At 31.7% G+C, this 1076357-nt stretch overlaps 34 protein-coding genes, 6 long non-coding RNA genes, 1 other non-coding gene and 1 pseudogene across 69 annotated transcripts; 25 read left to right on the top strand and 17 right to left on the bottom strand.

Annotated features, from left to right (window-relative positions):
- The first annotated feature begins 97760 nt into the window (after positions 1-97760).
- LOC145313845 (uncharacterized) lies at positions 97761-100106 on the top strand. The gene is made up of 5 exons (XM_080153490.1): positions 97761-97894; positions 98267-98368; positions 98889-98942; positions 99365-99406; positions 99964-100106. Exons 1-5 carry the CDS (start codon positions 97791-97793, stop codon positions 100016-100018), a joined length of 357 nt encoding a protein of 118 aa, XP_080009616.1. The 5' UTR covers positions 97761-97790; the 3' UTR covers positions 100019-100106.
- A 2492-nt stretch (positions 100107-102598) lies between these two features.
- On the top strand, positions 102599-137391 carry LOC145313844 (uncharacterized). Its single transcript, XM_080153489.1, has 12 exons — positions 102599-102620; positions 103224-103291; positions 128864-128939; positions 130996-131058; positions 131854-131931; positions 132624-132690; positions 133425-133650; positions 134366-134430; positions 134867-134953; positions 135396-135445; positions 136108-136149; positions 137034-137391. The coding sequence occupies exons 2-12, from the start codon at positions 103237-103239 to the stop codon at positions 137059-137061; spliced, it is 837 nt and encodes a 278-aa protein (XP_080009615.1). The 5' UTR covers positions 102599-102620; positions 103224-103236; the 3' UTR covers positions 137062-137391.
- LOC145313843 (heat shock 70 kDa protein 1-like) lies at positions 103866-106057 on the bottom strand. The gene has a single exon (XM_080153488.1). The coding sequence runs from the start codon at positions 105906-105908 to the stop codon at positions 103974-103976; it is 1935 nt and encodes a 644-aa protein (XP_080009614.1). The 5' UTR covers positions 105909-106057; the 3' UTR covers positions 103866-103973.
- Positions 112035-114069, top strand: LOC145313842 (uncharacterized). The gene is made up of 2 exons (XM_080153487.1): positions 112035-112415; positions 112910-114069. The coding sequence occupies exon 2, from the start codon at positions 112929-112931 to the stop codon at positions 113922-113924; it is 996 nt and encodes a 331-aa protein (XP_080009613.1). The 5' UTR covers positions 112035-112415; positions 112910-112928; the 3' UTR covers positions 113925-114069.
- Positions 137392-154745: 17354 nt separating the features above from the next.
- LOC145313846 (uncharacterized) lies at positions 154746-165147 on the top strand. The gene is made up of 2 exons (XM_080153491.1): positions 154746-154865; positions 162858-165147. The coding sequence occupies exon 2, from the start codon at positions 162858-162860 to the stop codon at positions 163557-163559; it is 702 nt and encodes a 233-aa protein (XP_080009617.1). The 5' UTR covers positions 154746-154865; the 3' UTR covers positions 163560-165147.
- Positions 165148-182527: 17380 nt separating this feature from the next.
- Positions 182528-186179, top strand: LOC145315187 (uncharacterized). The gene is made up of 5 exons (XR_013877972.1): positions 182528-182666; positions 184420-184518; positions 184883-184937; positions 185455-185511; positions 185861-186179. It is a non-coding gene; the product is annotated as an uncharacterized LOC145315187 (long non-coding RNA).
- A 13705-nt stretch (positions 186180-199884) lies between these two features.
- Positions 199885-438125, top strand: LOC145313849 (uncharacterized). Its single transcript, XM_080153492.1, has 25 exons — positions 199885-200033; positions 325945-326130; positions 327217-327326; positions 329093-329180; positions 333745-333892; positions 335729-335850; positions 336205-336309; positions 345917-346033; positions 349856-349943; positions 367421-368260; positions 370228-370390; positions 370828-370967; positions 379570-379715; positions 383099-383185; positions 406076-406213; positions 417379-417510; positions 417896-418047; positions 418963-419032; positions 428135-428242; positions 428626-428817; positions 429157-429292; positions 432460-432574; positions 432876-434742; positions 435058-435141; positions 435551-438125. Exons 1-25 carry the CDS (start codon positions 200019-200021, stop codon positions 437894-437896), a joined length of 7695 nt encoding a protein of 2564 aa, XP_080009618.1. The 5' UTR covers positions 199885-200018; the 3' UTR covers positions 437897-438125.
- On the bottom strand, positions 425173-427055 carry LOC145313848 (uncharacterized). The gene is made up of 2 exons (XR_013877523.1): positions 426712-427055; positions 425173-425558 (listed from the first exon to the last, which is right to left on the bottom strand). It is a non-coding gene; the product is annotated as an uncharacterized LOC145313848 (long non-coding RNA).
- A 2358-nt stretch (positions 438126-440483) lies between the features above and the next one.
- LOC145313852 (kelch-like protein 36) lies at positions 440484-445173 on the bottom strand. 8 transcript variants are annotated; one of them, XR_013877528.1, is made up of 10 exons: positions 445007-445172; positions 444487-444601; positions 444044-444136; positions 443661-443745; positions 443230-443320; positions 442681-442830; positions 442473-442520; positions 442012-442086; positions 441110-441271; positions 440484-440713 (listed from the first exon to the last, which is right to left on the bottom strand). XR_013877528.1 is itself a non-coding variant. In XM_080153498.1 (9 exons), exons 1-9 carry the CDS (start codon positions 445057-445059, stop codon positions 441208-441210), a joined length of 774 nt encoding a protein of 257 aa, XP_080009624.1. In that variant the 5' UTR covers positions 445060-445172; the 3' UTR covers positions 440484-441207. The 8 variants fall into 8 exon arrangements, 3 of the variants coding, with proteins under 3 accessions (XP_080009624.1, XP_080009622.1, XP_080009623.1); XR_013877527.1 differs by having other exon boundaries at positions 441100-441271; XR_013877526.1 differs by having other exon boundaries at positions 440484-440751; positions 441100-441271.
- On the bottom strand, positions 445151-448955 carry LOC145313853 (co-chaperone protein daf-41-like). Of its 3 annotated transcripts, none has more exons than XM_080153500.1 (6): positions 448802-448955; positions 448307-448453; positions 447640-447756; positions 447315-447417; positions 446699-446770; positions 445151-445944 (listed from the first exon to the last, which is right to left on the bottom strand). In XM_080153500.1, the coding sequence occupies exons 1-6, from the start codon at positions 448898-448900 to the stop codon at positions 445811-445813; spliced, it is 672 nt and encodes a 223-aa protein (XP_080009626.1). In that variant the 5' UTR covers positions 448901-448955; the 3' UTR covers positions 445151-445810. The 3 variants fall into 3 exon arrangements, with proteins under 3 accessions (XP_080009626.1, XP_080009625.1, XP_080009627.1); XM_080153499.1 differs by having other exon boundaries at positions 446675-446770; XM_080153501.1 differs by lacking the exon at positions 446699-446770.
- Positions 448925-453073, bottom strand: LOC145313851 (fructose-1,6-bisphosphatase 1-like). Its single transcript, XM_080153495.1, has 6 exons — positions 452513-453073; positions 451591-452114; positions 451206-451318; positions 450645-450787; positions 450073-450139; positions 448925-449562 (listed from the first exon to the last, which is right to left on the bottom strand). Exons 1-6 carry the CDS (start codon positions 452598-452600, stop codon positions 449484-449486), a joined length of 1014 nt encoding a protein of 337 aa, XP_080009621.1. The 5' UTR covers positions 452601-453073; the 3' UTR covers positions 448925-449483.
- A 1266-nt stretch (positions 453074-454339) lies between these two features.
- Positions 454340-459664, top strand: Bap60 (Brahma-associated protein 60). The gene is made up of 10 exons (XM_080153508.1): positions 454340-454978; positions 455350-455477; positions 455766-455864; positions 456141-456226; positions 456601-456686; positions 457081-457200; positions 457565-457653; positions 457879-458031; positions 458422-458561; positions 459101-459664. Exons 1-10 carry the CDS (start codon positions 454387-454389, stop codon positions 459168-459170), a joined length of 1563 nt encoding a protein of 520 aa, XP_080009634.1. The 5' UTR covers positions 454340-454386; the 3' UTR covers positions 459171-459664.
- On the top strand, positions 459657-473455 carry LOC145313856 (G-protein coupled receptor-associated protein LMBRD2). 4 transcript variants are annotated; one of them, XM_080153505.1, is made up of 17 exons: positions 459657-459781; positions 460662-460778; positions 460964-460982; positions 461019-461094; positions 461657-461857; positions 462152-462290; positions 462705-462807; positions 463089-463226; positions 465037-465166; positions 465451-465572; positions 466000-466100; positions 466404-466504; positions 466913-467020; positions 467483-467647; positions 467882-467988; positions 468466-468571; positions 471211-473455. In XM_080153505.1, the coding sequence occupies exons 1-17, from the start codon at positions 459714-459716 to the stop codon at positions 471348-471350; spliced, it is 1941 nt and encodes a 646-aa protein (XP_080009631.1). In that variant the 5' UTR covers positions 459657-459713; the 3' UTR covers positions 471351-473455. The 4 variants fall into 4 exon arrangements, with proteins under 4 accessions (XP_080009631.1, XP_080009632.1, XP_080009630.1 ...); XM_080153506.1 differs by having other exon boundaries at positions 461025-461094; XM_080153504.1 differs by having other exon boundaries at positions 460964-461094.
- LOC145313855 (uncharacterized) lies at positions 473449-495294 on the top strand. 3 transcript variants are annotated; one of them, XR_013877529.1, is made up of 14 exons: positions 473449-473587; positions 473879-473970; positions 474298-474371; positions 474855-474957; positions 475980-476156; positions 485720-485815; positions 486089-486142; positions 486463-486572; positions 487581-487704; positions 488053-488289; positions 488574-488830; positions 490389-490548; positions 490921-491573; positions 491689-495294. XR_013877529.1 is itself a non-coding variant. In XM_080153502.1 (13 exons), the coding sequence occupies exons 1-13, from the start codon at positions 473455-473457 to the stop codon at positions 491482-491484; spliced, it is 2181 nt and encodes a 726-aa protein (XP_080009628.1). In that variant the 5' UTR covers positions 473449-473454; the 3' UTR covers positions 491485-495294. The 3 variants fall into 3 exon arrangements, 1 of the variants encoding a protein (XP_080009628.1); XR_013877530.1 differs by having other exon boundaries at positions 492194-495294; XM_080153502.1 differs by having other exon boundaries at positions 490921-495294.
- LOC145313858 (rhodanese domain-containing protein CG4456-like) lies at positions 494482-497730 on the bottom strand. Its single transcript, XM_080153509.1, has 7 exons — positions 497608-497730; positions 497485-497524; positions 497146-497186; positions 496798-496845; positions 496455-496557; positions 496036-496098; positions 494482-495436 (listed from the first exon to the last, which is right to left on the bottom strand). Exons 1-7 carry the CDS (start codon positions 497621-497623, stop codon positions 495328-495330), a joined length of 420 nt encoding a protein of 139 aa, XP_080009635.1. The 5' UTR covers positions 497624-497730; the 3' UTR covers positions 494482-495327.
- LOC145313859 (uncharacterized) lies at positions 495879-691833 on the top strand. Its single transcript, XR_013877531.1, has 3 exons — positions 495879-496109; positions 498059-498107; positions 691609-691833. It is a non-coding gene; the product is annotated as an uncharacterized LOC145313859 (long non-coding RNA).
- Positions 539040-539107, top strand: LOC145315345 (small nucleolar RNA U3; annotated as a pseudogene).
- On the bottom strand, positions 626898-678190 carry LOC145313850 (ephrin-B2a-like). Its single transcript, XM_080153494.1, has 6 exons — positions 678008-678190; positions 651432-651833; positions 650771-650905; positions 645535-645632; positions 629369-629495; positions 626898-629074 (listed from the first exon to the last, which is right to left on the bottom strand). Exons 2-6 carry the CDS (start codon positions 651579-651581, stop codon positions 628748-628750), a joined length of 837 nt encoding a protein of 278 aa, XP_080009620.1. The 5' UTR covers positions 651582-651833; positions 678008-678190; the 3' UTR covers positions 626898-628747.
- A 3880-nt stretch (positions 691834-695713) lies between the features above and the next one.
- LOC145314825 (uncharacterized) lies at positions 695714-701371 on the top strand. The gene is made up of 11 exons (XM_080154906.1): positions 695714-695797; positions 696245-696328; positions 696596-696663; positions 697104-697178; positions 697435-697496; positions 697966-698027; positions 698522-698604; positions 698807-698887; positions 699180-699397; positions 699852-700897; positions 701259-701371. Exons 1-11 carry the CDS (start codon positions 695719-695721, stop codon positions 701369-701371), a joined length of 1971 nt encoding a protein of 656 aa, XP_080011032.1. The 5' UTR covers positions 695714-695718.
- Positions 701372-701403: 32 nt separating this feature from the next.
- Positions 701404-705960, top strand: LOC145314826 (uncharacterized). Its single transcript, XM_080154907.1, has 6 exons — positions 701404-701426; positions 701681-701802; positions 702165-703370; positions 704027-704132; positions 704618-704679; positions 705895-705960. The coding sequence occupies exons 1-6, from the start codon at positions 701404-701406 to the stop codon at positions 705933-705935; spliced, it is 1560 nt and encodes a 519-aa protein (XP_080011033.1). The 3' UTR covers positions 705936-705960.
- An 85324-nt stretch (positions 705961-791284) lies between these two features.
- LOC145313860 (uncharacterized) lies at positions 791285-795007 on the bottom strand. The gene is made up of 6 exons (XM_080153510.1): positions 794833-795007; positions 794278-794399; positions 792302-792508; positions 792081-792189; positions 791938-792000; positions 791285-791442 (listed from the first exon to the last, which is right to left on the bottom strand). The coding sequence occupies exons 1-6, from the start codon at positions 794898-794900 to the stop codon at positions 791307-791309; spliced, it is 705 nt and encodes a 234-aa protein (XP_080009636.1). The 5' UTR covers positions 794901-795007; the 3' UTR covers positions 791285-791306.
- Positions 795008-809052: 14045 nt separating this feature from the next.
- On the top strand, positions 809053-809193 carry LOC145315347 (U4 spliceosomal RNA). Its single transcript, XR_013878052.1, has one exon. It is a non-coding gene; the product is annotated as a U4 spliceosomal RNA (small nuclear RNA).
- A 60073-nt stretch (positions 809194-869266) lies between these two features.
- Positions 869267-871610, bottom strand: LOC145313867 (uncharacterized). The gene is made up of 4 exons (XM_080153517.1): positions 871511-871610; positions 871154-871285; positions 870539-870649; positions 869267-870343 (listed from the first exon to the last, which is right to left on the bottom strand). The coding sequence occupies exons 1-4, from the start codon at positions 871591-871593 to the stop codon at positions 870259-870261; spliced, it is 411 nt and encodes a 136-aa protein (XP_080009643.1). The 5' UTR covers positions 871594-871610; the 3' UTR covers positions 869267-870258.
- Positions 871611-872606: 996 nt separating this feature from the next.
- On the bottom strand, positions 872607-874125 carry LOC145313866 (uncharacterized). The gene is made up of 2 exons (XM_080153516.1): positions 873735-874125; positions 872607-873420 (listed from the first exon to the last, which is right to left on the bottom strand). Exons 1-2 carry the CDS (start codon positions 873763-873765, stop codon positions 872609-872611), a joined length of 843 nt encoding a protein of 280 aa, XP_080009642.1. The 5' UTR covers positions 873766-874125; the 3' UTR covers positions 872607-872608.
- A 2836-nt stretch (positions 874126-876961) lies between these two features.
- Positions 876962-879447, bottom strand: LOC145313868 (uncharacterized). The gene is made up of 2 exons (XM_080153518.1): positions 877999-879447; positions 876962-877588 (listed from the first exon to the last, which is right to left on the bottom strand). Exons 1-2 carry the CDS (start codon positions 878011-878013, stop codon positions 876962-876964), a joined length of 642 nt encoding a protein of 213 aa, XP_080009644.1. The 5' UTR covers positions 878014-879447.
- Positions 879448-879497: 50 nt separating this feature from the next.
- Positions 879498-880989, bottom strand: LOC145313869 (uncharacterized). The gene is made up of 4 exons (XM_080153519.1): positions 880860-880989; positions 880316-880632; positions 879863-880086; positions 879498-879655 (listed from the first exon to the last, which is right to left on the bottom strand). The coding sequence occupies exons 1-4, from the start codon at positions 880947-880949 to the stop codon at positions 879513-879515; spliced, it is 774 nt and encodes a 257-aa protein (XP_080009645.1). The 5' UTR covers positions 880950-880989; the 3' UTR covers positions 879498-879512.
- Positions 880990-881213: 224 nt separating this feature from the next.
- On the bottom strand, positions 881214-883380 carry LOC145314827 (uncharacterized). The gene is made up of 4 exons (XM_080154908.1): positions 883365-883380; positions 882889-883306; positions 882243-882398; positions 881214-881822 (listed from the first exon to the last, which is right to left on the bottom strand). Exons 1-4 carry the CDS (start codon positions 883378-883380, stop codon positions 881231-881233), a joined length of 1182 nt encoding a protein of 393 aa, XP_080011034.1. The 3' UTR covers positions 881214-881230.
- Positions 883381-883678: 298 nt separating this feature from the next.
- LOC145313861 (uncharacterized) lies at positions 883679-886857 on the bottom strand. Of its 4 annotated transcripts, none has more exons than XR_013877532.1 (3): positions 886780-886853; positions 884348-886424; positions 883679-884083 (listed from the first exon to the last, which is right to left on the bottom strand). XR_013877532.1 is itself a non-coding variant. In XM_080153513.1 (3 exons), exons 2-3 carry the CDS (start codon positions 884426-884428, stop codon positions 883889-883891), a joined length of 276 nt encoding a protein of 91 aa, XP_080009639.1. In that variant the 5' UTR covers positions 884429-885844; positions 886780-886857; the 3' UTR covers positions 883679-883888. The 4 variants fall into 4 exon arrangements, 3 of the variants coding, with proteins under 3 accessions (XP_080009639.1, XP_080009638.1, XP_080009637.1); XM_080153513.1 differs by having other exon boundaries at positions 884348-885844; positions 886780-886857; XM_080153512.1 differs by having other exon boundaries at positions 883679-885844; positions 886098-886424.
- Positions 886858-887985: 1128 nt separating this feature from the next.
- Positions 887986-890855, top strand: LOC145313863 (uncharacterized). The gene is made up of 4 exons (XR_013877533.1): positions 887986-888108; positions 888513-888580; positions 888810-888877; positions 889309-890855. It is a non-coding gene; the product is annotated as an uncharacterized LOC145313863 (long non-coding RNA).
- A 3177-nt stretch (positions 890856-894032) lies between these two features.
- On the top strand, positions 894033-895572 carry LOC145313864 (ephrin-B1-like). Its single transcript, XM_080153515.1, has one exon. The coding sequence runs from the start codon at positions 894079-894081 to the stop codon at positions 894973-894975; it is 897 nt and encodes a 298-aa protein (XP_080009641.1). The 5' UTR covers positions 894033-894078; the 3' UTR covers positions 894976-895572.
- A 9249-nt stretch (positions 895573-904821) lies between these two features.
- On the bottom strand, positions 904822-908467 carry LOC145313872 (uncharacterized). Its single transcript, XR_013877535.1, has 5 exons — positions 908329-908467; positions 907863-907930; positions 907566-907633; positions 907016-907134; positions 904822-906230 (listed from the first exon to the last, which is right to left on the bottom strand). It is a non-coding gene; the product is annotated as an uncharacterized LOC145313872 (long non-coding RNA).
- Positions 908426-912294, top strand: LOC145313870 (uncharacterized). Of its 4 annotated transcripts, none has more exons than XM_080153522.1 (3): positions 908426-908503; positions 909625-909686; positions 910039-912294. In XM_080153522.1, exon 3 carries the CDS (start codon positions 910040-910042, stop codon positions 910343-910345), a length of 306 nt encoding a protein of 101 aa, XP_080009648.1. In that variant the 5' UTR covers positions 908426-908503; positions 909625-909686; position 910039; the 3' UTR covers positions 910346-912294. The 4 variants fall into 4 exon arrangements, 3 of the variants coding, with proteins under 3 accessions (XP_080009648.1, XP_080009647.1, XP_080009646.1); XR_013877534.1 differs by lacking the exon at positions 908426-908503 and having other exon boundaries at positions 909532-909686; positions 910039-911465; positions 912001-912294; XM_080153521.1 differs by lacking the exon at positions 908426-908503 and having other exon boundaries at positions 909532-909686; positions 910039-910365; positions 910618-912294.
- A 2957-nt stretch (positions 912295-915251) lies between these two features.
- LOC145313874 (uncharacterized) lies at positions 915252-916863 on the top strand. Its single transcript, XM_080153524.1, has 3 exons — positions 915252-915872; positions 916100-916323; positions 916531-916863. The coding sequence occupies exons 1-3, from the start codon at positions 915664-915666 to the stop codon at positions 916671-916673; spliced, it is 576 nt and encodes a 191-aa protein (XP_080009650.1). The 5' UTR covers positions 915252-915663; the 3' UTR covers positions 916674-916863.
- Positions 916864-916869: 6 nt separating this feature from the next.
- LOC145313873 (uncharacterized) lies at positions 916870-919239 on the top strand. The gene is made up of 2 exons (XM_080153523.1): positions 916870-918186; positions 918596-919239. The coding sequence occupies exons 1-2, from the start codon at positions 918016-918018 to the stop codon at positions 919220-919222; spliced, it is 798 nt and encodes a 265-aa protein (XP_080009649.1). The 5' UTR covers positions 916870-918015; the 3' UTR covers positions 919223-919239.
- A 279-nt stretch (positions 919240-919518) lies between these two features.
- LOC145314828 (uncharacterized) lies at positions 919519-923588 on the top strand. The gene is made up of 5 exons (XM_080154909.1): positions 919519-919559; positions 919901-921213; positions 921547-921633; positions 922116-922457; positions 922771-923588. The coding sequence occupies exons 1-5, from the start codon at positions 919519-919521 to the stop codon at positions 923586-923588; spliced, it is 2601 nt and encodes an 866-aa protein (XP_080011035.1).
- A 23-nt stretch (positions 923589-923611) lies between these two features.
- On the top strand, positions 923612-929776 carry LOC145313875 (uncharacterized). The gene is made up of 6 exons (XM_080153526.1): positions 923612-924712; positions 924938-925069; positions 925574-925684; positions 925880-927857; positions 928091-928158; positions 928489-929776. The coding sequence occupies exons 1-4, from the start codon at positions 924630-924632 to the stop codon at positions 925962-925964; spliced, it is 411 nt and encodes a 136-aa protein (XP_080009652.1). The 5' UTR covers positions 923612-924629; the 3' UTR covers positions 925965-927857; positions 928091-928158; positions 928489-929776.
- Positions 929777-963564: 33788 nt separating this feature from the next.
- LOC145313876 (calcium-activated chloride channel regulator 1-like) lies at positions 963565-971709 on the bottom strand. The gene is made up of 17 exons (XM_080153527.1): positions 971669-971709; positions 971076-971209; positions 970203-970264; positions 969697-969783; positions 969275-969323; positions 969073-969152; positions 967677-967857; positions 967460-967619; positions 966096-967373; positions 965956-966012; positions 965803-965881; positions 965584-965688; positions 965281-965368; positions 965055-965177; positions 964782-964913; positions 964359-964464; positions 963565-963758 (listed from the first exon to the last, which is right to left on the bottom strand). The coding sequence occupies exons 1-17, from the start codon at positions 971691-971693 to the stop codon at positions 963685-963687; spliced, it is 2820 nt and encodes a 939-aa protein (XP_080009653.1). The 5' UTR covers positions 971694-971709; the 3' UTR covers positions 963565-963684.
- Positions 971710-972995: 1286 nt separating this feature from the next.
- LOC145315188 (uncharacterized) lies at positions 972996-974388 on the bottom strand. The gene is made up of 3 exons (XR_013877973.1): positions 974249-974388; positions 973784-973834; positions 972996-973257 (listed from the first exon to the last, which is right to left on the bottom strand). It is a non-coding gene; the product is annotated as an uncharacterized LOC145315188 (long non-coding RNA).
- A 42235-nt stretch (positions 974389-1016623) lies between these two features.
- LOC145313878 (uncharacterized) lies at positions 1016624-1020367 on the top strand. Of its 6 annotated transcripts, XR_013877542.1 has the most exons (4): positions 1016900-1017435; positions 1017699-1019208; positions 1019526-1019659; positions 1020260-1020367. XR_013877542.1 is itself a non-coding variant. In XM_080153530.1 (2 exons), the coding sequence occupies exons 1-2, from the start codon at positions 1016992-1016994 to the stop codon at positions 1019145-1019147; spliced, it is 1893 nt and encodes a 630-aa protein (XP_080009656.1). In that variant the 5' UTR covers positions 1016624-1016991; the 3' UTR covers positions 1019148-1020367. The 6 variants fall into 6 exon arrangements, 1 of the variants encoding a protein (XP_080009656.1); XR_013877538.1 differs by having other exon boundaries at positions 1017699-1019659; XR_013877539.1 differs by having other exon boundaries at positions 1019526-1020367.
- On the top strand, positions 1020348-1041214 carry LOC145313877 (uncharacterized). Of its 4 annotated transcripts, XR_013877536.1 has the most exons (35): positions 1020348-1020475; positions 1020802-1020907; positions 1023257-1023336; positions 1023676-1023842; positions 1024021-1024116; positions 1024628-1024718; positions 1025023-1025112; positions 1025498-1025580; positions 1025916-1026147; positions 1026546-1026766; positions 1027416-1027566; positions 1027857-1028008; positions 1028362-1028452; positions 1028834-1029023; positions 1029355-1029451; positions 1029846-1030296; positions 1030632-1030769; positions 1031106-1031211; positions 1031706-1031785; positions 1031963-1032219; positions 1032583-1032730; positions 1033172-1033277; positions 1033696-1033871; positions 1034483-1034702; positions 1035044-1035149; positions 1035609-1035743; positions 1036763-1036841; positions 1036956-1037091; positions 1037566-1037719; positions 1038240-1038324; positions 1038581-1038774; positions 1039132-1039243; positions 1039618-1039754; positions 1040748-1040867; positions 1041019-1041214. XR_013877536.1 is itself a non-coding variant. In XM_080153528.1 (34 exons), exons 1-34 carry the CDS (start codon positions 1020389-1020391, stop codon positions 1040773-1040775), a joined length of 4782 nt encoding a protein of 1593 aa, XP_080009654.1. In that variant the 5' UTR covers positions 1020348-1020388; the 3' UTR covers positions 1040776-1040868. The 4 variants fall into 4 exon arrangements, 2 of the variants coding, with proteins under 2 accessions (XP_080009654.1, XP_080009655.1); XM_080153528.1 differs by lacking the exon at positions 1041019-1041214 and having other exon boundaries at positions 1040748-1040868; XR_013877537.1 differs by lacking the exons at positions 1020348-1020475; positions 1020802-1020907; positions 1023257-1023336; positions 1023676-1023842; positions 1024021-1024116 and having other exon boundaries at positions 1024667-1024710.
- Positions 1041185-1046831, top strand: LOC145313880 (beta-1,3-galactosyltransferase sqv-2-like). Its single transcript, XM_080153531.1, has 9 exons — positions 1041185-1041450; positions 1041787-1041886; positions 1042075-1042139; positions 1042965-1043038; positions 1043422-1043513; positions 1043837-1043918; positions 1044772-1044909; positions 1045131-1045189; positions 1045891-1046831. Exons 1-9 carry the CDS (start codon positions 1041312-1041314, stop codon positions 1046087-1046089), a joined length of 948 nt encoding a protein of 315 aa, XP_080009657.1. The 5' UTR covers positions 1041185-1041311; the 3' UTR covers positions 1046090-1046831.
- Positions 1046832-1052069: 5238 nt separating this feature from the next.
- Positions 1052070-1068038, top strand: LOC145313881 (dnaJ homolog subfamily C member 25). The gene is made up of 10 exons (XM_080153532.1): positions 1052070-1052211; positions 1061646-1061779; positions 1062473-1062613; positions 1063167-1063320; positions 1064047-1064168; positions 1064426-1064512; positions 1066029-1066089; positions 1066293-1066361; positions 1066715-1066827; positions 1067569-1068038. The coding sequence occupies exons 1-10, from the start codon at positions 1052149-1052151 to the stop codon at positions 1067633-1067635; spliced, it is 1011 nt and encodes a 336-aa protein (XP_080009658.1). The 5' UTR covers positions 1052070-1052148; the 3' UTR covers positions 1067636-1068038.
- The last annotated feature ends 8319 nt before the right edge of the window (positions 1068039-1076357 follow it).

A 1076357-nucleotide genomic window follows, 5' to 3' on the forward strand; every position in this document is an offset into this window, starting at 1 on the left:
CACTATTTTAGTGTTGGAATAATGGATATGGAATATACTTGGATATACTGACAAGGTAAAATTTGTTGTCAATTTATATTGCTAACATGGACCTCAATTATTGGTCAGTTCTTTCATCCAGTTGAAGGGGCGGGGATGAAGTAAAGGGGGTGGATGGGGGTTTTCATTATTTTAGCCAGCTGCAAATATCACTGATTAGATTGCATGAAAACCTGGCACAACATCAAACTAATAATATATACATAGATTGTTGGATTGTTAATTATGTAAGGAATCTTATGGTTATGCCATGTTTGAGTACAGAAACCAGACCAAGTAAAAAAACATAAAATAGTCGTTTTCTAAAAAGAAGTAAAAAAAATTGTTTTAAACAAGTTCACTATCTTTATCTTTATTTTATAGGATTGGATTTATTATTACTTGGATTTTACACACACCAGACTTTTATGTACTCTAATAAAGTGAAACTTGTAGCAAGCTGGCTAAAATAGAGAGCCCTTATCAACCCCCTTTACCCCATTCCATTCCCTCCTACTGGATGAACGAACTGACCAATTAACGAGTTCCATGATGGCAACCTAAATTGACGAACATTTCCCCCCTGTCATAATATCCACAGCCACGTTTTTTATACATCCATTAGACTACGTAAAAGAATCAGAAATAGTCTCTTTTCTAAATAGAAGTAAAAACAAGGATGACAACATCCATGAAAGCGAAGCACTGAAACGGTAGAACAAACGGACATTAACACTTGTATGGTATCTGAACTGAATAATCAGAATTTAAAAGTATTAGAGTCGAAGCAAAATTGTAAGTAAATTTGTTGAAAAAACTGCTTGAAGCAGGATAATGTTTATGGACATACTTACATTTTTGGACTTGATTATAGAGTTGCCTCGCTCATAATATTGTTCGTTGTTGTCCCAGGAATCAATATACCAAAAATCAGATCAAACGGATAATTAGAACACTTGAAAATTTGTTGTTAAAAAAGTAGAAAAATCAACATTTTTAAAATGGACGTACGGACATTCTGGTAATGATTATAGAGTTGCGACGCTTTCTAAATCGTGCCCAACTACTACAGGAATCATCATGCAAAGTTTGAAATCGATAGGACAATTCTAACATGCCTAAATTAACGAATAAAAGCTATCTATCTCGGACGGACGTACGGACGGACGGACGTACGGACCGACCCTAATTATAGAAAAGCTTCGCTTTTAAAAAATAGCGTTAAAATAGTTCATCATCTTCATCTTAATCTTATAAGGCTGTAATTCTTTAAATAGTTGTTTACTGAAGTTCCTAAAGATTGGCTTTTTAATGGCTTTTGCATACCATAGTATCTAGTTTCTTTACTCAGAAATGGCAAAATCCAAGGATCCTCTAAGGTAAAAAAATGATATTCAGATTTTTTGTCTGTACTTAAATTTATATTTCAAATAATATTAGGTAAAAGTAGAGGAGAAAAGAACAAAAATTAGCTATAGAGTAGTTGCACAACCAAAAGAATAAAATAAAAGAAAAACTATTTTTTTCCCAAATGAAATAAAAGACACTGTCAACAACGAAAGATTAATGCTTTTAATGTGAGTACTCTTGGGGTACAATCTTATTTACTAAGTATATTTGCGATTACTTTTATTTAATGAAATCTTCCAATTTTTAACATGTACAAAACGGCCTGCTTAATTGCTTCAAGATCCATGTCAGATCTATATAGGAAATAAATGTCTATAAACGAGCTCAAGTTTTCCAAGGAATATATGATTAAAACTCATAGTGCTCCAATAATCCATAATAAACTCTCATTGCCCAGAACGATAAGACCCATTATTTTACTTTATTAAAAATAAATTCATTTTTTTCATTTCATGTTGCTATTTACCTTATATTGATGTATTTAATTTCTAATCATAAAAAAGAAAATTTAAATTTATAATATGATAAATTTAAGAAAACTATGTTTTAAAACAATTCGATTGTGGCGACATTTTGTGTGTTCAAATATTAAACTAAAATTGTAATCATCATCATTAACCCTTTGGTGATGGTAATGTAAAGAAAAAAATATAATTTAAAAAAATCTTTTAAACATCATTTAAATTATTAAATATTTACTTTCTTTTAGATAGTAATGCCGGGTGAGGAAAATAGATTTATTGAGAAATAGATATGCATATAGAAAACTAGCCAATAGGGAGATAATTATATCGAGCCAACTCTAGTATATTATATACACATTATATACCTGCTATGTACTGGTACTTACTGGCAGAATAACACCATGTTTTTGTGTGTTTATTATGGGCTTGTTGTTCAATTCACGTTTACTTTTTAAAAAAATACTAGTAGCTTCAACCCGAGCACTTAGGGGATCTGTATTAAAAGAAAGCATTCAAGGACCTAAGTGAAGCTTTCCTGAAGTGGAAAACATAATCGGTTCATTAGGTATCAAAATCTTAAGCTATGACAAAAAACCTCATCACAATTAGTTTATTTTTTTTTTTTTGGGGGGGGGGGGCGGCTAGAGGGATAATAACCTAAAGAATGAATTACTACAAAACACCACACAAATATAAGAATAACAAATAAATATCTTGTCTTTAGACAAAGTTTTAATATACTTAGAATGTTAGTCATACTTATAAATATTACAATAATAAACAGAATTTCTACTCAAATAGGAAAAATAATTGTTTTTGTTTCCCAATACTTGTTATAATATACTTGTGTCATTAATATACCCTGTATAATTATATACTTCCATTTAGAAAGGGTTTTTAAAATATGCTAATGTAGAATGTAAGTGCATAAATGAACCAATACTTGTATTGGTTTTGTGATTATTCATTTTTAAATACTTTTTTAAACCTCATATTTTGTGATTACACTTTTAGTTCAGTATTTAATTGCGATACTTTATTTAGTACTAGCGGCAAAATTCCTACAGGTGCGAGGTGGGGGTGGTGTCCTTCTTCAAAAATAGTTATAAACCTTCCCAGGACCTATGAGAAGCTACATTGTAAAGGAGAAAATATAAGTTCAGCGGTTTATCTATATCACTCAATGTGATGTTCTCCACTTCTTGGAAGCTTCACATAGGTTCCAGTATAGTTAGGCTATCTTTAATTGTTTTTATTTTAGAATACCAAGCACCTAAATGCTAGAGATGCAGTGAGGACCAAAACATTCTGTTACGCTTAACTACCAAGAAACATTATAAACGCTCCAAGTTTACTCATTTTTCCACCGTTATCATTTTACGGCCGTTTCCAGGGATACGAGGGATATTAGTTGACTCTAAAAAGTAGCGCAGCTACTTTACAAAAAGAGATTTCCCCTTCTTGAATTCTTGAAAGTGAGACTGAGTTGGTATTTTCGTGTGAAGATTCCCGTAACTATTAGGTATAATCAAGCTTTTCATTTCACACGTGTTTTGTAAAGTCTGTAAATATTTTCATGAAAAAACTTTCAAAAATTAATATATACTGTATTGCTCGTAAGATTTGTGCATTTTTGTCCGGCCGTTAGTCTGTCTGCCACTAATATTGGCTGTAATTTCCTTATCACACTATGTCCCTTAACCCCTGATGTGGTTGGTTGACTTAATTCGCCACGGAGTCTAGAAAATACGACCATCATACATTGGTGTTTATTCACAACCGCCGAACTTAACAAAAGTTAGCATACCAGTAAATTTGTTACTAGAGCAGGAAAACTAATATCCCCATGAACTTACCATTATTAAATGGCCATTCTATATTTTGGGTTGTTCTTTTATAGTGGATTTATTATAACTTGAATGTTACACCAGATTACCATGTACTCTACTAATGGGAAACGCATAGTTTGCTAAAAAAACGATCCTCCTTCCACCACTTTAACCTCTCCTACTGGATGAACGAACTGACCAACAAGTGATGTCCACGTTAGCAACCTAAATAAACGTCAATTATAATATCCATGTATATCATGTAATATAATTGCTTTTAAGCTCATTGGGATATGCAACACCATACTAATGTGATATTTTCGGAATATTTATTATATATACTTTCGCGGGTGAGATAGGACACCCATACTTAAGCTCAATTTTGGGTAAGATAAACATACATTATTCAAACCACTGCGGGGTCATATTTTTGAATAATTTGCATCTATTTTAAGATCTTTCATATTTTTAAGATTTCTAAGGATTATCATAATTTATTTAAAGACCATAAATAAAATTATCTAATAAAAAGCTAATATACTTTAAAAAAAAAAGTAATTACTACAGCCCCTCTTTCAATCTGACTCTTCTTCCTTTTTAATGTACTAAGGCATGCCCCCCTAGCATCTAAGAACTCTGCTTAGAATACTAGGTAAAAGACTAAATTGCTCTGTCATTCATTGTAATTTGAAAATTGGATTTTGGGTGTACTTAAAGAAGACCCCCAAAGGCCCATAGCAAATTCAGACTAAACATTTAGAACCGGTCGGTCCGGTCCAGTGGTTACTCATATCTTCATTAAGCTAAACAGGATTTTATACTAGTAGACTCACAGTTTAAACTAAAAGAGTAAAGATTGGAATGCATATCTAGTATGTTTAAAATTGAGGATTTTTTTCAGGGATCCAGTGATCTGTCATGTTAACAAATTTTACCCATTATTTGAAAATTAAAGTAAAAGAATACAGAAGGTTATATGTAATTCCACCCACGGGGTGGGGATACTGTCCCAATATTGTATTGGGTCTTTGAAATCAGCTTATAGCGTCGGAAATATAAACACAGAGTTCCTAAAATAGAACAGAAAGTAATTTGCTACAGAATATTTATACTTTTACATTTATTATTTGAAAAGTACAAGAAAAGGACTTGCTTATATGCATGAAAAAAATTCTTATTTGCTAAACACGAATGATTGCTCTACAAATATTAAAAAGATCATATACCAACGAATTAACTTTTTGTAAAACATGATAATTATGAAAAAATGTTCCAAAATTCCTGATAACAAATATGTACAAAAGATAATTGGTTTATGATGAAGCAACTAACTAAACTAGCCCTTTTGGGCATTTTTTAGGGATATTTGTTGAAGGGACTGTCTTCTGCTTCTTAGTATATGGAATGGATGCTTTCCCTGACGTGCCCGTAGAACACTGAAATCCCCCTGAAACATATAACTTGCCCTTAAGTAACAAGAAAAAACATCTTTCCCTTATTTTCAGTTTATTAAAATAACGATGGTTGATTGCTCAACATACAATTTCATGGAATACTGTTAAACGATATGCAGCTGTTAATAGTTTTTTATCTCATCGTTTTATAATCAGCTTTCTGCAGATATTAATGTGAAAAACCATGAGATTAAAACCAGTTTTAATAGCCCCAGTGGTTTTTATTTTAATATTTGTGGAAAATTGTCTGCTATACTGTTATATATAATTTTTCAGTGTAGCTGGAAACCGGTTCTAATCCAGCAGCTATTAATAGTTTTTCAAAAGAATACTATAAAAATTGTTTTATGATGTCAAAACCGCGGAAAAAACAGCAACTTTGTATCATCGCGGCTGGCTTACCTTGATTCTTTGGGGGGGAAAGGGGAATTATTAAACGGTAATGGTACAATGAGGGTGAAACGAGCTCAAAAAAACTTGCCTAGCAAATTAGTTAATTGCTTAATTACACAAAAATTTTGGTTAAATTGGAGTTTAAAAACATTATGTTTTTATTATTAGGGCAACAGGTTGTTACATTTTTTTTTTTTAAATTACAGCAATATTATGTCGACATATCCTATTAAATAAAGTAGAAAGCTTGTTTCAAGCTTAAGTTTTCTAAAATTACTAAACCGTTTGGGTTCTCTATTTTAGCTTGTGGTGGTTTTATGCTATTTCATTTTCAGATTTAAGTCTTGGGATGGTTCCAAGCTATTTTTTTCTTGCTCTTACTGCCCAAAGTTTCTAGAAGCTAGGGGCTAGATGCTTGATAGATAATTTAGGATAACATAATTATAGAAGATCAATATTAATGTTGATTTTATCACACAATACAATCTGTCCCGATTTTGTATTACTTTTGCGGAACATGATGCAGTTACGTCATATTTTTCTTTCTCGAAAAAGGGAAGGGGGAAAGAAAAAAAAGGGAAGGGGGGAAGAAAAAAGAGATGGGAGAAAGGGGGTTTTCCCCATCTCTTTTGAAGAGATTTTCTTCCCCCCTTCCCTTTTTCGGGAAAGAAAAATATGACGTAACTGCAATCATGTTCCGCAAAAGTAATACAAAATCGGGACAGATTACATTGTGTCTGATTTTATCATATTATTTTTTTTATACTTTATACATTAGCAATATGTCGACAGGGGAATATTGGAATTTATGTTTCTTATTGTTTGGCAGATTTTTAATCATTATTAGAATATTGACAAAAAGCTACTCTATAAATTTTGTTTTAGTGATACGTCCGTAGAAGTCCATTTAGACGTATAGTATTCTCTTCTATGTTTTTCACTAGTTAAAAAAATTGTGTGATAGTTGTTTTGATTTTACCATTTGTATTTTTTTGGGGGTCGATTTAATTATTTCAAAATGTTTCAAAAATTTAGTTACAAAAAAGCTACTAAACTCTAAAGGAAGAGGCAAAATAGGAAAGGCTGTTATTAAATGTCTGCTTTCTAAAATTGCCCTCCCTCTCTCCTCCCCTGTCTAAAAATGATTTACATCTTGAAGATTGAGACAAAAAAGGACCCCACTGGGCGATTATATTTAAATTTTAACAATGGATGTAGAATATACGTGGATAAATTTTTGACATGTGAAAAATTGTCGTCATTTTAGATTACTAATATGGACCTAATTTTTTGGTCATCCAGTAGGAGGAGAGGGGATGGGGTAATGGAGGTAAACGTAATCTAAGCCAGCTACGAGTTTCACTTTATTAAAGTAAATAAAAATCTGATGTAACATCCAAGAAATAATAAATCCATTATTGTACTTAAGTTTTAACAGTTTGACGCTTCCTAGGAGAATCTTCAACAAAAATAGCCCAATATGAAGTATCTCTACAACTTTATAAATCCTATCATATAAAGTAGTGAGGTTTTTTTTGTCCGAAGGTAATAATTTAAATAACTACTTAACTAATTGAGTTCATCTTTTTAAGGATCTTCACATCGATCCTGGGATGGTTTCAGACTATTACATATATTATTATATTTATGTGATGGGATGGTTTTATAATATTTTCTGCTCCCTTCGTAACCCTTTAAATACAGAGCCCCTAGAGCCTAAAATAGCCTAAAACCTTCTTAAAACTTCAATCTGTTAATAAAACAGCCTAAAACCATCTTGAATTGAGCTACAGTTGCAACTTCGCGGCTGAATGAATAGCTGCCGACCCCTGAGTTTATATCAATCAATTTTATATAGAATAATCTTTACTTTGTCAATTTGCTTGACTTGAAAAGATGTGTAAAACCGCACAGATAATGCTTATAATGGTTTAATCAAATTGTGTAACGGCCTAAGAATTCATCAGTATGCATGCCTTGTCATTTCAGGATGTAGAAAAGTATTAAGAAAAGTAAATTGTAATACTACAAAGACTACAAATGTAATGTTCAAAGATGATAAAGGGGGAGGTAGGTTGTGTTAAAATTCCGTAATGTTGTGATTTTTAAGGCTTAAAAACAGTAGTAGAACGATAATATTCACAAATTTTTTGTCTATAATTCTTTTCAATAAGGAATACACATATTTAGTGAATATTATCGTTATTCTACTGTTTTTAAGCCTTAAAACTCATACTTTTACGGAATTTTAGCACAACCCACCTCCCCCTTTGGTAATGTTAAGTGTAGACTGTTTAGTGGTTGTATAAATTATGGTACGGTTACAACTTAAGTCTTGCCGTTGTATTATTTTGATTATTGAGAGATTCAACACTAAAATAGACATTCTTTTTCGTCCAGTTTCACTGTTTCTTCTCCAGATAACTTATCCATTGTAATTTAGCTCAAATAATCCCGACCATAGATTTTCATAGAATTGTTCATCATTTTTTCAAAATTTTGATTACATATTTTGCATAGAAGAAAATTTGAAGAGGGAAAAATATTCTGATACTAAAGAATTAAACAGTAAGAATAGGTAGAGAAATGTTTATAGCAATTTATTTTCCAGTATATCTACGAAACCAGTTTAAATCCTTTGGATTAGAAATGGTTCTAAGCCATACTGAAAAATCATGAATAATATCGTATAATAGACAAATTTTCACGAAAAATGAAATTAATACCAGTTTTATTGGCCCGGATTCCAGTCTCTTGGGTCAAACAAAATAAGACAAATCTTATATTTTTTTATTATAATCGGAAAACTGTCTATAATACAATGCGATAAATAACTATAATGTAATTTAATATTGTACTTTGAAATCATTCTATAAATATGAAAGATAATAAACATTAAACGTAATTTTATTACATGAGTAGCTTAGTTTAGTAGCAACGGAATGCCCTAGTTATAGAGTTACTTCCCTACTTGACCATTTCCGATTTAAACTTTTCATATCAATTGAATTAAGAATTCAATGTTAAACAGAGTAATTGCAAATATGAATTAAATTTGATATCTGCATCTTGTTTATAACTATTACAACTATTATAAGATGGGCAAATTACCCCCATCTGCAAGTATGTGCTTCATTTAGATTAAGTTAGATAATAGTTATTTCTCGTATTGTATAATAAACGGCTTTCCACGGGGCTAAAAAAAATAGTTTTAATCTTATAATTGTACATTTCTATATTCGTAGAAAACTGGATATAATACGATGCTAGACGTAGTTTTTTCGTATTCATGAGAACCGGTTCCTATCCACCGGATTCGAATGAATACGAGAAAAATTATTAAAGTCTCGCATGTACTAGAAACAATTACATAAGTGTTTTTGTCTGTCCGTCTGTCATTCTGTCTGCCTGTATATAAATCAGGTAATACTAGATTTTTAATTTAGATTGTGAGATGGTTTTAGGCTTTTTCTAACATTCTCCCTGCCCGATAAAAGGAAGATCCCCAAGATTCTAGTTTTGGGGAATAGGGGCTGGTTTGAATGGTCCACTGATGTCTAAGAGAAATAATACCAGAGAATGCAAGGTTAGGTTACATACTTCGAATTGCAGTTTCTTTAGTCCAAACCTTAAACTTATCAAAGGAAATTTATTTGAAGTTTTTGCAATTTAGCCTTTGTAACACTCTACAAAATATTAAAGATGGTTGGCTTCTTAACTCTAAAACTGATTAAGATTTTTTTCTTTGGTTTTATCTTTTCCTTGCTTTAAAGTATTAACAATATAGGCCTTATTTGTGAGAGGCCTCAATCAAGGTTTTTAATACTTTGGATAAAAAGATTTACTTTGAAAAAAGATTTTTCAGTCTAGCTTCGAAATCGATTATCATCCGCTGGATTAAAACCGGCTTATAGCCATAGTGAAAAATCATGTACAGTATCGTATTATAGATAATTTTTCACGAATAATAAAATAAAAATTATTAAATCAATACTAGTTTTGTTAATCCGGGCTTTAACAATAAGAAACAACTAGGTAAATAATGTAATGCATTTTGTCACAATAATCATCATTTAATTTTAGAGATCATTGTTCAGTAATTATAGATTTTTTTTAAAACAGTCAAACAATTTGTTTTTAAAAATATTTAGCACTGGCTGCATTCAGGGATAAGACAATGGCCGATTAATTGAAGTACATCCCCATGTATGAGACTTCAAAACTACCCCTTCTGTAGATAACAATTAGTGGTTGAAACGTTTGGACATTCAACTTAATGAAGAAATCATTAAAAATTCAATGAGGTCCCCAAGGTTGTTAAGCCAACGTTTCAGAAAATTCAGAAAATAATATTACAAAACTTTAGGGACCAGTGTAATAAACAACCCAATGTTCCCTTCCTCCCAGGACTGCATTATGCAAATATAAACGTTAGGCCTACACACACACACACATACACAATTAAGGCCTACTAAAGGGCGCCTTCTTGACGCCCCAATGACGCTTATGTCACAAATTTATCCTGACATTTCATGCAATATCATTATTATTATGGGCAAAAAATATACAAACACGTTTCTCAACTTACTTTGTTACAATAAGTGCATTTTAGCACTGTTCATTATTTTTTTATGCCTGTCGAAACAAAAATTTACTATAGATTTATTCTCTTAGATGGCCACTTAGATAAAAAAAAATCTGTAATAATGAATTTCTAGCAGATATTTGTTTACATTTAGTCAAATATTATTCAATTCCATATATTTTTTTTAATTTGATTCCCCAAGGGCCCAGCCAAACCTTTTATCTAAGAATGCAAATTATGATTTTTGATCAGGGCTATTGTGCATATTGAAGTAATTCCATTTTTTAAGGCAAATATTATTAAATATTTTGAGTAAATTACATACTTTTTGTGTAACTCAAGGTTTATAAGAATAGATAGATAAATCCACGTGAAGAAGGCTTGACTTATAGAGTGGCTACGCTTCTTGAATTGCAAGAATTAAATTGGTGCATCTTTATAATTGGACACTCAAGAATTAAATTATTACATTAGATAACAGAAAATTATCTTTAACAATCTCTTTAGCTGCTATATGACTTAGTAGAATATCTGAACGTTTCTCTGTCCGGGCGGTCACGTAAATAAGGATAACAATGTTCATGATAGCGAATCTGATCAAAAAGTTAGACACAATAATATAATAACATTAGCATTGCACTTTGTGTTCCTAGAAATCCATATTTCAAAAATCAAGTGCATAGGTTATTTGTATCATGTAAAAATTTTTATTTTAAAAATTGACATTCGGACTTTCTGCCATTGATTATATAGTTTTCAGACTGTACTTGAATGTTACAGGAATCATCATTCAAAGGGCCACAGTAAAAGTGTCTGACGTCAGAAAAATTAACAATTAACCAATGAGAAGCCAGTATTCACAATGGTAAAATATATAGCGGCCTCTCATTGGTTAGTTGTTAATTTTTTCTGACGTCATAGTCAGACACTTTTACTGTGGCCCATTCAAAGTTTGAAATCGATAGACAAATTTAACCATGACTTTATTTATCAGAGCAATACGTTACAGACGTTTGGACGGATGGACCTGCACTAATCTTTAAAAAGTTTTTAAAAATATTTTTAAAAATTATTATTTCTGATTCTTTTTAATTCTACTTCCCCCCTAAACGCCTCGAGGGGCTCGTTTTTAATTTTAAAAAATAGTAAACAAAAAATTTGAGAGGGAGCATCTTTTTTCTAGAGACGCTTTTGGCTCCCCAAAAATAGTATATATAGGGTACACTGTAAATGAGAATTATATTGGTTAAGCGGTTAGTGAGATCCTTTGGGACAGACAGACACAGATCCTGATACTTTCATATGACGATTTCAAGTCATAGAACTGCTAAACTTCACAAAAAAGTGTGATTGCGCTTTATGTTATGAAAACCGGTAGAAGAAAGGGCAATGCAAAAATTTGTAAAAAGTTAATGAACAATCAACATTTTTTTTCTTAATTTGATTTCATCCAATTGGTGCAAAGAGCAAATTAGATAATTGGAGAGCGTGAGATAGATACATAAAAAGATAGTGGAATAGATTGATTGGTGGAAAAATTAGAGATAAAAATTTCAAAGAGAATAAGATAAAGACAGAAGAAAATTTTGTCAGGTTATATTAAAGGTGTTGGTTGTATATTTTATCAGGTTATATTAAAGGTGTTGGTTGTATGTATGTGTCCTATAATTAGGGTCGATCCGTTCGACCGTCCATCTGGAATGGATAGCTTTTCCTATGATTTATGCATTGTAGAATTTTCCTATCGAATCCAAACTTTGCATGGTGATTCCTGTAGTAGTTAGGTACGATTTAGAAAGCAACTTTATAATCGTTTTCAGAATGTCCGTACGTCTATTTTTAACATTTTAACTTTTTAACAAAAACTTTATTGATTCCTAGGACAACAAAGTGCAATGTTTTAAGCGAAGCATCTCTATAATCAAGTCAAAAGTTTTCAACAAATTTACTTACACTTTTGTTTCAACTTTCATACATTTATATTCTGATTTTTCACTTATTACTCTCTTCAAGAGTTAAAGTTCATTTGTCCTACCTTTTCAGAGCTTAACTTTTATGTATGTTGTCATCCTTGTTAACTTAAGATTTCACTAACCCTGGATTAATTAATTTTTTTCAGAGAAAAACTTTAAAACGGCTAGATTACCCTTAAAACCTCAAGGAGATTATAAAACTTGCCCGTAAATTCCTGTAATTAAAACTCAATCAGTTTAGGTGTTCTATTAAAGACGGACAAAATGATTCTTTACTTTATAAATGTCAAAATGTCTTTATGTCAAAATCTAAACTTTTAAAATTTAACCATTCACAAACTTTAAAAAAATAATAATTGAACTATGCAGATTCTTTGTATGGAATAGAATGAATAATGAGTTAATAATGTGTATTCCAGGACGGCTTCGGAACTGATTAATATCCGTTGGATTAGAACCGGTTCTTAGTTATACTGAAAAATCAAGTATAGCATTGTATCAATGACAATTTTCTACGAATATTAGCCCCCCCCTCCGGTTTTTTTCTATCTCTTTTTCTGTGTGTGAAAGATAAAGAGCCCAAACTGCGTGACTTTTTAAGTATGGGTATGACACATAACTGAGAGTTGGAATTTTTTGAATATCTCCATCCTTACTTGCACAAATAAATTTAGCCCTCTAGCTCTAATAGGAACTGAGATAATAGGAAGGGGGGCGTTGAACTCCCCCCCCCCTTGGCCGATTCAGGTGCGGCAAGGGGCCCGACTGTAAAGGGGTTAAGTAACAAAATTAAAACCAATTATGTTAGCCCGGGCTCTGGGCCCTTCAGGGCAAAAAAACTGGTCTTACTATTTTTTTTTTATTTCCGCGGATGGTTGTCTATAATACGATGCGATATATAATTATTACCATGTATATTTTTTAATTCTGGGAAATAAATTAGGGTCTAGACCACGGAATATATATCATATATGGACTTGCAGGAATATTCAGGAAAGGGAGCTAGTAAGTAGTAACATCTCTATAAATCTGTCTTTCCTTGAATGTTAAGGTATGAGTGACATTCCCCAAGTCCCCAAAGATTGATAATAACGTTTTATTAACAATTTTGGACACTTTTATCGAATTTTGAATGGTTGGTTCATTCAGTTCAGAGTCCCAACGTTTCAACCACTTATTGTAATCTACAGAATGGGAAAGTTTTGTGTATCATTATTGTGGATGTACATCAATTTAGTGGCCATTGTCTTATCTCTTTAGATCCCTGCAAACCATTACAAATATAACATTCAATTTATATGACACAGGTATCTTATTATATTTCTTTTTCTGCTTAATTTTTGTTAGCTTGTTGGGCATGATAAATTTCATTCTTGGTATAGATTTGTGTATCTGATCTTATTTGCTCAAATATGGAATTGTTTATGCTTTGATTTTTGGATTATACATAATTTACCTTGTAATTACAATATAAAGTTATTTTGTATTAAATAGTATGGATTCTAGTAGTTCTGTTATTCTCCGATTAAGGCATGTCTGCTTGTCCGTTAGATGTGATACTCAAAATACAATTTTTCGATTTGCATATTTCAACTTATTTCAATGAATTGATTTATTTCTTCTTTTTAGGGAAGCTTCGAAAATACTAAAATTCTAAAAACTATACCGAAGTACATGACTATTAAAAATCTAGGATAAAAAATCTTCGAAAATATTTAAAAATATTCTTTTATGGGGTAACCCTGTAAATTACACAGAATTCGTGTAAGTTTACACACTTATAATATAGCCATGAAGTGTACAAAATAATAATACAAAGTCAAGGATCTTTGTATTAAAGGTTTAATAATTTTCAATATAAGATTTGTAAAGATTGACTTGCTCAGTATTTGCTTTTCATTCATTTTTTATATTCCAAAAAACGAGAAAAAAAGTTTTCCTGGTTGATTTTTAATTTTTGGTTGTTGGTTGAATCATATTTCCAACTTAAGGCCTATCCATTTTTGCACATATATCCTTTACTGCTAAAAAGTGTAAATTTAAGGTGTGTGTGACTTTTTCTTTATTATGACACCCTCCTTGTTTGTTTTAGGGGGTTGTATCTGGTGGGTTAATAGAGTATATATCCACCCCCTTAATTTTACTAGAGGGTTAGATACATAGCATTTCTGCCTGTCTCTGAAGACAATTATAAACACTCTCTATATTGCGTTCTATCTTATATTGACCTAAACCCTGATCCCTAAATTTAATCTAAAATTTCTCACTATTAAACATACTCGCTTTGTTTATGACCAATGAGTATAATAAACTCTTGATAAAGCTAGCGCCACGCTATGGGCAAGGGTTAAAGGTTAGATATTACTTGGATTAGATACGCTAAAGTAGTATGTGTATTCTCATACACTTCATATAATTTACTAAGTATATTTGCGATTACTTTTATTTAATGAAATCTTCCAATTTTTAACATGTACAAAACGGCCTGCTTAATAGCTTCAAGATCCATGTCAGATCTATATAGGAAATAAATGTCTATAAACGAGCTCAAGTTTTCCAAGGAATATATGATTAAAACTCATAGTGCTCCAATAATCCATAATAAACTCTCATTGCCCAGAACGATAAGACCCATTATTTTACTTTATTAAAAATAAATTCATTTTTTTTCATTTCATGTTGCTATTTACCTTATATTGATGTATTTAATTTCTAATCATAAAAAAGAAAATTTAAATTTATAATATGATAAATTTAAGAAAACTATGTTTTAAAAGAATTCGATTGTGGCGACATTTTGTGTGTTCAAATATTAAACTAAAATTGTAATCATCATCATTAACCCTTTGGTGATGGTAATGTAAAGAAAAAAATATAATTTAAAAAAATCTTTTAAAAATCATTTAAATTAATAAATATTTACTTTCTTTTAGATAGTAATGCCGGGTGAGGAAAATAGATTTATTGAGAAATAGATATGCATATAGAAAACTAGCCAATAGGGAGATAATTATATCGAGCCAACTCTAGTACTAAAATATTGACTATCCTTATGATAAAGTAACTAGATGTCTATGTGTCACTCTGTACTAAAGGATCTCGCTAACCGCTGAACTGACATGATTTCACTTTACTTCTCATTGGTAAGTTTAAGTAATTTTTAAAAAGCTTGGACGTCATTTGATACACATTTGATTATGTTAAAATATCTACATCACATTATAATCTAAATTTCATCATCAAAATAGCATTAATTTTTTGCATCATGCATTGTGAAAATGAAAATTTCTATTTAATCTTCAAACGATCTGTCCAAATGTTATAAAATCCATTAACGAATACAATAACAATACTTTGCATAAATTAGAATTATTTGAAAGAAAAGAATTGGGGGGGATGGAGGTTATATGAAACAATACCAAAGTGTAATTCAGAATTTTATGGGGTAACAAAATTTCTTTAAAATATGTGTTACTTGCGTGTTACTTTTACGAATTTTGCCAAAAATTTTTTTTGGTCACCTCTTGGTTCAAAGCCTCTAGAGGCAAGGGGCGAAGCCGCTAGTCCTATTATATAAAGTAGTAAGTGGTTTTTGTCTGTCCCGAAGGATCTCGCTAACCGCAGAACCGATATTATTCTCCTTTACAGTGAAGCTTCTTATAGGTCCTGGAAAGGTTTTAAACTATTTTTTGGGGGGATGTCTTCACCCCCCCCCCCCAAAAAAAAATATATTTTTACTCTTTTGAACACAAATTCAAAATGGGATGAGGTTAACTTTTCCCCCACATACCTTAAGTGCCCCTAGAGGCTTCTAGGGGGCGTAGCCGCTAGTATACTATAAAGTAGTAAGCGTTTTTAGTCTGTCCCGAAGGATCTCGCTAACCGCTGAACCGATATTGTTCTCCTTTACAGTGAAGCTTCTTATAGGTCCTGGGAAGGTTTTAAACTATTTATGGGGAGGGTGTCTTCACCCCCCCCCAAAAAATTTTTTTTTTTTTTACTCTTTTGAAACTCAAATTTAAAATGGGACGAGGTCGACTTTTTCTTCTCCTACCTTAACTGCCCCTAGAGGCTTCTAGGGGCGTAACCGCTAGTAGTTTAATATTTGAACCAAGGTACCACGGGAAGCTCCATGTAACGTCAAGAGGTCAGAAATAAGAAAAAACATCATGCAAAATATTAAAGTTTCTACATAGCTGAAAAGTTTTTTTTTCTTCTTAAAAATGAATAATTACCTTTTTACAATTGTTAATTGCTATGTAATTTCTATATAATATTTTATTATTATCCTTTGATTGCAAGTTCATTTTAAAAAATCCTCAATGTTCGATTTGGTTCATGCAAGGGATCTAAAGGGAAAGAAAACACAATAGACGATAACTATATGCATATCCCCAATGCAGATACACAAAATTACCTCATCTGTAGATAACATGTAGTGGTAAAAACGTTTGGACACTCTACGTAATTCAGTAAAAGTCCCCAAAGTTGTTTTGCCTATAAATAAGAAAACGATTTTTAAATCTTTAGGGACTAGTGTAATAAAGGGCCCAATATTCCCATCCCTCCCTTGCTTCATACATCTCCCAAAGTTGCAAATGCAGGGAAACAGGAACGATACAATGAAAGATTCTATTAAGCATTAAGATTCTTTGATGAGGTTTAAAACCGTACTCTAACTTTGAAGCTAGACATTCCATTTTTCGCTATTTAAAAAAAAATTTTATGTTGTGTATGGACACTAAAACAAGAGAAAATCCTTAACACAATTCAATTCTTATTCAAATTTTTGCTTTCTTACACACACACACACACACACCCATACACACATCTCACCCCTTGTAAACCTTTTCAGTGTTCATAAAAAATATAATAGACATAAAATATACTGAAATAATGGTTTTATTATTACTTGGATCTTTCCCCAGATTCTATTAAAGTGAAACTTGTAGCTGGATAAAATAACGATCCCCTAATCCACCATCTTTGACCCCTTCCCCTCCCATCCAGCTGGTTGAATGAACTGACAAATAAATGTTGTCCATGTCAGCAACCTAAATTCACGACAATGTTTTCCTTTGTCATAAAATCCGCGTATATTCTTCATCCATTTCTGAACTGGTAAGCCAGTACAACTTTACACCATGATTGACAATATAAAATAAATTTAATTTTAAATAGTATGGAAACTTATATTTTTTTGATCAATATAAGTATCAATCCCATTTTTGGAAAAATGCAGAACTTTTGCTACTTGATATGAACACCCTCTAGCTATTCTTATACTTTCATTCTTTCTTTGTATCGAAAAGAAATCTTGGAAAAATTATATAGCAAACTTTTAGTTTTGCATAAATATTTTCAAATATTAATAAGAATGTTTGAAAACGCAAAACTACTCATTATTAATCTGTTTTAAAAAAAATTCAAATTACTTTTAAAAGTTTTAGTTTATAAGGTTTAGATCGGCGAGTTGTAAATTTTTTCAAGAATAGATAGTTATCGCATATTCGTGAAAAATTGACTTAATACAGTGCTACACATGATTTTTCAGTATGGCTGAACTGGTTCTAATCCAGAGGAAATTAATCGGTTTCGAAGCCATATTGTAAATCTCTATTTTTCCTAGATTCTTAATATTTGAATTTTCTTATATAATTAAATTGCTTTGAAAGGGGCTAGAGGCGTCTAAATAGTAAAATATAAAAATCAAATTATATAAGTTATAAGAAAAGTCAACTTAGCAAAAGAAAACCTTTCAATGATTTGTTCCGTTATGTCAATATCAAATCAAGAAAATATTGAGAAAAAAAACTTCGTTCATTGATATATCATTTTTATCATTTTTTCTTTATTTCCAGCAAGCAGCTGCACCCATAGCAGAAAAAAACTTAAAAGACCTCCAGAGCATTAATTTTCAAATGAAATTAACTATAACCATCCCTGGAAACATGTGAAGCTTCCTTCAACAAGAGCAGTTATTGAAATCAGACAAAAACAACGTGGCTTTCTATGGGAGGTCTGGAAAATAGCCTGAAACCACACCGATACCCTAAGAATGACCTACTAATAAAACATTATTAGTGTTTTCACTTAAAAAATGGTAATTTTTTTGTCTGTTGAAGTTTTTATAATATCGCACCGGAAACCCCTGCAGCACCCTAAATGTATAAAGCTGTTACAAAATTATAACATTTATGAATTAAAATACAATGGATTGGAATGTGGGGGTCAGGGAGAAAGAGGGCATTAGTGGGTTTTATTAATTTATAACCTAATTCTCCCCCCAAACTAAATAATGCATATAAATATCTAGCTAAATATTTAGGGTTTACATTCTGATATTTTTTTTATATTGCAGATAAATTTTTAAAGTTAAATCTATCAAAAGCACACTTTTGAGAAGAAGATTATTTTATATTCCATTCTCGCATCACTAAATTCCTGAGGGTGATGAAATTGAACTGACATGTTACAGCAGAAAAATGTTGAGTATATAAGAGAGAAAAAATATTCTATACAAATGGCTTAAATCAATTAATGTCACATTTCAAGATCATGTATAAGGACATTATTTCATTTTAGGACTTGATTAAAAATGCTTTTCTTGTAAAATTGTCCTAGGAATCACTATTTCAAAAAACAAATGAATAGAACAATTAGATCATAAAAAATGTTGTCAAAAATTTTGAATCAGCATGACACATATAGAGAGGGGGGAAATGTGTGTGTGAGAGAATAAAAGGATAAAAAGGAGAAAATTATTATAATAAAGAGAAAAAGAAAGAGAAAACCAGAAAAAAAAGAGAGATTGTGAAATAAAAGGCGGAAATCCATAGAAAGAGAGAGAGAGAGCGAGAAAAAATAATGAATTAACTTTAGTTAAATATTATATAGAGTCTAATTATTGGGTGGTTTCATACACTAAGTCATAAATGCATGGATAAAAGAATAAGCAAATAATTAAAAAAATATAATATTAAAACATGTTTAGTATTGAATAACTATTAATTTTTAGGTAAACCATTCTCTTATCAAAGGCACTTCGTTTGGTCACCTGACTATCTAATGGTATGTTACTTATATAAAAACAATAAACAATAATATTTGGATATTATGATATTATTTCAAAAGGCTTGACTTTTTTGTTTTGTTCAAGCCTTATCAATTGCCAAACATTATAAAAAATTGTCTTATTACTTTTTTGAATCAAATTGTCTTTGTTTCAAATAAAATTTCAAATTCTAATTGATTTTATCGTATCCCTTTGTTTATGTATTTAAAAAATTTAATTTATCACACATGGCTGAAATGTCTTTTAGGTTTTGTGTATCAAATAACCGTGTTTGGTTTACTTTTGTAGCTAATAATTCCATCATGGCTAGTTTATTATGTAATACAAGTTTATTCACCCCTAGCTTCTAGAGGTAAAATGGAGAATGAAGGAAAATAGCTGAAAACCACTAAAATACATTAATAAAGTTTACCTGAAAAGTACAACCATTGGAACCAGTAATTTCCAAGATCTTTAGAAAAGAACCTTACTAGTTTATATTATAAAATGTATGTCATTGTCCAATGTATTTCATATAAGCTACACGGGAAAAATTTAACTGTAAAATATACTTGAGTTATACATATTTTTCTTAGATTTTCTGTCTACTACTTGTTACCAATTATAACCATGTGTACATGGATGTAGACTCAGGGAGGAACGGGACATTGAGATGTTTATTACACTAGTCCCCACAAAAAATTTATACTAACGATTTCTTTGTTGGCTAAAACCTTTGGTGACTTTTATTGAATTTTGATTGGTTCATTAAGTTGGGTTTCCAAACGTTTCTACAATTAATTGTAATATACAGAAGTGTTTTTTTTGTGCATGATCAATGGGGATTATATCAATTTGTCAGCCATTGCCTTATCCCTTTATATCCCTGATGTAAACTAATGTTTTTACTGGTGTCAACTACCTACCGCAGAGCTATAATATTGTTTGACGTACCATATATAATCTCACTTTATCATTAATTATTCCATACAAAAAAGAAAATATTTTATAATAGCAAACATTTTGTAAAAAAAATCATTGATTGCTTATTTTGAAAAAATAGCATTGTCTTATTATTACTTTGCTTTAACGGACATACTTATCATTGTTTACTTGTGTATTATAAGAGCTATTACCAAACAGTTAATAAAAGGCTTAATACTGTGTTGTAAAAACACTTTCCAACTTTTGTATCATTGTCTAAAATATGAAATGCTTTATAACGTCTTTATTTTGTTCTCTATTGAAATAAAAAACCAAGAAAGAAAATCTTTCTTTCTATTAGCGAAGCAACTTTTTAATTCACTTTGTCTGTCGGAAATGTGATTTTCTCGGATGCTATTTAAGATTGATGGTTTTTGTGAAGATTTCATCTACTGTTCATCTTCAAGTATAAAATTTTATAGGTCAGTCGATCTGGCAGTCATGCTACAAACACATAAATATTAAAACAACGTATTTAAAGGTTTTGTGATCCTCAAAAAATAATTTAACATTAAAATCAATTTGTCCGAATTTCAATCCATTAAAATTTAATGCTTCGTTACTTATGGATGTTGTCTTATTTTTAATTAATCGTTAAAGAAGGTTTAGATTTCAACAACTTGATGAAAGCCAATGGGTCTTATTTAAAATCTTATGACATATCAAGGAAATGTTATGATAAAATGACAAATAGAAAGGAATATGAAAGTTTATAAAACATTTGCCAGTACTTGTTTATGTGACCCTAGCGAGGGTGAAAAGGAAGAGCCAATCCGCCTGATTTTCTTATTTTCAGGGGGTGTGCTATCATCCCCACCCTCTCATACATCACTGTTTGAATGGATCATATTTTTTTGCAAACTGTTTGACAGCCGCGCCTGAGCCTCAAATGTAAACCCACTTTTGTTTAGGAACAGGTTTAGACAGTGAAGACACCCAGCTGAAATTTTAAGTCATAAAACCGATTTCACTAATGCTAATGCGCGGCTGCCGATCCCTCTGATATATTTATAGACATTATTATTAAGGTTCATTTAATTGAATTACTCTAATAAAATTAAATTGTATACAAGGCCTATTATTGTTGTAATAGGCTGAACAGGATTACCTGTAATAGAAAAGGCAAATTACAAACATAAATGAAACAACATCCACAATAAAAGAAGCATGATGTACAAATGTTTATCTGCCTATCTGTCTGTATATTTAACCCTGCACACTGCTGTACAATTAACGCTCTCCTTTTATGTAAAGCTTGTTATAGGTCTTGTCTATTTTTAGTCAGGGTACAAATAACAGAATTACCAACCAACCCCCCCATATTTTTTTTGATTGGACGATCTCCCCTTCACCCGTTTTAATATATGAAGAAATAGATAAGCATTTCTGTAAAGATTCTTTTAAGTTTTTATCTATTTTTGTGTAGGGTACAACTTTTTAAAGAAATACCAATCAATAACCCTATCATTTAATTTTTTCATGATTAGCCGATCTCACCTACCCCCTTTTATATATGCATATAAAGAAATGTATAAATCTTTCATTCAAACCTTTTGGTTGTCCTGAAAACCCTAGAAACTTTTACATTAATTGAAATCCTGTTAGACAGTAAAAAAAATAAAAATCTGCATTATTTGTTACAGACAGAATATAATTGCAGAAAAGCTGTTGGTTAAATAAAGTAATAAAAGTAATGAAATTAATTGAAATGAGTTTGTTGGGCTGTATTATTAGAGTAATTTAATTAACCAATCTTTATTGCTTCTATTGCATTAATATTCGTTAGAGACAGCCTCCCGGAGGCGGCCTGGCAGCTGCCAACAAGTTGCAACGTTATCAAAAGCTTATAATTTTAAAATTATACCTAACCCTGATCAAAACGATTGATAAGCAATATGATATTTTTTTAGTAGCGAAGCTACTCTATAATTCCAAATGTCTGTCCGGCCGTTCGTCTGTAAATCTGTCCGCCCGTTTGTCTGTCCATAAGACACAAAGTGTGGGGTAACGTGATTTTCTCGGCTTCTATTCTAGAATTACGGCACACACAAGTTATCAGAGACAACCTCCTTCTTTTTACCCACTAAAGCTTTTACATCCTACCTCATGATAAAACCCTACACATCCAATTGGTTGTAGACTAATTTAACCTCCATTGCACTTTCCCTCCCAAAAAATTAATATTTTTAAAGATCTAATGTGATGCTGTGTCCCTTGATAAAATTGCAGTGACAATGCATTTATCATTTTCTTGTGTGCAAAACTTACCAGGGAACTAGGGATAGGACAATGGACATTAAATCAATCTTTCCTCAAAATATTTATATATAACATTCAAAGCTTTTTTAGTGCCTATAATAATGACATCATACTGGCCTAACATTGGTTAATTAAAATATATACTGGCCTACCATTGGTCAATTAAAGTGTATACTGGCCTGCCATTTGTAATTTAGTCTGTGTCTTGGCATCTTGGTTATTTGTATTGTGTGATGTACAGAGCTTTATGCAATTTTGTTTAAAATAGCTGGTTATTTTTTGATGACTCAAGGATTGTAAAATAAACTAGCATTGTCACTTTCATCCATGAAAACTTCTCCAATTTTCGCAAGCTTGGGCTAAACCTCTTTTTATAGAAGATAATTACAATTATGCATCTGCAGATTTTTTTTGCATAATAGAGTTCATAATTTAGTAATATAATTAGATTTAAAATTAGATTGGTTATTTATCGCATCGTATTGTAGACAGCTTCCCGCAGATATTAAAGTCAAAATTTATAAAATTAAAACTAGTCCAACAAAATTGGTATTAATTTTATGATTTTCATTTAAATATTCTTGAAAAATTGTCAGTAGTACAATGCTATATTTTTTTTCAGCATGGCTGAGAACCTGTTCTAATCCAGCGGATATTAATCGGTTTCGAGATTGTTAAAATGTTTTGGTATAACACCTAAAATATCTCTACAACGGCTAACCCAATTTAAGTCTTATTCATTTAAGCATCCAATGGCATCCATTAACCACCTGTATATTAGAGCCATTGCATTGGTTTTAGAAAACAGATATTTTTAAAAGAAATATTAATCATTAAATTTGGGGTTACCCCAGCCTCTAAAAAACTGTCAAATTTCGGGTTTAGCGATGTAGGAATAAAGTCTGTGTTTTACAGGGCTCGGCAGCCGCTTTTAGGTCTCTAATTAAAGCCCAATTCGATACTTTGAAATTTTTTTTGAAAAGAAAGATTGCCATATTTGGGTCAGATTTAGACTTCCAGCTAATTTTTAAAATGGTGAAAGGTTAATGAAAGGTTGATCCCAGAGGCTTACAGGCGGCGGCTATTGCGCGGCTGCCAAGCTCTGGTATTGTATATTGCAAGAATCCCATAAAGTATTTGCTAAAATAATCAGAATTTTGCCTTGCCTTAGTAAAATGTTTGAAATTCAGAGAACGTAAAAATATATTGAGAGAGAATATTTAGTTTAAAAGTTATAAATTTGTTGAAACAAAGCATCTTCTCTTGTGGTTTTATCACCTCCTTAGAACTCATAAATAGCCGGATAAATAGTTTTAAAATTTTCAAGGAAGGTTTCTATTGGTCATTAGAAGGTTTTTTGGCTATTGGGTGCACTAAATAGAATTATTATGACTACATTTTTATGTTTGACATTGAATAACGATGCGAAACTAGTGGTTCTACTCTCTGTGAAAGTAATTACACACCTCTTGTCTCACCTAGTTAGCAAAAGTAATATTTTAAAACCAGGGAGGGCTGTTTATTACATTAATCCCCAAAGATTTACAATTAAGTTTTCTTATTTGTTTGCTTAATAACTTTGTGGACATTTATTGAGTTTTTATTGGTTTCGATCACAAATTGTTATCTATAGAAGGGGTAATTTTGTGTATCAGAATTTGGGTTGTAATCAATTTTTCAGCCTTTGTCTTTAGATCCCTTTAGATCCCTGTTTTACAAAAGTGTAAATATTGTCACACTAAATTTGATTATACAATTTCAGGATTTTAAACTTTTCAACATAATATTATAAAGTATAAAGTATAAATATTTTAGATCAAAAAAGTAAAAGAGATAAGATGTTAGTGTTTATGTTTTTATCAATTATTCTTTTCAGGAAAGCTTTATATTAGTCGTATGTAGATAATCAAAAAAATTTAATTGTATGTGTGTCCGCTAAGATCTTGTTTTTCACTTAGATGATTGGTTCTTCTTTTTAGAGAAGCTTCAAATAGATCCATGGAAGGTTTTTAAAAGACTGATTAAGTTTAGAACTGATCCGATCTATGTCCGCTGGAATAGAACCGGTTATAAGTCATACTAAAAAATCATGTATAGCATCGAATTAAAGACAATTTTCTACAAATATCCCTTAGGGCTATGAAAACTGGTTTTATTCTCACAATTATCCATTTTAATCTACGCGGAAAACTGTCTATAATACAATGCGATAAATAACTGTTATCTGACTTATTTTTTTTTTTATAAATTTTGTTATAAATAGATAAACCATATTTTTTCCTTTCTATCTTAACTCTTTTATATATTAAGGAAGAACAAAAACCCAATTAATTATACAATTTATCATTTAATTGGTTTGATTAAAGCAAAACAAAAACCTAATTACTTTATTGCAACAAGAAAACTAGAGTGTTATCACACAATTGTCAAAGCAGAAAAACTTAAGTAATTATGTAAAACATTGAACATAGACGTCCAAGGGGGGGGGGTTACTTCCCAAACAATTTTTGGGGGGTAAATACCCCCCCCCAAATTAAAAAATCTCTAACAAAAAAAAAATTTTATTACTAAATATTTAATCAAATTTAAATTACCCCCCACACCCAAAAATTTTACCCCGGGGGTAAATTTTGGGGGGGTAAACAAAATTTACCCCTGTCAACAGATTTCAGGGGGGGGGGTAATTACCCCCCCCCCCCGAGCAAATTTTACACCCCCCCAACCAAAAAACGAATTACCCCCTCTTAAAAAATTTTTAACCCCCCCAAAATAAAAAGCTTGGACGCCCCTGACATTAAACATAAAAAAAGTCTACAGGCCAAATTAACTATGTAGAAAAACAAAAGGACGGAATTTCAGGAAGGGTCCAGTGAAAGTTTATAACTATTTTAAAGATGGTACCAACATCCTTAAACTTAAAATTGAAAATTAGTTGGGGTCTACTTCCTACTCCAACCTCTAATGCCCCTAATGGCCTTTGGAGAAGCCGTTAGTGTTATAATATTCAATACAATATTTTTGTTGGGGGCGTAACTGCGTATATGTTCTAGTTTTGCAGTAATGCAAAAACACTGACATTTTTAATTTCAATTAATTATGCATATATGTAATGTAATATGTAGGCCGATTTTGCAGTGCTGCTCAAGTGTGGGTCATATCTTACAATGTTTTTTAGTCTTAAGGCCAAGGCTTATTCATAATCCGTTCTACAAACTGTTGTTATGTTATATCATCAAATTTTCATTATTAGAATAGCATCTTATTGTATATGCAAAATTTATGAAAACCAGTTCAGGACCTATATCAAGCTAAAAAACAAACACACTTTCTAATATACATTATAAAGGCTTGCTTAATTTGAGTCACACCCCACCCTGCTTCCTATTCTTTGAATTTTTACTTGATGTAAAGAACTATAAGTGTGGCCCGAACAAATCTAGGAATGTATATTGTTTACATAAAACTGCAAATTTGGGGTATAGTCCCTTTAGTAACATCGCTCCTTATGGGGCGATTCTTCGTATTTTTCACAGTAGCTTTTCTCCTATTTCTAGCCCCTGCGGGGGGCTCTAGCCCTGCAGGGCCAATTACCTAACTCTGTGGGGCAATCAGCTAACCCAATATAACCTAACCTAAACTAAAATAACCTATAAAAAGTCATTTTAAAAATACGACGAATCGCCCCTTATGGGGCAATTTTACGAAAGGGACTATTCCCCAAATTTGATATGTCAAATATTTAGTTTTTAGTCATTGAGAAGAGCAATAACTTGAAAAAAATTTAATATCCTTATACAGTGTCCGTAAGTAGGAATATTCAACTTTTTGTATGAACATCCTGTATGTCCTGGTGATGTAGACATATTCAACTCTTTGTATGAACACCCTGTATGTTCTGGTGATGTAGGAATATTCAACTCTTTGTATGAACACCCTGTATGTTCTGGTGATGTAGGAATATTCAACTCTTTGTATGAACATCCTGTATGTCCTGGTGATGAAGGAATATTCAACTCTTTGTATGAACACCCTGTATGTTCTGGTGATGTAGGAATATTCAACTCTTTGTATGAACACCCTGTATGTTCTGGTGATGTAGGAATATTCAACTCTTTGTATGAACACCCTGTATGTCCTGGTGATGTAGACATATTCAACTCTTTGTATAAACACCCTGTATGTCCTGGTGATGTAGGAATATTCAACTCTTTGTATGAACACCCTGTATGTTCTGGTGATGTAGGAATATTCAACTCTTTGTATGAACACCCTGTATGTCCTGGTGATGTAGACATATTCAACTCTTTGTATGAACACCCTGTATGTCCTGGTGATGTAGGAATATTCAACTCTTTGTATGAACACCCTGTATGTTCTGGTGATGTAGGAATATTCAACTCTTTGTATGAACACCCTGTATGTCCTGGTGATGTAAACATATTCAACTCTTTGTATGAACACCCTGTATGTCCTGGTGATGTAGACATATTCAACTCTTTGTTTGAACACCCTGTATGTCCTGGTGATGTAGGAATATTCAACTCTTTGTATGAACACCCTGTATGTCCTGGTGATGTAGGAATATTCAACTCTTTGTATGAACACCCTGTATGTTCTGGTGATGTAGGAATATTCAACACTTTGTATGAACACCTTGTATGTCTTGGTGATGTAGGAATGTGCAACACTTTGCAAATTAAAGAGGACTGCATATTTTAGATTGCAAATTGCGTTTCATACCAAACAGCAATTATTTTATACAGATAATTAGGAAAGAAAAAAAAGTCAATCTTTAAAAGAAAAATGAAAGGTTGGGTTAAACATTTCAAGGAAGATTCGCTTAAACCATAAGATAGTGATAGGCTATTTAATTTATTAGATTCAGTCTTTTCCAGCCTATACCTTCACTCTATATAATTCAGACAACCTAAAAGCTAGGGGCACAGCCGCTATTAGTTGATTATAAATTATGAAAATTATAAATTATGGTATACTTAAGAAGATTAATATTCATATATGCTTGTAAGGAAAATCTATGTAATAATGGCTATGTTAAAATTTTCTATAAACTTTTTATTTTTAAAAATACAATTGAAATCGGGAAGGGGGTTGATTTCCAGGTCCCCTTGAGGCCTATAGGGGAGTAGCCGCTAGTAAAATATGAAAAGAGATTGACCTAAATGTATTTGTAGGATTGATTAAAGAGAAGCTTTGTTCCTATTTATTATAAACAAACAGCTAAATAGGAATGAGGGCTAAAGGGGTAGCTGTTATGATATTGCAAGCTGCGGCTTGCAAATATATATGTGCAAAGTCAGGGCTCTTTAGTTGGTATTTGAATCTTGCATAGCTAGGTTCGCCCCCTGTAGCTGTAGGCTCGAGTCCCTCGGTGTGGACGCCACAGTTACTTTATAAATCCAACCCAGGATATATATTGAAAGTATCAGTTATAATATTATTACTTGCATTATCATTTTATGTATTAATAAAGTTGATCAACTAATCAAAGTGAAGTTTATTGATGGTAAGAATAGCGAACCTTCTCTATAATTAGATATTGTCTGCTATACGTCCATAATACATATTACTACAGACAAATGCATACACAATTTTCTTAGAAATTGAAAAAATCATACACGATGTTTGAACACTGAGATTGCACATACAGATACAAATCCGACTTGGCTTTGCAGATTAAGAGTAGAGCTCATATTCAGATTTATATGTCTTTAATTTTGAGGAAAACATAATTTTAGGAGATTTTTAATATTTGTTTTTTTATCTTTTTAGGTATTTTTTAATGTAATAAATCTATGTCCAGATATATATAAATAATTATACACTTGTAATAGCTTGAAACCTGTCCAAAACCAATGTCAATCGTAATAAAGAAGAAAAACACATTAAAGTTTAAAAAATCATGAAACTAAAGACAGTTTTATGAGCTTTAAAACCGGCATTAATTTTATGATTTTATTTTATATTCGTGGAAAATTGTCTGTAATACGATGCTAAATATAATTTTTCAGTATGGCTGAGAATCGGTTCTTAGTCAGCTGCTATTGATCGGTTACTAAGCCACACTGGAAATATTTGGAATAAACTTGTTTAGATCCAAAGCCAATTAAACAAATTTTTCCCATCGCCTTAGATCTTACTGAAATGAGAATAAGTTTTTAAAAATGTTGTTACTGCATTTTTAAAAGCGAAGCTTTTCTATAATTTGGGTCGGTCCGTCCGTACGTCCGTAACGGATAGCTTTTTCATTAATTTAAGCATGTTAGAATTGTCCTATCGATTTCAAATTTTGCATGGTGATTCCTTTAGCAGTTAGGTACGATTTAGAAAGCGTAGCAACTCTATAATCATTACCAAAATGTCCGTACGTCCATTTTAAACATGTTGATTTTTTTACTGTTTTAACATCCAATTTTTATGTGGTCTAATCATCGGATTGATCTGATTTTTGGTATATTGATTCCTGGGACAACAAAGTATAATGTAATAAACGAAGCAACTCTATAATCAAGTCCTAAAAATGTAAGTATGTCCGTAAACATTATCCTTTATCAAGCAGTTTTTTAACAATTTACTTACAATTTTGCTTTGACTCTTATACATATATTAGGATTATTCAGTTCTGAAACTATACAAGTGTTAATGTCCGTTTGTCCTACCGCTTCAGTGCTTCGCTTTTATGGATGTTGTTATCCTTGTTCTAAAGAATTCGGATATAATTAAAAATAATATTTCAACATATTTTTAAAGGCAAAGGTTTTTTTATAATTATTGTAAGTTTGAACGCTCGTCCATCCGTGGATATCTTTTATATTCAAGTATGTTATTATTGTCAGGGAGTAAGGGAGGGGACAATGGGCAATTAATTTAATTTGAGAGTTTTTGAAGAAAGGCCATGAAAACCAGAATAATCCCGAAAATATGGTGGAAATTGTAAAGTGATTGTTGATTAAATCGGTTCCACGACAAACGTAAGAGTCCCAAACGTCAGAGTGGAAAAACATCAGAGTGGACAAACGCAAGAGTCCCAAACGTCAGAGTGGGACAAACGTCAGAGTGGGACAAATGTCAGAGTGGACAAACGCAGGATTTTTGGGACAAACGTCAGAGTGGACATTTTATAAGTAAAACGTATGAGTCTCGATTTTAGTCATTTTCTTTATGATTAGGTTAGGTTAGGTTATAGGCTAGGGGGCCAAGCGCCCGCGGCTAGGCAGGCTAGGGGGCCGAGCGCTGCGGCTAGGTAGGCCAGGGTGCTGAGTGCTGCAGCCAGAGTCATTTTCTTTATGATTAGGTTAGGTTAGGTTATAGGCTAGGGGGCCGAGCGCCTGCGGCTAGGCAGGCTAGGGGGCCGAGCGCTGCGGCTAGGCAGGCTAGGGTGCTGCAGCCAGATTTTTTGTCATATAATTAAAATAGCATAGACTCTGATGTTTTACTTAAGCAATGTCCACTCTGACGTTTGTCCACTCCGACGTTTGTCCCACTCTGATGTTTGTCCACTCTGACGTTTGGGACTCTTGCGTTTGGGACTCTTGCGTTTGTCCACTCTGACGTTTGGGACTCTTACGTTTGGGGTAGGACCATTAAATCTAGAAAACCATAAACTAAGAAAAAAGTTCCAAGAAAAAAAGCAATCATTTGAAAATAAGATTACCAGTATTACAGACTGACATAACCATTCTGTAATTAATTACTAGAACTATCTCCCTGGATCTCTTCAGATGACAGGGAAAGAGAAAAGAGATTTTGGGGCAAGTGATGTGAACACGGAAAAAAGGGGCAGGCAGGCGTGTAGCTGGATGGGCAAGTATATGACCCGCACGCCTTCCTGCCCCTTTTTATCCTGTTTATTTCCCCACCTCCCTTCTCTATTTCCCTTTTTCGTCTACTTTTAAAAAGGAGGTGGGGATGAAGGGAGTGAAATATAGTATGGGAGGGGGGCCGTGTATTTATATTTGAACTACTCTCTGTCTGCAAAACTATATATATTCAAAACTAACATAGCGAGTAACGGCATTTCTTGCGCAAGTCCCCAAACTCAGTCAGAAACTGCTAAATTCTTGCACATTTCCTTTAAGCCAGTCCCCAAAGTCTGAGACTCCTAAAGATTGAATATTCGATCCATTGTCCCCTCCCTTACTCCCTGTATTATTGTTCTATCTATTAAAATTTTGCACGATGATTCCCGTAACAGAAGGTACAATCTAACAGTTTAGAAGCGTAGCAACTCCATGATTATTACCTTAAATCCGTAAGTCCATTTAAAACAAGCTGTTTTTTTTACTTAAATTTTTTTTATGATACAATTATTATGATAAATCTTAATTTTTAGAGACTCGACAAAGTGTCCGAAAAAATGAGCCGTGTGACGTCATAAAAGGGAGATATGGCTCATTTTGTTCGACACTTTGTCGAGTCTCTTCTATTTATCAATAAAGCAATGACAACCACAGAAAACAATTGAGAGGTAAGAAAAATTTTGCCTTTAAAAACAACCAGATAAGGCAAATATTCCAAACACGTCTTGGCGGACAACTTGAGTTATGTAACAGCTACGCTACTATAAAATACAAAATGAGTAACTAAAGAGAAACAATTTTGCAATTGATGTAATTTGCTAAAATCTGCGAAACTTACTTGTATTTGCTGCAAACCTAATTTACCAAACTTTTTGCTTTACGCAATAGCAGGTTAAGAAATTTTATTTTAGGTAGAGCAGCTACTCTTTAAGTGAACTGTTCACCTTCTTTTGGCCTAGCTTTTTTATTAAGTTGGTCTTTTTAGTGTTGCAGACATCTTGTGCAGCAACTTTATAAATATGAATTACATAGTCACATGCTCTTAAATTGTATAGATAAAATCCCAAATGTCCATTTGACATTGAATATTATATTATTATCATTAGTTGTATAGCTGTAATAGATATTATATATGTATTTCTCATTGATTGCTTTTAGAGTAGAAATTACTTAGTTGATATTATATATAATTTTTTTTTTTAAAGGAATGACCATTACTTATATGGTATATTTTTAAAATGTGACTTATCATTATAATAAAGTAACAGGATGTGTGTTTGTCTGTGTGTCTGTACTAAAGGATCTCGCTACCCGCTGAACCGATCGGGTTCTCCTTAACAGGGTAGCTTCTCATAGGTCCGGGGAAGGCTTATACCTATTTTCTTGGGGGGTGGGACACCCCAAAAATTTTTTTTTTCTAACTAAAATAAAAAATGAAGGGAGGGGGGGCACCCCAAAATTTTTTTTTATATATTTTTTCTTTTAAAATCTAAAATGAGAAATTGGGTTATCAAATTTGATTTCCCCCTCCTCAAGTGCCCATAGAGGCCTCTAGTATTAAATAATGTAACTATAGAATAACCATAGTAAAAGTTTAATTAGATGCCCCTATAATTATTTATGAATAAATTTTAAATTGTAATTTATATAAAGTATACCAAAACATGATATTTTCTAATAAAATATTTTTCCTGTAGAACTAGGAAATCCATATTCTTCAATTTCCTTTGAAATTTGGTTACTTTTGATCAAAAATCTTATCTTTCATCTCAATATAACAAGAATGCTAATATTCAAAATTGTACATCTCCAGAAAACTCATACCATAAAAACAAAAAGAAACACGGTGATTTCCCTCAAAATGCCTGTCGACCACTGAAACCCATTAATTAATTGAAAATAAGATGGTGGATGGAGGGAAGTTCTTTTAGCTGGTGGGCTAGTCTACCTAGTATATAGTACATTCTGACCTAATCTGACTTAAATGAAAAGTATATTATTATTTTTACAAATGCCGTAGTGTCGTTCTTCTCATGCGCAAGCGCACACCGAAAAAGATGCACAGAAAAAAAGCAATCAATTTCACGTCGATATTACCTGTCTAATCTAAATATGTGTTATAAAATCCCTGTGGAAAAAGTTTTAAAACCAGTCTAAGTTCATGAATACAAAGGACATGAATATTATATGCAATGCAAAATAGATGTTCTTCAGATTTTGCAAATCTTTTCCAGTTAGTTAAAATTTAGATGCCCCTTATAGCAAGCATATACTCTCAGAGTTTATGTCGGACATACAGACAGTCTTACAGTCAAAGGAAATTTAAGAGCACCATGTATTTTACCCTCAAATGTTTAACAAGAACATCCTTATCCTTCGATGGCATATTTTTCCTGTGTTTTGTAAAAACACTGGGCATGGAATGTAGACAATTTTGCACAAAGCTGCGGAATATTGACTTAGGATACATAATTCTATCCACAAAATATATATTTATTGTATGCTGGCAAAATTTAGTGTGATGTTAGAAATTTTTGAACTGCTGCTGATAGAAATAACATTTATTATTGGAAGTCTCCAATAGGTTTTAAAGTAATTTTGAAATTCTTTTAAACCCTCTTCTAAAACATTTCTTTATTAATTTAAGCTTTCTCCATTGGCCAATTGCTCTAGAGGTTTTATAATTCTATTGAAATATTACTTGTCTGATAAAAGTTTGAAAATGTAGTGAGATTATTATATCAAACTTTTGCAATACGATAAATTTCACATTATAAGACTCCATACAAGAAACACCATTTATTAACTGGATAACAATACATAGACTCGAACCCATGCATACAAAGTACGTGTTACATTATATGGATGGGGGTTTATTTCAAGGGCCGATTTTGTACAGTGTATATTTTGTGCTTATTGAAGTTTTAAAATTTTTTTTTTAATTTAAACACAAGAATACATAAATCAAAGAGATTTTTAAAATCAATATTATCACCTAAATTTTTATGGTTATTTATTCCTTTTCTGTTGAAACTTGCCTATATTTTCAGTCTAATTAATTATAAGTTGTTTGTTTTTAAGAAGCAAGATTACTCTATACTTTTACTTAAACGTTCATCCTTTTTCGTTACCAAAGGTGTAGAACTATTTATCTAAACGATCTCTGTATGTACATAGTTAAGTGAAGTACATTTACTAAATTTGCAATTAATGATATTTTGTTCAAATAGAATGCTAAAATATTGTTATTATCCTTATTTTCTATAATTCTACTGTTTATGCACTCTACCCTTCTTTGGAAATGTAAATCCTTGTGTATGTATTGTGCAACTAGGACAAGAATATAAGTTGTGGGAGTGTCTGTCTGTTATGCATGAATATAGAGAACATATTTTTTTGTGGTGAATTACATAGTGGAGCTAATAAATAATGGATGAAGCATCTTAAAAAATATATTAATAAAGTAGTTAGCAACTTTTCAAAAGTGGGGTTATAATATGAGGCATGTATCAGGATTTATAAGACGATTTGACATAAAATGCTTAGAGTAGGTGTTGGTTTAAGTGAATTAAATCAAGATTTCTCTTAGACTGTTTGATTAAAAAGACCACTACTTAGAATATACTAAATGAACAAAACTTATTTTTATATTCAATTACGACATGAAAACATAATTGCCCTTTGTATTTATATGCTTGTAAGGACAATTTTTTAATTGAAAAGTAAAACCTTTGTCCATTTTTTAATACATCTTTTTTTGCAGCCACCCAAGAAAAATGAATATTGAGCACATTTATCTTGGTAATTGTTTTCCTTCTTTTTCATTATTCTTAACACACATGTAAAAAATATGTTCTTACTTGTTGAACATAAAAATTACAGAAACAATTCTTATCTTAATAAATGATGCTTGCAATTTTGATTTTTGATTGGATAACTTAATTGTATTGTCACATATAAAAGTAACAGGATGTCTTTCTGTATCTCGCTTAATACTGTGCCGATATGTTTCTTCTTTACAATGTAGATTTTCTTAGGTCCTGGGGAGATCTATAATTATTTTGGGGAAGGATACCACTACACTCCCCAGCAAAGTCACCCTTAGAAAAGAATTTTTCTTATTTTATTTTTTCTTTTAAAGAGATAATTGAAAATAAGGGGGGAAGGTTGAGGTTTATCTCGACTTTTTCCCCAACCAAGAAGATTTGTTTTTAGCTACTTATATTATTAATGTTGTCATCCTGAGACAAAAGTATAATAATTATAAAATAACCTTTGGGACAAAAAGAACTCCCAGATTATGTTTACATACCAGAGGTGAATTTTTAAAAAAACTTTTGCCCCACTAAAATTTTAGTAAGGCAAAATGATCCCCTCTAAAATTTTAGTTTTTCCCACTTATTTTAGTTGGGGAAACTGATTTTAGTGGGGCAAAAGTTTTTTAAGAATCCACCTCAGATCCCTGATTTCCACAGCTGTTTCAGATTATATTTTACACAGAATCAATTTAGATCAATTTAATTTGCCTTCCTTTCATTTAGAATTATATTTTTTCTACTGAAAAAGAATAGTCATTTCTCGCATCTTATTATAAACGGCTTTCCGCGGATATAGAATGTACAATTATAAGATTAAAACTAGTTTTTTTAGCCCCGAGGTGCCGGAGGATATAATACGATGCTAGACATAGTTTTTTCGTATGGATGAGAACCGGTTCCTATCCACCGGATTCGAATGAATACGAGAAAGAAAGATAAAGTCCAATAATGGGTACATAGTATAAATTTTCATTATTACTAATAAAATATATTTTAAATATTTTTGAAATCGGTGCAATACAGAAAAACAAATATTGACAATTATCATACCATTTCTGAAAGTCCGAAGTTTTATTTTAATTGCATTTATGTTAAAATCATTAACCAAAAGCATTACCTTTGTGTAATAAATCAACTTTATAAATTTAACCTTCAAAGAAAGCACTACAAACATAGGTTAAAATAATATATGGCTGATTTAGATAAATAATATCTTAATCAGCCAATAAGAATTAGTGGAGGAACAATCAAGCCATGTTATTGATTAGAAAATCTAAAGATTTTGGTTCGAACAGACAATTATTTCTTCACAGGTAGAGTAAAAAAATAGAAGGGAAGAGGTTAAATGACTGCATGTCCCTACCCCGTACCTTTCAATTTGGTCTTTGAATATCAGCCAATGGCGTCAGAAATGTTAACACAGCCAATTTGCTACAAAAGACCAAAAGCAATTTGATAGTAGACGAAAAAGTTCCCAAATTCTAGATCCAGGTAGTTATATGTATAAACTAATAAATTTATTGTGCAAATGAGTTTTAAATTTTCCCTTTTTAAGTTTGGCGGATTAAAGTGCCAGAATGACCATCTATATAATTCTATACCCATTATGCAAAACATTTGAAATGAAAATGAAAGTATACAAAACATTTTCTGTCTGTCCCTGGTCACCTTTATATGTTGTTTTATTGTATTATTGAATAATTTATGACATAACATATTAAAAAGGCCCTGGATGGTGTAGTAAAATAAATTATATCTTATTTTTGTAGAAATGATAACAAAATAATATTTCTTTCTTTTTTCCTTAAAGTATTTTGACTTTTTTTGTTTCTAAGAATTTTTCTGATTAGTGAATGGATGTGGACTAATTTTAATCATTTCCTTGAAGCAGTTTGGAGAAAGTGTCTGAATTTTTTTTGTCTATAAGGTACGTCAATTAAAACTATAGATGGTTCTATGCATTTCTGGGGTGCTTTGTATTGGTATAAGGCAATTATTCAAGGACTAATGGAAAAGATAAAGTCAACCCGCTTATGACGAAAAATGACCCTGAAAAATGCTATTTTAATGATGCCTAGGTATTCCTCTTTCCAATATTTTATATATCTCACTGAAATGGATGTAGAATATACGTGGATATTATGAAAGGGGAAAAATTGTCGTCATTTTAGCTTGCTAACCTGGAAATCATTTAGTGGTCAGTTTGCAAATTCAGTAGGAAGGAAGGGGATTGGGTAATAAGAGATATAAGTTTTCCGGAATTGTAATGTAGGGAGTAGATTTGAAATATGCATCAAATTTTAAGGATTTTTTATAAAATTCGTTTTTTGTATAATTCTTTATCTAAAAGCGGAAATACAAATTAAGTTAATTAATTTTGGCATCTGTGATTGGTGGATTTAAAAAATCTGCGCTCTGATTGGATGTCGTACATCATTCAACCAATTAGAGCGCAGGTAGTTTAAAATCCACCTATCCTATTGGTCAAAATTAATTAACTTAAAATGTATTTTCGCTTTTAGATAAAGAATTTCACAAAAAACGAATTTTATAAAAAATCCTTAAAATTTGATGCAGATTTCAAATCTACTCCCTACATTAAAATTCCGGAAAACTTATATCTCTTATTGGGTAAAGAGGTTTGAAGGTGGGAAAATCATTATTAACCAAGCTGTGTGTTTCACTTTATTAGAGTAAATGAAAATTTGGTAGAAGATCCAAGCATTAATATATCCATTCTCACAAATTCCTGTGTAAATCTGTGAAACTTAAGCTTTCATGTTGGTAATGATAATTTGTTTGATTTGTCCTCAAAGGATACAAAGGGAAACGATGATAGATAGATAGATTATAAACAACAACATTGGAAATAATGCCAGTATATAAATTGGCTCATAGTCAAAATTATACAGTTTACAATTAACGCCGATACGATTTTTTAAATGTACCATTCCACTTTCAATAGAGGCGAAACTGGAATGGTACATTTATATTTACGTATCAGCGTTTTCAAAAACATTGATTTCCTTATTTAAATCGACATAATAGTAATGGTATATTCTAGTTATAATTCTTTTTTTATATAAAATTTTTAAAATTATAAATAGTATTTTATACATTCCTTCGATTAGCATAATTTAAAAATACAGTGTTTTTTTTATGAAAACTTTTTTGAAAGCAATTCTACCCTACTTATAGTTATTAGAATTCAATGATTGATGGCTTATTTTCTTCGTTTCTTAAGACAATTATTAGAACACCAAAAAAATATTTAATTTTATTTAAAAAGTACAGTAAAATGTAAAATTCAAAACTTAGGTGTCAACATCTAAAAATGGTTTTAGCGCATTTTTCTTATGCCTAAATCTTCTACCTTTTGCAAAAAAAAAATTGGATTTTCTGTAGTCGACTTTGGGGGGCCAGTACTCCCTCCCTGGTTGAGATATGACCTTCAAACTTTAATATGTTCTAGTGCATGTGCTCCATAGTATCTGTAGACATTTTTAGCCCTATATCTCAATTTTGAAGCGTTTAGCAGCCATTCTTGCAAAAGGTAGATTTTTTGAGCATAAGAAAAATGCGCTAAAACCATTTTTAGATGTTGGCACCTAAGTTTTGAATTTTACATTTTACTGTACTTTTTAAATAAAAACTAAAATATTTTTTTGGTGTTCTAATAAATTGCCTTAAAAAACGAAGAAAATAAGCCATCAATCATTAAATTCTGATAACTATAAGTAGGGTAGAATTGCATTCAAAACAGTTCTCATAAAAAAAACACTGTAGTATGTATGATTTCAATTATGTCAATGTTAAAAGTGTAAACCACCATTCCAGTTTCGCCTCTCTTGGAAGTGGAATGGTACATTTCAAAAATTGTATCGGCATTGATGATATCATCATCAAGAGAGGCAAAATTGGAATGGTAGATTATAAAAATCATATCGGCGTTGATGATATCATCACCAAGAGAGGGGAAAGTGGAATGGTAGATTACGTTTTTTAGAGGGTCAAAACCGTAATCATAGATCAGAAAGAGAGGGTTAAAAAAGAATAGAAAAGAGAGTATGGTTGAAAATAAATGCAAATAAAGAGAAACGATAAGAGCATGCGAAAGTTTCCAGTTTGATACACATGATAAACAAACAAAGTATTTCTATTTGGTTGACAACATATATTGTTTCATTTTCAGATTTATATATTTTGTCAAATTACAAATATGCATATATATCAATATAAACTTGTAGCTTTGTTGTACATTTGTTGTCAATATAATTTGTATGTATGAGGATGATATACAAGCTTATAAAGTCAAGGAACGGTAAGAACTTCACACTCTCATAATACAAAATTTAAATTTCAAACAAACCACCATCCAAAATTATTCTTTATCACAGCTTTCGATCATCATAGAATAAAACTAGATTCTTAATTATCCTGCGAAAGTGCAACATCCAACTTGTACAAATCCTGCACTTTATCACCCTACAAATTCGATACACTTTCGGTACTTTTATTTGAGTGGACATTGTCCACTTAGTAACTTAAAACAGAAAAGATGGTTGTACTTCTCAGAAAAAAGAGAATAATGTAAGGAAAGGACAATGGTCGAAAAATTAATCTTGCCACTAATTATGACGTGCAATTTTTTAAAACCTCAAATTTAAAGCTTCTAGGGCAGAAACAGGTTTAGTGGCAATATAAACACAATCATCTATTATTCAAACTTAAAATTTTACTTATCAAGAAAATCATGCAAAAAATCTTTTTTTTCCTCACATACTATAAAATTGTTTATATTTTGATTTTGAAGCAAATATAGTTTTTTTTCACACAGGGTCTACAATTTGGTAGAAATTTTGGGGGGTCGTTGGCGCCTTGCAAAATATCATGGAGGGAATGGACAATGCCAGTAAAATGATCTATTTCCCTTTCTCCTTTGTAATATTCATCAGATAACAACACAAATGCTGAATGTACACATGAAAATTTCAGAAAAAAATTGTATTTATCATTATCTATTTCTGTAATCCTAGCAAAATTTATATCAAATTTAAACACAATAATTCATGGTATATAACTTAAAGGTTTAAAAATATATCTTTGAAGATAAAACCTATATTTTTGCATTAACTTTTGAACCTTTAAATATAAATATAGGTAAATGTAGGATAATTCAAATGTACCTTATTTATTTCTCAATATTTACAAAGTTACAAATTGTAAAAAAAATATTGGAATATTTTTTCTTCAAACTCTTTAAAATGTTACAACCATGCTATTTAAAATAAGTAATTTTAATCCGTGTGAAATATACAATATACATGGTCCAAAATAAGCATGTTTACTAAGAATAAATATATATTGATGTTTGAGTCTCCCATTAAGATCTCTGTAACTTATATATAACTTAAATACCCTCAACGTTAAATTAACACTTAAAAATGCTTGAAATAATCATTTTTAACTCTTTCTCTCAAGAGTAGGATAAATTACTCATTATCATAATAAGATAATCAGAATAGCCATCTACCATTGTACCTGCTTGAAGCTTCACTAAAAAAAAATACCAGTCTTGTAATAAACAATCACACCTCCTACAATGATTATTAGGATAAAAAAATGAATGAAAAAACAGCCCAGGATAAAATTGTTTATATTCTGCAGATAAATGTTAAGAAAATTTCAAAGGATGCAAACTAATTTTCAGGAATAATAGTATGCCAAATTGGATTTATTAAACATACACTAATACAGATGTATCTAAGATTAAATAAGGCCAAAAAATAACGAGTTAATCACTAGATTTCAAAACCTGTGACGGAATACAGCTAGCTTCTCAGGTTGAAGTCAGTTAGTATGATCATTAATATGAGACCTCAGACCATGGCTCACCATTAAACGCATCCGGTCGAAAAGCTTAACTCCATGTAATGACGAAAGATGTTAAAATGGTTCCTACTGATGCTATGTCAGGTGCGCAACATAATTCTTAGAGTTAAAGGAATGCCTTGGCCCAAAACGGGTGCAACTTATTACCATTCACAGTAAGGAATCCAAATACAAGGTCATGCAATCAAAGGTTTGGTTGTCTTTATAGCCAATGGATACTTTACACTTTAATTAAGAGGTGAAGTTTGTTTCAAGTTGTGTGGATATGTCTAGAACCCTTAAGTGACACCTATCCCCCTAGATGTCATCATGATCATCACAAGTACTGTCCAGCTGAGATCATGGACGTGCAAGGCCTCATGGAGACAGTTCAGCAAGGAAGGGATTTTCTATTATAAACTTCCATGCTGACTGCAGAAATAGTACATACCCGACCACCCAGACCAATGTATTCCAATGACTGGTGGCTAAAGTGAATAGGTGGGAGGAATGCTTAGCATGTCGGGATTGCTGCCAAAGCATTCCCTATGTCAGCAGACTAGATCATGCCTGAAAGGTTTATGCATGACAGCATGGCTCTGGTCACTGAAGCACCAGGATCTTTTCTAGAGTCTAGTGCACTGTTACATATGCAGTGACATAGCTGCAGTAGGAAACATTTTTAACGTCTTTAGTAATGACGCTGTGTTTAGCCGAGATTTGAACCCATTACCTCCCAGGCAACATGTTAAGCCACTGATACTGGTATGTCATTCCCTTTATACTTGTGTAAGGAAACATGAGGTCTATTTAGTATTTATACACACACCACATATATACTTTTAAAAAGATGCATTTTCAGATTGAAACATTTTTACTCAAATATTTCATGCATCCAATAACAAATTCATCCTATTAGGGTTCAAAAGAAAGCTTTTAAATCAATTTTCAAAAATAAGAATTGAAATACCACTTCTCAGCCAAAATGATGGCTATGGCAGATGGCTATGCACATAAAAACATACACACTTAAATAAATACTCAGACAAATTATCAAGCACAATAATTATTAGTAGCAACCTCAAGCTAATAAGTAACATAAGTAACGCAGTAATAAATATCTAACATCTAAGTGTAAAGCCAGTAAAGACATAAAAATCTAATCATTAGTAGGCTTTGTAATTTTTAAGCTTTTAATTGTTTTGAATTTCTAAAATGCTGTCTATAAACATAACTTGCAGTGAATATAAAAATGACACTTGGGCTGGCAGTTGTATGGGCCATCTGCAGTTCTATTTGGCTAAATGTGTAGAACACAGGTAGAATTCTAATCATTTATATTCTATGGAATTAATTTCATCAAGAAGAGCAAAAAATAAGTTTCTTACAATCTATGGGAGAAGAAGAAATTGGTGCTATAAAAAAGCAACAAAATACATGCTTGTGGCAAATGGGGTAGAGTTTCATTTCATTCCCCTGAAAGGTTTATACTCCACTGGCAAAACCCTGTGCACGCTTCTAATAAAAAAACATAATTTCAGATTCGGTCGTTCATTTGGATATAAACTCCCAATAAAATTGTTGTTAAAACATTAGCTAAAGTTATAAGGGGAAATGTGCTGTTTTGTAGGCACATCATCAATGTTTACTAGATTCTTTTATTTAAAGTAATCTTATTTACACATAAAGAAACAACATTTATTAGACTTATACCTAATTCTTAAAGTAATGTACATTATATTAAATTTAGGCGGTTAGTCTATTTATTATAACTAATCTTTATAAGCTTGGGCCCTAGCGGTTACAGGCAAAATTTCAAGTATCATTTAATACAGGAGAATATATCGTTTGAAGGTTGCGTGACTTTTTATCAATAATAATAATTCGATCTCTAAATATTTTATTTAGTTATCCTTTATTCGTCAAAAAGGGTTAATTTGAGAGACTAAAATTAGTATTCAATGGGATAAGAAAATATTAGAAAAATAGAAGAGGCTTAAATCTAACAATTGAATAGCCTAAAACCATCCCGTGTCTTATGTGAAGCTTTCCTTCAAAGGAGAACTCAATCATTTAAGTAGTAATTGAAATCATAATCAAAAGACAAAATCAACTTTACTACTTTAAATAAGAACTAGTGGCTACGCCCCTATAAGCCTCTAGGGGAACTTAAATTCCATTGTAAAAGGAAAAGTAAATTAATTTGGGGGGTTAGAGACATTTTTGAGAGGGTGGAGATACCCTCCCTCAAAATAGTTAAAAACCTTCCCTGGAGCTATAAGAAGATTCACTGTAAAGGCAAACCATATCGGTTAAGCAATTAGAGAGATCCTTCGCTACAGACAAAAAAGCTTGCTACTTTATAATATAGGATACCTTACAAATAAAGCACGAAAGATTTCTTAGATTATGTTACCTACTTTCAATTTATGATGAGCATTATTGAAACCAATGATCAATGTTTGTTTATGAACTTGTTGTCCTAAATGAATTATCTGATTCAATCTTGTTTACTTATGTAAATTAGGCAATGAGACAAATCAGTAACATCAACACAATCAAAATATATGTTTAGTTCAATAGATTTTAACTTTTTAAAGCAGTATTTTTTTTGTGTTTTAGTTATACAGTGTGTTTTTTTATGAGAACTTTTTTGAAAGCAATTTTACCCCACTTATAGTTATCAGAATTTAATGATTAATGGCTTATTTTTTCTTAAAAAGATGGATTTTCTGTAGTCGACTTTGGGGGGCCAGTACTCCCTCCCTGGTTGAGATATGACCTTCAAACTTTGATATGTTCTAGTACATGTCCCTAATAGTATCTGTATACATTTTTAGCTCTATATCTCAACTTTGAAGTGTTTAGCAGCCATTCTTGCAAAAGGTTGATTATTTGAGCATAAGAAAAATGCGCTAAAACCATTTTTAGATGTCGACACCTAAGTTTTGAATTTTAGATTTTACTGTACTTTTTAAATAAAAACTGAAATATTTTTTTGTTGTTCTATTAATTGCCTTAAAAAACGAAGAAAATAAGCCATTAATCATTAAATTCTGATAACTATAAGTGGGGTAAAATTGCTTTCAAAAAAGTTCTCATAAGAAAACACACTGTAGTTGTCTGCAGTTACGAAAATAAAAAGTAATAGCAAACATATTTGCTTGGTTAAATTTCTAGTTAACAACCCTTAACAACCGGGGGTGGGGGGGGGGGGGGGTCGATCATTTAAGCACGTACAATATTTATTCCTGTAAATGTGTATTATAGCATAAATTGTAAATATACATAGAAAAGAATGTCCTCACAATTTATTGGATATTTTATGTAGTTTATGTAGGGCAAGGAATTGTTATGAGTATTGCCTAGCATTGTAAAATTCTGGTGCTCCATTATTAGTTTCTGCTATTAGAACATTTGTACACTAACAAAGATGACAACATCTTTTAAAGGCATAGCTCAACAAATCCTACTATCGGAAATTATCCTTACATTAAAGAAACAGGATCTGTGTTTGTCTCACTGAAAGATCTTACTAACCGCAGAACTGTTATGGTTCTCTTTGACAATGTAGCTTCTCATAAGTCCTGGGAAGGTTTATACTATTTCCACTCTCCCAAGAGAAATCGCCAATAGAAAAATTAAACCCCCTCCATAAGTTCCCCCAGAGGCCTCTAGTGGCATGGCCGCCAGTAATATATATATCATATATTTATAGAGTTACAACTAAGGGCACGGAAAAAACTAATAATGTGTGTTCAGAAATAAAAGTTTTCATTATAGGCCTCATAAAAATAAGCCTAACAAACATTTCAAATACAAGACGTTACAAAAAATTTGTAATGTTTATTCTTTATGGTGTTCCTTTGGTTAAAATTTTATTTGCAGAAAATCTTTATGGATTTAAGAAGAAAAAAGTGAGGTTAATTGGATCTTGGAATAAAATTACAAACCCCAATGTGGTTCGTCTTCTTAGTTTTTTTATTTGACTGAACTGATTCTCAGCCATACTGAAAACTCATGTATATCATCGTATTACAGAGAAATTTCCACGAACATTAAAAATCATGAATTTAATACCTGTTTTGTTAGACCGGGCCTTACTTCCCTCAGGGCTGGTTAAACTGGATTTAATCTTTGATAAATAACTAAGATTTAGTGAGTTTATATAATTTGAAAAAATAGTAAACATAGCTCTTAGAGAACAACGAGATTATATAAATAAATGAAGAAAATGGTTTTAAAAAAGAAAACAAACAAAATATTTTTTCCAGCCAAAGATTAAAAAGGTTTTTAATGCTTTACTTTCTGAGAGCAGAGATATTCTGACAAACAATTCTAAAGGAAAATTTCCCCACAACCCCTTCCCCTTTTCCTCCCCTTCTTACCCAACCCTCTTCAGTTACATGAAAAAAAACAAGATACACCCCCACCTTACTTTCAAAGGTTTCGTGATTTTTTTTGTAGAATAGATTGTTAGAATAGCTAGGCCTAGCCTCTATCTGAAGTACCCAATGTGACTTAACCTAATCTAACAAAACAAATAAACAAAAATCTACCGCGCCCCACTTATTACTAATTAGAGGGAGAAATTCTATGATCGACTAGGCACTTAGAGGAAACTGATAGATTCAAAAGAGATAATTAGTTGTTTAGGTGAATATTTTTTTTAGTTTTACTTTGCTATAGAGCAATTAGATTCCTATATAGAAGGAAATGGATACTGAAAATGTTTTTGCTTTTAATCTAAATCTCTTATTCCCTGTAATTAAAATTAAAGAGTTTTTCTTCAAAATGGATGGAGTATAACACATTAAATATTGATCTTAGTTATTTATTGCATCGTATTATAGACAGCTTTCCGCGGATATTAAAATGAGCAGTTCTAATATTCAAACCAGTTTTGTTAGACCTGAGGGACTGGAGGCCCGGGCTAACAAAACTGGTATTAATTTTATTGTGGAAAATTGTGTGTAATACGATTTTATAGATAAAGTATGGCTGAGAACCAGTTATTGATTTCCAAGCAATACTGGAAAACCTTAATAATAGTTGAAATATTATATTATTTTATTGAAAGAATTAGTTTTACAGAAGATGATTTGATTTGATACAGTCATATAAAATTATTACTTTCAAATTAAACAAAAGTTAACATGGTTTTGTCAAATTAAGTTTTCTTTTGGACATTATGTCGACTTGTATATCAAGCTGATTACATTCATATTATTAAGTCAACACAACTTCCATATAACTTTCCTATAAATGGTTACAAATTAACAACATAAGAATAGAAGGTAAAATTATTACAGATTTTGCTATTCAAATCCCAGACTTGATTGTCTTAATTAGACAAAAAAGCTAAAGTCATTCTTATTGACTTACTAAACTTTTTATGGCGCAGAATAATAGTTGCTTATCGCACCGTATTATAGACAGCTCTCCGCGGATAGAAAAATACTAATAAGATTTATACCAGATTTGTTGGCCTCAAGGGGTTGAAGGCCTGGCCAATTAAACTGGCTCAGTTTTATAATTTTCTATTGCATTATTAGTGTGAAATTGGATAAATGATTTTATTATTATGACTCAGAACTGGTTCTCATCAAGTGGATATTATTTGGTTTCGAAGCCATACTGAGAAAAGTTTTCTATGTTAGTCAATATTTAATTTTACAGAAAATACAAAGGGGTAGATATTTAGGTATTTTTTGTAGCAAAGCCTACTCTTAAGGGTTTGTTTCTGTCTGTCTTTCTTTTGTCTATAATGTATTGCCGATTTTTACTTTTTCCCCTTCCCTACCACGTACTTTTTTGTTTTAATTCTCTCCCTTCACCATTATTATCAAATAACTTTCTGGAGTCTTTCTGACCTTTAACCAAAGTTTACATGAAACTTTTTTTTTAAATGATGATAAAAATTACTACTTCTGTAGAAAGTTATTTGTTAAATAGTTTGTATATATATGCTAGTTCTAACAAACAGATCAAGCACCCATTAATTTTAGGCTAACACATGAGAAATGTGATTTATATGTTAGCTTTTTAATGCTGGGATACATATGCACATAATCGTCATTGTTTACTTTTTTGAGAATTATTTATTCAAATGACATAGAAGAATTATTGCTAAAGAGTAAAGTAACTTAAAACCAGTGCTTTCTAAATAAAAGTCATTTTGTAAATATTTAGAAAAAATCTACAAAGAAAATTTAAACGAAATTTCTACTTTTAGGTATTTTTGTTTGTTTTAAACAGGCATATAAAGGAGTAAGACAAATTGAAGTTCATCCCCAATGATGATACAAAAAATTACCTCATCTGTAGATTTTAATTAGTTATTGAAACTTTTGGACACTTAACTGAATGAAACAACTAATCAAAATTCAATAAAAGTCCGCAAAGTTAAGCCAACTAATAAGATAGCATTATTTTTAAACTTTTGGGACTAGTGTAATAGACAGACCAATATCCCCTCCCTTCCTCCTTGGTTTTAACTTGTATTTGTATAATCAAGCATTTATTAAACCCTTATGCTTAGAGATGATACAACCTGCAATTGAATTTTATTATAGGTTTATAGAATAGTTAATATTAAACCTATGTCTAAATAACTAATTTTACTCCCTGACAAATCAATGATCGAAGTGATACGCTTTCAAAACAAAATTAGATAGATAATCCATTTATTATTCTAGGTGAGTATCATAAAACATCATTAAACAAATCTTTATTCATTAACTATTCGATAAAAAATTCTTAAAAACAATAAAACTATACAATCATCTGATGGACTACTGAATAACTTCCTTGATTTAATCACACAAGTCAGGGGGGGGGGATACCTAGCTAAAATAAATCAAAGTGATCAAATCATATACATACACAATTGTTCAACCTAAATCTAGACAAATCTAAAACAACAGAACTTCAGGAATAAATATGTTTATTACATATTTATTTTATATTTCACCTCCTTTATAGATGACTTCAATGACCCTAAAATGACAAATGATTTCTTAAGAACTTTAAAAGTTCAGAAGAATCCAAAGTTGCAAAATCTAATTTATTTACTTTTGCAGAAGTTTAGTTAACTTATTTTTCTAAAAATATATAATTTGATAATAAAATTCAATTTAGTTTTAGTTAAGTTAAGCAAATTTAAAATTTGTCTTTGCAAAAGTAATCGAAAGTTATATTGTTAGCGATAACCTTAAATTAATTGCATTGCCAATCAGCGAGTATACAACATTTTGATAATAACATAGCTTTTTAAATAAAATGAGTGGTTTAAAGATTCCAAAACTTTCTCACATAACCATAAAATTGTGAACAGAAAATAAATCTAAAAACAAATGGATTCATTTTTTGAGACCATGATGGTTTTTAATTTATCTACATTTGAAGAAAAATAATTCATGGATAAATGAATGGGTGTCACAAGATTGAATCATCTTATTATCTTATTTATACAGTGCCATCCATGATTTTTTATTTCATTGATTTGCTTCTTCTAATGGTTGTCATTCTTGTTTTTGTATCATTGTGTGTTTGTAATTCCCTGTGAAAACATTTGTAATTTTAACCATGTTAAGTTAAACCAAAATAAACTTTATGGATATATTCCCCAGCTTATATCTCTTAGGTGAACTGAAATTAGTTTCCGAATGTGAACACATTTTCCTAGGTGTTTCCCAATCCTATCTCAATATTTGCTACTACCTTCAAACTTCCAAAAAAAAATCAATGATGTGTCTACTAGATATTTTAAATATTAACTATTCTAAACCCTAAACGTATCGTATTTCGAGTAAATTTGGAAGGGAATTTAGACATATGAAAATATTGAAATTGGGGAATATTTATATACGTGTGCAAGAATTCTATTTCAAAAATAGGATATTAATTCCCCTCTCACTTCGTTCAAAAATACATCCCTATTTCTATTTTTCTAAATATTCAAATTTCTTAATATTTATATACGAAGTACTTGGTAAATAAATAGAAGATTTTGAAAAATAATAAATTTTTACGTTTTATATTTCTATTTCGAAATAAATCACGCAATCTTAAATTAAGTATGTTCGTTAAACAATTCCGAAATAAAATTTACTAGATATATTAGACTTTTAGGTTCTTTCTATGAAATTAATGTGATGACATAATTTCCTTACTCCAAAAAGTCTACCTGTTAAGAATACGACATTTTAGACGTCTTACTTTTTTCATTGCTTTTTTTACAGGGTAAAATAAAAATTCTTCCTAATATTAAAAAAGGATAATTTTGCATTACGTAAAAAAAGTATATAACGATAATGAAATATATTAAAGTTAACTTATAATAGTTTGTAATTGTATTTGTAACAATATATTTATAGATTCCCTGTTATTTGATATCATCCGTTTCCGGTGTATGCTGTTATATCAGGGATAAATATATACACAAAAATTCCTCCAACAAATTTTTATTATTTACCGTGGTCAAAACATATTAAAAAATCTTATTTTAAAAAATGTAAATATAACGAAATAAATTATATTGAAGTTTCTAATTACCCATGTACATTTCTACCTCGTGCACCTCGTGCACACACACACAGTTCTTCAGTCCTTATTTGAATTTCAGAGTGTATTGACACGTCATACTACGCGTTAGTTAGATACAAAGAAAAGTGAAAAATAATAAAAAATTTAATATTCAATGTGAAAACTTCAAATGGAATTATATTAATACAATAAAATAAAGTGATAAATATTATTTGCATAGTTATAAAAAAAAAGAAGAAAGAAACAAAGTCTTAGTCAAGTGTCAACACAAGAAGATCTAATTCTGTACTGTCGTCCGAAAAAAATTATTGTAGTCTATTGTTTTGAGTGAATGTCATAAGAGTACATACACGTCAAAATAATAGGCTATGTTTTCTATTTCGGAAGGCAGTACACATAATCATTTACTGTATATTAAGGTAAGGATTTTGTAATAATTTGTAAATATAAAGTGATAAGTCTGTTCGTTATAACTTAATTATTCTTATTTTGCCTTTTGGTAATTTCAATTTTAAACGCACAGATTTTATACTGTGAATAATTCGGCAAGCTCCATACTTTGTTTTTAATTATGTTTATTTTTTATTTTTTGATATCGTTCCAAAATTACAAAGTATCGGGTGTGTTTTATCGATAAGTCTTACCTAAAAATATTGAATCCCTGTGTTCGAAAAGAATTTCCGTGCATTTTTTTACGTCGTTCAGAACGGCTCGGCTCCACATTAGGTTAAAGTGAGTTTTTACAGTAATAATATGATTTAACGGTCTATTTCCTTAAATTAAACTTAAAAACCATATGTTACCAAATATACACACATCCGCAGCCGTATTTCTAGATTCGGCTCCGCGTTTTTTTTGCGTTGAAACTCGGTTTTAAATGTACGCTCATATTAAACCTGATTATCAAGCTGTTTTTAAACAAATTTACTTACAATTTTGCTTAGACTCTTATATATTCGCATTCTGATAATTCAGTTCTGACATTAATGTCCGTATTTTTTTTACATTTTAACAACAAATTTTTATGTGACCTAATTATCCGATTGGTCTGATTTTTGGTTTACTGATGTTTGAATGTACAATAATATAAGCGAAGCGGCAAGTACGCATTTTTATTTTTTTCCATCACCCTTTAATTGAAATTCAAATTTATTTTTGGATATTTAGTATTTACTTTCATTTGATGTCCAACTTATTTACTCTAGAACCTCGAGCAAGAGACCATCCACGCATAAAGACACAAGACAAGTATGATTTGAGTAATGTTTTTGGCTTCGCTACTTATTGATTATTCATCCTTGTTAAATTAAATAACAATACTGCAAAAAAAAAATATATCAATAAACAGTTTTTTGGGTTTTATTACAACATTTATTTTATAATGGTAATGATACAGATATTTAAAAAACACAAAATTATTTCATTAAATTATTTGTTTTACTTTACTTCTACTTTATTTCTTTCCAACATAATTAATATGATAAACATATTTACAAAAATTATTTCACTTTTCCAGTTCCTTGGTTGCTGTCTTCTTGGTAACTTTTACCTGCCTATCCCAAAATGCTTGGGACTTCTTGGGGACTAGCTTGTTCATCTTCAAGAACATGATGGCGTGGATGGTTTCTTTCTCTAGGTTATACCGCCTCGATGAGTAAACTAATTTGAGGTGTGAGAAAATTCTCTCACACCTCGCATTAGAAACAGGTAAGTTGTTGAAGTTGGTCATCAAACTGACAAGTCCAGGTGGATAACATATCTTCTCTGCAACATGTTCATACCTGGCAGTAAGCATCCTGTGGGTTGCGGTCATTGCTCCTTGTTTGTACAGTTTCTGGCGTTCTTCAACATCGAAATCCTTGGACTTAGATTTTTTGACTTTCGCAATTTCCTCCTTTATCTTAGCGACTTCACGTTGGTAACCGTATGTCAAGGCATGCAACTTGGATTCTTCTATGTTACTCCAATCCTTCAGCCCAGCTTTCAGGTGTTTCTTCATGACGTCCAGGGGATCCTTCTGTTTGTCACGTTGTTCTGATTGGGGGAAGAAAAGGGTTAACAACTTAACAGTAACTCCACCCATAATTTTATTTTTTGGAATAGTAAGGGATAAAATAAACACACATAAAAGAAAGTGTGGGGGGGGGGGGTATAACTATAATCTGTGTTGGAAAATATTTATATGACATGTAAGACTAAGAATTCTCCTAATTTCCCCTTGAGGAGGGGGGAGGATTTGATGCTTAATCTGCAGAAGGGGTAATTTAACACTTAATTTACCCTCCGTAAAAGATTAAAGATTAAAAGATTAAAGATTATTTGAAACCTGCCCCACCCCCCTTTTTCAACACTTCTTATTTGAATATAATTATATGTAATCTTTTTTTCTCCACCCATCATAACGTAATGGTTAGGAGGAGGGGGGGGGGGGAACCAACAAGATTTAATTTGGATTTAATACGATGAAATTTTAGTAAATAAATTAGCCGTTAGAGGCTGGATATTTCAAATTGTTTTTCAATTTATACTTAAGTTTCATCATTCATTGGTAAGAAAAGTTAAAAATTATATTTCAAGTTTTAGAAACCTATTTTTAAGAAAAGTTACATTTGAGATGAATAGAATTAAAAAAGTATTCGGTAATGTAGACAAACAAAATTGCTTCATAGTTACATATTGGAAGTTACATAACATTCAAGGATTACCATTGACATTGTCAGCTTTGAGGTCACTTTATGAAGGCTTTTTGGCCAATTATAGAATAGATTGATGATAATGATATGATGAATATCTGTATCATTTCATATCTTTTAAAAACAAAGTTTTATACCAACGTTTTCTTTTTGGTTTGCTCAACAATTTTGGGGAATTTTGGGACTTGGTTGCTTCATTAAGTTGAGTGTAAAAACGTTTCAACTATGAATTGTTATTTACAAAAGGGGTAATTTTGTGCATCATCATTGGGAGTGTACATCAATTTATCGGCCATTATAATATAAGGTTATAATTTATAAAGGTGTCATATATATAAACCTTTCTTAAAAGTTAAAAAAAAAACTCTCTCCCGTCACCCAGCATTAGTGGAAAATTTTTATAAAGGAAAATTTAAATAAATAAAGGGGGGTTATAATAAAGGTGTCGTCATATACAGCATGACCCTCGAAAAAGTATTTTTAAGCATCTGCAGCCTATATTTCTCAATAAAATATTAAAAGATTCATATGTACTTGTTCTCTATAATTTTCTACATCAAAGGATATCAAAATATTTTTTTTACATCAATTAACAGCCGAGATTTTTAAAGCCAAAGTTTGGAAAAAGTGCTTGAGAAACTGGATATTGCTAAATATTTCTTAGTTTTTTATTAGTATATTACTTTTTATCAACCAGTTAAAAAACAAATAAGAAAGAAGAGCAAGTTTACAATTGATACATTTTTTATTGCATTAAAAAACGTTACTTTTACATATAAAAAACTACTTTTCAAATTTTACTGAATACATTTTTCTTATAACCATTTTCCCTCAAATCTTATAATATCTCCCACTTATTAATATGACCTCAAATAAACCCCTCCCCAATTAATGCTTACGACCGGAAAGATTAGTGCTTAAATTCCCGCCCACTCATACAAATTACTTAAACACACATGAAAATCATTTAAATTGTTAAATGTTTAATAAAAGTTTGTAGCTGTAACTTTTTTGTTTTTTAACTTATTTTAATAAAATAAAAAGTGTTTGATTTCTGTTTATGTAAACTTTCAATTTGCTACTATTTTTTATGGGATTTCTTTCTGTAAGGGTGTTTTTGTAATTTACACTAATCTAAAAATGCCTTTTAGAGCAAGTGAAAAAAGTGCTTTCAGCATCAAATAAATTTCTTGGAAACATCTTTATATAAGTTTTATAAAAAGTATTGAAATTATGAGGAAAACACGTCATTTCACTTTAAAAAAACATTTTTCTTGAAAAGTTACTTTTTCCTCAGCCACTTTTTCAAAACTTTGGCTCTAAAAATCTCAGCTGTTAATTGATGTAAAAAAAATATTTTTATATCTACTTATGTGGAAATCTACAGAGAACAAGGACATATACATTTTTTGATAATTCATTGAGAAATATGGGCTGCATATGCTTAAAAATACTTTTTTGAGGGTCATGCTGTATATATTATGGAAAATTTTTATAAAGGAAAATTTAAATAAATAAAGGGATTATTCTTTGTATTTTTTTTGGGGGGGGGGGGGGTTATATTCAAAATCAAGTTCAACCCTTTCTTTTCATATATTCTATGTATAATAAAGGTGTCGTCATATATATATTATGGAAAATTTTTATAAAGGAAAATTTAAATAAATAAAGGGATTATTCTTTGTATTTTTTTTTGGGGGGGGGGGGGTTATATTCAAAATCAAGTTCAACCCTTTCTTTTCATATAGCAACCCTCCTTAAAAGGGGAGGGGGGGGAGACTAGAGTAAAATAAACAGCCCATTGCCCTTCCCTTTATTTTGGGGGGGGGACTATAAAGGTGTTAACTGTTACTTACATGTAAAACCCTTTTCCCCCACCCATATATGTTTGGATATTGACCTATAGGCTCTAAATGCGGATGCCACTTATTTTAAAGGGTATGTAAAGATAAAATTTTTTCATGCTATTAGACTATTAGTATTAACAAATTAAAAATCTTAACATTTTCTAAATAATAAATATCGAAGATTGATTTTACGGCATTAGGTTGGTTTATTCGAAGATTGATTTTACGGCATTAGGTTGGTTTATAAAGATAATTTACATTTTACAAATTTGTAATTTAAAGTTAAATAGTAGGTTGGCGACGAACGAGAGATGGGCCAGCCAACTTCAAGTTACTTGGATACTAAGGGGAGAAGAAACGGCGGCGCAACCGCCGAAAACTGCCGAGAAAAGGCAAAATAAATTTCAGCGGCTTATCGGAAGGTAATGAGGAAATTACATTTTTGCATACAACCCCTTTATTTTAATGGCTTTCTCTACCTTTTGACCGCCTTTCTCTTTGTTTTAATGCGTAATTAGTTTTTATATACGCATAAAATAAACTTATAAAGTTAATTATTTTTTAATATTTGATTTTGCAGTGTTTTTATACGTATATTGTGAACGTTTTGATGAAATTGAATTGAAATTGAAATTAATTATATCTGCATTTGCATTATGAAAAATAAAATACTAATTATTAAATTATTATTTCAGTATAAATATCCGATTCCGAACGAATAATGAAATCTAGAGTACCCAGCAGCACGAAACGAAGGAGCCAGCGAATACTTGAACGACGTCAACAACTTGACCCAGGTATAATATATATTGAATTCTATTTATTTTTAGTTATTTATTTATTATGATGTAGTTACGTACGATTTAGAAAGCGAAGCAACTCTATAATCATTACCAGAATGTCCGTAAATCCATAACCATAACCATAAACAATTATAAACATGACATTATACAAGTGTTAATGTCCGTTTGTCCTACCTTTTCAGAGCTTCGCTTTTATGGATGTTGTCATCCTTGTTTTTATAGTTATAACTTATTCCACCAAGTGTAATATAATGAATAAATAATCCTTATACTAAAGGATCTCGCTAACCGATGAACCGATCGGGTTCTCCTTTTTACCTTTTAAAAAGCGAAGCTTTTCTATAATTATGGTCGGTCCGTCCGATTTAGAAAGCGTAGCAACTCTATAATCATTACCAGAATGTCCGTACGTCCATTTTAAACATGTTGATTTTTCGTCCGAGATAGTTAGCTTTTATTCGTTAATTTAGGCATGTTAGAATTGTCCTATCGATTTCAAACTTTGCATGATGTAGTTACGTACGATTTAGAAAGCGAAGCAACTCTATAAGCATTACCAGAATGTCCGTACGTCCCTTTTAAACATGTTGATTTTTCTACTTTTATAACAACAAAATTTTATGTGATCTAATTATCCGTTTGATCTGGTTTTTGGTATATTGATTCCTTGGACAACAAAGAATAATATTATAAGCGAAGCAACTCTATAATTAAGTCCTAGAAATGTAAGTATGACCATAAACATTATCCTGTATGAAGCAGTTTTCCAACAAATTTACTTAAAATTTTGCTTCGACTCTATACATTTATAATTTATTAAGGTGTCGCTGTTCCTCTTCCTGTTCCTGTTGAGGCCCCCCTCCGAGATGATCCGGTTGTGGCTGCTATTGCACCCCAGCCTGATGACCAGCGTCGAGTTCGACGACAACGACGCCGTAATGCTGCAAGACAATTAGGTAGGTATTATATAATATATATAATACGTTTGTCCAGTAACCTTACTCTAAAATAATAAATTCACCTTTTGGAATTAATTTAATTAATTAATTGCGTTGAGATATTTTATGGTTTGGAAAAAATAACCATTTATTTTAAATTAATAGTAAATATCATACAGAATTGCTTACATGATTATTATAAAACAAGGATGAAAACATCCATAAAAGAGAAGCTCCAAAAAATGCGTCAAAAAATCTAAGCTGGATCTTTAATTAAAATGTATTTTTTTTGGCTTTTATGGAACTAATTGTAATCTACAGAAGGGAAAATCACTGGGGATGTACATCGATCTATCGACCACCCTCCTGAGAGATTTTAATTTTAATTTTGATTTAATTTATTAAGGTCAACAGGTTATCCAACAGATGGGGAACAACAATAATGTCAATGTTCCCCATCAACCACCACAACCGGACCATCCTCAAGAGCCGGACCACCCTCAACAGCAGGACGACCCTCCAGAGCCCCTTCCCGACAACAATCCACCTCCCCCACCCCCGCCACAGCAAGAACGTCAACCTCAACGTGTGCAACCTATTTTCAATTTGACAATAGGTGCGCACGCCACAGTAAATATCAACAATAATACATTTCAATTCTATTGATTATTGTTGATATTTACTGTTAATTTATTGTTATTTTGTGTTGTTATCCCCCCCCCCCCCCCCCGACTAAATGACTGGATTAGGTTAGGCTAGGTTAGGTTATATGGCTAGGGGGCCGAGCGCCCGCGGTTATTTTTATTGGTGGGGGGGGGGGGGGGGATAAAAATTGTAAAAATCTATTTTGTATTTTGTATATACTATTTTTGATATATTTACTTTATTTACTAGAATTCCAATTATCCCCCCCCCCCCCCCCCCCGACTAAATGACTGGATTAGGTTAGGCTAGGTTAGGTTATATGGCTAGGGGGCCGAGCGCCCGCGGTTATTTTTATTGGTGGGGGGGATATTTTCAAATTTTGTATATACTATTTTTGATATATTTATACTTTATTTACTAAATTTGCAGATTTTTTAAAGGGGTAGTTTCACGAAATGCATTTAAACTTAATTTAGTGAACCGCATATTTTATCCTGGTTAAATGGTTAAACTACATTTATATGGCATATATTTGAAAAAATTTCAATTTTCTACCACATAGTTTTTAAAATGTCAAGACTTGAAAATCGTCTTTTTAAATTGCATATATCACAAAAAAGACAATTTTAAGGTCTTGATATTTTAAAAACTACGTGGTAGAAAATTGAATTCATTTCAAATATATGCCATATAAATGTAGTTTACCCATTTAACCAGGATAAAATATGCGGTTCACTAAATTAAGTTCAAATGCATTTCGTGAAACTACCCCTTTTCTTTAGTTTTAATATTTTCATTTAATTTTTTTTTCAATTTCATTGTTTCATTTTTTAGTAGCAAATCTACTTTATATTTCTAAATGTAAATATGTCTGTCTGTCTGTCTGTTTTTTTTTTCGTTTTTCAATTTCATTGTTTCATTTTCATTTTGTATTTCATAAATTCATTCATTTCATTTCATATTCATATTCGTGATAAAAATAAATGTGATAAGAAACTCGAAATAATACACTTTTTTATTCATTCTTATGGTCGGTCCGTCCGATTTAGAAAGCGTAGCAACTCTATAATCATTACCAGAATGTCCGTACGTCCATTTTAAACATGTTGATTTTTCGTCCGAGATAGTTAGCTTTTATTCGTTAACGATGCAAGAAATAGCTATTGATAATTTTAAATACGTGGAACGCTTACCTAACCTACCTAAGTTTTATCAAATAACTATATCAAACGTCTCTCTTCCTTCCTTGGATACAAACGGCTGCGCCCCTAGCATTTAGAGGCTCTATATTCGAACCTACCTACCTACCTACCTAAGTATATCAAATAACTATATCAAACGTCTCTCGAGTCTCTTCCTTGGATACAAACGGCTGCGCCCCTAGCATTTAGAGGCTCTATATTCGAAGGGATATGAAAGGGCAGAAAAATAGCCTAAAACCATCTAAGGACCTATACGAAGCTGTACTGTAAAGGAGAACCATATAGGTTCAGTGGTTAGCGAGATCCTTAGCTACAGACAAACAGAGCTTACTTCTTTATAAGTTTACTAGCGGCTACGCCCCTAGAGGCCTCTAGTGGCACTTTAAATGTTTTTGTTTGTTAAAGTTAATACTATAGCTATTGATAATTTTAAATTGATGTCTTCAATTCAAAGTTAAAATAAGTACACAAATAAAACCATCTAAGGACCTATACGAAGCTGTACTGTAAAGGAGAACCATATAGGTTCAGTGGTTAGCGAGATCCTTAGCTACAGACAAACAGAGCTTACTTCTTTATAAGTTTACTAGCGGCTACGCCCCTAGAGGCCTCTAGTGGCACTTTAAATGTTTTTGTTTGTTAAAGTTAATACTATAGCTATTGATAATTTTAAATTTATGTCTTCAATTCAAAGTTAAAATAAGTACACAAATAAAACCATCTAAGGACCTATACGAAGCTGTACTGTAAAGGAGAACCATATAGGTTCAGTGGTTAGCGAGATCCTTAGCTACAGACAAACAGAGCTTACTTCTTCAATTATAATTCAAATTATAGAGCAGCATCGCAATTACAAATTAAATTAAATAAAAATAAGAAAATTATTTTTCATAGTTTTATTATTATAGCATATATATGTCAAGTTATGTTATTTATGTGGAATCTAACTAAATATTCACAGGAATGCGATCTCATTCTCAACTCAATCGATAATGATCACTGACTCATCAGAGTCATCACCTTCACCTTCGCTCGCGCCACCTTCGTGTTCCAGAACTTCCAGGATGGCGTCAATATCTCCATCATCGGAAGATGGATTTACATCGCCGGAGATATCGGGATATTCGTCTTCATCTGATAGATCTACTGTGCCATCTAATCCTATCGCACGGTCATAGACAGCTAACGCCTGGATAACGTCGTCACGGTAACCGTTGCATTTTGCTTCCATTTGCTGCAGAACAAGTTGGTTTTGTTCGCGTGTACGCTGAGAAGATGGAAGGGCTTGGTGAAGGAATTGGTATATACCAATTCCTTCACTAAATAGTCTGATCGCCTGCATATTCCGAACACTCTGAAACCCCGACCTGTAAAGCAGGTTAGATATATCTTTAAAAGATCTGTGAAGGACCTGATAATGGGCGTACCATCCAGGCATCAGGTCGGGGTATAAACTTGGTTCTGGATCTGTACAGGTAAGTGTACGGGGGAAGTAAGGAACCAAGTCATCCATCGCTACCGGCTTGCGCCTGCGCCCAACTGTGACTCTCTGTCCTTGTTCCGCCATAATAACGATAGCAAAAATAAAACAAATGTTCAAATGTTGTCACTTCAAAGGTCTGTAAGCAAATGAAATTTCAAGGAATCATTAATTACCCCCTACAAATTTTTCTTTGTTGTTGGTTTCCAAGAAATTATTAAGATTTATAATATTCTAGATATCTTCAATGGGAATATGTGTGAAATATTTTTAACAAGGATGACAATATCCATTAAAGCAAAACATTAACATAAATGCATTAGTATAATCAAAATTATAAGTAAGTATTCTGTCTATAAGTATAAATTATATAAATACTAACATACTGACGTCTATAACCAACACTAATTATAGAAAAGCTTCGCTAATTCCTAGTATTTTGAATTTTCCATATGTTTTGTTTTGTTTTGTTTCTTGGGGGGGGGGGGAACATTAACATAAATGCATAAGTATAATTATAAAGTAAGTATTCTGTCTATAAATTATATAAAATAGTAATACTAACTGACGTTTATAACCAACACAAATTATAGAAAAGCTTCGCTAATTCCTATTTTCCATATGTTTTGAATTGTCCATTTTCACCGCTCATTATGAATATGGGCGGAGTGGTAATGCGCGCCCCCCCCCCCCCCCATGTAACCCCCTAAAATTGGGGTTGGTGTTGTATGTAATAAATATTAGGAGGTAATAGGATATCTGTTTAGCTCCCCCCCCCCCAAAAAAAAAAGGGGGAAAAACATAAATATTAGGAGGGGATAGGACAGTTGACAATAATAAATAATAATCAAAAATCAAAATGCTGAACTGATAAGAAATAATTAATAAACAATTTTAAGTTTAGGCAAATTTAGGATTATGTAATTGTAAATTCAATTGTTTAAGTTTTAACGTTTTTCTATTAGCTTAATGCTTCAAAAGACAACCATACATTGTTCCAAATGGTCTATTTATTATTCATAATTTTAGAGCTTCGCTACTTATGTATGTTTTATAATTATTAGGTAGACATGTAAGAATTATGCTAATTTCCCCTTTGAGGAGGGGGGGAGGATTTGATGCTTAATCTTTCATGTCACACGGTCCACGGATAAAAAACAAATATATAATATCGTAACCAACCTGGTAATGGTATGGTAATAATTGGGGTGGGGGGGGGGGAGAAACAAGATTAAATTTGGATTTAATACGATGAAATTATAGTAAATAAATTAGCCGTTAGAGGGTAAATATTTCAAATTGTTCTTAAATTTATACTTTCATCATTCATTGGTGAGAAAAGTTAAAAATTATATTTCAAGTTTTAGAAACCTATTTTTAAGAAAAGTTACATTTAAGACGAATTGATTTCACAAAGTATTCGGTAATGTAGAAAACAAACAAAATTGCTTCAAAGTTACATATTGAAAGTTGGAATATAGATAACTTCTCTATATGCTTTATAACACTTTATGAAGGCTTTTTGGCCAATTATATTATAGATTGATGATAATATCTGTGATAATATCATTTCATATGTTTTAAGTTTTAAAAACATTCTTTCGCAAGGAAGGGAAATTTAAATTTTTTTAAAAAGGGTCAACTAAATAACATGACACGGATATGAAGCAAAATTGTAAGTGAATTAGTTGGAAGACTCTAATTGCAATAAAACCTACTCTTTTTGAATAAAACAAATATACAAAGTTTTTACTTTTTAATTCGTTCGTTCTTTAAGACAGATAGCTATTTCTTTCATAGTTAAACGGCTCCTCGGGGCTAAAAAAACTGGTTTTAATAATCAAACGATTGTACATTTCTGTTCTGTCTATATATCATAGTTATCATTGAAAACCAAAGAATAAAATAATAGGATGTCTGTTAATCTCCACGGATAAAAAACTTTCCTAGGAGTTTTATGAAGGCTTTTTGATCAATTATACAAACTACAAAGATATGATGATAGTAACCAAATTTAGATAATCACTTTAATAATTTTAGTTCTTTCTTTTTGTCTGTCTATCTTTTATTAAATACAAATCGTAAAATTCGGAATAACTATATACGGTTTTTTTGGACTTCAGTTGAAAGAAATCGTTTTTACTTTCCGGTCATACGCTTATAATACGATGTGATAATTTGATAAATATCTATTTTTTGAATTAAATTTATCGCCTGGACAGACATACTTACAAAGCTATGTTCATATATATTTAAGATTTGAGATTAGTTTGTTTCCCTTCAGTATTTTATTTTTTTTGGAGCGAAGCTATTTCATAATTAAGTTTTTTAAAATTTTTATAGACATTTTTCCGTGCATTTTAAATTTGTTTCAATTTTCCCATAATTACTAAAATAAAAGAATAATGTCAGTTTGATAATAAAAGTACTCGTTTTTATGGTAAATAAAATTAACATATCTTCGCGCCTTAATCGCTGTACAATATTTATTTTTTGGGGGGGGGGCGGGGAGGAAAAATTTATGTCACCTGATTAAGGAAGGGAAACTGGAAGGGTCAACTTAACTGAACTCACATGAGAAATATGAGATCTTCAAGTTCATACAGAACAATAATTTTCTATAATTAGGGTCAGTTTGTCCGTCGACTATTTGTCGACTATTCTGAACTATTTAAGTGTTTGTGTTATTATCCGTTTGTTATACAGTTTCAGAAATCGTTTTAATCTTACAGAACAATAGCTTTTTTATAATTAGGGCTGGTCAATCTCCGTAAGAAAGCGGATAGCTTTTTTCATTTCTGGTAATGTAGGCATTTGCTTCCTGTATCCGTTTGTCATAAAGTTTCAGTACTAGTTTTTATGGATGTTTTAATCCTTGTTAATATTCCCCAATATACAAGGTATATTGATAAAAGCGTTTTTTTTTGGGGGGGGGGGGGAACATTTATGACCGCATAAAGCTAAGGGTCAACTCATGATACAGGAAATATGAGACCTTAGAGAACAAGGACAAATCGTTACAATTTACAAAACTAACTCCAATCCAAATAAAATAAAAATATTTATTTTCATTTTATTTAAGTCAACATAGTTTATTTATTTATTTAGATTATTTATTTCATTAAAGTAAAAAAAGTTATGATTATTGTTTTGTTAGTATGTTAGGTTAAATAATAAATTAGTACATATTACTTGAGTTAGAATGATTAATACATTATTTAATGGTTATTGGTGGTTTATTTTTTAACTTTTCTTTCACTTTATGATATTAGCAAGTTTGATATATGGTTGAGTTGAAATGTAGAAGACAGTAAGCAGGGTGGAGGGTTGGATAATGTAGGGTGTTGGATCTTTGGAAGGTGGATTATTATAGAGTAGATACGCTGAAAGCCTGAAACAAAAAATCTTAAGTCTTAACAGCTATGTGAGGGAGAGGGGGGGGGGGTGGTAATTTATCTATCCTTTACAACCCTCTCACATACTCACACGACAATACAAATACACATAATAAATACTAGGATATGACAATGAAAGAAAAATCGAGATTTTTGGAATAAAGAAAGGGGAGAATAAATTATTTAAAAGTCTTATCTATTATACAAATTTTATATCTAAGTTTTCATATTTATTGAATTGTTTACAAGTAAAACTGATATGGTTCTGATATCGCAAAAACCAATCAACCAATATTATTTTTTTATAATTCATTCTAAAAAAATAAAAAAAACTCATCAATATTTAATTTTTAAAGTTTTCATATTTATTGAATTGTTTAAAAGTAAAACTGATATGGTTCTGAGTTCTGATATCGCAAAAACCAATCAACCAATATTATTTTTTTTATAATTCATTCTATAAAAATAAAAAACTCATCAATATTTAATTTTTTAAAAAAATTGTATAAAAAGTAAAAAAAACACTGAGAAAATATTAGGTGTAGAGGTTTCGTGTTTTTTCTAGACAGCCATATTGGCTATTTTTCCAAATTTTGACGAAACGAAAAAATTTATTGGAAAATATCAGTAAATATTAACTTTCAGGATCGTATAAATTTAGAAAAGATTTTAATATTTAGGTTTCCTGTCCAAATTCAACCCTTTCCCTAATTGTTATAAACGTCTTTGGACAGTTAGAAACTAGGGGGAATATTAAAGAAATATTGACCCGACAGTTTCAAATTTCCATCGTCTAAGATCTATTGAATAGATTTCTAGTAGACATATGTCTGCTCTCTATTATTTAATATTTTTGGGTATATGGATAAAATTGTGCTCTTTTTAAGTTCGTTTTAATCCAGAAAACATTGTTGTCCCAAATTTATTTCATATGGTGCTGACTACTTACTTACCAGAAAAAGTGCATTCACATTTCTTATCCACTCAATTATCAAACTAAAAATATGAAAAAGAATTTGTGAACTATGTCAAGGCTCAACAAATGTTGCCCATCATTTCTGCACAATTATAAATTGCAAAGCTTAAATACAAAAGTATTTGCTATATATAAGTATTAGATTGTTATTAAAATTAACAAAATTTTACATTTTTACCTATATTTTAAGATCTATTTTGATGCATTAATAATCTAATATTAAGCTGTTGTTGATTTATTTTGAGTTTCTCATTTTAATGAATTACTTAATGTGCGGAATTGAAGTGACACCCTGATGAACAAGACATTTTCATATTGAAGAATGAAGTTTAAGATTCTTAACAAACAACTATCTCTAAACTTTTCTTTCTCCAGGAAAGAAGGTGTATCAACTATTTTTTTTATAGCTAGCCGGTTCTTTTAGTAAGTAGTAGATGTAAAATTTTTCATAGAATTCAGATATGCAATCGGTTTTTTTGTAGACCTCTTATTTTTTAAGTAATTTAAGTTTAAAAAAAAAAAAAATAAGTCGATTTTAAGGTACTAAAATGCAACAAAAAAAAGAAAGAAAATGGTCATTATGAACAAAAATAGTAAGATCTTTAATTTGACACCTTACTTTTTCAATTCTGTCAGGTAATTATTGAAAAAATCGATTTTTTTTAACCCACGAGAATAAAAACTTTGAACTTAATTTTATTATTTCACAAATAAAAAAATATGGGTTCATATATACCTTCAGAATCAGAAAAATATTACGAATCCATTGTAAGCAAAATTGAAAAAAAAAGTTTACAATATAGTATATAAACTACAATAAAAGGAATTATATGAAAATATCATATTATATTGTACAGGCAACGTCTTAATTCTTCAATTGAGTATAAAAATGGGAAGGGGGTAAAGAGGGGGTAAAGAGGGGGTAAAAAAGGGAAGACAATAGTGTTGTCTGAACAAAAAAAATAATTGGCCATTTCTTTAATTTTTTAATTTTTTTCAATTTTGCTTACAATGGATTCGTAATATTTTTCTGATTCTGAAGGTATATATGAACCCATGTTTTTTATGTCTGTTTGAGAAAATATTTAGGTCTAAAGTTTTTATTATACCGAGGTTAAAAAAATAGATTTTTTCAATAATTACTCAACAGAATTTTAAAAGTAAGGTGTCAAATTAAAGATCTTACTATTTTTGTTCTTACTGGCCATTTTCTTCTTTTATTTTGTTGCGTTTTAGTACCTTAAAACCGACTTAATTATTTTTTTAAAAAACTTAAATTACTTAAAAAATAAGAGGTCTACAAAAAAAACCGATTGCATATCTGAATTCTATGAAAAATTTTACATCTACTACTTACTAAAAGAACCGGCTAGCTATAAAAAAAAAGTTGATACAACTTCTTTAGAAAATTAGAACAGTTTCTAAATCAAATTCATTAGCCATTTATTTATTTTCCAGTATGGACTTAAAACCGAAAAAAATGCGATGGAATAGAACCGGTTCTTAGCCAGACTACAAAATCATGTAAAGCATCCGATTACGGACAATTTTCCTTGAATATTAAAATAAAAATCATAAAATGATACCAGTTTTGTTTGACCGGACCTACAGTAAGAGATATAAGTTTTCCGGAATCGAAATGTAGGGAGTAGATTTGAAATATGCATCAAATTTTAAGGATTTTTTATAAAATTCGTTTTTTGTATAATTCTTTATCTAAAAGCGGAAATACAAATTAAGTTAATTAATTTTGGCATCTGTGATTGGTGGATTTAAAAAATCTGCGCTCTGATTGGATGTCGTACATCATTCAACCAATTAGAGCGCAGGTAGTTTAAAATCCACCTATCCTATTGGTCAAAATTAATTAACTTAAAATGTATTTTCGCATTTAGATAAAGAATTTAAAAAAAAAACGAATTTTATAAAAAAAATCCTTAAAATTTGATGCAGATTTCAATTCTACTCCCTACATTAAAATTCCGGAAAACTTATATCTCTTAACCTACAGCCCCCTTTTTTAGGAGGCACTTTTAACATATCTGACTTATGCACTTACCCTAATCAAAGAATAATAATTATTCATATTTAGGATGTGAGGTTTGTATCTATTACTGGAGGAGATGCTGTCACTTATAATTATTATATTTAGGATGTGAGGTTTGTATCCATTACTGGAGGGGATGCTGTCACTAATAACAATTATTATATTTAGGATGTACGATTTGTATCAATTACTGGAGGGGATGCTGTCACTAATAATTATTATATTTAGGATGTAAGATCTTTTATCCATTACTGGAGGGGATGCTGTCACTAATAATTATTATATTTAGGATGTAAGATTTGTATCCATTACTGGAGGGGATGCTGTCACTAATAATAATTATATTTAGGATGTAAGGTTTGTATCCATTACTGGAGGGGATGCTGTCACTAATATGGTCAACAAATTTGCTGAAGTATTCCAGGTAAAATTAAGTTTTACTACAGATACAACAGCTACATCATTAGAAAATGCTAGGGGCATGTATTAGAGTAAATATGGGGGGGGGGACATCCCCTTAACCCACATGATAAAGAAATTAGGGTATAGTCCCTTTCGTGGCATCGCACCTTAAGGGCGATTCTTCGTATTTTTCACAGTAGCTTTTCTCCTATTTCTAGCCCCTGCGGGGGGCTCTAACCCTGTAGGGCAATCACCTAACCCAATATAACCTAACCTAAAATAACCTATAAAAAGCCATTTTAAAAATACGACGAATCGCGCCTTAAGGTGCGTTGCCACGAAAGGAACTTTTCCCAGAAATTATAGTGCCCAATACAAATGACCAATGATAGGCCAGTATACATTTCACCATTTATCAATGTAAATGTATACTAGCATATCATTGGCCACAAGCGGCTTCCCATATTTTAAAGTTATGTTTTCTAAATGTTTATTTAACAGCCCGGCCTAAGACCTCATCTCTTAAAATTTTTTAATAATAATAAGTAAAAAACAGCAAAATGACATATTTCGATCTAATTTGGCGAGAAAAAGGTATTGATGGCCAGTAAGTATTACACACCTCATCATTACTAAATTTGATATCATTTATAATTTTAGGAATATCTGTTTAAGAAGAGTCCTCAGTACGAATATTACAAGGTTGATCCTTTCTCAGGGAAACCTTTCATCTCAGATTCCAGAATTGATGTAAGTTTTAAATTTTATAAACATTCTCAAGTTACTCAAATTCATAGTAGAATATCACTTCCACACAAAAAAATATTTAATGCAATTGACTTTATTACAGTGAGCAATAAATGTACTTGCTGTATAATTAACTTCTTCTCTTGAAAAGTTTGGATATTGCTGCTAGTTTGAAACAAATTGATTATATTTCACTAGAAGTACCCAAAGTTTTGGGCCAACAAATAAGAAACTTTGGGTACCAGTTTTATTTACAGTCCAATTTCTCATCACTGCTAATATTAAAAAACTAAGTTTTCCAATGATTTTCATAAAAACTTATTTCAACTATATTCCGTTTTAATTTTAGCTGCAATATTATATGGCGCGATTGAATATACATATTTATTCGGAAGTAATAGCACTGCAACTTTTACATACCTTCTTAAAAGGTTGAATATACTATCCTATTTATCTGTCAAATGTTATAAGTATGTCCTTATGATTCTATTTGATATCATATTCAAATGTTTAGAATAGTAATATATACCTTAAGTGATAAGACGATGTAATTGTACACTTTTAAGGAAAACAGTAAAAGTGTCGAACTATGACGTCAGAAAAAATTAACAATTAACCAATGAGAGGCCGCTATATATTTTACCACAGTGAATACTGGCTTATTATTGGTTAATTGTTAATTTTTTCTGACGTCATAGTTCGACACTTTTACTGTTTTCCTTTTAAGCATGATAAACAAACATACCCGTCATGCATATTGGCAGAAAAGTGTGTACACTGTTATGTTTATGTGTTTATGTTGATAATACTCTTGAGAGCCCAAACATAGGGCTATAATAAGAGGTTTACTGGGCAGCAGTCATCAGTTTTGGTTGGCTAAATATTCAGCAACTCTTTTCTTGAATGATGACAGTTTAGGCAGCATTTTTATATCATTTGGCAGTTCGTTCCATTTCTTTGCAGCTCTGGTACTGTAAAAGTTATTTCCAAGCTCAGTCCTCCTGTGTTCTATGTGTAAAGAGTTCACGTTGTTTATATTTCTGGTGGTGGGTCGGGAAGGGTCAACATATTTAAACCAGGTGGCCGGGTCTACTTTGTCAAGGCCATTTAAAATTTTGTAAGTTTGAACAAGATCAGCTTTAACTCTTCTGTCCTGTAGGCTGAGAAGCTTTAACTCCTTTAGTTTTCCTTCATATGAATTTGCAGATAGACCTGAAATCATAGATACAGCTTTTTGTTGGACTTTTTCAAGGCAGTTAATGTCTCCTATTTGCCATGGGTTCCAGGCTGGGGTGGCAAATTCCATATGAACACGAACATAACGTTTATAGAGATTTAAAAATGTTACTTTGTCTCTATAGTGAAATGCTTGGCAAATTTGTTTTAAAACACCATTAGCGATGCGTGCAGCTTCTTTACATTGTAAACCTGGCTTCAAATTTTTATCAAATAAAACTCCAACATCTTTTTCACTTTCAGCTTTTAACAGAGTTTGACCATTTATGGTGTAATCAAATTTTTTATTTGTTCTTCCAACATGCATTATTTTACACTTGTCCACATTAAATGGCATTCCCCAGGATACTGACCAGTCAAAAAGAGCGTCTAATTGAGACTGTAACAATTTTCTATCATCATCATTTTTGACAGGATGGCCAAGTTTGGTATCGTCGGCAAACTTTCTCAATGTTGCAATCAGAATAGCATTTTCATCAATATCATCTATAAATAATAAAAACAGGAGCGGGCCAAGCACTGAGCCCTGTGGGACTCCTGATTTCACCTCAATCCAGTCAGATTCCTTGCCATTTATAACAACTCTTTGTTTTCTTCCAGTTAGCCAATTTTGTATCCAGGTAAATATTTCCCCTTGAATTCCAAAACTTTGGACTTTTTTCATGAGTTTGGTTCTTGAGACTTTATCGAATGCTTTGGCAAAGTCAAGGTAAACAACATCTACAGGTATGCTCTCATCCAGGCTTTTCATAATGTGCTCCGTGAATTCTAGAAGGTTGGTGGTGCATGATTTGCCTTTCAGGAATCCATGTTGGCTGCTTTTCATCAGGTTGTATCTAATAATATGGTCATTAATAGCATCTTTAATTATGGACTCCAGTAATTTACAAACGATACTAGTTAAAGATATTGGTCTATAGTTACAAGATTTTCCTTTGCTGCCTTTTTTAAAAATGGGTGTTATATTCGCATCTTTCCAATCAGAAGGTACAGTGCCAGATCTTAAGGATTTGTTGAATAAAACTGCCAATGGACCAGTTATATAATCCTTAAATTTTTTCAATATTGGTGTGGGAATATTGTCAGGTCCGCAACTGTTGGTGTTCTTCAAATTGTCAATTTTTTCAGCAATCATCAATTTTGTAACAATAATAAGATTTAACGGAATTTCATAATCTTTTTCACTGGTGGGAGGTGTATTTCCATTAGCATCATCAGAAACGAACACAGAAGCAAAATAGGAATTAAGGATGTCAGACATCTCCTTGGCATCTGTAACAACTTTTTTGTCACTTATGAGAGGACCAACACCAGTTTTTGTTTTAGTTTTTGATTTGAGGTAGGAATTGAATTGCTTTTTATTTGAACTGCTGGCTATTTTTCTTTCAAATTTGCGTTTTGCATTCCTAACTGCTTTCCTGCAATTTTTTCAACCTTTTTGTAAATCTTCAGGTTTTCTTCTGTTCTGTCATGGCAATAAATAGCAAACCTTCTACTTTTTTGTCTGCTAAGGCTTATCACTTTTTTTGTAATCCAGGCAGGTCTTTTTAAATTATCACTTCTTTTTTTCAGCGGGACATATTTTTTTATACCATCTAACATCACTGATTTAAAATATTCCCATCCATTTTCTGTATCTAAATTTTTGATGTTGTTTTCAAGCTTACTGTTCATTATATGTTCACAAAATTCTGCATACTTCAAATTGTTCCAATCAGGTATGTCATTAGATGACTCGTTGGTTTTTAGGTCACATAAAATATCTATGCTGATGATGGCATGGTCACTATTGGCTAAATTTCCAATGTTCTCTATATTAAGAACTCTATTTGGAACATTAGTAAACACGAGATCTAAAATATTACCTCTATTATGAGTAGGAAAATTTACAAGTTGTTCCATTGATTTTTCACAAGTTGTATCAACAAATCTTTGGTATTTATTGCAGGAGTTCAGAGTTTGCCAGTTTATGTCAGTCATATTAAAATCACCAATAATGAAGTGATTTTCGTCTTCACATATTGCACTAAAATGCTCACATAAATTGTCAAGGTTTTCTTGGTTGGAGTTTGGAGATCTATAAATTAAAGTCACAACAAAATCCGTTGTCTGGTCATCATTTAAAACTTTGAAACTACACAATTGATTAAAATTTGAGTCTATGTCACAGGATAAAATTTTGAGTCCATTTCTCACATAAATTAGTAGACCACCTCCAATTCCATTGAGTGTGTCATTACGGTCAACACGTAGTTTTTCATCAATAAAATAGCCTGGAATATTTAACACATTATTTGAAGTTTCACTGTAACACCATGATTCAGTTATAAGTATTATATCAGGGTTTTTTTCACTTGAAATAACCTCTAAGTCTTTAACTTTGCTCACAATACTGCGTGCATTACAATACAAAACATTTAGCACCGTTTTTTGACTCTGGGCCTTTCCTCCCTTGTTTCCAGGAGATCGTCGTCCTCCTCCATCTCCTCCCTGGTCCTTCTCGTGCTGTTGGTCCTGGTTCGGTAGTCCAGACGTGTTGTAGCCTCCCTTATCCTTTCTTTTCTCATTTGCCGTTGACCTTTTATTCCCACCAGCTTCCAAACAAAGTTTTTTGCTTCTTCTGTTGAAAGAGAATCATTTTTTGCTTCTACTTCTTCACGGAGCTTTTTGTCATTTGCCAACTGTATTTTAGTGAGATCTGGGGAAATAGATATTTGCCTATTTGTTCTGCTTTTACCTAATTTCCATGCTGAAGAGAGCACTTTATCACGTGTATTTGTTTCTCTAAATCCAATAGTGATTGGTCTAGTTTTGTTATTTTTGAACTCACCAACTCTAGCAAGAAACTTGACATCATTTTTCATATCTATTTTGACAGAGATATCAGTGAAGATTTCAGAGACAAGGGATGAATCTTTACTTGTTTTAACCCTTGGCTGCTCATTCTCGTCTTGTTCAGGTACACCATATATGATAATGTTGAACTTTTTGTGCTCTCTAAGATCAAGTTCAGAATAAACTGTCTCGTTGCTTCCACCACTACTATTCTTTAGTTCACCAACATCGTCTGTAAGTAACTTGATATCTTTCTTGGCCTGCGCTATATCAGCAGTTTGGGATTTGTCTGAGGTTTCAAGACTATCAACTCTTAATTTCAAAGAGTCTATTTCCACTTTATTAGAAGTAACCATCTGCTGTAATTTAGAAAGGCCCCTGGAACATCCATCACAAGACCAGAAATGTGAACCCTTTTTCTGAAAAATCTTGTCTATCAGTTTGTATTCATCATCATCTAGACCACAATCTTTATGTAACCAACGATCACATATGGAACAGGATACAGAATATTGCTTGCCAGTGACTTTTTCTTTGCATTCAATACAAAGAGCATCCTCCTTTTTCTTAGACATATTGATGAAAATCTTGTAAGTTGTAGATGAGAAAAGGTCCAAAATCAGACACAGCTAGTTTTGTCTGATTCACTCCACAATAACTCCCAACATAAACATACAATATATTCCACTCTCTCCCCTACCCTACCGAGATGTGATAGGTACGGGGCACCCTCGCGGATGTGTAAGAGAGAATATATAAATAAAATCACAATTTAAATTACAAAATATTACAGAGTTTGGGTGTCCGTTCCTCTTTTTTTTGGTTAGGTAATATTTTATTTGTTTACTTTTTGGTACTATTTTTTGGCATCTTTTTTTTTTCTTTTTTTTTTGTGTGCCTTTTTATATTTGTTTATTTAACGGTTTTTTTTTCAACTTTTTTTTTTCAACTATTTTTTTAAAAACTTTTTTTCAACTTTTTTTTTCAACTTTTTTTTAAAACTTTTTTTTTATAACTTTTTTTTCAACTTTTTTTCTGTTTTTTTTTTAAGTACCTATTTATTAATTGGACCGGACAATCTTTTTATTGCTACAAATGCAATGCTCTGTAATATTAGGGTTAAGGTTGTTAGTCAGGAATACATATATCCTGTGGTTATGTTATATGTGTTAGTCGTGTTAGGTTAAGTATACAGTTTTAAATTAATTATAATTTTAGATATATCTCTTTCACAAATATAATCTTAAACTGTTTTTAACCTATTTTTTTTTCATATATCAAAAATATACTATGACACCAGTAGAATCAGACTGCAGAGCCCAAATTTGAATTAAGTCCCCAATAAACTTTTTTTGGGGGATTTAAAAATCAATTTTATATGTTGCTGTGATCATTTTGATGGAAGCAAAAGCATTTTTTAGTTTGGGGTTTAATTGTTTCTTACAGAACAATTTGATGTGATTCAGATTATATCAATACAATAATAAAAACTCTACTCTGTTCGATGCAAATAATTTTTTTCTAAAACAATAATTTATATAGAAGAAATTTAACATTAAAATAAAACATATTATTCTGAAGTCTGAACCAATTAGAAGCCTTGTTTCATTTCAGTTTTTTACAATTCAAAAAAGAGTGTTTTCACAAAGTGACTTATTTCCAATGTAGTTAAATGATTTTTATTTAATTAAAATGAAAAGAATGAAAACTATACACATAAAAGATACATGCTTTTTAAAAATATTTAAAAAAATAAGTTTGAATAATCTTATATTTTATCATATTTGTATATGTGACAAAAAAAAATTTGTTGTATTGCGTAAACATTTGTTGTCATCTTTCACTATTTAACCCTTTACAGCCAATTTTTTTGAGTTTTAAATAAGTGATGGAAAACAAGCACGATAAAGTTAATTCATTGATATATTGTAAAGAATTAAGTTTTTAATGAATTAATTTAGATGAAATCAAAAGGCCTAATTTTACTCTATACCAGAATACTATATATATGAAGCAAAACACACTAAAAGCTACGAATTTTACCCAAATAAAAAAAGACCTTTTGCTCTGATCAAAAAAGACCACAGCAACAGTAAAATTAATTTTTAAATCCCCTCAAAAAAGTTTATTGGGGACTTAATTCAAATTTAGGCTCTGCAGTTTAATTCTACTGGTGTCATAGTATATTTTTGATATATGTTTTAAAAATAGGTTAAAAACAGTTTAATTATAATTATCCTGGTTATACATATACAGGAGGGTTATATATTCCGCCTCAACTGTTTCTCCATATCTCAAAGCACAACATTTTTTCCGGCAGCCGCCGGGGAAGACATTTTTATATGAAAAATCTTTTAGTGAAGTGAATCAAGCAAGTATAGCTTGGTCAGTTAGTTTGTAAGAACCAACCAATCAAGGTTTAACAAAAGTACCCAAAGTTTAAATTATGTTTAATATCCCCTCCCTCCCTGCATACTTAGTATTTAAAATGTTTCATCAAGAAAAAGAAATATAGTTTTAGACCCTCTTACCCACCAATACAAGATCTCAAAAAAATAATAATATTTAGTCCAGCCATTTATGAGATCTTACAGGAGATATACATAGATACATAGAGTACATAGAGGATTTATTTTATTGGTGATATGTGTTGTAATATTTATTAAGTCTTATCTCAATTTTATTAAAAATAGAAAAAGTGATGTAATTATATACCCTAGTAATCTCAAAACATGTAAGTAAGCAATTAACATTTTTTTTGGCTTACTTAAATGTGCCATTGTTCCATTTTTGTGGTAAATTACTGATAAGCCATAAAGAATACTAAGTGCTTACTTATATCAGCATTCTACAACAATTTGGTCTAACTTGTGAGATAAAAGAGGGTGGAGTAAATAAATACTCAGTCATTTACTGTAAAAGTGACTTATATAAGTTGAAGTGAAGAAAAAGAAGGCGGAGTAATAATTAATCCTTTCCTTCCTGTAAGCAGTTTATGAAAAAAAGAGAAGATTTGGCTGATATAAGCCAAATAAGCAACAAATGTGATTGATTGCTTATAAGTAATTTATCCAAAAATTGCATGATTTGGTATATAAGCCAAATAAGCATTTATTGTGATTGATTGCTTGTAAGTAATTTATCAACAAATTGGATGATTTGGTATATAAGCCAAATAAGCATTTATTGTGATTGGTTGCTTATAAGTAATCTATCAAAAAATTGTATGATTTGGTATATAAGCCAAATAAGCAATAAATGTGATTGATTGCTTATAAGTAATCTATCAAAAAATTGCATGATTTGGTATATAAGCCAAATAAGCATTTATTGTGATTGATTGCTTATAAGTAATCTATCAAAAAATTGCATGATTTGGTATATAAGCCAAATAAGCATTTATTGTGATTGATTGCTTATAAGTAATCTATCAAAAAATTGCATGATTTGGTATGTAAGCCAAATAAGCATTTATTGTGATTGATTACTTATAAGTAATTTGCATTTTCATTGATTGCTTATTAGTAATATATCTAAAAATTGTATGATTTGGTATATAAGCCAAATAAGCATTTATTGTGATTGATTGCTTGTAAGTGATTTATGAAAAAATAGCATGATTTGGTATATAAGCCAAATAAGCATTTATTGTAATTGATTGCTTGTAAGTAATTTTTCAAAAAAATGCATGATTAGGTATATAAGCCAAATAAGCACTAAATGTGATTGATTGCTTATAAGTAATCTATCAAAAAATTGCATGATTTGGTATACAAGCCAAATAAAGATTTATTGTAATTGATTGCTTATAAGTAATCTATCAATAAATTGCATGATTTGGTATACAAGCCAAATAAGCATTTATTGTGATTAATTACTTATAAGTAATTTATGAAAAAATAGCATGATTTGGTATATAAGCCAAATAAGCAATCATTTTCATTGATTGCTTATAAGTAATTTATAAAAAAAAGCATGATTTGGTATGTAAGCCAAATAAGCAATCATTTTCATTGATTGCTTATAAGTAATTTATGAAAAAATAGCATGATTTGGTATATAAGCCAAATAAGCAATCATTTTCATTGATTGCTTGTAAGTAATCTATCAAAAAATTGCATGATTTGGTATATAAGCCAAATTAGCATTTATTGTGATTGATTGCTTGTAAGTAATTTATGAAAAAATTGGATGATATGGTATATAAGCCAAATAAGCAATAGTTTTCATTGATTGCTTATGAGAAATTTAACAAAAATTGCATGATTTGGTATATAAGCCAAATAAGCATTTATTGTAATTGATTGCTTGTAAGTAATTTTTCAAAAAATTGCATGATTAGGTATATAAGCCAAATAAGCAATCATTTTCATTGATTGCTTGTAAGTAATCTATCAAAAAATTGCATGATTTGGTATATAAGCCAAATAAGCATTTATTGTAATTGATTGCTTGTAAGTAATTTATGAAAAAATTGGATGATATGGTATATAAGCCAAATAAGCAATAATTTTCATTGATTGCTTATGAGAAATTTAACAAAAATTGCATGATTTGGTATAAAAGCCAAATAAGCATTTATTGTTATTGATTGCTTGTAAGTAATTTTTCAAAAAATTGCATGATTAGGTATATAAGCCAAATAAGTACTAAATGTGATTGATTGCTTATAAGTAATATATCAATAAATTGCATGATTTGGTATACAAGCCAAATAAGCATTTATTGTGATCAATTACTTATAAGTAATTTATGAAAAAATAGCATGATTTGGTATATAAGCCAAATAAGCAATCATTTTCATTGATTGCTTATAAGTAATTTATAAAAAAAATAGCATGATTTGGTATATAAGCCAAATAAGCAATCATTTTCATTGATTGCTTATAAGTAATTTATGAAAAAGTAGCATGATTTGGTATATAAGCCAAATGAGCAATCATTTTCATTGATTGCTTGTAAGTAATCTATCAAAAAATTGCATGATTTGGTATATAAGCCAAATAAGCATTCATTGTGATTGATTACTTATAAGTAATTTATCAAAAAATTGCATGATTTGGTATATAAGCCAAATAAGCAATCATTTTCATTAATTGCTTATAAGTGATTTATGAAAAAATAGCATGATTTGGTATATAAGCCAAATAAGCAATCATTTTCATTGATTGCTTGTAAGTAATCTATCAAAAAATTGCATGATTTGGTATATAAGCCAAATAAGCATTCATTGTGATTGATTACTTATAAGTAATTTATGAAAAAATAGCATGATTTGGTATATAAGCCAAATAAGCAATCATTTTCATTGATTGCTTATAAGTAATTTATAAAAAAAATAGCATGATTTGGTATATAAGCCAAATAAGCAATCATTTTCATTGATTGCTTATAAGTAATTTATGAAAAAATAGCATGATTTGGTATATAAGCCAAATAAGCAATCATTTTCATTGATTGCTTATAAGTAATCTATCAAAAAATTGCATGATTTGGTATATAAGCCAAATAAGCATTCATTGTGATTGATTACTTATAAGTAATTTATCAAAAAATTGCATGATTTGGTATATAAGCCAAATAAGCAATCATTTTCATTAATTGCTTGTAAGTAATTTATCAAAAAATTGTATGACTTAGTATATAAGCCAAATAAGCATTTATTGTGATTGATTGCTTATAATGTTAATGTTGTGTGGGTGAGTTGCACCTGGACTGAACAGTCAACTTGTCAACTCAAGGCCAGACTCTTGGTCCTTCACCTCATACCCGTGGTACAGTACATTACAGACAACCAACCCTTTGATTGCACGATCTTTGTCTGGAGATCCTAACTGTGCATGGTAATGAGTTGCGCCTGTTTGGGGCCAAGGCATTCCCCCTACTCTAACTCTTTGATGTCCTGTGCCGAACAGAGCAGGTAGGTACCATTTTTAACGTCTTTGGTATGACGCGGATTCGAGTTGCATCCTTCCCATCAATTTCCTTGGCACTTTAATTAGGACTTGTGGGTAATTTACACTTCAACCTTATTGGTGGAGAGTTAAGGTTTCGTGATTTTTCGGTCACGGTATTATTGCGACAATTATTGCAACCCAAGCATGAACATGACGCTGTATCAGCAATGACTAAAGCCACATCAAATCCTAGGGACTTTTCAATACAACCTAGCATCCAAGCATGACTCCTAGTCGTTGAACTAACAAACGCCACTATTACACTAGTGAGCTACTACACAATGCTAGTCCACAAGGACTTTTCAATCAACCTATGACCTTACAGCGTTTTTCAATCACTAGTGCACCATGCCAAGGACCACCCATGCATACCTGATTTAGGGCTAAGGCTTCCCCCCTACTCTTACTCCAAATCTCTAACGCCATCTCTAAAGAGCAGCAGTAGGTACTAATTTTACATCTTTAGTATTGATGCGGTCTGGGGACTCGAACCCGACACCTCCCCAACAGATAAGCGGACGTTAAACCACTAAGCCATATCTGCGGGTTTGATTGCTTATAAGTAATCTATCAAAAATTACATGATTTGGTATATAAGCCAAATAAGCATTTATTGTGATTGATTGCTTATAAGTAATCTATCAATAAATTGCATGATTTGGTATATAACCAAATAAGCATTTATTGTGATTGATTGCTTATGAGTAATTTATCAAAAAATTGCATAATTTGGTATATAAGCCAAATAAGCATTTATTGTGATTGATTACTTATAAGTAATCTATCAAAAGATTGCATGATTTGGTGTATAAGCCAAATAAGCATTTATTGTGATTGATTGCTTATGAGTAATTTATCAAAAAATTGCATAATTTGGTATATAAGCCAAATAAGAAATAATTTTCATTGATTACTTATATGTAATTTGTCAAATAACTGTGATTAATTGCTTATAAGTAGTTTATAAAAAAAATATCATAATTTGGTACATACAGGGTGCGCCATATATAACCGGACTTTTTCTAAATTCTAAACAAATGCACATAAAATCGTCAATTTTAAAGATTTTATTAGATTTTTAAAATTGGAAAGCAAACTAAGTACATGACTATTAGATCATTGAATAAAATCGCCACCAGCATCAATCACCGCCTTTACCCGCCTCCTCAACCGCCGGTCTATCGGTGCATGCTTCAAAGTAGCCCAGGCCCAAATGTCCATTGAATTAAGATCGGGCTGCTGGAAGGCCCCATTTCCTAAGATGTGAGTAACCGCAGGATCCATATTCACCCAACTTTTAAGCTACTTTTGACACAGAGGCGTTTAATTGGACTACAGTTGAGCTAGAAAAACGTTTTATATCTTTCTAGAAATGGCATGAAGATTCAGATAGAGTTTTAAGTGCAATCCATAGTCTAAAATGAGTTTTTAAGTTCTATATGGGTCTCTAAAGTTGAGAACCGAGAAATTTTAACGATTTTTGATGTTTTTGACATCTCTAAATCTGACATGTTTTACTTTGCCAGTGTACTATAGCCAAGCCATTTCAGATAGAGCTCTAGTCTTTTCTAGTGTCTTACTTATGTATCTAACATTATCCCCAGCAAGTTGCATAACTCTACCTCATGAACAGATGGGCTGAGGTCCGATTTATTGGGCCCTAGTTGAGAATCCAGATTATACCACCAGTGCGGCTTGAATCTGCCTTGTTGAACATAAGTGCTGCCAGCTCAGAGTAAAAGCCCATCTTCATTAGGGTGGGTTCATATCGGAATTAGACAAAGCGGGGATATGCAACAGATAAAATTAACATTAAAAACATTTCTGACCGAAAAAGAATTTTAAAAAATTTAGTTTTAGAACACGACCACTTAAAAATATAATTCATTACTTATTAGTATGCAAAGACGACATTCAAAATTTTTTTTGAATCAGAACTATGGCTTCATGGTGCTCCCTGGAAAGGCCTTGAGGAGCTGAATCAGGAACTTTTGTCCGTTTCAAAATATCTTGTTCCTAGCCTTAGAAATCACTAAAAAACCACATTTTTAAAAGTTTTATTGAGAATTGTCCAATTTGTAGAGGTTTTTTAGAATTTCTTAGGCTAGGAACGAGATTTTTTGAAACGGACAAAAGTTCCTGACTCAGCTCCTCAAGGCATTTCCAGGGAGCACCATGAAGCCATAGTTCTGATTCAATAAATTTTTGACTCCCATTTACAAATAGCTATACAATTGAATGTCTGGTCGTCAGCGGTTTTAAGACTTAGGATAAATTTTAAATCATCCAGAGGTGTATTATATCTATATAAATTGAGTACAGATCCCCGCTTTGGCCTCAGAAAAAAAATGTCCAAAATCGACCCACCCTAATCTTCATCCAAAGATTTTTTTTGCTAAAAGGTCATTACCTAAGCTTTTAACAGTGGGGTCAAATGTCCTAATTGGTCAAGTAGTTTTGACGCTTTGGCCATTTAAAAACAGTCTGGTTATATGTGGCGCACCCTGTAAGCCAAATAAGCATTTATTGTAATTCATTGCTTATAGGTAGTTTATCAAAAAAATTGCATTATTTGGTATATAAGCCAAATAATCATTAACCCTTAATGGTCGGTGGGGGGGCGCCCTAGATATACCACACTTTTCTGGGATCTTGCCAGATCAAGTATCAACTGTGGGGAATACCAAAGGATGACTCAATGCAAAATTTGAGCCTGATCCGGCCAAAACCGGCCATGATTTTTATAAAAAAACGTTTTTTTTTCGGTTTTTAGGGGGTATCTGTAAATCAATTCAGCTGGAGCAAAACCAGTTGGAGGTACAAAAAATTTTGCTTCACATGATATTAGCCAATGTAATTGCCTACAAAAATGTACTTCATCATCAACTTCGGCGGCGAATAACGGCTAAGCGGTCAGCCAGAGGCGAATCAAACATAAGTAAAGAAATGTCCGCCTCAAAAAGTTGTTCAGCATCAAAGAGATGCTTGAAGTCTCTAAAACGACTCCTTCCCCTCCTTTAAGGGGAAAAACTGAAAAAGCATGATTTTCAAAAGTATGCCCACTTTATGACAGTTCAGTGCCCCCCACACCCCAGGATCACCAAATATAAAGTCTAGGCGGCCCACAATGCTAAATTTTCACCAAGTGAAAGTCTTGTGTCATTATCTCTTATGAGAAAAAAGTTATCAATTAAATAAATTTTAAATTGTGATTTATTGATGGATTTCTTTGAAATGACAGGCCGGTCAATTTTTAGGCCATTTTTTGCGGTTTTTGGCCCGTCATGCCCAAATGGTTTGAGATAATCTCACAGGACCTTTTGCCCAACCTAAGTCTGGTTATTTTTAGGTCTACTAAAAAAAATCAGACTTACGCAAAAGATTATAATAATAATCTTTACACAGAAAAATGGCACAAGGTGAGGGTTTGAGGGGGCAAAATGAGCTGACCAGCTATTTTTGACAGCACGCAGCGACGTCGTGCTTAATCCAATCCGGGATTTTTTTTCTTAGACCTCACAAATAACCAGACTTAGGTTGGGCAAAAGGTCCCGTGAGATTATCTCAAACTGTTTAGGCGTGGTGGGCTGAAAACCGCAAAAAATGGCCTAAAAATTGACCAGCCTGTCATTTCATCAAAGATATCCATCAAAAAATCACAATTTGAAATTTTTATTAATTAATAACTTTTTCTCATAAAAGATAATGACACAAGACTTTCACTTGGTAAAAATTCTGCATTGTGAGCCGCCTAGACTTTATATTTGGTGACCCTTGGGTGACGGGTTCAGTGCCCCCAACACCCACGAAGTGGTCATACTTTTGAAAATCACGTTTTTTCAGTTTTTCCCCTTAAAGGAGGGGAAGGAGTCGTTTTAGAGACTTTAAGCATCTCTTTGATGTTGAACAACTTTTTGAGGCGAACATTTCTTTACTTATGTTTGATTCGCCTCTGGCTGACCGTTTGAAAAATTAAAACTTTGAATGTATAATGTATAAATCGTTAATACATTCAAATTTTGATTTTTTGTTTGAAGTTTGAAGGTTTTTTAGCTAGTAGCAAATATTGAGATAGGATTGGGAAACACCTAGGAAAATGTGTTCACATTCGGAAACTAATTTCAGTTCATCATCTCTTATTCTTTCCAAGGATATAAAGGGATAAGACAATGGCGGATAAATTGATGTATGTCCTCAATTATTACACAAAGTTACCCATTTTATATATTACACTTAGTGGTTGAAACGTTTGGAGACTCAACTTAATAAACAAAACAATCAAAATTAAATAAAAGTCCCCAAAAAGCATAGCTAACGAAAAAAAAACTTTATTATAAACTTTGGAGACTAGCGTAAAAGAACCAGTCTAATGTCCCCTCCCTGTTTTCTTCCTCCTGACCAAATTAAACATTTTATGGTGGTTCCTCTTATCATTTAATATTCAGGAATTACAGCAGAAAAAAGGTAAAAAATAGCCTGAAAATGTGTTGTCACATAACAGTTTTTAAATAATGTTAAAACTGAGATTTTATATAGATGGGCATCTTAATCCAATATCCAAGTTTTCCTGGACGCTGTTTTTGTAAAACAGTGAAATTATAATGGATAGGAAATCTTCTCTTCACTTCTTAATGTACTATTTACCGAACTTTGAAGTTGAATATCATCAAAAACCCATGACCAATGATCATTTGTTTTTAGCTTTGCTACTCTTAAGTATTTTTGTTTTTGTTTTGACTGAACATCTTTCGCTGGACCATATAAGAGGGTTGTAATGGACCATGGGGTTAGGAATATTATCATTTTAGACGACTACTATATACTTCCTGTTGTCTTGGAAGCTTCGCAGTGACATACAATTAAAAACTTTAAAGTTATTCTTACATAAAAGTAACAGAATGTTTGTCTTTACCGAAGGATCTTGCTAACTGCCGAATCCCTATCTATAGCTTTTGGGAAGGTTATATTACTAAAATTGAAAATGTGTAGCCGCTAGTTAATACTATAGTAACTCTGTTCTATAAATGACACTGTGGCTAAGAAGTTATGTTGGTATAACTAAAGGATCAAAGATAAACAGGGGATATAACTCTTACAACCTGAAGAGGGTAGAAGAGGTTATTCAGATAATTAGAATAGATGGTACGAAATAAAGGGGGAAAGAAGAAATTTTTGTTTTCCCTTCCCTTAAAAAAAGGAAAATCCGTAACCCAGAGCCGTCCAAAGTTGGGGGTAAAGGGGTCTTTACCCCCCTCAAAATAAATAGCTTTGTCGTTCCTGCGGCTTAACCGTAGGTATCAGATAATTAAAATGCATGGTAGATAAAAAAAATTTAAAGGAATACAAAGGAACAGCAGTCTGCTAATTTTGTACAATTTTAAGCCACAAATTCACAGCTTTAGCAACGGTTACAAACATCGGTAGCCAATGAAGCAGCAGCAAATTTGTCCTCCATGATTTTCATTAAGAAATATCATAGATTCATATTGATTTAAAAAATATACTTCCACTTACTAAATATCAGCCAAGGGATCTAAAGGGATAAGACAATGGCCAATAAATTCATATACATCCCCAATGTTAATACAAAAAATCATCCATTCTGTAGATTACAATTAGTGGTTGAAACGTTTGGAAACTCAACTTAAAAACAATTAATCAAAATCCATTAAAAGTCCCCAAAGTTGTTATGCTAAGGAATAAGAAAACACAGTCCCCTCTTGGGCTTACACAATTTCGCCCATGACTATTCTAACTGTATTGTATACAATAGATCTTTTCATGAAAATACCCTTTTTCGAATTTCAATCTTCTGCTAACCTAAAAAGTTACTTTAGGGGCCTAGAAATATATGTACAAAATTTCAGCTCTCTATCTCTACTGGCGACCTAGCGCCAGGCATGTAAAATATCAACAGATAACGGTAGCACGGCGGTTTTAACAATATCTCAGTAATGTGCAGGTTTTCAGCTCTTCTGCATATTTCAATTTAAACACATAAGGCCAAAGATATTATATCCAAAAAATCTTTTGTCATAGTCTACTCTAGACCTAGCGCCAGTCAGTTTTCTAAAATCATGCATTTTATACCTGTGAAAAATGAAATCGCCAGCGCTAGGTGTAGAGTAGACTTTGACAAAAGATTTTTAGGATATCATATCTTAGGCCTTATGTGTTTAAGTTGAAATATGCAGAACACCTAAATTCACCTTCCAAGCCATTCTCTAAGCATTTAAATTTTTTTTTGAAATAACGGGATTTCAAAACTGCCTTTTGAAAAGGCCTAAAAAATATCTTTTTTTGTCCCTTTTTTCACTGTATATAGTTACAACTTATTAAGATATTAGATTAGATTAGATTAGATTTATTATTCTTGGGTGTACATACATAGAAAAAAAACAACAAAATAATAAATGAATTAAATGAATATTATATACATTTATATATACAGTCAAATTTTATTGATATGGTTAATTTATAAAAAAAATTTCTTCCCAAATGGCAGTTTCCTAAAAACTAGGAAGTATGCAGTAATGTGTATTCACACATTGTTTTCATACAGGCCATATAGATAAGACAAATAAATAGAAAAAAAGATAATAAGCAATAAATAAAATCATATTGGAGAGGAAAGAATGATATTAGGAAGGATTGATTAGGGCATACAAGTCTCACACCATTATTGCAATAATAGAAATTTTAAAAAAACATTTCAACAAATAGATTTTGATTGATTTATCAGATTTCAAACAATATTGAAAAGAAATACAATTTTATCTACATTCTTGACATAATGGGTTGTTACACACTAAAGTTAAGCTTGATAACAAAGATTCTTTTAGATTTTTTATAAATTTTTTTCTTGATTGATTGTGGGTTAATAAATCATTATTACAATGGTTATTCCATAATTCTTGAAAATGATACTTAGGAAATCTTTCAATAGATTTAAACTTCGGTTTTTTAACATCAAACATATTAGAGTTTCTAAGATTTCTGGTATGTAATTGATTACGGCGAAGCCATGTACCTTGAAAGGAACTTGGTAGCTTACTGTTTATAAAATCATACATAAATAATAATTTCAAATAATTAGCTGATTCATGTAAAGGAAGGACATTCATTTTTTTAAATAAAGGCATTGTGTGTGAGATGTGTTTCTTACTAAAAACAATTCTTATTGCCTTTTTTTGCATTTTAATTAATGGTTCCATAGTAGATTTAAGACCACAACTCCAGGCAGGTAAACAGTAAAGTAAATGACTATTTATAAGTGAGTGAAAAAGCATTTTTTTGCTATCTAAATTCAGTATATGTTTAGCTCTATTTATAAGAAATAAGGAACTAGAAATCTTTTTACGTAAATGTTCTACATGATATTTAAAATTTAAAGAAGGATCTATAAATACACCTAGGAATTTAATTGCAGGAATATTGCTCCTTGAATTGACATAATTTAAGATTTTTATTTTCTCAGGATCAAACTCATTTTCATTGTTAAAGTTTAGCTTAATATTAAGAGCATTCCAATCAATAGTATTTTCATTTTTATTAAATATCATGATTTTAGTTTTATCAGGATTTAAGCTCATTTGATTACTCCTAAACCAATCGGATATCTTTTTAAGTTCATTGTTTAATTTCAGTTTAATCTCTGTAAAGTTTTTACCAGAAATTAAAAAATTACTGTCATCAGCAAATAATAGGGTAAATAAATTTATGTAGATTAAAAATAGAATTGGTCCTAAAATAGAGCCCTGTGGGACACCTCTATCTATGTTCAGCTTTCTTGAGTCAGTATTGTTTACATGTACAAATTGCTGTCTATTACTTAAATAATTTTTAAACCATTCAAGTTCAACGCCATTAATGCCAATTTTTGACAACTTTTTAATTAAAATAGAGTGTGGAATTGTATCAAAACATTTTGCAAGATCACAGAAGACTCCAATTACAGTTTTATTATCGTTTTTTGCTTCAGCTATATAATTTAAGAGGTGTATCACAGGGTGTATTGTAGACTTTTTTGATTGAAATCCATACTGATGTTCAAAAATGATATTATTTCTAATCAAATAGCACGACAGTTGTTGATAAATGACTTTTTCTAAAACTTTTGAGAAAATAGCTAATAAACTTATTGGCCTATAATTTGATGGATCAGCTTTTTCATTAGAATTATTCCCTTTTAACTTAAAAATAGGTATAACTTTTGCAATTTTTAATTCAGAAGGTATTTTTCCAGTTAAAATAGTTTGGTTAATGACATGAGAGAGAGGAAGGGCAATGACAGAAATTATTTTCTTTAAAAAAGAATTTGACAGGCCAAAAATGTCCATGCTTTGTTTATTTCCCATTTTTTTTAACAATATCTGTGACTATATTTGGGTTTATTGTATGCATTTTAAAACTGGAATTATAATTAGGTATATAGCTACAAGGATCAATGTTAGAAGGATTTATTTTAGATGATATCTTGCTTGCTACAGAAGTGAAGTGTTCATTCAATTTCTCAGAAATTTCTGCATTATCTAAATATATAGCATCATTAAACTTCAGTTCATTGATACATGTTGCTTTATCTTTTGTTTTTCGGATTGCATCTCTAATAATATCCCAAGTTTTCCTCAAGTCAGATTTACATTTTTTTAGCTCATTACAATAATACAATTTTTTAGCTGTTTTTATTGCACGATTATAGACATTTCTATATCTATTATACATCCTAATATTATCAGCAGTTGGTTCATTAATACTTAACGTTGACAATTCAAATTTTTTATCTCTACATCTCATTAAACCATCAGTCATAAATTTTTCAATTTTATGTATGTTCTTATTAATTCTAATCTTTTGTAAAGGAAAAGAAAGTTCATAAAATTCATTAAAAAGCTCATAAAATTTATTAAAGCAATGTTGAGGTTCTAAACTGTTAGTTACATTTTCCCAATTAACATTTCTTAATAGATTGATAAACCCAGTAATTTTTTCTTCATTAATATTTCTTGTAAAAATACAAGATTCTTTACTTGCTTTATATGAATAAGGTGTTATTGTGAAAATTGGGAAATGATGAGATATATCATTTAATAAAATTCCTGAATGAAAACTATTATCTTTTGCGTTAGTAAAAATTTGGTCAATACATGTTGCTGATGTCCTAGAAATTCTTGTTGGTCTCGTTATCAAAGATAAAAAACCATTTGCAATGCAATTTTCAAGGAAATCATTTGTTTTTTCATGACAATGATATTTTAAAATGTCAAAATTAGAATCTGTGGAAATGTAAGAGGCACATTTAAAAGACATTAATTTACTTTGTAGGTTAGAAAAATTATCAATAAAAAAATCCATTTGTTGAGATTCAGTAAATCCCATTATAGAAGTATTAGGCCGGTAGACATTACTCAAAATAAATTTTTCTTTGTTATATTCAAGTTGAATTGTGAGTGACTCAAATAAGCCTTCTTCAAATGTTGACAATTCATTTAATATTTTGAATTTATGATTTTTATGAATATAATAAGCTATCCCGCCGCCCCCTTTATTCTTTCTACACTTATAGATAAAGATATAATCTTCTATTTTAAATATATCTTGGTCATAAATAGTCCAGACTTCTTGCAAAGATATTACATCTATTGTAACTTTATTTTCTTTTAAATGATCTATATATTCTTTAAGCTGAATAAATTTACTATTAAGACTCTGAATGTTCCAAGAAAGAAATTTTAATGTTTGAAATTGCTTACATTTTTCAATAAATTGTTTGTTATTAAAATATGAACATGACATATCAATTTCATAATACGGATTTTCATAATTATTACCATTTAATGTAGAATCTTTATATCTAGATAAGAAATCATATTCAATGTTATTTAAAATCTGACAGATGCTACCCACTCTATCGAAAATTAAAATTACAACACAGTGTGTGACTCATATTAAGAAGGTATAATGAAGGGGAAAATAGGTTATATACAATGAATGAAACAAATGGAAATTGGGTATTATTAGTTAACATAAACATATCTCATAACAAGGGTATAAAATTATATTTACATGAAGCAATTTTTAGTTGCGTAGCTACTCTATAATTTAAATATTATAAAATATAATGTAAGAAGATAAAACTTAGTCAAAAATCAAAGTATTACATATGATAGGATATTTAACATAAAATTCACTTTGTAATATATTTATATCTTAACAATATTTCTCAATTATTTGATTGGGTGTGATTTCAAACATTTTTACTTTAAATACTTTCTCACTCTTTTTAGTAATAAATTTGACAATTTTACCATCTAGATGCCAAACTTTTTCAAATTTCTCAGATTGGATCAATTTTTGCATGACAGCATAGCGGCGTTTGGTTAAATCCGCAGCAATACGATAGCTCTTTGTGCCTTTTTCTCTATCATTTTTCCGAACCTTGGCAAAATTTTTGTTGGCAAGAATAAGATTTCGAAGGTTGCGGTTTTTGAAACGCACAAAAATAGGTGGGCACATATAGTTACCACTCTTTGGGATGGGCAATATATGTGCTGTCTCAATGTAATCTGATGGTTGATCAACGCTGAACCCAATGGAATCTTTCTTTTTGATCAACACAGGCTCAAGCACTTCATGCACAGCAGCCATACAAAGCTTAGCATGGTCATATTCAGAGATATTTTTGGCTTGCGCCTCTGGAACAAATAGACCATTTATACGCACACAGTAATTCCTTGATGCTTTATTATTCTCAGTTAAAAAAAAATTAGCGCTTCCAGCACCAAAACTGGCAAAAACAGGCAGTTAAACTTCTGAACCCCTACTTAACCCCCTGATAGACCCCCCCTCTATCTCGGCTCCTGTTATAGATAGAGACGTAAAACTTTTTCTGGTTGTTCATGTGTATTTTTAGAGAATTGCTTTTTCTAGTCATAGCGGTCAGACCTCTAATTATCCGCTTTTTAGCGGCCAGTCGCTAAATATTAAAAAAGCTGTAGCGCGGCCAATTTTCAAGCTAAGAAAACCAAATTTTATGACAAACTATTATTTTTTATAATAAAAAAATACCTTTTCTGACCATCGCCGAAAAACGACAAATAACGGAAACCGCCAATTTTGGTGGTAAAACGGCGGTTGGCGGCGCTAAATAATATTTTTATATGTTTATAGTTACAACTTATTAAGATATTATTCTCAGTTAAAAAAAAAATTGGTGCTTCCAGCACCCAAACCAGCAAAAACAGGCAGTTAAACTTCTGTATCCCTACATAACCCCATAACAGACCCCCCTGTATCTTGGCTCCTGTTACAGATAGAGACGTAAAACTTTTTTCTGTTGGTTCATGTGTATTTTTAGAGAAAATTACTTTTTCTAGTCATAGCGGTCAGACTGCTCCTTATCCACTTTTTAGCAGCCAGCCGCTAAATATTAAAAAAGCTGTAGAGCGGCCAATTTTAAAGCTAGGAAAACCAAATTTTATGACGAGCAATTATTTTTCATAACAAAAAAAATGCTTTTTCTGACCATCGCCAAAAAATGACAAAAAACGGAAACCGCCAATTGCGGCGGTATAACTATGGTTGGCGGCGCTAGTTTTATCTGTTTATGATCACAATAAAGACTACATACAAAAATTGGCTGGTCTAGAGCTGTTTTAGAATTCTGCTACTGGCAGCTTAAAAATGGCAAAACTACAGGTAGGAAATAAAAAATCAGTTAAAATTCGGTCAAGGAGTGGCCAAATGGTCATGGCATTACTATTCACGGAAGTTTATTATTACTCAAGAATTAATGTATATTTATCAAAAAATTTTATTGATTTGAAGCTTACATGGACTGCCGCTACTGGCTGCGGTCAGCTGGAAACAACAGCTGATTTAAAAAAAAATTTAATATGTCATGTAGGCATGTAAGATAAGCTTAATTTTACAATTTTAAGTCTATGAGTAAAAAAATTAATACACTGGAGCCATTCAAAGTTATTTGAAGACTAGGAGGATTATATCCTGCTGGATCATACCTGAACACCTAATTTTCATCTTATTTTTACTAAGGTTGATTAAATATTACTAAAGTAATTACAAGAGAGTTGTCCTTACTTCTGATCTTAGAGCTTTGTCTTTATGGATGTTGTCATCCTATTTTTTGTCTGTATTTAATCACTTAATGATGTTGTCATCATTGTCATATTATTTGATAAAAATATCAATGCTTTACAAATAAAATTTATAGAGAAGATCATCTTGATGTTTTTAATAATTAGATTTGTATATTTTGATTTTGTTGTTAACCCTTTGTAGACAAATTGATAATATTTCTAAATGTTATTTTTTTTAATTGTCTGCGTCTTACATCTGACTAAAATAAAAATCTATTACATTAGTTTAAACAATTAACTGTCTTGACCCTTTCCAGACCTTAATCAGCCAATTTTTGTATGTAGTCTTTTATTGTGATCATAAACAGATAAAAATATTAATTGGCACCGCCAACCGTCATTTTACCGCCGAAATTGGCGGTTTCCAATATTTGTCGTTTTTTGGCAATGGTCAGAAAAAGAATTTTTTTGTTATGAAAAATAATTGCTCGTAATAAAATTTGGTTTTCCTAGCTTTAAAATTGGCCACTCTACAGCTTTTTTAATATTTAGCAGCTGGCTGCTAAAAAGCGGAAAAGGAGCAGTCTGACCGCTATGACTAGAAAAAGTAATTAGAGATAGATAGAGGGGGGTCTGTTATGGGGTTAAGTAGGGATACAGAAGTTTAACTGCCTGTTTTTGCCAGTTTGGGTGCTGGAAGCGCCAATTTTTTTTTTTAACTGAGAATAATATCTTAATAAGTTGTAACTATAAACAGATAAAAATATTATTTAGCGCTGCCATTTGCCGGTTTCCCTTCTTCTGAAATCCCGTTATTTCAAAAAAAAAATTAAAATGCTTAGAGAATGGCTTGGAAGGTGAATTTAGGTGTTCTGCATATTTCAACTTAAACACATAAGGCCTAAGATATGATATCCCAAAAATCTTTTGTCAAAGTCTACTCTACACCTAGCGCTGGCGATTTCATTTTTCACAGGTATGAAATGCATGATTTTAGAAAACTGACTGGCGCTAGGTCTAGAGTAGACTTTGACAAAAGATTTTTTGGATATAATATCTTTGGCCTTATGTGTTTAAATTGAAATATGCAGAAGAGCTGAAAACCTGCACATTACTAAGGTATTGTTAAAACCGCCGTGCTACCGTTATCTGTTGATATTTTACATGCCTGGCGCTAGGTCGCCAGTAGAGATAGAGAGCTGAAATTTTGTACATATATTTCTAGGCCCCTAAAGTAACTTTTTAGGTTAGCAGAAGATTGAGATTCGAAAAAGGGTATTTTCATGAAAAGATCTAGTATACAATGTTTGGAAAAATAAAAGTTTTGTGAAAAATTGAATTTGTAGAAGTCCATGAAAACTTTGTTGAAGAGTAGATTAGAAAATTAGACACTTATTTGGTAAACATACAGTACAAAATACAGTAATAGATATTTATCGCATCGTATTATAGACAGCTTTCCGTGGATAGTAAAATGAAAAAATATTAGATTAATTATAGTATGTTAGCCCCCCAAGGGCCGTAGGCTCAGGCTAACTAAACAGGTATTAACATTCTCATTTTTTATTTTATGTAGAAAATTGTCTGTATTACGATACGACAACAGGTTCTAATCCAGCAAATATTTGTAGAGACCTATTTCTCTAATCCTCTCCTAACCTTTACTTAATATAACCTATCCTAAAATAAGCCCTAAGAATACTTTTTTATAACAAAGTTCGTTTGCAGGTACGTCTTAATGCAATTTATGGGAACCTCCCACTGGACCTGTAGGAGGTGGTATGTCAAAAAGATATAACCCTCACCGAAATTTCAATGTATTTGATTATTTATTTTTGTTCCTGTGTCTCATATCTATAAACGGCTTTTCAATAAAAAGTAAAAAAAAGTAATTTAAAGATAGAGATATAAAAAGAACTTGCATTCACAGGTTTTTTTTATCTAGGGGGGGGGGGGGGTGTTTAAACCTTTGAGGGAGTGAAGAAAAAGAAAAGGCAAGCCTACCGAATTTCAGTATTAAGGGTGAACACCACAATCCTCCCCTAACAATCGATATAATATTACTTGGATGCAACAGATTTTCATGTACTCTGCTCGGAGCTAGCTAACCTCATTATCCCATACCCTTTTCTCCTACTGGATAGACGAACTGATCATTAAGTGATGTCCATGTTAGCAATCTAAATAGACGACAATTTTTCCCCTGTCATAATATCCATGCATATTTTATATCCATTCGTTTGAGTAAAACATAAAACAATAGAAGCTCTGCTCCTGAAAAATCTGTTCAACTTTGAAATTAGAAGTCAAACTTTGATGGCACTCAAATAAAAGGAAAAGTGAAAGGATTTGGATAATTTTTGCAAAGTCATATGACGTCAGAGGATGCGCAGCTACTCTATGAAATGTATTTACTCATCTGTAATACAAATTAATTCGTCAGTCTTTTAAAGCTATAAGATCTTATATTAGATGAAATGATTGAATTAAACTGTTTTTAACCTATTTTTAAAACATATATCAAAAATATACTATGACACCAGTAGAATTAAACTGCAGAGCCTAAATTTGAATTAAGTCTCCAATAAACTTTTTTGAGGGGATTTAAAAATTAATTTTACTGTTGCTGTGGTCTTTTTTGATCAGAGCAAAAGGTCTTTTTTTTATTTGGGTAAAATTCGTAGCTTTTAGAGTGTTTTGCTTCATATATATAGTATTCTGGTGTAGAGTAAAATTAGGCCTTTTGATTTCATCTAAATTAATTCATTAAAAACTTAATTCTTTACAATATATCAATGAATTAACTTTATCGTGCTTGTTTTCCATCACTTATTTAAAACACAAAAAAATTGGCTGTAAAGGGTTAAATAGTGAAAGATGACAACAAACGTTTACGCAATACAACAAATTTTTTTGTCACATATACAAATATGATAAAATATAAGATTATTCAAACTTATTTTTTTAAATATTTTTAAAAAGCATGTATCTTTTATGTGTATAGTTTTCATTCTTTTCATTTTAATTTAATAAAAATTATTTAACTACATTGGAAATAAGTCACTTTGTGAAAACACTCTTTTTTGAATAGTAAAAAACTGAAATGAAACGAGACTTCTAATTGGTTCAGACTTCAGAATAATATGTTTTATTTTAATGTTAAATTTCTTCTATATAAATTATTGTTTTAGAAAAAAATTATTTGCATCGAACAGAGTAGAGTTTTTATTATTGTATTGATATAATCTGAATCACATCAAATTGTTCTGTAAGAAACAATTTAACCCCAAACTAAAAAATGCTTTTGCTTCCATCAAAATGATCACAGCAACATATAAAATTGATTTTTAAATCCCCCAAAAAAAGTTTATTGGGGACTTAATTCAAATTTGGGCTCTGCAGTCTGATTCTACTGGTGTCATAGTATATTTTTGATATATGATAAAAAAATAGGTTAAAAACAGTTTAAACTTTTTTCGGGATTATACCCACTAGTAATACTATGGTTGTTAGTTAACTCCTTTTTTATGGGATTGAACTCCTACCCTTCCAAAAAAGGAACCATACCCCTTCAAAAAAATCAATATAGTGTATAACGCAGTTAGGGATCTACGAAACTTTCATTAACATATCAAGGACATCCAAACTTTTTATTTTGAAGGGGGTAAAGTGACACGGGGTTGATCTAATGAGTTTTTTTAAAAAATGAGGGGGTAAAATGAGGGGATTAAAGTTTTAGTGGGATAAGTAAACACCCCACCTTGGACGTATATTGATTTATCTATTTGAATAAAAGTTTAGTATGAATGAGAAAACTAAGATAAAAGAATTTTACCTATAAAATTGGGAAAATATAAGATATGACAAGAGAAAATGGAGGAAATATAAAATTGTGAATTGCTTTTATTGTCTACTTTTACAGGTTACCTCAAGTGTTTTTCTTACATCTTATGAAATATGTAGTAAGGTACACAAATGATTTACTGAGCTTTATTAGAGATCTTCTACTATTTATAATACAAAGAATGATGTCTGTCTCTCCGTCCGTCCGTCTGTCTGAAGCTTTGGATCAAAAGAATTCCCCCACCTTTTTTTTTTTTAAATTTTAGGGAGTTATTTCAAATAGGTGGCAGCACCAGAAATACTTAATAATAATAATTTATTTTTTAAATTACCTCCTGGGGCAAAGCCCCTAGAGGCTAGGGGCGAAGCCGCTAGTCTAAATTACAAATTATAATGATGTCTATCTGTCTGTCCGTCTGTCTGTCACTTAAGATCTGGGTAACCACTGAAGCAATTGGATTCTACTCTTCAGGGAATAAAACTACTGGTCCTGTGGTGGTTTTAGGCTATTTTCTTGGGGAGTGGGACACCCCCAACCCTTCCCAAAAAACAAAAAATCCCCTTAGATTTTTTTTCTCTCAAAAGTTAAAAAATAGTGGGTGCACCTCCAATTTTTTAATTATTTTTAATTTTTATATTTATATTACTTGTATTTTTTATGATTACACATATTTAAAAATAAAAATTTATAAAATAGCAACCATTTATTTTATTATTTGAAAATGTTTTACATTTCATTTGTTGCCATAGGATTTGAACTTTAACCAAGCTTGAAAAACAGGATTTTTAAGCTCCAAGAACACATCAGTTAGTCCTATTACAGAGATACCAAACCAAAGACCAACAGAGCTTCCTAGATCAATCAGGAAATCTGAGATATTGTAGCTGATTACATTTTCAGAAACCAAAACTCTATCATCAAACATCAGCCAGGTGCCTCGGGATAGACTTGGAGTTTTGGTGAAACCTGGTCTCACTTCTGATCTGGTCACAGTACATGTCACTGGACATTTCCTTTGAATATATGAGCTCTCCATCTCAATTATTCTGTTCAGAAACAGAGTATATGTCTCATAAAGAACTTTGAACTTCAACATGTCCTCTAAACTATTAAAATCTCTCCTTTTCCACCGTATATCAGCACATTGTTTCCTAGTAGTTAACCATGGTGGTTGACAAACAAACACTGGATCTGTAAAATTTTCAAATGCAACATCAACACACTTCTCTAGCTCACCCTCAGAGTAGTGTTTACATTCCTCTGGCTTTCTTGGATTATATATTGAGTGTTGTTCTAGTTCAATAAAGTAGGTCATATCTTCATTACTCTTAATCTCAATGACACCTCCTCTATGGCTTGGTAGAAACAGTGCAGGCCTTGTATTCAGCAGCTTTTCTGTCAGAAATAGCAAAGCAGTTTGAAGTGTTGAGCTTGTAGTGATTCTTATTTTCATCTCAGGTTTTATATCATAGCTTTTTAGTTCCCAACAATATCCATACTTGGGATAAAATCTTTTCTCAAAATTTGACATTTTGTAAATAGCAGCATCATTGTATTCAACTTGGATTGAGAATTCTTTATCAGGAATGTAAACAAGTGAATTGTTAAGGATATCCCAAAAGCTGATGTTGGTTGGATAGGTGGCTTTAATGTTTCCTCTAAGAAAGTCATTAAAGGTTTGGAATCCATAGCTTTGTAGTTTTTCAAGGTCAATTTGGTTCAGTGGACAAACTGTTATCATTGGTGGCTCAATTTCAGTTAGTTTAACTTTCTTCTCCCTGAGGATGACAGGTGGATCAAGAAGCTTCCCTATTGACCCTTTCATCTGATATGTGAACATTCCGGAGGACAAAATGAATAATACAATCTTGATTACTTTATGTCTATTCATGTTGCAGGTTATCAAGCAAGTATGGTACTAATACCGAATAAGCAATATGTACCTTATGTCAATTTTCTGTAATGTATTATAATCATATTCAAATGTGCACATATTACATATTTGTTCAATTTTGATAAATTGATTGGTTACACAAGTTATACATTGAGACACAAAAGTATTATAGTGATCACTAATAGCCTCCCCCTTATTTTGAAATAAATTGAAAATTGGTTGAAGAGGGGGGGGGGTGGTTCTTTTGTTTGGTTGTATACTTTAGATAAGGTTAAGTTAAATGGGTTACTGGGTAGCCCAGCAGGGTACCAACTATGGTTTAGTGCAAGGAAAAAAATACCTTCTCTTATAATTTTTTATGTAATATGGTGACTGGGAGGGGGGGGGGGGTGCTTGATAATGATTAACTGGCAGTTTGTGTTAACTTACCATCAGGAATAATGAAATAATTTGTTTATTTATCGTTAATATAAAATAGAGGAGGAACACATTAATTTACATGGACAGGGCACAGTTTACTGGAAGCAACATTAATAGAAAAAATTTCCCAGACATTAGGCCAACTGTTTCTAAAATATCTCTTTGAACAAATAAATTTAGTATAAAAAGAAAATCTTTAAATTATCTCTAGTGGCACTTGAGGAGGGGGAAGTTGAATCCCAAAACCATTTTTTATGCACATTTTATTTTAGTTTTTTAAAGAATTACATTTTTTTCGGAGGGGGGGGGGGGGATGTTTTTGCTAGTGGCGAATTCTCTTGGGAGGGTGGTGGTGCCCTACACAAAAGAGTTATAAACCTTCCCAGAACCTATGAGATGCTTCCCTGTTAAAGAGAACATGATCAGTTCAGCAGTTAACGAGATAAGCTGGTACATACAAACAGACATCCTGTTACTTTATTATAAGGATTTTCAAGGATTTATAAGGATTGCAGCCTGTTGGTATATCTTGGTAATACTAACACTTAGTTTCAGTTAACACTAATGACATTGAAGGTTGTTTCAGCTTTCATTATTAATGATATTGAGGTTTAAGCTAGCATTACAGACATTAGACTCATTTTTTACATTAAAGACAACGTGTTTGTGATGTTTCCATGGCAGAACAATGGTGGCTTCAATTTATACACTAAATGTTGCAGGTTTTTGAGCTTGAAAAAAGTAGGAGAGTAGCTTGAATTAAAATATCATTTGGGCATACATAAATGTCATTTGTGGTTAGGTTTACACTTAAGTGAACTACAGGTTTTCTTTTTAGTACAGAAAGTTGTAGGAAGGGTTAGCAAGTTAATTGTGTTGTATTTTAGCTTTCAATTAAAGTTATGGTTACTTTATTTGTACTTTCATTCAAATGTTGCAGGTTCTTCATTTATTGCTAATGGCATTGATGGTTGTCTAAACTCAATAATGATAATTGATAGCTTTTTTGTTGTCTTGCTTTAATAAGTACTAGCGGCTACGCCCCCTAGAAGCCTCTAGGGGCACTGCACTGGTAGGAGAAGGAAAAGTTGACCTCATCCTATTTTAAATTTGAGTTTCCAAAGAGTTATAAAAATTATTTTTTGGGGGAGAGGGGGGTTAAGACACCCTTTCGAAAAATAGTTTAAAACCTTCCCAGGACCTATAAGAAGCTTCACTGTAAAGGAGAACAATATCTGTTCAGCGGTTAGCGAGATCCTTTGGTACAGACAAATAACGCTTACTACTTTATATAATAGGATATCTAATATACAGTCTCTACTTCATGCCATCATAAACCTCAATGTAAATGTGGGTTACATGGCCCAATATTATGTTTAAACATATGTATTGTAAATTTTATCATAAGATTGATATCTACATGTAATAATCATAGGAAATGACCCAAAACCAAGAATACATTTAAAATATATACTTTTGTAGAGAATCATTCATCACACAAATCACAAGAATATGTTTTTTGACTTTTTCTTAAAAAGAGCTCTATTTAAGATCTTAGCTTTCCACTAAATTTAATTGTTCATAGAGACATTTTAGAAATAGTTGGCCTTATGTTTGAGATTTTTTTTTCTATTACTTTCGCTTTGAGTGAACTGTGGGGAATACTAGAAGCATGTAGGGTAGAACCCGCTTTTGATATTATTTAAAGGTATACAGTTTTTTCTTTGTCTGTTAAGATCTCAATAGCAACTAAATTAATTTAATTCTCTTCTGGTTTGAAGCTGAACATATGACCTGGGATGATTTTAGCTTATTTTACTGCCCTCCAACACCTAGATAAACTAATTTAGATCTTAACTTTTCCATAAAGATTTTCGATAGAATTCTCCTAATTAATGACATAAAGTTACATGAACTTCCCAATTTTTACTTTTTATACATATAATTATTTTTAAGAAATATTTTCAGTACAAAGATAAATAAATACTCTTCCAATTCATTGTAGTTACATGGTGTATCTCACTATTGTACAGACTAATATAGTCTCTTAATATATTCGATATTATTATAGTCATCTATTAAACAAGCATGAAATCATCGGTAGGAAATAAAAACTATTTGAAAAATATATCCAATAAAAACAATGGCTGATAAATTGAAACCAACCGATCAAAATTCAATAAAAGTCCTCAAACGAATAAAAAACGTTATTATAAATAGAGAGACTAGTGTTATAAACAGTCCAATGTCCCCTCCCTCCCTGAATCTAATATTTTTAAAAGGTGCCTAAAAGTTTTATTTTAGAAAGATAATTAAAGAAAATTCTTTATCTTTAAGGATTGGCAAAATAATCATAATTCTGTAAAATTTTCTTCCTCTATTTTTTAATAAATAAATAGAAGAATCTGTGAAGGTTTCGTGATTTTTTTTATAAATACGAAAGATTTGCTTGTTAATTATCTATGATCTCCAAGAAAGATTCATATTTTATTTTGCGTTTTATAAAAGGTTACGGAAATATTTATATATTAACATACTTATTAATCTAAAACATCTTATTATTAGTAATAAGAAAAGCAGCTTAATAATATTTGTCATTTAATATTTTGTGTAAGTCTATATGTAAAAATTAATCGAAACACGGGATTAGACAATGTACTATAACTTTATATAGATTCAAAATGAAGATGTAAAAAAATCTTCTGTAGATTATAATTATTAGTTGAACAGTTTGGACACTTATAGTTTTAAACTTCCAATCAAATTCAATAAAAGAAACATTTATGTACTATAATATAGGTATAAAACTTTTGGTAACAAGTTTACAGTCCAAAGTTCCCTCCCTTCCTCCGCAATTAAAAACTGTATTACAAAATTTATTTTATACAAGAATATCTTTAAAAGTATGTGTCATAAGAAATACTTTTCAATTTGATCTTACATACAAACAGTCGTGTATGTACATGTGAACATATACATAGATACCTAAAAAGCTTTCTCAAGCCTCAAAGGTAAAATTCAACAACAAGTAACAGCCAAAAATATGTTTTAGCCAAAAGAGAGACTTGAAAATTCTGAACATTATTTTATTCAACAATTGCTTTCAATTTAAACAATGAAAACATAACAAAACAACGTCAACTCTTTTGCTCAGAGACGTCCAAGCTTTTTTGAGTGGAGTAAAATATGGGGTTCTAAAGGTTTGAGGGGTAATCTAATGTAATTTATAAAATTTAAGGGGGTTAAATGAGGGGTTTCAAATTTTGTGGGGGTTAAACACCCAACCTATGACGTATGTGTATTTGCTTAATTTTTTTGCTGTTTTTTGAGAACTCTAGATTACATGGCATCAGGTGAAAGGAAAATTTAGCTTAGTTTTGTTTTTGTTGTGTCAAGATCATAGTGTAAAGTTTTATATGTATTTAAAGCAGTTTTTGTGATTTAATCATTCTTTTTTATGTATGACACTATAATTATATCAATAGTCAATAATTACATAACATGGTATTAAAATTTTTTTTTAAATATATATTTTACAGTCTACTAGCAAAATGATTTTTTTGCTTTATATTGAAGTTAAAGTTTAAAATTTATTAAAACAAACAGACAGACAACTTTGTTCTTTTTAACCTATTCTATAAAGTAGTAGGTTTTTTTTTACTGAAGATTGAGATTTCAATAACTACTTAACCGATTGACTGCTCCATTTTATGGAGCTGCACTGTTTTAGGCAAATTAATTTTTGTATTTGAGTCTTGGAATAGTTTTAGGCTATTAGAGCTCCTAAAGGCAGCCACTAGTTTTATATAAAGTTGTGAAAATATAATTCATTATTCAGAATAAGTTAATTTAAAGATGCAGAGTAGCTTGGAGATGCGTTTAGACATGCTGGAGGGTCTGCTGGAACAAGCTAATGTAGAGAGAAGGAAGGCAGAAGCAGAACAAGAGAAATTTGACAGGTGCTAAGCAAAATTTACGTCCGTTTGGCCGTAATGGAGAGCTTTGGTTGTAAATTTAGACATGTTAGAATTGTGTTATAGAATTTATTCATTTAATTGTTTCAAATGTAGAAGAGTGCCAACACTCGACTTAAAACATACAATACAAATGACCAATGATAGGCCAGTATAATTTTACCATTGGTCAGTTACAATGTATACTGACCTATCATTGGTCATTTGTATTGTATGACGTAATTTTTTATTAGGCACTATAAGATGATTCGTAAATTTGGAAAGGCTATCTTCCCCTTTTTGTCACCACCTCAATGTTTGCAAGTTTATGAGGTTTTAACAGGCAGACAATACTTCATACCGACACTTTTGTTATAGAATGGCAGAGCAACTAGAAATGAAGAGAAGAGAAGATTCCCGAGCAATTAGAATGATGGAGGAACTTTTAGAAAGTCTGGAAACTAAAGTTGAATCTTACAGGTAAACTCATTTCTGCTATTAATATATCAACTAAAACTTATTATTGGAATTGCGTTACAGGATAATTCATTACTAAAAGGGAAGATAAAAAAAATAATCAAAAAAGTCAAGGTAAATTTGACCACCGACATCCAGCCCCTTTCCCCTTTATCTCTACTTATTTTTCAAGTTTTTGAAAACATTTTTCATCTAGCTCCATACGTTGGGCTTCAACCATGCAGGACCATTTGGGTACTTTCCCTTCGGGGCCCATTCAGCTTTAACTTAACCCAACCTTAAATATGTATTGTTTCTTCAAGAAGTTTGTTTGTTAGTGGTCTAGATGCAATGTAAGGGAAAACGTTGAAATCCATATATAACATAAAAAGAAAAACAATGTATCTTTAGTAATAAATTTACTCGATTAAAAAAAAACACTTTTATGTACATATATGAGTGCTTTAAACTTAAGTGTTAATTGTGTATTTAAACTTAAGGATAAAGAGTAAATATTATTATGTAGTAAATATCCTTTTTTTAGAAATCAAGCAGAAGAAGCAAGATTAGTTGCAGACAGAAACCTTAACCTTTTCAGGTCAGCAAACAGTAGGTTAATATTCTATAGGAAGATTAAAATAGAAGAATTGAGGGAGCAGGGGTTAAAGAACCCTTTGTTCACGGGGTGGTGAACCTGTCCTGACTAGAACCAGGTAGTTATCTTGCTTATGCATACATTTATTTTTGGAAGATTGATAATTCATAACAAACGTTTTCATATCTACACAAAATTTGGGGGAAGGGGAGAGGAAGTTGACCCTCCCCTTTAAATTTTAGATTTTAAATGAAAAAGTAATTTTGTTTTAATTTGGTGATTTCTTTTGAGATATGGTACCATTCACTAGAATAGTTATAAACCTGCCCTGAACCAATAAAATCTTCACTGTAAAAGAGATCCTTTTCTACTCTTAAGCAGACAAACATCATGTTACTTTTGTATTAATATAAATATTATTTCAGAACCAAGCAGCAAGAGTTAGAAGAAAGTGAAATTAGAGCCAGGTATAAAATAAAAACCTTCTTACTTTATGTTTTAATAGCGGCTATGCCCCAAGTTAGCGAGATTTTAAGGGACGGACAGATAGACAGACGGGCAGACATCAAGCTACTTTGTATTACAGATACTAATAGCTACGCTCCTAGACGAAACGTTAAACATATTTTTTGGGAGGGTAACTTTTTCTCCTAGAGGCTGGGTTATTGATGGTTTTTTCCCCATAATAGTTGAAACCTGTTCACACAGACAGGGAGTAATCCTGTTACTTTTATATCAGGCTTTCAATGTTATGAAAGCAATTAAAGTTCTTTCAAAAGGCCAAATTTGGACAATCCCTTTCCTGGCTTTTAAATTGTAATCTGCCTCGTCCCCCTAACTACTACCCCAAGCCCCAAAAACTCTAAAAATGTCTTTTAAACAAATTTCTAGGGACGCATATGATGCTCATATGAATGTAACAAGGTAGCTTGTAGTAAATTTCATACGTCATAAATATATCAAACCTAAATGTAATTAATTCTAGTAATTGTAACTAATTAGTTGTATGGTATTATTTGTTAAGGGCAAATGAAGAACAATTAGCTGCTTTAAGAAAGGAAGGAAGAAGAAATCTTTGAAAAGTACTTGTAACCAATGATTAATCACGTTATGAATTGTTATAATATTTGAATTTTTGAATGGAAACAATAAAAAAATTTGTACTTGGGTATGTATTAAATAAAACTTTGTCAGCTTGCACTTTTGTAAAATGCGTTTTTATTTTTGTTTGATTAATTAGGTATATTTGCTTTACTTGGATAGAATATTACATTTACTTCAAATTTATTATTTTATGCATAATTTGGAACTTTCATACCCTGGGTTGGCCGTTGCAATAGCTGAAAATACCAATTTAGGACAAACATATTTAAATGAATTTTGTAAGGTTTCTAGCTACATCACATCTTAATAAGATAATTATTTACTAAGTATATTTGCGATTACTTTTATTTAATGAAATCTTCCAATTTTTAACATTTACAAAACAGCCTGCTTTATTGCATCAAGATCCATGACAAATCTATATAGAAAATAAACGTCTATGTAGGAGCTCGAGTCTTCCAATGGTAAAGTGTTTAAAACTCATAGTGCTCCAATAATCCTCATTAAACTCTCATTGACCAAAGCGATAAGACCTTTATCCTATTTGTTTATGGAATGAATTAAGTTTTTCACTTTTTGTAGATATTTGAATTACATTGAAGTATTTAATCCTTATTTCATAAATAAAAAATATACGTTCATAATAGAGTAAATCTAAGAAAACTGTATTTTAAAAGATTTCGATTGTGGCGACACTTCCTTTGTGTTAAAATATTAAAACTAAAATTTTAATTATATTAACCCTTTGGTGATGGTAATGTGAAAAAAATATAATTGAAATAATCTTTTTAAAATCATTTAAATTAATAAATATTTACTTCTTTCTTTTAGATAGTAATGGCGGGGGAGGAAAATTGATTTATTGAGAAATAGATAAATAGATATGTACTTATAGGAAACTAGCCAATAGCGATATAGATAATATTGAGCCAACTCTAGTATTGTGATATATAACATGATAGGTTTACACAAAATAAATAAATTGATAGAAGGGTAATAAAACTACTTAGAAAAAAATATGATAATACGTCATGTTTAATTTAGCATCTTGATAATATTTTATCTGCTTCAAAATATTTTTGCTAAATAAATACTAAAACATCGACCAACCGCTAGACCAAAGAGTAAACCTTGATGTAGAATTGCTTTCTTACTCACATATCTTTATATGATGAGATACTAATAGAACTCGATGTATTATTGCTTGGATATTGCACCAGATTTTCAAGTACTCTGATAAATTGATAATCGCTGCTGGCTAAAATAACGATACTTCCATCCTCCTCTTTTACCCCAACCTCTCACCTTATACTGGACCAACGAACAGACCAATAAATGAGGCCCATGTTAGCAACATTAATTGAAATTTTCCCCTGTCAATATATCCACGTATATTATTCTAATCAACTATGTCTTATTATAATTAATGTTATACAGAAAAACAATAATAAACATAAGACCAAAATTCTTAGCTTAATTTTACCTAATTAATGGGACAGTCTTCATCGTGTTTTTATTTCTCAAAAATGTTGTTATCTAAACTTATATTTGAAGATTGTTTTGAAATAGAAAGAGAATTTTAAGATTGATAATTCTGTAACAAAAGACGTTTTAAGAGGTTCCTACTGCTGCTATGTACATGCAACCTCATATATTGGTATGTTCGTTTATCCAGTAGGAAGGGGATAGGGTACAGGTAGTGGATGGGGGTAATCTTTATTTTAACCAGCAGGGGAGTATTATTTTATATTGAGTAGTAGTACATAAAAATTCTGGTTCAACGTCCAAAAAATAATATATTTATCATAGATTGACGAATTTTATACACAAAATCATCAGTAATAAATATTTAAAATGTAATGTCTCTTTATGGAATTTACTTGACGTTATTTACTAAGTATATTTGCGATAACTTTTATTTAATGAAATCTTCCAATTTTTAACCTGTACCAAACGGCCTGCTTAATTGCTTCAAGATCCATGTCAGATCTATATAGGAAATAAATGTCTATAAACGAGCTCAAGTTTTCCAAGGACTATTCGTTGGAAACTCATAGTGATCCAATAATCCATAATAAACTCTCATTGCCCAGAACGATAAGACTCATTATTTTACTTTATTAAAAACAAATTCATTTTTTTCATTTCATGTTGCTATTTACATTATAATGAAGTATTTAATTTCTAATCATAAAAAAGAAAATTTAAATTTATGATATAATAAATTTAAGAAAACTCTGTTTTAAAAGAATTCGATTGTGGCGACACTTTGTGTGTTCAAATATTGAACTAAAATTGTAATCATATAATAAACCCTTTGGTGATGGTAATGTAAAGAAAAAAATATAATTTAAAAGATCTTTTTAAGATTATTTAAATTATTAAATATTTACTTCCGTTTAAATAGTAATGCCGGGTGAGGAAAATAGATTTATTGAGAAATATATATGCATATAGAAAACTAGCCAATAGGGAGATAGTTATATCGAGCCAACTCTAGTGATTTAATAGAGCTGTGATATAAAAAGAGAAATCCATGTGATTAATTTACCAGTGTGGTACACATACTGTAAAGAGGTAGTTATAGTTATATCTCCAGTATGGCTTCGTAACCGATTGAAATCTGCTGAATAGAACCGGTTGTCAGTCATACTGAAAAATCATGCATTGCATCGTATTACAGACAGTTTTCCTCTAATAATAAAACAAAACAAAAAACATGAATTAAGGCCTGACTAACAAAACTGGTTTTAATGTTACAATTGTACATTTTTACATCTGCGGATAGCTCTTTATAATAAGATGCGAGAAATAACTATTACAGTATGGCTTTTAAACCGATTAATCCGCTTGAATAGAACTAGTTCTCAGCCATACTGAAAAACCATGTATAGCATTATATTACAGAAAATTTTCCACAAATATTTCAATAAAAATCTTAAAATTAATACCAGTTTTGTTACTATGTCTATTCTACATTTCTTAGATTTGTGGATTAATAAACTTAAGTTTTTTATAAACCAAATTATTTTTTTTGTAACATGACCTTAAGGCTTATAAGCTGGCAAAATGAATTATTTCTAAAATAATATCTATTTGGTAATTACTTGATAGTTTTAAAACAGGCAATACGATTAGGAAGCTTTATAAACCAATAGTTTACCTGTTTATCTCAATTAGGTGGTGTGTGTCTATGTGGAAAAGCTCATGGGTGTGTATTCTTATGCTGACATGCTGGTCATTCGCAAGTAAGTATATTATATCTAAAGTTTTCTTAATGAAAAATCACGAAACCTCTACTTCAAGACTTATTTTTCCTTATAATGGATTTATAAATACTTAAATCTTACACTAGATAATCATGTTCTCTAATAAAGTGAAAAGACCCCCCCCCCCCCTCCCCCTACTTATACCACCTCCATTTCTTAATGGATGAACCGACTGACCAATAAATGACAGGGGAAATAGCAATCTTAATTGACATTTTTTTTCCTGTCTTAAAATCCATTTTTCTAAGTATTTTAAGTTCTCTTATCGATATATGTACCTAAGAATTTTCTAATTTTCACTTTCACCGTGCTTGTTTTCTCCCTAATATACGCCCCCACGATTTTTCAACGTTTGACATTTAGATTTAAAAGTACTCGTATTTGATTCAAACTGAAATATACTTCAATACTTTCAATTGATTTCATTAAAATTCCTTTACATTTCTATTACCTTATTGTTGCTACGCTACATAAATACACATTGATAAACATTGCATTGTTTATCAAATATTTATAATTTGGAATTGATAAAAAAATAAAAACTAACTCTAGATTATTCATAATAAATTTTATTAAGGATGAATCATTTTAAAACAAAATAAATAATTTACAATATTTAACTAAATCACAGATATAAAAAGGTTTTGAGATTGTTTGAAGATTAATCAACCTCTTCAATGGTGGGTTCTTTCTGGCCTTGTCTGGCCTCATCCCCGCAGGTAGCTCCAGCTCCAGGCTGTGGTCCGCCAGTGCCACTGTACAGCTTTTCAATCAGCTTCTTCATATCAGCCTCTAGTTCCTTCTGCTTCTCTGTATATTCTTCTTTCTCTCCCAACTGATTTTTATCCAGCCAGGCTAGAGCTTCATTAAGCTTGGTGTTGGCTTGGTTCAGCTCTTCAGCATTTAGCTTGTTCTTGACTTCATCCTGGTCCAATGTTGACTTGAGGTTAAAAATGTATGATTCTAATCCGTTCTTGGCAGAAATTCTTTCTTTTTGAGCTTCATCCTCGTTCTTATATTTTTCAGCATCATTGACCATGCGCTCAATCTCCTCCTTGGACAATCTTCCCTTATCATTGGTGATGGTGATCTTCTCCTGCTTGCCACTGCCCTTCTCCACAGCTGATACATTTAAGATTCCATTGGCGTCAACGTCAAAAGTAACCTCAATCTGCGGTGTTCCTCTGGGAGCTGGGGGAATGCCTGTCAGGTCAAACTTGCCAAGCAGATGATTATCCTTGGTCATTGTACGCTCTCCTTCATATACCTGGATGGTAACAGCTGGCTGGTTGTCACTGTAGGTGGTGAATGTCTGGGTCTGCTTGGTGGGGATGGTGGTATTTCTCTTAATCAAGCTGGTCATCACACCGCCGGCAGTTTCAATACCAAGGGAAAGAGGAGCAACATCAAGCAACAGCAAATCAGACACTGCTTCACTGTTGTCACCATTCAGAATAGCAGCTTGAACTGCAGCTCCATAAGCAACAGCTTCATCAGGGTTGATGGATTTGTTGAGCTCCTTGCCATTGAAGAAATCTTGCAGAAGCTTCTGGACCTTTGGGATTCTTGTGCTGCCGCCAACAAGAACTATCTCATGAATAGCAGATTTGTCAAGCTTAGAATCTCTAAGAGCTTTCTCCACAGGGTTGAGTGTTCCTCTAAAGAGATCTGAGCAAAGCTCCTCAAATCTAGCTCTTGTGATGGAAGTGTAAAAGTCAATTCCCTCAAACAGAGAATCAATCTCAATGTTGGCCTGGGCAGCTGAGCTCAAAGTTCTCTTTGCTCTCTCACACGCTGTTCTCAACCTCCTCAAAGCTCTCTTGTTACCAGTAACGTCCTTCTTGTGCTTCCTCTTAAACTCCTGGACAAAGTGGTCCACCATTCTGTTGTCAAAATCTTCGCCACCTAGATGAGTATCACCAGCTGTAGCCTTTACCTCAAAAATACCCTCATCAATTGATAGAACAGAAACATCAAAAGTTCCACCACCAAGATCAAAGATAAGAATATTTTTCTCACCACTAGTGCCTCCCTTCTTGTCAAGACCATAGGCAATGGCAGCAGCAGTGGGTTCATTGATGATTCTTGTGATGTTAAGGCCAGCAATCACGCCAGCGTCTTTGGTTGCCTGTCTTTGGGAGTCATTGAAATAGGCAGGAACTGTTACAACAGCATCATGAACTGGGTGGCCAAGATAAGCCTCAGCAGTCTCCTTCATCTTTATCAAGACCATAGCACTGATCTCCTCTGGGGTAAACTGCTTCTCTTCATTCTTGTAGTCAACCTGAAGCTTGGGCTTGCCACCGTTGTTAACAACCTTGAAAGGCCAGTGCTTCATGTCAGCTTGAACTGTGGAATCATCAAACTTTCTACCAATCAATCTTTTAGCATCAAAGATAGTGTTGTTAGGATTCATAGCAACCTGATTCTTAGCAGCATCGCCAATCAGACGCTCAGTGTCGGTAAAAGCGACATAGCTGGGTGTTGTTCTGTTGCCCTGGTCGTTGGCAATAATTTCAACTTTGCCGTGTTGAAACACACCCACACAAGAGTAGGTTGTGCCGAGATCAATTCCAATAGCAGCCTTCTTTGCCATTTTTAGTATAAACGATTTGGTAAATAATTAAGTGCAATATGTTAATGTTCACTGTTTAGTAAAACTTTGTATTCTGAGTTGAAATGTGAGTTGCGTGAGTATATAAAGGCAGTAGGAAAATGCGCGAAGTTTCGAGAACATTTCTCTGACGCAAATTAAATCTGCCGGAAATTTACTGGCCTCTGATTGGCTGGAGAGAAAATACTCGCACGCTATTGGTTAGAATTTTCTAGTGAGCACTAGTTTATACTTTAATCATATAGAACCGTCTAGAAATTATTATGAAAGTTTTGTTGTAAATTACATGTGAAATAAGGAAACAACACGTATTTTTATAATACTAAAATTAAAGAAAATTCCAGAATAAATATACAAATATCAAAAAACAAAAATATCATTAAATTAAACATATTATTTTATCAAAATGTGTATGATATTCAATAAAATATGCATAATTGACCCTACTCTCGAAAATTGTAATGGTGTGAGGCCAAATTATAAATCATACAATATGAATTCGGCAGCCGGCTTCAAATCAGCTATTTTTTAGCAGTCGGCTGCTAAAAAACGAAATCTTAAAGTAATCTGTTTTTACGGTGTAGATTTTACATTAAGAATTCGTGTTTTTATAATGCAGCCAGCTTCCAGCCACTTGCTTCAAAAGAAGCCAAATTATTATGAATTCCAACAAAATTCTACTTTAAGAATTCAATAATGCAATTGTTTATGCATTTTAAGGTATTTATGAGAGACATTGTCTAAATTCCTTTTGCATTTTAAGTATTTGTGAGATTTATACATGCTAAAAAATCACCCAACTACTCCAATCTATAATACAAAGTAGAACGATGTCTGTCTGTTTGTCTGTTTGTTTGTCTGTCAGTTTGTCTGTCTCTTTGTTTGTAACAAGGATCTCGCTAACCGCTGAACCAATCGGGTTCTCCTTTACAGGGTAGCTTCTCATAGGTCCCGGAAAGGTTTATAACTATTTTCTTGGGGGTTGGGTCACCCCTACCCCCCCCCCCCCAAAAAAAAAATACCCCTCCAATTCTTTTTATATTTTCTTTAAAATCTAAAACACGAAAAGTTAGTTGAATCAAACCTCTTGGGGCACAGCCCCTAGAGGCTAGGGGTGAAGCCGCTAGTATAACATGACAAAGTCTGCATATCATCTAAGATCTCTTAAACCGCCGCGCTGAAAAAAACTAATTATACAATTTTCAGGAAAACTTTGATTTAGTCCAGGGTAGTTTTTAGGCTATTTTTATATTTTGCGATATATATATGAAATATTATATAACAAAGTCAGAATGTCAGCTAAGATCTCTTAGACTCCGTCCTTATATTCGCTATCTTTAGGGGAAACATGATTTTCTATTATTAGTAGCTCAGCTACTCTATAATTACAAATATCCGTCTTTAAAGAAACTTTTATTAAATGTCTTCAATGCTTGTTTAGCCTTGCTTTTTCAATTGTTGCCATCCTTGTTTCTTCATTTCCAAAAAATGTTAATATTAGTAGCGAAGCTAGTCTGTGATACCAATTGTCCGTCTGTCCGTATTTTCATATGCCCGTCAGCTACATTCAGGGGAAAACGTGATTTTCTGGGCCATTAGTTAAGATAGAGGCACAATTGTAAGAATATAGAAACATTTATTTTCAGCTAATTTCTTTTTCATTCGATTTAATAGGTCAATGATTGTTAGCATGAAGATTTCTGTGATATTTAAGTACAATTTACAGAGCTTAGCAACTCTATAATTGTTAGAGAAAATAGGTTGACCTATAATTTGAAAAATATTGATTTTTAAATTTAAATTAAGTTTAGGCATGTTAGAATTGTTATATCGATCTCAAACTTTAAATGATGATTCCTGTAACAGTTTATAACAGTTGAATAAAATTTGTTTTTATAGAGAAGCAACTCCATAATTGTTATCAGAAATTAAATGTTATTTCAGATGGATAGATAGATAGATATATTGTATATTGAATGTCATATATATTGATAGGTATATGATTAGCGCACCTCCCTGGCAAAACCCTGTTCATGCCACTGATTAATGAATTCTACAGAGAGAGAGAAGACAATGGGCTGTTTATTACACAAGTACCCAAAGTTTTATGATAACGTTTTCTTATTTATTGGCTTCGCAACTTTGAGGACTTTTGATAAATTTTGATTGGTTGGTTTATCAAATTAAGTGTAAGTAAGCCTAGAGTAACCATTGCCAAGCGGGAGAAGGTTAGACTACTCTACCCTACCGTCACCCGCTTATAGGCATCCTTTCTCTACTTAAACGTACTTAGACTACTGTAACCCAGCCTAAAGACACTCTTACTTAAGCCAGGAAACCAATACCCAGGTTAGCTGGTACCCAGGTGGGCCAGGGTACCCCTAACATAGCCCTCTCGAAGCTAGAACCAAAGATATTTAACTTTTGTTATAACCATAAGTTAAAAGTTATAACCAACCGTTGTATACTTATAAGCTTCCTTTACTACGCTAAGAGGGCTCTATCTACCCTCTAAAGAGCAGTTGACTAGCTTAATAGACACTTTTGAGTTGTGATATTACACTAAAACCTCTACTGAGTTCATAAAGGGTCCCCGTGGACTTTCGGAGATATATCATAGTTCCCCAAGAAAATACACTAGATTTCAAAATTGCACTTATAAATGTTTAAAAACATTAAATACCAAATTGACAAAATCCATGTTTCTTCGATAACTAGCGAACGGATTGAGCTAGAATCGATGTTAAGGTGTCTAAATGACCGTCTCGACCCCAGGGACTCACACAAAAAATTTGGTGGACTTAGGACAATTTTTAGGGGGGTAGACCAAACGATGTTTGATTTTCTGATGCAAGTTTTGGCGATTTTTTTATAAATTTTTCTTTATAAATCAGTTTTTCCTAGGAAAACTTTTTTGTTTCTTAACCGATTTTGGACTTCAAGGTGGCAAAATGTTCGTCTCGATGAGATACACACGTGTACAAAATGGGGTCAAGATTTCAACTCCTTCCCTGTCGGACCAAACGATGTTTGCTGAAAAAGATACGCCAAAACTTGTATCGATGGACTTACATCTTGTGGTCCAGCCCCCTAAACATTGAGCTATCAACCTTAAATTTTGTGTGTGAATTCTACGCACTGAGACGGTCATTTTGCTGTGTTTAAATCTTCTGTAGCTCTATCCTAGCCCAAATGAGAAAGAAAATTAGATTATTCAGTGTTTGATTTTCTGATGCAAGTTTTGGCGATTTTTTTTATCAATTTTTCTTTAAAAATCAGTTTTTCCTAGGAAAACTTTTTTGTTTCTCAACCGATTTTGGACTTCAAGGTGGCAAAATGTTCGTCTCGATGAGATACACACGTGTACAAAATGGGGTCAAGATTCCAACTCCTTCCCTGTCGGACCAAACGATGTTTGCTGAAAAAGATACGCAAAAACTTGTATCGATGGACTTACATCTTGTGGTCCAGCCCCCTAAACGTTGAGCTATCAACCCCAAATTTTTTGTGTGAATTCTACGCACTGAGACGGTCATTTTGCCGTGTTTAAATCTTCTGTAGCTCTATCCTAGCCTAAATAAGAAAAAAAATGAGATTTTTCAGCGGCACCCTTCTGGGTTCACGCCAAAACTTGTATCGATGGATAAATGACAAATTTTGCCTCACAGCCTCAACAAACTAAAACAAAATCAAAATTAATTTGCTTTGAAATTTAAATTTTTTAGACCGTAATTATACTACGAAAGTACCTAATAGTAAACCATTAGGTACCCAAACAATAATACAGGGTAATTTAGTTATCTTTAAACGAAAAAATCAAAGATAAACTAAGTTAAAAACTACAACTTAAAAACTGCTGGAAAGAAAAAAATGTTTCAAATTAGATATAATACGATGATAGACATAGTTTTTTCGTATGGATGAGAACCGGTTCCTATCCACCGGATTCGAATGAATACGAGAAAATATCTTAATCATATCAATAAAGAATAATATTTATGTCATTCAATAAGAGCCTCCAAAGTTGTTAAGCCAACGAATACGAAAACGTTAATTTGAGATTTTGGGGACTACCTTAATAAACAACCCAATGTCCCCTCCCTCCCTGACTTGTTTTAAAGGTGGTTGACAGTAGACATAATATACATGGAGAGAGGGGACAATGGGCTGTTTATTATACTAGTCCCCAAAGTTATATAATGATGTTTTCATATTCGTTGGCTCAACAACTTTGGGAACTACATTAAAGTTTTATTAGTTGGATCATTCATTTGAGTGTTTATACGTTTTATCCACTAATTTTACGCTACAGAAGGGGTAATTTTGTGTAACGTCATTGGGAAATCAATTTATTGTTCATTGTACTATCCCTTTAGATCCCTGCATAATATATCTATGGTTACCAACACCCATCATACAGACTACTAACCCTTTGATTGCATGACCTTTGTCTAAAGAGTTCTAACTGTGCAGGGTAATTAGTGGCGCCTATTTATGTTGCACACCTGACATAGAAGCAGTAGGAACCATTTTTAACGTCTTTAGTTTTAAAGTTATAATTTTTAGAAACATAACTTTATAAGAAATTCAACTTATAATATGTTTTGTCATAGGCTTCACTTTATACGAAACAATTCACCCAAGAAAAGCTTTATCCTAAGATATGCGTTAATCTACACAGAGAGAGAGAGGGGACAATGGGCTGTTTATTACACTAGTTCCCAAAGTTTATAATAACGTTTCCTTATTGGTTTGCTCAACAACTTTGTGGATTAAAGTGAATTTTGATTGGTTGGCTTATTAAGTTTTGTGTCCAAACGTTTCAACCACTAATTGTAATCTACAGAAGCTTATAACGTTATACTTTGTTGTCACAGATTATCACTTCCTTAGATAGATAGATAGACAAAAAGATGGATAGATAGATAGAGATAGATAAAGAGACAGATAGATAAATAGATAGATAAAGGGTGAGCAAAAAAAATGCGTACTTTTTTAAAATTAAAATTGCGCGGTTTGTGTTAATAGTAGAAAAATGTTATAAATATTGTTAGAACTGGTATGAACTCTATTTTTTGGAAATATAAGAACGGATCCTGTGCTACGTATAGTTAGGGAGCTACGTATTAAAATGTCCCAACTGGCTTAAAACTTAACTTGCGAGTAAATTTTGGGACATTTTTCCATCTGGCTCCTAGATTATATGTAGCACAGAAACCGTTCTTACATTTTCAAAAAATACAGTTCATAGTGGTTCTAACGGTATGCGTAACATTTTTCTACTATTAACACAAGCCGCGCAATTTGAAATTAAAAAATGTAGGCATCTCTTTTTGCAAAATATCTTCTCTAATTTCTCTAAGTTATATTTTAAAATTTACTCGTAAGTCAAGTTTTACATCAGTTGGGACATTTTAACACGTAGCTCCGTAACTGTACGTAGCAGCGGAATCGTTCTTATATTTCCAAAAAATAGACTTCTTAGCGGTTCTAACGATATGCATAACATTATACTATTAACACAAGCCGCGCAATTTCAATTTTTAAAAAGTACGCATTTTTTTTGCTAACCCTTTAGATGGATGGATAGATGGATAGATTGAAAGATGGATATATGGATAGATAGATAGATAGATAGATTTAGATAGATTGATAGATAGATAGACAGATAGATAGATAGATAGATAGATAGATAGATAGATAGATAGATAGATAGATAGATAGATATATAGATAGATAGATAGATATATAGATATATAGATAGATAGACAGACAGATAGATAGATAGATAGATAGATAGATAGATAGATAGATAGATAGATAGATAGATAGATAGATAGATAGATAGATAGATAGATAGATAGATAGATAGAGTTTAGTTCAGAGAGTCGGGCTGAGCACACGCATTTAGCAAGCTCTCCCCCGCCCTACCCCATGTGTTAAGCTCAGTTCTACCTTCCCCCTCTCTCTCAACTAGTTCCCCTCTCCCCACTGCCCGTGGTCACTCCGCAGTTGGAGGAAAGGGAAGACACTGTAGCCAGAGGGCACCTCGTATTTAGGCCTGGCAATGTGTATGTGTTAACGTATCGGTCAATTGTTAACACAAAAAAAGTGAAAATAAAACATTAATGAATTAAAAGTTTTTTTTTAACTTATGTGTAACCTAATCGCTTTAACTTAATGAACAATTTTTGGTGAAAACACTCTCAAATTTTTTTTTGATAATTTTATGATAATTTATCGGTCTGGCAACATTTTTACCGGCGCAAAGTACTCCCGACAAATAAGCTCTCCCATTGGCTAACATTTTTTCGCGTCCCACCATTGGTCAGCTGACCCACACTCACTCAGCACCCTCGGTTCCGCCATCTTCACTTCATCATGGCCTGTAGTACGTGTGACAACCCAGAATATTGGTCAAAGTTTAAAACAAATTTGGACGCTGCTTTGGATGTTAAGTTTAAAGAATACGATGCGAATATAGCTAAGGTAAGGGATGAGCTTATTCATAGTACTTTTGCCAGTCATAAAACCGAAATAAACGATATTAAATTGAGAGTCTCAGATTTAAATGTTAAAATTCAATCTATCGAAGGTATAGAAAATTTCGTAGATGCTAAATCTGTTGCAAGTGAACAAAAAGCGATTAGGACCACGATTACACAACAAAAAGACTATTTAAACTCTATTGAATCGTCGAGAGAAAATTTCGTCAAATTTCAACTTCTACAAAACTCGATAAGAGAGCAAAGGTGCCGCGATTGGAGTTGTAGAATAGTGAATTTTCAGCAGCCGTGGAGCCGTGAAAATATTACAGAGTTTATCATATTTAGAAACATTATAAGGCCCACCCTTGAAGCCGCTCTTAAACGTGGAGAATTAGAATATATTCCCTCACATTTTTGTGATATCGTCGAGCGTGCCCATATGCTCCCATATACAAAGGGCCAGATCCCCGTTTTTATTTTTCGTTTTATGTCTAGATCCTACCTCGACGCGTGGATGAACAATAAGAAGGCTGTGCTTGACCGTTACAACGCCGAGATCAAGAGGTTCAATCCCAGGAACAACGCGTCACCGGTCCCGTTCTTCCCCAATAGGTTAGTCCAGGCGAAGCAAGATATGTCCGACCTCAACAGGAAGACCATGACCTTTGTGTATGCCACAAACCAGATTTCGAGGGCCAAAGTCGCTGGCCAACATGTCCAATTTCAGCTCAAGAACGGCAGCCGCTGGATACGCTGCCTTAACCCGTTTGGCAAAGACCTGAAGGAAATGGCCCAACCCATACCTGGAAGCGAGGATTTTTTTCTGTCAGAGGCACCGCCTATCCTTTGTTTCAACAAGCTAGCGCCTGAGGAAAGGAAAACATTCTTCTCTAATCAGGCTGACTTAACAGAGGATGACTTCCCAAGACAGTTTAGTACGATCACAGCCCACCCTTCCAGCACGATTCAACATAATTTAACGTCTGCCCCTGCCCCAGCTCTTGGGGACCTAGCTGTGTTCCCTCCCATAGACTCTGCCGCAACCGTCGCAACCGCCGCACATACAGCCGTTGCACCAGCCGCACAGCCCACACAGTCAGTACCTGCCGCCGTCGCATCCGCAGCCGCCGCTACAGCTGATTTCACTGCCGCACCTGCCGCCGCGCTCACCGCCGCACCTGCCGCCGTGACCGCCGCCGCATCTGCCGCCACGTCTGCCGCACTTGCCGCCGTGTCTGTCGCCGTACCTGCGGCATCTATTGCCGTACCTACCGCCACACACACCGCCGCACTTGCCGCCACGTCTGCCGCATCTGCCGCATCTACACCTGTCGTTGACTCAGCACCTTCCGTACCTGTTGCCCCTGTCGTTGACTCAGCACCTTCTGTACCTGTTGCCCCTGTCGTTGACTCAGCACCTTCTGATCCTGTGGCCACGAGGGCCAAAGCTAGAGACACCGCCAACAAAGCTAAGCAAAGCAAAGCTACAAAGGCGGTAATCACATCATGAGGTTAAGTATCTTATACGTCGGAAAAAAAGGTACTTAACAAAATTATTATCATCATTTTTAAATTCATTTACAAAGTGATTTATTTCGAAAAACTTAATGTTTATATCCACGTAAACTCTATATTATTATAATATTAATATTAAATATTACCCAACTTGTTAGAACGCCAACATAGCATATTAATTTCAATCTATTTTTCTTATTTTTCTGCTGATTAGCATATAAAATACTTGGAACTTGTATGAAAATGAGTAGGGGGAACTAAACTAGCTTGAAATGTGTTGCCACCCCCAACACACACATAAACTAAACGCTATCGGAATAACCATAGTAAATATGGTAATTTTTTTCGCTTTAACGATAATATATTGTATATTACCTATTTTTATTTGTCCACTAATATCTACTGTGTTTCAGATGTCCATACTTGATGTTAAGACGATTCCTCCTGCGGTGCTCCTGGACCAGCTCTGCTATGACAAACCTCCCTAATGATCAGATTAACCAGGATTACGGTAACTTAAACGATAACATTGGTCTAAATCTTATGAATCCGATTTACGGCGACTACTTTAACGATTTTGAGAACGAATTCGGAATAAATTGCGTTTTTTCAAGTGAACAAGGTATCGTACAGAAACTGAAAACATTCAATGAAAACCTTCTCAATATTTTTAGTATTAATTGTCAGTCATTACATTCTAAATACAATGATATTGTCTCCACTGTAGACTTCTTTAGACAACATGATATCCACTTAAATGTTCTGTGTTTTCAAGAATTATGGCTGAATAAGGATGTAAATATGGATTGCTATGGAATTAATAATTACGATTGGCATGTTAAACTCCGCACAAAAAGTAGGGGGGGAGGGGTGGGTATTCTAGTAAGCAAATATTATAAAGTAGATAAACTATTTGATAAATTTTCATTTAAAGAAAATATTCTTGAATCTATTTGCTTAAAAATTTCCCACAATGGACTAAAGTTTTGCTTACTAAACTGTTATCGGCCACCCAATCAGAGTAGTGCTGAAATAGAAGAATTTTTTGAACTTTTTTTGGACCTGATTGATAGAATAGCAGCTTTAAGCATACCATACTTCATTGTAGGAGATTTCAATTTTGATCTTTTCAAAATAAATAATATAAATAGCAACTCCATGAGAATTATTGAGTCTTTTTCCTTTAACGGTATCATAAATACCGTTACCAGAGCTACTAGAGTAACTAGAACCACTGCAACCCTTCTTGATTTATTCGGGGTAGGTAACTTTATTCAAAACCTAATGTCTTCCTTTGTCTTAACTTCAAAAATCTCCGATCACTTGCCAATTATTAATTCATTCCGAATAGACAGAGTAAATAAACCCAAACCTCCAGATTTCTTTGAAAAAAGAGAATTGAATGATGAAAACTTTGATGCCTTAAACTATGCACTCTACCACACTAACTGGAATCACGTTTTAAACCAAGACAACACAAACATTGCTTATGATAACTTTATTTCAACCTTTTTGAGACTTTATAATGAAAAGTGTCCAGTTAGAAAAAAACGAAAAAACAAACGTACCCAGCCTCAGCAGCCTTTCATGTCAGACTTTTTATTGCGTTGTAGATTGCATAGAGATATTTTGTACAGCAACTTTTTAAAAGACAAAACAATTGAAAATGAAAGTATTTACAATGTCTATAGGAATAATTACAATAGGCAAGTGAGAAGAGCAAAGATTGAATATTACAGACAACAAATAAGAGATGCAAACGGGGATGGGAAAAAACTCTGGAAAACCCTAAAGGAAGTCATTGGGTTTAGTAAATCTTCCCCTGAGTGCACATACCTTCAAGTAGGCCCAAACAAAATTGAAAATGACCAAGAAATAGCTAATGAATTTAATCGTTATTTTAGTCAGATTGGGTCTTCCCTAAGGCCTGAAATTCCTTCCACCCCCAAAAATTTCTTTGAATATTTACCACCCCCATGTCAAGATTCCCTCTTCTTTGAGCCATTGTACCCCTTCAAGGTTATTAATATCATTCGTAGTATTAAACCTAAGCGTTCCACAGACATAAATGATGTCTCGATGTATGTTCTGTCTCGCTGTGCTGATACCATTGCCACTCCCTTAACACATGTTTATAATTTATCACTTCAAAATGGCACTTTTCCTGAAAAAATGAAAACTTCCAAAATAGTTGTCCTTCACAAATCAGGTTCACTCAGCGAGGCAGATAATCATCGAGGAATTTCACTCATTGACAACTTTTCCAAGCCCATTGAAAAATATGTCTGTGAAACGCTGGTTAAGTTCTTGGAAGATCGGTCTTTTTTTAGCAACCGCCAGTTTGGCTTCATGAAAGGAATCTCAACCTTTCACAATGTATTGAACTTAAGCACATTGATCACCCAAGCACTCAGTCGAGACACTTCCTGTATGGCCATATTTTTGGACATAAGGAAGTGTTTCGACATGATAAATAGGGACATCCTTTTTAGCAAACTGGAGAATTCAGGGATAAGGGGGGTTGCACTTGATTGGTTCCGTAGTTATTATGCAAATAGGAAACAGCGTGTATATTTTAAGGGCCTTTTCTCCTCCACAATTGAATTCATTATCATTGGCGTACTTCAGGGGTCAGTCCTGGGACCAATTCTTTTTTTGATTTTTATCAATGACCTTGTTTCATGCAGTGAAGAGATCCTAATCAATCTCTTTGCTGATGACGCAGTGGGCTTCATTGAAAAGCAGAATATTATACAATTGATCAACCTTGCAAAGGAGCTTGTCCCCAGACTGACCCAATGGTACAATGCCAATAAACTTCTTATTCACCCCCGCAAGACCAAATGTATGGTCTTTTCCTCCCCCCGTGAGATACTCACCCCCGCTGAGCTCGCCGCTAAGACCAACTTTGAAGTCTATGTAAACATGAATAATCATAACGAAAATGATGAGTCAAAAATCACTAAGTTGGATCTTGTGAGCGGTACCAATGAGGGTAGTATCAAACACTTGGGAATTCAATTGGACGAGAAAATGAAGTTTTCTTATCATCTTGAAAAAGTCTATAGCAAAGTCTCTAAAATAATTTATAGTATGAAAGTAATGCGTCATTTGTTGGACAAGAAACACTTAAAGCTACTCTATTCTTCTTATATTAAGTCGAATATCGAATATTGTTGTCTCCTGTTCACTGCCTGTCCTATGTATCTGTTAGCACCAATCATTAAGTTGCAGAAGCAAGCCATTAGAATAATCGAAAATTTACCTAGCAGAGCTCACACAGCTGAATTCTTTAAATCTAATGGCATACTTCCATTTAACCTGTTAATTGAATTCAATGTTTGTAAATTTATGCACGCCTATAAATTAGGCAATTTTCCCAAAATTTTCGAAAACACCTGGAATTTTGTTCAAGACAGACATACGTATGGCACTAGGAACAGGAACAACTTTGCTTACGAACCGGGCACCAATAGAAACTTTCTCCTGCACGCCCCTCTTAACTCTTTCCCAACTATATTCAACAACCTTCCACTTGAAATTAAACTAATTGATAATAAAAATATTTTTAAGAAAAAATGTTTTACTTATTACCTAAACAAGATTGAGTTTTAAAAAAGCAAATATTTTAAAAAAGCAAATATTTTATTTTTGAAATTAAACTGATTGATAATAAAATTATTCTCAAGAAAGATATTTTACTTACTTATTACTTACTTTCTTAAAAAAAAAGCAAATACTTTATTTTTTCTCTTCCTCTATTTAACAATTTTTTGTTCTAACTAAGTTTCTATTCGTATCTTTAGCCCTCGACTTTTTGTAAGCACTTAATTTCTATACCAAAAAAATAATAAAACAGCATTTCTTTAACCTCAAATCTCAACGAGTAGGTTCCGTAGGAACCGACATACATACCTATGTATAGAGTAGCTTTAGCATAGTTTGTTTCTTATCCACTTTATTCATTTTACATTTTATATTTTGACTTTGACTTCTTCTATTATATTATATATTTTTTATCAAGCAACTAACGAATCGCGCAACCTCTACCTCTATTTTATCTAATAAAAAAATAACAAAGTTTTTTCATAATTTTGACCAAAAATATATTTATTTATTCAAATTTAGATATCGAAAATTTTGTTTAATATATGACTATCGCTGACTGGACTGGTTAAGCTCATGTAGTGGGCATAGCCATCTACTCGTCGTAGTCGCTGGAGTCATCGACGTCGTCGGGTTCCTGTTGGAGGAGCTCCTCCACAAGGTCCTGCTGGACGGTGACCAAGCGGTCCATGGTGGCGATGGAATCCATGTTGGCCTGGAAGGAGCGGGCGTACGTGGGCATTACTGAAATTAGCCTCACGACTAACCCATAGTTGGAGTACATCATGCGGAGGATCTCCTCATCGATGGCATCTTGGCGGAATCTCCTCCACATAAGTCTGTCGCCCTCGTACACGACGCCCATTAACCTCCTCTTGACCATAAACCAGAGGTCCAGACAGCGCCTGTCTACCCCCGGAAATGGGAGTAGATCAGGCACTGCCGCGAGGTTCAGCAGCTGCTGGACGCCGTGCACGGGTGCAGGATCATCGATTTCATCGCTTGAGTTCAACATGGCGATGAGCTCCTGCACCTGGTCTTGGAGGGGAACATCTTCTTCTCCTCCAGCCTCCTCCGGAACTTCCGGCGCCCCATCCGGTAAAGCACCTTGGCCTTGTCCAACTTCCTCTTCTTGATCTGACATTTCTGAGACAATTGAACTTTGACCCTACCCACCCCCATATTTATACCCCCCTTGTGTCTTAATACCATACATTATTCAATCTTAATTTAACTTATTAATTAATAAATAACTTTCCCTACTTCCGATTTCCCGCGTATTCCCCCTATGCTTTACAACCAATTGTCTCCCCCCCGCCCCCTCTTTTGCTTTATTCTTTTGCTTTATTCTGCCGTGCTTTACCGGAAAACCACTCTTCCCCCCTCCCCCTATTTTTCTCCCCCCCAGTATATACCAAACGATAGGCGCCGCTCCGTCTGTCTAGCTGGAAGTCACGGCCGCGCACAAACCACCCACCACTCCCCTTCTAGTTTTTTCCCCCCCTCCTCCCCCTAACCTGTTGAATTCCCTGACCCATCTCCCTTATTTTAACCAGTTTCTCACTTCACTTTTTTTTATGCTAATGAAAATTAATCCATAGCGAAATATTAACAGACATCCTATTACTCTATACATCCTTCATAAAAAATAAAAGTTCATAGCAAGATATCTAGGATTTATTAAACAAATCAATGAATTTATGATAATTTATGATATTTTAATACTTTTACTTTTTTGGATAAAACTAAACTGTATTATTCTTCAAAAACAATTTTATATTTCAATAGCCATATCAGTAACTTTTTGCAGTTTTTTTCTGTTGATTCATTGTTGATTTTTGTTGATTTTTGTGAACATCATGTGGACATTTCCGCGGGTGTTTTTGCGGATATTTTTGCGGATATCTTGTATATAAAGTCGTAGAGAACTTGACCGTAACTGGTTCAAACCGGAAATGGCCAACTTCTGGAACTATAGCTGGAGACAGGCCCCCTCTTGAGCAGTTATCCGCTCAGCAATTTCACCCAATTTAGCTTCATGAAACTCCATGTCCTTGTTTGGGTTGTATAGTGTGAGGGCCAACTCGGTTTCTAAATAACCCTGTTGGTATAGAAGACGGGCTACCTCACGACGTACTTCGTCACTGACATTGTCACCATTAACTATATTGAGAAGTCGTTCATATGTTATTGTCAATCTATTGCGTAGCGGCTGCCACATTTGTTGGTATTCTTCCTCTCCGAACATTTCGTGTCTAAACAATAGTAAGATTTAAACCTCACTAAAGCAAAGCTATAACCAAATTACGCGCGCAATAGCACGCCACAGTCTTTTTTAACATGACCCACTTTCACCCTTTTACCTTCAAAAAGGGGTGGAATCAATGGATTAATGATACGTTTTCGCCTTCCCTTAAAACCCCCTCCCCCCCCCCCTCTTCCTCTCCCATTTTGTTGCCCCATTCACAGCCATGCTGTGACCAGTTCTCAAAACACAAAAATCAGATTCCGGAGGAATCGAACCATACATATTTAGGGACACACTCCCATTATCAAAATACCAAAATCAGATTCCGTAGGAATCGCATATGACCTATTCTTAGGATTTTTTATATCCATTCTCAAAAATAAAAATCAGATTCCGTAGGAATCGAAACCAACCATTACACCTTGTTCACTTAAGTACACGATATGATTATTATTAGGGTATTCTTGTCCTTTTTTGGACTTTTCTTTGGTTTTTTTTTGGATTTTTTGGATTGGACCAAGTGTTATCGCGAAATTTGCCGTTATCCTGTAATTATTGGTGTGGAGATGTCCTTAAAACCCGGACAAAACTCCACTCTATAATGAAAATAATTTGATATAAAGGAAACTGTCTATTTGGAGCTGAAAAGGGATCTCAACGGGAATAGCGACTCCTTATGGAGGTTTTGGTTCCTTAATTGTTCCGAATTCACGCTTGGAGAAGTTGCAACTGATAGTAGGAGGATGTCTGAAATACACAGCAAGATATTGTTTCATTGTTAAGATTATTATTTATTTGCACATATAACATTGTATCGGCTTGGCAAGCGTCAAAGTACACCAGTGGCTCCACAACCCTTAAAGGGTTATGCCAACTATCTGGTACAATGTTGCATGGAATTTTTATTGTAAAATATTGTCTCCATTCAATTTAAACTGGCCTGGTAACTAGGTGGAGATGAAGTTCGGCCAATTCCATGCTAGGTACTTAATAATTGTTATTATGTATATTATTATCTAACCTGCACCAAACACAACAAACCAGATGAATCAAACAAATCAAGCATAGTAACATAATTTATAATATATATCTAATAAAATATGTTGTACCTTTGAGGAAAATAAATCTTATCTTATCTTATCTAAAAATAGATAGATAGAAATAGCCTAAAACCTGTCCATATATCAATACTAAGCTTCCCTGACAATTTAACAATGAATAGTTAAGAAAGCGTCATCTATTAAACCGGTTTTAAACTGATTTTTTTAAATCAAAACATAAAAGCAAAGTTGTTAAGCATGAAAGAAACTCTAGCATATTAAAAAATTAGCCAGATAGCTTTATTTTGCTTGTTTTATGATAAAATTGATTTTTTTCTGTCTAGAGTTAAAAATCATGAAAATTGGTAAACTCAATTAGTTGATCTTTTAAGGGCAGCTTTATACATATCTTACTTGGTGGATTTAAGCTATTTTCATTACATCCCTCGCACAAATATATTATAATCTTATATAGGAAATAACTGCAGAGTGAGAGGTCAATAGTCCCCAAAGTTTTTTATTCGTTGATTTAATAATTTTTTGGCCTATAGGGAATTTTGATTGCTTGGTTTATTGAGTTGTGTGTTCAAACGTCTCACTCACTAATCTATAGATAAGGTAATTTGTGTATAATTTGGGATGTTTATCAATTTATCAGACATCGTCTAATCCCTTTAGATCTCTGGTTAAATTATAACAATTTGTTATTAAAAAATCCTTAAATGTCATTTTATGTTATATTCTTTTTAGTAGCAAAGGTACTATATAAATAACTTTGTGTGTCTGTCCGTCCGTCCATCTGTACGGCTAAGGGGAAATATAAATTTTGTAGAAAGCTGAAATTTTTAGTGTTAACCTAAGAGAGAAAGGGGACAATGGATTGCTTATTACACTAGTCCCCAAATTTTAAAATAAAGTTTACTAATTGTTGGCTTAACAACTTTGGGGATTTTTCTTGACTTTTGATTAGTTGGTCGATAAAGTTGAGTGACTAAATGTTTGAACCACTAATTGTAATCAACAGAAGAGGTTATTTTGTGTATCATCTTTGGGGTTGTACATCAATATATCGGCCTATGTCTTATCCCTTTAGATCCCTGGTTATATTATAACAATATCTTATTTATCTTTATCTTTAAATTGCCATAAAAATTATCCAGTATCAATCAGTTTTTCATCAAAGTTACTTACAATTTTGCTTCGACTCTTATACTTTTATATTCTGATTATTCAGTTCTGACACTATACAAGTATTAATGTCCGTTTGTCCAACCGTTTCAGTGCTTCGCTTTTATGGATGTTGTCATCCTTGTTTTTTATATTTAATGCAAGTATACTTAGAGATGGATTTTATGAAATAATATTAAATAAAGTATAATAGAATAATTTTGTAAAAAATAATACAAATTTGAATATGTTTTGAAAAATATTTGACTGAAAATTTGAAATTGACAAAATCTATGAGATTAAAATCTAGGCTTTAAAAATATTATATCCGTTGGCTTTGAAACATTTTGTTTGATTAAATGTTATTAGCAATACTTATCTAAATTTGAGTGTCTATGTTTTTCTACCAAATAGGTTTACAAATCTATCCCATAGTTTAACTTTTTAGATACATCTCACAGTGAGCCCAGGAATCCAACTTTGTGGAAAAAATTATTTATGCCCAAAATCAACTTTAGAAAATCAATTATTTTAAAAGTCCATGTTAAAATTCATCATATTAGAGGAGGTTTGCCATTTTAAATTAATGAAAAATTTAAAAAATTAAAGTTTTTATGGCCTTCTGAAGTTGTTACCCTGGAATTCACGAAATTTAGATACAAAAATCTCCCAAAAAAATATTTTTAAATTTTTTTTTGTTTTACTTGCCATTTAATCAAATATTAACTTAGGACATAATGTAATAACATTTTAGAAAGGTTGTGCAATTATCTAATGCTGGATAACAAGAAACTAAATAGTTTTGTATAAAAAAAACCTCTTGAATCCATATCAAAGAAAGTTGGTGAAAATGCAAAAAAAAACACGTTGAATATTTTTTTAAGCTCTAATTCAAATACCTTGATCTTTTTAGCAACGAGGTGAAAATTTTTAGGATGAAGTTCTAGCATTAATTAGGCATTATATAAGAGGATCCCAATGGTCTTATCAACTTTCACTTAGTTGCTTAACCTCTATAGATATTTTTGTAAAGGTCGTTTTAAGCTATTTTTAGTGTATAATCCTTATATAATTTGTTGCCGGATTTCATTATAGAGAAAAATCCTTTTACAGGGTAAAAATCTGGCAAAATGCCTTTCCGAAAAATCATGGCATAAAATTTTCCCACCAGTGGTGGAAAAGTTAGAGCACCTCAAAAAAAAATTTTACTATGCCCTTGTGTATTGGACCCTGAGGGCCTCCTGGAGGGGCTACTAGAAATCTAAAGGTATCTTTAGAACCACAATGGCCGGCTCTAACTGCACTCAAGAAGTCAGAGATAATTGCCAGCCGCCTTCCGTCCTTTAATTGGCGGCAAAGTTAGCACACCCAAAAAAAGACAATTTTTTGTTGTGTTTTTTGCACACAGGGCGGCGTGTGTTTGTGGCGCAGCCACGTGTATTACCACTTTTTTGTAGGTCATTCCAAGCCGGATTGGAGGGTGTGCGGCCAGAGGTGGTCTGACCGGCCGTTTGGCCGACAGCCGCAGTTAAAGGTCGCAAAAATTGTCAAAAATTGAAGTTTTTGAGGATTTTTGGCATGCCAGTGCAGCCAGACTGCTTGGCTGACAGGCCTGGGACACATGTCACCTGACACACTGGGCCATTGCCCATCTTTGCTATTTTGCACAATTTTTTTCCCATCACTTCCCTGGCCGTGATGGCCATTCAAAGAGGCCTGGGTCAAAATCGACCAAAAACCAATTTTTGGGGGTGATATTTTGACCCCCCAATCACCTAGAGAGGGAGGAAGGGATAATCTTGTTAATTCTGTAAAAGGTACTATAAAAACCTTTTGATTAAAAAAAAAATTTTTTGATTTGGTTGAAAAATAAGGAAGTTATTAATTTTTTCCACAAAATTGGATTCCTGGGCTCACTGTGCATCTATTTTTCTTAATGAAATTTCATTTTTTAAAAGGAGTCTCTATTTAAAAGTATAGATTGACATATCTTAATCGATTCAAATGATCTTTTGCCACAATGATTCTATAGATGCAGAAAGAATAGAAATTGTTTTTTTTTTCTGATGATGGTGAAATGTGACAGCACCGTTTAAGTAAAATGACACCGGGGGTATAATGGAAGCGAACCGGACACAAACTATCTAACTTGAGGCCCTTTAATTTCAAATAAGATGGGAACAAAACAAGGACGTCAAAGCATTTTTATTTGGGGGGATACAAAATTTAAAAATATATTTTTTTTAGGGGGGGGAGGAGGGGGCGGGTAATCATTATATCACAGAAACAAGGACGTCCATGTATTTTTTATTTGGAGGGGGGGGGTAATCAACCCTTTACACCTTCCCCTTGAACATCCCTGGAACAAAAATAAAACAAAATATTTCCTCAAATACTCTTCAGTGAGGGTTAACTTAACAGGACAGGTTTTAGGCTATATTAGAGGTCCGTGGGAAATATTATACCTTACTTATACAGGAATCTTCAAGTAATGCTACTAGGTTTTAAGATTAAAGGACGATTTTACTATGTCTAACATTTCATTATAAATATGCTGTCAAAAAGAAGGTGAAGGGCTAGAGAGATGGAGTTTTGCTTACTTTCGGAAATAGCCTAAAACCTTTCCAATATATCCCTGTGTCTGTCTGTCTGTACCAAAAAATGCCACCCTCCCTCCTCCCAATTATTTTTCTAAAACTAAAATAAAAATGGGGGTCGAATTTGACATCTTCCCCCTACCTCAAGTTTCCTTAGAAGCCTCTAGGGGCGTAGACGCTTGTATTAAGATAAACAGCTGAGAAAATTCGTTATTAAGCTTAAATATTTTATAGCAGAGCAGCTTTTTAGCTTATTATCATTCTAAATATAATTCTGGTAAATCTATATGTCTATATACATATCTGTGTTTATGTGGAACAAGATCCCTGAAACAACTTTGTTTGGAAATTTTTTTTCCTAAAATATCTTTAAATATATTCACTATCTATCTATATACATATATATCAATCAAGCATTCTATCTATCTAACTAACTATTAATCTTATAGCACTTGCTACTCTGTAATTTCTAGTCCTTGTTATGCCTGTTGACTGTTGAAAGTAATATTTATGGCCCATATCCTATTATGTCTCAGCTATAAACTCTCTTCATTGTGCAATTTGTGTTCTATAGATAATTGCTTTTAGTATAATATTGCTTTCACACAAAGTATCCTGTTGAGCACTGGTACATCCCCAAACCCAACAAGTTTTTGAACTAATTTGAAAGTAAAGATTATATGGTGTGGGGAAGTTTTTTGTTTATTGATTCAGGTTAGGTTATACTGGGTAGACCCGCAGGGTTATGGCACTTATATCGCGGGGGTGGGGGGTATTATAGTTCTAAAATGACACTTTGTGTGAAACCTTGAATAAGCTATGTGCATCAATCTAATTTTATTTTCTTTAGTTATGCTATAAATATGTGTTTCCTTGTAAAAATCAAAGTTTACACATCAGAGGGGGTATTTTTGTTTAACGGACATTTTTTAAATTCCGAAATTTGTAGATATTAGTATTACACAATTTCTATTTTTTGTTTTTTTCTCTTTCCAATAGCTAAAATATGAGAAGGATAAACAAACAGCTTGATAGATATTTAGATGATATGATTAAAAGGTAGATAATACATTTTAAAATGCTTAGATTAACAATTAAACAGAAAAAAACTCCCCCCCCCCCCCCTACAAAAAAAAATGTTTTTTTACCTTTGAGACTGGGAGGTCGACTTACCCTCACCTTAAGTGCCTCTAGAGCCCTCTAAGGGCGAAGCCGCTATTATTACAAATGTTTTTTTTTCAAATTAGATATTTAATTGTGCTGGTCTATGGGTTGTACTTTCCAGGTAAGTTAGATAGATAGATAGTAAGTTAGATAGATAGATAGATAGTAAGTTAGTTACATAGATCGATAGATATGTATATAAATAGATAGTTAAATAGGTAGATAGATCATAGATGTCTATTATTAAAATACTTTAGGACCAGCAATTTTTAATAAAAAGATGTTTCAGGGATCTTGTATTACTATAAATTGATAAGTATACTGGCTTCTTAAATTTTAAAATGATCTAACTTTTTAACCAATAATTTTAATCTAAAGAATGAATAAATTTGATAATCATCATTGAAGACGCATAATGACAAAGAAAAACATATACAAAAACGCATACCCTTGATTTATTATATACTAGCGGCTACGACCCTAGAAGCCTCTAGGGGCATTTAATTTAGGAGGATGTAAAGTCGACCTAATCCTATTTTAAATTTGAGTAAAAAAAATATTTTTTTGGGGGGAGGGGGGTGAATACAACCTCCCCAAAGATAGTTTAAAACCTTCCCAGGACCTATAAGAAGCTTCATTGTAAAGGAGAACAATATCGGTTCAGCGGTTAGCGAGATCCTTCGGGACAGACAAAAAACGCTTACTACTTTATATAATAGGATATAATTGATTAAATATAAATGAGAGGCACAATTCAGAAAGCGTAGCAACTCTATAACCCTTACCAGAAAGTCCGTATATATTGTTGAAATATGCAAATTTTTCACAAATTTTTTATGTATGACATGATTATTATAATAGACATGTTACAATTATCCTATCTATTTTATGCTTCGCATGATCTCTCTCTCTCTCTCAATCCCTGTCTCATTCTCATATTTTTTCATTTTTACGCTTAGCTCTTTTCGTTAATTTAGGCATGTTATAATTGTAGTAGCGATTTCAAACTGTGCATGACAATTTAGAAAGCGTAGCAACTCTATAATCATTACCAGAAAGTCAATATATACGTTTAAGACATGCTGATTTTTTTTTTACTTTTTAATTAAACAACATTTATTTGTGATAAAATTATAAAAAAGATATGTTACACTTATTTCATCGATTTAAAACTTTACATGAGGATTCCTATGACAGTTAGGTACAATTCAGAAAGCGTAGCAACTCTATAATCGCTACCAGAAAGTCAATACATACGTTTAAGACATGCTGATTTTTTTTACTTTTTAAACAACATTTTATTCGTGATAAAATTACAAAAAAAGACATGTTACACTTATTCCATCGATTTAAAACTTTATATGATGATTCCTATGACAGTTAGGTACAATTTAGAAAGCGTAGCAACACTATAATCGTTACCAGAAATTCCGTATATCCATTTAAAACTTGCTGATTTTCTTGACACTTTGACAAAACAATTTTTATATGACATAATTATCTTATTCATCTGATTTTTTAAATAATGATTCTTAGGACAACAAGGTAAAGTATTATAAGCAAGGCAACTCTATAATCAAATCCTAAAATTGAAAGTATATATTAGAGAGAGGGAAGAATGGGCTATTTATATCATATGTCCCCAAAGTTTTATAAAAAGCATTTTCTTATTTGTTGGCTTAACAACTTTGAGGACTTTTCCTGAATTTTAATTGGTTGGTTTAGTAAGTTGAGTGTTCAAACGTTTCAACCACTAATATTAATCTAGAGAATGGATAATTTTGTGTGTCATCATTTGGGATGTACATGAATTTAACAGCCATTGTCTTATCCCTTTAGATCCCTGCCTAACCTAAAAGTATAAAAGTCTGGGGCTATGAATTAATAACTGAAATTTCTTTAAAAGGATGTTTCTAATTTCATACCTATGGATGGGATACAATTTAGCACGGATCAAGTGATCGCCTAAATTACGTGCTCTTTTGTACCCAACCGTAGGCATTTTCGGAAAAGATGTTTTAAAACTGGGATCCTTATTTGCAAATTTTTATGTGATGTAATCATCCGATTGATCTGATTTTTGGAATACTGATTCCTAGGACATCAAAACTACATTGTTATAAGCGAATCATCTCTATAATCAAGACCTAAAAATGTAAGTATGCCCTTAAACATTATCCTGTATGTTAGCAGTTTTTCAACAAATTTACGTATTTTATTTCGACTTTTATACACATATGTTCTGATTATTCAGTTCTGACACTCTACAAGTGTTATTGTTCGTTTGTCCATCCATTTCAGGGCTTTGCTTTTATGGATGTTGTCATCCTTATTGAATTTAATATCCATGAAAAACTGTTTATACTACTATACGATAAATACCTGCTTTCCCAAATTACCTTAATTTATTAACTGTATAAGGAATTACAGAGAAATTTCGTGATTTTTTAAGCACATAAATATTCAGAACAAAATTTTGAATTCGTAATGTAAATCTGCAGCCACTTGTGCAGCCATTACTTTATGAATCCTGCAGCCATTACTTTATGAATCCAAGATTCTTATCATTCCATCTTTACATTCCAGGTGTCATATTTCATTTACTTTAAGAATTCAATCATTTACTTTAAGAATTCGAAAAAATCGGCTGCAAAATTGCATTTAGAAGCCGGCTGCGGAATTCTTAAAATATACATTCTTAGGTTATCCTAGGAGTTAGGATGTCTTAAAAGTTAAAAAATTCAAGGATACCCTATAACTTCTAGGCTAGCCTTAAGGATTTTTACTATTACTTTAAAAATGTATATTTTTTTCCTGAAACGTCTGAAAGAAATCAAGTATAATCCGCCCATACATTCAGTCTATACGTTGTTTTGTCAGTCAGTCTGTCTAAAATTCTTTGAGAGTCATTTAATTTTTTTAAAGAGGAGATATGATTTTCTTGAGCATTTACTTTATACCTTTCTTAGCATTGACAGGCCGTTTTGTTTGTTTTTTGCTTGATATTTGCACAAAATAAATGCAGTTTGATACATACGGATGTTGTCATCCTTATTTTATTTCATGTATTTAATTAAAAATTCAATCTTTAAACGATTTTTTTTCTTTTCAGGTCAAGCATCGGGTTCTGTAGGCTCCATAGCACCAATTCTGTCAGATTATGATGGTAGCCAAAATCATTTGGGAAGGTAATAAATTTATTTGTACTTAGGGATCTAAAAGGATAAGACAATGGACGATAATTTGATGCCCATCCCAAATGATAAAAAAAAATAACCGCTTGTGTATAAACGTTATTAAAACGTTTGGACAGTTAACTTAATGAACCAGAATTCAAAATTCAAGTCCCCAAAGTTGTCAAGCCAAAGAAAAAGAAAACATTATCATAAAACTTTGGGGACTGAGTAATAACAGCCCAATGTCCCCTCCTTTTCTGATATATCCTCTGTTTTATGTCGGTTTTACTATAGTTGTCTAGTTGTTGTCAAGATACATTTTAAATATCTAAATATCTATATATATATTGAGCATATCAATTTGTCCGCCCGTCAGTACATGTTTTATTTTTCCTCAAAAACCGTTCCAATCGTGAGAGAAGAAGGGCGTAAATTGTAATACTGACTGAAAGACATTCGGAATTATAGAAAATCTTTGCTACTAAATAAAATAGATATGTCAAGATTATTCTTTTTAAAAAATTAAAATGATTCACAAATAAAATCATTTAGGTTTCTAGAAAATTCTAGATTAAGTATGCCCATATAAATGTCGTCTTAGTTGTCTAAAATGTGAATAAAATTTTATCTATCATCAATAATGTATGTTTTTAGTGGTCCAGCTTAGAAATCTAAACGGATAAGCAATATTCGATAAACTGATGTGCAACTCTAATGATTGTGCACAAAATTACCCCTTCCGTAGGTTGCAATTAATAGTTGAAATGTTTGAACACCCAAATATATTAACCAACCAATCAAAATTGAATAGAAGTACCCAAAGTCAAAGAATAAGAAAACTTTATTATAAGACTTTGGGGACTAGTGTAATAAACAATAGACAGCCCAATGTCCACTATCTTCCTGGATCCAGCTTCTTCACAATGAGGGAAAAGCAGCTTACAGACATTAATTAACAAACAAAAATTTCTCGATAATTTGTTTTTTTGCATTTCATATGAACGCGAAATTGTTCTTGTTATATTTAACTTTAACATTAGCACTAGTCCCTAAAGTCTTATAACAACGTTTCCTTATTTGTTGGCTTAACAAACTTGGGGACTTTTATTGAATTTTGATTTGTTGGTTCATTAAGTTCAGTGTCCAAATCACTAATTGTAATCTACAGAAGGGGTAATTTTGTGTATCATCATTGGGGATGTACATAAATTTTTTGGTAAATGTCTTATCCCTTTAGTTCCATGAATATTTTAACATTTTTAGTAGGGTTGGGCCGGATATCCGGTGTGGCTGGATATCCGGCAATATAATCTTTTATATTTTAAAACAAAAATCTCTGCTATTTAAGATTTTAAATGGCTGTAATTTTCTTATTATTAAAGCTAGAAGAACAATTTTTTCGGCAATGAATTTTATGAAATTGTAATATGTTTAAAATTTGAAGCCTCTAAGTCAAAAATTGCGGTCACAGGAACCGTTTAAAAACTTCTGGAGGCCTGGAGGTTCAGGACTTTTTCATATGAGGATGTACGACTACAGGATATTTTAGTATTTGATAACATGAAATGCTTTGTTTAAGAAAGTATTTTTACTATTTACCTGAATGACCTTGCCAGGTTTGCTGGCATCCTGTGCCCGCCAGGAAGGAGGTATTCAAAAAATTCCAACTCTCAGTTATGTGTGATACCCTATTTCGAAAGTCACTCAGTTATAGCCCCCTACCTTTCATACACAGAAAATGAGATAGAAAAAAACAGAGGGGGGGGGGGGGCGTTCAACGCCACCTCCCCGCCCATCCTCCAAGCGGTAGGGGTTAATATTACAGATTAAGAGTAGTAATAGTTCAGTAGATTAATTGCTTAGAAGAAAGATCATTTAATAGTTACTTAATTTTTAAGTTTTAACCTTCATCTTATATAATAAAACAACAGTCTATGAAGATTTTTTTTGCTACTTCAATCTCCGGTTTTTTGGCCGGTTATCCGGCCGGATATCCGGTAATTTAGCCGAATATCCGGCATTTTTAATCAGCCGGATATCCGGTATCCGGCCCAATCTTAATTTTTAGGTCAGGAGGGGAGCATGTTGCGTGGAAAAAGAAACTGCTCATGTTAAGAATTAAGAAAAATAGGTATCATACAAAATTCAATCAGCATTGGACATTATTCCCACGTAAAAATCAGTTAACAAAAGGACGATAATTAGTAGGCTTTGTAACTTAGACGTCCAAGTGTGATGGTACAGGGGTGGTGTTGTTTATACCCCCCCCCCTCAAACGTTAAAACCACTAATTTTACCCTATGAAATACTTCATTTGACCTCCTTCAAAATAAAATGCTTTGATATTATTGTTTGGAATGAAATGACGACATAATGACTACAAGTTCAACACGTCAATATATAAATTTATGACAATTTTGATGAAAAATTACACACAGTCGATTTATAATAAACCAAAGCTTTATCTAGAGATCTATTTTAAAATTAGACATTTAATGATATGTTAGTATTCAAATCTTAGCTTAAATGCCAAAATTATTATTTCCCTTTCTGAAAACTTTTTTTATTTTTTATTTTTGAATACTCTAAAAGTAACAGGATATGTGTCTGTCTGTCTGCACCGCAGGATATCCCCAACCGCTGAACTGATATGGTTTTCATTTACAATTTAGCTTCTCACAGTTCCTGGGAAGTTTGATAGCTATTTTCGTGGAGGTTACCACCACCCTACCAATATAAGAAATCACACCTAGAAAAGAAATACCAAAAGATGTTTTAACGTGTCGCTAGTGACCGCCACTTGAGTAGAAAAATTTTTAAACCAAAAAATATTATATAAAATGCCGCTTGAGGCCTCTAGGGGAGTAGCCTTTAGTAATTACATCAATAAAATAATTTCTGTTTTGTATGAATCTAATACAACTAGGTTAATGTTGAGACTGAAAAAGGATAATATTCTTTCCTCCAACAACAATCAGTGGAATATAGATCCTCTACATCACAGGCAAAGCTAAATAAATATAACTAGAACGTAGTGGGACAAAGTGACTCAAAAATCAGCTATGTGACGTCATGAAAATGTGGTATACTGGTATTATCCATCTTTTTATCACGGGTTTTCTTTCTTACTTCTCCTCTCATCTACCTCATTTTTATGACGTCACGTGGCTGATTTTTGAGTCACTTTGTCGATCCCACTAGAACATTTTTATATAAAATTTGGAAGATTTTTTTTTTAGGTTATTCATTGGTAGGTTAATTAATTTAAAAAAAAATAATACTTTAGCCTTTTAGGGCAAGAAATGTCAATAAATTGCTGAATATTACATTTTCAATAGATACCTAAAAATTTGTCAGGGAAGTTCTGGGGGTTGCTGGTTTTGGGATGTTCTTTTGGACATGTCTTAATTATATATAAGTTTTGCTTTACAAATGAATAAAGTTTGGACAAAATTATAATTTCGTTCGTTATAAGCATAGACGTCCAAGGGGGGGGGGGGGGGTAAAGGGGTAATTACCCCCCCCCCCCCCAAATAAAAAAGCTTCCCTCTATGATATAAAGATTACCCCCCCCCCCCAAATAAAAAGCTTGGACGCCCCTGGTTATAAGGTGCATGTTTTTAGACAATACAAACTTAAACAATAATCATTTATTTAAGTAATACAAAAAATATCTAATTATTCTTTCGCTAACAGATTTATCCGAAGCCATCCAAGATCATTGATGTTAAGATTGAAGAAAAGCTACCCAGATTTTTTCCAGGTAAATCAAGAAAAACTCACGAAACCTCTGTAAATTCATGGTTGGAGAAAGACTAAACTACATAACTTTTGTGTCACTTTTGACGAAGACGATTCCATATGACGTCATATGACGGAAAAGAAAAAGGGAAGGGGGAGGGGAAGAAAATCTCTTCAAAAGAGATGGGAGAAAAGGGAATCGTCTTCCTCAAAAGTGACACAAAAGTTATGTAGTTTAGTCTTTTTCCATGGTTGATTTTAATTCCCTAATTTATTGAAGTGTACAAAAGGCTACTTCTCTAGAAGCCAATAGAAACCTAGAAGGATGTGGAAAGAAAAGTCAAATTTCCACTTTAAGCAATCAAAGAAAAAGTATAAACATTAACATATAATGTAGGTCATTTTCTTGAGAGGGTGGATTGTTGTAAATATCACCCTCTTAATCTTTCCTGGACCTATAAAAAGATTCACTGTAAATGAGAACCATATCGGTTTATAAGTTAGCGATATCCTTCCCATACACACACACACATAGACAGTTAAACATCTTATTACTTTTATATAAGGATGAACAAAATGATTTTGTCTTCTCATGTAAACTGATAAAAAAAATATAAAAGATAAATATAAGCCAACGACATGCTCGCAAGAAAGAAGCGAAGCCTCCTCAAAAAAAAGAAAATTGTATATTGATAACTCGTGTCTTATAAATTATCATTCCTTTGGTTATAATTGAATTATTACATATGTATTTAGAATCAGTATGATACAAAAATACCCAGGAGCCAACAAATATCAACAACCTACAACAATCCTATACAAATGACTCAAGATAGTATAAAACCTGCAGCTACACCTACCCAATACAAAGCAAACGCTGAGAGTAACTTCAAGTACAATCTACCCTATCCTACAGCTGACTTTGGTAAAGATTTACAGAGGATAATTACATCTTTAGAACAAAGCTCAAATCTAAAGACAGGTAATGTCTAAAGCATAATTCGAATAATACAGGGAGGTATCATTAGACAATGGACGATAAATTGATATATATACTCAATGGGGATTAATTAGATTAACCCTTCTGTAGATTAAATTAAATGGTGAAAAGTTTGAACACTACTAGATTTGGAACCAAGCAATCAAGATTCAGAAAAACTACTAAAAATTTTTGACACCATGCAAACTGTCCCAATTTTGTATAACTTTTGCGGAACAAGTTCCAGTTACGTCATACTTTCCTTTCCCGAAAAAGAGTAGGGGGAAAGAAAAAAAAGGGAAGGGGGGAAGAAAAAAGAGATGGGAGAAAAGGGGGTTTTCCCCATCTCTTTTGAAGAGATTTTCTTCCCCACTTCCCTTTTTCGGGAAAGGAAAGTATGACGTAACTGGAACTTGTTCCGCAAAAGTTATACAAAATTGGGACAGTTTGCATGGTGTCAAAATTTTTAAGCCCACGAATAATACTTTGTCTGTCCGTCCGTCAGTCAGTCCGTAACGCCATGGGAGAAATGTGATTTTCTCGTCTACCAGTGAAGATAGACACCTGAAATTTCCAGAGAAGATTTCTTTAACAAATGTACACCTAGTAAATAATGCACGGTATTGTCCGTCTGCCTGTCGGTTATTCTTTAAACAATATAAACCTATTTAAAAAAAACTTTCGTGATTTTTTTCACCTTTTGTAATATTTATAATAGGAACTGATCAAACTTTTAAAGACAACTCACAATTGGACAATTCTTTCACAAGAAACACTCGACCGGTAAGGATTTAGTTGCATTGGATATCATATAATCTATGTGTTATAAAAGAATTTTATCCAAGTTATTATTGCCAATGTTATCAAAATCGACGTTTTACAACTCGTCATCTCATTTGATATGAAATTTAAAATTGGTGTCTATTGCCTGACTCATTTTAGATAAACACTCTAAAGCATGAAAATGGCAGGTGTCTCACCAATGACATCAATACTTTTTACGGGGAGAGGAGGCCGGGGGGGGGGGGGGAGTTGCTAAAAAACTAAATTTTTTATGTGCATTGAGGCTTGAAACACTGGTTTGGTTCGCAAACTACTGTTTACTCTTTTTTGTGCTTTGCAGGGAAGTTTTTCATATTCATTTAGGAAGTTGGTGGGGGGGTTGGGGGGTTAGATAATTCTTAGTCATGTTAAAAGTCACAATTTTTTCTTTGTTTAGTATAATGTTGGAAGATTTACACTGCAAAGGTATTTGCCGCCATATAATCCGGCATTCTTGCCAAAGAAAATGTGTGTCCTTCTCAAGGTATTTATCTAGTTTTCAGAGCTGGATCTTTAAATCATTTTAGTGGTGAGCCAGATCGGGGTGAGCCGAATTTCAGCCAATCACAGCGCGGCATTTCATAAAATGCTGTGCTCTCATTGGTGGAAAGTTTGCCCACCCCGATCTGGCTCACCACTAAAATGATTTAAAGAATCAGCTCAGCATCCTTAACATTTAAAATATCAAGTATATTCATATTACATTTTAAAGTCTATTTTACTATATAATCTATCTGACATATTTATCAACATCAACCTTCATGCCTTTATATATGCCGGTTTTATGCTTATAAATCAATAGCCTTAATAGTCTATATAAAATTATTAGCTATAAAACTGGTCCACATTTTTAAAAACTGTAATTTTTCCAATTAACAAAAAGTCACGAAACCTCTCAATTAAATGATAAATATTTATTTATTTAGAGAGATTGGTGGCCAGCTAATTTAGACAAAGTTAAAAGTACAATGTGGAGGTATGAATTATTTCTAATCTACTATATAAATTTGGTATGTCCCAACTCTTGAAAACTTTAAACTCAAAACCCAAGGATCTAATGGTATAAGAAATTGGCTGATAAATTGGTGTGCATCACCAATGATGATACATAAAAATCACCCCTTCTCTAGGGGTTGAATCGTTTAGACACTCAACTAAATGAAACAAACCAATCAGAATTCAATAAAGACCCCTAAGATGTTGAGTCAACGAATAAGAAAACAATTGAAAACTTTGGGGACTAGTGTAATAAACAACCGGACCCATTGTCCCCTTCCTCATTACTCAAAACCTCATACAGCATTTTAAGCATAAATAAACTTTGAGAGAAAAAATGTTATGAGGGACGCGCTCAGATAGTGCCCGGGATAGTTTTATACTATTTAAGTATTAAATCTTAGTTCAAATATAGTTTCTTTGAAGACGGAGAAAGTCCTTCAAAAAATCAGCATGTTACGTCATGAAAACGAGAGATTATCCATCTCTTTTTAGGGGTTTTCTTTGCCACTCATCCTCTCCTCATTACTTATTTTTATGACGTCATTGAGGGACTTTCTTCGTCTTCAGTTTCTCTAGATGCTTGTGTCCCAGCTGCCAGTATATTAAATTATATTAAATCATAAAAGCTCTTTTTTTTAGGCAAGCGTTTCAAGGCAATACAAATGCTTTTCCTCAGCAGCAGTAAGTAATAATTTAAATATTTTTTTTTTACTAATACATTTTTAAAAGCGAAGCTTTTCTATGATTAGAGTCGGTCCGTCCGTCCGTCCGTCCGTCCGTAACGTATAGCTTTTCTCGTTAATTTAGGTATGTTAGAATTGTTCTATCGATTTCAAACTTTGCATGGTGATTTCTTTAGTAGTTAGGTACGATTTAGGAAGCGTAGCAACTCTATTATCATTACCAGAATGTCCGTATGTCCATTTTAAACATGTCGATTTTTTTACTTTTTTAACAACAATCCGAATGATCTGATTTTTGGTATATTAATTCTTGGACAACAAAGTATAAAGTTATAAGCAAAGCAACTCTATTATCAAGTTCTATATTGAAGTGTGTCCATAAACATTATTCTGCATCCAGCAGTTTTTCAACAAATTTACTTACAATTTTGGTTCGACTCTTATACAATTATATTCTGATTTTTCAGTTCTGACAATATACAAATGTTAATGTCCGTTTGTCCTAGCATTTCAGTGCTTCGCTTTTATGGATGTTGTCATCCTTGTTAATTTAAATTTTCCCTATAATGTGAAACTCCCTTAATCATTGTAAAATAAAGATTAGTGGTTCTTCGCGATCTAAGAGGGCACATAATAATATTATAGTAAAGTTACAGTATCAAGAATTTTGATTTTTTCCCTTTAAGTGCCCAGTTAAGTAAAGAATCCCCTCCTATATTTATATAATAAGGAAGGGGTACCTTTTGTTTGTTTATTAATTTAGGATAGGTTATGGTGGGTACTGGTTAGCCCCGCAGAGTTAGGGCACCGCAGGGTTAGAGCCAAAATAAATGTGGCTGCCAAAGTTTATTATTTTTAAATAAAATTATATTATGTTTACAGGTCAAATACGAGATTTCGGCAAGCCTGACATTAAGTAAAAAAATTATGATTATGCAAACTTAATTATTTGAAGAGAGAGTATTTTTGCCCTATAGATTGTATTAACATGTTTAAATATTGTATTATATTTATTTTTGCTTGAAACTTTTTAACTGATTTGATAGTGGCATTTATTAATTAACATGTATTAAATTAAAGCTATAAATAACTTAACATTGAAGTCCTTTTTAGTAATATATAAATGGAAAAATATGGAACATTAAATTTCTTGTAAATAAGTTTTTATAAATTTTGATAAAGTTTTGTAAAGTTCTTTTTGAAAATTGTCAAAATAATGAAATATATGTAGCAAGTAAAATTTTTTTAATTAAGTTTAGAAGCAAAGCTATTTCATAATTCAAAAAGTCTGTCTGTCCATAAATGAGTCCATGAGTAACACATAGAAAACTATTAAAAACTAAATTAACCAAAATAAAATGGCACTGAATTAAAATACTCATGCGGCTTACGAACCCTTATTGTTTTTTAGATACAAGGTCATTTTAAAAATTCCTTTTTACCAGCCTACATACTTGATGACAAAAACTAGGCATATCACCAAACATAAATTGTAACTAATTGCTTAATTGCCAATCAATTTATCCGCAAATGACAGTGATTAAATGTGCAGAGATACTAATTAGGTTTCACCACCAACCCATGGACGTCATATGGTGGAAGTAAAGGGGTAGTTACCCCCCTCAAACTTTGAAACCCTTATTTTACCCTCCTCAAATAAAAAAAAACCATTAAATTACCCCCATCAAACCTTAGAAACCCGTCATTTTACCCCCTCAAACCGTTGAAACCTGTCATTTTACCCCCCTAAAATAAAAGCTTTGACGTCCCTGAAAACCACCATATTAAGATTGGGCCAGATACAGACAGGTTCCAGTATTATCAAACATTTTGCAATTGGTATAGGATATTTTATCAGGGGGAACATTTGTCATCAATTTAGGTTGTTAATATGGACCTCTTTTATTGGGTAGTCCTTGAAAATCTGATGCAACATCGAAGCCATGTGTGACGTACGGATCCTAATCTTAGAAAAAATTCACTTTTGAAACTTAACGAATTTACTTCACAAAACAAAACAAAAAGTTGCATTTTTTATTTTACAGAGTTTAAATTTAAAAGTATAACAAGGTTGACAACATTCATAACTAGCTAAGGGTATTTGTTAAAATGAAGAATATTGGAGAAAAAATCACTAAACCTTTCTCACATAATTTTATGTTTTTAATATTTTTAATTGACTGAAAGACTGAATGCTCAATATTAAAGGGAATCAGAAGAAATCAGCCGTCTATTCTCTGAGAAAAACACATTTCATACCTTAGGACTACGACACTGACGGACAGACAAAGTGAATGACAGAGTAGCTTCGCTACAAAAAAAGCACATGACAAGTACATTTATAAGTTTAACTTATCATTTAAACAAAGACAAATGTTGAGGGGTTTAAATAATTAAAGTTTTTGCCATAATTATACAATAATTGCAAGGAATATGATTTGTTGGTTGGCTACAATAGACATAATATATCTAGATGATCAATCTAACATACAATTCGTCAAACACAAAAAGAAAATTATAGCAGACAAACACCTTTATTTATGTTTTACTTATTCTATCTAATAATACTGCCGACGACATTTTTCGAGGATATAATTTCCCGAATACTAACTTAAAAAATTGAACTATTCATAGCTGACCTAAAATAAATTTCTTACATTAAACGAGCAGAGAAATTTTTACACGATATATTTTAACCTAATAATGTCTTTTACTAAGTAATGCGACTATAGCTAACTTATTATGCGAATGAAATTAAAAGATAACCGTCCTTTCTCACTAAAATCTATACACTTTATAACCAACAGTAGGACCGGATTGTACCTCCACTGACTGATTTAGAGAAAGGCTCTAGATTATTTCTATTGTTGGCCACAATTTAACATATTAATTACACAGCAATTATAAATATACCCATTAATATTTTATCAAACATATTTGGGGACCAGTATATGGCACCAATGTTTTGTCACTAATAACTTCTTTATGGTCTATAGTTATTTCAATTCGTAATTTATCATAATTAACAAGTGTGCTTGAGAACTGATCAATAAATAATCAAAATTTTCCACGACAAAATTCCCCCTGGCAAAACATCTAAGTATTCAAATTCCATTATTATTCTCCAAGTCTCAAATTAATAATTTGTATTTTTTACAATGCAAAATCCTCAATTAACATTAATTTTACAATAGTCATATTCTTTCCAAATATTATAATAGTTAATAATTAAACATTTGTAAACTATAAATTATTTTAACTATAAATGAGTCATTTATGTACTTTTAATGTACTAAGATATTATTTTAATTATATATTGCTGGTATGAAAATCAACTTGATACTTTAATATTTGTAAATCTTAACTTTAACTTTGTAGATCGTAGGCCACTCACAAAGTTTTTTAATCTTCTTTGAAAGTTCTGAGGCATTGATTAGAGATGACATTTTCTCGTATTCATTCGAATCCGGTGGATAGGAACCGGTTCTCATCCATACGAAAAAACTATGTCTAGCATGGTATTATATCCAGCTTTCTACGAATATAAAAATGTACAATTATAAGATTAAAACCAGTTTTTTAGCCGGTGCCTTCGGCACCTCGGGGCTAAAAAAACTAGTTTTAATCTTATACTTGTACATTCTATATCCGCGGAAAGCCGTTTATAAAACGATGCGAGAAATAACTATTCTCTGCTTTATGTTCATCTATGAGTTCTCTTATTTTTGATCTACCAGGTTTTCTCTTTCCTTAGGGATTCCATCTCATGGCTTAATTGGTAAAATCACCATGTACTTTCCTTAGTTCGTGTCCCAACAATCTTCATTCCCATATAAACAACCCCTTAAATAGTGGATGTAAATATTCATTTATTTCCCTGGTATCTCATTTATATCCCTGGTATGATTTTAGAAGATTTTTAATTTTTTTTGGAAGATTTTATAATTTTTATTAATTACTAAAAGAAAGAGAAATTATACCAGGGAAATAAATGAAATTTAAAAACCAAAATTAAACCACATTTTACTAGCATAAAAATGAGTTTTTGTTTAAATGAGAATGATATTCCTGTCCAGTTTTTTGTTTAGGAATGAATATTTCTTACCCTCGTGAATAAATGATGACCTATCAGTCCATCATTTATTCCCTCGGGTAAGAAATTTTCATTCCTAAACAAAAAACTGGACAGGAATACCCCATTTACTCTCATTTATTGTCAGTATGATGTGAGAATTATTTTCAACTTAAAAGTCTCAGCATTTGGGAATGAATTTGTAGAATTCACAAACCATTCACTGGCATTTGTCATAATGTCTATAATTTTTGTCGTGACAGACCATGTAAATTACACACTAGATGCTTATGGGTTTTACAGGTAATATTTACAAACAAATATCTAGAATAGCAGCTCAGCTCAGCTTACATTTCCCAATAGCATTACGGACTAACGGACAGACAAATCAAATAATAGAATTAGCATAGCAGCAAATTAAAGAAAATTCTTGAATAACCAATAACCATATAAGTTAATTGATGAGAAATCTAGGTAAATCAGTTATCTCCTTTATTTTATCAATAAATACTTTACTAAATGTTTCTACATTCATCAATATTTATGTGTATACATTAATGTAAGAGCAAGCTAAATTAAATATGTTATTTTGTTCGATAAACTGATAAGAAAGTTTTTGGATAACCTCTGCATAATAGTTATTTATCTAATTGTATTGTAGAAAGCTTTCTCTGGATAGTAAAATGAAAAATTATTAGATTAAAACTAGCTTTGTTAGCACTTATGGACTGAAGGCCCGGGCTAACAAACCTGGTATTAATTATATGATTTTTGTTTTGATATTCGTAGATAATTGACTGTTATACAATACTTTGCATGATTTTTCAGTTTAACTGAGAAACGGTTCTAATCCAGCGAATATTAATCGGTTTCGACGCCATACTGGAAATAATATTAAAATATGATTTTATTTTTAGCTAGGTAAGTTAGAATGGTGGATAAATAAGATTTCATATGAGAAAGCTATACGTTTATTGCTAGTTTTTGTACATTTACCTTTTTTTTTATTTATCATGATAAAATTTTGTTAGTTAGGTATAAACTCTGACTTTATTGTCTAATGATTAATAGTGGATGTTTGGTTGTTAATCTAATGTGAATCTGTGTAATGATATTTACCTTGTCAAATAGGCCCTCTCTCTAGTGTACTAGAAACAGTGTTTTCACAATGTATACAAATTCTTACTTTGCTAATCATTTTTAATAGAAACAAGGATAGAACATTGTATAATAAATTAGTCATTTCCCAATTCACATATATGACTTTGATAGCTTATATTTATTGGCAAAAATTATATTATAAAATAGTGAGCTTTCAATGGTGTTCCAGTTTATACCAGTAACCTATTAAAATCCAGTGGATTAGATTCGATTCTCAGCCATTTTGAAAAATCATGTATAGCATTGTCTTACAGGTAATTTTCACGAATATTAGATAAAAATCATAAAATTAATCTTATAATTTTTCATTTTAATAACCGCAGAAAGCTGTATGTAGTACGATGCGATGAATAATTATTATTTGTTTAAATACATATTACATAACCCCAATAATCTTCTGGGCTTAGATGAGGAAAATTGGGTAAATAGGGTAAGGCGGGGTAATTGAAAGGGAGAGTTTAATATTATTAATCAGTTGTCATATGATACAGTCAATATCAGTTATATTTGGAAATAGAAAAACTAAAAAGGAAGTTTAATATTCGTCTTTCTAAAAAATTTCATTAAAGTAAGGGAAATAGATATTTAATAACCCTTCTCATTTTCCCAAATAAAATCTCCAAAACATTTCCAGTAAGGCTTCTGCTGTATTAGAAACGGTTCTCAGCCATACATAAAAATCATGTAAAGCATTGTAATACTGAAATTCTACGAAAAGAAAGTTTAAGGCTACTTTTATTATCCCCTATGGGAGGAAAGCTTACTATAATACGATGTGATAAAAAAAACTATTTTTGAAAATATATTTGTTTCATGTTTGTTTTTCCTTTAGCAGAGTTGTATGATCACTGAGTAGGTATGGGTGGGTTGATACTATGAGGGCTGCCAGGATCGACCATTGCTCCAGGCTAGATATCCTTAACTTTACAGTCTCAAATATGGCGCATTTTTTATTGGCTGCAATAATTTAGGCCTATATTTAAAATTTATTACTTTTAAAGATGAAATTAGACCCATTCATGTAAACCCATTCATTAACCCTGATCTGATTTTAAAACTTGAGTTATATCAGGTTTAAAATTTTTAAAATTTAAAGATAAGATAATAATTGTATAAGTAAAGATATACGTATAATCCAGACAACTGCCTGCCACAAGTGGTGAGGACCCATCTGCTAACAAATTAGTTTTGTTCTTTTGTAGGGACTGTGTTAATATTTCTGACGTTATTATCTGATTTCAAAGACCACATACTAAATCGGGACTGGTTCCCCACCTTGTGGACAGAGTTAGATATAGCTCATATCCCCTCTATTCTTTTATCTTGAAAATAAGAGCAAAACTTAAAATTGAACGTCGCCAATTTTGAGTTTAATTTTCAAGATCAGGTTGGAGAATAACCTAAGGAAAATTCATCAAAGTACCCGAAAATGATTTCCAAATAGGTTCACATAACAACTTGAGGTTTACAATTTCCATTACCCACATTCAAAATTGGATTTTCTGTGGTAAGCCACAATTTATGGTCATAAAATATTCTGTTATCAAATTAATTTATAATTTATATTTACATTTGTTATTAGTAGCGAAGCTACTCTTTAATTCGAAATGTCCGTCCGTTCATCTGTTAGAGACAGAAAGGGGGAAACGTGATTTTCTCGGTTCCCTTAAAAAACATTAAGTTTCATTTAGATTCGTCAATTAATTGGGCTGCTTGATCTATTTCTACATTTTTAAGTTATCATGATTTTCTCAACTCCTATTTAAGATAGACGGCTGAAATATTTAGGGATTGAATATCTCAATATTCTGCATACTTGTATCAAGTTTTTTAATGAGATTTGCATATTGCTTGCAGTGCTAGTTCGATTCCTAGATTTTTAAAGTTTTCATGATTTTCTTTACGCCTATTCAAGATAGACGGCTGATACGTTTAAAGATTAATTAAATTTATATTTTACATATCCCCACAAAGTTTCATTAAAATTTGCATATTGGTTAAGGTGCTAGATCGATTCCTAGATTTTCACGTTATAAATCTTACAAGATTTCGTGATTTTTTTTAGTTTAATGTTTTTTTTTATGAAACTGCTCAATACTTAATTTTTTCTTGATAACCATCTATAATTTTGAGCTTCGCTACTTATTGATGTTGTCATCCTTGTTTTTATTTTATTTATTATCTATTTATAATCTATTGTAAAGCTAAAATAAAATTTAATTGTAATACGATTACAACATTTAATACATTAATTGTTATAGATAAAAAATTCACATTTTTAAATGCATTACATTCTCTATTTCTTAATGTACTAAGAATTCCGATAGAGTTGCTTCGCTTCTAAAAAAATAATATCAAGTTTATACTCTGTAATTAGTTATATAGTATTATTATGGTACCTTATTAGAATAATATTTTGTCTTCATGTTATGAATTTGTAAGACTTTATCCATAAATATTTAGTTAGATATTTGTTTATGTTTGGGGGCATGAATATGAAGGCTATCAATTATCAATATGGGTCAAATCATCAATCTTCCCATAGTAGACCATTTTCTTTACTCTCTCTCTCTCTCTCTCTCTCTCTCTCTCTCTCTCTATCTCTCTCTCTCTCTCTCTCTCTCTCTCTCTCTCTCTCTCTCTCTATCTCTCACTCTCTCTCTCTCTCTCTCTCTCTCTCTCTCTCTCTCTCTCTCTCTCTCTCTCTCTCACTCTCTCTCTCCATTTTTCTCTCTATTTCTTATTCCTCTTTTCTTTGTTACTCTCCCCTTCCCCCCTCTTTTTTAGGTCCTTCTTTATCAATTAGGTTTTTCCTTATGTTTTTTTTTATACCTTTTTTCATTCTTGTTTTAGGCTAATTAAATGTAAGTTTATCAAAATCTGCATTGTTAGGCATTTTTTTTTTATCAAGCATGGAGTTTTATACAACACTAAGCGTCCCTCACTTTTTCTATATATCTAGCAAGCTAGTTTTCTGTATTTAGCAATCTGTTCATTGAATGAAGTGTCCCTCTTTAGACGTTTAAGGGTGGGGGTGAAGGGATGTCCTCCTCCAAAACTTTTTATTGACCCAGAATTTTACCCCTTAGAATTAAAAAAAAAACCATCAAATTACTCCCCTGAAACTTTAATAATACTTCATTTCACCCCCTCAAAATGAAAAGCTTAGACGTCCCGACAAAAAAATGTATTACATTTTAAAACTGTTAGAAATGACATACATCTAAATGACGTTTTAAATTCCAAAAATGATTAAAAAACTAAAACATTGAAACTACCCTTTTTTGTTGAAAAAGAATTAAATACATGAATTGTTTGACATGAAACTCGTACTCTTAGACACGAGAAAATATATTGGAGCTAATGCACAAAAAAACTTTACTATTCCAAATTTTAAGATTCTGAAAGCAATATAATTTGGGTAATTTTGTGTATTATCTTTGCGGATGTGCATAAATTTATCGGCCACTGTCTTATTCCTTTAGGTCCCTGGGATATACGAATACAAAAACAAACGTATTTTTACCATTTTATGTGGATTACTCTCCTTAAATTTTGTGAGTGTTACCTTCCTGGCACATATGTTGTCTGAGTCTGTCTCAATACAGACCTAAACAAATTAAAAATTTAGGGAAAATTCTCTACATATTTGAAAATTAGGTAATATCTATCTTTCAACATAAGGTCATCTCTAGTATAAGCTTCGAAACCGATTAGTATCTGCTGGATTAGAACCGGTTCTAGCGATACTGAAAAATCATGTATAGCATCTAGTTCAGACAATTTTTCACTAAAATTTTAAAAATCTAATTTTAATACCACTTTTGTCAGCCATTGCCTCCGACCCCTGGGGGCTATCGAAATTGGTTTTAATCTTAAAAGTTTCATTTTAATATCCGCGGAAAACTGATAAATGGCAATTATTAATTTTGGTTTGAACTTTTTTTAAGGAAATATAAATTTTTAATCATTTTTTGCAGTGATCTTAAGAAAATAGACGTAGATGATAAATCTATGTACATTGTACATTCATAAATACTCCTGAAGATTTAATGAAAGTAGCCCAAGCTTTTAAACCAACGGATCATAGAACATACGTCTAATTGTTCGGTACCAATATAATTTACAGGGCAATGTCTCACCCACCCCTTCATTTTTTGTGAACCCTTGAGAAAGACTAAACTACATAACTTTTGTGTAACTTTTGAGGAAGGCGATTCCATATGACGTCATATGACGGAAAAGAAAAAGGGAAAGGGAGGAAGAAAATCCCTTCAAAAGAGATGGGAGAAAAGGGAATCGTCTTCCTCAAAAGTGACACAAAAGTTGTGTAGTTTAGTCTTTCTCTGAACCCTTGGATCTATCATGTTTCCTACTAGAATAAAAATTTAAACATAGCCTGATCAAAGTCATTGCATTCCTCCAAAGCATAACAAAATCAGACAGTGGGAAATCTTATTTCAAGAAAATTTAATCTTCAGTAATAAAAGTAAGATAATTAAAAGTTTTTAATGAATTGAAGAATGCCAATTTTCCAAACAATTATGACATGTTACATCCTATTCAATAAAATTAAATATTCTGTGAGACAAAAAGTTTGATATTGAATGTGTTAAAGGAACAATGGCGCGAAATTTGGTCTTTAATTGTTATGTCTGCATAAAAAGGCTCATGTCCTTGAATTTCTTGTTTCCTTCACACTCACACTACATCTAGGTTCAATGGTCTTGTTGTCCTTGTTGAATCACAGCCAAATACTAGGCTCTAAAAAGCATATTAACCCAGGTGCAATGAAACATGTGATGTAACTGTAGAAACCACAATAAACTCACACTATAAGCTCTGAACACTATATCACTGACCAATCAAAGTTATGGTCTTACCAAACAGAAAATACAATTTTTAGCAAAAAAAATATTTTCAAAAAGTTTATTCACATATGAAATAACAAGCAGCTACGCCCCTTAAGGCCCCTAGGAGTGAAGTCATTTTTTCCAAGTGTCATTTCTCTTGGGAGGATGGTGATAGCCTTTCCCAAAATAGTTATAAACCTTCCCTGGACCTATAAGAAGCTACATTGAAAAGGAGAATCATTTCGGTTCAGCAGTTAGCAAGATCCTTCGGTACAAACTGACACCCAAACATCCTGTTCATTTAGTATAAATATAGATATTTTCTATATTTTAAACAAACCAAATGACAAACACCAAAGTAAAATAAAAAGACCTAATGTTTTTATCTTGATCAAAATTATTTATGCAAGTGTACTAAACATGTAAATAAGTTAAAGAGAACAAATACGCATTTTGTATTTGATCATTATTTATAAAGATAACCACACTTTGCTTTACTTTTATACAAAGATGACAAAATATATGGGGCACAAAGCCAAAAAAATGGATTGACAAACCGACAAAGTGCACCAAGCAAATGTTTGGTGGTCATAAAAAGGAGGAAAAAGAAAGAGAAATAATGCTTTTAGAATAGAAGAATGATAAAAATTAAAATCTGACAAAAATAGAAATATTTAAATGTTTTTTGTTGCATGCCCCATGGACTGGCAGACAAACAATCAGCAATAGCAGCAAAGAAGAAAGAAAATGTGTAAAAATTGAAAATAAATCTATTTGTCCTTTCATCAATGAACACGAAAATCCTTTCTCGTATTCATTCGAATCCAGTGGACAGGAACCGGTTCTCATCAATACGAAAAAACTATGTCTAGCATCGTATTATAAACCGCTTTCTACGAATATAGAAATGTACAATCATAAGATTAAAACCATTTTTTTAGCCCGTGCCTTCGGCACCTCGGGGCTAAAAAACTGGTTTTAATCTAATAATTGTACATTTCTATATCCGCGGAAAACGGTTTATAATACGATAAAAGAAATAACTATCAATTTATTTTGTTACTTTTATCCACAAAAATGTATGACAAACCTTCTGTTTCTTTGTTGCACAGTGTTGCAAGAATGTTAATTAGTAAAGTAAAGGTATATAAACCAACCTAAAATATAAAACTGGAATGATAATAGAAAAGTTATAAGAAATGACAGCTTCTCAGCTCTGTAACCTTTTTACCCTTCTTTTACATTTTTATAAGACACTCTGTGACATAAAGTTTTTAATCGGTTTTTTTTTCTCTTCAAATGTGAATCTTACTATTATATTCCAAAAAAAGTATATTAATCGAAGAATATTTATTTATCGGTTCGTATTATAGACAGTTTTTCGTGAATACAAAAATGAGAAATTATAAGATTAAAACCATTCTATTATTATATAGGTTTATGATTTTAATTTTAAAATGCGTGGTAATTTGTCAGTAATTCGATGCTATACATGGTTTTTCAGAGGAGCTGAGAACCGGTTAGAATCCAGTATATACTTATCTCATCTGAGGCCATACTATAAGATTCTTCAGTAGAAATATGTGCTTGGTTAGATAAAACAATATTTATAGAATTAAAAATTTATCGTTTTCAATATCTTAAAGAACACAGTAATAGTGTCTGACTGATTATGACGTAACAAAAAATATTAGCCAATGAGAGGTCGTTATTGACCAATGGTAAAATAATAGAAATAGAAGAGTAGAAGAATATTCTGAACCCTTTTTTCGTCAAATCTAAGAGAGAACATTCCTAGCAGACAAAAGTATTGTTTACTTTCGACTCAAGCTGATGTGGATTCTTAAAAAATGATAGACTCGCTATTCGATAGTGAGGCAAAATTATTTTTGTGAAAAATCATCCAAAAGCACATTAAAAATCTACAAAAATTAAACAAAATCATATGTTAATAACCCTCTTAAGATTTTATTTCATTTTTGTAAATTTTTTTATTCGATTTTGGAGGATTTTTCACAAAAATAATTTTGTCTCACCAGCGAGTTGCCAGCCTAACTTTTTTTTTAAGAATCCAACTTTGTTTCAAGCTTTCAAATTGTAAACGAAATTTTTGGGCAATTAATTCTGATTCCGCAAAGCTTTCTACTAAGAAAATATACTGTTAACAGCTGACTTTTATGTATGTATGAAATGAAAAAAAACATGCCTTCGTAGGAAAATGTGTACATAATTTCAACCAATGAGATCCAATGTAAATTCCGATGCGATTCTCCTATTGGCTCAATCAGACATTCCCTCTCTTTCTTAGTACCTTTATTGGTAAAATTTATGGTGGCCTCTCATTGGCTAATTTTTTTTGTTACGTCATAATCAGTCAGACACTATTATTGTGTCCTATCTTAAAGCTAAAACTAAATTTCTTTTGTGAGATTAAGTTTTATAGTTTCCCTTTAAGTGGGAGTAAATATTAAAAATTAGATCAGTAGTTCCTTAAAAGGTAAGTTGTACAGTCTCTAAACTCATTAGGTCAGGCAATATTAATAAGGCAATCAAGAATGAACATACATACGTGCATAGCTTAAATGTTAAGGTTAATAGATAATTCTTTATAATAGTTATTTATCACATCGTATTATAGGCAGTTTTCCGTGGATATTTAAAAAAAAAATATAAAATTAAAACCAGTTTTGTTAACCCCGAGGAGCCGAAGTCCCGGTCTAACATAACTGGTATTATATGATTTTAATTTTAATACTCGTGGAAAATTGTCTGTAGTACGATCTTATACATGAGTTTCTAGTATAGCTGAGAGCTGGTTCTAATCCAAATTAAAACCAGTTTTGTTAGGCCCGAGGAGCCGAAGTCCCGGGCTAACATAACTGGTATTATATGATTTGAATTTTAATACTCGTGGAAAATTGTCTGTAGTACGATCTTATACATGAGTTTCTAGTATAGCTGAGAGCTGGTTCTAATCCAAATTAAAACCAGTTTTGTTAGGCCCGAGGAGCCGAAGTCCCGGTCTAACATAACTGGTATTATATGATTTGAATTTTATTACTCGTGGAAAATTGTCCTTAGTACGATCTTATACATGAGTTTCTAGTATAGCTGAGAGATGGTTCTAATCCAAATTAAAACCAGTTTTGTTAGCCCCGAGGAGCCGAAGTCCCGGTCTAACATAACTGGTATTATATGATTTAATTTTATTACTCGTGGAAAATTGTCTGTAGTACGATCTTATACATGATTTTCTAGTATAGCTGAGAGCTGGTTCTAATCCAGCGGATATTAATCGGTTTCAATACCTTATTGGAAAATTTCTAGTTTTATTTTTATAGACAAAAAAAGGAAATTAATCTACCTATTAAAAGTGTACAGTCTCGTTCACCTATCAAAGCATTAAATTGTAATAAGGAGATTAAAAGCAGTTTAATACACAGACAGACACCTTTTTTTTATTTTCAACACGCAAACGTATTCTATAAAGCTTGTTATTAACATCCTGTCTGTTCGCAGCGATTTTTAAAGAAGTGAACTTGCTATAGAATCAATATTATTTTTAATAGTCCGAAGCTGTAGCTGTGCGACTTTGTGGTATGATTAAAAGCTCTGATTTTTACATATCATGTAAATCTTTGGTCATTTAACACTCAAAATTTTGATTTTTTGACTCTTCCACCCCCCCCCCCCTAAAAGTTTTTTTTCTGAAGGGGGGGGGGGGTTGTTGATCTCCAACTGTAAATTTTACCCTTGGTATAATTTTTTGTTATGTGGTAGGGGGGGGGGGGTTGAAACTTGAATTACCTCCACCCTTTTGAGATTTTGTACCCTTCCCCTAAAACAAAACAAAAACAAGGATGACAACATCCATAAGTAGCGAAGCACAAACAATTAAATAAGAATATAGATATTAGTTTTCAAAAGCATGTTTATTATGAAAAAATCACGAAACCTTTTCAACATTTGTTTTTAATTTCTTAATATTTATATTTCAGTACTGATGGTTAAAGTAAATTACATAGTGGATGCTCAAAACAACGGGAAATTTAATTTTGATATGTTTAACTACAAAAATTTAAAAAAAAACGGACCATAAACATCAAAGATATGAGGAAAAATGTAAAAAATATAAAAATAGCCAAAAACCTGCAAAAAGGCAATTCTGACCGTCATAGTTGTTTTCTTTAAACGATATAAAATTTAATTTTGATATCTTTAACTGAAAAAATTTTGGAAATCGGACCATAAACACCAAAGGTATGGAATAAAATATGAAAAATTCAAAAATAGCCTAAAACCTGCTTAAAGGCAGTCTGACCGTCATAGTTGTTTTCTTAAATCGACAGGAAATTCAATTTTGATATCTTTAACTGAAAAAATTTTGGAAATCGGACCATAAACACCAAAGGTATGGAAGAAAATGTGAAAAATACAAAAATAGCCTAAAACCTGCTTAAAAACAGTCTGACCGTCATAAATGTTTTCTTAAATCGACAGGAAATTCAATTTTGATATCTTTAACTAAAAAATTTTGGAAATCGGACCATAAACACCAAAGATATGGAGAAAAATGTGAAAAATACAAAAATAGCCTAAAACCTGCTAAAAAGCGATCCGACCGCCATTGATGTTTTATAGTTAATTGTGCTCCTTAATAATAGGAATGTTGTCAAAAAATTTCAGCCTTTTATCTTTTATAGGAGCCGAGAAATTTACGTTTCCCCCAAACTAAGACGGACAGACGGACGGACGGACAGACGGACATTTCAAATTATAGAGTAGCTTCGCTACTAAAAACTTTTTTATGAAACGAATTGCGAGCCAAAAGTTTGTTTTAAGCAGATTTTAATACATATAACAATTATTTAATTCTTAAACAAGTGCTCATGAAATGATAATAAAAATTTAACCATCGTAAATTATGGATGATGATATATCAGCAGGGATGTGCAGACTTAAATCCTTTTAGGGGACCGTGGCTTGTATTATAAGTTTTTCTTTTATTTATTGGTTTTCAGTTGCATAAAATATGCGTAAAGTTAGTAACAAATGACAAAATGTATTTATGACAATAGTACCTTTTATGACAAGTGTACTTTTATGACAAGTGTACTTTTATGACAAAGAAACCTTTATAACAATAGTACTTTTATGACAAATATACCTTTATGACAAGTGTAATTTTGACAAAAAAAATACTGAACCTACTAATCAAAGATCATGCAATCAAAGCATTAGATGTCAAAAGCTTTTTATAAAAGATGGATAAAAAAATATCATTACAATATAAATATTGTTGTCATATTTTCGATAAGGTTTTAGTGTTAAACTTCATGGATGCTCCTCCTTTCTGACTGTTGGTAGGATTTTTATTTCAGGATATATATAGGTGAGTAACTAGGCTATGTATCAATTAAAAGAACCGGATTTATTCAACATGTATATTTTTTAATATCAAATAAAAACTTGAAGTTTAATTTTTCCGAAACTAAAAAATTTAGATTTAACAATTAAACCCAAAAATCTTCTCATATCATAAAAATTGTTATTAAAAAAGTTTAAATTTAGAATGTTTTAAAATGGACGTAAGGACTTTCTGGTAACGATTATAGAGTTGCTCCGATTTCAAAATCGTACCTAGTTAATTTAACAAAGTTTAAATTCAATGAAAAGAGGAATCTGTGACGTACGGACGCACATACCAGGTATAGGTATAACCAACAAGTAAATTAAATTATAAATCTTAAATTATATTTGGGGGGCAAATGAAGAGGTCGTCAATTTTACTATATGTTGTCCCCCAACGACAGCGGAAAAGCACGTATAAGTTTCGAATTATTTTTTCGAATTATTTTCGTTAATGGTATAGCTGTGAACAACTCTAATTATAGAAAAGCTCTGCTTTTGAAATTGTATAATAAAATATCTGCTTCGTACTAAGCCTATCCACCTAGTGTTTTATGTGGCGTATGAATGAAACCATAACTCAGCTGGCTACATTTTTTCATAGCATATTGGGATTCCTTATTATCTCAAAATAGATAAGTTATTTTTTTAAAAGATAAAAGTAAAATATTTCTCTTCTTTAAATAACACCAACTTTATTCTATATTCAGTAAATAATGTACTAGCTTAAAAGTAATATGATTTATTCACATTTCTTAACAAAAGCTTTTAAAATCAACAACTAAGTGTCATTAAGCAAAACTTAAAATGGAGCCTTCAAGTAACACTTAGCAGTATGACTATCTACTCTCTGTTTTTCTGTAGATTCAGATCTTACTATTCGCTGGACCGATATGATTCTCCTTTATTGTGAAGCACTTCTTTGCAGGCCCAGGGAAGGAATTTAACTATTTCTAGAAAGGGTATTTCTACTCTTCTAAGAAAAATCCCCCTTGCACCCAAGTCCCCTAGAGGCCTCCAAGGGCGTAGCTGTTAGTATCACAAATAAATCTGAAAATCAAGAAGTCCTTTTGTTTTCATATTATTTCTAATCCTTTATATTCCTGATAGTATTGCACATAGTAAAATTTTATGCCAACATCTTAAAACTTCCACTAAGTGAACTTTACTACTTAAACTGAAAAAGGGATAATTATTCTTATTTATTATTTACTATCACTCATTAAAACAAACTTGTTTTGTTGTGGGTAGTGGGAGGCTATGGTCCCTCAAATATTTTAAGGTGTAAATAATACAGTGTTAAGTCAACTATCAAAAAAATCTTTGGAAGTTTCGTAATTTGTATAATATGTAAAAAGTACATCAATCCAAAATCTTTTTGGGAGAGGGAGAAGCTTGCATCATTCCCAATATTATTGTATTTAGGTTTATTTTTTTTATAATTCCTATCCTCGCAACTAGGAAAATAATTAATGAGTAAGTGGATAAAAAGTACTTAAAATTTACTTTTATTGTAAATGATTTTTTTATTTTAATTTAATGTTCTTCTTTTGTCAACCCCACCAAAAATTTTAAATAAATAAGATTTTCAAAACACTCCCCAGGAACGTCAAAGCTTTTTTCAGGGGTGGGAATGAGATGTTTCAAAGGTTTTAAAGGGAAATCTAATGTATTTTTAAAATTTTTTTGGGGTAAATTAACAAGTTTCAAAGTTTGTCGTCCCCCCAAGTGCATGTTTATAGGCAAGTTATAGCATGTTATGCTTAAGCTAACATAGGTTTTATAGAAAAAAAATGTTACTAGAAAAGGATTAAATTGAAGATTTGTTTTGATAAAAGTTGAAAATTTGATTTAAAGGCCATGTAAAAAATAAAAACTTATTTTTTAAAACATAGACTTACAAGGTGGGGGGTGCTTACCCCCCTAAAACCTTTAAAACTCTTCTTTTAACCCCCTTGATATACACTAGATTACCCACCTCATACTTATACACACCCCTCATATTACCCTCTTCAAAATAAAAAGCTTGGACTTCCCTGTTTCAAAGTTATATAATCTATTATGAAAACAATCTATGTAATTCCTATTGTATCTATTATTATTCAACTCCTACTCGTATCTTTCAAGTGCTTGTAATGTAAGGACTCTCAATTATGTATTTGTACTCAATCCCTTTTTTTCAAATTTAAACTTGATTTTGTAAATATGATTAAGTTAATATAATTTTTATTTTTGCAAAAAAAGTTTTTGCTAATATACAATAGACAATTTATATTTTTAAAGTACATGTAAGCAAAAAAAAAGATATATTCTAAACTTCTTTAGATTTCTCTATGTGATTTTGGCTACAAGAAACTCAACTTTCTTGCCCCTGGCGTATTGGTTCTATCCTTCCACATGGCGGTTCAATCTTAACTCTTAAATATGCCCCCCCCCCCCATCCTTCTCTTACACACATACTCACACACACACACACACACACAGGCATCACATGCACACACACAAACCCTTGCCCTCCTTGATATTGAACCCTACACATAGTGGTGGTATGCCTATCCTATATCTCCGCCCCCTTTCTTATAAACTCACATATGATGGGAAGACGTATGTATTATGTAGATTAGGGGCTTTCAAAAATATTTCATTTTGCGGATTTACATTTTACTCTTGCTGTAGAAATTAGATACTTGCTATTGAATTCTCCATTTTATGGAAGTTTCTTTTGGGTCCTTGGATGGTTTTAGGCTTTTCAAATCTTCTATTAAGTTTGGTTTAAGGCTATTTTTCTACTTTCCTTACTCCTTCGAATACATAGCTTCTTCAAACTACAAAACATTCATTGCCTCTCTAACATTATTGACAATTTAAGATCATATATATCTAAGATTTTTCTTTTGAATAAAATTCATTCTTTAAGGATAATCCTTTACAAGAACATTTACCAACCAAATAAGCAGTATTTAAGAAAGACACATATTTCTAAAACCTCTAATATAGATATATGTATCTATCTTGGGGAAAGTGGGAAGTGGGAAACTTTGAAATGAAAGGGAAAGGGCTGTTGTAGTGGGGGCTGGGGTGGGGGAGGACAGGGCGGTTGACGTCGAGTGGGGGAGGAGGGGGGGAGTGGTTGTAGCTTTGGCTCAGTAGGTCACTGGATTTAACCACTTGCACTAGCAACAACTCAGTTACACATTTTTTTCTCTCTAAAATATAAAGGTAGGTCGGTTAGGTTATTGTTATCATTTAACAATAACATTATTCTTTAATTTTTAATAAGTTATTATTTTTTAAAATTTTATATCTTTATTGTGAATTCTAATTGTTAGAAAGTTAGAATGTTTAGTACTCTGTGAAATAATAATATTTGGGTTATCTAACACTGGTCAAGAATAATAATAAGTGGAGTCTGTATTTATCTGTGTGAAAGTTTGTGTGTGTGACTTTTTTTTAAATGTGTGTGTGTGTGTGTGTGTGTGTAAGGATGAGCAAGAAGAGAAAATTGTTTGGGCTCACAGACTCAATCTCTGTCCGTTTTATTAGCTTCCATAAAAGTTTCCCAGTAGGTGGTTCACACTTACTTACACCCACTAAATAAAACTTAATTTTAAACATCCATTCATGTCTTTTTAATTACTACTCACTTTTAAATTATAACAAGATAAAATTGATGTAATGGCTGTATTGATAATGATATAACTGCACATTGATTAAGCTCTTATTTTATTTACCTTATTGTTTTTGAGAAAAAAATCTTCAAGTTTTGGTTAAAGGTTTTTTTTATTTAAAATTTGCTATAATTGTGTCATGTTACATTTTATATCATCATTCCTTAGTACAGCTTAAAAGTACTTTAAAATCTACTTATTGTAGTTTTCCTTTGACTAGGTTGAAAGGTTTTAATAATAGGGCCTCATTAAATTATTTAATTACTTGCAACTTGGGTAACATACTAACTTGCTTTTTTTTATGAAGGTTAAAAATATAACCATTTAATTTCCAAATGGTTAAATTGGTTTTAATTATTTTTACAAGATGGTTACCCAAATAAATAGAATTAAATTAATTTATTATTTAAGAATCCAGCTTCAAGTTCTTAGTCAAACAATTGTCATTGCCTAGTCAATTATTTATTCTGTCCTGCAAATAAAGTTTCCCTTGTTAATGCTATTTGCCTGGTCAATTGTAAGTGCTTTATATTAATAGTGCTTTTAGTGTAAATGTGTGTGTGTGTGTGTTGGTCAGTATCTAATGCAGAATTGTCCGGTCTACTCCTAGAGTTCAGACATATTTCAAGATTGATGCTTTTAATTAATAACAAAGTTTCAAGTTGACATAGCGAGCTTGGGCACTCTACAATATATGTGTGTGTGTGTGTGTGTGTGTGCAGATTGAGAGAGAGAGATATAAGTAGAGACAGAGAGGCAGATATAACAGAGAAAAAGTATATCAAGGTGAACACCTTTTTTTTCTTCAAGCCAACTTTTATCCATGATAAGATTCACACACAAATACACATACACACATAATAATAAGCCCCCCTAACTGACTGTACACACATATAATATATTTATACAGACACAATTCATTTGAATAGAAAATTAGAAGAAATGATAATGAAAAAAAGTGATTACTTCCTAGCCATATGGTTCAATCTAAGGATAATTTTTATATACTACAACTAGTGGTCATTATACACAAAGATGTGTGTATTAAATTGTGTGTGTGTGTGGGTGTGTGTGTGAAAGTTCTTTAGCTCACATATGTATTTTTTAGGATTAAGAGAAAATTTTGATGAAAGTGGGATGGGTGAAAAAAACACAAAAATCTTCAAAAAAAATCACAATATCTATATTTCTCAACTCTTTGACTATCTCAATAAAAATTAACAAATTTGAATTATTAAAAGCAAGAATATATGACATAAACAAAATTTAAAGAAATTCTATTCATTTTTAATGTCAAATTAAGATCATACAACTTGATATTAAGAAGGTTTTATATTGATGAAATATAACCAATGGCTTATAGAAACGATGAAATTTAGAAAGTTTTGCTTCAAGTTATTAAATTAAATCAGATAAATTTTGTAGGAAATAGACAAAATTGTTGAGTAAGTGAGTTGAGATATAGAAACATGTATATAATACATCTAGATGTGGGTTTACATAATATATATTATGTATGGGTATAATATTGTGTGTGAGTGTATGCGAAGTGAAAGTAGATGTGGTCTGTGTAAACACCAGATATAAGATAGGCATAGTGTTCAAACAAAGCACCCAAAAAATTCATCAATTGCTTAGGATAAAAGTTTTCTAAATTCAAAATTTAACCCATCTGCCCCTTTAAACTGTCTAATTGCTCTAGGTTTGACCTTTTTTCTTATACTATTAGCTAAACTGCAAAACATGATTTACTGTTTTACATGGCAACACCTAGGGAATGGTAGGTATGAGTCTTGTGCCTAGTATAATAGATGCAACTGTAGGCCGCAGAAAAGTACTAATACTCACAGATACTATTTAGGCTATGTTATATCATTTTATTGATCTTTATTTTATTTTCAAAATCTTATATTTTTATATTCTAATCTTACTTTTGCCTCTATAATTGCACAAACTTTCTGCTTTATAATAAACTCTCCTTAATACTTTATTGTTATGCGTCTATCTCAACTTTCTGCATGGATAATCCCCAAATGTACTACGGACAGACAGACATAAAGACAGACGCATGCTAAAGATACGTATTATCTATCTATCTATCCACACATCCATAAGCTAAAACATGGAAAATATAAATCTGACATTTGTAAAAGTAATTCTACATGTTTTCTTTAGATGGAAGTATACATACATAAATTCAAATAAAGTTTCAGATAAAAATATTACATATTTTAATAGCTATAATAGTTAACAATATAAAAATGTAAACCCTTGTAGAAATTCACTTTATTATCTGGTTGTTTTATTATCATATAATTGTTAGCAATTTTGTATTTTTGCCGTAAATCTTTAAGAAATCCTTGAAAATAAAATTAACCTTAAGTTTCTTCTTAGTAAAATTTCTACTCTACAACTTGACATAGAGGTTAGATAATAATACAGGCTGATAAATCTGACTCGAAAATTCTCCAAAGTTATGTTTTCTACGAAGTTTCTCACAGATTTATTATAAAATGTTTTTTTTGTAATTAAAGAGCTTAAAATCACTTTTAACATTAGAAATATCTTAAACCTAACCATTTTTCATGCACTGTTTCTAATGACTCCGTCCTTGTTAGTTGATTATGATTGTATCTAATGGCACTATTTTACAAATATCCTTGTAAACTAAAAAAATTACAGATTGTAATTTGTGTCAAATTGTATTCAGACAGCCAGGGGAGGGGATAGTGTTGGGGGGGGGGGGGAGGAATTATATTGTGCCAAATAAAACAATGCACTAATCCAATTTTTGCACATTTTTCTTACTTTTCTTAATGTACACAAAATTACACACAAGATTTACCCTCCACACTAATGATGAATTATTTAGCTTTAGATTGCTGAAACATTTTAAAATAAATTATTTGAAATTTGCACCAACTAAACTGCATGATTTTATGATTAATACTTAAGTACGTTTCATAATTGTCAACAGAAAATGATTGTAATACAAAAAAAAACAATCTGACACTTTGTTTGTCAATCCTTATTGTCCTGGTACATATGGATGAGTTGTTGTGTTGAAACCATGGGTTTAAAGAAAGCAGGATGAGTTGACTATTCTAGCGAACAAAAGCCTGGACAAAAGATTCTTCTCTGTGTAGCTCAGACCAACAATCAATGCGAACACGTGTTTAAACTTCAGCAAAGTCATCCAAGCAAAGATATGCATACAAATAAGCAAAAACATTGCTGTTTTTTTTTAAAACAATATACAAGCTTTTTAGATTATTTCTACACTGTTAAAAACACAACAAACTTTAATAGCAAATAATGTAACATCCATAATATTAGTAATCTTTTTAAAGTTAACAAAACTAAAATATAAAATTGCTAATAAAAACTTTGCAATTTTGCTAATTTATAAAATTGCTAGCATGATACTTAAAAGTCATAGACACTCCACTTTATAATAGGCACTTTAAAGTATATTGAGTGCGCAATTTATTTTGAAAAACATACAGGAAAACAAACATTCTTATTTTTGTTTTAAAATCAATCAATAACCCCTTTGAAAACTATTAAGGAAAAGAAACCCGTAATTTTGCTTCCTACGTGAAATAAAAAAGTCTGATATATAATGTTTTTATTAATTAACATTGAATCCTTCTATATTATTATTTTCTCCTTGTAAAATTCATTATCTGTGGGAAATTATTGAATGATCTGGTCATCCAAGACAGGGATATGTACTTTCAAAACAAATTGAGTAAATGTTTAAGTAAATATGTAAATTAGGGGACAACTTTTGTAATCGAATATTTTACTCCAATCTCAAAAGGATTTTGAAAATTGTTATAAGTTTTTTTGTTACGCAAAGGATAATACTTAATTTCTTATTCATTAAGCTCATTTTTTACTTTCTATGTGAATTTTAAAATAAACTTTAATCCATCCTAAGACCAAAAACCGAATAAAGCCGTTTTACATATCATACTTCAAACTAAATCCTTACAAATAATTTAATTATCTATAAACCAATACATTTAATCTAAAATTAAGACATTTATAAAAGAACTCATATTTAATATATATATTTAATTTTTTGTTTGAATATGCTGTTTAGTTGTTGTTAATGCACAAGTTTCTAAAAGATTTCTAAATCTTAATATCTAATTTAATTCATAGAATCCTTTTTATTCTTTGTATTGCGGTGTTTATTTAGAATAACTATTCTTTAAAATCTTTTTAAAAGCAAACTATAAGTTATTTTTACATTAAAAAAAAACTAATAGATGGGAATAGGGTAAACCTATCTAATCAAATAAGTTCACTGTGACATAATAAAAATAAGTGTTTGAATACCTCTTGACAAAATTTTATTTCAATTTTTAAAAACATGGAAGCATATTTTGTGCAGAATTTTTGATGATTTGTGTGGCGTCCTGACATGTGTTGTTAACAATTTGACCGTGGGAATATTTGTGAGAGTGTGGGATTATGCCAGGATCAGTATGCCCTCCTTACCATACATACTCCATTTATTTTCACTAACATTAAATTTTCATCACATTTTGCGCTTTTTTGTGTTTAATGAATTAGGCTGCTATGTGAAAATGATTTACAATGATTAATTTTATTTAAAATTTGCTAGATTAAATTGTGATAATTTAACAATTACAGGAAAAATGATTCCATAATTATCTTGGTTGATTTGTTTTGAAAATTTTTATAGTGACCAAGACGAAACATAGGAAGTATCGTTAATTTTTTACAATAAAAAAGAAATATGTCTATTGTTAAAGTTGCTTTACATTAAAAGGAATATTTAATTCAACAATCAATTAAAATTTAATAAATAATGTGATAGACACTGAAAAAAGAGAGAAATTAAAGGAAATAAGGACTGTACAGTAATATATTAAAACACAATCTTCCTATTTAAGTATATCCAATTCCTTTAATATAAGCCCCTTTTTGGCCTTATAAATTAGTAAGCTTTTATTTTGTCTAAAGCTTAACATTGAGAATGGAGTTCTCCTTTTTAGAAGGCTTCACATAGGTCCTGGAATGATTTTACATTTATGCCTTGGGATGGTTTCATGCTATTTTTGCGCCTTTTACCCATTTGAAAACAGAGCCCATTAATGCTTTGGTCAAAACACTAAATTGTTATTTAACGCATATTTCAGAATTTAGATTTTGATCATAGGAAAGAAGTTTCCAAAATAATTAAAGTTGTTTGGGGGTCCAAAACAATTTTTTTAGATTTTGGAATGAATTATGGGAGGAGGGAGATAGTTGATTATGCTCAGATGCACTTGCAAGTTGCAAGCAGGCTTGTAACAAATATTTTATTCGACAGTTTATTTAATCTAAAGTGTCATATTACTATACTATGAAATTTTACTATTTTGAACCCATAATGTCACAAATAAAATGATATATACAATCAACCATTGTACAGAGCAGTCATTTATATTTACTTCAAAGGTTAACCTGTCTTAGCAAATGATTAAATTTTATGGAATTTAAATGACTTTTATGGATAGTGGTTCTTATTTTATTGAGGGGCGATTTCTCTTGTAAGTATGGAGGTACCAGTACCCTACCCCAAAAAACACTTCTCTGGACCTTAGAAGCTTCATTGTAAAAGAGATAATTTATCACACACACACAAACAAACATCCTACTACTTTTATATCAGAATAATTGGACCAACTCTGGTTAGAATATTATCAAATTAAAAAAATGGTTCTTATCGCCTGTTGCACTTAAAGGATCACGCGCCATGAATAGATATGCACAATATTAAACAAGGAAAACCTTATCAAAAATAGCATTACAGTATTAAAAATACTTTTCTTTGATGATATCAATGAAAAGATTTTAACAATTCTTTTCTTTAAATTTGAATTTTGTTATCCTTAATTTGTTAAATAAAAGAGAAGAAATGAAAAAATATTTATAAAATGTAAAATTTTCACTAAAGATAAACATTTTCAACTATTGAAATAAAACATTTTTTTTGTTAAAAAATAGACATTGCTATGACGTCAACTTTAACCTAGCAGCGACCCAAATGCATAGAAATTAAGCAAATAAGAAAAAGGAAAGTTGGTTTGTAAAATTCAAAAATAGAGAAAAGTCAATAATAGTAGACATGTATTTGTTTTTTACTTTTACAAGACAGTGTCTTTTTTTTTGAATATTTTAGTTAAAACTACATTTATTTACATAAAAAAGTTTGAAAATAGAAATATCAGTTTTTTGGAATTATAAAACTGGAATTTTTATAAAGTTGTATTTAGATGGATACCTTTTTTTTATATTTTTGTTAAAAATACTTTTTTTGTTTAGTTTAAGTAAATATTGAAATGTTTGTTATTTGTTTGTGAGAAAGTGAATTGTATAAATATGGTGTGTGTGGGACTGTGTGTAAGATATGCAAGGAATTTACCTAATTTCAAAACAAAATTTCACCATTATTACCAGGCAGGGATCTAAAGGGATAAAGCCAAGAATGAATACCCCCAATGATGATCCACAGATTAACCATTCTGTAGATTAAAATAAGTGGTTGAAACGCTTTGACACTCAACATAATGAAAAACCCATCTTAATTCAATATAAGTCCCCAAAGTAGTTAAGCCAACAAATAAGAAAAAGTTATTGTGAAACTATGGGAACTACTGTTATAAACATCCCAATGTCCCCTACCTCCCTGATTAGCGGGAGATTTATGAATAGTAAAGGGAACATATAATGGGGGGCTCCATTCATAATATTTCTATCATTAAAGCTACTTGCAATATTTATTAGTTTTTAAAAAAATTAAGTTTCAAGTGGATTTGACTGTTTCTTTTATTTATTGAATTAATTTATTAATTCAAAATTATAATTTTTGAATTCTTTCAATAATCCTTATTCCTTAATTTGAAGATGAAATCAAAGTTTAGGTTGGAGGGGGGGGGGGGAGGGTGGTTAAGGTTAGATTAATAATATTATTGAACAAGGAAGATAGAAATTGACATTTCCCCTCTTCTCCTAAACTCTCTCTTTCCTTCATTCTCCCTTTCATTTCTTTCAATCTCGCTTTCATTTGGGTATATGCCCCCCCCCCCACACCTTTAACCTTCCCCCATCTGCACTATCTTCCCGAAATCCACCCACACAAATACACACACACACAGATATATCTGTATCTCTATACCAACAAAGGAGTGAAAGTTTGTGTGTGTGTGTGAGATTATGTGTTTGTTTGTATGTGTGTGTGTGTGTGTGTGTGTGTTCATCATTGGTAATGGGCATAGATATATTGAATAGGCATGGCAGGGGATTATGGACAGGAGGGGCAGGGAAATAGGCAATCATTTAACCCTTAGCTATTTACAATAATATCAAATTTTAGGAAATTATACTGCTTGACCAGATAGATAACCTTAATCAGTATCATTTCAAATATTTTCACTATTGGTTTATGAAACATATAAATAATATATATCTTAATTTTTTTTCAAATAATTTTTATTCAAATTTTTTACTTATTTTATTTTTTCAGATGAGAGCCTTCTACCTAGTCATTTTACTGTCCGCCTATACTATGGCCGACAAGCCTGCTGTGCCTCCTAGCTACCAGGCACCGGCCGCAGCCGCCCCTACATATTCAGCACCCAAGGCAGCTGCTCCTGTTGCCGACAGCTACGGGTCTCCCGCCCAGGACAGCTACGGGTCTCCCGCCCAGGACAGCTACGGCTCCCCGCAGGCCGCTCCTGCCGCCAGCCCTGACAGCTATGGTTCCCCCCAGGCCCCTCCTCAGTCTAACCCTGACTCTTATGGCTCCCCTGCCGCCCCTGTAGTGGACGAGTATGGATCTCCCGCCGCTCCTGCCCAGAACAACTATGCTGCCCCCACCCAAGAGCAGGCTCCTGTGGGCAACCAGGGATACTACTACTACTACTACCCTGTTAAGCAGAACGGTCCTTCCTACAATGCTCCCGCCAAGGACGAGGGTGATGATGGTGGTCTCCTTGGCCTTATCCTTAGCAAGAAGGTCCTTGTCATTGCCGGTGTCATTGTTGGTCTCCTTGTCCTCCTTGCTCTCGGTGTCAACATTGGCGGCGGTGGCGGCCGTTCTTTCCTCGCCAGCTCTGCTTACGACATGGTTGAGGAGTTGTCCGCCATGGCTGCTCCCCACATGACCCCTGGTAATATGTTCAAGCTGGCCGATATGGTCCAGAGGGCCCTTGACAGGGAATACTAAGCACCACCGGGTATAGAACCTTTGTCTTGACAGGTTGTTGCCTGTGTAAGTGTGCCAGAATGACCGGCAAAGGTTCAGCCGCGTGACCAGAATTGAAATCAAAATCCATTGTGCCACAAACAACATCAGTTAAAATTTATTTTTTGCAAAAAAAATCATTAAAAAACACAGTGATTGTATGATGATTACTTTGAGATGGTTTGTCATTTCAAATGCTCAACAAAAATAAAATGACACCATCAAAGAGTTTAGGTGTAACTATGAACTTCTACCTCCCTATTCTACATCACTAAAAGAAAAAAAGGTTGCGCTACTGTTAACAGGGCGCTTCCTTGTATTTCTCTCTTGGCTCCAATACAGAATATTATTCATGGACAGTTGAAACTATACAACAGTTAACCTGAACAAAGCTGTCCAATTCTGTTGCACAGTTTCCCTCCAGAATTAATTATCTGCCAACAAAAATACTTGGAGCCACCTGTCTCGGGTCGGAGCAGAGGTTTAGTGACGCCAGGATTCGAGCCAGTACTAAGTAGCCACCAGGTCTTGCTCCCCTGCTCCATCCCCCCAAACAACCAACCAACCTGTCTCTGAATGTTCTTCCGGAAATAAAAGCTTCCTGTGTCAGTACTAATTTCTACACTACTAAAAAACTAATCTTTATTTAAATCTATTCTTTATTTCTATCTAAAGCTAAAAAGACCTCATTTTTTTCTCTATCAGGTCTAACAGCTATTCTATATAAACAACCTTTTTTCAGCTATTTCAACACTTCCAGAAGTAAAATAAAAAATCTCTAAATTTAGAGATCAACTTTTTTTTCGCTACGCCTCGTCTGTTGTGTGTGCTGTAGAGTACCTGCTAGAGGCTTATGACCAACTATTGTTCTCTGTTTAAATTTTCACCAATAGAACTAAAATATGCATTTTTTAACACAAAGTTTTGATATTTTTTCTCGAAATTCTATCTTTTGAATATCCGGACAAAGCAAAAGTGTCTCTTGATCTAGTCCGGGCCTTATCATTTTTTTTTCTCTTTAAAAACAGAGAAATGTCTGTTTATTTTTTTCTGTTGACTTCGTTGCCTTTGCTTTGAGTTCGTCTTTGTTTTTATGTGTGAAAAAAAACTACTAATCAAAAATATGATGTCATCATGTAAAGAAAAATGAAATAATTGTCCATCAGAATTATACCTGAAACGGGGTAGGAGATGTCCTCCCACGCGTTTCTAAACAAACACACATGCTAACAAGGACGTGCAGAGTAGCTGTAGGCAGCCAGGCGGAGTTACAACACAATATGAGTTCACTAGTGATAAACATATTATACAAAAAATAATTCAAAGAATACATGACAATGAGTGGATTTGCAACGAATGTTTGTGCTTATATTTTTTTGTCAGGAAAATTTTTGTAAATGTGATTTGAATGCTTGTTATTTTTTTTAATATTATATAATGTGTTACAAGAATCTCATTCTTATTTTTTTTATTATTATTATTTTACCATATGTAATTGTTATTTTTTTATTATTAAAACTTTTGTTGTTAATTTGTTACTGTTAATAATAATAAAACCTTGTTTCCAATACATTTATTTTATTAAACCTATTGTATAAAGTAGTAAGGTTTATTGTTTGAAGCTTTAGATCTCAATAACTAGTGAACCGATTGAGTTATCTTTTTTTTGTCAGCTTCAGATAGATCCTGTGGTCCTGTTTTAGGATATTTAAGCTATTTTCTTAGCCTGCCTTTGCCCCCTAGAATTAAAAGACTCTTGATGCTAGAGGCGTAACCGCTTGGTTTTTAAATTAAAAGTAGCAAACTATTCTATAAAAAGTTTGTTCGTCTGTTTATTATTTTTCTTTTCTCTAAAGTATTTTTTGTCAGTTTGCTTTAAATTTTAGGGTTAATTTAAATATATGAAACAATTAAGTTTAATAACTATGAAAAAATTAAAGTTTATAAAAAAGAAATAAAATTCGAACAATTTTTATTACCTTCTACGCAGGAGGTCTTTTATAGAGCAAAAACTAAGTTTTATATTCCACATCCAAACTCACAAATAAATCTATGTTATCAATTTAAGTGTCCAAATATATTTCAATTCCTTTAAATCAGTGTATAAAACAGCCGAAAACTTTAGTTAACTTATTTTTTTTTTAAATAAGATCGGGGTAAACTATTTCACAACAGAAACAAATTTTAAGGTCAATTTAATGCAAGTTTATTATGGTCATTTATAATAATTTTATAATATTGGTTAAATTATAAGAACAAGACTTCTTTCACCCCCTCAAAAACAAACTTACAACCCCTTTTCCATCCCTTTCCAACAACACCCACCCACCCCTTTCTTAACAAACCAAACAACCTTTTATCCCCCCCCCCCAGACGGGTTTTGCAAAAACGGCTTTAAATCGCTTTCACTGTATTTTGGTCCTTCTCTTACTGGCTCTGATCCTTGATTCAAATGATTGTGCTCTAATTTATGGCAAGGCAGTTTTTCATTGCTATAAGAATGGATGGCTAGATCCACAGGGACACAGAAAATGTTTCAGATAAAAACAATAATAGATATTTATCGCATCTTAGTATCGACAGCTTTCCTTGGATAATAAAATAAAAAATAGTTTTAATATATAATTTTTCATTTTGATATCCGCAGTAAGCTGTCTATAATACAATGTGTTAAGTAACTATTTCACACATATGAAAGCACATTTTCAAATTTTAATTTATATTTCTACCTCATCTACTCTATGATTAGATCTTATTAGGTCTGTCTGTACGTAAATTCATTGCTTTGTAAAAAGTAAAATGATATTGTCCTTCTTTTTTGGAACTATCATATGAAGCTGAGGTATTGGGGATTATATCCCCCAAAATTAGATATATATTAGATATACCCTGCCAATAGTAAATTTACCCACCAAGGCCCGCATATTTTTGGTGCTTCACTCTATAATTAGGGTAGGTACGTTAGAATTGCCCTTTCGAGTTCAAACATTGTTCGATGGTTCCTATAACAGTTAGGTACTTTTTTGAATGTGTAGGAGCTTTAACATCGTTCGTCAGAAAGTCCGTATGTTTATTTAAAACATGCCAATTTTTTACTTTTAAAAAGATAAGAAAAATAAGCAATATTTTGAATCTTTATTCTTTTTCCTTGTCAATTGCGTGTTAATGACTATCTATGTGTGTGTGTGTGTGTGTGTGTGTGTGTGTGTGTGTGTGTGTGTGTGTGTGTGTGTGTGTGTGTGTGTGTGTGTGTTAGAATTAATTCATGTGCAATGCATGTGTTAAAATAATGTGCATGTAATAAGTGAGGACATTAAAAGATGTGTTAAAGACTATTCACTTGTTAAAGCATAATTATAAGTAATAATTTTAATAATATGCATCGCATGTCAACCTCGTTTAGAGCATGCAATGGTTGTTATATACAGCTCAGGTTTCCATAATCTACTCTTTAAGCATTCGAAAAATATTAGGGTTTTATCCAAGCGTAGCAACTCTATAATCGTAACCTAAAATTACGCACGTTCATTTAAAAATTAAAGAATGTTCGAATACAGTACAAATTTATGTAAAATTTATTTTAGACTTACAAATCAATGTCCTGCTTATCATGTTCTGGCACTATACGAAAGTTATTGTTCGATTGTCCTTCCTTCTGATTTGAAGAGCATGATTTTATGGATGTTGTCATTCCTGTTATTTTTAGAAGTTCAGATAACCTTTCCTTCACACCCTTAAAACTTTAATTTAATATTTCAAATTCTAAAAAAGAAATAATTTTAATATCACTATTTGAAGCTAGTATGACGTAAAAAAAATTAACCAATGAGAGGCCAGCATACACTGTAATTCGCCAATGGTAAAATTTATAGTGGCCTCTCATTGGTTAATTTTTTTTGACGTCATAATCTGAGTCAGCAACTTTTTTTAGCTTCCACTATTTAAATCCTTAATCTGGGGTTAAATAATTTTTCTTTGATACGGCACTTAATTATGGACGTTTTCATTCCTGTTAAATTTTAGAAATATGATTTACATTCAAAGTTTCAAAGCAGTATATTGCTTTTGTTTATTTAGTAGATTTTTCTTCGTAATATGTGTAACATAGGTTGGATATTTTCAAAAGATTTTTTTCGATAACGAGAGGAGTTTTTGCAAAATCACTTAATGTTAATCATAATTTACAATAATAGGATGTATATCTGTATGGTTTAATTTAAAGAAGAAAAAAATGTAACAACAACCATAAAAAGAAGTATATCAATTCAGACAGTCTGCCAAACAAACATTAGAAATTAGAGTACTTAATGTTACCAAAGTTGAAAGTAAAATCCTAATCAGACAAACATGTTAAAAATGTTCTTGATATTATTTTTTTTATTCATTTGTGTTGAAGGACCACTTATGTTAATGCATTTCATGATTGAAAAAAAACCACCGTGCAGCAAGTAGTAGTAGTAACCTCTTTTATTATTATTCAAAGTACGTTTGCATATTATAAAAATATTAGATAGGGCCTTATTTGTGCATTTGTCTTGTAATTAGCTAGACTAATCACATACATGACGCTTCGGGTTCTAGACCTCGCCATGCAGTGTAATACGTCAATTCGCCCTATAGACAACCAACCCTTTGATTGTACGACCTTTGTCAAAAAGATATAAGTAAATACGTTAAAAATGATTACTACTGCTGCTATGTCAGTTTCGCTACATTAATAGTAAGAGTTGGGGGATGCCTTGGCCCAAAACAGGCGCAACTCATTATCAATAAGCAATCCACGAGTTGGTTGTTTGTTTGGTGTTACTTAACCTAATAGCCCGGGTGATTAAACAGAAAAGTTATTTGGCCCCCCAATCGTTATCATAGGTTGTTGGACTTGATGTTAGAGTGTCATGTTGTTGTTTGTTTGTTTGTAGCCATGATTCTCTGAAGTTGAGATTCAGATGCACACGGAGATTGGAGTGTCATGGACAGCAGCCATGTCCATATGAGGTAATTAACAGGGGAGAAACCTTAACTATAGTATATGTTGAAAATATTGCATAAATAAATGAGGCAATAGCTGACATATTGTCGACTTACTATTAAGAGAGCTAATTTTCTTTATATATACTACAATATTATGTAAAGCATTATAGTCCTATTTTAACCAACTTCTTATGTTAACAGGGATGATTGTATTGTTCAGAATGTTCAATATGCACTTTTCTCAGGGAGGAGGGGATATTGGACTGAAAACTATACTGGAACCCAGGATTATAAAAATATATCTACTTTTATTCATCTTCTTTGTTAACTACAGTAGGGGTAATTTTGCATAACATCAATGGGGTTGTGCACCGATTTATTGTCCATTACCTTATCCCTTAAGATCCCTGAGTTTTCTATTTCCAAACACATTGATTTGATATCATGTATCAAGAATAAAGTTTTTATCCTAATTTTTTATTCCTTCCTCCCCCCCCCCCCCCCACCACTTTGATGAATTCCTTGAAGAATGCATAAATTTGGATCAATATTATTCATTATTACATATACATTGGATCTAATCATTCTATGGATAAAACATATTATTAATAAACAAAGAGTAAAAAACAAAATAATCGAACAGTGACTGAACAGTGGTAAAGATTTATAAAGAATAGATGGCTATTACAAAAATGAATGGCTACACAGGGTTTAGCCAGTGTGATACGAGACACCCCCTGAAACCAAAATCGAGCGGTGTGTGATGTTAAAACTTTAGGATATAGTATTACAGGCAACAAGAGGGGTAGTGTAGTGTACACACCCACCCACTAAAAAGTTAAACAAGCGTTCCTGTGTTAGGCATATACAAAAAAGGTACCTGCCTCTTCATAGACGTCCAAAGGGGGGGGGGTAATGGGGCGATTACCCCCCCCCCCCCAAACGAATTTGGGGGGGTAAATACCCCCCCCCAAAATAGAAAATCTCTTCGCGCGCATTTTTAATACTAAATTTTTGATAAAATTTAAATTACCCCCCCAAAAAAATTTTACCCCGGGGGTAAATTTTGGGGGGGGTAAACAAATTTTACCCCTGCCAACAGATTTCAGGGGGGGTAATTACCCCCCCCCCAAGCAAATTTTACCCCCGGGGTAAAAATTTTGGGGGGGGGTAAAAAAAATTTGCGGCGGCTTCGCTTTTACCCCCCCCAAAACCGAATTACCCCCCCCCTTCAAAAAATTTTACCCCCCCCCAAAATAAAAAGCTTGGACGCCCCTGTGCCTCTTATCTTTGATTTAATTTAAAAATAAGGTGCTCAAGAGGCACTTTGTGTGAAAGCACCTAATTAATCAAAGGAATCATAACAAAAAGAAACATATATATCTAATAGCTGCTGAAAAAATCTAGTTTCCCCACAATCAAATCAGACATTGGTAATATATGAAAAAGCTTTATTAAAAGATTTGTCCACAACCTTAATATCTAATGTAGACTGAGGCCCAACTGCCCTTGTCAATACATAGGTATCAAATTTGTGCCAGATACTCAGTACACAGAAAATGTACATAAGTGTTTCAAGAGTTCAAATAATATTAGGTTTAAAATATATCTTGCTTTGTACAATTAAGTATTAAAATATGGCTTCGAAACCGATTAATATCCTATTCTCAGTCATGCATAAAAATTATGTAGAGCATCGTATTACAGACAATTTTCTACAATTAATTAAATAAAAATCTTAAGATAAAGACCAGTTTTTTTTAGCCCAGTATCTTATACCTTTGATTTTAACAATCTGTCTATAATATTATATAATAATACGTATCAAAATATTTGTAAAACCCGAGAAAACCCGCCATGTTCAAACTATGTACTGTACAAAATTAGACCCTGAAATAATTTCCCACCATTAAATTTTATAGAATTTTGGAATTTGCTCTGGGAGGATTTGTGTATAAGGATTATATTGATATCTACCCCAGGCTATAGAACATTGTACCAATAACTTACAATAATTCATATTTCATTTATGTAAATATATATCAAGCTAGTCTACTAGACTTCTTATAAACAAGGACCACAACATCCATAAAAGCGGAGATCAACAGAAAAGGATTTTGAAATCTAAGCCAAAAGTGGAGTATAATCAGGGGCGTCCAAGCTTTTTTTTTGGGGGGGGGTAAAAATTTTTTAAGGGGGGGTAATTCGTTTTTTTGGGAGGTAAAATGGGTATTTACCCCCCCATAATTGTTTAATTGTTTATGGGGGGTAAATACCTACTCCCAAATGGTTGGGGGTGCCTACGGCACCCCCAATGTAGGGGTAAATTTTAATTGGGGGGGGGGGGTTAAAATGAAAAAAAATTTGGGGGTATTTTGTTTGGAGCAGGTAATCCCCACTTTACCCCCCCCCCCCCTTGGACGTCTATGAGTATAATAGCAAATTTTTTATGCATCAGAGTGTGTTTGAACATGGAAGGCTTCAAATATTTTTCTATTAGTCTTCGCTCTAGCCTACATGAAAGGGAAGGTTAGGAAAATAACCTAAAACCATCCCAAGGCATATATAAAAGTTCCCGATGATGCACAAACTAATCGGACCATCTATTTACGAGGTCTATTTACGACCAAAAAAACATACTCCTTTATGTAATAGGATAGGATAAAGTTAATCTAGACACTTTGACATTGTTAAAAGATTTTAACAATTATATTACATTCACTTTGTCCGTGTCCGACATTCCGCAGGTAGCTTCATTACAAAATCAAATTTGTTTCTGATATTATTTGGGATTAATCCTCTGCTTAATGAGTATCTTAACCATATGTTAAATATTTTTGTGCTTCGCTACTTTGGTGTTGTCATCCTTGTTTAATTTATAATTTGATTTTTTAAATTATTTTAAAAATAGATTTAATAGACAAAAAATGTCTAAGCATTAAAAATTAATGAGTGCAAATTTACTCAATATTTCCTGCATGATTAAATGGAATCATGTTGCAATTTTAAAATTGTATTAGTTAAAGCGGTGCTACTAAAAATCTAGGTCTTGTCCTCCGATCAACCATGCACTCATTGCTTACAAATACAGGTAGAAACAGTCCGTCAATTTCTATTTTCAGCTTATATTAATTATTAGGTAATCTTTAAGACGTTTTGAGATCTGTAGATTGAATTTGTAATTTTTATTACTGTAAAGAATAAATGTACTTTTTATTTAACTTTAAATTCAAAACATTATTTGTATATTTATTTTTAAATGTTAAATCTATTGAATGATATATTTCTATATAAACATGAAATAGATTCTAGGAAACAGTCATACCACAATAAACATTGCCGTTTTAATCTTTTTTAGAGCAACCACTCTTTGATTATCACCTGTCCATCCGAGTCACTGACGCAAAATTTATTCATTTTCAAAATAAAATACGAGACTAAGTATTTATAAACAATTATTTTTTTTATATTTTTGATTGGATTTTGTCTAGGGTTTATTTTCTCCCTATTCAACATTTTTTCCCCTACAATATTGTTGTTATTGTTCTCTTTGTAGAGATTATTGTTCTTGTTAATAATAAAATATGATTTAAGTTGCTTTTAAATCTGTTTCATGACTTTTTATCATATACTTACCCTTGAACTTTTAAGTATTTGTTTATTTTTATTTATATGTAGAGTTTTTTTTTTATTTAGTCCTTAGACAAACGTCTGAAAGGACACTTAGTCTAACCTAACCTATCTTAAAACTAACTAATAGGTCTTTTAAAAGCCTAGCCTGCGGGAGGCCTTTTTATACTCAAACCTTTATAGAAATACTTAGTTAATATTTTAGGCACTCCTGCGTATGTCCACTCCGGCGTTTGTCCCTCCTGCGTTTGTCCTGGAACCTTTTATTTATAGACACTTTACAAAACCACTGGTACGTGAATATTTTTTTGGTAAAATTTTTGTACAGCTTTTCCTTAACTTAATTTTATATATATTTGTTATGCATACTCGACAGAAACAGTATAGCTACCAATTTGTAATACTAGAGACGTTTAAAATGGAACCTACTGCTTCTGTGTCCGGTGCTTGTAATCAAAAGTGACAGTAGTGGGAATGTCTAGGTCTACAAACAGGCTTATCTCAGACAAGGTCGAGCAATCAAATGTTTTCTCGTCTGTTGGGTGGGTATTACCTAAACCATATAACCGTCGGGCGCATTGACGCTTTAAATATGCAATCCGAAGACGCATAGTATGATTTCCAGGTGCTTGGAGAGACTTGAACCAGAAACATTTACCTAGAAAATGCTTCTTCTGCTACTTTGTCTGGCACGTGGTATTAATATAATTTTCATAACCATTAACAATTCTTTAAGACAAAAGTTGCTGGTTGACTGTTGGGTGTTATAAATATTACTTGGGGTGAAATAACACTTGTATGAGTGTTTGAAAAGGAGTTTCATATGAGTAAAATTTGAGGGAATTAAAAAAAATTACAAATATTACATATTAATCTAAGATTTTTAGCATAGAAAATCTTTGACATTTATTGTTTCTAGCTGAATTTTTATGAAACTTAATTGTCCTTGTTGTTTAGCTCATTCATTCAATATTTAATTTACTAAGTAAGGTAAACAGATTAAAGGGGGAAGGAGTCAGTATTTGCCTTTTAAGGATTTTTATTTTTATATTTTTATGGGTTGGGTCTATAAAACAACAAATGAAACTGTAATATAAATAGCAAATATTCCCTTTCTCTTAAATTAAAGTTAAGGTAGATCTCGTATTAGTCTTTTATAAATGTCATCATCACTAGTCTCCTTTTCTGCCAAAAATAACTGGTGGTAAAGCTCTAAATAAACGTCCAACGGACAACAAACTCTTTGATTGCACTACCTTAGTCTTGAAGTTCTGATTTAACAGGGTATGAACTTGCATTGATGACACGCGCCTGAAATAGCAGCAGTTAAATCAATTATAGAATAAAATTATTTTTAAAAGAAGTTAAGTGATATATAACTATCACAGAGGGATAAAGAGAGTTTAAGCATCCAACAAACAAGAGAATTACAGACAAATCCCATAACTAACAGATCAATTAACCAACCAACAAACATAACAAAACATTTGTAGAACTCCAAAAACAATTTGAATAGAAAAATTTCCTGAAAATAAAAAAAACGGTTTTAATCTTAGTTTTTCAAGCTTCCTTATAAATTTTATTTTATATGACAATGTAACATTTTTATGAATGACATGTTTTGCTTAATTAAATAAACTGTTTTGTTCCCATGCTTGTAGACTATTCTATATATGCATGTGTGTGTGTGTGTGTTTTAGTGTGTGAGAGTATGGTTAAAGTCATTCAGTTTAGATCTACTATACCAAGGCATTTTAGGTGAACATGTCTATCATCCATAGAGAAAAAAATAAAAGAGAGGAATCGAAGCAACTAGAAGACGAAAATAGGCAGTGGGCCTAGAGGCCTACTCAGCGCTGTTGCCGCGCTAAAATTTATTGCTATTCCACTACTTTTCAAATGGGAGGATTAAAAATTATTAAAAAATATTTTTTTACTTTTTACTATTTCCATATTTAGGGCAAGAATATTAGATTAGATATTTTCGTTTTAATTAAAAATTACATAGAATTTTATTTTTATTTAAAAAAATTTGTTCATGAAAGATGAATCCTTCTATTTCTAAAAAGGGGGAAATTTTTTTCATAATGAACATTCAGCTGATTCTGACCGCCCACGGCTGTTTGCTAAATATCGCTTTTCTTTTTATTCACATTATTATTTATGATTGACTTACAAAAAGCCCTGGGCGGCTTTTGATTTTCGTCTGCTTCTAAATTTAGGGATGGGGAAGTAGTATTTTACCAAGAAAAGGGGGTGAGTATTCATCCTCTTATCCTTTTTCCTTATGCTATCATCTTTGTTAATTTATAATTCTGAAAAAAAAAAATTTAAAGCATATTTACCATACCCAAGATGAGACTTTCAGCAGATTTTAGTCTTTTCAAAATTCCTTTTGGTTTATACATAATTAAAGTAGGAGAATAGATGGGGGAGGAGTTATAAGTAACTTTGTTCCAACTTGGGGACCCTGTCCCGACTCTGTATTGAGTCTTCAAGATCAGCTGGTAGCCGCAAAACACGAACACAATCGGATTCCTGGCAATAAGAAAGTTTATTTTTAGACCCGACGGGTCAGACAGAACTTTTTATTAATAGAAATGGTTTAATTTTCTAATTCCTAAAATAAATATAAAAAAAGGAAGCTTTCAATCAAACAAATGTCTTGAGTACTTATTTTCAATTTTTGGGGCTCGAACTTTTACCTAACCTATCCCAACCTAAAATAAAAATCAAAAGGTTTGTGTTCCAGTGGTAATATGAGGAAACCCGCAGGCAAAAGGCAAAAGCTCTGGACTTTTCTGTATACTTTGCCTTGTTTTAATAGCACTATATAAAGAAGCCGAATAAGGAGAAAAGGGGGCTGCAATAATAAACAATTTATAAAAAGGGAAAGTGTCGGGAAAAATCCACAAATATTATACGAGACAGGGGCGTGGGAGTGGGTGGGGGAGGGGGGATCCATGTCTCATGGTCAATTCTCTTACAACCACATATTATAGAATATGTGAGGAAAAGTGTATATATACATGTGTATGTGTGTGTGTGTGTGTGTGTGTGTGTTTGACCTTCCAAAGTTATGGAAAATACACATAGTGCCTAGGAGCAATGCTATAGAACTCTGATTCTTAAACTGATTGGTGGAATTATAATACATCAATGTTCAGCATTTTTAAAATGGATATAGAATATGTGGATATATTGACAGGGGAAAATTTGTAGTAAGCTTAGAGTGCTAATATGAACATCATTATTTGGTCTGTTCGTTCATCTAGTAAAAGGTGAGAGGATGGGGTAAAGGAGGCGAATGGGGGGTATCGTTATGCTAGCCAACTGGAATAATTACTTCATGAAAATCTGGTTGAATTAGGTATAAGTTATTTTATATCGATTTCTATAAATGATAAAAATAAATATGAAGTGACTCTCATAAAAATAGAATAGTTTTAAAATAAAGAATGATAACACTTATAAAGGCATAGCTCATCAATTCAGCTATTAGTACAAGCGAACAATAAAAGTTGAAGAGTAATTGCGCTTCAGTATTTAAGAAATAGTTTCGAAAACTGTTTAAAAACAGAATTTGATACGTACTGACATTTTAAGACGTAGTCATAGAGATACTACACTTATAGCATCCTACCTTATAGTCTTAGGAATCAACGTTTCGAAAAAAGAGTCAATAGTATATTGTATTTTTAGCTCAAAAAAGAATTTTTAATTTTTAATGGTTGAAATGTTATATCCAGAATGTGTATATCCACAAATAAATATAAAATATTGGACAATAAGCCAAACTTTGCACAAAGTCTAGGGAAAAAACATTTCAATCTAAATTTTCTGCATATTTATTAACGAGGATAAAAACTTCCAAATGGGTTTCTATGAATTTTCTTCTTTAAATTTATGTTTGAAAAATGAATTGCCTAACAAATGATTTGTTCTGCCTATAATAATTATTTTCTTGAAATATATTAACAAAAATCAGGGAGGAAGGGGACATTGGGCTGATTAGTACACTAGTCGAAAAAGTTTTTAAATAATATATTCTTATTCGTTGGCTTTCATTGTATTTTGATTGGTTGGTTAATTAAGTGTCCAAACGTTCACCCACCTATTGTAATCTACAGAAGGAGTAAGTAATTTTGTGTATAATCATTGGGGGATGTTAATCAATTTATCGGCTATTGTCTTATCCCTCCGCGCACAATAAAGTATAAACAATAGAAAGAATCCCTGCTTATTTAAAGTAAAAGAGTTGCTTTACTGTAATCAAATTTACTTCAATTCTACCCAAAATTTTAAAAATCTTTTTAAAAACATACTATTTTTACATATCTTAAAGTAAACTTGTATTTTCAACTTTTATTCAGCAAATATTGCTAGCATTTCAGTGTTGCGTTACTTATCGACACTGTTGTCCTTGTATTAAGTAGAACTTTCCCATATGAAGCCACTTTATTATATAAGGATACTTGATAGGAAATTGAATTATGATTTTCTAATACGCCGGCTAGGCCTATATTTCTCATTTCCTGTTGATCTCTTGCACTCTCATGCTCTTCAAACCAGGGATATACAGAATCTGAAATAACAGACAAATTAGTGATTTCTCTCAAAGTACCAGTCGGGTGCAGAACCCCTTCCCCCTTTTTTAAATTAATTTTTTTTTAAATAAGGGGGTTGGGGGTAGTTTTTATCTGTTGTTTATTACTTTAGATCAGGCGAGGTTAGGTAATATTGGGTAATGGGTTGCCCCGCAGGGGTAGGACACAGCAAGTATAGACCCCACATTTAATTAAATAATATAGGGAAGAAGGGGGGGGGGAGGTTACAGTGCTCCTTAAATTCATTTACCTAGACAAAAATTGAGGGGGATACGTTAATTTTCTCATCTCATAAGATATAAGACTAAAATTGTGTCCTAACAGAACTGGAATAAATACTATTTAGTTTTACTATCCGTGGAAAGCTGTCTATGATACAATGCTTTAAATACCTATTAAATTTTTGTAAAATTCATGGAAAATACTTTGTTTTCTGCATATATATTATTCACTCAGTCATACTTATTTTTGGATATAATTACAATTTTAAGTGGTTTTAAGTGGTTTTCCATAAGTGCTTAGTCCAGCACAGAAAGTCCCCCCCCCCCCCCCCACCTCTAATTGAAATTAAAAGTAAGGTGGAAACTTGGAAAGTTAGTTTTTCGAGAGTTTGATCTTGGGTCAGGGTTTGGTTATGTACAGTGTAGCCCCGCTGGGTTAAGACACTGCAGGTTAAGGCCACTGACAAGGGGTTAGATATAAAGAAAAAAATACAAAACTTTCTTTTTGGCGGGGGGGAGGAGGGGGGTTGTGCTCACTAGGCACTTTGAGGGAATACACCCAATATTGCTTTTAAAATCAAGTTAAAACTTGCATTTTGTTTGCTAAACAAATCCATATTATTAGAATTTAGTTTAAAGTTTAATTGAGTTTGGGTCATGAAATGGTTTAAAAGTTTATCACATTAAAAATTGATAATATAAAAAAAGAAGGCATATCTCTAATCCATAGCCCTAGTGATCCAACTAACGATAAACTAATCATCTATATTTAGCAGGTACTGTCAATAAAAATATATTCTACAGTAGCTACGCTTCTAAAGAGTTACCTAATACCTATTCAAGTAACACTGAAGAATAAATCTAATTCCATAGACATAATAACTAAAAATTTACAGGAAAAAAGTTTGTTTAATCTATTTTCTTTTATTACTGCGGATTTTATATAATACTGAATCTTACTATTATCATGATTTTACTATAATAAAACTGCTCCATTTTTAACCTTTCTTACGTATTTTTAGGATATTAAGCTTTCTAAACTATTAAATACTTCACTATATAATTGTATTGATAGGTTGTCGGAGGTTTCGTGATTTTTCTTTATATGGGTTATCTAATATCAAGAAAATGTGATTTTAATAGTTACATATTCTAAAATGTAAAAGGGAGAAAGACTAAACTACATAACTTTTGTGTCACTTTTGAGGAAGACGATTCCCTTTTCTCCCATCTCTTTTGAAGAGATTTTCTTTCCCCCTTCCCTTTTTCTTTTCCGTCATATGGAATCGTCTTTCTCAAAAGTGACACAAAAGTTATGTAGTTTAGTCTTTCTCTGTAAAAGGCTGTTTAAAAAAAATAAAAATGGTGTTATGTGTTAATTAAGTTAACAAAAAAATTAACAAAATTACAATTAGGTATTTTTTATGTCCTATCAATCGATACATTAATACTTGGATGTTGCACCAGATTTTCATGTACTCTTATAAATCAATATTCGCAGGTGGCTAAAAACACGATAACCCCCCTCTAACCCCCTTGCCGCAACTCCTCCTCATCTAGTGGATAACCGCAGTGACCAATTGATGAACATATGAACATACTTACAAACATATCGTACTTAAAGAGCAGCTTTGCTCATAAAGATTATTAAACTAAAGTTGTGGGCTAATCTATGAATATACAATTGGAAATGTTTGATGGATTAATAAATGGTAGACTAAGGTAAACTTTTTATTTTTTATTATATTTATACATTTCTACAAAAAAAAATAGTAATATAGATAGCAAAAATCTTCATTAATGAGTCAAGACAGGTACAGGTTTGGTATTATAAAAATTATTTATGACATTTTCAGCATACTTTTATCTAAAATGTAAAGTCATTTTTTGGTCTTAAGCTAAAGAGCTCCGTAGATACTTGTCCGGATTGGATGTGATTTTCAGTGAAGCTTTATAAATGTTTTTGGGTGGTTTCAACTTTTAGGCTATTTCCTAACCTCGCTCACCCTCCCAAAAGGCTGAGGGCGTAGCTGCTAGTGTTATACAATATAATATTTCATTTTAATCAAAAGACTAATTCAAACTAATTTAACAAATGTCTCAATACTTACTCTCGTTGTTTCAACAGAACAATCATAATCATAAATTTTGTTTGTAATTAGAATGTATGGGAATAAATGTATTTTAATTGTATAAATTGCTAATTATAAACAGACCAACCACACATTAATTCTTCAAATAAAAAATATGTCAACATGATTCTTAAATTAAAGTAATTTAACAATTTTGCAATTAAACAGTAAAAGTAAGAACAGTAATTATTTCTCTAATTTAATAAGAAAAATGAAAATTTGCTGGGCTTGAATGGTTATCAAAAATATTTGAGATTATCTTTATGTAAAACTATGTTTCAGTCTGTTGTCTGTCTATAAGATCTCGTAAAACTTTCTGACAAAAGTAGGCCTACAAATAAAAGCCAAATAATATCTATTGCTTTTATCCTGCAGTACCCATAAATGGGCAGAAAAGACATATTTTACGCGTCGTTTCTTTGCATGATGGCCTAAAGGCTATTCTAGATTATTCATCTCATGCCACTTATACCTTTGCTCGCTACGAGTTTTACGTTATTAGAGAACATGATAATCTGGTGTAACATCCAAGTAATAATGTATCTATTTGTTGAGGAAAGCAAAATGTATACATTAATTAAGGTTGTATAAAATGTATATATATACTATATATTTTCATTTTAAAATTCTTTTAATTATTGGTCAATTAGAATAAACCTGTATTTTGTGCGTCAACTATATAAAGAAAAACACATAAATTATATATAGTGTGAAAATATAGTAATTAAAACAATAATTATTACATTAATAATTTAAACTTTCACGATTAAATTAAATATTAAAAAGTATAGATGTTATATTTCATAAAAGTCTTCTATGAAAATCGATTTATTATTACTTGGATTTTCCACCAGATTTTTATGTACTCAAATTATGTTTTCCATGTTAGCAACCTAAATTGGTGACAAAGCTTCCCTTGTCAATATATACACGTATTTTTTAGATCCATTTCTAAAAAAAAATAAAACACATTTTTATTGCCGTTGTAACTTGTACCCATAAAACTTTTTGAATAGAAAAGCCAATTATAATTATAAATGTCCGTCCGTCTGGCTGGTAGCAAGATTTTCTCAAAATACACTTCTACTTTGTAATATACTTTTTCCTTCCGTGTATTGCTCGCTTTGGATAAATGAGATTTTGATGAATTTCATTCTTTTTGTGTAGATTCCTATTTTCAAACTCTTTTATTCATCATTTATGGTCAGTTTTTTCCATTTGGAGGGAATGGAATGATGTAAGGGTGGATTGGGGGGGGGGGGTATCATTATTTTAGCCCGCCGCGAGTTTCACTTTATCAAAATATATGAGAATCTGGTAAAACATCCAAGTAATAAATAATATATTCATTTGAGGTGAAAATGGGGAAAATGTTAGACATAATCAATAATCATCCTTGTTATATTAAATAAATAATTAAAATCAATTTGTTATGACAATAATGACTTTATTTTAGTCATTATAAAATTATATTGTTTAATTCATTAAATAATATGAATTAAAAGGAAAAGTTTTTCTCGCATTCATTCGAATCCGGTGGATAGGAACCGGTTCTCATCCATACGATAAAACTATGTCTAGCATCGTATTATATTCAGCTTTCTGTGAATATAAAAATGTACAATCATAAGATTAAAACTAGCTTTTTAAGCCCGTGCCTTCGGCACCTCTGGGCTAAAAGCTGGTTTTAATCTTATAATTGTACATTCTATATCCGAAGAAAGCGGTTTATATTACGATGCGAGAAATAACTATTATTTTTCTTTAACTTTCTTCACTGTTGTAGTGGAAGAGGCTTCAAAATATTTCCACCTTTTAAATCTGACGGCTGATATAATAAGCATGTTACAAAGGCGAGGCTGCAGTTCATTAATCTGTAACGTCAGCTTCAACAACCAAGGATATCTCAGGGGAGCCATGTCTTACCTGCGTATTGTGATGAGAGGCACCTTTTTAGTGGTCAAGACATTCCAAATACTCTTACTATAATTGTCACTTGGCATTTCTAATGTATCTAGTATGAAGTAGTTTGTTCAAAAAAAGTTGATTGGGATCATATAAAAATATTTATAATTTGTTCATTGGGATTGATTGTCTTTTAGGATATTATTTATCATTCTGGTCGAATTATAAAAATTAATGGTAAACATGGCTCGATTTATGATATGGGTTTAAAAAAGGTTTGACAAATATCCGATGATTAAAACGTGATATATTAATTATAATAAAATATTCGTTGTTAATCGCCCTGCTAATTTGATTGAAACAAAGGCTTTGGTAAAGAAGTTAGGAGTATGACTCCATTATAATTTACTAATGGAAAATAATCTATAATCTTTTTAAAAAATTTCATTAAATTTAAATGCTTTCGACAAAAGCTTTAAAGATGTTAAGTTTTTTGATTGTCTTTTAATCGACTGAGTTGGCCTCAATAGTATTAGGCTATTTCATTTTTTAGATTTAAGAAATAGTTTTAGGCTATGTTTGCCATCTCACTCTGACTTCGAGGACACATAGAAAAACATTCATTAGTGGTCTATATATTTTACATAATATGAGCTAAAGTTAAAGCGCTTGACTTATCATAGTTATAAAGTACTTACTACAAAAAAGTGATCCACCGAAATGCCACACTTAATATTGTGTAGAATAATAAAACACTAGAAACAGTATTGCCCCGTCTACACAGCTATGCATACCACCTTGATAATTAAATATTTACAAAATGTTGTGGAGCTATGATTTGCAACTGGACCAGGCAATGGATATACAATATACGTGGATATTGTGACAGGGAAAAAATTGTCGTCAATTTAGGTTGTTAACAATGAACTCATTTATTGGTCAGTTCATTGATCAAGTGGGAGGGAAGTTGATTGGGGGTATAGCTATTTTACCCCGTTACGAGTTTGACCTTTTTAGAGAACATGAAAATCTGGTGTAACATCCAAGTAATATTATATCCATTGAACCAGACTGACAAATAATTCTCTGGAAAACTTAAATTTTCTACAGCAACATAATTATGATAATAATGGAACTTACAATATTCATCTCGTTCTCAAAATTTAAGATCATGATTTTATAAAGATAACAGGATGTTTGTGTGTCTGTGTCTAGCGAAGGAAAACTACCAGTACAATCTTTTATTTTGAGGGGGAAGTAAATAGGATCAATAAAGGTTTATAGCTTTATTTAGGAAGGGTACCTAAACCCTCCTTAAATAATTAGCCATTAAAAAAATAACATTTTCCCTAAAGGCCTCTAGGGGCAGAGTAGGTAGCATAAATATGATCTTAGATAGAATCTATGTTTTCAAAGGTCGTCTTTTAAACATGAATCAAATTTCAAATTTCTATTAAACATTAAAATAAACCTTGAAAATAAAGTAATATTAGATTTTAAATATTAATATTGTAAGCAAGTTAATATTAGATAATATCAATAAAGAAGAAAACTCTCTGAGATTGGAAGAAAAATTTATAGCATTTTTGGTATTCTTCTTATGTATGTCTGTTATTTCTCTAGGTAAATACAATAATAAAATATTATTTTTAAAAGGAAACTAATCTATTAGAATAAAGTATGATATAAGTAAGTTGAGGAGAGAGAGGACATTAGACTGTAAATCACACTGATACCCAAAGTTTATTGGCTTAATTAATCTTATTGGTTTAAAAACTTAGGGTACTTTTATTGGTTGGTTCAAAACTTACGTGTCCAAACCTTTCAACTAATAATCTAATCTACAGAAGGGATAACTTTGTTAATCAACGAGGATGTATAACAATTTATAATCCATTGTCGTATCCCCTTCAATAACCCTTAATTTATGTACTAGGTAATTTTTGTCACAAATGCAGCTATACTAAGATGGATAATAATTGTATCAGTATAGATGTATTATTACTCAGACAACTAGCTAGTTCCAGTGCAGTGGTGCCGTGGGGAACTTTTTCTTCTACTAGCATTTTGCTTTTTGCTTTTTGTAACAACTTGTCTGTGTTAATATTTCCAACGTTATTGGATGACATTCAAAGACCCAATTTTATGTCGGATTAGGGTCAACCCCTCCCCCCCCCCTCCCCGTGAACATACAGTAAACCCTTGCCCCCTCTATTCTAATTTACTTTAATTGTAGGATATTGAAAATTTTAATAAAGTCACAATTTGTCAGACACCACCCTTTATTAATCCATTTAGTTTTTAGTTTTGGCTTTCCAAAGATGTTATTATTTTAGAGTATCTCTTTATTCTTAAGTATATGAATGATATATATTATATATAATTATATGCTCATATCCGTTTCTGATTAAAGAATGACATTCTTGTAACAAATATATTTATAATTACAATATAATTAAATTAAAAGAAAAGAAAAGGATCACTTCAAAGAAAAAAAGTTATATAAAGGAAAGATTGGGATAAAAGAGTGTGTAGGATCGATATGGCAAATTATAGAAAAGCAACGATTTTGAAGGTTTTTTGCTTGCCGTCCTTGTAGACAAAAAGTAAGACATAATAATCATGATTTCATTTACATATTTAGTGTTTGCCTAATTTAATAAGAAATTAAATATTCATGTATGAGTAAACAAAATGTGGAATGCATTATCAAATCATAAAAAATAAGGGATATCACAAAAATTTTAGGTTTACTACATTATTTAAGTTTATTTACAGGTAAACTTCTGGTTAATCTGGTTAACATGTATTCTGTTAATTAGGGAATTACAGGGATAAGACAATGGCCGATAAAAAATGTACAAAACTAATGATGTTACACATAATTACCTTTTCTGTTGATTTTAATTAACACTCAAATTTATGAACCATCTTATCAAAATCAATTAAAGCTACCCCCCCCCCCCCTTCCCCCCAAGAATTTTTAGTCAACGAATAAGAAACCGTTATCATAAAACTTTGGGGACTAGTGTAATGTCCCATACCTTCGTGGTGTTAATCCTATACCTACTCATTTTCATACGCGATTCTATTAGGGGTCGGTAACCAATTGTCTTTAGTCGCGCAGTTTTAGCTGTATTAAAACTTTGGTAATATCCTCTTAAATTTTTTTTTCAATTTTGAAAATTTGATTACATACCCTCCCCCTCCCCCGACAGAGAACTCGGGCCGCAGAGCTCGGCTCCCTAACCTGCAGTGCTCAGCCCCCTAGCCTGCCTAGCCGCACTCGGCCCCCTTGCCTGCCTAACCTAAAATAGTTGTTAATTAAATTTTAACATTGAAAAAAAAGGACAACGCCAAAACTTTAATAATCTAGGTGTAATGAAATTGTATCAGTATTGTTGGACAAAATTGAAAAAGAAGAGAATATTATCATGTACCTTCAGTAAGATTTGCCAAAAAATAATTGTTACAGGTTAGTAGTTATAATTGGGGATGTATCGTCTTATCCCTTAAGATCTCCAGGTATTAGTGAATTCAAGACCCTTTTTATCAACTTTCGGGACTTCAAAATTATACTTTCATAATAAGAAGTGCGTTCAAATATCGTCTTCTCTCTTAAAAAAATGGGCATTTATTTAGTACCGAAACAAATTCCGTCCCTTTGTTCATCCATTTGACACGGATTGGTGGAAACGTGATTTTCTCGGCTCCCATTAAAGATAAAAGTTAGAAACTTTTTGTCAACATTTCTATTATTATAGACTATGGAGTATAATTAAGAATAAAAAAATCCGTAATATAAATAGATATATAAGTTTTACTAAAAATTATGTTAGGAGTGTTGACAGTAGAATTAAGGTCAGAAAGAAGGAGGATGTCTGCGCCAATGAGGTATAAGTATCATATAATCATCTATTATTAAATATTCTAATATATCTGTAAAAAATCAAAAAATTAAATAAAAACTTAAATCGCCTGTAAACACCTGTATAAAGCTTCTCTAAAACGTTTAAATAGTTAGCAAGGTCTTAACGGACAAACAAAAACCTTATTGCTTTACATAATTGGATTTACAATGTCTAAACTTCTTTGTTTCGTCATAAAATTTTACAATGCTCTTTGTCGCATAATTTTGTTTTCAATTCTATGACGTCATAATCATAATTATAATTATTGCCAGGTTAATGGATTTAGGATACACGTGGATATATTAACTAGGGAAAATTTGTCGTCAAGCTAATGTAAACCTTATTTATTGGTCAGTTTGTTCATCCAGTAGGGGGGGGGGAGGGGGATGTTTTAGGACGGTGATGGTGGGTATCGTTATTTTAGCCAGCTGCGACATTCCTTTATCAGAGTACATGAAAATCTGATGAAACATCCAAATAATAATAAAACTATTTGTCAGGTTAAACAGAGGACCCTCAAATAAAAGTATTCATTCTGCCATTTCCACGTCACTCAGGTAATCGACGATTTATTTTTTATTTAAACATGGAATTAAAGAATATCAAATTGAGTGAAAAAGGTAGCAAGCTCTTAAATCACATTTCATTATGAAAAAAAAGAGGAGGTAGTTTTTATTCTATACCGCTGAGGGGTAGCCTAATACTGAACCTTATATAACTTGCAATAACTTACTAATATAATTAACTTGCATTTGTGAACAATGAAGAAAAAGGGCTGATAAAAGTCCTCAGCACAGCTACTCTATAACTATCAGTAATCCAATTGGTTTCATTTTTTTGGTGATATTCTTAAAGTATGAAGCTTCAAAACTCTGCTTATATTAAACGAAATAATTCTTATTTCAGACAAAGTATAGAGAATATTGTGGCAGCAGACCCGTTTCCAAAACAAAGCAGAGTACCTGTACATTTATAGTTTTTATTTTGCAGATGATAAAGGGAAAGGCATTAACTATTGAATTTTTTTGTTATGTATTCCATTTTTACATACAAGCAAAATAGTTTATGTCTAAATTTATATATAAAAAATGCCAGTAAGATTATGAATTAAGGTTTGTAAGTGTGAAGTTTAAAAGTATTTTTATTATTAAGATATTTACGCCAACAACGATCAACTTAATTGTATGTAATTATGATCATCTTGTAAATAAATGTTTAAACAAATTGTTTCATTTTTTAATATATTGAAGGTTGCGTGATTATTAAATACTGCCCTATCAATTTCAGCACATTAGTTGGCGTAATGTAAACTAGATATAACAAATTCATCTTAAATCATTTTAAAATCAAAGCTTTTCTAAAATTAGGGACGGTCTGTCCGTCCGGAACGGATAGCTTTTTTCGTTAATTTCAGCATGTTAGAATTGTCCTATCGATAACAAACTTTGCATGGTGATTCCTTTAGTAGTTAAGTACGATTTATAATCGTAACCAGAATGTCTGTAAGTCCATATTAAACATGTTGATTTTTAACTTTTTAACAACAAATTTTTATGTGATATAACAATCCGATTGATCTGATTTTTGGAATACTGATTCCTAATACAACAAAGTACAATGTTATAAGCTAAGCAGCATAAAAAATGTTAATTCCTTAAACATTATCCTGTATTTAGTCAGTTTTTCAACAAATTTACTTATATTTTGTTTCGAATTTTATACATTTATATTCTGATTATTCAGTTCTGACTCTCTACAAGTGTTAATGTTCGTTTGCCCTACCGTTTCAGAGCTTCGCTTTTATGAAAGTTGTCATCCTTTTTAAGTAAATTACTTGGTTTTAAAGGGTTAGATTAACATTTTAACTTGTTAATTACACTATTTAATAAACGTTTAAACATAAATAAATGCTATAATTATTTATCCAAGTCTAAATAACATATGTTATACAATATCTTTCCCAAAAAAAAACAACAATCAGATATTAGTCCATTTATTCATAAAAAGCGAGAATATAAAAATACAAATGTGCAAAACCATACAATTAATTACATAAATAAAATCATGATAAAGTATAAAATTCTTTAAAAAGACAATAATCTTAACCTACATGGACGAATTAAAAAAACTGTTTCAACGAATATGGGTGGGTGAACTACAAAGGGAGGGAAGCTATGAATAAAAGACGCAAACTGAAGGTATCTACCAAATCATACAAAACATAACCAAAAACTTAAAAACCTGTATTTCAGGGATAAATATTGCATAACAGCATAATAAACATAGAAAGATCTTTATTAAGCAATTTTTGATACAATTAATTGGAAAAGAAAACAGTAAAATGTTTGAATCTGCTTTAAAATGGTTGTAAGAACCTTTAATTAACCATTTTATTGTCTTATACTGTCCTCAAAAAAACAAGTTGTTGGTTCATTTTTACTATTCTTTAAAAAGTCTTAATATTATTTTAGAATAAATTTTTCAGTATGGCTTCGAAACCGATTAATATCCGTTGAATTAGAACCGGTACTCAGCAATACTGAAAATCATTTACATCATTGTAACACGAATTATAAAATAAGAAAACCAATACAAGGAAATCTTTCAATAATACGATCTTAGAATGTGATTGTGGATGTCTGTCTGTTTATGAGTCTTTTAGGATCTTTAAAGGCGTTGCGATAAACTACAGCTCAGTATTGAGAAAATATTAGAACACTTTTGATTTAAAAAAGAATAATAGTTAATTTTCTCCATTGTATTACAGACAGCTTTCCGCATATGTGAATATGAAAAAAATAAGGATCATTAATTTTATGATTTTTTAATATTCGTAAAATTTGCTGTAGTATGGCTGAGGACCGATTCTAATCCTAAAACTAATCGGTTTCGAAGCCATACTGGAATATTAAGTAAAGGAATTTAAGACGTTTGTTTTAAAAAAATATATATAGTGGTACCAAAGTGTGATTGAATCTAAAATTGACTGGCAGACAACTTTTTTCTTATTGTCACCTATAACAGCGTTGTGCTGATAGATTTGTGCAAGATTAGAAACCTTTTTGCATGCAATTTTTCAATTGGCAAATTTTTATGTTTACATATTCTAGCAATAATATTAAAAAGAAATGTACATATCCTATTATATAAAGTAGTAAGGTTGTTTTGCCTTAGCTTAAGATATCGAGTACTGAGTGAGTAGATTGGGATTTCATTTTTCAAAGATGCTTCACATAGGTCATGGGGTGGTTATAGGTTATTTTATTTTGATATTCAAGTCTTTGTAAGGAATGTACAAGAGTGGTTTTATGCTCATAATACCTTCTTAGACTAACATGTTTAAATACAAGAAAAATAACTAAACTATGAACCAAAAATCATATCTGAATTTTCAGAATAGCAACTTCATTATTTAATTTGGATGATTTTATTGTAAATATGAAATGTTTGTTTGGTTCACAGTTTACATTAAATTGTGACATATTCATAATAAAAATATAAATGATTTTTATTCTATTGATTGCTAGAAATAAAACATTGTGACATGTTTTTTTAATAAATATGTATGTTGTAGGCATTGTATAAGATAGGCGATTTCTAGGATGACCCAAAATGTTTTCGCTAGCATACATATGAAAGCTATGTTTCTGTACAGATTTGTCTGATATTTACACCAACACGTTAACAACAAATGCTCAAAAATGAATGCTAAAGCTAATCTAATCTATCATTAAATGGGTTTCCAATGCTAATCAAACTACCAAGTTTTAGATTTTTTTGTAATAGTTGCACTGCACACCCAATTTTTGGATTGGCAGTGCTAAATAATTGGAACTTTACATGTCCACAAGCAAACATGGGTGCAAAATTAATGCGCCAAAAACTTTTCTGCCAATTTATTCTATGTTTTTCTAACCTAACCAAAGTTTTCTTCGACATTATTCTAAAAGCATTTTGTTGACATTATTGCAAAAGTTTATGATGACTGCATGACATTCAAAATTAATTTGTAGAATCAAAAAACCACTATAGAACCTGTTTTATAGATATTAACGTTGATATTATGACCAATATAAGCCTTATTATGACTGCAATACAAATTTTACCATAAAACTATAATTTGATAAGAAGATTATTAATATGTTAATACAAAAACAGAACATAAATTTAGCGAAACGATTCAAGAATTCCAGATTTGATTGCTGTAATGAAGAAACATAATTTGCATTAGGTTTTAATTGATCCGACATTCTTTACATTCTTCACTTTTTGTGTCTCATTTTTGCTTGTTTATCTTTATGCAAGACAAATCATTAAATTTCATAATTGTAAGTGAAACTATGAAAGGAAATAATAGAAAGGTTTAATGGATTACATAATCATTCTCTATTTTGTTATGACAACTTCATTTATCAATAGAGGCCCTTGGGGGGACGATTTCTCTTAGGAGAGTAGTGATACCTTCCCCCAAAATAGGTACAAACCTTTCCAGGACCTATGAGAATCTACCCTGTAAAGTAGAACCATATAGGTTAAGTGGTTAGCGAGATCCTTCGGTACACACACACACAGACAAAGATCCTTTTTTTATAAGGATTGTGTTATCCATGTATTGAAACCTGAAATCAGAAGTGTGGCTTAGGTTGGCTGAACTAAAATTCAGTGGCTGCGGCTAAGGGTTGTTGCGACTTAGGTCAGCATAGACAAGATTTAAACGAGGATTGTTACAACTTGGAGTGGCTGATCCTTTCTCCAAACTGCCCTCTTTTCTAATATTCGTAATTTTTGCTGAGACTTAAACTTTGTCAAAGCTGCGCGAATGAGTTGGCTGAGGCTTTAGATTCCTAAAAGCACGTTGATGAAGTTGGCTGAAGGTGGCTATGGATTATGCTTATTTGGTAACTTTGTAAGCAGTGGGGCTTATGGGTGGCTGCATTTGATGTATCTAAATTCATTTTAAAAATCTCCAATTTTATAATCAAAAAATGCAAAGACATACGAAACAATATTTTTTTTAACCCTTATTATTTAACATATTAATTGGAACTGATTAATTAGTGAAACAATTGTATTCCATGAATAAAATAAGAAAAAATAAGTTGTGTTTTTTTTAATGGACAATTTTTTAGTTCTGGACATAGATTTCGTACTTTTTATCTAAAAGTTGTTGTCTTAATTAAATAGTTGTTATAATCTATAGAGTTGTTCATTTTTCTTGCAACTGCAACAATTAAAATTTAATATCAATGTAATCTTTTATTTTTGATATATAGTTCAAGTATTAAGCAGGGAGGGAGTTGACTTTGGGCTGGTTATTACACTAGTCCCCAAAGTTTTATAATAACTTTTTCACCCTGGGGACTTTTATTATATTTTAATTGGTTGGTTTATTTGTATGTCCAAACGTTTCAACCACTATTTATAATTTACAGAAGGGATAATTGTGTGTATGATCATTGGGGATGTAAATCAATTTATCGGGCATTGCCTTATATCTCTTTAAATCCCTGGTATTAAGTAAGTTTCATACCACAAAGGGTGTGCTGTAAAAACAAGGGAATAGACAGTTTAATTCTAGAGGTAATTAATTAAAATAAATATTAAATATTAGAAATTAACCCAAACAAGATTCTTTTTAAAAATACTTTATAATTTTTTACATTAAATTATCCATTAATTTATATTCAATTTGTTTACTACTTTAAATATCTAAAACTTTAATCTAATTGGCATCAGCCGCCGAGCTCAGATCCAGATAACTGTTTAAATAGGTATGCCTGACTTTTTATAGTTTATAGGACTGCTAGAATAAAAATTATCTGTCAATAACCAGACTATAAATTTTATGAGATTGCATTTTAGGGGTTAAATTCCTACAACACTGTGAATCATTGAGATAGCACATTAAAACAATAACATATATTATAACTTGGATGTTGTACCAGATTTTCATGTACTCTCTCGCAGCTGGCTAAAATAACGATACTCCCCACCTACCCCTTTTATCACATCCCCTTCCCTCCTACATGTAAAACGAATTGTCCAATAAATGTTCACAATAGTAAGCTAAGGTGACTACATATTTTCACATATTATATCAACGTTTATACTATATTATTCATTATTCGAGCATGTCTACAATACCCTATTGATATGGTCGATATAGCGCTACTTGGAGCGATGATATGTAGAAAATAAAATTTCATGAAAAGTTCGAACAATCAAAGGGTTTTCTGTCTAATGAATTTAATTCGACTTATTGAGACAGATTGCTTTTGAAATCAACCCAGAATACACAAGATGTAATTGATCTTTCTCTGGCTACTTTGTCTGTTATCAGCTGTTTTATTTCAACACTCCCACTTTGCTGTTGATAGAATTTATATCTCAATAAAATGTGTAAGTTGTAACAAGATTTAGATTCAATTTTTTAAAAGCAAAGCTTTTCTGTAATTTTTATTTCGGTATCTAGGTTAAAACATTAGGGATATTTAGGAAAGATGCATATGAAACTAAGCATAGATGTAACAAAATAATTTTTAAAAGTCTAAGTAGCAAAGCCGAAGTATAATTACCATTAATAGTGTCCGTGCCTATAAGAATCTTTAAATTAAGAATCCTACTTTAAATTCAAGTTTGACTCAACATAGAAATATTTGGGATTATCATGAGCAAAACTACTTTATAATATTATCACAAAAAAATCTCTTAAGTGTTTATTCTTACTTTTTTCCAATTTCTAATTTATTAATTAAGTACATGAGTTTCGCTTTTATGAATGACAGTGTCCTTGTTTTTTTACTTATCACTAACAAGAGGCATTTAATCAATGGAATGCCGTTCAGATAAAAAGAAAAAAGCAATGATTAGTTATTTAATTAATTCAAAATCAAATAATTAAAATTTGTAATCTAAAAATTTATTTGAAATTAGTTTTAAAATATTTGATTTACTTTGTTTTCTTTAAAAACTTAATAATTTATAAATAGTAGAAAGATCTATAATGACAACATCCATTTTTTCAAATGCCGTTTTTCGCTTTGGATGAAAACAAATCTTCCCATGGCCTGTAACAAACTTCACTATATTAGACTAGCTTTTCAAAGGTTGAACTTTACTGGTATGTAAAATGTATCTTTATGAACAAAATTATCCTTGTCTTACTAATTATGAGTCAAGGAGTAGCTATCTTTCTGACAACAATTTAAATTAGATAGGAAGTGTTTTTCAATGTTTTCTTAATCCAATTGCAAAAATCCTGCAATTTCACTGGGTGCCGAACCCGCCAATTCCTTTAATTTGGTGGCCGAGCTCGAAAATGCCGCGTTCCAAATTATCCGCGCGCGAAAATACCGCGAAAAAATTGGAGCCCCGTCATCCCAGTATGTATCTTTATTCATAGAAATATTTTTTGTGCATTTTCGTAGGAGTAATACTTCTCTATAAGTTAATAAAATGAAAAATTGTCAATTTTTCAGACTACAGAATTGAAAGTCAAGAAATTAGACATTTATTAATCATTGCATATCTATTTAATTTTATATTGTTGTAGTAGTCATAGGTTTATTTACAAAGACCTTAAGAGGATGAGCAAATTTAAATGTAACAAGGATGATAACACTCATAAAAGCGAACGGAACTTAACACCTGTAGAGTGTCAGAACTGAATAAGCAGAATATCAACGTATAAGTCTAAAACAATTGTAAATTTGTTGCAAAACTGCTTAAATGCATAATAATATTCAGGCATATACTTTCAATTTTATGACTCGATTAAAGAGATGCTTCGCTTAGATAATAGCCATGTATTTTAAGCCAAATGTTTTAAATGAACTATTAATCCTATACTGTATCATTAGCTTATGCAAGATCAAAACTACTTTTAATTAATATCTTTTTTTGTTATTATTTGGAGCAAATGAAGGCTATCATCCTTGTTAACTACACTGACACCAAATTTCCGTATTCTTGCCAATTTTCATAATTTTTGGATACAGTGATTAACCATTAACTCAATTCTGATAATTGTGCTTGCAGCACATTCCAAGGATTTACACAATTTAGCAAAATACTTAAATTATCAATATCAGAAGTTTTCATCAAAATTCAAAAGCATTTTATTCCAGTGTGACTTCGAAACCTCTTTACTTGTATTTGTGTAATTTGGAACCCGGTATTAGTGTCGGACTGATTATGACGTAACAAAAAAAATTAGCCAATGAGAGGCTACTATGAATTTTACCATTGGTCAATAATGTCCTCTCATTGGCTAATTTTTTTTGTTACGTCATAATCAGTCCGACACTAATACCGGGTTCTGTAATTTGTTTTACAAATGAGTTAAAAATCATAGATTAGTTATTGTTTTGTTAACCCCGAAATGTTTTGATTTTAATATCCGCGGAAAGCTGTCTTTAATACGATGCGATTAATAGCTATTCTAATATTTGCGTACTCAGGATTTACTATTCAGGCATATCCTAATTTTCGCTAGATTTATAGATACAACCTAATATTGATGCCTTGATTAGCTTGTGCAAAAATTACTAAATTCTTAAAATTGCAAGAATTAAGAGGAAAGTGTCCTGATGACGTTGAAATATAAAGTTCACTAGGCTAAGGGTGTACTTAATACTATAGACGTTTAGGGCTGGGGGAATGGGTGAACACCACCCTAAAACTTTAAAACCACTTTTTTTAACACCCTAAAATAATAATGAAAAGGTACAAAATTTACCCCAATCCCCCTTAACACTTTTGAAACCTCTCCTTTTAACCCCCCCCCCCCCCCCGGCCCCCCCCCCTCAAAATAAAAAGCTAGGACGTTCCAGCTTATTACCTTATCAGTGCCTGTTGTGGTATGGTTGATAACATTAACTCAGAATCAGAATTTGATCCTGTGCTTATAATTCATCTTTTTTATCTTATTCATCTTATACAACTAACCTATGAACGGCGCATCCTTTTTTCTGGAAGTTTTTGCGTCTGATTATTTCCGATCATTACGGACCAGAACGATAAAGGAAAGCTTCGTTTTGAAAAACGGAACAGATTCAAATCTTAAAGTTTTGAAAACTATAATCATATTTGATAATAAGTTCATAATCTCCTATGGCACAATAGAATGCAAAAAATCATGCAAAAAATAAATACAATCATAATAAATGATAACTTTTTTTGACTGATGGAAAAGGTATACTATTTTTTTAGTTCCATTAACAATAAAGCTTCCTAATAAAAAGCACAAACCATTATAACTGTTCTTTATGCACATAGGTACTTTTAAAATCATTTATATTTATATTTAGGCACAAGAATTGGCAGTAAAGAGCCCCTTGTATGCGGCACCCAATTAGATAAAGCAAAAAACATGCCAAAAATTGACAATTTCCATACTATTTGGATTGTCCCTAACAATATACTTAACAAGAATGATAAAATCCATAGAAGCTCTGCAACTGAAGGAAAAACGAACAGTAACACTTGTAGAGTGTCAGAACTGAATAAACAGAATGTAAGTAAATGTGTTGCAATACTGTTAGATATAGGTTTTAGGACATGCTTACATTTTTAGGATTTTACATTTTTAAAAATTTGTCAAACGTTTTGAAATTGGTGGGAATTAAAATCACCAAATCTAATATTTCAACTCCATGGATCTAAATAAAAGAGACACTGGCTAATAAATTGTTGTACATCCCAAATAACATTACACAAAATTACCCCTTCTATAGTTTATAATTAGTGGTTAAAACGTTTGAACACTTTACAAACCAACCAATAATAATTAAATAAAAGTCACCAAAGTTGTTGAGCAAACGAATAAGAAAACGTTATTATAGAATTATGGGGACTAGTGTAATTAACAGCCAATTGTTCGTATCCTCTCTAGTAAACTCGGAAAGTCTAATAAGGGGTAAATATTATGGACAATTTCACATACAGCAGATATTGCAAAAAAATTGGCTGTAAGTGCGAATGTGAGCCAATTTGTATGCATTTATTTATTGATGAAGGGGGTAGGGGAGGACAGGGAGAGTCTACAAACGGGAGCTGGGGGTGTACAAATATATATACAGCTGTATAATTGTGTCTGGTCATTGTAGGCTTGTTGTGAACGCAGGTAACGCATCTACTACTAAATTCTGATATATTCTTTGAAGGTTAATATGGAAACTGTAACATATAATTTTACTTTATATGTTACACCTAAAAAAAATTGGTCGTAATCTTTACGAATTATATAAAATAATAACAATAAAAAACTGTCATTTTGTAAATGCTAGTTAACTATTGTTAACATAGCATATGATAATCTCAAGAGGGTAGGTATAAAACAGAATAAACCTTTCTTTGGTTTCTGAACTAAATAGATCAAGTTAAGACTACCTTTGTCATAAAGTTCCAATTTTGCATGGTAATGAATAGCATTTTTATGTGAAAATTACAATGAACAAGACTCACAACATTTTTGGTATTTGTATGATTTTACTATTCGCAACATAACTATACTCATATGGCAAAAAATGGATATATTATTACTTGGATCTTACTCCAGATTTTATATATACTCAATTATTGAAGTGTTACTCGAAGCTGGCTAGAAAAATGATCCACCTCTTTTATCCATCCCCAACCCCTACTACACCAATAAACGAGTTCCATGTTAGCAACCTAAATTGAAGAAAATTTTTCTCTGTTATAATATCCACGTATATCCTAAATCCGTTATGGCATGGCAGAGATATAATCTGATATATTGTCAACCCTAGAAGTCAGGCAACGTCAAACCACTTTAAAAATGAATCAGATTGTCTGAAAAAATTTCCAGTATGGCTTTATACCCGATTAATATCCGCTAGATTTAAACCGGTTATCAGCCATACTGAAAAATTATGCATAGCATCGTATTACTGATAATTTTCTACGAATATTAAAATAAAATTCATATATTAATACCAGCGATAAATAACTATTATTTAACTAGAGGATTTTTTAAGCTTTAATAATTGTAAAAAAAGCATAATAACCAATGTTAAAAATTATATCTGAAAACTAATATTTTCTCCAGCTACTATTTTCACCTTACAATAATTAGTTGCATGTCCTAACTGTTGCAAAGAAAATAACAGCAAATAATTAAAAAGCAAAGTAATATGAAATATCATGTTTAGAATGTTTTATTTCTTACTAGCGGCTTCGCCCCTAGCCTCTAGGGGCTTTGCCCCAAGAGGTTTGATTAAACCAATTTTTCGTATTTTAGATTTACAAGAAAATAGAAAAAAAAATTTGGGGGGTAGGAATTTTTTTTTTTTTTGGGTGGGGGGGGTTAGTCAACTCCACTATTTTAATTTTAGTTTTAAAAAGAAAAAAAAAATTTTTTTTGGGGGGGGGGATTTTTCATTTTTGGGGGGGTTGGGGGTGTCCCACCCCCCGAGAAAATAGTTATAAACCTTCCTGGGACCTATGAGAAGCTACCCTGTAAAGGAGAACCCGATCGGTTCAGCGGTTAGTGAGATCCTTCGCTACAAACAAACAGACAAACACACACACAAACAGACAGACATCGTTCTACTTTGTATTATAGATTAATTCAAAAATATCTAGTTTAATCACGCAACCTTTTGCTTAGCTAAATAAGGGAGAAGATATATATAAAGGAATTATGTTGGGATATTTTACTAAGAATTGTTTACCACATTATTGGTCCCTTGAATTGATGCTCCATTTTGGGGCTTTGTCGAGGCTAGAGGCGTCGTTTCTAAATACTTTTCTATTGACCAATGCGTAAATATACGCAAATGGTAATTATCATTTACTAAGTATATTTGCGATTACTTTTATTTAATGAAATCTTCCAATTTTTAACATGTACAAAACGGCCTGCTTAATTGCTTCAAGATCCATGTCAGATCTATATAGGAAATAAATGTCTATAAACGAGCTCAAGTTTTCCAAGGAATATATGATTAAAACTCATATTGCTCCAATAATCCATAATAAACTCTCATTGCCCAGAACGATAAGACCCATTATTTTACTTTATTAAAAATAAATTCATTTTTTTCACTTCATGTTGCTATTTACCTTATATTGATGTATTTAATTTCTAATCATAAAAAAGAAAATTTAAATTTATAATATGATAAATTTAAGAAAACTTTGTTTTAAAAGAATTCGATTGTGGCGACATTTTGTGTGTTAAAATTGTAATCATCATCAATAACCCTTTGGTGATGGTAATGTAAAGAAAAAAATATAATTTAAAAAAATCTTTTAAAAATCATTTAAATTATCAAATATTTACTTTCTTTTAGATAGTAATGCCGGGTGAGGAAAATAGATTTATTGAGAAATAGATATGCATATAGAAAACTAGCCAATAGGGAGATAATTATATCGAGCCAACTCTAGTATCATAATATGCAGCATATAGACTTTACAATCAGGGATCTAAAGGTATAAGACAATGGCCGATAAATTGATGTATATCCCCAAGGAATATACACAAAATTATCCCCTCTATAGATTACAATTAGTGGTTGAAACGTTTGGTCACTCAATTTCATTAACCAACCAATCAAAATTCAATAAATGTCCCCCAAGGTTGTTGAGCTAACGAATAAGAAATCATAAATCTTTGGGGACTAGTATAATATACAGCCCAATGTCTCCTTCCTTCCTGCCTTAGAATAGACAACATTCAGTGATGGATATTTAGATAGAATAGGTGAGACGGACAATAGATATATTCAAGTTAGAGTACTTTCCAAACTTTGTATTAGTCTTTTTAGTTATCTTAGTAGGGAAGTTAGTTTAGAGAGTATGTTCAGTGGTCGTAAAGAAGAAAATTACGAAACTTATTATATAAAATTAATAAAGGCCTTTTGTAGCATAGCAAGCAAATCTTATTCTTTTGTACATCAGCCCTTTACCATAAATGGCAACCAATAAATTCACGCTTCCCCCATACTGTTTCTAATAGACGATAAGACGGACGGACGAACATTTTGAATTATAATGTAAGTTTCGCTACTAACAACAATATATTTTGTCTCTATAAAAATCCTAATAGGTGCACTATAATTCTTTTCTTCTATGAAAAGTGTATCTATTGTATAATGATCTATATTGTTGGTCGCTTTATTGTCTCGTAATTGTGCAATGTAGCATATTTAAATATACCATCATTTATATATATTTATTTATACAGGTACATACATGAGTACAGAGAAAGGTTTTTGGAAAATATGTTCAACCAGAATTATAAATCGGTTAAATTTATTTTAGATAATTTCATACCAAGCCGTAAAATCTTATCTTTGTTAAATCTTAACTTTATAACACAGACTGTAAAGAAAAATATAAGTGTGCAATGTCCGACAAACTGACGGACCAAATAGGTTATATACTGGAAGTGGTACAGGAAATCTTCTCAAAAAAAGCCAACCGTCAATCTTGGATAGCAGCCTATAAATTTACGTTTCCGTCAATCAATTTCTCACAGACGGATAAGCACTTGAATTATAGAGTAGCATGGCTACTACAAAGTAACTGTCCTATTCCATTCTAAAAACTTATGTACTGTACAGTACAATAAATATTAATTTTTTTCTATAGAAAACTGTTCTGTGCGTGCAATGTACCTAAATACAAAGTATACATTGCATATGAGAGCAATACTTTCAGCGTGGAATCACAATACTCTGTAATCTTTCTAAACCAAATCTTTAAAAAGAGACAAAGTGTCATATTATGCATTCCTTGAATAGTTCTTGGACACAAAACAAAGACATTGTTTAATAAGATGTACCCCTAGATTCTGCAGGCTCTGTATTCGAAGATAAGGGCCCAGGGGTAGAAAATAGTCTAAAACTCTCAAATGACTTCAATATAATGATAAAATAGCCTAAATTTACCCAAAACTAATTTTTCTTAAAAAAAAAGAAACAAATTAGTTCGGTGGTTACTGAGATCATAATGGAAAAACTTTATAAATAGCTACTTTAAATTAAAGAATCATATATTTCTATGAACAATGTTTCAAAACAAGTTAATATATTTTAAGAAGTATTGTGAAGGGTTAGAGAGCGCTTACTCAAGTAATTCACCTGCTAATATACGGATGTTTATCCAATGTAAAGTAAATCACTCTCCCATTGTTAGCAAAATTTAGTTTAATGGTCAAATTATTCTATTTTTTTGCGAGGAGGGTGGGGATATGTCCATGATTTCGTCAAACCGAAGTTACTTTCTTACAATATGTCATTTTTGGTTATTTGTTTATCAAAAACATATCATAAATGTTTTATATTGTTATTATTTCGATAATTAGCAAATTTTTGTTATGTAATAAAAGCACCGTATCATAGAATACACATTTTAGCCATGTTACAAATACGAGACTTTTATATTAACCCGTTTAACTCTTATTATTAAAAATAACAACATTTTGTTGATTTTTAATTCTATCCATTAGAAAATATCTTAGGACTGTAAGTTTATTCTTTTTTATGGGTTATTAGATCAGCAATTACTTAAAAGGCAACATTTTTTATATTTATTTCATTTCTAAAAAATAAATTATAAGAATACTAAACAAAAGTTGATTAGTAAGGATATAAATTAAACTTTAAGCTTATAATTATGCAAGAAACATGACTAATAAAAGAATAGGAAAACAACGACGGCAAAAACTGTAATGTCCGCTACAAAAAAAGGGTAAATAAAAGATAATGGCTTACACGCTAATAACAGCCCTTACATGACTGTGCTATAGTATACTTACTATACAAGTTACAACCATCTAGGCAGGTAGCTACGATACCTTTTGGGCACTTTACACACACACACACAGACGTGCACGCACGCACAGACACTCACACACACACACACACTCAATACTACTTTGAGCTGTCCCAACATTCTTTAGTTGAAATTAAACCTTTGACGGGAGAACAAGTGAATTTCTTGTGAACAAAAATTATCAAAACACATTGTGTAATAATAAAATAAGTTATAATCAATAATGTAAAGTGAAATAATGATTATCTAAAGAGTGATTATGTCTGAAAAAGAGGTAGGTTGTCATTTTAAATCATTTGTTATACTTATTTTTTGATAAAAAAGTAATGAATTGTAAAACTTAACAGGTTGTTCTTGGACGTTTTGTTCTTTTCATGAATTTACACTCAATTTATTTTATAGTTTAGATGGCTGAACAGATCTAACTATCTATCTATTTCTAGCAAGCAAAATACCTATATACTGATTTAAATCTTTATAATGCTAGCCTAATATATCTAATGTTCAAATTGTATTTTTAATAGAATTTTTTTTATATGAGAAAATTATAATTTAAAACTTCTAAAAATGAATCTAAAATTAACACCTTACACAATAAGTGCCTTTCTTAAACACAGCAGAGATGGACTAAAACCATCCTAATCGAATACTAAATTTGCCTGATTTTGCCTTTCCTGAAGTCTTTTATTTCTAACAAAAAGGCTTAGTTTAATATCATTACCCTCTAATATATTATTTTATTATCATCTCAAAATCATAAAAACAAACATTTTGTTTTTATATTTTGTAGGTAATTGTTTTATTACTTAGGCCAGAATGTATTATGAAATAATAATACTTTTATTATTGAAATAAAAAGATACCTGAACTTTGAAAGATTACCCATTTTTTTATTTTATCACTTCGGGTTTGCGCCCCTAGCATTTAGAATCTATATAAAGGAAGGGGGCAAAAAATTATGTGTAGCTTTCTTAAAATAAACTCAAATGGTTCAGAGGCTAGCTAGCCAGATTTCAACGGACAGACATAAAATAAACCTTACGAATTGATATAATACTATCGGATACTTATCCCATTTTAGATTTTAAAATAAAATTTTAAAAAAAACACATTTTTAGAAGGGTGGATTTCTTTTGAGAGGATGAAGATAAACTCCCCTAAATTAGTTATAAGCCTTCCCTGTACCTAATCAGCTAGATATATTGTATTACTTTTATATAAAAAAGAAAGAATTTATGTAATCAAATGATCATTCTAAAATCAAATAATCAAAATTTAACCTAAACATAGCAAACATAATACTTTCGGTTTCTACTCCAAATATAATTAATGTGAAGCACTTTTTATGCACCTATTTTTTCTCGTATTGAGTTGATTGAGGAGTATTTAGTATGTATATAAGTTGTGAGGAGGTATGAAAGATTAGTTAATGAATCGCCGGTAGGAAGGTTACTCATTTCTTTACACACGGTACAGTTAGGACTTGTAAAGACTATAATTTGTTACTTTATTTAAGGTCCAAACTTCGTTTACGAATTTTATATTATTATTTATAACAACAAAAAATAATATGCCCACAACAAGTGCAGCATTAAAAAAAAACCTAACAATATTTTCATACAGAAAATTTTTTATGTAAAATTATTTAGTGAATAAGTTATTTTTATTCGTCTGCTTATTCTACTTTTAAATTCGTCAAAAAAAAAACAATAAGTTTTTAGTCCAGCTTAGTAATAAACTTTCTTGTGAAGCAATATGACTATTACAACAAAATATCTATTTTCAGCTTTAAGTTTTAAATCAGAAAGTCTGTGAAAGTCCTAACATAATTAAAACTATGAAATGAGCAGGTTTTATAAAGTGGTCAGTAATCAAGAAAGTGAGAGTTTATTAGAGAATAGGGTTAAAGTATAGCAGAGATATGACAATGGCAAATAGATTAATTTATGTCTTGATTTTTAATCTCATTATAACAGACATTGAAAGGAAAATATAATATTGGTATAATTGTAAACAAAGTCATTTGTCTTCAGACAGACCAGAAATTTTGTTAATTTGTTGAAATTCAAAGAATTTTTTAAAAAATTTTTAGTATTCTTTATTATTCATATAAAGTGTTCTCTTTATACACTGCTCTTATTTATCCTCCTTTCAATTGTTATCACTTACGTTTTCCCTTAAAGTGCCTTGTTGAGCACAGAACCCCCCCCCCACTCCCATTATTTTTAAACATAATTGAAAATAAGGGGGATAGTTTTTCGTTTTTTTGTTCATTACTTTAGGTCATAATTAGATCAGGCTATTTTGGGTATTGGATAGCCCCACAGGGTTAGGTCATCGCAGTATAGGTTTAAGTGCTCTATAAGAACTTTAAGGGATAGCACCTTATCGCTAAGGTAAGATATCTGAAAGATACATAATGCATCACTAAGAGCAACCATTTAACTTATTATATAAATTATTGCAATAATTAACGTGGTCTGATCTTTAGAATCACTTCATCAGCAATAGTAATAAAGATTCAAATAACAATTAGGTATAATAATAATAAGGAATTTATGTAGTAGAAGCATTTTAATAATCTATGTCTTTTAGTTTTTAACTTATTTGAATAGTCCGCTGAGATCTTACAAAGATTCAAATAGATCATAGGAAAGTTTTAGGCTATTTTTAAACATTCAATTCTTGTTATGAGTTTTGCTTTTCTGTAGTATTTTTCCTCCCCAATACTAATGCGCAGCAGCTAGCTACCTTTTAACGTTATTCTGTCAATGAATTTTCAGAGTATACATCTCTGTGAGTGCAGATAAATATTTTGTTTTGATGTATCTCATTTCTCTCTCTCTCCATTTACTTTTCATCAATGATAATTACACCGACGATTGGGACATTCTTACAAAACCAACATTTCAAACAAAAAATATTTAGCAACGGAATTAAATTTTAATACAAGAAGAATATAATGTGCTTAATGAAAATTATCTTCTATGTAGTAGAGCTTTGATAAGCTAACAACAGTTTTAATATAAAAACATTTAGTTAGAAATGTTAAAAAATGAAATTTTAGTTTATAAGTCAATTAATTTGATTAAATTGACGTTTTGAAATCCTTCATAAACAAGGAATGTAGAGCAATACGATACCCCAGTTTTAAAACTATTTAAGTAAAAACAATAATTATTGTTATGAGAAATTCTTGTAGATTGTGTGTAATATTGAATGAACATCATCGGAGACTTTGACATTATGAACCTTTTAAAGGCGCTCTGTCATTAACAATTTTATTATTGACTTAACTTTAATTTGATATGTTAGACAATAATAGATATTATATAAGAGCATTATAAAAAATAAAATGCCTATGTTTTGTTTATGAACCTTTAAGAATTTTTATATCATGTGAACTTAGGCTTTATGTGTTATGTATATTTTCGTATTAATGCGTATTAATTTATCTGCCAGTGGCCTCTCCTACCCTTTTTATTTAATATTTACAAAAAAACATTAAAAAAAGCCTAAAAAAAAAAAAAAAAATTTGGTAATATGCTTATTTTCAACTCATAACTAAACCATTTAGAATCCAATCAAAGAACCAAAAAGTCTACTATTTTTCTTTCTATTTTGCCTGTCTCTCATATGTTTGGATACAGAAACAAGTGAATAATAGATTTAATGTCTACATAGAAAAGCAAAATTAGAAGAAAGGTTCATACTGAAAGACATATTTATTTAAAAGCAATTTTATTCCTAAAGATATACTACTGATGGACGTGCTCTTCCTTGTTTTATTAAAAAAAAATAAAAAGGTTTTTTTTATCTATCCTTTTACCCCGTACAACTTGATAAACACGCACACACAATATGTGCAATTCAATTTAAAGGCTTACAAGCAAGCAACCATACATACAAACAAATATGTTTCTTTTAAATTATGTAAAGAAAACATAATTTACAGGGTGCGCCACATAAAACCGGACTTTTTCTAAATTGTAAACAAATGAACATAAAATAGTCAATTTTAAAGATTTTATTAAATTTTAAAAACTGGCAAGCAAACTAGGTATATGACTATTAGATCTTTGAATAAAATCGCCGCCAGCATAAATCACCGCCTCTACCTGCCTCTTCAACCGCCGGCAGTCCCAGGTCAAAATGTACCTGTACAAGCTGGCGAAGTTCTCCTTGATAGTGGCAATGAGGGAGGTCTTTGTGGTATGAGCACGTCTATTGGTGCATGCTTAAAAGTAGCTCCAGGCCCAAAAGTCCATTGAATTAAGATCGGGCTGCTGGGAGGCCACATTTCCTTAGGATTGTGAGTAACCGCAGGATCCAAATTCACCCAACTTTAAGCTACCCTTTGACACAGAGGCCTTTATTTGGACCATAGTTAAGCTAGAACGACGTTCTATACCTTTTTGGAAATGGCATGAAGATTCAGCTAGGGTTGTCAGCGCAATTCACAGTCTAAAATGTTTTTTTAAGTTCCATATGGGTCTTTAACGTCGAGAACCGAGAAATTTTCACGATTTTACACGATTTTTGACATATCTAAATCTGCCACGTTTCACTTTGCCGTAGTACTACAGCCAAGCCATTTTAGATAGAGAGCTCTAGTCTTTTCTAGTGTCTTACTTATGTATCTAGCAGTATCCCCAGCAAGTTGCATAACTCTACCTCATCTACAGATGGGCTGAGGTCTGATTTAGTGGGCCCTAGTCGAGATTCCAGATTATATCACCAGCGCATTTCGAATCTGCCTTGTTGAACAAAAGCGCGGCCAGCTCGGAGTACGAGCCCATCTTCGTCCAAAGATTTTTTTGTGCTAAAAGGTCATTACCTAAGCTTTTTATAGTGGGGTCAACCATCCTGATTGGTCAAGTAGTTTTGACGCTATGACCGTTTTAAAAAAGTCCGGTTTTATGTGGCGCACCCTGTACATCTTTATCCTAGTGTTGGCCCAAAAACTTAAGGAACTTTTATCGAATTTTGATGATTTCAAACTATTAATTTTAAAACTTTTTAAAAAAACATTATAGCCTTCTAACAGTTTATTTAATCATCGGGAATGTTTATTTTTTTGTCCATTACCTTGTCCATTAAGATTTCAGGATCTTCTTTAGTGATTGTATAAAAGCGTTGCTTCTAAAAACTTTTCCTACAAATTAACCCTAGAAATCTATTTCAGTACAAAGGCCATTTTTACCGACTTGGATTTCGTGCTCTGGCAAAAAATGCACAATTTTTAATCATCATGTTTTAAGCTTTATCTTGGGCGTACACAAAAATGCGTAAATTGCAAGGAAATTTTGCGCATGGCGTTTTTGTATTGAAGCAAAAGTATCTTCAACAATATGACAATATTTAAAAACTACAAAAATGATTTTTAGAAAACTAACATTGTTAAACAAATTTTGGGGGAGTTTTCATTAGTTTTGAAGATGCTTAGACCACCCCAAAATTGGAGAGGGGGGGATCTTATTTATTTCCAAAAAAAATTGCAGGTGCCTTTACACTCCCTTGCGTTCATTTCAGGCTTGCAAAAGACAAAGCAGTAAGGTATTATTGACTTAAGCTAAATAAAGATATTTAAAGGTACTAGTCCGAATTGGATGTACTTTTTAGTGAATCTTTATAGAGGGATGGTTTAAAGTTATTTTCCTAACCTCCCCAAGTGTATCTGCTAGTTAGTAATAATCTATTAGGCTTAGGATATTAATACATTAAAAACCAAACAGATTATTTATAACCCATTGACTCATCTCTGTATCTCTAACTTCATCTAAATTATATCAGAAATATTTTACAAAATTAAAAGGATATTTAATTACTTTCAAATGCACGAAAATTATTATCTTTAGCCTTGAATATTCCTTTTGTGGGAATTTAATTTTAGATTCTAAAGTAATAAATAATTCTGAGAGGTTCTAGGAAAGTAAATCAAAGTAATTTTTGCAAGGTAGAAATATGATTTGATTAAGTTAGGACATTTCTAGTATGGCTTCGAAACCGATTAATATCCGCTGGATTAGAACCGGTTTTTAGTCAAAAAATCATGTATAGCATCGTATTCTAGACAATTTACCACGTACATTGAAATGAAATTATATCATTTTTCATTTCAAATCCGCGAAAAGCTGTCTATATTGCGATGCAATGAATAACTATTATATTTGTAAGAAGCAAATTATTTCCAGACTAACAAGCTTTGTCAACATAAGTTTTCGTTAACTTTCAACTACAATCGAAAGAACATCTTGACTTAAAATTGCTTTTAAACTTTCAATATATTATGAAAAACAATGATAAAACTTTCCTCTAAAATGGATACAAAATGGCATGCACAAACAAAAAATATAATTGTATTCAATCTATCAAAACTTAAAACTTCCTAATACCCTAAATTATACTTAAAATGTATAGTTTGATAAAAATATAACGAAAATGTGTGACCTAATTGTACATTTTAGGATTATTAAAGAAGTATTCTTATAAAACCGTAAAATAATAGATTAGCTAAAAGTGTAAACAAACCATTTAATCTATTTTCTTGACAGGTAGTTTCATTAAATCACTGAATCTTATCATATAAGTATTAAAAATGGGTCATTAAACCTGAGCTGGATCTTAAAATCATTTTAGTGGTGAGCCAGATCGAGGTGAGCCGAATTTCAGCCAATCACAGCGCGGCATTTCATAAAATGTTGTGAAACATTAGTGGAAAGTTGGCTCACCCCGATCTGGCTCACCACTAAAATGATTTAAAGATCCAGCTTTGTTCATGAAAAAATATAGATCATATACATATGTCAATTTTCTCAGCGATTTTCAGTCAGACGAACAAAAGGACAGACGAACTATGGTTAAAGAGAAATTGTGTTGGTTAAATTTTTTTTTGCTATTATACAATTTAGCTGGTTTTATAATTACTTTTTTCGTTTGATATCGCGACCACACACGTACCCAAAAGCACACACAGGCACACACATATGTATATAAGTTCTAAATGTTCCAAAAATACCCCAATTCAACATGATATCACATAATGGGCAGGGAGGGAGTGGACAATGGCTAACTAATTAATATAGACTCCTTCTTTTCCTTAATCTGTACAAGTTACCAGGCTTTTAGCATAAGTATTTTGTGAAGGATTATAATCTTATCCATTGACTCATCCCTGCATCCCTGTATAAAATGTGAAAATAACGGGTCCCCTTATCAACGCTCCTCAAGGTTTTTGATTGAATCTTGCGATCATATAATACTAGGGAGGGAGGGGACATTGGGCTATTTATTGCACTAGTCCCCAAAGTTTTGTAATAATATTTTTCTATTTGTTGGCTTAATAACTTTGGAAACTTTGAATTTTGATCAGTTGGTTCATAAAGTTGAGTGCCTAAACCTATCAAGCACTATTGTAATCTACAGAAGTGGTAATTATGTGAATCGTCATTGGGGATATACATCAATTTATCGGCCATTGGCTTATCCTTTTAGATTCCTGTAATAATACACAATATATTGATTTATTAAAGATCAACCAATGATACAGCAAATATCAGTTTTTGACAGGTATAGATTGATAGATAGATAACAAGACAAGTTACTTACAAATCCACATACACAGAAATACGCTTGCAGCAGATATTATTTATATACCAACATATTATATGTCTGGTATATTTTATCAAAAGAGCCTAGATTTACTGAAAATTTTCCATGATTGCTTATATTTTAACTGTATTTTATTTTACTGTGCTAATTTTTGTTAGCTTGGTATTGCTACATTGGTATAATGCACAAAATTGTCCTTTAATTTCTATTTTAATCCCTTCCCTATTGTTAGAGAAGCAGCCATTGGTAATTTTTATAGAGAACATTTTTGTTTTTATACATGATTCTACATACATATGATCTTATGGGTGACATGATAGTCATGAACAATGAAATGCATTTGTCTCTCTATCTTTCTATCCTATTTGCTATCTTGGTATCTATTTATTTTGTATGACATGATAGTCATGAAGGATGACACATATCGTCGTGTCTTTGACAATTCTAACCTCTCTAAAGTTTTAGACTAAAAAGATACTCTGAAATTGTTTAGAATTAGATGCATTTAATTTTTTTAATAATACTTTATTTTTTTATCCACTAGACTCCTTATAACCGTTTGCAAGATATTAAAGGACAGGTATAATATATCAGAGATTTAAACTTTAAAGGGATAAGAGTAAGACTGTGACCGATAAATTGATGTACATCCCCAATGATGATAATCAAAATTACCCCTTCTGTAGATTTCAATTAATGAACCAACTAATCAAAATACAATAAAAGTCCCCAAAGTTGTACATCAACGTATATAACACTTTTGGTCATAGTGTAATAAAAAGCCCAATGTCCCCTTTCTCCCTTTATCTTTCAAGCTAATGTTTTAAAACTACTTTTAACTTTTATAAATGTTGTCAATAAAATCACTTTTTTATCACGATTTTTTTTATAAATATTAAATATAAAACTATGTGGTGGAGCGTCCCTTTGATAAATGTTGATACCTGACTAAAACAAACTTAATCTACAACACCTTAACAACAATATCTCTCCTCTAGCTGTCAAGGTCGTAAAAGGAATAATGTTCTTTACATCTACAGGGTGAAAACAATTAAAAGAGATAATTTACAGTTACCAGCAAAGATCTTATGGTTTTCAGCTATTTATAGCACTAATAAGTCATCGTTTTTTGTCATATCGATTACAGACTTTGCATGATGATTCCTGTAACACTTAGGTACAATTTAGAAAGAGATGAAAAAATCGTAAACAAATTTTTTTTGGCAACAATTTTTGATATGTTCATCTGATTTTTGGAATAATGATTCCTAGGACAACACTATAATAAGCGAAGCATCTCCATAATCAAGTCCTAAATAAGTCTTTATACTTACAAATTAATATTCTGCTTATTAAGTTTATTTTCGTTCGTTCTTCTGTTTCATTTCTGAGCTTCGCTTTTATGAATGTAGTCATTTTTGTTCTTAAAATCTAATTGTCGCACCCTGTATAATGGGCTAGGTTTATGTCGAAGTTCAAGTTAAAGATTTAGATCTATGTTATGTTTAGAAAATCATGACTGCTTGATTATCACCTATATCAGTCATCAACAAACGTTCTTTACTTATTTATTCATATTCAAGAAAAGAATAGTTATTATGGCATCGTATTAAAGACAGCTTTCCCCGGATATTAAAATGAAAAATTATAAAATTTAAAACAGCTTTGTTAGACCGTAGGGGCCGAAGGAAAGGATATTATTTCTATGATTTTGATTTTCGTGGAAAATTGTTTGTAATAAGATGTAATACATGATTTTTCAGTATGGCTGAGAACCTGTTCTAACCCAGAGGTTATTAATCGGTTTTGAAACCATACTGGATAGCATTTACTTTAAATATGATTAAAACATAATATTGAGTAATTATAGTAAATATAAATACTTTTTTACTAAGATTCCAGCTGTATGTTTTATCAATATAAAAAAAAAATTATTTTGGGTGTATTGGTCATTTTTGAACGTATCTAGGGCATTGGAGTATTTTTTTACTGTCCTTCAAACTATCAATTCTATAAAAAGCTTTAAAAGTAAATTCTTTGATTTAGGTTTATTTGACGAAAGGACCCAAAATATCAAATAGAAAGACATATTGAAATTGTTATTCCATTGCGCAGATACTCTAAATGTAAGTATATGTCAGTCGTATTATGACCATTTAAAGATCTTGAAGAAAATATTTGTTTTGCCATCATTAATGTATTTGGCTTGTTGATGCTGCTTTACTTATGTACAAAACTGTCCTTGTTATAATTATTTGTATCAAAATATTGAAAGCTGCAGAGCTTCTCTTGAAATGTGTCATGATACCATAGTGAACAGATTGATGGATGAGCAGCGAGAGATGAACAACTCTCAATATAGATCCTTAAAAAACCATTCACAAAATAAAATTCCTTAAATTCACTCCTTTTTAGATTCAGACCATTTGGATACAGCAAACCTTATTTATTATACAAGGACATGTTTTTTCGACGCCCCTAGCCTCTATTTTAAAGTAAAGGTCAGAAAATATCTTAAAACCATCACAAGACATTTATAAAGCATCCCTTATCCCTTAGCTCTAGACAAATAAAACCTTACTACTTTATTTTATAGGATTTTCAAATTCTTAATCCCTATATTCCTGCCAAAATCTGAGGAATGTTGAAATATAATGATTTCGCTGATAATGAGCTAGAGATAATTTTTTTCGCGTTGTTGCCCGAAAAAGTGCATTTTTCTAAATGTCTAAAAGCGTTCGCTATAATTTGTAGTCACTGCAGGAATAAATGAATATGCAAGTTTAACCAAAAAAAAGATATACTTTTTGAGATGACAAATAAAAATAAAAATATTTGAATTTAATGGATGTAGAATAAACTTTGATATTATGACAGGGGATGTTTCAATTTCCCCTCTCGTTTATTGTTTAGCTCGTTTATCCAGTAGGAGGGGAAGGGATGGGGTACAGGGGGTATATGGAGGTATCTTTAATTTAGCTAGCTGTGAGTATCACTTCATAAGAGTATATGAAAATCTAGTACAACATCCAAGTAATTTTATATCGTTGGATATATTTAACTTTCCTTTAATTCCTGGCATAAAAAGCGAGCTCTTTAATGTTAAATGTTAAGTACTTTATTGTTGCATTATGAAAACCAATTTAAAATTGATAGTAATATTATTTAGAGCTAATTTTCTTTAATGATAATTAGCGCAAATTTTAATTATTTTTTTACAGTCTTTTTATTAAGTATTATATACTAAACGATATTTTTTTTTAAAACCAAACGCTACTTATTTTAGAAAAAAATACATTTCGGTTAATGACCAAAGCATTTAATGCTTAAATATACACTGTTGCATTATGCGGAACCTGTCATCATAGGGGAATTGGTCTTGAGCCGTTTAAAACAAATGCAGAAATGTCTGGCAAAAGACCTGTGTGTGCTCTATGCAATAGGAATCTTTAACCTTATTCCAAGTCAAATAATCAAATCAAAGTCATACGAATGGCCAAGGGTGAAGGTAAAGGGGTGTTTACCCCCATCAAACATTGAAACCCCTTGTTTTATCCCCCTCAATTTTTTTTAAAAATACAGTAGATTACCTCCTTCAACTTTGGAAACCTCTCATTTTGCCCCTATCAAAATTAAAAAGCTTTGGCGTCCCTGGGATACGGTACAATGGCTACTGTGTTACTTGTTCTCTATTTGATAATGTAGAATGATATTTTATCATTGCATCGTGAATTATACTTGTCACGAGATTTTCAGTAAAATTGCCACGCTATTCCTTTTTAGTCAAGGAGCCATTTCAGAAATTTTTAGGTCATCAAATTAAATTAAAGAAATTTAATGATATATGTTTGCTTTTCTGTTTCATTATCATAAACTAGCGGCTACGCCCCTAGAAGCCCCTCTTGGCCTCATTTTTTTTATTTGAGTTTCAATAAAAGAATCGTTTTTTTCGGTGGGGGGTTGTCATCTTTTATTGGGAGGTTGAAGAAACCTTCTTTTGACCTATCAGACGCTTCACTGTAAAGGAGAACTATATCGGTTTAGCGGTTAGCGATATCCTTCATTACATACAAAAAAGCTTACTACTTAAGGTTTTATTTTTTCTGCGGTACTTCTAAAATATTCTTTCTGTTTTTTTTATTAAGATATTTTTTCCATTTTAGGTATGTGCAATCTTAATGAGGGAAAGCTAAACAAGGATGACCACATTCAGCTCAAAATCTAAAAAAATTAACTAAAAAGTAGTAGTATTTTTTGCTCCTTAAAGCACGTGAGAAAACAAAGAATGTGTTATCTAAAAAATGCACTTACAATCTGCCATCAAAAACAATCACCAAACATTTTTTACATCTCAATCTCTCCCTGTCCAGTAGATTTTAGTAGATTTTTTCTAGTTATTTTAGTAGATTTCCTCATAGAGGGGGGCATTGGGCTATTTATTGCACTAGTCCCCAAAGTTTTATATTAAAGTTTTCAATTATTAGTTGGATTAATAACTTTGAGGACTTTAATCGATTTTTTGAATGGTTGGTTCATTATGTTGAGTGTCTAAACAGTACAACCACTAATTGTAATCTTGTATATCATTGTTGGGGATGTTCATAAATTTGCCGTCCTTTGTCTTATCCCATTAAATCCCTGGAATTTCCTGCAATTCTATTCTACATCCATATTCAACGATGGCATACACAATTCAGATTTTCAAATCCCAAAATAGCTCTGCTACTAGAGACATATGAAGTAATTTATCCAAAGGGAAATAGTTAAAATGGCACATTTACTTTTTTTACTGTGAAAAAACCTGGCATAATTGTCTACTTGTTAGGACACTTCATACCTTTAATTGTAAAATATTACTCCATAGTTCAATTTTAAAAGTTAATAGACAGTTTAAACATTTTTGGTGCAATATTAATATTTCAATTATGGCTCCAAAACCGATTAAATTTGAATCGGTTCTCAGGCATACTGAAAAATCATGTATAGAATCGTATTCCATAAAATTTTTAAAGAAAATAACAATAAAAATCATAAGATTGATACCTATTCGTTTTGTTAGACCGGACCTTTGACTAAAAATCACAACTTAAAAGTTTAAATTTATTACAGTATTCTGTTTTTTCTGTAATGTAAAATTTTTTTTTTTTTAAATCAGTCTTAACAATTGTTTGTCCTATTCTATCTCGTAACAAATATATTAGTATTTGCATTTATCTGTCAAGTTAAGTAATTTGTCTCTCTCTCTTGCTGTCTGTGAACAATGGATATAGGATATACGTGGATATTATGACAGCGGAAAAGTTGTCATCAATTTAGCTTGCTACTATTGGCCTCATTTAATGGTCAGCTCAATCATCTAGTAGGAGGGGTAAAGGAGGTGAATGGGTGAAATATTGTAATTTTAGCCCGCTACAAGTATCACTTTATTGAGTACATAAAAATGTGGTGCAACATCCAAGGTTTAATATATCGATTGTCTGTGAACTAAGTCTATGTTCCTATGAATAGACAAAAATACAGAGATCTGTCAAAATATACAACCATTTAGATGTTAGATGTTAGATGTTAGATGTTTACAATACAGACAATTTTACAAGTAAGCATAAGAAAGATAACAAATTATTAGTTTAATGTTACATAGGGACATACTTAAAGTGTCAATGGGTTTTTATTGTTAAGAGGAAGCAGAGGGGAAGATTTTAGATTTTTTTTGTGTGTAGCAGAAAAGTATCTAATTAATTTAAGGCTCTATACAAAGATTATTATTTTTAATTAGAGAAAGATAAATTAAGTTTACAAAGCCCTATCAATTTTTATTATGCTTTAGTAAAGTATTATTATGAAGGGTCTTTTTCTCTTATTCCATTTCTTTAAATAAGAAAAGGGTCTACAAACCCTTCTGCTATGTAAAAGTTACATAAGACATTAATTTGTCCCATAAAAAAATTATACCAAATCAATGTTCTATTCCTGTATCCTTTCATTTTAAATCTTGACTTTACAAGAAATAATTTAAAAATTGGACGATTTTTTGGTGATTTTCTTAGTTGCAAGGTGGAAACGCTTAAAACAGTTTATCCATGTAGAGACGGTGCCCATGAATAAGAATGAATAGTCAAGGAATAATAGAAAGAAAAATTATCCTCTCTTTAGCCATGGTTCTAGGGTTTATGTGAATATTGCTTGCAATTCGCTGTCTTAGAATAAGTCATAAAATCATAGTAAATATCATTTTTCGATCTAAGTATAGATTATAGATATATTTATTTGTCAAGCCTAGAATTTTCCTGATATTCATATTGAAATTGTGAACAACATCTAGTATTACAATGGATATAGAATTCGTGGGTATGTTGGCAGTTAAAAATTTGTTGTTAATTAAGGTTGCTTTGCTTATATGAATCTCATTTATTGGTCAGTTCTTTTATCCAGTAGGAGGGGAGGGAATGGTGTAAAAGGGGTGTATAGGGGTATCGTTATTTTAGCCAGCTGCGATTATCACTTTACTTGAGTACATGATAATCTGGTGAAACATCCAAGTAATAATATATCGATTAGCATAATATAACTTTTAACACCATAAATCTACAATTTAACCATATTCTAATAAGACTAAATTCTTATGTTTATTGAAGAGCGCCCCACAAGTTTGGATGGATAAAAATCGTTTCCCAATCCTTCTTTAATCTTTTTTCGGGCCAACCCTTTCAAATAATAAGCATCGGACAAGAAACCCATTTTTACGTGAACACTATGCGCCCAGTGGGGGGGCCTTCTTTTTTTCGCTCCCCTCTCCTAAAATTTCCCTTTCTTTCTGTCAAACATGGATAAGGACTAGTAGGGGAAAAAATCAAAATACATGGAAAAATATTTTTAAAAATAACTTTGAATTTAGATTTAAGTAAATAAAAATCTGATAATCATAGTGGATTTCTATTCTTTGTTTTATAATATGTTTTATCACATTTAATGTGAGAATGTTGCTATTATCATATTCAAAATAAATGCTGTAATAAGCTTTAAAATATTTAAACACTAGTCTCTCATTGGACACAAAATGACGTCCAATAAGAAAAAGGAATAAAAATATTGGAAAGAAAATTATTTTATTTCAAAATTAATTCTTGGCATTTTGGAATAAAAAATATAGGGGAAGAAAATTATTTATTTCAAATTTATTTCTGGTCTTGAAATAATATTCATTATTTTATTTTAATTCGAGTGTCAACCAATAAGAAATAGGCATGCTGTTTTAAAACTTTGGAATAAAAATTATTATTTTTTGTCATTTCCTTTTTTCAGAGTATAAAATGAGAATAAATTTTCCAACATCATTATTGATTTCTAATTTAACCTTTCATACAGTGGGTAATATTTATTTCAACATTTTTTGTCATTCAAAATCAAGTGTCACAAAAATAATAATATTTAACATAAAAAAGAAATTTTTAAAATAATTTTGTTTTCTTTATTTGTTGAAGATTTAAGCCCAAGCTTTTTCTGAGGGGGGAGACCCCCCTCAACCCCCCCTCTCCTGAGGGGGGAAACCCCCCTCGACCCCCCCCCTGACGCTCTCTTCTTTAAATCTTTCATTATTTCTGTAATTTATTTTAACTATCTTATAAATTTCAAAACATGAGATAAAAAGGAAATAATTTGCTGTACATTATTAAAAAATTTAAAAATTGTAAAAAAAATTCCAACATGATTTTTAATTTTAAATACAAGAATATTTTTTCCTATATGATATGTTAAATTTAAATACAGGAATAATTTTGTACTGTGGAATTGAAGAAATAAATGCTGTACATTAGAGTGGCTTGATTTTCAATGATTTTCTAATTTTAAATGTGCTACATACACTTTCTGTCTGAACATCATATAAGAGACCAAAAAATGAAAAGAAAACATTTTGAATAATGGGGAGGCTTGCTGATGCATGTAAACTTTTAGAAAGACACTTGTGGGGAGAATTTTTTTTTTTTTTTTTTTTTGGGGGGGGGCAATTATTTTTCTTTCAAAGTATAGCTTTATGCACCTTCCCAATTTTGTCTTGAAGAGTAGAATAAGAATAAAAAATCTGTTTTTAAAACTATTGATCCTAGCAAGAAAAATCCATAAATAAATTTAAAAACCAAGAGATTTTACATTTAATTTAAGATTTTTCATGCTTGGATGAATATTTTTTAAAACCAATTTGATATTCTTATATTAATCAACAAGACAAATTCAAAAAGATGCATAAAGCAATACTTTGAAAGAAAAAAAGTTGCACCTCCAGAATAAACTTCTAAAATTTTTAATGCATGGAAACACCTTCCCCCCATTTCCCCTCAAGGACAAAATCAATTTTTTATATTTAGGTTTCTTATATGACGTTTAAACTGTAGATGTTGATTACAAATTCAATGTCCAAAATTGATCCACTCTACTGTACATTGTTATAATTTAATATTTGATGTGGGTATAAACATTAGACATAGATGGTCAATCTGACCCCATTTTTTTCTTAAAAAGAAACCTTTGTTCACTTTTTGTTGTATATGAAATACAGCCCTATAGGCAACATTATTTGCAACTAAATTTTGCAATGATATAATTTTTAGAAAGATAACTTTATTATAAGAAATTAAATTATCTATAACTAACTTATTATATGTTGTGTCATACGCTTCACATTATATGATGGAAAAAATATTTTCTTCAAATATTTCACCCAAGGAAAGCTTTAACCTAAGATATTCAACAATTTATAGCTGATACATAATGTAAACAAAATTCCCTTGTGCTGTCTCTAGGTTATCTCTATTGTATAAATGAACGTACAAAAGAGGAGGAGAGAGAGAAGGAAATAGACAGAAAAGTGAGGGAGGGGGGAGGGGGAAGAAATATAGAGAAAAATAGACAGAGATATTTATTGTTCACCCTTAGATGATGTAAATTTTTTGATAGACTTTTTTGAATTTAAGAAAAAGATAGAGAATGAGACAAAACCAAGTATCATTTTTATTAATATTGCTTATACAAGGAAGGTCATTCAAAATTATTTCACCAATATTAAGGTCAAGTGACAAAAATTTAAATTTCCACCTACTTCGCCCCCAGAGGGGGCAATAGTAGAAGGAAAATTCAAATTTTGATCACATGACCAAAATTGTTGAAATAATTTTAATATCCTTTCTAGCATTCACAATATTACGAAAATATGATAAATAACTATTCTCATTTCTGGCTAAATTTTTTACTTGATTTTAACCTACTTAATAACATTTTTTTCGATAGAATTTTAAAAAAATTTAAAAAGTGCATTAACAAATGAATCAAAAAAATACCTCAAAAAAGAAAGGGTGGGGGGAGGGGCTTTGAGGAACTTTGAGTCTTTGTATTTGTACATTTTATTTAACAAACGTTTCATAAACATTTATAAAATTCGAGAAAATCCTATATGTAAAAAATAGGTATTGTACAAAATCAGATCCTGACAATTCACCATATTTTTAGACTAGATTTCCCAACCCGTGACTTTTTATTTGCTGGGCAGAGACATAACTTGAATCACTTCTGAAAACTGTCTCTTTCAACTTCTTTTGATCCTTTCTTTTCAAACATAGCTACTCCATAATTCAATATGTCAAGTTATCTCTTCATAATGATTTTAGTAAATTTCTTTTTATTTCTTTTTTATTAAGTCACATCTTGAATGATGATTGTTTATGTTCTCTCTCGTCTTATCCTATGTTAACGTAATCTTTATATTATTGTTGAAATTATACCTATTTGTATTGGAATTGTAGTTTATAAAAGACCTTTCCACAAAACTTATGAAGCAGCTTATACTGTGAAAAAATTGAAAAAAAGTTGTAGCGTTTGGCTGAACTATGCCGATTGACGCCATAGTCCCTTCTAATATAACGTCAATCATGATGTTTGGCAAAGCGTTGTTACATTTGTCAACTTTTTTTGGAGACACTATAAGCTGCTTCCAACCTAGTCTTTTGTTTTCTTGGTTACTTCCTTAGAATATTATGATCCTTGTTCCACCTGTTTATGCGTAGCCTATGTCTGCCTCTTGTCCTTTATTTATGCCTTAGCTATTTCTTAACAATAATTGGACAAAAAACTAGACATTCCTTGACTTGACCACTATCCTCAAACGGTTTTGGTGGAGCAAAATGGCAGTTTAGAAAATATATTAACAACAAGTAACAGGTTGTCTATTTGTCTTTCTGTATGTGTTTAGCTAACCGCTAGACCGATATGTTTACCCTTTACAGTAAAGCTTCTCATAGGTTCAGTGAAGGTTTATAACTATTATTGGGTAAGATACCTTCACCCTTCAAAGAAAAATCGCCCCTGGTAAAGTTCCCCCAAAATAATTTTTTTAACTTTTTCTTTTTCAAAAATGTTTTACGATGTATTTGTAAGTGTATTATTATCTTAGAAACTGTCGACTTTGTAGAAATAATACTAAAATCTTCTAAAATTTAATATCTCAAGAAAAAAATCCACCAAAGAAAACTCTCAAGTGACGGCTCGGATAAAAGTGTTTTGTTACAATTGTTTGATGTAGTAAAATGGTTATCAAATCTGGGTCAACTGTCTGTTTAAAAGAATAAAAAAGTTTATGTTTATGAATGGCTAATAGAGTGATTGCTAGAGTAATACTGTTTTCTTTTCGATATCTAATAGTAATTGGTCTATTTGAATTTTAAACCTTAGCCGGTTTTAGACTATATATTGGTTTAAACTTTAAAGAGTCTACCCCTCAATCCTAACCCCAACTCCCCACTCCTACATCAAAACTTCATTGATTACTCTATATCTTAATTGTCTAATATATTTAGGGTAAGACAGAATGTATTAGAAGGGGTGTGTTTTTGGCATACAAGCATAGTGTTTTAGCGTCGGCTAGATAAAAGTGTTTGATATAATTCCCTAGAAAATTTCACTTTAATCAAAGGTTTTTCCTGAAGGTTCTAAAAATTGAAATAAAATAACTTTAATTTTTATCCTTGTAAAACCTGGAATATTATGATGACTTCGAATCTTATGATTTATGTTATTGTAAATACCATGTGACACTTAATAAATATATTCAAGACTGACGTATTACCTACCTAAATAAAACTTTTTGTTGAATTTAACTTAATTAATGTCTACTATGTAACCCCATTCTAGTAATGTCAAAATGACTTAATCCTTTATTATTTCTTTGTTTTCGAGTTTGTCCTAAAATATGCCTATAAGGAGCACCATTCTCATAATGATATAATCATTTCATTTTATATTTATTCAACCAAAGACTTTTCTTCATCCCTCATTCCCTGAGGTAGCGAGTTTGTAGCCATGTTTAGCATGAAGAGATTTGAAAGCTGCCTGCATTATTGTGTAAGGAAACAATGTAAAGCGTCTAATCATGCACAAAAAACAATCTGCCTCGATCTTAAATTTTTGGAGGATTTGTTCCTTTTATTTTCAAAGATTTTTATAAGATACTGTTTTTCTACGTCAAAATAAATTTTTTTTACAGTTTTTTTATCTATAGCTTAAGATTTCGATAACTACAGAACCGAATAAGTTTTTAATTTTAAGGAAGCTTTACATATTTCCAGGAATGGTTTTATGCTATTTTCCTGCTTTTCCTACCCTTCAAATACAGAGCCCCTAGATGCTAGGGGCGCAACCTCAACTACAATCTTCAAATAACATAGGATAATTATACTATAACTAATCCTCCATATTTTGTAGGTATGTGTTTGAACTTTTAATCTGGTTTTAAACGGTGAAGGTTACACTTACAATAAACAAGGAACAAAGTAAGGCTCAAACATTTAATACCAGAGGCTCAAAAATAACATTTAGCTCATAGCAAAGGGTCTAAAAATTAATGGTATGTTGGCAATTTTTTTATGTTAAGAGCAGATTTGAAATGAAAAATTATTAGATTAAAACCAGTTTTGAAAGTAGCTGTAATACGATGCTAAACATGATTTTTCAGTATGACTGAGAACTGGTTCTAATCCAGCGGATATTTATCGGTTTCGGAGCCATACTGAAAAAAAAAATTTAACAGTAAGTAAGTTGTTTTGCAGTTGCTATATCCCCCCAAGCATCAGTTCAAATATATTATATTAATGATACTAATTTAAAACTATTCTTTGAACAAACTTCCGAAATTCATTAATTAGAGTGTGTGTGTGTATGTTTGATATTAAAGCATAAAATTAAAGGTATGGCCCATTGACCGTATTTTACGCTGGAACGTAATTTCCTACAGGCCATTTGTACATAGGTTATAGGCTATTCATATTGGATGCATTTCTGTCCTTTTAATTATACTGTACACAAAAATAAGAAAGTTTATGTTCTGTTTTTGCTTTTGAAGCATTTCAAATTAATAATTATTGGGCCAAAATTCAGAAATTACGAATAATTTATTCAGTAATTTTGTCTAAGAAAATTATTTAAAGATTTTAAATGAAATTTCGAAAAACGAGCAATGTACTTTAAAAAAAATTTAAAAGGAATTTGCATGTGTTGAAACTAATTTAAGACAAAATTCTAAAATTTGATCCAATTTCTCATTCATTTGAGCTTAGCCTTGGGTGTTTATACGATATCGCTGATCAACTTTAAGAATGTGTACATAATTTTGGAAAATCTTTACAGGGCCTATAAAAATGGCATCATAGAATATAAATGACCAATTATAGGCCAATACACAGAATAAATTACCAATGTCAGGTCAGTATACATTTTACTTGACTAATGGTAGGGCAGTATGGCGTCATTTTTATAGGCATTATAAAAAGCATCTTAACTTTATGTATATTGCGGTTAATAACTAGTTTTATTCTTTTCAGCGTATTTAACCAAAGATTTTTTTTACAATTTTGAGTATTTTTGCAGAAACACTTATAAGCCTTGGACTTAAAATTGGCTTCCTTGAAAATTTCCCCAATTTTGATGATTTGTTTTTTTTTGTAAAATTTAGTTTCTGTGTATGTGTATATGTGTGTGTGTGTTTGTGTGTCTGTGTGTGTGTGCGTGTTTGTGAATATATGAAACAAAAGAATTCTGAGAAATTGTCGGAATTGTTCTCAACAATAAGACAATTTTCAACACTCAAAAATTTTGAATTTTGGGCCTAAAATTTCTCCTAGTTTTTTTTGTAACGAAGCTACTTTAGAACAAGGGTTTATACATTTGTGTTTGGACGTTGATTTGTTGACAATTCTAGATTTATATTTCCTCCATTCTGATACCAAGAACTTTATTATCTTTGATATTGTTTAATAAAAGATTTTATCAATAAAGTAAACCAATGTAAGGAGTAGGGTTTAAATTACTGTATGTTTCCACCCCGTGGACCCTGTGCCGACTTTCATAAGAGCAGACAGCAATTTGCTAGCAGACGAAAAAGGTCCCCAAGACTTGATTAATATTGTTGTCTAGGTTATACATACTATACGTTATACCTTTATTATTACATCTAATAATAAAATAATAGTTTAGAATTAAGCTTTAAATTCTAATGCACTTTTGAAATAGGCAAAAATGTTGTTATAAAATAATTACTATTTTGCTAATTGCAATTTGTTCATAAATTGTAAAGTTAAGCATCAATTTGTTAAAAAATATATGCATTTTCAAAAATAATTACCCTGTGCCCAATATAAGAGCGTATTTATAGCTTGAACAAAATATTGAATTTAAGCAACTATGCTTGATAATTATATATCGCATCGTATTAAAGCCAGCTTTCCGCGTATAGTAAAATTAACAATGATAATATTAATTGTTTTAATATCCCCGTGGGGCCGAAGGCCCTGGCTAACAAAACTGTCATCAATATTGTCTCTTTTATTTTATTATTCGTAGAAAATGCGATTTATGATGTTGCACTATGAATTAGAACCGGTTCTAATCCAGTGGATATTAATCGGTATCGGAGCCATATATAATGAATGTATTTCTTTCATTTATGCTTCTTTTAATTGTTCGTGTTTAATTGAAACGGCAACATGTCAAAAGAATGGTTTTTCAATATTAAAGATTGTAGAGTAGCCGCGCAACACATTGTGCAAATAGGCAGTGACAGCAAAATTTATTGTCTTGGCCATTAAAGACATTAAGGCGAGCAATTAAGTTTGGAAATTAAGCATTGTCCAAACTTTTTGTTGGAATTGATGAATTAATCACAAGACTCTTCATCACTTTTAGTATTCACAAACCTTATTTGGCAGCAATAGTTTTGGAAGCGTAGCTTCCTTACAATTAACCATTAAAATAATTCTTTTTATTCCTCTTTTTCTTTTTTTCTAGCACCCAACTAAAAAATCATATGATGTAAACAATTACCTTCGTTATTTTTTGCCATTTCAAAACGTCTCCTGTAATTTGATTGTAATTCTGTATTGATTTAAGGAGATGGGGCTTTTTGAAATGATCAGATTTATGTACCATTAATAAACCTACTAGAAAATGCCCGATAAAGTTTTGTACATCCCCTAAGATGATACACATAATTACACATTTGAATCAACAATTAAAGGTTTGTGACCGTTTTTATTTTTATTTTTTTATAAACATAAAACTAAAGCAATCATTACTTCAAACAAAAAACATTTGAATAAAAAATTGTTTGAAGCAATAAAAAAAACTAAGCGGAGGCCCTAATTACTTTATGATTTCCTTTCCTCTAGCGGGGAGATTATAAAACAAATTGCATTGGTGGAAAGAATAGATTTAGATAGGTTTAGTAATAAAATATTGTGAAATGTAGATTGCTTACAGGGCTAGAGAGTTTTATTAAGTAAATTTTCAAAAGGAAGGACAAACGAATGGTTAAGAATAACATATATTATAACAAATATTTATTTTATTCCGAAAAATATTTTTTATATTTTTTTAAAATTTTTATCATTGTTAATGTTTTGTTGTAATTCTAATAATTAAAGAATTAGAATAGAAATGTGTTAAGTTGTTTAAGTGTAAATAACAGCATAAATTCTTTTAGACAAACCTTGCGTATTCCTTCAAAGTGCCTAGTTGAGCATAAATACCCCCCCCCCCCTATTTTTTTTAAATCAATGAAAAAAAGTGGAAATAGTTTCCGTTTGTTTAAAATTTTGGTTCGTATTAGGTTAAGTTATATTGATTGTTGGTAGCCGTGCAGTGCTAGGGAACCGCAGGTTTATGACCTGAAAGTTAGAGTCCCCCGCAGTCGTCAGAAATTAGGGGGGAAAAACTACCCCCACCCTCCCTTATTTTAAAATTTTTATTTTCAACCTATTCTGTAATAGAAAAGTATGCAATAACTATATTTGCTACTATATACCCACTCATTATATGTATTGCAGGGATCTAAAGGGATAAGACAAAGCCCAATATGATGCAAAACAATGCGCAATTTATGCATATCCTCAATGATGATACAAAAATTACAATTAGTATTTAAAACTTTTTGATGCTCATTTTATTGAACCCTCCAATAAAATTTAATAAAAGTCCCTAAAGTTGTTAAACCAACGAATAAGAAAACTTTTATAAAACTTTGGGGACTAGTGTAATAAAGAACCCAATGTCCCCTTCCTCCCTGGCTGTATTGTATAGGGTTGTAAATGTTTATTGTACTAAATTTCAATCAAATTACGTGCACCTCAAAATTTGGTTCACTGATCTTTGATACCCAAATATTGTTCTGCCTGGCCCAGGATAAATCATTCTAAATTGGGTAGAAATGTTTTTTTGGCAGCAAAACTATTCTAGAAGACAACTGATATATTGTTGTTTTTTGTAATTTGTAGAACTTAGTGTAGGAAAAGAAGTTAGACTTTAAAAGAAAAATATTTATTTATCGCATCGTATTATTGACAACTTTCCACGGTTATTGAAATGAAAAATATCAGATTAAAACCAGTTTTGTTAGACCTTGAAAAATTTCTGTAATACATTATTTTTCAGCATAGCTGAGAATTTGTTCTAATCTTAGCGGGCCGGTATTGGTTTCGAAGCCATACTGGAAAATTAATTATCTTTAAAATCATGTATTTTTACTTTTCCTAACAATTAAGCACCAAAGGCTACGATTATGTTAACATAGACATCCTTGTTTCTTTATTTTCTAAGCAAATTAGGTCCATTTTTCTAACAGCAATTTAAATTATACTGATACAGCTATAATTGAAATTTTTCGACTGGCTTTTCTAGTTTTGTTAATTCATTGATTGCTTTTAGATTGGATTATAAAAAAGAAATTAGGAAAAACAATTTTAAAAGACAGACGGACAGAAAGACATCACAATACTTTGTGATATATTACAATACTTTTTCCAAACCTCTTTTTATAGGTATAATAAAATGTACACAGAGCTGTTTAATCCATTTACAATAATAACAAGGATGATTGTGTACAAAAGCAAATTAAAAACTTTGGGTACTTAATTAAATCTTTATTGGTTAATTTAAACTTATACACAAATTATACAGAATAGGTAGTTTTGTTTATCATAATTTGAGATAAACATCAATTTATCATCCTTGTCTTATCCCTTAAAATGCTTGGATTAAATGAAATGTTTTATTCATAATCTTATCTGTTTATAAAAATTGTATCTACTCAGGAAGTACGGACAGACCCTAATTATATAGTAGCTGCACTACTATAATAATATTAAGGTGTAAACTGTAAATGGTATCTAATGCCATGTTACTTTAGGTACCTTGTGACATCACTTAAACAAAATGTATAACATTAGAAAAACCGCAAATCATTACTACAAAACAAAATACCCTTTTTGCTATAATTCTATATTAGCGGCTGCTCCCCTAGCATCTACAGGACTTTTATTCGGAAGGATAGAAACATAGCCTAAAACCATCAACAAAATTGAGAAATCAATCAGTTTAGTAGTAATAGAAATCTAAAGCTTCAGACAAAAAAAACGTACTACTTATATAATAGCATAATTAAAAATTCTTTCTGAATCATTGCTATTGCCTTATTTTTTTTATTATGAAGCGTGATAATATGCTGAAATGATCGCACCCTCTTAGGTACACATTCATTAAGGCTGTGTTACTTGGGTTCAATTCCATTAAAATCTTAATGATCATATTGGTAGATTAATCTAAGAGTTGTGAATCCATTTTACAGAACAAACACTCAATTATTAGATCATATAATGTATGTATCATTGTATACACAGGAAGATAGGGGTTGGTATTCGTGAAAAATGAATCAATAAATGAACAACTATTTAAATTGCATATAGAAGAAGTAGTTTGAAAGAAATGTTTCATGCTTTCCATTTCATGTTCTTATCTAAACTTTTTGTTCTAGCAACTACTTAACAATCATACTGAGTATGCTCGTCAATATGTCCCTCTGTGATAGTAGTATATAACTTATAATCATATGAGCTAGCTTCCTCAAGATACTGTTCTTAAAACTTAAATTTATTGATGCACTATTTTCAGATATAAAAGTCTTTTCGAAAATCCAATAGATTTGAAATAATTAATAGATAGATGGATAAAACATTATGAGGTGTTGGTATAATTATATTAGTCTCACCCCTCCCCCCCCCCCCCTACAATGCCCATTAATTGTCTTTATTTCAACAACGAGAGTAGACTTAGGTAGACAAACATTAGGATGTTCATGCAAAAACGATAAACAAAAGTTTTACTACTTTGCAAAAGTCTTTTTAATTAAATCAATGGCATTAACAGAATTGACTTTAAAAGTTCTAAGTAATGTGTAATGTCATGCATAATTACTAAATGTCTTTAATTATGCATTGCTATTTTAAAGTTATGGCAGAAATGTATAAACATTCTTAGGCATATTTTATAAGGGACAATCTTAGTTGAGGGTGGAGAAAGAGATACGGTCATTAGCAGGCAGACCCATGCATATACAGGGTGCGCCACATAAATCCGGACTTTTTTAAAACAGCCATGGCGCCAAAACTACTTGACCAATCAGGACGTTTGACCCCACTATAAAAAGCTTAGGTAATGACCTTGTTGCCCATGAAAATCTTTGGACGATGGAGGACGTGTACGCCGAGCTGGCCGCGCATATGTTCAACAAGGCAGATTCGAATTGAGCAGATAAATTACCGTGGATTTATGACTTTGGTCTACTAAATCTGACCTCAGCCCATCTGTAGGTAAGATGGACTAATGAAACTTGCTGGAGATACTATCAGATACCTAGTGAAAACACTAGAAAAGACTAGAGTTCTCTATCCCAGCTGACTTGGCTGTAGTACTCCGACAAAGTGGATCGTGGTAGATTTTAAGATGTCAAAAACGTCAAAAATCTTGAAAATTTCTCGGTTCTTGACTTCAGGGGCCCATATGGAACCTTTAGACTATGTATTGCGCTGATAACCCTATCTTAATCTTCGTGTCATTTTTAAAAAGCTTAACTGTGGCCCAAATGAGAGCCGCCGTGTCAAAGGGTAGCTTTAAAGATAGGTTAATTTGGATCCTGCTGTTACTCACTCCTTAAGGAGATGTGGCCTCCCAGCAGCCCCGCTCTTAATCCAATGGACTTTTGGGCCTGGAGCGCCATTAAAGCATGAACCAATAGACGCGCCCATACCAAAAAGACCTCTCTCATTGCTCCTATCACGGAGAACTTCGCCTGCTTGAACAGGGACATGGTGACCAGGGTCGGTGGACGGTTCAGGGGGCGGGTAGAGGCGGTGATTGAGGCTGGCGGCGATTTTATTAAATAATCTAATAGTCATATACCTAGGTTGCTTCCAAGTTTTTAAAATTCAATAAAATCTTTAAAATTGACGATTTTATGTTTGTTTGTTTAAAAATAAGAAAAAGTCCGGATTTATGTGGCGCACCCTGTATAGAGGGGTAAGAGGGTGGGGGATAGATTTAGGTGAGTGTTTTGTTGAGTGGAAGGGAGGTCAAAATTTGCAGGGATCGGAAGCCTCACGTAAGCCGCGTATAAGCCTCAGTTTTAAACCTGCTTGTGAGCAGATAAAAAAATTTCAGAAATAAGGATTGTCTGCTAAAGAGCCGTTTTATACATCCAGCTGAATTTTATTGTGATAAAATCACGATTTCACTGAGGCTTACACGCGGCTTACGTGAGGCTTCCGATCCCTGATTAAATTTGGAATGAAGTAGGTCATAATAATTAATTTTAGCAATCTTCAGTGTCCTATAGGCCATACCATGCCAGTGTTAGTACATTGTAGCGTAAACAATATTTTTTTTATCTTTAAAATGATCATGATAACCTAAGTAGGGCGGGGACATGGGCTGCTTATTACACCAGTCCCAATAGTTTTATAATAACGTTTTCTTATTCGTTGGTTTAACAGCTTTGAGGTCTTCTATTGAATTTGATTGGTTGGTTATAAGGTTGAATGACCAAACATTTCAACCACTAATTATAATCTACATAAGAGAACCCTCTGAGATTACCGTGTAAATAACATTATCATAATAGCGTTAGATTAAGGATTTAGGCAGTGGAAAACTCAAGTTAATATTCACTAAATTAAAATATGAATTTATCTTTATGGTATAAACACTTTGTCTTATAGGCCTAGGGTATCAAACCTAATATCTGTATGTGTATAGATAGATAGATAGATAGATAGATAGATACCATTGTCTTCTACATAAATTAATATGAAAGAACATGTTAAAATATGACCAAATAAAAATTCTATTATCAAAGAAGGGCTTTTAATGATCTTAAATCTTTAAAATTGAAAGAAATTTAATAGAATTTCATATTTATAGCTAGAGAACTTTACTTAAAACGTAATTGTTCTTGATTTTTAACAGATATTTAAATTTGTCTTTGTTAAATTTTATGTTACATATATTTACATATGTAGACAGACAAGTTTCATTATTATTTTTATGGGACAGATTTAACGAGAATTTTTAGTATTGTCTTTATTATCAGGCATCTGTTAATAAAAATAGTCAAGTGTCCCTGTAAACTTTTGGGCTGATATTATATCATCAAAAGGTAAGGTAGATAATTTATTAGCCATAGCCACCTTTGTTATATGCTAAAAGCGATATCAGTACTAATAGAGTTATCATTATTTGGAACTTACACCAGATTTTAGCTGGCTAAAATAACGATCACCTCATCCACCCCCCTTTAACTCTTTATCACTTTCTTCCTACTGTATGAAAGAACAACCTAAAAGACAACCATTTTTCCCTTGTCATAATGTCCACGTATATCATATTTTCATTTCAATACTTGGATTTAAATGTCTAGTCTATAATAAGTCAGCTATGACCACTTTTACTAAATGCCATACAGTCTCAAAAAAAAACTTTGAAATCTTTATATGGTATCAAATGTGAACATATCTTCAAATCTCTTTTCCCTGGACAAAATGAGGAAAAAAGTAAATTTTGTTTGTTTGTCCAAAGTTAAGATAAGAGAAAGGTCATTAATAAAATGAAAGTAGAGAGTTGAGAAATTTTAACAGCGTTTTTACAATCTTGCTTGGTAACACTTCAAAGTCAGCTGATCTTGGTTTTTGGAAGTTGCGGATTTTTTTCTGTCCATTAGGCAAGGGTAGAGTAAGTCTAATTATACAAAAATTCTTTTATTGCACGACATTTGTCGGTAATTCGCCCACCCATTCAAGGACCATTACAATACCTCACCTCTTTCTATTGTTGATATGCCTTCGACATTACAGCAGTATGATTCTATTTGAAAGTAAATTTTTATCTAAAAAATAGCCTAAAACTAAATAGAAACCACAAACATCTTCAAAATTTACTCTGTTTAAAGAAAACATGTTGAGATTTAAATCTGAATATATTGGGTCTTGGTTTTTGGACCTATTAGATTAGGTAGGGACAGAAGTGATATTGGATTATTGAAATAATGGAAATGTCATTTCTGAGGTTGGTTTTAAAAAATCATAAAATCGATAGCATGGTACCCTTACTACTAAATTTTAATTTCAAGAAATACAATATCATAATGGTATTGTGACTTATGTCTTAGTGAATACATTGCTACTTATTTTTTAGTTATAAAAACAGAATTGATATTTTTTGGTTTGGTCCATCCTTAACAAATCCATTATAAGAATGAACTAAGAGAGATGTGATATGTTAATCTTTTTTCTTTTCACTTCTTTATTATCTTACAAATGTGGGCGGGGAATATAATTGGGGGCGTGAGTGTGTGTTTTTTCTTTGGAGGGGGGGGGGGGGAGGGGTTGATTTAAACTTTTTTTGGGTTAAAATGGGCGGTTAGTTGATTTATTTATCTTGTTTGTTTGTTTTCTTGAATTACTTTTTATTTGGAAGCCAAGATTTTTTTAGATGCTTTAATTTTAAGTTTGAAATCACTTGGTTAACAGAGCTACTCTATAATAAGAGAAGGACAGTACGTCCTTTCAATTAACAATTAAGATTCAAAAACATAAATTGCTGAAAATTAAATTATCTTACATCACATATTTAGTGATTTTCTTTCAATGCCCGTTACTGGTGGATATAATTGTCCTTGTTAATTGTTAATGTTTCTTTATCGATAATATTCATTTTTCACTGCCACTCCTATTCTTGATTCTATTGACCCATTTTATAAAACAATTACGCCTTTAATATATTCGTATTGTCTATGTATGACTGTCTATCTTTAACGGTACACATCGCAAAGTTCATCTTTTTCATGGATTAAAGGACATTTTAATAATTTCTTAAACAGTAAAGTAGGTGAATGATCTTCCAGTATGGCTTTGTAACCAACAAATATCCACTGAATTAGAACCAGTTCTTAGCCATACTGTAAAATCATGTATATTATCGAACTACATACGATTTTCCACGAAAATTAAAATGAAAAACATAAAATTTATACCAGTTTTGTTAGCCTGGCCCTTTGCCCCTCGGGTCTAACAAAACTGGTTTTATTCTTACTATTTTTTTCATTCCGATTTTTAGTGAAAAATTATAGGTTTTTTATTTACGTTTTCGTGAACAATTTTAATAAGCAAGGCCTACCTTTTCTGCAGGGTTTTAAACCAGTTGAATTTATTATTCTTACATGCCCAATCTTTTTTTATATGAAACTTAAAATCGGTAAATGTTAATATGCATATTAAAATGTATGATGTGCATTAAAGTTTAATGGTTTAGCCATCTCATTAAACAATACAGAGAGATACAGGGGTAAAAAGATACGCACTTACATGCTTTTTTTAGTTTCGCAGCTACTTTATATCTTGGACTTATCCGCATGTCTATCCGCTTTTTCGAACTTTTTCTTATCCTTGAGATCCCTGTTTTTAAAGATTTGTTGACAATAACTGCCAAGATTATAGTTAACTGCCTTTTTTAATTAAAAATATTGTTAGTTGTTTTTACTTTTGGGCTTTATAGGATATATTATTATGAATTTTTGCCTGCAAAAGGAAGAATTTTTAATGTGAAGAAATAAATTATTCTGATATACAAGCTTATTTATTTTGCATAGAGATGTGATCTTTACATTTTGCTTATTAAATAGTTATATTTTAATAATTTTAATATTTTAATTTAAATCTTTATCATTATATTAAAGTAACAGGATCTTTGTCTGTCTGTGTGTTCCGAAGGATCTTGATAACTGTTCTCCTTTACAGTTGTAGCTTTTCATAGTTACTTTACTGGGAAGTTTTCTAGCTATTTTGGGGGAGTATACCATCGCTCTCAATAGAAATCGCTCCCAGAAAAAATGCCCTCCCCACAAAAAAATATTTTTTTTCTTAACACAACCCCACTCTCCTTCAATTAAGTCCCCATGGCCCCTAGCTGCTAGTTCTGAGTATAACAACAAAAATATCCATGAAACATGTAAACCAAAGATTATTTTTCTTGGTCCATTGACAAACGGCAAAAAATGCAATGATAGTTACAGAGTTGCTATATTTGAACTTGAAGTGGAGTTAAAATGGTCATAGTTAGTCCTAAGGATATGAATAAGATAAAGTTATCAGACGACAATCAATAACAATCAGTCCAAAGTCACTTACCTTGAATTTAAGAACTATAGTTATCATCAGGGAGGTAGGGGACATTTGGCTGTTTATTACGCTAGTTTCCAAAGTTTCTTATTCGTTGGCTTAACAACTTTGGGGACTTTGATCGAATTTTAATTAGTTGATTCATCAAGTTGAGTGTTTAAACGGGTTAATCACTAAGTGTAATCTATAGAAGGGGTAATTTTGTGTATCATCATTTGTACATCAATTTGTCGGTCATTTTCTTATCGCTTTATATCCCTGAATAGTTATCCTATTATCGTATATTATCTGGATGTATATTTGTATGCTCATTAGGATTTCCAAAAGGGATGATATCCTAAAACGTTTTATATTAGTCCTGAAAGGTCTCAGAATGCATTTAAAACAACAACAAAATTTAAGCTTTCAATGGATATTATGACAGGGTAAAAAATTGTGCCAATTTAGCTAACACATTTTTTGGCCAGTTCGGTCTTCCAGTGGAAGGGGAGAGGATGGGGGTGTATAGGGGAAATATTTTCTGTGTGTTTCTCTTTATTAGTGAAAATAAAAATCTGGTGTAAGATCCAAGTAATATATATATCTATTATAAGAAAAGCTAAATATTAATAACGTGACAAAAGCAATGTTTCTAAAGTAATGTTTAAATCAGACAAATAATAAAAAGCTTTTAGCAGATTGTCTTCAAGAAAAGGTTTACTTACAATAAAGTTGAAATTTAACATCTGGCAGACTTTTTTTCAACGTAACTTCTTTCTATAGTTTGACCTATGTCCGACCAAGATAACATTTATGTTCCCTGTTTATGATAGGTATTTATCGTATCGTATTATAGACAGCTTTCCGTGGATATTAAAATGAAAAATTATAATATTAAAAACTGTTTTGTTATCTTCCAGGGGACGAAGACCCGGGCTAACAAAATTGGTAAAAATTTTATGATTTTAATTTATTATTAGTGGAAAATTGTCTGTAATACGATGCTATACATGATTTTTCAGTATAGCTGAGAACCTATTTTAATCCAGCGAATATTTATCGGTTTCGAAGCCATACTGTAAAACGATCATATTTATTGGGGTATTAGAAAAAAGTACAAAAACAACAAGAGCTAGCTATTATTATTAGTTTCCTTCTTACTTTTTACCCAACCCCTTAGTATATAAATCTTTTAAAACACGTTGACTAAAAGGCCCCAATGGCTGTTGCCAAAACTATTGGTTGATATATTGTCCGCACTTTTGATTATCTCAAGAATGTGATATGGAATTTATTGTCAAAGCTACTGACCAATACAGTTCATACATTTCAGCTAAAAGTTCTTTAATGAACATTGATATATTTATTTTTTTAAATACTGTTTTAGAATTAAAAATTTGCATTTGTTTCATTCAAACATAGCTCAATTAAAGAGAGAGGGAGGTGACATTGTATTGTAAAATTTACTGGTACCCAAAGTTTTATAACTCGTTAGGTAAAAAACTTTGGTACATTTTGATTGGTTGGTACAACCTGTGGCGTTCAAACTTTTACACCAATAATCTTTAACTACATAAGGTGTAATTTTGTTTTGATTGGTTGGTACAATTAGCAGCGTTGAAACTTTTCCACAAATATTCTTAAACTACTTCTTAAAGGTTTAATTTTATTTATCACAATTGGGAATGTACATCATTTAAGATTTTTTAGAACTAATTGATAAGATATTTCCAAATAAAAAAATTTGATCTTGCTAATTTGCTGTTTTATAAAAGCGCCATTCATTGTCAAATGAGCTACTGCTTTATTCACCCTTAAAGTCTCTAGCCCCCCTTAATCCCCCCTCCTCCCCACAATTGTTGAAACATTTTTGTGATTCCTAATGTCTTACTTTAGATAAAGCTTAAAAGGTGATTGATTTGTAGAATTGGTCATATATTAAAACAATTGAAACCTTAATCTTTCATGAAATTGCATTACAAATGAAACGATTATGTCCATAAGTATAGAGAAGCAATAAATAGATTAAAAATCAGGCACACCATAATAATCTTATAATAATCATATTTTTAGTTGAAACAAGGACGACAACATCCATAAAAGCAAAGATATAAAACTAGAAAGTATGACAAACGAACATGAACACTTGTAGAGTGCCAGAACTTAATAAGCAGAATATTGATTTTTAAGTCTAAACAGAATTGTAAGTATATTTGCTAATCATGCCAAAATTAACGATAAGAGCTATCCGTTAATTTGGGACGGACCCTATTTATGAAAAGCTTCGCTTTTTAAAAAGCCTTTCCTTATTATATCCAGTGAAAGCGAAAACTTGGTAATAATAGAAAAGTATTTATGCTGCAATGTCATGAAAATAAATTAATAAATTCTTCTTCATTTTAGGTATGTCTTGTTAACTTCAATTAGATAAAAGCCTAAATTATATTTTGAAGAATAGTGAAAGGGTAATTGAATTCTTTGCTAACTACTTCAAAGTTTCAAAGCAACTCTTTAATCAATATGTTCGTTTTTGCAGCTTTTTGATTGAGTAACGATACTTATCATCCTTTTTAGTATGGCTTCAAAACCAATTAATATCCGCTCGATTAGAACCGGTTCTAAGTCATACTGAAAAATCATGTATAACTTCGTATTACAGATAATTTTCCACGAATGTTAAAAAAAATCATAAAATTATTACCAGTTTTGTTAGCCCGGGCCTTCAGTCTCTCGGGGCTAATAAATCTTAATATTAGCATTTTTATTTTAATATTCGCGGAAAGCTGTCTATAATACGATGCGATAAATAACTATCTATGATACAAAGTATTATTTATATAGAAATCATAAAAATCAAAAGTATTAAGATTGTACATACGAAGTTTAACCTTTGTAATTTGTGTTGGCCTTAATATTCAGAAAAAGGCCTTATCTGGTATTAAAATTATTAAATAGGATAGGTCATCTTTATATCCTATAGTAAGAGGATAAACGTGAATACGATAAAGCAAATAAAAACTTTAAACAGAAAAAGTTATGCATAAAATATTTTGATATTCGTGGAAAATTGTCTTTTATACTAGGCTATACATGATTTTTCAGCAAGGTTGAGAACTGGTTCTTATCCAGCGGATATCAATCGGTTTCCATTGCCATACTGGAAATAATATTTTGAATTAACTTGCTATTGAAAAAAGAGACACTTTTACGTTGTAATGTGAGAACAAGAATGAACAAATCCACGTATGCATATCTAGGGTATTATCTGGTTGTTATAAAGCAAATTTTCCTAACCCTTACTTGACTTCTCTATTCATACGTTTCTCATTGTCACCTTAGCATGGGGTAAAGTTTCTATATAATTAGCTTTTTATGCCAGTAAATATAATTTTTAAGTTGTTGGAAAAGAATAAGAGTTATGTATAACAATGAAATATTAGTGTTTGTTTATCTTAAAATTATTATGTGAATTGAAAATGTTATGATGATTTAAGTTATATATTACCTACTATTTGTTTAAATAAATTAATTGATATCATGAATTCTGTGGGGTATATGAGTTTTAAAATATTTCTTAACAATCTTAATTTTCAATTCTATTGTATAAAGTTTTTTGGTTGTCCACTAAAATGTCGTTAATTACTGAACCGATTGAGTTCTCCATTTTTGAGAAGCTTCACAAAGGTCAAATAGTGATTTTAGGCTCCTTTATTATTAAGTTTGAGTCTTGGGGTGGTTTTATGCTATTGTATATGCCCCCCCTCTCCTACCTCTTTGAAAATGGGCACAGTTTTATTGTTTATATTATAAAATATGCATAAGTTGAAATGTATAGTGTGCATATCTTATCCTTGTTGAATTTATTGTACAAAGTTTTTGTAGTGTCATCAGAAAATCTACAACTTTATTGGCCATGATAAAGTCATATATATCAACACATTTTATTCAACTAGAGAGCTAGAAAAGTGGTAAAGGGGTACAAAAATGGATATATGACAGGGGAAAAATTGTCGTCAATTTAGGTTGATAACATGTAATTCATTTATTGGCCAGTTCGTTAATCCACTAGGAGGGAAGGAAATGGGGGTATTATTATTTTAGCGCGCTGCGAGTTTCAATTTATTAGAGAACATAAAATCTGGTGTAACATCCAAGTAATAATATCATTTTTTACCAAAATAATGTAGACTTTGTTTGGGCAAAAAATATTTTAGTTTTATCTTAGAGTAAAAGCGAACCGATGCTATTATAGATATTTCATTTTATAGAAATACTTTTTGGAGGTAGAGTTTTTGCATCAATGGTTTGGTGAACTCTATTAAATTGCAGGTTTATAATTCTATCTTACATATTATCAAGAATGATAATATTCATGAATAGAATAACTTTATATGCCTTGATAAAGTCATATTCACAGATTTACTAGAATTCTTTTTTGAAAAGTTACAGGATATCTTACTGAGTGTCTGTCTATACTGAATGATCTTGCTAATCGTTGGACTTTTAAGACTCTCCTTTTTAGGAAAGCATGAAAAAACCGAATGTAGGAGCTTTAAAGAATAATTGTACTAACTCCTCTCCATTTCAAATTCTTAATTTATATAGGAAACCTTCCCCAAAATAGTTATAAACCTTCCCTAAGAAATCCTTGTAAAGGAGAAGTTATCGCTCCATCGGTTAGTAGACAGAGATAAACAAAATAGACAGACAGACAGACAGACAGACAGTTACAATTTTTATAAGAATTTTATTAATTTTTGCTGCATATATCAAAATAAGAGATTTGAGTAGCTGCGTTACTAAAATAAAGATCTGTTGCGCGCAAACGCACACAGTACGCAAGCACGCATACCAACGTGCTCAAACTTTATGGGTCATCTCCGAATTATGCCACATTTATTTTAGGGCTTATCTTTTTCAGGTGTAACTTTAAAAACAACAAAATATATCCTATTAAATAAAGTAGTGAGCTTTTTGTCTTTAGCGAAGGATCTCGCTAACAACTAAACTCATATGGTTTTTCTTTAAAGTGAAGCTTCATATAGTTTCAGGGAAGACTTTAAAGTATTTTAGGGGAGGGTATTCAGGATTAGTTCAGACTTTCTCTGGCTCACACTCCCTTCCTTATCGAAGAAATAACCCCTAGACTTAGATGCTTGAGTATTAAATTGAAAAAAGAAGATTTTCAAATTACACATTAGGACACTTGTGTTATTTACCTTATTTAATTTAAATGCCTTTTTTTAGATATGAAATGTATTCGATAAAACAAGCAAAAAAAACTGTGTTGCTTTTTGGGAACGTTTTAAACTTAATTTACGAGTGTACTTGCTTTTTTCAAGGCCCTGTGTTGACTTAAATTAGTTTCAGAATAATTTTAAAACTGGGCCATTTAAGAAAACTAGTTTTAGTAATTAAATTTATAGCATAATTCCAGACTACACCAAAACTATAAGGACAACCAAAAATATTTCATGAAATTAATTAGTCAAGTAAGGACCATTGTGTTCAAAATTTGCGTAGCAATAACAGTTTATAAATCTGTGTAGAGGCTATATTAAAGAGTCAAAACGAACTGACAGATCCTTAGTTATAGAGTAGCTGCGCTACCTTTTATTACTGGAAGGATTTGTTAACATAAGAAGAATGACAAACCATATATCCTTGATTAAAACGTGTCTCTAGGATTAGGGATCATCTCAAACATTTTTAGACCCTCCCCTAAAAAAAACCTTAATCATCATATTAGCTTTGAAAGAAAGCCTTTCTATAAACTAAACAGTCATATATGTTTTGTTTTTTAATATTTTGGGTAGGTAGGAAAATCATTTCTGTAATTCATAAGCTTTACTTAAAATGGTGTTGTCATCCTTGTTATTATGAAAGATTAAAAAAGGCTTGTAATGTTTTTAATAAAAATATTTTTGTCACAAATTAAACTAGGAAGGATAGTTTAAGATTAAATTAATCGTTTGTTACTTTTGACATGTTAAAACTTTGCTGAAATCTTTTTTATAATCTTCTATTAGTTATTTTTGAATAATCTCAAAATATCTCTGTTTTTTTGGATGATTTTTTTCTTGTTTTGGAAGCTTTTTTAACTTTTCTTAAAATTTCTTAAATTTTAAACCTTGGAATTAATATCCTTGCATATATAAATGTCCGGACATGCTCTGTATGTAAAATTGAATAAGTCATTGCAACAAAGCTGTGTTTTCATTTACACTCTTCATACATATAATAATACGTGGTGTCAATACGATATTACATATTAAAAATACAGAAATAGTTAGTAATTTATATAACAAACTAGCGGCTGCGCCCCTAGCATCTAGGGGCCCTATATTCGGAGGGCACAAAAAAAAGCCTAAAACCATACCCAGACTTATTTGAAAATAATAAATATCCTAAAACCCTCTCAGAGCCTGTAACAGGCTTCACTGTAAAGAAGAACCATATCGGTTCAGTGGTTAGCGAGATCCTTCGCTTTAGACAAAAAAAGCTTAGGATAGTAGATTCAGAAAATATTTTCCCGATGTTTTTCACCAGCAAAAGAAAGTGTTTTTTTTCTTCAAATATTTGAATAGTATTATGTTTTACATATAAAAGATATGATTTTTGAGAGTTGAAAAAAAAAAAAATTTTTATATTCCTTTGCTGAAAGTTTATGAAAAAGGATAAATGGTTTGATTGAAGGAGCACCATTTCATAGTTAAACTGTATGATATGCAGATCCATATGAGGCAGGAGGATTTTAAGCTATAGGTGTTCCTTCAAACCAGAGTAACTCTAGTTAAAGATAGCCTAATCTCGACTTATTATGTCTTTATCTCTTCATACCATTACCTTATTATCATACTCTATGCCTCCTTTTTGTCCTAAATACTTCACTTTAAGTCTATTTATAAGGTTTTAATATTTTTCTTCATAAATTTTTTTGCTATTTTTTTCATTCACAATATTGTATTTGCCTTGTAATAAGGAAGGGTAGAGATGGATAGACATGTGTAATATACATTCAAATTCTACTTGTTTGCATAGTAAGAATAAAATAGAGCTAAAGTAGAGCTTTATTCGAGAAACTCAACCCCCTAGATCCCCCAACCCCCCTTAATTTTTAGTTTTTGCTAAATCCGTTAGGGCCTTAATTTTAAGATGTTTTATCCTGAAAGGTCTAATTCTGCCAATCAAACCTAATTTAACTGATAAAACATCATATAACATAAATATCAAATACATTTAAATTATGTAATTTCAATGGTTAATAAAACTAGAATTAATCTTATATTTTTTATTTTCATGAAAGCTGAAAGCGGAAAGCTGTCTATAATACGATGCGATAATGATTATTCTACTTGCACAAATTTTGAAATACACAAAACTTTTTTTATTTAAGTAAAACTTGAGTATATGATACACATAGTTTAGTGAAAATGATACCTATAAGGTCAGATTGTCCTGTATATATATTATCAGTATTATTATGGTTCTGCCTAAGTAAAGTTGATAATAATGTCAGATAAGAAAGGTTCCCATGCATCCACACTTCAGGGACAGATAAATGGAGGATAAATTTATCTCCCTCTCACAACCTAACTATGATATTTTCAACCTAACATTGATCAAACTTTAATCTTGAAATATTTAGAGAAAATGAAAATAATCTTCCAACGTCCCATCCCTGCTTCCCTGAGAAGTTAGAAATAGGAACAAATAATTTTGTTTATTTGCTTATACCTACCCTTCACAGATGCAATAACAAGTCAAATAGTCAGAGATATTACAGGATAAGACAATGAAAGATAAATTGATATAAATCTCCATTCATAAGAGTATTATAGCTTGGAAACAACAAATCAAAATTAAATAAAAGGAACCAAAGTTTTAGAGTCAACAAATAAGATAATATGGTTTCAAATCTTTAAGTAACAGTGTAATTTAAAGTCATATGTCCCCTCCCTCCTTAAAAAAAGTAAATTATACAGTAATACTTATTTATCGCATCGTATTATGGACAGCTTTTCGCGGATAATAAAATGGAAAATTATAAGATTACTTCCATTTTTGTCAGCAGAAAACTGGTTTCAATCTTATGAATTTATTTATTATTCGTAGAATTGTCTATAATATGATACAATACATCACCATCCTTGGTAAACAAATTTCAATGCATGTTCCTAATGATACGATTACTAATGAGCTTCGTACTTAAAATATTCTGAACACCATTTTAGTTTTTTATTCGTTGTTGACATATTTATGCTTCCATTGTGTCTCATTAGGCACATATAAACTAACTTTCTCATAGTAGTAGTTAGGAAAAGTGTTTAGACATTGTAAATAATATTTACAATGTCCAAGGGGGGGGGGGTAATGGGCCATTTGGCACCCCCAAAATTTTGTGAACAATACCCCCCCCAAAAAAAAATTACCCCTACCTTTTGGTAATTACCCCCCCCAAAATAAATGTTCTTTAAAAAAATTTTTTTGGGGGGGTATTTACCCCCCCCAAATTGAATGTTCTTAAAAAAAAAATTTTACTGTCCAACCAGTTAAAACAGTTCTTAACCATGATAACAAAAAATTTAATAGTTTGATCATGTTTTATTTGCTTAGGCCTTTATAAGGGCTAAAACCATCCCGGGAATCTATGATGTAATTGTAAAGCACTGAAGATTCCATAAAATAGATACCTAACTAAATTAAATATTTCATTAAATAATGAAAAAGAATTTCTATAGGCGATTTCTTTTGGGAGGATATCAGGGTGTCTCAAAACTAGTTAAAAAACTTACCAGGACCTTTAAGACGCTTCACTTTAAAGTAAAATCATATTGGTTCATTGGTTAGTGATTTAATTATTGTATTTTTATGTTCTAAAGAATGAGATACTACTATATATTTGAAAAGTAGTGGCGCCCTTAGCATCTAAGAACTCGTGTTTTCTAAAGGGTAAAAAGGGAGGAGAAAAATAGCCTAAAACCACTCAAAGGATTGACCTATAATAGTGTGGAACCATCATGGGATCTATGTGAAACTTTCCTAAAAAGGAGAACTCAGTATTAAAAGTAATGAAATCTGAAGCTATAGTCAAATAAACCTTACTTACTACTTTATGTTATAAGATAGTACTTATTAACTTAATAGATTAGGTAGGTGCTTTTTTTACATAATTAAATTACCCCCCCCAAAAATTTTACCCCCCGTGGTAAATTAGTTTGGGGGGGGGTAATTACCCCCCCCAACAGATTTGGGGGGAGTATTTACCCCCCCCCAACAGACTTTAGGGGGGGTAATTACCCCCCCCAATCAAATTTTACCCCCGGGGTAAAAATTTTGGGGGGGGTAAAAAAAAATTTCGGCGCGCTTCGCGCGCCATTTTACCCCCCCAAACACAAATTACCCCCCCCCATAAAATTTTTTACCCCCCCCCCAAAAAAAAAGCTTGGACGCCCCTGAAAAGCTACTGTGAAAATACGACGAAACCCGCTACTTCGTTTTCTTTCCAAATATATGATCAAAATATATAAATCAAGCTATTATATATAATACCTAAATATTTTTAGCTTTTTCGTATGATCACTCTTTAGTTTTTTTAGAATAGCCTTTTTAAGCATGTACATTGGGGTTGAAAAAAGCATTGAATTTTCTCTTAACATGACTTTATACTTTTATTCTCCCGTTGTTTATGTAGCAAAATAAAAACAATAAAACTGCCACTTCCTAAACTTTTAGCAAATCATCAAACTTTTTATTTTCTAAGAGTTTTTAAAGCTTAGTTTTTATTTAGAATTTTAATAGTATAAAATAATTATCAATATTACTAGTCAAGTTATTACTTCACTTTGCCTTCAGATTTGACATAATTGTCATTGTATGTACTTTTTTAAAAATATAAAAGAATTTTTTTAATAATTTTTATCCACAAAATCTTTGAAAATAGAGGATATAAACTGTATATAAATTCATTTCCGTGCAAGTATCTCATTATTTAATAATCAGAGCTTGATCTTTAAATCGTTTTTATGCCGCGCTGAATCGGGGCGATTCAGAGTTGAACCGTAGGCGCGCTGGTGGTAAGCCACAGCGCACCTGATTTTTAAAAGATTTTCGGTGCGGTGTTGTTAAATCGCTTGCGCACTCACTAAAATATCGATCCGCGCCAGTACAACTTTATTACTTAAGCAGTGTCAGTAAGGTATTTTATATAAAATACCGTGTCAGTATAGTATTTTATATAAAACATTAATATATAATTTATTTTAAAAATAACTATAAAAATGTTTTCACGATAGTTTTGCAATAAAATATTAAAGTAATTAAAAAAAAATATTTATTTATTAAATAAATCACCCCGATTTAAACCGCCAATGCCACTCGGTGAGTGGCATTGGCGCGCCGGGCCCGCGCCACTGCCCGATTCAAATCACCCATGCAAATTCGATTTAAAGATTGATATTAATAATTTGATGGTGCGCCAAATGAATCGCCCCGGTTTAAATCACCTATAAACGATTTAAAGATCGAGCTCAGAACGACATATTATTAGAATTCTAGTATAATATACCTGATTTTTACCTCTGGGGACGGTTCAACTTGATAACAACGTAACGTCAAACTTTTTATAGTTGGTTCTAAGACACTAACATTCTAAATATTGCAGAAAACCAACCTTTTCATTGAACAACCTTTGCATGAAAGTCTTAAGTTAGCAAGATTTTTTGGCCAAGGCATTCCCTTTACTCATACTATTGCCATGACTTAATAATGTCTTTAGTTAGAAGGCCGAGATACAAACCATTCACTTCTCCAACGACCAACAGATGCGCTACAGTCACAGATTTAAGATCGCATAAACTCCCATTCCCTTAAGCTATTCGTATTCATATTGTCATACATAAACACATTGCGGAGTGCATTGCATAACTCTAAGGTGATGTTTTGGTAGATGAGGGATTAAACCAAAATTTTGTTCAATGAAACTTTTTTTTCTTGTCATTCGGATTATACTTTCTGTAAATATGAAAGTGTGATTACAAAACAACAACAAAAATGTTCTGTTAAACATCGTTTTGTGTTAGAATACAGTGGCTGCTGGAAACCTATGACTACCATGCATAAGTATAATGTCTTTTGACATTTGAACATGATATAGATCCGAAATAAAACTGAAGCAAAAAAACATGGTTCGAATGTAAAAACACTTTAATTTTTATTCCTACTTATCCTTCACGAAGACGTATTTGCACATCTTCGGAGGATTATTTTGGAATCTTGTAATATCATTTTATTTTATCTAGAACAAACAAGAATAACAACGTTCCAAAGCAGTATAGCTATTTTAAATAACTACAATAAAAATTATGTCAAGAACATTCAAATTATATTTTTGTGTGATATTACCATTAAACATCGTATAATTTAAGCATTTTTATGCCATATTGTAAAAAGGCTCGGCATTTGAAAAGTATGGAAAAATCCCAAGGATTAACTTTAAAAGTGAAACAGCCTAAAGCCATCCTTGGACCTAAGAGAACTCGGTAGTCAATAAATAGCAAGATATTAACGGCAAAAAATCTTACTACTTTACATAATAGCAAGACTAACTATAACTTTTCTTCTAAAAACGATACTTTAATACTAACACGTTGAAGTCGTTATTTTTTTTTATCTGAGATTTAAATTAATATTTGAAATATATGCAAACACATAATTATTTTTATTATTTATTGCCGATTTAAAATTGTATGCAATGCATTATATTTATAAAATATATCCTTGTTTCCAAAATTGATATTTACAACACTAAATCACAATTGTAGATACAAAACAAAAATAAATTGGTGTTTTCGTAAAATATTTTTAAAAATCCGCCCTTTCTACAAAATGAAAGCTATGAAACATTTTTAATAATAATAGTCACAAAGGTTATTAGATTAGGTATCAAAATACCCCTATACTAGGATATCTCATCAAAATTGTTATAGCCAGTATTCGCAATACCTCCTTTGGCCAAAATTGTTCTTCATTGTAAAAATACCACCTAACAAATCAACATGCTTGGTTTGTTTAAAATTGGTGCAGATAGCACAGACCAAACAAATGGCTAAAGTGTGGGTTAAAATCAACAAACTAATAAAATTTAAAGATTATTTAAAATTTATTTTAACAAGAAACATAATGATTGAATAGCTATTTTGGTATAATTTTGACAAAATAAATTTTTCTGCTATTTCAAATTTGATGTAAAAAACCAACACTCAAAACTACTATACCTCTAAATGGATTTCAATTTCGATTATGATAATACAAAAGTTGATTTCCATATCCTATTAACTTCAGTAATAGTTCAGTATATTATCAGACTTAATGTCATGAAATTTTACTGTGATATTATTGTAAAAATTAATTCAAGGAACTTGCTAAAATGTAGCACAAATCACTTTTTTGCAAGCTCTAAATATTTCAGCATACAGTTTGCTTTTAAATCCAGAAATAAAGGCATTGGAATTCTCCTTTCATTTTTCTTTTTTATAAACTATCAGGTATTTTTTAGATAGATGATGATTCATAAAATTGTCCCTTTTAAACTATGAAATTATTTATTAAAACGTTTGGACACTGCTATTAAATAAACCAACAAAACAAAATTTATTAATGTAATTAAATAATTTAATAACGTTTTCTTATTCGTTAACTCAACAACTTTATTAGATTTTTATTGGTAGGTTTATTAAGTTTAGTGCCTATACGTTTCAATTCCTAATGGTAATCAACAGATGAAAAAAACAATTTATCGGCCATTGTCTTATCCCTTTAGATCTCTTTTGCCTATAAGGATATAGTGTCAGCTGCTAAAATTAGCAAAATTTTGCACTCGTATGTTTTTGTTCTTATCTAAAGGATACTTGAAGGTTTTGATACTCCTAATTATCCACCATATATACTTGATAACAAGGTGGTTTCAATGCAAAGCAATATGAATGGATATATTACTACTTGGATCTTTTACCATATTTCCATGTTTTCTAATAAAGTGAAACACGTAGCGGAAACAAATAACGATTTCACCCATTCCACCCCCTATATCCCATTGCCTCCCCACCTACTGCATAAACTGACCAATAATTGATTTGGGAAATTGCAAGCTAGATTGACGACAATTATTCTTCTATCATAATATCCACATACATTCCATATCCATTGCAATATGGTACAATGAATACAAGCGAAGATTTAATGTCAGGAAAAATTAGTTACCGCATTGTATTATAAACAGCTGTCCGCGGACATCAAAATGAAAAATTATAAGATTAAAATCTGTTTTGTTGTTTCTAAAGGAATTAGGTCCCCGGCTAACAAAACTGGAATTAAGTTCATCATTATTATTCTAATATTCGTGGAAAAATATCTGTAATACGATGTTATACATGATACGATTCTAATCCAGCGGATATTAATCGGTTTAGAATCCTTCAAAACTATAAAAAAAATATTAGATTTATCATATTTTTGTTACAAAATGAACTTTCATGACATTTAGGTTGTAACAAGTTTTTGATGTATAATACTAAAAGCAGGTGCTTGTTTACTATTCAATTTATACTTCAATTTTACTAGAAAAACACTTCAACTATAGGACCCAAACAGTTTCAAAATATAAAAATGTTTTCAATCATAATAAAACATGCCAAAAAAGTGGTTAAGTTTGCTTTAAGTTTTAAACTTACAAAAAATGGTCATTATTGTTTGTGGTTATTTTATGCGTATTTAGAAATAATGCCTTGGCCCATAAAAAGGCACAGAATACAAAAATGCATAGTTCAGACAAATGTAATGCAATCAAAGGGTTTATTGTCTAGAAACTTAATTGATGCTTCGATTTATTTACTTTTTGGGTTAAGATTTAAGGTATGTGTCTGTTTCTTAACCATTCTGTGTGTGTGTTTGTGTGTGTGTGTGACTAATTGTTGGCTAAGCTCGCCAAAACTTGCATAATCCTACTTTCAAGCTATCAAACATAAAAGCCAATATAATTTGTTCTAAAAAAGCAGTATTATTGTTTAGCCACATAAATTTTCGCCAATTTTATATATACAATGTATATCTAATGATTGGTTTTTTCGAAAATAAACATCAGTTGTCGACTTTTGACTTGTCTTGATAATCTTGTGCTATTTATTTGGATGAATTGTAGAAACGCCTTTGTTAGAAATGCATCTTAGCATATATTGACCACAAGAATGGATATAGAATATAAGTGGATATTATGACAGATGAAAAATTATCGTCAATTTAGGTTGCTTTTATGGAACTCATTTATTGGTCAGTTCGTTCATATAGTAGAAGGATAGGGGATGGTGTAAACGGAGGTGGAAGAGGAAGAATCGTTGTATTAGTCCGCAGCGACTTTTACCTTATTAGCGAATATGAAAATCTGGTGTAATATCCAAGTAATAATAAATCCATTGGTAGGAGCAGCAGTAGCTATTCTCTCCAAAAATATTTGTTAACAAATTTGCCTCATGAGTATGCTCATGAATTTATAATTTTACAGTATGCACCGAGAATAATAAATTTACCATCCAATTTTTTTTCTAACTGTAAGCCGATCCATATTAGATTTATACCTACTCCAAACATGGACAATTATATCCATTAGTAGAGCAGCAAAAAAAGATCAACATTTTGAAGAAATTTGATATTAGAACCAATTTATGGTAGATATTGGCAATAAACTCAAAACTATTACTATTTAAAAGTATCTCAATTATTAAAATCCGCTAATAGATAAAGATATACATTCATTTTACATAAACTACTTTGACATGATCAGTTCTTCTTTATGGAGCTGAATGCTGGAGAACTGTGAAAACTGAAACAAATCAACTTAATGCATTTCACAATAGCTGCCTAAGAAGAATTTGCAAAATATTCTGGCCAAACAAAATATCAAACATTGAGCTGTATGCTAAGACCAAGTGCAATAGTATTGAAGCAGAAGTGAAATTTAAAAGACTAAGATGGCTAGGACATGTGCTCAGAATGGAACAAAATAGGTTTCCAAAAAAGTGCTTAAAATGGAACCCCACCACTGGTAAACGTAAACGGGGACAACCAAAAATGACCTGGAGGCGGAGCACTGAAAAGGACCTCTTTAATTTGAAATTAACATGGGGAGAAGCTGAAGCACTTGCCACAAAAAGGAATTCATGGAGGAGCAGGGTGGCCGTATTCTCTGGACTTCACAGTCCAAAAGAGAGACGCGACTGAACTGAACTTTGACATGATGGATGGGTGGACATAAGGACATTAATAATTATAACGTAGTTTTGCTTGATTTATTAAATCAATTTTGACAAAAAAAAAACTATTAGATGACAATTTAGTTTAAATTAGATAAAAGTAACAAAAAAAGTCCCCAAACTAATACTAATGGCTATTTTTCCAGATATTAAACTCTGATTTAAACTTTCACTTCAACGATGAAAGTAATTTTTTGTTATTTATAAATTGTTTGATAATACAGGGTGCCTATGGAAAGTATCGTTTAAGGATACTATATTATGAACAAAATATAGATAGCTAAGCTTTCTTGAGCAAGGAAGGAAAATCCTAATAGATTTTACAAAGTTTAATTTAAGTATTATTTTCAAGGGACCCAGTATATTTTATATAATTTTGTACAGCCTGCAAGTCATTTAATAGTTTCAAGGCTTCCCCTATGGCCACAAAACACGCGCTAACTCAAATTTGCTTATTTTTTGGGGTCTAAAATTGAAATTATTTCACATCACTTCAAAAATTATATATTTTAAGTGTTTGAATCATCCATAAAAATTACTTCCATTATCTCATAAGAATAAGCTTAAATCGTTTTCCAGTATGGCTTCGAAGCCGATTTATATACGCTAGATTAGAACCGGTTCTCAGAAAAAAAATAAAAATAATGTTTAGCATCGTATTACAGACAATTTTAATTTCAATTTCTGCGGAAAGCTGTCTGTACAACTATTCTACCATGTAGATAATACAATTCTTGTATTCTTGTAATAATTTGTAAATTAATAGCGTTATCTATCCCTTTTTAATCAAAATAAAAAAATGTTTACAAATGACACAATTTTCAAAATTCAAGGCTAGACACATCAAAAATTTGTTATGATTTTCATTTTTGATTAGTATCAGTAAATCTGTATTATATGATATTAAAGATCTAACACTACCATTGCATTGGAAGATTTTAGTTTGATAACAATGGCCCAAAATATTTCAGAAATATAGGTAAAGGAAGATTTGCTTAAATTTTGAACTTTTTGGCCAATCAAACTGAGAGTTACAAAAAAATAATTGAAACAAAACTGGTATTAATTCAGCGGATATTAATTGGTTTCGAATCCATACTGGAATTATTTTTAAAAATATTTCCACTAATTTTCATTTAGTTTATTTTTTCCTTGATTAATATGATTTTTCTCCTTTAATAATAAAATGTAAAATAACAGAACTAGAAGGTCATTTATGATTATTATAATAGATTTTTTATCAAGATAAAACGGTCACACTTTCACAATAAGATAATTTTTTTAGATTTTGGGGTAACTACTTTAAAACTAAGATATATTTGTACGTCTGTTCGTCAGCCCATGACTTTGGTAGATTGATGGATTTTCTAAATATGTTTCATCAAATTATACATTGATTATAAGTAAAAGCAGATTTTTTCATTAATTAAAAATCATCAAATATTAAAAGTAGAATGTATTAAATTTTCTAGAACAACACATATTGTATTATCAAGGAGAAAAATGAATACAAATTAAGTATATAAAACTTAAGTGTATAAAATCTTATACATAAACGTAGATTAGGGGCATTTATGATTTATGTTTTATGGGCAAAAATTGTTTTATACATTGTAACCAAAAAATTAAGACAGTCGAAAGAACATGTATTTTAAACTAAAAAAAAATAACAAAAAAATGAGAATTTAGTTTTATTAATACACAAAACAAGAAAAATGTTCATTGTAAATAGTGAATTTTGCGGATTTGTTTGGGCTAATTTTGGCGGATTTTTTGGAACACTTTTGACAGTGACTCCACTAATATGATTGATATCAACCAGACGGAAGTTATCACAGGTTAGGTTATTTGGCGGGGTTTTATGGTCATTAATTATCAATATCACAGTAGGTTTAAAGGCTAATTAAATATGCAAATCTGCTGTTATTCTACAACAAATAGACAACCCTAGTAACAGCCTTGGGTTGAATTGGGTTGGGTTAGGGTGTAATATCATTTGAAACAGAAAGACCGTTTAGATAATTATACAAATGTATGGGAAGGGATATGAAGGGTCAAAAATTTTCAGAGAGGGAGTGGAAATTTGGCTGTAAATTTCGCTGGTACACAAAGTTTGAAACCTTATCATTTTATTCCTTGACTTTAAAACTTTTACTGAATTTTGATTGGTTAGCTCAAAAGTAGTAGTTTCCAAACGGGGTGATTCTGTTTATCATCATTGGAGATGTAAATTGTTTTTTGGCCATTGTCTTATTCCTTAAGATCCCTTGACATTTTGTAATGAAATTCTCTTAAAATATTGAATTTAATGTAACTTATGTTATCCTATGATTTTTGCCATCCTTGTTACATTCACTCTCGTTTTTAATGTTTAAAAATACGAATAGATTAGCAGATTCTTGAAAGAATTTTTCATCCATTAGAATTCAAATTGCCTTTTATTTTTTTTGTTGCAAATAATCAAATATGTATCTTTTACTTTTACGTTGTTTGCAATTAAATGTGCTAAAAATTCTTTCAGCCTTTCTCACAGTAAATGTATTTATTCAAAACTCTTAAAAGGTTTTAATTTCGAGATAAAAATGTCGTTCAAATGTATCTCAAGTATTTTAATTAGTTCGGAGTTCGTTGGTAGAAATATTTTTATCTAGATTTTACGATGGAAAATAAAATTCTAATCTATAGAAGTTAAAGAGGAATCGGTTAAAAATTTCTCAAGATGTATTAGATTTTTTATTGGTTCCTTTTTAGAAGATCAGTTATTAAGAGTGAAATAGCACTTCGTATTTTACATCGAGCTACGCCCCTAGAGGCCTCTATGGGATTTTAATGAGGAGTTGGGGTGGGGATGAAGAAGGTTGTCCCAAAACCTCAAATTTAGCTGCAAAATAAATAAAAATTGTCGGAGGGGGAATATATTTTTTACGGGTGATTTTTAACGGTTTCCCTCTAAAAAAATAGTATTAGTCCAGCGGTTGGCAAAATCTTTCGGTAAAAGATATCCTATTACTTTCATAAAAGGATTATTCTCAAGAAATAAACGACAGACCCTAGCTTTAACTGCCTTAATACCCTTCTGAAAATAAATAAATATAAGTTTAGTAGGCCGCCTCTGAATATGTTTGTGAATAATTTAGTATTATATGTTATACTGCTTGTAATGTATTTATATTTGTTATGCATACAAACTTAAAAGGACTCTCCACAGAAAAATCAACTTTAGATTTTTGAAAATCTAACCTGAAATTATTATTCTCTGTTCAATTTTAGGCATTTTTTGTTTTTGTGGCATCGCGATCGAAGCCCTTTGAAATTTTTTACCTCCTTTAAGTGAATCCTCCCGCCATTTAATTTGTGCTGCTTTAGTGATTTTTAGCTTCTATTTTTGCCGCTGTTGCCGCATTCATCGCCCTTCTCCGCCGCTACTCCGCTGTACGTCGCTTTTTAATACAGGCTCCCCTCTCCCTTGTTCAGAAATTAAATGGAGGCTGGGGGTGTTGTGTATAGCTACGTACGCAATGTATAGCGGAGTAGCGGCGGAGAAGGGCGATGAATGCGGCAACTGCGGCAAAAGATGGTTATATTTGGCGGAGACGAACACAAAATGGAGGCGGCAGGATTGTCCAGTCAAGGAAGAGGATAAATCGTAGAGCGGCCGGTTGCAATGGAGCAAATGTTCTTTAGCGGCGAACATATATTGAGTGGAGGAAAGTGTAGTATATATTGTTATAGCGGCAGTACAAATAGGCGGCGGACAAAATTTTCAAAGGGCTTCGATCGCGATGCCACAAAAACAAAAAATGCCTAAAATTGAACAGAGAATAATAATTTCAGGTTAGATTTTCAAAAATCCAAAGTTGATTTTTCTGTGGAGAGTCCTTTTAAAGCTTAACATTAATCCTTTCGGATAGATAGATAGTTAAATACATTTAGGAATTATGAATTAAAATTCATCTGATAGATAGATAGGAGATTAGTTTAAATTAATCCGTTTGAATATAAATAGACAGATAGATTTATTTTAATATTTTGATCAAAATGCAGGGATCTAAGGATATGATAATGGTCAATAAATTTATATAGGAACAAAAATATTATTGATTAAAAAGTTAAGACACTACTCGTTAGGAACCAACATATTAAAATTCAATGCACTCACTTAAAGTGTTTGAGCCTACGAAAAATATAACGTGGTTACAATACGTTTGGTATCATTATTTATGTACAGTACAATGTCCCTTACTTCCTGGCATAATCTAATTGTAATAAACAAAGAAAATAGTAGTTTCTACAGTTGGAAAAGTTGGTTTAACTAACTTTTACCATTTGGGTTTAATTTATCAAATACTGATATTATGCAATTGATTCTATTTAAGGATAAATCTCATAAATTCTATTAACCTTTTCTCTTTCTTTCTTATGAAGAAAAAAATATTTCAGAATTCCTAGACTTTGAAGTGCATTACTGATAAAAGAACCTTGAAAAAAAAACAAGCAGATAAAAGGTTGCAAAAAGTATCGCATCTATTTTTCGCAGTAATCGGATTTTTAGAGCGAAGCTTCTCATTAATTAGATTATGTCCTTATGTCAAATAAGTCAATTAAAAATTACAGTGGCTTTGTTAATAGACCTATTTTAAATCTAAAAATTAATAATCTATGTACTGTAGTGTTTTTTTGTTTGTTGATGAAACCTATCAAAAACTTTGTCTTTTACATTATTCTGTTTAGTAAAATATCTTTTTTAAATAAAAAAATAGTAGTGTTTTGCACAGCTATTTATGAATAAGTTTTTCTTGTTCTTCTACTTGATTCTTGGATGCAACCGTTAAGAATCTGACAAAAAGAAAAATAGAAGTGATTTACAGCTACTCGTTGATTCATTTTTACCTAATTTTGTGTGTTATTTTTAAATTTATGATTATTCTAGTAAATTGAATGGATTTTATTGGAGTAAAAATTCATCAGTATCAATGATGTCCATGCTAGCTTTGATTTATTTTCTATTGGGGGGGGGGGGACACTTTTTAATCCCCCTCAAATCCTCTGACGTCCCTGCACAGTATGATTTAAATTGTGGAAAAAAGACAGAAAAAAACTATTATGTTAGCTCACCTAATATAACATAATATGAAAATACTAATTCATCGAATTTATTTTAGGTATGTCATATTTTTCAATTTTTATTCCATGTTTTTACTGTGTAATTGGATCCATATTGTCCTTGTTAACAAGATATATAATTTAGGGCGGGTCTTTTTACGTCACTCTCCTCTCCACAGATAAGAAAAAATTGCAAATTTTCTTACGAATATTCTTTTAACTTAGAGGTCTTGCAAAGGTACCAAGGAAATTATGTCATAAAGTTGCAAAACATTGCCAATTATGGCCAAAGTAGCACAGCAATTACAAACTAACATATTGTTTGGGGGAGGGAAAGAACTTGGATGTTGCATCAGATATATATGTCATCTTAAAAGTGTTGCTTGCAGTTGGCTAATATAACGATTCTCCCCTCATCCTCTTTAAAATCCCCTCTTCTTTTAGTGGATGAACGAACTGATTAATAAATAAGGTCCATATTAGGAAGCTAAATTGATGAAACATTTTCCCATGTCAATATATCCACATTATCCTATATCGATTGTTGTAAAAAAGCTCTTTATGTATTGGATAACGATATTTTTTTTTTATAACATTGCAAATTATTTATCAAACTAACTTATTTTCTAACTTTACTTAAAATAGTCCTAATAGAATATAAAGTATATTTTATTAAAAGAGCTGCATTTAAAATTAATAATTTACGGTAAGGTGCATTATTCATCTACCCCTTTTCTTTAGAATCATTTTTATTAAATGAAAACCTATTTTTAAGAGTTTAATAATGATAATAAAACCTAAAACCTTTTTCATAAAAATCTTAGTTTTGAAATGAATCTTTAGCCCGCGGTTATGCATATAAAATTAATAATCTCCAATATTCAAAACCTGAAATTATAAAATAAGGAATGGGGAAGTTTTTATGTATGGGTTGTTTGATAGATGCTTCATCTTTTGGGAGCTTAGCTACTCTAAACTATGTGGTACAAAATCATTTTTAAAGATAAAAAATGAAAAGTTACGGTCAAAATTAACTTAAATGAAATTTGGGTTTATTTTCATTTTCTAAATTTAATATTTATTTTCTTCCTAATTCCTAATTTGTCTCTACTAAACCGTTTTTTTAAAGCTAATTGTTCATGTTTTTTTGGGCAACAAGGAATCTCTATGTAGAGATAGGGCCCCAAAAACGTCTCTGAAATTTGTCTGAATTAATAAAGGAATTTTTCACGGTTAATTAGAGGGACAAAGATTTGTATGCATAGCCATTCTTCACAACTTCTTATGCCAGGTGTTATAATAAAACAGAGAAAAAGGTTTCTTTTTGTCTGTCCTGTAGGATCAAATATCCAATGTAGTTCTCATTTTGGGAATGCTTTATAAAGATGGGTTAAGAAAATTTCAATTTTAATATAATGGGACGGTTTCAGGCGATTTTTAACCCCTTCCCCCCCCCCCCACACACACACATCTCCTCCATCAAATACAGAGGTCCTGGATGCAATGGGGCAATGCTAATAGTATTGCAAAATAAGGAAAAAAACACAATTATCCTACTTCTCTTCCATTTGTCTATCTATACCAGCTAATATAAAATTAGCTATTTTTAGCGATCTATTTAATTGGTAACTTTATGAGAGAACCCTTCTTATGAATATTTTAGTAGATGAGTGGATAGAGAGAGAGAGATAGAAGGATAAAAAAGAGAGAGAAAGAAAGAGGGGGGTTTAGTAATGAAGTAATAGAAAAAGTTAACGAAGGATTTTTAGGAAAGGGTATGAATAAAAGTAACTTTAATCGAATAATTTTGATTGTTCTTTTATTTTTATGTCAACCTAAGACTAAAGTTATTATTAGAACAACTTTATCATGTTGATAGATGTTTCTTTTAGTGTTGATTAAAGAATTTCTGTTTAATTAACCTTAAATTGTCATATACGAGACAAAATTTAAATTATCCATTTTTTCCTGGCACGACAAAAAAAACCAGGGGGCTGAGTAGTTGAAACATAGCAAGGAGTTTGAATACATTATAAATTTGTTGTCATTTGTCATTGGCACTAAAAACATTTATAAACACACACAAACAGTCACAAGGATATGTTTACATTTAGTTTTTAGAACTGATTTTAAATGAAAATGTACAAATATAAAAATGAAATCAAATCTTTTAGTACCTAATAGGCTCTTTGTACCTTCAGTTTTAACCTATGACACTTTCTAATATTACTTTTATAGACAACCAACCTTTAAAGATGGATATTTGTAAATTTTAACTATGTAAATGATTTTGAGTTGTATTTTTTGTAAGCAAAGACATTCCCCCTTTTATTTCATACAAGTTAATGTTTTTCTTCGAGAATCGAACTCATCATCTCACTTACAAATAACCAGTACAACGAACACAGTAATAGTGTCTGACTGATTATGACGTAACAAAAAAAATTAGCCAATGAGAGGCCGTTATTGACCAATGGTAAAATTTATAGTGGCCTCTCATTGGCTAATTTTTTTTGTTACGTCATAATCAGTCAGACACTATTACTGTGTTCAGTACAACCAGTCAAACACAAAAAATTTAAATTCTTTTAAAATTTGTTGTTGTTGTACTATTTTCATAGATTTTAACGTTGACATTAAATGAAATATATATTATAGAATGGTATAAGAATGAATATTTGGATAGAGTTTCTTTTTATTCCGAAGCATATTTTAATACTTAAAATATCAAAATAGCATAATAAATGAGGGGTGACTAACCGATGCCGTCCTTTATATTAAAATTTTGATAGGCAAATATTTTGTGTATAAGTTTAAAATTGAATTACTGCGGGTTGACTTAACATCAGATATTTACACAAATTTCAAGGTTGAAACTTGACTTAATGTATTATGTACATATGCTTGGAATCACATCCAATTTGAATATATAAATTTGTTTTGATCTGTGACTTAATTTGAAACATTAATTTGCATGCTTTATTAAACTCTACTAAAAGCATGAGACCCATTAAAGCTTTCCTGTAAAGAACAACTTATCTGTTATCATATGTATAATGTTGACATTTAAATTCATTCAAGTCGAAATTAGATTTAAATTGTCTACTTTACAATAGTTTTAGAGATCTTTTGAACATCATACTTAAAATTAAACTTCATATTTTTTTCATTTTTGAGAATCATCCCCCGTGTAAAATGGCTAGGCATTAAGTCTCATATAGAGCATAAAATTTTGTGTAGGGATGCACACAGAATCTGGTGTGTGTGTGTGAGTGTGTGGGTATGTACACAGAATCTTAGTCCATATTAAACACATACACTCTTATTTTGGTGCTTGAAGGATTTAACATTTTTTTTAAAAAGATTTTAAAAGAAGGGGACCAACAACTAATTGTAACCTTTAGAAGATGTTTCATCATTGGAGATGTACAACAATTTATCGGCCATTGTCCCATCCCTTTAGACACTAGATTCATTTGTGTCGAAATATTATTTCTATGCCTTATGTTGTATATGGAATTAAATACTTAAAAGTGCTGTTTCTGTTTACCTCTATGAAAATATAACTTTAAAAATCAAGATTTTATGGGTGTAACGCTCTCTATAATTTCTATCTAATTTAAGAATGATATAAAAAGGATAATTGTTTTATAATAGTAAACTTTCTACAGTGGGTGTGTTTGTGTATGTATGTATGTAATAGCGTTTAACGTTGTAAAACTCATTACAATAGACAAACCTTGTATTTCTATACAGTTTCAGTAATAAGGGAAAGTCTTAAAGAGGCATTTGTACATTATTTTATACATGGTTTTATACCCCAAAATATTCTAGTATCAAGTTTTTTGTCTGAGGCTAATTAAATTCTTCTTTTTAGGGAAGCTTCAAATAGGTCTTGCTATGGTTATAGGCCATTTTTTTAGATCCTTTATCCCTGAATTAGTAAACAAAGTATAACAAACATATATTACATAAAGAAAGCAGCATACTCCCTTAACATTTCTTACTACATATTATAAAGAGTTTTAGCATTTTCACATTAAAAAATTGTAATTGAAAGAGGGGATTTGACTCCCCCTGCAATCTAAGGGGCCCTAGATGCCTCTAGGGGCGTAGCCGCTGCTTGTATTGTATTCCATACTATAAAGTAGTAAGGTTTTTTGGCTCAAGCCAAAGAATACAGAAATTGAAGGTCTGAATTTGTTTTACTTATCAGGGAAGCTTTATAAATACCTTGGGATGGTTTTAAGCTATTTTCCTGACATCCCCCACACGTCCTAGAGGTTAGGGGCGTAGCAACTAGTAGATTATAGGAGATTATACAGTAAAATCCTAAAATGATTAGTCCTATAAGGTCAAAAAGGACGCAATGGCTAAAATGATTAGTCCGAATGCGTCGAATACGACGCACAACAATTTATCAAAAAAAAGTATGTAAACTAACTAAAATCAAAGAAAACTTAGCAGAAACTAAAAATATATAACAAATGCTATAATTAATTATAAATAAGTATGTTTTAATTCTTTAAAAGAAAAAAGTTAGGCCTGGTGTGGAAATTTTTTCCTATTTTTTCCACTTCTGCCATGAAAATATGATTTCATCTGGTCATCGAATGAAGTGAGAGGCCAAGCAATGTAGAGGACAAAACTTGAAGCTCTATTCAGTTATTTACAAACATTTAAAAAGGACAGCATAAAAAAATAGAGTGATAGTATAGGTTTGAATTTGTGCGTCGTTTAAGACCCTATTGTCATTAATGGGTTAAGTATATCATAGTGGTTGCGCCCCTAGAGTTTAAGGATGATGCTGTGAGTATTGGTGCAGAAAATATGACGTAACAAAAAAAATAGCCAATGAGAGTCCACTATAAATTTTACCATTGGTCAATAACGGCCTCTCATTGGCTAATTTTTTTTGTTACGTCATATTTTTTGCACCAATACTCACAGCATCTTTAAGGATCTGTATTTGAATTAGTAGGAAATGACAGAAAGTAGCATAAAACCATCCTACTACTTTACATAATAGGATAGTGTTTTTATGTGGAAACACATCTAATTTGTTAGTCAAGAAAATTAATTGTTTAAGATCCAATGTGAGATTGAGCTTTTTTGCTACTTTATTGTATAAACACTTACTAACAAAGTTTATTTTGGCAGATACATGTAGTGTCATCTATTGAATAAGATTTGAAACATGATAATATCCTCATATGATCATAGGTTAGATTCTTATCTCAGATTTCTCTATTATATTTCAGCATTCAGAGTGACAAATAAGAATTATATATTGACACTTAAGATATATATTAACTTGCTACAATTCTTTTTTTTACTTTTTTTGCTATTATCTTATCGACATAAGAATGTCAGTAGTACAGGGTAGAAATATGATTAAAGTAGTTTGATGTAAGATATTATGTCGATGTAAGTATCAAATTAATTTCCTCTTGAAATATAATTTTTATACCTATTACCTTATCATTTATGGAATCTTTAATGAATTGCTAGACAACACTGTTTAATGTATTTCATTTTGCAGTATGGCTTCGAAACCGATTAATGTTCGCTGGATTAGAACCAGTAATTAGCTATACTGAAAAATCATGTATAGCATTGTATTACAGTCATTTTTATACAAATATCAAAACTTAATCTTATAAATTTTCATTTTGATATCCGCGGAAAGCTGTCTATAATACGATGCGATAATTAAATATTCTAGTTGATTCAATGTTTCCAAATTTAATCTTATCTAAAAATGTATCCAGCAGTATATAATCCAGTATATGTATAACAATGTTTGTCTATTGAGCGTTAAAATCATCATGGTAAAGCATTTTTCTTACATATGTCTTCATACAATGAAGTCAATTTTGTATTTAAGCACAATTTTTTTACTATTCACATGCCAACCAGGGATCTAAAGGGATAAGACAACTGCATATACATTCATGTACATCCCCAATGATACATAAAAATTTCCCCTTTTGTATTTTACAATTAGTGGTTGAAACGTTTGGTTAACTTAATTAACCAACGAATTAAAATTCGATAAAGTTGTTAAGCCAACGACTAAGAAACCATAATAATAAACCTTTGGGACTAGTGTAATAAACAGCCCAATGTCCCCTCCCTCCCTGCGTGCTAACATATCAACATACATTGAGCAACTGCTATATAAAAAATATTTTCTGCCGTTTTGTAAAAACTTATGGAAAGTTTTTATTTTGACGGGAAGTAATTCTGGTAAACTGTTATAATCATAATTTCACTTCACCTCTTTTCATCAACTTGCTATTTTCATATTAAATTAAATTAAATTTATAATAGAAGGTTAAGTTATTACTATCTCATCCCCTCTTTATGTCTTAGATTAGATTTATAATTCTTGGGTTTACATAATTAAAAAGAACTACAATAATAAATGAATAATATATATGTACAGTCATATTTAATGGTATGTTTATTTTATATGAAAATTTTCTTACCTTATGGCACTTGCCTAAAAGGTAGATAGTATGCAGAAATGTATATTAACACATTGTTTTCATACAGGCCATATAAGTCTTTATATCCTTTTATTACGTATATTAATATTTTTAGTAAAAATTCGATAATTAATGAAAAATGGTTTTTAAAAGTTCCAAATTTTAAGCTACCGATTGGGAGAACGCGTTCATAAAACTTTGAGTGCCAATATAACTTTTAGTCCTATTGAACCCACTCCCTCCCATATTACTTTATATCCTTTTTGTTCTATTTTGGACGATTTTGTCCTTGTTTTTAAGAAATAAAATTAGCACCTTAAGAAAGTAAAGAATACTACATACAAGTTTACATGAATATGTCATATTTAGAATTTTAATGCAAAACTGCCATAATTTTTGGTCTATTTTTCTCACTTTTTCTTCTTTTCTTCCCCTCTCATCTCCTCTCTCTCTCTCTCTCCCTCCCTCTCCCTTTCCTTCTCCTTCTCCCTCTCCCTCTCTCTCTCTCTCTCTCTCTCTCTCTCTCTCTCTCTCTTTCTATATTTGCATATGGGTCTTCCTGCTTCTTCCTCTTTGTCAGGGACACGTAAATGGATTCTGACAGAAAAATATTGTATGAAATGACCACTTATGAAGGGGACATTAGCCTGTAATATTACACTAGTCCCCAAAGTTTTATAATAACATTTTTTATTAGTTCAGTGTCTTAACGTCTTAACCACTAATAGTAATCTACAGAAGGGATATTTTGTTTTAATATTTGGTATGTACTTCAATTTATCGGCCATTGACATTGGCTAATGACATTTTAATTGCTTGATATTTGCTCTCAATCGTGTTCTAACTAAAATAAAAGTATCGCTGTTCTAATATTTACACTATAACCATGTTTTATTTTAATATTCAACGATTAATACGAAAATCAATTGTTTTTTTTATTGTTAATTCATATTCTAGAATGCTTGTGATTGTCCTTGGGTTTGGCACGATTTTCCATGATATTTTGAGTCCGTATTGGTTTATGAATATATCAGGCAATAATTCTCAGTTTTTGGGGTGTCCAAACAATAAAGGACAAATGCTCTTAATTTTGAACATACAGAAAAACATATTATGCATGATAAAAAATACATAATGGCATTTAAGTTAGATTGATTCCATACTTTCACACACCATTTTAAAAAAAACAAACCAACAGAATGAAAATTTTACAGGAAGTGAGGAGACATTGAGTTGTTTATTACACTAGTCCCCGGCATTTTGTAATAACGGTTTCTTATTCGTTGACTTCCCATCTATGGAAACTTTTATTGAATTTTGATTGGTTGATTCATCAATTTGACCTCCCAAACATTACAGCCACTAATTAAATCTACATAAAGAATAATTTTGTGTATTATCATTGGGGATATACATCAATTTATCATTTTCTTATCCCTTTAGATCCCTGTACATTTCAGTGTTAAAGTTTGTTATTTTGTTTCAACACCCAAATATTCAGAATTTGAGCTTAAGTTTTGTCAGCTTGGAGGCATTTATGCTAATTGTGTTTGGACCTTTTTTTCAAGAATTGTCGACCTCAAAAGCATTATTTTACAGTCGTGTTTTTAAGGTCATTGCAAGTTTATGTTTTCTTAAGTTTTTTTTTCAGGAATCAAAAGAGATAAGACAATGGTAGATTAATTAATGTACATCCTAAATGGTGATATTACTCCTTCTGTAGATTACAATTAGAGGTTGAAACGTTTGGACACTCAACTAATGGAACCAACCTAGCAAAAATTCAATAAAAGCCCCCTCAGTTGTTAAGCCACGAATAAGAAAACGTTATTATAACGCTTTTGAAATTCTTAAAATATAGCTGAACAAGTATGTCATTCTAGATAAATTAACTTTTAATGAACATTCAAATATTTTTCAATTTATTCTATCGATATAGTATCTGCAATGGTAGCTAAAAATTATTATCTGACAATAGGTGTTAAGATTCTTTTAAGCACAATTGTCCTCTCCCTGCCAGAGAGATATGGCATAGTGCCTGCTAATGATGTATGTCAATCCCCAGGTTAGAATATAGGTAGTGTTCATACGTTATTGCTGTATTTAAAGTAGCACTGTTATTCTATACATACAGTTTTCGTCAACCGTCCGAATATTAGAAATGGCTGCATGTGCATATATCTTAGTTAATGGCTAAATAGCTATGTTATCTTTTTTTACTGCGCTTCTTATAGAACAACTACCTATAAGTACATCTAGAATTCATGATATTTTATATTTTAACTGTTTCGTATGGATACTTTATACTTCACCCTTGCGTATGCTGATCCAATTCCGATCACGTATCATAATGGACCTGAATTCTGATCATAAAACTGGTGCGAAAACGATACCAGCCAACGTTCGTGTATTATTTAGCCAGATTTTTTTAAAGATCTGAAATAAAGTATTCGTGATTTAATTTTATGCTTATGTTTGTCTGATAAATTCACGCCTTTCCTCTATTACTATATTACTATGACATTATCCAGGGTTCTAAATAGATATTACAATGGCGGATAAATTGATGTACATCCTAAATGGTGATACACAAATTACTCAACTAAATAAACCAACCAATCAAAATTCTAAAAAAAATGTCCTAAAAGTTGTTAAGCTCCTGGCACAATTCAAAATGCTAGCTGCATTATATAAACGTTCATAATATGCATATATTTTTGTATAGATATGATCACATAGTGATATGTTTTATATTCCAATTTTCTATGTTGATAAATGTTATTAGCTTGTAATAGGATACATTGATTAATGGATAGATTAGTATTCATATGCTTCTTTTACTTCCGTATAATGCATTTTTAAATTTATAGCATTAAAATAATTAGCATTAGAATCAGTGGTGTGCTCTTTGAATTGTTTGAAATGTTTGGACGCTAGGACTTTGTACAGACCAATCATAAATCAACTTAGAACTAAAGAGATTTAAGCAACCAAAACACAGAATATGGAAATTTTGGGTTGTCTGTATAATTTACAGTCTAATGTACCCTTTCCCTTTGGGTAAAATAGAAAGCATTAATATGAAACTCTAATAAGTCCAATTTATGCAAATTTTTACAGGAAAAGGAGATAAATTACAATAAATTGAGTAGACCTTGACAGATTATTTAAGAAAAAATTAGAATTCAATAACAAATTTTTTTTTATAAAACTCTATAGCTATGTATTTATTTCATTTTGTGTCTTTTTTGTCACATATTTATAACTAGCGATTATTATTATGGATTTTTATTCCAAGCCATTCTAGAAATTGTAAAGGTAGCCGCGCAACTGGTGTTCAAGGGTTTGTTGTGGTCAGGGCTCGGCAGCCGCGTGTAAGCCTCAGTGAAATCCGCATTTTATAACTTTAAAATTTAGCTGGATGTTTAATCCTGTTCCTAAACAGACAATCTTTTCGGAATTTTTTTTGCAAACAAAACTTGTTTAAACATGAGGCTTATGCGCGGCTGAGGAGCGGCTGCCGAGCCCTGGTTGTTGTATTAGCAGTGTGTTTACATTTGAATAATTAACAGCCACGGGTCATAATAGTGTCCGTAGCTACTCTTCTGCATATTTGATTTAGTTCATATGAGGAAGGTAGGGGACATTGTCCTGTTAATTACACTGGTATGGTACCCAAGGTTTTATAATAACGTTATCTTATTCGTTGAATTATAAACTTTTGGACTTTTACTGAATTTTGATTGTTTTTTAGTGTCCAAACGTTTCAACCAATAATTTAAATCTACAGAACGGGTAATCTTGGTTATTCTTATTGAAGATATATATCAATTTATCTGCCATTGTCTTATCCCTTTAGCTCCCTGAGAAAAGTGCCAAATGATATGGAATGTCAATATATGCCATTGATAAATATGCAGTTCTGGTTATTATTATCTTGTCCCTTTATATTTGTATTATCAGTTTGGAATGTTAAAATATATGCAGAATAAAAATAATAAATAATATCAAAACCCTCTTTTTAAAAGCGAAGCTTTTCTATAATTAGGGTAGGTCCGTCCGTCCGTCCGTACGTCCGTCCGTCCGTCCGTCCGTCCGAGACAGTTAGCTTTTATTCGTTAATTTAAGCATGTTAGAATTGTCCTATCGATTTCAAACTTTGCATGGTGATTTCTGTAGTAGTTAGGTACGATTTAGAAAGCGTAGCAACTCTATAATCATTACCCAAATGTCCGTACGTCCATTTTAAACATGTTGATTTTTTTACTTTTTTAAATAGCTTTTATTCGTTAATTTAAGCATGTTAGAATTGTCCTATCGATTTCAAATTTTGCATGGTAATTCCTGTAATAGTTAGGTACGATTTAGAAAGCGTAGCAACTCTATAATCATTACCAGAATGTCCGTACGTCCATTTTAAACATGTTGATTTTTCTACTTTTTTAACAACGAATTTTTATATGATCTAATTATCCGTTTGATCTGATATTTGGTATATTGCTTCCTGGGACAACAAAGAACAATATTTTAAGCGAAGCAACTCTACAATCAAGCCCTAAAGATGTAAGTATGTCCATAAACATTATCCTGTATCAAGCAGTTTTTCAACAAATTTACTCACAATTTTGCTTCGAATCTTATACTTTTATATTCTGATTATTCAGTTCAGACACTATACAAGTATTAATGTCCGTTTGTCCTACCGTTTCAGTGCTTCGCTTTTATGGATGTTGTCATCCTTGTTTATAAATATATAAAGGTAAAAAAATGTATTCCATAATTTTAATAATAGGAACATTTTAGCAACTTTTTATAAGGATATAAAAAAGACTATATTTTGACCGCCCTAGCTACATAATAACATTATAATATATGCTTTTATATTAAGCTCGTGTAAAATGTTTTTAAATAGAATATTTTATATTTGATACATATCTTGAGAGTATAATATTTTAGATTGATCAAAAACGGTTTTCGATTTGTATTCCAAAAAAAAGAAGTATAATATTCAGGGAGACTTACATCTTAAGGGATAAGACAATGGTCGATTATTCCCAATAATGATAGACAAAATTACTCCTTCTGTAGATCATAATTAGTCGAAACGTTTGGACACTAAACTTAATAAATCAACCAATCAAAATAAAATGAAAGTCCCGAAAGTTTTAAGCCAATGAATAAGCAAACGTTATTATAAAACATTAGTAACTAGTGGAATAAACAGCCAAATGTGTCCCTCTTTGCTTTAGATAACCCTTTTCATATTAAATCATTGATAGAACACTCTAAAATAACTCAATTCTAAGTGTATCCCATATATGCTAGGCGTATTTATATAGTTTTAATTTGATGGTATCCACTCTGTGTATTGAATATAATCTAGTCGTGATACTGCAGCCAACAAAACTTAATTGTAAAGCAACACAACAACAATCCCTGTTAGCAAAAAAGGTTGTCTGGTTTATTTTAAAATTAAAATAGATATAATATTTATCCTATCATATAAAGTAGCAAGTTTTTTGTCTGAAGCTTAAGATTTCATTAAGTACTGGACCGATTGAGTTTTCAATTTTAGACAAGCAAAACAGTTGTCTTAATGTTTAGGTCTTTTGTTGGATTTAGACTATTTTTCTACCCCCTTCCTACCTTTTTTGATAGAGCTCTAGATTATTGGGGCAAAGTCCCTATTTTTATATATTTAAAAAAGAATTTCTATTACATTTTTCTTACCTAATTTCGTCCAAAGTGAAAAGATTGCTGACACGCCTCTGACTTTTGCTTAAGCCTAAAAGTTTAACCCAGAAAAGTGAGCACACGGCTTTGCCCCAGGCTAACAAGCATCACTAAATACATTAGAGTTATATATTACCTCTTCCTCATCTTTTAAAATTTTCAAAGATTTTTATATTTTTTGAGATTTTTGTGGATAACACAATGCTCTCTATTAAAGCACAAAAAATGTTACTTTTTGAATGTTAGAATTGTCTGCAATTTCTAAAACTTTCTTGTCTAATAGATCAAAAAGGGGTAGAAGTTTTGGGAAAGGGTTGGGCGGTTAGGGGCGGGGCCCAAGGTGGTTATTGCCCCTTTCTGGCCTAGGGCACTTTTTCCCAACCACCAGCATAATAATAAAGTCTATTTACTTCGGGGTTAAAGGGTTGAGAAAAATATGCAGAAATATTGTTTCGAAATCGATTAAGATCCGGTTCTCAGCAATACTAAAAAATCATGTTTAACATCGTATTACAGACAATTTTCTACATAAATTAAAATAAAAATCATAAAATTAACATTTTTTCATTTTAATATTTGCTGAAAGCTGTCTATAATACGATGCAATAAATAGATATTATAGTATTATTTTTAAGAGAAAATCTGAAAATGTAAAGCTCTGTTCAAAAATCTACCAAAATTATTTTTAGCTTATTTGCATATTCCTTTACTACTTAAAAACACAGAAGGAACGATTTTAGCTTTCGTAATGTTGTTGTTTTTATATCATGTGTAAAAGGGGATGACTTTAAAAATATCCTAAAAGTTGGTTACATAAATCCATTAAGTTAATACCTATTTTTAACAATTTATGACATATTATACTATGGTAGAATGATTTTTAATAATTTTGAGAATAATAACTCCAAGGCCAATGGCTACTTTGCAGTTAGCCCATTACTTTAAGAACCTGTAAGTCCATAAGCAGAAAAAAACATCATAAAAAGGTTATTTTTCAATTAATTTAAAAAGATTTAACCCCTTAGTGATAAAAAATTGACTGGTTTCTGACAAGCTAAGAAAAGGTTATCAGATCCAATAATCCTCATCTCATATTTCTTAACAACAAAAAGTCAACTTCAACTTTGTTTTTCCTTTTTGGGTACTTTTTATATTCAATTAAAATTTGAAATACATTTCAAATAAAAAGTATGAGACAAATAATAGTTATTTATCGCATTGTATTATAGACAGTTTTCCGCGGATATTAGAATAAAAAAAGATTAAAACCGGATAGTTAGCCCTTAGGGGCCGAAGGCCCGGGCCAACAAAACTGGTATTACATTTAGATTTTCATTTTAATATTCGTGGAAATTTGTCTGTAATACGATATTATACACGATTTTTCATCATGGTTGAGAACCGGTTCTTATCCAGCGGATATTGGTCGATTTCGAAGCCATGCTGGAAAAAGGTTTTATATGTTTTTATTGAATAAAGACTTAAAACTTCATTTAATTCTGTAAGATGCTATTAGTGTAAAATGTCTGTAAATTTAAGTGGTAGATAAAAAAAACGTAGACCAATGAAAAATTACCAAGAACAAATAATTCACATTGAGCGCAGCAAAAATAAATACAAATAAAGTTTAGATTAAAAACAGTTAAAATATATAAGACTTTTATTAAATTTTTATTGGTTGGAATCCAAACTTTTCAACCAATAATTTTTGTCTACAGAAGAGGTAATCTTTATTTACCTTATTGGTGACTTAAAAGTATAGTATGAATAATATATACGATTGTACAGAAAGAGTAGGTGCGATTCTAAAAAAATAGGTGAGGCTGAAAAATACATATTTTATAAAGGGGTGAAACTTAAAGAGAAGTAAAAAAGGGAAAGAAAGATAATTATACTTGGGCTTTTATATCAAAAAACATCAAATATTTTACTTTTTTATTTGAACATGAATTTTTGGATGCTTTTGGTTATTTTTTTTATATTTTTAGGTATGTTGTTGGTTTTATTTGAAGAAAAAATCTAAAGTTGGTTGAACTTTTCCAGTATGGCTTTGAAACCGGTTATTATCCGCGGTATTAGAACCGTTTACTCAGCCATAGTGAAAAATCATGTATAATATCGTATTACGGACAAATTTCTACGAATATTAAAATAAAATCCGTGGAAAGCTGTCTATAATGCGATGCGATAAATAACTATTATCTTTTTGTCATCTTTCTGAAACAATAACTGATTCAAATTTCTCCTACTGTCCATTTGTAATTTTTCCGTTTGAAAGAATCTGTAAAATATTTGTCTTAGATATTTATATGGGCAAAATTGTTTCTTTTTGGTGGTCTTTCAAAAATATTTTTACTTCCAATTATAATCTAACTAATATAATTTTAATATTTGAAAAAAAGGAAATTAACCCAAAAGGATTCTGACAATTATCATCATTAATCTTTTATAGCTCTACTTTTTACAGTTAAAAAAAATATTAAAGGTTTAAAAGATTATTTTAAGCTACTATTGATGTTAATTTGAATTGTAAATTTTATTATTTTATCAATTTCAAACATTAATTGTTTAAAATTTCTGAGATGAATTCTTAAAAAACTTATGCCTCACTAAAACCAGTTTGCACCACTAAAATCAGTGAGGCTCGCTAAAAATTTAGTGGGGATAATTTTGCCTGACTAAAATTTTAGTGGGGCAAACTGATTTTAGTGAGGCAAAAGTTTTTTTAAGAATTCACCTCTGCATTCAGTTACTCATTGACAATACCTATAAAAAAAAACTCCGTGTTATTTCTGCGTTAATTATGAACATAATTATTCTTGATAAGTAGAAAAAGGGGAAGGCAAAAACATACATTGAGTGAAGTTAAAGAAAAAAGGTTTCAACTGTTAATTGCTTTCAAAGAAATATATTGCCTTGCCCAATTCTACTCAGACTTTTGAAAACAGTTAAACTAAAAAATATTACTGCATAGAACCTTTTACAAATGGCCAGAATACTTGATTTTTATCATATTTAATCAAAATTACACAAAATTTGGGTTCATTTCAATTACATTTTTATTGGATAATCACGAAATATGATTTTAAGCAACTTTTGAAAAATAAATTTTAATAGATTATGGTCTTATAATAAATAATTTAAAAAAAGATATAGATACAAAACAATAATTAAGGTTTTTTTGAGATATTGATGAAAAAAAATTGCTTTTTTGATATTATTTGTAATTACCCCGTTCTACCCCTCACTCATAATATTTCATGATATAAATGCTGCTTTTTTGGGAACTCTAAATCTTTGAACACTTTTTGCCCTATAACTGGTTTATATAGTGAACCCTTAAAGGTGCTCTAAAATACTGTAAATTTTTTACTTGTAAGCAATTTTAATCAATCATTTTTTTCTTAATTTTAGTAACAATTGAATAAACTTTTTATATAATTACTTGCTGTAGAAATATCATTGAATTTAAAAAAAAGTCACCCTTTTTGAGGGAGCACCCGATTAGACTTAGGAAGATGATTTTGCCTAAAATACAAAGGAATTTTTAAGCTCTAATAAGCCAAGTTTCAAGTCAGGCAATATTCTCATAAAAAGAAAGACAGACTTAGAGCTGCCTTCTATCTATCTATCATTTCTGATTTAAATATTTATTCAAGAAAAATCTGTAAAAATACAATTAAAAATCTACCAAATATATTTGAAAAATATGTCATTATGTGAAAATACTAGAAAAGTATTAAAAGTTTAAGATGATAGAATAAAAGTTTTTTATGACAGTACAAATTGACAAATAAAGATATCAACGGAACATAAAAAGACTGCTTTTTTCTGTTATATAAAGTATTAAGATTTTTAAAGCAAGAAATTTTAGTGGTACTGGACTTTTAAAGGGTTAGATTGGTTTTAGGCTATTTTTTATAGGAATTAGTACTCTACCATGAGGCTAGGATCGAAGCAGTTTTTTTTTCTAAACTTCTTATATAGAGAAATTTTAGACTAGAATTTCTAAATTCTTTTGGCAAAAGTATTTAAATATCCTCCATACAACCTATTTAAAAATGGTGAAAAAAGCTTTAAAAGTTTTTAATTGTATGTAAATGAGGGGTATTATTGTAGTTAGGAAATTTTGCATCATTAAAATTGTTAAATTTTTTAGCTTTTACGGTTATGTTGTGCTTTATTTTTCTTCTAGAACAGTTTTTATTTTGATCTTTGAAATAGAAGCAATAATAACAGTTCCTATAAAATAAGTTATTATTTAGGTTGGAGGCAAATACTCTTTGTTAATAAGAAATATCCCTCTACTTACATAGAATTGCATATCCATTCAAATTAACAGTCGAACACAAAATAAACTCACACACACACACACACATTCATATACAAAAGCGTTGAATTTAAAGAACCAAGAATAGTGAAGTAATCCTAGCTTAAGTCTTTGTATACACCTCAATTCTAAATAGATATATTTAACTTGACCAAATGCTAATACATCTATTACTTTCCTTTTTAATGTTTTTTGCAGTGATTTCTCTTCTAAGCAGAACTAGATAAACTTTTTAGAAGCCGATGGATATCTGCCATACTCAGCCATACTGAAAAATCATGTAAAGCATCGTATTACATAAAATTTTCTACGAATCTTAAAATGAAAAGAATAATACCAGTTTTGATAGCTCGGGTCTTCGGCCCCTCAAGGCTAACAAAACTAGTTTTAATCATATGATTTTTCATTTTAATATCCTCGGAAAGCTGTCTATGATACGATGTAATAAATAACTATTATACTGCTCTTTAAAAAACTTTAGTATTGAAATTTGTCAACGATAAACTAGTTTAATTTTACAAGATTCTTTACATTGTCGATATAGGTTTCTATATACTGGCTATTAACTATTGGTATATATAATGACGTAAATTACAGAATAACAGGCTTTAAAAACAGCATGAAATTATTGTGTTGTCATATATTCGACAAAAATCATTAAAAGTCAACGGATGCTTCCGGGTTTAACAGGTTTAGAAAATTCTAAATAAATTTGATGTAATTTTAAGAAACTGAAAACTAAAATAAATCACTTGAATAAAAACAACAGTTTCTTTACAGGAAGGAAAGGGACAATGGTCTGTTTATTGGCTCTACAACGTTGGGGACTTTTAATGAATTTTGATTGGTTGATTCATTAAGTTAAGTGTCCAAACGTTTCAACCAATAATTGTAATCTACAGCAGAGGAAATTTTGTTTATTATCATTGGGAATGAACATCAATCTATTGGCCATTGTCTTATCCCTTTAGATCCCTGTTGTTTTTGTCCCTGTCTTACTTGCTCTGTTTAAGCTTTGAAAAGAGTTATGAGCACATTTCTAACGCCTTCTCTGCGTCTAAAAAGGCAAGATCATTAATTGTGGACGAATTAGGACATTCACGTTGACATCTTAGATTAGAATCATCGAGTCTTGGGCTACGGGTGTCAATACAAATCACCAAAAGTTTTTGACTAAAGCATTCAAGGTCAAAAATTAGGCGATGGGATGACGGTAGATAAACCTCCCGGCGTTACTACAAAAGAACTAATTACATAAGGTCTAATTTACAAAATATCTAATGCTAAAAAAAGGTCTTATGTTACAAATATGAAATGCTACAAAAGTTTATATAGATCTGTAAGTTTATGACCTTGGTAACTAATGAACCTTGTGCATTAAATAGGTCGACCTTTTCAAATAATCTTATAGCTATTTTTATGTAAATCTTTTTTGCTCTCTTTTATTTATTAACATGTTATGGTAATATAGGAAAAACACTATTAGGTTCTTTGTTTCATGCTATAAAGAAAACAGTTTCAAAACACTAAATGGAATATTCTGATCATAAAAGTCACATTGGCCTCAATTGTAAATTTAAAATCTAATAAAATCATTGTTTAAGTTTATCACAGTTGTAACAATAATTCTTTAGCATATCGTACATTGATCATTAAGAGCCAATTGCTTGTTAAAATTAACTTATTTTCAATCTATTATATCAATATTCAAGGACTATGGAAATAATTTATAAACCGCATAAACAGTACTTAAAAAGGGTGGCATTTATTTTTTTCAATATGGTTTCGAACTGATTGGAACCGGCTCTAAGCCTTACTGAAAAATCATGTATAGCATGATATCACAGACTAGTTTAAACACATCATATAACAAAAATCATAAGTTAATCTTGTATTTTTTTTATTTTACTATCAGCTGAAAGCTGTCTATAATAATGTGCGATAGATAACTATTGTGAGCCTCTATCCCTTTCCTATAAGTTGTGTTTGTATATAAATGTATTCTTCCCTAATAAACCCTAATCTTAAAGATTATACCTTACTTCTATTCAAAACTTTACTACAAGTGGGTATTTGTATTATTTACAAAGTTTTAAGGGTAAGTATATTTGCCCGACAACAAGAATCTAATACCTTCTTAAGAAGTACTCATTAAGGTGTAATATATATTTATCGCATCGTTTAATAGACACCTTTCCGCGGATATTAAAATATAAAATTTATTGTCTGTAAAATACGATGCTGAACATGATTTTTCAGTGTGGCTAGGAACCGGTTCTTTTCCAGCGGTTTTGAATCTATAATGGAAATTGCATCATTCTATTTTGCCCTCAAAGTATCCGCCAATCAGTATAAATAATTATTTAGACGATATATAAGAGTACAAACCAATGTTATCAACCAATAAGTGAAATATTTTGAATATACTGATATTTTTGACTTGTGAAAAAGCTTGAATGCAAAATATCTTGAAAAATATTATCTATATAATCAAACATTATGAAATTCAGTATACTAATAAAGAACATGTATATTTTCCTTTTTCTTTGGTTTTATATGTAAGTCTTTATATTGCAATGTATTAGGGCTTGTCACCCCCCCCCCCCCCTCTTCCCAAGCTCCCCTAAATTATTTTACAATCAAAATTATTAAGGACACAAATTAGGGCTTTTCAGAACTTTTAAAATCCTTCCTTATGTCTGTTAAATTGTTGTTTAATGGTCATGTTATAAATAGATTTATAATTGTCATTTAAAGGGTTAGGTAGGGATCTAAAGAGATAAGACAATGGCCAATAAATTGATGTACATCCCCAATGATGAAACAAAAAATTACCACCTTCTGTAGATTACAATTTGTTGTTGAAACGTTTGGACACTAAACTTAATGAACCAACTAATCAAAATATAATAAAAGTCCCCAATGTTGTTAAGCCAACGAATAAGAAAACGTTGCTATAATACTTTGGAGACCTAAGTTGTTGATTAATATAATATTAATGAAAGTAGTTTAATATTTTAGCCATAATATTTTTTACAATTTTACATGAACACCGAAAACATGCATAATCCAAAGAATAGGCTTAATTTAGGATTTATACAATATAATACTCCAAGTATAGGAAATAGTTTTGGCTATGGAGAGGATATATATACAACATAGGATAGGCCTTAATCCCAGGGAAGGGAAGGGACATTGCTCTTAAATTAATGTACACTCCTTCTTTCCCCCAAAAACTGAAGCTATCAAAAGAAGAGCATGATAATTTAAAAGTAAGTTAATTTATCGTCCATGTCCCCATCCCTGTATCCCTGACTTAATCCCAATGTTCATGCATGTTTTTTTAGCCGCATTTTGTTATTGATCCCCCCATTTGCCCAGTTTATGTCTTTATAACTTAATCTACTCTATATGAATACATTTTAACGGATGTTGGCGATTAATATAGTAAGGGTGGAGGTTTTGGGTTCGATTCTGGGCAACACTGCGAAAAATGGTACCTTTTAGAGAATTTAAAAGGTGCTATATGTATTTAAGTTTAGATTAGATACCAAGAATCGTTCAGATATTTTTGTTTTTGTTGCAAAGATTTAATTTGACTAAGTTAAAGAGAACCTTTACATTCTCTAAATGCTTGAATAATGCCTAAAATTAAATGTTCAGGGTGGGCCCAGGGTATGAATTGTCCTTGGAGAGAAATCCTTTAATTGAATTTTCGCAGCACTGAACATTCCTACCGTTTCAGTGCTTCGCTTTTATGGATGTTGTCATCCTTGTTTAAATAAAGATCTGTTGCATTTGTATTGTAGAAAGCTATTGTGTGCAAAAACATATATCTCTATTTATCATCATTTAAGATTGGTGAAAGTGTTGGAAACAAAACAGGTATTTTACTGGTGCTATTATACCTCCCTTGCTTCATTGTACGGACACTAGAGGCATTTAGAAGGGGTGCCAATTTATTCATAATAACAGTGAATTGCTATTTTTTCACCAAAGTTCATTCATTTTAACATCTTGTTAACATTCAGGATAATGCAAAATTTATGTTTCAAAATGCAAAGTTTATTATTCAAATAATTTTGAAATATTTTAAAGGGATATTAATTTATGGCTTAACGTTCAATTAATCTACTGAAAAGGTGCTATATTCAAACTCCTTTGGGTTACAAATCTTCCCCAAAAAGCACAAGGAGCTAGTCCAACATAAATCTCCTGCTTTTGAAAGGGATATGAATTTTTTGCTAAATATTAGCGAAACATTTGTTGTCGTTTTATATGGAGAAACCAATTTTAATTCAATGAGGTTTTCTTTGCAGAATTGACCACTCCCTTAATCCATCTACATACGAGTTTAGATCTATCTATCTGTCCTTTTATGTCTATCTATCTTTATAATAGCAGCGAAGCTACTCTATGAATAGAATATGTCCATACGTTCGTATGTCAATCGGTCATTAATAGAACTTTTTAATTACACAACAAAATCATATAAAATTACATTTGCTAAATATTCATATGATTTTCCATCGTCTTACATTTATCAAAATAATTATTAGCTTGTTGTTGCTGCGCTACTAATGTGCATAACTGTTCTTGTTTTTATCTGTCTGTTTGCATAAAAGATAAAATGACCTTGGGCTGGTAAAATAAGGCAGACAATACAAAATTAAATTCTTAGATATACATTTAAATTAAATATTTATTTAAGATTCTATTCTATTTTGAACGAACAAAGGATCTAATATATTAGGGAATCAGTGAATCACTGAATATAGAGAGAGTAATCTTTAGTAGTGTCCTCATAAAAGATAAAAAAAATCAGGGAAAAAAGGGACATTGAACTGTAAATTATACAAGTCCCAAAAGTCAAAAAACACATTATCTCATTCGCTGCCTTAAAAACTTTGGGACAGAAGGGGTAATTTTGTTTATCAAAGGGAGGAAAAGGAAGGTAAATTATGCTGGTCCCCAAAGTTAAATAAACTCGTTCTCTCAATTACTGCCTTAAAACTTTGGAACATTTATGATGTCCTGATTATAAGGTTCAAACAAGCAGTATCCAAATAATTTAATCTACAGATAGGGTAATTTTGTTTTTCGTTTTTAGAGTATAAATTAATTTTTCTTCCATTGTCTTATCCCTTAAGATTTCATGATTTCCACCAATCATTTGTAATTTAAGCTGGCTTGTACAAACATAAATGTTATGTTATGTGCAAATTTTAAAATGCAAAGAATCCGCAAACAAATTTGTCCTTGCAAATTTTAGTTTGTTCCCGCATAAATAACTTGATTTAATTCTATGTAAAGATTGTATAACAACTTAGTTCTGTTTACTGTTATTGAGATCTTAAGGATGACTGTATGACAAACAGGCATCCAACGTCCTTAGTCTCTTATGGCACCTTTGTGAAGTTATTTTTTAAAAAATATTTAAGCAGGGCAATTATCGATAAAGGCGATTTCTTATAGGATGGTGGTGTTACCCTCCCCCAAAATAGTTATAAAGTTACCCCAGACCTATAACAGCTACATTGAAATAGCGGGTTAGCGGTTTGCGAGATTCATCGGTTCAGACAGACACACATGGCACACTAAGAAACATCCTGTTACCTTAAGGATTTCATTTAATCTCTATATTTAGGAAATCTTTAAAATCATCTTTAAAAAAACAAAGAAATTCCCAAATATGCATTTTAAACTTGTTCTGTCAAAATGAGAATTTTAAACTATGATGAAAGTGACACGTATAGAAAAAGTATCTTGTCCATTGTGTAACGAATTTTTAAACAACTACTGGCTAAGCCCCTCACATTTAGGGGCTCTGGATTCAAAGAGTAGCTGAAACATATGCTAAAATCAATCCAAGACTTAATGTTAATTATTGAAATAGCCTGAAACCAACACGGGACCTAAAGGAAGTTTCTTAAAGTATGGTTTAAGAGGTTAGAAAGAGCTTAAAGGAAAATACAAAAACCTTATTTCTTTAATTGATAGATATTATTAATGATTATATTTTGACAAAATTTCAATAATTTTATATGGTCGACATAAATGTAACTTCTATATATAGGTATCTTTCTTGGGATTTTTTTTTGTTTCGTCACATCATATACCTGGAAACTTTTAGTGAAACCTAGAAATTGGGAGACCGTCTCTTTTTTTCGTCTCAAATATCTTGAAAACTAGATTCCCCCCCATTTCCCGCTGGGTATTGACAGGCGTAATGAACTCATCAACGCAGTAATATTGCATCAGTGAGTGGCCATACAATGTAGAACAATTATTGCCTATTTGCTAAACTAATATTTTTTGGAAAAAAATATGTATTAATATGTACTCCAACTTTCTACATCCACTAAAATTATACATGTTTTTCCATTGTTAAGAAGACACTGCAGAAAAAGCAGAAGAAAAAACATAAATTCGTTGTTATAATGATAATTGCCAAACAAGTAATATGCAAAAGGTCTTTAGGTATAAATTATAATGACTTTAAATAACCATTTTGTTTTCGAAGATTCCAAGTTTAAGTATTTACGGAGTCTATTGAAACTGTCCTTATTTTAAAATTTCTGCTGTTTTGATGAAATCTTCATATTGGCTCTAGATACATGCCATGCCTATTTAGGATTTTGGGAAATATTCTAAGGGGCGTGGGGGAGGTTGGGGCTCCCACATAATTGATTTTCACCCCACCCAAGTTTGGATAATAGGGTTATTATTGATAAATATTGAATTTGTAGAAATATCAATTTTAAAGTAGCATCTCTAAGATACAAAAGAAAGAGGTTCACAAAAATCAAAAAGCCTCTATATTGTTTTGGTTTTCTAGGGGCTATTTCTATCTGGAAGGTGTTGGTACTCTCCCCTAAATAGTTATAAGACTAAAATAAACATACAAAAAGGTTCACTTTATAAACAAACGGACATTAATACTTGTATAGTGTCTGAACTGAATAATCAGAATATAAAAGTATAAGATTTGAAGCAAAATTGTAAGTAAATTTGTTGAAAAACTGCTTGATACAGGATAATGTTTATGGACATACTTACATCTTTAGGGCTTGATTATAGAGTTGCTTCGCTTAAAATATTGTTCTTTGTTGTCCCAGGAATCAATATACTAAATATCAGATCAAACGGATAATTAGATCATATAAAAATTTGTTGTTAAAAAAGTAGAAAAATCAACATGTTTAAAATGGACGTACGGACATTCTGGTAATGATTATAGAGTTGCTACGCTTTCTAAATCGTACCTAACTATTACAGGAATTACCATGCAAAATTTGAAATCGATAGGACAATTCTAACATGCCTAAATTAACGAAAAAAGCTATTTAAAAAAGTAAAAAAATCAACATGTTTAAAATGGACGTACGGACATTTTGGTAATGATTATAGAGTTGCTACGCTTTCTAAATCGTACCTAACTACTACAGAAATCACCATGCAAAGTTTGAAATCGATAGGACAATTCTAACATGCTTAAATTAACGAATAAAAGCTAACTATCTCGGACGGACGGACGTACGGACGGACGGACGGACGGACGGACCGACCCTAATTATAGAAAAGCTTCGCTTTTAAAAAGACAAAATTAAGGTTGCAATTAATCTTTCTTATAATTGTCATTACTGAGTTAAAAAGAGGATACGTGATTTCCCTCAAAGTGCTATGCGAGCATCAAACCACCCAACCCCTTTACTTTTTAAATGGAAATGTTTTTTCTATGCCTAGCCCCTGCGGAATTCTCTGACCCTGCGGGGCCTATACCTGTGATGCCTTAACCCTGCGGGGCTACCATGCCTTTTAATTTTGTAGGACTGTATGGGCACTTTCTAAATAATTTGCAGGATGATTTTAGCATTCCTCACAACCTAAATTATATTTACACAGTTAAATGATGTAATTTTACCCGCGGCACTTTTTGGACCCTTTTAAAATTGATTACGTTTATAATTTTAATTTATAGCAAAATTGGATTTAATTGGTTTTAAATGCTCTTAGTTAATATCTTTATATAATATCACTAATCTAAAAATATTTTTGAAATTCAATGTAAAATTTAACGCAGTATTTTACTTTGATGTAGACAAACGGTTGGACATCCCCCAGTTGAAGAGTAGATTCACCAGAAACAAGACAGGCTAAGATTTAAGTCAGGAATAAATCAAGTTTTTGTTAAATGAAATGTTTGAAACTATATATATGCTTTAAGTTATTTGGTAAAAAGAGAATATATTTAACCAAGAAAACCTCCCCAAAATTCCAGAATTAATAATGAGTAAAAAGAAAGTATGTATATATAAAGCCTGTTAGAAAATATAAAAATGGCCATACTAGCTTCAGCTAACACAGGATAATTTATCATTTCATCAAACCCTATTTAATTGGCTGACTAGGCTTACAACCTATACACGATGGCCGGAAAGATGGAAGGAGACTTTGAGAAATTGATGTAGAATATACGTGGAAATTATGACAGGGGAAAAATTATGTTGCTAACATGGACATCACATAAGTCTGTTCGTTCATCCAGTAGGAGGGTAGGGTATGAGGTAAAGGGGGTGCATGGGTGTTATCGTTATTTTAGCCCGCTACAAGATTTACTTTATTACAGTACATGAAAATCTGGTGTAAGATCCAAGTGATGATATATATTCATTAGTATATAACAAAAAAGCAACCATTTTTATCGTTATTAATTTTATTTTATTCAACTATTTCTTATAATTTCAGCTATTTTTTTCCTCGAAAAGAGCCTTACCAGAATTGAAGTGATAATATTATCCAAAATTTCTCCTACACACAAAGAACATTTATGCTTTTACAAAAACACAAAAATCTACTATTTCTGAAGCCTAAAATTTCTCAAAAAAAAGTATTTATTGCTTAAATGATACATCTTAATTTTTATGATATGATAATTGCCTTTAATCTAAACTTGGATTGCCAATAAAACAATATATCCAATATAATACATAGCATTAATAGTTAATTTAAAGTAAATTGATGCTAGGCTTTTTATAATGAGAAATTTTCAAAATTCAAGAAAGTAATTTGTAGTATTGTATGAAAACTTAGAAAATCTTGGAATTGAATATAAATTTAGAAGGTTTGCTCAATTAGGCTTTAATAGCAGACTTCATTAAACTATACAAAATATTGATTATTAAAAGAACAACAATGGAACTAATTTTCTTAACTTTTAAATAGATTGCTCCGTTTTGATGCTTTATATTGGATACTAGTTGTTAAACTCTAGCTTCTAGGTGAGGGTGAAATAGGTCAGAAAAATATCCTAAAACCAAATCAAGACAATCTTTAAGCTACCCTTATAAGTTCAACCCATTTTGATAGGAAAATTTCCGAGATCATAAGCTTCAAATAAGAAAACGTTACTGTTTTATAGTAAAGGATAATAATAGGAAAATCATAACATTTTTAATACAATATTTTCTGTTTGATAGAGAAATAAAGACTAATCTGGTTATTTTTCACATTTTTTTATTAACATTTGCCTTAAGTATTTTTATTTGAATGCTTGTCACACCCTCATAAACAAAGTATGATAAAAGTCAGAACACCACAGGAATACGGGGATGAAACAATGGATAATTTATTATAACTTATTTCTTATTTAATTCTACTTTTGAATGTTTGAGGATATATTTTTACAGAATATAGGGATAAGACAATGGCCGATAAATTGATGTACATCCTTAATAGTGATACGCATAATAACTTTTTCTGTAGATTACAATTAGTGGTTGAAACGCCTGGACACTCAACTAAATGAACCAACCAGTCATAATTCAATAAAAGTCCCAAAGGTTGTTAAGCCCAACGAAGACTATGAGAACTAGTGAAATAAACAGCCTATGGTTCTCTCCCTCCCTGAGATTTGGGTGTAAGTTAATGTATATTTCATTGTCCTCTCCCTCCTTGGAAGACCCCAAAACAGTCAGAGCTATGATTATGGTTTCATTAACTTTTTGTGTTTTGTTACATTATGGTTTGGAACAATACTAAGGCCGTATTCATTAAACTACTTTACGAATCGTTGTTTGTTTTGGTATACAATTTTATAAATATTATATTTACAAGTAGCGCAGCTATGACAAGCTCACAACATTTTCAATAAGAAAAAAAACATTATAAAAGCAAATGCAATAGAAAGATAAGAATTTAGTAGGCATTGTCAACAAATCACACATTATGTATCTCTTACCAAAAGCTCATTCACTTTTATATTTCCTTGAACAACTAGAAATAAACTGTCATAATTTTCAATTTCATAATTTAGTATAAGTTATTTCTAGCTTGATTATGGTGTATCTACGAATATAGAAGTTTGATGAATCGGACAGGCAACACAACCTTCTACGATTGGGTTTCCTTTTTTCATTGGAACTGTTTGGAACTATTTATAATGGTTTTAATATTGGGTGGCGTGTAGTGGGCCTTGCAGCAGGGATCTTAAAGGATAAGACAAGAGACGATAAATTGGTCTACGGCCAAATGATGAAAAACAAGATTTCCCCTTCTTTTTGCCAAAATTAGTAGTTAAAAAGTTTGGACACTACTTGTTTGGAACTAACCAATCAAAATTCATTAATGGTACCCAAAGTTTTTGAGCCAACGAATAAGATAATGTTGTTATAAAACTTTGGGTATTTGAGTAATTTCATGCCAATGCTCCCTTCCTCCCAGGCATTGTATAGTGTTGGTTTTAATGCATTTTATCATTATCAAAATTCTGTATCTATTGCAATTTATATGTATAGTAACGTAGCTATTACTAAGTTTGGTCTGTTTGTTCGTCAACAAGTCACTAGAAAATTACTAAATTATTGTATGATTTTCATTATTTAAGAAAATTTCTTAATTATTTTAAGAAAAATAAAACAAATTTATTAATTATATACTTTTTCTTGTTTTTGCTACGCTTGCAAAAGTTGAAGTTTATCATCAATTTTAATATTTTGTATCTTTTTGTAGGTATGTAATTGTTTGCCTTAATATAATGATACAATGACGATAAGAGTAGGAAATGAAATTGTTTATTTAGTAATTTAGACTCACTAAGTTTGTCTAAAAGTTTCTCATTAATATTTACTTTTGGTTAAACTAAAATCATTTCAGTCCCTTTTATGTTTACAGGCGACTACGCCTCCTAGAAGCCTCTAGGGGCGCTTAGGGTTAAGAGGGGAAATCGATCCAGCCCCCCCCCCCTTAATTTTCAATTTAAATTTTAGAGAATAAAAAAAAATAAGGAAGTAATTTATTTGCGATTTCTCTTGGGAGGGTGTTGGTATCCTCCCCCAAAATAGTTTTTAACCTTTATAGGACCTGAAGGAGAACCATATCGGTTTACAGACAGATACACATAGATCCTGTTACTTTCATATAAGGATTATGTCTATTTTTTTATAATTATTAGTGAAGGCTCTATTTTTCTTTATGACATAATGAATTTTCATCATAAAACCTAACCTAAACTTCATGGTTAAGGCTATTTTTAACACAATTTGCAAGTAACCAAAACAAGTTGTTGTGTATCTAACCAAGAAACCAACTATTATTGTTGTTGTCATACTGTGCTATATCTTTATACTAAAAAGTTGAAAATAAAGAAAAGATCTGGCAATGATTAATAAAAAACTATTTTGCCTATTAGTACCAAGTGAATTTTTTTGTTCAATAGCATGATGTTACTTTTATCCAATATAAATTTTATAGGATGCTTATGTCTCATATTATCTTGCTACCGGTGAACCAATTTTGTTCTACTTAGCAGTGAAACAACTTTTGTCTATTTTGGGTAGTGTAGGTCAACCAACTAAATGAAATAAAATTCAAATAATATCAAGTTACAGTACATGATTTGAATTTTTAATCTTTTTTAGGTATTGTTCTAATCTTTAATTATTTTTCAACTTTTGCTGAAATGTCCCTATCACCGGAAGGAAACAATAGGAAGCATCAGGGACAAACTATATACCAACACAACCTACACCCAAAATTGATACCATAAATTAGATCAATATAGTGTTCAATTAATACCTCTAATTTTTACTTTTTTGCTTATTTTTTAAAGCAAAAATCATTGTTTTTTCATTAATTTATATCCTTGTTGGGTATATGTATAAATATTATATAGGATCATGTTTGGTATACCTAGAAATAAGTCTACCTGTAGGTAAACTTATTAGTTCATATATTAAGTTTTCCCAAGTTTTATCATTTCATTTATATCATTATGAAGTAAAATTGCAAATAAAGCATTAAAGTTATGAATATAAAATAACAATGTTTTTATCCCTCATAATAAACATTAGCTATTTTGAACAATCGTTTTATTGCAAATATACCCAAAGTCTAAACGAAGAAGAAGTATATTATATTTGACAGTTTGATGGGAGCAAATTGTCTATTTGTGTGTTTACTGCTATCAATATAAATTAAATCTGATATAGGATTGTTTCTTTTATATTTTATGTTAAATGCTTTTGACTTAAAGGATAAACTATGGTATTTTTGCAAAGGTTAGAATATCAAAGTGTTTTTATAAATATCGCTTTACTTTTACTTTCATTTAAAATAATATAGAATAAGTATTTTACCTATTGATAAATGGAGCAATACAGGGCTAAGGCAAAGAAAGATAAAATAAATGATTTTTAGGCATGAGCAGTTTGTATTTTATATATTTAAGGATATCCTATAATATAAAGTACTAAGCTTTTTTTGTTTGTAGCGAAGGATCTCGCTCACAACTGAACCGATATGGTTCTCCTGTAAAGGGAAGCTTTTTATAGGCCCTGAGATGGTTTTAGTCAATTTTATTTTTATAAATAATCCTAGGTATGGTTTTAAGCTATTTTTCTGCCCTTCCATATCCCTTCGAATATAGAGCCCCTATATGCTAGGGGCGCAGACGCTAGTTCCTATTAAAGATTAATTTAATTAATAGATCTATTATGTAACATTGATATCCTGAAAACGGAAACACAAAATTAATCCGCCAACTTTTTTCAACCAATTGCAGGATCTAGATGTCATTTTTGAGCAACAGTATATTAGGGTTTTTGGTAGATTTTCCTATTATGCTTTGATAAAGATGTCTCCTTGTTTTCCGTTTTGCACTGCACTGTACAATAATACTGTGTTATAAAAATTAGTACATAGATTTTTAGAATATAGTGCTTTTTTAGGCTGATATAGTTCAGTACATTAAAGAAGTAAAGAAACAATATTAGAAATTTCACTAAATTTTGACAAAATTTTGAAGAAAAAATTGCATAATTTATTACAAAAATATTTATGCTTATTTGTAAAACCATTACTTTCCATTTTTCCCTGGATGTGCATTGCAGTCTTTTCCAATTTCTTCAAATCTTGCAAATTTCTTCTTGGGTCATTTTTAGCGTGTTTGCACATGAATCAGCATTTAACAGTCAGGGATTCGGGGATAGGACAACACTGCAAAATAGTTATTTATCGTATCGTATTATAGACAGCTTTCCGCGGACATTGAAATAAAAAATATAACATTATAACCAGTTTTGCTTAGACCCTAGACGATTTTTATTCTAATATTTGTGGGAAATTGTCTGTAATATGATGCTAAATATGACTTTTCAGTATGGCTGAGAACTGACTCTAATCCAGCGAATATTAATAGGCTTCGAAGCCATGCTTAGAATTAGATAATTTGACCGGCACTGTCCTCTCCCTCCCTGTGTAATAGGACACATGATCATTTTTGCACTTTAGCACCAAGGTCAGAAATGGGTTAGATTCCTCAGCATGCCTTCACACAGGGTTCAAATGTTCAAACAAAAATAATGGCATAAACCAATCTTTTAATATACCTATAATTTTTATCCTGTGTAAAAGACATTTTTATTTAGGAATATTTTTTCATTCAACTGTTCAAAATAAAGTTTTGTTCACCTTAGATTTACAATTTTATTATATTATTACTTGGATCTTACACCAGACTATCATTTACTCAAATAAAGTGAAACTTGCAGTTTGCTAAAATGACCATCCCCCTCAACCACCCCATTTATCCCATCCCCCCCCCTCCTGGATGAATGAATTGACTAAATGTAATAATTGATGTCAATGTTAGCAACCTAAAATGACAATTTCCCCTGTCCTAATATCCACGTTAACTCTATATCCATTATTGTTTTATCTTTGTGTATCACCGAATTTGTTCTTTATTTTCAATTTTGTCCATGTAATTTTTATGTGTAGACCATTGTGATGTTAAAAGTTAGAAATTACATCTTTCTCATTTTGTATAAATGACAGAAGTTGTCAAGGTTTGGGGTTTGAGAAATAACATGTATATTTTACAATTATATTCATATATATTTGTGCAGGAATAAATATTAAGTAAATATGTTATTTTGTTTCAGTTATGCTTTTTATGACTTGTGAAAACTATTTTAAATGTAATTTTGCCTGTTGCGGGCCAAAGCATTTCCATTTCTCTGAATATAAATGTTGTGTTTCTAACATAGCATTAATAAGTACAATTTTCAATCTTTTAAATCATGATGCAGTTTCCTACCGAGGGAAAAGCTGCATTTATTTTACCGTTTTAACCTCATCTATGGCATTTTCTACTTATGTACCTATCCATTTATTTATACTCTCATCTATTCATGTCCATTCACATAAAAAAAAAGTTCTTTTCAATGGAGAAAAGGCCTATTAGTTTTGAGAAAACCTAATCTTCTTTTTATTTTTGTCTTTCATTTCTATTGATAGAGTCTAAGTAAGACAAAAAAAATCAGCTTATTTATTGCTTAAAAAATTATTTGAATTTTTTATTTTCATTTATGCTGTCTTTTTTATTTATGAAAGGGTACTTTGGCTTGTTAATAAAAATAGGCAAAAGAGTTTTTTCCAAGTGAAAAATTCAGAAAGAGGGATGGGACAATGGGCTGTTTATTACTCAAGTCACCAAAGTTTTATATTGGGAACAACTTTGGGAATATTGCTAAATCTGATTTGTTGGTTCATAAAGTACAATGTTCAAACGTTTTAACCACTGATTTTAATCTACAGAAATGGTAATTTGTGTATCATAATTGGGGATGTATCACTATTAATTGCCCATTGTCTTATACCTTTAGATAAATAGAAATATATTTTTAAATTTTTTTGTATGTTTAATTTGTACTAAACCTTAGTTGGTTTGCAACTTTGAAATTTGCATGTAATGTAACTGATCCTTATAAATGGGACTTTTCAGTGTGCATGCGTTACATACAATCTAACAGAATAGCGGCTGCACTTCTAGCATCTAGATGCTCTGTATTTGAAGGAGTAAATTGTCGAAAACCAAACTTTGATATAAAAGTTACCTAGCCTAAAACCATCCATAAAATAAAGAACTCAATCTGTCTAGTATTTATCGAAATCTTAAGCTACAGACAAAAATAACTACTACTTTACAGAAATGTTTCATTATTATTTTTAATGAAACTACTTTATAACTAGTTCATAGCATTGATCATTGATTGCCCATGTCTAAAAAGAATACTTTTTCTTCATAAATCTGCAAAAAGACTGTTTTTAAAGCTTTTGTTCCATCTCAATTTTAACGATTTTTACAAAATTTCAATTCTAGTATGTTTTACAAAATTTCAATTCTAGTGTGTCAATGCTGAATACTTGATATCCAGCATTATAAATCTGCCGGATATCCGTATCTGTCCAATCCGACCCAACCCTATTGTTTATGTATGAAATTTGGCAATTTTTACTTTGGAAAATTACTTGCTACACATTTGTCCCTCATATGTTATAATTGAGATGGCCCCCATTTTTTTTTTGTAAATTTCAGGTTTATATCGACACACTAGAATTAAAATTTTTAAAAATCTTCAAAATTGAGATGGTACAAGAGCTTTAAAAACAGATCTTTTTGCAAATTTTAAAAACTTTGCAGTGCTTGTACCATCGCAATTTTTGCATAACAGAAAAAAATATTTTGCATGGGTCATTATTTTGCATAAATTAACCATATTATGGCTGGGGGCAAAAAGTTTAACAAAATATTTCTAAAACGGGACGGGGTAATGTAAATGGTACACTTTTTATAGATTTGATTGTCTATTTTAATCAGCTGGTTTTAAAACCAACCTCCTTTTATTGAATACACAATGATTAAGCCTTGTAATGCACCTACCATACCAACCTGTAGGGGTTGGGGATATATTTCCTAAGAAAGAAATAGCAGAATTTTAGTCCTTATATTCTAGACTTTTTTACCAGTTATTTCAATATCAGCAAAGTTACCCGCCAATTATAATATGTCTCTATAATGTAAATGGGTTAAACGTGGATTTATTGACAGGGGAAAATTATTCATCAATTTATCTTGTTTTACTGAACCTTATCTATTGGTCAGTTTGTTCATCCAGTAAGAGAGGAGAAGTGGGGTAAAGAGGTGTATGGGGAGTATCCTTATTTTGGCCTGCTGCAAGCTTTCCTTTATCAATGGAAATCTGATGCAACATACAAGTAATAACAAATGGATTGTCTGTATTCTGTCTCTACAGAGTATCTTTAATATTCTTGCATATTTATCAACTTCTGTGGCTGTGTAAACCTTGAAAAGAATTAATCTGTAAATCTGTTTATCTGAACCAATTTGTTTATTCAGATTTGCCAACTCAACTGTTGTAAACAGAAACAAGGATAGGTAATGTGCATTGCTTTAATAGATTTATTATTACTTGGATCTTACGCCAGATTATAATAAAGTGAAACTCGTAGCTGGCTAAAATAAATATATCACCCCCCCCCCTCCACTTCTTTTACTGTATCTCCTCTCCTACTACTGGATGTACAAATTGACCAATAAATGATATCCATTTTAGCGACCTGAATTGACCTGACCTGAATTCCCCTGTTAATATATCCATGTTATTCTTTATCCATTTCGTAATAAGTTTAATTTACAACTTTTAATAATTCATGATAGCAAAAAGTTTGATGCAAAATAGTTTTTTAAAGTGGCATATTTGTTTATTTTCGCTCTTTAAAAGATGAACTTACACTCTGTCTAATAAGAAAAGCTTTGCTCCGCACAATTGAATGTTTATATTTTAATTTCAAGCTAATCAGAATAATCTCCTTCAAGCAGTTTTTCATCCAAGGAACATTGTGTTACCATAATATAGAGAATAGTTCGCTAATAACTTTTAGCAAACTAAGTATTAGTTAAATGCATGATATGTAGCATGTTGGATTTGTTTGTTGGTCATTCTAACCGTGGGGACTAAAAGATTATAAGGAAAAGTCTGCAATAACTCTCTCAAAATAAATGTATCGATGATACTTCACTGCATACTAGTTTATGCATGCCGTGGCTGCGCTACCCATGAATAGTCCTTGTTCTTTCAGCGATGCCTTTCGTAAGGGGTATATTTAAATGTTAAATGTAGCATGTTAAGTTTAGTATATCAGAACTTTGTTCTATAGCTGGAAGGGATGGGACAATGACGGTAAAATTAAACTTAAATTCTTTGATTTCATTGAATTTTGCCAGCTTCTAAAGGCAGGTAGGGAGATGATATTAGGTGGTTTATTTGTTGGCTTAATAACTTTGGAGACTTTTATTATCTATCTATTGGTATGTTCATTTAGTTGAGTGTCCAAACGTTTCAACTACTATTTTCTAATTTCAATCTACAGAAAGGGTAATTTTGTGTATCATCATTTGGGATGTGCTTTAATTTTTGGGCCATTGTCTTATCCCTGGTATGATGTAGATAAATTCAAGGGTACATAAGGATTTAAGAATTAATAAGTATCAAATAGTTTAGAGGATTTATTTATCTAAAATTAAATATCTGAGACTGAGATTTAATTATTTTTTACAGTATGGAATATGCTGAAAAGTGCAGCCATACTGAAAAATCATGTATAGCATCGTGCGTTTTATAGACAATTTTCCACGAATACTACAATAAAATTCATTGAATTAATACCAGTATTAATCTTATAATTTTTCATTTTTATATCCGCTGAAAGCAGTCTAAAATACGATGCTATAAATAACTATTATAGAATTGATTTTGCACAAGATAGTAAATTAAACCTGCCTCTAATTGAAAACGCATAGTTGTCATGAAAACCCAATAATTATATTGAAACCTAACCATTAAAGTTAAAAGTGAAATTATTGGTTTCAATTTCAATATGCAATTATAAGCATGAAAACTTAAATAATAATTGTTTGGTTTATTTTCAAGTGCTCTTCCTTTATTGGAAATTTCACTTTTTCATTTTTTTAAAGCAAGGCTAATATACAAATGTTGTCTGTTGGTCAAAATTATGAACGTTTAGCAATAACTTTTTTGAATAAAAGAATTATCATTTTTCCTAAGATTTATTCAGAATAGTTATTTATCGCATCGTATTATAGACAGCTTTCCGTGGATATGAAAATGAAAGATATAAAGATTAAAACCAGTTTTGTCAGACCCGAGAGGTCGAAGTCCCGGCTAACAAAACTGGTTTTTATTTTATGATTTTTATTTTTATATTCGTGGAAAATCATCTGTAATACGATGATGTACATGATTTTCCAGTATGGCCAAAAACCGGTTCCAGTGAATATATATCGGTTTCAAATCCACATGGAAAAATCTCGTTCTTGTTATTAAAACTGCTGACCTTATTGTTGATATATTTGTGCCAATAGTTGACATTATGATTATAAATCTAACCACATTAATTAAAAGTGAGTTCCATAGTCGTCACATGTAAGTAATAACACCATTACTAGCAAGGTAACTAAGTTACTAATTCGAATGTAATACAACATAATATATGTTGTTAGAAACCAGCCGAAACCAAACTTTCAAATTTCCCATTGCCTGTTTAATTTACCCAATACCCAAATTATTTGGAGTTAAAATTAAAAGTTTCTAATGGAAGACTTCAGAATTCGATGCTGATGATTTAAAATTGGCCTTTATTTTATTTACAAACATAAGAAGTACTTAATTTTATTTACATTATGGCTTTGAAACCGATTAGTATTCGCTGGATTAGAACCAGTTATCAGCCATAGTAAAAAATCATGCATAACAGCAAATTACAGACAATTTTTCATTTTCATATCCGCGCAAGCTGTCTATAATACGATGCAATAGGAAACTATTACAGAAAAAAAGGACAATGGCTAGTTTGTTCAAAAAAATCTCTCGGCTAAATTAAAAATAAAAAACTTGTTTTGTTTGAAGGCACCTTTTATTTCCTGAAATATAGCCATATCCGTTCTGAATTAGATATATCATATTGCATGTGTAATCATTATAGAGGGACACAATACAGCATCTACACATAGAGGAAATTTAATAATATATAATCATTATTATATTTTTAAACGTGGATATTATGACAGGGGAAAATTTGTGGTCTGTTTAAGTTGCTACTTTAGTCCATTTTTATTGGCCAGTACTTTCCTCTTGTGGGAGGGGAAGGGTTAAAGAGAGTAGGTGGGAGGAGCCGTTATATTACCCAGCTAAAAGGGCCTTAAACATCTTTTCTGTATTTATGTTGAGTTTGAGATTTTACATAAGTTTTTTTTCTGGAAAAAAATCATTCTTTAACTTGTATCTGAACTCAAATATGTTTAAACTATAACGTCATTTTTATCACAGAACTGTAGCTCTATTTCTCAAAACTTTATTATTGCAATTGTCAAGGATCTATTTTGGGGGGGAAGCGAATGACTTATTTTACAAACAACATTTCCTTATGTATATTAAATTGGGTTTATTATTTCTTGGATGTTATACCAGATTTTCATGTTCTCTAATAATGTTCCCCTCCTGCAGGAATTACGAACTAACCAATGAATGAGTTCCAAACCTAAATTGACGATAATTTTCCACTGTCATAATATCCACTTATATTCTATATCCATATATATTACATATATGTATTTCAGTATAAATAATTTGTCAGAATAATCTATCAAAAAAACTAAATTATTATTGACGAGGAAATAGGATATATGTCAATAGGAAAGACAAGTATTATAAAAACAAATATAGTAGAAAATGATATATATTATTATTTGGTTGCAACAGATTCTGATAAAGTGATGCTCGCAGCTGGCTAATATAACGTTACACCTTCCTTTCTATTGGATGGACGATATGACCAAGAATTGAGGCCCGTATTAGCAATCTAATTTGACGACAAAAAATCCCCTGTTAATATATCCACGTATATCCTATATCCATTATAAAAATGTAACACATCATATTAGGTAAAGAATTGTAATGAAACAAGGACAATTATGTACAAAAGGGTTCCAGGACAAATGCAATAGTGACACCCACCCCCTCCGGCGTGATTAGGCATTTAAATACTTACAAGATGGTTTAAAATAGGTTAGGTTAATTTTCTACTACGACGTTATTACACTCCGACATTTGTCACTCCTGCGTTTGGACATACAAGTGTAACACATCTATTATAACATTTTCATAAAATGAACAAAAGATTCAATAAAAATCTAAAATTTTAGCAAGCATGAGTATTAAAACGCTACTAATACTTTTAATAGATAGCTCCTATTATTTTTAATTTTATTATTTATTTATTTTATATTTAAAATAAAATAGAAAAAAATTTACCAGACCACCTTGCAACTAAATATATATTATTTTATATTTGATTGAGACAAATGAGTCTGAAGAAATTATACAGATTTCAAATCCTTTCCAAATAAAATCAACTACGCCCTTTCAATCACTTAGAAAACCAGGAAGAGAGAGGACAAACTAATCTTCTATCTTTTTGTCACAATGAGTATAAAAATCATATGAGTTTTATAATGGTTGTTTATCGCATCTTATTATGGACAGCTTTCCGCGGAAGTTACCAAATGTGTTAGTCACAATTTTTTAATATTCCCAGAAAATTGTCTATAGCACGATGCGATACATTTATTCAGTATGGCAGGTTCTAATCCAACGGATATTAATCGGTTTCGAAGCCATACTGGAAAACTCGTGGCTAACAAAACTGGTTTTAATCTTTAACTTTTCAATTAAATAACTATTTCCTATACCTACATGCCTGTTTAGAAATCATAAATATTGGGTGGGTGGGTATTTTATTGACAAATTTTGGGATATTCAAGTCTGATATCTTTATTAGTAGCAAAGCCACCCTATAACTCACTCAATTTGTTATTAAGTATAGAACATAATGAAAGGCATAACAAAAAAAATACTAAAATAATATAAATTAAAGGCTAGACCTGATAATTTTTAAATAAAACTAAAAACCAATTTTCTCATTAAATCACTAACTCCTTTATTTTTTACTTATAAACATAAATAATTGGGAAAGTAATATGAATTCTGTAGATTAATTCTATTATATAAAGTGGTAAGTTTATTTTCTAAAGCTAAGTGAAGTGGAGATTTTAAAGCTATTTTTGAAATTAATAGGGGCGAATCCTCTAGTATTAAAGAAACCATAATAATTAAAAGGTCAGAGTTCAATGAAAGTTTTAATCAAAATACTAGTCTCTAGGGGAGGGCGGAAAATATCCTAACCACCCCATAAAGACATCCATAAAGCCTCCCCCCCCCCCCAAAAAAAAAAAAACATTCTGGCCGCAATTATTGCTGAGATCTTTAACTTCAGACAAAATGAAACCTTGCAACATAATAAAACAATCCTTATGCCTTTCAACGACCCACATACATACAAAAATGAAAGCAATATATTAGCTCACAAGTCTGTAATTTGTTGAAATTTCTGGCATAACCTTCAATTGAACTTTGTAATAAATCATTTGGACCCTACTATATAGTTTATACCCATATGTATGCGGGGATTTAAAGGGATAAGACGATGGCCGAAAAAATTATGTACATTCCAATGATGATACACAAGATTGCCCCTACTGTAGATTACAATTTGTGGTCGAAACGTTTGGACACTCAACTTAATGAACCATTCAATCAAGATTCAATAAAGTCCCCAAAGTTGTTAAGCCAATGAATAAGAAAGCTTCATTATAAAACTTTGGGGACTAATGTAATAACCAACCCGATGACCCTTTCCTCCCTGATATGTAAGTATATGTATAATGTATATACTATGTAGGTATACTAATTTATTTCTCATTTACAGATTTATGTACTATGTTTGATTTAATGAAATATGGATGAAATATTAGAAAAATTTTAAGACAAGCTACTTTAGACTATGATATTCTCGTATCACAGGTCTCCTTAGCAAAACCTTAGATTAAAAAAAATCTCGAAAGAAACGGACAACAGGGCCTTCAAATAGGGTACAGTGGTGGTCAGAATCCGTTGGAGATTAAATCTTAGCTGCTCCTTCTTGCCAGATATTGCAATTTGAAGTTTTGTGGTAAAAATGCCTATAATTACAAGAATTCCAAGGATATATGCATAAGTGAACACCTTAATTCATCAAATAAAAAGGGCGAGTTTAACATTTGAGGAGTTTAGATATCTCTTAATTTGTAAACTACACACTTCATCCCCATTAAGAACAATTTTTACTACTATAAATGATGTTTTTAACTTCAATAAGAGTAATAAATAAAGTACTATAAGCTAAACCCAAAAACTTACACAAAATATTTTAGCCCTCTAGCTCTAATAGGAACTGAGATAACATGGGGGGCGTTCAATGCCCCCCCCCCCCTCCCCGACTGATTAAGGTGCAGCAAGGGGCCCGACTGTAAGGGGTTAAAGAGGTTTGCCCAATTTACAACTTTATCCTAAAGGCTGTTACCCTGGAAAAAACTTAAGTTTAAGTTTACATATGGCCCAAGTTACTTTTAGTAATTTTGCTCCCCCCCCCCCATACTCTCACAACCTACCAACTTTAGGGTGGAGGGGGGGGGGGAGCATAGTAATACTATTATGTGTTTCCCAAAAACTAATTGAAGTATAGTGGGAAAAATTTTTATGTAAGGTTTTTATGCCAAAATTTTGTAGAAATTATGTTGACCACCTTCTCTCCCCCTCCCCCTCGTCCTGACATAATTGGGGGGGGGGAGGGGGGGGGGTGGCAAGAGATCAGTCCAATGTGTTTTAAGAAAATATTAGAGATACATATAAAGCTTTTGGATTTGTATTGTTGTGGGACCCAAAGCACTTTTACATATATTGCTGACCTCTTCCCCTCCCCTCATAAATAAAAAACATAACATTTTGTAAAGAGAGAATGGTTGGGTTGCAGTTGAAATTTTACTATTATGGTGTGTTACTAAGAAACCACTAGAATTGTAGCAGCAAAGCAAATATGCTTTGTTACGTCAAAAGTAATTTTAACAAATTTTGCTGAATTCTCCTTCCACGCCCACTTTCCCTCCCTATTGCTTTACAATCTCTCCCCCCCCCCTCCCCCCAAATAAGTAATAGAAGGGAGTATAGCAATACCCTTGTGATTTACTTGTAGATTACTCAAGATATAGAGTGCTTTTGGATTTAAACTTTAGTAGGTCCATAATTACTTCATAATTGAACAAATATTGCTGACCTTTCCCCAACCTCAACCAACCCCATCCAGAAAAATTATATTGCTGCTCAATTTCCTCTACCCCCATAAAAAAAAGTTAAAATATTGCTTGCCCTCCCCCTCCCTCTCCAGCTACCCTCCATACAACCTCACCACCTGTGTTTTACTCAGAAACTACTATAGCAATAAGGAGCAAACATTGGAATAAAACTTTTAGATTTCAAATTGCTTCATATGTATTACCTATTCAATGTTTGGGGAAGGAGCAATGGGTTGACAATAATTATTTTATTAGTCCAATAGGCTGGAGGAGATTATATAGCAAAATAATTGTACTAGATTGGGAGGGTTGTAGTTGAAATAGATATTTATAAAATTAAATATACCCTGAATATCTCCAGAGGTTTCTAATAATATTATTTACCTATGCCACTAGCCACTACTTCCAACAGATGGAGGGGGGGGGGGGGAATCCAGCAATATTTGTAAAAGTGACTAATATCCCAAAAAAGATTAAATCCAAAGTTTGCTTAACATAATTCAATGATTTCAAAGTAACACAAGAATATTTTCCATATCCACTGCCCCCCTCCTAATAATTTGTGGTCTAAGAAGGAGGGAGTGGGTTGGTTGCAGCAATATTTGCAAGAGATTTTGATGGCTACTAAAGTTTAAGTACTAAAGCTTTTATTTCCAGAAACTTTGAGCCTAAGAATCTTACATATAATGTTTTCTTTCAATGCTTCAAGTAGTTTTGAGTAAAACATAATACTATTACTTTGCCCTCCCCCCTAAAATTTATGGGTTGCAAGAGGGGGTTGATGGGGGGGGGGGGAGGTTGAGAGTATTTTAAATATTAACTTTAGCAATATGTAAACTAGAACTGAGGTTTTCTTTACTGGTTCCAGGGTAACAGCCTCTAGCTTAAAGTTGTAAACAGAACAATGTACCTTTTTCATTAAATAATTTCTTTAAAGAAACAAAATTTTCTAAATGGGGAGGGACTGTGTAGTTTACATATGCAGAGACATATAAACTCCTCAAATGTTAAACTCACCCATTTTATTTGATGAATTAAGGTGTTTTCTTATGCATATATCCTTGGAATTCTTGTAATTTTAGGCATTTTTACCACAAAACTTCAAATTGCAATATCTGGCAAGAAGGAGCAGCTAAGATTTAATCTCCAACGGATTCTGACCACCACTGTACCCTATTTGAAGGCCCTGTTGTCCGTTTCTTTCGAGATTTTTTTTAATCTAAGGTTTTGCTAAGGAGACCTGTGGTATGTATGTCAATAATTAAAAGTATAATACCTGCCATAATAAGATATAGTGCGTATATTTCTTTCTGATTCAATATACAAACAAAAAATACTGAAAAATAAAACTCTTGTCATAATTCAATAGAAAAACAAAGTAAACTAAACTAAATCTCGATGATTTATCTACTTTTATTTTGTCCATTGTATAGATGATTTAGGCCGTTGTGCCAATAAATGTGTGTGTGTGTATGTGTGTGTGTGTGTGTAGAAAGGAGGTAAGACAAAGACAGCTCGGGTGGTCCTCCTATACCCTCTGAAATTTATTACTTAATTTCATATGCAGTAGTTTCTAGATAAACACCACATTTTAATTCATACTCTTATCTTGTAGGTATGTACACAAAACAAAGATTTTATGAAGATTGAATAGATATAAACAAGGACGTGGGCAATTCCAAGATTTAAAAAAAAGTTTTAGAAGATTTTTGAAAACTTGTCTTACAGCAATCGATATATCATTATTACTTATATGTTGCACCAGATTTTCATGTACTCTAATACAGTGATACCCGCAGCTGGCTCAAATCCACTCCCTTTTTTTCATCCCCTTCCCTCCTACTGGATGAACGAACTGATCAATAAATGAGGTCCAAGTTATTAACCGAAATTGACGACCTATTTCCCCCTATTCACGTATATTCTAAATCCATTTTTACAACTAAAACTAAAAAACTGTACAAGCTTTTGTCATTATTTTTTTCATACTTTTTTAATCATTACTGTGTAACAATTTACTTTGTACATTTGTACATTGAAATTGTATTGTTGCTTCGCTACTTGCTCATTTATACCAAGGAGGGAGGGGACATTGGACTGTTTTAATAACGTTTTCTAATTCTTTGGCTGAACAATTTTGGGACTTTTATTGAATTGAATGAATTTATTGGTTAATACATTAAGTTGAGTGTTAAAATGTTTCATTTTCATCTATAAAAGGTAATGTTTTGCATCATCATTGGGTATGTATATCAATTTATCGGCCATTGTCTTATCTCTTGAGATCCCTGCATTTATTCAATCCTTCTAGTTATTTATTTGACCTTAAAACTGTTTTATCTTAGTACTTCTTATTTGATTATTTGAGTGGAAGAAAACGAACTGAATTAATTTAATCTATTCGAGTGGACAAAAATGTCACAAAAACACTTTTCTGGACGCGTCCAAACTTTGTTTTTGCTACTAAAATTCATTGCAAACAGGAGCAGATAAGAAAAAGTGGCTGAGAGCAAAAAAAGATTAAGATAAGAAGTAAAACAAATATTATCAATGTTTAAATGAATATTTGCTTGCAATGCGAATAATCATTAAAGTTCTCATTTAATATTTTTATTTTGTAAAGTTACTATATCGAAGTATCAGTGGTTGCGGCCCTAGAATCTAGATGGATGGTAAGGATCGGCTGAAATATTGCCTAAATCATATCATGACTTTAATCAATGGGAGGCATCAAGGGGAAGTGGAAGGATCGACAGAAAATAGCCTAAAACCATCTAAATACTTGAATCTAAGCATAAAATAACCTTATACCATCCCAGAACATAGCTGAAGCTTCCAACTATATAAATAAAATGTTGGTTAAAACGTCATATAAAGTTGAAACAAAATAAGTTATAAATTGTTTTTTTTTGTTTTTTAGAAAACTTATCACTTTTGAATGTTATGGTCATCTAATATTTGAAAACTATTTGTATTCCCGTGTAACCCATAAAAACTACGCGTTGAATATTCATTGATTTTTATAATAGCCTCAGCGGAAGGATATAAAACACATCTCAACAAATATGATATATCTTACCGCTCAGGGACAAAGGAATATACTATTGAAAATACTTTTTGATTGAATATTACAAAATTTTAAACTTCAGACATAGAAACTTTACTACTTACTATTATAGGATAAAATAAAGCCAGACACATAGTATTTTTTAATATTATGTTTTTCACAAAAATAGTTAAAAGTGTCTACAACTGTTCATTTCACACAAACAGTTAATTTTTCATTGAACATGTTTCAATTTATCCCTGGTGTTAGGAATGCATATGATTTATTGAAATTTCAGTAGATATATCTTCATACATATGCATATGCCTAAAATTAATATTTTGATACATATTTTTTTTCTTTGCCATAAGCGTTTTAGGAAAACATTTTTTAAATAAGTCATTCTTATACTTTTCTCAGTTTGATAATGTTTATAAAATTATGATTAATCTTTAAGTACATACACAATACATACATTTTATTTGTATCAAAATAGATTTCGCTAAGATATAGCTGTGGGCAAGTTATGCGCCCCCCCTCCTTCCTAGCAATCCATATATCATTACTTGGATGTTGAAACAGATTTTCATGCACTGTAATGTTGTTTTCTGTGCTGGCTAAAATAACAATGCCCCATCCATTCCTCTTTACCTCATCCTTTGCATACTATGAGATGGACAAACTGACCAATAAATGAGGTTCATACTAGCATTCTTAGTTGACAATTATTCCTCTGTAACTATATCCATGTATTCTGTATCCATTTTCTTAGCCCTCACTTCATTTACAATTCATTGCTTCCTAGGCATTCTTATAAAATATTTATTCAAAACAGTTTAAGATAAAGATAAATTAAAGAGCATAAATTAAATGCATTGAATTTTTTTGTATCGCAGCTGTTACTTGTCTTTGTTAACATTTATCCTATTATTTTTCAATTATTACTGTACAATACTTCACTAATTCATTTATTATAGCAAAGTTGGTATAATTCGCTACTTTTGGACATTATTATTTTTGTTAAAAATCTTATTTGCTATTAAAATAAAATAATAGACTGTTTGGTATAAACACACATTAGCAAGCAGTAAGATGCTAATGGCAATTATTATTACCATTTTATTAACTCTTACATATAATGTAGAGCATTTATTTATGGAGAATTTTAATTTACAAATTTATTAATTTCAGAACTTTATTCTATCCCGTATGGAGAGCTATAATCTTGCGGGGCATTCCTTTATAAACCTCTACCAAACCTAACTTTAGAATCAAGAATCACTAAGATACTTGTTTTTATCTATTGAATCAATATAAAGATGGGGAAACAGTCAGGGAATGAGGAGACTTAGGGCTGTTTAGTGTTTATTACACTAGTCTTCAAAGTTTATAATAACGTTTTCTCAACAAGTTTGGAACTTTATTAATATGAGGGTCCAACCGTTTTAACCACTAAATGTAATCTACATAAGGGGTAATTGTGTATCATAATTGGGGATGTGCATCATTTATCTGCCATTTCCCCATCTTTTAAGATCCCTTGGAAACGGTTGTTCAACTTGCAAATTAGGATAAATTGCAATGTTTTGCCCAAAAACTTTTTGTCTGTTTCATTTTTAAAGTTGATAAAAGTAAAAACAGCACTTTTTTCTTTTCTCTTTCTTTTGACTAGGATGAAAAGTAATTATTTGCAAATGAAAAGGAAAATTTTCCCTTTTAAACCTTTGAGAAAAGGTGTAAAAATAGGCAAAATTGGTTCAATTTAATTCAAAAGGTTCTTCTAAAGTTGAGTAGGGTTGGAATGTTATCCTTTTTCTGCAATTTCGTCAAAATAAATTTCTTTCAAAAAGAATCCTTCTGTATATTTTCATGACAAAGACTATTACGTCCATAATCACTGCAGCATTCTATATGTAAAAAAATAGGAAATTGTTTTGTAGTAACATGTCATTAAAAAAATGGAAATGACTATTAAATCTAATTTATTCGTGGATTTTTGTATATTTTTTTCATTATATGGAATATTTTGTAATTGGCATAAAATATAAAGGAACAAATTACAGCAAAACCCAATTTACTTATAATTAAACTTTTTAAAAAGAGGTCCTTCAAACATTATAGCTCCGAGTTGGGTTTAGGTTTTTCACCTCAATTTTCTTCTAACAATTAGAACCAAATTATTTTTATACGTCCTCATTCGCTAGGCATGCAACGAAAAAGTTGTATTCATCAAAAAAATGACCCAGCTTCTAAATAATTCAAACACAATATCATTCTGTAAAAAATATATTGGTATCTCCTTTGTTTAGCACTGGATTTAAAAATTTTGAAGAAAAAAAATCATAATGAAAAAAATCATTGGGTGAGATTTTAAAAATGCAAGGCTAGCAGGAGTAAGCAGCCGAGGCTTATAGGTTTCCGTAACTAGCAGCGCGGCCGAGGGTAGCTAGAGCTGTTTAGGGTTGGTCTGATATCGCATCAACCCTTCTTCTAAGAGAAGATGAAAATTGGCTTCTTTTTATTGTAATTGTTGGCAAATTTTCATTTGATTTTACTGCCAGGCAATAAACAGTTTGCGTGTGGCCCCAACATTTTTTAGAAACATTTTATAATTGAGGTATTTTTAGAGCCACCAGAAGCTTTATCAACAGGGAGGGAGGGGAAAATGGCCTGTTTATTGCATTAGTCCCCAAAGGTTTATAATAACGTTTTCTCATTTGTTGGCTTGGCAACTTTGGGGACTTTAGTGAATTTGATTGGTTAGCTTATTTAGTTAAATGTTCAAACGTTTTAACCACTAATTGTCATCTTCAGATGGGATAATTATGTGTATCATCATTATGGATGTATACTAATTTATATGATCATGAGTAAAGTTTGTCAGCTATGGTTTCTTTTATAAAAACAATGTTAACCATGTTTTCATTTTTCATTTTCTGCTTAGTCTAAACAAGTCAATTGCCATGATACTCTTTCTCTACAAGAAAAAATCTACGAAGTTTAATAACTGTAAAAGGATAATAAGCTCTATAAAGAAAGGGTTTTTTCTCGTCTGATATTTAAATAGGATTTTTGTCTACATGTAATTGTTTGTTTTTACTTGTAATTTGTGAATCCTTTTTTTGTTGTAAACATTTTAGAATATTTCGGGAATATGTTCATAATATGGCATAAATTAACCCATATTACAAATAAATATATCAATCAAATTATTTATAAAAATACTTTTAAAATTGCATGCTAACGTAGCTTTATAAAGTATTATCAAAGAAAGCTTAAATTGAAATCTATTGGTGTAGTCAATGAATTTTGTAACAATAGCATTTCCCAAACAAAAATTGTTTAAAACAATATTTGAAAACTTGAAAAGAAAACAATCGATGGTTATAAAATATTGAGTGGCTCAACTTTTAAAAATTGATTATTGGGTAGCCGATAAAATATCACCAAATAATAGGACATTTTTACAAAACAAAACAAACTAAAGCTGGGATAATTTAGCCTTAAAGAAGCGCAGCAATAACACGCTAATGGCATTGCAGTAAAAAGTAAAATAAATGTTGGAAGATTTTGTGTATATATTATTGAATTTGAAAATCATATCAAGCAAATTGTGTATTAGAGTTTAAAATATGTAAAATGAACTTTTAGTGTTTGAGGGCGGACAAAAGTACGAGCAAGTAGTTATAAAGATACTATGGACAAAATTACGGACATTCTGTTATAGAGATACTATGCTACTGAACAATAATTATTTCTTATTAGTTTGTATAAACGTATTGAATACTCGATGAGAAATCAAAAACAAGATTTTGATTGTTGGTCTTGTTGACTTTGGAGTTCTTTGAATTCAGCAAATATTTTACATCAGCTAAAATGCCAAGGAATGTAAAGTTAAAGCAAATAAAAAAGAGTTGTGGTAATAAGCTTGCATGATTAAAAATTGTAAATTAACAGTAAACCATATTACAGGAATACAAATTATATTGCATCTACGAAGCTCTGTATAGTGACAATAAAAATGATGTCATACAAAACAAAAGACCAATGAAAGGCCATTACACAGTCTAAATGGCAGACCAGTATACATTTTAATTGACCAATGGAGGGCCAGAATGAAGTCATTTTTTACAGGTACTAGATAAAGCTTCTGCGTATACAGATCCAATTTACAACTTACTACCCAGTGTTTAAGAACTTTCTGTTGTATTGGATCTTAACATTAGTTTTTCAACAAAGAAAATAAACTTATGTTTAGCAGGTTTGTGGGACAACTATTGTTGAGTTAAGTCATTGAACTTTGATTTCCTGTGTCAACAAGATGTCATACTCACTGTCAGAGTATACATGCATACCAGCAATATTATTAGGCATGTTATTTAGTCAAAATCTGATAGTTTCTACTTCCTCCACCAATCTAAAAAAAATATTGCTTTATCGTTATTTTTGTTTGTTCGGACCTCCAAAGCAATGATCTCCAAAAAGTTTGTATGTTCTACTTAAGTATAGTGCCCTCCTCCTGTTATGTGATAGATTCACTATCAAGATTTAGGTGGTTTCCCTCAAAGTGCATATTGAGCGTTAAACTCCCCATCCCCCTAATTTTTAAATAAATTTACAATAAGGGGATTATTTTTTTTTAAATACAACTTTGTCTTTCTAAAATTTTTTGCTGGTAAGCTTGAAACATATTTTTCATAAGCATACAATGAAAATTCAACCATTTCTTGGACACTTGAATTCAACATTATGTTGTAACAAACATCAAAATAAAACTCTTCAAAAATCAAGGTCATTTGATTAAGTCAGCTTGATTAAACAATTTGATTTGCAAACTTTATCACGAAGTCCTATTATACAGAAGGGAAGGGACATTGTTTATTACACTAGCCCCTAAAGTGTTTTTATAATGTTTTCTCCTTCGTTGGCTTAAAAATTTTGGGGACTTATTGCATTTTGATTGCTTTATCAGTTTATTGAAATTACAAACGATTAAACTACTAATTTTAATCCAAAGAGGGGGTAGTTTTGTGCATCATCATTGGGGATGTACATCAATTTATCAGCCATTGCCTTTTCCCTTTAAATCCCTGCTTATCATACCTTGATACATTTTATTTGATTAAAAAGACGGTTATATTAACTTTTGACTTTTGGAACAAAAGATTAAAATATTTTGAGTAATTTTAAACTATCAAAAATTAAGGTTGACAAACTCTGTAAAAGTTCACCAAATTTCCGTTGATTTTGTGTCATTTATTTTGGAACATTTTTGTTGATAATTAAGTGTGTATAAAAGTGGTGTATTGGTCTATTTGATGGTAATCTAAAGATAATTATTATGTAAATATTAAAATTTTGTGTGATGGATGGGAGATGGTGGATAAAGGCATCGTTAGGCTGCTGCTGCTTTGCAGATGTTAGACGTCTTACAAAATAACATAGATTGATGAATAGCTAAATTAATAAATATTTTTTCGATAAATTGAATGGATGAATGAATTGATAGACAAATATCTATTTTTTATGTCTAAAAAAATTAACAGATCAATAAATTCATTGATAAATAATATTATTGATCGGGATCTAAAACTTCATAATGTTTTTGCCACATTGTAAGAGAACTAATTATATGCACTCTCGCTTAAGGCTCTATGCAATTTTTCGCAATGACCATCCTTTATCTTCAAGTAGCCCAACAACTCAATAACTTTTCTATTCCGTTTGTTTGTTTATCATCATCCATTTAAATCATATTTTAATTAACCTTTTTCCCTTATTAAAGTTGAAATGGCACGTTATCTAAATCCTGTAAAAAGATACATTTGCATCGACGTTATTTCCATCATTGGTCATGTCATATATTGAGGAAACCCAGGAATCTAAAGAGATAAGACAATCATTAATTGTAATAAACAAAAATAGTCATTCTGTAGATTAAACTTACTGGTGAAAATTTGACACAAAAGGTAGGAAAACCCATTCAATATTTTAAGAAATGTCCCTAATATGTTTATAAAACATTGGGTACCATTATTTTTTTACAGTCCAATGTCTCCTCCCTCCCAGATTAAACCTAACTTATTTATTTCCTTCATTTTAGGTATGTCTCATTCATTTTTACGAGAGATAATAGAGTCTTATATTTCGGTGCCATTTTGGGCATATCCATTAAATATAAGTATCTTTCTTATTTCAATTATATGATATGTAAAACTATTATCATATATGTATATGTAGTATGCATACAGTCGCCGTTATGAAAATTACCATCATTAAGCTTATTAGACATAAATTATATTCTCTTGTGTGTTTAAGAATATATACACCAGGGATCTAAAGGGATAAGATAATATCCGATAAATTGATGTGTATCTCCAATGATGATACACAAAATTACCCGTTCTGAAGATTAAAATTAGTGGTTGAAACGTTTCGACACTTAACTTAATGAACCAACCAATTAAATTTCATTAAAAGTTCCGAAAGTTCTTAAGCCAACGAATATGAAAACGTTATTATAATATTTGGAGTCAAGTTTAATAAATTGACCATTCTTCCCTGCATATGCACACAACACACGGATAATAAAGTGGTTAGAATAGATGTGCACTTAAAATGACTAAAAAGCTGAAATATCTATGACCATAACTTTGCAGCAACAACGAGCTTGCAGAATTTATAGAAGTGTTGGTTCTGTGACGTCAATAAATCTCTAAACATGACATTTTCGCTAAATAGCTCATTTAATTCTAAAAAATTACTTCTAAAATTTGTTACATCAGCTAAAATTTTGGTTAGATTATAGAAGCTTTTTAAAAACATATAAGTCTAGACTATGTTTATTATTTAATTTAACCTTTAAATAGAATTATATTGTTAAATTATTAGCAAGAATTGAACATTAACAAGGATATTGTTTTATATTAGTAGCGCAGCAGCATCGATTTATTGGACTTGCAAAGTATCATAAATACAAAGTAGTTATGCTAATCAAAGCACACGAGGAAAAGAATTGAACATATTGTTTCGTTCCTTTTGTTTTGTCAATTGTCTTTCTTTTTTGGGTGTCTTAAATTTATTGGAATACAGAGATTTTATTCTCAGCTTTGTACAGCTTTAACCTATTTAGAATAAAATAATCTCAAATACAACTAAATTTTTCAGTAGCTTGATAATATAAGATAAGAAAATATATATCTTTATAAAAAAAATTCTACTTTCAAATTTAATTGTAATGCTGTACAAGCAAAGAAATATTTCTTATCAACCAAGAACAAGCATATTGACAAGTATATTGAAACGTACATATAGTACGTATGCAACTTAGAATCTTAGAATAGCTGGAAAGAAAGCTTAAAGCCTTTTACATATCAATGAGGACATATGTAAAAAGAACAGTATTTTTTATTTTTTAGACAATTTATCCATCAATAATACTTTTTAAGATCGCAAAAACATTAAAACGCAACAGAATTAAATTAAAATATGCTATTTTATTGCAAGTTTCTTCCTATTTATTAGGCCTTAATTAGCGTCCAAATTTGCTGATACATAATAGTGCAAAATAAGCTACCTGACCCCTTCTCTATGTAGTATATGCAATACTCCCAAGAAATGCGCTTCATCATCTATCACTCATGATAATCTGGCATAAAACAATTGGGAATGAGATGGAGGGGAGGAAGGGATAAAACTGCGAAATCATGCGTTCTTAAGTGTTCTTTTTTGCTTGCAATATGTAATTTTATTTTATTAACATATCAATTTATGGTAACTATAGGTTTCGAGTAACATTTAGTAAAAGATGTTTGTTGGGGGGTTGTATCATTTTTTTTTTTTTTTTCAAACGTTATAATCACCCTGTTACTTCTTTATAAGAATATCATTTTGTTTGATATTAAGTAAAATTTACTATTCATAGATTTTGTGAGAACTCCCTATTCTTAAAATGAAGTTGAGACATGGTAGGGGGTTATGTTGGCAATAAGCTAATACAAGAAGTCTTAATTTTAATACTGTTAAGCCAATTATTGAGCCAACTGTTTTTGTTGTCTAGATATTAGTTTGCATGATTGGCTGGTTTATACGTCCATGCAAGTCTTGGGAACGGCTGAAAAGTAGTCCATTACATTTTTTCTTCATCCTTTGTTTGTCCTCTCAGTTTTGTTTGTCTGTACCGAAGGATCTTAATATCCACTGAACTGCTATGGTTCTCCTTACAGTATATCTTCTCGTAGGTACTGGGAAAGTTTAAAGCTATTTTGGGTGACGGTACCACCACCCTACCATGAGAATTAGCCTCTAGCAAAGAAATTATTTGACTTACTGGATTTTCCTTTGAACAAGGGTGCCAACACTTTTATTTTTTAAAACAATTCAAAGTGAGGTGTTCGACTTCCCCTTCCCCTACACCTCAAGGGACCCTATTTTTGTTTTTTAAATTTATTCTGTTGCTTTATCTAAAATATTATTTATCTATAATTAATTTAATTTAAAAGCTTTAAACTTAGCTAATGGAGGTATTGCCCTCTATTAGACAAAATTTAGACTACACTTCAGAAAACCTTTGACACTTTTGCTTTTGCTTATTTCATAAATTTTATGTCAAGAAAATTCTGGTATAATTCAAACAGTTACATTTTATTATTGTCAGGCTGATCAAATGATTAAAAGCAAAACTTTAGAGAATCAAAGAGTAGCTACGCTTTTTTGGAGCACTCTAAAACTTTTTTAATACTTCTAAAACGCCTTGCTCTATTGTAATCTTTACAGCTTTCTATCCCAAAAGCAGAATTTTCCAAGGAAATTAGTTAAATAAATTAGCATTTTGCCCTCAGCCATAATTAAACAAATACTGGGTGTTTGTTATACAACAGGAATCTTCATAAAAATTCTTTAAACACAAATATAAAATCTGTGTAAAGAGATTTTTTTTCATAGAAGGCTTTCATTAGATTTAAAGCATATCCAAAAGGTTTAGACAAAAACAAAGTTTCCCTATTGCCTTTTACATATTCATAATTCACAAGATTTAGGCCATAAATTCTGCATTTATGGTCAGCTTTTTAGAGCCTTAAAGTGCTCATACAACATTGTTAAATATTATACATAGCAAATAGATTTCGTAAGATAATTTTAAAGTTCTTAAATGTAAACATGCATAATAAAAGCATCCTTTAATTAAATTTCTGTTTTATAATTATTTTCGTCATTGCCCCTAGCATATTGGTGCTTTTTATTTAAAGATGATACTTCCCTTTAAAGTAGAAATTAATTGGTCATTTAGTTATTGAAATCTTAAGCTTCAGACAAAAAACCTTCAAAATCATATAATAGGATGTATTATCACAAAAGTATAAAATTGGCCTCATAAGTTTAAAAATACAAATGTATAGCATTTGTTAGATATTAGGAATTTTTTGAAATTTTATGTTGATTTCATAAAACATATTTGAGCTATAGCTCTCCATTTTGAAAGCAACATTTCTCTTTTGTTCCATTTAACCTGCCTATTAATTCATTTACAGTACCTGGAATTGTTTTCAAGATAAAGTGAATTTTATGGGGGTGAATTAGTAGGTGCCAGACTAAAAGGTACTCGAATTCAGGTATCTAAAGGGATAAGGCAATGGCCGATAAATTGTAGTCCATCCTCTATGATAATACACAAAATTGCCCTTTTATATATCACAATTAATGGAAGAAAAGTTTGGACATTTAAATTTATGAACCAACTAATGAAAATTCAACTCCTTATGATCAACATATTTTTCTTCTCCCAATAACCACAAATAACCAAGAAGGATAATACCTTAAGACACAATACAATCTGTCCCGATTTTGTATTACTTTTGCGGAACATGATTGCAGTTACGTCATATTTTTCTTTCCCGAAAAAGGGAAGGGGGAAAGAAAAAAAAGGTAAGGGGGGAAGAAAAAAGAGATGGGAGAAAAGGGGGTTTTCCCCATCTCTTTTGAAGAGATTTTCTTCCCCCCTTCCCTTTTTCGGGAAAGAAAAATATGACGTAACTGCAATCATGTTCCGCAAAAGTAATACAAAATCGGGACAGATTGTATTGTGTCGCACCTTAAGCATAACATCTGATACAGAAGAATGAGGGAAAATTCATTTTTTGTTCATTGGCATATCCCTGTATTCCTGAATGAAAAATACACACCATTATGAAATAAGGTTAACAAGATTTTGGGCAAATTATGTATATTAATTTTTTCCCCAAAATTTTCGGTTATGATAGTAAATCACACCCAATTTAAAGGAAAATAAATGACCTTTTTAGTTAGGTTTAGGTTTAGTAAAGCCTGTATAGATCGTTAGTGTTTAAGTTATTGTATTGACTTAAAAGTTATTTATCTTCTCGCTTTTTAAAGAACACACTTCAATGCTTTCCTATATCTTGATTTGAATAAATTAGTGGTTTAAAAAGAACCTAGTCACAGTGTCTAACTTTTTATTTTTGTGACGTTACAAAAATCCATCTCTTTTTTAGGGGTTTCCTTTCCCACCTCCCCTCTCATCCTTCGATTTTTGTTACGTCACTAAGAAAAAAGGTTAGACACTATTACTAGGTTCGTTTAAAAATTTTATTTGATTACATAAATTTGATGAGGAATTTACGCATCATTTAATACCAGCATCAAAAATGCCTGAAGGCTTAACATCCCTGTAAAACTTAGAAGCACTGTGTTGACAATATTTTTATAGTTTATGTCGACAAAAAAAAAACATAATAAAAGTGGTCGAGGTTTACATAATCTGTAATTATATGATCATAATCACCATTACTACCCAGGGAGGGAGGGGACATTGGGATGTTTATTCACTAGTCCCCAAAGTTTTTAATGGCGTATAATTATTAGGTACCAGACTAATAGTTACTCAAACTGAGGGAGGTAGGAGACATTGGGATGTTTATTACACTAGTCCCCAAAGTTTTTAATAACGTTTACTTGTTCGTTGGCTTGAACTTATTTGGGACTTTAGTTGAATTTTGATAGGTTGAGTGTCAAAACGTTTCAACCACTTATTTTAATTTCAAAATCACTTTAGATCCCTGATTACGTCCTCAACAAATCTATTAATGAAATTTTGTCGATATAATAAGAGCACCATTGCCTAACAGGGAAGTTGATAGCTGGCATCATAAATATTCCTAAACATAAACGAATAAAACTTATCATTAACATCTTTAGATTAGAAGGAAAATAAAATTTTTGGGCCAAGTTTTTGGGCACAAGATTAAAAAATCGTGTTTTCATCAAGATTTCGCTTTCACTTTTTTATTAATATACATTTTTATATTTATTTTTAGTTTAATTAATGAATTTAATTTTTAACGAAGATAAAATATTCCATAGGTTAGGATGTAATGTGTCATGCGTAGCCTTCTAGGTTAAGGCCCCCTGTATGGGATAGGTGAATAGAAAAAAACCTGACCCCTCCCCCCTTCATTTTCAAATTTTATTGTAAAAAATAAGGGAGGGATGCTTAAAAGATCGACGAGCATTTTATTAAGAAGCACCACCATTTCAAATTTTTATGAAGTTTTAAATCAACCAATCAAGTAAATAAACTGGATTTACATAAGTATATATAGCTTCAAGTATATATTTGATTATTTCCAAATAAGGAAAATTTGACTTACATTTTCAAACTTCTTTGACCATAAAACCTACAAATACTAAGCTGATTTCCTATAGATATTATTACTATATTACAGTTATCTGTTTATTTTTTACTAGCGGCCTCGCCCCTAGCCTCTAGGGGCTTCGCCCTATATAGTTATGGGAAGTCAACCCTTCTTAATAGAAATATTCAAAAAATTATTCTTTGTTTAATTACTCTGTGGTAAAATTAAACCCAGGTTGTGCGCTTTATGCACAAAAATTTTGATTTGTACAAATTTAACCCAATTTGTTTGCCGTATACACAAAAATTTCAATTCGTTAAAATTAAACCTAGGTTGTTCGCATACACAAAAATTAAAATTAAAAAAAAATATTTTTTTTTTTTTGGGGGGGGGATTCCTGGAGGCTACACCCCATGTTGCAGTGGGGTTCCCCCACCCCAATTACTGGTTTTTGTTTACAAAAATTTTAAAAAATAAAAAATTTTGGAAGTGGGGATTTTTTTATTTTAGGGGGGGTTGGGGTGTCCCACCCTCCAAGAAAATAGCTTAAAACCACCAGAGGACCAGTAGGTATATTCCCAGAAGGGTAGAGCCCAATTTGATCAGCAGTTACTGAGATTTTACAAAAAATGTAAAAAAAAATTTTGGGGGGGTTGGGTTTTTTTAGTTTTGGGGGGGTTGGGGGTGTCCCACCCCCCAAGAAAATAGCCTAAAACCACCACAGGACCAGTAGGTATATTCCCTGAAGAGTAGAATCCGACCAGTTTAGTGGTTACCGAGATCTTAAGGGACAGACAGACAGACAGACAGACGGTCAGACGGACAGACATCAAGCTACTTTGTATTATAGACTAGCGGCTACGCTCCTAGAAGCCTCTAGGGGCACTTATGGTTGGAGGGGGAAAAGTCGACATCATCCCATTTTAAATTTGAGTTTTAAAAGAGTAAAAAAATAATTTTTAGGGGGGAGAGGGGTGAAAACACCCTCCCCTAAAATAGTTTAAAACATTCCCAGGACCTATAAGAAGCTTCATTGTAAAGGAGAACAATATCGGTTCAGCGGTTAGCGAGATCCTTCGGGACAGACAAAAAACGCTTACTACTTTATATAACAGGATATCTAAAATACATTTTCATTGCTGTGCTAATTATTGACATTTTGTATTGTTATTTTTTACATTCTTGTCCATTCTAGCCATCATTGCTCTAAGAAGCTATCTAAAAAACAAAAATATTTAATCTTTCAGAAAATCTTCATAATGTTACGGTCCGGTCCCTTCGTTCGTAAAGAGAATTTATTGGGGGAAAACACTTAAATATACTTAATTGTTATTTAGCAGTAAGATACAATGATTTAATGATAATAACCTGAAAATATATGCTTTTGTACACTTCCTTTCAAAAGTTTTTTTGTATTATTTTACATTTAAAAGAAAAGAATTGTTAGGTACCTTGTTATTACTTCGCTTTCTATGGATATTATCGTTTCTTTAATTTTGGCTTTATTTAATTTTATTGAATAGAAACTAACTTTTTTTCTTCGATTTTCTAAGACAATAAAATAAGATTTTTCTTACGTTAAATTCTTCTCATTTTTCTAGAATAGTGAAAATGGTTTGTTGTCCATACAAATCAGTTAATATGACATAATAGCTAATTTATTTATTAGCTGGTTTAGTCCAGATCAGGGCTCGGCAGACGCGACAAAACCTTTAATTTAGGGTCGTTTGGATGCTTTGGCTTTTTTTTAAGCGAGTGATTTACATATTTGGTCAGGTTTAGACTTCCAGGTGACAAAAGGAATTGTTAAAAGGTTCCCTAAGGCTCCCAGGCTGCCGAGCCCTGTTTTAAATGATGATTAAAAAATACATCTATAATAATTGTTTGGGATGGCATTTATAAAATAACTAAATTTACATTTTTAAAAGCTAAGCTTTTGATACTTGGTTTTGGTTTTTGCCAGGTTTTGGAAACATAAAAAATAGTTTACATAAACTTTTTCTTCTTTCAACTTTGCATTGTTTCAAGAAAACAAAAAAGTTTTATATTTGGCTTTCTAAAATCTATTTTGTTGTAAAAATAATTCTTGAAATGTCTGAAATATTTCAAATTGGTGTGAAATGGCAAAAAAGAATTAGAGGAAATGTATCTGATATCTCCTAAACTAAAATAAAACAAAAATTATGAAATTGTTGAATTATCATGATTTTAGATAAAAAATTTCTTGTCTTCTCTACCCCCTATGAATACAGATATCCTAGATGCTAGGAGTGCATTTTTAATAAGATTCAACCACAAAATTAATTTTTGAACCCTTTTTGAGCCTCAAAAATTAAAATTTGAAAAAGCCTTGAAAAAGTTGTAACTGCCTTCAGTTTGTCATTAAAATGTCCTGAAATCTTTGTTATGAATGTAGGGCAATGAAAAGTAGAATTTCGTTAGAATGGTGGTAGAGCGGTTAGAGGATTTTAATTGTACACGCATTTTAAATCCTTAATTGTTTTACTTATCCTTTGACTGTAGGAATACCGATTTTAGTTTTAGTTTTTGTGTACCACTTTTACTATCTACTATCTTTTACAAGAATTCAAGAATGTTGAAGTTCTTTGGTGAGGTTGGTATACCTAGTGGAGTAAAATATTCAAATGATAGGTAAACCTAGTTTAATTGGCACTCTATGTATACAAAACTGTATTATCGGGTGGGGTATACCATGTAGAATGAAAGACATAAAATCTGTCCCTTTCATCACAAACTTTTGAAAATTAAAAATCCCAGATTTTTTTTTAATTGCTATGAAATAAAATTGTTAAAACACACGATAAGAATTGGATAAGAATTATACTTGGATGGTCTTCAATAGATTTAGAATCATAATAAATAAATGGTTGGTAGGGAAGAAAGAAAATAATTATTTTATTACGAATAACTAGTTGATTCGCCCCTAGCCTTTAGAGAAGTGCATGTGAGGTTAGATTAATAGCTTAAAACTACTAAGACATTACATTACTCCAAAAAAAGTACAGACAATCCAGATCAATATTTTCTTAGATCATTAGCTTCATACAAAAAATCTTACATCTTCATATTATACTATTAGCTTTGCCTCTAGCCTCGAGGGAAAGTCGCGGCAGTTCAGGAAAATAGCCTTAAAACACTTCAAGACAAGATTCCTTGAAAAGTACAACTAATTCTGAGATCTTTACAAATTTTCTTCATGAAAAGTTTGAAACTTGGCATTGGATTGTTGATGAAAATATGAGACTAGACAACATTCTTAGGTTACATTCGGTTGAAAATGCGCCAATTAATAGAAGCGGGACTACTCTACAATTCTTAGTTTTAATTCTCGCTAGTCTCTTGTGTTAATACAACATTCTATAGAGAATCCGCTTTTATTATTTATTATTACTGATTTTTATGTTTTTGTTAAATATTCTGTATTTGTTTTATTCAAACCCAAAACTTCAAAGGGATAAAAAAAACGATACTGTTGTATGCTACGTTAAAACTATTAATAATAATCATGATTTGTATTTAATTTTTCATATTTTTTAGGTAAGTTCTTTTTATTAACTAGTTTCTTTCGAGAATTTTTTTAAAAGTACTAGCTTTTTCGCACCTAGCATTTAAGGGCTCTGAAGTGAGAGGAAAGGGGAAAAGAAAGCCTAAATCCATCCGAATGCCTATATGAAGCATTAGTAAAATCTTAAGCTACAGACAGAAAAAACTTAATACTTTAAATAAATGGATGAATAATTTTGGCGGAATTTTATAAGTGGCTGCTCAAAAAGTGTGACAATTCAGTTTGGTGTGACATACATTGTAAAACATATAAAACTAGATTCACAACAAAGGGGGTAGATAGTTTGAAATATCCATGTAGGATATATTATGTTTCTCGTTTTAATCACATCCTTTGAATATAAATTATGCACGTTCTCTCATTTGTTGACTTAAAAACTTTTATTATATCTTGATTGATTACCACGAATCCTTGTCGGCCAGTGTCTTTATATCCCTGGATAGTTCATACTTATCTTTAAAGAAGTGGATAAATAAATAATGGTATAGTGAGTTTTCTAAGTAACTCTGGTGAAATAGTTCTCTATGTCACACAACACCCACGCTAAAATTCAATATTTAGAACAATTTATACACAAATATTACAATTCTAACATGCCTAAATTAACGAATAAAAGCTATCTATCTCGGACGGACGTACGGACGGACGGACCGCCCCTAATTATAGAAAAGCTTCGCTTTTAAAAATATAGCGAAATTTAGGTATATGTTTCTTTAACATAGGTATATCTGTTTCAGAATAGTTATAATGATTGAGATATTAGGGATAATCCACTTTTTTAAGCTAGCGAATGAGAGAATTTATTTTAAAAACTCTGGGGACTTGTATAATTTTATGTCCAACGTCAACTAACTTCCTGGATTTGTTTTGAATGACAAAATAAATTTAAATAGATTTTAAAAGAAAATTTCAAAAGTTAATTTACTAGAGAAACTTTTGATGAAAAACCCTCAAAATTTTGCCTATAGGTTCTTTTTGTCCATAGGTCCTATCAAATTTGAAATTGAAACAAAGTAACCGGGGGATGGCTTGTGGGCATAACAATACTTAATATTTTTATGGCTTACAAATATACACACATCACGGTGTGCATACATTTCCGTATATTAATAGTGCTTTGTATTAGCAAAAAGACAAAGATTTGTTCATGAGATACAGTCAATATTATATTTTATTTTCTCTATAGATGACTTTTAGGATGTTTAGTAACTTTAAGTAAGAGAAAAAAAACAGGGATCTAAAAGGATAAAACATTGGCCGATAAAATGATGATAAACAAAATTACTCCTTCTTTAGATTACAATTAGTGGTTAAAACGTTAGGACACACAACTTAATAAAACAACCAATCAAAATTAAATAAAAGTCCCCAAAGTTGTTAAGCCAACAAATAAAAAAATGTTAATATAAAATTTTTGGGGACTAGTGTTATAAACATCCCAATATCCCCTCAATCCTTAAATAAACCTCATATTACCTGACATCCAACCATTTTATTACACAACTTGTGTTGGAAGTTCTTTCTGGAAAGCCTGTTAATGAATCAAGATAGTCTTCTTAATTTGTCTACATCTCATGTTGTCTCACAATTCATTTTGTAAATCTGTTGAAAGGTCTTAAAAATACGCATCAAATTACACACAGACACAATACACACACACACACACACACACACACATAATCGACCCTAGGTCAAACACATACATATTATTCTTTTCTTTTCAACGTTTTGTGTAAGATTTCTTATTTAATTTTGCCCTAGGGCTAGCCTAGCCGTACCAAGAGTAATTTTCTACCTTTGGTTTGGGACAATTGCTGGCAATAGAGGTAGGTAAAAATGATAGATTGGTCAATACAAGTTAATTTAATAATTCCCACAATGAAATACAAAGGTTGATGTACATAGGTTAAATATGTGTACCTAGCTATGGACTAAATAATAGATAAGTATTCCTAATTGTTTAGTAATTTCGTTTAATGTTTTTTTCCAGTATGAATTAAAAACCGATTTATATCCGATGGGTTGGGGCCGGTTATCAGTCATACTAAAAAATCATGTATAGCATCGTATTACAGATAATTTTCTATGAATATCAAATAAAAATCATAAAATTAACACAATCAATTGATAATTTTTCATTTTAATATCCACAGAAGCTGTTTATAATACGATTCGATAAATAACTATTTTTCTTCTGAAAATTAAGTTTTTCTCAAAAATAAGTTTTACCACTATTGTTTAGGCTAAAATGTAGGGGGTAATAAATTTCACTTTAGTTTTACCAGGGAGTGAGGGACCAATGGCATATGACCCTTCAACGTCCCCAATATTTTGTAACGACATACTTTCAAGTGTATGACTTTTGGAAAGATCCAGTGTTCTTTCAATCGGTATTATTACTTGGATGTTGCACCAGATTTCCTTTACTGTTATAAAGTTATTTTTGCAGCTGGCTAAAATAACGACACCCCTACGAACCCCCTTTACCTTCCCATTCTTCCTTCTGGATGAATAAACTGACCAAGCTAAACTCATGACAAATTTTCCCCTGTCCATATATCCACGTATATCCGATATCCATTGTTATTTCCCTGTATCCCGGTTACACCTATGTGTATACTTATTCAATTTTAGATAAAAGCCTAAGATCACTATGGGGATATTAGGAGGATAGGTGGTTAAAATTAATAGTGTGCCTTGCAAACATTAACATACAATAAAATATTTATTTGTGACTAATACTTTTTTTATTTGCAGTATGGCTTCGAAACAAATTAATATCCGCTGCACTAGAATTGGTTCTCAGCTATACCTAAAATTCATGTATAGTATCGCAATACAGACAATTTTCAAAGAAAACTAAAACATAAATCTTAAAAAATTAAAACCAGTAACGTTAGCCCTGAAGGGCAGAATTTTTTATCTTTTATCTAACAACCGCGGAATAACTATTACAGAACAACATAAATCGTTTTAAAAATATTACTTATTTTTTTGTAATATTGTAGTCACACTAAGATTGACACTTACATGGAAAGTGCATAGAAATTTTCTTAGAAAGTTTACACTGATATTCTATTGTTTAAAACTTATCTATAGAGTTTATAACGGTTATTATTTATCATCTAAGGACAATTATACATAGGTTGCTGTCAGGAAGGTAATGGATTCGAATCCTTGGGATTCAATCATACCAAAGATGTTAGGAAGAGTAAACTTCTAATTTTTCCTTTGTATACCCTAAACCTTATAATTTCGTCGACATAACGTCCAACATTAAGCAATATTTTAAGACCCTATTCTACCATATAACTCTATTCTAGTAATTGGATACTAATATGAAAACAGTAACAATCTTATAAATGTTATGCATATGCAATCAAAGGGTTGTTTGTATAATCATACTAAGCCGTTGCCATATTCAAAGTCATTCAATTGAGAATATAGTTTAAGTTTTATTAGTTATAACAACAACAAAAAATTATTTTAAATTCCTCAACCTTTTTGATAATAATCTTATAAAAGCCGATCTTAAAATCTTTGCATAGGAAAATTCTGTAATAATTTGATAGTGTTTCTTTAAAATAGCAACTAAATGTATTTATAATAATAGTAATCAAGTAGCATAACAATGGATCTATCGCCAGATTAAAATGTACATTAATTACCACATCCCCTCGCTCACTACTGGATAAAGGAACTGACCAATGAGAAATGGCCATGTTAGCAACCTAAATATACGACTATTTTTCCCCTGACATAATATCAAAGTATATTCTATATCCATTAAGTAAATCCACTCTTATGATAATTATTAGACAAACTGTATTAACACCTTTGCAGCACACAAAGACACAGTATTTCTGAGCTATTAAACTCACTTAAATGCATTACGACCGCGCTAGCTAAATCCCATTAATTTAATGGCCCAAAATAATTGAATCAGATAAATATCTTAAATATTAACAAAGGTATTTAAAAAATAATATAATGGCAAAAAAGAACATTAAATTATCTTATAGTTCATATGTAATTATGAGGCATTAAAACTGCCATTTCACAGTAAGAATGCTATAAAAATGCAATTTGTTTTTAAATAATATTGAATGAATTATAAAACTGTTCAAATAGAAACTTTTATTAAATCCTTATCGTACCGTTTTATAGACAGCTATCCGTGGATAGTAAAATAATTTTTTTTATTAAAACCAGTTTTGCTACCAAGGGTCCCAAGTCCCGGACCAACAAAAATGGTATAAATTTTTATTTTGATATACGCGGAAAATTGTAATTAATAGGATGCTGTACATAATTAAAAGTAAGGCCAAAATCAGTTTCTAATCCAGCAGATGATAATCGGTTTCGAAGCCATACTAGAAAATGCAATGCAAAGTGCAAACCAACCCAGGACCATTACAAAACTCTTTTTTGAACTTTATCGATTTAGATATAGTATAAAAAAAACATTGTTCTAGAATATCAACACTCATTTTTAACATTAAACCTAAGATTTTAGAATGGGTTGCTTATTTTTCAAAAGGATTTATCTGTTTAAAACCTAGGCAAACTAAAACTATAAATCAAAAAAGAAATGACAAAAATAGTTCAGTACTTCACATTTTCGCGCCTCCGGGCTAGAATCTGCAAAACCAGTTCAAGGATAATTTACTAAAAAGTTTCAAATTTCAAAAATCAGCCATTTGACGTCATGAAAATGAGGGAGATGAGAGGAAAGAAAACACATAAAATAGAGATGGATAAACACTCTTTTTTTATGACGTCACATGGCTGATTTTTTACACACTTTTGCAGATATTGTTAATTAATCACTACATTATTTTTCAAACATTTTGTATTAAATCCTCTAACGAGTGCGAGATCTAACCCCAAAGTTTTTGCGTTTGGATAGAACTGAGGTTGAAAATCGAGAGATTTTTAGGTTAATACTGATAAACTTTACTTATTAAATCTTATCTTTACTTATTTAAAGGATAATTTTATACAATATTTAGTTTGTTAGATACGAGCAACAAGCAGGGAGTAAGGGAGGGGACAATGGGCAATTAATTCAATATAAGGGTTATCAAAGAAAGGGCATGAAATCCAGTTTAATCTAATAAATTTGTAGGAAATTATAAAGGGATTGTTAATTGAATAATAGATTTCCATAGCGTCATGTAAAATGAAATCACAACTTGTTTTTGATGAAATATATTGAGGTTTTTTGGTGTGATTTTTTTATTACAAGATTATTGGACCCAGCCAGCTGCTAGCAAGAATATGACTGCCCCTTTTTATTCTGTTTATTTCCCTTTCCCCTCGCCCCCATATCCCTTCTCCCTTCTCCCCGTCTGCTACATTTTACACTAATACAACGAGTGTTTATTTCTCTTGCCCCCACTTTTCTTATCCCTTCTCCCCGTCTGCAATATTCAAAACATTCATAACGAGTAGCGGCATTTCATGCGCAAGTACCCAAACTCAGTCAGAAACTGCTAAATTCTTGCACATTCCCTTTAAGCCAGTACCCAAAGTCTGAGACTCCTAAAAATTGAATATTCGATCCATTGTCCCCTCCCTTACTCCCTGAGCAACAAGAGACTTTGTCTTTTAAGGTGAAAGAAGGGGGCATAAAATAGCCTAATACCATCCCAAGGCTTAAATATAAAATTAAAACAAATGTAAACCATCCCGGGACATATGTAAAGCTTCCCTAAAAGGTAGAAATCAATCAATTCAGTCCAGACAAAAAAAATATCACTTAATATAATAGGATTTATACCATTCAAAAGCAAAGATTTAATAATACTTTCTGTACATCTAAAAATATCTTGTTAAAAATGGAATATTTTAGTAAATTGTGTGTGTGGTGATCAAAAGAAAATAAAGGGAGTGGTGTGTTAGAAAACTATGTTTACTATGTGGGAAATATTGTTGAGGAAAAAAACTTCATACTGCACATTTGAAAGATTAATTCTCAAATTGTAAAATATACAACAAGAACATTATGTTTATAATAAGCATAGAAATAACAAGATTAACAATGTTTTTAGCATGTAAATAAGTTAATTGGAATACACATCTAAAAGTAAGATTTAAAATCTGTTAATAGATAAGAAATTTACATAATAGAAATGCCTAACAGATTTGAAAACAAATAAACTGCAATGCTGTATTTTTAGCACACTGTATATATGAGCTATGGTTTAAAGTGTATACACTATGCAGAGATACTTTTGGTTTACCCCCGGGGCTAACAAATTACAGAACAAGGAGTTCTAACATAAGGCAAGAAATCTGTGAAAGCAGAAATGTATAACTTTCTTCGTCCATTTATTTGCAACTTTTTTTATTTATGCCAATGTTTTAAGAACAGAGTTTCATACATGTTAATATATTATTTTCTTTATTGATAACAAAAACAGCATGTCTTTTAATTATTATGTCTTCACTAATAAGAATTTTTTCCTTTACTTTAGAATTTTCTACATTTAAGATGTATTTTCTGGATGATATATGATTTTGAATGCAATCAGTTTTGCACTATTTGTGTTGATGTATAAATGAGATAGGAAGAATAGTTACTTCATACCATTTTTACCTCTTATTGCAAAGAACTCTAAAAAGCACTTTTTAGTTTTTAGACTTAATTTTTAAATATATTGATATTTCCAAAATATCCAAAAAATATTTTTCAAAAAAAAAAAATTATAAGAAATACTGCCATTGCAAAAACATGCTATTACAATAGGTATAGAATTTGCGAAAATACAGATGATGTTTTTTCTAGTATTATTGAGTGAACGTTTTTTAGGCTGCAAATAAAGCAAGTAAAATTATACTGGTTACAAAATTTTGGGGTATGATTGATAGCTATAGTACAGGGATAGGATAATGGAAAGTAAAATTTTACTGGTACAAAATGAGGAATGATTGATAGCTATAGCTCATATAATCAGGGAGGGATAGAACAATAACGATAAAAATTATACTGGTCATAAAATGTAGGGAGCTTTGATTGATAGCTATAGCCAAAATACCCAGGGAGGAATAGACAATTGCAATTATCCTTTATTTGGGTTTCTATCCTCTTTATTTATTTGTCAAATTTTGTTTAGAAGCTTCAAATCTATTCTGTGTGCCAAAGTATTTAGTTTGAATCCTTTTTGTCTCATTTTACCCAAAACAGTTGTTGTTAAAAGCAAGCAGATATACAAATTTGCTTGCTTTTAAACAATATTTTATTATAAGAACAATCATGTCCATAAGTAACTTAGCAAATTATTAAAAAAATATTGGTAGTAGGTATTCACTTCGAATCAAAATATTTCATTTAAATGATTTTATAATTGTTTTCAGGAGTGGACGGACGGACATACCTAAAGGTTAATAAAAAGTAGCTGCGCTACTTCAATATAATTTGTTGTAAAACATGTGTGTCTTTCATTTCAATCTTGCTCATCCCTTCATAGCTAGAATTATGGCTGACACAAACTTTTTACATTTTTGGACAATTTGGGTTCGGTTGTAGTTCCCGGATTTTTTGTTCTGTTTTTTTTCTATAAGCTAGTTTTTGAAAAGCAAGAAATAATAAATTTATTGAGGTGCCTAACCTCTCCCCCCCCCCTTCCCTTTCATCCACAAATCGCTTACAACCTGCGAGACGTCCTTTTCTAAGATCTTATTGGACAAACTACACAACTTTTATTTTAAGGCTTTTTACTGTAGAAAATTGTAGAGAATTGTCATTAAGAACTGTATATTTTAGGAAAACTTACTCATTTCTGTTTCATCTAAGAATTAATCAATTTGTTTGAAAGTGAGAGAATTACAACGCAACCATGTAGAATCGCCACGAAATCCGCATATTGTGCAAACTATAAAATTGCGGCGCCATATTTGGACGAGGGCTTAAAAGGTTCTTCCCTTTCCTTTAAGCACTTGTTTCATTTTTTCTGGGTTTTCATGTGAATTTATGGATAGTTTCTTTTTTCTTAGCCCTCCCCCATTGGTTATTGGGTTTCTTACCCAAAGATACCTTTAAATCTTTGGGAACTTATATAGAATTTTTATTTTTTTCCAAACAAAAAGTGCAGCTTTTTTAAGCAATAGTTTTAATCTAAATATGAGGTTATTTTGTTTATCACAATCGGGAATATATATCACCTTGTCTTCCATTTTCAATTTATTCGAATCGACTATTTCAATTTTATCTATATATGTAAGTTTTTCTTTATATAATATTGAATATCAATTAGAGACAAAAGAGTTTTTAATTCAGATGCAACATCACTGACCCTTGCTATCTAGGTTTACCATGTTTAAAATTCATATCAAATGGAAAATGGCAAAAAAATGTGGCATATTCAGCATAATATTGATGTAAATTCAATGGATGTAAAATATACGTGGATATTATGAAAGAGGGAAAAATTGTTGTCAATTTAGGTTGCTATTTCTCCTGTCTTTTTTTATTGGTCAGTTCTTTCATCCTGTAGGAGGGGAAGAGAAAGGGTTGAAGGGGTGGGGGGTCGTTATTTAACCCGCGACAAGTTTCATTTTATTACATTACATGATAATCTGTTGTAAGATCCAAGTAATAATATATCCATTTTGATGCGAAATCCTACAAACATATTTTTTTACACTCGTAAAATGAAAACAATTTTGAATTTCTCTTATTTCAAGGTTTTACTAAAAGGTTTCGATTTCAATTTTATCTGTTATTATTTACTGAATAGCCTAAACCCTATATGTAATTTAAAGCTTATAGAAAACGTAGTTTTTTTTAAAACCTTAAACATTTAAAGAATCTTATTTCGGTTCATTCTTATATTACGTGAATTAACAATCTGATACACAGCCAATTACTTTAACATGCAGCGGGTTAAAATAACGAGTCTTCCTTCTACCATCTTTACACCTTCCACTCCCCTCCAAATGGATGAAAGAACTGACCAATGAATAAGTACCATGTTAGTAAGCTAAAATGTAAACAAATTTTCCCTGTCATAATATCCACATAGATTTTAAATCTATTGACATCCAATTACTCTTTGACACATGCTAAACCTTATCTGAAACCTTGAATAAAAACTAGGAATGCATATGGTTTGGACCTTTGAGAAATCACATAGATAAGAATTCAAGATTTCAACAGAATGCATCAGATTCTAGTGAAAAAAAATCTTCCAAAAATTTCATGAAGGGTCTTTTAATCGTATTATAGACAGATTTCCGCAAATATCAAAATAAAAAAGTAAACAAGTAAAACCAGTTTTTTTGGCTCCGAGGGGCCAGAAGGCTTGGACTAACAAAACTGGTTTTATTCATTAAGATTTTTGTAAATATTCGCATAAAATTGTCGATAATACGATGCAATACACGATTTTTCAGTATGACTGATAACGGTTCGAATCAAGCGGTTTCGAAGCCATACTGAAGATTAATATTTGTTCAAAATGCCAAAGGCAGAATATAGTAATGCTTTTTCTGGCGTTTTGTTGAAGATATATTAAATTTAAACTATTTATTATTATTTTTATGATAAGTGTTACATATTGAAACAATTGTTTTTACATCATTTTTAAACATTCGTGAGTGTGTGTTTGTGTGTGTGTCTAAGTGCAATTTTTAAATCTCAATTTGCGGACTTTCGTGCAATTTCCAATTTTGCATAATTTAAGGAAGATTCGCATTCGAATTTGCACACATTTCTATATTTACATTTATATGCAAATTCTTTTGATATATAGAAGCACAGGTACTCTATAAGTTAGTAGAATAGTTATTTATCGGATATAAAAATAAAAAATTATAAGATTAAAATCAATTTTGTTAGCCCTGATTTTTTTTCATTTTAATATCAGTCGAAAGTAATCTGTAATACGATGTTATAAATGTTTTCTAAGTATGGCTAAAAACCGATTTAATCCAGCATAAATGAATCGATTTTTAAGCCGTACTTGAAATATTTAAATCAATGGTTATTCATATTTAGGGTTTTAATCTTTTTCTTCCCTTTTGATATCAACGAAGAACAAAAAGACATCGTTTTATTATTAAACTAATTGATTGATGTTTCCTTTTGATTTTTTAACCTTGTTATAATATGTTTCGTTCTCTTTGATATTAAGTTTTAAGGATGGATAGGCGGATAAGTATTTATTATGAATAGTCTTGCTTCTAAAAAGGGAAAGGGAATTTATGTGGAATGTATATCATCTTGATCGGGGAAAGGAGAAATTATTCTGATAAAAAGATTTTTTTTAGATACTGTTTGATAAATTAATAGCTCTATTTCGTCTACTTGGCATATGATACTTAAGTTTTATTAGGGCTCTAGGGGAATACAGGCGTAAAAAATAGCTTAAAACTATCTCAAGACTTAAATCTAAAATTAAAATATAACAATCACAACACTTTAAGTTTGAAGTTATGTAAAATTGAAAACCCAGCCAGAACAGTAATTATTGGGATCTTAAGGTACAGAGAAAAAATCTTACTATTTTAGTATGGTATTATGTACTATAATTTTATGTTGTTCTAATTGCACAATTGCTATACTTGATATTAAAAAATATGAATATTACAATACAATTTTATTATTCTAAAGCAGGCTTAAATTTACATGCAATCCTTCTATTTGTTTTTTTTTCAAGATACTTTTCTCTGTTTCATATGAAATATATACATACATACCATGATTAATGTTAGAAACTATGAAACGTTACAGGGTTCAAGTGCAGGTTACAGACCCAACAAACTATTCCCGCAGGGATTCGGGATACATAACATTTTTGAAATTTCATATCCGCGGGTGTATGTCCTAGGATCATGACCCATGTCCCTGGGAACTAACATAATATTCCCTTGTCCCTGGACACAGCTGCATGTCCTAGGATCATGACCCATGTCCCTGGGAACTAACATAATATTCCCTTGTCCCTGGACACAGCTGCATGTCCTAGGGTCATGACCCATGTCCCTGGGAACTAACATAATATTCCCTTGTCCCTGGACACAGCTGCATTTCCTAGGATCATGGCCCTAGTCCCTGGGAACTAACATAATATTCCCTTGTCCCTGGACACAGCTGCATGTCCTAGGATCATGGCCCTAGTCCCTGGGAAATAACATAATATTCCCTTGTCCCTGGACACAGCTGTATGTCCTAGGATCATGACCCTAGTCCCTGGGAACTAACATAATATTCCCTTGTCCCTGGACACAACTGCATGTCCTAGGATCATGACTCTAGTCCCTGGGAACTAACATGACCACCTATTATAAGGAACATTTGAAACAAATACCATTTTTCTTTTTCTCTCCATCTCTCTCTTTCCATCTCCCTTTCTTATAATCTCACTCTCTTTCTCTTTCTTTTCTCTCTCGTTCTCTCTCTCTCTTCCTCTCTTTTCCTCTATTGTTTCTCTTTTGTGTATTTTCCTATCTATCTATATCATTTTCTTTATTATTTTACTTTTTCTATCTACTTTGTTATCTTTTTAACCATTTCTGTCTATTTTACTCCCCATAAACTTTATTTTACCATCATTTATTAGATAAAATTTCTAAAAATTTTCCCAAATTTAAATTATCTCTTTTCTTCACCTCTTAAATTTGCTTTCATTAATCTTCACACAAAAGTATTTTTTCAATTTAACAAATTTCTAAAACTAGTATCTAATAAGTATTTATCTTAAACCAGGGATCTAAACGGATAAAGCAATGGGATGTACATCCCCAATGATGCATTGATGATACACCATATTACCCCTTCTGTAGATTAAAATTAATCATTGAAACAATTAGACACACAACTTAAAGCAACCAATCAAAATTGAATAAGACGTCCCCAAAGTTGTTTAGCCAACGAATATAAAACGTTATCATAAAACTTTGGGACCAGTTTAAAAAACAGCCCTATGTCCCCTCATTCCCTGATTTTAAACCTATTCCAGTGAGGTAACGAAATAATATATCTTTAACAATTCTGTAATATATGCTATACTTAGCTTTTGTTAGGTTATCATATCAACATAAAACTAAATTCAACATGATATCTATGTATGTCTTACTATTTTGCTGTATTTAATGACTACCCTTAAAAGTTTGATGTTATCAAAAATGTCGCCATCTTTTCAAACCTTTTCAAACCTCTTTGCTAATTGGCTTCAATTTAGTTTTAAAAAGCCTAAAGGTTACTACCTAAAACAAGGACAATTAAGTGTAAAAGAAGCGAAGCAGTAACAAGGAAACTTCATAACAAAAGAGCTAAGCTTTACAATAGTAACATTATTAGAGTCTTCTGCTAAATGAGTGCTTGAATTCGTTTAATGACTATTATAATCCTCGAGATGAAAAGCTGCAGATATGTTTAGAATAGTTATAAATCGCATTGTATTATATTTAGCTTTTCGCGGATACATGATGGCTGAGAATCTGTTCTAATCCAACGAATATTAATAAGTTTCGATGCCATACTAGAAACTGTAGAAACTGAACTGCAGATCGTCCTAAGAACACGTAGACACGTAGTTTTAGAGTAATACATAGATTAAAGATACATTTTGTATTATACACACTTTTAAAAAAATATTCCAAATTACTTTTTTTTCTTTTACTTTTCTTTTAGCTTAATTAGTACAAATTTCTCTGATATACATACATAACCCCATTATTTTTCTGTAATTAAGTTTAAATTATTTTCACATTTCTTTGTGTTTATGTATGTGTTTCTATCTGTGTTTCTGTGTGGCTTTGTGTGTCTGCGTGGGTGTGTGTGCATGTGAGTGAGTGTGTGTGTGTATGTGTGAAGTGTAAGATGGTGGTAATAAACTTCCATTAAAAGTATTTCCAGATAAAAAAGCTTCTATTTTTATTATCCAATAAAAAGTACCGGTTTCTATATACAGAAATACACGAATAGGATAATGAACTAGAAATTGATCTTCCCTCAATTTTTGGTGTCAAATACTGAATGGGACAGAAAAATCTAAATAATGACATTTTATTCCATAATGAACCTGAAATCTGAAAGTTATTGCCTCTTGTCGACAATTTGTATTATATACTGTCTTATATTGATTTGAAAATATTAATATAAGTTTTGGATCATGGAAAGAAAACGTAGAATTAGGGTTTAGTCGTATTTTCACAGTAGCTTTTGATAGGTTAGGTAAATGTCAATGAACCGCAGGGTTAGGAAATTGGCTCCGAAGGGTCTATAAATAGGAGAAAAGCTACTATGAAAATATGATGAAACCCGCTACTTCGTTTATTTTCCATTATCTAAAAAAATAATTTAAATTATAAGCTTTTTTGACACTATATCTATTACCTATCTCTTTTTTCTTAAGTTCACCCTTTTTTCTCCTCCCATTTATAATAAAGAAAGAGAGAAAAATTTAAAAGAGTTGGATTTGAGACAATTTTTTATTGAAATTATATGCAGCATGAGACACTCTTATTCATTTGGATAATAGGATTATACTTTAGCCAGGGATACAGGGATAAGGCAACGGGGGATAAATTATTCTTCCATTAGAATTTTTACAGCTGATATGTCTTACAAAAATAAGTTTTGCTATAAAAATGGATGTAGAATATAATTGGATATTATGACAGGGGAAAATGGTCGTCAATTTAGGTTGACAACATTGACACCATTTATTGTTCAGTTCGTTCTTCCACTAGGTAGATAGGTAATGGGGTAAAAGTAGTGGATGAAGGGGATATTTATTTTAGCCAGCTACAAGTTTCGCCTCATTATAATACATATAATCTGGTGTAAGATCAACTTAATAATAATTCCATTTTTAGTTGAGTTTTTCTATCCTCCCTGGTTTAAAATATGGCAGGAGTAAGGGCGTAATACATTAAAATTAATGTACTACCACTTACTTAACTTTTTGCCTTGATATTTAAGTTTTGGAAAAAAAGGATTATTTTTGAATTTTAAAAGTCTAAGATACAAATAAAAAACTTCATTTCTCAATACCATAGTTTGATGCTTATCTAAAATTAGTTTAACCGTCAGAAATTGCTAAGATAAAAAACAACCTATGCGGTTTAGAATTTATAATAAAATGAAGCTTAATTGGGCTAAAATAAATTTAATTGATCTCATTAATAGTGTTTTAGAGTTGATGGAATGAAAAAATCAAACTCAATAAAATTTCAAAGGATTTTAAATTAGCATTTGTAAAATATTTATTATATTTTTTACACAGTTATGTATCAAATAACCTCCAATAGATAAATTTATTAAATACCAATGGAGGTAGGCTTTAGAATATTTATAAATACCAATAGAGGTAAGTACCAATGGAGGTAGACTTCTGAATATTTGTACATATTCTTCTAATTAAACACCTTAGAAGTTAGAGGAGTAAGCAGAAATTGTACTACCTTTATTGATTGATATTAATTCGATTTAAACTATTAAATATTTTTAAATATAGAATGGAAGTTTAAAGCTCTAATCTAGTAATCATTTTGTCCGTATTTTATCCACCAATTAAGTCATCCAATGTATATCAAATAAATATGCATTTGTTTACATTTTACACAGGGAAATAAAAGTCAATTAGTAGCGCGGCTAGTTCATCCTGTTATAAATTTGGTCATTTTTATGTCCCCGGCCCTGTAGCGAAGCTACTCTATGATATAAGACAGTATGTACATCTTTATATTCATTATGGGTAATATTATATTTTATGGATACATTTTTTGTGACTAGTTAAACTTTAACAACAACTTCCAGTAAGTGTTCGAAACCGATTAATATTCGCTGGATTAGAACCAGTTTTCTGCCATACTGATAAATCATGTTAGCATCGTATTACAGAAAAATTTTCATTTTGATATCTGCAGAAAGCAGTCTATGATAACATGCTATAAATAAATTTTGTAAGTCCATGTTGATTATCTAAATTGTTTATTGTATATAATTTTCGCTATCTATTATTTTTTTCTTCCTTGTTAGCATCAAGATACACTTTTATGCTGCATTAAATTCTTTATTTTGCATGCATATGTCTGATATTTGATAGTCAACTAGTTTTCTGCTTTTCGATCCTCCATAGCAACTCGATAATCTACTTTGTTCATCAATCTTTAGTTTGATGTATTTTGATAGCGGAGTTTTCTTTGTGATACAGTGTTAGACATGTTCATACCTCGCTATTAAGGATATTATTTAGCTAAAATGTACTTTTTTGGCTTTTCAGCATGTAATGTCATATGCTGTTATTATCATCAGTTGTGAAATAACAAATCAAAACCACTACAAATGAATATAGAAAATTGTAGATATATTGACAGGGGAAAAATTGTTGTTAATTTAGGTTGCTCACATGGACCTCATTTATTGTTAAGTTCGTTCATCTTGTAGGAGATAAGGGGATAAGGTAACGAGGGTGGAAGGGGGTTATCTTTATTTTAGCCAGCTGCAACTTTATTTTAAAGTAATTGTATACCTATCGAATTCGCTATTATTTTGTACACTGGAAAAAGATGTGAAACTATCTTTAGAATGCCTAAAATTATTTTTTTTATGAAAGCAATTCTATTTTCTCATATGCATAATTTCCCTCAGGAATTTACAAGTTTTGGTAACCCCCAAAAAAACCTCTCAAACCTCAAGATAAATAGGAGAAAATCAAGGTGTTCTATCACAGTCGCAAAGTGTTTCTTAAAAAATCAATAAAAAACAAAATAAAAAAAAACTTTTATTGATGAGAGTGAATAGTATAATTTGCACTCCCCAAGTTTGTTAAGCCAACGAATAAGTAAACTATAATACAAAATTTCGGGGGCTACTGTAATTAACAGCCCAATATCCCCTCCCTCACTGAGTTTTATGACTTAAATTGGAAAAAAAAACTTTTAACGGACGCGATAGAACACCAAAAATAAGTTTTATTTTCTCATTTCCAAAACAATTTTGTGTATATGGGCAACCAAGATATACAAACGGACGTTTTTACAATCAAGTTATATTAAGCACAAAAAATACTTAAAGATCTCTATATATGAAACAAGAACAATAATATTCAGTAGAACATGAGGAAAAATAATTTTTGGGAAAGGTATAATTATGAAACAGTAAAATGTAAAGCAATATATATCATTTTTTTAAATTATTATATTGTCTGTTTTGATTAAACATTCGATTTATCCAGTCAAACCAAAAAGGGGTGTGTAGAGTAGATAGATTTTAAGTATCAGTTTAGTTTAGTGTTAAACATCCTTTTTAAAATTTAAATACAGAAAAATCACTATTATAAAGTGTTAAATTATTTAGAATTTTCGGCTGCACCTTTAGCATCTAGGGAATATGAGGCAGTGGAATAGCCTTAAACCTACTCAAGGTTTTGAATTATGAAATATGATAGCCGAAAACTATTCTGGGACCTTGGTAATGCATAAAAAAAAACCTTACTACTTTAGAATAAAGGAAAAAATCGAGAAACACAATTGCTTTGAAATGTTAGGCATACAAACTCCTGTTTTACACCCTCACACACAGACACACACACCCTCAACACACACACACACACACACACACACACACACACACACAAACATTCACATATTATATATATCTCGTGACTAGGACCCATAAAATGTTAGAATTGCCCTAATTTACCCTACTTATTGTTTTTTTTCTTCGTCTTCTCATACTTATTTTTCTATTTCAGAAGTCACGTGACCGGCTCAATGTGCACGCCATAACGAGTGTGCCGTTGGCGGTTGGCGGCAGGATGCCGTCGAATAACGGTAGTATAACGGCCAGAAGCGGCGGCGGAAGCTCGTCGGCGGGCGATTCAAGCCACGGCGGTGGGAGCGTTGTTTCTGAAGAGACAAAGGCGATTTTTCTAGAAAAAGTAAGTCATTTTTTATATAGTGATACTACTCTATTATTTGGGTAAGTCCAAACGTCCATTTGAACTTTTGCTTCTGCTTCTACTTCAAATCAGGGATCTAAAGGGATAAGACAATGGCCGACAAATTGATGTACATCCTACATAATGATACACAAAATTACCCCATCGGTAGATTACAATTGTTGGTTGAAATGTTTAGACACTCAACTTAATAAACAACCAATCAAAATTCAATAAAAGTCCATAAAGTTGTTAAGCCAACAAAGCCATCATAAAATTTGGGGGACTAGTGAAATAAACAGAAGAAAATTAGAAATCTACGAACTTTATAATTTGAAAATCTATTGTGTAATTATTCTGTGAAGGGGTTGCATGTCAAGTACGATATTGTCTTTTCTTTGTAGTAAAATTTCACTACCCATTTCAATAGCAGAAAGGGAGACATGTATTCTAAATTTTTAAAGGAATCACCTTAAAGTTGGGTAAATTAAACAACAATGTATTTATTATTACACCAGATTAATAAGTATTCTAATAGATTAAAACTTGTATCTGGCTAAAATAACGATCCACGCCATTCATACCCTTTATCACACCCACCCCCCCCCTTACCATCCTATTGGATGAACGAACTGACCAATAAGTGATGTCCATGTTAGCAACCTAAATTGAAAACAATTTCTCCCCTATCATAATATCCAAGTATATTTTACATCCATTCAAATAACAAATATTTTGGATTTACATTCCTCATTGAAAGACTTATATTTAAAGCTTTTCTGCTAAAAGTAAAAATCATTTTTTCCGATTCCCTTTACGTGTCCAATTTCATTAGAAGTTTCTTTTTTCAAAACCAATTTAGTTTTACTACTTGAAATTAAATTAGAAAGAAACAATTTATTTGGTTTACGTTATTAGTATTTAAATTGATACTTCGTGTAATTTTTTACTATTATATAATTTTTAGAAAAGTATTTGTTTTTGTTTTAATTTAAACCACAATGGTGTAGCTTACAATTTTTTATATTCATAAATAACCAATGAGGATTCATATTTAAAATTAAAATTAATAATAATACATTTTAGGTGCGAGAATCAAACGCTGCTTGCCAGCAAGGAAACTTCAGCCTGGCGGTCAGTCTATACACAGAAGCTATCAAGCTAGATACACACAATCATATTCTATTCTCTAACAGGTAGGCTTTCCACTGGTCATGTTAAATGTACATAGTACTGCTTATTCCAAAATTATTCGTTCATTTGTGGTCCATCAAAACTAATCTTTATAGGAACAAAACATATTAAAATTTTGCATTTTAGAAAACAACAAATTGTTTTAATTTAATTCATTTTTGGGGGGTTTGTGATGTTTAGTTAATAATCAACATTAATATTTTGAAGAAAAAAAAAACATATTTCACTTTAATTTGAATCATAAATTTCTGGACAATTTCTCTGTAAAAGAAATGACAGTTAGTGTCTATAAATGTGTAACTTTACAGCCATTTTAATGAATTATAAACAAAACATTTTCTTTTTTCATATGCCTGTAAACTGACAAAAAAGAAATATAAAACTAGTCCACACTCAAACACACACACACATATTTAAAGGTGTATATAAAGTTAAGGAATTCATGCATTTTGCATAGTTTGATGACTAATAATATACCCAAATGATTGTACAGTTTGTAAACTTGTCACTGGGCTCTTTACTCCAAATAAAGAAAGTAACGCAGCAATCATACTTCTTCTCATATTTAAATGAAACAATACATAATGTAGAAAAATATAATGCCCAATAAAGGTCATTGCATAGTATATTTTCAAGCTATGAAACAAAGGCGTTATTGATCATTCACAACAGCCAAAAATAAACAATAGCAAAGTTTTTTATGGGTTTTGCCGACTTTCAATTTGGTTTTAAAATATCAGCCAATTGCGTCGGAAATAAAAATACAGCCGCCAAGTCGATACATACCAGCAGAAAGCAATTTGCTAGCAGTCAAAAAAGGTCCTCAGCACTTGGGAAAGTTAGTTGTGTGGGTTATACATTTATACTTTTATTTCATAGAAAGCATGTAAAAAACAAGGTGACACGAAAATCGGAAATTTATACTGTTTTATAAGAACACTAAAACAAAGAGAGTGACTCATACTTAATGTTTTAGTCAGAAAATTAACAATATTCAAAAACACAGACGATATTTTCATTTTACAGATAAATTTATATAATTTCAATTATACTATTTTTGATAATGGCATGTATCATTACACACATCCATAGATGTTCAAGGGTGGGGGTATGGGGTCTTTGCAACCCCTCATTTACCCCTCTAAAAATTTTATTTTAAATTACCTCCCTCAAACCCATGAAACCCATCATTTACCCATCACCGTTAAAATAAAAAGCCTGGACGTCCCTGCATACGCAATCTTGACAAAAGTGAACAAATTAAAGATGCAAAAACCTTTTTAACAAATTGTTTTTAGTTTATCTATCCCTGTCTTTTGAATCATATTTTGGCCAAATGAAACTTTGTTGTTATACTTTACGCCTTTAACTCATAATTAATAATAGTTCTCATAAATGTTTCTATGCGCGCCTAGTTGTTTTTTGGCTTAATTGTTCATAATGTTTTAGGATATATTCTTTTAATTTTATGGCTATATTTTTTATATGTACGTTACAAGCCTTGGGGGGATTTATTCCAAAGAAGGAGATATACACCCCCCCCCCCCCATATTTTTAAAGTAAATATTATAATAGAAATACTTTTTTTAGTGAGGGAGTGGGGTATAGTCAAACATCCTTATACTTTAAATGTAAAAAAATGTATACTGTTGTTAAGTTTTAATATTTACAATTTGTAACATAACCGTAACGGAAATACCTATCCTTTATTTCAAATTCATGATTTTTTAGGAAAGGTTTAAGTTAATAATTATTATTTTTTATTAAGGTCTGCTGCCTATATAAAGATGGGACAGTTTAACAAAGCGTACAAGGACGCAATCAAAGCTAAGGAGTTGAACCCGCAGTGGCCAAAGGTAACATTTTATATTTTTCTGATATATTGTAGAATTTACTTTCCAGTCTGGCTTCGAAGCCGATCAATATCCGATGGATAAATTCCGGTTCAAAGCCATACTAAAAAATCATGTATTGTATCGTAATACAGAAAATTTTTCATTAATATTATAATAACAAATCATGGGTATAGTCCTTTCCACGACATCCCTCCATAAGGAGCGATTAGTTGTATTTTTAAAATGGCTTTTTATAGGTTATTTTAGGTTAGGTTAGGTTATATTGTGTTAGGTGATTGCCCCACAGGGTTAGGTAATTGGCCCCGCAGGGTTAGAGACCCCCGCAGGGGCTAGAAATAGGAGAAAAGCTATTGTGAAAATACGAAGAATCGCCCCTTATAGAGGGATGTCGTGGAAAGGACTATACCCCAAATCATAAAGTTAATAAGAGTTCTGTTAGCCCGGGATGTCGGCTCCTTTGGAGGTTACAAACCTGGTTTTAATCTTATTATTTTTCATTTTAATATCCGCGGAAAGTTCTCATTAATCCGCTGCGATAAATAACTATTGTCATTTTACCATTTTTCCTGAAATTGTAAATTGTATGTAAAACATATGTTATTTTACCCAGAAAACATGTCTGTTGTTCTTACTTAACTTGTCAAGTTTTACTAATAGAGGTCAAATGTTTTCAAATTTAGAAAAAGTGACGTTGTTTCTACAATACAACATGATTTTTTTAAATTCTAGCTATTATAGTTTTTGGTAGCAGAGAGAGAGGTGACAATGGGCTGTTTATAACACTAAACTCAATAGTTTTATAATTATGTTTTCTTATACGTTGGCTTAATAACTTTGGGGACTTTTTAAAATTTTGTTTGGTTGGTTCATTGAGTGTATAAATGTTTCAATCACTAATTGTAATCTACAGAAGTGAAGATTTGTGTATTATCATTGTGGATGTACATCAATTTATAGGCCATTGTCATATCCCTTAAGATCTCTAATTTTTCATTGCCTAAATTTATGGGTGGTTGTTTTGTGGGGATACCAGGGTCTCAGCGTGAGGAACAAATTTACTTAGAATTGAACAAGAACAAAATACAGGGATACAGGGATAGGACAATGAATAATTAATTAAATTTCCTCTCTTCCTTTTCTGTGAAGCTCTGTCTTTCATGACTGTCTTTGGTTGTAGATTAAATCAACAACTATTGTCCCTTCCTCCCTGAAAATTTTAAACTGTAGAAGTGAACAAAAACGTATAAAATATGGCGAATTTAATGTAAAAACTCTTGTTGAACCCTTTTCATATTCCTTTATGTAATTTAAAAAGGTTGAAAAATATCAGGTTTTATTCATTTTTTTATGTTGCAGTGTTTTTTTTCTCATAATATTGTTCTTGTTATTAAAAGAGTATTCTTACAGTTATTGGTAATTTCTATTATCCAAATTCTAAACTTTTTATTTATTGCATAGCTTATTCCTACCTCGAGTGACTTAAAGCATTTTTTATCCTAACACAAATTTAATGTAAGTTTGTCCCTTAAATGTTTTAAAAGTGAAAAATAACAGTTTAAGTATTGTTTTGATGAGCATGAAACTTTGTTGTATTTTTCTGTATTTCAATGGCTATTGAAATCTTTGGTAGTGATGGGTTTTGTAAATTTATGTGATAGAAAACTACCCAGCAAAAAAAATGGGTTTTATTTTCAAATTCAAAAAGCTAGAGGTAGAGGAAACGGGTATCATCAACATTAATTAAGGGAGAAAAAGTTTATATTATATTAAAACATAAAAATTGTTTGATTTTTTTTCCGATCAAATTAATAAAACAATAATGTGAAGTATTTAAGAAAATTTAAAATTTATTGATAAAAAAATCACTATGTTTTGCTGGGTTTTAGTTTGATGGCCATGTAAAATTTATCAATCTAAAGAAAATTTGGTTTCTTCCTTTGAATAGAACGTTCGTAATTGGGAATAAGGACATGCTTAGAATTTTTTATGTTAGTTTCCAATGTTTGCCTATTTATTATTCTCAATTTATTATTATTGCCACAGACGACTGACTGACATACGCTAGTTTTAAGATACCCTTGCTTAAAAAGGATTTTTAAAATATATAGCACATAAATTCATATTTGTTAAATAAGTTTATTTTGAATTTACAGTTTTTAAAATCCCTAAGTAACCCATTTCCTTTTATAGAAAAATGTAAAAACAACAGTGGGTTGCATATTTTATTACCTAACCTGTTATAAAACCCAGTGACACGTGGTTATCCCAGCGGGGGCCGACTAACTTAAATACATAACATTACCTAAAGTGGTTCTATAGTCAATATGTCAGAGTAATATTACAATACGATGCTCTGAATTCCAAGTTGAAGTCACTATGAAAAATGTGATAACTAATAACTATAGAACCGTTTATAACTACTTACTTTTACTCTCTATATGTCTTACCTTTCTGTAATATTAATTTCCTGCATAAAAAATAAAATTCTAGCAAAAAAAGCAGGTATTATAAATAAATCAGCAATTATGCCATAGTTGCTATATTTCAATTTTTGAAAATTTAAAAGTCGCTGATAGTAAAACAAAAAGGTTGAGTAATTTTTCTGTAACTTATTGATATTTGCTATTTTCAACATAACAAAAATTACTTTTTTGTCTAAACATTTTACAGAGATTTCAACAGTAAGAACATGAATTAATCAGCATACAATTAGCCAAAATAAACCAAAAACGATGACAGACAACCAGGAGACCTAAAATTAGGAAAAATAAACACTAAAATACAGCTTTTAAATGTGCTAGTGTGCTGCTATACTAGCATCTAGGGACTTAAAAGGGGTAAGATGTGGGTAGAAAAATAACTTAAACAATCCCAATGCTTAAATATATCAGATCTGTAGTTATGGAAATCATAAGATTAAGACAAAGAAAATACTTTAAAAAAGGATAACAATTGTTGGATTTCAGTATCTTTTTGCTTTTGCACATTTCATTGAAGAAACCTTTTTTTTAATTTTTAAACTATTAGCAACCTAAATTGAAGACAAATTTTCTCCTTTCAACATATCCACGTATTTACTAAATCCAGTATCTTTTATTAACTTTGAATATAATGTCATGCTTTGCGACTGAATGTCCTTGTCCTCTATATGCAGTTTGAAGAAAGAAAAGACCACTAAAGAATAATAAGCTGTATATCATTTCTGTGGGTTCCGCCTTACCCAACATAAATCATCGGAAAGTGTCTGCACAAAATCTAACAAAATAAATTACATTAACCTAGCGCACAAACTTTGGGAAATTTTATAATCTTCGAAACCGATTAATATCCGCTGGATCAGAATCGATTCTCAGCCATACTGAAAAATCATGTATAGCATCGTATTTAGTGCAATTTTCTACGAATATTGAAATGAAAATCATAAGGGCTAAGAAAACTGGTTTGAAACTTTAAATTTTTCATTTTAATATCTACCGGTAAGCTGTATATAATACGATGCTATGAATAATTATTATAAAACAACAATAAAAAACGTTCCCTTTCTTTTACTTTTATTTTGTCTGTAGATTCAAATTTTGCTGATTTTTAATATTTTCTGTATCATATAAACTCTAAATATTGCTATTATGCAATTTTTATCCTTATAGGAAATATTGAAAACATATATCGATAATTGCACTTTTGGTTTTGCACCGAAAAAGTGTTTAAGGGGTGGGTAGGGAAATGGTTTTAGTTTTTTTAGAAAAGTCAATCATATATTACAGCAAATAAAAAGCCAAGTGAATTGAACATGCATATTTTTTCATGTTGATTTTTCAGGTATTAAATGGTAGAAGAGGATTTAGATTTATTTGAGCTTGATTTTTGTTACATTATTATCAATTAATAAAATTAGGTACTAAAGATTGAATTAAATATACAAATAAAAAATATATCTACCAAAAAACTATAGAAAAGTATTAATGAGTATATTACTTTATATCTTGAGAAGTGCAGCTACTCTATAACTGCCTGTTTGTTTGTCCTTCGGTCACTTGCTTATTCATGAATCCAGACCCTTGTTTCTTAAAAATTGCCTATTTTCTTTTTTTCTTTTCAAATGTTATCGGCGTTATGCATGAAAATAATTGTCCTTGATACTTATTTACTGTTTATTATTGGTTGTGGAGTAAAAAATAATATTGTATCGGTTTCCAGTCACGATTTTAATTTAGGAAATATTTTTAGGGGGGTTGGGGTTTTTGTTGTTATTTGTTATTGATTATTTTATTGTTAGGTTTATTATAATACAACAACTTCTGAAATTGATTTTTAAGAATTAATATAAAACAGCTGTGCTAATATTAAAACATGTCCTTTGTATTACAATATGAATCTTTTTCGAATCCCCTTTGAAAGAAAAAAAACTTACAATTTTTACTTTTTCAAACGATCATGAAAAACAATGTTTGCTTTCTCGTCATTTGTATTGTCCTAGGAACCTCAAAAACAGTGGTCTCTCCATAACACATTTGTATAGTACTACTAATCCAAGCTTAAAAAATCTTATCCAAATTTTTTTCAGGCCTATTACCGGGAAGGAGTAGCGCTCCAATGCCTTGGCAAGCACGCAGAGGCCCTGGCCGCGTTTGCTTGCGGCCTCGCGCAAGACCCAAAGTCCGGACAGCTGTTGTCCGGCCTTGTAGAGGCTGCCATCAAGTCACCTTTTAATGGTAAGTTAGTTTTGTGTATTTTTTATTTATTGTCAATGTGTAACTAAAATTCTAACTTTGATTTGTATATTGAAATTATATGATTTTATTAATTTCAAAAACTAACTAATTTAAATGTCTGTATTACATAACCCTTTGATATAAGTTTATGATTGCTATTACAAATATATCTCTTTGCATAGTGCCAAATTTCTAACAACTACACTCCAAAGTAAGGAGGGATTATTAGGCCTAGTTATTAAATGTAATTTGAAAGGGAACTTAAGGGAAAAGATAGTGGAAATAAACTGTTGTAGATCCTAAACTTAATGATGTATTGTAAATTTTATTATGGGTTGAAAAGTTTGGCCTACTAATGAGAGAACGTGTTTGGGTATCATTCTAACTCACAATCTAATGTCCCCTTCCTAAAATAAAATTAAAATTTAAGCTTAAGAAATTTGACAAAAATTAAGAATAATTATAGAGTAGTATTTTATTTAAAATCAAAATTACAAAACAAAGTTAACAAAGTTACAAAAAAATTTTTTAAAAAGACGTTTTAATAAATCTAGGAATTAATATTTTAATTAATCGGGCATTATCTTAATATCAACAACAACAACAAAATATATGTGACGAAATTTGAAATAAATAGGTTCTAACTACAAAAATTATTTAAAAAATAATTTCTAACTATTAAAATCCTCCAAAAACTAAATTCTGAGATAGCCGCGCCATATTCTTAATATGCACAAGTTTAGCTGCCAATTCTTGATTTGACATGCACAGATTACATTTATACAATGTCCATATAAAACAGTAATTGATTTGTAGTATAAAAAGTATTTTTTCAATATGGCTTTGAAACCTATTAATATCCGCTTCATTAGAACTGGTTCTTAGCCATACTGAAAAATCATGTGTAGCTTCGTATTACAGACAATTTTCCATGAGTACTAAAGTTAGAATCATTACATTGATTCCAGTTTTGTTAGCCCGAGTTTCAGCCTCTAGGGGCTAAAAAACTGGTTTAATCTTATGATTTTTCCTGTTAATATCCGCGGAAAGCTTTGTTATACGATGCGATGAATAACTATTTATGTATAAGAGTTTATTTTATAACAAGAAGAAAAAATTTTTTTAAATGTACAAAAATCATTTATACATATGCTAGAAACTGAATTTTTTCCACTTATGATTAAATAAAATTCCTTATGCACATATGAAAGTTGCATTAAATGCAAGAATTAAATTTGGACCCCAGCTCAATTGGCACACTAGGCTTTAATTGGCACAGAAGGAACATATTTACTTTAAGGTGTTCGGTCATTATAGCTTAAGGAATGATAAATGTAATAAAAGTAAATTAAAACAAAATAAATATTATAAATAAAACGGAAACAATTCCATAAAAAGACTTCATAAACCATAGTTGAAAAACCACAGTTCTTAGTCAACTGCCGCCCAATTTTATTTATATCCATAAGTCATGACAATCAGCCGTAAAAATTATATAGATCGCGCTTGTTAGATGCCCATAACTGTAGGCCCAAAAATATAATTAATATTCTTTTTGCCAACAGAATCTAGTCGCAGTTTATTCAATAAACTGCTGCAGTCTGTAGCACTTAAAATTAACATCTGCCACGGATAACAGTTAGTTTTGTATAATTTTGCTAATGATTATTATTCGTTGTATTGTATGTTAATTTGAAATTGAATAGTTGAGATGCAATAACATATTATGCACGTTATGTCAGACCTGCAAATTACAATGCTGGAGTCAAGCTTTCTTGGCTACTCAAAAACTTACTTTGCCTGTCAATCTAAATTGTACATGTCTTATTATTTTAGGTAACCTGGAGCCTACATTTAACCAACTGAAGACAATGAATTTAGATAGTTCTCCATTTATCATTATTTCTGTCATTGGACAGGAACTGCTAGCACAAGGCTCTTATACATCAGCTGTTCAGGTAGAATTTTATTCTCAACTGTGATTGGTGGATGTTTTTCCCCTTCCGCCATTTTGAATTTTATCTCAAACTTGTCTTTTGTATGGCCCAAGGACCTCAAAAACAATGGTTTCAAAAATGTTTTTTAATAGTCATGTTTTATCTAGCTTTCATTAGATGTTTGTAAATAATTACCAGTCGTTCTTTGCAGTAACTGTATGTCTGCCAATGTAGTAGGATGTATGTTTGTCTGTCTTTTTGAAATTTTGTGTATTTTGTTCATTTTTTATTGGATTATACAATTTATTTACGCTAAAAGGTTTTTTTTAAATATAGTATTTTTGTTTATTATTTATGTAATATCTCATTATTTAGGTTTTGGAATGTGCATTGAAAATTGGTACAAGTTCATTAAAACTTCGAGGATCAGTATTTTCAGCACTTTCTTCAGCTTATTGGGCTCTTAACAGCCTTGATAAGGTAAGTTTTTTGATTAATTTGTTATTTGAATTGTGCATTTTGTCGTTCTTTTAAATAAGTTTCTCGAAAGTTGAGCATCATTTTGCAGAGAAAAATTATGTATTATTAAGACCTATGTGAAGCTTCTCTTAAAAAGAGAAATCCATTAATTCTGTTGTTGTAAGAACTTTTTATTTTATAAGATAAGGAAAATTGTTATAAATAACTTCAAATTAAGATAAATACTAAAATTTGGTAAATTTTAGAATAGTGAAACAATTATGGTTTGAACTCATAATTTATAAAGGATCTATTTCCTTTTATCAGTGTTTCAAGAATACAACAAAAAATAATGGGCAGGAGCATAATATTTTTTGGAGCACCACAATAACAATCCAATAGAGGACAGTAATGGATTATACAGTAATAATTTCAATAGAATTCTAGGCAATTTATATATTGTCAAAATTTGGTGTTTCATAGTAAAAAAGACTATGTTTAACAACAAAACACTTTTTAAATTGAATTACTCTTTTTTAATGAAACACCACCTTTTACTTTACATACTCAGCTGAATGTTCATTTGAGAAACACCTATTTTTAGATACTGCGATGCTGAAAGAAAGCATTGCTTGTATTTGATTTATTGTTTGAACACTTTGGTATAATTATGATAAATATCTGATTGATTTTGATATCCTCATTCCAGGATTATCATTTCTTATAGCTGAAGGTGATTTACACCAATAATACTCCCAGGGGAAAGGGATAGATCAATATTAGTTAAATTAACTCTCCCAAATTCTTTAAGCTAAAGAAAGCTATTATGATACTGTTCATTTTGATGCAGTCAAAGCACTTTACACCCCCCCCCCCCCTCAAAATTATTTTAAATTTCAACAAACATTTTTTCATCCCTATAATCCCTGCAATTTTTCAAATTTAGATCATTGTTAAGGCATTTTGAAGGTTTAATTGTTATTCACCTAATCATTTAAATATATAGAAAACCATTATAGAAGAAATTTTTATGATTTGATTCTTTTTTTCTATTTGGAAGTATTTATGCATTTTAGATATTTGATTTTAAAATCTGGTGGAGTTTTAAGATCATTTCAGAGCACGGCAGTCGCCTAATTTGGTGCAACGTTTCGGGAGACAAACATAGAAATTTGTTCTTAAAAAGGGTAGATCATCCGGGGATTTTTGACTATAATGCAAACAGCTCTTACTTAATAGCTTCTAGCTTCTGCAGGCGCAGCTTAGTTTGCAGAATGCCTATATCGGGCGGTCGCCTTGGGTTTGTATAAAACAATTTACGGCTACGAATGCGGTTGTCAAACTTCAGATTATCCCCACTTTCCCTTTTTATTTATTATCCTTGTATAAGGAAGAAAAACCCTGGATTGATTTTGAAAGACATATCTTTGAAAAGATCAATCAAGAAGTTTTCCTAAGACTGCCTAAGGGGTAAAGTATGGGATGGAATTGGAGGTGTTTTTACAATAAAGTAAATAATACAAAGCTCAATGTATACCATGTATACTTCATTGAATTAATTTAGTCGACATGAATAAAGTCATTAAATTATCTCCCTTTTGATAATGAGTCAGATATGATCACTTAACAACAATATTTTCGCAATAATCCCATTTCTATGAATAACATTTTTTGATTGAGGCGTCTGACAATGCAGCCTAAGAGATCAATTATAACAGCAGTAGTCATAACGTGTTTATACCATGTTTTTGTTACAGTCTCTTTGAAAAAAATATATTTTTGCGTCAATGTGGGACCACCTGAAAAGGGAGGATAGTTCCTATGTTATACATGGAGAATCAAAACCGATCATATAAAACTTTTATTTTCAATCTGCCTTTTTTTTGTCTAAATGATTTAAAGCATGCATGTTTTAAATAGGATAAAATATTTTTTTTGAAAAGAAAAAGTTGATCTATAAATAATGTTTGCTTGCTCTTCATTTAAAGAGCCAAAAAATCTAACTAACCTTTAACACTTCTATTGCAGACTACCTTTACACAAATATTCTTTAAAAAATCGACCAAAACACAAACACACACATTTCAAAGATTCCAATTATGGAAGTCTCTATCCCGAGGCTAGATGCGCAATCGTTTTCTTCATTGATTCTTTTAGTAGGGAGCGAAGATGCTCTATAAATTTATTTATGAATAAAAGGAGAAATCTGTTTCTGCTTTTAATTTTTACATAGGGCAAACGATAAATGTATAAGTATAGATATATTACACAGACAACTATCTGGCTCCAGTATTAGGGACCTTTATCGTCTGCTAGCAAATTGCTTTTTGCTCTTTTAAAGCGACTTGACTGTTTCAGAGCTATTGGCTGATATTCAAAGACCCAATTAAAAGTAGTCACAGGGTCCACTTGGTGGAAACATACTTCCCCCTCTATTGTTTTCTTAAATGAAGGAACAATCAATAATATTTTAATAATTAATTTAATTACTTATTTAAATTTGTTTAAGTAAATTTATTGTAGTAATTACTATTACTGAAAGATGTAATCTAATTGTTTTTGGAGCTACCAAAACAAAGCTAATATATTTAGGGACAATAGAGGTATTAGAAATATATTTCGATGAAAAATATTTCTTAGATTATTAGCAGATACTTAGCTATTTTAATTGATATGATACATATATTAATTTGAGGTATAAGCAATGTATTGTTAATGTCTTTAATTCATTTGGCTATTTATTACACTAGCCCCATAAGTTTCATGATAAAGTTTTCTCATTGGTTGGCTTTGGGTTATTGATTTTGATTCATTCATTCATTAAGTTGAATGAGCAAATCTTTCAATTACTCATTGTGATCTACAGAACCTGTAATTTTGTTTATCGCCATTGGAGATACTGTCTATATGGTGTAACTCTATTGTCCCTGGACAGGTTTAGGGTGGGTGGAGTCTATTTGTTATAACTCTAATATCCATGGATAGATTTAAGGTTGGTTGACTCAAGATAAACACATCATTTATCTGCCATTGTCTTAACCCTTAGATTCCTGCTGTCTATAAGGTGTAACTTTATTGTCTCTGGACAGGTTTAGGGTGGGTGGAATCAAGATAAACTAAGAAATAGAGTTGTCATATGAAATGAAATTAGGCCAAATATATACATATGTGTCAACGCCTTTTAATTCATGCTATTTGACTAGCTCTAATTTTAATGGCAACCTTCATACAAAAAATTTAATTTTAAAACTCAAACTTAGATGTTAGCAAAGCCTACTTTTTTACCATGAAACATTAAAATAAATCAAATCAAATATTCTTCAGAAATTGTTTATTTGTTGAGAATTTATTTTAAATACAGGATGTATTGAAGATTATATGATAGCGTTACGAAACTCCTGCTATCAAAACTATCAAATCAATGTAATATTATAAAATTATTTATGGGATACATACGGACAAAACTAGCTATATGTTATAAATCTTTTAACAACTTCAATTTGAGGTTTTGGAAAATTAAAACTATTATTTAAAAGACTTTATCTAAGACATAATTATAGATTGCCCCAAATAATTTCTTATCAGAGCCATTTAAGAAATTAAGTTCTCCTTATTTATATCCCACCTATACCCTAAAGAGAAAACAACAAGGATACAATTGAGGCGTCTGACAATGCAGCCTAAGAGATCAATTATAACAGCAGTAGTCATAACGTGTTTATACCATGTTTTTGTTACAGTCTCTTTGAAAAAAATATATTTTTGCGTCAATGTGGGACCACCTGAAAAGGGAGGATAGTTCCTATGTTATACATGGAGAATCAAAACCGATCATATAAAACTTTTATTTTCAATCTGCCTTTTTTTGTCTAAATGATTTAAAGCATGCATGTTTTAAATAGGATAAAATATTTTTTTTGAAAAGAAAAAGTTGATCTATAAATAATGTTTGCTTGCTCTTCATTTAAAGAGCCAAAAAATCTAACTAACCTTTAACACTTCTATTGCAGACTACCTTTACACAAATATTCTTTAAAAAATCGACCAAAACACAAACACACACATTTCAAAGATTCCAATTATGGAAGTCTCTATCCCGAGGCTAGATGCGCAATCGTTTTCTTCATTGATTCTTTTAGTAGGGAGCGAAGATGCTCTATAAATTTATTTATGAATAAAAGGAGAAATCTGTTTCTGCTTTTAATTTTTACATAGGGCAAACGATAAATGTATAAGTATAGATATATTACACAGACAACTATCTGGCTCCAGTATTAGGGACCTTTATCGTCTGCTAGCAAATTGCTTTTTGCTCTTTTAAAGCGACTTGACTGTTTCAGAGCTATTGGCTGATATTCAAAGACCCAATTAAAAGTAGTCACAGGGTCCACTTGGTGGAAACATACTTCCCCCTCTATTGTTTTCTTAAATGAAGGAACAATCAATAATATTTTAATAATTAATTTAATTACTTATTTAAATTTGTTTAAGTAAATTTATTGTAGTAATTACTATTACTGAAAGATGTAATCTAATTGTTTTTGGAGCTACCAAAACAAAGCTAATATATTTAGGGACAATAGAGGTATTAGAAATATATTTCGATGAAAAATATTTCTTAGATTATTAGCAGATACTTAGCTATTTTAATTGATATGATACATATATTAATTTGAGGTATAAGCAATGTATTGTTAATGTCTTTAATTCATTTGGCTATTTATTACACTAGCCCCATAAGTTTCATGATAAAGTTTTCTCATTGGTTGGCTTTGGGTTATTGATTTTGATTCATTCATTCATTAAGTTGAATGAGCAAATCTTTCAATTACTCATTGTGATCTACAGAACCTGTAATTTTGTTTATCGCCATTGGAGATACTGTCTATATGGTGTAACTCTATTGTCCCTGGACAGGTTTAGGGTGGGTGGAGTCTATTTGTTATAACTCTAATATCCATGGATAGATTTAAGGTTGGTTGACTCAAGATAAACACATCATTTATCTGCCATTGTCTTAACCCTTAGATTCCTGCTGTCTATAAGGTGTAACTTTATTGTCTCTGGACAGGTTTAGGGTGGGTGGAATCAAGATAAACTAAGAAATAGAGTTGTCATATGAAATGAAATTAGGCCAAATATATACATATGTGTCAACGCCTTTTAATTCATGCTATTTGACTAGCTCTAATTTTAATGGCAACCTTCATACAAAAAATTTAATTTTAAAACTCAAACTTAGATGTTAGCAAAGCCTACTTTTTTACCATGAAACATTAAAATAAATCAAATCAAATATTCTTCAGAAATTGTTTATTTGTTGAGAATTTATTTTAAATACAGGATGTATTGAAGATTATATGATAGCGTTACGAAACTCCTGCTATCAAAACTATCAAATCAATGTAATATTATAAAATTATTTATGGGATACATACGGACAAAACTAGCTATATGTTATAAATCTTTTAACAACTTCAATTTGAGGTTTTGGAAAATTAAAACTATTATTTAAAAGACTTTATCTAAGACATAATTATAGATTGCCCCAAATAATTTCTTATCAGAGCCATTTAAGAAATTAAGTTCTCCTTATTTATATCCCACCTATACCCTAAAGAGAAAACAACAAGGATACAATTGAGGCGTCTGACAATGCAGCCTAAGAGATCAATTATAACAGCAGTAGTCATAACGTGTTTATACCATGTTTTTGTTACAGTCTCTTTGAAAAAAATATATTTTTGCGTCAATGTGGGACCACCTGAAAAGGGAGGATAGTTCCTATGTTATACATGGAGAATCAAAACCGATCATATAAAACTTTTATTTTCAATCTGCCTTTTTTTTGTCTAAATGATTTAAAGCATGCATGTTTTAAATAGGATAAAATATTTTTTTTGAAAAGAAAAAGTTGATCTATAAATAATGTTTGCTTGCTCTTCATTTAAAGAGCCAAAAAATCTAACTAACCTTTAACACTTCTATTGCAGACTACCTTTACACAAATATTCTTTAAAAAATCGACCAAAACACAAACACACACATTTCAAAGATTCCAATTATGGAAGTCTCTATCCCGAGGCTAGATGCGCAATCGTTTTCTTCATTGATTCTTTTAGTAGGGAGCGAAGATGCTCTATAAATTTATTTATGAATAAAAGGAGAAATCTGTTTCTGCTTTTAATTTTTACATAGGGCAAACGATAAATGTATAAGTATAGATATATTACACAGACAACTATCTGGCTCCAGTATTAGGGACCTTTATCGTCTGCTAGCAAATTGCTTTTTGCTCTTTTAAAGCGACTTGACTGTTTCAGAGCTATTGGCTGATATTCAAAGACCCAATTAAAAGTAGTCACAGGGTCCACTTGGTGGAAACATACTTCCCCCTCTATTGTTTTCTTAAATGAAGGAACAATCAATAATATTTTAATAATTAATTTAATTACTTATTTAAATTTGTTTAAGTAAATTTATTGTAGTAATTACTATTACTGAAAGATGTAATCTAATTGTTTTTGGAGCTACCAAAACAAAGCTAATATATTTAGGGACAATAGAGGTATTAGAAATATATTTCGATGAAAAATATTTCTTAGATTATTAGCAGATACTTAGCTATTTTAATTGATATGATACATATATTAATTTGAGGTATAAGCAATGTATTGTTAATGTCTTTAATTCATTTGGCTATTTATTACACTAGCCCCATAAGTTTCATGATAAAGTTTTCTCATTGGTTGGCTTTGGGTTATTGATTTTGATTCATTCATTCATTAAGTTGAATGAGCAAATCTTTCAATTACTCATTGTGATCTACAGAACCTGTAATTTTGTTTATCGCCATTGGAGATACTGTCTATATGGTGTAACTCTATTGTCCCTGGACAGGTTTAGGGTGGGTGGAGTCTATTTGTTATAACTCTAATATCCATGGATAGATTTAAGGTTGGTTGACTCAAGATAAACACATCATTTATCTGCCATTGTCTTAACCCTTAGATTCCTGCTGTCTATAAGGTGTAACTTTATTGTCTCTGGACAGGTTTAGGGTGGGTGGAATCAAGATAAACTAAGAAATAGAGTTGTCATATGAAATGAAATTAGGCCAAATATATACATATGTGTCAACGCCTTTTAATTCATGCTATTTGACTAGCTCTAATTTTAATGGCAACCTTCATACAAAAAATTTAATTTTAAAACTCAAACTTAGATGTTAGCAAAGCCTACTTTTTTACCATGAAACATTAAAATAAATCAAATCAAATATTCTTCAGAAATTGTTTATTTGTTGAGAATTTATTTTAAATACAGGATGTATTGAAGATTATATGATAGCGTTACGAAACTCCTGCTATCAAAACTATCAAATCAATGTAATATTATAAAATTATTTATGGGATACATACGGACAAAACTAGCTATATGTTATAAATCTTTTAACAACTTCAATTTGAGGTTTTGGAAAATTAAAACTATTATTTAAAAGACTTTATCTAAGACATAATTATAGATTGCCCCAAATAATTTCTTATCAGAGCCATTTAAGAAATTAAGTTCTCCTTATTTATATCCCACCTATACCCTAAAGAGAAAACAACTTGCTTTTTTTAGAAATTGCATTTAGAAATTTTGCAATTAAAATATTTATTTGGCTGGATGAGTCCTAAATCTTAATTATTAATTTAATTATTACTTTTTATTGTTTAATTAGCCCTATAAGGTATTTATAAACTATAGAAATCTGATAAAGTTAAGAATTTCACGAATAGAAGTTATGATAGATATAAAAAAAATTTAAATAATTGCCAAATTGTTAGAATTTGGTAGGTATTGTGAATATGAAATTATACAAAAATATGTATATAATCAATATATTTTCTTTAGATCTTAACTTAATTGGGTATGTTGACTGATATGCCCTTATTATATAGTTGCTCTGGTACAAAAATAACGTTATTTATCATAAAGAAACTTCAAATATAATATCCCTTTAATGCCTGCTTGCATAAAATCTGATAATAGCCTAATTAATAGTATCTTGTCTAAACTGAAATTTAAAACATACACATTTTATGAAATGAATTTACAAAGATATAACTTACTTTTTGGGTTGTTTGTAATCATTCTTGAAGAAACCAAATTGTAAGCAAGGTTTTAAATCAATAGAACAGTGTTAACATTGCATTTTAGAATTGTTTAATCACACTTTTGTTAAAACATATTTAAACATGGTAATAGATCTTGCAAAGTCTAGAACAATCAATCAATTAATCAGATCTTAGCCTAGAAAATATATAATTATGCAAGGAATGTTTGAACAAAGTGTACACATTGTAACTAATAATGTGGTCTGATTGTTCCTAATGCTTATCCCTAATTTGATGGAGCCTTTTGGGAGATCTTAATGGATATACTGTCAGATAAACAAACATCTACCTATTTTAAATATATACTAATAGCACAGTCTTCTGCAATGATATGTATGTTTTGTTAATCATATTAAATAAAAGACCACATTACCATAGCAATAAAATTAAAGCCAAACCTTTTCCGAGGTATTAAAATGCAGCCCCAAGACTTTCTTTTTTAGCAAGTTCTCAGAAAAAGAAATGCTAAATTAGAAAAGTTGTTAAGCCATAAAATGTGAAAGCGCGCCATAGAATAATAAATATTAGGATATTCAAAAATAATGATAAGAAACAAGAAAGAATTTTACCATAACATGCGCAGTAATATAGAGCTATAAATAAGTTTGTATTAGGCAGGGAGGGGACATTAGACACTGGTACCCAAAGTTTATCTTATTCGTTGATATATTCCATACAAGATTAAATAACAGACAAATCAAAGTAATTTCTACTAATTTATTCTATGTTACCCTTTAGCTATTGGCTATTTAGTCTTGTTTGTTGCATGATAATGGCCAAAATGTTCTAGAGAAATAGCAAATAATACTCTGTTGCATAATATATGACAAGTATCCTTAATAATATAAGTTAGTAAAATAGATATATTATTACTTGGATGTTGCACCAGATTTCCATGTACTTTGATAAAGTGATGCTAGTAGCTGGCTTAAATAACGATACCCCCTCCCATTCCCTCTACCCCATCCCCTTCCCTCATAATGGATGAACAACCTGGCCATTAATGAGGTCAATATCAGAAAACTAACTTGACGACAATCTTTTACCTGTCAATATATCCATATATATAACATATCCATTGTTAGTAATGGCCAAATTGAAAAGATGTAATGTAGTCGACATAATTAATTATAATCTTTTGTTAATAAACTACACAAAGGTATGAATAATTGTATCTAAATTTAAACAAGAAAGTCTGTTGTTTTTAAAATGTCTTAATTGCCAATATTGTATAAACACCAAGGGTGTATGGAGCCAAGTTGCAAAATTTATAAATTTATATGTTGCTCTGTCGGTGCTAATTTACAAACATAAAACAAGGAAGGCGTTTTTGATACCGGCGCAGTCTTTTTGCCAACATTAAAAGCTTTACTTATAAGGATGTTTTATTTTTTTAATCAATATGACGATTTTAACTATGATTATGATAACTATGACAACTAGAATAACTTTTTATTTATTTTTAGGCCATTAGTTACATGCAAGAAGACCTGGTAGTGGCTAAACAGTTGGGAGACACAGTCGGAGAGTGTAGGGCCCATGGAAATTTAGGCTCTGCCTATTTCAGCAAAGGAAATTTTAAGGTAAGTGATTATTGGTAACCGAGGTACTCTACAGTTATATACGTTTGTCTAACTATCCGCCCGACTAAACAGTTGAGTGACAATATAAGGAAACGTAGTACTCGTAGAAATTTAGACTTTGTTTATTACATATATAGTACAGGATATTTTTCGTTAAAAATAGCTATTAAAAGCAGAAAATTTAGGTACGTATTACCGTATGACTGACCGAATTGCAGTTTAGTTTATTATTGCTATATGTTGGAGATTATTCAGTAAAGTTAATTTTTTTTTTGGATAAAACATAATTTTTCTTTCATACGATTATCATTATATTCTGTTATTTTTATAATAATGGATATATAAACTAAATTTAAAATTCTTTAGATAGTAAAATATTGATAAAGCCAAATAAGGTAAAAGGGACAAAAAATCTCCAAGACAAAAAAACTGAAAATAAAAAAAGATTTATCTTTAATCCGTATGAAACAAAAACACTGATTATCAAGTCTAAACACGTAACCTTTATTAAGGAGCAAAACCATTCTGTATTTCTATATGGCCGTCTATTTGTTATGAAACCACAGAATTTCACACATTCTACTTTACTAAAGTTTTTATCCGTAGTAAAATGTTTTATAGCAATGACAGAATTAATATGTCTTTTTGATTCAAGAACAATAAAATTTGATTGGTAATTAAAGGTTAAACTTGATTCTTTATATCTGTCCTATTTGCTAGAGATGGAAGGGGCATTAGGCTGTTTTTAAACTAGTCCCAAAAGTTGTATAAAAAACATTTTCTTATCTGTTGGCTTAACAACCTTCTGGACTTTTATTAAATTTGGATTTGTTGGTTTATTTAGTTGAGTGTCCAATTGCTTCAACTCTAATTGTAAGTTACAGAAGGGTGGTTTTGTGTATAATGATTGGGGATGTACATCAATTTATCGGCCATTGTCTTATCCCTTTAGATTTTTGTCTATTTCCATCTCTGCTTATAGATTTATTCATCCTTGTGTTTAGGTTCTTTTATTGTTTGATAGACCAGATCTTAAAGATTGATGTAGGTGATAAATTTACTGATTTGAGCGCAGTTAAACTATAATCAATTATTTTTTTATTCCTCTCTTTGAATTTTGGTATTTATACATTGCAGTTGTAAAAAATTTTATGTACACTAATTTAAAAGTAAGCAACATTTACAAGAATCAATTCAACGGACAATAAACGCTATTTAGTTACAAGATTTTAGGTTTTCTTATATCGAAAAAGGCCATTCAGTTTGAAACCTTTCTCAATCCAATTTAAAAAGAAAAAGTCTACTTTATCATTCCAAGTTTGGCATGTTGGTCATAGACTAATTTATTGAAAAACACCTATATAAATGCTTTTTTCCAGGATAGGCTAGGTTAAGAAAGATTACGATGATACATTGATAAATTAAGCGAAAATATGGTTTCTAAAATGTAATTGATAATTATACCTAGTTCTTTACTTATCTAGGCATAATTAAGTGAAATTATAATATAATATATATCATAATATATATAATAGTATATCAGTATTGTATTAACACTCCTTGAAAGCCTGTTGTATGTATATACTTTGACCAGTAAATTGCATTCAACATACAACCAGAAGTGTGGAAAAGTTTTCTAAAAACAAGAAGTAGTTGATAAAGTTATAAAGAGATAACATAAACTTCTCGGGATACTTCAAAAATAAGTAAGTTGACCCAAAATTATGTTTTAAAAGAAAAGGAAAGATTTGTTTTGGTTCATTTTTTCTGAGTTGATTATTCTTGTGGTAGGGGAGTGTTACCCGCTTCTAAAATAGATAAAAAGGGACCTATAAGAAGCCCCATTCTAAAGGTGATACAAATTGGACCAGCAGTTACAAGGATCTTTTATGTAAGGATACCAATCTTACCAATTAAAACCTGAATATCGGATTTTTAACAAAATTGTAATCCTTATCCTTAGCACATATTTGATTCATGCAATAAGTTATATAGATAAAGCAAAAACAGCATTATGCATGTGGGTTAAAGCAAGGATACTGCAGTGATAGGATAATGGACAACATATTAATCTCCCCCCCCCCCCATGCATATGTGTCCAATGGCATGCCTTTGGTATTTAGTATATTTTTGGGGAAAATAGTGAAGTAGATTGAATTACTTGCTTTTGTCCCCTCTTCCCTGGATTAAAGATTGAGGCATGTTTTATCTCTCTCTTCAAAGTACCCATTAATAAAACTTTCATATGTATCCTGATCATTATCTATTTCAAAAGAATTTCTTCAATATGATTTAATTACAATGCCTGCTTCTGTATAAGTAAAATTTAAACATTGTTATTTTAAAGAATTTCAAATTATGTAAACTTCAATTGTGTAAAAAGTGGTCAAGAGTCTGAATTGATATTTAGATTTAGTTTAAACGCCAGAAAATATAAATCAAAATGTTCTATGAAAGGGGTGGTTTTGTTGCAACTGAAATATAATGTTATTGCATTAATCACTTAATCCCAGGGAGTAAGGGAGGGGACAATGGATCGAATATTCAATTTTAGGAGTCTCAGACTTTGGGGACTGGCTTAAAGGGAATGTGCAAGAATTTAGCAGTTTCTGACTGAGTTTGGGGACTTGCGCATAGAATGCCGCTACTCGTTATGTATGTTTTGAATATTGCAGACGAGGAGAAGGGATAAGGGAAGTGGGGGGAAGGGAAAAAAACACTCGTTGTGTTTGGAATGTAGCAGACGGAGAGAAGGGAGAAGGGAGGTGGGGGCAAGGGGCAAGGGGCAAGGGAAATAAACAGAATAAAAAGGGGCAGTCATATTCTTGCTAGCAGCTGGCCGGGTCCAATAATCTTTTAATATAAAAATCACACCAAAAAAACTCAATATATTTCATCAAAAACAAGTTGTGATTTCCCTTTACATGACGCTATGGAAATCTATTATTCAATTAACAATCCCTTTATAATTTCCTACAAATTTATTGGATTAAACTGGATTTCATGCCCTTTCTTTGATAACTCTTATATTGAATTAATTGCCCATTGTCCCCTCCCTTACTCCCTGACTTAATCCAACTTTAAATACAAAGTCACAAACACAAAATCATGGGATTAAAATTGTTGAAAGGCAGCAAGTTTATCTGTCCATCTCTGTTGAAGTTGGACAAAGGAAGTTGTCATCAATTTGGCCACCTCTTATCATTCACAAGTAAAATGCATTCATGTGTGCTTTAAAAAGCACTCTAAAAAATATTTATTTATAAATTAAAATATATAAATTTTGCATTGGTTATAAGAAAATCTGCTAAGATTCCGCTTGTTAAGAAATTAAATTTCACTTTCGATCCTTCTTTAGGCTAATCTTTAAAAATTTTCTATTAACTTCTTTACCGAAAGTTTTTTTTGTGTATAATTTTTTGGAGTGTATATTTTGTGAATTCTAAACAAATTAATCCGCACGACATTTACATGGACAGATAAGATCTAACCCCTGTCATGATTATGCTTATATACACAAGTCATAGAAAAATAATAATCATAGAATAGGGTTTGGTAGCTATTCAAACTGGGTTTTGTAATATCTAAAGTATCTAATATACTTAATTAACATTGTTTTACTATATGTGTCTCTTTTTGGCAGTGAACCAACTCTTAAACTAGGGTTTATCGGTCAATCTCTACAAGAAATCTAGAAGAATACCTTGTTCCTTGTAATTTAAAACTTTATATTGCTGCGCTTCTTATTGAATTTTTATGTAAACAACATTCTATTAGTTTTCTAAGTTCATTGACATTTTACTATTTGTTCTCTGCTTCTAGGATGCGCTGACCTCTAACAGATATCAGCTGGTACTTGCCATGAAGATCAAAGATAACAACGCCGCGGCATCCGCGCTCACTTCACTAGGTAAGTTCATGAATTAATTGATTGATAGATTGGTTTTTGCTTAAATTGCCCATTTTTAGGACCATTTTAAATGATTGATTAAATTAAAACAAATGGGCAAATTACAAAAGTTTAGTGATTAAAATAGAAGTAAAAAAAGATGATAGATAGATACTTGATTTATTAATTGATTGATTGGTTTAACTATGCGAGCAATCATTATAAAGGGTGTGGCAATGGCCAACAGGCCAATATTGATTCACAAAAAAACATTCATTCATCCCCTCTCTAAGCACCAAACCATTACACTTTGACTTTAAGGATTAAATTGCTAAGTATAATAAAAGACAATGAAAATCCTAAATTGGATGCACTAAGACCCTTTGGTTGGTAAAAAGTTTGGGGTATAATCGCCTGGTTTAATCATACGCCCAATAGTAAGAAAGCATATTAGTCATATTATCAAAATGTTCCGACATTGGAGCTGATATTTAAAGTAGGCATTGCAAGGGAATCGTTGGGGAAAAGAGAAGAAACTTGGGTTCAAGAAGGGAAAGTAAGGCACCTAGAAATTGCATTTCTTTTTGTTGGTTCTAAGCTATTTTAAAAGCTGTAGGCCCCCTGCCAGAAATAAATTATTGAACAAAATCGTCTTTGTATAGCTACAAATTCTCATAGTTTGTGCATGCATTGTTTTAAGATTCATTTGCAGAGAGAATGTCATGAATAAAAGCAATTTGTTCAAACAGTTCACAACTTCACTTTCTCCTGCCTAACCCATTTTTTCTCTCTTTTTGCAACCTTTCTCTTTTACATTGTATCTTTCACTATATTTATATTTTTACAGCTATTTTTCCTATATTTTGTTTTTGTTTTTTATCATTATAATATTGGTCAGTCTTTCAAATTCTCCCTTTCCTAAGTTGTTTTTTTACTTTAGTAATAATTGTATAAGTATAGATGTATAATCCAGACATCTTCCTGGCGGAGACCTTTTCGTGTGCTAGAAAATTGCTTTCTGTTTTTTTTGTAGGAACTTGGCTTTGTATATATTTCCGAAGCTATTAGCTGATTTCAAAGACCTATTACAAAATCGGGACAGGGTCCCCGCCCTATGGACAGAGTTTCATGTAGCTCATGCAACCTCTATTTTTTTCTTTAATGCTTTAAGTAATTTTTTTTCTTAATTTTAAAATCTTCCGAAGCTATTACTTGAATTAAAAAAGATAAAAGATATTGCATATTACCATTAGTCTAAGATAACAATTTTATGATAATATAAATTTTAGCTAAATCATTATTAATATGCTAATGAAATTTTACATGAAACTTTTGGGGGTACCTTTTGTAACGGATCGGACGTGATAGATAGCTTTTTAAAAACTATTAAAGCCCGCCTCGAGCGGTGTTGCGGCACTTCACGTTGGAATGGTAACGTTGTGGCTGAAGCGATTCAAGAGCGAAGCAACTCGTTCCCTTCGTTTGTACGTCTCCGCTAAGTTAAATAACGAATACTACACGCAAGTACCCACAGGGGATTTTATATGTTTCTGGATAATTAATTGCAGCTAGGAATAGCTGCCCACAAATTGGAGTTGATACTCTACTAACAACTGTTTGTGCGGAACTGATGTATTTTCAATAGACAAGTATAGTTTACACAAAATTAATGAATACATATTATAACATTATACATATAGGAAAATTACAGAGAGTATTGAAGTATTGAGGGGGCGTTTCTGATCATGCAGGGATGGCTAGGGATACACGTAGGTCTGCGTAGGATATATCAGCAGGCCGGAGTGTATGTTGAGTTTCCCGTTCAGTCACGTTCAGTTGTGCCGGGGAAATCTCCGTGATGCATTGAGGATGCCAAATCCCTGGATAACTGGAGCCTTCTCTATAAAAGTACATAAGTTAAATATCGCCTAAAACCTACACGCGTAGATGATAGAAAGGTCAAATATACATATAAATGCGGAGCATTATATGTATATTGATTTCGTGGAAAAATATGGCCTCATATGAGATATCACAAGATTTTAACAGAATATAATGAGTACAAATGTTTCATAATTAAAACTCGAGATCCGTGATTTGTGGGCTTAAAAATTCAAATAAAAGTAAAATCAATAGAGAAAAATAAACGCTTTAAAATGGTACTAATTTCATAAAAATCTGTCCACTCGTTTAGGATCACGAAAATGTCATTCTGCTTATTTTACAAGTGTCTCAAGTAAGACCCACTACATTTTCTCCCCTTTTTATCTGGCTAGACAGACGTGCCAGATAACATAACGCTCAAATTGGCAAACAATAGACTGGTCGGCCAATATTACCTATTATTCTGTCATGGTATTAAGGTTGATAGCCTAGATGTTTTAGTCGCAGTGTTGTATGATGGCAGGGATGCAGGATCTAAAATGATGGGCTGTATCTCTGTCATCTGGATCTTCGGGGTCGATGTCGTTGGTAATAGTGACGTTGTCTCTGCTGTTGTCGTAGGTTCTCGCCTCTCAGTTCTGGTATCGGCCTTCTTCTTTCTCATAAGCTTCTGGTAGGAATGCTTGTTATAAAGATAAAGGTGGGCAACTAAGGCGATGGCGGCTCCAGGTCCTACACGTAGAAATGTGAGGATAATGCATATCAGATCAGTAATAAACTTTAGCCCTAGGATGACCAGGCATGCGAATGCCATTAGGTCGCCATATTCATGGAGCCAGCTCTTGATGCTGCTCCATTAGTCAAGTTTGCGTTCCATGTCCGGCACTAGATTCTCAAGGGTGTACAGGGGTAGGTTGTTGGTAGAAAGTTGGTTACAATTTCCGTCTCCAATGCAGAGTCCGTAGGTGATCTCCTTCAGGCTTGCCTCGGTGTAGGAGGGGAAGGTGAGGGTGTGTAACCATTCAGCTCTCTCTCTTTCCGTGTAGATTCCTCCATGGCTGAAATCCGTCCAGTTAACTAGAGGGGTGTCGATGGTCATCTCCATGGGGGCCTGAGTCTTGATGATGGCGGGAGTCAACTGAATCCAGCCTTCTTTAGACTTGACAGTTAGGGGAAAAGTCGCGGAACACGTTACCCTTGTAGAATGCAACTTATAGTGTTTAGTTGCAGCATCTGCATAGCCATCAGGATCCAAAGGTATATCTTGATAGCAGTTGATGTCGTCCTTGATCTTCTGGGTCCTCTTGGTGCACTGGAAGGTCATCAACAGGTCTCCCTTCAAGAGTCCATAAGTCTGCTCGTGTAGCAGTACTGGTTGGTCTGACTTTCCATGGTAATGGGTTTCGCATATGGTCTTCCTTAGTGTTACATCTAGTTGGCTGAAGGTTTGGCGCATACTGTAGGCTAAATAATTTAAATGTACTGCAGCTTGTAGGTTCACATCTATCTGTCCGGGGTCGATGGTGGCGAGTCTGCTGAGGTCGCTGGTCTTGCCCAGGTAGATGCCGTCGTGGTCCGTGGTGATGACATTAAAGGGGCAATGCATTAATTTCATTGCACCTGTAGTGTTGAGTAAAACTTGCTGTTGGTGGTCCACTAGGTAGGTGTCCATGGTGGTGAGGGGGTTGATGGTGTTGACCATCTGTAGAGTGCAGGAACTGTCGTTGATATTCCAGACGAATGTCGCGGCGCCAGTGATGCACTCCCCTTTATGATATGGACATGGTAGAGATAGATGATCAGTTTCACTCTCTACCTTGTTGTTGCTAACCAGAAAAGTTTCTTCTTTAAGTAGAATCTGGTACTCAGCTAACTTCAGGGTGTTGTAGTGGATGGTGTCGCCCATGCGGATGGTCTGCCCGATGCAGGTGATCTTGTCGTCTTCCATCTTTAATGATCCGGCTAGGGTTGCCGAGACGTAGGTAGGGCGGTTAAGTTTCACTTTGATTGGGTCACCGTAGCCAGAAATTTGATATTCCTGAACCAGTGACATGCGGCGGCAATTTTCTGCAGTAATCTCCTCGTGCCTCATGGTTTGGGGTACCTGCTGTAACTTGAGATGGCCCCAAACTCCACACTTGAAATGGTATAGGGATACCCTCACTTCGCAGGAGTATCCGTGTACCTTTGTCAGGGTTGGCCTCTGTAGAATTGTGTAGCGCTCCTTCACTGGAACTTCTTGTGTAGGTTCCTCTGCTCTGCATATCGTTTCCTTGTTGAATTTCTTGATGGTGGAAGGGTTTGTGCAATCTACTATGTCTAGTGAGTACGCCTCACTGGTAGGTGCTACCGAAGCCGTTAGCACCGCGATCAGTGGTAGGAAGATTATCGACATGATAAAATTCCACCTCGCGAGTCTCTAGGATCACCGCTTGACACACTCGTTGATTCTTGTTGAACTCCACTGCTTCGGTACTCAAGTTCCAGAAGACTGCTTGTATCTCGCCGGTGTAGTCGCTGTCCACTAATCCTGCCAGTAAAATTACTCCTTCCCGTTCTATGCTTGAACGGCCGAATAACTTAAGAAAATATCCGGGGGGTACACGGGTGTGTAGCTTGAGAGGGACGCAAGTCTGTTGTCCAGGGGGAAGGATTGTGTGGGCGGGGCAGTATATGTCATGGCCCGCACTTTCTCTCGTACCCTTGTATGGCAGCTTTGCTCCGCGTTTGACGGGGATTCTGATTGTCCGCGCAAGTGTAGCCACTGCAGGCGGGTCCATATCCTCGTCCGAGCTGTCTAGCACCTCTTTGCTCTCTTCCACTTGCTGTTGCCAAAGTGTCCCACTCCTCTGCTTCTTTCCTCCGGATTTAACCCTCTCCCCTTTTTCGGGTGAGTCCGTGGACGGCTCCTCATTGTCGCTTAGAGCGCGCTTCTCTACCCGGGGTGCGGGAGGGTATGTGTATGTAGCTCGCTCGCGCTCTCTATCTCGGCGCGGTGTCTGCGGGGGCGAGCTTCTTCTCGGGCTTCTCTCTCTATCGGGGGTTCGCTTGGCATCTCTCCGTTGAGTGCCCGAACCGGACGGTTCGCAAGATTGATCTCTCTCCCTCCCTCTCTTCTCACTCTGCTCTCTGCGCGGTGTGCGCTGCATCGTTGGTGATCTGGGTGGTGGTGTATCCGGTAGGGGAAGGTTGAGGGGGTCAATGTTGGGCGGTGGTGGTGGTGCTCCTCCCGGTCTAATGGGGGGTCCTCCCTCTTCATCGCTGTCATCCCCATTTGAGACATCAACTCTTGGATTAGGCGGCTTCGCCTGCCTTTCTGGATTCAAGGGAATTTGCTCCCCTGCCTCATCTCCGTCTTCTTCAAATGGTTCTGGGGGAGAAGTTGGGTCTCCGTCTGTCATTGCTGGGGGGTAATATGGTTTTAACCGACCAACATGCACAACCAAGTCCTCCTTTTCTCCCGCTGGTATTGTCTGAATCTTGTATAAAACGTCGGCACACTTCTCGGTAATTAAGTATGGTCCACTCCAATGTTTGGTCATCTTCTTCTTTGCTTTACCATGGTTGGGTGCCAAATAGAAAACTTTATCGCCTACTCTAAATTCGCGATTGCCGTGATACTGCAAAGCATTCCTTCGAATGGTGCTTGCTTGACTCTTCGCCATGGCTTCATACATGGTCGTGTATCTGTCCAATAAATTTCTCACGGCTGTTTGAATATCCTTGTCATCGTCAGGGTTTGGTAACCGCAAAATCAAATCCGCGGGTAGAGTAGCCTCTCTACCCTGGAAGGCAAGAAAGGGGGTCACGCCGGTGCTGCTGTGGATCCTTGTGTTGTACGCCAGGACAACTCCAGGTAAATACTCTGGCCATAGAGTCTCCCGTCCTTGGATCACTGTTCTCAGCGTCTCTTCCATGGTCCGGTGCCACCTTTCTATAAGGTTGCTCTGGGGGTTCGCCACGGGGCCTAGCTCGTGCTTAACACCGAGCTTCTGCAAGAGTTTCTTCATGATGGTGTTGCAGAACTCTTTTCCCTGGTCACTGTGGAATGCCTGCGGGCATCCGAAGGTACAAATGAACTTGTCCATGATCGTCGTGGCGACCTCGTCGGCGGTCTTCTGTTTCAAGGGGTACGCTTGAACAAAGCGCGACCATCCGTCCTGTAGCGTCAGGATAAAATTGTATCCTTCTGGGGTTGTATCGAACTTGCCTACCACATCCATGTAGATTGTCTGGAGCGGGTACCCGTTTTGGATGGGTACGTGCACTCCTATCTTGATGTTGGCCTTGATGTTCTTCTGAACGCAGTCATGACAGACGGCGATCCTCAGGCGGATGTCTGCTTGATGTCCCACATAATAGAAATTCCTCAAGAACTTTGATATGGTGGAGTGCATGCCAAAATGCGCTCCAGTGGTGGTTCTGTGGCAGTGAGTGAACACCTCTTCTCTCAGGGACAAAGGGACCATGATTCTGCGTCGCTTCCCTGTGAAGGTCTGTATCTCCTGCTCAATAACTCCATCTTCTGCTATTCGCAGAGTGTCAAAAATCTCGGCCAGCCGGTGCACGTCCCTACTCTTTCCACGTAGAGTTGCTTTGTCTGGTGCACGCCGGTCGACGCCAATCCATCTACGAACCTTCTCTAAAATAGGGTCGTCTAACTGATGCTTGTACACTCGGTCTCTGTACCGTTCTCTGTGGTCAGGAAGCTCGTCGGCAGGCTCATCATCTACGGCTCCGACGTATTCCTCTTGCTCAGCCTCTTCCTCGGCTGTCGGGTCTGGCATATCAGCATCGGTGCGCCGGCTTAACGCGTCGGCGTTAGTATTGAGTCTCCCCGGCCGATGAACCACACGGAATTCATATCCAGCCAACTCCTCTGTCCACCTGGCCATCATGCCAGTGTTCTTCTTCAGTGACTTCAACTGCTTGAGGGCGCTGTTATCCGTATTAATTTGGAACGGCTTGAAGCTCAGGATCGTCCAAAACTTTCTGATGCCATAAATAACTGCGGAGGCTTCTCCTTTCCATGAGGGATATCTCTGCTCCGCGCCAGTCGTCTTACGTCCCATGGCGGCGATCAACCTTTCGGCGCCATTCTGAACCTGACTCAGGATCGCACTGATTGCTCTTCCGGAGTAGTCGGTGGTCAGTTGGAATGGGGTATCCGCTTCAAAATCAGGCACAGCGCGGATGGGGGCATTCTGGAACTTGTCCTTCAACTGCTGGAACTGCTCATCCATCCCTGGGGTCCACTCTAGCTTCGTGGCTTTCTTCTGTGCATTCATTTCGCACGTCAAGTCGGCGTACTCCGGTATGAAGGTCCGGTAGTACCCGTAAAAACCAAGCACACTATTCAACTCGGCGACAGTCGTTGGCGGCGGCCAGTTCTTGATACGCTCCACATACTCAGGCACCATACCGATACCTTCATGACTCAGCATGTGGCCAAGATACTGTATCTTCTTCTGGAACAGCTTGCTCTTCTTGGCCTTCAGCTTGATTCCAGCCTTGCGGTGGGCCTCAAAAACCTGTCGCATCTGTGGTACATGATCCGCAACTCTCAGATTATAAGATATTACATCATCGAGGTAGCATTGCGCTACCTCGCTCCCCAGCGGGTTCATGGCGGTACTGATGAATCTGCTGTACACCGCTGGTGCTGTGCTGATGCCGAAGGGCATGCGGCGGAATTGCCACAAACCCGTTGGCGTGGCAAAAGCCGTCAGCTCCCTGGATGCTGGATCGATGGAGATGTTGAAGTAGGCGGCTGTGGCATCTAATGTTGAATATACACGATGTCCTCCTGCGCGGTCCAATAGAGTCTGTATCCTCGGCAGCGGGTAACTGTCTTGCTCTAAGCAACTGTTTAACCTGCGGAAGTCCACTGCCCATCTGATCTTTCCATCCTTCTTGCGCACAGGGACAAGGGGGCTCGCCCATGGCGATGAACTCGGCTCGATCACTCCTTGGTTGAGCCAGTCGGCCATCTGCGCCTCTAGATCCTTCAACATCTTAGGGTTCAGTTCCCTGTATCTCTGCCTGATGGGCTCCGTCCCTGGCTTAAGCTTCAACTTCATGGTTACCAGGTTTGTGTGCCCAGGGGCCTCTCGACTGAATATGTCTCTATACTCATAGATGAGCTCCTTGACCTGCTTCTTGACGTCGGGGTGCTCGTTCAGTAGCTCGTTGTCCTCCATCTCCAGGTCTTCCCATACTTCCTTGAACGTGGGGTTCTCCATCTGCTCCTTCGTCATGGGCTTGGTGGGGTCGCTCACCTTGCTCTCGGACATTGACTGAATAACTTCGTGGGGCTCTCTCAACACCAAGCTCTCGGTGTTGATCACCATGCTGCTGTCCTCACAAATCTCGGCGGTGAACACGCACCCGGCCGATGCAATGCACGGCTGCTCCTGTAAATTGACGACAGGGATGCGGACAATCCCATTTTGCTGGGCTCTGTATACTCCTTCCAACACACGCACTGGACTATCATCTAAAACGGTCTCTTCTACCATGACAGTCGCTTGCGGTCGGAGTTCTCGGCTAGGAAGAAAATTCACGACAGACACTGACTCTGGCGCGAGAATCCTAGTCGCTTGGACGGACAAACGGACAGGACGCGGCCGCTTACCTACTGCGACGGTTTTCAAACGAACGGCCGGCCCTTGGGAATTACGAAGCGGTCCCTTGACATTACGTGTCCAAACGTTTTTGCGCTCAAAATCTGCTTTTGCTTTGTGCTTAAAAGAAAGTTGCGCAACATATGATTCGACGGAATCCGGTTTAAGTGCTAAAAACTCACGTGAATGGTGCACATTACCATTCGCAAAATTATCTTCTGCTTTACATAATTCTTTAAAAGTGGGTTTACAAACATTTAAGGCACTACTATAGCTACTTATTTCTGCATTCAATTCCTCGAAGGCTCGTAATGAAACACTTATCTGAGGGTTGGGGGGCGAGTGCTCCCCCGGCGGTTTTCCAGACCGCTCTTCGTCTTCTGAGGCACTTGGAGCCTCGTAGTCGATGGACTGCACAAGCGGGACTCTCGTCTGCTTCACAACTAACGCCGCCTGCACCGGTGATGAATAATCTAGAACTCCACGAATCTCCTCGACCCACTTGCACCCAAGATTGATGGGGGTGCGAAGCTCAGGTATAACCAATGCCTCTCGAATGTAGCTAGGACAGTCATCTCCCAAGATGACGCTGATGTTGTAAACACGGCCGATGACGTCCATATCTCCGCCATTCGCCGCTGTTCCCACTGTTAAATCGCAAGGAACAATCGGCAACTGTAGTTTCCGGGCTAACTCCTCATTTACGGCGACTCCTTCGTGCAACTTGTTACCGGTATCGATGAGACCATAGGTCCGCACAGTCGGTCCATTTGCACGCAGGCTGATCTTGACCATGGCCCGGGCGCCTCGTCGTCCTTGCATCTGATTGAGGGTGGTAGGGTCTACAGCTGCTGAGGGACTCCGACCTACCGACGGGAGCCCTCTCTCACATTTTTTGAAGTCTTGCTTCTGTGGCCAACTGCTTCTAAACAGTTGACATCTCCGTAGAACTGCGCCTGGTCATCATCTCCTACGCCGCTGTCGGTGTCTCCAGGTTCGTTGGTACGCATCTCTCGCACGGCGTGCCGGCCACGATCTTGCTGCTGTCGGCCGCGTCCGCCGCTGTTGGCGTTCTTCTCCTGGTTTCTCTTGCGCACGTTCGCCAGCCGGTCCTCAGGAATAGTACACGTCTTCTGCCAATGGCCAGGCGTGCCACACCTCCGACAGTTGCCTTTCGGTTTGTCTTTGGTGGCACCGCCCGTACCTTTACTCGCTTGCTGTTTCTTCTTGGGGCAATTACGCGAATAATGGCCAGTCTGGTTACAATTGTAGCACTTGACGCTACTGGTTCCATCTCCGACAGCGTTGACCTCCATATCCTCGGTGCCGTCGTGGCGATAGATGACACGGTTGGACGTGGCGAGGCCATCCATGGAGGTATCCTCAGCATCTCCATGGTGAATAAGTTGGCGCTGCGTGGCAATCTCGTTCATAATGACATTCCGTAGGACACCCATGCTGGTAATACTAGGTAGCTGACAGAAAACTCTTTTTCGTACCTCTCGATGGCGTAAACCAAGGGTTACCTCTTTCCGGAATTGGCCTGGATCACGGTTGTCTGGGGAGTAGGCCTTCAACCACATCTGCTCTTTCTTAGCAAGGTACGTCTGCGGAATCTCGTTCTTGCCCTGCGACAACTGCTTATACGCGTCCTTGTTGATGTCCGAATCTGATGGTGCTAGGAATATGGCATCTAGCCTATCCATTACCTGCTCAAGAGTGAGCGCGTCTTGGTTGTCGGCGACTTCTCGGGCCATCTGGAACGCTTCTCCGTCGAGACTCATGATGTATTGGCCTTTCCTGCCCTCTTGATCCGATGGGTGATGACGGGCAATTCTAAACGCATTGGCCATCTTTGTCTTGTGGCCATCCCAGTCTTCTCCGGCTCGGTTGCAAAACCGGGGAAAATTCTGCTTGTTAAGCTTCCGGCGCTGGTTCTCCAACCAGGTATTGCCTAGCGCAATGAGCTGAGCGTTCTCATTCGGCGCTCCTTCTGCTTGTGCCTCTTGAATGGCACGCTGCAAATTCAACTGTTCTAGGTCGGCAGCCTGCTGAGCTTGCGCCATCTTCGAAACTTAACGAAATTTCTTCAAAATTTAAAGAAAATTTTACCAAGTTGGTGTTCCAGACGTCAGAATGGTCCCACACTGGTCTCCAAACACAGGGGTCTTCGTCCTTTCTGATCTCAGTTCTCATAAAAACCGTCTGGTTGTACACAATCGTCCGAAATTACCGTAGTTCCTCGGGGTAATTTCCACGTAAATCTCCTGTTGAGCACTGCGGTTTATCCAAGCACAGCTGACACCAGTTTGACTGTAACGGATCGGACGTGATAGATAGCTTTTTAAAAACTATTAAAGCCCGCCTCGAGCGGTGTGGCGGCACTTCACGTTGGAATGGTAACGTTGTGGCTGAAGCGATTCAAGAGCGAAGCAACTCGTTCCCTTCGTTTGTACGTCTCCGCTAAGTTAAATAACGAATACTACACGCAAGTACCCACAGGGGATTTTATATGTTTCTGGATAATTAATTGCAGCTAGGAATAGCTGCCCACAAATTGGAGTTGATACTCTACTAACAACTGTTTGTGCGGAACTGATGTATTTTCAATAGACAAGTATAGTTTACACAAAATTAATGAATACATATTATAACATTATACATATAGGAAAATTACAGAGAGTATTGAAGTATTGAGGGGGCGTTTCTGATCATGCAGGGATGGCTAGGGATACACGTAGGTCTGCGTAGGATATATCAGCAGGCCGGAGTGTATGTTGAGTTTCCCGTTCAGTCACGTTCAGTTGTGCCGGGGAAATCTCCGTGATGCATTGAGGATGCCAAATCCCTGGATAACTGGAGCCTTCTCTATAAAAGTACATAAGTTAAATATCGCCTAAAACCTACACGCGTAGATGATAGAAAGGTCAAATATACATATAAATGCGGAGCATTATATGTATATTGATTTCGTGGAAAAATATGGCCTCATATGAGATATCACAAGATTTTAACAAAATATAATGAGTACAAATGTTTCATAATTAAAACTCGAGATCCGTCATTTGTGGGCTTAAAAATTCAAATAAAAGTAAAATCAATAGAGAAAAATAAACGCTTTAAAATGGTACTAATTTCATAAAAATCTGTCCACTCGTTTAGGATCACGAAAATGTCATTCTGCTTATTTTACAAGTGTCTCAAGTAAGACCCACTACACCTTTAAAATATACCTTAGCTTGAAACAACGTAAAAACATTAACCCAAACGAATAAAGAAAGTTTAGTCTTTTAGTTTGTCAATAAATCATTGAATATGACAAATTTATCTGCAATTGGCCTAACCCTGTTTAAATTCACACCTAACCTATTATCTATATTGTGACCATTAACAGTTAGATGTATGTCAAACTATAAAACATAAACACACAAAAGCTTACAAATCACAAGGATAGTTTTATCCATAAGCAGTGTAACATAAACATCAAGCTCAAAATACTCGAAGCAAAGAAGAACGTAAAAATTAATTTCATTAAATAATGATTAAAAATCGTTACTCATAAACTATTTTTGAGTTAATTGGTCTGTTAAAAATGGATAGTGTTAGTACATATAAACTATATAGAATCTGTATTCTTAACCCTAACGTATATACGTGCGGACATATAATAGTTATAGAATAGCTTTACTACTAAAAACACAAAACAACAAAATGTAAAATATCGGCAAGATGTTAAAAGATTTGAAAACTTGCTATTGCTTAGATAATAGATAATCAATCATTAGAATGTCAAAACTGGGGTGAAAGATTCCAAGATTCCAAAAACAAATTTTCCATGAGAAGCGTAGCAATAGAAAGCATGGTAACAGGGACGTACAGGAGAGGGGGTTAAGGGGAATTTACCCTTCCCCTACAAAAAAAATATTTGACGGGCTTGCATGATATTTTTATGTTATTGTGAATGATTTTATGAACAAGACATTACTTTCAGATCTAATCTTATTTAATTTCATGCAGTTTATGTTATTAAATTTTGAAAATCCATTATTGAACAAAGAATTTTCACCATTCTAAGTTATTATATTTTACCTATCAAAACTAATTTAGAGCTGTTATCAATATCTTTCCCTCATTAATAACCTTAATGAAAATTTGGCGTCTAGTCTGACTTTTGGATTTTGTAGATTTTTTAGGCTGTCCCAGTTTTCATTATTGTAATAGACTGGTCCATTATTTATAAAGCCATTCACTATATGATTTTTTGCCTTATTATCTTTCTAAATTTCTATATCTCAATTTACCTCCTAATTCGCTCTCCTCTCTCTCACTCTCCCTTTTTATCTCTTAATATTCTATTAGATAAAGTAGTAATTTTTTTATATGAATCTTGATTTCAATAACTACTAAACTGATTGAGTTCTTCTGAATAAGGAAGCTTTACATAGGTTATGGTTTATAGGCTATTTTAATTATAGTTTTAAGCCTAAGGATAGTTTCTTGCTATTTTTCTGCCCTTTTCATATCCATTCGAATAGGGGTGCAACCGCTAGTATCTTCATATTTAATAACCATTTTAAAAACCTTTTTCTTTTAAAGTGACCTTCGCCTAATTCTATGAATTTTCTAATGTTTCCTTTAAAATTGTAAAGTTTGATCTTGATAAAGCAAAGTCGTGCTTAGTAAATGGACACATAGGCAGGTATCTAAAGGGATAAGACAATGGTTGTTAAATTCCCAATGATGAAACACAAAATAACCCCTTCTGTAAATTACAATTAACCAGTAAATCAAATTTAATAAAAGTCCCCAAAGTTGTTAAGCCAACGAATAAGAAAACGTTATCATAAAACTTTAGGTATTAGTGTAATTAACAGCCAGCCCAATGTCCCCTTCCTGTCTGACATAGCATGGGTTTAGGGGATAGGTAAAGGTACATAACATGGCTTAAGGGATAGGTAAATTGAAAATTAAATGATTTTGCACCCAACGAAACATTTTTATTTCAAGCTACATAAAGATTCGATTGTTAATATTTTATACATACATGAGTTTAAATTATCTTCTTTTTTGGCTTTGCCCTAACATAAAATTTTAAAATAGTAAGTATTTTTTTGCAGTGCACATGCTTTTGAAGATTGAAACACTATATTTCCCATAGCATATCAAATGATGACCTTTTTTCCCAAAATCCCCATAATTTTGTCAGATTTATCAATTTTGTACGCGCGCGCGGCGTAGTGCAAAGCCAATGTCGATTGTGTTACGTTGGTTCTCTATTATTTTGTTAGGATTGGGTATCAGAGAAAAGGGGACTCGGGACGTTTATTACATAGTCCCCAAGGTTTAATAATGACGTTTTAGGTTTATTTAACAACTTTGGGGATTTTTACTTAATTTTGTTTGGTTGGTTCATTAAGTTGATTGTCCAAACGTTTCAAACACTAATTATATTCTGCAGAAGGGATAATTTTGTGTATAATTATAGGGGCTTTACATCAATTTATCGGCATTAGTCTTATCCCTTTAGAATCCTGGGTATAAAGGGATATGTGATGAAGCAATATTGTAATACCAAAGAACCTTAAGTAAAAAAACATCTTTTTGCATTTTACTGGTGAATAAGTTAAAAGACAAGATGATTTAATTTTCAAATAAAGTGGAAAAATATTTTTCCTTTTGGGTCGTTATGAATTGAACAAGAACCTTTTATGTCTAATATAATAAGGCACCATACATTTTATATAACTACATATGCATATTTTTTAAACAAAGCTACTCTTTGATACACAGGGAAGTCAAAGCTTTTTATTTTGAGGGGGTTAAATGATGGTTTTCATAGATTTGAGGGGGGTAATGACTCACTAATCTAATGCATTTTTTATAAATTTTGAGGGGGGGTAAAATGAGGGGTTTCATAGATATGAGGGGGGTGATCTAATGCATTTTTATAAATTTTGTGGGGGGTAAAATAAGGGGTATCAAAGTTAGCACCCCTTTAGCTTCTTGGACGTCTATGTTGAAACACTTTGTGCGTTTTTCTTTTTATAAATTTTTTAAGATTCGAGTTTATCATAGCAAAATAAAATATTGACATATTTCTTACTTATTGCATAAAAAGGTTCCGTCAGTGCGTTCGTCCGTCCGACGTAAATTTAATAATGTCATGATTATTAATTTATTTACCTAGAAGTTAATGTTTCAAACTGTTTAATTGTTTTAACTTCGCTAGCTACCTATGAACATAAACATGCTTGTTAAACTTTGTATGAAGTGTTCTCTATATTCAAATGATATGAAACAGCAAATTGCTGAGGGGTTAGAATGCCATTACTAATTTTATTTAAACTCATACACTTTTCATACTTTTGTATTCTTTTTGTGTAACCCTATACTACAATAACAGGATGTCTGTGACTTTTTCTATAAAAAGGGATCTAGCTAACCGCTGTACCGATATGGTTCTCCTTTAAAATTTAGTTTTTCAAAGGTCCTTGGTATGTTTATAATCGCTACTAGGAGCCTAGCCGCTAGTTTCTTTTATTTTGGCCAGGTATATCACAGTGGGATCTTTTGCCAAAAAACGGGACATTAAGTGTAGACAAAAGTAAACATCAATAAAAAAGCTTGTATTTGACGAAATGATGTAATTTCTTTTGCTTTAACTCAAAAATAACATAAATTTTGCTCCTGTTAACTTCTAATGTGCATTTGGTAAGTACGTCTGGCGGTTTTGGAGGAGCGAAGCTACCCTATTTTTAAAAAATCTATAAACCTTCATAACTTTAGTTAGGATAGGAATATTTTAACAAAATAAACGTCTATGTAAATATTTCTTCAATGCAAACAATGTTTGTTAACATGAATATAGCGTCAGGTGCACCCAGTTCGAGTCCTGGCATTTTTAGGTAGGTCCAGTATAAGTAAAATAGGACACTAATAAGGCATGTTTTCTAATGTTTTTTTTACAGATATAAACAACAATAAAATAATTTTCAAAACACTTTTGATTTTGTGTTAATACCTTTATTTTAAGTCTAGCTATCTTCATTTAAAGTTTGTATAAGAATATAAACATAATTGCTAATATTATATTCTCTCTCAAACGTATATTTTTCTCTCTCTCTCAGACGCATATATAATGTTTTTGCAATATTATAATTAATCACCGAATTTGAATTTCTGCTGAACCAAAACCAGTTAGAAATACAATTTTTTTCAGAACACATGAAATTTAGCAAATTTAATTGCTAAAATAAAAGTATTTATAAGTCATCTTTTTTTAAGGACTCCTTGTTCCCTTAAATGTCCATTAAAACCGCGAGAACGGCAAAAATCGTTAAAAATCACACCTACGGCGGCAAATAACGGCGAAACGGTTGGCCGGAGGCAAATAATGCATAAGTAAAGAAAGTTTCGCCTCAAAAAGTTAGAAAAAATTGCAGAGATGACTTTGGGCTCTAAAATGACTCCTTCCCCCTCTAACGAGGGAAAATTTCAAATTAACAAGAACGAAATTGTTCAAACCATGCAATGTAAAATGCTCAATTACTCAAAAACGGCCGGGAGGCCCCAGGTTATGAAAACTGTTTTAAACACAATACATGTTGCATATTAATATTATTATTGCAAAACCCGGGGCATCCTGGCCGTTTTTGGGTAAAATAGAGAAAACTGATTTTTTGGGGTTAAAAATCTTAATATTTTTGGTGAAATTTTCTCACAAAATGTCAATTTACACCACCAAAAAAATATTTTTTTAAAATTTTTCTTTAATTAGACATTGGTACAGGTATCTGAAAAGTACCTCAAAAAAAAATAATTTTCATAAGATGAACATAAATGTATTTTTTGTTGCTTTGAAAAAATTGTGTAAAAAAATCTGGAAAATCATCAAAACTGAAAAGAAATTTTTTACTACCTTTTTTAAAAATGGCATAAATCCCCTAAAAATGAATATTTTTTAAAAATTTCTTTTCTAGCTGTCTACTTACAGCCATTATTAATTCCTAGGATAGATAAAAGTCAATTTTAAATTTTTTGGATGTCCCACTGGATCCCACTGTGTATATCTAGAAATTATACAATCCCAAATGTGATTAACAAAGTTACCCTCTTTAAAACTAACTCAGGCTTTAATGAAAGCCCCTTACTTTGGCACCAATATAATTTGCAGTCCAATACCCCCTCCCTCTCTGAAAAATAAGTCAATTATAAGGTAGCTGTGCCACATAAAACCCATTCTGACCTTTGAAATGAAAACAACAATGATTACAAAATAATGATTCAGTCTTTAACTCTGCGTGGTGCCTTTACACACCCAGTTCAACTATTTATAGATATTGTATACTAATGTATGTATTACCTCTTTTACAGGGAGGAAGGGGGGGGGGGCATAGGGCTGTTTATTAAACTAGTCCCCAAACTTTTAAATAACGTTTTCTTATTCGTTGGGGAATATTATTGAATTTTGATAAGTTGGTTCATTAAGTTGAGTGTCCAAACGTATAATAATAATCAACCACTAATTGAAAACTAAGGAAGAAGCAATTTTTTTGTATCGCCGTTAGGAATAGAGATGAATTTATCGACCATTGCCATATCCCCTTTATTTATATCCCTGCCTCTTTTATTTATCTGTTTATAACTGTTAATGAGAGAAAAATTTTGGGTAATACACAGGGGGGAAAGGGGCATTAGTACCCAAAGTTTTATATCCACTTAATCTTACTTGTTGACTCAGTAAGTTTGGGTACTATTGATTGCTAAGTTCAAAACTAGTTGTGTCCAAACTTTTTAACCAATAATTTAAATTTACAGTGGGTAATTTTGTTTATTGTCATTTGGGATGTATATGAATATTATTCTATCCCTTGTTTGATCTCTAGTAAATATAGCAGAAAGAGTTCTTTGCTTTGAAATTTGAAATTTGTAACAGTGCTTCTATTACGGATCGCAGCTATTATTGATTTATGATTATTTATTTGTTTTTAGGCCACATCTACTCCGCGCAGAATGACTACACAAACGCTCTATCCAGTCACCAGCAATGTGTTGCCTTGATGAAAACATTGGGCAACGAGCTGCAGGAGGCCAGAGAGATTGGCAACGTGGGTGCTGTGTACCTGGCCATGGGAGACTTTGACAATGCCGTCCGTTGCCATACGGAACACCTACAAATTGCCAAAAAGCTGGCAAATAAAGTGGAAGAAGCTCGAGCATATTCTAATCTTGGGTCTAGTCATCATTATAAAAGAAATTTTGAACAAGCTATTGTGTATCATAATAACGTACTACGCTTGGCTACCGAGCTAAAGGACCATTCTATAGAAGCCCGGGCCTATGCTGGCCTTGGTCACGCGGCCAGGTGCATGAACGACCTGGCGGCCGCTCAAACCTGGCATGAGAAGCAGCTGGACATGGCCCTAAAGACACGTGATAAAATTAGTGAAGGTCGGGCATGCTCCAATCTAGGTATCGTGTACCAGCTAGTCGGTAACCACGACAGCGCCCTTAAGCTCCACCAAGCCCATTTGAACATCTGCCGACAACTGAACGATCGTGCAGGCATGGGCCGGGCATTTGGTAACATAGGCAATGCCTACAGTGCCATGGGATTCTACGAGCAGGCAATACAGTATCATAAACAAGAATTAACTATCAGCAAGGAGGTGAATGATCGTAGTAGCGAAGCCAGCACCTTGGGGAATCTTGCTGTGGCCTATCAAGCGCTGAATATGGCTGATAAGGCGCTTTATCATTACCATGCACATTTGAATTTGGCCAGAGAGTTGAAAGACAGTGTGGGAGAAGCTTGCGCTCTTTGCAATATAGGTACGAATAGTTTTAGTAGTGAATTAACATTGGACATTGGATTGTACATTATAATTGTGCCCAAAGCTTTGTAAACAAGATCTTTCATTCGTTGGTTTAAAAAAATTGGTACTTTTTATTAAATCATGATTAGATATTCAGGTGTTAAAATCGACAAAAGGGTTTATCATGATTATCAAAATTGGGGTTGTACATCAATTATCGTTCATATTTTTATTCCTTTAGATTCCTGTACTTTGATTTTTACAAAGAAAAACTTGAAAATAATTTTTGATGCTAAAATTGCTTGTTAAATCAAAAGAAATTAATTTAAGCATCAAATTTTTGCAAGCAAATCTAATTCAACCTTTCTTAAAATTCTGCAAATTTTGCGCAAAAAATGCCAAGAATTTGCAATATTGTTCTGATCTTCCGTGTCAAACCTTTGTGCTTTTATTATATCAACAAAAAACGTATACTATTATTAGAATTGCGTTATATGGTAAATAGTTCTAATATTATGTCAGCATAAATGACAGGCAAATTAATTTTCAATAGGACATTAAAATGTCAGTCAAAGCCACGTTTATTTAAAGATACAATATTAGAAGTTTTATTATATTACGAAAGCACTTAATTAAATATGAATAACGCTTTTAGGGAATATTAAAATCATCTTGAAGGTCCTTTTATAGTCTTTAGTCTAATGCCGTTAGTAAATAGTCACGATTAACTTATTTTATGTATTTGTATTTGCTCTTAAAGGCCATAATTATTTTTTACTACTTCAAGACAATTTGAAACCAAGATAGATACTCAATTGATAATCCGTTTATGAGATACTTATTGAACAGACAGACAAAAAGACAGATAGATTTACACTTATATTACTCACAAAAAAGATAGATTCTGTTCTACTGAAGCTTATCTGTCATAGGTCCACATATTTGTAAATATTTTGACCACACTTTTTATATCGTTTAATTTTTAGTTATGACTCTACTTAATCTCTGATTTTGCACGAATCTCTTTAAAAATGTATTACTTAATACATATTTCTTGTATTGCAATATAAGTTCAAGTACTGTAAAAACTATTTTTATTGCATATCTCATGGACTTTTCACTGTTTCAGCATTCATATTTTTATAATTGAATCCTTTTCAATTGACGAAGAAAGATCGACAGACTACTTGAGAAATAACGTATAGAACTAGTTATAAAGAAGCTTTACATATAAAATATATTTATGATATTAGTTATCTATTGCATTAGATTATATACAGCTTTTCGCGGATATTAAAATGAAAAATTAAAAGATTTAAACATGTTTTGTTAGCCCCGGGCTAACAAAACTAGTATAAATATTGTGATTTTTATTTTAATATTCCTGTAAAATTGTCTATAATACACTGCTGTTCAGGATTTTTCGGTATTGCTGAGAACTGGTTCAAGTTCAGCGGATATTAATCGGTTTCGAAGCCATGCTGGAAAAGTTTTTACAGTACAGTGTATTGCAATACTTAGTGTATAATGCAGTAATAATGTCGGTGTTAATGTTTATTGTTTTTAACTATTATTATATAGGCAATTGACACGCTTAAAAGAACAGTAATATTTTAGTAGCTGTTCTATAAGTCTGTTCGTTTGTATGCAATTAATGACATTCAAGGGACTTCCATGAGAAGGGTAAGGGGTGATTAGTTCCTACTCCTTCCCCCACATAAAAAGCAAGATTATGTATATCATGACTAATAGTATATATACAATACAGGAACGTCCAAGCTTTTATTTGAGGGGGTAATATGCGGGTTACAAAGGTTTGAGGGGGGTAATCTAATGTATTTTTAAAAACTTTCGAGTGAGGTTAAATGAAGGGGTTTTTAAGTTTGTGGGGGGTAAATACCCCTTTACCCTCCCCCTTGGAGTCTATTCTACCATATATAACCCTATGCTAATAATAATACTTTATGATAGTATTATTTTCAGGTAACTGCCACTCGTCCATGGGGCAGTTTGAAGCGGCGGTGCCCTTCTACGAGAATTACTTGATGCTGAGCCAGGAGCTGAACGATATTGAGGGCGAGGCTAAAGCTTGCCACTTCCTGGGCTATGGACATTATTGCCTTGGCAATTTTAAAGAAGCAATAAGGTAGGATTGCCAGTTTACTTTTAATTAAATAAGATTACTAGTTAATTATACATTCAAATTAACTTATCTAATCAATTACAGGGAGAAGTGTTATACTAGTTGTAAACCTTTTATAACAACGTTTTCTTATTCGTTGGGTTTCTTCGGGAAGTTAAGTGACCATACGTTTCAATCAATAATTAAGATCTACATAAGGGGGTTATTGTGGATGTACTTCAATTTATCGGCAACTGTCTCATCCCTTTAGATCCCCTGAACCAATTATTATTTTTGGATTTGTTATAAATAAATAGTCTATAAGATTTATGACTAACTTTGATATCTAAGTTCAGTTTAAATGCCTGAAAATGAAAAGAAATGGAACAAAATCATTTTCTAAAGATTTTTTTAAATTCAATGTTTTTAAATTCAATGTTTTTAAATTCAATTCCTTTTAGGTATTACGACCAGGACCTGGCACTAGCACGTGACCTGGAGGACCGTGCCAGCATGGGGCGGGCATATTGCAACCTAGGCCTGGCTCACATAGCCCTGGGCAACCTGGAAAACGCCCTCGAGTGCCAGAAATACTTTTTAGGTGAGATATATTTGATTTAAAAGTAAAAAGTCTAATAAAAAGGAAGACAATGAATTAATACTATATTTGATAATTTAGTTGTAAAAAATACCTCTAACCTAAAAACTCATCTAAATTTTATTTGTAATTTGAGATTTCCCCCTCCTACTGGATGAACGAACTGACTTATAAATGAGTTCCATGTTAGCATGCTAAATTGACGACAATTTCTCCCCTGTCATAATATCAACGTATATTCAACATCTATTAATACCACTAATTGTTACACTTCTTTTTATACGCCAAATAATTGTAAACTTCTATTTGTTGATTTTAGACGAAAAGCAAAATCGGTTCTAGGAAAACCAGTGCTCGGCAGCCGCGCTCACCCGCACATAAATTAAAAATTTATACCAACTTGTGCGACAAAAAAAATTGATGAGAAAGATTGTCTGTTAAAGAACAGGTTTAGATATCCGGCTGAATTTTAAAGTTCTTAATATGCCAAAATCGGTATACGCGGCTTCCGAGCCCTTAAGCGACAGCAACAATGAATTGCTAAAAATTTTCTATGGTAAAAGCCATAACTATAAACAGTTGTTAAAAATCATAATTTAGACTGTTCTCCTATTTTTCAAACCCCTTTTGTGACCTCATAAAACCGCAGGAAAGCATTTTTCATTACATTCAAAGAGTTTTAGTGTATTGATAGAAAGTAAAAAGGGTTATTAGATGTTCCATACAAAGAAGCAAAAACATTGAAAATTTTCTGAAAAAAGTTAGAGATAGTTAATTAAAAATTTCTACTAAAGTTAGCATTTTACAAATAAGAATTAGGGTAAATATTAATTTATTGTGAATTAATATAAAAATCTCCACTTTTGCAGCATCGAATAAACGTTGCATTGGTTGTCTTAATATTTTAGTTCTCGCTGATTTTTTAGAAACTACTACATATTTACTTAATACACGAGTACTTTAGATAATTCATGCAAATTACATTACATTTGATTTTTCATATTACTTGTAGGGCTCGGCAGCCGAGCGTCAGCCGCCTGTAGGCCTCTTAGAAATCAACCGTTTACAATTTTAAAAATCAGCTGAATGTCAAAACCTGACACAAATATGTCAATCCCTCTTTTCAAAAGAAATTAAAGCATCCAAACAGATTAATCGCGGCTGCCGAACGGCTGCTGAGCCCTGATTACTAGAAGAACCAGTAAATTAAATTTGAATTACCTGTAGTCAGCTGTTAATTCAAGAATTACAGGCAAAATAGTTTTTCTTCGTATGCCAAATCCATGCCCATTGTCTTTTTCATAAAATATTTTTATTTCAAATTGTCAAATATTCAAAAAGGTTTAAATCCTTTTCTTCTCAATTTGGCATTTCCTAGCAATTTATAAATTTTAATACATTTAACAAGAAAACATATTTTGTATACAAACATTTCTAAAAATAACATATTTGTGTATTTTTCATTTATTTCAAGAAAGGACTTCTATTAAAAAGGATATTTTAAAAGGTCTCTTTAAAATACCTAAATTATTTCTTAAATAAGTAAGAATTTTTTACAAAAACAAGTACAAATATGTAAATTAGATTTTAATTAAAAGTTTTTGGTCTTTGAAAGGTATTGCTGAAAAATATGATACTTCCATTTTTTGTTTTAGATCTGGTACATAAATATATCACTTTTGTCTGATAAAAAGACATATACACCCTAGTTATAAAGTAATTGGTGTTATTAAAAAGCATACTAATAGTTATTTATAGCATTGTATTATAGACATCTTTCCGCGGATTTTAATATGAAAAATCATAAGACTATAACTAGTATTAATATTATGATTTTTATTTTATTATTCGTAAATTGTATATGATACGATATAATTCATGATTTTTCAGTATGGCTCAAAACCGATAATAATCCAGCGGATATTAATCGGTATCGAGACCATATTGGAAAAGATGATTGTTTAACTTAGTAAATTCTATCTTCTGTTGGCCTTGAATTATAAAACTCATCACATTTTGGTATTTTTTAACGCTGATGATTATAAAGCTTATTGAATTTAATAAAAAGGGGGGTGAACGTCTAAAATTGAATAGGCTTGTTAGGATTACACAATCTAAGGCCTGGGCTTAAAAATTATTTGTTATTTTTGTTCAGAAAATTTCTTATGTTTAAAAGGGAGTGAGGGGACATTGGACTGTAAATTACACTGGTAACCAAAGTTTTATTTTCATGTTTTCTTATTCTTTGACTGAAAAACTTTAATCTTGATATTTTGATCTAGATAGGTTGGTTCAAACTAGCAGTATCCAAAAGTATAAACCAATAATTCAAATCTTCAGAATGGGTAATTTTGAACAACATTGATACATTAATACAGTGTCAGAATAATAAACAGTTTGTTTCAATAATGATTATTTAATCTTCTATTAAAAACTGTTCTCTGTGTGACTTAACTAATTCTGTTGGTTGTTACAATATATCCTTTCTGTTAGTCATTTCACAAGGACAAGTAAGCTCAGAGGCAGCGCAGTTAGCCTACCTAATAGAAAACTTATGCTATATTAACAATAATAAGCTGTATCTAATGAAGATAAGACTTTATTCATTGGCAGAAAAGTTGCAAGCAATTTGGTTTTTATTGTTTCAAATGTCTCGAAGGCTTTATTAATTTGAATGAATTTGTTATTACTTGGATCTTATACAATAAAATGAAACTTGAAGTGGGCTAAAATAACGATTCCCTCCCTACCCCCATATACCCCATCCCCTCCCCTCCTACTGATGAACGAACTGGCCAATTAATGACTAGGTAAATAGCAACCTAAAGTGACTGTATATGAATGTAGAGTAGCATTGCAGCTGCCAACCTTAAGGTTTAGAAAAGTCATCATGTTATAAACTTCAAATTACACCCTTTAAAAGACACTCTCAGAATTGGTTTTATGTGCTAAAATGTTATATTTCTTTTAATTTAGAGTTGTTGTAGTAAAATTAATTTGCATTTTTGATAACTGTTTTGATTGAGTAAAACATAAAAAAAATATATTTTAATACCAATTAAAATAAAATGATATTTTAAAGTGTCTCTTTAAATTCAGAGAAAAGGTCACACTGCATTTTTTTTGTCATACTGAATCTAAAATAACAGTATAGCCTAAAAATATTTAATTATATATTTAAAATGATTAGAATAAAATAGGAATGGCTTAGGAGTTTGTTCTAGACTAAAAAGATAATCATAAAATTTAAGCCCAATAGAAAAGTGACATTTATAAGTTTGTTTTGGGCTAAACTGATCATAAAATGAATACAATATTTTTGGAGCATATTTGCTTTGTCAAAAGAGTTTTACAAGAACGTTGAAATATATTATTCTTATTTGATATTTTAGGATAAAATGTTAAATTTACAGTTGACATAAAATTTACACCTTTTTCAATTCCAAGTTATTTGAGAAGCCTTTCTAATTCAATTTGAAATGGCAAAATTTTGAATCCAAATTGTCCCCTATTTCTTATGAAATAAAAATTTGTTGAAATTGATTAAAAATTTAAACTTAAGGTTTGGAAATAAAAAGGTTTGATTTGAGGAAACCTGCAGATACAATATTTGAATGGATATAGAATATGCGTGGATACTATGTCAAAGGAAAAATTGTCGTCAATTTAGGATACTAGCATAGAATTCATTTATTGGTCAGATCATTGATCTAGTAGAAGGGTGTGAACTTGACAGTAAAACTGTGTTTATGACAGTAGTAAAGGTGTTATTTAACAGTGGATGAAAAATATTGCCAAAAATATAGCTAAAAACGAAATTGACAAAAACACACCCATATTTTGTAAAAAAAAAAAAAACACAGTGGCTGTATTTTTGCTAGTGGTAAAAGTAGCAGCACCCCAATAAATCCATTTCTATTTGTTTGGGAAATACATTTAACTTTATCGTTATACGTTTGCTTTTTATTGGAAAAAATTGTCCTGTTAATTTATGTTGAGATTTGATAACTTTTAGAAAATAATCTTTGAAGAAAAGCGTTAATTTTAAAAATGAATCCAATTAAGACAGGATGAAACAAAAAAGATTTAAAAGATTAATTCGCTAAAATTAATTATAACATTTCTTTATTTTACTAATGATATTTGATTTAATCAATGAGACTTGTTCATATTCTCGAAAAAAAGATATAATTATAAAAATTTATGATACATATTCCGAAGCAAAAGTACATTTTCAAAAAGTTTTAAGTAATAACATGAATTTAAATTGACCCTTAACAAGAGATAAATCTAATTTTTCCTTCATTTTCTTGTTCATATTTTAGTTTTAGACTTATGACTCATAGACTACATACATAGAAGAATTTGAAGTCAAATATTTCAGCAAGGTTTCAGCTAAAGTTACAAATAACATTCTAAAAAACTAAAGGCTGAAGATATTTATAGGCAGTTATTGTAAAGATGATATAGTTAGTATTTTTCGATTTTGGTTCAGATAAAATAGTTATATTATTACTTGATCTTACACAAGATTTTCATGTTCTCTAAAAAAGTGAAACACGCAGCGGGCTAAATGAAGTTTCATGTTAGCAAGTTAAATTGACGACAATTTTCCCTATGTTTTAATATCCACGTATATTCTATATCCATTATTATAAAATACATATGTAAGGCTAAAGAAATTTATTGTATATTGCTAAAGAAATATATGTAGAACAGCTGCCCTATTAAGAAGGAAGAAATGATTACTCTAATGATATAGAACTAAACATCATGTTAGATACAGGTTTCAAACCTTCTGTTTCAATTTAAATCAAAATCATTTCAAGTTTTATATTTTTTGATTGAGTTAAAACGATCAAAATCTGTACATCAAAATAGAAGAAACATTTCTTAGATTGTTTTCAAATTAAAAGGTATGGCTTAATTATCTATGTGTCTTCATTCATTGAATTTTATTTTTTTATGATTCACCTGAAGAAAAACTATTCTCCTTTTATTTATTTTATTCTGTGACTAGGATTTGCATTACTGACGTCCAAATGACAGTCCAATTCTAAATGATTTGCTGTAACTTCCCTAGCACTAATAAGATTATAAAAATTAACAATCGAAAAAATCATACTACATTTTTTATGCCTAGTGGCTGCGCCCCTAGCATCCAGAGTCTCTGTATAAAAGGGGTATAAGGAAAACCATATAGCCTAAAACAATCCTGGGACCTGTGTGAAGCCTCCCCTAAATGCAGAACTCAATCGGTTAAGCCACAGAAAAAAAACCTTATTATTTTATAAAATAGGATAAACACTTTTTATTAACATGGCATTAACAATTTGGTATGGAATTCTTGGTATAATTGTCTTGTATGCTGTAGCACATAAGTCTTAATAATTGACTGACGGAAAAGTAGCTGAAAATTAAATCCTAGAATTTTTTTAGATCTAATATTGAATCTATTGGGTAGTGTTGCCTATTTTAATTAAACATGGGTTTAATTCTGTAACAAGATTGATATATGGACATTAATTTTGATTAGGAGGGATTTTTTAACGGCTACTCTTCTTTTTTTCGTTAATTTACGTCTGTCTGTCCATTTAATACACTTATGTAAATAAACTAATCGCTACAGTAACTTACTTGTGCTTTTTTTCCAAAATATTTTATATGAAATGAGCTATTAAACGAAATTGTCATATTTAGTTTTTCATCGACAACACCTTCATAACCTAATTCATATGTTAAGTAGTCACTGTTTTTTATCTAGAGGGATAAGGCAATGGCCGATAAATTGAAGTAGATCCCAATGGTAATTAACAAAATTAACCCTTCTGTAGACAACAATTAGTGGTTTAAAAGTGTGTGCACTCAACTGAATAAACTAAACAATCAAAATTTATTTAAAGTCCCCAAAGTTAGCAAGCCAACGAATAAGAAACGTTATCATAAAACTTTGGGGAGTAGTGTAATAAACAGCCGGCCCTTCCTTATTCATACGACACTGTTTTTTTCAACATATATGTATTTATCCTAAATTTGTTGCGCTACTTATGGATAAAATTGTCCTTGTTATTTTTCTAAATTTAAATATTTGATTTTAAGCTAAATCTAATCAGATCTTTGTTAATTACTTTTTCTGGGGAGTTTCCTCGCACACCAAAAAACTGCATGCAAAGTTTGGATAAAAAAAAATTTTTGGAAATGATATTTAAATGGAGCAGAGTCATAAACATTCTTGGTATTAATGGATATCCACACGATATAACTCAGAATATCAGGCGCCATGGCTATTGATAGGTGTTACTTCAATATTGTTAAAACAGGGGGTAATTACTTACAAGGCGGTTTATCTCATCATTTTGCATTTTACGATATTTTTAACAAAGCGTGTTTTTAGGTTAAATAGATTGAAGCAGCTTATAGTGCATATAAAAAATAACTCATGATAGGCCAATATAAATTTTACCATAGGTCAATTAAAATGTATACTGGACTATCATTTGTCATTTGTATTTTATCACTTTCATTTCTTTATAGGCACTATAAGCTGTTTCGATTTGGTTAAGCTAAGCTTGTTAGAGTCCCGAAAGGATAACCTAATAAAGGTAGGGCCTCGCTGGATTTGACCCCCCCCCCCCCCCGTCGGAACTTTTTAAAAATATAAAAAAATATTTAGGCCTTTAACAGAAAACGGACAACTACTTTAGTATTTAGAACTTAAAGATTGTTTTAAAGAAACATAAGCATTATCATGATTATAGCTTTAAACCTAAGTTGTACTCTTTTCTTGTTAATGATTTTATTTTTTTAGTGGATTTTGTTGTTTCTAACTCGAACATTTTTGTACTTTCAATTTAATTAATGTGTCCACATGTTATCAATGTCATTTTGATTAATTGTTTGATTTTACGTTTTTGGTGTTTTGGTTTAAATCATTTATTATAGGGTTAAATTTTATAATTAATGGTATTTTTATAAAAAAAAATATTTTAAAAGGAAGGAGGAAAAAAAACTTTAAACTTTATTGATCATCAAACCCGTTATGTTATTCGTTTGCTAAACATTAATACACCCCTTAAGATCCCGGAGAACCTAATTTTTGACGGACGAACTTACAGAAAGATGGCTAAATGGAAATATAGAGTATCTTCGTTACCAAACCATATTTACTGGCATTTAAACTTTAGGGGACAGGATTTAGTTTCTATAAACTCCAAATTATATACTTAATTTGTTTTGTTAGCTCAGAGGGGCCGAAAACAGGTATTGATTTCATAATTTAACTTTAATATTCGTAGAAAAATTGTCTGCAATACAAGGCTATACACGATTTTTCGGTATGGCTGAGAACAGGTTCTAATCCAGCGGATATCAATCGGTTTCTAAGCCATACTGTAAAATATTTTCCCGAATCTATATCCCATCTGATGGTACTAGATGGTAACAAACTAGAGCACTTAGTCTCACCATTTATCTTTACATCAATCAAATTTTACTAAGTGTTTCGACCTTGCTACACAAGTTCATGATTACATTAGTGTACATACATTGCAGAGAATATATCAAAGGATGAAAAATACAATAAATACAAATATTTTGATTTTGTGGTATTTTCAATCCTAAAATTTTCTGCCAATATTAGTAAAAGTCAAGAGAAAATGTATTTCCTATGATTTTTAATGATACTAGCAGCTGTGTCCCTAGAATTTAGGGAAGGAATGGCTATAAAATAGACTAAACACATCAAAAACCTTTAGAATATATTTAGAACAGTTTACAATCATCCTTAAAACCATGTGAAGCTTCCAAAATGGAAATTAGCGAGATCCTAAAAGACAATCAAATGAAAATCGTATTTCTTTATAATAGGATTTGTTTGATATGATTTATTTTAAAATTGGTAGATGTAATGTGTAAACAGCAGTATTAATAACAACCCTAAGTGTATATGATGTAGTTTAACAACTCTAAATGTAGTTTAAACTTGCTTTCTTGTAGACATTTTGTTTAGGTACAATTACAGAATAGTCAAACGTTTAATAGGCAGAAATTTAGCTGTAATTCTAAACCATCAAAGACCTTAAACCCAACAATAAATGTGGGTTAACCCCCTTGAAAAACTATTGTCCTGTTTAACAAGCAGCCTTAATCAACATTCAATGTTACGAGTACTTAACATTTTGTCTATTATTATCAAGGTCTATTTAAAGGCCACTTTTGTATACTTGAAGAATAAAATAAACAAGGTTTATTACATCCATAAGTAGCGCAGCAATAACAATAACACCATGCTGGAAATATGATTTATATTTGTACACAGTATCAATATAAAAGAAATGTTCTGTTAAATTTTGTGGCGGTTTACCAAAAAGTCTAAGTCGGGCATTGAAACCTTACTAATTTTGAAATTAATTGAAAATATATGAGGGAGTAGTTTTTTCATTTGTTTGTTTATTACTTAAAGTCATGTTATGTAGCTCCGCATGGTTAGGGAATAGTAATAAAATTAACCTTCCTTCCTTGTTTTAGTTTATTTCAAAATTAAGAGGATTCAGTGCTTTTTTTGGGTTGAAACTAAGCAAATTTTTCATATTTTTTTCTGTTTCAGCTATCTCCCAAGTATCAAAGGACCTGCCTGCAAGGTTCCGAGCCTTCTCCAACATGGGAGAGGTCCTGCTGAAGATGGACAACCTGGACGAGGCCGTCAAAGTTTACCAGAAACAGCTGGCACTTGCTAAGCAGATCAATGATAAGGTGAGCTTTTTGTTTTGTTGTTTTTACCACTTTGTTAACATGCATAGGTATAAGATATTTTTTTTGGTCTTTTTGGGAGCTAGTTTATCGGAGGAGGTGTGGGATGGGTGTAAAAAAAAGTATTGTAGATTGTAGTTTCTTCTCCTTCTATGGAACAAAATGATAAAAAATGTATTGTAAATAAAGTTTAAATAAAATTAAATGCATAAATAGATTGAAAAATGATAATATTTTTTTTTAAGAAAAAACCATAAACTTCATTCTTTATCAAAGAAAATTGATAAAATCTAGAAACAAAGGGAAAACTTTTTGAAAGGCAACATTTTACATGACAGTGATATCTTTAATTTATTTTTTATAAAAAGAAAGAAATGGCTTTTCATTAAACTTTAAAATTTGCATTATCATTGCGAAATATTCTTTGCCAACTGAGGTGCTCAAAGCTAAGATAGATGGACAGAAAGACAGATTTATTTGCCTAAAGGGGTATGAGAAAACATTTCTCAACAACAGCCTTTGAGTTGAAGTTAAATGTGGAACGTCTGTACATAATATTAGTAGCAAAGCCACTCTGTAATTATGCTTGTAGCCAGTAGCCAACTAACACATTGCATCTAGGGGCTCTGCATTAAAAGGGATAGGAAAGGACTGAAAAATAGAATAAAATTTAATATAAAATTGAAATAGTCTATAACCATACATGGACCTATGTTGAATTTCCCTAAAATGTAGAGCTTAACCGGTTAGGTAGTTATTAAAATTTAATCTACAGATAAGAAACCTTACTACTTTATCTAGTGGGATAAAAAGATCTAATTTAAAATTATTTATTTTCTAGCTGCAAAAAAGCCACTCTGTTGCCTAAGTGTTTGTTATGTAAGATAAAATCCCCTTGTCATTTTCTTTCATCTCTCTCTTAACAAATTTGTTTGCTTAAAAATGTGAAAAGGACTGTCTTTTTCAATTTTAATATTAAATTATAAATACATAGCTGTTAACATATTGTTTACAAAGGCCTATATTTTATTTTATATTATATTATATTTTATATAAGTTTTCTTTGATAATTTTTTTTTTGTATTTTATTAACAACAAAAGCTATAAATCTATTAAATATTAAATCTTACAGGTGCCAATTCAAAATAGTTTTAAAAGACATTCACACAGGATTTGTGATACACTAAATCTTTCGCAAATATTTTAAATTTTAGCTCTTCAATAGTCTTTTACAGAAAATTTTATTATTTTATTTATTAAATTATTTTTATGGCTTTTTCTAATTTTGTCAGTTTTACATTGCATTGACATAAATTAGTAAAATGTCAGGCAGCTTTTTTTTCATCTTATTTTGAATAGAATTATGATGTTGCAAAATAATGGAAAATAAATTTTATTTCTTATTGTTGTCAACATAATCAAAATATTTGTTGTTAGATTTATGTAAGCAAATCTTTTTAAACTGTTATTAAATTTTTATGAATAAAGCTTAAATGGCATACCTAATTCTCAAAAATGGTATTAATTTTAGGATTTTTTTTAATATTCGTTGGGAATTGTCTTTAACATGGTTCTATACATGTTTTTTAAGTATGGCTGAGAACCGGTTCTAATCCACAGTTTCGAAGCCATACTGGAAAAAACAATTGCTAGTATTGTTTTGTAATAAAAGAAAGAGTGTAATCTACATATTTCATAGATTTAATCCATTATCTTGCTACTGCCAGTTCCTTTTAAAAGCAACTATTTTATGCAAATGGATGCTGTTCTATAATATATTCAATATTATAGTATCACAGTTCAATATCAGCTATTACAAGTCTGCAATTGTGATGTCAATAAGCTTTAGCTTAAAGTTTAAAGAACCCGACAAAAGTAATGCCTTGGGGAGATATGCTTTTTGATGAAGAGAGCTATGTAATCATATTCAAGATTGCTTGAAAGGGATAAGAAATGTTTTTTAGGGTTTTTACGAAAAGGTTAATTTATGAACATATAATACATATAAGAAATGCGTTATCTATACTGTAAATTAACTAAAAAACAGGAATAAATGTAGATCATGAAAAATAGTCTAAAACTGTTTAATTTCAAAAACAATAAGTACAAGTAAAGCTCTTTGAGAGAGTCATAAGGAAAACATGTAAAACCCGGCTTTAAAGTAGCTGCGCTACCAGAAAGGAATTGTATCCTATACTGTTTTGAGGGAACTCCTTTTTGCTTTTTCTGTGAAGTTCAAAGTCAGGCAACTTTAGGACACTGTTAACATAAAGCACAAGGGCGTAATTTACATTTTTAACAAGATTTATGTTTATGTGATAAAAAAAACATTGACATAAAAAGGGATATAGTTATTTATTTGTTTTTTGTTAGAAACTTAAAGCTTTTAAACTTCACTTGATAACTTATTAAAATTATTGGATCATAGAAAGAAAAAGAAGTAGCGGGTTTCGTCGTATTTTCACAGTAGGTTAGGTAAATTAATGATTACCCCGCAGGGTTAGAGCCCTCTGCAGGGGATAGAAATAGGAAAAAAGCTACTGCGAAAATACAACGAAATCCGCTACTTCATTTTATTTCCAAGATAAGAATTCTTTGCTATTTCAAATTTGTACCATCTCTTGATAACTCCAATGTTTTGTAGCTTGCTAAAAAGGTCTCACATTAGATAGATAAGATAGCAAGAATATATTTGTGTTTGTGAATAGTAACACTTACATATAATGGTCTAGTTTTTACAATAGATTTATAAATTTATGGATAAATAATGAGGGAGGGTGGGATCACTAAACTGGATATTAGGCTGGTCTCCAAAGTTTTAAAAACACGATCTTTAATTTTTGGCATGAAAACTTTGAGGGCTTTTATTGCATCTTAGTTGAGTTGTACCGAAAACATCAGTGTTCGAATTTTTCCACTAATAATTTATATTTCAAAACTATTTTTGTCTGGGTATTTATTTCAGTATTCTATCCATAATTTATAGATTCAGTGTTTCAATATAAATTAAATGAGGCAGTAAAAACTAAAACTTCATATTTAGACTTCCGCATACTTTTACTAGGCAAAATTATCATACAAATATAAAATAAAGACTTAATAGCATAATTCATAATAATTACGCTGGAATAAAGTTCTTGCCAAAAAACAATTACATGCAAAGTAGCGAAGAAATACAGTAAACTATTGTTAAGTAATAATAATGGCAATTTTATCCAATTAATGTTTGAAAAAAAGGCATATAGTTTTCACTTCTTTCAAAAGTTTTGCATGCAATGTCAATAAATCACTTACTATGACTTTTTAAAAGAAAGGTTATTGAATTTCAAATCATCAAAATTAATTAATTGTTTCAAGATTAGTTTTTACAGATTATTTATTTTCAGGCATTTGAAGCCAGTGCCTATAGTTCCCTCGGCATATGTCACAGATTAATGAAGAAGTTTGACAAAGCTCTTGGTTTTCATACACAGGTAAGAACTTAGAAACAAAGGCTTGCAAATTAAAGGCTAATGATATTAACTTTAAAAAGTTATCTATGCGAATGGATTTCTGTGTAGTGTAATAGCTTGTAATTTTTTTATTCTATTTTATACTACTTAATATTATTGCATCTTATTGTACCATAGCTTTGTGAGATATATATTTTTTTTAAAAGGATAACTCTTCCAATACAGAAATTCTTTCATGTATCAAACTGATCCAAAATATATTTTTTGTTATTATATCGTATTGTCAGAAATTAAAAAAATTGGGTGTGTATCACAAAATTTGATATTTCTTACAACCCTTCTATAATACAAATAATAATGGGTAAATTGGAAAATAATAGGAAACAAAAACTTAAATCAGGAATTCACAATCAATAGCAAAAACTACACCGTGTCAGGGAGGGAGGGAACGTTAGTCTATTTATTTTATAACAACGTTTTCTTATTCGTTGCCTTAAAAAATTAAGTTGACTGTCCAAACTTTTCAACCACTAACTATAATTTACTGAAGGAGTAATTTTGTGTATTATCATTAGGGATGTACATCAATTTATCGGCCATTGCTATATCCCTTTAGATCCCTGACACCGTGTATATAAAATCTGAAAGCCAATTATTATTTTGAGTTCTGGGAATATTATTTCATTCCAATTAAATGATTCATACCAAATAATTGCTAGAGATATTGTATTTTTGATTCCCATCTCCCCAGTGTTTGACTAATTAAATATTGAGTGTTTTTTGAGGGTTGTTTGTTTTGTTTACCCCTTTTTTAGAAACGAAGCTATTTTGTAATTTACTTTGTCATTCAGTCTGTAACTTTATGGAGGTAATGTGATTTTCTCGGCTGCTGTATAAAAAAGATAGCTAAGATTTTGGTTGTTGATTTCATAAATTCATATACCAATGTGCATCCAGTATACAATTAACTTGGTCCGAGTGTCTGTCGGTCATGCTTCGAAAAAAAAAGATACTCAATCTTATAAATGTTTCGTGTTTTTTTTTATAATTGATCTCATATTCTCTCTCTTTTTCTAAACATCTCACTTTGTCTATCCATGGTTTTTGATGCTTCGCTACTTTGTTAATGTCATTCAGTTGTGCTCAAAACAATTAAATCATATCATGTTTGTCCCTCTTCCAGACTTCTTTATAAAACTTGCTCAAATCGAAAGCTTAACATTCATAATCACACACACAGACAAAAGTAAAAACCCCTTTTTCATCTAGTTAATATATAAGATATAGAGTGAATAATATGGGTTTTTTATTTTCTTTTATATATTTTGTGGATAAGTTCAGCCCTATATTCTTCGTGTATTTTTTAATTGATTAATTTGCAAATTACCTAATACCTTAATTATTTACTCTAATACCAAAGCAAGGAAAGCCACCAGTCAAAAGTTTCAAAATTACGATTTCTATGTAAGGGCAATCATTAACCATTATCAACCTCCCCCCCTTCCCACCCCCTCCATAATAAAATCACCATTCCGTTGAAGGTAATCTCCCCGCTAATTCAGATTGATAAGTTCTTACCGTCAAGATAAGGGCAACACGAAAATGGTTGAAAATTCCGGCACGCAATCTTTTTGGGGTCTGGTTTTCTGGGTAGCGGGTCTTTTAACAAGTGCTACCTCCCCAATACAAATTTAAAATCTTAAAACAATGGGGGAAATGACTATTAAAAACATTATTTTTTTACCACTTTTTTAGACAGCTTTTTGTTTCAATAAATTAAATGTTTAAATTTTTGAAAACTTCAATTTCTTAATAGAACCATATGTTTGAAAGTTAGATAGCTATTGAGGTCGAAAAAGAGAGGAAAAAAGAGAAATAGATAGATGTAAATTAATATTTTATATTATTCAATATTTTTAACCCTTTTCCAACCCAAAACAAAATTAAGATAATTTATTTGTTGTACTTAAAATTAAGTTTTTAGACGTCTGGTTTTGGTAGATTTTTTTTGAGCTTTCCAATTACTAATGAAGAAAATTACAGTTTGTGTTTACGCTCAAAACTTATGTCTTACAACACCAATTATTCCAAAATAAATGCACAGTAAAGTAATATACAGTAATTTTGCAAATGACTCACTCTTTTTAGCTCATTTGATATGATGAAATTTATGCGTTGAAATTTTTTAATTACAACAACTAGCAAGGAACTTCATGAACGGATCGATGGGCTAACAAATATCACTTTGACTATAAGGTAGCTGTACTACTTTAGTCACAAAAAAACGGTCTTTAAGGGGTTATTCAAAATGCGAAAAAGAACAAGGTCCGAAGAATTATTTGCATGAAAAAAAACCCTATCCACCATTTCATCCAAATCCGTGCTTTTTAGAGTTAAATTTTAGTTGTAGATTTGTTGGTATTTTGTTGGCCAACAACGGCCTTAGGGTAGATAACTCATACAAAAAAATACTTGGATATTAAGACTTAAAAAAAATTTCTTCAGTTCAATTTAAGTTGCTACTTTTGTCCTCATTTATTAGTCAGTTTTTCCTCCAGTAGGTAAAACAGTAGGGTAAAAGGGGTGGATTTACCACCAGGAAGGACCATTTTATTACAGAAGGTGAAAATATGGTGCAACATCCATGTAATTATATATCGATTTTCCTTGCTAATATACATTTTTGTCTGTAATATTCAAATTTTAGAATTTAAATTTTTATCCAATTTTATGTTTTTTTCATCTTTAGCTGAAATTTGAATTATTCAATCGATGACAAAATCAATTTAACCCCACCTTAATTCTTTGATTTGGGGTTGAAATCTAAATATATTTGATTATTTGTTTTAAAAGAGTTTGAATTGAATACAAATGAACATTGTCTTAACCTCTTTTCGAGGAAGCTTTGTGTTTATCAAGTTCGAAATTAATTCCTTATCATTATCCTAAAACTAAGCGCAAATGTCGTCTTTTTTGGCTTTCCTTTCATAATGTGACGCGGCATGGATTGTTTATATATTTTGATGCGCACGTTCGTTACTTTTGAATGAGATATGAGTGTGTGAAGATTTCGGAGAACAAAATTGGGCCTATCATTGGTCTCATAGTGTGTGAACGACCCTAGTATACCAGGGATTTGAAACCATAAGAACTTCAGGTAGAATTTGTTATTTTTATTAAGAAGAATGGTGTATAGGACGATTATATGTAGTTTTAAAAAGGCTTTAGCCAGCTAAACATGAAACTTAATAATGATTAATATATGTTTTAGTATTTTTTATGTGCCTTTATTTTTGCATTTAACAATGATTTATTAAACCAAATAATTTTCCTTTAAAGCCAAAGTTTCCAAAGATTCTTAACCATAGAGAAAAATGATTTTTAAAAAGCAATTAAGATTACGTGGTTATAAATAACTGGAATTATGAACTAATTGATTTTGTAATTTCAGGACTTTGAAATAATTTCATCAATAAATCTATATTCAAACCTGCTGTTGAAACTTGATGGTTCCTGGTATTGGGGGTTTGTATGTTCGCCAACAGATCTCGAGAACTTCCCGCTAATTCGGAAGTCATACTCAACCAAAGTGTCATGGTTGAGACAATTTCAAAGTATCTGATGAATAGGCGTTAGCATTCATCAAGAGATCAATAGCATCCAGTGAATTATTGATGCAATAAACTGTGACAATTTTTTCTGTGAAATAAGTACCTAGTGAATCAATATGCCACTAACCAAAAAGCAGAAAATAGAGCGAGCTATCGCTATTGGCAGTGAAAGGCTAGAAGTGTTTGACGAACAGTTAAAAGTGTTTTATGACAATTTAAAGGCCTGCCAAAGTTTTAGTTCATGTGAAAATGTGAATGTAAAATCAATTCGTGACATTTTTAGTGAGGTCAAGGACCAATCTGACCTAATAAAAAGTCTAAAACCTGCCGTGGAGACTAGTGAGCTGCGCGAGTTCAAGCGTGATTTGGATGAAGCTAGTGAGCAGAAAACTGTTGCAGATAAAGTTTATGCGTCGTTGGAGCAGTGTACAAAAATTCTGTACTGGCTTGACAATGATTCAGACGACGCGAGGTCAAGCACTGTCGCCAGGAACCTCGACGTCATTGAGAAGGTGAAGATGGACATGGGAGTGCTTAAAATTTCCGTGGAGTTGCGCCAAGAAGTACGTGATATGTACCGAAGGCTTAGAGAGATGGAACGTCGTTCATCTAACCTGGATGAGAGTGGGACACCTGCCATGCTCTCCAGAAGTATGTCTGCCGTGGATATTCGGAGTTCCAACCCGCAGTATGGGCGCTGGGACAACAGTTTGTTGCCGTCCTTCGACGGTACTGACACGGATTACCCAAACTTTAAACAGGTCTTTAAGGATCTATGCTCTGGTTACGGATTTGCTGACCAGAGGTTAAGTCTGATGTTGTGTATGGAGAAGGTGATAACCAACCCGGAACTACGCAAGCAAGTGTCAGCGATTAGAGATCATAATGAACAATGGTCGTTTCTTGATCAGATGTTTTTATCAAACACTCGCCGGTTCATGAGGATTTTAACTAAGCTGAACAAGATGAAACCTGTGGATAAACCTGTGGACGTGGTTAGCGCAATTGCTACCTTCAAGAGCATGATGCAGGAAGTAGAAACCATCGTTGGTTCTGCAGCTAAGGATTACAACCACCTAACTCTTATTCATATTTTTAAAGACAAGTGCCCTGAAAATTTGAGAGAGAAAATTATGATGGAGCTAGGTAGCATGAACCAACCAAACATCCAGAAGATTGTAGAACTACTGGAGAGGACCAGGGGAGCCATGTTGGCCGGTGATATGTCCTATGACACTAGCGCCGGCAAGAGAAATTGTGACAGAGCTGCCGCCGCGCAAGTATCTGGCCGCAGCGACAATAAGAATGGAAAGGCTGGAAAGGACAAGGCTTCCAAGTGGAACAGTGCATGTCCTGTGGAGAGCTGCAAGGAGAAACACCCGATTTTCCGTTGCCTCACGTTTAAGAAGATGGATGTGGTTGACCGAAAGAAAGTTGTCCAGCAGAAGAAGTTATGTGAACTCTGCCTGTGTGACGGCCATTAAGATATATAAGTTTTCCGGAATTTTAAAGTTAGGGGGAGATTTTAAATCTGCGTCAAATTTTAAGGATTTTTTATAAAATTCTTTTTTTCTATAATTCTTTATCTAAGAGCGGAAATGCATTTTAAGTTAATTAATTTTGACCAATAGGATAGGTGGATTTTAAACTACCTGCGCTCTAATTGGTTGAATGATGTACGACATCCAATCAGAGCGCAGATTTTTTAAATCCACTAATCACAGATGCCAAAATTAATTAACTTAAAATGCATTTCCGCTTTTAGATAAAGAATTATAGAAAAAACGAATTTTATAAAAAATCCTTAAAATTTGATGCAGATTTCAAATCTCCCCCTAACTTTAAAATTCCGGAAAACTTATATATCTTAACGGCCATACTGCTGACAAGTGTAATAAATCGGATAAGCTTGGTGTTTGTGGTACCAATAATTGCGACAGATACCATTCTAGGTTACTCCATGAGGCTAGTGCTGGTGTGAATACAGTCTACAAGTCAAGTTCTGCACCCAGCCCCTGTACCTTCTTACTTCAGTTAGTTCCTGTTGTAGCACCTGGCGGCGGCACCTGCCACGCCACTGTAATGTTTGACTCTGGTGCAAATTTGCCACTTGTATCTGAGAAGTTATCCAACAAGTTGAAGCTGAAATCTACCGGCAGATATACAACTATTTCTGTAGCTGACGGCAGTGAGTCTTCCTGCCGCAATGTTGTGTTTTATCTGAAGGATAGGGACGGCAATTTGAGGGAGTTTGAGGCAGCTGTCATGCCTACCCTCGGTGGGGCCAACGAGATGCGCTCGGTCCACCCAGAAACTGCCGCCGAGATATTTAAAATGCCGCCAGAAAGGTTTACATATATTAGTGGAGGCTTAGATATCATCATTGGAAATACACATCCTGACGTGTTTCCATCAACCTACCAGAAAGTGGGCCAGTCTATGTTGTGGCGAACTATTTTTGGTAGTGGTTTTATCTGTACCAGTGCTGACGGTGGAGCTGGAGATCAAAAGTCGGCAAATAAGGCTGTCAGTGTCAGTGGAGGCACCTTGCCAGACTTTCTGACGTCTGAATCGTTTGGCGTACAGCCGCAGGCACTTTGTCCAGGATGTACTGCCTGTCAAGAGTGCAAGGCTATGGCCGACGGCACTACCTGGGACCAGCGTGAGAGGCAGAGGATAATTGAGGCAGGTTTAACACTAGACTTGCAGTCCAACAAGTGGACAGGTCAATATGCTTATATTGAAGATCCTCACACTTTACCCTACAATGAGAGTTTAGCCCGCAAAATTGCTGAAAAGGATCGTGCCAAGATGGTCAAGGAAGGTACCTATGGAATGTATGTGGAGGTATTCAACGACGCCATATCCAGAGGCGTATTTCAAAAAGCCACGCCTGAAGAATTGCAGTATGAAGGGCCTAAGTCTTGTTCATCAATAGTGGTTGCTTTCAAGGAGGATTCAAGTTCCACACCCATGAGATTGTGTGCAAATAGTTCTCTGACGTTCAAAGGTACCAGTTTTAATAACATAATGCTGGGAGGCCCGCCGCCAATGCAGAAGATTTTTTATCATTTGATGCTTTTCCGCGGTTACAAGGTTGGTATAACCGCGGATATTTCCAAGTTTTATAACTCCATCCTGGCCACAGAGTTCGACAGCCAGATGAAGAGAGTTTTATTTTCCCCGACGCCAGACGGTCCACTTGAAATTTACCTGACTAAAGTTGTGAATTTTGGCGAGTTGGCTGCGGGAAACTTGGCAGTTACAGCCCGAAGTTGACGTCCCGCCTGTTCGGCGGAAAGAGTGAAGCAGAGGTCAAGGAGATGTATGGAGAGGGGCAGATAAACGGTAGTGAAATTGTTGCTAAACCTGAATTATGGAAGGAGCCACAAATACCTACCTACCCTGATGAGGATTTCAAGTTACCTCAGATTCCAGTTGCAGTCAAGCTTGAGAAGCACAGCTTCATAGATGACGTTATTTCGGGAGCAGGATCGAAGCCAGAAGCCAAGGAGATGATGAAAGAGGCCGACAGAATTATCGGCAAAGGTAGTTTTTCCTTCAAACAAGTCATTTATTCTGGAGATGATTGCCAGCCAACCAAGGTTCTCGGGCTGATATGGAAGCCAGCCACCGACGTGTTGTCCATCGCCACACGAGTAAACCAAGATGGTAAAATCAAGGGAAAGAAGGTGAAAGAGGATGCTGATTTGTACAACCTCCGGGACGCCTTGGACGAGAATCTGACAAAGAAGATGGTCCACAGGTTCGCCGCCCAGACCTTCGACCCGATCGGGCTTTGTAGCCCTATTCTGTTGAGAATTAAACTTGTCCTGCGGAAAACATGTTTGCTGAATTTGGGCTGGCAAGATTTCATTCCAAAAAGTCTACGGGATGAACTTGTTAAGTCGCTGGAGGACAGAGCTGAGGTCGCTAAATTGGAGTTTGACCGTTGTGTGGTCCCGGAGGAACCAACTGGCCTTCCATCCTTAATGATGTTTTCGGATGGGTCATCAGAGGCTTATGCATGTGTGGCATATTTGAGGTGGCCAACTAGACAAGGATTTGAAACGTTTCTGCTAGCCACCAAGTCAAGAGTTGCGCCGGTCAAGTGTGAATCAATTCCACGCCTTGAATTGATGGGTTGCCAGATGTCCACAAGGTTGTCAAAGTCCATCAGAGATGCCCTGCCCTTTGATGTTATCAGAGTGATGTACTTTACTGATTCATCGTGTGTTTTATCACAAATAGTTTCCAACAGTGCTATGTTGAACACATTTAATTCTCATCGCATTGGAGAAATTCAATCTGCAACCAACAAGGATGACTGGAGGTGGGTCCCGGGGACACACAATGTTGCAGATTTGGGCACCAGAAGCACCTGCAAGGTATCAGATTTGGGACCAGGTTCCAGGTACAGATTGGGCCCAGAATGGTTGCGCCAGGATGAAAGTGCGTGGCCGGTGAAAACTGCCGAACAAGTCAAGCAGGATTTACCACCAGAGGAGTTGAATACCAAAATGGTTAAGTTATGTTCAATGAAAGTTGCCGGAGAAGCCGCTGAAGATGTCTTTAGGTTTAAGCACAGGAGATCATTTGGACAGGCCAAACGTATTATGGCAGCTGTCCTGCAAGTAGCGAACACCTGGTTGAAGAAGCTAAAGAGCAGACAAGAAGGTAAGACTACAGCCGCTGGTAGTCATGTAGCAGCCGCAGATTCTGTGTACAAGCCGTCTTTGTACAATTTTATGGCGGCGGCGGAACTTTTCATTGTGTCACGAAGCCAAGAGGATGAGTGGATAAATGACGCTAAAGGCAATTATGCGTCATTGAATCCATTAGTGCATGAAGTATCATTGACCTGGCCTGTCGTTGGTCCCGGAGGAAATTATGTGACCAGGGAGATGAGAATTCTTAAAATGGTGAAAAGTTTACCAAAAAGGAATAAATGTGTCGAGGTGGCGTGATTCGATATTTATTCTAAGAAAAAAATCAATTATTTTTAGCAGATTTTTTTAAAAGAAAGTATATATGAATTTCAATCAAGTAAAACATTTTTATTCAGATCAAGGAATGATTGAAAATTCATATTTAAAGTCTCATATTTTTTTACAAAGAAAAATTGGTATTTTTTTTCATAATTCCGATGAAAATTCTAACGAAGATATTATTTTGCTATTCTTTAAGTATTAAAAAGTTTATTGTTGATTAAGATAGTACAGTTCTTATTCATTAAGTTTGAAAAACTTTCTGCCCAAGGATTTTGAAATATTTTTTCTTACTACTCTTTTTGATGCTTAACAAATTTAGTTTTAAGTACCTATAAATCTTAATTTTCTTGTCTAAGATTTATTTCGTTTTATTTTACCATTATTGTTTACATTTCGACCTGATTTCGTAGGTACTTATTTATTTATTAATAATGATTTATTACCTATTGATTATGAAATGATTATTATTTAGTATAAGTTGTTATATTTACAACATCATGATTAATAGGATTATCTATTTTAGGATTTGTGTATGTGATCTTGTGATTGTCATGTGCATGGAATGTTGTATGGTACAAACCAATCCCCATCCTTCTATCCTAAAATGTGAGGTATTATGAGTCCTAGTGAGGAGTATAATATTGTGTATGCATTTCACGGGGTTTCATTTAGTTAGGAGCAAAATTGTCACGTTTTCGGGGTGTGGCCATTCTCATGTGATTATGGTGAGTTGAGTTTAGTGAGAAATGTTGCTAGTGCTCAGCGCAAAAAAACCTTGAATCTCGTTAAGGAAGTTAATTTGACTTTCAAACGGGGGGTGTGTCTTAACCTCTTTTCGAGGAAGCTTTGTGTTTATCAAGTTCGAAATTAATTCCTTATCATTATCCTAAAACTAAGCGCAAATGTCGTCTTTTTTGGCTTTCCTTTCATAATGTGACGCGGCATGGATTGTTTATATATTTTGATGCGCACGTTCGTTACTTTTGAATGAGATATGAGTGTGTGAAGATTTCGGAGAACAAAATTGGGCCTATCATTGGTCTCATAGTGTGTGAACGACCCTAGTATACCAGGGATTTGAAACCATAAGAACTTCAGGTAGAATTTGTTATTTTTATTAAGAAGAATGGTGTATAGGACGATTATATGTAGTTTTAAAAAGGCTTTAGCCAGCTAAACATGAAACTTAATAATGATTAATATATGTTTTAGTATTTTTTATGTGCCTTTATTTTTGCATTTAACAATGATTTATTAAACCAAATAATTTTCCTTTAAAGCCAAAGTTTCCAAAGATTCTTAACCGTAGAGAAAAATGATTTTTAAAAAGCAATTAAGATTACGTGGTTATAAATAACTGGAATTATGAACTAATTGATTTTGTAATTTCAGGACTTTGAAATAATTTCATCAATAAATCTATATTCAAACCTGCTGTTGAAACTTGATGTTTCCTGGTATTGGGGGTTTGTATGTTCGCCAACAGATCTCGAGAACTTCCCGCTAATTCGGAAGTCATACTCAACCAAAGTGTCATGGTTGAGACAAACATTACTAGAAGAAAAAAGCTAATTTTGGGCTTAGGTGATAGGAGGTTTATGGCTTTGCCTCTTGCTTCTAAGAAATAATAAAAATCAGTTGCAAAGTTTTTACAGATATGAATATTAAGATGTTGACCTACTACTTCTTCAAATTGCTTTAAACATGCCTTTCTAGATATTCTAGACTCAACTCAACCTACAATTTAGATATAAAAAAAAAAAAAATTCAGTTTGATTTGAAGAATTACATTCCTCAGTTCTAAGATGTGTTATCTTATCAAATTGCCAAGATAATAATTCTGTGATCAGAATACTAAATGAAATAGAAAATGAAATGCAAATTAAAACAAAAAAAATCTTCTATTCATTCAAATTTATTGTTTTTTCTCGATTTTAAGAAAAAATTGGAAAGATTTTGTTTTGATAGAGCTTTGTTTTGATTTGAAATCATGCAATTTGATAAGACCTTAGAAAGCCATTGATCATAAAATGATAAAATAAAAATTTTTAGAATTTTCATTTAGATTTAAATATAAATTCTTATTTTGTGGATAAAAGCTTTTTTAGGTATATATGCTTTTAAAATTAGTTTTGCTTTAAATTTTACTTTGAAACATTTTAAGCTTCCTATTATTACTAATTCTTTTTAGTGCTTTCTTTTGTATATGTGTACATACATATGTATATGTTTTAAGAACAAGGACAGCATCCATTAATTATTTTCTTTTAACATAAAATCGTTTTCTTTTTCTGAATTGTCAAATAAATAGTCATGGTGTTTATAGAGAATATGTTAATTTACCATTCAAATGGACGAACGGACTAAAAAAATGTGTTTTATATAGATAATCCTCCTCGGTCATGGATATCTTCACGAAAAAATCATATGTCTATCTTTAAAAGTAATCTGTTAATTCACGTTTTTTCACGTGTAACTTACGGACAGACATTTGTTATTTTATAGAGTAGCCCTGCTCCCAAGAAAATGGGGTGGAAATGACAATTATTGTTATTTTTCTAAAACTGGAAACAAGACGTAATTATCTATTGAGCAGAAAACAATACTCCCCCTGTCTTTTCACTAATTTTTAAGGTAGTTAACAGAAAATAAATGGCCATTGTGAATGGGAATTGACATTATTTGGACAAAAAAAGACAATTGTGACAATGGATTTATTATTACATGGATTTTACACTAGATTATTAGTACTCTAAGTGAAACTTTTGGCTGGTTAAAATAACGATCCCTATTGACCCCCTTTGCCCCAATCCACTCCCTCCAACTAGATGAACGAACAGACCAATATACGGGTTCCATGTTAGAAAACTAAATTTTCCCCTGTCATTATATCCACGTATAATCTATATCCATTTTTGTGACCAATTTTATAGCCCTTTCCAAAAGTGAAACTCAAAAAATGAACCTTACTATTGAAATTAATGATCATAGAAAAGTTAAGTAACTTGTTATTTAAATTTAAACCATTTAAAATATGAAACCAATGCAATATGTAAAAGAAGTCCCAAAAAATATGAAACATGGAAATAAATTATATTGATGTTAACATTTTTAAATCTCCCCTTTGAAAAAAATCTATGGGGTTGGTTTTGTTAACTTGCCCAGGGGATAAAACGGTTTCATGGGCTAACAATAATATTATGAATATTTTAACAAATTCAACAAGTTGGTGCTTATTCAATGCAGCAAATACTAAATATTTTAGTATTTTTAGTGACCTAGACCTCCAAAACAAAAATGGTACAATAATTCAGATTAAAATGAGTAAATTGTAACTTAGTAGTAAAGAAATCTTATTAGTAGGAGTGCCTAGATATGGAGAGACTGCATTTTTAAAGAAATGCTTGTTTTGAGAACTATGATGAATTACATTTTTGGAGTTTTTAAATAAATACTTTGTAGAATATTATGTTGGTATTTGGATAATAATGATGAGCTGTGCTCATCAAAGTTAAACAAAAATAAGTTTTAACTTTTCGACATCCAGGCTGAGAATTAGCATAAGATTTTAATTATAGTTTATAAATATAAATTTATTGTTATATTATATGTTTACATTAAGTTTTTGGTCATTCTAATAGAAGGTTAAAAATGTCTTACCTATATATCTAAAGTAAAAAATAATAGCAATTATGAAAAAGCTGTATCCATTGGTAGGAACCTTTTTCGTCTGCTAGCAAATTTCTTTCTTCTCTTTAGTAACGACTTGGCTGTGTTAATATTTCCGACGCTATTGGCTGATATTCAAAGACCCAATTAAAAGACGGCAGAGGGTCCCCACCCCGTGGAGTTATTTAAAAACTTCCCCCTCTATTCTTTTACTTTAATGTGTAAAATATTTGCAGACTATTTTGTTCAGGTCTAATAAATGAGTTTTTGCTTCGTTAACTGTCACTGAAGTGCTATATTTTCAATTTTACGATGTTGTCACAATTCGCGTTAAAGCCTAAAACTAAAAAGTTTCTAGATTTATTATTTGCTAAAAACTTTCGTTAAAAAAAACAAATGCGTCTCTAAGTTACGAGCAATACTCAATAGCATTTTTATGAAAAATAACAATAAAGTGTTATATAGTAATATTTGAGGGGGAAAAGACGGTTAAGATTAGAATTATAATATTAAGGATAGATTAAAATTAAATTTGAGAACATTACTATAGATTTAGCTTCGTTTGTTATTGCTAATAATATGATATTCTAATAATGACAACTATTTGCTGAAATTGCTGGTAATAGATCCAGCTATTAGGCATCTACAAAGGATTCAATATTTCAAATATTATCTCCCATAATTCTCCATCATAATGTTTCCTTTTTACCCCCTTGTATATTTACCCTCTTTTCCTACGAATGTTTCCACATGAAAACTAAAAAATTTATATGATATAATTTATGTACATCTCATTCTCCAATGATTATAGACAAAATTATCCCTTCTGTAGATAACAATTAGTGGTGGAAACGTTTGGATACTCAACCTAATGAACCAACCAATCAACCAAACCAAAGTTGTTAAGCCAGTGATTATAAAAACGTTAAAAAAAACTGTGAGGACAAGTGTAACAAACTGCCCAATGTCCCCTTACTCCCTTCTTATTTCCATTGTCACGCGTCTCACCAAGCTTAATTCTTAATGCCCAATTTAGTACGAGATTCGAACAAAAACTGGCGGGAAAGTATGCGCAACTTTTCCTTGAATGGGCACAATTTATGTTGATGATAGCAGATATAGAGTTGCTTGGATATTATACACTAAGCTTGTGGGGTGCGGCGTTCATGTAAAATTGATAAATTATGAATTTTACCTAAAGTTTTATAACCATGTTTTCTTATTTGCTGAATCAAAAACTTGAATTGAATTGTGATTGGATGGTTTTAAACTAGCACTGTCTAAACTGCTCAATCAATAAATTGGCACAAAAACTTTTTTTAGCATTTTTGTAACATTGCATAAATATCCAACAACGTATTCTGTGCCCTATGTAGATATTAGAGGGGGAGGGGGTCAGAGTTGCCAGCTAATGGGAAAGGGGCGGAGTCAAATGATTGGGAAAAATGAGTTCGATTATGTTCTCTACCTAAATTTAAACCCGTTGCTGTTGATATTTGGAGAAAAATATTTGATTTTAATTGTAATTATATCCTGTAAAATATTTTAATTTAAGAATTTTGTAATATAATTTTATATTTCATCAAAAACAAAAAAAACATGCTTCAAATACAAATAATAATGTCATCTATTAAGGGTAAAATCTTTACTAAAACTATTAAGCAAGCTTAGTATTTTGTTGAGTTTATGAACATTAGCCTAAGCAATTATTGTTACTGATACTCTATATTTGTAAATTGCAGTAATCTTTCCCCTTTTATTCAGGGATCAAAGGGTAAGAGACAATGGACGATAAAATGCTATCCGCAAACATGATGGACAAAATTGCTCCTTGAATTGAAAAGTTGAAAAATTTTTGTGTTGAAACCAACAATCAAAATTCAATTTAGTAATAAAAGTTTATGGGCTAACCAATAATAAGATAACGTTGTTATAAAACTTTGTAAACCAGTAATCCCTTCCCTTCTCTAAGATTTCGTAACCTTCTAGCGCTAAAAATTAACAGCTATTGTCTAAAAATCGTCCAACCCTCAAAAATCCACTAATCATTGACTTAACATTTCTTACTGTATTTTATAATTATAAACAACAAAATTTTTCATTAATCATTGTTTTTATGCTTTTTCTTACATGTCTAAATTAAGATAAAAAGTGCTTTTACACAGTAAAGCATAAAAAAAGGTTTGTAATTATTTTGACTCAATGGTAACATAAGAAACAAAATAATCGATCATAGAGGTTAATTAAGTTTTGTTTAAAATTTGTAATTTTTTTAAAAAGTAAGTTTGTTAATTTTATAAGGAATGATACTTCTATAATTGATTCAAATTATAAAGTATTAAAATGGGATAAATTATGCACTTTTTATGCGTGACAAAGGCCATTCTTTTTCATTCAATTTGCCAATTACCCATTGTACGCCTTAGATCAAGAAAGAAAGGCATTGGTTATACTTGAGAAAATTATTTATAATATAATCATAAGCTATTAAAGTAAATAAAGTTGATTATTAAGAAATATTGTAAAGTTTAGATTTTTTAACAAGGATGTTTTTATAGATATAAGCCTTTGAAAATCAAATGAATGTTAAAAATATGGTTTAAAAAACCTTTTTTTTTAAATACTATAATTTTCTGACACCAAATCCGTTTCTGCTTATAGCATGTGTTGTGAAAGCTGTCTATTAAAAGTCCATTATCCCAAGTTTTTACTCAAATCTATAAGATTTTCTTCTGACATTATGAGTATGAGTTAGTGTTTAACATGGGGGGGTGCTTCAAAATTGTAATTTGAAGAATTTTTTATCACCTTTGTTTCGTTTTATCTGAATAATTTGAAAATTATTTAGGTATATTTGAATATTGGATTTTTCGGATAAAAAAGAAATTTCTGATTTTTTAAATTGTAGCACACCAAACCCTTATGTAAAAGAAATAGCGTATAATGAGTATAAGAAGACTTGGTCCACAAGGGCTGGGTAAAGGAGAAAGGTGGACTTTTTGGGTCTGTAGTCTTTGATACAGCAAATTTTTTCTTTTATGCTAAAAACACAATAATGTATCATTATTGAAATTCTTAGCAGTAAGTTCTAAAATTATATAAAGGATATTGCTTAAAATTATTTTGTCACTTAAAAATATTTCTGCTGTTTTTAAAACTATACCCAGTTTTTTTGGCACCAAAAAGTGGTGCAAAGAATTTGTTGATAAATTTGAATAATTGGATGTTTTGAGTGTCAGCATATTTGTCACTATTTAGGGTTCATTATAATAGCCTGTTTTGACATATTAACTCAGATTTTGGCATTCTTATTGTGTTTACTAATAGCCATTGTAATCACATTGATAAAATAACTAAAAGATAATACAATAATAATGTAGAAAGTATAAAGAATAAAACAGTGATATGTCTATTAAAGTTGAATATTATCAAGTTTAATGTCCACGTATAACTATGCTTTTCTGTAGTCCTATTATTTTACCGACCCCTGCATCACTGTTTTCAAGTTGTTTTTTGCTGTAATTGAAAACTAGATTTGATTTTATTGTAGAATGGGTACTTCATTCCGAAACTGTCAATTTAAATTTGTCTTACAAGTGCTTTTTAAATAGGTTCCTTACATTTTTTGCTGCATGTTTGAGAACGTTTAAAACATTCGTGTAGACTTTCAAGAGTGCTTTTCCTCAAAGTACTTGTTGAACATTTACCCCCCCCCCCCCCATTAAATGTAAATAAATTGAAAATAAGGGTCTGAATTTTTTCTCTCTAACTAACCCTTGCATCGGGCCTTAATCCAGTGGGCCTATTTCTGCAGTGCCCTAACCCTACGGGGCTACCCAGTACCCTCCTTCCCCTTGTTTTCAATATTTTTCAAAAGTTTTATTATCATGCTGTTGCTGCGCTAATTACTTTCCATATTTGCTTTATCTTGTATGAAAATATATCATGTTTTGCAATACTAAAAGTAGATTTACCCTGAGGTATTGTTTTTGTCCCAAGGAAGGAAATTGTAAAAATAAAACAAGACTAAAATATAAAATACAGGATCATATCCCTTTTATAAATACGTCTAACTTTACATTAATTGCTTAAAATTAAATTGAACAAATGCCATTGCTAGAAAAAAGAAACTAGTGGCTACGCCCCTAGCATCCAGAGTGTCTTTATTCGAAGGGGTAGGAGGGAGCTAGAAAAATACTTTCATACTAGAAATAAAAAAGCCTTTTACCATCACAGGATTTATGTGAAGCTTGCCAAAACTAGAGAACCTAATCGGTTAAGAAGTTGTTGAGATCTTAAGCTTCAGACCAAAAACCCTTACTACTTTATAAAAATTTACATTGAGATGTTCTTTAAAAAGGTTTGTTATTTCTACGCTTCCTATGAATATACATATTTGTTTTTAGGATTAATTTTCTACAAAAAAGTTATTGGCTGTTCAAAAGTAACCTGGACGTATGTTTATAGATTTCCTTTGTACAATCATTTAAATTTAATTTGCTGCTTCAACCTTCTACTTACATCAACTTTCATTCACAGGGTCATAGAAATGTAAAAAGAAAAAAATAGCAGGTTAAATCTGTACCCAATATAACCTAACCTAACCTAACCTGAAAAAAAACACACTAGCTAGTTTTGCTAGATCATGGTTTCATTCTTCCCAATAAAGATGTTATGATTAGAAATTCTACTTTTCATATAATATTAACTTCTATTTATAAAAGTGGAACACCAGACATGTTAGGCTACTATAGGGTAACATTACGGTATTCATTTATCCTTTTACATGAGATATTTGCTAGTTGCTCCGCCCCAAGCCACTAGAAGTAGGCTGGGGAGGTCAGAAAAATAGCCTAAAAGTCTAAAACCACTACTGGATGATATGGCTTCTCTTTAACGTACAAACAATTAGGACCATTATTTTCTCAGATCTATAGCTTCAGATGAAAAAAATCATACTACATAAAAAGGGATAGAATATTTATCAATGCCTATGCTTATTGGTGGCCTATAATAAGCTTGCACGATTTTTCACTTGTAGGTGAAAACAAACCTTTTACCTTTGTTTATTTCTGTGCCACTAACTATAATGGGTTCTAATATTTCTCATTTTTAGTAGCGTAGCTACTATATAACTTTGGTTTTTCCGTGTACTTAGATTCAACCCATCAAAATTCAACAAAAGTCCCCATAGTTGTTAAGCCAACGAATTAGAATCGTTATTTTAAAACTTTGGAGACTAGTGTAAACAACTGCCCAAAGTCCCTTTCCTCCGTGAACTAATTCTCATTGGTTTATTCTTCTTTAAAGTAATCTAACTTTAAAACTAATGAATCTATGTGTGTAGAAGTTGCTGAATTGTTCACCTTAAAGATATTACATTTGCTTATTATGCTAAAAGTTTGTCTACCTAAAAATATACATTGTGGTTATTAATTCTTTGCTTATTAATTTCTAAACTAGAAAGTATACCTATGACAAGTCTCATATTCACTAAAATATAATACTTGTAACGAATGGTTTGTTCATATTAATATTCGCCTGGTAAAACTTTTAACATTTGTCTAGCTACAACAGTTGACCCAAAACTGTCATACAAGCATAAAATTATAAAGGGGCATATGTGATGAAAAAAACTAGGATGATTATGTAAGTAAGTAGCACAACTATAGGATGTATTAAATCATAGTTAGATGATGAAATTAATTTTAAACGATTTACATATTTTATTTCTAAAATCGGTATCTCTATATACGTAAGTAACTTAGTCAGAAAGACTGGTACACGGATCTAAGAACTTACAGTTATATTTAAAAAGTACCTGCGCTATTTTTTTCTAATACTTCTTAGCTGAATTATAAGGAAAGCATTTACATACCTCTTTTTCTGTAATGAGAGCTCGTAAACATGAAATGAGTTGTGCCTCCAAAACAGCAGAAAAAGAACAGTAAAAAAACTCTCGTTTACATTTAACATTTACTAAATATGTCCTCAAATTTTCATTTTTGTTGTTAAATTACAATTTACTGTTATTCTTTATCTAACATATTGTTAAAAATTTATGCTGCGCTACTTTTGTTCATAAATTATTTGTCTGTTTTGTATGACCATATTAAAATGACCCAGATTATTATGTGTGCATGTGATGAAAATATAAATGAGCAAAGCAGTGTCCACACAAAACCAATAATAAATTTTCCCCCTAAATAATAACTAAATATTATTTCTAGTGTAGCTAATTTTATTAGGGAAAGGTTGATGTATACCTATCCATCTTTTGTGGGCTAATAGATAACTTATTAATACAAATGATAGTTATTTATCGTATCATAGACAGCTTTCCGCGGATATTAAAATAAAAAATGAAAGATGAAAACAAGTTTTGCTATCCTTGAAAAGTAGAAGGCCTGGGCTAAATTTGTCTGTATACATGAATTTTCAGATTGGCTGAGAACTGGTTCTAATCCAGCGGATATTGATCGGTTTTGAAGCCATTCTTGAAACTTTATTAAAACTAAGGTTGAATAATATTTCTACTATCATGAGAACTTAAATGAGAACTTAAAATAAAAGGCTTGGAAACCAAAGCTCAAAGTAGAGTTTTATAAAAGCTAGTAGTTACATATGCCTCTGAAGTATATGATATTGTTTAACCTATGTGGGAGATATGTACACCTAAATTAAGAAGGGAGGGAGGGGACAATGGGCTGTTTATAACACTAGTCTCCAAAGTTTTATAATAACGTTTTTTTTATTGGTTGGCCTAATGACTTTTGGGACTTTTATTGAAATTTGATTGGTTTGTTTTTAAGTTGAGTGTCCAAACGTTTAAACTACTAATTATAAATTACAGAAGGGATAAATTTTGTGTAACATCAATGGGGATGTACATTGATTAATCGGCCATGTTCTTATCCCTTTAGATCCCAGTATATTAAATTCGGTATACTTAAGTGTTTTTGTTAAATTCCATCAATTATCATTTTACCAGTCATGCAGCATTTAATCATTATTTGATCACAATAAAATCAAAAGAGAAAGCCTCACAAATGTAATTTATCTTAAGCAAGCAAAAAACGTAATGATAAATTTGTTTCTACATTGCATTTTTAAGGAGCGTAGTCACTCTACAGCTAAGGTGTTACCGTATGTCTGTCTGTCCAACTGTGACTTTCTCTTCATTAAAGCAATTTTTCCAGAATGGCTTCGAAACCGAACAGACAATTTTCCACGAATAGTAAAATAGTAAAATAGTAAATTTAATACCATTTTTAGCCTGGATTTTGGCTTTTCGAGGTTAACAAATCTGGTTTTTATCATGTAATTTTTCATTTCAATATCCGCGAAAAGTTGTCCATAATACGATGCGATAAATAACTATTATTACATAATCATTGCTGGGTTACTCTTGAACATGATTATTCTTGTTTCTTTAAGCAGATTGCATTGTATTGTAGCTGATGATTATTATATGTGTAATGATAGTTACAAATCATATTTGCTAATTCTAGCATTTCACAGGGAGGGAGGGGACATTGAAAAGTTTATTACAATAGTCCCCAAACTTTATAATAACGTTGACTTATCAACTTTGGGGGCTTTAATGAATTTTGATTGGGTGACTTATAAAGTTAGGTGTCTTAACGTTTTAACCACTAAATGTAATCTACGGAATAGATATTGGGTATGTAAGAATGTGTATATATTATATGTGTATATATTATATGTAATATGTATAGAACTATAAGATCTTAGGAAATTGCAATTAAAAAGAAAATTCCCAATGTATTTTTACTTCTTTTTTCATCGTTTGTTTGATCAGAAGGATTATTAAAACAGTGGTCTCCAAAACATCACAGTGGTCACAATCAAAAAAAATGTTATGTACCTTATCCTTACTCCGAATTAAAAGTATTTTTAAATTCCAAATATTTTAGGGTGGGTGGGTGACGACCTTTTTATCCGTTTCCAAAATATCAATTTAGATTTATTTTGCTTTACATTATTCCTGCATCTGAAGTAGTATGGGGTTTGTTTGTCTGTACAGATTAGTTGTTGCATTGCATATTCCTTTTTACCTGAAGAGTGTAATGTGTAGGGATGGGTTTTTGCAAATGTAACTCGTTTTTAATCCTAGCTTTAGTTTTGTCTGATAAAAAGACTGTATAGACTAAATTTTTGGAGAAATTAATACTTTTTTGAACACTTAAAAAATCTACTATGCAACTTTAATGATTTATCTCGACGTTTTTCAACAAACTTATTTTAGCTGACTTATGATTGATCTCTTGTTAAAATTTGTCGGGTAATTTCCTACAAGACTTAACAATTAATTTTTTCTAAAAAGGATAAAAAACACAGTTAAAAGTTATTTGTACGGTCTGGTCATAGTGCAATGTACGAATATAGTGAGAGAGGTCTTGGGTAATAAATCAAATGGAAAAATATACAGACCCCCATAATTATGAAATATAATTAGTTTCAAGCAAAAATACCTTAGCTCTGTACAGCTACAGGGACATGCATTCTCAATACGGATGTATACTAGTTTTGGATAGGCTGCGCTAAAATAGAATTGACAATTTAAACCCAGGGATGTAACAGGATATATGACACGTAGATGTAATTAGATGTACGCTATATTAATGATAAACAAAATTAGCCCTTCTGTAGATTAGGATTATTGGTGGAAATGTTTATACACTGTGAGTTTGTATTACTCAATTCAGAATATTTAGATCTAACAATGGGGAAACGTGTTTATTAAAATTTGGGTGACCAATACAGCATTTTAGAGTAATGCTTCATGTCTACAATTCATTATAACTTTTGCTTTTCAGCTTTTCAGAAAACCCGTCTCCTTCCCTGTGGGGGTAGAATAGTAATAATAATATTTGGTTGCCAGTTAAATTGCAAATGGACTAAGCTGGGCTATTATTGTCCTATTTCAAAAAGGCTGGGCAACGGGTGTCCATATATGCATACATAAAAATATACCCTATAGACTTACCCTTTTTTAGCTTTAAATTTATAAAAATTTAAACTATGGACATAACCAAGATATAATGTGGTAAATATAGTTTGAAAGATATTCTGCAATTTTGTATAATTCAACATTTTGCCAAACAAAATTTGCATTTTGCAATATTGTAAGAACGCTTAAGTAAAATAATAGAAATAGAAAAAGGGTTATAAAATATTTAATAGGAAGACAATTATGAACTAGGTTCAGTTTTTTAAATAGTCCAAAAATTGCATTTTTAATATATTTCTAATTCAAAATCATGATTAAAATTTAACATGATAATTGCTACGCCCCTATAGTTTATTTTCCTTAGAAAGGTAGGGTTACCATCCACCAAAATAGTTATAAACCTTCACGTTCCCAGATTGTAATGAAGAACCATATCGGTTTAGCAGACATCTTCGGTACGGACAGACACAGATCCTGTTACTTTTATATAAGATTACAGACCAAAATTAAAATATTTTGTGTGAAAAACAATGAATTTTAAAGCCTTAAAAGGTTGAGACAGAAAAAGTCAAAGTTTGTCAATATTTGCCAAATGATTTATGGCAGAGGTTTAGAGTTGTTTTTATAAAACAGTAAATTTTATCAGCAATTTTGAGGAATAGCCCAATCATGCTTCATCTTTAAAACAAAAATTTATATAAAAAAAGATGAAGTTTTCTATCCATGCTCTTTAGAATCAATTAGATAAAAAAAATATGTAACTACTGAACTGGTGGATTTTTTTTGCAGTTTTGGAAACATACCATGGTCTAAAAATGTTTGTAAACCTCATGCCCAATTTCTGCACGTCTACTAAAAGTTAACCCTTATCTATTTATGCTTTTGCAACAAAATGGTTGAAAAAGAGGCTGCGATGTTTAGGAGGTGTTTTCATTATGTCAAAATTTTTTTAATAGATCACTGTGTGATTATTTACAGCACTCGCGTTAGATTTGTTACTGAATTGAATCCTTCTGTTAATTAAATTAATGGTTGAAAAGTTTGGACACAAGTCTATAACTAACCAATAAAAATTAAGTAAAGTTACCCAAAGTTTTTGTGCCAACGAATGAAATAATATATAATAGATAGCATTATTAACTTGCTAAATAATGTAAACACCTATTTTATTACCCCGACCAAAAGCCAAGAAAATTGCATATTTTTGGCTAAAAGATAACATTCTATGAATTTTAGACTTTGCATGTCTGAGTAGAATAATATAATTTTAGAAAGCTTTAAATGATAAATGTCTGCATTTTATTATACTAACACCTGTGCCCCTAGCATTTAGGGACTAAATCTTTAAAGGGGTAAGATGGGGACATAAGAATAGCCTAAAACCAACCTTACTGCTTTATATTATAGGGTGTCTTTGTTCAAAATTTTGATAAATTTTTATTATAGCATCATTCTTCTTAAAGCCTTTGTAAAAACACATAGATTAAGTTTATCTAAATATATATCTTTTTAACATTTTGCTAATAACCTGAAAATCAATGTCTACCTTTCTATCTATATATTTAACCATCTTACATTAGGGCTGTGAAACTATTATCTATCTATCTGTTCTATTTCATAAAGCTTTATGAATATTATCTATAATCTTAAAATCTTTGTATTTCAGGAGTTGTCCATCCTGCAGGACACAGGTGACCTGGCAGGGGAAGGGAGGGCACATGGCAACCTTGGAGCTGTCCACATGGCCCTTGGTAACAACACTCTGGCACTCAGGTGCTTCCAGGAACAACTGGAGAGAGCTAAGGTTAGTAATTAACCCCTATTAAAAAAGTATGCAATTTTGCCCTAAATCGAATGACACTATATCATTGTGTATTAAAAAAGCAGGGTTGTATATTTTTCATAATTCTACAATTAAAAAAAATAAAAATAAGGAAACGTTTTGTATTTTCTCTTAAATTAGGGAAAAAAATTAAAATAGGTTGGAAAATATAAATCTCTGTTGCAAAGATTAATTTATTTTCCATTTACATATCCAAGTATACAGAAACAGGGATAACGAGAAAAAAACTGTTTTGCCTTTGACTGCTCTCAAGTTATGACCAAATATGACATGTTGTATCAAATGAATCTTTTTTAAGGTGTCGAAAATTAATTTTCATATGGAATATTATCACTTCTGATTTGTTTAAAAATTTGGAATAGTAGTTTCTATATATGCATAATTCCTTTGTTTACAAATAATAAAACAACACTTATAAACAAAGGGCACCTTCTAATCACTTATTCACACGAATCAGCCTTAATCCACACAAAAAATCCCCCAAAACCCAAAGTTAAAAACCTACGGAAATGAGCCAATAATAACCACCAGAGCTAGGTCTAAATAACCAATAATAACCACTTTCTTGTCTCTAATATATCTTTATAATCGTCTGGTAATTAAAAATCAATCAGAACCTTTTTCTTACATTACAGCCAATAATTTATAACAAGGTCAATTACGTCAATAAAAGAGCAAATACCGACTGACAAGCGCACAAAGTTGAAATAAAGAGTAGGATTTTCAAAAAAGGCTTAAGCCTCTCGTCTTTAATAAAGTTAGTAATCCTTTCTGCTAAATTTAAGTATTTTGCTATTTTATTTTTTTGCTGTATTTTTCTAAGCATAGAATCAGTGAGGTATAATTGTTATTGCTTTGCCATTACACACATAGGTGGTCTTTAATGTCTATATGCCTTTTTATAATATGTCTATTTGGGCTTGTGAAGATTTTTCATGGACTTTTGATATAATAGATTAATACGTGTTTTTTTAGCATCGATTATTAGCCTAAAATTATGAGACAAACTGTAAAAAAATTGTTGATTTTCAATTTCAATTGTAAGACTACAGATATAGTGATAGGACGATGGACGATAAATTATTCTTCCTTTAAATTTTTATGTGACTTTTTAGCTTTTTAGGGTTAGTAACTTAATTCAAGTTCCGTCCCTATTACTTGATTCTTTATATAGAAAAAAATGATCGAAATTTTATCTACAAAATCTACTAAAATTATTTATGACATCCTAAATTATGTAAATAAAGCAAGGAGGAGGAAATAGAATAACATTTTAATTTTAATCGGTTGTCATATAATTTAGCAAAAAAGATTTACTTATTTCTTTTTGTGAGTAGCTGAATTGACATTCTCTTCTTTGTTAATTGACGGATTTTGAAAATATAAATTCAAATGTATGTAACGAAACCAAAATTAATTAACTTTAATGTTTTTTAATCATTAAAGATTTTATTTTTATTGGGAGATTGTAAAAACACATATTTTTCTTTATCAAGGTTAATCGCTAGCGCCTGTAATATTTCATAGCTTCTTAATTTATCATTGTAAAATATTCTACAATTTTTATATGGACCATTTATTCCAGAATATCTAAACTATCATTAATTGGAACAATGGGTGGGGAAAATGTTTTCTAAAAAGTGTTGATTGGTATTCAAAGGTTATAATAATATTTTTGGCCGCATTTATTATAATACTGACTTTAATATCAGGCGATTTGGCTTATGCCTGTCAAAACTACAATTTCAAGTGTTCATATTGACTTCATAGCTTTAGTACAAAGTGGTCGTGGCTGATATAATATCGACATGTTATTTATATAATTTTAGACGATATGATTTTAAAAAATATCCATGGCAGTCATCATATCAACATGTCGACAGTCAAATGATTATATTAAAGCATTTTATGTTGATATAATAACCACACAGTTTATTTATTATTTCGATTTCTTTTCTTTTTCTTTGGCAAGATTTATTTTACCATATTTTTGTATTTAAATACAAACTCAAGGTTATTTTCATAATAACTTATCAAAATAAAATCCTCGAAAATTTTTGAAATAGTTGAAATAAAACTAGGACAATTATATCCTTTTCTATCAATAGCAAGAATGATAATTTTTCTTTAGCTGAAATATCTTTATTTTTTTTATATATTATTCAATCAAATGCAATTTATTTCTTTTCTAAGATTCAGCGTTATCACACAAAGTATCCTCTTGAGCACTTTAAACCTTTTTAGATTTGGTAAGGTTGGATTGCATAAGGAACTGGGAAGTCCTGCAGGGTTGGGGCTTCTTGCAGGGGTGAGGCATAGTAAGAAAAACTACCCCCCCCCCCCTATTACAAAAAAATGGGGGAGAGTTATCAGTACTCAACTGGCTACTTGTAAGATCCTTTTTTCTAAGTTTCTAGTATGATATATTGTTTAAGTGGTTTAGATTTCACTTATAGTCTGCCTAGGCTAATCTTTCATGCGGATATAAATGAAACATTGCCTGACAAAACTCACTTTTGGACAGAGAGTGGCGTACTCAGGAATAGTCAAAAAGGGGGGCATAATGTAATTTATTAGTTGCACATCTATTTTATAATATGTATAGTATGTTGAAACTTCCTTTCTTACGTCTGATGTTAAAATTGATATATTGACAGTGGGAAATTAGTTGTCAATTTGGGTTGCTAATATGGACCTCATTTATTGGTCAGTTCGGTCATCCAGTAGAAGGGGAGGAGATGGAGTAAAGGAGGAAAAAGTGGTTTAGTCTGGTGCAACATTTAAGTAATTATATATCGATTGACGTTAATATAATTAACTAGAGTTGGCTCGATATAATTATCTCCCTATTGGCTAGTTTTCTATATGCATATCTATTTCTCAATAAATCTATTTTCCTCACCCGGCATTACTATCTAAAAGAAAGTAAATATTTAATAATTTAAATGATTTTATAAAGATCTTTTAAATTATATTTTTTTCTTTACATTACCATCACTAAAGGGTTAATGATGCTGATTACAATTTTAGTTTAATATTTGACCATACAAAATGTCGCCACAATCGAATTCTTTTAAAACAGAGTTTTCTTAAATTTATTATATTATAAATTTAAATTTTCTCTTTTATGATTAGAAATTAAATACATCAATATAAGGTAAATAGCTACATGAAATAAAAAAAGGAATTTATTTTTAATAAAGTAAAATAATGAGTCTTATCGTTCTGGGCAATGAGAGTTTATTATGGATTATTGGAGCACTATGAGTTTTAGTCATATATTCCTTGGAAAACTTGAGCTCGTTTATAGACATTTATTTCCTATATAGATCTGACATGGATCTTGAAGCAAGTAAGCAGGCCGTTTTGTACATGTTAAAAATTGGAAGATTTCATTAAATAAAAGTTATCGCAAATATACTTAGTAAATAAGTTTTAGTTATCCCCAAAATTTGAAAGGCTATCTAGAGAAAAAGTTATTAGTGATCGATTAGGATTTCCTGCAAAAATTCTACTGATGTTCTTGAAGATATTTGCAGCTCAGTATTGCTGTGCTTTAAATGGACATAACTATTCTTGTATATCTATCCTGTTTATTAAAATCTATTTTGACCTCTAATAAGCACACATAAATCTTTATATTTTCTGTATACGCCCATTAAGTACTGACATATCTATCTAGCTATGGCAATCCTAATTAGTCCCATGGCCCTATACTTTATGTATGTTATTTGTGTGTGTGTGTTTATGTGTGTGTGTATGTGTGTGTAGGTTTGTGTGCAATTGTTTTTTTCCCTATTATTTTATCTTAGCAAAGATTTCACATTAGCAAAAAATATCTTATGATTTAAATGATGCTGTCAGTATAAAAAAAGACAAATTGGTCCATGATTAGCGCAGCAATGAAACGTTAAGAACAATCATAAAAAAACTGTTAAGTAGAAAGGTAAATAAATCACAAAATTTGAAATTTTTGTATTTTTGTAAAGTAGTGGGTTCAGAACTTTTATAAATTCTTTTAGTGACATGAACTGAACACGGTAAATAAAACATTCAGACTTATTAAAAAAGTAGCTGCGCTAATAAAAATTCACAGACTTACTGGAACACCTCTAATTTTTGTGTGCCCAACCCAACCCACCATCTCTCTCTCTCTCTCTGTACAGTATTTGCCACTAAGCAAATCATTTTGCAAATTGTTTTCGCAAACTTTCTTTGTCCCCAAATTCTCTTTCCCCTTTCTTCTCTCTGTCTTTAGTAGCGAAGCTAATGTTTGACAAACTTTGTCTGTACGTCTATAAGAAAGAAAATTGATTTTCTCGGCTGCTATAAAAGATTGACGACTGATAATTTATGTCAAGATTCCTCTTACCATTTGGCATCTAGTTTATAGCTGTCTGTATATATCTTTATTTGAAAGAGATTAGTAATTAGAAGGAAAATGTAAATATACATAAAAATACAAATTGTCTTAGCTTCTTTATAAATCTGGCTCCTGATATATATATCTTTTTTCTTCTTCACTACTTATGGATGTGTCATCCTTGTTCTTTCTGCTATCCCCCTCTACACATCCTATTTAATTTATTTGTTGGTTTTAATGTGAAATTAGAGTTGAGTAATTGAGAATAAAAATCACACGAGAAGCTGAACAAATCAAATTTTTAATCAAAATATGATATTCATTTTATGATAATGCTGTAAACAATATGCTTAGATAATTTTATACAGAAATTAAAAAGCAGCGATCGTAAATTGTTTTTCATGTTCTCTAAAATAATGAAACTTGCATCGGACTAAAAAACTATTCCCCCCTTACCTTTACCCAATTCCTACCCTCTTAGTGGATGAACGAACTGACCAATAAAACGAGCTTTATGTTAGCAAGCTAAATTAACGGCAATTTTTCTCCTGTCATAATATCCACGTAAATTCTACATTCATTCTATCGAAGTTTAGAGGAATTGTCTTTAAATCTGTGATTCGTTACTGTGAGATAAATAATGAAATGCAGCATGACAGTGAGAAATATTAGGGATACCAAAAGTAATTTGGGCATTATAAGAACTTTCATTTCCTAGCGCGAAAACAAATTTTATAATTGCCCCAGGCGTTGTGGCAAAATTCAGGGATAAAAAGACTGAAAACAATGGATATATTATAACTTGTATGTTACACCAGAATTTCATGTCCTCTAATAAATTAAAACTTGCAGCGGGCTAAATCAACAATACCTTCCATCCACATCCTCCACATCCCCCCTCCCACCTACTTGGTGAATGAACTGATCAATAAACGAGTTCCCTGTTAGCAACTTAAATTGATGAAAATTTTTCTCCTGTCATAATATATTCTAAATCCATTAATAACACGCTAACAGTATTTTTTTATAACAAAAAAAGTAACATTTTCGTTACGACAGTCGGATTGATAGACCTTAACTATAGAGTATTATATCTTTATAATTATTTAGAACAAAAATTTTCTACCTGTAATTTTTACATTTACATATAAAGTTTTTTTCTTATATTTTGAAGTCAATTCCTTTTATTACTTGGAAAAATATTAAACTATTCTATCATGTTAGGTCGGTCCTAATTATTATATTTTTTTATATATATTTATGTATTGTATAAAAGAAGGAAGTAAACTTCTTTTTAGTGTCTAATGATGTTTTGTTTTATTTGTTTTTGAAGACTTTAGCTATTATTTTGACTAGAAGTAGCTGCGCCCCAAGCCTCAAGAGCTATGCATTCTTAGATTTTTAAATAATAGGCTAAAGCCACCCCAAGAATTAAATCTACAAAATGAAATAGCTTTAAACCATCCTGGACTGTGAAGCTCTCATTAAAAGGAAAACTCATTCGGTTAAGAAGTTCTTGCAATCTTAAGCTTCAGACAAACAAAACAAAAAACTTTTTACTTTATATACTAGGACTAGGGTAGTTATATTCACTAAATGTAGCTTAGCTACTCCTAAACTAGGATATGCACGTACAACCTTTCATTTGCCCATTGGCTTTTATTAGTGTTCTATTTATGAACATAATTGTACTTGTTAACTAGATTTATAAGGCCATGCTTAAGGTTTTGTATCCAGTAAAACCTTGCTGAAATTATAATAATTATTGTTTAAACATTATGATTTGCTAAAAATATTTCTGCACTAAAAATAGATGCAAATTAAACAGCCCAATGTCCTGAAATTATCCACCCTCGCCTTTGCAAAAATATAAACAAGGATACAGGGAGTGCAGTTGCGTGCAAAGGGTTTTGTCACGGGGGTGCGTTATTCATTTATGACATACCCCTACTTAAGCCAAATCGTAAGGGGTGTGTAATTCGTTCTTTACATAAAGATTAATAATAAAGTTTGGACGCTTCACTTAATGAACCAACCAGTCAAAATTCAATAAAAGACCCAAACGTTGCATGTTAAGCAAACTATTAAGAAATCGATGTTATAAAACCTTGGGAATTAGTATAATAAACAGCCCATTGTCTCATCCCTCCCTTGCCAATTTTTTGTCCATAATAATAGAATAATTTTCAAACTAGGTGAAAGTGAACATTAAAAGTAGGGACAAAATATGAAGGTGTTCCCATAAAACCCATAAAATAAGATATGCAATTTCATACCTATAAACTAATTTTATTAAATTCAAATTACAGTTTAAATACCTAGTTTTTCTTCCCTAGGTTTTTTGCTATATTACCGCATAACTGTTTACAATAGGTTATAATTTAAAACTCATCTTTGCTATTTTTATTTTTACTTTATTACTTAAACACTTTATAAAATATGCAGCCAATTTTCTTATTTGCAATAATTTTTGCAAGTTTTTTTCGCTTGTTTGGATAATGGTCGTAAAATTTACATGTCCGCTTTTATTGTTTATGGTCAGAAATGTTTAATAAACTTACCTTTATATTGCAAATATACTTAAATTTTTACTAGATAAAATCTTAGATTCATGCTCGGTGCTTTTTGTAAATCGTTTCATTTAAGAGGACAATCTTACATTTTACATGACGAAAACTTATTTTGATTTGGCTGAAAGATTAAACGTACAATGGCCATGTTTTGAAGAACATTCATAAGCAGCGAAGATAAAAAATCATGAGTTAACAAAGGGACAAATTAAGTTATAGAGCAGAGCTGGATCTTTCAATGTGTAGCCTTTGCCGTTGCCGCTGCCAGAGGTACAGACACCAACCTAATAGCGATCTTTGAATCAAATTGGTTACGCGTGGCCACGGCTTTAAATCTTTAAATCACAACTACTTATTGAATTTCTAGTAAAAATATGAAGAAAAAAATAATAATAATACGTAAAAACCTTAAACATTTGAAAATTCATGTTTTATTGGCAGCACTGGCAGTGGCGACGGCTACGACTACGACTACGGCCACGGCAACGGCTACACATTTAAAGATCCAGCTCAGATGTTCAGAAATAGATCAATAGATAAATTATAAATCTTATAAAAAATTACTAAACCTTTATAAAAAAAAATATCTTTGTTATTTGAATTATGATCAACAGACTGGCGGACCAAGTAAATTATAACCTGAGTGCTCATCAATACAGGGATTCCTCACACAAAATTTCAGTCATCTCTCTTAAATAGCAGCCGAGAAAATTTAATTTTTCCCAGATCGTTATTTGCGGACGTTTTAAGGGCTAATGTAATTGGCTTTTCCACGATTTTACCATAGTAATATTTATCATTATTACTAGACATAGTTTTTAAGACTATATATCCAAATCAGACAAACTGGTAGATTTTTTTCATGATAAATGAACAATTTGTTGAGTGGAAAATTTGTATTCCTTCTACATGTTAATAAGATTATAGGTAGAGGGATGACTTTAACTTTTTTATAACATTGTTGAATTTTAATTTTTATTGCAAATTAGAGTACAAAAATGTACATTAAGAGCTTTTAAAGAATAAATAACGGCTGTGCCTCTAGCACGTAAAAAAAATCTTTAAATTTTAGAGACATAAAAGAATATTATTAGATTAAAGCAACTCCTTAAACAAGGATGACAACATCTAAAAGTAGCGAAGCACAAAATCATGGAACTGACAAACTTACAAAGTAAATCATAAAGCATAAGTTCTGTTGTCATTACAAATAAAAGAAAGAGAGATAATATACAAACCTGAAAATTTCAGTTGTTTAATTTCAATAGCAGCTAAGAAAATCACATTTCCCCCATAGCGTTACGAACTGACTTATTAACTTATGGAAAGACATGGTGAATTATAGAGAATCGTCGCTTCTAATAAGTCTAAAAACCGTATATAATTATATATTGTAAAAATAATGTAAATTCTATAACTGTATTAAAAAGCTGTAATGATTTTTGAAAATTTTTATATTATCTTTTTATCTATATTTAAAATCTAGAGTAAAATTATCTTTCTTTATCTACCAGTTGTCTATCTATACATCTATCTATTATTTATCTATATGTCTATGATGATTTGTAAAAATTTGCTTTGAAACCCCGTTACTTATTACATATTCTCATAGCTAAATGGACACTACGTGCGATTGAAATAACTTTTCAAATTTCTTCTCTAAAAAAAATATATTTATACTTTAACCCACTTATCATTGACAGAAATTTATAATCAATATCTTAGTTTCTTCATTGGCTTTGGGTATTTTTTATGGTGAGATGATGGGTTTGAACGGGTGATGGATTGGGATCGTTATTTTAGCCCGCTTCAAGCTTAACTTTATTACGGTATATGATGATCTAGTGTAAGACCAAAGAAATAATATATTCATTCATATAATCAAAAAAAATGTTTTGACTATCTGTATTTCTCATATTTGCATCGAAAATTAAGCATTAAGCACATTGTGTTAGGTAAATTCTAATCTTATTAGTAGCGAAGCTACTCTATAATTCACTTTGTCCGTCCGTCAGTCCGTCCGTCAGTCCGTAACGCTATGGGGGAAATGGGATTTACTCAGCTCCTATAAAAGATAGAATGCTGAAATTTTTTGACAACATTCCCATCAATAAGGAGCACAATTAAGTATAAAACATCGATGGCAGTAGAACCGCTTTTTAGCAGGTTTTAGGCTATTTTTGTATTTTTCACATTTTTCTCAATATCTTCTGTGTTTATGGTGCGATTTTCAAAATTTTTTCAGTTAAAGATATCTAAATTAAATTTTCAGTCCTTTAAAGAAAACAACTATGACGGTCGGACTGCCTTTAAGCAGGTTTTAGGCTATTTTTGTATTTTTCACATTTTTCTCCATATCTTTGGTGTTTATGGTCTGATTTCCAAAATTTTTTTAGTTATAGATATCAAAATTAAATTTGCTGTCCTTTTAAGAAAACAACTATGACGGTCAGACTGTCTTTCAGCAGGTTTTAGGCTATTTTTTTTATTTTTCACATTTTTCTCCATATCTTTGGTGTTTATGGTACGATTTCCAAAAATTTTTCAGGTACACATATCAAAATTAAATTTCCTGTTGTTTAAAGAAAACAACCATGACGGTCAGGCTTCCTTTTTGCAGGTTTTTGGTTATTTTTAAATTTTTCCATATCTTTGATGTATATAGTCCACTTTTCCAAATTTTTTTAAGTTAAGGATTTAAAAATTAAATTTCCTGTCGTTTTAAGAAAACAAGCATGGTGGTCAGACTGCTTTTTAGCAGGTTTTTGCAATTTTTTTATGTTTTATATATTTCCTCATATCTTTGGTGTTTTTGGTCCAATTTTAAAACTTTTTTGGGATGTCAGTATCAAAATAATTTTTCCCATTGTTATGAGCATCTTTTATGTTATTTACTTTGATTGTCATCATTATACAAAATAAAACAGGGTTTCGTGTTTATTTTCTCCAATAAATCAATTAATAAATACACTTTAATTATACTTGTACGTATTACCATCCATGATTTTATTTTTTGTGCTTCGCTACTTATGGATGTTGTCATCCTTGTTTTAATAAAAACTACTTGAGAGTTTCTCTTCAGCTTTCTTGTTCGGCGCATTTTTCTGTCCGCTATAAATCAGAGGTCAAAAGTAATTTTCAATGTCCCTATAAAACAGCAAAAAAACGATTATTTTTCATTATAAATAGTTTTTTTTTTTCTTCGAATAATGAATTTATGCTTGTTTCGGTTGGTAGTATAGAAAAGTAAATTTATTTCCCTTCTTCCATTACGAAAAATATGCTAATCCATAAAATTTTGCTGAATTGTTTGAATAACCCCATTTTCCCATCTCATAATACTTAAAGCATACATACATAAGTCAACCATTTTGGTATAAGTTTTATTAAAAGGCAAATAAGCATTAGTATCGGTAAGAATTTGCTTTGGTTCTTTAGATGGAAAGGCAAAAAGTAAGGCCATTTTAGTCAAATGTTATCGATAAAACAACAGAAAGAGGGGAAAATGGGATTTTTATTACACTAGTATTACATTGTCTTATCCCTTTAGATCCCATTTAAGTTAATCTGTTTTTAAGAAAACTATTCTATCTTTGCGTAGATTGATATTTGAAAATCATGCCAACTTTTTACATTTTACCTTTCCTCAATGTTTTGTAATTACAACCTTAACATTTTTATGCACATTTTTTATGCTTGTTGGCCATTACAAAAAGATTTCTCTAAACTCCTAACCTTACTTTCTAATTAATGTTAACATATATTCTACTAAATACATGAAAACAATAGATTGCTGACAGGGGCGTCCAAGCTTTTTATTTTGGGGGGGGTAATTTGGTTTTGGGGGGGGTAAAATGGCGCGCGAAGCGCGCCGCAAATTTTTTTCCCCCCCCAAAATTTTTACCCCGGGGGTAAAATTTGCTTGGGGGGCTAATTACCCCCCCTGAAATCTGTTAGCAGGGGTAAATTTAGTTTACCCCCCCAAAAAAAATTTATCCCCGGGGTAAAATTTTTTGGGGGGGTAATTTAAATTTTGGATGGGGTATAGTTATTTTAGCCAGCTTCGATCATTACTTTATCAGAGAACAAAAAAAATCTGGTAAAACATCTAAGTATCGATTATGTTACCCAAATTTAATTTTCAAATTGTAAATATATCTAAACTTTTATATTGATTGATTGAATAATTTCAGGAGTTGAATGACGTACTCGCAGAAGCGCAGGCCCACGGCAACATGGGTATAACCAAGATGAACCTGTGTCTTATTGAGGAGGCCATCGCTAACTTTGAGGCTCAGCTCGAGTGCTTGGAGGCTAAAACAAAGGTAAATTGTTTATTTATAGAAATACTCTCAGCTGCGTCCAAGGCAAATATTTGCTCTTTATTTAAAGGGTAAATGAAGGACTGAAAAGTAACCAAAAACCAACCTAAGATGTAAATAGATGTCCTAAAATGGAGAAATCGGTTCAGCAGTTATCAAAATCCTAAGCTGTAGACAAAAAACCTTACTACTTTATGTAATAGGATTGCAAATTGTAGGAATAATATTTTTCTATTAGAATACAAATACCTTTTCCGCTATTAAAGAATTAAAGACAAAATAGTTTGATTTTCCTTTGTGAATATATAGAAAATGAACCTATTTGATATAAATACCAAGTAAGATTTAATAAGATAAAAAGAATTTTAAAAGTGTTTTATTTTTTAAGGAATCGCCTCAAGTAACAGAGAGCATGGTCAAGGATCGAGCCCGGGCACTTGGCAGTCTTGGGGACTGTTATGACAGCCTCGGAGATTATACAGAGAGTGTCAAGTTCCATGAGAGATACCTCTCTCTGGCTCTCAGAAGTGGTAATTCTAGGTATGATTAAGAATAATAATCGAGGCTTTTCCTTAAAGTTCCAGTGACTACTAAAAACCCCCTCCCCCTTTTACATAAAAATAATGGTGGGGTAGATTTTTTTCTATGCTCAACCCTTGAAGGCAAAAAGCAAAAAATGGAAAATCTCCCCTCCTCCCTTTTTTTATATTGTCTTAAAAATAGGGGGGGGGGGGGGGCAGTTCTCAAACCCAAAATTCTAGCATAAAATTTTGACTTAAATAGATAAACTTAATAAAGAGAGGTAGTGTTAAATCAAGCTAGCTGTGTAGGTGATTTTAACGAGCGAATAGACAAACACAATTATAGTGATTATTACCTCTAAAAACAGAAATTCATCTAAAACCTATGTGGTTAAAAAACGATAATTTACCTTAAAATTGAAAATTGTGTAACTACATATTAGTTTATGTCAAAATTGCCAACTTTAAGCAAATCTTAACTGTAATAAAAATGTTCATTTCAATTTCCTTAAAAACAATTCAATATCCTGTAACTGCTAAGGAGTTAATATTATTTCACAACAAAAGATAATTTTTGGCCTTTTATTAACTACGTTTACTTTCGTTCGTGTCAGTCCGTACGTCTGTCCTTCCGCCCAGGCATAACGGGTAGGTTTAATTGTAGATATGTCAAAAAACAAAATCGTCCTTTTCTCTACAAGCCTTAAAAAAGATTCCTTTATTAATAGTGCATAATCCAGGTATCATTATTTTTAAACGCCAAATTATGCCTGTTTTGTTCAGGTATGTCTAAAAGGTCAAAACCATTGGGCATAACGTTGAAATGATTACAAGTAGGATCCGACACTTAACATGTAATATGTATGTTATTAATCGTCGCATTTATTTTTATCCTTGTTTAACAATAATTTAATAAGGTATATTTGTTATTTAGGGATCAAAATAAAGCCTACAGAGGTCTTGGATTAGCCCACAAAAATCTTGGAAACCTGCAAGAAGCTTTGGTAAGTAATTTTTATGTATTTCTTAAGTCCATTCATAATCAAGAAAAGTCAAACTCTTTAGATCTTTTAATGGTTGTTAAGAATTTAGACCGACCATTAAATATAAAGTAGCTGCACTGCTTGAATTCATAATATATTAAAGGACAAAATAAAAAATGGATATAGAATACGTGGATATTGTTTGAGATTCACGAATACCCTGATAAAATGGCTAATAACCATAATATAACGCGATACATCCCTTCAACACCCCTCCCCTTATGAGTTTACCCGATCCCCTCCCTTGATCACGGAGGAATATATTGACTAATATATGAGGACTACATTAGCAATTCAAAGTGACGAATTAAAACTCTTTCACAATATCCACTTTTTATATATCCATAGAATGTCAAAACTGTAGAATGTCAAATTAATACTCTACTATAATATACACGTTTATAAAAAGACATGTATCATTATTTTGTATTCATTTCTATGAAATAATTCCCATTTATTTTTGCACACATCATATTATCTGTCTATGCCATATCCTCCCAAAACTCACCATACAGAACCACAAAAATAATAAATGAGTTAATATACACATTTGATTGAATATATACAGAACAAACAACATCAAACTAACTAAATATGATATATTTTAAATGAACAGTAACCTGTAATACAGCTTGAATAAAGAAAATTTTGTAAAAACCATTTTGTTGTTTACACACTTTCAAGATTCTTCTTAATGTCCCAGCTTTAAATATTTTTGCTGAAGATAACCTGTTTAAAATAAAAAAAAATTGCTGAATTGTATGCCCATCCCCTCCCCATGATATATAATTTTCGCAAACAAAAAAGTTCCATTAAAATTTGCAGTTGCTAAATTATAATGAACCTTATAAAACAACATAAATTAGCATATAAATTAGCTCATTTCATTATATGCCAATTTTTTATATAAGTTTAGCCTACAAATATTATTCTGATTAAGAAATCTTAATAAGTCAATCGTTAACACTAAAAATAGTAAACAATAACTATTTTAAAAATATAAATACTTTAAAATTTGACCATAAAATTGGAAGATTTTTTGCTTTATTTTCGAACATTTTTCGTGATTTGTAAAAACGTCTGCCCCCAAAAGTATTTATCTCTGTAATGTATTGTTTCTTATTTGTTAATTGAGACTTAACTATAGCAAATGAAAGGATACCGTCTTTTTATCATTAATCATTGCAGAGAGAGAAAGCAATTTTAATACTTTGAAGTAGTCTAATTTGTTTTTTTTAGCAGGGCAGCAAATCTTTTGCTACAATTTTCAACAATAAATAATTTAGGTATGGAATATGAAGTAAGGAAAACATTAAAGTTTTCATTATACTTAAGCCTAAAATAGCGGCTGCGCTCCAAGCCTCTAGAGGCGTCTTTCATCTTTTAAAAGTAGAAAAAAATATAGACTTCAAGTAAGCTTTTAACTGACAGACAAAAATACTTACTACTATTCTATATTGTTAATATATTTAATTGTAGTATATGGTATAGCTTCCCTAAAATAAACTTAGTTATCCTTGTTTTTATTATCATTATAACTGAACTAAGCCACTTTTTGCTCTATTGATTTTCAGAACTAAACACTTAAACATAATTACAGTAGAATTTCTACATAGCAGGTCTGCAAATAAACTGTAAAACTTATGTCACTTAAGGTCTTTAGGCTTATATTTTTATTTAGCAGCCTGTATGATACGTAATGTGTATAAGCAATTATGTTCTGGTGTTTAGTGTTATACATCCTGTCTTTAAATACAAAACAACTACTTAAACCAAGGTGTACATAGCCTTTAGTTTTTAGCTTTATCACTTTTATTTTGAACCCCTAATCCTGCAGGTGCTAACAGAACCAAACCTGTCTAAATCATCTCCACTATATTTATTCTTTTTTTGTATCTGAAAATAATCCATAATTTTTTTTTAAGTTTGGATATTCTATGCTTCTAAAAATATGCTACATAAGACAGAAATTGGGGGGGGGGGGAATGTTTTACTTGCTAATGTTCTATCCTTATACTACTTGATATGAAAAGATGTATAGAAATGCCTCGGCAAGGCCTCTGGGCGAACTTTGGAGTATCCGTCAATTTTTTTTGCAGGGCTGAGCTGAGGCAATTTTTCATAACAGTTTAAATTTAGGGATACAAAGCTTGATTAATCACATTTTCCTCCCTCTTACCACCTTTTCTCTTTCTCTCTCTCACTCTCTCTCTCTCTTTCTCATATAATCTTTTATTTTAATCATAGCCACTCTAGAACTTAGTCCATTGAAGTAATTTGATTTTCAAAGGTGTTTATTTCCAATTCAATGTTTTATTTCAACTTTAGGACATTCAATAAAATTAGCCATGATTGAAATATTAATAGTCAAGAGGTATGATGTTTTATCATAACTGTAACGCTCTTCTGATAATGACATGATAGCCATATTATGTTCACATAATAATAGCACATTTAAGTTCACGAATTTTGGATAAATTTGTTCTTGTTTTCATTTTTCATAATGTCTTTCTAGCCTTTTCTTTCTTGCATTGTAAAGGGATTAAAATAGGCAGAAACAAGTCCATTGTAGCTTTCTAGAGAAATTCTTTAGCTATTTTTTTCTTTGTACTTTATTAGAATAAAGGTATGATAGACCTTGTAATAACTTATTTGAACTTAAAACTAGTTTTTTTAGCCCCGAGGTGCCGGAGGCTCCGGCTATAAAAACTAGTTTTAATCTTATGATTGTACATTTCTATATTCGTAGAAAACTGGATATAATACGATGCTAGACATAGTTTTTTCGTATGGATGAGAACCGGTTCCTATCCACCGGATTCGAATAAATACGAGAAAATTTTTTTAAATAGTTTGTTGAAATAACATGTCTTCTGTCTTTAAAAATTTGAAAAAATGTGTGTTAATTGTTAATACTTTTATTTCTGGTATTATATGACCAAGCTAAACTTTGTCCCATCATTGCTCTGCTCAAATACAAAACATATATATGTGGAGTGTTCAAACACCTCCGCGAAATTATCATAACATTGAATTAAGTGTTATATTTAAGCAAAGCAATAGAGGGGAAAGGAATTGAATAACTGTATGTCTTCATCCCGTGGACCTTGTGCAGACTTTCAATTGGGTCTTCGAATATCAGCCAATGGCATCGAAAATATCAACACATCCAAGTCGCTACCAAATAGCACAAAGCAATTTGCTAGCAGACCAAAACGGTGCCAAACACTGGAACCAGGTAGTTGTCTGGAGTGAAAATGTGTTGCTGCATTAATAATTTGAAGCTTTCAGTTATAATCTTATCATATTGCATAATTTTTTGCTTTTTTATAAAACACTAAACATCTATGTCTCTTTTGCTATTGCTATTAAAGAATGCTTTTTCTATTAAGTCTGGCTTTCTACCTTTTAGCTATGTTGTACATTCTCATTGTTTTTCTTTAATGTAGCTTTAATAATTAATTTTCCTCATTACGTTCTACATCAAATATTTTTAATTCATCCGCTTTTTTCCCTCTAATAAGCTAAAAAAGGATGACAACATTCATAAGATAAGTGAAGATAAAAAATTATGAATGGATATCGGGATAAAATTTACTATAGAGCAGTGTCATACAATAAACATTAAACTTGATGAAATAGGGAAATCACGCAACCTTTAAAATCAAGAAAAATTAAAAATCTTAATTAAGCTTGATGGAAATATGTAGAATATGAGCATATTCAATCCCTGATGATTTCAGTTGTCAATCCTGAATAGGATTAGAGAAAACCACGAAAACATAAAAATCTAGGAATCGATCTAGCAACCCAATTAATAAACAAATCTTAAAAAAACTTATTGAAAATATGTAGAACGTAAAATTGATTAATACCTGAAAATTTCAGTCCTCTATATTGAAAAGGAATTGAGAAAATCACGAAAACTTGAAAAATCTAGGGATCGATCTAGCACTCCAAATAACAGACAGATGGACAAAACAATGTTTAGATTAGATGGGTTTACGTCATAGGAACCTAGACTAAAAATTTCAGCTATCTATCTTGAATAGGAGCCAAGAAAATCACATTTCTTACGGTCATACGGACATTTCAAATTAAAGAGTAGCTTTAATACTAAAAAGCAGGATATATAAAAAGGGAGAAATTTTAATTTATCGTCCATTGACCTATACTTTCTCATATTGCACCCTTGTTAATTAATAAAAATTTGATCAGTACAAATAAATCAGAAATGGTTTTCACCAGAGAATAAGTTATTAGCTAAAATAAATGACTCCCTTGACATTAGAAAAAATCAAAATTGGGCTTGAAAACAAAAGGAAGTTGTCTTTTTCTTTGCATAAAAATCAAATTGCCTTCCTTTATTGATAACATTGTGTAAAGCTTGCTAAAATGTTGCGCATTTAAATCCGATGCATATTGCATAAATGTATGTATAAATGCAATTTTCAGCTTCAAATGGCATAGTCAAGTTTTTAGTCAAACGAAGCTTCTCTTTAAACTGTTCCACTGTGGCAGTTTTAGAGGATAAAGGAGAAAGTAGAAAGACAATGGTCAATGATTTCTTTATGTACATCGCCAATGATGATAAACTAAATAACTGCATTGTGTAGACTCAAATTAATGAGCCAACCAATCAATAAGTCCCCAAAGTTAATATACCAACGAATAGGAAAGCTTTATAACAGATTTTTGGGGTGTTATGAACGCACTCATTTGTAGATATTAGTTGTACTTGTTTTATATGAAAGCAGAGTATGAGAGCTTTTTTCTTGCACAAATCTTCTTTGTTTCATATTAAGCACGCTTTGCTTCACTCTTGAAGTGTTCATATAAAACAGGGAAATTAGAGCCAGAGATACAGGCAAGGACGTCCAGCGGGTGGGTGGGTGTTGTGGATGATACCCATCTAGACAACTTTTTGGGTTGAACCTTCTCCGTGTAATTCTCTTTGGGCAAAACATTTGTATTATATTTATAAATATCATTCCATAACTGATGTGAATAAAGACAATGATACAATCCTTGATAAGAAATATTATTTTCAACTGTCCAATAAGTCCGAGGCATAAATAAAGATAATCCCCATCTACCCAGGGAGGAAGGGAGGGGACAATGGGCAATTAATTCAATTTTATAGTTGTGACACTTTAAGGTTGAAAAACCAGATAATTCCAGATAAAACGAGTATTTCTGATAGTGCAACTTTTATTGGAAATTTATTCATTTTTTAATTAATTTTAATTCAAAATGCACCATCCCCCAAATTCTACTTTACTAATAGCCTCTGATTATCAAGATAAAGAACTTGGTAGCAATTCATTTACTAAGGAATATTAGTTTTAGAATTTAGCGTAGAAAAATAGCATAAAACCATCTTAAGATTTTAATGATAAAAACAGTCTAAAAGGATTTCAGGACCTTTATGCATCTTCCCTAAAATGTAGAACTTAATCGGATTGGTAACCAAATTCTTAAGCTATAAATAAACAAAACTTACTACTTTTTATTGGATATTAGCGCAGCTTACTATATGTGTATGAGCATGTTATAAATGGACGTACAGATTTTCTAGTAACAGTTTTTATGGTTTCTAAATCGTAATAAATAATAAACAAGAATCAGTTAAAACAATTGTATTAAAAATTAATAAAATAACTACAAAATCTACTTAAATAATACATATATGTATATATCATATCACAATAGAATTGTTAGGTAAATATAAAACAATTGAATCAAAAATGATTTATGGGTATAGTCCCATTCGTGGCAACACCCCTTAAGGGGCGATTCGTCGTATTTTCAAAATTGCTTGGGGCTGGAAATAGGAGAAAAGCTACTGTGAAAATACAAAGAAACTCCCCTTAAGGGGTGTTGTCACGAAAGGGGCTACCCTGAACTGAATTAGCAGAATATTAATGCTTCAGTACAAACAATATTGTAAGTAAATTTGTTGCAAAACTGCATAAATAGATAATACTGTTTAAGGACATACTTAAATTTCTAGGACTTGTTTATAGAGATGCTTTGCTTATAACATTGTATAATAGGAATCAGTTTTCAAAAAATCTGAAGAATCGGATAATTTGTTATCAAAAAAGTTAAAAATCGACATGTTTCAAATAGATGTACGGACATTCTGGTATTGATTGTAGGGTTGCTACGCTTTCTAAATTGTACCTAACTATTACAGGAATCATCATGCAAAGTTTGGAATCGATAGGACAATTCTAACCTGTTTAAATTAACAAAAAGAGCTAACTCTCTGTGACTGAGGGATGGACGGACGTACGGACGGACCGACCGTAATCATAGAAAAGCTTCGCTTTAAAAAAAATAAAATTATGTAAATGTCAAACTACGGACCACCCCTACACGCTGCAGATACCCTCCGTGATGTAACTTAAATTCTTTCTTGCACGTTCGCACCATATCAATAACATCTTCTTTCAGGAAAGCTAATTTTCTCTTTGTTAGTCATCTGAAATAAATATTTTTTTTAGTATTTATAGGCTTTACTGAAAGGCAAAAATATTAATTCGGAACTAATATAAATACCAATGAAATTATTACCTACTGCTACCTAGTTAAACAAGGATGACAACATCCATAAAAGCGAAGCACTGAAACGGTAGGACAAACGGACATTAACACTTGTATAGTGTCTGAACTGAATAATCAGAATATAGAAGTATAAGATTCGAAGCAAAATTGTAAGTAAATTTGTTGATAAACTGCTTGATACAGCATAATGTTTATGGACATACTTACACTTTTAGGACTTGATTATAGAGTTGCTTTGCTTAAAATATTGTTCTTTGTTGTTCCAGGAATCAATATACCAAAAATCAGATCAAACGGATAATTAGATCACATAAAAATTTGTGGTTAAAAAAGTAGAAAAATCAACATGTTTAAAATGGACGTACGGACATTCTGGTAATGATTATAGAGTTGCTACGCTTTCTAAATCGTACCTTACTACTACAGGAATCATCATGCAAAGTTTGAAATCGATAGGACAATTCTAACATGCCTAAATTAACGAATAAAAGCTATCTATCTCGGACAGACGGACGTACGGACGGACGTATGGACCGACCCTAATTATAGAAAGCTTCGCTTTTTAAAACCATAACTGGACATTACTTTTGGATATAGTCCCTTTCGTAACATCGCACCATATGGGGCGATTCTTCGTATTTTTCACAGTAGCTTTTTTCCTATTCATAGCTCCTGCGGGAGGCTCTAACCCAACGGGCCATTACCTAACCCTGTGGGCCAATCATCTAACCCAATATAACCTAACCTAACCTAGCCTAACCTAAAATAACCTATAAAAAGCCATTTTAAAATACGAAGAATAGCCCCATATGGGGCGATGTTACGTAAGGGACTATTCACTATTCCCTTACTTTTCTCAAAATTAGGTACCTGATAAGAATGAAATGATAACCGAAAAGCAATCTTCTAACTGTTAATAATTAGTGGCAAAGGTACAGTATGAATAAAAATTTCAATCTGTATGTCTTTCCCTTCCTAACATTCCATTAATTACAACATATTTTCTTAATATTTAAATTTCTATGCTTTGGTAATTGTCAACTTTGTTTTGATAAAAAATGTATATTTACCGTAACCATTTTGTTGTTCTCCTGGAAACCTAGGCAGTATCACATTTTCTGCTTGTTTGCATTTTACACAAGATTTCATCTGAAAAATATTAAAGATTCTTATAGAGTTGCTTCGGTTTTCAAGTCATACCTAATTGTTATAGAAATCATCATGTAAAGTTTAAAATTGATAGGACAATTCTAATCTGTTTAATTTAACAAAATGAGCTAACCGTAATGGACAGACGTACGGACAGACCGACCCTTAAATTATAAAAAGCTTCGCTTTTAAAATTTTTATAAAATCATCACTAGACTAAATTTTATCTTGTAATGTAATGCCCTCTAAAATGGAGAACTATATCAACATTCAAAAAACGTATTACTATATATAAAAGGATACAAATATTATATTATATCTTGTCAATAAAACATTTGAAAAATGAAACCAAAAATCGCCACGTGTCACTAAATTTTTATTCAGAAATGTGTGTGTATATTGAGACGCTTGTTTGTGTATGTATTTCTTTCTAATGTTGCCATACACTGAGCTATAATCAACAGCAGAAAATATATTCTATTAGCGTAGCTACTTTATAACTAATTTATTTTAAATTTGATTAATGAAAGATATCTAAAAGCAATTTAATTATTAATTTAAAAAAATAAATACAATAATTTCTATAATCATAACTGCAAACAAATATTCCATAATTATTTTTTCATTATGATTTTAAAACAATTAAAGTAAAAAATTTTCTGTCTGTTTGTTTATTGTTTACATTTTTATTATTGCGCTAGTTAGCATAAGAATGCCCCGTCATGTTGCATGATTTCTCGTGACGTCATTCATATTTTAGTCCCCAAAGTCAGTCAGAAACTGCTAAATTCATGCACATTCCCTTTAAGCCAGTCCCCAAAGTCTGAGACTCCTAAAATATGAATATTCGATCCATTGTCCCCTCCCTTCCTCCCTGCCATCTACCCCCTCCCCTCCCTACTGAATAAACGAACTAACCCATAAATGATGTTCATGTTAGCAAGCTAAAGTGACGACATTTCTTTGACTGATCCCTTAAAAATAATAAGAAATTCTATTTTGTATGAACATGATATAAAATCTGAAATGTTTACTACCTTTCTTGTATGGAGGGTTGAACGGAACATAAATTAACCTAAATTATTTCAATTTTTAATCTTATTTTTAAAATTTAGCCAGTAAAACTGACCAAGCGCTCATTTTTGACATTTTTAGTACAAAGAACTTATTTTTCAATTTGTTTTATTTGTTAATGTTTATTTGTTAACTTCTTTTAGTATTCAATATAAGTCCCAAAACATGCCAACGAATCAGAAAACGTTATAATAAAACTTTTGGGACTAGTGTAATAAGCAGCCAAATGTCCCCGCCCTGCATACTTCAACTAATAATATTTTCTTCCAGGTATGCTTTGAGAAGCGGCTGGTGATCTCTCACGACCTGGAACCTCTGGAGGGTTCGTCGGCGTATGGTGAGCTCGGAGATATTCACCGCCTTCTCAGCAATTATGAACAGGAATGATACTTATTTATTGATAAATTTATTTCATATTGTATTTTTTTGTAAAGTTCACTTTAAGTATATAAGGGCGTGACACCCCCCTTTTAAACCCAAATCATAGGGGTGTAAGCTTCAGAGTGTGTTATACAGACAATTAGAGAGGCGTTATTTTAACTTTTTAATGTAAGAGTGGCTGGATCCAATCCCCCAACCTACAAAATTAATATTTTGAAAAAAGCGTCCTTAGTATTTAAATTTCATTTTTTCTCTTCTTAATTCATTATTCTTTTCTAGGTTCAATTTACTTCTTTTTTTCTAAGTTTTTGTCCTTTCACTCATTTGCTGTTAAATTATCTCAATTTGGCGGGAAAAATATTTAAGTACCTATCTGTAACCAGGCGGTCAACTGCATCCAGCATCGTGTGAGCATTGCCCGGCAACATGGCGCCCAGCACGAGGAAGCTGGGGCGCTACGCGGCCTAGGCGAGGTGTACCAGAGCATGGGGGACCACTCCACCGCCCTCAAGTATCACACACAACATCTAGGCTTGGCACAAAGTATGGGAGATAGAGAGGGACAAATACAGGTTAACATTTATTAAAAGAAGAAAATACGCCAATAAAAAATACAAAACCTATTGCCGATTTTTACCGTAGTTATCTTTCATTCTTCATTTATGATATTTCATTCATTTTGTTTGTTAAAGCAATCAATATATTTACTTGGATGTTGCGCCAGATGTACTCTAAAAAAAATACGCTAACCTCCAGTCACACCCTTTACCCCATCCCGTCCCGTTCTATTGGATGAACGAACTGACAATATATGAGGTCCATATTAGCAACATAGATTAACGAAAAATATTACCCTGTCTAAATATCCACGTATTCTATATCAATTGTTAAAAAATTGTTTTTAATTTCAGGCCCATTTGAATCTCGGGTGTGTGTATGAAGAAATGAAGGAGCACGACACCTCGAAGACCTACCACGAGCAGGGGCTCAGCATTGCCACCCTCGTCAATGATAGGGTCGCCAAGATCAAGGCTTTAGGCAATTTAGGTAAGATTATTGACATTAATTGTAATCTACAGAAGGGGTGATTTTATGTATTATCATTGGAGATGTACATCAATTTATCGGTTATTGTCTTATCCCTTAGATTCCTGGATCAGATCTTTAAATTAAAATTTTTCGAATCTTAAACTCTTTGTAGCTTACCAACGAAAGAAAAAATTAAATTGATAGTAAAAAATAATTTAATCTTGGATCAATAATATCAATTTAATCAACAATTAAGCAACGATTTATGCACCTTTTAATTGTATTAATCATTTAACTGCATAGATATTAGTTAGATATATAAATAGTTTTCTTTGTATTAAGAAGACTTTTCTTTGATAAATGTTAGTTTTTTGATTATCTTCTTATTAGTCAACTTGGTTTAATGAAGTTATTCTGCTGATATATTTATAATTTCTAATTGATTTTTAATGTTAGAATACAATAAGAATAGTACAATATTATCATCAGGGAAGGAGGAGTCATTGGACTGTTAATTACTCTGGTACCAAAAGTTTTAAGTGAGAACAGTATAAGATTAGTACAATTGTATGATATACATTTTAAAACCAGTTATCAACAAATTATACTTTTAAAAAATCCATATTTAAATAAATATATTGCAGTATATTTTCTATTCTAAAACACAGGGAACCTACAAGTACCTAACTGGATAAGCTGCATAATAATTACACAAAGATTTAACCATAATGCCTTATCTTTTATGCCAGAAAAAAAATCAAAGCCCAAAAAACTCTCATTAAAAAGATCCTATCATTAAAATCTTTAAAAATTCTCTATTCATTCTGAGAAGCTGATTTTTTATACATATTAATAATTATATTTTAAGCACTTGCCAAATTCCTTTAAAAACAAGGATTAATATGTCCATAAGTAGTTCTACAATATCTATGTATTTAAAAATTTGTCAAAAAATACTGAGTTAGATGGAAATACAGACAAATGAACGTGGTTATTGATTATTTTCGCTACTAAGATATTTCCACTGTACATGATTAACATTTAATGAATATTTAAAAAGCTCGTTTTCAGTTAGTTTAATGATTGCTGTTTGTGGCAAAAAATGTTAGTTGCGTTTTTATTTGTGGGCAGTGTATTGTGTAAGGAGCATGTATTATTATATATATAAAGTAGGCTTATAATTAGACCTATTAGATATAGAGTATTGAGTATAATCAGGAATCTAAAGAGATAAGACAATTGCCAAAAAATCGATAAACAACCTCAATGAATTTACACAAAATTACCCCTTATGTAGATTACAAATAGTGGTTGAAACGTTTCGACACTCAACTTAATGAAGCATCTAATCCAAATTAAATATAAGTCCCTAAAGTTATTGAGCCAATGAATAAGAAAATGTAATTATAAAACTTTGAGGGGCTATTGTGTTAAACAGCCCAATGTCCCCAACCTCCCTGGTATAATTAGACTTATTAGATATAGATAGTGTATAAATCCTAAAGAAGTATTGAGTATAATTAGGCGTATTAGATATAGAGAGTTTCACAGATTAAATAAATGTACGCTATTATATAGTTATTAGCGGCTGTGCCCTTATCGTCTAGAGGCTCTGCTTTCAAAGGGGTAAGAAGTCAGCAAAAAGAGTTAATTAAAGCTACTAGCCCTCTATCTATGTAGCTCTATTATAAGGAGAGAGTTAATTAATGTGGACTCTAATTAATCAAATTGATCTTGATAAATAGGTTCCAAGCAAAGATATCCATAACAGCAGAGAACAATGAACTCAATGATAATATAAAGGGTTTAGCTTTGACCTTTTTCCTGTTAATCAGAAGTTGTTTTCTTTTATTTTGCTGTATAACTTTAGGTTATTTTGTTAAGCTCTTAAGGAGATAATAGTTATTTATCGCAAGGTACTATAGATAGCTTTCCGCGGATATTAAAATAAAGTACTTTTTTTATAGAGTACTAGAGGATACACCCCTAATATATAGGGGCTATGAGTATGCATTCAAAGATTAAAAGAATAGCTTTAAATCCTAAAAGACTTAAATCTTAAAATGAGATACCCTAAAACAACTCTTGGTTCTATGTGAAGCTTCTCTAAATCGGTTCAGTAGTTATTGAAATCTTGAGCTTCAAACAAGAAACTTACTACTTTATAAAAGAGGATATACGTACTAGTTCAAACCTATGTATATTCTAACACTAATCCTTTTCGACAACCTTGTAATCTCCTACTCTCAAAGTCTTTTCTCCTTTTTTGCTATGGTATGATGAATTAAGCTTCAGGAAGGGTTGCAAGCCTTAATACATTATAACTGGACTTCTTAATTTATGCATCTTTTTAATTTTTGTATTTTCATAATTTATTTAGAGAGATAAAATAGTGTACCAGATTTTCATGTTCAAATGGAACTTGCATCGAGCATATATAACGATTAAGAGATATAAGTTTTCCGGAATTTTAATGTAGGGAGTAGATTTGAAATCTGCATCAAATTTTAAGGATTTTTTATAAAATTCGTTTTTTGTAAAATTCTTTATCTAAAAGCGAAAATACATTTTAAGTTAATTAATTTTGACCAATAGGATAGGTGGATTTTAAACTACCTGCGCTCTAATTGGTTGAATGATGTACGACATCCAATCAGAGCGCAGATTTTTTAAATCCACCAATCACAGATGCCAAAATTAATTAACTTAATTTGTATTTCCGCTTTTAGATAAAGAATTATACAAAAAACGAATTTTATAAAAAATCCTTAAAATTTGATGCAGATTTCAAATCTACTCCCTACATTACAATTCCGGAAAACTTATATCTCTTAATAACGATACCCCCCATCCAAACCTTTTACCCCATCCTCTCCTTCTGGATGAACGAATTGGCCAATAAATGAGTTCCATGTCAGCAACCTAAAATGACGACAATTTTTCCCCGGTCATAATATTTTCTATACTTATTTTTCAAATATAATTAGTATATAGTAAAGATATAGTTATAGGTAAAATTAGATTATTTTTAACCTTATAATCACAAAGAATTCTTAACTATCACTGATTACATGATCATACTGGACATAGACACACATACACAAATACACACATCTTACTACTTTAGTATTCAGGATTTTGCTATAGAAACTTTTAACAGTCATAACTGAATATTATATTTGCAGGACGCCTGGAGTACCTGCATGGCAACCTGGCGGACAGTGTAGTATACCTACAACAAGGCCTCTCCATCGCAGAACAGCTGCTTAGGAAAGAAGATGAAGCCAGAATACGTCATAGGTAAGGCCGGCAACTCATTTGAACCAGCGCAGCTACTCTTGAACTGAGGTATCTGTCCTACCGTTTATAAGTCAGATAGTTAAAAAAAAATTTCTTTTACTTGAGTAAATTAGTAATTTTAAATTAGATAAAAGTAAAGGAATAAATACAATTCTCTGCTAAACTATAAACTATAAGCATTTAACATCTAATAATAACAATAAAAAAATTGCCTTAATATATTCTCTCTGATACAGCTGAGCTATCTGATATAGCTGAGCTACTTTATAGATAAAAAATAAATACTTATTATTATTTTTAGACTTGGCTTAGCCCTGTGGCAGAACCGTGACCTGGAAGGCGCCAGAGATCAGCTGGATACTGCCAGCAGGCTCTTTGAAAACATTCGTCAGGATGTCAAGGGATCAACAGAGTACAAACTATCCCTATATGACCTACAAACAGCATGTTATCAATCCCTACAAAGGATTTTGGTCTTGCTTAACAGGCATACAGAAGCATTAATAATGGCTGAAAGAAGCAGAAATAGAGCTCTGCAAGATCTTGTTAATGAAAGTAATCAAGTAAGGAACAGACGCCTAAGATCAAGGGCCATGAATGCAATGAATTCTTCACAAGAACAGCCTAAATCAATTGAAGATCTGGAAAAGTTGGTCAACCGCCAAAAAGCATCTGTTTTATATTACAGCTTAGCTGCTGGTTATTTATACTCCTGGTTGATTATTCCAACCAGAGGTGTTGTCAAATTTCATGCTACTAAACTATCAGAGGATGCTGATAATTTCGAGAAGCCTGATAGTGACAGAGAGCCAAATATTCTTGAGAATTATATCCAAAGTGTCAGATCATCACTTGGCATTGATTCTGTTGATGTTGATCATAATGGCAATGATGATGACGACGACATTGAATCAGCTGATCAGCCAGAAAGAAAATCCTCCAATGGAGTTTGGTCAAATCACTTAGAAGAACTTGGTGATAAACTGAATCAAGAAAGTGACAGGACTGGATTTCTGAGAATGGTCAACAGATCATCAAGAATGAATGCCTCTTCTTACTCCCTAAGTTCCTTGTTTTCTGTTGGAAGTTTGGGAGATAGAGCAAGTGTCAAAAGTGGCCATGGAGGAGCTAACTCTAGAGCAGGAAGTACAAGATCTCGTCGCTCTGGCTGGCAAGGGCATTCCTCCCTGCGTAACTTGTACCAACTGCTGATTGAACCCATGGAGGATGATTTACCTGAAGGTTGTCCTTGCGAACTTATTCTGGTCTTAGAAGGAGATCTTTACCTTGTCCCCTTCCCTGTTCTGAAAGGCTCACACAATAGTGAATATTTATGTGAAAGATTTAGCTTGTTGGTCGTACCAAGCTTAACAAATCTCAAAAATCGCGGACCTAAACCCAAGCAGGTTAGCTCTAAATCAGCAGAGGACAAAACACAAGCTTTGGTTATTGGCAACCCCAAGATTCCCAGCTCTGTAACAGATCACTGGGGCTGGCATGACATACCCCATGCTGAGCAAGAAGCTAAAATTGTGGGAGAAATCCTGCAAAATAAACCATTCATAGGCAGCCATGCTAACAAAGACAATATTCTGTCTGAAATTTCATCAGCTGAATGTGTCCACTTTTCTTGTCATGTTTCCTGGAAGTTATCTGCAATAGTGATGTCGCCAGGAGAGTTTATTGAGTCAAGATCACCTTCTTCAGAGAGGGCATTGTCAAGCAGACGTTTCTCAGTTCAAAATGATACAATTCATGAAGAAGAAGACCTGAAATCCGATGGAACAATTGAACTTCCCGCATTATCTGAATATCTATTAACAGCTGCTGATATATTAAAGCTAAAGCTATCAGCCAAGCTTGTTGTCCTGTCAAGCTGTTATACACGTGACAAACATGGCGTCGCAACAGCTGATGGAGTTATAGGCCTTTCGCGGGCTTTATTAGCAGCTGGGGCACAGTGTGTGCTAATCAGCCTCTGGCCTGTACCTGAAACAGCTGTCAAGCTGATTATGAAAGCTTTGTACTCATCTCTGCTGCAAGGATCACGAGTTAGCCGGGCACTTGCTGAAGCTATGACAGCTGTACAGACAACCAAGTATTTCCAGCATCCTGCTAACTGGTCTGGTTTCATGCTTGTTGGGCAAGATATTAAGCTTAACAATAAGGTAATTTTTTTGCATTTTTTCAAGGAAAATATTTAACTCATTGTTTTTTTTTTGTTTGAAGATTTAGAACTCTAAATTGCTGGTCCATATTGGTTTTACTTTTTAGGGAAACTTTATAAATATCTTGGGGTAGTTTAGGCAATTTTCCTTATCTCCCCCCCCCCCCCTTTCTCTATATAAGTTATGGGCAACCCGAATAGATTTAATATTGAGCTATATGAAGTTCATAATTGACAATCTGCAAAAAAAACATTGAACATTTTAAAGTTAAATCAGAAAAGACAACAAGAAAATATAAAATTATTTTCATTTTAGGTTGCATTGATGGGACAGGCACTGAGAGAAATTATTTCAACACCAGATACTTGTAGAGATGCTCTTAGAGTTACTTTACATTTGGTAAGTTATTTTTTATTTCATTTTAATCATGAAAGCATATTGATGTATAAATATAGTTACAAAACATTTAAATAAGAAGTATTTTAATTAGTAGGCATTTTGTTTAGAATATGGATATATTAAGACAGGGAAAAATTGTCGTCAATTTAGGTTGCTAACATGGAACTCATTTATTGGTCAGTCCATAAATCCAATAGGAGGAAAGGTGTATTGTTATTTTAGTCCGCTACGAGTTTCACTTTATTAGAAAATATGAAAATCTGGTGTAATATCCATTCAATAATATATCCATTATAAAAAGACATTTTAAGTTTGTTTGATTTCAAACAGTTAAAGTTTTAAAATTTTAATTGAATAACTTTATACACAATAATTATCAATTGAAGATTTAAACCTTTTTTTATTTTAGGTTGAGAAGTCCCTACAAAGAATCAACCGTGGCTACAAGAACGCCATGTACACCTCTCAGAAGAGCATTGAGAACAAGGTCGGTAGCGTTGAGGGATGGAAAGACCTTCTCATGTCTGTCGGCTTCAGATTCGAGCCTGCGGCCAATGGTATCCCAGCCGCCGTTTTCTTCCCCCAAAATGACCCCGGAGAAAGGTTGACACAGTGCAGTGCCAGCCTCCAGGCAATACTGGCCCTGTCGGCCAATTCTTGGACAGCTTTGTCAAGCATCCTGTCCAGCCCAGAGTCAGCTGATGAAATCATGGCACTGTTCAGACAAGTAATCAGCGAGTTCGGACCCCGGGATCTAGAATCTGAGAGCCAGAAGGTTGGTGTCAATGTGAAGCTGTGGCGTGTACCTGGATGCCATGAACTGCTTGCCAGCCTTGGGTTTGACCTCATGGAGGTTGGACGGGAAGATGTTATGCTCAAGACAAGCAGAAATTCAAACAAGCGTCAGATCCAATTTGCCCTGCAGGCCCTTATTGCTCTATTTGATACAGATGAAGCTCCCAGGTCTATTGATGTTGATTCTTGTGACTCAATGGAGGATGATAATATTGATCCTGTGTCTTTAGCAGACTCCTCAAGTCCACCTCCAACAATTCCACCTTTCCCAGCACCGCGCAAGAGTGATCTTGTTCTGGAGGCTGGTGGCGCATTTTCCTCCTATGCCAGGAACAGAGGTGAACCTGATGGACGTCAGTCACAAGGGGACTCTCCAACTGGAAGCATCAGCTCTGCATATCAGTCAAACAAACCCTCATTGTCTACCTTGCTTCATAACAGTGTTTATCACCATCAAAAAGGACGTGAAAGTGATTGTAACTTCACCCCAAGTCCTGTGGAAAGTATGAGAGGCATGGCCAGATATTCTGGCAATTATTCAATGAATTCAAGTCATGATTCTTCGCTATATCACTCCCCAAGTAGATACGGATATGCCAAACAACTGCACAGCATTTCATCAACCAGTCATCTAAGACCCTCACCATTAAGCCGTCCTGAAAGTGTCAGCAGCTCCGGGTCCCTGCATGAACCGTGGGATACTCCAAACGGACAGAATACTGTCCTGCGTAGGCACCAACAGCCATCCAAGTTAAGTCCAGGTGTTACAGACCCTTCAAGTGTAGCTGGAATCGGAGCTGGCTTCAGAAAGTATCTGATGGCATCCGCCAGCAAGGCTCCGAGCTCATCTGCTATTTATGAAAATGCAGAATCTTTGCCTTATGACATGGTTAGCGTTAGAAGTATATTTACAGAATCTGGCTACCAAGCAGAGGCCGCTAAAAGCAAACTATCCCTAGAACATTCATCCAATGACAAGCTAAGCATTAGAGCTGAGGGAACAAGAATGCAACATTTACAGTTCAACAAGAAGGACATCAATCCCCGACTAGAGCCTGGAGTTATGACAAGAGAACCACCCACGGGCGAATCTAATAGCCCCCAAGGTAGCCTCACTAAGCAACCTAAGGATAAATCAGATAATATTATGCTACAAAAGACTGATAACAATCATGGGGAGCATATTATGCCTCCGGCACCCACGTCTCAAATGCGCAACATGCCCCTGACAGAGGTATACCATGAGCGCAGTATCGGGTTGGCTCCGCCCCTTTCCAAACTAATTATGTCCAACACTATTGCTGTGGCTCAGGTTGAGCACCATATGCCACAAAATTTGGATGACTCTCCTATTGCTGTGGATAACATGAGTAATTTTGATAATTTATCCGCCATTGAGGACGCCTTACCAACTGTTTCCAGGCGCATGTCACGCCCGGCTGTTGCCAAGAAACCTGACCTTAAATGGCAGCCCAACGGTCATCATGGCAATGCTCAACGTCATTCTCGTGTCAGCTCCCCGCCGTACATGACCCCAGAAGGAGCGCTGCTCATGAACAAGAATGACATTCCGCTCAGCAGCATACCCAAACGGGATGAGGGCGACGGGCGGTCCATGACAGATTCCCAATATTCTGGCTATTCACCCAACGCGGGCCAAGGCGGTTCTGCTAATAATCTGGCCTCGCCCAGGTTTAATTTTATGAAATTTAAAGATGGTGTACCGCCTGTACCTTCAGTCAGAAGCATCACAAACAAGCAGCCAACAGCATCAATATCACCCCCTTCATCAATCACAACATCCTCCCCCACCCCGTCAAATCATCACTACATGAATATGGAATACCCCGCACCCCCCGGCAGCAGTAAGGGCGGGGATAGTAAACACCCCCACGGAATTTGGACCACGGACAAAAATGGAAGATTTACATATAAAGGCAATTTAGCATCAGATTGTTAAAATTAATTTATTAATTTTTAAAAAATACTTATGTCTTATAGTCTATGACATCATTTTATTATGTTTAATCAAATCAAAAACTGTACCTTTATTATTTGTAATTATGTATTATATGTAACATACAAATAACTATAAATGTGATATTTACTGTAATTTTATCAATATATTATTATAATCATTATTTTTGCTATTATATTATTATTTGCAATCAATAAAATATGGAATATAATTTTTTATGTATTTATCTGTATACTAAAGTAACAGGATGTTTGTCTATACTGAAGTTTCTTGCCAGCCGCCAAACCGATATGGATCTCGTAGATAATGTAGCTTCTCATATGTCCTGGGAAGGTTTATAACCATTGACGTAGAAAAAAAATAAAAACAGCTCATCTTAACATAGACAAAGAGAGGGGTAGGTTCCTGGTAGAATCCGTAAAGGCGTGTGTTTTAAGGCTTAAAAATAGTTGTAGAACGAAAATATTCACTTAATATGGGTATTTCTTATTGAAAAGAACTATAGACAATTTTTTTTTTTTTAAGTTAACATAAATTTTTATCGTTCTACTACTGTTTTTTACTTATAACACATAACCTTTACGGATTTTACCAGAAACCTACCCCTCTCTTTCTCAACTAGAGGTTTCTTTAGGGCGTAGCCACTATTCTATAATAAAGAATATTAAGTATAATATATAATATAATATTAAGTATAAAGAAGTAATTTTTTTGTGTCTGAAGCTAAAGATTAGGGGATGTGTATAAATATCCTAGGATGGTTTCAGGCTATTTTCCTCTCCAAACCCTTGGACAAATAGTAATTCATATTATAACTTGGCTTATTCGTCCTGTAATTATTCAATTTGTGGAATTGCGCTTAAAGTAATCTGTCTTTTCCCATCAGCTTTTTGAAAGAAAAATCTTCGCTAATCACTGTTGGGAAGCCAGATGAAAAAAGTTTATTTTAGTGTTAGGCAAAAATGACTTTGCAATTGTATCAGTAAATAGGTCGAATAACACCCTTTGCTAATTTTAAAATCCAACTAAATATAATTTTTGAGAAAATTAGATTTGAAGATTTTAAGTTTAATTTTTATCCACTAGGAATCATGTCAAGAAAAGCAAGATTATTAATTTAAAATTTTGAACAAGTTTGCTTTTATTAATCATATATAGAGTGATGTTATGAAAGACTTCATAAAAGCAAAGTTGCAAAGAATTGAAAAGTAGGAATATTTGTTTTTCATATCATGCATAGTGTAAGCTTTTAGGGGATGAAATTTGAACTTGAAATTTTCAAAAATTAGATTTAAACTTATCAAAGATTGTTATTACACCCCTACTAACACTAAAATAAACTTTTATCATCAGGGCTCACAACAGTGTAATATCAGAAGGAAAATTTCTGGTTTATTGATACATCATCTTATCATATGAACCTTCTTGATTAAAAAGTACCTAGCATTTGATGTTATATTGAGTAGGGATAGATCCACATCCCTAATTAAGATAAACAAACTTCCATTTCTGTCAAATACTTTTTTTTGACACTTAGTTTGTACTAATCATTCTAGATTTATGAGAAGTAAAGTCTTTTAAGTATAATTTACAGTCGGATTATGTACAGTTACAAACCTCCTGCTTAAAGACACGATACCTTACGGACAGACTGACCGACCCTAATCATTACAATTTTGCATTTTGGTGAAGGTTTGCGGTGATATCTTATTTTGCACACTGTGAACTCAACAAAACATTTTATGACATTTCTTCAAAAAACGCTTAATGTTTAATTCTTTTCTAAAACCATGGTGATACTTATTTTGTTGGTTGTTTATTAAAAAATATTCAGTCACAGCTGGAAGGTGCTTAAAATCACATCGTAATTTATTTTTGTATTTCTCGTATTCATTCGAATCCGTTGGATGAAACCGGTTCTCATCCATACGAAAAAACTATGTCTAGCATCGTATTATACCCAGCTTTCTACGTATATAAAAAGGTAATATCATAAGATTAAAAATTGTTTTTTAGCCAGTGCCTTCGGCACCTCGGGGCTAAAAACTGGTTTTAATCTTATATTTGTACATTTTCATATCCGCGGAATTTTATCAATTACTCTTGTTTAGAGCTCAAATAGGAGTAGAAAATATTCTGTCTTTTGGGGCTGAAGATAACGGTAAATTCTGGGAATATACCTACTGGGAATTAGGGTTGGGCCGGATATCCGGTGTGGCCGGATAGTTTCAATGTCCGGTATCCAGATATCCGGTGTGGCCGGATAGTTTCAATATCCGGTATCCGGCTGAATATCCGGCCACACCGGATATCCGGCCCAACCCTACTGGGAATACCATGGGACACCACCCCTAATAAAGTATGTGATAACTTTGAGCTGAGAAAGGAAACTTCTCCAAAGTTTAAAGCGAAGCCATTTCACTGATTTATGGTTGATGGCCCCTGTTCATGCTAAATTAAATGAGTTGTTTATCTATTTTTTCCTTTTATAAGATGTTCATTCGGACGCTATCAGAAGAATCGACTAAGTGAATAAGAGAGTCTCTGCATTCCAAAATAAATCCAAACATTTGAGTATGCAAATTTATTAACAATTAATAAAGCTATAATTAACAACAATTAACATAAATAATAACAATTCAAATATTGAGAGCAAGTTTGAGCTAAATGTTATTCCACACTTATTAGGAATTTGTTAGTAAAATTTTGAAACATTTCTTTGGGACGATAGTAGGGTTAGTAAGGTTATTTTTTTCACACGTTACAGGACGCTTTTAACTGTCCTGTTAATTTTTTAAACTAAGGAAATTTTATTTACAATTAAATAAAAAGTAAGCCTTCAAACAATATAATCATTAGGGAAACTTATAAGAAATCTAGGAGATTCCTATAATTTAGTGACATTGATATTAGGATATTTTATTATTTATCACATCGTATTATAGACATTTTTCCGCGATTATTAAATTGTAAGATAAACCAGTTTTGTTACACCCGTGGGGCGAATCCCAGACTAACAAAACTAGTATAAATTCTATGATTTTTATTCGTGGAAAATAGTATGTAATACGATGCTATACATGATTTTTTTTACTAAGGGGATGTTTTGAACGTCTGAGAAATCGTTACAATTTTTATAAGACATTATTATAATGAACAATATGACTGAAGGCTACTTTTGCTACCGGCATAAACCAGATATTTAGATCTAATTTGCTAAAAGGCGACCTTTTAAGAATGGCCAATAAAAAAATATTAGGTAAATAGTATAAATATTAATAATTTGTTGACCATCATAATCTTTTCTTGTAATTTGGTGGGCAATAGGTGATACTGCGAGGAACTGACTGGATATATCTAAAATTAAATAGGTGATACTGCGAGGAACTGACTGGATATATCTAAAATTAAATAGGTGATACTGCGAGGAACTGACTGGATATATCTAAAATTAAATAGGTGATACTACGAGGAACTGACTGGATATATCTAAAATTAAATAGGTGATACTACGAGGAACTGACTGGATATATCTAAAATTAAATAGGTGATACTACGAGGAACTGACTGGATATATCTAAAATTAAATAGGTGATACTGCGAGGAACCGACTGGATATATCTAAAATTAAATAGGTGATACTGCGAGGAACTGACTGGATATATCTAAAATTAAATAGGTGATACTGCGAGGAACTGACTGGATATATCTAAAATTAAATAGGTGATACTGCGAGGAACCGACTGGATATATCTAAAATTAAATAGGTGATACTGCGAGGAACTGACTGGATATATCTAAAATTAAATAGGTGATACTGCGAGAAACTGACTGGATATATCTAAAATTAAACGACAATTAATGAAAATTTTCACCTTTTAGGGGAACTTGAGGTGGGGGGAAAGGAAAATTTTAAAAAGGATTTTTTTAGGGGAAAGTATTTTTTTTCTCAGGGCGAATCTCTGCGTAAGGTTTAAAAAAAATTAAAGCTTCCCAAAACATAGGAGAATCATATCGGTTCAGCGTTTAGCGAGACTCGGTACAGACAGATACACCTGCATCCTGTTACTTTTATAAAAGGATAAAATAAACCTGACCTGAGATAGTTAGCACAAGATCTATAGAGACCTGGTGCTAAAACCTCCAACCCTTGAGTCTGATTACCCAAGCTCCTAAAAAAAAAATTTATTACATATTCATCCTATGTAAAAAAAAATGTCAAGAAATAGCATGTAACTCAAACTAGAGGCTGCTCCTCTAACATATAGGCTTCGTTTTTAGAGAGGTAAGAAGATGGCAAAATAAAGCCTAAAACCATCCCAAGGTTTAAGTCTAAAAATGAAATAGCCTAAATCCATCAAAGGACAAAATTAAATCTTCCCTAAAAAGGATTTCAATACGAACATTAGTAAATCTTGAGCTTCAGACCAAAATAAAAATACTTCTGTTTATAATAGGATAACTTATTGATACAGTATTAGCACTTTAAACACAATGGTGGTTTCAAAAAATATCTTTGCTTTTATCTTATTAAAAATTATGTATTTTATTACCATACCTACAGTAATTCATAACAGCTTGAAAGATTTGTTCTTCTGAGCAATTCCTACAAAAAAAGCCACAATAGAAATCAGATTTTTACATTACCACTAATGAATAACTTTAGAGATAGAAATTCAACTTGAAGTTTTATATGGATGAAATGAAAAGTGATTAAATTGTGCCTATAAATGAATTGTTAATGAAATAAGACTGTACCAGCCTACCTAAATTTAGAATAAAGAAGCGCATGTTTAAGCTTTTCCAGGTTCCACTGTTTCATGTACTGGCGCGAGAATGCCGCGTCTGAGAACCAACCAAAGTTGTCCAGAACCAGACTGTCCAAATATTCTTCCAGAATTTTCATATAAAATTGCCTAAAGAAATAAATCATCTAAATTACCTAATATTAAGAGGGAAAATCAAAATAATAAATGTATAAATATAGATGTAAAACCCAGACAAATACCTGGATCCCCCTGTTGAGGACATTTTCCGTCTACTATCTGCTCTTTTGTAGCATCTTGGATGTATTAATGTTCCAGACGCTATTGGTTTGTTTTAAAAGACCCAATTGAAAGTCAGCAAAGTCCTCGGAAAAGGGATATATGTTTATTTAACCCCATTCCCTTCTGGTGTTTTACTCTAATGCCTGACCGTCTGCCAGCAAATAGCTTAACAATAACATGTGTATTTTATTATAGAAGAGGCATAACTAAACCATTTTAGAATTTTTTTTTACTGTTTTTGAGATCCTTGTCTTCAAACTAGAGTACCTGGATAGTTTCCATAGATATGTAAAGTTTTCTTTTTGAAGTATTGATTCACCAAGATAAGTTTCTGCATAGTGGCGAATACTTTCTGCATCTAAACCAAAGAAAAATTAAACTTTAAAAATGACGAGGTATGTCATTTGAATTGAATAATGTCCAATGTTAACCGTAATTGCAATATTTTTAACATCAACATTTTAATCTGGAAGTCTTAAGTGTTCCTGTATCATTGTTTTTACTTTAGGGGTGTATATTCTGCTTTGGAGGGGAGGCTTAGGGGGGTGAGGGGTGGAAAATATGTAAGGGGGAGGGGAAATTAAAAATTAAATGTACAAAATACATAAGCTAATACTATAGGTAATCCAAGATAATTTTGAAAAACGGACCAAAACACCAAAGATGTGAGAACTAAAAATAAAAACTGTTCAAATTACCTAGTGCGTCTGCAGCTATAAAAATAGGTATGGCAGTATTTCCTGATATATCAAGCTTCTTAGTCTCTGCATACATTGCTAGCACCTTAATATTTAAAAAGTAGGTATAAATATATATAAAATGGCCCTCATGGCAATTTGACAGAATGCGAATATATCATAAGAATCTTTACACCAAAATCCGCTTTACAACAACAGTAGAACACAATAGCCGGAAAAACCGAAAATGTTAAATATCAACCTCGCTATCATATAAAGCTTGACATGTAAGATCTTACAAACCACTGAACCTATGGAGTCCTTCATTTTAGCAAAGCTTTAAATCGGTCCATAGATGGTTTAAGGAACCCTTGATGCTAGGGGTGCAATAGTATATTATATACCTTAACTGCATGGACGGTGAGACCCATTTCTCCGGAGGAGTCCAAACAGAGAACTGGCTCCCGAGAATCTCGAAACTTGTGGGAAAACAAGGCCTAAACAAACAAAAAAAAATTAAGAGAGAACAAGGACAACCACTTAGATGAGTAGCGCAACAACAACAAGCTGAAGAAATATCATTTTCAAGAATAGATTTAAAAATTTACATTCTTTGACGGACGGACATACAGAATCAAAATATGTAAAGTTAGTTTGTTATACAGTGTTTTTTTCTAAAATAAAAATCCCCCAGTAAAGATATCAATAAATAATTTCTGTTAGGAGTAAGTGGGTTTAATTGAGCAATACTTTGCAATAAGACACATAAAAATAATAAATAAATATTAATATAAATGTACTTAATCAGTATAAAAATGAGGTTTATATTATCATAACAAAATCTTACCCTGAAGAAGTTTGAAGTAGTGGCCAGAGCATCCCTATCCGCTGGTATTTGATGTCCTTGTACTACGAGAGTTATACCCTCCTGTATGCCACGTGGTATACACATCACTTCATCTCTACACAAACATTCAAAATGTTAGATAGGTAATAGTTATTTCTCGTATTCTTTTCTCATCCATGCGAAAAAATTATGTCTAACATAGTATTATATTCAGTTTTCTACGAATATAAAATAACAATCATAAGATTTAAACCAGTTTTTTACCTCGTTCCTTCGGCATCACGGGGCTAAAAAAACTGGTTTTAATCTTATAATTCTACATTTTATATCCGCGGAAAACTATTTATAATACGATGCGAGAAATAACGATTATCGCAGACAGCTTTTCGCGATAACTAAAAAAAAATAATTTTAAGATTTAAAACAGAGTTGTTAGACCCGAGGGACTGAAGGCCCGGGATAATAACATAACAGATTTTGATTTTAATATTTCAATTTGTGGAAAAGTGTAATGGACTACCTTGAGTCCTCTTTCTCCCCCTCCATAGCACTGTATTCGTCCCTGCGTCTCATAATTAACCCCTATGGCCTCGCTGCGTCGGCCACAGGCGTTCTTGTTATAATCTCAACAACATAACCTTTTTCTTTTCATTTCTGCTCTGTAAAAAAAAACAATATTTCAAATGAAATGCTGTAGATTTTGTTTTGAAGTTTTGTAAATGCACAAGACAAGAAAAGTGACTTGGTAATGTGAGTTTTAGTTTTTAATTTTACATAAACATTTACATAGTGTAATACAGTACAGAATAACTATTTTAACTACTTTGCTGCGTCTTAGTTTTGGTGTATAAATAAAAAATAAAAATGCGCATTTTACTTTTAATTTTTGTAACAAGAGACCAAACTAGTATTGCAAATAATACTTCTAACGAATATTAAATTCAGTGAACATTAAACACTTGATTAAGTATGCCCTTTAACTTTTTAATAACTCATGATCAGTTTTAAAATTAATACATTAGAGTAAATATCAGTATTAGATAATACTTTTGAAGAAAGAGAATTAGGAAGTTTGGAGTTTAAGTTCTTGCGAATTTTATTTGACAAAAATGTTAAAATCTATTTAAAATGAGATCGAAAAGCACTTCACTATTTCCTCTTTTCTCAAAATTATCATAATTAGCTGTAAAATCTGCTGATTTAACAAGTAATCAGCTGTTTCGTAGGTAGTCAGCATGTGACGTCATGAAAACAGCTGTAAGAAACAGGTGTAGGAATCAGCTGATTGTACTGTAAACAGCTGATTGTGTTGAATATTATCATTTTACTCCAGATCAGGCAGAGGTTCATCGTCGCTGTCTCCCTCTCCGTCGAGGTCTCCAAGGTCAGGTTTGTCGCCACCAGCTCCCATGGAGGCCATCATGCTAGCCATGTCCATGCCGCCCATACCTCCCATACCTAAAAATAATCTATGTCCAAAAAAGAAATTAAGCAAAATTTGTGGCTTTGCATGAAATCATATATCATAGAGCCTTATTTAAATTAAAAAACAAATAGTTTTAAGAAAAGTACAAACTTCTTACTCCAATTTTAAGGTGGTATATTTTAGGGTTGGCAATCCGAATCCGGAATCCGTTTTTTAATGGCGGATTCGGATTAATTGGTAGGCTAAAATTAGCGTCTTGAGTTTTCTCTTTCAACTCCCCCTGTTTGAAGGCAAAGATCATCATCATTATATATAATATCTTTTAAAATCTAGTTCGATTCTTGGAAGTGAATTATAGAGAACACCAATAACATTAATTTTTAGGACATATGTAGCACTTGAATTTCTAAATTTAAAAAAAAGCCTTTAAAATATTGCTAGAATCCGGAATCCGCCAAAAATAAGAATCTGAAATCCGCGAGAATCCGCCATTTTTTGGACGGATTCTTGTAACAATCCGAATCCGGTCTAAAAATTTGACGGATTGCCATCCCTCGTATTAGTATATTAGTTACTATTATAAGAACTTGCAAAATGTATTTGTTGTTATGCGCAAACAGAGTAGCTACTTATCAAAATCTCAGATTTATAATGTTCTATTTGAAAATCATTTCTAAACTCTGTCTAAATGTCATAAAACTGAATAAATATAAAGTCTCAACATATCATGTCCTTATTTCAAATGAGATTATCATACTGTACCTGGCATACCGCCCATACCCATACCGGGCATACCACCCATACCGGGCATGCCGCCCATGCCCATACCGCCAGGCATACCGGGCATACCGCCCATGCCTAGGGATTATAACAAAAAAATCAAAGAAACATACTAAACATAATGAACCCTTAAGACACTGCTTTTTCCACAATTATCTGAGTAAAGGTTTAAAACATTTAATGGACCCTGTCAAATTTACATCCAGCAGAAATACAGTTGTATGTTTTCTATCAAACCAACAGCCATTAAATACATCCGAAACTAGAATTTATACATACATTAGTTTTATTGTATAAAATATATATATTTCGGCTGGTTTTAAAAATGACATGAACACTAAAAAATCTAACAAGTTTGGTGTTCAAGCAAACAGAAATTAAATCTCAAGATAGGTTTAAGCATAAAAACAAAGTTTTATTTCCTATTTGCTTGAAAACCTTAGGTATGAATCTAATGGGGAAAAAGGGGTAAGGCAACTGCATTAATTTTTTTTTAAACTTGAAAAATTGACAACAAGAGAAAGCTAATATATAGAGAATAAATTAAATTGAATAATCACAATGTTAACATTCATTGCAGTTGCCTAATCTCCTGAATCCCCGTAAATAATGGTAGACCTACCTGGCATTCCCATACCTCCCATGCCGCCCATACCTGGCATGCCTCCCATACCACCGCCGAGACCGCCCATGTTTCTCATCATATCTTCAAGGTCTCCGCCACCCTAAATTACATTCATACATGTTGTTTATTCTAATGGATGTAGAATATACGTAAATATTATGACAGGGGAAAAATTGTCGTCAATTTAGATTGTAAAAAGGTGCAAGAGGGATTCGTTATTTTATCCCGCTGCGTATTTCAATTTAAAAAAGAACATCAAAATCCAAGTAATAATATATCCATTTTTTTCAAAATATTTATTAATTTGTGGGTTAAGACTGACCTCTCCACCCTCGGCATCGCTGTCATCCTCGTCCTTCCACTTGGAGAAGTCAACCTTCAGCCAGTGTTGCTTTGTTTTGTCGGCCAGAAGACGGGACCAGTACGGACCTTCCTCAACCTAGAGAATAAATGAATGAAAGGACGGTTAGATTATCCTTGTAATAGGAACCGAGTCTGTGTGTACCAAAAATTACTATAATCACTGAACCGATATGGTTCTCATTTAAAGTTTAGCTTCCTGGGAAAGTTTTGAAAAACTATTTTGGTTGAGGGTACAGCCATACTCACAAGAGAAATCACCCCTCGAAAACACGCCAATATTTTTTTCTTTTAGAACCGAAAGATGGAGGTTTGACTTTACTAAGGATCCTAGAAGCCCCTAGGGCGTAGCCGCTAGTTAAATATATAGTTGCATAATCACCAGAACAAAAAAGAAATAAAGTGTAATAAATGTTGTATATGTTTACTAGGACTTAAAAAACAACAAGTTCAACATGTATTAACATTGCTAGTTTTCTATTTTTAAAAAGCTTCACACTGGTCCTGTGATATTTTAATGTTATTCCATTCTTAAGTCTTAATAGTTTTAAGCTATTTAATGCCCCCTCCGTCCCTCTAAAAGCCCCTAGCTGCCGCAGCCGCTAGTAAATACACAAATAAAAACTAACCTTTTCAAGGGCAAATTCAATGCATCTTGGTCTGACGGCGTATTTTACTGTGTCCTCCTTGATTTCTCCAAAAAGTTTAAGGTTTGTCTCGTAAAGTTTCTTGTCTGGTCCACCTGTACCTTTGAAGTACAAAGAATCTTTCTCAACCTATGAAAAACAAAATATATAAAGGTTTAATTTTTATAATGCCAGGAGTTTTTCTCTTCATAAGGAGGGGACAGTTTATTGATATATCATATGAAGCTAATAATTCATATATCACTAATATAAAGTAATAGGATGTACGGTAATGCTCCTTATTGGTGCATGTATGGTTTATAACTATTTTCCTCCATCCTCCCATAAGAAATAACCCCTATAAAAAAAATATTACTTCCAATAGGCATTTAAAACAATAACTAAAATTGACAGCGAGGGTTAAATTTTCTCCACCCCAACCCCCCCTCCCTTAAACTCTTATTGATAGCCGTGAGTAAGAAATAATCTAGTCTATACCTTAATCTCAGGATTTTCACAGTCGCTGACGTTAATAGTGATAAAAACCAGATGAGGCCTCTGTGCCCACATTACACTGGGATGCAAAGCTTCGCCCATCTTTAGATCAGAGTTAAGTTAAGGTTCTGTAAAAATATAAATAGTTAATAGATAGATAAATATAAAATGTATAAATATGGAATTCAGAAACTATCATGATGTATAAATGTTATTATAAGGCACACTGTTACATATAAGATATTTAATATCAACATTTTTTTTTATAAAAATGCTTAATACACAACCTTTGTTTGATTATTAAATTTTTTTCTTCTTAAAGAAGGTCTTTTTAAATTTTTATGGCAGTTTTTAAATAAATATTTTTTTCTATATAAACATAACAATAATAAAAATAAATATAAACTCGATAAATAAATAAAAATCAGATCAATCAGAGAAACTAACATGATGTAAAAGTTCTTAGAACTTAGAAAAATATAAAAGCGTTATTCTAATTGCCATTATTTGGATTGGCATTTTCTACATTTTAGGAAAAAGATAAAGATTCAAGAAAACAAACATTAAAACAGAACAGATTAAACTTTATATGTTTTAATATTTATTTTTATGATACCCAATCCCTGATAAATTCTATATTATTTCAGCATAAAATGAACTAAAATAATAATTGTAGTAATGTAAATTATTTATCAGCAGCATGTTTCTTGATCATGTTGAGAACGTCTTGCACATCTTCAACACTGCCCAAGAAGATTGGGGACCTGCAATTATTTGATTTTTTAGTTATTTCGGCCATCAAAAATAATAAATAGCAGATGAGGCAACTCGAATTTACAAGATTATTGAAACACAAAATGTAAAGCTTCCCTAAAATGGAGAACTCAATCAGTTCAGTAGTCGTCGAAATCACTTCAGACTAAAACACTTACTTTTTTTATTATAGGATAACAGGGGGGGGGGGGGGGAGTTGGAGAGTTTTAACACATTTACGTAAAACTAAACAGTGATAATAGGCTATTCTTTGGACTGAGAGGATCAGTTATTAAAGATAAAATCATTCTTATATGATGAATTTTGGCAAGATCTAAGATTTTTTGGTTAGGTCTCCTGGTTTAGGAGCTGCAGGCCTTCAATTGGTCTCTGGACAGGAAAATATTAAAATTTAGAGGTCAACTGGACCACCTGGAATCCTGCAGCTCCTGAACCTGTTTACGCAAATGTGTCAAAACTTCCCCATTCTTAAATCCAGAAACAAAAAATAACGAACAAACCTTTCATGCAGTCCCTTGGGTACAATATCCAGAACTGGGATGGATCCGTTTGATGCCATACCTCCAGCCTATAGTTTTATGTTTATGGTAAACTTTAATAAAATGTTCTTTTTTATGGCTCATTAGGTAATATTCATCTTACGTCAAGAACGTTAGTGAATTTGTACTTTCACCACTCTATGCAATAAATGGCCAATTACAAAGCAGACAATTACACAAAACACTTGCAGAAAAAATACTAAATTATTGGTGCTATAAGGGGGAGGTAGATTGTGCTCAAATTCCGTAAATGTGTGAGTTTTCAGAATTTAAAATAGAAGTAATACTCTAAAATTTGGCATGGTAGTTGCTCAAATGGGGTATAACGTGGATATGTACTATATTAGTGCAACTGCCATACAAAATCTTACGAGTTCGAATCATATTTTAAAGTCTTAAAACTAGCGCATTTACAGAATTTAAGTTCACCCTACCTCCCCATTTGTTCAAAAAGACTTGCTATTATCTTTACTACAGATTTTAATAAGTCATTCTATTTTCTACTATTTATAACTAGTTTACGTATAAACATTCCTGCTCCATGATGAAAGCCATGGGCATGCACTCGTACAGAATTCTCAGCTTGCCGTTGGGGGCGTCGGTGGTAGCGGGGTACATAAAGATTCCTCCATACTTCAGGGTTCTGTGCACATCAGCTACCATAGAACCAATGTATCTAAATAGATCGGTGGTAAGTTAAATACACAGACTAATAGAAAGCAAAGATAAAATATAATGTTTCAACCTAGAGATAAAAAAAAATGAAAAAAAAGAAAACAAGAGAGGAAGCCTTTAGGTATAAACTTCTAGGGAAAATATATATTCAATATACACATTTGATTTTAATGTCCCCTTTTCCTATTAGAACCTTAAACAAACTACATTATAAACGTGCAGAAGGAGGACGTATCAACAACTGAATCCTAACTTCAGAGAATCAGGGCTACAACAACAACAACGTATCAACGATTCAACTCAACACCCTTGACAAATTATTTGGGTGGATACACCATCTTCAATTTTGGTTTAATGAATGCCAATATTTTCGGACCCTTATGGGAAAACTCTGTGCACGCCACTAAAATCTATTGTACCTGGATCCATAAGGTTTGCCCTGTTTCTTGCTCTTGACATATTCTCTGACAGCTTCGTCCCACTTGTTCTCATAACCTTCGTTGATGGAGTAGATCTTACCTCTTGGCTTTACCTAAAGAACACCCAATTCAAGAAAATTCTTTGTTACATCTTTATGGAATTAAACAATATTTTTCTCCTTAAAATGATTTATGGTTATTGGTTATTTAGACAAAAAATACTTATGGAAGTATCTTTAAATAGTTGCTCGTTTTAATTGTTGTTCTATATTTATGAAATGTTCCTACTACTTCGATTTTTAATTCTTTTACTAATACAATATTGTTAGCTATCTTGCTAAGAACCTTGAGGACATATATGTCCTTGTTTAAACTTCGTCTTTACCTTCATATCAGGATCAGTAAGAACAAACTCTCCAATAGAGGGATCCAACATGAAACCATTAACACCATGTCCAGCAGAGATGACCATCATAGTTGCGCTACCATACAGCGCATAACCAGCCGCAACAATCTGTCTGCCTGACTGTAGCGCATCTCCGGGGGACAGTGGTTCATCATCACTTGGCTTCTTAAAAATAGCGAAGATGGAACCAATGGAAACAAGACAGTCAATGTTGGAGCTTCCATCCAAGGGGTCAAAGGTAACAATGTATTTTCCCTGGCGTTCAGTCTCAACCTCAATTTCATTGTCATTTTCCTCGGACACAAGAAGGCAAGTGGCGTATGATGACCTACACATGTTGATGAACAACTCATTGGCCAGCACGTCCAACTTCTTCACCTCCTCGCCCTGGACGTTGGTGTTGCCAGCAATGCCGAACAAGTTGGAGATTCCAGCTTTTCTTACAGCGGCAGATACAGCTTTGACAGCTGTTTGCAAGCTTGATAGCAGCTGAGTAAAATCACCTAAAAACAAGTTTATATTTACAGAATGTGGGAGGGGACCTATTACAAGAATGGTCCAAGAGTATACATTTCAACTTAATAGGTAGTTGTTGATCTATTTAATACATAATGTTTCATATTAAATTACAGATAAGCAAAGTTATTACTTAATCTTTCAATCTGTCATTCAAATAAACTAAAGGATTAAAGAAGTAAATGATCGAGGGGAGATAAGGTACGGTCATGGGCATTGTTAAGCTAAGACTCAGTCCAAAATAGAATATTGATTGAACATTTTTCGTTGTCCGTGTTATAATGTTGTTTTCAAGTGAAATAAGATTTTATTTCAACCTTAATTCTTCCAGAATAAAGCATTAATTACAAGTACTAAATAATTCTAGCTAGATGATCGACTGTACCTGAAGAATTAGGAGCATATCTTTTCTGTTCAGCCAGGATCCACCTGGTAAGGGTCATGCAGTTCGTGTCAATAGGCTGCTGCGACATTTTGTTAGTTTCTTTAACCCAAAATAAAATAATACCGTTGTAAAAATGAAGATTCCAAAACAGAAATCAAATTTAGAATAGTACCTCTACCGTCATAGAAGTAAGGGTGTGACAAATATTACAGTTTTTCTACAAACAATATAATTTAGACCTAAATAATAAATTGTCAGAAAATGATAGTCAATAGAAAAAAAAACATTTGACCAATTAAAAACTGTATTGTATGGGAAAAAAGTGCCTGGTCATTCTTAAACTTCAACGATACACTAATTTTACAATGGGCCTTGAAAAAGGTATCTAATATATAAAAATTAACTTCTTTTAATTATTTCTCAATTAATCAGATAGAAAATGGATAGCAAAGAGTCGTTAAAGGATACAAGATAGCACTTGTCTTGTCTAATGGAAAATTTCTAAAATATGCAATCGAAAAGCAAGTTGCCTAGTGCCCTATAACTTGATATCTTGCCGTCGAATAATTGATAGCGGCATTCGAGAATTTTCCATTCTACAAATACGACATTTATAATCATCAAATAACATAAATATTGCCTTTTTATAAGTGAAATATTACTTTTTGTTAACATTGATCAAGCAAAAGAAGATAAGAATTTAAATTTGATTTAAAAATATTTGATCAAGATAATTTCTAAGCCTTTTAAACCAATATTGATAATTCCTTATCAATAAGTAGTTTTAAAATGTCGTCGTTTTCTTGAGGTATTGCGCAATGCCGCTGAATACTTGAGTTGCGCATCAAAACAATGGCATCGAAACGCCGAAAGAAAACAATTCCTGGATTTACCTGTTTTAATTTATAAATACGTGGAAAAGTGATGAAATACATAAAGAAATATATAAATTAATTCTAAATTTTTTAAATGATTATATCGATCGTTTGATTTTATTTTAGAATTTTACTGTTTTAAGATTAATTTTACTTTTCGCGCTAGTAATTTTATTATCTAAAATTTCAATACCTATGTAAAATAATATTAGTTAGATTTCCAAAGTTGACTTAAACATTTTTGAAAGAGAAATGATACATTTAATAGTATTTAAGATAAACATTTTCGACTTATCTTATATTTATATCTGATTATACCTAGCACAAAAATTTTATTTTATCCTGGCCGGGGCCCTATATACTTTTTCATATTTTTATTATTAGATTTAAAGAGCACCATGAATTAGAACTAATTCGATGTGTAAGTATTTATTTTAAAAGTATTTTTTTTCTGAGACATAAAAGTTAGATAATGTTTAAATTTCAAATTTATACTTACGTGTGCAGTCGTTCACGTAAGGGAATATTTGTTTTCTTATGTACATACTACATACTTACATAGACGTATTATCTATTTACATTGGAAATATGCTTACAAAACAGGGTTTCGGATCCGCATTGATTGTATGCGAATCCGGATCCTCAAAATTTGGTCCGTGCATATCCGGATCCTACCGGATCCGATTCCGGATCCTTGACAATAAAAATAAAATCACCAAATTTTTCAAAAAAAATTTATTCTTTAATTCGAAGTCAAAAATACTTTTAATTTTCAAGTCTGAACCTAAACCTTAAAGATTGGCTCTCATCAAGAGAATGTCTGAGATTTTATATAAATTTAGGTAGATTTTTCCATTTTCCCCGCATTTTTTTGAGTCCAAGGATATCGGATCCGGATCCTTGGACTCAAAAATATGCGGATCCTTGCGGATCCGGATTCGAAACTCTGTTACAAAATTAAAATAATCAATCAATCTTTCAGATTTGAATTTATAAGTTATGCCGATAACTCCCGGGCCGACTTATCAGCCAGGACCCCCAGGAGGGCCTCCTGTAGGTCCCCCTGTCGGACCACCTGGCCCTCCCGGTCCACCAGTAGGCTATGCAGGTGGTCCCCCTGGGCCTCCAGGTCCACCAAGACCACAATATGGCCCACCACCAACAGGTTATCCTGGCTACAACGGACCCCCGATGACTTCTGCTGGACCACCCGGAGGGCCTCCACGTCCGCCCATGGGCCCTGGTGGACCACCCGGCGGTCCTCAGATGGTTTCACTGCCGCAGCGCCAGGGTGCTATGGGACCGCCACCTGGCTCTAAACGTCCTGCGCCAGATAATCGCGTTGGACCACCCATGCCGCAAATGCAGAGTAAGTCATCGAAGAAAAAGAAGAAGCTTGCGGATAAAATTCTGCCGCAAAAAGTTCGCGAATTGGTGCCTGAATCTCAAGCCTATATGGATCTCTTGGCGTTTGAGCGCAAGCTTGATTCAACGATTATGAGAAAGAGGTTGGATATTCAGGAGGCGCTGAAGAGACCAATGAAGCAGAAGAGAAAGTTGAGAATCTTTATCTCTAACACTACCTTCCCAGGTGTTATATTTGATTAAATTTGACTACACAGGATTGTATTTGTAATGTCAACCATCTAAAAAAACGTCACAAGTCATTGTAAATGGTAGGTGTGATGAAAAATATAGCCTTAGAGGTTAAAACACACTTTTATATGCACATGCAGAAAAAATTTATATTGATATGAGTAGGTAACACTTAAGGTAAAAAGTTATTAGAATATAAATAAACAAATTGTAAGGTTTTTTTTTTACTGCGTTAATGCTCTAATCTCAATAGTCTTTGAGTGAAGATCAGAGTAATCTTATATCTCCTTCTGATAGTTAACAAAATAATATTAAACAAAAATAAAACCGTCACCAATATAACTGACACCCATGTCTTTTTCACAGTTCGTGATGCGGATGGTGATGAAGGAGCTGTGGCGAGTTGGGAACTGAGGGTCGAGGGTAGACTCATTGATGATGATAAGAGAGTGGACCCGAGCAAAACTAAGAGGAAGTTTTCTTCCTTCTTCAAGGTGAGAAATCAGTTTATTACTAAATAGTTTATTATTAAAAAGATATAAATCTTAACTTAATTCACACTAACTCACATACCTACACAAGCAAGTTTTTAAAGTTTTGTTTACTAAATATTCAACAAAATCTTCTATATAATTTCTGCATATGATAGTCTAATGTTCTCTTACAATTTCTGCTACATTGCATTGGTTATAGACAAAACTGTCATTGTTAAAAGCTATTAAAGCAATTTTTAAATATTTTGTTTTACTTTGATTATTTTATATCTATTTATTTTATTTTAGTCTCTGGTAATTGAGTTGGATAAGGATCTGTATGGACCAGACAACCACTTAGTTGAGTGGCACAGGACTGCAACAACTCAGGAAACTGACGGTTTTCAGGTAAGTTTTTGTTATACCTATTATAAATTTTTGTTTTCTCTTTCAGTTTCATAAATTTTTTTTTAATTAGACTTAATAAGATAATTCAATATGCAAGCATAGATTATAATGACAAAGAATATTGTTTGAAAATTTAATCTACACATTGACATAAGTATTAGCGGTGTCATGTTTCATATAATAAAACAAAATGAGTTTGACCTATATACTTAAAAAAATAGTAACATTGCAATGTTTACAATAATCTACTTTAAATTCCTTAATCTTTTTTTTTAGGTAAAGCGTCCGGGAGACAAGAACGTGCGTTGCACTATACTGCTGTTGCTTGACTACCAACCACTTCAGTTTAAACTTGACCAGAGGTAATTCTTTTATATTTATTGAATATGCCATGCAGTTTTTATAACAGATTTTTCCTAAAATATTGTTTTTAATTATGAGTAACAAATAATGGAACAATTGTTTTGCCTAATGATGTATAAATGCTATCAGGAATTAAGACAATGGACGAAAAATAGGTATCCAATCACTATGATACAAAACGAAATAATCCCTTTTAGACCAAAATTACTGATTATTTGGCACCTGAAGTAATCAGATATCAATAAAAGTACCCACAGTTTTAGAGCCAAAGAATTAGATAACGAGGTTTTAAAATTTAGGTACCAGTATAATTCATGGTCTGATGTCCCTTTCCTTCCTGATATAATCTAAATATCTAATCTTATCTCATCAGGTTGGCCCGTCTGCTTGGTGTACACACTCAGACCCGACCTGTCATTATCTCTGCTCTCTGGCAGTACATCAAGACTCATAAGCTCCAGGAAAATACTGCGTCATTGTTCAATATTAATATTTATTACGTAAATACTAATGAACATATAAGAAAAACTATTTGACTAAAATTTTTCCAGTTGTCAAAATTATTAGTCTTTTTAATTATCTAGGTAGTACTTGTATCTTCTAGTTCTAATTTTCTCGTTATATAATACTGTATTCTTAAATCATAATGTATAAAAATACAATTTGTCTCACTAATGATAATATGAGGCTAAAATATTTACAGAGGAATCATGCTTTAATTAGGTGTAATAAAGCTTAAGATTACTTTTACTTTGATTCTCTACAAGTCTACAATGATGCTTTCTTTAAATCTTCTGTAAAATTATTTTTACAGGGATAAGAAAAAGACAATGACACAATAAATAAAACTAATAGGATGCTCATGAGCGTGAGTTTGTAAACTGCGATGCTTTCCTGAAGCAAATCTTCCAGATTGACCGTATGAAGTTTGCTGAGATACCGTCACGACTCAGTCCCCTTCTACACGCACCAGGTAATAATTCAAGGCGTCATCAAATATTCTTTTTTTTTTTGAAAAACCTCCACTGACTTTGTGCAATTGTTAACAAATATCTTATTATATATAGTTGTAAGGATTTTTCTGTTTGATGTTTACGATCTCAAAAACTACTGATCTGATTGGCCTTTCCTTTTTAATGAAGCTTTACTTAGGTCCAGGGATGGTTTCAGGCTATTTTATTTTTAGATTTAATTCTTGGGATTGGACTATTTTGCTGCCAATCTTATACCCCATTGAATACAAATCTCCTAAGTACTAGGGGCTCATCTGCAAGTTTTATTTTTATAAATAATGTGATTAGCTCTTAATGTTGCACAGTAAAGGATATTTTTTTCAGATCCAATTGTGATCAATCACGTGATCAGTGTGGAGGAACTAAAGCTGACTGAGAACAAGAAGACAGCTTGCTATGACATCGATGTAGAGGTATTGTTAATAAATCACTGATTAGGACATTTTTGTCATATAGAAATGTATGTAGAATATACGTACATAAAAATATGGTGCAACGTATAAGTAATAATATATCAATTCATATAGATTATTTAATTTTGAGTTTTAGTTGAAAATATTTTAATTCATTACCTACCAGAATAAACAAAAACGTTTACCAAAAAAATGGTTTGTTAAATATTTTCTTATTTTGAATAGGTTGACGACACCCTGAAGACCCAGATGAACAACTTCTTGTTGTCCACAGCCAGTCAGCAGGAGATCCAGTCCTTGGACTACAAGATCCACGAGACTGTCGACACCATCAATGGGTTGAAGACTAGCAGGGAGTTCTTCCTCAGCTTTGCAAAGGTAAATAGATAAATCGATAGGTATTCAAATAAGTTTTAAAAAAAGTGCACTATCGTCTTCTGTAAAATTGATTGAATTTCAACTTATTACTATACCTAAATTAGTTATTACTTCTAGACAATACTTTGTTTTATGTATCTTCTTAAAAGTTTTAATTCATTAAGACGATTCGTAACATTTACAATTTGAATTATGACCCTCCTTCGTTACACCATATATCATATTGTTTGACAAAACCTAAACCAAGAAAGCCAGACTGTCAAAATATTCACCAACTGAATTTTAAAAGAGAACCAAAGCGGTTAAGCGGTTAGCTAGGTCTTTCGGTACAAAAAGACAGGCTGGCCTCTTATAGGGCTTATGATTATTTTTTTAATTTCGATATTTAAGGACCCACAATTGTTCATCAACAAGTGGCTGCAGTCTCAGACGCGTGACTTGAAGACCATGACCGACGTGGTGGGTAACCCCGAGGAAGAGCGCAGAGTGGACTACTACTACCAAGCATGGGCCACAGAGGGTGTCTGCAGGTTAGCATACAACTTTATAGTAGCGCAGCTACTATGTAACAAGGATAAATAATATGTGCCATCTCACTCAAAGATTGTCTAAAACTCTTCTATCTCATTTTCTAAAATTTTAATACTTTATTGTTTCCTTCATGCAATAATTGAATCATTGTTCATTTCTTGCTACGCTACTTATGGACAAAATTGTCTTGATTTTATTTCTTTCACTCAATGCCTTGTAACTTTTTATTAGCTTCATATTTTCATACTGCTTGTTTTGTGAGATTTTTTAATTGTTTTTGATTTTGACAAAGCATTTATTATTATTATTTGGATCTTACCATGTACTCTAATAAAGTAAGAATTTGCAGCTGGCTAGAATAACGACCCCCCCCCCCCAATTACCTCATCCCCTTTTCTTTTACTTTATGAACGAACTGGCCAATAAGTTATGTTCACGTTAGCAACTTACATTGACGACAACTTTTCTCCTGTCATAATATCCACGTGTATGTATTCTATATTCATTATTTTGACTCAAAACACTGCTTTCCTTTTAGGTATTTCTACAACAAGATCCAGCAGAAGCGTGCAGAACTGGATCAAAGTCTGGGTATCAGAAACACATAAACAAAACACGTGCAGTATTCGTCAAATAATCCTTCAAATATTTTTTTTGTAAAATCCTCTAAAATGAAAAGAAAAAAATCGATGAAATTTTTTCGCATGTTTTCCATTTTATTTAACAACTTGAAGGGTTAGAATTACCATGATGTACAATAAGTTTAAAAGTATGAATGATTCTCATGTATTAATACTTTCCTAAAATAGTAGGTAGTAGTTTCTTGTATTGTAATGAATGAATGTTTTAAAGTATTTTAGCTATTTTTGTAATGCTTCAAATTGAATTAAATTGACATTTTTTAAAAGTGCATTTTACCATAGGTAGATTTTTTTTATATAAAATTCATTGCCAAAAATAGATTGAATGTTTCATAACTCAGTTATTTATGAGTTTGAATGATTCTCTTTTGTATTTGTATGTAACTTTCTCATTATATCAATTGGATAGAAAATTATTCTGGTAAGCAATATTATTGTAAAATATTAATTTCCAGATAAAATGACATAGAAATATTGATATTGACGGTTAAAAATTAGAAGGAAGGCAAAATGTCGCCCGGTGAATTCACTTTGAACGTGATTCTTACATTCCTATTGGCTGGCTACTTGCTATGGAGGTACAGTTATTTTCAAATCATTTGATTGGAGATTTAAAAAATCAATTGCAGAACAATTTGATTAGGTTTCCAAGGAGAAGTATGCACGAAAGAGAGCAAGTGATTCTAAGCACGTTCCAGCATGCAGTGATTCTAAATGTTTTTTTTTGTGAATATACTAGGGTTATGTTTAATATCGTTATATTAATTTGATAAGATAAGTTTCTCCATGGTTTTATATGAAAGTTTTTTTTTGAAATGTTATGCATTTTTTAACTATATATATTATCAAATGTTTTGTTGAGTTCAAACTGCTGCTACACGTAACATAAGTAATCTTTTTTAATGAAAAATGATAATTTTGAAAAATGTATCATATGATAATTTATAATATTGTAAAGAGTTCTATTATTGTGCTTTCGTACTTCACAGCCTTTAATTATGTTATTATTGTATTTCAAGTTTAAACCCTTGAATTCAACAAAACATTTGATAATATTTCATCAAAAAAATGCATAACATTTCAAAGTTTTATACATTGAAAATCATGGTGAAACTTATTTTTTTTTAGTACAACTATATCAAACATAGGTAACTCTTGTATATTCACAAAAAATATTTAGAATCACTGCTGGATAGTGCTTAGATTCACTTGCAATCGTTCGTTCATAGTCCCCTTTTTTTTAATACAAAAATAAAAAATTTTTAAAGTTGGAAATACAGGTTTTATAGGGGAAAACATTTACACATAGAACCAATCCAAACTTCACAAGAAAATATTTTTAATATTGTATCTCTCATAGGGGCAATACCTAGTAAAAACAGTTCAGGTCGAAGATTCCGAATCTGGCGTCCATTTTTGTCACAACAAACGATTTTTTAAGCCAACTATTTTTTTTAGGTACAGTGACCTATACAGACAGAGAGTGTTGGTGAGCTTGTCTGTCCTGATTGCTTGGTACTTCTCATTTCTTATCATTTTCATCCTACCCTTGGATATCTCACAGACAGTTCATAGGTAATATTTTTAATATCTTTACCTTTATTTAATCAAATAAATATTACCTATTAATATATAAAAGTAAACACATTGAAAACATTGCTTATATTCTATTAATAAAGTGAAAATCTATCTCATTCTATAGCTTTTATCGTTATCATATTTTGTTTTTACATGTCTCAATGTTAATAACTTCTTTTTAGGAGTTGTAAAGCCCAGATAAACCAATCAGAACCTATTATTGTAAGCTATCAAATCAACCCCAACCCATCAATATTGAACACCACGGTTGGGTTAGATTCAATTTCAAGCACAACGCCCGCCTCTATTGCAGGTAAAGATAATTTAATTAGCGCGGCTGCTCTATGACTACTGACTGTTAATGCGTCTTTAAAAAAAAATAAGAACTCGTCAACAACCAACTATACCTACCCTACATAAAGATTAACTGGCACTATTACACAAAGTACCCTCTTGAGCACTGATCCCCCCAACCTTATTTTAAATAAAGGGAGGAGTAGGTTGCGCTAAAAGTCCGTAAAGGTTGTGAGTTTTAAGTTAAAACAGTAGTAGAACGATAAAAATTCAAGTTATCTTTTTTTTGTCTATAGTTTTTTTCAATAAGAAATACACATATTTAGTGAATATTACCGTTCTACTAATATTTTTAAGCCTTAAAACTCACACCTTTGCGGATTTTTAGCGCAACCTACTCCATTAATGAAAAGACAGTTTTTCTTATGTTTATTACTTTAGGTAAGGTTAGGTGATAAGTACCGATGAAATATAATATATTACTGTATATTAGGTACTTTAAAAAATCTAGTCACCTGTCACTGTCAATGTTATTTGATTCTTTCAAAATTTTTGCCATATTGATCTTAATTTATTTTTAGCTAATATAAGTTCAAATACATCAAACACAACCAACACAGCTGAGGTTATTACTAACAACACAACACTGAATGCTGGGGGCATAATTACCAACTCAGTTGAGGAAAGGAATGCTACAACAATCAATAATACAGTCACTGATGACGATGGCTCTATTGGTGTCCTCAGAGAGGATAGGTGCAATACTCCTGATAGCATACTAGGTGAGTAGTTTTATACTGGTAGGGATTTTGATTGGTCGGTTCATAAAGTTGGGAGCCCAAACATTGCAACCACTAATTGTAATCTACAGATGCGTTTTTTTTGTTTATTATCATTAGGGATATACATAAATATATCGGCCATTGTATTATTCCTTTAGAACCCCAAGTTTTATATTTTCAAAATTGATGATATAAAGCTTTTAATTTAAGAAAAAGATTTGATGGGGAAAATTAAAAAAAATTTTGGCAGTTACTGTCAATAAATCGCTTACCCTGACAGTTTTTCTTAAATAGGTGATTATGTAATCTATGATCTGTGGAGAATTGTTTACTGGTCCAGCCAGCTTTTAACCTGGCTTATCCTGCCTGTTATACAGAGCTTCAGTCAGGCCGGAGAGTTCACCTTCTGGGGCAAACTAAGAACAAGTCTGAGGTAAGGATGAAAGTTCTACATTTTTTTTAAATAGCGAAGCTACTCTAAAATTTACTTTGTCGTCTTTCCGCCAGTCCGTAACGCTATGGAAATTTTCTCTCAGCTGATTTTTTTGGGTGAGGATTCTATACCAATGAACAATAACATCCAGTATGTTGTTCAGTTTGTCCGTCGGTCTGCAAAATGTAATTATTGAAGAATATTAAATATGCAAGAAAGGTTTCGTGATTCTTGATTTTAACAAATGCTCTTTAAAATATACTTGTCCGTCCGTTACCATCAATGATTTTTTTGAACTTTGTTACTCATGGATTTTGTCATCTTTGTTAGCTTTCTTAAAGAACTTTTACTCAGAAAAACTTAATTATATTTAAGATGGGTACTTGATTTTTATCAATATTCTTTTTGTTTTAGGGATAATGCAATCTATTACTGTTCCTACCTATTGATTGCTATAATTCTACTCATTTACATCTATACAAACTCTAGCCTACATATGAACTTAAATGAACTTAAGGTAATTTCAAGCGAAGCTTTCTCAGAACATGCATGTGAAGAAATTTACGGATAGCAAGTTGTAGAGCTTACTTCAAAATATAAATCTTGATTTACACTCTTATAAGAATGGATTTACATGGATATTAGCTTTCTAAATAGACCTCATTAATTGGCCAGGTAGTTCAAGCAGCAGAAGGTGATTGGGGTGAATCTTTATTTTAGCCAGCTCCGAGCATCACTTTATCTGAGTATATGAAAATCTGTTGTAATATTCAAGTAATAATATATCCAATCTTATAGGCAGTAGCAGCTGCTGCCAGCAATACCTGGGGCTTGACCTTGCTTGTGTTCATGCTTGGATATGGTCTAGTTGAGGTGCCTACAGAGCTATGGAATTCTAGCAAACCTGGGGTTAAACTTACACAGGCCTATTTTAAGGTAAGGTTAAAAATGATACTTTAAACTTGTCTTTTTAGTAGCGAAGCTACTCTGTTATGAATGTTTGTTTAAAGTTAAAAGTATGTCTTTCGTCATCGGTGAAGAATGTTTGTTTTTGTAAGTTATCGCCTCCTAATGACCTGGAATAAACAATAAACAAAACATTATCTAAATCGAATATATAACTGAACCAAGGGGGGGGGGGGGAGTTCTGACACATTTGCGTAAACCTGGTGTATAGGCTTTATCTTTGGACTGAGAGGATAGGTTATTAGGGATAAAATCATTCTTATATGATGAATATATGATTGGATAGGCCTCCAGGTTCCGGAGCTCCAGGTGGTCTCTGTACATGTAAAAAATAAAAATAAGATTTTTTTTGAAGAGTTAGAGGTTAACTTAAAACACAAAATATGCTTCTTTTTGATTGTTATTCACATATTTGAAGAAAAAACATACGTATTTTGTCTCAGAAGCTGACATCTAACTCTTTAAAAAAAAATTTTTTCATTCTTATCTGTAGAGAGACCACCTGGAGGCCTGGAGCTCCGGAACCTGGAGGCCTATCCAAAAAATCTTAAATCTGGGGGAAATTCATCATATAAGAATGATTTTATCCCTTATACCCTATCCTCTCAGTCCAAAGATAAAGCCTATACACCAGGTTTACGCAAATGTGTCAGAACTCCCCCCCCCCCCCCCTTGTCATTTTTAAATACAGTATGACCCTCAAAAAAGTATTTTTAAGCATCTGCAGCCCTTATTTCTCAATGAATTATCAAAAAATGTACATGTCCTTGTTCTCTGTAGATTTCCACATAAGTAGATATAAAAATATTTTTTTTACATCAATTAACAGCTCAGATTTTTAGAGCCAAAGTTTTAAAAAAGTGGCTGAGGAAAAAGTAACTTTTCAAGAAAAATGTTTTTTTAAAGTGAAATGACGTGTTTTCCTCACAATTTCAATACTTTTTATAACTTCAATAACTTATATAAAGATGTTTCCAAGAAATTTATTTCATGCTGAAAACACTTTTTTCACTTGCTATAAAAGGCATTTTTAGATTAGTGTAAATTGCAAAAACACCCTTACAGAAAGAAATCCTATAAAAAATAGTAGCAAATTGAAAGTTTACATAAACAAAAATCAAACACTTTTTTATTTTATCAAAATAAGTTAAAAAACCAAAAAGTTACAGCTACAAACTTTTATTAAACATTTAACAATTTAAATGATTTTTATGTGTCTTAGATAAATTTGATGAGTGGGCGTGAATTTATTGGTAAAGGTGGCGCTAATCCTTCCGGTAATGAGCATAAATTTGGGAGAGGTTTATTTAAGGTCATATTAATAAGTGGGAGATATTATAAGATTTGAGGGAAAATTGTTATAAGAAAAATGTATTCAGTAAAATTTGAAAAGTAGTTTTTTATATGTAAAAGTAACGTTTTTTAATGCAATAAAAAATGTATCAATTGTGAACTTGCTCTTCTTTCTTATTTGTTTTTTAACTGGTTGATAAAAAGTAATATACTAATAAAAAACTAAGAAATATTTAGCAATATCTAGTTTCTCAAGCACTTTTTCCAAACTTTGGCTTTAAAAATCTCGGCTGTTAATTGATGTAAAAAAAATATTTTGATATCCTTTGATGTAGAAAATTATAGAGAACAAGTACATATGAATCTTTTAATATTTTATTGAGAAATATAGGCTGCAGATGCTTAAAAATACTTTTTCGAGGATCATGCTATACAAAATATGTATGATTAATATATTAACAGTTAAACAAAATGTGTATTTGTTAAGGTTTCTAAAATCTGGAGCGAAAAAAGCAACGCTGAAGGAGACCTGGAGGACGTCCTGGAGACAGTTGAGCTGGCTTCCAGACAGGTTGACAGGGGTGGACAGTTCAGAGAGTTCATTGATGTCATTCTAGGTATAGTTAAAGTTTCTTACTTGTAAAAAAAGTTAAGCTTGTTGATAGTAATACTTAGTTTATCAGAAACCTGATGTAATGCTGATAAAGTGTTTAAGTATACCTATGTGTTTTTCTTTGAAAAGTGTATAATTTCCTTTACTTTGCAATTAAAGGATTGTATTTTACAATAAAATAAGATATATAGATGAAAACAGTATATTTAATTTGTACAAACATTGCCACATTTTGGATGGCAAAAAATAATTTATTAACCTATTTTATTTTTCTATTATTAATTATAGGTAAAGTCCCTACTGAGCTCATTGAGAGAGTGAAGCACAGAAACGCTGGAAATTCTATGCAACTCGATATCACAGAAAAGCTTTTGGCCAACCTTCATAGGCGGACAAACTTTGCTTTGCAGGTAAGCTTCCATCTTTATTTAACGTGACTCTCTCACAGGTAGGGAGGAGACATTAGGGATGTTTTATAGCACTAGGCCCCAATTAGTTAACTTTGGGGACTTTTATTGAATTTAAATTGGTTAGTTCATTAAGATGAGTATCCAAACGTTTCAACCACTAATTGTAATTCACTAAGGGGTAATTTTGTGTTTCATTATTGGAATGTACCTCAATTTATCGGGCATTGTCTTATCCCTTTAGATCCCTGCTTGCCCAACAATAATCAATAATAATCACTTCCAATGAATTTTCTGAATATCACACTAAAAGTTTAAAGAAGGATATTTGTATAATCTCAAATTAGAGGTAATTAATATATGTAACATTTATCTTGTATTACTGTTTTGCTTACCTAATCTTATTGACTTAACAACTTTTTATTTTTAGGCTCACAAAAGAACTCAAGCACAATGGGATGAAATAGTTGAGAGAGTGTTTGATCTGGAGGACCAATATGATAATCTAACCAACATTGACAGAATTTACAGGTAAGCTTTGTTTTCTGTATCAAATCATATTTATTATTACCCTAGAAATTATCCTTGAAAGCTAAAATTAGAGATTCCTATAAACTGGCATTATAAAGCTCCATTTCATAAAACATCTAAATATTAATTTGGCACATTAAATTAGCGCAATTTATCTTCATTTGTAGTAAGTTTTTTCCCCCATTTATAACACCTTACTAACACTTGACACTAGCCAAAACTATTAAAGAATTCACGAGTTATTATATGAATAAGTAAATTCTTACTATTTTATCACTTCTTCTGACATGGAACCTTTTCTAGACACCAGCACCAAGCAACAAAGAAAAGATCCTGGTTCAGAACCATATATACACCTTCACTAGAGTGGTATTGGAGATGTCTTGCGTGTCCTTTACTTTTCAAGGAATGAGCGGTTACTTATTATAAAGAAATGGTAGTATAAGTTAATCAATAAAAATTGAATGTATGGGGGATATCAAAAGAAATTTCAAATTATATTAAAAAAAATATTAAATACTGGTGGGAGCAGGAAGGTAAGCCTACCACCACCCTAAGACAAAAATCTAGAAATTTAATAGTCTAAAACCATCATGGAACTAATATTATTAAGCTTCCCTAAAAAGGAGAACTAAATCGGTTCTGTAATGCTCAAATTCCTAAGTTGCAGACAAAAATAACTTACTTTTTTTTACTTTAAGATTAATCAAATGTTTAGCTGACATCTATTGAAATTCTCATTTTTACAAGGTACAAGATTATAATATAACTATTGTTCTAACAATTCATTTTAACCCTCATTGGAAAACCTCAGGTACTGGCCTTCAGTGCAGCATTTATGTCAGCTATGTTAACCTGGTCAGAAGTCACTTTCTTTGTCAAAAGTCCTCCATTGTCATTCTTTGCTCTCTTTATATCAGGTATACCTAATCCGTGATTTTGGTGTCATGTAGATTAATAAACAATTTTTGATATTTTAATGAAAATAATTTCTTTAACGATGCTTTTTTTATATTGGTTGGAGATTCGCAGCTATTTTTTCAAATGTCCTTTTAAACCTGATAAAATCGTACGAAAATGACACCCTCCTCCAAAATAGTTTTGAACCATTCCTCTGCATGCATATAAGAATATTCACTGTAAAGGAGAATTATATTAGTTCAGTGCCTAGCGAGATCTTTAGCTACACACACACAGACAGACAGTCAGTTACTTTTATATAGGGATATACCTATGTCATATACTTATTGATTTTTCTGTGCAGTTTGAATAGACTAAGAATAGAATTATCCCTACAATTGGATTTAAAGACTTAAAGAAGTGTAACTAAAAAATTTTAAAGGTGAATTTCTTTGAAACATTTTCTATCTCTTATTATTTAGGAGCTAGTGCAAACCACAACTATGCAGCCATCGAGTGGATATCATTCCTGAGCATCTGTTACATGTGTATCTGTGCTTACTATACAATATTCCGGGTCAGAGTTCTCAACTATTATTATCTGGCATCTAATCATCAGAGCGATGAATACACCCTTCTTTTCTCAGGTTAGATAATTTGGTAATTTGCCTTAAAGTGCCTTTTTGAGCCCCCCCCTCCCCACAGTATTTAAAAAAAAGTTAAATAAATAATAAATGAAAAATCTTATGGGCTCTAAATTGATGTTCATCCCCAATTATTGTTAAAAGATAAAGATAAATATTATTTTGTGTATCTAGACATAAAATCATTAACTAACTAAAAGCAAATACAACAAGTCATTTATATTTTATTTTGTGTAGGAGCATTGCTGTCCCGTTTAACACCACCCCTGTGTTTGAATTTCCTCTCCTTGATCCACATGGACAGTCATGTACTGGGAGATGACCGCCCAGAAACAGCCTATACTAGGAAACTTATTGTTCAACTTAGTATTAGTTTTCGAATTCCAAGATAAAGTTTTTTGATGAAACTAGGCACAACAATTTAAGTGTTTTTTTCATTATGGCTTCGAAGCCGAAAGTTATCCGCTGAATTAAAACCGGTTTTGAGCCATACTGAATAAGCATGTATAGCATCGTATTACAGATAATTTTCCACGAATATTGAAATAAATATCATAAAATTAATATCATTTTTGTTAGCCCGGGCCTTCGGTCTATCTGGGCTACCAAACGGGTACTAATCTTTTTATTTTTCATTTAATATCCGCGGAAAGCTGTTTATAAAATGTTGCGATAAATAACTATTTCAAGATAAAGTTTTATAAGAAACTATTCAACAGTAAAGGCACAACAATAAATTTGAATGTTTTTGCCTTTTTATTTCAGGTGAATTTCAAATGTAAATTGCCAATATTATTAAACAATAAAAGTTGCTAAAATTCAGAGTAATGGGTCACATGGATGTTGTGAGCATAGTGTCAGATTATTTTAATATCTACTTCCCCATCCTTCTGTTGGTTCTTACCTGTGCTACTTACATGAATATAGGTAAGATTTAGATTATTTTAATATCTACTTCCCAATCCTGCTGTTGGTTCTTACCTGTGCTACTTACATGAATATAGGTATGATTTAGATTATTTTAATATCTACTTCCCCATCCTGCTGTTGGTTCTTACCTGTGCTACTCACATGAATATAGGTATGATTTAGATTATTTTGATATCTACTTCCCTATCCTGCTGTTGGTTCTTAACTGTGCTACTTACATGAATATAGGTATGATTTAGATTATTTTAATATCTACTTCCCTATCCTGCTGTTGGTTCTTAACTGTGCTACTTACATGAATATAGGTATGATTTAGATTATTTTAATATCTACTTCCCAATCCTGTTGTTGGTTCTTACCTGTGCTACTTATATGAATATACACGGTTGGACCCTCAGATGTAAAAACTTTATTTTAGTGTTTGGCCAAAATGACTTAGCAATTGTATCTGTAAGTACGTCTAATAACACCCTTTGCTATTTTTAAAATCCTAGAAAATTTTTTTTGCAAGAAAATTGCATAAATTCGCAACCTTTTTTAGAACCACTACATAACTCGAGTTTTAAAACTTTTTATATAAAATCCTTTTTACAAAAAATATCAATAATTACTTAAAATTAAACCTGAAAGAAAAAAAATCTCATTACACGTGTTAATTTGCATGTTTTAGGTCTTTTTTTAAGGAAAGTATAACTTCCACATTTTTGACAATAATTATATTTTTTAACATTTCAAAGTAGAATATAATAAAACTTAAACGATTTTTCTTGAATTATCAGTTGAAAATTTCATCAAACATGCAATTTAAGTGATGAAAATTTAATAAAATCATTTTTTGAATGTTTAGAATTACCAATTTTCTACATTTAAAACAAAATGTTAACAAAATTTAAAAACATTTTAACATATAACTTCAAAAATCAATAACATTTTATAAAAAGATGTTTCAAAAAATAAATCATTAAAAGGTATTAAAATGCATTTGAAATTACTTAAAATTAAAACGAGAACATCTTTTTACACTGTATTCTGTGTAATAGAGTTTAAATGACATGATTAGTGAATGAAATATTTCCTAAACTCATTAAGCCTTTTTGTGACTATATTAAAAATAATTTATTTTGTTTTATATTGTTTTTTTTATTCAAATATTTGACAAAATTTTCCCTATGTCAATAAAATAAAGTCAGTTTTTTACTGTTTCCAGCAGGGATCGGAAGCCTCACGTAAGCCGCGCATAAGCCTCAGTTTTAAACCTGCTTGTGAGCAGAAAAAAAAATTTCAGAAAGAAGGATTGTCTGCTAAAGAGCCGTTTTATACATCCAGCTGAATTTTATAGTGATAAAATCACGATTTCACTGAGGCTTACACGCGGCTTACGTGAGGCTTCCGATCCCTGGTTTCCAGGTTTTTCTTTATAATTATAACAATTAAATATAATATAAATCTTTATTATCTTTTATTTGAATTATCATGCACATTAAAATGTAAAGTATAAGCTAGAATACCACTTTTTTCAACGAATATTTTAATGACATTATATCAAAATAATTCCTTTTAAATATCACACAACATATGATTGGGAAGTATAGTCATTTCTTGGAGGTATAATATTTACAAAAATACCATTAATTCTGTTTTTATCAGAAGTTAAAAAAATTGAACAATTCTAAAACAATGGTTGGCTGTCTAGATATTGAGTACACTAAGACTACGGCTTTGTTCTATTGAAATAAGAGGGGTTCTGAAAGTAATCTACCTAATTTTTTTTTAAAGAACCAACAAGTACTGTCAGTATTTTTTTTCTTGTAATCTAGCAGACAATCAAATCATAACACAATTTTCATGATAAAATATTCAGGTTTCTACTTCACATTTTAAAAAATATACTGATCAATAAAATGTTCAAAATTTTACTTTGTACTAATTGAAAAAATATGTTCTAATTCTTATTTTAAAGTTACATTTTTATCCCTGACAAAATCATAGACGACTTTTAAAGGCATCTTATCTAAACTTTTTGAAGAAAAACTTAAAAACGTTAATTAAGTATTAAAACTATTTTCTTCGATTTTTCTGAAGTTATTATCGCATTCTATGGGTTTTTTATTATCATTTACTTATATCGAAAGTGCCAAACATTGTACCCTAACTTATTCATTTAATAAAAAACCAACCGTGTATAGGTAACATTTACACTTTATTTAAGGTTTTCAGTAAAACTAAGTTTTATTCTTTCCTTTACAATCCTAGTGGATGCGCCCTTGCATCTAGATGAGGGAGGGCAGTTTAATAGCCTAAAACTTCTTTAAAATGGAGAAATTATTCTGTTAAATTGTTGGTGATATTTTAACGGCAAATAAGCAAAAACCTTTTACTTTAGGTATAACTAGTAGCTTCTCCCAAAGAATCTAGGGGATCTTCTTTAGAAAAGAGCAGAAAAATAGCCTAATACCCTGACGGGATTTATGTGGAGCGTTGCATAGGTCCTGGGGAGGTTTTATGCTATTTATTTATTTTTAGACTTGAGTCATGGGATGGTTTTAGGTTATACGCTCTTCCCTACCCCTTCAAATACAGCGGCCCTAGACACGGGGCACAGTCACTAGTCATAGATATATGTTTAAACATTTAAGGATCGCGGCTGTTGTCAACTCTGGGATTTCAGCAGTTCCTAACCTCTGATGAAACCAGCGGAGAATTTGTTGACGAAGGAAAAGAGCTAATAAAGAGAGAAAAGAGAAGGAGAGAAAGGCTCAGAACTAGAGAGGTGTAAGAAAAAAACGTTAAACAAGTTAAAAATGGTAAAAACCATAATTATTAATAAAATGAGTATTTTAATCATAAGTTAGGACTATTATCTTTAATAATATAAATCATTTTGGTTAGTAAAGTAAGTTAAAATTGAATAAGAATTCAATTTGCACGAGTTAGAATATGATAAAAGAGAGTGTTGAATTATTTTTCCTACTCTTAAAATAAGTAGCAATTAGATAATGCACAAAATATAAACCAAAATCCAGCCATAATAATCAATGTTACTTATAAATACAAATGAAATATAAATGTGTCATATTATATATTTTTAAGTATTCTTCATGTCTTTGTTTGATTTATAAATGCTAAAAATTTTGTTTTTTTCATTTTAGGCCTTTCCTAATAAGCCTATAATAGTTATTTCTCGTATCGTATTATAAACGGCTTTCCGCGGATATAGAATGTACAATTATAAGATTAAAACTAGTTTTTTTTTAGCCCCGAGGTGCCGAAGGCACCGGCTGAAAAAACTAGTCTTAATCTTATGATTGTACATTTCTATATTCGTAGAAAACTGGATATAATACGATGCTAGACATAGGTTTTTCGTATTCATGAGAACCGGTTTCTATCCACCGGATTCAAATGAATACGAGAAATATTCTTATGCCTATTAATAAATATCGAAGCCTATTTCCAATTTTATCTTTAAAATACAGTTTTTTTATTTGTCTTCCCTAATATCTAGTCCTTAAAAAATTAAATTGATAAAAATAAAGTTTTTCAGTTGCTAAAATTTGCTAAACCTCATTGTGATCTTTTGTTTTTATTATTTTATATATTGTTTATTTATAATTAGATATAAGCTGTAGATATTTTTTAAAAGCGAAGCTTTTTTATAATTAGGGTCCGTCCGTCACTAATTGATAGTTTTTTTTGTTAATTTAGGCATGTTAGAATTGTTTTATTGATTTCAAACTTTGCATGGTGATTCCTTTAGTAGTTAGATACGATTTAGAAAGCGTAGCAACTCTATAATCATTACCAGAATGTCCGTATGTCCATTTTAAACATGTTGATTTTTTTACTTTTTTAACAACAAATTTTTATGTGATCTAATCATCCGATTGATCTGATTTTTGGTATGCTGATTCCTGGGACAACAAAGTATAATGTAATAAGCGAAGAAACTCTATAATCATGTCCTAAAAAAGTAAGTATGTCCATAAACATTATCCTGTATCAAGCAGTTTTTCAACAAATTTACTTACAATTTTGCTTCGACTCTTATACATTTATATTTTGATTATTCAGTTCTGACACTATATAAGTGTTAATGCCCGTTTGTCCTACCGTTTCAGTGCTTCGCTTTTATTGATGTTGTCATCCTTGTTTTATTTTAATTTGCCTGTTTGTTTTGATTGAATTGAAAATCTAAAATACGTATAAAAATAGCTCAAAATTAAAAATACAATTAAATACTAAATTATACAGTATTTTAATTTGCACCTTTTCGTATTTTCAACTTTATTTAAAATCTCAAGTTATTTAATGATAACTATTCATACTGTTTTTAAACATAAAACTATTTGAATTGTATATTATTACAAAAAGAGACTTTCCATTAACGAGAAATTTAAAACTTTTATGATCTACTATTTATTGATTACATACTTACTTATAAATGAAAATGAGAATATCCAGTTGCCTTAATTTTGGATTTAACAATTTTATAAATGGCTGAATTTTAATCTCTCTTTTATGGAAGTTTCCTTAGAAAATGTATTATTTTTGTCAAAGGTTAATTCAGTTGCATAATATTACTACGTGTCTATTAATCACTAACAACATACTGATAATAGGATCTTGTACAGTTTACGCTTAAATGTTCCTTGTATCAATTATCACCAAAACTTTATGAACTTTGAAGGCTGGTTCTGGCCAAACGGCTCTTGGATTAACACGGTGTGCGGCCATAACATGTACGTTCTGCCGTTTGTCATCTAGCAGCCTAGTTTTAAGTTCATAGATTTTTGGAGATAATCGATACAAGGAATATTTTACAGTAAACTGCTCTAAATCCTGATAATATAATCTATTTATTTAACTATTGCAGACACAAAATGACAGAAGATTTAGACATACAGTCCTGGCCAGAGATTCCTACAATAGCACATTTCTGTTCACTTTTCAGAGAAGCTTTTGGCTTGATAGAATTTGATATGGAACAACTGGAAGAAAGTTTATTATTATTAGGTAACATTTATCATGACTTAAACTTCTTAATATTATTTTAACGACTGTACAATTCTGTCAATTTAAAGACAACGTTTAACGTTATTTTTAAAAACATTATTAGTAGCACAAGAGCAGCTATTCTATTATTCTGGTCGGTCCGTCCATGCGTTTGTTTTTATAATAGTGAATCCAAAAAAATTTATTTTCTCGATCTGCTATTAAAGAGAGGTGTCTATGGTTTCTAGTATAGATTCCTCTAACTAAATGTTGGACCGTTTTGTTGTTGCTATTTCTAAAATTATTTTTTAGGATCTGAAGAAGAGCCTGGTTTAGTATTAAAATTAATAATCAAACTTTTGGGTGGATGTCTTCCCATGTATAAGAAAAGAATCAAACCTGACGTGAGTTATTTTAGTGCATAGCGTTTATACCTTTTCTTAATAATCTAATTTTTTGTGGACATTTTTACCTATGTAATCGAATGAGAACTGACGGTAATATATTATTTAGTAGAAAATTGAGCTAATATTTGTGCTTTTTTTAAGCTTATATGCTGCATTTCCTTACGAGCCATCTTAAAATTGTTATTACTGTAACTTTGTATTTTCGGCGCTGACTCATAAATAGAAGAACTTTTAAACTACCTACTGTATTGTTATCATTACGTCTTGTATAACTAAACCCATATCTTGAACAAAACCCTTTATTAATTTATCTATTTTGTTTAGAATTTTAGCAAATATTTGGTACAATTATTTCAAACAAAATTAGAAGAAGCGGAAGAAGATCATATTCAAGCAAGGTACAACAATTTTTTTATCGACATAATAAACGATTTTAAAGAAGAAAACATCTACATGGGCAAATAATAATAAACATAACCATCGAATACACATCATTACTTTGAATCCTATACTACCATTTAGGTAATGCTTTCTTATATAAGTGGAAACATTAACACTTTTACATCCACAAAGAAAATTAAGCGATTCCCATGAAGATTAGGTTTAATTTGTTTCTTCAAAGTTTTGAGATTTCAATGTTGTTCTTAAATGTAAAAAAATCTTTGAATTAACATTAAGAAAAAAAAATCTTCAAACTCAAAAAACATTGAAAAAAATGCCCTATCAAAATATTACCTATATAATGTATATTTTCCTTTTTTTCTTCTCTGGTTTTAACTATAATCTTACATTTTCTCAATTAAGTTGCCATTCCTATTATTATACTGTTTATCAAAATATTCAAAATCTTTTTATTTTAAATCTTTTAAATTTAATTTTAGATTCGACAATCCATTTTCTAAGCAAGTGGAGAAAGATTTTAACGCACTGCATTTAAAAGACAAGGTTGTGGTTCTGCATCAACTTTGTGAATATAGATTAGAGGTAAAAATTTATTTCTTTAATTGGTCTTATTTTTGGGGCAATATTTAGCTCTCTATTGGTAAGATGTATAGATAATTTTATAGAGCAGTATAAAAATCAATATTTCATTTGTGAAAAAGAACCGTTTTAATTCAAGCAGCTATTAGATCTTTGATGCCTATGTCAGACGGATGTATGATATAAGGGGGGTTTTTTTAATGCAACCATCTCGTTATCAATGATTAAATGACACTTAGAATTCGAATTTCGATCTGAAATTTTTCATCAGTAATCCTTGATAGGCCTATTTTCCCTAAATCGAACAAGAAGTTGGAAAAGCAACGGCTGGCAGCTCAGCCATTTAGCCGTTTTTTGCCTATTTTCAGGGCAAATTCATCAATAATTACGTAGGAATCAACTTTTTAAAACATATTTTTGGTTTAATTCATGTTAAATTATAGCAATAACCATTTTTTAAATTTCTAGTACCAACAGATACCGACTAGAACCGTTTGATAATGTTTTTGAGAAATTAAAAGTATTATGTGGAGATAGGTTTCGTGACTAATTTACTCTTAACATATCCAAAAAATGGCAAGACGGCTGAGCCGCCAGCTGTTAGCCGTTACTTTTCCAACTTTTTGCTCGATTTAGGGAAAATAGACCTACCAAGAATTACTCATGCAAAATTTCAGATCGAAATTCGAATTCTAAGTGCCATTTAATCATAGATTACGAGATGGTTGCATTAAAAACCTCCCCCTTATCCTTTTCCTCTTATTTTTCGAATGATGTTTCCTAGAATGTTTTTGTTCAATTTTCTTTAGACTTGCAAATTAATTGTTCTGCTTATTAAGTTCTCACACTTAACAAGTGGATTGTCCTTCCTTCTTATTTTAGAGCTTCGCTTTTGTGGATGTTGTCATCCTTGTTATAAAGATTGAAAACAAATTATTACCTTAATGATTTCACTGTAATGTAATACCTATTTAGTTTTAAAATGATAAAATCATAAAAATTTTACAGAAATTAACATTTTTAAGGCTCCTGATGTTGGTGAAAAAGTGAAGAACTTGGACGCTGCTAGCCTGCGGGTGGAGCCGCTGGGAGTTGACTCTGAAGGTTCTACCCTCTGGTACTTTTATGGTACAAGACTGTACAAGGAAACTGCCACAGATAATTATAGGTTGGAAAAGAAAAGAAAGAAGAAACATAAAAAGGTAAAAATCCTTAGGATTTTTTTATTTTGATTACGTCCCACACTCCTTTACATACAAATCTGTTACAAATTATCATTTCCTGCAGATAAAAAACTAAGAGTTCTTTTTAAGAACATTTGCTACAAAACATTACTTATTAACTGATACAAAATAGCTTTTCTTCAAATGCACATAGGGGCAACAAGGGGCAACAATTCGCCACCCCCAAATCAAGTTTTAAACATTCTATGAGTATTATCATACCCAATGTACATCAGATTTCAAAGGAATCGTAAAAATACGCTTTTTAAGTAAGCATTCTAATGCATGGAAGTCAAGAAATGCAAAAATTTTCTTACAGAAAAAGGCATACTTTTTGTGTTTCACCAACAATTTTAAAAGTATTATAAAATCTCTTAGAATTAACGTAATTAGACAAAATAACTTCTGATGAGTCATGCATTACATATATTTTGACAGTATAAAAGAAAAAAACACAAATTAAAGAAATTAGTCCTAAATAATTCTAGTTGAAGTCAAGATTTTAGTTTTTATTTGTTTGTTTTTTAATCAACATTTAAGAAGACAGTAAGAGGAAACATGTTTTCGCCGGGTGTCGCCGGCTAAAAAAACGATATTTTATTAACCAAAGACATATTTTAATCGCCAGTACTGATTTCATTTACCCCCCCGCGCCCCCGTAGGGGTTTTTAGCCCGTTTTCTGAACGTGGGTGCACGAAAAGCTTGTAAGAAAAGGCGTTTAAATGCGCTTTTAAAGTCAAAACTTAAGATATAATTCAAATAAATAAAAGACACAAAAACATAGACATATTGGGAAATATTTATTCTGACTTAGAATTAAAGTTAATAATAAATATTTTCAAGTTCCATTTACTAAATGATGGGGAGGAGAGGGGGGGGGGCTAAACCTAAACCTAAACCTCTTTATGTTTGATGTTTTAATGTAACTAAATAATCGTTTCTATAGATTATTACAAATATCAGGGATCTAAAGGGATAAGACAAAGGTCAATAAATTGTTGTACATCCCCAATGATAATACACAAAATTACCCCTTGTGTAGATTAAAGTTAGTAGTTAAAACGTTTGAACACACAACTGTAAAACTTTGGGGACTAGTGTTATAAACAGCCCAATGTCCCCTACCTCACTGCGGAAAGGTAAAGTTAATATGCAAATAACGTGAGGTTCTTATAATCATTCTAAATTGTTAGCAAGTAGTCTATCTGTCTGTCTATTGGTAATGCTTTGTTTTTAAATTATGTAGTTACAGGGTATTCATGTTTAAAGTCAGCAGTTTTATTTAGAAAGGGGGGGGGGGACTGTTAATTACACTAGTCCCCAAACTTCAAAGTTTTATAATAACGTTTTTATATTCGTTAGCATAAGAACTTCAGGAAATTTAATTGATTTTTTATTGGTTGGTTCATTAAGATGAGTGTCAAAACTTTTCAACCACTAATTGTCATCTACAGACAAATAATTTTGTAATATAATTTATTAAATATGTATCAATATTGGGGATGTACATATTAATCGGTTATTGTTTTGTTCCTTAGATCCCTAGGTGTTAATATATAATACAAAGTAGCTTGATGTCTGTTTGTCTGTCCGCCCATCCCTTAAGATCTCGCTAACCACTAAACTGATTGAATTCTACTCTTCAGGGAATATATTTACTGGTCCTGTGGTTGTTTAAAGATCTTTTTCAAAAATAAAAATCCCCCTCAATTTTTTCATATTTCTATAATTAGGGTCGGTCCGTCCGTACGTCTTTTACTTAACTTAAACAGGCTACTAGAATTGTCCTATCGATCTCAAACGTTTCATGCTGATTTCTACAACAGTTAGGTACGACTTAGAAAGCACAGCAACTCTATACTCGTTACCAGAAAGTCCTTACATCCATTTATAACAAGCTGATTTTTACTTTTTTAACAACAAATAATGGTTTTGAATGTTAAAAATATCCTATTCATCTGATTTTTTGAATACTGATTCCTATTTTAATAACGTCTATTGTTATAAGCGAAGCATCTCTATAATCAAGTCCTAAAAACATCAGTATGTCCTTAAACAGTAACATGTATTTAATCAGTTTTAATTACAATTTTGTATAGACATGCATTAATATTCAGTTCTGACACTTCACAAGTGTTAATGTTCGTTTGTCCTTCCATTTCAGAGCTTCGCTTCATTCATGGATGTTGTCATCCTTGTTTAATTACCTCTTGGGGCAAATCCCCTAGAGGCTAGGGGCGAAGCCGCTAGTATACATATAAACAGTAAACAAGAATCATAATATCATTATAAATATAGATATTAGTTAATATTAGTTAATCATGCCCACATTTATAATGGATTTATTAAACATAAAAATAAAGTGAAACTTGTAGCTTGCTAAAATAAAGGATCCCCATCCACCCCCATTTACACCATCCCCTCCCCTCCTACTGAAATGAATTCCATGACCCCAAATTTGACACTTTGAACACTAAAATCGGACTACAATTAACCTAGTTACACTTTAAAGGGCCCAAAAAGCTAGTGATAGGGTAGCTGCGCTTCTAAAAAATTCTCATATTGCTCTGATAACCAAAACCCCTAATTAGACATTTTAATCACGAAATTCAAGATAGTTGATGGATAGATAGATGGATAGGTAGATGAATAGATATATGGATAGATAGATGGATAAGTAAATGGATAGACAGATGGATAGATGGATGGATAGATAGAGGGATAGATTGATGGATGGATAAATTGATAGTTGATGGATAAAGAGATGAATAGTTGATGGATAGATAGATGGATCGATATATAGATGGATAGAGAGATGGATAGAGAGATGGATAGAGAGATGGATAGATAGATGGATAGATAGATGTATAGATAGATGGATAGATAGATGGATAGATAGATGTATAGATAGATGGATAGATAGATAGATAGATAGATGGATAGACAGATGGATAGATATATGGATAGTAGATCTTTTCATGAAAATACCCATTCTCGAATTTCATTCTTCTGCTAACCTAAAAAGTTACTTTAGGGGCCTAGAAATACATGTACAAAATTTCAGCTCTCTATCTCTACTGGCGACCTAGCGCCAGGCATGTAAAATATCAACAGATAACGGTAGCACGGCGGTTTTAACAATATCTCAGTAATGTGCAGGTTTTAAGCTCTTCTGCATATTTCAATTTAAACACATAAGGCCAAAGATATTATATCCAAAAAATCTTTTGTCAAAGTCTACTCTACACCTAGCGCCAGTCAGTTTTCTAAAATCATGCATTTTATACCTGTGAAAAATGAAATCGCCAGCGCTAGGTGTAGAGTAGACTTTGACAAAAGATTTTTAGGATATCATATCTTAGGCCTTATGTGTTTAAGTTGAAATATGCAGAACACCTAAATTCACCTTCCAAGCCATTCTCTATGCATTTTAAATTTTTTTATGAAATAACGGGATTTCAAAACTGCCTTTTGAAAAGGCCTAAAAAATATCTTTTTTTGTCCCTTTTTTCACTGTTTATAGTTACAACTTATTAAGATATTATTCTCAGTTAAAAAAAAATTGGCGCTTCCAGCACCAAAACCTGCAAAAACAGGCAGTTAAACTTCTGTACCCCTACTTAACCCCCTAACAGATCCCCCCCTCTATCTCGGCTCCTGTTACAGATAGAGACGTAAAACTTTTTTTCTGGTGGTTTTTTAAAGCTAAGAAAACCAAATTTTATGACGAACTATTATTTTTTATAACAAAAAAATACCTTTTCTGACCATCGCCGAAAAACGACAAATAACGGAAACCACCAATTTTGGCGGTAAAATTAAGATATTATTAAGATATTATTCTCAGTTAAAAAAAAATTGGCGCTTCCAGCACCAAAACCGGCAAAAACAGGCAGTTAAACTTCTGTACCCCTACTTAACCCCCTAACAGATCCCCCCCTCTATCTCGGCTCCTGTTACAGATAGAGACGTAAAACTTTTTTTCTGGTGGTTTTTTAAAGCTAAGAAAACCAAATTTTATGACGAACTATTATTTTTTATAACAAAAAAATACCTTTTCTGACCATCGCCGAAAAACGACAAATAACGGAAACCACCAATTTTGGCGGTAAAATGGCATTTGGCGGCGCTAAATAATAATTTTTATCTGTTTATAGTTACAATTTATTAAGATATCATTCTCAGTTAAAAAAAAATTGGCGCTTCCAGCACCAAAACCAGCAAAAACAGGCAGTTAAACTTCTGTACCCCTACTTAACCCCCTAGCTTCCCCCCTCTATCTCGGCTCCTGTTACAGATAGAGACGTAATACTTTTTTCTGGTGGTTATGTTTATTTTTAGAGAAAATTACTTTTTCTAGTCATAGCGGTCAGACCGCTCCTTATCCGCTTTTTAGCAGCCAGCCGCTAAATATTAAAACTGCTGTAGAGCAGCCAATTTTAAAGCTAAGAAAACCAAATTTTACGATGAACTATTATTTTTTTTAACAAAAAAATACCTTTTCTGACCATCGCCAAAAAACAACAATTAACGGAAACCGCCAATTTTGGCAGTAAAATTGCGGTTGGCGGCGCTAATTAATATTTTTATCTAAGAAAACCAAATTTTATGATGAACTATTATTTTTTATAACTACATAAGTTTTGTTGTCCCTTATTTTTATATTATTTGTCAAAATTTATTCAGAAGGTACCATGTGATTAATCATATATATTTATTCATACTTTTCTACACTTTTTGTGTGTCATATCAGATTGATTTCTAGATTTTCAAGTTCTTGGGAAGGTGGTGTTACCATCCCCCAAATTAGTTATAAACCTTCCCAAGACCTAAGAGAAGCTACCCTGTTATGGGGAACCATATCAGTTCAGCAGTTAGTGAGATCCTTCAGTACAGAGAGACATAAAAACAGACATCCTGTTCTCCCCCCTTAATAAAATATCCTCCCCCCCCCCCCCTACCTAATAAACACATTGGATGTCCTTGAAGGGGAGAATGGTAATATTAATACAATTTTTTTTTTACACTATATCAATATTAAATATTTTACAAAAGTTTATATAAAGACAACCATAGACACAATTTTTCTCACTATCACTGATTATAAACTTTTTTTTGTTAGATACTATAAAAATAGGTCCTTCACTTATTGTATCCACCTTTCAACTAAAATCAGAAGACATTTCCAAAGTCATTTTATGCATACTAGCACATAAGAATCACCAGCAACTTCGTTTTCTGTCCATGATCCAGAATCTTTCTATCAACAGTTAAATTTTGAAAATACATCTTGCATTTGAAAAGGAAAATAAGAAAGATAATATGCAATAGGATGGAAAAGATCATCTTGGTGTTTTTAATAATTAGATTTGTATATTTTGATTTTGTTTTTAACCCTTTATAGACAAATTGATAATATTTCTAGGATCATGGAAAGAAAACAAAGTCATTCCTAAATTAGGACAGAAGTCACCTTCCTAGGAAGGACATAAGTAGCCTTCCTTATGTGAGAATTTGTTAGATGAAGGGCATAACATGCCTCCCTTAACAAAGATTTTGCAAGATTGAGGACATAAGTAGCCTCCCTTCACCTCACAAAACCTAGCTTTTTGATCCTTCACATATCAAAATCTTGCATAAAATTGGTTTTTGGTCCATCACATAGCAAAATATTGGAAAACTTAGCTTTTCTGTCCTTCACATAGCTAATTCTTGCAAAACATAGCAAATTCTTACAAAACATAGCAAATTCTTGCAAAACATAGCAAATTCTTACAAAACATAGCAAATTCTTGCAAAACATAGCAAATTCTTGCAAAACTTAGCAAATTCTTGGAAAACTTAGCTTTTTTGTCCTTCACATAGCTAATTCTTGCAAAACATAGCAAATTTTTGCAAATCATAGCAAATTCTTACAAAACATAGCAAATTCTTGCAAAACATAGCAAATTCTTACAAAACATAGCAAATTCTTGCAAAACATAGCAAATTTTTACTAAACATAGCAAATTTTTACAAAACATAGCAAATTCTTGCAAAACATAGCAAATTCTTACAAAAATTCTTAGAAAACTTAGCTTTTCTCTCCTTCACATAGCAAATTCTTGCAAAACATAGCAAATTCTTACAAAACATAGCAAATTCTTGCAAAACATAGCAAATTCTTGCAAAACATAGCAAATTCTTGCAAAACATAGCAAATTCTTGAAAAACTTAGCTTTTCTGTCCTTCACATAGCAAATCTTGCAACACATAGCAAATTCTTGGAAATCTTAGCTTTTCTGTTCTTCACATAGCAAATTCTTGCAAAACATAGCAAATTCTTGGAAAACTTAGCTTTTCTGTCCTTCACATAGCTAATTCTTGCAAAACATAGCAAATTCTTACAAAATATAGCAAATTCTTGCAAAACATAGCAAATTCTTACAAAACATAGCAAATTCTTGCAAAACATAGCAAATTCTTGCAAAACATAGCTTTTCTGTCCTTCACATAGCTAATTCTTGCAAAACATAGCAAATTCTTACAAAACATAGCAAATTCTTGCAAAACAAAGCAAATTCTTGCAAAACATAGCAAATTCTTGCAAAACATAGCAAATTCTTACAAAACATAGCAAATTCTTGGAAAACTTAGCTTTTCTGTCCTTCACATAGCTAATTCTTGCAAAACATAGCAAATTCTTACAAAACATAGCAAATTCTTACAAAACATAGCAAATTCTTGCAAAACATAGCAAATTCTTACAAAACATAGCAAATTCTTGCAAAACATAGCAAATTCTTACAAAACATAGCAAATTCTCGCAAAACATAGCAAATTCCGACCACCGGTTCATGAGATATGGTGACCTGGTGTCCTTGGTACCGACAGTAAGATTTGGGAAATGTTTTGCAAGAATTTGCTATGTTTTGCAAGAATTTGCTATGTTTTGCAAGAATTTGCTATGTTTTGCAAGAATTTGCTATTTTTTGCCAGAATTTGCTATGTTTTGCAAGAATTTGCTATGTTTTGTAAGAATTTGCTATATTTGGAAGAACTTGCTATGTGAAGGACAGAAAAGCTAAGTTTTCCAATAATTTGCAATGTTTTGCAAGAATTTGCTATGTTTTTCAAGAATTTGCTATGTTTTGCAAGAATTTGCTATGTGTTGCTAGAATTTGCTATGTTTTGCAAGAATTTGCTATGTGAAGGACAGAAAAGCTATGTTTTGTGAGGTTTTGCTATGTGAAGGACAGAAAAGCTAAGTTTTGCAAGATGAAGGACATAAGCAGCCTTCCTAATGTAAGAATTTGTCAGACAAAGGACATAAGTCACCTCCCTTAAGTTAGATTTTGTTAGATGAAGGACATAAGTAGCCTTCCTTAGATCAATCAGATCAATTTCCAGTGACTTCTGTCCTAATTAGGAATGACTTTGTTTTCTTTCCTATTTCTAAATGTTAATTTATTTAATTGCCTGCGTCTGGCATCTGACTGAAATAAAAATCTATTACATTAGTTTCAACAATTAACTGTGTTGGCCCTTTCCGGACCTTAATCAGCCAATTTTTGTATGAAGTCTTTTATTGTGATCATAAATAGATAAAAATATTAATTAGCACTGCCAACCGCCATTTTACTGCCATTTTACGGCACTTTCTGTTATTTGTCGTTTTTTGGCGATGGTCAAAAAAGGTATTTTTTTGTTATAAAAAATAATAGTTTGTCGTAAAATTTGGTTTTCTTAGCTTTAAAATTGGCTGCTCTACAGCAGTTTTAATATTTAGCGGCTGGCTGCTAAAAAGCGGGTAAGGAGCAGTCTGACTGCTATGACTAGAAAAAGTAATTTTCTCTAAAAAAATACATGAACCACCAAAAAAAAGATTACGTCTCTATCTGTAACAGGAGCCGAGATAGAGAGGGGGGGTCTGTTAGGTGGTTAAGTAGGGGTACAGAAGCTTAACTGCCTGTTTTTGCCGGTTTTGGTGCTGGAAGCGCCAATTTTTTTTAACTGAGAATAATATCCTAATAAATTGTAACTATAAACAGATAAAGATATTATTTAGCGCTGCCAACCGCCATTTTACCGCCAAAATTGGCAGTTTCCGTTATTTGTCGTTTTTCGGCGATGGTCAGAAAAAGTATTTGTTTGTTTTAAAAAATAATAGTTCGTCATAAAATTTGGTTTTCTTAGCTTTAAAATTGGCTGCTCTACAGCAGTTTTAATATTTAGCGGCTGGTCGCTAAAAAGCAGATAAGGAGCGGTCTGACCGCTATGACTAGAAAAGTAGTTTTCTCTAAAAATACATATAACCACCAGAAAAAAGTTTTACGTCTCTATCTGTAACAGGAGCCGAGATAGAGGGGGGGTCTGTTAGGGGGTTAAGTAGGGGTACAGAAGTTTAACTGCCTGTTTTTGCAAGTTTTGGTGCAGGAAGCGCCAATTTTTTTTTAACTGAGAATAATATCTTAATAAGTTGTAACTATAAACAGTGAAAAAAGGGACAAAAAAAGATACTTTTTAGGCCCTTTCAAAAGGCAGTTTTGAAATCCCGTTATTTCATTAAAAAATTTAAAATGCATAGAGAATGGCTTGGAAGGTGAATTTAGGTGTTCTGCATATTTCAACTTAAACACATAAGGCCTAAGATATGGTATCCCAAAAATCTTTTGTCAAAGTCTACTCTACACCTAGCGCTGGCGATTTCATTTATCACAGGTATAAAAAGCATGATTTTAGAAAACTGACTGGCGCTAGGTGTAGAATAGACTTTGACAAAAGATTTTTTGGATATAATATCTTTGGCCTTATGTGTTTAAATTGAAATATGCAGAAGAGCTTAAAACCTGCACATTACTGAGATATTGTTAAAACCGCCGTGCTACCGTTATCTGTTGATATTTTACATGCCTGGCGCTAGGTCGCCAGTAGAGATAAAGAGCTGAAATTTTGTACATGTATTTCTAGGCCCCTAAAGTAACTTTTTAGGTTAACAGAAGAATGAAATTCGAGAAAGGGTATTTTCATGAAAAGATCTAATGGATAGATAGATGGATAGTGGTATGGATAGATATATGGATAGATAGATGGATAGATAGATGGATAGATAGATGGATAGATAGATGGATAGATAGATGGATAGATAGATGGATAGATAGATGGATAGATAGATGGATAGATAGATGGATAGATAGATGGATAGATAGATGGATAGATAGATGGATATATATATGGATAGATAGATGGATAGATTGATGGATAGATAGATGGATAGGGTAAGGGGGGGGTATTTTCGGGAGGGGTTAATCTGGTAATTTTCTATCTACCTTCATAAAATGACCTTTATCTCCATGTTCCTTTCAAATGACAGAAAAAAACATAAGAGCAAATTTGTTTGTTGTTAAATTACCTACAAAAAAGTATAAAATGAAATTTTTGTGAGATGAATTTTAAGGGTACTAAATAATTAAATCCCCTTTTTGGTTGATTTGCCCCAATGTGAAATGTAATGACCTATTGGTTACGTTTATCTGATCTTTGAATATTTGTTGTATTTTAGGAGAAGAAGCGGAAACGGAAAAAGTCGAGTATATCTGAACAAGAAACTGAGTCAACAGAATCTGATGGTGGGCTGGATACTGCAGACAGCAGTCAGGTACATAATTCTTCACTGGGTATTCACTGGTATAACTTTGTCACAAATGGATAGATACCAAGATAGTATCAAAAAGTATGATATTGCTATCCATACAACAATTGGATAATTACAGTCAAATGATATAAAAATTGAGAACATGAACCTTGCCCTTTTTTCTTTGACATAATTTGTATTCAACAGTTATTTTTACTAATGATTTTCTTTTTACAAATTTGGACCTTACTATACATGATATAGGCATATATTATAATAATGATAATCTGTTTCTAGGATGCTGACGGTATTGAAAAAAGCTCGTGGTCTGTTGTCTGTATTACAATTCAGGTTAGTATTTCTATGTATCTTGAAGAAACATCATGATAACCTACGTCCTACATGCATTCTGTATAGTTAATAAAAAGCTTATTATTTGAATGTTTTAATTATTATGATTATTAGTATAATACAAGTTATTTTTAGTTAATCAAATCTTTCTTAACTACCTACCTAGAACATGTCTGTTTGTTTTAGTAAAAAGTACAAATATTTGGGCTTGTTTTTTGTCTCAGAAATATTGCTATTCTTCTATTAGCTTTGTATTTATGCGCCTAAATTGTATAATATATAGGTAGTTCTCCTTGTTACATATGGATGTTATTGTTTAGGATTGGGAAGAATTAACTGAGAAATATCGTGGAAGCAGTCACAAGGAGGACAGAAGGTTATACAAACTAATACAAGGAAGTTTTCTACCTGAGATTAAAGATATGTTCAAGTAAGTAAATTTTTCAAACAACCAAAGTATAAATGTTTATGCCTTATAATCAAGCAACTTTTATGAAAAAAAAAACTGTTATAGCTTTTCAAATTTCATATTTTACATGGTAATACAATTCAATACTCAATTATAAAAAATCGAATATACTTTTATGGTTGTTGGAGATTGTTTAGCTCCAGATTTTCATACAACAAACTAGAGACTTTAAAATTGTTTAAGTGATAAATCATTAGCCGTATATACCTAAGGTTTGAATCTTATTCTGCTTTTGCGTCAATGGACCATCAAAGATTAAAGTCAACCTACTAGTTATACCATGGACGGCGGGATAATGGACAGTAAATAATATTAAACTGGTACCCAAAGTATTATAAAACACGTTCTTGCATTCATTATCTTGAATATTTCAATTAAATCTTAATGATACAAACTTCAGAATTAAGGAGGGCGGGGGGGGAGAAGTTCTGACACTTTAGCGTAAACAGTGAGTATAGGCTTTGTCTTTGGACTGAGAGAATAGGTTATTTGGGATAAAATCATTCTTATATGATGAATTTTCCCAAGTTTTAAGATTTTTTGGATAGGCCTCCAAGTTCAGGAGCTGCAGGCCTCCAGGTCCTCTCTGTACAGGTAAAAATTAAAAAAATAAATTTTTTTTTGAAGAGTTAGAAGTCAACCTATGAAACAAAATATGCATATTTTGTTTCATAAGTTGACTTCTAACTCTTCAAAAAAATTTTTTTTTTCATTTTTACCTGTACAGAGACCACCTGAAGGCCTGGAGCTCCGGAACCTGGAGGCCTATCCAAAAAATTTTAAAACTTGGGAAAATTCATCATATTAGAATGATTTTATCCGTAATAACTTATCCTCTCAGTCCAAAGATAAAGCCTATACTCACTGTTTACGCAAATGTGTCAAAACTTCCCCCCCCCCCCTTTATCGTCACTGGACTTATTCCTAAATTATTAACTTTAAAATATACCTAACAAACAAACTTTTCAGGGAGAAGGAGAAAGAAGCTCGACGAAAAGAGATGGAAAATCTATTAAATACCAAAAGAAGTTCTTCCAGAATTGAAACTCTTAAAAAAACTCAAGAAGAAAAGGATAGACTGTTAGCAATTCAGGTATTGTTATTTCTAGAAGTACAGGTTTACTCTAGAGATCGGCATTCCTGTAATGCTCTTCTGAACCCTTTTTGATGGCTTTAATACATTTACACAACGTACAGATGGCTCTTTTTTGAAACAACGTCTTTTTTCAAGTTATAAAGTGCTAATTTTGCTGTGGCTTAATCTTAATTATTCCTATTAATATATAGTTGCAGCTAGTCAACATTATCAAAATATCTCGTTAGTTTTCTGATTAATATCAAAAATCATAAATGTTTTATTGCTGAGCTACTTTTGGACATCAAGGTACTTATTTGAAATATATTTGATTAAAATTGTGTATTATGTTCGTCTTTATTTTAGTTGGCCGAACAGGCAGAGGCCGAAATGGAGGAGCGGCGAGGCCGTAAAAAACGCGGCCGCGTAAATTGGGACGAAGAAGAATCACTTAGCGGCAGCAAGGAGGATAACGAAGGACGGGAGGAACGTGCCCGACAGCGCGAGATTATGAAAGAAATGCGTGAAAAACGCGCGGCGGAGAAGATTGTAGAAGAAAGGTTTAAGGATGATGTGGTTGCTCAAAAACTCAGTATTAAGGAGGTAGCATTTCCTAATTTTTTTATTTGTAGAGAAGCCTTTGTACGTTCGTTAGTACGTTAAAATTGATACACAGAGATTAAAACTCACAAAATCAACCATTTACGCGCGCGCATTAAGATGCACAAATAAATTGCATACCTAATTTTCCATCAACATTACAATTACAAAGTTTTCCTCTTGATTTTTAAATTATTTTTTTTTAGTTTTGTAGAGTGAATCGTGTTATTAATGCGCTACTTTTGAACATTTTGCCTTTTAAAAATTATCAAGAATTTCCATTTTAGTCTGAATCCTACTCTAAGCATTCCCGGTCTGCAGTTACCTATTCCTCCGACTTAGACGAAGAACACCCCCTTCCTCTAATATCCTCCAACTCATGCACTAAGGGATTATTCGGCGGCACCAAGAAGGTCCGCCAACAGAAAGATTCCTCGACGCGGCCATACAAAAAACGGCGGGGAGACGGCGGCGGTTCCAGCGATGATGGTTCTAGTTATAGTTCAAGGGATAGCTCACCATCCTCCGGTTCTGAGGATTTTAGGTAAAATGCTTCTTTTTAATAGGAATTTTCTTTGTATGTTACTAAGTAGGGATGGCAATTCGTCAAATTGTTAGGTTTTGTTATTTTATTTTGTTGTTTATATTACATATATATTATTGTCAACACAGTGTATTTTATATTACTACTCTAATAGGGAAAAAATCAGGTTTTTTGTTAAAATTATATTTACCAAAATATGTAGCGCGAGTGTGAGTTTAAAATGTAAAAAAAAGTTTATAGGATGATTGAGAATGAAAACCTTAGTTTTTGAAAAATATATTTGGCCTGTACTATATTGGGGCGAAGTCTTTATTTTTTTTACACACCTTCATTAAATGACATTTTTCTCCATGTTCTAATCGACAGACAGAAAAAAACATCATATCAAATTTATTCCTTATTAAATTGCCTACAAAAAAAGTATAAAATGAAATTTTTGTGAGATGAATTTTTAGGGTACTTATTGGGTTTCAAAGTCGGACGACAAAAATTTTTTTTTTCGAATTTTTTGCTTCGGTCGGAAAAACGGTAAGTTGGACAAAAACTGGTAAGAGCTAGAGCTTAGACGTCTTCAGGGGACTTATTAAGAATCTAATGGGCTATCCATTTCCGTTTAAAACTTTAAAAAGGCTTGTATAGTTTTTTCTCAAATCGACTTTTTATGAGGCGGGGCGAACTCGGTTTTTTCACTTTTTATACTAACTTTTTCAATTTTATATAAAAAAGTGAAATTTTCGAGAAAAAAAAATGATTTTTTTTTGTAGAAAAAATTGTCCGATCTTCATAAATTTTTTTGTGAATGCTCTTTATTACATGTAGCAACTTTGACCTTTTGGGCATGCTGTAATTAAATCAATATGTCATAGGTTTTTTGAAGCTGGAAAATCGACCACAGATTTTGCCAAACTTTTCTTTTTTTCAACTTGAATTTTTCAGGAAATTTTGCTAATAGAACTAATTTTTTTTTGGCCAAATCTATTCAAAATTGCCTGAATTTTAAGGATCCGGCTTAAAAGTCATAAAGAGTTATTTTTTCTAGTAGTATTTTTATGTTTTTTTATCAAAGAAAAATTTCGAAAAAAGTCAAATTTCGCGTAGTTCGGAAAAATTATTTTTTTGGGTAGAAAAAATTGACCTATCTTAATAAAAATTTTTGTGCATAGGTACTCTTTATTTCATTTAGCAACTTTTACCTTTTAGGCATGCTGCAATAAAATCAATGCGTCATCAATTTTTTGAAGCTTGAAAATGCCCTACCGACTTCGCTTCGAGGCGGGGCGAAGTCTGTGCCGTTTTTGAGATCAATTTTGACAAACTTCCCAAAGTCCTAGGTTTACGTCCTTTTAGGACCTGATCGACTTTTCCGAGATCTTTCTACTGGTCTTGGTCCCATTTTTAAAAAATAATTTTTACGATTTGCAGGTTTAAAAAACCGAAAAAAGCACAGAGTTCGCCCCGCTTTACCCTATTTCTTTTTACTACCTACATATTTTCTACTTTCACGTAGGTAGGTACTTAATATTTTTATTTTCTAATCCAAACCCGTAATGATATTTAGACCAACACGAAAGAATGGACCTGTTGCCCGAGCATCTTTTGCCACGGCCTTGTTGAAAGCAGGAACTAAGTCAACCAAGGACTCTAATCTGGAGAAGGTTGCCAAGCTGAAGGATGGTGGGACACCTGTCGCGCCTGAAGAAAAGAAACCAATTAGACAGGTAACGAAAAAGAACCCTTTGTCTTGGTTATTTACTTCAGTTTAGAGGGTCTGGGGTGAGGGGAAGTAAGGTATGGTCTTGATTTGATGAATATGTAATAAATGAAAGACAAAAAAAGTAAGAGTTTACTCTAAACCAATCATATGATAATGTTCAGCTGTCAGGTTCAATTCACCTAGGTATTAAACGTAGGTCACTCACCTGTCATACTTGGGTCTTGGTTCTGTAGTCTGATATTTAGAGTTAACTATCCACCAAGTTATAGGACTTGCTTCATTTTCCCCCCTCAATCTGTGGTTTCTTTGATTTTTTCGAACCCTTTCAATTTACAGACTTATTTTTTCTGTTGATATAGGTAATATGTTTTTCTAGGTTCCTGGTCATTTATTGCAAACTGCCGGGAAGGGATTAATAAACTGCAACAAATTTTCCAATCAACGAGAAAAACAGCTCAGCGATGAATTTGACGATCTTATCAAGCCAAAAGCGCCGACAATATCGTTTGGTTTGTACGGCGGACACCTGGCTATTGACAAGGACAAGGATAGAACTTCGTCGCGTAGTAATTCTACGGATGAGGACAATTTTTCTTCTTCTTTATCTACCAGTGATTTTAGTAGCAGCAAAAGTACCCTAACTTTATCTTCCCTGTTAACGTCGCAGGCGTTAAAACAACAGCAGCATGCACCGCCACAACCTATGCAACAACAACAAACGCAGCCACAGCAACCACAACAAGAACAACAGCAGAGTACAAAGCGAGTGTTTTCCAACTGGGGCGGAGAGTTTTTCAAGAAAAATTTAGATTATCGTGCCAATACAAACAAAATTCTGGAGAAAATGCAGCTCAATAAAACTGGTGGGCCGCCGGGAACTGGCGGCGGCAATGGCGAAAATGGTACCTTGGCCGCAAACGGCAGTTTTAGCCATTCATAGTATTATATTTTGGTAGATTTTTTTCATCTTACTGCAAATAGATTTTGCTTCGAAAATTGGGCTTTCATTGAAAATTTGTCGATTTTATGGTAAAAATTCATCACACTAAAAAAAAATTTACATAAAAATGATTTCTATTCCACGCATTTCTAAATATTTAGTACAAACAAATATAAAATCTTAGTAGCTCACATTCTTAACAAGATCTATTTTAACAAAATCTTATATTTTCTTGCCAATTCAATATGTAGTTAGGACTTATATTAGATGTATATTCTTCTAATTTTAATTTATGAGAATTACTCTACTTTGGTGCCAGGTATAGCAAAAAAGAATGCTATTTTGATGTCAGAAAACTTCCATTAGTTTGAATCATTAAGAATAGCTTCCTGATGAAAACTGTAGAAGACTATTTAACACTTATTCTTTTATTTTTATTTCTCTTTACATATTTCTTAATTCAATCTTAGGAAAAACTATGTCTCGCTCAGGTATATACATTGTCCAACAAAGGTAAATAATCAATTTTGTTAAGCCTAATTGATTTTTTTTTCATCCTTTAAGAGGGCCAAAAAAAAAGAAGAACGTCTCTTTTTCTTTACGTATCTGCGGACAACTGCCTACAAGAAATAGATGTATTTTTTCATAAATATATTTAATTTTTCTTTAAAATCATAATAGTTAATCAGTATTTTTAAATAATAAACAGCAATGCAAGCTCAAAAAGTCTACTTTTCAATAATAACATCACATTTTTATTATGTAGGTATTAAACATTCCTAATTTTAAAACCAGTGTATATTGTATTTGTAGTTCTCTCTCTTCATAAGCATAATCATGAATATTTTTTATATTTTACAGTTAGGTACATGAATAATCTAATATGTATTGGGATAGTTAATTTATTATCATCTTTTATAGATCCTAGTTTTCTGGAAGTATTAATGATTTTGGCCTTTTTATAGATTTTTCAATGTTTTTCGTTCTTAATTACCAATTTTTTACAATTTTGATTTCCATACTTGTAAAAAACAAATCGGAACATTAATAAGGTTAGCGTTGCCTTTCTCTCTCTCGATGAAGGAAGCTAGATTTCTGTGTTTACATTTTGAAAATAGTAGTTATGTTTTGTTGTTGTTGACTTCTTAATACTTGCATGTCTTTAAAGCAAGACCCATAAAGTGCTTTATATAGTTTATTATCTGTCCAAATACATAATTGTTAATCATTGTATCTAACTATTAAAAAGTACTTAAAAAGGAAGATTGATCTCAGAAGAATTAGTTTTATTTTCTCTCACTGAATGATTGCTCTTAATTACGATAATACTCGGCCTAATATACTCATCTTATGCATAATCAAAGCAGTTAGGATTTTGAAGGAACTACATTCTACGTTAAAGATATGTTACTAACCACAAAGTAACAAAGTGTGTCATATTAGCAACTGAATCATTCTGCAAATATAAAAACAGCAAAGATTTACATTTACAATTTCAATTAACTTTAACAATGAAAAGTTTTTCAAAATCCTAACTGACAAACATAAAATGCTCAATGTATTATTATATAATGTATAATAAGTTTTATTATTATGATGTAGTATTTCAAATGAAAACTTTTATGTATTTTATTTAACATAATAAATTATACCCAGGGAGGGAGGGGACATTGGCCTATTTATTACACAAGTCTCTAAAGTTTTATAATAACGATTTCTTATTTGTTGTCTCAAGAACAACTTTAATAAAGTTTTGATTGGTTGGTTCATTAAGTTGAGTGTCCAAACGCTCCAACTACTAATTTTAATCTAAAGAATGGGTAATTCTGTGTATTATGAATGGGCATGTACATCAATTTATCGGCCATTGTCTTATCCCTTTATATCCCTGATTATACCTATATGTTTGAGTTGCCATATTTCTTTATGTTTACGGGCTTTCTTTTGTTATTTTTCTTTGATGAATCTCAGTTTTATACGTTTGTAATACCTATTGTTTTTTTTTTTTCATTGACAAATTAGAACATTACTATTAATTTATGTAATTAACAATAAATTGAAAATCTGGCCCCAAAAAAATAATAATAGTTATTTATTGCATCGTATTATAGACAGCTTTCCGTGAATATTAAAAGAAAAAATTATATGATAAAACCAGTTTTGTTAGACCCAAGGAGCAAAGCCCTGGTGTAACAAAAAGGTAGGTAGGTCTTAATTTTGACTTTATTTTAATATTCTTGGAAAATTGTATAATACGATGCCGCATATAATTTTTCAGTATGGCTGAGAACCGGTTCAAATCCAGCGGATATTAATCGGTTTCGAAGCCACACTGGAAAATTATTTATTAATTGTGCTCTAACTTGGAAACGGGCTATGACACCCGAGGAAAAAATTTATTTCCATTTATATTTTTGTTGGGCTTTCTTAAACAATTTTAACATTCCTATTTTAGTGTATAATGTTTAAAATGTAATTTAGTAAAATTATTATAAAATGATTTTTTAATGGAAGGTTAAATAAAAATCTATGATACATTGGTAAAAGTAAAAATAATATTATTTTAAATTTATGTATTAATTTTTTAAAATCTACCAATGTTTTCTAATGAGTATTTTAATATATTATTTTAACTCATTTAATTCTTCCTTTATCTCATATTCATAACCAAGTATTTATTTTGAGAAATGAAAAAGACAATTGTTTTTTCTGTATTGACTTACAAGGCATTTGTTAATTCCTAAAATTGCTGCAAAATTTAAACATTACTTTTGAAAATGTATTATATTAGGTCATAGGGCAAACACAGGAGTGACAAACATCGGAGTGGACACTTAACCTAACCTAAACTATTTTAAACCATTTTATAGGTTTTTATTAAATGCCTAACCCTTGCGGATTTATTTGTACATTCATAACTTAACCTAATCTAACCTGTAAAGAAATACTCAATTAACTTATTGTTTTGGACTCTCCTGTGTTTGTCCACTCGGACGATGTCACTCCTGCGTTTGTCCTGGAAGCTTATTTGAAAATGACTTATAAAATGTTTTGATAAAACTTGAATTTAAAGTTTAAAGAAAGAAGACACGAATACTTGTTGAAATAAAAGAATTCTCAATCTTTGTTGAACTGTGATTTTAGTCATTGTATGTATATTACATTTTTTCAGTCTTCTTACTTTTTTGTTTTTAGATGTATTGAACCATTTGGTTTAAGTGTATTTCTTTATTTAATAATAACTGTTGGTTGTATTAAGAAATAATACTACAGGCAAAAGTAACTTTTGTATGCAAAGCAAATAGGTTTAATTAGCTCAGCTACGTTATAACCAGGGTCTATTTTTTTCATCCGTTCATCCGACCAAGCCACTTATTTTTTATCATGTGTCGTAGTATTTTATATGTATTAATAAATAGATTTGTTCATTCCTAATAACTATCTTTTTTGTCGCAATTTACCACTTTTCACTCCCATTAATTGAAGATTTAAAATTGCTGCGCAAGTCTTGTTATTTTAATTGGTTTATATTTTTTCTAGTCTATGCAATTTTTACTTCCATGTTTAAAACCTTATAGTACATTCTAAGAAATACTTTAGAATATAAGAATAAGTACTAGAATTCTTTGATAAAACAAAAAATTCCTTTATGAAAAATTTGACAAAATCTTCGAAATTGATTATGACAAAAAAAGAATAACTGAATTTAGCCAACCAATAAATTATACCTATGTGTTTTTTTTTGTAGTATTTAGTAAATATATGTATGACATTTAAATTTATATCGATTGCAATAAATAATAAAAAGTAGGTATGTTATGCGTTTTCATTTATTTATTTCAGTTAATTTTGATATGTATGTATTCTATACAAAAAAAAAACATTTTCTGAAGTTACTTTTTGAATTTTTCCTCCGTAAGCCTTCCAGTCCAGCATTCCCCCAGAGTAGATACTAGAAAGAAAATAATTTGTTCATTGATTGATTAGCCATAGTTGTTTCTTAGGGCTTAGGGTATCAAAACTATTCTCTCAATATAGTGATCACATAGCAAAAATTGAATTTCTACCTTCTTCGAGAGAAATTTTTAGTTTTGCCAGGTGATCTATAACATTGATACTTTGTATATTTAATTGGAATACCCTTTCCAGCCTGATCAAAATTGCGAAAATATGATAAATAACTTACATTATTTGTTAATATTTTTAAAAAAAATCTATTTTGTTAAGTATTAAAATATGAATTATCTAACTTATGTCTGAATTTAAATAATAATAGTTTCAGGGTTAAAAAGGCAAATTTCTACATTAATTTAAGTGTCGATTCTGATTTATATAAATAGTCATTTATATATTTTTACTAGCAAATGAATATACATTGTTTCATTAATTCATTTAGGTTAGATCTTTTTACTGAAGCCAATAGTGAACAAAATATTTGTCGGTAAGGATAGTACAATGGTGGATTAATTACCAAGTTCTTTCTTATGTTTTTCTAAATATCTTCCATTGTTCTATCCCTTCCTAAATATGATGAGATGTGAAAATGATTACCTGATATTTGTGAAACCAAACTTGAGAAACACTAGAGCTGCAAAAATAGCCCGAGGTCCAGATCTAAAGTTGAGGTAACATTTACGAAGCCTAATTAATCTTTAACTAGAATTTGTCTGTTAGTTTGTAAAAAAAACACACGAATCTTTCGTTAGGGATCTTATGGGATAAGACGATGACTGATAAATTGATATGCAATGACAAACATAATCACTCTTGTCGGTTGAAATTATTGGTTAAAAATTTTGAACACAACTATCTCAAACCAACCATTCAATATTTTATTGAAGAATCCAAGGGTTTTGAGCCAATGAATAAGTCATAAGATAGCAAAACTTTGGTTACCAGTATAATTTACGGTCCAATGTTCCCTCCCTGATAGGCCTCAGAATTGCTACTCTATAATTTGATTATGATACCTGCAGTGAAATATAATGTGATCTTCTTTACTTATCTTCTGCAAATTCAACTTTCCCACAAATTCTGATTGTGAAGATTCTTCCAATGACTTGATTTCTTTCACTAAAATCAACAAGGATCTAAGCTCAATAGTTTATATTAATATCTTTGTTTGAAAAGTTAAGACACTGCTAGTTTGAACCAATCAAACTTATAGTAAGAACCAAAGTTCTTTGAGCTAACGAATGAGAAAACTTTTGAAACCCCACACCTTAAAAAAAAGATGTTTTTTTTTTGCGCCGCTTTTACTAATTATGGCTCGTCAGTTTGACTCACAAATAGTGAAGAAAGTTTCATGCTTACATGGAATATTGATTGATTGTTCCAATTTACCATGTTTCTCTAATTCACCTAAAACATGCAATAACCATTTGATTCATTCTTAATATATATCATCATTGCTAGCAGCTACGCCCCTCGACCCCACATTTTCAATTTTAGTTTTAAAAAGAAAAATATAATTTTGGGGTCTTTTTTCTAAGGGCGATTTCTCTTTAGAGGGTAGTGGCACCCTTCCCCAAAATAGGTAAAAACCCTCCCAGAGGACCTATGAGAAGCTACATTGTAAAGGAGAACCTTATCAGTCCAGCAATTAGCGGTACGGACTGACAAACAGGCATCCTGTTAATTTAATTTAAATCCAACAATTACCTGGATTTCTGACATCAATGATAACATACTTTTCTGGTTTACTAAAAATATGCGATTTAAATATTTTCCAAAATGGCTTCGAATCCGTTTAATATCCGCTGGATTACAACCGGTTCTGAGCTGTACGGAAAAATCATGTTTTGTATCGTATTACAGAAATTTCTACGAATAATAAATTTAAAAATTATAAAGTTTACACCAGCCTTTTTGGTCTAACTAATCTGGAATTAATCTTATATTTTTTATTTAACTATCCGCGGAAACCTGTCTATAAACAATGCGTTAAATAACTATTATTTTACTAAAACTTTAAAATTGTGTGGTACTACTTTTTTTTACCAAGATTCAGTTAACTTCTTTAGATCTTCAAATTTTACCACTAAAAATAAAAGTATTATAGAAGTGTTTCACTTAATATTAATGTATTTAAATATTTTGAAATATTTATCTTTGTTAACTTACATTTTAAAGATTCCATAGCAGTTAAATGTTAAAAGAATGGTTGTTATATTTGTATTAAAACCAGAGAACTGAATATAACATCAAGTTTATTAAATAAAACTTGATTTTTAGGAGGCTTATTCTGAAAATTATTACAGGATTAAGTTTTTCATGTCATTTTTTATTGCAAAGTTTCTTTTTATTTTATTACTGGTATTGTTCTAATTTTAATTTAGTTGTTAAGACCATAGCCTTTAGAATCTTATAATTTTTTAAAAATATTCTTGGAAAATTGTAATACAAGATGCTATACATGATTTTTTTTGTATGGCTAAGAAATGGTTCTAATCCAGCGGATATTAGTCGGTTTCGAACCTCAATTGGAAAGACACACATACATCTTTCCTTGTTAGTATATCACGGATAAGATCTAAAAAGCACTCGGTAAATGATAATATCATAATTTTTTTAGAATGTTGGCCCAGAAAACTCGTGACCGTGTGTGATATCCTTGGGTGAAGGTAGGCAATTTTGGTTTAAATCTGGTTTCCAGTATGGCTTCAAAACCGATTAATATCCTCTGGATTAGAACAGGTTCTCAGCCATACTGAAAAACCATGTGAAGCATTGTAATACAGAAATTTTCCTCAAATATTAAAACTAATAGGTACTAGATTTACTAGCACAGACCTTCGATTCCTCGAGGCTAACAAAACTGGTTTTAATCTTATAATTTTTCATTTTAATATCCGCGGAAAGCTGTCTTTAATACGATGCGATAAATAAATATTATTTTATTGGTCGTCTTTGTATTGGTATTGAACATATATAATGTCTTTTTTCGTGGAGACAAACTAGGGAATGAAAGGACAATGGCTGAAAAAATTTACATCCTAACAATTTCAGAATCAGAATTTGGAGGATTATTGTTGCAAACATTGCACATTGGGGCAAATCAACCAAAAAGGGGATTTAATTATATAGTACCCTTAAAATTCATCTCACAAAAATTTCATTTTATACTTTTTTGTAGGTAATTTAACAACAAACAAATTTGCTTTTATGTTTTTTTCTGTCATTTGAAAGGAACATGGAGATAAAGGTCATTTTAAGAAGGTAGATAGAAAATTACCAGATTAACCCCTCCCGAAAACAGCCCCCCCTTACCCTATCCATCTATCTATCCATCAATCTATCCATCTATCTATCCATATATCTATCCATCTGTCTATCCATCTATCTATCCATCTATCTATCCATCTATCTATCCATCTATCTATCCATCTGTCTATCCATCTGTCTATCCATCTATATATCCATCTATCTATCCATCTATCTATTCATCTATCTATCCATCTATCTATCCATCTATCTATCCATCTATCTATCCATCTATCTATCCATCTATCTATTCATCTATCTATCCATATCTCTATCCATCTATATATCGATCCATCTATCTATCCATCAACTATTCATCTCTTTATCCATTAACTATCAATTTATCCATCCATCAATCTATCCCTCTATCTATCCATCCATCTATCCATCTGTCTATCCATTTACTTATCCATCTATCTATCCATATATCTATTCATCTACCTATCCATCTATCTATCATCTATCTATCCATCTATATATCGATCCATTTATCTATCCATTAACTATTCATCTCTTTATCCATCAACTATCAATTTATCCATCCATCAATCTATCCCTCTATCTATTCATCCATCTATCCATCTGTCTATCCATTTACTTATCAATCTATCTATCCATATATCTATCCATATATCTATTCATCTACCTATCCATCTATCTATCCATCTATCTATCTTGAATTTCGTGTTTAAAATGTCTAATTAGGGGTTTTGGTTATCAGAGCAATATGAGAATTTTTTAGTAGTGCAGCTACCCTATCACTAGCTTTTTGGGCCCTTTAAAGTGTAACTAGGTTAATTGTAGTCCGATTTTAGTGTTCAAAGTGTCAAATTTGGGGTCATGGAATTCATTTCAGTAGGAGGGGAGGGGATGGTGTAAATGGGGGTGGGTGGGATCCTTATTTTAGCAAGCTACAAGTTTCACTTTATTTTTATGTTTAATAAATCCATTATAAATGTGGGCATGATTAACATAAATTTTTATTAACTAATATCTTTATTTATAATGATATTACGATTCTTGTTTACTGTTTATATGTACACTAGCGGCTTCGCCCCTAGCCTCTAGGGGATTTGCCCCAAGAGGTAATTAAACAAGAATGACAACATCCATGAAAGAAGCGAAGCTCTGAAACGGAAGGACAAACGAACATTAATACTTGTGAAGTGTCAGAACTGAATATTAATGCATGTCTATACAAAATTGTAATTAAAACTGATTAAATACATGTTACTGTTTAAGGACATACTGACGTTTTTAGGACTTGATTATAGAGATGCTTCGCTTATAACAATAGACGTTATTGAAATAGGAATCAGTATTAAAAAAATCAGATGAATAGGATATTTTTAACATTCAAAACCATTATTTGTTGTCAAAAAAGTAAAAATCAGCTTGTTATAAATGGATGTACGGACTTTCTGGTAACGATTATAGAGTTGCTGTGCTTTCTAAGTCGTACCTAACTGTTGTAGAAATCAGCATGAAAAGTTTGAGATCGATAGGACAATTCTAGCCTGTTTAAGTTAAGTAAAAGAGCTAACTGTACCAGACGTACGGACGGACCGACCCTAATTATAGAAATATGAAAAAATTGAGGGGGATTTTTATTTTTGAAAAAGATCTTTAAACAACCACAGGACCAGTAGATATATTCCCTGAAGAGTAGAATTCAATCAGTTTAGTGGTTAGCGAGATCTTAAGGGATGGGCGGACAGACAAACAGACTTCAAGCTACTTTGTATTATATATTAACACCTAGGGATCTAAGGAACAAAACAATAACCGATTAATATGTACATCCCCAATATTGATACATATTTTATAAATACATATTTAATAAATTATATTACAAAATTATTTGTCTGTAGATGACAATTAGTTGCTGAAAAGTTTTGACACTCATCTTAATGAACCAACCAATAAAAAATCAATTAAATTTCCTGAAGTTCTTATGCTAACGAATATAAAAACGTTATTATAAAACTTTGAAGTTTGGGGACTAGTGTAATTAACAGTCCTCTCCCTTTCTAAATAAAACTGCTGACTTTAAACATGAATACCCTGTAACTACATAATTTAAAAACAAAGCATTACCAATAGACAGACAGAAGACTACTTGCTAATTCCAATTTAGAATAATTATAAGAACCTCACGTTATTTGCATATTAAGTTTACCTTTCCGCAGTGAGGTAGGGGACATTGGGCTGTTTATAACACTAGTCCCCAAAGTTTTACAGTTGTGTGTTCAAACGTTTTAACTACTAACTTTAATCTACACAAGGGGTAATTTTGTGTATTATCATTGGGGATGTACAACAATTAATTGACCTTTGTCTTATCCCTTTAGATCCCTGATATTTGCAATAATCTATAGAAACGATTATTTAGTTACATTAAAACATCAAACATAAAGGGGTTTAGATTTAGGTGTAGCCCCCACCCCCCCTCTCCTCCCCATCATTTAGTGTAATAGAACTTGAAAATATTTATTATAAGTCAGAATAAATATTTCCCAATATGTCTATGTTTTTGTGTCTTTTAATTATTTGAATTATATCTTAAGTTTTGACTTTAAAAGCGCATTTAAACGCCTTTTCTTACAAGCTTTTCGTGCACCCACGTTCAGAAAACGGGCTAAAAACCCCTACGGGGGCGCGGGGGGGTAAATGAAATCAGTACTGGCGATTAAAATATGTCTTTGGGTAATCAAATATCGTTTTTTTAGCCGGCGACACCCGGCGAAAACATGTTTCCTCTTACTGTCTTCTTAAATGTTGATTAAAATACAAACAAATAAAAACTAAAATCTTGACTTCAACTAGAATTATTTAGGACTAATTTCTTCAATTTGTATTTTTTTCTTTTATACTGTCAAAATATATGTAATGCATGACTCATCAGAAGTTATTTTGTCTAATTACGTTAATTCTAAGAGATTTTATAATACTTTTAAAATTGTTGGTGAAACACAAAAAGTATGCCTTTTTCTGTAAGAAAATTTTTGCTTTTCTTGACTTCCATGCATTAGAATGCTTACTTAAAAAGCGTATTTTTACGATTCCTTTGAAATCTGATGTACATTGGGTATTATACTACTCATAGAATGTTTAAAACTTGATTTGGGGGTGGTGAATTGTTGCCCCTTGTTGCCCCTATGTGCATTGTATTCGTTTCAAGTAAACTTCCTTCAACAGAAGATTTATCAAGTTTTGTTTACTAAAGTTCAGGATTCGGCAGCCGCACGTCAGCCGTATGAAAGCTTCAGTGAAATCCTCATATTATAACTTTAATATTCAGCTCGATGGCTAAACCTGTTCCTAAACAGACAATCCATATTTTCAGAATTTTTGTTGTTGCACCGAAGTTGTTTTAGATTTAAGGCTTTTGCCTGCTTTTGCCTGCTTTTGCCTGCTTTTGCCTGCTTTTGCCTGCTTTTGCCTGCATTTGCCTGCTTTTGCCCTGCTAAATATTAGTAATAATCAATTTTATTTAATATTTTAATGCTATATATTTTCTTTCAGACTACTACCTAAGTTTTTACTCTAGAGAAAGAGTTCAAAGAGATAAGAAATATAAGTGGATGATTGTTTATATTTTAAATCTCATTTACATATTAGAAAGATAAGAGATATTAATAGCTTTTTGTCAATTTCCAATTATCAGATCATCGTATTATATATTATTTATCCCTTTGTAAGACTGACTAAAAAAAACATATAAGCGTACAAAAAGGGGACGCGACGTCAACAATAAATGAATAAGTATAGATGTATAGCCCAGACAACTACATTGTTTTAAGTGGTGGGGACCTCTTTGTCTGCTAGTTAATTGCTTTCTTTTCTTAGCTGTGTTTATATTTCCGACACTTTTGGTTGATATTTAAGAACTAATTGAAAGTCGACACAGGTTCCACACCCCGGGATTATACAGTTATTTTACGCTTCGGGAGGACAAAAAGATGCATTTTCTCCCTCTCTTTGATTTTGACTAAAACTTCTTAATCTCTCTTAGGCAAATGTGGAACCGCATTGGGTTAATCTTAATCCATGTCTGATAGTGGCTCAAAAACTTATTGTTTTATATTTTTCTTTTTTTAAATAAGGGGAGTTTAATATGTAGGATAGAAGACCTTTTGTCTTGATTGGAAATCTTGTGATAAAGATCTTTTTCTGGTTCAATAAATGGACGGCTTATTTTTCTATGAGTCTGATTTTGGTACCAAAACAAATATAAAAAAAACACAATGTTCTATTTTAAATGGTATAAAATTTGAAAATTTACGTCTTTGTTACAAGGTTTTAGTCTAGGTAAGGTTGAGTTGGAGCAAGATTGGTTCTGGATGTTATGGCTCCTCACTGGGGCTATATACAAAAAAATAAACGTCGTATATATTAGATCAAATAGACAATCTCATTTCCTTCACCTTGATTTTAAGTTGACGTTTTCGAGATCTAAAGATTTTACTAATTTATTTATTTTCTTATCAAAAATAATCTCAGAAAGTGACCTCTAATGCTTTATTGATAATGCCTTTATTTGAAGGTACCAAAATTTGGACCACTGCACTGTAAAAACATCATAAAATATAAATGAGAGTATATGTATATGAATTTATAATCCTAGTGATGTTTGTCTGTCTGTCCGACTGTTGTTCTTAACGATTAAAAAAGTGGTTATCTGGTCATTGTGATGCCCTAAGATATATCAGTTTAGTGTTTCTTCAAAACATCAAAATATTGATTAAAAATTAGCTAATCTATCTTTAATGACTAAAATCATAAGTGTAAATTGGGGTAATTTTGTTTATTATGATTGGTGATGTATTGGTATTAATTTAACTTTATTATATTATTCCTTAAATGAGTAATTCTTACTGACAAATAACCTGCGACTGATTCCCTGAAAGTTCCTAATCGAGCACAGTCTTGGGTTGGTTAGGGATCTGGTTAGGTTATATTAGGCACAGGGTAGCCCCACTGGGTTTGTCACCACATTTTTATGCCATGCAGGGTTATGGCCCCGCGCATGGATTGAACATATGGATAAAATTACTATACAAATTTTAAATAACATAGGAGAGTGGGGTTTATAATTCAGAGGTGAATTCTTAAAAAAACTTTTGCCCCACAAAAATCAGTTTGAACCACTAAAAATTTGGTGATGCAAAATTATCCTCTCTAAAGTTTTAGTTTGCCTCACTGATTTTAGTGGGGGAAACTGTTTTTAGTGGGGCAAAATTTTTTTAAGAATTCACCTCAAAGCACTATCCCGCTAAATTGAATTAACACGTATCACAGTATCAATGATAATAAAGAAACACTTTTTACTTTTTACAACAATTTATCAACTTTTGTTTCAACATTTGATTACATCTTTTAAGACAAATCTGATATCATATCTTTTACTTTTTTACTGAAAGATAATTAGTTAGGTAGAGTTTTTATTATATTTGGGATATGGATGATTAAACGTTTTATATTTTATCAATTTGCTTTCAGATAACTTAAGTTAGGTTAAGGGATAAGTTTTTGTTTATTGTTAATTTTTCTACACGCAAAACGTGTTCGATACAGATTATTTTCCCTTGGTCGGTATGCAATTAAGTCACTCTGTGCTTAAGTAATTCTTATTTTTCTTAAGATATCTTTTGTTGCTTTAGTAAATGACATTCAAACTTAGAAACTTAGAAAACAATATATTAAACCAAACATTTTCAAATATTAAATGTATGTCTTTAATGTATAATTTTATCAGTGAATGAGGGGACAATGGGCGGTTTATTATATATACTAACTCCCAAAGTTTTATATCAACCAGTTTTATTCGTTGGATTAACGTTTTTTTTAAATTTATTGAATTTTGATTGTTTGGTTCATTAATTCGAGTGTTCAAATGTTTCAACAACTAATTGCAATCTACAGAAGGGGTAATTTTGTGTATCATCATTAGGAATGTACATCAATTTATCACCATTGTATTATCCTTTTAGATCCCTGGTATTTTATTGTTCCACCCATCCCAATTATTTCCAAGTATATAATCGTTTATTATATTGGCACATTTTATGCTTTTTAATCTAGTTCAAATTGTAATAAAACAAGAACAAACATTTACGTATTATCATAATAAAAAGGTGATCAGAAAATTGTTTTTAAGATTGACTATAAATAGGTAGGTAGGTATAAGTTTTGTGTAAAATACCAAGATATACTACAGAACAGTTTTCGGGGTTCATTAAATTTCAGAAAATAGCTTAAAACCTTTATATGATCCGTTGAAAGCCTAAACTGAAAAGCATAGGTAATTTAAGAATGGAATGGAAAGAATTTTCAACTTTTCTTATTTCTAGAGTATAAAACGATTGTAGAGAAGCTTTCCAGGCAATAAAAGTCTAAATTATATTGTTATCACGTTATGTATTATTATAATCGTGCAGTCCAATATTACCATGAATAGGGACAAGCGTTATAATGAGTTAGTTTTTTAAGAATAACTAAGGGAAGCAATGGTTCCTTTTTTGTTCATACTCCCATAAACAATCCTTATATAATAATAACATGATGTTTGTGTATCTGTCGGTCTTTCTGGGTGTACGCTAATCACTGTACTGATATTAGTGATGGGAATCCGGATCCGGAATCCGGAATCCGCCCAATTTTCGGCCAAATTTGGAATCCGAATCCGGATCCGGAATCCGTTTTTTATAGCGGATTCCGGATTCTAAATTGGTAGGCTAAAATTACCGTCTTGAGTTTTTTCTTACAACTCCCTCTTAAATTTTTTTCTACATAACAAATTTTAATAATTACTATTGTGATGTAAATGTTTTAGTTATGCTGGAAGTCAACACTTTAAACAAATCAAGGCTTCAACCAAGTAACATAGTGATAAATTAACGAAAAAAGCTATCCTTCTGTGACGGACGGCCTTTTAAAATACTGCTAGAATCCGGAATCCGAATCCGGAATCCGCCAAAAATAAGAATCCGGACTCCGCAAGAAACCGTCACTTTTTTTGACGGATTCCTTCAGAATCCGGAATCCGAATCCGGCCCAAAAATTCGACGGATTCCCATCCCTAACTGATATGGTTCTCCTTTAAAATGCTGCTTCTCATAAGTCCTGGGAAGGTAGCTGCTAGTATTGAGTAAAGTAACAGTTACAACCATTAGACTATCATAAAATAAGTACTGATGCATTAGCGCCTTTTTTATACCAAGGCATTTTCAATCATATTATTACAAAACTCTCTGTAGTTTTAGAATCCTTATCTATAACTAAGAGAACAATACATAGTAAGAGGTACCAAATGTATTAACACGAAAATAACTGTCCAATATCAAAGTTGTTACAAAATAATTTTCTTTTAAAAAGGGTCAGTTGAGTTATTAGAGTACTTAGGCCAAATAAAACCATCTGAGAAACAATCCTTTAATTTAGATTTAAATTACTTCCTAGAAAAATAAAGTAAGGGATTTCTTTAAAAACTCTAATGGGTCTTTTAATATTAAGTGGAATAATCTTTCAGTCCATAAAATACCTTTTTTAATCTTTTTCAAGTTTACTTATTTTCTCGTATTTGTATATTTGTATCACACCCAACTGTCCTATACCTCTTTATTTGCAGATGAAACATGCACTAGCACCTTACAACAAAATAATAGTTTTACATATCAGCACAAAATTAAAGATTTCATTTTCATTAAGGAATCTTAATTTACTTTATTTTTTCTTCTTTGACAACATTTTCCCCTGAAAACATTTATCCATTTTTACTAAATTTATAAGGTAATAACTTTATCATAAAAATACTTGTACTTGCTACTGTCCTTTTACTTTGAATTAGTAATGTTCTTTTGTGTAAGTAAATTATAGGTCTTTTTTTGTTGTTTTGTGTCCGCACTCGTACCTATTTGTATCCTCACTTTTTGCAATATAATGCAATAAAGGTATATACAGTTACGAGTTATTGGACATACTATACTAGTCAGGGAGCAAGGGAAAGGACGACAATAGATAAATTAATCTCCAACTCTTTCTTGTCCCCAGCTATTGTAGGTTAAATTTCAGCAATGTTTTTTTTTGAATATTATTTATTATTCATTGTCCTATCCTTATTTCTTTGATAACAGTAGTTATACACTGACTTATTGGTTCGAGGCGTGACATGTTATTTCATTAAGTGGATCTTCTTTAAATACAACAAGCATGTACGGCCCTAGCCTTTGGGGGCTCTGTATTGATAGAACAATAGCTTAAAACCGTCGCAAGACTTAAATCTTAAAAGGCGTAAAAGCATAAAATTATTACCTACTTGCTATTGTCATAGAGCATCAAAAGTACTAAAAACTTAAATCTATCATTATTAGTAACACAAAGGCCTCCTTGATACGCTCATATATATGACAAATCGCAATTTGTATTTTAGACATTGCGGTGCACTTTTTATGTCTTCCTAGCTTTTAAAACTTTGCTAGGATAATAAAACGAGTGGCAAGGTTCTGGCTCCCCCCCCCCCATAAGTTTTTTTTATAAGTTTGGACTAGGGTTAGAAGGAAGGAAGGAGGATCTAGTGTTCCATTGAAGAGCATATAATTAACCAAAAATAGATTTATTATTACTTGGATCATACACCAGATTATCATATACTCTAATTAAGTTAAACTTGTAGCTTGCTAAAATAACGATTGGAATGAGTGGTTAGTTTAGCAGATAATATGCAGTTTTTAGCTGGAAAAGGTGCGACTACATATGCTGAAGAGTTAGATCTTTGAATAGTATTGAGAAAAGTATTGGTTACATGGTTTTAAGTAACATAGACATATTTTTAAAAAATCCTTTATATTATCCAGATAACCATTTATGACCTCTTGAAAATTACCCTCCTACTTTATAGGAAAACTTTCAGCTGCGCCTCTAGAACCTTTATTCGAAAAGGTATAAAGTTAGCAAAAAAAAGGCCTAAAACCATCCTAATACTTTAGCCTAAATAGCCTAAAACCGTCCCAAGACATAATGTAAAGCGTCCATAAAATGTTCAGTTGCTAGAGATCTGAACTAAGGGCCTGGTTTGAAACCACTTAGGGCCCAAAAGTAAACCTAAATTCAAAGTAGAACAACAATAACCTTTAATTGCTTAGGTTACAGACGAACATACGGACTCATTATTTTGACCAATTGCTCTTTTATCTCGCGTAGTTGACACTTAACACTGCCTATGAATACAATAAGCATCCATTTCTCTACATGCCACTTTTTGCTATGTCCATACAATGATAAACAAAATCATGAGATGAAAAAATTCCAACGTCTAATAAAACTAGTTTCCAGTATGGCTCCAAACAATTTTCTACGAACAATAAGATAATTATTATTAAATTAAAACCAGTTTTGTTAGCCTGGATCTTCGGAGGAAATGACATATATAAAGCTTTTATATACCAAACTTTTTCCCAATAACCCCTTTAGTTCAATGATTAAACACAAATACTAAAAGTGTTTAAAAGCTCACTGCAATTTTTTATTTGATGATATGTAGCCAAACAAATGAAATGAATTTTGAAGGGTTATTTTTGTGTGTCGGAATTAAATTATCGTCCCTAGGACAATCCTACATTTTAGCTAAATTGCAGAAAACCACGTTTTTCTATGTAGTGTTTTTGTTTGTGTGATGAATAATACTTGGTTGGTCACTATATGCTCACCTATAATAAAGTTATAAGATTAGAGGGACACTTTTCATGCATTATTTTTGCATTAGAGTAAAATACTAGAGGGAGAAAGGGTTAAATAACTGCATATCCCTATCGCAATGACCGACTGTCAATTAGGTCTTTGAAATTCAACCAATGGTAGCTGGAATATTAACACAGCCAAGTATTTGCAAGGAGATGAAAAAGTTCATTGAAAAAGGGGGGGAGGTGGTTATCTGTATATACATTCTATACTGTAGCTCTGTTATTTTACATAGTGGCGCAACTTCTCTATGCATTTTAGCTCTTAAATGACTTTAAATTAGAGGAAATATGAAACAAACTAAAACATTAAAGATTAGGTATTTAGCATTTTTCTGATTTTAGGTTTTTTTTAAAAAGTATATTTTTTGGCTTATTATTATCCATGCTTTATTAGCAGTTTTTGAAAGGGTTTCTTATACTTAGTTGACAATTTAAAGAAAGCTAGTGGTTAGCAAAGAAGGACTATAAAAATAGATTCCAAGATTTAAATATAAAAAATGAAATAGTCTAAAACTTTAGTCCCATGTCCTTACCTAAAATAGAGAACCCAATCAGTCTAGTAGTCATTGAGATCTGTAGCTTCAGACAAAAAAACTTTCCACCTTATACAGTATGACCCTCAAAAAAGTATTTTTTAGCATCTGCAGCCCTTATTTCTCAATGAATTATTAAAAAATGTATATGTCCATTGTCCTTGTTCTCTATAGATTTCCACATAAGTAGATATAAAAATATTTGTTTTACCTCCATTAACACCGGAGATTTTTAGAGCTAAAGTTTTGAAAAAGTGACTGAGGAAAAAGTAACTTTTAACATGAAACGACTTTTTTTTAGCAAAATTAAGGTAGTAGTCCTTTTATTTTTGTTACTAGCAGAAACTTTATACAAAAATGAAATAAAAAATTTAGGTTTTGAGTAAAAAGCATTTTTTTACACATATTTTTTGAGTCTTTTTAGTTTAATGATATTTTGAAAAACTTACTTATTAGGCAAATTTGTTTTAGATTAAAAAACCAAATAAATCTTTATGAATATAGCAGGAAAATTGTTTTTGTTTCATAATCCTAACTTTAATAACAAATAAACATAATGATTTTTTAGTCTAAAAAAATTAATTAACCCCCTATTAAATGATTGAGATGTCAGAAAAGGTGGCGGAGCAACTGTCATAATTAATCCTTTTCATAAACAAGGGTAAATAAATAACCTAAAATTTGCAAATAATCAATTCATTCAGTAGTATTTTTTGCCATATAAAATTGATATTTTTTGGTGGAATAAACAAGAAATAATTAGTTAACTTGTTTTTCTTTGTGTATTATTATTCAGTTGCCAGAAAAACATAATATAACCATCCAAAAATTATGAAAAACAAAAAATTCTTTTCTCAGTCACTTTTTCAAAACTTTAGCTCTAAAAATCTCCGGAGTTAATGGAGGTAAAATTAAAAATTTTATATCTACCTATGTGGAAATCTATAGAGAACAAGGACATACATTTTTTAATAATTCATTTAGAAATAAGGGCTGCAGATGCTAAAAAATACTTTTTCGAGGGTCATACTGTATAATTGGATTTGGATTAATTCTTTAATCTAAGAGCTCTATTTATCTGTCTGTCTTCTGTCACCAGTTTTTGTTAAGAATCAGCATCACTGCTGTTTTGCATTCTTTTAAATAAATTCATCAATGATTTTAAAATTAGCTTTTCCTTTTCCAGTATGGTTTTGAAACCGATTAATATCCGCTGGATTAGAACCGGTTCTCATCCATACAGAAAAATCATGTGTAGCATTTTTTTGCAGACAATTTTCTACGAAAACTAAAATAAAAAAGCATTACAATAACAGTTTTGTTACCCGGACCTTCGGCCACTCGGGTCTAAAAAAACTGTTCTTAATCTTAAAATTTTTAATTTTAATTTTCACGGACAGATGCGTTTAATACGATGCGATAAACAACTATTATCAAAAATTTTAAAATTAGACTTTCCTGTTATATACCTAGGTAACTATAAAATTTATTTCTCATATTCACTCGAATCCGGTGGATAGGAACCGGTTCTCATCCATACGAAAAAACTATGTCTAGCATCGTATTATATCCAGCTTTCTACGAATTTAAAAATGTACAATCATAAGATCAAAACCAGTTTTTTTAGCCCGTGCCGTAGAGCAGATCACTTAGACTCTAGGAGTACAGCCACAACAAGTGTACTTAAAAGGACTCTCCACAGAAAAATCAACTTTGGATTTTTGAAAATCTAACCTGAAATTATTATTCTCTGTTCAATTTTAGGCATTTTTTGTTTTTGTGGCATCGCGATCGAAGCCCTTTGAAAATTTTGACCATCCTTAAATGAATCCTCCCGCCATTCAATTTGTGCTGCTTTAGTGATTCTTAGCTTCTATGTTGCCGCATTCATCGCCCTTCTCCGCCGCTACTCCGCTATTCATTGCTGTATGTCGCGGTTCAATACATGCTCCCCTCTCCCTTGTTCAGAAATTAAGTGGAGGTTGGGGGGTGTTGTGTATAGCGACGTAAGCGGTGTATAGCATTGTATAGCGGAGTAGTGGCGGAGAAGGGCGATGAATGCGGCAACTGCTCTTATATTGGGCGGAGGCGAACACAAAAAAGTGGCGGCAATATTGTCCAGCAGTTAGGAAGCATGAGTAGAGTGGAGGCAAAATTTATAAACCTTAGATTGTGTATGGTCTGTATATGACGTGGTTAATATATCCGCGGTGTCCGCGGAAACGCGGTTTTGTTTTTTAGCGGTCCATGGCGAACACCAACAAATACTCGTTGTGTGTGTGTAGAATTTTTGGAGTAAAGATACAGGTTGACATAGGAAAGGGAAGGCAGGAATGTGATAGGTGGGAGGGAAGGGGAGGGGGGCACCAGGTATTTGCAGCTATGGCTGCCTGGCTTGCAGAGGAGTTAGTTGAGGTTAAGGCGAGAGCGGCAAGGGGCTGAAATAGTTTAGTACAACTTAGGGAAGGTGTTTAAAATTGTAGACCTGTAGGATAGAAAATATACAGGGATTTGACAATGGAGATTAAATTGATTATCCCCCATGGTTAGAGACAAAATTATTCCCCATATGGTTAGAAACAAAATTATTCCATCTATAGATTTAGATCATCAGTGCATGGAAAACTAAGTGGTAGTTTATACCAACCAATCATGAGTTTTTAGTTTTTGAGAAATAGTGTTTGTAAAACTTAGGGTATTACAGTTGCTAGATACTAAATTACCCCATCTGTTTTTGGTATGAAACCAACCAACCAAATTTCAGGTAAAGTTTTGGGCCAATTATTAAGATAATGTGGCAATACAACTTTGGGTACCAGTATAATTTACAGTCCAATGTCTCCTCCCTCCCTGAAAATATTATAGAAATTTTAAGTGATGTTAAAAAAAAACAGATGAATAGGATGATTATATAACATAAAAATTGTTGCAAAAAAGTGGAAAATCTAAATTACCATTTCTGTAGATCAAAAATAGTGGTTGAAATAATCAAACACTCAACTTAAGGAATCAACCAATCAAAATTCATTGAAGTCCCAAAAGTAATTAATCCAACGAATAAGAAAACATTGCTGGGGATGGTGTAATAAACAGCCCATTGTCCCATCTCTCTCTGCATTTCTTATCTATCCCATGTTAACATTTTTCGTCAATTGTGCTATCCCTGTAGACAACTCTTCTATACCCAGGGAGGAGATAACATTGAACTGTAAATTACAATTGTACCCAGGGAGTGAGGAGACATTATTAGTCTTTACAGTTGTATATCACAATTGGTAATCTTGAAAACTTTGGGTTATTGAATTTTGATTGGTTCAAATTCAACCAATAATATTGATCCACATTAGGGGTAATTTTAATTATCATCATTGTGGATGTAAACGTTCATTATCTTATCCCTGAATTATATAAAAAGTTCCATTTTTATTTGTTACAATATAAATTTCATTTCTTTATTGAAGTTACTAACTACCAGGGATCTAAAGGGATAGGTAAGATAATAGCCGATAAATTTATGTTCATCCATTTGATTCTACACAAAATTACCCGTTTGTAGATTACAGTTAGTGGTTGATGGACACTAGGTATACTTAATGAACTATCCTTTCAAAATTTAATTAAATTTCTCAAAGTCTAAAGTTGTTCTGCTAACAAATAAGAAAACGTTATCAAACTTTGGGTATTAGTGTAATAGACAACCCAATGTCCCCTCTCTCGTTATCAAAGTCCAATTGATCAATAATTTTGATTTATTTCTTTTGTCATAATTAGGAAATTTATTGTCCATTTTCTTATTACTGCTAAAAATTTTAAATACTAAATTAAAGTAAAACAGAATCATAGAATCCAAGAAAGTTGAGTACTGAAACCCTACCATACCCCAATATTTTGATTCAATTTGAGAATGCTGGGATGGAGGTAGCTTATTCTTTGTTTGTTTATTATTTTAATATTTATATTTTTTATCGTTCATTGTCTTATCCCTTGTGATTCCTGAATCAAAGTATTTGAAGGAATTCTCTAATATCATGGAAAAATGCATGTCGATAATATATCAGCCTTTAACATCTTATTGTAATTTTAAGGAAATTTAAGGGGGAGGAGGGGTTATTTTTTTCTATTGGTATTTTTCTTGGTTGGGTATTGGTATCCTCCATAAATATAGGGAGGGTGAAGATACCCTTGCCCGAAACAGCTATAAACTTTCCTAGGACTTATGGGAAGCTACACTGTAAAGGAGAACCATATAAGTTCAGCGGTTAGCAAGGCAGTACAGAGAAACAGACACATAATGATTCCTGCTACTAGGGTTATAAAATAAATATTTTTCCAGTATGGCTTCGACACCGATTAATATCAGAAGGATAAGATTAGGTTCTCATCCAATCATGTATAGCATCATATTCCAGATAATTTTCCACGGGGCTAGCAAATCTGGTATTTTTCTTATAATTTTTCATTTAAATCCACGGAAAGCTGTCAATGAATAGCTATTCCAGTATTAAAGTAATTTCTGCGGTTTCACAAATAACAAAACGAAGCATAAAGGGGAGGGGGTTAATGCAACAACTTCGTAATCAATGAGTAAATTGCACTTAGAATTCGAATTTTGATCTGAAATTTTGCATGAGTAATCCTTGGTAGGTCTATTTTCCCTAAATTGAACAAAAATTTGGAAAAGTAACAACTTGGTTTAATTCATGGTAAATTGTAGATGCTGCATCTAAGTTTCAAATAAATTAAACATGTGAACGCTACTTTTAAATAAAAGCTTCCCAATTAAATTAAGTAAGTCATAATTATGTATATGAATAATTTGATACACACGCTGACCTTGACAGACACACTTCCTTTAATTGGAGCAGAGCTTGCCCTCTGACTTTCAAGGCGAAAGTCATAGCTATCACAGCTCAGAATTAGGCAACCTTTATGCACTATTTGGCCTGTTTCTTATCAATATACACATATATATGGACCATGTAGGCACACCTATTGTAATTTATCAATGTTATATGTTTATATCCAACCACATACCTATTGTTAATTATCTATTTAACTATTTCTGTATATAAGCCATACCTAAGCCTTTTTCTCAGATAACTTTCTTATCCAAAGTATCATGAACAATTTTACGCTCACGCTAACTTACAAACACAGTCTAGAGACAGACAACACTCTAAATCCAAGTATTTAGTTTTCTTTTTAGCTTGCAAACACTTTAAAACTCAGTTATCATTTAATTCGCAAACCAACTGGTTCTCCCTCTTCTCTCCTGGCTAAAGAAGGTAAATGGCTTAGTTTATTTAGCATGCATTGTTTAGTTTAAATTTAGGTTCCTTTGTACTTGGCATATATTGTGCATATGACTTATGTTAGAGGCCTAACTATATGCACAATCATGACTTGGACTTAGGCACATCTCATCCTACACTACTTACACTTACTATAAGTATTATGTAACATTAATATCTGACTGATCTACATGTAAATACAATTAACTTTATTAAACTGTTTTCTTTCCTTTTTATACTTTACTATACTTATCTTATATTGATCTAACATCAAAAACCAACCTTTACTCTTAGGTTAAAGCACTGTAATACCATGCGTGGGTATTTATGAATCGCCACGGATTCAATAAATTTGTATTATAATTGTGGGAGTAAAAGGACAAAGCATTCTATACTGACACTGATGTTGAGAATACTTATGGGTATTTTATTTAAATTCTATTTCTAAGCAGTACTCATTAGAGAGCGATCCCCACATTCAAACCCATGGCGTGCACAGGAAAGTTGCAAAAAAAACCGGTTCAACATGGCCATAAATGCACAACGGGTATTTTGACCCGTTTTGGGCGGTTTCCGCCGGCATTAAACCCGGTTATTTCGACCAAAAATTGAAAAATGTAATTTTTGAACGCCCAAAGTGAGATCAACACTTTTTAGAACTTTGATACGATCCGTAATTGAAAACTACACAACCTCATGTAATCTATAGAGCTACAAGTAATATACAAAACGATTTATTTCAAATTTAGTGTTTGGCTAAAGGTACCATTCTTTTTGGTTGAAAAAAACCCGTTTCTCGAAGTTTTAAAAGACATACACTACAAAAAAAGAACATATAAAATTTGGGTGTTACATATCAGAAAACGAACATAAAACTATTGGGTGACACATATAGAGATTACTAGGGTTATTAGGGTGGCTCAAACCCTTACTAATGACGTAAACTGTTATTTTATTGGTTGAAAAGTTAAAACCGGGTAATAAAACCAAAACCGAGCAGGGTTTTAAAACTGTCGGGTATTTATGGCCATGCCGAACCGGGTCATAATAGGGCGTAAAAAAAAGATAAAAAAATCATATAAAAAATAATAATTTGAATAAAACGAATTCACAAATAGATGTACTTGTCAATAAACTTTAGATTTCACGAAAAAAATCAGCAGCTTTACTATAAAAACAAAAAAGTTAGAAGGGGTATTTTGAATTTTCATGATTTTCAATTTTGTTGAGCTATACCGGCAAACGGAAGTAAGCTAAACTGCCTGCTCCAGGGGGAAATGAAAGCCAGGGTAGTAGAGGGGGGATTCATACTGAGAATGATGCAATTATGAAGCTGGAAACCGTTTTTTTTACATTTTCAGGAACCGGGTTTTAATACCTAATGGGTTAAGGTGTCTATAGAAAGCTCTTTGCATGCCCTAACAAAAAAACTCTACAGGATATGGGTTCTATCTCCAAAATTTAAAATACATCTCCAAGATTTTGTATTTTTTAAAATTCCTGTTGCATAAAATGTGTTGTAATATTAGAGACCCCATATCATTTTGAGTTTATTGTCAGGCAATAATTCTGCATCTTTAGACACCTTAACCACCCTTGTAGGTCAATCCTAGCCAATTTGAGAGAAGAAAAAATGTATTGAGAACTGCTACAAAAACTGGCAGGATTTTTAGAATTAAAGATTTTAGGGAAAAAAATCACTTTGGTCAAAAAATTCCAATACCTGCGAATCAGAAATTACCTCTAATTTATGAATAAAGCTTAAAAAAACATAATGATATGATAAAAAGTATGATATAAAAAAAAAGTTTGGATGAAAAAAAGGATGTTCTTTAGACTGATTTTTAACCAAATTCTAGTTGCAAGATCTTAACTAAGACAGGCATCATCATCATTGCCACATCATTTATTAGCGATCAAAATAAAAAGTTTTTTGGAAGTATGTTTTTTTTGGGTAGAAATAAAAAATTGACCAGAATAACCCCATGCTACCCTAGTTGATTCCTACATAATTAATGATAAATTTATCCTGAAAATAAAAAAAAAACAGCTAAAAGGCTGAGCTGCCAGCTGCCAGCCATTCGCCATTACTTTTTCAACTTTTTGTTCAATTTAGGGAAAATAGACCTACCAAGGATTACTTATGCAAATTTTCAGATCAAAATTTCAATTCTAAGTGCCATTTACATATTGATTACGAGATGGTTGCATTAAACCCCCCCCCCCCCCCTTTTTACAAATTTTGTATTAGCCAACAAGTCTGGAAATAATCTAATAAATATTTTTTTAAAGCGAAGCCATTCTATAATCAGGGTAGGTCAGTCCGTCAGTAAGTCCGTCCGTCAGTCCATAACGGTTAGCTCTTTTCGTTAACTTAGGCATGCTAGTTGTCCTATCAATTTCAAACTCTGCATGGTGATTCCTGTAGTAGTTAGGTACAATTTAGAAAGCGTAACAACTCTATAATCGTTACCAGAAAGTCCGTACGTCCATTTTAAACATGTTGGTTTAACCTTTTTAACAACATGTTTTTATATGATAAAATCATTCGATTGATCAGATTTTTCGAATACTGATTTCTAGGACAACAAAGCATCTCTATACTTAAGTCCTAAAAATGTAAGTATTACAGACAATTTTCCACGAATATCAAATTAAGATATCATTAAAATAATACCCGTATTGTTAGGCCAGACCTTTTAATATCCACGGAAAGCTGTCTATAATACGACGCGATAAATAACTATTTTTGTATAATAAAGATGGTTGCGTATAGCAGTAGCGATAAAATGTTTATTTTATGTCTATTAGCCTACTATGTTTTTTTTTAAGCGAAGCTTTTCTATAATTAGGGTCGGTCCGTCCGTCCGTCTGGCATGTTAGAATTGTCCTATCGATTTGCATGGTGAATCCTGTAGTAGTTAGGTACGATAGCTAGTAGTAGATAGTTACGTAGCAACTCTATAATCGTTAGATTGTCCGTACGTCCATTTTAAACAAGTTGAATTTTAACTTTTTTTAACAACAAGTTTTTATATGGTAGAATCATTCGATTGATCTAATTTTTGGAATACTGATTCCTAGGACAACAAAGTACATTGTTATAAGCAAAGCATCTCTATACTCAATTCCTAAAAATGTAAGTATGTCCTTAAATATTATCCTGTATTAGCGTAGTTTTTCAACAAATTTACTTAAATTTTGTTTATAATTTTATACATTTATATTCTAATTATTCAGTTACAAGTGTTAATGTTCGTTTGTCCTACCCTTTCAGAGCTTCGCTTTTATGAATATTGTCATCCTTGTTGTTTTATTGTCATTGGAAAGGGGACTGAGAAATTTTTCAACCAATAATTTTAATCTTTGGAAGGAGTAATCTTATTTATTATCATTAGGGATGTAATACATTTTTCGTCAATTATCTTATCACATTAGATCCCTGTCCAAACTCTTCAATTTATTTCTACAAAAATATTAGTATTGTTTAGTCATTGTTGGATATTATTTAATTATTAAAAAAGACATGTTAGAATAGTCCTATCGATTTTGCCTTGTGATTCCTCTAACAGTTGGGTATCATTTAAAAAGCAAAGAAACTCGATAATCAGAAAGTATGTACGTCCATTTAAAATCTGCTGATTTTTAACATTTTGACATTTTTTATATAGGATGATTATCCTATTCATCTGGTTTTTGGAATAATGACAACAAGGCACAGTATTATAAGCGAGGTGTCTCTATAATCAAATCCTAATAAATCCAAATGAAAGAATGTCCCTACTGTTTCCTAAATTTACGCAGTTTTGTAACAAATTTATGTACAATTGTGTTTAGACTTAGAAATCAATGTCCTGCTGTTCTAACAATCTACAAGAGTTATTGCTCTTTTGTCCTTCCATCCTTTTGCTTTTTGATCTTCACTTTTATGGATGTTGTCATCCTTGATATGATGAGTAGATTTAATAGCATTGTAAACTTCTATCCTTATATAAAAGTAGCAGGTTGTTTGTCTGTGCAATGTGTAATAAAGTATCTTACTAATAACTGAACCAATATGGTTACCCTTTGCAGTGAAGCTTCTTACAGGTTCTAGGCCTTTTCTCTACTTCTCCAAGCTACGTTGTCTTATTTTTTCATTTGTAGCATGAATTGTAATGAGGGGAGAGAATATTGCGTATGAGAATGAATAAGGGTCGGCGAGTTAAATCTCTGGAATGGAGAAAATGTTCTTTAGCGGCGAACATATATTGAGTGGAGGTAAAGTGTAGAATATATTGTTATAGCGGTAGTACAAATAGGCGGCGGACAAAATTTTCAAAGGGCTTCGATCGCGATGCCACAAAAACAAAAAATGCCTAAAATTGAACAGAGAATAATAGTTTCAGGTTAGATTTTCAAAAATCCAAAGTTGTTTTTTCTGTGGAGAGTCCTTTTAAAGGGAAACTGCATAGATGTATTTAAATGCAAGTAAAATATGTTGTAATTGCAGATTTCTAAAACAAAGTATTTTTGCTAATAGAAAAAAATGATAAAAATATTCCGTATATTTAAAAGGTTTTAAATGCATTTTAAATTCTTTTTACTCAGTCTGCATTTATATGTACATATAAAATCTATCAGGAATCTTAAGGGATAAGACAATGGAGATCAAATCCCTTCTGTAGATTACAATTAGTAGTTGAAACCTCAACTGAATAAACCAACCAATAAAAATTCATTAAAACTCCCCAAAGTTGTTAAGCCAAAATTAAAGAAAAATTTATTATAAAACTTTGGGGACCTATGTAATAAACAGCCCAATGTCCCCTCCCTCCTTGAAAATATTATATATATATTTAGTATAGTAAGGGTTAAAGTGATAACTAATGGGATATATTTAAGTATGTATAAAGAAGGAAGTAGCATTATTTTTACCAACTAATATAACATGATCCAACTGAATGTAAATGTCCTCCTTTATTTTTGCCTATTATTATATTTTTAGTAGCGAAGCTTCTTTGTCTATCCTTCCGTCCGAATGTCAGTACGTCCGTAACGATATGCATTTTGATTTTTAGTAAAGATTTTTACACCCAATTAAAAAAAGATGTTTAGTTGTTGTTTTACTTAGGGACATAACAACCCTTTATTTGACATGACTTATTTTCAGCCTTTTTGTCTATTATCTTGTTTCTAGTATGTGTTTATGTGATAGTTAATGCCATCTGCAAATGTAAAGGTCAGATTCTACTATTATTCAGGCATACAGGGATATTACATCAATGGATATTGTAAAATATAAGTTTATATTTTGACAAGGGAAAAATTGTCATCAATGAAGCTGTTTATATGGACCTCATTTGTTGGTCAGTTCATTCAACCGGTAGGAGGGGAGAGAATAGGGTAACGGTAAAGGGGGTGTATGGGAGTATCTTTATTCTTTATATTAGTTGGCTACGAGTTTTAATCCAAGTAATAATATATCCATTAGGTATAACATTGGACAATACATTTTAATATTCCCCCCCCATAATTCGATATTTAGAATTGTAGATATGAAAAAATTTTCCAAGAAGTAAAAATAACCTGCCATTATCCTTCACATCCCTGGCTCTTCTTATTATATACTACTGAATCTACATATGTTTTATAAATACAGGTTTGTTTTTAACTTCTTGTCATAAATCAGACAGTTCTAAAATTGTTTTTTTTTGATTTGGTAGTGTAGCTACTCTATGTGAATATATACAACATATGTCCATCATTACGGCAATGTTTAGTTTCAGAATTAATTCTTAGGATGGTTTTAAGCTTTTTAATTGCCCTCATCTTACCATGTTGATGCTAAGGGGATTTCCGCTTGTCCTATAATATAAAGTATTAAGATTTTTTTTGTCTTTATCTAAAGATTTCTAGTGAGGCTTCACTCAGGCCTTGGGATAATTTTAAGCTTTTTTATTTTTTAAATTTAAGCCTTGAGATGGTTTTAGGTTATTTTCTAACCTACCATACTATACCACTTCGAATACAAAGGAAATAAAAACCAAAAAATGTCTTAACCTCAATAAATAATCATGAAATATTCTTAATCATTTTACAATTGACAATGCATTAAGAATTTTAACATTAAATAAATTTAAAATCTATATTTTTTACATTAGAAAAAGAAATGTTTATTTCTTCTTACTTTTAGCTTTGAAATTTTTATAAGAAATTGATATTTTATTACTTTAGATTTAAGTTTTATATTCTTTGATAACATTTTATAGAGATTTTAAAATGCTACCCATTTTTAAGATTAGCACCCTTACAGTTTAAAACATAAATTGACTGTCCTTTGATAGTATGACATATACACAAGGACAAATCCTATAAAGTTTTTTTTGTCTAAAGCTTAAGATCTCAACAACTACTAAACCGATTTGGTTTTCTATTTTAGGTAAGATTCACATAGGTCCCGTGATGGTAATAGGATAATTCATTTTCGAATTTAAGTCTTGTAATGGTTCCAAGCTATTATTCTTTATCCCTACAAATACAGATTCCCTAGATTCTAGGGCGTAGCCCCCAGAAATATTCATAAAGTAGCAATGCAGCATATTTGTTAAGTTTTTGTTTTGTATAGATAGTATTAATAGCACTTTCTAAATAGTTACTGAAATACAGGTGACTGTTTATATTACACTAGAGGATGTGTTCCTAGTATCTAGAGGCTCTCTATTTAAAGTGGCATGTGGGCAAAGAATAGTCTAAAACAATCCTATGGCTTAGATCTTAAAGAATAATTCATATAAACATTATTCATCATTTTCCACCGTCAAAAGGACAGACAGATATATATATATGTAAATTATATTGTAGCTGCATTACATCCAATAAAAGTAGTGGTGTATAATATGGTCACTTTACCTTTAGATTCCATTAAGATAGCCAAAACTTTTCTGTCTTTAATACTAATTGCTTGATTTATTGCACTTTCAGCATAAGAAAGACAAAACTGGTAGCAGCTAGACTGAAGATTGATTTATCATTTACTAATCCATTTTACAGTCTATTTTGTTTATTTATAACTGTTATATGCAACTTTAATTATTAGGTTACTCCAGAAGCCTGTGATTCGGTCGGTAAAGTTCATTTATTTTAACACCTCCTTAAAATATCATTTTTCTTTTTCTCTTTCTCTCGTTCACTACTTTTTCCTTTTACCTTCCCGGCTGTTCCCTACTTATTTTGCAAGCCTTTTAATATTTTTCTTTCCTTTTATCCTTACATGTTTCTTATATATGACTCCCTTTCCAGATATCCAGGGGACATTGGGTTGTCTTTTCCACTACTCCCATAGTTTTATAATAATATTTTCTGATTCGTTGGCTTAACGGACTTTTATTGAATTTTTATTGGTTAGTTCAATAAGTTGAATGTCCAGACGTTTCAACCACTAGTTATAATCTACAGAAGGGGTAAATTTATGTATCATCAATGGGGATGAACAAAGATTTATCGGCCATTGTCTTATCCCTTTAGATACCTGATTAAAAATGGCAAATCCACGTACCTAGTAGCATTTATTGAAATGTAGTATTAAGTGACTTACAAAATCTAAAAGTAGTAGTAAGGATCTGTCTACCAACTTTCATATTGCCATAAATCTACTACATGGTTGTCTTATGTATGGTGTTTTAAATAGTGTTCCCAAGAAATAGTCAAAATATTCTAAGTAATTTTTAGCCAGGAAAAAAAACAATATAAATTAAACTCATATATTAGACATTAGAAATATTAAATTTAATGAAAGGCAGCTACAAATGTTTCCCATAAAAGAAAGAATTATGAATCCATGGTATGAATAAATCATTTAAAACACAATGGATATAGAATATATGTGGATATCATAACAGGGGAAACATTGTCGTTAATTTAGGTTGCCATTTCCTTGTCATTTATAGGTAAGTTCGTTCATCAAACAGTAGGTGAAAGAATTAGGTAAAGCAGGAAGGGGGCCGGGATTTCATTTTTTAACCTGCTTCACTATTTTAAAGAACAAAAAAATCTGGTGTAAGATCCAAGTAATAATTCATCCATTTCAATATCATAGAACAGCTTCACTAAAATAGATCTATCCAATTTTGTATGAACACTTGTTCTGTTTTCTCCTGAAAGATGGGTGCAACCAAAGAGAAACTATTAAAGATCAATTAAGATAACGCGGGTAAAAGCCAATAGAGTTTTTAGTAGAGAAACTATCTCTATTTTTTTTCTAGGGTTGCTCTATAAATGCTCTAGACGTTAAGATTCATTAATATTTTGTTGATATACTATTGGAATTAAATCTACATGATAATGTATTTTTATCGTAATTAGTTTATTGCAAAAAAGTAGAAATAAAAATTATTATTAAAGTTCTAGATATTTAAAGTCTATAAATTCATTCCTTACTATATCCTACATACTACCCTTATAAGTCTATAGATCAGTTTTAATTAATCTTTTAAAAATGTCTAAGTAGTGGTATTTATAGCTTTTATATTAGGACTAGAAAAAGCAGAAAACTTAGTCATCACTAATGTCTTTGAATCATAAATACATCAAACCATTTTATATTAAGACTAGATTGCGCCCCTAAAATCTAGTGGCTTTGTACTGGAAGGGATTAGAAAAGGCAGAAAAATAGATTAAAACCATCCCAACAATTGATTCGAAAATAGCAATCTCAAGACTTATTTCAAACTTCCTTAATATGGAGAACTTAATCGATTCAGTAATTAAACTCCTATGCGACAGACAAAAAAGATACCATACTACTTTATAGTATAGGATTGATTGACCGTCTGTTTATTAAGCTTCGAAATTACATAGTTTTAGGTACGAAGATGAAGTAATGCTAATATTTGTAATCCAGGTCATAAACTAATCTTAACATATCAAAAATATCCTTTATATTTTGATGGAACCAAAAAATCACCATTTTTAATACATAAGTAAAAAATAATGCCAATTAAGTCTTAAAATTGAGATGTACTTTTAAATTAACTTTTAAAAAACAAATAATGTAATCTGGGGGGGGGGGGGTAGCTGAAGAAAAAATGTTGGATATTGGCAATTTTTATGCATATAAGCCCTACTCATGTAACAGTACATAACCAAATTCTTAGTAAATAATTTTGGATGTGTTTGCTACCAGAAACATGTGTAGTTTTAAAGCAAGTGTAGACGTAGATTGTTGTTTTTATAGAGCGAATAATTCCTACAATTTGTAGTTGTAAGTTAAAGTATAAAGTGGCAAGGGTTTTTGGTAGATTTAATATCCGAATTGTTTGTACTTTTTAATAAAGCTATACTTTTTTTGGATGGTTTTTAGGCTATTATCCTGATCTTACACGCCCTTTTCAAGGGGAGAAGCAACTAGTTTAGACATATTACATGTATTATATTGATTTCAACTATATATGAAGATTCCTGTAATGATATACACTTGGTGATCATTACCAGAAATCAATCACACTTAGTGTCACTATCACTAGACAGAAAAAAAATTGTCAGAGATCTTCAATGTAGTTAAATAAGCCTATAAACACATTTGAATTTAAATTAGGGATGTGAACCTGTTACATACTTGACTAGACAGAAAGAAAGGGCTGTAAATTAAAGAAAGGCATGGAAGGAATGTAAACATGAAATACTTTTCAATAAACGTCAATCATAAGCAGTATTATAAAATATTTAACCCTAAATTATATGATTGTTTTGAAGGGTAAACCTAAAATCCAACTTTTTGTTCGATTTAGGGAAAATAGACCTACCAAGGATTACTCTCAATTTCTAAGTGCCATTTATACATTGATTACGAGATGGTTGCATTTATACCCCCCCCCCCCCTTTAATGGATTTATTTTTACTTAGATCTTTAACCAGATTATCATGTACTCTAATAAAGTGAAACACGCAGCGGGCTGAAATACCCCTTTTACCCCATCCCCTCCCCTTCTACTGGACGAACTAACTGAATTATAAAGGAGTTCCATGCTAGCAAGTTTAATTGACGACAATTTCCCCCCTGTCTTAATATCCACATTAACATTAACATAATATCCACGTATATTCTGCATCCATTGTTAACTAATATGCTATAGAGGCGTAGCTCCTTCAATTATTGAGCATTTGTTTGTTCGTCTCGTATTCACCTTAACGATAATTTTTTGTTTGATAAATTTTTCCATTAAAGAAAATCTACATAGCCCACTAGCATTTAGAAGCGCTGTATTCAAAGGTATATCGGAAAATAGTCTAAAACTATCTAAAAACTAAAAGATATAAAACTCAATCTTTTTAAGCTACAGACTAAAAAGTTTTACCACCTAATATATTAGGATTAGATATTAAATCTAAAAAGTCACGAAACCTCTAGTTTAAAATAAATCTTTAAATATTTTTGTATTCTTTGCAAAAAGTACATAAACATGTTTCGCTCGCAGAATTAACAAAAACTCAAATTAAATCCCTGAACATTTAATTTTAGTTTGTATTGTTAGTGTTTAGAAATGGGGCGAATCAAATATTTAAAATTCTTGCGCTAAAAGGATTTTTAATTGAGGCGAATTGAAGACAAATGAATGACTTAGCAGCAGCTACGGGGGAAGTTATTTATTAACCTATTTATGCTATTCTAATCAGGGATATAAGAAAAGAGAAACAAACCACAGAATAGAAAATAATGTTTATATTTATTTAAAATCCAAAAGTATTAGATTTTTACAATAAACGGAGTAGGTTTTAAAACTAAATGGATATATTTACACTAATAGGCTACAAATCTATTACAGGATACTCCCCAAGTGGTCTCTAGACTCACTTAAGGGAAGGAGAAGGGGAGGGGGAGAAGTTAAGTCGAATCTTCACTTTCAATTTTAGCTTTTAAAAGAATTGTTTTTAGGGGAGATTTCTCCTTGGGGCTCCGTTCCCTAAAATTGACATAAGCTTGTTCTATACCTATAAGAAGCTCCACAGTAAGGAAGAATCATGATATAATCTTATAGCGGTTAGCAAGACATACATACATTGAGACAGGAGGACATCCTATTACTTTTATTTAGGGATTAATGAAATTATACCAGCTAAATTGAACAATTTTAATTCAATTCTAATAGACTTTTGCAAGTATATCACTTTCAAAACATCACAGTTGGAATGTAATTAAACATTTAATTCTTGGAGAGTCTTTTTATGATCTCTCTACCTGCTAAATAAAATATTCTGAATTCATATTCCTATATTCCTGCATAAACAACTTCATATGAAAGAAGGGAATTTCTGATAATATCAGTTAAGGACTGATTTATCGAAGTTGTACTGCTTTTTAATTAGATCAGTTGTCTGACAGAACATTTTGAAATGGGGATATTTGCATCATTTTAGCAGACTAAATTTCGCTACCTATTTGATTTTTTGGGAGCTTTATTTTACGTTCAATGTGATAATTTAAGTTCACTTAAGCATAGTAATTTAATGAGCAAAATATTATTACTTGGATCTTACACCTGATTATCATGTACTTTGATAAAGTAAGACTTGTAGCTGTCTAAAATAGCGACCCCCCATCTAAGAATTGACGGATCCTTTCCCCTCATATTGAAAGTACGAACTGACACATAAGTGAGGTCCATATTAGCAACCTAAATTGACGACAGGTTTTCTCCATGTCAATATATCAACACAAATAGTCATTATGATATTTAAATTTTAAACCTTTATTGGCTTAATTTCTAATTTTAATTTATAATATTGAAATTAAATGTTTAAGTGTTTATTTCATGTCCGACAAAAAAATGATCCAAAAACAAAACCTCCCAGTTGTTTAACTTGCATTAAAACTAGCTGATCACCTATTAAGATACAAAATTCGAGAAAGGGAAAAGTTTTCTTTAGATTGATATAAGTAGTTCAAAGAGTTTTTGCAAATGTCTTTAATTAAAAAGTACAGTTTGAAAAAAACAAGGTTAACTGTAAAAAACTTAGCGGCGATAACACTTTGATTCTATTAAAGTTTTTAAAGGCGCATTAAACTGCGAGTATTTAAAATGCTCTGTAAGCAATGAAGACCTACGCAAGAATAGTGGTTAAATCTCACCCCCCCCCCCCCCCCCGTTAAAAAACCGTAGGAACTATGTTATTTCTATTTAGTTTTCATAATGCTTATAACTGTTCAAGACAAAACTATAAAGGTACCGGCAATTGGGCTACTTGTAATAAGAAAAAAGCTACCACAAAAACTTATAGATCCAAAATAAAAAATAATTGGCATATAAGAAAAAAGCGCCTTACATATGATATTGTTAAAAGCGCAGCTACTCTATAATTTTCATAGTTTTAAAACATAATTTCCAAAAAAAATAAGATTGTTAATGTTGATAGGTATTGTAGGGTCATTGTTACTTTAAAAACAAAGAAATAATATATATACCTACTAATTTTGCTGGGTAATTTTGATTTGTGCCCCAATTTTTTAAAATTATCATTCTGGTTATAAATAGATATTATGTTGATATGTTTTTCTTCTGCTTGTCATCAATGTCTAGTCCAGTAGGTTTTATAAGACAATAGACATACTATACAAGTTGCATCACCTTATGTTGGCTTTGGGGAAGAGGGTTGGGGTGTTAAAGGTTGTATGCTTTCCGTAAAACCCGCCCTTACAGTCAATTGAATATGTAGTTTAAATGACATATAGCCTATAAGCTGCATCCCTTTCATCCCCCAACAATAATGGTGTAATAAAGGCAACGTTTTAATCTTAAATGTGACAAGCCTAATATTACAGACTTTTTAAGGGTTGATATTAATAAATCTATTAGTCATGTATAGTAAAGATAAGCCATCAGTAATAAATACAAATTCTTATGAGGTCTACAGGGGCTGATACACACACACATTCTTAACATACTGTAGGGTTGGGTTTCATCAAGTTTTTATCGAATGTTTTTCTTTATTCCTTCGTCTTCTAGTTAAATTGTTTTATTCCTAGTTAAAGTTTTTGTTATGTTTAAATTTCTACCTTATTGCTTTTTTATACTTTCTCATTTATGATACTAAAGAGAAACATGGCAGGATTTGTTAATGAAATTCGATAATAGTTATTTCTTTCATCGTATTATAAACCACTTTCCGCGGATTTAAAATGTATAATTATAAGATTAAAACCAGCTTTTTTAGCCCCGAGGTGCCGAAGGCACGGGCTCAGAAAACTGGTTTTAAATCTTATGATTGTACAATTTAATATTCGTAGAAAGCTGGATATAATACGATGCTAGACATAGTTGTTTCGTATGGATGAGAACCGGTTCCTATCCACCGGATTCGAATGAATACGAGAAATAATTTTAGAAATTCGAAAACTTTATATAGAGGTATAAAGGTATTTACTTATTAAACTATCAATATCTATGCATAAACGAAGGCTGTCATATTCGTTGCAATATTTTCAAACCTATTTTATTAATAGTTAGAAAATAAAATGTATGAGTATAGATGTTTAATCCAGACAACCACCTTCCCCAAGTGGTAGAGACCCTTTCCGTCTGTAAGCAAATTGCTTTCAGTTCTTATGTAGGAACTGGGCTGTGTTTATATTTCCGACTAATAGATATTAGCTGATTTCAAAGAAAAAATACAAATTCGGGACAGGGTCCCCGTCCTGTGGGCAGAATAGCTCATGCCTCTCTATTCTTTTACTTTAATGTTAGAACAAAAACCTAAATTTGTTTCTTTATTTTAGGTTAATAAACTATTTTTACCTTTTTTGACCAAAAAAACTTATATAATTGAATCACTTTGCATAATAAAACTTTATCAAAATATTTAGCTGACCCAAATTGAATTTCTCTAGTATTTATACACCATAAAATTTTTTTTATTTAAACCCTACATTCTAAAGTAGCTGGTGAGTTTGGCCCTTAATTTTTAAGGAACTCTAGAATAGATCCTAAGCATGTTTTAGGCTATTTTGTGGAATAAGGGGGGGGGGTGTTGAAGGCAGATATTTTAATGGAGAAGATAGATAGATTTGTATTTCAACATAAGCATACAAAATAATAATAAAATTATTACAATGGACGATAAATTAATATAAAACTCTTATTGTTAATGAACAAATTTACCCCTTCTTTAGATTAAGAATGTTGGTTGAAAAGTTTGGACACTTCTAGTTTAAAATCAACTAATATGATAATGTGGTTATTAAACTTTAGGTAATTGTGTAATTTACAATTCAATGTCCCTCATTGTCAACCTACTTGTCAGCCTTAGGGACTTGTTCCCAAACCACTATTTTGATCGTTTTCCAAAAAATTATTGTAAAGGGCTGGGTATGGAACAAGATGACAGAATGATGAAAACTAAGTTGTACAATTTACATTAAAAATTGTGTTTCTCATAAAAAAATTTTCCTATTCTATTACTTTTTTTCATGATCCTTTTCTACAGAAACACTTTTTCTTAAAGCAGAGAGAGTGCAATTTTGTGAAGTTTATTCTGAGACTTTAAAACAATTTCCTCTGAATGATTGATTCAATATTTTCCCATCAGATGCACATTTATTTAGAACTCAAGGTTTCAAACTTTTCTTGGTAGCACAAATGTTTTTTTATTACTGTTAATTTATTTACATAATTTCCTTTCCAGTATGGCTTCGAAATAGATTGATATCTGCTGGATTAGAACCGGTTATATCAGCCATAACGAAAAAAATATGCATAGCTTCATATTACAGACAATTTTCCACGAAAAATAAAATGTAAATTAAAAATTAATACCAGTTATTTTAGCTCGGACCTTCGTCCCCTTGGGCTAACAAAACTGGTTTTAATAATATAATTTGTCATTTTGGTATCCGCGGAAAGCAGTTTATAATACGATGCGATAAATAGGTAGGTAACTATTCTTTTAAAGATATTCAGTGAAATGAGTAATGAATAGCTGACGCTATTTATTTAAATATTTTCAGTATAAATTTGAGTAAATATTTAATATTTTTGAATTTAAATTTTAACTTACATATGGGTTGTACTATCTATCATTTAAGTATCATTTGTAAAACCATTATTTTTAATATGCTAACATATTGAGAAACATATTTTTAAGGTAGGCTTGAAAAGAAATATTTACCTATAGTTTTCAAAAAAATAGATATTCTTTTAAGTTTTATCTTTTACTCACAGTTAAACGGTATATAAAAGTATATAATCCTGTACGTATTAACGACAGACAGACAAACAGACCCAAATTGGAAAAAATATGAGGAATTTTATATTTTGCTTAGGTACATTTAGAAAGCATTAAAAAATAGTTTAAATCAATTTTTACGACAGTTTCCTGAATCAACAAACATACAGACTACGATGTACCTTTTTATATTTTAGGTTTGCACTAAAAATAATTTTGGTTCTGACCTAACCCTATTTTAAACATGTATATCATCATACACCTCTAGTAGCTTACACCTATGTATAATAAATTGAACAATATTAACACCCATAAGCTAGAAATCCTTAAAAGGAAAAGTTGAATTTTGCATTGAGTGAATACCACCATTAATCCTCATACAAAGTTGCAGATTTTTTTTTATTTTAGCAAGAGTATTGATAGTTGTAAAACAGGGGCAGTTCTGTCCATTGGGTGTGCAATCATAATAAATTGACAATATTCAAGAACATCAAAATGAGTTATAGTATAGAAATTTTAATAAATTTCTTCTATAGCGTGTTTGAGTATATTTTTGCAATGTTGTATTTGTATGTTTTGATAACATTGCCTACATAGTAGAGAGAATCTGCACGGCTAATCTAAGCAACAGCGTAAAGGCTGTATTATAGAAAAGTGTTGCATTACTTCAAAATAAGATTATGATTTAATAAATTTCAGTGTTTGAGCCCCTAGCAGCTAGGAGCTTTGTGTAAATTAATTTAAGATATTAGATAGCCTAAGTCATCTCAAGAACCTTTATGTCTGTATCGAAATCCTAAGCTACAGATAAAAATGAACCTCACTACTTCATATAATAGTATGGAACCTAAAATTAAAATTATTGAAGTGTTTTTGAATTAACTCCATGACATGTATTCAAGAGGAAAAAGATGGATCATGCTTTAGAAAGAAAGTATATTTGGTGTAGGAGAGAGGATCAGTTTTTAAAAATTTTTCATTTTAACAACTGGAAATTTATTTCAGTATGGCTTCGAATCCGATTTATTTCAATTTGATAAAACCAGGTTTTAATTATACTTTAAAAAATCATGTAATGAATCGTATTATAGGGAATTTTCCGCGAAAAATAAAATAAAAGAATATGTGAGGTTGCTGCCAAGTTGTTTATCCAATTGTATTATAGACATCTTTCCGTGAATATTAATATATCAGATTAAAACCGAGGGGCCGAAGGACCGGGCTAACAAAACTGGTATTCCTTTTATGATTTTTATTTTTATATACGAGGACAATGGCCTTATGTACGATTGTATACATGATTCTTAATCTTCAGTGTGTATAAACCGGTTCTTATCCTGCGGAAATTAATCGGTTTCTTTAATATTTCAAATAAGTTTTATTTTGTAGTTTAAAACCTGGATTGAATTGTTGGATCGAGATAGCCCTTGGGATATTCATTCTCTCAGGAAATCTATCCATGGCGGTTTTTAGGGATACCCTAAACCATTGTTTAACAATATATTTGGGTTTCAAAATGATCAAAAATTGTACTGTAACACTAGTGTAAATAAAATCTTTGGGACCTGATATTCGTGTTGAATTTTGGTTGCATATATGCATGCAGATAGATTTTAAATTCACTTTTGTACTGTAGCGTCATGACATTTTTAAAGATTCCTTAAAATTAGTTTAAACAGAAATTAAAAATGGAAGGGAGTAGGGAGGATTTAAATATCTTGACAGAGCGGCAAATTAACTTTTTTGCGAGTTGAGTATGAGAAAAATCTGCATTGTTAACACATAATTTGTTAAGATATATTATGTGCCAATGATAATTTCATATAGACGTAGATTTCTTAAAGTGTTAGATATTTATTTTTGTAAGAAGAAGAGCTCTATTTAATTGCATTTACGTTTTTTAAAATAGGAAATAAATGGGCATGATTATTTTGGAAAATAATAATACAATAAATGCCCCTTCCTCCTATAACGAATTTTGGATACAATAAAATGTCAATTTCAATTTTAAAACTATGAAATAGAAATTTGAAATTTTTACAAGGATAAAACATTCCTTGAAGAAACTCCAAAATTAGTATTATTTGAATTGAAAAGTTAGGACCTAGTACCAAAAACAATTGGCAAAGACAAAGGTCGTGCAATCTAAAGTATTGACACGACCAAGATATTTTAAGATATCTTAATATTTTTTTTAGCTGATATTGCTAGATTACAGGGCCAGGCTCATTTGAAGGAGACAAACATTTGGGGGTAGAGTGCTCCACTCTTCAAATTTACTAAATATCGTGTTGTAGGAGGGATTTTAGACACTAAGAAATTTGGCTTTCTTCACACCACGATATAGAGGTTATCCTCCTTCGTGTGAGCTGACTGCAGAGTTGCTGCGATACATGTAAGATTGTTGCACCCAGAATTATGTCAAAACCCATCCTAGGCATCATCATCAAGTTATAGAAACTTTTATGTTACAACAAACCAACATTGATGCTTTAGGTTTGCAAACTGTAATAATTTAGTACATTTTTATTTTTAATCTCTTTTACCTTGTGACATTTTAAATTAATTACAGAATAGGGTTTCCAGTTGGCTTAATATCTTGTGGATTAGAACCGGTTCTCAGCCACACTGAAAAATCATGTATAGCATCGTAATGCAGACAGTTTTTCCTAATGTAGCCTTCAGCCCCTCGGGGATAACAAAACTGGTTTTAATCTTATAATTTCCATTTTAATTTGCGCGTAAAGCTGTCTATTATACAATGCTATAAGTAACTATTTCTTTCAATATTTGATAAAATTTACCTGATTGTATGAGATCCGATGAACATGTATAAATGTCAATTGATATGACAGGTGACACAAGATGTCGTAGTCCAAAGATCTTTCACACTGTGTATTAACTGTAGAATTATAGTATATTTCAAAGATAAAACTTTACTGTTATATTGCAGTAATTCATTGTTTTGAAAATGTAAGAAATATGATTGTCACAAGTTATCCTGGTGCTACGCTTTTACATTTTAAGATGGAAAACTTTGGTTTCTCAGGGATCTAAAGGGAAAAGACAATAGCCGATAAATAGATGTACATACCCAATTTTAATGCATAAAATTACCCCTTCTGTAGATTACAATCTGTGGTTGAAAGGACACTCATTTTTTAAAACTAACCAATCAAAATTTATCAAAAGTCCCAAAAGTTGTTAAGCAAACGAACAAGAAAACGTTATAATAGAACTTTGTGGACTAGTGTGATAAACAGCCCATTGTCCCTTCTCTCTTTTTTGCATTTTGGTTGATGAAAGATGAATGGCTTACAGGCAATTTCGTTGTTGATTCTGCACTGGTTAATTCAAACAAAAATTATATATAAGAGCACTATGACTCCTGGATTAACCTATACACCAATCTTCCACCAATTTTTTGCTGCTACCTAACCCTTTCTTGGATGATACATCATACTTCTTTGTATTCAACCAACTTTAGAGAAAACAAATTTTCGCCCGTGATAATATTATTGTGAGGGTTCTTTGCAGAGTAGTGGTGGTCCCTCTCCCAAATAAGTTATAAATCTTTTCAGGACCTATAAGAAGCTACATGGTAAAGTAGAACCATAACGGTTTAGCCGTTGGTGAGATCCTTTGGTACACTGAGATACAAAGAAAGACATCCTGTTACTTTTATATAAAGGCTTAGTCTAAATAGGTATATGTCTCATAGCAGCTTTTGATTTTAAATTACACAATTTAATGTAAAAATTCAAAAGAAAGAAAATTTTATTTTTGTGGAAATCATGACCATAAAGGACATTTAAATGATAAAATATAAAAAAAATTACACAGCAACAATTTAAATGTGTCATTATTCTAGGCAAAACTGTTTTCTCTCCTCCCGCTAGGATTACAAGAATTTAGAAAACTCATGGAATTTCATGAATAACACTACATTTTTAGTAGCAAAGCTTCTTTTTTATTTTTTGTTGTATTTTAAAAAATTTACTGTATGTACTTGATTATAAAATGTATAAGTAACAGGATGTCTGCCTGTTTTTCAATCTGTGTGTCTGTTTGCCTGAAAGTCCCAACTATAGCAATATAGCTCTCCTTTATAGTGAAGCTTCTTATATTTCCAAGAAAGTTTTTTTTATCTATTTTTGCGAAGGGTTCCCATATCCTTCCAAAAAAATCGCTCCTAGAAAAAATACTCCTTCCCCTCATCTCTAAATAGAGGACTATGGGTGCGCAGTCGCTAGAAATTTATTAAGGGGACAGGACGTGGAAGTAATTTTATGGTTTCAAAGTCTGTCTTTTTGATTGAATATCTCCTATGCCATCTTATTTATTTTCCATAAGATTGAAAAATAATGAAACCAAAATTATTTCAAAAATTGTGCTAACCTTGAGAGAGAATATCATTTATATTTCAATCATATCAAATTTCAATGGAACTTTTTGTTTATTAGCTTCGCTTCTAATGAAAAAGGGTGTCCTTGTTATTCTAAATGCTGAGATGAAATGTGGTGGATGTGATAGTAAAATGTGCAACAAACATGCAGTTTTGTAAGGTTTGGACACACTAGGGCAAATAGTTTTATTCTCTTAAATTTAACTCTTAACATTAGTCAGTTCAGTTTAACACACGTCTTAACTCGAATAATGATTATAAAGGCATCAAAATGATCTATTTTCATATTTGTATATACAACATTTTCTTTATTATTTCTTTATACCTGTTTTTAGTAAGATATCTAAGAGGGGAGAAAGTTTTGACACATTTGCGGAAACAGTGTGTATAGGCTTTATCTTTATGTGTCAAACCCCCCCCCCCCCCCCCCCCCCCCTCCTCTTAGTTTTTGCCTTGCTAATTACACAAATTGACGATTTAAATTATAAAACTTTTACGAAAGAAAATTCTTCTCCTCTTCTAAACTGTAATAGTTTTACCTATTCTAAGCATGACTTTGGTTTTCATTCTTTAAAAAAAAAAACATAACACTAATTCTTTTTAAAAAGTATTTTTGTTAGCTTTAGATCATTTCATACAACATTCAAAACTTTAAAGTTTACCAAATTTTCGAGTATGACCCTTCAGATTAATAAATGACCCGCATAAAAATGTGTTTCTTTTTATATGTAAAATTAGTTTTTATTTTTATTATCATTTTCTAAGTACCCTTGTTTTTCTTTGTGCTTGAATTGTCAAAATATTTTGACATACGACTTGCTTTTAAGTTATTGATTTCAAATATTTTGCATATTTTTCTTTAAGCATTTTAGTTTAAATTATAAATACTGTTACTAAAATCAGAGACGTCCAAGCTTTTTATTTTGAGGGTTGTAAAAATAGGGGTTTCAAAGGTTTGATGGGGGTAATCAAATGCATTTTTTAAAAAATTAAGGGTGGGGGGAGTAATATGTGTTTTTTAGGGGATTTAAACACTTATTTACCCCATTTGGACTAAAATGAAGAATTAAGGGGGGGGGAAGTTTGTACACTTATAGGAAATGAAATTCAGTATCAAAGTTTGGGAGGGACGTGTGGGCTTGTTTTTAAAGTTATCAACCTAATTCTTTTTGTAAAATCTCTTATATGACTGGATGTACACGGAAAACTTTGAAAATTGAATTTTGGTACTTTCCTTCAAGAGGCTAGTGGAGCAAAAGACCCCCCAAAACACTAAAAATATGAGTTCTGAGCTTATTTTTAGAGATATCAACCTAATTTTTTAAATGAAAACTTTTTAAAAATAACTGAACTTAGTAACCATTACACATTTCATTTTGGGACTTTCCTTCTTGGGGCTTGTGGAGCAAGAGACCCCCCAAAACTAAGAGAAGGAGTTCTGAGCTTATTTTTGAAGATATCAACCTGATTTTTTTCAAAGAAAACTTTTTAAAAATAACTGAACTAAGTAACTAATACACATTTCATTTTGGGACTTTCCTTCTAGGGGCTTGTGGAGCAAGAGACCCCCCAAAACTAAGAACAGGAGTTCTGAGCTTATTTTTGAAGATATCAACCTGATTTTTTTCAATGAAAACTTTTTAAAAGTAACTGAACTTAGTAACCATTACACATTTCATTTTGGGACTTTCCTTCTAGGGGCTTGTGGAGCAAGAGACCCCCCAAAACAAAGAGAAGGAGTTCTGCGCTTATTTTTGAAGATATCAACCTGATTTTTTTCAAAGAAAACTTTTTAAAAATAACTGAACTAAGTAACTAATACACATTTCATTTTGGGACTTTCCTTCTAGGGGCTTGTGGAGCAAGAGACCCCCCAAAACTAAGAACAGGAGTTCTGAGCTTATTTTTGAAGATATCAACCTGATTTTTTTCAATGAAAACTTTTAAAAAGTAACTGAACTTAGTAACCATTACACATTTCATTTTGGGACTTTCCTTCTAGGGGCTTGTGGAGCAAGAGACCCCCCAAAACTAAGAGAAGGAGTTCTGCGCTTATTTTTGAAGATATCAACCTGATTTTTTTCAAAGAAAACTTTTTAAAAATAACTGAACTAAGTAACTAATACACATTTCATTTTGGGACTTTCCTTCTAGGGGCTTGTGGAGCAAGAGACCCCCCAAAACTAAGAACAGGAGTTCTGAGCTTATTTTTGAAGATATCAACCTGATTTTTTTCAATGAAAACTTTTTAAAAGTAACTGAACTTAGTAACCATTACACATTTCATTTTGGGACTTTCCTTCTAGAGTCTTGTGGAGCAAGAGATCCCCCAAAACTAAGAATAGGAGTTCTGAGCTTATTTTGAAGATATCAACCTGATTTTTTTAAAGAAAACTTTTTAAAAATAACTGAACTAAGTAGGTAACTATTACACATTTCATTTTGGGACTTTCCTTCTAGGGGCTTGTGAAGCAAGAGACCCCCCAAAACTAAGAACAGGAGTTCTGAGCTTATTTTTGAAGATATCAACCTGATTTTTTTAAAGAAAACTTTTTTAAAATAACTGAACTACCTAAGTAATCATTACACTTTTTATTTTTGGACTTTCCTTCTAAGGGCCTTGTGGAGCAAATGACCCCCCAAAACTAAAAATAGAAGTTCTGAGCTTATTTTTGAAGATATCAACCTGGTTTTTTTAAAGAAAACTTTTTAAAAATAACTGATCTAAGTGACCATAACACATTTCGTTTTTGGACTTTCCTTCTAACGGCTTGTGGAGCAAAAGACCCCCCAAAACTAAAAATAGGAGTTCTGAGCTTATTTTTAAAGATATCCTGAATTTTTTAAAAGAAAACTTTTTAAAAATAACTGATCTAAGTGACCAGAACACATTTCATTTTGGGACTTTCCTTCTAAGGGCTTGTGGAGCAAAAGACCCCCCAAAACTAAAAATAGGAGTTTTAAGCTTATTTCTAAAGATATCAACCTAATTTTTTAAAGGAACTTTTTTAAAATAACAGAACTAAGTAACCTTTACAGATTTAATTTTGGGACTTTCTTTCTAGGGGCTAGTAAAGCAAAAGACCCCTGAAAACCATAAATATTAGTTCTGAGCTTATTTCTAAAGATATTAGGTAAGCTGATTTATTAAGGAAAACTTTTTTCTTTTAACTGAACTACGTAGCCACAACAGATTTGCTAAAAATCAGGTTGATATCTTTAAAAATAAGCTCAGAACTCATATTTTTAGTGTTTAGGGGGATCTTTTGCTCCACAAGCTGCAAGGAGGAAAGTCCCAAAATGAAATGTGTAATGGTTACTTAGTACGGTTCTGTCTAAAAAAGTTTTCTTTAAAAAATCAGGTTGACTAAGTAACCATTACACATTTCATTTTGGGTCTTTCCTACTGGGAGCTGGTTGGGCAAAAGACCTCCAAAACACTGAAAATATGAGTTCTGAGCTTATTTTTAAAGATATCAATAATGTAGTGGTAATCAAGAGTGTGTAATGGTTACTTAGTTCAGTTATTTTAAAAAGTTTTCTTATAAAAAATCAGGTTGATATCTTTAAAAAAACTCAGAACTAATATTTTTAGTTTTGGGGAGTCTTTTGCTCCACAAGCCTCTGGAAGGAGCGTCCCAAAATGAAATGTGTAACAGTTAGGTACTTAGTTCAATTGCATTAAAAAAGTTTTCTTTGAAAAAATAAGGTTGATATCTATAAAAAAAAAGCTCAGAACTCATATTTTCAGTGTTTTGGGGGGTATCTTGCTCCACAATCCCCTAAAAAGAAAGTTCTAAAATGAAATGTGTTATGGTCACTTAGATCAGTTATTTTATAAAAGTTTTCTATAAAAAAATTAGGTTGATATCTTTAAAAATAAGCTCAGAACTCCTGTTCTTAGTTTTGGGGGGTCTCTTGCTCCACAAGCCCCTAGAAGAAAAGTCCCAAAATGAAATGTGTAATGGTTACTTAGGTAGTTCAGTTATTTTAAAAAAGTTTTTCTTTAAAAAAATCAGGTTGATATCTTCAAAAATAAGCTCAGAACTCCTGTTCTTAGTTTTGGGGGGTCTCTTGCTTCACAAGCCCCTAGAAGGAAAGTCCCAAAATGAAATGTGTAATAGTTACTTAGTTCAGTTATTTTTAAAAAGTTTTCTTTGCAAAAAAAAATCAGGTTGATATCTTCAAAAATAAGCTCAGAACTCCTTTTCTTAGTTTTTGGGGGTCTCTTGCTCCACAAGCCCCTAGAAGGAAAGTCCCAAAATGAAATGTGTAATGGTTACTAAGTTCAGTTATTTTAAAAAAGTTTTCTTTGAAAAAAATCAGGTTGATATCTCTAAAAATAAGCTCAGAACTCCTTTTCTTAGTTTTGGGGGGTCTCTTGCTCCACAAGCCCCAACAAGGAAAGTCCCAAAATGAAATGTGTAGTAGTTACTTAGTTCAGTTATTTTAAAAAAGTTTTCTTAGAAAAAAATCAGGTTGATATCTTCAAAAATAAGCTCAGAACTCCTTTTCTTAGTTTTGGGGGGTATCTTGCTCCACAAGCCCCTAGAAGGAAAGTCCCAAAATGAAATGTGTAATGGTTACTAAGTTCAGTTATTTTTAAAAAGTTTACATTTAAAAAATTAGGTTGATATCTCTAAAAATAAGCTCAGAACTCATATTTTTAGTGTTTTGGGGGGTCTTTTGCTCCACTGGCCCCTTGAAGGAAAGTACCAAAATTCAATTTTCAAAGTTTTCCGTGTACATCCAGTCATATAAGAGATTTTACAAAAAGAATTAGGTTGATAACTTTAAAAACAAGCCCACACGTCCCTCCCAAACTTTGATACTGAATTTCATTTCCTATAAGTTTACAAACTTCCCCCCCCCCTTGAATCAATAATTTATAATTAGATGTTTGAGAAAATGCAAATTGATATCTAATACTACATATCTATCATATGATGTATCTATCTAAAATCTATCTATCAGTATTTGAAAGCTTCTTAATAAGAATTGAAATTACTGAATAATGGATTGTTGAGTAGGGTGAATCAATCATATTGTACTCAGGAGAAAATAGTCGCTGGGTTCATTAGGATCTAAAAGACCTCTAACTTTTATTATTATATATTTTCAAAATTTCAAGATTATACTTTACAGAATTATTTCTGCAGTATACATCCTTTGTTTCTTTTTGAAACTTAAAGATATTTTCAAAATTTAAATAATTTCAGTAGCTTGGGGGGTATTTAGTATTTTTAGATAAGTAGTATTTGTACAATTGTCTGTGTCCCTCACTTTCTCAAACATTGAATTGGGAACCTTAAAGTATCATCCATTTTACCTTAATAGCTATTATTTTTTAACCAGGGATCTTCAGCCGCGACAAAGCCTCAAATTTAAACCCTTCTATATGCAAAGTTTTTTTTTAAAAAGAGGGATTGTCGTATTTTGGACGAGTTTAGACTTCTAGCTGATTTTCAAAATTGTAAAAGGTTGAATTCCCTGAGGCTTACAGGTGGCTGAAGCACGGCTGCCGAGCCCTGTTTTCTATTATTGCCACAAAATGGCAAATGTAATAGTGAGGTAGAGAGGGGGTGGGTAGGGGAGGTTTAGTTGTTCTTTTAGTACAAAAGACACACATCCTAGTTTTTGTGCATAAAATCGCTTTTCTTACAAATTTTCGGGTATAGTCCCTTTCGTGGCAACGATCCTTAAAGGGCGATTCTTTGGTTTTTTTCACAGTAGCTTTCCTCCCATTTCTAGCCCCTGCGGGGCCAATTGCCTAACCCTGTGGGACAATCACCTAACCCAATATAACCTAACCTAACCTGAAATAACCTATCAAAAGAAATTTTAAAAATACGACGAATCGCCCCTTAAGGGACATTGCCTCGAAAGGGACTATCCCCAAATTTTCTATAAATATTTTGAGTTTGATTATTGATTGCATATTTTCTAATGAACCAACCTATCTAGATGAGATATTGAGACTATTTTCGCCAAAGCGGGTGAAAGAAGCGAGACCCTGCAATATTAAGTATTTTCGATAAATCTATGGATGAAGCATTTTTATTTTTAGGCTACCCGAAGTAAATAATTTGGTACGAGCTTAGTGCCTTGTTTGGCTTCTCGCAGATACTTTATAAGTTTAGAATGTTTGTAGGTTCATTTGAATAGTTTTTATTCAAAGATCGTTGAAACACGTATTTTTCTTTGTCTCAATGAACAATCGTCTCCCCCCCCCCCCCTCCCCAGAACTATATGTAGAAATAATATATAAAAATTATATAACTTTCAATTATGTTAATTACTTTTATATAAATTAATTATGTCTATTTCCCTGCGTTTTAACTTTTTACTGTCTATTTATATTACGGGAAATTTATAATGTCTGGGAAAACATTTATCCATTATTTTGTAGATCCATTTACCTAACTAAAGCTATCATCTTAAAGGTTGAGAGAGTGGTGTTCTTCTCAGGAATTAATGGATATAGTATTATAAGGATAATTGTATAGCCATAACCGATAAAGGATACATCATTACTTTGATTACATTGATAAATTTAGTGGCGCCTCAGCTATTTAATCTTTCCTAAAAATCTGACTGGTTTTAAAACTTTCCAACTTGCAGTCTCTACGGAGCTTCTTTCTAAATGATCGGACCTTTAATAACACTAGTACCCAAAGTTTAATAATAACGTTTTCTTATAAACTTTGGGTACTTTTATAAAATTTGATTGGTTTAGACGTTTCAAACAATCGTTTAATCTACGGTGAGTTTGTATATCATCAGTTAGGTGGTAATTTATTGTTCATTGTCCTATTCCTTTAGATCCCTGAGTAGTAACCTTGTAGCTGACTTGTGACTATAGGCAGTAACTGATTTATCCGCATTTGTAAATTAATTTTTTTTCTAGCTGTGTGACAGATAGTTTGCAAGCTATATTTATTGGTTGATATATTAAAGTAAAATAATAGTAGTTAGGTAAGATTTAGAAAGCGTAGCAACTCTATAATTGTTACCAGATATCCGTACGTCCATTTTAAACAAGTTGATTTTTTTATGTGATATAAACATCCGATTGATCTGATTTTTGGAGTACTGGTTCCTATTACAATAAGGTACAATATTATAAGCGAAGCATCTCTATAATCAAGTTCTAAAAATGTGAGTATGTCCTTAAATAGTATTCTGTATTTAAGAAGTTTTGCATCAAATTAAAGTATAATTTGTCAAAACTTGTATATTTATATTTTGCATACTCAGTTTTTACACTTTATAAGAGTTAATATTCGACTGTCATACCGTTTCAGAGCTTCGCTTTTATGAACGTTGTCATCCTTGTTCTTCATTAATTTCTTTTATGTTAGTTTAGGTAAGTTTACCCTTTAAGTGGAACGAAAACCCTGTCATTATTGGAAATGAATTTTTTTCTAGGTTAGGTTAGAATTGTTCTTCTCGTTTTGCTACGCATCAAATAATTTTCGTTAGAAAACCAATTTTAAAACGCTATAAAAGGGAAGATTTCTCTTGGAAGGTTGGAGGCGCCATCCCCCAAAATAATTAAAGCTTTTGTGAAGAGAAAAATCTTTTGAGGTTAGAGAAATCTTTTTGACAGTCGGACAAATAGACATTCGTTACTTTTATATAAGGATTTAAGGCACATACGCATCTAGATACTTTAGTAAATAATTGTTTTAATTTTTTATACATTATACATTAGTTTCAAAGCATTGTATAGCCATTCACGAGATCATATTTTTCATACAAAATATACTTTATAATTTATGATATTTCTTTTGGTAGAATAACATCATTTTATTTTATTATATAATAAATCTAATGCATCTTTTTTTTCTAAAACATCTCTTGAAATAAGTTAAATCCAACATATCAAAGGAGAGAAATTGGAATTCTACTAGATTTTAAAAATACTGAATTATTTTAAAAGAGTGTCTGTTTTAGTACAATTTAAGCACACTGGGCAGAAGAATTTGGTTTTTCTCCTATGAGAAGCTTTATATGTAACATTAGAGAAAGTTGTAAACTGTTTTAATTTTGTAAAACATGTTCCTAGAAGAATCGGCAACTGGTATAGGCTAGAGATGCTACCACAAATGTTATAATAGATGCATTAGTTATTATATATGTATACTAGCGGCTACGCCCCTAGAGGCCTCTAGTGGCACTTTAAATGTTTTTGTTTGTTAAAGTCTCTACGATAATTCTTTAGTACGATACCTCTTTATTTTACGTTGAAGTCTCCCGTATTTAATAAATTTTTATATTTTTTTTTGTCATTTCTCTTGGGAGGGTGGTGGTACCCTCCCCCAAAATAGTTATAAACAATGAGAATCTACCCTGTTAAGGAGAACCCGATCGGTTCAGCAATTAGCGAGATCCTTCGGTACACACAGACACACAAACAAACATCCTGTTACTTTAGTATAAGGATACACATATTGAATTTCTATATTATATAGTTCTAATTTTTTCCGCTAGGTGACTTAATTCTGAATTTAAATTTAGTTTTAAACACTATTTACAGTAAAAGATTGTTTTTTTTTGGCGTGATTAATTAGTTATCTTTCTCAATTTAATTTCATATTATGAATAATTTTATGCTCATTCTGTTTCTGTTTAAGACCATTTCCATTATATTTTATGATTTATATAAATTTTCCAATGTTTTCATTTCACTCACAGTTTGTTTATTTATGTAACAACGTATTAAAATACGTTACGTCTGCTTGTTTTTGTAGTGGTTTCTGTCTTTTAAGGAACCATCTTATTTATCATACAAATATGAACGATATCTGTTTGATGTTTGAGATCTCAGTCACCGCTAAACCGATTGGATTCTACTCTTCAGGGAATATACCTACTGATCCTGTGGCGGTTTTAAGTCATTTTCTTGTGTGGTGAGTCACTCCCACCCCCCAAAAAAGAAAAAATACCCCCTCCAAATTTTTTTTTTTTTTGTAAACTAATAAGTAGGGTGAGGGAAACCCCACCGCACCCTGGGGCGAAGCCTTTATGAAAAATCCCCCCCCCCCTAATTTTTTTCTCGAACGATTGTATTTAGGAGGGAGACTTTCTAATACCTCTAGGGGCGAATCCGCTTGTAATTAATAACTTTAAATACAACCCCATAGTGTCCAAAATTTTCTACCAATCATTCAGAAGGAATGTTTTATTTGTTGTTGAGACATTTTTAAAACTTGACACATACATCCCATTTCTTTGGTTTAGGGTATCCTAAGCCTGGATAATGTATAGCATGTAGATGCAGCATATAAATTCTATTTTGTTGTATTTAATCTTCATCAATGCAAATGGATAAACAAGAACATTGGTTATAAATACCAGCGGAAATCAATAATTTTTATATTAAACAAGATTTTATACTTAAAAAACAGGATCTGTTTCTGTCTGAATAATATGGATCTCCTTTATAGTGTAGCTTCTCACAGGTACTGGGATGGTTTAAACAATTTTAAGAAATAGTCCCTAGAAAAAATTGATTATCCTTAATTTTTTTATACTATGATTGAATATGAACGTAAGTCGACTCCACCCCATCCCAAACTTTTTAAAGAGAAAGACAGATTTAGTACTGCTTTTATGAGGATCATTTAAGTCTATTCAAAAGCGTTGCCTGGTAAATATACTTATTGCAGAAAAGGTCAAATAGTTAATTTGTCCTAACCCTAATCCAGAATTGACAGGGAAGAGTATTAATAATAACAAGGATGACAACATCCATAAAAGTGAAGCTTTGAAATCAGAAGGATGGACAAACAATATCTCATGTATCAGAAATTATTAAAAACCAATTAGTCAGTCTAAACATAATTGAATTTACATAAATTGGTTGCAAAATTAAAACAGATAAATAGGATGAATAAATCATAGGTACAAAATTTTGTTGTCAAAAAGAAAAAAATCAGCATGTTTTAAATGGGCGTGCAGACTTTCTGATTATAGTTTGCTAAATCGTACCTTGTTTTGCCTCCAATATTTCTTTCAGTAATTGAAGAAGGAATACATAGCCCTGTCTGTGATATGAAAGAATTCAATTCGCATGCAACTTATGGGTAGAGGATAGTAGAAAGAATGCAAAAGAGCCTTGTCTTTCAGTTTTTAAATATTTTTAGGGAAAAAGGATAAGAAAGTTACCTTATAAGTTAATCCTTATGTAAAAGTAATTAGTAGAACGATGCTGTGAGTATTGGTGCAAAAAATATGACGTAACAAAAAAAATTAGCTAATGAGAGGCCGTTATTGACCAATGGTAAAATTTATAGTGGACTCTCATTGGCTAATTTTTTTGTTACGTCATATTTTTTGCACCAATACTCACAGCATCAGCAGAACTTGAAAAGCGTTTTGATTTCTAGAATTTAAGTATTTGACAATTTTTTCTAACTTTTAATACTTACTTTTAGGAAAATACTGTTATTAAAGGTCCTTTGTGAATTTGCCTGATATTTAAGTTGACATTGTTTCCATGATTTGATCAATCATTACTACTTGACAAAACATTTATCTTCTATGTTATTATTTTAATGACAATTTGAATAAACAAAATCATCTGTGCTTTAAAAGTAAGTTTTTTTCGGGTCAAAACCTTGGTTCATTTATCCTGATATGCAAGAAGCCTCCTTGTGTTTCATGCATACCAAACTAAATGTGTGTGTGTGTGTGTAGATGCTAATATATTGGTATTGTATTTGAAATTGGGAATCTACTCTAAAACAATTTTTCTTCATACTAGATAAAATTCCATGCCACCTTAAACTTTAATTTTTGAAATAATTCATTTGAAAGAATATTTAAATTTAAACTGCCTAAAAATTGAGAAGCTTTCTTGAAATGAAGAACTCAGTTAGCGAGATCTAAGGGTACAAAAGACATACATTTAATAAGACTTCTTTAATGATAATTTTTTTTGGTTTATTGTTTTAGACCTAAATCGGTTACCCTAGCTAAACATCCTTTCTCATTCAGCTACTGGCGACATTTCCCTAGCTTTAGAAAAACAACAGGACCAGTAGGTATATTCCCTGAAGATAAGAGCCCAATCGGTTCAGCAGTTAGATCTTTAGCTTCAGGCGGACAGACAGACATCTTTATACTTTGTATTATAATTATAAAAATAGGTTCTATGTACTTTAATTTCTTGCTTCGCTTCTATGAATAAATTTACCCCTGTATGCATTTTGTACCTATGTTTGAACATAAGGAAAACATTATTTGGTATGTATAGGTAACTTTGACCACTTTATGTACATCTATTTATTTCTTATATGCACTGTTTTTCCTTTTACAGTTCTACATTTATACCATTGAAGCTACTCTAGAAAAGGAAGAATGTCCGTTTGTCTCTCTTTGGGCGAAATACGTAATTTATTAGATTGCCGAGACTTCATAGATATCAAAGTAGAATTGCATAATTCAGGTCGAAAACTGACTTATTAAACAGATACCACTATGTTAGTTAATTGGATTTTGAAAATTGAAATTACATGTTTTACTGAAGTCAAAGCGTGAGCAATATTTAGTTCTTTTACGTAATTTCAGAATATACATTTTTACCCAACAAACATAATACAGTTTTGAATTTAATGTGCTCTTTTTTAGTTTTTTTCGCCCCTAACAGCCGCTAGTATTATTAGATAAATGAATTTATAAAGCCTTACTAGCCAAGACAAAGCAATCATAATATTATTAATTTAATTTAAAAGAAAGAAAACAAATAATACTTAATCATAAGTTATTCTACAAATTACTCAGATTAAGGGATATATTACACTTGGATCTTATATCTAATTTTCATGTTCTCTAAAAAAGGGAAACTAGCAGCGGGCTGAAATAACGAATCCCTCTTCCACCCCGTTTATCCCATCCCCTCCCCTCCTAATGGATGAACGAACAGACCAATAAACTAACGAGTTCCATGTTAGCAAGCTAAATTGACGACTTTTTTTCTCCTGTCATAAAATCCACATATATTTTATATCCATTCTCAGACTATTAATCAGATATTTAGTTTATAAATATTCATAAGATCATATATTTTATTTCATGTCTATATCTCATTCATAATACCTTACTTATTCTTACTAATTTAAACAGACAAACTAATAAACAAACCCTTTTTTTCAAAGAATAAAGGTAGAACTTCAAATAGGTATATTTTTTATGTAACCAAATCTTTTAAGAAACAAGGATGACAACACCCATAAAAGCGAAGCACAGAAACGGTATGACAAACGGACATTAACACTTGTATAGTGTCAGAACTGAATAATCAAATTATAAATGAACAAGAGTCAAAGCAAAATTGTAAGAAAAATTTGTTGAAAAACTGCTTGATACAGGATAATGTTTATGGACATACTTACATTTTTAGGACTTGGTTATAGAGTTGCTTCGCTTATAACAGTATACTTTGTTGTCCCAGGAATCAGTATACTAAAAATCTGAACAATCGGATAATTAGATCACATAAAAATTTGTTAAAAAAGTAAAAAATCATCATGTTTAAAATGGACGTACTGGTAATCTGGTAATGATTATAGAGTTGCTACGCTTTCTAAATTGTACCTAACTACTACAGGGATCACCATGCAAAGTTTGAAATCGATAGGACAATTTTAACATGACTAAATAAATGAAAAAAGCTATCTGTCTCGAACGAACGGACGGACGGACACACCCTAATTATAGAAAAGCTTCGCTTTTAATAAAACTTTTTTACAATAAAAATATTAATGGGAACGTAGCTACCTTATAAACAGTTTATGACCGTCTGTCCAGCGGTTTTATGTAGGGGTAGCTATATATACTATTTTTAACTTTTAAATATCTTGAAAGACAAAGTTTGATAAGAATCTTCTATATTTATTTCTAAGAAAAAGGTACTCTAACACACACACACACACACACAAAGTATAAATTGTAACCATATAGGATAATTAAACCTTAAATCATCCCAGTCATAAGATTGTATTTAGATAAGGCTACCAGGCTATTTCTCAACTATTAGTACAATCATGCACCACATTTTTTATTATTAGTAGCGAAGCTACTCTTTAATTCACTTTGACTTTCTGTTTTTAGTCCATTATAACAATTATATATGTGGATATTATGACAGGGGAAAAGTTGTCGTTAATTTAATTCGCTTACATGGACATAATTTATTAATAAGTTCATTCATCCAGTAGGGAGGGAGGGGATGAGGTAAAGGGGTTGGATTAGGGGGGTGGGAGTCGTTATTTTAGCCAGCTGCAAGTTTTACCTTATTATACATTATATTAGTACATTATAATCCTGTGTAAGATCCAAGTAATAAAAAATCCAATGCTATTAGAGAGAAGTTAGCTGCTATTTGAGGAAATCTTTAAAAATTTCATAAATAATTTATCTGCCCAACCGTCCAAGGGTCATTATTTTGGCTGCAAATAATGGATAGACTTTGTTAGTCTTATGTAATATATTGTTTTGAAATTCATGAAGTTCGCTTTTTTTATGCTCTTGCATACGTTTGTTTGTTGTCATCCTTGTTATAAATAGACACCAGGGCGTGGCGATTGGGTAACATAGATTAATTAGGGGGTGGAAATTCAACAGTAAATATATTTAAAAATAGTTGAAGACAATGAATCGGGTACAGAGTTAAAACTATAAAACAAAATAGATGCTAGACTAAAGTAAACTTTTTAGAAATACATTTTAATTTCGCTTACATGTTCTCTAATTGTCCATATTGTTGGTCAGGGATCTCAAGGGATAAGACTAAAATTATGTATACGCACAATGATGATAAACAGAATTACAAATTTTAACCATTTAAAGAATTTGGTATGCCTTTGCCTACTTTCATGTGATTCTTAAAGCTTATGGAATTAAAAAACCTTTATTTTATATTTCTTCGGTGTTATAAATCAAAGACGTAAGTTTTCAAGAAGAATTATTACTGTCGACTTTTTCCATCTGGAGGACCAAGGACGTCCCCGAGTGAAAATTCCCGGCCCCCCTATCCAGACATTCCCCTCCTCCCACAAAAAAATATAAAGAGCGTGGACTTCCTTCCTAAGTACCAAGCGAGTAAATTTTATAAAGAATTGAGCACTTAATTTTATTTCCTGGTGATTAGGGCTAAAGATCATAAATTACCATTCCTATTGGATTTTATAGATGTGGAGTGTATATTCTTTTAATCATCATTGTTTCAAAGTTGGATTTTTTTATATAGCTAAATAATCCTTATATGAATGTAACAGGATGTTTGTGTTTACAGAAGGAATTCTATAACCGCCTTTATTTTTGAACTTCAAATTACTTTAACAATTGATATCTCCATTTGTTGTGATCTAATAGAATATGCAATGAGCATTGCAAATCTTTGATTATGTGCATTTTATTGCATGCTTAATTGTTTATTTGACCTGCAAATAAGTTTCCTTCAATGTACTATTGAACCTATTGCTCTCATCCTTCTTTTGTTTGTGGTGTTTTTTTTCGAGTTAGGTTAGGTTTAGTGGTTGATAACTAATAGATTGTGATTCATTGATTCTACTGAATTTGAACAGGAATATAATTAATAGGTATTAATAGAAATTATTATACACTCTATTGTTTTTTTGACCTGTAAACATGTAGCAAGATCCCCTATTTCCCCAGTCAACTAGGTAATATTAAACTCGGAAAAAAATCCACATATCGAAGAACATTGCAGTGCTTCTTTTATTTGGAAGCGTAGCTATTCTAGTATTGAATGTCAGGTTTCTACACTCACACTACTTTGATACGTTTCAATGGCTTAAAAAAGAATCGCTTTAAAAATCACATATAGAAAAGCGCAAATTAGAATTTAAAAATGTAATTTCTATCTAATGGTTAATTTCTTTTTCAAATTTTTAAAAGAATTTGCATGTTTACAGTATTGCATATAAAAATAGTAAATATAAGAAAGGAATGTTATAGGATATACGACATACGTGGATATATTGACAAGGGAAAATTTGTCGTAAATTGAGGTTGCTAATATGGACCTTATTTATTGGTGGCGAACAGGGGCTATTTTAGCAAGCTGCGGGCATCACCTTATCAAAATACAAGACAATTTGCTGCAACATCCGAGCAATAATATATCGATTAAGTAAGGGAAAGTATCCTGTATTAATATTCCTAATATGATAGAAGTTTTTGCCTTTCAACTATGTGTATACAAACTTCACAGAAAATGGAATAGAAAAATAACCTAAAAACATTATTGATCTATTTCTGATTATTATCATGTTACTTTAAATACCTAAAACATGATTACAATTGCCAATGAAAATTGAATTTATGTCAACTTGTTTCAGCACCCGACTAGGAGTACTATTGGTACGACACATCTTTTATTAACCTACCCTTTGATTGTATTGCCCTTTTCCTGAAGTCTCACGTTGCAGTAAGTTAATGAGATGCGCCTTTTATGGACCGAAAGTTACCTATACTATTGCAACAAGAAACAGTAAAAAAAAACTTATTTATGTATTTAGTTATGACGTGTTCCGATAAAAAATTTAACACTTTACCTACACTTAAAATATTGAACACCACTTAATTCAATCATGTGTTAGAATTTATCATGAAATTTAAAGTTTATGTTACTTACCTATCCCTGGAACCCATTGATACATCCAGCATTTTTCTTCCATGCATTGTTTATTCATGTATACACTACATACATGCATTTTAAAATTTCACTAACAACTAAACTTGTAGCAGATATTTGTGTTATTTTTTTAAATTTCGCAGAATTTGTTTTATAATGCTTAGAATTCCTGTCTTTCTTTTGCAGCATTACTTATAATTTTTTGCAGTTTAAATATACACTTGTCATATTAATCTTTAAAATGTTTATTGTTTATAAACTAAAACTCTTTCTTTCCCCTCCCCAATACCAAACAACTACAAGTACAGAATGTTACACATTAGAATTCTGTGGTAGATTAATTTATCGATCAATGACCTATCCTTGTTTAATTAAGGCAAATATGAATTTTTTGATTACGTAATTATGCCAATCTTGAATGTTGATTTCTTTCTGGAGGAAAGAGGACATTGGGTTGTATATTACACTAGTCCCCAAAGTTGTACAACAACGTTTTCTTATTCGTTAGCTCAAAAACTTTGGAGACTTTATTGAATTTGATTGGTTGGTTCATTAAATTAGGTTACCAAACGTTTCAACCAGTAATTTTAATCTATAGAATGAATAATTTGTGTATCATCATTGGGGATGTACATTATTTTAGTACATGTAGATTGTACATTTGTCTTATCTCTTTAGATCCCTTGATTTAGCTCAAAAACTTTGGGGACTTTTATTGAATTTGATTGGTTGGTTCATTAAATTAGGTTACCAAACGTTTCAACCAGTAATTTTAATCTACAGAATGAATAATTTGTGTATCATCATTGGGGATGTACATTATTTTAGTACATTTACATTGTACATTTGTCTTATCTCTTTAGATCCCTTGATTTCAGCTTCTAAAACTATCTTTAAATTTAGCTTATTATAGACGAATTTTTGGTGCAACCCTTTGTAAAATCATCAATAGATTGAAGTATAATTTTATGATACTTTTGTGTGTATTGTTTTATTTGTTTATGATGCTATTTCTGTCCTATAAAGTATCCACTCTCTCTATAGTTACAATATTCTGCAGGGTTTGGGTTATATAGTCTGAAATATCTTTAGTAGTTGCCATTTTACTATTCTTTAGTAGTTAATTTCTGAACTTGTTTAACAAAGATAGAATAAAGTTATATTTCATTGTTAAGTATTCTTACCTTATAAGCTTATACCTATCTCATTCTACAACAAATCAATTTCTGTTCTTTACTAACTTTATTTGACTTTCTTTACTCCTGTGGGAATTCTCTAAACCCTTTTTGTGTTTATTACTTTAAAAGACATACGTTAATGCAAAAAATCCGCTATTGATTAGCAAAAACCTGAGGTTTCCATTACCATGTCTAATGGAATATTATCGAGGAAAAATCTAGGAAATACGTCAAGACACGTTAAGCACTGAAAATCCCATTCCTTTTACATTTTAGCGGTTTTAAATGAACACCGATACATCTGTATGTTATTAGCAATGAATTACTTATTATTATTAAACAAAGGGGCTGGGAAATTTTATATTGGATTTATTGATAAATGGATATTATCTAAAAAAAATATAGATTAATGTCATGGAATTTATTAGGCAACTTGTATGTTTTCCATATTCTTCGAATTTAGAGTTCCTAAATGCTTGTGGCGCCGCCGATAGTTTTTCTAAAAGTAATTAATAATTCATTGAAATTTACATACATTTGACTACATCCTTAATAACAAATCCATTGTGAAATCTAAATTATGTTGAATAGGTTGAACAGGGGTCTTTTGACCCTAAGTAGTCATATTTTAACCATTATGGCTTTCAATGAAAGTTATATAGACAATACTTTCTCAAAACACGAAAATCCCGTAAAAAATGTACTTCAAAATAGTAGAATAGGGATTATTTCCAGGGATCTAAAGGGACAAGACAATGGCTGATAAAATGATGGTCATCCCCAATGATGATACACAAAATTAATTCTACTGTAGATTACAATTGGTGGGATATGTTTGGACACTCAACTTATTGAACCAACCAACCTTAATAGTCCCTAAAGTTGATGGGGCAACAAAGAAGAAAACGTTATTATAAAAGTTTGGGGAATAATAAACAGCCCTATGCACCCTTCCTACCTGGTTTATTACTCAAACGAGAATCTTTGAAAACTGAAAGTGGGTGAGAGCGGCTACAGCTGAAATAAATTTTGCGGCTGTTCAATGAATGGTAAGTTTTACTTTTTGGTATTGATCATTTAAAATTTAACTGTTACTTTAAAACTTTCTTGCTATTTGATTGATGTTAAAAGATGAAATTTATATACTATTAGAATAATTAATTTTCATTTAATCTAAATTGATGTTTATTAATAATTGTCTATAAATTACAGTACGCCCTAACTTTGAATTTAAAGAAGCATAACATATAAAAAAAAACACCCCCCTGACACTGAATAATAAGTGTAATTTTTAACACTTTCCCCCGAATATTTATTTTCTATAACGCCTAAATGTTAAACTCATTTATTTTCTTAAACAATGCGAGTTAAAATTTTGAGGATTGATTTGAGTAAAAAGTTGGGTTGTCCAAAGAAGTTGTATCAACTTTTTTGCTTTTTATTTAAGATAGCTAGCCGGTCCTTTCAGTAAGTAGTAGATGTAAAAATTTTCATAGAATTCAGATATGCAATCGGTTTTTTTGTAGACCTCTTATTTTTTAAGTAATTTAAGTTTTTTTAAAAAATAATTAAGTCGGTTTTAAGGTACTAAACGCAACAAAATAAAAGAAGAAAATGGCCAGTATGAACAAAAATAGTAAGATCTTTAATTTGACACCTTACTTTTAAAATTCTGTTGAGTAATTATTGAAAAAATCTATTTTTTTAACCTCGGTTTAATAAAAACTTTAGACCTAAATATTTTCTCAAACAGACATAAAAAACATGGGTTCATATATACCTTTAGAATCAGAAAAATATTACGAATCTATTCTAAGCAAAATTGAAAAAGTTTTATAAAACTATAATAAAAAAAAATAAGTTTATTTTAAGAATCATAATTTTCGGCGTTAAAGGGTTAGCTTGAACCAAACCTGAACAAAACATAAACAAAAGACAATGCAATGTAGCAGATATTTTTTAAACACAAGAAACAATAATGTATTTTTAACTGCATTGTTTTGAAGTTTATAAACAGACTGATGCATATTTGTTCATAATTTTTCATTCTTTACATGTTCTTTAATATCACTATATTTATTGTAGTATCTATTGTATATATTGTATGAACGTTCTCCTTTTTTTCTGGCAATTCTATAGGTTAATTTTATAGATTAAGCTTCCCGATTCGTCAATTTTTGCGATTTGTGATTGGCTAGTTTAGTAGTTACAATTCTTAAAATAACTTTTTTATTTTTTCTATTTTTTATTACAATTTTTTTAAACTTTTTCAATTTTGCTTACAATGGATTCATATTATTTTTCTCATTCTAATGGTATATATGAACCCATATTTTTTATGTCTGTATGAGAAAATATTTAGGTTTAATGTTTTGATTAAACCGAGGTTAAAAAAATAGATTTTTTCAACAATTACTCAACAGAATTTTAAAAGTAAGGTGTCAAATTAAAAATCTTACTATTTTTGTCTATACTGGCTATTTTCTTCTTTTATTTTGTTGCGTTTTAGTACCTTAAAACCGACTTAATTATTTTTTTAAAAAACTTAAATTACTTAAAAAATAAGAGGTCTACAAAAAAAACCGATTGCATATCTGAATTCTATGAAAAATTTTACATCTACTACTTACTGAAAGGACCGGCTAGCTATCTTAAATAAAAAGCAAAAAAGTTGATACAACTTCTTTACAATTTTCTGATTTATTTACTAAGTATATTTGCGATTACTTTTATTTAATGAAATCTTCTAATTTTTAACATGTACAAAACGGCCTGCTGTATTGCATCAAGATCCATGTCAGATCTATATAGGAAATAAATGTCTATAAATGAGCTCAAGTCTTCCAAGAAATATATGTTTAAAACTTATAGTGCTCCAATAATCCATAATAAAATCCCATTGGCCAGAACGATAAGACCCATTATTTTACTCTATTAAAAATAAATTCATTTTTTTTATTTCATGTTGCTATTTACATTATATTGAAGTATTTAATTTCTAATCATGAAAAAGAAAATTTAAATTTATAATATAATAAATTTAAGAAAACTCTGTTTTAAAAGAATTCGATTGTGGCGACACTTTGTGTGTTCAAATATTAAACTAAAATTGTAGTAATCATATTAACCCTTTGGTGATGGTATTGTAAAGAAAAAAATATAATTTAAAAAATCTTTTTAAAATCATTTAAATTATTAAATATTTACTTTCTTTAAATAGTAATGCCGGGTGAGGAAAATAGATTTATTGAGAAATAGATATGCATATAGAAAACTAGCCAATAGGGAGATAGTGATATCGAGCAAACTCTAGTACTTTTATAAAGGCTTTAAAATAGATATTTTAAAGTTAGAATGTTTTCAACCTATTTTAAATAAAAATGCACTAATCTAAGACTTTAAGATTTATGTAGAGAAATAACTAACTTGATGTTCAGTAAGTATAATGGACGGACATATCTTAGTTGTATAGTAACTGCTAATAATGATTTAAATCATAGCAACTAATTTGTCTTGTTGAATTCTTAACTTTTATTGGTAAAAGCTGATAGTGTTGATCAAAAAGTTAAGTAAAGTCTATTAACTGTCATTTGACTCGATTCTGTTAATTGAAAACCTCCCATTTTCAATAAATCTCTTCAAATTGAAAAAAAATATACTTAGGTGTGTTTTCTTCAGTAAGGGGTTTCCTTGTATAAAAAAATGTAAAAATAATTGATTTTTGTCATAGTTATTTATCGCATCGTATTATTGACAGCTTTTTGCGGATATTAAAATTAAAAGAATAAAGATTAAATCCAGTTTTGTAAACCCCTAGGATCCAAATGCTCGAGCTGATAAAATTGTTATTAATTGTATGACTGTATTTGTATTATTGATGGAAAATGTCTGTACTACGATGCTTTCCATGATTTTCAAGTATTGCTGAGAACCTGTTCTAAGCCAGTGTATATTAGTGGATTAAGCCATAATGGAAAAATAATTGATTTCTATAAAAAAAAGGATGTATTACTTTTATTCAGTCAGTAAACAAGTAAAAAAAGTAGGTGCATTTGATAAGATGCTACGTTTCTTAAAAGTTGGTGAAATATGTTTGTTTTGTCTTGCACTGCATCTAATATATGTAGAATAAAATATTTTTAAAAAAGCATATATTTTCTTTCAAAGTATGTTTTGCTTGGAAAAATTCACATCTCAAGGACAAGGGATAAAACATCTTAATAAATAATTTATTATTTTACTGTTACCCTAAGTTTCATGAATTTTTAAAATAAATTAAAGACTTTTGAGACTTTTATTAAACATCTATTGGATGTGAGGTACAAACAAAAAGTATCTAAACTTTTCCACCAATGATTTAAATCTAGAAAACGGGTAATTAGTTAATTAATATTTGGGGACATTTTTTTCTTCAGAATACAGTAACCTGTCTCTTCATTTATGTAGGAATTTTTTAGTTTATAGAAATGTTTTCGGTTGAGTTAAGTTGAATGAGGCAGTACATACACACAGACATACTCACATAAAAGCTTAAACAGGGGTTTGCCCTCTTTTTAAGTAGCATAGCTACCCTGTATGTAACCTTTGTCTTTAAGTTTTATCTCTGCATATTAAAAGCCAAGGAATTCCTCTTATGCTTTAAATGTTACAGGCAGATATAAAAAACAATAAGAAAATAAATGATAAATTGATGCCTCCCTCCCCCTAATTATGAATACACCTTTTATGGTTAAAATTACTGGAAGAAAAGTAGGGAATAGTCCCTTTCGTGGCAACGCGCTTTAAACTTTTTTTAACCTATTTTTAAAACGTATATAAAAAATATACTATGACACCAGTAGAATGAGACTGCAGAGCCTAAATTTGAATTAAGTCCCCAATAAACTTTTTTGGGGGGATTTAAATATTAATTTTTACTGTTGCCGTGATCATTTTGACCGAAGTAAAAGGTTTTTTTTTATTTGGGTAAAATTCGTAGCTTTTAGAGTGTTTTGCTTCATAAATATTGTATTCTGGTATAGAGTAAAATTAGGCCTTATGATTTTACTATAAAAATTCACTAAAAAGTTAATTCTTTATAATATATCAACGAATTAACATTAACATTTTTGTGTTCTCTCACTTATTTTAAAAACATAAAAAATGGCTGTAAAGGGTTAAATGACAACAAATGTTTATGCAATACAACAAATTTATTTTTGTCACATATACAAATGTGTTATAAAATAAGATTATTCAAACTTATCTTTTAAAATAATTTTAAAAAGTATGTATCTTTTATGTGTATGGTAGTGCGGGGTTAATTCGGTCGGGGGGTACAATTCCGGTCAATCGACCAACTTTTTTAAACCCGTTTTTTACCGGTATTCTAAACGTTTGCGAGAGATCTTCAGAAAAGCAAAGTTGTAGTTTATTGCCTATACTTTCATTTCTTACTTCAGATCAATCCTTCTATAATTTTTTTGCCCTCAAAAAATTGCAAAAAATTGCAAAAATTTTTTTTTCAAAATAGGCCATGTTCAACCTAAAATTGTGAAAAAATGGTAAGTCCTAGCGAACTCCGGGTTTTTGTAAAATGAAAGATATGGCATTCATTTATCGTTTGCAATTGGAGGCGTTGTTCTAACTTGATTTTTTCATAATTTTTTTTCGTCTAAAAAAAATGGTCTATTCCGGTCACTTTTTTTACTTTTTTTTATTACTGTATTTATAACTGTATAATACCCTAATGTTTAATTTAGGTGATCTGGAAGCATAAACAACCTAAATGCATGACCTAAATTTTAATCATTGCCTTGCCTGTTGTGTGATGTACATTACTAGTCATTTTACTGCTTGTATTATGTCATGTTTTGTTGCCTAAGCTTTTCAATTTGTAAAGACATTAAAAATTTTTCAGACACATTTTTATAGTAATGGGAAGAGTATATCACCCAAAGGAACGCCTTAAATATTTGCCTGAAGATGTATTGGCTCATGTAAGAAGGGGTATGTCTATCTAGAAAGACCGCTAGAAGATTTAAAATTCCATATGAAACCCTTGCATCTTTTTCGTATAAGAGGGTGTTCACGATTTTTGCGCGGTTTGGATTTTTTATGTCAAATCGGCTAGGATTAAGCTAGAAAGATGTTTAAGGTGTCTATAGAAAGCTCTTTGCATGTCCTAACAAAAACTCCCCAGGATATGGGTTCTATCTCCAAGATTTAGAGTACATATTCAAGATTTTGCATTTTTCAAATTCCTGTTGCATAAAATGTGTTGAAATATTAGAGTTAGACCCCATATCATTTCGAGTTAATTGACAGGCATGTAATTTTGCATTTTTAGACACCTTAACCACCCTTGTAGGTCAATCCTAGCCAATTTGAGACAAGAAAAAATGTATCAAAAACTGCTGTCAAAACTGGCAGGATTTTTAAAATTAAAATTTTTTTGGGAAAAATCACTTTTTTCAAGAAATTCCAAGACCTGCGAATCAGAAATTGCCTCTAATTTATGTATAAAGCTTAAAAAAACCTTATCATATAATAAAAAGTATGATTTTTAAAAAAAAGTTTGCATGAAAATTTTTTTTTTTTTTTGCGATTTTACCGACTTTTTTAAAATGGGGAAAATGTCAAAAAATTGTCTGATCTGCATGCGACTAGTACCGTTAGAAAGCTAATGACCTCAGCTTTCTACTCATAGTTTAAAATGTTTTTTAAAAAAATATTTTAAAGGGGTGTTCCACCCCCCCAAAGTCAACTGACCGAAATAGCCCCACCGGTGGGGTTATTCCGGTATAGGCCAACCGCCGCCCTTTAAACCGATTTTTGAACAACTTCTAGATGCGAGAACTTAACGGGACCAAGACAGGCTTCTTCGTTATTGCCATATCTTTCATTTGCACTCTTAAAAACCGGAAAAAGTTTTTGGGAAGTATGTTTTTTTTAAGTTGAAGCAAAAAATTGACCGGAATAACCCAGCACTACCCTATGGTTTTCATTCTTTTCATTTTAATTAAATAAAAAATATTTAACTACATTTGAAATAGGTCACTTTGTGAAAACACTCTTTTTTTGAATTGTAAAGAATTATATAAAACAATACTTCTTATTGGTTAGATTTCAGAATTATTTGTTTTATTGTAAATGTTAGATTTTTCAATGAAATTAATTGTTTTGGAAAAAAAAATTATTTCCAATGAACAGAGTAATGTTTTTTTTATTGTATCAATATAAAGTGAATTATATAAAAATGTTCTGTAAGCCATAATATTACCCGAAGTAAAAAAAGAGCTTTTGCTACGGTCAAAATGATTACAGCAACACTAAAAATTAAATCCCCCAAAAAAAGTTTATTGGGGACTTAATTCAAATTTGGGCTCTGCAGTCTGATTCTATAGGTGTCCTAGTATATTTTTGACCCCCCATTCAAAAATAGGTTAAAAACAGTTTAATGGGCGATTCGTCCTATTTTTAAAATGGCTTTTAATAGGTTATTTTAGGTTAGGTTAGGTTATATTGGGTTAGGTGATTGCCCCACAGGGTTAGGAAATATTTCAAAACTTTGGGTATTAGTACAATTTACAATCTAATGTTCCCTTACTTTGTGGTTCAGTTAAGGATTGAAAGAACACAAATTATTATTTGAAATAGTAGAGTTGAGGATAAAAAACATAGAACTACTTCAGATCTTCTAACTATTTCTTTCCTTGATCTTTCTTTGCTACTCTTTCATATGTTTATCCTTGTTTCTAAATTCTCTCCTATTTAAAATACTTTATATGCACACAATTTTCAGCAGAAAAATATAATATTAACTTTTTTTTCTTAATGTGAAATTCAATTTGGACAGGTATAAAATATATAAGTTTGAATAATAAAAAGATATTTTTCATAGAATTTAAGTCTTAAAATTTGATTTCCTTTATAGGTTATCTATCTTAAGATATATAAATACGTAGATACACCTATTTTTAAAATTCCAATAAGAATTTTTGACTTGTGTGTTTTCATTAGAATAAAAAGTGTCACTATTTTGTTGTTGTTATAAAAGTAACGCTAAAAAAATCCTTCTCTGGACCTATAAAAGCTATACTGTAAAAGACAGACAATGATCCCGTGGTTAGGAGATATTTAGGTTCAGACAGACAGACAAATAAACAACCTCATACTTTTTATATAGGGATATTTTTCATATAAAGGACAGTTTCCAATGGGATTATAAAAGAAGCTGTCCTGTTTGCTTGTGTATTATGAATCGTAATCAAGGATAAACTAAATCACTTTAACATAAGCCCTCTTTTACGTGTAATCAATTTTAAACACCTTTTAACCTAACTGAACACTTTTTACTTTACAAGTACATTTTACATTTATAAGTTATAGAGTGATCATATTGAGAAAAAAAAACTGTTTAAGTGACTGATTAACTTACAGAATACCCTATTTTTAAAGTAGCTTAACAAACAATCTACAAACCAAAGTGTTAGCAATTTAGGAATGTCTCTAGAAAAAGATTTTTTCTCATTCCTTTTAAAAATTGTATTCTCAGTATATTTAAAAAGGGTTAGGCATGCAGAGTGATTAATGAGGTGAAAGTTTAAAAAGAACCTTTGCTCCCTCTTCATCTCTTTCATGGCAAGGGTGGTCATACAATGAGGCAAACATTTTATATAAAAAGCTTGGATGAGTAGTCATACTTCACTCAGCAGCAAAGCATTCCTAAACTAAAAATGGGGTAGTGCTCTAAAAGAGGAAAGATTTTGTACTATTCTAGTTTGCAGTACGGTTTTTCTATGATATTGCTAACGACTGAATCGTTTAAGTTCAAAATTTCAGGGTCTTTGGCAGGTTTATAATATATGGCGAAAAAAGTATAATAGAAAAGCTTGTATTATTAATACAGACGAGAGCCACGCGAGACCTATAGAGTAGCTTTTCCATTTAAATCAAAATTAAGTACAAAAGATTATTATTGTGGAAAAGGGGGAAAAAGTAACATTGCAAAAACTCACTGCGCTCTATTGGCACTCAAGTAAGGTATTATAGTATAATAACTTGACCTTTATCTAATAATTAAAAACTTTTATCTGTTCATTATATTAGAAATTAAGGATTTTTACTCTTACTATTCATATTTTTCTATTTTTAAATCAATAAGTTATAGATATTTCAGTGTGGCTTACAAACCTTTTAATTTCGACTGGATTAGAAACTGTTCTTAGCCATACCGAAAAATCATGTATAGCATCGTATTACAAACAATTTTCTTGAGTAACAAATCAAAACTTATAAAATGAATCTTATAATATTTCATTCTAATAAATAACTACCTATTCACTGGTCGCCGGAAGGGAAAAGCAGTTTTTTGAAAGGGGCTATCTGAGATTATTACAGATTCTGATATATACATATATAGACTAATGAAAAATGCAAAAAACAAAATCAAAAGCGTTCCTTCTTGGGAGAAAATCCGGGAAAAAGATTTTAGCTATTTTTAACCTAAAATTCACTCTGGCAATCCTGCAAAAAATATACAGACATTTTAAAAATGTCATTGCTCAGCACATAGAAGTGGTAGAAAAATGCTACCCATACCATTGGAAAGCTTATAACCTCTAGTTCATATTGGTATATAACGTTTTTGTATAATTATTAGTTTTTTACCTATCCTCTGAAGTATACACAAGTTTTGAAAATGCAGCTTTTTCCTTGAATTTAAGTTTAATACTTGTTACACAAACCTTTTAAAAATTATATTGCTTAGCACCTTGAGTTATATAATTATTTTATATAGATACATTTGTATATTTTAGGTACTTTGGGTACTTTCAATTTTTGCTTAATTAAAAATTGTCTTTGAAATGTGTATAGTTTGTAGTAAGAACCAAGGAGGGAGGGGGAAAATTTGTACACTTATAGGCAATGAAATTCAGTATAAAATTTTGCCTTGGATGTTTTTGGGCTTGTTGTTGTAGCCATTAACCTGATTCTTTTTGTAAAATCTCTCATATGATTAAATATACCAGTAAACCTAATGTTTGGTATTTTCCTTTAAGTGGTTAGTGAGGTAAAACTGCACCCAAAACTACTAAAACTTTAAGTTCTGGGCTTATTTTTAGAGATATCAAGCTGATTTTATTAAAGTATACTTTTTTGCATAATTTAGCCAAGTAGCCACTTTTTATTTCATTTTGGCACTTTCCTCCTTGGGGCTAGTGGGGTAGAACACTCCTCAAAACACTAAATTTAAGCCTTTAAGGCTTGAGCTTATTTATCGAGATATCAAGCTGATTTTTTAACGTAAACTTTTTCACATAATTAAGCTAAGTAACAGCTAAAGATTTCATTTTCTAGGGGGTAGTGGGGTGAAAGACCCCCCAATGATTAAGTTATAAGATCCAAAGGGGGGGGGGGGGAGTTTATATACTTTTAGAAATTTGGTACAAAATTTTGCTCTAGATGTTTGGGCTTGTTGTTATAGTTATCAACCTGATTATTTTTATAAAATCTCTTATATCCTCTTATATAAAGTAGTAAGCGTTTTTTGTCTGTAGCAAAGGATCTCTGTAACCGCTGGACAGATATGGTCCTTCTATACAGTGTAGCTTCTCATAGGTACTGGGAAAGTTTCTAACTAATTTGGGGGAGGGTACAATCACCCTCCCAAGGGAAATCACCCTAAAAAAATGAACCCTTCCCATTTTTAAAAACTTTCCTTTTAATAAGTACAATTGAAAGTAGAGGGGTCACTTTTACCACAAGGGCCTCTAGAGTCCTCTAGGGGCTTAACCGCTAGTGATTGAATATACCAGAAAGTCTGAAGTTTTGGCACTTTTCTTCGAGGGGTTAGTGGGATAAACTGACCCCAAAACTACTAAAACTTTAAGTTCTGGGCTTATTTTTAAAAATATTGGGCTGATTTTGTTAATGAAAACTTTTTTCAATTAACTGAACTAAATCATCATTAGATTTCAAATAGGCACTTTCTTTCAAGGACTATATCATTTTTTTCAATTATGTGAAATATGTTTTCATCAGGGTTCAACATGATATCTTTGAAAATAAGCTCAGAACTCATAATTTTTGTATTTGGATGTGTTTTACCCCACTAGACTCAAGAAGGAAAGTGCCATAAGGAAATCTGTAATAGCTACTAATTCAATTATGTAAAATATGTTTATATTAAAAAATTAGTTTGATATCTTCAAGAATGATCTCATAGCTTTTAATTTTAGTGTTTTAGAGGCTTTTTTACCCCACAAGCCCCTAGAAGGAAAGTGCCAAAATTCAATTTTTAAAGTTTTACAGGTAGATCTATTCATATAAGAAAATTTAATAAAAGAATCATTTAATAACTATAACAACAAGTCCAAACAGCCAGAGCAAAATCTAGTACTGACTTATGATTTTAATGTTTTAGGGAGTGTTTTACCCCACTAGCCCCAAGAAGGAAAGTGCCAAAATGAAAAAAAAACTTTAATTAAAAAATCATCTTGACATCTTTAAAAATAGGCTCATAACTTATAGTTTTTTTGTTTTGGGGGGTGTTATAACCCACTAGCACCAAGGAAGAAAGTACCAAATGAAATCTTCAGTGACTACTTAGCTTAATTATGTAAAAAAAGTTTACATTAAAAAATCAGCTTGTTATCTCTAAAACTAAGCTAAGACTTTAGATTTTAGTGTTTTTGAAGCTGTTTTACCCCACTAGCCCCCAGAAGAAAAGTGCCAAAATTCAATTTTCAAAAATTTGCTGGCAGATTATATCATATAAGAGATTATACAAAAAGAATCAAGTTAATGACAACAAACCCTAAAACATTCAAGGCAAAATGTTTTACTGAATTTCATTGCCTATAAGTGTATAAACTCTCCTCCCCCTAAACTACAAACTATGCACATTTCAAAGACAATTTTTAATTAAGCTAAAATTGAAAGTACCCAAAGTACCTAAAATATACAAATAACTATAATACAAAGTAGCTTGATGTCTGTCCGTCTGTCTGTCCATCCCTTAAGATCTTGGTAATCACTGAACCGATTGGATTCTTCTCTTCAGGGTATATACCTATTGGTCCTGTGGTGGTTTTAAGCTATTTTCTCGGGGTGATGGGACACCTCCAACCCCCTACAAAATGAAAATTCCCCCCCCCCCCAAAGAAATTCCTGGTGCTGCCCATAAATTATTTTTTAAAAATTACCTCATAGGCTAAAGCCCCTAGAGGCTAGGGGGGAAGCCGCTAGTATCTATATAAAATAATTATATAACTCTAGGTGCTAAGCAATAAGATTTAAGGTTTGTGTGACAAGTATCAAACTTAAAATTCAAGAAAAACCTGTATTTTTAAAACTTGTGTATACTTCAGAGGATAGCTCAAAAACTAATAATTATACAAAAACGTTATATACCAATATGAAAACTAGAGGTTATAAGCTTTCTAATGGTATGCATAGCATTTTTCTACCACTTCTATGTGCTGAGCAATGACATGTTTAAAATGTCTGTATATTTTTTGCAGGCTTGCCAATGTAAATTTTAGGTTAAAAATAGCTAAAATCTTTTTCCCGGATTTTCTCCCAAGAAGGAACGCTTTTGATTTTGTTTTTTGCATTTTTCATTAGTCTATATATGTATATATCAGAATCTGTAATAATCTCAGATAGCCCCTTTCAAAAAACTGCTTTTTCCTTCCGGCGACTAGTGTATTACGAATATCAAAATATTAACATGTTATATATTTAAAAGTTAGATTTTTAAAATTACAAAATTTCAAACCTCTAATATATGTGAAGGTTCCAACTTCCTATTTATTATTTTAAAACAGCATGTGTTAAAACTGTTAAGAAAAAATTCTCAAAGATGTAATTCAAGAGGAGAGGAAAGGATAAAAATTTTAACATTTCTACAAAACAACCAAAAATGTTTAATGAAAAATAGTGATGGTATGAATATAGACACTGCAATCGTAGCTACTCTATTATCAAGATCATGACCTATTTGTCCGTGCGACTGTTGAAGAATACAGGATACCCTGTTTTGTTTTTAAGAGATAATTGCCTATATATATTTTTACTATATTATAGTTTTCTGTTCTTTTTTTCTCTAACTTCGTTGTTGCTACCCTATATTAATGTGTTTCTTTAATTTGTGATCTACTTTTGAAATGGATTTATTATTACTTGGATCTTACATGATTATCATGTACTTAAATAAAGTGAAATTTGTAGTTGGCTAAAATAACGACCCACACCCTATCACCCCCTCCCCTTATACTGGATGGACGAACTAACCAATAAGTGATGTCCACGTTAGCAAGTTAAAATGACGACAATTTTTCCCTTGTCATAATATCCACGTATATTCTATATCCACTTTTCTTGAATACCTTAATTGGTGACATTGTTTGGGACTTGAGAATTATGATTCAATGATCCGTTCTGGGTGGATTAGTTTTTGTTTCATTTACATAACTTACCAGGGCCATAGACTAAATATAGGCTTTATGTGACATAGATAGTTCTGGGTAGATTAGTTTTTGTTTCATTTACATAACTTACCAGGGCCATAGACTAAACATAGGTTTTGTATAACATAGATAGTTCTGGGTAGATTAGTTTTTGTTTCATTTACATAACTTACCAGGGCCATAGACTAAACATAGGCTTTGTATAACATAGATAGTTCTGGGTAGATTAGTTTTTGTTTCATTTACATAACTTACCAGGGCCATAGACTAAACATAGGTTTTGTATAACATAGATAGTTCTGGGTAGATTAGTTTTTGTTTCATTTACATAACTTACCAGGGCCATAGACTAAACATAGGTTTTGTATAACATAGATAGTTCTGGGTAGATTAGTTTTTGTTTCATTTACATAACTTACCAGGGCCATAGACTAAACATAGGCTTTGTATAACATAGATAGTTCTGGGTGGATTTGTTTTTTGTTTCATTTACATAATTTACCAGGGTCATAGACTAAACATAGGTTTTGTATAACATAGATAGTTCTGGGTAGATTTGTTTTTTGTTTCATTTACATAATTTACCAGGGTCATAGACTAAACATGAGCTTTGTGTCATATAGATGGTCTTTTGTTATTATTGACAGGCTTAAAAAGACAAAAACCTTATTGTGATTTATTGTAATGCGATTTTCTCAACTGCTATTTTAGATAGACAGCTGAAATTTTTAGACAAAATTCCTAATATTTAATAATACGGATCTGCTTATACATTTTTTTGTCCGTATGTCTGTCGGTCATGCTTAAAAAGACAAAAAGCTTATTATTTTAAATTAAAAGATCATCAGTTTTCATGAAAACTACTTTCATTTAATTCTGGATTGTATTGTACACACTTTCCACCCATAATTTTATAGAAGGGGTAGTTTTTTTTGTCTTTTAAGGGGTTTATCATAAATTTTTCTTCAATTAATATTTGCACTCTATATCAATTTAATCTGTGTGTGTAACCCTACAGGAATCATGCTTATGAATATTTATGCTCTGCGTGTCACAAAATAGTAAAATTTATGTACATATCAATATCTGGAGCAAAGTACAGAAAAAAGGGCTCTTTTGTTTTTGGTGTGTTTTGACATTTAAGAAGAAGGTCATACGTTTGAATCCTTAATAAAATACTCTCTTGATCGGTCCTTCCAATCTAAAGCCACTTTAGAGCTATTCCTTCTCCCTAAGTTACAGAACCATTTTGCCGACTTCCCTTACCTACATTATTCTATTAGTGAGAGGTTTTGAACTTTGGAGTCCTGCTATGTCTTTTGCAGCGTGACCGACAGATAAAGGTATAGAACAATAAGTAGACTAGATTCATAGGAATCCTCACTGAAAATTTCAGATGTCTATCTTCAATAACAGCCGAGAAAATCACATTTTCAATATAGCAACTAACGGATGAACAGGCAAAGTGAATTATAGGGTAGCTTTGCTACTAAAAATCTATTATCCTTTTGGTATGAATGTCGTTTTAGTTTTCACTTTTCTTGTCAACGCAAAAAAATATCTTCTTTTGTGATGGTTGCTAATTTTAGCAAAAAAGGTTTTTTTCTTTTGGACTAGACTTTCTTATCTATTGAATATTAATTGAATAGTTTAAACGGATACATGGATAAATAAATAAAAAAGTAACGAAACGATATGGTAGTCTTTTACAGTGTAGCTTCTCCTGGAAGTGTTTGGAACATTTTTGGGGGAGAAAACGACCCCTGGGCCCTCCCCCCGTCAAAGATGTTAGTTAACTTTTTTTTAAACTAAGTTTTTAAAAATAAGGGTGGTCGACCTATTCCAGTCAGCCCCACTTCAAGCCGCTATTGTATTAATAGTAAACTGTTTTACAGTTGTAATAATATAGAAAACTAGCGTCTTTGCTCCTAGCCTCTGGGTGCTTTGCCCCAAGAGGTAATTAAAAAAATCAGTTCCTCTGGTGCAACGACCATTTCATTTAATAAAAAGTGGGGGAGGGATTTTTTTGTTTTTGGGGGGGTTGTGGGTGTCCCACCCCCCAAGAAAATAGCCTAAAACCACCACAGGACCAGTAGGTATATTCTCTGAAGAGTAGAATCGAATCGGCTCTGTGGTTACCGAGATCTTAAGGGTCGGACAGACCGACAGGAGGACAGACATCAAGCTACTCTGTATTATAGATGTTGGGATTTATAGGAAGTAAGAACATATACTCTGGTTATAGAGTATCCCTGCTGTTCAAAATAGGTCTTCTAAAAAATGAGCAAGTTATTTTTCTGTATGCAGTGTATACAGACTTTAAACTGTATTGATTTGAATATTTTATTTTGCTACGTAGAAGTGAAGCTTTTCTATAATTGCGATTTGTGCGATACTAAATGTTACTAAAAGAGGGATAGCTAAAGTAGGGTGGAATTTGCCTATATTTTCAATTCATTTAAAAACTAAGGCCTGGGGTAATTTCCATTTTTGAATAAATATTTTCTTCACATGTAATTGTAGCTTTAAATTACTTCATTATTTTTGTTTATACCTTGTGATCTTTGTTTTTTTTTATGGATGTTGTCCTGTTTTGTTAAAACTTACATATTTAGACATTATTCCGCATTCTTGGCTTGATTAAATGTATTTAAATTACTGTTTTTTTTCTTATAAATTTACATATTTCAAATCATAATTCATTTTAAACAAGGATAGTTAATTGCATTGCTCATTTACTGGTTTCAATTCATTGTTTTGCATTTCTTGTGTAATTTTTCGTTCCATACTGCTATTTCTTCTAGATACTTCTCTTCTCCTCTTGGCGTTATGTTGTTTTTCGTAGTATTACTCAATAACCGCAACAGAAGAACACATAAGCAACCATAAGAATCGTAGAGTAGCTTCAAACTTATGAATGCATATATTTTTTTTTTACATTTCTTTGAATTGTATCTATTTTGAGCACAGCATGTTTCTTTTAGCACATAGGTAGAGCACTACGCTTTTTTCATTATATAGAAATAGGGGTGGCGCCCATAGCATCTAGTGGCTCTGTGTTTTTAAGATAAATTATACTAAAACAATCTTTTCAGAGTTATTTTATTAGTAACTAGCGGCTACGCCCCTAGAGGCCTCTAGGGGGCACTTGAGGAGAAGAGAGTCAAATTTAATAACCCAATTTCTTATTTTAAATTTTAAAAGAAAAATTTTGGGGGGGGGCGAATTTTTTTTTTTTGGGGGGGGGGTGCCTCACCTTTCATTTTTAATTTTAGTTAAAAAAAATATAAAAAAAAATTTTTTGAGGGGGGGGATTTTTCATTTTTTGGAGGGGTTGGTGGTGTCCAACCCCCCAAAAATAGTTATAAACCTTCCCGGGACCTATGAGAAGCTACCCTGTTTAGGAGAACCCGGTCGGTTCAGCGGTTAGCGAGATCCTTCGGTACAGACACACAGATACACAGACACACAGACATCCTGTTACTTTAGTATAAGGATTTCAAAAAATGGTTTACAATTGGTCTAATATAATTATGTTTTGATTATTAAAATTAGGCATAAATTTTGTATATTAAAGACAGGTCTTAGTTAAAAATAAAATTTTAATTAATTCTTTATTATATGATTATTGGCTCTATGAACAAAATTGGGCATTTCATCTTGAACAATTTAAATAAACTAAAACCATAACTATACAATTTATAACTCAGGAATTAAGACGTGGCAATATGACAACATATACATGGCAATATGACAACATATACAAAAGTATTAATTAGGCTCAAATCCATTTCCTATTAAATAAATATCTTATTGTAGGTTATAGTACAAAGAAAGGACAGAATTTTATTAAAAAATCTTCCAACGTTAAATATTAGTTGTATAATTGCCACTCCATGTAAGGGCGTGTTTGGTCGTGTAAAAGTATTCAGCAACCAGGGCTGGGCCGGGCGATATCCCATAGGGAAATAAGTGCCCATACATTCACGACAAGACAAATAGCACAACAAGAATAAGTTTTATATCAAATAGAATAGCAATAACAACTTTAATACTATTTAAAGCATATGACATATTCCTAAAATGCAATGTTTGGTCATATCAAGTTAAATTATAGAGTTACTACGCTGCAATACTGTTAAGATTATATAAGCAAAAGGATGGAGACAAAGTAACCCAGTTTTGGTCGTATTGTATGACGTCTGTGGAAATATGCAAATTATTAGGGCATTCATATATTTGAAAATCATATGTAAAACTAAATAGATTATTCAAAATAGATAAGTATTTAAGTATTCTTTTAAACAATATATTTTATATATCCTATATCATCTTGTAGAGTCAAAAATAGACTATGAATATAAGTTAGGACAAGGGAGGGAGGGAAACTTTGGCTATTTATTACAATATTCCCAAAAGTTTTATACTAAAGTTCGTAAGCTTATCAACTTTGAGGACTTGTTTTAATTTTTAATTAGTTGGTTGATTGAGTTTAGTGTACAATCAACCTGTAATTTTAATCTACAGAATTAGTGATCCAATCAAATTCAAGACCCCAAAGTTGTAAAGCCAACGAATGAGAAAACGTCTTTATAAAACTTTGGGGACTACTGTAATAAACAGCCCAATGTTACCAGTTTGTTTCCATATTTTAAAGATTAGTGATCTAAAAGTGAGGTTCTAATTTCACTGCTGGAAATTGGGTGGAGAGGGTTTTCTTATTTATAGGTTTGCATGTAAAGATGTTTCATTCTATTATTTACTTCCAACATATGCTTTGTATCATCCTTATTATTAGTAGCGGGGCTACTCTTTTAATAAGTTTTTCCGTTCTACTATCTGAGTTATTTACATGCAGATACGGTTTTTTTTAAATAAGATAATTTTTTTCATTATTTCCCTAATATTTGTCGATCTTAAGGTATAAGGCAATGGGGATAAATTGATGTACGCCCCTACATATAATACGAAAAAAACTATGTCTAGCATCGTATTATATCCAGCTTTCTACAAATATAAAAATTTACAATCATAAGATTAAAACCAGTTTTTTTAGCCCGTGCCTTCGGCACCTCGGGGCTAAAAAACTGGTTTTAATCTTATAATGTACATTCTATATCCGCGGAAAGCTGTTTATAATACGATGCGAGAAATAACTATTATTATTGTTTCATATTGTGATTTTAAAAACATGAACTCATTTTATTTCAAAAAGTTAATGATACATATTTAGTTTGCATGATTAAAACAAAGCAAAACAAAAGATAAGAAAGCACATGGCTAAATTTAAAAGCTTATTGAAAGTAAGGGTTTTTTACAAAATAGTTGATATTTTTCAAGGCCTTTTAGCTTCCAATGGCGCCCAGGCATTTTTTTTAGAGGAGGGGGTGAACAAATCTCGAGTTAAGAGGTAATTTTTTTTTATCTCTCAAACATTTTCCTTAAGGATAAAATTTTATTAGTGGGGTAATCACATCTTTTGTGTGTGAAATACAAAGTATTTCCCTGATTTTTGAAAACCAAAGCAGCGCCAAAAAAAAATTCGGGGGTGGGGTTTCAAAATTTTCAAAGTAAAAACAATTCTATAGTTTGATGAAACACCCATTATGACATCATATAAAATTATTCCAAACTCTTAGATCAAAATTGCAGACTGGATAAAATACAACTGTCATTGTCGCCATATAAAAATTAACCAAAGCACTTCATCAATCTATTGTTGATTAAACAGCAAAATATTTTAGTTTTGGTAAAATAAGGCTCTATCCATCTATGTTTTAATGCTTAGAATTCGTTGAAAAATATTCTTTATATGGGTTGATTATAAAAAAAACAGCTATACAACTTTAAGGTATTTTTTTTTTAATGAGTTAGATAATTCTTTGAATCAGAATTCTTTTCTGTTTCTATTCTCCACTTGTGATTTCTTTTGTTCTTGTTGGATTTGAGCTTTCTACTAAAGGCTTGCTTACGGTGATAGGGATACAATTTCAAAAGAAAGGTTATCTATAGTATCAAGTGGATCTATATTTTTAAAAGCATATGTTTAGTATTTAGGGCTCTCTCACAGTAAATCATGTAGCACTTTTTACTACCTAAATATTACAAACTTTTTGATTGCTTGACCATTGTCTCGATTGTTTTTTTGATAAAATATATTCTCTCTCTGCTCATTGTGCGTGAATGTCTCTTTGAATGGAATTAATTCATCATTGATTAGTTTTAACATAAAAACATTGCATGCAAAACTTTTCAAGATGGTGTGTCATCAATATCACAAAATACTTTTTATTAATAGCAAAAGCATTTGTTAAAGAAATCTTTCTGTCATGCATTGGCTCAAACTATTTAAAGGGATAAAAAATGACTAGACACTGGCCGATAAATGGATGTATATCTCAAATGATGATTCTTAAAATTACCCCTTCTGTAGATTAAAATTAGTGGTTGAAAGTTTGAACACTAAACTTAATGAAGTAACCAATCAAAATTCACTAAAGCCCCCAAAGTTATCAAGCCAACAAATAAGAAAACAATATTATAAAACTTTGGTGACTAGAGTAATAAACAGCCCATTGCCCCCTCTCTCCCTGCTTTACTTCCCTCCCATAATTATTCACTATAAATATAACTTTTGCAATGAGATATTTGTAGAATTATTTTGGTAGATGTGATAATACACCCGCAAGACGGAATACCATCCGCCAACAAATGTATACAAGTTAATATTTTAGGGTTTTGCCGATTTTATTCAATTATTTGAAGGATTATATGCAAAGCATATATAAATTCATAAGAACATTTTCGTACGTTTTAACCATTTAAAAACAACAACAGGATAATTTATGTATTACTATTGCAGAAAAGAGTTGAGGAAAATATTTTTTCTTGTAATGCCTCTGTTTTATTTTGCAAATCTTTTAGTCTAACCCTAAATATTTATTCCTAATAATAAGCAATAGTTATCATTTGAATACTGTCAAAACTCTGCATTCTTATGCGATGCAAAGCAATTCGGTTGAATCGCTTATTTTGCTAGCGCAGTTGGTAAACATATTATTATATATTTCTTATCTTTATACTCAATTAACTGGATTTTTGTCTGTTCAAAATATCTCGAAAACATCAATTGGCATTCTCTGGAAATGTTAATACCTCTAGATGAAACTAAGCAAATTTCATCCTCTTAATATTATTATTTCTTTAGGGGTTTTGCTACATGTTTTCTTTAACTTGTTTGTTTTGTATCTCGCAGGGCTTACTTAGGCCGTACTTGATCTAATAGGAAAAATAAACCAAAATTTAAAAATACATTTTTTAAAAAAATGTGTGGGGGATATGAGGGCTGTTTACTGGCAAAACAAGGAATTTTGCCATTAAATCATTTCTGTTTCTTGATTTTTTTTCTGTGCATTTTCTTATAATTAATTGGTATTTATTGTTATCGACAATAATGACATCATCCATTGGTTGCGTCCTTGTTAAGATCTTGACAAATGTTTATTTCTAAAGATTAAAGAAACAAATTAATAATTGTCCAAATTCTGATTTATTGAATCATCCAGCTTATTTAGCATTTTATAAATGGTTATTATGACGTGGATATTATGACAGGGGAAAGAATGTCGTCTATTTAGGTTGCTAACATGGACATAATTTATTGGTCAGTTCGTTTATCCATTAGGAGGGGAGGGGATGGGATAAAGTGGATGGATGATGGGAATCGTTATTTTAGCCAAATGCAATTTTTACTTTATTAGAGTGCTTGATAATCTGGTGCAAGATCCAAGTAATAATAAATCCATTATTTTCAATCATTAGGCGATAAGGTATATAGCTATAAAGTGTATAAACTTAGCATCTCTATATCACTGACTCAAGGTTTAAGCTTCTTGTTCTTTCTTCATAAAAAAACATCGTTGCTTTGCTAATTATTGTGCTTGTTTAGTTTTCGATTTTTCAATGATTTTTGATGCCCTTTATAAAAGAACTTTTAATTTGCAGTCAAAATGTTGAGATTGTTTCAACTAAATAAAAATAACTTTAAGCTAAATTTATAAGATTTGATGTTGGTATTAATATTCTGCTTTGGTATTTTGATATTGCACTCCAATATCGTATATCAATGAGTGTTTATGCAATATCAATGATACAATTTTAAAAAATATGTTTAGTAAAAAAACGACAATTCTTCTTGATAGTATTTTGCAGCATTAACAAGCCATAGGTAAATTGTATTGCATTTTCTTAATTTACTTTCATGTGGATATTGTAACTTATTAATTTACTTTTTTTTTACATCGTATTAAAAAAAGCTTTCCCCAGATATCAACATTAAACACAAAACTGGTTTTAATCTTATATTTTCATTTTATTGTTCGTAGAAAATTGTCTATAATGCGATGCTTTAGAGGATTTTTCATAATGGCAGAGAACCGGTTCTTATCCAGCGGATATAAATTGGTTTCCAAAGTGCTACTGGATTTTCCCCCGTCATTTTCAAGTATATATTGTATAAATATAGCGTATCATAGATGTATTTGATAACTCCGCTTTTTTTCAAGGTTGCAATCCTTCCCGCTATTTAAAAATGCAGCTATTTTAGATCAGTAAAGGATATAAAAGATAAAAGTATGTACATAGTTTTCAATTCTAATTTAAATAGCCAGAATTTATAAAACATAAATCTTTACGTTTCTTTCATAGTTTTCTACAATTAAAAGCTTTATCAAAAGACAGTATTATACATTAGAAGTTGTCTAGATACGAATACGTGATGGATAGATTTAAGGCTTTAAATTGGAAAAATAAGGACAGGTTTATTCATAATAATATTATACAAAAAGGTTTTAATTATAATATTACATTAAACTATAAGATAGAAATCGCAGGAAAACTGAGTAGATACTGTAGAGTAGTATAGAATAACTCTAGTTGAAACTGTGCTACTAAAAAAGTTCAAATATTATAATATTATGCATATTTAAACATATTTTAAACTGATTGAAATTATAAAATCAGTAAGCAGTACGTGGCTATTATAAATCAATGTTTTTGTGGGTAAAATACTTACCCTGGAGGTTAAAAAAGTAAAACTTCTGTTTCTTCAAATTTTTTTGTTAAGAAAAAGTTGATGTCTATGCCTTTCTGATGACAGCAGAACATGGTCTATAACACAATACCATAATATAAATAACCTACACATATTTTGATGATTATATTGGTTTTGGAGAAAGGCGAATTGATGAATATCAAGTATTAGTAGTACTTTGTGTGTTTGTTTTATACTTTAGTTTAGACTAGGCTATATTTTATTAAGTGTAGCCAATGCATAGGCCGCTTGGTCTTCATATTTTCAATTTATTTTAAAATAAGGGGGAAGTGGTTCTGTGCTCGAAAAGTATCTTTAAGGTAAAGTACCGAATTTTAGGTTAAAAATCATTAAACCATTAAAAAAAAATTTTAATGTTCGATTAATTAAGAAAGAATATGATCGATGCAAGTGCAAGTTACCAAGTAAATATGATGGACTAACGTACTAGAGGCCTTATTTATAAAATAATTAAGATATTGTTTCACACAAGGTAATTCATGTAGTTTCTTAATTAAGTCAATATTGAGTACTAAAATAGATTTATTTTTGCAAATACCTTTGGGTTCATTAATGGAAAATAAATTATACCCTTCAAGTTCTGGTTGTTTATAAAGGCCCTCTGGCATAGACAAGACATGTTAAATGGTATGCTTCATTGAATTATAATTAAAGATAAAAAGTTGATTTTTAAGATCAGGTTTTTTTGTGCTTAATTCCAGAAGTTTTGTTGCTTTAAAAATCAAATACTTTAGTTTCTAAGGAATTGAATTTTTTTTAGATTAGTTTTTTACAAATAAAATGTTTTAATTTAAGTATTCTAGTATGGCTTTGTTGCTGACCCTATGGTAGGTAATAACGAACTTAAGGTTTAAGTTTCTTATTATGAAATACCTACTTATTCTAAATAAAAAATTAAATTATTTACAACATGTTGAAATTTTTAAAGAAGTTTCACGGTATGGAACTTAAAATTTTTATCTTCTTCAAAACCTTTAGCTGCACCTATCCTCTGACAATGAATTCTCACATATCCTTGTGTCTGGCAGGGGGCAAAGCGCATGCAAAATCAATTTTGACACAGTATATCAACTTCTTTCAACATTATGCATCCACAGAAATAAAGGGAAAATATTTTGATATTGTATTTCAGGGATTAAGATAAAATTTATTTGTTAATTTGTATGGTATTATTTTCACTAGAACAGAGGTACAGTATGGATTATATTTTATTTAGTGTCGTTTATCGGTATATGCTTATACATGTAGTGAAGGATAGATAATATTATGAGGAAATAAAGAGAGTAGTTGTAGTATTAGCTTGTTATCACCATAGAAAAAAGATAGACTTTAAAAAGTAACCAATTTTTTCTGTCACAAACATATTTTACAAAATTTGTAAGGAACCAAATGAATTATATTTAATAGTACATTACATACATATATTTGATATAATTCAAACACTCAAGTAATAATTTTGTTAACATTCCATTTCATTAAGCCAGCATATAATTAACTTGAATGGCATAATTTGTTTTTACTTCTAATGCGTATAATTTTTTTGGAAGAACTATTAAGTTATACTTATTATTTTTATTGACTATTGGTAAACCAATTTTGTGTCCTCATAAAGACATATACATTACATAATAAATAACTTATAATAGTTTAGTTAGTCAAAGACAACCCTGTAAACATAAAGTTAAAACTTACAATGTTGAAAAGAAATATTATAAGAACATTTTTTCAAGTAACAGCTTTTGGTATATTTGTATTTCAAATGCATGAAGCTATTTATAGATATTTACAGTATCCTATTGTTGAACAGAGATCCATAGCAGACAGATCAATGTACAGGTTGCCAAAACTTTATATCTGTCAGGATGATCAGTATGACAATAATAAGGGAATTACTAGACTTTTAAAGATTATGTTGAGATTCTCAAATGATACTTTTAAGCTAGAGAAAGTTCAATTTATATGATATTTTTACCATTCTATTGGATTAGTTAAAAAGCCTTTTAAAATTAGTTTCATTTTAAAGAACAATAATTTATACCTTATACATCTTTAAAAGTTGAAAAAAAAACTATTGAAAAATAAACTATTAGTACTAAAAAAAATTTTTAATATTTCATTTTGATTTCATATAAATTCTTAATAAATATTTCTATAAAAGTCTATATATTTATGATTACAGGCTGAAAGAGATGGTTATGCATATTTCTATGACTTCCTGGCTGGCAAGAGCCAGAAAACAGATGACCTTACCTGGGTTGGTACTGGTAGTTTGAATTTTGACAGATACTTGTCCTTGATTTACAAGGTTGACTTTAAGGATATTAATGTTATTGCTCAAAGAGATTTTGCGCATAAAAGAAATATTATGCCACTAACAAACAAGTATATTTATCCCTATGGATTCTGCAAAGTGATAAACATTGATGATTTGGATGATGATGAAATTATAAGTATAACCTCTCAGAAGAGAGCCAAGGTTATAATTAAAGACTATTACACAGCAAATGATATTCTTATTAATGAGAATCCTACTTTTACTGCAGATCTTGGCACTGAAACAGCATTTGATTACTCTCATTATCTTATTAACTATGAGGTTTATGATAGAAGAATAAGAAATAGTATTGACTGCAAAGATTACACTGAAAATTACAACAATTCTCAATGTATTTCATCAACAATGATTGAAAACCTCATTCTTTGGTTTGGATGTGTACCACCTTGGGTAATGGTTGATAACCAAACAAAATGCGAAGATAAAGACAAAGATTTTTTCAAATACAATTCAACTCTAGCAAAAGACATAGCATTCAATCTATACAGCTACTTAGCACTACAAAAGGTTTTTTCAAAATGTAAAATACCTTGTTTAAGATCAAAGATTCAGTTAATCAGAAAAGAATACCATGCAAATGAGCTGAACTACTCAACATTAAACCTTGTGTGGCCCAGTCAAGTAAATGTTTACACAGAAGTGTACAGCATCGGATTCTTCAGCCTAGTGGTTGAGCTAGGCAGTGCTCTTGGTCTCTGGCTGGGACTTTCTGCTTTAAGCATTCTAGATTTGTTATATTTACAATTAGAAATTATAGCCAACTGCTCCAAGAATACATGTAAAAATAAAGTCACAGGAATAATACAAAATCCTATCTGAATTATTTATCAAAGACTAACAATCCATACAGTTCATTGAAAAAAAAGAACACAGAACTTCCAATTTCTGTCAAGTACATTTTTCTAAATTCTATTAATTTTGGATGTTTTACTATGAATTTTAAGTTTGAATTTGTTATAGACAAAGATCAGACTGCATGCATTATGATTTTCAACAAAATAAGTATTTTCAACTCAGATTATTAGAACAATCCTTTTGAGTTGACTTAGGCCACTTTAAAGCAAGATTTTAAAGAATATTATCTGTGTTTCTTTTACCCTTTTGAAGCAAAATTAAACCTAAACTTACCTATCCACCATAAAAATCTTTATTTTGAAATATGGGAGGGAATCAAGTGGTCCAATTCATCTATAACGGATTTGCCAGGAAATTACACATTATTATGTTGATTGTTTGTGACATCATATGTTCAGCAACTCATGCACACCACAGTATTTTAGGAAGTTTTTGTTTATGAAAAAATCTTGTTTAGATTAAAGTTACAAATTAAATTACTTATTTATTCATTTATTGATGTATTAATTGCACTTTTCCCTCTTTTATAATTTATAGAATTAATTTTTGTTTTCAATCTGTTTATTAAATATTACACTTTTAATAAAGTGCATTGCATATTTTATATGAATTATTTTATGTTCATTTGCAAGTATGTTTTTATCAAAAAATGAAATAATTAAACAACTATTAACCTTGTATTTAATAATGTATTTTAATTGTTAACATGCAGGTCTACAAACCTAGAGTTTTCCTAAAAATTCAGCTTTCATTCATGCATTGCCCATTATTTTGTCAAATTAAATATGATAGCAATTTTAGTGAAATTTTTCCCTTTTTGGACAATATTATCAACTGATTTTGATCTTTTGTGAAATACTAGCGGCTTCGCCCCTAGCCTCTAGGGACTTTGCCCCAAGAGGTGATCAAAAAAAAAATGAAAACAGTTTTGTCAGCCTCGAGGGTATACATGATTTTTAGTATGGCTGAGAACCGGTTCTAATCCAGCAGATATTAATCGGTTTCGAAGCCATACTGGAAACATTTTAAATTATGAAATACTCATCTGCCAAGTAACATATTCTTCTGAATTTTCTTGTGACGATTCCTGTGAACACCAAGCTTCAAATGTTAATAACTCATTCCAATTGGTTGACTAATACTTCATTCAGGGAGGGAGGGGACATTTGGGCTGATTTTTGCACTAGTCTCCGAAGTTTTATAATAATGTTTTGTTATTTGTTGGCTTAGGAACTTGTGAGATTTTTATTGAATTTTGATTGGTTGGTACATAAAGTTGAGAATCCATACGTTTCAACCACTAATTGTAATCTACAGAAGGGGTACATTTGTATCTCCTCATTTGATCCTTGTAAGTGAGTATCCTTGTTTAATAATCAAAAGTAAACGATTATGCTTACTTTTTGATGGACAGAAAGACAGTATGGAATGATATTCATTGAAACAAAACAAAAATCATTTTAATCTATGACTAATAACTAACCATTAATACTACAATAAAAGAATTAGTAAAAGAAATTCTCTTTGTCCTTCATAAGCCTTTAATTACTTGTAGTAATTGAAACATTATTTACAAATGCAGTTATGTCTTTATAATCTAAATGAGTTAAAGCTCGACTTTAGCTAAAGATAACTATTTAAAATAACTTTTTAATAATTTCTAAAAGTCTTTAGAGGCGCATTCACTCTACCAAAGGCAAGAGTTATTTGTTTATTAACAAAACTAATCTGAGCTTACTTGCTTATTGAAGGTTTTCGAAATTGCTTAAGTCAAATGAGTTAGTTAACAAAAAAGTCATTATATAATTAAGATATTTTTTTGCGTTTCCCCTCAGAGTGCCTTGTTGACCACAGAAACCCGCACCCTTATTGCGAAACAAAACTGAAAATAAGGGGAGTTTTTAAGTTTTTGTGTGTTTGTTAGGTTTATTAGGTACTAGGTAGACCAGCCTAGAAACTCCCGCAGGCATAAACCCTCCCCCCTCCCCCCGTATTTTGAATTTAATTGAAAAAAGGGAGTTTCAAGGCTCGACAGGCACTTAGTGGGAAAGCACCGAACAGTTGCATAAATTTGACTTTCTTTTTGCTGCTATACTAATTGTCCTTGGTCTAATATTGATTGAGATGTAAGTTCTATTACAATGAATAATGTTCTCCTTGTCTGTTTATAAGTAGGTAATACATAATGTATATTGCTGAAACGTGAATGCAGTTGTTTCAGAAGCATAATTGCATCATTTCAATTTAATGACCAACATTTTATTTGTTTAATCAAAATCTCTGTTTAATCCTGGGCTTGGCAGCTGCAGATAAAAATAGCCGCCATGCTAATTTCATCCACATAACCAAGTCTTGAATAATACGCAGCGGTATTCAGCCGCCGTAATATCTTTTTTTTTGTTAACCAACTGCTATTAGACTTTTGTTAAGCTTAAGCTATTTTAAATTTTTGAAAGTTTGAAGCTAAACCGCCACTTTTCAATTAATCTGCAGCTGCTTCTAAGATTTTTTCTTCTGGCATCAGCAAGCAGTAATTAGATAGCGGCTGCCGTGCGTTGAAATCATCTTTGTTTATCCCTTCTATCGTTTGTTTAGAAATATTTTCTCCCGCATTTTCTTTATCTCCGGCACAATTTATGTTCTTTTCTTGTCCCTTTTTTCTAGGGAGGAAGGGGACATTGTGCGGCTATTTATTTCACTAGTCCTCAAAGCTTTATCATAACGTTTTCTTTTTCGTTGTCTTAACAACTTTAGGGACTCTTGATTGGTTGGTTCATAAAGTTGTTTAATTGTAATCTACAGAAGGCGCAATTTTGTATATCATCACTGGGATTTACAGCAATTTATAAACTATTGTCTTATCCCAATATATCCCTTCGTTTTAATCTCTATAGATTATTGTTCTCTCTATTTCACTTTCTTCCCTTTTGCATATCATAACTTTGACTTGGATAAATTATTTAATTTCATTTTACAATTTTGCTTTTATGGTGGACATTAAAGATGCATTTATTCAGATTCATAATCTTTAAACCTCAAATCTTAATCTTGAATTCATATTTCATAATTTCTAGAAAAATTAGATTTATTATTAACAAGGATAATTTAATCCATAAGTAGCAACATAACATTATTGTTACTTTATATAATAGTTAATATGATAAAACAGTAAGCTATAATACATCATAAATATAAATAGAGTATTATTGAGTAGAGACTATTAACTATAAAAATCAGACATGTATTTTAACTATTGTTGTCCCTCAACCATTATTCAGAGCAAAGTAACCCTATAAATCAAAGTCAAATTTACTAGATTTTGAATATTACATAGATATATGGATTAGATAGAAATATTTTACAATTTTAAAGGAAGAAGGGCATGTAGGTTTTTAGATTTTAGTGAAAGAGTTTTTGTCTAAAGTTGACCTATCCTGCAACTTTCATATTTGTTGCCTGCTTTACCCGAAATCCAGACCGATAAAGTATAGGAAATGGCTTTACTATGATTTTTATTGCTGTGTGTCCTACTGATTTTATATTTGCGCCAGGATAGTTGGACTATTGGCGGTTTCTAAAAACTCGTATTTTGTATAATTGACAGTAGAAACGTTTTCTAGTAATAGATCTTTTAAGCTCTGTAATAAAATGATAAAAAAAACTTTAGAAATCATATTCATTGGCTATCTCTGGGGTTTTATACATTATTCGTTAACTATAAATTTAATTTGATTATGCGTTTTATCCTTTATACTTTTCTTCTTTGGTAAATTTCAGTAGGATTTGGTATTTCTATTCAAATTGTTATGTTTTTAAAGATTATAAATATTACTTTTCAATTTGATACTCTTGTTTTATTTGTCATACAAAATACGTTTTTTATGGCAAAGCTTTAAAAAAATAGGCATTGTTTATAATTTCAGCTTTTTCTTTGAGCAATTTAGAGGATGGTGGTACTCTCCCCGAAAGTAGTTGTAAACCTTTGACCAAAGAAAAGTCTCACTGTAAGGAGAACCATATCAGTCCAGAGTTTAAAGAGATCCTTAGGTACACACAAACATACAGCAATCCTGTCACTTATATCTATATTTAGTATAATATGTTTGGGGTTTACTGTAGTAATTTAGAGTATTTTAAGTTCGGTCTTTTTCTTCTGCGCTACTTGGACATAGACTTAACTAATTTCTTCAAAAATAATTCTACCAAGCTTGAGAATGAATTGCATTGATATTTTTGTAGGAAAAGTTTTGTAAAACAATATTTTTAATCAGCTGCAACCTTGATTTATCTGGCTGATAATGAACCAGCTAAACATATTTTATAATTTGCCGTAGTATACCTTTCATAATTAGCTGTGCATTAATGCCATGGAGAATGCAAAAAAGAGGTTTAATATTTTGTATAAACAACGAACATAGAATTTACTAACATATGATTGTTATTAGTTATTGGAATAACCAAGATGATATATTTTAAGAGTTACATTAGTTTGTAGGAATTTGGTTGATTCCAGTGTGGCATAATTCTAAAGAAACCAAAATATTGAAATACTACCGATTATGCTCCCAGCGGCCTCTAGTTGCACTTAAGGTAGAGGAAGGGAAGTTTTCACCCCCCTCCCGTTTTCAATTTCGATTTAAAAAAAAAAGTAAAAAATAGGGGTAGGGTTATTTTTTCTAGGGGCGCTTTATCATAGGTTTAAACCTTCCCAGGACATATGCGAAATATATTGAGGCCTGTGATACAGATAAACATACTGTTACTTTTATATAAGGACTCAAAGTTAAATATCAGATAAAAGTTTACAGTTTATGTTTTTATAAGTAACTTTTATTTTATCCCTATTTATACGTTTCTTAATTAATTATCCCTTCGACTCTTTATAATTACTCCATGGTTGATGCATCATAGAGCAATGCATTTATTTATTTATGGATAAACAAAATTTGACCTCTTCCTTTCTATGCACAACCTTGCCGTGCAATTAGCGATTTAGGGGTGAAATTTGACAGTTTATTAAGCCAATGGATTTTTTATTACTTGGATTTTACACCAGATTATCATGTACTCTAATGAAGTGAAAATTGTAGCTGGCAAAAAATAAGGATACCCCCCATCCACCCTCTTTACTCATGAAAATAAGTGATAAATTAATCTTTCTTTTTTCTATGTTCTCACCTTGAATTTGGAAGATTAAACTAGTGGTGATTAATTTTTCTATCATTGATGTTATTATAGCTGATTAGGGCTTCAACAGATATATGTATTAGCATAATTGATTTATGAACTTGATTTATGAACATAATAGGTATAAAAAGTTTAAGAATATTTGTAGATTAATGTTTGTGTTGTGTCTCTGATGAAAAATTTTATCTCCTATCATTACAAAAAAAAATACTTTCATTCGTTTGCTTTAGAAATGCAATGAAAGTTTCAGATGTTTATGAATTTAAAAATCTTGATAAAATATTCAATAAAAATGTACTTATAGTCTTTTCGATCTAAAACAACTTTCTAAATGTCCTGTGTTGTTTATATGTAGAGAATGAATACTAATCTAACCTACATCACATTAAATTGACCACCTATACGACAATTATCAAGGTTATTTGTTGAATAAAATTATTTTTTTCTTGGAGAAGTAAAGTTTTCAAGTCAATAAATTATATTTTTTTAATTCGTCGTTTTAAACCTAATCCAGGAGAAATTTCCAAATTTTTTTGCCATTGGACGTATGCGTCCTTGTATCTTGTTATTATCATTTACCATAGATGCCAATCTACAGTTTATGATTAAAATTTTTCCCCCTTTGTTTATGCATTTACATACTGAAAGTCCTGTATTTTATTTGTTGGTTCAATTTAAAAAAAATATTTTTAATTGGTTGGTTTTAAACTAGTAGTGTTATAACTTTTCAACAAATTAGATTAACATAGAGATGACCATATGCGAATAATTATTTTCAGGGCTAGGCAACAGTGTAAGCTTCAGGGAAATAAAACTTTAACAATTTTAAAGTCACCTAAAGTCTAAATTTAACCCAAACATGAATATCAACCTTTTCAAAGAAATTCAAAGCATTCAACTGGGTTTTAATTTGAGGCTGAATCATGGCTGCAGAGCCGTGATTTTTCTTCAATAGCTTAACTAACATTATTTAAAGTTATTCTCATGTTTTTTGTGGATTGATAGAACCTAATGAAATAACCTAGAGCATGTGTTGCTAATGTTTTACACCATTGGAATGTACATTTGACTGTCAACACATTAAGGATTTACTATTATGCTGTTTGTTTATCTAGAATTAATTTATATTTGAGTTGACATAAATTTATTACCAACAATTAAAATTTGATTGCAATTATAAAGTTAACCAGTCTGACATCAATCACAAAAGCAGAGTATTAAGCGGATATTGAAATAAAAAAAAGATCGAAAAATCCTAAACATTTCTTTAAATCTGATGTCATAAGAAATAACAAACGAAGATTTTTTTCATATTAGTAAAGTATGTATAGGAGTGAATTTTTGTTATCTAAAGTAGGTAATTACACCCGTTATTAGTAAAAAGGTGCACACACCCCTTTAGTTTTACTAGAAGAATCTGCCTGCAAAAAAAAGATGTGCTTGTAAAACAAACAAAAAATCAAAATAGCTAAATGTAAATTTTTCTGTATTTCTTAACATTAGTTCCTAGTGATCAATTTCATTAGTTTTTTTGCTGAAACATCACTATTATGAATAGTGAAATTAAACAACAATTTGCTAACACGACCTTTATCTGTAAGTCCTATCTGGTTGGCTAAGGCATTGTGCCTGTTCTCGGCAAAGTAATTCACTTTCGAACTCAATACAATTGGTAGGTTTCTCTTTCTCATCTTTAACATGACACAATTTTCCACAACAAACCCCGTCAACTCTGCAAAAAAAGCGAATTATTTTATCACTTATTTGTAGGGCCCCCACCATCAGTAAAAATGATGAACTGAATTTTAGTTTCCGAAAGTGTGCGTAGCTTCCGCGTCCTATCTCGATATTTGCTACTAGCTAAAAAAGCTTCAAACTTCAAAAAATCAAAATTTAAATTTTTGAATGTATAATGTATAAATCGTTTATTCATTAAATCGCTTTTCCATTTGACCGGAGTCGCTGAAAATAGGGTCTGCAATAATTGAGTTATCTGCTGTACACTATAGGAAACTAGGGCTCGAATAGGAAATCCATTCTCAGCTGATCGTAAAAATTGTTAATACAGGATCCTCCCTTTGATCGGAAGATATCTAAAAAAAATATTTTAAGGGTTTGCGCCATCTTCAATGCGAATATATTAGTCCTTTTAGCTTCAGGGAGGGAGAGGTCTATTGTGTTTAATTTTATTCAATCATATACCCACAACCTATCCTCTGATTATAAGCTATATACTGCAGATTGAATTTTGCTCAATTATTTTGTCGTCAATTGTACTTTCCCTGCATTTTTATTTCAGTTCACAGATGTCTAATATTTAAACTAAAGGATAAAAACAATCAGCAATCTTATTGATTACAAGCGGCTGCTCCCATAGCATTCAGAAGATCGGTTCAGTAGTTATCAAAATCTTAAGCTACGGACAGAAAACTTTACTACTTTGAATATCATCGGTCATCAGTCATTTACCAAAATTACTTTTTTCGCCGAAAGATTGTGTTAATTATGTTTTTAACTTATTGCAAAAATGTCCACAGGGCGGCGTTTTTTATTTTTGTCGTTTTCTTAGGGGAGTAGTTTAAAATAGTTTAAAACCTTCCCCGGACCTATGACAAGCTACCCTGTTAAGGAAAACCCGATCGGTTCAGCGGTTAGCGAGATCCTTCGGTACAGACACACACCTTGTTACTTTATTATAAGGATGTAGGATGTGTATGGATTAACTCTGACGGATAGCAACTACATACAATCAACTCTTTTATTGCACGACCCTTTTTCGAGAGTTCTAGCTGAAAGACAGTTAAGTTATGAGATGTGATTATTTAAGACGTAACCTCTATCATTGTCTACTATTATTTCCGAATATGGAATCTTTTTTTTAACATCAATTTCGCTTAAATATTTTTAAGCTATTAAATAAACAATTTAAAGTAGATTAAATCTTGTCTTCAAATGACACATCCTTTTATATACATATAGTCATATGTCCGTTAAAAAGGGTTCCATCAAAAGCCTCGATACATCATCAATTAGCAATTTCGCACGTCAATGGATTGATGATGAACAATACTGTGCGCAATTATTTGTCCACAATTCTTCAAACTGTTTAATATTTAAGATACTCTTATAAAAACATCATTTACATTGATTCAACAAGAAACCAATAGACGATTTCTTTTGAAGGGTATATGCACCCTATTCCAAAAAAATATTAATATTCCCAGGACCTATGAAATTTTCATTTATAGGAGAACCATAACAGTTCAACGGGTATCAATATCCTCCTCTACGCTATAGACGGATGCACAGACAATCTGAATTTTTTCATTATCAGAGACCTTCGAATTCATGAAAGTAAGAGTATATGCTAAAATATTTTTTATTACGCAAAAATTTATGGTTCTATATTGATCACCAAGCCTTAAGTATAACTACATGAAAAAATTTGCGTGCAGAATTATTATGGAAAGTTTGATATTTTCATTATGATATGCTTTATGTGGAATTAAGCACAGACAGTTGGTTTGGAGATCTTAATGGATTTTAATCAGGAATAAGGTATAACCAACAAGCAAAATAAATCTAAAATAATATTTGGGGGGCAAATGGAGAGGTCGTCAATTTAACGATGTGTTGCCCCCCAACGACAGCTGAAAAACACGTATAGGTTTCGTGATTTTCTTCCGAATTAATTTCGTTATTGGTATGAGCTGGATTTTAATAAATCTTGAATTTGTTATTGAGAAATTATTGATTTTACTATTCAAAAAAATCTTAGGACATTTCTAGCTATTGAATATTTATGCATTATAGTAAAACGTCTTTAAAATAGAGGGCTTGAATGATAGCTGTTCGTCAGCTGCGAGAAAGCATAAAATTAAAACCCGTTTTGATGCTTTTAAAAATTGTTTCAAATGTGGGATCGAAATATTTTTGTCATTTTAGACTTGAAGCTGATTGAAAAATGTTGATTTGCCTTAGAATGACGCGGCTGCCCTTAGAACATTCTCCCCCTACCCAGCTAAAAATTAAGATATTTTGTTTTGTTTTAGTAAGATCTCCTACTGTAATTTAAGTATAAGTGTAGGTGGGATAATCAATTTAAACAATATGATTAAGTGACAATTCAATGGTTTTTAGGTGTCAATAGTCTCATTGGTGTTATTCATGTTCTATAAAGCTTAGTTCTTCACTGTAGGAAAAAAGGATATATAGTAGTATACAATAAAAAGAGGGTAACAGATTTAAAAAGAACGTAATATTAAGTTTGCTAAATATTATAATTTTATATATTTTTTTATTGTCCTCTATTAAGAAAAAATCTTTTCTCAGCAAATTTTTGTTGCAAATTTTGATAAAAATAAAGAACTGTTGCCTTCAATTTTATTGATATACTGTGGTAATTTTAAAGATCTTTGTTACTTAATATCTTGGATAATTTACTTATGGTTATAAAAAAGATCCAAAGAAAAATAAATGTACAGTTTTTAATATTTATAAAAAAAACTTTGTCATTTAACTAAATTGTCATGTTTTGTGATTTATTGACGAGACCCATTTCAATTTTCAAAAGATAAAAGTGAAATATCTTAATGAATTTTGCAATATAAACATAACTATATGCTTTATATAATCTGAAATGTTTTAGATAATTGTTTTCCTGCTTGAGTTCTAATTGTTCCTGTTGACTTTTGAGTAACAATTCCTTACCACATATTGCATCTAAAAGTTATGTTTGTGTTGTTATAGTAAGCATATTGAAGTAATTTTATCTATATTTTGATTTTTATTAGCAAGGTTTTTCTACAATAGTATGCATGATTGTCTGTAGGTCATCGTATTTGTAAAATATGTAGTAATATATTTGTATCAAATGTATTTACAGCTGTCCGCGGATTTAAAAAAGAAAAAATCGGGGCCAACAAAACTGGTATTTATTTTTTAAATTTTATTTTATCACTCGTTTCTGTAATACATGATTTTTCATCATGGCTGAGAACCGGTTCTAAACCGCCGTATAAAAATCGGTTTCGAAGCGATACTGGAATAAGGGGGGGGGGGAAGTTTGTACACTTATAGGAAATGAAATTCAGTACCAAAGTTTGGGAGGGACGTATGGGGTTGTTTTTAAAGTTAACAACCCCTAGAAGGAAAGTCCCAAAATGAAATCTGAAATGGTTCGTTAATTCGGTTATGTTAAAAAAGTATTATAAAAAAAATCAGGTCGATATCTTCAAAAATAAGCCCAGTACTCATATTTTTGTGTTTTGGGGGTCTCTTGCTCCACAAGCCCCTAGAAGGAAAGTCCCAAAATGAAATCTGTAATGGTTCGTTGATTCGGGTATGTTAATAAAGTATTATAAAGAAAAAATCAGGTCGATATCTTTAAAAATAAGGTCAGAACTCATATTTTTAGTGTTTTGGGGGGTCTTTTGCTCCACAAGCCCCTAGAAGGAAAGTACCGAAATTCAATTTTCAAAGTTTTCCGTGTATATCAAGTCATATAAGAGAGCCTACAAAAAGAATTAGGTTGATAACTTTAAAATCAAGCCCATACGTCCCTCCCAAACTTTGGTACTGAATTTCATTTCCTATAAGTGTACAAACTTCCCCCCCCCCCTTATTTCTCGCATCGTATTATAAACAGCTTTCCGCGGATATATAATGTACAATTATAAGATTAAAACTATTTTTTTTAGCCCCGAGGTACCGAAGGCACGGGCTAAAAAACTAGTTTTAATCTTATGATTGTACATTTCTATATTCGTAGAAAACTGGATATAATACGATGCTAGACATAGTTTTTTCGTATGGATGAGAACCGGTTCCTATCCACCGGATTCGAATGAATACGAGAAAACTTCTTAAATATTTTTTAAATTTTATATAACAACTCTCCAACTGTGTCTTTGATTGTACGTCAGATCTCAGATAAGAACTATGATCTAAATGTTCATTGCTAGATAATTATTCCTTGTTTTTATGGATGGATTTAATCCTTGTTATAAGTACATAAATATACACTCTTTGTGCAACTATTTATCTTTACAATGGCCTTAATAAAAGTATACATAATAAAATAGTTCAAGATATTTTTTTACCAATAATTTATTTTATCATGATAGTGGATCATATTAAAGTTGATTGTCATATCCTTAAAGATACCTGGCCCTACTTTAAGGTATTGACTGGTAGCAAGTCATACTAGTATTGTTAAGCAAAAATACATAGCTTTAGATAATGACTAAATTTTAATTATTTTTTAACATTTCAGGTAAGTTTTATAGTAAAAAATGTTTTGTCAATAGATAAACAAGAATTGGAACATCTATAAGTAGCGAAGCTTATATATATTAGTTACAAAAAGAACAAACCTTCACAACAAAATGCATCTATCTATCTGTAATAGTAACTGATAAAAAAATGGCTGTTGTTGGTTTGATTTTAGAGTTTCACCGTGGGAGCTAGGATTGCGATTACGACTTCTAGTCCTGACTACCCTCCTACTGATCGAGGTATCTGATTCTGACTATACTATACTAGGTTTGTAAGCGCCTATCTCAAGTGCGTAGTGTTCTATAATACTTAAATTTAATAACTTTGAAACTGTTTTAAATTGCAAGATATCTCAGCAGAGTATAATTACTGTAATTTTATATAGAATGATAAATATTGATATCAAAGATAATGTTGAAATCAATTATGAAAGCAATCATGTAAAAGGATACCTTTTTATTTTTATAATTAATCTGCTTATATTTGTTTTGAAAGGGATGTTATTTTAAAGTTATCTTTGCTATAAAGCAATTTTGATAATTCCATGTATTTATTGAAATGAATGGATTTGTATTATTGTGCTACAGCTACTATTAAAATTGTTCTTTTGACTTCAAACTTTTACTAATTTTTAATCTTGTGAATTGCATAACAACTTTACAGACTATATAGTTAAATGTATACATAATAATTTTAATCTTTTTATGGCATAAAATTTTAGATAGAATTATTACTCCACTGATTTTTATTTGGTTATTTCTAATACGAATAGGTATGGTGAAAATAGGTTGGGTTTTCAGAATTTCGAGTTAAAAAGGCAAGAGCGTCAATATTTAGATTTATTTTAATGCATTTCAGTAATTTTACATCTGAAAATCAGTGTTATTTTTTTGAAGTTTGCTACTTTGTTGAATGTTTCCTCATTTTAGAAGATAAAATGTTGATGACGTATAAATTTGTGTTTCTTACGCTTTATTGCTCAAACCTTAATTAAAAATGAGGCAAAAAATATAGAGCATGTTTTATGATACAAGATAAAATCTCGTAAAAAGTTTACTTAGGTAACACCATAATAGCTCTTGATAAGAAAATATATTCCAATGTATCAAAGCAGTATGGCGTGTTTCTGTCCATCGAAATCTCGGTAACTGCGGAGCCGATTGAATCCTATAATAGTATAAAAAAGTAAAAGGATTTGTTTGTGTGTGTGTCGGTCTGTCTATCCAAGGATCTCCCTAACCACTGAACCGATGTGGTTCTCCTTTGCAAAATAAATGTAACTTATAGTTCCTGGGGGGTTAACTTCTCCTTCTCCCCCTCCACCTCAAGGGCCCCTAGAGGCTTCTAAGGGCTAGTTTTGGATATAAGATTTTTTTGCAATGTTCAACTTAAAAATAAAAAAAACCCTTATTTTTATTTATTTTTTAAATGTCATCATTCAATTTAATAAAAAAACTTCCTATATTTAATTGATATAAAGTGTCAATAAAGCATTGTTAGATACTTTATATTTTTGACATGTTCAATGTTGTGAAGCCTTTTTAACTAAGACATCCTCAGTCACTTTTGCCCAAGTATTGACAGGTGATGCCATTGTGTAGGTTCAGCCAGTGGATAAAACTATGGATAAAACATTTTCAAATAATCTTAACAACATTTTCTTTTATGCCAGATTAGTTCTTAGAGGATGCGTAAGTATGCTGACAGGGGGAAATTTGTCGTTAACTTAGGTTGCTAATATTTACCTTATTTATTGGTCCAGCAGGAGGTAGGGGATTTGGTTAAGTGGGTGGTGGGGGTATCGTTATTTTAGCCACCTGGGAGTATCACTTTATTACAGTACATGAAAACCTGGTGCAACATCCAAGTAATTATTTATCGATTCTTAGAGGAATTATTAAATGCATTCATCAAAATAACCCACCCTTTGATTGTACGATGTTTTTCTTTGTTTAGACCTAGGGGTTTCTCCTGATTTTTCTTTTAATCTCGTGCATTTGACGGATAAATACAGTTTTATCGTCTTTAATTATAAAGCAGTTTGGGTTAAGTTTTGAATATATCCTCTGTATACTACAGATAAGACACGCTAACTTGTTCTGCTCTTAATATATTTTAGTAGTTTTCTATCCTTATGCAAAAGAGGTAGGTTGTCTTATGTCTGTCTGTATGTTTGTACTGAGGCCTAAATCAAAGTCAACTTAACCATCCTATTTCACTGCATGTTTTATCCTTTTATCACAACATCCATTGTTACTCCAATAATAATAAAGATGACTTCATGACCCCTCTCTTGTTGACAGCTTTACACATACACACACTAAACAAACATAACTGACAGACAAACGGACGGACAGACCATTTATGAAAGACAGACAGACAGACAAATAAAAAGTATGATAGACTAAACACACACCCACTTAAGTATATACACACAAATTTATATTTTCTGAGATTAATGGATAAGTAAAATATAACATATACTTGATTGTCTTTGGGTCAGTTTTTTGTACAGTAAGATCAGTAAGATCCCAAAACAGGACTTTCTGAGACCATTTGTTTTGGTCCTATTAAGGTTTTTTAAGTTATTTATCGCAAAACCATGTCAGTCTTCAAATGGAAATAGTTTTTCCATATCTCTTCGGGGGTCTCCTAATCTACCTTCTCATTAAAATAATAGACTAAAACCTGCCTAGAACCAAAACCAGATAAACCTCTAGTAGTTTTTATTTATCCACTGGTTTAGCCGTCTTCGAGATCTTTCTGTATACCAACAAATTGTCATTAGATTTTAGATTTTCGACATTATAACACTCCCTTTATCCTTAATACAATATACTTAAGATAAATGTAAGTTTTGAGAGGGTATAGTTTAAAGCCTGAAATCCTTCATTTAAGCATGAAGATTGTTGGCATGATAGCACAAGCCAGGCGAGTAACCCCCCTCCACTCCTCATACCTGCATGTATTTTAGACATTTTACAAGCATAGCTTTTCTATGTTTTGATCTATTTGTAAAAACCTTTTAGTTAGTCGTTTCCCTGTTTTTTGTCTGATCTTTTTCAATAACTACTGAACTAATTGAGTTCTCCTTTTTTTAGGGAAGCTTCACATTGTTCCTGGGATGGTTTTAAGCTATTTTATTTTTAGAGTTTAGCCCTGGGATGGTGTTAGGCTATTATCTGCCCCCTGAATACATTGTAGCTAGTTGCTAGGAGCTCAGCCACTAGTTATAGACAAGGCAAGGCTTTTCAGTGGTTTGATTTTGAAGTAAAAAATCTAAAAAATTGATTCTGATTTTAGTGATAAAAACCAATAAATAAACTTCACACTAATAATAAATTTTTTTGATATTTTGGCAGTATTGTCAATGGATCACTAAGGTGATATTTTGATATTTCAGTATTAAAGACGGACGCACGGAGTAATGGATGTAATAATTAATAATACAGCTTTGTCAATGAATATTGTCATCCTTGTTAATACTATTATAACCATCTCTCTATGCATATTAAGACCAATCTAGGGCATTGTTTACAGGCAACAAAAAAGGATAAAATAAAGATTAACTCATTATATTGGTTTAAGGACAGTTAGTTGTTGAAGATGCTTTACTGAATAAAAACTTTTGTATACTACATTAGCGGCTTCGCCTTTAGCATCTAGGTACTACCTTTAAAAGGCTAAAAAGGGAGCAGAAAAATAGGCTAAAACCAAAGCTTAAACATAAAAATATATATCAAGAAACCACCCTTCTGTAGTAATTGAAATCTTAAGCTGTAGACAAAAACTTACTGCTTTAGATAATATTAGCGGCTGCGCTCCTTTCATCTTCTTGGGTAACATAAGCTTATATCCCATAATGCTAGCAAGTAAATATTTCGATGATATAATATTATTTTAAGTATATACTTTATCCTTAGAATTCAACTTATTTAGAAGACTTACTATATGGATGAAATAAAAAAACTACCTGTTCTTAAGTACCAATTCTATATTTATTCTTTTATAGTTTACTTATGTCTATCATGTTTAAACTTTTTATTGCACAGTGTATAACCAAGGATCTAAAGGGAAAAGACAATGCCCGATAAATTGATGTACATCCCAAATGCATGATGTTACAAAAATTACCCCTTTTGTAGATTAAAATTAGAGGTTGAAATGCTTAAACATTCAACTTATTTAATCAATCAATCAAAAAAATTCACTAAAGTCTCCAAAGTTGTTGATCCAACGAATAAGAAAACGTTATTATTAAACTTTGGTGATTAGTGTAATAAACAGCACATTGTCACCTTTCTCTCTGGTGTATGTATAACACTCTAGTTACACCTCATTTATTTATGTATGTAGTGCAAATTGAATTCGCCCAAAAAAGGAGTTTCGCCAATTTTCCCTTTGTAACTTTACATTTGCAATTTTTAAACAATTTCTTACTTAATCATTATTTTTTTAGTAGCGCAGCCACTTTATATCTAAAGTAAAGTTTCACATCGTTCTGATCGCTCTTTCCCGAAAATGGTTAGACTCTTACATGTTAATGCGAGGTTTTCGTATAATCACATAAATTTTCTACTTCATGAACATTAAAGCAAAACAAAAGAAGACTTCAAGCATTTTTCTATTAATAGAAACCATTTTAAACGTCTATAGTTAGTACGCGTTGTTGAGCCGAGATTCGAACTCATCTCCTCCCCGACGACGAGCGGATGCGTTACATATAAAGGCACGGTCGAAGGTTTTCTAAATGGGTATGTTACTGCATACATGCATAAACCTAAAAATATACAATTATATACATGTACATACTTTATACATTTAGCAAAAAAGATGATCTTACATTTAAGCATAACGTTTTTAAAGTGCTACAAGGGTAATAGGTGAAAAGTTTGATTTACAAAATAAAATGAATATTTAATTTAGTACGGGAACTATTAAATCATTAGCGCACTAGAATTGTAAGGCAGGGATCTAAAGGGAAAAGACAGTGGCCGAGAAATTGATGTACATCCCAAATGAGCATAAACAAGATTTCCACCTCTATAGATTACAATAGTGATTCAAACGTTTGGACACTCAACCTAATGAATCAACTAATTAAACGTCAATTGTGTACCCAAAGGTGTAGAGCCAACAAATAAGAAAACATGATTATTAAGATTTGGGGACAAAGATAAAAAGCAACCTAATGTCCTGATAGTAAGGGCTTCTTATAAATATTTTTTTGGCTAATTTTGAAAAGAGTTTGTTGGTAGCTTTGTACACACTATGCAAGCTCAAATAAGTATTCCGCATACATATGCCCAATTCATGAGAGCTTAAAAATGTCTGAAAGTTAATGGTCCAAATCGGAACTGTGCTAGGAATTTTTCTTTCTCTGCAGGCATAAAGGGTATGTTGGTAAGCTAAAAAATGATAAGGTTTAAACAGAGAAGTCCAAGCTTTCTGTTTTGAGTGGGGTATGGTGAGTGGTTTCAAAGGTGCTAATCTAATGTATTTTTCATAGGTGTTTTAAACTTTGAGGGGGTTAACACCCTTGGACGTCTATGGGTAAAAAAATAACAACAAAAAATAAAAATCCAGATAGTGGATTTTCGTAAAACAGAATGCTTTGATTAGATGGAGTTAACAATTAACATGCTTTTTATAAGTTCTGATATCATTGTATCCCAAACCTACGGTAGCCCCAATTAAGAACTTTTAGGTCTCAGTCTAACTTACATTTAAGAATTTGTGGAAGAATGGGTTTACCTTTAAAACTGTCATTTTAATGCACAAGTATATAAAAATGTTTGAGGGGGGGGGGAGGTGCTATTAAAAAATAACAATCTCTTAAGTTAATAATATTAAGTTTGCTTGAAATAGAAGAACCCAATTTGACCAGAAGTTACAAAGATCTTAATAAACCTTTTAATTCCCCCTTCATCTCTGAAATTCATATATATTTCTACACATTTGCAGCTCATATTAAATTTGAAGCCAACTAGCCTTAAAACATTTTTAATATTCCTATTGTGGAGCTTAGCTCCTCTTTATGTCTTACACAATATATATCCGCCGTTTCCCCTTAGAGTGCCTTGTTGAGCAAAGAACCCCCTCTCTATTAGTATTTAAATAAATTGAAAATAAGGTGGTGAAGTGTAGTTTTCTTCTTGTTTATTTCATTACTTTAGGTCAGGTTAGGCTAGGTTATGTTGGGTAGCTTTTCAGGGTTAAGCCCCCACAGGGATTAAGCATAGGAAAATAAAATATTTTTTTGATGATATGTTTGATGATATTTTACCTGAATCTTATTCATACTTTACCCATTTAAAATTTTGTTATATTTTCTTCATTTGTTGTTTGTCCCTAAATAAGAAAAACATGGCTAACATAGATGTGTGTTAAGATTCAATAGGATACCACAGTTCAAATTAATTCATTTTAAAATTTCAGGTATTTCTACTTCAACATAATGTTTATTAAGCAAGCTTTAGTCTGCCCTGTTTTACATTTCTGTTGATTTTTCAAAATTAGATGTCAAATTTAGCCTGAAATACTTAGAACTTATGCTAATGATCGGTAAATTGATTTTTAAGCTCTAAATGAATGACAAATGTAATTTGAAAAGCTCTACTCTTTGAAACAGGATATATATTAAAAATAAACAAGGACGAACATAAGCAACTCAAAAAATATATGAATTCTTTCAAAGATAATTAACATGCTTCTCTAAAGGAGGTTAAATTTGTAAATTATACTGTCACCAAAAGTTTTGCAACAACGTTATCTTACTCGTTAGCTTAAAAACTTTGGGTGCTTCTATTAAATTTTGATTGGTTGGTGATAAAAAAGTAGTGTGCAACTTTTTAAACTATTAAGATCCCCGGGTTTATCCCAATCAAGAGAAATTACAAAATTGCTCCCCTTCTGCAAGAGGAAAAACACTGATGCAAGGGGCGAAGCTACTTGTGTGCAAATTGATTTTTAAATAAATGATGAGCAATTCAATAAAGTAAGTTAAAGAGTCGTCTTGCTGTTGCAAAATATGGTCAACGTTTTTCCTTAACTTACATGCTCATAATGTACAGTGAAAGATAGAAGAGCACTTTAGTTTTGACAATTTGGCGGATTTTATAGACTTTAGTAAGTTTACTATTACAGCACATTTTCTTATTTTTTTCTATATCTTCTGCTGTTACTATATACAAAGGTTAAATTAAATTCAGAAACATTCTTAGGATTTTACCATAAGGGTAAATTAAGTTTTGATTATGAAATTTAATTTATTCTGTTAAAAATACAGAGGTATATATCTAACAGTGTTTGTAAAAAGATCTTGCTTGATAAAATATATAGTATTATAGCGAAAAATCCTACAGAAAGTCTACTCATTAACCGAAAAACTCTGTCTTAACTTAAGATGGTAGTCTTGAGGTTTTATTTTTACTGAGATAGTCAAAAATATAAAAATAAAGCTTATATTTAAAATTGTTGTCTTAATGACCTCTTATATTTCTCTCTTCAGAACATATTGCAATATTATGAAGACAGGGAAGCGATTAAATTGATATAATATTAGGATAGGGATAAGAATATTCTAAAATAATAATAAAAACCTAAATTTAAAACTAATCATCAAGAATGAACAGCACATGTTCTTGCTCGATTTTTAACTAAAATCTTTTTCATTTATTAGAGGTTGGTAAGTCAATATGTGAAATTTTTAATTGATATTGGTTCCTTTTCCACTAGGTACTGGTGCTTTTACTCACACCTATTTCAGATTTCTTTAACTTTTCCTCATCTCTGTAGCTAGCTATTTCATTGAGGAGACCTTCTCTACTGGGTACTTTCATTGTGGGGCTCTTTTAACTTAACATAACCTAACATACACTGAGCATAGAAAATACATTTGCTTTAAAAAATCCTTATGTGATCTACTGTATGATTGAGAAGTTTTATCTCTCCCAGATGTAGTGCAGTGTATTTACTTCGTTATCAGAAGACTTGATGGATAAAAAGATGTCTGTTGCACTTTTAAATCAAGGGTATTAAACACAAAAGTTAGGCAAGCTACTCTTTGCTCAATCTACTCTGGTCTGTAGCATAAAACCTTTACTTGGGAGGTAATAGGTTTGAAACTTAGCTTAAATTGTATCTTGTAAAAATTATTGGTCAGTTAGTTCATCCAGTAGGATGGGAGGGGAAAGGGTAGAAGGGGTGGATGAGGGGTATTGTTATTTTAGCCAGCTACAAGTTTCACTTTATTAGAGTATATGATAGTCTGGTGTAAGATTCATGTAAAATTAAATCCATTTTATTTACCAACCTTACAATAATGATTTCTTAAAGTTAACTTTAGTTGATGGTCTGCTATTTTATCAGCTTTATAAATAATTACCTACAGACTGGCCAGAGTGTACGTTTTGTACGTAACGTATCGAATCTGAGTACGTTCTGGACGTTATATTGAGATTTGTACGTAACGTATTTTGAATTTTGGATTTTTGTACGTTTTACGTTTTTTTAAAGAAAAAGAATCAAATATTAGTAGAAAAGTAATTTGTATGTTTTGTACGAAAATTTTTGCAAAAAAATAGGTGTATTATATTAAATAAATTCAATAATATCTTCAATTTTCATAGAACAAAAATATGTATGTTATTAGAACTTACAGTTTAAATTTATGGATTTGAAATATATGTCCATTAGATTTAGTTTAAACTATTGAACAGTAAAAGATATGCAGTTGACTAAATTCAAGTTTAAATGCACTTCGTGCAACTACCCCTTTAATAGATTTTACGATATTTTTTTTTTCAAATTCTTTATATACTTGGGTAAATTTTCCGAGATATCATATGGTGCTCAGTTTAGGATTAAGAAGTCTTATTTTTTGGTATCTTCAGCTTTTAAAGAATAAGAATCAAATTTAAGTATAAAAGTATTTGTATATTTATTTGTATTTGTACAAAAAGTATTACAAAAATAGTATATTATCTATAATACTAAGTAGAATGATGTCTGCCCGTCTGTATATCAGAAGCTTAAGATCTCAGTAACCACTGAACCTATTGGGCTCTACTCTTCAGGGAATATACATAATAGTCCTGTGATGGTTTTAAGCTATTTTCTTGGGGGGAGGGACACTTAAAGCTTTTTACTTACTACTAGGATTAGCGGCTTCGCCCCTAGCCTCTAGAGGCTTCGTCCCCTTCTTTATAGAATCGTTTGTTCTAAATTTGTCACAAAAAAAAGATTGATGATTTTTTTTCATTTAGGCTTCGCCCCAGGCCAGGGTGCGGTGGGGGTTCCCCCACCCCGCTGATTTGCATTAGTTTACAAAAATAAATTGAGGGGTGGTTGATTTTTTTGGAGTGTGGGACACCCACCCTCCAAGAAAATAGCCTAAAACTACCACAGCTACTACTTCAGCGGTTACCAAGATCTTAAGCTTTAGACAGACAGGCATTGATTTACTTTGTATTAAAGACTAGTATTTTCTGAGATCTTTAGCATTAGACAAAATAACCCTATATCCTATTATATGTATATCCTATAAATCCTTTTTTTCTGTAGCGAAGATCTCGCTAACTGCTGAACCGACATGATCTTTGTGAGGTTGTAGGCTATTGTCTCTGTCCTTCCATATCCCTTCAAGAACCTGTATTCAAAATGGTAGAAAAATAGCATAAAACCATTTCGGTAACTGTGTGAAGTAGTTATTAAAATCTTAAGCATCAGACAAAAAATTACTATTTTATATAATAGAATATACTTAGTACGTTATAACAGGATGTATGTCTCTCTGTCAGTTTATTTGTACCGAAGGTTCTCGCTAACCGCTAAACCGATATGGTTCTCCTTTACAGGGTAGCTTCTTATAGGTCCTAGGAGAGGGTACAACCACCCTCCCAAGAGAAATTACTCTTAGAAAAAACTCACCACCCTTCCCCTATTTTTTCTTTCTTTTTAAAATTGAAATCAGAAATGGGGGTGGTCTACTCCCCCCTCCCTCACTAAAAAATTTATTAGCGAAGCTACTCTATAATCACTTTGTCAGTCCGTTATGCTATCGGAGAAACGTGATTTTCTCGGCTCCTGTTTTTTGATTGAATAAGTTCACATTCTACATTTTTTCATTGAGATTTGCCTTTTGGTTGGGGTGCTAGATCTATTCCTAGATTTTCTTTTTTTTCATGGTTTTCTCGACTTCTTTTAAGATAGACGGCTGAAATTTTCAGGGAATAAATAAATTCACATTCTACATATTTTCAAAAAGTTTCTTTAAGGTTTGTCTATTTATTGCAGTGCTAGATCGATTCCTAGATGTATAGGTTATTGTTATTTTCTCTACTCCTTTTCTTGATAGACGGTTGTAATTTTCAGGGATTGTATTAGTTTTCATTCTTAATACTTCCACTAAGTTTCATTGAGATTTGCTTATTGGTTGGGGGGCTGAATTTATTCCTAGATTTTCACGTTATTATATATTTTTAAAAAGGTTTTGTGATTTATTTAAATAAGTTAAAGCTTATTTTTTACGACACTACTCTATAGTTTATTTATTTTCCCTGATTTCCATCCATAACTTTTGAGCTTCGCTACTTAAGGATGTTTTCATCCTTGTTTTTACTTTTTATTTTTAAATAAAAAAAAATGGGTTTTTGAATTCAACTCCCCCCCCCCTAATTAAGTTCCTCTAGAGGCTTCTAAGGGCGTAGTCGCTGGTCCTTATAATAGGATATACTTTGTACATAATAACAGGATGTCTGTTTGTTTGTACCAAAGGATCTCGCTAACCACTCAACCGATATGGTTCTCCTTAACAGGATAGCTTCTCATAGGTTTTTGGAAGTTTTATAACTATTTTGGGGAAGAGTATCACCATCCACCAAGATAAATCGACTTTAGAAAAAAATTACCTCCTCCCCCCAAAAATGAATTTTAATTGCTCACTGATTTTAAGTTAATTTTTTTCCAGATGTCTATATATAACTTTTGAGCTTCTCTACTTATGTATGTTGTCATCCATGTTTTTATTGAATTCAACTCTCCCCTCCTCAAGTGCCCCTAGAGGCCTTTAGGAGCCTAGACGCTAGTTCTTTTAAATAGAGTAATAGGATATCTTGTGTCTGCCAGTTCGCTATGGTTCCCCTTTACAGGTAGCCGCTAGTAGACTTAAATATAGGAAATTATTTAACTTATTTTTATTAGGAATGTACGTTTTTGTACGTTTTTTTTACTTTTTTATGTACGTAACGTATTTTTTTGTGTACGTTATGTACGTTTTTTATTTTCAAAATTGGCTGGCCAGTCTGTACCTATTTTATATGAATGTGATGTGTTTAATGTTTATGCAATTTCCTAGTTTCTAAAAGCGAAGCTTTTCTATAATTAGGGTCGGTCCGTACGTCCGTCCGTCCGTCCGAGATAGATAGCTTTTATTCGTTGATTTAGGCATGTTAGAATTGTCCTATCGATTTCAAACGTTGTATGATAATTCCTGTAGTAGTTAGGTACGATTTAGAAATCGTAGCAACTCTATAATCATTACCAGAATGTCCGTACGTCCATTTTAAATATGTTGATTTTTTTACTTTTTTAACAACAAATCTTTATGTGATCTAATTATACGATTGATCTGACTTTTGGTATACTGATTCCTGGGACAACAAAGTACAATATTATAAGCGAAGCAACTCTATAATCAAGTCCTAAAAATGTAAGCATGTCCATAAACATTATCCTGTATCAAGCAGTTTTTCAACAAATTTACTTACAATTTTGCTTTGAATCTTATACATTTATATTCTGATTATTCATTTCTGACACTATACAAGTGTTAATGTCTGTTTGTCCTACCATTTCAGTGCTTCGCTTTTATGGATGTTGTCATCCTTGTTGTTAAGATAATTTAATTACTTTCCTTTTTGATGCTGTTGACACCTACACCATAGATTAAGGATCTAAAGGGAAAAGACAATGGCCGATAAATTGATGCACATCCCCAATGGTGAAACATAAAATTACCGATTCTGTAGATTACAATTAGTGGTTGAAACGTTTGTACACTCATCTTAATGAACAAACCAATCAAAATTTTAAAAAGTCCCCAAGGTTAATAACAGGGCTGTGCAAAACCCGGGTTTTATTAAAAAAGCCCCGGGGTCGTCAAAAATAGGGGTTTTACCCGGGTTTTAGGGGTTTTTTCGGGGTTTTAGAGTTTTTTTTTTTTTTTTTATAGATTTAACTGTGAAAGCTTGAATAATATATGATATAACCACTGAACCGATTGAATTCTACTCTACAGGGAATATATATTGGTCCTGTGGTGGTTTTAAACTATTTTCTTGATGGGTGGGACACCCCCAGCCACCCAAAAAAACCAAAAAAATCCCTTCAATTTTTTTTGGTTGCAGCTGTACATTAAATTACCTCTTGGAGCACCTAGAGGCTACGGGTGACGCCGCTAGTGATATATAATAGACGATTCTTTCTATGGCGCAGCGAGTTTCAATTATTACCCCTTAACTAACCTAACCTAAAATAACCTATTCATAGCTACTATAAAAATTAAAAATGCAAAGAAAACTACCATACAATGAAACCAAATATGTCCATTCTTTTAAAGCTAAAAAGTTGGCTTCCATTTACAGGACATACAGAAAAAATGCAAAATCTAAAGATCCTAAAACTGTACGTGCTTTTCTTGATGTAATGTCAGTGTAAGTAATGAGTCTATTCCTTTGTTAAATACATGCAAGGGGTCAATGAAAACATATTTTTTTAATATAAATTATGAAAAAGGAATAAAAAACTTATTTTTTAAACAATTTTTGCTTTTGTTATATAAAAAAAACCAAAAACCCAAAACCCCTTGGTTTTTTTTAGGTGGGTTAAAGGGCAAAAAACCCGGGTGGGTTTTTTGTCTGCCAACCCTGGTAATAAGCCAACTAATAATAAAACTTTAGGGACTACTGTAAAAAAAGAGCCAAAACTTAAAATCGGAAGAGGATTAATTTTTCACTGTTTTCAATGAGAACATACGTGGATATTATGACAGGGAATAGATTGTCATCAATTAAACTCATTTATTTGTCGATTCGTTCATTTCATCCAGTAGAAGGGGAGGGTAAAGGGTAGGGGGGGGGATATTATCGTTATTTTAGCCCACTGCGAATTTAACTCTATTAGAGAACAAGAAAATCTGATGCAACATCCAAGCAATAATATGTATATTCTATGTTGTTCTATCCTTGAGAAACAGACATAAAGCTAGCTAGAGATAAAATTTGATAGATTAATTGAAATCCTTTTAGTAAACTTGTGTCTAGCTGTTTTATCTTATTTACACATATGTACTTCTTTAAAAGGGATACTCATTCAATGTGAATGATGTAAAAAAAATAATAAATGATTTATTCATCAGCCTATGGAAAAAATCATACAAAATAAAAATATCAAAAATAACTCCAGGTTCCGGAGCTGCAGGCCTCCAGGTGGTCTCTGTACAGGTAAAATTGAAAAAAAAATTTTAAGAGTTAGAGGTCAGCTTATGAACAAAATATGCATGTTTTTGTCTTTAAATATGACCAGAGACCACCTGGAGGCCTGCAGCTCCGGAACCTGGAGGTCTATCCAAAAAATCTTAAAACTTCGTGAAATTCATCATATAAGAATGATTTTATCTTTAATAACCTATCCTCTCAGTCTAAAGATAAAGCCTAGGCACCAGGTTTACGCAAATGTGTCAAAACTCCACCCCCCCCCCCCTTACTACAGTAACTTCTTAATAACACTGTGTAACAATCTCACAGTGGGGTATAATTTATATTGTTACTCTATTTGCCCCTCACCTTTTCTTTGTTTTTGAGAAAATCTATTTTTGAGGGGTAAAACTAAAAGGTAACATCGCGTATTTTTCAAACCTAATTACCTACTAAGTCTAGCTAATCAATATATAGTTACATTAAGAAATTAAAACCTTGAAGGGTCCTTTTAAATAGGGATGTCTGGTGCATTTATATTCGCAGTTTTTGTTTTGAGGGGGTTTATTCATACATAATGTGTATTAATTTTATTAATTTATAATCCTCTTTTTTATGGTATAAAAAATCAAAACTACGAAGTACTAAAATTTAATAGAAAACTCATATTGGACAATTTATTTACAAATTACAAAATATTTTTTTTGTCGCATTGCCATGAAAAATTTAATTTTATTATATTATATAAAATGTGCAAAATCATCTAATTTATTTTTCTATTAAAAAGAAGATATGTTATATCATTTATTTCCTATCTATAATATGCACAAAATTAATTAAGCCATTTGAAACTTTTACAAAGCCCAGAGTTTCTATTCATTTTGTGACAAATAACTTCTAATGTAAAACTTAAAAGATTATGCTGACAGACAATTTCTATCCTTAATGTCGACAATATGATAGGTAAAAGAAGTCATTGAGGCTTACATGTAAGGCATCAAGTTTTGGCGGTACCTACCATAGAATTTGTGTTTTTTTAGGTGGGTTAAAAACGCCTTAACCACCCTCCCCCCTCCTGGTACGTCCTTGCTGATATGATGCTATTTTTAAAGACAATGAAGCTGGCAATATGTCCAAAGCACAATAAGGTAATTTAAATTAAGAAATGTGATTAAAAAACAAATTTTTGGGAATTACTCTTCATAAAAAAATCTAACATAAGCAAATAATGTTTAAACTTTTTAATATGCAATAATAAACAAGGAACAGGAAGTTTCAAGTGGTTTCAAAGGGTGAATGATTTGTATATGGAGTAGTTTTGCTACCAAAATATTTTGAAGTTACTAAAAAAAAATTAAAATTTAATAATAAAATTAATGCATCAACTAGCTATGCAGATATTAAAAGTTAAAGTTGTTAATTTTTAATAGCTTAACTTTCACTTTTAAGATTAGGTGTTCTTTTAAGTTTTTAGGTTTTATAGTTTTTTGTGCATTTTATACATTTTATAGTATATCTTATTAAGTTAATACATAATTATATTAACATATATATTTTTTTAAAAAAAGTATTCCAATTTTTATTCTTTCATGTTGTTATTAAAGATCTCTAAATCTTTAAGTTTGTGCTTAGTCATATTTTTCTGGAAATTGGTGTTGAGTTTGAATGCATTAATGTGTAAAATTTCTCTGTAAAAATATTATCACCAGAAAAAAACCCTATTTTCTTTTCTTAAATTGAAAATTTGGAGTTCATATTACGTAATGGTTCAGAAAAAAAATATAATTCTAGAAGCTCTTTAAAAATCTAATTTTATCCTTATTTTGACATAAGATTTTTTTTGTAAAGAAGGTGTATCAACTTTTTTTTTATAGCTAGCCGGTTCTTTTAGTAAGTAGTAGATGTAAAATTTTTCATAGAATTCAGATATGCAATCGGTTTTTAAAAACTTTGAACTTAATTTTTATCATTTCACAGGTAAAAAAATATGGGTTCATATATACCTTTAGAATCAGAAAAATATTACGAATCCATTGTAAGCAAAATTGAAAAAAAAAGTTTACAATATAGTATATAAACTACAATAAAAGGAATTATATGAAAATATCATATTACATTATACAGGCAACGTCTTAATTCTTGAATTGAGTATAAAAATGGGAAGGGGGTAAAGAGGGGGTAAAGAGGGGGTAAAAAAGGGAAGACGAAAGTGTTGCCTGAACAAAAAATATAATTGGCCATTTGTTTATTTTTGATTTTTTTACTTTTTTTCAATTTTGCTTACAATGCATTCGTAATATTTTTCTGATTCTAAAGGTATATATGAACCCATATTTTTTTACCTGTGAAATGATAAAATTAAGTTCAAAGTTTTTATTCTCGTGGGTGTAAAAAAATCAATTTTTTCAATAATTACCTGACAAATTTCAAAAAGTAAGGTGTCAAATTAAAGATCTTACTATTTTTGTACATAATGGACATTTTCTTCCTTTTTTTTGTTGCGTTTTAGTACCTTAAAATCAACTTCATCTTTTTTTTAAAAACTTAAATTACTTAAAAAATAAGAGGTCTACAAAAAAACCGATTGCATATCTGAATTCTATGAAAAATTTTACATCTATACTTACTAAAAGAACCGGCTAGCTATAAAAAAAAAAGTTGATACACCTTCTTTCAACTCACGATGAAACTCAATATTGGTGGGTGTACTTTATTGGTATTGGGTTATAGAATTCAGGGAGGGAGGGGACATTGGGCTGTTTATTTCACTAGTCTCCAACGTTTCATGATAAGGTTTTCTTATTTGTTGGCTAAACCAATTTGGGGACTTTTATTAAATTTTGGTAGATTGGTGCATTAAGTTGAGTGTCCAAACGTTTCAACCACCCATTGTAATCTACAGAAGTGGAGATTTTGTATATCATCATTGGGGAGGTACATCTATTTATCGGTCATTGTCTTATCCCTTTATATCCTTGTATAGTGTTAGTAAACATAAATATTTAAAAGACATGCATGTTTATATTAAAATCTTATTTAAAGAGGAGAAAAAAAGGCCATTGTACTTTCCCTTCTTGATATGAAATAGAAAAGAAAATAATTCATTTAACTATTAAACTTAAACATACCATATGTATTTTAATAAAAATATTTTTTAATATAAAGTGAAAGACAATATGTAGCATTGCTACGTTTAAAAAAAATTGTCATACTCCATAAAAATATAAGATTTAGTTTTCATTTGCTAAAAGCATGAAAGTATAAAAAATTTAAAACTTTCCACACAAACAATGTATTGAATGTTCAATCAAGTCCGCTAAGTGTATCACTTATGAAATAATAAAAACGATAATTATCATTAAAACACCAACTGCTCCTGTTCTATTTGCTTCACTAATTTAATGCTCTATTATTATCTTTGTGTTTTTTTTGGGCTTAGGAAATCAAGAGATCGAATTGGGTAAGATAATAGCCTATAAATTGATCTTCATATTAAATAATGATACACAAAATTTCCCTTCCGTTAACGTTAGGACACTTAACTTAATGAAGCAGCTATTCAAATTCAATAAAAATCCCCAAAGTTAATTAAGCCTACGAATAAAAAAAGTTCTATAAAACTTAGAGGACTAGAGTAATAAATAGCCCAATGTCCCCTCCCTCCCTGATAGGAAGCATTGCATGTATATGAAACTATGCGGAATTTATGGCCTACCATTGAAATTTATTGCAAATATATTGACAGAAATTGACAATAGGAAAGATCGATTCGGAACCTTGTTTGAAAATATTGTATTGTCAAAATTTTAACATCAATGGATGAGAAACATGGTATTATTACTTGGGGTGCAGAGATTATGTACTTTACTTTGTATGTATGTCTGATTTTGCAGGTGACACGTGTTTTGTTTCAATTTTTCGTTTGTTGTCTTATCCCTTAAGATCCCTGAGTTACAAAAGCTCTTTCTGTTTACACTTCTTAACCAGGTTCATAGAAATTTTATAATTGACAATGAATGAATAGCCCCCGACCCCTATTTCTTAATTATCATGTGCAAAATTGACCCTTTAGTAGCTTGTAAATGTATTGGACAGTGGTGTATTTTTTAAAATAAAGTGTCAAACTGAAAACTATTAGTAGATTAGCCATTTTATGAGCAGGGGAAGTAGAAAATACTACTTATGAGTGTTGTCTTTCTTGTTTTTCATCATTTATAAAATATGAAGGTAATTTCAAGCGAGTGAAAACTTTCCATTTTTCAGTTTTCATTTCATTTTCCTTTCAATTTTAAAAGTCATCTTTTACTTCCTTTTTTTGGAGCTTTCAGAGCCCTGGAAAGTTTTTTTTCTCTTAATTTTGTCCTAAATTTTCATACAAGTTTGTTGTAATAGACAAAGGTGTTACTGAAAGGTTTTAAATTTTAGGTTTAACAAGTGAATATTGCTTTAGAAAATCTTTTTTTACCAGGAATCTTAAGGAATAAGCCAAAGGATGATAAATAGATGTGTTTTCCCAACTATGATAAACAAAATTACCCATTCTGTAGATGATAATTATTGATGGAAAAGTTTAGACACTTAAACTAACCAATTAAGATTTAATAAAAGTACACGAAGTTTTTACACAAACGAATCAGAGAATGTTTTTAATAAAACTTTGGGTACTACACAAGTTTAATTTACAAACAAATAAATCTTTGTATGATCCATGACTGAACGTGTTCAACTGTTCGCTGTTATAAGTTGGGCCTGTTTAAAGCCAAAATATTGCTTCATCTCTAACGTCTTACCACTTAAAAATGTTGGTTGCCTTGTAAATTGGGCCAACGTTTTGCGAATATATCATAAAATTAATTTTAGTGTAATAAACATTTAACACTATCTTCAATACCAATCTAAAATTCAAGCAGCAAATAACTTAAAGTGTGAACAATATTTTTAACCATTTAAACCCACCGGTTTTTTTTAAACAGAATGAGAATAATATTTTTTGGTTAGTTTATTTTTAGGATGTTTTGGTCAGTAGTTAACTACCTATAGTATTGTTAAATTTAAGACAGTTTGAATATCTTAGAATTAGAAATACTTTTTTTATTAAAGTCATAGAATTAAATGTTCTAAGCTCTTTTAAAAGCTGTCATAAATGGTATTTCTGTAAAACAACACTTGGACAACAAAAATATTACTAAAGTAAAAATGTAAATTAGTCATCTTATTGACCTTAGATACTTGAAATACTAACAAGTGAATCTTATTAAAGTAGATTAAATTATGGCCAAACATTCATTAGATATCCAACAATTTGACTGCAGGCAGCTGACATAACAGCAGCAGTAACCATGTCAATATATCTATAGATAGCCAGAGCATGGAAGGCTCAAACTATTGAATGACCTATTTTGCTCAAGTGAAAAAAAATTGCTGTAATATAAGACAACCCTCATAAATGGTAGACATTTCTTGTTTAATCCAAGTGTCTTGATTTAGGTATGGTTACCCAAAGCGTGCCATAATTACATTTAAGCCGTTCCATAACAGAATAAATACCATTAGACTTCTAAAATGGTTATTATAAATAACGTTTAATTATCTTTTAAGTAAAACCGTATAGGACTAAAACAGTAAAAGAAAAGCAATGCCGTAAATACAAGGTAATATCAATGACAATTTAATTTATATGTCTAGAATTTGGTCATATTTGTTAGTTTTACGCTGGGATCTAAAGGGATTAGATAATGACTGATAAATTGATGAACTTACGATTGGTTGAAGCGTTTGGACGCTCAGCTTGAAATGAAACAACCAATTAAAAATCCCTAAAGTTGTTGATCTAACGAATATGAAAATGTTATTACAAAACTTTGGGGACTAATATAATAAACATCCCAATGTCCCTCCCTCCCAGACTAAAAATCAACAGCAATACCAGAATGAGTATTTTGCCAATGGGGACTTTAACTTGGGATTTTCTTGGTATCTCTATTGTTTTACTACTACCTCTATACTTAGTTTAAATTTAACAGATTTGTAATATTGTTTTATGACTTCTCCACCTACTACTTTTGCTAAACATGTCTTTTTTACTTCTCTATACAGTACAAATTTGTGATTGGGATAATGTCAAAATAAATATTTAACACGACTTTATACGCCCATCTTATGCATATTCAAAAGCATTATTATTCCAGAAATTTATATTTGGAATAATATAAAAAATTTGTGCGTTCATCCAAACCTAATTTTGGCCATCAAAGCTCCCCCACTCATTTATAGTAATTTCAAGAAAAGAAAAATATTAGTTTAAGGCCCTGCGGTTTCCAAGGGATCCATCTCTGTGGAGATCTTTTACCTTACGTAACCTAACATAAAATAAGCATAACAAATTTTTCTTCATAAGGTTATATGTGGACAATATTGGAGTTTAAGAGAAACCACTGATAAAACTTTTTTCTCGGCAACTGCGATCGGCCATTGTTATGCTAAATTGTAATATTTTTATTTATTTAAAAACAAATTTGAATAACATATAACATATAAATTATTCAAACGGATTTGTATTGGCGTCATATGTGCCGAGGCCGAGCCTTGCTTTATATTGATTTCAAACCATTAAAAACTTAATGTATGGAAATTTAAATCCTCAAACTTTATGAATATGTGTATGCAAGAATTTCTAAAGTAAAATCCTATTTCATATAAAAAGGATGTAATTTAAAAATAGTTTTAAATGCAGAAGTATATCACATAGATAAGTATGGTGTTCCAAAAATCTGCAAAAAAAATGTTATGTTTAATAAATTTTTTTGGCAAATTGGATATTAATTTATTATGCAAGAGATTACAGTACAATGCACAATAATAATATTTTTTATCATACAATGTAATGTGACGTTGAAATTCACATTTACAAAACATGCCATTAATGCTTACATTCAAATGGTAGATTGATACTGCTGCGCTATTTATCAATGTAAATATATGCTTCATTGTATGAAAAGTTAGATAAGCATTCCTCATATGAATGCATTTGAAGGGAAGGGCTCTAGGGGTATATAACTCTACAGGGCTTCTAGGGATCATATTTATTACACTTAAAATATCCATTAATTAGCTCAAGTCGTAGTAATTTTTTTATATCCAAGCTACTCTACAACTCACTCTGTATGTCCGTCAATCGGTCTGGAGCAATATGATGGAAATGTGATTTTCTCGGCTTTTTGGTCAAGCTTCAAAAGTCCTAAAACTTATTTGTTAAAGTTTTCATGATTTTCTGAACATCTGCTCTTTAACTTTGTGCTACGCTACTTATGTATGTTGTTATCCTTGTTTTCTTTCAAAACATAAAAATAAATGTAAGGTTGAATGCTAGGGGATAAAACCATTCATGATAATACCTTCAAAATTTGGTTTTAGATTTTTTCATACCTATAATCCTGATAAACTCATACATTACTTTGAAAGAAGGTGCAGATAGAATATATGTTTGTATGCATAGATATACTATAATAGGTGTCCATATAATATAGACAGAATATATATTTGTATGCATAGATATACTATAATAGGTGTCCATATAATATATATAGAATATATGTTTGTATGCATAGATATACTATAATAGGTGTCCATATAATATAGATAGAATATATGTTTGTATGCATAGATATACTATAATAGGTGTCCATATAATATAGATAGAATATATGTTTGTATGCATAGATATACTATAATAGGTGTCCATATAATATATATAGAATATATGTTTGTATGCATAGATATACTATAATAGGTGTCCATATAATATAGATAGAATATATGTTTGTATGCATAGATATACTATAATAGGTGTCCATATAATATAGATAGAATATATGTTTGTATGCATAGATATACTATAATAGGTGTCCATATAATATATATAGAATATATGTTTGTATGCATAGATATACTATAATAGGTGTCCATATAATATAGATAGAATATATGTTTGTATGCATAGATATACTATAATAGGTGTCCATATAATGTAGATAGAATATATGTTTGTATGCATAGATATACTATAATAGGTGTCCATTTAATGTAGATAGTACATAGATGATTTCAAATAATTGCAAACCTTAAAAAGTAGAATTTTTCGCTATTCTTAAGCTTCATAAATATGAGTAACATAATTTTGTAATTTTAAACAGTTTTACTAATTGTTATCATGATTTAAATTAATTTGTTATTTTACATAATTTTATTATTCAAACTTTATATCCGGATTGAAAGAATATTATGTGTGGAATATTAAAATTTGCACCTATGCTAAGGGCACAAATTTCTGGTTTCACCCATATTTCTGTACAATCTATTGGTGCCAGGTATTGATAACTATGAAATATTAGCAGTAAATTGGGTATTCCTGTCCAGTTTTTTGTTTAGGAATGAATATTTCTTACCCGAGGGAATAAATGATGGACCGATAGGTCATCATTTATTCACGATTCATTCTCATTTAAACAAAAAACTCATTTTTTATGCTAAAATGTGGTTTAATTTTGGTTTTTAATTTTCATTTATTTCCCGGCTATGATTATTTTCTTTATTATTTTCTTTCTTTTAGTAATTAATAAAAATTCAAAAATCTTCAAAAAAAAATTAAAAATCTTCTAAAATCATACCAGGGATATAAATGAGATACCAGGGAAATAAATGAATATTTACATCCACTATTTAAGGGGTTGTTTATATGGGAATGTAAATTTCTGTACAATTTATTGGTGCCAGGTATTGAAAACTGTAAAATACCAGCAGTAAATGTAAATTTCTGTACAATTTATTGGTGCCAGGTATTGAAAACTGTAAAATACCAGCAGTAAATGTAAATTTCTGTACAATTTATTGGTGCCAGGTATTGAAAACTGTAAAATACCAGCAGTAAATGTAAATTTCTGTACAATTTATTGGTGCCAGGTATTGATAACTGTGAAATACCAGCAGTAAATGTAAATTTCTGTACAATATATTGGTGCCAGGTATTGATAACTGAAATACCAGCAGTAAATGAACTTTTACCAGTGCATCTTCATTAATAAACTTTACTAGGATTAATTCCAGATTTCAATGAATATAAGTTTAAACGAGATAATTTATCAAGGATAGGTATATAATTTATGTTGTAACTTTAACTCATGCCGTGTTGCTGAATTCAAATTTACGGCTACAGGTGATTGTACTTTGAGAGGCGGATTCTTCCTTGAAGCCGGGCGCTTTGAGCGGATGCAGATTTGTCAAAGCTTAGCAGATGATAACGTTTGCGACTGCAGCTTCTAAATAGCTGTGTGACTAGGTTTTAGATCTCTGTTTTATTGATTTATTGAGATAATACTTGTCTCATTTTGTGTAATTTGACTTAAATATTATAAGTTCTTTTCTTGGCTATGACAAAAATGTTCAACATTCGCATACTTATACACATAAAAATGTTAAGAATAATCACACGTGCAGAAATAATATGCAATACTATTTTATCCCAGAGTCGGACGTGAAGGAATTTTTAGTAGTAAAGCTGATCTATAATTTTCTTAATTCTTCGTCAGTCCGTCTGTAACGGTAAATGGGATATCTTGTCTACAAATGAAGATAGAAAACCAAAATTTTTGTTGAAAAATTTCTGTATCATTGAGCATCAAGTGTATGATTTTCTTTGATCGTCAATCTGACGGTCATGCATAAACGACATTAGAAAATTTTTATGATTTCTTAGAATTATTGCAATTTTATCAACCAATCATCATCTCTCTTATTTATTTTGTCTGTTTGTCTTTCCATGCCATTTTAGTGCTTCGCTCCTACGGATGTTGTCATCCTTGTTCATTTCTCTGTCTGAATGTCCCTTAAAATGTTAATAGCTTGTGATTTATTTTTAAACATTGCATACTTGTACATTTTTGCCCTTGTGTTACCCCTCAAATTGTTTTTAGGTGGTTAACAAACCCCAATGGTGTATGAAACTTCTGTAAGCCACTTGATACGTAAAAAAAAGAAGGCCCTTGAAACCTTGGCGCAAAATTTTCAAAACTTTGTTATTCAGAAAGTAGGTGGCGGTGGGGGGGGGGGGGAGGGGGTTTTATTTCCATCAAAAATGAGCAGTAAAGGTATTTTTTTAACAGGCATTGTCATTAAATCACTGTATATGACATTCCTGATGGATTAATGATATTTCATTTCTTGTTACTAATTCATATATGCATACGGATATACTCCAGTTATAGAGTAGTTGCGCTACTAACAAATATGAAATTATTGTAAAACTATTGAAAAATGTATTATATGGTGTAGTTAAAGATGATAATAATCTGTAAAAATTATGAATAGACTACTTCATACATCCATACTTAAAAGGATGCCAATTAAATAATATATTTCTCTAAAAAACAACAACATACCTTTCAATTTAAAGTTCTTTTTTGGTTTGTTCAAACTGAATGAATTGTCTTATGATTGCAGGAATTTTGTCTTAAACTTCCAGCTTTACTTGGTAAAAAAAGTATTTCTTTTGAGACTTTATCATTTCTCAAATGAAAATATACGCATGACATAACAGAAGTTGGTACATGTATCAATATAAATCTTCTTTATTTCTTCTCAGAGTTTTTATGTCTACTGCAGATGTTAATAGGTGGTTAAAAATGGTAAACAGAGAAAATATCGATACTCTGGCAAAATTATATTCCTTTTATCACAAGCTAAACTTGGTTTTCTACAAGGTTTAGCTATAAAATTCTATAAGTTTAAGATTTGGAAGATTTTGTATTTAGTTTTGAATTTGGGTTCAAAGAAACAACGGATGTAGAACAAATGTGGATTTTATTACATTCGAAAAATTGTCGTCAATTTAGGTTGCTATTTCTACTGACATTTATTTGTCAGTTTGTTCATCCAATAAGAGGAAGGGGGGAAGGTCGTTTTTTTGGTCCGTTTTTTTAGGGTACATGATAATCTGGTTTAAGACCCCATAAATCCATGAAAGAAACTTTCATCAATTTGACATCTAGTCGAACGACCTTTGTGTGGAAGTTCTGACAGTAAATTTTAATAAATTTTCTCGTATTCATTCGAATCCGGTGGATAGGAACCGGTTCTCATCCATACGAAAAAACTATGTCTAACATCGTATTATATCCAGCTTTCTACGAATATAGAAATGTACAATCATAAGATTAAAACAAGTTTTTTTAGCCGTTGCCTTCGGCACCTCGGGGCTAAAAAAACTAGTTTTAATCTCATAATTGTACTTTCTATATCCGCGGACAGCCGTTTATAATACGATGCGAGAAATAACTATTACATATGTCTGGCAAAGAAAATGTTCTCATTCTTAAGACTTACCCTTCTCTACAGCCTATGAATAAGAATTGAAAAGAACAGGATTTTTATAGCCACTTAGACAATAGATCCTATTTAGATATGCCATACATAACCCTTTTTTCTGAAAGCGAAGATTCTCTATATTAATATATTAAGTGTATGTTTGTAAGCTTGTCTACTATAAAAACCTTTTTAGATTTAAAATGCATAAAACTTTTTCAAAGAGAGCATTCCTGAGCAGACCATACTTGCCATATTTAACAAACCGAAGCAAGAGTTAGTATGTCCACATGTAACATTTTAATCCACCCTATAAAACGTTAATCAACAAGGGCGAAAACTTCCATAAAAGCGTAGCTCTAAGACGCTATTACAAACCAATATTAACACTTATAACTACTTGAGGAATAATAATGCTAATTTTGAAAATGACAGGACAATTCTAATTCAATAAGCTTTGCCTCAATTGATGTTATCATCCTTGTTTTTATATATTAGACTTTGCATTTTAACAAACATTTTGGGCAGTTTTTTTTCTTGGGAAAATTGTTTTCTAAATGCATTTTTATTTGCTTGCTTTTAAAGTTTTGAAGATAGAACATTTTATATATATTCAATAAGTACGAACGCAAGGGCCCTTGGAATGGAGAAAGAACTAAATATCAAGTGGGAGGCAATATAGATTTTCTTCAGATGAAATATCTCTTACGATAAAATATTATAACCTAGATATATTCAAACTTAATATCAATATTACTGGTGGTTGAGCCCCTAGCATTCAAGGTCTCTTGGGTAGGTAAGAAAGGGGCGTAAAAATAGCCTAAAACCATATCGAGACCTAATAAAAGCTTTCCCATAAAGTAGAACTCATCAGTTTAGTAGATAAAAATCTTAAGCTTCAGAAAAATACCTTACTATTTTATAAAGAAGCAAAATTTTACATCATTAGGAAAGAATTTGTCTTTTTTTTTAATTAATAGAAAGAAATAAACACAACTATTTTAATTTAAAGGATTGATTTACCATTGAAATACAGACTTAATAACTATAAAAAGGTTGAATTTCTTTTTAAAATAATCAGGGTAGGTTTGTATCTGTAAAATAGCTAGGCTTAGTTTGCAATATTTACTCGTAAAATGATAAAAATGCTATGATTCATGATAAGAAAGGGTAATAATGACTTTCGAATTATTTAGGTTTTTACAAAAATGCAATATAAATGTTTTTAAGAAACAAGTTTCGATAATATAGACATTAAGTATTTTTTGGCCAAATCACAAACTGTTTGTGTTTCATTACAGGCAATAAAAAATTTAACTGCAGTACCTTTGTCTCAAAATTAAAAATTGCAATTTCTTGGTTTTACAACCTTTTTATTATTAAAATCACTCGTCTAACATAGAAACGAGGAACTAAAGGAAGTATTTTTAACGTCTTTCGTATGACGGGTTATAGAGCACTCTGTAACCTGAAACTTTTAAAGATAAAGTCCTAGCCGTTGACTAAAATGTATAAACTTTTAAATTTTTACCTATTGATATGATATCAGATTAGTTTTCAGAAATTACTTTATCATTTTATTGTTTTAATGAACAGTAGTGGATACCAACTGTTTATATATTTTGTTTGTCTACTTTTTTAAAATTCTTGTTAGTAAGTATGGATTACTCCGTAAGTTATTGTTTCGGTAATTGAATGTATAACTTACTGTTTTAAATGCTCAGACTTCAAAGTCAATGTTTCAAAAAGCTTTTGATTGGATTTATGGGGTAGGTAATGTATAAATAATAAGTGCTAGATATTTCATCTTTAACTATATTGCGCAGTTTTACAATAAAATGATAAAATAGGTTGGTAAACTATTTAAAAATTAAGACGGATCAACTTTGTCTGGGAGGATTAATACCACAAAAGATAATGTATACAATGTCTACTTGTAATTGGTTAATTAAGTGCTGAAATAGGCCATGTTTTACTTTTACCTTCCTAACACTTGTTAAAAAAAAGTAACAATGCTTTATTTGTAAAAGAGTAGATAGAAAATTTGCAGTAGCTAGAAAGTATTTTTATCTATTCTTAAGAAAATACACAATTCTTTTCTTTAACTCGGATTAAAGAATTTTTAATGAGAAGGAAAAATTCAAGTACAAAAATTTTGCCTTTTCTAGATATTTTAGAAAAGCACAATTGTCTAAATAGATATTTTAACAAGGATGACAACATCTATAAGTTAAATGTTAGACATAGAAATTTATATGTATATTAACTAGATATACATAATTTTATCTAGATTGTACTTTTATTTTGACACTTAAAAAGATGTTAAATTGTGAATGCTTAAAAATCATACTAAAAGTTTAATAATTTCTTAATGATATTATATCCAAAATGGATAGTTATGATTTTCTGGACTTTCCAGATTATACCTATTTGTTACAGGAATCATTTAAAGTTTATAACAAGTCTTACATGTCCAAATGATCATAGCTGAACGTTAATGACCGGTCCTATATGTAGAAAAGCTTTGCTGTTTAAAATGCTTTAGAATTTTGGTAATTTTTTTTCGGTATTATCATCAAGCTACTCTATATCTTGGGCATGAAGCCAGTCTGAACTTAACTACGTCAGATTTATGTCATTGCTGCAATGCTGCTCTTTAATATAGTTTTAGCTTAATGTTGCTGCGCTGGATTTGTACAAAATTGTGTTTGTTTTAAGGACACAGGGAATGTAACTAAATATTTGGAATAATGTATTTGACCGCCAACAGATTTGTTATGCGCACTTTCAGTTTTGACAGCGCGCTGCTTAAGAGGACATTCCGGAAGCTTAGATTGTTTGTAGCACAACTACTCTACAAGTTATAAAGTTGTTTGTATTTTATACATTTATGATTTTATTTCGGAGTAAATATTTGAATTAATTTGTAACGATACAATGAATAGTCTTAGATAGGACCTTTCATTACTTCATTAAAAAAAATGGTTTGTCTTTCTATTGTATAAAAATTTTATGAGTTCAAATATTTGTTATTTTATTTTATTACTGTATTTTTTATTTAGAATATTAAGTTGATTGAAATAGTGTACCTTGTTGTTTAGACTATCGATTATTCTTTTCATTTTTTGCCTGTTAGAAGTAAAATTTGCTATAATCCCTAAAATCGACAAATGAACAACAGATTCCCGTACTACCTTATATTTATCCTTAAAAACTGCATTTTTAGCCCTGTCAGGGATCTACCTGTTGGATTCTTTCAACGACATCTTGAACTTTGAGAAATATGCTGTATTAAAAAGCTTGTTTGCGGTCCACTTTCAGTTGAAGGAAAATTTCCAAAATTTTTGTGGCATGTTGAACATGTTTCACCAAAAAGCTTTGTTTCTTACAAAATTTTCTCAATGAAATGTGAAAAAGGACAAATGCATAGCTACTCTTTGAATTCTATCATTGGCAACAATTTATAGTTTTTGTATTTATGTTGGGGGGGGGGGATTTTTTCTTGGAGGCTTGATCTCATTCGGGATTGATGTATCTCACACCCTATACCGCAATAGCCTAAAACCTTCCTTGGACCAACACTAAACTTTCATGAAAATTACTGGATGTACAGACAGACTACTGTAATTTAAGTATAAGGACCTTTATTGCTACCCTACTATTGAAAAAACTAGTTCTAGTTGTTTGCAAAATTGAGTATGCAATTGTTTTGCAAATTCAAAATAATTTTCCTTCCTACTTAAAGTCCAATAATATTTGTAATTTGTTACATTCCTTACCGCAAAATATATTATAGTTTTAAAGTTTCAACTAGGATAATTGTGTTCATAGACAGAACAATAATATCAAAATAAAAGCTTAATATAACAGAGCACTTGAAAAGTATTTTGTTTGCAGAAATTGTCATTAAATCACTGAATATGACATTTACGTCAGATATCTAGTTTATAATTAAAAGAAATGTAAGTTTTATTTTTTTCATATATCGTAAATAAACAAGTAAAAAATGATAACGTTCTACCTTACGCAGGTACCCTATATTATAAAGCAGCTCTGGTAAACAAAACAATGAAATTGTCAAATATTTTGTTGAAGTCGTTATGTTTAGAATTAGCCATTTAAACAATGTTTTACTTTATTCAAATAAAAAATGGATAGGGTCTGTACGTAACGGTTAACTTTTTTCGTTCGTACGTTCTTTTAAAACATGCTGATTTTTACCTTTTGGCAACAAAGATTCCTAGGACAATAAGGTAGAATATTTTAACTGAAGTATCTCTATACTTAAGTTCTAAAATAGAGTATGTCCTAGACTGAAATAGAATCCTGTAGCTACGCAATTTTGCACCAAGTTTATATACAATTTGGTTATACCTTTAACTTAATTTTCATGTTTAACATGTTTATGTTTTTTTTCTATAGTTTGATTTCAGAGCTTCGCTTTTATGGATGCTGTCATCCTTGTTATATTTGCAAAATTCTTATATCAATACAAAGTGAGTTATAGAAATAGTTAAGAAAAACAATAAAAATACAATGAAATCACATTAAGTAAAGGATAAAATTCATTGACCATTGTTTCAAGTATGCTGCAGTTGGGTTTGTCTGTTTTTAATGGGCTACAAGTGTTTTTGTCTCTGTGTGTGTGTTTGTGATTTTGTTTTGTTTTTGTGTGTTATTGCAGGAATAGGGTAATGTAATACTAATGACAAAAAAATGTAGAAGGAAATTTTAAAGCTCAGTAATATTGCTACATCCATTCACCATGAAGCTTCACATCAGAACAGATCCAAGTTTGACAACAAGTTGTTCCTGAGATACTAATCATCAAATTTAGAACCTGTTTTGTAGTATGGCTTCGAAACCGATTAATATCCGCTGGATTAGAACTGGTTCTCAATCATACTGAAAAATCATTGAACATCGTATTAAAGACAATTTTCCCTCATCAAAACTGGTTTAAATCTTACATTTTTTTCATATAAATATCCGCGGAAAGCTGTCTCTAATACGATTATTATTCAGAAACTTTCCCTTATCCCTAAAGTGTAAAAGTTTGCCTCCGTGTGTCCTTAAAGTCCAACGTAAACTTTTCGGCCAGTCGACAAGAGATAGTTAATATGCAAAACAAAATACAATAATACAATAGGTATTTGTATGTGGATTCTATTCTTTAGAAAGCTTTAATTTCTTATCTTCCATGAACATACATTTCAATTCTAATACATTCGCTGATTTTTAATTCCCTCTCTAAAAATAGATATAACCCTCTTTGGACCTATAAGAAGCTTCATTGTAAAGGAGAACCATATCAGTCCTCAGACTTACGAGAACTTTTGTCACGGAGAGACATACTTTGTTCTTATAATTATTTCGTACTTTGCAATGTTTTACAGAATATTTGAATGTGTCCCTGTGAATGTGTATGTATGGTTTTGCAATTGAAATATTGATGCTGTAAGGATAATAAATAAAACTCAAGTTTGTACACACACTGATACACACGAACAGACACACAGACATACAAACATACATGTGCATAGTTTATTACGTTAGAGATGTTGCGAAAATGATTTTTAATTTGCAACACACGAAATTTACAAATTTTTTAGACCAACAATTGAGTTCTAGAAAAAATATAATTTTTGGTTTTATCTGTCTCCAAAGGGGTGGTGAGGGGGTTGTTAAGTATTTAGTTAGACAATCCCCAAAAATAATTCAGTTTTAAAGATTGACATCAAATCACAGTATGGAAGTATCTTGACATGTTGACAAGATCCTGTTTAAATAGGGTATGATCTTACAACAAATATTCAACAGACAGACAAAACATAGATTGCATGAACTTTTTCTGGATACCCTAACTACCCTGTCCATAGTAATGATTTGTGTCTGTTTATGTACTTTAATGTTAACATTTCTAACATAAACCTGTCAAATTAGCTACTAGCAGCTGGGAACGTTTCCTAAATAGAAATTCTTACAGCCAGACATTACAGACTATAGAAAAGGTTTGCTACTAAAAACTATATGGTTTAAATCTCTCTTCCAAAGGATAAATCTAATTCCAATCTGAAGTGTGATACTCTATAAATTAGAACATTGGTTAATTAAATGCATACAGAGATATGAACAAAATCCCTCTGTGAAGCACATAAGCACCATACCTCTTCACCTACCTTTTATGAAAATAGTTAAGAGGGGGGTTCACACATCCAGGTAGATTGACTGCCACTTTTCTTTTCCAAAACCAAAACCATTTGGATGGAAGCTAAAGACATGATTGGTACTTTGATTCAGTCGGAAAAATCATTCCTTAACTTAAGTTTCTTTCTCTTTTTCTTTCTATAATATTTATATTTTTTTAATGAAAGGTGGGGAGAGGTAATGAGCTAATGACTGGGTATTTTTCCTATATATGTAAATATATCTTCCAGCTTCCCAGGATTGTAAGAGAAGGATTTAATTTTAAATCTGATTAGTGTGTACTCTGCGCTGTGCTGTGCATGCATTCATCAGATGGATTCATTTCAGACTCTAGATAGATTAAAATAAATTTGGTGAATTCTAAAACATGATAATAAATAAAAGGTTGTTCCTTATTTTGATGCGTCAAAGCTACCATAAAAATATACAATTACAAAATATTTTAAATGTTCTTAGTTTTTGGGAGTCTTTTGTTATTGAAGAATTGTACTGACTACTTGTTTCAGGAATCATTAATGATTTCAATAGTACAGTTATTGGTTCAAATATTTTTGATACTTTGATTTCAATCTATTTCTGGACCACAAAATGACCCCATTCTCTTTGGCCATTTATATGAGAGTGGGGGTTCTAATACTGCGGGGTTCTATCCATGCATAGCTCTTCTAACAATGTGTTAACCTAACCTAAATAAGAATCATAAGGTTTCTTCAAAAGGTTTGTTTGTAGTCCAAATGCAATATGAGGAAAGCTGCCACTGAGCTTAAAACTAGCTCATAAAAACAAAAAGATTTGTTAAAATGTGAATATAGATCAGTGGAAACAAATTCTTTAACTCTATTAAAATGATTATAAATTTCATGAATAAGATTTTTTAAAATTCCGTCACAATAACAGTAAAGAAACTAAAGGTCGCAAAAGTTCCTTGCCAAACACGATAGGAGGGGGCGGCACATTTTCTCTCTATATTAAGATACGTTTTTTCAATAGGGGAAAATTTGTCGTGGGGTAAAATTGGCCACCCGGGGTATGGGGGATGAAATTTGCAACTTAAAGGGATAAATTTCCCCACCTCCCGCAATCTTTGAGTTTGTGTAAGGATATTGGAAGGGCGGAATTTTGGATTATTTTATTATGACAAATTTATACATAGTAAATGCAGTTACGAAAAAAGGTTTGATGAAATAGGAATAGATAAAATACAACATGGTTGTGTTGACATCCCCCTTCTGGACGATTATGCTTATGAGTCTATTGTTAATTTTTACTTTGTATCATAAAGAATTTTGTTCATGTAAACGGTTTTTACAAGATAAAGGTTTTCTTTTTCGAGAGGCTTAGTACATACCATGATATAAGTAAAGGATGTTAATCCTGCATAATCCTAATTTTTACCATAGATGCTAGAGTCTGTTAGAATCCGCCCATCCACTGCCCTTGGGAATTAAGTATGAGAGAGAGAGAATAAGGCATGGGAAATAAATCAGCAAGTATTGAAGGTAGAGAGCTCACATGGAGAGAAATACGCATACAGGGATAGGTCAATGAAAGATTTATCAAATCCCCATAAAAAATATATTATTACATTTGTTATGTATTACTAGGAGAGAGCGGGGGAAGGACGTAAAAGTAGCATAAAACCATTTAAAGCATCCCAATCAAAGTACAACCCATGTACACCAGCAATTTTCGAGATCTTTTGCTTCAGATCTATATTTCTAGCCTGTAGGAAAGGTGGGGGGGGGGGGGTGACCACCTAAGATATTGTTAAAGCTTTCCTTAAAAGTACAAATCATTCGGATAAGTAATTTCCATTATCTTCAGATTCATGATAAAGATTATTTACTAAGTATATTTGCGATAACTTTTATTTAATGAAATCTTCCAATTTTTAACCTGCTTAATTGCTTCAAGATCCATGTCAGATCTATATAGGAAATAAATGTCTCTAAACGAGCTCAAGTTTTCCAAGGACTATTCGTTGAAAACTCATAGTGCTCCAATAATCCATAATAAACTCTCATTGCCCAGAACGATAAGACCCATTATTTTACTTTATTAAAAACAAATTCATTTTTTTCATTTCATGTTGCTATTTACATTATAATGAAGTATTTAATTTCTAATCATAAAAAAGAAAATTTGAATTTATGATATAATAAATTTAAGAAAACTCTGTTTTAAAAGAATTCGATTGTGGCGACACTTTGTGTGTTCAAATATTGAACTAAATTTGTAATCATATAATAAACCCTTTGGTGATGGTAATGTAAAGAAAAAAATATAATTTAAAAGATCTTTTTAAGATCATTTAAATTATTAAATATTTAGTTCCGTTTAAATAGTAATGCCGGGTGAGGAAAATAGATTTATTGAGAAATATATATGCATATAGAAAACTAGCCAATAGGGAGATAGTTATATCGAGCCAACTCTAGTTATACTATATTATAGGGTTTTAGAACTGAAAAAATGTTGGAATTATAAATTATACTCCATTTATCTATCCATGTATTTAATAGAGAAGTATAAAAGGGGTGGTTGGGGGTCTAATATATAAATCATAAAAAAACAATAAATGGCCATCCTAATAATTATTGGCAGCTAGGATTACATACTTAAAGGGGTGTAATACGAATAAGATGATTATAGAATAGAGACAATTATGTCCAAAAGTATCAATAACAAGTTAAAAATATCAAATAAGGAGCATGAAACTTTTATTTCGAAATTTTGAATATCTAGTAAATTTGGCAAACATGTTCTATTTTTCAAAGTACCAAGACAAGTTTGTTTATGCAAAATCGCAACAAAATCGGTTCGTTTTGCGTTAGAGGGTCATAGCTATTGAGTAGCTTTGTAGCTGCTTAGTACGCTTTGATGAAACCATAGTTATGAAGAGATTTGAAATATAATCTAAATATTTTGCACTAAGTATACTTTTTCTTCACAGATAGTAAAATGGATTTATTATTACTTGGATCTTACACAAGATTATCATATGCGCAAATAAAGTGAAACTTTTAGCTTTCTTAAATAACGATCCACCCCCTTTACCCCATCTCCTCCCCTCTTACTAGATGAACAAACTGACCAATAAATGATGTCCATGTTAGCAACATATATTGACTACAATTTTTACCCGGTTATAATATCCACGTATATTCTATATCCATTGCTGTAAGGATTAGTTGAATAATTAGAATTAAATTTCTTAAGACCTTTTTGCAACAGACTTTTATGCACTGTCATGAACATTATTTTGCAAATCAAGTATTTGGAAGAATGTTAGTTAGAGGTTTGGACTCAAACTACATTAATAGATAATTTCTTCACGGAATCAAGTTTTTTATCGCATCGTATTAAAGGCAGCTTTACGCGGATATAAAAATGAAAAATGAAAACATTAAAATAATTTTGTTAGCCACAAGGTCCTGTCTGTAATAAGATGTCATACGTGATAAGAAACGGTTCTATTCCAGCGGATATTAATAGGTTTTGGAGTCATATTGGAAAAAGCTTTGTTGTAAAACTATCGGTCCAGGGTTGGCAAAAACCATGTTAGCTCTTAAGCTAGCCCTAAAGATTTTTATGATTAGGCCAATTATTCCTATATATTTTAATGTCCGTGTGGATATACTAATCCTCATTACAAGCATAGTAGACCTTTAACCGTCCATCTTAAACATTCAGATTTTTAACTTTTTATCTTGTTCATCCGATTTTTGGAAGTGTTTTTTCTAGACAACAAGGTGTAATAATTTTAGCGAAGTGTGCCTATAAACAAGTAATAATAAAAATGTATGTCCTCAAACAGTATCCTGTACTTACCAAATTTTGCAACAAAATATACAATTTTCTTAAAACTTATTAGTAGCAAAGCTACTCTATAATTTGTTTATTAATATTTGCTTAATGTTCGTTTGTCCTACAATCTGATTTTAAATCTTCTTTTTTATGGATGTTGTCATACTTGGTATAATGTTATCCTTTTCCTCATAGACAGTGAGACACTTGTCCTGAATAAAAGTCAATAAACTTTTGATGTTCTCAAAATTGAAAACAAACAATTTAAATTCTTTTCCCACACAAACATAATTCAATATCAGGGCTCGGCCGCTGTCTGTAAGCTTCAGGAAAATCAACTTGGAATCAGGTGGAAGTCTATATCTGGCCAAAATATGGCAATCTCTTTATTCCAAAAATATTCAAAGCATCCACACAGGTTTAAATTTGAGGCTTAGTCGAGGCTGACGCGCGGCTTCTGAACCTTGTACATTATACATGAAGTTTATCAAGCATAATTTTTATCCCATTATATAAAATTAAATCATTTTTAGAATATTTCTAATAGATAGATGATATGCTTCTTGACGTAGGTCAGTAAATCTTATGTCTCCTTTCCCTTCTCCATAAGAAAAGACTTTCGTTGAAGTGTTCATAGCTTCACATAGGTCACGTTAAATTAAAGAGGTTTCCGCTGTTTTTAAGCCCCCTTCCTACCCCTTCAAATACAGAGTCCCTAGATAATAGGGGCGCAGGTAAGAGTTCACACACAAATAGTATGTTTTTGAATTTCTATTTATGAGAGTTTACTCATAGATCATCGCTTTCTACTATATAATATTGACATTTTTCATACATTTTTGAAAGAAAAACAACTTAATCATTTTACAACACTTTCAAAAAATAAAATCGTGTAGGAAGCTGAACAATTTGATCGATTTTGAAAACATCTTATAGAAAGTATAAATCCAGGGATCTAAAAGGATAAGACAATGGCTGATAAATTGATGTACATCCCCAATGATACACAAAGTTATCCCTTTGGTAGATTCCAAGTAATGGTTGAAACGTTTGGATACTTTACTTATTGAATTAACCCTTTAAAAAAATGTATTAAAAATTAAAATTAAATTGATTTAGTTTAAAAATGCTGTTATGTTTGTAATAAATAATATTATTATTGCATTTATTAAAATTTATGATTATAAATTTATGTTGTCCCTAAGCTATTAAAGTAAAATTCTGTTGCTTAAATCAAGAAAAAAATTCAAACATTAAATCAATATGGTGTTTAAACATTACTGTATTAATTCAAAACAGCATTTATACGTACAATTTATTTTGTTTTTAGTTTTTGGCCTAAATATAGAAATATATTTTAGATATTTCTATGAATTTTTCTTGTACTTGGTTTAATGTAGTGCCTTAGTCTGCCCAAAATCAGGGAGTAAGGGAGGGGACAATGAATCGAATATTCAATTTTTAAGGAGTCTCAGACTTTGGGGACTGGCTTAAAGGGAATGTGCACGAATACAGCGGATCCTTACTGATTTTGGGGACTTGCGCATCAATGCCCCGCTAACTAGCTGAGCTAGTTTTGAATATGCAGACAGAAAAGTTTGTTATTTATCGCTGGTTTTAACAAATATTTTTTCCCAAGAAAATGTCTTTTCATGTATAGAAACTCTACTGTGATATTTATGTATTAAATAATCTAAGAACCGCTTGAGTTTAGGGGTCAGTTATAAATATATCAGAAGGGTTGAGGTAGTTCTAAACAAGATTTTTCTAGTGATTAATTACAGAATGTTTACTACATTGTGATGTGTTGATAATTTAGTTTTCAAGTAAATGATTTTTTTTCTTAGAACTAATTTTGTTCTAAATTAGGTTACCATGATCCCTTTACAATTTTGGTAAAATTTTCTTGATAAATCTGGTTTTCATTGCTTTTCAGCGAACCCTCTTAAATTGAATTAATTGCCCATTGTCCCCTCCCTTACTCCCTGGCCCAAAATACTGCATATCAATATTACATACAACAGCAATTTAGTCGTGAAATAAATTGATAGAAAAATTTGTAAGTTATATACATTTTCTGACTACGAAAAACTTCCATAGGGTTATGTTTTTTACTTCTGGAAAAGTAGGGGGAAATAGTTTTTCTATAGAAGCCGTTTCTTTAGCCTCTAAAATTAAAAATCTTTTTAACCCATTCAAAATCTTAGTGCAGTGATATATTTATTGTATTTTATGATCTTTTACTTTTTTACATGGATACCCCACCAGTGCCCTACCCTCAATAAAAAGATGCAAATCTTAATCAAAATTGTTGATTTATGTTGAAGTTCAACTTCAATGCATCTTCTACTATCAAAAGTTCTTGCGAGAATTTCATTTAGAGCGTAGCTGATGTTCATGGGATTAGAATGTAAGTCTATTTATCCTTTTTTCATACTTTCATACAAACAGCAAAAAGTTATATGAATGCAATGAATATACAGGACCTGTAGGTATATTCCCTGAAGATTTTAGAGTAGTTTAGCGGTTACTGAGATCTTAGGGTTTACTTCTATCGGCCCTAGATTTATTATCTGTGTTTAAACATTTTTAAAGGTACTTGAAAAAGCTACAGAGCTATGTTATCATCGATTGACTTGGCTTTCATCGTTAAAAAGTAAGTTTTTCTATAATAAAAGCTTATGGTATCTGGTATTATAATGTTCAATAAATTATAGGCACCATGTAGAAACCAAGGCTCGCCAGCCTTGGATTTTTAGTGGGGTCAGGCAACTGCTGCGAATCATTAAAACCACAAATATTCTTCAAAATGTTGAATTCGTGGCTTACAGACATATTAGTTGTAGCTGTTGTGTTTTTTCTTAAAGTTGGACGGGCGGTTGAGTTTATATAGTGAAGCCAGGCACTGAAAGAAACCTTCAATGGATGTAGAACATTCGTGGATATATGACATGGGAAAAATTTTCGTCAATTTAGGTTACTAACATAAAATTGGTTAATTGGCCTATTGGTCATTTCGTTTATTCTGTAGAATGGTATGGGATGTGGTAAAGAGGGTGGTAGGGATGAATCGTTAATTTAGCCCGCTGCAAGTTACACTTTATTAGAGAACATGAAAATCTGGTGTAAGATCAAAGTAATAGTATATCCATTAAACCTTCCCCATTAGGAAGTTTGTGCAAGCAAAAAACATTTTGTAACTTTCTTATTTGAAATTTATTAGTATATGTGACTTAGATTCTTGTGATATATTTGGATGTGCAGTGCATTGCCTTTCATAATTTAAATCTTCAAAATAACACATAACACACATTAATAGAATTACATAATATTAAAAGAGTTTCTAAAATGTAGTGATAAAACTGATTTGGAAACTTTATACCTATTTTTTTTTATTTTTGTATAAGAAAATCAAAATCCATTAGAATTGGGACAAATCAACCATTTTAGTAGCTAAGCTACTCTATAAGTGGAGACGCTTGTTTATTCCTTTCTCAGTCAATTTTAATTGTATAACTGTTCTTTATTGAGTTAAAAATATTCTATTATTATAACGACAAGTTATTCACGAATATTTATAAACTTCATAATAGAATATTACAAAAATATTAAAATTTATTCAGTGGTCTTTAGAAACAAGCTATTTTACTTGTAAAGGTACAAGATAATCTTATTTTATCATGATATTATAAGCAATTGCAAATAACATTTTGTATTTTTTTTCTTTATTGTATGAACAGCTAACCATTGCATAGTTGCAGTTCTTTTATATTTGCCTATCTAATGAAAGTTTTTCTTAGCCTTTACATTTTAATATGAGTGTGGTGCTTTCCCTCAAAGTAACTGGCGAGCACAAACTTAATTTTAATTATTTCAAAAATTGCGATTAGTTTCTTTTTCAAAATCAAATCCTAAAATGAAAGTATGTTCTATTATAGTATCCTGTATTTTGGCAGTTTTGCAACAAATTTCTGACACTCTACAAGTGTTAATGTTTGTTTATCCTACCGTTTCAGAGCTTTTATGGATGTTATCATCGTTGTTTTAAAGTAGATGAGCTAGTACAAAATGATGAATAAAATTTGACTAGAAGACTTTATTATGAATTAAATAAGTATTATTAGCACATTTTGGTGTTAATTAATATGGTACATTTTACAACAATATTACAATCGTTTCACTTATATTATAATGGTAAGGTAGGCAAGATGAAAAACTACTAAAACAGTTTATGTTCAAAATTAAGTATGTAAGTTTGACCTTTAAGTAGCATTTAACTTCAATTTTACAAAGATTTACCAATTTTGAAGAATAATGAACAGAATTGGAAAAAAATATTGCATTTAAAAAAAATTATGATTTAAATTGTTACTTTTCAAAGGTAATTTTTCGGTAACTTGGACTGAGATATAACTAAAAGATCTTAAATTTTTTATGAGCATTTGTTATTAGGCCTATTTGAATTTGTATACCTAGATAATATTTTATTCCTAATCGTAAATGGTAAACTGATCATAGACGTCCAAGGGTGGGGGTATAGGGGTGTTTACACATTGAAACCCCTCATTTTATACCCACAAAATTTTAAAAACTACATTACATTGTCCCTCTCAAACCTTAGATATCCCACATTTTCTCATTAAAAAAACTTGGACGTCCCTGAAACTGATATACTGACGTTTTCAATATTCAACAGAAAAATTTACCTAATTTTATCCTTAGCACCAAAATTCAAAACAAAAATATACATATTAAGATTAAATGATCATAAATTAAATTATACAATTTTATGATTTTTACATCTTTAGAGCAACATAATTTATTAATATTTATTACATTTTTACACAACTGTGAGGAGAAAAAAACTGAAAGTACGGGGTATAATCATATGTAATGTGTTATTAATAGTAGCGCAGCTACTCTATAACTAGGTTTTACATAGAATTAACTGAAAGAATAATCATGTAGCTTTACTATTTTCGTGATTTTTTAGTCTACTTAACTTTAACTTATATGGCACGATTTATCAAAAATAATCTTTTGTTTAAAAAAATTATCTACAACAAGAACAATGCTATCAATAATTAGCGCAGCAACAACAAGCTGGTGTAAAAAGAACAGTAAACTATGATAATATGTAAAAAAAATCAGACAAAAATACAGTTTATTTAGACTGAATACTCACAGGACAACCTGCCTAGAGATTGTAGTTTAATATTTTGGTATCCTTACTAGTAATCTGACGGACTGTTTAAAATATGTACGTACATACCCTAGTTATAGTATAGCTGCGCCACATAAACTTTTTGCTTTAACTTTGAAGCAGCTTATAGACTATAGTGCCTTTGAAAAACGACTTGATACAATACAAAGGGCTAATGACATGCCAGTAATAGTATACATTTTAATTGATAAATGGTAAAATATGTACTGCCCTATCATTTGTAGTTTGTATTGCATGGCGTAATTTTTTTTATAAGCACTATAAGCTGCTTCTTTAACTTTAGCACAAGCCAATGAATAATCTATCTAAGGCACAAAAATCATTTCATATAATAACACTAAGTAGGTTCATAAGAAATGCTAAGGAAAGTAATTAAATACTTAACACTTTAAAATGTGTGTCGACAGTAAAATTAATTTTATTATCCTTTAATTATTATTATTATCATCATCACTGGGATATAGATCATTCTTCTTAGGTGTCAAATATCACAAAATTATCATTAGTACATTATTTTACCATAGGTGTCTCTGTAGTCACACAACTGTAAATTTATACCAATTGTTTCAATTCCGTGGTGTCTTATATCACAAGAAAAAGAATATATTATTAACCTATTGTTCTATATTTCTTTTCATTGCATGAATTCACAGTTTTTAAGTTAATATTGCTAATAAAAAGTCATTTTTAACTATGCCTTACTATGGTCATCTTAGCAAAAATGTAAGCATTAAAACAGCTGATAGAAAAAGGTGGGAAAATGCATTGTTTGAGGATGATGACGACATTCTCGAGGCTTCCTGCTTGACCTGATGTCCCCGCCGGATCATTTCCCGGTAGTTTTCCTCATCCACAACTGGTCGCTTGTGTGAGGCCAGCTCGAGGCTGGTTCTGAATGATTGGACATCCTCAATGGGTCGGATGACGTCGGAGCTGGAGAGTTCATAGGTCTTGCGGGGTGTGTTGATGGCGGGTGCTTGGGTGGCCAGCAGCCTTGATTCGTTCTGCTGGTTGTCGGCCACTTTGAAGATTATCTGAAATCACAAAAGAATATAAATTTTTCTTCCTAGATGTTGTTATTATTATATACCATTAACTAAACATTTTGTTTTCATATTATATTATTAAATTTTAGTAGTGAATCTACTCTACATATAATTCACTTCTGTCCGCCTATAAAGCTGTGGGGTAAACATTTGTTCTAAAACTCACTTTGTTCGTTAGTCCATCCATGATTTTTTATGCTTCCTTACGTAATATTACAATGCATATTTCCTCTATCTATAATGTTGGTATACCTGTAACTGCTTTTTAATAAGATTATTTACCTTCATATTATTAAATTTACAAGAGCCTCCGTCTCTTCTGTAGAGGTCATCCTTCCAGGAGGTTGATATGAAGAAATAATCCTTCCCAGGATGAAACTCCAGGCCTCGTGGAGTCGGACTGAAGGATCTGAAATAGAAAGTAAATTAATAGAGCTTAAAATTTATGTTTCTGCATTGTTGGTTAATTTATCTTTTATTGTTGGGGAATGCCTTGACTCATATAAAAGGCCCTTTCAATGACCTTAAGCATTAGAACCTTTTTTTCTTTAGGTAGATCAATCGACTTAATGTTGAATCACATGATTTGATGACCTGTCCTCTAGAATTTATTAATATGTGATGAAATGAATTTAAATTAGAAAATCTCTGTAAGCTAGCTATTCGGGCATAACTTGCAATATTAAAGAAGAAGAAAAATGCTTCTCATTATGATTATATTGCACCATTTGTTATTAGAAATTAGATTATATAACTGTAATGTACTGTGCAGTAATGAATATAACTTTTATTCTAATGATAAATGTTGTAAACTTTTTCATTTTCAGAAGACAGAACGTTTTGTTGACTGTTTAAATCAACAAACTTTTTATTATAGTCAGAGGCGTGCACAGAGATTGTGGGGGGGGGGGGGTGGTGATCCACCCACCTGGCAAATAAAGGAAATTTAATGCACTCCCCTAATAGTCGACCCTTCTATAATCCCATTGATAGGGGTCTACAACCCTCTATTACACCCCCTTGACCATAAAATTACCCACCTCTTTTTGCTTAAAAAAAACTCTGTGCACGCCTGTAGTTAAGTAAAAATTATTTTTGACCAACTGAAACAAATACTTTTATCATAACACCTGGTTTTAAAACAATTAATCGGAAAAATAAATATTGTAATAAAAAGCATTAGAAATACATTTCCAATTTTATACAATGATATAGAACTAATTAGGCCTAAAAACAACATTTTATATATCTGTAAAACTGGCATTTGTTGTTATTTGCACTTTTTTCTTATCAATGTGGTATTAAAAAGCCCTAAAATCTGCTAAACACATTAACAGACAGGATTTTTTAATGGTCTTTTTTTTCGCAGATTTGAATAAGGATTCTGAGCCAACGAAACTGGTATTGCTATTATTATTTGTAGAAAATTATCTTTACTACGATAATATACATAATTTTCAGTATGACTAAGAACCGGTTCTAATTCAGCGGATAATAATGGGTTTCGAAGCCATTCTGGAAAAGTTTTTCCATGTCTTTAGAATAAAATTCCCTGTGACCCACCGCACGCTAAAGACCTTAAAAGTAAATTCTAATCCTGATAAAAGATACCTAGACACCAATTTAAATTAGCATTGAAAGAGGGGATCACTATTAATACTAATTTATTAGGGCTTTCTAACAGAAACGGGTCTTTAATTCACTTTAGGGACAAACATTATGAAGACTTTTCCAGTTTTGTTAGCTAGGCCTTCGGACCCTCGTGGCTAACAAAACTGTTTTTAATCTATTTTCATTTCAATATCTCCGGAAGATATTTTTAGAAAGTTTTTGAAAATAACAAAAATGTCGTTAGTCTTTCAATAATGTTCTTACTATTGTATGTTATACATAAATACTACCAATTATTCCTATTTTTATTCTATTTGTTAGAATAACAGGTCCCCCCTACAAATGAGAGTAATTGAATTGAAAGTATTACATAATAGCCACCCAAGTATTATAAAATAATACACATTTTAAAACAATTTTTCAAAAAGCTCAGGTCACCAATCTAAAAAAACTTGATTCAAAAGATTAGAGTTTTTAAATCAATACTCGACAGCCGCTGAACTTTAAGCAAGCTGGATCCATAAGCAAATTTTTTTACATACATAAGATTTTTATTAATTGGGCGGATGTCGAGCCTGATTTCAAACCCTTTAATTAATTGGAAGATTAAAATTAAAAATGCTCAATAAAATACCAATTTATCATATTTGCAAGGGCAATTAATCAATTAGTAATAATCAACTGGTTTAGTTCTTATTGTATACTAATAAATAAAACATATTTCATATTTGTTATCTAGAGGGTAGGCTTGGGCAATACATAGTTGGAACATAACTTTATAATAATGTTAGCTAATAAGAGCCCCCCAAGTGCATCTAGGGGGCGAAGCAGCTAATGCTTATTTCATTAATAAAGCCTTCAGTAAAATTTTAAAACAAAGCCCGAAAAAATTGCCTTGAACTTTTCAGCAAGTCTCAAATGTTAATTTTTTGGATGATAACGTGTTAGATTTTCTCAGATTATGCAGAATCACATACAGTAATTGTAATAAAAAATAGAAAAAAATGCTTCCGTGAAAGGAAGCTATAGAACTCTAATAGGTTTTATCATCTAATTTTGATTTATATAAAATTTTGTTTAAACTAGACAGTGCAGACTATCAAAAATGCTCCATTTCTACCCTGGATTTATAAAGAAGAGGAACAAGAAATTTTCTGACCAATTAACTTGAGACAATAAAGAGATAAAAAAGTTTAGACTAAGATTAGAAAAAAGTTGACTAGCAACCTGTTTTCACAATTATTTATAGTGAAATTAATTCTCTGGTTCTTTAAATAATTTTAGTCTTATGCCGAATATTTTACTTTTAGCTAGCATCTACACGCGGTTTCATTCGCGGTTGAGGGCTGCAATTTTTTTATGATAGCTGGTTATTTTACCAGTTGCAGAAAACTTTATAAGATATTGGTACATTAGGAAAACTGAAAGGTCCTATTTTTTTTGATAAAACTTACAAGACTTTTACTATGTGGTTGTATAAATCTGTACCATAAAAGCTTAAAATTTATAGGAAAAAGATATATCTAGCACAAAAACTAACCCTAATTCAGTCCAAACCCCTGGTGACAAATTGGAATTAATATCCAAAGCTGTGGCAAAAACGAATTTAATTTAATCATGAGTAAGATTAATTGCCGGACAAACTTTTGGATTCTCAGACTAAAAAGGCGCTCCTACAAAAATATTTATTTTATACTTAACTTAATTCTAACTATGACCAATACAAAGATATCCAAAATGGAATCAGAAAATTTATAGATAGGTTATTGGGTATGTTTTTATCTTTTTTCATTACATTGTCTAAAATGCTTTAGTTTCCATAATATATTATTACAGGTGGTGTTGTATTCATCTTAATGACATTTTCATTCTTGTTTAAGTTATTTTTTTAGCTATTTCGCATGGACATCTAATTGTCAGACTAATTTTAACAACCAGTTAAAAAATCATGTGAAAAATTTAGTCTCAAATTAATCTCAATTTATTTTATAGTGCAAATAATCAAAATCTTATTGAAATGGAAGGTCAAACTACACAAATTTGATTGTTAATTTAGTTTTAGAAAGGAATGCCTTGGCTATTTTATTACAGTGTGCTTTAAGATAAAGGTTGTGAAAGTAAATTTTTGGTTGTTGTTATGATAGTTCAAAGTTTAATCATAGTTGATTCATGAAAAATTTCACTTAAACCAACATTCAAAGAGTAGGACAAAATATGAAAAATTACTTAGTTACTTAGTTAATCATTTAGTTTCCAAAAACTATTCTATAATATTTAGATTTTCTAACTTAATGCGCCACAAATGACAGAACTATTCTTGTTTCTGATTGATGATCTAATCTTAATATTTGACAAGTTCTCTGCTAAAACCAAGTTTGCATAAAGTCAACAAATTGGGCACTGTCTTTCTAGACAATAGATTTAATGTAATAGACACATCATAAACACAGAAAAAATATGTACTTGTACCTTTTTATCATAGGTGTATCTATCTAATAAAAAGAATTTTTGTACCTTTGTTAGTGGCTACGACCCTAGCATCCAGGGTCTCTCTTATAAGGGGAAGAGAGGTTATAGAAAATATCCCAAGACTTACATTTTGAAATAAAACAGTACCAGGACCTAGTACTATAGGTTTATTACTTATCGAGCTCTTAAAATAACATACTTCTTTTTGTAATAAGTTCTTTTTATAATTTCTTAATTGTGATAGGTATATATTTTAGGTATGTAATTTGAAGAAAATTAATAACAAAAATTGACTTATACGCTTAATGGGAAAGGTGAAGTTAATATTTCCAAAAATTTATTTGTTATCGATTCTTTTTAATTTGTTATCCATTCTTTTAAGATTGATTGTATTAATCATCGATGATTTATCTGTTGTAATAGGTCTATTATTCATTGAAATGTCACATTGTTGCAGGATTGCTTTTAAAAGTTGTGTATACAATATTGTAAAACAACAGTTTTGAATTTCTACCCTTTTAAGAAAAATGTTTTATTACGAGCTTCCTCTAATCATATAAGACTCTGCCTTTCATGGCTCTAGCCTTGCGGGGATATACTAGAACTAATTTAACCTAAAGAAACATATTTATTTTTAACTAAAATTAAATAGTTATGATTCTCCCCCTAAATGATTTTGCCTCATAAAGTTGTAGAGACGTTCTTTTAAATTGAAGTTGCTATTTGTAAATCTCTGTTATTTTCTTGATTTATTAATAATTAAATGCAAATCTCAATAAAATATAAAATAATAACAAATAATAAAATAACAAATGTCTATCCGTCTGTATTGTCGACTAAATACTAATAAAATTACTCCCTTATTTTAGATCTTCGGGTTTTAAAATTATAATTCAAAGTATGCTTGCTATTGCTGTGCTACCTATAAACATAGTTTTACTTGTTCAAGAATTAAATTGAATAAGGCATACAAGCATAACAGAATTAAAATGCATGTTTTAACAGTATTTGTCATAAGAATCTAGGTCAAAAAAGATAAGTGAACAAAATTAGGTTATAAAGAATTTAAATTTTATTTTTACGATTAAATATACTCATTGATAATTCACTTAATAGCTTTTACTTATTTCTTTTAGAAAAGAAAAGAAAAGAAAGGAAGTTTTACTTTAATATATCAACGTAAATAAACAAAGATGTTTAAATTAAAGTTCAGATCGGAGAACGTACGCATTTCCATTTTATAAAGTAGCTTTGCTACTAAAAAAACTGCATTTCATTTTGCTTCCCCGTACAATTATTTGTTTTGTTTAAATCAATTTCATCCTGTCAAAAATATTGAATTATTCCGTTCTATGCAATTCTAAAGTAGTGCAGCTACCCTTTAATGTATATCTGTCCATACATCCGTCTGTCTGCCTGAGTGAGGTAAGTGAAATAACTGTACATACTACATATACCACTTCAGACTGGTAAACACACACACAATAAAATTGTCAGCTAATTGTCTGCGTTACCTATGTATGTTACAATCCTTGGTTTGATTGTACTTTGTTCTGACAAAAATGACAATATACGTCAAAATAAAAGGAAAAGATGTTTTAAGCAATAAGTTTATTTGGTTTTTTCTTTACACCAATTGGATGTTTAAATTTGAAATCAATTTTGAAAAAAAATTTATAGAAAACAATGGATTTTTATTGGAAAGCTTTAAAACAATTAGGGATGATTTTGAGAAGAATATATTGGGTTATCCCCTCCTTATTCCTAAAAAAATTCACAAAATTAAATTGTTAAAAAGTAGGATAATTTGAAGTATTTTATTCTAGTTGTCTGATTGGCATCGAAATCAATAATATTGGGATGTTTTACTGAAAAATAAGTTAGATTCTAGAGATATCTTAAACCTAAATTTACATGTTGGGATATGTTTACAAATCTTGGAAGGGCGGTGGTACCTTCCAAAAAAAAGAGTTTAAAACCTTTCCAGGACCTATGAGAAGCTACATTGCAAAAAAACCACATCGGTTAGCGAGGTTCTTCGGTACAGACAGACACAGAGACAGTCTGACATCCTGTTACTTTATAAATAAGGATATTGCAAAGCTGTTAACCTATTTGCTTGTCCCTATATCCTTGACCCTAAAATATCGTGCTTCGTTCAATAAAGACAACATGATGTCATTTCTTTCTTTGGTGTTCATACATTTAAGATAAATAGCATGATATATAAGATAATGAAAGGAGGGGACTATTTATTACACAAGTTTCCAAAGTTTCATAATACAAGATTTCTAATTCAATGGCTTAACAACTTTAAGGACTTTTATTGAATTTTGATTGGTTGACGACTAAATAAGTTGATGTCCAAACATTTAAACCACTAATTGTATTTTACAGAAGGGGTAATTTAGAGGGTCTGGTACAACATAATATTGCCCATGTACATTTAAATCAGTTTTACCATGGCCTGATATAGGACAATAGCAAATAATTGTTTTCTATCCTTAGTATACAACGGTACTTTATTTTTGTCAAAAGTTTTGCAAGAGTACCTTTAACTCTATTCACGTCTGGCTGATTTGATTCTAGTTGTCCATATATTTTAATAGAGTTAACGTATATTAATTTAGATTATCAATGTTAATTTCTTTTTTAACAAGAAGAAAATATTGTCCATTAGTAGTGTAAAGGCATCTAGTTAACAATAGTTTTTAAAAAGCAAACAATATTTAGATTGCATGTAGATACTGTAGGTACAATATTTTAACAATACTAGAGTAGACTGATGCTTACAAAAATCTTGCTTATAGAGTAGCTACGCTACTATATGGCTTTGCGTCTAATGTAAATGTAAAGTACTGAAAGCGCTACGGATACCAAAAACTATAATAGATTATCAGACGGATGCTACCAAACCTTGTTTATAGAGTAGGCTGCGTCTAATGTAAATTTAGAGTACAGAACGCGCTACAGATAATCTAAAATGACCAGATAGACTGTAACGCTAAATGTAAATTTCATGTTGTCTATAAGGTGTTTTTACAATCAAGCTATAGCTTGTAACTTGTCTTTAAGTTATTTGGCCCAAGACATGTTTAAAATGGCGTCATATTAAAGACGTTATCATATTTATTTACTGCTCCTATATCAGATGTTTGATGATAAAGAGTAAAATATTCTTTTTACCATGCACAGTTAATACTTACAGAGAAGTGTATTGCAATCAAAGAGTAAATTGTCTTGTAGTAAGCGTCAGAGAAAGGGATTTATTATTACCTGGATTTTAAACCATTTTACGACCAATAAATGCGATGGGATATTGCAACCTAAATTGACTTCAATGTTTCTCCTGTCATAATATCCACGTATATTTTGCATCCATTGTCAAAGAATGTTTAGGTTGCCCATTCTTTGGGGCTACATTGGCAAATTTGTTGAAATTAATGTTGACCTCACAAATTTCAGAAAAAAAGTGGGTAATTTTATTATCTATGCTGTTTTGTGGCAACGTTATTAATTCAATTGTAAATGTTACTCAGTCTGTTAGCCAATTATTTCCAATATCTTAATAAGTTAAAAGCTTACTTGTGTCTTTCTTATTTTATTAATCTTAAAAGTTTATTTATAACTAATCACCTCACCCCTAACTTCTAGGAGATGGCAGAAAATTGGACCTAGTTTAAACTTTATTAATAGAGATGCTCAATTGAATTGATGCATAATGATTTCAAAAGCTAAATCTAAATAAAAATACTTTAATCAAGAATAAAAACTCCATTACAAAATTAAAATAACTTTTTAAACAAAAAAGTAGAGGAAACAGAAAGTTGACATTGATTTTTGAAATTTTATTCATTTTGTTATCATACTTTGATTACCACTTTATTATATTATTATATTTTTGTGAAACTTTCTAGGAATAAAGTATAAGATATTTTATTTCAAACAAAAATATAACATAATTCAAATTTGTTAGGAGCATTGAGATTATAGAGATGCTACGTACCTTAAAATGCGGGCCCTTGACTTAATAAAGCCATTGTTTTTAATTCAATTGAGTTCTCTCTGTGTGCATTTGTGCGTGTGTAAGCGCATGGAAGGAGGGGACATTGGAGTGAAAATTCTACTAGTTCCAAAATAATTTATGGTTTGAAAAATTTGTGTTACTACAAAAAAGCTGTGTCCAAACTTTTCCACTTACAATGTTAATCTTCAAAAGTAATAATTTTGTTTATCATAATTTAAATGTATATGAATTCGTTGTCCATTGTCTTATCCCTTATTATCCCTTGAGTAATTGTATCAGTCATGTTTTGAATTGATTCTGTCAAATCAAATATATCTATTTAGAATTTTAATTTTCAGTTGCTCTGTAAGTCATTAAATTATTGTTTTTGATCAGAGGTGAATTCTTAAAAAACTTTTGCCTCACTAAAATCAGTGAGGCTCGCTAAAAATTTAGAGGGGATAATTTTGCCTCACTACAATTTTAGTGGGACAAACTGATTTTAGTGAGACAAAAGTTTTTAAGAATTCACCTCAGTAATAGAGCACTGTATTAAATTAATTATACTTTTTTGTGCTAAATTCTATATATAGCCAAGAGTCTTGGGTTTCTATATTATTATTTGGGGTTAGAAAAATAGCCACAAAACAATTTCAAGAACTTAATTTGAAAATTGAATAGACTAAAACCATCCATTGACCAATGTGAAGCTTCAATCGTTTAAGTTTTGTTAACAAAAAATTTTTTAATAATTTTAATATTCATATTTCTTTGTTTTGTTTTTAATCTTTCAAAAAACTTTCATTCGTTTCAAAACAGTGCTTAGCAAAAGACTTTATTTAATTTATTTAATTCAAAACATGTTTATCTAAAACTGCAAAAGTGTTAAATAACTTTAGCTAAAAATAATGAAAAATGTTAAGCTTTTATAGAATTAGAAGTTGACTTATGCATGTTTGAATTGTCCTTCGAAGTTCAAACTTTGCATGATAATTCTTGTGACTTAATGAAGAACGGGTTACACCTCTTTATCATTAACCGGAAAATCTGTAGGTGATTTTAAATATGTCGTGTTTTTTAATCTTTTTTCACACCTTTTTCTTATATTTTATCATCATCTTAATAGTGATTTCTATGACAATTAGGTATAAACGCTTATAAAAGATAATTTTTCCTAGCTTACTAAGATTTTTCACCTATTTGATCAATAGGTTGGCATACATATTTGTTTAATAGTAATTATGGAAGTCTTAATTTAAATTCAAAGCAGTCTTTTTAATTTACTTGATGGACACCGTAATTTCGTGATGTCTGGGTGGCTGGTGGTGGATTTTAATGTGGGTACTGGGTATGCAATGTTTGTTGTTCAGAGTCAAGTAGTCAAGTGCACTTGTGTCTCCCCGCAAGTAATAAAGTGATGATGAATAATAAAAAAAGTAAAAAAACTTCACTATAGGCTGCGCCTCTAGTCTACTATGGTTAAGAAAATAGCCAAAACACAAAGTCATATATGACGCTTCCCTGATAAGCATAACTTAGTTGGATCAACCATATCCGAGATATACAGTTCTACTGAATTTTACTATTCTCTACTTTTAAAAGATTGTCGTGCTGCGTTTTTTTTAAGGAAAACTGTCTGTTTGATGTCATTTAGTTGTCATTATTTGATTTTAGTTCACTTTTAGAAATTACTTAGAAATTAGCTATATCTTTATTCTTTGTATGTTGTTGTATGTCTGCCAAAATGGTGCAAAATCTTATCATTGAATTAAAATAATTTATTCAATTAAAACATTTTTTCTGGCTACTTGGCTGCTGCTCATGTTTAGTTGTGCAAATAATGTCATTCAAGTCATTTTTTTGTTTTGACTTTATTTTGAACTGTCTGAGGCAATAGTGATTTCCCTCAATGTGTCCAGTGGAGCACAGAAACCCTTACCTCTTATTTTGAAATAAATAATGGTAGTTTTTCGTTTGATTGTTAATAACATTAAGTCTGATTAGATTATATTTCTATATTAGATATTCGGCAGCCGCATGGGATATTTTAAAAATAAGGGTTTGAGTTTTAGTGCTTAAAGGGCAATATAAAGGAAAGCACCAAGGCTTTTAATTAGGGGACTTTTATCTACAGATTGTGCTCTATATAAGGCTGGCTGGGGTATGGCATTCCAGCCTAGCAAAGACCTAAAAACTATGAAATGATAATATTTAAAAATAGCTGAATATGTAATAATAGCAAGGTATAAATTTATGTTTTATATTTAACAATCTTAGTAAACAAGAAGGCACAGCAAATTATCTCAAGGGGTAACGAATGGACATGCTCTTAATAATGATTAGCTTTACTCTACTAACAACTGCAAATGCAGTTCATATGCAAATACAAAATTGAAAAGTAAGAACCTTTTAATTTTTTTATCTTATTCATAACTTTGAAATAAAGTCTATTATTTTATTCACCGCTTTGTTGCTTTGGTGTGCATACACTGCAATCCAGTTTACACAAAAATAACAGCCAGAGGTGAATTCTTAAAAAAATATGATCGCTGCCTCACCAAAAGAGTTTTTGCGAAAAAACCTCCAAAATCAAATAAAAAATATACAAAAATTAAATAAATCTTATCTTAATAAGCCTTCTATGATTTTATTTAATTCTTGTAGATTTTTATGTGATTTTGGAGGACTTTTCACATTAACAATTTTGGTGAGGCAGTGACCCTAATTTGTTTTAAAAGAATCCACCTCAGATCATTTCTATGCTAATTGTTCAAAAGTAGCACTTAAATAAAAACTGAAAATAGAGAGTAATGGAATAAAAAGTTTTATCTTGAACCTTTTTTTATATTTTTTGCATGAACTCTTCAAACTCCCCTATGCTTCCTTCTATGCACTTGCATTGTTAATATTATGAAAAGCATTGATTCAAGGAAGTGAAACAATTTTTAGCCAAATCATGCTCAACCAAAAGAAGGCCAAAAAAAACAAGGCCAATGTTACAATACAATTGAGGATTAGGGAGTGAAAAAGACTTTTTATTATTTCATTATGATTTTTATTTCATATTAGCTTTATAGTTTCGTAGTGGGAAGTCACTTTTTTAAGTTTTTAAAAGTATCTACAGGACAAAAATTTTTGTGTTAGCTATTAGTCAAATTTTATATGAGAATTTTGAAAAAGATATTCAGTGCAGTTAAAGGGGTACGTCTGTTCATCTGTCCAACTGTCTGTCACTGAATACTGTCACTACGCAGTTTCTCTATGGATTAAATCTAAGACAACAATATGTACACACAAATGTACTTAATTAACAATAAACACAAAAAATGTTTTCAAGTTATTTAATAATAATACATTTGCTGAATAAGTCATAGGACTGTTTTTTTTACTGCTTTACTTCTTTTGAGGCTATATGTAGCTTAAAGAAATCTTATTTTTTAAAAATATAAAAAAGTCTAAGATATTATATCCAAAAATTATTTTTTTATAATTTGGTATAAAAAATGCAGCGTATACATAATTTCTAGAGATCAAGGGATTACAATCAAACTTCCATTTTAGGATTATCTTATGGAGAATTTTTCAAAAGCTGAATTTAATTCTCATAAAATGGAAATTTAAAATATTTATGAATATTTGTGTACTTTTTATATTCACATGATGTCATACTTTTGTATAATTAAGGTATGTCAGTCAGAACATCCATCCCATGGTGTGACTGTCACTCAATGGTCTCATAGAATATGCAGTATCCTCTGTGTACATGTACTTAATGAACCAACCAATCAAAATTCATTAAGATCCTCGAAGTTATTAAACCAACAAATAATAAAACGTTATTATAAAACTTTGGAGACTAGTACAATAAACAGTCCATTGTCCCCTAACTCTCTGGGTTTAACAATTACAGAGTAGCTATAAGCTATGCAAATTAATAGTGCAAAATCTAATTTATTTGGAGAAAAAAATAATAAATCTGTGAAACAACATTGAAACTACAAACATTAATTTCTGCTAGTTTATGCCACTTGAAGCAATTTTGCACCTTGGCCTAAATTATTCCCATTGAAATGCTTTGAAACTTAACTACAAACCACTTTAATTTACATTCTTTTTCACAGTTTTGACTTTAAAAATGTTTATTTAAAACAACATATTACTACAAAAATTGGGCGTTTATCTAAATAATATATGTATAGTTTGCATAATTTTCTTGGTCAAAATCGCAACGTATTATCGACACTTTCCGCTGATATTATGATGAAAAAGTATAAGATTTAAACCAGGTTTATTAACCCTAAGGGCCCTAAGACCCTAGCTAACAAAACTGGTACTAATTCTATTATTTTTATTTTAATAATCGTGGAAAATTGTCTGCAATACAATCATTTATATGATTTTTCAATCTGCCAAAAAAAAACTCAACAAAACAAAAATTTTGTGTAATGCGATAATTTTTTGAGCAGTTTTGTATTAACATTACTTCAAACAAATTTGCAAAAATTGATGTTTGGATGACAGGAGTTGATAAACCAAAACCTAGGTAGCCAAGTTCTGCCAAAAAAAATTATTTATCTACAAGTTAAAATATTTTTGTCGTATAGGTCTTGCTATTATTTTTATTCAATTCAAAGTTACATTGATTTTGGGATAGAACAATTAAAAATAATCTGTTCTTCTCGAACTCTACTCGAACCTGTAACTTTTATGGCAACCTAACTTTAAGTACAAACCAAATCCACGAAAAAAAACGCTAACTAAAGAACAAAGTTGGCCACATGAAAAGCAAACTTTATGAGAATTGTAGTCGAGGTTTCAAAAAATGAAGAAAAATTAAAGTTGTTTAAAGCAAAGCTTTTCTAATCAATTTAAAACTTTGCATGATGATTCCTGTAACTAATAGGTACTCTATAAGCGTTACCAGCAAGACCGAAGTTCATTTTAATCATGTAGATTTTTAACCTTTTTGTAACTATTTATTGTAAAATATAATATTCCTAATCATCTTTTCTTTTAAATAAATATTATTCTCATTAAATTTCTATAAATGTTTGTTTATACTACCGTTTTATTTCAGAGCTTCGTGTTTATGGATGTTGTCATTCTTGAGTTTAATTATGCTGTTGCACTTCACAGGGATGCATTCTTTGGGTTTCTTTTCAAACAATTTCATAGACTTTGATTAGACAACTAAATTATGAATTTACCTTGAACTATTTAAAGTTGTTATTTGCAAGGTTAAAAATATTCATTAGTAATAACAAGAAAAAAAATTTTTTTATGGAAAAAAAACAGAGAACAAAGAATAACTTTTTTATTTTTAGCATGCATTTATTAAATAGATTAATAAGTTATAATTTTAAATGAATGGAAAATCACTTTTTTAAAGGGGAAGAAAGAGTCATTATTAGTGACAAAGCTATTCTAAAAGTAGAATCATAACATCAAACTAAAGAATTTTACGGACGTACAGACATACCGTAAGACTTCTAATAAGATTTAAACATAGACTTCTTATTTGCTATCTAACCCTGTTTAACTAATGTATTCATATTTGATTTAATGAAAAATCTACCTATTCAAAAAAATTATAAAAAGTATAAAACAAAAAGTTATAATTATAACAACTAAAATTGCATTAAATATTCTCTTATGTTGTTGCAAAATGTTTGAAAGGAAGAATAAAAATGTTGTTATTGTTTACTGTTTTTATGTTGTTGCTGCTATACTTGGACAGATCTTTTCATTAAAAGTAGCGCAGCTACTTCATAACTAGAGTAGGTCCTTACGTCAGACCATCTTTGTTTGGCTTTAATTTTTTTCCAGTGTGGCTTTGTAGCCGATTAATATCCGCAGGATTAGAACCGGTTATCTGTCATACTAAAAAATCATGTATTGCATTGTATTACAGACAATTGTCATTAAATATAATATAATCTAAATAATTTTTCTTTTAATATCCGCGGTAAGCTGTCAATAATACGATGCGATAAATAGCTGTTTATATTGATAGATTTGTTATTCAAGTTATAAGAGTATATTTTTGACCGGAAAACAATGCATCTTTTGCTCCAGCCAAACCGTTAGCTTGTTATTGGTTTGCTACTTATGTACAAAATTATCCTTGTCTTCGTTATAAGGATCTTATTATGAAAAAAAAGTTGAAGCAATTTTTTCTTTGATATCAAACTATCAAATGCAAATCTTATAAAGGTTCAGTTTTTAAAAGATGCAACATAAGATATGAAATGAATAGTCTGTTTTGATTTATTATTACTGTAGATTTTAAAGCAACGATTTTCAACAATTTGACTGTGGAATGGGTAGCTTTAATCCTTAAATTGAGAATGGTTGAATCGTTCTATCGATTTGAAAACGTGCATGCAAATTCTTGTACTTATAAGAAATTGGTTAAAGTTAAGTCAACATCTTGCAATTTGTGCCAAGTTTGAAAATTATGAAAGAACCCTATTTCATATACATATATAAGAATAAATATCAAATCCTATCGTATTATATAAAGCAGTGAAGGTTTTTTTAATATCTCAATCACTGCTGGATCGATTGGATACTATTTTACTTCACATAGATGATTGTTAGGCTGTTTAATCATTAGATTTTATTCTTTAGATGCTTTAAAACCATTTTTCTGTGTCTCTAGATGCTAGAGATGTAGCTGCTAGTTATTGATAATATAACTGGTTTGTTATGCTTTTATGGATGTTTTTATTCTTGTTACAGGTGTATATTGTTAAAACTGGCCTTTATAGTTGAAAAGTTTCAGAACAAGCGATTTTTTTGCTTGATGCAACACTAGGCAATTCAAAATAAACAATGAAATTGAAAGGGCTCTACTTAAATACATTTTTGCCCAAGTGAAGCTCGTAAAATAATCTTTTCAATATTTTTGTTGCACTGATTAAAGAATATCTACTATGCCTTTTAATAATAAGCTTCTACCCTTTCATCAAAACAAGTTGATAAATAAGCAAGAAAAGAAAATAACAAAAAGCTTATATACCGGAGGTAGTTTCAGCAAATCACTCAAAATATTACTTTTCTTTAGATAGCTTTAATATTCTAAAGTAATATATATTTATAGACGTTAAAATTTTTCAATATACAATAATTAAATTATATGAACTAACAGTCAAATCATAGTTTTTAAAAACTGCGCTTCAAATAATGCAATTGGTATTATTTTTTATCTTGACAAGTCCCTTCTTTATTTATCTATAGTCAATATGCTAATCTATTCGCAAGGAATCGACAGCCAAGTTTTTTTTCGCATTTTCTTGCAACTTCTGCCGCAAATGAATTTTGGAATCCAAAGCCGTAGCTGTCATTAAGCTAATAAGTGGCACTATTGGCGGTTATTTGAGGCTTAAATCTCAGCTTCTCTTTTTAAAAAAAGTTTGGATCTACTGCAGTTCACGGTAAAATATTGCTGGTAACGAATGTTGCCAAAAATCTATGAATTTTAAAGGCTGCTAGCTGCCAAACGGCTGAACGTTCAGATCATACCCGCACACCATTTTAAGCGTTATAAGAAGGCCTACAAATAATCTGCAATATCCAAGATCCAATCATGCACAGGGAAAGCTTCACTGAAGAAAAAACGCGTAAAATAGGCCTTTTTCGCGCATTTCTCTGCACTGCGAGATAATTATGCATTATTGATTTATTGCTATTCCAGATTATTTGTAGGCCTTCTTATGCTGCTTAAAACAGTGTGCGGATATGATCTGTACGTTCAGCCGTTTGGCAGCTAGCAGCTTTTAAAATTTATAGATTTTTGGCAATATTTTACCGTAAACTGCAGTAGATCCAAAAGTTTTTATATGCTAGTAGACCTAATTTACCACTGTTTTACCATTTTAATGCGGTTTTTCCAACAATCAGCGGCTACTTACGCACCTTGTTATGAATAATATTGATTTTTTAATGCACTTGATTGAGATGAAATATATGCATTGTCTTAAAGAATATAGATGTCTTCAGATACTAATACAGTACAGCAATATTAATCTAATTTGGCCTCCATCAGTCTCGAAAACCTTGTGTGTAAAGAAGTTCAAACCGTCAACTAACCATATTAAAGTAAACAACCGACCGACAAAACCAAATTTAAAAAGTAATTCGATCGATTTATTATTGCTTTGATCTTACACCAGATTATCACGTACTTAAATAAAGAAATTATTAAAGTAAAATAAGGATCCACCCCTTTAGCCCATTTCCTCCCCTCCTACTGGATGACAGAACTGACCAATAAATGATGCCTATGTTAGCAACCTAAATTTTCTACAATTTTTCCCCGGTCATAATATCCACATATTTTACATCCATTAGTAAATCTTACCTGAATGTAATAGTGAAATGTTTTGGTTTTGTAGGATTATCACAGATAGCAACCACTCTTGGCTCTGCTTGTCTTATTAAACATGTCTCATACTCCTCCTATAATATATTTCCATTATTAAACATAAAAACGTGTTAAAAAGCAGTTAAGGAGCGGTCTGACTGTCTATGTTATGAAATGCTGAATTATGTGCCTTAGTTTGGGGAATCTATTCAAAAAATTTCAGATTATTATTTATTATAGCACCTAAGAAATTTAAAATTTTGATAAGACAGACGAACAGACATAAAAGGACATAGCAACTGTAAATACTAAAGACGATTACTTCTTGAAGAAGGGTAAAAGTGTAATTTTATCTAATTTGGACCCTAGTTTTAGAGTAGCTACGTTACTCAGATGATTACTTCTAAATAAGATTACCCTTTAAAGATGTCAATTTTGTACACGATATATTTTCTCTAGACGAACAGACAGACATACTTAATATTGAGTAATTTATCCTTGACTTTAGTCGAGAGTTTAGTTATGATCACAACACAACGTTTGCGACAAAAACACGCTGAATTTTTACAAGACGTCAGGGTTAAGATCTACTGCAGGGCTGCACTTTTCCTATATGCTTTTCATATTATAGTTTTAGGCTATTTTATGATATAAAAGAAAGAAATAACACCCATATTTGATGTGTAAATGTAAAAGTTAAATAATAATATTGACCTTTTTTCGTTTTAGAGAATTTTAAAGTTTTTAAAATTATAACTGTGTCCCTAATCCCTGCCCTCTTCACGAGCAGAAGTAATTCAGTAAACAATAAAAGTGACGTGTATTCATACAAACAAATATCCCCGTTTAAAAGAATCAGGATTGTTTTTATGTCTATCTGTCTGACTGTTCCTCAGGAGCTCGGTAACCAATGAACTGTTATGGTTCTTCTTTACAATGTAGCTTATCATAGGTACAGTGATGGGAGAAGGGTACCAACACCCTCCCAACAGAAATCACCCATAGAAAAACCATCCCCGAAAAAAAGTGTTTTACCTATATAATTATGTTTTCCTATATTGAATTAAATTAAATTTAAATTTTTGCCTTTAATTTTTTCATTTTTAGAAGGAATTCCCGTCTCTTGCAGTAAATATGTATAATTTATTTTCAAAGTACTTCTTTGTTAACTCAGTTTACCCGTGCAAAAAGCACTAAGACTGTCTTTTTGCGATCAAATTGCAAAGTATTTGTGTAATAAAAAAAGTTAATTAATACGGGCTTAGAGTCAGTAAATAAGCCAGGGAGGGAGAAGACAATAGTAATATCAATGTATGACACCAGAGATAAGATAATGGCTGATAAAAGGATGTACATCCAAAATGATTATACACAAAATTACCCCTTAATTTCCAATTTAAAGTTTTTAGACACTCAACTTAATGAAACAACCAACCAAAGTGCAATAAAGTCCCCAAAGTTTTTAAGCCAACGAATAAGAAAACTTAGAGGAATAATTAATAAACAGCCCAATGTCCCTTCCCTCCCTGTTATGGGTTTTTTCCCCAAAAGTTTTCAGTTACCAAAATAAAATCTACTCACATTCGCATTTTGAGTGAAGATTTAATTATTGTTTATTGTCCTATCCCTGTACCCCTGGCAATAGATAGAAGGCTTCTTTTCCTTTCATAACTGTATAGAATATTTTTGTAAGTAAGGACAGATTTATTTTTAAAAGCATAGCTTGGAAAAGTGTCAATATCAAAATATTAGTTAAACTGTTATTAGCGCAGCTATTCTATTATTAGGGCATTCCTGTTCGTCTTTTTTATACTCTACAGACAAATATATTTTTTTACTTTAATAGTTTTTTTAAACACTGTAATGAAAAAAATGTCTACTGTACCAAAGTTCTTTTTTTAATGGTGTAAGCCCTATGTTGCTTAGCTACTTATGTAATAATCACCCATCTGTAAGTATTGCTAAAAAAGCATTTTAACTTAAATTTTAACATTTGAACAATATTTAGTTTGAAGCCAAAAAGGCATATAAAAATGATATTTAATTGGCATTGAATCATACCTAATGTAAATAATTGAAAGAAAGAAAAGTGTTTCTTTGACATTTCTTTGTTTTGATCTTATTTTCATTGTTTTAGAGACGTTGTTCATGTATAAGTTGCCAAACATAATTCTTATTGCATTTAAAGCAAGGCTACTGTACAAATAATTTTGTAAATTGGTATCTTAGGTGTATCAATTCTCGGCAATAGTCAAAATTTACTTTGCACATTGCCTGAATTTTAAAGAACATCTTTTGCTTAAGCAGCAGAACTAAAACAAACCCAGATGCTATATTCAATAACTAGCGGCTCTGCCCCTAGAAGCCTCTAGGGGCACTTAAAATAGGAGGGGGAAAAGTCGACTCCATCCCATTTTAAATTTAAGTTTCAAAAGAGTAAAATTAATTTTTTGAGTGGGAGGGGGGAAAAGACACCCTCCCCAAAAATAGTTTTAAACTTTCCCAGGACCTATAAGAAGCTTCACTGTAGGAGAACAATATCGGTTTAGCGGTTAGCGAGATCCTTCGGGACAGACAAAAACCGCTTACTACTTTATATATAGGATAGAGCGGCTTCAGCAGCCGATGTTAAATGTATTCACATATGACTTTATCTTAAATTGCTGTTAAAGGCGGCTGACCATAACACAGCTCCCAAAACTTAATCATATCAAGACAATTTTTGTGAAATTTTTGTAAAAGAAATATTTAAATACAATGAATTAGCATAATATTAGTATTTAAGATCAAAATATTGTGAAATAGACACTCCTCTTTTGTATTTTGAATAAAAAATGTAAGTATATTTTATATTAAGAAGGACAATTATGTTCTTTAAAAGCTTTGATTGTTTTTTCTAAAAAATTGCAAATGAAATGTCATCACAAATAAGAATTAAATATTTGAACTTGAATACATATAAAAAAAATACAAGGCATGGTAAAAAATGTTCTAAATTGAAAATGTCTGTCAATCTTGTGGTGTTATTTTTCTTTTTTGGGGTGTTCATACGAAAAAGATATTGTTGCAAATTAGATAAAAAGCAATCTTTTAAAAGTGGCAAATAATTTATATTTCTGTAAAACTTTCAACCTGTCTGTAAGTATGATAAGCCCTAAAGCTAGCTGACATTTCTAAGTATGTCACCCATCAAACCTGTTAACTATTAACCAACATTCTTTATCCTAATGTTTCAACAATCTTTAGGTTCTACTAAATCTATACATTTCAGTCCCAAATTAGACATTAAACTGTTAAGACACTTAATGTATACAAGCAGTTTCGGTCTCCGCAGTCAACAATCTTACACATTTTTTTCTCCTTTTTTCTATATTTTTATTGCATATAGTTACTATTCTTAATTATTATTAAATATTGTTACTTCTGCGCTACAAAATTGTTTATATTTAAATTAAAGTACAAAATTTGTGTAACATTGCAAGAACACCACTTATTTGCTCTTGTGTGTATGTGTAAGGAGGGGTTAGGAGAGGTTAAGGCCCCCAGAGAGAGGGGGAGGGGAGGTGTGAGAGAACAATTTTGCACCACAGATGACAGATAAGACAAAGGCAAATAACTTTACAGGCGTACACAGGAATAGATATTGTGCTTTTGGGAAATCTATACATAAAACTAGGCCATGTTAATATTTCCGAAACTAACTGTCTTGATACAGTTTCTACACAGTCTACAATCTTTACACAGTTTATCTACGCATAGTATACACACAAAAATGTTCTATAATATTCTCTCTCCTAACTTTTTATTGCTTCAAGAAAAAATTCAATGGCTAAGATATTTAAACTTCATTAATAATGTATTACAATTTTATGTCATTTTTTATTAAAGGTATATCAAGCTTAGTGTTGTCGTATTTCTAATCCTTCTCCAGTGCATTTGATTGATATTTTTCTTAAAAAATTGAACCTCTCCCCCTTTTTAAAAAGTCGCAATACGCCTTGAAATTGGACAGATGAGATTTCTTAACACCTCTCCTCATACAATAGAAGCTGAAAAAATTATAATTTGAAATGAAGAAATTGCAAAGAATGAAATAGCAATTGCTCAAATGTTGTGTTTTGAATTTTAAACACCTTTTATTGCAATTTTAATTCTTTGGTCATTTTTTTACTCTTTACCCCTCGCCTTCTGTTTTTTTTACCTTTTTATCTCTTTTGTGTTTGATAATTGCAAAAATTTAGCCAGAGATGTAGGGAATAAAAAAAATATTTAGTTAAATTCTCATGGTTAATATACCCTTATAAATGTCAATGCAAAAATTCTATCTTATATTATCCTTTCCCTCCCTTCTAGAAAGGAGAATTTTAAATGCTGATTACTTTGGTTCAAGTGTAAAATCTTCAAAGGACCTGTACAAAACTTTCCTACTTTAAATCATTTTTTAGATCACGTGACAAATGCAGAGACCCCGTAAATGGATTTTGCTAAACAAATGATGACCATTTTCTCTTTTTATTTCAATCTTTGTCCCATGTTTCTGCAGTTTATAATTCTGTGATATAATCCAGGAATCTAAAGAGATAACCAATAAATCTATGTACATACCCAGTGATGATACACTCTAAATTACAATTACAATTAGAAGTAGAAACCTTTGAATAACATACTTTATGAACCAACCAATAAAAATACAATGAAAGTCCCAAAGTTTTCAAACCAATAAATAAGAAAAGTTTTTATAAAACTTTAGGGACTAGTGTAATAATCAGTCCAATGTCCCCTCCCCCCCTGGATATTATCAGTAATTATTCAAAATACTTTATTTGATTTATGCACGTACAATAAAAATGTCTCTATACAGTATACACACTGTCTGCATAAAGTGTTGAGTGTCTGAATTATAATAAAGTAATTCATTTGAATTTACTTAAGATCTTGTTTTGAGAAAAAAGTCAAGAAAATAATAGATAGATAAGTTTTAAGCTATAATGAAAATGGGATATTAGGTGAATATATTGACAGGGGAAAATTTGTTGTCAATTTGACTCATTAATATGGTCCTCATTAATTGGTCAGTTTTTTTTTCATCCAGTTGAAAATTAGGCGAGGTATCGTTATTTCAGCCAGCTGCGAGTATAGCTTTATTTCTTTATGTACAGGTCTGTGGCATTTTCATATTTATCACTAAACAAAACTTAATTATAGTGAAGCTGCAATCATGAAAACAGCTAACCTTTGAGACATTGTAGATAATATATCTTTCTTGGTTATAGTCAGTTCCTCCCTTGTTGGTGTACCCATTTGTAGCTGAACTGTTGTACCACGGACAGATTAGATTTACTTGGTCATACTCCCAGGCAAGGTTACCCTAGATAGATAGATTAATTGATTTGTAGCTGAACTGTTGTACCAGGGGCAGATTAGATTTACTTGGTCATACTCCCAGGCAAGGTTACCCTAGATAGATAGATTAATAGATTTGTAGCTGAACTGTTGTACCAGGGACAGATTAGATTTACTTGGTCATACTCCCAGGCAAGGTTACCCTAGATAGATAGATTAATTGATGGTTGAATAATAATATGATAATAGATTGATAAATCTATTGAAAGATATATTACAAATGGGACAAATTCGGCTGACTTATTCATAACTTCATTTTCTTAGATTAGATTATAGATAGATAGAAAAATAGACAATTTAATCAATCAATAGAATGGATGATAATAAGGTAGTTGATTTATATATAATATATATATACAAATGTTGTTCATAGCTCATTTACAGAATGTTTTGAAACTGTTTAAAGCATCTAAACCACCCTATAGTAAGCTCAATTAAAACTTGTATTCAAAACAACAATTGTCTTGGTATAGTTATTATGATTAATTTACCTGATTTACATCAACAATATGATCTGTATTATCAATCCTGAATATTGGATTAGAACTATTCCAGTGAAGGTAGTGTATCCTGACCGTACTGCTGGGGGGCACCAGCCAGGTATACAACAGGACAACACTGTACACCCAGTGTCGTGACATCGTCAGGTAGATTGTAATCAGCTTTTCAAGCCATTGCTCCCCCAATTTAGGGATTTTGTTCACTTTTCAGAGGTTCAATGTTACAAGTTTTTGATGGTTAATCTACCATTTTTTTATGAATTCACTAAAGAAGTTCTTCTTTTGAAAGTTCACATTGTTGTTTAGATATAACTTTTTGTCTAATTTTCGTCTTCAAAAAGAGAAGATTATCTTTTCTTTCTTCGTTTTCTTCAATATATTGATAAAACAAACCTGAAATTATGAATAATTGAATAAAATATATCGTTTTATTTAAATTTGTAAGAATTTTTGTTTGTCTGTCCGTTAAGATCTCACTAACCACTGAACCGCTTGATGGTTCCATCCATTTTAGGGAAGATCACATTCGTCCAAGGATGGTTTAATTTTTTAGTCTTTGGATGGATTTAGGCTATTTTTCTGCCTTTCACTTTCTCTTACATTACAAAGCCCCTAATGTCAGGGGTGCCACAGCTAGTTTCTTACAAAAGTATAAGGTATTCAAAGCTTCATATGAAGGGAAGAATATAAAAAAATGTAAAATTTTATAAAAACAATATCATTGTTACTATTTATAAGTTTGTTTTCAAATCCCAATCTTAAAGTGTAAGATTTAGAAAATTTCTATTTTAAATTTCTACGTTGCCCGCAAAAATCCTTTAAATCCTTTTTTTATTATCAACGTTGGCAGATTTTCTTTTCAACCTGCACAATTGGTATTTTCTCATTTATACAAAAAACAGATTGTCAATATTAGCACAAATAATATGTGCTTAAAAAACAGAATAAACAATGAATGCAGAACATACGAAGATATTATGTAGGGGGAAATGTTGTTAGCTTGATAACACGGAACTTGTTTATTGGTCAGTTTGTTCATCCAGTAGGAGGGGAGGTGATGGTGTAAGGGAGGAATCGTTATTTTAGACTCTGCAATTTTCACTTTATTTGATAATATGAAAATCTGGTGTAAGATCCAAGTAATGATATATCTATTTTAAAAATCTCTGTTTATCTACACTGCAAATTAATATGTTGTCCAATGTCGATGAATTTTATAAAGGTTTCTGAAATTCTCCATATATATAACTTTATACTGGCATTTTGTCTATAGTCTCGTATTGATAAAGGAAGGTAAGCTTAGTGTTAGTGTCTTAGGTATTTTATTTTTATTTGTGTTAACACTAAATTTGTGAAAAGTATTGAATTTACTGATTTTAACAAGGAAACGTCTGCAAAATTTTTCGCATCACCATCAAACTAGACAAAAATATACAAGGGTGTTTCCATATGTACGTTAAAGCAAAACTATATAATATTTTATGAAAATAAACTCTAAAGCATTTAAATATAAATAAACTTTTGACATTTTCAGTAAATGTGCTAATGTTAACATATATACTCTATTAGCTGCCTCGCCTCTAGCATATAGGGAGGATGGGGATGTTTACATTAAATTGCATAAAACCACAATAAGACATTTATAAAGCTTCCCTGAAAAGCTCAAACTATTTAGCAATTTCCAAAATCTTTAGATTTAGACAAAAAAAACTTATTACTTTATATAATTGGATACTATGTAACTTTTGATAATGAACAGACTAAAGATTAAGAAAGAACCCAATCTTGTGATATTCAAGCTACACTACTAATCTATTCTTATTTGCGACATCTACCATGCATCAATATTTCCTATTTGCAAACTTAAATCTTGTTTATATTGGTAGTTATGTATAAACACTTAATAATAGTGAAAGAGGTGAAAGAGGGACAAAAGGGAAGTTGCACAAAAAGTGTTGCGTTTTAGCACAATTTTTATACATTCCAGATTTTTAAAAAGAGGATAACAGTTTTCCTAGGCTTAACTTTAGAGACTCTTATTGTACAAACCTTAGCCAAACTTTTCAACAAATTATTTCAGTGCACAGAGAGGTAATTTTGTTTATCTTGTATCCTCAGTGAGATGGAACATTCAAATGTAAATTACACTTGTACCTAAGGTTAGATAACCACGGTATCTTATACGTTGACTCAAAATTTTGATTAATTGGTTCCAAACTATTCACAACACCCTACGAAATCAATAGAATTCTTAAAATCGCTATACATACTTTTGCAAGATTGAATGCACACTTTCGCGTTTTTAGAGCAAAAATTGAATTTATTTGAACAACAATTATCCTTTTAGTGGGTTAACAGACTTTTAAATTATACCCTTGACAGTTGCAAAAGTGTTTATTATTATACGTTTGTGCTTTTTAGGATTTACCCTGCAATTATTATTATTTTTTCAAAATTAGAACGTTTTCTTAAGCCTTTAGAGCATAGGTATTATTTGAAGAAAAAAAGATAAAATTTATATTTGAATTTTGAATAAAAAGTTTTAAGTAAATGAAAATGTAGATATTCAAGATCCCAAATTATTGTTTTATTTTAGGCTTTTTTTCTTGATGCACTTTTGAAATTATCCTTTTGATCCTATTATGAAGACAAAGGATTCCAAAAATAAAAATTATATTTAGAAAAAGCCTTCAATTTACAATATTTGATTGAAATAGAATTACAGGAATTAAGCCATCAATAATTGAACATATGAAAATTTTATTGTGGAATTTCCTAAATTTTGCTACTTATAGAATTTTTTACAATTATCTAGCAATTTTTAAAGAATTTCTAACATATCTCATTGAGGGATGGGGGACATTGGACGGTTTACTTAAAACCAAAAGCTAGTATATTTGATTATCATCAATGGGGATGTACGTACCACAATTTATCTTTGTATCTTAATATCTCTAGTAAATAGCTTTACTTATCATATATCTGTCATAAATGTAGTTTTTTTATTTCAAATAAGAAAATGTTCCTTTTACTCCTGATTGAAATCCCTTTTTATCCCCTCTGCTGCTGCTTAGGTAATCATATCCCTGCCTAGTGTTTTTGAATTTAAAACAATTTTTGACCAGACTGGGGCTTTAAACATATTTTTCACATTTTCAAGGTTCTCATTTCTTTAATACTTATACTATTTGGGTACTATAACCCTACTAGTTTAGGTTTCTGGGCTATACAACTCAAAAAGTTTTGGGTAAATATGTATATATAGAGTAGATATGCATTCTAGACTGTGGCTACAGAGACGTCCAGGGGTGGAGTTAAGGGGTGTTCAACCATGAAACCCCTCATTTTTCCTTTCTCAAAATAGAAAGCTTGGACGTCCCTGAGTGTAAATTCACTAATTTAAGTTTAACATCAATCTGATAATTCTTCTGTAGGTGAAACATCAATGAGTTTAACAATACCATAAGTTTAAAGACCTTCTAGAATTAAATTATTGTCCAGATATTTTTAAAGCCTGGTCTTTTCCACCCAATCCAACAAGAAATTGAACAGCACATGACGTTTGACTGACGTTTTGTTTGCCACAGAATACAAAATTAATTCATTGATTGTTTTTCGTGTTTCTTAAAATACACCATGCCAAACTTTTTTGTACCAGGGTCGAGTCAAAGAAAGTTTGCTGTTCTACGTTTTTGTTTCTTTGAACTGTTTTAAAATGTATATATCTGTGCCCTTTCATGTATCTATACCATAAATCCTTTTACTTTCAAAGTTTCTAGGGGTGCATGGGACATTGTACTGGTCCCCAAAGTTTCATGAACTCGTTCTCTCATTCGTTAGCGTACAAACATTTGGGACTATTATTAAATCTTGATTAAGCTGTAAAAACTAACATTGTCCAAATTTTGTTCTACAGAATTTTGTTCATTATATATATTCTTTCATTGTCTTTCCCTTAAGTCAATTTTAGTATTCCATTTAAGTTTATTCTTAACTAATAAAAAGATTAAGTTAAACTTTAAAGTTTTGTCAGATATTATTACACTTTTAATAATTAAAACTCACAAAGTTTCTTGAAAATAACCAACATAAACAATGGATACCTTCTTAGCACCATAATTTTTTTCATCTTTTTATAGGTTATTATTTTACATATTGGAAAATTTAACAAAACTTCTTGACTTAGGTATACAATAATTTTATTAAACTATTAAATTAGAAATCTATGAAATATAGCAATGAAAAAATGAGCATAATTGTTTGAGCACCTTGCTTCAAGGGAGTGCACCACCTTTTCTAGATACAATACTTATTTTAGCTCTATGCTGCTTAGAGAGTTCATGCACAATTCCTAATTTTAAAAACTAAAAAGATATAACAACCATCATTACAACAAATAAGAAATAATCCACAATAATAAATACCCCACAATTAGTTTTGATTATATAAAATTTAAGAACTTGAGTTAGCAGGTACCGTACATTACTTATAAAATTATTTTCTACACTGCTTCGTTTGAACATCAGAGAGTAACAATGATTAATTAAAACATTTTGCTCATTAAGTTCTACATTAATTAGTCAAGCGAGCTTAATTACGCTTAAAGTGACCAAAAACGGGAACCTGCTTCTTGTACATTATGATTCTTAAAAACAGACATTTTACTTTTTCATGCTAAGCTAGGAATAAAATATAAAATAAAGGGTTATTTTTTTCAAAATAAATTGTACACAGATATTGTTCCTACTTAAGGTCATCACGCTTATAAGCGGGGCTTTAAAGGCTGCAGCTTAGAAAGAAAGTAGGCATTGACCAAATTCTAGAAAGTATGAGATCAAAAGTCACGAAAATACGCTTGCAGCAGAAATAATCTATATTATTAATGATTGTTTTATTCTATAACTTGGAATATTGAAATCTTTTCAGGGATTTTTTATTAATATTCATTTCAACCCATTTAAATAAAAAAAAGTTGAACTGATTGGGAACATGAAAATTACAAAAAGAGCATGAGGTCAGCATAATTTTTACATAGAAAATTTTCATCTCATTTTTTTAGGCCTTTAGGGCTTGTGAGAGAAATTTGTTAGCACTTTTTGTTTTATACAATTCTTTTGATTATACTTTGCCATCCTAATTGCTTTTATAAATCAGTGTTGATTTAATTTTTCTTAAGTGGCTTTTATAACCCAAATTTAGCTAACAATATTTCAGATTATATGAGAAAAAGTAATTTTCCTTTAATTAATAGTATGGACAAGGTATCTTATGATATATTCAGAAAAAGAACTAAAACGAGAAGAAATCTTATATGGATAGAATATTTACTGTGCAAAATCATACCATGAAGACTGTGCAGAGAATGTGACTTACAAACAAATCCTAATAAATAAAAGCTGCGCTCATTAAACGTTTTTTAGTTGATAGAAAAGTAACTCCTCAAACCCTTGACCAGAATGATTTTAGTAAAGTTGAAATAGATAATACTAATCATGCCCCAGAGGGGAAACTTTTGTAATAATAGAAACTAATACATTAATTATAAAAACAGCTCAATACATTTTCTCACTAATTGGCTTTAAGCATTACTTGGATCATTTATGAAAATAGAAATTAATAACAATAAAATAATGCTCAGTTTTTTTTCTACAATTTAGTTGTGTTCACTGTCAATAGTTATTATTGGAAAATTAGGTAGGTATTTTAGAAATAAAATTTATTTTTTATTAAACCATGTATACTATTGGTTTCTTTTTGAAATAGTGATTTCTATGGCAATTAGGCTAGGTGTTTTATTATATGTATATAATTCCTTTGCATTTAAAAACAAAGATATGTTCTTCAAAATTAAATGCTAAGTATATTTATTTAATTTTTGTGCCGTAACATGTTGAATTAGAAGAACAGGAAAAAATATTTTTGAAATATTGATATTGTAAACGTTACCTAAATATTCGTTTGGAACTTTGCTATGTTTGATTAAAGAATTAAGAAACTGTTTTGGATTTAAAAATTTTAAAACAAATAAATTCTTAAATGAAGCAAGAAAACATTCAAAACAAATGATTATCGACTAGACCCAATTAACCCTGTTAATTAACCTTAGAAAACAAACAGATCCATTTTTTTCTGTATTTTCACTCTCTTTTATTTTGTTTGATCATTTGTAAAAACACATTTTAATTAGGAATCTTTAAAGTTTTAAAAATGCTTGGTGCCAATTTATTATAAAATTTTAAGCTAAAATAAGCAAAATATTATCATTGTTTCATTCTCCTACGGATGTTTTGTTTGCTTGTAAGATTGTTGGGATAAAGTAATTGATAAATTAATCAGAAATATTAAAACGAGGACACCAAAAAATGATAAGACAATTAACGATAAAATTATGTAAATATCCAATATTGATAAACAAAATTATTATCTTTAGATTAAGGTTTTAGTTGAAAAGTTTGGAAACAACCAATCAAAATTCAAATATATTTTAAGACTTAGAACCAACGAATAATATATTATGGTTATAAAACTTTGGGTACCAGTGCAAAGTGCAATGTCCCTACCCTCGTTAATTTAATATTTATTTTGTTGCTAGAATGCAGTGTTTAAGTTGTTCTATGTGGTTTCTACGTCTAAAGGACACTAAGTCAATTTCAATACAATATGGAGCATTCGATTTAGAGCCTATTTAATTTTCCCTTTTTCCAGTTAAGTATGTGTTTGTATAATGTTTATAAGAAGCCATATCATTGACCAACTTACTTTTTATCCTTTCGAGGATTGGGACATGTTTACCTGGAAACTAACATATACTAAATAAAAGAAGAATTTGATTTGCGAACAAAATTTTCAATGTGGTACAGCATAATTATTGGCCAAAAACAATCGTATTATAGTAAAACAATAGAAAATAAGTCTCTGGTCTAAACTGCATAGATACTGTATAGTCTAGTCTTTATAATCTCTAGTTCATAATCTTTCTTTTACAAGTCCTACTTAATCTTAAATCTACTTACATGTAGAACTGAAGCTAAGTTACCATTAACTTTAAAACTCATTTGATAATAGATTTTACTTTTTTTAGATTGATATCAATTTCAAGTTCTTATCAGGACTAGGAAATACTTTTTAAAAGTTTAGAGATAAATAAATAGGATGACCAGCTTCATCATTAGTCCAGGAAATATGATAATTCTTCTTAAATTGATATTTTGTTCAATGTTACTTTGTTTTTCTCTTCCTACCCAATAACGTTTAATAAACGTTTAGTAGAGCAGCTATTATACAACTACGGTCCAAACGTGAGTTCAGAATTATTGATAACAACTTTCTCATTTATTGAAAAACCCATGTAAAACAATCAACTCGTAACATATAACGAAAAATATGATATTCAGGGATTCATTTCCAATGTCTGCCATAGCTATGTTTATTTTTTATGAACATGTTTGTTGTTTAATTTTTTTATATTTTTTGAAAGATATTTATCTAATGATTTAATTTTTATCTTAAAGAAAAATCTAATATTTAAGTAGAGCAGAATATACTTTAGGTAACTATCTGTAATTTTAGTCTTAAAAAAGAAACATAATATTTTTTATCCCTAAATGACTATATTGAATCTTACGAAAGACAAATATTCTAAAAATTTAAGAATATTTATAGGATATAAAAAGATTTTAAAATTAAAATGTTTTAGAAGGGATATTTAATTGAGTAAAAAACATTTTCTCCTCAAATTAGTGAACATATGACTACAGGCAGAAAAACAAATACATTTGTCTTTAGAGTAAATGTCTTAATAATTTCTATTTTTAATAGGCACTTTGTGGGCATTTGGGCATAGATTCCTGACCAAGATAAAAACAACAAACTATTCCTTAAAAATTCATCCCAGAGTTTGGTCTGAAACCATTCTCACGAATTCTAACTTTGGGGCAGGGATAAGATAATGGAGATGAATTATTTATTTCAAAATTATTTTGTTTCAAAGTTTCATTTTTATTTAGGGGATAAAAGTTGAAGGTTAATTTCCCCCGCATTGTCCCCTCCCTCCCTGAAAATATTAAAGGTCTGAGAATAAGATAGAGAGATAATCGTATTTGTGTCTGTGTGTGTGTGTGTGTGTTTAATGTTCTTTTTGTATAAGTGTTCCTCCAACAAAGCAAATTCAGATCAAATATTGGCATGCTAGCTAAGTATACAAAGTAAACAAAAGAAGGTATCCTGAATCCTATTAATCTTTTGTTCTGATATTATATCAACACAAGAATGAAGCTGCAATTTAACGTCAAGTCAATAATATATTCATAAGCTAAGGCCAATTTTTAATGCTATGCACTTAAAATAAAAAGTGCCATGAGAAAATAAATTAAGTCCTGATAACTTTAATTTAATTAGTTTAAGTTTTGTTAGGTCAAACCAATGATTAAGGGGGGGGGAAGTTTTGCCACTTTCGCTTACTCCGTGATTATTGGGCTAGGTATTAAAGTTAGACTATAGGTTATTTGGGATAAAAGTTTACTTTTGGGTAGTAGCTCACGTATTTTTAATCATTTTTTGGATAACCCCACCTCCTAGCCCCCCGGGGCTCAAAAACCCCCTAAAAATGAACCTAACCTTAATTTTCTCAGGAACAATTTGACCAATAGAGATGATTTTTTAAACTTAAGCTATTATGCTTATAAACTAACTTCTAGTTTAGAAGTCACCCCCCTGCCGCCAACCCCTAGCCCTCCGGGGCTCCAAAAAACCCTAAAAATGAACCTAACCTTAATTTTCTCAGGAACCATTTGACCAATAGAGACGATTTTTTAAACTTAAGCTTTTATGCTTATAAACTAACTTCTAGTTTAGAAGTCACCCCCCTGCTGCCAACCCCTAGCCCTCCGGGGCTCCAAAAAAACCCTAAAAATGAACCTAACCTTAATTTTCTCAGGAACCATTTGACCAATAGACATGATTTTTTAAACTTAATCTTATATGCTTATAAACTAACTTCTAGTTAAGAAGTCACCCCCCTGCCGCAAACCCTTAGTCCTCCGGGGCTCCAAAAAACCTAAATATGAACCTAACCTTAATTTTCTCAGGAACCATTTGACCAATAGAGATGATTTTTAAAACGTAAGCTTTTATGCTTATAAACTAACTTCTAGTTTAGAAGTCACCTCCTTGCTGCCAACCCCTAGCCCTCCAGGGCTCCAAAAAATCCTAAAAATGAACCTAACCTTAATTTTCTCAGGAACCATTTGACCAATAGACATGATTTTTAAAACTCAAGCTTTTATGCTTATAAACTAACTTCTAGTTTAGAAGTCATCCCCCTGCCGCCAACCCCTAGCCCTCCAGGGCTCCAAAAAAACCTAAAAATGAACCTAACCTTAATTTTCTCAGGAACCACTTGACTAATTAGAGTTGATTTCTTAAACTTAAGCTTTTATGGTTATAAACTAACTTTAAGATTAGAAGACGCCCCCTACCGCCAACCTCTAGCCCCTCGGACATATCTGCTGAAAAAATAAGAATCGACCGCCAGGTTCAGGTGCTGCAGGCCTCCAGGTCTACTCTGGAGACAGGTAAAAATTAAAATTTCTTATTTGAGGAGTTAAAGGTTCACTTATTAAACCAAATATGCATCTTTTTGGATTTTATTGACATATTTGATGAAAAAATTAGAATCAGCCTCCAGGTTCAGGTGCTGCAGGCCTCCAGGTCCACTCTTGACAGGTGAAAATTAAAATTTCTTATTTGAAGAGTTAGAGTTACACTTATTTAACCAAACATGCTTCTTTTTGGATGTTATTGACATATCTGCTAAAAAAATTTAAATCGGCCTCCAGGTTCGGGTCCTACAGGCCTCCAGGTGGACACTGGATAGGTAAAAATAAAATTTATTATTTGGAGAGTTAGAGGTAAACTTATAAAACAATCTATGCATTGTTTTTGATGTCAATAACATACTTGAAGATAAAATTTAAATCGGCCTCCAAGTTCAGGTGCTGCAGGCCTCCAGTTCAACACTAGACATGAAAAAATTTAAATTCTTAATTTAAGAGTTAGAGGTCAATTCACTAGAAAATAAGCATCTTGTTGGATAATATTACCATATTTAAAGAAAAAAATAAAATCGGCCTCAAGGTACTGCAGGCTTCCAGATGGCTTTTTGGGGGTATTTTCAGATATTTTCGCTGTTTTTTTCTCAGTTTTTTAAGACATGTTAGGTATCATATTTATTGATACTTTTTGATATGGACACTATTACCTGCGTCTTGGTGACCGCTGGTTGCAGCTGGCCAAGTGAATATCTGAACTTGGAGCCAAATTAATATTTTTCTCCAGAAATAGTAATAACAGCCAAAAGATCCATATTCTGTTTTATAAGTTGCCCTCTAACTCTTCAAATAAAAAATTTTAATTTTTACCTGTCTCAGGAGTGGACCTGGAGGCCTGCAGCACCTGAACTTGGAGGCCAATTTAAATTTTATCTTCAAGTATGTTATTAACATCAAAAACAATGCATAGTTTGTTTTATAAGTTAACCTGTAACTCTCCAAATAAGAAATTTTATTTTTAACTATCCAGTGTCCACCTGGAGGCCTGTAGGACCCGAACCTGGAGGCTGATTTAAATTTTATAAAGCAGATATGTCAATAATATCCAAAAAGAAGCATGTTTGGTTAAATAAGTGTAACTCTTAACTCTTCAAATAAGAAATTTTAATTTTCACCTGTCGAGAGTGGACCTGGAGGCCTGCAGCACCTGAACCTGGAGGCTGATTCTAATTTTTTCATCAAATATGTCAATAAAATCCAAAAAGATGCATATTTGGTTTAATAAGTGTACCTCTAACTCTTCAAATAAGAAATTTTAATTTTTACCTGTCTCCAGAGTGGACCTGGAGGCCTGCAGCACCTGAACCTGGAGGCCGATTCTAATTTTTTCATCAGATATGTCAATAAAATCCAAAAAGATGCATACTTTGTTTAATAAGTGTACCTCTAACTCTTCAAATAAGAAATTTTAATTTTACCTGTCTCCAGAGTGGACCTGGAGGCCTGCAGCACCTGAACCTGGAGGCCGATTCTAATTTTTTCAGCAAATATGTCAATAACATCCAAAAATAAGCATATTTGGTTTAATAAATGTTAGTACCTCTAACTCTTCAAATAAGAAATTTTAATTAAGGTTAGTTTCATTTTTAGGGGTTTTTTTGAGCCCCGGGGGGCTAGAGGTTGGCGGCGACTTCTAAACTTAAAGTTAGTTTATAACCATAAAAGCTTAAGTTTAAGAAATCATCTCTATTAGTCAAGTGGTTCCTGAAAAAATTAAGGTTAGGTTCATTTTTAGGGTTTTTTGGAGCCCCAGAGGGCTAAGGTTGGCGGTAGGGGGATGACTTCTAAACTAGAAGTTAGTTTATAAGCATAAAAGCTTAAGTTTTAAAAATCATCTCTATTGGTCAAATGGCTCCTGAAAAAATTAAGGTTAGGTTCATATTTAGGGTTTTTTGGAGCCCCGGAGTCCTAGGGGTTGGCGGCAGGGGGGTGACTTCTAAACTAGAAGTTAGTTTATAACCATAAAAACTTAAGTTTAAAAATCAAGTTAATCGGTCAAATGGTTCCTGAGAAATTAAGGTTAGGTTCATTTTTAGGGTTTTTTGGAGCCCCGGAGGGCTAGGGGTTGGCGGCAGGGGGATGACTTCTAAACTAGAAGTTAGTTTTTAAGCATAGAAGCTTAAGTTTAAAAAATCATCTCTATTGGTCAAATGGTTCCTGAGAAAATTAAGGTTAGGTTCATTTTTAGGGTTTTTTGGAGCCCCGGAGGGCTAGGGGTTGGCGGCAGGGGGGTGACTTCTAAACTAGAAGTTAGTTTATAAGCATAACAGCTTAAGTTTTAAAAATCATCTCTATTGGTCAAATTGTTCCTGAGAAATTTAAGGTTAGGTTCATTTTTAGTGGGTTTTTGAGCCCTGGGGGGCTAGGGGGTGGGGTTATCCAAAAAATGATTAAAAATACGTGAGCTACTACCCAAAAGTAAACTTTTATCCCAAATAACCTATAGTCTAACTTTAATACCTAGCCCAATAATCACGGAGTAAGCGAAAGTGGCAAAACTTCCCCCCCCCTTAACCACTGGATCCTTCATCTGTATAATTGGATGTTTTAATTGCTTTTTTCGTGACAATGTATAAACCTATTAAATTTGTAAAGGAATAAATTGATCTGGAAAACTAAACGATTAATTGTTACTGCTACTAACAATATACAACAGTTTTAATTGCTAGGGAGCAAAGCGCCTCGAATTTTTATAGCATTTATGTCCTTAAAGTATATTTAGAAAGTATTCAAAGAAAATTATGTTATGTTATGTCGACTATATGGTATTTATTAAATTGGCATTTCACATGCTGTTTTAAGATATACTTTTCTCTACATTTACCGTATAACTAATACAAAATAACCCTTTGACTTTATTTTATGTTTAGTTCAAATAAAATGGAATTTTCATATATTTATTATACTAGAGTTGGCTCGATATAACTATCTCCCTATTGGCTAGTTTTCTATATGCATTTATATTTCTCAATAAATCTATTTTCCTCACCCGGCATTACTATTTAAACAGAAGTAAATATTTAATAATTTAAATGATCTTTAAAAGATCTTTTAAATTATATTTTTTTCTTTACATTATCATCACCAAAGGGTTTATTATATGATTACAATTTTAGTTCAATATTTGAACACACAAAGTGTCGCCACAATCGAATTCTTTTAAAACAGAGTTTTCTTAAATTTATTATATCATAAATTTAAATTTTCTTTTTTATGATTAGAAAATTAATACTTCATTATAATGTAAATAGCAACATGAAATAAAAAAAATGAATTTATTTTTAATAAAGTGAAATAATGGGTCTTATCGTTCTGGGCAATGAGAGTTTATTATGGATTATTGGAGCACTATAAGTTTTTAACGAATATTCCTTGGAAAACTTGAGCTCGTTTATAGACATTTATTTCCTATACAGATCTGACATGGATCTTGAAGCAATTAAGCAGGCCGTTTTGTACAGGTTAAAAATTAGAAGATTTCATTAAATAAAAGTTATCGCAAATATACTTAGTAAATGAAATTTTGTCCAGGTTTCGTTGTTTTGGATAATTCTATCCTTGTAAAGAGAGGTAATATAAAACATATAACAATACGAAAATAGGCCCAATATATATTTTAAGTGTTCAAAAAACATGACAACTTAAAATACTTTCATATAGCGTACTTTTCAACTAGGGTATTTTGTCTCCTTTACTTTAAACTTGTTTACTTTAAACTTGTATATCATCTATTGCAAAGGCTATCCAATATTACCTCTCACGAGATTGTTTAGTCCTTTGACACTGTACATAATTATTATTTGATCTGTCCTAAATATTTTATTCATATTCAATTTTTTTGTTTGTATATGAATATTTAATACCTGTATTATAACACTGTTATTATTTTTACTTGTTATGTGTGTCATAAAATAAATATCTAATCTAATCTAATCTAATCTAATCTCCGGCTGTCCGAAATACGTCAATAAACGTGAGTAAAAGTTTCCTGTCTTGTGATTCCTTATAGACACAGTGTCCTTTCTATGAATGGATATTATATATAATTATTTGAATTACAAGATTGTCATGTTCTCTAATAAAGTGAAACTCGCAGCAGGCTAAAATAATGATACCCTCCATTACCTACTCTCCTCCCACTAGATGAATGAACTGACCAATAAATGGAAATGGGAAATAGCATTCTGAAATAACGAAAATTTACCCTGTCATAATATCCACGTATATTCTACATCCATTGGCACATTTTACTTTTTAATTTGTGTGAAATGCTTAATTTGGTAAAAACTTAGTTGTTTTCTGATGATACCCAATATATAATTTTAACAAGGGGTCAGAGTCTAAATTGTGGCCTGGGGCAGTTTTTTGCACTAAAGTCTAATGATCTGATACCATCGTTTTTCTTTATACATATCATCAAGGTTAAAGTAATGAAAAATGGAATAAAAAATAGAATGAAATTATTACATTTACAATTTCTTTAGAAGACTTAGTCTTAAATTTTTCTTTATTTTGATAGTTGTTTATTGCAACGTATTATAGACATTATTAGACAGCTTTTTGCGGATATTAAAAAGAAAAATTTAAAGATTTAGGCTAGGGAATATCGATCGGTTTCGAAGCTTTTTCTTTTACAGCTTGTAAGTAACTATTCTTGAAGGTTAGGGCCACCAGATTTAAAGACACTGGGTCCTACCACAGCGGCGGCTTTAATTTTTCATTGACAACTAATTTATCATTTACATGCTGTAGGGGGAAAAAAGTTAAGGATTTAGTACTGTAAAAATTTAGTACATTTTCTAATAGATTTTTAGTGTTCATAGATGAAAGAAGTTTTTTTTTTGATTTTCGCATATTTTTTTATTTTCTCTACTGCTATTTAAGATAGATTGCTGATTTTTTAAGGATAAATTATCCCAAAAAGAATCCAGTATACAACTTACTTTGTATGTCAGTCTTTCAGTCATGTTACAAAAGTCATATTCATGTGTCCTTCTTTTCAACGAACATTTTATTCATAATTCACTTATTAAATCCGTGCGTTTTTAATGCTTTGCTACTTATGGATGTTGTCATCCATGTTATACTGTGCAGAAAAATGACCCATAAATATTTTTTTACAGTGCAATTTGATTTGACCTAGTGATTGTTGCCTGCATTATCTTAGGCAACTCCTGAGATATTTTTAACAAACATTTACAGTAGATTACCTTCTAAGATATGTTATAATCGTATTGTAACACTACGGATCTATGAGGAACCGCCTCATGTTGTTTGGATTAAGGCCCAGGGCTGATTAAAGTCTGCACAGTTTAGAGGGTGGAAATGTGCACAGTTTTTTTAGGGTAAAAAGGATAGTGATTAAATTTTAAATAAACTGTTATAGACAAATCTTGATTATTGATTTAAGGGCTAAGGCTACGCCTCTGGAGGTCTATGATAAGGTTCATTGTAAAGAAGAACCCTATCGCTTGAGTGGTTAGAGATATTCGGTATAGATTGACATTCTGTTGCTTTTATATGAGGATATACTAATACAAGTATAAAAAAAATTGTGGATTAAATTTTTTCTAGCTACTTTCTTCTAGTGGATATTAATATTCTCTTACTGCTTGTATGAAACTTACCTAAAAGAAAAGAAATTAATGTTTACTTTATAAGAATGAGCAACAATAGGCAATTTAATAATACAATTTAAGTAAAATAATCATCAATTTCACAAAATAAAATTTGAAAAACGGTCACCGCCTTTTTAATGGCGCTGATTTACGGAAGTTGATTTGTATTCCATGAATTTTTGCACCAGGGCTTTATAGGCCAATAATCAAAGCTTCCTGCAGTTGATAAAAATCTTGTAATCACAGTATAATCTAACCTGTAGACTTACTAATATTATTCTGTGATATCTAATGTAACCAAATTGCTGTAGGAATCTGGTAAGATGGATTAATCCAATATTTAAAATTAGTTTATTACACAGAGAAACAAGAACAAGAATAGAACTTAAGACTTCATAAATTGAATGATGTAGAATAGACATTTCCAGTATGGCTTCGAAACAAATTAATATCTGTTGGATTAAACCGGTTCTCAGCCATACTGAAAAATCATGTATAGCATACATATAACAAAGCTAAAAAAACTGGTTCTAGTTTTATAATTTTCCTTTAATATCCGTGAAGGGCTTTCTATAATAAGATGCGATAAATAACCATTAAATAACAATTATTCCTTTTTATACATTAAGATAAAAGAATGACAATATATTTTTAAAAAGTACGAACTAATAAAATTAGAAAAGTACAAACTACATGTACTGTCATTGCTTGTAACTACTCTATATATGTACGTAACTACGTCAGATCACAAATTGTAATAAAATACAAATATCTACCAGGGATCTAAAGGGATAATATAAAAGATACTTAATTGACACCCTGAATTACGATAAACTAAATTATTCATTATATAGATTAAAATGATTGGATGAAAAGTATGGACATTGTAATTTAACCCAATAAAAATTTATTAAAAGTCTCCATTAATGAGTGGTCCAGGGTACCAGTAGATGTTAGCTTGATGTTGCTGTGCTACTTGTGAACAATATAATCCTTGTTTAAAGAAGAAATTAACTCTGCAATGACACGTACTAATGTCACTCCTTTGTGATTTAATAATTATTTTGGCAGCAACTTTTAACTCTTATCTTACTCTGCACTCTCGCAATATACTTTAGAAATGCATTTATAATTATCAGAAATCAAGGATTATTTAAATAAATAGGTAGGTCAGGAAAATAGCCTAAAACTAACCTAAGACAAGATTAAAGTTCCCTGAAAAGTGTAAACCAATTCCGACCAGGAATATCCGAAATTATTAGCTTAAGACCAAAAAGCAAATTACTTTATATTAAAGGATAAAATTAAACAGCTTATATACAAGTAAGCTCTTCGCATAGTTTTGAACCTTTAAAGGCAAGACACAAAATTGTAGCTTAATGCAACATTTATAAGTCTTAAAATTCACTATTGAAACACAGCTTAACAGACATTTAGAGTGAGGGAAGCTAATTTTGTTAAAAAAATAAAAATATATTAATTGTAGGTTTTTTTTCTTTTAAAAGATGATAGTGTTATAGACATGTACACAGATATACAACAGGAGGGAAGGTAGACTTTACAGAACTAACACTGCAAGTTAAAGGCAATTCAATTTATTCAAAGTTAAGCTAGAAAAAAGTTTTATTTCTTTTGTTTTTTACCAATCCCTAAATCCCTGTAAATTATAGTTCTAGATAGGGAATGACATATTTACATTAAACATATTGACACTTCATTTAGCCGTCCAATTGCACTGATAACAATTTGCCAAAAAAGAAAATCTTTTCTCTTTCTCTTATTTTGCATTTGAAAATTTACCTTTAAAGAAAATAGTAAAAATCATGGATCTAAATGGATCAAAACAAAAGAATAAGGAAACGTTACTACAAAACTTTGAGGACTAGTGTAATAAAAAACAATGACCCCTCCCTCCCAAAGTATAGGCAAAATTTATTATTAAAATATACCTATAAGGATAGAAAGTCAAAATATTCCTCAATACTGATTATAAAATGTTAAATGTTTTAGAAATATAGGAAGAAAAAGAAATGAAATTTTTGTATAAAAATGATGGTTTTCATGCAATCATATTCATCAAGGCCGCATGAACTAGGCATTACAAAGGAGATTATTACAGAGTGGTAAGGCTCTTGTAAACATTTGATTTGTTTTTGTGTGGCTTTGCCTTTAGCCTCATAGTATGATTCCTGGAAGAATTTAGAGCACCTCCCCACCCCCACCCCCATTATTATCATACTTTTTATTTTTTGAATTAAAGATTATTTTCTGTCTCACCTTTCAGCCTCCCTTGAATCCCTTGTGGCAATAAAACCTGCTATAAAAATCTACCTTATAAATAGTAGACCTAACCTGTTTGTCGATCCAGTAGTTTCTGAGATTTTACTGGACACAACCATACACATCAAGACACTAGACTTAAAAATATAGACTTTTATTTGCTTTCGACAATTGTTCTATTAAAAGATGTTAAATTTGCTGCAACTCTATTGAATTTCTTTTGGCATAACTATGCTGGCAAATGCATGGCAAGGTGAAAATGAGCGCCCATATACATTATACCATTTAGGTATATAATCAAGGAGTATGGCTACTCTTTAGTTTACTTTAACTGTGTATTTGTTAATATATGTGAAAATGTGAGCCCATATATATTATACTATTCTGAATAGCTACTCATTTAATGAATATGTCTTAATTCATTCATACTCAATTTTTAAACTTAATCTTTGTTAATCAATATATTTAAAGTAATACGATACTTCTCCACTAATTCTCATCATCCTTGTTAAAAATGTATTATACCATACTGTATTTAAAGCATAAGAAAAAAGGATAAGAGGATGAATACTCACCCCAATTTCATTGTAAAATATTACTTCCCCCCTACTAAAATAATTTGTCTGCTATTTATCTAAACCGTCCGCGGCTTTTTGCATCTTAATCATAACCTATTCTATATATGTAAAAAAAAATAAAAAAATTTTATCTTATTATTTTTCTGTAATTTATTATGTTTTAAAAAAAATTAAAGAAAATATTTAAAATACAATTTGATTTAGAATCTTAAAAAACAAACAGCCGCGGACGGTCTTAGTGCAACAGAAAAGTATGTTTCGCCTAGTTTAAAAATAGGAGGGTTCACCTTTTATGATCAAAAATTTATTTTTTTTCAAATTAGCCTAAATGTAATATTTAAATCTAATTAACATGATAAAACTTTTAAATGTTTACTAATAAAAAATTAATAGTTTAGCTCTCAGCCACCAGGTTCGCTAGTTGTCTACTTCAAAGACATACATTAAAACTAAGGCTAAATATTAAATAAAAAATTTCATAACTGAATAATCTAAATAAGTGAATAATCTGTAAAGCTATCTATGTTCTTTCTCAGACAATACTCGTTTTTACAATATTTTTAACATTTTCAAGTGATGTTATTTACCCCTCAGGGTTTGGCCCTTTAGTGACAAAAATCCAAAACAAGAAAAATACAGGCAAAATAAAAATTGATGAACGCTTTGATATTCTAGTTCTATATCCAAAGCTAGATGGCACTGAAAAACTGATTATTATAATTTACAATCAAATGTTCATATTAAATTTGTAAAAACGTTTATTTATTAAAAAATATAAGTTAGATAGACTGCAATATAAATCTTATAAGCTGATAATGAGTGTTATGATTAAAGTCAGTAGCAAAGTCATGAAAAATTAATAATGATAATTTTATATTCTTTCATTAGGTTTCATCAGAATGGATGATAATTCAAAATATTTCTATATCATCCCTTAAAAATTAGATTTATGCTTCAAACAGCAACTATAATCGTCTTGAAATTATATTTAATTTTAAGATATTCCCATTTTGAAAAGTGGTGGAATAACATTAAAAATTCAGCGCGGCAATTGCTCAATATAGGCCTCTAGGCCCACTGCCTATTTTAGTCCTTCAAATACCTCGATTTCTCTCTTTTATTATTTTCTCTATGATTTAAAGGCATATATATATACAATATACATATATCATAGATGTATAAATTTTTGAATAATATAATGGTAATAGAAATTTTTAACATTTCTTAAATATTTGTGTTTACAATTCATTGAACCAAAGATATTTTAATTTTGTTATTTTCATTTTATCAAAACCAGAAAATAATATCTGTCAGAAAACTTATACATTAAAATACTGATTATTTAAAGGCTGAAATAATTTGGGGACTGGATTGTGTTGTACAAACCATTAGTGATTTCTTACAATAAGTTTAGTATACAGAAGGGTTAATTTTGTTTATCATAATAGGAATGTAATTTGGTTTATTTCAAATATCTTACTGTCCTTGTACCCTAACCTTTAAGGGGGAAGGAGAAGGTTAGAAAATAGCATAAAACCACCCAAAAACAACTATAATGCTTTCCATAAAAGTACAACATATTGGGACTATCTATTTCCAAAATCTTTAGCTTAAAATTTTCGAATGGATGAACGGGTAGATTGTAATTGTATAATAGATTTGCTTCTAAAATGTTAATGTTTAGCATCGATTTTTTTGTATGAAATCAAAAAAAGCTTCATACATATTCTTGAATTTGAATATATTGTTGATTATTATAAAAAAGGGAGTTATATTCTGAAGAAATGTTTCCTCTCACAATCATAGAATAAAAAATGGAAGGTATAAAGAATATGATTTAAAAACGTAATAACTCAATAGATTACTTTTCACTGCTATTTTCAGTCGTGTAAGCTATTTTTTCTTGTGTTGACTAATCCCTAGCTGGTGTTTTCTGTATAGTAATACATTCAAGAATAATGCCCCAGGCCTCTAGGCCTGATTACCCATAAATGTTGTTCTCAATGTTTATACAGTATAAGGTAATTTTAGTCATCAGTAAAATAGCATAAATAGTACATAATTTTATTTAATACTAAGTTGAACACTGTCTTTCAGTCTATCCAATGAAGCATAAGATCTTGTTGACATAAGACTGTATTCTCAATGATCTTTTATTGACGGATAATTAAACAAACTTTAGTTATATGATTGATTTGCTTTCAAAAAGATCTTTGCTGTTTCGTTTTAGCATAACTGTTGAAGGCTGAAGATTTTAATAGGACCCGTCATATTCAATACAAATTTAGGTTTGAGATCTTAACTTTAAATTAGCATGAATAGTAAGCAGCACACTGAAAAAGGAATTTACTTAAATTTATTTTATTTTTATTTAGTTATTCTAAGAGTGTATTTAGTTCTTAGTAAAGACGAATTACCTTTATATTGATAGATTTTAACAATTTATAACTCCATAATTTGTAATAATATATAAATAAGTATTTGGTGTCATCTTGATATTAATGCAAAAAATGACTTTAAAGCCCCTTTCAAATTGCTTAAAATATGAGCTATTTAATAAATGTCATATTAAGTCATTTACTGACAAAACCTCCCAAAAATATGGTTTCCATTTGTAAGGAAATTTTAATTTGTTTTTTAATAAAGCAAAAAGAATTTTAAAAGACAAATAAAATCTAATTTTTAAATCAGATATTCATCACAAAACAAACCTAGCGCGCATTACATAAAATGTGTGTAAATAGTAAAAACTACACTTTTAGCTATCTTTGTTAGAAAAAGTAACAGGATACTAAAGGTCTATATCTTACTGTAATATTCAGCAATGGGAAGGTTAAAGCAACCACTGTGTGTATAGAGCTGTGATAATTACATAATTATTTTTTGCACAAATGATTTGCAACAATTAGAACTGTGGAAAGTGCAAATTCTGTGTTTATTTAGTGTGCTTGATACATCTAATATTTGTTTACTTTAGAGGGAGAAGAAAACTAATTTAATGGCAATATTAAATGTTGTGTAATGGTTAAATAACTTTTTTGCTTTATTTATTGCATTAATTAAATTTCTAAAATTTTATACTTGCCATTGCAGATTAAAAAATAAAATTATAATATGACAAAATACACATCTTATCAAAGCTGTTGTAATCAACTTTATGCTGTGTCCGTCCGATGAACCGACACAACTGTCCATCACTTAAAGATCAATATTAATTTAGAAAGTATTTCTTTCAATTAAAAAAAATAATCATATGATCACAAGAGATTATTTTGCAAATGAAACAATTTAAATGGGTAGTTTTGCTTATAGTGAATAAATGTGCATGGTATTATTGTATTCTTGCGAAAAATTACTACTTTATCATTGTTATCATTGCAAAATGTATATTATTGTAATTGAAACAGAATATACGTGGATATTATGACAGGGAAAAATTGTCGTAAATTTTGGTTGCTAAAATGGTCATCACTTATTGGTCAGTTTTTTCATCCAATAGACAGGGGTGAATGGGGGAGCTAGGGGGGGGGGGCATTATTTTAGCCAGCTACAAGTTTCACTTTATCAAAGTACATGATTATCTTGTTTAAAATCCAAGTAATAATAAATCTAATATTATTGTATAGTATAACTTTGGCAGAATATAATTTGATACGGGTAATTAACAATGTAAAACTCTTGTGTCTTTTTAAATACTCTTTTATGCTTCATTGTCCATCCTAATCAGTGCTTTGTTTAGATGCGCAGCATCTTTATAAGATGTATTATTATCTTTTTGAAAGCGAAGCTTTTCTATAATTAGGGTCCGTCCGTCCGTCCGTACGTCCGTCCGAGATAGATAGCTTTTATTCGTTAATTTAGGCATGTTAGAATTGTCCTATCGATTTCAAACTTTGCATGATGATTCCTGTAGTAGTTGGGTACGATTTAGAAAGCGTAGCAACTCTATAATCATTACCAGAATGTTCGTACGTCCATTTTAAACATGTTGATTTTTCTACTTTTTTAACAACAAATTTTCAAGTGTTTTAATTATCCGTTTGATCTGATTTTTGGTATATTGATTCCTGGGACAACAAAGAACAATATTATAAGCGAAGCAACTCTATAATCAAGTCCAAAAATGTAAGTATGTCCATAAACATTATCCTGTTTTTAAGCAGTTTTTCAACAAATTTACTACAATTTTGATTCGACATTTATACATTTATGTTCCGATTTTTCAGTTCAGATACTATACAAGTGTTAATGTCCGTTTATCCTACCGTTTCAGTGCTTCGCTTTTATGGATGTTGTCATCCTTGTTTATTTGTCTTTTAATTGTTTTTAGTGGCTACACTCCTAGAGGCCTCTAGAGCACTTGAGTGTTGGAGTTAAAGTCAACTTGTCTTGTCAAATTTTAACCTAGAACTACGAAATGCTTTACTTTAAAGAAGAGCCATATCGGTTCAGCGGTTGGCTTTTATTGACGTTTTGATCAATAAAGCACAAAAAAATTTAAAACTATAATATAAACTCCAAAAAATGATGGTAACTTAAAACACCAGGCCTGCATATAAGCAGCAAATTTTATACTTTTAATTTGTTTTGAAAGTGCTAAATCAGCCCTCTCTAAACGCAATTTCTACATAGATTAAAATTTTGCAGCTTAATATGTTTGGAAAATAGACCTAATCAAAATTGCATGATTTGACCACTATGAGCCATCAGTTTACCACGTGAAACATTCTAGACATTAATGTTTTGTCATTTTTTTAAAGCTCAAACACCAATATTACTTGCCTTCTTAAAAAAACTTTTATAATTTTGTGTTTAAAATATAGGAAATTTAATGACATTATCCTATTTATCGGGGAAAGCCTATTAGTACTTGAAATGTACAAATCATTATTGACCAATATTGTTCCAATTGCACACATGAATTATTTTTTGGGCACTAATTTTGCAGGGATAGTTGATATTTGAATCAGTTTTCAAAATTCATTTTAGAAAGGTTTAGAGAAATATTGAAAATGAAAGCATTGATTGATAAGTAAACAGATATGTTAGTGTTTGAGCCCCTAGCATATAGGAGATCTGTATTCAAAGGACAGAAAAATTAGTAAAAACGCCTAAAACATCCCGGGACCTATGTTACCATTCTTAATATCGGTTCAGTAATTATTGAAATATTAAGTTACAAAATAAACCATATATAGAACTTAATATAATTGGAATGTATTAATTTTAAAATGACAACAACAAAAATGATGCATCCCTATATTCGCGGATACAAATGACTATTGGCCAAGGACTGCAGCCCTGGTTATCTATCCCAACAATCTTGGTACAATTTTTCAATTCCAATTTTCATATAAAACAGCATTAAATTGATGTGAGGAAGTGATATTGGTTGTCAACACAAAACAGCTTACAAATAAATCTGAATTTAGCTAGAGAATTTGCATTTAACATTGAAGTGTATTTTTGTCTTCTCTTATTGACATGGCACTAGATTACAAGAAAAATTTTAGGTAGATTTTCATCAAACTTGCAATAAATGGTTATAGAATTCTCATATCCATTTTTGGACATGTGGTGCTAAATAAAAGAGAAGAAGGGGACATTAGTCTGTAATTAACACTAGGTAGTACACAAAGTTTATTATCACGTTTTCTTATTAAAAACTTTTGATTTTATAGTTCATTTAGAACCTAGTAATAGTGTCTAACTTTTTATCTTTGTGACGTAACAAAAATCGAAGGATGAGAGGGGAGGTGGGAAAGGAAAACCACTAAAAAAGAGATGGATTTTTGTTACGTCACAAAGATAAAAAGTTAGACACTATTACTAGGTTCTTCATTTACTAGCACTGTCCAAACACTTCAACCAATACTTTAAATCCACAGAAGGGGTAATTTGTTTATCATCATTAGGGATGGACATAAATTATTCGTTCATTGTCTTATCCCTTAAGATCCCTGGGTAATAATAATAATATGCAGGAAAATTTTCAGGGTCAAAACCATCAAGAAAGGCAACATTTTTAATCATTTTATTCCCCCCTCCCTCACTTGAATCCTTTTCTTTCTTTTTTATATCAAGATCATGCATTTAACCCACTACCCCCACCAAGGAACAGGCCCCCCCTAATCATCATGCATTGTAGATCATGGCTGTAGGTATAAATCAAACTAGTAAATTATTATAATTGAAGTAAGAAAGATTTTTATTTTAAAATCATTAGGTACTATTCTAAATATAAAACACATTACGGATGAAATCTTTTCGAAAGACCTATCTTGTAAGTTATTTGAATCAATGGATATAGATTATACGTGGATATTATTACAGGGGAAAAATTTTCGTCAATTTATTATTATTTTCAGTGGTCAGTTCGTTCATCAAGTGGGAGGGAAGGGTATTTAGGGTACATGAAAATCTAGTGTGATATCTAAGTAATAATAACTCTATTCTTAATACATGCGAGACACCTTTGTGGAAATTTTTTACAATGAAAAACTTACTACCATCCTTATATCCCTGATATTTGAAGAAACCTTGTTGCCAAAACTGTGTGCGAAATCACACATTAACAACATAAACTTTTGGGCTTGCAAACTTATCAAGTTCAGATATATTACCATTTTTTTCTGCACATTGCTTGTTATTTTGATTTATATTTACAATAAGTATATCGTAAAATTTTTAATAGATAGTGTCTTTTCCAGTATGGTTTAGAAACCGATTGTTATCCACTGTATTAGAACCGGTTCTCAGCCATACTGAAAAACATGTATAGCATTGAATTACAGACAAATTTCTACGAACATTAAAATAAAAATCATAAAATCATTTGTTAGCCTAATCCTTCGAGACATCTGGGCTAACAAAACTGGTTTAAATCTTTTTAAAAATTATTCGATATCCGCGAAAAGCTGTGTATAATAGGATACAATAAATAACTATTCTAGTTATTTGATAAATTCCACTTTTATGGATTTTTCTTTCTTTTTTTTGTAAGTGTAAATTACATAAATGGTGGTATAATGTAATTATGTGTGTATATGATATTAAGTTTGCAATTGTGCAAATATAATGTAAATATGTTGCACAATGCATGCTAATAATCCTCACCTAATTCTTATTACATATTTTTCATGTATTTAGAAGATTAATAACATTTACAAGTAGCCTTGCAAGTGATAGGTGTAAGGAGGTTTCACAGAAGTAATTTTTTTCTCTCAATTGCATACCTAGTTGAGTTTAGCTATAAAGAAACTTAAACATTTGCCAATATAGCCTATTATTTAATAAAATTATTAGGCACAACAAATCTCGTTCTTGAAATACAAAATAATAAGATGAGCGGTCTATGGCTTCTCCAATGTGTTAGGAGGCTGCATTTACTTATAAAGTTTTTTTATCAAATACATTATCGCTGCATATTTGAAAGTTAGTCATAGAGTATCTTAAACTTTTCAATTCCTGTCCTTTTTATTTTTAACTTTCATAAGAAACAGCTAATACTAATGTGTTGTGTTTATTAAGAGGTTTTGGATAAATTACAAGTAAGCCTTATATTACTGAATTATAAACAAGATGTGTGGTTTATGAATGCTCAAATAGATTTGAAAGGATATTGCTTTATGTTCTTTAAATACTAGCGTCATCCCATTGCAAATTATTTAACATTTGCGTCTTTTACTAGTAATAATAACAAGCAAACAAATCAATCAAAACAAAGGCCAGAAAAAGATCTATCAGAAGAAAAACAACGTTTTCTCTGCAAAATCGATATATTATTAATTGGATGTTGCACCAGATTTTCATGTACTCTAATAAAGTGATCCTCGCAGCTGGATTAAAAAAACGATACCACCCCTCTTTTACCTAATCTCCTCCCCTCCTACTGGATGAACGAACTGACCAATATTTAGGTTATATTAGCAAGCTAAATTGACGACAATTTTTTCTCTGTCAATATCCATTTGCTACAAAAACAAGAATGAAAGCATAATATAACATCCCAAAACAAATTGTAAGTAATATCTCCGCTATTTAAAAAAATAAAACGTATGTATTACAAACGGTGTTGTCATAACAAATGCTGATTTTTCTAATATTTAGAATATGACAGTTATTTAAGATTGATTAAAATTGATTGAAAGATGAAATTGGGTGATATTATTCTTCACAGCTGTTACACAAATTTAATTCAGGGAGGGAGAGGACATTGTTCTGTAAATTACACACGTACCAAAGTGTTATATTATTCGTTGGCTCAAAACTTTGGGTACTTTAGTTTGATTGGTTTGTTCCAAACTGGTAGTTCCATTTTTAAATTTAATTTAATCTCAATTTTAATCTCCAGAAGAAGTGATCACAATATTAAATAAATTGGAGAACAAAATTATTCGAAATTATTCAATATTTTAAAAGGAGAAAAAAGTTCTTTTTCATCTACATTAATGATGTAAAATTAATAAAACTTAACCACTTACCTAATTATCAATATATCTATTTATTTCACAAATAAAACACGAAATAAGTGTTTTTTATCACTTCAATGTCAATCACTAAAAATTCAATTTTTGTGGCCAAAAAATGTTCACAATGACTTTTTTTAAACACACAGCTTCAGTAAGCACACGGATTATCTGCTTTGAACTAACAACTAAAAAGTTTTTAATAATAAGCCACACAAAACTTCACCCCCCTTTTTTCAGGCATTATTTTACCCCTTTCTATGCATTATTATCACCCCCTGGGCTGAACATTCCCCCCAATACCCAAGTAATAAATAGTCGGCGCGGCGCGGGTCACACCGGACTTTGGAAATCCGGGGAATTCGCTTAACAGCGAGCTCTCACACAGAGATACCGCTTCCTTTCTGTATGGTCACAGAAAGCCGGGTAGAAAATTCACGAAACCTCTTTCCGAGTAAATTGTTAAATTGTCCGTCTGTTTTTATCCACTTCACAATCCTAACAGTTGCAAAATATGTTTTATAAAGCTTAGCTTTTCTGACTCTTGTTTCTCTGTTATATTTTCTAAGTTTTGCTTTATAAATGCTTCTTATAGAGTATTTTAATGATGATATATATGAATTTGTATTATTTGTTAATATGAATATCGTTTTATCTATTTATTTCACATCTTTAGCAATACAACTTATTTTTTAGATGTGCCAATTGTATATATTGTCACCCTTTTTTATGTTCTACAATCAAACTTGCTTAAAGCATTAACCTCCTAAGTGTTATGTCAGGACAATAGAGTAATACTAGACCGTTTATTTTAATGATTATTTTAAGATTTTGAAACTTCACCGGAAGGAGACTTGTTGGCTATAATGTTACTTAATTCTCATACAATATTGAGAAAAAAATCGACCTATTCTATTATAAAATAATGAAAATTTTAATGATTGGCCCAGTCTATTATGAAAGCAGACATACATATGTAAGAACAAGAATTAAGAAAGGAACGGTGTTCATACAAAAAAAGAGAAAATTGTGTATTTAAATTCATGGAGAAAAGTTTATTACATATGTATCTAAACGTTTTATTAATTGATCAAGGTCAAAGTACAGTTCTTAAATAAAAGTAACAGTGTACCTGTCTGTCTGTGTGTACTGAAGTATCTCATTAATCACTGAACTGATATGGTTCTCCTTTAAAGTGTAGTTTCTCATGGAAGGTTATTGATTATATTTGATGAGGGTACCAACAATCTCCAAAAAGAAATTGGCTATAGAAAAAAACTTACAACTATTAAAATATTTGTATTTCTTCTTAACTGCCAAAAAGTTTAAATCTTAACATTTAGTAGCTGTATCGTTTGAACACGATGGGGCTTGGCGCGTTCCAAAAAGACGAGTGTTACGAATTGGAACCATAAATTACACTAGGGGTGTAAAGACCCTATCTTTCTCTTTTGATATTCTATTAGAAAATATTAAATTATAAATTTAATTCTCACCTTTTTAGATCAATTAATATATATAAATAATCTAAACGTTATTTTTAAATTTGATGTTAAAAAAGGTATTTGAAAATAGTTAAAAACACTATAATGTTGGTTTCTATTTTGAAAGAAAGTCACTTTATAACTTCTTAATATTTTGCGCCATTTTTAAATTATAACAGCAACCATTGAATAAAAGAACATGAAATATTTTTTAATATAATTATGTAGGCAAATTAAACCTGTTCTATTTATATTAATTATTAATACTTCAATAAAAGCTATAATTTATCACCAATTCATTGTAAATTCTTATAAAAACTCCTACATGTATTTCAAAGAATAAGTGGTATGTTAAAATTCTTTTTTAAAAGCATAGCTTTTCTTCATTTAGAGTGTTTCCGTCCGTCTCCATAATAACGTCTCCAAACTACTACGCTCATTAATTATATCAAGGGATCATAAGGGATAAGACAATGGATGACAAATTTATGTACATTTTATCCCCCAATGATGATAAACAACATTCTTTCTGTTGAATATAATCATAAGTTGAAAAGCTTTGATCAACCAATTAAGATTTATTAAGGTACCCAAAGTTTCAAGCCAACGAATGAAAAAAGCATGTTTTTAAAACTTTGGGTACGCGTACAATTTGCAGTCTCTTGCTGAGAATATCACACTTTATGTTACTTACAACTAGGAAAATGTTGATGTTCGGTTGTCGCTCTTGTGGATGTTGTCATCCTTGTTGATTATATATAGAGAGTGAGTCAAATTATAATACACATGTTCAAAATGGTGACTTGAAATCTTTTTTTCCATAAAAATTCCTTGGTATTATTGTAGAATAATGTGTTACATACCTGAGCGAAGGCTTATGCGATTTGTTCAATCGAAAAATGACTTAGAAATATCTATATTAAGAATTAAGGAGGGTGGGGACATTGGGCTGTTTTGTTAGACTAGTCCCCTAGGATATATAATAAGTTTTTCTTATTGGCTGGCACAACAACTTTGGAGACTTTCATTGAGTTTTTATTGGTTTATTTATTAAGAAGAGTGTCCGAAATGTAATCTACAGAAGGGATTATTTTGTGAATCATTATCTGGGATATACATCAATTTATCGGTCATTGTCTCGTCCTTTTATATCCCTGAATAAGAATACTAAATATGAAATTTCTTTTTAAAACAATGAAGAAACATTACATTTTAGCGTAGCATTAGATATATATTGTCTTTTAGCTTATTCAGATTTCCAACAGTAAAAATCTGCAGCTATCAACCGCATACCTTTTCTAGCCATTATCAAGATTGGTGGTTGCCAAGCCTTTTTTATTCTAAATATAAATACATTTTGAAAATTGTATAAATTTTAAAATCATGATAATGAATTCAAATTTATTTAGTTTACCTAGAAATATCTTTTACTGCCAAAAAAAATGTTCTAAAATTTTCCTTTAAAAATCACTTTTATAACCCTATCATCGAAGATAATGTCTCCCCTTTATCCTACATGTGAATATCTTTACAATAAATCCTTTATTCAAGGAGCAAAGATTATCTATAGTGGATGTTTTCTGATCTTTAAAGAGATAATCAATAGGTACTAAACTTTTTTTTATAATATAATAGGACAATCTAAATGGACACAAATTTAGATAAACCCGTTCTATACCTAACCTAAAATAGGAATATACTTCTTTTAATTTATTTTCGTCGCACCCTTAGAATTAAAGGGCATATCAATCTTATTACAACACATTTCATATTTCTTTTTAGCTTTTTTTGTTCAAGAAGGTATATTGTCTTTTTAACTAATAATCTTTTTATCCTTGGTTAAGTTTTTATCTCTGCTTCTAGTGAATGAAGCTTAATGGCGATATTATGATACAAAATATACATAAAGGTTAGAAAATAATTGTTATTGCAAGTCTTGAAACATTTCTAACAGCTTCATATAGATTTTACACTTGGCCCTTACTTATGCTGACCTAAAAAATGGCATAACGGTTTGCAAGATCTTTTAGTACAGAAACACATCCTACCATTTTATGACCAAGGACAAACGGCTGCGGCTCTCTCATCTAGAGGCTCTGTATTTGAAGAGATAGGTAAGGACAAAAAAGATACCCTAAAACCATCGCAGGATCTGTGTGAAGATACTCTTAAAATGAGAACTGAATTTGTTCAGTAGTTTTTGAAATCTGAATCTAGAGACCAAAATCCTTACTACTTTATATCATAGGATATTACAAAAATTTGAATAGAGTTATTTGAGTGTGATATCAAGTTTGATTAGTGTTTGCTCATATTTTACCCCTTAAATAAGGACCTATTTTTCCAGCTTTTTGAATAGTTACCTTTGATGATGATAAAGAAATTAGTCTTGCTCTCTTTCCAAACATTTTTTTATATAGCCACCAAAATTTAGGACAATTTTTTTTCAAGGCTATTGAAAAATAATGGTTGTTCTTTTATGCTCGTGCAAAGTTGCACTAAAACTACTTTAGCAATTAATTAAGAACAACGTTTTATAAGTATTAAAAAGGCAAATAAATAAATCCTTTTCATTTCTACCAAAGTATAGTTGTCCATGCAAATATTATGATTTATTTTTGTGTAGGACTTTTTTGGTTGGTACCTTCTAAAAAAACTCCTAAGATTAGTTGACCTATGTAGCAGATATTTTAACCTGTTTGAAGTAGGTATACCTACATATTGTTTTAGTCTTGTATAACTAATATAAATTAATCTTTTGATTTGATTCTTCAATATATTTCTGTAGGTATTGTAAAACACTTTATAGTTATTTTAAACCAAAAAAATAATATGGCAGCGGCAGATGCTTTCTATATCAAATATATACAGAGACAAATACAAATATATGATGAGCAATTTTTAGTTTTTGTATTTAGGTACACATCAAAAAATTTTTTGCCTTTTTTCCTTGCTATTTTTATTTATTTGTTTTGTCAGTTAATCGATAAACTGTTTCAAAAACTATATAACTTATAACACCAAAAAAAACAGGGCCCAATAATTGCTGTTCATTTGGGGGTTAATAGTTATTTATCGCATCGAGTTATAGACAGATTTCTGCGGATAAAAAGAAGAAGGCAAACAAAACTAATAGTGATTTATTGTTTGTTTTTTATATAATTCGTGAAAAAACTTCCACAATATGATACAATACATGAATTTTAAGTATGGCTCAGTAGATTCTAATCGGGGTTAAAGCCATAATGGAAAAATTTTTAATGAATGTACGGATTGCCGTATTAGGAACATGTATAGACATTCAACTGAATTTTAAAAATACAAAATTTTGATTTACCAGCTACGGCTTACAGGTGACTCTTCCTGGCGGCTTAGCACAGAGAAAAAGTTCAAGGAATACTGTGATTGAACAATGGAAATAACTTTATTTTAATTCCATTTATTTTAGTTGAAATGGAAAAATGTTACACCTTTCAATTGTAACATCTAGAGCAAAGTAAATAAATGAACAAAAGAACCAATTTTGGGCTGACAGTAAGTGATAGAGAAATAAAGAGAGAGACAGAGAGAGGGGAAGTGGGGAGAAAGAGAAATTAAAAATAAAAGGATGAAATATTTTAGATTTTTGCTTAACTTGCAAAAAAAGAAAAAAATATTGGTGCTAATTCATTTTACTTAATAGTTTTTGTTGCACTATAGCATCCTACTTCAATTGTAAAAATAATATGTCGTTGTCTTTCCTCACTCTGGAACTAAATAGCCCAAAATCTGTCCTGGATGAATATAAAGCCTAGCTAAAAGTACTGGAATTAGGCCCAGCAATTTGGAATCTTTCAACTACTTGATCTAAGTAATCCTCCATTGTTTTTAGTTGTGTGGTTTGTAAACTGATGGTTAGTTTGGAGAAGCCCTGCTCCTATTTGAAAGCTAGATAGACACTAAGGGTCAACTTACAAAGTGTGAACGCGTCACAATTTTGAAAAAAAGCCACTTCAGATCAGTTTTTTTTTGGTTTCAAGTGGCTTCAAAATGCCAACAGCTCAGCATTCATACATTTAAATTAAATTGAGGGGAATTATATGTTATTTAAAAATTATTTACATTTTGTAATTTAGATTTTTAAAAGAATCAACTTGTATTGATTTTCTACTGCACAGAAAATATCAAAATATTGTATTTTCTGTTCCATAGTTTTAAAATGATCTACTTTTCTACAGTTTCTTTAATTTAAATGAAAACACACAAGCTACTATATACTCTAAGGATCCTAAGTGGTTTCGTCACTAGTTTGTAATCGACTCAAGACTCAGTTTAGGGTATCCATTTTTATTACTTTTTATATTTATTACAAAAAAACCTAAATTTTTCAAAGATTTTTGTCTACATTAGAGTACTCTTAAAAGCTTTGCACTATTTTCCAGTGATGGTAGGCGGGGAAATATCATAATGAGCAATATAATTGAATTTGTATTTCTGATAGGTCATGTAACAGCAAAATAACAGAAACTAAGAAATTGTTTGTTTCTAAACGTTTAATCAGGCATAAGCAGAGATAAATGCTAATTTACACATGATGAAGTTATTGTTTTATTAATTGTTAGTCTTGAGCCGACGGTAAACTAAGTAGAAGCCGTCTGTTATTCGCCCAAAAAACAGTGGCCCCATTTCTATATTCTCCATTTAAATAGAAAAAATATCTGTTGAAAATCCAACATGTTATTATAAATTGGAGCTCATCTATAAATTTAAAATTGGGGAAATGCATGCAACCAACCTAATAACAAGAATAGTCATAACCAAAAGCTTTTCACCAATAGCCGCGTTCAAAACATTTTAACAGCGATTCTGCTCTATAGATAACTAGAGTAGGTAGAAAATTGATTGATATTGAACTGTTTTAATGTAACGGAATAGGTTGTTTCTGTAATTCATTAGTAATTCATTGCAGAAATACTTCATTTTTTTATAAAAATGTGAATCTTTTTATTTAAATTCATTGTTATATATGTAATTTTAGTGTATTTCTTTATTTGTCTGACAGACAATATTAGTTAAATTATAACTTTTTATTTTTAAAGTTCGTTGGTTTTATGTTATTTTGAGATGATTATTATTTTGGGTGCAGTCTTGTGTTTTAGTCAAATTAGGTACAATTGGGAAACTCAATTTTTAGTTTAATTATGGATAAGATAACTACTCATCTATTAGTTATAGTATAAAAATAAATTTAAGATCAAGGAAAGAAAACGAAGTAGTGGGTTTTGTCGGATTTTCACAGTAGCTTTTGATTATTATTTTTGGTCATTTTAGGTTAGGTTAAGTAAATGTTAATGGTTGAATGAGTGTTAGGAAATTGGCCTCACAGGTGCTAGAAATAAGAGAAAAGCTACTGTGAAAATACCACCAAACCCGCTACTCCGTTTTCTTCCATGATCCGAAATATAAAATAATTTAGGAAAAAATGAGACTCTGAAGCATTTGTTCACACTCTAACTATGGTTTCATACAAGATTTAACTGGCTACAACTGCTGCTAAAAAAATAAATTACAAAATAAAAATAAACATATAGGCGACTATTTGTATTATATTCCTTTCTTTTGTTTAAAGGTTTAAACAGTTATAATACATGTAGGTAAGGTATATGTAGATATTTTAATCTGTTCAATATTGAAATGAAATAATTCGTTTAGAATTAATTTAACAACCAAATACAATATGTTTTTCAATCCCTTCTCAAAGTCCATTCCAAAGTTTTGGTGTTTGAACATTTATTCAAATTTGTAAGAAATTAATGCTAAAACATTATAGAAGGTTTAAACTATGGCAAAAGAGATGGTAATTTTTTGTTAAGATTTACCTCACCAATGAGCATATGATCTATAACTTACTTTGTCAGTATCTTTATTGGTTTCTGAATTTTCTTGAGATGATTCCCCTGACCAATGAAAACTTACTCTATTTATATGATATGTTTGTGATTTACTCTTCTGCAATGTAAGATATCAACCCCTAGCCTCCAGGGATAGGTACTGTGCGCCAACTTCGGATAATGTCCTTCCAGGAACCCAGTAATAGTGTCGGACTGATTATGACGTAAGAAAAAAAATTAGCCAATGAGAGGCCATTATTGACCAATGGTAAAATTTATAATGGCCTCTCATTGGCTACGTCATAATCAGTCCGACACTTTTACTGGGTTCTCCTTCCAGTTCTTGCTAAATTATAACCCATTTTTTTTCATATACTGTTTTACATGCACAATTGAAAGCTTAGAATTGTAAGCCGTCATAGCCCCTGGGCCATTAGATATTCTTGTTCAGTCAATCAGAAAATAGAAAAATAATTCAAACTCCCAAAGTCCAAACCCATTTTATATTGAATGTTTTTAGTTACATATGTATTTCAACATAAAAGGATACAAAAAATGATAATATAAACACATTATCCTCAAAATTGTATGCATTGTTAGGCACTTTAATAGTCTAGGTTGGCCCTTGCAAAAGCTGAAATTACCAGTTCTGAACCAGATTGATTAGGATATTTTAGTTGCTCTTAATATTTTTGTCTTGTACAAAAGTTAAGTTATAATATAAACACACAATGGCAAGAAAAATAAACCATTACAGAAAAGGACAAAAATATGACAAATAATTAAATGTCCTAATTTGACCTACAAAGTCCAAACAGCACTTTTTTTTACTGTATCCAATTTTGTGTAAGTAAAATGTTATAGACAATGCCGAAAAAAATAAGGTGTTCTTAGGACCTTGTATAAAGGTTCTAGAAAAAAATTTGACTTTTAAAATCATCGAGCAAACCTCTTTTTATATGTAAAATAAATACACCTTTAAGCGACGACACAAGATTTTTAAATGTCTAAATTAGAAACGATAATAATTATTTACAAATGTAAAATCAAACCTAAGAATTGGGAGCAGATTCAATTACTGCCTTTGTCCCATTCTAGACTCTGATTGACTCTTTATAGTATCATTTTGAATTGATCTTACGTATCACCTTTTTATTTACCACTAGCTTCGTCCCTGTAGGTGGTGGGCCCTCCCCTCCCCCTCACATTAATTTTGTGTTGAAATTTTAATTTTTTCTATGCGGGTACGGGGGTGTATTTGTGTAAGGTGTTAACTCCTCAATCCAGCAAAAACCTTAAACCTTTTCTTTGCTAATACCAATTTCTCTGAAAATCAAGAAGTATTTCCAGTCGATTACGAGATCTTTCAGGACATACTAACACACCTACAGAATATGATTGTTAGGTTAGAACTATAATCATTATCCCTTTCCCAAATGTTTCTATGTGCTGTGTGAGTAACAAAGAAGAACAAAATGGTGTTTAAAAAATTTTATTTCTCCAAATGTGCATAATTAAATGCCTGTTAAAAGTCACGATTGGGGCTTTATTAGTTGGATTGGGAGGGGCCGTCCAACGGCCCTTGTGTAATTCTAGGGACAGAGATAAGAAATTAGAAATAGCCTAAAACCATTCCAAGAGTTCAATATTAAAATGAATAACCTAACACTATTAGAGAATATATATAAGCTTACCTAAAAGAGAGAAACTTATCGGTTCAGTAGTTATTAAAATCTTAAGTTTCATACAATAACCTTTCTACTTTATATTATAGGATTAGGATTTTCTTCTGTAGCTGAGCATTTCGATAGATACCTGACCGATTGCATTATCACTTTTAGGGAAGCTTTATTAAGAACCGGGATGGTTTTAGGCTAATTTTCTATCCTTACCTAAAACTTCCTATATTTACAGAGCACGTAGATGCTAGGTGCGCATTTCATACTGATATCTGTTTCAACTTTCAAATTGAATCAGTGTTAAAATATTTGGATTTATTTCTTGTAACATTTAGAATAAAGATTTCATTATCCTTGTCTCTTGCCATTATTTTACATGTAAAACAACGAATTTTAAAGTAAAAATGTAAAAACAAGCACAAATATATGCATTTTCACTTAAATTGAGAAATTTTATTATTGTAAAAATAAGCATAGAAATTTGAAGTAGCAATATTCAAATAATTACAATGACTCTAATACAGGTTTCAAATGACTTGAACTATTAAAGTAAAAGAATATGCGGGTCATAAGCTCTTATCTATATGTATCTTTGTCCAAAGGGCGGGGACCCTTTCCCGAATATGTATTGGGTCTTTAAAATCAGCTAATAGCGTCGGAAATATAAACACAGTCGAGTCTCTACAAATAAATAGAAATAAATCTATAGACGAATAGGGTGTCCACCTCTTGGGCCAGGTAGCTGTCTGCCATCTGGATTATACATCTAAGCTTCATTTATGCAAGTGAACTTTACCACTATAGAACACACTTGTAATTCTCATTCTATTTTTAGTATTAAATGTTAAAAAGATTACTGGTTTCATTTCCAATTTACATAATCTAATTATTTTCTTTACTACGTCCGCTTCTAACATTCCAAATCATGAGTTTTAAAAATATTTATACCTCTTTCTTTAAAAAAAAAAGATGTCCTTATAGATTCAAAACTCACTAGAATTTTTCAAAATAATATTCATTTATCGCATTGTATTATAGACAGCTTTCCGCGGATATTGAATTAAAAATTATAAGCGTATGAAACAACATGGTCACACAGACTAGCATTCTATTACTTCTTAAAAACTGAACCTTCTAAAAAAGCCGTTCAACACCTTTCAAAATTACAAATTGTGAGTACTGAATTTCTTAATAGGCTTTTGATGGATATACTAATAACATGAAACTTTGGTAACAATAATAAGTTTAAACATATGTAGCGGAGCTACAACACATATGTATATATGATAAGAAAAAGAAGAGAATACTCTAATACAGTACTTTAAAAAAATATAAAAGATAATGTTCAAAGGAATTAGCAATTTTTACAGTTGAAAGGCCATATTCATTTGGTAAAACTAGTGTTTGTGTGTATGTGTTTAAATGTTCCTTTGACTACCTGAGTAGGGAGTGATAAACGTTCGACCATACCTTAGTTTTAAGAAGCGGCGGTATCGTAACAAGAAACATATAAATCATTGTAACTAGCCAGTTGCTGTATTTGTAATCAGTAGTGAATTATTGTTATTTTAATTGCATTTTTACAAAAATAAATTGGTAGGTATCTAAATTCTATTATATTTTTAGATACTTTTAAAAGTCTAGATTTTCTTTAATTAGGGTCGGTCCGTCCGACCGTCTGCAGTCTGTCTTCCGTTAATTTAGCAATGTTGAAACAATGTTATATGTTTTAAAGTTTTAAGATTCGCCAATTCAATAAAATAAATTATATTTAAAAGTAAACGAAAAATTGAAGCAACCCTAAAAAAGGACTATCTAAATATATATCTCTAAATAAAAATACTAGTTCTGTTACAGTGTTACTTACTATATATTTTATTTTCAATTTCAGGTAAAAATTGGCAGGCGTCTGTTTGGACATTAAGCATCAAGTGAAGAATACGATCATCATTTTCAAGGATCAAGTGAAGTTTATCATAACCATGACGGTTACATTTAACAGTAATTCAACTTTTCGTCAGTTAGTGTTGGTCCGGTTGTCAGCAACACATAGTTGTAATCGTTTATTTAGGTATTTTAGTATTGTCCTATTGATTTCAAACTTAGTTTAATGTTTTCTGTAACATTATAAACCATTGAAAGTGTAGCAACTCACTCATTATTTTCAGAAATTCAGTATGTCCATTTTAACATGATGATTTTTTTTGCTTTTGATAACATTTTATAACGTAATTATTCACCTATTTTTTTAAATATTGGTTCCTAGGAGGATTAGATATTATGGAATAAGCGAAGCATTTATATAATTAAGTTTTAAAATGTAAGTATGTTTATATTAAGCATCATGTATTTTGGGATGGATGATTTTTATTTAAACTTCTCAATGATAAATATCAAATGCATGTTTTTGTTGATATATTTTTGTTGATGATTGTTTGTCTGACAATTTTAATTGTTGAGCTTCACTTTTATGGATGTTTTCATCCTTTTTTGGTATTTATCTCACTCTGAGTAAATGCATGAACGAAAAACACACTTGATCAACTAATACACGTTGCTGTGCTTTGGAGGATTTCAATTTTGTGGAATTCAAGATGTAATTTACTCTACATTCTTTCAATTACATAGGATCAGGGTTGGCAGACAAAAAACCCACCCCAAAACCCACCCGGGTTTTTTGCCCTTTAACCCAACTTTAAAAACCCATGGGGTTTTGGGTTTTGGGGGTTTTATTAAAAAAACGTAAAATTGTTTCAAAAGTAAGTTTATTTTTCATTGTTTATATAAAAAAATATGTTTTTCATTGACCCCTGTATTTAACAAAGGAATAGACTGCTGCTATTACTACTTGTGCCTGATTTTGCCATTGTCATGGGCTAAGAAAGTGATATACCAGCAAGAAAACAATTTTAGGATCTTTAGATTTTTGCATTTTTTCTGTTTTTCCTGTATTTAGCAGCCAACTTTTCATCTTTCTTATGTCCTAGCCTGTTTCTAAATATTAAAAGAATGGACCTAATTGGTTTCATGGCACAGTGGTTTTCTTTGTACTTTTATAGTAACTATTAAGAGGTTATTTTAGATTAGGTTAGTTAAGGGGTAATGATTGCCCCGCAGGGGTAGAAATAAGAGAAAGGCTACTGTGAAAATACTATGAAACTCGCTGCGCCATAGAAAGAATCGTCTATTGTATAATATATATAATATATTATTCAAGCATTAACAGTATAAAAACTATAAAAACCCAAAATACCCCAAAAACCCCAAGAAACCCCTAAAACCCGGGTAAAACCCCTTTTTTTCACGACCCCGGGGTATTTTTTAAAAAACCCGGGTTTTGCACAGTCCTGCACAGGATATAGATAAATAGATAGATAGATATATTTTAAGATGTAATTTACTCTACATTCTTTCAATTACACAAGATATAGATAAATAGATAGATAGATATATTTTAAGATGTAATTTTTTCTACATTCTTTCAATTGCACAAGGATATAGAAAAATAGATAGTCAGGTAGATTGAATGAAAAAAAGATTAAATATAATAGAAGATTTAATTTACTCTACATTCTTTCAATTCCTAAGGATATAGATAGATAGTTAGATTGATAGAAATAGAGATAGTTAGATAGATAGAAAATTAGATTGCTCTAGATAGATAGTAAAGTAGCAGAGACATATAAGAAAAGAGAGAAAAGAAGGATATAAATAGAAAAAAAGCCATGTTAAGAAGGCAAAAAGATATAATGGGTGTACATAATAATATACAATACAATACCATATTTGGGTGAGGCTAAAATAGACTTCTCAATTCTTTTCTTTATGCCTCTCTAAATGTAAGTTGTAATTTGGTAAGTACCTATTCTTCTATTATTTTCTTTTATATTTATTTTTGGTGTTTTTTTGCAATAACAGTTAAAAAAGAAGTGTTTATACATAGGTCAAAAAATATCTACATTCAGACAAAATGGATTGATTTTTAGAAATAGCAAATATACCTTATAACAGATTACTACTTGTCTTAAATATTAATTTTAAACCTTTCATATACCTGTTAGAAAAGCAGATTTTATTTAAAAATATTGTTGAAATTAATTTATAGTAGGTAAAGAAAATAAGATAAAAAAGGATGCTAGAAACTTGAAATATAAAGATTTTATCCCAGGGACCAACAGACCAATATCAAAAATGGGAAAGGGATAAAGATTCTCCAGAATCTTTATTTGTATTTGTGTATATTTACTTCTAATAGAGTACCTTTAAAACGGTAGGTCAATTGCTTTACTAGTTTTGGTAAAGCCCCTAGCAGGATTAAGGCTATTTTTGGGGTTAGGAGAGAGATGAATTTCCCTCCCAAAAATATAGTTTTGACTTTTTTCATAAAAATGAATTTTGGACGAGGGTGTAGGGTGGACTGGTTTTATTTTAAATCTCTTAACAGCAAACATAAATATTAAAATATATTCAGAATTTAATCAGAAATACAAAGTCTAGATGCGATAAGGGGAGGTTAGCTAAAAAATATAATAAATTTTAGGATTAATTCTGTAAAAGATGTAATTAATATTTGTTTTTTTCAGGAAAGTTGTTCCTGTCCCAAATGAAAAGCCCATCACAAGCAGACAAGATTTTATCAATCTATAAACCCTAACCAACAAACTCTACTACAGTCTACTTATGAGAAACTAGGGTTGTATCAAATTTTAGTAGCATACCTTCTCTCTAAGTATTAGAGTTGTCAATACTCCTTTTCAAGACGATATTTATCAATCTATGAACCCTTACCAACAATCTATACTTCAGTCTACTTATATGTGTCAAATTTTAGAAGAAAAGCTATACGTACTACAACCATAGGGTATATTCAAACATCATTATTAGGAAACCTATACAATGATTGCATTGCTTAAAAATAGCTGAGATCAATTCTGTTTTTCATTTTTAATTTTCACATTTTTCTGTTCAGCAATTTACTGTTTTCATTCCATCTTGATTATTTAACTCTGCTCCTTATGTATTACTAAGAAAATCAAGCAGTAACCAACAACTAAATCAATTCGATATTGGGAGGCTGTCTTAGTAAATAACAAGAAATACCAAAAAAATAAATCTACGAAATGCTTTTCTCGTATTCATTCAAATCCGGTGGATAGGAACCGGTTCTCATCCATACGGCACCTCGGGGCTTAAAAAATCTAGTTTTAATCTCATAATTGTATATTCTATATCCGCGGAAAGCCGTTTATAATACGATGCGAGAAATAACTATTCTTGAATTAATTCAGTTGTTGGATGAACCTATACCTGGTAAAAGTCTAAAACATCTGTGACAGGCCTAGTTAAAAACAACTAGAGGAATATTCAACGGATTTTAATGAGCACTGAAAACACAAATTTTATTGCTGACACATCGCAGACACACATCTAAACAGATAAACTCAAGGAGTTCCATGGTTTCAACAAAAAGAAAACTTTCTAAGGATAAAAAATATTATTATCAGATGGTTTATTTCTTAAAGCAAACAAGCTTTCTTTTTTTCTCAATTTTTTTGCCATTGAGCATTTTTCAGCATGTGTCAATGTGATATTTGCAAAATATTCTTTTGCAGGCAAAAAAAATCTTTGGCGACGTTGTGGATGCATGGAACATTAACAACTAAACTCAACCAGGAGAAGAGACCAATATATTCTAAAAGAATATCTCAGACTAGCTTATATAATCTCCAACATAAATTAAATAATGGGAGAAGCCTGAAAGTAAAACTTAAATATATATGAGAAAAAAATCCTAAAATCATTTTGATTTACTCCTAAACTTTTTAAAAGCGAAGCTTTTCTATAATTAGGGTTGGTCCGTCCGTCCGTCCGTACGTCCGTCCGTCCGAGATAGATAGCTTTTATTCGTTAATTTAGGCATGTTAGAATTGTCCTATCGATTCCAAACTTTGCATGATGATTCCTGTAGTAGTTGGGTACGATTTAGAAAGCGTAGCAACTCTATAATCATTACCAGAATGTCCGTACGTCCATTTTAAACATGTTGATTTTTCTACTTTTTTAACAACAAATTTTCAAGTGTTTTAATTATCCGTTTGATCTGATTATTGGTATATTGATTCCTGGGACAACAAAGAACAATATTATAAGCGAAGCAACTCTATAATCAAGTCCAAAAGTGTAAGTATGTCCATAAACATTATCCTGTTTTTAAGCAGTTTTTCAACAAATTTACCTACAATGTTGATTCGACATTTATACATTTATGTTCCGATTTTTCAGTTCCGATACTATACAAGTGTTAATGTCCGTTTGTCCTACCGTTTCAGTGCTTCGCTTTTATGGATGTTGTCATCCTTGTTAAATTACTAAGTTATTACTTTAAGCTGACTCTAATATAGATTTTTATTTTTTTATAATCTTCATTACCTTCCTTGATATAAATATATAGAAGATATGAAATTAAAATAGAAGGTTGGCAAAATTAGAATTTAAATGAGGCTAGAAAATAAAGAAAGAACGAAAGTATTAAAAGAATGGCAAACTTTGCTAGGCTTACAAAATGGATCCAGTTGAAAAGACATTTTAATACTTGCCAGCATAATCAATATTATGAAATAGATAGACAACTGGTTAAGTCTTTGGTGGTGGAGAATCTTCCTTGACCACTGTATTACCTATTCCTATGTCCTAGTTATGAGAAACTGTGATGATTATTTAGAATGTTGTATGTGTGTCTGTTAGAAACCTGCAAGTCTGATTTCATTTTAGATTATTCATCTTAGGAACATAGCCAGGTTTTACCAACAGTTTTTTTTGATAATATATTTTACATGAAAATCTTTCTATGATCCAATCAAAACTTATAAATATTTACATTAAGTTTGGACACAGAAGGATTGTAAATTATGCTTGTCCACCATCAAGAAATTGTATTTAAGATACGTTGGGGACCAGTGAAATGTATTTAAAATACGTTGAGGACCAGCGAAATTCACATCCTATTATCATCTCACTACTTGTGCAAAAGTAAAGACTGTAAATAATAATATATCCAACCATTTGGAAACCTTGTACTAATTGAGAACTGGCATAATTTACCTTCATTTTTTATTACTATTTCAATATTTTTTAGTTTTCAAGAATAATTCTGCGCCAATGATACATCTTAAAAACTGTTGAATATTTTTTCTCATCATGAGGATTTGTGTTTATATTGTGCAGCTGATACAATTTTGCCACCATTTTTAAATTTCAGTTTTTCAAGTACATAAATTAATTTCAACCTTTTTGCCAGCTAAAATCACAACTATGAACTATGATAACTATTATTGTACAATATGGTTCAGAAAAAAAACACAACAATAAGTTTCTTTCCATATTTTTTTTTCTTATTTGAAATTTTTCTATTTTTTATTCTTTTCAAATGATAACTAGCTTAGCATATTTTGTTGTTTTGTGATTGTTTCAATGAGCTTTGCATTTTATTTTATCATTATGGGCCAATAGAAATTTTTTGTAAAGTAGTAACATTAAGGATAAATTTCATTTTTTATTTCAATTTCAGCTCCTTGGTCAGCCTATCAAGTTTTCTGATCTGTAATAAAGAAAATCAAAAAGTATACTTTTCAAAAAACAAGATGTAAAAAATGTGAAAAAGGCCATAAAATATTTTTTTTTAAATATCTATTTTATGCAAAAAATTAAAGCTAATTAGCTATTTAATTATTTAACCTTACTGAATACTCCGAAAAACAATTGTTTCAAGTTTTATATTCAATCGATGTTTGTATCCTTGTAGAAACAGCGTAAAGTGCCTCCAAAAAAATGACGTCATACAATAAAATAACCAATGATAGGCCAGTATACTTCGCAATTGACCAATGGTAAAATTTATTATGGCCTCTTATAGGTTATTTATTGTATGACGTCATTTTTTTGCGGCACTGTACGCTGTTTCATCCTTGTCAAAATTTAATTACTGTTTTTTTAGTTTTAACACAATTTATAATATAAGTTTATCATTCTACAGTTTATCTCTTTTCAAGTCCTAAAAATTTTCTCAGAGATTGATTTTAGATAATTTAAATTTATGTTACCAGACTTTTTTGTAATGGTTAATTAAAAAAGAAATTAGAATCTAGGTACAGCAATTTTACATATATCAAAATAAGATTTTTTGAAAACTGAACTGGATTCTTTTATAAATGATAAAATTGTCAGAGTTATTCAAATTTATCACTTCACCTAAAAAAATGTTTCAAGGAGATAAACTATATTAGTAATACAATTTTGGCTAAAATTTAATTATGAAATATGATCAAAAGTAATGAATTTTATTTGATTTCATAATGTATCGGACTGAAATCGAACATACATACATAGAAGATTAGCTAGGCTTATAAAATCAATGATAAATATTTTTCACATCGTATTATAGACAGTTTTCGCTGGTATTAAGATAAAAATGTTTATAATTAAAACCTTTTTTGTTAGCCCCGAGGGTCAGAAGGTCCGTGCTAACAAAATTAGTATTAATTTAATGATTTTTATTTTTATATATGTGGAATATTGCCTGTAATAATATATGCTACACATGATTTTTTAGTATGGCAAAAAAACTGGTTCTAATCCAGCGGATATTATTCGGTTTCGAAGCCATACTGGAAATATTTATTTTTCAGACAGGAACAATGATGTCCAAAGGTGGAGGGAAGGTTGGGTTCAAGAATGTGAATGCAAAAACTAGATTGGCGTTTCTCAGTAAAAATAGTAAGTACATATTGCTTTTCAAGAAATTTCAATATTATGGTTTATTATTATAAAATTTTTAAAAACATTTAGATTATACCGAATTACGAACAGAGTCTATTTATTGAATGGCATAGCTCTTTGCAATGAAAACATTCGTTACAACTAGTGCTATATTTAGAGACTAGTCAATGCGACTCTAGCATCTTGGGGTTATGTATTCTAAGTGAGCATACAAATAGCCGAAAACCATCCCAAAACTTAATCTTTTGTTTTTGGGGGGGTTGGGAATGTCTTACCTCCCAAGAAAATAGCCTAAAATCACCCCAGGTAGATATATTCCCTGAATAGTAGAATCCAATCGGTTATGTGGTTACCGAGATATTAAGGGACAGACAGACGGACGGACAGACATCATTCTAATTTGTATTATAGAAGAAATAGGATATTACACACTATTAATTATAGAGTTGCTACCCTCCACGTATGGTGACCTCAGCGATGTTTTTGAGGATGACCGGAAGAGAGCTATGAACGTTCTGTTGAATACAGGTCAATTTGTCATTTGTGGTTTCCATCGATGGACCAACTAGATTCCCCTGTAAGGACATTAATGTTATTTTTGTTTAAAAGTGTTTTTTTTTATGCCAAACCCCTGCGTGGACTATTCCTTCGAGGCCCTAGCCTGGAGGGATTTTTTCAATTTTTCTATTTATTTCTTCTTAAAAAAAAGAAGGGTGGTTGTCAGTTGGGGGTTGGGGGTTGTCATTGCCCATAAGGTACTTTGTGAGAATGCGCCTTAATTCTGTTTTACTTTAGTTATGAATCTGAAAACTACTTTGGATAAAGAGATTGAAAACATTTGCCACAAGTTTTCGGAGCAAACAGTAAGAAAAATCATTTCTTTAAAAATAACTAATTCTCTATTTTTTCTATTCAATGTATATTTATTCGGATTATCCAACCCGATACTAAGATAATAGAAGACAAAAAATCATCGTAATTTTTCGTTTACCTGTCTTAAAACTCAGGGAGGGAGGGGACATTAAGCTGTTTATTACAATAGTCCCTCAAGTATTATATTAACGTTTCTCATTCGTTAACAACATTGGGGACTTTTAATGAATTTCAATTGGTTGGTTCGTTAAGTGGAGTGTTCAAACGTTTCAACCACTAATTGTAATCTACAGAAGGGGTAATCATTCTGGATGTACATCAATTTATCAACTATATCTTATTCCTTTATATCCTTATTTCATTTAGAAAAGGATTATTTTACTTATTCTATTTAAAAAATTGCATTGTTTATCAATGGATTGTTTTGTAGCTTCATGATGGATGGGAGGACGATGTTATTAGATCCATTGACTCTGCTTTCAATCCAAGCATTGATAGTATAAAGGTAAGCTTATCGGAAAAGTATTTTAAGCTAGATTTTTCCCTATACTTATAAGTTATTTATAATCAGAAAAAAACTAAGGTTGTGATATGTTTTGCCAATAATCTACGATTTTAAAAATAAAATTCATCAATTAAAATCAGAAAAGTCACATTCAAGCTCTTTAGCGCACTGATGTGTTTTTTTGCTATGATAGACTGTCATATCTAAGGTATAGTGTAGCGTCGCTAATAAAATTTATCAATATAACAATATTTAGAAAAGGATCGAAGAATCAAATGCTCAGAACAAAATGTATGAGGTTGGAATTCAAAGTATTAGGTCAGTAATAATATGTAGAGAAATATTTTTTATGGTTTTCTGATTTTCTCTTTTGATAACAATTATCTAAATAGTGATATCCCAAAATAATTTGAAAAATAATACATTTATTTTAAAAATAATTAATTTTGTCCAAAGGAAAATTTGAATTACATGAATATCCATTATAGCTATCTTTTTATGTAAAGGAGTATCTTTTTTTTGTCTGAAGCTTTAGATAAAATAACTACTGAACTGATTAGGTTTTCTATTTTAGGCAAGCTTCACATAGGTCATGTGATGGTTATGGGCTATTTTTTTTATCAGATATTTAAGTCTTGGGATGATTTTAAGCTTTTTTTCTAGCCCCTCTGTCCATCTTCTAATACAGAGCCCTAGATGTTAGGGGCCAAGCCTTTACAACAGTTATATATACAGTATAAAATTATTTTGAAACGAGATAGATACTACTTGTTTATTATTAATGCAGGGAAAAGATGAAGTCAGGATCAGATGAATTGGACAGCATCAACCAAAAACTTGACCAGCTAGGTAAACTTTACATCACCTAATCTCAAGGATACAGCAATAGATCAATAGGAGAGTAATTAATTTTCTTATCCTGGCTGATTGAATATCCTTTAGCTATTTGAAGATAGGTAAAATTATTTATAGAAGTGTCTTCAATTTACTTATCCTACAATCATGTTTTTTTGAAAACTTTACTACAGCATTTTTCGTTGATCAATTGAGTTAGTCATTAGAGATTTAAAAAAAAAACATGATTGTAGAATAAGTACATTGAAGACACTTCTATACTCACTCTAAATGGTTAATCAGCCCAATCTAAAAAAGAATTTCTAGCATATGAAGAATTGTGTGATATTTAGTCACATATTCAATTTTATAATTATTTTGTGTCAAAAACTTTGGTTACTAATATTGATTTACAGAATGGGGTATTTCTTTATCATCTTCCAGAGCTTCTAATGTATCAATTAAAACATCAGTTAAATCCTTCTTCTGTTTGAAAAATTTCTTTTTAGGTGAAATAACGATGTCAAATGAGGTAATATTCCAAGAAGAAAGAGATGAACTCATAGAAATGAGGGAAAGACTTAATCAACAGGTTACAAGAAACATTAATAAAAATATGTAAGATAATATCCACTAGTTGTAGTCTAGTGGCGGACACAGCAATTTACCAGAGGGCTGTGAAATCATTATTCCGTGTTAAAGATGTCTTTGCATTATATTTGGTTCTGTTCTAAAAAATATTGAGAATGTTGTCCATTAATTTCAAATTTAACTTTTAAAAAAAATCTTAACAGGAAGAAATGAATAGAGAGAAAGAAGCAAAGATTCAAGAGCTTATTAACTTGGTTAAAGCTGCCAAAGAGAATGTTAATAAAGTAAGTCATTTTTCAACCAAAAGAAAAGGTTTTCGAATGATTTTTATAAAGAATACCTCTTTTTCTTGGTCCCTTTTATCTATCTATATTTAGGATGTGGGGGGGGGGGGGAGGGAGGCTATAATAATAGGCTGAAGCCCAATATTTTGACTTACATTCGAATTGGTTTTGCTAGATTTCTAAAGCATTCAGGTATATGTAATATGTATACTTACCATTTAGGTATTTCCATAAATATAGTTTTACTATGGTTATTTAAAAAATTTAAATTTCTTTGTTTTCTGTTGTTTAGTCTAAAGTAGAGGCTGCAGCCTATAGAGAAGAAGCTGAGAAAGCAAAATACGGAATTGCAGCAAATGAAGAACAGTTACACCAACTAGAAGCCAAGATAGCAGAGAATGATGAGAAATTAAAGCATATCAACCAGCTTGAAATGGAGATACAGCAAAAGAATATGGAGGTGCAAAGTCTGATCAACCAAAATAATGAAAGTAGAGTTGATATTGAAAGGTAAAATTATTTTAGAAAATGGAGGAATGTTCTTAAAGCATAAATTTCTTACTCTTAATTATTTATGTTGATATATTATTGTCTTGGTATGATTGAATTAGTCTATGAAATAAGACCTTATATTTAGAGTTTGTTTTGAGATTTGTATTAAATATCTTGTGCCGCGAGAGAGAGAGAGGGATAATGGATTGTTAATTATTTAAGTGTCTTAGGTTTTATAATCACGATTTCTTATCCGTTGACATACAAATTTTAGATACTTTTATTATTCCTTATTAGATACTTTAATTTCATTGGTTGGTTCATTAAGTTCAGTGTCCAAACGTTGCAACCAATAATTTTAATCTACAGAAGGGCAATTTTGTATTGGATTATCTGTGATATTTATCCATTCATCGTCCATTGTCTTATCAATTAAGATTACAAATTTTTAATGTGTATTATTTTGTTACAGGTTACAATCAAATATTGCTTTGTATGAAAATTCAAGAAAACATCAAAATGAAACATCTGATAAAGCTACTTCTCTGAATTCTCAAACAAATGTGGATAATTCTGACAAAGAGAGTCTTAACAAATCTACCATTGAAACTGACAATATCCAGCGGAAAAGAGTAATTGCTAAAAGTTATTTTGCCAAACCTCAAGATTTGAGAAAGAGCATCTTTAAAAGAGCTATTAAGGATAATATTCCTGAAGTAACATCTGATAAATGCGCCAAGGAAACCACTGAAAGCAAAAGAGTCCTGAGAAGTACAGTTAAAAAATCAAATATAGATAATGAATTATCAAAGAAAGATGAAACTCAAGAACTAGTTGTTAAGAACAAGAAGAGAGGAATCAAAAGAACCAGAGACAAGTTTGAATTAAATGATAACAATGAATATGATTATGATATGAACACATGTGACAATAAGGATCTACAAGTTTCTACCCTCTCCCCTGCTCGGTTTGCTGATATTAATGCAGCAGTAGTGAATGAAGCATTTGAGAATGAAATGGTTGAAAGTGTTAGTTTGTTTGAGAATGACAAAGTACATGAAGATGCTACAACCAATGATTTTGAAACCTCTGAGGAAAGTTGTAGTTTACTGTCTCATTCTGATCAGTCAATTGATTCTCAAGATTTTATCAGAAAATCTTCTAGAATTAAATTAAAATCCACAAAACCCAAAAAGGATAGTTTTGTTAGTCCAAAGACCCCTAAATCATTTACTAAAAAAGGGTTACCAAAGAATGCTAGCCCTACTGTGATAGAAAGCATTAATCCTCTTGCTGATATGACAGAACAAGATACGCAATATCATGAAGTTGAAGATGAAAATCAAAAAGGATTAAAATCAGTAAAATCTTCAATGTTCTTTGTCAACCATGATTGTCCTGGCCTATCACCATCAAAAAGAATAAAAGCTTCATCAGCCTGCATAGCAACCTCATTGACCTCCTGGCCTTCACTTGGAAGCCTGGATACTCTGGAAGAATGCTCTCCAATTAATCCAGGTATAAAAACATTTTAAGTAGGTATTGTAAAGGAGTAAGGTTTTATGTTTGAATAAAAGCTGGTTTAATATTATTATGCTTTTTGGAGAAGCTTTGTCTTGTTTTATCGTTTTTTTCAATAGTGTGGGGAAAGTTAACCTCCTTCTAGGTAGCCTTAGGCTTATATGCAAAGGGTTTTGCTGCTGTAACAAATATGAAAGAGGTAGAATGTTTGTCTGTTCCTTCAGATCTCAAAGATGGTTGGATTTATTAAGTTCTTGTTTTCAGGGAATGTCAGCCCCTTTGTAATAGTAATATATATTATTATTATTATACTTGCAAAATAAAGGATGTACGTATCCTACAATTCTAACTTGTTCAGGTTCAAACATTTCTTCAATGTTTACTCCTCCAGGATCTAATGGCTCTCAACAATCATTTGGACAACAAATATCAAATATGATCAGTGCTCAAAGGAAAAAATTATTTACTTGATATTTTGAAATGCAAATACTTAGTTCTTCAATATGTATTTTGATGCTCATTTTAGGTTAAGTATAAATGAAGTACACAAATTTACTCATTGTGTATATTCACTTATTTATTGAAAAGTTTGGATACTGTTGTATTTACTAACAAATTAAGATTTTGAAGTTTTTAAGCGAACCAATAAGAGAATTTCATAAAACTTTTGGTAACATTAAATTAAAATCCCCTCTGTTCCTGTTTTTTCGTATATATTATTTCAATTATTTGTTATTTTTTCCATTTTTTTCAAGTAAATAATCTAAGATTGTAAAATAGGTTGTATGGTGAAGAATCAGATGAGAGTTCATTTGAAAATGGTGATGAGTGTAATACAAATAATGATGATTTGTGCAATGCTGAAACTCTTATTTTAAATGAAAACACTCAGACTGTTGAAGGTAAAATTTCAATATTTTTTTTAGCAATTTATGTATAGATTTAACATGGCTGCGTTTATAAAATGTTGTAGTTGTCGTCTATAACCTTTTGGTGGTTTCCCTCTATTTGCCAAAGCGAGCACTTAACACTCATTTTTTATCTTTTGAAATAAATAAAATAAGAGTTCAGGTTAGCCCTTGGTGATATGGCGCTTTAGGTATAGTCCCTGCAGTGGTAGGGCATAAAAGTTACTTCCCCTCCTCCGACTTGTTTAAAAAAAAAGCTAAATACTTTTTTGGGCATATATTTATTATTTGGTTAGTTTTAGATTAGATTACATTATTTTCTTAAAAACTGAACTACACAAAAAAAATATTTTCAGACAAAATAGACGGAGATGACCTCATGGAAACAGAAGAAATTGAAACATGTAACCCAACCACGTCTGATGAACCATCAAAGGAGAACATAGCTCTAAAGCAAAGTGAATCTATTAGATATTATTCCGACAGTGAGGATGAAGGAAGCAACTTTTCAGATAATTCAATGAAGGATTACATCAAGCCAAAGAATACCAATACCACCAACAGGAACAGCACTAAGGTAACAAAGAAAAATGCCTTGCCCAAAAAATCCACCAAAGCAGTTAAAACTACATTTAGTAGTTGTGATGAAAGCGACTCATCTGGCGATTCCTCCGATGATGATGTTGAATATGGCAAGAAAAGATTGAATGTAAAATCTGAAGAAATTCTAGCAAGTAGATTGGCTGGCCTACAATGTAATAGCTATAGTAATTTACATGCAGTAAGACAAACACCTGTCAAAGTTACCCATCCAGCTAGGAGTATTCAGGTTACTACTCTCAACAAAAGAAATGGTAATGATACCTGTGCTAAAAGTGATATTTCTATGAGGAAAGCTGATAAGAAAGCAGACAATGACCAAATTACCAGCGCTAAAGGCAAAAAAGCAATTGACAAAAAAGATGTTACTAATTCAGAAGAAGCATCAAAGAAGATCAAAACACCTAAAACTAATAAAACAAAAGCTACATCTGCAAAAAAGAAAGTTACTTCTAAACCAATAGTAAAAACAAAAAACACCAAAGTAGCTAAAGAAACTAAATCTAACAATGTTCAGAACATCAACACAAAAGAAAAGAAACCCAATGATCCAATTGAAACCATGAAAGAAAACATTAAACCAGTATGTATAAAGAGTATTATGAAAGGAATCAGTAAGTTTAGTACTACCAACGCAGTTGATAGTCAAGCTGATACTGTAGAGACTAAGAGAGTTGGTGACAGCAAGAAAGATACCTTCAAACTAAATGCTATTACTGCTTCTAATTCTGTCAATATTCGTCAAGTTGCTACTACTGAAAATAAGAAAGCATTTACTACAAAAAGAGATGTTACTACAGCAGTATCTTTACGAGATAATATTGATGAAATCATGCAAATGGACACAACAAACAGCAGTGATGGTCGCCATGTTGATACTAATAAGGCTACTGTTGCTGAAAATAACAAAGTCAATGATGTTAACAATGTCAAACAAGCTGTTGACAGGAGCCAAGCAAATGGTGAGACTTAATATAATTATTAAACTACTAAAATTGTTTGATGTTTGTTTGTTTATGTGTGTGTACAATAAAAAAATAAGGATGACAACATTCATAAAAGCCAAGCTCTAAAATCAAACGGTAAAACAAACGAACAAAAATACTTGTAAAGTATTAAAACTTAATAAGCAGAATATTGATTTAAAGGTGTAGATAAAGTTCAAGTTGTATATAAACTTGTTGCAAAATTACGTAATTGTCAGATTCTGTTTATGGATATGCATTCAGCTTAGGGCTTGATTGTAGAGATGCTTTGCTTATTGTACCTTGTTGTCTTAGGAATCATTGTTTCAAAAACCAGATAAATAGGATAATTTTGTCTTAAAAAAATTGTTGTCAAAATAGTTAAAAATCATCATTTTTTGAATAGACGTACCGACTTATTAGGAACGAAAATAGAGTCGATACGCATTCTAACTGGTACAGGAATGCTCGTCTAAAGTTAAGAGCTAATTATTAAGTACGGACGGACGTACAGACCCTAATTATAGTAAAAATGGCTCGTAAAAATTATTGAAAAATGATAATGGCCAGGATTTAGGCTATGGTATTATACAAATAACCACCCCTTACAAAAGCCCTTTAATCGTTTTCTATTTCTTAAATGTATATTTTAGGTGCCTCAAGAATAAAGGTTACTGATTTTGATTACAGCTTTGATATGTTGGATGAACCTGCTATGCCAACTCTCATGTCTAGGGACGAGGTCATCAAGAATTTCAAGTAAATGTATTTTAGTCTTATGTATTCAATAAGTAGTTGGAGGTTTGTCTGTAAATAAGTTTGTTGACACTAATAAGATTTCCTAATATTTGGAATTTTATTTATTTGAATGGAGTTGTTTTATATTTAAGGGGCAATCTCTTGGAATTGTAGAGAGTTTCCCATACCTTAGAATCTATAATGTTAAGAGAGCTATACCGGTTCAGTAGTTCAGTATAAGAAACAGAATACCTGTCCTTCTATAGCTTATGCTAACTGCTGCTTGGCCGACATTGTTCTTCTTAACAGTAAAGCTTCTTGTAGGTCCAGGAAAGTCTTGTAACTATTTTAGGGAAAGGTACCTCCACAATCTTAAACAAAATATCCTAAAATTATTTTGCAATGTTGCCAGAGGCACTTATGTAAACTGTTTTGTTAAAGTCAAATGAGACATAATTATTACAAATTGTATTATTTGGATAATTTACTGTATTATATTTTTTTAGTTTTTCATCATCAAGCGACAGTGAGGAAGAGAGTATTGTTTGTTTTGATAACAAGTACAAAGGTAAAAAAATATACTATATGAAGCTTTCCTTAAAAGAAATTGATCACTCATCGAGTCTATGTGTTAGCAAAAACCGAGTATTTTCTTAAAACGGTAAAATTTTTATTTTTTTTTAATTTACCGAAAGTTAACGAATGAGATAAAGTGTTAATAAAATAATAGGGACCAGCTTAATTTACAATCCAATGTTCCCTCTCTCCATATATTCTTTTTAAATTAAATTTTTTGTTATTCTAAATTAACTATTTAAAGTATTAAATCTATAATACAAAGTAGCTTGATGTCTGTCCGTCTGACCGTCTGACCGTCTGTCCGTCTGTCTGTCTGTCCCTTAAGATCTCGGTAACCACTGAACCGATCGGATTCTACTCTTCAGGGAATATACCTACTGGTCCTGTGGTGGTTTTAAGCTATTTTCTTGGGGGGTTGGACACCCCCAACCCCCCCAAAAATAAAAAAAATCCAACCCCCAAAATTTTTTTTTTACATTTTTTGTAAAATTTCAGTAACTGCTGATAAAATTGGGCTCTACCCTTCTGGGAATATACCTACTGGTCCTCTGGTGGTTTTAAGCTATTTTCTTGGGGGAAGGGACACCCCAACCCCCCCAAAAATAAAAAAATCCCCACTTCGAAAATTTTTTTTTCAATTTTTTAAAAACAAAAACCAGTAATTGGGGTGGGGGAACCCCACTGCAACATGGGGCGAAGCCCCCATGAATCCCCCCCTGAAAAAAAAATCAAAATATTTTTTTAAAAATCAAAATATTTTTTTTTAATTTTAATTTTTGTGTATGCGAACAACCTAGGTCTAATTTTTACCAATTGAAATTTTTGTGTATACGGCAAACAACCTGGGTTTAATTTGTACAAATTAAAATTTTTGTGCATAAAAGCGCACAACCTGGGTTTAATTTTACCACAGAGTAATTAAACAAAGAATAATTTTTTGAATATTTCTATTAAGGAAGGTTGACTTCCCAAAACTATATAGGGCGAAGCCCCTAGAGGCTAGGGGCGAAGCCGCTAGTTGGTATATAAAGTATTAATGCTTTTTTATTCCGTTAATATCTAGCTATGAACTTATTGAGTTCTCCATTATGGGAAAGCTTCAGCTAGGTCCATGGATGGTTTTAGATATATATTCATTCGAATGAATAGCGCCTAGATTCTAGATTTTAATTTTTTTAAATGTTATAAAAAGTATTTGTTTCAGCAAAGAAGCCGCTAGCTACATACTCCCGATTCAGAAGATAAACTTTTCAACAAATAATAATAAAAGGTGAAAATATTTCCAAAACGAATTCACTTTTATTCCAATAGATCAAACCAAAAAGTCATTGTCTAATATACATTGTCTACTTAAATTAAAGTATGTATCAAGGACGTCCAAGCTTTTTTAAAGGAGGGTACAATGAGGGGTTTCACAGGTTTGAGAGGGGTAATCTAATGAATTTTTAAAATTTAGATTGGTTAAAAATAAGGGGTTTAAAGTTTGAGGGGGTAAACACCCTTTTAATCCCTCCCCCACTTTGACGTAATAATAGGCCTTTAGTTTCGGGTCTACGGACAACCATCTATCCAGAAATGGTTTTAAAGTATTAATTATATTTCTTAATCTTATTCAATAAATTAATATATATAATGTTAATTTCAGAAAAGATAATAGATGATTGGTTTCTTGTAAAAATTCTAAGTAAGAGAAAATATCAAAAAGTATTTTATTATAATAAAATGTTTTATATTTGTATTGGATTATTAAATATTTTTTAAATTCCGTTTTTGATCATGTCAAGGTTTCAAATCATTAGATAAAACCTTGACCTAGCAAAATTTCTATTGATCTAGTTCATATAAGCTGCTATCCAGTATGCAAAATTTTATATTTGTGCATTTTTACAATATTGGTTTTCTTTACAAAATTCATTATGTTTCCAGTGATTTGTTATACGTGTATTTTTTGTATTTTGTAGATTTTTTTTGAGAAAATAAAATTTATCATAATGGAAAATTTGTAGTGTATTTGAATACCACGCATGATCTATAAAGCTTAATTTTCCCTCTCACTGTATGATTATATTTTCCTACTTTTAATAATACAAATGGCTTCGCCTCTAGCCTCAAGTACACCCGTCTTTAGATGTCACATTTATGTATTTCTGTTTTGAGAAAAAAATCTTTAAGGGGGGAGGATTTTCTTGGAATGAGGAAGTGGTGTGGGTTTTAACTTCACCAATAGCCTTGAACCTTTTCTAGACTAATGTTAGATTTTCTTTATAATAGTAGAACGGTTCGTCCACACTTAAAGACATCCTGTTACTTTAGTATATAGGATTTGTGAGATGGTCCTCAACTAAAAACAACATTTGATCAAACCTGATAATTATCTAAATAGCTGCACATCTTAAATACACAAAAAGAAACTGTTTTTATTTTATTTGTCAAATTTTCCCTTTTGATTGTAACCTTTATAACTCAAATTATAGGTTAGCATTTTACTGGGGGTATTAGAACTAATAATCGTAGATATAGCATTTATAGTATATATGTATAAATCATATTTTGTTTGGATAAGTTTGTTGCAAGTAACCATCCCCACAAATTTTTTTCCTAGATTGTTAGGTAATGTAACACCTAACAAACATTGGTACCATTTTAAAGTCTCTACTATGACGCAGTGAGTTCCAGACTCGAAGCCAACAACACGCAGACAAATTATCTATTACGTAAATTTGCAGGATATCTGGACCCTAATTAAATAAAATAATGGCCGAGTGGGATTTCAGGTTGTTCTACAACTAATTGACAATAATATATCAAATTATGCCTAAATTTCTATTTCTACCAATACCATATCCATATGATATTAAATCCAGTATGTTAAAATTCACTGTGAACCAAATATAAAATTAAATTTGTGTGAAGAAGAAGAATGGGAGGAGGGGATAATTCAGGGAGAGAGAGGATATTAGGCTGTTAGTCCCCAAAGTTTATAATAATGTTTTCTTATTCGTTGGTTCTACAAATTTGGGGACTTTTATTGAATTTTAATTGGTTTGTTTAGTAGGTTGAGTGTCCAAACGTTTCAACTACTAATTGTATTCTGCAATTTTGTGTATCTCATTGGGGATGTACATCAATTTATCGGCCATCGACCCTTAGATTCCTGGAGATAATTTCTGTTTGATCAAAAATTAGCCAGGACACTACACGGGTTTTAAACAACAGTTCTTTTATCAAAGAAGAAAAAATAAAAAAAAGTCGTATCAGGGTTCTAAACATTAGAGTAAAACAAGAAGAAGATAATTAACTATATGTACCCTCTCCGTTGGTGGACCCTGTGCTGACTTCCAATTGGTTTTTTTGAATATCAGCCAATAGCATCGTAAATATACAGCCAAGTCGCTACAAAAGATCAGAAAGCAATTTGCTAGCAGACGAAAAAGGACCCCAGGGTCATGTAGTTGTCAGGGTTATACACAATACACATATACTTATTACATTTATTTTATAAAAGGCAAAATACTCAATTTCTAAAATATCTTAATTCCTTATTGATTAAAGATTGACCTTTAAATTTCCTGAAAAAACTAATATTTTTGAAAACACGAAAATTGTTTAGTTCATAATTAGGAGAAAGCTTTCACAGTCGAAAATACAAATCATTTTAATAAGACTAAACAATTTTAAGTTGAGCTCACTAGAATTTAATAATCTCCATGATTATGCTAATTGATATAAAATGTACGTGGGTAACATGACAGGGGGAAATAACATAAAATTAATTTATTGGTCAGTTCGTTCGTCTAGTAGGAGGGGATGGGGTAAAGGGGGTAAATTGGAGTGGAGTTATCGTTATTTTATCCACCAGTTTTACTTTGAGAACATGAAATTCTGATATAACATCCAAGTAATAACATATCCATTCTTATGCTTTGGATGAGCTTTAGCAAGGATAATTTTATATATAGTAGATAAATAGCTATTCAACAAAAAAATGCGAATATTTTGTTAAATTAAATGCCTTTTTTTTAGAGTTTTGCCCCATGGGTTCATTTTTAGCAATTACAGAAAGCGTAGAACTCTATAATTTTATGAATAATAATTGTCCAAAAATGTTTCCCAAAAATAACTTTTAGAATATCAAAATAGCAAGATGGGGGTCAATTCTTCTTAGGAGTGTGGTAATGATACCCTCCCAAGCAATAGCTATAAACCTTTTCAGGGCCTATAAGAGGCTATGTTTTAAAGGAAAGCCATATTGGTTCAGCGGTTATCCTGAAGAGATCCTTTGGTACACACAGACTCTTAGAAGTCCTGTTACTTTTACTAGCGGCTACGCTCCTCGAGGCACTTTTAAAAATAAATTGGGGGGTGATTTCTCTTGGGAGGGTGGTGAAACCCTCCCCCAAAATAGTTATAAACCTTCTCAGGATATATGAGAAGCTACTCTGTAAAGGAGAACCCGATCGGTTCAGCGGTTAGCGAGATCCTTTGGTACAAACAGAAGTCCTGTTATTTTTATATAAGGATATAAGGTTTAGGGTTTGGCCTGGCTTGGCTTTTATACAACAAAAATCCCTGTTAACAAACAGTCGACACAAACATTATTTCCTAAATTCTTGGTACAATATAGCAATAAGTATCCAGCCAAATATGTATCCGGCCCAACCATCAAATTAAGGTTAACAATAATTTAGGAGGGATAGATAGGTTAGCACTGTGTTTAAGACTAGGATTAAAGGAATAAAAGGGTATTATGATTATTTTCTATTCTGTAATGTAGAAACACTAAAAATAAAGATGGGTTGAAGTATAATTATAGAACCATAAACCTGTAGAACACAATAAAGTGTAGAAACATACAGGGATATAAAGGGATAAGATAATCGCCAATAATTGTTGTTCATCAGGATTACTCCTCAGTAGATTGAAATTAGTGGTTGTAACGTTTGGATACTTAACCTTATGAATCATCTAATCAAAATTTTATAAAAGGCCTCAAAGTTGTTAGGCAAACGAACAAGAAAACATATTATAAAATTTTGGGGACTTACAAATAAACTTTGAGGGCAAGTGAAATAAACAGCCTAATGTCCCCTCCCTCCCTGAGAAAGATTACAGGTATTGTACAAGGTTTGGTCTTTACTTTACGGAGATCTGTAGTAAAATTAAAAATATAATAGGTATATCATACCCAACGACACAATCCTGTAGAAAAAAATTTGAAAATAATACTGTTCATGGTGAATATGATTTTTATTTATATGAAATATCCCTACTAGAGGCTTTTTGGTTTTTAAAGGTCCTCTTAAGCTAGAGCCGTAGTCGCACTTATCCATGAGGTCGCAATTTTGTATTAGTCCTCTGAGATATATTTAGCTTTAGACTACAACGGGCAAAAAGATTCTATTTATAGAAAAGCTTTGCATCAAAATCCAAATTCTCCAACTCTTTCTTTACCCATTGGCTACACAAATTGGTGTTAAAAGGTGTCTTTAAAAAAATCTTTAAAACCTGCTGTTTTTACTATACAACCCCAAAGTCTAATATTAGAAAGAATTTTTCTGTAATATATAAATCCGTCCAGACAGACTGATCGGAAAAATTATGTAGCATGTTAAGTAGCGCAGCTATTCTATAAATGCGAAGTTTGTCCACATGTGAAAAGTCCATAAATTTGACTCTTGGGGATGCATTTTAAGATTAAAAGTTGTATATACTTAAATAAAGGTCATAATTTGTGATTAATTGACTTTACCAGACAAACTTTCGTTTTAAAAATTTATAATCCCTTGAAAGTCCTAAGATAATTGCACTGTATTGCACGAACGCTTTTTGCTATTTAACTTGTAACCTTTTCTGTAATTGTTTACTAATTAACATTGTAAAGTTTTTTTTACTTTTCTCACACAATAGTAATAACTGGTATTGTACGGCTTCAAAGGCAAAGCATTTTTTCTCCCAAATAGCTTTTTGGGGGAAACATTTAGATTGTTTAATACCTATCTTTAACTCCACGTTTATGTAAGTTTGCCTCTCACATAGAGAGTTCCTTTTTACCACTTTGTTCAACCATTGCATTGGAGTAGATACATATATTTTTTCGATTGATAATTTGGTATGTTAGTCCAAAACGCCAATTTATTTGCATTTGTCATTTTGATCACCCATCGCATAAGAAACAATAATACAATATAACGGTACTAGCGGATACGCCCCTAAAGGCTTTGAGAGAGGGGGGGGGGTGAAAAAAGTTTGAAAGTTTTTTATGATGGGGGGGGGGGAGGGGGGGTAATTATTTCTTGGGGCAAATTCTCTTGGAAGAGTGATGGTACATTCCCATATCGGTTCAGAGGATGGCGACATACATCGGTACACACAGACAGAAAGACAAACAGACACAAACTTAATTTAAATCTACAATAAAAAGTATCAGCCCTCCTAAAATGTGATATTCCCCTAATATTTTTTGCATTATTTGTTTACAAAGATTTAAAAACGAGTAAAAAGAACATTTACAGGGGGGAAAAGTATCATTAGTCATCTTTAACTACATTAGTGTGTTTTGATATTCTTTTTTAGAATTTTAGATACAAAGAAATATGCATATTTACTTTTTGAAGCAATGCTTTTCTTTTATATATTTCTGATTAATTTAAGGTTCTAAATCGGTTTGGTAAATATATATCTATTAATTTAAATTGAAAGAAACAGTTTTACGCCAGGGGTTAAAACTTCATAAGTTGACTATTAGTCTTTTTAATTAATACCATAAAATAAAGTATAAACACGCAAATTCTGTTAAATAATGCTTTGCTTCCTTTACTTTTCAGAGTTACTGCGAATGTAGCGTAATATGTAACGCATCCCCTTTTTGTCAAGCAGATTTGGGGTAGCTGTTAAACTTTGTACCGTTTGCTGCTACCTTAGACGCTTGACTCTGATAGAATAGAAAATACAATACATCATTAGTATGTAACGTTTGGACTCACAGACAAGGGTTATGCAATAAAAGAGTTGGTTGTCTGTTTGTTGTTTGGCCAAATAATCTTGAACATGGTTAAGCAAGATATAGCAATCTTTCTATTGCTTTTAAATTATATCCAGCGTTTTTCATGACTTTTCAAGATTTGGAAATTTATTTTATCCTTAATTTAGACAAAGTTAGTTAAAGAGTAGATTTGCTACATGAAATAGATTACTTTTCATTATTTATATTGATTTATCCTTGACACTTTAAGTGTTTTGGCAAGTATAGAAATTACAACAAAAAGATGTTAGGTATGGACATTGTGCAAATCGATATATTATTACTTGGATGTTGCACCAGATTTTCATGTACTCTAATAAAGTGAAACTCCCATATGGCTAAACAACGATACCCCCGTCCCCTACTTACTTACTGGGAGAAGAAACTGATACCAAAACTGTTCGTCTTGGTTTATGCTATAGAGTTATTTGGCTAACGGTGTCAGTAGCTAAATTCATCTTATTTTTCGAATATTAATCTGTATTCCAAGGCAAAGCTGAACTGTTTGACCGGAAATATATCTTTTCTAACAACAGAAATGAATCATTCACAACAATTGAGTGTAAATACTCTCCAGGGACAAGGGATAGAACATTGTACTTTATAAACACGTTATTTCATTCGTTGGTATAATAACTTTGCGAACTTTTATTAAAACTTGATTGTGTTATACAATATAGCAGTGTCCAATTTCTCAAAAACAATCTTTCTAGTATGGCTTTAAAACCGATCAATATTCGCTGGATTAGAACTGGTCCTCAGCCATACTGAAAAATCATGTTTAGTATCGTATTACAGACAAATTTCCACGAATATTAAAATAAAAATCATAAAATTAATTTTAATATCAGTTTTGTTATCCCTGCCCTTCGGGCCCTCAGTTCTAACAAAACTTGTTTAAATCTTATGATATTTCATTTTATTATCCACGGAAAGCTATCTAAATTAAAGTTTAATTTAAAAGTTTAAATACGTTATCCGTGTAGAAAATAAATGTATTGCTTTGACAGAACTGTATTCAATTTTGCGACAACTTCATTAATATTGTTTAACTTTAGTTTTTTTTAAACGCAAGAAAAAACGACAAGGACAAATTTATTCATAATATAGTTATTTATCGTATCGTATTAAAGATAGCTTTCCGCTGAAATTGAAATGAAAAAAATTCTAGATGTAAACCAGTTTTGTTAGCTCTGATGGGACGAAGGCCCGGGCTAACAAAATTAGATATTTTAATGTTATGATACTTGTTTGATATTCGTGGAAAATTGTCTGTAAGACGATGCTATACATGATTTTTAGTATTGCTTAGAAACGTTTTTAATCAAGCATATATCAATCGGTTTCGTAGCCATACTTTAAGAACTTTTAGGTATACATTTTCCTTTTAAATAGATATATTTCTTTAATTCTTAGGCATTCTTATCGAATTTTAACATTTTCCATCTATGATCTATCTATCACCCCTTCCTTGTTAATTGTTTAATTAATTAATTATACTCAGTATTAAGATATAATAAAAGTGAGAAAAGAAAAGAATTATCACGCTATGTTAAAAGCTTGTTAATTGATTAACCAGTTAAACATACCTTACAAATTGGCGTTGCCATAGAAAAGCAAAAATAAAATAATATATTAGTCAAAACGGTTTCTTTCTGATATTGCCTAGCATTTAACGTTAGATTAGATTAATAGCATGTTAATTTTTAAGTCAATTATTACCACTTTTTAAATGTTAGTAGTGACATAAACCATTGAAATCATTTAAGTAAAGTTTCTAAAAGTTATTTATCGCATCGTATTATAGACAACTGTCTGTTGACATTAAATACACTATTATAATATTAAAACCAGTTTAAAAGCCCCGAGTGACAAAGTCTCGGGCTAACAACACTGATTTTAATTTTATTTTATTATTCGTGGAAAATTGAAAAATACGATGCTATACATTATCTTATAGTATTGGCGAGAACCGGTTCTAATCCAGCGGATATAAATCGGTTTCGAAGCCACACTGGAAATAGTTTCGAATAAAAAAAATATTTTAGTTCTGAATGAATGCCCTTTAAATTGGTTAAACACGGCATATAATTGAATTAATGCAAGCTTTAATTACTAAACACTATAAAGTTTCATTTGATTTAGTAATTAAAGTATAATTGTTAACCTGAAAGAATTTTGATTTTATTAAGGACAATATTTACCATGCAGCCAATATAATATGTTAAAATTATATAGTTTTAAAGTTTTTTTTTTTTAGTAATTATAACATGATGACAACTTTTTAGAACAATTTTTGAAGCACTATATAGTGCCTATACAAAAATGACGTCATACAATAGAAATGCCCTCATGATAGGTCAATACAAAGACTAAATTACAAATGGCAGGCCAGTATACATTTTAATTGACCAATGGTTGGTCAGTATTACGTCATTTTTATAGGCACTATATAAAGCTTCCAATTTTTTTGCAGGTATTATAAACAAATCATTAAAAATAAAATTTATATAGTAGTCTTAGATAGCGGATTTAAAATTATTTATTCTACATTATTCCTTGTTGAAAGAGTCATTTCTTGGGACAGACTGACGAAGGTTCCTTGGGTATAGAGAAGGAGCGTGCGCTACTAATAAAGATGTACCTTAATTAGCGAAGCTACAGGCATGAGCGGAAGCATGTTTGATGAAATTCTAACAAAAATTAGCATATTTTATTAAATAGGGTTGTTACGATTTATAATATTTTCAAAATCATTTATTTTTCACTTACATCTTTACGGGTAGGCGCCTTAGATGTGCAAAAGCCCTGCGGTTAAGATAACATTAAAGTAAAACAATAGAGAAGGCATTATTTTTGTATTGGGTCTTTAAAATCAGCTAATATAGCGTCGGAAATGAAAACACATTCGCAGCCAGATATTTGCATATGAAGTCAGATAGAATGAGCAGTATCATACCAAATTCCCTTAAAATACATACACACAAAAGAACAAACTCCAAGCAATTTTTTTTTAGAAAAGTACAAAACATATAACCAATTAATAGCTGTTTCCCTTATTTAATTATAAACAATCGTGTGTTTTAAATGATTTATTTTTCTTATTAAACAAATCATAGACAAATTAAATATGATAATATTACATATTATAAACATATTTATATATATACATGTTAAAACATAATGTTATATTTTGATTTATATTGATTTCATATTACTTTTTTTTAAAACAATGGAGATCGGACGTTATCTAACAGCTAAAATACTTTGTATTGTCCTTATATCCTAAAACAAAATCTATAAAATTAGTTACTAAACTGTAATTTAATCCGATGGAATTAAGTAGTTTTATGGTAAATTGTGCTAACAGTAAAGTTTGAGAGAAAAAGTTATCCTCATTCCATCTTATAATACATTCTTCCTTGCTTGCTTTTAAAGCCCTATCTTTTGCTATCAGTATAAGTAAAGTTATTTGTGTGAAGTCATCCCCTTTAAAACAATCATAATAAATATTAAATAAATAAAAATTTTCTTTTAGAAAGATAAATTCAGGACATTCATTATTATATATTTTATCCAAAAATGTGGCCATACAGTGAGCAAAATATTTTGCAAACTTGCATTCAAAAATTGCATGCTCACTGTCATTTATAACTTTGCATGATTTGCATAAATTGCTTTCAATAATATTCCATTTAAAAAGTTTGTTAGAGCTAACTAATGTACGAGTAAATTGTTCAAAAAGAAAACTCTTAAAATACATAGTTATGGGCAAGTTAAGTATTATATTAAAACTATATTTAAAACTTTCCATGTCTGGGAACCATTTTTTGTCAATTTTTCGTGAATTCAAAGAAGGATGTGCTGACCAAATCTTTTTCTTGTGCATTTGCTTAAAATAAAGGGCAAAAATGGAAGGAGAATTAAATGACATTGTCATAATAGTTTTATTTGATTTTTTGCCTTGTTTTGAAGAAATACATTCTAAAGTATTAAACTCAAATTCATTTGATATATTTTTAACTATTTTTGCTATTTTCTCATATAATTGGTTATGTCCAGACAAGGTTTGCTTTAAATTTTCGTTTATAATAGGAAGATAGAGAAATTTATGTTTAATTGGCATGCATTTAATAATTGATGCTAATGTAACAATATTAGAGTTAGTGAGTATTCTATTTTCTGCGTTAGTAAATTTAATATCTTTAGACCAATAAGATGTTGAGATAGTTGAGTTAAGAAATGTTAAAGGCTTCTTTTCCAATTCTTCCATAAAAACACATAGTTTTCTGAAGTTTTTTTTATCCTGCATTGGATATAGCAAATCGAATTTTGTTCTGTACTTTCTAATAGTCTTAGAGCCAAAATTTTTAGTTATGGAAGAAATTGGAACATGCTTGTTTGCAAGAATTATAGCTAGATTTGATTTTGGGTACTTCTCAGCATGTTTTAATACATTAAAAAAACTAGTTAACCAGATTGAAAAGCTCTGTTGTTCTGGTAACAGCATATTAAGTCCCCCATCAATAAAATCTAACTCTATTCTTTTTTTAGCTACTTTAAATCTATAGCCAGAAGGACTTGACCAAAGAAATTTAGATGTATGTTTCCAAATTTGTTTGTTCATTGCTTCATTTGGACTATAAATTCTATAAATATGAAATGCTAATGAATTCATGAAAGCAAGGCAAACATTTCTTCTTTTAAATATGCTTGATCCATATTTGAAAGATATCTGTCGAGAACGGTTTGAAAACTTTTCTAATAATTCCTTGTATGTTAATTCATATGCATTTTTAAAGTCAAAGGAAAGATATACGCCTAAATGTTTTACATGGCTACAGGGTGCACCCAAAATATTAAGGTTTGCAGGGCTATTTCCATAAACGAGTATTTTTGTCTTTTTAAAATTGACTTCTATATTTACTGTTGATTTTAATTTTTTAAGAACATTAGAAATGGTGTGAACATCATTTTCTGACTTTAATTTGAGACCTTTGAAACCATCATCTGCGAAAAATATTGCTGGAAGATTTTGCTTGTTTATTTTTAGCATTAAATGAGATAGCAGATTGCTATTCAAACATGAAAAAAATAAATGGTTATATATAACAAATTTATTAGCGCTGCTTGGTGCTCCCTGTGCAAAACCTAATTTTATTTCACGTACTTTGGAAACATAATTATCTACGACTACCCTAAATTTGCCACCGTTTGAAATAGATGCCCAAATTTTGGCAAAGTTTTTTGAGAATATATGACCTAATATTGCATCAGATACTTCGTATAATGTTTTATCATATGCTTTTTTCAAATCAAAAAATACTAATTGGGAATCTATTTCTTTGGTTTTTATATAGTTCATAATAGCAGTTATAGAAATAGTTGCAGTAGCCATATGCCTTTGTTTAATAAAACCAAATTGATCCGCATGTACTATTTTTGTCATGTAGTTTGATATTTTATTGTTAAGTGCCTTGTCCAAAATTTTTTGACTTACTTCTGATAAATAAATTGGTCTTAAATTGGTAGGCTCTGATGAGTCTAAATCTTTTTTAGGAAGAAAACAAACATTTTTTAATTTAATAAATGCGAAGTCTGAATTATCAATATTTTCAATATCATAAATTTGATTAAAGGCATTTGTGGCAAACTTAGGAACATTTTGAAATAAAAATAGATATAGGGCTTTCGGTTCAGAGGTTGGGCCTGGGCTAGAACTGTTTTTCATAGATTTAATAACTTTAAGAAATTCATCACAAGAACTGTATGGGGAAATTACATCTTGTATTTTTGGAAATATGTCATCTATTTTTAGATCAAATGTTTTTAAAAGACCACTTAAATCAGCTTTTGGTATTTCATTTGGACACACATTTTCCGCATGGATATCACACAGTTTATCTGCAATTTTTTCTCTACAATTAGTCAATTCATTGTCTATTATCAAATTGTAATTCCTTTTTTTAAAAGGCCTTACATTTTGATATGTCAAAGAATTCGGCATTCCATCTAGAATTAAATTTCTCATGTAGTATGTCTCTGCTCTATAATTAACTAACGTTTTGAAGTATTGCTGCTGTGTTAGAATAAGTTCATTAATTTGCAACATATAATTATTACTGTCATTATTTTCAATCTTTTTATACAACATATCCATCTGAAGGTCAAAATCTTTTGTTTTTTGGAATTCTTGTTGTCTTAATTTAGAATAGAATTTATCATGTTCTTGTTTTAGATGTTGTATAAGATTAAACATAACACCAGTATATTGATTCTTTGCTTCAATGAAAGTTAGATTGTCGAGTGTAACATTTGTCAAGTTTTCTGGACTGGAATCAGAATTTTGCTTTAAAAACTGATCTGTTTGATCTTTCATTAATTCCAAGAATTTTTTGTTTTTGAAAAGGAAAGTTTTCCATTTAGGACTTTGATATTTAAATTTTTCTTTTCTGCCAATTGTTACACTCTTGTGGTCACTAAAACTATTAAAGTTAAACTCTATATAATTAAAATATTCAAAATTACAAAAGAAATAATCTAAACTACTTTTTGACCTAAATCTCTGGCCTGATCCTATCCAAGTAAAACCAGGGTTAACACCTACTTTGTTAGCAAGATTATACATATTATATTTGGTTAAAAAATTGTCCAATAATTTTGCTCTTGAATAATGTTCTACTTTATTGAAATCTACGTTTAAATCTCCTAAAAAGCTAAATTCTGTTAAATTGTGATCTTGAATAAAAATAGATATTTTTCTTAGCATATCTTCAAGGTCTTTAGCTGAACAAGTTGGTAAATAAACAGGTATAAAATGATACGTCCGATCTCCAATTTTATATTTTAAATACATTGCATATTTAGAAATAATTGTTTTAGTTTCTATTACTTCATATAAATTATCATGATAAACAAAAATACCACCACTAGCCTCGTTGCCGCTAGTTTCACCCCCATATTTACAACCATTTGGCAACCTAATATCTTTGTGTGAGCATTTCAATTTGGTTTCCAAGCAGACATAAATATGTGGTTTATAATTAGCTGAAGCTGTTAATTCTTTGATTTTAAATGGAACTTTATCTAGTTTGTATTTACCCTTTGAATAAAACCCTAGTCCCCTTATATTTACAAATTTTATATTCAAAGGTATAATTTTACTATTTGACATTAAATTCTAGAAAAGCAGATAAAAAATAAATTTAAAAAAAAAAACTTGTTTTTAAAAAAATATGAATTCTAAGAATGATAACAAAGTCACTCCTAGCTAAAGTTGCAATTAAACAACCCTTGTTTTCTAATTTAATTTCTAAGGTCAGAAAACAGAACCCTTAAAGTTGTAAAAAAATAATTCCTAGATCATTTGACTAAACCCTTTAAATTGTATAAAACAGACAAAATATACGCAAATACTTTGTATATGATTCGCCCACCACCCCCCCCCCTCTCCCTCCATCCCCTCCCTCTCCCTCCATCCCCTCTCCTTCCCTTCCCTCTATTCCCGTTATTCCCTAATGATGTATGTATACACAATTAATTATTGTAGAGAAAAGCTACTCTGTGAAATATGATTTTCTTTTTTAAATTAGGATTTTTTAAATAATCGGTTTAAAAAAAAAGATGCTAGTATCCTTATTTACATATTAAATGATAAATTGATGATAATATAATAAAAGATTATAATTATAATTAATGATCAATTAAGGTTTCACTTGTTTTTATATTTTCACTTTACTCACTATCTAATATTTCTCAATGTATTTAGATTGAGATTTTAACAAACTTAAAGCAGCATATATGTTATAATTTGGGCTATAATGCGGGTTTAAAAGACTTGGCTCAATCAGAGTTACAGGACTTAGGTGTTGAGCATTAGGTGTTGGCATTGAATTGTATGTGCTTTGATTGCTTTCGTTCTTGTTATACGGATTTCTTGCAAAGGGTGTAGATGCGTAGGGCGGAGGGTGTGGGAATAATAATCTTGGAGATATGTGGGTCAGAGGCCTTCTGCTGTAATCTGATCTGCCCCCTTCCCTCCCCCCACTGTTATTTCTTGTCCAACTATTATACATTTTAGGTGTTTTGTTTGTTTTGGGCTGGTTCATTAGGCTTTTGCTATTTCTATTACTATTCAATATAAATTCACTATCCTGAAATGAATCCTGCTTATGTTTGGACAAAGTGACAGGCGGTTTTTCTGCTACTCCTTTCTCGTTATCCTTACCAGAATTAGCTATAAACAATCGTAATAAGCCTATTTTTACTAACAATGAAAAAATGAAAGATTATGGAAGTGTGCTTATATAGATAAGAACTAAATTAATGTTTCCTTTTCAAACAGAAACTTTTTTCGGCAAAATAAAATTAGTAGTTGCCAGCTTTTTTTCTATTACACAGATGACTTTTCATATCTGGAGATCTTTCTACCCTAGTTGTTCACTCTTAAACTTGATTATTATAATTGCATAATGCATGGAAAATCACCATTAGAAAATCTCTATAGTAATCAAGTTAGGAGTATTTCTAACGTATAAACTGTTAGGTAGTTGACTTTAGAAGAAAAAACTTCTATAGAAAAAACTTTAGATTCCTTAAAAGAATCAAATATTTAAAACAAAAATTAAAAATTACTTTTAGTTTTTGATATAAAAATAGTTAACTTTTGATGTTCTAATAACCTTAGTTTTGTCTGAACTTCTTAACAGGGAAAAATGGAAAAAAGATTAGCAGGGGTCCAAATATTTCAATAGGGTCAAGAAATTTGAATATGCAATCATTAATAACACATGCTTGAGTGTTTCCCAAAAACTGCAGTAGAAATTGTTTTTAAACTTATTGAAATAAATAAACAAAGAAATGTAGATAAGGACATCCCCAAAATGAATAAATTTATTTAGATAATTTAATACAATGGAATAATGGATATTAATAATTCTTTTTTTGTGAGCAAGGATATTTATTATGATAATATGAGTGGTTAGTCAACTGTAACTGTGGAAATTCTAATCATCTGAACTTAAGCATCTTTCTCAAAATTAATTATCATTTTTTTGTGATATCATCACAAAGAATTAATATGATGTTCACAGTAACTTTAGTTACTTTTTTCTATTTTATTTTTTTTATTACATTACAGAGCAACCCCACGCCTGCATATTTGTTTACATATACTATTTATAGATTTGTAGTATCTTCATATGTATATGCAGGGATCTTAAGGGATAAGACTATGAACATCCTTAATGAGAATAACAAAAATACTCCATTGTATTTTAAAATTATTGACTAAAAAATTAATACTGTCACTGAGAGAGCCAAATAATAAAACTTTGGGTACCATAATAATTTATATATCAATACCCCCCATTCCCTGAACATTAACTTCTTATTACTACAGTCTAAAGATGCTAGAGGGTGTGTGTGTGTGTGCGCTTGGGGGGAGGGGTGGGTCAGTTGACCTATTGGTAAACTACCCCTTTTTTTTACTACACCTACGGACGCATTTATTATATTTCCAATGTGTGGTGTTCTTAAAAAACTTTGAATTAAAAAAGTAATTATTTAGAGATGGTCAGTCTAGTTGATGTAAACTGACTTTTTCTACAACAAATGCTAAGTATGGGGTTTACTCTCTCTTTAGACAAATAATATTTTTTGTTTATGTTATCATCAAACTAACAACTGAACTGAAAACATTTTTGGGGAAGCTTCACAGCCTCTAAGAGGTATGTGGACTGATTAAAGTGATTAAAATATTACTAATTTTTCTGATAAATTTTATTTGGGATATTAAAGGAAAGATAAATTCTTTTATACAATTTCATGGTAAATATAGTATTTGCTCTCCAATAATTTGCTTCTTTAGAAAAACACTTTAACCCTTTGTGTGAATATTTAGGCGGGCGCTGTAAGTTTAGTTTATTGTTAGACATGAAAGGTTAAAGAAGAATGCATTCAAGATTTACATAGAAACAAACAAAGAAAAAAGAAACTCTTTAAACTTGTTCAAAAGTCTGAACAGTGTATATTTTTTTCCTAATACATATGTAATTATTAGGATAAAATTTATAATTGTTTATGCTTTTGAATCTCTACAATTCTGCACATTTTTCTGATATACGTTAATAAAAACAAAAACCAATAAAAAACTTGAACATTTCCTTATTATAGAACTTGTGTATGTTCTGAAATAAGTATCTGTTTATTATCATCTTTATTGGCATAAAGTTAACTATATTAGAGTGAAAATGAAACTATTAAGCAAACTTAGCTGTTTAAAATAAATATTATAGCTCAAAAAATAACTTCAATGATGTCAATCAAAATTAAGAATTCCAATTGTTTCTGATAGTACATGTTAATGTTTTTTTTGTTGTTAATTATTATTGCTTAAACTTTATTTTTATGAAATTTACATCTTTATTAAAATAATTCTTAATTAAATTTTGTTGAAAGATATTGTTTTTTGAAGGTGGAGTAAGAGGAAAAGGGAGAGGGTAAGCTTATAAAAGGGGTAAAATATAAAATGAAAAAGAGGGAACCAAAGGCAAGATGACAAACAGAAGCGTGCGTAGATTGGTTAGGGGTAGGTGAGCTTTTAGGAGGCGTTCATGTCATTGGGGGGGGGGGGGCAGGGGGGCGGGGGTGTCACCAATGCAGCTAATCAGGATAAAGGGGGGGAGGGAACATTTTCCTGAGAAAAAGGGATGATTTATGAAGGGAGATTAGTAGGGAGAAGAAAAAGAAAAGGAAAAATAAGGGGGGGGGGGGAATTGCAAGGGTAAAAATTAGGTGCAAGCAAAAGGGAAGGGGTGAATTTTTGTCTGGGGAGGAAACTTACATTACTATTATAAAATTTTGGCATAAAGAAAGTAAATAGAAATTTGAGAACACTATGTTTATAATAAAATGCAATGATATTCCCTTTAATAGACTGACATTGGGGATATTTGGCACCCTGCTGATCTCTGAATTAAACGTCTTATACTACATCGGGGTAATATTATAAAAAATGACTAGTAAATTTCTGAAACTTGATGACTATTTTCATCTTTAAAGATTATTGTTAAAGTATTCTACTAAATTTCTAAATTCAAATGAGTAGGGTAGATCATTTGGAAGATTAAAATTTTAACAAGGTTGACACCATCCATGAAAGCGAAGCTCTAAAACCATAAGGGAGGACAAACAAACAAAAACTCTTGTAGAGCGTCCGGACTTAATAAGCAGAACATTAATTTGTAAGTCAGTACCTTGTTGTTCTAGGAATCATTCTTAAAATTCTGATGATTTGAATAATTATAACATAATCTATTTTTTATTAAAAAGTAAAAAATTAGCATGTTTCAAATGGATGTCCGGACTTTCTGGTAATGATTATAGAGTTGCTACGCTTCACAAATTGGTCCTAACTGTTATAGGAATAATCATGCTAATTTTAAAATCGATAGGACAATTCTAACATGTCTAAAATAACGAAAAGAGCTAACCGTTCCAGACGGACGGACTGACCCTAATTATAGAAAAGCTTCGCTTTTGAAATATTAGACTGCAATTTGTGGATTATTTGGGTAACTGTATTTTTTTTATAGAGATGACAAAATGTTTTTAGAAATAGAGTTGAATCTTATTCAAGCCAACGCTATCATTGGCGTGTAGAGGGTTTTGTCAGCGGGTAAGATGATAATTTGAGACCCTCTTTAGGTTTCTGGCACCCAAATAAAACACGCGGCGGTTGGATACTCCCTCCTTCTGCATGATTTGGGTATAGTCACTTTCATTGCAACGCACTTTAAGGGGCGATTCTTTGTATTTTTCACAGTAGCTTTTCTCCTATTTCTAGCCCCTGTGGGGGGCTCTAACCCTGCGGTGCCAATTGCCTAACCCGGTGGGGCAATCACCTAACCCAATATAACCTAACCTACCCTAAAATAACCTATAAAAATCCATTTTAAAAATACGACGAATCGCTCTTCGAGGGGCGTTGCCACGAAAGGGACTATTCCCCATGATTTTATTTGCGATGATTTAAAAAAATCGAAAACCAAAAAGAAAAAATATTAAATTTCTTTTTTAAGATAAATAAGATGTACCTAAAAAAATCTTGAAGACTCCAAAGAAGCCTTATTAAAGAAAGAGGTATTCCTGCGATACAACCCCCTATTCAAAAAGCTTTGCTTTTCTACACTGATTGGTAAATTATTCTTTGTATTTTTACTGTTTTACAATTTATTGTTCTTCCTTATTTGAAATGCAAACTGTTATTGTTGTGAAAATTTCTCTATTTTTCCATGTTTTAAAGTTTAACCTTTTATAGTTGATTTGCTGGAACGTCTCCAAAAAAAGAGTTGAAATTAAATGTAAAAGCAATCAACATTTGAATACCAATAAAATTGTTTCAGCCCACTTTTACAGAAGAGTTGTGAGATCGGGTTTACCTTTAACAAAGAGTAATCTATTGAGGAATAGACTTTTCTTGTAATCAAATAAGATATTAGGTAGATTTGTTCAATTGATGTTGAATATACGTGGATATTATGACAGGGGAAAAATTCTCGTCAATTTAGGTTGCTAAAATGGACCTCATTTATTGGTCAGTTCGTACATCCAGTATGAGGGGAGAGGATGGAGTAATGGATAAAATTGTTATTTTAGCATTTGTAGTCGAAAAATATAATAACTTTCTTCAATGCAAGGACTTTTAGTACGGCAAAGTTTAAAAATAGAAAATTATCATACTTATTTAAACATGATTTTCATGGGGACAGTGTTATTTGTGACACGTGTATTATCCACTCTTTTTAGGGCTTTCTTTTCAAAATTTTCCTCTTATCATTCCTTTTTATGACGTCACACATGACACTTTATAACTTTACAAGTCCAATGACCCCTCATTTTAAGTTTTATTTTCTCATTTTAATTTAATGTAAATTTACTTTTAAATGAAACTAATTCAATAACATCTAGTTTACCCAAGATTATATTTTTTGTCTATTCTACAAATAATGTTTTCCTTTAGAATTAAAGTTAGAAGAATGAAGATGATTTTATGTAACTCTAACTATTCTAAGGATTCATGTATAAATGGAAAAGTACTAATTGAAAATTTTTTTTAATAAAAAAAAATATTATTATTTTTAGTGTTAGAACAAATTTGCAGTTTATTTGAAGAAAATTTAATTTTAGCATTTTTATATAAAGTTGCATTCACATCCTTAAAAATTAAGGTTTATTTTGTTGGTAAAAATAGTTGATGTAGGTAAAGTCCAAAATTTAGAATGTTACATCTCTCTATCCCTGTTTAGGAGAAATGGTTGGCCCCCTCCTGGGATATTTCAACAAATTGAGACATTGTAAGAATAATTAAACTAAATTAACATTCAACATAAAATACCTCAACTTTATACTTTAAAGAAAAACTTTTTAATATACTCAAACTTAATAGATATTTATCGCATCTTATTATATACAGCTTTCCGCAGATATTAAAAAGGCCCGGGCTAATAAATCTGGTATTAATTTTATTAGATACTTATTTTTAAAAGGAAAAAAACAGTCAGTTACTGTCATACAAATCAACAGTAACCTTCCACATACATTCTACAGGGATAATGGCACGTTCATGATAGAAAGCTACCATAATGAACAGATGGTCAGATTTTATTTATATCAAGGGAAATAGGACATTGAGCTGTAATTTATAATGGTCCCCAAAGTTTTATAAACACAATCTTTCAAATTTTTGGGAGCCACTATTAAAATTTGATTGGGATGAACATACCTTGAGCGTACAAACTTTAAATCTACAGAGGCGAAACCATCTTAACCATCATTTACTGTCCATTGTCTTATCCCTTAAACTCACTGACCAATAGATTTCTTTAGTGAAAAAAGAGGAAATTCTTTCTGCACGCACTTAGGCTTGATCTTTGAAAACTCGGATAATAGAATTAGGGCATGCAAAAAGGTTTCCTGTGTATTTCATTCATCCTTGTCACGTGCTATATAGTCAAGATGTTTTTTCAATACTGCTTATTTGACATAGCTATTATGGGGGTTGATTGGTTCGAAAACTAAAAAGTTAATAGTTGTGTCTACTGCTGCTAAATCAGATGGGCGATAATAATATAGAGGGGAATGCCTTAGAACAGAACAGACTCAACTCATTAGGATGCGTAGTTAGACAAATTCGTGCAATTTAAGTGTTGGTTGTCTGCAATAGTTTGTGGATGTTAGCATTTTGGGACTTACTAACCACACTATTCCTCAGAGGCATCAATCATGTATAATTGTGTCATAACTTAATGCAACCCCTCTGCTATGTCAGTCATATGACAATGTAAGAGTAACAAGACTCTATAACTAAATAATGTATACATGTATCCTTGTCAATTTGTCATAGTACATTTTAAAGATTCAAAAGGCAATGCCATATTCAGTAATTTATCAACAATATCTGTTAAAAAATGAAACTTGTTTTTGGCTACTTTTAAAAAAATTGCTGAAAACGTTGAAACTGTTTTGCTAAGTGTTAACTAAGTAGACACTTCCGGTATTTTGAAACCAAAATCATGCAATGGTCTATAAAAAGGTGTAAGTCAGGGAGGGAGGGGACATTGCGCTGTTTATTACACTAGTCCCCAAAGTTTTATAATGACATTTTCCTATTGTTTAGCTCACTTTGGGAACTTTTATTAAATTTTGATTGGTTGGTTTAAGAATTTAAGTGCCCAATCGTTTCAATCACTAACTATAATCCATGAAAGGGGTAGTTTTATGAATGATCATTGGGAATGTAAATAAAATAATCGGCTATTGTCTTATCCCTTTAGATCCCTGGTTGCAAGTGCCAATTTTATGGTGCAAACATTGTGGGGTAAGTTGCTTAAATTGTTAGATTGCAACATGTGTCTGTCTAGTCGCTTTTTACAAGAAAAGCTTTTCTTTAAATACGGTCTGTACGTACGAGGCATTTAGATAATTTGGTTAATTTAGGCATGTTAGAATTGTCCTATATATTTCAAACTTTGGATGATGATTCCTGTAACAGTTAAGTACAATTTAGAAAGCGTAGCAACTCTATAATTGTTCCGTACGCCCATTTAAAACATGCTGATTTTTAACTTTTTGACAAAATTTTTTTGTATGATATATTTACCATATTCATCTGATTTTTGTAACAATTTCTAAGACAACATGGTTCAATATTTTAAGCAAAGCATCTCTATAATCAAGTATTGAAATGTAAGTATGTCCTTAAACACAATCCTGTAAACGCCATTTCGCAACAAGTTTATATGCAGTTTTGTTTATACCTTTAAATTGATATCCTGCCTATTAAGTTTTGACACTCTACAATTGCTCATATTCGTTTGTTTTTCCGTTTACTTTCATGGATGTCATCCTTGTTTAAACAAGGACATCTATGTACAATTGTGCATGATTCAATCGCAGCGCAGCAATGAGAAATAATTATATAAAGAATGAAATCAGTTTTATAGTAGGAAAATATACTCTGTGATTATAAACAAAATAAAAATTAAGCTTTCCTTAAAACACTTAAAAAGTTTATCTATAAACCATAACTGAAAAGTACAAATTTTAAGAGATAGATAGATAGATAGAAAAACATCATAGCATGCCACATTTTCTCTACCTAATCCGTAATCATATGCAATACATAGTTTCATGATTTATAAACCATTGCTAGTTTGACCTCTAGCAACAAGGGTGCCATAATATTCGTTCATATAATCCGTATTATACTTAGTTTCATCATTTATAATCATTGATAGATTGACCTTTAGCAACAAGGGTGCCGTAATATTTGTTCATATAATCCGTATTATACTTAGTTTCATCATTTATACACCATTGCTAGTTTGACCTCTAGCAACAAGGGTGCCATAAGATTTGTTCTCTAAAACCATAATATACATGTGTCATTATTTAAAAATTAAAAATTATATTTTGTTGAGTGCCGTTCTTTATGTATATTATACACACATTAATTATTCACATTTAAAAAGAATGATTGGACAAAATGAATACCTAATTCTTTTTAAAAATGTGACACCCTTATGGAGTGAGTTATGGAGTTTCCCATGGTTTTGAAAAATTATCGCAATTTCAAATTCTTTATCCCATTTCTCACTCGCTTATGTATTTTTTTCCTTTTTTATATCCTCCTATCTTATCCTATTTATAATTCTCTTTCCAGTATGGCTTCGAAACCTCTTAATATCCGCTAGATTAGAACCGCTGGATTCAGCCATACTGAAAAATCATCTATTACATCGTATTATAGATTATTAAAATATTAAATAAAAATCATACTATTAATATCAGTTTTCTTAGACAGGGCCTTTGGTCCCTCGGGCTAACAAAATCGGTTTTAATTTTTAAAAAAGAATTTATATCCGTGGAAAGCCTTTTATAGTTCGATGCGATAAATAATAATTTAATGGATAGCACTTATAACAAAATTTAGAAAAATCGGCAGTAAAATAAAAGTATATTTGTTATCCTAAGTATTAAAAGCTTTTTAAATTAAATATTAAATCATTTAAAAAATTAAGCTTCTCGCATATGGATGTATTTATTTTTGTTGTATATCGTGATTTATATAAAACCTACAACTATGGACATGCGCTTGGTTTTATTTAAAATTTTGGAGTAAATTACTAATATGGGTTGCAAATAAAGAAATTATAGAAAATTTTGGCTCATTTTTTGTTGTACAGACCTTTTACAGAATAAGATTTATTAACAAAAACTTGGCTAATTAAGTTAGAGAAGTGGTTTCTCTCAAAATGCCGAGTGAACACAGAACCCCAACCCTCTTTATTTTGTAAATAATTGAAATTTAGTGGTGGGTAGTTTTTTGCCTTTGTCATGCGGGGTGGGTAGTTCCTTGCTCGACTTGGCACTTTATGGGAAACTGATGATAGTTAGATATATATACAGAAAAAGAAAAGAGAGAAAGCAAGAGAAAGAGAGAGATGGAGTCAGAGAGAAAGAGAGAGAGAGAGTGAGATAGGGAGGGAGGGATTGATGGGGAGAGAGAATATTCTATAGGAATCAATAAAAACAAGTATTTTAACCAGAAATAACAATTAAATATGGGTTATTAAGTATTAAATTACAAACATTCATAATTTACCACCTTTTATAAATATTTAAAGTTGACCGACAAACAATAACATATGTTATTTGATTTCACTTCCCATGATAAACTAATTCTTATTTAGGGTGTTTTAACGTTACAATCAAAATTTGTATAAAACTTAATAGTTGGTTGAAACTGGTAGTGTTCAAACTTTTAAACCAATGATTTTAATCTAAGGAAGTGCTAATTTTGTTTATAATCATTAACGTTATTGTTACAATTACATAATAACGGTACATGAAAATTCTTTTGGTTGCTTTTTTTAAAATTTTGTATAAACACCTAATTTTGAATAAAATAATCTTGTAATTTAAGATCTCAAATTTGTTGTAATTTAGAAATATGATTCTACCCTAACATTTACTCATAGGGCTAAACAAATATTTTAATTGAATATATCAAATTTTTTATTTTAAGGTGTTTGTCCAAGTTCCCAATTAAAAAGCATTAGCTGTAAAGTAGAGCCTCCTCAAAAACAGTTATAAACCTTCACAGGACCTATGAGAAGCTACCCTGAAGATGAGAACTAAATCAGTTTAGTGGTTAGCAAGATCCTTCGGTATACACACACAGACAGACACAGATCCTGTTACTTTATTATAAGAATAAATCAAACTTTAAACAATAATTATGCTCGTTTACAAAGTGAAACTTGTATGTGGCTAAAATAACGATTTCCCCCTTTCATCACCTTTACCCCATCCCCTCCCCTTTTATAGGATGAATGAACTGGGCAATAAATGATGTCCATATTATCAATCAAAATTGACGACAATTTTTCCCCTGTCACAGTATCCACGTATAAATTCTACATCCATTAACAGGGGAAACTATTTTAATTATTCTCTGAGAGAAAATAGGAAATAGTCAGTAGCGCAGCTACATTATAACCATGATATGTCCGTCAACCCCTTTAAATTAGGCGTTTAAAAATAGAACTATACATATTCATTTGCGGATTGTATCAAAGAAAATGCAAGAATTTTTAGGATAAATGTTGCTCGCGAACTTAGCTGTTCTTTTTATTGAATATGTTACTTTTTAGAGCTTCGCTACTTGTGTACTTGAATATAATTGTTCTTGTTTTTATATTTATTATCTTCTTGAATGTATATTTTGATAAATTTAACTCCTTCCTACTGTTCAGATTTTGTATTTATTATTCTAAACGATGGGGGATAAAATATAATTTTATCTGACTTTCTCTATGTTCTTAAATTGTGTCTTTTGTTTGTGATTTGAAATAATTTAAGTGTTTTAATGATTAATATCAAATGCTTAATTTTTTTTGTTACTAGCGGCTTCGCCCCTAGCCTCTAGGGACTTTGCCCCAAGTGGTTTGATCAACCCAATTTTTGTTATTTTAGATTTAAAAGAAAATTTTTTAAAAAAATTTCAGGAGAGATTTTTTTTAGGGGGGGGGGGGTAGTAGACCCCACTATTGTAATTTTTTATTTTTTGGGGGGTTGGGGGTGTCCCATCCCCAAAGAAAATAGTTATAAACCTTCCCGGGACCTATGAGAAGCTACCCTGTAAAGGAGAACCCGATCGGTTCAGCGGTTAGCGAGATCCTTCGCTACAAACAAACAGACAGACATCGTTCTACTTTGTATTATAGATATATGTGAAAGTACAAGTAGCTAACAATGAAGATTTAACGGAATGATGATATTTTTGTGTCAGTGGACTACTATCTCTTAAAATGAGCAGTAAATTTACTGGGCACAACTCAAAGAATACAGTTGCTACGCAGCCTAGAGTCTCCATACATTTAACTCTTTTTATATCTTTATTATTTATATTATATGTTGTTACGTTGTACATCGAACTTTGTCCTTGTTTGACATATAAACGTTTATTTAAAATGACCTAATTTTGTTTTTTACCTTGAAAATTACTGTAAGTAGTAATTATTGGTTGTAAAACTGCTACAACTGTCACAAAACTCACTAGAAATCATCAATTTTAACAATCGATATATGAATACTTGGATGTTGCACCAGGTTTTCATGTAACATAAGGTGAAACTCGCAGCTGGCTAAAATATCGTTAACCCACATCCACCCTCTGTACCCTATCACCACCTCTCCTACTTGATGAACGAATTGTCTAATTAAGGAGGTCCATATTAGCAAGCTAAATTGACGACAAATTTTCCAATGTCAATATATCCTGTATCTATATTATTTTAACTTAAACTTGGGTAATATCATTAGGCAAAATACAAAGTTGTTTTTTTAGACATTTGGAAAAATACTACTCTATGTTTTTAATAGAAGATATTATGTTATTCAATCAATTAAAGGTAATATTTTGAGAAATGTACGTAAAACGACTGCATATGAACTGTAAAATGAAATACAGACAAACATATTTATAGAGTAGGTACCTGGTACACTGATAAAATTCTTTGATGTACAAAATAAGTTTTTTTTTATTTATTTATCTATCTACAATGTAAAACTAACAAGGAATACAACATTCATAAAAGCGAAGCTTTCAAATTAATAAAGAAACGATCCAAATACCCTTTTGTAATTATACAATATCTGACTTAATATAGAATAGACGTAAGGACCTTTTATATAACAGATTTTTAGAAATCAAACATTAAATAATTATGCAAGGTTTCATAATGATCAGACAATTCAGTCATGCCTAAAAGTACAAAAATTAAAGATGTCCTAAATTATTTGCATACATACCCTACAAAACTTCGCTTTTTAAAAATAAATGAAACTGCAGTTTTCTAATGTAAACAAGAAAAACTTTTTTAATTGGAAAGAAAAGTTTTTTCTTCATTTTAATATTTCTATTTCTTTTTTTTAGTTTAAACGGAAATTGTTTTTTTTTTGCATAAAAATGACAAACTTTAATAATCTTATTTACAATGATACAAGGATGACAAAATCAAAAAAAAAACGAAGCTTTAAATTAAAAAGGTATATGTCAAACGAACAAAAATACTTGTTGAATATAAGAACTTGTTAAAAGGACTCTCCACAGAAAAATAAACTTTGGATTTTTGAAAATCTAACCTGAAACTATTATTCTCTGTTCAATTTTAGGCATTTTTTGTTTTTGTGGCATCGCGATCGAAGCCCTTTGAAAATTTTGTCCGCCGCCTATTTGTACTACCGCTATAACAATATATTCTACACTTTACCTCCACTCAATATATGTTCGCCGCTAAAGAACATTTTCTCCATTCCAGAGATTTAACTCGCCAACCCCTATTCATTCTCATACGCAATATTCTCTCCCCTCATTACAATTCATGCTACAAATGAAAAAATAAGACAACGTAGCTTGGAGAAGTAGAGAAAAGGCCTAGAACCTGTAAGAAGCTTCACTGCAAAGGGTAACCATATTGGTTCAGTTATTAGTAAGATACTTTATTACACATTGCACAGACAAACAACCTGCTACTTTTATATAAGGATAGAAGTTTACAATGCTATTAAATCTACTCATCGAGTCTTCATATCAAGGATGACAACATCCATAAAAGTGAAGATCTAAAAGCAAAAGGATGGAAGGACAAAAGAGCAATAACTCTTGTAGAGTGTTAGAACTTGAACAGCAGGACATTGATTTCTAAGTCTAAACACAATTGTACATAAATTTGATGCAAAACTGCGTAAATTTAGGAATAGTAGGGACATTCTTTCATTTATAGGATTTGATTATAGAGACACCTCGCTTATAATACTGTGCCTTGTTGTCATTATTCCAAAAACCAGATAAATAGGATAATCATACTATATAAAAAAATGTCAAAATGTTAAAAATCAGCAGATTTTAAATGGACGTACATACTTTCTGATTATCGAGTTTCTATGCTTTCTAAATGATACCCAACTGTTAGAGGAATCACCAGGCAAAATCGATAGGACTATTCTAACATGTCTTTTTTAATAATTAAATAATATCCAACAATGACTAAACAATACTAATATTTTTAAAAGCGAAGCTTTTCTATAATTAGGGTCGGTCCGTCCGTACGTCCGTACGTCCGTCCGTAACGGATAGCTTTTTTCGTTAATTTAGACATGTTAGAATTGTCCTATCGATTTCAAATTTTGCATGGTGATTCCTTTAGTAGTTAGGTACGATTTAGAAAGCGTAGCAGCTCTATAATCATTACCAGAATGTCCGTACGTCCATTTTAAACATGTTGATTTTTTTACTTTTTTAAATAGTTTTTTTTTCGTTAATTTAGGCATGTTAGAATTGTCCTATCAATTTCAAATTTTGCATGGTGATTCCTGTAATAGTTAGGTACGAGTTAGAAAGCGTAGCAACTCTATAATCATTACCAGAATGTCCGTACGTCCATTTTAAACATGTTGATTTTTTTTACATTTTTAACAACAAATTTGTATGTGACCTAATTATTTGATTGGTCTGATTTTTGGTATACAGATTCCTGGGACAACAAAGTACAATATTATAAGCGAAGCAACTCTGTAATCAAGTCCTAAAAATGTAAGTATGTCCATAATCATTAACCTGTATCAAGCAGTTTTTCAACAAATTTACTTACAATTTTGCTTTGAGTCTTATACATTCGCATTCTGATTATTCAGTTCTGACATTACACAAGTGTTAATATCCGTTTGTCCTACCGTTTCAGAGCTTCGCTTTTATGGATGTTGTCATCCTTGTTGTAGAAATAAATTGAAGAGTTTGGACAGGGATCTAATGTGATAAGATAATGGACGATAAATGTATTACATCCCTAATGATAATAAATAAGATTACTCCTTCCAAAGATTAAAATTATTGGTTGAAAAATTTCTCAGTCCCCTTTCCAATGACAATAAAACAACAAGGATGACAACATCCATAAAAGCGAAGCTCTGAAACGGTAGGACAAACGAACATTAACACTTGTAGAGTGCCATAACTGAATAATCAGAATATAAATGTATAAAATTATAAACAAAATTTAAGCAAATTTGTTGAAAAACTACGCTAATACATGATAATATTTAAGGACATACTTACATTTTTAGGAATTGAGTATAGAGATGCTTTGCTTATAACAATGTACTTTGTTGTCCTAGGAATCACTATTCCAAAAATTAGATCAATCGAATGATTCTATCATATAAAAACTTGTTGTTAAAAAAAAGTTAAAATTCAACTTGTTTAAAATTGACGTACGGACAATCTAACGATTATATAGTTGCTACGTAACTATATACTACAGGATTCACCATGCAAATCGATAGGGCAATTCTAACATGCCAGAAGGACGGACGGACCGACCCTAATTATAGAAAAGCTTCGCTTAAAAAAAACATAGTAGGCTAATAGTCATAAAATAAACAGTTTATCGCTACTGTTAGACGCAACCATCTTTATTAAACAAAAATAGTTATTCATCGCGTCGTATTATAGACAGCTTTCCGTGGATATTAAAAGGTCCGGCCTAACAATACGGGTATTATTTTTATGATATCTTAATTTGATATTCGTGGAAAATTGTCTGTAATACTTACATTTTTAGGACTTAAGTATAGAGATGCTTTGTTGTCCTAGAAATCAGTATTCGAAAAATCAGATCAATCGAATGATTTTATCATATAAAACTTGTTGTTAAAAAAGTTAAATCAACATGTTTAAAATGGACGTACGGACTTTCTGGTAACGATTATAGAGTTGTTACGCTTTATAAATTGTACCTAACTACTACAGGAATCACCATGCAGAGTTTGAAATTCATAGGACAACTAACATGCCTAAGTTAACGAAAAGAGCTAACCGTTATGGACTGACGGAAGGACTTACTGACGGACTGACCGACCCTAATTATAGAATGGCTTCGCTTAAAAAAAAAATATATTATTAGATTATTTCCAGACTTGTTGGCTAATACAAAATTTGTAAAAAGGGGGGGGGGGATTAATGCAACCATCTCGTAATCAATGTGTAAATGGCACTTAGAATTGAAATTTTGATCTGAAAATTTGCATGAGTAATCCTTGGTAGGTCTTTTTTCCCTAAATTGAACAAAAAGTTGAAAAAGTAATGGCTAATGGCTGGCAGCTGGCAGCTCAGCCTTTTAACTGTTTTTTTCTTATTTTCAGGATAAATTTATCATTAATTATGTAGGAATCAACTAGGGTGGCGTGGGGTTATTCTGGTCAATTTTTTATTTCTACCCAAAAAAAACATACTTCCAAAAAAATTTTTATTTTGATCGCTAATGAATGATATGGCAATGATGATGATGCCTGTCTTGGTTCCATTAAGATCTTGCAACTAGAATTTGGTTAAAAATAAGTCTAAAGAACATCCTTTTTTTCATCCAAACTTTTTTTTTAAATCATACTTTTTATCATGTCATTATGTTTTTTTTAAGCTTTATTCATAAATTAGAGGTAATTTCTGATTCGCAGGTATTTGAATTTTTTGACAAAAGTGATTTTTTCCCTAAAATCTTTTATTTTAAAAATCCTGCCAGTTTTTGTAGCAGTTCTCAATACATTTTTTCTTGTCTCAAATTGGCCAGGATCGACCTACAAGGGTGGTTAAGGTGTCTGAAGATGCAGAATTATTGCCTGACAATAAACTTGAAATGATATGGGGTCTCTAATATTACAACACATTTTATGCAACAGGAATTTTAAAAAATACAAAATCTTGAAGATTTATTTTAAATATTGGAGATAGAACACCCATATCCTGTAGAGTTTTTGTTAGGGCATGCAAAGAGCTTTCTATAGACACCTTAAACACCTTTCTAGCTTAATCCTAGATGATTTGACATAAAAAGGGAATGATCTGTGTGTTTGTGGCTCAGCCACATGTATTACCACTTTTTAGTAGCTCATCCTCAGGCGGTTCAGCGGATGTGCGGCTGGCAGCAATCTTACCGGCCGTTTGACTGAATGTATAAGATCTTAAGTCATATCGCAGCGATACACTATTATTTTGGTAGTATGAATAGGGCGCTTGCCCATGGGTTTGAATGTGGGGAATGCTCTCTCATGAGTACTGCTTAAAAATAGAATTTAAATAAAATACCCATAAGTATTCTCAACATCAGTGTCGGTATAGAATGCTTTGTCCTTTTACTCCCACAATTATAATAAAAATTTATTGAATCCGTGGCGTTTCATAAATACCCACGCATGGTATTACAGTGCTTTAACCTAAGAGTAAAGGTTGGTTTTTGATGTTAGATCAATATAAGATAAGTATAGTAAAGTATTAAAAGGAAAGAAAACAGTTTAATAAAGTTAATTGTATTTACATATAGATCAGTCAGATATTAATGTTACATAATACTTATAGTAAGTGTGAGTAGTATAGGATGAGATGTGCCTAAGTCCAAGTCATGATTGTGCATATAGTTAGGCCTCTAACATAAGTCATATGCACAATATATGCCAAGTACAAAGGAACCTAAATTTAAACTAAACAATGCATGCTAAATAAACTACGCCATTTACCTTCTTAAGCCAGGAGAGAAGAGGGAGAATCAGTTGGTTTGCAAGTTAAATGATAACTGAGTTTTAAAGTGCTTTCAAGCTATAAAGAAAACTAAATACTTTATAGTTAAATAGATAATTAACAATAGGTATATGGTTGGATATAAACATATAACATTGATAAATTACAATAGGTATATGGTTGGATATAAAATTATTATTATAACATTGATAAATTACAATAGGTTTGCCTACATGGTCCATATATATGTGTATATTAATAAGAAACAGGCCAAATAGTGCATAAATGTTGCCTAATTCTGAGCTGTGATAACTATGACTTTCGCCTTAAAAGTCAGAGGGCAAGCTCTGCTCCAATTAAAGGAAGTGTGTCTGTCAAGGTCAGTGTGTGTATCAAATTATTCATACACATAATTATGACTTACTTAATTTAATTGGGAGGGAAGCTTTTCTTTAAAAATAGCGTTCACATGTTCAATTTATTTGAAACTTAGATGCAGCATCTACAATTTACCATGAATTAAACCAAGTTGTTACTTTTCCAAATTTTTGTTCAATTTAGGGAAAATAGACCTACCAAGGATTACTCATGCAAAATTTCAGATCAAAATTCGAATTCTAAGTGCAATTTACTCATTGATTACGAAGTTGTTGCATTAACCCCCTCCCCTTTATGCTTCGTTTTGTTATTTGTGAAACCGCAGAAATTACTTTAATACTGGAATAGCTATTCATTGACAGCTTTCCGTGGATTTAAATTATAAGATAAATACTAGATTTTCTAGCCCCGTGGAAAATTATCTGGAATATGATGCTATACATGATTGGATGAGAACCTGATCTTATCCTTATGAATCATTATGTGTCTGTTTCTCTGTACTGCCTTGCTAACCGCTGAACTTATATGGTTCTCCTTTACAGTGTAGCTTCTCATAAGTCCTAGGACAGTTTATAGCTATTTCGGGCAAGGGTATCTTCACCCTCCCTATATTTGGGGAGGATATTTCAGTACTCAGCAAGGTAATCTGAGTGAAAGTGCAAATATTTTTTCTCAGCATTGCTAAAAGAAATAAATCAAAATTATTGTTAAAAAAAGTTTGGACTTTGATAACTTGGAACCAACCATAAAAAATTCAAGATATAAATATCCAAAGATTTAATGCTGACCAATGAGCGAGCGTAGTTATCAACGAGGGAGGGGACATTGGGTTGTTTATTACACTAATACCCAAAGGTTGATACCGTTTTCTTATTTGTTAGCTGAACAACTTTGGACTCTGGGAAATTAATTTTTTGATAGGATAGTTCAATTACTATAGTGTCCAAACATTTCAACCACTAACTGTTATCTACAAAATGGTAATTTTGTGTAGAATCATTTGGATGGACATAAATTTATCGGCTATTGTCTTACCTATCCCTTTAGATCCCTGGTGGTTATAAACTTCAATAAAAAAATGAAAGTTTTGGGCAACAAATAAGAATGTAACTTTTTATATAATTCAGGGATAAGACAACGAACGTTTACATCCACAATGATGATAATTAAAATTACCCCTATTGTGGATCAATATTATTGGTTGAATTTGAACCAATCAAAATTCAATAATACAAAGTTTTTAAGATGGCAGATTGTCGATATACATTATACAACTATAAAGACTAATGTCTCCTCACTCCCTGGGTATAATTGTAATTTACAGTTTAATGTTATCTCCTCCCTGGGTATAGAAGAGTTGTCTACAGGGATAGCACAATTGACGAAAAATGTTAACATGGGATAGATAAGAAATGCAGAGAGAGATGGGACAATGGGCTGTTTATACACTATTCCCAGCAATGTTTTCTTATTCGTTGGATTAATTACTTTTGGGACTTCAATGAATTTTGATTTGTTGATTCCTTAAGTTGAGTGTTTGATTATTTCAACCACTATTTTTGATCTACAGAAATGGTAATTTTGATTTTCCACTTTTTTATGTTATATAATCATCCTATTTATCTGTTTTTTTAACATCATCTAAAATTTCTATAATATTTTCAGGGAGGGAGGAGACATTGGACTGTAAATTATACTGGTAACCAAAGTTGTATTGCCACATTATCTTATTAATTGGCCCAAAACTTTACCTATAATTTGATTAGGTGCCCCCCTCCCCTTCCCTCCCACCTATCACATTCCTGCCTTCCCTTTCCTATGTCAACCTGTATCTTTACTCCAAAAAAACTACACACACACAACGAGAATTTGTTGGTGTGCGCCATGGACCGCTAAAAAACAAAACCGCGTTTCCTTGGACACCGCGGATATATTAACCACGTCATATACAGACCATACACAATCTAAGGTTTATAAATTTTGCCTCCACTCTACTCATGCTTCCTAACTGCTGGACAATATTGCCGCCACTTTTTTGTGTTCGCCTCCGCCCAATAAAATCGCAGTTGCCGCATTCATCGCCCTTCTCCGCCACTACTCCGCTATACAATGCTATACACCGCTTACATCGCTATACACAAAATCCCCCAGCCTCCACTCAATTTCTGAATAAGGGAGAGGGGAGCATGTATTGAACCGCGACATACAGCAATGAATAGCGGAGTAGCGGCGGAGAAGGGCGATGAATGCGGCAACATAGAAGCTAAAAATCACTAAAGCAGCACAAATTGAATGGCGGGAGGATTCACTTAAGGGCGGTCAAAATTTTCAAAGGGCTTCGATCGCGATGCCACAAAAACAAAAAATGTCTAAAATTGAACAGAGAATAATAATTTCAGGTTAGATTTTCAAAAATCCAAAGTTTATTTTTCTGTGGAGAGTCCTTTTAAGTAGAACATTTATTAGTTTAACAAAATTGTACATAAATTTGTTGCAAACTTGCGTTAATACAGGATACTTTATAAGGACAGATTAACAGGAAAAGTTGTTGTTAAAAAAGTAAAAAGAAAATCAGCATTTTTAAAATGGAAGTACGGACTTTCGATTATAGAGTTCCTACTTAAGCTTCCTAAATCGTACTTAATTGTTACTTATGTATGTTGTCAACCTTGTTTAAGGTCTTAAAGGATATGTTTGTTCAGCTATAAATAGTCAAAAACAGTGGCGTGCTCAGTTTTTTTCAGATGGATTTGCGAGGCGTACCCGAAAATTTTGACACCTCCCTTAAACAAAAATCGAGAGGGTGTTTTGCAGACAACTTGGGTCAGTGTCAAGGGGGTGGAAGGGTGTTCACCAACCCACTCAAAAGTTAAATTAGCATCCTTGAATTGATAATTTTTCTTAGAACCCCCTTTATTTTTATAGTGTGTGTGACTTTTACCTTGTCAACCCCCCCCCCCCTTATGTCTGTATTAGGGGGGTGTATCAGGGCGTTGTATGTATTTTTAAGGGGGGTTTAGTGGGTGGATATACCCCTCCTCTGCACGCCTCTGGTCAAAGGTATATATTTAGACTTTACAGATGTGTTACAAGATATGAAAAATTCTAAATACTTTTGGCACAAACTCCAGACTAGGGACAGATCCATTTCTTTAAAACAAGGAATTTTTAAAAAAGGAATATTTGATTGCACCCGTTACTATATCAGGTGCTTGAAACATATTTCAAATTGAATGTGAATTCAATTAGAGAGATTTAAACTGACAAAGAAAACGGACTTTCTATTTGATATAAGAGGATAGACACGTTATCGATTTCTGAAAAGGGTCGTGAAATGAAGTTACCTGTAGAACATTTGGATCAATCCTTTTTGACACACTATTACTCTTTGATTTAGAGAATGTTGGTTTCTATCCATTTTGTCCAGACGTTATTTCCTAATTTGGAGCTAACAGTTTTCTCTTCTCTACTCATTGGTTCTAGATTATTGGATACTTGATAATCACAGCAAAATTTTATCTATTGCCATCTTACATTAGTGTTGTGACTTTTTTAGGACAAAAGGACTTTGAAAACAACCCTAAATTTGATTACTAGGGGTCAGAAATCATGGAAATAACGTCCCTGCATTTATGTTCATATAATTAAATGTATTGTGCCATTGTCTCTTTATAAAAGCTGACAATATTAACATTGTATTATAGACAGCTTTCCCTGGATATTAAATTGAAAAATTGTAATTCAAAACCAGTTTTATTAGCCTCTGGAGGCCAATGACCCAGTCCAACAAAACTGGTATTATGTATGGCTGATAACCGATTATAATACAGCGGATATTAATCTATTTCGAAGCCATCAGGATGATAAATTAAACATGAAAGGCAAAGATTAGACATAAATATTAGTTTAATAAAATCATTACATTTGACATTCTTGTTTAATATACATATTTTAAAAACTCTTAATTTTCAACAACTAAAATTGCTGACAATGTCGAAACGTTTTTAGAAATTACGGGGTCGCCTAACTAAAAAATAGTTTAATAGGGGGCGCCGCGCCAAAAATAGTTCAGTTTAAGGGAGGAGGGGGGGGGGGGAGTATGATAACCCTTAGGTCAAATCATACCTACAGGCGTTTATTTTCAATTTGTGTGAAATTGTATCCTTTTTTTGGAATCATGCAACCATCTCAAATTGATTTTAGATTTCAAATTTTCAAGCATGTATCTATTTTAAAATTTAGATTTGGGTTAGGTTCATGAAGGGTTTAATGGGACCCAGTGGGATTGAACCCGCCTAGAATTGAATTTTTCCCATAATTGAATTGAAGTTCTATGGGCAATCAAGGGTCTAGTGAAAGCAAATTAACATGATGTCTAATAGTCTATCTTGGTTTGTACCCAAAGATCTCGACATCAATGCATCTCATTTATAGCAAAGCTTCTTAAAAATACCAGGAAGTTTATTTTATCTAGTTTGTTGGATTCCTTTACCTTACCAAGATAAATAACCCTAGAAATCATTTACCCCAGCATTCCCTAATTCATGAGATCGAAAACGTTTTCAGAGATATTAATAAACATAATTGTATAATTTATTCAAATTTTCCTTCTAATTTTACTTAAGCAAAATTTAGATCATAGTTATGCATTTATGTATAACCTGATACTTTAATACGAGGATTAAATCACAACTTAAGTTGATTCTAGAACAGCTTTACTCTAAGATATTACACTGAAATGAATGCTTTGCTAAGTATATATCATCCTGTTGTACTGTGAAGGTATGCTGACTCTAGGCCCCATGTTTAATCTGTTGGATTAAGGGCGACAACAAAGATTCTGCATTATTTGATATCACAATCCAAATATTAATATGTTGGATGTTGCACCAAATTTTCATGTACTCTAATATAGTAATGCTGAGAGTTGGCTAAAATAACGATACCCTCCAACCATTCTCATTACCTCTTCCCCTCCCCTTCTTCTGGTTGAACGAACTAACTACTAATAGAGTTCCATATTAGCAGGCTAAATTTACGACAATTCTTGCCCTGTCAATATATCCACGTATAATGCATATCTTATATCCCTTGATACCACTCACATAATATTCTTTTAACACAACTACTTATTAATGGCGCAGACTCTCTAAGACATATGCTTTGTGTTAAAAAGATAGAACTAATATCTTTCCCAGTAAAGCTTCGAATTCGCAGGATTAGAACCGGTTCTCAGCCTTACCAAAAATCACGTGTAGCATCATATCACAGAAAATTTTCCACAAACATTAAAATAAAATCATAAAATTAATACCATTTTTTAGGTTGAATTCAGCCCCTTGGGGCTAGCAAAACTGGTTTTAAGATTATAATTTTTTATTTTAATTTACGCGTTAAACTGTCTGTGATACTATGCGTTAGAGAACTATTATTACCAATTCCTTGACTTAACAACCAAAGCTCCTAGAGGCTAGGGACGAAATCAGTTGTACATTACTATTAAAGTATTTTTCTATTTAATAAAGTCCATCAGTAATATAAAGAAATGGGTGGTACCATGTGCTAGAAACATTTCAATAAGTCCATTTAGTCCCCGCCCCTTCTTTCCAGCTCTCACTACATATAATCTCCGCCCCTTTGACTCTTTCTTTATACAGTTAACAAGGACAGTAACATTAAAAAATATGACAATCATACGATAAGTAACATTGTCTAGGGATCTGAAGGGATAGGACAATGGCCGCTAAATTGATGTACATTCCCAATGATGATACACAAACTTAACCTTTCTCTAGATTACAATTAGTGAATGAAACGTTTGGACACCTAACTTTATGAACGAACCAATCAAAATTCAATAGATATGTTGACATAATAATGAATATTTTTTTTCTTCACAGGGTGTCGATAATATGTCAGCTATTATCATACATTCAACTTCTTAATCTTGAACATTTTAAGACTAAGAAGTCAATTATAGAGTAGCTTCGGTACCAAAAAGGACTTTCTGTAGATTAAAAGGAACCTTTTAAGGACTCATGACAGCTCATGGTGGTTAAAGCATTTTTCCTCATATGGAGAGGGGGGGTTGAGTTAGTGGGGCTTTTTACACCTTTTATTCTGAGGCCCTTTCTTCTCATCATAATAGGCACATTTAGACAACATTTTATTGATATTTTTTATCCATACATTACAACTGAAATATATTTGTGTGTTAGTGTTTGTGACAAGCAAGATCTCAATAACCTCTGTAATGTTAAAGTCTAGATAATGAGACAAGTACAGTCGTGTTTATAAGCAGCGCAGCAATAACAAGTAACAAAGTCTAATTTCGTTACTTTAGTAAATTTTTAAATTTTTTAAAATCGAATGATTAACAAAGTAGGCTCGGTCATTTATCTGATAAGATTTGTTCTATCTTATCGAAGGAGCTTATTGTTCCTATAAAAATGACGTCATACAATACAAATGACCAATGATAAGCCAGTATACTATACATTTTACCAGTGGTCAATATAAATGTATACTGGCCTATTATTAGTCATTTGTATTGTTTTACGTCATTTTTATTTTTTTTAGTCACTATAAGCTGCTTCGGTATAATGTACACAGACATACCAAATCTATCGAAAATCTTTCTTTAAAATTCTTGCTAAAATGAAATATTATCTGTATTGTAAGGTAACTGATTTAATTCTAAGGTGGTATGTTATGGTTGTAATATTGTGTGGTCACCCAGGAATTAAGGAATGACTGATGACACTTAATATACAATATACATCTACTTACATTAAATTGAGGCTGCACATTTAGCCCCTATGGTCTTATAAAAATTGTAAAGCTATGATAAATAGCTTAAAACCTGATCCGTATAATACAGCTAAAAGTCTAGAAATATTCCACTAACCTTCCCTTATCCCTAATAATCATTTAATAAAATATATGGTGTTCATTCATTCCCGTACATATATCACATCTATTTATTACTATAAATATCCATGAATAATAATATTAAGTCATAATGTTCCCTTTTGCCTGCTATGCAGATGAGATAATTTACGCAAATGGATGCAGACCAAAAGATATCAGCCTGCAAAATCTTTTTACAATTATTATTCTCACATTTCAACATTTCTTAATATCAATGCACTTATCAAAGGCTATTACAGAATGACTTTACTAATAGTTAATAGTTATCTATTGCATCATATTATAGACAGCTTTCCATGGATAAAAAAATTTTAATATGAACACCAATTTTTGTTAACCCTGAAAGGAAGAAGGCCCGGGTTGACAAAACTGATATTGATTTTATGATTTTTATTTTAATATTCGTGGAAAATTGTCTGTAATACGATTCTATGCATGATTTTTCAGTATGGTTGACGGACAGTTCTAATCTAGCGGATATTAATCAGTTTCAAAGCCATAAGAGAATAGGTTTTACAAAACAAGGTCGATTAAATCCACAATTAGCATAGAATGAATAATAGTGTGGCCCAAATGAAGGTCTAAATTGCTTTTCAATGTGCGGAATGTAAAAATAGGTTATGTATTGTTTGTAGATTTTGCCCTATAATTGATTTTAAGAAAAAATCTATCGCTATCTTGTCCAATGCATATTTATTTTCACCCTTTCTTCCCCAAATTAAGATGCCTTACACCAGATATAAAGCAAAACATCAAATTTTCTGTCTGTTTGTTTACAAACATTGAAATGAAATATTAAAATCACCAGGAATAAACATATGAAGAAAAAAAGTATAAAAATTGATTTATGTACAATAACAATAATTTGGGAAAGCTAATCATTGAAGAAAAATAGTTGAAGATAAGCCTTACTCTTTATTCCTGGTTTAATAAAAAACAATAAAATTATTTTTTGCAATATTAATATTTTTATTAGTATGCTTTTTTTAAAAGTTGAATATGAGAATAAGTATATTACATATTTTTTTTACCTTCATTTAATTTTTTATTTAAGTAAATTGTCTCTTTATTGGCGACAATGTCTGTTGAGCCATGAAATTTATTAAAAACACTTTTTCCTATTTTATGTCTTTAAAATGTATATTTTTTAGAGTTTTTCATCATTTCTCTTATCACAAGACTAATAGCTACTGTTTTAGTTCAATTTCTTACACAAATTATCAATTTAAATAAAACAATGTGTTTAGATATTTTTCGGAATTATTCGGCGGGAATGGCGGTTTTGCCTACTTTTTATAATTGCTTCACATTTGAACTCTTGTTACATTACTTTAGGTTGGCAGTTCTTTAATTATTTCTTGTTAAAATCATGAAAATATGAAGTTTTTGATAAAAAGCTTAAGATTGAAATTTCGAGATCAATTTTCATTTTAGAGAGGTCTAGTTTTCACTAAAATGTCTACTTTTGAGCCGGTAACAACTTCAAGGTATCCGCAAATTGATATGGTAAAGATTTAAAAATTCATGTTTTTTTGGGCCAGTCTAATGGATAATTATAGACTTAAACAAAGTGACGTTTTAGTATTTGTGACAATTTTAGATCAAAGTAAGACCAAGATAATCTTATTGTGTATTAAGTAAATGTAATGGTTTAGAAGAGATCAATCAAACTATAAAAAAGTATATTAAGCTTTATCACTACTTCAATCGTGATTTTTAGTGATTATGGCATTTAAAATGTGTTATTTTAGTTTACAAGTAGGAAAGACACACAGACAAATAATTTTAATATTATAGCTGCGCTGGTAATTATAGTACATAATAGTAAAATTCTATGTATGTAATCTTAGTAAAATATAATTGATAGATACTGAAATAAGAAATTGGTACTTCAATTGTTGAGCACATTTTTCTTTTGAAAGCCCGGCCAATTAATACATTAAAAGCCTACTTTTAAATTTCATATTTTGCTAACCTAAAAATAAACACTCATCTATGGTTGATTGATATGGTAATGATCAAGTTATACTAAAAATTTCTTTTACCTAATTTCTTGTATAAATTTCTTTGCATTATGAAGATGAACTTTTTTACTATTAATGAAAGCTGTCTTTAGCTTAGGATTTAGCTTAGGATTTCGGTAAATACTTAAGCAATTAAGTTCTCAAAAATATTAACTATTAGAGGCCTCTAGGGGCACTTGAGAAGGCGAGAGTTGAATTCGATAAAAAAAAATTTAAATTTAAAAAGAATGAAAATAATTTTATTAAGGTTGGGTGGTCGGCCACCAATTCCCCCAATTCCCCAACTTTTTATTTTAGTTTTTTAAAAAAATTTCTATTTTTGGGTGGGGAGGTAATTTTTTTCTTGAGAGGGTGGTGGTACCCTCCTCCAAAATAATTATATCCTTCCTAGGACCAATTAGAAGCTACCCTGTAAAGAAGAACCATATCGGCTCATCGTTTAGCGAGATCCTTCGATTATTTTACTATAAGGTTTATAAAGATTTAAATATAAAAGTAAAAAAACAACTAAGCAAGTTTCGTTCTCACCCAAAAGTTACTGAAAGACGCACTGACATTTAAAATCATAGATTAGCTTCGCTATTAAAAACATGAAAATCTTAATTTTAAAATACTTTTTAAAAAATGCATTAAGAAAATATAAAATGAAACTTAAAACCAAAAGTGTAAACCCTGAAATTTTTAAAAGAAGGTGTATCAACTATTTTTTTTATAGCTAGCCGGTTCTTTTAGTAAGTAGTAGATGTAAAATTTTTCATAGAATTCAGATATGCAATCGGTTTTTTTGTAGACCTCTTATTTTTTAAGTAATTTAAGTTTAAAAAAAAAAAAATTAAGTCGATTTTAAGGTACTAAAATGCAACAAAAAAAAGAAAGAAAATGGCCATTATGAACAAAAATAGTAAGATCTTTAATTTGACACCTTACTTTTTCAATTCTGTCAGGTAATTATTGAAAAAATCGATTTTTTTAAACCCACGAGAATAAAAACTTTGAACTTAATTTTATTATTTCACAAATAAAAAAATATGGGTTCATATATACCATTAGAATCAGAAAAATATTACGAATCCATTGTAAGCAAAATTGAAAAAAAAAGTTTACAATATAGTATATAAACTACAATAAAAGGAATTATATGAAAATATCATATTATGTTGTACAGGCAACGTCTTAATTCTTCAATTGAGTATAAAAATGGGAAGGGGGTAAAGAGGGGGTAAAGAGGGGGTAAAAAAGGGAAAACAATAGTGTTGTCTGAACAAAAAAAATAATTGGCCATTTCTGTAATTTTTTAATTTTTTAATTTTTTTCAATTTTGCTTACAATGGATTCGTAATATTTTTCTGATTCTAATGGTATATATGAACCCATGTTTTTTATGTCTGTTTGAGAAAATATTTAGGTCTAAAGTTTTTATTATACCGAGGTTAAAAAAATAGATTTTTTCAATAATTACTCAACAGAATTTTAAAAGTAAGGTGTCAAATTAAAGATCTTACTATTTTTGTTCTTACTGACCATTTTCTTCTTTTATTTTGTTGCGTTTTAGTACCTTAAAACCGACTTAATTATTTTTTTAAAAAACTTAAATTACTTAAAAAATAAGAGGTCTACAAAAAAACCGATTGCATATTTGAATTCTATGAAAAATTTTACATCTACTACTTACTAAAAGAACCGGCTAGCTATAAAAAAAAAAGTTGATACAACTTCTTTACATTTGTTTTTGTTATGATGGATTTGTTCATTTTCTAAAAAAATTAATAAAGTACTGAAAAGGTAAAATCTCTTGGAATTTGAATTAAATTAAGCAATTTTAAGAGGGGTGTTAGTACCCTCCTCCAAAATAGCTGTAAACTTCTCCATGATCTAGATGAAGCTAAAGGAGAAAATAATAGGTTAAGCGGTTAGCAATTCCTTGGCTACAGACAAAAAATACATTACTTCTTTATATTACAGGATAGTACTATACTGACTAACTTGAATATCGAGTTTATGTATGTAGGGCAAATTTTTATATCGTGAGAAGCCTAGGAAAATAATGTTTTTCAGTTAGGAAGCTGAGATCACTTTAGTTTGTCTTATAAAAATAATTATGAATTGCATGTTGAGAGACTTCAAAAACGTTTAATTGTTGTATGGCTGGTTTACAACCGGTTTTCTGCCATACTATAAAATCATGTATAGCATCGTATTAAAAGCAACTTTCCACGAATATTGATATAAAAATCATAAAATTAATACTAGTTTTGTTAGCCCTTGGTTAAGCACCCTCTTGGCTAACAAAACTGATTTTTATTTTATATATCAATATCCGTGGAAAGATGTCTATAAAACGATGCGATAAAAAACTATTTATGTATTTTTTTTTCTGTTCCCAACTGTAAAAGAGAAAGGGTGGTGCATAAGAAAGAATTTATGCAATTTGATAACAAAATTGTAAAAGAATACTTTAATATACTACAGTGTTCATATAATGTCGTAGGATGATATATCTATGTAATAATTTAGCAAGAAAAAAATTTGATAACAAAATTGTAAAAGAATACTTTAATATACTACAGTGTTCATACAATGTTGTATGATGATATATCTATGTAATAGTTTAGCAAGAAAAAAATTTGATAACAAAATTGTAAAAGAATACTTTAATATACTACAGTGTTCATACAATGTTGTATGATGATATATCTATGTAATAATTTAGCAAGAAAAAAATTTGATAACAAAATTGTAAAAGAATACTTTAATATACTACAGTGTTCATACAATGTTGTATGATGATATATCTATGTAATAGTTTAGCAAGAAAAAAATTTGATAACAAAATTGTAAAAGAATACTTTAATATACTACAGTGTTCATACAATGTTGTATGATGATATATCTATGTAATAGTTTAGCAAGAAAAAAATTTGATAACAAAATTGTAAAAGAATACTTTAATATACTACAGTGTTCATACAATGTTGTATGATGATATATCTATGTAATAGTTTAGCAAGAAAAAAATTTGATAACAAAATTGTAAAAGAATACTTTAATATACTACAGTGCTCATATAATGTCGTAAGTTAGCATATCATCCTTATAATATAGTAACAGGATACTTGTCTGTCTTTCCGTTTGTAACGAAAGATCTCGCTAACCGAAAAACTGAGATTTTTCTTTTTTTACATGGTAGCTTCTCATAGGTCCTGGGAAGGTTTATAACTATTTGGGAGGAGGGTACCACCACCTTTCAAAGATAAATCGCTCCTAACAAAAATAGGGAGGGGGAGGATGGTCGACCATAAATTGAAAATGGGATATGGGGGGTGTTCGTCTCCCCCGGCCCCCCCCCCCCAAAGAAAAATTAGTTCTTACTAAAAAAAATGGTTTGTCGAAGTCCCCCTCCCCTCCCTTTTAGTCTGAATCATTATGGTACCCAAAGTTTTATATCAAAACTCAATGTTAAACTAACAGTATCCAAACTTTTCCACAAATAATAAGTTGGAGAGCTTCTATTATTTAAAAAAAGTAAAGTATGATTATTAAGAAAGCTATAAAACCACCAAGCAAGAAAAATATTAAAACAAAAAAAGAATAAGTTTTGATTTTTATCAATATCCAATTACCAAATGTTAGATAGCCTTCTATACAACTTGGAATGTAGAACAAAAACTGGAGAAATTGGGAGAAAGATTCTTGTAACCAATTGGCAGAACGAGAATTAAAGTACTAATTATACATGAAAGACAGATCATATTTTCTTTTTCGAACCTTTTCCTTTTTGTAAAACTCATATTATTGGCTCTGCTAAGATCCTGAAAGTCAAACCCCTTTTTTGATTTTAGTTTAAAAAGAAAATGTAAAATTTTCTTTTTTTGGAGAGCCATTTTTTGGGGGCGATTCATCTTCGGAGGTTGTCGGTACCCTCCCGAATAATAGTTATAAACCTTCCAAGAACCAATGAGAAGCTACATATCGGTTCAGCGGCTAGCGAGACCCTTCGGAACTGTCAGACGTCCTGTTACTTTAATATAAGGATTGTAAAATAGATGCGATACTGATATTTTGTCATGGGCATGACTTTTTAGATTCTTCATTCCTATCCCTATATAATGTTTAGTATAATCTTATCTAAGTTAATATCTTTTCTATCAAATCTGAAACATTTTTAACTTTCTCAAGATAACCTTTTTTACTAATAGGCTGTCTTTGTTAAAAAAGATATGATGACATAAAAATATTGTTTAAATATTTGGGCGATTTTTAAATTTTAGGTACAAAGAAGTTTATAATATCTCCTCCAAGAAAGAACTACTTAAATACTCTTTCATTAAAATTTGTTGTCTAGCTTTAGCCTAAATGCTAGAAAATAAGCACATATATCAGTCAATAAACAAAGCATCTTGTGGACAAGAAAAAATCAGAAAATGTACCACTGCAAATGATAATTTAGTGCTATAACCTTCATAGTATAACCATAAATAACCATATGACTGACATACCAAAGTTATCTGACTTTCACGAGAATGTCCCCATTAGTTAAGGGACATGATAATAAACAACCTCTAAACCCCAGGGAGGGAGGGGACATTGAGCTGTTTATTATTTTTGTTCCCAGAATTTTATTATTAAATATTCTTATTAGATGGCTCAACAACTTTGAGGACTTCTATTAAATTTTTATTGGTTAGTTCAATAAGTTGAGTGTCCCAACGTTTTCACCACTAATTCTAATCTGCAAACGGGGTAATTTTGCGTATCATTATTTGAGGTGTACAACAATTTATCGGCCATTGTCTTATCCCTTTAAATTCAAGCCGTAAAAGCCCCTGAATAACAACCCAAAAGCTCCCCTATAACAACCCTAAAAACGACCACAGCAGCAGCAAAAAAGGTAAGTTAACAAGATAAGGGAGAAATTGGGGAGGTGATAAAAAAGGTTTAACATCTAAGTAAAAACTTTAAAAGAACACTCTCCTTTTTGTTTACCAAATTAAAGCAACTAAATATTCTACAATTCTATGATTATGGTCTGTCTGTTTGACCTAGTTTCTTACTTGATTGGATGTAAATTTCTGTTTGTTGGCGAATTTTGAAATTTTGAAACTTTGTGTAAATAACAAAGCTATCCAAAAAAATCGTTGAACTGCTGTAAATAGTAATATTTTTTTCCTATGTCATACCTATTTTTAAAAAAAATCTTGTTAGGTTGTTGTTGCTGCGCTACTTACCCAGGGAGTAAGGAAGGGGACAATGGGCAATTAATTCAATTTAAGAGGGTTCGCTGAAAAGCAATGAAAACCAGATTTATCAAGAAAATTTTACCAAAATTGTAAAGGGATCATGGTAACCTAATTTAGAACAAAATTAGTTCTAAGAAAAAAATCATTTACTTGAAAATTGAATTATCAACACATCACAATGTAGTAAACATTCTGTAATTAATCACTAGAAAAATCTTGTTTAGAACTACCTCAACCCTTCTCATATATTTATAACTGACACGTAAATTCAAGCGGTTCTTAGATTATTTAATACATAAATATCACAGTAGAGTTTGTATACATGAAATGACATTTTCTTGGGAAAAAAATATTTGTTAAAACTAGCCATTAATAACAAATTTTTCTGTCTGCATATTCAAAACTAGCTCAGCTAGTTAGCGGGGCATTGATGCGCAAGTACCCAAAGTCAGTCAGAATCTGCTGTATTCGTGCACATTTCCTTTAAGCCAGTACCCAAAGTCTGAGACTCCTAAAAATATATATATATTCGATCCATTGTCCCCTCCCTTACTCCCTGCTACTTACCTATATATGAAAAAAAAATATTTTTCTTTTAAGTTTAAAAATGAACGACTCTCCCTTAATGTTGGTAGTTTTCTAATCCTAGAAGATTTAAACACTGCTAATTTTTTTTCACGTATTTTTTGCTTGGGGTTTTTAATTTTCAGAGGCTTATGGGCTTTTAAAAGGTATGTGTCAAGAATATATCTTTTGTAATTAAATGGTTATTTATAAGCAAAAAAAATCATAATGCACCTAACAAAAATAAATCAATAAATCTGAATAACTTTTGACTTTTATAAAGATGTATTTTAAAGATATGAAAAGGAAAACTGTTTGTGCACTATTTTCATCCCCCGATGTTAAGACATTAGTTAAGTAAAACAGTATTTAAATTGGAAGAGAAATTGAGGGTTGATTATTTATCATTCCTTCACCTATCATTGAAAAAATAAACCTACATAACAAATAACAATCTTGTAACTAAATTAGACCTTATTTTTAGAAAATGTTATTTAGCTTTACAAAATTGTTTTGATTATATTTTCATTGTAGAATTTATTATTTGCAATAAAATTTCTATTTCAAATTCTTTAGCTCTAACAAGCTGTCCTTAGAAAACAGCAAAACAATTTAACTTATTTTTGTCTGTTAAGGCAATAACCACACTTTAAAAGGTTACAATTGGAAAAAAATAATAAAAATAGGTTTTCCAGTATGACTTCGAAACCGATTAATATTCGTTGATTTAGAACCGGTTCTCAGCTATACTGAAAACTCATGTAAATCATCGCATGACATACAATTTTCCACGTATTGAAATATAAATTATGAAATCAATACCAGTTTTATAAGCCCGCCCATTGGCCCCTCGGGTTTAACAAAACTGTTTTATAATCTGTAATTTTTCATTTTAATATCCTCGGAAAGCACTAAATAACTATTCTTAATTAAAAGTAAACTAATAGTTTAAACATTCCAATTGATTATTGTAATGGAGAAGAAAAAAGAGTATACCTAAATTGTACACAACAAACCACCAAATTAAATCTTTACTCCAGTTTGAATAAACACTGTGTAAAGACATATGTTCTGATTTGCTACAAGTGCCCAAATTGTTGGATTTCAATAGGTCTTTGTTCTGCTACTTGTTAGTAGCGAAGCTACTCTATAATTCACTTTTTAGTAGCTTTTTTGACAACATTCCCATCATTAAGGAGCACAATTGACTATAAAACATCATTGGCGTTCGGACCGATTTTTAGCAGGTTTTAGGCTATTTTTATATTTTTCACATTTTTCTCCATATCTTCAGTGTTTATGGTCCGATTTTCAAAATTTTTTCAGTTACAGATATCAAAATTAAATTTCCTGTCGTTTAAAGGAACAACCATGAAGGCCAGACTGCCTTTTTAGCAGGTTTTAGGCTATTTTTTATAGTTTTCACATTTTTCTCCATATCTTTAGTGTTTATGGTCCGATTTTCAAAATTTTTTCAGTTATAGATATCAAAATTAAATTTCCCGTCTTTTAAAGAAAACAATCATGACGGCCAGACTGCCTTTTTAGCAGGTTTTAGGCTGTTTTTTTATATGTTTCACATTTTTCTCCATATCTTTAGTGTTTATAGTCCGATTTTTAAAATTTTTCAGTTATAGATATCAAAATTAAATTTCCCGTCTTTTAAACAAAGTAACCATGACGGCCAGGTAGGTTTGGTAGGTTTTAGGCTATTTTTATATATTTAACACTTTATTTCCATATCTTCAGTGTATATGATCCGATTTACCAAATTTTTTAAGTTAAGGATTTAAAAATTAAATTTTTTTTCGTTTTAATAAAACAACCATGACGGCCAGACTGCCTTTTATTAGGTTTTTGGCTATTTTTATATGTTTTACATATTTCCCCATATCTTTGTTTATTTGATGCAGTTTTCAAACTTTTATGGGATATCAGTATCAAAATAATTTTTCTCATTGTTATGAGCATCTTTAATATAATTTACTTTGACCATCGTCATCATGCAAAATAAAATAAAGTTTCATGTTTATTTTATCCAATAAATCTATTCTTGATTTTAGTAAAAACCTTTTAAATCTACCTGTACGTATTCCCATCGACGATTTTTTGTGCTTCGCTACTTATGGATGTTGTCATCCTTGTTACACTTTATTTCGTCTATATCATACTTTTTCACTAGTGGTGCTATTCCCCCCCCCCTTTCCCCTCAACCCTCAAACCTGAATTTCCTTGTTGTTTCTCGTTGATTGGATACTGAATAGTAAGGTTTAAGGAAAAACCCGTAGGGTAAGAGCCTAGCAGAGTTATAGGAAAGGATGGGCACATTAAGTTAAACGTCCTTGGTGGGGGGAAAGGGGTGTCTACACCTCTAAAAATTTAGAACACCTCATTTTACCCCCATCAGAATTCCAAAGATATATATTTCCCCTTCAAACTTTTAAAACCCCTCATTTTTGCCCCTAAAAATAAAAAGCTTGGATGTCCCTGGGTGGGGAGGTTAGGGATTATTCAATTGTGAATTAAAGGGATTATACCACTTCTTTTGATTACATCTGTACCAAGGACTTACTTTCTTGTAAGGATAAATTCTATATTGTTATAGTTATAAACAATATAGATTAAGTCTATAAGAGACTATTTATTCTACGTTCAAAAGACACCAAATCACCTCAAATAAAGCCTGCGACAAAAAGAATGCCTTGCCCAAACTGGAAAACTTTATCCTTGTTAATATTAGCATCTGAGATAATTGAAATAATTTGAAGAACAAAGTATTCCCTAATTAGAGAAAATCTTGGAATATCTGTCAAAGACTAAGAATTTATGAGGAAAGGTGTTACTTTTGACGCCTTTAGCTTTGCCCGAGTTTTTATGTTCTTTTCAAACGGTATAAAATTTGGTTGAAAATAGCAAAGAAAATGTTCGAATTGTACATTTGTGATTCAATTAACAAGCAAACAACAATTTGGTTGAAAAAAAGAGCTTTAGAGTGTTATACAGTATAGAAACAGAAAAGACTCTTGACTTGTTTATTAATATAAGATAGGTTTAAAGTACTACTTAAAAGTATTCCATCAACTTACCTTTTTTTCAGTGATAGACAGGGGTACGTACAAGCTATTTATCAGCTGCGCTACAAATATGAAAATTTAATTATTCTAGTTTTCCTACAGTAATGTATGAACATAGTGCATTTTTGCTTGCAGACGGGGAAATATGAAAGGTTGCATTCATGAAAAGTGTATCCTCAAACAAAAGTAACAGAATGTCCTCTAGTTTGTGTGTCTTTACTAAAATATATTATATATTGTTATCTGCTAGACCGATATGACACTCATTTACAGTGAAGCTTCTGTTAGGTCCCAGAAAGTTTCTGAATTATTTTGGGAATAGATAACTTCTCCCTCCCGAGAGAAATCTTCACTACAAAATTTACCAAACTTAATACAACCCCCCACCCCCCACCCCAAAACATAGTTTTTTTTCTATTATAATTAAAAGGGGGATTTAATGAATCTGGCACTTGACAAGATAAGATCGTAGAATAATTATTGATTGATTTTATTTCAGATAAAAATGTGGAGGAATGCACCCACATAAAAATATGCATCCAGGAGACCTCCGAGAGTAAATTCTCGGGTGTTTTTTCAAACCTACCAATAAACATAAATCTAGACTTGTCAAATATTTTAAATTAAATATATTAAATGATTTTTTGAATAAAATTCTTTATATCATTCTTATGATGAAAATAAAACCAATTTCGGTGAATTTTATGGAAATAGACGAGCCTAATACCATTGCTTTGCCCTTACGTCATTCCTTTAATTTCTCTCTTTCTCTCAGTATCCGCTTCCTTTTCTTATTTTTCTTTTCTTTATTTTTCCTCTTTATCTTTTACTAAATGGTTGGATAATAACTGTAAGTAGATTTGCTACTATTGGATATAATCATTCTTGTTTTATATATTATCTGTATTGTATGAATACCTAAATATGCATATACGACTCCGCCCTTTCAACACCTGGACAATGACATACATACGTATAATAGACGTTGTAGAATAGAGACACGGTTATTCATTTTAAGAAATAGACGTATAGAATAGAGCTACATTTATAAAATATTTTTATAACTATTAATCTTATTATAAGACACAATCATTTAAAGAATCCAATAGACGCTTTAGAAATTATTACACACTTATTTAGTACATATCATTAAACCTATAAAATAATTATCATTGTATATGCCCTCTATGATCCAATACAATACACGATATAAAAAAGAGACACAGCGATTTATTTTAATTTTATAGTCATTTATGTATATTCTATAAAATAGATATAAACTCAAATAATCCAATTTATGATTTAGAATAGGGACAGAGCTGATTTTTCTTATACAACATGAATTAAAAATACAAAAATTATTTTTTCAAAAATATATCCTAATATTTTAATTTTGATACATCGTAAATCATTTAGATAAGATATAAAAATGTGCTTTGTACTAAATTAATTTCTTATCAACTTTAAGGATCTACTTTTACTTTCTTTAAAAAAAAATATAGTAATTAATTTTATTGACCTAAATAGTATATTTTCAGGGATCTAAAGGGATAAGATAATGGCCGACATGGATAAGGACAAATAAAAACTAATTTATAGCATAGAACCATATAAAAAATAAATGATAATTTATGGGGTGCTTCCACAAAAGGGTGCCCGACGTTTTTTCTATGCCAAACCCTTGGAGGCGACCCTAACCCAATGGACCTGTGATGTCCTAACCCTGCGCGGATTTCATTACCCAATATAACCTAAATTATATTGTTTTTTTTTTATGGCTGTGCTACTTATGGACAAACTTGCCCTTGTTTTCTTAAACCCTTACTTTAGGAATTTGAGATAATCCTTAATGGTTTGATAAAATCTAAATATCTGTAATTAATCAGATGATAATAATCCTTAACATATTAAGCACGTTTAAAACTTTTAGTACATATATAAAATATAAGATGAAATAACAAATGTTTTTAAGCATACTAAAATATTGAAAAGTGTCTAAAATATGGCTGGAGCTGCATTTTCTAGTCCAAAAACTTCTGCAGCCATAGACGTCCAAGATGGGGGTAAGGTGGTGTTTACCATCCCCAAACTTTGAAAAGCTTGGATGTCCTTGACTGCAGCTATTCTTTTGGAATATTTTGTAGTATAAAAATGGCGATTTTGATAATTTAATCATATCAACATTACGTATAAAGGAAGTCATTTTAAGTATCCTTCCAAAGATTATTTATTAATATGTAGGTTTGAATATAAGACAATTCAAGACAAATTATTTATCCCCCATTGTGAATTTAGGAAAAGATTAGTTTGTGATAGAAGTAAGCTCTATGAATTAGGATGATAAGATGCCCACTCTAGAACTTTTAATCAATGTTGAACATAAAGTTAATGTGTGCTTTTATCATTTTAGATGAAAAGATAATACTAGGTCTTTGCTTCTTTATACTGCTTTAATTATTCATTATTTTTTGTTTAATTATTAACAAAGGTTATAACATAAAGGCAAATATATATATACACAATTCATACAATATGGGACAAAATAGCATCTACAAATCAAATTCAATAAGCAAAAAACTAAACAATAAAAGTGCTGTAATTAAAGAGATGCCTCGTTTCTTACAATGCAATGTATATCGTCCTAAAACTCGTCTTTTTAAAAAGCAAATTGATACAAAATATAATGACAAATTTTATATGGACATTAATATTAAGATTATTTCAGATATTTATGGACATAAATATTATACGTTTTCAATAAAGAAATTTTAAAATAGTCTCATATCTAACCTATAAATATTGAAAAGAACATAAAAAACACAGATGGAATGAAAAATTTAGGTATTGCATGCCTCGTGCCAATATCTTATCATTATAATTATTTTACAATATGTAGAGCTGCTGGGTTAAAAGAATTAGCAAATATTTTGCAGTATAGCTTCAAAGCCGATTAATATCCGCTGGATTCGAATCGGTTCTTAGTCATACGAAAAATCATGTACAGCATCGACAATTTAACACAAATATTAAAACAAAAATCATAAAATTAATACCAGTTTTATTAACCCGGGCCTTAGGACCTTCGTGGCAATCAAAATTAGTTGTAACCTCATAATTTTTCATTTTTATATCCGTGGAAAGCTGTCTATTATTTTTATGGTTTATGCTTATTATGAAATATAGGGGCAATGGTTGACTTATTTACTAAGTATATTTGCGATTACTTTTATTAAATGAAATCTTCCAATTTTTAACATTTACAAAACGGCATGCTTTATTGCATCAAGATCCATGACAGATCTATATAGGAAATAAACGTCTATAAATGAGCTCGAGTCTTCCAATGATAAAGTGTTTAAAACTCATAGTGCTCCAATAATCCTCATTAAACTCTCATTGACCAAAGCGATAAGACCTTTATTCTATTTGTTTATGGAATGAATTAAGTTTTTCACTTCATGTTGATATTTGAATTACATTGAAGTATTTAATCCTTTTTTCATAAATAAAAAATTTACATTCATAATTGAGTAAATCTAAGAAAACTGTATTTTAAAAGAATTCGATTGTGGCGACACTTTCTTCGTGTTAAAATATTAAAACTAAAATTTAATCATATTAACCCTTTGTTGATGGTAATGTGAAAAAAATTTAATTAAAAAAATCTTTTTAAATCATTTAAATTAATAAATATTTACTTCTTTCTTTTAGATAGTAATGGCGGGGGAGGAAAATTGATTTATTGAGAAATAGATAAATAGATATGTACTTATAGAAAACTAGCCAATAGCGATATAGTTATATTGAGCCAACTCTAGTTAACAATATGCTGTTAATTTTAGTTTCAAGCAAATACATTGAATATACTTTTTCTTTTCAATTCAAATTTCCCTTTCTGCCTGTAATTTATAGCTAAATCTAAAACATTCCAGACTTAATTTTGCTGGCCTGATTAGTAGTCAACAAGGATGATACTTTTCGCTGGCTGCGAAGATTTAGTACCCTAATTATCTCTCAAAATTAATCTTTTAACTTTGTTCGTTAAAACCTAGCTAAGTTCTACTTTTTAGGGTTGCTTTATATAGGTCCTAGGGATGTTTTATGCTATTTTGAATTATTTTAATCTATGTATTAATTGGTTTGGTTTAGGCTTTTTTCGCCACCTCCCTCCCACTCAAATAAAGAGTCCAAAGATGCTGTTGAAGCAACCGCTACTTGACTAAAAATTATAAATACAGTACTACTTTTTATTCTTTAATGTATTTTTAAAATTAAAATAGCCCTTAGTTTATTCTACTTATGGATGTAAATTTAATCATAGAATCTTAGAGTTACTTTACTTCCAAAACCATGAGAAATCTCTGGTTCAAATCCCAAATGGCTTTATCCTATAATTATAATCACGTGCCTTCAAGATTCCATAACAGTGGAATTTAGATGTTCTCTATTTAATATATAATTATATCAAAATTATATTTAACATGCTTCCTTTTCTTATTAGCAAATTAAAGAATGATTTTGATATTATTGCGTGTCTACGCAACCATCCTTGAGTGTTTCCGGACTTAAAAGAAACAATAATGATAAACATAGCAAATGATAAGCAAATCCTAAACTAGAGTCTGACTAATCATTGGTAAGACTGATATTTAAAGATCATTTACATCTCTTATATATATCATAAATATATGTTGGCTGAATTGCAAATCTAAAAACTAAATAACCCATATTCTATATTTCCTATACATGACAATTTAATACAAGGCTCATGCAAACCCCATCACTTCCCCTCCAGACAGCTAGTTTATGGTTTTCTAGTCAAGGGCTCTTTCAGGTAATCCAACAGTTAATTAATCCCTTGCAGTACCTGGTAATAAGTTGAACCTCTAAATGATCAAAATTATTCCCCTTAATCTTATTTTCATTGCTACTAAATACTTGATAAGCAGAAGAAGGTCTTTAGCATGTGGTATTGTGGTCTAGACTCGAACCTAAACATCCCCGACAGATAGAGGGCAAGTTTTCTTTAAACTTAAGCTAGTGATAACTTAACTACAGTATTTGCAATTTGAAACTGTTTTGCGGCTACGCTAATAATTTTTTGCTCAAAGTCAAATTTCAAGGCGAGATAAAATGGCGATAAGTCTTTTTTAATCTTTTTCAATATGAATTGCAAAAAAATATTTCAAAGAAATAAGAAACTTTTTTTGGTTGGTTCTTTCTATTGAGTTTTCACGTTGTAAAACTGTTTCAAGCTTAGGCATAAATATACATGGAACAATGAGGGTTCAGTTTTTAATTATACTTTTGCGTAATTTTGAATTTTTTTTAATCTTAATACTTTTTAAGAAATATTTTTGTTATTGTGCATGTGTTATACTATGTAACAGTATAAAATCTTTAATCCTTTAATCATATTTAAGTAACCTCAATTATTAGTCCCTAGAGGCAAGGACGAAACCAATAAGAAAAGTTACTTTCCCTCAAAGTGCCTAGCGATCACAGAACCCCTCTTTCTTACTTTTGAAATAAGTTTAAAAGTAGTTTTTCCCTATGCATAAACCCTGAATGTAGCTCTAACCCTGCATGGCCTTATTAGACATGCGGTACTCTAACCCTGTGGGGCTAACATGTTCTATAAATATAAAAAATGAAAAACTGTGCTCGACTAAGCACTTTAAGGGAAACTCGAATTTCTCAGTTGAATACATTCACACAACTTCCCCTGGTTGTGTAAGAAGGGAGATTGTTGAGTGGTTTGGATACTCAATAGTCACGTACATAATATCTGTACAACCCTTATCCCAAGCTCCTCTGCAGAGAGCGTCATTCATTACGGTGGCTTAATTTGGGACACCTGCCATACTCGGCGAGGGTGAGGTAATGTAGAGTAGCTCCCTTGAGACAGCGGGTCAAGGCATAATGTACTTGAGCGTGGAGCTTGATAGCCCTAGTTGCTATACAAAAGTGTCTCGTCCTTCTCCTTGACTACTTAGGACCAAACACTAAGAAACAATGGCTACACAAACAAACAAACAAAGGGAAATCTCCAAAGAAAATTTTTTTTTATAAAGAGCCAAAAATCAAACTTTGGTGTAAATATTTTTAAAAACTCTTTACTTCCCTATTCATCCTCTCTTTGTTAAGGATGTGTTTATTGGTCCCTCTGTATCTCCCAGTGTTTATACAAAATAAACACTAATATAAAGAGTTAGTATGGAAATACTACACCATCTCACAGGTATTTTTTATTGTAGATCATACTTTTTTTAGAGATGTCTCACGATTAAAAATGTTATTTAATCTCAATCCAAAAATATTTTTTCAGATATTTCATCATTCTGTATCAAACATTGAAAATTCCATGGCACAAACATTCCAACTATTGCAAACAAGCAACTCTTTGATTGCACGACCTTTGCCTAGAAGACCTAACTGTGCGTGGTAACGAGTTGCGCCTGTGCAGGGATTCGAACCCATCACCTCCTAGCGGCGAGGGATATGTAAATGAGGATATTCCTAGCTGTTTGATATTTGTAAAATGTATTTATCGCTTAATTATCGGGTAAAGTTAATGCGAACCTAGTAAAAGTGTCTGACTCTGATTATGACGTAAAAAAATTTTAGCTAATGAGAGGCCACTATAAATTTTACCATTGGTCAATTACAGTGTATACTGGCCTCTCATTGGTTATTTTTTTTTACGTCATAATCAGAGTCAAACACTTTTACTAGGTTCAGTTAATGCTGGTGTAAAATCAAAATAAGTTGTTATTTGGTAGATTTCTAATAGTAATGATAATACTATCATTGTTAAAATATAGTTTACAAATTCTAGCTGTTTTGTAATCTATCCAATGCTTTTAGAATAAAGGTGAATGTAAAGTTGTATATATATGTAAAGAAAGAGTGGTCAAAAAACAGACTCCAAGTTGTAAATCTTACCAGAAACAAAAAGCAAAAAAAAGAATTATAGGCTACAGCTTGCTGCTTGTAAGTAGCGAAGCTACTCTTTAGTGAGACATCCATTATTTTGATAAAATTTTACAATAGCTGGCGTATATTCTACTAGGGGATCTGTATTCGATGCAGTGGTGGCGTGCACAGCTATTCACAAGGTGGATGTAAAACCATTAGAGGGTAAAAAAAGGTAAAGGCAGAGCTTTCCAATATTAACTTTAAAGGAGGTACTGTTGACACCACCCTAACAAACACCACTGATTTAAAAAGAAAGATAAGGTGCAGAAAATATACTCCAAAAACCATCCAAAGATTTAAATCTAAAAAAAAAATATTCTAAAACCATCCCAGGACCTATTTTAAGATTCCTTAAGTTAACGAGATCTTAATTGTAAAAACGTAAAATTAAGTATTTATATTGTATCTGAAAAGTTTTGTTTAAAGGCCAGAAAATGTAACAATATGTCTTTGTTAAAAGGTTGTTATTTTTATTAGCGAAGCTACTCTATAATTCACTTTGTCCGTCCGTCCGTCAGTCAGTCAGTCAGTCCGTAACGCTATGGGGGAAATGGGATTTACTCAGCTTCTATAAAAGATAGAATGCTGAAATTTTTTGACAACATTCCCATTATTAAGGAGCACAATTGACTATAAAACATCATTTGCGTTCGGACCGATTTTTAGCAGGTTTTAGGCTATTTTTATATTTTTCACATTTTTCTCCATATCTTCAGTGTTTATGGTCCGATTTTCAAAATTTTTTCAGTTACAGATATCAAAATTAAATTTCCTGTCGTTTAAAGAAACAATCATGAAGGCCAGACTGCCTTTTTAGCAGGTTTTAGGCTATTTTTATATTTTTCACATTTTTCTCCATATCTTCAGTGTATGGTCCGATTTTCAAAATTTTTTCAGTTATAGATATCAAAATTAAATTTCCCGTCTTTTAAAGAAGACAACCATGACGGCCAGACTGCCTTTTCAGCAGGTTTTAGGCTGTTTTTTTTTATATATTTTTAAGATTTTTCTCCATATCTTCAGTGTTTATAGTCCGATTTTCAAAATTTTTTCAGTTGTAGACATCAAAATTAAATTTCCCGTCTTTAAAGGAAATAACCATGACGGCCAGACTGCCTTTTTGGCAGGTTTTAGTTTATTTATAAATATATTTAACACTTTTTTCCATATCTTCAGTGTATAAGGTCCGATTTTCCAAATTTTTGAAGTTTTTAAGGATTTAAAAATTAAATTTTTTGTCGTTTTAAGAAAACAACCATGGCGGCCAGACTGCCTTTTATCAGGTTTTTGGATATTTTTATACGTTTTACATATTTCCCAAATTTTCAAACTTTTATGGGATATCAGTATCAAAATAATTTTTCCCATTGTTATGAGCATCTTTAATATAATTTACTTTGACCATCGTCATCATACAAAATAAAACAAGGTTTCATATTTATTTTATCCAATAAATCTATTCTTGATTTTAGTAAAAACCTTTAAAATCTACCTGTACGTATTCCCATCTACGATTTTTTGTGCTTCGCTACTTATGGATGTTGTCATCCTTGTTAAAATGTAAATTGTAAATGTAAAGCTTCGACAATATAGAAATTCTATCCTTGTTTATTATATACAACTAACTGATTTTGAAGATCAATGCAAGGCATTATTTTCTGCACAAATTGTAAAAGGACCATATGCTTCAATTTGTATTGTAAACAGCAAAACAGTACTATTCAGCTGACTAAAATTACATTCTATGCATTTTAAAAGATGCGGGTTTTTTAGAAAACCCAATACAAATTCTTGAAGCATATAATAGGTCATTTATTATTTTTACTCCCAGATAATGGCGGACTGCACATCTTACATTTGCAATTGTGACACCAGGAGGTAAGGTGACTGTTCAGATTTTACCCTTTTTTTTATTTTTAAACAGCGCAGCTGCTCTATATTTATTGTATGTTAGTCCATTGGTTATGGGTCAAGATAAAGTGCTTTCACTTATACTGATGAATAGACAACCTTCTCGCTATTTTGAATTTTAAGAGAGAAAACACTTTTCATCCTTGCAGCGGGCAAGAACCCTATCAGACCCTAGCCCAACATATCAATTTCCCTGTAAGGCTCTCCTAACCCTGACCTCTGCTAACATATCTAAATTGTCGTAAGATTTTCTAATATATAAGTTTGTTAATGTTCAGTTCTATTTGTCTAAAACATGTCAGCAACTAAAAATGTAAAAACTTGCCCTTGTTGTTTAATGTTTAAGAAAAAGAATACTTTCCTAGTAGAAGATTAGTAGATAAGTAAACAATTGTAAAACATTTTAAGAAGAAAGAAATTATTTGTATTTAACATTAATTAGAGCACGTATACCTATAGTTTGACTCCCCCCAAAAATATTTTTTTTGAATTATTGAAACTAAATTGAATGGTTTTTCTTTCGTTACTAAACAACAATATCGATAGGTCTGAAACTTTATTTTTTTTAATGCAAGGTGCCAAGCAGAAACTATTGAGCTTATTAAAAGTTTCACTTGTGGATGCATGTCTAAATTTGTAAATGTGTGTGACCAAAATATATTGATGACTACAAAAATGCAAGCAAAGAAGGCCTTGACCACCAAAACTAGACATATCATATCCTATTTAAAGATGTAGTAAGGTCTTTATAAGTTAAACTTAGATACAAGATGCGCTATCCTTTATATACTAAAAGTGGGAAGTAATTTAAAAATTAAAGTTTACCAAAATTATGATAAACAAAGTAGATTATAATTATTAATGGAACAAGGATGACAACATCCATAAAAGCGAAGCACTGAAACGGTAGGACAAACGGACATTAACACTTGTATACTTTCAGAATTGAATAATCAGAATACAAATGTATAAGAATCGAAGCAAAATTGTAAGTAAATTTCTTGAAAAACTGCTTGATACAGGATAATGTTTATAGACATACTTACATTTTTAGGACTTGATTATACAGTTGCTTCGCTTATAACATTATACTTTGTTGTCCCAGGAATCGATATACTAAAAATCAGATCAATCGGATGATTAGATCACATAAAAATTTATCGTTAAAAAAGTAAAAAAATTCAACATGTTTAAAATTGACGTACGGACATTCTGGTAATGATTATAGAGTTCCTACGCTTTCTAAATCGTACCTAACTTCTAAAGGAATCACCATGCAAAGTTTGATATCGATAGGACAATTTTAACATGCCTAAATTAACGAAAAAAGCTATCCGTTACGGACGGACGGACGTACGGACGGACGGACCGACCCTAATTGTAGATAAGCTTCGCTTTTAAAAATTGAACACTGTAAGTTTTCACAGACCAATTATGAATTAATTCAGAACCCAAAGTTTTAAAGCCAGATTTTGATTTAAAAACTCAAAAATCATTTAAGTAACATACAAACAAACATAAAAATGTTAGGATTCAATTTAACAGGACACAATTTGTTTATTGAAAATAATATGTCCATTGGATTGTATGTCTGTGTGTAATGGATAGAATATACGTGGACATTGAAAAATTTTCGGCAATTTAGGTTGCTAACATGGACATCATTTATTGATCAGTTCGCTCTTCCAGTTGGAAGGGATGGGATGGATGGTGTGATCGTTATTCTAGCCAGCTAAAAGTTTCACTTTTTTAGAGAACATGATAATTTTGTGTAATATCCAAGTAATAATAAATCCATTGTCTGTGTGTATGTGTTGATAGGCATGAAAAATGTAATCAAGTAACACTTGTCCACAATCTGCAAGCTGGACTCAATACTTTGCAATCCTAACAGACAATCAGATACACAGATAGACCTATAAATAGATAGATATATAGGCAGACAGATAGACATATGAGCAGGTAGATAGATAGATAGACATATAGACAGGTAGATAGATAGATTGATAGATTTATAGGAGGGTATGTAGATAGAAAGACATATAGGAAGAAAGTTAGACATATATATATAGGCCAGCAGATATATACATAGATAGATAAACAGACAGTAAAATAGATAGATAGACATATAGACAGATAGATAGAAAAACCACAGGCAGGTATATAGATAAACACATATGCAGATAGATAAAGAAATTCAGGCAGGTAGATAGATAGACAAATAGGTAGGCAGATAGATAGATATTCATATGGGCAGATACATAGATATAGATAGGCAGATAAATGGATAGACATAAATGCAGATATAGATAGATAGGCATATATGCAGGCACATAGATAGATAGATATAGGCAAAAAGATCGACAGACATAGAAAGGAAATATTTTTGGAGTCACAAACCAAGGATTATGAAATGAATTTGTATTATAGAGAATTTTTATAATTATAATAAAGTTTATAAAAAAAGTTCGCTAATTAGCAAGCATTTAATACGTAGGAAACTAAGACAAAGAAGTGAATAAAAAAGCAATAAAAAATCAAGTTTGATAAGTTTTTGAGTACGGGACAATTTATGCATATCGCACAGATTGTAAAAATACCCACAGATTTTTTTTAGATGAATGCACGTCTTTAATACAAGACATAGATTCCCTAGCTGTGTGACCTCTTAAATTAACAGACTAGCCAAAAACCTGCTATTAACCTAAATCAAGCTTTCTTGAAAATCTTGACCTTTAAGATGTTTAAATAAACACACAAACATACATCAATCTACTTTCAAGAATAAGATTTGTTTATTTTTCATTTTTGGGGGCTTTTTAAAATCCTTTTTTATTTCAATAGCCTTGATTTAAACTTTTAATGAAGAAAATCGTATAGTTATGATTACTGATTAGTTACTATAGGATTTAATTTAAACTGAAAGAGAAAATCTTGCTCAAAGTAAAAGAATAGAATTGCACGGAATATATGTAACTTTATCCACGGGTTGAAGACCCTGTGCCGACTTTTAATTGTTTATTTGAATATTAGCCAATAGCGTCGGAAATATAAACAGAGCCAAGATTCTACAAAAGAACAGAGAGCAATTTGATAGCTGAGGAAAAAATCCCCATCACTTGAGCCAGGTAGTTATCTGGATTATACATCTATACTTATACATTTATTGATATGATGAATGTAAATTTATTTTCCTTTTGCATTACTTTGGATCTGTCATTACATTTTGTTGAGTGGTATGAAGAATTTTATACTGTGTACACATCAGGGAGGGAGGGAACATTGGGCTGTTAAACTAGTCCCCAAAAAATTTATAACGTTTTCTTATTTGTTGGAGTAACAACTTTGGACACTGTTATTGAATTTTTGTTAGTTGATTCATTAATTGAGTGTCTAAACGTTTAACCACTAATTGTAATATAGAGAAGAGGTAACTTTTGTATCATCTTTGAGGATGTTTATCAATTAATCGGCCATTGTCTCATCCCTTTTGATCCCTGGTACAAGTACATTTTCTTCTAATTTTATGCAAGTTGTTAAATATTTGGGTGGGAGCAAATTACCTCTCAGATACTCAGCTTTAAAGAGTCAAATTCTTTTATATAACTAGTGGAACAAAAGTTACAACCTCCCCATTCCTGACTCTTTTTATTCTCTGTTTTAAGCTTGAGACCTAAGTGAATCTATACCCATACTTAACCTAACCTCATCTGAAATAACCAATAAAAAATACAAAAAAAATAAAGAAAAGTGGTGTTCTATGGCGTGTTTACTAGTAAAATGGAGGATTTTTACTTCTTTAATCTTTTATATTCAGTCTATTTCAATCTCTAAATTCTAAAATGGAAAATTTATTACATATTTTTTTTAAAAACAAATCTTTTAAATTGAATAAATCTTTATTATATTCAATAATCATAATGATAAAACATGAACCTAGTAAAAGTGTCTGGCTCTGATTATGACGTAAAAAAAATTAGCCAATGAGAGGCCACTATAAATTTTACAATTGGTCAATTACAGTGTATACTGGCCTCTCATTGGCTAATTTTTTTTACGTCATAATTAGAGTCAGACACTTTTATTAGGTTCATAAAACATTGTCGAGACAAAATAACTTGCTCTTATATAATCTAAAAGAGAAAAAGTTTAAATGTTTATGCTAAGATATTAATATTTATTTGAGAATGTACCATAAAAGTAATAATGACCAAAAATAGAAAACATTTTATGTTGTTAATATTGGACCCAAGGAACCTAGCGAGCTTAATTGATTTTTTCTCTAAATTTTCTTCAGGAATATATAGATAGATAAACTGTATATGTACAAAAGTTATATATAATCCAAAACTATCTGGCTCAAGTTGTGGAGACCCTTTTCGTTTGGTAGCAAATTTCTTTCTGTTCTTTTGTTGGGGCTTGGCTGTGTTTATATTTCTGAAGCTGATTTCAAAGGCCCACTACACAATCGAGACAGGATCTCTACCATGTAAGCAAAGTTACATATAGCTCATAAAAGTAAAGTATTATCATTATATCTTGAAATTTAAAAGTTCTTTAATTAAACTAGTGTTTTTTTCTATTTTTATTATTTTACTAAATTATGTTAAGAATCTTTGCTGCTAGATGTTTTCTTTATTATCCTATAACATAAAGTACTAAGCTTTTTTGTTTGTAGCGAAGGATCTCGCTAATCACTGAACCGATACGGTTCTCCTTTAGAGGAAAGCTTCGTATAGGCCCTGAAATGATTTTAGGCTATTTTATTTTTATAAAGTCTGGATATGGTTTTAAGTTATTTTTCTGCCCTTTATCCCTTCGAATATAGAGCCCCTAGATGCTAGGGGCACAACCGCTAGTATTTAGATAAAATAAATATAAAAACATCAATTCATGAATACATTGTTTATGTTTATCCAATTGCTTATCCCTTAATTCCTGAAGATTGTAGTCTGCAGACAAAATTTGATCCTGTAATTTTAGTTAGTGGTATGGCAAAGTGTTCCTAACAGGCAGTCGTGCTACGAGCCAAAAATATTTGGACATTTTCCCATTTTATACCAATAAAACTGATCCCTGGACAGTAGTAATGTTTTATTTTCAAAAACATTCTCCAAGATGGTGAAATAATTTGGCCTTTGCTTTTATTTGGCCTTTGCTTTTAAAGAAAGCTTTATATATGCCAGAAGATGGTTTTTCACTATTTTCTTGAAACAAAATAACAATAACTTTATCAAGCAGCTTGAGTAGTAATTTTTGTTTATGTACCGGGGAAAAGATTAATTCAGTAAAATAACCTAAACTATAAAAAGCTCACCAATATTTCGACCAAGATAAAATTTTTCTGAAAAAAGGGGTCAGGGAGAGGGGGAATATCTCAAGTTAAATTAAAAGGATATTACCAAAAATTTAGGGTATCTATAATTTAAGGTTAACATATTAGGGGTTTAGGGTGCGGGGGAAATTAAATTGGGGGTTGGGGGGTTAATGGATGTAAATTCCTAGTTTTCTCACTTTGAAAATTGGAAAATAGATTTTGTTTCACAAGGTTTCATTATTTACATTTATTATCAATTATAGGGTCAGAATAGTTTCTATACAAAATTTTCTGAAACTTTCCAGATTCAATTAGATTGTTGTAGACATTTTTAAGTATAATTTTGATTATGTATAAGTAAAAGTAAAACACAATAAGTTAAATAATTGTTGTGAAGCAATTTTGTTTGGAAAGTTTGAAGAATTTTTCAAAATTTAGCTATTGATTAAATGTTTGGATCTGAGAAGAAATAAAGTATCTATTTAGAATCATTATCAAATTCTATTATAATAATCTAATATCATATCAAATAAGTCACATATTTTATGTCAATTTTATTACATTAATTGACGTATGGCAATGATAAAAACTTCCATAATCTTATAAAAATAACAGCCGTCTTTCTGCAATAGCGGCCGAGTAATCAAAATTTTCTCTAAAAATCATATGACCAGAGAATTACTGACAGACTAACATATAAAGGGAATATTGACAACTAAAAAATCATCCGTACATCTTGAAAATTAATGTTCCCCCTACACGTTTCTTAAAGACAGGCAGATGGACTTTTTCAATTATAGAGTGACTTCGCTAATACAAAAGTACCAGGTGACGATACCTCTCTCTACTAACGTTGAAGTTTCTTAACCATTATGATACTCAAATATTCAAAAATAACAATATTTTAAAATATTTTTAAAAAACTTATTTCCTTTTAAAACCTAATTGTATTGATATTTTTTGAAATCTTAATCCCCTAGAAAAAAAAGATTAACCAATGTAGTTTATATTTTGTTTATATACTAAAAAGCGCCACCCTATTAGTGAATAGTTGAGAGTCAAAGCTTAAAAGGTCTTATCAGTAGAATGTTGTCATAGATAAAATATCTTCATTTCAACTCTATTTCAGGGGTAAATATTCTGTATATAGTCCTCTTTTTCACTTCCTAAAACATATCCTATTTTATAAAGTATTAAGTTTTTTTTGTCTGTAGCTTAAGATTTTTAACTACTGAACCAATTGAGTTCTCCATGTAAGGGAATCTTTACATTGGACCCGGTAGTTTCTTCTGATTTAGAATGGTTGGGTTTATTTTCCTACCCCTTCTAATACAGATTCCCTATTTGCTATGGGCCCAACCACTAGAAGTAGAACAGCTATAGAATAAATGTTGGATTTTTTGTTGGTACTTTCCTAATATTGACTTGCTGCGTTTTTTTGGCACTATACTCTTTGCTCCAACTTATAGTAAATTTTATGGTATTGTATGTATTTACCCCTTGAAACTATTATTTTTTGTACAATTCATGAACACATAGAAACAAAATGGAGTAAATAAAGAGTTGTTTTTTGATTAGTTAAATGTAAAAATAACACTTTTTGTTTGTCCAAGATCTAACTAACCACTGAACCGATTGAGTTTTTTAATTTTATGGCAGCTTGATATAAGTCCTGGGATGGCTGATGATCAAATTTATTATCCTATCAGCCTTAGATGTAAGATGAACAGCCACTTTTTTTAAAAGGCTACTTTTTAAAAAATCTATTAATTTGGAATTTGATTAAATTATTCTCGTAAAAAGAGTCAAAGGCATTTTTATCTCCAATTCCTGAAATAAAAACAGGTCATGAAGAATCTAAAAATATATTGTCTTAAATTCACTCACTCTTGGTCTTGCAAAAAAGCTTTTTGGCAAAGAAAAAGAAGAATGGGAGAGGAAGGGGGGGGGGGGTGGGCGGTGGTAAGGTGGTGAGCGCAGATAGTGGTCGTATCAGGATATCAATGCCGCGCACCATTTTTTTTTATTAATTTTCAACAAGTCTGCACGTCCAGATATGGGACAAGGACAATTTTTAGAAAAGATATTTGAAAAAAGTCAAAGTGATAGGAAATTAGACTATAAGTTAATCGTCCCCCAAAATTTTACTTGAGAACTATTTCCTTTAGTATACGGAAAGTATATGTTGGTGGAATATTAGCAATATAATTTATCAACTTTCATATCTTTTTTAAAATGTTAAAGTTATACCAATTACATTAATAAAGGTTATTTTACAAAATTAAAAAGACTTATATAGATTTTGCTAAAAAAAATTGCTTACCTTCAGAACCATAACTAGATTTTTGCACACATTTGTTTTTTAGAAAAATTGTCCTTGTTTGGTTGACCATTAGGTCTGCCTGTCTGTCACTACATTGTCATTCATAAGGACACAAACATTATAGAGGTATTTTATAGGGAAGGAAAGGACAAGGGAAGAGATTAAATTAATCTAAGCCAAATTCTTCCACACAATTATAGCAAAGAAAGAATCAAGTGGTCAATATTCTATTTCTTGGTAATGGATTTATTATTACTTGGAACTTACACCAAATTATTATATACTCTAATAAATTGAAACTTTTAGCGGGCTTAAATAACGAAACCTCCAGCCACCCCTTTTTCCAGATAAATGAACTGACCAATAAATGAGTCCATGTTAGCAACCAAAATGACCATATTTTTCCCCTGTTATAATATCCGCGTATTCTATATGCTAAATACTGGACTGATTGGGTTCTACTCAACTTACAATATCCTTACTGGCTTTAGGCTATTTTAAAATCTGCGGGTGGATATTATGCTTATAGAAGATAGTCAAGCAGATTTTTTTTCATAGAACAAATAATAAATGTGTGAATAAATGCTATAACCTACTTGACCATGACCAAGGCACTTGATTAAGATGTCACCATGTATGTAAGAACGTCATTTCAAAGTGTTTCTACAAAACTGTTAAGATTTTATTCGACACTATAGAATAAACTGATATTTAAAACCTTTATTGAACTATGCTTTTTGTTTATTCTAGCGACTAGACACGTTTTGATTAATTTGCACCCCCTTAACAATTGCAGAAAACTAACTTTTTGATTGCTGGAATTTCATCTTGAAGTTTTAACTGTACATTATCATAAGTTGTGCTCTTGGATCAAGGCAGTTTTCCTTTTCTCATGTTACGAGTCTGACATTACAGTAGACACTTTAGACAGGAGACATAAACTTTGAGAAAAAAAATCTAAAATTTTCATATGGATTTATATTGTATTAATTTAAAGTTATAAACTTTCAGAATTGTAACTTATGCTTGAAATTAATTTTAAACGATTGTTATCCGACTAAATTGAAGATCTGGGGCCTGGGCACTTTGTTATGGACGCTTTGTATTCGATAGTTAATAGTGATATTTTTTTCAGTGAAATTATTGCTGTAATGTATTGACACACTTTTTATTCATGTGTTTACATTTATGGTAATGTGGTGGAAACTTTTCAAGGGTAGACATTAATCAGTGACCAGTCTAAACCCACGGGGCAGGGATAGGATACCTGGAGAATAAAAAGTATTTCTCCCAATCAAAATATAATAATTGTTTGGCATACTATTTTGATACAAATACTGTGATAATAAAGAATAAATTTATTATAACTTTGATCTTACACCAGATTATCATGTAAACTGAAACTTGTAGCGGGTTAAGATAACTGTACTTGTCCACCCCCTTTACCCGATCCCCTCCCCTCCTACTGGATGTACGAACTAGCCCATAAATGAGGAAATAGCAACCTAAATTGTGTTAGATTTTACTCCAGAATATTTGTCTTTTACAAAACAAACATTAAACACCTAAAAGGATTCGTATTATTTTTATTTGGACACAATCATTCATTCCTCTGCACTTTGTTTTAGCGATATACATTTGCAAGTTAGATTTCAAGGTTTAATGCTGTAATGGATATAAAAATAAGTGGATGTATTAACAGGGGAAAACAATCAGGTTGTTAATATAGACCTCATAAATTGGTCAGTTCGTTAATCTAGTAGGAGGGGAAGGTATAGGGTAAAGGTGGTGGATAGGAGGTATTGTTTTTTAGCCATCTGTGAGTATCACTTTATTAGAGTACATGAAAATCTGGTACAACATCCAAGTAATAATATATCGATTTACAATGTCTTAGTTTAGTTTTATAATACTCTATACAAGGTACTTTATACCTTGAGTATATGTATGTAAACGTTCGTTAATACGTCAGATACTTACTAAAACTCAGGGATCTTAATGGATAAGACAATAGGTGACAAATTGATTAGTATTCTCTTTAACTTATGAACAAGCTAGTTTGGAACAAACCAATCAATATTTAATATAAGTACTCAATGTTTATTCTTTAGGCAGATTTTTTTTAGAAAATAAAACTGATAACATTTACTTTAACAAATACACAATTTACCTTGCTAAAAATTAAAGATATTTCTTAACATATTTAAAACTTTTTTGCATTGCCAAAGAGCCCAAATATACCCATATTTTGCCATCAAATTTTTGTTGCAACATTTTATCTTTTCTTCCAACATTGTTTATTACTTTTGTTAATATTTTACCCACCATATTATAACTGAACTGTTAGGCTTGGTAAGGTATAATTTTGAATGTTAAAAGAAGTATTATAACTACTTTTATGCAATGCTTCACAGCTGCAGCCTTGCCTTGCTTTCCACACAACAGCCACAACCTTTCCAGTTTCTTTCCAGTCGTCTGCTTTTCTATAATTTTTTTTTATTTTGTTAATCGATAGATCATTTTAAAAATCATATAGAAAAAAAATATAGTCGTTCGCAGAGTGTCCAAATTTTTGTTAAGCCGCAGTTGTGCCTAATATCAACACATCTATTCGCAGCTAAGCCGTATTGTTTTTTATGAAAGAGCTGCTAAAATACACCAAGTCTTTGGTGAAATTTTTGATATCTTAAAACAATTCCTTTGGGTCATAATACAAAGTATTTTATTTATGATAGAATTGTATGTCAACCCTATGTATGCAACATACCATATAGCACCCTCCTGCTTTATATTTGACCCTTAAAATACCTTCCTACGGCTTACTCTTTTCAATACTCTTGACCCCAAATTCTTTAAGGTGTGTTACAAAACTGTAGAAAAAAACAAGGACAATTAGTTTCAATGTAGGATAAAAAGCGGATACCCCCCCCCCCCCCGGGGTTCGACCCTCCACTTTCAATCTTAGTTTTAAGCAGAAAATGTAACAAGCGCGAAAATTCTTGGGATGTTGGGTGTATCCTCCAACTGAATATTAATAATCCTTTACTGGATCTATATGAAGCTTCATTGTTTAGAATAACCATAATAATTCAGTAGTAAGCGATATCCTTTGGTACAGACAGGTAGGTAGTAAGATACACAAACATACAGCTTGATATCCTGTTACTTTTAATAAAGATAGGATTATAAGATATCAATAGTCTTAATAATAGCAAAGTACTATGTAACAATAAATATCATAGTAACAATAAAATCTATTTTACAGTTTTGTGAGTACACCCTTTCAATATGTTCAGGTTATGAGATATGAATATGTAATGAAGAGGTAGTGAGAGGACGGGGTGCGGGGGAGGGGGTTTGGGGCATTTTGCAAGCTTAGAACAATAAAAATAGAAAATTGATAAACATTTACATCAAGTTACTTTTTAAAAAACTACTTGGACACTTGAGTTCTTCATTTTAGCTCAGGGGTGGTTTTAGGCTATTTCATTTATGTAATAAAGTAGCTCGGGATTGATTAAAACTATTTTTCTGCCTTTTCCTACCCCTTCGAATAAAAGGCCTTTAGAGGAGCATATTGTTCCAACTAAAGAGAACCTTAAACAAAGTATCTTCTAATAACTTATTTTATTTTTTCATGATAGTTATTTATATACAAAAAATACTCTATGATTCTAGCTTAAAGCCTAACAACAAGGTTCCAGGTAATAGATTTTACCTTTTTAAACTAGAAAACTTATTTTTCAATGATTCCAGCTTCTAAAACAAACTATTTATTAAAGATAAACCAAAGGCAGAAAGATATTCTACCAAACTAATCTATGGACAGGACTCAGCTTAAAGCCTAACCCATTCAGACTCTGTAGGTTGGATGAGAATTTATGTTATTGTTTTCTATCATGTGTTTATAGATATGTACATACGCATAGATAAGGATTTAGAAAATGATATTTTAGGTGACATAACATTATTCTTATAATAAAATAACAGGATCTGTGTCTGTGTGTCTGTACCGAAGGATCTCGTTAACCGCTGAACTGATACAGTTTTCTTTTACAGTGTAGCTTCTCATAGGTCCTGTCCGGGTTTATAAAATTATTTTGTGTGAGGGTACCACCACAATCCCTAGAGAAATCGCCAAATATAAAAAAAAATTACCTAAAAAAGTTGACTAAAGACACTAAATTTACCTTTCTTTCAAAGTTAGTCCATGTCTATTGTCCATTTATACAATACCTACTATTTCCATGTAATATATATTTATCTACATTTTTTAACTGGCTCCTGACTGGGTTACATTTTGGAAATGCAAAAAATGATTTTCAATTCAAAACAAAACACAATATATAAAAAGTTTTGTTTATTGGTAACTTTAAAAGTGTCTCAAAAATCAGCCATGTGACGTCATAATAATGAGGGATTACCCATCTCTTTTTTAGGGGTTTTCTTTCCCACTTCTGATCTCATCTCCCTCATTTTTATGACGTCACATAACCCCTTGTTTATAGAGTGTTAGCGCTAAAACCATCAAATCAGATTTCATACCTAACTTACTTTGATGAAGTGACTAACACACATTCACTAATTACTAATATAGAATAACTGCGCTTATGGATCTTTTTTTATAACTTTCATCTTACCGGATTATCATGTACTCTAAAACAGTAAAGCTCGTAGCTGGCTAAAATAACATCCCCTTATCCACCCCCTTTACCCCACCCCCTTCCACCTACTGGATGAACAAACTAAACAATAAATGAAGTCCATGTTAGTAACCTAAATTGACGACAATATTTTCTCTGTCATAATATCTAACGTATATTCTATATTCCTTGCTGCGCTACCAACAATAGAAATGCATACAAAACATCTTGAAGGATAAATTATAAATATATGCATCATTATATGTCCTGTAAAAAAAAACTGCGCATAAGCAATTAAAAACAATCAAAGAAGGGTGTTTAGCTCCATGATGTTGCTATTTTGGGCTCATCATATTCAAATAGAACAAGAATGGCCACATCCACAACAGAGAAATTTTTCACATTATTTACAAACACTTAGAAATAGCCCTTATAAAATTAATGTTATTTTAGTTACAAAATATTCTTAAGAAGTCTGAACCAGAATTAGATGCTTAGCTTATGCCTATTAATCATAATTAAAATCCCAACATAAAATAAAAGTTCTTTCCTGACAAAAAAGCAAAATAAATATAATATTAATAATGGGAAAGCATTGGCTCAAAATAAACTCAACTCGTTTCCATGCACATTTAGGACTTTTAGACAAACAAATGGCTTACAATCGATGGTTGTCTTCAATAGTTAGGATTATAGGTTCTTTGGATTTTCTATAAAGGTCTGACATTGTTGATCGTTATCAACCGATCTAGAAGTATTAATATTTACATTCTATGCTTTATTGAACTGTTGCTACACTTAAAGTATTTTGGCCATTTAAAATTACTTACAACGCAATTTTTACATGTACAGACAGACAAATTGTAAAAAGAAAATCTTCACAACATCAAACAAAAAGATATTCTGACGGACAGACAGACATATCACAACCATGGCTGACTGACAAATAGACAAACAAACGAACATACCTCTGGCGCTCATGACCATTAGTATGTTTTTAAACAGATACCCTTTAAGGAATACTAATTATGTATACCTTCAAAATTAATATATATAAATATATATTTAACAATCAAAAGACTAAGAAAAATAATTTTAATTAATAGCGAAACTATTATAGTTGTATCGGTTGGTCAGTAATTTCACCCCAGAATCCTGAACCGTTAGGGTTATCCTTTAGAGAAAAGCTTTATATTGGCCCTGAGTAAATTTTATATATTTTTGTGTGAGACTTCGGCCCTCGGGTTCTTACAAAACTGGTATATTTTTTCCTTTTAATATCCGCGGAAAGCTGTCTTATTACTATGCGATAAATAACTATTATTGTGCTACCTAAATTCTACATGTTATTTCCATACACCCAAAAAAATTCGTTATTATTTATGAAAATTCCATTATTATGCTTTACAATTTCCAATAATTTATATCATACTGGGAAATATAATAATACAGCTGAGAAATGTACATAATTTTAACATTTCAAATAGGAAAAAAACGTTGAAATTTTATTCAATTTATTATTATTTTTAATGTATCAATTTATATTGAAGAATTCAACGCTTAACATATTTTTTTTGAATTAGAATATAAAAGTTCAGTTTATCAAGAAAAAGAATAGTTATTTATCGCATTGTATTATAGACAGCTTTCTGCGAATATCAAAAGAAAAAGTTTAAATTTTTTTCTTCAGGTTTCGTTTATAACACACTAAATGTATGTACATATTCATTGGGTATTTTTAATAGCGAAGTTTTTCTATAATTAGGGTTGGTCCGTTAGTCTATCCTTTTATTAACTTTTTGACAACAAATTTTTGTATCATACAATTAGACTTATAATTTGATTTTTAGAATACTGATTTGTAGGACAAGAAAGTAAAATATTATAAGCGAGCCTATTTACACAATTTAACAACAAATTTAATTGTGGCAATTTTGTTCAGACATTGTTGAATATTGTGCTGATTAAGTTCTTGCTTTCTGATTTTAGAGCTTCGCTTTTATGGATTCTGTCATCCTTGTTTATTAAAAACTTGACGCAATTGTTCTTATTTTATTTGCACTATCCCTTGTACCGGGTGAAATTGTGCAAGCATTGTGCAAAATCATCACTAAGAGAGAGTTTGATAAAAACTGATAGCATCCTTTTCATCAAGGCTCGGCACCCACATCAGGGGTCATCATATTAAAGTAAAAGAATAGATAGGGCGTGAGCTGATTTTGTCTTGGTTCTTTCAGCTAATAGCATCTTAAATATTAACACAACCGAGTCCCTACAAAAGAAAAAAAAAACTATTTGCAAAAAGTGTCTATGCCACTTGGGGCAGGTACTGGTTTGGATTATACCATGCCTTTCATATATAAAACTGTTTATGTAGGTAGATTGTACATGAAGTAGATAGATAAATAGATAGATAAATAGATAGATAAATAGATAGACAAATAGATGGATGGATTCGGGGAGGGAGAGAACATTGGACTAAAAAATTATGCTGCTTTGAAAGTTTTATAAACAGGTTTTTTCTCGATATTTTGACTTGAAAACTTGATTAGATGGTACAAACAATCAGTGTCAACACTTTTCCACCAATAATATTGGATTTTTTTATGTTAACTGGGAATGTATGTCAATTTAGTCATAGTCTTATCCCTTAAGATCCTTGAGTAGATAGGTATATGCTTTAATTATAAAACAAATCTATTTAGGTGTACCTACCTCAATAATAGGATTCCACATATATAGGTCTGGACTTTGTACATAAACATTTTGTACTTAGATAGGAATATAGATGAAACTAAATTGATTATATGTGTGTGAATAAGTCCTAATTTTTATATCATGAGGTAATCTTTAAAACAAGGATAACAACATTTATAGTAAGTGTGGATGATAAGTAGCTTTTATTTGAAAAATGACAAAATTGCTTTTTATACGTTATTTTAGGTTAGGTTAGGTTATATTGGGTTTGGTGATTGCCCCACAGGGTTAGGTTATTGGCCCCGCAAGCTTAGAGCCCCCTCCGCAGGGGCTTGAAATAGGAGAAAAGCTACTGTGAAAAATACGAAGAATCGCCCCTTAAGGTGCGTTGCCACAAAAGGGACTATACCCGAAAATCTTATTAATCTTAAATCACCTTATTAATCCTTAAAGAAATGTAACAGGATGTTTGTCTGTCCGTTTTAGCTGAACCGAAATAGTTCTCCTCCATAGCAGATCTTCTTAAAGGTTGAGTGTGGGGCGTTAATTATTTTTTGGGAGGATAACCTAATCCTCCCTAGAGAAATAGGCCCATAAAAAGAAAATCCCCTCCTTTCAAAAATAATTAAAATTTCAGGGTCGACTCTTTGGGGTTAGCAAAAAAAAAGAGAATAATTAAAATCTGACGTACAGACACAAATAGTAGAAAAGCTTACTCCCAAAGAAAATACTGGGAATCATTTAACAAAGCTGTGATTAATGATTTGTTTCACAGGTTGTAAGGGATATCACAATGTTTTTTTTGTCATTTTATATCAAGCTGGTTCATTAACGAAAAATTTTACTTTAAAAAATAGTTTTTAAAATCTAGAAAAAAGAAATTGATTTACAATTTCAATCATTTATCCTTTTACTAAAGTAACAGGATGTCTGTCTGTTTGTCTGTGTGTTTGTACCGAAGGATCTCGCTAACCACTGAACCGATCGGGTTCTCCTTAACAGGGTAGCTTCTCATAGGTCCCGGGAAGTTTTATAACTATTTTGGGGGAGGGTACTACCACCCTCTTAAGAGAAATCGCCCCTAAAAAAAATTATTATAATAAAGTAACAGGACTTCTTTCAGTTTTTCTCTCTGTGTGTACCGAAGGATTTCGTTACCCTCTGAACCGATATGGTTCTTCTTTACAGGTTAGCTTCTGAAAAGTCCTGCTAAGGCTTATAACTATTTTGTAGGGAGGGTACCACCAACCTCCCAAGAGAAAACGCAAAAAAAATTGAACTAACCACATTCAGCGGTCGAAAAAATTACTTTTTGGTAAAGAGCTGATCTTAACATATTTATATTGAAAAAAATCTTTTACGTGCCCCCATACCCCATATTCCTGAGCATGTCTGAAGATTAAAATCTTATTATTATCCTCAAGTTTAAATCATCCCTGAAAATCGTCTGTAATGCTTTAAAATACTTTTGAAAGACATTCAAAGAATTAGAAAATTTCCCCCCCCCACACTTTTTTTCCAGTATGTTTTCGAAACCGATTAATATCAGGTGGATAATCTTTTAATTGTAGATTTATAGCCGCGGAAAGCTGTTTCAAATAGGATGCGAGAAATTTAACTTCAATTGTCAAATCCTTGTGTTAATGTCTATCAGAGCTTAAAAACATACTAACATTTTATTGCAAAATAAAAAAACCCTTTTATTTTAAAATGTTATAATGCATAAATTCCGATGCAAATTAGAAATCCTATACTAAAATTTTAACAGAAAATGTATGCCTGTTTTTATTTATACTGAAGGCTTTGCCTTTAGCCTCTAGCGATCTGCTCTTCCCTTGGATTTTTTCTTATAAAAGAGGCTTTCCTCTCATAGGTTTGACAATTCTTTTAAAGAATAGCTTTGAACCTGACCAGGACCAATATAATGGTCCCCTTAGAATAGTGAGCCAGTTTACCGGTTTCCCAGATATTTTTAGACAGAAAAATAAAAGATAACTTACTACCTATTAGTATTGGTTCTATGTAGTATGTATGTTTTTTATATTATGTGTTTGTTTGTGTGTGTGAGCTTTTTATATAAATATGACCACCCATGAATATGAAGCTTTTTATATCCATGGAGCGGGGACAAGCATATTTTAAAACATAGTGAGATTATGAGTATGACAAAGGCATTTGAATTAGTCGCTTTTTGGAACTTTAATACATCATAACACTTTGATTGTACGATCTTTTTAAAGTACTGTTCATGTTTATGATTGCGCATTTTTTTAGGATAATGAAAGTTAAATTGACCATCCGCTCAATTATGATAAACAAAATTACTCCTTTGATAGATCAGAATAAATGGCAAAAACTGTAATGATATCATTGGGTGTTCAATTGTCTTCTACTCAAAGTTTGGACACTAATACTAATAATGGACTAGTACCAACCAATCAAAAATTATCTAAAAGTATTTTGAGTAAAAAAAAAAGATAAAGTGGTTGTAAAACTTTGGATACCTTATAATTTGCAATCAAATGTCCCCTCCATCCATACGGAAACGGAAACTTGTTGTAAAAATTGGGGGAAATAAATTTTTAGTCTATTGTCCCCTTCCTCTCAGGAATGTTTTCCCCTGTCCCTGGTATGGACCATACACCAGGAGAATTATGATGGGAGAAATATGATATCAACTACACATTTAAAGGAGAAATCAAGGGGCTGTATTGGAGTATTTAGGGGTGTATTCTAGGAGTATTTGATATGTGTTAAAATTGGTGTATTTTAAGAGTGTTTTCGATGTTTTATAATGGAAGAAATGTGATATCATCAACTACACATTAACAGGATAAATCAAGGGAGTATGTAGGTGTATTTAAGGGGTGTACTATATGAGTAATCAGATAAGTATATTTGTGTGTTTTAGGGTTTTATTTAGGAGCACGTTTGATGATTTAGAAAATATTTAAGGGTGTATTTTAGAAGAGATCAGTTAATAAATAGGTGTGTTTTGGGGTTTTATTTAGGAGCACGTTTGATGATTTATAATGAAAGAGAAAATGGGAGTAAATAGTAGTATTTGGGAATATATTGTAGAATTATTTAAAGGAAAACTTAAGGAGAATATAGAAATAATAATGGGAGTAATATAGGAAGTTTTGGGGGAGTATATCTAATATTTATAGATATCAACTATTATACATTTAAATGAGAAATCAGGAAAGTATTTTAGAGTATTTATTTAGAAATAGTATTGACAGTAATCAACAAGTACTTTTTAACTATTTAAAGGAGTAGTTATGTACATTGAGAGGTGATTTTAAAAGAGGCATATAAAGAGAATAATAATGGCATGTTTATGAAGATCTAAGTATTAAATACAAAAAGGGATATATTATCAACTATCAACTTAAAATTAAAGTATATAGATCCGTGGAATACTGATATTGCACAATATTAATCCGTGGACCTATAGTTTAAGAAAAAGTATAGATTTCTTTTTCTAGTGTCCATGGTAAAACAATGCTTACTTGCTCGAGAGGTGTAAAGGATAAATATTCGTATGAAAAATTATTATACCCAGGATTTATAGGGATAAGACAATAGCCTATAAATTGATGAACATCCCAAATGATGATACACAAAATACTCCTTCTGTTAATTACAATTAGTGATTGAAGCGTTTGGACGCTCAACCTAATGAACCAACCAATCAAAATTGTATAACAATTCATCAAATCAACGAATAAGAAAAGCTTATTATAAAACTTTTGGAACTAGTTTCAAAGCCCAATGTCCTTCTCTCTTTTTGTTAAACCACATTCGCTCCAATAATAGGTGTATTGCTCCCTTTCTGACCAGTGCAGTTGGCTACTTCTCTAGCCTCTAGTACTAGAGTAAGTAGTAGTAGTAAGTAGGTTGATTGACCCTCATCACTTTAAACGGTTTTCAATTTTTTTAAAGGGGGATGGGGTATTATTTTTGTTTATAGACTAGACTCATCATATCAATTTTGAATTACGCTGCATCCTTTAATATTCTTGATATTGTTGTAAACAAACTAAACCCTGGGTCTCACAACACATTACATTTTTTCTTGAGTAAATATTTCCCTCTCTCTGAGCAAAGCTAACCTCAACTTAGCCACTTAATCTTTTCTTTTACCCCCAGTCACACTTGAAACAAAAACACCACACATACTTAAAAACAAGGATGACAACATACTTAAAAGCGGAGCTCTAAAACCATACGGAAAGACAAAGGAACATTAACACTTGTAGAGTGCCAGAACTTAACAGGCAGAATATTTATTTATAATTCTAACATAATTGAAAATAAATTTGTTAAAAATGGTTTAATTTGACTCACGGCCATTCGAGTGCCGATTATTTGTAGTTGCTACGTTTTATAAATCATACAAAGTTAAAATCAAAAGGGCAATTCTAGCATACCTTATTTACAGATAAGAGCTATCCATTAAAGACGTACGGACGGACCAACCCTAATTATAGAAAAACTTGGCTTTAAAAAAAAACAATACTCATAGAAAGAATAAATTTAAGAGTCACAATTTTGAAATAAATAAAAGAAGAATAGGATGGTGTAACGTTAAGAAATTGCATCATACTGTCTCGAATAACAAAGTTTTTATTAATTACAAATGTATTTATAAAGATAATATCGGTGCTTTTCCGCACAGTGCCTGTCGAGCAATGGCCCCCGTTTAACTTTGATATAGATTGAAAACAAAAGTGAGAAGAGGGGTAGTTTTTTCCTTTGCCTAATTCATTCGCCTAACCCTGCAGGCACATAATACGGTGCCATTATCCTTTGGGGCTACATAGTAAATAACCTAACCTAACCTGACCCAAAATAAAACAATCAAACAAAAACTCCCCACCTCCCTTATTTTTAATTTATTTTAAAATTAACGCAGGTGAGGTTTTTGGTGCTCAACAAGGCGTTTTTAGGAAGAAAAAAACTAATATTGCACTCGAACCATATTCTTCTGGAGGGCTAACTCTAACTTAAACACCTTAAAGGGCTCGCAAGACAGCGGTGACATCAAAATCAACCAAATTAGTTTTGGTGCCGATATAATATGAATGACTACATATGGTAATATTCTTTGGAATAGCGACAAATTTGTTAAGGTTTGTCGATGTAAATCAGCTTTTATAACAAAATGTGTTTAATTTAAGCTTAACTATGTGTCATATTCGGGAGAAAAAACTGTAAAAGTTATTTCAACACATGAATTTAACTAAATATTTTAGAGTGTGTATATTCAAAACATATGCAGCAGAGTTGAATAATTCAAAATTGATAAAAAGGTTTCACATTGACCAAAGAAGATATTGCTTCTTCTATGGGGTTACTACAAAATTACAAAATACAAAGTTATGGTGCAACCATTCTTAAATAAAAGTAACAGGGTGTTCTGTATATTTAAATTTAAAATTTATCAAATTATTGCACCTATATGGTTCTCCTTTACAGATAAGGTCCAGGGAAGGTTTACTTTTTCTGTTAAAAACCAAAATTGAAAGTGGAGGGTCGACTTATCTCTTAGGTGCGTAGCCGCTTGTTATACCTATAGAAGAAAGTAGGTTACCCTATTATTGTGCAATCGCCAGCCGTAGATTTACTAAAATATAATATCACAGCCGATGTTGTTGGAACACATTTAAAGGCAAATTATCAACAATCTGCCTTGAATTATCTGGATTTCTATTCATTGCTGCAAATACTGCATATTAATTTTTTTTTCGTTGTCTATCAGGTAACCAGTTGCCGATAGCCAGCAGCCCCAATAGGAATCAATTGTAGCTGGTCAGCATATTTCTAACAAATAAAATTCGCAGCCGAGAGCCTTAAATAAAACAAATTGTAATCAACGAATGTAACAACAATTCACCTTTATTGATCTAAACTTTCTTCTACTTATATTTGATATTAATACAAAAAAAATTATTAAAAGTTTGGTATGGACACTACTTGAGAGTTTTTTGCTAGGTCTGAATTGATAAATGTTTATTGAAAAGAATGCGATGGTGCTCGATTATTCATATTTCGGGTGTTACTTAAAAACCACAAACAATCTTTTTTTTTTTGATAAAAAGAAAGAGACTCAAACAAGTATTGTGCTAATAACTGATATATGTAAGACTAGTTATTTATCTTATAGTATTATAGACAGCTTTTCTCGAATATTAAAATCAAAAATAAGATTTTCTCAGTCCCGAGTGGCCGAAGTTATTCTTCTTTTATTTTTTATTTTAGTATTCTTGGGAAATTGTCTGTAATGTCTGTAATTGCTTTTTACCGTATGGCTGAGAACCGGTTCTAATCTTGTAGATATAATTCGGTTTCGAAGCAATACTGAACATTTAATTATAGGAGCTGATTTGTCTGATATTAGCGTTGCCATTGACATCAACATGCTTTTTAATTAAAAACAAATAGCTTAGTAACGCAATTCTAATGATACCTTATAGTTTAGTAATTCTTTAGTTATAATTAAACAAACTTTCTCTGGATTTTTTTTTGCTATTGAATTCTGCATTTTTAACTTCAATAAAGAAACATATGCATAAATATTTTAATTGTATTGTATTCAATTTTTCATTTATCTTTATTTCTTCCTATTATACAAATCAATTTTAAGTAGCTATATTTTGATAGGACTTATCTTTATAGTTTGGAGAAAAAAGGTGGTTTCCCTCAAAGTACCTTGTCGAGCAAAGACCCCTAAGTTAGGTTAGGTTATTTTGGTTACTGATTTAGCTCAAAAGGGTTAGGGAACTAGAGGTATAGGCCCCATTGGGTTTCAGTACCTGGAGGGAAAGCACCAGAAAAAGTAATATGAATTATTAGGTTTTTGTCTAAAGCTAAAGATTTCTTTCACTACTAAACCGATTGAATTCTCCAATTTATGGAAGCTTCAAAAATGTCCCAAAATTGTTTTAGTTTTTTTTTATCTTAAGAATCAAGTGCTTTTTTATTCGTAATATCTTTTGCTAGCGACGAAGACACTAGTGACTTTATAGGTTTACATTACAATTTACAATAGTATTTTAATGATAGCAACTAACCAAGTAACCAAAGGTTTAAAGTAGTCGCGCTAAAAAATCACACACATACTAAAACCAGCTACTTTTTTGTCAATAACTTTAGTTGTAAAACTAATGATTTTTCTTTCATATAAACTTTTATTATACAAGTAGGCTTTTAAACAAGGATGTTAAGATGCATTTAAAAAGTTTAGAGGATCAAAGGTATTTAAGTTGGTTTTTAATTTAATTAAAAATATTTTAATAGTTATTTTTTATTATAAAGGTCTAGTCCAGTATGGCTCCAAATTCGATAAATATCCAATTCACCTGAGTCAAACTGAAAACTCATGCATCGTTTCGCATTCCAGATAACTTTCCATGAATAGTTCAACAAAACTCGTAAGAAGTAACTCCTGTTTTGTTTACTCGGGTCTACGGTTCCTTGGGTCCAACAAAACCGGAATCAATCCTAAAATTTTTCGCTTTACCAACCACAAAACGTTTACATAATACGATGCGGTACTATTTTCATTATTGAAATATCATGTAATTATAGATATAAGTTTATGATATTAAAGTTTCTATAATATTAATAATGACCATGACAAACATTAAATAGTTGTGCATAATACGATGCTTATTAATATGACCATGATACACATTATGAAATGATGAGAAGCTACGCTTGAAATAAGATGCAAATGATCTATGTTTAAAATACCCACTCACAATAAAATTAGAGAAATGCATCTTCAGCTCAGGGAAGAATGGAACTAGAATGGTCAACATAGTTTCTAACCTATTTTCCCCTTTTAATGATTATAGTTACCAAATGCAGAATTTTATAAGTACTGGCATACACACGATTTTGCCAGATTTTTTTTTTTTTTTTTGGGGGGGGGATAGGGTGAAAATTCATGTTACCACTTGTTTAATAGTTTACCTTAGGCACCCATCAATGAAAAATGTATCTGGGGAATGTATCTCCACTCCTAGATGTATAAACATTTATAGGAAAGTAACTTATTATCTATTATCCTATCCTTGTATCCTAGGCACCTCCCCCCCCCCTTAAATTTAGACATTTACACATATAACCTTTAACATGGGAAAACTTAAAATAGTTAAAGTTATATTATATTCAGGGATACAGGAAAAGGACATAGGACAATATATTCCAGAAAAGCTTCGTAACCGATTAATATCTGCTGGATTAGAACTGGTTCAGAGAAAAATCAAGTATAGCCTGTATTACAGACAATTTTCCACGAATATTAGAAAATTCGGGTTAAACTGGTTTTAATCTTATAATTTTTCATTTTAATATTTGCAGAAAGCTGTCTTTAATACGATGTGAAATGTAAGCAATGGTAGCTTAAAATCATTTTTGGGGAAAAAATAGATGTAGATTTATAAAAGCATGTAAATTCTCTTCCTCCCTGATTATATGGGCCAAAAATTACAGATCCTATTTTATGCAAAGAAGATTTGAGCGAGAGAAAGAAAGATATGGATAGAAAGAAAGTAAGAAATAATGAAGGAGAGAGAGAGAGAGAGAGAGAGAGAGAGAGAGAGAGAGAGAGAGAGAAAGAAAGAGAGAGAGAGAGAGAGAGAGAGAGAGAGAGAAAGAGAGAGAGAGAGAGAGAGAGATGGAGCGATAGAGATTGAGAAGAAGAGAGAAAAAGAAATTTAACATGTGACTTCATTAATGATTAATTTTTTGATGTAGTAAAACCTAGTATTTCTGCAAAAAAGTGTGTCCTGTTTTATTCACCATTTTAGAGAAAAGAAAGAGATGAGGGATTAAGAGAGGGGAGAAAAGTAAAGACATTTTAAAAATTTTTAGTTTTTAAGAAAATATTTACCTAAGCTATTAATGCATTTAATAAATCTGGTTTAAAATAAAAATCTTAAAATAGTATTTGAAGTGAAATTTCTTACATTTATTATTATCTAGTAAGAAAATAATCCGTAGCATCTAGGTTAGAAGAAAGGGCATAAAAATAGCCTAAAACCAACCCATGACCTATGACCTTAAATTCCAGATATCTGTAAGTATTAAAACAGACAAAATACTCCATTTATTCAACTAAAATGAAATATAATATATTGTGAAAAAAACTACAACCAGTTTATAAAACAATATGAAGTTATTTCGTTCAGGTATTTAAAAGCGCTCTTTATGTCGGAATTTTTAACATTTTTACCCCCTTGTCTCATATTCGCATATATGCACTTTTCCATGGTTAAAAGACATAAGTAAGATTAATTAAAAATGGGTTATTGTGCTGCTTAATATCTGACTCTTAAAATATTTTAGCAAGCTGCGCTGTTTTAAAAAATTGAACAGCTTTTTTAATATAAAAGATAAGATGGCTATCTACAGCGAAAGCTTTGGCGGCTGACATACATTAGAGCTGGGGCATCGCCGGCAGAAGAAACGTTCTCTTTATTTACAAAGTTCAAGAAAAATGGTGCTTTCCCTCAAAGTGAAACCCCCTCTCCTTATTTTTTTTATATGAAAAATAAAAGAGTTTGGTATTTGCGTTGCTTAATACTGTGGGGGGGGGGGGGTTTAACCCTTCAGGGCTACCCAGGTACCCTAAAGAACATAACCTAACCTAATAAAAAGTAATTATTAAACCAACATATTATCTTTATTCTAAAGTAAGTTGGAAGAATTACTGTAATAAAAAAAGCCTCTCGAGGGAAAAAAAAACTAAATTTGTCTCAAGACATGTTTATTTTCTAAAATGATTACAGATACAAAATCCCTTAAAATTTCAGCAATGTTGAGAGAATAATGCAAAATTTAAGTGTGTTCTGAAATTTTTACCGCCAAAAATTGTTGGAAATGGGTATTCTTTTAATTCTTCTTTTTTTTTTACATAATTTTGCATATTATTGTTTATGTTTAAATGTTGTGCTTGTATGTATGTTTATTATTTTTTATATTGAGTGCATTTTTTTGCAATATTTGGCTTTTAGCATCCATACCTAATAACTTTTGTCGTATACTCTAAACATTTTTGGAAATCATTTACTTAAAAGCGATCATTTTTAAAACAATTTTATTACCTTTTTAAAAGCGAAGTTTTTGTATAATTAGGTTTGGTCCGTATGTCCGTCCGGAAAGGTTAGCTTGATTTTATAATTGCCCCATTGATTTCAAACTTTGCATGCTAATTAACATAACAGGTACGACTTAGAAAGTGCAGAAACTTTACCAAAAAGTCCGTAGGTCCAATTAAAACAAGCTGAATTTTTACTTTTTTACAACAAATCTTTGTATGTTAAAATTATCCTATTCATCTGATTTTTGGAATACTGATTCTTAGAACAACAAATTACAATATAATAATCGTAGCATCTCTATAATCAAGTCCTAAAAAAATCAGTACCTCCTTAAACAGTATCATGTATTTAAGCAATTTTGGAACAAATTTACTAACAATTTTATAAAGACTTAATATTCTGCTTGTTAAGTTCTGACACTCTACAAGTGTTGATGTTCGTTTGTCCTTCCACTTCAGAGCTTTGCTTTTATGGATGTTGTCATCCTTGTTATTCAAATTCTTCCATATAAAGGTGTGTAGCTATTCTTAAAGTATGGAAGATTCTTAACAAAGACTATCAATTTAAAAAAACATAGTAAAAATATTAATTACCAATTAAAAGATTATTTTAAATGAATTCCATACTGGTTTTGCAAATTATAACATTTGGACTATGATGAACTTTTCATTTTTATAATAAGTTTAGGATTAACTAAATTTAAAAAGTATTTTTAAAAAAGAAGCTACTGTATAATAAACTTTGTCTGTCCGTCAGGAAATGCTTATAGTTATGAGGGAAATGTGTTTTTTTCCTTTGCTATTGAAGATAGACAGCTGAAATTTTCAACAAAGATTCTTAATATTTAGTCTGCACCTATTTATAACTAAACGTCTGCTTTATAATTCACTTTGTTCGGTTGTCCATTTCTAGATTTTTTGTGCTTCGAAACTGATGGGTGTTTCATCCTTGTTATTCTATCAATTGTTTATCTAAAGACATTACAAAACAAGTATGAAACCTTCCAGAAAGGAAAAATTTATACAAGACTTTTTGGGTATAGTCCCTTCCACGACATCCCTCCATAAGGAGCGATTATTCGTATTTTTAAAATGGCTTTTTATAGGTTATTTTAGGTTAGGTTAGGTTATATTGTGTTAGGTGATTGCCCCACAGGGTTAGGTAATTGGCCCCGCAGGGTTAGAGCCCCCCGCAGGGGCTAGAAATAGGAGAAAAGCTACTGTGAAAAATACGAAGAATCGCTCCTTATGGAGGGATGTCGTGGAAAGGACTATACCCGACTTTTTTTTTCTAAATTACATTACATTACAAAATTTCAAGGCCTAAATTGTGACAAATTGTAATTGGTAATTTTTGCTGTTATTTTAGGGAGATTTTAAAAAGATTTGGTTGTATTTACTCTATAATTGTGGTACTTTTTTTGTACGTCCCCGATTTATGGCTGTTTAAAACATTTTCAAGTATGGCTTCGAAACCGAAAAATATCCGCTAGATTAGAACTAGTCCGCGAGAATCTTTTTATAATAAATAATTATTATTGTATTTTGTGATCTAATATTTTATTCATTTGTATAAAAAGGTAAAAAATGTTTTAATGTATTACAAGTAAAATATAGAGTAGCTCTTAAAACTAAAAAGTAAAAAAGAATAAAAATTCATCAAAATTTTGACATAATTGAGATATAATTTGTCAGAAGAAGTTATAAAAAGCTCAGTCACCCGCAAAATTTGCCATAAAAATGCCTCGCTTATCTTTTAATTGACGGTTTGGGATTATTACAGCTAAAAAATGAAAGAACAAACAGCTAATTATAATCAAACTAGCGGATGCGTCCCTATTTTCTAGAAATTCTAAAGAAGTAGGGTTTGGAAGGCATAATTATAGCCTAAAACCTTACCGAGACTTGAAATTTGAAATAAAATATCCCTAAACCACGCCGAGACTTATGTCACGCTTCCATAAAATGAAGAACTAAAATGGATCATTAATTAATGAAATCCTAATGAAATCTTCAGACATTAAAAAAAAGCTTTCTAGCTTATATATCAGGATATTCATATACCTTTATACCTTTAGAAGATATATGTTTTATGGTTTACGGTCATATAAGGTCACAACTCAAAGGGTTAGTTCTTTAGTTTAGTGTTTTAGCCTAGGTGATGAATAGAATAATAACAATTTTCCATTTTTTAAAACTTTTATCTTTTAGCCTTTTTTTTACTTGCTACAGTAACCCACAACTTTTAGGTTAGAAACTTAATAGATATGTCCTTATCTTTTGAAAATACGTAAAGAGATAAATAATTATGTAATCATCTGTAAGAATTTAGGGTCAAAGTACAACAATACTAAAGTATAAACAGACATCCTGTTACTTTAGAGTAAAAGACAAGAAATATAAAAAAAAGCTATTTTACTAAATCTTTATCCTGTTACATTTAGTAGTAAGATTTTTCTTTACATATTTCTTTAAATCTCACTAACTACAAAAAGGATTGTGTTTTCCATTTTTGGGAAGATTCACCAAGGTCTTGTGATAGTTTTAGTTTTGAGTTATTTTATTTTGAAATAGAAGTCTTGCGATTGGTTTAGACTACTTTTCTTTTCCTTTCTTCACTGTAAGATACTGGGGACAAAGAAACTATTAGATGTATAAAACTATCAAATATTGCCTATATCTGTAGATTTCAAAAAAAAATTTAAAGGACTTAGTTTTGTTAGAACTCTTTGGTTTTAAAGAAATAATATCAATTAATATTTTATTTTATTCTAAGGTTTCATAGTATAATATCCATAATGAAGACTAGTATCATCATAATTAATTGGAAGCGTAGTAATTGAGCAATTACATCCACTTGTAACAGATACAACAGGAGTTTCCTTAGGATCGTTGAACACAGCAAACCTAAAATATAATAAGAATTTTAAAAATATTTGTCTGCCTTTAAAGGGAAATGAGTGCATTTGAAATCTGTTCTACTGTTCGAATTATTGACAATTAACACTTATACACACTCATACCTGGAATTGTTTGACCTATGTCTCTCTGTACCTGGAAGTATCTGGATACATGCCAGGAACACCTTCCTCCTTGGAGGCTACTTTTACCTGGAATTACTATACCACTGACTAACAATACCTGGAAGTATCAGAATACATGCCAGGAACACCTTCCTCCTTGGAAGCTACTTTTACCTGGAATTACTATACCACTGACTAACTATACCTGGAAGTATCAGGATACATGCCAGGAACACCTTCCTCCTTGGAGGCTACTTTTACCCGGAAATACTATACCACTGACTAACAATTCCTGGAAGTATCAGGATACATGCCAGGAACACCTTCCTCCTTGGAAACTACTTTTACCTGGAATTACCATACCACAGACTAACTATACCTGGAAGTATCAGGATACATGCCAGGAACACCTTCCTCCTTGGAGGCTACAACACACTCACACCTGAAAATATGAGTTTTTAAAAGAATACAATAACAAACAACCATAGATTTAGAATATACTTGCAACCAAAGTGAATTTACCTTCCAGATTGATCAGCAGTATCCCAAAGTGTTAGAGACATTCCTCCCCCAATGACCAGGGAGCTTAATGGACAGGTCACATTGAAACTGTCATCCAGACAATAAGATCCTGAAAACAAATCCTCCTCGATAAAAATAAAATAAAAACATTTTTCTTGCAGAGTTTTAAACCTTATTTAATTAGCAATTTTATCAAAGTTTAAAGGATTTATAATGAAAACCTGTAAATCCAGGTCTGTCATAAGCTGCCAGCCAGACAGGTACGTAAATGGCCACCTCATACTTGAGGCTGGAGATCTTATTGTCCATAACAGGATCTAGGTTGAGACAGAAGTTCTGTTTGCCAAATGCCCAAAGCATAGAGGCCTCGTCACTTTCCAGGTTAAAGAATTCATCCTCGTATAGAAACCAAAGACCTTCCATACATACTAAAACAAGATTCATTATCTTCAATAGTACCAAAGCAGACTCAATAAAAAATAATAGATAAGAAATTATTTTTTTCAAGTACCTATAACTAACAATCTAACAATATTTTTGAAAAAAAAAGGGATTTAAGAGATATGACAATGGGTGACAAAGTACATCTCCAATTGTTGTAAAGCGTCCTTGTATAGAAACTATGAATCATGACGCATATAAATAAACAAATTTGTGTTATCAAAATTTCAAACAATTGAAATTATATAGTGGAGTATTAAGCAAGGCAATATAAAAAGTTAGTTATATTTGCCAAGCTTGAATACTATGTTAATGTTTATCCTTGGTGGTTAACTATATTATAGAGATTGATTAAGTAATACCTTTGTGGTCAAGGTTGAATCTTAGTGGTTGATCAAGGGACCTTTGTGGTCCAAGACATATATATTGGATCTTTGTGATAGACTGGACCTTTGTGGTCAAGGATGAATCTTAGTGGTTAATCAAGGGACCTTTGTGGTCCAGGACATATATATTGGACCTTTGTGATAGACTGGACCTTTGTGGTCAAGGATGAATCTTAGTGGTTGATCAAGGGACCTTTGTGGTCCAGGACAAACCTTTGTGGTTTTGTGCAAAGACCTTAGTGGTCAACTGAAGTGACCTTTATGGTTAAAGACTTATCTTTGTGATTGAAGAACTTAGTATACCTTTGTGGTCAAAGAACAAAACTTGTGTGATTACAAAACTATGTATAAAGGTGCAATATAACCTTAATACTCTTCACATTCTCTATTGTAAAAATGCAAAGTTCAATAAAAATCAATATGCATGAACTCTGATACACACATACTGCATTTTCTGATCTCCTAGCATTGAAAATGAGCACAACACAATAGATTGAATACTAGTATCATAAATTTTATGTATATAAATGATATGTATATGATGTATATAATGTCTATATTGATGTTCTGATCTTCTTATTGTCAACTCAAATTTTGTTAACAAAAGGCAGCCATTTTGAATATGAAGGCAGCCATTTTGAATATGAAGGCAGCCATTTTGAATATGAAGGCAGCCATTTTGAATCATGGGAGCAGCCATTTTAAAAATTGAAGGCAATATTTTGTCAGCTGATTTGAATTGACGGGTATAAAAGCTGAGATATTTATTGTAATAAATCAGTTCTGTATTTGCTTTGAAACTGTTAACAGTCAAAATAAATATTTAACTCCAAAGAAATCTTTGTTATTTAACAAATATTATCTTTGTAATACAACAAGGAAGTAGCAGTCCATCAAGAAGACCTTCCTGCCTGAAGAACCCTCACCAAGCTGACCTTCCTGCCTGAAGAACCCTCACCAAGCTGACCTTCCTGCCTAAAGAACCCTCACCAAGCTGACCTTCCATCCCAGAAGTCCTCCCAGCCTACATCTTCCAAGTACCTACCTAGTGACAATAAGGTTCCCTAGTTCATGGGATATCTTAAGGAGGTACTTATTGTGGTAAAGAGTGGCTTTACCACACAATGATAATAATCAAAATTAAGCATTCTGTCTAAATTGTTTGTTGAAACGTTTGACACTGCTAATTAGAATCTAGCTAATCTTAAAATCATATCAAAGTTTTAGGGCCAATGAATAAGATAACGGGGTTATAAAACTTTGGGTACTAGTGTAATTTACAGTCCAATGTCCCCTCCCTCTTTGATAAAAACAAACTTCGAAAAGTTCAGCTCAGATTATTGAGAAGAAGAGAGATTTAAGTTTGTAACCTGAAGAAACTTTGTCATCCCATCCATCCAAGGTGAGCTGTTCAAAAGAAGTTAGGTTACATCCCAGGCCATAGTGGTCACACACCAACATATCTCCACCCATGGCTTTGTCATCATATAGCCTAGGATAGAACAAATAGACATATCAAAATTTAAATAATTTGCATTAAATGTTTTATAACTCAATTGTTTTTTGCTATATTTATTTATATTTATATTGGTTCTGCTTTTCAATGAAGCTTCATTCAAAAGATAAATTCAAGCCAAGACTTGAACGTTTGCTGAAATCATGTAACAAATAAAATTTGTTTGTTTTCTTTTTAAAAAGAATATAGAATACGTTGATATTGTGACAGGGTAATTTTGTCATAAATGTAGGTTGCTATTATAGTCCTTACATATTGGTCAATACGTTCCTAATGGTGGGGATGGTGTGGTAAGGTTAAAATAGCCACTGGGAGATATATTTTATCGCGTATTCTATATCAATTCTTATAGATGAGGAGATACTAACGGACATCGCTTAATTTAAAAATACAAATTAAGTTTTCAAACCTGACGGGTTTGTATTGTCCACAAGCAAAGTTAACAAAGGATAACAAAGCAGCAAAAAATATCAACATTATAATTCTTTTTGTCTCAATTGTTATAAGGATACTGTTATCAATTTTAAGGATATTTGATGATTTTTTTTTGTAAGAGACAAAGACGATTATGTAATTAGAGGTTTTGTAAAACTGGTAAATGTTAACAAAGTTAGGAGATAGAATATACGTGGATATTATGATAGGGAAAAAATTTTCATCAATTTAAGTTGATAAAAGTCATCCAGTAGGAGGGGAAGGATGGTGTAAAGGGGGTGAATAGGGGGGTTGGATAGTAGGGGGAGGGGAGGTTATTTGAGCCAGCAACAAGTTTCCCTTCATTAGAGTACATGATAATCTGGTGTAAGATCCAAGTAATAATAAATCCATTGCTATTTTTCACTACTTTGAGTTTACAGAAAATGAGTTCTCTGAGAGTTATTGAACTGTTCAACTATGATTTTTAGCAACTTTATAATTGTATCAAAAATTTTTTCACTAACTTTTAAAAATTTCGCACTTTTGGATACTTTTAACATTTGTAAGAAGGCATGACCACTACTTTATAATTTTTATCTTTTATAGTACCATGAAAGAAATAGCACATTATTTTGCATGCTTCTTAATTATGAACTAAAGTTTAAACAGTATAAAGATAAGTAATAAGATCATTTGAATCATAAATCTTTATTGAAGCAAAGCAACAAAAATGTCATAAAATTCCTTTATAGGAGTGGATCAAGAAAAATAGCATTAAACCTTCCAGAGAGTAGAGACCCTTATTTTGCTATAATGATGTTTTGTCTCTAGTCTCATAGGAAAAATGAAACAAAAATGGCTATCAACTTTTATCTAATCCCAATTAAAATTACCTATACCAATCTATTACCCATAGATAGATTCCTTGAAAAGTATAACCTATTCAGTCTAGCCGTTTAAGAATATATTCCAAAAACATTTAAATTTAGCCTCGCACCTGGCCTTAAGGGCCTGAACTTTGTAAAATCATAAAGCCAATGAAAGAATCCAAGAATTATTTATTACAAATTTTGTTATTAACTTTCTTATTTTATCTGTTAAACAATCGACCGTTTATTTTTAAACAAATTGTAATAGGCAGACAATCTATAAAGCCATCACAGCATTATAAAGAAAGCAAATTATCCATAAATATTTTCTCATTGTGCTTTGGAAGTTTTAGTTGTATCTGAAAGCAATAAATGCAAATGAAGTGCTGTGCTGTTGGTAGCGTAGCTACTTTATAAATATCATTTGTTTCATGGCATTTTCCCTCCTAGTACTATGTTGAGCATCGTTACCGGGTAGCCTCCCATAATGAAAATTTTCCCCCCGAGATATTAAGTTTTAGACAAAAAAAACATTGCTTTATATTATAGGATATTGTACCTTGCAATTTTTCTTTTTGGATTGTATCATTCTTGTTCTAAATCATGAATATATTGCTTTCTCTAACTAGTACCTATTCTTTAATGTTAGATGAGAGCTATCCATCTTATGAATAGAACCATCCCTAACACCTTTGTTTGTATATATTGTAAAGTAACTAGCAACTCTTCTATTGGATTGTATTATTCTTGTTTTAAATTATGAATATATTGCTTTCTCTACCTATTCTTTAATGTTAAGTCACGAGCACTAGAAAACAAGAATAATTATATTATGTACAACGAAACGAGAATAATGATTTTTCGCAGGGAATTTTAGACAGCTTGCCGCGGATATTAAAATGAAAAGTTTAAGATTACAACCAGTTTTGTTTGGCCTGAGAGGCCGAAGGCCCGGACCAACAAAACTGGTATTAATTTTATTTTTTTTAAATTTTATTATTCGTAAAAAAAATTTCTGTAATACGATGCTATACATGCTTTTTTAGATTTGCTGAGAACCGGTCCTAATCCAGCGGATATTAATTATTTAGAGAAATATTTAGAAGCATTCAATTTTGAGTAGCTACTTCTCCCTCCACTTGAAGAAAAAAACGTTGGTCCCATGTAAAGCCATGGTGTGTCGATATTATTGGTTAGGAAAGGACGTTTATACATTATAGCTAACTTACTGTTCGCAATCAACTAGAACAAATAGAACAGCAATAACTAGCTAAAAATAAGATTAAGCGTTCTTTATTAGGTCAATTCTTCTGTAACCCAGAGTTTTCCTTGAAAAAAAAAAAAAACTTTACAGTTAAAGATCACAAATTGCATACAAATCCAACAAAATATTAACTATATGTTTCATGTACCTAATATCCTTCGGATATAAACTAGTAAATAGTCTATTTTTCTTTAAATCAAGTTGGCTATTTGAATTATGTATATTTGTCTACATTGTATAAATACTGGGGGCTATTTTCTTAGCAGGGGTCCCCCTCATTCAATACCAGTTACCAATATTTATTATTTCATAAATTCTGGTCAACCCGTGGCTGGTAGGCCGCAACGGGACCGGTTAATTTATGTGTACCACCTTTTTACAGACATTCAACTAGGGTCTTTATTGTTTATTGGCAACGAAGCTACTCTATATGGGCATTTGTATGATATTCTAGATTTGAGTTTTTAGTGTTTTTCTTTTAAATGCAAACACAATTGATTTTTATTCATATATTTTTCACATCCTTAATAACAGGACTTTAAAGCAAAATAGTTTTATTGAAGTCATAAATAAGTCATTTCAAATAAAAATTGTGCACAAAGAATATTGAAAACCAACTTGATTTTTCAAATGGTTAGTATTGGGTATTGGGAGGGACAAATCTAAATTGATAGGAAAATGTTTATTTAGTATAACTAATGTCTAGGAAAAGCAAAGTGGATGTTTTCGTAAAATAGTGAATATATACATTTGTATAAAAGCTATTTTAATGATTTTGGAATTTAATTATGACTTATCATATTGATATAGCTAATAAACAGCATTTTCCCAAACATTAAGCTTTATCTATGAAATTCAAATGTTTAAAGCTTACTTTAGTATTTTTTTGGTATAAACACTTGTCTAAGAAGAGAGTCAGCATGAAATCGTCTAGAACAGTTAAAAAAAACTTTGGAATATAAAGGCTGGGCGTTGTATGCTTTTTACTTTACAATAAATTACCTATGAACTCATTTATTTTAAATCAAATTAACATAAATGATTTAGTTTTCAAAGTAATCAATTGTAGTTTTTGTTCTAAAATAAAAATGTCTATTTGGCTCTAAATATCTCAATCTCGCCTACTGCTGGAGCCTATTGGATTTTTAAAATAGAAATTTCATTATGTTCCTGGAGATATTAAGTGACATCCTTTTAAATACATAGGCTCCAGTTTTTATTTGCAAAAAGTTAGTCTTTCTTTTTTGGAGGCATATGAAACCCAGGGAGTAAGGGAGGGGACAATGGATCGAATATTCAATTTTTATGAGTCTCAGACTTTGGGGACTGGCTTAAAGGGAATGTGCAAGAATTTAGCAACTTCTGAGTTTGGGGACTTGCGCATAGAATGCCGCTACTCGTTATGTATGTTTTGAATATTGCAGACGGGGAAAGGGGATAAGGGAAGTGTGGGGAAGGGAAATAAACACTCGTTGTGTTAGTTTGGAATGTAGCAGACGGGGAGAAGGGAGGGGGGGGGGCAAGGGAAATAAACAGAATAAAAAGGGGCAGTCATATTCTTGTTAGCAGCTGGCCGGGTCCAATAATCTTTTAATATAAAAATCACACCAAAAAACCTCAATATATTTCATCAAAAACAAGTTGTGATTTCACTTTACATGACGCTATGGAAATCTATTAATATTCAATTAATAATCCCTTTATAATTTCTTACAAATTTATTGGATTAAACTGGATTTCATGCCCTTTCTTTGATAACTCTTATATTGAATTAATTGCCCATTGTCCCCTCCCTTACTCCCTGTATGAAACCCCACCTTCTAGGCTAGCCTTTGGAAAATTTAAGCAGTTATCTTAATCTCCCTATAAGTTTTTGGTGTAAGTTAGGACATATCCTAAAAAAATCTCCCCCTTGTAAAAAAGTTAAGTATAATATAACTCATAAATGCTAATGTTTACAAAAGCTAAGGGCGCAGAAAATAGCAACATAATGAACAAAAAGAAGATGATTATAAAGGAAAATGGAATTTAAAAAAAAATACTAACTCCAAATGTACATTTTAAATTCATTTCTGAAACCCATTAATTTTGTTTATGAGTAATAAAAAAACTGCAATATATTCCATATGAGTAAGGTTCTAAAAATCCATTTTTCATCCAACCCTTTGAAGGTGTAATGAAAATAAGCTGTGGGTATTTTTATCTCCCTTTGAAATGGGGCATAATGTTCCCATAATTTTAGAGTACTTCAACCAGAAACAAGAACAAGATCAATAACAGTGGCGGGGTAAAAGACAACCAACGTCTGTATAAAGTGTAGGAATATTTATCTATCGCATCGTATTATAGGCAGCATTTCGCAGAAAGTAAAATAAAATCATTAAATTAATTTCAGTTTTGAGAGCCCAGAGGGGTCCAAAACCCAGACAACAAAACAGGGAAGAATATTATCATTTATTATATTAATGTTCGTGGAAAACTTTCTATGATTTTTCATCATGGCTCAAAACCGTATCTAATCCAGATGATTTCGAAGCCATACTGGAAAAGCAAGTTTCTACATTTTCTTACAATAATTTTTGGCTAGCATAGTCAATAAACCACTACTTCATAAGAGTGATCATGTTATTTTTAAACAGTTAAGATTAAGGCAAATTTTTGTGTAAAGAAAATTTGCTCCTATACAGATATTCATCGGACTCGAAGCTATACTGGAATCATACATATTCTTGAGGTTGTTAATTTAATTTTAAAAAGTTAAGTATGTAAAAAAACTTTGCTCCTATACTAATAAAGAAAAGACTCCTATACCTCCGTTTAAGTATGTTCGTACAAAACATCACGTCTTGAGAAGGTTTATGGTGACTATATTATTATTCAATTACAAATTACATAATAGTTTTGCCTCTAAGTTAAAGTTTTGATGATTTCATAAAAATAGCGGTTTTGCCACTGGCTTCTAGAAGCTCTGTATTCGAAGGGGTAGGGATCAAGGAGAAGAAAAATAGCTTAAAATCGTCCCAAAATAAACATCTAAAGGTAAATTAACCGAAAGTCAACCCGGGATATATGTGAAGATTCCCTAAAATGAAATCCCAATCGTTTCAGTATTTTAAATCTTAAGCTTCAGACAACAAAAAACGTATACTATATCCATATAGGATTCTTTTTTTCGCTATTTTATATGTATATAAATTTTACTGACATGATAATAAACGTTAACATATAAAAAAAGATGAAAGAACCTTTTCAAGTTAAAAGGATATGAAATAGCCATTGACAGAAAGAAAGTTTTTTACGTCATTTTACAGTGGAAAGGATAAAAATTCTGAAGAAACAAGGATGACAACATCCATAAAAGCGAAGCACTGAAACGGTAGGACAAACGGACATTAACACTTGTATAGTATCTGAACTGAATCATCAGAATTTAAAAGTATAAGAGTCGAAGCAAAATTGTAAATAAATTTGTTGAAAAACTGCTTGAAGTAGGATAATGTTTATGGACATACTTACATTTTTGGACTTGATTATAGAGTTGCTTTGCTTGTAATATTGTTCTTTGTTGTTCCAGGAATCAATATACCAAAAATCAGATCAAACGGATAATTAGAACACTTGAAAATTTGTTGTTAAAAAAGTAGAAAAATCAACATGTTTAAAATGGACGTACGGACATTCTGGTAATGATTATAGAGTTGCTACGCTTTCTAGATTGTACCCAACTACTACAGGAATCATCATGCAAAGTTTGAAATCGATAGGACAATTCTAACATGCCTAAATTAACGAATAAAAGCTATCTATCTCGGAATTTGTTCATTTGTGTTGCTAAAACGGATTAATAATACATGGATTTATATAGGGGAAAATTAGTCATCAATTTAGGATGCTGTGAGTATTAGTGCAAAAAATATGACGTAACAAAAAAAATTAGCCAATGAGAGTCCATTATAAATTTTACCATTGGTCAATAACGGCCTCTCATTGGCTAATTTTTTTTGTTACGTCATATTTTTTGCACCAATACTCACAGCATCTCAATTTAGGTTACTAATAATATAACTCATTTATTGGCCAGTTCGTTCATCCAGTAGGAGGGGAATGGATAGGGTAAATGCTGTGGTGGGGGTATTGTTGTTTTCGCCAGCTGCGAGTATCAGTATTAGAGTACATTAAAAACTGGTAAAACATCCAAGTAATTACAAATCGATTTATGGAGTTTTTTTTTTAATGGTTTATCTAATCCAGCCTTTTCATAAAAACAGCCCAAAACCTGATCTAGATTGATACAAAGCCTTTTAAAACGGCAGTTATTATTATTTTGGTTTTGGTTTTTGAACTAAATTTGTTTATTCAGAATATGTTTCCATATCTTTGATTCGCCATACATAACTTTATGTACCTTTTAAAAAAGTATGTTTAAGATTGTTTACTTTAAAGTTAGTCAATAATATTTCCACTCCTTAATGACATACTATACCAAGCAAGTCTTGATAATTATTATAAATTTTTTTTATTAAAAATGAATATATAACATTATGCATGTGGCTTTAAAGAGTTATTTTCTTACCTATATGTAAAACATATTTTCTTTATATGCCTATAAAATAAACAAAATTTTGCAGTGTTTTTTAAAAGCGAAGCTTTTCTATAATTAGGGTCGGTCCGTCCGTCCGTCCGTCCGTCCGTACGTCCGTCCGTACGTCCGTCCGAGATAGATAGCTTTTATTCGTTAATTTAGGCATGTTAGAATTGTCCTATCGATTTCAAACTTTGCATGCTGATTCCTGTAGTAGTTGGGTACGATTTAGAAAGCGTAGCAACTCTATAATCATTACCAGAATGTCCGTACGTCCATTTTAAACATGTTGATTTTTCTACTTTTTTAACAACAAATTTTCAAGTGTTTTAATATCCGTTTGATCTGATTTTTGGTTTATTAATTCCTGGGACAACAAAGAACAATATTATAAGCGAAGCAACTCTATAATCAAGTCCAAAAATGTAAGTATGTCCATAAATATTATCCTGTTTTTAAGCAGTTTTTCAACAAATTTACCTACAATTTTGATTCGACATTTATATACATTTATGTTCCGATTTTTCAGTTCAGATACTATACAAGTGTTAATGTCCGTTTGTCCTACCGTTTCAGTGCTTCGCTTTTATGGATGTTGTCATCCTTGTTATAAAAAGAAACTTAAGTCATGATTTTTGTTCATGATTTTTTTTTATGTTTTGCATATGACTGAAAAAAAGGATAAAAACTTTATTAAATAAATATTTACAAAATAACGAATATTCAAATATGTCACTTATAAAATGATATATTGTCTTGTACAATTTACAATTTTTTTTTTCATTTAAAGCTTATATAAGGCACATTTCTTTAATAAATGCGAAAGTTTTTAAAAAATAGACCTTTTATATAATCCGCTGTTAAATTGTCTTAAAATACTAAACATTACATACGTTGTTATGTTTTTGAGATATGTCCAAAAGTTGAAATATCTGAGTCTATTTAACAAAGACCATTTTAGACTAAACTTATCAATAAATTATTAAGATTTTACATATCTATCTTTGATCTTTCTTTTGATGCTTTGAAACTCATTTGAATTTAAATTATAATCAAAAATATATTCTATTATACATAAAGTGTTTGTTAGTTAAAATCTGGTTAACCACCAAATTGATTTAGTTCTTAAATTTGGAGAAGGGTCAAATGGACCCTTGGATATATTTAGGCTATATTTATAGCCCTGTTCTCCCAATATATAGGTGCGCAGCCGATAATGTCCAAATAATCTAACAATAAAGGTCCATTTTAAGAATGGAGGATTTTTCAAATATTTCATGTTGAGAGAAATGTATAAGAAATGGTTCTGCAAATCAGAACAACAATAATTAGAGTTCTTAAAACAGTTTTAAAAAGGTCTACTTTTCATTGAAGTAACATTGTTAAGACTAAAATATATTGATTATTTAAATAGATGTTTTAGTGATTTCTCTCATTTTTCATTTGGACCACGATGAACTTAAAAATATATTTTTATACTAATTTTCGGTTAGGTTAAGTAAATTTTAGCGCGCTCTTACAGGAATAAGACCTCTTCAGAAATACCCCTTTTGAATAAAGAAAATAAGGGGGTAGGGGGATAAGGGTCAAGAAAAAAGTTAAAACACCTTAATTATTCATTAAATGAAAGTAATCGTTGGTAATTTTTCATTGGACTTATCTTCGCCCCATTCCTCAAAATTTATATCAATAAATAGAAATCCTGCCTTTGTTAGTTTGAGCTAATGAAACCTGGATATTTTAAACCCACTATCAAAATAGCACCTATCTTTATAATTACTAGTTCTATTGGCTGTGAAATGGTATGAGGGTTAGGCATGAAAGAGGTCGAACACCTTAACAGCACGCTTTTACATCAATTCACAAGAGTGTTCTTGTATTACAGTAAATTATTCCTACATGGTTTTTGTCCGACCAAAACAGTTATTTCTGACTTTAAAAACATTAATTGTCATTAACAGAGATTTATTGACAAAAACTTGTTGAAATATTTACATATTGCAGTGGGTATCAATAAAATTGTTCTTAATTTAATATCAAATATTACAGCGCTTTTTGCAATTATCTTATTTTTTTGTATGAATATAATTTCACCCTATTTAATGATATTTATAACATAACACATTTTTAAGATGTATGTATAGAACAAAGAAAAAATATTTCATTTTATTATAGAGTTAATACTTTTATTCCGACAACACAAAGTGAGTTTGCCATTGTTTGCCATTAAATTTTCATCTAAAAAACTAATACCTTTTAAATTCCAATAAAAAGTTCTCATGAAAGAATATACCAATTAGTTTAGCCGTTTCCAATATCTTGAAGGTCACACATACAGATTAGCATATAATTTGGATAACAATTTAAAACATTGATTGTGGTCGAAGAATTTTGCAATTTTTTATTTTCACGAAACCTCTTAATAAAAATTTTAGGATTACCTGTTATCTAGGAAAGGTTAACCTATGTTGTAGATACGCAGGACATACGCAGGAGTGACAAACGTCTGAGTGGACAAACGCATGAGCGACAAACGTCTGAGTGGACAAACGCAGGAGTGTTCAAAATATTAAGTTAATCAAGTATTTCTATACAAGTTAGGTAAGGTTATATATGAATATAAAAATGACCTCCCCGCAGCGGTTTAGCATAATAACATATAAGTTGTTTAAAAGGGTTAGGTTACGTTAAGTATACACTCCGACGTTTGCCACTTCCTTGTTTGTCCTAGGACTATATATCTAAAACTTGACAGATTTTTTTAGATTTGATTTTGGAAATTTATATACTATCCTAACACAATTACATTCTTACATTCAAACTTTCTTGAAAGTATTAAAGTGTGTGAAAATAATTTAGGTCCATAATTTTTACATATTTTTATAACATGTTCCATATATTATTATTGTATTCCAGAACTATTTAATATTTATCCTCTCATTCCAAAACTTAATGAAAACAATAAGCATGTAAGAAACTAGATTATCATTCTCATTCTTTTATAATAACTAATTGGAAAAAGAACTTTTTATATACAGTAGTAAGGTTTTTATGTTTGTTTATTAAGATCTTGCTAGGGAAGCTTCAAGTATGTCCTATTATGGTTTTAGGCTATTTGATTTTGATAGTGAGGTCTTCGGATGGTTTTAGTCTATCTATGTTTCCCCTCCTTCCTCTTAAGAATTACAGATTTCAGTATTTTTCTTTAAATGCAACCATGCTGTTTGATTAAAGTTTGTATATCTCGGAGACTTTAATGTGCTTTGTATAATCAATGTTCATCTATATCTTGGGAACTATTATATTGAAATAAAATCAATTGTAAAAACAATTTCTCATGCTTGTTATATGTTCATCCAATAAAACTGTTAAATAAAAATTTTAGAGCAGTGATGTTAATATATATCTAATGTATTTCATAAAATTAAAGACGGAAAAATAAATAGATGTAAGGGTACTTCAAGAAACTTGTATAGCCGTCCAGTGGTTTAATGCATTGGCATTATGACTTTCGATTGCACAATAAAAAAGAGTAATTAAACATTATCTTATTACTCAAAATATTTGAACTTAATAGCAAAAAAAATATTGTTTTGTACAAACCCCCTGCTTGTTGTTCCTATCTGTTTCCAAGTTATGTGAAATATGAGTTTAATTATTAAATTTTGTTGGCTACATACACCAATCTCACTAATCGATATATTTTACTTGGATGTTGCACCAAATTTTCACATACTCTTATAAGGTAATACTCACAGCTGGCTAAAATAACGATACCCCCTTAACCCCATTCCCTCATCTCTTACTGGTTGAACTAACTGACAAATAAATGAGTTTAATATTACCAAGCTAAATTGACAACAAATTTCCCCCTGTCAATATATCCACGTATAACCTATATCCATTATCTTACTATGATGACCTGACCGGATAGCCTGATATCTAGTTGCCGAATGTGTACGCAGTTTCCTGAGTGTTTCCTCATCCTAGCTCAATATTTACTACTAGCTAAAAAAGCTTCAAACTTCAAAAAAAAAAAAAATCAAAATTTAAAAAATTCAAATTTATAATGTATATTGTATAAATCGTTTACACATTCAAATTTTGATTTTTTTAAGGGAAGTTTGAAGATTTGTAGCTAGTAGTAAATATTGAGCGAGGATGAGGAAACACCCAGGAAACTGCGTACACATTCGGCAACTAGATATCAGGCTATCCCTGACCGTGCCGTAATCATGAAACACATCACAGAGAAAGGTATACGTTTTGTACTTATTGATAAGGAAGTGTTAGTGCTACAATGTATTGTAATTTTAAGATATGAAAAATTAACACTTTAATATTTGATAACACATACAGAAAAAAATTAAACTGACTGATACCCTATAAGTGATAATGTAGATGGTTTATTTTAAAGTAACTTTTGTCTCTAAAACTTGTATTCCAGTATAAATAAATCTTTATGAAATTAGTTGTGACTTTTAATTGTATTAGTTTCATTCATATTCTAATGTTCATTGAATTTTCCTTTATGGCTGATTATTGTAGTATAGTATAGTTTAGTATCATTATTCAATAACCACGCCAGATAACCAATAGTAAAGTGCATGAATGTTACAGATTAGATTAATTGTTACTTCTTAGGTGTACATAGTATCGATTTAAATAGGCAATACAATATTCTTTTCTAAATATAAAGTAAGATGTTAGTGTGTATGTACCAAAAGATCTCGAAAACTACTCAACTAATCATTCCATCACAAGGGTGTGTTTAGCCTATAGGGAGGGATGTTGGAAAACCAACCAAGAATACCCCCCCCCCCCCCACAAAAAAAGAGACAAATAAAAATGTTCATGTCACAAACAATTCTACTTGTGCAATCATAACTTTAGCCTTATGTTGATATGATAACAGCAACAGCAGATCTGGCGTAGCTAATTTAAAATGTGGAATGTTATGATGAAATTCTTAAAAGTTGTTAACATGTAATGAATTGGTAATGAAGATACGAATTTTTCTTCTTCCAATATTATAGCTCTCGTACAATACTACCATTGTTATGAATTAGCAAATATATCTAAAAAGCAAAAATTAGTACTTTAGAATACTATAGCCTGAACGATTGGAAACACTATTTCTCTTTTGTGTACTATCTATTACGACCCTAGAGGCCTCTGGGGGATATTAAAAAGGTAAATTAATTGGGTGGAGATACCCTTCCCAAAAACCCTGGACCTATAAGAATCTTCACTGTAAAGAAAAACAATATTGGGTCAGTGGTTACCGAGATATATAATTGAATGTTAAAAAGTTAAAAACACTTATCTATTTAACATTAAATAAGCAATGCAGTAAAAATGTAGATTATAGTGATTTATTAACACTATGAATAAAAAAAATTCTTTTCCCAAAGAAATATGTTGAGCTGTGTTTGTTTTATTACGAGTTTGTAAGAACACTGAATCCAATATCATGTTTTAAATGGTTTGGGAGAAGATTAAGGTGGAAGGGAAGGTACCATAGAGCTAAGATGGGGGGGCCGTGAACTTTGGGTTATAACCTATTCCAACTAATTTCAAGATTTTATAAAAAAAAAAGATTTTTCAAGGAACATTGTGCATTATATACTGCCTTACAAGGTAAATATATCATTTGTAAGATAAAACTAAGGATGAATAATTGAATCTCGATTAGGATGAAGAATGTAACAGTATCAACACTTTTCCACCTTATGATCTACATTAGGGGTAATTATGTTTATCAATTATAGGGGGAGGGGAATATTCATCCATTGTACCTTTGTTTAAGATCCCCGATGCATAAGTACATAACTTTAACAACAAAATGCCGCAAAAAAAACATACACTTCACACGGCCACTTCTTACGCTTTAAAGCCCTTTACGCCCCTACCTATCTTTTTAGTAGTCAATGAAATCTTAAGCTTACTGGAAAAATTAATAAAAAAATATAAATCTAAGCCTTGTTTAAAACCTTGAAGCGTAATTTTCATGTTTAAAGTTCTAATATAAGTTATACTTGATCATTTATTACACAAATTATTGAGATTCAACCTCGGGTCAGCAGCCGCAATTTTTAAAAGGATATACAAATGCTGCTTTTCTGGTGAAAGATTTATGGAAAAAAAATATTGCAGCTTTTGTTACGGCTGTTTAAAAAATCAAACAGCATTTTAGAAATCAAGCTGCCATTTTTGTAGCAGCATATTCCACTTGATTATGGATGTCTTGTGTTTGATGCTGAAGTTTGTTCAGCTTTTTCATGACATCTGCATATTGCCAAATAGTACAAGGCCGATAGCGGCTACCGAGCCCTGGGTTTAACTTTAACATTTTTTACTAAATTTTATGATAATTAAACCCACATGCTAGGGCTATTGATAAATGAGAGTAATGAATAAAAAATTTTAAATGTAAAAAATAAATTTATGGGGAATGTTAAAAAGATTGAAATGATTACTTTACACCAAATATAAAAATGTTTTTTTTTAAATCAAAACTTTAAAAATTTTCAGAAATAACCCTGTTTCTTAAATTATATGTTATTCATTAATAAAATAGGTTTTATACAACGACACTGTTCTATTATAACGTTAAAGTTACTTGACATATTTATTCTTGCATAATGATGAAAACTATCTTGTAAAAAAGTATTTGATAGACAGAAACTTTACTTTAGAGTTGAAATATCGGGTATAGTCCTTTTCACGACATCCCTCCATAAGGAGCGATTCTTCGTATTTTTAAAATGGCTTTTTATAGGATATTTTAGGTTAGGTTAGGTTATATTGTGTTAGGTGATTGCCCCACAGGGTTAGGTAATTGGCCCCGCAGGGTTAGAGCCCCCCGCAGGGGCTAGAAATAGGAGAAAAGCTACTGTGAAAAATACGAAGAATCGCTCCTTATGGAGGGATGTCGTGAAAAGGACTATACCCGAAATATCTTATGTGAATATTAAAGAAACAATATGATTGTCTGTTTGAATTTGTACTGAAACAAACTGCCATCCTGCCGGATCGATATAGTCTCTTTACATTTTAGGTCCTAGGCATATTTTTATATTTATTTTGCTTTCTCTAATACGATGCGATAAATAATAAAATAAGTATTACAATTTAAATTATTTATCATTAGTTAAAAGATTTCTTAAGCTTCTTAGCAACGCCCATTTTTCTTATCCTTAACCCAATAATTTGATTTTAGTCCCGCCCATTTTTATGCCTCCAATGAGTAAAGACAAAAACTTGTTACATATATAGTTCAACTTTTTACCGTTAGGTATCTCAAATAAATTGCTTTAAAGAATTCAAAATGTAAAGAATAACTATTTTTGTCAAGATTAATGTTCTTTTAAATATGTATTTTTAAAACACCTTATAGATCAATATTAAAAATGACTGCAACGTGTTCATATGTTTTAGGGCAGAAAATTTATTAAGAATCTTTAAAAATATACTACGATTCTCAGTTTTCAGGTTAACTTTGCGCAGTGGCGATACAGTAACCAATGATCGAATAGAGAGGTGCTGTTATTGCTAGTTGAAAACTATAACCAATACCCCGCCCTGGAGATGTGAAATATCATCACCTGAGGCAATTTCTGAAGGCTCTTACGGGAGCAAATAGAAACTAAGATTGTGCAAAAAGTTTAATCATGTTTTTTGAGTAAAATCAGAAGTTCAACCAACCTCCTTTTGAAATAGCCACTAAAATAATTTGTAAACTTAAGAAAATTTTTAATACTTATTTCTCGCATCATATTATAAACAGCTTTCCGGCCGTGGATTTAAAATGTACAATTATAGGACTAAGACCACTTTTTTAGTCCCGAGATGCCGAAGTCACAGGCTAATTCTGGTTTAATCTTATGATTGTACAATGTACATTTTTATATTCGTAAAAAATTGGATATAATACGATGCTAGACATAATTTTTTGGTATGGATGAAAACCAGTTCTAATACACCGGATATATATCGAATGAATACGAGAAAATAAAATAAACCCTTCACAATTACGGATTTGTATAGATTTCCTGTAAATTCTGTTAGATAATATAAAAACCTTTAAATATTCAATATATGTTTTACTTACATGCTAATTTTAAAAACAAATATTAAGATAAAAACAGTAAAAAGTTATCACTTTTAAAAAAGGCATAAATTGCTATTTATTTACTTTTTGAATATTAAAAATTATAAAGGATTCGGTTCTTTCTACACGGCTATACATTTTATTGTTTTAGATTTTAAATAACGATTTGACTAATTTTTATACAAACATGGATTACAATTTTCATAAGTTTCTAATTATAAAAACCATGGATGGACTAACAGGCAAATAGAGCAGAAGTTTAGTTGTCACAAAAAGAATTTGGTCTTTTGGAGCATAACCGACAGACCCAATATATTAAAATCAGAGAATTTTAATCTCAATCTTTAAAAATCTCATTTCTCCAAAAGTGTTGCGGATGGACTAACGGACAGAAGGACAGGCGAGGTAATTTATAGAGTAGCTGTGCTACTTCTTCATTAATGTCCTCACAAAAGCATCAAATTTAATTTTTTTTCTGGTTCCGTGAAACGAGTTAGATCCTCAAATTCTGAAAAGATTCTTAATATTTACAATGTTTATGATGCTTTTATCAATACAAACATTTGTGCTTAATCTTTTGGGATGTAGGATTAAATAAACGTTGATTTTAAAAGTTATAAACTAATTTTAAAAAAAACATATTCTATACAATAAAATAATATTTCATCATAAAAATTTAGTTAGATAGATAATTTATTGTGAATTATCCCAGGGAGGGACATCAGGCTGTTTTTTATAGTAGTCCCCAAAGTTTTATAATAGTGTTTTCTTATTCGTTGGCTTAAGAACTTTGGGGACTTTTATTTAATTTTGATTGGTTGATTCATTAAGTTTAGTGTCCAAACGCTGCAACCAGGTATTATAATCTACAGAAGGAGAAATTTTGGGTATCATCATTGGGGATGAAAATCAATTTATCCCCCCCCCCCCCCAGATCCCACGAATTATCCTATACTTTATTCCTTGTTATATTAAACTCAGATAAAAATCTTAAAAAATTAAATTCATTTTTAATTGAAGCAAAAAAAGAAACCAAAATTATAGAAATGTAAAAGTTATGATAAAAATGTGATAAAGTTTTAAGATAACTCTCCAGGAATTTCCTGCATTCAACTTTAACTCTTGAGTTTTCCCAGATAACTACCTTCAGTGTTCCATCAACACTAACAATTATCCCACAGCGAATCTACACTTTAAGTGGAATAAATATGTTTGTCAGTTGGTTACTATTAATGTAATTATAATTTGTTAATGAATCTATAATTCCAAACTTAGTTCTGTTATGCATTACCCATACCAATTAGTATAATTTAGTTGTTTCGTAGGTCTGTCGCTCGTGTTCTTCAAATTCTACAAAGGAAATGTGATTTTCTAGGCTGTTATTAATAATAGATGGCAGAATTTTGTTGTTAAGATTTTGATTACAAATAAAAAAAGAGTTTGCTTGTGAATAAAAAAAAGATTATTAATAACATGCATTAGATAGATGGACGAACATGCAATCTCTAGTCACAAAATAGCAAATTAGCAAATTGTGACAAAAAAGTTTAGCTACATTGCAAAAACATAGTTATCTTTTTTTAACCTAGATAATTGAGGGGGACAGACATTTTCCCCGGGCTACACAAGGCTTAACATTCGTCCTTTTTTTCTCAACCAAAAATAATTAGATTAATGGATTGTTTTACAAAATTGCTTCTTGTATTGCTTATATTTTGTTACAGTTTTATATTATCTACAAAAAAAAATATTTTGAAGCCTAGTATGAATCAGTTTTTTTATAAGTTGGTACACTTTTTACTAAAGGTTTGATAATCAACTATTCATGCTTTGTTAACTGATTAAAAAATTACATTTATTGATATTAAAAATGCACATATTACGTGATTTGTTTACAATTGGAGCAAAAATTATTTTTTTGGTGATTTTTTTAAGGGAATCGCTGGCCCAAAAACAAGGGTTTAATCACTGCTGAATGAATCATGGTAATTCTTAACATGATGTAAATATGTGTTATAACCTTAAATCATGCCTTCAAACTAGCTGAGTAATATTTTAATTAAAACCAGGATTTAAGATCCTGTTATACGATATCAAGGTTTTTTAAAGAAGTGAAGCTACTCTATAATGATTTTCCTCGATTTTTACACTGTAATTTAAGCTTATCCCTATAGTTTTAAATAAGTTCTTTCATTCAATGACTTAAGAGCTTTTGGAACTTTAAATGCAATTGGGTTATACAAGCTAGCTGTGTCCAAACACTTGGCAGTTTACCTAAAACATTTTGCGACCACAGAACCCCAATCCTTATTTTGAAATAAATTTGCATTGAATCGTATTAGTGTTTTTCCTTAGGTTAGGTTTATTATTTTAAAAATCATAACAAATATTTTATGCTATGAATATTAAATTTCTATATGTTTAAGACCAATAAGAGCCATAAATACCTTTCCTATTTAGGGCTCCAATTTAATTAACACCTTATGGTGAATGGGTTAAACTTTTCTTTTAGGATTTAAATTTACACTGCAGTTTTAAATTTCTATGGCCCTTTTAGTAATATAGTTTTTGTAGATAGCGCTAATTAATTTGAATTGAGCATACCAAACATAAATCTATTCTCCCACTGTAGTTTTATGATTTGATTTTATTATGCGTAGAATATTGTCTAAAAACGATGCAATATATGATTTTTCAGTAGGGCTCAGAAACGTTTATAATCCAGCGGATATTAATCAGTTTCAGAGCCATGAAGGAACTACTCTTAAAAATATCCTGCCCACCAAAAGCTAATGTAATTCTGTTCAAATATTTGTATGAAAATAAAAAGTTTATGATTCAAGAATTTTAAATTTAACATTCATATATTGTAATATCTTAATTGAAGTGTAAATAAATATCAATATAGTTTTTGCTCTACAGGAATTTTGATTTTTAAGATGATATTCTGGTATGAACAAAGGAGGGCATGGACAACAAGCCAACAATATATTTAGTTAAAGCAAGTAAGAGAGCCAAAGTAATGGATATATATTATATATACATAGAATACATGGACATATTGATAGGGGAAAATTTGTCGTCAAATTTGGGTGCTTATATGGAACTAATTTATTGTTCAGTTCGTTCATCCAGTGGGAGGGGATGGGTTTGGTGGATGGTGGGTATTCTAATTTTAACCAGCTATGCGTATCAATTTATTAGAGTACATGAAAATATAGTGCAACATCCAAATAATAATATATCGATTACTAAAGCCGCTTAATTTAAGCTGCAGGTATGTAATGACAGCTAAGCGGCTGACATCGAGACCTGGTCTAAACAACAATTAGTCATTTAACAGTAAGATAAATAGGTAGTCTTATAAGAGTTTTCTTGCATGGTTGGGCGGCCTGTCAAAGCAAAGCTTTTTAAGGCTATGGGTGGAGCCATTAATATAATCTAAAAGTACTTTCCGAAGAAAATCTATAACAGCTTAAAATAATTTCTAAAGGCATATGCACAGAAAAATATTAAAGAAAAGGACACTAATGAATTTAAGAATATAAAAAGGTTTATAAAAAAAAAACTTATTTACGAGTTTTTTTTCTGAAGGTTAGCTCTCACTGTGCACCAATTGATCTTGACTATTCCTTCTAGATTATCTATTGACCATCTTATTGGCTCTTAACGGAGTAACATGTACGGTAAGTTCAGCCGTTTGGCAGCAGCAGCTTTTAAAGTTAATAGATTTTAGCATATATTTATTACCCCGAACATTTTACTGTGAACTACTCTAGATCACAAGTGCTTTCATGTTTTAGAATTTGAAAGTAGAAAGTTTTGTTAATAATTCCAGTTCCTATCCTATTATATAAAGAAGTTAGGTATTCTTGTCTGTAGCTTTAGATTTCGACAGCTACTCAGCCGATTGAGTTCGCCATAGGTCCCTGGATTGTAATAGGCTATTTAATTCTTATATTAAAGTTTGGTTTTAGGCTATTTTCCTACTTTCCTTACTCCTTCGAACACATAGCTCCTAAATGCTAGGAGTGTACCTGTTGGGATTAAGACTAAAAGCATAGGTCGATAACAAGAATTGTAATTTTAACGTCTTTTATTTATCATGATAATCAATGTTTTACAAAATGTCTTTTTTCCCATTTCTATGGTAAATCTTAGAAAAGCCTAATTTCCCTTTAAAATCTTACTAAAACCGTATCAAAATATCTGAGAAGCTTAAAAGTATTCAATTTACACCCTGAATACTGAAAAGTATCAACAAAGAAAACTAATTTTCTAAACACAAAAATCGCTCTCTCTGTGTTTGGTTGCTACAAATAAATTTTTAGTCTTAATATGCATCTACTCTTTAACTAGGTAATGTATGTTCGAACGCCCATTTAACCGTCAGTGCAAAAAGCTACGCTTAACCATTAATATTTTTTTTCTTATAGATTTCGATTATTTTACATAACTTTTATTATAAAGTAGTAATAGTTTATTGTCTGTTCTTCATTTTAGGGAGTCTTCAAACAGATCTCAGGATGATTTAGGCTATTTTATATCATTATCACCTCTTCGAATAAAGACATTTTAGGATTTGGTTTTACTTTTTTGTTATTGGCTGATATAGATGCGCTATTTATGGGACTTAATGACCTTGTAAGTGCATATATTTATTATATATTTGCTATTAACACTAAATACTATTCTTAAATGCAATAGAAAATTTTAATCTTTTTTTAATATTGGTTTTGGAAACCACTGCCGAAATCAATTTGAAATTTTCGCCCCTAATGGGGTCAGGAAAAAAAAGCCTAAAATCACACAAAGATATTTATGAAGTTTGCACAAAAAAGTACAGCCAATTTTACCAGCATTTTAGAGATCTTTATATGTATATAATTGGATTAATAAAATCATATATTTAAAAAAAATTTCCTCATTTAACTTTAAATTGACAATGTTACATGTAACTCACGTTGCTTTGCGCTTATAAAGACAATATAAACAGAGCCATAAGTTTGCTCTAAAAATTGTTTAGTATTAAGGATATATAATTGAGATTTATTGATATTTATATAGTTTTTATAAATAAAATAGTTTTCAAGTGTCATGTCTCTGTCAACGCACCTGACCAAAGCACTTTTTGGTATTGCAAAAAAAAGCTGACAAAATTCAGCACGAATTTGACATTATAAACCGTGAGTATGTACAGTTTTTTTATTAGGGCAGGGACGCAGTAATTCGGTACTTGTCATTTTCCCATCACTAAGAAAAGTACCTTAATTTCCACCCCTTTTTAGAATATTTTTTACATTAAAGGGTCGGTCAGTCTTTATATTATTTTCAATTTTGGTCCACTTTGAAAAGCTTTGTAACTCTTCGATCATTACCAGAAAGACCTATGTCCATTTAAACAATTTATTTCGTATTATTATCCCGTTCACCTTTATTAATTCCAAAGACCATTAAAGGCAAAATTGACTTAAATTCTGTTAAATTTACTTTTTTAACGGACACAAAGATACTATAGTTACAGAGTAGTTACACTACTTAAAATTAAATTAGAGATCCTGTTACTTTAAATAAGGATTTATAACTTTTAAGTAAACTGTCCCAGGAAACTTCTAAAACTTCCTTATGATCCAAAAAAATGTTAGTTGCACTGTCGTGATGCTTAGCATAGTCCAAATATTTGGAAGCGTAGCTTCTCTATAACTCAATAAATCCTAAAAATATATTTTTTTGTTTTAATATGATTTATTAAAAGGTACACTAACTATGAATTTATGGGTTTATATACATTTATAATAGATACCAATTACAAATTTTGTATTGGTGTGAGACTTTGCATAGTCCAAATATTTGTGAGCATAGCTTCTCTATAATTCATTACATCCTAAAAATGTAAGTTTTGTTGCTTAATATAGTTCCGAAATTTAGTAGATAGTGTGGCTTCTATATGATTAGCAATGTCAGTTGCACAAATATCTGTTAGCATGCCTCCTCATTTAATTTTAATAATGTAAGTGACAATGCTTTAAGGCTTATAATTGTACACTTGTTGATATATACCTTATCCTTATAAAAGTTTGAAATACGTCTTTATTGTCCCTTTAATTATGTACTTTTTGGGCTCTACTTTTTATGGCAGTTTTATCTTTGAGTTAAGCATTAATTGTTTTAGTCTGTGGGAGTTTTGTTTTGAATCTATGGTGACCATTGATACACTGCACACTAAAGATTCGTTCTTGTTTTATTGTTAAATAGAACATACAATATTTAACGTGTTGGACATTACAGTAAATATGTTTTATTGAACCAACATATCGTCTAACTAAGGTTATAGTTAAGATTTGTTAAAAACATAAATTAAGACAAATCTTTTCAAAACAATTCAAATCCAACTTTAAACATACACGTTATATATTATGTATAAATACATGAAGTGGATCTTGGACAAAACAGCCTCGAAAAAAATATCCTCTAGGACAAAATAGCCTCACAACATTTACTCAAGGAAAATAGCCCGAACTGTTATTAATGATCATCGCCGCAGTGTTCGGCCCCCTGACCTGCCTAGCCGCGGGCACTCGGCCCAAAGCCATATAACCTAACCTAACCTAAAAAATGTCAAATATCTCCTAGGCTATTTTGTCGTGAAGCTATTTTGTACTTAAGGCTATTTTGTCCTAGAGGCTATTTTGTCCGAGGCTAATTTGTCCAAGATCCTATATAGTTTCTGTCATTTCAACTATACTGAGATATCAAAGAATGTTCCCCGATCTGCTGTATTGTAGGACATTCTACTACAGATAGCCTGATATCTAGTTGCCGAAAGTGTACGCAGTTTCCTGGGTGTTTCCTCATCCTAGCTCAATATTTACTACTAGCTAAAAAAGCTTCAAACTTCAAAAAAAAAAAATCAAAATTTAAAAAATTCAAATTTATAATGTATATTGTATAAATCGTTTACACATTCAAATTTTGATTTTTTTAAGGGAAGTTTGAAGATTTGTAGCTAGTAGTAAATATTGAGCGAGGATGAGGAAACACCCAGGAAACTGCGTACACTTTCGGCAACTAGATATCAGGCTATCCTACTACAGTTAGTCCAATATGTGGCACTTGTGCGAATCATGATTCTGTCTTTATGCATTACTTTTTTTAATTGTGTATTTTTAAACTGAATATTTTTTTGCTTTGATAGTTTTATCTAATAGCAGTGCATTAGTATAAAGCTATCACAAATAATTATAAAAATAGGTTATAAGAGCAAAGTAAATTTGTATCATAACTATCTATGACCTTGTGACCGACATAAACTTACATTCCTTGATTATAAAGTAACTGCAATCCATAAATGCACTTTAATTAACCCTTACAGATCGGGCCCCAATTCCCACCTTAATAGATCGGGGGGGGGGGGGGGGCGGCTCAAAGAGCCCCCCCCTCTATCTCGGCTCCTGGTACAGATAAAGACGTAAAATTTTTTTCTGGTGGTTCATGTGTATTTTTAGAGAAAATTACTTTTTCTAGTCATAGCAGTCAGACCGCTCCTTAGCCGCTTTTTAGCGGCCAGCCGCTAAATTTTAAAACAGCTGTAGAGCGGCCAATTTTGCAGCTAAGATGACAAAATTTTAGGACGAACTTTTATTTTTCATAACAAAAAATTACTTTTTCTGATCATCGCCGAAAAACGGCAAATAACGGAAACCGCCATTTTCGGCGGTTACGGCAGTAAAACGGCGGTTGGCGGCACAAATTAATATTTTTATCTGTTTATTATTGCTCAAGGATTTACCAAAAAAAATTATAGGTCTCTAGCTGTAATAGAAGCCACGATATTCATGATATATGTCTGTAGTAAAAGCCGGAAAAAATCGGTCATAAAGTCGGTCAGGGAGCGGTCAAACGGTCATAACACCACTTTTCTCAGAAGGTCATTGATATCTAAGTATTCACCAAAAAAATTTTAGGTTTCTACCTTATACACAAAAGTCATAATGTAGAAATTAAGATTTATTTAGAATATTTTTTGCTACCCAACCGACTTTGACCGGACACCACGACCGACACAGACCAGATATCCTAATAAAATCAACTCTTGCCGACGTATAATTACTAAACCTAAAAAGTCATGAAGTGACAGCTCTCCATCTTACCTACAAAAAAAATGAGATTGAAAAAACTAGAGGGGGGGGGTGGGCTCTTTGAGCCCCCCCCCCCCCCGATCTGTAAGGGACACTCTATATTCTTGTAGTCACCTTTATTCAATTCAAACTTAAGATTTTTAGAAGTCATTGAAAAAGAAGTTATCTTTTTTTGATATCTAAAATCTTGTCAGTATCTAGGCATGATGGAGTTGTCTGATCGTTTCAAAACTTAGCCTCAATGTTTATTTGAATTATGCAAAGTTTTTCAAATATACATCTAATAAAGATTATAAATTAAATACAATTTTAACTTATATTCCATCATTAATAAGTAATATGGATGTTTATTATTTAAGTAGAACAGGGCGTTGAACTTTAGAGCGAGTTAATACTTTTCTTAGAAAATTTTCAAACATCTCAATTGAAACATCTCAAAATTATTTAGAATTGCATAGAGATAACTAGAAGATGGGAGAGGAAAAATAATTTTTAAAAGAAAGAGAGATGGGATTGATGGAGGGCTAAGAGAAAGAGGAATCGATTTATTATTACTTGGATGTTGCTCCAGATTTTCATTTACTCTAATTAAGAGATACTCGCTGGATAAAATAATAATAATAACCCCTTTACCGCATCCCCTTCCCCTCTGCTGCATGAACGAACTGACCTATAAATAAGGTCCATTTTAGCAACCTAAATTGACGACAGATTTTCCATTGTTTATATATCCACGTATTCTATATCCATTGAAAGGGGATATCGAAGGAAAGAATGTGAAAGAAAGTCAGAGAATTTCTTAATAATTGCATATTACAGGGAAGACTCATTTACTAAGTATATTTACGATAACTTTTATTTAATGAAATCTTCCAATTTTTAACATGTACAAAACGGCCTGCTTAATTGCTTCAAGATCCATGTCAGATCTATATAGGAAATAAATGTCTATAAACGAGCTCAAGTTTTCCAAGGAATATTTGTTTAAAACTCATAGCGCTCCAATAATCCATAATAAACTCTCACTGCCCAGAACGATAAGACCCATTATTTTACTTTATTAAAAATAAATTCTTTTTTTTAATTTCATGTTGCTATTTACCTTATATCAATGTATTTAATTTCTAATCATAAAAAAGAAAATTTAAATTTATAATATAATAAATTTAAGAAAACTCTGTTTTAAAAGAATTTGATTGTGGCGACACTTTGTGTGTTCAAATATTAAACTAAAATTGTAATCATCATTATTAACCCTTTGGTGATGGTAATGTAAAGAAAAAAATATAATTTAAAAAATCTTTTTAAAGTCATTTAGATTATTAAATATTTACTTTCTTTTAGATAGTAATGCCGGGTGAGGAAAATAGATTTATTGAGAAATAGATATGCATATAGAAAACTAGCCAATAGGGAGATAATTATATCGAGCCAACTCTAGTTTCATATACACGAAAGATCCTTTAGATATGTGCTTCTTTACTATGTAACGGTACGCTCTTGCGATGTAAAAAGGGTGATTTTAATTGCAGGGGCCATTTTAATAAAATGTATTCTAGCATATAGTATATTTTTTCCATCAGAAAATTAGATGAAATTTACCATCTTTTTGTATTTTTTTGCCACCTAAATTTGACTAATTTTAACTAACTTTTTCTGTGTGTTATATGTAAGACAAAACCTGTTAAAAATTTAGCTAAAAAGGGGGCTGAGAAAATTAAAATCTGGACGTTATAATTACAGACACCCTCACTCAATCCATGTTACAGTTAGATACACCAATGGATTACTATGAATTAGGAGAGTAAACGTCAAAATTGTATTTTTATGCTTATTCTCAAAAAGGAAGGATGGTGTTTTCCAAATCTCTATAACCGATGGACTAAAATTGTCCCGGGAAGGTTTCTTTTTGAGTGTAGTAAAAATTCTCTCAAGAGAAATCGACCATGCAAAGAATGTCATCTACTGAAATGTTTGTTTAACATAAATTTTACAAAAAAAATTAGATGGCCGGGTAATCCTACAAGATGGACAGTCGACAAAATATTTATATCTTTTAACAGAAAACTTTCTATTGAAATAAGATTAAAAATTCAATATTATATTGGCACTTCCATTTCACAGCAATCCATCCCTAAATCTAACTGTGTTAACTAGACAAAAACTCCTTTAATTATTTAGAAAAATGTGTACCGTACCCTAATATTAAATATTTAAGTTCTAACATACTTTTTAGTGCCTTACATATAAGAACTGTTTGCTAAAAATTTTTCTGTAAATGATGATTTTTAATTTTTTTGGTTAAGACCTCGCAAACATCTTATATATATCTTTGATACAGTTTATGGGTAAAACTGCAGTAATAGTTATAGATAATAAAATCAAGTGTTTTTAGATTTGACCGTAGCTTCGCCCCTAGTCTCTAGGAGCTCTTTTTTCTTTTTATCTAAAGGCAAGAAAGCCTAAAACCTAATTAAGACCTTAAGTTTGAAACAAAACAGCTTCAAACTAACCCGAGATCTGCATGAAGCTTACCTAAAATGGAGAACTTAATCGAAAACGTATTAGCAAGATCTTAACAGAATGAAAAAAAACCTTACTACTTTAAAAATCACCAAACCTTATAAACTCAAGTATGGTAATGACACTAATGGTTAGGGGTAAACCATAAATGGATATGACAATCGAAGATAAAAAAGGCTTACATCTTGATTTTTCGATACTGTCAGATTAAAGCAAAAAAGAAAATGATAGATTATCAAATACTTATCCTTGAAGATTGGTGTTATTACTGATTACCCTATTTTTATTTGCAAGATAAAATTAAATAATAGCGGGTTACTATTTTTGATTGCTTAACCCCTGAAGGGGATCCTAACCCTGCGGAGTCCTTTACTTTTGGGCTAACCGCTAACCGCTAAACCGATCGGGTTTTTTCTTAACAGGGTAGCTTCTCATAGTTCCCGGGAAGGTTTATAACTATTTTCTTGGGGGTTGGGACACCCCCAACACCCCCCCAAAAAGAAAAATCCCCCCCCCCAAAAAAAAAGAATTTTTTAAAATAAAATTAAAAATTAGGGGGGGGGAGAATTTTTTTTTCGAATCCCCCCTCCGCAGTTGCCCCTAGAGGCCTCTAGGGGCGTAGCCGCTAGTTTGATATAAAGTAATAAAAAAAGATATCGCTTCTTTCAATTTTTATATCAAAAAGAATGGGGGGGGGGGGTTCTCTACAAGTAACTTTAAGAGAAAACTCCAAAAATTAGTATTTTCTTTCTTTGTGTTCCATACTTTAGAAATGTGTGGAAACTTTCTATGTTTACTTAGATATAAAGACCGTGGCAAATTTGTAATTATGTTTAAATAGTGTTAGCCTTCAGGGATATAAAGAGATAAGACAATGTAAATAAATTGATGTACATCCCAAATATTAATACACAAAATTACTCCTTTTGTAGATTACAATTAGTGGTTGGGCTCTTAACTTGATGAACCAACCAAACAAAATACAATGGAAATCCCCAAATTTATTAAGTTAAAAAAAAAACGTCATTAAAAAAAACTTTTGGACTAGTGTAATGAATAAACAGCCCATTGTCCCTTCCCTCCCTGGTTAGCTCATAATAGCCTGTCTGATCTTACACAACTAAAAATTACGTAATAATTTCAGCATTTTAAAATATTTTCGCCGCGACCGGCTATATGTTGTGAATCTCTTACAATGGCGGCTGGCTGCTTTGTTCTATAAAAAATTTATGTAATCTTACATTTGAAATATTTTCGCCGCGACCGGCTGTATGCTGTGTATATATTTTAGTCTTGGCTGGCTGATGTGTATCTTTCATATGATCTTATTCTTATTTGTATTTCTCAAAATGGCAGTTGGCAGCTGTTTAGCCTTTACCATTGAGGCTTACTGCTTGCTACGTATCTATAAATAGCGTGAGATGTGTATTTATGACAATGGCCGCTAGAGGCTGTGTATCTATTACAATCACGATTGGCTGTTTTGTATATATAAAGCTCGATAGCGGCTGGTTGATTTGTATATGTTACAGTGACGGCTAGCTGCTTTAATAGTCTTTATCGATTGCAATTTTCTTCTCTTCTAGTTGATACAAATGCTTAGTTACTGCGGCTGCCGGTAATATTATCCATGAATGAGCAACCGTTTGGATATTCTAAATACCGATAAGAACCAGACGGCCTGAAATTTTTCAAAAATCTAGCAGCAGACTAGAGCTACAGAACTCTGTTTTTTTTTTACAAATTATGCCATCGAGGATTGTTATATAATGTAATGAATGATACCCAATTTTTTAATTTAAATTAGTTTTTTTTCTTAATTTATTATTATAACACTATTTAATAGTTAATTTTAATATTATTCTATTTCCTAATGACAATTAAGTCAATATAACAAGATAAAGAAAACAATAAGGCATAACAAATATCTAGCAACCCACGTTGTAAGATAATAAGTTCGATTCCCTACCTAGTCAAACTATGCTGTAATCATGATTTTATTGTCTCCTAAATAACTTGTATTGTTTTACACAAGCTCAAATTATCTGAAATTATGATTTTTTTGATGGAAACCTTTGATAATCTGTAATTTCATAATAGACAAAGAATTCCCCCATTTATCCCCTTCCCTTGTATATATTTTTCCTATTTTCCTCTAGTACTTCTATAGAACAACAAATTATAATTTAAAAAATAAATATTAATTATATAATTTGACCGACAGGCAGACTGGAACTGGACGAGTTAGCTATAATGATAGTATATTTGCAAATACATATAAAAAGTCAATAACATGTTTTCCAGTATGGATTCGAAACCGAAGCCGAAACTGCTGAATTAAAACCGGTTCTCATTTATACTGAAAAATCTTGTATAGCATCGTATTAGGGATAAAAATAGTCGCAAAATTAATACCAGATTTGTTAGACCAGGGCTTCAACCCCTCGAGTTAACAACACTAGTTTTAATCTCATTATTTTCATTTTGTTATTCTCGGAAAGCTGCCAATTAACTATTATTCTATATTTTGTGCAATATTTGCTCAATTGTTGAAACACCAATAAAATTATCAAAATTGTAATAACAATTGTTTCAAAATGACCAGACTTGACCCTTACTCCTTCCCCACCCACCCTTCCCTACAAAAAAAATCCCCCAAACCCCCCATTGACTTTTGCCCCCATTGTATAGATGTCAATCAATTTGATTGACTCAGGAATTGGTTTAATTAAAAGGGAGACCTTTCCATACCCCTTTGTGGTGGTGCGTCTTTTAGGTTTTTGCCTACTATTCTTTCTATTTTGCCTGAAAATTTATTAAAATCAACTGAAATTCTCACCTTCCAGGTTTAATTTCAATAATTTTTGCAGCTACGAACAAATATTCAGCGATTTTAATGTTTAGAGTCTTGTAATATCAGGGGGTCTTAAGGGATAAGACAATTGACGATACATTTATGAGGACAATGCTAGTTTTGAAGCAACCAAGCACAATTTAAAAAAAAGTTCTTGTAACAACAAACAAGATAACGCAATTATAAAAATTTGGGTACCAGTATAATTTTCATTGCAGTGTTCCCTCACTCTCTTTGTAATATTTTCTTTATATAAACTTTTAAATATTTATCCTTTATTATTTTTATTTTTCCATAAAACTATCCAAAATATTAAGCAATGATGAAAATATTCATAAAAATGAAGCTCTTAAAATACTTCAAACTAATAGAACTATTCTATTTTGCCTTTGCTTGGAAAGAAATCAGCCAGACGTGTTAAACAACAAAAGATATGTGTATAATAGCTTCGCTTTTATAACTCTAAATAAGTTTTTATATAAAACTATTTGATAAATTAAGCAAAGCATCTGCACTAGCAATCAAAATTTGATTGGTTACCTACTCAACATATAATAATATCAATAATAATAATAATAACAAGGAAATCTAAATTCAAATGTGTATTGCGTACCAATAATAGTTATTTATCGCATCGTATTATATACAGCTTTCCACGGGTATCAAAATGAAAAATCATAAGATTAAAACCCCTCGAGATAACAAAACTGATATAAAAATTTATGATTTTTATTTTAACATTAGTGGAATATTGTCTACAATACGATGTTATACATGATTTTTAAGCATGGCTAAGAATCGGTTCTAAATCAACCGATATTTATCTTTTTCGAATCTTTACTAGAATATGTATTTCAGTATTTGTTCTAGAACGGATACATACCATCGTTATGAAGTAGCTCCGCTACTAATAATATATAATAACAAAATATAAAATCAATCATAAGCAAAACATTTTGTATTTGTTTAACTTTATTCAAAAGTTTTTGTTGATTTTCTTTTAAGTTAGACAGCTATTCCCTAGAAGGGTATGTTCGTTGATTCCGTAACAGGCGGCTACGTAAAATAACTCTGAATCTCTTACTTAATAAAAAATGTAATATCTATTATACAGTACTAGTTGTTTTGTCTGTCCGTTAAGATGTAGCTAACCACTTAATTGTTAAAGTTCTTAATTTTAGGGACACTTGACATACCTTCCGGAATGGTTTTATCCTATTTTGTTTACCAACTGGGTAAAGTTGTTCATTTGGAAAATCCCTGTGGCGGTTTTGGGTTAATTACAATGCACCCGTCCATCAAATAACTCTAAAAATATGTTATTTCTGTGCTACCTAAGGATATAAGTGTTCTTGTTACTTTTTTATTTGAACATATTGAATAATTCACAGAATAATAACTAGGAGGTTTAAACATCTGTGCTGAGTTTTGTTAAAACATGTATTTGTTACATGTATCTTTTAACTAGGGCATAGCTTTTACACTGGTTACTTTGTCCAATGGCACTATTGAAAAGTTGCAGTAAGCACGATATTGCACCAGATAAAGAACTATTTTGCTTTTTACTAATAAAATAAAAATTGTTAATTTTTGTATTTTATATTTCTAACTTCCTATTTAGAAAAACAATTCATAACTATGGCATTTTTTATTGATTTTAAAAATAATTCATGTTGTCAGTTGCGTCCACAGGATTTTTTCAGTGGATGCGCTAAGTATTCCCGAAAATTTTTACACCACCTATTGACACTCTTTGAAACCAAAATCCAGAGGGTGTTAAGGGGTGTGAGCTTTAGGGGGGTGTAAACTGAAAATAGACTACAAAATAGGATTTATAGACCCTTACCTAGAACGCCTAGATGGGTGTAGTCGGTGTACTCCTTGGAAGTTGTATTCCCCCATCCCATGATATTGCCAGGGGGTTGATAAACACCAAAACACCACCTTTGAATGAAGTAATACTTGTTTTAAAAACTTTTCTCCCTTCCTTGTCTGAAAGTCTAACTCATTTTTCATACCGAAGGTGTCATAAATCCAATTAACAACCATTTTTAGGGCGGGGCCCAACATTTTTTCTCCCTTAGTTTTGTATATTATACAAAAAAAATTCTGGCTGAAAAAATGGGCCAATTAGAGCGGTAATTGTTGGGCTTAGTGAATTATATTTAAATTTTAATATATGTAACTCCCCAGGTTGTTCTTAGTATAGGTAGAATTTTTTTTTTGTATTATAAAAATTATACAAAACATACAAAAGTACTATTGTATAAATTTTTTTAAAATTTTGTACAGTAAATTTTTTTTGGCAAAGTCCCCTTGTACATGTTGTATCAATTTTGTATACAATAGTACTTTTCTGTTTTTTTGTTATTAATTAGTATATTTTTTTTTGTATATGTTGTACACTTTTTTTCTATTTTCGTACTAATACCATTTTCCTGATTGTATATCTTGTATTCATTTTTTGTAAAATAGTATTTATTTCAAAAATTTGGCAGAGTACAAACATTTTTTACTTTACTGAAAATTTCAATATGTATACTGAAGTAACAAAAATAATTAGGTTATAATTTGTGGATTTAAAAGAGTTTTTTGTTTCATGCTTATTGTATTTATTTTTTTATACAATAGTACTAAGTTTTGGAAATTTGGCTAAGTCCAAATTTTAGGACTTTGCCTAGAAATGAACATAGTATTTATTGTATAATTTTTTTTGTATGATAGTATATTTTAAAAATATTTTCTAAGTTCCAATTTTTTTACTCTAACAAAATTTTAAAAATGTATACAATTGGACAACCAAAAACACACAATAACATAAATTTTGATAAGTTCAAAAACTGAGGACTTAAGAAATATTTTTAAAAACATTTTTTGAATATAAAAAAAAATTTAGAATTTGACAAAAAAATTGTTTAATTTTACAATTTTAATATTTCTTTAGGTACAAATTTTTTTAAGTAAAAATTTTGGGACTTGAATTGAAAAAGTGTACAACATATACAAAAATTAAATATTTTACTAAAAATTTTACTATTGTAGACAAAATTGATACAACATGTACAAGAAAAAGATTAAGGGATAGTACAAAAATACAAAAAAAATAATACAATAGTACTTTTGTATATTTTGTATAATTTTCATAATACAAAAAAAATTCTACCTGATATAGTTCAAATTTTTGCTGCTAGGTGTCTTTCACTTTTTAGAAAAAACTTTTTTTTTGAAGAAAAATATTGTCTAACTCTACAATTTTTAATTTTGTTTCTAGGTTTTTTCTAAGTACGAAAATGGACTGTACAAAATTACAAAAAAAATAATACAATAGTACTTATTTATGTTTTGTATAATTTTCATAATACAAAAAAATTCTACCTATACTAATAACAACCTGGAAAGCCTCTTAATCTTATTATATAAAGTAGTAACGATTTTTTTGTCTAAAGCTACTGTCATAGACTACTGAATTGATTGAATTCTCCTTTTAAGGGAAGGTTCACATAGGTCCTATGATGGTTTTATGCTATATTATTTTAAGATTTAAGCCCCTAGATGGTAGAGGCTATTTTTCTGTCTCCTTATTACACTAAAAGGGGGGCAGCTGCAAGTGAACAATATCAAGGATGACAACAGCCATAAAAGCTAAGCTCTGAAACGGTAGGACAGATGAACAGTAACAATTATACAGTGTCAGAACTTTATTTACAAAATAGAAATATAAAATTTTTAAAAAAATTATATGTATATTTGTTGCAAAACTTCTTAAAATACAGAATTCTGTTTAAGGACATACTGGCATTTTTAGGACTTGATGACAGAATTGCTTTGCTTGAAATCTTGGTACTTTATTGTTATAGGAATCAGTACTCCAAAAATCAGATCTATTGGATGATTATATCACATAAATATTTGTTGTTAAAAAAGTTTAAAATCACAATGTTTAAAATGGACATACGGACATTCTGGTTACGATTATAGAGTTGCTACACTTTCTAAATCGTACCTTACTGTTGCAGGTATCATCTTGAAAAGTTTAAAATCAATAGGACTATTATAACTTTCCTAAATTAACGTAAAAAAGCTATCCGTTACGTAAGGACGGATGTATGGACTGACACTAATTATAGAAAAGCTTCGCTTTTAAAAAAGATATAAATAGAGAAATATAAAAGAAGAATTCTATTATATAAAGTAGTAAGGCTTTATGTTCTGAAGCTTAAGATCTCAATAACTACTGAACTGATTAGGCTTTCTATTTCAGGTAAGCCCAATATTTGTCTTGTGATAGTTTTAGGCTATTTTATTTTAAGTTGTGGATTGGTTTTAGGCTATTCTATTTTAAGTCTTGGGAAGGTTTTTAGGCTTTTTCTCTCCCCTTTAAATACAGAGCCACAAGATGCTAGGGGCGTAGCCGCTAGTATTATATAATGGATTATTATTAAATGGATTTCACGCCAGATTATCATGTACTTTAATAAAGTGAAACTTGTAGCTGGCTAAAAGAACAAACGCTCTTATCCACCCACTTTACCCCACCCCTCCCCTCCTACTGGAAGAACAAACTATCAAATAAATGATATTCAAGTTGTGAAACATCCAATGAAAATTCAATAAAAGTACCCAAAGTTGTTAAGCAAACAAACAATACTAAGACTTTGGGGACTAGTGTAAAAGACAGCCCAATGTCCCCTCCCTCCCTGTGTATAAAATTGTGGCGAGCTGGCTATTATTCCTTTTCCAATGCACATTTTAACAATTTTCTACCTTATATAGTTAAAATTTTCGCCGCTAAATGTCTCTTTCTTTTTAGAAAAACTTAGTTTTTTGGGGGTTCTTAATATATGTAAATATATGTTTTTTAAAATGCAAGAAGTAAATCTTAAATTTGTTTCCCTTTTAATTGTTTTTTTTCAATATTTTGGAATATTTTAATTTCAATAATCACAAAATTTGAACTATAGAGGCAAGTTAATAAAATCTGGGAGTTAAGTCAAGCCATGATAGAGTTCAAGAATGAAATACTTCACCCTACTTCCAATTAGGAAGCAATGGATGAGAATATTCCAAGTACTCTTGATAAAACAGAATTAAACACATGGAAATATATCCCTTAACTCAATAATATTTTTTTAAGAAATATAATTCTGGATGGCATCACATAAAAATTACAAAATTGTACTTTTGGATAGAAATGTAAATAATTTGGGCTTACTTTTGCTTTGCTTCGTACCAATTTTTGAAACGTCGTACGAAATTTGCAAGGGGTCCTAAATTTTTTTTCTTCTAATTTTTCGTATACATTTTTTGCGCTTCGTACTAATTTTTATTCGTATTAATTTTTACAGCCTCGTACTAATTTTCTAACCCACTGGATCACGGCCGAAAAATGGTTTTCGTATATAATATATGTCTCTAGTACTAACAAAATTTCTCGTACTCTCGTAAGAATTATTGCATAACGATGGTGTACTTTCGTAGAATCAACAAATTTTCTATACTATAGTATAACAAAATTGATACAATTTTAGAGTAAGGCCATATATACTATCGTAAACAAAAATGTATACTAAAAAAAGGATCCACGTATACAAAGGACCACCTGGGTCTAACTTTATGTTATGTTCAAAAGGTTTGTATTCTTATATTTATTTAATCGATTCATAGTTCATTTTCATTATTTATTTGTCTAAATAAACCAATAAAAAAAAACTACAAAAAAAACAGCTAGACCCCAGTTTTTAGAAAGCGTCGCCGTCAGAATGTCCATAGTTTTTATCCATTCCAAATTTGTATAATACCAATTTGTATTTAGAAAGCAGAAATAAGAAAAAGATAAAAATATTTCATGTTTACTCAAACAGAAAATAGAAAAATTTCATTCCTGAAACAAATTTAATGTCCAAAAAAAGTTAAGGCTAGAAAAAGATCATGCATTGGCCCAAACAAGGACAATTTTGTCAATAAATAGCACAGCAAAAATATGCTGATAGTAATCTATCGCATCTTATTATGGACAGTTTTTTGCGGATATTAAAATGTAAAGTCAATAGATTTCAATCAGTTTTGTTAGAACCGAGGGTTTGAAGGCCAGGCTAACAAAACTGGTATCAATTCTATGATTTCTATTTTAATATTCGTGGTAAATTGTCTGTTATACGATGCTATACATGGTTTTTTAGCAAGGCTAAGAACCGATTTTAATCTAGCGGATAATAATCGGTTTCCAATCAATACTGAAAATATTAAATATGTTATTGTATCATTTACAGTGTACTTCTTCTGCAAGCGTGTTTGTGAATAAGCAAGTGAAAGAGAACAATAGAAAGAAAAAGAGAGATTCTTTAGATAAGACTGCTTAACTTGGACGATGTTTTCTTGGGACAGGCTGAAGGACAGAAGAACATACCACTTTTGTGAAGTTGTTACGCATACAAGAAAAAAGTGGGCAGGGTGTTGGTCAAAAAGTGTTACAAAAAGAGGCTGGCATGCTCTTTATCTACTTTTTATCCAACATGAAACGTTGAAGCAATGAATAATAATTATTATTTGTATTTGTGTCTTGGCCATTAAGTTGTCCCAACAAAACAGATTAAAATGTTTCTAAAAGAAATTATATCTAAGTAAATAAATCAACAATGATAGATGCCCTTTTATTAAACCAAATCTTTTAATTATCCTTTAATTTTTTTAGCATAGGTAAACATATGAGTCAGTGTTTCCTTTTCTTGTATGAACACTTGATAGGTTTTTATATTAAAATGTGTACAATATGTAAAGTCATCCATTTTTTAAAAGCGATGCTTTCCTATAATTAGAATATGTACGTTAGTCTGTCAGCAGGGGGGGGGGAGGGTAGCAACTCTTAAATAAAAGAAATAATGTTGGTGTGTAATTTATCTAACTAGTTATGTTTTGGTTATCTATTAAGAGATATAAGTTTTCCGGAATTTTAATGTAGGGAGTAGATTTGAAATCTGCATCAAATTTTAAGGATTTTTTATAAAATTCGTTTTTTGTATAATTCTTTATCTAAAAGCGGAAATACAAATTAAGTTAATTAATTTTGGCATCTGTGATTGGTGGATTTAAAAAATCTGCGCTCTGATTGGATGTCGTACATCATTCAACCAATTAGAGCGCAGGTAGTTTAAAATCCACCTATCCTATTGGTCAAAATTAATTAACTTAAAATGTATTTTCGCTTTTAGATAAAGAATTTTACAAAAAACGAATTTTATAAAAAATCCTTAAAATTTGATGCAGATTTCAAATCTACTCCCTACATTAAAATTCCGGAAAACTTATATCTCTTATTATCTATATTAAAAATGTGTTTTACTTTAATGGAAGCTATCATCCTTGTTTTTCAAGACATAATCTAGACTTTAGATTTAGCCTAAATCATGAAATATGTATGATATTAGGGATCTAGAGGGATAAGACAATGACTTATATATTTATTACATCTCCAATAATGATACACAAAATTACACTTTATGTAAATTACAATTAGTAGTTAAAACGTTAAGAAACTCACTTTAGTGAACTAACCAATCAAAATTCAATAATAGTCCCCATAGTTGTAAAGCCAACGAATAAGAAAACGTTATTATAAAATTTTGGGGACTAGTTTAATAAATATCCAAATTATGTTATGTATGTTATACAGACTTAATCATTAAATTAAAATACAGTTATTTTTAAGGTTTTAGATTAATGATTTTTAAATTCATTGAAAATAATTTTATTATTTTACAAAAATCTGTGAATTTTAATTATCAGGCAAGAATCTCTAAAAATATTTATACAATTTGGGGAGCTTTCACGCAAAGTACCTTGTTGAGCATTGTTAATCTCCCCCCCCCCCCCCCGTCTTTGGTAGTTTTTGTTGATTTTTTTAGGTCAGGTTAGGTTAGGTTATTTTGGGTATTGGAAAAAAATACCCCGTCTTTTCTGAAAAATAAGGGTTATTAGTGCCTAACAGGTACTTCGTTTTAATTTTTTAAAAATATTTAATAGAAAAATAGCGCTTTTTAAAAATAATCTGTGTGAGTTTACTTACCTATTTGCTAGATAAGTATAACTTAAGTTTATTGATTTTTGTACTAGCAAATATGGTTAAAACCATTTTATTTGTTGCGTGATTATCAAATTTGTAGGGAAAATCTAAATCAATTATTGATAATTGAACGTAATGGATGTAGAATATATGTGGATATTATGACAGGGGGAAAATTGTCGTCAAATTAGGTTGCTAACATAGTAAAGGAATTGGAAGGGGGGAGTCATTATTTTAGCCTGCTGCAAGTTTCACTTTTTTAGAAAACATAAATGTGGTGTAAGATCCAGGTAATAATATATCCATTTTGACTGTAGACTCTTTTTACCTCAACATTTTTCAAAATTAATTTGGAACAAAATTGAATAAGGTCAAAGATTATAGTATAGAGAATTTTATTTAAATAGTTGAAGAATTCTTGTTTGATGTAAAAGTAAATAAAATTTACAAAAAAAATCTAAAATTGCATAGGTAATATTTTTATATGCAAAAATATTGTATGAGGGAGGAATAAAAGATGATTCACAGCTGTATTGAAGACATGGTAAGTAAATTTTTGCTGCTGTAAAAAATATATCTAAAGAAAAAAAATGGAGGTTAAACACTGAACCGATATGGTTTCCCTTTACAATATTGCTTCTCATGGGTCCTGGGAAGGTGTAAAACTATATTGGGCAGGTTTCCCAATAGAAATCGCCTCTGGAAAAATTTACACCCACTCAAAAAAATAAATATGACGGGTTGTCGAAATCAGTACTCCTCCCTTAAGTGACCATAAAGGTCTCTAGATGCATAGGCCCTAGTATACAAAAAAGTAGCTTGTATGTCCTTTCGTCTTTCTCTATTGTCTACCCCTAAACATCTTATTCAACACACTTTATATAGACCCTTAAATTATTTTGACCCCCCCCCCCCCATGAAATGATATATTACTTCTTCATAATTTAGTTCGTTTGGTGATATGTTTCGTTGAAAAACTAGGACCCATTTACTCTTCTATCAAAGTGTACTTATGTGTGTGTGTGTGTAAAGATGAATATTTTAGAAGAAGAATGTCTGTGAAAAGAAGATGGGAACAAAATTTTTGCTGCCTCCTCTCAAATTTCCCAGAATCTGAATAGGAGACAGGTTTGACCCACCAGGACCCAAACATTTTACCTCAGTGGTACAGCGACACGGATATTCAATATGAAAATATAGGCAGTGGCGTGCACAGGATTTAACAAGGAAGATTCAGAGGTATTAATCAGATGTATGTGACGTTTTTATGAAACTCTGATTTATTTCTCTATTTTCTATTTTATTGAGGGATATGAATTAAAACCACAGCCCTTTCTCCCTCACATTCCTATAATTAATTCAGAATCACTGTACCTATCCTAGTGTGTTGAATGATGTATTGCAGTCCCGTATGAGAGTTAACTTAGAACTTTTTGATACTTTGCAAAAGTAAGAGACATTCCCTAGAGTAAACAATCTCTTAAATACAAACTTTTAAACGAATACTTGTTTAAAAATACCCAAAGAGAAAATAATAAATAAATGACTTTCACAAATTTATTTTTTGATTTAACTTCATTTTCAATTGGTCTATGATAAATAATTCTAATATGTTGACCCTAGCTCCATCCTTCTTTCTCTAGTAATTTTCTTAGCTTACCTTTCAATAGAATTATTATTATTATTATTATTGGTTTAAAATAACTAATTCTAATATGTTGACCCTAGCTCCATCCTTCTCTCTCTAGTAATTTTCTTAGCTATACTTTCAATAGAATTATTATTATTATTATTATTGGTCTAAAATAACTAATTCTAATATGTTGACCCTAGCTCCATCCTTCTTTCTCTAGTAATTTTCTTAGCTTAACTTTCAATAGAATTATTATTATTATTATTATTATTAGTCTATAATAACTAATTCTAATATGTTGACCCTAGCTCCATCCTTCTCTCTCTAGTAATTTTCTTAGCTATACTTTCAATAGAATTATTATTATTATTGGTCTAAAATAACTAATTCTAATATGTTGACCCTAGCTCCATCCTTCTTTCTCTAGTAATTTTCTTAGCTATACTTTCAATAGAATTATTATTATTATTATTATTATTAGTCTAAAATAACTAATTCTAATATGTTGACCCTAGCTCCAGCCTTCTCTCTCTAGTAATTTTCTTAGCTATACTTTCAATAGAATTATTATTATTATTATTATTGGTCTAAAATAACTAATTCTAATATGTTGACCCTAGCTCCATCCTTCTTTCTCTAGTAATTTTCTTAGCTTAACTTTCAATAGAATTATTATTATTATTATTATTAGTCTATAATAACTAATTCTAATATGTTGACCCTAGCTCCATCCTTCTCTCTAGTAATTTTCTTAGCTTACCTTTCAATAAAATTATGCTTTTACTTTACGACTAATAATTGTTTTTTTTTACAGCAAAAATTACCATCTGAAAAAAATTATTAAAATGAACGATAAGGCCTAAAATTTTACTTAGATATACCTAGAATATACTAGTTTTAAAAGAATTTTCTTTGAAACAAGGGGGGGTTAGCGGTTAGCAAGATCCTTCGGTGCAGACAGACACAGATCCTGTTTCTTTCATACAAGGATTTAAAATAAGTCATGTAATAACATAGCTTTTTGAACAAATACTTTCATGATAAATAAGTTTCTTCTTGAATTTTAGAATCATTAAGCTTGTGTAGATTGTAGACAATAAATTTAAACGACTTAATTTCGCTGTTTTGTATAATCACAGTTTGAAAAAGTTTGCAATTTTGCAAGGGATCTAAAGTAACATTTTTTTATGTACATATGACATTTAACCCATCATTCCTTATCTTTCATATTCCCTCTTTTGCACCTCATCTGTATTAGATATCAAAATTTCTAACATATTTGCACCTAGAGCTTAATGTTCAATATCTTTATAAAAAAATTACTATGATGTCAATCTGTTTGTCTGTCTGCATTTTTAGGTTTTGTTAACCGCTGGACCGGTAGGGTTCTCATTTCCACTGAAGATTCTTAGGTCCAGGAAATGATTTTAACTTTTTAAAGAAACAAAATCTTGGAAAAAAATTTCTCGTATTCATTCGAAACCGGTGGATTAGAACCGGTTCTCATAAATACGAAAAAATTATGTCTAGCATCGTAATATATGTATCCAGTTTTCTACGAATATAAAATGTACAATCATAAGATTAAAACCAGTTTTTTTAGCCCGTGCCTCCGGCATCTCGGGGCTAAAAAATGGTTTTAATCTTATATTTTTACGTTTTATATCCGCGGAAAGCTGTTTATAATACGATGCGAGAAATAACTATTCCTCCACTAAAAAATATTTTTGACTTTAGATATTTTCTTGTGGGCCAAGGAAAAAACATTAAATGAAAAAAAATATATTGCACGGCAAATTATGATGAAAAACCATCAGAAAAATTGTTTTACACACTCGACATGCCAGAGAGAGAGAAATAAGCGTATAATTGTTCATAATTCTACCCTCTCCACAATATGACCATTTTTAATTCTTTCTCCCATATTCTTGGACATGTTGAACTTAGCAATATAATGTTGACATACATTTATGTCAACAAATCATAAATCACATGATTTTTTTCAAATAAAATTTTCAATTTAAGTATAAAAAAAATAGATTTTATCAAGTAGATGACAATTTCTTACAGATTGACATGTTAAAACGTGGTCATGGTTGACATTTACAGGACACACAGAAAACTGTCCCGAATTTGTATTAATTTTGAGGAACAAGACTCCAGTTACGTCATATTTTTCTTTCCTGAAAAAGGAAAGGGGGAAAGAAAAAAGGGAAGGGGGGAAGAAAAAAGAGATGGGAGAAAAGGGGGTTTTCCCCATCTCTTTTGAAGAGATTTTCTTCCCCCCTTCCCTTTTTCGGGAAAGAAAAATATGACGTCACTGGAGTCTTGTTCCTCAAAATTAATACAAATTCGGGACAGTTTTCTGTGTGTCCATTTACAGGGACGCTTTTTTGGTCACATAATACTATATGTGTTAGTGCATGTGAATAACAAATGCAATTAAAAACAACATTTTTGATTTAAAAAACTTGTAAATTTAGCTAAACTAAAGTTTATAAATTGTCAGTAAATTCTAAATCATTGAAAAGTAACTTACTCTAATTGGAAATTAAAAACGGACGGTCATATTGATGATATACATAGTTGTAGAGCAGTGGTGATTCTAAATCTGTAATTGTTTTCTTTTTTGTCGTTTTGTTGCAACACCAAGAGAAAAAATGTTAAGAAAAAATTTAACTTGACCCTATAGAAACATAGTTATTATTTAGAACCATTAAAGCAGTGTAAAATTGTTTTATGCAAAATGCTTTTTTTGCTGAGAGGGCCGTATGGAAATATAAAAAACAGGATTTTTAGGACATTTAGCATATTTTCATAACACGCTAACATATTCACACAGTACATCAGGATTTATGATTCCATGCTACATGCTCTACGTGCTGATCGGATGACATGTAATGAAGTAAATTAAATATATTTTAGTGGATTTAATTAAATATGATGACAAATTTTATTTCGACCTACTAAAAAAACAGTAAACTTAGAACTAGAATTCAGGTAATAAATCCAGCGGGGTTTGGCAAATCTATTCAAAAATCATAAAATCAAAGTTTTATCAACAAATGCAATATATTTTTTCAAAATAATAGATATTTAGGTATGTCAAAAATATAAGTTTTCATTAGAGATATGTGATGACGAACTGGCACACTTTATTTATAGAGAAGCCCCACTACTTTAAAGCATATACCTTTTAAAAAACGTCTTGGTAGGTATAAATTATATTCTATTTTCCTACAATTACTAACGGCTAGTTCTAATTTCTAAAAACAAGAAGCTTTGTAAAAAAATAATAAAGGAAACTAATTATAACACCCGCGCTACTATTATGTATTAACAATGGATATAAAATATAGGTGGATATATTGTCAGGGGAAAATTTGTCGTTAATTCAGGTGGCTAACATGGACCTCAGTTATTGGTCAGTCTGTTCATCCAGTAGTAGAGGAGGGGGTTGAGGTAAAGGGGGTGGACGGGGGTAATCGTTATTTTAGCCAGTTGTGAATATAACTTTTTCAGAGTAAATGAAAATCTGGTGCAACATCCAAGTAATAATATATCGATTGCTACTATCCAAGCTTTACTCAAAATATTATTTTTTGGTCGTTTCTACTCTACACTTTGTTAATCTATCAGTCAATTAGTTCTGCTTATACATTAATACAGATGCAAATTAGGTTTATATCAAACATTCGGGATTGCAAAGAAAATATATAAAATTTATCTGTTACTGCTAATAAACCACCTTTTTCGTTTGTTAGATTTATAAGTGATTTCAAGGCAAATGTATGGTCAGAATTAATAACCGATCATATTTAGCAATTATTATTAGATTTGCATAATTTAATATCCTGGGAATGTATTGTTCTTGTTAGATAACGTGTTGTGCTACCAATAGAGAGAATATAAAAGTTGTAAATTGTTACATAAATTAAAAAAGAAATTAGAAAAGTTGATTATAACCATCTGCCTTTATATTATCTTTATTTAACCCCTCGTAGACGAATAGGTAATCATGCTTCTAGTATAGCTTAAAAACCGTTCATATACGCTGGATTAGAATCGGTTTTAAGCCATACTGAAAAATTGTGTATATCATCGTATTACAGACAATTTCCCAAATAAATTATCCATAGGGTTTTTAAACAAATGCTGTATTATATTTTACTGTTCATTAATATAAAAACTTTAATTTCTGATTTTGTTGATGGAAAATTAAAATGAAATTATGTCTTGATGGCTCAAGTATAAAACTTATAAAATAATTATTTGGCAGGAGAGGGTTAAAATTGCAATCCAAGTGTCAGTAGGGGGTACCCAAATATCCTGACTTTTTATTTAAGGGGTTGTACTCTCCCTCCCCCAATACAGGAAGGGGCAGGGTCCCAGGGATCATCTCTGTCAGGAATTTAAAGGTGTCCAAACATTGCATACTTTTTTTTATAATCAGCATCGACAAGCAAACTAACTTTAAAAAGATAGGTAAACTATAATACAATAATAGTGAATAAATATTACATATTTTTTTAGATAGATTTCGGTATAAACAAGCAATATGAACGGAACTATAGACAGAGACAGATTGCAGAGTAACTTTACTACTAAAATACATAATAGTTATTTCTCGCATCGTATTATAAACGGCTTTCCGCGGATATAGAAAGTACAATTATGAGATTAAAACTAGTTTTTTTAGCCCCGAGTTGTCGAAGGCAACGGCTAAAAAAACTGGTTTTAATCTTATGATTGTACATTTCTATATTCGTAGAAAGCTGGATACAATACGATGCTAGACATGGTTTTTTGGTATGGATGAGAACCGGTTCCTATCCACGGATTCGAATGAATACGAGAAAAAAGTTTCCAGTATGGCTTTCAAACCGAAAAATATCTGCTGGATGAGGACCCCCTTAGGGCTTACAAAACTGGTTTTAAGCTTATAGATTTTCATTTTAATATCCTCGGAGAACTGTCTATAAATACTATTTGTTAAATAACTATTTTACTATTGTCCTTAAATTTATAATTTTTAGCTGTAATGTATGACGATAATAAAGTATTAAGGTATAATAACAACAAAAAGGATAAGGAAGGGGGTAGAAATAATTTTCCAAGTGTTCTTATTATTCTACCTATGAACTAAACTATAAATTAATCATGTAATAAGGTATATTAGTAGCGTAGCTACGCTATCACTAGGAAAGGTCAGTACATCTGACAGTTTTGCAAAAAAGGACTATATTTTTTCATTTAAGGATTCTTAGAATTGAAACAAAAAACTTTTCTACATCAAAATAAGTGGCTACACGATAAGAAAGTGGCCAAATATAGTCTAAAACCATTCAGGAACCTATATAAAGCCTCCCTAAAAAGATAACTGATTCAGTTTAGTAGTTATCGAAATCTTAAGCTTTTCTACTTAATATAATAGGATATACCAAATGTCATATTCAGTGATTTATTGATAATTTTTACTAAAATTGAATTCACTCTTCAATTGTTAGATATTTTGTTCGCTTTTAATTTCTGCGCTACTTATAACCATAATTCATAATCGTCCTTGCTTTTGGAAGATGGAGGGGGGGGGGGTATTATGACCTGTGTAGAGCCTTTAATCAACCCCCCCTGGTGGAGCGTGCTGAATTATTCATAGTTTTTCTCTGATTCATTACAAAAATCTCAGCAGTAGTCCCTGTATCATTGTCAATACATTCCATTTTTATTGGAAAATTTTATAATTAATCAGTTAGATACTTGAGTGGATTACAATGTATTTGGAGAGTACTATTATCTTTCAATAATTATACTATTCATTATTAAAATAAGACTTTCTTTCATTTGAGAATTTTAATCAATATAATTTTTTTATGATAAACTAGCTACTGTGCCCTAGCTTCTAGAGGCACCCTATTCGATGGGGTAGGGAAGAGCATAAAAATAGCTTATTACCATCAAAAGACTTTTATCTGAAAATAAAATAGCCTTAAACCATCCCGGGATATATAAGAGGCTTTCCTTAAATTGATTACTCAATTAGTTCAGTAGTTATCGAAATCTTAAGCTTTAACCAAAAACCTTACTACTTTACATAGGATAAAAATATGAATCATATCAACTTGTTTAATGCCTTAATCCAAATCTAAATAATCATTTCGTGTACCTTACTAGAAATAGAATTGGTTACACTTGATTTCATAATATTTGAAAATAATTTTAACTCAAAACAAAATATAAAACTCATTAATTGTAGGACAAAGGAAATAAATATTGTTGTATAAATTTTTATTATCGATTGTAAGAACCCTTGTACATTTTTTAAAATCAAACCTCCCCTGACTTAAAGTAATAATATATTTGTGATCAACCTGGCACTTTAAAAACTCATCAAGCAAGCTCATCTAAACTAATCTAAAATTATCTAATTAAATTTTTAAAATTCATCTATTTAAACTTAACTTGCATATATAATATACTAGAGTTGGCTCGATATAATTATCTCCCTATTGGCTAGTTTTCTATATGCATATCTATTTCTCAATAAATCTATTTTCCTCACCCGGCATTACTATCTAAAAGAAAGTAAATATTTAATAATTGAAATGATTTTTAAAAGATTTTTTTAAATTATATTTTTTTCTTTACATTACCATCACCAAAGGGTTAATCATGATGATTACAATTTTAGTTTAATATTTGAACACACAAAATGTCGCCACAATCGAATTCTTTTAAAACATAGTTTTCTTAAATTTATCATATTATAAATTTAAATTTTCTTTTTTATGATTAGAAATTAAATACATCAATATAAGGTAAATAGCAACATGAAATGAAAAAAATGAATTTATTTTTAATAAGTAAAATAATGGGTCTTATCGTTCTGGGCAATGAGAGTTTATTATGGATTATTGGAGCACTATGAGTTTTAATCATATATTCCTTGGAAAACTTGAGCTCGTTTATAGACATTTATTTCCTATATAGATCTGACATGGATCTTGAAGCAATTAAGCAGGCCGTTTTGTACATGTTAAAAATTGGAAGATTTCATTAAATAAAAGTAATCGCAAATATACTTAGTAAATAATCTATCTATATAATACATAATCGGTATCCTACACATTTCCCTAATTTTATTCCCACTGTTTAGATTCCCACAAACGGATTCCCCGAAATCTGATTCCCCTAATGTTAAATATCCTTTGTTATTCTTTTCCCAGTGACACTTTGGCCTGATGCACTTAGCCTAAACGTCTTAAAGCAATGAGATCATATTCCCTCTTCTACAAATTGCCGCATCTAAAGATATCCATTAAAACAACATTCTTTTATTGGCACAAGTATTCTCTTTTGACATATCATTGTTAAATAATAAATACTCTAATTACAAATCATGAGATTTAAATGGCGGGAAATTTAATAAGTTCCATATGACCTTGCTGGGACACTCTCACATTATCCTATAATATAAAGTAGTAAGCGTTTTTTGTCTGTCCCGAATGATCTCGCTAACCACTGAACCGATATTGTTCTCTTTTATAGAGAAGCTTTTTATGGGTCTTGGGAAGGTTTTAAACTATTTTTAAGGAGGGTGTCTTCACCCCCCTCCCCCCCCCCCAAAAATAAATTTACCCTTTTTTAACTCAAATTTAAAATGGGATGAGGTCGACTTTTTCCCTCCTACCTTAAGTGCCCCTAGAGGCTTCTAGGGGGCGTAGCCGCTAGTAATATTATAAACTCAGCAATTTTTAGTAGCAAAGCTACTCTATAATTCGAAATATTGTTTTGTCCGTACGTCTGAAACTTTTCTCACCATAAAATATTTTTATAAAATGAATCTTCATTTTAAAATTTCCTTCAATATGTAGCATAATTAGGTAAACCATTGCGCTCGGTTTGCTTTTAGGAAGGTTTTTAGCTACTTTTATATTGTTCAATGTTAAACGGCTCCTATAAAAGATAGTAATTTTAATTTTAGGGTGGGGGGGGGGGGGGGGGTATTTACCTGCTTTACTACTAGAAATTGGAAATGTTCACAAATATGTAATGAAATATAAAGAAAATCCTTTAAAATGGTTGAGTGCGAAATCGGAAAATTATATGAGATAAACGGTAACTTAAAAAAAATTTTTTTTTCACTTTTACCTGTACAGAGACCACCTGGAGGCCTGCAGCTCCTGAACCTGGAGGTCTATCCAAAAAAATTTAAAACTTCGTGAAATTCATCTTATAAGAATGATTTTATCTTTAATAACCTATCCTCTCAGTCCAAAGATAAAGCCTAGGTACCAAGTTTACGCAAATGTGTCAAAACTCCCCCCCCCCCCCACTTAGTTATGACACTCTGCAAGTGTTAATTTTGCCATCCTTGTTTAAAATTACTATCAAAGAAATATAGTCCCTTAATTCTGGTGAGAAAAGATTGAATTCGTTAATGTTATAATAAAAGTATTAGTATGTCTTCACTTGCGCACTTTTAATTGAAAATTTGAAAATAAAAAAAAAATATTTTGGGGAGGTAATTTTGGGTGATTTCTAGTGGGAGATTGGTAGTACCCTGCCTTAAAATAGTTATAAACCTTCCTTGGACCTATGAGAAGCTACCTTGTAAAGGATAACTATATCAATTCAGTAATTAGCGAGATCCTTCGGTACACACCAGTGTCCTGGATAGGAAACAGGTTTTTTTTGACATACGTCTCACAAGACCTATGTAGTCATGACCAGGAGACAATGACGGTTCAGTACATGACTTTCGTTAAATCACAGCTGATCATTTTTGTGGCTTTTTTTGAAAATTACTTTTATACCCAAATTTTCATAGTTTTTCCTTCAATATCACAATTTTCTCACATTTGCAGCTTAGTTAACTTAAATTTACACAAGAAAAGTATAATAAATACAGCTGAACTAAAAAACTGTGTTATCATTAATAACAAAATCTTTAAGAATCTTGAATAATCTAAGATTTGTAGTCTAGAAATGAAATAAGAGTTATTTGAAGTAAATATTTGAATTGATGTCTAAACAACTCTTGTAATTAACTTTTTAAAAAATATTTCATGTCCCTGTTGCATGCCTCATGACATATTATATTTCTAAAACAAGTTTCCTTGAAATATTAACAAGTTATCCTACTCAATATTGGTTCCTGGCTGATTTGATGTCTCAACATCAAAACAATACCTGCTTGGTGTATAACATATATATCCACAACCACAGTTGCCATGTTTAAAGTCCTATATTACCATATATACCAGGCTACAATTGAATATACAACCAGTCCTTGGTTCAAAAGAGCTCAGTAGAAGGTTAATATTTTTAACAAGTGGGATTATCACTTGTAAGTGTTTGACATGAACTTGGAATCTGTGTAAAGACCAGTCTATAGCTGGTCTTGATTGAGTCTCTGCCTTTTGTACACACTGCTTGTCGTTACTACTGATTAAATGTCATAGTGAGAACCATGGAAGGTTTTACATAGGTGAACCTACAGAATGATTATAGATACATATTAGATTCTAAGCTGGATGAATAATTTGCAAGATAGTTTAAGAGCAGCTAACTGACAGGAAAGCACTTGGCTCATAGCTTGAAGAAAATAATAGTAGCTTATTACTAGAGTGAATGTGAATGCTGGTTACATGATCATAACTGGATTTTATTCAAGTGTGATTTCTAATGGCGACTTTAAAATCCAATTTGAAAATAAACACAGGCAAGTTTTTTGTCCTAAGCAGATCAATACTACCCTTCCTAAAAGCTACCAGTAGTAAAGGGACCTAGGAAGGTGTTGAACAGGAAGACCAAAATTTAGGATTAGCAAAGCAAAAATAAAGGGCAGTTTGTCTATCAAGTGGTGTTAAATTTGGAATCATAGACCCACCTGACTTTCAATCAGCAGAGTAGGCGGAAACCATGGTGAATTTCTGAGTAATAGAGAATGAGAGGATATGAGCTCTTAGCTGAAGTAACTAAGGCAAGGGAGTCTTAAAGACCATGTAGCTAGATGCATGGCAGTCTTGGCTTTCATTCATGGAAAGATCTCTCATGACAGTAGTTGGTTCATAGGAAACCAAAAAGTAAAAAGTATGAATACTTGAAAGTTTATTCTGAATCTTGAGGTTATCCCTTTATATGGCAAAAGTCAAGCCACAAGTTCAAGAGCAAACAAGTGCCATAAAGAAGAGTCAAAAGTGTGTGAAATTGTTGATTAACAAACAAGGTCAGAATTCTAAACTGACTTCCATCAAGATTTATAGGCTGGGTGAAACATGTCAGCCGGCTAGAATAGAGGTCTGGCTATACCAGGGTGAAGAAAGGAACCCTGTTTAGTAAAAAGTATTATGAGGCATACTTGTTAAAGTTGAAGGACAGGGACGGTAACTTTAAATTCTTTAAACAAGAAGTTTAACATGTGGATTGATAGGAGATTACCTAGATTACCTCGTACGGGCGGGATTACAGTCCAGGACCTTTTCGACTTGGTGTAATGTCTAGGTCCTGGTCCAGCAATCCAGAAGAACTAAGGATGACTGTTACGCACCCTTCTCTGTCCAAACACCCAAGGATATTAGGTTAAGTAACATCCAACAGACAACCAACTCTCTGTGATGCACGACCTTTGTCTGAGAAGTCCCAACTGTGCATGGTAACGAGTTGCGCCTGTTTTGGGCCAAGGCATTCCACCTACTCTAACTATTTATGTCGCGCATCTGACATAGCAGCAGTAGGAACCATTTTTAATGTCTTTAGTTATGACGCAGTGCTGGCCCAAGATTCGAACCTATCACCTTCCCGACGACGAGCGGATGCGCTATGTGTTGAGCCACGGTCGCGGGTATTGATAGGAGATAATGTTTTAGTGAAAGAAATTTGAGGGCAATAACTTTATGTTGTGGAGTCAAAGGCAAAGTCAGATAGATTGAATCATGTTAAAGCCAGGTGAAAGCCTATGGAGGCTAGAAGCAGTTCTGACGTGCAAATTTATTGTTGAACATTAATTCAAAATAATTAACTCTTACTCAATTTCTAGACTACAAATCTTATTCCATTGATTCTGAAAGATCTTGTTATAGGTGATAGCACAATCTTCAGTACAGCTGTTACTTATTATACTTTTCTTGCGTAAATTTAGGCTAACTAAGCAGCAAATGTGAGAAAATTGAGATTTTTTGGGGAAAAACTATGAAATTTTGGTTAAAAAAGAATTTTCAAAAAAATCCACAAAAATGATCAGCTGTGATTTAACGAAAGTCATGTACTGAACCGTCATTGTCTCCCGGTCATGACTACATAGGTCTTGTGAGACGTATGTCAAAAAAAACCTGTTTTCTATCCAGGACACCGGTGTACAGACATAAAATGAGATACCCAAACAAAAATACTATTAATTTATTATACGGATTTGCAAAAAAAACAAAGTAACTAGAACATATATGGTGTTTTTGGCGAATGGAATAGTTATTGTAGAATCTTGTTACGATTTTTAAAGTTTGATACATATGCGGAAGTGCAAGTACACCAAAAGTGTAGTGTTGTAAAATAATTAAGAAGGAGGAGAAATAATGAGTATTTGTATAATTTGGTAAGACACATAGGAGAATTCTTGGCTCTACTTTACAATACCCGCCCCCTCCCCCACCCCTCAAAAAAATGAAAAAAAGATTGTGATTCTCCAGTGTGGTTTTGCGATTCACAAGTTTTTAGGATAATTCAACATGGTTAATTTAAGTCTTAAAATTTGATCATGTTGATTATAAAATCATTACTTAAAAGTATTTTTTATTTCAAGTTTTCAAGAAAGTTTACCTTATCTTTCATATTTATCAACAAATAATAAAATTCTATATAAAAAAGTCATATTCTGTGATTGATTGACAATACCTATGAGGCATATAGATCTGCTAAAATTTGAATATTATTTAATAAAATACCAGTCCCTGCAATTATTTGCGCGCAATTATGTCTTCAGTTTAAGGTCATTAAAGTGCCAAAAATTTGCCCAAAGAAAACTTGCAGAGAGATGAAGTAAAAATGGATACAATATTAGATCTTACACCAGATTTTCATGTTCTCTAATAAAGTGAAACTTGCAGCGTGCTGAAATAAAGATTCCTCACTTCCATCCCCATTACTCCATCCCCCCCCCCAAAAAAAAATGGATGAACAAACTGATCAATAAACAAGTTTCTTGTTAGCAAAAAAAATCTACGACAATTTTCCCCCTTTCATTATATCCACGTATATTTTACATCCATTGGAGTAAAGAGAATAAGATAATGATGGAAAATTTTTGAAAAGCGAAAAATTTGTAAACAATGTCTTATATACACATTGTTTATTTTTACCCAGGGCTTGGCAGCCGCCTTGTTTGGGCCAGGTTGGGCATCAATCAAACCCGTGCGAGTTTGCTGTGACTGCGGATGATTTGATAACTGTTACCTGCGGTTGAGTATTTTACAAAATGCTGCATCCGCTCTTGCAATTTAGCGGCTGTTATCAAAATTTACCTTTTTAATAAGTCCTTCAATAGATAAATCTTTTCAGGATTTGGATGTAAAATCTTTTAATTTAAGATTTTTAAGACCTATAATTTCTAACAATATTTTTTAAATTCCTGAATAAATCCTAAATTGGAACATATTTTTATTAATTAAAAAACAGTTATTGCTGACCAACCGTCGGCATTTTAACCAACTTCAATTTATTTACTAAGTATATTTGCGATAACTTTTATTTAATGAAATCTTCCAATTTTTAACATGTACAAAACGGCCTGCTTAATTGCTTCAAGATCCATGTCAGATCTATATAGGAAATAAATGTCTATAAACGAGCTCAAGTTTTCCAAGGAATATATGATTAAAACTCATAGTGCTCCAATAATCCATAATAAACTCGCATTGCCCAGAACGATAAGACCCATTATTTTACTTTATTAAAAATAAATTCATTTTTCTAATTTCATGTTGCTATTTACCTTATTTTGATGTACTTAATTTCTAATCATAAAAAAGAAAATTTAAATTTATAATATAATAAATTTAAGAAAACTCTGTTTTAAAAGAATTCGATTGTGGCGACATTTTGTGTGGTCAAATATTAAACTAAAATTGTAATCATCATCATTAACCCTTTGGTGATGGTAATGTAAAGGAAAAAATATAATTTAAAAAATCTTTTTAAAATCATTTAAATTATTAAATATTTACTTTTTTTAGATAGTAATGCCGGGTGAGGAAAATAGATTTATTGAGAAATAGATATGCATATAGAAAACTAGCCAATAGGGAGATAATTATATCGAGCCAACTCTAGTCTATATATAACATTTCAGGCTATTTTATCAATATTCCCACTTTTTAGCTCAAATTTGTAACAAATTGCTTTGTGGTTTTTACCCCATCGACCGCAAAAAGTGATGTCGCTACGCGTGGTCGTAATGTGGTTATACTTAGTCTTTACCAAAAAACAAGGTTGACACGACCCATAACGCGAATCTCTGAAATTAGGTGTTAGAGCAAACGAACATGAACACTAGTAGAGTATCAAAACAAAATAAGCAGAGTCTGTTTAAGGACATACTTACATTTTAAGAATCGATGATAGAGGTGCTTCGCTTTAAGTATTGTACCTTTGTGTTGTAGGAATCATTATTCCAAAAATCAGAAGAACATAATAATATCATCATACAAGAAATTTTAGTCAAAAATTTTAAAAATCAGCATGTTTTAAATAGACATAGAGACTTTCTAGTAACGATTATAGAATTGCTACGTTTTCTAAATCGTATTTGTTACATAAATCATCAACTAAAGTTTGAAATCGATAGGACAGTTACTCTGAAATTAACGAAAATAACGTTATGCACGGATGGACAAACGGACGTACAGACCCTAATTTTAGAAGAACTTCCTTTTCTCGAAAACAAAGCTTTTTTCCACAAACCAGGGGAAAAAGAAAATTTTGATTTCTCACGACGGCGTGGCCAATTTAGGGGGTGTTTAAAGCTCAATTTTGTGCATCACGGTCCTCATAATCGATATAATATAACTTGGATGTTGCACCAGATTTTTATGTACTCTGATAATGTGAGTCTCGCAGCTGGCTATACCTTCTATTCACACCCTTTACCCCACGCCCTTCCATCATGCTGAACGAACTAACTAACCAATAAACGAGATCCATATTAGCAAGCTCAATTGAAGACAACTTTTCCCCTGTCAATTTATCCACGTATATCCTATATCCATAGTCCACCCAGTGAAGGTTAATGAGTTTAACATAGGCATAAGGGTCAAGGGGGGCCAAGTAGAGTGCATTCGACAATAGCAAACTTTTTACCCATTATATCACTGAAAAACATATTAGGCTTGGGTTGACATTAAATTTCAGCAGTATTTGTCGACTACATGGCAATGAAAGTGGTCTTTAATAACATATCCTATATCCTATATACTAACTACATAAAGTGATATGCTTTTTTGTCTGTAGCGAATGATCTCGCTAACCGCTGAAATGATATTGATCTAGATCCTTTACAGTGAAGATTGTTATAGGCTTCGGGATGGTTTTGGGCTTTTATTAAGGCTGGGTTTGGTTTTAGGCCATTTTTCTGCCCTTTATTTCTCTTCGAATATAGAGCCCCTACATACTAGGGAAGGGAAGAAGAGACCTAAATCCAAAAATAAATCATCCTAAAACAATACCGGGACAAAATGTGAAACTTCCCTTAAGTCACTGACAAAAAAAACCTTACTTTTTAAATAATAGGATAGTATGAGCACAAAAGTCTAACTAGTATTATTCCTCCACCTTCCCTCCTCACTGTGGGCTAGAATTGAATCAAGACAACAGTAAGTGCCGAGCCCTGGGACCTATGTATGGTGAAAAAAGACATAAAACTATGATGATTCCAAGTAAAACCAAAATATTTCAGCGGGGGCTTGTTGAGAAAATTAGATTTGAAAATTTCAAGTTCAATTTTCACCCGCTAGGAGTTGCCGCATAATCATGACAAGAAAAGCAAATATTATTTATTTTAAATTTTTAACAACTTTGCTTTTATGAAGTCCTTCTTAAAACCTCTCTATGTATGATTTATTTTAGGCTGAATTTTCGTGACCTTTGCAAAGCAAGTGATAAAAATGGCCATTTATTAACTCCCTTCAGGAGTGGTTTTATGAAGAACTTTATAAAAGCAAAGTTGTTCAAAATTTAAAATAAATAATATTTGCTTTTCTTGTCATGATTATGCTGCAGGGGGTGAAAATTGAACTTGAAATTTTCAAATCTAATTTTCTCAAAAAGCCCCCGCTGAAATATTTTGGTTTTACTTGGAATCATCATAGTTTTATCATTTTATGTCTATTTTCACCATACATAGGTCCCAGGGCTCGGCACTTACTTTTGTCTTGATTCAATTCTAGCCAACAGTGTCCTATAATCATTTTAGGCATTGTGTCAGCCCTCCAAAAGTGGATAAAATTAAAGGCATTAATTTTTGGGCCCACCACCCCCATCCACCCCACTCCCTCTGTGATGCCTTTATAGTTTATGATCTCACGAAAATGGGCAATTGTTAGAAAATTGTTGGAAGGTGTCCTTTCAAATCATACAAGGCTTGTGGCGAAAAATATAAATGTTTTTCCTTAACTTTTCTCATAGCCAAAAAAATATAACTATTGAAACAAAAAGCCATTTTAGAGTAAATAATTTAAGAGATTTTATTATAAAATAAAAAGGAAAATGTTTAATAGATCTTTTTACAGCACAATTACCTTTTATTGTTCCATGCTGCATTATATACATTGATGTTTTGTTATAAATGCTATTTTTTAAACATAATTTTAATTGTTTTGATCGCAGCCTAATTTCATTAAAATTGGATTTTTTATGAGTTTCCTTGTTTAAGTGAGGATCAAACGTGTTAAAAGGATCATTCTTATCTTAGAATAATTTGGGATAGAATAGTTCTTCATCATAGTATACTTATTTATAATTAATTTAACTAGCAGCTAAAGGGCTCAGGGGGAACTTGAGTAGTGTTGGGGAGAAGTCGTTTTTCTAGGGGCGATTATAGTCCCTCCCTGGACATTCAGGAGAAGATTCACTGTAAAGGAGAATAATATCGGTTCAGCGCGTTGGAAAGATACTTATTGTTACATTTTTAAAAAATCAAAGAAAAGTACATCATTTTATTAGACATTTTTTCTTTGCTTCTACAGTTTGTTAAATAAAGGTTCTTTTTAAAAGCGAAGCTTTTCTATAATTAGGGTCGGTCCGTACGTCCGTCCGAGATAGATAGCTTTTATTCGTTAATTTAGGCATGTTAGAATTGTCCTATCGATTTCAAACTTTGCATGATGATTCCTGTAGTAGTTAGGTACGAATTTAGAAAGCGTAACAACTCTATAATTATTACCAGAATGCCCGTACGTCCATTTTAAACATGTTGATTTTTCTACTTTTTTAACAACAAGTTTTTATGTGGTCTAATTATCCGTTTGATCTAATTTTTGGTATATTGATTCCTGGGACAACAAAGAACAATATTATAAGCGAAGCAATTCTATTATCAAGTCCAAAAATGTAAGTATGTCTATAAACATTATGCAGTTTTTCAACAAATTTATTTACAATTTTGCTTCGACTCTTATACTTTTAAATTCTGATTATTCAGTTCAGATACTATACAGGTGTTAATGTCCGTTTGTCCTACCGTTTCAGTGCTTCGCTTTTATGGATGTTGTCATCCTTGTTACATAACAATTACATTTTATTGTTCTATGCTGCATTCTATACATTGATGATTTGTTATAAATGCTATTTTTTAAACATAATTTTAATTGTTTTGATCGCAGCCTAATTTCATTAAAATTGGATTTTTTATGAGTTTCCTTGTTTAAGTGAGGATCAAACGTGTTAAAAGGATCACTCTTATCTTAGAATAATTTGGGATAGAATTTCGTCATAGTATACTTATTTATAATTAATTTAACTAGCAGCTAAAGGGCTCAGGAGGAACTTGAGTAAAGTGTTGGGGAGAAGTCGTTTTTCTAGGGGCAATTATAGTCTCTCCCTGGACATTCATGAGAAGCTTCACTGTAAAGGAGAATAATATCGGTTCAGCGCTTTGGAAAGATACTTCACTATACACATAATTAGACAAACTGTTACATTTATAAAAAAAAAATCAAAGAAAACTACATCATTTTATTAGACATTTTTAATCTTTGCTTCTACAGTTTTTTTTAAATGTTTTTTTTTCTAGTAAAAGTCATATTGACTTGTTATTCCTGCGTTATGCCTTATATAAATGAATAATCAATATGTGGATATTATGACAGGAGAAATGTTGTCGTCAATATAGTGTCCATTTATTGGTCAGTAAGTGCCTCCAGTAGGAAGGGAGGGGATGGGTTAAAGATGCCAGATGGGAGGTTATATTTGCCAGCTGAAAGTATTATTTTACGAAAGTAGGCGAGAATCTGGTGAAATATCCAAATAATTATATAATTCATATATTTCCATGTAAAGTTTATAAAACTTCCTACTGTTCTATATCTAAAACGTCTTCGCCAAGGCGGAAAATTGGCCTTGATATCTGACAAAATGATTGCAACTCAAGTCAAAATCTTTTTTTAGAAGATCTTATCTTGGAGTGTGGTAAAGGGATCCTTGTTATAGGAACTATTTTTAGTAGCGATGCTTCTTCATATTTAGGTATAGTGCGTGATGACGCTTCTTTATAATTAGGGTATCCTACTGGTGCGTCTCTTCTAAGTCAAAAGCAAATGTGACTTGTACGTTACTTCTGTTCTAGTAATTTATTTAGAAAAATGTATGTATTAATATATTTCATTCTTTTGATTTTACAATATTGTAAGGGAGGATCACGAAATGTAAATTTTTGAAATTTTGGGGGTTGGTAATTTCAAATTAATTGCGTTGTGCAAAGTAACAGTGTCCAAATTTTTTACATCCATAGTTTTAAGATGTAATTCTTTTATCTAAAATGTGAAGTATTTTATTTTATCGTTCATTGTTCCATACCTCAAAATACAAGAGTAAAGATGATAAATTCGATGTTTAAGCTGTGCATCTATGTATGTCATTATCCCTGTTCAATGTCCAATCTCCTCTCCCACTCCTCCTTGATACCTTTTTATCCTTCATTTTCCTTTATTGGCCTAAATTTGATGCTTGCTGTGAAGAGTTCTTTCACATGCCCTAAAAAAACTACGTTTGTGACTTTTTCAATATCGCAGGGAGTAAGAAGACATTGGACTGTAAAATACACTGACAACAAAAGTTTTAAAACCTACGTTATAATATTTGTTGGCTCAAAAACTTTGTGTGCTGTTACTGAATTTTTATGGGATGACTCAGAACATATTTTGTTAACCATCATTGGGGATGCCGGATGTATATCAAATATTTATCATTCATTGTCTTATCCCTTAAGATCCTTAAAATATCACTACAAGGACAATTATATTCATAAGAAACATTAACAAAAACCATGAAACATGACAGGTGGGCATGTGGATATTACTTATTTTTAGATAAACTAAGACAATATTTCAAATATTTACTACAATGTCTAAACACCACCGTGTCTACTGGTTGAATTTGGGCATTTTTGGCAGTTAGCACGCCATGAGCCTACTCATATAGTGACTAATCTTTTTCAATAAACTTGGTTGTTATAGAGATCTTTTAGACATTAGGAAATTAATTTAATTTCTATGAAAGCAGTAATTCAAGAAGATCAATTTAATCTACAGTTAAGCGCATGTTCAGAACTGGCGTGATTTTGAAAATACACTAAAATTTTACCTACTGCTGTCACATCGGATTTGTGACGTTCATAGTAAAAGAACAGAGATTGCCTTGACTTATAATCAGGTGTTAATCATTTGCAATGCAAGAACAGAATTCTTAGTTTGTTTCTCCTTCCTAAATCCAAAAAGCCCGTTTACCGAACCATCTAATCTGATCTTGTAGAAATCTTCTAATAATTATTCTACAAGTAATTTGTCCTGTAATATTTATTGAAGGTCTGATTGAAAATTGGGTGAAAGTGAAAATGATCTTTATACTTTACTAATATAAAGCAAGGTCGGAATGGTGCATCAAAGGGAAAAATATGGATCTAAATAACACAATTAACACTCATTATTCCAAAAATAATATGAATAGGATTTTAAAAATTTAAAAATTTAAAAAAAAAATTGTCGAAAAGTTACTAAAAAGAACATGTTATAAATGGACTTAGCTTTCTAGTAATACGGCAACAATTTTAGAGTTTTTTTTAAATCTTATTAAACTGTTACAGGAATATAAGTTGCCGAGTTTTAAATCGACAGGGCAATTCTAATACATATATGTAGTTGGCGATAAGGACCAAACCTAAATCTAGACCTTAAAAAATGATAAATCTATACGTTATGGATTTTCAAATATAATCAGATAAAAATTCTTAATAAGAAGGACATTAAATAAAAAACAAACTAATGACAAAAGAGACAAATCTATATGGCCTAAAAATGAGGTAAAATAAGTAAGAATTCTATTGAAATAAGCCTAATTAAGAAAACTGATATGATATTACCTTTTTTTTACAGGTTTTGGTAAGCTAAATTGATGGATAAATTGTTAAATAGATAGATAGATGGATAGATAAAAGTGGTCATTTTTGAAAATCAGTGACCCCAAATAAACAAATTCATTTAATTTTATTTCTTTTCCCATTGCCAATCACTAGTTTAATCTTTTCCTATGTTCTAATAGAGGTAATCTAGAGACACGCTCTCTAATTCAGCCAATAGGAAACAGTAAAGGAACAACCCGGTCATACTATTGGTTAGAAAATGTACAGAATAATTAGTCGCATTGATAGGTTAAATTATATCGTGTAATACAACAGAATATGTAATACTAGAGTTGGCTCGATATAATTATCTCCCTATTGGCTAGTTTTCTATATGCATATCTATTTCTCAATAAATCTATTTTCCTCACCCGGCATTACTATCTAAAAGAAAGTAAATATTTAATCATTTAAATGATTTTTAAAAGATTTTTTTGAATATATTTTTTTCTTTACATTACCATCACCAAAGGGTTAATGATGATGATTACAATTTTAGTTTAATATTTGAACACACAAAATGTCGCCACAATCGAATTCTTTTAAAACATAGTTTTCTTAAATTTATCATATTATAAATTTAAATTTTCTTTTTTATGGTTAGAAATTAAATACATCAATATAAGGTAAATAGCAACATGAAATGAAAAAAATGAATTTATTTTTAATAAAGTAAAATAATGGGTCTTATCGTTCTGGGCAATGTGAGTTTATTATGGATTATTGGAGCACTATGAGTTTTAATCATATATTCCTTGGAAAACTTGAGCTCGTTTATAGACATTTATTTCCTATATAGATCTGACATGGATCTTGAAGCAATTAAGCAGGCCGTTTTGTACATGTTAAAAATTGGAAGATTTCATTAAATAAAAGTAATCGCAAATATACTTAGTAAATAAATCAGCTATAAATATTTGGATTTCTTAGGATAGATCAAGCTTTAGTGCATATAAAACATAAATAAATTTCCTTTTAAGTTTGACGAATTTTGGGGTGAGATGGACCATCTAGATATATTATGTCTCTTTCTATTCTAGTCTAGTGATAGCCTGATATCTAGTTGCCGAATGTGTACGCAGTTTCCTGAGTGTTTCCTCATCCTAGCTCAATATTTACTACTAGCTAAAAATCTTCAAACTTCCCTCAAAAAATCTAAATTTGAATGTATAAACGATTTATACATTATAAATTTGAATTTTTCAAATTTTGATATTTTTTTTAAAGTTTGAAGCTTTTTTAGCTAGTAGTAAATATTGAGCTAGGATGGGGAAACACTCAGGAAACTGCGTACACATTCGGCAACTAGATATCAGGCTATCAGTCTAGTTAACTTGGAAATAAATTTGGTGCTCATACAAAATTACGAAAAAAGAGATAATAATAAAAAATGCGCTTCTTACAAAAGAACATCAAATAAATCAATAGTAAACTTAAAGAAAAGTAAGGTAGTGAAAGTAAGTCAACCTTTATTTTAGTTTTAAGAAGAAAAGTAAAAAAAAATTTGGAAGGAAGGTACACTCCCCCAAAATTATTATAAAATTTTTCCTGGACCTATAATAAGATATTCTGTAAAGGAGAACAATATCGGTCCAATTATTAGCGAAATCTTAAGCAACACAAGACAGACAAACATCCTGTTCATTTGTATAAGAATTAGTTATAGTAATTGTAGTGTAATTAAATTATAGGTTATTTATATTGCTTGTTTAAACTTTTGACTATTCTCTCATTAAAATATTTGTTACATTGTTTGAACACTGAAAACTTAACCATCTAATCTTGTTTCTTGGCTAATTTAAGGTCGGTGAGAATTCTTTCAATAATTCTTTCCAAACTTCAACAAGATAAGCATTTCAGAAACTGTTTTTCTTTCAGTAGCAAAGCTTATCTACATTTACCCAGATTGTTAATCAATTGGTAAGTGTTATTTTTGATACATATACATAATACAATATATTTGATTAATTATTTTAGGCACACACAAAAAAAATAAGAATCAAAATAGCGAAGGTTATCAAATCAGACAGTCTTACAAACGGACATTAAAATTTAAGAGTGATATCTCTTTTTGAATAGAAGAAAAAGATTATTCTTTAACCCTTACAGATCGGGCCCCAATTCCCACCTTAATAGATCGGGGAGGGGGCTCAAAGAGCCCCCCCCCCCCCCTCTATCTCGGCTCCTGGTACAGATAAAGACGTAAAAATTTTTTTTGGTGGTTCATGTGTATTTTTAGAGAAAAATACTTTTTCTAGTCATAGCGGTCAGACCGCTTTTTAGCGGCCAGCCGCTAAATTTTAAAACAGCTGTAGAACGGCCAATTTTGCAGCTAGGATGACCAAATTTTAGGACGAACTTTTATTTTTCATAACAAAAAAAATACTTTTTCTGATCATCGCCGAAAAACGGCAAATAACGGAAACCGCCATTTTCGGCGGTTACGGCGGTAAAACGGCGGTTGGCGGCGAAAATTAATATTTTTATCTGTTTAATATTGCTCAAGGATTTACCAAAAAAAATTATAGGTCTCTTGCTGTAATAGAAGCCACGATATTCATGATAAATGTCTGTAGTAAAAGCCGGACAAAAATCGGTCATAAATTCGGTCAGGGAGCGGTCAAACGGTCATAACACCACTTTTCTCAGAAGGTCATTGATATCTAAGTATTCACCAAAAAAATTTTAGGTTTCTACCTTATACACAAAAGTCATAATGTAGAAATTAAGATTTATTTATAATTTTTTCTAATTTTTTTTGCTACCCAACCGACTTTGACCGGACACCACGACCGACACAGACCAGATATCCTAATAAAATCAACTCTTGCCGACGTATAATTACTAAACTTAAAAAGTCATGAAGTTACAGCTCTCCATCTTACCTACAAAAAAAATGAGATGGAAAAAACTAGAGGAGGGGGCTCTTTGAGGCCCCCCCCCCCCGATCTGTAAGGGTTAAAATGCAGAACAGAGATTTGTAAGTATTGTGTCGTTATTCTGATTATGGACGTAGAGAGATGTAACAATATTTCTATTCGCTCTTGGATTTACCATTTTAAAAATCAATTAAATATGTGAATTATATAATGTACAAAAAATTGCGATATAGGTACGGTGAAAAAAATACTAATATTTTTAGGACTTTATTATAGATATGCCAATTGCTTACAATATTGTACCTTGTTGTCCTAATAATCATTATTTTAAAAAATGAGATTAATAGGATAATTATAAAATATGAAAAATTGTTGCCAAAAAGTAGTAAAAATAGAGCTTTGCCAAGTTTAATTCATTCGGACAATTCTAACAGGCCTAAATTAACGATAAGAGCTATATGTTAGGTACGGACGGAACCTAATTATAGAAAATGCATGAAGGAAAGAAAGCTACTTTGAAAATTAATTAACGGAGCTATGGAAAGTAATTGGTAAACATTTGGCGAGCCATCACACTGCGCTACTTAGGATTCATATTCAATGGAACAAATATAAAATTTTGTATGATATTAGTTTTTTTATGAAACACAGGGAGGGTGGGACCATTGGACTGTAAATTACACTGGTATCCAAAGTTTTATAACCAAGTTACCAAATTGATTCGAAAACTTTTTATAAATCTATTGTATTTTTATTATCCAAAATTTTCAATCAATAATGATATTCTCGAAAACGAGTAGTTTTTTAAAATCATTATTGGGGATGTATTACCAACTATCGCCTATTATCCTATGCTATCCCTTAAAGATCTCTGATAAAATTGGTGAAAAATCAACATGGGCAATATTGTTCATAAGTAGCGCAGCAAAAACAATCATAATGATTGAAATTTGTCAGCAAAATACATATAATGCAGTATTAATATATGTAAAGGATATTATGAAAAATTTAAATGTTATAGAAAACAAGGATGACAACATCTATAAAAGCGAAGCTCTGAAACGGTATGACAAACTGACATTAACATTTGTATAATGTCAGAACCGAATAATCAGAATGCGAATGTATCAGAGTCAAAGCAAAATTTGTTGAAAAACTAGTTGATACAGGATAATGATTATGGGCATACTTACATTTTTAGGACTTGATTATAGAGTTGCTTCGCTTTTAATATTGTACTTTGTTGTCCCAGGAATCAGTATACCAAAATTTAGACCAATCAGATAATTAGGTCACATACAAATTTGTTGTTAAAAATGTAAAAAAATCAACATGTTTAAAATAAACGTACGGACATTCTGGTAATGATTATAGAGTTGCTACGTTTTCTAACTCGTACCTAACTATTACAGGAATCACCATGCAAAATTTGAAATCGATGGACAATTCTAACATGCCTAAATTAACGAAAAAAGCTATTTAAAAAAGTAAAAAAAAATCAACATGTTTAAAATGGACGTACGGACATTTTGGTAATGATTATAGAGTTGCTACGCTTTCTAAATCGTACCTAACTACTAAAGGAATCACCATGCAAAATTTGAAATCGATAGGACAATTCTAACATGTCTAAATTAACGAAAAAAGCTATCCGTGACGGACGGACGTACGGACGGACGGACGTACGGACGGACCGACCCTAATTATAGAAAAGCTTCGCTTTTAAAAATTACAAAAGAATGCATTTTTAATAGATTAAAAGATGAAAATTATGTATTTGAATATTAATCTACTGCATTAAACAGCGCAGTGTGTAATATATTAATCATCAATATGTTACTAGTAAAGCTTCCCTTATAATTGATTCAGGCAGGCAAACATTAAAAAGAGAAAGAGATAAATTTAGAGAAAGTAAAGAGGAGAGAGAGAAAAAGATGGGCTCGGCAGCATCTCCCCTTTAGGATGGCAGGTGGTTTAGATGAAGTTGCCAACATTTTGTCGTCATACAATTTAAAGTCAAGCAGTGATAATAGCGTTTTTATTCATTTTCTACATTTTGTATCAGTAGAATGTTTATAATAGGGCAAATAAATAATTGATTTCTTTTTTTAAAAAAGACGTGTAGGTGAAGTGTTCTAAAATCATAAAACGGTATTTCCTAAAGATTTTATCCATTTTTTTTATTTTGAAATTTTTTTGATTTTTGAAGATTTTTTAAGTTTTTGAACATTTGGCTACACATAGCCATTCAGCGATTTTTCTTTCTGAAAGAACCTACTTATGATTTTAAAGGCTTTTCAATTTTGATCCACAAAATAAGCGACTGAACACGGCTAAAGTTGCTGAGCCCTGTTGAAAGAATAAATTAGGGTTGAAATTTGGTTACATAATTGAATATGACAGAACCTATTATCCGAAACTATTTTAGGAAATTGAAAAATTAATAAACAAATTAACATGGATTTTAGATTTTTAAAAGTGTGTTCTTTAATTTGTTTTACAACAAAACTCATTTATTTAATTTTCTATTTTTCAAAGAAGGCGGACAGAAAGACAGATAGACATCATGTAACTTTTACATAATATTTACAGAAATATTTTCCTTTGATAATAAAAATATCAAAACCAGATTCAAAGAAAATGTAAAAAAAGAACCTGTCTTATGGCCATAGTTCTGTTATTGTATAAATTTCATCCCTTATTAATTGAGTTAATTTAGATTAATATTATGGTCTTTTTTTCCTATAACAATTATTAAAATAATGTCTTATAGAAAAAAATAAGATTAGATATGTCTATTTTAAATGCAACAACTTATTTGAAGAGTAAAAAACAGTAATGTGATTTTTTTACAGGTATTGTAAATATATCACTGACATTTTGTTAAATAAGTAAAAGGTCATTAAATTTAAAGCAAAAAATTATATGTTATAAAATTTGATTTGTCAATAATTCACTCAGAAGGAGATACAGACAGATGAACCTAACATAATAATAGAGTACCTGCGGCTCTGCCAGCTGAAGATTATGATTAGTCTAACACTTTACCTCTTTTAATGTAATTATCCAGTGATCCTTTATGGTTCATTATTAACTATTCTATAGCAAACACAATTCATTACAATAGATGAATACTTTAATTTCCTGGTTTCAGATATCTATAAACAAATCACTGTGCGCCATTTTGATTATTTTAAAAATTATTTTTCTGGCTCTCCTTGCATAGAAGTAACAAGATCTGTGCCTGTCTGTCTGTACTGAAGGATCTCAAACCATTAAGCTGATATGGTTCTTTTTTATAGTGAAGCAACTTATAGGTCCTGGGAAGGTTTATAACCATTTTGGGGGAGGGTAGGAACACCCTCCACAAAGAAATTTTTCTTTTTCTTTAAAAAACTAAAATAGAAAGTTTGGGATGGTCGCCCCTCTCCCTTCTAGGTCAAGTGCCCCTAGAATCATCTTGGGGCATTACCGCTAGTAAGTTTCAAAGTGAAATAAAGTTTGTAAATGGTTATTTAAAAAAATTGTTATCGAACGTTCTTTTGATTATATTTGTCCGTAAATGGCCAAGTTAATCTTGTAAGGTGCACAGTGCAGGTTAATGAACCACTTACTTTATTGCGGTCAACCTTTTGATAATTTTATAAAGGCGGGATTAGTATTCTGTTAAAATAACTTTAGAGTTTTCACATTACAGCTATTTATTGGTTGTTACCGAAATATTTACTGTCTGATAATTTAAATATCTATATTCAAATTAAAAGAGCTAGACACAGACATATTTGATTTTGTTTTTCGCAAAAGCTTTTTACATTGCATTCAATGTTTAAGAATATTTTATTAAGTGAATAGTTTACTAAATATAGCTGTTTCATGATAATTTCATTTTTTAGTAAGGTTTAATTATTAGAGATTTGAACATTAGTGAGTAGCAGATATTAATTGTCGTACACTTATTTTTTTTTATTGATGATAATAGAGATTTATCAGTCCAAGAAAATGTGCCAAATGAGCAGTTCCGACACTAATTGTATAATGTCTTCCTAAATATAAATGAGGTTGACTGTAAAGCTAAAAACCCTTTTAAATCTAGGAAACGGATTGAAAAAATGTAACTTTTTGTTCAGAAAGGCTAATTAACATTTAATTTAATTTAGATTGGAAAAATGATATAAATGGCGTTGCTTTTACAGTAGATTTATAACCAATTAAGAAAATTAATGATAATTGTTGGTAAAAAACACAAATATCCAATTTGACATTTAAGTGGTAAATAAAATTCTAATTAATTGGTATGGTATACACCGCCTTTAATTTCAGGATTCTTTAAAAGAGGTTGAAAAATATTTAAATTAATTTGCAGCGCATTGGCTAATTGAAGAAATGTCACAGATTTAATTCTTGGCTCTGACCGCCTATTAAGCATACTAGAGACAATAAAAACCTCTGCCATTTATTGCTATGTTAGATAATGGGCAATTCATTACCATGCTTGATTAACACCTTCAGACAAAAGTCGTCCAATAAAAGGCTGCTTGTTGTCAACTATTGGCTAAGTTCATGCATAAAAGGCCCAGTATAAAAGACAGATTTATAACGAAAACAAGAATGACAACATCCATAAAAGCGAAGCTCTGAAACGGTAGGACAAACGGACTTTAACACTTGTATAATGTCAGAACTGAATAATCAGAATGCGAATGTATAAGAGTCAAAGCAAAATTGTAAGTAAATTTGTTGAAAAACTGGATAATGATTATGGACATACTTACAATTTTAGGACTTGATTATAGAGTTGCTTCGCTTATAATATTGTACTTTGTTGTCCCAGGAATCAGTATACCAAAAATCAGACCAATCGGATAATTAGGTCACATACAAATTTGTTGTTAAAAATGTAAAAAAAATCAACATGTTTAAAATGGACGTACGGACATTCTGGTAATGATTATAGAGTTGCTACGCTTTCTAACTCGAACCTAACTATTACAGGAATCACCATGCAAAATTTGAAATCGATAGGACAATTCTAACATGCCTAAATTAACGAAAAAAGCTATTTAAAAAAGTAAAAAAATCAACATGTTTAAAATGGACGTACAGACATTTTGGTAATGATTATAGAGTTGCTACGCTTTCTAAATCGTACCTAACTACTAAAGGAATCACCATGCAAAATTTGAATTCGATAGGACAATTCTAACATGTATAAATTAACGAAAAAAGCTATCCGTGACGGACGGACGGACGTACGGACGGACCCTAATTATAGAAAAGCTTCGCTTTTAAAAGTATTTTTTTTATTTTCTAACTTTAATGTACAATTTAACTTTTAATTGCAAACCATAAACCGCAATGAAAGTGATTTTTTTAAAGTTGTTCTTATTTTTAAAGTTTATCCTAAAAATATGAAATTTATGGAATAATCCCAAACATATCCAATTAACTATTTTAATATACCCTTATCACAAACTTTAATAAGCAAAAGATCCGTTTGTCTGACTGTACCCCCAAAATAAGTTAAAGGTGCCTTTTTGGTGAGATCGTATCACCCACAAGAATGCCTCATATCTCCTATCAATCAATATATCGGCCTCTAAACTGGGATTAACATTTAGCACGGTCCTTCCTACCCTAGTAAATAGTTAATCCAGGGAGGGAGGGGACATTAAACTGGTGCCCAAGGTTTCAAAACTACGTTTTTAATTGGCCGGCTCAAAAGCTTTGGTACTTTTACAAAATTTAGATTATTTGGTTTTAAAGTAGTAGTGTGGAAACTTCTGAATCAATAATTTGAATCTACAGAAGGGATGTTTAAGTGTTTTGTCATAAGGGATTTATTTAAATTCATTGGCCATTGTCTTATCCCTTTAGATCCCTGGGTTAATCCCTCTTCCTCCCTTTTAGTTTTTGTTAATTAAAAAAATCTTTCAAATTCTTGGAACAATGCAGGATTGGGGAGGCGGGGGAAGGTAAATGGGGGTGGGGGGGGGGGGGGGGGGATAAAGTTGAAAATTTTCGGTCATTTTCTTGGGTTTAAGTTTAAGCGGAGTGTCTTCTTCCTATCTCCTTCCAGAGGGTGAGTCAGAATAAGGTGGTTTTGGTGGTGTGGCTATTAAAGATCATATATTTTTTCTTACCTTGTCAATTACCTCACACGGAAGAGGTAATCAACTCTTTGATTGTATGATCTTTGTCTGTGCACAACTGTGCATGGTAATGAGTTGCACCTAATTTTTGGCCAATACATTCCCCCTACTCTTACTTAATATCGTCATAAAATTCGCATACAATCATTTCACCAAAATAACAAGCAGCTTAATTAGCTGAAACCATATGAAGCTATGTATGCATACTTATACGTATTAACCACAAGAGTTAAACCACTTGTTAGATAGTTTTACTTACTTTTACATGATTCTTCCCAATATGTTTAAAGAACGGCTTAATTTCTATGCTTTTATAGTGCCACACTTTGAAAATTGGTAACCTATCCCCCCCCCCTCCCCCCAAATCCTCTCTAATACCAGAACATCAGCAGGGGGTATATGGTCCATTTTTTAACTTTTTGCCAAAACAGACCGCCCCCTTGGAGTCCCCCCCCCCGCTCCACCCTTAGATACAAGAAAGTTAATATTAAAAAGGACCCCTGCAAGGTTTCAGATATTGAGAAAATCATGAGAACAATGGGCTTAAAGATTTGCAAAAGAAAGTGGAGGTTTATAATATATACTTAAGTGTTTTAAGACACTTTTCAATACAATAATAGGCGGGACGTTTGTCAAGAATAGGCAACAAGATTAACTTGGGTTAGGTAACTTTAAGGGGATAATTTAGAGGTGTCTTTCAGATTCAGAACTTTAAAATGGATTTTGTTTTCTAGTATATTAAAAATAGCCTCTAGGAGGAGACGGTAAAATATGCTAAAACCAACCAGATATTTATTTAGCTTCTAACCTCAATGATTAGCGGATGCGCCTCTAGCATCTAAGAGCTCTCTATTCAATCAATGTAGTAAGTAAGAAGGAGTCAGATAAATAGCCTAAAACTAATTCAGGACCTCTGTAAAGCTTCCCTGAAAAGAAGAACTCGATCATTTTTTAGTAGTTATTGAGATCGAAAGTTTCAAACCCCAAAAAATTACTTCTTATAATATAATAAGATATAAAAACATAATTTACATTTTATTTTTTCTAACCAAAATGTACTTATGATTTATTGATAATACCTACCAATTGATAAAATACTCTAATGTGAAACAAGCAAAATGAGGACCATAATAGTCACAAATTTCCTTGAAAATTACATTCCTATTGAGTATCGATTCTATGGTTTCAAAATAATTTGGATACAACATTACAAGTTATAAAACTTGTCATTATAATAGTCATTATCGCATCGCTTTATGGCAGCTTTCCGCAGATATTAAAATTGAAAATTATATGAATAAAAATAGTATTAATCTCAAGTTTTTTATTTCAATATTCGTGGAAAATTGTCTATAATACAATGCTTATACACGTTTTTTCAGTATGGCTGAGAACTGATTTTAATTCAGCGGATATTAATCCTTTTCGAAGCCATACTAGAAATAATTTTACAAATCTATAAAAAACAAGGATGACAACATCCATAAAAGCGAAGCACTGAAACGGTAGGACAAACGAACATAAACAATTGTATAGTGTCTGAACTGAATAATCAGAATATAAAAGTATAAGAGTCGACGCAAAATTGTAAGTAAATTTGTTGAAAAACTGCTTGATACAGGATAATGTTTTGGACATACTTACATTTCTAGGACTTGATTATAGAGTTGCTTTGCTTATAATATTGTTCTTTGTTGCCCCAGGAATCAATATACCAAAAATCAGATCAAACGGATAATTAGATCACATAAAAATTTGTTGTTAAAAAAGTAGAAAAATCAACATGTTTAAAATGGACGTACGGACATTCTGAAAATGATTATAGAGTTGCTACGCTTTCTAAATCGTACTTAACTACTACAGGAATCATCATGCAAAGTTTGAAATCGATAGGATAATTCTAACATGCCTAAATTAACGAATAAAAGCTATCTATCTCGGACGGACGTACGGACGGACGGACCGACCCTAATTATAGAAAAGCTTCGCTTTTAAAAACACCAATGCATATAAATAAATAGGCAATTTTCCCAAAAATTAGAAATGTAATTACATTCTATTTAAAGTTAAATCCTCTGAGAGAGATGGACAATATAATTACACTTGTTAGTTGTAGAGTAGCCGCCCTTTAACTTTCTTTTTCCGTGTGTCTATCAAATCATATTATTTTGATAAGAAAATCATTAATTGAAAGCTCTTTGAAAGATTTTATTTTCATTTTAGAACCTTTTAGTAACTCTACGACCTTTTATACATAAATGAGATTATATTACATGTCTTACAAAGAAGTATTTTACACGATATTTACGTCGTATTTATACCAATCATACACCTCTATGATCTGTATTCTTATATTGACATCAACGTCTCAACTTTTGACAGGGTTCAATTATTTTAAAAGAAAGAAAAAACAAGTTAATTAATAATTACATATGATAAAGATCATTTTATGTATGTATTTTTAAAAGCGAAGCTTTTCTATAATTAGGGTCGGTCCGTCCGTCCGTACGTCCGTCCGTCCGTCCGTCCGTACGTCCGTCCGAGATAGATAGCTTTTGTTCGTTAATTTAGGCATGTTAGAATTGTCCTATCGATTTCAAACTTTGCATGATGATTCCTGTAGTAGTTGGGTACGATTTAGAAAGCGTAGCAACTCTATAATCATTACCAGAATGTCCGTACGTCCATTTTAAACATGTTGATTTTTCTCCTTTTTTAACAACAAATTTTCAAGTGTTCTAATTATCCGTTTGATCTGATTTTTGGTATATTGATTCCTGGGACAACAAAGAACAATATTATAAGCGAAGCAACTCTATAATCAAGTCAAAAAATTTAAGTATGTCCATAAACATTATCCTGCTTCAAGCAGCTTTTCAACAAATTTACTTACAATTTTGCTTTGGCTCTTATACTGTTAAATTCTGATTATTCAGTTCAGATACTATACAAGTGTTAATGTCCGTTTGTCCTACCGTTGCAGTGCTTCGCTTTTATGGATGTTGTCATCCTTGTTTTATTAAATTTGACTACACTACTTTAGGGCATTTATGATCCTTGTTTCTATTTATTTACAAATTTTTATCTCACAAAGTAAACTTTTCCCAAAAAAGTCAAAAGCTTAAACGTGTCGGTATTCTAGAGTTGTAATTAAAAAGGATTATTTTTTTTATTTTACAAAGAGTAACTTTTAAAGTATTGGCACAAATAAGATAAAGAAATTATGAATATATTGTAAATAATGTTCATATCCTTTAATATAAAGCAGTAAGATTGCTTTATCTAAAGTTGAATATCTCAATGACTTCTGAACCGATGGAGTTCTCTTTTTTTGGATAAGCTTCACGAAGCTCTTGTGAAGGTTTTAAGCCAAACTGTTCAAAAATTCAGTTCTTGGGATGTTTTAAAGCTATTTTTCTAGCCTTAGATTTTGTTATTTGGCAGGTAATGCCATTAAATCACTTAACATGATGTTGCATATTAGTCGTCTCATTCAGTATCAAGTAACAGTACAAATTTAATTTTTGAAATCTGTCAACAAATAAAGAAGATTTATTCATTTTATTGCCTTACCTTTGCATAACGACGTACATATATACCTTAATTATGGAGCATTATTGCAAATAACAGACTTTTTTTTGCATAATTTGTTTATTTGACATTTTATTTTATTTGCACCTTATTAAATGTTGACTATTCTTCAATAAGTTAATCTTTATGACTTTAGTCCAAGTCTTGTTGATGGCTTTCGCGAACTTTAAGTTGATAATTACAAGTCCTTCACTTTAACCTAACCCCTTGTGAATTCCCCCCCCCCCCTTCCCTCTCCACGCGTGACACCCCTGACTTGACAGTTGTTTATCCACTTATTGAAAGTATTTACTCCGCATATTAAAGAAATTAAAGCCATAATATTTTGTGGACATTATGACCTAACCCTTCCATTATCCCCTCCTCCCTGCCCCCCTTTGATTTCAATGGTATATCTGTTTTATAGGTTTATGGAAATAAGAATTATAATTTTTACAAGAATTAAAGGTTTAGAATAATATCAGACGGTTTTCCTTACATTGCATCTAGACCATGTAAAAGACTATTTTTAAAAGCGAAGCTTTTCTATAATTAGGGTCGGTCCGTCCGTACGTCCGTCCGAGATAGTTAGCTTTTATTCGTTAATTTAAGCATGTTAGAATTGTCCTATCGATTTCAAACTTTGCATGGTGATTTCTGTAGTAGTTAGGTACGATTTAGAAAGCGAAGCAACTCTATAATTATTACCAAAATGTCCGTACGTCCATTTTAAACATGTTGATTTTTTTACTTTTTTAACCCAGGATCGATATAATACCATAAAAAAACCTAGTTTTTACCACTTTTATGGTAAAATTTTACCAGCCTATACGATTTAAAAGGTGGTAAAATTTTACCGTAACCGTGGTAAAAACACTTTTAGTGGTACTTTCTCACGCTTTTTACCATCGATTTTTACCACAATTATTGGTAAAATTTTACCAGATTTCCGGTAAAATATTACCATTTTAGGACGCAAATTTATACCAGATTTTGACCAATTTTTACCACTTTTTTGGTAAAATTTACCGCAAATTTCTGGTAGATTTTACCGAAAAAGTGGTAAAACTGTTCAACACCTGGTAATATTTTTGCCCTAAACTGGTAAAATTTTACCAGAAATAGGGTAAATATGGTAAAAATTTACCAATAATTGTGGTAAAAACGGGTGGTAAAAATCACGAGAAAGTGGTAAAAAACGACCTTAATTATAGAAAAACCTCGCTTGTACACAAAACGCAAAAATAAAAAAAAAAATTGTTTTCATTATTATCTTTATTGATTGAAACACTTAAACATATTTTTTTACATAATGATTTACATAGGTACGATAGCGCGATACTATATAGGTATATATTCACAGAAATTTTCTTAATTAGTCTATAATTCTAGACGTGGTTTAAATGACCAAATATTACATAGTTTTACAGATAATATAACTGCATGTTTAATCGGTTTCAGCTGAGAAATTAACACAAATATACATAGGTTTTAATTGCTGAGATCTGGATTCTAATTGTACTTTATACTAGAACATTTTTATATACAAGAAAAATATATTACGAAGTTACTTTCCATTATTAAATTTTCAAAAATTTGCTATATAGGAATAGCGGTTTCAAATATAATATTATATGAATATTCTCATCGTCAGAACAAAACTGTCAAACTGTCATATAGATTAATGTACGTACAAATTAAAGGTGGTTAAACATATTTTTGACTCAAGATATCTTGATATATATCACTTTTTTATCACAAATAGTTTATATATGATCTGACTGGAAGGACTATTATACATCAGCTTACTTTTGTCCTTCTTTTCTTTGTTTTTGCCTCTTGTGAAAGAAGACGCGGCAGTCTGGACACATATAGGTGCATTCGATGAGTCTCGTGTTCAATGGCAGCTCGCTTCGGGGACTGCGTCCATGGGCGCAGGTCTTGATTTTCCCCGGTGTTGCACTTCTTTTGCGCCTACTCAGTTTTGATGCTGGCGGGATTGTAGGAGGGGGTGGTTCAAACATCTCCTGCTCATCATCTGACACCCGATACACTGAAATTAAAATATTTTTTAAAATTACTTTTTTTTACAAAAAAATACTTCAATTTTACAATAGTTTTTTTTTCTAGCCTAACCTAACCTAGTGTATTAATAGAAAGAGTAATATTTCTAGTTTTAACCTAGCCTAGCCTAGCCTAGCCTAGCCTAGCCTAGCCTAGCCTAGCCTAGCCTATTCTAACCTAACCTAACCTAACCTAACCTAACCTAACCTAACCTAACCTAACCTAACCTAACCTAACCTAACCTAACCTAACCTAGTGTAATAATACAATGTAGTACAGAAATGTTTCACTATATGCTTTGGGCACAGTCGCTAGTATAAATATTGTACTATGCCTGGGCTTTTTGGTCCTGGATTCTTTATGTTCTCATAAATTATATCAAAATCCGGTTGGTCTTTCATCCTGAAATTAAACAATCTATACTACAAAGTAAAACGATTTTTGTTTGTATGTAGCGAAGGATCTTGTTAACCGCTGAACCGATCGGGTTCTTCTCATAGGTACCGGCAAGGGAAGGGAGTGGCAAAAGAAACTTTAAGGATATACTTCATATTAGAGGGTTTAGCGTACAGAAAAATCATTTACAACACAGTCGCCAGGATAAAGTAGTAAAAACAATTTTTAAAAAATCTTACTTTGCTGGTGTTTCCATAACAGTGACTTCCTTAACCTCGTTCTCATCCGAATTTTCTGGAGAGCCAGCTGCAGCTGTTTTGTTCCTGTATTAAACAATATATATATAATAATCTATTTAAATTAAGTAGTTAACTTTTTGGTTCCACATTTACCCCTTCCACCTTACCCAGCTAGATGCGTACTTGCTAGTACTCGCTTTTAATAAATAAAGGAACACGTTGAATTTGTCTTTACAGAAAAATCATTTACAACACTGTCGCCCGGATAAAGTATGAAAAAATAATATTAAAAGAAATATCTTACTTTGCTTCTCCTTCCATAACAGAGGCTTGTCCGACCTTCTGGTCATCCTTTTGTGCCGCCGGACATTTCTCGGATTGCTCCCTGAATTAAGCAATCATATTATTATTAAATAGTAAACTTTTTATGGTCCACATTTACCACTCCCACCTTACCCCTAGAGGCATACTTGCTATAGTTTTGTAATATATAAAGGTGAATTTGTCTGTACCGAAAAATCATTTACAACACAGTCGCCCGGATAAAGTATGAAAAAAGATTATTAAAAGAAACTAGTGGCTACGCCCCTAGAAACCTCTAGGGGCACTTAAGGTTGGAAGGGGAAAAATCAACATCTTCCCATTTTCAATTTCAGTTTCAGAAGAGTAAAAATATTTTTTGGGGGAGGGGGTGAAGACACCCTGCACAAAAATAGTTTAAAACCTTTCCAGGACCTATAAGAAGCTTCACTTTAAAGGAGAACAATATCGGTTTAGCGGTTATCCTTCGGGACAGACAAAAAACGCTTACTACTTTATATAATAGGATATCTTACTTTGCTTCTCCTTCCATAACAGAGGCTTGTCCGACCTTCTGATCATCATTTTGTGCCGCCGGACATTTCTCGGATTGCTCCCTGAATTAAGCAATCATATTATTATTAAATAGTAAACTTTTTATGGTCCACATTTACCACTCCCACCTTACCCCTAGAGGCATACTTGCTATAGTTTTGTAATATATAAAGGTGAATTTGTCTGTACCGAAAAATCATTTACAACACAGTCGCCCGGATAAAGTATGAAAAAAGATTATTAAAAGAAACTAGTGGCTACGCCCCTAGAAACCTCTAGGGGCACTTAAGGTTGGAAGGGGAAAAATCTACATCTTCCCATTTTCAATTTCAGTTTCAGAAGAGTAAAAATATTTTTTGGGGGAGGGGGTGAAGACACCCTGCACAAAAATAGTTTAAAACCTTTCCAGGACCTATAAGAAGCTTCACTTTAAAGGATAACAATATCGGTTTAGCGGTTATCCTTCGGGACAGACAAAAAACGCTTACTACTTTATATAATAGGATATCTTACTTTGCTTCTCCTTCCATAACAGAGGCTTGTCCGACCTTCTGATCATCATTTTGTGCCGCCGGACATTTCTCGGATTGCTCCCTGAATTAAGCAATCATATTATTATTAAATAGTAAACTTTTTATGGTCCACATTTACCACTCCCACCTTACCCCTAGAGGCATACTTGCTATAGTTTTGTAATATATAAAGGTGAATTTGTCTGTACCGAAAAATCATTTACAACACAGTCGCCCGGATAAAGTATGAAAAAAGATTATTAAAAGAAACTAGTGGCTACGCCCCTAGAAACCTCTAGGGGCACTTAAGGTTGGAAGGGGAAAAATCAACATCTTCCCATTTTCAATTTCAGTTTCAGAAGAGTAAAAATATTTTTTGGGGGAGGGGGTGAAGACACCCTGCACAAAAATAGTTTAAAACCTTTCCAGGACCTATAAGAAGCTTCACTTTAAAGGAGAACAATATCGGTTTAGCGGTTATCCTTCGGGACAGACAAAAAACGCTTACTACTTTATATAATAGGATATCTTACTTTGCTTCTCCTTCCATAACAGAGGCTTGTCCGACCTTCTGATCATCATTTTGTGCCGCCGGACATTTCTCGGATTGCTCCCTGAATTAAGCAATCATATTATTATTAAATAGTAAACTTTTTATGGTCCACATTTACCACTCCCACCTTACCCCTAGAGGCATACTTGCTAGTTTTGTAATATATAAAGGTGAATTTGTCTGTACCGAAAAATCATTTACAACACAGTCGCCCGGATAAAGTATGAAAAAAGATTATTAAAAGAAACTAGTGGCTACGCCCCTAGAAACCTCTAGGGGCACTTAAGGTTGGAAGGGGAAAAATCTACATCTTCCCATTTTCAATTTCAGTTTCAGAAGAGTAAAAATATTTTTTGGGGGAGGGGGTGAAGACACCCTGCACAAAAATAGTTTAAAACCTTTCCAGGACCTATAAGAAGCTTCACTTTAAAGGAGAACAATATCGGTTTAGCGGTTATCCTTCGGGACAGACAAAAAACGCTTACTACTTTATATAACAGGATATCTTACTTTGCTTCTCCTTCCATAACAGAGGCTTGTCCGACCTTCTGGTCATCCTTTTGTGCCGCCGGACATCTCTTGGATTGCTCCCTGAATTAAGCAATCATATTATAATTAAATAGTAAACTTTTTTTTTGGTCCACATTTACCCCTCCCACCTTACCCCTAGAGGCATACTTGCTAGTTTTGTAATATATAAAGGTGAATTTGTCTGTACCGAAAAATCATTTACAACACAGTCGCCCGGATTAAATACCAAAAAAAGAAGTGAAAAAAATTTCTTACTTTGTTTGTGTTTCCAAACAAGCGATCTCCTCTTCCAAAGAAGCAATTTTTTGCTTTGCTGCCCTAAGGTCTTGTTTTATTTTCTGCATTGTCTCCCATCCATCGTCGTCCCTGAAAAATAAAAAAAAATAATACTAAAGTAACAGGATGTCCGTGTTTATGTACCGAAGGATCTCGATAACCACTGAACAGATCGGGTTCTTCTCATAGGTACCGGCAAGGGAAGGGAGTGGCAAAAGAAACTTTAAGAGATATACTTCATATTAGAGGGTTTAGCGTAGCTGCTAATTTGAAATATCAGGGGTGTATATCCTATATGGGATCCCCTGTTCAGGTGGTGGGGGGAAAATAACTAAAATATGTGTGGTAGGACCAAAAATTTTAGTTCTTTCAATATTTCTCCATTTCCGTCCCTACTTGGTGAGATAAAAATAGGTGGGAAAAAAATACAAAATTTTGTACCACGGGAACAAAATAAATCTTGTGCGTAATGTACACCCCTGAATGAAACTATAATTATTCGCCATAACAATAATGTTTATCCTACTCTTTTCAATCCGGCTACTACCACCTTCCGAACAGAAATAGAATGGTAACAAAAATAAATAAACTTACGTAGTGCAATCCAAAGTTAGGTTCAAATCTTCTGTATCAGACGATTTAGGAGGGGTATCAGGCAGGTCAGCCAGCTTAGCAGGCAGCTCAGGCTCAGACACACTCATTTCGTTCTTCTCTTTTTCGCTATCACTGAAATATATAAATATATATTATATATCCCAGGTAATCGGACCTTTGCCCAAAGAAGTAATTACCAAAAAATATGTAATATGTATTTATGTAATTATGTTGTGATGGATTGTCGAATCTGATTCGATGAATGGTTACCAAAATATAGCTAGGGACGGACGGACGGACAGACAGACAGACAGACATCATTCTACTTCGTTTTATACATATTAAAATATTACTCACCCACTTGTGGTTTCCGGCTTCTGTTCTTCGTGCTGTTCGTCTCTCTCTAAGTCGGCTGCTGCTGTGGCTGTCATGTCGGACATTCTATATTAAATTTGAAAAGAAACAAATTATCACTGGTAATTAAATTTTCATTAATAAATGTCCAAAAAACTGACGTAGGGAATTTTAATATAATAGGGTGGCCAGCAAGATCACATATTGGTATATCTTATATTGTAAACAAGTATATAGACAAATTTCATTTACAAAAAGTTAATACAAATTTGAAACGTTCTCTTTTTTAATTACAGCACATAAACATTACGCATTTTACCATGGAAATCTACCACCGTATTAATTAAAACATTCCCTACGATAACTGTCATATATATAATATTTTTATACAAAATTAAACAAATATATAAAATTAACAAAAGCTAGTTCTGAATACTTTTTTTCCTTAGTTTAGGGGGTAAACTACAACTGCTATATACTGAATTACAAAAAATGCGACAGATTATACAACAAAAAATTTTCAGTTTAAGCTCTTAACTTTAAGCTCATTAAACTTAATTGGTGGAAAGGGGTAGTTTCACAAAATGCATTTGAACTTAATTTTGTGAATTGCATATTTTTCTTTGTTAAGATGGTAAAAGTACGTGGTAGAAAATTTAACTTTCTTCAAATTTATGCCATATAAATAGAGTTTAAACACATTTAAACAGGTTCAAATATACGGTTCACTAAATTAACTTCAAATGCATTTTGGGAAAAGACTCCTTACTAGATATTATAAAAAAAAATTGAAGATGAAACTTATGAAATAAAAAAAAATTACATATAAATATATATATATGTAAAGTCCTGGAATTATTGGGATTGACTGCGACCTATAATCAGGTCTTCGTCTTGTTCTTCGTCTTGTTCTTCGTCTTGTTCTTCGTCTTGTTCTTCGTTTTCAGACGAAAGTTCCGACGGATAATACTTGTCTCCATTCTGCCAGGGATGTATATTCTACATGGTTCGGATGTGTAATATTTTTTCCAAGTCTGCTCAGGGATGTATATTATATTTCATTAAATATAAATAGATGGAGGTAAGAAAAAAAGGTAATAATTAAGAAAACTGAAAACATTTGTAAATTTTAAAAATTTTTAGCCGTGGACAAACAATATTTCTTGTGCAGAATATACACCCCTTTCCCGAATCAGCTGTAATGTAGCTGCCAAAGATACTGTAATTGCTTATGTTTTGAGAACATTGTTGAGAACTTGCTCTCTGTGGTGGTCTGGAGCTTGATCTTTTCTTCTTCTCTAACTCATCATCTTCAGGCCTGTGTCCCTGTTCCCACAATCTTTGCTTCTTCATGTTGGCCTTTACTCGTTTGTTGGCATCTCTTCTTGTCCGAGCCTCACCACGCTGGCCGAAATCGGGCAAATGTGTATTTGTTCTGTTCAACATTTGCTGCATCTTAATTTGGTTAGGTTGCTCACTGAGTTGACTATTACTACAACCTGGCTCTGCACTGAGTTGACTATAACTACAACCTGGTTCTGGGTTTACGTCTGTATCAGGATTTGATGTGCCTCCGCAACTTTCAGCATATTCCCGGCTTTCATTTTGTGCTCTGCTCGTGCTTGCTCTGCTCTGGTTTCTGTACAACACCGCTTCAATTTGATTCGTTGATGGAAATTTTGTTTGTTTTCTGGGACGTTTAGGAACTTCTTTGGTAGGCTTTGGCTTTTGGGCCACTTTTGCTTTTGGCCTGCGTTCATCTTCTTCTTCTTCACTACTACTACTACTGCCAGTTCCAGTGTCTGGGTCTGATTGATGACCTTGATCTGTATCATCACTTTCTGGTGCTTCTTCTTTGATGTCAGAAATTAAATCACCTTCTTCTTCATCTTTTTTCCACTTTGCTTTTTCTCCTACAAAGAAATAAAAAATGTTAAAGCAAATGTACATAATTGTAGCTTCAATATTATTTCCATACCTATATGAACATTAGTTACTATTAATCAGATTCAAATGAAAACAAGCAATATTTTTTACCCTATATTTATATGCCAATCAAAGATAAAAGGGGGAATTTTGCATTGGCAGTTGCTTTATAGGGGTACAATATGGAACTGTGAAGAAACGGCGTCGCCACCGCCGAGAACCGCCAATAAAAGCCCCAAAAAAGTGTCACTTTCGCCCACCCCCCCCCCCCCCATTTATTACATTAAGACCTGTAACTTACCGTCAATGTTGATGAGTTCTAAAATTTCCATTTGGTTGTATATAGAAACATTTGAGCCTACTGCAACAACCTCATAATGACCCGTGTGGTTTTCAATTATAATGGCAAGTTTGGGTAATATTATTCCACATGGATGTATCCGAATTTCCTTACTTGCATTGCCGTCATTCTTGCCCTCAATGTCCTCAACCTCCAAAATTTCGTCACTCTGGTTTCCGTCATCTTCGTTATCCACCTCGAATGATGGTTCATTGGAGTCCAGCTGTAAACTTCTCTTGGTTTTTGCTTCGGCTTCCAATGCGGTTTGCCTTCGCTCCCGGTTCTTCTTTGGAATGATCGCCACATCATCTAAATAATTATTATAGTCATTATTTCAAATAGTATAAATGTTACCCAACCCCCCCCCCCCCCCTCCAAGGAAATAGCTTAAAATCACCGCAGGACCAATACACAGAAGAGTAGAATCCGATCTCCAGGATACAATTAATACCATAAAAAACCTAGTTTTTACCACTTTTATGGTAAAATTTTACCAGCCTATACGATTTAAAAGGTGGTAAAATTTTACCGTAACCTCGATCGATTCAGTGGTTACTGAGATCTTAAGCTTCTGACGGCCGGACAGACATTAAGCTACTTAGTATTATAGATAGCGGCTGCGCCCATACAAATTTTAGCCTAAAACCCTGTCAGGGCCTGTACGAAGTTTCCCTTAAAACAAAATTAATCCACAGGGTTTTTATCTAAGACTACTTCTCAACTAAAATATTAATAAACTTAAATTTAGGTGATACAGTTCCTACGTTTTTCAAACTATAAATAACAATACCTTCGGCATCCTCATCATTCTCATCACTGCTGCTTTCCTCCACGACACTTGTTGCCTTTCCAGTCACCTGTCTCTCGTTACTGTTGCCTGTAAATAATTAATTTATACATTAATTTTATACGTTTCCAAACAAAAAGCAAGTACTGAAAACATTTTTTCCACCCCCCCACCCCCCCTACTTGGTTGAAAAAAAAATTTTAAAAGGAAATGTGTTGTAGGAGGGATAGAATAAATAAATCATAGAGTTCTTTAAATATTTTTCAATTTTCCCCCTACTTGGTGAAAAAAAACTAGGGGGGGGGGGGAAGAAAAATTAAAAAAAAATTAGTAGCAGAGGAAAAAAAATCTTGTGCAGTATATACACAATACGAGGAAAGATAAAACTTATAAATAATAATTAATGTTCAACAAATATGTACCTGTGATTGAATTATTTCGTCCATAAAATTCTGTCTGTCTTTGCAGTGGTGGAAAGTTTGGTGGTTGTTCATCATCTTGCATTGGGACTGTATCATCAAGATTTCCCACATTTTGGCCCTCATCGTCTGTTTCAGAAATAATTATCTTCTTCGACTTTTTCGAGCCCTTTCCATGCTTCTTCCTTTTGGAGCTTGCGATGTTTTCAAATACATTTACTTTGGGTTTATTATTGGACTGGCTGTTGACAATTGGATCTTCATATAACCTACGTGGCTTTACTGGTTGCTTTACTGGTTCTGGAGTTACTGCTGGATTCTCCGCGGGTGGTATGCGTAACTCATTCCCAATCTGATCATCATTTGAATTCATTTCAACGTCGTCGCCTCCGTCATCAATTACAAGCTCCTCACCATTGTTGCTTTCTTCATCAGCAATGTTTTCCATACCATTTTCTTCAGCATCATTGTCTTCAACAGCATTGCCTCCACCATCATTGTCTTCACCATCAGTGGATTCATCAGCAGTGGAATCATCAGCAGTGGAATCATCAGCAGTGGAATCATCAGCAGTGGATTCATCAGCAGCATTCATCTTTCTATTTCTGGAAATTTTTGTTGCTTTCTCACTGGCATTGTGAATCTTTGTCTGTTCTTCACTCATTTCTGGTTTCAAATTGTTTGTGGCGTACGAATAATACATTACAGCTCTTTGTATAACTTTCTTATCACTATGGACTGTCTTGAAAAATTGCTTGGATTTCTTTGCATTCCCAATGTCTGCATAATTTTTGATCTGAAATGAAGTACTCGACCTGTCATTGTTTCTTTTCAAGTAAATCGGGTTCTTTCCTTGAACTTCGTGGGGTAAGCAACCCATTGCGTGGGCACCTAACATGTAGTAAAATTTCTTGTCTTCGGCTGTAACACCTGGTGTTGAAGTTGTGATTGTCTTCGGTTTAATACGCCGCTTAATTCTTTGTATCTCTGCAGGGGCCAGATAAAATTCACACATCTGTAAGGCTGATCGTTTCTGTGGCTTTTCCTTCTTGTCTTTCTTGTCTTTCTTGTCTTTCTTGCCTTTCTTATTGCTTGTCTCCTTCCTTGGCTTGATTTCAAAAACCTGTTCATACTTGTAGAGGGGGGTTGACAATGCGCGTTCTTGTTTTCGCGTTACCAGCCCTCGAAATAACCTCCAGCAGACAGGATCCTCATTAGCAATCATATAATCTTCGGCCCTCTTCTTATTTTCACAAAAACCAGTCGCGTCCTTTTTAAAAGTGTGTTCGAAATTGCGCTTGAACCTAGATAAAAAAAGGGTTTATATCAAAACAGTCTCAATATATAACATATAACATATATCAAGAAAAGATGAACTAAAAGTCTTGCCACATAAAAAAATACATGGTACAAAATTGAAATTCTTTGAAACATATGCCATAGAAATGTAGTTTAACAATTTAACAAGAATACAATATGCAGTTAACATTTCGTGAAACTACTTTTTTAACTAAAGAACATTGAAATGCATTTTGTGAAACTACCACTTTCACATTTAATAGACGCGGAATAGATGCGATAAATAATTGAATTACCTACAAGCTTGTATGTGGTTCCTCACTAGAAAAAGGTCGCTTGAAGACACATAGGTTCCTGTTCTCCACAAATTTGGTGGGATAGCTTCATGTAGGTACGTCTCGTTAAGCACTATCTTACAATGATCCAAGAAACGTTCCACTGAAATAATAATGAAATTTTCAATTAACTATGCATAGGTACATGTTTATTATTGTACCAGGGGTGTATATTCTGCACAAGATTTATTTTCACAAATAAAATATATATATAAAAAGATTATTGTACATGGTCACCTGCTAGCAAGAATAGGAATGCCCCTTTTATTCGGTTTATTTCCCTTGCCCCCACCTCCCTTCTCCCTGTTTTAAACGTTTTCTCATCATGTCAAATTTACAAAATAATATTTACTTACCAGTTTCGTCATCAATAAGTTCCGGAGCAGTCCAAAAGGCAGCGGTGATGCGGGCGTCAAAGGTGAACTGCTCGAACACGACATATAGGAAGGTTATGATGTCTCGGCATACTTTCAGTAAGGTTTGCCAGCCTTTATCCACTTTCAGTGAGTCTTCGAAATTTTGGATGAAAAAGACAATTTCTTCTCTTCGCATATAACCATCTTTTTCCAAGGGGTCATGGTTCTTTATTCTTTCTTTGTAAAATTCTGGTGAGAAAATCTGGTCCACGACAACATCCTGATTCTCACTAGGCCCTTTATTCGCCTCCTCCTCATCAAGCTCATCCACATTGGTCAGTCTTCTTAGATCAGTCACCAAGGTTTCCACAATTTTGCCGGTTTTCTTCATTTCTGTTGTCAGGGTTACAGTATTTTCAGCCATATCTCTTGATACACTGTCTTGCAGGTCTTTGATTTCATTCTTCACTAATTCATGGTTTGTGGACGTTTTGTTTACCAAGTTTCTGATGGACGCATTAATGGGCTCTATTTGATTTTTCATTTGTGAGGTCAAGAAAGTACGTAGCTGCTGAAATTGGTTCTGAATTTGGTTCATAACGGCCCCGGTGAACAAATCCTTAAAATTAAACATATTAAACCACATATTTTCAAGTCTTGGTATTTTAAAAACTACGTGGTAGAAAAGAAGACTATCCACAAACAAGAGCAAGTGATCCTAAGCATCTTCCATCATTTTTGGACTTTGACAAACAAAAAAACTTGGTAAAATTTGACCAACTTTTTGGTAAAAATTGACAAGGTAAATTTTTAGGCTAAGTCCAGATTTTTGGACTTTGACCAAAAAATCAACTTGGTAAAATTTGACCAACTTGTTTGTAAAAATTTACAAGGTAAATTTTTATTGGTCAATGTTTACCAAAAATTTAGTCAAATCTTACAAGTTATTTTTTCCAGGCTAAGTCGATATATATCCTAAATAATTGTAATTTGTATCCTCTGGATGACAAAATGAAATAAAAATAATACCTCGCTTTCTTCCATCTCACCAGAAGGGCCAGATGATCCCTGGGGTCGTGATGACTGGGACTGGGATCGTGATGATGTTGCAGGAGGAACTACAACTCTCGCGGTCCGTTGACTCGCGGAGTGGTGCCGTGCCCGTGGAGATGGAGGTGGGGTAACATTTATTGGCCTTATTGGAGATGTTGTGGTTCTAGTTGTGTTCTAAAAATAATATAGATAATTATTGTAAAGCATTACTTACCGAGGATTATAGTTTTAAACAACACCGGCATTATCCTAATTTTTTTCTTCTATTTTTTAAAACTTTACCCTCCCCCCCCCCCTCTCCCGACAAAATGACTGTGTTAGGTTAGGCTAGGTTAAGTTATATGGTTAGAGGGACCCAATTTGTTCAACGGTTAACGAGATTTGTTGGTACCAACCCACAAACAGACATCATGTTAGTAAGTTTAGTTTAACAACAAAACACCAACAAACCAAAAACCGATAACAATAAAACTTAAAATTCTACCTTTGCTGTTGTACCTTTGCCACCTCCAGTAGATTTGTTGCTTGCAGGTTTGGCATTTGCAGGTTTGGCACTTCCACCTCTGGCACTTCCATTAGGTTTGCCACCTCCAGTAGGCTTGTTGTTCTAAAGCAAGAAATAATTGTTGTATTTACAATGCATAATAAGATATTAGATAGCAGTGGCTACGCCCCTAGAATTTTAATTACTAATATCAAATGTTAAACACACTGTGGAAAATTAATAAATAATTATACTTGGTCAATAATCTTTTGTGGTCTGTTAAGCATGAACCGATAAGGTTTTCCTTTCGATCCGGTAACATGCGAATTTATAAGTTTTAAGAGCGAAGGGTAGCAGCAATTTGTACAATAGTAAATTAGGCCTTAAATATAATTTTTACCTTTACAGAACTAGCACTCTTTCCAGTCCTCGTCATTTTGGAATCTAGCTTGGTCAATTGCCAGTCGAAATTACGCTGTTGTATCCAGGTCGTTGGCATGGGCAATTTGCATAGTTTTAAATCTGAAATGTGTAGACAGAAATTAAAATTTTATGTAAAATTAAATTAAATTGCAAACATGTACTCTTTAAAATTACAGACTAGACTTATAACACTTTAACTTCATACCCATCGATGGCCAAAAAGGTAGGGTTTTGCTAAATTAAGTTGACATGCCTTTTTTAAAATTAGCTATAAAAAATAATTTTAATGAAAAAAATATTTTAAAGTACATTTCACATAAATTCCAAATAAAGAGGGAAGGGCCTTCAGTTGAATTTTACAACATTTTACATACATATTATAACAAAAGGGGGGGGGGGGGGAAGTGACACTTTTTGAAACCAAAACTAAAAGTCAAAGGAACTGAACTAAAGAAACAGTTACAGATCTGTCATTTTGCATGGCAGTTGTTTTATAAGGGTACAATATGGAACTTTTAGTTTTGGTTTCAAAAAGTGTCATTTCCCCCCCCCCCCCCCCTTTCTCTGCTTTCAATGTACAAAATTAAATTCCGATAGGAATTACGATGGAGACATCTTGATGCAACAGGTGTACGGAGATATGTGCTACTCTGTACTTCAGTAGGTTGGAGGCTAGTTGTGTTGGAGGATGGCTATAGTCTTCGGGATCGTCAGTCTTGCCTACTCCTAATACCAGGGGTGTATATTTTCAGTGTTTAAAACCATAAAACTTAATTCATATTTCCTAGACCCCCCCTTTACCACACTCTCCTCCTGGCATGATAAGAGAATTACAAATAAATTGTGGTAGGTTAAAAAGGAATTAGATGAAATGTATAGTTCATGAAATATTTCTATACAACAATTAATCATGTGCAAAATATACACCCCTACCTATTATTCTGGAATCTTCAGGAAAGGTGTATGCCGGAAAAAATGTCCTCACTTTGTGGACCAACCATACTGTTTTATCACGACGGCAGTCTGGGACAAAGTAGAGGTCTTGGCAGTCTGTATAGAATTGATTTCTTTCGAACTTTCGTTTGTTGGCATTCCTTTTTCCCCTGACAGCCAGCTTTTCATTTATGTACGGTTTCACTGTGTGAAATATCAACAATCTAAATATGTCATTTATGTCATTAATGGCTGTTAAACGGAAAGGTATGTTGCTGGTGAAATCGTTATAGCTTAAGTGTTTGATCAGCAATACACGGAAAGAAAGTTATGTTACATTTTTAAAAATTACATTAAAATTTGTAAAGAGTGGGGGGGGGGGGGGGAGAAGTGACACTTCTTGAAACCAAAACTAAAAGTCAAAGGAACTCAACTAAAAAAAAATAGTATTACCTGTTTGAAACCTCTTTAAGGCCAAAATTATATCCTCGGATGTAAGTTGATATCACATGATTGGCACTTTCGAAAGCATAACAACTGAACGCCATGGATGGTCCAAATCGGCGGACATGTTCCGGCATATGGTAAAGCATGTGAGTATTGTAACTCAAGCACGATTCGCCGTACATCTCCGCCAATTTTGAGTTCAGGACCATTATCATGGTCTTGAGCTCAGCCACACGTTCAGTTGTTATATGCTCTTCGAGACTGCGCAATATGTGGAATAAAAACTTGCATATCAGACGTTGTTCATCTTTAAGATTTGCCAACTGGAAAAAAAAACATTGTAATAATTTAAGGTAAAACTAGCTCTTTCGCCCCTAGCCTCTAGGGGCTTCGCCCTATATACTTATTGGAAGTCCACCCTCCTCAATAGAAATATATATATAATATAGCACACGTGCGCAAATTTAAAAAGAATGTTATTGCTATACAATATAATGAAACTGAAATAAGCTTTAAATTCTAAAAAGATTATAATATGGTAAAAACCTACCTCTGCATAAAATATCATATGGTAGAAGCCCAGTACTTTGAATTCAGAACTTTTCAAATTGAGGGCTAGCTTCTTCTCTGTCAGGCGCATGATGGACGTACGGGGAACGCGATCAAAATCGCCAACAAGCTTCAATTGATCGTTGATTTCATCTATAATTGGAGTTACTGCAGTTCATGGTAATATATGGGTGATAAGGAGAAAATTTTCAAAATTTAAGTTCTTTAAACTTTTCAAACTAACACTCTTTTAAGCGGCATAACAAGGCGTACAAATAATGTGTAATAGACATAAATCTAAAAATGCAGAATTTTATCGCAGTGCCGAGAAATGCGCGAAGAAAACACCTATTTTACGCGTCATTTCTTTAGTCAAATGCAGTACATCCCTGTAATTCTCTCCATTTGAACTAAGTCTTCTTCTTCCAATTCTGGATAACTATTACGTCCTTTCTTCAGGTACGTCATCACTTTCTTTACATAGCCCAGGTGCAACGCGTGCATCGGATCACTGGGGGTATCTTGTATTAAATCCAAGCTCGGGTCAAGGTCAGAAAAACTGGTTTTCATGTTCTGATTATTTTCCTCTAACTTGCGGAATTTCTCGTCAGACCTCGGCGTACCCATATTTTGACTGTCACTGGGGTAAAATACATTCATTGATTCGAACAATACCAAGTTCTTTTGACGGAGATAAGTCTGTGAAAAAGCCATCCCTGGAAGGTCACAGTGTGGGCATCCATTTTTTGATCCATGGCCAAGAATGCCGAATACATCGGCTCTGGCAACGGCATCGTGGATGATGGTTCTACATTGAAAGGTATGTCCAGGTAATCCTTCTTGAATTAGTTTGTTGATGAATCGGGTAACATTATCCAGAAAGTTGTAACTGTAGGGACGCCTCCTCGTCTTCTCAAATATGCTGACTGGCAATATAACACTGAAATCCTTGTTGAAGAATAACCTGAAATAATAAAGAAGAATTAATAATAATAGCATTTAATACCTTAGACTTAAAATTGTAGTCACTGATTTATAAAACGTAAAGGCTGGTAAAATTTTACCGTAAAAGTGGTAAAAACTAGGTTTACTTATGGTATTAATTAAGTCCTGGTATACAGTAAGACAGATTTTTATATATGTATGCAATAGAAAAAAGTATCAATTGTAAACTTAGTTTTCTTTCTTATTTGTTTATTGAATGGTTTCCTAAACTTTGGCTTTAAAAATCTGGGCTGTCAATTGATGTAAAACAAATATTTTGATATCCTTTGAAATATAGGGTGCCAATCCTAAAAAATATTTTTTCGAGGGTCATGCTGTATATGAAAAGAACTTTATCCCAACCCAACCCTTTCAAATCCACAATATATTAATTACTTACCTAATCCAGACAGTATAATAGGAGATATGAGATCCCTGAGCTGCTTTCACTCCGTCGCCCGAGATGTCAAAAGTTATATGATCATCAACGGCCTGTTGTCCATTCAACCGTTTAAAGTCTGTGATGGCGTCTTGGAGGATCTCATAGGTAGGGAATCTGGAAAAAGAAATATATTTTTAACTAAAACTTGCACAATTCAAAGAAATTTTGCACCATCGGGCTCCAAATAATATTACGATGAAAAGTAATGGAACAAGGATGACAACATCCATAAAAACCAAAGCACTGTAACGGTACGACAAACGGACATTAACAATTGTGAAGTATCTGAACTGAATTTAAAAATATTAAAGTCGAACCAAAATTGAATGTAAGTAAATTTGTTAAAAAAAAATACTTCAAGAAGGATAAGGTTTATGCACATACTTAAATTTTAAGGAATTAATTATAGAGTGGCTTCGCTTATAATATTGTTCTCAAGTTGTCGCAGGAAGCAATATACCAAAGAATGATCAAACTGATAATTAGAACACTTGAAAGTTTGTTGTTAAAAAAGGAGAAAAATCGACATGTTTAGAATGGACGTACGGAAATTCTGGTAATGATTATAGAAATGCTACGCTTTCTAAATCGTATATAAACATACCTGCACTCAATCAGTGAACCAGGAGCATTTGTAGGATTATATTTGTTTTCTTTGATTTCAACTTTGTATTTGGGTTTGAATAATGTATTATATGACGGAAATTTGAAAATACACGAGCGTTTCAGAATTGCCAGGATGATTCTAACTTTGTTGTGAGAGATGGGGTTGTCTAGAACACAAACGCTTCTGAAATCATTAACAATTTCTTTCTCAAGTTCTGTAAGATGTTTGAATTTATCCCCGTCATGATCGCCATCAGGTTCGCCATCAGGTTCGTCATCAGGGTCATCGTCATCATCTGGGTCAAAATAATCTTCAGGTATATCAAACAATTCGACGTGGTCCCAGTCCTCGGCATCTTGAATGCTGTCATTGTCTGCATCATTATTATCATTGGTATTATTGTTGTTAATATTGTCTACAACAATATTAATGTAGTTTGTTTCTTCAGGATTGTTATTTAATCGCTCCAAAACTTGGTTTGCGTAGCATTGATAACATATACTTTCGGTTTCCTTTGTGAAGTTGGTATTGCAGCCTGTACAAACTTTACCTAAAAAAATACGATGTTAAACATGGTGTTTTATAGTTATAAACCTTCCCGGGACCTATGTGAAGGTACCCTGTAAAGGAGAACCCAATCGGTTCAGCGGTTAGCAAGATCCTTTTGAACAGACACACAGACATCCTGTTACTTTAGTATAAGGATAATGCCGTAAAGAAAAACTAGTCAAATTAGAAAGTTAAAAAATTAAAAATTCCAGAAAAAGTAGATAAATGTAGAGAGTGGGTGAAGGTGGGTTAGGTTAAGGGATCCCATGTAGAATATACACCCCTGGAACAAGGATATCTTGAGACAAACTTAACTAACGTTTGATCAAACCAATTGTTTGAAATTTAGATTGAAAGGAAAATAAAAAACAAAAATTGGGAGACAATGTTTGTGGGAATTTGGACAAACAAACAACAAACAGACAGACCGACATCGTTCTACTTTATATTACAGATATTGTAGGTTACCTTTTGACGATGCAGTTTCGTTCTCATATTCCACATCCATCAAATCCTCCTGCTGTTCTTCTTCTAGTAATGGCTGACTGTCTTCACTTTGTTGATGTTTCTTGCGCCAGTATTTACTTCTGGCTCTCGTTGCATTACAGAAGAGTTTTCTTATGGACCTCAGTTTATGCTGCAACTGGAAAAAGATTACATAATTAGTGAATTACTTATTTAAAATAATATAGGGGAGTTGTTATGGATCGTTATTTGGGCAAGCTACACGTGTCAATTGATTACAGTAAATATGACTATACTGGTGTAAGAGCAAGCATGTTTATAGTGCGCTGACTGCAAGTGAAAAATAGAAATTAAAGTCGAGCATAGATTATACTTTAAGTACAGTAATGAAAAGTAAGGTCTCATCTTAAATATGTAGAAATAATTAGTTGTAAAAAGTCACCTGTACATTTTTCCTCTTATCTCCACTTCTTATACGCTTCAGTAGAGCTTTAGAGAGTGTACCAATCAAATTGTCTCCCATTTCAATAACGTCTAACAGGGGTGTATAGGTAACTCCTGAAATAAGAAGTATATGTTATAATCAGGGATGTATATTCTGCATGGGATCCCCTGCTCAGGGGGGGGGGAATAAAAAATAACTGGTTGGAGGAAAAAAAAATGTAAAAATTAAGAAAACTGAAAACATTTTTTCCATTTTGCCCCCCTCCTTGGTTAAAAAAAACTAAAAAAATGTGTGGTAGGAGGGATAAAATAAATGAAATATAGAGTTCTTTAAATATTTTTCTATTTCCCCCCCTACTTTTTCAGAAAAATCTAGGGGGGAAAAAAAATAAAAAATTTTGTAGCAGGGGAAAAAAAAATAAATCTTGTGCAGAATATACACCCCTGGTTATAATAATAAGGTTATTACTTGTTTACATATAACGAAAGAATGAGAAAGCAAAAAAGGGGGGGGGGGGGGAGTGACACTTTTTGAAACCAAAATTAAATGTCAAAGGAACTCACAAAATAAAGAGTTAGAGTTACAAACATAAGAAAATACCCTTATTTATTCTTTGATTGTCTATAAAATTTATTAAACTTACCTATCAAAATTGTGATCCAATTATACATACGTCATCCAGCGTTGGTCTGACATTTTTTTACTTTGAAAAAAATAACTATATACAATATATACATAAAATTTTGTTTGTTCCAGTCCTGACCTGGATAATACCTATATAAATTTCCTGCCTTCCCTGAAAAGCCGACGAACGCATATATAATCGAGCCCCACTGGTCGTGACTTTTGCAGAATTCTGCAGTTGCATGGAGTTTTATTATAACAACAATGTTGAACCCAGAAAATTTGTTAATTTGCTATAAAATAAATAATAATAAATAATAAAAAACAACATAACAAAAATATCAAAAAACAAAAACAAAAAATAAAACATATCAATTAAGATCTCCTAGAGAGCTATAGCCAGAAGCTTAAAAAACTGTACACGTGCATACGTAATCGTCGGCTTTAGGGGTAAATAATGTTTATTAATGTTTATATGCAGGAAATTATATATCTGCACGACCAGTGGGGCTCGATCACTGTCACCATGGGTACTTAATTATATTAAATATATGGGCGCTGCAATCAAAGAGAGGTTAACGTAAATGTTCTGAAAGAACAAATTGATGTTATCCTCTTAGGAAATACCCCCCCCCCTAGAAAAACGGCCCCTGGCCTCTACCTAGCCGTATAACTTAACCTAGCCTAACCTAACCCAGCAATTTAGTTTGGGGGGGGGGGGGGATGGGGAGTTAAATAATACAAACAAAATTTTCTAAGAGGATAACGCCACAAATTACAATTAAAATTCGCTTTCAGCATGGATATCCGGAGGCTGGATGAAATCGCCGGCGGCGAGCTCGGCTTCTCCTAGCTTCTCCTTTCTCTTCCCTGAAAGGAAAGAACATTGAATTAAAAATGAGAAAACTAAAGCGTTTTTTAATGAAGAAACTCAAAGAATTCTGAAACATTTTTTGGTTAAAAACAATTTTTTCCCCTGCTACAAAAGACAACTAGCCATGAACAAGAGCAGGTGATTTGAAGCAACTTCCATCATTGATCCACTTATTTCTTTTTTCCCCCTCCCCTCCCCCCCCCCCCCGGAGCAGAATATACACCCCTGCAATAATTTCGTAGTTTTTACCTTGTTACTCTGGGTTTTATTTAGAAAAAAGGGCTGACGTTGGTGAGGAAAGGTGCACAGTCGGCTTCATGGTCAATGACACGTCTCTCGGTATCATCCAGGCGGGGTCTCTCGTTCTCGTAGAGATTCTCGGGCATAGGTTCAATCTTCTTTAAGTGTGTCTCTACCCAACCGTGATGGTATAACAGTTTTACTATTTCAACAGCGTCATCAATGCCACATGATTCTTCTTGAACTCGAATATTTAGCTTGGAGAAGAGTCTCAACATCCTAACCATGAGGGCGTCCCATCTGTCATGCAGCTCGTGGTATTGGTATGGATCCATCCTAATTTGAGGAATGATTATTTTGTTTGTCTTGTTTATTTTTGGGAGGGGTGTGATTAATGTTTTTTAACTTTCCGGTATTTTATTTGTCCTTAAACAAGGGGGGGGGGGGGGGAGAAGGCCTGGAGCTCCGGAACCTGGAGGCCTATCCAAAAAATATTAAAACTTGGGAAAATTCATCATATAAGAATGATTTTATCCCTAATAACCTATACTCTCAGTCCAAAGATAAAGCCTATACTCCCTGTTTACGCAAATGTGTCAAAACTTCCCCCCCCCCCCCCCCTATTTATTTAGAACAAATTTTGTAGCAGGAGAAAAAAAATAAATCTTATACAGCTAATATACACCCATACCTGTTATTATGATGTACGCGTACCCAGGTGATTAACTTGAATAGCCTGTTATTCAGAACTATCTGAAAAGGTAGAATATTTAAGAAATAAAAAATTACAAAATAAAAATAGCTCGTATTCATTCAAATCCGGTGGATAGGAACAGGTGTTCTCATTCATACGCCAAAAAACTAGGTAACTAGCATATCGTATTATATGCATGGTTTTCTACGAATATAAAAATCTAAAAGCATAAGATTAAAAACAGTTATTTTTAGCCAGTGCCTCCGGCACCTCTGGGCCAAAAAAGTAGTTTCATTCTTATAATTGTACTCCTATATTTGCGACAATCCGTTTATACTACGGTGCAAGACATATATTTATTAATTTTACATTTAAAAAAGTCCTGTATATTACGTAAGCTAAAAAGAGTCCCAAAAATGGGAGAAAAAACGAATACGAAGAATATTTTAGAAAGAATTTTCAATAATTAATGATAAAATTTGAATTATAAAACAGAATGATACATATTAACGTCTTAATTCACTGTAATTTCACTAAAAATGATTACTAAAATACAAAAATGCACCGTAGTCATATAGTCCAGTTGAATTATTGCGCCGATGGAAAGTTACGGTTGCCAACATACAGATTGAATAGGTGGCAAAACACTTTGCAAGACAGTTATATTTTTAATCGTAAAATTGCAACGAATAATAACATTTCATGAATTATATAAGTTATGCAGTTTTAATTAATTAACCGGTAAAATATTAAAATGATATTATATACATAAGGTGTTTTTTAAAGTTTGGCAACTTTGTCCAGCACGTTGATTTTATCATCTGAAAACAGGGTTACGAAAGTTAAATAAATGTAAATTTTTTTTAATGTGAATGTAATATATTTTTGGCAATGACTTAAATGAAATATCATCGATAAAATATAAAAAAATATATTGCAATGGATATAAAAGAAATATTTTTCAATATAAAGTTGTATACCTGTACAGAGCATGTGCATGAATGCCGCTATACCGATTGAAAACTATTGTAAACAATGAGTGTTATAGTTCAAGTCTCTTAGAGAAAATACGTGTTATATCCAAGTATGATTGACAGGAGATGGTCCATGTCACAAGATTTATATGAATGTCAGTTAAGAACTCCTAGAGAGCTATATATTCAGAAGTTTAAAAAAGTACTTGTCTACCAGTCTTGGCTGTTAGTGTTGATATATGGACCCTGCAATCAAAGAGATGATAGTCAGAAGTTTAAAAAAGTACGTGTCCACCTTCAGTCTTGGCTGTTAGTATATGGACCCTGCAATCAAAGAGTGGTTTGCGTAAAAGTAAGTGTTTAAATAATTTTAATATAAAAACATTAATAATATAGGACCTTGAGCGTACGGTTTTAGGCTGCCTTCGATTAACGGTTTAAGTTTTACTAGCGGCTATGCCCCTTAGAAGCCTCTAGGGGCACTTAAAGTAGGAAGAGAAAAGTCGAGGCCTCATCCTATTTTTAATTTGAGTTTCAGCTATAGATTAAAATAAATAAAAAGCTTCGTTGTAAAAGAGAACAATATTAATATATTTATATAATAGGATAATTGTTTTAAGCCTTTTTTAAACCTTTTTGATTTGATCTAAGAAACACTTTTTATCCTATTCTTAATATTAAATAATCCGGGTTTAATATATATGAATGTAAAAGAAATATTAATAAATTATATTTAAATTGAATATTGTTTTTCAGGTTCAGCAACACTGATTCATCAGAAATAACTATTTGGGCGCTGCAATTAAAGATTGGCTCACATAGAAGTAAGTGTTTAAATAATGTAATAAAAAATCAATATAATTTAGGACCTTACGCATGGTTTTAAGCTGCTTCGATAAACTGTTTGTTTTATAATTTTTTAAACCTTTTTGATATATGATATAAGAACGACTTTTTATCCTATTCTTAATATTTAAAGTATTCTACTATTAATATATATAAATAATAATAGAAATATTAACAAATTATATTTCAATTAATATTGTTTTTCAGACTTAACCAGGAATCAGATTCGTGAGAAAATATATGGGCGCTGCAATTAGTGAATGGTTTACATAGAAGTAAGTGTTAAAATAATTTTAATAAGAACATGGATATTTTAGGCCATGTTATTAAGACTATCCTTTAACGAAACCTTTTTAATTCAACCTTGCTACGAAGCCTTGTGTGATACCGGTAGAGTGTTTGAGTTCTTAGGGAACCACACTAATTACATAATATTATCTTGAGTTAGACAGGTTTTATAAGCTGTAAACAGACTAATACAATTAGATATGTCATTATCTTTAAATTATTTATTATAATCTATATAATAGCACCTTTGAAATAAGCTCATATTATATCCAACCTATATTCGCCCTTTAAGGTTTATGATTGTTTTAAGCGTAACGAAGTTTTATACCCTTAATAGAAAGATATTATAAGATGTGTTTTATGTAAAATAATATTAAAAATATATATAAATTATATTTCAATTAATATTCTTTTTCAGGTTTAGCTTTGCACACAGCTGGGTGTATTCTCTGATTATAAGCTGACCGCAATTCGACCGTGGAACATTTCTTGCACCAACATGAAGCTGTTGCCATCAGAAATTCATCCGTTAAAAGTAAGTGTTTAATTATTTGTAATAAAAGATAGTTGGAATAATCCTACACGCAACTACGGCAACACCTCGGCCCCAAAAGGTAGTTTCCATGTATACAAGCATAACAAATATGAAGTTAATATACACAGACACACATCGAACTACCTTTATGAAACTGTATACTAAATTATATTAACAATTAAGCTATTATTAAATTTATTAGATAGATATTAAACTGGTTAGACAAAAGTTAATACATAAAAATAATGTACTAGATAGGTAGCTTTTAAAATTAGATTTTACTACTTTATATTATTGAAACAGTACATTCAGGATATTATTAAAATCTAAACAGCATTACATTCATCCTCGTGCATGTTTACTTCGTGAAGAACAGCTGCCAGTTCGGCAGCCTGGGCAGCGGCGGGCAGCAGAGGGGAAGGACGGCAGCGATTAAGATGTGTAGTAATCCATCCATGTTGATATAACCTCTTACAAACCTCCCTCTGGATCTCGACATTGTCAGTTCTGGCTCTAATCTCTAGACTCTCTCTTAGTACTAACATACGACTATTTAATTCATACCATAACTCCAAATTCCCGTTATAAGACATTCTTAGTTTCTCTCAGTCTGGTTATGTATTGATAACTGAATTAAACTTTCTCTAATAAGCAGGCACATACACAAGCTGTATCTACTTTCTCCATGAAATTTTCCCAAAACCGTTAACTTTCCTTTTTGTAAGGCCTTTTTGATTTGTTAATCCTTTAATTGCTTAATTTAAAAATGAATATTCTTTTTCAGGATTTTGGAGTTGAACCAGTTTTGAAGTACGTGGAGCTTTGCAGTTCCATGGAGAACAACTAGAGTTCCATCTCAACATGTAACAGTCACAGATTATACAAAAAATTTCATTATTTATTATAACGACAATGTTGAACCGAGAAAATATGTTAAAATATGTTAGTCAGTTAAAATTAACAAATAATTTACAGAACGATACTAATAAGTTTTATTATGACGATCAATGTTGAACAGAGAATATTCTGTTAGTCAGTTAAAATTAACTTAAATAAAGCGTATTGATTACAATCAGTGTTTATTATGACGACAATGTTGACACCTAACATTCCACAGCTAAAATTCTAAAAAATATTGACTTTAACATATAAAGCGTATTGATTACAATCCGCCCAATCGGTGTTTATTAATTAAGTTCTACTCGAGAGCTCCAAACATTCCACAAGCTAAAATTCTAAAAAATGTTATTTACAGAAACGATACTAGTAAGTTTTGTAGTTTCAGTATTGACCTGGATAATATCTATATGACCTGTTATGTTATAATATGAAATAAATTCTAAATAAAATCATTATCATCATTATATTTTATTTGCGATTTTTATCATTAAGTAGAAGGATGTTTGTTTGGAAAAATCTGGACTTAGCCTAAAAATTTACCTAAAAATATTGACAAGAATTTAATTAACAAGTAAGAATGGAAAAACCTACCTTAAATACTGGAGATCTTGAGGCAAGTATAAACTTGTGCACTTTTAATTTGGAGGTACTAGTTTCTATCAAACAATCAGTAAACTCTGGATCCTCAAAACAATTCTCCAGGTCACCAGAGAGACAGGATACTGCACTTTCAGGTCCAGGTTTTATAACTTCCAGCCAAATAGTCAGAGTACCTCCAGGTAGGAGACTTGCCTGATTGTTCTTCAGTACATTAATCTCCATAAAAGCAGCATTACAATTTACCTATCCAGGTGGCACTGTTATCAATCGACATTTAGGCATCAGTAGTAGACTGTTGTTATCTTGGATGCCAATCTTTTGTAGTTTCAGTATTGACCTGGATAATATCTATATGACCTGTTATGTTATAATATGAAATAAATTCTAAATAAAATCATTATCATCATATTTTATTAATTTCATATTCCATATAACGAAAGCAAATAGTGCTGAGTAAAAGGATGTTTGTTTGGAAAGTATTAGGTCTGAATATTTCCTCATTATATTTTATTTGCGATTTTTATCATTAAGTAGAAGGATGTTTGTTTGGAAAAATCTGGACTTAGCCTAAAAATTTACCTTGTCAATTTTTACCAAAAAGTTGGTCAAATTTTACCAAGTTTTTTTTTTTGGCAGAGTCCAAAAATCTGGACTTAGCCTAAAAATTTACCTTGTCAATTTTTACCAAAAAGTTGGTCAAATTTTACCAAGTTTTTTTTTTTGGCAGAGTCCAAAAATCTGGACTTAGCCTAAAAATTTACCTTGTCAATTTTTACCAAAAAGTTGGTCAAATTTTACCAAGTTTTTTTTTTTGGCAGAGTCCAAAAATCTGGACTTAGCCTAAAAATTTACCTTGTCAATTTTTACCAAAAAGTTGGTCAAATTTTACCAAGTTTTTTTTTTTGGCAAAGTCCAAAAATTTGGACTTAGCCTAAAAATTTACCTTGTCAATTTTTACCAAAAAGTTGGTCAAATTTTACCAAGTTTTTTTTTTTGGCAAAGTCCAAAAATTTGGACTTAGCCTAAAAATTTACCTTGTCAATTTTTACCAAAAAGTTGGTCAAATTTTACCAAGTTCATTTTTTTTGGCAAAGTCCAAAAATCTGGACTTAGCCTAAAAAAATACCTTGTCAAATTTTACCAACTTTTTGGTAAAAATTGACCAAATTGTGTTTTTTTGTCTAAGTCCGAAAATTCGGACTTAACCTGAAAAATAGAGTTGTAAAATTGACCACATTTTTGGTAAAACTTCCAAAAGTGGTAAAATTGAAAAAAAAAAAAAAAATTTAAATTTAGGCTTCATTGTATAAAAGTCATTATTTTAAAGTACTACAACTGATTATGAAGAGCTGTTTTTTATTTAAAACACAAAAAACGGGTTTTTTTGTTTCGTCAAATTTTACAAAAAAAATGGTAAAATTTGACTAATTTTTTGGCTAAAATTTTTGCTGGTAAAATTTACCACGAAACTGGTATATTATACCAGGTTGACCAGCTTTACCACTTTTCTGGTAAAACGATTTTTTTTTCTGGTATTTCGTAGAACCTGGGAAATAGCTTTTTTCGTTAATTTAGGCATGTTAAAATGTCCTATCGATTTCAAATTTTGCATGGTAATTCCTGTAATAGTTAGGTACGATTTAGAAAGCGTAGCAACTCTATAATCATTACCAGAATGTCCGTACGTCCATTTTAAACATGTTGATTTTTCTACTTTTTTAACAACAAATTTTTATATGATCTAATTATCCGTTTGATCTGATATTTGGTATATTGATTCCTGGGACAACAAAGAACAATATTTTAAGCGAAGCAACTCTATAATCAAGCCCTAAAGATGTAAGTATGTCCATAAACATTATCCTGTATCAAGCAGTTTTTCAACAAATTTACTTACAATTTTGCTTCAAATCTTATACTTTTATATTCTGATTATTCAGTTCAGACACTATACAAGTATTAATGTCCGTTTGTCCTACCGTTTCAGTGCTTCGCTTTTATGGATGTTGTCATCCTTGTTAGGTAATAATTATGTTAGGTTATTCAGAGGGAGAAAGAAGAGGCACGCAGAGGTTGGTATAGCCCCCCCCCCCCCTCCCACAGAAGCTAGCAAATCTTTTTGTTAAAGGTGTGGATTAGTTTTGTTGGTCAAAAAAAGGTTTATGGAATGCATAAAATTTCAAAATAAAAATAAAAAACATGTATTTCTAAAATATATTATGTTATTTGATTTATTTTCTATTAATAACTGTTCTCTTTCTAAAACTCTATCAAAACTAGTCGACCTTCTTTGTCGAAACTTTTTGATGCTGTCAACTTTTGGACATAATTGTCTTTAATTATTGAAAATTTCTATTTTAGAGAAAAATATTTAAAGTTTAGATGAGCTATATAAACCAATGAATAAATGAATCTTTGTATATGTAATCATCTAATACTGTTTATCTAAAAACATAAATTGCCAAAAAAGTATATGCTTGTTGTTTATTTTATAGAACTTATCTTTTAATTAAAATATCGAAAGCTAGCACACAAAAAATTACTTTTGAATGTCCTTTTATAATATTGGTGAATAGTAAAGTGTATTAAAATATCTATCTATCTATCTAAGCATGCAAAATTGTATATCTATCTATCTACATGATAGTAAAGTATCTATCTCGAATGGAATGAAGAATCCTTTTATTCCCCCCTTCACTCGCCTGACTCAGCACCCCTTTCATGATAAAATCACTCCTCCTTATTTTTATGTCAAGTGCTTTACCTTTTTACCCTCCCCCCCCCCCCCTTTCCTCTATTTGAAGTACTACCCAAGTACTAACATAACATGCTCATTTTCATTTGACTTTTCACTCTAAGTAACCCTTTCCCACAGCTCATTTCTTTGCCCCTCCCCATTTAATAAGTGTATGGCGAGCGCCTATCCCCCCATCCCCCTTTTATCCCAATTGCTATCATGATGTTATTTACCTATAAAGCTTTCCCCCGACAAGCCAATAGTAGGCAAACCAAATTCCCCCACACATTTACCCCACCCCCACCGTGGCTTACCCTACCTAGACTTCACATCACTTCACGCATTCCAAAGTTCCTCAGGAGTCAGTTTACTATTGACCACAGTGCCATAAACATACACACATATTATCCAATAAAATGCTCAAAATGAGCCTAAGTTATTCTATATTAATAGCAATTGTGCTAGTGACTTTGCAGACAGAACTATGCAACTGCAAAAAAGTGACCAACATCTATTGGAACACAACGACCATGGCCGCTATGGAGGCAGCTGACCAGCCCAAGCTGGTGGTTGTCAACGAAGGCAACGGCCCCACTCAGTATGACCAAGTCAACCTGATATGCCCCGTGTACAAGCCCGGCATCAGTCACACTGAGAAGCACATCATCTACAGCGTTGACAAGGATGAGTTTGACTCTTGTCGCGTGACCAACCCACGTCCCAGGATTGTGGCTATCTGTAATCGTCCACAGACCTTTATGTATTTTACCATCACCTTCCGTAGCTTCACGCCAACTCCAGGCGGACTTGAGTTCAGACCCGGCAAGGACTACTACTTTATTTCGACCAGCAACAGCCGTGATATTCACCGCCGTGTCGGCGGTTGGTGCTCATCCCACAACATGAAGATGATCTTCCGTGTTGCAGAAAACGCCGCCAAAGAAGAGGCAACATCCGAACCGCCGACCCCTGCTCCCGCAATCACCGCAGTTGAAACGGCCCAAACCGCATTCTGGAGCAAATACTGGAACGCCCGCGTTCCTGGTCGCGAGGAGAACTACATCCACGATGCGGCCGCTGCGGCTGTGCCAACATTCCCTCAGACTGACAGCTCCAACCGCCGCAGGATTAATCCGTTTTCAGACAGCATTAGCAGGGAGGGTAAAATTGTTTACCTTCCACGGGAAGTCGACGAATCTGTCGATATAACAATCACCGCCAGTGCTTTGAGTTCTGGTAACAGTCAAATCTCAACATCTGCATTTTCAACGACATCATTATTAATGTTGCTAAGCTTAGTGATGCTATCTTAGAGCATTATGAGAAAGAAGGAATTAAAATTTGATATTAATAAGTGATGTAAATCCTGTGCTAAGCCCTTCTCTGTCCCACCTTCCACCCCTGGAAAGCAAAGCTTATAGAGTCAGAAACTTCGACGTTGGTGTTTTCAGATCTATATCAGTTCAAGTTCCCTGGCTAAAAATATAAATTAATGTTAAGTCTGCCCCCCATGCACCCTACACCCCCTTCATCCTACTGGGGACAGAGGGGACACGAGAGATGTTTTCAAATCAGATATGAAATTTCAGCCAGATAGTCAAAAACTAGAAAATTCATTCAGCTATAACTCCTAGATTAAAATCCACATATAATAAACATTCTTCTCAAGAATCAAAACAAAATTCTACCAAGATTTTTAAAATCTGAAACATTTGTGAAAAATCTTTTAACTTGCGTGGAAAAATGATAAATCTTTGAGTAAATTGAGTATTAAAGAAACCAGCAATTATAAACCTGTATAATTATCCTGTATAGAAATTATCTAATTTAGTCAGAAATTATTATTTTGTTTTGTTTGTTACATTATTAATAACATATTGTGTGTTATTTGCAATAAAATTAGAAAATTATATTTTGTGTTTTTAATTTTGTGTTAATTAGAAAAGGGTTTGAGTTCTACTCTATAAATGCTTTGTACGTCTGCTAACCGTTATATTAATATAAATTAACTTGCAAAATTATATTTCCTTTTTTTCATTTAAGTGGTAGGTTAGGTTAAAATATATACACCTTTAAATTGTAGGGGGATATTTGTTATCAACCAAAATAAATTTAAAGGATAATACCAAAATAATATTTGGTTCCAAAACGTGCTCTTGTTATTTTGCATCTTTATTATTTTAAAACGATCTTCATGGAGTAAAATTTGAAAAAGTGATAATGTTAGAAAAATCAAAGCACAAGTTCTCGTCGGATTAGCAAAAATCTCCTAAGTATAAAGTTGTAATGACGGTATTGTTGGTTGAAAAATTTGACCTTAAAGGTTTCATCAAACAGTGTTTTATACAGGAAAGCTTCAAATACACAAACCAAAAGTTTTAAAAATATTGATTTTTGGCCAAAACCTTCAATTTTAAAGGAAAATCTTGCATTAAATATAAGATACTCAATGAGTAGCTGGGCCTCTAAAAACTTAATGATTCCATGTGCCTGGCATAAGATGATAAACTGGGGAGGAGGTCAAAGTTTTACGGCTCCAAAATTGCGGCACGATTTTTTTTAAAGAAGAGGTTTTGGCACTCAAAGAAACTCATTCGCAGTTCATTATTTCTCACAATAGAGTTATCATAGAGGTTTCAACATAATTTGATTAATTCATGATACACATTTAAAATGCTGGAAGATAATCTAAAAAAAATATTCTTTTTTATACTGAGAGGTTTCTCTGTGTGTATATTATTATTTAGTAATTGCGGCGAATCATTCAATGACAAAATGTGTAATATAACATCAAATTAAGCTTTAAGCTTTGTCAAATTTTCTAAATGAGCTATTTGGTGTTGAAGAATGCCAACCAATAAACAGAAAAATATACAAGACCTAAAGACTGTCTTTTATATGAAGCATATTTAGACTGGTCTAACTATTTTCTCTAATAATAAACAATAAACATTTAATCTCGCATTCTGTGTTTTTTTCTTGAAAAAGCGTTGTGGTGCATTTCTCATATTTTTATTTTTATGCTTTCTAGCTAAAAATACCTTTCCATAGTTTACGAAGTTGAATATGATATAGAACTATTTCTAAAAAAAGAAGTTCTAAATTATTTGAAAGCAAATTTCAAAAATATAATAAGCATGATTTAGAATGACAAGCTCGAAAAGAGCCAGAAGCCTATCAACTAATTCATAATTACAGACGGACGGATAGGTTGAAATTATATATTAGCTATACAACTAAATTGAAACAAACTAATAAAGGTAAGATATCAAGAAACTATGCCAGTTAAAATATGGGCAAAACTTTATATATACCATCTGGAATTATGGTTCTGTTAAAAAGCCGATTTAAAAAAACTTACATCTTAATATAGTGTGGTTTTATACATTACATTTTGACTGATATACGTTGAAAAAATGTATTAAATTTCAAAAAATTTAATTTAAAATACAAAAATTAAAGAGAGAAAGAAATTATGGAATAAGAGGTTTCGTGATTTTCTTATCAACAATTTTTAGATTTTCTATAAACATAAATATTTAGCAATCGCCTTGCATACCGAGTTATGATACTGAAAGACAAATAAATTGCGAGCAGAAATGAGGGAATCCAACCCCCTGGTAAAATTAGGAGGGATTGATACACCCCCTACACCTATCTACACACCCTTCCCTGGTTTAAAACCTCCCCCCCCCCCCTCTCCCTAATATTGTCAAGGCGGCCGTGAGTCACACACTTCCTTTAAACCAAGGCAAAACCCTGTGCACGTAACTAATTCATTTAAAAGAAAACTGGACTGATTATATCAAATAAAAATGATGAATAAAAAAAATACTTGTGGGCTGGGTATTTGTATTATTTGCCAAGATAAATTCTTGTGGTTAGCTGGGGAGAGAGTGGTAACACACACTTCTTTCCTTCAAAACAAACATTTGGGTTTTACAGAGAGAGATAAAAGAATGGAATATTGTGTTTTGGTAGGAATCATTTACATTTGTAGGACTTAAATTTTTTGAAAATCATTTGAACGATGGAGAAGATAGCTGTATAATTGTATACTTTTTACTAAATGTAAATAGGAATCTCATGATATAGTTATTCAATAACATTCATTTATTTTTGAAGCATTCTGGATAAATATTTTAAGAATCATTGAAGTTTCACAGTTGCTCTGTCTATTTTACACAAAAAAATTTTAAAAGATTCTCAGTTTTTGTTGTTTTACTAATTTACCAACTAAGACCTCAAAATAAAACTTCCAATTCATAGTGATTTATTCATGTATTTAACAGTTAAGGAAACCTATTAATTTAAAGGGTTTAGGATGTATAAGTAGTTATTATCAATTTGTATTGATAATTTGATTTAATGAATGAGTATTAGTTTAGCTGAAGCCATTTAATTAAAGAAATTAGTGTAAACCCAAGTTTCCTGTATTGGTTTATTAGGAAATTAAAGATTTCCTCTTAAACCCAGGAAAAAGTTTTCTTATTATTTTCAACTAATTGTTTGTAAGTTGTGTTGATGTTTTAGATTTTTTGAGATATCTATGTTTAGTTTCAATGATAAAATTTGAAGAGAGAAAAGACACTAATACCTAAGATTTCTAAACGATTATATCATAGTTGTAGATTTTCCTCATATTTATGCTATATAAAATAAACCTTTTATTTAACAATTTGATTCCGCTGCATTGTGAAGAGACTTGACCGTCCTTGATTTATATGTAAATAGATATAATATATATATAATTAGTAAGTTCTTTTATCCAATTGGATAGGGGTGGTAAAGTGGGTAGATTGAAGGAATCGTTATTTCAACTAGCTACAAGTTACATTTTTTAGAGTACATAATAATCTGGTGAAATATCCAAGTAATAATAAAACCATTTATATTTTAAATACAAATATACTTGAACTGCAAAACTAAAATAACATTGTCTGCAAAAATGTTTGCATCTGAGAAAGATTTCACATACAGTACAGGAATAAATAAGAAAGTAAATTAACTTAAAAATTTATTTTATCTTTATTCATTTTTACACATAATTTAGTCATTGATATATCATAAAAAGGTTTCTATTATTCATTCGCTAAATTGTTTGATATGTCGATGTGAGTAGCAGATAAATTGGCTTTGAAATGGTTTTTAGCAATGGCCACTTTTATTATAAGTTGAATGCCACAATGTGGCGAACGGATACCAAGTAGTCCGAGAATGTATTTTTTTTGTAATACTTTAAATCCTATATGAGCTGTATAAATGTGACCCTTTGCCTATCATCCACAATAATAGATATAGAATATAAGTGAATATTATGACGGGGAAAAATTTCGTCAATTTAGGTTGCTAACATGGAACTTATTTATTGGTCATTTCGTTCACCCAGTTGAAAGGGAGGAGGCTGGATAAATAACATATAAAAAAGCTTATGTGTGTGGCATCAAATTGCAGCTTTACAACTATTTATAAATGTATACAGAATACATTAGTACATTTTTTATACAAAGCTTGGCAGTTGCAGTCGTAGAAAGCCGCCTTTTTATAACAAAATCTTCTGCAGCTGCTTGCCATCACCCTTTTAAAGATATTTATATGTAGGCCAAATTTTTGCCTTTTATTATTATCAACCGACCGTCTTAATATACTAATATACATTTTTATTACTAGACCAAAAAGAGTAATATATGCGTAGATGCATTTTATGTATAATTTATATGATTTATGATTTATGAGAGAGAAAAGGATAGAGAGATTTTATTTTTGTTATCCCCTCCCAGGTCTTGGAGCTTTAAAGAATACAAAAAATTGAGTTAGTGAGGAAAGTAAATACGTAAAGAGATGTTACGCACTCATAAATTTGAAGTCGTAGCCAGCCAAACTAAAATGTGCGACTGTCGAGCCCTGTGTTTTTTATAGGTTAAAAGAAAAAAGTTGGACTAAATTTCAACCCTAAATCCACAACCTTTGCCCGAAAAAGAATTAGATTTGCATGTTAGCTAGTTTTTTTTAGAGATAGAGAGGGAAGGGAGGAAGGGAGAGAAAAAGAGATATTTGGAGCATAGGAATAGAAAAAGAGATGTAAAGGAAAAAAGAAATGGTACAAGATGGATTTTAATAAAGACAGAAAACGAAAACATTTAGAGAAGAGTCAATACCTAAAGAATGATAGAGAGACAGAGAGAGAGAGACAGACAGACAGACATAAAGACAGACAGGGTGACAGAGAGAGAGGGAAAGAGAGACAGACAGACAGAGAGAAAGTAAAGAAAGAAAAGATTGATAAAGAAGTTTGCAGAATTTAAATGTATTTAATCCCTAAAATTTCAGCCATCTATTTTGAATAGGAGTCGAGAAAATGAAGAAAACTTTAAAAATCTAGGAATCCATCTAGCAACAGAATTAATTGACGGATCTTAATGAAACTTGGTAAAAATATGAAGAATATTATTCTATTTAATCCCTGAAAATTTCGGGCGTCTTGAACAGGAGCCGAGAAAATCACGTTTCCCCCAAAACGTTTTAGACGGACATTTCAAATTATAGAGTAGCTTCGCTACCAAAAATATCATGAAGATAAGGTAGAGCAAAAGAAAAAAGAAAGAAGGACTTTGAAGGCTTAAATGATAAACAGAAAAATAGAGACATAAAAAGATAGACAGATAGTGAAAAAAAGGATTAATTTAAATTCTGTGGTTGGCTGGTTGTTGGTAAAATATTCTAGGTTTGTGAATACAATTTTATATACACTCACATAGCAAAATAGAAATCAGAGCCCCATTACATTATTCCAGTGTTCATACATTGTGAATACATTACAGTTTTCCAAAAAAAATTCTACATTAAAATTAAATACATATATTATGAACAAAAGCTATTCAAATTGTTCAAAGGTATATCAACTAAATAAGTATCTACATCTTTTAAATAGGTGTACTTTTCTACATTATGGATTTACCTAGATAATGTATACTCAACTATCTTAAATCTATCAGGGATCTTAAGGAATAAGATAGAATCACTAATGAGGATGTAAAAAATTAATAGTTGAAATGTTTGGACACTACTACTTTTGAACCAACCAATCAAAATTTAATAAAAGTAGGCAAAGTTTTTTAGTCTACTGGAAAAATAACATGGTTATAAAACTTTGGGTAATAGTGTAACTTACAGACCAATGTCCCATACTTCACTGGTTTTTACCTAAAAGATTTGCATAAAGAAAATTGACAAAAAAGGCTTTTTCTCCAATACCTTTGAAGTTTTGTATGCACTCTTTTGAGCATACACACGCAAACATACAACACTAATTAGTTCGACTTTTTTACTTTGGAATTCAGAGCACTTTTTACATACACAGCCATTTCATAGAGTGTTCATATGATATCACACATGAAAAAAAGTTTAGAAAATAAAAGTGCTTCCTGTCGGGGAGGTGTTGAGTTCGAGTCTGGTCCACACTGCATCATACTAGAGACGTTGAAAATGGTACATTGCTGCTATGTCTGGCACGTGACATTAATTGTGAGAGTAGGGTTATGTTATGACTTCGAAAAAACGTCTGTGTAATCAAAGTGTTAGCTGTCTGTTTAATGCTATTTAACCTAATATCCTATAGTTGACTATGATATCGGATACGGCTTTAGTTACAAGTGCCTTTTCCACTTGGATGAAATAGTTGAAAACCCAATTATGAAAACATCCATGAAAAAGTAATTGAAACCAAAAAAAGATTATTTAAGCAGGTACCATAATAACTGAAAAGCAATCCAAAAATAAACTGCAGTATTGTAGGAACAACCTGAACCTAAAATGTAGCACTAGGTAAATTTGTTTAGAGGTAAAGGGTTCAACAAGTATAAAAAGAGTTCATAGAAGTTTATCTTAGCTTTTATTAATTTTAAAGAACTTTATTCATTTTATTTTTATGTCCTTATGTGGGGGATTTAATAAACTATAGAATAATAGGGATTTCTATATCATTACTTTCTGATGAAGGAGGCAGAAAGATAGCTTAAAACAAGCAAACAAATAGCCAAAAACCAACCGTGGTCTTATGTAAAACTTTACTTAAATGGAGAACCTAATCGGTTCAGTGTTCAGCGAGATCTTAATGAATAAACAAAAATTACTAAGATGAATCACACAGTATTACATGTATGAAACAAGTAGAGAGTAGCTACGCTACTAAAGCATAATGCGTGGTCAAAGATTACATATTTCCCCTCACACATGAAATAAAATTTAGTATATCATCAAATTTCACTTATCTCACAACTAAATAACACCTAATATTTTATAAATATCCTTTCAGGTTAAAAGGAGTCAGGGAGGGAGTCTCCTAAGTTTTATAATAACGTTCTCTTATTCGTTGGCGGAACAACTTTAGGGACTTGAATTTTAATTGGATGGTACATTAAGTCGAGTGTCCGAACGTTTAAACAACTGGTTGGCATCAACAGAAGGGTCATTTTTGTGTATCATCACATCATTGTGGATGGACATCAATCTATCGGCCATTGTCTTATCCCTTTAGATCCCTGAAAAGGAGTACTAATTTTTATCATATAGTAAGCAGTTTTCCTGTTAAACGACTTTTTCGAATGGACTTTTTTAGTGGTACACTTTTGATGTTTTGCTTCTAGAGGCCACAAGGAGATCTTATGGTACAAATAGACGAACAGAAGGAGGATAAACTCACAGACAACCTGATACTTTTATATAAGAATAAATAAAGGGGGAGGAGTTTATGTAGCTCATCTAACATATATAGGAATTACTCCCCCCACCCCCTTTACACCCACATCTTTATAATTCTGAGAAAATTGATAGAAGAATTCTAGCCTAAAAATTCTTGTAAATACAAATATGGGTAGTTTCTTGTTTTTTAGGCATTAATCTAAATTCTTTCATGCATAAGAAAAAACGCTAGGTTATTTTTATGTTCTATGTAAAATGATAACATTCTTAGTAACGCAACTGCAGCCATCTTGTGACATTTTAAAGAAATTAGACCAATAAAGAAAAAAGAAATAATTGCAAAATCGAATTTTAGTACAACTAATTAAGATCAATACCCCTGTCTATCAAGCCGTATTATATATCTTAAGTAACACAACCAAGGATACAAAAAAAGTCATACAGCCAACTACTTTTTATTTCTCTTAGATTTAAGTAAATGATAAATCTTAAAATAACTTTATCTGAAGGTGTGCTAATCCTCCAACATAGTTTTATCAAGATGAACAATTTAATATTTTTACAACAGTTATCTTACAGTTTAGCAAAAAAAGTGTACAAGACGTGTTAGTAAGTTTTGTGTTCGTTTTCAAACTAATATTACTTTCTACAACAACAATACATTTTGTCTTGATAATAATAATTTTATAAACCTATGTAATAGGTAAAAATAACATGAGATCTTTAAATATATACGTTATTTTTTAATTGTGCAGTTGCTTTATACTTATATATATATAGATATGGTTTTTCTTTCCGTCCGTCTAAACAATTTTTAATGTCTTCAATATCCTTTTTAACTTATGGCTGTTAACTTGTGCTTGATTTTGTGAACATATTTGTCCTTTCCGAAAATAACTCAAAATAACAGTTTTGTATGCATACCTACTCTTTAATATTCTTATTTAGATTTGAGAAAACATTTGACACCTTCTTGTGAATTAGATGATACTCTGATAGACAATCTTTATTATCAAGAGCGAAGCTATTTTATAAATTGTGTCTTTCTGAACATCTAAGCTTTCTAAGCTTTAATATTACTGTATAGCAGTTAACTATTCTAATGGATATATAATACACGCGATATTATGACAGGAGAAAAATTTTCGTCAATTCAGATTTATATTTTCCTTGTCATTTATTGGTCTGGTGGTAAATCCAGTAGGATGGGAGGGGATCTGGTAAAGGAGGGATGAATAGAGGAGATCGTTGTTTTAGTTCTATTCTAGTTTTTTTCTAATGATTGTTGCTGCACCACTAATGAACATTCTTGTTCTTGGTTTATCTATAAAAATTATATTTTAGTTCAAATTTGATCTTTAAATTAATACTTTGCTTCCTTTAAATCTAAATTTCCGTCTCGCCATCTGAAATCTTTTAATCAAGTGGGAAAAATAGGGAGAAAATATAATTTGCTTTTAAACTTTTTTTGCTAGTAAAGCTTTTTGATTTGTAGATTAAGATCTCGTAAACTACTTAACTGTATGAGTTGTTGATTTCAAGAAAGCTTTACATAGGCCTTGGGACGCAGCCGCTATTTTATAAAAAAAAAAAGAATTTTATAATAACTCATTTTTTTCCGTCAATAGTTGATTAGGGGTATAAAATATGAGAATTTTCCTTTCAATCGTCGTGCAATAAGAGGGTCTACCCAGGTTCTACGAAATACCATAAAAAAAGAGTCGTTTTACCAGAAAAGTGGTAAAGCTGGTCAACCTGGTATAATATACCAGTTTCGTGGTAAATTTTACCAGGAAAAATTTTAGCCAAAAAATTAGTCAAATTTTACCATTTTTTTTGTAAAATTTGACGAAACAAAAAAACCCGTTTTTTGTGTTTTAAATAAAAAACAGCTCTTCATAATCAGTTGTAGTACTTTAAAATAATGACTTTTATACAATGAAGCCTAAATTTAAATTTTTTTTTTTTTTTTTCAATTTTACCACTTTTGGAAGTTTTACCAAAAATGTGGTCAATTTTACAACTCTATTTTTCAGGTTAAGTCCGAATTTTCGGACTTAGACAAAAAAACACAATTTGGTCAATTTTTACCAAAAAGTTGGTAAAATTTGACAAGGTATTTTTTTAGGCTAAGTCCAGATTTTTGGACTTTGCCAAAAAAAATGAACTTGGTAAAATTTGACCAACTTTTTGGTAAAAATTGACAAGGTAAATTTTTAGGCTAAGTCCAAATTTTTGGACTTTGCCAAAAAAAAAAACTTGGTAAAATTTGACCAACTTTTTGGTAAAAATTGACAAGGTAAATTTTTAGGCTAAGTCCAAATTTTTGGACTTTGCCAAAAAAAAAAACTTGGTAAAATTTGACCAACTTTTTGGTAAAAATTGACAAGGTAAATTTTTAGGCTAAGTCCAAATTTTTGGACTTTGCCAAAAAAAAAAACTTGGTAAAATTTGACCAACTTTTTGGTAAAAATTGACAAGGTAAATTTTTAGGCTAAGTCCAGATTTTTGGACTCTGCCAAAAAAAAAAACTTGGTAAAATTTGACCAACTTTTTGGTAAAAATTGACAAGGTAAATTTTTTGGCTAAGTCCAGATTTTTCCAAACAAACATCCTTCTACTTAATGATAAACATCGCAAATAAAATATAATGAGGAAATATTCAGACCTAATACTTTCCAAACAAAGCATCCTTTTACTCAGCACTATTTGCTTTCGTTATATGGAATATGAAATTAATAAAATATGATGATAATGATTTTATTTAGAATTTATTTCATATTATAACATAACAGGTCATATAGATATTATCCAGGTCAATACTGAAACTACAAAAGATTGGCATCCAAGATAACAACAGTCTACTACTGATGCCTAAATGTCGATTGATAACAGTGCCACCTGGAGAGGTAAATTGTAATGCTGCTTTTATGGAGATTAATGTACTGAAGAACAATCAGGCAAGTCTCCTACCTGGAGGTACTCTGACTATTTGGCTGGAAGTTATAAAACCTGGACCTGAAAGTGCAGTATCCTGTCTCTCTGGTGACCTGGAGAATTGTTTTGAGGATCCAGAGTTTACTGATTGTTTGATAGAAACTAGTACCTCCAAATTAAAAGTGCACAAGTTTATACTTGCCTCAAGATCTCCAGTATTTAAGGTAGGTTTTTCCATTCTTACTTGTTAATTAAATTCTTGTCAATATTTTTAGGTAAATTTTTAGGCTAAGTCCAGATTTTTCCAAACAAACATCCTTCTACTTAATGATAAAAATCGCAAATAAAATATAATGATGATAATGATTTTATTTAGAATTTATTTCATATTATAACATAACAGGTCATATAGATATTATCCAGGTCAATACTGAAACTACAAAACTTACTAGTATCGTTTCTGTAAATAACATTTTTTAGAATTTTAGCTTGTGGAATGTTTGGAGCTCTCGAGTAGAACTTAATTAATAAACACCGATTGGGCGGATTGTAATCAATACGCTTTATATGTTAAAGTCAATATTTTTTAGAATTTTAGCTGTGGAATGTTAGGTGTCAACATTGTCGTCATAATAAACACTGATTGTAATCAATACGCTTTATTTAAGTTAATTTTAACTGACTAACAGAATATTCTCTGTTCAACATTGATCGTCATAATAAAACTTATTAGTATCGTTCTGTAAATTATTTGTTAATTTTAACTGACTAACATATTTTAACATATTTTCTCGGTTCAACATTGTCGTTATAATAAATAATGAAATTTTTTGTATAATCTGTGACTGTTACATGTTGAGATGGAACTCTCGTTGTTCTCCATGGAACTGCAAAGCTCCACGTACTTCAAAACTGGTTCAACTCCAAAATCCTGAAAAAGAATATTCATTTTTAAATTAAGCAATTAAAGGATTAACAAATCAAAAAGGCCTTACAAAAAGGAAAGTTAACGGTTTTGGGAAAATTTCATGGAGAAAGTAGATACAGCTTGTGTATGTGCCTGCTTATTAGAGAAAGTTTAATTCAGTTATCAATACATAACCAGACTGAGAGAAACTAAGAATGTCTTATAACGGGAATTTGGAGTTATGGTATGAATTAAATAGTCGTATGTTAGTACTAAGAGAGAGTCTAGAGATTAGAGCCAGAACTGACAATGTCGAGATCCAGAGGGAGGTTTGTAAGAGGTTATATCAACATGGATGGATTACTACACATCTTAATCGCTGCCGTCCTTCCCCTCTGCTGCCCGCCGCTGCCCAGGCTGCCGAACTGGCAGCTGTTCTTCACGAAGTAAACATGCACGAGGATGAATGTAATGCTGTTTAGATTTTAATAATATCCTGAATGTACTGTTTCAATAATATAAAGTAGTAAAATCTAATTTTAAATAGCTACCTATCTAGTACATTATTTTTATGTATTAACTTTTGTCTAACCAGTTTAATATCTATCTAATAAATTTAATAATAGCTTAATTGTTAATATAATTTAGTATACAGTTTCATAAAGGTAGTTCGATGTGTGTCTGTGTATATTAACTTCATATTTGTTATGCTTGTATACATGGAAACTACCTTTTGGGGCCGAGGTGTTGCCGTAGTTGCGTGTAGGATTATTCCAACTATCTTTTATTACAAATAATTAAACACTTACTTTTAACGGATGAATTTCTGATGGCAACAGCTTCATGTTGGTGCTTAAGAAATGTTCCACGGTCGAATTGCGGTCAGCTTATAATCAGAGAATACACCCAGCTGTGTGCGAAGCTAAACCTGAAAAAGAATATTAATTGAAATATAATTTATATATATTTTTAATATTATTTTACATAAAACACATCTTATAATATCTTTCTATTAAGGGTATAAAACTTCGTTACGCTTAAAACAATCATAAACCTTAAAGGGCGAATATAGGTTGGATATAATATGAGCTTATTTCAAAGGTGCTATTATATAAATTATAATATATAATTTAAAGATAATGACATATCTAATTGTATTAGTCTGTTTACAGCTTATAAAACCTGTCTAACTCAAGATAATATTATGTAATTAGTGTGGTTCCCTAAGAACTCAAACACTCTACCGGTATCACACAAGGCTTCGTAGCAAGGTTGAATTAAAAAGGTTTCGTTAAAGGATAGTCTTAATAACATGGCCTAAAATATCCATGTTCTTATTAAAATTATTTTAACACTTACTTCTATGTAAACCATTCACTAATTGCAGCGCCCATATATTTTCTCACGAATCTGATTCCTGGTTAAGTCTGAAAAACAATATTAATTGAAATATAATTTGTTAATATTTCTATTATTATTTATATATATTAATAGTAGAATACTTTAAATATTAAGAATAGGATAAAAAGTCGTTCTTATATCATATATCAAAAAGGTTTAAAAAATTATAAAACAAACAGTTTATCGAAGTAGCTTAAAACCATGCGTAAGGTCCTAAATTATATTGATTTTTTTATTACATTATTTAAAACTTACTACTAAGTGAGCCCTTCTTTAATTGCAGCGCCCAAATAGTTATTTCTGATGAATCAGTGTTGCTGAACCTGAAAAACAATATTCAATTTAAATATAATTTATTAATATTTCTTACATTCATATATATTAAACCCGGATTATTTAATATTAAGAATAGGATAAAAAGTGTTTCTTAGATCAAATCAAAAAGGTTTAAAAAAGGCTTAAAACAATTATCCTATTATATATATTAATATTGTTCTCTTTTACAACGAAGCTTTTTATTTATTTTAATCTATAGCTGAAACTCAAATTAAAAATAGGATGAGGCCTCGACTTTTCTCTTCCTACTTTAAGTGCCCCTAGAGGCTTCTAAGGGGCATAGCCGCTAGTAAAACTTAAACCGTTAATCGAAGGCAGCCTAAAACCGTACGCTCAAGGTCCTATATTATTAATGTTTTTATATTAAAATTATTTAAACACTTACTTTTACGCAAACCACTCTTTGATTGCAGGGTCCATATACTAACAGCCAAGACTGAAGGTGGACACGTACTTTTTTAAACATCTGACTATCATCTCTTTGATTGCAGGGTCCATATATCAACACTAACAGCCAAGACTGGTAGACATAACATCAAGTATCATGCCAGTATAGCAAGGTACTTTTTTAAACTTCTGAATATATAGCTCTCTAGGAGTTCTTAACTGACATTCATATAAATCTTGTGACATGGACCATCTCCTGTCAATCATACTTGGATATAACACGTATTTTCTCTAAGAGACTTGAACTATAACACTCATTGTTTACAATAGTTTTCAATCGGTATAGCGGCATTCATGCACATGCTCTGTACAGGTATACAACTTTATATTGAAAAATATTTCTTTTATATCCATTGCAATATATTTTTTTATATTTTATCGATGATATTTCATTTAAGTCATTGCCAAAAATATATTACATTCACATTAAAAAAAATTTACATTTATTTAACTTTCGTAACCCTGTTTTCAGATGATAAAATCAACGTGCTGGACAAAGTTGCCAAACTTTAAAAAACACCTTATGTATATAATATCATTTTAATATTTTACCGGTTAATTAATTAAAACTGCATAACTTATATAATTCATGAAATGTTATTATTCGTTGCAATTTTACGATTAAAAATATAACTGTCTTGCAAAGTGTTTTGCCACCTATTCAATCTGTATGTTGGCAACCGTAACTTTCCATCGGCGCAATAATTCAACTGGACTATATGACTACGGTGCATTTTTGTATTTTAGTAATCATTTTTAGTGAAATTACAGTGAATTAAGACGTTAATATGTATCATTCTGTTTTATAATTCAAATTTTATCATTAATTATTGAAAATTCTTTCTAAAATATTCTTCGTATTCGTTTTTTCTCCCATTTTTGGGACTCTTTTTAGCTTACGTAATATACAGGACTTTTTTAAATGTAAAATTAATAAATATATGTCTTGCACCGTAGTATAAACGGATTGTCGCAAATATAGGAGTACAATTATAAGAATGAAACTACTTTTTTGGCCCAGAGGTGCCGGAGGCACTGGCTAAAAATAACTGTTTTTAATCTTATGCTTTTAGATTTTTATATTCGTAGAAAACCATGCATATAATACGATATGCTAGTTACCTAGTTTTTTGGCGTATGAATGAGAACACCTGTTCCTATCCACCGGATTCGAATGAATACGAGCTATTTTTATTTTGTAATTTTTTATTTCTTAAATATTCTACCTTTTCAGATAGTTCTGAATAACAGGCTATTCAAGTTAATCACCTGGGTACGCGTACATCATAATAACAGGTATGGGTGTATATTAGCTGTATAAGATTTATTTTTTTTCTCCTGCTACAAAATTTGTTCTAAATAAATAGGGGGGGGGGGGGGGGGAAGTTTTGACACATTTGCGTAAACAGGGAGTATAGGCTTTATCTTTGGACTGAGAGTATAGGTTATTAGGGATAAAATCATTCTTATATGATGAATTTTCCCAAGTTTTAATATTTTTTGGATAGGCCTCCAGGTTCCGGAGCTCCAGGCCTTCTCCCCCCCCCCCTTGTTTAAGGACAAATAAAATACCGGAAAGTTAAAAAACATTAATCACACCCCTCCCAAAAATAAACAAGACAAACAAAATAATCATTCCTCAAATTAGGATGGATCCATACCAATACCACGAGCTGCATGACAGATGGGACGCCCTCATGGTTAGGATGTTGAGACTCTTCTCCAAGCTAAATATTCGAGTTCAAGAAGAATCATGTGGCATTGATGACGCTGTTGAAATAGTAAAACTCTTATACCATCACGGTTGGGTAGAGACACACTTAAAGAAGATTGAACCTATGCCCGAGAATCTCTACGAGAACGAGAGACCCCGCCTGGATGATACCGAGAGACGTGTCATTGACCATGAAGCCGACTGTGCACCTTTCCTCACCAACGTCAGCCCTTTTTTCTAAATAAAACCCAGAGTAACAAGGTAAAAACTACGAAATTATTGCAGGGGTGTATATTCTGCTCCGGGGGGGGGGGGAGGGGAGGGGGAAAAAAGAAATAAGTGGATCAATGATGGAAGTTGCTTCAAATCACATGCTCTTGTTCATGGCTAGTTGTCTTTTGTAGCAGGGGAAAAAATTGTTTTTAACCAAAAAATGTTTCAGAATTCTTTGAGTTTCTTCATTAAAAAACGCTTTAGTTTTCTCATTTTTAATTCAATGTTCTTTCCTTTCAGGGAAGAGAAAGGAGAAGCTAGGAGAAGCCGAGCTCGCCGCCGGCGATTTCATCCAGCCTCCGGATATCCATGCTGAAAGCGAATTTTAATTGTAATTTGTGGCGTTATCCTCTTAGAAAATTTTGTTTGTATTATTTAACTCCCCATCCCCCCCCCCCCAAACTAAATTGCTGGGTTAGGTTAGGCTAGGTTAAGTTATACGGCTAGGTAGAGGCCAGGGGCCGTTTTTCTAGGGGGGGGGGGTATTTCCTAAGAGGATAACATCAATTTGTTCTTTCAGAACATTTACGTTAACCTCTCTTTGATTGCAGCGCCCATATATTTTATAATTAAGTACCCATGGTGACAGTGATCGAGCCCCACTGGTCGTGCAGATATATAATTTCCTGCATATAAACATTAATAAACATTATTTACCCCTAAAGCCGACGATTACGTATGCACGTGTACAGTTTTTTAAGCTTCTGGCTATAGCTCTCTAGGAGATCTTAATTGATATGTTTTATTTTTTGTTTTTGTTTTTTGATATTTTTGTTATGTTGTTTTTTATTATTTATTATTATTTATTTTATAGCAAATTAACAAATTTTCTGGGTTCAACATTGTTGTTATAATAAAACTCCATGCAACTGCAGAATTCTGCAAAAGTCACGACCAGTGGGGCTCGATTATATATGCGTTCGTCGGCTTTTCAGGGAAGGCAGGAAATTTATATAGGTATTATCCAGGTCAGGACTGGAACAAACAAAATTTTATGTATATATTGTATATAGTTATTTTTTTCAAAGTAAAAAAATGTCAGACCAACGCTGGATGACGTATGTATAATTGGATCACAATTTTGATAGGTAAGTTTAATTAATTTTATAGACAATCAAAGAATAAATAAGGGTATTTTCTTGTTTGTAACTCTAACTCTTTATTTTGTGAGTTCCTTTGACATTTAATTTTGGTTTCAAAAAGTGTCACTCCCCCCCCCCCCTTTTTTACTTTCTCCTTCTTTCGTTATATGTAAACAAGTAATAACCTTATTATTATAACCAGGGGTGTATATTCTGCACAAGATTTATTTTTTTTCCCCTGCTACAAATTTTTTTATTTTTTTTCCCCCCTAGATTTTTCTGAAAAAGTAGGGGGGGAAATAGAAAAATATTTAAAGAACTCTATACTTCATTTATTTTATCCCTCCTACCACACATTTCTTTAGTTTTTTTTCACCAAGGAGGGGGGGGGGGGGAAATGGAAAAAATGTTTTCAGTTTTCTTAATTTTTACATTTTTTTTTCCTCCAACCACTTATTTTTTATTTCCACCCCCCCCCCCTGAGCAGGGGATCCCATGCAGAATATACATCCCTGATTATAACATATACTTCTTATTTCAGGAGTTACCTATACACCCCTGTTAGACGTTATTGCAATGGGAGACAATTTGATTGGTACACTCTCTAAAGCTCTACTGAAGCGTATAAGAAGTGGAGATAAGACGAAAAATGTACAGGTGACTTTTTACAACTAATTATTTCTACATATTTAAGATGAGACCTTACTTTTCATTACTGTACTTAAAGTATAATCTATGCTCGACTTTAATTTCTATTTTTCACTTGCAGTCAGCGCACTATAAACATGCTTGCTCTTACACCAGTATAGTCATATGTACTGTAATCAATTGACACGTGTAGCTTGCCCAAATAACGATCCATAACAACTCCCCTATATTATTTTAAATAAGTAATTCACTAATTATGTAATCTTTTTCCAGTTGCAGCATAAACTGAGGTCCTTAAGAAAACTCTTCTGTAATGCAACGAGAAACAGAAAATGGCGCAAGAAACCTCCACAAAGTGAAGACAGTCAGCCATTACTAGAAGAAGAACAGCAGGATGATTTGATGGATGTGGAATATGAGAACGAAACTGCATCGTCAAAAGGTAACCTACAATATCTGTAATATAAAGTAGAACGATGTCGGTCTGTCTGTTTGTTGTTTGTTTGTCCAAATTCCCACAAACATTGTCTCCCAATTTTTGTTTTTTATTTTCCTTTCAATCTAAATTTCAAACAATTGGTTTGATCAAACGTTAGTTAAGTTTGTCTCAAGATATCCTTGTTCCAGGGGTGTATATTCTACATGGGATCCCTTAACCTAACCCACCTTCACCCACTCTATACATTTATCTACTTTTTCTGGAATTTTTAATTTTTTAACTTTCTAATTTGACTAGTTTTTCTTTACGGCATTATCCTTATACTAAAGTAACAGGATGTCTGTGTGTCTGTTCAAAAGGATCTTGCTAACCGCTGAACCGATTGGGTTCTCCTTTACAGGGTACCTTCACATAGGTCCCGGGAAGGTTTATAACTATAAAACACCATGTTTAACATCGTATTTTTTTAGGTAAAGTTTGTACAGGCTGCAATACCAACTTCACAAAGGAAACCGAAAGTATATGTTATCAATGCTACGCAAACCAAGTTTTGGAGCGATTAAATAACAATCCTGAAGAAACAAACTACATTAATATTGTTGTAGACAATATTAACAACAATAATACCAACGATAATAATGATGCAGACAATGACAGCATTCAAGATGCCGAGGACTGGGAACACGTCGAATTGTTTGATATACCTGAAGATGATTTTGACCCAGATGATGACGATGACCCTGATGACGAACCTGATGGCGAACCTGATGGCGATCATGACGGGGATCCCTTCAAACATCTTACAGAACTTGAGAAAGAAATTGTTAATGATTTCAGAAGCGTTTGTGTTCTAGACAACCCCATCTCTCACAACAAAGTTAGAATCATCCTGGCAATTCTGAAACGCTCGTGTATTTTCAAATTTCCGTCATATAATACATTATTCAAACCCAAATACAAAGTTGAAATCAAAGAAAACAAATATAATCCTACAAATGCTCCTGGTTCACTGATTGAGTGCAGGTATGTTTATATACGATTTAGAAAGCGTAGCATTTCTATAATCATTACCAGAATTTCCGTACGTCCATTTTAAACATGTCGATTTTTCTCCTTTTTTAACAACAAACTTTCAAGTGTTCTAATTATCAGTTTGATCATTCTTTGGTATATTGCTTCCTGCGACAACTTGAGAACAATATTATAAGCTATTATTAGTTAAAAATATATTTCTTTTTCCAGATTCCCTACCTATGAGATCCTCCAAGACGCCATCACAGACTTTAAACGGTTGAATGGACAACAGGCCGTTGATGATCATATAACTTTTGACATCTCGGGCGACGGAGTGAAAGCAGCTCAGGGATCTCATATCTCCTATTATACTGTCTGGATTAGGTAAGTAATTAATATATTGTGGATTTGAAAGGGTTGGGTTGGGATAAAGTTCTTTTCATATACAGCATGACCCTCGAAAAAATATTTTTTAGGATTGGCAGCCTATATTTCAAAGGATATCAAAATATTTGTTTTACATCAATTGACAGCCCAGATTTTTAAAGCCAAAGTTTAGGAAACCATTCAATAAACAAATAAGAAAGAAAACTAAGTTTACAATTGATACTTTTTTCTATTGCATACATATATAAAAATCTGTCTTACTGTATACCAGGACTTAATTAATACCATAAGTAAACCTAGTTTTTACCACTTTTACGGTAAAATTTTACCAGCCTTTACGTTTTATAAATCAGTGACTACAATTTTAAGTCTAAGGTATTAAATGCTATTATTATTAATTCTTCTTTATTATTTCAGGTTATTCTTCAACAAGGATTTCAGTGTTATATTGCCAGTCAGCATATTTGAGAAGACGAGGAGGCGTCCCTACAGTTACAACTTTCTGGATAATGTTACCCGATTCATCAACAAACTAATTCAAGAAGGATTACCTGGACATACCTTTCAATGTAGAACCATCATCCACGATGCCGTTGCGAGAGCCGATGTATTCGGCATTCTTGGCCATGGATCAAAAAATGGATGCCCACACTGTGACCTTCCAGGGATGACTTTTTCACAGACTTATCTCCGTCAAAAGAACTTGGTATTGTTCGAATCAATGAATGTATTTTACCCCAGTGACAGTCAAAATATGGGTACGCCGAGGTCTGACGAGAAATTCCGCAAGTTAGAGGAAAATAATCAGAACATGAAAACCAGTTTTTCTGAGCTTGACCCGAGCTTGGATTTAATACAAGATACCCCCAGTGATCCGATGCACGCGTTGCACCTGGGCTATGTAAAGAAAGTGATGACGTACCTGAAGAAAGGACGTAATAGTTATCCAGAATTGGAAGAAGAAGACTTAGTTCAAATGGAGAGAATTACAGGGATGTACTGCATTTGACTAAAGAAAAGACGCGTAAAATAGGTGTTTTCTTCGCGCATTTCTCGGCACTGCGATAAAATTCTGCATTTTTAGATTTATGTCTATTACACATTATTTGTACGCCTTGTTATGCCGCTTAAAAGAGTGTTAGTTTGAAAAGTTTAAAGAACTTAAATTTTGAAAATTTTCTCCTTATCACCCATATTTTACCATGAACTGCAGTAACTCCAATTATAGATGAAATCAACGATCAATTGAAGCTTGTTGGCGATTTTGATCGCGTTCCCCGTACGTCCATCATGCGCCTGACAGAGAAGAAGCTAGCCCTCAATTTGAAAAGTTCTGAATTCAAAGTACTGGGCTTTTACCATATGATATTTTATGCAGAGGTAGGTTTTTACCATATTATAATCTTTTTAGAATTTAAAGCTTATTTCAGTTTCATTATATTGTATAGCAATAACATTCTTTTTAAATTTGCGCACGTGTGCTATATTATATATATATTTCTATTGAGGAGGGTGGACTTCCAATAAGTATATAGGGCGAAGCCCCTAGAGGCTAGGGGCGAAAGAGCTAGTTTTCCCTTAAATTATTACAATGTTTTTTTTTTCCAGTTGGCAAATCTTAAAGATGAACAACGTCTGATATGCAAGTTTTTATTCCACATATTGCGCAGTCTCGAAGAGCATATAACAACTGAACGTGTGGCTGAGCTCAAGACCATGATAATGGTCCTGAACTCAAAATTGGCGGAGATGTACGGCGAATCGTGCTTGAGTTACAATACTCACATGCTTTACCATATGCCGGAACATGTCCGCCGATTTGGACCATCCATGGCGTTCAGTTGTTATGCTTTCGAAAGTGCCAATCATGTGATATCAACTTACATCCGAGGATATAATTTTGGCCTTAAAGAGGTTTCAAACAGGTAATACTATTTTTTTTTAGTTGAGTTCCTTTGACTTTTAGTTTTGGTTTCAAGAAGTGTCACTTCTCCCCCCCCCCCCCACTCTTTACAAATTTTAATGTAATTTTTAAAAATGTAACATAACTTTCTTTCCGTGTATTGCTGATCAAACACTTAAGCTATAACGATTTCACCAGCAACATACCTTTCCGTTTAACAGCCATTAATGACATAAATGACATATTTAGATTGTTGATATTTCACACAGTGAAACCGTACATAAATGAAAAGCTGGCTGTCAGGGGAAAAAGGAATGCCAACAAACGAAAGTTCGAAAGTAATCAATTCTATACAGACTGCCAAGACCTCTACTTTGTCCCAGACTGCCGTCGTGATAAAACAGTATGGTTGGTCCACAAAGTGAGGACATTTTTTCCGGCATACACCTTTCCTGAAGATTCCAGAATAATAGGTAGGGGTGTATATTTTGCACATGATTAATTGTTGTATAGAAATATTTCATGAACTATACATTTCATCTAATTCCTTTTTAACCTACCACAATTTATTTGTAATTCTCTTATCATGCCAGGAGGAGAGTGTGGTAAAGGGGGGGTCTAGGAAATATGAATTAAGTTTTATGGTTTTAAACACTGAAAATATACACCCATGGTATTAGGAGTAGGCAAGACTGACGATCCCGAAGACTATAGCCATCCTCCAACACAACTAGCCTCCAACCTACTGAAGTACAGAGTAGCACATATCTCCGTACACCTGTTGCATCAAGATGTCTCCATCGTAATTCCTATCGGAATTTAATTTTGTACATTGAAAGCAGAGAAGGGGGGGGGGGGAAATGACACTTTTTGAAACCAAAACTAAAAGTTCCATATTGTACCCTTATAAAACAACTGCCATGCAAAATGACAGATCTGTAACTGTTTCTTTAGTTCAGTTCCTTTGACTTTTAGTTTTGGTTTCAAAAAGTGTCACTTTCCCCCCCCCCCCCCCCTTTTGTTATAATATGTATGTAAAATGTTGTAAAATTCAACTGAAGGCCCTTCCCTCTTTATTTGGAATTTATGTGAAATGTACTTTAAAATATTTTTTTCATTAAAATTATTTTTTATAGCTAATTTTAAAAAAGGCATTTCAACTAAATTTAGCAAAACCCTACCTTTTTGGCCATCGATGGGTATGAAGTTAAAGTGTTATAAGTCTAGTCTGTAATTTGAAAGAGTACATGTTTGCAATTTAATTTAATTTTACATAAAATTTTAATTTCTGTCTACACATTTCAGATTTAAAACTATGCAAATTGCCCATGCCAACGACCTGGATCCAACAGCGTAATTTCGACTGGCAATTGATCAAGCTAGATCCCAAAATGACGAGGACTGGAAAGAGTGCTAGTTCTGTAAAGGTAAAAATTATATTTAAGGCCTAATTTACTATTGTACAAATTGCTGCTACCCTTCGCTCAAAAAACTTATAAATTCGCATGTTACCGGATCGAAAGGAAAACCTTATCGGTTCATGCTTAACAGACCACAAAAGATTATTGACCAAGTATAATTATTTATTAATTTTCCACAGTGTGTTTAACATTTGATATTAGTAATTAAAATTCTAGGGGCGTAGCCACTGCTATCTAATATCTTTTTATGCATTGTAAATACAACAATTATTTCTTGTTTTAGAACAACAAGCCTACTGGAGGTGGCAAACCTAATGGAAGTGCCAGAGGTGTCAGTGCCAAAGCTCCAAGTGCCAAAACTGGAAGCAACAAATCTACTGGAGGTGGCAAAGGTACAACAGCAAAGGTAGGGTTTTAAGTTTTATTGTTATCGGTTTTTGGTTTGTTGGTGTTTTGTTGTTAAACTAAACTTACTAACATGATGTCTGTTTGTGGGTTTGTACCAACAAATCTCGTTAACCGTTGAACAAATTGGGTCCCTCTAACCATATAACTTAACCTAGCCTAACCTAACACAGTCATTTTGTCGGGAGAGGGGGGGGGGGGAGGGTAAAGTTTTAAAAAATAGAAGAAAAAAATTAGGATAATGCCGGTGTTGTTTAAAACTATAATCCTCGGTAAGTAATGCTTTACAATAATTATCTATATTATTTTTAGAACACAAATAGAACCACAACATCTCCAATGAGGCCAATAAATATTACCCCACCTCCATCTCCACGGGCACGGCACCACTCCGCGAGTCAACGGACCGCGAGAGTTGTAGTTCCTCCTGCAACATCATCACGATCCCAGTCCCAGTCATCACGACCCCAGGGATCATCTGGCCCTTCTGGTGAGATGGAAGAAAGCGAGGTATTATTTTTATTTCATTTTGTCATCCAGAGGATACAAATTACAATTATTTAGGATATATATCGACTTAGCCTGGAAAAAATAACTTGTAAGATTTGACTAAATTTTTGGTAAACATTGACCAATAAAAATTTACCTTGTAAATTTTTACAAACAAGTTGGTCAAATTTTACCAAGTTGATTTTTTGGTCAAAGTCCAAAAATCTGGACTTAGCCTAAAAATTTACCTTGTCAATTTTTACCAAAAAGTTGGTCAAATTTTACCAAGTTTTTTTGTTTGTCAAAGTCCAAAAATGATGGAGATGCTTAGGATCACTTGCTCTTGTTTGTGGATAGTCTTCTTTTCTACCACGTAGTTTTTAAAATACCAAGACTTGAAAATATGTGGTTTAATAAGTTTCATTTTAAGGATTTGTTCACCGGGGCCGTTATGAACCAAATTCAGAACCAATTTCAGCAGCTACGTACTTTCTTGACCTCACAAATGAAAAATCAACTAGAGCCCATTAATGCGTCCATCAGAAACTTGGTAAACAAAACGTCCACAAACCATGAGTTAGTGAAGAATGAAATCAAAGACCTGCAAGACAGTGTATCAAGAGATATGGCTGAAAATACTAAAACCCTGAAAACAGAAATGAAGAAAACCGGCCAAATTGTGGAAACCTTGGTGACTGATCTAAGAAGACTGACCAATGTGGATGAGCTTGATGAGGAGGAGGCGAATAAAGGGCCTAGTGAGAATCAGGATGTTGTCGTGGACCAGATTTTCTCACCAGATTTTTACAGAGAAAGAATAAAGAACCATGACCCCTTGGAAAAAGATGGTTATATGAGAAGAGAAGAAATTATCTTTTTCATCAAAAATTTCGAAGATTCACGGAAAGTGGATATAGGCTGGCAAACCTTACTGAAAGTATGCCGAGACATCATAACCTTTTTGTATGTCGTGTTCGAGCAGTTCACCTTTGACGCCCGCATCACAGCTGCCTTTTGGACTGCTCCGGAAGTTATTGATGACGAAACTGGTAAGTAAATATTATTTCGTAAATTTGACATGATGAGAAAACGTTTAAAACAGGGAGAAGGGAGGTGGGGGCAAGGGAAATAAACCGAATAAAAGGGGCATTCCTATTCTTGCTAGCAGGTGACCATGTACAATAATCTTTTTATATATATATTTTATTTGTGAAAATAAATCTTGTGCAGAATATACACCCCTGGTACAATAATAAACATGTACCTATGCAGAGTTAATTGAAAATTTCATTATTATTTCAGTGGAACGTTTCTTGGATCATTGTAAGTTAGTGCTTAACGAGACGTACCTACATGAAGCTATCCCACCAAATTTGTGGAGAACAGGAACCTATGTGTCTGCAAGCGACCTTTTTCTAGTGAGGAACCACATACAAGCTTGTAGGTAATTCAATTATTTATCGCATCTATTCCGCGTCTATTAAATGTGAAAGTGGTAGTTTTACAAAATGCATTTCAATGTTCTTTAGTTAAAAAAGTAGTTTCACGAAATGTTAACTGCATATTGTATTCTTGTTAAATTGTTAAACTACATTTCTATGGCATATGTTTCAAAGAATTTCAATTTTGTACCATGTATTTTTTTATGTGGCAAGACTTTTAGTTCATCTTTTCTTGATATATGTTATATGTTATATATTGAGACTGTTTTGATATAAACCCTTTTTTTATCTAGGTTCTTGCGCAATTTCGAACACACTTTTCAAGAGGACGCGACTGGTTTTTGTGAAAATAAGAAGAGGGCCGAAGATTATATGCTTGCTAATGAGGATCCTGTCTGCTGGAGGCTATTTCGAGGGATGGTAACGCGAAAACAAGAACGCGCATTGTCAACCCCAAACTACAAGTATGAACCGGTTTTTGAAATCAAGCCAAGGAAGGAGACAAGCAATAAGAAAGGCAAGAAAGACAAGAAAGACAAGAAAGACAAGAAAGACAAGAAGGAAAAGGCACAGAAACGATCAGCCTTACAGATGTGTGAATTTTATCTGGCCCCTGCAGAGATACAAAGAATTAAGCGGCGTGTTAAACCGAAGACAATCACAACTTCAACACCAGGTGTTACAGCCGAAGACAAGAAATTTTACCACATGTTAGGTGCCCACTCAATGGGTTGCTTACCCCACGAAGTTCAAGGAAAGAACCCGATTTACTTGAGAATAAACAATGACGGGTCGAGAAATTCATTTCAGATCAAAAATTATGCAGACATGGCAAAGAACCCCAAGCAATTTTTCAAGACAGTCCATAGTAATAAGAAGGTTATACAAAGAGCTGTAATGTATTATTCGTACGCCACAACCAATTTGAAACCAGAAATGAGTGAAGAACAGACAAAGATTCACAATGCCAGTGAGAAAGCAACTAGAATTTCAAAAAATAGAAAGATGAATGCTGCTGATGAATCCACTGCTGATGATTGCACTGCTGATGATTCCACTGCTGATGATTCCACTGCTGATGTATCCACTGATGGTGAAGACAATGGAGGCAATGCTGTTGAAGACAATGAAGCTGAAGGCAATGCTGTTGAAGAAAATGGTATGGAAAACATTGCTGATGAAGAAAGCAACAATGGTGAGGAGCTTGTAATTGATGACGGAGGCGACGACGTTGAAATGAATTCAAATGATGATCAGATTGGGAATGACTTACGCATACTACCCGCGGAGAATCCAGCAGTAACTCCAGAACCAGTAAAGCACCCAGTAAAGCCACGTAGGTTATATGAAGATCCAATTGTCAACAGCCAGTCCAATAATAAACCCAAAGTAAATGTATTTAAAAACATCACAAGCTCCAAAAGGAAGAAGCATGGAAAGGGCTCGAAAAAGTCGAAGAAGATAATTATTTCTGAAACAGACGATGAGGGCCAAAATGTGGGAAATCTTGATGATACAGTCCCAATGCAAGATGATGAACAACCACCAAACTTTCCACCACTGCAAAGACAGAAAGAATTTTATGGACGAAATAATTCAATCACAGGTACATATTTGTTGAACATTAATTATTATTTATAAGTTTTATCTTTCCTCGTATTGTGTATATACTGCACAAGATTTTTTTTCCTCTGCTACTAATTTTTTTTAAATTTTTCTTCCCCCCCCCCCCCTAGTTTTTTTTCACCAAGTAGGGGGAAAATTGAAAAATATTTAAAGAACTCTATGATTTATTTATTCTATCCCTCCTACAACACATTTCCTTTTAAAATTTTTTTTTCAACCAAGTAGGGGGGGTGGGGGGGTGGAAAAAATGTTTTCAGTACTTGCTTTTTGTTTGGAAACGTATAAAATTAATGTATAAATTAATTATTTACAGGCAACAGTAACGAGAGACAGGTGACTGGAAAGGCAACAAGTGTCGTGGAGGAAAGCAGCAGTGATGAGAATGATGAGGATGCCGAAGGTATTGTTATTTATAGTTTGAAAAACGTAGGAACTGTATCACCTAAATTTAAGTTTATTAATATTTTAGTTGAGAAGTAGTCTTAGATAAAAACCCTGTGGATTAATTTTGTTTTAAGGGAAACTTCGTACAGGCCCTGACAGGGTTTTAGGCTAAAATTTGTATGGGCGCAGCCGCTATCTATAATACTAAGTAGCTTAATGTCTGTCCGGCCGTCAGAAGCTTAAGATCTCAGTAACCACTGAATCGATCGAGGTTACGGTAAAATTTTACCACCTTTTAAATCGTATAGGCTGGTAAAATTTTACCATAAAAGTGGTAAAAACTAGGTTTTTTATGGTATTAATTGTATCCTGGAGATCGGATTCTACTCTTCTGTGTATTGGTCCTGCGGTGATTTTAAGCTATTTCCTTGGAGGGGGGGGGGGGGGGGTTGGGTAACATTTATACTATTTGAAATAATGACTATAATAATTATTTAGATGATGTGGCGATCATTCCAAAGAACCGGGAGCGAAGGCAAACCGCATTGGAAGCCGAAGCAAAAACCAAGAAAAGTTTACAGCTGGACAATGAACCATCATTCGAGGTGGATAACGAAGATGACGGAAACCAGAGTGACGAAATTGTGGAGGTTGAGGACAATGAGGGCAAGAATGACGGCAATGCAAGTAAGGAAATTCGGATACATCCATGTGGAATAATATTACCCAAACTTGGCATTATAATTCACAACCACACGGGTCATTATGAGGTTGTTGCAGTAGGCTCAAATGTTTCTATATACAACCAAATGGAAATTTTAGAACTCATCAACATTGACGGTAAGTTACAGGTCTTAATGTAATAAATGGGGGGGGGGGGGTGGGCGAAAGTGACACTTTTTTGGGGCTTTTATTGGCGGTTCTCGGCGGTGGCGACGCCGTTTCTTCACAGTTCCATATTGTACCCCTATAAAGCAACTGCCAATGCAAAATTCCCCCTTTTATCTTTGATTGGCATATTAATATAGGGTAAAAAATATTGCTTGTTTTCATTTGAATCTGATTAATAGTAACTAATGTTCATATAGGTATGGAAATAATATTGAAGCTACAATTATGTACATTTGCTTTAACATTTTTTATTTCTTTGTAGGAGAAAAAGCAAAGTGGAAAAAAGATGGAGAAGAAGGTGAATTACTTTCTGACATCAAAGAAGAAGCACCAGAGAGTGATGATACAGATGAAGGTCATCAATCAGACCCAGACACTGGAACTGGCAGTAGTAGTAGTAGTGAAGAAGAAGAAGAAGAACGCAGGCCAAAAGCAAAAGTGGCCCAAAAGCCAAAGCCTACCAAAGAAGCTCCTAAACGTCCCAGAAAACAAACAACATTTCCATCAACGAATCAAATTGATGCGGTGTTGTACAGAAACCAGAGCAGAGCAAGCACGAGCACAGCACAAATTAATTCAAGCCGGGAATATGCTGAAAGCGCAGGCACATCAAATCCTGATGAAGACGTAAACCCAGAACCAGGTTGTAGTTATAGTTATAGTCAACTCAGTCCAGAGCAAGGTTGTAGTAATAGTCAACTCAGTGAGCAACCTAACCAAATTAAGCTGCAGCAAATGTTGAACAGAACAAATACACATTTGCCCGATTTCGGCCAGCGTGGTGAGGCTCGGACAAGAAGAGATGCCAACAAACGAGTAAAGGACAACATGAAGAAGCAAAGATTGTGGGAACAGGGACACAGGCCTGAAGATGATGAGTTAGAGAAGAAGAAAAGATCAAGCTCCAGACCACCACAGAGAGCAAGTTCTCAACAATGTTCTCAAAACATAAACAATTACGGTATCTTTGGCAGCTACATTACAGCTGATTCGGGAAAGGGGTGTATATTCTGCACAAGAAATATTGTTTGTCCACGGCTAAAAATTTTTAAAATTTACAAATGTTTTCAGTTTTCTTAATTATTACCTTTTTTTCTTACCTCCATCTATTTATATTTAATGAAATATAATATACATCCCTGAGCAGACTTGGAAAAAATATTATACATCCGATCCATGTAGAATATACATCCCTGGCAGAATGGAGACAAGTATTATCCGTCGGAACTTTCGTCTGAAAACGAAGAACAAGACGAAGAACAAGACGAAGAACAAGACGAAGAACAAGACGAAGAACAAGACGAAGAACAAGACGAAGACCTGATTATAGGTCGCAGTCAATCCCAATAATTCCAGGACTTTACGTATATATATATTTATATGTAATTTTTTTTGATTTCATAAGTTTCATCTTCAATTTTTTTTTATAATATCTAGAAAGGAGTCTTTTCCCAAAATGCATTTGAAGTTAATTTAGTGAACCGTATATTTGAACCTGTTTAAATGTGTTTAAACTCTATTTATATGGCATAAATTTGAAGAAAGTTAAATTTTCTACCACGTACTTTTACCATCTTAACAAAGAAAAATATGCAATTCACAAAATTAAGTTCAAATGCATTTTGTGAAACTACCCCTTTCCACCAATTAAGTTTAATGAGCTTAAAGTTAAGAGCTTAAACTGAAAATTTTTTGTTGTATAATCTGTCGCGATTTTTTGTAATTCAGTATATAGCAGTTGTAGTTTACCCCCTAAACTAAGGAAAAAAAGTATTCAGAACTAGCTTTTGTTAATTTTATATATTTGTTTAATTTTGTATAAAAATATTATATATATGACAGTTATCGTAGGGAATGTTTTAATTAATACGGTGGTAGATTTCCATGGTAAAATGCGTAATGTTTATGTGCTGTAATTAAAAAAGAGAACGTTTCAAATTTGTATAAACTTTTTGTAAATGTTAAATTTGTCTATATACTTGTTTACAATATAAGATATACCAATATGTGATCTTGCTGGCCACCCTATTATATTAAAATTCCCTACGTCAGTTTTTTGGACATTTATTAATGAAAATTTAATACCAGTGATAATTTGTTTCTTTTCAAATTTAATATAGAATGTCCGACATGACAGCCACAGCAGCAGCCGACTTAGAGAGAGACGAACAGCACGAAGAACAGAAGCCGGAAACCACAAGTGGGTGAGTAATATTTTAATATGTATAAAACGAAGTAGAATGATGTCTGTCTGTCTGTCTGTCCGTCCGTCCGTCCCTAGCTATATTTTGGTAACCATTCATCGAATCGGATTCGACAATCCATCACAACATAATTACATAAATACATATTACATATTTTTTGGTAATTACTTCTTTGGGCAAAGGTCCGATTACCTGGGATATATAATATATATTTATATATTTCAGTGATAGCGAAAAACAGAAGAACGAAATGAGTGTGTCTGAGCCTGAGCTGCCTGCTAAGCTGGATGACCTGCCTGATACCCCTCCTAAATCGTCTGATACAGAAGATTTGAACCTAACTTTGGATTGCACTACGTAAGTTTATTTATTTTTGTTACCATTCTATTTCTGTTCGGAAGGTGGTAGTAGCCGGATTGAAAAGAGTAGGATAAACATTATTGTTATGGCGAATAATTATAGTTTCATTCAGGGGTGTACATTACGCACAAGATTTATTTTGTTCCCGTGGTACAAAATTTTGTATTTTTTTCCCACCTATTTTTATCTCACCAAGTAGGGACGGAAATGGAGAAATATTGAAAGAACTAAAATTTTTGGTCCTACCACACATATTTTAGTTATTTTCCCCCCACCACCTGAACAGGGGATCCCATATAGGATATACACCCCTGATATTTCAAATTAGCAGCTACGCTAAACCCTCTAATATGAAGTATATCTCTTAAAGTTTCTTTTGCCACTCCCTTCCCTTGCCGGTACCTATGAGAAGAACCCGATCTGTTCAGTGGTTATCGAGATCCTTCGGTACATAAACACGGACATCCTGTTACTTTAGTATTATTTTTTTTTATTTTTCAGGGACGACGATGGATGGGAGACAATGCAGAAAATAAAACAAGACCTTAGGGCAGCAAAGCAAAAAATTGCTTCTTTGGAAGAGGAGATCGCTTGTTTGGAAACACAAACAAAGTAAGAAATTTTTTTCACTTCTTTTTTTGGTATTTAATCCGGGCGACTGTGTTGTAAATGATTTTTCGGTACAGACAAATTCACCTTTATATATTACAAAACTAGCAAGTATGCCTCTAGGGGTAAGGTGGGAGGGGTAAATGTGGACCAAAAAAAAAGTTTACTATTTAATTATAATATGATTGCTTAATTCAGGGAGCAATCCAAGAGATGTCCGGCGGCACAAAAGGATGACCAGAAGGTCGGACAAGCCTCTGTTATGGAAGGAGAAGCAAAGTAAGATATCCTATTATATAAAGTAGTAAGCGTTTTTTGTTTGTCCCGAAGGATAACCGCTAAACCGATATTGTTCTCCTTTAAAGTGAAGCTTCTTATAGGTCCTGGAAAGGTTTTAAACTATTTTTGTGCAGGGTGTCTTCACCCCCTTCCCCAAAAAATATTTTTACTCTTCTGAAACTGAAATTGAAAATGGGAAGATGTTGATTTTTCCCCTTCCAACCTTAAGTGCCCCTAGAGGTTTCTAGGGGCGTAGCCACTAGTTTCTTTTAATAATCTTTTTTCATACTTTATCCGGGCGACTGTGTTGTAAATGATTTTTCGGTACAGACAAATTCACCTTTATATATTACAAAACTATAGGAAGTATGCCTCTAGGGGTAAGGTGGGAGTGGTAAATGTGGACCATAAAAAGTTTACTATTTAATAATAATATGATTGCTTAATTCAGGGAGCAATCCGAGAAATGTCCGGCGGCACAAAAGGATGACCAGAAGGTCGGACAAGCCTCTGTTATGGAAGGAGAAGCAAAGTAAGATATCCTGTTATATAAAGTAGTAAGCGTTTTTTGTCTGTCCCAAAGGATAACCGCTAAACCGATATTGTTCTCCTTTAAAGTGAAGCTTCTTATAGGTCCTAGAAAGGTTTTAAACTATTTTTGTGCAGGGTGTCTTCACCCCCTTCCCCAAAAAATATTTTTACTCTTCTGAAACTGAAATTGAAAATGGGAAGATGTTGATTTTTCCCCTTCCAACCTTAAGTGCCCCTAGAGGTTTCTAGGGGCGTAGCCACTAGTTTCTTTTAATAATCTTTTTTCATACTTTATCCGGGCGACTGTGTTGTAAATGATTTTTCGGTACAGACAAATTCACCTTTATATATTACAAAACTATAGGAAGTATGCCTCTAGGGGTAAGGTGGGAGTGGTAAATGTGGACCATAAAAAGTTTACTATTTAATAATAATATGATTGCTTAATTCAGGGAGCAATCCGAGAAATGTCCGGCGGCACAAAAGGATGACCAGAAGGTCGGACAAGCCTCTGTTATGGAAGGAGAAGCAAAGTAAGATATCCTGTTATATAAAGTAGTAAGCGTTTTTTGTCTGTCCCAAAGGATAACCGCTAAACCGATATTGTTCTCCTTTAAAGTGAAGCTTCTTATAGGTCCTAGAAAGGTTTTAAACTATTTTTGTGCAGGGTGTCTTCACCCCCTCCCCCAAAAAATATTTTTACTCTTCTGAAACTGAAATTGAAAATGGGAAGATGTAGATTTTTCCCCTTCCAACCTTAAGTGCCCCTAGAGGTTTCTAGGGGCGTAGCCACTAGTTTCTTTTAATAATCTTTTTTCATACTTTATCCGGGCGACTGTGTTGTAAATGATTTTTCGGTACAGACAAATTCACCTTAATATATTACAAAACTATAGCAAGTATGCCTCTAGGGGTAAGGTGGGAGTGGTAAATGTGGACCATAAAAAGTTTACTATTTAATAATAATATGATTGCTTAATTCAGGGAGCAATCCGAGAAATGTCCGGCGGCACAAAAGGATGACCAGAAGGTCGGACAAGCCTCTGTTATGGAAGGAGAAGCAAAGTAAGATATTTTTAATATTATTTTTTCATACTTTATCCGGGCGACAGTGTTGTAAATGATTTTTCTGTAAAGACAAATTCAACGTGTTCCTTTATTTATTAAAAGCGAGTACTAGCAAGTACGCCTCTAGCTGGGTAAGGTGGAAGGGGTAAATGTGGAACCAAAAAGTTAACTACTTAATTTAAATAGATTATTATATATATATTGTTTAATTCAGGAACAAAACAGCTGCAGCTGGCTCTCCAGAAAATTCGGATGAGAACGAGGTTAAGGAAGTCACTGTTATGGAAACACCAGCAAAGTAAGATTTTTAAAAAATTGTTTTTACTACTTTATCCTGGCGACTGTGTTGTAAATGATTTTTCTGTACGCTAAACCCTCTAATATGAAGTATATCCTTAAAGTTTCTTTTGCCACTCCCTTCCCTTGCCGGTACCTATGAGAAGAACCCGATCGGTTCAGCGGTTAACAAGATCCTTCGCTACATACAAACAAAAATCGTTTTACTTTGTAGTATAGATTGTTTAATTTCAGGATGAAAGACCAACCGGATTTTGATATAATTTATGAGAACATAAAGAATCCAGGACCAAAAAGCCCAGGTATAGTACAATATTTATACTAGCGACTGTGCCCAAAGCATATAGTGAAACATTTCTGTACTACATTGTATTATTACACTAGGTTAGGTTAGGTTAGGTTAGGTTAGGTTAGGTTAGGTTAGGTTAGGTTAGGTTAGGTTAGGTTAGGTTAGGTTAGGTTAGAATAGGCTAGGCTAGGCTAGGCTAGGCTAGGCTAGGCTAGGTTAAAACTAGAAATATTACTCTTTCTATTAATACACTAGGTTAGGTTAGGCTAGAAAAAAAAACTATTGTAAAATTGAAGTATTTTTTTGTAAAAAAAAGTAATTTTAAAAAATATTTTAATTTCAGTGTATGGGGTGTCAGATGATGAGCAGGAGATGTTTGAACCACCCCCTCCTACAATCACGCCAGCATCAAAACTGAGTAGGCGCAAAAGAAGTGCAACACCGGGGAAAATCAAGACCTGCGCCCATGGACGCAGTCCCCGAAGCGAGCTGCCATTGAACACGAGACTCATCGAATGCACCTATATGTGCCCAGACTGCCGCGTCTTCTTTCACAAGAGGCAAAAACAAAGAAAAGAAGGACAAAAGTAAGCTGATGTATAATAGTCCTTCCAGTCAGATCATATATAAACTATTTGTGATAAAAAAGTGATATATATCAAGATATCTTGAGTCAAAAATATGTTTAACCACCTTTAATTTGTACGTACATTAATCTATATGACAGTTTGACAGTTTTGTTCTGACGATGAAAATATTCATATAATATTATATTTGAAACCGCTATTCCTATATAGCAAAATTTTTGAAAATTTAATAATGGAAAGTAACTTCGTAATATATTTTTCTTGTATAAAAATGTTCTAGTATAAAGTACAATTAGAATCCAGATCTCAGCAATTAAAACCTATGTATATTTGTGTTAATTTCTCAGCTTAAACCGATTAAACATGCAGTTATATTATCTGTAAAACTATGTAATATTTGGTCATTTAAACCACGTCTAGAATTATAGACTAATTAAGAAAATTTCTGTGAATATATACCTATATAGTATCGCGCTATCGTACCTATGTAAATCATTATGTAAAAAAATATGTTTAAGTGTTTCAATCAATAAAGTTAATAATGAAAACAATTTTTTTTTTTATTTTTGCGTTTTGTGTACAAGCGAGGTTTTTCTATAATTAAGGTCGTTTTTTACCACTTTCTCGTGATTTTTACCACCCGTTTTTACCACAATTATTGGTAAATTTTTACCATATTTACCCTATTTCTGGTAAAATTTTACCAGTTTAGGGCAAAAATATTACCAGGTGTTGAACAGTTTTACCACTTTTTTGGTAAAATTTACCGCAAATTTCTGGTAAATTTTACCAAAAAAGTGGTAAAAATTGGTCAAAATCTGGTATAAATTTGCGTCCTAAAATGGTAATATTTTACCGGAAATCTGGTAAAATTTTACCGATAATTGTGGTAAAAATCGATGGTAAAAAGCGTCTCGGAGTACCACTAAAAGTGTTTTTACCACGATTACGGTAAAATTTTACCACCTTTTAAATCGTATAGGCTGGTAAAATTTTACCGTAAAAGTGGTAAAAACTAGGTTTTTTTATGGTATTAATTCCGTCCTGGGTAGTGACACAACCCAATCTGTCCCGATTTTGTATCACTTTTGAAAAGTGCGATTCCTGTGACGTCATATAAAAAGGGAAAGGGGGAAGAAAATCTCTTCCCTTTTCTCCCATCTCTTTTGAAGAGATTTTCTTCCCCCCTTCCCTTTTTCTTTCCCGAAACGTATATGACGTAACTGGTATCGCACTTTTCAAAGTGATACAAAATCGGGACAGATTGGTTTGTGTCGGGTCTAGTCACCCATAAGATCACGAGGGGGTAAATGACTACATTCAAGTTATCCTGTCATGCCAGTCAAGAGCATAAAATTAAAACTAAAATAGTTTTTTTTTATCGCATCGTATTATAGAAAACTTTCAGCGGAAATAATGAAAAATCATAAAATTAAAACCAGTTTTGTTATCCCGGGCGTTCGGTTTTAATAAGATTTTTATTTTAGTGTTCGTGGAAAATTGTCCGCAATACTATTCTATTCTTGATTTTTCAGTATGGCTGAATCTAATCCAGCGGATATTAGTCGGTTTTGAAGCCATACTTGGAAGTTGGAAGAATAATAAAAATCTACCGAAAGAAAAAATATGTTAAAATCACGCCTGCATATGATATTAAAATTTTCAATTTTCTTTTGAATTTTGCCGAAAATTGATTATTCAAAGATTAATGATATACGCATTATTTTCTAAAATCACCTCCAAAGTGTTCAATAATAATTTCTGAATACATTAAACATTAAAACCTAAACTTTTCTACGAATTGGGTCTTTACGTCAATTCATGTAGTAAACTATTCAATTTTCATTATGCTTCTTTTATTGGATTTTCAAATGTAAAATAAGGGTCGGTCTATTTTTACTTTCGTACGTCCTTACGTCCGTCCGTACGGATAGCATTCAACGTAAATTTATTTACGTATGATAGAATTGTGCTATTGAGTTTAAACTGATTCTAATAACAGTCAACTTAGATATAATTTCAAAAAATTTTAAATATTGACTCCTAAGACGATCAATAAAAAAAATATGAGAAGATTCTCTATAATTAATTCTTAAAACATATTTTTATACATTCTGTATTGGGCTTTGCTTTAATGGATGTTATCATCCTTGTTTATAATAGGCATAAGGTTCTAAATTCTATGTAAATATTTTAATGCATGAAATAACTATTAGTCTTTTATTGTAAAATTTCCAAATGGTTTTCGCACGTGACACAGGATTTAAATGAAAATTCAAGGTATTTAACAATTTTTCAGTATGGCTTAGAAATCGATTAACATCCGCTGGATTATAACCGGTTTTCAGCCATACTGAGTAATCATATATAGCATCGTAATACAGACAATTTTTTACGAATATTAAATTAAAATCATAAAACTAATACTTTTTGATAGCCTGGGCCTTCGGCCACTTGGACAAAATTGATTTTAATCATATAATTTTTAATTTTAATATCAGTGCAAAGCTGTCTATAATACGATGTGATAAATAACTATAAAACACCCAAAAAAATGAAATACATAAGGAACCATAACTGATAATAATACAAAATTCCATGATTGAAATTAATTCATTGGGGAACTGATAATCAAAAAACTTCATACCTGATAAATACTGTGTTTAGTCCTGTCTTACATTAACATAAGATTATACCTTTCAAACATCAGAATTCCAAAAACAAAATAAATAGATTTATATAGAATAGATATATAGAAAGATAGTTAACAAATATTGTATGTTTTAGTTTCAAGTTAATAGATAGACAGTTGACAAGTAATGCTGATAGAGATTTAAATAAAAATCTATTCTAATGAGAAAAAGACAGATAGACAGAAAGATAAACTGATAGATTGACAGACAGACGGATAGATAGATATATGTAGAATAGATGTTTAGCAATTTATTTATGTGATAAATAATAGAACGACATATGTGTAGATAGATTGCTAGATAGAAAGAAAGATGGACATCAAAAAAAAAATATGCACTGGAGAGACTGACAGAGAGATAAACAGAAATTTACAGACATTATAGAAAGATAGGTAGATAGAAAGAAAAATTTCAAAGATGGATAATTAGACAGACATATATTTAGATAGATAGATAGACAGATTGATATACAGATAGATAGTTAGAAAGATCGATGCTAATCCTAACAATGTCCTGTAGAAATATGCTAATAAGAGTTTAGGAGACATTCTCATCCTTCTCCCTTTAGATAGATAGATAGATTAGTAGACACACAGACATTTATAGATAAATAGGTAGATGCTAGCATCCTAACAATGTCCTGTTGAAATATGCTAATAAGAGTCTAGGAGACATTCTTATCCCACTCCCCCTTTATTCCTTCACTCACTTTTCACCAATTATGCATTGATTGGTGTCCCTAATTACATGCTAAAGATTTTATATACAGTCTTTAGGTAACTTAGATGCCTTGTATCCCATTGTATAAAGTAGTAAGAATTTTTGCCTCTCCTATTTATTATTTTAGCGCTTTTCACGTTCTATTTTACCCTATCAAGGTAAATTACACCCACTATCCAGATTTTTACCCCCTAAAAAAATTATGCATCTTTGTATGAAAAACAAAGACATTTATGAGATCTTTTAGGGAAAGGTAGAGGAACCCCAACTATAGAGTAGCTTCACTTCTAAGAACTGTTCATCGTGTTTCTTCAAATAGCTAAGCCCCATAAATTTCAGCACATAATCTTGTTTTTTAGCAAATCTGGATGTTTTATGAAAACACTTATAAGCCAACTCTTCCCCGTACCCGGCAAGCATCTCCTTGGTCATACATCTTTTCTAATTGTCAATCACTATTGACTCAGGTCAGGGCATACCCACATATTCAATCAACATTATTGCTACAAAATTGTTCAATCATTGACATTTTTTAGTAGCGAAGCTACTCTATAATTCACTTTGTCCGTCCGTCAGTCAGTCAGTCCGTCAGTCAGTCCGTCAGTCCGTCAGTCCGTCAGTCCGTAACGCTATGGGGGAAATGGGATTTACTCAGCTCCTATAAAAGATAGAATGCTGAAATTTTTTGACAACATTCCCATCATTAAGGAGCACAATTGACTATAAAACATCATTGGCGTTCGGACCGATTTTTAGCAGGTTTTAGGCTATTTTTATATTTTTTACATTTTTCTCCATATCTTCAGTGTTTATGGTCCGATTTTCAAAATTTTTTCAGTTACAGATATCAAAATTAAATTTCCCGTCGTTTAAAGGAACAACCATGAAGGCCAGGCTGCCTTTTCAGCAGGTTTTAGGCTATTTTTATATTTTTCACATTTTTCTCCATATCTTCAGTGTTTATGGTCCGATTTTCAAAATTTTTTCAGTTATAGATATCAAAATTAAATTTTCCGCCTTTTAAAGAAAACAACCATGACGGCCAGACTGCCTTTTTAGCAGGTTTTAGGCTGTTTTTTTTTATATATTTAACATTTTTCTCCATATCTTCAGTGTTTATAGTCCGATTTTCAAAATTTTTCAGTTATATATATCAAAATTAAATTTCCCGTCTTTTAAACAAAATAACCATGATGGCCAGACTGCCTTTTTAGCAGGTTTTAGGCTATTTTTATATATTTAACACTTTTTTCCATATCTTCAGTGTATATGGTCCGATTTTCCAAATTTTTTAAGTTAAGGATTTAAAAATTAAATTTTTTGTCGTTTTAATAAAACAACCATGACGGCCAGACTGCCTTTTATCAGGTTTTTGGCTATTTTTATATGTTTTACATATTTCCCCATATCTTTGTATATTTTGATGCAATTTTCAAACTTTTATGGGATATCTGTATCAAAATAATTTTTCCCATTGTTATGAGCATCTTTAATATAATTTACCATTTGACCATCGTCATCATGCAAAATAAAACAAGGTTTCATGTTTATTTTATCCAATAAATCTATTCTTGATTTTAGTAAAAACCTTTTAAATCTACGTATTCCAATCGACGATTTTTTGTGCTTCGCTACTTATGGATGTTGTCATCCTTGTTTCCATTTAACCCATTTGATTTGGTTTTATAAATTTCAAGTATATTGCTTATGCTTTACTATAAATGAAACAATTTACATTATACAATTAAAGATTTGTAATATAATTATTAATATAATTTAAGATTTCTACAATATCCTGCTCAATTAAGTATGTTTTCTTTATATATTTTAAGCAAATTTAAAATTTAGTATCTCTTAACAGGTACTTTAAGAGAAATTTAATAATCTTAATGCTTGTTTTTTTTACAATTTTCTATGTATGTGATTTAAATTTGTTTGCATATATTGGTATTGCTAGTTTGCGTGTTTGTGTGTGTGTGTGTGTGCTTATATTGGTTAATTTATGTGTGTGTTTGTGTATGTGCGTACTCATATAGGTTAATTTGTGTGTGTGTGAGCATATATTGGCTAATGATTGGCATGTGTCTCGACATGACTTTAGCTCGGAGCTAGCAAATTATCGAGGCGGTATATTCTTATATTCTATAACATTAGAGCAATTTTAGAATGCTCAGGTAACTCGAAAGGATATTGTCCAAAGCTAACTATATAATAAGTGGTAGTTTGTGCTTTTCAGGAAATATTTATATATTTTTAGAATTCTGTAGGTCCTAATAACCTAAAGCCTAGGGGCAAAGCTTCTTGAATACAGGTTAGAAAAGTTGGATAAATGGAAAAAAAATTATGAATTTACTTATCACAGGTGAATTAATTTAAGCTCACTCTTCTAGCGTCTACTAGAATGCCCTAACTATATAAAATTATTTGGAAACTTATGCCTAAACATTCTAACAACTACATAATGGCAATAATTAAAAGCTTTTTTTTTATTTTATGTGAAAGGTAATTTTTGCAGCCGATAGCTTATAATAAACTACGCTTTATCCATAGTTTAATGGCATAAAATAAATTTGATTTCACTCTTTAAATTTATGTAAGTAAAATGTAGTTGCCCCAAGTTTTGAGAAAACCCCTAAAGATACGTGTAACCATGCTTGTATCTCAAGGATTATAAAATCAAGGGTTAGTAGAAAATAAAAGGTTATATACACTTATATTTACTCAATACTCATGGCTTCAACCAACATTTATATTAATTTTTTGGTTGAAAAACAGATTTTTTTATAGGAAAGCATTTTTTCCCCTCAAGAAAATAGTTTAAAATTTTGGTAAACTAAGAAGAACCCAATTGGTTCAGCGATAACAATGTTTTATATGGTATTATAAAGATTGAAATGCAGTTTTTTGTTAAAAAAACAAAATTTGGTTATTTTCTAACAATTTGTATATAGTCATGGCTTGACCCATAGTGTTTTGATTATTCAGCACGTCCTAAATCATACAACCACGTCAATAAGATGTCCTCACAATATTACACTTAAACGGCTATGCCCCTAGAAGCATCTATGGGAACTTTGGGGGGGAGTTGATCCCCACAACATTACGATAAATTTTAGTTTAAGAAATAAAACAAAATTGGAAGGGGGGGGGGGATTTTTTTTAGAGTGATTTCTTTTAAACCTTTCGGTAACCATATCGGTAAATAACCAATACCTAACCGAGCTATCTTTAAATCAAAGTATCTCTTTCAATTAGTCTTAAATCTTCCAAATTTTATTTTTAATAGTTTAAATTAACACCAAATAAAATAAACGATGCTAGTTGGAACGACAAATACACACGTATGATTTATAGAAATTTTGATTATATACCAACTCATTCAGATTCATAAAGTCGTTCTGTCAAGGTTTTGTCACATTACTCTGGCATTGATTTGAAAATATACATACTACTGTAATTCTTTGATATAAAACATCTCTAGACACCAGCTGTTGTGTCCTGTATTTGGAATTTGTATGTGTCAACATTGCATAAGTCTTTAATGAACATCATACAAATACAGGGTATCATAAAAATAATGAGCATGACAAATGATAGCTTAAATTGAATTAAAGTCAAAATAAATTAAAAAAAACTTTTTTATCCTTAAGAACCTTATTTACTAAGTATATTTGCGATTACTTTTATTTAATGAAATCTTCTAATTTTTAACATGTACAAAACGGGCTGCTGCATTGCATCAAGATCCATGACAGATCTATATAGGAAATAAACGTCTATAATCAAGCTCGAATTCTCCAAGTAAAGAATGTTAAAAACTCATAGTGCTCCAATAATCCCTATTAAATTCTCATTGACCAGAACGATAAGACCCATTATTCTACTTTTAGCATCATTAATTCAGTTTTTTTTAATTCATGTTGCTATTTGAATAACATTGAAGTATTGGATTTCTATTCATAACACAGAAAATTTAAATTTATAATAATGTAAATCTAAGAAAACTTAGTTTTAATATAAATTGATTCGTGCGACACTCCCGTAATGTGGTCTGATATTAAACTAAACATTTTAACCCTTTCAGGACGAAAATTTGAAATGAAAAATATTAGGTGTATATTCTTTAAAAGATGTTAAAAAATGAAGCAAAACGTTATATCGTGTATTGTTACATTAAATATAGATAAAACAAAAAATTACTGAATAAATCAGTTAAACAGATATTATAAAATAAGACGTTAAAGTCGAAATTTATGTGCAACTTAATATTTTTAAAAGAAAGAGAGAGAACGGGTCGATAGAGAGAGAGAGAGAGAGAGAGAGAACGAGGGGATAGAGAAAAAAGAGAGAGAGAGAGAGAACGGGGGGATATATATAGAGAGAGAACAGGGGGACAGAGAGAGAGAGAGAGAGAGAGAGAACGGGGGGGATAGAGAGAAAAAGAAAGAAAGAGAACGAGAGAGAATTAGGGGATAGAGAGTGAGAGAGAGAGAGAGTGAGAGAGAACGGGGGGATAGAGAGAGAGAAGGGGGGGGGAAGTACATATTGAATTTCTGTGTAAAATAAGATTTGAGTAAATATATCATTAAATAGCTTAAATACAAGATATTTTATTTGGACATACTAACGTCATAGAGCAGCTATGTAAAGCTATGGAAAAAAATAAAGATTTTGACTTTGACTTCATTGAAGGACATAACAGTTCCAAAAATTTTATTGTCGAGTTTGAATTCAATAGGACAATTCTAATATGCCTAAATTAACAATCAGAACTTTCTGTTAGGGATAATCGGATGGACAGACCAACCCCCAATGTAGAAAAGTTTTGCTTTTAACAAGAAATAGATCATTAATATTATACAATCCCTTTTCAAACTGACCAATAAATGAGGTCCATACTGGCAAGCTATGTTGGGAATATTTACACAATTTTTCATTGATTAGTAAATGAGAAAATCACATTTTCCCCTAATCCTAGCCAACAGACTAATGGACAGACATTTTGAATTATAAATGAGATTCGCTACTAAATAACAGCGGAAAATGAATTTTGCAAATGTTCCATTATAATCGTGATAAAAAATGAAATTTAAAACAAATATTTTAGCTATAGGCGTAGAGAAGTGCATTGCTTTCCAAAAAATTAAACCTTCTATATTAAATAGCAGAAGGGAAAATAAACATTTCTCCTACAGTAATTTTATTTATTTCAGAGCACTTAAGACAGAAAGTAAAACTTTTTAAATTTAAATTTATTGACTTCGCTACTAACATTTAACAGATAAATAAGGATTACAAAATCCATAACTATAGAAGCTCTTGAATTAAAAAAATAAAAGGCAAATCAAATGAAAGCAAAAAGGGTGCACAAAAGACAGACATACTGAGTAATGATACTTAGTGGTATTTGAATATTTACACAAAAAATATCTTCGATAAAAGCTGGGAAAAATATTTAAGAGCATTACCGATAGACCGACAGACAATATTATTCTTAGAGTATACATGCATTGGTCAGCAAACATAAAATAAGCCTTCTGTCTTAACCCTGAAAGATCGGGCCCTCTACAAATTCTTAATACATCGGATTTTATACCTTAATATTTGCATCAGCCTTCTACCTTTCCAGTACGGATATTTAATATTCTCAAGAACATTACAGACCAGTGAACAACGTGAGCTGTAGGCTAGTTGTCAAATATTGGCAGGTATCAGCAATAAACCAATTAAGAAAATGCTTTGTTGGTTTAAGAAATTTTCTTTTCTCAACAAATGTAAAAAAAAACTTTAGATCTTAAAAAATGCAAACATAAATTTATTTATATTTTAGGTAAACCAATTGAAAAATTTAAATGACAAATGCTTTTGAGTAACCCTGTAAAAATTTATGGCTTGGTCACTTTTAGTCCCCCCATCATAGAGAAAAAAATAAAAGAGAGGAATCGAAGCAACTAGAGGACGAAAATAGGCAGTGGGCCTAGAGGCCTACTCTGCGCTGTTGCCGCGCTAAAATTTATTGCTATTCCACTACTTTTCAAATGGGAGGATTAAAAATTATTTAAAAAAATATTTTTTTTACTTTTTACTATTTCCATATTTAGGGCAAGAATATTAGATTAGATATTTTCGTTTTAATGTTTTAATTAAGAATTGAGTATTCATCCTCTTATCCTTTTTCCTTATGCCCCCCATTGAATTTAAGAATGTTGTGCCCTAAAGTGACATCAACTTATTCTGTCACACACAGGGACGGAGGGGACATTGGACTGTATATTATACGGGTACCCAAAGTTTTAAAACTACGTTGTCTCATTAGTTGGCTTGAATACTTCGGGTAAGTTTTAGTTTGTTGATTAGAATTAGAAGTATACTTTTCAACTAATATTTAATTCTATAGAATGTGTAATTTTTTGTATCATCATTGGGGTTGTGAATTAATTTGTCGTCCATTACCTATCCTTAAGATCCCTAGTTCACACTACCATGGTTATTAGATGAACCAATATCTCTAAAATTGTATGATAATTGTTTACATCATATACATAAATATTTTATGAGATTGAATACTTTAAAATTTGAAGATATAAAGTCTTTTAAATAAGAATGGTTTGTATCAAGAAAAAGAAAAAAGCCTTAAATATAAAAAATCAATAAAATATAGGTATTTAACCTCAAAGTATCTTGTTGAGCATTAATCTCCCTCTCCTCCCATCTTATTTTTTTTTTAATTGAAAAAAGGGGGTTGGGATAGTTTTCGTTTATTAATTAGTTTAAGTTAGGTTATATTAGGTGCTGGGTAGTCCTGCAGGGTTAGTGCATCGCAGGTAATAGGCCCCAAAATTAAAGGGCTTCCGCAGGGGCTAGGCATAAGAATTCATTATTTTTATAGTGTGGTTTTAGTGCACGACAGGCACTTAGTGGGAAAGCACCCTGATATCAGAAAGGGCTAACTCATTATTACCCCCCCCCCCTCCGCTAGATTCTCATTTTTTGTGATTTTATTTGAAATAAGTTAATGTTTCATAATATTATGTACATAATGCAAACAAATTATTTACAATAAACTAATATCCTATACTTAATATGTAGTTAAATACAGTGCATAAGTATATAAATACGCCAAAATATTTCAATAACCAATGCATATATTAATATTATACATTATACAACATCCTTGCGACTTTGCATCTTGGCGTTCTCGTAAAGTAACTAAAGAATTTCAACAAAAGAATATAGGATCTTAACATTTGACATTACAGAAAAAATTGCTTTATGTAACTTTTCTATTGAAGAAAATTCGTAAATATTTTGATTATAATAAACCAGAAAAAGAATAGCATTAGTGTTATTTTTTGTCGACAAATTTTCTTGACAATAATGAATTATAATTAGTCTACAAAATAGTTTTCTAGCACTAAGTTTTTTTTTTAAATTGGCAGTATTAAAAAATGACCATGCATTTTTGCCTTTTAACCCATTATAGAAGAATAATAATTATATAGCTTATTACATTTAAATATTTATTCCAATACGAAATAATATACAAACATAGTTAAAACATAATAATAATAAAAAGATAAAATTAAGACATAAATCGATCCACATAGAACGAATAAAAGAAACAATGTGTATGTTAGGCTTAGTTTGATATGAAATTAATAAAATCATATATTATATTGTTATTCAAGCCAGCATTATGAAGGAGTTTACAAGTAAATTGAGATAAAAGAATAGAGTGTGCATAGAAATTGTTGTCAACCCACTTAATGAAATCGTCCTCTATGCTTATTTTTAAAGATCTATCTTTTGCAACTAAAATTAAATGGGATAATTGTAGATAGAAATCGTTTGTAAAGCCTTCATAAAACATATTGTATAAGTAAAAGTTTTCTTTTAAAAAGATGAATTCTGGCTTACTATCATTTAGAACATAATCTAGAAATAATGCAAGTTTATGTATAAAATAGGTAGGAAACACACAGAAATAGAGGGCATGTTCTGTTGAACTTATTATATTACATTTTGAACATAAATTTGAATCAGTTAATTTAAATTTATATAGTTTATTTTTACTATTTAATGTTCTGTTCATTTGTTCAAGGATAAAATTTTTATAATATAAAATAATTGGCATGCTAAATATTTTTTTTAACGACATAGAAAGCATTTCTTTGTCTGGAATATATAACTTATCACTCACTCTAGTTTTTAGTGCAGGTAGCTCACATGAGTTTTTATTTCTATGAATTAGTTTAAAATGGAGAGAAAATACAGATTTGTTCTTTAAAAAAACTGTTCCAATTGGAATCAAAAGTTGCTTTGCTCTCTTCATGCTAAACACACAATCTCTAGGAAAAGCTGTTTTTGTTGACTCTACTAGTTTACTCAATTTATTTATTAAAGAAACATCTCTAATTATATTCGATAGATCAGATTTTATGCATGGCAAAAACAATACTTTTTCATCAATTTTTCTTGTTTCAAATATGGAAGCGATGGTTAGCTTCTTAGTTTTAAGTAATATATTTTCATCGTGTTTATTAAAAGGTGTTGAAATATTAGCAAAATTGGATGAAATAATGGGGGATTGGAAAAACGTGGATGGTTCATGTTCTAAATCATAAAAAAACTCACTTAGCTTATGAAAATAATTACCACCTGCACATGGATAAAGACTCTTAAAGAAATTTTGATGCTCAATTATTGTTTTATAACTAAATGTAGGTAACATTGCTTGAATGTTTAGATGTTTATGTTCTAAAATTAAGCTAATGGTAGTATCATTATGTTGGGAAGAAAATCTTAGACAATTCATAAAACTATTTAACCATATTGAAAATGCTTGGGTGTCAGGTTTTAGAAAGTTCAAACCACCCTGAGTGAAATCTTGTTCTATACGATTTTGTGAAATTTTATATCTGTATGATATTTTTCCATCAGGATTTCTACTAGACCATAAAAACTTTGAAATAATTTTCCAAATTGATTTACAATATTTCTCGTCAGGGGGATAAATTCTGTATACATGGTAAGCACAGGCTGATAATAAATGGCTACAAAGATTGCGTCTTTTAATCAAATTATAACTGCTTTTTAGAGGAATTGACTTTGCTTTTTTTTCAAGTTTACTACATAATTCATCATAAGTATGAATTCTTGCTAAATTTTGATTAAAGGAGAGGTAAATTCCAAGATGTTTAAGTTTGTCGACAATTTTCCCTATAGAAGCAAGATCGGGGGGGAAGGTGCCATGGGTTAAAATTTTTGTCTTACTAAAGTTTATATGAAGCCCGATACCTTTCTCAAGTTTGTGCAATAACTGTTTTAAATCATTAACATCCTTATTTGTCTTCAATTGAGAAATTAAAATAGAATCATCAGCAAAACTTTTAGGTTTGGTATGTTTCTTTCCAATCTTATAGAAAATATGCTTTAATTTTTCGCTGATTAAGCATCTTATAAATATATGGTTTGTAATTATAAATTTACTTCCACTGGGTGGGTCACCTTGAGCTGACCCCCTTTTTAACTTGTAGAATTTGGAGAATGTTCCTTTTATAGCTACTCTAAATCTACCGTTATTTGTAAGTTGATTAAACGTTTTTGCAAAACTACCATTGGGAAATATATGCAATAAGATTGAGTCAATAACTGAGGGTAAAATTGTGTCAAAGGCACGTGACCAATCAAGTGCAATGATTTGAGCATTGTCCTTCTTTTTAACAATGTGGTTTATGGCGGCTGTAATGTTAATTGATGCATTGGACATTGTTCTGTTAGGAACAAAGCCAAATTGTTGACTATGAATAATTTTATGAAGATGGACATTAAGTTTTTTATTCAGTGCCTTAGACAGAATTTTATACACAGTTTCCAATAACGCTATGCCACGATAGTCGTCAGGTGACAAAAGGTCACTATTTTTCTTGGCAATGAAAATTATATTTCTATCTTTTATGAATTTAAAGGGGCTTTGATCAATGTCGATATTGTATAAGTTATTCAAAGCTCTTGTTATAAAATTTGGAAAAATATTAATTAAGAACTCAAATAGAATTTTTGTTTCTGAAGTAATTCCTGGGGCAGAACAGTTTTTCATAGACTTAATTATATTCTTAAACTCAATAGATGTAGAATAAGGAGAAGTAAGACTTTTAATTTGCGGAAATATTTCATCTAATGTCAAATCATAGTCCTCTAGTAAACCCTTTAATTCAGAGGGGGGGATGTTTTCAGGGGACACAATTTTGGCATGATTTTCTGCAAATATATTTGCTAGTTTATGGGGACATGTTACTGTATTACCATCAATTTTTAATTTGTAATTCTGCTTCTTAAGATTTGGAATATGTTTAAATGTATAGCTATTGTTTGCCCCATCAACTTTTAATCTTTGCATATATTTAAATTCCGCTTGTGTAAAAACTAGACCTTTGAAATAATCTTGTTGGGTTTTTACTAGATTTTGGATTTGATTTAATGTATCTCTGGAATTAAATCTACTTAAATTTTCATACAACATGTTAACTTGCTTGTTAAATTCTTGTGTTTTATGAAAATTTTTCAGTTTATATTTAGAGAAAAAACGATCATGTTCATTTTTAAGATGCTTCAGAAGTTTAAAAAAAGCAGTTGTATCTTTATACTCGAGGCTATTAAATGACATTTCATTATCTAAGCAAGTTGGGTTTTCAACATAAAATTCTTTAGACTTTAATAAAATGCCGGGATCTGCGTAATCGAACAAAAATTCAGTAGCTTTTTTTTCTAGCATAGAGGTAAAGTCCTTATTTCGAAATAAATAATTTTTCCATTTAGGAGATGTATATACGTATGGTTTTTTAAAGCTAACTGTCGCATGCATGTGGTCACTAAAGCTATTGTGCTCAAATCTTATGGAAGTAAAACCATCAAAATTGACAAAAAAATGATCTATATTGCTAGTATGTAATTTTTTATTTCGAATAGTGGACCAAGTATATGCATGATTACTGCCTAATTTGTCTGCTAGATCAAACAAGTTAAATTTGCTTAGAAATTTTTGTAACCGCTTAGCTTTACAAGAATGGTGAGGTGAATCAAATGATATATTGAAATCACCATATATGCAAAAATTGCTTATATTATTGTTTACAATGAATTTTTCGATTTCAGAAAGAACAGTAAAACACTCCAATATGTCGCATGGGAGATACACTATAATGTTCTCAATATATTTTTCTTTTATCTTCAGTCTAATGTAACATGCATGTTTTGATGAAATTACTTTAAAATTTTCAGTTTCCAAGCTATTATGAGAATATAATAGTATCCCTCCTTTTCCTCCTGACGTTTCCCCGATGTAACTACAATTATTTGGGAGATTTGGGGTATTTTTGCTAGGTTTTAATTTTGTTTCTAAGAGAGCATATAAGGAAGGTATGCCATTATTGGAGTATTCCAGTTCTTTGATTTTGTGTGAAATCCTATTTAGTCTATGCCTTTTGCTGTTACTTGAGAGGAGCCCTAGACCACGACAGTTAACAAATCTTATGTTAAAAGAGGAGTCAAATTGCATTCTAATCTTAACTTAAAACTAATAATATAACTATATAATAATAAGAAGAAGGGGGGGGGGGGAAGAAACAAACAATGAGTGTTCCTATAAAAAAGGGAATCAAAAGCCAAACTTTTGAAATTCTTAGTCCAAATTTAAATATGAGAATTGGCTTTGGACAACAGCCAAAAATTTAAAGGCAAATCAATGAAAGATTCTCCTAAAAATGCAACTTATGTAAAAACATATTCTACATTTTAAATCATCATATTACACATTGTAGCTATTATAAGTTAGGCCTGGATTTTGCTGTTGGTTGTAGGTTTGTTGGTGTGTCTGGAAGTTGCTGTGGTTGTATCCCTGCGGGGCTATGCCAGTGTGTAGGTGGACTGGTGCTAGACTGGGGTGCTGTGTTACTGTAGGAACGCTTGTGATAGGATATAATTGTTGGAGGGGAGGGGGGGATGTGGAGATGTGGGTTTGCTGTGGTGGAGAGTATAGAAAGGGGGAGGTATTGTGATGATCGTTGGAGGGAATATTGTAAAACTGTTTTTTTGTGGCATGGAGAAATGGGCTAGAAGAGGAAGAGCGTCCGCGTTTACTTTGATGAGTACTGTTGATAAAAGGGTTAGAGTTTTGATAATTGTTGATGCCGTCCACAGAATCTGAGGGAGTGTTGTGTTTGTTAGTTTTCTGTTGGATGTTCCTTTTAGGGTTGATAGAAGTGTTTGTGCGGTCTAATGACTGAATGTGTTCCATAATCTTTCCAGTCAATGTTTGAATGTGGATCTGCGCTTCCTCTGTGTTAGTGCTTTCCTGAAATATATGTCCGTTGCTTGCGCTGTCTGGGTTGATAGTTCGACTCTCTATATACTTGCTCCATGGTCCATTCTCAGTAACTTTAACAGAATATAGTGGGATTATGGATTTGTCTTTTGCCATAGAGAAATTCATAATAGAATAGGCAGTAATTTCTTTGTTCTGTTTTGCCAAGCTGAGAATAGAAGAAACATCTCTGACACGTTTCTGTAGTGTTGGGAAGCCTGTTAGGGCGTATTGAACAGTTGGCATTCTCTTACCAGCCTTGTCACAAACAGATTTCAGTATTGAGATAGCTTTATCACTTGCAACTTCAGAACTGAAGTATATATTCACTGGATAAAGGGATTTCCCATTCACAACTTTAGGCTTTAATTGATATATTTTCACTATAGCCTGGCTATTACCAAACAATGCCATAATCTGTTCACTGTGGCTTCCTCCATATTTCCACGTGATTTTGTCGACATGAATGAGGTCACCTATGTTCACAATGTGTCTGGCTTTGTGGATCTTAGCAAGTTCTGGTTCAGAATTGTGAGAGTTGAGTGTGCAGTTGGGTTTGGGGGCGTCGTTGATACCTAGGATATCTTTTATTCTTTTTATGTCTGAGTGACAAGTAGAACACTTATCTGTAGATGTGTTGTTGTTGACCTTTTCTAGGGCAGTAATTCTGTCTTGGAGTAAAGATATTACCTTCAGAGCTTCTTGGAGACTTGCTCTTACTGATTTAATAGAGTCATTTTTAGGGGCAGTTTTGGTATCTTTAGACTCTGTAGTTAGTGACTCTATGTCAACATCATTAGACATATTATTTTTTTCAAGAATATTTCTTGTGATCTTATTAAACATTCTTGCTGAGGATAATTTTTAATAATATTATAAAATATGATGAAAAAATATAGAAAATTGTCTTTTATCTATGCATTGATGGTCAAATGCTTGGTTGCACTATTTTTATTTGTATCACTTAGTTAGATGAGGGTTATGCAATATTGAAAATATACTATGTTAGGAGCTATTAGATCATTATATACTTTGACATAGATCTAATTACACACTTCAAAATAAGATGTGCCTTTCTTGGGAGCACATGTGCAACTGTTCTTTCTTGGGAGCACATGTGCAACTGTTATATAGCTTATTAATTTCATGAAGAAAAAAACAATTAAAATGTTATTGAATCGTTAATTATTGAACAAATTGTTACAGTTACCTAATATTGGCGAAAGTCTATAACAAAGGATATCTTTATAAAAGACAAAAATATTTAAAGATATATTTCGGCTATGAAGGGTTAAGTGTAAACACAAGTCAATCCTTATTTCCATATAATTATAGGCACAAAAGTTTCAGAATATCCCAGTTTTAAAGTGTCCATATCAACCCACAAATTATTATTTATTCCAATAAAATAAATTTTAATAAGCATCTTGAATCTAAAATTATGTTTTGATAATTCACAAAAGCATATTTTATTCTCTTTTTTTCAAACAAATATTAGATCTTAAAATAACATCAATTTTAAAATTGTTGCGAATCTTTAAAGCTTTAAAGTTCACTTGTGAAACCATAGCTTTTGGTTAAGCTTCGATTAATTGTATGTTGTCTTTTTTTAGTCTTTTTAATATGCATAAAAAAGCTCATTTTCATGTAGGTGATGTTTTATGATATTTTAGGAAACAAAATTTTCTGAATCTGCAGTATTATAAAATTGGCTTGTACCCACTCCCTTTATTTTCATCCCTGTCACCCATATCTCCCCCTTTTAATACCACAGAATGTTAAACTTTAGGCCTTAATAATAATGCATACTTCAGGGCACAAAAATATGGAAATAAATGCTAATTCTTACAGCAATAAAGGCATAATGGTTTTAAGCAATTTTTGGTTTGAAGTAAAAAGTACTCCTATTAAAAAAAGTTGATTTTTTTTTTGTTTTTAGCTTGAGATTTCGATTACTACTGAACCAATCGAGATCCCCATTTTGGGAAAGCTTCATATAGGTCCCAGGATGGTTTTAAGCTATTTTAGTTTTAGATTTAATCCTTGGCATGGTTTAGACTAAAAATGACTTTTTACAATTGTTATATCTTTATTCCTGAATGTTTTACTTTATTCCTTCCTTCGTCAGAGATCTAGAGACGACCCAGGGATCTTAAGGGATAAGACAATGGACGATTAATAATTGTGCATCCCCAGTGATAACAAACAAGATCACTCTCTCTGTATATTAAAAAATTAGTTCGAACGGTTGGCCGCTACCAGTTTTGAACTAACCAACCGAAATCTAGAAAAATACCCAAATAAAGTTATTATCAAACTTTGGGTATCAATGTAATTGAGAGCCAGATGCCCCCTCCCTCCCTCCCTGGTATACGACCATAACATTTAAATTTTGTGTGCGTGTCTCTGATGTGTTCTATTTAGCAAATACTTTTCGGTTTATCAGGTATGTACGGGATACAACCTTTAATGTTTTTTTATAGCCTAACCTACTTTTTTGAGCTAAATCTTCTTTTTAAAAGCAGCGCTTTACTATAGATAGGTTCTATACTTCAGTCCGTCCGAAACAGTTAGCTTTATTAATTGATATAGCCTTGTTGGAATTGACCTATTGATTTAAAACTTATAGGATAATTCCTGTAACAATTAAGTACGATTTAGAAGTGCAGCAACTCTTTATCGCTACAAGAAAGACCTTACATCAATTTATAACAGAATCCTGTATTTAAGCAATTTTGCAACAAGTTTATATACATTTTTGTTTAAACTTTTAAACTATCTGTTTATTATATTTCGACACTTTATAATGTGTTAATGTTCGTTTGCTCCACCGATTAATTGATTTCAAATTATACCAAAGTTTTATAAATTTCGCTTAACTTTAGACTTTAGTTAAATCCTGCTTTGGTTAAACAACATTTTTCCACTAATAATTTTTATCTACGGAAAATTCTGTGTATCGTATTTGGTTGTGTACATCAATTCATCGTCCATTGTCTTTTAACCTAAATCCCTGATATTCATACTTTAGCAATGCCCATTTTTGTGTAGAGACACCCGCCTAGTTTCATTTTTAACAAGCGAAACTTTTCTACACTTTAGGTGTGTTGGACATTTAACTTCCCACTTTGCAGCTTAACAATGCAATGGTACAAAATTAAGCATATCAGAATTGCCCTATTGATTCTTAAAAATTTCTTGTAAAATTTCATGACAATAGAGTATAATTTAGAAACCTTTTCTAGACAGGTTAAAATTATCCAATTGATTGAGAATAAAAACGTGATTCATGTGAAGATTAGACACGAAACATAGCAACTCAAAACAAATTAAGTTCCTCATGTTTGATAATCTTTCATATTTTCAATAATAAAAGTATTGCAAAAGCATTGTTTGTTTTCTTGTTTCGTTATTTGAGCCTTGCTTTTATGCATATCAGTATCCTTGTTAATGTTAGTCCATATTTGTGTGTCTAGTTATATCTTTATGTTTATTTCCTCATATTTTTGGTTCATCTGTAAATGTCATACAGTGTTATTTTAGCCGCCTTTACACAGTTTTCATTGTTTAAAATTATATGCTGTAAAAATGTACTAAAATTAAACAAAATTTTCTTGAAAAATTATATTATTTAGGTAAAACGTATTGTTTAGTCCATATATCACAAAATCTGATAAATATTTATATAAATCCTTCATTTAGCATTTTTTTCAACTAAAATCAAACATAAAAAATTATCTCTTAACTTTATTAAATGTCTTATTTAGAATATTTTAAAATGCTTATAGTTGATAAGTTTTAAATTCAAATTTAAAATGTCTGATAAGAATTATACATAATAATGTTTATTTCAAATTTTTTCTTTTTTAATATAATCTTCAATTGCTGAAAATACACTAAAATACCTATCTAGTGTTATTTTAAGCCCAAAAAGTCCATAACAATTTGTCCTAATTTCATTTGTCTTTAAAACCATTATCGTACAAACAATAAAAGATTAGTATTGTGATATTAGGCAATTTGTATCAGCACCTTATCATTTCTGACAATGGAGATAGTGTATACGTGGATTTATAGACAGGGGAAAAATTGTTGCCAATTTAGTTGGAATTTATTTATGGATCAGTTCGTTCATTCAGTAGGATAGAGCGGGTGTCGATAGGGGTATCGTTATTTTAGCCAGCTGCTAGTATAACTTTATAGATGTATGAAAATCTGGTGCAACATCCAAGTAATAATATATTGATTAATGTCTGACTGATGAAAATAAAAAGGTTATGGATGGTATTGCTTACTCACTAGGCCTAACTTATCCTACCTGTGCATGAATCAAGGAATTTCATTAAGGTTGACTAATGGAATTACAGAGAGCTATAGGCCAGAAGAAAACGGTTAAAAAAAGTAATATGATATCAATATAAACCAAAATATAACATTATATTTTAACATGTATATATAAATATGTGTATTATGTAATTTTATCATGTTTAATTTATTTATGATTTTTCTAATAGAATAAATCATTTAAAACACATTCTTTGGAGGATGAATAATAATATTCGAACAAATAGGTACGATTTAGTAAGTGTAGCAACTCTATAATCGTTACCAGAAAACCAAACGTCCATTTTAAATATGTCGATTTTTGCATTATATAATCATCCTATTTCTCTGTTTTTATCACAATGATTCCTGGGACAACAACGTGCAATATTGTAGGCGAAGCATCTCTATTATCAAGTCCTAAAAATGTAAGTATGTCCCTGAATTTACGCAATATTATCAAATTTATATACAATTTTTACTGTTGCTTACTAAATATAATATTGTATGCTTGTTGTAGCTAACCTACTTTTCGCCTTAACTGTCCTTGTTTATGTGTATTTGTCTGCTTCCATCAAAAACTAAAAGTTGATTGAACCATCAACGATATGAGCAAAAAGAGAATACCTACAGATTAGACAAAAATATTAAATAAAAAGTAAAATGTTTGTACATAGTACATATTCTGAAATTTTAGTTATAATATTAAATGTGTTTTTTTTTAAATTTAAATAAAAAAAGAAATTAGCAATATAAAGCCCTGTAAAGATATTTCAAGTCTTCTTGATGAAAAATCAAATTAACATAATTTTGAACATGGTATGCTTGATTTTGAACCAATTTTTTTATTGATAATAATATTCCTTTCCTGTATAATACTCTTTTCATGATACTTTTGTTAGCTTTCAAAATATTACGCTTCTAGAGGCACTTTTTACATTTTAGTTTAAAAAAAGGTTTTCTTATAATTTTATTGAAAGGGAATATTCACCAGGGGCGATCTCCTTGACCTATACGAAGCTTTACAGAAAAGAAAAACCATATCGGTTCAGCGGGTAGCGAGATCATTTGCTACAAACACTCATATAGACAGAATACATCATGGGATGGATATAATTGTGTTTGTTCAATAATTTTTTTTTTAAATCTTTATTATCTAACATTGTATCATGTTGAACCCGTGGACCAATGTGGCAGCAACAAATTAAAGCAAAAAGTGTTCTGAATGCATAATACATGAATATTTCTAAGTCTTACTTTATCCAACCATTAATATCAAATCAAATGTTAAGATTATTTTTTAATAGCAAAGGTTTCTGTTTTCATATTCATCCGATTTTTGGAGCAATGATTCATATGACAACACTAGTATACAATGTAATAAGCGAAGCATCTCTATGTTCAATTTCTAAAAATGTAAGTATGTTCATAAACAGTATCCTGTAATTACACATTTGCAACAAATTATTAAACAGTTTTGTTTAGACTAATTTAATGTTCTGCTTATTACATTCTGACACTCCAATGTACAACCTTTTAGTAAACTCTTTTTAAGAATCCTAAGTTAACAAATACATTTTCACATATAAAGTTAGTAAAATTTCACTTACATTAATTTATTTTTATTAATGGAAAGACATTATCAAAAGTGTAAACACCCTTTAGATTTAAGGCTTTCATTCAATTAATGTCTTCATTCTTGTAAAACCATAAGAATTTTAGGGTATAGTCCTTTCCACGACATCCCTCCATAAGGAGCGATTCTTCGTATTTTTAAAATGGCTTTTTATAGGTTATTTTAGGTTAGGTTAGGTTATATTGTGTTAGGTGATTGCCCCACAGGGTTAGGTAATTGGCCCCGCAGGGTTAGAGCCCCCCGCAGGGGCTAGAAATAGGAGAAAAGCTACTGTGAAAAATACGAAGAATCGCTCCTTATGGAGGGATGTCGTGGAAAGGACTATACCCGAATTTTATATACCATAAGTAATTTAACATTTATATCCCATTAAATTTTTAAAAAAATATTGTATACCCTAAAAGTTTAGGTTCTTTTCTGATATCAAAAAGCTCTAAAAAAGGTTGTTAACATTTTTACAACTTCTTCAAATCTAAAATATTAAACAAGCTTTTATGGACACTAAGAAATAAAAAGGGGTTAATGGATTTGGAAGGATTGAAAAAAAGGCTAAAAACACCATGGAAAAAAAAAGGTATGGTCGTCAGAAAGACCTTCAGCTGCTCGTCTGCATCTAATTGTGTCTTACATTGGCTGCAAATGACAGTTGCTTGGAGTTTGGACTGAAAAAAAATTGAGGGTGGTTTGAGCTGTGTTCAATATTAGTTTTAAAAAGAAAAAAAAGGTTTTTGTTTGGGATGTGGGGTATTTTTCATTTCTAAAAGGTCTTGGGAATTATTAACATCTCTATGAGAAGCTAAACTACAAAGGAGAACCATATCGGTTTCGTGGTTAGCGGGATCCTGACATACATCCTGTTACTTTCATATAAGGATATTTTCTGTGAATATTCCACTGTGATTAACTATGTTATTTGGGCACGGACAGACAGAAACATGGGATTTTACAATTTACAAATTTCCACATAAATTAGAGTCTGCTCAATTCCAAGGAGGGAGGGGACATTGGGCTTTTAATTACATTGGTACCCAAAGTTTTATAGCAACTGTTTATAGCCTATTCGTTGGCTTAGAAACTTTGAGTACTTATATTGAATCTTAATCGGTTCCTTTTAAACTGATAGTGCAAACGTTTTTTATCCAATAATTTTTAACTTCAGAAGGGGTAATCATGTTTATTATAATTGTGTTGTAAGTATATAAATTAATAGTTTATCTTTCACTAGCGGCTACGCCCCTAGAGGCCTCTAGGGGCACTTGAGGAGGAGAGAGTCAAATTTAATAACCCAATTTCTTATTTTAAATTTTTAAAAAATTAAGAAAAAAAATTTTTTTTTTTGGGGGGGGGATTTTTCATTTTTGGGGGGGGGGTGGGGGTGTCCCACCCCCCCAAAAAAATAGTTATAAACCTTCCCGGGACCTAAGAGAAGCTACCCTGTTAAGGAGAACCCGATCGGTTCAGCGGTTAGCGAGATCCTTCGGTACAGACACACACACAGATACACACACAGACACATAGACATCCTGTTACTTTAGTATAAGGATTGCCTTATCCCTTAAGATCCCAGGCTAAATTCTGGAATTCCAATTTATAAACCAATGTGGCCGTAGTCCTTTAAAGACAACGAAACAATTAAAACATAAATTAGCAAAACATTTATTTAGACTTTAAACAGCTAGAAAACTTCTACTTGCTTTATGAAAGCACTACTTTCTCTCAAGGTTTAGTCAATATGTTTATCGACTAATTTTTTTTGTTGCTTGATTGGACAAACTAACGAAAATTTAGTGCACTAGTTCTATTGTCTATAATGTGTAATCACTGAATATGAGCAATATTGCCTGTATTTCGTCTTGTGTGAAATGAACTTGCTCTCTAAAATCATGCATATTTCTATAACCAATTAATTATATTCAATCCAATCCTTTTCTGTAATTTTTTTTGCATATTAAAGACTTATAAGAAGAAAAATGTATGCAAACGGATTTGTTGTCTGATCGGGTGATTCATGCCAAACAAGCTATTTAGTCTTATTTTCTCAGCATTTGTCACTGCAATGTATTAAATCATACTGAGGGGTTTGGACTCTTGGAGACGGAAAATATCCCTATAGAGACTATATTACTCTCTTGCAATCTAAAAATAAATGTAAGGCGTGTCTCTTGGGACAAATCCCCTGAAGGCTAGAGCCACTGCAACTGTTTCGTTTCGTTAAAAATAGTATCCTTTTCTTCATTGACGTCCAAGGGTGGGTGTGACACCCCTAAAACTTTGAAAACCTCATTTTACCGTTTAATTTTAAAAAAATATAGTATAGATTACCTCTCTCATACCGTTGAAACCCCTCATTTTACCCCCCTAAAATGAAAAAGCTCAGTTGTCCGCTGCTTTTCTGATAGATGTTGATGAAAAGGAAACATACATCAAAGTAATGTCATTAAATACATGGACATATCCTTCATTTTTTTGCTCCTATATTACAAATGTTTTCAGTTTTAACGTTTCTATAAAGTTATTATTATCATAAAAAATAAAAGAAGCAATCAAATTTGTGTCTATAGATTTAAAATAGTTAACACTAAAAAAGACCCTAATTGTTATAAATTAGAATATCAGTATATCTATCAACTATTTGAGTTTTCCCTTTTTGGGAATATTCACATAGATCCCGGAGGTTTTTAGGCTATTTTATTTTTATATTTAAGCCTTGGTTTTATGCTCTTTTTCTGCCATTATCTTACCCTTTTTAAGACAGTGCCTTTTGATGCAGGGGCGCAACCGCTATTATTCTATAAAAAATATAATTAGTTTAAATTGACAAAGATGCTACTCTTACATAATTATCAAGAAAATTCTTGAAATTTCACAGGGAGGGGGGGACAATTAAATTCCCCACAGGGATGTTATTTCCCTAAAAACTATTCTTGTCAAACTTTAACACGGTTGACAACATCCAAAAAGCGAAGATCTAAAATCAGAAGGAAGGACTAACGAAGAATAACCCTTGTAGATTGTCAGAACTTAATTAGCAGATCATTAATTTGTTAATCTAAACAAATTGTACATGTTGAAAAAATTACAATAGGATGTTGTCTAAACAGCTAAATATCAGCAAGTTTTAAATGGAGGTACGTACTTTCTGGCATAGATAATAGAATTGTTACGCGACATAATCTTATAATAGATGTTAGACCTTTTATTGGACTGTCATCTCCGTCGTGACCTACAGACCCTAATTGTAGAAATGATACGCTATAAAAAAAACTGTAAGAGGAGCAACCCTTTATAAAAATAATTATCCTTCTAGTTTCGCTGTTGTGTTTGAAATTTGATCTTGTACATATGCTCGGAGCTTTTAATGTTCTTTTTGAATGCGAAGCTTTACTACATTTAGGATCAGTTTGTCCGTCTGTGATCGTTAATTTAAGTAAGTTTGAACCGTCCTATTGGTTTCAAACTTTGCATGATGATTCCTGTAACAGTTAGGTGTTACTAGGAAGTGTCTACCCCCACTTTAATGTTGAATTTTTATATACATACATTAATATATATTCAAATAAAAAATATGTTTTTCACTGTGCAGTGCATCTCAATTGCTTAGCTTCGCTTCTATGGATGTTACAAATTTACATTTCTATTTAGAAATTTAAAATCTTTGACGTTTGGTTTAGAATTACAAACATTTATGAAAAAGGGTTGTAATGCTATTTAAGCATATAAACTCTAATGTATATATATCTAAAAATACATCTGTTTTAGTTACATATGAAACTTTAGAAAATTTAATATAGAAAAGTAGCTCGGCTCTAACAAGTTAAATAAGAACAGTAAAGTGTTATACAGCGAAAAAAAATTTAATACTATTGCGTTTTCATCTAAAACTCAATAGATATAAAACTGCTCATTTAATTTTAAGTATTTTAATTTTTTTCATAATAAACATGAAATTGCTTAATGCTATAATGCTAAAATGTAAAAGTAAGGTCATTTTGTCTGAAGATAAAAATCTCAGAAAATACTGGTCCCCATGGGTTGTACTTTTCTGGGGAGCTTCATAAATCTTCTTGGGGTGTTTTAGGCTATTTTTCTGTTCAACAAAACGGCTTCCATTAGATGCTAGGAGTGAAGTAACTAATCATATGTTTGATGTAAGAAATGTGGGTTCTTTTTTATGTGAGATTTTTCTCCTTATTAGCTTCCAATTTCCAAATATAGATTCGCTTGACTTAAGTTGCAAACATTTTATCCCTTCCATAAAATTAGGGGTTAAAAAATATTGAGTTATTGCAGCTGTGTTTCTTTTCTCTCTCTTTTGTAGTTCTCTCTGTATAATTTTTATGAACTCTTATTAGTAGGTGTTTTAAGTGATATGAAAATTGAAAATTTTTATTGTTTTACACCACATAAATATAGCGTTAAACAAAATTACCCATTCTAAAGATTGAAATAATTTGTGGAAACGTTTAAACTCTGTTAGTTTATACTAATCAATAAAGTTCAATAAGTTCAATAAAGTAGTAGTATCTAAAGAGTTTTAGTTAAAATATAATTATAATACATTTTTGTTTCCTATTTTCGTTGAAAACCATATCAAATCAAATAAAAGCTGACATAAAATTATTAGGATTAAAACGGAAATAAACTAAAAATAACAGTATTTGTATTTCCTTTTTATTATTTTTATTTTTCATAGCATATTGGCTCTGATATACTGTTAGAAGTTTAGTGATTTTAACACGACATATAAGTCTACTTTATGTAAAAAAAAACTTATCTCCTAAAAAAATGTTCACCTTCCCATATGAATTCTTGGGCACTCAAGCTTAAGGTCTCTATACAGCTGAACCGATTAGGTAACGTTTATCATAGATTATATTTTCTGGTTATGTGGGGATTCTATGCACTTTCCTAAGGGGAGAGACACCTCAATCCAGGAGAAAAAGTTTTTACCCCAAATCCCCTTACCATCTAGGGACGAAGCTACAAGTTATTAGACAGAAGTACAGCTTCAAAGCTAATGTAAACAAAAATATGTCACCACATACATAGAAAAAAAAACATTCAGAAATATACTTCTCAGGGATTATACTTTTTGGTATTATGGGGGTTTTAAGATATTTTCTGGAGGGGAGGTAGGAAAAAAACAGCTTCTGAGCTAATATAAACAAAAATAATCTACCACACACATAGGTAGAAAAAAATCAATTCAGGAACATTCTTGATAATGAACTTGGAACACTTGTAAACAACTCTGTGAAAAAATATGAAATAAAGTGTTTCCATAAAATAGTTCAATTATTTGTGCCATAAGTGTTTTTCATATGTTTGAGCAATTTGAGGCATCTTGAATTTAAATGAGGAATTTGAATATTAAAAAATTCTTAGAAATCACAACAAAGTTAAATTTAGAAAGTAAAAAATATTTGGCAATTTTGTGTAAATACTATATAGATCTTAAAAATCATATTTCAAGTGGTGGGCTGTTTTTCTTTATGCAACCTGAACCTATGACGTCATATTATATTTTTTCTTTTGACAAGGATAAAAATGTGCAAAGATAGTGCAGGAATAACTGAAAAAAAGTATATTTAAATATCAAATAACAATACAGAAAATTTTTATATTGATAGCAGGACTTGTTAATAATTCATTAATTAGGAATTTATTTTATTATATTTTATAGTAAATTTTCTGAGTGTGACTGTAGGGTTTTCGAAAGTACATTAAAAGTAAGTTATAGAGACTGTGCACAGCTAAAAAGAAGGAGTAAAGCAATTACCTATCTTTAACAATGATATAATGTTACTAATTGACTTTCTTTAAGAAGTTCCTGAAAATTCCTGATAATGACTGCAGTAATTGTAAACACATTACCAGACAAGTAATGGGACAAATTCATTGTTTACTTCACTTTTTTAGTAGCGAAGCTTCTCTGTAACAAATTAAGTTTCTCCGTCTGTCATCACTAATCCGTTGTGTTTGATTATAGTAGAAAAATCGTATTATTTATCTATTACACATTCTTGTGAATATTTCTCTAAAGATTTATCTGTAATTATTATCCATTTGTCCTTCCATGCGCGCGTCTCTCTGACCGTAAATAATGTTACAAGAAAAATTATTGAATAATGGGATATGCTATTGAAATTTAAAAGATTCATCTTACTTGTAAACAACTCCTAGAGTTCTCAATAAATGGAAAATTCTATGTTGTGCTACTCATGACATATGAATATTGTCATCCTTGTTCCAACTATACTTCTTTGTTTTCAAATAACAATGCAATGTTGATGCAAAAATAGTTTTTAGTAATGAGTAATTTCTACATTAATCTTACCTTTCTTTCTTTGAAAGATTTATAATTTTTAATAAAAACAGCTGAAGCTGCAAGACGGCTGTTCTACGTTTCAGCTCTGTAGCTGCCATTTAGAGAAATTTTATAGTAACTAGTCATTGCGGCAACAATCTAAAATCGGCTGATCAAACCAAAAAGCAGCCTAAACTTAAAATAAAGGTTGAAGAATTTTACCATATTACTACTTCTCATCTTATCATATAAAGTCCATTAAAATCTCGCTAACCGCTGAACCAATTGAGCTTTCCATTTTAGGAAAGCTTTACATAGCTATTAGTAAGGTTTAAAACAATTTATCAAAAATTAAGATATAGTGATGGTTTTAGTTTCCCTTTGAACACAAAGTCCCTAGATGTTAGGGGAGAAAACACCACTATAATATAAATATGAAATATATGTAAATTTTAGAGAAAGCTTATTTTCCAAACAGCATGCATGATGAATAATGACAAATGCTGCCCAAAAATAGATCAACTTTTAAATTAGAATTTGAATTTTGACCCCTCAATATTATTCTTCTGTTTTCTCCCTCCCCCTCTCTCTCTCTCTCTCTCTCTCTCTCTCTCTCTCTCTCTTTCTCTTTCTTGTTACTTTCTTTCTCTATCTCTCATTGCATCTCATACAAAATTTTAAAAATTCATCCAAAAAAAGGAAATTTAAAATTAGTTTTTCTAACTAAAATTTGCATTTTTGAACTTTTACTCCATAAAAAAATAAAGTATGAGGTATTTAAAGTTTACTTAAACAAGTATGGCAATATCAATAAAAGCGAATCTCAGAAACGGTAGGACAAACAAACATTAACACTTGTTGAGTGTCAGAACTGAATAATCAGAATAAAAATGTATAAAAGTCGAAAAAAAATTGTAAGTAAATTTGTTAAAAACTGCTAAACACAGGATATTGTTCATGGACAAACTTACATTTTAGGACTTGATTATAGAGATTCTTCGCTTATAATATTGTATTTTGTTGTCTTAGGAATCAGTATTCTAAAAATCAGATCATTTGGATAATTATATCACTATAACTACTACGCTACGCTTTCTAACTACTACAGGAATCAGCATGCAAAATTTGGAATTGACAGGACAATTCTTACCTGTTATATTAACGAATAGAGCTAACTGTCCGTGACGTTCGGACGTATGGACGGACCGACCCTAATTATTGAAAAGCTTTAAAATTATTATTTAGATTAAATTTGCATGAAATCTTGTATAATATTGATTCATTGAAATTGTATCACATTATTTGATAAGAAACATGAAATTATCCAATTAACACCCCACCATCCTTACCCCGACTTCCACCCTCATTTATTGAGGGGAGGGAATGTTATTATGAAAAACAAATTATGAATAGATAGCGGTTGAGCCCATAGCATAAATTAACTCCCGCCATCCTGAATTCTAGCATCTAGTTACTCCATATTCGAAGAAAAGAGGAGCGGGGGGGGGGCAGAAAATACCAAACTTAGATAACCGAGTTATCTTATTTGTTGTCTTAAAACTTCGGGTACTTTTATTGAATTTATTTGAAAATAGTAAACCTGTCATCCAATAATATTAATCTTTAAAAGGGGTAATTTTGTTTATGATCATGGATCTTCCATTGTCTTATACTTTATGATCGCTCCCAAAACTTGCATTCGAAATTAACAAAGTTGGAAACAATCTCAGTATCTGTAAAAAAAAAACAAGATTATGATTTCAATTTTGAATAATTGTCCAATGTTCCATTATCCTACTTCCCTTTCCACATTCATTGATTATTATAGGTAAAAACTCATGAATACAGTATTCAAAATATAAATGATTTATTCATTTTTGATTTTGCTCCATTTAGTTCACTTTGACGAATTACTTAAAGAACCTAGTAATAGTGTCTAACTTATTATCTTTGTGACGTAACAAAAATCCTTCTCTTTTTTAGGGGTTTCCTTTTCCACCTCCCCTTTCGTCCTTCGATTTTTGTTACGTCACAAAGATAAAAAGTTAGACACTATTACTAGGTTCTTAATCAAAAGTATCTAAACAGTAAAGACATTTGAAACACTTACAAAATTCCTAAATTATGATCATGATTTAAATAAAAGGATAAATTTAATTTTAATGTTATTGTTTTCTATATTTTGTTTTAAGTATCTTTCTGATTATTAATGTTCAGATGTGTGAGTGTTTTGTGTGTGTGTTTGTGTGCGTATGTGTGTGTGATTATGAGCGCGTGTTAAAGTTTGTGTGTAAATTTAGTGTATATCCTCCTAATCAGAGAAATTTACAATGGTAAAATTATAAATACGCCCATAGGGTTAGTACGGTTACAAAATTTCTGATCACGTGAATTTTTAATTGTAAAGCTTTTCTGTGGCCAAGAAACTCTATAATCATTACTAGAAGGTCCTTGGGTCCATTTTAAACTAAGATATTATCAACAAATCATTTCTATAATCAAGTCATAATAATGCTAGTATTCCTGATGCAGTATTCTGTATTTACATCTTATTTTGATCAAACTTTGAATTTTTTATACTTTGCATACGATCTGACACTCGTTTATCAAACCTTCTCATTTTAGAGTTTAGCTATTATGGATGTTGTTTTTCATAAAAGACATTAGCACTAAACTTCGAACTTACAGAACTTCCTTTATGAAAAAAAAACATTGATACATTTACAAAATACTTTAGCAAGTTCAATATTTATCCAAAAGCAAATAAACCATAATGGGTCATTTCTAAATATAATTTCTATCTGTTACTCAAATTTTACGACCTAACCCTATTTTTTAGTTTACGTAAGCGTGTGCGTTTGTAATATATGTCTGAAAGTTTAATGCAGTGTTTAAACAATGTGTATGACTTAATTGATTAATAATTGATTTAAAAGGGGTAGGATGTCTCTCTGTCTTTTTGTGTTAAAAGTTCTCACTACTAACTGGACCGATTGAAATCTTTTGAACATTGATAAAACATTGGAAAGGTTTACATAGTTACCCAAAACCATACCAGAAACAATGCAAAGCTTCCCTAAAAATTGGTGTATAATCTCGCAGGGTGGAAGGGGGACATTAGGCTATTTATAACACTAGTCCCCAAAGTTTTGTAGTTGGGTTTTCTTATTGGTTGGTTTAACAACTTTGGGGACTTTCATTGAATTTAGATTGGTTGGCTCATAAAGTTGAGAGTTAAAACGTTTTCACTTCTAATTGTAATCTACTGAAGGGTAATTTTGTGTATCATTATTCATCATTGGGGATGTACACAATTTATCGGCCACTTTCTTATCCCTTTAGATCCCTGATAGTCTTGGCACATTTGTGTTGGTGGTGATATTGTAGAGACATCGTATCTAATCCTGATAATTTGCATTATGAATTGATAATTATTCATAATCACACTACACACGTACACTTCTAGCCTGTAGTACCACTGGTGGTTGCGCATCTAGCCTCTAGAGCATCATTATAAAGCCTAAAACCATCTCAAAACTTAGATTTCACAATAAAATAGCTTAAAACACTTCTATCGCAACTTTAGTTTAAAATAACAAAACAGAAAAAGATATAAATAATGCATAGTTTTTAGACAGCTTTCCATGGATATTAAAATGGAAAATATAAGATTAATAACAGTTTTGTTGAACCCGAGTTGCCAAAGGCCCGGGCTAACAAAACTTGTATTACCTTTATGATTTTTATTTTATTATTTGTTGAAAATTGTCTGTTATACAACGCTATACATGATTTTTTAGTACTGATTTTAGACTGAGAACCTTTTCCAATCCGTTTCGAAGTCATACTGGAAATAATATCTTTGCAAACCAAAGGAGATATACCGAAAAGGCTCCTTCTTTTTATACGGTATAGAATAATCACCTAAACATGACCCTTAGTTAAGGCGGAGAAACTTTACACGCCTATCACGAGATGGCATAGATCGGGGGATAGGCCAATGGAAAAGAAATTATCTGTCACAAATATTTGCGTTTAAATTCAAGTATCTGGAAAATGTTAAGGGCCAAGGAATTTTTTAAATTCTAGGACTCCCATTGTCCTCTCCCTATTAGCCAGCAACCAAATTAAAAGGATTGAAAACAACAATTTTAACTCGTATAAGTAAGAAAAATAAACTATTTGAATGGATATTGATAATTAAAAGAACTTCTTTGAAAATTGTTTGAGATTTCATTTTTAAACAGAATTGGTTAAGCAAAAATGTTTGCAATCTCTAGACAATAATCTGAGCAAAATCATAGTCTTTCCTGCTACATAAATTGCAGGGATCTTAAGGGATGAGACAATGGACGATTAATGTATATATACGTCCATCAAGATGATGAACAAAATGTTCCCTTCTGTAGATTAAAATTATCGGTTGAAAAGTTCGGACATCCAATTAAATTTCAATAAAGGTACCCAAAGATTTTTAGGCAACGAAAAAGATAACATGGTTATAAAACTTTGGGTACCAGTGTCCAATGTCTCCTCCTTTTGTGATAAATTGATTTTTTAGAACCAAAAATCCCTGTCTTTGATTAAAGGTGTCTTTACCATAAACTTTCTAACCAAAAAAGTAAATTCTCTGGTAGGTTTGAAGAAGAAAAAATCCACCAAAAAATAATCTGCATAAGGCTTTGCATAATGTTTTTGCAATCAGGACTGGAGAGTAATAAAATTATCTAGATTAGACTCATAGTTTCCATTATTTTATAAATCTAAGTCTGCATTTAATCCTTACATGTCTTCCAGTCCCGTTCATGATCTGAACTATGGTTCTTCTTTACAATGAAGATTCTCATAGGTCCAGTAAAGGTTTATAACTATATTGTGGAAGGAAACCATCAGCAATCCAAAAAAAGAGATTTCTTGAAAATAGAAAATTTTAAATGGCCGGGTAAAAATTGTCCTACAAATAACATTAAGTGATTCAGCTAAATCTCAGCTTGCTTTATACTAGGAAGCTTCTAGAATTATGCCAAATTGTTCAAGAAATCATAACAAATTTTATCAAAGGAATGATTATATATCTAATTTTTAATCTGCTTTGTTTTACTTAGGTCCTCATTCCCTTCATTTGTAAATTTATTGCAGGATGTTTTTGCAATGATTTTGAAAAAGCCATAATTCTATTTTTTATCATAATTATAAATAAATTACTATATAATATGCAGATAATTTCATATCATTACAACGCATGTCTTGAATTCAAAAATATATTTTAGAGAAAGACTTAACTACATAACGTTTGTGTCCTTTTGAGGAAGACGATTTCCTTTTCTCCCATCTCTTTTGAAGAGATTTTCTTCCCCCCTTCCCTTTTTCTTCCGAAATGTATATGACGTCACAGGAATCGTCTTCCTCAAAAGTGACACAAAAGTTATGTAGTTTAGTCTTTCTCTATATTTTATCTTCAAAGCTTAATTGAATTGATCAATTAAATGTTAATTTTTTAAACAGTTTTACAAAAACAACTATTCTGTAGTGCAAAGGCTGTTAGCATTTTTTGGTTTTAAGATCGTGAATGTTTGCTGTAAAAATTATTTACATTTTTATAGCAAGGATAGAAATTAGACTAATTACAATTTTACAATTTTAAAGTTTGAAGAATTATTTTCTGTAATATATATCCCATAAGCGTATGTATGATTTTTAAAGACCTCGTAATTAATGAACCAAATGGTATATTTTTAAGAGAGCTTTGTATTGATTCTGGGCTGGTTTAAGGTTATTTTAACTCCTTGTCAAATATTCTTATTCACATTTTTAAATTATCAACATTTAAATAACCTTTCATTATTCGCTTCAGATTTCTTAACCATTTTAGGGATACTTTAAATATTACTTGGGGTGGTTTTAAACCATTTTATTTTTAGATTCAAGCTTTCAGTTGGATCGGAAAATTTTAATGCTCTTCTCTAACCCCCAAATATAGAGCCCAGCCGCGAGTAGGTCTATGTATCAAATTAAATTACTCTTAAAATAACATTTTATAATTTTTGTTCAGCTTTTAGAGTGTATAGATCAGTGCAGAATTTTTGTAGTGGTTATAATATTCAGTTGCAAAATTTATACAAGAGTTCTAATAATGCGTGTAATATGTAATTAGCAGGGCTACAAATAGTTGCAAAAATACAACTTCAGACACATTATTGATCAACAAGACACCTTTATTTCCTAATATTTTGCTAAGGTGCAGACGAATTCAAGGCCTGTTTTTTATATCCTTATAGAATAGTAACTGGATGTCTGTGTGTACAAAAGGATCTCGCTTACCTTAGCCGATATGGTTCTCCTTTAACATGTAGCTTTTTATAGTTTCTGAGAAGGTTTATAACTATTTTGGGGTAGGGTACCAACAACCTCCCGAGAAAAATCGCACTTTGAAATAGAAATTTAAAAACTTCAACACCCCCCTCTCACCCCCCCCCCCCTCGCTGTACCTTAAGTGCCTCTAGGGTCGTTAACGCTAGTAATAATATGTAATAGTAATAATGTCGACATTTGATCCTAAATTTTATAAACTTAGCTGTTCTGTACAAGCATCAAGAAATTTTTACTGGTAGTATGTGCTGTAAAAATAAGAATACAAGATTTATTAGGAATTTAAAGTATTATAACTACTATACTTCTTCTAGTTTTTCTTGTTAATTTTTATTGGAAATATTTTTACAATTATCTAGACAGACAAACGGACAGACATTACAGCTTTTCTAAAACTCTTAACGTCATCAGATATTGCCTTCGTTTTATGAATTAGAACATCTTTATTAACTTACATTGAAACATTTGTTTTCTTAATAAAATTAAATTACAAATGTCTATCAAAATAATTAATATTTTTAAAAAAATATCACATAAGAATAATTATATTTTAATAAAAACATATAAAATGTAAGCAAGAATACTCAGAATAGGAATCTCCGCCAATTTTGTAGCTCCTAAAATTATGATTTTTGTTACAACATGAATAAGTACATCAATAAAAGCTCAACAAATTATCGACAAAACATTGACAAACAGTGTGACTTCGCTTTTAATAACAAAGAAACAATATGTTTTATTTCGAAAACTGAAACAAAAATTTTAAGAATATGTGGTTAAATAGTTTAATTATTGATACTCGATATCCTTGTTTATAGACTTCATTATAGAAATTTAAGATTCTTCGCTTATTGAACCTGTGCCTAAATGTCCTAGGAATCGCAGTTTTAAAATCCTGGTTATCTAAATCGTCAATATCGCATTAAATGTCGAAATATGAAATAAACATCATACTTTAAATGAATTAATATCATGCAAAGTTTGATATTGGACAATGGAAGTAGAATATACGTGGGATATATTGTCATCAATTTAGCTTGATAACATGGAACTTATTTATTGGTCAGTTCTTTCATCAAGTAGGAGGGGATGGGAGAGAGTATAGGGTGGAAGGGGGATATTGTTATTTTAGTCCGCTACAAGTTTCACTTTATTAGAGAAAATGAAAATCTAGTGTCAGATCCAAGTAATAATATATCCATGTATATGGTACCAACCTGAAGGTACAGTGACTGTACATTTAGCCCCAGCTATGTTGGACATGGGACTTCTGTTTCCTTTATCATCTGTAGCACGCATACCAAAGCTGTACACTATCCCTTGCTGAAAATATTTATTTATCAACACGTTTTCACAGTCATTTGGCATATATTTAGTAGATATTTATTAGTAGTTTAGCAAAGGTATATAAAGGGATAAGACAATGGCCGGTAAATATTATACTTTCCCAATATAGATACACAAAATTACTCCTTGTATAGATTATGGTGTAAACGTTTGTACACTCTAAGTTTTGAACTAACCAATAAAAATTCAATATCCCAAAATTCTTAAGCTAACGAATCAAAACACGCTATTATACATAAAACTTTATCTTTTGTTTTTCTCCTCTCCTCATAAATACTAAATAACTGTTCTACCTCAAACAGTGTTGTGTTTAGGCTAAGAGTGACAAGACTACCACCAGCCAATGGTGTGAGAGTACTATCATTCACAAGATCTTCTTCCGTAATCTCAATCAAGTTTTCATCATTGGCGGCATCAAATTGTTCCTATGGGTATTAGACAAAGTTAAAATATTTATTAAAATATTATAGATTTTGTGTTTGCTTGTCATATCCTGGTTAACATACATTAACCGTCAAAGTAAAGCTTTATTTTACAAATGTAGATGTATAGTGTTATTATATTACCTCAGTAAGATTACCCTGATATTTAGAATATTTGATGGTATACATTGTTACAGGTTCTTCAGAGTCAAAGTCATCTCCAGGAGCTGTAAAGCTTATCTGGCCTTTCATACAAAGATCTCTAACCTGGGGAGTTATAACAAATCATAATTAGTGAGTAATTCTTTAAACAACACTTGTTATAATTTAGTTTGTTTTAAATTGTATTAATCATTTAATATATTATAACCTGGAGGTCAGTAACTCTGTTAGGAGGAAATTTATCAGTTGTAGGAAAATCTCCAGCTTTTGCTTGAAATGAACCACCAATAGCTGATCTGAATAGAGTTAAGAGTTATGATGATAATGATGGTTATGTTATAATGAGTTTTTTCTAAAGTTTAAAGATTTAAGGTTATTGTTTATTGGTTAAGATCGGGAACTAATTAACTAATTAGGAAGATCCAAGGCAATTTTTTTCTATCAAATTCAGAATGTAAGATTCCCCTAGATGCTAGGTGAGTAGCCGCTGGTATAAGAATAATGATATTACCTTGTAAAGTTTCCAGAACTGGAGAGAGTTGGATTAGAACTGAGTGCATTGCTTCCACAACATATTGGGGCTTGAGGATTAGCAGGTAAAGACAGCTTGTTCTTTCTGTAAAAAAGCTTGACATAAGACATACTTTTTAAGTATTATGAATATATTATAAATAGAGTTTAGAATGATCAATTAGGTATGTTTCTAAAGATTGAAATCATGACAATTTACCTGCTTACAATAAAGCCTTCATTGATTTGAGTATTGCTATCACCAACCACTTCACATTTAACACTGTATCTACCAGCCCCTATTCATAACTCAATTAAAAACTATTTCAAGAAGAATCATAATTTTCTAAGACAATAAGAGCCTCTGATTTACCTGTGTACTTTGTAAAATATCTTGAATAGACCCCGTCATTAGAAATAACATCCGCACCTGTATAAGAATAGTATTACTCTTTAAATCTTTATTGAAATATAAGAATTTATTCCAAAATATAGAATAGAAAAAACTAGTACCTGATCCATTATCTAGAAGTTCAATTTCTGAAGGTGGGTTTAAAGCACCATCTCCTGGCCTTGTAATGTAAGCTCTAACTCTGGCACCTATGACAGGTTTACTTCCCTGCTTAACTTCAGCAACAGCTGCTAGCTTTAAGTACACATCACTGCCAAGTGTTTGTTCACCTGTCTTGATCCAACACTTTGTCTGAATTGGATCTGTACTGCTTGTTCTTGATCTACTGGTAACACTAATGGTCATGGAATCATATTGACTTGCAGATTCCACTATGTAAACCCATTTCCCCTCAAGGGCATCATCTGGTATTTGAAGGATAAAGGTGCCATAGTTGGACTTTGAACATGGAAAGGTTATGTTTTCTCTGTTGTTTGTAGGATCAATAATAGAGATCTTCATGTCAAAATTGCAGTAAGTGTCACCATTTTTCACCTCCATTCTAAAGGTTAATTTTCTTCCAAGGCTTGCATCAACTGTAAATGAATCCACATTAGAAGTGTTATATGCCCAGGTTCGTTGGTAAATAGTTTGGTCAGTGTTAGAGATTGTATCTGCCGGTTGAAAGGTTGTTGATCCAGTAAAGGCATCACTAAAGTCTCCTGGGCCACTGTTATCATCAACAAAGAATGTTTTGCCACCTGTGGCCTCAGCAAGACCCTCTATTTCGTCATCTGCTTTATTTCCAAGTGCAATTGTTATCAATCTGATCTTCTTTAAAATCAGCTTCTTTTTTGCATCTTCATAAGAATACTTGCAATTTTTTGTCTGTTTTCCATCTGTTAATAGGATTATTGCATTTCCTTCCATACTATTAAGATAGATAGAACTTTCAGCAGCTTCAACAAGTCCATCACAAATGCAGGTGTAAAGAGCTGTTGTTAATTTGCTGATTTTTTCAATCATCATCGTCTTACTCTCTGCATTGACTTCTGCCAATGCGAATCCAAGGTTAGGAAATGGAAATTCATTAAATGGCAACATTCCAACCTTTGTGCCATCTTCAACATCATAACTAATCCATCTATTGGCTGCATCTTTCATAGCCTGAAGTCTCCCTGCAGTATTCATTGAGTTACTGGCATCCATAACCATAACATAGGAAATAACCTGTTCTTGACCACCAATAATGATGAAGTTAGGCACCAAGTTTGTTATATTTTTGGGTGGGTTATTGTTGTTACTGAAATCAGCATTCTCTGTAATGACACTCCAAGTACTTCTTCCATTACAGTACAAATTTTGCTTTGTTGGAATGTCAGAGTTATGAAGATTCTTCTCTGAAATACAGAATAAATTAGTGCAAATTATTATTTATTTTTGTAACCAATCAAAGCAATTTCTTAGCGAACTGTCATATTATTACCTGACTCATCATCACAAAAGTCAGTCTGACTCTGAAGGTATGGAAGAGACATGATTGATGAAGAAGCAGTTGAGTCTTGTGAAGCATAGAACATGCAGTGACCATCTGGTAGTCCTGATCCACTTGGATCTTGAGCACATGCTCCTCCAGTTACAAAATCCTAAATATCAAATAATTAATTATCTTAAACAACTCTTTAATTGAGATAGTTTTATACCTGTTCATAACCATTAATGTTGTCATTAACGCAAAAGTTGGGCCTCATTACAGTTGTCTGTCCTTCAGCTGTCCATGTTTCTTTCAGGTAAAACATAGGGAACTTTTCATCTCCTGGGTATCCATGTTCTTCAAACACACCCCACCGTAACTTAGCAAACTCATGCATAAGGGTTTTTTCCCTGAGAATAGTGGAATACTATTATCTATTTTACTTTGTACTAATTTCATCACCCCTATCCACAAGAGGCTATGGCCTATAAGGGTGTTAATTCAATATTTACTTAAAGGGACTGTGAACGTAAACTTTTCTCATCTTAATATCAAATCTTAACATTATCTCATTCATAATATCTCACAGATAGAGCAAAACGCGCTTTTGTTTGCTTAAAAAACGGCCTTTTCCGACGATTTTTATAAGGTACGGGGAAAGGAAGAAATTTTCCGTATTATATAAAATGTGCATTAAATTGCTTTTTTCTCCCATTATAGCTAAAATTAAACTTTTTCACATAGTTCTAGATTTTTCCTAACAGTTAAGCTGGCTTTTAACATAATCCTTGCTTTAATCCAATGTATATTTACTTAGAAATTGATAAAATAAGCAATATTTTTTTATTGAAAACCAAATACAATAACAAAGCCAGAAACAGGTTTTTTATTAGTATCCAATTAACTTTAAATGGCCCATCTCTCGCCCACCTTTAGTTACAAATTTGTAAATAATAAAGACGCAATATTTCTTTATAAACAGTCTGATAAAAGTGTATACTAATTCTCCAAAGTGGGTTATTTATTGTTCAACACAATAAAAAAGGATATTATTATTTTATATAACCTATGAGATTCAACCCTTTGTAGACAGTGAGGTATTTTTTTGTCAATAATACGAATTTAAAATATGTCTTTATTACCTAATTACTACGTTATAAAAAAACGAATTGGCAATTTTATAGCATAAAATAAATCCTTAACAGTAAGTAAATTGTTTCAACTATATATGACAAGTTAAATATCCCTACAAACATTATAAGAAACAAAAACGTTCAGATTTTCCCTGTTTTTTCCTTTTTCCCTCTCAAAATACCATAAAATCAAGGCATTATTTCTGGATATTTTTATGAATAGGACATTTTTGGTTGATCAGTGTAGTGAAATGTGCTTAGTAAATGTTAAGATTTGATAATCAGATGAGAAATTTTTACGTTCACACTCCCTTTAAGAAAAAATTTAACAGGAAGACGGTGACTTTAATTAACAGATATATATTTTAGTTAATTTACCTTCCACATGACCAAATAGCAAGAATTCAAGTTGCAAAGAAAAATGGACTTTTTTTGCCTTTAACTAGATAATTTATGGTACAAATTCATTCTTAAGAAGAAAAAAATACCTACCTTAATGTTAGTACTTGTTTATTATTTACATAATCCGGTGTCAGATGTGTAAAATCTCCAGGTGTCCCACAATCTGTTGTCTACAATCATATACATTAGTATATCTCATTTAATGTCTAATGCAAAAAAATATATATAAAACTAAAACTCATATTTTACTCCTTACATAAAAATGTACACTACAACTAGATTTTTAAAAAACCTGTTGTGTATAAGGATGGTCTCCATAGGCAGAATTTGGTGTGTCAATCCTAGTTACATAAATAAAATTGGATCAATGAATGAAAACGTAGTATGGGGCTTCGTCACATTTTTACAGTAGCTTTTCTCCTATTACTGCAGGGGGGCTCTAACCCTGCGGGGTATAAAAATTTTCAAAATTGAAAACAAATATTTCTAAGAGGATTATACCAAATTTAAACATTAAGTTTAATCAAATATAAAAATCTTTTTTTCCAGATATTTTTTTAGCCACCCCCAGAGCTGCTCTAAAAATAACTGCTCCAGCTAAATATGGTGGCTTTGGATCCGCATCCCTGCTTAAATTAATCTTGATACCTATTTATCAAAAGAAAATATACTCTTATCTTAAGACCAATGCAAAGAGGAAATAATGAACCCTACCTGAATTCAGCATCCTGGAAGCTTTCACCAGCAACAGTCGCATCAGTTGCATATTTCCAAGTTTTAGGCAACAAAATTTTCACTGTCCTACAATGTTGAAGAACTAATTCATAATGATTTTTGCTTGGGACATATTTTTAAAAATGGAGAAAGTCACTCAAAAATCAGACATGTGACGTCGTAAAAATGAGGGCGATGCGAGGAGAAGTGGAAATAAAACCCCCCAAAAAGAGATGGATAATCACTCATTTTTATGACGTCACATGTCTAATTTTTGAGTGACTTTCTAAATTAGCATATTTTTTAAGGCTATTTTATAACTCTGTAGTATCCTATTATCAATCTAAATTATTTAAAACAAATAAACAGACCTAGGTCATTATGTAGAGATAATATTTACATCCGTTAGAAGTGGCGGATGTATCACTTTTTATTTGATTAAGTTTATTTGCTTTTAAAATTTTAAAAAGATAAATTAAATAGATATTTAATATTAAAATTTTTACCTTAGATAAGCACGTTGTCTTGTTGCTGTATACATAAATTTACTCAGATCCGTCATTAATGACTACATAAAAATATGGGATTCCTTATTATATGCATCTTACACCAGATTATCATGTCCATTAATAAAGTGAAATTTGGAGCAGGCTAAAATAATGTTTCTCCCCATCCACCCATTTTACCCAAACCTCAACCCTCCTACTGGATGAACGAACTGACCATTAAGTGATGTCCATGTTAGCAACAAAGCGTTTGAATAACGTTTCAATTTCTTTTATCTTAACCCACAGACAAAAATATTAGCAATTATAAGAAAACATTTGATAAACTACTTTAATTTGTACATTAAAAGAGATAAATGTATGCTTTAGTTTCCTCTTTTTAGGAAAATAAGTAAATTTGGAATCAAAGGGGCTAATTTACGCCCCCACACATTCAAGCAAAATAAACTAAAACCTGACTCAGTAAAATATTAAATATGTAAAACTAATATCTTTATGAAAACATAAATACAAAAATCAATCGTATTAGTGGTTTAGGCTAAGTTAAGTTAGGTTAGGACACCGCATGGTTTGATGCGTAAAAAAACATAGTAATGAAAAACATGGGATCATCAAATATATCATCTGAGCTCGATCTTTAAATCACCATTAAAATGATTTAAAGATCGAGCTCTGGAAAGATTGATCAAATAGTGGTCTTTCCACTCGTGAATGTAATAACTTTAACATGAGTGTAGAAACCACCCCACATCAATTTTCCGTTAATTTTCATTCCTTATTAATATTCCTCATCACATATCTTATTTTTTTTTAGGGGGGGGGGGGGAGGCATTAACTGATCAAGACTTGATTTAAGTTAAATCTCAAGCTTACCTTTATATTGTCAATGATAGAGTTGTCCTGTGGAATATCTGGAGAAATGGCCACAACGAGATCTTCATATCCATTGTTTGTCAGGGTGGATTTCCCATGAGCTTGGGCCAATAGAATACAGAATAGAAGAGCTCCTTAATATTTAGCATGGTATTGGTCATAGATAAAAACAAAGATGAAAACATCCATAAAAGCGAAGCTTTAAAATCAAAATGTACGAAACGAACATTAACACTTGTTGAGTGCCAAAACTTAATAAGAAAAATGTTAATCTATAAGTGTAAACTAAATTTGTTGCCAAATTGCATAAATACAGGATACTGTTTAGGGATATACATGCTTATTAGTATTTTATTGTAAAGATGCTACGCAATCTAAATTATATCTAACTGTAACGGACAGGTAGACGGACCGGTCCAAATTGGAGAAAAGCTTAGTTTTCTTTATTTATTAGATTTCCAATTTAGAACTGTTTTGATACATTCACAATCACTCATGGGAAACTTTTCTTGATATTAAAACGCAAAAAATCTCCTTAACCGTTTTCATTGTGCTGAAATTTATAAAATTGTTCTTTAATAACATAAAGATACCTATATTACACTTTAAGAGTATCATTGTCGAATATATAAAGGAAACTGAATGCTAATATTATTAAAAATCAATAAGTAATAATTCCTTATCTAACACTTAGTATAAGATAAAAAATGTTAATTAATGACGAATTTTTTACAGGTTGGGTAGCCCAAAATCTCTTTGTTTTCTATATTTTATGGAATAATACTTTTTTCAGTATCGCTACGAAACCGATTAATATTCGCTCGATAAGAACCGGTTCTCAGCCATTCTGAAAAATCAGGTATAGTATTCTATTACAGACAAAATAACAATCAAAAAATAATGCCCGTTTTGCTAGCCCGGGGTCGGTTTTAATCTTATAAATTTTTATTTTAGTGTCCTCGGAAAGCTGTTTATAATACAATGCAATAAATAACTATTACAAATATTTTTAAGTCAAGAAAAACCAATATGTATAACAGAATATGTACTAAACAAAATCTTACTTTGACTTTGCTTTGACACCAAATATATTGCTCTACAGTTATTTTTAACACACTGCACTGTAATAAAAGGATTTTTTTGTGCAAATTGACCTTTAGATATATTTGTAGGATGTTTGCACTAAATCCATAGTTTCTTCTTTGATAATAGTAATATCCACTATGGCACAATGGGTTGTTTTCATTCAACCCTTTTTTGGGAACACAGATCTCCGTCTCCCCCACCCCCCCCCCCCCTTTTATTTATAACTTTTATAATAATAAATATATTGAGAGGACCACTTTTTTTCCCCTAACTAAAAACAAGCATCAATAAAAAAATAAGGCAATGGCCGATAAATTGATATACAACACCAATGGTGTTACACAAAATACCCCTTCTGTAGATTAAAATTGATGGTTGAAACATTTGGACATATTGAGTTCTGCTTTTCACATGAGCTTCATATATACCCTAAACTCATAATTTTAGAAAACTGGCCTTAATGAAAGTATTACCCTAACTACAAATTTTTTAAATTAAGACATAAGCTTTAAATAAAAATTTAGACGTTGCCATTAGTAATTATAATACTTTAGTGAACATAAAAGTAGAGCTTTACTACAAGTATAATTATTTCGACTGTACATCCATCCATAAAGGATAACTCTTATATTTAGGACGTTAGAATCGTACTATCGATATCAAAAGCATCTCTATCATGAAGTCTATAAACGTTATTAAATTACTATTAAATATCTTGTATTTATGCTATTTTATCATATTTATACATCAATTTTAATAAATTAAACTTTGGCGGATTTATGATCTGTTTGTATTTAAGCCATTTTTTATATATTTCCTTTCCAGCTACTAATATTTAAACTTTAATCAGATTTTATTAAACAATATATTCAAACATATAAAAGATATATTCAACTATTCTTCATTTTATAAAGGTTTCATGGTATATCTTTACATTATCTTAATCAAAATGTTGAATCCATAGATAAGTTTCGACACACTTCTTCACTTAATATTGAATTCCAGTGGTTTCCATGATCCAAGCCAGGTTCATGTCTGTTCTTGTCATCAGGAAGGGATCTCCTTGAGCTGACACCACGTTGCCAACATGACCAACCTAAATAAGTAATTAATAACCTTGAGCTGAGACCAGGTTGCCAACATGACCAACCTAAATTAGTAGTTAATAACCTAGAGCTGAGACCAGGTTGCCAACATGACCAACCTAAATTGATAATTCCTTTTAGGATCTGTCAATATCATTGCCACCTGTTCCCTTTTTTGTTTTTGTCCGTTAAGATCTTGCTAATCGTCTTTAGGGATGATTCATAAAGGTTTCAAGCCAGTTTTATGGTTTTATTTTTAAGTCTTAGGTTGTTTTTATTTTTTTTTTCCTCCTTCCTCTACATTCATGCCAGAGGCGCAGTCACTAGTCATCTTTAAAATGTTTTCAGTATGTTTAGTTTCCGTAAACGCACTGCATGGCAAATTTTCAGCGGTTATTAGAAAAGGGTAAAATTTAAATTATTAGGTAAGGGGGTATATTATTTCCTTGCATAGAACTAAAAACCCCACCCCACCTCTCAGAGAACCCTATAACTCAATACCCATCAACCACCAGACATACAACTTAATTATTATACCTGAACCCATCTGTTCTCAATCTTCTGGATAACTGGGGTTCCCCACTCATTCTGTAAATAATTTATTAAATTAAAAAGTTAGGTATTTTGCAGAATTGTTACAGAAACATTTATAGAATAAGTTCATTATAAAGTTTTAAAGAATTAATTTACAAAGAATCTTACTTTGACTTCAAAATTAAATGTTCTCTTCTACACTTAATGATTTTTTATCATATCCATACTAAGTAAGTTTAGTATTATCATATGTTTTGTCATTCTCTAGTGTTTATGATTATTTTTTGTTGTCCAAAAAATATTGAAATTGAAACTTTACCCAAAAATTAGATTTTCTTTTATTCATGACAAAGACAATAGGGGTTTCTTAGCCTTTTATAGATATAGAGGAATATGTAAGCCTAACTCCTAGGCTAGCCTAAGAAATTTTATAGGCTTTTGGATGAAATACTTAAAATGAGAACTTACAAAGACAACAGGACCCTTGTCCCCATCCTCAAAGCTTGTGTTGACACAAGACTGATCATCAGCAAGGTTGTAAGAACAGTCTTCATTAGCCATTACACCAGGCCTTGTACCATAATCAGAACATCACTTCCTAAACTTAAAAGTATGAGTGCCTTCCCTCGAAAGATATAATCGATCATAACCCCCCTCCCTTCCATATTAAATGTTACAAATTAAAAAGGAGGGGTTGTCGTAGCTTTAAGGCCCTAACTCTGCTGGGTTTATAATTACATTGTCCTATCCATGCGGGGCTACCCTGTACCAAAAATAATCTAACCTAACCTGAACTATGGTAAAACACAAACATGCGAAAAACTATTACCCTTCCTTATATTATATTTACATTATTTAATATAATTTGCTTGATTTGTCTAGATGCTAATAACACAGCCGCTTATATAGAGTCACTTTAATATATCTGTACAGAAACTTGAGTTTCTGACTGGGCTCTGGGATTTTGACGAGATAAAATTAATTTTGTTTCAAAAGAATAATAGAATTATTACAACTACAATTTTAGTGAACATTTATATCTTAATAACGGCTTTGCTCCTATTCTTTTTCGAAGGAGGAGGTTTGGGATAGAAAAATAGCCTAAAACAATCCCAGTCTTATCACTCGCTGGATTAAGAACGATGAGTACTTTGATTGGTTTGTACAAACTCTCATTGCTTTCATACCAATAACATTAATATTCATGAGGTGTAATTTTGTTTTTATGATTGGAGGTAACCATAATTTTTTTTTTGATTGTCTTATCCCTTAAGATCACTGTTAAGCATTTTATTTATGTAATTATGTACAAAGCGTTTAAGTATAGTAAGCTCTAACAAACTTTTTAAATGGAATATTATTGAAAGCAATTTATGCAAATCATGCAAAGTTATAAATGACAGTGAGCATGCAATTTTTGAATGCAAGTTTGCAAAATATTTCGCTCATTGTATTGCCACATTTTTGGATAAAATATATAATAATGAATGTCCTGAATATATCTTTCTAAAAGAAAATTTTTATTTATTCAATATTTATTATGAATGTTTTAAAAGGGATGACTTCACACAAATAACTTTACTTATACTGGTAGCAAAAGCAAGCAAGGAAGAATGTATTATAAGATGGAATGAGGATAACTTTTTTCTCACAAACTTTACTGTTAGCACAATTTACCATAAAACTACTTAATTCCATCGGATTAAATTACAGTTTAGTAACTAATTTTATAGATTTTGTTTTGGGATATAAGGACAATACAAAATATTTTAGTTGTTAGATAACGTCCTATCTCCATTCTTTTTTTAAAAAGTAATATAATATCAATATAAATCAAAATATAACATTATGTTTTAATATGTATATAAATATGTTTATAATATGTAAAATTATCATGTTTAATTTGTTTATTATTTGTCTAATAAGAAGAATAAATCATTTAAAACACACGTAACTTAAAGTTTTAGAAGAAACAACGATGACAACAAACCATAATAGCGAATCTCAAAAATCAGTCAGTCGATATTCGTAACTTAATAGGCAGAACATAATAAGTCAAAAAATGATATATAAATTTGTTGCAGTCTTGCTTCATTACAGGTAAAGTTTAAGGACATACTTACATTCTTAGGATTTAATTATAGATTAGACTATATAAGTTTGAAGGAATTTTAATTAATATAATAGATTTGAAATCTGCATAAAATTTTAAGGGTTTTTTATAAAATTCGTTTTTTATATAATTCTTTATTTAAAGGCGCAAATACGATTAAAGTTAATTAATTTTGACATCTGTGATTGGTGGATTGAAAACTATCTGCGCTCTAATTGGAGAAGCTTAAGTGTCGTACATCATTCAACCAATTAGAGCGTGGGTAGGTTTCAATCTAGCTTTCCTATTGGTCAAAATAAATTAACTTAAATCGTATTTGCGCCGTTAAATAAAGAATTAAATAAAAAACGAATTTAATAAAAACCCTTAAAATTTTATGCAGATTTCAAATATTAAAATTCTATTCATAAAAGAGAAAATTTAAATTTATAATATAGTAAATAAAAGAAAACTTAGTTTTGAAATAATTTGATACTAGCGATTCGTGAGTAATGTGGTCAGATATTGAACTAAAATTTAACAGTTAACTAAACATTTTAACCCTTTTAGGACGATAAATTGAAATAAAAAATATTAAGATGCTAAATTAGTTTAAAGAAAGAAATCGTCAGGGAGAAGTTAAAGGAAGAATAATGTTAATAGTCAGAATTCAGATAACCAAAAGAAAGTAAATAAAACATTGAATAAACCTAGCCAATAGCGAGATAATTATATCGAGCCCAACTCTAGTGATAATAATATACAACAATCTCCTTTGTCTTTTTATATAAAAAATCATGAAATGATTAATTTTTTTGCTTGGCTCCGAATACGGTTCATTTCTGCTTGAATAAAACCGGTGCTTAGCCATACTGAAAAAATCATGTATTGTATCGTATTTCAGACAATTCCACGAAAAAAAAACAAAAAAACATAGAATTAATCCCTCATTTGATGCCTCTGGCCTTCAGTCACACGGGTACAACAAAACACAAATCCCTTTTTTTCTGCCTTTTCTCTCCGTGGAAAACTTACTATAATACGGTACAATAATATATAACTTTTCATGGTCAAATTTTTTAAATGTACTGACACGGCTATAAAGAAGGGGTATAATTTACAAGCAAGCAACTAGGTGTTATAAACTTTTATATGAGCCAGGATAAAAGGTTTCACAAAATGGTCTGAAAAAGTTAAAAGGAGGTTTATGCGTATACACCACTTCAATGGTTTTCCTTTATATTGAAGATTCTTATAGGTCAAATGAAGATTTTTTACTATTTTGGGGGAAGATACCTCCACCCCCTCAAGAGAAATCACCCCTAGAAAAAATAGCCGATAGTGAACCAATAATTATTTAAGGAACCATTCTTAATAACAAGCAGAATTCTTAGTGGCAATAGTTTTTTAATGAAATGTTTTTTTTTGGCAAATACACGGTTTACTTGACCTCTGACGAGATATGAGAAAAACTAGGTTTAAGATTTGATATGAATCTTAATTATGACAAGAAGAATGATGAAAGAACAAGGTCTGCAAACTTTATTTTTATGATTATGACACTTAATTCCATATTAAACTAGATAATAGAAATGCTAGTAAAAATCAGGGAGAGGGGGGATATTAGGCTGTTTATTACAGTTGTTCCCAGAGTTTTATGATAACGTTTTCTTATTTATTGGCTTAAACTGTTTTTAACCTATTTTTGAATGGGGGGTCAAAAATATACTAGGACACCTATAGAATCAGACTGCAGAGCCCAAATTTGAATTAAGTCTCCAATAAACTTTTTTGGGGGGATTTAAAAATTAATTTTTAGTGTTGCTGTAATCATTTTGACCGAAGCAAAAGCTCTTTTTTTACTTCAGGTAATATTGTGGCTTACAGAACATTTTTATATAATTCACTTTATATTGATACAATAAAAAAAACATTACTCTGTTCATTGGAAATATTTTTTTTTTCCAAAACAATTAATTTCATTGAAAAATCTAACATTTACAATAAAACAAATAATTCTGAAATCTAACCAATAAGATGTCTTGTTTTATTTCAATTCCTAACAATTCAAAAAAAGAGTGTTTTCACAAAGTGACTTATTTCCAATGTAGTTAAATAATTTTTATTTAATTAAAATGAAAAGAATGAAAACCATACACATAAAAGATACATTCTTTTTAAAATTATTTTAAAAAATAAGTTTGAATAATATTATTTTATAACGCATTTGTATATGTGACAAAAATAAATTTGTTGTATTGCATAAACATTTGTTGTCATTTAACCCTTTACAGCCATTTTTTATGTTTTTAAAATAAGTGAGAGAACACAAACATTTTAATGTTAATTCGTTGATATATTATAAAGAAGTAACTTTTTAGTGAATTTTTATAGTAAAATCATAAGGCCTAATTTTACTCTATACCAGAATACAATATTTATGAAGCAAAGCACTCTAAAAGCTACGAATTTTACCCAAATAAAAAAAAAACCTTTTGCTTCGGTCAAAATGATCACGGCAACAGTAAAAATTAATATTTAAATCCCCCCAAAAAAGTTTATTGGGGATTTAATTCAAATTTAGGCTCTGCAGTCTGATTCTACTGGTGTCATAGTATATTTTTTATATATGTTTTAAAAATAGGTTAAAAACAGTTTAACAACTTTGGGGACATTTATTGAATTTCGGTCCATTAATTTTAGAATCCAACAGTTTCAACCACAAGTTTAAATCTAAAGAGGATGTAATTTTGTGTATCATCACATCAATTTATCGGCCAATGTCGTATCAATTTAGATGCTTTTTATGCTTTCGCAATCTTCACAAAGATACAATAACAGAAAAGAAATTGGAAAATGATAAATTAATTTCTTGTTGTCCTACCATTGTTACCTTGAAACATAGGATAAAAGTAGAACTAAGAATGTAGGAGTGTTACAGATAACCAGTTACCGAGAATGTACACGAGTTTTAAAAGTACAAAACAAATAACCACTTAAATATTGCCTGACATAGAGGTGAATTATTTTTTTGTTTTAAAATAACTTTGTTTTGTACATTTAAACTAATCCTATTATATAAAGTATTGAGGTTTTTTTGTCTGAAGCTTAGGATCTCAATAACTATTGAACTGATTGGGATGACTATTTTAAGTAGGCTTTACATGAGTCCCGTGGTTGTTTCAGACTATTTCATTTTCAGATTTAAGACATGCATGGTTTAAAGCTGTTTTTCTAGCAGCCCCTCTTTGCCCCTTTAAATGCCAAGCCCTTAATGCTATAGGGGCGATGCCGATTGTAATATTTCTTTAATTCGGAAAAAAAACTCAAAAACCACATGGTACAAATTAGACCCTGAATTAGCCTATCATCAATACGAGGGAGACGTGAGTCTCGGATTTCTGGATCGGTGTGATCATGGGATTAAAATACAAATACGAACTGATCACCATAGACAATGTAGGTTTTTAAAATAGATTCAGCAGATTGGTATAAAATCTTATTGACTAAAAATATTTTACAGCAATCAAAAGCGGAGCTTTTAATAATTAGGGTCACTCCCTAACGGATTGCTATGATCGTTAATATGGGCATATTAGAATTGTCTTATCGCTTTCAAGTCTTGCACTATGATTCCTGATACAATTAGAGGTATAAATTAGAAATAAAGGCACCATGTATTAGACCAGGTATCTCAATTTTTAAAGCGGAGCTTCAAAAATAATCTATAAGTTGCAATCTTATATTCTGTATTTAAACTAATAATTGACATATTTACACATATTTTTGTTCCGATTTTGAAATGATATTATGTTCTTTTAATATTAAAGTAGTAGTCACTATATGTTTGTTAATGTTCGTTTGTCTGTTTGATTTGTTTATCTTGGCTTTAGTTAATGCCATACTTGATATCTCATGATTATCTAAATTTTTATGTATTTTTACATCATTTATTTGGGACAGGTTTTAGGCTATTTTCTATATATACAAAGTACTCAGATAGCTATAAGAGAACTCTACAAATGTATGAAATAAAACTTGAATGTAATTATCTAAAATAGATGTTAAAGATTTGAATGGACAAATTTATCAGATATTTCCATATTGTATCCATGAAAGTTTATAAGGATAAATATTTCCAGAAGTAGTGCAGCAACAGCTCACTAACAACATCTTAATAGAAAAACGTAAACTTTTACATTAGATAAAGAACAAATAACCTAAATGTTACCGATGAAGTAAGTTTACAAGCAAGTATTTTTGGCAAGAGTTGTCAACAAAACAATAAATAATCTTTTTTTTAAATTTACGCAAACAAATATATTTTTTTAAACAAAGCAAGTTAAAGTCAATTTATATTATACTAAAGGCTGCATCTAGGTGCTCCGTATTTGAAGGGGAAGGATTAAACTTAAAAATAGCTTAATACCATACCAAGATATATATCTAAATCTTTATCTAAAATTTAACCATTTAAGACATTTTAAGACCTTGTATGTGAAGATTCACTGAAATTGAGAACTCAATCGGTTTAATAGCTATACAAAAACCTTACTACTTAATACAACCTAAAACAGATAGATGTATATTCTTACCCAATTATAGAGAAGCTACTCCACCAAAGATTGCTTAATTAATGATGTAACATCAGGAAAGGTATGTAAGAATCAATTATAATTTGTAAAGACAATACGAGTGTCCAAACTTTTTAACCAAAAAAAATATTAATTATTAATTAATTAAAAGTAATAAATTTTCTAATCGTTTCGAAAAAAAAAACTCTTAATACCATTTAATTTTTTAATTTTCTGTAACAAAAAATGAAGTTTCAACTAATATCACAACAAAAAAATTTTCTTTTTACTATTCTATAAAAATATTATAAATTTTGACACAAATCTACTGTTTTTCTTAATTTTTAGATATAATTCGAGTTAATAAAGTAACTAATATCTTTATAAGTTGCCAAGGATTGATTGATTTATGTGCCTGCTTAAAAAATTCGTTATTATAGTTTTTTTTCCTGTTTTGCTGTTAGATATAAACATATATTTCCAATGAGAATATATTCAAAGATGAAATTTTGGTCAGAAAAATTTGAAATTTCTATCTCCATCTTGATTTTCTTTGTCTATGCCTAAGGGGAAAATCTGGGAGTTGGAGGATAATGGAAGATTTTTTTATTTCCACTCCAATCTTCTCCCAATCAATTGTACTAATGGATGCATCCAGGGACTCTATCTTTAAAGAGGTAATAGTGGTAAGAAAAATAGCCTAAAACCATCCTGAGACGTCTCTTAAGATTCCTGAAAGGGAGAACTCAATCATTTTTGTAGTTATCGAAGTCTTAAGCTTCAGAAAAGAACATACTACTTTATATAATAGGATTAAAGAACAGTATGATTTCTTACAAATTGTTTTATCCATTTATCCCTGGAGGTTGATACCAAGATAGTGTAGAGGAAAGTTCTCATACGCTTGACCAGGGATAAGGATAATCTTTAAGAAATTATTTTAGAACAAGGAAGCGGTCTATTTCAATTCCCTTTACCCTTAATAATGGCTATGTATTATTTATAATAAATCAAAATATTACAGCAAACCTCGAATTAAATTAGACGGTCAAACGAACATGGACAATCATCATGCAAAGTTTTAAATTGGCGGATGTACGGACTTACCCAAATTGCAGAAAAGGTTAAAATAAACAGTATGATACTAGGTTAAATTGGTGAAAATTTTGATTTTTTCTCAAGAATTTGGATGTGTAGTATTTATGCTGCATTGCTCTTAGAAAGCTTATAAAGCTTCATAGTAAAGGAGAATAGTTTAATAGTTAATAGATCTTATTGGACAGTTATACATTATAATACCATTTAATGTTATAAATTATTTATAATTTCTTTCTTATTGTATTTTTATATTAATTATTTGTTTTGTTTCTATATTTTCATTGCCTAAGTTAGGAACCTAAATTTTAGTTTACCAAAGACTGTCTTGCGTAATCTTATTATGTTCTAGCACTCCCTCAAAGATTTAAGATTAGCTATAATTTTTTACTTATAGCTATTGTTTTGCAAATGATTTGACAAAACTTTATGTTTTAAATTAAAATTCTTTATAAAAAAATAAATAGATATTTATAGTATTGTATTATAAACAGTCTTCCAAAGAAAGTAAAAATAACACTGGTATAAATTTTATTATTTTTATTTCAATATACGTGGAAAATTAATTGTATGAAAAACGATAACATGCATTATATTTCTGTATGGCTATGAACCGGTTCAGATCCAGCGGTTATGAATCGGTTTTGAAGCCATACTAGAAAAAATAGTATTATGTTCAAAAATCATTTGTTGTTTTATATGAGACAAAATCTTAGGACTTAAGAGAGATGTCAATTTAGATCCATATAGATAGTGACCTATGGATCAATGAACACACATACACACACACGCACACACACACACACACACACACACACACATACTCACACACACACACCAGCACATATAAGCATGCAATGACAAATAAATAGGCAATGACATAAATCTAGAACCGTTTAAATTTTATAATATAAAGTAGTAAGATTTTTGTCTGAAGTTAAAGATCATTAAAAATTATATCACAAATTCGCTGTGCTTTTCAGAGAAGCTTTAAAATGTTTTGTGGAAGTTTTAGACGAATAACTGTCCAACCTGGCACCCTATAGAAGTTGGGGACTCAACCGCAAGTAAAGTAAAAGATAGTAACCAAAAATAAGGTCTTCATTAGCAGATTAAAACAGGTATGACAACACCCATAACTTATAAAATAAATAGTGAAAGTAGTAAGTAAGCACAATAAAATTATGGATAGATAAACGGACAAATTGAGATAGAAAAATTATTTTAAAAAGAAAAAGAAAGAAAGGAATATGCATATAAATAGGTATTTATGTCCTTTAGAGCATAACCGACATACCGACAGGCAATATACATTATATACGATATCAAATTAGTAGAGGAAATCTTCACCAACAAAAATCCTATATTTATAATAGATAGCAAGCAAACGAGTATTTCACATTTCCACCAATACTGTTATGAATAAATAAACGTACAGATATACAAAGTGAAATATAGAGTAGCTTTGCCAGTAACAATCTTAGCAAAATCCATTCCAGCTTTTTACACCATTGCGATATTTCTTTATTGAAGCGTTAAAGTTACGGTAAATCAGATATAACCTAAAGTTAATGTATGTTCGTTTGAGCAATAGCACCTGATAGACAAACAGACAGACATGAATACGTAGAGTATCTTTTCTACTAATAAAAACTTCCAATTGTATTACATTATTCTCTCATTATTAAAAGAGCAGATGCATGAAAAATAAGTTGAATTATATTTTTTCTAAATTACATATTTGCAGGGATGGAGTGGACAGTAGGATGTAAATTGTACTGGTTACTAAAGTTTCATAACATTACCTTCTTCATTGCCTAAAGAACTTTGGGTACTATTATTAAATCTTGATGGGTTGTGTAAACCTTTAGTGTCCAAACTTTTCAACCCATGGAACATAATTTACAAAAGGGATTTTTGATTATCGAAATTTGGGTAGTACATCAAACTACATTCTCTTATCCCTGCATATTCATATTCCCTTATTCCAGGGAGTAGGGACCAGCAGAATGTGAAACACAAAAATACAGCCTAGTAGTAGTTTATATACCAAATACTAACCTAATTTCTTATTCTTAATCTTAAAACCCAATTATGTGACAAATAAACTCCTCCTTCTGAAAATTGAAATTAATGTTGGAAAGATTTGGACACTGTTAGTATGTACCAACCACAAAAGTCATGGTTTTTAAGTCAATACATGAACGAAGATGTTTAAACAACTTTGGATACCCGTTTAATTTCCAGTCCATGGTCCCATCTCTCCCTGATTTACAATGAGAAATAATGCTGCACAACCTTACTTGACCCATAAAAAATTGCATCTGTACAACTTGGAAGTCAACATGCTATCAATTATACGCCAGACAATACAAAATACAATTCTAAACATTTTTTGCAGAATGTACTTTTCATTCAATATTGTAGTTGACTTCTTACATGAATACCTAAATGTAAGATAGGTATACTAGAGTATGTGGAATAATGAAATATTAACGTGGAAAATTTATCTCTTTTTAAAACTGCTTGCTTCTCCACTAACCTCTGGGTGATCTTTGGGAGTAAGTAAATGGCCTAAAACCACATTCAGACAAAATCCTCCATTAAAACCACCTCTTATTCTATTGAGTCTTTTGAGAGATCTTTTGCCTCAGACAAACTTTTGTTTGCATGTTTATCACGCAATTTTAAAAACCACAGGCTTCGTGTATTTGGACCCAGGAATAAGGTATAACCAACAAGCAAAATAAATCTAAAATAATATTTGGTGGGCAAATGGAGAGGTCGTCAATTTTCGATGTGTTGCCCCCCAACGACAGCTGAAAAACATGTATAGGTTTCGTGATTTTCTTCCGAATTAATTTCGTTATTGGAATGAGCTGATTTGGACCATGTAAGTAAGTATATTCCCTGAAAAGCACAACCGGCTCAGCTAATAGAGAGGTATAAAGGACGAATATATGGACGTTCAAAAATCTTTCTACATGGTGTTATGGATAAATCAATGACCCATATAAACCTCATACAACAAGGATGACAACATCCATAAAAGTGAAGCGCTGAAACGGAAGGACAAACGGACATTAACACTTGTATAGTGTCAGAACTGAATAATCAGAATATAAATGTATGAGAGTCGATGCAAAATTGTAAGTAAATTTGTTGAAAAACTGCTTGATACAGAATAATGTTTATGGACATACTTACATTTTTAGGACTTAATTATAAAGTTGCTTCGCTTATAATATTGTACTTTGTTGCCCCAGGAATCAGTATACAAAAAATCAGATCAATCGGATAATTAGATCATATAAAAATTTGTTGTTAAAAAAGTAAAAAAATCAACATGTTTAAAATGGACGTACGGACATTTTAGTAATGATTATAGAGTTGCTACGCTTTTTAAATCGTAACTAACTACTGCAGGAATCACCATGCAAAGTTTGAAATCGATAGGACAATTCTAGCATGCCTAAATGAACGAAAAAAGCTATCCGTTACGGACGGACGGACGGACGTACGGACGGACCGACCCTAATTATAGAAAAGCTTCGCTTTTAAAAAGATATCTTTCCCCCATAATATACAACAATACACAGACGAATGTTGTTTTTCAATTGTGAATTCTTTTGTCGTGAAAAGAGTAGAAAAATACGAAGTGTTCATACAATAATTATATACTAGTCTAAATTCAAGTTTAGCAAAAGATGATAAGGTTTGGAATAGTAAAAAGTAGAAAAATGTTTCTTAATAAATGTTCTTAATAAAAAAGATTTGTCTTATCATAGAAAGCTTACGGTAAAAGGAAAAGTTATAAGATTAATACCATTTTGTTAGTCTTTCGGAAACTGGTATTAATTTTATGATTTTTAAAATATTTTTCGTCAAGAAATATCTATGGTACGATACAATGCATGATTTTCAAATATGGCTCAGAATTGGTTTTTATCCAGCGGATATAAACCTGTTTCCAAGGCATGAAAATATAATACATCAAAGGCATGTTTAATAGAATTCTCAGGGGGAAAAAAATATTTAACATGCAATTTATCAAAGACTATAAATGAAATGGTTTGTTAGAATAAAAATAATTATTATTTAAAATTAATTAAATTAAAGGAGTGTTAACTAGTTTGCTAAGATAAATTTTCGTTATAATTGTAAGCACACTAAAAAATAATAATAGGTGGGGTCATTCAAACATAATAGAGAGAATTTTAGCAGATGGCAAAATCTTTTTTTCTTTTGTTGTCTAAACTCTTGCTACCAAATAATAGAAACTACATTAACCTTATTATGCACCAAGAAAAAAAGTCAATATATTATTAATTTCAAAGAGTACATTTCGATAGAGTGGTTTCTGTAATAGCTTCACCCCTAACTTTTTGGGCCTTAATACAAGGAACAATCTATAACTCTTTTTAAAAACCTAAGGTTTTCTATAATTAGTGTCGGTCCCTAATTTCGTGTCTGAGAGCTCACATTGTTAAATTCAACATCAAAGAATTTAAAACTTTGCATTTCTTAAAAATGAAATAAATAACAAAATATTACTTTTAACATTGTGGGGGATGGGTAGGGGTGTTCCACCGCAAAAGGAAATCTTAAGCTTTAGACAGACGGACGGGCAGACAACGTTCTGCTTTCGATTATAGACAAATCTATCTCAACCATAAATTTAAAAACAAAAAAAAATTTTTTAAAAGATATTTAGCAATATATTGGGAAAACTACACTAATGAAATTTGAATATTTGATTATAAAATTTTAAAATGCAGGAAATGACTTTAAAAGTTTCTCTTATGGTAAACAGTTGTGTGGTTGAAAATACTTTTACTGTCTTAAGCATATCATTTCAATCTGCTGAAACTAACAACTGAATTAGCTTAAAAATAATATTTGTGATTTTTTCTGTTTTGGGGGAATGAATTAATATTTTTTCAGCAAAGCTTTTCTAAAATTATCGTCGGTCGGTCTGTAGCACTTTTCGTTAATTTAGACATTTTAGAATTGTTCTATTGATTTCAAACTTTTCATGATGATTCCTATAACAGTTAGCAACTCTATAGTCGTTAAGCATTTAATGTCATAAGCTTATTTGAATAAAGTAAAGCTATTCTCATAATGTTATTATGGTAATATAATAATAACATTAACAATATGGCTTCGAAACAAATTATTATCTGCGGTTTTAGCCATACTGAAAATCATGTATTGCATCGTATTACAGACAATTTTCCACGAGTAATAAAATAAAAATAATGAAATTACCACCAGTTTTAATTTTACAATTTTTAATTTTAGTATCCGCCGAAAGCTGTCTATAATACGATGCGATAAATAGATATTATTCACATGTAAGAAATGATATATAATCTCCACCTCCCAACTTGTAAAGTGAGAAAATAGGAAGTGAACGAATTTAATTTTATTATGATGTGGTGAACCCAGGATAATTCATAATTATATTTTATTCAATAAATATTATAATAACAGAGATGAAATTATTCTAATTTACGAAGCACAACAGAAATAAAGGTGGGTATATGCATACATTTTTATAATAATATAATAGACAAAATGCTTATAGAAAGCAGTAAGGTTTCTTATTTGTTAAATCTAGCCAACAACAGAACTTAACCGATTTTGGTGTTAATTATAGGGAAGCTTCACATTGGTTATAGTTTTGTGCTTTATCTTTTTTAATTCAAGCCTTTGTTACAAGTTGGTCTTTTTAGAATGACAAGCTCAAAAATGTTTGAAAATCTACACTTCTAGTTTTAAACAACCAAACAAAATATAACCAAAAATACACAAAAAAAAACTTTTTAACCAACGAATGATAATACAGACTCACAGACTATAACTATAGCTTAGCTTTACCCTTTTCAATAATGATGATTCGCATTCCTGGCCTATTATTCATTATCAATTATTAAACTAAATCATATGCATATCCTGTAGTGGGCAATTACTTACACAAAATGTATTAAAAGCAAATCAGGGTGGGAGGGGAAATCTATTACACTAGTCCCAAAAGTGTAATAGTAACGTTTTCGATCGCTAAACAACATGGGGACTTAAACTGAATTTCAATTGGTTGGTTCACTAAGTTGAGCGTTCAAGCGTTTCAACCACTAGTTGTAATCTACTAATGTAATTTTGTGTAGCATCATTCGGGATGCTCAGCACATTAATTTGTCGGCCATTGTGTTTTCCCTTTAGATAATTGAAAGCAATCAGAAATCTGAAAACTGTTACTACGGCGCTATTCTAATAATGATATAATAACAAAAGCCTTATGTTGATAAGACAACAACAAATTTTTTTACTCTTTCGTGAATGTGATTGGTGACCGTATATTATATACTATCCATTGTCCTTCCGTAGTATACTTCCCATTGTACTATCCTTTCCCATTATTTATACCACCCAAATTTCATTATAATATTTTAATATTTATACAAAACAGGAAGAAAATATTTATAAAATAGAGAAGGATTTTTAAAAAGATATTTGATTTTCGAAGAGTTGTCCGTCCGCTTGATTAAGTGACTAAGATAAATTTTAAAAGATATTTTTTTATGTGTGGGACTTTTGAGTTTAAACATAAATCACATAAAATTAGATTAAACGAAATTATCTTATTTATTGTAATAGCATAAAGCAATGTTATTTTTCATTAAGCATCTAGAGGCGATAGGACATTTAAAAAGCTTAAAACCATACAAGACTAAAATCTAAAATAAAGTAGCATAAAACCATATCGAAACCTGAATGAAGGTTTTCTAAAATGAAGAAATCAATCTATTGAGGGGTTTGCGATATCCTGTGGACATTGACAACAACAAAAATTACTAAATTTGCAGTTCTGTATGAACACAAAACCAATTCATAGAAATAAACAACAAGAAGAACCATGAATTATGAAAATATGGCGGAAATTATGGAAATACTTGGTGTTCATTCTAGCGCGAGCATAGTTGATGGCTACTTCCCATTATTTCGCTCTCCGTTCTACCCAGGAAGGGAGTAACTTTGGGCTCTGTATTAGTCCCAAAAGTTTTATGATAATATTTTCTTATTCGTTGGATTTACAACTTTGAAAATTTTTATTGAATTTTGATTAGTTGGTTCATAGAGTTGAATGACCCAATGATTTGACCCTTTAATTGTAATCTACAAATGGTGAAATTTTGTGTATCGTCATTGGGGATGTAAATCTATTTATCGGCCATTGTCTCATCCCATTACATCCCTGCATTATTCTACCATTTTGAAATTCTTCAGCATTTCTATCTATATTTTTTCTTTTTTCTTTCTATCTTGTCTTATGATTCCTTCTATACTTATGAATGTCTCTATCTTTTCACCTTTACCTTTCTAATTCTATCTATTTATTTCTCAATATATCTATTAATCTTTCTTTCAATCTATCTCTCCTTCTCTCTTTATCTTTTTCTTTAGTCTCTTTTTGTCTAGCTTAGTTTTATGTCATTCACTAATACTAGGCTTCCATGAATAATGTGGACTTATTTGATACAATCACAGTCATTTACAATATATTTCTCCTTTTTTTGTTGGGTGTATCAATATTCTCTGATTTTTCACCAAAATAATCCTTTTGGATTGCTCTAAATATGTTTACATACATGGGTATGTATACCTATTAAATAATCATCCCTACTAAGTGCATATTAAGCTTCACAATGGATATATAATACCTGGATATTGTGAGAGAATCACGCCTACCCTACTGGCTAATATAACAAACCCCCCCCCCCCCCTTTATATAACTTTAACCATTCACATCCACTGACTAAGAAGTAACGTATTGACCAATATATGTGGATTACATTATCAACCTAATTACCTGTCACAATATCCACGTATCCTTTATTCATTTAGGCTTCAATATATTTATTGCAATACAACCCCTTTTTGTTACCCCCCTCCCACCCCCACCCTTCCACTGTATTGTTTCCACCTCCCCTTTTATTTAAGTTGGCCTAAATCCCCTCACCTACCATGTAGGTTTATTTACCTAACTATAATAAACTTTAATCCACAATATCCTTGTTAGTTACCTTAAACCCCCTCTCAATGATATTTTTTATTTAAATAAATTTTGTAATAGTTATTTATTGCATTGATGATTACAATACAATACGATACATGATTTTTCAGTATGGCTTTGAACCGGTTCTATTCCTGCGGATATTAATTGGTTTCTGAGCCATACTGGAAACTCCTTTCTGATATCTTCAACAAACTGTTTAAAGGAACCCTGCAAGTAATACCACGATTTAATCGCTGAAAGACTGCCACAAGTAGATGAAGTACCCTAAATTTGAAGCCTTCAGCTTCAATAACAAAAAAGTTTCAAAATTACATTTTATCTACAAAATTTTGAAAGATTTCCATTGCTTATAAAAGAAATTTACGTCACCTAGACAAATCTTATAATCTTATCTTTGTCAGAATTTTAGGTTGCCGGTAACAGATTACTTTTTTACAATAAAATCACCACTTTTCATAGTCAAAATCTCTGGAAAAAAATCGGTTTAATTTGTGTTTGCAAGCTTAAAATCAAAGCAGAAACAAATGAAACTAAAATAAGCTCAGCTGTGATTGGTCCTTGAGCTGATACAGCCATCTGATTGGCTGGAAATACTACAGTACTCTCGGTACAACGTAAGTTAAATTTAATTTTTTTAATGATTTTAACTATAAAAATGGGTATTTTTATTTTAAAAATGTAGTTAGTTTCTGACAACTTAAATTTATGACAAAAATAAGCTTATAATTTTGTTTCTAGACGACGTAGTTCAATTTTAAAGTTTTTAACATAGGCAATGAAAATCTTTTAAAATTTTCATTGTCTTTAACTAGATATGTTGCAAAAGGGGTCAAATTAAGCTAGATGGGATATTATTGTTTAATCCTTTGCCTAAATATGTGTTTACCTTTCAAGCAAATGTGAGATTTTGGACTTCCTGTTTAACTGGACCACTCAACCCCAGGAAGGGAGGAGACATTGGGTTGTTTTTTGCACTAGTACCCAAACTTTTAAGATATTCGTATTCTTTGGCTTAACAACTTTGGGGACTTTAATTGAATTTTTATCAGTTCTTTGAGTTGAGTGTCCAAATGTTGCAACTATACATTGTAACCTACAGAAGTGTTAATTTTGGGTATCATCATTGGGGATGTACATTAATTTATGATCATTTTTTATCCCTTTAGATCTCTGACTCAACACTTTATGTTTTCGTAAAATTAGATTATTTTCCAGTATGGCTTCGAAACGGATTCACGCTGGATTAGAACAAACTCGCAGCCATACTGAAAAATCATGTATAGCATCATATTACATACAATTTTTTACGAATATTTAAATGTAAATACCAATTTTACATAGCCCGAGCCTTCGGCCAATCAGGGCTAACAAAACAGGTTTTAACCTTATAGTTTTTTTCATATCTGCGGAACTTATAAAAAGGTTGTTGTACAGATTTTTTATATATTTTTTATTATTTTATTTATAAATAAATTGCTAATATTTTCTTTAGCAAATGTTTTTCATAAATCGGAAAACCACAAAAATTTTAATGTTTTAGTATATTTTCTACGAGAGAAAGGTCAATATAACTAAGAATTTAATTATTACGATAATATTTCTTAAAAATTAGGTATTTTAAGAAGGATATTGCGCGTAACAATACTTTTATTCTATTTATATAATTTTAAGTAGCAATCCATAAGTCATGAAAATAGTTTCAAGGGTGGGTTGTGGTTATAGGGTGGTGGTTACAAAATAATTACGGATTAGTTTTTTAATCCACTCTTTATTTCATTCAACAATTTTAACACCTCTTTTGTGGTATTCAAATAAAACAACATATTTTTATTTTTTAAAAAACCTGCGAATATAATGTACGCTTTTGAATGGTAAAATATTTTGATGATAAATATATAAATACACAAGTATTAACATTACTTTTTATAAAAGATAGGCAAACGATTCTTAACTATTTTATTATTTAAATTTTACTTTAAATAATTTATACATTAGTAGTTGTTTTTTTAGGAACAGATGTAATTTAATTCTCTGAGAATGGGAATGGATGGTTAAAGGGGGAAGGAGAAATAGTTTAAATTGGATTAAAAGAGTTATATTTTTTAACCATGACAACTTTTTCAATAGAAACTTATTACAGAAATTTATCAAATAATATTCATGTCTTATTTCTATTGGACCGATAAGATTGTAATAAAGACGTACATACCTTAGTTAAAGTGTAGTTACGCTTGTTGGGGTTCAATGTTAGTTTAAAATGAAAATCCTGAATTTGATTGGTCTAAACAGCATTGGTCCCTTATTGGATTATAAATATAATCCTGTAATAATTGTAGAATAATTTTAATATTATTGTTATCCAAGTATGTAAGGTGAGAACTAAATAATTTTAACAGGAAAGTTTATTCTAGAATATTTTATTGACTTTTATTTACTAGTGGCTTCGCCCCTAGTATATAGTGGCTCTGTATTCTAAAGGACAGAATAGTTCTAGAAAAATAGCTTAAAACCATCCCAAGTCTTAAATCTGAAAATAAAAATAGCCTAAAAACCAGCACAGAGAACCCAATCAGTTCAGAAGATATTGAGATCTTAAGCTTCAGCAAAAAATCCTTACTACTTTATATAATAGGATAGCAGCTGAGCTACAAGCATTAGGAAGCTTTGTATTAGAGGAAAAGTGGAATGCTCTTTTTTAATAAAAGGTAGGGTACATGTGATTAAATCCTACTCAGAAGGTTCTTAAACACAAAATCTCATTCATTGGCCTTAAACTTTTGGTTAAACAAACCACCTTCAGTATCAATACTTTTCCTACAAAAATTTCAACTTACCGTCCATTGTCTTTTCCTTTGAGATCCATTAGATTAGAGCAACATTTCTTGGTTGGGTCACCTAAACTAAAATCAATAATAAGTTTGCGAGATCTTATACATATAGATCTTGAAAGTAAAATTATTGAGAGAAAAAAAGAATGAGAAAAAAATAAGAAAAATCTATGTGAAGGTAAAAATTTTTGCCCTATTTGTTAAAAAACCGGATTATGACAATTGTAAAATAATCCTTTTTCAATTTTATCCTTACATCATGAATTTGCCATTACCCTAGATTTTTTCATTAATTTACATCAAATTTTTCTTAAAAAATATAGATTTTTTCTGTGTGTTTGTACCAAACAATTTTATATCCTCTGGATCTACTTGTTTCTCCTTAACAGGAAGATTTTTTTATTGACCTCAAGAAGGTTTTTGACTATTTTGGTGGAGGGTAACTTCATCTTTTTAATAGAAATCACACCTTTGCCCTTTTTTATCTTGTATTTTTTATTTGTATATCTAAATTTTAAGTGGCTGGCTGCCTAACCCATTCCCTATCCGTCGCCTAATGTTTTGCTAGGGGCGCAGCAGATAGTATAAGGTTCAGGTAACATCTATCGAAGATAAGTATGACAAAAAGGAGGTTAAAACATGGAAATGAAAAAGATTTAGCAAAGTAAAGCATAGAAAAGATTTTGCAATCAATTTAGCAGGTAGGAATGTGTGAAACTGTTAGGGTTAGAAAAAACGAATGGCAGGCCATCTAAATTATTTTTTAAGGGCGGTGTCTACACCCCTCTAAACTCCCCTACCTCACTCCTCTGCTTGAAATTGGTTTATTGTCCCATACATGTTTATTAAATATTCCTATAAATTTTCTTTGGTTAGCATTTCACTTAATATAATAATATGATGTGTATATAATAGTTGATTTTAAGTTGTGAATGTTGATTTTAATCTTGATGAAAGCAACATAATAATATAAAGACATCAAATCTTCAGTCAGCCGTTAGAATTAAGAGTTTATACATTTGCGTGGATATTTTAGATTAGCTTATTTGTAAAATTTTATTAAACATTACATTTTACCCATATTTTTTAGGTTAAAATTTAAATTTATTAAAGGTTTTAGAGCTGTCGAATAAACAGTAAGACTTTGGTGAATCGGTGATAGGGTAGCTGCGCTGATAAAATAGTTTGAAATATGCTTTAAATACAAACTTTTAAACGATGATTTAAAAATTTTGGTTTTTTTTCAAAGTTACTCTTTAATATATTGATAAAAAGACCCCTCTCTTATTCTCTCTTTATTTATTGTGTTGCAGATATATTGGCTTAACAAGAAGATTTCGTATAAAAGATCATGAAATATGCTAAATAAATAGAATTCATTATGATAATAACTTAATTGACAATTTACCTTCACGATTTTCAAAAACAAAAGTTACTGCGACGGTTTTTTGCACACTCTGTTTTGTAGGAATAGGGAAAAAAGGTGTTGGAGTTGAATGCTGCATTAGTTTATTCAATTTTAAAATTGTAAAATTTGTATTGAACTAACCCCAGTTAAAGACAAGGGACAAGGATTCTGACAAAGTGAAAATTTCTCCGGAGCCTACTTCCTTCTCTTTCCCCTTCTTATTCACTTCACTTTAGTTACAGAACAAATCAAGCATTTCGCCAACATTACGCCACATTATGTCCAAATCTACAATTTCAAATGGAACTAAATTGCTCCATAAAGGCCCCTGTCCTAGTAAGAGACTAGTTATTATCTTTACTTTTAATCTTTAAATCTTCGATATTGAATAGAGACAGGGTGAGAGCAACTATAATATATGTTGAATAGAAGTAGTCAAGATCAAGAATAAAGTAGTAATGAAGATGGCAAAAATTTAAAGGCACTTTTATTTTTAATATTTTAAAGACGTTTAATCAAGAAACAGGATGTACATATATATGGTTGTCTATTTATACAAAAGGATCTCGCTAATCAGAAGACAGATATGGTTCTCCTATTCAGAGAGGCTTCTTTTATAGGCCTGGAGAAGGTTTATAACTATTATAGGGGAGGTTACCTAAAATCAAAAAACCACCGGACCTATGTAAATTCAATTTTCCAATTTTGTATTGGTTGTAGATTGGGTAACTTTGATAATGCAAGAAAACCTTTTAAGAGGTATAAACTCAGAAAAACATAAATTAACCTTTCCCCCAAATAGCTTTACGTTTGGGCTTATTTTAAGATTGCCAATATGCTCATGCATTATATGATCCAGTCAATTTAAATGTCCTCCATTCCTGGTTATTAGATAGATATTATTGTTACAGGTGATACCAATGGAAAGCTCCTAAGTCTGAACTTTTTTCCCGGTTCATTTACATTACAGCTAAATTTTATTCATTTATTTATACTTATACTTTATCTTCAAAAGGTTGTTTTTTTTCGTATTTATGTTAAAGTTTTAATAGTCGTAGGTTTCTAAATGATCTTCTAAAAGATGAATACTAAAAATTCTCTCAATAAATTAGTGTTATTGTAATAACACTTTATTTCTCCTTCCTTCTTATGAGCAATCAAAATTAAGACATTATCATAATTTTTAAAGGATTTTTTTACCATTAAATTTTTTTTAATAATAAAAAAAAACATATCAGAGATTTGGAAAAGATATTTTAAATTCAATTTTTGTTGTTGATATTTATCCCTGTAGAAATCTAGATGAAAATCTTTTTGTTGTCTAAGACGGATTAAATGATAATAGCTTTCTTATTGGTAGCAAAGCTTATCTATATAGGGGTATGTCCGTTCTTAGATCTGAAAGTACGGTGTAAGAGGATGATTTTGTCGTCCTTTTTGATTTTTAGTCCTAATTGGTTGTACTTTTCAAGAAATTTTCATATATGTCTTTGTTTTAAGCCTTACCCTATAGGGGCGAATCAACTAATCTACACTATAATAATACTATGAGTAGGTGTACTTTTGAAAATGTTTACTTGAAGCTATTTTAATTTTGAAATTTGACACGATGAATTTATCATATTGATTGAAACCTTTGTTTATATCACAATCTGATTTTATTTGTTTCGCTCTCATGGATATTATTGCCCCAGTTCAATCATAAAGTAAGACTTTCATTGGCCTATTGATGCATTATTGTATTAATTCTTAAGCAACAAGCTCAAAGATGATTTTATCCCAAGATAAAAACGCTTTCAAATAAAATTATGCTTTCCTTCATATTTTAAGAAAAGATGAAATTTATAAGAAATATATTATGTCCGCTACAATTGATATTTTATTGCCTTGTCTTTGAATTGAAGTTTTTAGAGTGGAACCTTTTTTTTGGGCCATTACATCGCCATTCATTTTATATTGACCGTCTGAAAAAGCAGTAATTAAAACAGTATTGTAAATTTGACCAATCCCTTATTTATAAACTAATTCCCTTATTTCAAGGTTTACTCTGTAAGTTTAAAATTGCACTAACAATCCTTTATCTACATAAATTGTGTTGTAAAAATAAACAAAGTTGAATCCTGAAATCTAATTGCATGGTATAATTATATACGGTTAGTAAATAACATCATTATAGGTACAATACCTGCTTAAATTGATTTTTATTTCTTCCATTGTCTGTTTATCTTTGTAAAGTCATTTTCGCTAATGGAGGAAACTTTATCAAGAGTCAACTCTTTGATTGCACTTTCTTTGTATTAAGGTCCTATCTTCAGTGTCTTTAATACCATGAATATGTCCTGTCAGACAGGAATATAAAGGAATAAGACAATGCCTGAATTAATGAACATCCCCTATGATGATACACAAGATTACCTCTTCTGATTACCTCAACTTAAGGAACCAACCAGTTAAAATTCAATAAAATCCTCAAAGTTGTTGAGACAACGAATAAGAAAACGTACTTACAAAACTTTGGGGACTATTGTAATAAACAGCCCAATGACCCCTCCCTTCTTGTCAGCATTACAGACATGCACGTGCACAGATATTATTAGCGATGCGTGCGCTTTGTGGTGTTAGGGGCATTTTCTTTTCCAAGGAAGATCTCATCTTGAACGCCTTTGATTATAACGTTTAGAATTTTACAAGAATACTAGAATAATCATTTTCTAACCTTAAGTAAACCCACCATGAGTGACTGTTTATGCTACAGGGTGTTTCAATAGAAACGTTATTTTTAATTTTTTAATTATGCATAGAAAATAAAACAATTATATAAAATGCTTTATATATTTAGAAAACCTATTCTTGGACATTTATGTTTCAAAAATTTAAAATTGATTTTTTCAACAAATTATGCCTTAAAAACCGGTTTTTCTAAAGACCTTATTTTTGAAGATTTATGGATTTATAGGTTGTGGAAAAAAGGCACACATTTTTAAAATTCAAATTGCGCGGCTTGTATTAATAGTAGAAAAACGTTATGCATACCGTTAGAATCATCATAAGCTCTAGTTTTTGGATATGTAAGTAAAATTCCTATGCTTCATATAGCATAGGAGCTAGGTGGTAAAATGTTCCAACTTACTTAAAACTTTTCAACATTTCTTACATTTTTTAACGTAGCTCCTAAACTACAAATAGCACAAAAATAGTATTTATATATCCAAAAACTAGAGCTTATGACAATTCTAACCATATGCATAACGTTTTTCTACTATTAATACAAGCCGCGCAATTTGAATTTTAAAAATATGTACCTTTTTTCCACAACCTATAAATCCATAAATCTTCAAAATAAGGCCCTTAGAAAAACCGGTTTTTAAGACATAATTTGTTGAAAAAATCAATTTTAAATTTTTGAAACATAAATGTCCCAGAATAGGTTTTCTAAATATATAAAGCATTTTATATAATTGTTTTATTTTCTATGCATAATTAAGAAATTAAAAATAACGTTTCTATTGAAACACCCTGTATATTAGATCCTGCTGTGAACATATTGTCCAAATTTCTCACATTTATTTATTCTTCAGGTAAAGTTTATTTGTCTAGGGAGGGGACTCAAACTTTTCACCACCTGGGTAATTTGTTTCACGCTGCGCCCGCATCTTGGCGTTAGCGTTGGCTTGCAAGTACAATTATATCCATAAGAAGCGTGTCAACAACCTTAATATAAAATAATCCTAAAATGTGTCTTCCATATTTAGTGACTATAATGTTTGAACAGTGGTTAATTCCAATTATGGATGAGCTTCTGAAGCAACTATATAGTAATGCTATTTTAAGATTGATCATAGAGTAGCTTTGCAACGTAAGTAAGTATGTAATCATGAACTGCTTTTGAGCCAAAGCATTCTTCCTTTTTTCTGATATCTTACATTGACAATATTAAAGAATTTCTTATTAAGGTATAAATTATGCATATACAAATCTAAATTTCATAAAAAAGGAAGAATATATTTTTGTGCATTTTCCTAGAATTAGTTCTACTTTGGGTAAAATTTTCAGACAACCATATAATAATGATCATGCATTTTCCTATTTGATTTGAAACCAATATATTCAGCCCCCAACGCTTCTTATATTAAAAGAATAGGAAATAAAGCTTTCTTGAAAATTGAAGAAAATAAGACACACATACCCAATTAGCTTCATTAATATGTACTAGTGACTGCGCCAATAGCATCAAAGGAATCTGTATTAAAAGGGGCAAGTAAGAAGGTTAAAACGTTTTGACAGTTAAATTAATGAACTAACTAATCAAAATTCAATAAAAGTCCCCAAAGTCAACGAAATAAAAAACCTTATAATAAAATTTTAGGGACCAGTAAAATAATCAGCCAAATGTCCCCTCCCTCCTTAGAGCTAGTCGTACGGGGTAGAGGGGGGTGTCTAAATCTAAATTAAAACAATAAGACAATGGCAAAAAGGTGTGCAAAATTGAGTGGCAATTATGCCATACCAACTTGCACATTCCAGTATAATCTGCTATTACTTTCAATTTATCAGATTAACTTATATTTATAAACACAAGGGTTTACAAAACGAACATTCTTTACAAACGTTTGACAATTTGTTAAAAAATCTAAATTTTTGTTCTACTTAATTAATTGCAATTAAAACAAAATCCCTTGACTAAGACTTAAGTTCTACTTTTGTATTTTAACATTTTCAATTAAACTTGTTTTCTTTGATTTCTTGCAATTATTTTGCGTGCATATGGTTTAAAAAACAAAAAGTGAATACAGAGTAATTAGCAAAAGACTTATTATTCTTGCATTAGGAATAGCATAAAGCTTGCCCTTTAGCACGAAAAGCTTGTCTGAAAAGCATATTACCGGATTTTAGTATAATAGACAATACACAATTTAGTGATTTTACGTTTTTAGAAGTTTTTGTGTTGCTTTAGTTCTCAAAAACTATCAAACTATCGTAAGATATTGTATAGTGATCAATAATTATATTGGGGAGTAATGTTATCTACGTTCATTTGTTGTATATTGCCATATTAAATGAAGATCTTAGGTGGCAATGTGTTTCTTATAAAATAAAGCTAAATTGATTGTATTTGAGTGCCTTACTTATCTGTGTGAGGTTTATTAGTTTCAGAAGTAAAGGGATAGGTCATGTGAAGTCAGATTGATCTTTACCACAAGATTTTTTAGATTGTGCATTTATCACATTTGTCCTACTTAATGAAGCACTTAGTCATAATAGTAAGATTATGAGAAATACCTTGGCCCATAATCTGGCACATTTTTAAGTTGAATGACATAAAAGTAAATTGAAATAATAAGAACATTTATCATTTCCTCTGCCGGCCCCTGTCCCTGCGGGACTTATTCCTGGGTTGATAAACTGTACCAAATGTAAACTTACCTAACATAACATAAAGTAAAACACAATCACATGAAAAACTAGCAGACACCCCCCCCCCCCTCCCCCTCCTTATTTTCAATTTATTTCAAAGAAAGGGGGATAGTGGTTTCTGTTCTCGACTTTGCTTCGACAGATGATCTGTATTTCCCTGAAGTGTATATAGAAATGTGAGGTATATGGACCAATTTTAGGTGTAATCCTTCCAATATCAAGCATTGGTATTTATTGGTTTGTCTTTCTCTCCTCTTTTCTTTCTTTCTCTCTATCTCTCTCTCTCTCTCTCTCTCTCTCTCTCTCTTTCTCCTTCTGCCTCTAATAAGATAAAGGGAGGAAAAGGGTAATAGTTGTTACATTTATATTGGTATTTCACATCTCAATATAAGAAAAATAATATGACCTTTAAGCAGGGAGGGAGGTGACATTGGAGGACTGATAATTGACTTTAAAACCTTGGGGTTTTATTTTTTGTGTTCAAACTTTTCCATTCATAATTTAATTCATAGCATTCATAATAAGTGCAATTTTCATTAATTTATCTTACATTGTCATATCCCTTAAAAACCCTGTCTTCTAGTTTGTGCCAGACATTGTAAAATCTTCTAATTAAGATTTTTGTCCATAAAGTTCAATAAACAGGCAAAGTTCGAGTCTATACCACGTTAAAGATGTTAAATTAGTTCTTAATGTTTCACATTATTGTATTGAAATATGCCTTGGTTCATTTAAAATTAAGATTAAAAGGTCATGAAAATAGATGATTTGATTTTGGTATATCACACAGTCTTTTGTAATAGATGCTGTACAATTGGATGTCAAGAAAAAAGAAAAAAAGTCAGGAAAGAATCCATTTTGTTTAGACCTTTAAAAAAATCAAATTAAACCTTCCTAACAGCTAGAATGAAACATGCCTAATCATTTCATAAGTAAGTTTGATTGTTTAGTTGTGGAAACACATTTACCTACTTACATGTGTCGTGTACCAGGGGTGTAAAAACATTAGGGGATAATAAAGAAGACTGCAAATTTCAATTTTAGAGGGGTGTCGACACCCCTCTATACCCCCTTACCCAACACCACTGATTACTAAACACATAGTCATTTGATTTCAGAAAAAAATGTCGAGGTTTCGTGATTATTCCTTATAGGAGCTGATTTAAAAAAAATTGTTTTTAAACTTTTTCCTAGTCATAGTTTTAAAGCAGAAATAAGAACAATGTGTGTTATGTTATTATTAACTGTGCGAATGTAAATTTTAATAGGTTAATTTAATAAATAATTTTGTCAGAAATGTAGATTATATGCGGGTATGCTAACTGCTTGTAAATGCCAGGGACTTAAATTTTACAACATTCAAAATTCTTCGATCCTTTCTCTTTTCATTGATAGGACACTCCGCAATTTTGTAAATAATTACATTTGGTTTTAGGGACAAAATTTGTTTCGATTAAGGGTTTACTTAATTTTCGATAAGATAAAGATATATTTTCTTTCTTACGAAGGTATTAAAATTTTTTTGGTCGTCAGATGGATTTTTAGACCGAAAGACAGATAAACAGATTTACTCATAGAGAAAAAATATACATAAACAGACACACATTCTTAGACATACTATTTTAATACTTGAATTGCTAGATAAAAAAAACATTATGAGCAATTCTTTTATGGTTGTTACATCCTTGAATTAAATAAGACTGAATAAAAAGGACTTCTAGAGTGTCTTTTTGGTCATTTTCCCGTATAAACAAAATTTACTCATATATGAAGAATTTAATGTTTAATTACAATCGATTATGACTGGGCAAATTTCTTTGCTAAAGCTTTATTAATTGCAAATTTACTACACCTTAAAGATTTATTATGAATTTGTATGTGCTATAAAAAAGTATTCTTAGCATGCCTTTTACATTAAAGATAGATATTTTCTTTTGGTAGGATACTGACTGAGACCTTTACTTGAATTTAAGGTAATTTCTTAATGTTTAGATATAAATTTACTGAAATATATTTTGATCTATCTGAAATTTTTTGTAATAGGACAAAGTAACTCAAAAATCAGCCATGTGACGTCATAAAAATGAGAGATTCTCCATCTCTTTTTTTAGGGGTTTTCTTTCCCAATGCTGCTCTCATCTCCCTTATTTTTATGGCGTCACATGGCTGATTTTTGAGTCACTTTGTCTCAATATTTTTTTTTTTGTTAACGTAACATCTATGAAAAATGCTTAAAGCTTCTGAATATTTTTGTTATTTTACTGCTTATCAACATAATAGTCCTTGTTTTCAGTATATACACAGTTAAAAGAAGCAAACAAGGATAACTACATTTAAAATGAGACTTAAAAGTGAACAAAATCAGAAGGAAATTTGTCTTTTTTTCAATTTAAGATTGTTGGATAATATATTAAATTGTAGAGAAGATGTGCTTCTATAAGATATTTTGTTATGATAAGAAAAAATAATTTGAGCAATAAATTAACCTCTGTTCAATCTTCTTTCATTACTTTATGGCTATGTTGTAAAAATGGATGTAGAAAATATTATATGGATATTATGATATTATCGTCGTCACTTTTGCTTGCTAACATGAAACTCGTTTATTAGTCATTCGTTCATCTAGTAGGAGGGGAGAAAATTGGGTAAAGGGGGTTGTTTAGTCCGCTACAAGTTTCACCTTGCCTATTGGAGAACATGAAAATCTAGCTGGTGTAAGATCCAAGTAATAATATATCCATTGCATTGTTGTAAATTTTATCCAAAAACTCTTACACTCAAACTATTGATCACCATTTTTAAATCTTTAAAAATCTTCTTAAAAAATATGCAATTTTCATAGGTAGCTGTTTTGTTACAAAATATTATAAAAATCAGAAAAACGATATTATGCAATTTAAAATAATTCGAAATATATTGTAAATTTGCTGTTGACTTTTAAAAATCTTTTCTATAAATTTTATTCCTCTCTACTATACATACATGTATCAATATCTTCAATTTATTTTAATTTCATTTATCAGTGTTTGGCAGTCACAGATGCTTCCAGCCGTGAGCTTTACAGATGAATTACCACCGGCCAAGCTGCTTACTTAAGACACCCAACAAATCCCCATCGCAGCCACCAAATAACAATACAGCATAAGCCATCCGCTACAACACTTAGCCGAAGCCTTCCTTAGCTTAGCCACCGTTAGTTACAGCAACCCCAAGTCTAAGTCACCCTCAGCCGCAGCCCTCCAACCAAGGACGTTCCAGCTTTTTTGGGGGGAGGGGGTGAGATTTTTTATTTGAGTAGGGTAAACTAAAAAATTTGTGAGTGGGGGAAACACTTTACCCCCCCCCCTGGACGTCCCAGCCTCCAACCTTCGCCGAAACCGCAAAATATGAATTTCGCAAAGTTGGATCCCAAAACCAAATTTTTTAAATTGAGATTTTTAAAGAAAGTTTATTTTAGTTTTTTTTTAAATTTTGAGGAGGGATAATTTTTTTTCTATGGGCGATTTCTCTTTGGAGGGTAGTGGTACCCTCCCCCCAAATAGTTATAAACCTTCAAGGGACCTATGTAAGCTACCCTGATAAGGAGAACCCGATCGGTTCAGCGGTTAGCAAGATCCTTTAGTACAAACAAACAAACAAACAAAAAGACAGACATCGTTCTACTTTGTATTACTAATATAGATTGGTTTTGATAAATACGAAATTCTTACTAATTTTATCCATTTATGATCATATATCAATCGCAATAATTTATCACAGTAATATTAAACAAAAAATAAAACAAATCATTTTATTGCTTTTTCCCTGTTTAAAAGACATTTTACATACTCTATGTATATCATGATTAAAATATATTTTTACTCCATTGTCCTATCCTTGTTTATCTAATATTACTACACTATATCATAATGCATTTGATAAATAGTGCATTCAAATAGATTAATGGCCAAGTCTCCCCTTTCTATCTTTTTATATCGTATATTTGTGGTATTCGGCAACCGTGAGCCATGCCTATGGCACCCCTGATCTAGGGTTCGGTGGAGGGTCAATGGCCCTCCCCCGAGTCCTGGGGAAGGGGTCTAGCGACCCCCTCCCTCTGCTTAAAATTAATGATTGAATCTGTCATGTTTATTATGGTTAACTGTATTCTTAATTCTCCCCCACCCTTTTCAGGGATGGGGGATCATTATTGCCCAAACTGACCATTGTATATGTATTATGATGCTTTTATGTTATGATTATTTATTCCTATCCATGTAATTATTGTTTGTTGTATATAGCTTTAGTATCTTTTAAACCTTCAATAAAGTGACAACTGAAATAGATGTTGATCATTATCTAGTGAATGCTAGAGAAGCGTAGCTTCTCTATAGTAAGGTGTCCACGTCTGTTACACTGCCGTAATCTAATTGAACTCCGGTGTCTGCCATTTATCCTCGGCGGATACCACAACTTTGGTGACAGCTGTGTGAGATTACGGCGAACCACAAGTGTAGAGCAGACGCGCATCTGAGGCTAAGGTACTCCCAGCAGTGAATCTGGCAAAACTGACGCAAGCAACCTGAATTACCCACCCTGGACAGCAAAGTTTAACTCTGCATCCGGCAGTTGTGGAAGCGAGACAGCGAAATTTGACGAATAACCGCGAGCAGCGCTGATATCTAACGGAGAATTGAGCGCTCAAAGGGCTGAAACAGGCCTGCGGACCGGCTGAAACAAGCCAAATAAGTGTAAACGGCTGGAAATAGGCCAACTTTACTGCAAGAAATAGCAGGATCCGAACCAGTGGCGCTAGCAGGACGGGACATTCCCTGCCGCCATCAGCCGGATTTGGATCAGCGGCGCTAGCAGGACGGGACATTCCCTGCCGCCGATAGGCTGAAACATGCCACATAGCTGCAAGCTGCGAGCTAACATACGAGTGTAGTGCACCAGAACAGAGAAAAACTACGTCAACTCCAAGTATCCTGAGAGGCTACAACGCAGCCACCCATCTAGAAAAACAGATATTATGTTACATTGCAGGGATTACCACCCTGGTGTGATGGCTAAACAATAGATTTATGAGCAAAGCTTGGCAAACAAATTGTTGTGTTGTGATAAATCTAAGAATAGAACAGGCTTGGATTTATTGTGTATTGTGATAACAGCTAAAAATAGAACAGAGTTGGTAAACAAATCTGTTATGCAATTGTGATAAGGACAAAAATAGAAGCTAGATGTAATATAATAAAGACCCTGATATACAATCAAAACATCTCAAGCCCACAGCACAACAACAATACACCCCTTATTCCAAGGGAAAGGGAGGAGCCCCTCTCCATTGAAGGCAAATACAATCAGGGTGATATAATAGATAAGCCTAGGATTAAGAAGAAAAGGCACTATTACACCAGCACACAGTTACCTCCCTCCCTCATAGGGGAAACGGACAGAGTTACCCCCATCCCCTCACGCGCTTCCCCCTTCCTACCCACACTAGACTAAGTCCGTCTGTAGTGTGGGGCTAGCGATCGGACACACAGAGCGCCATTCACGGGTAGCGCAACAGAGTGCGGAAAATATCATAAATTCAACGGACGAAGCGGACCAATGAGAGAGCGAGTTGAGGGGTGAGAGCGCGTTTTCCCCGTGTGCGCAGATTTGACGGTGCGGACGCGCGTTGCAAGGACAGGAGATTTCACACACACACACACACACCGGAGCGGAGCTACTCCCTAGCATTTAACAGGGGTATTTTTAGCAAATAAAGAATTACAAGCTTCTCTCCTTCTAGCTCTAGTGTGATAAAGGAAAACCCAATCAGTTCCTGACAGCAGTTCAGACCCTCAACATCTATCTACCCCTACCAGCCTACCCTACAACCTCAGCACCTAACTAGTGATAAGTACAGCTAAGTTATATCTTTGCAACTAAACTACCAACCTAGTGATACAAACAGTGTTGGCTGTTAGGCTAGAAAGCCTCAAGTGACAAACCATTCATTTTAGTATTGTATAACTTTGTGCCCGCCGTTGAACCGTTGACCCAATGGACCAGCAGCAAGCCCCAGGATGGCTCCAGGATGACCCTCAGCCGGCCCCAGCCGAGTACCGCAAGCTGATGCTGAGCAATCTGCCGGAGTATAGAGGGCCGCCCAAGCAATCCTGGTCGGCACATATCCGCAGACTCGAGATGTCATGGGCGGCTTACCGCGTGCCACCTCATGATTCCCTCAACCGCCGCAACGCCCTCCTACTGTCACTGGTAGGGCAAGCGGCGGAAATGGCGTCCCATCTGTTTGGCGAGGCAGGCCAAGCCTTGACCTACGAACAGGTCAAGGCCGAGTGTGAATTGCTATTTCGCCCTGCTTTTGAATCCCAAACGCTTAAACAAGCGTTTAGGGATTACAAGCAACACTCGACAGAACCTATACAAGCGTACATATCAACTAAGTGCGCCTTGTATAGGGACGCCTACAACCATGAGGATCTTGAGTTGTTGGTGGACGAATTAAATCGTGGAATTCGTAATGCCAATGTAAAACGCCTCATGATGAACCATGAAATTACGAGTGTACCTGAGTACACTCGTAAGGCCATGTTTACCGTCACCATGGTTACTAAGCAACTGAAGGAAGGTGTGTGCTTAGTGGACTCGACCGAAGGGCTGACTGGATCTGCTTGCATCCAGTTGCCCCAATATGACGAGTCGGAGCCAATGGAGATTGGCTCCTTGGCTCCGGGTCTCCACCAGATGGGGAAGGTCGCTCCAGATGACAAGGTCCCAGGTCGCTGCTTCCGCTGCCAGGGGAGAGGCCACCGAGCTCGAGACTGCCCAACGCCTGTGGAAGTTAGCCTAGAGGAGAGACGCACCCAGCCACGCCGTGACCGTTCTGCCAAGTGTGAGCGTTGCCACTATGACGGTCACACGGCGGCCGATTGTAGAGCTGACTGGGCCCAGGTAGCCAGCCACAGGCGCACCGCCGATAAGGGTGCCCCTCCAGGGAAGCCCAGCAGAGTGGCCCACATGGAAGGGAGCGCGCCCCCAGCACCACAACAGCAAGCAGCCGCCCCCAGAGCTGCGGACCGAGCCGATGGGATGCCGCAGTTTGGGACTGTCCCAGCTAGGATCAACGTACTGGGCGGCGCGGCTGAACCCAACCGGGTTGGCCTAGGCTTCAGTCTTAACCATCTGGGGCTGATACAATCCAACAACATAGCCGAGCCAGAGGTGCTGAGGCCCCAGCCTTTTAGCCTCAACATGATGGAACCTGCCCGACTGAGCCTACCCAGCAAGAGTGGAGGGGCGCTGCCCAGCGTCCCTGAGACGGTGTATGGGGAGGCCCTGGCAGCCGCCGAACGAGAGAGGCAGGAGGTGCTAGCCAGCGCCTCTGCATCGATGTATGGGACGCCACCCGGCGTCGCCACCTGGGATGATGGGGGGGTGCTATCCAGCGCCTCCCACCTGGTGCCTGGGGCGACAACCGTCGCCGCCACCGAGATACCTGGATCCTGGAACGAGCCAGCCTCCAACCTGATGTCTGGGGCGACAACCGTCGCCGCCACCGAGAGACCTGAGTCCTGGAACGAGCCCGCGGTCCCAGAGGAAGGGGTGACACCCGTCACCCCCAGTCAGCCAGCGCCGACAGCCTGCAGGGAGAGCCCAGCTACATGCCATCCAGAGCCCCCTGCCAGCCAGGGGAACCCAGCTGCTCAACATCAGGATAAGTTGAATTTGTTAAATGTGTTGTATCCAAGATATTGTAAAAACCCAGCCTTGCCTGTGCCCCCTGCACCAGAGGCTGGGGAGATTGAAATTCGGGAAAATAAGGACTTGCCTGTGCCACATGCACCTGAGTTCCTAGGGCAGGGGAGGGAAGTGAGTAAGGGCGAGCCTGTGCCACATGCACTTCAGCCCCATGCCACTGGGCATGCTTTGGACAAGGGAAGGGAGCACTTGGGGCTAGGGGAGCCGACACCCAGGCAAGTGCCAGTCGCTTGCCAGTCTGTCATTGGGGAGGGTATCGGGGTGCCTCGGCCGCATACAGATAACGCTCAATGGAAACTTGTATCTAGCCAGGAGCAGCCCAGCCGTGTCCAGTCCCAAGAAGCAGCCGTGACCAGAGCTGAAGATCCCCAGCCGCGTGTACGAGGAAGATGGTTGCCTGGAAGCCTCTCCCATTGGTGGATGGTCCTGTGGGGCCTCCTGCTGGCAGCCGTGTGGCCTACAACCAGCTACGTCCTGGTGGGATGGGACTGTGCCAACCCCACCCATGTCACATCCTACAATAAAGAAAAGATGTGTAACACGGAGCCCCTACACCAGGAGGTGCCCCTGGGCCATGAAGTACACGTCCTGCAGCAAGTCAAGGTGAGGGAAACCACCGGGTACAGTTGTCAGCTCACCGTGTCCCAGTGGACATTCAGGTGTGGAGTATGGGGTCACCTCAAGGTGACCTCGGTCCCCACCCTCATGAGGCCAACCAAGATAGACCCAGAAGCGTGCCGAGACCTGGCCAGGAACCGAGTCTACACGTTGCCAGGCAAGACCCAGCCACTGACGTTCCAGCTGAACCATCCCCTGTTCTTCACCATCGATATGGTGGGCGCCCTCGTCAACAGCCCCAAGGGGGTGGGTTGTGAAGGGGAGGACGTCCACTTCGAGGGCCAGCTATACCGCAACGAATTAGTGCTCCAGGAGCGACGGCTGCTGGTCAAGGAGGAGACCTATGTGGTGGAGGATGGACGGGTGGAGTCCCAATCTGACCACCTGACCCTAGAGTGTCCCCATTCTGAGCTGTCCTGCATCACTGGGGAAGCAACCTACGTGTGGGACCACCTGGGAAGAGATTGCCCCTTGAGGCTGATCCGCAGCCTCCAGCCCAGCCTGGTGATGGATGCATATCTGGTTGACCATCAGGCCCAGTTTTTCATCAACATGACCAACCCCTCCTCGATTGTGAACTGCGACTTCGAGGCCCATGCCACAAACCATCCAGCGTTGTTCGTGGCAGCTGACCCAGCCGCGGCTGCGCTGCCCAGAGTGTCGGCCAGGGATGTTGACGTTCCCCTTCAAGCACAAATACATGCAGGTTATATTGGGTTTACCCTGGAAACGCGCATGAAAAGCACCGCAGCAGAAGAAGTAGCGGCCAACTGCTGGAAGCTCCAGCAACTAGACCCGGCCCACCCGGTGCGTGTCCAGGGGAGCACGTTCTCGGTACTGAGGGGAGACATCCTGCTGCAGCTGACCTGCCAACGTCATAAATACGTTGTCCGCGAACACAAGGAGTGTTGGGACAAAGTGCCAGTAGAGCCCACAGGTTTTGTAGACGCTGTGACACGGGTATATAGTGAACACGCCACCAAGATTCCCTGCTCCTCCACCTACCCCCTGACTGTGCACGCGGAGGAAGGCTGGATAGAGTTAACCCCCGCTCCCAAGAAAAGGCCACCCCCGCTGGATACGCCTAAGCAATTGTTGACAGAACCCTTAGATGACTTCAGTTCAGGTGGCTTGTATTCGCAGGCTGAGTTGAACGACTGGCAACAACTGCTGGCGTTCCCAGCATACAAGAGTGCCATGCTGACCGGCCTATCCTATGGCTCCTGCGTTCAGCAAGGCAGCTGTTCGGCCACAGGAGACCATGGGATAGTGTCCTACAACATTGACCGACTGGCGGAGGAAGGAGAGGCAGCCCTGGATGTCTGGGCTGGATTTAGACAAGCCATCCACGAGTGGGGAGATGGCGCAGCCATACTGTGTTTGCTGTTGTTGATCCTCAAACTGCTGGGGGACCTAACCATCATTTCCCTGGCAGCAGCACAAGGAGGAGTCCGGGCAGCCCTGAATGCGATATCACAAGTGTTCCTGTACCATCCAGCTTTGTATAGGAAAGCGCTGGCTAGAGCCAGGCTCAACCATGCCAAGTCCCGGGACTTTTCAGTGGACTGGGATGCCATTCCCATCGGCAGGGAAGCAGCCGAGGAAATGGTGTCTATGAAATCAACTGACAGCGGGCATGACCGCCCAGGTAGGCCAGGACCGCCCTCTGGCCGACCCCGCGGCCCCTCAGGAGGACAGGCCGCTGCTCAGACGATTAACCTGGCAGCCAGCGCCCCAGCCGCTGCCAACAACAACCAGCAGGCCCCACTGCTGACCGTTCCAGCAACAACTGTGCCACCAGCAAACCTGATACCTGCCGGCGCTGACCAACGTGTCCAACCCAAGCCAGCCTCTGCCTTCTACCCCACATTGGGAGCCCATCAACCCTAAGAAGACACTCACCACTAGGATTCCATTGAATCATTATCGTTTGTATATATATATCTTAGCCCTAAGGAGCGGACCGAAGGCCTCAACCACTGTCGGAAGTCTGGTAGGGAAATCATCTCCCAGCCTTCCGAGGGGAGAGTTGTGGTATTCGGCAACCGTGAGCCATGCCTATGGCACCCCTGATCTAGGGTTCGGTGGAGGGTCAATGGCCCTCCCCCGAGTCCTGGGGAAGGGGTCTAGCGACCCCCTCCCTCTGCTTAAAATTAATGATTGAATCTGTCATGTTTATTATGGTTAACTGTATTCTTAATTCTCCCCCACCCTTTTCAGGGATGGGGGATCATTATTGCCCAAACTGACCATTGTATATGTATTATGATGCTTTTATGTTATGATTATTTATTCCTATCCATGTAATTATTGTTTGTTGTATATAGCTTTAGTATCTTTTAAACCTTCAATAAAGTGACAACTGAAATAGATGTTGATCATTATCTAGTGAATGCTAGAGAAGCGTAGCTTCTCTATAGTAAGGTGTCCACGTCTGTTACACTGCCGTAATCTAATTGAACTCCGGTGTCTGCCATTTATCCTCGGCGGATACCACATATTCACCAAATTCAACCAATTTTTTTTATTATTTCATAATCAGTGATTCACTTACAATACCTAATGAAAATGATTTAGAATTGACAATTCCCTTGAAGCTTAAGCTTTTTTAATATGCAACTTATGGACATAGTTTTTATTATATTGTAGAAAGTATTATGTTTTTTATAAAGATGGTTTTATTGAAAATTTCTGAAGTAGTTAAGTTTTCCTTTTTTAGGGAACTTGGTTGTCAAGGGATGGTTTTAGGCTAATTTTCTGCTCCCTAAATACTTCTTTGAATGCAGAACCTTCAGATATTAGGGGAATAGCTAGTAAACATTACAACAAATTTGATTCCTTTCCTCTAATTAGGACACAAGTTTATGATATTGATTAACTAGTTAGAAACTTGAATAAGGCTTGTTGTCAATCTAATTTCTTACCGCATTGTGAAAACACTATTGTATATGAAACTTGATGAGCTTGGCTGTTTTTTGCCTCTATCCACTTCAATACTCTTCTATATATACACTTTCCTCTTTATAAACCATTGTTTACTCATCGATATCAATGGATAAAGAATACATGGATATAATGTCAGACATAATTTTTCGTAAATATAGATTGCTACTATAGACCTCATTTATTGGTCAGTTTGGTAATCCAGTAGGAGGGGAGGGTATGGGATAAAGGGGGTTGATGGGGGATATCGTTATTCTTGTCAGCAGCGAGTACCACTTTATTAGAGTAAATGAAAATCTGGTGCAACATCCAAGTAATAATATATCTATTTCGATACCAAAGGTGTTTCTTCGATCCAACTAAAAGTATATTGATTTTATATCTGATAAAAAAAAACAGATAATAGAAAGCAATAACGTTCTAAATTTGCAATGCATTAAAGATTAAACAATTTACTTAACCAATCTATTCTTATTTAATGCGTTTTTATGTTTTTAGCTTTCATATTTTTTCAATATTTAATGAACATGTTTTTCTTAATTTTTTATATGACCAGCTTTTACCCTATACATTACAGATTACCTAACCAATTTAATAACAATAGATAGAGTTTTAAAATTAATAACATGTCGTGAAAATATCTTCAATTATTGGAAAATTTTAAAACTTAGTGGCCATCAATCAAAGGCTGCGTCCCTTTAATTATACACTAGTAGCTGCGCCCCTAACCACTAGAGGTTAATATAGGGGGGGGGGGGGGAATAAAATAGCAGAAAACCACCCTAAGATACATACGAGGCGTCGCCAAAAAGCATAATAAAATTAGACCAGCCATTTCCGAGAAATTTTGTTAAACAAAAAAACCTTACCACTTTATACAAAATAATTTTGTAGGGAGGGGGCAGGAACCTTATAATAAAACAGCCAAAAATGTATTTTAAACAAGCTCTCTAATTGTCAACATATCCAGTGATTAAACTGATACCTACACCAATATATATGCATGTTTAAAGATTTCCCCCGTATAAAAGATATTGATAGATCATGCATTTTTTGCTGGGGTTATCAAAACTTAACATAGACGTCTAAAGCTAACGAATTTCTCAAACACTATGTTGGATTTTTTTTACAACAAAGCTATGATATGACTTCTAACTATGATATTATTTTAGTTAAATGTCATTCATTGAAATAGGAATATCCTTATAATAAAGTAACAGGATGTTTGTTTGTCTCTACCGAATTATCTCGCCAACCACTGAACCGATTCTTAACTGGGTAGCTTCTCATTGGTCCCGGGAAGAGAAATCACAAAAAATCGAAATTTTTTTTAACATCCTCGCTTTTGCTTAGACTTGAACGCAACATAGACAAATTATTTCTCAAATAAGATATTTAAAATCATAAAACAAATATTTAAAGTGCCACTAGAGGCCTCTAGGGGCGTAGCCGCTAGTGTTAAATAATTGAAATAGACCAACTCTATAAATAAATATAAATATATTTGGGCAATAACATTACTATCATATCATAATGAATATTCCAGTATGGCTTCGAAACCAATTACTATCTGCTGAACAAGAACCATTTCTGAAACATGCTTAAAAATCATGTATATTATTATTTGTAATAATGAAAATTTTCCCTTCAGGGTCAACAAAACTCGAATTACCTTTAGAACCTTTTATTTTTTTTATAGAACTGTTTATAATACGATTCGATCATTAATATTAAAAGACGGAATCAATGAATCTCTAAATATTTATATTTTCTCTTTTCTATCTTATTTTCTAATTCTAAGATTTTAGCAGTCTTATTTGCAGCAAATTATAATTTTAAAAATTGCAGTCAAAATTGCTTAATTAATTGGACAGATGTAAAGACGAAGGATAAATTAAGAATTACTTTGTCTATAGAGTAGCTGCACATGAAATAAAATCAGATTTATATTTTATTCTAAAAGTTCCATATTTGTTATAATGACACTGGAAAGATAACAAATAATAAATCAACATTCTTGCCTAGAAAGGTGTTATCTACCTAAAATTAACATAATTTCTACATTTTCAACCTTTATGTGTTAAAAGGTGACTGTTTACACAAAACAACAATCATTTATGTGGTGTAATTTCTCTACATGTTATATACATTGGTTTGTCTGTTTTCATTTTATTTCTCTTAACAATCGTTTGTTTTCAAAACTGAATTACTTAAAATCGACTTTAAAATCCTACATGTTCAAGTAACAGGATATCTATCTGTCTGTCATTATGATTTTCAGGATGTTTAGCATAAGTCCATGAATGGTTATAGCCTGCTTGGAGATTTGACCCAGAGAAAGAAAACTATTTATTTAAAGATAATTGTAGGGGAGGAGGGAAACCCCTTCCCCACAGGGGAAATCCATCAGTTGAAATTAACTAAACTCCGCTGCATGTATTACATGTCTCTGTTATCTTTTCTTTGTAAATGTATGTTAGAATAGTTAAATTCATACAAAATGGCATATTTTTCTTGATACAATGAATGAACATCCGCCAATATGAAAAATGAGGGTTGAAGGAATTTAAAGATGTTTTTCATATATATGCACATAATAATATACATATATATGAACATAATAATATAATAATATGTTTCGTGTATATTCTGCTTTCTCTTTGTAAATGGTTCAGAGGGTTTTTAAAGATACAAATCGTAAGTCTTAGTTTGCATACTTTGATTTTGAAGCGATTTAATGAGTTGAATTCATTTGATTACAAAAACCATACAAAATTATTTCAGATTACATCGTTTTTTGTTAGGTTAGGTTGAGTAAAGAGAGCCCCGCAGGTTTAGAGGTTTATTATCTTTTCAGCCATCCAAACCTACTATTGTTCTTGAAAAGTTAGAGGTTCTTTCCCCCTAAAACATTTATAAACTGATAAGCTTCACTGAAAAGGAGAGCGATATTGTTAGATCCAGCAGATAGTGAGACAATTCTTATAGTTTTTAACCTACAAAAACAGACAAAAACTATGGTTGAAAATATGCTTAAAAACTGGGCTTAAACTCAGAAAAAGAGATTATAAACAAAATGTTTACAAAGGCCTATGGAGAAAATTGAGTTGTCTTATTACATGATTAAAGGCTTGGGTATACGCGGGGGTCACTTTATTTTTTAACCCTTGAACAAGCATAAATTTATTACTAGCAAGAATTGGCCGACGTTCCGTTTTCAATTGTACTTTAGTTTTTGCTGCAGCCAATAGCTTGCCGCACTAAAATACGTAACATCCTTAAAATATGATAGAAAGGGCCACAGTTATTCTATTGCAATTCTCAATAACATATTTTATATATCTATAATACAAAGTAGAATGATGTCTGTCTGTCTGTCCGTCCCTTAAGATCTCGGTAACCACTGAACTAGAGATGCGATCCCCAAATTTCAAAATTCTTTGAATGTACGAACAAGACTTTCAACTAGTCCACTTACCTATGTTTACTATAAATTTTACACCATATAAAAGTTGAATCTGAATATTTGATTGACAGGCCCTGGTAATTATCGAGCGCAACTCAGGCACGAGATACAATTACTCTAGCTAGCCCTAAGGCACTTTTTATATGTTTTTAAGTATTTATTAGCCTATCTTTACCAATATAATACCTTATATGGGTAACGCTAGCCTAATCATGGTAAACTGTATGTGATTGATTATTGTTATATGCTTATTAAAACATTATGTTTATTGTTAACATAACCATGTAACCATTTTGTGCTAGTATGTATGCCTACAACCATAGTTTGATTTACGTCACAAGTTTAACATACAAACACTTTATTAAACAGACAAGGGCTTAGATCCTTATTAATAGTTGTTGTTATAACTTGCACTTCTTAAAATATCTCAGTTATTTATTGACTCTCAAACTATCAAGTTCCTCTGGCTTTAAAAGGTAATGACTTAGTTGTTTGGCATGCATTTTAGTTTAAATTTAGGACCCTCAGTACTTAGCATGAATTGAGCTTGGGTCTTATGTTAGAGATCCAACACTTAGCACAATTCAATGCTTTGGACTCAGGGCATTTTCTGTCCTACACTACTTATGATTATTATCACTTATCCTGTAAATACTTTCATACTTAACTTATTCACTTGTAATGTAAATACACTTTATAAAACCATCTTCCTTCTTGAGTGCTTAATATACTTATATGATATAGATTGAATACCATAACCAGCCATTTATTCTTATTTTAAAGCAATATAATACCTCGCGTGTAGTCTTTGTTGAGCTACCACGGGCTCAACCAAATTCGTATTATACTTGTGGGAATAGAGGGAAAAGCATTCTAAATTGACGAACTGACGATGAGAATGTCTATGTGTATTGCAGTAAAAGTAGGATTTTAGTAGTACTCATAGAAGAGCGATCTCCATACCATAATATTGGACAAGCGCCCCATTCGCACTACCAGAACTGATCAGATTCTACTCTTCAGGGTATTTACCTATTAGTCCTGTGGTGGTTTTAAGCTATTTTCTTGGGGGGTGGGACACCCCCAACCGGGCAAACCCCCCCAAAAAATGAAAATTCCCCCCTTCCCCCCCAAAAAATAATAATTTTCTTGGGAACACATTAGACCAAGCACCAGTAGTACTTTATTTATTTCTTTTTTAATTATCTCTTGGGGCAAACCCCCTAGAGGCTAGGGGCAAAGCCGCTAGTATTATATATTAAGGTATAAAATAAATGATTCAAGGACGTTCTTAGAGAAATTAGATAGAGAATAAAAAGAGGCCAAGAAGAGATTTTGAAAATTTAAGTACTGTTTCTCAGAGAGAGGAGGTACAATTGGCTGAGTATTACACTAGTCCCCAAAGTTGTATAATAACGTTTTATTATTTGTTGGCCTAACAACTTTGAGGACTTGGGTCATGTAAAGGAAACTTGAAAAAATGTTTTTTTTGCATAAGTAAAAGGTCTTTAAAATAGATCTCGTGATATTAATTTCATTGTAAGGAAAACCAGGGAGTAAGGGAGGGGACAATGGATAGAATATTCAATTTTTAAGAGTCTCAGACTTTGGGTACTGGCTTAAAGGGAATGTGCAAGAATTCAGCCTAGGTTCTGCCTGACTTTGGGTACTAGCGCATCAATGCCCTGCTAACTAGCTGAGTTAGTTTTGAATATAGCAGACAGAAAAATTTGTTATTAGATGGCTGGTTTTAACAAATATTTTTCCCAAGAAAATTTCATTTCATGTATAGAAACTCTACTATGATATTTATGTATTAAACAATCTAAGAACCCCTTGAATTTAGTGGCATTTAAAAATATATGAGAAGGGTTGACGAAGTTCTAAACACAATTTTTTAGTGATTAATTACAGAATATTACTACATTGTGATGTACTGGTAATTTAATTTTCAAGTAAATTATTTTTTTCTTAGAACTAATTTTGTTCTAAATTATATTACCATGATCCCTTTACAATTTTGGTCAAATTTTCTGGATAGATCTAGTTTTCATTGCTTTTCAGCGAAAACTCTTATATTGAATTAATTACCCATTGTCCCCTCCCTTTCTTTCTGAAGGAAAACATATTATTTTATCTGATCCACTAACTAATTTGTGAAGACATTAGTTCTCCATGTGGGGAGAAATTGTATTCATAACTTTAGTCCACAATGTTTATTTAATTTTACGCGGCATTATTATGATTAATGCGCACCAACACGGCAAGGTCGATATTGGAAACTGTTGTTATGTGAAAAAGTGATATATAACGTAAATTAACTTGTTTTATGAACCAAAACTAATTTTATATCATAAATTACAAAAATTATTGAAGTTTTAGACGTTTAATACCTGTTTTGAAGCGTCGTAAATCTTTTAATCTAATTTGACACCATATTGCAGAAAGTACGTTTTTATTTACAATATTATAAATATCATGTTTAATATGATAAATTAAGATTATTTAACTTTAAGAAATTTTCTTTCTGAGCATTGACATCTATTTTTCCACCTTAGTATTACATTTTGATAAGAATTACGCCTACCTATGAATTTTTAATATTTACAAAATAACACCGTAATTTGGCCGGTTATGTTAAGTCATATATGCAGGCTATGATGCAAACAAAAGTAAAAATAATGTTAATTAGGTATTAGATGTGATCTTTGAACTATTATTTTATTTTAACTAGCGGCTGCGCGTAGTAGTTTACTGTTTTACTTATTTTTATATCTAAATAATTGTCCAAGTTTTTTACGCCAGTTAGTGACACTCTTTATTCGTTGTCGCCTTTGCTAACTTAACTTGATTTCTTATTTCAGATTAAGATGGGGCAACGTGTTGTACATAGTTGCCGTCTCTATATGACAAGTACAAATTAAATTATTGTCTCAACTAACCATGGAGACAAACACTGACGAAAAATGTTTATGGCGGATCCAATGGATCCAGGATGAACACCATTGCTGCAGATTTACTGAGGTCAAGGAAGATGAACCTGATTTGGATCATTTAGCTGGGGAGATATGGTTCTCCAAAGAGTTGACCTCCCGTCAGCTTGACTTTAAGATAACTCTTGTGGCCACAGATTCACTCAGATCATATAAAAATCTTAGCGACGGCAATATTGCTAACCTAAGAATTCATCCAAATTTATTGTATATAACAAGATACGATGATATTCGTAAGTCGGGGGATCTGCACCCGCGCAGGTTGTTCAACCAGGAGTCCCGTATTCCCATGTGGAGGGTGGAGCTAAGGATTGTGAATGGAAAAGTTGATTGGTGGACAGAGTCTGAAGCTCAGCCTGGCGGATATTATCAACACATCTGCTACATGGAAAAGGTAAATTATCTCCTGAAACACTCTTTTTACGAATAATACTTACAGGATTTTACGTATCTTGTTTAAAAACTTAACTTTCAACTATTTCTTCATCCATCTTTCATCGTTATATTCTTGTCTTTTTGTTAAAGGTAAGAAGTACTTATGTAACCATATGATATGACTTTCTATTGTAAAATAATAAGTTCTCCTAATATTAGAAGCTTTTTAATAAGGTTCTTACATTACCTATGCCATTAAGTATTAACTTTTCTTTCTTTCAGGACGAGGAGGGTAACTGGATTCTACCTCTACAAATGTTGCATCTGATTGTAATCATACCTCTGCAACGTACCAACGCCACGGGTCTAAAAATACTAGAAGCATTGCTCCTACGCCGAGCTATGTACGAAGAGATTGATGAAGATCAATGGGAGAAACTTGTTAAAGAGCTTGAAAGATTTTATAAAAAGGACGGCAAGGCAGAAATGGACAAGTTTTGCCTTCAATTTGATTGTACTCTTGATCCTGGTACAATGCTGCAGACAAGATTGTCCACTCTGTTATCAGAACCTATTTTTAATTCTAAAAATAAAACCTGCGCTAATTTTGACCTGCATGGCAGTATATCACATGAAAAGTCATGCACACAGTTTCAGAGATCGACACATTTATTTTTTAAATTTCCCATTTCTTCAAACAACCAAAATACAGCCGCTGCAATTGGTGGTTCTGGGCAGCCTGAAGTTTCTGTCAGGTTTGTTACACGACACAAGCATCGGCAAGAGTATGTGATTGACAAACGGTTAAATCAACCTTCAGAGATTAGAATTGAGGCTTACTGGGCAGAATTTGATATTCCATTTCAGTATGATCATGTTATACAAAGCATTTACAAGGCCAATCATGAAATATATATAGAAGGCTACCGACCAAAGGACAAATTCAGGACTAAAACCAAAGTAAAGTTTCATTACCAGACACACCAAGAGAATTCATTCTGTATCTTTTGCTCTTCCAATCCGGACAAAATAGGACTGGACCTATTGTCAGACAGTTTGAGCCCCCCTTTGCCGAGGAAAAGGAGCCGGCTCAATGGTGAACTTGGAGATGACAACCTTGATGCTAATTCTATTGATTCTAAAGACAGTTTTGTTAATCTATCTAAAGAAAGTTTATCTGATAATTCTATTGATAACAAAATTGAATCTGCTAATGAGAAATCTGATGTTTTACCAAAAGCTAATTCCAATGATAATATAGCAAAGAAGCTTTTAGTCGATGAGAAAATTGATTGGGATGATGTTGATGCACCTAAAAAGAATATTTCGCCAACTTTTACCAAACGAACACCAAATCCAAGCCCAACTAAGATGAATAGAAATGGGAAAGCTGCCGTAAACGGCCTTGGTAATGGCAGCAAGAAAATGAGCAGAGAACTTTCATTTATATTTTCCCCTCGCCATAAACCCACCGAACCCCCCAGTTTCCTCAGCTTTTGCACCTTCACCCTGTTCCCTGCCTGTCTTATCATCAGCCTTGTTCTATTCCATCAAGATTTCCCCAGCATAACTGATATTCTACAAATGTGGCAGTGGATGTTCTATGTTGTGAGTCTGCCCACGGTTTACCAAATACTATGCACCCGATACAACTTGACCCAATCTGCATCCACCGTTCTGGCCTTCACACTATGCTTTGGATTCTTGCAATTAGTTGCTTATATATTTTGATTATTTAAACTCTTAAAAGATATTGCAAAATTAACTAAAAGCTTCTCATTATATAGAAGACGTGGTTTATGCCTGTTCAACTTTTAAATCCAAACAATTTTATCATCTTAGCGCAGCCACTCAATAAATCGTGAACGTTTAATCGTACGTCACTAAATAATATTAAATTCTTGAGTCTATAAACTTTATTTTACATTTTTAAAGATTTTATTTACTAGATTTCTAACAGATATTTTGCAATATTACTGTATAATAGTTTACTGTTTCTCAATATAAAATATTTTACTGCTGAGTTGCTGCCCTGCCTACTATTAAAGTTATCCTTGCATTCAATAAAAAAGATTCAGTATCATTTTAAAACCAATATAACATTGTCAGTGAGAAGCTTTTATCACCTTGCAATATTGATGTGATCGTTGCATTTGTATTATATAATAACTGTTAATTTATGTTTATATATAGATAACGTGTATGAAAAACCAAAAAAAATGTACAATTATAATTACCTTCTCGTTAGTATTACATTTCTAGAGAACTAGTCTTTTTTTGTTTGTTAAATGCAATGTTATTATTTCATAAAATTAATGTTTCTAGTCTACATTGGCATTATTAAGTTCCTGCAATTTATTAGTCGCATTTTCTTTTATTTTAAAGAAAATTATTATTTCTTTCAGCATCAGTTAATGTCTTGTACTTATTTTGATTAACATTACAACTAAATTTTTTGTATAAAATCAAAACTTAAACCTCATATCTTAGAAAATTGTATTGAAAATTTAAAGGATTTAATCAAATGTATAAATACTCATGGAACAAAGAACCGAAAACCACTCAAACCAGAGAAAATAATAAAATGAAAAACTAAAACTTTTAATGGTTTAGTGTTTCTAGAATGTATGTCCCTGTCCATGAAAATACCTATATTTACCGTAACAAGGGCATTTATGTTCAAAAGTAGTGCAGCAATAACAAGCTTACAAGGAATAAACAATATAAAACATCAGAAAGAGATGTTTTTAAAGTTCATAATCAAAGTACAAATAATTTGCTTAAATTTTTCCTAACTTTCACATTGTCTGACCGTCAAACGGACATATGATATTTATTTATAGTGTAGTTGCGCTAATAAAATTAAGATAACTCACGCCATAATTGTTTGTACCTTATTATTATTATTTATTATTGAATCAGTTAATTTTCAGTATTTAAATAATTTCAGATATTAAAGTTGGTCCATAAAAATGCCGGGGGGAAATGAACCCAAGGCTAAGAAAAAGAGGAAGGGAGGAGACAGGAAGGATAAGGAGAAGCCATTGCTCTCTGTGCAGGTCAGTTTTCATCAGGAAAATTAAGTGATAAGACAATGGACGTTAAATTATGATTAACAAAGCAACCACTTTTGTAGATGAAAAATATTGGTTAGAAGACCTTTTAATTGAGTTTGAATAAAAGTCCCAAAATTTTGAAATAACGTGTTTATTAAACTTTGGGTTCCAGTTTTCTACATGTCAAACTAAGAAATTTGGTTTCATTCTAATTTGACTAAATAAAACAAAAATCTTCTACAAGAAATTCCTTATAATGTGGACGGATTGGTGTGTCTTGATTGGCCAACCATATAGGGTTAGAAATCATCTTATTTTGTTTTATTCAGGGTCTGCTAAAGTTGGAGCACTGTTTCACAAAGCCTAAGAATGAGGAGGCAGAGGTCATAGAGGTTCAGGCTGGTGACAAGAAGTTGAAGATTGTTATGGCTCCAGGTAATTGTTCTATAGAGTATGGTATTTAGGATTTACGTGGATATATTGCCAGCAGCGTGTCGGAGCCGTTTAATTTTGATGCGGCTCGGCTCCTGCTCCGGCTCCGACCTTAAAATTAATATATCAATTTTTGTTCATTATTGAATTTGATAAAATAAATAAATAATATAAAATATTTTGCTTTTATTTGATTAAAGAAGCTATATAAAAGTATAAGGTTGTGTGTATATTTGTTAAGTAACAATAGTTTTTCAGTTTATTATATGGAAATAGACCGTTGCCATATTATAATATTACTTTAAAAAATCATTTTTGGCTAATCTGGAGCCGGAGCCGTTTTTAACGAAAAATAAGGCTCCGGCTCCACCAAAAATGTTGCTGCTCCCAGCTCCGAAACGCTGATTGACAGGAAAAAAATTGTCGTTCAATTTAGGTTGCTAAAATGGACTTCTTTTATTAGTCAGTTGGTTTATCAAGAAGGAAGAGGGGGGGGAGGTGTCGACCTGGCCTTTTTTCAATATTGGTTTTAAGAATTTTTTTTTTATTTATTGTGAGGGTAGTGATACGCAATGCCAAAATGGAAGATTCTATTACATTTAGTCCATATTTCTCTCGTTATGCGTTTCAATTTTATTTTGTTTTTGTCAATAATAATCACGATTTAACTCTTGCATTGTTTTTTTTTGCTTTGATTTTAATTGTTCATCACATAAGGCTAAATTCATAGCTTAACAACTTAAATCCTTGAGAAAAAAAGTAACTAAAAACAATTCTACGCAGAAAGGGGGGGTTTTTAATGCAACCATCTCGTAATCAGTGAGCAAATGGCACTTAGAATTCGAATTTTGATCTGAACTTTTGCATGAGTAATCCTTGGTAGGTCTATTTTCCCTAAATCGAACAAAAAGTTGGAAAAGTAACGGCTGGCGGCTCAGCCGTTTAGCCGTTTTTTGCCTATTTTCAGGGTAAATTCATCATCAATTACATAGGAATCAACTTTTCAAAACATATTTTTGATTTAATTCATGTTAAATGATAGCAATAACCATTTTTAAAACTTCTAGTACCAACAGCTACCGTCTAGAACCGTTTGATAGCGTTTTCGAGTGAAAAAAAGTATTATGTGGAGATAGGTTTCGTGACTAATTTGTAATATAGATATCCAAAAAATGGGAAAACGGCTGAGCCGCCAGCCGTTAGCCGTTACTTTTCCAACTTTTTGTTCGATTTAGGGAAAATAGACCTACCAAGGATTACTCATGCAAAATTTCAGATGGAAATTCGAATTATAAGTGTCATTTGCTCACTGATTACGAGATGGTTGGATTAAACCCCCCCCCCCCTCCCCCTTATATTGAAGTCTTTGTACGTTGTAAATTACGTTGACATAAGCATATTTATTGTTTCTTCACTGAGTTTCTATTTTATATAGTTCATAATTTTCTTCATAGGTGTCTCAAATTTTAAATACTTCCACCTATTAAAGTTTCTGAATAACATTTTTTTGTTATCTGAAATTACTATACTAACTTTAAACCTTGTAAGTTTGATAACCCTTTTTTATAAATACTAAAGATACTCTTATATAATTTTATCATAAATATTTTTTTCTCGTTAAGGTACTGATTCAGTAAACTATGTAAAACCCTCACAACCGGTTTGCTGTACACAGTACAAAAATTTATTAAAAATTTGATTATTTATGACTGTGATTCCTGTCTTTTATGGGGTCACAATTTCACAAATACTATAATTAGAATTTAATCTGTCAAGTAAATTTTGACAGAATTCACGGCTTATGTGTAGAAGTACATATGAATGATCCCCTTACTCCTCCCATACAGAGATTTTGATTTTTTTGGAAGTTTGAAGTTTTTTTTAGCTAGTAGTAAGTATTGAGATAGGATAAGGAAACTGTGTACTGTACACAATCGGAAATTAAAATTCAAATGACCATATAAATATCTATTATTCTATGCAGGGTTTCGGATCCGCATTGATTTTTTGCGGATCCGGATCCTCAAAATTTGGTCAGTGCGGATCCGGTTCCGGATCCTTGACAATAAAAATAAAATCACCAAACCTTTAAAAAAAATATTTATTCTTTAATTCGAAGTCAAAAATACTTTTAATTTTCAAGTCTGACCCTAAACCTTTAAGATTGGCTCTCATCAAGAGAATGTCTGAGATTGTATATAAATTTAGGTAGATTTTTCCCTTTTTTCTGCATTTTTTTGAGTCCAAGGATCCGGATCCGGATCATTGGACTCGAAAATATGCGGATCCTTGCGGATCCGGATCCGAAACCCTGATTCTATGTATAGGTATTGTTATTCTTGTTATATTTAGATCACGTGAACAAATCTGAGCACGACACCGTGGCCTACAAGGCTGGTTATGATACTGGTCCAATCAATCCCATGCCTCAGGTAAATTATCAATAGGAGCCCGCTAGTTTTAGGATGGTTTTAGGCTATTTTTCTACCCTTCCATATCCCTAGATGCTAGGGACTCGGCTTCTAGTTTGAAATAAAGTGAAAATATGGGAAAGGGTAACCTTTTTTCTTATAGCCTAACCCTGCGGGGCTACCCTGTACCCAATTAACATAACCAGGTATTAAAAAAACACACGAAAATACCCTTTGAATTTTTAAATAATTTAAAGATAAAGGGGGGGGGTCTATTAGCCACATGTTTGAGGGGAACCGTTGAATATTTATTTATTCAGACAGTATTTTTTAAAAGATTTACATTGTCTCAATGTCTAGGATGAAAGAGAGGAAGTTCTATTTGCTGCAAAGAAGGTTTACGATGATGCCAACGAATATTTTGAAGAGATGAAAAAAGAAACTGAGGAGAAGCGAGCGGAGAGAGAACAACAATGGGCTGAGAAGGAGCTCTCGGAAAAAGAAAAGGCTGAAAGAGCTGAACAAAGGTGAACATTTTTATATAGAGTTAATGTAAATGATTCTCTCTCCCAAACTTTATATAGCTGAAAATGATATTTAATGCCTAGTTCAAAGCTATAGTTCTACGTAGTGCATTCAAAGTAATACTTAAATTTTCAGAAAACTTTTGCATTAATTTTTGCTCAAATCAGTTATTGAATTTAGACGTTTGAAGAAGGAAATGAAGCGAAAACGCAAAGCAGAGAAGGAAGGTGCATCTGAAGATACTGGTGTTCCTGATATTGATCCAGCTGCCTATGGGTATGTAATGCTTTTTTATGACTTTATGACTTGTAAATTGTTACCTACCTACTTTTATACCTATGCCAAATAAGTAACTGTACCAAATGGATATAGAATACGATATTGAAAAATTTTGTCTTGAATTTAAGTTTCTGATCTAGTCCTAAAATATTGGTCAATACGTTGCTACATAACCAGGGGGGAGTGGATTGATTACAATCATAATGAATGGATGGAGGGTATCGTTATATTAGCCAGATGGGAAAAACATTTTATCAGGGTATATATAATATATATAACAAGATATTATTGGATTTAGTAACGTAATAGTAATTGCAAGGGAACAGGGACATATAAAAGTAGATAACTATTAACTTATACTCTACGAATTCAATTGCGCTAATTTTGTCTTTGAGTAGTTTGAATACATTTGGTAGAAAAATTCTTAATCTTAATTGGCACAACGCTTTTGTAGCACCTAAACATAGGTACTTATAAGATTAGCTTTTCAACTTCAATATTTTTTTAGGTATGCAGCAGATGATGATCCCGACAATCCTGCCAACTATCATGCCCCTGACGAGGAGACCCCACTAGGGGCTGTTGCAAGGGGTGAACAGGTCGCTAACGGATTAAAGATTTTATGAATGGCACTATTTTTGATGTACAATTTCAAAGAGTTATTTTATGGGGACCAATCTGACTTTACAATTTTTATTGCATTTTTTGTTAATTTTTTTAAAGTTATAGTTTTTTCCTCATATCTAATTTACTTTTACTAATTCAAAAAACTTATTCTTTATACCTATACATAAAAGAATTCCACACAAAATTTTTGTTTTTTAAAATAAGACTTCCAAAAAGAAATTTTCTGTTTTGAAAAAATGTCATTCTTTAATCCAGCAAGGTCTCACTTTATTTCAGATCCTGCCAGGCGGAGCTGTTAAACCTGGAACTTCTGGCGCTGTTCCTACGCAGACAAAGCGGTTAAAAATGGGTGTTGATGAACCGTTGGTTAGTAAATCTGTAGGAAATAGTTTTCATGATATTTTTTCCAGTTTTGATGCTCGACTCCATTACCTATTGATAGGATTTTACTATTGTTTTCCCTAATATCCTTTCCACTGAACCATATATATACATATAACTTTGGGATTTCTGGTTACAATATTTATCACATAGCAAAAGTTTTAGTTATAGGATCGAACATAATTTTGCCTTTAGCAGTACTTGAGTGAAGGAGCGGGGGAGACGACCCTCCCCAAAAGTATTTAAAAACATTCCCTAAACTAAACATGTAAAGGAGAAAGAACCCTATAAGTTAAGTGGTTAGTGAAGTCATACACTACGCAAACTTAGACATCCTGTTACTTTCATATAAGGATTATTATATATTAAGGTTGACGGTGAGCTCCTTCCACCTGGGGAGGATGAGGACCCTGACAGCAAGGCTGAAGTCGTCCACAAGGAAGGCGACACAAGGTATGGCTGTGCAATTTGTTGCTCAAACTATTATTTAATTTCTAGTAGAGAAGTTTTGTTTAATATGTCTTATTGTATATATGAAGGGATAGGGTCAGTTACATTTTTCAAATACCAGAATGTAAATGTTTATGTAAGAAACTACCTTATTAGTATTCTCTATAAATAAGTACTGATAGTTCCATTTTTCCAATTTGCGGTTTTAGACTTCCCAATAAATTGGAATGATTTATAGACTAACCAACAATAAATCAGACGAAAAAAAATATTAATAAAATCACTTTAGGTACCTAACTTTATTTCTATTTTTAAGTGTATATAATATTTTTGCTCAGAACTGTAGTTGTGGACGGTGAAGAGGGTATGGAGGTAGAAAATGGAGGCGAAGTATCAGCGGGCCCATCAGGACGCTCTAGAACTATACCTAAACTAGCCAACCCCAAAGGTTCCAGAGGACCAGATGAGTACCGGACAACAGTAATCAACGAGGGAGAGGAACAGGAAGGTGAACAGGGTCCAAGCACAATGAAGGCGCTGCCTGCAGGATTAGAAAGAACCAACGATAAGGTAGTATGAAGAGTAAAAATAACATTTTTTATAATTATTTTGTATTTTATTCTTCAATGCACATATAAAAAAAAATAATCTGCGTCCCTACTCTTTATGCTTTAATTTGTTATTAGCAGATTTTATTATGTTAACCAGCAATATAAAGGGATATGACAATAGGCGATAAATTGATGCCCTCCTCCAATAACGTTAAACAACATTATCCTCTCAGTAGATAAAAATATTGGTGGAAATGTTTAGACATGGCTAGTTTGAACCAACTAATCGGTAAAGATTTAGGTAAAGTACCTAAATATTTAAGCCAACGATTGAGAGAACTTTGCTAACATTGTAATTTACTGTTTAATGATAACTCCCCTTCCAACTTTTAACCTACAGTTCTATTTGCATCTCAGGATGAAGACTTAATTGAGGAGAACATAGTTGACATGGCCACAGCCGTCGCCATGGAGATGGAGGAAAAGCGCAGAGCCGAGGAGTGGGCCAAAATGGATGCCGAGGCTAAAGAGCGCGAGTCTATGAGAGTTCAGAAGGAGGCGGATGACCTGCAACGCGAGGCGGAGCGCAGTGAATTGAGTTTGGATGAGTTGACTACTCTTCGTCAGTTAGAAGCCAGGTTTGTTGTTGTTAGATTTTCGTAGATTTTTTATACAAAGACAAAAAAATATAAAGACAAAAAGAAGCAAACTTTAATTGTTTATACTTACCATAGATATGGTAAAGGGAAAATATTTCATGCTTTCAATTTATTTATCTTTAATATCGAGACAAAAAAATCAGTGTTCTGGAGCCGGGAGCAGCAACATTTTTGGTGGAGCCGGATCCGGAGCCGTATTTTTCGTTAAAAACGGCTCCGGCTCCGGACTAGCTAAAAATGATTTTTTAAAGTAATATTATAATTTGGCAACGGTCTATTTCCATATAATAAACTGAAAAACTATTGTTACTTAACAAATAGACACACATCCTTCTACTTTTATATAGCTTTAATCAAATAAAAGCAAAATATTTTATATTATTTATTTTATTTTATCAAATTTAATAATGAAAAAAAATTTATATATTAATTTTAAGGTAGGAGCCGGAGCCGCATCAAAATTGTACGGCTCCGGCACCCTGAAAAAAATGGTTTCTATAAAACAATACAATGTAATGCTTTTAATGTTATAAATAAAGTGAATAATTTAATATGATTATTTATAATCTATAATATATACCTTTTTGCTAAGCTAACAAATAACATTAATTCCTAATGTGTGTTTTAGATTGGGTCACTCCTTGGGCCAGCAGACGGAGGGTCCTATGATAGCTGTGGACGGGGGAGGAGATTATAACCAGAGACAGGTTCTGGACGCGTACTGGGAGTTTGTCAGGGAAAATCCACAGGATTTCAATGGCTGGGTCTATCTTATTCAGGTTTGTTCACATTTTTATAAAATTCTAGTACAGAAACAAACAAGGAGAATAATGGCAATAAGCAGCGCAGAACATTTTTATTGAAAAGTATACTAATTACGGGAATTGTCTAAAATCGCAAGAAAAACAAGTTTTTAGTCAATTCATAATAAAGAAGGATATGAACAACTTTATTGCTTGGGTACTTATTTCATTTGACCCAAAGTATAAAAATACTAGTTGCGCTAAGAAAAAATCATTCTCTTATTTTTTAACATTTTAAAAGACATTCTATATATTTTAAATTGTAGGCTGCTGAAACCGTGGATATAATGGATGAAATGCGAACAGTATACAATGCTTTCCTGCCCTTGTTCCCCTATTGTTATGCCTACTGGAAGCGCTACAGCGATATCGAGAGAAGAAAGGAGAACTGGCAAAGAAGTTTGGCTATTTTACATAGGTAATGATATGTTTTCAATTTTTTTCGCTAATTAACACCTACAGAAAATCCTTAGTAATAATTTTTCAAATTATCTGATGTTTAAAACATATCTACATCTAGTATCGTAATGGTTTTAAATAGAAGATTTAGACCAAATAATATAAGTTCAGCTAAAAAAAATAAATAAAGGAGTCCTTTAAAAATAAATTCATAAATATATTCATAATTAATTAAAATTTTATTTTAGACTTAATTATCTTGTGTCCATAAAATGGCTGAAAAGTGTTAAGTATTAACAGAAAATAAACGCTTTTGAAAAATGCTACATTTAAGCCTCCTCTTATAATTTTTCATTGTAAAATGTACTTTAGGGGCTTGGAGGCAATTCCGTTGTCAGTTGACCTTTGGCTGGCCTATCTGGAATTGTATCACAAGATGTACAGCACTCATGAAACTTTCCAGGTAAGAAAACTTACAAATAAACATTATTTTTTTTAATTCTGAAAAACATGAATTTTAGTAGGTAGCTACTCTCTAAATTTTGTATGTCCATCTATCAAATAATAAAGGGTCTGTGGACAAGTGCGAAGCATGAGTTTGGTCCCTGCCTTGGACGAGATGGCGAAGCCGCCCAAGTTCCTGAGGCCTGCTATATTCTGATTCTTCCTATCTAATGATCCAATGGCCTATAAAGATCATTTTAAAGTACCTAAGTAATCACTGAAGTAAAACAAACTATTATTTGCTAATCTATTCACATTTGATTAAACAATACAATAAGTTAGATTGTAAATGAATAATCGGATTCTTATGAATTTACATTTTTTAACATAAATTATTTAGTCAATGTTCCGGGCTCAGTGTGAGAAAGCCGTAGCTACAGTTGGTTTAGACTACAGATCTGATGCTATCTGGGAACATTATATTGACAGAGAGATAGAGGCCGGTCAGCTTAGATATGCTACTGATCTATTCAGAAGGGTTATTGGTATTCCTACCAAGTTGTACAACAAGCATTGGGATAACTTTATAGGTAAAGATTGAAGATTCGTTAAGTAGCAAAGCTACTTCAAAACTAGAGCATGTACGTTCGTTTGTATGCCGGTAAAAAAAGCTTCCTTCCTCGTGCGTTCATTGATATTCTACTAGATAATAAGCTTTCTTCTTAAATATTATATTCAGTGATTTTTTACCAAATAGTTTTGCTCCGCTAAATCATGTATGAAATTGTCCTTTTTTTTGCAATAAACAATTTTTATATAGATATAATGTTAAAATTATTGTATCCTTTCTTGATTTACTATTAAACCTTAATAATTTTTTTTTCTTAAATTCTTTAGGGCTAATTTTATTTAATATTTTAGCTCATGTGCGTGATCACCATCCCCGTGATATTTTACAGTATGAAGATTATGAAAGTCTCAGAAAGTTAACCTGTAGAGAACTTCAACTCACTTACAGGTAATTTTTTTTTTGAAAATGAAAATTGTTAGGTAGGTAGTTATGCAAGAAAAAAGAAAACAGTTGTTTTAGTGAGAGAAAAGACATCGGGCTTTTCATTACACTAGTCGCCAAAGTCCTATAATAACGTTTTATTATTCGTTGCATAACAACATTGGGAAACTTTGATTTGTTGGTTCATTTAGTTTAGACGTTTGGACAACCACTAATAGTAATCTAAAGAAGGGATAATTGTGTGTATCATCATTGGGGACGTCAATTTATCGGCCAGTGTCTTATCCCCTTAGATCTCATGTTGTTTATACTTATTTTGTATTATTTATAAAATTATAACATATTATTTTTAATTGGGTTATTTTACCGAGGAAAAACATGATTTTTTTTTTAATTTCAGACCTGACCCCATCATCAAACCTGAGCAGGAGCGTAAAGTGGAACTTCCAGAGGACAAGTTGAAGGCAGGCATGAAGGAGAGACTGGTTGCCAGCTTGGTATCCAGCCACGAGGCCACAGAGGCTAGGGTTGATGAAATGTACATGTTCGAAGAAAAACTAAAGCGTACCTACTTCCATGTCAAGCCTTTGGATCACAAACAGCTGAAAACCTGGGATCTATACCTAGATTATGAGATTGAGAAGGGTGATCATGAAAGAGTTGTCGTGCTGTTTGAACGATGTCTAATTCCATGCGCGCTGTATGAACAATTTTGGAGCAAATACGCGCGTTACTTGGAGAAAGCGCACAAGGAAAAGAAGGATTTGCCAAAGGAAGAAAGCACGGAAGAATTTATTGATAAAGATGGAGTTAGAAAGGCAAGGAGTGCATTTAAAACCGGTTTAGATAAGGTAAGAAATATTTAAAAATTCATAACAATATTTTCTGTATATATTTTCTGAAATTGTTTCTTAAAAGACAAAGATGCACATGGCAAGCTGATCTATCTTTTATTTTGCACAATAGTAAAGCAACACTTTAAATTATCTAAGTAATATTATATTTCTTGTTAAAATCTAACATTCACGTAAATAAGCGAATCATAATAGAATACAATAAGTCGAAGAAATATTCATTAGAAAACTAATCTTTAGTTTTTTTTGGGAAGCCCCAACTGTGTTTAGTTTAGTTTGGTATTATCTTTTTAAATGCCAAGACATTCCCTTATATGTAATAATCTATCAAGGTTGATGAGATGGAGGATAAAAGAACAACCTGGACGATGAGAGGTTGGAGAGAAACTCTGAAGGATGGTACTCAGGTCATGAGAGCTGAACCTATTGCACCAACTGATCTTCAAAGAGAAAAAGGAGAGAAACAAAAGGTAATAAAATGCTCCATTTTTTTGTTAAATTTATTATACAAAGCTGAAAAAAAGTTTGTCCGTTTGTATCTTAAGATCTCACTAAAAGCTGAACCTATTAGGTTTTTCTTTTAAGGAATGTGATTATGAGGTAGGCAACAAATATTAAAGCCATTTAAATTCTTATATTAAAATAAGTTTAATAGGGAGGTAGTATTTAAAAAGAGGGTAGGTTCTGTTATGTTTACTAGATACTGCAAATAGTGTTTCATTTAGGACGCCAAAGAAAAAGCAGCCCCTAAAGAAGTGTCTACTGAGGACAAGAAGGATAATACTAATATTATTATTGAAATTTAGGAAGCTAAAGAAAAAGTAGCTCCTAAAGAAGTGTCTACTGAAGACAAGAAGGATGACGAAGGCTTTGGTGAAGAGGAGAAACAAGATGAGGACATGGAAACACAAGGTAAACTATAACTATTTATAAACAAGGATGATTATGTACAGTACAATAGTGTGAATATTTTTGAGAAAAGTAGTCATCCACGTAAGCAGTTTTCTGTTTGATTGTACACAGATTTTTTTTTAGCTAAAGGGGTTATTAAAAGGTTGAAATGTTAGGAGATAAAGATAAAAAATTAAGGGTTACTTTTAAAAAATTATTTACCCAATCAAAGAGTTATGTGTCGATCATAAGCAGAAAGGTCTTTTTCTTCTATCTTAATTGCCATACTTTGCAGTTTTGATTTGTTTTTAAAAATGTGATTATCTAGTAAAATTGGAAAGTACAAAAAAAGATAATTAAGGGTGGAGGGTAAAGGTGTGTTTACCTAAAAAAATTGGAGGTACATTAGATCCCCCTCTTCCCCAACCTTTGCAACTACTCATCCCCCCCCCCCCCCGCAAAAAAAAACCTAGGATGTCCTTGCATCTATGATTAAACGTTCATTTCTTTTGCAGACGAAGAATCCAAAGATAAAGAAGATGAAACCGAGAAAGTAGAGGAAGGTGAAGTTGTTGAAAAGAAGAAATTTACTGATGTAAGTTGTTCTTTAGTTTTTATGAAACTCCGCAACTACTACATAAACGTTTTATTGTGAACCAGTTTTCTTTTCTTTTTGGCAAAAATCTGGTCAGATGATTTTTAGTGACACACTGGCCCTCTTTCATGAGATATTTTAAGTATCTTGAACTATTGTTAATCCAACAATTTTTAGGATGTAGATTCTGAGATGACTATGGTTGTAAATTCGTCTGCCTGGCTGTCCAAGCGCGGCTGGGAAGCCGTTAGAGATGTTTACAAGCGTGCCTGTCTTGTCCACTGCCCCAAGCGTGCGGTTATCCGCATGAAGTGGGCCGCATTCGAGGAGACTGTTGGAAATGCGGAAAGTGCTCGGGAAATTCTGCGGGAGTTGGTGGCCAAGTATCCCATGCTGTTAGAGGCTAGGTTACAACAGATTGATGTTGAGAGAAGGTAGGTTCTATTTTTTACTTCAAATCAAACTTTCAATTTTTATAAGAAAAAATTTCATTTAAAATCAACTTACCTAGGCAATTTGCAGTAAAATATTTTTAAGAGTTGTGCTAAGATTAAAAGAAATATTTAACATTAAATCTTTTTTCCTCACCTTACATTACAAAAAGCATAGGTAATTTTAATTGTTTATTAAAAGAAATATCCTGAAATACTCATTAAACTTTTTATATTATTGTCCATGCAAAAGAACAATGATAAAGGGGGGAGATAGTATTTTAGCCAGCTACAAGTTACACTTTAATAAGGTACATGGATATCTGGTGAAAGATGCAAGTAATAACAAATCCATTTATTGTTTAGACAAAAGAACAATGATGGTGCAGACAAAATGTACACAAAGCTGATGAAACAAATCCCAACCAAACATGAGAAATATAAGAATATGAAGACCTGGATCTCTATGAAGTATGCTAGGTTCCAGTTCAAAGTTTGCCATGATGTTGATAAGGTAAAAGGAACCTTGTTAGATAGAATGATAGACAGCTAAAAACAGAATTATACTAATGGAAAGTTTGTTGTTTAGAGGACAGGGAAATATATTTTACAGTTCAAGACAGTTTGGCATTTACAGAGACATTAAATTCAAACAGACTTATCAAAAAGATACAAATATTATTAAAAGCTTGGCTGTTGTATTTAAGATTTCAACATGTTTAGATAATTTTTAGAATTAGCTGATTTAATGGATATAGTATTTACGTGGATATATTGACTTTCTAATATGGATCTCATTTATTGGCCAGTTCGTCCATCTAGTAGGAGGGGATGAAAATCTGGTGCAACATCCAAGTAATGATTTATCGATTTCTGATTTATTGAAAGACATTTAGCAAAATACTGAGAGGTATATTAAAACATTTACAGATATCTGATATGCTTATTATTCTAGGCTTTAGCTGCTCTGCGAACAGCCCTGAAGAAAGAGCGTGGAAATCCCAGATTGTACTCACAAATTATTGACATGTGCTACCAAAGAAGCCCTATTGATGTCAATGGTAAGTGGTTTAGATTAATTCTTCTATAAATACTACAGGATGTCTGTCCTTGAATATCTCGGTAAGTTCTAGATGGAATGGGTCCCATCACCTTCCAAGGCTGGTTTTTGTCCACTAGTGCAAAAGATGGACAGATTAATCTTCATAGGAGTGGTTATACAAAAGTGTCTCAACTTACTCCATTACGAATTTGGTCCAAACCTTAAGAAACTATGGCTTATTAATAAAAATAAAAGTACCCTCTCCCTAAATAAACACACCAAAATTGTTTGCAGATTAGCAAATAAGATTTGCTTCGAGTGCCTACAAATGTTTAGGATATTCGCACAGCCGCAAGTTTTCGATGAAAAACGATTAAGACTTATTATGTATAAAATAATAGACCTTCTTATAGAAAATTATTCAACCATTTTCTTAGGTGTAACAGCAGCCCTGGAGCTTGCCTTGATGTCGAAGGACCTGACCAACATGGAGAAGCTGGACTTTGTGAGGAGGAAGGTGGAGTTCATGCAGGAGTTTGGTGACGTGGGCAGATACAGGGACGCCTGGGATCAACTCAAAGCCTACAGGCATCTCTGCTCGGCTGATCTTAAGGTAAAATCATACTTGCATTTGATATTTATATATCCTGAATAAAATATAAAAGAATAGTTGTTCTGTAACTACAGAGATTTATTGGTTCTAATATTATAATATTTTCCAGGCATTGTAAAGTAATTTTTTAATAACACGATCCTTTATTTGTTGGCTTATAAACTTCGGGAACTTTTATTAAAACCTAGTTCACAAAAGACATAGGTCGACCTAAAGAAGCTTTAGGTTGACTGATTTTATAAAGGCATTTGTTAGTTGTACTTGTTTAGGTTGACCTACAGAATAAATCGGTCGACCTCTAAAAGTTGTTTGTGAACTGGGCATAAATCTTTATTGGTTGGTACTACTAGCAGAGTGCAAACTTCACCACCGATAATTTAATAAATTAAATATGATTGGTTGGTACAAACTAGCAATTGTCATTGTCCTAACTTCTCCACCAATCTAAATAGCGGTGTTGTGCATCTCTTTATTTCTTAAGATCCCTGCATTTTTAGAACATGTTATAAGTATCCTATATTTTTCTGTGTTCGATTTTACTGAGTTTTAAATTCTTGTATTGGTTTGTTACTGCACTACTTTCCACCACTCTAATTTGTATATTACCCTAGGTTGAGGCTAAACGTCGTAAAGAACTTGAGGCCGAAGAGGAGCGACTTAAAGAGTTGGAAGAGATGAAATCTCAGGCTCGGGCGGAGGCCAACCTCAAGGCGAAGATTGCCGAGGCGGAGGGTAGACTGTTGTGCAGCAAGTGCCAGGGAGACATGTTGCCCAACCAGGATGGTGTATATGAGTTTGAGAACTTTAGACCTGGCCAACAAAGCTCACGTGGTAAGAGAACTTTATTCTGTTGGATTTTAGATTTTATTTTTAAAAGTACTTAACATTTTCATAGGGAATGGTACCTAGGTAAGATATAGGTACTTATTAGTTTTTTGATTCTTTCTAATTAAAATATAAAAAATGTTTTAAATTACTTTTTAAATCCGCGTAGTAAACATTCACTACCTTAATGGTAATCTAACTTATACAAAATTTATCTTGTTTGAGCATTGAAATGATAAATATTTAACAACTAAAATAGTGAAAGATCCTTTCTTGCATCCATTATTAACATGTAACAAATCTTTTTTAATTACTTATTAATATACCTAATGCTTTCTTTGTTCCAGCAATGTACAGTGAAAATCCTGCAGAACAAGAGGTCAACATGGCGGATGAAGGTGTTATTGACCTCATGGACTTCAATATGGATCCGGAGGAGGAAGAAAAGATCAGGTACATACGACTGAATAATCTTTATATTGATTGATGAAGATAGTAATGGGATGTTTGTTTAATTCAAAATATTTCTAAAATCGACTTATAAATTGCAGGTATCCTGTTTTATTGACATAAATTTTATCAATCCCAGGGAGAAATGGGACATTTGACTTTCAATTGTATTGATACCCAAAGTTTTATAAACAATAAACATAGTAGGTATTTAATTCGTTGGCTCAAAAACTTACTTTACTTTTATTGAACTTTGACGTTCCAAGCAAGTAGTGTTTGACCTTTTCGACCAATAATTTTATTCTATAGAAGGGGTAATTTTGGTTATCTTTATTATGGGTATATATAAATTTATCTTCCTTTGTCCTATCCCTTAAGATCCCTGAGCAACCTGAACAAGGTCTATTTCAAGTTCCTGATAATCAGATAAACAAAATCTGTAATGCCTATTTTTTTGATTAGACGAAGCTTGCAGGAGAAGACTAAATACAAGGAGGTGGCCCCCACCTGGGAGCTCAACATTGAGAAGTACGGATATGGAGCCAAGAGAAAGGCATATGATCCTGATTATGAACATGTTGAGTCCAGCAAATACAGGTACCAAGATTTTGATTTTGTTAGATAGTGGTTAATAGAAGGAAGGATAAAAATAAATTATAGATACCGATGCTTCTCTTTAACAAGTTGTATGTCGTTTATCTATTTTAGTTAGCAGTAAACATAAAAACAAGTTATCACAAAGGACTTTTAGTATGTTAGTATTATGAAAAAGGTGAACAGTAAAAGAAAGTTAAATTACATCTCTCTTTAGTAAAATATAAATATGAGATTAACTTTGCTATACTACTATATGATGTACGAATTTTTGCTAGCAGATACTTCATGTTAATGGATTTATTACTACTTGGATCTTACAACAGATTATCTTGCACTCAAATTAAGGTAAACTTGTAGCTGGCTAAAGTAACGACCCACCTCCTTAACCTCTCCCCCTCCCCTCTTACTGGTTGAACAAAAACTGGCCAATTAGCAAACTAAATTAACGACAATTTTTCCAGTGTCATAATATCCACGTATATTATTTATCCATTTTATCACAGGGAGTATGAGAGATTGGAAGGACAGGGATATGATGAGTCTATCAAGGATCCTGAAAACTATAAACTATATATATATTTATCACAGGGAGTATGAGAGATTGGAAGGCCAGGGATATGATGAGTCTATCGAGGATCCTGAAAACTATATACTATATATATATATTTATCTCAGGGAGTATGAGAGATTGGAAGGCCAGGGATATGATGAGTCTATCGAGGATCCTGAAAACTATATACTATATATATATATTTATCTCAGGGAGTATGAGAGATTGGAAGGCCAGGGATATGATGAGTCTATCAAGGATCCTGAAAACTATAAACTATATATATATTTATCACAGGGAGTATGAGAGATTAGAAGGCCAGGGATATGATGAGTCTATCAAGGATCCTGAAAACTATAAACTATATATATATTTATCTCAGGGAGTATGAGAGATTGGAAGGCCAGGGATATGATGAGTCTATCAAGGATCCTGAAAACTATTTACTATATATACATATTTATCACAGGGAGTATGAGAGATTGGAAGGCCAGGGATATGATGAGTCTATCAAGGATCCTGAAAACCAGAGGATTAGAAACATCAAGGTAAATTAAATATAACACTAGCCGACGCAATTTAATTATGCAGCGATTTTTTGCCTTTCGATTATATAGATTTATATAGCTTATAACCATGATTTTAACATTTCTTCACTTTAGGCTCCTGGTCTGCGCGCAGCAGAGGGTGAAGTGATCGCAGCTGATGACAAGAAATACACAACCTCTGATTATATTATTCCACCCAAAGTCCCCCAGATCAGCAACCAGAGGGTCAGGGGACAAGCTCCGCCCCCAAGTAAGTCTTGAAGGATTTATAATAAGAGAAAAAAAATCATCTTAAGTAATAGATTTATTGCTCTAGATGTAATATTCTATTTTACACTATTCTAAATGTTTAACTTGCACCTAATGGTCACATTACTGACTCGATAACATTACACCCCTCTTGATGTCTATTTTATACCCCCAGGGTTGGCATAAAAAAAACAACATGCAAAACTCAACTGTTTTTAAATTCTATTACTCATTTTTAGTATGGATTCGAAACCGATTAACATCCTGGATTAGAATCGGTTCTCAGCCATATTAAAAAATTGTGTTTAGCATCGTATTTCACACAATTTCCTACGAATAATAAAAAAATCATAAAATTGATACCAGTCATGTAAGCACGGGCGTCTGGCCCTTCGGGTCCAACAAAACCGGTTTTAATCTTATAATTCGCGGAAAGCTGTCTATAAAACGATGCAATGAATAACTATAATTTTAGCTGAACTATCTGAGCACGAGCAGCACGCATTTGAGTTACCCCCCGAGCTGTCGGACCCACAGAAGGCTCCTTGTGTCAATGTTCCCGAGTGGTTCATCAGGGAGGGTGGAGAATTATGCCTGTCAGATACTGCTAATGGCACCTCTATCATTAGGTATTGTATTATTTCTTTCAAATTAGCTTGAAGTTATATTAGAAAGAATGACACGAACTATCGCATGGTTAAATTCATCAGTATAATTATAAATTCTTTTTCTCTGAAACATTGAAAGGATTACTTCCCTAAGTAAAGTGCTTTTACTCGTTACAAACGTCCATAAATCACCCTTTATCAGACGAAAATCGGACATTGGTAAAAAAAAATTGTCTATTAAAATTAAAAAGTTAGATCACATTGGTTTTTTAAATCACCTATTAACAATCACACTTCAAGTTCTCTTTTCTGCTAATGAATAAGAATTCTCACATTAAAATCACAATTAACTTCAAATTTGAACTAACAATTATATAATATACAAAATAAACCTATTAAAGGCAACTTTTCATCAAATGAAGAAGAAATCCTTTTTGTCTTTGGACCATAGAATAAAACTTGTGAAAAATTGTAGAAAGAAAGCAACTATATTACCAAGCACTTATCAAATACTAACATACATATTACCTTCTTTGTTTAGATACTGGCCCAAGTTCTTATCTGAGAAGGGTAATGATCTGATGATGACCAGAATTAGGAAGTACTGCAGATGGCATCAAAAACAGGTAAGCAAATAAGTTCCAGGGATTGAACCTTACTTTTCCGCCAATCAAAATATAAGATTCTTTAAGTCGAAGATATTAAAAATATTTGGATGAAAGCTCTAACACAATGCCTGAAAACAAGATGATCACTTAATATAGAAAACTTATTTTTGTTAAACAGAGCAAAATATTTTTTTTTATTTGAAAAAATCAAGTAAGTAGGAAATGTTTTAAAGGAATTACAGATTCCTTCTTTTTTATTAATCATTATTATCAGGTTAAAGTTGGAGGTGAATGGAAGTACCAACCCCGCCTGGTATCCTGGTACGGACCTTGTGACTATGCCTACAGCGGCCTGGTCATGCAGAAGAACCTGAACTGGGCGCCAGAGCTGCTGGATTTGTTGCACAGGCTGATTGGTATGACCAGGCATGAGTTCAACTCTTGTTTCCTCAATCTTTATAGACATGGGTGAGTAAATCATTTAAATCTTGTTTAATCTTTGGTATTCGAAAGTTTTAATAAACTACAACAATTAAACCCACTAATCCTTTGATAGTTTCATGCAATATTCTTTGGGGACGAGACACCGATTTCCCTCCAATCCAAACTTACCCTTCTACAGAAATATTTGTTAACATCTTAATTTAATAAACATTGCACTGATAATCGGTAATTCAAATAAAGTATGGGGGTTTAACACCAACCCTCTGGTGCGAAGTTACTAACATGTAGACAATAAAGAATAAAGAAGGTAAGTAAAAAATGTTCGATAAAAATACGGACATATTGTTTTTTTTTATAATACCTACCTATATTTTTTTCCAGGTATGACATGTGTGGCTGGCACAGTGACAGCCACCCTCAACTTGGAAGAAATCCTCCAGTAGCCAGTGTGTCCCTGGGCGCTGTAAGGGTCTTTGAACTCAGGAAGAAGAAGGTATGATTTTTTTCCTTTTAGTTTCTGAAGTAGTTAGATGCTTGTTTGTGAAACAGTTATCTTTAAAGTAATCTATTCCTCCAACTTCCTTTAATATTTCCTATTAATTTCTTTATTTGTAAGAATTTCAATATCTACTATCCCTAAGCTGTTTCTTACTAAACTTAAATATAGCAAAATGGTGCTTGCTTTCTCTTGACCACCGAAACTTGCCATCCGTTATTTTCATCTTTCAGCTAATCTAATTTCTCACCCCTATCTATCTATATCTGCTTGGCTCTTCTTTCTCTTACTAAACTTAATATAACCTAAAATAAGCATAGAAATCAACAATATCATTTGTTGTCCTAAACTAAATACATCATTTCTACTAGGGAGCACCCAACTTCATCCGTTTCCCACTGTTCCCCGGTAGCTTGTTGTTGATGGAGGGAGCTGTACAGGAGGACTGGCTACACTGTATTCCCAAGGATGCCGCCATTAAGGATGAAAGGGTCAACCTCACATTCAGGTATTATAGTAATCATAGATTTTTTGATTGGGTTGCTCCAACTTTTTATAAATAATACTAAATCCATGCTAAAATGCCTCAAAAACCTTAAAATGCTTTTGAAAAACTCAAAATGTCAAGACTTTTCATAAAAGTGTGAATAATCCCTTCAAAAGTGCATGTGTGTTTTTTGGGTGGGAGCTTTACTGTACTCACCGCACGATTTCACATTCGTTGGTATAAAAACTTTGGGGATTCATTAATCTTAATTGTTTGGTGCAAACATGCAGTGCAGTGTCCGAAATTAGCCAACATTAAATTTTATTTTATCTACTGAAGGGTTGAATTTGTTTATCATAATTGGATGTGTTCATGAATTTTTTGGCTAATGGTTTATCCCTTATGATATACCTACAATGCACATAAATTTAAAACATTAAACTTTTTTTATTTTTGTGAAACAAAATGTCAAACAGTTTGTTTCAAATAGAAATATCTTTTTTTCTCTAATATAACAAATAGTTTTAACACTCTCCATTAAATCAATGTAGTAAAATATTAATATTTTAATGCACAGGTGTTTTTTATAATTCAGTTTTAATAAACATGTCACTGTCAAAGTACATAAAGACATGTAGTTGAGAAAAATATTAGTGCAAGTGTAAATCTTTAAAAGCAACTGTTACAATTATGCAGTGAATTTTATTTGATGTGTTCTTAAATACAACGTGTTTTAAATCCCCTTTAAAGGAAATGAAAAAGTATAAGGAACTTTTGTTAAAGAATATTATTTCATCTTAAAAAGAACTGTTTTCCTACCTTCAAACATATTTTTTATAAATACAGCACGTTCTTTTGTCGTTTTTTTCGTGAAAGATAATATTGAAAATAGAAATGCCCTCCAAAAAAAACAATCCATTTCTGGTAATGATGATAATTTTTTATTTGCTTGAAATTAAGAAAAGTATTTTAAGTGAAGTATAATTGTAATTACCAATAAAATATTTAATTTAGGATTATGTACTCGGACGGCAAGAATTAAAACAACAATCCTCAATATTTGTGGGACACCTTTTTGGCTGAACTCATACCAACTCAATACACTCAATACCAGAAAATTGAAATTACATACAGGTGTCCCAGAATAACATTAAGATCATATTCAGATTTTTAATTTGTACACATTTTGTGTTTTGATAATGCTTATTACAAAACAAAAGTATATAAAGTTTCATTTTTTATAAAATATAAATATCCAAATTTTGGGACAGTCAATGTTTTTCAGGATAAAAGAAACCAAGTTTTTTGTAAATGTAGATGAATTGTAACATCTCTCTTTAAGAAATGTAAATATGTTGTAAAAGATCATAATTGTTACCTTGCACCTACTGTGTTTATTGCTTTTAATAATGTTTTTAAAAAACATATAAGCAAGGAGATCAATGGATGATGTTTATTTTTTGTCACTTTGTTTCAGAAAATATGAGGGAAAATACTAAAAATGATGAATAGAAAATGTAATATCAGATTCAAGAAAAAATCTACCAATTAAAAAAATGTTAAAATAAATCTTCCAAAATGCGAATAACACCAAACTTATTGAGGCGGTACGGAGTACCCATGTTGGCCTTTATATTTGGCCTCTCAATGTCTCCCTATCTGATGGGAGTCCCGGATGAGGCCAGCAAAACTACTTTTGTTAGCCATCATATGAGAGGTATGTTTTTTTTTGTAAAGTTGCATTCCCAATAAGAATCACCAAAATGTAACTTTCAGTATGGCTTTAAATATTAATATCCGTTGGATAAGAACCGGATATCAGCCATACTAAAAAATCGTGTATAGCAGACAATTTTCCAGGACCATGTAAATTAATACCAGTTTTGTTAGAACGGGCCTTCGGCCCCTCGGGAATAATTAAACTGGTTTTAATCTTTTAATTTTTCGATTTAATGTCCGCGGTAAACGGTTTATAATAGAATGCGATAAATAACTATTAAATAAAATATAAGTTAGATTTCACTACTAATGTCTCAAAAAACGTGTTTTTTAGAGAAAGATCATCTGGACCTGTTGATCTTTGTGGTATCGGCACCTGGAAATTTTGATAGAAGGGAAGCAATAAGAACTACCTGGCTTTCTCATCAACATAAGTAAGACTAAAAGATCCTAGGTATATCATTAAGTAGTGAGGTTTTTTTGTCGACACTTCAAGATCTCGTCTATCAATGAATCGTTATTTTTGTTTTGCTTCTCATAGATCCAAGGATGATTTTAGCCTATTTTTATAGCCCTTCATTTTCAATGTTATGATTATTATGTTAATATTGTATTCTTTTAGTGCAATAAGAGGATACTTTGTTATTGGAACATTGGGCCTTACAACTGATCTTCTTAATGCTTTGGGTAGGTAAGTTATTCATCAACATAACAAAAACACTTTTCAAACAACAAATTAGTTTCTTTATCAGTTTTTGTCAAGTTTTCAAAGGGGACTATCCACGAACGAGAGCAAGTGATTCTAAGCACCTTCCAGCAGTGATAATAAATGTTTTTTTGGTGAGTATACTAGGGTTCTATGTAATATCATTATATCGATTTAAAGAATCAAGTTTCACCATGGTTTTATATGAAAAATACTTTGAAATGCTGAGCATTATTTGACGAAATATCATCAATTGTTTTGTTGAGGTCAAAAGTTCGAATAAAATAACACGCCAAAACATAATCAAATGCTTTAAGTTACGAAAGTACATTAATAAAACTGTTTAAGTATAATTTTACATGTTACCATTTAAATTCTAAATTAACATTTGTTATTGAAAAATTTTACTTTTGTGTCACAGCAGTTTGAACTCAACAAAACATTTGATGATATATAGTAAAAAAATACATTTCAAAGTTTTTTTTTTCATATAAAACCGTGGTGAAACTTATTTTTTTAAATCGATATAATGATATTTCACAGAACACTAGTATATTCACAAAAAAAAACATTTATAATCACTTCTGGAAGATGCTTAGAATCACTTGCTCTCGTTCGTGGATAGTCCCCTCTATGCTTAATTCACATTTTAACTTAAGTGCATGAACCTGTTGATAAGTCTATAAGTAATAATCATGAAGCGAGATGTTCATAACTTTTTACATTTAAATTCTCTTTTACTTATGATATTAAAAAAACAATGAACGTGATTGTTATTTTTGAAAAACATTATTTCCTTGTCTTAGACTCTGAAAATCAAGAGTACGATGATTTGGTTTTGCTCAACATATTTGATTCATACAGCCTTCTTACAAATAAAGTAAAACATTTTTATTTTCAACCAAAAGTATTGTTAAAATCGATATATTGTTACTTGGATGTTGCATCAGATTTTCATGAAATCTAATAAAGTGATACTCGCTGCTGACTAAAAGAACGAAACTCCCCGTCCCCATCCACTCCCTTTACATCATACCCTCCCCTGCTACTGGATAAACGAACTGAACAATAAATGATGTTCTTGTTAGCAACATATATTGACAATAATTTTCCCCTGCGATAATATTCACGTATTTTCCATACCCATCCATTTATACCGTTTACTTAACTAAAATAATTAAACATGATATGACCTTTTATGAGTATAAAAAATGGTACTTAAAATTGAGCCGTTAGTAAACTTAATTTACAATTTGTGTTCAGGTTGTGTCCATGATAATACATGCTGAGAACTATTTCTCAGCTGCACTGTTTATGAAATGTGATGATGATACCTTTGTCAACATGATGCAACTAGGAATTCATATTTGTCAACAAAATAATACTTAGACGGCTAGTAGCTATTTAAAGAAAATGTACAGTTGTCATAAAAAAAAGGGGCGAGGAAAAGAAGAAGCTAATGCTAACATTAATAATCACTAAACTTCTAAAAATTATTTTAAATATGTAGAATTAGCCTTTTGTAGCATTGTCGACTGATTGTCTATAGTAAATAGCAGCCGAGAAAATCAAATTTCCCCACAGCGTTACGGACTAGCTGACGGATGGACAGACAGACAAAGTGAAATATGTATTGACCTATGATTATTTATTAAAGACATTTATGAATTTCCAATACAGAGAAAGATGTAAAAAGAATGAAGAAAGAGAATAGATTGTACTGGGGCTATTTTGATGGAAGAGCTCCGGTTTTAAAACAGGTACGTACTTTATTTTAATTGTAGGTCAGGGGTGTCCAAGCTTTTTATTTTTTTGGGGGGGGGGGTAAAATGACGCGCGAAGCGCGCCGCAAATTTTTTTTTATTGTAATTTTGTAATTTAAACTTTATCAAAAATTTAGTATTAAAAATGCGCGCGAAGCGCGCAAAATTTTTTTTTGTTAGAGATTATTTGCCCCCCCAAAATTGTTTGGGGGGGGGGGTAAATACCCCTACGGCACCCCCAGGGTAGGGGTAAATTTTAAATTGGGGGGGGGGGGTAAAATGAAAAAAAATTCGTTTGGGGGGGGTAATCGCCCCATTACCCCCCCCCCCCTTGGACGTCTATGTTGTAGGTACAGTACAGAATACAGACTGACCAATAGTAATGCATTTATTATTCCTTGGATGTTTCACTAAATTTTCATGTTCTCTTACAAAGTGCAACTCGCAGCCTGCTGAAAAAATGATCCCCCTATCAACTCCTTTACTCTATCCACTCCCCTCCTAATGAATGGTCTATATATGAATTCCATGATAGCAAATTATATTGACGACAAGTATTCCCTTGTATTAATATCCACGTATATTCTATATCCATTACAATAGTTTTGCTTCTTTGCTCATGAGCATGAAAAAAGCGTAGCAACTGGGAGCTACTAAATATATTATTGATGTAAAAATAACTGTAAATTGTAGTAATACCTACCAAAGTTATACACCATATATTAGTCTAAAAGTTTGTTTGAGTGTGGTCGAGTAAATTATGGTGTATTATTGGTTACTTATATTCTATGTAATATACTAGGTAGTTATTGAGTAGCTACGTAAAGATTCTAAACTTTTTTGTATTTAGGGTAAATGGGCTGAGAAACGATATGTGCTCTGTGATAAATATATCCCCTACGCTTTGGGTGGTGGCTACGTTATTGGCTGGGATCTTGTCAGCTTTATTGCTCAGACGGCACCTATGCTTATACAGTATAAAAATGAGGTATGCTATTTTTAAAGCAGTGCGCATATTAAATCCCCTAATATTATTTACAATCAATTACAAAAAATGACGGAAATAGGAATAAAAAATTTGCAATTTAATTTTATACTTAAGCATGCTGCCTAGTTTATTCAGTCCAATTTAAATAAAAAATCATCCAATACAATATGGAAAAAAATGTACCAAATTGTATACCCACCTAAATATGTTTTGTTATTAAGGATGTTAGTATGGGTACTTGGATGGCCTCTGTTAATGTCAACAGAATTCATGATGAAAGGTATGATCCTGTATGAATTAATACTAGGGTTGGCAATCCGGATCCGGAATCCGCCAAATTTTTGGGCCAATTTTGGAATCCGAATCCGGAATCCGTTTTTTAATAGCGGATTCCGGATTCTTAAATGGTAGGCTAAAATTAGCGTCTGGAGTTTTTTCTTTCAACTCCCTCTTTTTGAAGGCAAAGATCACCCCCCTCCTCTACCCCCCATCCCCCTTTTGAAATACTGCTAGAATCCGAATCCGGAATCCGCAAGGAATCCGCCACTTTTTTTGACGGATTCTTTTAAGAATCCGAATTCGGCCCAAAAATTCGACGGATTGCCATCACTAATAAATACACATAAATATATGAATAAATAGGTATGCATAAATGCTTTGGGTTTTTTATAATCTATTTAAAATAAATACAACTTTATTGTCAAAGTAAAGCGCACACTACATGGACTAGAGCAAGAAGTGCTAGGCATCTTACCACAATAATGTTAAGATTTTTTAGGTTTCTGGTAAGTGTAGATAAATGAACTGGGGGAAAAGAGTTCTTCCTCAGTTGAATGAGGGAAATTTCTATTGTAAACAAAGTTTGGTCTTAAGATATAATAGTCAAATGTTTTGCATAAAAAATAAACATCAAACTATAACATTAACTATCTTGATAATATAAGTTTTTTTGTTTGGATTTTAATATTAGAATTGTTGCAGGTTTGATACAGAATGGAAAACTCGAGGCTGCCTGAACAACCATCTAGTCAAACAGAATCAATCCCCAGAACAAATAAAACAAATGTGGGAAAGGTTGTCTGTTGGGGAGCCATTGTGTAGCATAGAAGTGGTGAAGAGACCCTCATACATGTATGATTGGGAACAACCTCCTAGCCAATGCTGTAAAGTTGTCAAATAAGAAATTATTGCCCTTTTTAGCTTATTCAATTCTTGAAGTAGACTAATTTTGGTAAAAGATTTTACAAGTTTTAGTCTTACAAAGATTTAACAAACAATAAAAATTATACATATATTACCTAGACAGTCTTCGCGGACATGAAAACGTATTGGCTCAACTGGTTTGAATCCTGTGGAAAAGATTAAGATTCGGAGTCATGCCTAGGTACTATCAATAGAAAATCTGAATTTCAGTCTTGAATTGTTGCCATATTTTAACTTATCCCAAATGAAAGTTCTTAAATTCTCTAAAAAACTTAAAATATCTTTTATGAACAGTTCACCTTAATACAATTTCAATCCATATCTAGTCTCAAAATATATTTTATGCTTCCGACAATCGAAAGAAGGTGCTTCATTGTTTTTTTTTTTGTCGACAGCCATTATCTCATTAATATACTCAACATTCATGTATTTAGTCATTTAAATTAAGCATTTGAACAAAGCATTTTATATATATATTTTTTTTTGCATTGAAGTAAACCACATCATGTACATAAAATACTGCAAATTAAACTAATCTAACTTTAACAATACCAAATTTTTAAAATAAATGACACAAACCTAATAACCTATATAATAATAGAATCTCGCAATTTTAAAAATATTCTCAGTTAATGTACTTAGTAATGTAATGTAATAAGTATACCAATTTCAATATTTTGTTACCTAAATACGAATTATTAATAATACCAAGACACAGATATAATACAATGGTTGATAAACATACATGCAGTAGTTGGGTTCTTGGAACCCAACTGGAACCCAACTTTTCTCCTCCTTATGAAGGGCCACCCTAGTAAAAGGAGGGGCCAACCTCCTCGCAAGGAGGGGCCAACCCCAAAAGGAGGGGCCACCCTCCAAAAAAAGAGGGGCCATCCCCTAAAAAGGAGGGGCCACCCCCTTAAAAAGGAGGGGCCACCCCCCTAAAATGAGGGCCCAACCTCTAAAAAGAGGAGCAACCTCTTATTTTAGTTCTTTTTATGATTCCTAATTAAATAATCAGAATTATGTTCTATTTTAAGGTGTTATAACCCTGAAAACGAGGGGCCACCCCATTAAAAAGGAGAGGCAACCCCCCTAAAAAGGTGGGGCAATCCCCTAAAAAGGAGGGGCCACCCCCCTAAAATGAGGGGCCAACCTCTAAAAAAGAGGAGCAACCTCTTATTTTAGTTCTTTATATTATGATTCTTTATTAAATAACTAGCGGCTTCGCCCCTAGCCTCTAGGGGCTTTGCCCCAAGCGGTTAGATCAAACCAATTTTTCGTATTTTAGATTTAAAGGAAATTAAAAAAAAAATTTTTTGGGGGGGGGGGGTTGGGGGTGTCCTACCCCCCAAGAAAATAGTTATAAACCTTCCCGGGACCTATGACAAGCTACCCTGTAAAGGAATACCCGATCGGTTCAGCGGTTAGCAAGATCCTTCTCTACAAACAGACAGACAGGCAGACAAACAGACAGACATCGTTCTAATTTGTATTATAGATTAGAATTATGTTCTATTTTAAGGTGTTATAACCTTGAAAAGGTGGGGCCACCACATTAAAAAGGAGGGGCCAACCTCCAAAAAAGAGGAGCAACCTCTTTAATTTTAGTTCTCTATACTACACATTGCGATCTTTAGATCTTTATGAGAAAAAAGTTTATCTCAGATGATTGAGAACTGTCTAATATGGTGAAAAAATGCAAAAAAAAATCGGCGGGAGCGGCGGTTCCGCCGCCGTTTCTTCACAATTCAATATTGTTCTCCACAAAAGCAACTGCTGAGCTGAATTTTAGAGCTGTAACTCTTTTATGGGCTGAGATCATGCATGTTTTACTTTTGGTTTCAAAAAGTTGCACATCCGCCTCCCCCCTTTTTTACAGATATAAACAATAATTTTCAAAAAAAACTTTGGATTTTGTGTTATTACCTTTATTCAAAGTCTAGCTATCTTCATTTAAATTTTGTATACAGAAATAAGAACTTGACATCATGTATTTTTTCTCTCTTGTGTTAAACAAAAAAGCTAACTTTTAACAATTTATTTCTCTTGTGTAACACAAAAAAGCTACCTTTTTACGATTTTTTTTTACATATTTCTTCATGAAACTTCAATAGTTGTTAATATGAGTAAAAGGGGGACGTAACTGAAGCTTTTTTGATACAGGGGGGGGGGGGGGTTTCTCAGGAACCACTTGATGAACCGTGTAAATTTTTTGGACTTAAGCTTTTATGGGTATGATCATCTTATGGTTTCAAAGTCTTCTTCTAGTTTTGTAGTTACCCCCCTGCCGCCAACCACTAGGCCTCCCGGGATCAAAAAAACCTATAAAAAAAACGTAACCTTTATTTTCTCAGAAACCATTTGACCAATGATGATTTCTTTAACTTAAGCTTTTATAGGTATAAACTAGCTTTTGGTCTATAAATGGTTTTATGGTTATAAACTAAATATTGGTTTAGAAGTCACCCCTCTGCCGCCAACCCCTAGCCCTCCGGGGATCAAAAAAAACCTATAAAAAAAACGTAACCTTTATTTTCTCAGAAACCATTTGACCAATGATGATTTCTTTAACTTAAGCTTTTATAGGTATAAACTAGCTTTTGGTCTAGAAGTCACCCCCCTGCCGCCAACCCCTAGCCCTCCAGGGCTCCAAAAAAAACCCTAAAAATTAACCTAACCTTAATTTTCTTAGAAACCATTCGACTAATTGAGATGGTTTTTTAAACTTAAGCTTTTATGGTTATAAACTAAATTTTGGTCTAGAAGTCACCCCCCCTGCCGCCAACCCCTAGCCCTCCAGGGATAAAAAAAACCTATAAAATGAACCTAACCTTCATTTTCTCAGAAACTATTTGATCAATAGAGATGATTTCTTAAACTTAAGCTTTTATGCTTATAAACTAACTTATAGTTTATAGGTCACTCCCCTGCCTCCAACCCCTAGCACTCCGGGGCTCCAAAAAAACCCTAAAAATGAACCTAACCTTAATTTTCTCAGAAACCATTTGATCAATAGAGATAATTGCTTAAACTTAATCTATAAAGCTAATAAACTAACTTCTAGTTTAGAAGTCACCCCACTGCCGCCAACCCCTAGCCCTGCGGGGCTCAAAAAACCCCCTAAAAATGAACCTAACCTTAATTTTCTCAGAAACCATTTGATCAATAGAGATGATTTTTCAAACTTAAGCTTTTATGGTTATAAACTAACTTTTGGTTTAGAAGTCACCCCCCTGCCGCCAACCCTTAGCCCTCCGGGGCTCAAAAACCCTAAAAATGAACCTAACCTTAATTTCTCAGAAACCATTTGATCAATGGAGATGATTTTTTATGTGTATAAACTACTTTGTTTGGCAGATATATGGTTATAAACTAAATTTTATTTTAGAAGTCACCCACCCCATAGCCACCCTGGGCTCAAAAACCCCCTAAAAAATATACTTTAGCTTAAATTTCTAGTAAATTTTTTTTAGTAGGCTTTCAGAGGAATAACCTAACCTCAGTTTTCTCAGGAACAGCATTATTTAATGTGCAGATATTTTGGACTTCAGGTGTTATGGGAAAAAAGAGTTGGGACTCTATACTTTGTTAATTAAAAATTTTGTTAAAGCAAAGCTACCCCCCTGCCGCCAACACCTAGCCCTCCGGGGATCAAAAAACCCATAAAATGAACCTAACCTTTATTTTCTCAGATTTCTTAAAGTTTAAACTGAAACTTTTATGCTGATAAATTAACTTTTAGTTTAGAAGTCACCCCCCTGCCGCCAACCCTTAGCCCTTCGGGGCTCAAAAACCCTAAAAATGAACCTAACCTTAATTTCTCAGAAACCATTTGATCAATAGAGATAAATTTTTATGTGTATAAACTACTTTGTTTGGCAGAAATATGGTTATGAACTTAATTTTATTTTAGAAGTCACCCACCCCATAGCCACCTTGGGTTCAAAAACCCCCTAAAAATTATACTTTAGCTTAAATTTCTAGTAAATTTTTTTTAGTAAGCTTTCAGAGGAATAACCTAACCTCAGTTTTCTCAGGAACCACATTATTAAATGCAAATATTTTGGACTTCAGCTGTTATGGGAATAAGAGTTTGGACTTTGTTAATTAAAAATTTTGTTAAAGCAAAGCTTTTCTTTAATAAGGTTTGGTCTGTGAGGGTTAGCTTTTTTTCGTTAATTTAGACATATTATAATTGTCTTATTGATTTTAAACTTTGCATGATAATTTCTATAGCATTTAGGTACAATTTAAAAAACGTAGCTAACATTAACAGAAAGTCCAAATGTCCATTTAAAACATGCTGATTTTTAAAATTAAGGTTAGGTTATTTTTAGGGTTTTTTTGGAGCCCCGCAGGGCTAGAGGTTGGCGGCAGTGGGGTGACTTCTAAACTATAAGTTAGTTTATAAGCATAAAAGCTTAAGTTTAAGAAATCATCTCTTTTGATCAAATAGTTTCTGAGAAAATTAAAGTTAGGTTCATTTTTAGGGTTTTTGAGCCCCGGAGGGCTAAGGGTTGGCGGCAGGGGGTGACTTCTAAACTAAAAGTAAGTTTATAAGCATAAAAGCATAAGTTTAAGAAATCAACTCTTATTGATCAAATGGTTTCTGAGAAAAAGAAGTTCATTTGTAGGGTTATTTGAGCCCCGAAGGGCTAGGGTTTTGCGGCAGGGGAGTGACTTCTAAACTATAAGTTAGTTTATAAGCATAAAAGCTTAAGTTTAAGAAATCATCTCTCTTGATTAAATAATTTCTGAAAAAAATAAGGTTAGGTCAATTTTTAGGGTTTTTTGAGCCCCGGAGGGCTAGGGGTTGGCGCAGGTGGGGTAACTTCTATACTAGAAGTAAGTTTATAACCATAAAAGCTTAAGTTTAAGAAATCATCTCTATTGGTCAAATGGTTTCTGAGAAAATAAAGGTTAGGTTCATTTTTAGGGTTTTTTGGAGCCCCGGAGGGCTAGTGGTTGGCGGCTGGGGGGTGACTTCTAGGCTAATAGCTAGATTATAACCATAAAAACTTAAGTTAAAGAAATCATCTCTATTGGTCAAATGGTTTCTGAGAAAATTAAGGATAGGTTCATTTTAGGGTTTTTTGGAGCCAGGGAGGGCTAGGGGTTGGCGGCATGGGAGTAACTTTTAAAATAGAAGTTAGTTTAAAACCATAAAAGCTTAACTTTAAGAAATCATCCCTATTGGTCAAATGGTTTCTGAGAAAATTAAGGTTAGGTTCATTTTTAGGGGGTTTTTGAGCCCTGGGGGGCTAGGGGGTGGGGGTAGGGGGTTGACTTTGAAACCATAAGATGTTCATACCCATAAAAGCTTAAGTCCAAAAAATTTACACGGTTCATCAAGTGGTTCCTGAGAAACCCCCCCCCCCCCCCTGCATCAAAAAAGCTTCAGTTACGTCCCCCTTTAATATTCATTATACAATAATATTTCTTGAAGTCTAAAAAATAACTACCTAAGTAAAAATAAGTAAAAAATATCAATCATTTTAATTAACCAATCAAATTGATCAAAATTCAGTTTTTAAAAAAAATTGTAAATACCTATTTCTTTTTCACAAAAAAAACTATAAAATTGCTTTAAGATTGTTAAGAAGGGGATTCTTTGACTGTCTTCAGCATAATATCTAATTCTAATAAAAATTAATTACCATTGTATTAGTGTTAGTATGGCGCGAAGCGCCAAAAATTGTTATTAGTGATTTTTTGGCGCGTAGCGCCAAAAAATTTTTTTAACACCTAAATGCAGACCTATAAGAGGATATTTTTCTATAAGGAGGAGAGGGGCCACCTAGTGGAACTGAGGAGCTGAAAAGTACTGCATGTATGTTGATAAATTAATCTTTCTTTTATTAACCCGATTATTTATGTTTTTGGTCTTAACTCTTCTGTGACCTATATTTATTTGTGAGATACTAAGGTTAAGATAAATTTATCCGTCATTGACCTTTCACTCCCTGAATTATGTAATAAAGAGCTTATACACATGAAAATGAGAAAACTAACTAAAAATTTCAGGTGGATATAATGTGTAAAATGGCTGTGATACTGTTATCTCTTCTATCCTTGTGTTCTTTAGCTTTTGCAGAGGTAAAATATTTATTCTTCTAAAATCAAAATATATATTTCTTGGATGTTTAAATAGAAATATCCCATTCCCCTCTCCTTCTTCTGGATTAATGAACTGACCAATACATGAAGCCCACATTAGCAAGCTAAATAGACAACAAATTTTCCCCTTTCAATATATCCTATATCATTATGATGTTTAAATACGACATTACTTAATCAAGTAATCGTACGAAAGTTTTTTAAAATAACAAACCACTAGCAAACGTCATTTAATGGACAAAGACTCAAGAACTTATGTGTATTTGAAATCGTGGTGAAATTATTTGTTAAATAATTCTGGACTAATATTTGTAGAAACATTTTAGATTTACTCATAGATTTAAGGGGGGGGGGGGGCGTAATGACATTTATTCGTAATCCGTGAGCAAAATGGTCTTAAAATTTAGATAGACCCTTCAAACTTGGTATAATAATATAAGCCTAGTCCTATAGGTATTACATCTAAATGGCAAAAAAATCCAAAATTTTTTATTTTAAGGTTAGGTTAGGTAAGAAAAACCCTGCGGAAATGGGGTTTTTAGGCTTTTTTTGGTCGATTTTGATGTGGAAACTTACCCTAAATTGTTTTTTTAGGGTTTTTACTTAAATACACTGTATCTATTCATATGGACATTATTTAAGATGATTCAGCAAGTCGGGGACCGACCCCAGGGGGCTAGGTGAGTGGCCCGCAGGGGTTAGTGCCTTTTTCCCAATACATATGTTGTGATACATCTAATTATAGGTTTTTTAGGTCAAGGAACTCAAATTCAGAGCTAAAATAAGCATTAGACTAATCTGAAGCTAGCCCCAGCGGGCTAGGTTGGTGGCCCGCAGGGGTTAAGTTCATTTTTTCCAATATATATCTTGTTATATATCAAAATATAGGTTTTTTAGGTCAAGAAACTCAAATTCTGAGCAAAAATTAACATTAGACTAACCTGAAGCTAACCCCCCCCCCCCCGGGCTAGGTTGGTTTTCTGCAGGGCTTAAGAGCATTTACATAACCTAACCTATAAACTTACTTATATTTTTACATGTTTTTTCTTGAATAAACTTTGTCTATTAATGAGGACTTTATTTAAGATAATCCAGCTAGTCGGGAACCGACCCCAGCAGGTTAGGTTGGTGGCCCGCAGGGGTTAAGTGCATTTTTCCCAATATATATGTTGTTATACATCTAATTATAAGTTTTTTTAGGTCAGTTAACTCAAATTTAGAGCTAGAATTAGCATAAGACTAATCTGAAGCTAGCCCCAGCGGGCTAGGTCGGTGGCCCGCAGGGGTTAAATGCATTATTTTCCAATATATATCTTGTTATATATCAAAATATAGGTTTTTAAGGTCAAGAAACTCAAATTCAGAGCTAAAATAAGCATATGTGTTACCTGAAGCTAACCCCCGCGGGCTAGGTAGATCTTCTGCAGGGCTTAAGTGCATTTTACCTAACCTAACCTAGAAACTTACTTATTTTTTTGGTTTTTTCCTTGAATGAACTGTGTCTATGAATGAGGAAATTTTTTTAGATGATCCAGCAAGTTGGGGACCTCCTTGGGTCAGCCTCCGACATCAGAGCTCCAAAAATTCTAGAGTTATCTCTAAATCTATCAAAAAGAATGAACTTGATGAAAACATCTCTTTCACCCCTGAACAAACCTGGAAAGCCATAAAAGCCTCTAAAGCCTCAAAGGCCGCTGGACCTGACAACATCACCAACCTACACTTAAAACACCTTGGACCAATTGGAGTTAGTTACCTAACAAAAATCTATCCATGACCACCAGCGATATACCTGACATTTGGAAGAAATCAGTCATCATTCCACTCCTTAAACCAAATAAACCCTCAGATGAATCCGACTCATTCAGACCTGTTTCCCTTCTTTGTCCTGCCATTAAGATCCTGGAAAGACTTCTTCTCCCATCATTAACTGAAAACCTTAACATCCCTGTCTTCCAACATGGCTTCCGGAAAGACCATAGTACAGTAACAGCTCTCAACGACTTTAATGAGCAAGTTACCAATGGTTTTAACAAGAAATTATCAGCGAAACCTGATAGAACAGTTCTCCTGCAGATCGACTTAAGTAAAGCATTTGACATGGTAAATCATGACAAGCTACTTAAGGACCTCAATGGATCTACCTTACCTCCGACACTTAAACGTTGGTTCTGTGGCTACCTTAAAGGCAGAAAGTCCCAGGTAAACTTCAGAAACACTTCTTCTAAGTTCCGTAATGTAAGGGCAGGGGTTCCACAAGGGGCAGTCACCTCCCCTATCTTGTTCAATTTCTACCTTCGAAACCTACCACACCCCCCAGAGAACATTCAGGTAGTTCAATATGCTGACGACATAAGCATTTATGCCACTGGAAACCCGATACCAAGATTAGCTGAAACCATCAACAAATACATTCCAGCAGTCCTGAATTTCCTGGAGGAGAGAGAGCTTAAGGTGTCACCAACGAAATCTACAGTGACCCTTTTCACAACAGATACCAAAGAATTCAACATCAAACCATCTATATACATGAATAATGTTGAAGTTCCCCATGAACAAACACCAAAACTCTTGGGAGTTACATTTGATACAATGTATTGCTATGCTAAACATGTGAAAAATGTAACTGACACAGCTAAGTCAAGGGCACTATGTGCCCAGAATTCCAATATAAAACAAAAACTCATAGTTCTGTTAATTTTGCTTCAAATTGGGTAAAATCTTTTGGGTTGGGTCACTAATTACCCCAAGTTTTGGTATCTTTAAAAAAACGGCGGCAGGATTGCCGCTCCCGCCGTTAACCGCCATTTTCCGCCGCCAAAAAACAACATTATCTCAAATGATTCCAAATTGCCTAATTTGGCGAGAAATGCAAAAAAAAATTTTGGCGGCGGCGGCTGAAAACGGCGGGAGCGGCAGGCCCGCCGCCGTTTTTTTCAAAGATACATAAAATTGGGGTGATTAGTGACACCCTAAAAAGATTTGGATCCAATATCTTAAAAGCACAGGAGAAGCACTGAATTTAAGATATACCTTGATAAATGAGAAATTGAAAATGAAGATACCAAAACTTGGGGTGATTGGTGACACAACACAAAATATTTTACCCAATTATCTCTAAAACTAAGGGAGTAGCGCCCAAAATAAAATTGCTGGTATGTCGTGTTTTAAGTCACCACATTTTACCCCCCCCCCCCCCCTTAAATAAATTATCAATGAAATACTTATATATCAATTGATTTGTTTCAGGGAGGGAGGGGACATTGGGCTGTTTATTACACTAGTCCCCAAAGCTTTATAATAACGTTTTATTATCCATTGGTTTAGCAACTTTAGGGGCTTTTACTAAATTTTAATTGTTTTTTTTTTCAAATGTTAAATGTCCAAACGTTTAAACCACTAATTGTAATCTACAGAAGGGGTAATTTTGTGTATCATTGTAAGTTCATCAATTTATCGGCCATTAACTTATCCCTTTAGATCCCAGGATTTGTTGACATTAATAACTATAAACAAGGAAACATGTTAATTCTTTTTCATTAAAAAATTGACCTATTATTATTGCTGCACTACTTTTAGACAAAGCAATCCTTGTTTGAAAAATAAAAGCAAATATATCACAAATCACCCCAAAAGCACTAAAAACTTTAATCCAAAGGCCTTGCAATCAAAGGATTGATTGTCTGCAATAGGGCCTTTATCAGGAAGGAAGGGGACATTGGGCTGTTTATCACTCTAGTCCCCAAAGTTTTATAATAACATTTTCTTATTTGTTTATTAAGTTGAGTGTCATAACTTTTCAACCAATAATTGTAATCTACAGAAGGGTAAGTTTGTGTATCATTATTGGTAATGTACATCAATTTATCTGCCATTCTCTTATCCCTTTAGATCCCTAGGCCTTCATACATTTATTAACAAATTTGCTTAAATCTTTTAGTTTCTTTACAAGTTTGCTTAACTCCTTTAATTCATTAGGGCGTGCATATGAATTGGAATAGGTTTTAGTTTTATCAAATTGAAACATTTAAGATATTATTCATTTGATTTTAAAAGAATGGTAATTGATTAGAAGCAACAGGTTCGATTACATAGCTTAAATGAATATTTCTAGGCGTGTGCATGGGGGGCCTCCCCCCAAACTCCGGGGGTGAGGGGGGGGGGGGCAAGGATATCCTTTAAAGACTTTAAGCAATAAAAATAAGGGATTGTATCAAAAAATTGCATCGAGAACTATAAATATCACGATAAAATTATTTGTAAAAAAAAGGTATTTTAATTTGTGTAAAAATTGCTATAAAATGGGTCCGACCGCTCCTACAAAAATGCGGAAAAAAAAATTCAGCTAACGATGCCGCCAGTGAAACCAACGGGATTCATTCACTGAGTGCCTTGGTTAAACATGTGTAAAGGTCTGATATGCGGCATCGTTAGCTGAAAAAAGATCAAACTATTTGAAGTTGAGAGTATCATTACAAAATAGTATAATTCCTGATTCTTTAAGGGGGAATGCTTTGACATCAATTTTTTCATAAGTTTTATAGGTAACCGTATAAAAACTAATTTAAAATCGTATAGTATATTCAATAAGCTTTCAAATAAGGTATAACATATTACTGTAGCTCAATTTTTGGTAGTTTGACAATAATTTAAAGTTTGCATATAAAATGTAATTTCAATAGCCAGGCTTTATTACAAAATCCTAAATATTTAGGTAGGCTACTTCTCGAAGCTGTAAAATTATAAGTAATTGATATTTTCACCTCTAGCTTTGGGAATCCTTCTCAAATATGACAAAGATTAACCTAAAACTTTAAAATTGGTCAATATTCAAAAGTGCATTTTTTGGAATCTTGGAGTTTTTGCATTGGCTGGGCACATAGTGAAGGGTTAACATGATGAAATCCCTAGCTGGCTCCACCTGGGGCCAAGATCAAGAAACACTCAGTACCACCTACAAATCTATTTGTAGAAGTGTTCTAGAATATGCTGCACCAATATGGACGCCTGTCATATCTGATACCAGCTGGGATAAACTTCAATCTGTACAAAATCAAGCTCTCAGAATAATTACAGGCAATCTAAAGATGTCTTCAGAACCCCATCTTCATAGAGAATCTAAAATTTTGCCAATTAAAGATCATTGTGAAATGATTTCAAAACAGTTTCTCCTGTCAAACTTTGTTTCAAACCATCCTAACCATAAACACTAGGTAATTTCATAATAGAGTTGGGCTAGAATGGTGTTTAAGGTGTTTGAGAAAGGTCATATTGTGAGTAGGAGATAACATTAAAGGATGTTTAGTCTAAAATTCATACCCTGAAGACGGGTAACCAAAAAAATTTCAATGTTTCGCCTTCAAAATCCAAGTTTTGACTTTGCCAGGTCTGCCTGGAGAGCTAAAGACAGTAGACCAATCTTTGTTGTTAATGTGTCTATAGAGAGCTATTATCATAACAAAGAGAAAACTTTAAGGGCTGAAAGTCTATTTCTCACCCAACTTACACCAGAATGGCAAAAGTCTTGCAAAAATTAGGGTCGGTCCGACTGTCCATCTTTCCAAGACAATTAATTTAGACATAATGATTCATATAACAGTAAAGTATGATTTGGGAAGCGTAGCAACTCTATAAATGTTACTAAAATGTCTGTATATCCATTTTTATATGATGTAAATATCCTTTTCATCTGATTTTTGGAATACTGATTCCTATTACAACAAGGTACAATTATATAAGTAAAACATGTCTATAATCAAGTTCTAAAAATTTAAGTATGTCCTTAAACAGTATCCTGTATTTAAGCAGATTTGCAACAATGAACTATTTTTTTTCAACTTATACATTTGTATCCTGCTTATTCAATTCTGACACTCAATAAGTGTTCATGTTCGTTTGTCCTACCAGTTTGGAGCTTCGCTTTTATGGTTGTTGTCATCCTTGTTTGATGAAAATTTGCAATAATTTGCCATTTTCGGTTTTTTTGTAAGAATTGCTGTAAAACGCTTCAAAATTGAAATATCTTTAAAAAAGGAATACAGATACTAACTGATATACTCTATCTCTTACAGGGAGGTCATACCATATCGCCAAGTCAAGTCATTAGAGTCAGTTTTATTGGTCTTAGGTAAAATATCTGACCCAGCATATTACCCTGACAACAAAAACACCTTTGGAAGTGATTTGGACACCTATAACTGATTCTATGGCCAATATACTAACCCAATAATTACCAAAATCCAAGAATCTTAAAATATTTTCAGTTCTCGACTTTAATCTCAGACCACAGATGGGCCAGAAAGGCGTTCTATATCTTTTTAGAAATGGCAAGGCAAATGAAAGGCAGTTACCGTTTGAACTTATAGTCTAAAATGACAAACCCTTAGGACAGCCTAAAGACTGGTAACCGATAACCTTAATGTTCAGGTTTAAAGATTCATTCTTCGCGTATTTTCGAAAAATCTTGATTTTACCTTCTACCACTTAGAATCAAGATAGAACCAAAAAAAATCATAGTATTGCTGATTTTTATGTATAGAACAGGTATTTGAACCGTGACCAAAAATTTTTTTTTTGAAATTACCTAATAAACACACTTCAAAACCCCTTCCACCAAGAAAAATCAAACCTTCTATTCAAACTTACAGGCCTAACATAATTAGTCATCTACCTGTTACCAAAGACAATCTAAAACGTAAAACCAAAGAAATACATACCAAAGAAGTCAAAACAATTCTATCAAAATATCCACCAAACAAAGTCTTACAGAGAAATCCCCCAGAAATCAATATAGAAGAGAAAAGACTTCCCAGAGCCACAAGAACACAACTCTCTCAACTAAGATCTGGATACTCCAGACTTTTGAAGTCTTACCTTCACAGAATCAACGAATCAACAGACGACAAATGCCCCAACTGTAAAATACACACCCACACTACTAACCACTTGTTCAACTGCCCTCAAAATCGTACCAACCTAACTGTTTTATCCCTATGGACTCAGCCTATCCAGGCGGCGAATTTTCTCAACCTCGACACGGGCATAACTTGAACTGAACAGAAAAAGAACTGTGATGACAATTCCTGCTGGAGGCTTATCAATCAATCAATCAAGCCTCCTGTATGAAGAATCTTTTAAATGATGGCTTTAGGACTGTGTATCTAAGTAAAACCTAGCCCACCTGGGTTAGTCCCCGACTTGCTAGATCATCTTAAATAATGTTCTCATGAACAGTTTATTCAATTAAAAAAACTTCAAAAAAGTAAGATTCTAGGTTAGGTTTGGTAAATGCATTTAAGCCTTGCAGACAACCCACCTAGCCCGCAGGGGCTAGCTTCAGATTAGTCTGATTCAATTATTAGCTCTCAATTTGAATTTCTGGACCTAAAAAACCTATAATTTTATGTATGACAGCACATACTTTTAAAAAATGCAATTAACCCCTGCGGGCCACCCACCTAGCCTGCTGGGGTTGGTCCCCAACTTGCTTGATCATCTTAAATAATGTTCTCATAAATAGACACAGTTTATTCTAGAAAAAAACTAAAAAAAAGTAAGGTTCCAGGTTAGGTTAGGTAAAATGCACTTAGGACTTGCAGGCAATCCACCTAGCCCGCTGGGGCTAGCTTCAGATTAGTCTGATCCTTTTATTAGCTGTAAATTTGAGTTTCTTGACCTAAAAAACCTATAATTTGATGTATGATAACACATACTTTTTCTAAAAAATGCATTTAACCCCTACGGGCCACCCACCTAGCCCGCTGGGGTCAGTCTTCGACTTGCTTGATCATCTGAAATAAGATCCACATGAATGGACAGTTTATTTGAGAAACAAAACCTAAAAAAAATAATATTAAATGTAAGTTTTTAGGTTAGGTTAGGTAAAATGTACTTAAGCCCTGTTGGCAACCCACCTAGCCCGCTGGTGTTAGCTTCAGATTAGTCTAATGCTTATTTTAGCTCTGAATTTGAGTTCTTTGACCTAAAAAAAACCTATAATTGGTTGTATCTCAACATATATATTGGGAAAATGCACTTAACCCCTGCAGGCCACCCACCTAGCCTGCTGGGGTTAGCTTCAGATTATTCTAATGCTTATTTTAGCTCTGAATTTGAATTCTTGACCTTAAAAACCTATATTTTGATATATCACAAGATGTATTTTGGAAACTAATGCACTTAACCCCTGCAGGCCACCGACCTAGCCCGCTGGGGCTAACTTCAGATTGGTCGGTCCTCGACTTGCTGGATCATTTAAAATAAAGTCCTCATTAATAGACACAGTTTATTCAAGAAAAAAAACTGTAAAAATATAAGTAAGTTTATAGGTTAGGTTAGGTAAATGCTCTTAAGCCCTGCAGAAAACCAACCTAGCCCGGGGGGGTTAGCTTCAGGTTAGTCTAATGGTAATTTTCGCTCAGAATTTAAGTTTCTTGACCTAAAAAACCTATATTTTGATATATAACAAGATAAATATTGGAAAAAATGCACTTAACCCCTGCGGGCCACCAACCTAGCCCTCTGGGGTCGGTTCCCGACTTGCTGGATTATCTTAAATAAAGTCCTCATTAATAGACAAAGTTTATAAAAAAACATGTTAAAATATAAGTAAGTTTCTAGTTTAGGTTAGGTAAATGCTCTTAAGCCCTGCAGAAAACCAACCTAGCCCGGGGGGGTTAGCTTCAGGTTAGTCTAATGCTAATTTTCGCTTAGAATTTGAGTTTATTAACCTAAAAAACCTATATTTTGATATATAACATGATATATATTGGAAAAAATACACTTAACCCCTGCGGGCCACCAACCTAGCCCGCTGGGGCTAGCTTCAGATTAGTCTAATGCTTATTTTAGCTCTGAATTTGAGTTCCTTGACCTAAAAAACCTATAATTAGATGTATTACAACATATGTATTGGGAAAAAGGCACTTAACCCCTGCGGGCCACCCACCTAGCCCCCTGGGGTCGGTCCCCGACTTGCTGAATCATCTTAAATAAAGTCCATATGAATAGATACAGTGTATTTAAGTAAAAACCCTAAAAAAACAATTTAGGGTAAGTGTCCACATCAAAATAGACCAAAAAAGGCCTAAAAACCCCATTTCCGCAGGGTTTTTCTAACCTAACCTAACCTTAAAATAAAAAATTTTAGATTTTTTTGCCATTTAGATGTAATACCTATAGGACTAGGCTTATATACCAAGTTTGAAGGGTCTAGCTAAATTTTAAGACCATTTTGCTCACGGATTACGAATAAATGTCATTACGCCCCCCCCCCCCCCCCCTTATAATTTTAGTATATTCTCATTTATGATTTAAATTACTGCCAGTTTGCTGTTCATGCGATATTATTACATATTTTCATGTTCAATTTGTATACATTTTTATTATGTTACTATCTATTATTTTCTTTTCAGCCGCCGGATGTGGATATATATTGTGGAGATATGAACTGTTACGAAGTGCTTGGTCTGGAAAGAGATGCGGCAAAGAAAGATATCTCCAAGGTCTACAGAAAGCTAGCTGGAAAATGGCATCCGGATAATTTTAGGTAAATTAGCTTTTAGTACAAAAAACTCATCTGTCTTTTATTACTAATCTTTGAAAAGCATCGGTATAAATATAGAAATTTGATTGATATTATTATAATTCTATGTAGACCAAAGGGTCCATTAAAACATTTCAGTCCCTGGAATCTAGTGTCTATTAACAAACGTCTGACTTATAAAAGTTACAATCTCATTCGATTAATGAATTATTTCAGGATATTGCAGGTATGATTAAATCAATCTGCTACCCTAAGTGACTTGGAAATTGGTTTTTTTTGTTAAAACATGTTTACCAAGCTTTTGAATAGCTAATAGACTTTATTTATTGAAAGTCAAAAGACAAAGAACAACTTGATGTAAACAAAAATCAATTGATTGTTAAGTTTGATTGTGATTGTTGCGCAATTGCCGCGTATAATTATGAAAAATACAATTTCTTCCTAGGACTGAAGATGAATCAGAAAAATTTTATGCAGATAGCCTGCATGACTGCTTATGAAACTCTGAGAGATGATGAATATGATTATATTTAGAACACAAGAAGTTTATGCAGATAGTGGCTTATAAAACAATAATAGATAATGAATATGATTATATTTAGGACACAAGAAGAGAAAGATGACGCAGTTTAGAAGTTTATGCTGGTAGCCACTGCTTATGAAACTATGTGAGATGATAAATATGATTTTATTTAGGACACAAGAAGAGAAAGATGACGCAGAGAAGAAGTTTATGCAGATAGCCACTGCTTATGAAACTTTGAGAGATGATGAATCCAGAACTGAATATGATTATATGTTGGACCATCCTGAGGAAATGTGGAGGAATTATTACAGGTCAGTAAGACATAGTACCTCATAGAGTAGCTTTACTTATAAATGATAGGTACAAGGATAGTAAAATAAACAAAGGCTCCTTAAATTAGACCGACGGACAGACATCATAAAAAAACAAAGGAGTAATCAATATTCCAAAAATCAAGATAATAGGGTAATTATATCCTTAAAAATTGCATTAAAAAAGCCAAAATCATGTCAATAATCATTCAATAAGGCCATGAATTGAACAGCTATAATATATTAACAATATTTTATAAATATTTTACGAACAGTAAAGTTTAATACCATAATAATAGATATTTCACGAGAAAAGAAATCTTTTCTTAGAGACAGTATCCTTAACTATTTAAAGTAATGGTTTGATGCAGCGTTTCGGAGCCGGGAGCAGCAACATTTTTGGTGGAGCCGGAGCCGTATTTCCAGATACGGCTCCCCGGAGCCGGAGCCGCATCTGAATTAAACGGCTCCGACACGCTGGTTTGATGGACGGCTGTACGGATTCTAGTAATTAGAAAAGTAATTTAACCCTTTACTGACTATTTATTTTTAGATATTACCGTCGTCGTGTTGGTCCCAAGGTGGATGTGCGTCTGGTGTTGGCTGTTACCATATCTCTAATATCAGCTGCTCAGTATTATTTCTCTTGGTCCAACTACAACGAGGCAATCAAGTTCTTTGCTTCAGTACCTAAATATAGAATGCAGGTAATATATAACATTGCTGCAGGGAGGGGTAAATGGAAGTTATTGTTATTGTTATTAACACAAATAAAGTTACCCCTACAATATGGTGATCATTGCAATAATAAAAATAGCCTGTTTTGCATATGATAAAAAGTGTATTTTCGTTGTTTATTGACAGTTTTTTTAAAGTAAAAAAAGAACTATTTTGAATCTGAGCTGGATCTTTAAACCATTTTAGTGGTGAGGCAACTTTCCACCAATGAGAGCACATCATTTTATGAAATGCCGCGCTGTGATAGGCTGAAATTCGGCTCATCCCGATCTGGCTCACCACTAAAATGATTTAAAGATCCAGCTCTGGTTTAGGTATATTTTCCAACCTAGTTGAATTTCATTCCTCCTTTCCTCTCTGCAACTATCTCTAATTTATAAAGTAACAAAGTGAAGTTTGAAATCGATAGGAAAATTCCAAAATGCCTAAATCAACGGTAAAAGCTATCCTTTATGTACGGACGGACGTCAGACCCTAGGCATAAAAAAGCTTAGTTTTTTCAAATATAGAATATAGAATTTTTATAGAAAATATTTGTCCCTGATATGATTGGATTCAAATGAACTACCCAACGGACAAAGACCTATTTAATATGCTGAGATTTTATACCTATCTTTTTTTTGGTGAGCTATAATTGTCACGTAGGTACCTTGTAAAGAAGTTGTTAAACTTGAAATATAAATTATGATTTTAAGGCACAAGAAATAGCAAAAGCAGACGGGTTGCTGAAGAAAGACAAGAAAGCAGATCGTGGTAAATCCAGGGAGGAAATTAAGGAAGAGGAGGAAAATGTTATCAGAAATGTTATCATGGACAAGTAAGGAGAATTTTTATTCAAATGGTGATTCCTTAGATGATTAGGTAGGATATTAAAAGAAAAGCAACTTTACAATTATGTTGAGTGTTTTACGATTTTGCATGTTTTTAATAAATGAATGAAGGTTTTAAAGGTTTAGAACTTTAGAATCATTTAAAGATTAATTTCTAATTTGTTTCTTTAATGCACTTCTCACAAGTTACTTTAGACATAACAACCCTTGAAAGGATAAAAAGTGATGAAATTGTTATGTTTAGAATGGATATTAGAGGAGCCTACGCAAAGCCAACGTGGAAAGATGTCCTGTGGGTCCAGCTGGTTCTCTTACCTTATACTATTTTCAAGTAAGAAGTTTAAAACTTTTGAAACACCTGTTGCCCTAGGATTATTAAGTAATTCTCACTCTTAAGTTTGCTTAACAACTTAACTATTTGACTTTCTATGATTTTACTTCCCTGCTCTTTTTCATTGTTATGATTTTTTGTTCTGTTTATTGGCGAAGCAATAAATTTATAGTATAGATGTATAAACAGAATACGAAATGATTTCCGATGGCAAAGACCTAAAGCTCAGCAGACGAGAATAATTTCATAAAACTTTGCTTTCTAAATTCAGCTGTTTAATGCTTTCTTCTGCTTTTTGAAAAAGAAAGGGACAATTTTTGTGAAAAATTGCCATTTCTGTCTAAACTTATGTAAAGTATTTAAAACTGCCATTATCAATTTCTCACAACTAGGCTCCTGACTATAAAATTATATTAATAATCATCTTTTCCGATTTACACTACTAAATTGTTAAACCTAGTTATTTGTGATTAACAAGACATTTTTATTAATGATGTTAATACTTTCTTGCAAATCATAATTATCAAGTTTTTAGTGACATCTATCGACAAATATAGAACTAATATATTGCAGATGTTCCCAAATTTGTTTTTTGCCTGGATTTACGTTGTTTTCAATTATTTTTCCATAAAGGGTTGAGCTCTCCCTTAGGTGGTGGCCAATTAACTATGTCCTTATTTTAAGTAATTAGGTTATTATCAGTTTTATGAGATCAATACATAATTTTCAAAATAGTTTTCAACAAATGAACAGTAATTAGACAATGCAAAACAAATTTAACTAGGAATAAATGCAGAAATCATTACAGATTATACATAGACGTCCAAGTAAAGGGGTAAAGGGGTGTTCACCCCTTTAGACTTTGAAATCTCTTATTTTACACCCCACAAGTTTTTTTAAAAATACATTAGATTACCCCCTTGAACATATTTAACCCCTCATTCAAAGTAAAAAGCTTGGGCGCCCTTGAGTTCACATTAGTTTACAATTTGCTTTATGTTTTTTTGCCGGCACCCGGTTGTATTTACATTTTTGAAAGATTCAGCTGACACCTAAGACCCAACCCACAGACAGTACAAGGCCCTTGGATAAGGAAAGGGGTTACACAGCTATTTATCGCTCTATATATATTACTTTAATGGCGAAGCTACTCAATTATTTACTTTATATTTCTGTCCGTCCGTCAATTGGTAACGCTGAAAAATATGACTGGTATTCACAAAGTTTTTTTTGTAAAGATTTCCTAAACCAATGATTATCCAGTATGTAATTTACTTGGTCCGTCGGTCTGTCAGTCATGCTTCAAAAATTATAAATATTAAATATTAAAATAGGTATAGAACCACATGCGAAAGGTTTCGTGATTTTTTCTAATGTATTTATTACTAACTTATAATCACTGATCAATATCACTTGCTCTTTAATTCACTTTGTCCTTAAATTCATCCGTGATTTTTTTGTGCCTCGACCCGCTAAACTTTTTTTTGATAATTATAACATAATGTTTATGTTTTAGTTATATCCGGTGGTATATTGACTGGATATTGAGATTCTGGATCAAGAAAGAGGAATATTCTAGGAATGGATATATGATACATGGATAATGATAATGAAATTCTCGCATACTCTGATAAAATGTTTCTCCTCCTAGCTGGCTAATATAGCGATACCCCCTTTTTATGACCCTGACCATGGAGGAAAGCATTGACCAATAATTGAGGACTATATTAGCAAAAAATTCCCATGTCACAATATCCACGTATTCTATATCCATTACTCCAGGGTGGAACATCTTTATCTGATCAGGAAGAATATGGGAATCAGCCAGGGAAAATTTGATATGATTGAGGTAAAATTAGGTTTTAGTTAGTTTTTATATTAAAGTAAGTTAAACTGTCTGTTGAATGTAAACCAACAGATTCGTTAGTAACCGTCAATGATAATTTCAAAAGCATTTTTTCTATATTGCTAAAACGATAGATAGGTTTCTGATTTTCTTTTTTTTGTTGATTTGCTTGACCAGTAAGCACTTCGACCTTTCGCCTGTAACTCATTTTATAAGGCCATTCATCCATGATATTTTAATATGGAATTTTCCTGATAGGCATTTGAGTTGGATTTTAGTTTGTAACCTTCAATTTTAGAATTATATCTTGAAGTCACTCTGTTATAATAAGGAGAAAATGTTTGTTACTTATTAAGGAGGAAGAGATAGAAGACATGTTAGAGCAGGAATTATGGATAGCTGCTAATTATAAAGAATACAAGGATGTCAAGGATGCTGAAATGAAAGCCAAGATGTCAGAGAGTGGCAGGTAATAACAAGAACACGTTTAGTAGAAGAGCTGTATTTAATTCTGTAACTTATGTATGTCTGTCCGTTTAACCCGCGACCGTGACGTTAAAAATGGTTCCTACTGCTGCTATGTCAGATGCAAAATATAAATAGTGTAGGGGGAATACCTTAGCCCAAAACAGGCGCAACTCATTACCATGCACAGTGAGGACTTCTCAGACAAAGGTCGTGCAATCAAAGGGTTGGTTGTCTGATGGGTGTTGATACCCTAGGCGATTAAGCGCGTTACACTGCAATTTAAAACGCAGAGTATGTTCAAAGGTGACGTGGAGGAGACTTGTGCCCGAAGCGTCACCACGCCCCTAGAGTCAATGTCTGTCCGTTCGTCTATAAAAGTAAATAAATCAATACTTGAGCTAATCTGAGATTTTTCAACTGCTTTGTAGCCTATGGGAAAATGAGTCCTTTTTAGCATTGATTATTCAAACAAACGTAATACTTATTAAATACTTAATAATATAAAAGTAACAGGATGTATCTTTGTCTTTCTGTATGTGTATTTGTAACAAAGAATCTTGCAGATAAACCGATATGATTTTCCTTTAAAGTGAAGCTTCTTTTCTGTTTAGGGAAAGGATAGTGAATATTTATAAAAAAAAAAAAAATGCCACTAAGACTGCTACTTGCCTCTTTTTTTGTGATATGCAAACTGTTTGATATTTTGCAATGATTTTATGTATTTTGAATTGTTTAATTTCAGATACAAGCAATACCGAAGATATATGAAGAGTCACGGCAATGACAGAATGACATTCGATGACTCATAACACAACAACTTTACTTTAGATACTTTTTTACAATTTTACCAGGTGGCTACTTGTAAGGTTTTCTGTTTTAAAACAGGGTGTGCTTATGAAGCTTTTTTTGAAGCTCAATATAACTTCCGCAAGCCCTGAAAAAAATAATTACAAATATCTAATTCATAAAAAGCCTTCAGAGTAAAAGCCATCTTGGCTAGGAAATATATTTTGCCAATCCAAATTGTATAAACAATCAAATAAATGTTAAGTAATAATAATAATAATGTCATAATTCATTGTATTATAAAGCTCATTTTTAGTATTTTTCTATTGAAAAACAAACTGTTTTTGGTCAATACTGAATTGTGATTGGTTTGAAATCTCATAAACTATATAGGAAAATTATTACCTATTGTTTTTATTAAATTTCTTAGTCATCCTTAGAATGTATTTAAAATAGTGATGAGAATCCGGATCCGGAATCCGCCCAATTTTCGGCCAATTTTGGAATCTGAATCCGTATCCGGAATCCGTTTTTTATAGCAGATTCCGGATTCTAAATTGTTAGGCTAAAATTACCGTCTTGAGTTTTTTCTTACAACTCCCTCTTTTTGAAGGCAAAGATCACCCCCCCCCCCCAACACACCACCTCCCCCCCCCCCATTTCTTCCCACATAAACCACGAAGTTGATATACCAGCTGATAACACAGAGCTCTCATTGTCAGGCAAGCGATCATGTGATGAGCTATTCAATTTCTACATAACAAATTTTAATTAGGGTTGGCAATTCGGATCCGGGATCCGGAATCCGCCCAATATTTAAGTCAATTTTGGAATCCGATTCCGGATCCGGAATCCGTTTTTTAATAGCGGATTCCGGATTCTGAATTGGTAGGCTAAAATTAGCGTCTTGAGTTTTGTCTTTCAACTTCCCCTTTTTGAAGGCAAAGATTATCATCATTATATATAATATCTTTTAAAATCTGGTTCAATTCTCGGAAGTGAATTATAGAAAAAATCCAAAAACATTCATTTTTAGGATATATGTACAGGGTGGGGCAAATAAGACCGGACAAACTTTAAACGGCCATAGAGCCAAAACTACTTGACCAATCAGGACGTTTGACCACACTATAAAAAGCCTAGGTAATGACCTTTTAGCACAAAAAAATCTTTGGACGAAGATGGACATGTACGACAAGCTGGCCGCGCATATGTTCAACAAGGCAGATTCCAAATGCGCCGGTGGTTTAATCTGGATTCTCGACTAAGGCCCACTAAATCTGACCTCAGCCTATCTGTAGGTGAGGTAGAGTTATGCAACTTGCTGGGGATACTGTAAGATACATAAGTAAGACACTAGAAAAGACTAGAGCTCTCTATCTGAAATGGCTTGGCCGTAGTACTCCAGCAAAGTGAAACGGGGCAGATTTTTAGATGTAAAAAAAGTCAAAAACCGTGAAAATTCGTGAAAATTTCTCGGTTCTTGACTCCAGGGACCCATATTGAACTTAAAAACTCATTTTAGACTATGGGTTGCGCTGACAACCCTAGCTGAAACTTCATGCCATTTCAAAAAGGTAAAGAACGTCGTTCTAGCTCAACTGTGGTCCAAATAAAAGCCTCCGTGTATAAGGGTAGCTTGAAAGTTGAGCGAATTTGGATCCTGTGGTTACTCACGTTCCTAAGGAAATGTGGCCTCCCAGCAGCCCGATCTTAATTCAATGGACATTTGGGCCTGGGGCTACTTTGAAGCATGCACCAATAGATGTGTTCATACCACAAAGACCTCTCTCATTGCCACTATCAAGGAGAACTACGCCAGCTTGGACAGGTACATTTTGACCTGGACCGGCCGGCGGTTGAGGAGGCGGGTAGAGGCGGTGATTAAGGCTGGCGGCGATTTTATTGAATAATCTAATAGTCATATACCTATTTTGCTTGCCAGTTTTTAAAATTCAATAAAATCTTTAAAATTGACGATTTTATGTTCATTTCTTTAGAAGTTAAGAGTTTGTCCGGTCTTATTTGCCCCACCCTGTATTATGTAGCACTTACCTAAATTTTTAAACTTTATAAAAAAGCCTTTTAAAATATTGCTTGAATCCGGAATCCGAATCCGGAATCCGCCAAAAATAAGAATCCGGAATCCGCAAGGAATCCGCCACTTTTTTTGACGGATTCTTTTAAGAATCCGGAATCCGAATCCGGCCCAAAAATTCGACGGATTGCCACCACTAATTTTAATAATTACTAATGTGATGTAAATGTTTTAGTTATGCTGGAAGTCAACACTTTAAACAAATCAAGGCTTCAACCAAGTAACATAGTGATAAATGAACGAAAAAAGCTATCCCTCTGTGACGGACGGCCTTTTAAATACTGCTAGAATCCGGAATCCGAATCCGGAATCCGCCAAAAATAAGAATCCGGAATCCGCAAGAATCCGTCACTTTTTTTGACGGATTCCTTCAGAATCCGGAATCCGAATCCGGCTTAAAAATTCGACGGATTCCCATCCCTAATTTAGAATGTCTTCTGCAAAAAATCTTCATAAAAAATTCGCAAATATTATAATGAAAAAATGCGCAAAAAATTAAGAATCACAAACCAGTCTCTATCTATACCAATCAAACTGTGAATCTAAAGCAAAACCAGTGATTTTATTAATGTCAACTGTCCAGCTAAAAATTAATATTTTGGCTGGGTACCTAATGTTATATAAATATTAAAATAACTTCCATAAAATCAAAAAAGGACAAATGTACTTTTTTGATTACAATTTTAAAAACAATGGAACAAAAAACATCTTCTTTATTTATATACTTTTTTATAAAAACAAGGATGACAACATCCATAAAAGCGAAGCACTGAAACTGTAGGACAAACGGACATTAACACTTGTATAGTGTCTGAACTGAATAATCAGAATATAAAAGTATAAGATTCGAAGCAAAATTGTAAGTAAATTTGTTGAAAAACTGCTTGATACAGGATAATGTTTATGGACATACTTACATCTTTAGGACTTGATTATAGAGTTGCTTTGCTTAAAATATTGTTCTTTGTTGTCCCAGGAATCAACATACCAAAAATCACATCAAACGGATAATTAGATCACATAAAAATTTGTTGTTAAAAAAGTAGAAAAATCAACATATGTTTAAAATGGACGTACGGACATTCTGGTAATGATTATAGAGTTGCTACGCTTTCTAAATCGTACCTAACTACTACAGTAATCACCATGCAAAGTTTGAAATCGATAGGACAATTCTAACATGCCTAAATTAACGAATAAAAGCTAACTATCTCGGACGGACGGACGTACGGACGGACCGACCCTAATTATAGAAAAGCTTCGCTTTTAAAAAATAAGATAATCGTATTTTTATTTATCTACCCTGCCCTATTGTTTTACACCTTTTTATATATTTTTATGTATTAAATTATTTAGTATAATTAATGTGTAATATGTAATATTTGTTTTATAGTAATAATGTGTGCACCTTATTATTTATGTTGTTTTGTTTTAATAAATTTTATCAAGTTTTTTGTGATTAAATTTTCTAGAATTTTAATTTTATTTAGGATGACAACATACATGAAAGAAAAGTAGTTCATATAATAGTTCAACTGAAGGAATATGCTGGTTAAAACCTATTTTTTTTTGACAATTAATAGACCTATAACAAATTCATGAATATTTTTAAAAGCGAAGCTTTTCTATAATTAGGGTCGGTCCGTCCGTCCGTCCGTACGTCCGTCCGTCCGTCCGTCCGTCCGTCCGTCCGTCCGTCCGTCCGAGATAGATAGCTTTTATTCGTTAATTTAGGCATGTTAGAATTGTCCTATCGATTTCAAACTTTGCATGATGATTCGTGTAGTAGTTGGGTACGATTTAGAAAGCGTAGCAACTCTATTATCATTACCAGAATGTCCGTACGTCCATTTTAAACATGTTGATTTTTCTACTTTTTTAACAACAAATTTTCAAGTGTTTTAATTATCCGTTTGATCTGATTTTTGGTATATTGATTCCTGGGACAACAAAGAACAATATTATAAGCGAAGCAACTCTATAATCAAGTCCAAAAATGTAAGTATGTCCATAAACATTATCCTGTTTTTAAGCAGTTTATCAACAGATTTACCTACAATTTTGATTCGACATTTATACATTTATGTTCCGATTTTTCAGTTCAAAAACTATACAAGTATTAATGTCCGTTTGTCCTACCGTTTCAGTGCTTCGCTTTTATGGATGTTGTCATCCTTGTTATTACAATATTTCGACAATTATTTGGCCAAGTACTAAGTATGATATATGTTAAATCTATTAGACTACTTTTTATATGCGTTTTTAATGTTTTTTTGCGTTTATTATACGAAAAAAATACAAGAATCCGAATGGTTCAGAACCAGTTAAAATCCAGCGGTAAATTTATTGGATACGGAGCCATTCTGGAAAGGCGCGATTTTTAAGGTGCAAAAGAGCTTTTTTAATATAATATATAATATTTGAAATAACCTTGAAAACTTTACTAAATATAGCTTAAAACATGGTTGTAATAATATCCCTAACATTATCTGGTTAGTTGCAGGGTAAGAAAATAAGATTCTCCAAAAATCAACAAGTAACTAAATATTTTTTTCGAATTTTGAACGTTACCGTTTTTTTAAATTAAAAGTTACTATACGATATACACATAATTGTTATAATTAGTAGCTTTCCTATAAAATGCCTTGCGAGCTCTGAACCCCCAATTTGAAAAGAAATTGTAATTATTTACGGGGGGGGGGGGCATTGTTTTCGTTTGACTTACCCTTGCGGACAACTTCATACTCAATCTAACCTAACTAAATTAAAGTTATCACATTACTACCTACCCCTTAATTAATATACGGAAGGGGGTTCGTGCTGGACTAGCCATTTTGAGGTAAACCGACTTTGTTTCTTTTAATAAATTTTGATTAAATTTATTTATTAACACATTATTTCTGTATGATAATAGTAAATTTCTACACTACTATAAGGACATAGTTGTTCTTGTTAGCTTCTTTTTTTCTGTGCTACTATTAAAAAAATGTAGTCGATTGTATTATGTAATGTATGTCCGTGCTCCATATTGATGGATAATTGTAGCATATTATTTGATTATATTATGTAATGTATGTCCGTGCTCCATATTGATGGATAATTGTAGCATATTATTTGATCATCTATCAAATTCAACAATAGATCACTTATCTATACACACACACACACACAATACTATATTAGTTATGCAGGGATAGGACATTGAATGATAATTAAAGACACCCAATAACTGAAATTATTCGAAAAAGATGAAAAGATAATAGTGTTTTTATCAAAATTCTTTATTCTACAAAATCAGAATTATTAGAATCATAAACCAAAGGGTAGCTAAACCCCATATAATTTGACTTTATGTAATAAACCAATAAAAGAAAAATGACCACTCTCCCTTTTAAATTTATCTTCAAAAAAGGGGGAGGAGGGTAATATTTGAGCTCAATAAGGCATTTTTGGGGGAAAATGCAAAGAACACTTTTTTTTCTTGAATTATCATACCCATAGGAAGAATTGCTACGCAGTTTTATTGTGTTTAATGTTTTCTAAATACAACATGCATAAGATTAAGATTTAACTGGATTCAATGATTCTTAGATTTCTTTAGAATCTAAATGAAATTTTTGTAGGTTTGACTGGAACAAAGCGCTTGACTAGAAACCAAGCGTTTATATACGAGGGTTTAGTATACATTGTGATGTATATTAAATAGTCATACTCAAAAAAAAGGAAGAGATATTAGAATGTAAATCAAGTTATTCATAAAATTTTCTAAACTCGTTTAGTGCTCTCATTCGTTGGCTTAAAAACTTTGGGGGCATTTTATTTATATTGATTGGGGGGTACACCTATTATTGTCCAAATAACTCTTATCTACAGAAGTGGTAATTTTGTTTATCATATTTAGATATACATTTTAAATTATCGACCATTATCATCGGTTTCTGTTACTTTTATATCAGGATAGATTTGGCATAATAAATTAATTTAAAGAAAGCCAAGTTCATATGTTCAATTCAAGATCAAATATAGGCCCAATATCTCACCTCCCCAAATCCCAGAAATCAGCCCATAACTTCGTTACTATTCCGAGGCCATAAGCCGCATTTGGGCCGTAAGTCGCGGGTTGAATACTCTCTCGAGCTTCCAGGGTGGGGGAATACAAGCTTTATGGGGATGGGTTACAGTTCTGTTTTAGATTGAGATCTGGGATTTTTTAGTTGTTGTTTTACTTATCTTTGCTGATTATTTAACAGTTATCAACGAATATGAATAAATTTGTGAATAAGCTTTTACTAATAATTATTTTCCATGATTAAGTTTTTAGTCATAGGTATAATTGTAAACTTCGCAAAATAGCATCTAGGGGCTTTGATTTATAATGGGGAGGAAAGGGGGGTACAAAGAAATAGCTCAAACCATCCCAATACTAATTTAGAAATGGAATCAAATGAAATAGCTTAAAACCATCGCGAGACCTATGTTAAATGAAAATACATATTACTTTATAAAGAAGTATTTCTAAAAAATTTAAAAATCGATGATGTATTACATCTTAATTGCTAATAATGATGGCATGTTATTGTGAAATAAAATAAAGAAAATCAATAGATTGGTCTCGGTAGAGATTAATTTTATCTATTAAAAAACTGGTTTTTCAAGGAGTGAAGAATTTGTAACGTATTTGAGTTTACTTTTTTTAAATTTTACCAAAGTCTATTTAAGTGTTTTTAAACTTTTGTTAGTTTTAATAAATTTTTTACATTTTGGCCATTAAAAAACTTCATGGTATTACATAATAGTTGACATAATTTTGTCAAAAAATAGAAGAAAATCGTCATATATTCATATTAGGCGTATAAAGGTCAGGAATTGTTTTACTTTTTTCTCATTGTCTATTTTTTACAACATAGACAACAGGGATTTGTGTTCTGAAAAATAATTTCTTATATAAGATATTAGATAATTTATTGTTCAAAGTTTATCAAAGTGGTTGTTTGAACTTTTAGAAAGTTAATTAATTTTTTTTATAATTTGTTAGATATTTTGATTGTTACAATATCAAGTTAGGTCTAATAATGTATATAGAACACGTGAATATATTGACAGGGTAGAATTTGTCATAAATTTAGAATTTAGATTACAATAGACCACATTAATTGGTCAGTTTGTCCATCCAGTTGGTGGGAAGGTTATGGGGGGTATCGTATCTTAGCCAGCTTGGAGTATCACTTTGTTAGTATACATGAAAATCTGGTGCAAAATCCAAGTAATTAAATATCAATTGGTCTAATGCAATACTGGTCACAATTTTGATAAAATGTTAAGCAACAGCATCTCATTAATAAATCTCTCATTAGCATTATTAGCCATTAAGTCGACAAACAGCATAAAAACAGCATCAGTAATTGAAATAGAACATGCCTCTATTCTACTAATTTGTCTTTAGAATATATATTTGTGTTCCTATACCCAGGGATATAAAGGGATAAAAACAATGCATCATAAATTGATGTACATACCAAATGTTTATACACAAAATTATCCCTTTTCTTCTGTAGATTACAATTAGTGGTTGAAACATCTAGACACTTATTAAAACAACCAATCAAAATTCAATTAAAGTCCCAAAAGCTGTTGAGCCAAGGAACAAAAAAATGTTATTATAAAACTTTGTTATTAGGGGACTTGTGTAATAAACAGCCAAATGTCCCCTCCCTGGCCTATACCTGACTTGCGCTTTTACGCGCATGAACGCACGGATTATAACTTCAATTTTTCTTATCTCAATTTGTACACCTCATTTTAAACTAAATTTCATTCAAGAATGGGATATGTAATGACAATAAGTTATCTATCACATCGTATTACAGACAGCTTTCCGCGGATACTAATATGAAAAATTATATGATTAAAACCAGTTTTGTTAGACCCGAGGTGCTGAAGGCCATGTCTAACAAAACTGGTTTTATTATGCTATATATGATTTTTCAGTATGGCAGAGAACCTGCTTAATTCAGCGGATACTAATTATTCGAAGCCATACTGTAAAACATTTTATTGATTTTTTTAAAATGATCATTTCTTTGTATTGGCATATTAAAAACTTAATTGGTTAAAATTATTTTCCAGTTTAAATTTGTAATTTTACAATCTATTGTATAGCATGCTATAATCGTAAACAACAAGAAAGTAATGCAATGTCCAAAAGAAACTTTTAAAAATAACATAAATAAACAATCCAAAACCCAATTACAATGTATTCTAACCATTACTCTAGAGGTGCAATCGATAAATAATTTCTTGGATGTTGCACAAGATTTTCCATGCAGTCTAATAAAGTGTTACTCCTAACTGGCTAAAATCCATTGTAACTGCCCATGATTAAGAACATCTATAGACTGCTTGGATTGATTATTGTTGATTTATTGGTATCTGTGTCTGAACAAAAATCAAAACCCGGCGGTTTTAGCTTTTGGTTGTTTTTTGCAGCAGTTGGCTAGTGGATTAAATATGAATTGAAAGTTGCTAATTACAAAAGTGCTGGTAACTGGGGTTGCCAATATTTAAGAATTTCTAGGAGGATTAACCAACAGATGATAAAACCAGTTTTAGAATCCCTTATCCCTGGATCAAATGTACTGTTTCGGTAT

The sequence above is a fragment of the Acartia tonsa genome, chromosome 3, assembly GCF_053477335.1.
Source record: "Acartia tonsa isolate MP-2025a chromosome 3, ASM5347733v1, whole genome shotgun sequence".
NCBI classification, from domain to species: domain Eukaryota; kingdom Metazoa; phylum Arthropoda; class Copepoda; order Calanoida; family Acartiidae; genus Acartia; species Acartia tonsa.

Coding starts and splice junctions, on each gene's coding strand:
- LOC145313852 (XM_080153496.1), bottom strand. CDS start 445,059: ATGAGACGCAGGGACGAATACAGTGCTATGGAGGGGGAGAAAGAGGAC. Junction 443,321..443,660: donor TATAGCTGCAGACGCACTAG/GTAATTTGAACA, acceptor TCTTTGGTTTAG/ATGCAGAAAGTATTCGCCAC. Junction 442,087..442,472: donor GCTGTTATGAATTACTGTAG/GTATGGTAATAA, acceptor TTTTTTTTTTAG/GAGCTTGGGTAATCAGACTC.
- LOC145313861 (XM_080153512.1), bottom strand. CDS start 886,423: ATGGATCCATACCAATACCACGAGCTGCATGACAGATGGGACGCCCTC.
- LOC145313842 (XM_080153487.1), top strand. CDS start 112,929: ATGAACAATAAGAAGGCTGTGCTTGACCGTTACAACGCCGAGATCAAG.
- LOC145313869 (XM_080153519.1), bottom strand. CDS start 880,949: ATGCGCCTGACAGAGAAGAAGCTAGCCCTCAATTTGAAAAGTTCTGAA. Junction 880,087..880,315: donor CTTAAAGAGGTTTCAAACAG/GTAATACTATTT, acceptor TGACATATTTAG/ATTGTTGATATTTCACACAG. Junction 879,656..879,862: donor TGAAGATTCCAGAATAATAG/GTAGGGGTGTAT, acceptor CCCTGGTATTAG/GAGTAGGCAAGACTGACGAT.
- LOC145313881 (XM_080153532.1), top strand. CDS start 1,052,149: ATGTGTAAAATGGCTGTGATACTGTTATCTCTTCTATCCTTGTGTTCT. Junction 1,052,212..1,061,645: donor GTTCTTTAGCTTTTGCAGAG/GTAAAATATTTA, acceptor TTTTCTTTTCAG/CCGCCGGATGTGGATATATA. Junction 1,066,828..1,067,568: donor AAGATGTCAGAGAGTGGCAG/GTAATAACAAGA, acceptor GTTTAATTTCAG/ATACAAGCAATACCGAAGAT.
- LOC145313880 (XM_080153531.1), top strand. CDS start 1,041,312: ATGCGAATAACACCAAACTTATTGAGGCGGTACGGAGTACCCATGTTG. Junction 1,041,887..1,042,074: donor TGGCTTTCTCATCAACATAA/GTAAGACTAAAA, acceptor GTATTCTTTTAG/TGCAATAAGAGGATACTTTG. Junction 1,043,039..1,043,421: donor ACAGCCTTCTTACAAATAAA/GTAAAACATTTT, acceptor ATTTGTGTTCAG/GTTGTGTCCATGATAATACA.
- LOC145313846 (XM_080153491.1), top strand. CDS start 162,858: ATGAGAGCCTTCTACCTAGTCATTTTACTGTCCGCCTATACTATGGCC.
- LOC145313878 (XM_080153530.1), top strand. CDS start 1,016,992: ATGGAGACAAACACTGACGAAAAATGTTTATGGCGGATCCAATGGATC. Junction 1,017,436..1,017,698: donor ACATCTGCTACATGGAAAAG/GTAAATTATCTC, acceptor TCTTTCTTTCAG/GACGAGGAGGGTAACTGGAT.
- LOC145313867 (XM_080153517.1), bottom strand. CDS start 871,593: ATGTCCGACATGACAGCCACAGCAGCAGCCGACTTAGAGAGAGACGAA. Junction 871,286..871,510: donor AAGCCGGAAACCACAAGTGG/GTGAGTAATATT, acceptor TATATATTTCAG/TGATAGCGAAAAAGAGAAGA. Junction 870,344..870,538: donor TGTTTGGAAACACAAACAAA/GTAAGAAATTTT, acceptor TGCTTAATTCAG/GGAGCAATCCAAGAGATGTC.
- LOC145313850 (XM_080153494.1), bottom strand. CDS start 651,581: ATGTCACGACACTGGGTGTACAGTGTTGTCCTGTTGTATACCTGGCTG. Junction 645,633..650,770: donor TTATCTACAATGTCTCAAAG/GTTAGCTGTTTT, acceptor AATATATTATAG/GAGGAGTATGAGACATGTTT. Junction 629,496..645,534: donor CATTTCACTATTACATTCAG/GTAAGATTTACT, acceptor TTTCTATTTCAG/ATCCTTCAGTCCGACTCCAC.
- LOC145313851 (XM_080153495.1), bottom strand. CDS start 452,600: ATGTCGCAGCAGCCTATTGACACGAACTGCATGACCCTTACCAGGTGG. Junction 450,140..450,644: donor GGCTTTCATCATGGAGCAGG/AATGTTTATACG, acceptor TAAAACTATAGG/CTGGAGGTATGGCATCAAAC. Junction 449,563..450,072: donor CCCAAGGGACTGCATGAAAG/GTTTGTTCGTTA, acceptor AAATAATTGCAG/GTCCCCAATCTTCTTGGGCA.
- Bap60 (XM_080153508.1), top strand. CDS start 454,387: ATGCCGATAACTCCCGGGCCGACTTATCAGCCAGGACCCCCAGGAGGG. Junction 455,865..456,140: donor AGGAAACTGACGGTTTTCAG/GTAAGTTTTTGT, acceptor CTTTTTTTTTAG/GTAAAGCGTCCGGGAGACAA. Junction 458,562..459,100: donor GCCACAGAGGGTGTCTGCAG/GTTAGCATACAA, acceptor CTTTCCTTTTAG/GTATTTCTACAACAAGATCC.
- LOC145313858 (XM_080153509.1), bottom strand. Junction 497,187..497,484: donor AAGAAGTTAACTGAATCTTG/GTAAAAAAAAGT, acceptor GCATATTTTTAG/TAAACCAGAAAAGTATGTTA. Junction 496,846..497,145: donor CATTGATGTCAGAAATCCAG/GTAATTGTTGGA, acceptor TGCATGTTTTAG/GTGAATTAGAGAAACATGGT.
- LOC145313866 (XM_080153516.1), bottom strand. CDS start 873,765: ATGGAAATTTTAGAACTCATCAACATTGACG. Junction 873,421..873,734: donor AGAACTCATCAACATTGACG/GTAAGTTACAGG, acceptor ATTTCTTTGTAG/GAGAAAAAGCAAAGTGGAAA.
- LOC145313873 (XM_080153523.1), top strand. CDS start 918,016: ATGAGGCCAATAAATATTACCCCACCTCCATCTCCACGGGCACGGCAC. Junction 918,187..918,595: donor GTGAGATGGAAGAAAGCGAG/GTATTATTTTTA, acceptor TTTCATTTTAAG/GATTTGTTCACCGGGGCCGT.
- LOC145313874 (XM_080153524.1), top strand. CDS start 915,664: ATGATAATGGTCCTGAACTCAAAATTGGCGGAGATGTACGGCGAATCG. Junction 915,873..916,099: donor CTTAAAGAGGTTTCAAACAG/GTAATACTATTT, acceptor TGACATATTTAG/ATTGTTGATATTTCACACAG. Junction 916,324..916,530: donor TGAAGATTCCAGAATAATAG/GTAGGGGTGTAT, acceptor CCATGGTATTAG/GAGTAGGCAAGACTGACGAT.
- LOC145313843 (XM_080153488.1), bottom strand. CDS start 105,908: ATGGCAAAGAAGGCTGCTATTGGAATTGATCTCGGCACAACCTACTCT.
- LOC145313855 (XM_080153502.1), top strand. CDS start 473,455: ATGACAGAAGATTTAGACATACAGTCCTGGCCAGAGATTCCTACAATA. Junction 485,816..486,088: donor ATACTGCAGACAGCAGTCAG/GTACATAATTCT, acceptor ATCTGTTTCTAG/GATGCTGACGGTATTGAAAA. Junction 490,549..490,920: donor AAAAGAAACCAATTAGACAG/GTAACGAAAAAG, acceptor ATGTTTTTCTAG/GTTCCTGGTCATTTATTGCA.
- LOC145313853 (XM_080153499.1), bottom strand. CDS start 448,900: ATGGGCGAAGCTTTGCATCCCAGTGTAATGTGGGCACAGAGGCCTCAT. Junction 448,454..448,801: donor GTGAAAATCCTGAGATTAAG/GTATAGACTAGA, acceptor TGTTTTTCATAG/GTTGAGAAAGATTCTTTGTA. Junction 447,757..448,306: donor TTGAATTTGCCCTTGAAAAG/GTTAGTTTTTAT, acceptor TTTATTCTCTAG/GTTGAGGAAGGTCCGTACTG.
- LOC145313844 (XM_080153489.1), top strand. CDS start 103,237: ATGTGGAAAAGCTCATGGGTGTGTATTCTTATGCTGACATGCTGGTCA. Junction 131,059..131,853: donor TTAAGAATTAAGAAAAATAG/GTATCATACAAA, acceptor TAATACAACTAG/GTTAATGTTGAGACTGAAAA. Junction 133,651..134,365: donor AAGCTCAAATCTAAAGACAG/GTAATGTCTAAA, acceptor TATTTATAATAG/GAACTGATCAAACTTTTAAA.
- LOC145314827 (XM_080154908.1), bottom strand. Junction 882,399..882,888: donor GGTTCACTGATTGAGTGCAG/GTATGTTTATAT, acceptor TTCTTTTTCCAG/ATTCCCTACCTATGAGATCC. Junction 881,823..882,242: donor TATTATACTGTCTGGATTAG/GTAAGTAATTAA, acceptor TTATTATTTCAG/GTTATTCTTCAACAAGGATT.
- LOC145313864 (XM_080153515.1), top strand. CDS start 894,079: ATGCTCAAAATGAGCCTAAGTTATTCTATATTAATAGCAATTGTGCTA.
- LOC145313860 (XM_080153510.1), bottom strand. CDS start 794,900: ATGTTGATATTTTTTGCTGCTTTGTTATCCTTTGTTAACTTTGCTTGT. Junction 792,190..792,301: donor TGACAGACCTGGATTTACAG/GTTTTCATTATA, acceptor ATTTGTTTTCAG/GATCTTATTGTCTGGATGAC. Junction 792,001..792,080: donor ACTGCTGATCAATCTGGAAG/GTAAATTCACTT, acceptor TCATATTTTCAG/GTGTGAGTGTGTTGTAGCCT.
- LOC145313856 (XM_080153504.1), top strand. CDS start 459,714: ATGTCGCCCGGTGAATTCACTTTGAACGTGATTCTTACATTCCTATTG. Junction 466,101..466,403: donor AACATTGACAGAATTTACAG/GTAAGCTTTGTT, acceptor AACCTTTTCTAG/ACACCAGCACCAAGCAACAA. Junction 467,648..467,881: donor ATACACCCTTCTTTTCTCAG/GTTAGATAATTT, acceptor TATTTTGTGTAG/GAGCATTGCTGTCCCGTTTA.
- LOC145313877 (XM_080153528.1), top strand. CDS start 1,020,389: ATGCCGGGGGGAAATGAACCCAAGGCTAAGAAAAAGAGGAAGGGAGGA. Junction 1,031,212..1,031,705: donor TGAGGACATGGAAACACAAG/GTAAACTATAAC, acceptor TTTCTTTTGCAG/ACGAAGAATCCAAAGATAAA. Junction 1,039,755..1,040,747: donor AGGGTCAACCTCACATTCAG/GTATTATAGTAA, acceptor TATTTAATTTAG/GATTATGTACTCGGACGGCA.
- LOC145313870 (XM_080153520.1), top strand. CDS start 909,532: ATGAGAACACCTGTTCCTATCCACCGGATTCGAATGAATACGAGCTAT. Junction 909,687..910,038: donor CGCGTACATCATAATAACAG/GTATGGGTGTAT, acceptor TCCTCAAATTAG/GATGGATCCATACCAATACC.
- LOC145313845 (XM_080153490.1), top strand. CDS start 97,791: ATGCAGAGTAGCTTGGAGATGCGTTTAGACATGCTGGAGGGTCTGCTG. Junction 98,369..98,888: donor ACTAAAGTTGAATCTTACAG/GTAAACTCATTT, acceptor TCCTTTTTTTAG/AAATCAAGCAGAAGAAGCAA. Junction 98,943..99,364: donor AGAAACCTTAACCTTTTCAG/GTCAGCAAACAG, acceptor ATATTATTTCAG/AACCAAGCAGCAAGAGTTAG.
- LOC145314828 (XM_080154909.1), top strand. CDS start 919,519: ATGAAGCTATCCCACCAAATTTGTGGAGAACAGGAACCTAT. Junction 921,634..922,115: donor GAATGATGAGGATGCCGAAG/GTATTGTTATTT, acceptor ATAATTATTTAG/ATGATGTGGCGATCATTCCA. Junction 922,458..922,770: donor AGAACTCATCAACATTGACG/GTAAGTTACAGG, acceptor ATTTCTTTGTAG/GAGAAAAAGCAAAGTGGAAA.
- LOC145314826 (XM_080154907.1), top strand. CDS start 701,404: ATGTATTTTGATGCTCATTTTAG. Junction 701,427..701,680: donor TATTTTGATGCTCATTTTAG/GTTAAGTATAAA, acceptor ATTGTAAAATAG/GTTGTATGGTGAAGAATCAG. Junction 704,680..705,894: donor TTTTGATAACAAGTACAAAG/GTAAAAAAATAT, acceptor TATTTGTTTCAG/CAAAGAAGCCGCTAGCTACA.
- LOC145313849 (XM_080153492.1), top strand. Junction 333,893..335,728: donor CATCAAGTCACCTTTTAATG/GTAAGTTAGTTT, acceptor TTATTATTTTAG/GTAACCTGGAGCCTACATTT. Junction 417,511..417,895: donor GCTTGGAGGCTAAAACAAAG/GTAAATTGTTTA, acceptor TTATTTTTTAAG/GAATCGCCTCAAGTAACAGA.
- LOC145314825 (XM_080154906.1), top strand. CDS start 695,719: ATGATGTCCAAAGGTGGAGGGAAGGTTGGGTTCAAGAATGTGAATGCA. Junction 698,888..699,179: donor CCAAAGAGAATGTTAATAAA/GTAAGTCATTTT, acceptor TCTGTTGTTTAG/TCTAAAGTAGAGGCTGCAGC. Junction 700,898..701,258: donor ATGCTCTCCAATTAATCCAG/GTATAAAAACAT, acceptor TAACTTGTTCAG/GTTCAAACATTTCTTCAATG.
- LOC145313876 (XM_080153527.1), bottom strand. CDS start 971,693: ATGATACTCTTAAAGTGTAATATAG. Junction 971,210..971,668: donor ACTCTTAAAGTGTAATATAG/GTATCTTTATGT, acceptor CTAAATATTAAG/GAGCTCTTCTATTCTGTATT. Junction 965,369..965,583: donor AGTTCTGGAAACTTTACAAG/GTAATATCATTA, acceptor AACTCTATTCAG/ATCAGCTATTGGTGGTTCAT.
- LOC145313875 (XM_080153526.1), top strand. CDS start 924,630: ATGTCCGACATGACAGCCACAGCAGCAGCCGACTTAGAGAGAGACGAA. Junction 925,070..925,573: donor CTAACTTTGGATTGCACTAC/GTAAGTTTATTT, acceptor TTTATTTTTCAG/GGACGACGATGGATGGGAGA. Junction 925,685..925,879: donor TGTTTGGAAACACAAACAAA/GTAAGAAATTTT, acceptor TGCTTAATTCAG/GGAGCAATCCAAGAGATGTC.